The sequence below is a fragment of the Trichoderma atroviride genome, chromosome 1 (assembly GCF_020647795.1).
Source record: "Trichoderma atroviride chromosome 1, complete sequence".
NCBI classification, from domain to species: domain Eukaryota; kingdom Fungi; phylum Ascomycota; class Sordariomycetes; order Hypocreales; family Hypocreaceae; genus Trichoderma; species Trichoderma atroviride.
The window spans coordinates 4,984,562-6,009,136 of record NC_089400.1 but is presented as its reverse complement, the minus strand read 5'-3'; the positions used below and the strand labels follow the sequence as shown (position 1 = coordinate 6,009,136).

At 51.1% G+C, this 1,024,575-nt stretch overlaps 358 protein-coding genes and 9 non-coding genes across 380 annotated transcripts; 183 read left to right on the top strand and 184 right to left on the bottom strand.

Moving 5' to 3' along the window:
• Positions 1–533: 533 nt before the first annotated feature.
• TrAtP1_002160 (uncharacterized protein) lies at positions 534–877 on the bottom strand (the record flags this gene model as incomplete). Its single annotated transcript, XM_014085560.1, has 3 exons — positions 534–632; positions 695–800; positions 861–877. The coding sequence occupies 3 exons, from the start codon at positions 875–877 to the stop codon at positions 534–536; spliced, it is 222 nt and encodes a 73-aa protein (XP_013941035.1).
• A 2,450-nt stretch (positions 878–3,327) lies between these two features.
• TrAtP1_002159 (uncharacterized protein) lies at positions 3,328–4,116 on the top strand (the record flags this gene model as incomplete). The annotated part of the gene is made up of 3 exons (XM_014085561.2): positions 3,328–3,474; positions 3,641–3,790; positions 3,943–4,116. The coding sequence occupies 3 exons, from the start codon at positions 3,328–3,330 to the stop codon at positions 4,114–4,116; spliced, it is 471 nt and encodes a 156-aa protein (XP_013941036.1).
• Positions 4,117–4,787: 671 nt separating this feature from the next.
• On the bottom strand, positions 4,788–5,096 carry TrAtP1_002158 (uncharacterized protein; the record flags this gene model as incomplete). The annotated part of the gene is made up of 1 exon (XM_066111335.1): positions 4,788–5,096. The coding sequence occupies one exon, from the start codon at positions 5,094–5,096 to the stop codon at positions 4,788–4,790; it is 309 nt and encodes a 102-aa protein (XP_065967409.1).
• A 5,022-nt stretch (positions 5,097–10,118) lies between these two features.
• TrAtP1_002157 (uncharacterized protein) lies at positions 10,119–11,866 on the top strand (the record flags this gene model as incomplete). Its single annotated transcript, XM_014085562.2, has 3 exons — positions 10,119–10,479; positions 11,167–11,311; positions 11,377–11,866. The coding sequence occupies 3 exons, from the start codon at positions 10,119–10,121 to the stop codon at positions 11,864–11,866; spliced, it is 996 nt and encodes a 331-aa protein (XP_013941037.2).
• A 4,667-nt stretch (positions 11,867–16,533) lies between these two features.
• TrAtP1_002156 (uncharacterized protein) lies at positions 16,534–20,592 on the top strand. The gene is made up of 7 exons (XM_066111334.1): positions 16,534–18,596; positions 18,668–18,730; positions 18,788–18,847; positions 18,904–18,966; positions 19,042–19,098; positions 19,159–19,260; positions 19,324–20,592. The coding sequence occupies exons 1-7, from the start codon at positions 17,043–17,045 to the stop codon at positions 20,050–20,052; spliced, it is 2,628 nt and encodes an 875-aa protein (XP_065967408.1). The 5' UTR covers positions 16,534–17,042; the 3' UTR covers positions 20,053–20,592.
• Positions 20,593–20,769: 177 nt separating this feature from the next.
• Positions 20,770–24,215, top strand: TrAtP1_002155 (uncharacterized protein). Its single transcript, XM_066111333.1, has 5 exons — positions 20,770–21,092; positions 21,142–21,236; positions 21,316–22,716; positions 22,772–23,474; positions 23,580–24,215. Exons 3-5 carry the CDS (start codon positions 21,940–21,942, stop codon positions 23,786–23,788), a joined length of 1,689 nt encoding a protein of 562 aa, XP_065967407.1. The 5' UTR covers positions 20,770–21,092; positions 21,142–21,236; positions 21,316–21,939; the 3' UTR covers positions 23,789–24,215.
• Positions 24,216–24,376: 161 nt separating this feature from the next.
• Positions 24,377–24,456, bottom strand: TrAtP1_002154. Its single transcript has one exon. It is a non-coding gene; the product is annotated as a tRNA-Gly (tRNA).
• Positions 24,457–24,896: 440 nt separating this feature from the next.
• On the top strand, positions 24,897–26,008 carry TrAtP1_002153 (uncharacterized protein; the record flags this gene model as incomplete). The annotated part of the gene is made up of 5 exons (XM_066111332.1): positions 24,897–24,948; positions 25,003–25,156; positions 25,210–25,222; positions 25,276–25,875; positions 25,943–26,008. The coding sequence occupies 5 exons, from the start codon at positions 24,897–24,899 to the stop codon at positions 26,006–26,008; spliced, it is 885 nt and encodes a 294-aa protein (XP_065967406.1).
• A 348-nt stretch (positions 26,009–26,356) lies between these two features.
• Positions 26,357–28,223, top strand: TrAtP1_002152 (uncharacterized protein; the record flags this gene model as incomplete). Its single annotated transcript, XM_014085060.2, has 4 exons — positions 26,357–26,602; positions 26,670–27,168; positions 27,231–27,671; positions 27,736–28,223. 4 exons carry the CDS (start codon positions 26,357–26,359, stop codon positions 28,221–28,223), a joined length of 1,674 nt encoding a protein of 557 aa, XP_013940535.2.
• Positions 28,224–28,331: 108 nt separating this feature from the next.
• Positions 28,332–30,228, top strand: TrAtP1_002151 (uncharacterized protein). Its single transcript, XM_014085565.2, has 6 exons — positions 28,332–28,932; positions 29,090–29,355; positions 29,409–29,436; positions 29,501–29,634; positions 29,694–29,940; positions 29,993–30,228. Exons 1-6 carry the CDS (start codon positions 28,875–28,877, stop codon positions 30,187–30,189), a joined length of 930 nt encoding a protein of 309 aa, XP_013941040.2. The 5' UTR covers positions 28,332–28,874; the 3' UTR covers positions 30,190–30,228.
• TrAtP1_002150 (uncharacterized protein) lies at positions 30,229–32,159 on the bottom strand. The gene is made up of 4 exons (XM_014085566.2): positions 31,647–32,159; positions 31,201–31,571; positions 30,711–31,119; positions 30,229–30,651 (listed from the first exon to the last, which is right to left on the bottom strand). Exons 1-4 carry the CDS (start codon positions 31,701–31,703, stop codon positions 30,439–30,441), a joined length of 1,050 nt encoding a protein of 349 aa, XP_013941041.2. The 5' UTR covers positions 31,704–32,159; the 3' UTR covers positions 30,229–30,438.
• Positions 32,160–32,227: 68 nt separating this feature from the next.
• On the top strand, positions 32,228–33,489 carry TrAtP1_002149 (uncharacterized protein). Its single transcript, XM_014085567.2, has 3 exons — positions 32,228–32,539; positions 32,606–32,818; positions 32,901–33,489. Exons 1-3 carry the CDS (start codon positions 32,420–32,422, stop codon positions 33,345–33,347), a joined length of 780 nt encoding a protein of 259 aa, XP_013941042.1. The 5' UTR covers positions 32,228–32,419; the 3' UTR covers positions 33,348–33,489.
• Positions 33,490–33,803: 314 nt separating this feature from the next.
• On the bottom strand, positions 33,804–34,487 carry TrAtP1_002148 (uncharacterized protein; the record flags this gene model as incomplete). The annotated part of the gene is made up of 2 exons (XM_014085568.2): positions 33,804–34,044; positions 34,159–34,487. The coding sequence occupies 2 exons, from the start codon at positions 34,485–34,487 to the stop codon at positions 33,804–33,806; spliced, it is 570 nt and encodes a 189-aa protein (XP_013941043.1).
• A 964-nt stretch (positions 34,488–35,451) lies between these two features.
• On the bottom strand, positions 35,452–37,804 carry TrAtP1_002147 (uncharacterized protein). Its single transcript, XM_014085569.2, has 3 exons — positions 37,016–37,804; positions 36,179–36,890; positions 35,452–36,122 (listed from the first exon to the last, which is right to left on the bottom strand). Exons 1-3 carry the CDS (start codon positions 37,251–37,253, stop codon positions 36,098–36,100), a joined length of 975 nt encoding a protein of 324 aa, XP_013941044.1. The 5' UTR covers positions 37,254–37,804; the 3' UTR covers positions 35,452–36,097.
• Positions 37,805–38,662: 858 nt separating this feature from the next.
• TrAtP1_002146 (uncharacterized protein) lies at positions 38,663–40,019 on the top strand (the record flags this gene model as incomplete). Its single annotated transcript, XM_066111331.1, has 2 exons — positions 38,663–38,706; positions 38,771–40,019. The coding sequence occupies 2 exons, from the start codon at positions 38,663–38,665 to the stop codon at positions 40,017–40,019; spliced, it is 1,293 nt and encodes a 430-aa protein (XP_065967405.1).
• Positions 40,020–42,900: 2,881 nt separating this feature from the next.
• Positions 42,901–46,914, top strand: TrAtP1_002145 (uncharacterized protein; the record flags this gene model as incomplete). The annotated part of the gene is made up of 1 exon (XM_066111330.1): positions 42,901–46,914. One exon carries the CDS (start codon positions 42,901–42,903, stop codon positions 46,912–46,914), a length of 4,014 nt encoding a protein of 1,337 aa, XP_065967404.1.
• A 4,809-nt stretch (positions 46,915–51,723) lies between these two features.
• On the top strand, positions 51,724–54,264 carry TrAtP1_002144 (uncharacterized protein; the record flags this gene model as incomplete). The annotated part of the gene is made up of 2 exons (XM_066111329.1): positions 51,724–51,731; positions 52,005–54,264. 2 exons carry the CDS (start codon positions 51,724–51,726, stop codon positions 54,262–54,264), a joined length of 2,268 nt encoding a protein of 755 aa, XP_065967403.1.
• A 928-nt stretch (positions 54,265–55,192) lies between these two features.
• TrAtP1_002143 (uncharacterized protein) lies at positions 55,193–55,906 on the bottom strand (the record flags this gene model as incomplete). Its single annotated transcript, XM_066111328.1, has 1 exon — positions 55,193–55,906. The coding sequence occupies one exon, from the start codon at positions 55,904–55,906 to the stop codon at positions 55,193–55,195; it is 714 nt and encodes a 237-aa protein (XP_065967402.1).
• Positions 55,907–57,492: 1,586 nt separating this feature from the next.
• TrAtP1_002142 (uncharacterized protein) lies at positions 57,493–57,965 on the top strand (the record flags this gene model as incomplete). The annotated part of the gene is made up of 2 exons (XM_014085572.2): positions 57,493–57,530; positions 57,614–57,965. 2 exons carry the CDS (start codon positions 57,493–57,495, stop codon positions 57,963–57,965), a joined length of 390 nt encoding a protein of 129 aa, XP_013941047.2.
• Positions 57,966–58,525: 560 nt separating this feature from the next.
• Positions 58,526–60,869, bottom strand: TrAtP1_002141 (uncharacterized protein; the record flags this gene model as incomplete). The annotated part of the gene is made up of 2 exons (XM_066111327.1): positions 58,526–59,108; positions 59,212–60,869. 2 exons carry the CDS (start codon positions 60,867–60,869, stop codon positions 58,526–58,528), a joined length of 2,241 nt encoding a protein of 746 aa, XP_065967401.1.
• Positions 60,870–61,274: 405 nt separating this feature from the next.
• TrAtP1_002140 (uncharacterized protein) lies at positions 61,275–65,675 on the bottom strand. The gene is made up of 5 exons (XM_014085574.2): positions 64,813–65,675; positions 64,429–64,718; positions 64,038–64,321; positions 62,475–63,941; positions 61,275–62,387 (listed from the first exon to the last, which is right to left on the bottom strand). Exons 1-5 carry the CDS (start codon positions 65,076–65,078, stop codon positions 61,863–61,865), a joined length of 2,832 nt encoding a protein of 943 aa, XP_013941049.1. The 5' UTR covers positions 65,079–65,675; the 3' UTR covers positions 61,275–61,862.
• A 702-nt stretch (positions 65,676–66,377) lies between these two features.
• Positions 66,378–69,088, top strand: TrAtP1_002139 (uncharacterized protein). The gene is made up of 2 exons (XM_014085575.3): positions 66,378–68,065; positions 68,139–69,088. The coding sequence occupies exons 1-2, from the start codon at positions 67,126–67,128 to the stop codon at positions 68,447–68,449; spliced, it is 1,251 nt and encodes a 416-aa protein (XP_013941050.2). The 5' UTR covers positions 66,378–67,125; the 3' UTR covers positions 68,450–69,088.
• A 723-nt stretch (positions 69,089–69,811) lies between these two features.
• TrAtP1_002138 (uncharacterized protein) lies at positions 69,812–70,467 on the top strand (the record flags this gene model as incomplete). Its single annotated transcript, XM_014085576.2, has 3 exons — positions 69,812–69,880; positions 70,027–70,348; positions 70,439–70,467. The coding sequence occupies 3 exons, from the start codon at positions 69,812–69,814 to the stop codon at positions 70,465–70,467; spliced, it is 420 nt and encodes a 139-aa protein (XP_013941051.1).
• Positions 70,468–72,332: 1,865 nt separating this feature from the next.
• Positions 72,333–75,373, top strand: TrAtP1_002137 (uncharacterized protein). The gene is made up of 2 exons (XM_014085577.2): positions 72,333–74,399; positions 74,463–75,373. Exons 1-2 carry the CDS (start codon positions 73,029–73,031, stop codon positions 74,727–74,729), a joined length of 1,638 nt encoding a protein of 545 aa, XP_013941052.1. The 5' UTR covers positions 72,333–73,028; the 3' UTR covers positions 74,730–75,373.
• Positions 75,374–75,560: 187 nt separating this feature from the next.
• TrAtP1_002136 lies at positions 75,561–75,642 on the bottom strand. Its single transcript has one exon. It is a non-coding gene; the product is annotated as a tRNA-Gln (tRNA).
• A 544-nt stretch (positions 75,643–76,186) lies between these two features.
• TrAtP1_002135 (uncharacterized protein) lies at positions 76,187–78,216 on the bottom strand. Its single transcript, XM_014085578.2, has 2 exons — positions 76,820–78,216; positions 76,187–76,723 (listed from the first exon to the last, which is right to left on the bottom strand). Exons 1-2 carry the CDS (start codon positions 77,804–77,806, stop codon positions 76,400–76,402), a joined length of 1,311 nt encoding a protein of 436 aa, XP_013941053.1. The 5' UTR covers positions 77,807–78,216; the 3' UTR covers positions 76,187–76,399.
• Positions 78,217–78,502: 286 nt separating this feature from the next.
• Positions 78,503–78,909, top strand: TrAtP1_002134 (uncharacterized protein; the record flags this gene model as incomplete). Its single annotated transcript, XM_014085580.1, has 3 exons — positions 78,503–78,505; positions 78,587–78,793; positions 78,865–78,909. The coding sequence occupies 3 exons, from the start codon at positions 78,503–78,505 to the stop codon at positions 78,907–78,909; spliced, it is 255 nt and encodes an 84-aa protein (XP_013941055.1).
• Positions 78,910–79,261: 352 nt separating this feature from the next.
• On the bottom strand, positions 79,262–80,403 carry TrAtP1_002133 (uncharacterized protein; the record flags this gene model as incomplete). The annotated part of the gene is made up of 4 exons (XM_014085579.2): positions 79,262–79,812; positions 79,889–80,020; positions 80,078–80,300; positions 80,374–80,403. The coding sequence occupies 4 exons, from the start codon at positions 80,401–80,403 to the stop codon at positions 79,262–79,264; spliced, it is 936 nt and encodes a 311-aa protein (XP_013941054.2).
• A 268-nt stretch (positions 80,404–80,671) lies between these two features.
• On the top strand, positions 80,672–84,461 carry TrAtP1_002132 (uncharacterized protein). The gene is made up of 3 exons (XM_014085581.2): positions 80,672–81,979; positions 82,056–82,333; positions 82,392–84,461. The coding sequence occupies exons 1-3, from the start codon at positions 80,773–80,775 to the stop codon at positions 83,649–83,651; spliced, it is 2,745 nt and encodes a 914-aa protein (XP_013941056.2). The 5' UTR covers positions 80,672–80,772; the 3' UTR covers positions 83,652–84,461.
• Positions 84,462–84,721: 260 nt separating this feature from the next.
• TrAtP1_002131 (uncharacterized protein) lies at positions 84,722–86,716 on the bottom strand (the record flags this gene model as incomplete). The annotated part of the gene is made up of 5 exons (XM_066111326.1): positions 84,722–85,830; positions 85,893–86,031; positions 86,333–86,395; positions 86,494–86,582; positions 86,671–86,716. 5 exons carry the CDS (start codon positions 86,714–86,716, stop codon positions 84,722–84,724), a joined length of 1,446 nt encoding a protein of 481 aa, XP_065967400.1.
• A 1,591-nt stretch (positions 86,717–88,307) lies between these two features.
• On the top strand, positions 88,308–88,715 carry TrAtP1_002130 (uncharacterized protein; the record flags this gene model as incomplete). The annotated part of the gene is made up of 1 exon (XM_066111325.1): positions 88,308–88,715. The coding sequence occupies one exon, from the start codon at positions 88,308–88,310 to the stop codon at positions 88,713–88,715; it is 408 nt and encodes a 135-aa protein (XP_065967399.1).
• A 646-nt stretch (positions 88,716–89,361) lies between these two features.
• Positions 89,362–89,829, top strand: TrAtP1_002129 (uncharacterized protein; the record flags this gene model as incomplete). The annotated part of the gene is made up of 1 exon (XM_066111324.1): positions 89,362–89,829. The coding sequence occupies one exon, from the start codon at positions 89,362–89,364 to the stop codon at positions 89,827–89,829; it is 468 nt and encodes a 155-aa protein (XP_065967398.1).
• Positions 89,830–90,204: 375 nt separating this feature from the next.
• On the bottom strand, positions 90,205–92,760 carry TrAtP1_002128 (uncharacterized protein). The gene is made up of 3 exons (XM_014085097.2): positions 91,970–92,760; positions 91,673–91,884; positions 90,205–91,609 (listed from the first exon to the last, which is right to left on the bottom strand). Exons 1-3 carry the CDS (start codon positions 92,039–92,041, stop codon positions 90,526–90,528), a joined length of 1,368 nt encoding a protein of 455 aa, XP_013940572.1. The 5' UTR covers positions 92,042–92,760; the 3' UTR covers positions 90,205–90,525.
• An 810-nt stretch (positions 92,761–93,570) lies between these two features.
• On the top strand, positions 93,571–93,888 carry TrAtP1_002127 (uncharacterized protein; the record flags this gene model as incomplete). The annotated part of the gene is made up of 1 exon (XM_066111323.1): positions 93,571–93,888. One exon carries the CDS (start codon positions 93,571–93,573, stop codon positions 93,886–93,888), a length of 318 nt encoding a protein of 105 aa, XP_065967397.1.
• A 4,075-nt stretch (positions 93,889–97,963) lies between these two features.
• TrAtP1_002126 (uncharacterized protein) lies at positions 97,964–98,668 on the top strand (the record flags this gene model as incomplete). The annotated part of the gene is made up of 1 exon (XM_014085168.1): positions 97,964–98,668. The coding sequence occupies one exon, from the start codon at positions 97,964–97,966 to the stop codon at positions 98,666–98,668; it is 705 nt and encodes a 234-aa protein (XP_013940643.1).
• Positions 98,669–101,379: 2,711 nt separating this feature from the next.
• TrAtP1_002125 (uncharacterized protein) lies at positions 101,380–101,610 on the top strand (the record flags this gene model as incomplete). Its single annotated transcript, XM_066111322.1, has 1 exon — positions 101,380–101,610. The coding sequence occupies one exon, from the start codon at positions 101,380–101,382 to the stop codon at positions 101,608–101,610; it is 231 nt and encodes a 76-aa protein (XP_065967396.1).
• A 6,338-nt stretch (positions 101,611–107,948) lies between these two features.
• TrAtP1_002124 (uncharacterized protein) lies at positions 107,949–108,800 on the top strand (the record flags this gene model as incomplete). The annotated part of the gene is made up of 1 exon (XM_014085583.2): positions 107,949–108,800. One exon carries the CDS (start codon positions 107,949–107,951, stop codon positions 108,798–108,800), a length of 852 nt encoding a protein of 283 aa, XP_013941058.1.
• Positions 108,801–111,400: 2,600 nt separating this feature from the next.
• Positions 111,401–112,462, top strand: TrAtP1_002123 (uncharacterized protein; the record flags this gene model as incomplete). Its single annotated transcript, XM_066111321.1, has 1 exon — positions 111,401–112,462. The coding sequence occupies one exon, from the start codon at positions 111,401–111,403 to the stop codon at positions 112,460–112,462; it is 1,062 nt and encodes a 353-aa protein (XP_065967395.1).
• A 421-nt stretch (positions 112,463–112,883) lies between these two features.
• TrAtP1_002122 (uncharacterized protein) lies at positions 112,884–114,289 on the bottom strand. The gene is made up of 2 exons (XM_066111320.1): positions 114,097–114,289; positions 112,884–114,018 (listed from the first exon to the last, which is right to left on the bottom strand). Exons 1-2 carry the CDS (start codon positions 114,164–114,166, stop codon positions 113,081–113,083), a joined length of 1,008 nt encoding a protein of 335 aa, XP_065967394.1. The 5' UTR covers positions 114,167–114,289; the 3' UTR covers positions 112,884–113,080.
• Positions 114,290–114,426: 137 nt separating this feature from the next.
• On the top strand, positions 114,427–117,257 carry TrAtP1_002121 (uncharacterized protein). The gene is made up of 2 exons (XM_014085585.2): positions 114,427–116,640; positions 116,700–117,257. Exons 1-2 carry the CDS (start codon positions 115,352–115,354, stop codon positions 117,040–117,042), a joined length of 1,632 nt encoding a protein of 543 aa, XP_013941060.1. The 5' UTR covers positions 114,427–115,351; the 3' UTR covers positions 117,043–117,257.
• Positions 117,258–118,117: 860 nt separating this feature from the next.
• TrAtP1_002120 (uncharacterized protein) lies at positions 118,118–119,345 on the top strand (the record flags this gene model as incomplete). Its single annotated transcript, XM_014085586.2, has 2 exons — positions 118,118–118,312; positions 118,416–119,345. 2 exons carry the CDS (start codon positions 118,118–118,120, stop codon positions 119,343–119,345), a joined length of 1,125 nt encoding a protein of 374 aa, XP_013941061.1.
• Positions 119,346–120,058: 713 nt separating this feature from the next.
• TrAtP1_002119 (uncharacterized protein) lies at positions 120,059–121,624 on the bottom strand (the record flags this gene model as incomplete). Its single annotated transcript, XM_014085587.2, has 2 exons — positions 120,059–120,969; positions 121,114–121,624. The coding sequence occupies 2 exons, from the start codon at positions 121,622–121,624 to the stop codon at positions 120,059–120,061; spliced, it is 1,422 nt and encodes a 473-aa protein (XP_013941062.1).
• A 1,426-nt stretch (positions 121,625–123,050) lies between these two features.
• TrAtP1_002118 (uncharacterized protein) lies at positions 123,051–123,999 on the bottom strand (the record flags this gene model as incomplete). Its single annotated transcript, XM_014085588.2, has 2 exons — positions 123,051–123,859; positions 123,927–123,999. 2 exons carry the CDS (start codon positions 123,997–123,999, stop codon positions 123,051–123,053), a joined length of 882 nt encoding a protein of 293 aa, XP_013941063.1.
• A 635-nt stretch (positions 124,000–124,634) lies between these two features.
• On the bottom strand, positions 124,635–125,595 carry TrAtP1_002117 (uncharacterized protein; the record flags this gene model as incomplete). Its single annotated transcript, XM_014086309.2, has 3 exons — positions 124,635–125,204; positions 125,274–125,338; positions 125,397–125,595. The coding sequence occupies 3 exons, from the start codon at positions 125,593–125,595 to the stop codon at positions 124,635–124,637; spliced, it is 834 nt and encodes a 277-aa protein (XP_013941784.2).
• Positions 125,596–128,399: 2,804 nt separating this feature from the next.
• On the top strand, positions 128,400–129,553 carry TrAtP1_002116 (uncharacterized protein; the record flags this gene model as incomplete). Its single annotated transcript, XM_066111319.1, has 5 exons — positions 128,400–128,614; positions 128,986–129,017; positions 129,093–129,172; positions 129,396–129,420; positions 129,483–129,553. The coding sequence occupies 5 exons, from the start codon at positions 128,400–128,402 to the stop codon at positions 129,551–129,553; spliced, it is 423 nt and encodes a 140-aa protein (XP_065967393.1).
• Positions 129,554–132,022: 2,469 nt separating this feature from the next.
• On the top strand, positions 132,023–134,128 carry TrAtP1_002115 (uncharacterized protein; the record flags this gene model as incomplete). Its single annotated transcript, XM_066111318.1, has 3 exons — positions 132,023–132,450; positions 132,689–133,076; positions 133,454–134,128. 3 exons carry the CDS (start codon positions 132,023–132,025, stop codon positions 134,126–134,128), a joined length of 1,491 nt encoding a protein of 496 aa, XP_065967392.1.
• An 82-nt stretch (positions 134,129–134,210) lies between these two features.
• On the top strand, positions 134,211–135,605 carry TrAtP1_002114 (uncharacterized protein; the record flags this gene model as incomplete). Its single annotated transcript, XM_066111317.1, has 1 exon — positions 134,211–135,605. The coding sequence occupies one exon, from the start codon at positions 134,211–134,213 to the stop codon at positions 135,603–135,605; it is 1,395 nt and encodes a 464-aa protein (XP_065967391.1).
• A 1,476-nt stretch (positions 135,606–137,081) lies between these two features.
• On the bottom strand, positions 137,082–140,915 carry TrAtP1_002113 (uncharacterized protein). Its single transcript, XM_066111316.1, has 4 exons — positions 140,716–140,915; positions 139,121–140,628; positions 138,001–139,036; positions 137,082–137,935 (listed from the first exon to the last, which is right to left on the bottom strand). The coding sequence occupies exons 2-4, from the start codon at positions 139,518–139,520 to the stop codon at positions 137,569–137,571; spliced, it is 1,803 nt and encodes a 600-aa protein (XP_065967390.1). The 5' UTR covers positions 139,521–140,628; positions 140,716–140,915; the 3' UTR covers positions 137,082–137,568.
• Positions 140,916–141,781: 866 nt separating this feature from the next.
• Positions 141,782–143,512, top strand: TrAtP1_002112 (uncharacterized protein). 2 transcript variants are annotated; one of them, XM_066111314.1, is made up of 2 exons: positions 141,782–141,961; positions 142,032–143,512. In XM_066111314.1, the coding sequence occupies exon 2, from the start codon at positions 142,389–142,391 to the stop codon at positions 143,415–143,417; it is 1,029 nt and encodes a 342-aa protein (XP_065967388.1). In that variant the 5' UTR covers positions 141,782–141,961; positions 142,032–142,388; the 3' UTR covers positions 143,418–143,512. The 2 variants fall into 2 exon arrangements, with proteins under 2 accessions (XP_065967388.1, XP_065967389.1); XM_066111315.1 differs by having other exon boundaries at positions 141,782–142,262; positions 142,438–143,512.
• A 444-nt stretch (positions 143,513–143,956) lies between these two features.
• TrAtP1_002111 (uncharacterized protein) lies at positions 143,957–144,820 on the top strand (the record flags this gene model as incomplete). Its single annotated transcript, XM_014085590.2, has 1 exon — positions 143,957–144,820. One exon carries the CDS (start codon positions 143,957–143,959, stop codon positions 144,818–144,820), a length of 864 nt encoding a protein of 287 aa, XP_013941065.2.
• A 4,799-nt stretch (positions 144,821–149,619) lies between these two features.
• TrAtP1_002110 (uncharacterized protein) lies at positions 149,620–153,928 on the top strand (the record flags this gene model as incomplete). Its single annotated transcript, XM_014085092.2, has 2 exons — positions 149,620–151,167; positions 151,265–153,928. The coding sequence occupies 2 exons, from the start codon at positions 149,620–149,622 to the stop codon at positions 153,926–153,928; spliced, it is 4,212 nt and encodes a 1,403-aa protein (XP_013940567.2).
• A 73-nt stretch (positions 153,929–154,001) lies between these two features.
• TrAtP1_002109 (uncharacterized protein) lies at positions 154,002–154,523 on the top strand (the record flags this gene model as incomplete). The annotated part of the gene is made up of 1 exon (XM_066111313.1): positions 154,002–154,523. The coding sequence occupies one exon, from the start codon at positions 154,002–154,004 to the stop codon at positions 154,521–154,523; it is 522 nt and encodes a 173-aa protein (XP_065967387.1).
• Positions 154,524–156,054: 1,531 nt separating this feature from the next.
• Positions 156,055–158,969, bottom strand: TrAtP1_002108 (uncharacterized protein; the record flags this gene model as incomplete). The annotated part of the gene is made up of 7 exons (XM_066111312.1): positions 156,055–156,332; positions 156,395–156,544; positions 156,631–157,357; positions 157,462–157,667; positions 157,774–158,392; positions 158,540–158,593; positions 158,691–158,969. 7 exons carry the CDS (start codon positions 158,967–158,969, stop codon positions 156,055–156,057), a joined length of 2,313 nt encoding a protein of 770 aa, XP_065967386.1.
• A 1,804-nt stretch (positions 158,970–160,773) lies between these two features.
• Positions 160,774–161,971, bottom strand: TrAtP1_002107 (40S ribosomal protein eS28). The gene is made up of 3 exons (XM_014085593.2): positions 161,790–161,971; positions 161,395–161,478; positions 160,774–161,318 (listed from the first exon to the last, which is right to left on the bottom strand). Exons 1-3 carry the CDS (start codon positions 161,851–161,853, stop codon positions 161,257–161,259), a joined length of 210 nt encoding a protein of 69 aa, XP_013941068.1. The 5' UTR covers positions 161,854–161,971; the 3' UTR covers positions 160,774–161,256.
• Positions 161,972–162,933: 962 nt separating this feature from the next.
• Positions 162,934–163,307, top strand: TrAtP1_002106 (uncharacterized protein; the record flags this gene model as incomplete). Its single annotated transcript, XM_066111311.1, has 2 exons — positions 162,934–163,242; positions 163,293–163,307. 2 exons carry the CDS (start codon positions 162,934–162,936, stop codon positions 163,305–163,307), a joined length of 324 nt encoding a protein of 107 aa, XP_065967385.1.
• A 947-nt stretch (positions 163,308–164,254) lies between these two features.
• Positions 164,255–167,610, bottom strand: TrAtP1_002105 (uncharacterized protein). The gene is made up of 2 exons (XM_014085595.2): positions 166,797–167,610; positions 164,255–166,664 (listed from the first exon to the last, which is right to left on the bottom strand). Exons 1-2 carry the CDS (start codon positions 167,462–167,464, stop codon positions 165,254–165,256), a joined length of 2,079 nt encoding a protein of 692 aa, XP_013941070.2. The 5' UTR covers positions 167,465–167,610; the 3' UTR covers positions 164,255–165,253.
• A 3,250-nt stretch (positions 167,611–170,860) lies between these two features.
• TrAtP1_002104 (uncharacterized protein) lies at positions 170,861–171,193 on the bottom strand (the record flags this gene model as incomplete). Its single annotated transcript, XM_066111310.1, has 1 exon — positions 170,861–171,193. One exon carries the CDS (start codon positions 171,191–171,193, stop codon positions 170,861–170,863), a length of 333 nt encoding a protein of 110 aa, XP_065967384.1.
• Positions 171,194–176,480: 5,287 nt separating this feature from the next.
• On the bottom strand, positions 176,481–178,643 carry TrAtP1_002103 (uncharacterized protein; the record flags this gene model as incomplete). Its single annotated transcript, XM_014085596.2, has 1 exon — positions 176,481–178,643. One exon carries the CDS (start codon positions 178,641–178,643, stop codon positions 176,481–176,483), a length of 2,163 nt encoding a protein of 720 aa, XP_013941071.2.
• A 2,352-nt stretch (positions 178,644–180,995) lies between these two features.
• TrAtP1_002102 (uncharacterized protein) lies at positions 180,996–181,705 on the top strand. Its single transcript, XM_014085597.2, has 3 exons — positions 180,996–181,079; positions 181,136–181,236; positions 181,315–181,705. Exons 2-3 carry the CDS (start codon positions 181,170–181,172, stop codon positions 181,446–181,448), a joined length of 201 nt encoding a protein of 66 aa, XP_013941072.2. The 5' UTR covers positions 180,996–181,079; positions 181,136–181,169; the 3' UTR covers positions 181,449–181,705.
• A 1,436-nt stretch (positions 181,706–183,141) lies between these two features.
• TrAtP1_002101 (uncharacterized protein) lies at positions 183,142–184,860 on the bottom strand (the record flags this gene model as incomplete). The annotated part of the gene is made up of 3 exons (XM_014085598.2): positions 183,142–183,213; positions 183,279–183,485; positions 183,550–184,860. The coding sequence occupies 3 exons, from the start codon at positions 184,858–184,860 to the stop codon at positions 183,142–183,144; spliced, it is 1,590 nt and encodes a 529-aa protein (XP_013941073.2).
• A 337-nt stretch (positions 184,861–185,197) lies between these two features.
• On the bottom strand, positions 185,198–189,597 carry TrAtP1_002100 (uncharacterized protein; the record flags this gene model as incomplete). Its single annotated transcript, XM_066111309.1, has 3 exons — positions 185,198–185,381; positions 185,473–189,180; positions 189,245–189,597. The coding sequence occupies 3 exons, from the start codon at positions 189,595–189,597 to the stop codon at positions 185,198–185,200; spliced, it is 4,245 nt and encodes a 1,414-aa protein (XP_065967383.1).
• Positions 189,598–191,054: 1,457 nt separating this feature from the next.
• TrAtP1_002099 (uncharacterized protein) lies at positions 191,055–192,113 on the top strand (the record flags this gene model as incomplete). The annotated part of the gene is made up of 1 exon (XM_014085599.2): positions 191,055–192,113. One exon carries the CDS (start codon positions 191,055–191,057, stop codon positions 192,111–192,113), a length of 1,059 nt encoding a protein of 352 aa, XP_013941074.2.
• A 42-nt stretch (positions 192,114–192,155) lies between these two features.
• On the top strand, positions 192,156–193,118 carry TrAtP1_002098 (uncharacterized protein; the record flags this gene model as incomplete). The annotated part of the gene is made up of 1 exon (XM_014085600.2): positions 192,156–193,118. The coding sequence occupies one exon, from the start codon at positions 192,156–192,158 to the stop codon at positions 193,116–193,118; it is 963 nt and encodes a 320-aa protein (XP_013941075.2).
• Positions 193,119–194,314: 1,196 nt separating this feature from the next.
• TrAtP1_002097 (uncharacterized protein) lies at positions 194,315–196,805 on the top strand (the record flags this gene model as incomplete). Its single annotated transcript, XM_014085601.2, has 2 exons — positions 194,315–194,359; positions 194,430–196,805. The coding sequence occupies 2 exons, from the start codon at positions 194,315–194,317 to the stop codon at positions 196,803–196,805; spliced, it is 2,421 nt and encodes an 806-aa protein (XP_013941076.2).
• Positions 196,806–200,108: 3,303 nt separating this feature from the next.
• Positions 200,109–201,122, top strand: TrAtP1_002096 (uncharacterized protein; the record flags this gene model as incomplete). Its single annotated transcript, XM_066111308.1, has 1 exon — positions 200,109–201,122. The coding sequence occupies one exon, from the start codon at positions 200,109–200,111 to the stop codon at positions 201,120–201,122; it is 1,014 nt and encodes a 337-aa protein (XP_065967382.1).
• Positions 201,123–201,258: 136 nt separating this feature from the next.
• On the top strand, positions 201,259–201,952 carry TrAtP1_002095 (uncharacterized protein; the record flags this gene model as incomplete). The annotated part of the gene is made up of 2 exons (XM_014085602.2): positions 201,259–201,566; positions 201,673–201,952. The coding sequence occupies 2 exons, from the start codon at positions 201,259–201,261 to the stop codon at positions 201,950–201,952; spliced, it is 588 nt and encodes a 195-aa protein (XP_013941077.2).
• A 633-nt stretch (positions 201,953–202,585) lies between these two features.
• Positions 202,586–203,392, bottom strand: TrAtP1_002094 (uncharacterized protein; the record flags this gene model as incomplete). Its single annotated transcript, XM_014085603.2, has 2 exons — positions 202,586–203,125; positions 203,195–203,392. The coding sequence occupies 2 exons, from the start codon at positions 203,390–203,392 to the stop codon at positions 202,586–202,588; spliced, it is 738 nt and encodes a 245-aa protein (XP_013941078.1).
• A 275-nt stretch (positions 203,393–203,667) lies between these two features.
• On the top strand, positions 203,668–206,051 carry TrAtP1_002093 (uncharacterized protein). Its single transcript, XM_014085604.2, has 3 exons — positions 203,668–203,959; positions 204,107–204,233; positions 204,365–206,051. Exons 1-3 carry the CDS (start codon positions 203,821–203,823, stop codon positions 205,788–205,790), a joined length of 1,692 nt encoding a protein of 563 aa, XP_013941079.2. The 5' UTR covers positions 203,668–203,820; the 3' UTR covers positions 205,791–206,051.
• An 85-nt stretch (positions 206,052–206,136) lies between these two features.
• Positions 206,137–209,011, bottom strand: TrAtP1_002092 (uncharacterized protein). 3 transcript variants are annotated; one of them, XM_066111305.1, is made up of 5 exons: positions 208,494–209,011; positions 208,039–208,055; positions 207,923–207,946; positions 207,235–207,835; positions 206,137–207,129 (listed from the first exon to the last, which is right to left on the bottom strand). In XM_066111305.1, exons 1-5 carry the CDS (start codon positions 208,504–208,506, stop codon positions 206,489–206,491), a joined length of 1,296 nt encoding a protein of 431 aa, XP_065967379.1. In that variant the 5' UTR covers positions 208,507–209,011; the 3' UTR covers positions 206,137–206,488. The 3 variants fall into 3 exon arrangements, with proteins under 3 accessions (XP_065967379.1, XP_065967380.1, XP_065967381.1); XM_066111306.1 differs by having other exon boundaries at positions 208,039–209,011; XM_066111307.1 differs by having other exon boundaries at positions 207,923–209,011.
• TrAtP1_002091 (uncharacterized protein) lies at positions 208,680–209,345 on the bottom strand (the record flags this gene model as incomplete). Its single annotated transcript, XM_066111304.1, has 2 exons — positions 208,680–209,039; positions 209,109–209,345. The coding sequence occupies 2 exons, from the start codon at positions 209,343–209,345 to the stop codon at positions 208,680–208,682; spliced, it is 597 nt and encodes a 198-aa protein (XP_065967378.1).
• A 627-nt stretch (positions 209,346–209,972) lies between these two features.
• TrAtP1_002090 (uncharacterized protein) lies at positions 209,973–210,623 on the top strand (the record flags this gene model as incomplete). Its single annotated transcript, XM_066111303.1, has 1 exon — positions 209,973–210,623. The coding sequence occupies one exon, from the start codon at positions 209,973–209,975 to the stop codon at positions 210,621–210,623; it is 651 nt and encodes a 216-aa protein (XP_065967377.1).
• A 46-nt stretch (positions 210,624–210,669) lies between these two features.
• TrAtP1_002089 (uncharacterized protein) lies at positions 210,670–212,784 on the top strand (the record flags this gene model as incomplete). The annotated part of the gene is made up of 1 exon (XM_014085606.2): positions 210,670–212,784. One exon carries the CDS (start codon positions 210,670–210,672, stop codon positions 212,782–212,784), a length of 2,115 nt encoding a protein of 704 aa, XP_013941081.2.
• Positions 212,785–213,246: 462 nt separating this feature from the next.
• On the top strand, positions 213,247–213,788 carry TrAtP1_002088 (uncharacterized protein; the record flags this gene model as incomplete). The annotated part of the gene is made up of 2 exons (XM_066111302.1): positions 213,247–213,351; positions 213,438–213,788. 2 exons carry the CDS (start codon positions 213,247–213,249, stop codon positions 213,786–213,788), a joined length of 456 nt encoding a protein of 151 aa, XP_065967376.1.
• Positions 213,789–214,208: 420 nt separating this feature from the next.
• Positions 214,209–215,732, bottom strand: TrAtP1_002087 (uncharacterized protein; the record flags this gene model as incomplete). Its single annotated transcript, XM_066111301.1, has 2 exons — positions 214,209–215,512; positions 215,630–215,732. 2 exons carry the CDS (start codon positions 215,730–215,732, stop codon positions 214,209–214,211), a joined length of 1,407 nt encoding a protein of 468 aa, XP_065967375.1.
• A 1,437-nt stretch (positions 215,733–217,169) lies between these two features.
• TrAtP1_002085 (uncharacterized protein) lies at positions 217,170–219,220 on the top strand. Its single transcript, XM_014085609.2, has 2 exons — positions 217,170–217,567; positions 217,725–219,220. The coding sequence occupies exons 1-2, from the start codon at positions 217,496–217,498 to the stop codon at positions 218,907–218,909; spliced, it is 1,257 nt and encodes a 418-aa protein (XP_013941084.2). The 5' UTR covers positions 217,170–217,495; the 3' UTR covers positions 218,910–219,220.
• Positions 217,223–217,474, bottom strand: TrAtP1_002086 (uncharacterized protein; the record flags this gene model as incomplete). Its single annotated transcript, XM_066111300.1, has 1 exon — positions 217,223–217,474. The coding sequence occupies one exon, from the start codon at positions 217,472–217,474 to the stop codon at positions 217,223–217,225; it is 252 nt and encodes an 83-aa protein (XP_065967374.1).
• Positions 219,221–221,510, bottom strand: TrAtP1_002084 (uncharacterized protein). Its single transcript, XM_066111299.1, has one exon. The coding sequence runs from the start codon at positions 220,275–220,277 to the stop codon at positions 219,300–219,302; it is 978 nt and encodes a 325-aa protein (XP_065967373.1). The 5' UTR covers positions 220,278–221,510; the 3' UTR covers positions 219,221–219,299.
• A 30-nt stretch (positions 221,511–221,540) lies between these two features.
• Positions 221,541–223,527, bottom strand: TrAtP1_002083 (uncharacterized protein). The gene is made up of 2 exons (XM_014085611.2): positions 223,366–223,527; positions 221,541–223,295 (listed from the first exon to the last, which is right to left on the bottom strand). The coding sequence occupies exon 2, from the start codon at positions 223,245–223,247 to the stop codon at positions 222,033–222,035; it is 1,215 nt and encodes a 404-aa protein (XP_013941086.2). The 5' UTR covers positions 223,248–223,295; positions 223,366–223,527; the 3' UTR covers positions 221,541–222,032.
• A 2,332-nt stretch (positions 223,528–225,859) lies between these two features.
• TrAtP1_002082 (uncharacterized protein) lies at positions 225,860–226,363 on the bottom strand (the record flags this gene model as incomplete). Its single annotated transcript, XM_066111298.1, has 1 exon — positions 225,860–226,363. One exon carries the CDS (start codon positions 226,361–226,363, stop codon positions 225,860–225,862), a length of 504 nt encoding a protein of 167 aa, XP_065967372.1.
• A 28-nt stretch (positions 226,364–226,391) lies between these two features.
• On the top strand, positions 226,392–228,926 carry TrAtP1_002081 (uncharacterized protein; the record flags this gene model as incomplete). Its single annotated transcript, XM_014085612.2, has 1 exon — positions 226,392–228,926. The coding sequence occupies one exon, from the start codon at positions 226,392–226,394 to the stop codon at positions 228,924–228,926; it is 2,535 nt and encodes an 844-aa protein (XP_013941087.2).
• Positions 228,927–231,494: 2,568 nt separating this feature from the next.
• Positions 231,495–233,106, top strand: TrAtP1_002080 (uncharacterized protein; the record flags this gene model as incomplete). Its single annotated transcript, XM_014085613.2, has 4 exons — positions 231,495–231,671; positions 231,805–231,925; positions 232,006–232,690; positions 232,752–233,106. 4 exons carry the CDS (start codon positions 231,495–231,497, stop codon positions 233,104–233,106), a joined length of 1,338 nt encoding a protein of 445 aa, XP_013941088.2.
• Positions 233,107–235,480: 2,374 nt separating this feature from the next.
• Positions 235,481–238,015, top strand: TrAtP1_002079 (uncharacterized protein; the record flags this gene model as incomplete). Its single annotated transcript, XM_014085143.2, has 3 exons — positions 235,481–236,130; positions 236,240–237,031; positions 237,121–238,015. 3 exons carry the CDS (start codon positions 235,481–235,483, stop codon positions 238,013–238,015), a joined length of 2,337 nt encoding a protein of 778 aa, XP_013940618.2.
• Positions 238,016–243,409: 5,394 nt separating this feature from the next.
• On the top strand, positions 243,410–245,086 carry TrAtP1_002078 (uncharacterized protein; the record flags this gene model as incomplete). The annotated part of the gene is made up of 9 exons (XM_066111297.1): positions 243,410–243,420; positions 243,488–243,599; positions 243,668–243,681; positions 243,748–243,829; positions 244,162–244,247; positions 244,326–244,507; positions 244,568–244,726; positions 244,791–244,884; positions 244,975–245,086. 9 exons carry the CDS (start codon positions 243,410–243,412, stop codon positions 245,084–245,086), a joined length of 852 nt encoding a protein of 283 aa, XP_065967371.1.
• A 1,508-nt stretch (positions 245,087–246,594) lies between these two features.
• Positions 246,595–246,890, top strand: TrAtP1_002077 (uncharacterized protein; the record flags this gene model as incomplete). The annotated part of the gene is made up of 2 exons (XM_066111296.1): positions 246,595–246,737; positions 246,815–246,890. 2 exons carry the CDS (start codon positions 246,595–246,597, stop codon positions 246,888–246,890), a joined length of 219 nt encoding a protein of 72 aa, XP_065967370.1.
• Positions 246,891–248,506: 1,616 nt separating this feature from the next.
• On the top strand, positions 248,507–249,118 carry TrAtP1_002076 (uncharacterized protein; the record flags this gene model as incomplete). Its single annotated transcript, XM_014085614.2, has 1 exon — positions 248,507–249,118. The coding sequence occupies one exon, from the start codon at positions 248,507–248,509 to the stop codon at positions 249,116–249,118; it is 612 nt and encodes a 203-aa protein (XP_013941089.2).
• Positions 249,119–249,488: 370 nt separating this feature from the next.
• On the bottom strand, positions 249,489–251,808 carry TrAtP1_002074 (uncharacterized protein). The gene is made up of 2 exons (XM_066111295.1): positions 251,064–251,808; positions 249,489–250,979 (listed from the first exon to the last, which is right to left on the bottom strand). Exons 1-2 carry the CDS (start codon positions 251,207–251,209, stop codon positions 250,136–250,138), a joined length of 990 nt encoding a protein of 329 aa, XP_065967369.1. The 5' UTR covers positions 251,210–251,808; the 3' UTR covers positions 249,489–250,135.
• On the top strand, positions 249,597–250,055 carry TrAtP1_002075 (uncharacterized protein; the record flags this gene model as incomplete). Its single annotated transcript, XM_014085615.2, has 2 exons — positions 249,597–249,700; positions 249,761–250,055. 2 exons carry the CDS (start codon positions 249,597–249,599, stop codon positions 250,053–250,055), a joined length of 399 nt encoding a protein of 132 aa, XP_013941090.1.
• Positions 251,809–252,877: 1,069 nt separating the features above from the next.
• On the bottom strand, positions 252,878–253,312 carry TrAtP1_002073 (uncharacterized protein; the record flags this gene model as incomplete). The annotated part of the gene is made up of 3 exons (XM_066111294.1): positions 252,878–253,011; positions 253,160–253,184; positions 253,250–253,312. 3 exons carry the CDS (start codon positions 253,310–253,312, stop codon positions 252,878–252,880), a joined length of 222 nt encoding a protein of 73 aa, XP_065967368.1.
• Positions 253,313–253,493: 181 nt separating this feature from the next.
• TrAtP1_002072 (uncharacterized protein) lies at positions 253,494–255,636 on the top strand. The gene is made up of 2 exons (XM_014085617.2): positions 253,494–254,296; positions 254,398–255,636. The coding sequence occupies exons 1-2, from the start codon at positions 254,238–254,240 to the stop codon at positions 255,428–255,430; spliced, it is 1,092 nt and encodes a 363-aa protein (XP_013941092.1). The 5' UTR covers positions 253,494–254,237; the 3' UTR covers positions 255,431–255,636.
• A 7-nt stretch (positions 255,637–255,643) lies between these two features.
• TrAtP1_002071 (uncharacterized protein) lies at positions 255,644–256,956 on the bottom strand. The gene has a single exon (XM_014085618.2). The coding sequence runs from the start codon at positions 256,756–256,758 to the stop codon at positions 255,796–255,798; it is 963 nt and encodes a 320-aa protein (XP_013941093.1). The 5' UTR covers positions 256,759–256,956; the 3' UTR covers positions 255,644–255,795.
• Positions 256,957–257,176: 220 nt separating this feature from the next.
• Positions 257,177–257,738, top strand: TrAtP1_002070 (mitochondrial 54S ribosomal protein uL11m; the record flags this gene model as incomplete). Its single annotated transcript, XM_014085619.2, has 2 exons — positions 257,177–257,317; positions 257,403–257,738. 2 exons carry the CDS (start codon positions 257,177–257,179, stop codon positions 257,736–257,738), a joined length of 477 nt encoding a protein of 158 aa, XP_013941094.1.
• A 982-nt stretch (positions 257,739–258,720) lies between these two features.
• TrAtP1_002069 (uncharacterized protein) lies at positions 258,721–259,887 on the top strand (the record flags this gene model as incomplete). The annotated part of the gene is made up of 1 exon (XM_014085620.2): positions 258,721–259,887. The coding sequence occupies one exon, from the start codon at positions 258,721–258,723 to the stop codon at positions 259,885–259,887; it is 1,167 nt and encodes a 388-aa protein (XP_013941095.2).
• Positions 259,888–262,267: 2,380 nt separating this feature from the next.
• On the top strand, positions 262,268–263,327 carry TrAtP1_002068 (uncharacterized protein; the record flags this gene model as incomplete). The annotated part of the gene is made up of 2 exons (XM_066111293.1): positions 262,268–262,476; positions 262,994–263,327. The coding sequence occupies 2 exons, from the start codon at positions 262,268–262,270 to the stop codon at positions 263,325–263,327; spliced, it is 543 nt and encodes a 180-aa protein (XP_065967367.1).
• TrAtP1_002067 (uncharacterized protein) lies at positions 263,164–268,182 on the top strand. Of its 2 annotated transcripts, XM_066111292.1 has the most exons (4): positions 263,164–264,314; positions 264,480–264,910; positions 265,396–266,773; positions 266,849–268,182. In XM_066111292.1, the coding sequence occupies exons 1-4, from the start codon at positions 264,263–264,265 to the stop codon at positions 267,487–267,489; spliced, it is 2,502 nt and encodes an 833-aa protein (XP_065967366.1). In that variant the 5' UTR covers positions 263,164–264,262; the 3' UTR covers positions 267,490–268,182. The 2 variants fall into 2 exon arrangements, with proteins under 2 accessions (XP_065967366.1, XP_013940508.2); XM_014085033.2 differs by lacking the exons at positions 263,164–264,314; positions 264,480–264,910 and having other exon boundaries at positions 265,109–266,773.
• Positions 268,183–268,485: 303 nt separating this feature from the next.
• On the top strand, positions 268,486–269,168 carry TrAtP1_002066 (uncharacterized protein; the record flags this gene model as incomplete). The annotated part of the gene is made up of 4 exons (XM_014085621.2): positions 268,486–268,488; positions 268,722–268,946; positions 269,014–269,072; positions 269,144–269,168. The coding sequence occupies 4 exons, from the start codon at positions 268,486–268,488 to the stop codon at positions 269,166–269,168; spliced, it is 312 nt and encodes a 103-aa protein (XP_013941096.1).
• A 1,150-nt stretch (positions 269,169–270,318) lies between these two features.
• Positions 270,319–271,507, top strand: TrAtP1_002065 (uncharacterized protein; the record flags this gene model as incomplete). Its single annotated transcript, XM_014086300.2, has 2 exons — positions 270,319–270,508; positions 270,579–271,507. The coding sequence occupies 2 exons, from the start codon at positions 270,319–270,321 to the stop codon at positions 271,505–271,507; spliced, it is 1,119 nt and encodes a 372-aa protein (XP_013941775.2).
• Positions 271,508–273,388: 1,881 nt separating this feature from the next.
• TrAtP1_002064 (uncharacterized protein) lies at positions 273,389–274,436 on the top strand (the record flags this gene model as incomplete). The annotated part of the gene is made up of 3 exons (XM_014085622.2): positions 273,389–273,424; positions 273,576–273,843; positions 274,123–274,436. The coding sequence occupies 3 exons, from the start codon at positions 273,389–273,391 to the stop codon at positions 274,434–274,436; spliced, it is 618 nt and encodes a 205-aa protein (XP_013941097.1).
• An 866-nt stretch (positions 274,437–275,302) lies between these two features.
• Positions 275,303–277,084, bottom strand: TrAtP1_002063 (uncharacterized protein). Its single transcript, XM_014085623.2, has 2 exons — positions 276,332–277,084; positions 275,303–276,236 (listed from the first exon to the last, which is right to left on the bottom strand). The coding sequence occupies exons 1-2, from the start codon at positions 276,915–276,917 to the stop codon at positions 275,359–275,361; spliced, it is 1,464 nt and encodes a 487-aa protein (XP_013941098.2). The 5' UTR covers positions 276,918–277,084; the 3' UTR covers positions 275,303–275,358.
• A 359-nt stretch (positions 277,085–277,443) lies between these two features.
• TrAtP1_002062 (uncharacterized protein) lies at positions 277,444–280,836 on the top strand. The gene is made up of 2 exons (XM_014085624.2): positions 277,444–279,182; positions 279,242–280,836. Exons 1-2 carry the CDS (start codon positions 277,581–277,583, stop codon positions 280,004–280,006), a joined length of 2,367 nt encoding a protein of 788 aa, XP_013941099.1. The 5' UTR covers positions 277,444–277,580; the 3' UTR covers positions 280,007–280,836.
• Positions 280,837–281,072: 236 nt separating this feature from the next.
• TrAtP1_002061 (uncharacterized protein) lies at positions 281,073–283,112 on the bottom strand (the record flags this gene model as incomplete). Its single annotated transcript, XM_066111291.1, has 1 exon — positions 281,073–283,112. The coding sequence occupies one exon, from the start codon at positions 283,110–283,112 to the stop codon at positions 281,073–281,075; it is 2,040 nt and encodes a 679-aa protein (XP_065967365.1).
• A 22-nt stretch (positions 283,113–283,134) lies between these two features.
• Positions 283,135–285,821, bottom strand: TrAtP1_002060 (uncharacterized protein; the record flags this gene model as incomplete). Its single annotated transcript, XM_066111290.1, has 7 exons — positions 283,135–283,355; positions 283,417–283,469; positions 283,778–283,862; positions 283,933–284,044; positions 284,400–284,687; positions 285,124–285,241; positions 285,805–285,821. 7 exons carry the CDS (start codon positions 285,819–285,821, stop codon positions 283,135–283,137), a joined length of 894 nt encoding a protein of 297 aa, XP_065967364.1.
• A 7,833-nt stretch (positions 285,822–293,654) lies between these two features.
• TrAtP1_002059 (uncharacterized protein) lies at positions 293,655–294,822 on the top strand (the record flags this gene model as incomplete). Its single annotated transcript, XM_014085167.2, has 2 exons — positions 293,655–294,165; positions 294,257–294,822. The coding sequence occupies 2 exons, from the start codon at positions 293,655–293,657 to the stop codon at positions 294,820–294,822; spliced, it is 1,077 nt and encodes a 358-aa protein (XP_013940642.2).
• A 1,445-nt stretch (positions 294,823–296,267) lies between these two features.
• On the top strand, positions 296,268–296,542 carry TrAtP1_002058 (uncharacterized protein; the record flags this gene model as incomplete). The annotated part of the gene is made up of 2 exons (XM_014085625.2): positions 296,268–296,387; positions 296,450–296,542. The coding sequence occupies 2 exons, from the start codon at positions 296,268–296,270 to the stop codon at positions 296,540–296,542; spliced, it is 213 nt and encodes a 70-aa protein (XP_013941100.2).
• Positions 296,543–296,651: 109 nt separating this feature from the next.
• On the bottom strand, positions 296,652–297,047 carry TrAtP1_002057 (uncharacterized protein; the record flags this gene model as incomplete). Its single annotated transcript, XM_066111289.1, has 1 exon — positions 296,652–297,047. One exon carries the CDS (start codon positions 297,045–297,047, stop codon positions 296,652–296,654), a length of 396 nt encoding a protein of 131 aa, XP_065967363.1.
• Positions 297,048–297,330: 283 nt separating this feature from the next.
• Positions 297,331–297,708, top strand: TrAtP1_002056 (uncharacterized protein; the record flags this gene model as incomplete). The annotated part of the gene is made up of 1 exon (XM_066111288.1): positions 297,331–297,708. The coding sequence occupies one exon, from the start codon at positions 297,331–297,333 to the stop codon at positions 297,706–297,708; it is 378 nt and encodes a 125-aa protein (XP_065967362.1).
• Positions 297,709–298,233: 525 nt separating this feature from the next.
• Positions 298,234–299,721, bottom strand: TrAtP1_002055 (uncharacterized protein; the record flags this gene model as incomplete). Its single annotated transcript, XM_014085626.2, has 1 exon — positions 298,234–299,721. The coding sequence occupies one exon, from the start codon at positions 299,719–299,721 to the stop codon at positions 298,234–298,236; it is 1,488 nt and encodes a 495-aa protein (XP_013941101.2).
• A 1,129-nt stretch (positions 299,722–300,850) lies between these two features.
• On the bottom strand, positions 300,851–301,276 carry TrAtP1_002054 (uncharacterized protein; the record flags this gene model as incomplete). Its single annotated transcript, XM_066111287.1, has 1 exon — positions 300,851–301,276. The coding sequence occupies one exon, from the start codon at positions 301,274–301,276 to the stop codon at positions 300,851–300,853; it is 426 nt and encodes a 141-aa protein (XP_065967361.1).
• Positions 301,277–301,855: 579 nt separating this feature from the next.
• On the bottom strand, positions 301,856–302,407 carry TrAtP1_002053 (uncharacterized protein; the record flags this gene model as incomplete). Its single annotated transcript, XM_014085627.2, has 2 exons — positions 301,856–302,310; positions 302,395–302,407. The coding sequence occupies 2 exons, from the start codon at positions 302,405–302,407 to the stop codon at positions 301,856–301,858; spliced, it is 468 nt and encodes a 155-aa protein (XP_013941102.2).
• Positions 302,408–302,620: 213 nt separating this feature from the next.
• On the bottom strand, positions 302,621–303,145 carry TrAtP1_002052 (uncharacterized protein; the record flags this gene model as incomplete). The annotated part of the gene is made up of 1 exon (XM_066111286.1): positions 302,621–303,145. The coding sequence occupies one exon, from the start codon at positions 303,143–303,145 to the stop codon at positions 302,621–302,623; it is 525 nt and encodes a 174-aa protein (XP_065967360.1).
• Positions 303,146–304,323: 1,178 nt separating this feature from the next.
• Positions 304,324–305,546, bottom strand: TrAtP1_002051 (uncharacterized protein). The gene has a single exon (XM_066111285.1). The coding sequence runs from the start codon at positions 305,146–305,148 to the stop codon at positions 304,405–304,407; it is 744 nt and encodes a 247-aa protein (XP_065967359.1). The 5' UTR covers positions 305,149–305,546; the 3' UTR covers positions 304,324–304,404.
• Positions 305,472–305,855, top strand: TrAtP1_002050 (uncharacterized protein; the record flags this gene model as incomplete). Its single annotated transcript, XM_014085628.2, has 1 exon — positions 305,472–305,855. One exon carries the CDS (start codon positions 305,472–305,474, stop codon positions 305,853–305,855), a length of 384 nt encoding a protein of 127 aa, XP_013941103.2.
• A 263-nt stretch (positions 305,856–306,118) lies between these two features.
• On the bottom strand, positions 306,119–307,436 carry TrAtP1_002049 (uncharacterized protein; the record flags this gene model as incomplete). Its single annotated transcript, XM_066111284.1, has 3 exons — positions 306,119–306,452; positions 306,524–306,639; positions 306,696–307,436. The coding sequence occupies 3 exons, from the start codon at positions 307,434–307,436 to the stop codon at positions 306,119–306,121; spliced, it is 1,191 nt and encodes a 396-aa protein (XP_065967358.1).
• Positions 307,437–308,399: 963 nt separating this feature from the next.
• Positions 308,400–308,767, top strand: TrAtP1_002048 (uncharacterized protein; the record flags this gene model as incomplete). The annotated part of the gene is made up of 2 exons (XM_066111283.1): positions 308,400–308,654; positions 308,729–308,767. 2 exons carry the CDS (start codon positions 308,400–308,402, stop codon positions 308,765–308,767), a joined length of 294 nt encoding a protein of 97 aa, XP_065967357.1.
• A 3,061-nt stretch (positions 308,768–311,828) lies between these two features.
• Positions 311,829–313,188, bottom strand: TrAtP1_002047 (uncharacterized protein). The gene is made up of 3 exons (XM_014085631.2): positions 313,049–313,188; positions 312,536–312,965; positions 311,829–312,482 (listed from the first exon to the last, which is right to left on the bottom strand). The coding sequence occupies exons 1-2, from the start codon at positions 313,113–313,115 to the stop codon at positions 312,538–312,540; spliced, it is 495 nt and encodes a 164-aa protein (XP_013941106.2). The 5' UTR covers positions 313,116–313,188; the 3' UTR covers positions 311,829–312,482; positions 312,536–312,537.
• A 3,442-nt stretch (positions 313,189–316,630) lies between these two features.
• Positions 316,631–317,077, bottom strand: TrAtP1_002046 (uncharacterized protein; the record flags this gene model as incomplete). Its single annotated transcript, XM_066111282.1, has 1 exon — positions 316,631–317,077. One exon carries the CDS (start codon positions 317,075–317,077, stop codon positions 316,631–316,633), a length of 447 nt encoding a protein of 148 aa, XP_065967356.1.
• Positions 317,078–318,754: 1,677 nt separating this feature from the next.
• On the bottom strand, positions 318,755–320,428 carry TrAtP1_002045 (uncharacterized protein; the record flags this gene model as incomplete). Its single annotated transcript, XM_066111281.1, has 1 exon — positions 318,755–320,428. The coding sequence occupies one exon, from the start codon at positions 320,426–320,428 to the stop codon at positions 318,755–318,757; it is 1,674 nt and encodes a 557-aa protein (XP_065967355.1).
• A 407-nt stretch (positions 320,429–320,835) lies between these two features.
• On the bottom strand, positions 320,836–321,440 carry TrAtP1_002044 (uncharacterized protein; the record flags this gene model as incomplete). Its single annotated transcript, XM_014085633.2, has 2 exons — positions 320,836–321,018; positions 321,354–321,440. The coding sequence occupies 2 exons, from the start codon at positions 321,438–321,440 to the stop codon at positions 320,836–320,838; spliced, it is 270 nt and encodes an 89-aa protein (XP_013941108.2).
• A 7,411-nt stretch (positions 321,441–328,851) lies between these two features.
• Positions 328,852–329,971, top strand: TrAtP1_002043 (uncharacterized protein; the record flags this gene model as incomplete). Its single annotated transcript, XM_014085247.2, has 3 exons — positions 328,852–328,986; positions 329,059–329,211; positions 329,291–329,971. 3 exons carry the CDS (start codon positions 328,852–328,854, stop codon positions 329,969–329,971), a joined length of 969 nt encoding a protein of 322 aa, XP_013940722.1.
• Positions 329,972–330,328: 357 nt separating this feature from the next.
• Positions 330,329–331,916, bottom strand: TrAtP1_002042 (uncharacterized protein; the record flags this gene model as incomplete). Its single annotated transcript, XM_014085635.2, has 6 exons — positions 330,329–330,744; positions 330,820–330,950; positions 331,022–331,269; positions 331,346–331,569; positions 331,637–331,676; positions 331,734–331,916. The coding sequence occupies 6 exons, from the start codon at positions 331,914–331,916 to the stop codon at positions 330,329–330,331; spliced, it is 1,242 nt and encodes a 413-aa protein (XP_013941110.2).
• Positions 331,917–332,172: 256 nt separating this feature from the next.
• On the top strand, positions 332,173–332,337 carry TrAtP1_002041 (uncharacterized protein; the record flags this gene model as incomplete). Its single annotated transcript, XM_066111280.1, has 1 exon — positions 332,173–332,337. The coding sequence occupies one exon, from the start codon at positions 332,173–332,175 to the stop codon at positions 332,335–332,337; it is 165 nt and encodes a 54-aa protein (XP_065967354.1).
• A 690-nt stretch (positions 332,338–333,027) lies between these two features.
• TrAtP1_002040 (uncharacterized protein) lies at positions 333,028–333,866 on the bottom strand. Its single transcript, XM_066111279.1, has one exon. It carries the CDS (start codon positions 333,613–333,615, stop codon positions 333,145–333,147), a length of 471 nt encoding a protein of 156 aa, XP_065967353.1. The 5' UTR covers positions 333,616–333,866; the 3' UTR covers positions 333,028–333,144.
• On the bottom strand, positions 333,848–335,286 carry TrAtP1_002039 (uncharacterized protein). Its single transcript, XM_014086299.2, has 2 exons — positions 335,187–335,286; positions 333,848–335,121 (listed from the first exon to the last, which is right to left on the bottom strand). Exon 2 carries the CDS (start codon positions 334,729–334,731, stop codon positions 333,919–333,921), a length of 813 nt encoding a protein of 270 aa, XP_013941774.1. The 5' UTR covers positions 334,732–335,121; positions 335,187–335,286; the 3' UTR covers positions 333,848–333,918.
• A 106-nt stretch (positions 335,287–335,392) lies between these two features.
• On the bottom strand, positions 335,393–337,605 carry TrAtP1_002038 (uncharacterized protein). The gene is made up of 5 exons (XM_014085636.2): positions 337,417–337,605; positions 337,258–337,293; positions 336,936–337,091; positions 336,528–336,833; positions 335,393–336,410 (listed from the first exon to the last, which is right to left on the bottom strand). The coding sequence occupies exons 1-5, from the start codon at positions 337,439–337,441 to the stop codon at positions 335,602–335,604; spliced, it is 1,332 nt and encodes a 443-aa protein (XP_013941111.1). The 5' UTR covers positions 337,442–337,605; the 3' UTR covers positions 335,393–335,601.
• A 468-nt stretch (positions 337,606–338,073) lies between these two features.
• On the bottom strand, positions 338,074–343,228 carry TrAtP1_002037 (uncharacterized protein). 2 transcript variants are annotated; one of them, XM_014085637.2, is made up of 8 exons: positions 342,718–343,228; positions 342,372–342,450; positions 341,730–342,196; positions 341,404–341,588; positions 339,430–341,291; positions 339,168–339,355; positions 338,979–339,102; positions 338,074–338,911 (listed from the first exon to the last, which is right to left on the bottom strand). In XM_014085637.2, the coding sequence occupies exons 1-8, from the start codon at positions 342,805–342,807 to the stop codon at positions 338,748–338,750; spliced, it is 3,159 nt and encodes a 1,052-aa protein (XP_013941112.1). In that variant the 5' UTR covers positions 342,808–343,228; the 3' UTR covers positions 338,074–338,747. The 2 variants fall into 2 exon arrangements, with proteins under 2 accessions (XP_013941112.1, XP_065967352.1); XM_066111278.1 differs by having other exon boundaries at positions 342,372–342,738.
• Positions 343,229–345,898: 2,670 nt separating this feature from the next.
• Positions 345,899–348,289, bottom strand: TrAtP1_002036 (uncharacterized protein; the record flags this gene model as incomplete). Of its 2 annotated transcripts, XM_066111276.1 has the most annotated exons (4): positions 347,210–347,438; positions 347,055–347,117; positions 346,178–346,925; positions 345,899–346,110 (listed from the first exon to the last, which is right to left on the bottom strand). In XM_066111276.1, exons 1-4 carry the CDS (start codon positions 347,348–347,350, stop codon positions 345,899–345,901), a joined length of 1,164 nt encoding a protein of 387 aa, XP_065967350.1. In that variant the 5' UTR covers positions 347,351–347,438. The 2 variants fall into 2 exon arrangements, with proteins under 2 accessions (XP_065967350.1, XP_065967351.1); XM_066111277.1 differs by having other exon boundaries at positions 346,178–347,117; positions 347,210–348,289.
• A 409-nt stretch (positions 348,290–348,698) lies between these two features.
• TrAtP1_002035 (uncharacterized protein) lies at positions 348,699–349,221 on the bottom strand. Its single transcript, XM_014085640.2, has one exon. The coding sequence runs from the start codon at positions 349,175–349,177 to the stop codon at positions 348,845–348,847; it is 333 nt and encodes a 110-aa protein (XP_013941115.2). The 5' UTR covers positions 349,178–349,221; the 3' UTR covers positions 348,699–348,844.
• A 2,449-nt stretch (positions 349,222–351,670) lies between these two features.
• Positions 351,671–353,718, bottom strand: TrAtP1_002034 (uncharacterized protein; the record flags this gene model as incomplete). The annotated part of the gene is made up of 2 exons (XM_014085075.2): positions 351,671–353,447; positions 353,507–353,718. 2 exons carry the CDS (start codon positions 353,716–353,718, stop codon positions 351,671–351,673), a joined length of 1,989 nt encoding a protein of 662 aa, XP_013940550.2.
• A 487-nt stretch (positions 353,719–354,205) lies between these two features.
• On the bottom strand, positions 354,206–354,577 carry TrAtP1_002033 (uncharacterized protein; the record flags this gene model as incomplete). Its single annotated transcript, XM_014085641.2, has 1 exon — positions 354,206–354,577. The coding sequence occupies one exon, from the start codon at positions 354,575–354,577 to the stop codon at positions 354,206–354,208; it is 372 nt and encodes a 123-aa protein (XP_013941116.1).
• A 2,416-nt stretch (positions 354,578–356,993) lies between these two features.
• On the bottom strand, positions 356,994–357,902 carry TrAtP1_002032 (uncharacterized protein). The gene is made up of 2 exons (XM_066111275.1): positions 357,645–357,902; positions 356,994–357,560 (listed from the first exon to the last, which is right to left on the bottom strand). The coding sequence occupies exons 1-2, from the start codon at positions 357,760–357,762 to the stop codon at positions 357,238–357,240; spliced, it is 441 nt and encodes a 146-aa protein (XP_065967349.1). The 5' UTR covers positions 357,763–357,902; the 3' UTR covers positions 356,994–357,237.
• A 608-nt stretch (positions 357,903–358,510) lies between these two features.
• On the top strand, positions 358,511–358,991 carry TrAtP1_002031 (uncharacterized protein; the record flags this gene model as incomplete). Its single annotated transcript, XM_066111274.1, has 2 exons — positions 358,511–358,565; positions 358,864–358,991. 2 exons carry the CDS (start codon positions 358,511–358,513, stop codon positions 358,989–358,991), a joined length of 183 nt encoding a protein of 60 aa, XP_065967348.1.
• A 512-nt stretch (positions 358,992–359,503) lies between these two features.
• TrAtP1_002030 (uncharacterized protein) lies at positions 359,504–359,998 on the top strand (the record flags this gene model as incomplete). Its single annotated transcript, XM_066111273.1, has 1 exon — positions 359,504–359,998. One exon carries the CDS (start codon positions 359,504–359,506, stop codon positions 359,996–359,998), a length of 495 nt encoding a protein of 164 aa, XP_065967347.1.
• A 1,426-nt stretch (positions 359,999–361,424) lies between these two features.
• Positions 361,425–361,509, bottom strand: TrAtP1_002029. Its single transcript has one exon. It is a non-coding gene; the product is annotated as a tRNA-His (tRNA).
• A 3,623-nt stretch (positions 361,510–365,132) lies between these two features.
• TrAtP1_002028 (uncharacterized protein) lies at positions 365,133–366,073 on the top strand. Its single transcript, XM_014085643.2, has 3 exons — positions 365,133–365,485; positions 365,551–365,636; positions 365,701–366,073. The coding sequence occupies exons 1-3, from the start codon at positions 365,323–365,325 to the stop codon at positions 365,746–365,748; spliced, it is 297 nt and encodes a 98-aa protein (XP_013941118.2). The 5' UTR covers positions 365,133–365,322; the 3' UTR covers positions 365,749–366,073.
• Positions 366,074–366,314: 241 nt separating this feature from the next.
• On the bottom strand, positions 366,315–370,513 carry TrAtP1_002027 (uncharacterized protein). Its single transcript, XM_066111272.1, has 3 exons — positions 368,306–370,513; positions 367,830–368,212; positions 366,315–367,735 (listed from the first exon to the last, which is right to left on the bottom strand). The coding sequence occupies exons 1-3, from the start codon at positions 369,402–369,404 to the stop codon at positions 366,941–366,943; spliced, it is 2,277 nt and encodes a 758-aa protein (XP_065967346.1). The 5' UTR covers positions 369,405–370,513; the 3' UTR covers positions 366,315–366,940.
• Positions 370,514–372,923: 2,410 nt separating this feature from the next.
• TrAtP1_002026 (uncharacterized protein) lies at positions 372,924–373,900 on the bottom strand (the record flags this gene model as incomplete). Its single annotated transcript, XM_014085644.2, has 2 exons — positions 372,924–373,434; positions 373,506–373,900. 2 exons carry the CDS (start codon positions 373,898–373,900, stop codon positions 372,924–372,926), a joined length of 906 nt encoding a protein of 301 aa, XP_013941119.1.
• A 1,275-nt stretch (positions 373,901–375,175) lies between these two features.
• Positions 375,176–376,142, top strand: TrAtP1_002025 (uncharacterized protein; the record flags this gene model as incomplete). Its single annotated transcript, XM_014085645.2, has 6 exons — positions 375,176–375,178; positions 375,344–375,629; positions 375,696–375,736; positions 375,807–375,932; positions 376,012–376,056; positions 376,134–376,142. The coding sequence occupies 6 exons, from the start codon at positions 375,176–375,178 to the stop codon at positions 376,140–376,142; spliced, it is 510 nt and encodes a 169-aa protein (XP_013941120.1).
• Positions 376,143–377,330: 1,188 nt separating this feature from the next.
• On the top strand, positions 377,331–377,669 carry TrAtP1_002024 (uncharacterized protein; the record flags this gene model as incomplete). The annotated part of the gene is made up of 1 exon (XM_066111271.1): positions 377,331–377,669. The coding sequence occupies exon 1, from the start codon at positions 377,343–377,345 to the stop codon at positions 377,667–377,669; it is 327 nt and encodes a 108-aa protein (XP_065967345.1). The 5' UTR covers positions 377,331–377,342.
• On the top strand, positions 377,580–380,964 carry TrAtP1_002023 (uncharacterized protein). The gene is made up of 5 exons (XM_066111270.1): positions 377,580–377,670; positions 377,761–379,249; positions 379,372–379,788; positions 379,900–380,286; positions 380,387–380,964. The coding sequence occupies exons 2-5, from the start codon at positions 378,914–378,916 to the stop codon at positions 380,621–380,623; spliced, it is 1,377 nt and encodes a 458-aa protein (XP_065967344.1). The 5' UTR covers positions 377,580–377,670; positions 377,761–378,913; the 3' UTR covers positions 380,624–380,964.
• A 286-nt stretch (positions 380,965–381,250) lies between these two features.
• Positions 381,251–383,471, top strand: TrAtP1_002022 (uncharacterized protein). The gene is made up of 2 exons (XM_014085647.2): positions 381,251–381,440; positions 381,588–383,471. The coding sequence occupies exons 1-2, from the start codon at positions 381,422–381,424 to the stop codon at positions 383,255–383,257; spliced, it is 1,689 nt and encodes a 562-aa protein (XP_013941122.1). The 5' UTR covers positions 381,251–381,421; the 3' UTR covers positions 383,258–383,471.
• A 318-nt stretch (positions 383,472–383,789) lies between these two features.
• On the bottom strand, positions 383,790–384,193 carry TrAtP1_002021 (uncharacterized protein; the record flags this gene model as incomplete). Its single annotated transcript, XM_014085648.2, has 2 exons — positions 383,790–383,957; positions 384,062–384,193. 2 exons carry the CDS (start codon positions 384,191–384,193, stop codon positions 383,790–383,792), a joined length of 300 nt encoding a protein of 99 aa, XP_013941123.1.
• A 21-nt stretch (positions 384,194–384,214) lies between these two features.
• TrAtP1_002020 (uncharacterized protein) lies at positions 384,215–384,703 on the bottom strand (the record flags this gene model as incomplete). Its single annotated transcript, XM_066111269.1, has 1 exon — positions 384,215–384,703. The coding sequence occupies one exon, from the start codon at positions 384,701–384,703 to the stop codon at positions 384,215–384,217; it is 489 nt and encodes a 162-aa protein (XP_065967343.1).
• A 750-nt stretch (positions 384,704–385,453) lies between these two features.
• TrAtP1_002019 (uncharacterized protein) lies at positions 385,454–386,684 on the top strand (the record flags this gene model as incomplete). The annotated part of the gene is made up of 2 exons (XM_066111268.1): positions 385,454–385,632; positions 386,405–386,684. 2 exons carry the CDS (start codon positions 385,454–385,456, stop codon positions 386,682–386,684), a joined length of 459 nt encoding a protein of 152 aa, XP_065967342.1.
• A 169-nt stretch (positions 386,685–386,853) lies between these two features.
• Positions 386,854–387,306, bottom strand: TrAtP1_002018 (uncharacterized protein; the record flags this gene model as incomplete). Its single annotated transcript, XM_066111267.1, has 1 exon — positions 386,854–387,306. One exon carries the CDS (start codon positions 387,304–387,306, stop codon positions 386,854–386,856), a length of 453 nt encoding a protein of 150 aa, XP_065967341.1.
• Positions 387,307–388,113: 807 nt separating this feature from the next.
• On the bottom strand, positions 388,114–388,557 carry TrAtP1_002017 (uncharacterized protein; the record flags this gene model as incomplete). Its single annotated transcript, XM_066111266.1, has 1 exon — positions 388,114–388,557. The coding sequence occupies one exon, from the start codon at positions 388,555–388,557 to the stop codon at positions 388,114–388,116; it is 444 nt and encodes a 147-aa protein (XP_065967340.1).
• A 3,502-nt stretch (positions 388,558–392,059) lies between these two features.
• On the bottom strand, positions 392,060–392,476 carry TrAtP1_002016 (uncharacterized protein; the record flags this gene model as incomplete). The annotated part of the gene is made up of 1 exon (XM_066111265.1): positions 392,060–392,476. The coding sequence occupies one exon, from the start codon at positions 392,474–392,476 to the stop codon at positions 392,060–392,062; it is 417 nt and encodes a 138-aa protein (XP_065967339.1).
• Positions 392,477–394,438: 1,962 nt separating this feature from the next.
• TrAtP1_002015 (uncharacterized protein) lies at positions 394,439–394,786 on the top strand (the record flags this gene model as incomplete). The annotated part of the gene is made up of 1 exon (XM_066111264.1): positions 394,439–394,786. The coding sequence occupies one exon, from the start codon at positions 394,439–394,441 to the stop codon at positions 394,784–394,786; it is 348 nt and encodes a 115-aa protein (XP_065967338.1).
• A 3,358-nt stretch (positions 394,787–398,144) lies between these two features.
• On the bottom strand, positions 398,145–398,241 carry TrAtP1_002014. The gene has a single exon. It is a non-coding gene; the product is annotated as a tRNA-Ser (tRNA).
• A 418-nt stretch (positions 398,242–398,659) lies between these two features.
• Positions 398,660–398,977, top strand: TrAtP1_002013 (uncharacterized protein; the record flags this gene model as incomplete). Its single annotated transcript, XM_014085650.2, has 1 exon — positions 398,660–398,977. One exon carries the CDS (start codon positions 398,660–398,662, stop codon positions 398,975–398,977), a length of 318 nt encoding a protein of 105 aa, XP_013941125.2.
• Positions 398,978–402,000: 3,023 nt separating this feature from the next.
• On the top strand, positions 402,001–402,870 carry TrAtP1_002012 (uncharacterized protein; the record flags this gene model as incomplete). The annotated part of the gene is made up of 1 exon (XM_066111263.1): positions 402,001–402,870. One exon carries the CDS (start codon positions 402,001–402,003, stop codon positions 402,868–402,870), a length of 870 nt encoding a protein of 289 aa, XP_065967337.1.
• A 1,510-nt stretch (positions 402,871–404,380) lies between these two features.
• TrAtP1_002011 (uncharacterized protein) lies at positions 404,381–404,980 on the top strand (the record flags this gene model as incomplete). The annotated part of the gene is made up of 2 exons (XM_066111262.1): positions 404,381–404,750; positions 404,973–404,980. 2 exons carry the CDS (start codon positions 404,381–404,383, stop codon positions 404,978–404,980), a joined length of 378 nt encoding a protein of 125 aa, XP_065967336.1.
• A 3,041-nt stretch (positions 404,981–408,021) lies between these two features.
• Positions 408,022–409,234, top strand: TrAtP1_002010 (uncharacterized protein; the record flags this gene model as incomplete). Its single annotated transcript, XM_014085219.2, has 2 exons — positions 408,022–408,369; positions 408,467–409,234. The coding sequence occupies 2 exons, from the start codon at positions 408,022–408,024 to the stop codon at positions 409,232–409,234; spliced, it is 1,116 nt and encodes a 371-aa protein (XP_013940694.2).
• A 221-nt stretch (positions 409,235–409,455) lies between these two features.
• On the bottom strand, positions 409,456–414,573 carry TrAtP1_002009 (uncharacterized protein; the record flags this gene model as incomplete). The annotated part of the gene is made up of 3 exons (XM_066111261.1): positions 409,456–409,500; positions 411,949–412,056; positions 414,436–414,573. The coding sequence occupies 3 exons, from the start codon at positions 414,571–414,573 to the stop codon at positions 409,456–409,458; spliced, it is 291 nt and encodes a 96-aa protein (XP_065967335.1).
• A 2,440-nt stretch (positions 414,574–417,013) lies between these two features.
• Positions 417,014–419,371, bottom strand: TrAtP1_002008 (uncharacterized protein; the record flags this gene model as incomplete). Its single annotated transcript, XM_014085652.2, has 5 exons — positions 419,009–419,371; positions 418,556–418,891; positions 418,303–418,481; positions 418,193–418,235; positions 417,014–417,382 (listed from the first exon to the last, which is right to left on the bottom strand). The coding sequence occupies exons 1-5, from the start codon at positions 419,267–419,269 to the stop codon at positions 417,014–417,016; spliced, it is 1,188 nt and encodes a 395-aa protein (XP_013941127.2). The 5' UTR covers positions 419,270–419,371.
• A 977-nt stretch (positions 419,372–420,348) lies between these two features.
• TrAtP1_002007 (uncharacterized protein) lies at positions 420,349–420,977 on the bottom strand. The gene has a single exon (XM_014086298.2). The coding sequence runs from the start codon at positions 420,956–420,958 to the stop codon at positions 420,590–420,592; it is 369 nt and encodes a 122-aa protein (XP_013941773.2). The 5' UTR covers positions 420,959–420,977; the 3' UTR covers positions 420,349–420,589.
• A 695-nt stretch (positions 420,978–421,672) lies between these two features.
• Positions 421,673–424,588, bottom strand: TrAtP1_002006 (uncharacterized protein). Its single transcript, XM_066111260.1, has 5 exons — positions 424,091–424,588; positions 423,828–423,898; positions 423,706–423,738; positions 423,237–423,611; positions 421,673–423,027 (listed from the first exon to the last, which is right to left on the bottom strand). The coding sequence occupies exons 1-5, from the start codon at positions 424,149–424,151 to the stop codon at positions 422,059–422,061; spliced, it is 1,509 nt and encodes a 502-aa protein (XP_065967334.1). The 5' UTR covers positions 424,152–424,588; the 3' UTR covers positions 421,673–422,058.
• A 1,505-nt stretch (positions 424,589–426,093) lies between these two features.
• On the bottom strand, positions 426,094–426,405 carry TrAtP1_002005 (uncharacterized protein; the record flags this gene model as incomplete). Its single annotated transcript, XM_066111259.1, has 1 exon — positions 426,094–426,405. One exon carries the CDS (start codon positions 426,403–426,405, stop codon positions 426,094–426,096), a length of 312 nt encoding a protein of 103 aa, XP_065967333.1.
• Positions 426,406–426,634: 229 nt separating this feature from the next.
• TrAtP1_002004 (uncharacterized protein) lies at positions 426,635–427,736 on the bottom strand (the record flags this gene model as incomplete). The annotated part of the gene is made up of 2 exons (XM_014085654.2): positions 426,635–427,522; positions 427,602–427,736. 2 exons carry the CDS (start codon positions 427,734–427,736, stop codon positions 426,635–426,637), a joined length of 1,023 nt encoding a protein of 340 aa, XP_013941129.2.
• A 762-nt stretch (positions 427,737–428,498) lies between these two features.
• On the top strand, positions 428,499–429,047 carry TrAtP1_002003 (uncharacterized protein; the record flags this gene model as incomplete). The annotated part of the gene is made up of 1 exon (XM_014085123.2): positions 428,499–429,047. One exon carries the CDS (start codon positions 428,499–428,501, stop codon positions 429,045–429,047), a length of 549 nt encoding a protein of 182 aa, XP_013940598.2.
• Positions 429,048–429,512: 465 nt separating this feature from the next.
• TrAtP1_002002 (uncharacterized protein) lies at positions 429,513–432,355 on the top strand (the record flags this gene model as incomplete). Its single annotated transcript, XM_066111258.1, has 5 exons — positions 429,513–430,094; positions 430,168–430,369; positions 430,454–430,581; positions 430,655–430,749; positions 430,826–432,355. Exons 1-5 carry the CDS (start codon positions 430,025–430,027, stop codon positions 432,353–432,355), a joined length of 2,025 nt encoding a protein of 674 aa, XP_065967332.1. The 5' UTR covers positions 429,513–430,024.
• A 945-nt stretch (positions 432,356–433,300) lies between these two features.
• On the bottom strand, positions 433,301–433,923 carry TrAtP1_002001 (uncharacterized protein; the record flags this gene model as incomplete). Its single annotated transcript, XM_014085658.2, has 3 exons — positions 433,301–433,431; positions 433,558–433,629; positions 433,707–433,923. 3 exons carry the CDS (start codon positions 433,921–433,923, stop codon positions 433,301–433,303), a joined length of 420 nt encoding a protein of 139 aa, XP_013941133.1.
• A 1,595-nt stretch (positions 433,924–435,518) lies between these two features.
• Positions 435,519–435,927, bottom strand: TrAtP1_002000 (uncharacterized protein; the record flags this gene model as incomplete). The annotated part of the gene is made up of 3 exons (XM_066111257.1): positions 435,519–435,529; positions 435,581–435,855; positions 435,914–435,927. The coding sequence occupies 3 exons, from the start codon at positions 435,925–435,927 to the stop codon at positions 435,519–435,521; spliced, it is 300 nt and encodes a 99-aa protein (XP_065967331.1).
• A 3,034-nt stretch (positions 435,928–438,961) lies between these two features.
• TrAtP1_001999 (uncharacterized protein) lies at positions 438,962–441,380 on the top strand (the record flags this gene model as incomplete). Its single annotated transcript, XM_066111256.1, has 3 exons — positions 438,962–439,014; positions 439,073–439,093; positions 441,278–441,380. 3 exons carry the CDS (start codon positions 438,962–438,964, stop codon positions 441,378–441,380), a joined length of 177 nt encoding a protein of 58 aa, XP_065967330.1.
• A 100-nt stretch (positions 441,381–441,480) lies between these two features.
• TrAtP1_001998 (uncharacterized protein) lies at positions 441,481–442,281 on the top strand (the record flags this gene model as incomplete). The annotated part of the gene is made up of 2 exons (XM_014085659.2): positions 441,481–441,628; positions 442,106–442,281. 2 exons carry the CDS (start codon positions 441,481–441,483, stop codon positions 442,279–442,281), a joined length of 324 nt encoding a protein of 107 aa, XP_013941134.2.
• A 242-nt stretch (positions 442,282–442,523) lies between these two features.
• On the top strand, positions 442,524–444,038 carry TrAtP1_001997 (uncharacterized protein; the record flags this gene model as incomplete). The annotated part of the gene is made up of 1 exon (XM_066111255.1): positions 442,524–444,038. The coding sequence occupies one exon, from the start codon at positions 442,524–442,526 to the stop codon at positions 444,036–444,038; it is 1,515 nt and encodes a 504-aa protein (XP_065967329.1).
• An 875-nt stretch (positions 444,039–444,913) lies between these two features.
• Positions 444,914–447,283, top strand: TrAtP1_001996 (uncharacterized protein). The gene is made up of 3 exons (XM_014085660.2): positions 444,914–445,511; positions 445,580–446,330; positions 446,389–447,283. The coding sequence occupies exons 1-3, from the start codon at positions 445,303–445,305 to the stop codon at positions 446,599–446,601; spliced, it is 1,173 nt and encodes a 390-aa protein (XP_013941135.1). The 5' UTR covers positions 444,914–445,302; the 3' UTR covers positions 446,602–447,283.
• Positions 447,284–447,635: 352 nt separating this feature from the next.
• TrAtP1_001995 (uncharacterized protein) lies at positions 447,636–450,151 on the top strand. The gene is made up of 3 exons (XM_066111254.1): positions 447,636–447,882; positions 448,038–448,750; positions 448,910–450,151. The coding sequence occupies exons 1-3, from the start codon at positions 447,747–447,749 to the stop codon at positions 449,984–449,986; spliced, it is 1,926 nt and encodes a 641-aa protein (XP_065967328.1). The 5' UTR covers positions 447,636–447,746; the 3' UTR covers positions 449,987–450,151.
• Positions 450,152–450,393: 242 nt separating this feature from the next.
• TrAtP1_001994 (uncharacterized protein) lies at positions 450,394–451,372 on the bottom strand (the record flags this gene model as incomplete). Its single annotated transcript, XM_014085091.1, has 2 exons — positions 450,394–451,014; positions 451,157–451,372. The coding sequence occupies 2 exons, from the start codon at positions 451,370–451,372 to the stop codon at positions 450,394–450,396; spliced, it is 837 nt and encodes a 278-aa protein (XP_013940566.1).
• A 1,058-nt stretch (positions 451,373–452,430) lies between these two features.
• TrAtP1_001993 (uncharacterized protein) lies at positions 452,431–458,941 on the bottom strand (the record flags this gene model as incomplete). Its single annotated transcript, XM_066111253.1, has 3 exons — positions 452,431–452,456; positions 454,785–456,705; positions 458,888–458,941. 3 exons carry the CDS (start codon positions 458,939–458,941, stop codon positions 452,431–452,433), a joined length of 2,001 nt encoding a protein of 666 aa, XP_065967327.1.
• A 1,356-nt stretch (positions 458,942–460,297) lies between these two features.
• TrAtP1_001992 (uncharacterized protein) lies at positions 460,298–461,658 on the top strand (the record flags this gene model as incomplete). The annotated part of the gene is made up of 5 exons (XM_014085664.2): positions 460,298–460,337; positions 460,405–460,585; positions 460,642–461,022; positions 461,152–461,526; positions 461,597–461,658. The coding sequence occupies 4 exons, from the start codon at positions 460,298–460,300 to the stop codon at positions 461,285–461,287; spliced, it is 738 nt and encodes a 245-aa protein (XP_013941139.2). The 3' UTR covers positions 461,288–461,526; positions 461,597–461,658.
• Positions 461,659–464,875: 3,217 nt separating this feature from the next.
• TrAtP1_001991 (uncharacterized protein) lies at positions 464,876–465,262 on the bottom strand (the record flags this gene model as incomplete). Its single annotated transcript, XM_066111252.1, has 1 exon — positions 464,876–465,262. One exon carries the CDS (start codon positions 465,260–465,262, stop codon positions 464,876–464,878), a length of 387 nt encoding a protein of 128 aa, XP_065967326.1.
• A 981-nt stretch (positions 465,263–466,243) lies between these two features.
• TrAtP1_001990 lies at positions 466,244–466,333 on the top strand. The gene has a single exon. It is a non-coding gene; the product is annotated as a tRNA-Pro (tRNA).
• An 872-nt stretch (positions 466,334–467,205) lies between these two features.
• Positions 467,206–468,419, bottom strand: TrAtP1_001989 (uncharacterized protein; the record flags this gene model as incomplete). The annotated part of the gene is made up of 8 exons (XM_066111251.1): positions 467,206–467,378; positions 467,489–467,746; positions 467,801–467,829; positions 467,897–467,919; positions 467,995–468,074; positions 468,178–468,204; positions 468,270–468,301; positions 468,388–468,419. The coding sequence occupies 8 exons, from the start codon at positions 468,417–468,419 to the stop codon at positions 467,206–467,208; spliced, it is 654 nt and encodes a 217-aa protein (XP_065967325.1).
• Positions 468,420–474,771: 6,352 nt separating this feature from the next.
• Positions 474,772–475,261, top strand: TrAtP1_001988 (uncharacterized protein; the record flags this gene model as incomplete). The annotated part of the gene is made up of 2 exons (XM_066111250.1): positions 474,772–475,093; positions 475,215–475,261. The coding sequence occupies 2 exons, from the start codon at positions 474,772–474,774 to the stop codon at positions 475,259–475,261; spliced, it is 369 nt and encodes a 122-aa protein (XP_065967324.1).
• Positions 475,262–477,049: 1,788 nt separating this feature from the next.
• TrAtP1_001987 (uncharacterized protein) lies at positions 477,050–477,730 on the bottom strand (the record flags this gene model as incomplete). Its single annotated transcript, XM_014085142.1, has 1 exon — positions 477,050–477,730. One exon carries the CDS (start codon positions 477,728–477,730, stop codon positions 477,050–477,052), a length of 681 nt encoding a protein of 226 aa, XP_013940617.1.
• Positions 477,731–479,819: 2,089 nt separating this feature from the next.
• Positions 479,820–484,481, bottom strand: TrAtP1_001986 (uncharacterized protein). Its single transcript, XM_014085669.3, has 2 exons — positions 484,119–484,481; positions 479,820–483,949 (listed from the first exon to the last, which is right to left on the bottom strand). The coding sequence occupies exons 1-2, from the start codon at positions 484,331–484,333 to the stop codon at positions 480,919–480,921; spliced, it is 3,246 nt and encodes a 1,081-aa protein (XP_013941144.2). The 5' UTR covers positions 484,334–484,481; the 3' UTR covers positions 479,820–480,918.
• Positions 484,482–485,718: 1,237 nt separating this feature from the next.
• On the bottom strand, positions 485,719–489,436 carry TrAtP1_001985 (uncharacterized protein). The gene is made up of 5 exons (XM_014085670.2): positions 489,295–489,436; positions 488,891–489,201; positions 487,494–488,811; positions 486,598–487,416; positions 485,719–486,529 (listed from the first exon to the last, which is right to left on the bottom strand). Exons 1-5 carry the CDS (start codon positions 489,368–489,370, stop codon positions 486,297–486,299), a joined length of 2,757 nt encoding a protein of 918 aa, XP_013941145.1. The 5' UTR covers positions 489,371–489,436; the 3' UTR covers positions 485,719–486,296.
• Positions 489,437–492,231: 2,795 nt separating this feature from the next.
• TrAtP1_001984 (uncharacterized protein) lies at positions 492,232–495,280 on the top strand. Its single transcript, XM_014085671.2, has 6 exons — positions 492,232–493,391; positions 493,503–493,727; positions 493,786–494,329; positions 494,387–494,518; positions 494,599–494,623; positions 494,716–495,280. Exons 2-6 carry the CDS (start codon positions 493,620–493,622, stop codon positions 495,188–495,190), a joined length of 1,284 nt encoding a protein of 427 aa, XP_013941146.1. The 5' UTR covers positions 492,232–493,391; positions 493,503–493,619; the 3' UTR covers positions 495,191–495,280.
• A 460-nt stretch (positions 495,281–495,740) lies between these two features.
• On the top strand, positions 495,741–499,519 carry TrAtP1_001983 (uncharacterized protein). Its single transcript, XM_066111249.1, has 5 exons — positions 495,741–496,371; positions 496,463–497,176; positions 497,251–497,564; positions 497,646–497,990; positions 498,117–499,519. Exons 1-5 carry the CDS (start codon positions 496,168–496,170, stop codon positions 498,685–498,687), a joined length of 2,148 nt encoding a protein of 715 aa, XP_065967323.1. The 5' UTR covers positions 495,741–496,167; the 3' UTR covers positions 498,688–499,519.
• Positions 499,520–500,846: 1,327 nt separating this feature from the next.
• Positions 500,847–501,824, top strand: TrAtP1_001982 (uncharacterized protein). Its single transcript, XM_066111248.1, has 2 exons — positions 500,847–501,299; positions 501,376–501,824. Exons 1-2 carry the CDS (start codon positions 501,182–501,184, stop codon positions 501,498–501,500), a joined length of 243 nt encoding a protein of 80 aa, XP_065967322.1. The 5' UTR covers positions 500,847–501,181; the 3' UTR covers positions 501,501–501,824.
• Positions 501,825–505,170: 3,346 nt separating this feature from the next.
• Positions 505,171–507,886, top strand: TrAtP1_001981 (uncharacterized protein). The gene has a single exon (XM_066111247.1). The coding sequence runs from the start codon at positions 505,818–505,820 to the stop codon at positions 507,402–507,404; it is 1,587 nt and encodes a 528-aa protein (XP_065967321.1). The 5' UTR covers positions 505,171–505,817; the 3' UTR covers positions 507,405–507,886.
• Positions 507,887–507,986: 100 nt separating this feature from the next.
• TrAtP1_001980 (uncharacterized protein) lies at positions 507,987–510,690 on the bottom strand. Its single transcript, XM_014085198.2, has 5 exons — positions 510,370–510,690; positions 510,071–510,306; positions 509,542–509,907; positions 508,659–509,414; positions 507,987–508,592 (listed from the first exon to the last, which is right to left on the bottom strand). The coding sequence occupies exons 1-5, from the start codon at positions 510,407–510,409 to the stop codon at positions 508,257–508,259; spliced, it is 1,734 nt and encodes a 577-aa protein (XP_013940673.1). The 5' UTR covers positions 510,410–510,690; the 3' UTR covers positions 507,987–508,256.
• Positions 510,691–511,497: 807 nt separating this feature from the next.
• On the bottom strand, positions 511,498–511,662 carry TrAtP1_001979 (uncharacterized protein; the record flags this gene model as incomplete). Its single annotated transcript, XM_066111246.1, has 1 exon — positions 511,498–511,662. The coding sequence occupies one exon, from the start codon at positions 511,660–511,662 to the stop codon at positions 511,498–511,500; it is 165 nt and encodes a 54-aa protein (XP_065967320.1).
• A 376-nt stretch (positions 511,663–512,038) lies between these two features.
• TrAtP1_001978 (uncharacterized protein) lies at positions 512,039–513,930 on the bottom strand (the record flags this gene model as incomplete). The annotated part of the gene is made up of 3 exons (XM_066111245.1): positions 512,039–512,314; positions 512,389–513,506; positions 513,738–513,930. The coding sequence occupies 3 exons, from the start codon at positions 513,928–513,930 to the stop codon at positions 512,039–512,041; spliced, it is 1,587 nt and encodes a 528-aa protein (XP_065967319.1).
• Positions 513,931–516,464: 2,534 nt separating this feature from the next.
• TrAtP1_001977 (uncharacterized protein) lies at positions 516,465–517,773 on the bottom strand (the record flags this gene model as incomplete). The annotated part of the gene is made up of 3 exons (XM_014085673.2): positions 516,465–516,581; positions 516,695–516,928; positions 517,024–517,773. 3 exons carry the CDS (start codon positions 517,771–517,773, stop codon positions 516,465–516,467), a joined length of 1,101 nt encoding a protein of 366 aa, XP_013941148.2.
• Positions 517,774–518,576: 803 nt separating this feature from the next.
• TrAtP1_001976 (uncharacterized protein) lies at positions 518,577–520,097 on the top strand (the record flags this gene model as incomplete). The annotated part of the gene is made up of 3 exons (XM_014085674.2): positions 518,577–518,597; positions 518,823–518,892; positions 519,019–520,097. The coding sequence occupies 3 exons, from the start codon at positions 518,577–518,579 to the stop codon at positions 520,095–520,097; spliced, it is 1,170 nt and encodes a 389-aa protein (XP_013941149.1).
• Positions 520,098–521,210: 1,113 nt separating this feature from the next.
• TrAtP1_001975 (uncharacterized protein) lies at positions 521,211–521,919 on the top strand (the record flags this gene model as incomplete). Its single annotated transcript, XM_014085169.2, has 2 exons — positions 521,211–521,523; positions 521,594–521,919. 2 exons carry the CDS (start codon positions 521,211–521,213, stop codon positions 521,917–521,919), a joined length of 639 nt encoding a protein of 212 aa, XP_013940644.2.
• A 127-nt stretch (positions 521,920–522,046) lies between these two features.
• TrAtP1_001974 (uncharacterized protein) lies at positions 522,047–522,400 on the top strand (the record flags this gene model as incomplete). Its single annotated transcript, XM_066111244.1, has 1 exon — positions 522,047–522,400. The coding sequence occupies one exon, from the start codon at positions 522,047–522,049 to the stop codon at positions 522,398–522,400; it is 354 nt and encodes a 117-aa protein (XP_065967318.1).
• A 261-nt stretch (positions 522,401–522,661) lies between these two features.
• TrAtP1_001973 (uncharacterized protein) lies at positions 522,662–526,847 on the bottom strand. The gene is made up of 6 exons (XM_066111243.1): positions 526,681–526,847; positions 526,298–526,611; positions 524,874–526,212; positions 524,310–524,777; positions 523,991–524,220; positions 522,662–523,812 (listed from the first exon to the last, which is right to left on the bottom strand). Exons 3-6 carry the CDS (start codon positions 525,845–525,847, stop codon positions 522,785–522,787), a joined length of 2,700 nt encoding a protein of 899 aa, XP_065967317.1. The 5' UTR covers positions 525,848–526,212; positions 526,298–526,611; positions 526,681–526,847; the 3' UTR covers positions 522,662–522,784.
• Positions 526,560–530,275, bottom strand: TrAtP1_001972 (uncharacterized protein; the record flags this gene model as incomplete). Its single annotated transcript, XM_014085676.2, has 5 exons — positions 529,966–530,275; positions 528,846–529,868; positions 528,441–528,754; positions 528,144–528,331; positions 526,560–526,611 (listed from the first exon to the last, which is right to left on the bottom strand). Exons 1-5 carry the CDS (start codon positions 530,126–530,128, stop codon positions 526,560–526,562), a joined length of 1,740 nt encoding a protein of 579 aa, XP_013941151.2. The 5' UTR covers positions 530,129–530,275.
• Positions 530,276–532,247: 1,972 nt separating this feature from the next.
• TrAtP1_001971 (uncharacterized protein) lies at positions 532,248–534,548 on the bottom strand (the record flags this gene model as incomplete). Its single annotated transcript, XM_066111242.1, has 5 exons — positions 532,248–533,712; positions 533,817–533,985; positions 534,051–534,172; positions 534,228–534,261; positions 534,357–534,548. The coding sequence occupies 5 exons, from the start codon at positions 534,546–534,548 to the stop codon at positions 532,652–532,654; spliced, it is 1,578 nt and encodes a 525-aa protein (XP_065967316.1). The 3' UTR covers positions 532,248–532,651.
• Positions 534,549–535,083: 535 nt separating this feature from the next.
• Positions 535,084–538,869, top strand: TrAtP1_001970 (uncharacterized protein). Its single transcript, XM_014085677.2, has 2 exons — positions 535,084–535,809; positions 535,897–538,869. Exons 1-2 carry the CDS (start codon positions 535,764–535,766, stop codon positions 537,774–537,776), a joined length of 1,926 nt encoding a protein of 641 aa, XP_013941152.2. The 5' UTR covers positions 535,084–535,763; the 3' UTR covers positions 537,777–538,869.
• Positions 538,870–541,533: 2,664 nt separating this feature from the next.
• TrAtP1_001969 (uncharacterized protein) lies at positions 541,534–544,568 on the top strand (the record flags this gene model as incomplete). The annotated part of the gene is made up of 2 exons (XM_066111241.1): positions 541,534–541,737; positions 543,792–544,568. 2 exons carry the CDS (start codon positions 541,534–541,536, stop codon positions 544,566–544,568), a joined length of 981 nt encoding a protein of 326 aa, XP_065967315.1.
• Positions 544,569–547,444: 2,876 nt separating this feature from the next.
• On the top strand, positions 547,445–549,812 carry TrAtP1_001968 (uncharacterized protein; the record flags this gene model as incomplete). Its single annotated transcript, XM_066111240.1, has 5 exons — positions 547,445–547,927; positions 548,015–548,968; positions 549,029–549,119; positions 549,187–549,350; positions 549,405–549,812. The coding sequence occupies 5 exons, from the start codon at positions 547,445–547,447 to the stop codon at positions 549,810–549,812; spliced, it is 2,100 nt and encodes a 699-aa protein (XP_065967314.1).
• A 282-nt stretch (positions 549,813–550,094) lies between these two features.
• Positions 550,095–550,490, bottom strand: TrAtP1_001967 (uncharacterized protein; the record flags this gene model as incomplete). The annotated part of the gene is made up of 2 exons (XM_014085680.2): positions 550,095–550,264; positions 550,322–550,490. 2 exons carry the CDS (start codon positions 550,488–550,490, stop codon positions 550,095–550,097), a joined length of 339 nt encoding a protein of 112 aa, XP_013941155.1.
• Positions 550,491–551,294: 804 nt separating this feature from the next.
• On the top strand, positions 551,295–553,324 carry TrAtP1_001966 (uncharacterized protein; the record flags this gene model as incomplete). The annotated part of the gene is made up of 5 exons (XM_014085681.2): positions 551,295–551,356; positions 551,642–552,013; positions 552,106–552,621; positions 552,714–552,855; positions 552,932–553,324. 5 exons carry the CDS (start codon positions 551,295–551,297, stop codon positions 553,322–553,324), a joined length of 1,485 nt encoding a protein of 494 aa, XP_013941156.2.
• Positions 553,325–553,925: 601 nt separating this feature from the next.
• TrAtP1_001965 (uncharacterized protein) lies at positions 553,926–557,370 on the bottom strand (the record flags this gene model as incomplete). The annotated part of the gene is made up of 2 exons (XM_014085682.2): positions 553,926–556,417; positions 557,325–557,370. 2 exons carry the CDS (start codon positions 557,368–557,370, stop codon positions 553,926–553,928), a joined length of 2,538 nt encoding a protein of 845 aa, XP_013941157.2.
• A 2,685-nt stretch (positions 557,371–560,055) lies between these two features.
• On the bottom strand, positions 560,056–560,879 carry TrAtP1_001964 (uncharacterized protein). Its single transcript, XM_014085683.2, has one exon. The coding sequence runs from the start codon at positions 560,740–560,742 to the stop codon at positions 560,185–560,187; it is 558 nt and encodes a 185-aa protein (XP_013941158.2). The 5' UTR covers positions 560,743–560,879; the 3' UTR covers positions 560,056–560,184.
• An 80-nt stretch (positions 560,880–560,959) lies between these two features.
• TrAtP1_001963 (uncharacterized protein) lies at positions 560,960–563,474 on the bottom strand. Its single transcript, XM_014086315.2, has one exon. It carries the CDS (start codon positions 563,197–563,199, stop codon positions 561,085–561,087), a length of 2,115 nt encoding a protein of 704 aa, XP_013941790.2. The 5' UTR covers positions 563,200–563,474; the 3' UTR covers positions 560,960–561,084.
• A 60-nt stretch (positions 563,475–563,534) lies between these two features.
• Positions 563,535–564,630, bottom strand: TrAtP1_001962 (uncharacterized protein). Its single transcript, XM_066111239.1, has 2 exons — positions 564,247–564,630; positions 563,535–564,156 (listed from the first exon to the last, which is right to left on the bottom strand). The coding sequence occupies exon 2, from the start codon at positions 564,004–564,006 to the stop codon at positions 563,725–563,727; it is 282 nt and encodes a 93-aa protein (XP_065967313.1). The 5' UTR covers positions 564,007–564,156; positions 564,247–564,630; the 3' UTR covers positions 563,535–563,724.
• Positions 564,631–565,772: 1,142 nt separating this feature from the next.
• Positions 565,773–565,985, top strand: TrAtP1_001961 (uncharacterized protein; the record flags this gene model as incomplete). The annotated part of the gene is made up of 1 exon (XM_066111238.1): positions 565,773–565,985. One exon carries the CDS (start codon positions 565,773–565,775, stop codon positions 565,983–565,985), a length of 213 nt encoding a protein of 70 aa, XP_065967312.1.
• A 3,759-nt stretch (positions 565,986–569,744) lies between these two features.
• TrAtP1_001960 (uncharacterized protein) lies at positions 569,745–570,504 on the top strand (the record flags this gene model as incomplete). The annotated part of the gene is made up of 4 exons (XM_066111237.1): positions 569,745–569,803; positions 569,953–570,319; positions 570,392–570,398; positions 570,467–570,504. 4 exons carry the CDS (start codon positions 569,745–569,747, stop codon positions 570,502–570,504), a joined length of 471 nt encoding a protein of 156 aa, XP_065967311.1.
• A 1,369-nt stretch (positions 570,505–571,873) lies between these two features.
• On the top strand, positions 571,874–573,791 carry TrAtP1_001959 (uncharacterized protein; the record flags this gene model as incomplete). Its single annotated transcript, XM_014085686.2, has 3 exons — positions 571,874–572,152; positions 572,318–573,095; positions 573,175–573,791. The coding sequence occupies 3 exons, from the start codon at positions 571,874–571,876 to the stop codon at positions 573,789–573,791; spliced, it is 1,674 nt and encodes a 557-aa protein (XP_013941161.1).
• Positions 573,792–574,818: 1,027 nt separating this feature from the next.
• TrAtP1_001958 (uncharacterized protein) lies at positions 574,819–575,676 on the top strand (the record flags this gene model as incomplete). Its single annotated transcript, XM_014085067.2, has 2 exons — positions 574,819–574,854; positions 574,942–575,676. 2 exons carry the CDS (start codon positions 574,819–574,821, stop codon positions 575,674–575,676), a joined length of 771 nt encoding a protein of 256 aa, XP_013940542.2.
• A 636-nt stretch (positions 575,677–576,312) lies between these two features.
• Positions 576,313–577,660, top strand: TrAtP1_001957 (uncharacterized protein). Its single transcript, XM_066111236.1, has 5 exons — positions 576,313–576,625; positions 576,714–576,891; positions 576,990–577,035; positions 577,115–577,220; positions 577,330–577,660. Exons 1-5 carry the CDS (start codon positions 576,376–576,378, stop codon positions 577,509–577,511), a joined length of 762 nt encoding a protein of 253 aa, XP_065967310.1. The 5' UTR covers positions 576,313–576,375; the 3' UTR covers positions 577,512–577,660.
• Positions 577,642–580,987, top strand: TrAtP1_001956 (uncharacterized protein; the record flags this gene model as incomplete). Its single annotated transcript, XM_066111235.1, has 4 exons — positions 577,642–577,713; positions 578,215–578,323; positions 578,399–578,487; positions 578,561–580,987. 4 exons carry the CDS (start codon positions 577,642–577,644, stop codon positions 580,985–580,987), a joined length of 2,697 nt encoding a protein of 898 aa, XP_065967309.1.
• A 282-nt stretch (positions 580,988–581,269) lies between these two features.
• Positions 581,270–583,325, bottom strand: TrAtP1_001955 (uncharacterized protein; the record flags this gene model as incomplete). Its single annotated transcript, XM_066111234.1, has 8 exons — positions 581,270–581,506; positions 581,565–581,736; positions 581,813–582,024; positions 582,169–582,591; positions 582,687–582,758; positions 582,861–582,946; positions 583,057–583,114; positions 583,173–583,325. 8 exons carry the CDS (start codon positions 583,323–583,325, stop codon positions 581,270–581,272), a joined length of 1,413 nt encoding a protein of 470 aa, XP_065967308.1.
• Positions 583,326–585,734: 2,409 nt separating this feature from the next.
• On the top strand, positions 585,735–587,270 carry TrAtP1_001954 (uncharacterized protein). The gene is made up of 2 exons (XM_014085689.2): positions 585,735–586,692; positions 586,764–587,270. Exons 1-2 carry the CDS (start codon positions 585,905–585,907, stop codon positions 586,954–586,956), a joined length of 981 nt encoding a protein of 326 aa, XP_013941164.1. The 5' UTR covers positions 585,735–585,904; the 3' UTR covers positions 586,957–587,270.
• An 884-nt stretch (positions 587,271–588,154) lies between these two features.
• TrAtP1_001953 (uncharacterized protein) lies at positions 588,155–589,250 on the bottom strand (the record flags this gene model as incomplete). Its single annotated transcript, XM_014085690.2, has 6 exons — positions 588,155–588,218; positions 588,393–588,640; positions 588,717–588,897; positions 588,987–589,045; positions 589,114–589,146; positions 589,221–589,250. The coding sequence occupies 6 exons, from the start codon at positions 589,248–589,250 to the stop codon at positions 588,155–588,157; spliced, it is 615 nt and encodes a 204-aa protein (XP_013941165.1).
• Positions 589,251–589,551: 301 nt separating this feature from the next.
• On the bottom strand, positions 589,552–591,389 carry TrAtP1_001952 (uncharacterized protein; the record flags this gene model as incomplete). The annotated part of the gene is made up of 7 exons (XM_066111233.1): positions 589,552–589,557; positions 589,791–589,918; positions 590,293–590,305; positions 590,554–590,668; positions 590,769–590,933; positions 590,991–591,195; positions 591,350–591,389. The coding sequence occupies 7 exons, from the start codon at positions 591,387–591,389 to the stop codon at positions 589,552–589,554; spliced, it is 672 nt and encodes a 223-aa protein (XP_065967307.1).
• A 1,945-nt stretch (positions 591,390–593,334) lies between these two features.
• On the bottom strand, positions 593,335–595,034 carry TrAtP1_001951 (uncharacterized protein). Its single transcript, XM_066111232.1, has 3 exons — positions 594,618–595,034; positions 593,618–594,564; positions 593,335–593,560 (listed from the first exon to the last, which is right to left on the bottom strand). The coding sequence occupies exons 1-3, from the start codon at positions 594,840–594,842 to the stop codon at positions 593,491–593,493; spliced, it is 1,242 nt and encodes a 413-aa protein (XP_065967306.1). The 5' UTR covers positions 594,843–595,034; the 3' UTR covers positions 593,335–593,490.
• Positions 595,035–595,131: 97 nt separating this feature from the next.
• Positions 595,132–600,058, bottom strand: TrAtP1_001950 (uncharacterized protein). The gene is made up of 6 exons (XM_014085691.2): positions 599,998–600,058; positions 599,578–599,937; positions 598,507–599,525; positions 598,402–598,432; positions 597,886–598,310; positions 595,132–597,829 (listed from the first exon to the last, which is right to left on the bottom strand). Exons 3-6 carry the CDS (start codon positions 598,894–598,896, stop codon positions 596,606–596,608), a joined length of 2,070 nt encoding a protein of 689 aa, XP_013941166.2. The 5' UTR covers positions 598,897–599,525; positions 599,578–599,937; positions 599,998–600,058; the 3' UTR covers positions 595,132–596,605.
• A 1,746-nt stretch (positions 600,059–601,804) lies between these two features.
• On the top strand, positions 601,805–603,020 carry TrAtP1_001949 (uncharacterized protein; the record flags this gene model as incomplete). The annotated part of the gene is made up of 2 exons (XM_014085692.2): positions 601,805–601,927; positions 602,016–603,020. The coding sequence occupies 2 exons, from the start codon at positions 601,805–601,807 to the stop codon at positions 603,018–603,020; spliced, it is 1,128 nt and encodes a 375-aa protein (XP_013941167.2).
• Positions 603,021–603,607: 587 nt separating this feature from the next.
• TrAtP1_001948 (uncharacterized protein) lies at positions 603,608–604,192 on the bottom strand (the record flags this gene model as incomplete). Its single annotated transcript, XM_066111231.1, has 1 exon — positions 603,608–604,192. The coding sequence occupies one exon, from the start codon at positions 604,190–604,192 to the stop codon at positions 603,608–603,610; it is 585 nt and encodes a 194-aa protein (XP_065967305.1).
• Positions 604,193–604,690: 498 nt separating this feature from the next.
• TrAtP1_001947 (uncharacterized protein) lies at positions 604,691–605,847 on the bottom strand (the record flags this gene model as incomplete). Its single annotated transcript, XM_014085693.2, has 2 exons — positions 604,691–605,321; positions 605,429–605,847. 2 exons carry the CDS (start codon positions 605,845–605,847, stop codon positions 604,691–604,693), a joined length of 1,050 nt encoding a protein of 349 aa, XP_013941168.2.
• A 761-nt stretch (positions 605,848–606,608) lies between these two features.
• TrAtP1_001946 (uncharacterized protein) lies at positions 606,609–607,351 on the bottom strand (the record flags this gene model as incomplete). Its single annotated transcript, XM_066111230.1, has 2 exons — positions 606,609–606,840; positions 606,987–607,351. The coding sequence occupies 2 exons, from the start codon at positions 607,349–607,351 to the stop codon at positions 606,609–606,611; spliced, it is 597 nt and encodes a 198-aa protein (XP_065967304.1).
• Positions 607,352–608,153: 802 nt separating this feature from the next.
• Positions 608,154–610,492, bottom strand: TrAtP1_001945 (uncharacterized protein; the record flags this gene model as incomplete). The annotated part of the gene is made up of 6 exons (XM_014085694.2): positions 608,154–608,317; positions 608,403–609,531; positions 609,647–609,918; positions 610,013–610,120; positions 610,198–610,230; positions 610,306–610,492. 6 exons carry the CDS (start codon positions 610,490–610,492, stop codon positions 608,154–608,156), a joined length of 1,893 nt encoding a protein of 630 aa, XP_013941169.2.
• Positions 610,493–611,593: 1,101 nt separating this feature from the next.
• On the bottom strand, positions 611,594–613,337 carry TrAtP1_001944 (uncharacterized protein). Its single transcript, XM_014085695.2, has 2 exons — positions 612,934–613,337; positions 611,594–612,842 (listed from the first exon to the last, which is right to left on the bottom strand). The coding sequence occupies exon 2, from the start codon at positions 612,786–612,788 to the stop codon at positions 611,895–611,897; it is 894 nt and encodes a 297-aa protein (XP_013941170.2). The 5' UTR covers positions 612,789–612,842; positions 612,934–613,337; the 3' UTR covers positions 611,594–611,894.
• A 605-nt stretch (positions 613,338–613,942) lies between these two features.
• TrAtP1_001943 (uncharacterized protein) lies at positions 613,943–615,952 on the bottom strand. Its single transcript, XM_014085696.2, has one exon. It carries the CDS (start codon positions 615,233–615,235, stop codon positions 614,183–614,185), a length of 1,053 nt encoding a protein of 350 aa, XP_013941171.2. The 5' UTR covers positions 615,236–615,952; the 3' UTR covers positions 613,943–614,182.
• Positions 615,953–616,027: 75 nt separating this feature from the next.
• Positions 616,028–617,259, top strand: TrAtP1_001942 (uncharacterized protein). Its single transcript, XM_014085697.2, has 3 exons — positions 616,028–616,397; positions 616,465–616,631; positions 616,700–617,259. Exons 1-3 carry the CDS (start codon positions 616,217–616,219, stop codon positions 616,886–616,888), a joined length of 537 nt encoding a protein of 178 aa, XP_013941172.1. The 5' UTR covers positions 616,028–616,216; the 3' UTR covers positions 616,889–617,259.
• A 203-nt stretch (positions 617,260–617,462) lies between these two features.
• Positions 617,463–621,134, bottom strand: TrAtP1_001940 (uncharacterized protein). The gene is made up of 4 exons (XM_066111229.1): positions 620,269–621,134; positions 620,144–620,196; positions 618,735–620,036; positions 617,463–618,651 (listed from the first exon to the last, which is right to left on the bottom strand). Exons 1-4 carry the CDS (start codon positions 620,345–620,347, stop codon positions 618,613–618,615), a joined length of 1,473 nt encoding a protein of 490 aa, XP_065967303.1. The 5' UTR covers positions 620,348–621,134; the 3' UTR covers positions 617,463–618,612.
• TrAtP1_001941 (uncharacterized protein) lies at positions 617,547–618,114 on the top strand (the record flags this gene model as incomplete). The annotated part of the gene is made up of 2 exons (XM_014085698.2): positions 617,547–617,734; positions 617,871–618,114. 2 exons carry the CDS (start codon positions 617,547–617,549, stop codon positions 618,112–618,114), a joined length of 432 nt encoding a protein of 143 aa, XP_013941173.1.
• Positions 621,135–621,699: 565 nt separating the features above from the next.
• Positions 621,700–623,280, top strand: TrAtP1_001939 (uncharacterized protein; the record flags this gene model as incomplete). Its single annotated transcript, XM_014085699.2, has 4 exons — positions 621,700–621,967; positions 622,081–622,590; positions 622,905–623,010; positions 623,181–623,280. 4 exons carry the CDS (start codon positions 621,700–621,702, stop codon positions 623,278–623,280), a joined length of 984 nt encoding a protein of 327 aa, XP_013941174.2.
• Positions 623,281–623,455: 175 nt separating this feature from the next.
• TrAtP1_001938 (uncharacterized protein) lies at positions 623,456–625,696 on the bottom strand (the record flags this gene model as incomplete). The annotated part of the gene is made up of 3 exons (XM_014085700.2): positions 623,456–623,687; positions 623,808–624,644; positions 624,711–625,696. 3 exons carry the CDS (start codon positions 625,694–625,696, stop codon positions 623,456–623,458), a joined length of 2,055 nt encoding a protein of 684 aa, XP_013941175.2.
• A 3,550-nt stretch (positions 625,697–629,246) lies between these two features.
• Positions 629,247–631,294, top strand: TrAtP1_001937 (uncharacterized protein). The gene is made up of 4 exons (XM_066111228.1): positions 629,247–629,359; positions 629,567–629,934; positions 630,069–630,180; positions 630,290–631,294. The coding sequence occupies exons 1-4, from the start codon at positions 629,337–629,339 to the stop codon at positions 630,813–630,815; spliced, it is 1,029 nt and encodes a 342-aa protein (XP_065967302.1). The 5' UTR covers positions 629,247–629,336; the 3' UTR covers positions 630,816–631,294.
• Positions 631,295–634,235: 2,941 nt separating this feature from the next.
• On the top strand, positions 634,236–635,882 carry TrAtP1_001936 (uncharacterized protein; the record flags this gene model as incomplete). The annotated part of the gene is made up of 1 exon (XM_066111227.1): positions 634,236–635,882. One exon carries the CDS (start codon positions 634,236–634,238, stop codon positions 635,880–635,882), a length of 1,647 nt encoding a protein of 548 aa, XP_065967301.1.
• A 1,064-nt stretch (positions 635,883–636,946) lies between these two features.
• On the top strand, positions 636,947–637,516 carry TrAtP1_001935 (uncharacterized protein; the record flags this gene model as incomplete). Its single annotated transcript, XM_014085232.1, has 3 exons — positions 636,947–636,970; positions 637,039–637,145; positions 637,237–637,516. The coding sequence occupies 3 exons, from the start codon at positions 636,947–636,949 to the stop codon at positions 637,514–637,516; spliced, it is 411 nt and encodes a 136-aa protein (XP_013940707.1).
• A 431-nt stretch (positions 637,517–637,947) lies between these two features.
• TrAtP1_001934 (uncharacterized protein) lies at positions 637,948–639,306 on the bottom strand (the record flags this gene model as incomplete). The annotated part of the gene is made up of 2 exons (XM_014085703.2): positions 637,948–638,594; positions 639,021–639,306. 2 exons carry the CDS (start codon positions 639,304–639,306, stop codon positions 637,948–637,950), a joined length of 933 nt encoding a protein of 310 aa, XP_013941178.2.
• A 719-nt stretch (positions 639,307–640,025) lies between these two features.
• On the bottom strand, positions 640,026–640,667 carry TrAtP1_001933 (uncharacterized protein). Its single transcript, XM_066111226.1, has one exon. The coding sequence runs from the start codon at positions 640,583–640,585 to the stop codon at positions 640,274–640,276; it is 312 nt and encodes a 103-aa protein (XP_065967300.1). The 5' UTR covers positions 640,586–640,667; the 3' UTR covers positions 640,026–640,273.
• Positions 640,668–642,794: 2,127 nt separating this feature from the next.
• On the bottom strand, positions 642,795–643,205 carry TrAtP1_001932 (uncharacterized protein; the record flags this gene model as incomplete). Its single annotated transcript, XM_066111225.1, has 1 exon — positions 642,795–643,205. The coding sequence occupies one exon, from the start codon at positions 643,203–643,205 to the stop codon at positions 642,795–642,797; it is 411 nt and encodes a 136-aa protein (XP_065967299.1).
• Positions 643,206–643,842: 637 nt separating this feature from the next.
• TrAtP1_001931 (uncharacterized protein) lies at positions 643,843–645,699 on the top strand. Its single transcript, XM_014085705.2, has 3 exons — positions 643,843–644,285; positions 644,344–644,441; positions 644,512–645,699. Exons 1-3 carry the CDS (start codon positions 644,084–644,086, stop codon positions 645,592–645,594), a joined length of 1,383 nt encoding a protein of 460 aa, XP_013941180.1. The 5' UTR covers positions 643,843–644,083; the 3' UTR covers positions 645,595–645,699.
• Positions 645,700–646,508: 809 nt separating this feature from the next.
• On the bottom strand, positions 646,509–646,982 carry TrAtP1_001930 (uncharacterized protein; the record flags this gene model as incomplete). The annotated part of the gene is made up of 1 exon (XM_066111224.1): positions 646,509–646,982. The coding sequence occupies one exon, from the start codon at positions 646,980–646,982 to the stop codon at positions 646,509–646,511; it is 474 nt and encodes a 157-aa protein (XP_065967298.1).
• Positions 646,983–647,490: 508 nt separating this feature from the next.
• Positions 647,491–648,357, top strand: TrAtP1_001929 (uncharacterized protein; the record flags this gene model as incomplete). The annotated part of the gene is made up of 1 exon (XM_066111223.1): positions 647,491–648,357. One exon carries the CDS (start codon positions 647,491–647,493, stop codon positions 648,355–648,357), a length of 867 nt encoding a protein of 288 aa, XP_065967297.1.
• Positions 648,358–649,393: 1,036 nt separating this feature from the next.
• Positions 649,394–649,567, bottom strand: TrAtP1_001928 (uncharacterized protein; the record flags this gene model as incomplete). Its single annotated transcript, XM_066111222.1, has 1 exon — positions 649,394–649,567. The coding sequence occupies one exon, from the start codon at positions 649,565–649,567 to the stop codon at positions 649,394–649,396; it is 174 nt and encodes a 57-aa protein (XP_065967296.1).
• Positions 649,568–650,803: 1,236 nt separating this feature from the next.
• TrAtP1_001927 (uncharacterized protein) lies at positions 650,804–652,607 on the top strand (the record flags this gene model as incomplete). The annotated part of the gene is made up of 3 exons (XM_014085706.2): positions 650,804–651,442; positions 651,556–652,438; positions 652,537–652,607. 3 exons carry the CDS (start codon positions 650,804–650,806, stop codon positions 652,605–652,607), a joined length of 1,593 nt encoding a protein of 530 aa, XP_013941181.2.
• Positions 652,608–655,537: 2,930 nt separating this feature from the next.
• Positions 655,538–655,816, top strand: TrAtP1_001926 (uncharacterized protein; the record flags this gene model as incomplete). The annotated part of the gene is made up of 2 exons (XM_066111221.1): positions 655,538–655,620; positions 655,675–655,816. The coding sequence occupies 2 exons, from the start codon at positions 655,538–655,540 to the stop codon at positions 655,814–655,816; spliced, it is 225 nt and encodes a 74-aa protein (XP_065967295.1).
• Positions 655,817–655,993: 177 nt separating this feature from the next.
• Positions 655,994–656,767, bottom strand: TrAtP1_001925 (uncharacterized protein; the record flags this gene model as incomplete). The annotated part of the gene is made up of 1 exon (XM_066111220.1): positions 655,994–656,767. One exon carries the CDS (start codon positions 656,765–656,767, stop codon positions 655,994–655,996), a length of 774 nt encoding a protein of 257 aa, XP_065967294.1.
• Positions 656,768–656,966: 199 nt separating this feature from the next.
• On the bottom strand, positions 656,967–657,575 carry TrAtP1_001924 (uncharacterized protein; the record flags this gene model as incomplete). The annotated part of the gene is made up of 1 exon (XM_066111219.1): positions 656,967–657,575. The coding sequence occupies one exon, from the start codon at positions 657,573–657,575 to the stop codon at positions 656,967–656,969; it is 609 nt and encodes a 202-aa protein (XP_065967293.1).
• Positions 657,576–659,318: 1,743 nt separating this feature from the next.
• On the top strand, positions 659,319–659,723 carry TrAtP1_001923 (uncharacterized protein; the record flags this gene model as incomplete). Its single annotated transcript, XM_014086297.2, has 1 exon — positions 659,319–659,723. One exon carries the CDS (start codon positions 659,319–659,321, stop codon positions 659,721–659,723), a length of 405 nt encoding a protein of 134 aa, XP_013941772.2.
• A 1,378-nt stretch (positions 659,724–661,101) lies between these two features.
• On the top strand, positions 661,102–661,788 carry TrAtP1_001922 (uncharacterized protein; the record flags this gene model as incomplete). The annotated part of the gene is made up of 1 exon (XM_014085709.2): positions 661,102–661,788. The coding sequence occupies one exon, from the start codon at positions 661,102–661,104 to the stop codon at positions 661,786–661,788; it is 687 nt and encodes a 228-aa protein (XP_013941184.2).
• A 1,179-nt stretch (positions 661,789–662,967) lies between these two features.
• Positions 662,968–663,763, top strand: TrAtP1_001921 (uncharacterized protein; the record flags this gene model as incomplete). Its single annotated transcript, XM_014085710.2, has 2 exons — positions 662,968–663,487; positions 663,552–663,763. The coding sequence occupies 2 exons, from the start codon at positions 662,968–662,970 to the stop codon at positions 663,761–663,763; spliced, it is 732 nt and encodes a 243-aa protein (XP_013941185.2).
• A 786-nt stretch (positions 663,764–664,549) lies between these two features.
• TrAtP1_001920 (uncharacterized protein) lies at positions 664,550–668,683 on the top strand. Its single transcript, XM_066111218.1, has 6 exons — positions 664,550–664,665; positions 664,764–665,217; positions 665,340–666,380; positions 666,594–666,804; positions 666,929–667,077; positions 667,161–668,683. The coding sequence occupies exons 3-6, from the start codon at positions 666,212–666,214 to the stop codon at positions 668,354–668,356; spliced, it is 1,725 nt and encodes a 574-aa protein (XP_065967292.1). The 5' UTR covers positions 664,550–664,665; positions 664,764–665,217; positions 665,340–666,211; the 3' UTR covers positions 668,357–668,683.
• Positions 668,684–670,611: 1,928 nt separating this feature from the next.
• TrAtP1_001919 (uncharacterized protein) lies at positions 670,612–673,236 on the top strand (the record flags this gene model as incomplete). The annotated part of the gene is made up of 1 exon (XM_014085712.2): positions 670,612–673,236. One exon carries the CDS (start codon positions 670,612–670,614, stop codon positions 673,234–673,236), a length of 2,625 nt encoding a protein of 874 aa, XP_013941187.2.
• Positions 673,237–674,952: 1,716 nt separating this feature from the next.
• Positions 674,953–675,204, top strand: TrAtP1_001918 (uncharacterized protein; the record flags this gene model as incomplete). Its single annotated transcript, XM_066111217.1, has 1 exon — positions 674,953–675,204. The coding sequence occupies one exon, from the start codon at positions 674,953–674,955 to the stop codon at positions 675,202–675,204; it is 252 nt and encodes an 83-aa protein (XP_065967291.1).
• Positions 675,205–676,041: 837 nt separating this feature from the next.
• Positions 676,042–677,296, top strand: TrAtP1_001917 (uncharacterized protein; the record flags this gene model as incomplete). The annotated part of the gene is made up of 4 exons (XM_066111216.1): positions 676,042–676,581; positions 676,701–676,893; positions 676,952–677,065; positions 677,163–677,296. 4 exons carry the CDS (start codon positions 676,042–676,044, stop codon positions 677,294–677,296), a joined length of 981 nt encoding a protein of 326 aa, XP_065967290.1.
• Positions 677,297–678,260: 964 nt separating this feature from the next.
• On the bottom strand, positions 678,261–678,425 carry TrAtP1_001916 (uncharacterized protein; the record flags this gene model as incomplete). The annotated part of the gene is made up of 1 exon (XM_066111215.1): positions 678,261–678,425. The coding sequence occupies one exon, from the start codon at positions 678,423–678,425 to the stop codon at positions 678,261–678,263; it is 165 nt and encodes a 54-aa protein (XP_065967289.1).
• A 535-nt stretch (positions 678,426–678,960) lies between these two features.
• TrAtP1_013323 (uncharacterized protein) lies at positions 678,961–682,188 on the top strand. The gene is made up of 4 exons (XM_014085714.2): positions 678,961–680,058; positions 680,170–680,665; positions 680,781–681,754; positions 681,812–682,188. Exons 1-4 carry the CDS (start codon positions 680,011–680,013, stop codon positions 681,923–681,925), a joined length of 1,632 nt encoding a protein of 543 aa, XP_013941189.1. The 5' UTR covers positions 678,961–680,010; the 3' UTR covers positions 681,926–682,188.
• Positions 682,189–683,702: 1,514 nt separating this feature from the next.
• Positions 683,703–685,523, top strand: TrAtP1_001915 (uncharacterized protein; the record flags this gene model as incomplete). The annotated part of the gene is made up of 3 exons (XM_066111214.1): positions 683,703–683,876; positions 684,045–684,279; positions 684,341–685,523. The coding sequence occupies exons 1-3, from the start codon at positions 683,864–683,866 to the stop codon at positions 685,521–685,523; spliced, it is 1,431 nt and encodes a 476-aa protein (XP_065967288.1). The 5' UTR covers positions 683,703–683,863.
• A 50-nt stretch (positions 685,524–685,573) lies between these two features.
• Positions 685,574–686,687, top strand: TrAtP1_001914 (uncharacterized protein; the record flags this gene model as incomplete). The annotated part of the gene is made up of 1 exon (XM_066111213.1): positions 685,574–686,687. The coding sequence occupies one exon, from the start codon at positions 685,574–685,576 to the stop codon at positions 686,414–686,416; it is 843 nt and encodes a 280-aa protein (XP_065967287.1). The 3' UTR covers positions 686,417–686,687.
• Positions 686,688–686,847: 160 nt separating this feature from the next.
• Positions 686,848–687,426, top strand: TrAtP1_001913 (uncharacterized protein; the record flags this gene model as incomplete). The annotated part of the gene is made up of 1 exon (XM_014085717.2): positions 686,848–687,426. The coding sequence occupies one exon, from the start codon at positions 686,848–686,850 to the stop codon at positions 687,424–687,426; it is 579 nt and encodes a 192-aa protein (XP_013941192.2).
• A 10,968-nt stretch (positions 687,427–698,394) lies between these two features.
• Positions 698,395–702,418, top strand: TrAtP1_001912 (uncharacterized protein). Its single transcript, XM_014085722.2, has 2 exons — positions 698,395–701,621; positions 701,696–702,418. The coding sequence occupies exons 1-2, from the start codon at positions 699,394–699,396 to the stop codon at positions 701,724–701,726; spliced, it is 2,259 nt and encodes a 752-aa protein (XP_013941197.2). The 5' UTR covers positions 698,395–699,393; the 3' UTR covers positions 701,727–702,418.
• Positions 702,419–704,297: 1,879 nt separating this feature from the next.
• On the top strand, positions 704,298–705,091 carry TrAtP1_001911 (uncharacterized protein; the record flags this gene model as incomplete). Its single annotated transcript, XM_014085723.2, has 2 exons — positions 704,298–704,366; positions 704,441–705,091. The coding sequence occupies 2 exons, from the start codon at positions 704,298–704,300 to the stop codon at positions 705,089–705,091; spliced, it is 720 nt and encodes a 239-aa protein (XP_013941198.2).
• A 3,683-nt stretch (positions 705,092–708,774) lies between these two features.
• On the top strand, positions 708,775–710,514 carry TrAtP1_001910 (uncharacterized protein; the record flags this gene model as incomplete). Its single annotated transcript, XM_014085724.2, has 1 exon — positions 708,775–710,514. One exon carries the CDS (start codon positions 708,775–708,777, stop codon positions 710,512–710,514), a length of 1,740 nt encoding a protein of 579 aa, XP_013941199.2.
• Positions 710,515–710,584: 70 nt separating this feature from the next.
• Positions 710,585–710,869, bottom strand: TrAtP1_001909 (uncharacterized protein; the record flags this gene model as incomplete). Its single annotated transcript, XM_066111212.1, has 1 exon — positions 710,585–710,869. One exon carries the CDS (start codon positions 710,867–710,869, stop codon positions 710,585–710,587), a length of 285 nt encoding a protein of 94 aa, XP_065967286.1.
• Positions 710,870–711,065: 196 nt separating this feature from the next.
• Positions 711,066–711,515, bottom strand: TrAtP1_001908 (uncharacterized protein; the record flags this gene model as incomplete). The annotated part of the gene is made up of 1 exon (XM_066111211.1): positions 711,066–711,515. One exon carries the CDS (start codon positions 711,513–711,515, stop codon positions 711,066–711,068), a length of 450 nt encoding a protein of 149 aa, XP_065967285.1.
• Positions 711,516–711,863: 348 nt separating this feature from the next.
• On the bottom strand, positions 711,864–712,133 carry TrAtP1_001907 (uncharacterized protein; the record flags this gene model as incomplete). The annotated part of the gene is made up of 1 exon (XM_066111210.1): positions 711,864–712,133. The coding sequence occupies one exon, from the start codon at positions 712,131–712,133 to the stop codon at positions 711,864–711,866; it is 270 nt and encodes an 89-aa protein (XP_065967284.1).
• A 1,770-nt stretch (positions 712,134–713,903) lies between these two features.
• Positions 713,904–717,496, top strand: TrAtP1_001906 (uncharacterized protein). The gene is made up of 2 exons (XM_066111209.1): positions 713,904–714,123; positions 714,172–717,496. Exon 2 carries the CDS (start codon positions 714,236–714,238, stop codon positions 716,681–716,683), a length of 2,448 nt encoding a protein of 815 aa, XP_065967283.1. The 5' UTR covers positions 713,904–714,123; positions 714,172–714,235; the 3' UTR covers positions 716,684–717,496.
• A 140-nt stretch (positions 717,497–717,636) lies between these two features.
• On the bottom strand, positions 717,637–718,863 carry TrAtP1_001905 (uncharacterized protein). The gene is made up of 2 exons (XM_014085194.2): positions 718,168–718,863; positions 717,637–718,075 (listed from the first exon to the last, which is right to left on the bottom strand). Exons 1-2 carry the CDS (start codon positions 718,773–718,775, stop codon positions 717,808–717,810), a joined length of 876 nt encoding a protein of 291 aa, XP_013940669.1. The 5' UTR covers positions 718,776–718,863; the 3' UTR covers positions 717,637–717,807.
• TrAtP1_001904 (uncharacterized protein) lies at positions 718,845–719,246 on the top strand (the record flags this gene model as incomplete). The annotated part of the gene is made up of 2 exons (XM_066111208.1): positions 718,845–718,873; positions 718,964–719,246. The coding sequence occupies 2 exons, from the start codon at positions 718,845–718,847 to the stop codon at positions 719,244–719,246; spliced, it is 312 nt and encodes a 103-aa protein (XP_065967282.1).
• A 2,278-nt stretch (positions 719,247–721,524) lies between these two features.
• Positions 721,525–722,271, top strand: TrAtP1_001903 (uncharacterized protein; the record flags this gene model as incomplete). Its single annotated transcript, XM_014085728.2, has 4 exons — positions 721,525–721,552; positions 721,753–721,827; positions 721,960–722,052; positions 722,123–722,271. 4 exons carry the CDS (start codon positions 721,525–721,527, stop codon positions 722,269–722,271), a joined length of 345 nt encoding a protein of 114 aa, XP_013941203.1.
• Positions 722,272–723,423: 1,152 nt separating this feature from the next.
• Positions 723,424–724,873, bottom strand: TrAtP1_001902 (uncharacterized protein; the record flags this gene model as incomplete). Its single annotated transcript, XM_066111207.1, has 4 exons — positions 723,424–723,669; positions 723,796–723,943; positions 724,050–724,105; positions 724,190–724,873. 4 exons carry the CDS (start codon positions 724,871–724,873, stop codon positions 723,424–723,426), a joined length of 1,134 nt encoding a protein of 377 aa, XP_065967281.1.
• Positions 724,874–725,943: 1,070 nt separating this feature from the next.
• Positions 725,944–728,927, bottom strand: TrAtP1_001901 (uncharacterized protein). Its single transcript, XM_066111206.1, has 4 exons — positions 728,685–728,927; positions 728,142–728,582; positions 727,327–727,671; positions 725,944–727,258 (listed from the first exon to the last, which is right to left on the bottom strand). Exons 3-4 carry the CDS (start codon positions 727,475–727,477, stop codon positions 726,213–726,215), a joined length of 1,197 nt encoding a protein of 398 aa, XP_065967280.1. The 5' UTR covers positions 727,478–727,671; positions 728,142–728,582; positions 728,685–728,927; the 3' UTR covers positions 725,944–726,212.
• Positions 728,928–729,053: 126 nt separating this feature from the next.
• Positions 729,054–732,427, bottom strand: TrAtP1_001900 (uncharacterized protein; the record flags this gene model as incomplete). The annotated part of the gene is made up of 10 exons (XM_066111205.1): positions 729,054–730,620; positions 730,700–730,770; positions 730,832–731,075; positions 731,169–731,356; positions 731,419–731,509; positions 731,581–731,710; positions 731,786–732,028; positions 732,109–732,174; positions 732,227–732,260; positions 732,322–732,427. 10 exons carry the CDS (start codon positions 732,425–732,427, stop codon positions 729,544–729,546), a joined length of 2,250 nt encoding a protein of 749 aa, XP_065967279.1. The 3' UTR covers positions 729,054–729,543.
• Positions 732,428–732,900: 473 nt separating this feature from the next.
• On the bottom strand, positions 732,901–734,459 carry TrAtP1_001899 (uncharacterized protein). Its single transcript, XM_014085732.2, has 2 exons — positions 734,071–734,459; positions 732,901–733,910 (listed from the first exon to the last, which is right to left on the bottom strand). Exons 1-2 carry the CDS (start codon positions 734,339–734,341, stop codon positions 733,219–733,221), a joined length of 963 nt encoding a protein of 320 aa, XP_013941207.1. The 5' UTR covers positions 734,342–734,459; the 3' UTR covers positions 732,901–733,218.
• A 141-nt stretch (positions 734,460–734,600) lies between these two features.
• Positions 734,601–735,803, top strand: TrAtP1_001898 (uncharacterized protein). The gene is made up of 2 exons (XM_014085733.2): positions 734,601–734,941; positions 735,009–735,803. The coding sequence occupies exons 1-2, from the start codon at positions 734,863–734,865 to the stop codon at positions 735,707–735,709; spliced, it is 780 nt and encodes a 259-aa protein (XP_013941208.1). The 5' UTR covers positions 734,601–734,862; the 3' UTR covers positions 735,710–735,803.
• Positions 735,804–737,078: 1,275 nt separating this feature from the next.
• Positions 737,079–737,875, bottom strand: TrAtP1_001897 (uncharacterized protein; the record flags this gene model as incomplete). Its single annotated transcript, XM_014085734.1, has 2 exons — positions 737,079–737,605; positions 737,659–737,875. 2 exons carry the CDS (start codon positions 737,873–737,875, stop codon positions 737,079–737,081), a joined length of 744 nt encoding a protein of 247 aa, XP_013941209.1.
• Positions 737,876–739,175: 1,300 nt separating this feature from the next.
• TrAtP1_001896 (uncharacterized protein) lies at positions 739,176–740,406 on the top strand. Its single transcript, XM_014085151.2, has 4 exons — positions 739,176–739,525; positions 739,578–739,882; positions 739,933–740,288; positions 740,341–740,406. The coding sequence occupies exons 1-3, from the start codon at positions 739,353–739,355 to the stop codon at positions 740,160–740,162; spliced, it is 708 nt and encodes a 235-aa protein (XP_013940626.1). The 5' UTR covers positions 739,176–739,352; the 3' UTR covers positions 740,163–740,288; positions 740,341–740,406.
• Positions 740,407–740,635: 229 nt separating this feature from the next.
• TrAtP1_001895 (uncharacterized protein) lies at positions 740,636–743,780 on the bottom strand. 2 transcript variants are annotated; one of them, XM_066111203.1, is made up of 6 exons: positions 743,468–743,780; positions 743,402–743,414; positions 743,300–743,345; positions 743,099–743,231; positions 741,332–743,041; positions 740,636–741,034 (listed from the first exon to the last, which is right to left on the bottom strand). In XM_066111203.1, the coding sequence occupies exons 1-6, from the start codon at positions 743,493–743,495 to the stop codon at positions 740,916–740,918; spliced, it is 2,049 nt and encodes a 682-aa protein (XP_065967277.1). In that variant the 5' UTR covers positions 743,496–743,780; the 3' UTR covers positions 740,636–740,915. The 2 variants fall into 2 exon arrangements, with proteins under 2 accessions (XP_065967277.1, XP_065967278.1); XM_066111204.1 differs by having other exon boundaries at positions 740,636–743,041.
• A 154-nt stretch (positions 743,781–743,934) lies between these two features.
• Positions 743,935–744,909, top strand: TrAtP1_001894 (uncharacterized protein). The gene is made up of 5 exons (XM_014085736.2): positions 743,935–744,141; positions 744,205–744,229; positions 744,356–744,515; positions 744,571–744,578; positions 744,686–744,909. The coding sequence occupies exons 1-5, from the start codon at positions 743,994–743,996 to the stop codon at positions 744,729–744,731; spliced, it is 387 nt and encodes a 128-aa protein (XP_013941211.1). The 5' UTR covers positions 743,935–743,993; the 3' UTR covers positions 744,732–744,909.
• A 691-nt stretch (positions 744,910–745,600) lies between these two features.
• TrAtP1_001893 (uncharacterized protein) lies at positions 745,601–747,372 on the top strand (the record flags this gene model as incomplete). Its single annotated transcript, XM_014085737.2, has 3 exons — positions 745,601–746,357; positions 746,432–746,525; positions 746,589–747,372. The coding sequence occupies 3 exons, from the start codon at positions 745,601–745,603 to the stop codon at positions 747,370–747,372; spliced, it is 1,635 nt and encodes a 544-aa protein (XP_013941212.2).
• Positions 747,373–747,751: 379 nt separating this feature from the next.
• On the top strand, positions 747,752–748,180 carry TrAtP1_001892 (uncharacterized protein; the record flags this gene model as incomplete). Its single annotated transcript, XM_066111202.1, has 1 exon — positions 747,752–748,180. The coding sequence occupies one exon, from the start codon at positions 747,752–747,754 to the stop codon at positions 748,178–748,180; it is 429 nt and encodes a 142-aa protein (XP_065967276.1).
• Positions 748,181–748,425: 245 nt separating this feature from the next.
• On the bottom strand, positions 748,426–751,892 carry TrAtP1_001891 (uncharacterized protein; the record flags this gene model as incomplete). The annotated part of the gene is made up of 5 exons (XM_014085738.2): positions 748,426–748,512; positions 748,598–751,011; positions 751,075–751,556; positions 751,629–751,769; positions 751,861–751,892. 5 exons carry the CDS (start codon positions 751,890–751,892, stop codon positions 748,426–748,428), a joined length of 3,156 nt encoding a protein of 1,051 aa, XP_013941213.1.
• An 832-nt stretch (positions 751,893–752,724) lies between these two features.
• TrAtP1_001890 (60S ribosomal protein eL21) lies at positions 752,725–754,017 on the bottom strand. Its single transcript, XM_014085739.2, has 4 exons — positions 753,844–754,017; positions 753,720–753,787; positions 753,606–753,653; positions 752,725–753,546 (listed from the first exon to the last, which is right to left on the bottom strand). The coding sequence occupies exons 1-4, from the start codon at positions 753,877–753,879 to the stop codon at positions 753,216–753,218; spliced, it is 483 nt and encodes a 160-aa protein (XP_013941214.1). The 5' UTR covers positions 753,880–754,017; the 3' UTR covers positions 752,725–753,215.
• A 247-nt stretch (positions 754,018–754,264) lies between these two features.
• Positions 754,265–754,998, top strand: TrAtP1_001889 (40S ribosomal protein uS4; the record flags this gene model as incomplete). Its single annotated transcript, XM_014085740.2, has 3 exons — positions 754,265–754,329; positions 754,414–754,512; positions 754,587–754,998. 3 exons carry the CDS (start codon positions 754,265–754,267, stop codon positions 754,996–754,998), a joined length of 576 nt encoding a protein of 191 aa, XP_013941215.1.
• A 323-nt stretch (positions 754,999–755,321) lies between these two features.
• Positions 755,322–756,722, bottom strand: TrAtP1_001888 (uncharacterized protein; the record flags this gene model as incomplete). The annotated part of the gene is made up of 1 exon (XM_014085741.2): positions 755,322–756,722. The coding sequence occupies one exon, from the start codon at positions 756,720–756,722 to the stop codon at positions 755,322–755,324; it is 1,401 nt and encodes a 466-aa protein (XP_013941216.1).
• Positions 756,723–757,120: 398 nt separating this feature from the next.
• TrAtP1_001887 (uncharacterized protein) lies at positions 757,121–761,981 on the top strand (the record flags this gene model as incomplete). The annotated part of the gene is made up of 2 exons (XM_066111201.1): positions 757,121–757,355; positions 757,420–761,981. 2 exons carry the CDS (start codon positions 757,121–757,123, stop codon positions 761,979–761,981), a joined length of 4,797 nt encoding a protein of 1,598 aa, XP_065967275.1.
• Positions 761,982–762,340: 359 nt separating this feature from the next.
• Positions 762,341–764,847, bottom strand: TrAtP1_001886 (uncharacterized protein; the record flags this gene model as incomplete). The annotated part of the gene is made up of 2 exons (XM_014085743.3): positions 762,341–764,681; positions 764,738–764,847. 2 exons carry the CDS (start codon positions 764,845–764,847, stop codon positions 762,341–762,343), a joined length of 2,451 nt encoding a protein of 816 aa, XP_013941218.2.
• A 19-nt stretch (positions 764,848–764,866) lies between these two features.
• On the bottom strand, positions 764,867–765,220 carry TrAtP1_001885 (uncharacterized protein; the record flags this gene model as incomplete). The annotated part of the gene is made up of 1 exon (XM_066111200.1): positions 764,867–765,220. One exon carries the CDS (start codon positions 765,218–765,220, stop codon positions 764,867–764,869), a length of 354 nt encoding a protein of 117 aa, XP_065967274.1.
• Positions 765,221–767,257: 2,037 nt separating this feature from the next.
• On the top strand, positions 767,258–770,584 carry TrAtP1_001884 (uncharacterized protein; the record flags this gene model as incomplete). The annotated part of the gene is made up of 4 exons (XM_014085744.2): positions 767,258–767,393; positions 767,537–767,863; positions 767,943–767,955; positions 768,034–770,584. The coding sequence occupies 4 exons, from the start codon at positions 767,258–767,260 to the stop codon at positions 770,582–770,584; spliced, it is 3,027 nt and encodes a 1,008-aa protein (XP_013941219.2).
• Positions 770,585–771,236: 652 nt separating this feature from the next.
• Positions 771,237–771,955, bottom strand: TrAtP1_001883 (uncharacterized protein). Its single transcript, XM_014085745.2, has 2 exons — positions 771,376–771,955; positions 771,237–771,300 (listed from the first exon to the last, which is right to left on the bottom strand). Exons 1-2 carry the CDS (start codon positions 771,902–771,904, stop codon positions 771,290–771,292), a joined length of 540 nt encoding a protein of 179 aa, XP_013941220.2. The 5' UTR covers positions 771,905–771,955; the 3' UTR covers positions 771,237–771,289.
• A 237-nt stretch (positions 771,956–772,192) lies between these two features.
• On the bottom strand, positions 772,193–772,645 carry TrAtP1_001882 (uncharacterized protein; the record flags this gene model as incomplete). Its single annotated transcript, XM_014085746.2, has 1 exon — positions 772,193–772,645. The coding sequence occupies one exon, from the start codon at positions 772,643–772,645 to the stop codon at positions 772,193–772,195; it is 453 nt and encodes a 150-aa protein (XP_013941221.2).
• Positions 772,646–774,860: 2,215 nt separating this feature from the next.
• On the bottom strand, positions 774,861–776,843 carry TrAtP1_001881 (uncharacterized protein). The gene is made up of 3 exons (XM_014085748.2): positions 776,251–776,843; positions 776,051–776,184; positions 774,861–775,997 (listed from the first exon to the last, which is right to left on the bottom strand). Exons 1-3 carry the CDS (start codon positions 776,349–776,351, stop codon positions 775,012–775,014), a joined length of 1,221 nt encoding a protein of 406 aa, XP_013941223.2. The 5' UTR covers positions 776,352–776,843; the 3' UTR covers positions 774,861–775,011.
• A 366-nt stretch (positions 776,844–777,209) lies between these two features.
• On the bottom strand, positions 777,210–777,383 carry TrAtP1_001880 (uncharacterized protein; the record flags this gene model as incomplete). The annotated part of the gene is made up of 1 exon (XM_066111199.1): positions 777,210–777,383. The coding sequence occupies one exon, from the start codon at positions 777,381–777,383 to the stop codon at positions 777,210–777,212; it is 174 nt and encodes a 57-aa protein (XP_065967273.1).
• Positions 777,384–778,237: 854 nt separating this feature from the next.
• On the bottom strand, positions 778,238–780,122 carry TrAtP1_001879 (uncharacterized protein; the record flags this gene model as incomplete). Its single annotated transcript, XM_014085055.2, has 4 exons — positions 778,238–779,116; positions 779,186–779,377; positions 779,458–779,746; positions 779,812–780,122. The coding sequence occupies 4 exons, from the start codon at positions 780,120–780,122 to the stop codon at positions 778,238–778,240; spliced, it is 1,671 nt and encodes a 556-aa protein (XP_013940530.2).
• Positions 780,123–780,700: 578 nt separating this feature from the next.
• On the bottom strand, positions 780,701–782,419 carry TrAtP1_001878 (uncharacterized protein; the record flags this gene model as incomplete). Its single annotated transcript, XM_014085105.2, has 4 exons — positions 780,701–781,495; positions 781,552–781,695; positions 781,770–782,285; positions 782,360–782,419. The coding sequence occupies 4 exons, from the start codon at positions 782,417–782,419 to the stop codon at positions 780,701–780,703; spliced, it is 1,515 nt and encodes a 504-aa protein (XP_013940580.1).
• Positions 782,420–783,202: 783 nt separating this feature from the next.
• On the bottom strand, positions 783,203–784,558 carry TrAtP1_001877 (uncharacterized protein; the record flags this gene model as incomplete). Its single annotated transcript, XM_014085749.2, has 2 exons — positions 783,203–783,612; positions 783,679–784,558. 2 exons carry the CDS (start codon positions 784,556–784,558, stop codon positions 783,203–783,205), a joined length of 1,290 nt encoding a protein of 429 aa, XP_013941224.2.
• A 1,811-nt stretch (positions 784,559–786,369) lies between these two features.
• TrAtP1_001876 (uncharacterized protein) lies at positions 786,370–786,972 on the bottom strand. Its single transcript, XM_066111198.1, has one exon. It carries the CDS (start codon positions 786,904–786,906, stop codon positions 786,403–786,405), a length of 504 nt encoding a protein of 167 aa, XP_065967272.1. The 5' UTR covers positions 786,907–786,972; the 3' UTR covers positions 786,370–786,402.
• Positions 786,968–789,488, bottom strand: TrAtP1_013322 (uncharacterized protein). The gene has a single exon (XM_014085751.2). It carries the CDS (start codon positions 788,894–788,896, stop codon positions 787,457–787,459), a length of 1,440 nt encoding a protein of 479 aa, XP_013941226.2. The 5' UTR covers positions 788,897–789,488; the 3' UTR covers positions 786,968–787,456.
• Positions 789,489–789,921: 433 nt separating this feature from the next.
• TrAtP1_001874 (uncharacterized protein) lies at positions 789,922–795,474 on the bottom strand. 2 transcript variants are annotated; one of them, XM_014085752.2, is made up of 4 exons: positions 794,847–795,474; positions 794,226–794,790; positions 793,812–794,157; positions 789,922–793,758 (listed from the first exon to the last, which is right to left on the bottom strand). In XM_014085752.2, the coding sequence occupies exons 1-4, from the start codon at positions 795,182–795,184 to the stop codon at positions 790,643–790,645; spliced, it is 4,365 nt and encodes a 1,454-aa protein (XP_013941227.2). In that variant the 5' UTR covers positions 795,185–795,474; the 3' UTR covers positions 789,922–790,642. The 2 variants fall into 2 exon arrangements, with proteins under 2 accessions (XP_013941227.2, XP_065967271.1); XM_066111197.1 differs by having other exon boundaries at positions 793,812–794,790.
• A 1,529-nt stretch (positions 795,475–797,003) lies between these two features.
• On the bottom strand, positions 797,004–797,711 carry TrAtP1_001873 (uncharacterized protein). Its single transcript, XM_066111196.1, has one exon. The coding sequence runs from the start codon at positions 797,566–797,568 to the stop codon at positions 797,143–797,145; it is 426 nt and encodes a 141-aa protein (XP_065967270.1). The 5' UTR covers positions 797,569–797,711; the 3' UTR covers positions 797,004–797,142.
• A 330-nt stretch (positions 797,712–798,041) lies between these two features.
• TrAtP1_001872 (uncharacterized protein) lies at positions 798,042–799,904 on the bottom strand (the record flags this gene model as incomplete). The annotated part of the gene is made up of 3 exons (XM_014085753.2): positions 798,042–798,451; positions 798,560–799,356; positions 799,831–799,904. The coding sequence occupies 3 exons, from the start codon at positions 799,902–799,904 to the stop codon at positions 798,042–798,044; spliced, it is 1,281 nt and encodes a 426-aa protein (XP_013941228.2).
• A 344-nt stretch (positions 799,905–800,248) lies between these two features.
• Positions 800,249–800,941, bottom strand: TrAtP1_001871 (uncharacterized protein; the record flags this gene model as incomplete). The annotated part of the gene is made up of 4 exons (XM_066111195.1): positions 800,249–800,300; positions 800,358–800,377; positions 800,722–800,785; positions 800,853–800,941. 4 exons carry the CDS (start codon positions 800,939–800,941, stop codon positions 800,249–800,251), a joined length of 225 nt encoding a protein of 74 aa, XP_065967269.1.
• Positions 800,942–803,425: 2,484 nt separating this feature from the next.
• TrAtP1_001870 (uncharacterized protein) lies at positions 803,426–804,856 on the top strand (the record flags this gene model as incomplete). Its single annotated transcript, XM_066111194.1, has 1 exon — positions 803,426–804,856. One exon carries the CDS (start codon positions 803,426–803,428, stop codon positions 804,854–804,856), a length of 1,431 nt encoding a protein of 476 aa, XP_065967268.1.
• Positions 804,857–805,419: 563 nt separating this feature from the next.
• On the bottom strand, positions 805,420–807,552 carry TrAtP1_013321 (uncharacterized protein). Of its 2 annotated transcripts, XM_014085755.2 has the most exons (3): positions 807,355–807,552; positions 806,040–806,716; positions 805,420–805,933 (listed from the first exon to the last, which is right to left on the bottom strand). In XM_014085755.2, the coding sequence occupies exons 1-3, from the start codon at positions 807,426–807,428 to the stop codon at positions 805,578–805,580; spliced, it is 1,107 nt and encodes a 368-aa protein (XP_013941230.1). In that variant the 5' UTR covers positions 807,429–807,552; the 3' UTR covers positions 805,420–805,577. The 2 variants fall into 2 exon arrangements, with proteins under 2 accessions (XP_013941230.1, XP_065967267.1); XM_066115865.1 differs by having other exon boundaries at positions 805,420–806,716.
• A 306-nt stretch (positions 807,553–807,858) lies between these two features.
• TrAtP1_001869 (uncharacterized protein) lies at positions 807,859–811,877 on the bottom strand. The gene is made up of 2 exons (XM_014085756.3): positions 809,005–811,877; positions 807,859–808,947 (listed from the first exon to the last, which is right to left on the bottom strand). The coding sequence occupies exons 1-2, from the start codon at positions 811,583–811,585 to the stop codon at positions 808,784–808,786; spliced, it is 2,745 nt and encodes a 914-aa protein (XP_013941231.2). The 5' UTR covers positions 811,586–811,877; the 3' UTR covers positions 807,859–808,783.
• An 11-nt stretch (positions 811,878–811,888) lies between these two features.
• TrAtP1_001868 (uncharacterized protein) lies at positions 811,889–816,838 on the bottom strand. The gene is made up of 2 exons (XM_066111193.1): positions 814,433–816,838; positions 811,889–814,187 (listed from the first exon to the last, which is right to left on the bottom strand). Exons 1-2 carry the CDS (start codon positions 814,895–814,897, stop codon positions 812,115–812,117), a joined length of 2,538 nt encoding a protein of 845 aa, XP_065967266.1. The 5' UTR covers positions 814,898–816,838; the 3' UTR covers positions 811,889–812,114.
• A 3,426-nt stretch (positions 816,839–820,264) lies between these two features.
• TrAtP1_001867 (uncharacterized protein) lies at positions 820,265–821,355 on the top strand. Its single transcript, XM_014085757.2, has 3 exons — positions 820,265–820,490; positions 820,543–820,631; positions 820,710–821,355. Exons 1-3 carry the CDS (start codon positions 820,355–820,357, stop codon positions 820,752–820,754), a joined length of 270 nt encoding a protein of 89 aa, XP_013941232.1. The 5' UTR covers positions 820,265–820,354; the 3' UTR covers positions 820,755–821,355.
• Positions 821,356–821,597: 242 nt separating this feature from the next.
• On the top strand, positions 821,598–822,605 carry TrAtP1_001866 (uncharacterized protein; the record flags this gene model as incomplete). Its single annotated transcript, XM_014085758.2, has 1 exon — positions 821,598–822,605. One exon carries the CDS (start codon positions 821,598–821,600, stop codon positions 822,603–822,605), a length of 1,008 nt encoding a protein of 335 aa, XP_013941233.1.
• Positions 822,606–823,038: 433 nt separating this feature from the next.
• TrAtP1_001865 (uncharacterized protein) lies at positions 823,039–824,893 on the top strand. The gene is made up of 3 exons (XM_014085759.2): positions 823,039–823,889; positions 823,989–824,460; positions 824,542–824,893. The coding sequence occupies exons 1-3, from the start codon at positions 823,375–823,377 to the stop codon at positions 824,593–824,595; spliced, it is 1,041 nt and encodes a 346-aa protein (XP_013941234.1). The 5' UTR covers positions 823,039–823,374; the 3' UTR covers positions 824,596–824,893.
• A 1,164-nt stretch (positions 824,894–826,057) lies between these two features.
• Positions 826,058–828,760, top strand: TrAtP1_001864 (uncharacterized protein). The gene is made up of 3 exons (XM_066111192.1): positions 826,058–826,661; positions 826,728–827,091; positions 827,168–828,760. The coding sequence occupies exons 1-3, from the start codon at positions 826,222–826,224 to the stop codon at positions 827,840–827,842; spliced, it is 1,479 nt and encodes a 492-aa protein (XP_065967265.1). The 5' UTR covers positions 826,058–826,221; the 3' UTR covers positions 827,843–828,760.
• A 1,531-nt stretch (positions 828,761–830,291) lies between these two features.
• TrAtP1_001863 (uncharacterized protein) lies at positions 830,292–832,994 on the bottom strand (the record flags this gene model as incomplete). The annotated part of the gene is made up of 1 exon (XM_014085760.2): positions 830,292–832,994. One exon carries the CDS (start codon positions 832,992–832,994, stop codon positions 830,712–830,714), a length of 2,283 nt encoding a protein of 760 aa, XP_013941235.2. The 3' UTR covers positions 830,292–830,711.
• Positions 832,995–834,046: 1,052 nt separating this feature from the next.
• Positions 834,047–834,343, top strand: TrAtP1_001862 (uncharacterized protein; the record flags this gene model as incomplete). The annotated part of the gene is made up of 1 exon (XM_066111191.1): positions 834,047–834,343. One exon carries the CDS (start codon positions 834,047–834,049, stop codon positions 834,341–834,343), a length of 297 nt encoding a protein of 98 aa, XP_065967264.1.
• Positions 834,344–841,685: 7,342 nt separating this feature from the next.
• TrAtP1_001861 (uncharacterized protein) lies at positions 841,686–844,245 on the top strand (the record flags this gene model as incomplete). Its single annotated transcript, XM_014085761.2, has 3 exons — positions 841,686–842,789; positions 842,857–843,596; positions 843,672–844,245. The coding sequence occupies 3 exons, from the start codon at positions 841,686–841,688 to the stop codon at positions 844,243–844,245; spliced, it is 2,418 nt and encodes an 805-aa protein (XP_013941236.2).
• A 1,049-nt stretch (positions 844,246–845,294) lies between these two features.
• TrAtP1_001860 (uncharacterized protein) lies at positions 845,295–848,043 on the top strand. The gene is made up of 5 exons (XM_066111190.1): positions 845,295–845,828; positions 845,880–846,363; positions 846,423–846,844; positions 846,913–847,127; positions 847,220–848,043. Exons 2-5 carry the CDS (start codon positions 846,139–846,141, stop codon positions 847,486–847,488), a joined length of 1,131 nt encoding a protein of 376 aa, XP_065967263.1. The 5' UTR covers positions 845,295–845,828; positions 845,880–846,138; the 3' UTR covers positions 847,489–848,043.
• Positions 848,044–848,281: 238 nt separating this feature from the next.
• On the top strand, positions 848,282–848,650 carry TrAtP1_001859 (uncharacterized protein; the record flags this gene model as incomplete). Its single annotated transcript, XM_014085762.1, has 2 exons — positions 848,282–848,326; positions 848,399–848,650. The coding sequence occupies 2 exons, from the start codon at positions 848,282–848,284 to the stop codon at positions 848,648–848,650; spliced, it is 297 nt and encodes a 98-aa protein (XP_013941237.1).
• A 484-nt stretch (positions 848,651–849,134) lies between these two features.
• On the top strand, positions 849,135–849,227 carry TrAtP1_001858. The gene has a single exon. It is a non-coding gene; the product is annotated as a tRNA-Lys (tRNA).
• Positions 849,228–849,531: 304 nt separating this feature from the next.
• TrAtP1_001857 lies at positions 849,532–849,624 on the bottom strand. Its single transcript has one exon. It is a non-coding gene; the product is annotated as a tRNA-Lys (tRNA).
• Positions 849,625–850,013: 389 nt separating this feature from the next.
• Positions 850,014–855,168, bottom strand: TrAtP1_001856 (uncharacterized protein). Its single transcript, XM_066111189.1, has 3 exons — positions 854,144–855,168; positions 852,120–854,075; positions 850,014–852,064 (listed from the first exon to the last, which is right to left on the bottom strand). Exons 1-3 carry the CDS (start codon positions 854,642–854,644, stop codon positions 850,160–850,162), a joined length of 4,362 nt encoding a protein of 1,453 aa, XP_065967262.1. The 5' UTR covers positions 854,645–855,168; the 3' UTR covers positions 850,014–850,159.
• Positions 855,169–857,909: 2,741 nt separating this feature from the next.
• Positions 857,910–858,675, top strand: TrAtP1_001855 (uncharacterized protein; the record flags this gene model as incomplete). The annotated part of the gene is made up of 4 exons (XM_014085239.2): positions 857,910–858,198; positions 858,277–858,371; positions 858,428–858,481; positions 858,549–858,675. The coding sequence occupies exons 1-4, from the start codon at positions 858,142–858,144 to the stop codon at positions 858,673–858,675; spliced, it is 333 nt and encodes a 110-aa protein (XP_013940714.1). The 5' UTR covers positions 857,910–858,141.
• Positions 858,676–859,450: 775 nt separating this feature from the next.
• On the bottom strand, positions 859,451–860,944 carry TrAtP1_001854 (uncharacterized protein; the record flags this gene model as incomplete). The annotated part of the gene is made up of 2 exons (XM_066111188.1): positions 859,451–860,398; positions 860,465–860,944. The coding sequence occupies 2 exons, from the start codon at positions 860,942–860,944 to the stop codon at positions 859,451–859,453; spliced, it is 1,428 nt and encodes a 475-aa protein (XP_065967261.1).
• A 103-nt stretch (positions 860,945–861,047) lies between these two features.
• On the bottom strand, positions 861,048–861,976 carry TrAtP1_001853 (uncharacterized protein; the record flags this gene model as incomplete). Its single annotated transcript, XM_066111187.1, has 2 exons — positions 861,048–861,839; positions 861,905–861,976. 2 exons carry the CDS (start codon positions 861,974–861,976, stop codon positions 861,048–861,050), a joined length of 864 nt encoding a protein of 287 aa, XP_065967260.1.
• Positions 861,977–862,125: 149 nt separating this feature from the next.
• Positions 862,126–863,013, bottom strand: TrAtP1_001852 (uncharacterized protein; the record flags this gene model as incomplete). The annotated part of the gene is made up of 2 exons (XM_066111186.1): positions 862,580–863,013; positions 862,126–862,200 (listed from the first exon to the last, which is right to left on the bottom strand). Exons 1-2 carry the CDS (start codon positions 862,766–862,768, stop codon positions 862,126–862,128), a joined length of 264 nt encoding a protein of 87 aa, XP_065967259.1. The 5' UTR covers positions 862,769–863,013.
• A 3,409-nt stretch (positions 863,014–866,422) lies between these two features.
• TrAtP1_001851 (uncharacterized protein) lies at positions 866,423–868,960 on the top strand (the record flags this gene model as incomplete). Its single annotated transcript, XM_014085766.2, has 2 exons — positions 866,423–867,282; positions 867,344–868,960. Exons 1-2 carry the CDS (start codon positions 867,001–867,003, stop codon positions 868,958–868,960), a joined length of 1,899 nt encoding a protein of 632 aa, XP_013941241.2. The 5' UTR covers positions 866,423–867,000.
• A 581-nt stretch (positions 868,961–869,541) lies between these two features.
• TrAtP1_001850 (40S ribosomal protein eS4) lies at positions 869,542–871,366 on the bottom strand. The gene is made up of 3 exons (XM_014085768.2): positions 871,199–871,366; positions 870,538–870,960; positions 869,542–870,192 (listed from the first exon to the last, which is right to left on the bottom strand). The coding sequence occupies exons 1-3, from the start codon at positions 871,210–871,212 to the stop codon at positions 869,850–869,852; spliced, it is 780 nt and encodes a 259-aa protein (XP_013941243.1). The 5' UTR covers positions 871,213–871,366; the 3' UTR covers positions 869,542–869,849.
• Positions 871,367–871,543: 177 nt separating this feature from the next.
• TrAtP1_001849 (uncharacterized protein) lies at positions 871,544–874,938 on the bottom strand. The gene is made up of 2 exons (XM_066111185.1): positions 874,750–874,938; positions 871,544–874,695 (listed from the first exon to the last, which is right to left on the bottom strand). Exon 2 carries the CDS (start codon positions 873,733–873,735, stop codon positions 871,945–871,947), a length of 1,791 nt encoding a protein of 596 aa, XP_065967258.1. The 5' UTR covers positions 873,736–874,695; positions 874,750–874,938; the 3' UTR covers positions 871,544–871,944.
• Positions 874,939–875,590: 652 nt separating this feature from the next.
• TrAtP1_001848 (uncharacterized protein) lies at positions 875,591–876,433 on the top strand (the record flags this gene model as incomplete). The annotated part of the gene is made up of 3 exons (XM_014085769.2): positions 875,591–875,598; positions 875,903–876,221; positions 876,326–876,433. 3 exons carry the CDS (start codon positions 875,591–875,593, stop codon positions 876,431–876,433), a joined length of 435 nt encoding a protein of 144 aa, XP_013941244.2.
• Positions 876,434–877,349: 916 nt separating this feature from the next.
• Positions 877,350–879,795, bottom strand: TrAtP1_001847 (uncharacterized protein). The gene is made up of 2 exons (XM_014085043.2): positions 879,115–879,795; positions 877,350–879,059 (listed from the first exon to the last, which is right to left on the bottom strand). Exons 1-2 carry the CDS (start codon positions 879,442–879,444, stop codon positions 877,614–877,616), a joined length of 1,776 nt encoding a protein of 591 aa, XP_013940518.2. The 5' UTR covers positions 879,445–879,795; the 3' UTR covers positions 877,350–877,613.
• Positions 879,619–880,515, top strand: TrAtP1_001846 (uncharacterized protein; the record flags this gene model as incomplete). The annotated part of the gene is made up of 4 exons (XM_066111184.1): positions 879,619–879,778; positions 880,140–880,147; positions 880,242–880,300; positions 880,410–880,515. 4 exons carry the CDS (start codon positions 879,619–879,621, stop codon positions 880,513–880,515), a joined length of 333 nt encoding a protein of 110 aa, XP_065967257.1.
• Positions 880,516–882,061: 1,546 nt separating this feature from the next.
• On the top strand, positions 882,062–885,736 carry TrAtP1_001845 (uncharacterized protein). Its single transcript, XM_014085770.2, has 2 exons — positions 882,062–884,276; positions 884,408–885,736. The coding sequence occupies exons 1-2, from the start codon at positions 882,430–882,432 to the stop codon at positions 885,231–885,233; spliced, it is 2,673 nt and encodes an 890-aa protein (XP_013941245.2). The 5' UTR covers positions 882,062–882,429; the 3' UTR covers positions 885,234–885,736.
• A 1,115-nt stretch (positions 885,737–886,851) lies between these two features.
• On the bottom strand, positions 886,852–888,440 carry TrAtP1_001844 (uncharacterized protein; the record flags this gene model as incomplete). The annotated part of the gene is made up of 2 exons (XM_014085772.2): positions 886,852–887,899; positions 887,977–888,440. The coding sequence occupies 2 exons, from the start codon at positions 888,438–888,440 to the stop codon at positions 886,852–886,854; spliced, it is 1,512 nt and encodes a 503-aa protein (XP_013941247.2).
• A 353-nt stretch (positions 888,441–888,793) lies between these two features.
• TrAtP1_001843 (uncharacterized protein) lies at positions 888,794–889,120 on the bottom strand (the record flags this gene model as incomplete). Its single annotated transcript, XM_066111183.1, has 1 exon — positions 888,794–889,120. The coding sequence occupies one exon, from the start codon at positions 889,118–889,120 to the stop codon at positions 888,794–888,796; it is 327 nt and encodes a 108-aa protein (XP_065967256.1).
• Positions 889,121–891,842: 2,722 nt separating this feature from the next.
• TrAtP1_001842 (uncharacterized protein) lies at positions 891,843–893,855 on the bottom strand (the record flags this gene model as incomplete). Its single annotated transcript, XM_014085773.2, has 2 exons — positions 891,843–893,049; positions 893,116–893,855. The coding sequence occupies 2 exons, from the start codon at positions 893,853–893,855 to the stop codon at positions 891,843–891,845; spliced, it is 1,947 nt and encodes a 648-aa protein (XP_013941248.2).
• A 3,332-nt stretch (positions 893,856–897,187) lies between these two features.
• On the top strand, positions 897,188–898,530 carry TrAtP1_001841 (uncharacterized protein; the record flags this gene model as incomplete). The annotated part of the gene is made up of 2 exons (XM_014085211.2): positions 897,188–897,374; positions 897,485–898,530. The coding sequence occupies 2 exons, from the start codon at positions 897,188–897,190 to the stop codon at positions 898,528–898,530; spliced, it is 1,233 nt and encodes a 410-aa protein (XP_013940686.2).
• Positions 898,531–898,684: 154 nt separating this feature from the next.
• TrAtP1_001840 (uncharacterized protein) lies at positions 898,685–899,536 on the top strand (the record flags this gene model as incomplete). Its single annotated transcript, XM_066111182.1, has 2 exons — positions 898,685–898,956; positions 899,014–899,536. The coding sequence occupies 2 exons, from the start codon at positions 898,685–898,687 to the stop codon at positions 899,534–899,536; spliced, it is 795 nt and encodes a 264-aa protein (XP_065967255.1).
• Positions 899,537–900,877: 1,341 nt separating this feature from the next.
• TrAtP1_001839 (uncharacterized protein) lies at positions 900,878–903,607 on the top strand (the record flags this gene model as incomplete). Its single annotated transcript, XM_014085774.2, has 2 exons — positions 900,878–900,955; positions 901,582–903,607. The coding sequence occupies 2 exons, from the start codon at positions 900,878–900,880 to the stop codon at positions 903,448–903,450; spliced, it is 1,947 nt and encodes a 648-aa protein (XP_013941249.2). The 3' UTR covers positions 903,451–903,607.
• A 692-nt stretch (positions 903,608–904,299) lies between these two features.
• Positions 904,300–905,357, top strand: TrAtP1_001838 (uncharacterized protein). The gene is made up of 2 exons (XM_014085775.2): positions 904,300–904,643; positions 904,780–905,357. Exons 1-2 carry the CDS (start codon positions 904,535–904,537, stop codon positions 905,058–905,060), a joined length of 390 nt encoding a protein of 129 aa, XP_013941250.1. The 5' UTR covers positions 904,300–904,534; the 3' UTR covers positions 905,061–905,357.
• Positions 905,358–906,158: 801 nt separating this feature from the next.
• On the top strand, positions 906,159–908,521 carry TrAtP1_001837 (uncharacterized protein). The gene is made up of 3 exons (XM_014085776.2): positions 906,159–906,818; positions 906,924–907,066; positions 907,198–908,521. Exons 1-3 carry the CDS (start codon positions 906,511–906,513, stop codon positions 907,986–907,988), a joined length of 1,242 nt encoding a protein of 413 aa, XP_013941251.2. The 5' UTR covers positions 906,159–906,510; the 3' UTR covers positions 907,989–908,521.
• Positions 908,522–908,872: 351 nt separating this feature from the next.
• Positions 908,873–908,955, bottom strand: TrAtP1_001836. The gene has a single exon. It is a non-coding gene; the product is annotated as a tRNA-Glu (tRNA).
• Positions 908,956–911,400: 2,445 nt separating this feature from the next.
• Positions 911,401–912,944, top strand: TrAtP1_001835 (uncharacterized protein; the record flags this gene model as incomplete). The annotated part of the gene is made up of 3 exons (XM_014085777.2): positions 911,401–911,526; positions 911,715–912,064; positions 912,431–912,944. The coding sequence occupies 3 exons, from the start codon at positions 911,401–911,403 to the stop codon at positions 912,942–912,944; spliced, it is 990 nt and encodes a 329-aa protein (XP_013941252.2).
• Positions 912,945–913,366: 422 nt separating this feature from the next.
• On the bottom strand, positions 913,367–914,325 carry TrAtP1_001834 (uncharacterized protein; the record flags this gene model as incomplete). Its single annotated transcript, XM_066111181.1, has 2 exons — positions 913,367–913,516; positions 914,164–914,325. 2 exons carry the CDS (start codon positions 914,323–914,325, stop codon positions 913,367–913,369), a joined length of 312 nt encoding a protein of 103 aa, XP_065967254.1.
• A 731-nt stretch (positions 914,326–915,056) lies between these two features.
• TrAtP1_001833 (uncharacterized protein) lies at positions 915,057–917,264 on the top strand. Its single transcript, XM_014085778.2, has 2 exons — positions 915,057–917,132; positions 917,188–917,264. The coding sequence occupies exon 1, from the start codon at positions 915,650–915,652 to the stop codon at positions 917,084–917,086; it is 1,437 nt and encodes a 478-aa protein (XP_013941253.1). The 5' UTR covers positions 915,057–915,649; the 3' UTR covers positions 917,087–917,132; positions 917,188–917,264.
• A 1,111-nt stretch (positions 917,265–918,375) lies between these two features.
• On the top strand, positions 918,376–918,808 carry TrAtP1_001832 (uncharacterized protein; the record flags this gene model as incomplete). Its single annotated transcript, XM_066111180.1, has 2 exons — positions 918,376–918,526; positions 918,801–918,808. 2 exons carry the CDS (start codon positions 918,376–918,378, stop codon positions 918,806–918,808), a joined length of 159 nt encoding a protein of 52 aa, XP_065967253.1.
• Positions 918,809–923,781: 4,973 nt separating this feature from the next.
• On the bottom strand, positions 923,782–925,670 carry TrAtP1_001831 (uncharacterized protein; the record flags this gene model as incomplete). The annotated part of the gene is made up of 2 exons (XM_014085779.2): positions 923,782–925,377; positions 925,452–925,670. The coding sequence occupies 2 exons, from the start codon at positions 925,668–925,670 to the stop codon at positions 923,782–923,784; spliced, it is 1,815 nt and encodes a 604-aa protein (XP_013941254.2).
• Positions 925,671–927,078: 1,408 nt separating this feature from the next.
• On the top strand, positions 927,079–928,334 carry TrAtP1_001830 (uncharacterized protein; the record flags this gene model as incomplete). The annotated part of the gene is made up of 3 exons (XM_014085780.2): positions 927,079–927,286; positions 927,353–927,794; positions 927,875–928,334. 3 exons carry the CDS (start codon positions 927,079–927,081, stop codon positions 928,332–928,334), a joined length of 1,110 nt encoding a protein of 369 aa, XP_013941255.1.
• Positions 928,335–931,741: 3,407 nt separating this feature from the next.
• Positions 931,742–931,954, bottom strand: TrAtP1_001829 (uncharacterized protein; the record flags this gene model as incomplete). Its single annotated transcript, XM_066111179.1, has 1 exon — positions 931,742–931,954. The coding sequence occupies one exon, from the start codon at positions 931,952–931,954 to the stop codon at positions 931,742–931,744; it is 213 nt and encodes a 70-aa protein (XP_065967252.1).
• Positions 931,955–933,150: 1,196 nt separating this feature from the next.
• TrAtP1_001828 (uncharacterized protein) lies at positions 933,151–934,627 on the top strand (the record flags this gene model as incomplete). Its single annotated transcript, XM_066111178.1, has 4 exons — positions 933,151–933,333; positions 933,391–933,567; positions 933,632–933,836; positions 933,912–934,627. 4 exons carry the CDS (start codon positions 933,151–933,153, stop codon positions 934,625–934,627), a joined length of 1,281 nt encoding a protein of 426 aa, XP_065967251.1.
• Positions 934,628–934,983: 356 nt separating this feature from the next.
• Positions 934,984–936,115, bottom strand: TrAtP1_001827 (uncharacterized protein; the record flags this gene model as incomplete). The annotated part of the gene is made up of 2 exons (XM_014085782.2): positions 934,984–935,904; positions 936,002–936,115. The coding sequence occupies 2 exons, from the start codon at positions 936,113–936,115 to the stop codon at positions 934,984–934,986; spliced, it is 1,035 nt and encodes a 344-aa protein (XP_013941257.2).
• A 4,102-nt stretch (positions 936,116–940,217) lies between these two features.
• TrAtP1_001826 (uncharacterized protein) lies at positions 940,218–943,606 on the top strand. The gene is made up of 3 exons (XM_014085784.2): positions 940,218–940,737; positions 940,874–941,156; positions 941,228–943,606. Exons 1-3 carry the CDS (start codon positions 940,387–940,389, stop codon positions 942,034–942,036), a joined length of 1,443 nt encoding a protein of 480 aa, XP_013941259.2. The 5' UTR covers positions 940,218–940,386; the 3' UTR covers positions 942,037–943,606.
• On the bottom strand, positions 942,898–943,449 carry TrAtP1_001825 (uncharacterized protein; the record flags this gene model as incomplete). Its single annotated transcript, XM_014085785.2, has 1 exon — positions 942,898–943,449. The coding sequence occupies one exon, from the start codon at positions 943,447–943,449 to the stop codon at positions 942,898–942,900; it is 552 nt and encodes a 183-aa protein (XP_013941260.2).
• Positions 943,607–943,742: 136 nt separating the features above from the next.
• Positions 943,743–945,695, top strand: TrAtP1_001824 (uncharacterized protein). The gene is made up of 4 exons (XM_014085786.2): positions 943,743–944,349; positions 944,420–944,496; positions 944,580–944,788; positions 944,869–945,695. Exons 1-4 carry the CDS (start codon positions 943,988–943,990, stop codon positions 944,935–944,937), a joined length of 717 nt encoding a protein of 238 aa, XP_013941261.2. The 5' UTR covers positions 943,743–943,987; the 3' UTR covers positions 944,938–945,695.
• TrAtP1_001823 (uncharacterized protein) lies at positions 945,293–949,393 on the bottom strand (the record flags this gene model as incomplete). Its single annotated transcript, XM_014085787.2, has 3 exons — positions 949,329–949,393; positions 946,332–949,244; positions 945,293–946,221 (listed from the first exon to the last, which is right to left on the bottom strand). Exons 2-3 carry the CDS (start codon positions 949,219–949,221, stop codon positions 945,293–945,295), a joined length of 3,819 nt encoding a protein of 1,272 aa, XP_013941262.2. The 5' UTR covers positions 949,222–949,244; positions 949,329–949,393.
• Positions 949,394–950,017: 624 nt separating this feature from the next.
• TrAtP1_001822 (uncharacterized protein) lies at positions 950,018–953,307 on the bottom strand. The gene is made up of 5 exons (XM_066111177.1): positions 952,020–953,307; positions 951,549–951,951; positions 951,254–951,472; positions 950,791–951,189; positions 950,018–950,650 (listed from the first exon to the last, which is right to left on the bottom strand). Exons 1-5 carry the CDS (start codon positions 952,506–952,508, stop codon positions 950,241–950,243), a joined length of 1,920 nt encoding a protein of 639 aa, XP_065967250.1. The 5' UTR covers positions 952,509–953,307; the 3' UTR covers positions 950,018–950,240.
• Positions 953,308–954,915: 1,608 nt separating this feature from the next.
• On the top strand, positions 954,916–955,683 carry TrAtP1_001821 (uncharacterized protein; the record flags this gene model as incomplete). Its single annotated transcript, XM_014085789.2, has 3 exons — positions 954,916–955,039; positions 955,112–955,314; positions 955,510–955,683. The coding sequence occupies 3 exons, from the start codon at positions 954,916–954,918 to the stop codon at positions 955,681–955,683; spliced, it is 501 nt and encodes a 166-aa protein (XP_013941264.1).
• A 559-nt stretch (positions 955,684–956,242) lies between these two features.
• On the top strand, positions 956,243–956,856 carry TrAtP1_001820 (uncharacterized protein; the record flags this gene model as incomplete). Its single annotated transcript, XM_066111176.1, has 3 exons — positions 956,243–956,261; positions 956,492–956,714; positions 956,844–956,856. 3 exons carry the CDS (start codon positions 956,243–956,245, stop codon positions 956,854–956,856), a joined length of 255 nt encoding a protein of 84 aa, XP_065967249.1.
• A 52-nt stretch (positions 956,857–956,908) lies between these two features.
• TrAtP1_001819 (uncharacterized protein) lies at positions 956,909–957,686 on the top strand (the record flags this gene model as incomplete). The annotated part of the gene is made up of 3 exons (XM_066111175.1): positions 956,909–956,960; positions 957,123–957,368; positions 957,454–957,686. The coding sequence occupies 3 exons, from the start codon at positions 956,909–956,911 to the stop codon at positions 957,684–957,686; spliced, it is 531 nt and encodes a 176-aa protein (XP_065967248.1).
• A 656-nt stretch (positions 957,687–958,342) lies between these two features.
• TrAtP1_001818 (uncharacterized protein) lies at positions 958,343–959,161 on the bottom strand (the record flags this gene model as incomplete). Its single annotated transcript, XM_066111174.1, has 1 exon — positions 958,343–959,161. One exon carries the CDS (start codon positions 959,159–959,161, stop codon positions 958,343–958,345), a length of 819 nt encoding a protein of 272 aa, XP_065967247.1.
• Positions 959,162–959,233: 72 nt separating this feature from the next.
• Positions 959,234–959,765, bottom strand: TrAtP1_001817 (uncharacterized protein; the record flags this gene model as incomplete). The annotated part of the gene is made up of 2 exons (XM_014085791.2): positions 959,234–959,543; positions 959,602–959,765. The coding sequence occupies 2 exons, from the start codon at positions 959,763–959,765 to the stop codon at positions 959,234–959,236; spliced, it is 474 nt and encodes a 157-aa protein (XP_013941266.2).
• Positions 959,766–960,230: 465 nt separating this feature from the next.
• TrAtP1_001816 (60S ribosomal protein eL24) lies at positions 960,231–961,243 on the top strand (the record flags this gene model as incomplete). Its single annotated transcript, XM_014085792.2, has 3 exons — positions 960,231–960,281; positions 960,586–960,729; positions 960,956–961,243. 3 exons carry the CDS (start codon positions 960,231–960,233, stop codon positions 961,241–961,243), a joined length of 483 nt encoding a protein of 160 aa, XP_013941267.1.
• Positions 961,244–963,023: 1,780 nt separating this feature from the next.
• Positions 963,024–965,433, bottom strand: TrAtP1_001815 (uncharacterized protein; the record flags this gene model as incomplete). The annotated part of the gene is made up of 4 exons (XM_014085793.2): positions 963,024–963,228; positions 963,306–964,835; positions 964,905–965,062; positions 965,170–965,433. 4 exons carry the CDS (start codon positions 965,431–965,433, stop codon positions 963,024–963,026), a joined length of 2,157 nt encoding a protein of 718 aa, XP_013941268.2.
• A 5,323-nt stretch (positions 965,434–970,756) lies between these two features.
• TrAtP1_001814 (uncharacterized protein) lies at positions 970,757–971,255 on the bottom strand (the record flags this gene model as incomplete). Its single annotated transcript, XM_014085796.2, has 3 exons — positions 970,757–970,884; positions 970,959–971,143; positions 971,203–971,255. 3 exons carry the CDS (start codon positions 971,253–971,255, stop codon positions 970,757–970,759), a joined length of 366 nt encoding a protein of 121 aa, XP_013941271.2.
• Positions 971,256–971,779: 524 nt separating this feature from the next.
• Positions 971,780–976,125, bottom strand: TrAtP1_001813 (uncharacterized protein). The gene is made up of 4 exons (XM_066111173.1): positions 976,034–976,125; positions 974,686–975,977; positions 972,340–974,577; positions 971,780–972,236 (listed from the first exon to the last, which is right to left on the bottom strand). Exons 2-4 carry the CDS (start codon positions 975,077–975,079, stop codon positions 972,109–972,111), a joined length of 2,760 nt encoding a protein of 919 aa, XP_065967246.1. The 5' UTR covers positions 975,080–975,977; positions 976,034–976,125; the 3' UTR covers positions 971,780–972,108.
• A 1,042-nt stretch (positions 976,126–977,167) lies between these two features.
• On the top strand, positions 977,168–977,262 carry TrAtP1_001812. Its single transcript has one exon. It is a non-coding gene; the product is annotated as a tRNA-Phe (tRNA).
• A 595-nt stretch (positions 977,263–977,857) lies between these two features.
• On the bottom strand, positions 977,858–978,529 carry TrAtP1_001811 (uncharacterized protein; the record flags this gene model as incomplete). Its single annotated transcript, XM_014085797.2, has 2 exons — positions 977,858–978,281; positions 978,423–978,529. The coding sequence occupies 2 exons, from the start codon at positions 978,527–978,529 to the stop codon at positions 977,858–977,860; spliced, it is 531 nt and encodes a 176-aa protein (XP_013941272.2).
• Positions 978,530–979,398: 869 nt separating this feature from the next.
• On the bottom strand, positions 979,399–979,914 carry TrAtP1_001810 (uncharacterized protein; the record flags this gene model as incomplete). The annotated part of the gene is made up of 1 exon (XM_066111172.1): positions 979,399–979,914. The coding sequence occupies one exon, from the start codon at positions 979,912–979,914 to the stop codon at positions 979,399–979,401; it is 516 nt and encodes a 171-aa protein (XP_065967245.1).
• Positions 979,915–979,936: 22 nt separating this feature from the next.
• TrAtP1_001809 (uncharacterized protein) lies at positions 979,937–980,275 on the top strand (the record flags this gene model as incomplete). Its single annotated transcript, XM_066111171.1, has 1 exon — positions 979,937–980,275. One exon carries the CDS (start codon positions 979,937–979,939, stop codon positions 980,273–980,275), a length of 339 nt encoding a protein of 112 aa, XP_065967244.1.
• Positions 980,276–980,406: 131 nt separating this feature from the next.
• On the bottom strand, positions 980,407–980,640 carry TrAtP1_001808 (uncharacterized protein; the record flags this gene model as incomplete). The annotated part of the gene is made up of 1 exon (XM_014085798.2): positions 980,407–980,640. The coding sequence occupies one exon, from the start codon at positions 980,638–980,640 to the stop codon at positions 980,407–980,409; it is 234 nt and encodes a 77-aa protein (XP_013941273.2).
• A 1,691-nt stretch (positions 980,641–982,331) lies between these two features.
• On the bottom strand, positions 982,332–983,015 carry TrAtP1_001807 (uncharacterized protein; the record flags this gene model as incomplete). Its single annotated transcript, XM_066111170.1, has 1 exon — positions 982,332–983,015. The coding sequence occupies one exon, from the start codon at positions 983,013–983,015 to the stop codon at positions 982,332–982,334; it is 684 nt and encodes a 227-aa protein (XP_065967243.1).
• A 106-nt stretch (positions 983,016–983,121) lies between these two features.
• Positions 983,122–984,751, bottom strand: TrAtP1_001806 (uncharacterized protein; the record flags this gene model as incomplete). The annotated part of the gene is made up of 3 exons (XM_066111169.1): positions 983,122–983,683; positions 983,761–984,517; positions 984,589–984,751. The coding sequence occupies 3 exons, from the start codon at positions 984,749–984,751 to the stop codon at positions 983,122–983,124; spliced, it is 1,482 nt and encodes a 493-aa protein (XP_065967242.1).
• A 2,741-nt stretch (positions 984,752–987,492) lies between these two features.
• On the top strand, positions 987,493–988,907 carry TrAtP1_001805 (uncharacterized protein). The gene is made up of 3 exons (XM_014085800.2): positions 987,493–987,913; positions 987,995–988,285; positions 988,380–988,907. The coding sequence occupies exons 1-3, from the start codon at positions 987,665–987,667 to the stop codon at positions 988,650–988,652; spliced, it is 813 nt and encodes a 270-aa protein (XP_013941275.1). The 5' UTR covers positions 987,493–987,664; the 3' UTR covers positions 988,653–988,907.
• Positions 988,908–989,452: 545 nt separating this feature from the next.
• TrAtP1_001804 (60S ribosomal protein eL37) lies at positions 989,453–990,354 on the bottom strand (the record flags this gene model as incomplete). The annotated part of the gene is made up of 4 exons (XM_014085802.2): positions 989,453–989,604; positions 989,724–989,795; positions 990,062–990,124; positions 990,351–990,354. The coding sequence occupies 4 exons, from the start codon at positions 990,352–990,354 to the stop codon at positions 989,453–989,455; spliced, it is 291 nt and encodes a 96-aa protein (XP_013941277.1).
• A 429-nt stretch (positions 990,355–990,783) lies between these two features.
• TrAtP1_001803 (uncharacterized protein) lies at positions 990,784–994,353 on the bottom strand. 2 transcript variants are annotated; one of them, XM_014085803.2, is made up of 4 exons: positions 993,815–994,353; positions 993,343–993,636; positions 992,359–993,256; positions 990,784–992,265 (listed from the first exon to the last, which is right to left on the bottom strand). In XM_014085803.2, the coding sequence occupies exons 1-4, from the start codon at positions 994,064–994,066 to the stop codon at positions 991,760–991,762; spliced, it is 1,950 nt and encodes a 649-aa protein (XP_013941278.2). In that variant the 5' UTR covers positions 994,067–994,353; the 3' UTR covers positions 990,784–991,759. The 2 variants fall into 2 exon arrangements, with proteins under 2 accessions (XP_013941278.2, XP_065967241.1); XM_066111168.1 differs by having other exon boundaries at positions 993,343–994,353.
• Positions 994,354–994,386: 33 nt separating this feature from the next.
• Positions 994,387–994,704, top strand: TrAtP1_001802 (uncharacterized protein; the record flags this gene model as incomplete). The annotated part of the gene is made up of 1 exon (XM_014085804.2): positions 994,387–994,704. The coding sequence occupies one exon, from the start codon at positions 994,387–994,389 to the stop codon at positions 994,702–994,704; it is 318 nt and encodes a 105-aa protein (XP_013941279.2).
• A 1,277-nt stretch (positions 994,705–995,981) lies between these two features.
• Positions 995,982–998,154, bottom strand: TrAtP1_001801 (uncharacterized protein). Its single transcript, XM_014085805.2, has 3 exons — positions 997,801–998,154; positions 997,430–997,704; positions 995,982–997,348 (listed from the first exon to the last, which is right to left on the bottom strand). The coding sequence occupies exons 1-3, from the start codon at positions 997,996–997,998 to the stop codon at positions 997,012–997,014; spliced, it is 810 nt and encodes a 269-aa protein (XP_013941280.1). The 5' UTR covers positions 997,999–998,154; the 3' UTR covers positions 995,982–997,011.
• A 3,099-nt stretch (positions 998,155–1,001,253) lies between these two features.
• TrAtP1_001800 (uncharacterized protein) lies at positions 1,001,254–1,002,008 on the bottom strand (the record flags this gene model as incomplete). The annotated part of the gene is made up of 5 exons (XM_066111167.1): positions 1,001,254–1,001,280; positions 1,001,356–1,001,386; positions 1,001,526–1,001,689; positions 1,001,812–1,001,872; positions 1,001,947–1,002,008. 5 exons carry the CDS (start codon positions 1,002,006–1,002,008, stop codon positions 1,001,254–1,001,256), a joined length of 345 nt encoding a protein of 114 aa, XP_065967240.1.
• Positions 1,002,009–1,005,185: 3,177 nt separating this feature from the next.
• Positions 1,005,186–1,011,664, top strand: TrAtP1_001799 (uncharacterized protein). 4 transcript variants are annotated; one of them, XM_066111166.1, is made up of 7 exons: positions 1,005,186–1,005,785; positions 1,006,460–1,007,035; positions 1,007,163–1,007,652; positions 1,007,974–1,008,094; positions 1,008,161–1,008,201; positions 1,008,294–1,008,726; positions 1,008,813–1,011,664. In XM_066111166.1, exons 3-7 carry the CDS (start codon positions 1,007,616–1,007,618, stop codon positions 1,010,431–1,010,433), a joined length of 2,253 nt encoding a protein of 750 aa, XP_065967236.1. In that variant the 5' UTR covers positions 1,005,186–1,005,785; positions 1,006,460–1,007,035; positions 1,007,163–1,007,615; the 3' UTR covers positions 1,010,434–1,011,664. The 4 variants fall into 4 exon arrangements, with proteins under 4 accessions (XP_065967236.1, XP_065967239.1, XP_065967238.1 ...); XM_066111163.1 differs by lacking the exons at positions 1,005,186–1,005,785; positions 1,006,460–1,007,035 and having other exon boundaries at positions 1,007,633–1,008,094; positions 1,008,813–1,010,295; positions 1,010,355–1,011,664; XM_066111164.1 differs by lacking the exons at positions 1,005,186–1,005,785; positions 1,006,460–1,007,035 and having other exon boundaries at positions 1,007,633–1,008,094; positions 1,008,813–1,010,295; positions 1,010,361–1,011,172.
• Positions 1,011,665–1,012,065: 401 nt separating this feature from the next.
• On the top strand, positions 1,012,066–1,012,794 carry TrAtP1_001798 (uncharacterized protein). Its single transcript, XM_066111162.1, has 3 exons — positions 1,012,066–1,012,306; positions 1,012,409–1,012,530; positions 1,012,591–1,012,794. Exons 1-3 carry the CDS (start codon positions 1,012,211–1,012,213, stop codon positions 1,012,646–1,012,648), a joined length of 276 nt encoding a protein of 91 aa, XP_065967235.1. The 5' UTR covers positions 1,012,066–1,012,210; the 3' UTR covers positions 1,012,649–1,012,794.
• Positions 1,012,795–1,012,797: 3 nt separating this feature from the next.
• TrAtP1_001797 (uncharacterized protein) lies at positions 1,012,798–1,014,055 on the bottom strand. Its single transcript, XM_014085809.2, has one exon. It carries the CDS (start codon positions 1,013,952–1,013,954, stop codon positions 1,013,310–1,013,312), a length of 645 nt encoding a protein of 214 aa, XP_013941284.2. The 5' UTR covers positions 1,013,955–1,014,055; the 3' UTR covers positions 1,012,798–1,013,309.
• Positions 1,014,056–1,014,228: 173 nt separating this feature from the next.
• On the top strand, positions 1,014,229–1,016,959 carry TrAtP1_001796 (uncharacterized protein). The gene is made up of 5 exons (XM_014085810.2): positions 1,014,229–1,014,727; positions 1,015,428–1,015,838; positions 1,015,889–1,016,249; positions 1,016,317–1,016,574; positions 1,016,649–1,016,959. Exons 1-5 carry the CDS (start codon positions 1,014,496–1,014,498, stop codon positions 1,016,695–1,016,697), a joined length of 1,311 nt encoding a protein of 436 aa, XP_013941285.1. The 5' UTR covers positions 1,014,229–1,014,495; the 3' UTR covers positions 1,016,698–1,016,959.
• Positions 1,016,960–1,024,575: the final 7,616 nt, after the last annotated feature.

Genomic DNA, 1,024,575 nt, shown 5'->3' with positions numbered 1-1,024,575 from the left:
GATGCACATTATCTGTGGGCATACATGTGACAGAAACGATATCGACGTTCAATTCACGCTTTTTGAAGGATGAATGTTGATGCAATAGTCCACAAGTAATGGGCATAATGGGTCACGGCACTGCAAAGGTATGCAAAGATGATGTTTTTAATAAGGTGAATGTGAATTCGTGCAATCTAAAAGTATGGCTGCCCAATCTAGTAATCTAAGTGGTGATGTTTCTAATGCTGGAAATAACAAGATATGCTTCTCATTCTGAAAACAATGTCCAACGCTTTGCCCTTGACTCGTTCGTAAAAATGAATTGCCAGAAAATGTCAAAACGCCCTTTGCTCTTGTAGAATGTGAATTCCCAGCAAAGTATGTGTTGTTGCCTTTGTCTAATAAAAAAAAGAAGTCGCGCTCCCCCCAAAAGTCCAAGTTGCGAAACAAGGTTACAAATCGTCGTAAAGCTCACAGTTGGCGGTCTGTAAGGCTGTTGATCATCCGTAGCTGAGGCATCAGAGGATAAAGAAGCCAGATCAGAGAGACATCTATGACATGGAGTAGCGGCAGTTGTCGCATCGCCAGGCGTGGCACATTGGGCAAGAAGCGTTGATGTCGTAGTTGTACCATCCGCCAGAGCACTTGCACTATATGATACAAGTCAGCCATCGTAATAGATCGAGAAAGGGGATGAGTTGGTTAAACGTACGCACTGCCACAGCTGTGGCCTTCCGGACGAGGCGTACATCGGTCGAGAAGACGATGAGCTGTGCGAGCTTTGTCCAGAGCTGCGGTGGCTGCCAGAGCATTCGGTGCTAGAGACACGAGTCAGTGTTGGTTCGGCCCTGTTGGAAGTGTATATGGCGGGCACTAACTGCCGGCAAGAAGGCATGGTTGCAAAGTAGATAGTCGAGAAGACGAATAGATGGATAGTCAAGCAGTAGATGGGACGACTGTTGGTTGTCTGAGCGAGTCTTGTATGAAGATGAAACGGCCAGGAGAACTGATGAGTGAAGCTCTCTTCTGAAACACGTCCAGACCTTTATATATACTCAGGATCTCTTCATGGCGCAGTGACACTCATGATACTCCAAAGCCCAAAAACAATATCGAAGCCCACGATTCTCTCCTGAGTCACAAGTCCTAGGCCACCAAAATGAGTGGGAACACCTTCGCCCTGGGGTTGAAGATGCCTAGGAAGGAGAGACAAGAAACACTGCCCTCCATCGAAGGCTACCATCAGCCAATATCAAACATTGCAGCCAATAGGAGCACGAGGACAGCCTCTTCTTCTGTTTCCCAGACGGCAATGTGGCATTCTGATTATTCCTTAGAACCACGGCAATGACGTGCAGAGGAAACTGGGCATCATTTTGAATCGGCACACCGGGAGTCCAGACCCGCTGATAGGGCGAAACATGGGAAAACGCCTGCAAGGTTGGCCCGCTGATAGGGCGAAAAAGAGACGCTCGACTTTCAAGGGTCCCGTCCTTGGGTCCGGCGAGGCATAGAAGCGGTTCTGCGCAGGTCAGTGCGCTCGCCGGGGAGTTCCTGTGAGCTTCCATGGACGTTCGTCCGGGGCGCCATTAGCACTCGCTTGGCATGTGTGGCCTGTCAGCAGACCGAGCACTAATGCTGCTAGCACTACTAGCAGTAATTGCAACAGCCGGAATCCCTAGTATAGAACTCTCAGCAGTTAGTGTTGGCGGTTCAGTGCATGTATGTGGGTGATGGCTCGTTTCTCAGCGAGGCCTCACCTCTCTCGCCTCGAGTCGCTCGCCTCACACCTCGACTTTCAACACACCATCGCACACCCGGGAAGTCGGTGCGGCGCCCCGCTCTGGAACCGGTCCTTCCAAGAGAAAAAAAAATACATGTCCACAATCCTCCTCATTTCTCCAGCCAGCCAGTCAAGTCTCGGGGAACGCAAAAGAAAGATCGAGAGCGCTCGTCGGTAGGCAGCCGAGCAAGACTCATTGCGCACGGACAAAGTCGCAATCTTGGACTTTCTGGTACGGGGATGATGCTGATGATGCTCTTCGTAACATGATCCCACAATAGGCGTCTTTAGCCGTGAGAAGGAGAGAATAAACGTAAGAGGGAAAAAAGTATCAAAATGGAATCCCTGTAAAAATGGGCTCCGTTTAGCGTTGACGAACCCGTAACGAATCTCATTGCAAAGTGTCGAGTTGAAGGCGAGTTGAAAGCCAGAACTGCTGGGGCTGTGTATTGGACCTTACCGCTGGAAACCACAGGCAACTAAAATCAACTCCCAAAACCCAAAGTCACGAGCCTTCCTCAGCGCCCCAGGCCAAAGAAATGGGCAGTGCCCCAGGCCATGACCGAAGCTCTTCCAAACGCAGCTCCAGAGCCCCAAAGCCCCAGAGCCTCAGAGCCTCAGAGCCCCAGGCAAGCTTCCAGGCCACAGCAAGGCAGCAGCAGCAGCTCCATTTTCCCACGCAGAGAAAGCCCCGGCTCTGGATATAGAGCGAGACCAAAGTGGACCCGTCGGAGGTGGCCGCTGGTCCTATAAGCAGCAGCGCTTACTCTGTACTCTGTATGGTGAGCAGCAGGTAGCCTTGCGGTTGGCTTTGCCCTGGTAAAGTCCTAGTCGACCAGTTGCGTCAGGCAAATAACGGCCAGACGAGGCAGATCGCAGAGTCAATAGTGTCGCTTGATTTCAACTAAGAGATGGGACCCAGCAGCTTGCAGTTGCACTGCTAGCAAAGACAGGGCAGTTCCCAGTTTCGCTTCTAGAGCGTCCCCACAGCAAGTGGCTCCCAAATCCCGCATTCCACGGCCCGCGGCTTGGTGGCTCGATTTGGCTGGGCGGTACCTTGCTTTTTGTATTTTTTTTTTATTTTTGTTTATTTTGTTTCACTTGACGTCATGCACGAAGCGCATCATCGCCAAAATGCAGGTGCAAAGTGGAAGTCGCGTTGCGATGCGGCTGCAGAAACCAGCAAGAGCCAGGGAGGACTGCAACTATTCGCTGCCGCTCTCCCTCGTCACGCCCTCTCGTTCTCCCCTCCTCTCACTTCTTCTTCACCCACTCACTACGCTCTCACTTTGTGATCAACTGAGACCGCAACAAGACGCTCCCCCCGACTACCTGGTTCTCTGCGCTCACTCCCTCCTGAGAAAGTCAAGGCTGCATCGCCCAAAACTTTGCCCAGACTTTGTTTTCTGTGAAAAGTAAGAGAGTCAAAACACCCCGTGGGTCCAAGCTCGCTCGATCCTCGCCCTGCTTTCTTCTTCTTCACCCTTCGAAGGATTCAAGCCTCGATTTCTCAGTTTTATAACCCAAAAACGCAAGTCGCCGAGCAAAGAAAAGCCTGCACTATGACTCGCTCCAACCTCTCCGTGAGCTATTTCGCCTTCACGGCGCTTCACCTTGTCTGCTTTGCGCTTGCACTCGCCGTCTGTGGCCTTTACGGCACCGACCTGCAGCGTGCGAAGCATTTTGACGAGTATACCAACTCCAAATGGGTAAGCAAAATCAATGGCGTCACACGCAAGGAAGAAGAATGTGATGGAGGAGCAATGCACGAAGCACGCTGTGTTCCCATGTAGCTCCATCAAAGGGTCATTGCCGAGAACAGAAGCACAGAAAAGTCGAAGGAAGAAATCAAACTAACGCCCGTCTCCATCACAGGTCTATGCCGTCGTAGTTGGCGCCTTGTCGGCAGCCACATGCGCCCTCTACTTCATTCCCTTCATCATTGAGGTCGGCGCCATCATTGTTGCCGCCTGGGATATCGTTCTCTTCATTCTGTGGATCACTCTCTTCGGTGTCTTTGGCAAGGTACGTCCTCATTCCGTCCAGCCTCCAAGTAGATATGTGTTGCACAGAAGCATTCCCAAGAGGAGGAAAAGAAGACAGAAGACAACAGACTGCTGTGCTACCATCTTTTCTTTTCTTTTCTTGTCCAATACTGACATGTCAACTCGCACCAGATGTACATTGACGAGAATGCCCACGGCGACGGCAACATCGAGCGCATGAAGCATGCCGTCTGGGTCGACCTCACCAGTGCTCTGCTCTGGCTGGTTGCGGCCGTTGCCTCGTTCACCTACTGGTGGAAGCATCGCAACAATCGCAGCGTCTTTACTGGCCGTGCCAAAGTCTAGAGGCCCTTTGGTGACCAGGGTCGCCCCTTTCGCACAGTTCGCCCCGTTCGCCCAGTTCGCCCTATCCGCCCTGCTCGCTCTCTTAGGCGTGACGGGTGGTGAGCACACCTATATCATGTCCAATCTTGCCCGCAAACGGCATGAGGGGCGTCCATCTGCGGCAATTTTAGCGATTTTCTCGAGACGGGATATCTGATGTGTTGACGATGATGCGGGAAAATGGAAAAAAGAAAGAAAAAATTTACTGTACTAATAGTATGATACCCTGATACCCTGATACCCTGATACCCCTCTGATTCGTTTGGGAGAGTAGATAGGATGTGGGGAAGGGAAATGGGATATTGAGACAAGGAAGATTTACGAGAGCAACTTTGGCCCCATCGGTTGTGCGAGGGGAGATACAATATGGACGGACAGATGAAAAGAGAACAAAGCCTCATTATGGGCTCCTTGCCCTGTCCGTAGAATAATCAATCTGTTTTCTCAGCTTGAGACTTTTGACCACATCTCACGAGTGTCTCCATACCTAAGTAGTAGGATGTTCATGGCATGTTACCATCGGCAGTACTAGCATGTCCAGGCTGTGGATGGCTGGAGTGGGGAGATGTATCGGCATCAGCAGCATATACAGTACCCATCACCAATCATCCATCGTCTCTATCCAGCATTGTTCAAATACGCGCGACGGGGATGGCAACGTGGACGCACGATATGCCGCCAAGAGTCAAACAGGCAAGATACAATGGCAGACTTTCGGCTCTGTTTGGCCCAGCCAGCTCCAGTCCACGGACAAGGTTGCCGAAGGGGCCCCCCCCATCTCCGGGATTTCCCCAGACCGCGGAGGGACCAAAGCAGCCCTCTGACTCGACCGCTGAGGAAGCACGAGATCCGGTGATGGCGTTGCACCCAAAGTGGTGCCCGACCATGTCCCTCGGATTATCACTGCGTTGTGGTGTCGTCGACGACTCGCAGTCGAACATAATTTGTAAACATGGCAATACATGGTGGCTTTATCGAAAAAGGGAGAAAAGAGCATCCTGACGGCGCTTACGAATCCAATCAACAATTGCAATTACTCGAGTAAGAAAAGACAAAGAGGCGTTTCCCTTTCGGAGAAGATGTTCCACACGGGCTTGGGGGCTTATCCCCCCTTTGGACGTGATAGCTTGGCCATGATCGGCAGCGGCAACACGCTACTGCGGTTTTATCGGAAGAAGGAAAATAAGAGACGAGAGACAAGAAAGGGAGAAGAGAACCAAAAGAAGAGGGAGAAGAAACAATTCCAGATTGGTTGACAAGGAAAAATAACAAGATCGTCGTGACGTCAAAAGCTGCCCAACATGTTGACCTCATTTTTTTTTTCTTTCATGTCCATCTCTCATCTTTTTGCTGGCACCCTATTCGCTCGGGTCGATTCTCCAGCATGCACTCGTTCATTTGTCAATTTCAACCTTGTCTGTTCTGATAAAGCAATGAAAGTTGGGATCGAATCCCTATTCCCCTTGTTCAGCGAATCGACAACCGAGCAAAATCTCCACATCCCGGCATAAATCACTGACACTGTTTTCCTGTTGGGTGACGTGGTTGGCGTTTTGGCGTCACTGGTGCAGCTGCTAGCATCGGCCTACGAGTACCGCGAAGGTGTTCTTTCAGGACCAAAAAGCCCAGACTGCTCTTTTTTGGATCATGGCTGGGCGTTTATCTACTTGGAGACTAAGGAGCGAGCAAAATGTTTGCCGTCCCAGCAGAGCGGAGCCCGAATACCATCTAGTACAGAGTAGCCCGTCCATCTTGGTATTTTATGTTTGGAAAGTCTGGATAGTAGCTACTAGCTGCTGTGGCGCAAAACAAGTTGCAACAGGTCTTAGGGGCTTGCATGGAGTCGTAAACAGCCCCCCCGATCCTTATGGAGCATTGCAAGTCTATCCATGTCAGCGGGGATTTTGAAGAGACCGATGGCTTTTTTTTTTTTATCAGGGGCAAAGATGTGTGTCGAACAAGGCTGTCCAAACGGCCATATGCCTACTGTACATAGGTAGGTAGGTAAGGTTAGGTAGCAGATATGGCATGATGCAAAGGCTGGCTCACTGGTCATACGCAGACTTGGGCTAGTAAGAGAGAGAAAAAGCACCCCCCGGCCAGCATGATGGCGGACTCTGTACTCGTACTTTCGAGTCAGCGGACTTGTGTGATGGGTGTGCATCTGGTCTCTACCTGTCACACCACCCATGAGGAGAGACAATAACAATTAGGGCAGTAGTACGGGTACGTTTTCGTCGTGCGTATCGAGGAGCCGGCGTGTGTTGGGTACATGTAGTTGTAGAAGATGGCAAAAGATGGGCACAACCACCAGTAAAGCAAGCTAGTAGCTAGTAGCTAGCTATGCACAAGAAAATCGAAGAGGAAAAGAAGAAGAAGATGTGAGTTTGAGACATGGAGCCGATCATTCGTGACTAGTATCTTTGTTTTGTTGCGTGTGCCTCAATGTCTCGCCCATCCCATCCCATGCCATGCCATCTTTGCGACCGCGGCCAGCCGAATCTCGTATGTGCATGCATACTGTGCATATTACTTGAGCGAGTCTCTTGGGAAAGGGAACGAGATCCACAGCTGATCCGTACTTGGGGCCCCTCAATTGGGATCTAAGCTATACGAATAGATATCAAAGCACATCATAACCATCTGAAAGCGTGATACGGAGAGCAAAGGGCTAGGAAACTCTGCGTTGTCCTGGGCTTGGCAGCATCACGAGTCGCCGCCGAGTGGCCTGCGGCGATTGCACTGGGTACGGCCTGCATGCGTTGTACCACGCTGTACGCCCGAGATTTTTGCGTCGAATACCAATATGGAAACAGCAACGGGATATCAAGCCGTCAAGCAGCAATTCTCGCCACCAATCACCGAGTCCATGAAACGGGGCCTGCGGTGTTGAAACTTTCCAATTCTCGACTTGCAAGGCGGTGGAGAGAGGATGGGAATCAGCCTTTCTCCGTGCATCCTGATCAAAGCAAATCCAATTACAAAGGGGATCAGGCAAGAAAGTGGATGAGAACAGACGTGTTCAACGGGCTGAGGACAACGAAAGCGAGCCACTCGTTGTCCTGTTATCGTGCAATGTGCTCTGTACGCAGTGGGGGGGGACAAGAGACGCAGTCATTCGCGGTGTAAGCATACACGCAATCCAAGGACGGGTTTCGTACTCGTACTTGGCCGCCGGTGGGTTTGTACATCGTGATCATCAAACGAAAACAGCGTGCCGAGATGGAAGAGGCACAGGCAGGCGCAAAGGCAAGGTACGGTGCTGTACTCGGGAGAGAAATGGCCTCATCTGCGCCATCTTCTGTGCCATTCTCGCATCACAAACTCCACCTCGGAATTCACAGCTGGTGCTCCCTTCCGTGCCCCATTGCAGAGCAAGTACGGCAGCAAACTTGCCGTGAGTATTATTAATTTGCAGCCATTGTTTTGGGTAAATACCTATATTTATGTCGAGTGCGGTTGACCGTGAGCGCCGTCGTACTGCCTACTCCTGGTTGAAAGTAGCTTCCTGTACATCATCGTCAGCGGGCTTGTCTTGCGATAAGGCTGCGAGGACAGGCACCAGGATGGTACGAGGAGACGCACAACCACGCATGTACCTGTACAGGGGCTATCCCCGTTGCATGGATTGAGCATCAAGGTGTCTGCCGCTTGTCACTTTTTGGGTTCCATCTACAGGTACCGAAACTTTGCAATCGCTCAGGAGAAACTGGGCGCCTCGTCCATGACAGCTCGGCAGCCAGCGCCAGATTGGCTTTTTGATTTTTTTAAACTGGATCGCGCTCGGAAAGTCTCTTTGGCTTTGCCGACACCAGGCAAGGGACTTGCTCTGCCTCCAGCCCACAGAGAGTGCAGCACAGTAGGCCTAGATGCTGGAGAATCAAGGGACCTCGATCCCTGAGCCATTGTCAGCTCGCTTAGCCCAAGGGTCCCCGAATTCGTCGTATCTGTACATAACCAACGCAGATGCCGCAGGATTGCCGATCAGCAGCCGCTCTGTCACTTTTTGTTGAGACCGGGCATCCTCTCGGTGAGGTGAGAAAAGCAACGGCCGTGGAAAATAAAAATAAAATCAAAGTGCAGCCAATGGCTTTTCCTTTTCCTCTTCCGTTCTTCAAAGGAAATCCGTTTGCCGCGGCCCCCTGGTCAGCCAATGACGACGAGGCCATCCGCAGTGCCCGCCACGTCCATCAGAGGCAGAGGCGGTGGACAAACGGGTGCTTGGCAAGGTGTACCTCCTGTTCAATCTGCACTGCGAACAGTGCCAGAGGACATCAATTGAAACACAAAAAGAGAGCGGCATCAGTAGGAATGAACTGCTGGACAGGCAGGGATGCAGATGAGACTGGGTCCGGGAGGCCGGCTTGGCGATCCAACGCTGGCCGCCCGCAACTAGCAAATAACGGAATTTGATGCATCAAAAAAAAATGATACCATGGCATTCTGTTTAGCCGTCTAGCGGTGCACCTTTGGGGGGCTCGTCTGTACCTTGTGCCACCTTTTTCTAACTTTGCCTTGGGGCCAAGGAATAAAAGTACAGCCACCTACACACACCGCACTGGCAAGAAACAAACTCAGGCCCACGGGGCTTTTTCCTTTTCGTTTCCTCCCTACAATCTGCTCGCTTACTAGTATAGCAGCCGAGCCCATGGCCAAAAAGAACCGAGGAGAAGAAGAAGACGACGAAGGAAAGAAACCCAATCCGCCAGAGCCCAAACGCCAGATACCCTCTTTTCCATTCGGCCCCGGGACCCGAACAGCAAAAACGAAGCTGCAAGTAGCCACAGCGAGAAGCTCCACCGCGCGCAACTCGACTGGCAAACATTTAGTGGCCCTTTTTTTCTGCTCACCTCCCAGCAAATGGCACCTTGAGGGGAGCCATTCTGTACGTTTCACAGCAGCAAGGCCCCTCCCCCCCCTGTTCGGCTTGTACTGTGTGCTGCTGAGAGTTTGAATTCGTCAACGGCCAGCAGTAAAAGAGGCGTGTGTGAGTGCGTCCGAGTACATGTACGGTGCGGTGGCTTGTCTCTAGCCGTACTGCTGGCCGTTCTCTCTCTCTCGCTCTCTCTTCTCTCTCATATTCCCTCCTCTCCCTCCCCCCCTCTCTCCTCGCTCTGTCGTAGTAGTAGTACGGAGTACAAGTGTGCTACTTTGCTCTCCAAGGAGGCGTCAGGTCGAATTGCCAGCATCACACCTTATTGCTCCTGTACTGTACCCAGTGGGCTCATTTTTCCTGGCTGAGCCGCGGGCTCCTGATACATACATACTACCTACCTTTTGTTTTGTTCTGGCCTTTTTTTCCCATCGCTCTAGTTCACCCTATTTATCCCCTCCCCCCCAGGGCCTCAGGACCTTTTCCGCGCGGTGCAACAACAACAGGCTCACTGCCCTTTTCCCAGCATTTCTCATCCTGGCATCCTTACCTTGCCTAGGACTTTTCCCTCGTCCCTCAATTCAAAACAAACGACAAGTCCGCCATATCCCGAAATCTCGAGTCTTTTCATCCTTGCTCTCTCTTTCTCTCTCTTTCTTTTCTCTGTCGCTTGCTCATCATCTGCTTCGCCACTCATCATCTGGCATCCGGCAGTCTATATCCTCATCTTACTAAAGCTGCTTCTGACCGTCATTTACATCCGCAGCCACAGCCAAAGCCATTCTCCTGGCTGCCTGCCCCGTGTGACTCTCTTGACATCTTCTACCGAGTCAATTGCTCATCCGTCCTCTCATCTATTGCTTCGTTTCTGCCGACGACTCTATTTCTTCAATCACATTTCCTACAATTGCCGGGTTTGGCCCGCCAAGAGTGCATACCCATCAAAGTGCTTCCCTTCTCTAGCGACAAGACAAAACCTCGCAAGCTTACGGGGCTTGATCCGTGTGTCTTGCCCTCTCTAGCGACAAGAGACAAAACCTCGCAAGCTGGCTTGGGGGCTTCCATCTTCTCCAAGCCATCCGCCGTCTGAATGGGAAGCTTGGACAATTGGAGCTCCGACGAGGGCGACGGCCCCAGAGACAAAACTCCCCGGTCCCACAGGCCCAGCTTCCAGACGCCGCGGCGTAGCATGAACCGCTCAAAGTCCATACTATCCAATCTCTCGGAGATGTCTGCGTCGGTCGCCTTTGGCGCTCCTTGGTACCCAAACGACTCGGACAGGTACGGCCACTGGTCATCTGACCGCCGAGCGCCGAGGACGAAGACTTCCTCTCGCGACATTGACGACGACTGGTCCGACGAGCCTTACGACGACCGAGACCGCTCTGAAGAGGCCTCGGGCTCCGACAATGACGAGAGCAAGCAAAAGGTCAAGCGGCGACAACCCACGAGTAAGTGAAAAGACATGACGATTGTTTTGCCCCATCTCTTTTAGTCCTTCTCTCTGTTCCTGAACATCCACTCCCTTTTGAAGCCTTTCGTCATCCATTGATACACATCTCTTTTGATCACGCTTTCTTGTTTTCGTCCGATTGTTGTCGTGATCTCTCCTCGATCCTTTTTTCCACTGTGTTGCCATACCACGGACTATTCGGAGATTTTTATCTTCCCCCTTCTTCTAGTCATGTCTCGGCTGGCTATACCCGGAACCGACCCAGCACTGGGAGACAAAAATGACGCCAGCTCAGTCCACAAAAACCATTGCCATAGTCGGCGCTTAGACCCGTCTGTCAAAAATCCCCACAGGAACCACAGAAGAACCATCGCGGGGTACCCGGAGCAAGTCCATCATCTTGCATGAGGCGGCTCCAGCTAGGCGGTTTCCACCAGCACGCGACCGTCCCAGCCCGGCTTTATGTGGACTTTTCAGTTGCCACTATTCCCGTTGTCATATCAGATCTTCTTATAAATTCATGTGAATGGTTTCATGGGGGCTCTACAAGTGTCGATCTCCCTTTCTTTCCTTCTCCTACTACCATCACAATTTACCTCTCTCCGCTTTTATCAAGCCCTCCCGCTATTTATACCGTCCTTCTTCTTTTCCTCTTCTCTTCTCTTTCTAACAGCTTCCTCGATAGATGTCGATGTAGATACTGGTGCTGGATCCAGCTCTTCCGCATCGACTAGGAGCCGCCCTATCGCCATTCCTCGGTCGAGACAAAACAGCGTTGCCTCTACCGTCACGATACCTGAAGCCCTATCTGCTAGGGGCGAAAGGCAAGGGTGCGTATGACAGGAAGACTATTGTCACTCTTTCTTCTAGATCCTAACGTCTTCTTCCGTTGCAGTGGCTACTTTCCCTTTCACGAAGATCCCAAAACTCGTGTGCGACACACTCATCCTTTCTACTACGAAATGAAGAATCAAGATATTGCTGCTCCTACGCTGGAGGATGTGGACACGGGCGCGGACGCAGATGTGGATATGCCCAAGCCCAAGTCTCGATACGAGCTGTCCAGCTCCACGCAGGACGATTCCTACGGGTTCCTTAGCGACGATGAAGACAGCGATCCCTTCATCCCAGCGTCCATGGGCAAATATTACCCTCAAGTCTACGAAAGACGCCAGGCCCTGAAGAAGGGAATTACCCTGCCGGCTCTGCCCACGTCGAGCAGCAGCAAGCCCCCCTGGAAGCAAATCTACGACTTCCAAGCCTCACAAGCGGCGGCCAAGGCCTCGGACGCCCGTCATTGTCCCCCGACCTACAGCCACCACCGAATTCATTCCACCTTTTCAGCTGGAGTCGGCAGAGTAGCGACATTCAAAAGCCCACCTTGAGGCTGGTTGAAACAACCAAAGGTTATCGTTGAATCCGCCTGCTCCGGGTTAGGGTATGGCAGCTACAGACATAGAATCTTTTGGACAATTTTTGGATCTTTTTTTTTTTTTTTTTGGATTTCTTTGGAATTTTTCTTTCTTTTCATGGGATACTTTTGGATAGAGCCTCTAGCATTGCGGGGAGTGTTTGGGTTTGGACATTAAGGATTGAATATGGGCAATGACACGACTTTACCTACTTATACACCCAGCTTACTCGGGATTGAACCCGCTGATGAAGTAGCTGAATGATGAATAAATACTTTTGAATAAACTTTTTTTCCTTTCCATCAAGACTGCAGCATTGCTTGCTTAATTACAAGGTACCCACCACCAGCACCACCAGCATCAGCAGCACCAGTAGCACCAGTAGCACCAGTAGCACCAGTAGCACCAGTAGCACCAGTAGCATCAGTAGCATCAGTGGCATCAGCAGCACCAGTAGCAGCAGAAACCCCAGTAGGGTAATTTACTAGTAGCACTATCTGACACTATGCCTGGAATCTCAGCACCGCCCTATATTTAGCACCTATCAAAGGATCACGTGACCTCGCGTCGGGGTCGCGCCTGTGAACTTCTATACCTCCGAGAATATCTGATCTACCAACCCTTCTTCAAACCCTTATTCAAACTGCTCGAGCTCCTCAAGCTGGGCCTGGAAATCGCACAATGCGGAGCTCTATGCCACGCGAGAGACAAACTACATCATCATTGCCATCTGCGCCAACCGCTCAACCTGCTCAGCATCTTGTACCTCACTCATACAGAAGCGTTGGAGTACAAGCCAGTTTAATCCCTGCCCCACCGCTTCGAGCAGCCTCTCCGCCGGCCCCTCCACCAGTCCCTCGGTCAGCGACGAGAGAAGGCAGAACGGCCGGTCCAGCAACATCCACGCGTGCTCCATGGCGTCCCCCGAGACCAAGTTCTCCCTTTCGTCTAGCGAACAAAAGTTCTCCATCGGGTCATACCCCTGATACAGCGATAAACAAACCAAAAACAACAATAACTTCAGCTGCTACAGCAACCGGTCCAGATCCCACTATCCATGTGTTTGTATGCCTTTACAGCCATGATGTCCGCCGCAAGCACAAGAGATGGAAAGATGGCATGCTGAGATTCTACGCATACAACAAAAAATATGTGGTTCATGATAAAGATGGGGTCTGTGTGGGGGACGGACGCTGGGAGGGGCATGTAGAAGACTTCCAAGAGGGCCTTGAGATTATGCTAGATTACCCTGCTACGGCATGTATCCAAGTTATAGAGCGCTCAGGGACTAATATAACAGACCTTTCTCAGGTCGTGGGCAAGCGTAAAAGGGAGGTCGAGGAGAGGCGAGCTGCAAGGAGGGAGGTTAAGGAGAGGAGGGAGGAGGAGAGGAGGGAGGAGGAGGAGAGGAGGGAAGAAGAGAAGAAGAGAGAAGAAGAGAAGAAGAGAGAAGAGGAGAAGAAGAGAGGAGAAGAGAAGAGAAGGGAGGAGGAGGAGAGGAGGGAGGAGAGGAGGGAGGAGATTACGGGAGCATGGAGTAAACATGCGCAGGAATTATTGGGAAGAGGCCGGCCAATACATATATAATTTTTATACCAATAATATTCATATATTATTGTATTTGCTTACTCTCAGTTCCGACTTTCTTCTCACAACTTATCCTTTTCCAAGGTTCTTATCTATAACATTAAATAACTCGGTTGGTTGGATCTTGAAACATTGGTTGACCAGTATGTTAAGAGTTCTACCCCCCATCCATCTGTTGGTAAGCTTGCTTGCAGTTTTTCTTTCTTGCCTCGGTCTTGGAGCTTTTTCTTCAATTTCTCCAATTCCGCCTTTTTCTTATTTCGTTTGATTGTTTGGGCGTCTATCGGTTGTGGTTATTGGGCCGCTCGTTGGTTCCATTCATATAGTACATCCGTCGGGATATATGCGAGATTAGGCTTGTAGTTGTCTATGGCCATTCCCAAGTATTTTATCTGAGATGAGTTTTCTAATCCGATGGCCATGTTATCCTTCCCTTTTGTTGCTACACTTTGAAAATATTTCACAATCATGGTAGCAATAAGACTGGGCGCCGGCAGGACATGCAGTCTGCCTTCATATTCAAATATTTCATCAATTTCTGCTATTTTGGTTTTTATATCTCTTCCGCCTCCCCATTCCAACTATTATTTTGCATCAAGGACTCTAGTTAGATTGCCCTTATTAACTGCTGCTTTAAAGCAGTTCTCGAAATTCTTCTAGTCCCTGTTTGCTGTTGCAAAGCTGCTTGGGTCAGTTTCATCACCCACTTTTTCTTATCCCCTTCAGTCATTCCTTCGATCTTCACCTCCACCATAGTATTTTCATTAACATATGTGTATAACTACATGTACTCAAAAGCACCAGCAGCACCAGCAGCAGAAATCCCAGCAGGGTAATTTACTAGTAGCACTATCTGACACTATGCCTAGAATTTCACCCCCTGCCAGCACCGCCCTATACCTAGCACAGCGCCATAGGTGCCAGGCCACTCACTATAAGCCACCATGAAAAATGGTAACACCCACTGTTGCAATCTCGGCGATTACAACACCTATTACACCACCTCTTATTTTCCTTTTATTATGGAACAGCGCGTATTCGAACAGGAGTCAACACTTCAAGTTTTTCTTCACCTATAATACTACGCTGTTCCATTTGAATTGTAGCAGGTGTTGCCGCAAGTGTAACCTATATACCTTCTGTCTCGCGAAGTGGCGCAGTGGTGGTGCTGCAGGCGGTGGTTCTATAGGCAGTGGTGGGCGCTGCAGGCGCTGTAGACGCTATAGGCACCGGGCACCAGCTGGGCACTTGCGCGACACCTGTGTGGCACCTTGCAACCGTGCCGGCACGGTACCACCTAACTCGATCTCCGACCACTGCGCAAACAAACAGAGTGCTGGATAACTCTATCGTTACTGTATGCTGTAAAGTCGAGAAATGTGTCCTGAAAGCTTGAATGCCCTCTTTTTCTTCATGGGCTTTAGTTGCATACTCGTAATGCGCCAGTTGCTAGCGCTGTCGGTCTTTGGTGGGCCGATCTAAGCCATCTCGAGCTCGCCGAAAGAAAAAAAACGGAGCCTCAGACCATCTTTGATTAGACTCAGCCGCGTGCCGGGATGATTTGGATATGCAACATATGGTTCCTTTCTACTCTAGACGTCTGAATGGTGTCTGAGGTGAGATTTGCCCCTTTGATTCTCTCTACGCACTGACGGCGATAACAGGGCAAATGGGATTCATTGATAGACATGCAAGAAAATATAGATGAGTTGATCTCACTTTCAGAGAATGCTGCGAAAGTGGGGTCCAATGAAGGAATTCGATTGCGGTTCATGAAGCAATGCATCATAACTTTGACCTCCTCATAATATTCAATTAATTCTAAGAGTGAAATGAAAATTTCAAAAACGATCAATTGACATTTGAACATTTTTTCTCAATCGGAATGCACCTTGAAGCTAGAGCGGTGAGATTCGCTGAATTTCAAAGACCCCAATCTGTTGCAGGGTAGCACGTATGGCATCTCACCACCAATCAGTGCTGTGCCCGATGAAACAGGATCCTGCGGTGCATCCTTGCCGTTGTCACGAGGGACATGTAGTAATTATACCGCCGAGCCCAAGACAAAAGAGGACTGTGAAGCCAATCTAATAACTCACATGTGTGTGTGGGTGTATCTAAAGATGTGTTGCCCAACAATCCAACAGCCAGAGTCCGAGAGGAAATGTGACAAAGCATACTGAAAAACACAATCCCAGAGGAGCGGGAGCCAAGTCAACTCTATCTGCTCGCCTACCAGATCTCGAAAGTCACTTGGCTCCAGCAATTGGTTGGGTCTGCGCCTGGAGGCCGGAGCTGTCCCTTGTCTGGCTGCATGAGCGTCGCGAATCTCGATAGCAGTTACGGAGTATTTATCCAGACACTACCACTTAGCATCGCCAGCACCGCCCACCTGCACAGACTAAAATGACTCTTATCTTTTCAATGGTTTCGTGGAGTACCTACAATCTGGGGTACCTGTGACTCTACAGACCGGAGGCCGTCGCAGACAAGCCATGGAGGTGCAGAGACGGCTCGTAGCGAGTGGGAAAATATAAAAGTTTGCGTGCCCCGTGGGTGTTTCCCCAAGCCCCTCGTGGGATGTCCGCAACCCATTTGCCTTGGACGATACGTTAGTAGAGCTCGACTCGGGCAATTCCATAGATGGTCGGTTCCTGGGACTGAAACGCCTCCGCCACAAGCCCAGTCCCTTGCCCGAAAAGGGAACTTTTTCAAAGCCCCCAGGTTGAGTCACCCGCATCGTTGCAGGCCTCGCCATTGGCCAATCACGGCTGCTAAGCTCTCGCCGAGGCTCCATCGGCGACGGTGCATCAGGTGGGGAGCGGCAGCCAATCAGCAGCCGCAGTCGCTGGATCCCAGCACCTATCGCGCCGCCTGATTGGCCCGTCGCGCCCCCAAAGGCGCCTTGCGCTATTCCTGTTCCAGCACGCCGAAAGAGTCAGGATTCGACCATCCCGCAAGGGCTGAGCGGCGGCCACGGGCGCTGCTGGACTCACTGAAATACCGTCATGACTCCCGCGGCGACGCCTGAGGAGCTCGTTTTTCCCATCTCGCTCTTCATTTCTCTCTCTCTCTGCCTGGCGCTCTGATATCGCGGAATAGCCTTGGGCTACCAAGAATCAATCAATCAATTAATCAATCAAAGAATCAACCAGAGAAACCCGCTGAAGAATAGGCAGACTGGCATTTTGTCTGATTTTCCTGCCTTCAAAGCCTCCAGCGCGCCGGGACCCTCCTCCTCTCTCTCGCACCCTTGGCGCTGCTGCGAACTCAGTTTTTAGCCTCAATCAACTCATCTCACACCTCACATCTCACATCTCACCACTGTGCTCCTCACTCATTCGTTCAGAACAAAAAAAAAAAAAAAGGAACGAATTGGATTTTAATCAATCAAACACTCTCTCAAACCTGGCCCTGCAATTAATTCAGTAAGTCCCTAAGCAGAGTCTCCCCAGCATATCCGTGAGCTTACACTCCAATGGCTGGCCAAACAACAACAACGTCCGACTTTCGCGGTAGAGCACTATAGCGATCCTCACGACGTCCTCTTTGCGTCTGTTTCATGACTCCCTACAACTTGTCTAATTCATCATTCACTCAATCCTCTCTAATGGCTCAATTCCGATCTTCTGCCCCTCTCCCCCAGGGCTTCTCAGTCTATCAGCCTCAACTCGGCGCTCAGCTGCAGTTCTTCCCTGCCCTCGGCTCGCAGGAACTCGATGACATGATCAACGCCTACATTCCTGGATCTGCTGCTCTCAAGGAAAAGCGGGCAACCATCTCGCTCGACTTTTTGGAGCACACACAGCTTACGGGCCAGACATTCAAGTTCTACCCCGTCTACTCATCCAGCCCCGTCGCTGCCTCTCCCGCCATTTCCACATCCTCCTTCAGCAACACATCTCCCGTCAACTCAACGTGGGATTGGAGTCAAGCCTCCGCATCTCCCGCAGTGTCTTCTCGATCTTCCGGTTCCAAGAGCCGCAAGGCCTCTCAGTACTCCACGCCTGATCTTTCGCACCTCCCTGGCATGAAGATCATGACCAAGGACGGCCAGGATGTCACAGATTCCGCCTCTCGAGGATCAAAGACAAAGGAGCAGCGCGACCACGCACACCTGATGCGCATCATCAAGGCCTGCGATAGCTGCAAGAGAAAGAAGATTCGATGTGACCCGAGCCACAAGAAGCGAACAGCCGCTCAGGCTCAGCCTCAGTCTGCCGCAAAGCAGGCAAAGAAGGCACGCACGGCGGCGGCAGCGGCAGTCGCGGCAGTGGCAGCGGCACCACCACAGAAATCAACTTCTGCAGTGGCCTTATCCAGAGGACAACACGACAATCCAGACATACCAATGTCCATGTTTGGCATAGATCCCACCTTTACATTTGCTGGCTTGGACAGCGTCGAGTCCACTGATCAGACATACGAGTCATGGGAAGAGTTTATCCAATACCCCGTGGACGTCGCCGATGAGAATTACGACTTCTTCCTTGATCCCGAAGGCTACCTCTCCTCCCAGTCTTCTGCTTCCTCTTCTTCTGCGTCGCCCCCCAAGGCCTTTACGCCGGCGTCGCAGCAAGATCTGCAGGCGTCATTTGGCCTGGAGGAACGCGAGGGATTCTCGTCCGAATCGACATCACCAGAGCTACCATTCCTGCAAGACAATCACACTGGCCTCAACAACTACACCGACTTTAGCCTATTCTCGCCCTCGTCGAGCTTCTCCGAGGATGACCGCATGCTTTCGATTTCGTCTTCGCGCACTCTAAGCCCGGCCCAGCCTTCTGCATCAGAATCTGATTCATTCGTCTACGGCAGCTTCGATGGTGATGGCCAAGGCCTTGCCACTGGCGGTAGCGGCGCAAGCGAGGTGGTCTCTCCCGCTGGGGAGACGGGCTTAGTCGCGGCTGCTGACACGAGCCTGTCGTGGTATGATCCGGGCCCCAGCCCGAGTGACTCTCGTGCACAAGACTCGCGAGCCGGCATAAGTATAACACGGCCCGCAGGATGGGTGGGTGATGTACGCATAGCGTACTCGCCCGGTGGCTCGGTACTCGTTACGGCATCATCCGCAAGCGGTACAGAAGTAATTGCGAACAGTGCAATTGCGAATAGCGTACGTCTTCTGATTCTCCCCCTTTTGCTTTCTCTCATCTATGGCTGGACGTCGACTAATTTCCTCGGAAGGCACCACTTGCTCAACTAGATACTTCTCGATCTGGATCAATTGCAATTGCTATTACTGGAAGGGTACGTTGCCATTGCCATCAGCTCGGATGCAGAGCCACAACTGACATTCGAAAAAAGGATACATCAGCCGAATTTACTACGAGCCAAGCGACAAGCACTGCACTGCAGTTCGGCGGCGTACGTCTCCTCTCTCTTCCCATTCTGCTAGCTTGCGACTAACTTTGGAAAAAAAGGAAACTCAAGATGAGCTCAAATCATATGGCCATTCGCCAACTGAGCGTGGCAGACTCCGAAGTGTACGTCCCCGCTGCACAAAGCACAACCCCCCTCAGGCTAGATTGCAAGAATCCGCGACTAACTTTTGAAAAAAGGAAACACCAGTTGGTGATTCAGCTAGATTGTTCGGCGAACAAGCCGGCTTCCAAACCGTATGTCCAGACGCAGCCACACTCGCCGCCGCTCTCTTGTCGACTGACATGAAGAAACAGGAAACCTCGAGCGACCAAGCAAACGCCTCGGCCCCTGCGCTGGCGACCGCCGCGAACCATTCAGTCCAGCTCTCGACGGGCTCGGTAGAGTCCTTCTCGATGGTACGCCGCGCTGCTGCATCTACCAATTGCCTCACATCCCAGCTAACACAATTACTCTTGAAGGCCCAGACCGAGAATTTTGTTGTCGACAGCGGCATCAACCCCGAGGATTCCCCCGGTGGCTTACAATTATTCCATGGCACTACGCCCGATGCTCTTCTGCTTGGCTCAGCTGCATTTGCAAACGCCGGCGAGGATGCTACGGCGGATAGCCCACAAGCTTCGTTTGCCACCATTCTTGAAGAATCGCGTATACCTGCCACAGAAACCAATGGCAGTGGAAGCGGCCAAGCTGCTCCGCAGAGCGGTGAAGCCCAGAGCCAGCAACAAGCAGCAACACCTATTGCCGTGAATATTCAACCAACCTCGCTGCTGCTCCTCCAGACGTCGCCCAAGCGCTATGCTGCAGGCGACGATGGTGCCGACTTTGGCACAGAGAGGAGCTTCAACAGGTGGCTTGGTGTTGAAGCGCTTGCGCAGGCCACCTTGGTCATTCTGATTGGCATACTGACTGCAACGATGCTTGCCGGCATTACGGCATCTTCAACAGCGTTCTGCTTGGCCTCGCTGGTTTCCGCCATGGGAGCTTGCTGCCAACGTTTTGTGGTTCTCGACAGTGACTCCAAGCCTGTTGGAACGATGCCATTGGCAACGTCAAGTCCAAGATCCCAACCTTCAGCACTACGACGAGATTTTTCTCGCTTCTCCTCCCAATTCTTCTCTTCTTCTTCTGTCTCTTCCCTGAGTAGGGGGATGACTTTGCGCTTCAGCGGTGCCCCTTTGATGGGCTAGAAACGACTGTTGCATCCAGTTGACGAATGTTTCGAGCGAAGATGCATGCTTCTAGATCTAGGTCCACGCATTTTTTTCTATAAGCCGGTTTGGCTAACGATACCCCTTTTGCGTGGAATGTGGTTTGATACAATATTGGAGCAGGATTTTGATTTTTCTTTTACCGATATGGTGTTGTTATAGGATAGAGCGTGCGAAGAAGCAGACTTGCCGTTTTGGCAGAGTCACGAAGAATACAATACCAGGTCAAATACGACCTGGAATTTTTTAATATCTCTTTCTGTCCTTGCCCTTCCTGATGGCCTCGGAATTATTCTGAATCTTGTTGATCCTGTCATTCAATGGATGCTGTAACTTTGATTTGCTCTGATTTTTTGTCATCGTGACTACTGCTGGAATCTAGCATTTTTTATCTAAAATTCATCATCTCCTGATTAGCATCATTGTTGGATTCTTCATTCATTCATACACCTTTGCTCTGATTCCTTGTCATCGCGACTGCTGCTGGCATTGAGCATTTTTATCCGAAGTGCGGTATCGTGATTCACGGCACCTTCAACGTCCTACAGCGCATAGACCGCCCTAGAATGGGGTTCCTGACTAGTGGCGCACAGCGGAGACAAACGCTTAGTCATCGCATCTGGTGGGGCGCTAGCGCATGATTAGTGACAAGGGTGCTGTAGAAATTCGAACCTCTTCTCTTAACTTTTGCTGCAAGGAACCTCGACTATCCACTCCTTCAGACTTTTCTACAATTTCTCATCCGTCTTCGGGGTAATGAAGTTCGAACCTACCCTCCCAGATATTGAGGAAGAGTCTAAGGTCCTCTCTCTTGATCTTGAAGAGTCAGAGGAGAAACTTTTGGTTGCCATCCTGCTCCTCTCTGTGCTCGAACTTTCAAGCTCCAACGAGAAGAAGTCATCTTGATTCCTTTTCGCTCCCTTCTATTCCCTCTCCTTTCAACTCTTTTTGAGCAGTTAGGAGAGATAGACTAGAGGCTGCGAATTCGGCTACGACTGAAGCGAGCGAGAGCATTCACGGTAAGCTGAGGCATCATCGCAATCTTTGATTATTGCTGACTCTGACTAGATTTGATTTATCCCATTTCACACTTCATCGCCACTCTTTTTTTCCATTTCCAAACCCAATTTCCCTAGGACGAGATTTTTTTTGAGGGTTTACTGGTGAGCAAAGCTGCCCATCTCCGTTCCCAAACTCCCGCCAGAAGAGAATGCAGCCCTTCTAACCACTGCTCATCTCTAGATTTCACCTCATTCCATCTTTGCACAACTTGCGGCTACACGGCAACTTTCTGTCGTCATAGATACGCGCACTTTACGCTTTTCGCCGCGTAATCCACTGCTCCTTCTCTCTTTTAGGCGAGCGAGTGGTCTAGCTGCGAGTGTTGTGAGGATTAAGGAAGGAGCGTTCGTTTAGCCTCCTCAGTGACGCACCACCACCTATCTCCCCGCCAGAACAGCTACATTTCTGTTCCTTTTCTTTTTTCTTTATTACCTTGCCCTTTATCTTTTCCAAAAAAACGAAGAGCATTATTTTCCTTCCTTCAATCAGTTTCAAAAGGGAAGAAGCAATTCCCTTTGCAACAAACGAGTCTCCAGCGGCCAATTCACCATCCGCTCACCATGCCTCGTGCTGCACCCAGAGGCGGCGGCCAGTTACTGCGCCTGGCAGGTGCCAGACAGGCCCTCCGCCGGCTGTTCCCCTTCCGCCGCACCAGGCGGTCTCGCATTGAAGCGGTGCCTGAGGAAGCGGTGCCTGAAGCGGTACCTGAAGCGGTGCCTGAGGACGCAGTGCCGGAGCACGCGGTGCCCGAGGACGCGGTGCCTGAGGAAGCCGTCTCTGACGCTTCTGAAACTGACGGATTAAATGTCCCCTCCGTGCCGCCGAACACGCCAAGCTCTGAGTACGCGTCGCTCGCTGCTGTCCAACATCCCATCGAACTTCCCACCGAACTTCCCACGCTGCAAATTGGATCGGATAACAGCCTCACCTACAGCCACTTTGGTGACGACGAAGACTTTGAGACGGACGAATTCAACGACTCGTCTACCCTTAGTGACGGAAACGCAGTCATGGCCCCCCCGTTCTGGCCCTGCCCCTGGCCCTTCCTCTGGCCCTGCTTCGGGCCCTTCGTCTGCTGCTCGCGAGAACAAGGCCAAGGAGAAGCGCGGCGGCAAGCAGAGACGCGGTGGCAGAGAGAGGCGCGCCGCCCGTGAGCAGAATGCTGGCGACATGATGGACATTGATCAGGACGACGATGCCGTCGTCGTGGAGAGAGTCACCGCCACCAGAGTCACCAACTTTGCTGCGGCTGCCATCGCCATCACCCTCGGCAAGGAGAAGCAAAAGGAGAACCAGCAGCCGCGTGCCAACCAGGGCAACGCTTTCGCTGCCGTCGATGGCCGTGCCGACAAGGACAAGCCAAAGGAGAACGTGAAGCCTCGTGGCAACCAGATCGAGGAGCTTTCTCGCAGATTGGCTGGCATCGCCGTCGCCCCAGCTGCCCCCTCTGTCTCCAAGAAGCTCGAAACCCCATCTGAGGAGATTGACGCCGAGGTTGTCACCGACCCGAGCACTGTCGACCCGGCCGTGCTCGCTGAGCGTGCCGAGCACCAAAAGTTCATGAACGCAGCTTTGGACATGGTGAGCATTGCCTTTGTTTTCTCTCTTTGGTACAGTTGCTAACATTCACTCCTAGGCTCGTCTTGCCCTTGTGACCAACGAGACTCCCGTCGGCTGCGTCCTCGTCCACAAAGGTGAGATCATCTCCAAAGGCATGAACGCAACAAACGTCACTCGCAATGGCACTCGCCACGCCGAGTTCATGGCCATCTCTGCCCTCTTCTCCGTCCCTCGCAGCGATGGACCTCGCACCACTTGTCTCAAGCCAAAGGTGCCCCCCAAGGTGCCCGAGGGCAAGGAAAACGACCCGGCCTACTCGCAGGAGTGGCGCTGCCCCGACGAAGGCAACGAGGATGGCAGCAAGGGCCACCTCTATCCTTATGGCCAGAAGATGATCCTTCTCGAGCGTGTCCCCACCGACATCATGAAGGAGTGCATTCTCTATGTCACCGTTGAGCCGTGCGTCATGTGTGCTTCGCTCCTTCGCCAGCTTTGCATCAAGAAGGTCTATTACGGCGCCGTCAATGACAAATTCGGTGGCTGCGGTGGAGTCTTCAACATCCACGCCAATGGTCTCCCCCCTGGCAGCACGGATCGTGTTCACCCTGAGCCCAAGCGCTACCTATTCCCTGATGGAGGCGGCAGTCTGGGCGTCTCTTACCCTCTTGGCGGTGGCCACGGCAGCAATGTCGAGCCAGGCTTTGAGATTGAGGGTGGCTGGAGCCGTGACGAGGCGGTTGGACTTCTCCGACGTTTCTACGTGCAGGAGAATGGCCGAGGTATGTTCTTTCTATACTGTTTCTCCTCACTTCTATCCCCATCCGCTCCCTCTAGACAAACTCTTCATCACAGGGACACCATTCACTGACATGTACTTTTTCTAGCCCCTGTTCCTCGCAAGAAAGAAGGCCGAGCTGCACGCTTGGCTGCCATGATGGAACAACAGACTACTGGTGCGGCTACCTCTGGTGGCGAGGTTGGCGCTGAAAACACCACCAACAACGGCTCTGCCGATGCCATGGATGTGGATATGGATGCGGACAACACCCAGTCCACCCCCATGGGCGACGCCATGGACGAGGACGCTACCTAAGTCTTTACCTGAGTCGGCCTCATACGCATTTTTTCTTTTGTTTTGGAGCATGCCGACGCCCATGTTTGCCTTTTACTGGCAATGGTTTTCATCTTCTGTTTTTAATCTGCATTTCGGTTGCATTTCGGTTGCATTTGCATTCGCGCGCGAAACAGAACAGGGCTCGGATACATACATTGGCGTTTTACACTACATTGACGGCAGGAAAAGCCGCTCAAGGACACGGTTTGGGATCGATACCAAGGCCAGCTACCGAGATGGCTATGGCATATAGTGCGATTATTTCACAGTTCATCTGTTGTTTCTTTTTACCGTCTTTGGTCGAATTTCTGCGCAGGTTGAGTCTTTTGCGGAGGACATGGGTTCATGAGTAGCAAGCACTGCACACTTTATCTAGCCTTGCATTCTACGTAGAAATCAAAAAGACAATTTAGATGAACTGATTTGCGTGCCCCAGTAGAGCGTAACCAATGTGCAAGACACAAAAAAGATGGCAGTCGTGACGTTTCTGTGATACTGGAGTAGATGCAATTCACCACATCTTGGCGATGGATGGATGGCACTCGAAACTGCAAAAAGATATGTCACTGCGTAATCTGGGAATCGAACCCAGGGCTCCCCGACGTTGCGGATGGCAACGGAGAATTTTACCACTAAACCAATTACGCTTTTGATTGGTGTCTGGCGATGATGTGGAAGTCAAGAAGCCTGCCGAGAGATGGTGTCGTATCCTCGGGTCATCGCACCTACCTACTCCAAACTTTCCCATTCCTCGTGTTTCCTTTTCTCTGTTGCTGCCCACGAAATGGAAATGCTACACTTTGCCACCATACAGTAAAACGCTTCTCGCTCAGCCGCAACACGCTAATGGTCGAATCACCATGGCGCCTCAGCCGCGAGACGCTTGAATCGCTAGTTGGCCGTCTTAGCTTCACATAACGCGGTATGGCACGGCACGGCACGAATGGCGGAATTTCCTCGATGGTTTTCTAGAAAAAGGGGACCGGTTCAAGGGATACAAGTCTTTATGTTGTTTGTTTTGATACTCGCTAATCTTTGAGCAAGCGTTGAGATTTGGTTCACCTTTCTTGGTTATTGGAAAGACATCATGGGCCGTCGTCCTCCTGTCGCAAAGTTCTCGCTCGCAGTTCGCAAGAACAGTTTGTAACTTGTCCCGTTATTCTCTCTGCTTGGGACTAATTTCACTCTCCTAGTTCGCGATGAGTGGGAAAACAGAAAACCAGACTATGAAGATAGGATTTCCGCCGTGCTGGGTGCGCCGTGGAAAATCGACATTGATCTGCGCCAAGTCTGCGCGTATGCTGAGGATGGATATGCGGCCGAGGCTCCTGGTTCCATGATTTCAGGGTATGTTTACTCATGTATTGGAAGATTTGATCTAACATCATCGTTTGCTTTAGGTACATTGACGGCGTCTTGTATCAGCTCGTCGCTTCATCACCAAACATGGCGACAAGGGCAAAGAGGAGCTCAACACCATTGCTGCGGCGCGAACAATCACCATGGACCTGGACGAAGGCCAAAAATTCTCCTACTGCGGCTGCGCCGTCTCTGGTACAGGATCCCTCGTCATTCTCTTCAGAGAGGGATATCTGGGCACCAACATCGACGATGCCTGCTCGCTCGACAACTTGGAGAATGCCCTCAACGCCGCCCCCAGCACTGCGTCGGCCCGTCACCAGCCCATGAGCTTCATCGCGCGCGCAGCCATTAGAAGCGACTGGGATGCGCAGACAGACGCAATCAAGCGGCAGCTCGGCGAGATTCTGGGCAGGGACATTGCCCTGGAGCCGCGGTTCGAGCAGGCCTTTGACAGGCTGAGCGCCGCCGCCGGAGATGGAGATGCATCGTGGCAGCGACACCTGGGCGCGTACCACAGGATGTACTACGAGAGTCTGGCGTCGTACCTCGTGCACCAGAAATTCGGCGAGGATGACATGCTGCGCGAGGCTTTCCACGAGGGCATCGACAAGGCGACGGTGGTGTTTCGCATTGTTGGCAGGGAGCAGCTGAAGCGCTCGGCTTACAACGAGTGCGTCATTGAGGATGGGACGTTGATCCTGCAGGTACGTGCAAGTCTGGATCTCGAATGGGCTTGAAAGGCCCGCTGATTAATGCCTTTCTCATTGTTAGACCACCGCCGAGTATTACGGCACAAACATTGCTGAAGTTGCCAACACGCTGATGGAGCAGCTGTAGACAAGAGCAGTGAGTCACGCTCCATTGTCTCCGGTGTGCTGGCCCTGCCCCCGGCCATCAAAATCCATCCGCTGGCAGACAACTCCCTAGACCGAAAGCGAGTGGAGGCATCGCTGTTCACCTACAGACGGGCTACACGTGTTGATGCAGGGCGAGGCGGCAGGGCCCTGGCGATTGTGGTTGGCTGGATGGTGGGCACCTGGTACGCAGTGCAGGGCCCACCGCCTTTGAGGCAAGAGATTTGATGCGTGACCGGCCGGTTTGCGTTGCAGGGGAGTAAATGGCTGCGATTAGGAGTATAAGACACGATAGAAGGCTGCAGATGTCTTATTGACTTGTTGTTTGCATATGCACATGCAGTCTTTGATTGCTTTTGATTGCTTGATTGATCGGCCTGAGCATCTGCAAGGCATAGTCGCCCAACTGGTGCACTCCAGGCATACCCCGCGAACATACCCAAGACTCGACTCGGCGTGCCAGCGTTTGCCGTTGGGAAACTGCATCATCTTCAAACTGTTTAATACCATTTTTTCACCCTCGTTGAATACTCTATTTTTTATTTTGTTCTCAATCACTCAAATCCCTGGCATAGAGGTATGTGAGCCATTGCTGGCGGTATCCAATCTCTGACACCGATAGCCGCTAATCTCACTAAACGCAGCGCACTCACCGTCCATCGCTCACTGGAGCCATGCCCGCGCCCAACGCAAAGCCCCTCGCAGACCGGGCCGCTGCAAAGCGCCAGGCCGTCACCACCGTCTCGGCCATCGCCCTCGTCTTCATCCTATGGCCAGAGCGCTTCATCATCTGGCGCAATCTCTGCTTCGTGCCCGTCGCGGCCTGGCTGACTGCGCTGGTCTTTGACCTAAAGCATGGCGCGCTCGACGCCTGGGATGACAGAGTCCCGGCCTGGATGAAGAGATTCATTGGCGCAGATGACAGCAGCAGCAGCTACAACAACAGCAGAAGCAGTGGAGCTGGAGCTGGAGCTCGCTATGGCTCAAGTCGAGCCAAATCCACGACAATGCCCGAGTATGTGCTCATGCATCTTGGGGATACCGTGTCTCTCGTCAAGAAAGAAGCTGCACGGATCTGGGAAACTGTTAGCCCAATTCTGACCGAATGGTTTCGCCAAGTCATCCATTTCCTCACCTCTCAAAGTCCGTACAAGCCCATTCGCCTACTTCTGGTGCTTCGTTTCTAACTGTTTTGATCCCTGTAGCATCAGCAAACCGGATGCCATCACCAACATCCTCGCCTCGCAAGCCAAGCCCAGAGTTCACCCAGTACTACGGCATCTTGGTCAAGCTTCCCCGCGGTCCCAACGTCACAGCTCCTTTCGCGCCCCCATTTCGGATGCGAGAAGCCTCGGACAGGATCATTCCGCGAGAAAGCAAGGATGCCTCGGCCGTTCCGTCAGTGCTCAGCTCTTGGGACGTTGATTCTCGCATCTCGTTTCTTCTTGTCGAGAAGACGACCTGGGATGACCGAGACCTGACGCTTCGAAGCAAGTTGGCGGCTGGAACCCACTGGAACATGTCGGCTCAGGGCCGCGGCAACCTTCGCAGGGAAATGGACAGGACAGAAGTTGCACAGATTAGCGGCATCGAAGTGATTGGCCTTGGAGACGGGGAATACGATGCGTTGAAGAAATGTCGTCAGTGTAAGTGCTCTATAACTCAAGCAGTACAGTTTTGTCGACAATGGCTGAATAGTCTTGCATATAGGTTTCCGCGTCTTGTGTCAGGACTGGAAGTACATGCGGATGCTCTGGGACGACGTCGACTTCGCCGCCATCCTAGCATTCCTGGTGATGGGACCATCCACAGCCACAAAATCAGCCCAGATCTATCGAGCACTCTGCATGCTCAGAGCAGATCAGGCCGAGGTCCCAAAACGAGGCGGGCCAACCATTGACTCGTTCCTGATAGCAGCAGCAACAGGCGGGCTTGCAGCACCCTTTGTGCTACCGCTCATGGCAGGCGGCTTAGCGGCTGCTGCCATGAGGAATCGCAATGGTGCACTGCCGGAGCAGAGGAGAAAGGCATACAAGAGCCTGATGATGCAATTCCCAGAGCTCAAGGCGCTGTTTGACGCAGAAGAGAGGGAACACAAAGAAGAGGCCATCAGGAAGGACTGCGCCGATGAAGACGAAGAGTGGAAGGACGAGGGCGAGGATTACTACAACGACGCTTTGAATCCATTTGATTGGTGACAGGCGCAATCATGAATATGCGCGAAAGAGTCTGAAGACCCGCGCTTGCAAGCATATAGACTGAATTTGTTTTTCTCTTCTATTCTCCCCTAGATATGACGGACAGCATGTCAAAGTACAGAACAGCATCGAGTCATCACCTTCCACGTGCATACACGTATCCTACGCGACTTATAGAGCGTACATGGCTTATGACGACGCTTGCTCCATTCCAACTTGAACCGGCTTACAATCCATCCAGAATGTTTCCCGACCAGCCTAAAAAGCCAGCCCCAGCTCCATCAGCACGGACTTATTTTTCCTTGGCCAGAATCCGGGCTGTGGCGCCCTCCCCCACGCAGCCAAAAGTTCAAAAGCCGCGCCGCCATTTAAGCCAGCCGAGAGCTTGGCCTGCGAAACGCCGCCGTCGACAGCCTATTTGGGAAGCGAGATCGGGGCGGGAGGAGCGTCTGTTGTTCTCTGGGGGGAGGATTTTGAACAAGGGGATGCGACGCTGGAGGGGTTTGCATGTGCTATAAATTGTTAAACGGGCGGAGGAATTGACTTGCTTGTCGACCAACTACTTTGTAGCGGACAACGGAATATTCTCGCACATACAAACCGTTTGACTCGACGTGATTGCGAAGAGCAGAAGAATACAAAATCGTCACAATGGTTACGACTTCGTTCAAACTCAACAATGGCCTGCAGATGCCAGCTCTTGGTCTCGGTATGTCTCTCATTACCCGCTTCACCCAGTAATTCGAAGAGGGGCCAATTTCTTCCATGGCGGGGGAGGGGCAATCTGAGCCAGCGCGACAAAAAAAAAGAGAGAAGAAGAGAAGCAGAGGACAAAAAACGCTAATGGCCATTTCAAATTCTTGTAGGAACATGGCAATCTCAAGCTGGCGAGGTCAAGACGGCCGTTTCGTACGCGCTGCAAAACGGCTACAAGCTCGTCGACGGCGCCTACTGCTACGGCAACGAGGACGAGGTTGGCGAGGGCCTCAAGGAGGCTTTCGCCGCGGGAGTCAAGCGCGAGGACGTCTTTGTCGTGACCAAGGTGTGGGCGACGTACAACACCCGCGTTGCGGAGGCGCTGGACAAGAGCTTGAAGAGCCTGGGGCTGGAGTATGTTGATTTGCTGCTGGTGGTGAGTAATGGTTTCACTTGTCACTGCTGCATGTTTGCTAACCAATTCATCAGCACTGGCCTCTTCTGCTAAACCCCAATGGTGAGAGCGAAAACTTGAATTCTGAAGGAAGCGAGGATTCAAATGGTCTAATTTCAATATACAGGCAACCACGACAAGTTCCCTACTCTGCCCGGCGGCAAGCGAGATGTCATCCACGACTACAACCACGTCGACGGCTGGAAACAAATGGAGGCCGCTCTCGCGTCTGGCAAGACAAAGTCCATCGGCGTCAGCAACGTATGTTCCTCTCTTTCCCCTTTCCAAGAACTCTTGTTTAACAACAATGAAAAAAACAGTACAGCAAGCGATATCTCGAGCAGCTCCTCCCCAACGCCACCGTGGTCCCCGCCGTCAACCAGATTGAGAACCACCCCAGCCTCCCCCAGCAGGAGATTGTCGACTTTTGCAAGGAAAAGGGCATCCACGTCATGGCCTACAGCCCTCTGGGCAGCACGGGCAGCCCTCTGATGACGGCAGAGCCGGTAGTCAAGATTTCCGAGAAGAAGGGCGTTTCCGCAGGAACAGTCTTGCTAAGCTACCACGGTATGTTTATTCGTTTTGTGCCCCAAGGCTACTATGCTAACCCATAACACAGTCAACCGTGGTAGCACAGTCCTCGCAAAGTCTGTTACGCCGTCGCGCATCAAGTCCAATTTGGAGATTGTCGCTCTTGACGACGAGGACATGAAGCTGTTGAACGACTACTCAGACGACCTGACCAAGAAGGGCGAGCTGAAACGCTACGTCTACCCACCATTTGGCGTTGACTTTGGCTTCCCCGATAAATCATAAAGTAGAGCAGAGTAATAAATGAAAAGAGTATGTTTACAGTATTAGAATTAGCTACCAATCGCCATGATATATTCCCAACCACAAGTTTCTACCCCTTCTTCTTTTGGTCGTAATGTCATCTCATAGCCTCTTATCTGAATTTTAAACTATTTATCCAATCATTTCTTCGTGTCAATCACAACCTTGAGAACCAGTTTACCCTCGCCATCCTTGACTTTTCCCGCCAATTTAAACGCCTCTTGCACTGCGTCAAGGCCCTTGACTCGATGTGTGATGAGCTTTTCCAGGTCGGGGAAAACGGGGGGTTTTCTTGTGCAGCATTTCAATGGCGTCGGCATACGTATTGGCATATCTGAAAACGCCAACAATGTCGACCTCGCGAAGGGCAGCCGCAGACAAGGGCAGAGTGAGAATGGGGGTGCCCATGCCGATGATGAGGACCTTTCCGCCTGGTCTTGTAGCCTATTACAGTTTCATAGTTAGCCAGAATGAAGAGGGAAAGGAAAAAAAAATCAACTTACGTAGATGGCACTCTGCACGCAAGATTCTACACCGGTGCACTCAAACACGGCTCCAACCTGGCCGGCCGGCACGCCTCCAACTTTGACATTGCCCGCCAAATCCGCGACCTGCTGCGCATACGCCAGCTTCTCGTCAATCGTCTGCGGCCTTGCCATTGGCACGACAAAGCCCGCGTCGGCAAACCCGTTGTTGACGGCAAAGTCCACGCGGTCTTTCTGGATGTCGGCGATGATGACTGCCGGTGAGCCCATGGCCTTGCTGACGGCCGCGGAGAGAAGGCCGACGGCTCCTGCGCCAAAGACGAGGACGGGAGTTGAGGCCGGGAGAGCAGCGCGGCGATAGGCGTGTAAGGCGACGGAGAGAGGCTCAATCAGGGCGCCGAGGTCACTGGAAACGCCGTCGGGGAGCCTGTTGTTCATTCAACATGCCATTGTCAGCTCATCATTTCACGCTTTTTATTCACATAGACAAAGACAACAGGGCACATACTTGTGAACCCATCGCGCAGGGTGGTTGATCCTCTCCTGCAGCGTCCCCTGCATGTGCGGAAACGCCTTGGCCGAGCTGCGAAACTTCATGCCTTTGCAGATGTTGTATCTGCCGCTCTCGCAGTAGTCGCAAGACTCGCATGGCAGGCCAACCTCGAGCGCGACACGATCGCCCGGCTGGAGGTTCGTGACGGCGGACCCAACCGCGACGACTGTGCCGCTGGACTCGTGGCCCAGCGTCAGCGGCTCGCGGACGAGGATGTCGCCATTGCGGTAGTGGTTGTAGTAGTGCAGGTCTGAGCCGCAGAGGCCAGTTGAGTCGATGGAGACTTGGACCTCGTCTGCGGCGGGAGATTCTAGAGGGCGCTCAATCTGTGATGGGGAAGCTGTTAGCTGAGGGGAAGCTCTCTTTTTGAACAGGCTTTTTTTTTTTTTTTTTTTTCATACAAACTGAAGGTCTCTCTCGCCGAATAAGACGGAGGCTTTGACTGATTCAACAGACATGGTGACGAAGAGAAAAGGAATAAAGAAGATGGCAGAGTGGTATCCTGCAGTTGAGAAGAGACGGATGTTGCGATGAGATGATGAACCGACTGCCTGTCCTCACTATGCTCTCTATAGACAATTTATGTACCACTCAAAGATGATTTTTGAGAATCAAGATGAGAGAGAAGATGCCCAAGTAAATCCAATGACACAACAAAATGGTTCCCAAGCTCCGATATCGACCTCAAGTAAGCAAACCAGATTCTCCGTCTTCACTGACATCAAACGATGCAGCCCGGGCCCCAATTGCCTCGCTCCGCCCACAGACCCAAAGCAAGCCCGCCGAACCCACCAGTCTAAGCCGCAATGACCCGAGCCGAAGCCTAGAGCGAGAGACACAGGCCTGGAAAACACGCAGAGACGTGGAGATTGCTTGGCCTAGGCGCTCTAATGGCAGCTAATCGTAATGGCAAGTGGCCTGTGGCACATCGGCACCAGTTGCCGGAATAGGTGGTGCGCTTATTCAACTTCTCCAAATCGCGGGGCAATAGCCGATGCCCCTCCATACTCAATCCCAGGAGACGTTGATCTAAGACGGATTTATTCATCCCGTTGGTTGTTTTCGGGATTTGATTTTCTTCAAACATTTATTCAAATACCAATCGCCCTAAGTTTTTTTGGCCTCTTTTGGATTGATCTTCCCCCCCTGATTTCATAAACAAGGAAACAACACAATGGCATCCTTCTTCTCCCTCGAGGGCTCTACAGCCGTTGTCACCGGTGCCACGAGGGGCATTGGCCAGGCCGTTGCCATTGGGCTTGCCGAAGCCGGCGCAGACATTATTCTCATCCAGGTAGGGTTCAATTGCCGACTTGCTTGGTTGCTGGGCTGACATGGAAGTGTTTTCGCTGGGACTTAGAGAGACACCACGTCGACAGCGACAAAGGAGGCCGTTGAAAAGACTGGTCGCAAAGCATGGGTCTTCACGGCTGATCTCGCGGTCCAGGAGCAAGTCGCAAACATTGCCAAGGATGTCACCGCCGCCGGCCACAAGGTGGACATTCTGGTCAATTGCGCCGGCATCCAGAGGAGACACCCTTGCGAGGAGTTTCCCGACAGTGACTGGAACGATGTGTGTATATGCCCATCTTTTAGAGAAAGATATATGGCTGGTCCTACGTAAAGCATTGTGGCTAACATGGGCAAAATCTCAGGTCATCCAAGTCAACCTCAACACCGTCTTCACGCTCTGCCGCGACTTTGGTCGCGAGATGCTCTCCCTGCCCGTCTCCCCCGTCACCGGCCGTCGCGGCAGCATCATCAACTTCGCCTCGCTGCTCACCTTCCAGGGCGGCATCACAGTCCCCGCCTACGCCGCGTCCAAGGGCGCCGTGGGCCAGGTCACCAAGTCGTTTGCCAACGAGTGGACGGCTAAGGGCATCACGGTCAACGCCATTGCGCCGGGATACATTGAGACGGACATGAACACGGCGCTGCTGAACAACCCGGAGCGGCTGGCGGGCATCAGCGCGAGGATTCCCGCCGGCAGATGGGGGTCGCCTGAGGACTTTAAGGGTACGTCGGTGTATCTGGCCAGCAAGGCCAGTGGGTATGTAAGTGGGCATACGCTGGTGGTGGACGGTGGATGGATGGGACGGTAAAGAGCCTGTCTTTTTGGATGTTGGAAACTGGGTTGTATATAGACATAATGATACCTAGGATGATGGAGATGTTTGCTTCTTAATAACGACCAAGACATAATGCGGTCTTGGCAAACTGGCACTTTAATGGGACTATTTAGCAAAGGTGTCCATGGCAAGATAGTCGTGCTTTGAAAATTAAAGAATTTCTATTACATGTCCAGCGAATTCATCCCACCCATCCATCTCTTTATCGTGTCGGTGACGTCTAATATGTAGTCATCTAGAACCGTTCTAGATTTTACTGCCTGCGCCGGAGGAAAAAAACAACAAAAAAACAATCAGCTGCTATGCAACGTAAAAACAAAAACAGAATAAAAGGCATGAAATCTCTACCCCAGAGAGGAAAAAAAAAAGCCACATCATTATTACACATGTCCCATATCGTGATTGTGGAAAAAAAGGGGGTTGGGGGTCTTAGTGTTTACTTTTGCCTCCCTCGTAGTAGTGGGCCATCTGAAGGCCAGCTCGTCGGAATCCGCACTTGACGTAGAAGCCCTCGTTGGCGTCGCTGCAGTCGAGGATGCTCTTGTAGCAGCCAATCTTCTCGGCGACGTGGTCGAGGGCCTGGATCAGGCGGAGGCCGAGCTTCTTGCCCTGCTGATCCTTGGCGACAGCGATGTCTTCGATGTGGCCGACCTTGCCCAGGCTGTGGATGCTGTACAACAATAAGGTTAGCTGCTGGCTGTCTTGGATGCGAGGAGCCAGAAGCCTCAGGGGTCAGGGGTACACGCAGTTCCCCCGAGGATTCTTTTTCGCCTTTCCGACTTACAATTTGTGCTCGACAATCAGGGCACCGGTAGCCACGACAGAATTCTTCTCTCGGGCAGTGTCCTCAATGCAAATGATGTAGTAGCTGTCCTGGGCCAGCATGTTGTCGAACTGCTTCTGGAACTTCTCCTCGCTGACTTCGCCAACCGTGGTCAGCACGCGGAGGCAGTCGAGGAAACCAGAGCTGTAGTCGGTGCGACGAAGGGCTCGCAGCTTGTAGCCGTCTGGTAGGGTGGCCGAGACAACCTCGGAGATGAGGTCTTGAGAGAAGAGGCCATCCTGGTCGGCGTCGGTGATGGTGATGGGAGGGATTGTGGCGGCGGGAGACATTGTGAGGTTGGATTGATTTTTTTTTTTGTATGAACGAATGGACGAAACGAGCGAGCGAGCGATCGGAAGAGCTTCAGAGACGAAAAGGAGGAGGAGCGCAGCTGTTGTCGATCTTGGAGAGTTGGCCCTGTGGCTTTGTGCTAGCGTCGGACAAGGAGAGAGACGGTTTCAGTTGAAAATCAATCAGTCAATGACGCGGATTGAGATTGCTGTATAGGAGAGAGAGAAGAAGAGAGAGACGCGTAAGAAACGAGCGAGACGACGTTGTGACAGAGGGCTGACGGGAGAAGAGGCGAGAAGCGACAAGGAGAGTCGAAAAGCAAGAGAGGGATTTAGGGTGACGATTCTGGCTTTGGAATTTAAAACAGGTCAAAAACCAGAGCGGCACAAGGCCCCAAAAGCTAGACTGTGGACAGGGCGAGGCTGACACTGACGCCGCTTTCGGGGTGTGCGAATAGGATCCCCAAGATGAGATACGAATGGCATAAAAATAGCAGACGCTAGGCTGGTTGTAGAATCCTCTTACTCGTGCTTGTAGTATCTGATGATTTCCATCTTTGCGTCTTGCCTTTGAAGCTGTATCTTCCTACTTATCCTGCATTCCCCTTGTATGTTACATGCCATGTAATATAGAAATCAAGACGCTTCCCCTACATTAAGACCTCATCATGCCGATGAAACCAGCCAAAAAGCCAGAGCCATGCGAGTTTCCATCTCATTCATTGATCCTGCATCAGCACTTTAGCAGCATCGGTGGTGCTATCAGCTCAGCCCAATCCCAGCCAATGCCCTGGAACTGTGCCCTGATGGCCCGCTGCTAGTGGCTGTCGCGGGACCTTGGCCAAGGCGGAGGCGCAGCGGCACACCAGCAAAGACTGGACGACACAAGGTGCTGAGAAAATGAAATAGAAAGATGATGCTCCATGGAGAGCAAAATTGCGTATCGTACAGGTGATGTGCAAATGCTCAGATGATATTCATGCAATACTCAGTGTAATAGTTTCAAACGCATCGTGAGCATCACCCTGAGCCCAAGATCCGCATCCCCTATTCTTGGCTGCAGGAGCTGTGGTAGAGATGGAGCCCCACCGCGCTGGCAGCACTAAATACAGCGGTTGAGCGCCCCAAGCACAGCAGCCGCAGCGCTCCTAGCAGCTCAGCTCAGGGGCATCTACCCCGAAGCCCCTCCCCGAAGCGTCAGTTGGACCTCGCACCTGCGCATTTTATCCCCACCCCCGTGCTTATGGTTTTGGCGCAGCCGCATCCAGATCAGACGGAATATGTGCGACATCCATCATGTGAAAATCGCTGAGAGCGTGTGGCAGCAAAATACATACATGTTCCTTCAGGCTGACGGTAGTCTGCCAATTGCAGAAAATTCAAACAAGCAACGTTAAAAGTGACATGAAGGATGACATAAAACTTGAAAAATTCCCAATGCCAACAACGCCGTCCTTTATTCTTTGCCCCATCTTCCTTGATTAATGCCTCTGCTCCACCTAATTGTACAACACCAACTTCAATTGATAGAAATGAAATGGACAGCAAGACCGTCCTGAATGATATCCGTACAGCCGCGTCTATGAGAAGCAATCATATTGGCCATCTTCTTAGCCCGAAACCAGAACCCATAGCCTGTTTCCCCAAGTTAGCAAATGTATGGAAAAGGCATAGATAGCAGCCCGACTTACAAGAAGAAAATCATCAAAACTCCAAACATCTTGGCAATCAGCCATCGGTTGCTCGATACTCGCGACCAGTACTTCATCAGCTCGCGCTGCGCTCCGTCCACATTGTCCACAATGTCGTCCGTGTTGGCGTCGATTCTCTCAATCATCTCGCTCTGCTCGGCAACCATCGTGGCCAGCTGGCCAAAGATGCCGCCCAGCTCGTTGATTGTCCTCTCAATGGCCTCAATGGCTTCGCCTCGCTGCTGGATATACGAGTTGGCCGGGTTCGCCTCTTCCATCATCATCAGCTGCTGATCGCCCATGGGGCCGGGGTTTAGCGATAGGGTGTCGTTGCCAGGCGCAGGCGATGCTCGGTTCGGGGTCCCGTATAGCGGCGATGCGGATTGCTGCAGGGACGGCTGAGAGTGCTGCGCATGCTGAGACACTGAAGATATAAAGTTCTCGGTGCGCGACCGCGACGCTTGAATGTTCTTTGTTCGGGCTTCCAGCACGTCCTTGAAGTTGACTGAGACATCCGTCAACTTGCCCTGTAGTAGATAGACGACGTTTTTGTTGTGTTCGCCTTCCTGGTCTGCCTTTGGGTGCTGCTGTTTCGACATTGTCTGCAGGGCGCCGATCTGCTGGTTCAGGGAAGACAAATCTTGCTTGATGACGAATGTGAGCTCGTTGATTTCCACAGGCCGGTCGTCAAAGAGGGTGCGGCGCTTTGCGACTGCTCATATTGTCAGCTTGTTTTGGTCTTTTTGAATTCAAGACGTCGCAACTTTTTCCAATTCCGTCCAATCATTCGAAATCCCACCCAGCGAAACATCAATCCTTCGATATACAAGTACTTACGTTGCGCCAGCTTTTCCAACTTGCCCATGGTGGCCGAGATGCCTCTTCCAATCTCCGCCGCCTTCCTGGCAAAGTCTGATCTCCTCACTCGCCCATCTCCATTTGCGGCCGACTTTTGCGCGTCGTTGAGCAGCGATTTCCGCTGCGCGCTCGCCTTGTTTGCATTCTGGCGGCGCTGCGCCTGGGCGAGGACCGATTTGAACTCGGCGGTCCGGTCTTGGATCGATGCGACGGCCATTTTGCGATGGTCTGCTGTGCTGTATCCCGGACTGCGACCCGCGCGTCTGGTGTATTCGAGGCCCTATCTGTTTTCCCTGCTGCTGGGTAGCCTCGTGGCCGAAATATCAAAGCCGCTAGCCGGGGGTAGGCTGATGGATGGAGCAGCGGCCTCTCGTCGATTGCTAGTCGCTGTAGAGTATGGAGAATAGAGCGTGATATTAAGAACGGAGTTGAGCTCTCTGCCGGCAGCCGAGGAACCAGGAGTCGAGGCTGAACTGGAGTAGGTAATCTGAGAAGATGGTCGTGCTGTCGCGGTCGCTTCGGAAATGGCAGATTCAGGCGGGCTGATGGCGCGGCAAGGATAGGTTAATTAAAAACAAAAACTAAGTAAGACGTAAACTCGAAAAAGGTATAAGGAGCGAAGTCCCTGCTGAGGGTCGAAATGATGGGGTTGAAGACAAGACGATGGTTTCGTTCGTAACGGCGGCTCTAGCGTACAGGGAGATTTGATGAATCCACGTTGTTCGAATTGCAAGGTCGCCACACGTGCGTCCTGATTGGACCAAAGGCCGACAAAGTACCGGCATAGAGCCTGCAGTAGGACGAGGTACTTGGGCAAATCGTATTCTACCTACCTAGGTACTTATTCAACCAAGGCCCAGGCCGGTAGTGGATAGCGGGCGCCGGGGTGGGCATAGCCACCAGAGGACTCGTAAGGAGGATCCCGTCTAGTTCACGGCCTGGGCTGAGTAGCCTCTACCTTGTTTGATTATGGTTCATGGGGGACACTTCTCGATCGACTCCGGTACCCAGTACCTGGCATGATGCGGTTCTAGGCCGTCCCTCCAGGCCTTGGAGCCTGTGCCGTGCCATCATCGATCCCGTCACCAGCCACAGGCGCTGCAACGCGCCAGCCTTTTTGCTTCCCCCCCAGCATTTTGCACCGCATAACGCTGGGCAAGTGGCCAAGTGCCAGTGCAAGAGCACCCATCTCCTGCCTCAAAAGTGCCACCACCGGGTTCGCGCCTTCCTCCTCTCCGCATCCTCGCCAGATCGTCACAAATCTCTGATCGCGGCGCTTGTGTTTGATTTTCTGTAAAACATCAATATTATTTGTCGGCGTCTTTTATTATTTCCTCGGCTGTCTTCTCCCGTGTAGCCCCTGCCGACGACTTACTCCGCTCCAACTGATAATTTTCGCAAAATCGCAAATAAACCATCTTACTCGTTCTGGTTTCTGTATCATCTGCGGGCTTCAAAAGGACGGCGAGCAGCTGGCCACAACATCACTCCTACCAGCTATACGCCTGGAGGAGGGAGCAATTCCCATCTGACGGCCCTCTGCAGCTCTTTTTCAAGCTCGAAGAAGCATGCTTAGAGCTTAGGTCCAGACAGTAGGAACGCTTTCGCATCCTGTCCACAGACACAATGGACGGCTCGCACAACCAAGTGCGGCGAGCTCAGACTTCTCTGTACGGCCAAGCTCCCAATCCCCTCGCATTGCAGCCTCCAAACTAACCACTCGTCTTGTTCTAGAAACCAGGACTCTGCGTCAACTAGCTACCAGGTCAATGTTAAGCGCAACAAGACGCGGAAATGGGTCGAGGCCAAGGTCCAAAACTATGACGGCGACGACTGGGGGGCTGACGAGTACGACGAAGAGTCTGATCACGACTCGGCCACGCCTCCGCCCATCAACCCCCAGCTGCGCACCTTTACCGGCACCGACCTGCTACACTCTCGCCACAACACGCCCAGCCCGGCCTCGAGCCTGAGTGCGCTGCCGTCGCTGCGATCCCACGTTCCGCAGCCTCCCGTGCCGGCCAGCGAGTCTCCGCGCATTGCCGTTGCGTCGCCTGACGTGTCGGACCTCTCGATCCGCAGCGCCTCGGACTCGATTGCCAACGACCATGTGGTATCACCCCAGTCTGTGCCGGTGCGCGACGGCGACGGCAGCAGCTACGGCAACAGCTACGGCAACGGCAGTGGCAACGGCAGCAATCCGTCGTTGGCCGGCATAGCTCAGCTGCCCTCGCAGGCCCAACAGCTCCAGGGCCCAAGCGGCTTCAACGTGTCGCGCACTCCCAGCTTTGAACAGGCCGTGAAGCCCTCGTCCACTCCTCCCGTTGCTGGCGATCGTTTCATGACGCCGCCTCAGAATCCCGCCACATCCCCCCCGCCCGCGGACCAACCGCCTCCCGTCATCTACTCTCCCGATAACTACAGTCGTCTTGCGGATGACAATGAAGACTACGCGGCTCTAGCGCTAGGTCCGACTGCCACCGCTGGAAGCGATCAAGGTGCATTTGTGCCGGCACCTTTGGCTAGGGAGGATACACGTGATACGTGGGAAAGGGACGAGGAGCCTTCGTCTCATAGTGACCAGCCGGGCAGCCTGGGAATTCATCCAGACGCTGTTGAGTCTCAAATCGACCGTGGGCGAATGTCTGTCAGCCCCAAGCTGCCGGACCTTTCACGTATGTCTGCCTTTGGAACAGACCTCTTCTCATCGTCTGCAAGCAACACTATTCCAAAAGAAGCCGTCATTAACAAAGTTCATGGGGACACAGGTGAAGAGCCGACTGCCAGCCCAGCAGCCGCCCCTCCAGCCATTGACTACAATCAAGCCAGTCCATCGGCTGCAGGCCAAGACCATCCAGAGATAGCGGGCGGTGCGCCCTTTTCTCAATCCGCCGATCTATTTCCTGGCAGAAACATGCCTTCTGTCCCCCCCCTTGAGAACGCCCAGCCCCCACGAACCACGAACTGCCGTTGCCATGTTTGACTCACAAGGCACGAAAATCACTCCAACAGAGCCTCTTCAGCCGGGCAGGACGGCGTCTTTGGCAGAGATTGAGAATCCCCAGCTGTTCCAAACAATGCAGACTTACAGCACCAGCACATCGTCTCCCATCAAAGATAGCCCCCTGAAAGAGAACGACGTGCTCAGTGATGAGATCATGCGGACTCTCAGCCCTTCGGGTGTAATTGCTGCTGAAGTAAAGCCTCTCAGCGATGGCCCTCAGTTGCATCCAGCGGGAGATGGAAGTGCCGTCAGAGAGAGCAGCTACACTCTTGGAGATTACGACAATTACTGGGCAGATGCTACAGGAAGCCTAGACGATGCGCCGGCACCGCCATCTGAGAATCTCGCCACTCCACAGCCGCCTCAGCAATCGGCACAGGAACAGCAGCAAGGAGAGGGAATAGAGGAAACACTGGATCCGCATTCTTCACTCAGACGGAGATTTTCTTGGGAGGACGAGCAGCGCACTCCAACAGCAGGCCAGGCGCAGACTCCTACTCCCACTCCTCATGCAGCCCCGCCAACAGACGATGGCTCCTCTGCTCCCGCACTTCATCTTACTGCACCATCTGGCCAGGCACTTGAGCCATCCGTGACGAACCTGACTAACGAATCTCGTAGCCATAGCCCTGTATCCCAGCTGTCGCAGGCACCACCGGCGGCATCTGGCGTGGGTGCACCCCTGGCGCTTCACACATCCGTCCCGGGGCAGGATTCGTCACTCCCGGAGCCTCCCTCTCCGGTGTCTGTGTCTGTTCTCAGCGACAAGCCTTCCACCACTGCCCATGAACAGGCACGCCAATCCATTGTGGATGAAAAGCCGTTGGCTGACCGGGGATCCGTCAGTCTGGAGACGGCAACTCCACCTCGTGCAGAATCTCACCCGGCCGTGTCCTCACCGACTTCTGCAGCGTCTGTACCCGCTCCACAGACCCCTGTTCACAATGCGGCACTCCCCCAGGCCAAGGCAATGAACTTCAAGGACATCATGGCATTGTCGACGCCGGTGGAGAGGATAGGCAAGTATGGCGAGGCGCGCCAGATCCTGGCTGCCAGAGACTCTGGCCTGGACACTTGGCTGGTGCACATGACGGCCGAGCACCCCGATCTGCCGGCCTCCAAGTCTGCTCCGGGCCAGACATTGCAACTGACTACTACTAACAATGCTGCTCTGCCGGCGGGATCCCAGGCCTCCGGTCAACAGCCCCATTACCAGCAATCGCCGAGCACGGCCGGGCCCCAGAGCGGCGGCGGAGGTGTCGGCGCTCGCTCCAGGTTGGGTGGATTGTCGATGCCATCTCAGATGTCCGGCAGCGCGCTGAGCCACTCGGGCAAAGAGATTGGCAACAAGAGCAAGGAGTTCATGCATTCAGCTGGAAAGATGGGCAAGGGACTGTTGAGCAAGGGCAAAAGCAAACTGCGCGGAAGCGGGGACAAGGTATTTCATTGATTGATTTTTCTCTCTTAAGCCCCTACTCGCAGTGAGTGGGCCCGATCTATCGTCTTTCCTCTTTCATTTTCTTCCCTTGACAGGAATAATATTTCTTCTCTCACTCTCACTCACGTCTGTCACTCTCTCTTACTGCTTTCTGGATACAATGTCGGCCATCTTGAATGATGCTCTGAGATTAGAATTCTTTGTACCCGCCCTTCCCTTTATATATGGGGCTAAAAAAAGACAAAACAATTGGAGCATCATGATGTGTGAATCGTGGGCAAATGAGATAGGAATTACACGGCAAATGATCATTTGCCTCCTTTTTTTTTCTTACACCGAAAGCAGCTTCTTCCTCTTCCTCTTCTTCTTCACGCCAACATTCCCCATATAATTCTCCTCTCCGTCACACCCTCCTCCGCCACTCCCCACATGAACTGCCCTTTCCCGACTTCTCATAATGTGGTGAATGGAATATTAATGTCTTCTCTTCTTCTCTGCAGGTCGATACAGCTCCTCCGGACTATCCCGTCCCCCACAAACCGCATCGACGCTCGACATGGCGCTTCAGCCTCGAGCCAAGGCCGCAGGACGATCCCGCCCCACATACCAGCAGCGTCGAGATTGTTGAGACGACTCCGCCACAGCTGCCCGACCCGTCTCCGATCTCACCCTTGAACGCCGCATCGGGACCTGGATCGGCCTTTCCGTGGGCCGTCGACAACGACATCCAGCACCAGGACGTGTCGCCGGTCAAAGAGTCCATCGACGACGACGACCACGTCAGACTGGGCGAATTAGTAATCGCCAGTTCCTTCCTGCCCGGGGCTTATGCGTCAGCAGAGCACGAGGCAGGCGCAGGCTTCTTCCCCGCCGGCCAGCCGGGGTCGGACAACTTGGACAACTTGGACATGGTGACACCGGACGACTGGGTCATGGTGCAACACCAAGGCGAGCAGAGCCAGGCCCAGCGAATGTCCATGTCGCACCGGGCAATGGCGATGCAGGAAACCGCGGGGCCTGGAGCTGTCGGATCTGCTGGAGCTGTCGGAGCTGCAGCCGGAGCTAATGCGCCCCAACATCAGGCCTGGCAGCCACCAACCCAAACCCAAACTCAAATCCAGCCCCAGAGCGCCCAGAGCGGCCCGGAGACGCCCCAGCGCAACTCGTCCTTCATCGGCCTGCCGCCCATCAGGAGAGGCTCGACGTTTGGCCCCAAGGCCAAGGCTCGACGGGCCACGGAGCGCTTCTCCCTGGACGAGGACGACGACGACCAACACCATGCCGACGATGCCAATGGCTGGGCTGTTGCCGGCACCGACGGCAACTATGGCAACAATGGCGCTCCTCCTGGCGGCTTCGACAGGCCGGCAGCTCCCGCAGACGCCTTGATCAATACGAACAAAGCCCTTCCCCCCTCAGCCAATGCAAGGGGTACCGCTGCCGACGGCAGTCAACTTTAGTCAGGGGCAGACCCCTAATGCGGGTCACCAGTATCAGCAGCAATATCCTGGAGGGCCTCATCCTCAATTTGCCCAGGCCGGCCCTCAAAATGTGCCTCCGGGAATGCCTGCGCCGATACTGAGCAGCTTAGTCCAGAAACCTCCACCTTCAGGTTGGATACTGGAAGAAAGCCACCTAACTGCGCCACTTCAAGTCACCAAGAAGCGTTCTGGCACAGACATTGCACAGCAGTTCGCCTATAGCGCATACGATAAAGAGATTGGCTTGGAATATCCAGCTGCTCCAATGCCTCCCGCCCAGGGCCCTCCAAGTCGATTCAGGAGCGACGTGCCTCCATCATCTGCTCGGCGCTATCCAGACTTGTTTTCCCTCTCTCCTGCACAAGACCCGCGGCAGCAGCACATTCGAGGCCAAGGCGCTCCCCCTCCCCAGATGCAACAAGGCCGCCCGCCCAGAGAAGGAGGATCGGCTGGTCTCCGACAGCATCCGCAGCAACAGCAGCAACAGGGCCAATCAGACAGCCCTGCGAGTGGTGTGGCAACTGATGACCGCGGCCGTAGGAGGAACTCGGGCATCTTCAGAGACATTGGGACACGACTTGCGAGAGCCACCTCTAGAGAGCGCCGAAGCTCTGTTTCTGACGCTAAACCGCGCGGAGACGAAATGTCTGAAGCCAGCGTGGCAACGGAAGACGCCTCGGATCGAAAGAGAAAGCGAGCCAGCTTCTTCGGACTCGCTGGCCGCCCCATATCGGCGGATCAGGCTCCTCGGAATCAAGTTGGAGGTGCGGAGATGCCCACTACTGATTCTCACGAAGAGCGGAAGCGCTCTCTGTTTAGCGGCAAGATTGGCCCTGGTAATTTCTCTCGCTCGTCCACCGCAAATTCCGCGTTTGACCAAGCTGCTGGTCCTGGTGGCGAAGCAATTCCTCAGAAGAGGAGGATATCCGACATTGCCAAGGTATCCGGTATTGCTGGCCTATTTAGTCGTTCCCGTCAAGATCGGACTTCATTAGGCCCAATGCCCACATCCCAGCAGAGCAATGATGACCAAAGGCAGGCCTCTCAAGCGACGATCCAGGCACCGCCTATGCAACTGCCGTCTTTGGACTTTGCACTTGACCCGCTGGAATCAATGTCCAGCCTGGGATTCGAGGAATCACTCCAGGATTACCGCCACGAAGAGCAGCCTGCTCAGAAGCACCTTGCCAACCCTCACCTTCACTCTGCTCCTCTTGACAACCAAGCCAGAGCAGTCTCTCCGCTGTCCAATATTGTGAGCGTCCAAGACGAGGCAGCTCCTGCAGCGGTGACATCGCCTCCAATTAATCAATTAACACAGGGAATGGGCCAGGACAATTTGCAAGTCGGCCACAATCTTACGGGCGGCGAGGGCTTGGAAGCGCAGCTCGGGCTCAAGGCTGACTCGACGACGGACGAAAAGACTCCCAAGCTTCAGGATTTCATGTTTCAAGAAAAGATGGCCGCTCTCCAACTTGGCGGATTGGACGATAACGTGAGCGAAGAAGAGATTTCAAGATCACAAACAGTGTCTCCAGACATTTCCATATCGTCCAATCTCAAGGCGGAGGAGCACATCCCTGAGCGAAATGAGATTCTAATTACGCCGCCTCCTGAGACGTCTCTTCCTCCACCTGCTGGTCCTGATACCATCAATCAGTCTGCTGCTCCAAAGGACCTGCCACCACCATCGATCCATTCTTTCCCATCCGTCTCTTCGCTTCGTGAAAAGTCGGACGCCAAGTCCGTTCAGCAGGAACAAGTCTCTTTGCACCAAACCAAAGAAGAAGAAGAAGCGGCAATTTCCCGCGAAGCCTCGCCACAGATTCCAAAGTCGGAGGTATCTAGCAAAGCTGTAACGCCGGCATCTGAGCACCAGCTGTTGCACTCGCCAGCTTTGGCCGCTGTGAAGCTGCCAGAGGCGCAGAATGTCGAACCGCCAGCCACTCTCCAGTCCCAGGTTCGGCCTGAATCCCACCAAAGTCCTGAATCTCAACAGAGACCCGAGCCTCGGCAGGGACCTGAGCCTCAGCAGAGATCTGAAACTCAGCAGCCACCCACATCTCAGCAACGACTTGAGTCTGAGCAACAGCTTATAGCTCAGCAGCGGCCTACGTCTCAGCAGCGACTTGAATCTGAGCAACGTCCCGAGTCTCAGCAACGGCCTATACCTCAGCAGCGGCCTGCACTACTAGCACCAGACCAGAGACAACAGTTTCAGCATTTTTCTCAGTTATCAACTGTTCCTATTGATGGCAACCAACCAGCGCTGCAGCAGCGGTCTCAATATCCGCCCTCTGTGAGTGTTTCAAATGCCTCCATCGCTTCAGAGGCGTCGACCCCAGTCCATAGCACTCGGCAATCTGGACCACAAAACCTCGTGTCAGGACTTCCTGTCCCATCTGGGCGAGCATTTACTCAATTTCCAGACGCTTCACCTCAACCGAAAGAAAACCAGGGATCCCGATGGAAGGGATTTAGGAACCGAGTGACGGAGCAAATCTCCCAAAAGGCGCAGCCGCAGCAACAACAGCAGCCGCCGCCACAATTACAGCAGCAACAGGGCCAGGGCAAGATTCCAGTGGGAGACAAGATCAAGGCCAACAAGCTGCTGGGAGCTCTCAGACGAACCTCGAAGCAGCCTGAGCTTGTCCAAGCTCAAAGGCCTGAGCCGTCTCCCAGCGCCAGACAGCTCCCACACCCGAACCCACAGCCTCGTCCGCAGGGATATCAGCCGCAGCCTGGACAAGTGCAGGGGCAGGGGCAACGGCCTGTTGCAGGTCAATACATGCAGCCGTCTATGCAGCAGCAATCTACGCAGCAGCCCATGCAGCAGCCCATGCAGCCACCTAATCTTCCCAGAGCAAAGACTATGCCCCCCGGACCTTTGCAGCAGCAGGGCGCGCCGCAAGGCCAAACTCGTTCATCAGAGCCGCGTTATGAAAGCGTCCCGATTCCCAGAGGCTATGCAGCAGTGCACGGCGAGGGTAGAACCGTGCTGTCGCCATATCAACCCAATCCTCGTCAACAGATGCCACATGGTCAGTTTGGTCCTGTACCATCACACATGCAGCAGCAGCAGCAGCAGCAGCATCTTCACCCTCAGCAACATCCGCAACATCCGCAACAACATCTGCAGCGACAACGGCAGGGAGCTCACCCTCCACCCATGAGTCATCAGCATCAGCACCATCAGCCTCAGCCGGCGCAATATCACGGGGCCCAACAGTCACCTCTAATGGTTCAAGGCCCGGTTTCGGCACCTTTGCCTCATGAGAGACCTCTGCATATGAGATTTCCATCCGATCCTCGGTCTGACTACTTCAACTCCCAGAGCCCCAGCTCGCTGAATGCCCAGCACAATAGGCATCATTCCCAAAGTAGCCAGAACAGCAAAGCTGGTCTACCACGGCCATCCAGTGACTTGGGCGGCAATCTGGCAAAATCGCAATCGGCCAGCCCAAAGCCATCTGAAAGAGAGAACCTACCTGTCGCAAATGGTCTTGGGTCTGCCTCGCGAAGCCCAGCTGTGTCGGTAGGGGCCGATCAGAAGCCAGATTTGAAACATGAAACAAAATCAGACAAGACTGCCGAATCGACTCGAGCTTCAAGCCTCGGCATAGATATAGAAAAGGCTCAACAGCTGGAAGAGGACGATCTTTATTCTGCTACACCTAGAAAGCTAGAGAATGGCGTGCAACCCACTGTATCTCGAACCTTGTCGAACGAGCAGGCGGAAGCCGCGCAGGCAAACGTGAAGCGATCTAATACTGTGGTGGCTGAATTAGAAGACACCGAAGAAGCACGCAAGCGAGCCATTAGACTGGCATCACAAGAGGAGAAGATATTCTACGAGCCCGAGGACGAGACGCCCAAGATGAGTGCGACTAGCTATCCCGGCCAAGAATGGAACCCGTTTGGCGAGCAAGAATTTGCAGACTGGAGAGAAGAATGAACTATCTAGTTCGCGGTACATACGACAAATTGCTATTTCTTTTTCCTTTACAATTTTTTTCTTTTTCTTTTTTTCCCCTTATATATTTAATCCAGCTCTGTAGTTTCTCCCCTAGAGAAGGACATATGTGTCGTTTCAGATACCCAATTCAGTTTCATTTGTACAAATGGCATGGATCAAAAAGTTGGAAGAGAGAAGAGCGATTTTGACCAGAGAGAGAAATGGAACGCTACAAGGGGAAATTGATTTGCAATCATGTAGCTAGACACAGATACAACTTGACTAGAATGGGTGTTTGTCAGTTGATGTAACAAGACTTTACTGTTGTTTTAAGCATGTACTATACTTGCTATAAGTGGCCTGTATTATATTCTCAGTAGTTTACTGTTGTGCATAGAAATCTCAACAGAGCCATGATTACGGACTCCTTCGGTTGCAGCAAAAACGTTAATCATACGTGTCCTATTGGAGCCACCTCATAGTCTTTCATTGTTACTCCGTAGGTTGTTGGTATCTTCATGTATAGATCATCACGTTGTCTAGTTAGTAATCCTGCCCTGCTTTAGGTAACATAGCGGCTCTTCCGGGGATGGAGATGAAATGATGACGGAATCGGTCGGTTTAGCAAGGCTAGCACAAGCCTCACATCACGAAAAGAGAAAATGTCGTCAAGCGTGCTCCGCATGAGGTACGGAAGTGGTAATATGATTTGGGGACTAGACTGGTTTGCGCTCAATCTTAATTGACGGACGCAGTACGGAAATGCCTTTTTTCTCCCTAAACGCTGAGAATGTACTCATGTATACAGTAGAGCGAGTTAGATGGTGACGATGACGCGTTTGCACTACGCAGACTATTTTGTACCCATCTGCTGTACGAAATGTCACCCTGCAGGTACTTTTTAAAGTAGAACTGGGGAATATCGCTTTTTTTGACTGTGCCTGTCCGTTGAAGTTCTTGAAAGCGACTAGCTTGGACGCAAGGTTAGGCGATTGGGAGCTGCTCTTTTTTTGCAATCTGTACGGGGTGGTGAACGCGCTGTTTTGACGAACTGGTGTTGGCAATAGTCTGTATCTGTACCTAGCTGCCCCCATATATCTCAATGCAGAGGACATCTGATGGGGATTTTGGTTACGAGCGCGCTCGTATGAAATGGATTGGCAAAAGTGTGATACGAGGCCGCAGAGATGGGGCGCGCGCAAATTGTGCCTGATGATCCTCGTCAGTTTCAGGTAGTGGATTGGCAAATGGCGTAGTAGACAAGTGAGAGTGATGGCTCGGCTGCTTTGGAAAATACGAAGCGAGTATAGCAGTAATACCACCTGCTGCTAGCGGATGAGTGAACGGTAGACGGGTACAGGTGGCTCTATCGATGGATTTGCTTCGTAGATGCGTTGGACTTTTGTTTCTTCTGAGGGGGGGCCCCCAATAGTTGGGCCTGTGGCGAGGGCGCGGGGGCCAGCTATTGATGCTTGTGATGGGCAGCTATTGATTGATGTGACGACGATGGTGATTCAGAATCAATTGGCCGGGTTGGTGATGTGACGATGATTTGTTGGCAGGCAAAACGTGTTGAGTCTTGTCTCATGCGCTGTTCTTGTCTCTTGTTGTGCTCACGGGCTCAAAGCAAGGAGTACAGTGGTACCTAGGGTCATCAAGAAAGCCTCGGAAGCAGCAATTGAAAGGCTCAATTGGCTTCTTTTATCAAAAGCGAGCGTGACTGCCAAAGATGCTTGCTGCTGACTGGCATGGAGGCGAGAGGCTAACGGCACAGGCTACATGCGATGGATCCCTCTAGGCGCTCCAAGCAGCGAGATACCCCCTGCATCTGAGAACACCTGACGCGCCTTTGCAGGGCCTGGATGCGCTGTAGGCGCTGTAGGGGCCGCAAGGCAGCTGGTCCTTTTTTTCTGCACGGCGATGGAGCCTCGTCCCTGGTACCCGTACGAGGCCCGGAGTTTAGACATGTATCGAGCAGCTGCATGCGAGCGAGAGGCTCCCTGTTTTAATGGCTGCAGGTGAGGAACCTTCTTGTGCAGTAGCACGGCGCAGGACCTTTGTAGCATCGGAAGAAGGCACAGCAAATGTCACCCAGGTGGTAGCCGTCGTTGCTTTTTTTATTATTATTATTATTATTTCAAATTACTAGATACGACAATGCGTATTGCGTAAATTCATAGGTAGGTTGTCTTCTTCCCGCGATGCCGGCTATTGGCAGCTTTGGCCTCTTTAGCCGCCAGAATCAATCAACAAATGATGACATGCAAATAATTATGGAAAATAAGGAAAATAAAAAGCATCGAGACCACTCGCCGGGTACAGGATACATGCGCATCCAAGGATCGCTGCCGCCTAAATCGACACGATACAACGCGCTACCCCAAGTACCCAGTACGGGCCCTTGCGTGTTGATGATGGCGTCGCAGCGTCAGGCCTCTGTCATTCATTGGCTATTTCTGCATACGGCGCTGTGCTTTGGTTGGCTGCGATGGGGTTGTTGCGTTGAGCCTTGGTGCCTGACAAAGTGTCTAAGAAACGAGCGAGCTGAGAGAACAAGAGTCAAGTGAGATGAAAAAAAAAAAAAGTCTCAGCCGCTGTATACGCTGCGTTGCCCAGAAAAGGAAAGTATTGCCTAATCTGGGTTAGGGTTATCGGACGGGCAGCGAAAAGGCGCTAGCGTCTGCAGGTACCTTTGCATGTCACTCTTGCTTCTTTCCTCAGGTACCTACCCATCAGCCATCACCAACTGCTCTCTTTCTTTTCGCTCGCGATGGCTTCATGCTGTTACGTCCAGCCGCTGTACGACATACCAACAGCATACCTACTGTACATACATGCGCCTTTACAGCTGTCACGTCACAGGCCACAAAAGCTGGGGGCCCTGCTCCAACCGCGATCCCTTGACTCGCCTTTTTGTTCCACCTGCCCCGGCTATCTATGTACGACGCCCATCCATGTGCCTCGTGGAGCTGTGCTGCTGCATCCAGTGCTCCACCGGCTAGTCCAAAAGTGCCCTTGGCGATACAAGAACCGCGCAGGGCAAAGAGGGCAAAGAGGCTAGAGAGAGGCCAACCAAGTTTCAGTGACGAGGGGAGCCTCCAGATAGATCGGCTGGGCCGCCTGATTCCATTTGACGTAGTACGTATGCACGAGCATGGCATCAACCAACCCGTTCGATTCGCACCGGGCCAGCCAGCTACTGACTGCTTCATGCTTTTCCCCAGCTAACCAGCGAGTCGACTTAGTCAATACCAGAACTGTTATTTTATCAAATCTCCCCTCTCCATCTCACATCATCAGCACCCTAGTTCTCTCCGCCGTCTCTCTCCTCACTCTCGGCACGGCATCGACAGATACGCAGCGAGCGTCGAGCCGGGGCATCGAATTCTGCCGAGTGACGCTCCGCCACCAGGCCTGGTCCAGAGCCCGCTCCATTGGGTGAAAACGAGGCTTGAGCGTGGCGCTGCCGGCTCTCCTTGCTTCTCGACTGGCACCATCGCAGGAGCTAGCACCTTGCTTGTACTTCTCCAGACTAGGCACGGCTAGTACCTGCAAAGTAGCCCAGTGCGGCTTGCGCGACAAGGCCAAGTTTGGGGCCGTCTTTTTGCCTCCCGCGCAAAGAAAAAGACGCCATTTGGCAACGGGCAGAGCGAAACAGAGGCTATTCGTCGCCCGCTTCCCTCCCTCATAGGCCAAGCACACGGCACCCCTCACAAGAGGCTTGCCTACCTATACGCTTCCCATCGATCTATCAGTCAAATCAATCCATCTTACTCCTCTCATCTGCGACTACTCCTCCTCCTCCTACTACTACACCACGATAGAGGCTCAACAGTTTCAACATCGACCTCTTGCGATACAGCAAACACAAAGACCTCGCTCAGCGAATATCAAAGACAGAGCGACAAGCACGGGAAACGTTGCAGCTGCAGCAAGCAACGGCGGCGTCGTACTCGTATACGCGCTCCCTAGACCCTTTTTCGGCACCCTTTCCCTCGCCCGTTTTTTATTGCACATCCTTGGCTTGTGCGCTGCCAAATCTTCTCTACCGTGTGCCGCGCTTCCTTTTTCCGACCGACCTCCTTTATTACCAGCTCCGTAGTCCGGCATCCGACAACGCCGTCTTAGCCCTCTTTGTTCCTGGATTTTTTTTTTTTCTTTCTGGTCTTCCCAGTCTCAGAATCCCTCCGTCACTCTCTGTTCGACGCTCTGTTAGGTCTCTCTATCAGATCAGCCTCTCGCTTTTCCAGTTTTTCCCCATTCGGGTATCCGCAAAATCGTTCTGCGCGCGTTCAGCGCCACAGACGCTTGGCGCCTTCTTCCCTGCCAACTTTCTTTGTCTTCCCTTTTAGCACTCCTTTTGGCTTCTTTTTCTTTTCGATACCTGCATAGTACATCCTTTTACTTTCAGGATTACTACTAGTACACCTATTCGCCATACGATACCTTGCAACCTTTACAGCTTTTTATTAATCCTGATTGCGGCCAGCGGCAAGCTAGTGCTGGACTCTTGGCTTGCTGCTTTCTCAACCGTACTCTACCTTACTTTTACTTCTTTATTCCCCAACTGCTCCTCAACATCCTCCAACACCCAACCTCTCCTCCGCCATCCTCTACCAGAGGGCATTTGGAGTTTCTCTTTTATTCTCTTCTGCAATCAGGCGACAGCGACGACAAACCGAACCCGCATACGGAAAACACCGACAGTGATTTACACCAGTGACGGCATCGCTCGCGAAATAGCGGCGATTGAGTGAGGAAAAGGCACCACCCGGCTCACTCAGCCTTTGCTTCGAGGAAGCTGCAACTATGGATTCGTACGTCATACCTGCATGCATGTTCCCTCTTTCCCGCACCTCCACTCTTTGCTCCCGCCTGCATCGCTTGATTCCGACGTCCCGGCCGGTATCTGAATTTAATTTTTGGTTTCCTCTTTTTTGAGTTTGATTGATTTTACTTTATTATGCTTTCAGCATTCCCACCGCGTCCTGAATCTTGAGCTTATCTTGTCCACGCCTCGGCGACATAAATGACTCGTTCACAAAGCAATGCGAAGAAACCATGGAGTCGCCCACTAACTTATCCTTCAGCTTTATCCACGTCGCCGGCTGGTCACAGCATTTCCCTTCCTCAGCCCGATCTCTCAGCCATCTGCGGTCAATATCAACAACGCCCGGATCTGTTGACGAGTCGTCCTCATCGTACAGGCCTCGACCACCGCCCAAATCACCCTCAATTTCGCAGCTGCCCATCATCTCACTCGCGTCAAAAGCATCGTCCTACTTTTCCAGCGGCGAGATGAGCACCCTGCCCGATCCCCGAATGCGAACCGCCAGTTCGTCCATCAATGGAGCCAGGCCCTCGACTTCACACTTGGGCATCGGCCACGACAGTGACGATAGCTTCTCTACCACCTCCCAGCATCCCGGCCTCAGCGACGAAGTTGCCACGCTCAGCACGAAGCTCATCCACGCCATCAACCACTCAACTACGCTTGATGACACATTATCAGCAACCCGCCATGATCTGGACTCTGCCCACGGACGCATTCGCGAACTGGAGGCTCAGGTGGCCTCTCAGCGCGAAATGATGGCCGGAGATGTTTGGATTCGCAAAACTACGCTGGAGAGTGAACGCAGAGACTGGCTGGCCGAGAAGAAAGTCCTCCAACAGAAGCTTTCCGAAGAGACCAAGGGCCGGTTAGATACAGAAAAGGAGAAGCGAAAGATTGAGCAAGAGCTGGAAAACCTCACGACGGCCCTGTTTGAAGAGGCAAACAAAATGGTAATCACCGTCAAGGAAGACGCTCAATTTCAGCAAAACATGTTGCAGAAAAAGAACGACCAGCTCAAGTCTCAGCTCACCGATTCCGAGAGCCTCCTAAAGTCGCAACAGGAGCAGCTGTCTGAGCTGAAGCAGGTCATGGAGGCCATGATGATGGAACGTGACGACCAGACCAACAACACAACGCCCTCAACTCCCGGCTTTGATTCCAAGGACGAAGACCACATGATCGCCGAGAAGCCGACCCCATCTCCTGCTAGACACTCTACCGATGCTCAACATACACCGGCCCCTCCGACCAGCTACATCAATCTGATTCAGCCAGTCATGCGAACCGATCTCGCCGCATATGAAGACTTTATTGCCCTTGCTCACCTTACCCACCCGCGTTCGGGAAACCGCGCTTCTGGTGGCTCTGTTGGCAACTTTGGACTTGGCGGCTCAACTTCTAGCGTACATGTTTCTAACGGGTCTACCTCATCATTGGGTGGCTTTTCAAGCAACAACAATAGCACCCCGCAGTCTCCCAATGCCAACAACTCGACAGCGACGATCCCTCATCTCAAGGAGACACGCTTCTACAAGCGCACCCTGAATGAAGATATTGAGCCAACACTGCGCCTCGATGCCGCACCGGGACTGTCATGGCTGGCTCGTCGTACTGTCCTGGCCGCCGTGGCCGATGGTTCGCTGGTAGTAGAGCCTATTCCGGTGCCGTCGACGACATCAGGCTTCCTCCCTGTCCCCAAACCGCAGTTTTACCCTTGCGCTCTATGCGGCGAGTCTCGCAAGGATGCAGAGCACCTGCGCAACTACCGTTTCCGCGTGAGCGAAGCTGACTCTGCTCAACGGTATCCTCTTTGCAGCTACTGCACCGTTCGCGTACGATCCACCTGCCAGTTCCTGGGATTCCTTCGCATGATCAAGGATGGACATTGGCGAGCTGATGACGAGGAGAACGAGAAGGCGGCGTGGGAAGAAAGCGTGCGTCTGAGAGAGCAGATGTTCTGGTCACGCCTTGGAGGCGGCGTTGTTCCGGTTCCCCACGGAGAGGTACACGTAGAAGCATCTCATAGCCGTCACCCAAGCATGGCTCAGATTATCGACACTCCCGTCAAGGTGCCAACGGAAGTTGATGCCCCCAAGAAGACCGATGCTCCCAAGGAGATTGATGCCCCAAAGGAGGTCGGTGCTTCCGAGGAGGCTAATGCTCCCAAGGATATCGATGAGCCCAAGGAGGAGATTGATGATGCTTCAGAGGAACTTGATGCATCTACCGAAAAGGGCGTGCCGATGGATGGTGGCGTGCCTTTAGAAAAGGAAGAGGACGCATCAGTTGCCGATACAAGCTTCGATACAGCTCCTCCTTCCGAGGTCGATGACGATGGCAGCGAATTCGAGCCGGGACGCCGTGAGTCTACCGATGAGCCTCACACGCCTCAAGACCAGGAAGACGGAACCAAACCGCTCCGCTATTCGGTACAATCCTTGACCCTGGAGACTATGAGCAGCTCGGGATCTGAGGCCACCAAGCGTCTTTCTACTACCACCATCATCGAGAACTAGAAAGCAAGGACGAAAACGAAACTACGATACACAAAGCGGCTTCTGAGAAATTCCTTCCCCCAATTTTTTAACTTACATTTTTTAATGCTTTTTCATGGCCTTTTTTGGCTATTAATGTATATTGTGTATAATAATCAACGACGAGGTGACATTACGGCCCTGCACCAAAAAGTCCGAAGATTTGAACGGGTTAGGCGGGGCAGATGATGGGGAACAGCTAGATTGGCGAGCAAGTTTTGGTTAATGGCTGGAAGCAAACGATTTCAATGCTGAGAAGGGAACGAAAAAAATAACCATTGCTCAAAGGTTGACGGCGTTTTTTGGTTTGGACACGATGGATACAGGGCATTTGGAAACCAGCAGAAATGGGCTGTCAAAGCATCATTAAGGCGGGACTCGATTCTTCGTTGCTCTATTTTTATCTTCTTTTTTTTCTTCTTCTTTCAAATATTTCTTTGTCTGGTTCTGGATTGGCCCTTTTCTCAGTTTTGCAGCTTCTTTTCTTTTTCTTGACAGTCTTTTTTTTTTTTTTTACCCTGGTTGACTTTATTGTTTTTAACTGAAATCATATTCGAGCGGGCGCACCATGGAAAGCATATTGGGGAATGCGCACGCTTGGGCAGTTTGCCGATTCATCTGCAAATTACTAGAACAAGGGCCAGGAAGGATTTGTTTCGTTCTCAGACAAAGAAGGGGGATTGCCGTTGGTAGCGGCGTTTTTGCGATAACACATATACCTAATGAGATAGATGTATTAGAATTAAACATGGTATCTTGATGCTCTTCTTGCTCATCTTTGATGTTTCTGCTGCTTTGAAAATGAAATTGTGACGAGAGGGCGACAACATAGCGTCCACTCTTCGCGGTTATTGTTACTTCAAAATCTCGAGAATGTTGGAGACATCATATCCACGCTTCACTATTGTTGTTATTTCAGAAACTCAAGAATGTTGGAGACAACAGTGTCGGGAACCTGTTCTGGAATATAATGTCCAGCCTCAATGTGCTCGACCTCAACTGGCACGCCATCCGCAGTGACGTGTCTCCATTCCTTTTCCACATCAAACAGCCGACTGACGACGCCCCTTTTACCCACCAGGACTCTGATTGGCGATTGAATTAGCCTTCCTTTGTCGAGATCCTCTCTCGCCTCATCAAGGTCATGTGTGGCACTCGCACGGTAGTCCTGGCACGTAGCGTGGACATAGTCCTTATCCTCCATACACTTGACGTACTCTTCCAGAGCGTCTCTGTGGAAGAGTGGATGCTTCCCAACTCCCAGGAACATCTCGACGAGCTGGCGCGGAGCCCCATTGATAAGCGTCTCAGGAAGAGGATACGGCTGGATGAGGAGATACCAGTGAAAGAAGACTTTGGGGAATTCGGGATTTGGCGAGTTGTACATGGCCAGGGTGGGACATATATCAAGGAGAATGGCCTTGCGAACACGGGTAGGATGATCAACGAGGAGCTTGTGAGCGACACGGGCTCCACGATCATGAGCGCAGACATAAAAGGGCTGGTTGGCATATCCAAGGCTGTCCATGACGGCAATGCAGTCTTGGGCCATGTGGCTCTTGGCGTAGAGCTCCGTGTTATGGGCGGGCTTGGAAGAAGCACCGTAGCCGCGAAGATCCATCATAACAACAGAGTAATGGGAGATCAGCTTGGGAGCGACGAGATGCCAGATAATGTGCGATTCTGGATATCCATGGAGCAGGAGAAGAGGGGGGAAGCGATGAAGACAAGTCAGACGATTTGATGCCGTATATGGAGATGGGAGGAGAGGACTGTGTCTGAACCGTGAATGGAGTAAAAGCAGAGGAAAAGAGGGCAATGGGAGCAGCCATTTTGGCTATAGGTCATGAATAGCAATTATGGCAGTCTTGGCTTCAAGAAAGAGGCTGATTGGGAAGACAAGTCACACCTATCCTGGCATTTGGGGTTGCTCACGTTGATATAGGAGGCGATGGGTATGATGTAGGTATCACATGGAGGGGCTACACCCCTACAGATGGATGGAGCTGGACGCCATGAACCCACTGGATCCTGGTGCCGAGCTTGATGGGGGGGGACCTCAGAATAGCGCCTCGGGATAGCGTATGGAAATAGCCGTTCCATCCGCTGTCTGCACCTCTTGCACCGTTCCATCCGTTGTTTGCGCCTCTTGCATTGACGGAAAGCTTGATTTCTTAGAGTACGACGTAGACGACAATGCCGAGCCTATAGGGAAGAGGCCATCAGTTAGCAGCGGTACTCGGTAAGTGGGCATATACATGCAGTCACTTTACCTGGAGTCTCATTGGTGCAAATGGAGATGAGGAATCTGTGGTGCGGTGGTGGGTGTTGGAAAGGCGGCGCGTAGTTGATACGTTTAAAGAGAATCAATCAGGGCAAAAGAGACACCGCGGTGGAATCTTTGTTGCAAGCATTGCCAGACTGGAGACAGAGAGAGCCTTTCTCTGAGAAGATGAGCAAAAAAGGAGATGAAGGATGAAAGGTGACAAGTTTATCCTTTCTTTTTCCTTCTCCTTTGCTCAGGAGCAGTTGCCCGTGCAGATCGGGTCACCTTGTAGATATTGTCGCTCCTTCCCTTATAATAGCTGCCAAAAAGTAAAGCCACAGTCGCGATGATGTAACTTCTTCGGTACCAGCTTCAAGCCATCGGCACATCTTTTAGCCGCCCGTCCGGGTTCCCTTTCTGCCAATCCAATCGATGCTTTCCAGTTTCAATCTCAAATCTCACACCCTCTCCATCATTGCAACGGTCTCATATTTCTTCAGGAGATTAAAAAGAAACGGATCCATCTCTGCTCCGCATACCGGCCCCTCTTCCCCTTCCACGGCTGGAAAACCAACGACGACGAATTCCGCTGGCGGGGAGATGATGAGTTGAAGCAAAGAGCCCATCGTTGCAACTTTCGGCCCCACCTACGGCAAACAACTCTCATATGGCTCCGGTCCGTGGCCGCGCAGCCTGCGATGGGTGCAGATCTCGAAAGCAGAAGGTGAGGCGGCAGGGAGAAAGTATGATGAGGTAATTATGTTGGATATGAGGATTGCTAATCCATCATTGAAATAAACCACAGTGCGATGAAAAAAGGTACGAGTGAAGATTCTCGTTCATCAGGGCGAATTACGGAGACGGCTTCCGTTATTTCACATGGCCATTCATTTGGTTGGCTGACCGAGACCCTCTGCAGGCCAACCTGTTCACGATGTCGTGACATGAAACGGGAATGCGTGTGGCCGAAGCTATACAAGCGGTAAGATGCAGCATTCGTCTACCTAGCCACCAAATCTCCTTGGGCAAAAGAATTATCAAGCTAATCTGTTCATTGATTCTCAGTGGCCCGGCAAAGGGTTACATCGAGGCGCTCGAGCAGCGTCTCGCAGTGACCGAGGCCGTGCTTCTTCAGCTGCTCCAAGTGTCGGGTGACAGCGTTCTGCAGGATGCCTTCAAGCATGAACCAGGCAGAAGAACGGATGTTTTGAACATGGCATCCGCAGCAACTACAACAACTGACGCGGCAGGGCGAATAGAGGCCAAGAAGACGGGCACAATTGCCCACTGGGACAACTTCCCCCCTGAATACGGCAGACGATGTGAAGCGCTGGGCAGGCGAAGTCCTCGGGCACAACGCTGGTGCCCAGGCTGGCAACCGTATCGGCAGCATCACCACGAACGGCACGGCCCTTGAAGAGGCGAATCCGGCGGTCACGTCGTTTGAAACATATCCTGTCCCATCAGATCCGCTGCCAAAGAGCCTGCCCGAGGCGGGCTCGAGAGCCAGCACCGAAGCATTTCCGCCTCGATCATTGGAGCCGATAGCGACAGCCCTACCGACTGCCGCAGAGCCGGTCTTGGGTTCTGGCACGATGTTTGCGAGGGATATAGCGCCACAAGGCGAAGTGTTTGACTTGTCTCAAGATTTTAGACGGCAGTTTGTATGGTAACGCAGGTAGGTTTTTGTTTTCAAAAGAAATGTACCACTATTCAACCTTGTACTGCGTGGCCATTATTCATATATACAGATGTGTGTGCTTTTCAGAGCGTGTGTCATTGTGTTTTTTTTTTCGGCATGAGACTCTTGCCAATAACGAAATATGTACCTGTGCTTGGATATAGTTACGTAGAAATACTGGCGAGTCTCATCTCCAATTCCATGTTCATACCGTAGCCCGTGTACCGTAAAGATGGCATAAAATGATGATGATAAAAAAAAACGTTACAGACAATAGAAGAAAAAATCACAATCACTTACACGTTCAACCTATCTTCCAAATTCTGCACATAGTTATCCCACCCAATGTTATTAAACAGCAGCCCCGACGATTCCGGGTTCATATTCTCGCTCAGGAACCGCTCCCACTCTCCCTGCTGGGAGAACTGATCTGCGTCGAATCCGAAATCCGGTCCCGTGTATTCCAACACAGGCTGGAAGCTCGGATAGTCCCAGAGGCTGTCGCCGCCCATGAAGGCCGTGTCTGGGCCTATGAAGTGGCTGGCGGGATATCCGCTCAACGAGTTTCCCATGAAATTGTTGTTACCACTGTTATTCGTGTTGACGCCATTGTTGTTGTTGTTGTTATTTTGCTGTTCCATACGCCTTCGCTTGCTGCGGCTTCCCTCGAGGAGGTTCTGGTACGTTGAGAATACTGGTTGGCTCCAATCAGTCAACATGCTGAGTGACGGGTCGGCCGATAGGGCTGGGTTAATCTTGTCCATGAATGGCTTCGACGTTAACCTATCGAGCAGCATCTTCAGCGTCACTCGGCAGTGATGAGCACTACTCCAGTTTCGGCTCATCATGCCAAGGAGCCGTATTGCGCAGTTGAGATCCCTAATGTTAAAACAAGATTAGTTAGATAGTTGGCTAATCAAAAACAACTATAGCCATCTTTTTAAAAATGGGTAAATTTCAACGGCAAAAGCATCAGACATACAGCACCGTCTTCTCCATTGGATAGAGCTTCAACAACCCGGCATAGGCAATGGTCAGCCCAGCCATCCATGCCGCCGACAGCATTCCCGGCCAAGCCACCAGGGGAGAATCTCCCTGCCGTAGTTTGAGCTTCTTCACGATGGCTCGGCTGGCATTCACCGCAGTTTGTAGACTAAACTGGAAATCTGTTCTGTTCGTCGGGAGCGACAAAAACGGTCGGTTCATGATGAGAATAAGCTGGTGATACAAAATCGCAAAGGGAGGGCCGTGGTGAGACTGCGGCTCTACAAAGATGGACGTAAGCCCCTCTCCCTGAAACGAGGGCGGAAGCGTGTTCCACCAAGCATGGATCCTCGAAGTCATCTCCAGCACCTTATCCCATGTTATAGATCGGCTGTGTATGGATTTGTGAAACAGGTCGAGAGCCTGCCCGAGCAGCCGCGAATAGGTTACCAAGAAGCCAAGGATAGATTCGCCCAAGCTTTGTGGTCTATACACAAGCTGGTCTGTATTAATATTGCCTTCCTGCGTTCCAACAGTGCTGCCGTCAGTGAGGTCCCCGGCAGAAGACATGGATGCAAAGGTTGGATGATCCACTGGCGCATAACCTTGGATATCTTCTTCTGCTGCCGAGGGGCGCGACGCCGGGAGATTCTGAAAAGGCTTGGCCGGGTTATGGACTTCTGGTACCCCAGGCAAGCAGACATCAATCTCTTCGTCGTTGAGAGCCAAGGGGTGCCCAAGTACCTGACTCAGGTGGCGATCAATCACATACGCAGACCAAAAGATTCTCTTTCTCATGTCGCAGATGTCGCGCGGCAGCTGGACGTATCGAAAGGGGCATCTGTGCAGGCCGCAGTGATAAAGAATGCGTGTCATCGCTCCGTGAACTGTCGAGGCCGCTCGTAGAGACATCTGAGTCATTAGATACAATTCCACTGCCAGGAGAGCCTGTAACGAGGGGATATCATGGCCGCTGGAAAGGACGCCAAGCAGGCTCGTAAGCGCAACAGCAGATTTGATGCGAGATTCTTCGGGCAGTTCTCGCTCTTCCTTTTGATTGTGATTGGAGTCTGCAATGTTGAACACGCTTTGGAAGATGATGGCCTGGTACACCTTGTTGCGTCGGCTCATCGGCTCTGCCGGAGAGCCCCCTGGCTCGTAGAACTGGTTCACCTTTTCAAAAAAGGTAGGGCCATGAAGAAAGGGAAGAAACGGATGCCATCGTCTAAAGTATTCCACCAAGAGCCGCTTCGCAACGGCCGGAGGAGGAGGAATCCCTAATCCAGGAGCTGCAATGCCGTAGGATCGTGCCCCTGGGCTCTTGTTCGCATCTTCCGCACCCACGGCACCGTCCCCCAGGCCGTCGTCTCCAGCGGCCTCCTCCTGGGCCTTTTCCTCTGCCATGACATATTCATGGGCAGACCCAGGGTCTGGGGTCGCCGTGGCTCCGAGGCCATCTACATCCCCCTGAGGGCGCTTGGTGGCAGAGCCACCAGAGCCCGTCGTTGCTGTTGCAAAGGCCCGGAAGACGGTGTTGGCGAAGAAGACACCGCTGGCACTTCCGATAAACTCGCTCTTATCGGGCCGTAGGGCAATAAATGAGCCGATCTCGATGGGCGGGATCTGCTGCGAGTCTGCGTCCGGAGTCTGACACATTGTTGCCTGTTGGTTGTGAGGATTGTTTGCCGGCAGGTGTTGTGTAGATGTGTATCAATCAATCAACAATTGATCAATCAGCCAGTCAGCAGCCAATCAGCCAATGATCCATCAGCTCATTCAAATGGATCCAATCGAAGATGGAGGAATTATGACTTTTACGAGCCGGTTGACTGAGAGGCTGAGAGATCCCGAGTCAATTCCACAAGTTTGGATGGCCTAGACAAAAGATGAGAGGGTCAGGTGCGTGCGGCTATACTTTCTACCGGCCGACCGAAGCGTTTAGCACTCACCTAAGAACGTTCTTAAGCATCACCAAAATCAAAGCAAGGAAGTCTAGATAGTTTCTAACATGGGTAATATTTGCTTCTTCAAGATGAGACAACCAAGTAGAATCATTAAGATTTGTGTTGGGTGTTGAATGTGTTTATGTATCTGGTACGTCCACTAAATTGACAGCGGCACTCGGCATAGAAATGTTGCTTGTCATGACAAAAGACGTTACATATTTTTTTTGGAAACAAGGAGACTATTCTGCAGAAGAATTGGTGTACATCAGACGCTACATGATAGATGGTATCATCACCGCCTGCAACTTCTCTCTTTCTCTCTCTCTCTCTTTCTCCCTCATACTCGCTCCGGTTTTTCCCCCGTCTCCACTTCTCTCTTCTATTACTTTTTAAAGTGCTTTTCTTCTCATATAAACCCAGATGAGCATATGTCTCTCCTTGCGCCACCCAAAGAAAACCTCTCCGTAGCGCCTCATTATCCTTGGAGCTGTAGTTCATACCTATCTTGGTAGCATAAGGCTGGAGTATTCGAGGGTACCTGTAGACAGACGCCACCCCCAAAGACAGTTTACCCCGAAATAACAATGCGACGCATAATTAGAAAATATCGGTTGAGAATGGTTTTTTTTTTTTTTCCTTTTCCGCTCGTGAAATTTCAAATAGTCAATGACTCAGAGTCAAACAGCAGCAACACTTCTCTTCCTCATAGCTCCTCCTTGACAGTGGCCTCTTGTCCTTCGCTGGCGGGCTTAGCCTTGAGTTGTTCGGCTTCCTTCTCGCCATCGCGACTGGCAGCGGCGTCCTCGTCTTTGGGGGCCTCGACGGCCTCAACGGTCTCGGCCTTGGCTGTCTCCTTGTCAACACCCTCGACATCAGGGTGGGGTGGGGCGACAGCTCCGGCGATCTCGCTGGGCCAGCCGCCTTCGGGCATGGCAATCTCGTTGCCGTGCTCATCAACGACGCGCGTCTTGGTCGCGTACTTTGTTTCAAACTCAACTTTGCCTTCCAGGGCCTTGACTTGCTCTTCATTCAGCAGGTTTCCGTCCTGATCCCGATATTCGATCTTTTCCTCCTTGGAGAGAACCTTTACATCCGGTTGAACGACGGCTGCCTGAGAGATAACAGGCTCCGCCAGAGGCTTTTGGGCCTGGTCGACAACCGGATCAACAACTGGCACTGAAGGAGCAGCGCTTGAAGGGGGGAGTTCGGTCAGAGTGTAGCTTTGGTACTAGATATCAAAACAAGTTAGTCATGGTTGCTCATCTTTGCAATAAATATTGATTCATCAATCTTCCATCGCTGGGGAGACACTTACGTCATCAAGGAAGGTGTTGCAGTCAAAGTCCCACTTGTCGAAGAGCTTGACGCGAACGCACTCGGCCTTTGTCCAAGGTGAGCCATAAGCCAGAGGGGCAAAGAGAGTGAAGACGGCAGCCGTGAGGACGAGGAAGGACACGGTGGCAACGCGGTTGATGAGGGTTCCACGGTAACCAAGGGCAGCCGGAATTCTTGCCGTCACAAAGTCAAACATTTGAGCGAGGGCAATGATGGCAAAGTACAGGGCAGGGAAATAGTGGTGCAAAAAGAGCTGGCGCTCCATGAGGAAAAAGGGGAAGTAGTGCAGAGCCCAGCCGAGGACTGAAGTGCCAATCTCGTAATCGAAACGCTTGTAAGTGCTGCTCTCGTAGTCATCGCATCCGCGCTGCCATCGGAGAATGGCTACGCCCTTGAAAATGGCCCATATCGCAACGACGGCCGTGCTAGACCACCAGATGATGGGGTTGCCAAGGAGATAGACCTGCATGTGGTGCTTGCCCCAGAAGTTGATACCACGGCGAAGAATAGGCCAAGATTCGGGTCGGGAGTCCCAGGCATGGGAGTCGGTCAGGCCGGCGTTTGTCCTCCACATGACTTTGTGGAGCTCCCAGAACTTGCCAAAGAAGCCAGGGTTGGCGTAGTTTGCCTTTTCGACGTCGTCGCCAAGCAGGGGGTGCTCGTTGTGCTCGACATACCAAACACTGTTGGGCACGCTGCCACCACGGGCGCAGGTGACTTCTTGTTGCTCTGAGGCCCACTCGGGCAGCTTGACCTTGTGGGAGAAGAGGGCACATCCAGTCATGACGTGAATCAGTCGGAACTTGGTCTCGATTGTTCGGAGGCGCTCCTTGGCCAGGGCTCCCTTGGACTGCTTCTTGACAATCTCAACGCGGAAGTAATCGTTGGCATCGCCCTCGAAGCCCTCGTAGCCGTAGGCGGACACCTCGTTTTGCCATTCGGCTTCAGAGACCGGGGGGCGCACATCGTGTGAGTGAAGACGTCGGAAAGTAGGCTGGTGATAGAGGCGGAGGACGGTGCCGTCGACGATGTGGTGTACCTCTGGCAGCTTGTCCCATGCGTCAGTTCCGTTGATGGGCTGGCCGTCAATTCCAAGGGGCTGGGTCTGGTTCTCCAAGACCCAAATGTTGTTGTCGTCCTTGTGGGGATACAGAGTGATTTGTTGCTGCAAGCTTCCAGTGGGGTACATGAGGGGGTGAGAGTGCAGGTAGCCGCCTTGAGTGTTGACATGGCGGATGGAGACTCGGCTTCCCATGACGACATCGGCGGGGACATCCCTCATGCCTTTGCTGTTCAGAGTGGCCTGGAATTCGGAGCTCATAAAGCCGTCTCCCTCGCCAGGGTTGGTCAAGCAGAGGAAGTGGATGGCGAACATGGCGAGATAGAAGGTGGCGGGGATGATGATGAGGCAGAAGACTCTGGCCATGAAGTGCTTGAACCAAAGACGCTGCGCGGAAGAGGTTGATTAGTCAATGTTCCAGTGCCAATATATCAATGCCGATTGGAGTGAAAAAAGAAGCGAGAAAGTGCCAGAAATACGTACAACAGAGACATTCTTGCTGTCGCCGAGAAGGACCCACAGCTGCACAAGAGTTAAAGACCCGACCCAAGCTATGGTGAACAGGCCAACCCATTTGATGCTTGCGGTGATGCCCAAGCCAAGACCAGACATGGCAAGCCAGAACCACCAGCTGAGCTGGAAAGCCTTGTCGGGTCCCTGTTCGTGCTGGTTGGTGAAGCAAGAGAAGGACATGGCAGTGAAGGCAGTGGCGAAAACCAGGGGGGAATCCAGAAGAATCAAGCGAGCCTGAGTCAGAAGGCCGTTTTCTATATTCAAAAATCTGTCAGAATTGGCTCTCCTTTGTCTTATTCTTTAGCTGCCTGGCAAAGCAGCAGCAGCAGCAAAGATCTGGGCAAGTTGTGTAAATGCTCACCAAAAATGATGAAACCAGCACCAAGTACGGCAGTCGTCGTCCGGCAGCCAACAGCCTTCAGGGTCATGAACATGATGGGGGCGAGGAGAATGCCGCAGATGGCAGGGAACAGACGCATGGCGACATAGGGGACGCCAGGCTCCAGGTAGTCTTTGCCAATATCCTTGAAATCGAAGTCGCCGTCGAAACCCGCGAGCCAGCCGGTGAGAGCAATGAGCATCTTGGCCAAGGGAGGGTGCACGTCCATGAAGAACCGGCCCTTGATGTACTTGGAGGCGAAGCCGCCAAAGCTAGAGAGAGAGAGAGAAGAAGCCCGCGTTAGCCCAGCACCAACACCACAACCAATTGAGCCGATTTAGACGAAAGAGAAGCAGAGTAACTCACTGAACCTCATCAAACACCACGCTGGTGGGCATGTAGATCTTGTACAGGCGCACAATGGTAGCCAGCACGGTCACTCCAAAGGCCGCCACATAGTCGGGCCCGGGCAGCAGGAAGACGTCATTGTCGTCGACTCCGTCCGACTTGTACGAGGCGTTCTTGTTGGCCTTTTTCGACTTGTTCGATCCAGCGACTGGCGCCCCAAAGGGCTGCTTCTCGGCGACAAGCGGAGGTTGAGGGCTGCGGCCCCGCGCACTCGCTTTCGCCATGGCGAAGGAGATGAGGTTGGCGGGGTGAGATGTGCGATTCTGCGGCGATTGGAGGAAGAGAGCAGAGGGGCCAGGCACTGCGTGCTAGAGGCTGGGCAAAATGTCCGCTTGGGACCGGTAAATGAGCGTATCGAACGAAGGAGAGGAGGCGAGGCGGTGGTGGAAATTGAAAATTAATAAAGATGCCTCATGGAGAGAAGCTGACAAAGGGAATCAAGGAAGGAGAAGAACGCAAAACCCAATTCGGCCGATCAGAGCAGCCGCCGGTCGCAGGTCGCAGGTCGCAGGTCGCAGGTCGCAGCGCGCAGAAGAAATAGAAAAGGGAGGAAAAGGGACACGAGGCCGCAAAGAGGTCGTCGTGATTGATGGACGAGACCAAGAGTCAGGGGTGCGAGGAGGAGCTGCGCAACCAGCGTGGCTTCAGTTCAGCTTCGCGTGTCGTTTCCAGCACTCAATTGTAGCTACAGTGGCCTTAAGCAGCGCTTCGTTCAGCCTTGGCGCCACTGGTGCACAGCCATAGCAAGTAGCCGGTACCCGCGACTACTGCTCCGGCGCCATACAAAGGGCGAGTAGGCATACATGCCGTGTTAAATTGAGCCACTCAATGGCAGAAAAGGCCCCGTTGCGGGCTATAGCCTCGTGTTTTTTTGCTGGCCCCTTGCCTCTAGGCCTGTACTATTGGCTACTAGCACTGAAACACGCAAATCCCATCGTATTCTAGATGAGGCTCGAGTCTTGATCTATTTACCTACGCAATCTACGGTATCGTTTGATATTCAATCCTTAAAGTTAAACATGTGCAACACACGTACGCGGCATGTTCCTAAATGAAGCATTGCATCTACCTTGGCTCTGTATCAAACAAGAACCCAGGCCGTGTGTCATTTCCGCTGCTCGTAATCGAACTCTTGACGAACCCTTTTCAGCCGCACTAGGATGCAAAGGGAGCTCTCAATTCGGCTTGCGGGCAAAGGCCCTGTCGCTCTCCCTTTGTACCACCAAGGTACATCTGCAGCTGTTTGCAAGCCTTTGGCTACCTGCTGCGTACTGGAAGCGCAATGGCATGCCTTGTCGGTCTGACCCAATTTGACATGTGCTCTACCCAAGATTGCCAATACCGGGACGAAAATGCAACTCGTGGGCAAAGTGGTGGCAAATGCAGAATGCAGGCAAGGCAAGGCACATCATGCGAGATTGACGATGTCGCACAATCTGCAGCGGTAGCTTCTAGCAGGTACTTGTATATTATATTCCTCCCACAAGGTGCAATATCCATGCCATAGGCAGCATATAACCTCGTTAAATTAAGCATTCCCTCAAGGCAGCTTTTAAGACATGGATGGGGAGTCTTTGCCATGGCCAGGGTTCATTCAGGGTCCAGGGCCTCGCTACAGGCACTCTGCACTACCCCAGACCCTGCGCCACAGCCAGATGGTACCTGAAGCACCGCGCATGTGGCGCAACAACGACAGCGGCGCGGACTAACTTGGCTCCGCCCTCCGATCCAATTCGCAGTTCTGTTTGCATGGCGCCTAGGAAATTTCCAAGCAAGTGAAGCTGCATCGCCGCCGCCAGCTTCTTACTTTTAATCACATCTCAACGCCTTTTCTCGTTCACAATCCTAGGCGGAAGCAACAGCAGCAACGAATTTGCATTATCCCTGGCTTGTTTATCTATTAATTTCAAATGGCTGCGGAAGCGGCAAATGGAGGTGCGTCAAACGCGCTTGACGACATCAAAGCTCCTGCTGGCGTCGTGCTGCCGCCGCGCGAGATTAGGAATATCCTCGAAAAGACGGCCGGATATGTCGCGCGAAACGGCTCGGTGTTTGAAGACCGCATCAGAGAAAAGGAGCGCCAGAATCCCAAATTCAGCTTCCTAAGTCCCGACGATGCGTACCATGCTTACTACCAGTGGCGACTGAGTGAGATCAGAGCTGGTCGCGGCACCGATATCGCGGCCGGTCGAGTTGGCGAAAACATCACGCCTGTTCCCGAGAAGCCCAAGGGCCCGCCGAAGCCCCCCCGATTTCCAATTCTGTGCTCGAATGCCTCACATCAACCAGAAAGATCTAGATGTGATACGGCTGACGGCGCTTTTCGTCGCCAAGAATGGACGGCAGTTCATGACACAGCTGGCGCAGCGCGAAACTGGCAATCCTCAATTCCAATTCTTAATCCCAAATCACACATTCCACAACTTCTTCCAACACATAGTCGATCAGTATACACTGCTGCTGCGGGCGAGCGGACTCGATGGCGAGGGCGGCAAGCTGCAGGAGGAGCAAACTGCGGAGCTGGAGCTGAATATCAAGGACAAGTTTCATGTGCTTAACCGAGCAAAGGAAAGGGCCGAATATCTTAAATATCAGGAGACTGAGAGAAAGAACAAGGAGGCTGAGGAAGAGGTCGAAAAGGCCGAGTTTGCCCGCATCGACTGGGGAGACTTTGTCATTGTCGAGACCATTACGTTTTCAGACGAAGATGATAACACCAATCTTCCTCCACCCACCACTCTGGGTGAGCTACAGTACGCTTCGTTGGAAGACAGGAATAAGGCATCCATCAGTGCCAATTTGCGGATCGAGGAAGCCATGCCTGGCGAAGAAGATCTTGTACAGAACGGGGCTGAAGCCACTCGGCCATCCTCCTTTCCCCTGCCCGTGCATACCGGCTACGCACCGCAACAGCAAGCACAGACACCACAGCATGCGCCTTTGCCAGTACCGGTTTACGGTGCCGCAGCACCACAGCAATCTGCTCAGGAAGAGGAAGAGCTGCGGAGAATCCAAGAGAGATCTGCGGCGCAATCCCGTATGCAGCAGGCACAATCAGAGGCCAGGGGTGGTCTTGGCCCAATGAAGATTCGGGAGAACTACGTGCCCCGAGCAGCACAAAAGACGGCAAGCAAGCAGGGCACGCAGATGGCCTTGTGTCCCAACTGCAAGCAGCAGATTCCTCTAAACGAGCTGGAAGCGCACATGAGAAGTAAGTTTCAAAATTCTTTACTCATATGGCTCAACATTTAGCTAACCGATATTTTCCTCTTCCTCTTCTATAGTCGAGCTCTTGGATCCTAGCTGGAAAGAGCAAAAGGCCAAGGCTGAATCGCGCTATGCCACGTCCAACATAGCTCATATTGACGTTGCTAACAACTTGAAGCGACTTGCTAGCCAGCGAAGCGACGTCTTTGACCCTGCAACAGGGAATCCTCTCTCGGAAGACGAACAAGCAAGGCGAAAGAAGGCAGCCGTCCAAACGTTTGACGGCCATCTAGAGGGAAAGAGCCAAGCTCATCTCAACCACCTTCAGAATGTCAATGTCGACGAGCAGATTCGTGCAATCCATCAGAAGTTTGCCACCAAGAAGTAAATCATGGCAGGCAATGAGTTGAATAACTTTAGCAAGCGGCTATACTTGTAAAGAGTTTAGCAAGCAGCTATACTTGTAAAGAGTATAGCAAGGGAGGATGGTTCAAGCCAGCACATTCCTTTCAAAGGTATAACACCTCGGGCAACCCCGTATCCATCAAAAGTCTCGCAAACGGTTCGGTTTTTCGAATGAAAGATTGCCCTATATACAAGGAGATGTATAGTCATTTTGTTAGTCATGGAGTTTGAAACCTCAAGGTGAGGCGATTTTTATCGTTCTTTTTTTATATGATTGCAGGAGCTCATTTACCAATAGCTTTAAAGAGAGCATGCAGTGTACAAGTTTCACAGCAGGATTAATGAATAAATATCAAAACATGTATCATGTAGCACAAAGGCTATTCGAAGCAAAAGGCTCTTGCTACAGATACTTGTTTTGGTTATATACCCTCGATATTTTGCCCACCACTCAGTCGAAGGAGGCGTCAGCTACGGCACGCTTGGCATGAGGATAGTAGCGGCTGTAAAAAGCAATAAGAAAGGGAAGCAATTAGAAACTATAATAAGGCGTCCATACTATATATAACCAATGCAATACGCAGTCCCAATAATACAAAAGAGCAGAGGATGATTTGTTCGGCTTTCAAACGTATAGAGTGTTTCGAGCAGCATTGTATTGTATCAAGTGATTTGGTCCTTCTCTCCAACATATAAACAAATATACAATATCTTAATAGCTACCAAGAAGCTTTCTATAATTACTTTACATTATATATTCTTCAAGAATGGAAAGCGAAATCTAGTTATGCTGCTAACAAAGCTGATTGTTCGCCTGCGAGCGCCAAAAGCTGAAAGCTGAAAGTCCTCTGGAACTGGTGGGGAAGGCAGCTTGGCAGCTCCCTCCCCCACGTGAACAGCAGCAACTGCAAAAACCCCACCTCAAGTCAGCTTGCCGGTGCCGCGATTGTGCAACAGCCCCGGTAGGGAAACGCAGTATTTATCTCGTCACTCTCCACCTTGTCACTCCAAAGGCTGGTGATCACACGAGCCAGCGCATTTCCCCAGCAGAATCTGACAGGCTTCCAAGGGGGAAGAAGAACCAAAGCTAACCCACCCTCTTGCCTTTGGCTTGTTTTTACCAACCTGCATACACGTCATACCAGGTCCTCAGAGCTCCTCAGCCTCGCCCGCTTCTTGAATCAGGACGGGCCAAGGCTGATCCTCGCAAGAGCGGCAACCGCATCTCCCTTTTGAAACCTCATAGCCCGTCGACTTTCATACCACCGCCAAACTGTCGGACTCTCAGGACGCCGGGCAGGCGGCCCGCAAATCGCCGGATCTGCATCGGCCCATTTTGCAGTCCATGCCAGACACGCGGCAGCAGAGCTTTGACGAGATTTATGGGCCGCCAGAGAACTTTCTCGAGATAGAGGTAGGCAGCGCATCAAGATGTGATGTTTTGTTTGAAATTCCAAGCGTGAGGGGGGTGTCAAGGGGGCGAAACAGAATAAGGAGAGAAACAAGACTACTGTCCAAGGCATGGCTAATACCTTCTTCTTCTTCTCCTCCGGCAAACAGGTACGGAATCCTCGAACACACGGCATGGGACGCTCCATGTACACCGACTACGAGATCCTCTGCCGCACAAACATCCCCGCCTTCAAGCTCCGCCAGAGCAGCGTCCGCAGGCGTTACTCCGACTTTGAATATTTCCGCGACATCCTCGAGCGCGAAAGTGCCCGCGTGACGATCCCGCCTCTGCCCGGCAAGGTCTTCACCAACCGCTTCAGCGACGATGTCATTGAGAACCGGCGGGCAGGGCTGGAGAAGTTTCTGAAGATTGTGGTTGGGCACCCGCTGCTGCAGACTGGGAGCAAGGTGCTGGCAGCGTTTGTTCAGGGTATGTCTATCCTATGCCTCCCCAATTTCCAAAAGCAAGCTGCTTTTTTCTGTTAAGAAGAAGAACTAACTGGATATGAAATATGGACAGACCCCAACTGGGATCGTAATGCGTGGTGAGGGAAGTTCTCTGGCTGAGATGGCTTTAATGCTTTAGGGGGGAAGAAGACCGAAGCTACCCGTTTATATATATCCCAAGCCAAAAAGGAAGGCAGTACGTCGAATTAAGCGAAGTTTCTATTGTGCTATCAGCCACTCTAGATCATGGGAAGTGATGTTTGGCAAATTGAAAACGTGGTATAGCGCTTGTAAGATGGGAGAGGCCAATGACATCTGGGACAATTCTACGTTACCCTTGCTTTTTTTCTCAGCCTGAGCTCATCTTGCCCTTTTCTTTCTTCTCGGCTCGAATTACCGGCCTTTCTTTATTTCACATTTAGTGTTATGTCAGTCTTTAGCAGGCTGCAATTTTTCTCTTCTTTAAAGTAGCAACTCGGTTGCTTATTATTGTTGCTCGAGCAAGCAGGAACAGGGACTTTTCTTGACAGAAAGTGGAAAAGCAAGGGACGTCTCATGGCCAGCAGCACTTATTGTACATGTTAACAAATTCAAACTCAAATTCAACAAAAAAAAAAAAAAAAAAAAAAAAAAAAGAAAGCATTTTCTTATGCCAAGAAGCCTCTTCCAATGTCTGTCATCTTGCTTTTATCGACATGTATTTAGTCGCTCTTGTGTTTGCAAAGAAAACAGTATCATCCAGGGTAGGACGGCCGCATGTATGCAACGCTATCTCGCGATAGGCTAACCTCAAGAAACATCACCTCGCATTATCAAGATACCGATATCCACGCCCAATCAGAGCACATCCTTCTCTCTTCAGTAAAAGATTGCCGGCCCCGAAATTCGGTCCCGGAGTATTTGTGGATTAGAGGGCTTGGCTCGAGACAGCGATTCCTCTTAGGCAGGCCACTTTGGTGTTGAGATCCACAAACGATGTCATACCTTGGCGCTATGGCTACTAAACCTTTCAGTTTTTTTTTCCCCTTGCGCGAGCAGAAGAGGGCAGGATTCGGCCAATGACAGGTGATTCTCTCCAAGTGATGAGCGGCAAAAAGGAGAAGATTATCGTGAAAAAAACTTTTCTTCTTCTTTTGTGAAGAATTCCTGGCGGTGAGTTGGCATAAGTGGCGTGAGTAAGGTGGATAGTTGATACATAATTTTTTCAAGGTTAGAGAACTGCCAAGAAATTGAGGCTCAGGAACCTGCATGTGAAGAATATTCCGGATTCAGAAATACCGAAGCCAATGACAAGAGTAGCCGTATAACAATAATCATGGCGCAAAAGTCTCGAGTTCAAGGCCTCATTTGGCAGTGACATACTCTGTAGTTGACACATGCATGGAGAAGGGGGTCAGAGGGTCTCTCTTCTCCGCCTCTCTCAACCCCATGGGCATAATCTAGACTACCACGACTTACTCTCACCTCCAGGAAAACTCAAAGCTCGCCTTTGCCAATAGCCACGTGCCGCAGAGGCTTCACAGTATAAAACACCATTCGCCAGCACAGCGCGGGACGCGTAAAAGGGAAACCCGCAGCCTCACCTATCCCTTCCAATCTCGGGATTGCAGCCCCGACTTGCATGTGCTGATCGACAGCCAAACCTCCTCCTTATGGGCAGTCGCACGAATCAACCCGGCGGGGGAAGACATTTTCTAGTATGCATATTCGGGTTCCATCGCGAATGACTCGGGTCTGAGAAACGGGCCACAAGTGCTGACCTGAGGGAACATGAAAACTGGAACCATGGACCGGTGTGCTGCCGGCCGAGAGTTGAGAGCTTGCGGGCGAGCCCAGATAGATACGTGTATATCGTAGCCGTGCCGGAGTATTTTGAAGCTATAGTAGGTACCTGTATTTGCCGCATCTAGTACCAGACCAAGGTGAAAATCGCCACAGGGACCAAGTAGTTTAAAAACCTTTTCATCGGGATCCAAGTTCATGAATGAGCAGCTAATCGGAAGCTTTTGATGCAGAGAACCTTGGCGATTGTGCATAGATGTGCATTCCGCATCCAACCGACAGCGGTCTCCATCACACCGCGGGCTGAAAACGGAAAACCACTCACTCAATAGGGCTTGATAATCTCCATCTGGGCGCAAAAAGCGTGAAACATTTTATGAAGATCGTTTATCAAAAGGGAATAAAAAAAAAAAACAGCTGCTTTTCGTTGGCCGCTGCATCTCAGACAAGCATCCCTCTGTGGCTCCAATTTCGATCGTCATGGTGACCCACACTCTCATGGGTTTCTCAGGCCTCTTCTCCTCTCGTAAATCTGGTTCAATACGACGATCAGCTCCGTCTTGTGCAAGGAAAATGATGTCATGTGGATAAGACGTTGTACACTGTATAACAAATCAAGGATCATGTCCGAACTGTGATGGAGATTTTGTCACAAGTTTGCCGCGAGCAAACGGTTTCCTGGCGGTTAACGGTATGGTAGATAGTCAAGTAGTTGTATGAGCGCTGTCTGCAACCGAGGGCCATGCGAATATTTAAATCAATGGTTGACCCCATGTTTCCTCCGGATTTCTGCTTGAATCTTTAATTCTCCCATGCCTCTTTTTTTCTCCTGCGTGCCATAAGACATACCTTGTATTTGGTTGTCTTTGAGATTATCCATCATGGCGCCTCCTAAATTTGCTGGCCTTTCAGGCCGGCCGCTCTCCCTGACCGTCTCGACTGTTGCTACCATGGCTTTCCTTCTCTTTGGATATGACCAGGGAGTCATGAGTGGTATCATCTCCTCTCCAGTGTTCAACGACTATTTCCCCGAGACAAGAGACTCAACCATGCAGGGTCTGGTAACAGCCATCTATGAGATTGGTTGTCTGATAGGTGCCATGTTTATCCTGGCCGTGGGAGACTTGCTCGGCCGCCGAAAAGCCATCATCATCGGCGGAGTCATCATGATCTTTGGAACCATTATCCAAGTCACCTGCATGCGTGGCCATGCCCAGCTTGCGCAGCTCATCATTGGCCGTATCGTCACCGGCGTTGGCAACGGCATCAACACCTCAACCGTCCCAACCTACCAGGCTGAGTGCAGTAAGACATCCAACCGTGGCCTGCTCATCTGTATCGAAGGTGGCATCATTGCCTTTGGCTCGCTCATTGCCTATTGGATCGATTATGGCGCATCATACGGACCTGACGACTTGGTCTGGCGATTCCCCATTGCCTTCCAGATTGTCTTTGCCCTCTTCTTCTGCACGGCCATGATCTGGCTCCCCGACAGCCCCAGATGGCTCCTCACGCACGAGCGTTATGAGGAGGCGGAAGTCACCATTGCTGCCCTCCGTGGATATGAAGTCGACAGCGAAGAGACCAAGATGGAGCGAGACATTATCCTCGACTCCATCAGAGCCTCGGGCTTCGCCGGCCAGAAGAGCACTCCCATCAAGGCCCTCTTCACCAACGGCAAGACGCAGCACTTCCGACGCATGTTGCTCGGCGCCTCATCTCAGTTTATGCAGCAGGTTGGTGGCTGCAATGCCGTCATTTACTACTTCCCCATTCTGTTCCAAAACTCCATCGGCGAGACTCACAACATGGCCATGCTGCTCGGCGGTATCAACATGATTGTCTACTCCGCCTTTGCCACCGTCTCATGGTTCATCATTGAGCGAGTCGGCCGTCGAAAGCTGTTCCTTTACGGCACCGTTGGCCAGATGCTTTCCATGATATTGACGTTTGCGTGTCTGATTCCGGGCAATCCCTCTGCCGCCAAAGGAGCAGCCGTTGGTCTCTTCACCTACATTGCGTCCTTTGGAGCCACCTGGCTGCCGCTCCCATGGCTCTACCCTGCCGAGATCAGCCCCATCAAGACCCGTGCAAAGGCAAACGCTGTTTCGACATGCACAAACTGGCTCTTCAACTTTTTCATTGTCATGATCACTCCTATTATGATTTCCAACATTGGCTGGGGAACCTACCTGTTCTTTGCCATTGTCAACGCCTGCTTCTTCCCCATCCTGTATTTCTTCTACCCAGAGGTATGTAGCTCTCCAGTCTGCCAGAAATGCCATTGCAATCTCGCTAACAGTCAAAAATCACAGACGGCGAACCGATCGCTGGAAGAGATTGACATCATCTTTGCCAAGGGCCACTCTGAGAACATTTCATATGTCAAGGCCGCCAATGAGCTGCCTTTCCTGTCTCATGACGAGGTCGAGGAATACGCTCTTCGATACGGCCTGGTCACCAGCGCAAGCCAAGGTGCTGCAGGCAGGGAGGAGGACAAGTCGAGTGAGAGGGGGAGCTCCAGCGAAAAGGGAAGCTCGAACGAGAAGGAAATCGGCACAGGAACCGAGTCCGAGAAATGATTTATGAGATACCAAAGGAAGGACAAGAATGAATACCCATAGAGGATAGAAGCTAGAAGGTGGAATGCCAAATCATCTTGGCCCATCTTGGTAAAATAGAGAATCGGCTACTGGAACATGCACCAGGCCGTGAAGCAAATTATCCTTGCAACGTGCTGGAATCTGTTGAAGTGTAAACGCAACGAATTTAGTCAAGTGGTGAGATGATGGAAAAGTCAGACTGGGAGATGGCCAACGTCTGCTGCAGTCAGTTGGTTAGCGCACCTCGAAGCTTACACCACTATAAACAGTTGGCTACTCGTGTTTCATGGAGCCGACTGCCTGTGTCAGCCAAAGACGAATTACTTTTGGAGAGGAATGGTAATCCAGTCATTTCCATGAAAGATACTCGCTCAACAAAAATCATCTTCATCGTAAATAGGCTCACCAATAGAACAGCTGAACATATATATATATATATATATTATATATATATATAAAGAGGAAATTGAACCCTGCTGGAATGACCTATAATCAAAATCCAAAGTCCTAACAAGATGGAAAACAATACAACATTTACAAAAAAACACAAAAAACAGGTTCTGGAGGGAGTCGAACCCTCGCTGCTGGAATGACTTATCATCAAAATCCAAAGTCCTAACAACAATATAGCAAATAAAACCGCTATTAATACAATATTTACAAAATATAATAAAAAAACCAAAAAACAGGTTCTAGAGGGAGTTAAACCCTTGCTGCTGGAATGACTTATTATTAAAATCCAAAGTTCTAACAGCAACATGGCAAACAACACTGCTAATAATAAAACAAATAACAAAAAATATAAAAAACAGGTTCTGGAGGGAGTCGAACCCTCGCTGCTGGAATGACTTATCATCAAAATCCAAAGTCCTAACCGTTAGACCACAGAACCGCCCCACTTTTAATTATTCGCTTAATGCTGTAAATGCAAATATAAAGGTGGAAGCTGAGTCTTGTCACAGGATCTGACTCCAAGACATCACTTTGTACTTCAACGCATCTTGACTAAATTATATTGCTTTACGTCAGTGAACTGGATTTTATTAAAGTTTTCATCAAATTAGACCACAGAACCGCCCCATTTTTAATTATCTGCTAATGGCTGTAGATGCAAAGATGAAGGTGGAAGCTGCGTCGAGTGGCAGCATCTCGGGATCTGACGATCAGTCTGCGATAAGAGACTCCGAGATGTTACTTGGGGCACGCCAGTTAATTAGATTATATAGTAATGGTGCTAGCGGAATATGTTATATCAAGAGTAAGTCAAACATGTAGCCTTAAATTTGTAAAGCTTGGTTTTGCCTTAGACCACAAGCCCTTCAAGGGCACGCTTGTCGAAAGCATATACACTTAATAGTAATGCTAGCTGGGCGCTGTTCAACACTTCATTTATTGCCAGACAACCGCATCTTTCTTTACTTGAAAGCATCTTTCTTGAACGAATGCCGCTTTTCATCGGCAAACTTACTTTATTCTAGCTACATACCAATATATCATCCATTCAATACCAATCTCTCTTCTCCATCCACCCCAGATCATCCCAAACACCAAAACCCGCCAAGATATAATAATCATAATAGTACACAGTTGGGACTCATAATTCAAACAAACACCAAAATAAGCAATAATCAACGCCAGTCAAACCCCCATTACACAAACTCCATCCGCAATCCCGGATTCTCACGATGAAGCACCGACTCCACCACGTTTGACAGCAACGTCACGAAATTGGGCACATCAGCGGCCTCTGTCTTGGTCGCATGCGCGGCCAGTCGGTGCTTGGCCATGTTCTCAGACGCACAACGTTGTGAGCAGAACAGCGTCAGGCGTCCCGAGTTTACGCACTGCTTGCACACAAACACCTCCAGCGCATATGCATCGTCCATGATGACATCTTCCTCTTTGGGGCTGCTGCGCTTCTGGATACAGCTGTCTCCGCCGTCACATTTGTGTGCTTCGTCGACATGTTTGCCCTAGAGAATCAAAAGAGTTAGTTGCAAATTGCAAGCAAACGCAACATGACAGGACCAGCCTGTTGATACATCCGAAAAATCACAAGGAATACATACGTGTCCAGCATCAAAGCACTCTTCTGAGCAGTAGACTGTGAGCTTCTGGCTGCTGCCCATCTGTGTGATTGTCTGGCATACAGTGCAGGAAAAGACATCGTTTGCAGCCACGACTTTGCCGCACGTCGAACAGGGGGGTAAATCGTAGAGCTCATCGCCGGCCACCTGGTCCTGGGCTGTTTGAGCCTGGCTCTTAGCCTGCTGCTTCTTGTTCAGCTCATCGGCCATCCTGGCCCTCCGCAGGTCGTCGAGCCGTGCCTGGAAGAACTCTCGCTGGGGCCGCATCGTCTTGTCCTCCTGCGCATCCTTGACCATCTTGCCGAATATTTCTTCAATGCCCATGTCCTCGTTGGAGGAAAACTCGTCCAGATACGGCCTCGAGTCGTGGACTGGCTCGCCCGTCTCTCGGTCTATGAAGAATTCCTCGACATAGAGCTTCCGCAGGGCAGCTGCATTTCCCTCGGCAGCTTCAACGCTGGCCACAAACGAATCGACCCGTTCGGCCCAGTCGGGCGGCTTGCCAATCCCCCGCCAAATCATGCTCACCACCTCGTCGCGTGATCGGTCCGGGTCGTCCAGCATGCCTCTCAGCTCGTCCTGGATGTAGGGGTCGTCGCAGACAACGAGAAACTCGGGGTGCTTCCGCAGTATCCATCGATACCAGGCCTCCTTCTCCGACTCTATCCGCGCCTCAATCCTCTTGAGGCCAATCTTGCGGTCCTTCGCGTCTGCAAAGAGTTCTTCCAGCTCCTGGTGAAACGCTTTCCTATACGTGAACCATTCGCGATCCTGACTCCCGCTGTACCTCTGGCGCATCCTCTCTAGCACCCGGATGTAGCATCCCGTGCAGTCTGAAACGTGTTTCTTGCCACATCCACTGGCGCACGAGGGCCTAAACTCCTCGATTTGTTCCGAACAGAGCCGCCTCTGTTTCCTGGCCGCGATGAGCTCCGTCCAGTGTTCCGGAGCGGTTGCTGGCTGAGCCATGGCTGTGATTCCTGGCTCGCACAGATGCAGAGGAGAATTCCTGCTCCTCTAATTATATCTAAGAACCGTTAAGAAGAAATATATATATAAAGAATAAAAAAACAAGCCCCGAAGAAATGAAAGATGTGTCTTGAAGATGCCGTTTATCTCTCCCCGTTGACGCGCCGAGATTCCCTCTCAGTACCTAACTGAGAATCAAGCGCAAAAGCATCGACTGAGTAAGCTGAAAAAGAGAAACACAGCTAACCCAGTTCAAGAGACCCCAGCGAAACCTCAAAGACCCAAGCCGTCCAGCGTTGAAAGAAGGAAAAGAAGGGGTATAAAAACACGTCGATGCGCCGGGAAAAGAATGGGAAAGTCGGTTTGGTATAGAGATGGATTTTTCGTTACTCTGCAAAGGTACCTTGGTAGGTCGCAGGTACCTGCACAACAACATTGAGTGCGTCAACACGCCTTCGCTGACCTCATCTTGCAGGAAAATACAGTCCGCCGATGTTTTGCCGAACTCCAAGCGGAGATGATCCGGCGTAATCTCGTCTAAACTCAGCTGCGGCTGACTGTACCAACACGCCTCGTCAAGTAAGCCTTGATACTTGCGACGCCAATTTTCGCTTCATCATTGTCTCCAAGCCCCCAAATCAGTGTTTGATATTCAATTCATATCAGATTCTCTAATAAACTCATCTAGCACTTACAATGGTAAGAAACCAGATTCACAACCGTATCCGCGGAACCCTCAACCGCGTGCACAACTCGTGCTAATTCTCTCTTCAATACCAGGCCGACAAGCTTCGCAACCAGCAAGAGCTCGAACGCCTCCAGGCCAAATATGTCGGAACCGGCCATCCAGACACCTCCAGCTGGGAGTGGCGGACAAACATCCAGCGAGACACGTACGCCTCGATTGTCGGCCACCGACCTCTTCTCTCCTACATCTCGCTGGCAGAAAACGAGCCTCTGACCAAGACGCGGGCTCAGCTGATACGGGTGTGTAGTTGCTGCGCCAATCTGCAGTTGGAAAATTTGTTAATTGCTAATATTTGATGTTTGACGGACAGAAAATGGTTCAGCCAAGCGGACCTCCACCGCCGCGAGAAGATTAATTTCCAACCAACGACTCCTAAATCACCGACCATCATTGAAGATGCAGCCAACAATGGCAAGATTTTGAGTCTATTCTAAAGATGTATGTATACATATGCATCTTGTGTATGATTCGCGGATGAGAATGGCGTTATAGAACGACAGATTCGCACGACAAGATACCCCCTTTCATAATTAAGCAGCAACTATAGTATCCCAGGTAGGGTTAATAGAAGACATTGGCATGAAACATGAGAACAGAAAAAAGAAGCAGCAGAAAAAGTCGATGGAAACAAACAACAGAAGACGGGTATTATATGGGTTCTAAGAATCATCACAAGCACCAATGCGGTGCCACCATCATGGCGTATCCTATGCGCCGTTCGTCATGCTCCATCCCACATCGTTGCCATCCTCCCCTTCGCCATCTCCGACCTGTCTGCTCTTCAGACCCAGGCTCGACCGCAGTTTCTTGTCAAAGGCCGCGTCTTCGGGATGGCCATACACCTCGCGCACCAACCCCATGACTCCGTCCAGGCCGATTTCTTCCTTTGCTCGAGGCCCGACATGCCAGGTGATGGTCTGGTCGCCCTCGTAACCGACTGGCGGCCGGTCCACCCTCTTGATGAGGTATCCCTGTCTCTCGAGCCTCTTGAGCACCACCTCTGTCCGTTCGCTAGCCAGCATTCGGTCGGCGTTGAGGCGCATCAGGGACCGCTGCAGCTTCTGTTCGCTGAGCTCTCCTCCGTTGAGCCAAATCAGCGAGACGAGCAGCGTATAGAATCCCATGGATGTTGCTTCTTGTTCGGCACTCGGGGTTTTCGATGGTCTCAGGATCGATGCGCTTCGGTATTCTTCTGGCAGCGCGGAAGAGAGGATATAGGCACCGGAGCCAGACCTTGACTGCGTGTTTGATTTCATAGCTGTCGATTATTGCAGGATTAGCCTCAGCCCTTCTCAGGAAACAACTCAATAGATCAAACAACAGCTTCGAGTTACCTTGTCTCTTCTCATGCAGCGTCATCTTCTCTCGGACAGGCAGCTCGCGCAGCTCCATCCCCCACACGGCTCTCAGTTGGGTTTGCGCCAGCTCGAATATTCTCCTAAATGAACGACTTTGCTTTCCGAGGACTATCATGATGGCTCAGTCAGTCGACGACCTTGTCTCCCTTGTTTGCGCATCCTTACCTCGCTCCTTGATGCCATCTCTCCGTATCGACGTTCTCGAGTAGTCGCAGGCAATCGCATATCGAACCAGCTTCTTGGCCAACTGCTCGTCGACTCTCGAAGTTGCGCCGTTCATCTCCACATCCTCGTCTGACGGTTCCTCTTCTTGCTCCGTCTCCGAGCCCTCGATATGCGGACGCTGCCGAGGTCGAGCGTCTTCGTCTGATTCACCGTCGTCTTCCACCTAATCAATCACATGCGCTTGTCAAAAAGGATCAACATGGAAACGGCGAAAGGGCTGTCGACTGCGGACCCACCGGACGGCGTCTCCTCTGTGAAGGCGGCATGGTTGGACGTTCAATTGATGTCGACGGGGCCTCGGAATCTCAGATCTGGTGAAGTGAATCCGCAATGAATCAGGAATTGCGAGAGTGAACGTGGGGCTTGAGTGTAACCAACGCGCTACTGGGCAGCGCGTCTGATGAATTGCGTAGGCGGGTAAAGTGGCCGCAGCGAAAGCTTTTATCGGCTATCGATAACGGCTTATCTGCAAAATTCCATATCGCATCGCAATGTACCTGCATCGTATCGTACCTATCGTATCGCATCGTCTCTTCTTTGTCGACTCTGTGAGCTCTTCCAAAGACATTCCGCCGCATCGCATTTCATGTAGCCTCTTTTTCCCCGCTGCAACTCGCATCTGGTTTGCCGCATCAATGCTTTCCCGAGCGGCAAACGCTCCGCGCGTCTATTGGGCCAACCGACTGGCCTCGTCTATCTTGCGTGAGAGAACAACGCTAAGCCATTTCTACGGCCGTGAAGATTGGCTGCAGCAGCGATGCTACAGCTCCGATCCCATCATCCACAGCAAAGAAAGCGTGGAGGCGCTGATATCGGGGCGAATAAGCACGACAGAATTCAACAAATCGCTTCAAAAGGCATCCAAGAAGCCGTCTCGAAGAGGGCCCTCTCGCCGCGGCAAGGGCGCAAGCAACAGACGCCGTAACAGGGACGAAGAGATACCCGACTGGGGGCTTGCGGCAGCTCCAAACGATGCGGTTGTCAAAATAGAAGAAAAAGCACAAGTTGTGCAAGAGTTGAAGGGAAAAGAGGCTGCAGAAAAGGTCCCAGAGGCTCAACAAGAAGCTCATGAAGAAGAAGAACCTCGAGATGCGCTTGCAAAGGCGCTTGCTGAGGAGGCGGATCGGTTGGAGCGAGCTGGAGCTGGAGCTGGAACAGAAGCTGAAGCACAATATGAATCAATTGCTTCAGATTTTATTCCCCTTTCCGAATTTGGCCAATTCAAACCAGAAGAAGGAGGGATCAAGCCCAAACCAGGTTTCCAAGACGAACGCATCCAGTCCAGGAGCGTCTCCGTTGCGGCTCTTGGGGAGCAGATTGAGGCAATCATGTTGAAGAACCCCAACGAAATGAAGAGACCAAAGAGGCCTGCGCGGAGGATCCAGGACAAGGCACCGGAAGCCAAAGTAAAGCTCGATGCCGAACGAGATCTCATGATGGAGGAAGTCGAGGAGAACAACGAAGAGGCACTGGAAGCTGCGCTGAAGCACATTGGCGACCTGCGGCCTGCCGATCGGACAATTCTTCCCTCCAAAGATTTTGATGCTCTGGCGAATGCCCTGTTGGATGGCTTCAAGTCCAGTCAACTCACCAGATACTATAACCGGGAACGCCTGACAGCACACAACCAAAGCTTGCAGAAGCCGCCTTCGTATTCTTGGGTTGATGACCAAAGCCGCTGGGAGCCCGCCAAACCCGACCACTGGGGGCCTCTTAGGCCTAAGCAGCGCCAGGTGATTCTGATTATGCAAACCATCTGGAATCTCGAGGTCAAGGAGCAAGTCGAGGGCCTCGGCAGGACTCTTGTCTGGCTGGAGCCTCGCATCTTCCAGCTGCTCGCTTGTAAGTCATATATATGAAAGGCTAATTCTCTATACCACGTTAGACCGGACTTGCTTACACTCCCCCGTCCTTTTAGCTCCCAATAGCTCCATCCTAGAGCAGGTCTCGAAAGACTACTTGTACGAATCCAACAAGGAGAAGATTACTGCAAGCTTCGATGACTGCCGGATCAACATTTATGCCCAAAAATCGACTGTCCCCGTCATTCTCTCCCATCTTGATGAGACTGTCAAATCGATTCGTCACCAGAAGGTTTCCTCTACTCACATCGAAGAAAATGACCTGGACGAGCAGCTACTCAAAGAGCTGGAACAAATTACAAAGACATGTATCAAGTACAACAAGGGCGATAAAGTATGCTTTGAATTGCCGCCCTCATCCCTCTTTTTGCAGAGCTAATGATACAAAATAGGAGCTTGAAATCTCATGGCTTGAAAGTCAAACCCCATCTTCATTGCCCGAAAGCACCAAGAACATAGAAACCCCGGCTGATATCGCTCTGCGGCTACTACTGGAGCAGCCGAGCAAAGACGACCAAAACAGCGTGCATATTATAACGCCATCAGAAGTTGACAAGGCCAGGGATGGATCTTTCATTAGCCACCACAGAGAACGCAGGAGTATGCGCTGGAAGGATAAGCTGAAGCCGTGGTCTAGATATGTCCACCCCGTCGGTCAAATCACCACCGCAACAGACAATGTCTTGGAACACTTACTTGAGGCAGTCTCTTTACCCGCTTCGTCAAATTCCAAAGCCAAGAAAGAAGCTGAATCGGTAGTTACGACGGCATCCTTTGGACATGTCCTTCATGGCAAGGGTTCCCGCACGGTTGCTACCATGGCCAAACACCGCCGACTTCTCTCTCCAGTCCTCCCTCACCCTGCATCGTTTACCACCATTATGGGCGAAGATAAACCTCTGACACAGCGCACAACCATCACCCTCAATTTCTCTCCCGACCCCCAGCATCATTCCAATGACACAAACTCAACGCTCCCCAGCGTCCAGCTGCAGCTACCTGTTGATCCCGTCACCGACATTGCCGACTCTTCCCTCCCTTCTGGTTCGACTCTCTTTGGCGTTGCCGCACATTCCGTCAGCGACATCCTACTGCCCAGCGAAAGCGTAGACATTCGCCTGACGCAGCAGCGTCTCCTGCCGCTCGACGCGAGCCAAGAATCCATCAAAGAATTCCTATCTCACTGCGAGTTCGACCTCCCAAAAGGCATACTGAGAACACCCAGCAAAATCACATTTTCAATCCCCAAAGCATGGGCCGCCGACCCAAAGGCAAAACGCAAGCTTTCCAAAACGGCCACCGTCAACGCCCCGTACATTTTTATGGGACTGGAGACGCACCAAATCGCCGAGATTGAGTTCCATGGCCACACTCTACGCTACGATGGCATCGATGCGGGTCGCCACGGTGGCCAGAGACAGGAGCTGTCTCTTCAAGCCGGTCCTCCTGTACGAGGAAGCGACGGAGAGCAAGACAAGACCCCTTTCGAGCTGAACGAAAAAGAAGCATCTGCATTCATATCTTTAGCCGGAGAGATAGCCACAGGGAAGTATTTCTCGTGGCACAACGGCTTTGAGTTGGTGAGAGAGCTTTCAGACGAGACACTTGGCTTTGATGAGCTGGAGGTGCTTGATGACGAAGTAATCGATTAACAGCCGTCGTCATTAGAGGCTGAATATCCTGGGGATGCCCAGAGCTCAGAATCTGAGCTTTTGTCACCGCCTGAGCAGGATAAAAGCTCCTCTACGATGACTGATCCAACATCTGAAGGTGCATCTTCCGCCTTCCAGAGCAGCACTACCAGTGAATCGACGGATACCTCTGAAGCTCTCAACAACCCTACCGATACCAAAGACTCATAAACTCCCATGAGCACAGAAATTTCCCCATGATATTTAGCAACATATCTCATTATAACAATTGTTCATTTATTGTTCCTTGTAGGTTGAAAGCGGGAGGCATTTGGATGCGCCAAACGAGAAAAAAAGAAGGGCATATAAGGATGGCGCGGCCATTGGCGTTTTGGATGAAGCAGCGATTCCCCTCTTACGATGTACTTGTACACATATATACACTATATACACATGCATGCTGCAGATGATGAAATTTGAAGGCTTTTCAAGGATTTTGTACGAGTAGGATGACCATAGAATATCTCATGAGTAATCTGCATTGTTGCCACGTACGGACGGCCACCATTTTACTTGTGCTCTCTTCCAACTTTTTCCTCAGCCTCGTCATCAAAAGTGTCAGCCGCGCGGGGCTTACAGCGTATTCAGCGGGTATAGTCACCTATCAGTAGCGCTAACAGCGCTGAGATCGCTGAGACTACAGGGGAGCCATGGATTTCCAGGGAGCAGCACAGGAACAAACGAGGAGCGGCTACAGGGGCGCTACAGCGTAGGTCTACGTAGAGGTCGGTGCATCACGACAAATTTCAGAGCATCACAGACAATCAAGAGTGCACAAGTAATTTGGTGGTCGAAGTCAGTCAATTGAACTTCTATCTAAATTTTTTTTCCCTTTGTTTTGCATTCCCGGAGAAGTTTTGATGGAACCCATATTCCCAGCCTCTCAATTAACGTGCCTCGATTCATAGTCGAGAACTCATATGCATAGCAACATTGATCGTTTCGTCGTAGAAGTGAGCGCGTGGTGCCCCGCTGGGAGAAACCTCACGAGGGACCCCAGAACATCAGGTTTTGATGATGGTGGGTATCGCTTATTTCTTGGCGGCCTTGGCGGCGGACTTGGTGACCTTGCCGGTAGCACCAGTGGACTTCTCGACGGACTTGATGACACCGACGGCGACGGTCTGGCGCATGTCACGGACGGCGAAACGACCCAGGGGAGGGTAGTCGGTGAAGGCCTCGACGCACATGGGCTTGGAGGGAACCATCTTGACGATGGCGGAGTCACCAGACTTGATGAACTTGGGGGAGGCCTCAGTAGCCTTACCGGTACGGCGGTCGATCTTCTCGAGGAGCTCAGAGAACTTGCAGGCAATGTGGGCAGTGTGGCAATCGAGGACGGGAGCGTATCCGGCACCGACCTGGCCAGGGTGGTTCATGACGATGACCTGGGCGTTGAAAGAAGCGGCACCCATGGGGGGGTCGTTCTTGGAGTCACCGGCAACGTTACCACGGCGGATATCCTTGACGGAGACGTTCTTGACGTTGAATCCAACGTTGTCACCGGGGACACCCTCGACGAGCTGCTCGTGGTGCATCTCAACGGACTTGACTTCAGTGGTGACGTTGGAGGGAGCGAAGGTAACGACCATACCGGGCTTGAGGATACCAGTCTCGATACGGCCGACAGGGACTGTTCCAATACCACCGATCTTGTAAACATCCTGAAGGGGAAGACGGAGGGGCTTGTCTGTGGGACGCTTGGGGGGCTCAATGGCGTCAATGGCCTCGAGAAGGGTCTTGCCGGTGGACTTGCCAGCCTTGGTCTCCTTCTCCCAGCCCTTGTACCAGGGGCAGTTGGTGGAGGCAGCCAACATGTTGTCGCCGTTGAAGCCGGAGATGGGGACGAAGGCAACGGTCTTGGGGTTGAAGCCGACCTTCTTGATGAAGTTGGAGGTCTCCTTGATGATCTCAAGGTAACGAGCCTCGGCCCAGTTGGCAGTGTCCATCTTGTTGATGGCAACGATGAGCTGCTTGACACCCAGGGTGTAGGCGAGCAGAGCGTGCTCACGGGTCTGGCCATCCTTGGAGATACCAGCCTCGAACTCACCAGTACCGGCAGCGATAATCAGGATAGCGCAGTCAGCCTGGGAAGTACCAGTGATCATGTTCTTGATGAAATCACGGTGACCGGGAGCGTCTACAGAGCGGCACGTTAGAATCTTGGTCTCCAAGTATCAATGAGGAAAAGCGAAAACATACCAATGACGGTGACATAGTACTTGGGAGTCTCGAACTTCCAGAGGGCAATGTCGATGGTGATACCACGCTCACGCTCGGCCTTGAGCTTGTCAAGAACCCACGCATACTTGAAAGAACCCTTGCCGAGCTCGGCGGCTTCCTATTGATTGAAGCATGATTAGCACAATGAACCACACAGAGATGGAGAAGACGATGCAATTGAGTACAATTCGTTGGGACGGGACAGTCGCGATAGCGGGGTTGCAGCCAAACAAAAAAAAGTTGGCACCCCACTAAAAGCCAAGCAAGGCAGCCAGAAAATTTTGCTGTGCCAAAGGAGGGGTAGACAGGTAAAGCGGGGTGTGATGCTGCGAGGAAAAAAAAAATGACAAGACTGAGGACAGAATTGTCGGGCACGATTGTGCTCAGGGAGCGGAGTGAAAAAGCAGAAATGAGCTCACCTTCTCGAACTTCTCGATGGTACGCTTGTCAATACCACCGCACTGGTAGATCAAGTGACCAGTCTGTTGGGAAAATGTCAGCTGGATGCGTTCATGATGATACCCCGCGCCGACCGACAGAGTCGATGGCTGTAGGGCTCGAGGGAATGGGAGTTACTCACGGTGGTAGACTTGCCGGAGTCGACGTGGCTGTTGTAGCAAGTCAGTATTGGAGTCGATCGAAAGCTGTCTGACGGAGAAATACGAACCCCTAGACGATGATGGTCAGCAAAATGTCATACACAGCAGTGTCAACGGCAGAGAGAATGCCGCTGACGAAGGGAATGAGGATTGCAAACTTACGATGACGACGACGTTGATGTGAGTCTTCTCCTCCTTACCCATTTTGGCGGTTGTTGAAGTTTTGTGTGGGAGTTGATGAAAAGTTCTTGACTAGAACGTCTGCAGAGGAGAGCGAGAGTCAGCTGGTGATGCACAAACGACGAAGACGATGAAGATGATGGCGATGAAGCTTTCTGATATGAAAGACTGAATCACCGTCGCCAAAGGGCAGAAGAGAGGCGGCACATACAAATTCGCAGATCGGATGCTTGAACCGGGTATGCGAGACGAAGAGCAGAAGAAGAGAAAATTTCGAAAGCAGATGGTGGGAGGAGGAGATTTAAAAGGTGGTGGGCGGAGAGGGGTGCAGGCGCTAAGGCTGCTCTTTTTTTTTTCTGCCACGCGGGGCAGCCAGAGAAAAAAAAAGCCTGAGGGAGGGGCAAAAAAGAGTGGCGCCCGCTCTCATGGCCTAGCCCTAACGAGCGAGCCCCAGCCAATGAGGTTGCCGCTCACTTTTTTTTCTGCTGCACACCCGCTAGTTTTTTTTTTCTTGGCCTGAGCGCCTCTAGTGGCTCTGGGACCCGCAGGCCAATGGGCTGCTGCGACGAGGAGCTCGAGGCCTGCGATCTGGTATGATCACGGTGGGAACGTGTACTGTAAGTTTTGTTGACCCGGGGCTAAAGATTTTTTTTTTTTTTCTTACGGCATTACGGTAAGGATTTGTTGGTGAGCTCAATGGGTGGTGCTCTCAGATGGGTGGCCAGGTGCCTTCAGGAGAGAACCGATTGATGCAGTGCGCGTGGCCTCGATACGGCCAGTGGACGTGCTGCGGTGGCTACAGCGCATGCATACGGCTAGGGACTGCTGTGAAGCAAGTAACGGGTACATTATCGCACCACCATCATCGGCCACCTTGTTTGCCTCAGTTAGAGTAGAGTCACTGGCATATTTCGATCCTTTGCTTCGTATTGCCTACCATCATCTTGTCTTTGAATATAGTTTCGGTATGACACAGAGCAGGCAGACCGCAGAGCAATAGGAAGCAATCCGCGACTTTCGGGCCTAAAGCGTCTCAGCAGCGAAAAAAAAAACTGATACAGTTGAGACTCTTGCGGCTGACCTCTCACTGCCCAATCCACCCACACTCAGGCTGCTGGCGCGCGCCTGATTTTGCCCAACTCGCCGCTGTGCTTTTTTAGGTTTCCTGGTTAAAGTACAGCTACTTGCTATCTCTCCATCTCTGTGTGTGTTGTCTCTCTGAGCTTTGTTACACTAAAGGAACGTGAACTGAGTCAACGGCGGTGAGAGTCGGAGGTGAGAATCCGGACTGTGATACACATTTGCGGCAAGGAGAGGACACAACTGTAAAAAAAAAAGACATCAAGGTGTCAAGGCGTCAAACAGTCAGCCATCTTCTACATGGCTGTTATCCGTCTTGCCGTCTGAGCAACTCGTATCATCCTCATGTGCGATATCCATTCTTGCCTCCATCGTGGCTCCGCTATGCAGCAGCTCCTGATACTGCACCCCTGTAGGCTGCAACCAGAGCCGTTTGCCTCTTCAACTTGAATTTTTTTTCTTTCTTCTTGACTCTTCCCGTTCTTACCCCTCCATATCGTCGCAGCCCCTCCATTCATCTTCACCCAAGCCCACTATGAAACGTCAACCACCCCACTTCATGCGGTTCCATCCCTTCCATCACCCGCTCGCCACCGCAGCAAATTTTCATATGCTTCCTTTTATCGAGGTGTCATCAATGCCCATCTTCCTCTTGCTGTGCAAACGCCGAGCCGAAGACACAGCCAAAATGGAGCTCGTATATCAAATAGCTACGGTAGCCGTAGAAGAGGCGATACAAGATGTGGGTGCATGCACGCCGCTCCAGGCAGCTCTCATGCGTTATCTCCATATCGGTAGCTTCCCAACTCCCTCCCTGTCACCACATGCATTCAACCATGAAAATCAGATTTACGATGCCTTAGCTCAAGACGCATCCTCGGCCAGCAGTACCGGTACATTGGCCCGGCCTTTGGAGGCCAATTCAACGCCACATTTGCAGTAGCTCGTAGCGGTTTAGCACCGGTCTCGTTAGCTGAGGTGGAGCCATCCGTCCCGTCGCTGTTGGCATAGCTGAAGCTTAAGTTGAGCTACCAACAAGGGAGCAGCTCGGTGTGACTCTTCATTATTTCCATGTAGAAAGCCAGTTGAGGCTGAGCACCTGTCTGTGCCTATCCTGTATGCGGGATCTGCCTAGGTAGTGTAGGGTGGCAACCGGACGAGGAACAAGGACACTACTGAAATCCACTCAACAGGACAAATCCCTGTATATCAAAATAATTTTTGCCGTATATTTTCTGATGCATGTTTGGAAAAATGTTTCGATATTGCTTTGTATGAAGAAAGCTTTCTTTGAGTAGCTCGTTCTATTTCTCGCTTGACATCCAGCTCTGGACGAATACGTCTGTCTCCTACCATATCGACACACGTCTCGCGTTGAGGGGCCGCCTCTGGTGATATCTCCAATGCAAAGTTGAAGATGTGTTTCTATTCTTCAGGTAACTCGGATATATATCCATCTTTGGAGCACTCCTCAGCTCATCAATTGACCTTTGATAAAGCTGAGTCACCCAGGTTCTTCCTTGCGAAATAGGGTACATGTACTAGTAGCTATCGAGCTGAGACTGCTACTTGTGTCACAGGGCGGTGGAATGAGTCTCTCCGATATGGCAATTGGATGGTCCATTGCTGCCTGGCTAATTATCCAGGGCGTCCTGGAGTATGAACAGCTATCAGCATTCTACTATTTCTCAATGGCCACCGGTTTGAAGAATGACCTCCTACAATGCTACGCAATAATCGAGGCTCTTCAAAGGAGTGCAAGATCCTCCTTTCTCATATGCCTACCTAGGAGTAGCAGCGAGATTGGGTCTGTCTATAGGCATGTCCCTGGTCGTAATGGCTTCCTGGCTACAGCGTTGGCAGCGCTGGAAGGAACTTGTTGGGCAACAGCCAACCCCAAAAGCAAAGTCGGTGCCACCTTGAAGCATCCGACAGCTGCCAGCTGCCGTCTTTTTCGCCCTGCCCCTTATATACCCAAATACAGGTCTCTCCTTCCAACAAAGGGAACTGCTATTCCGAATGGTCTAGTGGTTCCAGCCATCGCCCGTATAGAGTAAGAGCAACTCGTTGGACTCCTATTCTCTCAGCGTAGGTGACAGCCAAGGATCCTGGTGCAAATCCGGGTGCGGGCATGCGGCTGTTCGACTTTCCGTCGAGCCCTTCTTTTTTTCCCTTTTGCTCTCTCTACTGCCTCTTTTTTTCTCTGCACCCACGCGTGAATGAATTTTGAGGCCTTGGAGATGTCGTAGCATTGCTTGCTGTCTTTGATATTTACCTCTAGATACTCACCAGGTCGTGACATCCCAGTCCCCGTTACAAGTGCGAATCATGTACCTTCCTCGTACTACTAACTGTACTGATACACTCAGATCGCGTACCTGAGGCACCAGACTCTCACGATGGCACGCACGCTCTGCCTTTTGAAATTTGCAGTTACTCTGCCTGTACTGCGTACCTAGGTAGCTAATTACATCCATGTACCGAGAAGCTGTTTACCATCTTCTCCTTGTCTCTTCATTAATCGTTTCTATCTATTCATCTATTTATTTACATTGCTCGCGGTATTGACTATCTGCATGTGCTCTGTCTCTCGTCATTTCGACAATCTCCTCCATGCTTGCTACTTCCTTTTCTTGACCATGCCTCATGAGAAGTGAGCCATCATCAGTGCGTCTCGGAAAGAGAGGAGCAGAGAGAGGGAGAGAGAGAGAGAGAGAGAGAGAAATAAAGAAAAAGTAAAAGAAATCTGGCCTTTATTGGCTCTTCTTCTCACTTGGCTTCGCTCGAACTAATCCCTTGGGAGTCTTCAATCCCGCAAAAGCAATAGTGACAACCACCAACGCGCCCATCGCGCCCATAGTATACGCATATTCTCTACCAGCCCACCAGTATACGCTGGTGCAAAGAATTGGCCCCAGCCCACGTCCCAGCTGGCCCCAGCTTCGCATGATGCCCAGCTTGACGCCGTGTTCGTGGTCGCGAGTCTCGAAGCTGCTGAGAGCATTGAGGCCCGTTACAACCGTTGCCGATGTGACGGCAAGGCAGGTTGCCGCAGCGTATAGGCCGCCGACGGTGGAAAGACGACCGAGCAGAACAAAGGCTGCAAAGCAGGCGACGGTGCCAATACGGACAGACAAGAGGGGGGAGAGCCTGCGAGTGACGCCTCCCTGGAGGACAGAGGCCACCAGACCAATATAGCCAAGAAGCCGTCCGTTTCTCCCAGAGGTGAACTGGAACAGGTCATAGGTCATAAATGACAGGGACGTCTCCATTCCAGAGAAGAAGAGGAGAAAGACAAAATGCGTGGCGTAGAGCAAGACGCGTGAGTTTGTCCGTTCCACCTCTTTGGACGGCGCCGTCTTCTCTCCACCGTTTTTGCTAGGCTGTTCCTCCCGAGTCTTGTCCTTGCCGGCCAACGACGGAAGAGTTTCCGGCAGACAAAAGTACAGGTACACCGTCTCTGTAGTAATCAGGAGCAAGCTGAATCCTGCTGCCACAGCAAATGGGTTTGCGCTTGTCATCGGAATCTTGCTCAGCCACGCCCCCAGGCCGGGCCCGAAAGTAAAGGCCACCGAGAAGCATGCGCCAATGATTGCCATTGTTGATCCTCGCGACTGCTCGTCCGATATGTCGCTGGCCATGGCGGTGGCAATCTGCACATTGCCTTCCGAGAGACCACCCACGACTCGGCTGGCCAGAAAGGTACGGAAATCGACTGCCATGACCCAGAGCAGCACAGACAAAACGTTTCCGCACATGGATGCCAAAAGAGCATAGCGGCGACCGTAGCGATCAGAAAGACGGCCGATGATGGGGGAGGCGATGGCCTGCAGGATGCTGTAACCGCATTCTATTGTCAGTAGCCCCCCTCCAAAATCCATGTACAGGATGAGCACTCACGAGAACAGAGACCCCAGCGCTCCACCCAGAAGAACAATGTCATATCGGGAATCGATGGGTCGCGAAAAGGACGCCTTGTACGCATTCAGCCCTCCGAGCACCTGCTGAAGGAGAGTCTTTGGTTTGCCATGGACGATCAGGTCGGGAGCCTCGCGATCTCGGTAGAACTCTAGAAGTTTCGGGAACAGGGGCAGGATGAATGTGAAGGATATCTGGTTTCCTCATGAATTAGCAATCTGCCTTGCAGCTATGGCTGATGCCCGAGAAGCGGCCTCGTGCTTCGCTGTTGCGACTTACCAGATCTAGAAGAAGAGAAACGACGATAACCCGGAGCACACGCTTGCGCGTGGCAGGGTCGACGGCTACCATTGCGGCGTTGCGGCACGGCCAACCAACACGTTGTGAGTCTGTACGACGACGGAGGCGAGCAGCGAGAGAAGGAATGTGGACAACGAAGCACAAGAATCAAAGAGCGCCTACCACTCCTGGTATTAGTAGTGGCAGCAGCAAGTAGCAGCAGTGGCCGGAAGTCGTCTTTGGGTGGACAGGAAGTTGAGCTCTCAGGTCATGGACCCACCCTGCAAAGGTCGATCCGCCTGGAAACCAAAAGAGCCAAGAATAAACACGGCCAAGTCTAGCGCTTCTCTCTTCTCGAGTTTCGTCCCGGCAGTCCAGCAAGTGCTACTCCATTCTTCCCGCGCCTCCCGTGCCTGCATGCACCACGAGCAAGAGGCCAGAAGTCCATTCCGGACCCCACACTGAATCCGACGCTGGCGAGCGTGTTGGTCGTGCGACTCGGGGCTGGAGTCGAAACAGATGATTAGTTGACGGCTCTGAGCTTACTGTAATACCGACAGGGGACGCTTGCTTGGAGGTGCGACCCCTGCTCCAGTCCAGCGTCGCAGCAGTGCCTTGCGCTAAGCAAGTAACGGCAGCTTTGATCGCGCCGCCTGGTATGAATTGCCCCGAATTGCTGGAATACATGCCGTATGGAGCAATATCGCTCAAGATGCTGCTCCGGCCGATGGCCCGCCTTGGACAGGAACCCGGGGACATGGTTCTCAGCTACTAATACGACGACTACTGGCAGGTATTGCTTGCGGCTTACGATAGCATAGCCGTGTTGTGGAGGAAGAGGAATACGCAATGCAGTGCTACAAATACGCCAATACGACTGGGAGTGTTCTCTTGTGGCGCTTTGACACATGCGGCTGATCTCAAGTGATCCATCCGACAAGCCGGCCCACCGTCTTTGTGTTCCTTGGCTTGGATATTACCACTACTACTGTACATGCTACTACTGGTTGTTCGTGCGAGGCTGTCTCAGGACGCTTAGGAGCTCCTCTTTGCCGGCAAGACTCGTCCGTTTATCCTCCGCGGCTGTCCTCCGCCTCCATTTCGAGACTGCGGCATCTTGGTACATGTACCTACCCACCAACGCAATGAACGAGCCTAGGCCTGCCGTCGTATGGCCCCAAGATGCGGGTAGATGCCGCCAGCAATCTCCGCGCCTCGGCCTGCAAGATCACGCCCCGAAGAAGAGACCGCAGCCAAGCCGCCGTCCACGGATGAAAAAGCCAAAGGACAAAGAACGCACAGAGGCGTGCCTGTGCAATACATCCTGTTGCATTATACAGACTCCATTACACAAAAGGGGTGATTGTTCTCCCTCATACAGCTACCAGTACCTGAATGCCACCCGCGGCTCAGTATTCTACCATCCATTGCCGTCCTGATTGGAGGCAAGGTATCCAGAACCGCATGGGACACACACACAATTCAAACCCCGTCAATGGAACAAGACAATGCCATTGTGATTTCGACTACCCCCGCGTTGATCTTGGAGAGAGGCTTACCCGCCAAACGATCTCGGTCGAGCCGAGTCACGGCCGGTGAGCATGTTTGAAATTCTCCGTCTAGATGGCGCAGTGGCAGCTCAACGACGGGCCGCACTGTTACTGCAACACCATGGCTTCTCGGACACTTTCACAGCAAGTTTGCATAGCCCCGGAGACTTTGACAGTGTATCTTGCACTCTCAAGCCTCATGCAATGGCCCTCGGTCGGATTCTGAGACCTGCATTGATCCACACTCCACTTGAGAGACGAGTTGAATCCATGTCTCTCACCATTTTTGATAACCTTGATGCTCAATCTTCTCGGCTCGACTTGCCTCCCCACAGAACGCCACATTGGTATCATGTCTGTGCTTTGTGAATAGTACTATTCCAGAGCTGAGAGTGCCTCTCTGACTCGTTGAGGAGGCCAAGGACATTATCGGAAAACTAAAGCCAGCCGAAAAGACACGCTAGGACGATACATACAACAGCCACGAACTCAGCTTCCGGCGTGTGGCAGTGATATATCAACCACACTGGGCAAACCACCCCTGGATAAATGGCCTTGGCTCTTCGTCTCATTCGCAGGCTTGCGAGCCGTAGCGAGGACCCCAAACTCGTCTCGACCGCCTGGGTGCTCATTGCGACCCTGGCATAGGCAAACATCTTTGCTGCCTTGACTCACGGCGGTACCTGAAATCCTAGCTCCTTGGTTTCTAGCAACAGCCGTTTAGCGCGACTATTCCAGGCTGAAAACGCATCTGTGGAGGGCATTCGGAGGTGGAGGGATATCTCGTATCACAGTACACAAAAGCTTCAACTTGCCGTTACCAAGTAGTACTGCGCCAAATGACATGCTGGTACCCTCGCATCTAGACATGCTCGGACATCCAGCAACGGCTCTGGTAGCCAGACGATATCGTTCCACTTCACGGGTCCTTGCCAGCCACCCAATATACCGTGCCGCCTGCAAACATTGTTCCACGACAACTAATAGCGCCACTGCAGCAGCCTTGTTCGCTATGCTACTCTAAGCGCTCTGAAAGCCGCAAAGAGGTCTCAGTATGCAGCCATCCTAGCTGGATTCGACTCATACAAGCCTCATTTCGGCTTAGACAAAGGATTGTGGCATCCAGCTCACATTGGCAACTCCCCATCCTCTTGTGCAATACATGATGGTACGATCAACACAAGTAGCACGCCTCGAATCTTGACCACGCGCCCCTGAAACGCAAGTACCCCAAAAAACAAAGCCGCCGGGGCTCGCCGAACTCCATCAAGGTACAAGTGCGAGTGCTTTCGGGTACCTTGTGCTTGCCAATCTCCGATCGCCGAACATGGGGAACCCACGGATCGTATCCCGGCTGAGAACCCTATTTCTGTGATTTGAATAGCGTGCCAGCTTCCAAGGCATAGTGTAGGTCAACACATGTACCTATTGAGATGCTGGGAGAATATGCTATACAGATATTTCTACATCATACTCGACTAACAAGGAGGATGAAGAGGCACAGTTACCAAGGCCTACTAAATCTCGAGCGAGTTCTGCCCTGAACAAAAAGCACGGCCTTGTTTGTCTTGCTCCAAAGGAGGCACACTCTTTCCCGCAAGGCAAGATGGCGTACGGGCTGCCCGAAAGCTGTTCGCACAGACGCAGAGGCAGCCGCAAGGGCCCGTGCCCGACGGTTGGTTTCATGGATAGCTGCGGGCCGCGGACAGCTCCAGCCGAGATTTGCGACGATTGCGATGCCAGCCCACGGCTCTGCGTGGTGGTGCCGTGGTGGTGCTGGGAGCCAATGGTTTGATAACAGCTTGGTTATTACCCCTGTTCGATGACCGAAATGCTTGGCACTCACTTAGACCGAGGACGGCTCTGGACCAAGTACATACAATACACGATACCACAATGTTTGGCTTTATCCTTGCTCTCAAGGCGGCCAGGGGGGGGTATTAGCGCGTACCAACGGGAACGGGATCAGATCTCAGCGGAGGATTTCTCACCCCCCGTATGGTATGCCAGGTAAGTATTTGTCGAAACGGTAGCCAGAACCCCACAAAGCTGAGCAGGACGATGGAGATGATTGCGACGGCCGCTTCTGAATATGCCATTGAAATTGAAGTCATGAAGCCCTTTGTCATGGCTACTATTTTTTTTTTTCAACCTACACATGAAACAAAGAGAGGCTGAGAAAGGAGCAAGGAAATATGACAAGTGACTAATACCTTATGCTGGGATAATGCAAAGGAATCACCGGTGTGCGAGGTGCAGCATCTGAGTGGCCCGAGACAATACTACTTGCTTTGGAGGGGGGAGGGAGCCTGAATTAGGTCTCCCGACCCCCACAGGCTTCTATCTCCAAGGCTCACATCTCATAAAAGAGCTCGTTAAGAGCGAAGGCCGAACAATGCGTGCGGCCTTCATTCCCCCCTCTGGGTTCTAACCATGGCCGGCGATGTAGTACCAGCGAATGATGCAACAAAGCGTGGGGTATGATTTCAGGATAGGCCTTTGTTTCCTCTTCCTATCCTCTTTACCTATTCTCCGTCTAGTTGACATCCCAGCACACCGGTGCGGGCCTGGGGATGGCCGCCTTACCGGTCCCCACCGCTGTTCACGCATCATCACTTATACGAGGATGGGCACCTGTTTCCTGTCCCACGAATAGTACATGTGCCTATGCTTTTCTCGCGGACAAGTACGTCTGGGTTGCAGGCATGCAAGCAGCAGCAGCATCATCATGCAAGCCGTTGTGTCTGTGCGTGAACCATCTAATAGTACATCAACTCAACTGAATCACATGAGGAGACAGACCCCGAGGAGGTGGGCAGCTCCTCCAGGGGTGCTTCGCCCCCAAGCAGGGCCTAGGACCAGTCAGAGTCCCAATAGCCTCACCCATTGCAGGTGGCTTGCATCGGATAGTCACTGCTTATATGTTTGCACAAACGGATGGCTCGCCTTTTCTCTGAAAGCTCGCCTACGTCACCGTCATTGGCGGGTTGCTCCTCTTTGAAGACTGCTTCCATCTCTAGCCGCTCAGGTGAGGCGTAGTATTTATATGGCATATAGATGGAGGTCAGTGTTATGCCTGTCATATTAGCCATGGTCTTTGTTCAGCGCAGAGGCAACATGATGATCTTTGTCTCTGCCTCCTTGTAAGCCGCACTGCTGGCTAGAAACGCCGAGCTGTTCGTCCTCCCCTAATCTCCTTGTCATGTAGTCCTATCACACCGGTCGGGTGATGGTGGTGGGAAGATGGCCACAGTCAGAAGCTTTTACCGACCTTGGGGCAGGTTGCATTGCATGGTTCTGGGGCGGGGGCTCGCAACAACCAAATGAGAGCCCATATATCTGATTTCTAAGACGCCATCATGCACTGCTTGTGCGACGCCGGGAGAGGGACTGGAGCAAAGCAAAGCAAAGCACAGCAAAGATAGCATGCTGCTGTCTCCTCAGCCACCGGCGTAGTCTAGATCCTCTGCGGTGGGCCATTGCTTGAGCTATTGCGAGAGTCACCGCTGCCTTGGATTGCACTGCATAAGTCTGGTGGAGTATGTAACTGAATTTCTCAGCTCAGCATGCCATGCCAGCCTCTCTGCCAGCTTTAGGTTTTGTTTGCTCACTAAAACACATTGTGTGTGCGCGCATCGACGTGGTAGTGAAGTTGCTAGCGGGCCAAGAAAATCTTTTGACAGTGACGAATCTCTTTGCAGGCATATTCCAAAGTACCATCAAGAACTTCGAATAGCCTCGTTATTTCTTTCACTTAACAGCAAGTCGTTCCTCGGCAACACATAGATCGCAATCTGCCTTGCATTAGAATCAGATGCTCCTGAGTGTAAACGATGCCTGCGTGCGCTGTTACATGGCGGTCGCATCGCAGGCCTGCTTAGACAGGGACTGCCTTCTCACCGGTAAGGTTTAGGCGGCGGAGGCGTTGTGGTAACACAAACAATATGCGAGTTGTAGGTGTATTATGGTTGCACAGCATTAGTAGGTAATATAACGAGACGGCAGACAGGCCGCTCAGGGTGACAACCCATGTCTCTGATAAACGGCGAAGTGGCCTTGACCATGCCCAGTGAGTACATCGGATGTTGACTTGCGAGTAAAGCTGGTAGGAGGGAAAATAAGAGGAGAAGGGAAAAGAAAAAAGAAACAATGGGCAGCTCCTCAGACTGTCTGTGGTCCAGTCAGTATTGGAACATAAATACCGGTCAACCGTCTTCACATTGCGCTTACTTTTCTTCGCCAGTCCACCCAAGTTCTATTTCCTCTTCTCTAGATTCTCAATCCATCCATCGCAGCCTCGAAAAAAACTTGCCTTCAATCTCAACAAGATCTTCTTACCATCTCGCACAAGCTTCACTTGCTCATCATCTCCAACAAGAAGAATTGCCCGCCGCGTCTAGCCGCTTCAACCAAAAAATCAGTAATAGGTAAATGGTAGACAATCATGAGTGCTCCGATATATTCGAATCCTATCGTTCCACCGGGCGACAAGCCCATCATCTTCGTGCTCACTCTCGCGGACGAAACAACTCAAAACAACTTCCAGAGTTCTCACGCACGACTCCTCAACGAGTTTTTCGAAAGGGCAACAGTAAGGCACGCCAACACAGCTGAGAAAGCATTCAGCCTCTTCACCCAGTGCAGTCAGCCACACGCAGTCTTTATAGCTGATGGCGGCGTCGCTCGCCCCAGCAGCGAGATCATCAACCAGAGGCTGGCGCTTTATGCTGCTTGCGGCGGCATCGTCCTCTTTGGCGGCCTGTTTGCCGCCTCAAGGGCAGATGATTTAAAAAAGGTCTTCAAGCAGACCTGGGACCTCCCATGGGAACCCGGCTCCTTCCACCGCACCACTTTGAGTCTGAACGAGGGCGCAATCACTTCGACTATCAAGCCTGCACTGCAGACCTCGTACAGCCTGAAGGCTCTCCATCTTTACGGGGTGCAAAAGAATGAGTCGTGGTATCTGCCCACGCAGGATTCGGTTATCGAGGAGTGGGTGCCTCGTCCAGGACCAATCACCGACTTCAGCGAGTCGCCCATTATTTATGCTTGTTACGGAAGCGGCCACGTTGGGTTCATCGGCGACACTGGGGCTGAGGAGGGTACCGTGCGTTGCATTCTTGCCATGCTGGGCATCTTGATCCGATAAATGGCTGGAGGTTCCTGAGAGGGGGGGTTGTGCGTGTGCTGCCTCAAGGAATATGGCAGACCTGCTTGTAGTATTTCAGCTGTTCGGCATCTTGTGTTGTAGATGGGGGCACTGCATCGGCAGCTGGAAAGAGAATGGAAAGAGAGGGGAACTTAAAAGGTCAAAGAGAAAAGGCCAAAAAAAAAAAAGATATTTGTTTGCCTGTTTGCCTGTCTGTCTGTTTGTCCGTGTGTATAGATGTCTGTATTGCCTCGCAGCGTTGTTGTGTTACAGCCTCAGCGAGTCATTAAACATGGAGGTAATGAAGCTTGTTGATAGTAGGCCCAACAAAACTTGTACTTGTCCGCTGTGATCTCGATTGTAGATGGGAAATTGGAGATGGGATGGATATTGAGCAGTTCCTTTTCGTGGCCATCAGCTCCCAAGATGGATTTGTTTTCTGGTGTTGACGAGCAAGATTGACGAGCAAGATTGAGAGCGCCCACTCGTCTGTTTGTTTGTCAACCGCTTTGGCCGAAAATAAAACCCATCAGGCACACGCTGTTGTGTATCCCAATCAACACGTTTCTGTTTCTCCGTTCAAGGGCAGGATTTCCGAGTCACCGCGGCAGATCATTGGTGTGACAAACAGCGGCAAGCCGCCGAATTGTGTGCGGATTCTATTCGCTGGCACAGCGGAGCTCGGCCATCTGGCAGGCAGCGTTATTGCAGAAGCGGCATGTTCACCACCCCTATTCGGAACAGGCTGCGTTTAAGGCCAGGCAGGGGGTTTGCGACGGCCGTCGGGCTGGTTTTGAAAAGAGCACCAAAAGCAAGGATGCGAGGAGAGGCCGGCGGGGAGATGCAGAAAGCAGCATGAACTTGAGTCTGGATGTGTCTGGATGTGCCTCAGCTGCTGCAAAGATGTGCTTGCCGTATCTCGGCCAAGTTGTTGGTGGCGTCCATACATGTACATGTATCCAGTCCAATCCGGTAGAGTCCAGCAGAGTCCAGCAGTACATGTAGCAAAGATCAATCATCAAGGCATTTGATCGCAAAAACGGCGGCACCCAATGCTAATGCGCCGTGGCAGTAGCACGCATTTGTGTACACACACGCCATGCCTCTTGATCCCATCACATTTTTTTTCTGCAGCAAAGCCACCAGCCAAGGTGACGGGCAAATCAGCTGATGATTGCTGGCCGAGGAGGCGTGGCCACGCGCAAAGTGACGTGGGAGGCATTTTGGACCGCAATGCAGGTACCGGGGATTGTCTGCAGAGAATGGCAGCAGGGATCACGAGCGTTGGAGTGCATTCGATCGTCGCTGAGAAGGGAGCAAAAATCAAAAAAAAAAAAAATTAAAAAAAATTCCCCATTATTGCCAGCCAGCCCCTCCAGCCAAGGTTGTATCGCAGCTCGTAGCACCTCGTACTTGGGAAGGTCTAGAACACGCAAAACACCGGACACGACGGCAAATATTTTTGCGAGCCAAGAAGAACAAGAGGAAGGAGTTGAGAAGGGAATGACGACATGAAGGATTTTTGTCTTTGATTTGCTTTGCATCGCCTTCCGTTCTCTATTTGGTCTTTCCTCCAGAGACTCGAAACAGGTAGGTAGGCGAGGGCAAGATGAGGGGCTTATAAGCGAGGGAAGGAAGATGCGGACAGGTCTGGGATGCACTGCATGAAGATGGGCTTCTTCTTTTCCTTCTTTTCCAGTTCTTTTCCTCTTCCTCTTGGCCCTCTATCCTCTTTTCTGCATGCCAAATCACAACCCCGCCCCCACCACCTCTTCGCATGACGGGATTCCCAAACGGATTCCCAAATGGATTTCCAATGGATACTACCGATCTGGATTGGAGGGATGGCCCGAAAACCCCACCATCAGATGCCATCTGCTCACAGCCAACAAGAGCGTTTTGGTGCCCGGGATGAACATCACGGAACGGGAAAAGTCACCTCAGCAGTGGCCCAGAATGTGGCCCAGAATGTGGCCCAGAATCATGCCGCAATTTTGCGAGCCATCACAATTGCAGCCCAAGAAGAGAAACAAAGAAACGGGGAGGGGGAGGAGGTCGTTTACGGTATAAAAGGACGCATCATCCGCTGGAGCTGAGCCCAGACAGAGCCCGCCTGCCAAACTCGTCTGGCCCGTCTCTTTTCTCATCCTCATCCTCATCCGCTTCTCTTCTCTGCTCGCCCCTGTTCCTCTCAGTCTTCAACGGTACGGCTCCAGACGGTGCAGCAACGCCAGGATAGGATAGGCCAGGTAAGCATCCTATGTTTGTCTTCACCACTCACCTACCTTGCCTCATGTTGCAAGACATACATACATATATATACTGTACACACGCAACTGACAGCCATGCAGCAGGGGAGTAGACACAAGACGCACGCGGATGGGCACACGGCCATGGGCGTACAGAGATGGATGCACGCCAGGCCACATCCAAAGCTTCGTCCCGGCTTCTAGTGCGCGTGTCCAAGATCTAGACGTGCGCCGTCCCGCATTCCGCACTTACAGCATTGGTGCAGACCAGTCCACAACATCCACAACATCCACATTGCCCATGCCACTGTTGCAGTAGGCCCGGGCCACCGAGATGGGCAAATCCGGCCAGCCAAGTGCAGCCAGATCCAGCCAGATCCAGCAGTGATGGGTGCAAAGGGACGGATGGATGACCTGCGCTTGCAGCCCCCCCGTTTCTCCAGCCTCTGCCCATGTAACACCATGCCGCAGGCCCATGCGCCCCCCATCCAAGCATCCAAGCCCATCTCATGGACCGATGGGCAGCAATCACCACGTTCCAAGGGCCCAACAGGCCACGCCCCGGCGCCCTACTGGAGGAGGCTCCGATGCCGACCCGGCAGCATCAAGTCCCACTTCGCCGGAAGCCATGTTTCCCCACTCACGGCCGCTGACGACGTCCCCGATTCCACTCAGCACAGTTTGGCTCTCTAGCTCTCTCTCTCTCTCTCGTGTGTGTGTGTGTTTGTGTGTCTGTGTCTTCACTTGTTCTCTCCCCGCGTGTATTCTTCTATACTCTGTGCTGTGCACTCTGTACATGTACATTGTACACGATGCCTTTGTGTGTTTTGACCAATGAGGGCGAGCCAACAGGAGCGGCCTCAACACTGTCCGAGACCAGCCATGGCCAGACCAACATCACCAACGCCAATTGAGCAAGGGACGTGCTCAAGACAAGCCACAGAGGTCTAGCCCTTTGGGTCTACTCAAACAGGTAAGACTCAGTGTCATCGCTCCCCTTCTTCTTCTTCTTCTTCGTCTTCTTCTTCTTCTCTGTTGCTATTCATCATATCACATCACACAAGGTTCCTGACACGAGAATGTTTTCAACAGATAGACATTAACATTGCATGTGGCGATGGTGGCGCCCGTTATTAAACAAAAAGAATTATGACCCAGTTCATGGGGGGCTCATGTGGATGAGTGTATCTCTAATATCGCGGCGTTGCCTTTTCGTCCGCAGGGTGAATAACGGATAGCTCCCGACCCTTTTTTTCCCAGTCTATTTTCCCTCTCTTGTCCTCAAAATACCCAAATCCATTATCCGAAAAAAAACCCAATATTATATATCAACAGTCGAAAAGAGATTGCCGCAGTTGCCAAGAAGCGCCGAGTTCTTCAAGCTTGATGAGTATCGAAAGCTTGGCCCGGTCGACGTATTACGATTAAAGACAGACACCTAGAAGGAGGGACCGTCAGCAAACATTCATGATCAACTTTGCGTACAGGGAGAGGGATTGTTACCTGACTGGTACAGCGTGTCATGAAGCGAAACATAGGGAAAAGCAATCAGAAAAAAAGAAGGTGCCCGGCCCGAGAACAGAAGTCATTATTTGGGCTTTGGTGGCTGAGGAGAGTTGGGCTTGATGATGCCAGTGGTGTCGTATGGTCCACGCATTTTGATTTGTGAGAAGAAGAAGAAGAAGAAGAGAAAGAAGAAGAGAAAAAAGAAGACGTTGTTGTTGTTGCTGCTGTTGTTGTTGTTGCTGCTGTTGGTGTTGGTGTTCTTGTTGTTGCTGTTGCTGGTGGTGTTGCTGGTAGCAGCGAGATGAAGAAGACAAAAAAAGACTGAATAGGAGACGTCCGGAAGCTCGGAAAACGGAAGGAGAGGTCTGATTATGAACGACTGCTAGATAGCACCGTTTCTTTGTTGGATGAAGGAAGGAAAAGGTGGACGGAGTTGCGGGAACGGTCTGTTATTTTAAACAGTTTCCACACCGAACCGGTGAGGGCCCTTTTGCACAGCTCGCCGCCTGTTTGCAGGGATCTCGCGTGGCTTTTTAGCTGTCTGGGCTTGATTCTTGCTGTGTCTGCTGGGGCGATTTTGCGGTCTATCCAAGGCGGTCAGTCTACCCCCTGAAAGCACTCTGTTGGCCCCTGCAGGAATTTTCTCTCTCTCTTTACCTGGGTGTGAGATCGACAGGGGTGGCTGTCTCTTTTCTTTTTGTTTTCCCTCCTAGTGTTTGCCTTGCTTGCACAAGTATCGGCGAGGATGCGGCTGGCGGGATGGGTGTGAGACTGCGAGGCTTCTCGGGGACGCTAGCAGGCGGTACGCGGGACGAGAAACGAGAACTGAGAAACGAGACGGCGGAAGCCTTTCGAGAAGGGTTGAAGCAGAGGGTGCAAGGTTTATCGGAAAAGGGCAAAGTCTGTGCCTTGCCTTGCCGAGCCGAAGACGATGCGACTACAAAGTACCCGGGATATAAGTACGGCGAGAAAGGCGTGGGACTGTCTGCTGTCTGCTTGGTGTTGAGGGCGAACCTAATGGTTTTTTAGGCTTGGCCCAACGCGCAACAACTTGGGCGTCGTCGTCGTGGGCTAAGGCGGTGGGGACCAAGGGGACGGGGTCTTGTGCAAGTGCAAGGGTAGGGGATGAGCTGGAGACCATGGCCATGCAGGACAGCCCATCGTCTTTCTAGAAGGCCACTCCAGTCGTTGGGTTGGAAGGTGCGTTGGGCTGCTGGTGCTGGGGGACTGCCAGCAAAGGGCCATAAAGACTGTGGAGCAGGGCCAAATGGCAAACTGGACGAGGGCTTGCAAACACATCATACTGCTGCTCGGCACGGCATTCCAGAAGCGATACACTGGCTTCCGAACGACGCTCTGCAGCTTCTCTGGGACGGAATCTGACAGTTCACACGCGCATATCACACGGGCACACGCCCTTCAACCCACACAGATGGGGGCAATGGGCACTTGTGCGAGTGCGGAACGGGGGGCATCTACTCGCACACATTCGCACGCACTCGCAAGCACACACACACACACACAACACACTCGCTCATAGCGCGCATGGAACCCGTGGCTAGCTTCAGTGTTCCCTGCCTTGTTTGAAACCGTTGAGCGGCAAGATAGAGAGAGAGAGAGAGAGACAGGAAGAGGCGAGTTGATGACGTGCACGGCCCGGGTCCCGAGAAGAGCCTCAGCCCCTGCCGTCCGCGTTCCCCCCTATTCGGGTGTTAGCCGGAGCAGGTATATACAAGCACCATCGAGAGAGAGCGCGCGAAGCAACAAGAGGCGACGTTTCATTCACGACTGTACAGTACAGTACTTCCTGGGACCATCGCAGTGCCAGCGAGCGGGCAATGGCCATGACAGCGCGAGTGGGGAGGGGCGTGGGCAGAGTTCGAATCCTACGCTGGACGAAGTGGCCCTTTCTAGCTCAGGAACGGGCGGCCCCGAGGAATGGGGGGCGTCTCCTCAGCACGCAGAACGACGTTCCAGGACTTGTTCGATGCGGGTTTCCACCTTCCATTGAGCTTCGTGCAGCACAATGCTCGCCCTAGCCTTGCTCCGTACTCTTACTCGTACCGCACTATACAAGTATGCTAGTGCTACCAGCTAGTATTACTCGTACGCAGTGGGCAGCAATGTTTGCATCATTGCTCTGGGACGGAGTAGCATTCTATACGGAGAAGAAGACGGACCCTCCCATCCATCTTCTGTGTCCTTTCTGTCTCCCCCCTGGCTGTCATTGTGGACTAGCCTTTTAGCTGTCACCCAAAAGAAGGAAAAAACGACACTAACGATTTACGCATTGGCGCGAGGCCGGGAGAAGTAGAGAAAATTCCCCGAATTGAGCGCCTATTACTACCACGCTCTGTCTGCGGCAAGTGGCTGCAGTTTTTTGCAGCCGCTCTTCTCTTCTTTTCCCCCCTCTCCTTCTATTTTTCGATGATACGGCTTGCCTTTACCGCTCAACGAGTTGAAGAGGGACGACAGGCATTCAGTGAGTTGAAACCTGGCCACACACAACACAGACAAGGGAGATGGAGACGGAGACAAGGGTGGGCGGTGCGAAAGGGAGCCGCCGATAAGCTAACACTAGTCGTGCTCCGTAGCTGGAGAAGACATCGCCGGCCCATCAGTCTGGTGGCGAGAGGAGCGGGCCTGGACGGGGAGCAGGTCGCTGCTTACACGCTGAACAACGCACTCCTGTCTAGCAAGTGGTTCGTCTGGAATGGGGGCAGAAGCAAGACAATGACATGAAGGCGAATCTCGGGAACCCACCCTTGGATGGGCATGCGGCCTTTTGGTTCGACGCTTGACCAGAGATCTTGGCACGGACACAGGAACAGCGCAACACAGCATGGCAGGACGGGGCAGGACGGGGCAGGAAAGGGCAGGGCAGGGCATGGCAGATGCAAGCTGTAAAAGCATTCATGCCTGGATGGCTCCTTTTTTGCCTTGCCTGTACATCGGAATGGGGCCGGGGACAACGACTCAGCTGCTGGCACGTTTTCTTGATACCACATTTGGGCATCCCGGTGGTCCTCCTTGGAGAGACGCGAGATCACGAGGGAGCTTACGGAGCCCTTGGGACATGCTCGTACATGTAAGAAAAGCCACATGGAGCGCCGCCGTCGTTCCGCTTCATGGCCTGCGGTGGGGCCGGGGTCCGATCCGCCGGGACGATGGAGTCCGTGATAGGCTCGATTCGCGTCTTCAGCCGCTCAGGCTTATTCTTCTTGTGCTTCTGGGACCTACTGCACCGTTGGGTTCTACCGTTTCTGGGCTGTCATGGGGATGGAGAGCACAACTCGGCAAGCGTTGTTTGGCCTGACCACATGAGACGGGTGGACAACTCATCAGGGACTGCATGCTTTGCTTCATTCTCACCGCAACCGGACGAATCTATTGGCCCCAGAGTGTGCCTCGACGGGTTGTTGGTGTGAGTGAGCGCGCTGCGTTGTCGTGGCGCTGCAGCCATCCATGTCCGTTTTGCTCTTGTCTTTGGGCCAGCGATCCTTCCAGATGACGAAAGGGCTTTAACCGTTCAAGCAGAGCGACTGACGCAGACTGGACGAGACCGTGGCTTGTGGCGGGAAGCGAATGGAGGTGGTGATGGAGGTGGTGTTTGTGGTGTTGGTATCGTCTTGCTGTCATCATGGAGGTGGACGACGAGAACGCGATTGGACACGCTGACTGGATCCCAAGGGACCAGCACGCAGGCAACCGGGGCCGAGCAAGAAGAAGCAGCAGCAATACAGTAAAATCAAAGCAAGGCGGGTAAGGCAAGGCAGCAGGGGCAAGGCAGGCAGGCAGGCAGGCAGGCAGGCGGACGGACAGGGCAAGCAAGCATTGCATTGACAGCGTCCTCTGACCGCCTTGACATGAGAGTTGACGCCATGCGCCATAAACAGCTCATGCATGGGCGATTTTGCTGTTGCGGAGCCCATTTGTTGACCGCCAAAAGGCAAGGCGGTGCAGATGATTAATGGAAACGGTGGAATCCGGGAGGGGAGGGAATACGTGGCAAGACTCGACTTCAGGCTCTGCTCTATTTTTGTTCCGGAAGAGCGCCTCTCAGATGGTGTCGTGACGCGGAATGGGCTTCAGAGAGATGTCCCGGGATTTGGGGTAAAGGGGGGGGGAAAAAGAGAGGGGAAAAAATCAAAAGACGAGGAATAAAGAGAAAAAGCGAGAGACAGCCTCACTCCAGTCACCAGCATTGCATGCCGAGAGCCAGCCAGCCAGCCTTGGGAGTGGACGATGCTACCACAAGGGGATCAACCGAGATAACGGGATCCCTATCTTTGGAACCAAAAAGAAAGAAAAACGAAGTATCTGATATGACAGCACATACATACATACAGCATACATACATACAGCATACATACATACAGGTTACAGCCGTGTGTATGCAAGGCAAGGCACCCGAATGTGCGATATTGAGGGCCGGCCAAGCTACGTCAAAGTGGCATCATTTTCTGGAACTTTTTTTGGGCGGTTCTTTTCCCCCAATGATGCTTCAAAGGCTAAAGGGCTGTTTAGGAAGTGGGAATGCGTGACGAGATTAGAAAACATCAAAAAGGGACAGAGTCGAAGGAAAGGGGATGATTGTGTGGTTGTGGGCGGCAAACATTGACTCTTGGACGAGAGGCGGTGTCGAGGAAACGGCTTTTTTTTCCTTTTTTTTTTTCTTTTTCCCCTAGTTTGTGTCACCGACACCTCGAGAGCAGCTCTAACCTTGTGCAAGCAAGGGAGGGTGAGTCTGCAGGGCAGCCTCCGGGACTCTGCCGCCGGCTCGCACTGTACGTGCAACGCGATCACAGCAGGCTTCAACGGGCGTCTGCGCGGCCTGCCTGGAGAAGCCGCAGGTCTCGCGTGCAACGGGCACAGTGCCGCGGGCCGCCAGCCGTACGGTCGGATTGGGACACCACTACCGCCCTATTGTGTCGTAGTCCAGGGCCGAAAAGCCATTGGCACTGGACTAGCGAGTGACTAATGAGGCAGGGGGGGCAGAGCATGGGCGGCTGAATCGAACGGCTGCTAGTGTTGCGGAAGAATACTTCCTAGCTGCAAAAAAAACAGAGACGTCGCGGCCCGCCGAGAAGCTTCCAAAACCTGCGGACAAGATCGAACCGATCCAAGCACAGCGTCAGACCCCTTGCTTGCTTGTTGCCGAACGGTCTGAAACCCACGTGCTCGCTCAAGCCTCGTTCTGGGGAGAGTGAACGGTAGAAGGAGCGAGAGAGGAAGAGGAACAGTGAGAAAGAAGAGCGAGAGCAGGAGAGCAAAATCAAAATCAAAGGCGAAATCAAAAGCAAGGCAAAATCAAAGGCAAAGGCAAAATCAAAAGCAAAAGAGCAGAGGAAATACCTATCCCGTAACTACTACTACCATCACCAAGGTACGACGTGCCGTTTCTTGGAGAGCATAAAGTGCCCTCGACCTGCCTGCCTGCCGTCCTCATCCATCGTACTCTTTCTCTTTCTCTGTGTGTTTCCCGTAGGCTGATGTATATCGCGCTTCTCTAAAGCAAAAAAAGGATGCACTTTCGCCCGGTCGAACAGTCGATGGATGACGAGTATCTCGGGCAGGGAGGCGGCAGCGGCGGAGGCGGTCCTGGCGATGTGACGGCGCCGGAAGCTGGAGCTCGTTCTGGCGGCATGTATTTTTCTCTCGACGATGTGTTTGGCTCTGAATCCGAAGCAGTCCCGGCGTCTGGCGATGGTCATGGCAATGCCGCTGCTCTCGTCTCTTCTCTCGACAGGCCTGAGAGCCCTCGTCATCCTTCTGATATGCGGCGGCTGGAGACAGAACACGCAACTGCGGGGTACCGCGAAGGCATCTCGACGGCAAAGGAACAGACGGTCCAGGCTGGCTTCGACGAGGGCTTCAGTCTCGGCGCTACGATTGGCCTGGCTGCAGGCCAGTTGCTCGGTATGCTGGAAGGCATCGACGACGCTCTGAAAAGCAGGCTGGGCGGCCAAGCCGGCAGCCAAGATGGACAAGGCACCGCATCCGCAACGGCCACGTCCGAGTTGCTGGCAGAGGCGAGACAAGAGCTGAGCGTGCTCAAGATTTTCAGCCCGGATTACTGGGCCCCTGATGGAAACTGGAGCTACGACGTCGAGCCCCATGGCGACGGCGAGGGCGAGGGCGACGAGATGCTGTTCCCTGATGTGGCCAAAGCCCACCCCTTGATAAGGAAGTGGACCGCCATCGTCGACGAGCAGGCCAGGCTGTGGAAGATTGACCGGTCTGTGCTTGATGGCGATGCGAGCATGGAGGCTGCAGCAGACGACACAACCACTGCTGGCACCAGCACTGCTAGCACAACTACTAGTACTGCTATCCCGCTCCCTCCGCCTGCATCGAGGCAGCCTCTGGATTGGTGACAAGGTAAAGGATACGACGAGACACGCGCAAAGCGCTCTTCGCCTTTACCGAGCAAAGAATCCAGTCCCCTGGCTCTTCTCCGGCCACGCCATTGCCACGCCATGTATGTCTTGCCTTATCTTGGCATACCTTGGCTTCAATGCTTGACCTACCTTGGCCTTTCGCTTGCTTGCTCCAGCATGCGGCTTGTGGCTCTTTGCTTGCTCACCCTTGGAGGCTACCCGGCATTGCTGGGGAAGACTAGATACTATTTTTGAAGAGGCGATAGCCAATAACCTACGTCCTAACCTTACCGAAACGAAGCAGTCATGGTATGTACCTACATTCACGAGATGGAACAAAAGGCAAGTCATAGGAATAAATTATGCCATTTTATGCCACGCCTGAAGAAGGGTTACCGAAATTCCGATCATCGGAGTGGAGATTCACCTTTTATTCAGATGGGCACGCAGGCATATGCGCATACAGGTACGAGGAGCATATACGAGCAGACAATGAAGAATCTAGCCGACCTTGATTCGTCATCTCCATGAGGATCGAAAGGAGAATTCCTCCAACAGAGAGGCTTATTGTGTAACTCTATAACGAGGATTGAGATGATACAAGTATCATCGCTGCTCGGCATTGCTTCTATATACCTACTCTGCATCCGGATTCCATTCTCACGAGATTTTCTAACAAGTACATCAATTTATTATACGAGCTACCAAGTCATTTAGCATGAATTCTCTTTGACCATTTGCGTCCTTGTGTACTAGACCCAACACTCAACTCCTTTCGATTCTGTCAACCTTCTCCCGCTCATCTTGCCTGCCAGAAATAAAACGATGCAACAGTGGCCTGTTTGGGAAACTCATTGTGGACACACTAGCATGAATTGAGCCGGCACAGACCAATTTTCGCCCACAATGGGTGGAGATGTCCGGGAGCCCCCTTGGATGTCGATGCTTCTTTCGCTTCTCTTCCTTCTCTTTACGCTCTGGCCCTCACGTTTAAACGCAGTTGATTCTTTTTCCCCGGACCGGGACAAAGTATCCTCTGTTGCCATTTTTAGCCTGGTCAAACAAGTCATGGCCGCCTCGCATTAGAGACCAGCTCCGCATGGGAGACGGCTTGGACGGTTAATCCAGGTGCGGAAATTAACTGGCCTCTTGGGCGTGTGGGCCTACTGGGTAGTTGATCGATTGACAGTTGCCACAGCGTTTCGTGTCAAATGATGCTGTACAGTAACAGCCAAGCAGACGAAAAGACAAGACGAAAGAAGGCAACTCAAAGCCATAAGCCACAAGCCACAACCTGCTCAGATCTGAGACCGCCACGAGTATACAGGGTGTGTTATTTGTCTCAATTGCTGTGCAACAAACCAACAGACGACAACACCACGCCACGATGTGAGATGGCCCTGACCAACAAGCTTAACGAGGTTTGTACTTCCAAGCTTCCAAGTCGCTGCTGGTGGCGGCCGGGAGCTGTGCAAAAGCCCGGGCCTAGCCCACCCCGCGTGGAACCACAATTCATAAGAGCCCAGCGAAGAGGGGCTCCGTCGACTACAGGTTGAGAGATTGAAGACATGCGTCAAGTAGTACGGCGATATCTTGTCTCTACTACCTCAACTAGGTACTCGCCCTCGCCGTATTCAGAGAATATCAAACAAAGCGAGAGCCGCTTACAATACGATGTCGTTTTTGGCATCTCTCAAACCAAAACCCAGAAAAGGGGGCAGAGAAGAGCAGGGAGCACTCATGCTAGAGAGTGATGTGCAGTGCTGCTCAAGCGAGCCTCTTTTTCTCCTTCCACTAGCGCAGGTACAGAGCGTCCGATCTGCACGACCACGGGGGGGGCAGACGTCTGTCGTGGGCATGGTTCATGCAAGGGCTTCAGTGGCCGGCCTTTGCCTACTTGTTACTACAAAGTATCTTAGGTCCAAGTCTTTGCCTCCCTGCTTTGGAACTCTGTGGCTGTTTTCATGATACCAACAACACCAAGGCTGGTGATACCGCCAACAACAAGAAAAGGAGAAGCACAAGAAGCACTATTGATTTCTACACCGCAGGTGCTTCAACATTGCTCTGCCCAAACGAGGCACAGCCCTGATCTTATCGCCGCCACCATGTCATGCTCCGCTCATATACGGGGTACTGCGTCAGGATCGGCTACAGCTGTTATTACCGTGTATCTGATCTTCACTCGCTAGGACACATGGAGGGGGATGCAACGCTGCTCGGTCCCTGCGGTGTTACTGCCACTGTCTCTGTTTCCAATCTCCTGATGGCCCAGTTCACTCCACGCGCGTGTTTGCAATAATGGGGGTGAATTGACTGTCGAGGACGAAAGATGGGGCTTTGGGGTTGTCAAGACAAGCGAGAGGCGGACGTGATTATCCTGATGGATCCGGGCTGGGTTTGAGTGGGATATTTAAGACGAGTGATTCATCTCCCAGATGTCGGACTCTTTCTTTTGCCCTTTCTTTTTCTCAGCAAGCCTCTGGTTGCAACAGTGTTTCTCACCCATACATTCTTTCTCAGTTTGACATTTTTGGGCTCTTTTGACCCGTCCACTCACTTCAAGTCAAGTTCATTTTCTACAATCACTCTTCACAATGAAGTCCTTCATTCTCGCTGCCTCGGCTGCCACCGCCGTTGCGGGCCACAGCCTGCTCGACCTGGGCATCGACGTCCAGGTTGGCGACCTCATCAACCTCGGCGTTGGCCTCGACCTCCACCTGCCCGTGGGCCTGGCTCTACCCGAAGCCAATGCCGACAAGCCCGCTGCTGGCCCTCCCGCCGGCCGCGTCAACGTCTGGCACCCGCCCCACGTCGGGGTTCAGATTGACTCTTGCCAGGACGAGAGCGCCGGTAGCTGGCACTATGTCCAGCCCTGCGGCGACGGCTGCAAGACCGACCAGCCGTCGCAGGTCTGGACCACGAGCACCGTCAGCGTCACGTCGATGCACACCGTCATCAGCTGTGCTCCCACCATCACCAACTGCCCTGCCAACGGCCACCACACCACCGTCACCACCGTCGTCATCCCCGAGACCACCACCATCTGCCCGGTCGAGGCGTCCAAGACAAAGACTGCTGGCGCCTCTGCGACCCCCTCTGGCGGTGCCTACCCTCCTCCGGCTGCCTCCTCCCCGGCTTACTCCGGATCCGTGCCGACCAACACCGCCGTCGTCACGCTGAGCACCCAAACCGCCCCGGCTTACACGGCCCCGGCCTCCTCCGGCCCTGCTGGCGGCGTCCCCACTGGCCCTGCCGGCTCCTCGGCCCCCGCCAACTCGGCTCCCGCTGAGTCGTCTCCCGCCGCTGGCACCACTGCCCCGGCTTCTGCCCCGGCGTCTGCTCCGGCTTCTGCCCCCTACTCTCCTCCTGCTGCCTCCTCCGTCCCGGCTTACCCCGTGCCCGGCAACAGCTCTGCTCCCGTCTACACTGCTCCCTCCACCTCGGTCTACACTCCTCCCGTCCAGTCTGCTCCCGCTCAGTCTGCTCCTGCTCCCGTCTACTCTGCTCCCGCTGGTTCTTCTCCCTCCAGCCCTGCCGGTGGCTGCACTGAGGCCTACTGCGTTCCTCCCGCTGGAACTGCTCCTGGTGCTCCTCCCCCAGCTCCTACCGGCAACACCACCGTTCCCCCCAGTCAGCGGTGCTGTCGGCCGCACTGAGGGTGTCAGCTTGGCCCTGTTCGGCGGTGTCATTGCTGCCTTTTTCTTGTAAAGCTTCAGGTATTAGTACGACGAGGGGGCGGCCGTAAGTCGCAGTTGTATTCTGTTAACGGTCCAGGGACTGCAATATATGATGAGTTTATGGCACGCCTGGTGGAAGGGAAAATAAGCCCACCGCCTGACTTTTTTTCCTTTTTCGTTTTCTGGTTTTCCATTGTCGAGCATATATATACTTAATATTCGATTCTCATCAGATGGTTATGGCGGTGGAGTTGAGAAAGTAAGGAGTTGTGGGTTAGAGAGCGAGCAGGAGGTATAAGTGTTTGGACGGGCTTCAATGGTCGAGGATAGTGATTGAATTGATTCTTGTCCGTATACTACTACTTTGATTGATACACGATGAGCTTTGACAGTCTTTGGGTAGTAGTGTTTTCAAATCTTGACGATTGATTGTTTCCAACTATATTCATAATACTAGAACAACGAGGTATAATATATATGCTGTATCCTCTGAACCTGAGCGCCATGCTAAACGTTGAACTCCGTCCTTTCCAAAAAACACCCCTGCTCCTAATTTGATGTACATGATGAATTGGTCTTGGATTTACACATATCCAATCACAATGTCCCCGACGCATACTCTTCCAGCATCTTGGCAACCTCCTCGACCCGCCCCTGGCTGTCCCCGAGCTGCCTCGTCGTCTCCCAGTCCCTGCCGTCGGCGGCGCCAAAAACCACAAACTTGACCACTTTGCCGTCGTCGTCCATGACCAGGCGGCCGTTGCGCTCGTCGGCCCACGTCAGGCGGATCTGCTTCGCTTCCGTGTCGGCGATGCTGACATCGATGATGGCGTTATTTTGCGTTGCCGTCTTGTTGCTGTTGCTGCTACTGTTGCTGTGTGCGCCTAGGCTACGCCGCAGGTCTGCTGATACGCCGAGTCTGTTGTGGTAGCGCATGATTTCTCGCCTGAGTGATTTGACAAATCGTTCGAGGTCCTGCTTGAGATGATGCGGAGGGGGTGATGGTCCTCGTTCTGCTTGCTGCTCCTGTGCTTCTTCCTGCTGCTGCTTCTTCGGCCCGGGCAGATACCGCGCCGCCAGCCCCGACAGAGGAATTGCCGGCGGCACAGTATGGCGGTGCACGCGCAGAAACTGGCCGTGTTCCGCATACGGCCGGTTCAGCATCACATAGTACGGCTGCAGGAACTGGCCGCGGGTCATGGCCTCGAAGCGCAGGCCCAGCACGTGGCCCCCGTCCACGGCGTGCGGATCCGGGTCGCGCACTTTAAAGGCCGTGACGGAGGCGGCGATGCGGTAGAGGCATTGCTGGTCGTAGGCCTCTTGCTGCCTGGAGCGGGCGAGGAGGCGCTGCTCGTCGCGGTCGCGGTCGATGCTGGAGGACCAAGAGAATGTCCTTTTGGGCCTTCGCGGTCGCAGCGCGGCAGATTTGGGGGTTTGCTTGCCGGGGCTGAGGGAGGAGAGGAGGGCGTCGCGGATGGAAGGGTTGGAGACGACGGTGGAGCATTCGATTTTGAGCGTTTTGCGGAGGTTTGCGGCTGTTTTTTGGTTGAAGCTGGTTAGCTTTTCTTTTCTTTTTTTGTTTATTTTGTTTGCTACTTGATCGCGCTTCTTACCTTGTTTTTTGAGAGATGTAATTTCTTTGTCGAGAGGGCTGACTTTCGCTTCACCCTCTGCGACGTCCATTTTCTTCTTCTTTCCTGTGTACAAGACAGATTAGGTGGTTGTGGTCGCGCGCGCGCCCAAGATGCGCCTTTGTTGTTGTTTTGAATGCAGACGAAGCTTCGGCACAGTGACGATGACAGCCTCGCCCCGATAAGATAAGGTGGGCGATGTGCCGAAGCTTGCGCCTAGGCCGCATTATATAGCAGCAAATCAGCGGCGGCCCCTCCCCGCAAATTGGCGCTGAAAAAAGGTCCCTGGCAGAAACCCCAAAGCAGGCACCGGAGCGTCTCATTCGCTCCGCCCGCTGCACCTTTTTCCCTTTTCCCCACGGCGCTGGATCTCAGCGGTCCAATACGAAATGTTACGGGGTCTTGACTGGCCGCCTAAATGCGACATCAGTGTCTACTGAATGTACAAGCATGCGGCCAGCCACTGACGGAAGTGCGCTAAAAAGGAACTGCAGCTATTTCTGGAGGGTGCGCCGCTAGAACCTCAGATTTGGACGGTGGCAACGGCTTTTTGTGTGTAAGCCGCGCCGGTTCAGAAAAAAAATAGCGACTGGACCCTTGAGGCCACGGTAAGCTGCAAATTCACAGGCGCCAACATTCAACTTGATTCCATTCACTGGCTTTCCAAAGTCACTTTTTCGAATTGTTCCGCCCATCGCTTGCCACAAGCACGGTATTTCTAATGCTTCGTTAGCAGATTGCCGATTGTGTGTGGTTTTTTGGCTGGTCCGCTTGTACTCTCCTTCTTTCGCTGCACAGGGCCTCGTTTTTTTCTTCTGCCTCGCTTTCTACTACTAGTCGGTCAACGCGCTTCCAGTATCGCAACTTTTTCTTGTTCGTTTCGACAGCCATTCTTTTGGTTACTGGAGCCTCGACTGCTTCCATCACCTACACGCGACTCCAAACAAAGCTGCTTTGAATTCCAAAACACAGAATCAGCAAGCCTCAGCGACACAGCTTTATCAACGCTCGCTATCGTGCTCCTCAACGGCGCCGACGACCCGAGACGCGCAGATTACACAATCAAGACTCTCCCTTGACCAGCCCCTGTGTGCCACCGACCCGATACGAGCGACCTCGACCGCCTCCTATATGGGTGCCCGCCAAAGACGGACTCAGTCGCCCTCGACATCAAAGCGGCCCCCCCTCGCTCCCTCTCCAGCGGGAAGCGAACGGTCACGGCGACGGCAACGGCAAGATGAGCAACGGCGTTGAGATGCGGCGCAAGACCGCCACTCACCAGGACTCTGACAGCATCACGGCCAACCACATTTCGCGCGAGGCCTTTAGCCTGGACGACCCCGTCCCCAAGACGCCCACGGCCAACGATGTCGGCTTCTTCGAACTGCCCGTGCAGGACCAGCGGAGCTTTTTGCTGCTCGTCTTGCTCTACTTCCTGCAGGGCATTCCCATGGGGCTTGCCATGGGCTCCGTGCCTTTCCTGCTCAAGAACCACATGTCATATGGCGAAATAGGCACCTTTAGTCTGGCGTCGTACCCGTACTCCCTCAAGCTGTTCTGGAGTCCCTTTGTCGATGCCGTCTGGAGCTCCAAGATTGGTCGCCGGAAGACGTGGATCGTGCCCATCCAGTTCCTGTCCGGCTTCGGCATGCTCTGGCTGGGAGCCAACGTGGAGGACATGATGGAGAAGATTGGCAAGCCTGGTGGTTCCACCGTCTGGACCTTTATGCTCTGGTGGTTCTTCCTGGTGCTCATGTGCGCCACGCAGGACATTGCCGTCGACGGCTGGGCACTCACGCTGCTGACACCCGGAAACGTGTCGTACGCCTCGACGGCGCAGACAGTGGGCCTCACGGCCGGTCACTTCATGTCTTATACCGTCTTCCTCGCCCTCAACGCCTCCGACTTTGCCAACAAGTACTTCCGCTCGACCCCCTCCGACGACGGACTCGTCTCTCTCGGCGGCTACCTGACCTTTTGGGGATGGAGCTATATCATCGTCACCATTGGCCTGGGCCTGCTGAAGCGCGAGGAGAAGTCGCAAAACGAGGACGGCGTCTGGGACGTCTACCGCATCATGTGGGGCATTCTCAAGCTGCGCAACGTCCAGACCATCATCATTGTTCACCTGATTGCCAAGATTGGCTTCCAGGCCAATGACGGCGTCACCAACCTCAAACTGCTCGACCTGGGCTTCGGCAAGGAGAACATGGCCCTGACCGTCCTCATCGATTTCCCCTTTGAGATTGGTGTTGGATACTACGCCGGCATGTGGTCTCAAAAGTACTCCCCCATGCGCCTGTGGTGCTGGGGTTTCGCCGGTCGGTTGCTGGCCGCGCTGATTGCGCAGATGACGGTGGCCATTTTCCCTGCCGAGGGCGTGACGACGTGGTATCTCCTCGTCGTGATTGGCGAGCACGTGTTTTCGACGTTTACAAACACCATCATGTTTGTGGCCGTGTCGGCGTTTCATGCAAAGGTTTCGGATCCGGTTATTGGAGGCACTTATATGACACTCCTTGCAACGTGAGTTTTGGACCTTTTCCCTTTGCTTTAAGCTTACTAACGAAATCTTGCTTTTGCAGCGTTTCCAACCTTGGTGGCACGTTCCCCAGATACTTTGTCCTGAAACTCGTAGATTCCTTCACCGTTGCTACTTGCCATCCTGGCTCAAAGACGTCACAGAACCTCAAAGGCCCACTAGTTACAGAAGCATTCTCATGCGCCATCCAGAGCGAAAAAGAGCGGTGCGTCAACGGCGGCGGAACCTGCGAAATGGTTCGCGACGGATACTACACCGTCAACATCCTCTGCGTCCTGTTTGGCATCGCCACCTTTGTATGGTACATTAAGCCAAAGGTGCTGCACTTGCAGAGCCTGCCGCTAAGAGCGTGGAGATTAGCCGAAAGTAGTAGAAATAGCAAATGAATAGAGAAACGAGGAGGAGGAGGAGGAGGAGGGAATAAGACAAGGGAATGCGATGAGATGTGGACAAATGGTTAATACATTTTTTGATGACTATTGGATGTATATAGATTAGCACTTGAACGTGTCTACTATAGTTGTTTCTCCCCCATTTTTGTATTTCTAGTTGATGCATCAAGTGCAAATCATAGCGAAATAAAACAAGTCATATCTAGGAGTGGGCTTATACGATGGCGAGCTCGGAGGTTTCGGGGACTTGGCAACTCGTCTTGGATTGTGTAAATATTCATAAAGGAATAAACTGACAGGTATTGGAACTTTGGAGTTGCCAACTCCAAAGTATATAGTGTAAAATTCAAACATTCAACCGGTTGTGAGCAGGTGTTACAATGACCGGTTTTCATAACATGTTACGTATGACAGACAGCCCAGACTCTTTCTTCCATTGCCCCGAAATCTTGTCTGGCGTCTTCGGTCCTCCTGCGTGTAATGCGATTGGCCCGTCAATTGTAACAACGTCTCGGCCGGGATGGGAGCTGCTTCGTAGTTGTGAGCACAGCTTCGAAACATTGGTTAAAAAGAAGCAGCTGACGAGTTTGCTGGTTTCCATTTCCATCTTGATTCCTTCTTCTTTTCATCTCTATTCGCTTAAAACTATTGACAGCATAGACTCATCAGTGCAGCGCGACTGCCGCCCGGTGTACTGCGAGCCAGCGCCCAATTCTGTTGTCCAGCACTCCAGCTAGGTATATATAGCGTGGGCTGCTACCGGTATTGCTGCTGCTACCGCTGTTACTGCCACTGCTACTACTGCTGCTACTGCCGCTATCTTTACAGAGCACCTGCCAGCACCTCCAGCACCTACAGCACCTACAGCACCTACAGCACCTACAGCACCTACAGCACCTACAGCCGAGCTTTTACAGGCCTGCCTTCCCCTTATCAGATAAACCCCGCCACCCGCTGTCCCATCCCACCTGCCCAAACTGATTCATTCAACCTCCAACCACAAACTCCAACCTCATCCGAGTTCCTCTCATTCTTCACATCACCGCCAACGCCCATCGCAAGCCAAATCATGTCCGCGGCAGAATCCCTCCAGGCCGAGGATGTGTACTTCTCCACCAATCCTCCCCCAAAGCAATTGGCTGCTCACACGGCACTGGCCGAGGCCTTTATAACGCAGCATGTTGCGGCGAATCGACGGGTTGTGCTCGTCACTTCGGGAGGAACGACGGTTCCGCTGGAGAAGAATACTGTGAGGTTCATTGACGTATGTTGCTTTCTCTTTCAACCTCTTTCCTTCTATGATCAAAGCAGAAATCCAGCAAACTCCTTAATCAATTGTGTGCCTCTGCTAACTAGACAAAACCTAGAACTTCTCTGCCGGAACTCGTGGTGCTACCAGTGCCGAGTATTTCCTTTCTGCTGGATACGCCGTCATCTTCCTCCATCGCCAGTTCAGTCTGCTCCCCTATTCACGCCACTACTCTCATTCAACCGACTGTCTCCTTGATCTCCTCAGTGAGGATGCCGAGGGTCGCGTTGCCGTCCGGCCCGAAGACTCTGATAGGATTCTTGACGTCCTACGCAAGTATCAGAGTGCTCGCCGCGACAACACTCTTCTCCTGCTGCCCTTTGTCACCATTGGCGATTACCTGCATGAACTCCGTGCTGTGGCCCGGCTTATGGCGCCGCTTGGCTCATCCGGACTGCTCTACCTCGCTGCAGCGGTATCTGACTTCTTTGTTCCGCCAGAGCGTCTTTCCGAGCACAAGATACAGTCTACCAACATTGTTGAAAAGCTCTACCCCGGGGAAAAGGGTTCAAAAACACCTTCACCACCGATAGAAGATGAGGAAACTTTTGACAATTTTGATGCCTCCCCTCGTGTGCCGCGATCCAAGCGTCTCATTATTGACTTGGATCCCGTGCCCAAGTTCCTCAAAAGCCTTGTTGAAGGCTGGGCCCCCTTGGGCATGATTGTCAGCTTCAAGCTCGAGACGGATCCCCGTATTCTTGTTCACAAGGCGCGCTACAGCCTTGAGCGGTACCAGCATCATCTCGTTGTCGGTAATCTCCTCTCAACGCGCAAATGGGAAGTCGTCTTTGTTGCTCCAGGCCGACAAGATCAATGGCTTCGCGTACCTCGGCACGGCGGCTGGGGCGATGCCGAGGGAAGGCCACTGCGGCCTGATGAGGCGCCAGAAGGAGACCCGGAAGAAGAGATTGAGGCTCTGATTATCCCGGCTGTGGCACAACTTCACGACGCGCATATTGTCAAGTCAAACAGCGAAAAGAAATAGAACCGACAACAGCCATCGTTTGAGAGGGAGAAGGAGAAGAATCTACTCGGCAATTAGATATAACAAGAGCCCAGAAAGGAGTCATAGGCACCATGATACCACCGAAAAATTGGAGAACAATGCAACAGCAACAATCAAATCTTGAGTATTTTATTTTTTTATTTTTTTTTTTATTTTTTTTTATTCTGTTCTGTTTCCATTTCGTTTCGAATTTCTTATACTATTTCTACAGAGAAGCTATCCAGCACCCCAATTATGTTGCTCAGTACTCCAGCTGTAGCATAGGCTGCCACTGCTACTGCTGCTACTGCTGCTATTTTAAAAAGCATTCGGCAGCTGTGTATTCGACATATGGACTGGCTGCTTCTCCCTATTTCTATATGCGACCTAGATGACATTGATTACTTTTCTTTACAAAACCAATACGCGAAGAACGTGAAGCGGTAGCTTATTGTGTCAAAACGCTCCTTTTCTCTCCGTCATTTCTCTCATTAACATGAAAACAAGCGCTGAACCATTTGGATATCTATCAGTATACTGAGCCATGACAACTGTTGCTGAATAAAGCAGGTTTTGGAAAGGAGGGTGATGGGAAACGAGATTGTGCCTGATATATGCGCTTGCAATGAGAATATCAACCATATAACGGCACAGCAAAAGACGATTTGCTTTCTTCTTCTTCTTCTTTTTTCACTTCTTTTTCTTCTTCTTGTTCAATACGCAGCAAGCCAATTCTTCCAGCCAAGCTTCCATGTCTTGGCCAGTACGAGTATGGCTGCTGCACCAATGTAGATGCAGCTGGTGAGGATGATGAGCCCTGTATAAGAGCCGTCATTCGCTTGCACAACGCTTCCAGCAATAGGAATGCCTATCAAGCATGCAAACGACACAACAGTGTATGTTGTGGCATAGTAACGACCGTATTCTTGTGTCTTGCACATCCGCCCAATACATACGGGTGCAATGGCAATGCTGTTACCACTTCCAAAGCCAAACAAGAAAGAAAAGATGATGATGCCCGGCTTGGTGTGCCCCAGTGGCAGCCACACACACAGACATGATATGAAGGAGAAGACCACGGAGAAGATACACACGTTGAAAGCCCCAACGACGTCAGCATAATATCCCGGGAGTGCTCGGCCTATCACAGAGCCGGCATTCATGATGGGCAAGAGGTGGTAGGCAAACGTGCTATCAAAGCCCTTGTACTGTGCATACGTTGTGATGTATGTCAGAGGGATGAAGAGCGAGAACTCCACGAGGAAGACACCAATCGTGGTTAGCAGGAACGGAATCTGTCGGAAGATGCGAAAGTCGGGATGAGCCGTTGCGTTCTTGGCCGGTGGAAGACGAGATCGGACAAGAGTTATGCCCACAAGACCGCACACCAGGCATATCAGAGCAAGGACTCGTGTGGCCCACCCAAAGCTGATGCGCTCGAACAAAGCAGTGAGCATGAGGGGAAAGATGATGCCTCCGATACCACCTGCCGTCGATGCAAGCCCAGTGGCGAAGCCACGCCTCGCTTTGAACCAATGGCCAACTGCTGCGATGCACGGAGTGAAGGTGAGCGACGTGCCCAGGCCGCCGAGGACGCCAAACGACAGAATAAACTGGTACAACTCTGGGGGCCAAGAATTAGCATGGGTTACACACACACTCACAGACGATAAGGATAAGTGATGGTGTATACGTCAGGGCGGGATGGAACGGGATGCTGCGTTAGGATCAAAGTGTAACCAAGAATAACCACCATCCAACTACTCACCGGTGCAAAAGCTCATGCCAACCAGGGCGCCGACGGTACAGACGCATCCAGCAACAATCAGCCACTTTGGCCCGTATTTGTCGAAGACGGGGCCGATATAAACGCCCCCAAAAAAGGCCAGCCAAGTGTATATGGAGAAAATCCAACCGACGGTGCTCTCGCTCGTGCCCTTGAGTTGGTGGCTAAGTGTATAGGCCTGGAAGACGGCAATACTGTTCATCAATCCCATGGAGGCAATCATGGCGAACCAGGATCCTGCTACCACGAGCCATGCTTGGAGTCCGCCCTCGGGATATGTTTCTTGATTGGATGCCGCGGATCTTGCTGTTTGTTGCCGCTCCAAGTCATTGTTGATTTGCGGCTGAGGCTGGTGCTTTTCATCCTGCAGTTCCGAGTTCCTCCTTTCTCCACCGTCTCTTGTGTCGTTTTCATCGCTCGAAGTTTCAGAGTGATCAGACTCGAGATCGATCTCGTCATGGATTGCTCTTGAGTTGACCTGCTGGACATCCATGTTTCCTGGTTTCGTCTGGCTCTTCAAAGCGTAAGTACCGGCCAAGAGGCGAAGCTACTGGCAATTGCCAATCAACGGCCAGATTGGACTTGAACAATGCACAACTGAAAAAGGCTATGTTGTTTTGACTTGAAAAGGGAAAAGGAGGAAATCGAAAAGGAGATGGGGAAAGGGTCATATTTGATGCCAGTCACGCAACATGTCAAACAGCGCCCTAGGCTATATAATGACTGCTTTTTTTTCCTCAGTGCATTTTCAATACCCCGTACTCGGCGTGGGGCGGCAACCATCGTCGGAGTGGAAACGTCGCGCCCCGGAGATTCATGGCAAATGGAGCCGAGCCAGTGGACTGTGTAGGTAATGGAAACCTGCCATTTGCTGGCCACCGAGTTCCACAACGGCTCACGCAGCAAAGGGCCCTAGTTTGCCGTTTGCCCTGGCAGGAGATGGTCGGTTTTTTCCACTTGCCGGTCTCGTTACCATGTGTGGCTTCAATGGGCTTACAGTGCTTTACAGATTGAAAGTCATTCATGATATCCATTGGTAAGATGGGATTCGCTGTTGGACTTCAGCCTCTTTGGGATGGAATAGGGCATTCGCAGCTTTCGTCCCAACAGCAAACTGACAAACGCTTGGGACTGTTTGCGATTTCAAAATCAAAGTCTCATCCTCTTTGCAAACCTGCCATCACGACTCGCACAGTCCACGATGTTCCAAATAAGCATTTTTTTTTTCTCCAAGTTCCCCGTTTCGAAATAAAGATTTGACTAATTTCGAGCTGAGGAGATCCGCCCGCCTAGCCGAGAGAGCTGGTTAGTGGCTTGCTGGGGAGGATTTTCGACGGGTGACGGAGGACTCCGGGCTGCTCCACCTATCGGAAGTCTCCATTGCGGAGACGAAAAAGAAGAAAAGAAAAAAATTATATTGGAAAAGCTTGGCTTGGTCAATGCTATGACCAAGAGATATTACATGGAAACACTTTTGTTAGTGGTGACCTGTTTTCCTGTCTTCAGGGGTCATGATGGCGGGCTTGATTGAGATCGGGATACTGCCCAATCACCTGGCCGCCTCATCTACTCATGTGCCGAATCTGGCTTTACGATTTACAGAAGCATCTCATCACGATGCACGATGCTGTGTTTGTGCTATGGCTGAGGAGCTTGGTCAGCGACAGGCCTACGGGGCCAATGACAGATACTGCGGGCGTTGCTTATGATGGCTCTCGGCCATTGCAGCTCATTCCAAGTTTGGGCTAAAGCTGCACATGCTCTGTTGCTCATTCCCTCATGATGCTCAACTCGTGAGCTCACAACTATCGAACTGCACTAATCATCTCAAGAAACTCCGTTTGATATGCCGTGAACCTTGTCCAGATACGCCAAAACCATGCAAAGAACCAGAAAGGGCTGTGAAATAAGGCCCCTCCTCACGCTTCTTCATCTTCCACCTCCTCCATCATGACATTCCGAGAAGACGGCGCCACGCGCTCTGCATCGGCTTGGTCATCTTCTTCGGCTTCATCCTGTTCGTTGCCCGGAGCCAGCTTCAGGTATCCCTCCTTCTCCAACCGATCCGCCTCCTCTGGCTCCAATAGTCCGCCTTGGCCTTTGCCTTTGTTCATCTTCATCTGCACCGAGGTGGGAACAAAGGCAGACACGGCTTCCTGGCGCAGATCTCTCACAACCGGCTTGGCTTCATATACCGTCTTGGACTCCACCGCCGGCTTCGGTGCTTCTCTATCCCTGCCCTTGCCCTTGAAGTCTCTACCTTGACCATCTCCAGCTTCATTGTCGCGCGCGTCATCATCGCGTCGTCGAGCTGCGTTCTCGGCCTCCCTCTTTGCTCTTCGCTTCGCGTACCACTTGTCCATCTCGGCCTTTGGTATAGGCGGCGGCGTGTCTCTCGGCATGGGAATACTCTTGACATCGTCGGGGATGTCTTCATCGCTGCTGGAACCATCGTCTCCGCGCCTCCTTTTACCAAGCGCTCCTGGTCTCGAGCCATCGCCATCTCTTCTCCAGCGGCCAAACTCGGGTGCCTTGTCACCCAGCGTATCTCTGGCTTTGCGTACTGCTTTGAGTTCTTTTTCCAAGCCCTCGAGGACTTGCTCTTCATGACGCGTCAGCTTTCCTCCCCCGGACACCACGGCCTTGAGGTCGTCGATTTGTTTCTGGATTCGATCTGGGTTCTTGCGCGCCAGCTTTTCATCTCGACGGCCTTGCGCTTCGGCCTTTCCTACAGGGACAAGACTGTTAACAAAAGTGGCCTCAACAATGTCATTGTTTTCGTTCTTCAAACTCACCTTTTCTGACTTCGCGAGCCTTGTCGGCTTTGCGCTGCGCCTGGACGGGATTGTAGTTTTTCTCTTTCGGCATTGTTTGGAACTATTCAAGCTGTATGTGCAGCTGCTTGTGTTGTTTGGCTGGTTTCGCGATTCTTGTTTTGTTGCTGCAATTGGTCTGATTGCCGTCGATTTCTTCAAAAATGAAGAAAGATGTGGAAATCCTTTTCAAGTATCAATTCCTTCGGGCCTTTTATGGTGGTCGAATAGGCGACTGTTTTGTTTGGCGTTGAAATTATTTTGAAGTTGAAGCTTTCCAAATTAGGGGAGGCTAGAGACCCGAGTAGAGGTCATAGCGGGGCTGTCGGGCAGTTGCTGATGACTAACACGCCACAGGTTGCTATTGCGACTTCTACAATCTACTTGCTGGAGACAATCGAATAATTCCGGGCAAGCAACTCTCTTCTCATCATTTTATACCAGGGGTTTTTGATAGGAACCAACCGTTTCACATCCTGACTCCTTCACAGCACCTACCTGCAGCACCTATCGTCCAAGAAATATACATACAGGATTCCACTTATACGACTTCAGCCTATGCGAATACATCTCCCAGATACCGAGTCCATCTATATGTTTTGCTCTATTCATACTATTGAAGAACGAGATGAAACGACGTTGCGAATCGTTGGTAAATTGGCACAACACCTATCATATTATACGCCATCCTCACATATGCAACAACACAAACAATGAAACCAGCAGCATCAACAACGGCGTATTTGTGCCAAGATGCATAGCAAAACTATCCTGCCTCTTGGGATCGTCTCCAACAGGCTCTGTTATCCAGTCCTGCGGAATCTGCGCGACAAAGTCATACCAATAATGTCCAAGCAGCTGATATCCTGGGTTCGTCGGATGGATGCAGTCTCTCAAATTGCTCAGGGCAAATGTCGAAAAGTCCACCGGCAGCACGTGCTTCCCTGCTTGAAATCTCGGCATTACTACGCCGGGGACCAGCGATTGAAACATTTCTGTCTGGGGAGCCTGGTCGACGCGGCAGGTCCCTATGATCATGGCGACGAGAATGACTGCGTCCGGGCACGAGTCGATCATCTTGTCGATCAAACTTCCGAGCCGCCGAGATGCAGCTACGGGATCGTTGCCTTCCGTGGAAATGGAGCTGTCAGGATTCATATCGTTGGTCCCAGCGTGAAGCAGGATGATGTTTGGGCGCTGGTCGAGCGATGGACCGACATTGTTCTCAATATACTGTATTGTTTTGCCGTTCCAAGCAGCCTGTCGAATGATACGGCGAGAACCCAATCAGCTGATGACACAAGAAAAAAAAAGGTCTCTGTATCTTACAAAATAGCCGTCGGTCATGTTGCCCACTGGAGAAGTTATGGTGCCAGCGAATACAACTGTGTCGTCTAAACGCGCTTTTAGCAAGCAAAGACATGACACAACACACACCAATGACTCTCTTACTTGAAAGATTCTCTCGAAGCCTCAATCGGTATCCGTTTCCATCGCCGCCATCCTGGTTACTCAGAAATCCATATGTGATGGAGTCTCCGACTGGAAGAATTCGGAGCTCTGTTCCAGGCTTGATGGCTTTCCCCGGCGATGTGTTTTTGAAAATCAACGGGGAAGGAGGTGCCAAAGTTGCTCGGACATTGCCTTTCATTACAAGCTGGCTTGTGAGTTGCTGTGATGCGTCTGTTTGTAACACAGACGCATCAGCCGTCAGTAAGTGTAACGCCGCTATTGTGATTGAACAAAGCTTCTTCATGGGGATGAGTCTCCCAGCTTGATGAGAGTAACTGGTTTGAGGGGAAGACGTCGTGGCGCTCCATCTCTTGATATGCATATCAAGACTTTCTCTCTTGCCTTAATCTCACCGCAACTACCTGTTTCTCTTCTCATGAACCACACGTCTCTCTTTGTGGCCTTGGTCGAAATATTTTTGAGCTGCTTATGACAGAACTGGGGTTGAGAAAAAAGCCACTCTAGTTGCTTGTTTCATCCAAGTCGTTGACGCAAATCACATCTCCACCGACAGAAGGAGGAAAGATCGACTTCGGCTAGGCGGCAGCCGTTGATTATTGACTAAACATATTGACTGCCTATTATAGGTCAAACTGAAAACAAGCAACATTTGTGTGCAACGGCAAACTGTGTCGTTGTCAGCTCCGAGAGCGCTAAGTAGACGCCTTCGCGTCAAATTCTCAGGTTGTCAAATCAGCAGAGACTTCTTGATGAATATGAGGCCAATGGCGACATATATTACAAAAAGACATTGCAAAGTGAAATGCTGCGGTTGTGGCAGGGCAAATACACATGTGGCCTACAATCCTTTTGCTGCCTGGTATTGAGAGAAGACGGGAATCAATCGCTAATATCTGCAAGGGCTCTGATTTTACGCGTCCAGTTTTCAAGTACAGCGACTCGAAATGCTCCGTGCACTGCTACTACCTAATTCCATATGCAAATCATAGCTGGTCATCACGCTGGCCTCGGGACAGTCGAGATGGATATTCTAGAATGCCCTGTTTTTGCTAAACATGGCCGTGTCTCTTATTCCGACCATCCGATCTGAAATATTACTCGATCTGTCTGTTAGTGGCCGTGCAACTCTATCTCGGGGAGATAAAGGGTTGAAGCAAATGGCAAATGGCAACCGGCGGCTAAAGGCAATAGGGCAGATGACGCTACATTCGGTAAGCCAAACCGAGTGCTACTGTACAGCAGATTCGAGTCTATAGCGGCAAGGCTGCTCGGCCCAATCAAGCAACTCGAGGTTTCTTTCGCTAGAGCTTATGCGTTGACGAAGACGCCGGCAACTGGATCGACTAGTCTAGTAGTTGGTGGCGCTTGACTATGGCTGGGCTGTCAGGTTATTGGAACTTGGTCCAGTTCTTGTTGGCTGAGCCATTGGTCCAAAGGGCCACATAACAGGTTCTTTGGCTCTTGTTGAGGCGCCAAACGGTTCAGCCTCCAACTCCATCCGGAAGCCCTGGCTAACGGCCAGTTGGCTGCTGAATCCCTCTTGTACCTACAATGCCAACCAGTAGTACTTGATGGCTTTGATCAGATGGTGGCTGAGACATCCAACGTTGACAGCTTTGACCACGATGCGTGCTAGAAGAGAAGAGATGAGACATGCTTAATCGCCTGCTGCCGATATGCATGCAGGGCTGGATGCGGCCATTTTGGAGGATGAGGCACGGCGAGAGACACATCGTCACGGCAGCGTGCTACTCATTAGATGGGCTAGCTAGGCAGCCAGGCAGCCAGGATCTATCGGGCCTAATAATAACGGAACGAAGCGCGGTTAGCCAGTTGCTTCAGCTTCCAGGCTTTGTACGGATGTACTGGCAGAGAACAGGAGACTACGAGTCGCCACAAGCAGACCCGTCAATCATTACCAAGCCAGCTGAGAATGGCCGAATTTCGGGTCGTGGTGTGATGCAAGCAGCATCCAGCAATGGAATCCCGCCTCTCGGCCCGCAAAAGGGCAGCAGCCTCCCTCTCTTTCCCTCATACGTTACACAGGACATGACAGCAATAAAGTGCGCTGAGCGATATCAATGCAGCGTCCCAGATCGTACCTGTCTTTCGGTGGCCGGGACATTTTATTTTGCAAAACGAGCTGGGTCTGGTGATGCTGATTGGCCATGGGCCATGGCAAGTAGAGTAGCAGCAGCCATCACGCTGCATCATGCAACTGCGCACCGGCCAATCTATTGAAATGCAGGCAGCCTTCTCTTGCATCCAATCCATGGCCCATGGCCCGGGCGGGGAGTTTCCCGGTGGGAACGGCCGCTGACAGGGTCTGGACACATCCGCCCAAAGAGCCTAAATGGCAGGTTTGCAGCACCACCAAGTAAAAATCAAAAAAAGACGAGGCACAGGCGGATGGCGGAATGATGAACCGGGCAAAGGAAGGGGTGGTTGTTGGGTCTTCGGGGTTACAACTCCGAGACTAACAAGATGCGATGCACGCAATATAGCCTGTAGAGGAGCGTTCCTTCAGGCACTTGCAGACTCGGTGGCAATATACTGTGGACAAGCAGTGGACAAGCAGTGGGCAGGCAACGGGTACTGCTCATCATTTTCTTGGAGCGCTTTGCAGAAGCGTTATGGAACCCTGGAGACCTGGAGTCCTAGGAACATCATCCCTTGCCTGGCTGATTGGCCAAAGCAGCTGTTAATGCCCGCCCGCCCGTCCGAGACCCTGCCAATAGCGGGAGCATTATGGAGTACTTGTAGGTTCTCGTTTCTTGCTAGCAACTAGCTTGCCGGTCAGAACGTGGGAAGAGGCAGGGGGGGCTCAGGCAGAGGGCAAAGGGCAGAGCGAAAAGAATCGACGAGCAGGTCGTCGTCGTCGTCATAGCTGCTTGTGTCGACCACGGATGAGGCAGAACGAGGTACCGACGGCTTGCCTCTCTCAGCTAGCATCGGCCGTGTTCCACCAATTGCAGCACCGAGATGCGCGGAGGGGCGACCTCGCAGCCTTTTTGCCGGGCCTGGGTGCTGGGCTGCCAGGATATCGACCAGGGTCCGAGAGCTGGCCGTCCGTTGGATGCAGAAACGGGCTGGGAGGTTCCGATGCACGAGAACGAACCGGCTCAGGCGCGTGGCCCGCTGCCAGCTAGAGAGTGGGGGAGGACGGCCAAGCAGACAGGATTCGGGGAGAAGGCTTGGTGAATAGCGAGCGCGGCAAATGGAGGCAAATGGAGGGGGGGGGGGGCAGCTGTTTTCCGTCTCAGAAGAGCTGTTTTGGGGAGCAGAGAGGAGAAGGAGACGGTGGAGATGGAGGGGGTCCACAAGCACATGTCAGAGGGTTTGGTCAGGCCAACTCGATAAAGCTCTGCCGCTAGCAAGGCGCAGTGGCTGTGATAAGAAACGGGAACATGACGAGATCAAGTTACTGCAGACATGAGGGTGCTCCAGCAGCTTGGCTCTCTTGTCGGCTTCATGAGACGACAACACCACGGGCCGCCAAACGCTCAAACTAAGTGCCTATTCCGGTCTCCGGCATTTACACGCTCGATTGGGGACTTGCTACGACAAGGTGCAACCACAACGGTACATTGCCCTCCGAATGTACGGATATGCACAAGGCTTTGCGGTAGCCCAAAGAGTAGCGCCACTACTAATAGCCATGACTGATGGATGCAGTGTCAATACCCGATGTTATTGCCATTATGTGGCGATTGCCTCTGAATGAATATTCCGGAATTCTTGCTCTGTTGGCTACAGTGCGTCTGAGGATTATTTCAAATGCCTCTTGGATGGAGTCGAGAATGGAGCAGGCTTTGTCGATGTTGCTATTCCCGCTGATACGAACAAGACGGATGGATATTGCATTCAATGGTCCCGCAAGCTAACAGGTACCGGGATTCAAGTATTACTCCGTTGGCTGTCCACAAGCCCGGTACAACATATAACCGGCAGTTGTATAAGACTTTACAGACTTTACAGCACTTTGTCGTCTACGAGTATCAAGGTATGTTGATACTAGCAGTAACGGACTCGACTGTTGTACTAATAGCAGCATGTAATTCACAGCCATTTCATCTCATAATGGCATGTTTCGCCTCCCCCACGCGCAGCATGGCCCCCCACAAGGCAGCGCATAATGAGACTAGGGTCTGGTCCCTTGGACATTCGCGGCATTGCCCACCTCCAACCCAACCCTGTTTGGGTATATGTTTTCAGCAGTGTCAACCACAGGCAGCAGTATCTTTTGATGCCCTGTACATGTCCGGTGCTGCCTGTACATTCATACACTTTGTTGACAAGTACTTGCAGCATCACGGGCCACGGGCCACGGAAGCCGGCGCTCTGTGCATATCGCGGGGCCGAAGCGCAACAAGGTGCCAGGTAGCACTACATAATGTCACCTTTCCGCTGCAAAGTACGTACTGAAGGTAGTACTCGTACAGGATCGTGTCCATTACGGCTCGCTGCGAGGCAGAAGCACATGCTAGCGCTGCTCTTATTTTCGAGTGGCTCTAACTACTTGGACGGCGGGTTCGTGTAAAGAACTAGCACCGGTAGCCAGCTCGGGGCCTTTGCAGAGCTGAAACTGGCTTGTACTCGCCAGGTCCATCCCGTCCAAGTCATGTACCACCGAAGACGGAGTACCTCACTACATTCAGTACGATCATCTCGACAAACGCCCGCCAACCACCATCATGGCAAAGAGACGGCACTGCAAAGCAGACAGGAAACTTACAAGGAATCGAAAAAAAAAGGCAGGGGAAAGGCCCCCCCCCTCGTCTCCTTCCCCGCTCTGCAGCAACGCTTTTATGATTTGTGATTTTTGCGGTGCGCTCATGATCGTCCTGAACCGGCTGTTTTCCTGTCTTGTCTTGTGAAGCCGCTCTCCACCCGCGCCGAAGCATCACGTTTGCATCTTACATGGCAGATGGCCCTGTGCGTACCCGAGAGTCGCGATCTTTGCTCGGACAAGGTACACACAAGTACCTACAGCGCCACGCACACAGAGAGGGTACCTACGGGCCAGTGTAGCAACCATTCAACGGCAATGTCTCGCTGCTCTCTGGTTCTGGCTGGTGGGGCTCAATCTAGTATTCATCGCGGCGCGCGACTCCGTTCTCGGTACGCATACAGCAAGACGATTCTTTAGTGCTTGGACCCTGGAGGGGTCTTGCCTGGCAGGCCTGTCTGGTGTGTTGCGCACTCCGATTTTCTCTCGCTGCGCTGCTCTCTCGCTGTTAAACTGCAGTGCACGGTAGCATTTCCTGCTTCTTCTTCTTGGCGCCATGCCTGGAGTGGTACTGTAGCAACTCTGCTGCAAGCTTGCAAAATATGAGAAATGATGGGAACCCCCATGGATTCGTACAGTCCATGCATACTGATTCTGGATGAGGTGGTACTTTTTGCAGCACCTCAGTTTACGAGCGCTTAACCACGAGTCCCCGGCCTCCAACTCCAACTCCAAGTGATTTCTGCCTCTGTCGTAGGCGCGCATGTACCCTCCCGTACCTCCCAAAGTGGGACTCGACGGCGCTGGGCCACGAGGGCCCCCTTCTTCGCCATCATCCGGTACGCCGCCGCAAGGTAGCGTGGTACATTGCCGCGGGTATGGGATCACGGCGAAACAAGGCGCGGGCTGCTGGTAGCCGCGGCAAGTAGCGAGTACCGGCGGTGCAGGTACTGGGCCCTGCGATCGAGGCGACAACGAGCGGCCGTCGCAGGCATCTTACAAGCGTGAGAAACGCGGCAGGTACGGGCCCGGAAGTATTATCGGTCAGTCTCCATCAAAAGATGCTCGGGCTTGGCCTGCTCCATTTTTGCTTCTAACCATCTTGCTGCTAATTAATTCACCTGCCATCGGAGCATCTCTTGGTTCTGCGACGCTCGCGCAGCCTCTGACTCTGACTCTCGACCTTGCAAGTATTTCCCGCAAGGCCACAGTCAGTCTCGACGACCTGCTCGCCGCTTTCGCCAGTCCAGCCGTTTCGCTTCCCCCAGCCAAGGGCAGGCAAGACAAGACAAGACGAGCCAGGCCAAGACTGGAAGACGAGACAAGACAAAAACGAACGCGCCCGAATCTTTAGCCCACACCGAGGGTCCTCTTTTCGGCGCTCTACTCGAATCCTGCCACCACTGACGGGACTAACGCTGCTGACGGTGAAGCTTAAAGTATTACCAGCTTTTGCGTTGCTTGCTTGTGCTCGTCGTCCTGTGTGATTGACGAAAAAGACCCGCCCGGCCTGAGTGCGGCGATTTTCCACATCTACTCATACAAGCATCGCTGCGGCGCCAGCCATTTTCCTGCGTCTTCTCTTCCACTCTGTTTTTTTTTTTTTTTTTACCTTTCGCTTGTCACAAGCCCACGTCTAGCCAGACGCAACCGAAAAGAAGAAGAGAGAGAAAGAAAAGTGCCGCTACAGGGGTTATTCTGCTCTAATCCTCTATTGTCACCCCTCCACAAGGATTCACATCATACCTGTTACCTACTGCCCGCACGCAATCCGGGCCAGAGTACAACGACCGACATTGTAGGCATCTGTCTGTTGTCTGTCTGATTCGCCCTTCCGCTCAACCAGCAATCGCTCGCTCTCAGCTCGCGGCAATTCATGGCAGCTGTCAGCCCGATTGCAATGCACCCAACTGTCACAGAGCACGACTACCGCTTCCCGCGAAGACCCGATCCTCCAAGCACCGACCGTAGCCTCGCTCGCATGGAGACGCGACCCCAAGGCCAAGGCCACGGCCATGTCGCACTCACCAACGGCGCCGCGGCCGAGCAAACTGCCTCGCCGTCAAAACACCATGTCTTCGACACCGCGCTGTTCCCGGCCCTCGAGACCGGCGCCAGGCCGTCTGGCAGCGTCGAGCAGATGCAGCGCGAGGATCCCTTGGCCGCCCAGATCTGGAAGTTCTTCAGCAAGACCAAGGAGCAGCTGCCGAACCAACAGCGCATGGAGAACCTGACCTGGCGGATGATGGCCCTCGAACTGCGCAAGCGCCAGCAGCAGCAGCAGGACCAGGAGCGGCAGCAGAGGTACGTTATTATATAATTTTTTTGCCCTCTCCTCCATGACCCCCCCCGGCTAGGTCGTCCATCTCATGCTTTGCCAATACGCTGTGATTGGTCTGTTCTTCTATTTCTGTGACTACAAGCTGGACATGGCGTGGCTTTACTTTGACTGAGTGGAGGGGAGGCGGGTTCTGGTCCATCACATCATCCCGGCGCTGGCTGACATACTTCCTCTTCCCTTTTTTTTTTTCTCTGCGTATAGGTCCCTCTTGCTCTCTGCGCAACCACAAAACGCCCCCAGCGGCATTGCCCAGCAGCTCCGAAGCACCTCGGACATCCATGACCCCAGCGTGGATGCCATGAACATCGACGACTTCATCTTTGCCGACGAGGGCGCCGTTTCCGTCCCCGACAGCTCACCGCAGCCTCTTGCAGCGCCGTCGCTCTCCGGGGCGCAGACCGCTGCCGTCAGGAAGAACAGATCATCCAAGGCGCTGGCCGCCGCCATCCCCATCAAGGGTCGCAAGGGTTCTGCCAATCAGTTCGTGGCCCAGTCGGTCCCCGTTCCGCCACATCACCAGCGGGGACAGAACGATGAATTCCATTACGTCCCGCGCCATGACAGGAAGACCAGTATCGATGACCGCCGGGTGAGTTACGACTCCATCCATCAGCATCAGAAACAATCCCGCTCCCCTTTCTTTTTTGTCGTTGCTACAACCGCCCGTTTTATTTTTGGTGGTTGCATCTCTTTTCGCTCTGACATGCATGCATGCGTGCATTTCCTTCTTTCCTTCCTTCTTTCTCCCCCCCTACTCATATTATTCTGTCCTTGATGGCTCTGGTTCTCTTCTCTTTCCCATTCTATTTGCTGCTTAGCCCCGTCTCTTCCCTTTCCAATAACAGTTGAAAAACTGGCTTTTCCCTTTTTTTTCCCCTTTGACCTTGTTTTCTTCTAATCTTCTACATTGTCATAATTTGTCTTTTACTTGTCTGTATTGTTTGGCTTACAATGGTTGATATCAAGACTCGAAAACGACCTGCCAACTTCTCTCCTCATATGAGCGCCATCAACCCCAGCTCATCCGCCCTCACCCTCGACTTGGAAAACGACCCTGAGCTCAATGGATACTCTCTCGACAACTCCAACGCCTTGTCGTCCATGCAGCAGCAAATGACCAACAACCAAGCCTCTGCCTTCAACCTCGATACCTTCATGGACAACGACGGCGTTATGGGCTCTACTGCCCACTTCCAATCCAACTTCTCATTCTCTCCCTCGACGTCTCCCATGATGCACAGCGGGCCGTTTTCCTCCATGTACAACAACGCCTCCCTTCATTCCTCTCTCAACAACCCCGACTTTTACTCCCCAACTGGCTCGGGTTATCCGTCTGCTACATCCACACCTCACCCGATCAACGACAACGATGGTGGCGTTTACTTTGGCTCCTCTCAGGATCTGCAGCAGCAGCACCACCACCACCATCAACAGTCGCAGCAGCAGCAGCAGCAGCAGCAACACCACCATCACCACCACCACCACCACCGTGGGCAGGGCTTCCGACACAGCTCTTCCAGCATCAGCCACCATCACATGAACCAGCAATTCATGTACGGCGATTCCAACGGCGGCAGCAACAGCAACGGCGCCAACTTCCCCCTCGACGAGTACGGGCGTGGAAGCAGTGTCGGCGTATAGCACCGCCCCAAACTCATTTGGCCACATCGATCCCAGCCAAGTCTTTCAGACGGATTCCCAGGTCGCATCTCCAGTCTTGCCAATGCAGCAAGGCAACATGCTTGGCTTCGGGGGCGATGATGACGACGAGGATGCCAACACGTTTTTGGACCGTGGCGGCGTTGGCCTCCACGGCGACTTTACATCTGCTGTCGACGAGGCGGGATCGTTTGGCTGGGATGCCTCGCTTCCCGGGCAGTTTAGCACGCAAGCCGCCCGCTTTCCTGGCGGCCCGACTCGCAAGCATGTCCAGATTGGAGGCGTCACGACAACTGATTACGTGGACAACAGCGGCGATTGGGACGGCCAGGGCCTGAGCATGAGCCGATCGCACTCGCAGACGCACTCGCAGACGCTTGGCATGGGGGCCGACAAGCGACCAAACAGACTTCCTCGCAACTCGTCCACGCCCTCGCACATGACAAACAAGCACAGCGGGTTCGAACAAATCGCCCAGTCTCTTCCCAGCTCTCCGGGCGGCAACGCCGCTGGTAACGCTTCGGGCTTCTCGTCGGTTGCGCCAAGCAGGCCGCCCTCACCGCCCCCAAGCTCCAAGCATGGCTCTACCACCAATCTGCCGGCGGCGGGTGCAAACGCTGGCGAGAACGGCAATCCCACCACCTGCACCAACTGCTTCACGCAGACGACTCCGCTGTGGAGACGCAACCCCGAGGGCCAGCCTCTCTGCAATGCCTGCGGCCTCTTCCTGAAGCTCCACGGCGTGGTGCGACCACTCAGCTTGAAGACGGACGTCATCAAGAAGAGAAACCGGGGATCTGGCAACAACCTGCCCGTAGGAGGAACGAGGAAGAAGGCCGGCACCGGCTCCAATGCCGCCTCGAGGAAGAATTCGACGCTGTCCATGTCTGCTGCCGCAGCTGCCGCCGCCGCCGCCGCCGTAGCTGTGCCCGTGGTGAACAACCAGGCAGCCGTATCACCGCCGTCAATGAACCGCCCCAGCAGCAACAAAGATGCCGACAGTCCCACTAGCAGTGGAAACTTCACCGCGGGAAGCACACCTGGAAGCCAATATGGGGGAGCAGCCATTGTAGGCGGCAAAGGCGTCGTGCCAATCGCTGCTGCACCGCTAAAGACGGCGCCTGGACCCGGTGCTTCCTCCATGTCTCGACCGGCCACGGCGCCGTCAAAGAGACAGCGCAGGCACAGCAAAAGCGAAAGCACGGCAAACTCATCAGCCATGGACCTTGACAGTCCTTCAGAATCTGCCCCGCGACCTCTTGGCACGACTCCCAGCATGCCTTCCATCTCAAGCACGATGATGTCAAGCACCAACTTCTCCATGGGTCAGCGCTCCATGATGGGATCCAGCATAGGATCCAACATGGTATCGATGGGCGGCACTCAGTCCGGCCTCGTCAGTGGCGCTGGTGGCTCGTCAGGACCCCAGGAATGGGAATGGCTGACTATGAGTCTTTGAAAGAATTGTCCTGTTAAACCATCAACCACGATGCCTGGACAGAAGCTTTAGATTTTCACGAGCACAGGGCTTGCTTGTGAATGCTTGCTGTACGACGTATGGCTAGTAAAGTTTTTCTTTTTTTTTTCTTCAACCTTAACATGTTTTATCTCTTTTTTTTTCTTTTTAGTCGAGTGAGAGATTTCACAAAAGACGGCGGCCTCAGAAGAAAGAGCGGATATATTTGAAGAGAGACGACGACTAGTTTACGTCGCTGGTAATGCAGGCGGCTTGGCTTGATTGCTTTATTTAACGAAAGAGTCTTATCACGACGTCGAGGGAACAAGGGCGTATATGAATGGGCATCTCCATGGCGTGTTGGTTCGAGCAATGATACCTGGGTCTGAATTTTTATTTTTGGTGTCTTTTTTTCTTTTTTTCCTTTTTCCTTTTTGCTTTCTTTGCAAGCAAGAGTCGGCACACAGTCTGGTAATAAGTTTTTTTTTTATCTGGGTGGAATAACATGGGCGGGAAAACATTCGAGAAAGCGTTTTTATAGTATTTTTATTCCATCAGCGCTTTAATCACTGGCACAGCAAGAAAGGAGCGCGCGCGCTGCTTCCAAGGAGACCCAACATGGTACTTTTTGAAACCGCGAGGCCTCAACAGACGAAACTGTCCAACTTTAGGGAAAGGACTTTTCGCACTCTTTTAAGCCGAGTTTAGAGGAAAGGAAAGCTGGTCGATGATAACGCTACGGAGTTTGGCCTCTCGCCGCATGAGATGGGATGATGTTTTTGTCTTTTTTTTCCTTTTCTTTTCTTTTCTTTTCCTTGTTTTATTCTCTTTTCCATACACTGAGTTTTGGATAATGGTGGCGGCGCTGGCTCGTTTATTTTCCTCAATCGATGCCCTGAAGGCAGCCTCTTTTTTTTTTACCTTATTCCCTTTTAGATGACAGAGATGAGTTTTATTGTTAAATTTTTGGATCGGAATCAAAGACTAGTGTTGAGAAAGCCATGTCCCAGCTGCGAGACAGACCTGTGATGACGAGAAAGATGTTTGAATCTTTGATGATGAAGAAGATGTGTGATGACAAAGATTCGTGGTGATGACGCTAATAATCAATAGACGAAATCTCCCTCTTTATGCAATGGACGTCACGCCAAACCCGGATACAAAGCCATACATTTGATTCATCTACCTGTGTACCATATACTCATACTCGTTACTCCTACATGAAGGGATTCTCAAAACAACAAGAAAAACAGTCCCATCGCCATTCATCCATGGGCGGAGACTATTCATACCCAATATGCCACACACACACAGACGCACACACACGCAATGAAAATAACCCTTGTCCTGGCAAATTCAGCCCACCACCCCGGCCATGTTTCCAACCAATCTTTTTTATTCTTTCAATGCCATCAAGAAGAACAAGTGAAGAAAAAAAGAAAAAAATAGCCTACCCAAGGCCCCCCCCCCCCTCACTTTATGGCGCTCCCCTCTCGGATTGTAATTACCAGTGACCATCTCTGCAATTCCAAGCCAGAAAATAGAAAGAAAACGAATGAAAGCGTGACAAGAAAGAAATCCAAGGGTAAAATCCAAGGACAACAGAACGATGGTGGAAGAGAACTAGAAAAGGGAGACACAGTGACAAGAGGCTAGCAGTACATTAGAAGAAATTACTTTGGTATCCCAACCGGCAACAGATGAAATGTAGAAAGATGCCATGTAGCAAAAACGAAAAGGGAGAAACAAGAACTTCTCGCAGTGGTATGTCAAAAGAATAGGAAAACCCCCCCCTGAGAGGCCAAGCCAAGATAAAAACAGACAGAAAAAAGAAAAAAGGGGCCCAAAGTGCTTGTTTGTTACTTGTCAGACACGCAAGAGAGAGAAGAAAAAAAAATCAAAACAGCTGAGGCCGACGTATCGCAGGGGGCCTGCGATATCCCCAATTGTACCACAATGGCTCACCCTAAAACATGGTACCAAACGAGTCGTCGGTCGGGATGCGCTTCCGCGGGCTGTTGCTGCCGTCACCGTCATCGGTAGCAGGCTTGCGGTGCCGGAACGTGAAGCCGACAAAGAGACTCTTGCTCATCTCCTCCTCGCGCTCGGCCATGCTTTCCAAGGCCTGCTGCTTGTCGTGGACCTCTTTATACTTGGCCATGTCGGCATCGCTGCCAAAGTCGTCAAAGTAGCCGGCATCCGTCTCAGAGTCCAGCTCTGGCACAAAGGGCGCCCTGGTCTGGCGCAGCGTCTCCCAGTCGACCTCGGCGAAGTAGTGGTGGGCAAAGATGTCCTTGATCTCACTGAAGCGCTTGGTGCGTGAATTGATGCATCTAAGAGGAGGGGCTACTTGTTAGCTTTCGGTAGAGTAAAGGGGTATGGATGCAAAGAAACTCACGTAGTAATAAAGTTCCACGTCCGGTTGCTCAAAAAGTAGTTGGGGTCTTCCCAGACGGGCCTCTTAAGAACCTCTTTCCAGTGCTTCAAATTACGCCACGTCTCGTCAGGGGTCGAACCAGCGAATGGAGGGAAGCCGGTCAGGGCCTCGAACAGCATGCAGCCCAAGCTCCAGTAATCCACCGTGTAATCGTACTCTTCTCCTCTGAGAACCTCTGGAGCCATGTAGTCTGGTGAGCCGACAATGGACTTTGCGTAGTTGACATCCTTGTCCCGCATGGTTCGGTAGCTCTCACGACGTTCGGCCACCGTCCGCTGACCTATTGGTTTGCCAAATGGCACTGGTGTCTCGGAAGCCTGTTCCAGCTTGATGCGCATGGATTCAATCTTTGACGGGGCCAAAACACCAGCAGCGAGGCCAAAGTCGGTCAGCTTGACATGGCCCGTGGAGTCGACGAGGAAGTTTTCGGGCTTCAGGTCGCGGTGGATGTAACCGAGCTTGTGGAGAGCGTCGACTGAGCAGAACATCTCGGCAATGTAGAAGCGCGCATGTCGGTTGGACAGCACCCCCGTATTGTTAAGGAGAGTACGGAAGTCGCCGCCAGGCACGTACTCCATGGCGAGATAGATGTTCTTATCATCCTGGAACGAGTACAGGAGCCGAACCAGCCAGTCGCTTTGCGCCGTCGTCAGGATGTCTCGCTCCGTCAGAACGTGGCGCACCTCGTCCAGCTTGAAGAGCAGCTTTTTGCTCATCACCTTGAGCGCACACACCTCGCGCGTGTCCTTTTTCTGAGCGAGAAAGACTTGGCCGTAGCCGCCCTGGCCGACCTGGGTGAGGATCTGGAAATCGCCCTGTTTTAATCGGATGCGACGCTTTCGAAGGTTGGCGCGCTCTCGGCCGGTGTACTTGGACCACACTCGGTGGGTTTCCGGGTCAGTCTCGGGGGATGCTGGGAACTCGCTCTTGAAGGCGGCGAGGCGCTTCTGCCGCGCACCGACATATGTGAGCAGGTCAAAGTAGTAGTCGAGGAAGTCTAGGGCAAAGAGTCCATCATGTCAGTCAGAGGCTCAGGAGTAGTAAGTGGTAAGAAGCAGCAATGGCGGCAACAAAAACTTACAAAGCTGGGTAACATTGACCATGCGGCGCACATTGGGCCGCTGCAGAATCTCACGCTCCTCGGCCGTCAAGCCGCGAGCCGTGTTAAACCTCTTGGCGATGATGGGACGCTCGCCCTTGGTATCGTACATCTGCTGGCGAGAGAGCGCGGCATGGCTGTGGTGCGGGTGGCGGTCTTGGTCTTGGGCGAGACGAGGCACCGGCGGCGCATTTGCATCATGAGCCTGAGCGGGCTGGGCATGTCGCTTGCGCGGTGAGCCAGGCGAGGCCCTCCCCTTTTCTGTCCTCTGCATCTTTTCCACCTTGTCCGCCTTTTCCGCCTTTTCTACCTTGTCCACCTTTGGCATCTTCTTCTGCACGACGCTGCCATCGAGGGGGGAGGGCGGCCTCTTCCTCCTCATCTTGCTGGCGCTGCTGCTGCTCGAGAGACTGGAGAGTGAGGGGCTGCGGCGTCCGAGGCTGCGGCGTCCGAGACTGGGATTGAGACAGAGGCTGAGATTGAGATTGAGACGGGGGGGGAAGCTGCGCTGCTCTCTTGCCGCTGCCGTTGGTGTTATTGGGGCTGCTGCTGCCGTTGGCCTTGGTCGGCGAGGGCGAAAGCGGAGCGATGACGCTCTGCGGGCGAGGCGTCAGCCTGACGGGAGCGTCAAAGCCGCCGCCGCTGGAGCTGGAGCTCAGGTTGGAACTCAGGTTCGAGCTCAGATTCGAGCTGACGTTGGAGCTCACGTTGGAGCCCAGGTTGAGGTTCATGGCGGCGTCAAAGGCGGTGGGCAGGTCGTTCGCGCCGGGCGGCATCGTCCGTTTGCTGGGGCTGCCCAGCGGCGTGTTGAGCGGGTTGATGAAGCTGTTGCTGTTCATGGTGGGCGTGACGGGGCGAGGCTCGGCGTGTGCGTCTCCAGCCCGCGCCTTGTCCCTGCCGGAGCTGCTGGTGCCGACGCTGGAGCTGCCGGGGAAGAAGGTCGACATGAAGCTGGCCATCTTTTTTTTTCTTGCTTTTCCCTCTTTAACCCACTGCAAGGCGTGACGTGGCGGCAGCGGTGGAGAGTGGACTGGACTGGGCGACCAGGGGAGAGCAAGCGAGGATCGATCGATTGGCTGGTGGGTGAGCGTCTGCAGTAGCGGACGACGGGAGCAAATCAAGTCAAGTCAAATCAAGCAAGCAGTCTCTACTGTAGCAGCCGATGCCTGGTCGCAGCAGTTGGTTGGATCGATCTGCTGTTGCTTTTACGTCCGCTTCTGCTTCTGCTTCTGATGCTGCTTCAGGCTGTATGGATGCGCGTATATGGTAATGGATAGCTAGTATAACTAGTAGGCAGATGTTCTGTGCGTCTGCAGATCCCCCTCCTTGGAGTTGATCCAACAGAATCGATCGATATTCAATGTTTTGAAATATGGGTAATGCAGAAGACAAGACAAGGACAAGGAATGACGGAAAGATGCCTCGAGGGATTCAATGCTAGCAGCGGCAAGGATGCGCTGAGAGAAGAGAAAATCGATGCTGTCACGTCTCTGCAATGCGCACGGAAGAGCAAAAGAGAGTCAGCCAAGCTGAAGAGAAGAGAGAAGTGGAAAGGCGCGGGGGGGTGCAAAACGAACCCAAACAACGTAAACAAAACAAAGCTGCTCTCTCGTAGCCCCTCTACTTTGTCGGACAAGGCCACCGAGTGATGGATTCGCAGATGGACAGTTGGCTCGAGGATCTGGTCAACCACTCTCTTGGGCTCTGGGATCGCTTCGTCAAAGGCTGTCATTCGCTGCCGCTCGCAAGATTTTAAGAAAGCGACCGGGGGCTGGCCTTTCCGGTAAGTGGGATGTTGGAGACGAGGCGGCGATTGGATCAAGCCAGTCCAAAATCAACATGGTTGCAGCAGCAACAAGCATCATCCAGGTGCGGGTGGGGGCGCTGAGGCTGCTGGGAGAGCCCGCTAGCAGCTGCAGCACAGGAGCCCACCTGCGCGCCAAACAGCCAAACAGCCCTTCCACAGGGCACCGGGGCCTGCTAGCCCAGAAAATTGCAGCGCTATCGGTGCTAGCAGCGACAAGCGCCATCGGTGGCATTGAGTGCCAGCGCTCTGATTTGTGCCCTGTAGCGCCCCCCCTCCCTGTCCCCTTGTGGCTCCCGCCATGGGAGCGGAGGGGCGCTGCAGCGATGACCTCAGCAGCGGGGGGGTGGTCTCAGCTCTGGGGGAGCTTTGTTTCAGCTTTCTCGTGCTCTCTCTCTGTACTTTTAAGGTTCTTTGTTGGCCGAATACGAATTTTTTTTTTTTATTCCCTGTGTCAAATGTCAAATGTCAAATGTCTCAGTTGGATTCCTTGCAGATGATGTTCCGAACCCTGCATGGAGATTAGCGTCGCTTGCTTATGTTGTCTGAGCTGAAGAGGCTCATTTCCATGACAACAAGAGGTATGCTAAGTACAATTCATTATACAACTAGATACCGGCACACGCACGCACACAATAGTGGTGCTACGATAAACAAAGAGATTTTGTCGAATTGGGAAGAAGCAATGACTTTGAGTGGCAAAAAGCAAAGCAAATACCCGCATGCGGAAGTATGACAAGCAAAATGCTTTGTTTGGAATCTTGTGCCTTGTGCAACCTGGAGCCATGTCCAACGCTTACCACTACATATATGCAGCCTGCCTATGCATGTAAGACGGGATTTCTCATCACAACAAATAAACAAACAAACAGATCCATTTTGAGGTGGGAGGTGTTGCCATGAGGACATGATATGAATTGTTGCTCAGCTGAGAACAAAAAGTCTGCCCTCTCTCACTGACACTGTTGACAATGACTCACTGCTGACCATTGTGAATTTTCATCTCTATACAACTACATGTATGCGCACTACACTCATAACACCGCTCTTTACAATGAAAGATGCTCACAGTCAGTGCACTCTCGATAGAGTACACCCACAGCTTTCCTCACATGAAAAAAGGCAGTTCTTTCAAGGGGCCGTGATCAAGCACCACTCGCCGTTTGAACAAAGCACACGGCATACCAATAGACAATGAGATGAAGACCAACTCATAAAGCTCTAGTCCGTAGATGCGACTTTGATGGTGATGCCCTTTTCAACAGCAGAGATTCACTGCCATGTAGACATTCATATTCCGTCACGACAACCATACATGTGGTGCGTTTTTCACTCTTTGAATTCCATGCTCATATATAATGTCATCATCGCCTTTTGCTTTGTTTGGGTACATGTAGTCTGCATGTAGCTTGGCGATAGTTCAAGGCAAAAGCTCCGTCTGCCACCATGGATCCCTCGAGTCAATACCAAAAGTTGGTTGCTGAGAGCCTTCAAGAGATGCAGGAAACAGTCAAGAGATTCCAGAATATCCAAATCGTCCAGGAGCAGCGCATCATAGAATTGGGTCGTCAACTCGAGTCGTATCGCCAAAGGCAGGCCGAATTCGCTCCCTTCTCCCGTCTGCCGCCAGAATTGAGGCGTCACATATGGAGGCTGGCTATTCCTTCGCAGGTCTTCAGGCCGTTTCGCTATTTGGAGCCTTCTCATCTGCAACGCAAGAGCCTCCCTCCGCCAACAATCTCCCGCGTCTGCCGAGAAGCTCGACAGGTTGCATATCTGCAAGGGACCTTGTACCGCCACGACTTTCTCGCCCCCGTGTTTTGGACCTGGTTCAGTGGACGGAGAGACGTGCTGGATCTTTCCTCTTACTGCCTATCGGAAAATGGTTTCATCCCTCTGCAGACGGGTCTTCTTCGAGGGGCGAGGACAATCATACTCGACGTGGGCCTCGTTAATGAATTGTCGATAACCGGCTTGAACAGCAAGTCTAGCCATTTCCAAAGCGTCAAGACCATCTACCTTTCAGTGGGGAATCCATTTCAGGTCGACAACCGGTCATGGCAGCCGCAGGCGGTGGCTCGGCTGTTCAGGGACCAGTCATTTGCCTTGATCGATGTGGAAGACGACCAAGAGCTCGAGCATCTCGAGCAAATCCTTTGTGTGATTGGCAATGACGATACCAATGCCATGAGCTGGTGGCACAGGGAAGCCGTGACGAGGCTACAGGACCGAATTCGACCTCCAGCCGAAAAGATGAAGGCTTGGAGAGATGCCAAAATGCTCCTCTCAAAAGGGTGGATGTCGCATCGTTATCCAATGTTGCCGCTGGCTGAGAGCTTTTTGGAGCAGATGACGGATCAAGAGGCGAGAAGGCTGTATCCCCAGCTACCCACCGTCAAATTGGTGCAGACATTTGAGTTGACACCCGTCTCCCGGTTTACAAGACGGCGTATGCGAGAAGATATCAGAGGCTGAACAAAGCACATGTACCTACATGCAGATAGAATCTATAATTGTAACCTCGCAACTCCATCATCCACTTTGCTCACGGCTCAATTGAAACACACTGTTTACAAGCACATGGATAGCTAGGCCAGATACTCCGCACAAATCGAACGATTCATAGAGCCGGAGTGCGTCGGCATTGCCCCAATCCGGCCAATCACGTCCCCAGTTCTGATCTTATCAATCAATCTCGCCCGTCACATGCCGACGCCATCCCGCAATCACTTGATCAGAGCCAACCGAGCAGGGGGACATCTTGCCCCACGGCTTAATGAGCCGATCTCCCCTTCTTTCATCTCGTACTCCTCACCGACGGCAATTGCCATCAAACCCGTGATACTTTTAAGTAAGTCGCCTGCTCTTTACTTCCAAATGGAAGGTTCCTTTATTCAGTGCTGCTACTACATGCAGCTTCAATCCAGCTGTGTAACTGGCTAACCAATCACATTGGTGAATTCTGAAGCTCTGTGCTCTTTCTCGCCCTTTATTCGTTCTACTACTTGCCCACCATGAAGCTGCTTAGCGTCATCACCGGCCTCACCGGCTGTGCAACCGCCGTCGAGCTCCACGGTCCGCTCTTTGGCGGCTTTGACAACAGCTTCGCCTCTCGCATTCCATCCAGCTACGAGTCCGCCGTTCAGGGCCGCCGCGTCCTGGCCCTGACGAAGCTCGGCACGCTGTCATCGACGTTTCCCAATTCTTCATCGTCGTCGTCGTCGTCGTCCAGCGAAGATGCTGCTGACGCGACGGAGAATCGGCCAGAAGGTCTCGACGGCCAGCCATTCGGCCAGATGGAGTACATTGCCGACTGCGAAGGCCAAGGGCACCCGACATTGCTGGCCATCAAGATTTCCACCAGCTACAGAAACGCCCAAGCGGGATCCAACCTTACGCTGTCCGTGCAATGGACTCCGCCATACCCGCCCGCCAGGCGCATTCCGCTGCTGTCGCGTCTGCTTTCATACTTTCCGTACATCAGCGACAAGTACGACGATGTAGCAGATGGTTCGTCTCTCCCGGACACGGTGCCCTACTCTGCGGCCAATCTCCCCCGATTCTCGCTGATTGGCTACCTCGAGCCCATCCAGCCCGATCTCAAGGAGTCTCTCCGGCTCGCCTACTGCTACACGTCCAAGCACCCGGACGCAAAGTATTGGCTGCCAGGCAACAAGATTCACACCAGCGAATGGGCCAGACTGGTGGTCACAAAGGTGTACTGGATTGGCGGCTTCGGCGACCGTGCGTACATTGGATGGATCCCCATTGAGGAGTGGAACAAGGTGACCAAGGACGAGTGGGAGCAGGTTCAGCTGCCTGGCGAGAAGAAGGGCTGGAGCGAGTGGAGCGCGGCCGATGAGGGTGATGAGCTTTGATTTACCAGGTAGCAGGATTTGATTTTTGCGTGACCTGTCTATTGTGGCGAAGAGGTGGCCATGACCAAATTTGTATGACCAATGTGTGTGACTGGACGATATGATGTGGCAATGTTACATGTAGTCTAGCTGTGTCAATGATGTTACGTTTTACAGTTTCATCTTCTCTCTTTTTTTTACCTGACCATTTTCGCAAGCTAGCATCAATACTATCAATACTACAATCATTATTTTTTAGGACTACAATTGGCTGTAGCTGAGACTTTTTAGTTGTTGGAGCAGATATCAATCTCAAGGTTGGCAATAGCGAGCGAGCCGACTGTCAACGTGGCCTTGCATTGCATCTCTTTGACAATTTCCCGCTTGTATAACTAACTTTTTGATACAAACGTATAATATGGGGTATGACAGACAGATTTGCAAAGAATAAAAAAAGACGAGTAAAATAAGTAGGTATGCCCAAGCATCTCGTGTAACGATGCGGATGCCTGAAAACAAGCGGTGCGTTGGGCCTTGGCTTATACGCACGGCTACTAGTATTCCGCTACAGTATGGATATTGTTGTTGCCTCGCCATTCATCCGACCCGGAAGGGGCCCGATCCGATGCGTTGCGTCCTGACTTCACATGCAGGCCGGGTAGCCATCCTATTTGTACACGTACCTCTACGGAGGCGCGAAAGACGGCACGGATCGTGCAGCAGCAGTCTGGAGGCTAAAATGGATCCCGATGCTAGCAAGGACGGGGGGGATCACGCAACTGATGTACCGGGACAAAAGGCATCTGCAGTTTTTTTTTTCTCTTCTCCTCTCTTTTCTTTTGAGGATTCAAAGTAATGGCATCAAAAACTTTCTGCAAAAGGGGTTGCAATTTGACGGTATTGGCTCTGTTTTGCTCCACGCTGGTATTTTTGCCGGGTAAGCAAAACCACATGTAATGTACACGCCTAGCAACCTATATATGGCTGCGTGGATTCTCATGGACAACACACGGCCTTTGCCAAGACGCTTGACAACTTTTTTTTTTATTGAAAAGAGATACATAGCAATAGCTGTTGAGGGAAAGTTGATGTAGCGTTATATCCAGTATTTGTGCCCAAACCGCGCATATGCGTCTGAGCTTATTGTCGGGAGCTCAGGGTATCACAGCATTTCAAGTGTAGCCCGGATATTTGGATATTTGTGCCGACCCATCATCGTCTTGCTCAAATGCTACCCTGGGGCGCCAGACAGAGCATTAATGCAAGTTTATCTTCCACCTCCATCTCGTCTTACTTGGCCAATGGCTTCTGCCGAGAATCATGCTTTTGCAGGTGGGCAGTACATGTACCCGGAGCCATATAGGCATGCACCCCGTGAGCATACATGTACAAATAGCTTCGTGGGTAGAGCATGGAGCATGGATCAAGACAATGTCTCGTCTGAATCTCCTGCCCCAAAGAGTGGGCTGGATTGCAGATCTGGCTGTCCGATACGAGACCCGGCTCTTCCCTTGCCCGGTGCTACGCCAACTACAAATGGTTGGTTTCAGTTTACATACGGTAAACTTCAAACTTGGGCCGACCACTCCGCGTTGTTGTAGCTCTGACAGACGATAAAGGGAGAGACAGTAGCCGGGGGATCCACCAGGAATAGGCCGTCGTTGAATAATAGGCCGGAGGATGGCATGGGGCTAATAGGCACCATTGAATCCTTCTTGGTAAATGGTACAACAAGGCAAGTAATAGACCGTTGAGGAAGAGAAAGAGCTTCACCGCTTCGAAAACGGCTCAGCCTGAAGCTATCAAGTAGTTGTCGGGGCTTGTGGTGTTGACTAATTGCCATTGGTGATGGAGACTCGTTGCAAAGATGATGCAACGGCGCCACATGCGCATATCACGATGCTAAGTCGCCCACAACTGGCACTACTGCATGTGGAAGACGGGGGGGACGTACGGGGTCAGCCGAGAGCTATATTGTCAGTTGTAATGCAGTTATAGGTACATGAAGCTGTAGGAGCAGTAATCAGGAGCTTTGTTTCCAAACAAAGTTTCCAGCATCAATGTATGGTACCTTGCCTGCTTACATTCATGGCCGGGCCAGACTGATCTCGGTCAGTTTCTTTGCGCCTTGCCTCTGCCTGCCTGCCAGTATGCATCCGCGTGGCTGCATGCACATGCGGGCAAGGCACATCGAATGGTATGCGCTCTTTAAACTGTGGCGGCGTGCCCCTCCCACATAGACGGAGAGACGGGGTAGCAGTAGAGGATCAACGAGATCAAATCAAATACGGCGAGCGAGAGCCATGCATGGTGCTGGGCTTTTGCTGCGTGTCCGTCGACTGTCTAGGTGCAGACAGAATGGACAGCAGCCTCACCAGGTGGCGGATTCGGTTTGTCCGGCTGTCTTTGGCCTATTCGCCTCCTCGTCAACCCGTATACCTACTTGTACATGCATGCTTCATCCTTCCGAGCAGGTACGTGTAGTTGCGACTAGTTTGGTTGGCGGTTTATTCTCCGTTGAAAATATCTCGACTGAGTAATAGCAAGGCTATGATTCCGTAATGGGATCGATCCGGGTAAAATGTTAGAAGAAAAAAGCCACCCCTTGCCGAAACCATGGCGATAAACGCCGAACCGACAAAAGTTTCATCTCCAGTCGAGTCAAGTCATGAGTCGTGCAAAGTTGGACGTGTTTCGGAAACATTGCCGGCATCGTGACCAGCTTCTTTTTTGCCTCCCTTTCGCGTCTTGAATCGGCTCCAAGTGCGTAACATTGCCATGGCCCTGTATGATACGTTGGCACTGCCATTGAACTAGGCCTAGCATAAATCATCCGAGGGGAAATCTTGGAGATGGCTGCAACGCGGTGGCCGCAGCAAGCCACAACGCAAGAATATCCATGATTGGATTACCTAAGGATTAGCCGCCATGGAACAGTGCAAGTCCGCGTCCCTACGGAGCAAGTAGCCGGCCAAGGGTTAGCGCTGCGTCTTTAGTGTGCTGATAGCCTCTAAGGCCCTGAAATGCAGGCGGCTCGGTGCCGTCAATGCGATATAATGTTGATATCGCTGCGGCCGAAAGAGGAAGCACTGCACGCCCCTCAGATGCGTTCAGGCGAGAGATATTCCCGTCATCAGAGAGCCTTGACAGACTTGGCTCCTCTCTGCGCCTAATAACGCAAAAGCCGGCTCTGGGGTCTCTCGGGATGCTGGCGGATGGATGCCATACTTTGCCCGCGGCTGAATTAGCGGCTGGTAGCTTCAAATGTTGCTTGCTCTTCTGCAATCTCATCTCGAGGCCATGTGTGTGGCTGGGGGCTAGCAGTGTTTAGCAGCCAGTAATCTCGTCCTCCCTGTGCTCTTATCGCTGACCGTGCTGCTAGTAAGCCCAAGTATCGTTACCTGGGGCTTTCTCGACGCCTGTGCTCCAGCTTAGCGTCCCCTTCTCCGCATTCTCTGGCCTGCAAGGCGTAAAACCCATTGAGAGATGCACATCGAGCTCGCACTGCCCACGAATGATGGAAGATGAGGAAGAAAACAGAGAATCACGGGCATTCGAGGAATACCGAGTAGTACGTGGCATTATGCAAAAACACCACTAGACTTGGCCATCGTAATCCAAGTCCTTGTTACCGACCAAAAAGCACTGAATAGATACAAACTTCATCTCAATATCAACCCCATCATGCAAACATCAATTCAACGAAATGACCTGCCCGTAGCGCAGCGCACATTGGCAGTGAGTGTCTTACAGCGAGTGCCACAGCGAGTGCCAGGCCGCAATTCACCGCACAGGCGCTAGCCTCCTTCCAGTAGCCCGCACCGCCCTTTTTGCCATCAACTCGCGCCCGCAGATCGATCGCTTCGTGTTGCTCTTCTTCATGTCTATTCAAATCAGAATCAGGCACTTGTTTGTCTTTGTGAGAAACACTCGGCCTGTTAGGTTCTACCAGCCCCCGTTTTAACCCCCCGTCACACCATCTGTGGCGGCCCAAGCAAACGCTACAGGCGCCAGTGCAGGCCCCTACCACCCTCTCGCCGGCTTGCATATGTACAGTGTCCAGGGTGCTGATAGGTACGGACCGCCCTCTATCCGTGCGCGCTACGAGCACAGGCACAGGCGCAGGTACAGATACAAGCACCCTGTGCCTTGACCGAAAAAGCCAAAAATTAGCAGGTGGCAGCCGTCAGCTTCGCTCTGGCCCGTCCATCATCCATCTCCTTCCTCCCATATTGGAGACTCCCGTCATCGTGAGGATTCTTCTCTTTTTCCCTGCCTCGTCTGCGGCGACCCATTGCATCGTCACCTCCACGTCCTCTCCCCCAAAAAGGTACGCAAATCAATCGTCCGTGCAGGCTGCGTTATCGCAATCTGCAATCTGCGGTGCTCCTCTGCTGCAACGCCCGGGGCTGGAGGCTGATATTCGGGTACAGCGGGAAAATACAAACTCCAGTCCCTTCTGCCGGCCACCGGTTGACGCTTCCGTGCCATTTGCTCGGGGCTCAAATCAGCATCCACTTCCGTCTCTGCTCGTCTCGTCTGCCTTGGCTGGAGCATCAGTTGCACCCTCGCCAGCCTCTTTTCCCCAGCGTCTGGGTCAACGATATCCCTCCTTCGTTCGCTCCCGAGACCCGGCTGTTACTGGCGAAGCTGCACCATTGCTTACTCGTCCTACCAGACTAGACCTTGCCTAGCACCTGGCTCCTAGCGCCTGGCACCTGGTCGACCCTTCGAAGCACCGTCGAAACCTCCATCTACTCACCTATCCACCTCTATAGCCGGCAACGCAACGGGATGGCGCCTCACCTCCCGTCTGAGAGATGACCTCCAGGACCCCCATCGGCGTCCACCCGCGACCGCCGCAGCGAACCATCAGCAGTTCGACGCTGCCGCCGGCTCAGCGGCCTCCGCCTCAACGCGCTCTGTCGCAGCAGCTGTTTCCCTCGTCGCCCGTGCGCAAGGACTCGGCCCTCAGCGATGCCTCGAGCGACTCCATCGACCATTTCCAGGCCCAGACGCATGGCCAGAGCACAACCCAAGCCCAGAACCATGCCCGCCTCGTAACCACGCCGCGGAGAGCGGGCTCTCGACTGCGCCTCGAGCTGTCCAACATCGACCCGCCGCACGGAAACTCAGCGCTGCTATCGACCACGGCATCGGCCACGGCCTCGGCTCCAACGTCTGCTGCTTCGTCGCCCCAGAGCCACACCACGTCGCGTGTGCCGTCCATGGCTGACGGAGGAGATGTTGGCGCCTCGAGTCCAACGCCCACCCGAGCCTCAGCTGCCGACCTCGACAACGACAACATCCCTTTTCCCATGCCCAAACGACGCCTGCCGGCATCGCAAACATACTCAAAGCTATTATCGAAACGACTGGAAGCTCCTCCGCGTCCCGCACCGGCCTTCAAAAAAGATGGTCGCCCGAAGCCATGGACTGTTGAAGTTCCCAAAGACGCTCCGCGCTATCCTCCTGCCGAGAAACGCCCACCTCCAACAAGTAGCGATCGGATGACAAAAGACGGCGATCCGTTCAGTCGGGGACTCTATTCCGGAAATGCCGACTTCTTTCCCTGGCATGGTACCAAGGATATCAAGCACCACGAGGACGACTGGACCCCAGAGGCGATTACAAAGGGTACGTGGGACCGCGGCACCCAAAACGAGACGGGCACCGCGAGAATGACCATATCCCCGGCTATCAAGCAAAAGCCTGGCATGAGCGCTCTTTCTACCATATTCATGGGTATTCTTAACCAGCGCAGACTTCGAGGCCACGTTACGGCCCCATCGACTTTTAAACCTCCCCCACGAGTCACTTTGACCGATACGAAGCGAGAGGTATGGATGAGAGATTTGGCCAATCCTGCCATCTCTCTTCGCCGACTTAGCAGGACTATCCCCCACGGTATTCGCGGCCGAACCCTTCTCGACCAGTGCCTGAATAAGAGCGTTCCTACCGAAAGGGCTGTCTGGCTGGCCAAATGTGTTGGCGCCAACGAGATTCGAGCCTTTAAGAGGAAGGGAGCTCCTGGTGGTGGTGCTTTTGCCATTGCCGGCGAGTTCAAGTGGATCAGAGACTGGACAGTCTTTGTGGAACAGTTTATCGAATCCACAACCTTTTCGTTTGGCGAGCCAGACTGGAAGGTCAAGGTGACTTATGCCATACGACTAGCCACCAGTTTTTACGCCGAGCAGCTTCTCGATCGAGACCACTATCTCGACTGGATCACATCTGGTTTGGAGCACAGTCCCCAATCCAAACTTCCCATGTGGATTTTGATTGCTCAGATCTGCTGGGCCGATATTCTACGCTCACGAAAGTATGGACGCCGTCTTGTTTATGCCTTGCTTGGCCATCTCCATACGGTAAGTCAGCCGCTGCCTTGTCTTGTTTTATATATATATATATATAAACGGGCATGTTGCCGTCGTCAAGATACCTGACTAACAAAAAAATTACCAGATCTATATCCATCCCGACAAAGATATTCTCATTCAACTATCGAGCCAGCTTTCCACCTTACTAGCCTCTCTTGTCAGAGATAAATCCGACAGCTTCATCGACCCAAGCCTATGGTCAAAGTATAGAGACGCCCTAGACGCCTCCCTACCGCGGGATGATAAAGCAAGTCGGGACGCATATTCTCATATCAATACTCGAAATGGCCAGGTATCTGTTACTAGCAATACCTCGCCACTGGCTGGGCGGCCACAGTTGGTACGGCTCCTGGACGCAACCCTGCTTAGCCAGATAAACCGCGATCTGCCCCAGAAATGCTGGGCCACCGGGGACGACAAGACCGATATTGTAAAGACCACCGTGGATTGGGCAACGTCCTTTTATCGCCCTGGCTTAGCAAGGGTCTACATTGCCGCCAACCTGATCAGGGTCTGGGCGTCGTTGAGGATAGATGTTACCGGTGCAATCCTTGAGCACATGGATACCATACCCGCCGACGACGAGGGACGCAAGCAGATGGCGTACCATCTTGTTGTAGAGTTGATTCGGACGGGGCAGTTCTCCGTCACTCAGTACACCAAGTGGCTCATGGCTCGCGGCGGCTGCAGTCATCCATCTGAAGTGGACTCTGACGAGGCTCCCTGCACCACCAGATTGCTGGTCCACCTTCCTGTACATTACCTGACAGAAGACCAGAAGGATGATCGAAGCAGCCTGCTCAGGCGAGCAGCCAACTATTCCGTCATTGAGGAAGCAGACGACATCCACAACGCCCTAGTGTGCGTCAGTCACACCCTGGGCTTGCCCGTGCAGGACAACGACATGTCTGGTGGCAGGAAGCCTATACCACTGCGAAAGCTCCTCCCAATGATCATCCACAGCTCAAGGGCTTTGCGATGCGCCGTGGGCATCCACTTGCGTGATGGTGTGATGAGGCTTAACAAATCTGTCCAAGCCATGTCGCAGCGTCTATTTTCTGCCATCCGCACCATTCTCGAGGCCACCCAAGACTTTTATGCCCTTTGCGAAATACTCAAATTTTGCTCTAGGACCACCAACATCGAAGTCCTCGCGTCCTGTGTTGACACTCTAAACTTGAATCTGCAAGTTTTTTACGCCCAAGGCACTGCCGAGCGCTTGTTCATCGTCTTCCTCGAGCGGCTCAAGGCTATTAACCAAGAGCAGGGCCTTGTGTCTCGCCCGCTACTCGCTTCTCTATGCTCCCTTTCCCGGCGGATGCCTAATCGCCAAGAGATTTCCAAACAGCTGGCTCACGAACTTATGCTGAGTGATCGCAACAATGCTACTGACGCATGCTCGCCGGTTTCCGACAATAACATGACCAACCCGCTGTCAGGTGCTGATGGCGAGGTCTCAGAACAGATTGAGAAACTGTTGGCAAGCGGAAACAGCATCGATCACCCGACCATGAATCGCCTTTTTGCATATATTATACGCAGACTTGAACTGGGCTGGGCCAAGATGGATGATAATCGGAGGATTCATGCCTCCCTACTCACTCGCCTCCGTTTATTCGATGCTCAGCATTTCGATAAGCTCATGTCTGACTGGGTTGGGCGAGTTCGGCTGATGAAGAAGCGGGAACGATTGCATGCCGTCTTTCCTCTCCTCATCATTACTGACGCTTTGCCCGTTTCTTTCCTCTTTGGGCCTACAAGCTTGACTCAAGCTTCTGCATCCCAGGGAGATGCTGAATCGGCAGGGGCTGCACCATTAGACCTGTCGTCTCCCGGAGCAGCAACTTTCCACCAAGAACTGCTTCAATTGACCCTATCGAAGCTGCCGGATGACACAGATCTCAGCCAGGAAGAAGTATATCGCTTTGGAATCTGCCAACAGTCTATTCATTTCAGCCATCACAAAGGCCTGCTTTCGCTCATACGCCACGCCATCATTGAATATGCTGATCTTCGAGCTGGAAATGGCAGTGTAAAATTACCGCTTGACGACGTCGCATATCGAAACAGGATACTGGACGCTTTGCAACTCTTGGTTGTTATGCACACTGCGGACGTTACAGAGGCGTTTAGCGTGCAAAAAGTCCATCCAGGAGCCTTCCACCTGATGCATGAAATCATTAGCAATCTCTTCAAGCAACACGGGGCCACCAAGGATGGATCGTCGTTGACAGCGCCCTATGACGAAATCTTGCGCCAGACGAACGAGCTCACTATGCCATTTTGCCAAATCAAGCTCAACATGGATCTTTCTGTTACGCCGCCTCGTCAGACTGAGGGCCAAGATGCGCCGCAGAGCGTGTCGCAGTATGATCTATTTGCACAAGCCATGGACCGTGCGATTGGAGCCCAGAATGTTATGTGGACGACTATGCTTCCCTGCCTAAGCAAGGACATCTCTCGCCACTTGCAAAGCCAGGCCCGCCAGCGATTTTTAGCTCTTGTGCCGGCGTCAACGCAATTGAAAGATGCCGAAAGTATCCAGGGCGCTCTCCCAAGCAATAACAATCTATACCTTGCCGAGAAGCTCCTTGGCGTTATCGAGGCCATCGTTGTGGGCCAGCCGCCGCCGCCTACAGCTCAGCTTACCATGGCTCTGGCCAACAAACTGTCGGATCTCGTCGACTTGGTCGTCGCGCCAAGGGCTGCCGAAGACAAGAAGGGGGGGCATGCTATCGGCTGTCGTTGAGCACTGGATACCGATGCTGCTGAAATTCGTGCTCTTACACAGCGTGTCTCAGGAGCCCTTGAGTGCCTCTGTAATGACTACTTCCGTCCAGGGAAAACTGCTCATGCCTCCCCATCACGAGGCTCGGGCACATACTGTTCTGACCCTATGCCGCCTGCTGCTTGGACTCGAGACACTTCCAAGCCAGGTGGCTGGGGGCGGGCTGTTGCAGCATTTATTTGACGTCGCCGCGGTCTTGGCAGATGGCCTGCCAGACGACCTACGCCTCCACTGTGCCAAGTCTGTTCTTGTCGTGCCTGGTATGATGCCGACTCTACACACATCCTCAGACTTTCGCCTATATTACATCTTTAGCATTCCACCGCCAACAGTCATGGACGGCGTGATGCTTGCGCACAGAGACAAGGCAGCAGTGCCTCACAGCTCTGCATCGAGAGGCATGGGTGCCATGTATGGCATCCGGCCATTGCCACACGAGAGGCTCTCTCCCTATGTCATCCGACGATGGGAACTGCTTAGCGAGCCCACCCCTAATGTCGGTGTGAATGACACGAGCTTAAACCTAAGTCTCTTTCAAGCCATCAGGATACACTAAAGACGCAGATTTGTGTGTATCGCCAAAACAAGAAGGGGTTTCAACATTTCTTCTTATACTAAACTGCTTTTTTTGCTTTGCTTTGGTTTTGCTTCTTTTCTCCAACTATACATATTCTCGTGGCTTTTCCTTTCCTTTTCTTTTTGGGTTGTGTTTTCGGTTTGGTTCTCTTTCAGCATCATACTCATTACATCATTGCGAAGCACCATTCAGCGCGCATAATGGCCACGTTCATGATCAAGGTTTCACTCGACAGAAGGAAGATAAAATGGGGAAACTCCAGACCCTTGTGCCTACAGGATACATTTGACTCCTAGGCAGTGCCTTCTTCTTTCCTCCTCATGCTGTTTTCTTCTCCCTTTTTTTTCTCTCTTTGTTTCCTTTCATATCTCATTCGTCATGCGTTGTTTTAGAGATGCGAGTACCGTACCAGACTTTGGAAAAGAGGAAATACCCATAATTGCTATGACTCATGTGACGGCTGGTAGGAAGAAAAACGGCATGAAGGAAAAAGGAAGAAGCGAGGAAACTGGATATATTCACTGGGCCCGTGACAACGCATACGGGAGGAAGTGGAGGAGATACCTATAAAGGAGACTGAGAGGAGTTGTGATTTATGGAAAGCATGGCATTTTTGGCTTCTTTTTTTTTTCTTGTTATTTCCCATTCTCTTCTCTTTTATTTCACTTGATCTCTTTTTTTGTTTTGCTGTTGCTTATTTTTGTGTTGGATTTTTTTTGTCACGGTAGCTAGAGGAGAGCTTTTCAGATACCTTTTTTTCTTTTTTTTTTTTCCCTGTCCTCGTTGGAGAACCAGAAAAAGAAAAAAGAACGGGACTTCATCATATGAAAGAGGGACAGGCAAAAAAAGAGGTCATGGTTAATGGAAGGGTTTTCAAAGATTGATGTAGAGGAGGCGCATTGCAAATTACACTCAAGTTTTATATCTATTTTGTCTTTTCTTTATTCACTGGGGCTGGAGTTTTGTTTCGTTCATGCATGGCATGGGGTACGGGGAGAGGGTTTCTTTCGAGGCGCATTTTCTTTTCTTATTCTCTCTGCTTTCTTCTAATGTCTCGCCTCTTGGGCACATTTCTTGTAGGATACCTTTGCTCAATTGATTTGACTTTTTATTCTTATTATTTTAATGCTACTAGATTGCTTGGTGCAGTATACAGTCTACGAGTGTCGTTGACCAAAACATCAAAATCGACAAAAAGAATGAGACGACATAGAGACAAGAAAGGGGGAAGCGAGAACAACATTACATTCTATTAAATTTTGACTTGAATGTAGGTATATCGACTTATATCTGTGTGGGGAGACAGAAAGGCAATCAAGATGAATAAATAAGCAAATAAAAGCGCCATGCAAAAGATGGAAAAAGAGACAAGAGATGGAGAGGTAAAGGGAGAGACGAGACATATTGGACAGAGAAATAGTGAGATTCCCAAGATATCAACACACAGGCTGGTACCAACAGAAAATGACAAAAGGACAAAGGACAAGGAAAGAAGCAAAAAGTAAATCAATCAATCCTCGTCAAAGATCTGGTACGTGTTGACCAATATTGTGTCAATGACCTTGATCTGCCAGCCGGCATCTGTAATAGCGGTGCTGGGATCGGTGCCCATGAGCGTGGGACCGAGGATGACGGCCAGGTTGTGGGAGTTCATGCGGTTGATGTGGGAGTTGTCGATGACGCGGTGCAGGTGAAGCATGAGGGCGCGGAGGGTGGCGTAGTTGGGGTCGGGCAGGCTGTTGATGATGGCGTGGAGGTTGTCCCGGCGGACGATTTCATCTTCGTGTTCTACTCGTGTGGTCAGCAGGTGTTGGAGAAAGGAGGGGGAGGGGGTAGAGGGGTTATCATACTCGCTGCGTTGATGAAGCTGCTGTGGTGCTCCGTGGTGAAGAGCGGATCAGGCAGATCCCGGAAGAACTGCTTCAACAGGCCCGTAACACTGTTGACATCGTGGAAAAAGTTCTCTGGGTTTCTAAAGTCAAGCGCTTGTGCTTGAGATTCTGTGCGAGAGAGAGAATATATAGTTAGTTGACAAGAAACTCTCTTGATACAGGTCGAACAAGGACAAGACATGAGGTGAAGATACCTGAATCGAACATGGATTTTAGTCGGTTAATGTGGTTCATGGAACCAGACTGGCGGTAGATGCCCTCCACGCCCAGTCCAAACAAGTCGACAGCTTGGATACACTGGTACACAACCATGGGCACAGCAAGGCCATCTCGCTCATATAAGCGGCCTAGATGAACGCCAAACACGGGCTTTGAGCCCGCAGAAGTGTTGAGAGCAGGTGGGCCGCTGTATGCTGGTGGAGCGCTTGGCCCCGGAGGCTGATATGGAAGTCCCAGCTGAGGAGGCGAAGAGCTCTTCTCAGATGGACCCTCGCTCTCTTGGAAGGCAAGCGCTCCGAGCTGTGGCGGGCCGGTAAGTGCAGGGCCACCGTTGGGGAAGCGAGGGCCTCCTGATGCTGGACCCATTGGGCCCACTGAGCCATATTGAGGCTGGGGGCTAATGGGGGAATTCAGCATGTTGCCTTGACTAAAGGTACGGCTGTGGTTCGGTTGATGGAATGATTTTGGAGGCTCTGCGTTAGTGGGAGTAGAAGTAGTAGCAGCCGGTGGTCCCTGGGGGCCTGGAGCGCCTGCTGGAGGGCCGTTGAAGTTGCTAGGGCCTGTCCGTGATGCCACCGAGAAAGACTGCGGGCTTTGCTGAAATCCGCCTGAAGGAGCGGCTTGACTAACAGAAGGCTTCGAAGCATGAGATGCAGCCGGTAAGGATGAGTGGCCCATGGCGCCGGGCTGAGGACCAAGAACCTAAGAATTGCAAAAAAAGCAAACAAAACCAAACGTCAGTATGAGAGATCCAGATACGGAGTTGAGAGCAATCAGGTGAATCGGCGGGGGAGGTGGAAACGCACTGGATTGCGCTCGTATTTGATCTCGCCCGTGTTTGGCTGAACCTTGGAGTGGAATCCGGCCACGAACTCATCCAGGTCCTTGTTGATGTTGATGGACGCGACGGCGAATCTCATGCTTCGGGGCTGGTTGGGGCCAATGGAAGTGCTGTTTCTAAACGGACTGATGACGAGACCATTGCCAAGCAGTAGATTCTCGTTATTCAAAGCTATCGAGTGTGTTTGGTGGTTAGTTATTAATGAGCTGATGATACTTGGATTTGCTAAAGGGAGTCTCGTCTCAGGGGGAGCTTGTTTCCCAGTTTGACTACTTACCAAACTTTTGCATCTGCATGCCGACAGCAGAATCTATCTCGCGAATAGCCTCCTGAAGCGACTTGATAAGTTCAGGCCGAGTTGTATTCTGCAGCTGAGCCTTCTCCGTCTGTAGACTGGTGACGGCGCTGTGGTACATCTGATCTGCAGTCTGAACCTTCTTGAGGAGCTCCTCCTCTTGCTGGGCGGCCGACTTGTGTGCTTTGAATGCGCCCAAAACTTTGCCGCCGCCAGGTCTGCTCTCGCCTGTCCGGGCGCGGTCATATTCTTCGGCCAGAGAGTCGTATTTCGCCTTGCTCTTGCGCATTGCGACCTCGAGATCGACGACCTTTTGCTCGGCTGATAGACCGGTGGCTTTCCAAGATTTGCGGTTGCGCTCAGCAGTGCCAGCCGCCTCGAGGAGCTCTTCGTTCATCTGCAGAAGCGTTGCGGCAAAGTGGATGCCGTTATCAGCCATGCGTTCGTGGATATGGACCATTTCCTCGTATACTTGGCCAAATGAGCCTCCGCGGTGTTCGGGTCGTCGGATGTTATCTTGGGTGGCGCGCGCCAGCTTCTTCAGCGTCTGAGCATTGTCTTCCTCAAGGCTGGCTCGTTTTTTGAGAAAGATGCCAAACTCCTGAGCAATCACCGTCACCATCAGCTTCTTGTCCGGCTCTCTTGTCTCAGCCACATGGCGCCAGAGCTGCAGCCAACAGCATGGGGGTACCGCTGGCTACCATGTGAAAGGACCACAATTATATGTATGTAGGACAGGTTGGCTCACCTTTGCAGAGGCTACGCTCTGCTTCAAGCGCTGCAGCAGCGAAGGAATACCTTGCTATCAATAACAGTCAATATCAACGCCAACAACAGTAGTGGCGCCAGCATCGGCATTACGCGTGCGCATTCTCGCCCGGAGAAGCAGAATCTCATACCTCGGACGCCAACACCTCGTCGACCAGCTTGAGCACAGATGGATCAGTTGCAGGCAGTGCGGGAGCCTCGTCTGCCGCAGCCGTGCCGTCGCCGGGTCTCGCATCAGTCAAAGTGCCTTCATGCGCCGCAGCATCGCCGGAAGCTCGCCGGAGCTGCGCAGGGTCGTCGAGTGTAATTGATCCTGAAAAGTCTCGGCGATGCTGCAGCGGCGATGACTGCGGCATCTGCAGTGCCAGTGACGGCACCGGGGAGTCAATGGGCGAGCGAAAGTCGGCCATGGTTGTAGATGGGTTCGCCTCTGAGAGAGACTTGAGCCGTAGTTTGCTGTCGGCAGGGGAGAGGCCTCGAGTGATGGCAGTCGATGACGAAACTCTAGTTCGTACCTGTCGTCCACTGTTAATTCTCCAGAGGATAAAAAACAAGATGCGCCGCGGCGGTTAGAGCGACCTGTCCAGATGTTGACTACGGGAGAAGTCAGATGCAGGAACAAGGTGGAATGGAGCGAGCTATGACGAACTAGAAGCGCCGCGAATAAGGAAGAGGCAGGGGAGGGGAAGCTCACCAAACCCTAGAAGGGAGGCGCCTTTGGAAGGCGAGCAATTTCTCCAGGAGCCCGAAGGATTGCTTTGCGACTGGCCAGCTCCGCAATACCTCGGCTTGAGCTGTATATCGCCTTGTGTGTGTTTGTGTGTGTTTACGACGTGTCTCGAGGGTGGCAATCCGCGCGAAAATTGCAGCAATCGGACTCGGTCAGTTCAGCGCGAGCATTGGAGGAAACAGCCTCAATGTCGTCACTAGCAAAAAAAGAAGCCAGAAAAAAAAAAGAAAAAAAAAAAGCAGAAGCAACAAGGCGAGGGGCTGGGACCGCTTTGCTAGAGCGCGGCAGTTGGCCGGGCATAAACCAATCCGAGTGGGCGAAGCGGACGGGAGGGATCGCGGGAGAAGCGACGAGGTTCCAAGCTTATTGCCGGAGTGCAATTGCTGCTACTGCAGGTCGAAGTGGGTGGCTGAGGCTGGCCGGTGAGAGAGCAGCATGTAAGATGGGGGCGCCCGTGATAATGAAGATGCCCAGGTATGGAGATGGAGATGGAGATTTGGGGGAAACAGGCTGGCTGGGCCTAGGAGGTTCAAAAGATGGGGGATGTTTTTGGGGGCCTTTCTGGTGGCATGTTCTGTCCTCTGCCCTGTCCGGGGGCTCTTCAGCGGTTCTTTCGGGGAGTTGGTTGCCGCTAGCAGTGGATGCGACCGGATCGCGTACCTACGGGGTATATCGCCCTGCAGTTGATCATCGCGGGGGTACCTGATGACTACATTAGTAACTAACCAACATCTCAGCCTCGAGGCCACCTCAGCCTGTCCGTCATACAAGCAGCAGCTTCGTGAATCCCGCATCTGCAAGTCGCCGGAATGATTCTCGTATACGAGGCCGAGGGAAATGATGTCTCCCTAGGCACACGCAGGTTCCCGGACATCCCATCCGCTCTGGAATCTCATTTTCCTTTTTTCGTCCTTTTTTCCCAGTTGCTGACGCGTCTCTCTTGGCCATGCGGGACCAGGTTCAACACACTTCGTATTTGTGCACATCACATCATGCTACACTAGCACCTCGACTACTATAAACAATGTACACTCATTGAATGAATATCAACAGTGGTAGGGTTGATCCTCTAAGCTTAAGATGGCTGAAGTGAGCTCCTTACTTAACTGGTGGCTCTTGGCGTCTTTTGGAACTTCATTCTCAACTCAACGTAGGCGCAGAGATATCCTTGTTCAAGCAACTACAAGTCTTGAAGAGGCGTCCACGACAATCCAAGAGAGCATAGGGATCTATAACTTTACGAATATTACAATTCTTTCGGCTCTCCATAACCAATCCCAGTCGACTTGTATTAGTTTAGTTACCAGCACTCCTCAAGCCCATTCAAGAAACTCAAGCATTCCTCCAACTACGCCTAGTTATACGTAGAAGCTATCGCCATTAGGCGTCATTGCATCACAGTTTGATGGCATATCATGAGTGAATAGGCCAAGGGGTATAAACCGTCTCATGTGTATAAGATTCAGATTGCAGAAAACAGATTCCGTTCATGGCAAACACATGATTTGTGCAATCATGACCAGATAACAGGTCTCTTAATGCTGTAGTGTAGAATATCAAGATGCCATAACCTAGGCCACAATACTAGGCAAACCTTTATGCAACCTCACGGCAGCTGTCTAGCTATGGCATGGCATTGACCGCCTCACCAATCCATTAATCAGTCCGTCACTGTCAGCCAATAAGCCGGTGATCGAGCTGAAGAGCTATTCCATGTCTGGACAAAAAAAAAAGAAGCTTTATATCTTTTTTTTTTATGAGAATGAGCCTAGGTATTTCCGACTAGGTAGTATGAAGCCCTGTCGGTTGTCGCTATTTGACACCATCGTTTCATGCCGTCGTCAAAAAGAGGCCGTAATGTCCAGATGGAACACACCCAAAAGAAAATGACCCGTACCCGTTCACGCCAATGAGAACCACTGCCAGCTTCCTTTTTCTCTCCCCCCTTGCCTCCCAGCATTCGACATTTATCGCAGACGTCTGGCCTCACGCTCGGACTCGAGGAGGCAGAGGATGTCGTCCTCACGGACTAGATAGCACAAGTTCAGTTAGCCCACACATGTCTACGGCCAGCAGCTTGTTGGATGCGTTCTGCTCAAACATACCGGGACCCTTGACGTTTCGGATGATGGAACGGGTCTGGTCGTCCATGAACTCGACACGGACCTGGGTGACACCACCACGAGAGCCTATGCAGGGCTTTTTGTTAGCATTTTCCGTCGCTCTTGTTGAAATTGTGTCCCATGAACCCCCTCTCAGCTAGGTTGCGCGTCGATGCTGCGGATTTCGGTTGTCTCGTCGATCCACGCCCTCCCTCCTCCTTTCCCTTGATTCCCACTTCTTTTCCCATACGAAATAGTGGAAATAAAACCCTTTCCTCCTCTTCTTCGTCCACCCAATTCCAGCAGCAGGGGCGACAACGAAATCGTAACAGCAGCGACGGCGACAGACTGGCGACAGAGAGTTCATGGGAGCGACAGGAACAAAAGTCTCCTCATACCGGTACGGCCGAGCACTCGGGTCACCTTGACGAGCTTGACGGGAGCCTTGGAGCTAGATTCCATCTTGATTGATGTGTGTCTTTGTGGTGAAGGAAAAAAGAAGGAGAGCGATGCGAATCGTAGGAGTCCGTGTGGGTAGCAGGAAAGGGCGTAATTTTTCTCCTCCAGCTGTAATTTTGTGCTATTCGGCAAGGGTTTTTTTTTGCTCTCCAATGCCCCAGTTCGGTGCGCCGCGCATGTGGGGTCAATCGCGATAAGATCACGTGCGATAGCCAAAGCCCCAAACCCGACATTGGAATTGTCTAGTTATCTAATCACCGGAGAAAATGGATTTGCCGGTTTCCGGATCTACAGAGCCGCATCGGCCAACCTCTTCAAGCTCTTGTTAGTTAGTGTCTGCCAAATCTGTGTGCCAAACCTTATGAGACACTGACAGGGGTCCGAGATATCTCCACCTCTCCATCTGCTCAACTGAGATTGAGGCTGAGACAGACACCTGAGAAGAAAAAGGAAAAACCATCACACGATCAAATTATCATATTAACAGCGCCAGATTTGGGGGAGAAGGTCTTGTCTCATCGACCGCTTCCCCGATGAGACTGCCCACTGCCAGCGGCGGAGATGACCGCCTCATGTTCGGATGAGTTGGTCCGGTCAGCCTCACAATAATGTCCAGTCACACCGAATGACACTTTGACTCAGATACATTTCCGAAAGACAACAGCGGTCAGCTTGTTGCACCTTGCAGAGCATAATCCGTCCATCATAATGTGCGGTTACTCAATGGCTTCTTTCGGCGCGGCAAGATACAGAGAGAGAGAAAGGGGATTTCCTTGGTGAGAGTACTATCTCGGTCGAAAACTAGGACGGGAAAGAACTCCCAGGGCAGAATTATGGGCAGCAAGACACACAATCACGTCTGCCGGTAGCCTTTAAAGCGGGCTCAATGGAGAGTCGCGAGCATGAATCGGTCGGACAGGATTTCAGCCAACAGGGTCATCAACAATGTTTGCTTTTTTGTGCTTCTTTCCTCCAAGGCAGCCTTCATTTACGCCCCCTACATCACCATCACCGAAAACATTGCAAAAGAAAAAGGGCTGGGTCTAGAATTTGGTGCAAGTACCGGTACATGGTCCTCCACGGATGACCAGTCTCATTTCTTTTTCTCAGACTATTGATTCTTGGTATGAGACAGCAGATGCCCCAACCTGGAGTCAAGAGGAAGAGATCGCCTTGTTTCTCGATTGGCAGGGTATCATGCCCCCCAGGCAAGGCGTATACCTATCCTACGCGGGCGTGGTGCTTGTCGCGTCTATCAACGCCCAGAGTCGAGAGAAACCAATGTATGCGGAGTACAGTAATCCTGGGTACCATACGGAGTACTTCCGAGACCTTTTCTCTCTTTTTTTTCCGCTGTGGCTGCTTGGAGACCAAGATAGGGGAAAAAATAAAGTAAGGCTTTGGGTCTCATTACTACACTTGGTAACTAACCAGTAGTCTAGCACAGTCTCGCCTAGATATCTCGAGGACTGTGTTTTATTGCCAAGATTAGAGGAATAGAACTGGTTAATTCGTCATGTTCTATTGTTGGCCAGTTCCTACTTCCCAGCACCATCACACACCAACAAAGGCCATCTCTCGACTCATCTCATGTTTCCCCGGACGAGCAAATCACCATCCTAGATATTTCGCCGGTTGACATTCTCAGCACCACACCCCCCTAAATCTCAAACGAAACCATGACAGTACGACTTCATGCGGATATCCAAGTTCCGAGCTGGCCCCGAACCCCTATCTATCAATAAAGCTCCATCACCGAAAATGAATCAGCCAGGAGGGGCGCTTTCCGGTCGTGCAAACAAGACACGGCGCTTATACGAGGCTCGGCTCTCAACCACCACCGCATCAGTGAGGGGGGAGGGGCGAATTTCGGGTGTGTGATGTGTGGTGAGTGATGGGTGGTGGGGGAGAAACATCCTAGCTAAACGACATTGATAGGCCCATTGATGTCTTGCCCGCCGGAACAGCTGAGGCAAGGGTCAACCGGGATCTGCAGCCTTGTCATCCCAAGATCCCGGATTCAGTTGACATGAACAGAGCCCACCCAGCTGCTACCACGATCCTTTGAAGTGGATAGCCGATGCTACGCCAGCGGGTGAAGGAGGCACTGAGTGATTTATTCACATCAAGCCCTCTTGACGGTAGCATTGATGCGAGGGCCAGATGAGACATAGTGCTCACATCACGAAAGGCATCTCTCCATCTACACCAAAGTTTGAGTAAATGCAAGTCAAATCGAGGCAGCCAAATTGCCCAGTTGGTGTGTCACGCCGTCTCTCGGCCGTCTCTCGGCCTCGGCCTTCCTTCATGCATGACCATCTCTCTCAACTCTTCGAAATCAACCTACGCCAGCCACAACTACGTCACTTTTACAAACGAAGAAATCATCTCCCAGCTTTTGCCATTTCTCGGTAAACATTAATTATATTCATCTTAACAAACAGTTAGACCCAGTTATCTAAGGCTATCTACTAGCAATTGCAAAAGCAATAGTGTGTGTGACACAAACAATCTTTGAATTCCACCCCAGTTGCGGCCCTGACCCTGGCCTGTCCACAGTTGACCCAAATAAAAAAACAAAAACAATCAGAACTTTTTTTCAATCCATACCCTTTTGCTTTCCAGGGTGCACCACGGCGCCCTTTCGGCTGGTATCATAACACTCATCCATTGAGAGTGCAGCGAGGCTCTTGAGCTCGCATCGGTAAACACACAAACATTAGAAGAGACAGAACTCAACACATAATAGTGTGAGGGGCGACTAGTAGAAGTAATAAAATGCAATCTTGGTCGCTTGCTTGGCTTTTTTTTTTTTGTTTCCTTTTTTTCTTTTTCGTGTAAGTCGAGGAGGCGGGCTCTGTCAACGCTTCAAGGAACCGAAATGCCCAAAAAGAAAATGCTGGTAGTGCTATCATAGAAGGGAAACCGCACAATATTAATAATTATGAAAAGGGTAAAGAAGGACGAGATGGCAAGAAGCCTTTCTCAATTATACCGTATTGTGATTAAAGCGAGCGTCATGAGATGTAGTAGAAAGGGAAATAGACAGGATTAAACATGGCTAATGTGGCAAAGCAAAGTACCCGCGTTGGTAAGAATAGGAATAGAGGAAAATAGAGATCGTGTCGGCAATCGAACCGTACAAACGAAAAGAGGAAAAGCCATTATTAAATGAAGGCGCTCAGCGGGCGAGAGAAGAGAAAAGTCGAACGTGGCCACAGGAGACAACAAATCTCGGCCAGAGAAGAGAATGAACAAAAGAGAATATAACAAGTGATAGTCGTCAAGGGGTATTAGGTATATGCCTGCCAATATCAAAGTCATCGTCATCCGACGACCAAGTCTCTGATGATCCCGCCAGTGACTCCAAGGCTGGAAGAGGGACAAGTTCACCATGGCATAATTATTGCTCCTTTTCGCTGCTGCGGATTCTGAAGGCTCTATCTTCGGGCCACTTTGGAATGGAAACACGGCGGCAAGCCTGCTTAGGGTTCTGCTCTTCAAGCTCCCTGCACAGCACCTCAATGGCGAGGACCCATCGGGCCTGTATGTGGCGCTGGCGAGCTGCAAAGACTTGGTCAAAGTGAGTCTCCTCCCGAAGAAACTCGGCTTCCATCTTGTCAAGCACTTCCTGTCTCTTATCCATGAAAGCCTCGAGCTCGTTTTCTTGTTTGATGCGGCAGGCTTCCTGCTGCCTGGTTTGCCGCTCTCTCATGACATTGATCTTGCCTCCCCATATTTGCTCCATGGTGTCTCGTATATGATAGTGGTGGCCGAGCTCTCGGAGGTCTTTCTCGGTAACAGTCCTGGCTACTGCTGCCCGCGAGCTCGGATTTCTTCCAAGGCCGTTGCAGTAACCTTCCATGTGCTTGATTCGAAAGCCAATGGTGTCTTCGTATTTATCCAGACGGTCTTGCAGCTCCATCTCGGCCTTAAGGTGACGGATTTCCATCTGATTCGACGCCTTGGTATTTCTCTCTTGGATTGCTTCCTCTTGCAACTCGTACTTTTCCTCCAAGGTAGCCTCTTGCGTCAGGTGTCGTGTCTGCAAAGCATCCTTGGTCTTAAACTTGTACGTCATGAATCGATGCAGCTCTTTCTGCTGATCCTGTCCCAGCTGTTGAACAGACGGGTTAGAGCGTAGCTTCAGCTCGTTAATAGAAGACAGAGTCGCTGCGATTCGCCGTCGTTGCATTTCATCTTCAAAGCTGCAAAGGTTGGGGCAGCCAGTTATGGGATCCCAAATGCCCGTACATGCAGAGCAGAATTGGGCCTTGCATAGACAAGTCATGATTTGGCATGTCTCGCTCGCGCCTACCAGATTCCTACACTCGTAGCATCGCCTCCAAATCTCCTTGTCATTTTGCTGCTGCTGCTTCTTCTTCAACAAATTCAGCTCCCAGTCCAGAGGGCAATGCTCGCCCAGGCCATGGCCAATATCCTTGCATATGCCGCACATACGGCCATTGCATTTGACGCAGGCGAGATCGAATGGGTGCCTGGCATCGTACCCATCTTGGGGCGGAATAAAGTGGCCACAATCTGGGTCTGGACAAAACAATTGCTCGTCGGCCGGGGTATTGAGTTTGACAACTGCCAGCAAAAAAGTATCTTGGTCGTCTTGGTTCAGAATTCCCCTGATCAGTGAAGGCGTAAGTGGAGAGGAGCAGCAGCTTGGCGGCATGAGGGATTCATCCTCGACGGCTTGCTTGATCATGGTTTTGACGCACTCAACGCAGTGGATGTGGCCACACTTGAGCTTGTGAAGGGCGCTGGATTTTTCTTCAAAGCTATCTCGACAAGTAGTACATAGACTGTATGACGTTGCACACAAAAGGCATCAGCTGATGGATTCACATGTAGATGGAACAATGGGTAGGCATATGGGAAATGGAAAATGGAAAATGGATGCTAGTAGGAGGAGAGTAGGAGGATAGAAGACCTACATCTTGATTTCAACACGAGGGAGCGGCTCCGGCGGCGGCAGAAGCTGGATGACCTTGTTCTTCTTCTTCTTCCTTCCAAACAAACGTTCTTTGATGGCTTGAAAACTGCTCTTCTTAGAACTTGCGCTGGCCATGCTCTTGGGAGAGGGTATGAAGACCCGTCGAGGAGAGAAGCTGTAAATTGGAAGCGGATCCTTGGCCGGCTTGTCGTCACCGCTACCAGAGTCGATGGTAGAGATGTATCGTTCATAGTGGGCAAAGGTTAGGCTCGATGTTGAACTTCTTCTCTCTCCGCCTTCGGAATCAAACAGCGGGCTCGGGGGGAAAACGGCAGAAGATTGAGTCGATACACCGGTTCCATTTGTCTTGTTGGAGATGTTGGAAAAACATCGGTCCTGTGGGGTTCCAAACGACGAGTCCGACCAGCTGCTAGCGGGAGGACATTGGCTGGCCAAGGATGGCAGAGTAGCGGTGATGCCAACGGCGCTTGCTCTGGCCAAGAGCTCCTCGTCGGCCTCGGCTTCAGACTTGCCCAAGGGCAGCTCCAAAACCCGTGTGCAGTACTCTGCGTCGTTTAGCTCGATGACAGTGACGGACTCGGAGTTTGGTCTCTCTGGAGCGTCAGGAGCCGGCGCCGTGGGCGATACAGGGACAGACAACGGGTCCATAGTGGCACCCGATGTCGTCTGTATAGTGGGGACGAAGAGGTGCTATGGGATGATGGAGATCAAAAACAGACCCAAGGCCGGGTGATGGATAACTCGAGAGGAAGATGAATGATTGTGAAGAGAAAGGGAGAGAAAGAAGAGAAAGAAGATCTGTTGGTGGATGAGAGAGAGGTGAAGAGGGCCGGGGTATAATAAAGAAAAAAAAGCAGGTGCTTTTGGTACAGGGGTCTTTCTTCAGGACACGGACAATGGGGCCTGGGCCCAGTTATGCATATATACATGTACATACGCTCAGAGAGTAGTAGTACCTGTATGTGAGTGCCATCCCAGCTAATGTACAATGACCTATTGCCCTGCAGGGAGTGTACCAGTACGGTCAGTAGTATAGTACTTAGTACCAGGTGACAGTAGTAGCCAAAGGCTCACTACTACATAGAAGTACACGCACTCGTACATAATCAGTGTCTATTATGGCAAACTGCCCAAGTACACTTGACAGCAGTCTGCCCCAGTGCAAGGCCGGAGGTATCCGTACCCGTACAGTCCGCCATGACTGACGGGTGTAGATCTCTGCCTCGTCCTCGAGACCAACTTCACAGCGGTAGCTGAGCGAGGGCGAGAAGGGATGGAGGGGGGGCACCCGGGCCGCCAGAGATGAATAGAGGGGTGTGGCCCGGGTGGGTATTGGAGCTGTTGCGAGACAGACGGTCCCAATCGGGCAGTGTGGGCTGGCCAAATCTTGGGTGGGCTCGGGAGTGAGATTGGGAAGGACAGGGATTGAGGCCTCTGATGCAATTGCCAGTTGTCAGTGGGCTCCTCGCCTGACTTTGTCCGGTCCGGGTGGTGGAGGAGCTGTATCCATGGCCGTAATATCCATTGCCGCATCTATAGCGGCGATAGAACTCCTTACGCACCATATTATCGGTATGTTCTGTTATTTGTATTTCATCCATCGGAAACAAAGTAGTCGTAGTAGTAATATTTAGTGGCATGACTCCACTGTTGACTGATTTTTTTTGTGAAGATACTGAGCGGTGCTATCCGTCGAGAAGCTGGGGAATGGAGCCGGTCTTGGGGTACCCTGTAAAGATATCCGTACCGTGAGATCCAAATAGTATTCTTTTCGTATGATTCGGAGATTCTGGCAGTTTGGCTGGAGAAGATGAAGACGAGAAAAGGGTCAGGCAACGGTATTTATGTTGCGTAACATGGCCCAGCAGGAGCGGTCAGCCTCACAAGCTGTGCTAATAGTAGCGAAGAAAAGTGAAGCAATTCCAGTCAAACCCAACTACACCAATGTTCAACCGTGTCCAACTGTGGGTAGAAGCAGTTCAAATTTCAAACTTTGGGAGAGAAGGAAAAAAAAAAAGAGCCAGCTCACGGTGATGACAGGAAGCAGTGGCAAGTTTGGGATTCTTGGGTCGGTGATTTTAGTAGTTGCGCCGTTCAAATTGAAAACATCACTTGATCCTAGATAGCTTCATCCCAACCAGGCTATAGCTGAACAGACACAATAAGCATACACACAGCGCTTCCAGCGCCAAGAAATAAAGTATACAGTATTTCTATGGTGAAATTACACAGTAAGGCATCGACTAGCTTTGAACATTCAGCGCACAGCTTAATTTAGGAGCCAATTTTTTTCTTGCCCAAGTGCCCCATGTCAAAATCAGCACACAGGCAAAATCTAAGACAGGTCTCGGAGGGAGGACCACCCGGGCTTCAAGGAGGGTAACATATACTACATAGATAGTGGCACAAGAGCAGAAAAGTAAGTTTACAAGGGCAATGAGGCGAGACTCGGTGTGAGAAGGGAGGGGAAAGGAAAGAAAAGAAAAGAAAAGAAAGCAGAGGAAAGCAAAAGACGCCTGAGGGACGGGATTCGAAAAAAGGGGTGGCGAGGCGAGACAAAATGATGGCATTGGAGTGCGAAGCACCTGTTGTGAATAGGCATCTAGTCCATACTGCCCATGCTACGGCCAACAATACCAGAATAGCAAATACTCGTCTCGACTAATGGCGTTTGTTTTCGTCACTTCGTTGATTCTACCACGTACTTGATTCCGTTTCCTTCACCTTGCGGTTGAACTGCCAGACACTCGGAATGGCACCGAGCATGAGGCATCGCCGCCATCTCGGGCCAGTCGATCCGACAGAGCTGGGGCTCGTAGTTGGACCCTGTGGCCTGGCTGATGCTTGCCGATGCTGATCTCCATCTCCAAACAGGCGCTACTAGCGCTTGTGATTGTTTGTGATTTGTGAGTGATTGGCCGATGAGATGGTGTTGGCGCGAGCGCTTGGCCGACCAGGGAGGGGGGTGAGCCCGGAGATGTTGGAATCTATCAATCTACGTACGTGTATCGTCTAGGTCTATACAAGTGCTTGGAAGTGTGGTTGATGTGCTTTGTATACGAGACGAGGCCGAGGTAAAAATAAGCATTGAAATTGAAATTAAATCCGTGCAGCCATCCGCGGCAGCCCGTGCCCTGATCGAGCGAATGACGACGCTGCGGATCAATCGCTTGCTTGACCGGTCTGGAGATCCCGTCGAATTAAGCCTTTTGCTTTTAGTGGTGGCGTCGTACCAAGCCGAGATTGAGGCTCTGGCCGATGGCATCGCAGCACTACCTGCTAGACAGTAGTACTAATAATGCAGTGCTACTTTTACTAGTACTGATTGCTGTAGCAGATCCCGAGTGGCTGTAATTCGGGCCTCATGCTGTGTATACAATATTTGACGTGTGCATGGGCGATATCAAAGCCGGGCGGCCAATGCTGTAGCACCCCGTACTGCTGTAGCATCCATTTGAACCCAAGCAGTGGAATGGCGATAGTGGTGCCATGTACCTGTAAGTGCAAGGCGCCTGCCCGCCGTTTCTCTCTTCAGGGGTCGCGCCCGTCTCTGGTCCGCCGCACAAAATTATAGAGGCAGGCTGCTTGTGTCTACACTGCATTTGCATCTTTCATCCCACAACACCAATATCACGGCTCATTCACTTGCAATCTCCGTTTCCGCCATCGACTCTGCAGCTGCTTCCTCGGCCCTGGATCAATCTGCATTCACAAATCTGGCCGCCCGAATATTCGGTTCTCCCTTCATCTCTCCCTCTCGCTCCACCGCTCATGTCTGCTCTATCCAACACGATGCCCCAACCTGGCCCAGGCTTTTCAGCCACCCACCCACTCCGGACGCCTCTTGGACCCTCTCGGCTGCTTCAGGCTGCTATCCGGCTGGCTGGATGGCCTGTGTGGGTGGTTCTGCTCCCCCATCAACCAGTCACTGCCGTATCACAGGGCTCAGTTGCGGATGGCAGGCCAATATCAAAGTCAATATCCTCCCTGGCGTGACGAGGCATCTGTCTCGGTGGCTCCATCCCCCATGTCCACCCGGGACCATCACGGCAGACTCCGGCCTCCCATGGGCAACCTTGTTCCATCTTTCTTTTGACTTTGATTTTCAAGGGCGTGTGCGATGGGGCCACCTCGCTTGGTGCAATGCTGCAATACTGCTGCCGCTTCTGCTTCTGCCAGCAGCATCTGGTTGGGCCGTGCAAGTTGAGACACCTCTGTCGACTCATCGTATGCACTGGCCTCTTCGCCAGCGCCAACGCCAACGCCAACGCCGCCATCAGCGATTTCCAGCCCGCACCCCCTGCCGTCCAGATCCGTGTCTGGCTTTGAGCACGTCCGCCAGATCGCCCGTCGCCGTAGTTCATCGCTTCTCTCCATGTTTGACGAAGCGGATCGCCAAACAGCCTGTATGCAAGTCAAGCGTTGTAATTGGCGTTGCTCTCTTGCCCTGCATGCCACTCGTCACATTTGCCCTCAATCCCTCGCACCAAAGAGGCTCTTCCCCATATCAAGTGCTTGGAGAGGCGAAGCCAGTATGCGAAGACATGATCACCTGGGGCATCGGGGCACGATGATTCACCCAAAGCAACTAATACCTACCTACCCATGGAAATGCCCTACTCAAATGACACGACACGGCTTTGAATTTCTGGGCCTCGGATGCACAGCAGCCCAAGTCTAATAATATCCTCCACCACTTTGGGTGCCTTCATCAAAGCAGATGGCCGCCGCAGCCGCTAAAACGCCTACAAGGGAGACAACACTGAAGCTAGCGACGGCAGGACCACAGACCCATCACGCGCTCAGGCTTCAGACAGTCGAAATCAAAGCGAGCCGCTTGTTGACGCTTATGGCTTTGGGCTAGCCAAGGTCGTCGATCCTGGTCTCCAAGCACTGACCTGTACCATTAGTGGCGACGCGTTGCGGAGAATCTACCGACGGACAGGCGTCTTTCTCCCCAGGCTCTGTAACACGTATCGACCTACTTACTCGTACGAGAGCTCTGCCACTATTTCGTCCTTGCTGGCTCGTCCTACCGCCCGCATGCCGCCCTCTCCGTCTTTTGTACAGCAAACGACATGTACCTACGCCCCGTATTACGGAGCTCGTGTGGAGTCGGTTGGTCTTGCTTCAAGGCCAAGCCTCGTCATTCACCGCACCGTAGCCGACGAGGAGAAAGGCCGAAAATGCCTACAAGTAGGCCTCATAGGCAGGCCAAGAAGGAAATATCAAACATTGCCACACGCGAGCACAAGACTATGCATATGCAGGGAGACATCCAACCACCCGCGCGGTGGTTCATGTCGTATTTGCGATACACGGCAGCAAGATGCCCGAAAGATGGTCGCCGCTCGACTTTTCTCCCACCGCCTCAACTGTAAGCTCGTCGTTGCACCACAGACTAGCGTCGCGGGATCTAATTTACCATCCGCGCCAAAAGCCTCTCGAGTACCGCTACTTGCACCAGAATGGACTTGCGCGCAGGCCAGGATCGTCCGGCAGTCTGTGATCAACCGATGGCCGGCGGGTGAGGACCGTGAGACCCTGCAAAAACAGCCCAGTCGACAAACCAACCAGTAGCCGCATCGAGCCGGGTGTTGGGTCTGGTAGGGCTGCTCTTGGTCCTGCCAGCTTACATGCCTCATACCTGTCGAAATAAACAGACTACCTAACGCGGCTAATGGGGACTCTCTGGCCGCACATTTGGCCATCAACGCCGCTGAACAAATCTTCCTGATGACTTGTTTGCCTTTGATTTTGCCTTATTGGAGCCTGAACTAGCCCAAATCAGCACATGGACTACACAATTCTCCTTTCAGCAGACAGAAGAGCTGAAAAGGATAGACGGAGCTAGGGTCTTTCCGGTAGACTTCATCAACAGATCAGCGGGGTGTTGTATGCTGTAGCACCCTTGCCAGCTGACTGCTTCACTCTGGATGAAGTAGCCCACGTATGTACTTTGGAGAATAGAGACAGCACGGCCGAGATCAACGCGATGAGAAAGGAAAAGAGACGCTGCAATCGAGTCCAATGCGGGGGGGGGGGCCAATAAGGGGCCTCTCCTGGGTTATCACAGCCGCTGTCGCTTTAAGCGGTGAATATCGAATTGAGCCCGGCCTGAGTCAGTGGCGAGCTTGTTGAATGTTCAAGGCAACCGGGCACTCAGATTTCATGGCACACATGTTTCAAATCCTTTCCAGCCACAAAAGCATCTGCCTATGATAGCCACTTTGCTTGTGTTACCAGGAGCCCGGAATTACTCCAACACCTTGACGTGAAATACGAGCCATGTCTCAGACTCAGCCGCAAGGAGAGGCATCGAAGCGCCAGCTCTGCTGATTGCTTGTCAAGCCGCTCGGACATGACACGATCCGGTCCAATAGTCTGCCAAGAAGCAGGCCGCTGTCGTCACTCACCGAAGCAAAAAGAAATTCGTGACGCCATCGTCGGTGGTTTCGAGCTACGAGAATGAAAATACGCCGAGACATGGACCTCTAGTGTCACTTGATTCTCGATTTGCATCACCGAAAAGCGTTCAGCTGAGACCATGGTTCCCGAGAGGGGCCGGTTGAACTCAACTAGCTGGTCAGACTTGCCAGACCGGTTCAGATTGGGGCTGCCTAGAGGCTACTCACTGCCTTGCTTGCTTGAAGCTACCCGGAAGGCATGCCAGCTTGTGGCCAATTGTTGGCCAACGTACAGAGCCAAGTTAGGAAATTGAAAGTATACCAAAGTCACAGGAGCACGAAAACAGAGATGGAAGCAATCGCTAGCCTTTTAGCAAAGTTTCAGCAACAATGAGCTCATTCGATCCAGGAAATGGACGAAACGAGCATACAATTGCTGAGGCACAGCAGAATATGCTAGATTGATTGAAACTATAATGACAGTCTTGACAACTTCTTTCTCTCTCTCTCTCATACATGCACACATAAAAAAAAAAGGAGAAAGAGAAAAGAGAAAGGGGAAAAAAAAAATACACGCATTATCTTTTGTGGTGATTAAAGTGTTGGTTCGAAATTGAGTACAACATTTCAGGTCAGACATCTCCTTTCCGGGGGATTTGAAGGAAGAGGCAAAAGACTCAAAGATTGAGGATACCTATACTTGATAAATATTATCTTTGCCGATGCGAGATGCCTTTGAGATCCTAGCCAGCCCTTGATTGCCATCCCATTCTTCAGTCTACTTGGATCGTCAGGCTTTCATGCTTGAAACTGGCCCAAGAAAACCTACAGGCATAGCTTTTGATGGCTACATCAACCTACCTCTGCCAAATACCATTCTAGCAGGTCCTTAGCCTCACTGATTCTCTGCTTCAATACCTTACCTTGCGTCTTCACTACCATATCAATCTGCAAAGAAGAATTCTGTATAAATGGCCCAAATAGCTCCGATCCATCAAGCAGCCTTGTTTAGTAATGCAGTATCGTCAGGACGCAAGTTGACTCAGAGAGAGGTGAGAGAGAGGTGAGAGAGGAAAGGCCACACATTGGAGCAAGTATCACACAGCACAGAAGACAATTGTATGATGGCAGATCTGCCTCGCCTCAAATGGTCCAAATTTACGACTGAGGCGACGTTATCTGCCGATAACAACTCAAAGGCATCACACGGCGAAGATTTTCATCCATGAGATATCTCTTCATCTGGTTGGAAGGATGCTCTACCCTTCGAACGTCAGCTGCTAGATCTATACTGGGCTACTACATGCGGATCTAGAAGCAGGCTTCACCCTATCAACTGTTCAGGTCTACAGTTCCGTCTAAATACTGGCTGGGATTGTTCGTGGCATTGCGGACGAGGCAAATTTCTGACTTTGTGTCGTCAGTCGCACGGTCACAAGGTGGTTGTGGAATAGCCAATTCGCGGAGTCAAAAAGGTGTGCTGGACTCTTGATTTGACTTCCTGGGCCTCTGATGAGGGCTGCTACTAACTTCTAGCTAAGAACAAAGTCGAGACCAGCAACGATGAGTTGGGTGCTCACTGAGATTATCCGTGAACAACGCTCTTGCTTGCTGAATACTGGTAGATACGCCATCTATCTCGTTGCTGCTCAGTACGGAGACATGCTTTATCTAGTTACTCAATACCTTTCACTGTTTCCTCTAGAGGGGCGCCTTTAGTTCTCGGGACTCCCTGAGGCCGACTCACCGCATGAAAGCATCCAGATTACAACCACCGAGACGCATCAATAGGTGCTATAAGCTATGCTAATATTGAACAAGGACTTTGAGTGTGCAAGTCTCTTGGCTGCGAGGCACAGGCTTTGTGAAATGCCCTCAAAGCTCTGCGATCTAACTGAAACGCCGAGGAACAAAGTTCACATCGATATCAGAACCAAGTGATTTGTCTAGGCGACTATTTATGTTTTAAAAGACAACTTTGCGAGATGGAAGACAACTTTGCGAAAAGATGGATTCTACTTTTGCGAGGCTTCGCCAGGCCAACTCCTGATGCATGAGACCCCAAAAGACTGGGATTCTAATGCAATACCTACAGAGACATTCCTTCAACTCACCATTAGGTTTCCATGAGGGTCAGCAGAGGTTATTCTCCTCAGAGAAGACTGGTGCAATTTGTCAATGAACAGCACGCTATTCTCGCATTTACGATGAAGACCTTGAACACATTTTGCCAAATTGTGCGATGAGGAGATGTATTCTGATAAAGAACGTCAAGGCAATTACAAACGACACATGTAACAGAGATTACCAAGCAGAAGAGTGCATGCGGACCTGTCCAAGTGAGCGCCACCAGAAACTCGTTTCACTACTTCGTTCCACTGGGCCTACCAAAAGGATGTCTATCTTTTACTAGACTTGTTTATCTTCTGCTGCTTTCTACCTCTTCTCGCCACTCCTCATATAATGACAGGGCCTTTTGATCTTCTGCATGCAGACCAAAGGAGGCAATAAGAAGGCAGGCAATTGGGTGGGCTCAAGCTCGCTGCGGTGATAGCAGCCATGCTGAAGAATCTCCCCTAGGAGAAAAAGTCAACACCGGTGCGTCTGGAGCTATTGGCTTCGGTAATCACATTCAATGCGAACGATAACCAGCAGGAGCAGCAAAGAATCCAGTCTCGCATATGCAAACGAATATTGACATCTTACAGAATGTTTTGCAAAGCCCAAAAGTCCCGCAGTGTTTCAGGTCCAGCACACTGAATTAATCTGAGTTCAGGTGGATAACTTGACGATGCCCAATGACCTGCTCCACGGACGCCTACTGACCTTTCCGCCATTACCGCTCACACCACCCATCTGTTTACTGAGGTAAGAAGAGAAAAAATCTGATCAATGGAATGGAGCAACGTGTTTAGAGAAAGTAAAATTAATACTAGGGCACTATGTGATGTGGTAGAGTAAAACTAAGACAAGTCAAGACGTTGTACGGGTATATATGTAGGTGAGTAAACACGACCATGGCTGGTATGGTATCCGTCCCAAAGCATGATCGCACTTAAAAATCTTCGAAAAATCAAATACGACATGTAGACGTAAGAATTCCACAAAAACGCCTCAAAGAAAGGAATCACCCATTCTTTTCGCTAACCCTTTTATTTTTCAAGAGACAAAAGAAAGAAACAAAGAAAGGGGAAAAAAAAGAAATAGTAAAGAAGGAGGGAAAGGCAGGAAAGAAGAAACAAGCTTCTTCCTCTCACTTATACAGTGTTGCCACGCCAGTCATCAGCCGTCCGCTCAGCAATCTGCTGCTGTCTTCGTCGTGCTTCGCCAGCCAGTTCTCTCATCAACGGCTCGATTATTCCAAGGCCGCTTGCGTCGTCGCTCTTGCTCATCGTGTCACTCCATTCACTGTCGTCAGACATCAGCTTCTCTCCAATCAGTCCTGCCGCAATCCGGCCGCGAGACAAGCTGGATCTCCTTGTCGTCGCCTTGTTGCGCTTGGTGCTGCGAGCTTTGCGCTCTGCGCTAATTTCATCGTCTGAAGCCCAGCCTCGACCCTCTGCATCTGTAAACTTGTTGGTGTTGAGTGACGGGGTGATGGTCTTGATGTTACGGCTCATATCGTCCAACACGGGCACCAATGCCCGCAGCCAGACGTCGCCATTGCGCTCCAGGCGGCGTATGCGACGCTCCACGTCTCGGAGACGATTCTCGTGGTAAGATTCGTAGAGCCGTAAGATTTGCTTGTCCATCATGTTGCGCTTTTGCTCCAGATACAGTTCGCTGTCAATGTCACGAGAAAGCCGCATCTGGCTTGTTGTAGAGTGGCTTGGTGACGAGACACGTGGTGAAGAGACGCGTGGTGTAGATACAGGAGTCTCTTGGGGCAATCCCGGTGAGGGCTGGAGATCAGCGACGACGACAATAGGGCAGAGTGTGTAGATGGGAGATGCCTTTTGAGGGCCTTTGCCTTTGCCTTGCTCGTCTGCATTGGCGCCTTCTACCTCTTCACCCTTCTGCGCATCTTCCGATTGTCGTCGTTGTTGCAGCTCCTTTAACATTTTTGCGTTTCGGACGGCTTCCATATCTCTCCTCTTCTTGTCTCGAACCTTATCGCGACGGCTCTGTATTGAGCCCGCTGTGGAGGGACGAGAAGGCGTCTCCTTGCTGACTGACAACATTGATTGAGTAGATACAGCCTTTCGAACGGCACGGTTGCTGCCTACTGAAGAGCCATCTGTTTCCTCGGTGATGGGAGAAGGAAATCCGATGCCCGGCTTGTACTGCTGCTTGTTTCTGGCTTCGCTCTTTGGAGGAGGGGATGGCAGTGGCTTTTTGTTATATCCGTCCCGAACGTTCTCCTCGTCTTTGATTAAACTCAACAGGCCGTCAATTGAAGCCGAATGTGCTGGATGGTGATGTTTTTGACTGGCAGCAACCACCATGCTCGTTGCTTTTGCTGATCGCTGCTGATTGTTCGGCCTTCTTGGGGGAGTTGGGTGAAGCCCCTGCGGCAGAGCAGTAGGCTTTGGGAATATGCTAAAGTAGTGAGGTTGCTTGCTCTTGGTGCTGGCTACTGTAGATGCTTCTGTAGAGTAGCCCCCCGTGGACTGGCTATTGGACCGTCGATGGCTGCTTTGGGTGTGGTTGCTCCTTTCACCCAGGCTCGATGCCGATATAATAGACTGCTGGGACAGAATGCTGGAGCGGTGTGAAGGTGAGGGAAGAGCTTTGGCCAATCCCTCGGGCGTCTCTGTTGTGATTGGGTGGTAAACGGTGATGGAGCCATTCTCCTCAGAGTATGTCTGGACCGCAAAATTCCGTGGGAGAGTACCGTACGTGGGCTTTGCCCCTCCCGACTTGACACCAGTATTATTCTTCACGTTCGTATCGTCTTGTGACTTTGAGTCGGCTGCAAACGGCATGGCATCGAGAGGGATCGAGATGGCAATGTGTCGGTGTCCACCGCTCGTAACGCCCGACACGGCTGAGTCTGGAAGTTGAATGTTGACCGGTGGCCTGGGAACGGATTTGCTTCTTCTCTTGATGCTCATGAATTTATGCCATTTTGATTCTCGCTCTTTGTCTTCTCCGTAAACATAGGGAACCGACATGAAGTTGTCCGACGGTGGCTGATTGGACTTGAAAAATTCAGCCAAGCTCATGGTGTTATCATGCTTGTCGAGATCATCGTCGTCCAGATCGTCATCATCTTCAATGTAAGTGCTCTTCATGAGCTTTGGTGTCATGATTGGTGGTTCGATCATGGAAGCTCTCTTGTCGTCTTTTTTGCGATCCAAGAGATTAAGACCGGTGCTATACCGACGACGAAAGACGACAGGATTAGAAGCAAGCGGTGACGGAGGTGGTTTTTGGTCCCCCACCCACGGTGCTAAAAACGTTGCCTCGACACTCGCCATTTCTGTCGCTTGTCGAATAGGCTGGGCTAGTGGACGAATTATCGTATCAACAGAACAGCCAACAATCGGGGCTGTACTCTGTACACACTCAGAACACCGATGAAGGTGGCAACGCCCTTGCGTGCTCGAATCACACCACTAGTTCTCAGAGCCTCCCTGACTAGGAACGTTTGATGGGATGCCTTGACAGTCCGTCTGGTGGCTATGAAAACACTACCAGACTAAGCGTGCATATTAGAGCGCATACGATAGTCAGAAGCTCTAGGGCCGAGCTGTGAGCTGCGTGGGCTCTCTCGCCCTCGATAGGGCAGATGTATGTCTCAGTCGACGACTAGGAGAAGCGAGAAGGCGCCTGATGGTGCCTTTGGATGGTGGGAGGCGAGGTAGGCACGGGCCAAAATAGGCAAAGATACCAAGATATAAAAAGCAAAGGGAATAAAAGAAACAGAAAATAGCGAATAGCAAGTCCGGTAATGTCTAGCACCAAGCGGGTCCAGACGTCTCTCTGAATGAATAGAGTATAGTGGTTTGAAAAAAGGCCGGTTTACGTATAAGACGAAGGGAGGGTGGATGACGACGATGGAGAAAAAGCAAAGCTCGGGTGGCAGGTATGAGCTGAAGACGAGAAAAAGAAAAGAAAAGAAGTGCAGGAGAAAAGGAAGTAGTAGAAGGGAGCGAGACGGCGTTGGCCCGCAGCTCACCAAAGCGGAGGAGGTGAAGATGATGAAGAACCGGAGCCCTGAAGATCATTTTTCACAGCCATTCTCAGAGCCAATGTCTTTGACGACATGGGTCTCTCCTTAAACATCGGGTCACCTTTTGATGAGGAGGCCCTCAACCATCCTGGCACCCTGCCACCCTGCCAATTGCCTAGCAGCATCCCCGGTCCCCCGGCTCTTGAAAAGGCACAGAAGCGAGCCATCAAGGGCGAGCACCTCCAATGGCACAGCGGGTATCTCCAGAGCCAATTTAGCTCGCAGGGTGGCCCCGTTCTGGTGGCGTCCTCCGCCATGAGAGCCCATTGGCCGTGTCGGTGTATGAGCTCTAGCTGTGGCCAGCCAGTAGAACTAGCGACGCGATGGCTTGGACGGCTTGGAAAGTGGCTGTATTCCAGCAGGATTACGTTGTAGCCGGCAATGGATGAGTTGGAAACGAGGTCCCGGGCTCCAGCTGAGCCATCACATCTCGCGCTTTCTTTCCCTCCCCGCACAACTGCCCTGGCTCGCGCATTGATTGTTTGAATCTTCAGCATGAATATCATCCCCAAAAGGGCCACGTCCCGACTATCTAGAAGCAGTTGCCAACCCTGCCTTCACACGTGTGCGGTTGCAATGCCCGTCATCTGCCGGTTCTCGACTGAGAGCCAGAAGACGAGCCGAGATGAACCAAGCAGCGATGATGACAATGACGGGTGGGCCGCAGGGATCTGGGGCTCCAGTCCGCTGATTGCCGTGGAGTCGCCTCTATCCTCTGCCAGTCTTTTTCGACATGGGTTCGTAATTATAGACCACTGTCTTGGTGCTTCCCGTATGCACAAGTAGGGAGCGGCGACGGTGCCCTTGAAGGCTCTCCGAAGGGATGCATCTTTTCGCTCGGCATACAAGTACACACTGCAGGACCACCAAAGCTGAGCTGAGCCGGCTGGACGCATTAGATGCCAGATTAGCATCCAACACTATTGCTCGTGTCAGCTCTAGCGAGCCGCGGTTGCATCATCCTTTTGACGAGAAGAGCCCAAGCCAGGCTCGCCCGCTAACAATACGGTAACCAGTAATAATCGTATACCGGCACTCATACGGTAGCGACCTGGATTTCTGGATGCAAGGGGTCGCGGAGCTGCAGGCGAAATTATCCACCCTGGGTACGAAGTGGCTCCTCCATGTCTGTTTTGGGAGTCTATGAAATGTCCGCTCGCCATGCCCTTCCCTGCTCCCTGCCTGCAATTCATTTTGGTTGATTTTTCTGGTAGCGAGAGGACGAGAGGCTTGCATCCCGGATTGCCGATAGACCGTTGCGCTGACAAACAGCAACGAGACTGGTACAAGGAAAGTGGCTGCGAGAGGTCGAGCAGATGCTGTAGATGCCTGGCCAAGGTTGAGAGGGCAGGAGAAAGGGGAGAATTTGGAAGTCGCTGTTAGTGATCGTAGGTATCGTAGCAGCTAGACTTCAGCGTAAAGTACCTACATGAGCACTGTAACTACCCAATCGATAGCCCGCAGTTGACACTTGACAGACAGCAGGTGGTTGCTCCTTCCACCACTGCCAAACTTCAGTCTTTTGAGCAAACCTGCTCATCTGGCGGCCCTCCTCTTTTCTTTTCTTCTTCTTCTTCTCTCTTCCACTTCACAGTTCAAACAATCTTGCTCCAGGCTGCCAGAACCCAAAACCAAAACACACCACAAAGCACATCGTCCTAGACGAGCACCAAAGAGTCATGTCAGTCTTCGTGATCTGCACATCCTTATTACGCGGTTCCACTAAAACAGAGACAGCTTCCCACTAGCAACGCTAGATTCGAATTTCGCAATGCCTCCTGTTAATGATCCCAAGTCTCACGGCCAAAACGGCCAGTTCTGCGAGCCTGACGTAGCCGGTAAGTATCAGATACCACTGCCGGAGTTTGTTTGCTCCCTCACGTCAAAAATCACACCTGCTCACGTTTTGATTTTAGAAGAACTGCGTCAGCTCCGCTGGGACATCCTGGCCCTCGCCGATGGCTTCGGCTTGACTGACCGTCCCGCCAAGTTTATTCCGCCTGCCCCCCGACAACAAAGGCGTCCAGTGGGTCTTTCCCTCCGGTCCTAGTCGCCGCCAGAAGGAGCTTGCCGAGTTTCTCACGAAGAAGTTCTAGCTTGCAGGCTAATTGCCCAGCTGGCTCCTGACTTGTCCTGACTTGGGGAGGGAAAAACGAGTCTTGCTAGCGAGCGTCAATCTGTGCTGAATACGGAGGACAATGGTATCTGCATTGTAATGAGCTATGAGATATGAATTATGGAATGTGATGAAATCATGGTTTGATATGAGCTAGCTCGTCTAGTCACTTTAATCTGAACCAATTGACGTTTCTATCAACTTTGCACAAAGACCAAGTGATTCCTTTCCCCTAAATGTGCCTTTTCCGCATCCCTCCGATGAATGTGATGGTAGTCTTCCAATAAATTGGCGTGATCAAATAGTCCTCCTCCTACCAACCAGTACTAATGTCCCGCCCGTTGCCAAGATCAGAGTTTCAGGGTATCTTCTACGTGATGGACGGACAGCCTTTGGGATAATTAATCCCCATATGTATTTGGAGTATTAATCATCTAGGACGTTAACACCACCTCTAGCGGACAGCCTTTGGGAAAATTAATCCCCATGTGTATTTGGAGTATTAATCATCCAGAACGTTAACGCCGCCTCTATGATATCTAAAATTGAAGCAATCGCCATCATTGTAATTCCCAAAAGCTCAACGCCATAATCGCCGAAGCCTTATCCAAGATTGCCCATTTCCAAATAGGTGCACACCATAGATAATGAATATCCGCAGCCCTAAAGGTCTGCATCCCGTAGCCATATGCTCTTAAAACTCCTCAGCTGCAAATCAGATGCCATCATACCGTTGCCTTCACCTAATCCTGTCTAATAAAGCGCCAAAAAAGACATGTCTTGCCCATCAAATGTGTAATCGTTTTCGAAAATAATGACAATCGTAAGCTTGCCTTCTTTCGTCTTCGGTTGTTTTTCCCCTTAGCCCCCCCTTCTATATAACCACCATGTTAGACCTCTCTCTTTGCCACATTTCTCGTTATTCATCGTAGATCTTTCCTCTCGTAGGTGAAGTATCTAATTAGTGGTCAAGTGCCTTCTGAAGTAGCTAGTGAGGCAGTCATCAATATTTATAGGCTTTAGTGAATAGTCGAGACTGCGATGAGAAGCTGCTCTGGCTTCCAAGTACTGCCTCGCCAGATAATTCGACATGCTAAAGGGTATATTTGTCATAGCTCCCACAATCTCCGTCCGTTCCACCTTATAGCAATTCCACTCTGTTCTTCTGTTAGCTTATGTTGGTATCTTGATACTTGAACACTCCATTCTTACATTTAATATATCAGCCAAAATCAGCTTTTCGTGCCTTATTGCTTGCCTTTCGACGATTATGTGTCTCCCAAGGTTCCCCCAGGGTAAGAACAAAAAGATATTAAAAGCAAATAAAATAAAAATAAGCAGCAAAAATGTCGATAGAGCAGCTTCAAGCATCGCTGCTGAAGATATAGCTCTCGATAAAAAGCGAGACAGCTACCCCTTGAGATATCAGCCAGATGCCCTGCTGTTGGTCTGAATACCAGCGGTGGATCTATCATCCATCTAGCAAAGATTATTCTGCGTCAAACAATGCCACTTCTATGAGCTCGTTCGAGATGCTAAATAAAGAGTAAGAAAGAAAGGAAAATAGAGGGTCAAGCAAAAGAGCAGGCGAAAAGAAGGCAGCAATTTGAAATAGGTTGCGAGCCCGTCAGCGCCGTTTTGGAAGGAATGGATTCGGCTTCTTCTTCTTTCGCGGAACTTGGGGTGCCTGTGGATTGGCCTGCATCATAATCAGTAAAAAATACAAGCCGGCAATACCTCTTTTCCGCTTCAGCTAATACATACCTGGTTGCCACTTGCAGCAGCAGGACCAGTCGGTGGAGTCGGCCTCGATACCGGCGGAGGTGCAGAATTGAGAACCGGCGGAGGTCGTTCGGGGGGCACCAGTCCTAGCAGGGACATGGCAGAAGGGTCGGTTGGAGGTTTGATCGGTCTGGGCCTCTGGCCAAACTTGCCCGTAAGACCGCCGGGTCGCGAAGTATCGCTCGCAATCTATTCATGGTGTCAACTCGATCTGCTCTTTGGCTAGTCAGTGTGTGCAGTAATTTCTTCTTACCTTCTTTGTCACGGGCTGATTCGGCTCGGGGGAGTCTAGAGGCCGCTTCTTTCCATCAGCAGGAGCTGAAATCCCTGAAGTGTGAATGATTGGTGGTCCACTCGAGCGAGGGACGACAGCATTCAAGCCAGTTGCTGTTGTCACACCTGGAATTCCATTGTTGCTGGCGATGGGGGGCGCATCTCTCATCTCGATATCCATCTGCTGAGGTGGAGGTCGGGGAGAATTAGCGACGCTTGGAGCAGCAGAGCTTCGGCCAGACGACGACACGTATGCGTTCGGCTTCGCCCTTTCTAGTGGGCGGCGGAACATGGAGAGAATATCACCCTTTGTATATCGGTCTCTCTCTTGCGCATCTACAATCAATTTGCGCCAGAATTCTCCCTGAACTAGAGCTCGCGAATCACCCAAGATCCACAGCGACGATTTGGCTCGCGTCAAACCGACGTTCATACGGCGAATGTCCGTCATGAAACCAATACCGCCCGTGGAACTAGCTCGGACACAAGAGAAAATAATAATCTCGCACTCTCGTCCTTGGAAGGCGTCTGTGGTGTTGAACTCGATAATGTCCGTGATGTTTTCGCCGTATCGAGCCTGGAACCGAGATCGTAGCTCGTAGAGCTGTGCTTTATAAGGCGTTATTATACCAATTTTTCTAGTGAGGTCGATGTCGCGATATTCTCTGCTGAACCGTTCGTATAGTTGTAGAGCCACCTCGAGCTCTCTTGTGTTGACCAGAGATTGGCCCTTTCTACCTCGTTCTTGCACACCCTCAACGTCAAAGAATCTGTAGGGCGCAAAGAGAGTATCTTTGTGCCATGGGGCTTGGCGAAGCTGTAGCATATCCTGGCCGTCATGGAGCTGGGACTCGTAGAATTCTCTGCTGGGGAAGTGGCTAATCTCGGGGTGCATTCGGTATTGCATGTCGAGCAAGTGAACAGACTTTGGATGATTCTGCTGCATCCGCACAAACAAACTCTGATCGTAGCCAAATCGAGCCGCAGACTGCGACAAGACCGTAGGCGGCAATTGCTTGGGATCACCAACTAGGATACACTTGCAGCATCCGTACTTGAGCGGAATCAAGGCGCTCAGCTCCACGCACTGCGCTGCCTCGTCAATGATGACGGTCTCGAACTCGACATCCAGATTGCGGAACATCTCGTGTCCACTTCCGCTGAGAGTAGCGCAGAGAACATGAGCAGAGTTGAGAATCTCTTGCTGTATCTGTCGGCGACGCAGCTCCATCTCACGAGCTATCGAGTTGCCACTGTCCTTGTTGGCATCGATCTGCTTTCCGATTTGCATCTGCTTTCGTTTCAAATCGTCAAACTGTCTGGACAGAGAATTGTGCAATGCTCGGTCGTCGTTGTTCCGCGACTCCTCCAGTCGTGGCCTGAGCTGCGCGAGCTGCTCCTTCACCTCAGCAGCCTCTTCGTGAAGCTTGTCTCTGTCTGCTTTTGCTTTATCCTTGGTCGTATCGCCTTCAAGACGCTTCTTGACTAGCTCATCAAGGGTGACATCTTTGACTGCGGCATTGATGGCCTCGCTTCTTCCCAAACGAAGAACGTTGATATTTCGGGCTTTGCCACTCGTGGTCTTGATCCCGCTCTTCAATCGAAGCACCAACTCATCTACAGCGGCGTTACTCGGGGCGCAAACGAGTAGTTTCTTTGGTCGTGCTTGATTGCCCCCCGGGAGCACCATTGGGCCTCATTGGAACGCCAAGAGGGACTCCGGTCGCTGCAGCAGGAATTTGTGCGAGCTGCTCGGATAACAACGCACCAACCATGGCGACGATGGTCTTGGTCTTTCCTGTACCGGGGGGACTAAACATAAGGAAAAGAAGGCAGTTAGCGCATACATGCTAGAAATGAAAAAGGCAAAGCGAGTAGCGAAAGAAAGTCATTGTATCCTTACCCTTGGATCAAGGTGAAACCATCATTTTCTTGTGCACCGAGTACGGCGAGGGCTTGTCCCTGATTCAAAGCCCAGTTGCCCATGTAGTTGGATACACGCTCTTCTCCGTAGCGTAGAATGGGCGATGGTTCTGCCTTCAAGATCTCATCCATAAGATCGTAATACTGCAGACTCTCCAGGGCAGCATACTCTCTTTCGATGGTCGCCATGTTGGTGATTTTTACGCCATGCACAGTAGCACCAGGAGTCAGACTGGGGGAGAGAGGGTTACTACGTGACGCTACGCGATATGTCACCTCAACCGTGTCCTTTTTGTAAGTCATTCGATGGACACGGGCCAGACAGTGCTTGGCCGACTCAAATACAAGAGGATTCTCCGCCTCTGAGACAAGCAGTATATCGCCTTCGAAAACACCACGTTCCCGAGATTGCAGGATGGGCATTGTAAAGGTCACTTCAAGATAGCTGTCCACGCTTGCGCGGCTAGCAATTTTCATGCCAAACGGTTGCGCGGTCACCTCGTCCTTTGAGGTAACAAACGAACGCCAGGCTTCGGATGCCAGCAAGGGGAAGAAGGTCTCCTGGTACGATTGTGGGTTAGAGTACTTGGTTGCGACCTCCGAGGCTTTTGGTCCATTCGGAGGGTCGTTACCAGCGTGGAATATATCCCACGCGAGAACAGTATTATGGAGCCGATCCATGGCGGGGATCAGCCGAGCTCTCATCTCTTTGACGGAGCGCTGTTGCCTGACCTTCTTCACTGGCTGGCGTAGCTTGTCTCGCAGAGCCTGTTGGCGACGCTTTTCAGCATCAGTCAGGGATTTTTGGCCTCCGGTGCTCAAAGCAGCCAGCTGATTGTCAGCGTCCGAATCGTCACTACCAGCATCGGACTCTTCATCAGAGCTGTTGACCATGATTTCGCTGCGTGAGTGATCTTTGCCGGTGATCCCCAGGCCCTGCAGGCCGGAACCTTCGCCTTTGACAAACTCCCCACGAAGAGCCCGGGCTCGTGCAATGGCCTCCGCATCTCGCCTAGCCTTTTCGAGCTTCTCCCTCTGTCTGCTTTCCTTGAGTGCTGAGATGGCCTTTTGGTCGGGAACCTTGGCCGCCTTGGCCGCCTTGGCCTTTGCATGCCGTGCTTCGATCTGTTTCAGGAGCGGGCTATCAGCTGATTTACTGAGCTCCATCACATCATCTCGATTAGACCGCACAGCTTTGGACGTGGCCGTAGTAGTGGCCGAAGCAGCAGTCGCAGGTGCAGATTTCGACCAGGCGTCGAGCTTGCTTTGCTTCTTAGCCTTGTCGGTTAGTGCACGTTCTTGACGCTGCTGAGCACTCATCTCTTGCTGGTGGGCCTGGATCTCTTCATCCGTTTGGCCCAAAGCTTGAAGAAGCTCCGCACGCTGTTGATCGGTCAAGTTTGTGGATCGCACGTATTTTCCCGGAGTCGCCGTTGGCAGGCAGGCATCGGTAATGAGCTTCCGCGAGGCTGAGTTGATTTCGAGAGCATTTTCCTGGAGTCGCTTGAGGATTTTACAAAGAACGCGAACAGTGACATCCACGAGCCAGCGGTCCTTGAGCCGGATCATGTTTTCCATTCCGCGAAAGTTGTCCTTTGCTGGAGCCAGGATCCTGGCCATCATGTCTTTTTCGCTTCGACCAAGCGCCGTTGCGGAAGTGAGCAGACCATCCTCGGCAATGAGAGCTTCGGCAAGCTCCATGATTTCTCGGCAGAACTCCGTCATGATGCTGTTGGGGATATAGAAAGACCATGCTTCGATATTGAGACATGCCTTGGAGACGAATCGCCACTGCTCATTCCACCACCGCAGAACAGTGGCGGCCGACTTGGAGTCCAGAGTCCTGACTCGGAGTACTCCCGACGACGGATCTGCGAGGCCTCTCAGAACATCTCTGCTCATATTCAGGAGTGGTCTGATTGGGCCCCAAGGATAGGGAGGTCGAAGGATGCGCTCCAAAGACCAAACAATGGATGCGAGCGTCTGATCGGGATGATGCTGCGTCATCTGCTCTAGGGCGCCGCTTCGGGAGAGCTCTCCAGTCCAGCTCTTGAGCACATCGGCCGAGGCCTCCGCAAGATCTGAGTTTTCATGCACAGACAAGGCAGTGGTGACCTGAAAAGGTATGCGATCGATATATAATTCGTTCAAATCAGTAACGTCAAGCTCAGAGACCCGGCCGAAGATCCTAGCAAGTACATCCGCCGTATCGCCCAGAGCCTTGTTAAACGTTTGGCCAGGTGCTTCCAATTTATTATCAGACTTTCGCGGCCTGATTTGCTCCACAGCCACAAGTGGTGCCAGCGACGCAAAAATATCCTTTGCGACGGCAACTTGGTTGGATGATGTGTCAAACATTTCCAAAGCACCTTCCCAGAAGGCTTTAGAATCTCTGATGATGGCCGTTTGGAGCGGCTTGCTAGCAACAACGGCATGGTACTCTTCAGAGAGGAGCTTCATATCCAGCTTCATAGCGGCGCTCATCATTTCCTTGGCGGCCTCGGCAACTTTGAATGTAGTCCAGCCTTCAATCTCTCCATTTCGTCCAGATGCTTTCATGTTTGATAGGATGAGGTTGAGGTGCTTAACAACAAGACTCGAAGCGGCACTGGCGTAGAGATGAGTGCTTCCAGACGCAATTTGGGTATCTGGATCAAGGAACGATTTCATGGTGAAGGTCAGAGCGTCAAAGCCGGCGCGGGCACAGGCAGCTTGGCCAGGTTCGCCGATGCTAGAGTCTTTTGCCAAAATCTCGAAGAGTGTGTGCATCAGGACCTCGCAGGCATCGTACCTGCGATCGCGGCCGAGTGACTGGAGCCAAGGCTGAATCCAGGAAGTAGGAAACGGTGTAAACGGAGTCCCAGAATCTTCAACAGACCAACAATCTTCGAGGGATTGCCGCAGGAGAGTCTTGTAGACAGGGCTGCCGAAGACCAGATCTGCGATCACGTTAGGCCGAGCATCGCCAACGACGTCCCAAAACGCTTTCGGTGATTTCTTCAACAAGCCACTAAGAACTTTGATAGCAATGACCAGCACGCCTTCGGATCGGCAGAATTGAATGTGTCGAAATAGCAAGTCGTAGATGTTCAAGTTCCCCAATGGGGCTTCCAGACTACGGAGGCGGCTCAGAATAATGTCGTTATTAAGGGTCCTAAGGATGGCCTCAAAGCCATGCCAGAAGCGCTCCATCTCGAGATAGAGGTCGCTGTTAGCCTGAGATGGATCCCATTTGCTGATATACTCCACGGAGGTGATCAGACCATCATTCACGGCCCAATCAAACTGTTCTTCCGTCATGCCAGCGCTTTCAATGTTCTTCCAGTTTTCTGCCGCCCACCTACGGCGGTCATCGTTTTTCTGGTCAAACAAGAAGAACGTCATCCCAGGCAGCGGGTCCTTAGTTCCAAGCCTGAGGTAGGACTTGCCCTGCAAGCGCTGGAAGACGTATTGGAACACGGCTCGTTGCTTTGTGTCTGCCAAATAGGGCACGCAGCACAGGGCCTCGTAGATGGCAATATGAACTGCGGTGAGCTTGTCGCCGAATTGTGACTTTTTGAATACCGCGCCTGATTCTTCAATCTTCTCGATAAACTGTTTCGCCCAGGTCAGGTTGTGGTCGATTCGATTGACGTCGAGATTGTCAAGCAACGCTCGGATTTGTCCAACGGCATCTTCGTTCCATCGCCTGGATCAGAGGACGTTAGCAAGTGAGGTACACATTTGTTGAGAGTGTAACGGGGACTCATTACTCTGAAAAGATCTGCAGATGGTGTTTGCGCTTCATATGCCAATTGAGGACACAGTCGGGGCAGTTCCTGAGAGAGCTCTCGAGCCGCTCAGTGAATTCACCCAACCATTTGCCGGCCTCCTCCTTGTCAAAGCCAAAGATCAGACTGTTCCAATAGGTAATCTCAATGCGCTCCTTGCCCTTTTGGATCCGGGACTTCTTCTCTTCGATTGGAATCCGAGAGTCGGGATCATCAAGGCTCTTGTAATTTTCGTCGTCTCCATCGCTGATGCGCGGGCAGAGGAGATGAACCTCTGCAGGGATTTGCTGGAATTCTTCGTACCATTTCCCCAGCACCTCGTTGATGTCTGCCATGGTGTATCAGAGCTAGCTGGCCGGGCGGAGGACCATCGCTGGAGTCGTCATCAAACGGGAAGAAGCGAAATGCTGCCAAAATAAGCACAGATTTTTTCTGCCAGGCGTAAAAGCACGAGAGGTTGGCAAGGGCCTGCTGTATATGGAAGTGCGATGATGTACACAGAGAGAAGAGGAAGAACAACAAGATTGAAATGAAGAGCGGGAAGATGCAGTCGGGAGCAAAGAAAAGTGTATCCGGACAAGAGTGTTATGTGAAGCGCAAAGGCAAGAGAGAGATCGCGAACTGGGGACAAAGATTATTGTGGGGAAAGGGTACAAGCGCGGCTGTATATGCACACGCCCAGAGCGATGCCTGTACTTCAAAGCGTCCAGGAGCAAGCTTATACACGCCCGCCTCAAATACTTGGATCCTCAGAATTGAGCACGCTCAATAGTCTTTCTATTTATTTGATTACGCAAAAGCAGTATGCAGGGTCTGGTACGGAGAGGAACAGAGGCACGATCTGTACATTATGTAGGTGCGTTATCGTTATCTGAAAAGCACCTGGAGTCGCATGCAAGGGACAGAGCACGCCTCTAACGCGTGGATCTAGGCGCAGGCCAAAGTTAATCGGTGCCCGTGCATTAGATTAGTTAGCAATAATAGGCGCCACCGAGATGTGCTTCTAGCAGACTCAGATGCAAATGCGTAAGCTTGACGTCTATCTGGGCGATACCCATCTTTACCGTGCCTTGGGGACGCATAAACATGTACATAGAGAGCTTCTCTCAGCTGGGAATACCAAGTAGGGATATGCCAAGCAGTTGTCCCGATTCCCAACGAGTCAGAGTCTTGTTTGCTTCTTGTTTGCTCCTGTATGCTTCCGCCTGCACTCCAGCGGCTACCCTGTAAACATGCACTTGATTAGTTACCCGCTGCTCTCATCAGTGGTCGCATGATAATACGAAATGATTATATATAGATGAAAGTATATGCCTGTGGGCTTTTTCTTATACAATGGTGTACGTTACTTGTGTGCAAGTACCTACTGTACGGGTGCGTAATCGTTATCTTTCAAAGGGTCGACATCACTGGCGGCTGCCTGCAGCGTGCCGGCTGCTGTGCAACCCAAAGCCCCTAAACTGGCCAATTGTTTGCTGCCCTTTGCTCTCTGCACGGCTAATTCTTGATGGAAGCTCACTGCCTTGTCACATCACTCCAGGCTCTCCTCAGCCTGAGCTCACTATTTCGGATGATTCATTTTTTTTTTTTTGATAATAAAGATGAGAAGATATATCCTAGTATCTCCTGGTTTCTCTCTTTTCTAGCCATGAGCTTGCCTCTTGCCCTCGTCGCTGTACCTATACCTTGGACTAATAACAGCCTCTCTTTGCTTCGACTCGCCCCCTTTCAGGTTATTATTTTTTGTTTGTTTTTTCCTTGAACTAATTGCAATTCTCTTCTCTCCTCCAACATGCCTTCTTGGATTGCGATAGCCGACCATCTAAAAGATGCCGAAGTGCAATTCCTCACATCGCGTACTGCCGCTTCGCGAGACTGGTCACGAGCGTCATCTTCGGCTACGCTTGGGCGAGAATGCGAAGAAGGAGAAGAAGGAGAAGAAGAAGAAGAGGAATCAGGAGCAGAGGAATTGATGGAATTATTCGACGGAGAAGTCATTGATCTCACTGGACACGATCTGGAGATTGGCGCCAATAGTCTGCTTCGCGAAGGCGAATTGCCCATAGAGCGATATCGCGAGCCTTTGTCGGGCACTGCATTGACTCGTGGAGATTTCATAGAGGTTCATGATGTCCAGCTTGGAACCTACGAGATCGATTTTGTCAAGATCCAAATCATTGCTCGCGGTCGAAACGGCGACTACAACATTCGTGGTGTCCCCTTTGTTCGGACCAGGAAGCTACAGGGACAAGTCCAAAAAAAGGTCAACGAGATATGCATGATACTTCATGTTCAGAGGCAAACCGATGGAAAGGAGCTACCAGCAATTTCTGTCAGCGTCCCCCCTACCTCGATTGTCAAAAAAAGAGACATCATCTTCACCAACTCGATATACCCAGAGCACTGCTGCACAGGAAGCCCTGCTCTTAGCGAAAATCTGCGACAGCGGCGAGCTGAGCAAAATGGTGGCCTTGTATGCCGATGGAAGTTTACGATATACTTCACCATGCATAGCCACAGTCGAGCTACTAGACCAGAAGAAGAAGTTCTTGAGCGCGTCCAGCTAGACGAAGTACCAATGCCCAAGTATCGCGTATCGAACGAGACTCTTTGCAACCGATGGCGCGGCGGACGTATAAAGGGAGGATCGTGGCCACAGAGCGGGACGAACATTATTGACTTGGAAAGCCGGCCTTTGCCTACCGACTCAAACTCCGCCACACAAAGCAGAGGGATAGGACAGAGGTATACACTTTTTGATTCCTTCTCTGGGGCAGGAGGAGTATCTCGCGGCGCTCAGAGCGCTGGATTCAAGGTCCAATATGCCGTGGATAAATGGGCTGATGTCTAGGAGACTTATCAGACGAATTTTCGCGATACGGAGCTGTTTCGGATGTCCGTTGACGATTTTATCCTGGCCACGAAAGATAGGCCGATGCGAGCTGATGTACTGCACCTGTCTCCGCCTTGCCAATACTTTTCACCGGCTCACACGCACCAGTCTGCGCACGACGACACAAATATATTTGCAATGTATGGATGCCTTGCCCTGGTCGACAAGCTGCGGCCTCGACTCTTTACTCTCGAGCAGACGTTTGGAATCACTCATGAACGCCACCGCCAGTATCTGAGAGCCTTGATTGGAGACTTTACGCAGCAGGGATATTCCGTGAGATGGAAAGTGGTTCGCCTTTGCACTTGGGGCTTGGCTCAAGATAGGAAGCGTTTAATTATGCTTGCAGCTGCTCCAGGAGAGAAGCTGCCTCCCTTTCCTCAACCTACGCACTCTGAAAATGGAGTTGGCGGTCTGAAGCCATATACCACCATTCGGAAAGCAATCAGTCCTATCCGTGTCGGCGACAATTTACATGACCTCAACAATGTCAAGTATTTCCAACCGCGCCGACCACCGCTTAACGCAGACGGGTTGGCAGGTACAATCACAACTGGGGGTAATGAGGTATACTACCCCGACGGAACGAGAGACTTTACAGTCCGCGAGTATGCATGTATCCAGGGATTTCCGAAATACCATAGATTCTTGGGGACGAAGACATGCATCAGGAGGCAAATTGGCAATGCGTTTCCTCCCAACACGGTTCAGATGCTGTATAAGCATCTAGAGGAGTGGCTTTTGAAGCAGGACGGAATAACGCGGTACCAACCGATGGCTGACAGCGTCATGATTGTTGATGACTCCGACTCTGACGACTCCGACGACTCTTTCCGCTGGCAAACATCATCAGGAGCATATTCGTCTCCCGAGATGGACGACGATATCATAGAGATTGACAGCCCGCAAAGTCGCCCTCGATATGTTCACCGAAGAGACCATTGCATCATCGATCTTACATGAGCCAGATATGCTCTCTCGGCCCTACTTACGGCCCTATACCTATTTCTTCTTGACCTGGATTAATGCTGAGCTTATTCACTTGCTGGATGTTTTGATCATTTCATCACTGCCTGGATAGTATACCATTCATTCTATGCGACAACTTGGCCTGGAGATTGGGATGAAGCATGGGGTCTACTTGATATATCTTTCACATAGATGATGATGGCAACGCCAAGGAAGAATACGGGAGAAGCGTTGCTAGTCATGGTAGAGTCCACAGGAATTGTTGGATGGGGGAATATTGTATATTGTTAAATACTTGCTGTAGAGAGGAAGCTTTCTCCTGGAAAATAGACACGAGATGTTTATCATCGAGACCAAGTGCACTGTGATATCTTTGCGTGAAACGGTCCCGTCGAATATAATGCATATCCGATTTACCTCAAAGTTGATTCAACAAGAATTCTTACTGCTATCTACTGTAGCTAGGCACCGGCTGCTGCATATGCCGAACCCAGTGGTTGGCAGAATTCCGAACAGGTGCCTGGGGCTGCAAACCAACTGACCGCCCAAAGCTTCAACTCTCCGCCCCAAGCTCAACTCTGAATCACGCCTTTCCATTCGCTCATTCTCAATGCCAGTTTACTGCCTAGGTACCCACCTGGTCTCTGGGCGTTCGCAAACGAAACGACCGCTTGCAGAAAGCACGGTGAGCAGCTATATCAACCCTCTTTATTTCGCCAAACCTCCTTCTTTTCTCTTCCCTCTCTTCCTTCTTCCTTCATCCTTCTGCAAGGCCTTCATCTTTCCACTTTCCGGGAGCCTTGAACTGACCAACAATTCTCAGGCCCTTTGTTTTGTTTCGACTTCGGCCGTCTGTTAATTTATCAACTCTATCAGCACATATTGTTCGACCTCACGCCTCGCTTTCTGTGTATCTCTTTTGTTTCAGGTACGCTCAACATCTTTCCTCAGAATCCCCTTGTGGTCCTGGAGGCAGAACCTTTGCGAATTTTCTGACACATGAATTAGACCTAGCATTTCACGAAGAATTACCCGCTCACCGTGTCCGAAAACCTGAACTACTTGCGGCCGATTTCTGTCTCGGGCCTTGTGGCATTTCCTCAGCACGGCCCACTCGTTTGCTTGCTTCCTTCTTGTCCATTCGGTTGGGATTAGTCGTTTGCCATTGGTCGTCGTGACTTCTCTTCAATATGGTCGTTAAACCTCTGGAAGAAGCCATCGTTGGCTCTGTGAAGGTGAGTCAGCGTTTCCTAAACACGGTTGACACTTACCTTTTCAGCGGATGATACTAATGACAAGTTCTAGTGCGGGCAACAGATGGAAACACCTCTTGTCAAATTCCCGTCCCAAGACGAATACGCCCGTCGGCTGGAGAAAGGCACTCTGATTGAGATGCACAACGAAATGTCCCAATTAAAGAAGCTCAACGATCGTGGTGATAGCTACCCAGCGTGGATAGTCGCACCCATCCCCGGATGCCAGACGTCCTTTTCTACATCCTGGTTGTTGTTAGTCAAGAGTCCTTCTCTGTCGACGACCGTGACATTCCCGACCGTGGCAGATCGGGTTCACATCGACATTGACGCCAGCATTGTGCTGCCACAGGGGACCTACACGCTATACCATCTTCCAGCGACTCGTATCCCCAACCCTTACGAGGATGTCGCTGAGTGCGAGGGAAAGGCTATACAGAGGCTTGCTGCTTTCAAAGTAGACGTCCCACGCTGCCAATCTACTGAAGACGGTGAACAAGTCCAGCTCGACTTGATGTCGCATCTCAAAATTGCAGATGCTGTAGGAGACTTTTCTGGCATCACGCTAGATCAGGCCAACCAGAAGAACATCTCCATACGTTGGGAGGTCGCCAGTCAGACATTTGAGGCCGAACTCGAAGCCCTCTATGCTTTCATCACTCCGAAACGATATAAAGATCAAAACGGACCTAGTTACAAAGCGAGGCTTGCATTCGGTATGCTCCAGAAGTTCTGCGCCGCAGATTTCGAGATTTCGAATCTTCTCAGGAAGTATCCCCCTCTTGCCAACCCGAGCAATCCTGCCTACAAAATCTCACCAATCTTCTTGGAGAAGTTTGCCAAATTCAACCAGGATCACGTGGCGGCCTACGAGGGGCTTGGTCACATCAAGAATGGTATCTACTTTGTGAACGGATGCCCTGGAGCTGGCAAGACGGAGTGGAACATGGTCATTTCAGGGCTTATCCAGTCACATCATTCATCTGCCCAAAAGCGAATCCGCCATCAGATTCTGTTTCTTGTTGATATCAACCAGACAGTCTCGGACGCTGCTGACAGATATCACTGTCTCTGTCAAAAGGCAGGCCTTGATGTTCGAATTATACGGATGCACGGTTGGCCATATGAGATGCGCCATTCTGAAAGATTGAACCAAACTGGCAGCCAGGGTAAGACCAGCAAGCCTGTCGATGTTGACGCTACAACCGACTTTACCAAAAGCTTCTTGACCACAGTCGGCTTAACTCATCACGCGAATCTGGAAAGAGATCCCAGGCGTGCCCCTAACCTCGACGAGGCCGCTTGGGACTATTATGAGAAACACAAGCATGATAACTACCCAGGCTTGGCTAAATTTCTCGGCCGCATTGACGGAGGCGACGTGCTGGATAGCGAAGATTGGAGGCAGCTGCGTGGCTCCGTTACCAAACTGTATCGCGACGTCTTACGTGCAGCCGATTTTGTTGCCACAACTCCTGTAGCGGCGTCTGGTAGTTTTGCCAAGCTTTTTCGCCCCGAGATTGTCTTTGTGGACGAGGCACCACATGCGCGAGAATTAACGACTCTCATTCCTTTGGCGTATTTCAACCCCGTGGCATGGATCTTCACTGGCGACGTGAAGCAGACGCGTCCTTTTGTCGACAGCAGCGGCATCAGCGAGAGAAAGGCGCTGGAGAAGGGACTGAAGTTCAACCCCTATGCCGAACAGCTACGGCTGAGTACGATGGCACGAGCGGAGGCTGCAAGTGCCCTCGACCAGAAGCTACTAGTCAATAATCGGGCATATGGCAATCTGCATCGCCTCCCATCGGACATGTTTTATGACGGCGAGATGAGCTCGGGGCACGTCAAGGAGAACAGGTATCCGCCGAGCACCATGCATCTGAAGAAACATTTGGAGAAGCTCTCGGGAAGCCGCAACATGGAGGAGAACCGGTTGGTAGTGAGCTTTGCACAAAGTGCTGAGGAGTTTCACCGTAACAGCTTCTGGAATCCCATGCAGCATGCTTGGGTGGCGGAGCAAGTAAAGTGCCTGCTGAAGGATGACGAGTTCCGGAGTCTCTCAGGAGAGCCCGGAACCATCATGATCCAGACACCGTATAGCACTGCCTACCGCCAATACCTTGGAGAAGTCAAGCAGTGGCCCCCCGAGTGGCAAAGCCGAATTCAAGTGTTGACTGTCGACAAAGCACAAGGAAACCAAGCCGATGTTGTTTTTCTTGACATGGTACGAACATCGTCGGTGGGATTCATGGATGATCCACAAAGACTCAACGTTGCTATTACGCGAGCCAGGCAAGCAGAGGTCATTGTCATGCATGTCCGGATGAATTATCGGCAGGCCAAGGGATGCCGGCGGACACAATTCACTACGCAAATTTGGGGCGATGCACATATGCACAGACGCCTACTTCACCTGCGAGGATGATGTATGAAAAGTACTGTGGCGTTCTACCAGGTGCTACCACCAGAGAGTATACGTGTATGTACGCGTGTAGGTATATGAACAAAGGGATGGTTTAAGATGATGATGTACGGAGAGCGAGATTATGACAGTCGATTGCATGGGAAGCTATGATTACGGGCGATGAATGATTCTATGGAATTCTAGAGAACCAGGAATATGATGTACTTTATCTACGAAAGGGTAAGGGAAAAAAGGAATTTCAATTGTATAAATGGGATTGGAGGACTGTGATCAAGCCAATTGGGTTTAGCGATGGAAAACTAGAGGCATCAACAAGCTGTTAAGCTGTATCATACGAGTTAATTTAAGGTGTAGACCTAATAGGAGAGAATTGTTTGTATACACGCCCTTGATAGCAATGGCTGGCTGCATGCAGTGTGATTAGCAGTGGGAGAAGAAGCAAAGAGGCCTCTCGCAATCTTGCTTCACAGCCTCTTTTTTCGCGTGTTTCGCGCCGCGGCGCTTCTTTTCTTCTTGCCCGCTTCGGAGGGTTGTTTTTTTCCCATTCTGTATTGTCTCCCCGGTGGAGCAGATAAGCGAACTGCTAGTACGGAGTGGGCATAATGAAAGCGAATATTCTCCTGAATTACGGGGGAGTTGAGCAAAGTGCAATCATGATATACGAAAAGAGTGCCGCGACCTCCTTTGTGAATGGCCAAGGGGGGGGATTGATGGGATTGATGGGGGCCTGGACTCTGGGCTTGCGGGCTGATCACTGGCCCGCGCCCCGGATTGAGACACAATATTCGAGCCAGCCGGGCTCTTTTTTTGATTCCAACGGGCATGGTCCGCTGCGTTGACGGTTTTGACACTCTCCACTGTTTGAGCGGATTGGCTGTGCCCGTCGATGGGTGCTACTCTACGGGAATAAATACAAGAGAAACTCTCGATAGCGCTCAGTACGTACGGGCACCATCTTGTATGTTTATCTTAATGTTTCTTGTGCCCATTTGGATGTGAGGTATTTTTTATTGCTGCTGGTTCACATGTCCGAGTAGCTGTCTGTCGATAATATTCTCAAAGTTGAATTGTTTACAGCAAAATGCCAAAAGGCCCCCATAATTCTTCTTCAACTTACTTGTACATGCACTCCACTGCATCCATCATTGCTGCACAAAGACAAGAAACGGCGACTCGGACTCCGCTCCGTGAACCAAGCTCTTGCGGTGGAGCCCAGCCACGTGTGAGAAGAAGCTCTAGCATGTGTCAAATGCTTCTGGCACTGCTGGCACTTTTGGGATTATGTTTGATGCGCATGCTGCGTTGGAAAGATGGTGGACTGGCAGTTTACAAGCATTCGCCGCGGGACGAGCAGGCGTCCAAACGCTCTCGCGATTGCTTTCGCTTTGTGTACCGATATGCTGAAAGCTGCCGTTTTTGAATCTGCGTCTATTGTACGGAATAGATCCGAGGTCTGTAGATTTCGAGGTAAAAACCAACAAAATATGGGGTCCAATCTGCTGGCGGGTTGCATGTTCCGGCTTGGCAGAATGGCAAGGCTTATTTGGCTGCAGTAGTGCAACCAACGTCTGCTGCTATGCAGATATTATTCACACAACAGTACCCAGTATACTACTTGTAGGATCAATTCCATGTGAATGCAGGTAGGTTTACGGGAGACGCCACGGCACGAGATGCTTCATTACGTATGAGATTTCTGTCCCGCTGGATTGAAGCTGTTGGCACCATGAGCTCGGCCTAGGGCGTTTGATCCATGCGTCGGGCCGCGGAAGGATTTGGTGATGGTGGACGGCCATCGAATCATTTGCGAGCCGGCACTGGCGAGCGGGCTTGGATGAGACGACACAAGACCGAAACTGAGCTGGACAGCGCACTTTACACGCGTGCCAGCACCGGCTTGTCCGCCCTGCTTGGGCGCTTGGCCTGTTGGAAGCGCTGCAGCTTCTGCCCCGAGTTTTCTCTCTGTTGGCCGGAGGTCAGGCTTGTTGCAATAAGCGCCCTCGTCGGCAGCGACATTCGCACGCACCAACTCCAAAATCCAGGCATCGGCAGCGCGGGAGTAGCGCCCGAGCTAAGGATTGCAAGTTCTTACGGCTAGGCCAGTCTCGACTTTGACAGCATGCGAGGATGCAGGTATTGCACGCAAATGGAAAATGGTCTCTGGGGCAGAATATGCTGTGGCTGAGCCAATTGACCTTGTTTCTCTTTTTTATCGATGAATTGTTTATTTCTCTGTGAGCGAACATCTCCAGTCTCAAATTGCTCGCATTGGGATTCAAGGTTTTCAGGGGATTTAGTGGCACGCTGCGGGAGCTACAGTGCCGGATACACTAGGGCGGGCAGTGCTTCGTGTTCCCCGTACGCGCACTTGGGGCCGTCGACGATTGCTGCTTGCAGCTACCAGCGGGTGTGAATGGCCCTGATTGCGTGTGCGTGTGCCATCCCCCAGTGCTTCCGCACCTTTTCCAGAACTGCTCAGCCCTGTGTCCACCTGCCCGTGGCAAGCTGTTTTGGCGAGAAAAGGCGAGAGGAAGGGCCCTGCTGACCACTACAGACTACAAAGCCTCAGCGCGCTGCCGACTCGCATTCTTACCTGATCCTCTCTGCCCGTCCATCTGCCTGTGCTAATAAATCTGACCCCGACAACCTCGTGTTTTCTTCCTCCATCACCATGAAATAGAGCAAGAGGGCCTTTGGAGACTGGAATCGCTGATACACTCGAACCCCTGCACGCAGGAGAGACACCCGTCGCTATTTTCCGGGCCGTGGGCGGCCTCCCACTCTAATTCGAGATCCAGAGAGGCGATCGATAGATGCGACTCTCGGGCAGCGAGGAAGCAATGGCCCTGTCCAGCTCCCTCACCACCAAAGCTGCATCAACCGACACGACTTCCATCGGCGGCCATTTACGGGCTGCGGGCGCTACAGCGAGCCATGGCGTGGCGAGGAGCTTGGAGACGCTGCGCCGCATGGCGATTGCGATGAGTGCGGATGCGACTGGGCATGCGGCGATTGGAGATGGAAATGGCAATGGCAACGGCAATGGCAACGCGAATGGCAACGACAACAGCAGTGGACGCGGGCATGGAAATGGAAATGGACATGGGCATCTTCATCACCAGCAGTCTGGCAGCGTCCACGCCCGGCTAAGCATGCACAAGCGACACCTCGGCGGCGGCGCAATTGCGGGCATCACCGTCGGCGTCATCGTGGCCGTTGCACTGCTGGCCATCTGCCTGTACCCGTGTCTCCTCTACCTCAGGCGCCGCCACAGAGGCAGAGGCACGTCGCACGCCGCCTTGGATGCCGAGGCGGCCGTTGCTGGCACCGCTGCTGCTGGCCACGGCAGCAACGCTTCCAATGGCGCAAGCAGCCCGCCCAAGCGCCTCTCGTCTAGCGATTCGTACAAGCACAAGGGGGGAATTGACGCGCGGAGGGAGCACCGACCACGACTGGCGAGCCGCCGCTGCTGACCACAATGGATATTCTCTCCCTCTCAATGCGGCGTACCTGCAGCCCGGCGATCCTGGCTTCACCGGCAATGGCCTCGGTGCAGAGTACAGAGTCAAGGCCGAGCCCTTTCTGCCGCTGGGCCTGGATGATGGCGAGTTTGCACCGCGGGTATCAGCAGATCACCAGCCCGGTGTGCTCAAGGGCACCAGCGCCGACTACTACAGCCCCGACATCCCATCCGAGGCCTTTGGCATGGTTGCACAGCCTGAGCCTCCTCTCGACTCCCCCATCCAGCCGTCCTCTTCTCGAACCAGCTCCTTTCGCCACAACATGAAGCAAATGTTCCGCCGCAAGAGCGGCAGGGACGCAACGCTGGATTCTACCTTTTCTCAAGCAACAATCACCCGGAGTTTGGCTGACGGAGCCATTCCGCTGCAGACCAACATCACCGCCGGTGACCGGGTTGAATCTCCCGTCAGCTTCTCTGCTGTATCTCTGCCCCTCTCTCGCTCATCGTCTTCTCGCCAGCGCGGCACCGGAGCCGAAGCCGAAGCTGAAGCCGAAGCTGAGTCGAGGCTGGGGCCTGTCAGCCCTCCTGTGAGCAATGCAGCTGAGCCGGCTTCCAAACGGACACCCCCAGAGTCGCCTCACTTGTCATCATACCAGCGGTTCCAAAAATCTCCCTCGCCTCCCGTCGCCGCCCCCGGAACTGTGAATCCCATGGACATCATGCCCGCCTCTACGGAAGCCGAGGTCTGGCACAAGACTGAGCACCAACTCTACGAGGCCTTTCACAAGCCGTCGCCAAGTGATGACCCCGCCATTGACACGGCCATGCCCTCTCCTTCTCCGACACCCCCCTGAAACCCAGGCACAGCCAACGTTTACAGTCCAAACCCCTGGCTCGACAAACCGTACCGAGTTTATTCCCGACTCCAACATCAACAACAGCAACAACAGCAGTCATGACCAACAGCAGATCGACACTGGCGATGTCGTCATGCTAGATGCGGGAGCTGCTCTTCCTCTGACCCACGACCACACCTTGACGGCCCCAGACGGCCGGCATCCAAGCTACCCCTCGGACCAGTCCACCCCACTCCCCGGCCCTGCCTTTACCGATGTCTCATCCCAGAACACGCCCTCGACTCAGCTGGACACTCCCTCTCCGCAATCCGTGGGAAGCTCTGATTTCCGACATAGTGCTTCACCACAATCGGGAGCCGGCAGTCACTCTCCCAGGACCGGCGTCTACCGATGTGAAGAGCCCGGCTGTAACCAGACCTTTGACCAGCCACACAAACTAAAGTATGTTTCAGACTTGAGATGCTTGTACTTTTCATTCACCACATCTTTCTTTACTGCCTTACAAAAATTTGTTGCTCAATATTAGATACTAACTGTCTTGCTTTAGACACCACCAGCGATACCATAGCAAAGACCACAAGTGCCCATACCCAGGCTGTGGCAAGGGCTTCGGCACAAAGACCCATCTGCAAAGACATATTAATGACAGGCACGAGAAGAAGAAGAAATTCCACTGCTCCGTCACCGGCTGTGATTATTCCAGAGCAGGTGGCAAAGCATTCCCCAGAAAAGACAACTGGAAGAGACACATGATCAAGATTCACAATATTGAGCAGCAGTCACTTCCAGAACCTATTGAAGTCGACATGGATGTAGACGGATCATGACCCAAGCCTTCCCCCCGTCCTTGAAAACGCAGGGGACGGGGGAGAATACACAAATCATGAGGAGAGCGTCTTCTCATAGGAAAAAATGATACCCTTACTATCAACCCTTCCTATCACTTTTCACACTATTCGATTGTCAGTAACCTCGGCATCCCTTCTTCCATGCCTTTTGGTTGGTGACTTGTTCTTCTTCTTCTTCTTCTATTCATTTCTAGCGACATTGGATATTTCCTCACCGAGCACAGGGGAAAGGGACATTTGTGTGAGCTTCAGCAAGCGCTTGGATATTTTTGCGAAATTCGCAAGGCGTTTTCTTTTTAATCAACTTTTATTATTTTTTTGTATTATACAAATAACCCTACTCTTCTCCCCCTTGCTTATCATAGCGGGGGGAAGAGTGCCAAACCAAATATCTTGGTGACGGGTCAAAGCAAGAGGTGTTTTTTTCTCTCTCTCCTTGCTTCAATCATATATGTATGTTGTTTAGGCAAGGGACAAACAGTACGCAATGGGTATATAACATGAGCGGATAACCCCTTGGAAATAAAACAAGACAAACAGCCGCTGATATGCTGTAATATTTTTTTTTTCCTTTTTTCTTCTCCTTTTTTTGTGTTCTTTGTATCCCCTTGCTCAACTCAGCTCCTTGATTAGCTTCTTTACCAACTTCCTCTGCTCGTCTGCGGCCAGGGATTTTTCATCCGTCTCTTGTATGGCTCTGCCGACCACGATTATGGTCTTGGTATTGTCGCTGTCCACCCAAAGACGGCCGTTTCTGCCAGTGGCCGTCTCAAACTGGAGACCGGCGTCGGCGAGCTCATCCAGAACCACGACCTTGCCCTGCTGCGCCTTCTTGGGCATCATCAGAAGGCGAGCCATGCCCAGCGATATAGCAAACAGCATGCCCCCTGCCAACGGCCCGAGGCCATCCGCTTTGCCTGTCGAGGCCGAGACGCACTCGAGCTCGGCGTCCATGTGCTTGTTGGCCAGCGTGACGCGGGCATATACCAACGCTCCCGGGGCCAAGATGGGGCGCGTCTTTTTGGTGGCCGATTCGAAGGAGAGCTGGGGGAGGAGGGCGGGAGCGGTGTAGTCGGAGAGGCTGACAAAGTAGACTTCGGACGCGGATTTGTTGACTGTGCCGATGACGAGCTCGCCGACTCGGGGGATGTACTATTCGTTGGCAAGAGCCATTAGTTGGCTGATTGAATGAGAAGCGAAGCGAATGAAGCTACAACTTACTCTGCCACTGGCCGTCTCGACCCGGATCGCATTCTTCAGTCTGTCCGTCACCAGCTGGCCCGCCAGCGTTGGGAGAAGCTCGCTCGGCGGCACATGGCGCAGTCCGGGGCCCAGACGGACGGGTTTCTTTGGATGTGAAGGGATGAGGGAGGGATCGATGTGGTCGCCGGGCAGGACAAAGACGGCTTCTGAAGACATGATGGGCAGAAGAGATGCGCCGACAATCAATCAATTAAAGTGAGCAATGATGATATGACTGCCTTGCGCGCGCGTCTCGATGAATTGCCGATTTTTGCTTCTGGAGCTTTTTTGCATGTGAGCGCATATGATTGGTAGGATAAGAGATAAAAGATGCTGGAGGGGCATTTCTTTTTTTGCTGATTGGCGCTATTACCACACCATGGGTGTATTCGTTCTTTTCTAGAGAGAGAGAAAAAAAAAAATACTAGCCCCTCCACTAAGACCAACGACCAGTCCAATCCAATCCGCTACTCTCTTTCTCTCTTCAACGTCTCTTTCTAGAATTGAAGGACACATCAGCAATCCAACAGCTTGTTGTCTTTTTTTCTTTCTTTTATATATATTCTTTTCCCCTTGTACCTTCTCACGGAAACCTTTTCTCCCAAATGTCTGAGAGCAACGGCGTCAAGGCCGGCGTCGAGCCCGGTGACCGAGTCGCCATTGGCATCACCTTTGGCAACTCCAACAGCTCCATTGCCTTTACTGTCGACGACAAGGCCGAGGTCATTGCCAACGAGGATGGTGGTATGTTTTTTGTGTTTCCTTCCCCCCCTGGAAAGATGGAACATGTCCATGGGGCTGTTGCCTCTCATGTGCCGTGACCAATATCTGGCCCTATTTTTCTTGCTCAATGACTGACAATTCTTTTTTTCTTTTTTTTTTTTACTACAGACCGACAGATTCCCACCACTCTCTCCTACGTCGACGGCGATGAGTACTACGGCACCCAGGCCAAGGCCTTCCTGGTCCGCAACCCGACCAACACCGTTGCCTACTTCAAGGACTTTCTAGGCCAAGAGTATGTCCATACACCACGCTTGTGAAAGCCGAGTCCAGAGATGGAGAGCAAGGCGAGAAGAAGGAGATGAGAATAAAGGAGCAAGAAATGGATTAGAAAAATCTCTGTGCTAACGAAATGCTGCCTGCTAGATTCAAGTCAATCGACCCCACACACTGCCACGCTGCTGCCCACCCTCAAGACGTCTCTGGCGCCGTCTCCTTCACCGTCAAGGACAAGGCCGGCGAGGAGGCTGAGGCCTCGACCATCTCCGTGTCCGAGGCTGCCACCCGATACCTGCGCCGTCTCGTCGGCTCTGCCTCCGACTACCTGGGCAAAAAGGTCACTTCCGCCGTCATCACCGTCCCCACAAACTTCTCCGAGAAGCAGCGCGAGGCTCTGATCAAGGCCGCCAACGACGCCGACCTCGAGGTCCTGCAGCTCATCTCCGACCCCGTTGCCGCGGTTCTGGCTTACGATGCCCGTCCCGAGGCAAAGGTCGAGGACAAGATTGTTGTCGTTGCCGACCTCGGTGGCACCCGCTCCGACGTGGCCGTTGTTGCCTCAAGAGGCGGCATCTACACCATCCTCGCCACCGCCCACGACTACGAGTTCTCCGGTGTCCACCTGGACGAGGCCCTGATGGACTACTTCGCCAAGGAATTCATCAAGAAGCACAACGTCGACCCGCGATCAAACGCAAAGAGCCTGGCCAAGCTCCGACAAGAGGCCGAGGCCACCAAGAAGGCTCTCAGCCTGGGCTCCAACGCCCAGTTCAGCGTCGAGAGCTTGGCTGACGGCTTCGACTTCTCCGCCACCCTCAACCGCACACGATACGAGATGGTTGCCCGCAAGATCTTTGAGGGCTTCAACCGCCTGGTCGAGAGCGTCATCAAAAAGGCCGAGCTCGACGTCCTCGACGTCGACGAGGTCATCATGTGCGGCGGCACCTCCCACACCCCCCGCATCGCCTCAAACTTCCAGTCCATCTTCCCCGAGTCGACCAAGATCCTGGCCCCTGCCACCAGCGCCACCGCCATCAACCCCTCTGACCTGCAGGCCCGCGGCGCCGCCCTCCAGGCCTCCCTGATCCAGGAGTACGAGGCCGCCGACATTGAGCAGTCCACCCACCCTGCCGTCACCACCGTCAAGCACATCTCCAACGCCATTGGTGTCGTCACCAAGAGCGCCGACGGCGAGGACGTCTTCACCCCCGTCATGCAGGCCGAGACCGCCGTTCCCGCCCGCCGCACCGTCCACATCGCCGCCACTGGCGATGTCCTGATCAAGGTTGTCGAGGGTGGCACCCACATCAAGGTCACCAAGCCCGAGCCCAAGGCCAAGGAGGAGAAGGAGGATGAGGACGACTCCGACTTTGACGACGATGACGAAGAGGAGGAGAAGCGTGAGAAGATTTGGAAGATTGGCGAGGCTCTTGCCGAGGCTGCCATCAAGGGTGTTGGCAAGGACGGAAAGGTCGAGGTCACCATCAACGTCGCTGCCGATCTCAGCGTGACTGTTACTGCCAGAGAAGTTGGTGGCAAGGGTGGTGTCAGGGGTAACATTCAGGCTCCTTAAGGGCGTGAAAAAAGGAATCAAGAGAGAGAGGAGAGGGAGAGAAAAGAAAAATAATTGGAAAAAAGGGGGCAAGCATTTTAGCATCTATGCGTGTAGTAGAAGTAGAAGCGTTGTCACAACGAAACGAACAAACGGGATGGCGGGAGAGGGGGGGGCAAAAATATCTTTTTATGAATTTTTATATAGATCTTTTATGAGGTGAAAAGAGAGGACCTTGTTTTGAGGCCTTTGAAGGGAAATAGAACAAAACTTTGACCGATCTCACATATTCCTAAGGTTCAGAATGGGAATAAATAAACCAAAGATGAAGAGTTTGATATCACAAGTGTTTTTTGAGAGAATTCTTCAACAAGAAATATGTTTTGTCTGTATTCATGGCTTGCAATGTATATGTTTATATGTCCACTGCAGCCTATTCCTGTGTAATGGCGAAAAACACCGTCAAGTACCTGGTAGCGATAATTACACATGAAAAGTAGGTAGAAAGGAAGGAAGAAAGGAGTCTCATAAAGACAAAAACTTCAATCTTGACTCAAAAGAAATTACAATGCCAAAGGATACTTTGGGGGAAACTGAAAGCAAGAAAAATAAGTGACAAGAAACAATTCGCCTCGCAAGATATATATAGAAAAAAAAGGGGGGGGAACAAAAAAAGAAACAGAGAGAAAAAAAGATGCAGTCCCATGTCTTCTTGAGTCTCACGCAGACACCAGGCTAGGTAAACTCCACGCAACCAAATCATCCCTCACGTCCGACTCCCGAATCTCCTTTGTTCGCTTCATGTGCTCCCTCTCGCGCTCGCTGCTGCCCATTGTCGGCGCCGCGCTGACGAGGCTGCCGACGCTCCTGGTGCTGAGCATGTCGTCGTCCCGCGAGGGCGTCTCCCTGCCGTCGTCGCGGAGGATGCGCACGCCCTTCTTGAGGCGGCCGAAGCCGCCGCCGGTGACGGTCGAGACGCTCTTATCGCTCGAGCCGCTGGGCGTGCGGTGGTGGTGAGGGCGCGGGCTGCTGGGAGGGTGGTACGAGTTGTTGCTGCCGCGGCGGATGTGGTTGGAAGAGCCCGAGTGGTTGCGGCGGTGGTTGATGCCCACGCGGCGCAATTCGTTGGGCCGGAGGGTGCCAGAGTTGTCACCATCGTCGTCGTATTCGTCATCTTCAGAGTCGGGGCTGGTAGCACTTCTGTGCTTTGTCCTCCAGCCGTTTCCGCCGGCAAAAATGTCCTCGATACACTCATCCGTATGGAGCTCCGAGGGCTGTCGGGTCCAGGAAGCTGCGAGAGTCCGGCGATACAAATCTTGAATCTCGGCGACATCTCTATTCTTAGATAGAGTCGGCAGAGCTGTAGAGGAGGATGTCAGTATCAGTTTCAGCATCTTTACGACGCATGGTGTATGATTGTATGATTGTGTGACAGCTTGCCAACTTGGCAGAGTGGTCAACTTACGTCCTAGAATCTCATCTTCGTTTTGTTCTGGAACCATGAAGCCTGCAATTCCTCCAAATACCGGAGCCGTCTTGAGTGGTGGCGCGACAAAGCTGCGTTCGCCGTCGACTTGGATGAGCAGGATACTAATCTTGAGAGTGCTGTTGACCTTGCTGTCCTGCATGAGATATCTGCGGACGATGCCCTCTTCAGCGTCTCTTAGGACTTCATCCGACAGTTTCAGGTCCTTGGCACTTGTTGGGCTCCCCGAACTATTCGTTCGTTTTCTGGTCGAAGACACGGAATTCACCTCTCTCAAGAAGATTTCGCTCTCCTCAACATATTCAGCCAAATTGAGCTTGATGTGGCCAAGCGTAATCTTCTCTGTGAGGGCGAATTCTTGGACAATCTCAAACTCTATCAGACACTCATTGAGGCTGTTGCTCTTGTCGACGGACATGCGAACGCCCGTTATTACTTTGTTGAAGTTGTATTCCACCCGATGATTGGCGATGGCCGCCTTGGGCGTGCGGCCACGATGGTCGGCATGCATAGAATGCGGCAGATGCCATTTGATAAATGAGGTCCCAGAAACAAGAGGTACGTTGTTCAAATCGTAAATCTAGTAGGTAGTCGAGCGAGAAGCTCAAGTGTTAGATGAAAAGAACATGTCTCATCTACGTATAGTGGTCGTAAGTAAGTGGCTCACCTTGAGATGAAGTTCAAACTTGGGCTAAATTTAGTAGCAGCAGTGTTAGTGGTACGATACGTTTCATTGATACGAGGTAAAGGGTGAGCGCCGAGATGGACACCGAATGGCCTCACCTTGCGCCCCTTGCCGACTGAGGGGAGAAAAGAAGGCATGTTAGTCGAGATCTCTACTGCAAGCAACAACAACAACAACAACAACAACAACAACAACAACAACAACAACAACGACAACAACAAAAGGTCTATCACAAAACAAGTCTTTCGGATATGCCGGGAAGGGAGAGACAATTTTCACCGAGCTAGCTCACTCGAGCTGCAGAAAGACAATAACAGAGAGAGAGAAATAGACCAGACAGAGCATAACAAGCCAAAACGACGGCAACAAAAATGAAAGATGAAGCAACATGGGGAGGGAAGGAGGGAGACGGAGCCCGTCAGAAGGGGCCACGTCCGCTGAAAAGGCTGAAGGAAGCAGAGCATGCGGCGCACGCATGCGTGACAGCCCGTCATGCTCAGTCGGGCCGTGATAGTTCACCACCGAACAAAACGGGAGAGATTCATTGGCTTACTCAGGGTAGACATTGCAGGCTAATGGAAGCCAAGCACCAATGCCGGCAAGGCCTAGGCCGTTTCACTAGTATGCCTTGGTTTGATGCTGCAGAAGGCGAGACTGCAGGCGATGGAGTTTAAAAAACTGGAACTGGAATTGAAGCCCCGAGCCGCCAGCGCGCTAATAGGTCTTGGAGTACGGATACCTAGTTGCAATACGAATCGAATCGGTAACGACTAGCCGGCGAGGATGGATTCCTGGAGCCAGCGGCGACTTGTTGATGCTGGAGCGTGGGGGTTGGTGAGATGAGATGACACGAGACGAGACGAACTCGAAGAATGCGGAGCGAGGGATGCAGGATGCCGGGGCAGATGGAGGGTAAAATGACCAGGGGGCGAATGAATGCGGAATGGCTCTCTTGATATCGGGCTGATGGTGAGCTTTCAGCGCGGCCTGGCGTTGGAATGCAGACGTTGCATCGCCATCGGGACAAGCTGGGAGTCTGGGAGTCTAGGAGTCTGGGAGTCTGGGAGTCTGGGAGTCTGGAAGCGTACTCGGCGTGCCCCTATTGCGAGGTGAGATGAGATGAGATGGGCTGTGAGGCAGATGAGCTGCATCCCACGGATACGCGTACCTTTTCAGGGATAGACGGGCTCTGTAGACATGAACCGGCCCTACCGATTTCGTATTTGCGGATGGTCGTAGCGTCGGTGTCTGACAAGGGGTGTATAATTCCGGTATTGCCAGGGCGAGACGGTGATGATGATTCAGAGATCAAGGTCAAAGATGAAAAGCTAGGGTTATAGAAACTGAGAGTCAAAAGCGTAGAGGGCTGAATGGGTGATTGACGTCGGCAGACTCGGCAGCGCATCTAGGCGATGCCCAAAGCGATATGGATCTCCAGGCCGCCTTGATTTTGGAAAGGTGGAGAAGAGGTGCAGAGTGCGCTGTGCTGCCTGTGGCGTAGGGCATAACTCGCTGCGACTTTAGCACGTGGGAATGGCCATTACAGGCGGCGAGGTCGCTAAACAGAGCCTACGCGTACTTGATCTGTAGCAACTCCAACAGCATAACGCCCTGGCATCAACTATTGATCCAATTCTTAGCTCGCTCATCCCTTGCCACTGGTCTAGCGAGCAGCCAATAGAGCGTTATCCCAACACCGAATGAGGGAGAATATCATTGACTTGCAACTTGCGTCGCCCAACATCTGGATGGAGGGCTCTCTCGGAACCCTCCTATTGGTGATGTCATGAAGCACAGCATCGGTAGCCGTCTGCGCTCTCAGTTGATTGGAGGCTGCCCGCTGTAATAATGCACTTCTTCAGTGGGTCGCTGCATGGTCGACAGCTAAAGCAGCTCACCTAGGCGCTTATCGATAACATTCCGCCCAAGAAAGTTTCCAAGCCAGAGTCATCATCAACGGCATCAGACCTGCATTCAGGAGCGCAATTGGACTTCTCCAGGGCTCTCCAGGGCTCTCCAACTCGCCATTCAAATGGCGTCCAGCCACTCGACAGGCGGGCAATCCGGCCCAGCCTCCAAGAAGCGCGGCCCTCCAGCCCCCGGCGGTCGTAGCGACGCCTTTCTCCAGAAGCGCGCCAAGGTCCACGCTGCACGGCACATCCCAGCCCAGCCCGCCGATGCTGCGCTCAAGGATGGCGAGCTGGACTTGGTGGCCTTTGTGGCCGCTCACGAGTACGAGATCCGGGCGCTGGAGCAGAGCATGGCCGCGTCCAAGGCGGTGCGGAGCAGCAGGGCCTTCCAGCAGGTGCCCCGCGGCTTGAGAAGACGGACGGCGAGCCACAACCCCAAGCGAGTGCCGCGACGGCTGCGAGCGAGGGCCAGGAAGGAGATGCACGAGGATAACACGCCTCTTGTCGAGTCTCGGAAGCGGAAACCAAGGACTACGAGGGCAAGAATACGAGCCCAGACGGCCAAGAGATTACGAGTCCTCGCCGCGCGGAGGAGGAAGAAGAAGGAAAAGAAGAGCACCGAGGCTTCCACCGACGACGATGATACCCAAAGCGCCAATAAAGCCACCAAAGACGTCGGAGTGGTGGGGAGGAAACCGAGGCCCAAGATTCGAAGAAACGCGCTCAACGACCCCCCCCAAGCCTCCCGCAAAGTTCAGGAAGCGCCAGATTGACAAGACATGGCTTCCCACACATCGATGGCACGCAAAGAGAGCTCGCATGACACAGCCCAAAGAGCCTCTCTGGCGCTTCGCAATCCCCCTCACACCCAACGAGAAGATTTACCGACCAACCCATAGAGCACAGGGAGAGCGAGGCACCATGGTTTGGGACATGACTTATATGAGTACCATTGGCTTATACGGAAACTACGCCGGCATGGCCAGAGTCCTCAAAAAGGTCGGAGTCAAGCACGATTCATGCTGGAACGACAAAGGTAGAAAATGGAGGCAGGGCACACGAGCTTGGGTTGGCACCTTGAGCAGAGAGAGAGCTGGAGTTGAGCGGCCAATGTGCCAATCGACCGTGGTTTGGGACCCTGAATCACAACAACAAGATGCCGAAGCTGGAGACGAGAAAAGGATTCAGAAAAGGATCTTCATTAGAGTCCACCCCTCCTCCTTTCTGGAGCTATTCAATGAGCTGCTGCGCTTGACAAAGATGGAGAACCCTCGCCTGTATATCGAAGACCTTCGCTTCGAGATTGGAAGCTTGGAGCTTTCTGGTCCCGCATCCACCGAGGCACTGCTGTCTGTCTTGTCGGCATACCCTTTGCCCTCGGGGCCAAATCCAAAGAGCAAGCATGCCGAGCTATTCGAATCATTAAGGGGGCTGACGAATCCAGCGGCTCTACCAAACAACTCTGTACTAAACTTTGCCATCCAAGATCCTCGGTTACGATACCCGCCGCGGATAGTGGAATTTCCAGAGACTGAACAGGCACAGATGCGCCTTCTAGAGACAATCGCCGGCTGGCCTGCCGAGGAAAATCTGCAGCCCTCACTCCTATTCGACCGAGATGCCCGCCACAAAGCCTCCTGTTTGCCATCACAAAAGTCCATCAACAGGCGAAGGAGTAAGACTACCCCTGGAGTGCCGCTGAAACCAACAGCAGCTATAGACCCTGCCATTCCAATCACTCTCGTCGCGTCTCGCTCCGCAGTCGGCACGCAGGCACAAGGAACATGGACTCTCCTTGCTCCCTGGAAATGCATCCTCCCTCTGTGGTACAGCATCGTCCACTGCCCGCTCGTGTCGGGCGGCAACCCGCGGTTCGCAGGCTTGAACGAGACGATGCAGGTCGCCTTTGAGCGCAGCCTCCCGTGGTTCCCGGCCGACTTCCTCGGCACGGATGCCGGCGCAGAATGGGAGCTTGAGCGGAGGCGAATCCGGAAGAGAGACTGGGCGAAACGTCCCAAGAGCAAGAGGGTTGAGTGGGCATCCCTCAATTTGGGCGCTGGACGGCAGGGGGAGATTGGTGACGGACATGCTTGCGATTTTGAATTCTTATTTGGTCTTGGACAACAACAGCAGCAGCAGGTCCGTGTCAGGAACCCAAGCCCTCCGTTGGTCAACGACGATTCGGGAGAGGCAATGGATGTCGATCAAACAGCCACTGCCGAGTTGAAGGACACTGGCGTCGACGAGATGCCATATCTCAAGCTTCTGACGAGCATTTCCAAAGCCACATTCAACAGCCTCATCTCTTCACCCGCGGCGGCGCCTTTGCCACTTCCACCAAACCCAATCGCCTGCGTCCGCATCTCGCTTCTCTCAAGAGGTGTTGTTAGCTCATGCGCGAGAATCTACCGCCTCCCAGCTGTGCCCGTTTCCATACCGCCATCTTCCGACGTCCAAGTCCCCGCTAGTATACCGCCAGAATCACATTCTCTTCCATCCGATCTTCGTTTGCAGTGGCTGTCTCGTATCCCCTCATCCTCATCATCATCATCATCTTCTTCTTCTTCTGCAAAGCCAAAACAACAGCCGCAGTCGTCTTCGTGTTCTCGTTCCCAACATGCAGACATGGAAATGCGAAAGCGCCTTTTAGCACAGGAGCTTCTCGCTCCGCCGCCAGACTTGGAAACCATCTCGCTGCCGCCCAACCAATTCGACATTGGAGGCCATCCGCTCGTGCCCGATGCGGAAGATCTCATCGGTTTCGTCACCACGGGCTCATTCTCCCTTGCCAACGGCCGAGGGGCCGCCATTGGCAGCATAGCTGTGGACAAGGTGTTGCCAGACGTCAAGGCGAATCCAAAGGAGGGGAGACTGTGTATTGTGAGGAATGCCGGCGAAAATATCGGCTGGATAGCAAGATGGGAGGTTGTTTAGCGCATTTTTTGGATAGCTGGAATCTTGCTTTGTATATAGGGACTGTGTTGCTATCAATATGCACTTTTGGTTTCATGAGACGATCACAACATGAGGAATATGGGGAAATGGAGCCTGCAGCAGCTAGTTTGGCATCGGTAAGCGCCGGTTCGCAACTGGGGCCGCCTTGGAAGATCTACACTAGCAATCAATATGACGATTTAATACCTAAGCGCGAACCAGTTTTGGGACCGCCGTGAAAGGCGCCGTTGACAGAAGAGAACCGCACAAACGTTTCCGAGGGGTATAAATAGCTGGCGATTCTACCGTATCGAAGAGACAAGTTCGCTTTCGTGAGACTACTAAACATTGGAAAACCAATCAGCTTTGTATCATACCTATTAGCTCTCAAACGATAGCTAGCTAGCTTCATTGCCATCATCACGCTTCACGCAAAGAGAGAACAGACATTCCACAGCGAAGATGGCTTCTTCAAACGAGAAACCCGAAACAATCACAGGCGGCTGCCTCTGCGGATCGGTTCGCTACATTGCGACGTTCCCACCAGATCACGACTTTGCGGATAGCGTGAGTTGTAACTCCCTTCTTCGCTTTCTAAATCTAAAGCGTGAAAACACCACTCAATGACACTGATAATGGCTCACCGCCAACAGTCAACAACATGCCAATGCGAGCAATGCCGCAAAAACACCGGCGCCCTCATCTTCTACTCCCACCAGCTCCCCAAGTCCGCCGTCGACTTCACGTCCAAGGAGACGCTCAAGCTCTACTCGGCCACGCCGCACTTTGAGCGCGGCTTCTGCAGCAACTGCGGGGGGCTGCTCTTCTGGCAGAGGGACAGCGGCGCCAACATTTGCCTCACGGTTGGGTGCTTCGATAGGCCCGTTTTGGAAAAGTACGGGCCGCTGTTGACGTCGGCCAAGAGGCATCTGTTTTGCGACAGGCAGATAGCTGGTGTTACAGATCATTTACGGGGTAACAGGTATCCAGGGGATGATGAATGAGCTGTATGTTTGCTTGAAACAAATCAATCATGATTCTGTATTGTAACTACCTAGTAAAAGGTTGCAACTACCTGATGAACCTCTTGTGTATCTCCGTAGCATGTTCGTTATGCTGGAAAAAAGAAAAGAAAAGCATAAAATGAAGCCGCTGCTACAAAAGAACAGTGTTGGATAACAAAGAGAGAGAAAGAAGAAGAGAAAAAAAAACGAAATCATCTCTCGCTGGTGGTATCAAGCGCAGTTGGCTTATTATTCCGACGCATTAAAAAGACCTATATCAAGGCATCAAACTCCCAGTCGAAGTGCAACATGAATATCACACACTCATAAATTCAATCGAATTCCCCTTTTTCGTCTTCCGTATAAAGGTGACAATAGAGTCGCAGCCCAAAATAAACAGTTGGCCTATCAGAGATTTCTCTAGTCTTCTTCGCTAATCTCGCTTTCATCGTCATCGTTGTTGTTGTTATAGTAGTAGCCGCTGTTGCTGTTGTTGCTGTTGTTGCCGTTGTCCTGGTCGTTGTTATCCAGTTGATCAAAAGCATTCTCCAGCTCTTGTTCCAGATCGTATTCGAAATCAGCGGCACCTTCTGCCTCGCCAGCCTCGCCAGCCTCTTGACCCTCTTCGGCCTCATCCTCTTCCTCTTCGTCAACATCCATGGGTTCCGATTGAGCTTGGCTGCCATTCTTCACCGGGCTGGGCAGCTTGAATGCCGCCTCGGTATCCTCGTCCATGGCCTCGTCGTCTTCCTCCACTTCAGATTCGCGCTGATCCATAAAGTCATCGAAGCGACGGGCAATGGGGAACGCGGGCGAGAAATGGTGAGCCGGCCGGGAAGGAGCTTCTGCACCTGGATATTCGATGAGAAGATCGTCGTCGTCGTCATCCTCCTCTTCGTCGTCCTCATGGTCTCTCTTCTTGCGAGACTCTTGCGGCTTGGGTGGTTCTGGCACAGGCAGTGCAAGCTCAATCTTTTTGGGCAGCGGCTTCTTGTCAAACTTGCTCGCTGCAAGCCTCTTTTCCGTATTCTTCATCTCGTGAATCTTTCTCTCGACGCCGCTCTTCTCGACCGTCTTCTTGGCTGACGGCTTACTCTCTGACTGCTTGTCGGTCGACTTCTTGTCTATTGATTTCTTCTCCAGCAACTTCTTCTCCTGCAACAGCTTCTTCTCCATTGGCCTCTTCTCTTTCTCTAATGGCCTTTTTTCCTTTTCAGAAGCGAGCTTCTTGTCCGCCGACTTCTTCTCAACGGGAGGAGGCTTCTTCTCGAGGAATACATTGTCGGTATGCTTCTTTTCTCCCAGCTTCTTCTCCAACGGTTTCTTCTTCTGCATATCCTTGGTCTGTACGGTGATGCTCTTGTCATTATCGGCCTTTGTTGACGACTTCAACTTGTCCTTGCTTGAAGCGCTCTTCTGGTCTCCCGCCTTTTGCGACGGGCCACTTCCCAAGTGAGGGTGTCGCCGGCGCAGATCGTCGGGGTTGCTGTTTGCAGGAGTGCGCGTGAGATTCATGTTAAAGGTCGAGTCAACCTTGTCGAGGACAAAGGCCTTGCGCTCGGGATCAAAGTAGAGCACATAGTCGCCGTCGTCGGTGGAGCGCGTTCCGGCAAATCCAACTGTTCCTTCCGAGTTGGAGAAATTCAAGTCGTACGAGCTCGTCTTGCCGGGGATAGAAGGCTTCAGGCGTGCGTCGGATTGCGGAAAGGCAGGCTTGTGGTTATCTGCTCGGCAGAAGTCGATGTGTTAGCAACTCAGTGGTTTGGCTTGTTTTGTTTTCCCCGGATCGCATGCCAAAGAGCGCGAAGCCGGAGAATGCAAAGACGGCCATGGCGACTTACAGCGAATGCCAGTAAAGATCTCGTTGGACGGCTTGCCCAGCAGCCCAACGCCCAGAATCACGGGATAGTTGCCCTTCATTGTCGGGTCGATCAGATCAGCCATGATGGGCGAGCGACCGGCACCGAGCGAGCGGTAAATGAATGGTTGGAGCGGGTGCAGGAAGCGCTTCTCGCTCGAGCTTGGTCGGTCCGTGTAAGTTCTTGCTGCTTCGAGTTGTTGGGTGTCCGGTCACAGCGACAGACGTTGTCCAGGAACGACCAAAGACGGGCGGTGGCAGTGGTTTGTAGTGGTGAGGAATATGTGAAGATGAAGAGGGAAAGATGGAGAGAAGAGCCAATAGCGACAAGGGTCCGCAGCAACAAGACAAGGGGCGCACAGACTTTGAGGCGTTCTCCTTCCGCTGTAGGTAGCCTTGCGCCCAGCGGGGGCTTCCGTAAGCTTTAAGCAGAAGAGGCGAATACTTTATTCATTGGCGCCTTTTTCTTTGCTTGCAGTTGTAGGTACCAGAATAGTGCTTGTGTAAGTTTTGTAGAGGGATCTGGAGGAGCTGCTGGCGACAATAAAGTGGCTCATACCGGGTACGGAGTGGATAGGTACTGAGCTGAGATGCTACTAGACGGGGTATGCTGTGACGATTACAGGCCATCATGGTTGCTATTGCTTTGGCAACAAAAGAATGATCCAAAGACCTAGTGCTAGTATGATTAAGGCATGTACAAGTTCTGCCGTATCTACAAGAGGAAGATTGGTCACACGAGGAGAGGGTCAAAACGCAGTCGGAATTCCCGAGGCTCAGCTCGGCATGCCTGGCAAAGCCACCGTCAGCCAGCCTCTGCGATGAAGTGCCGTGAATCGCAAATGGCAAATTGCAGAATCAAAACCATGAATCAAGGCATTGAAATACTCGGATGACCAACGCGCCCCGAGGATTACAAAGGAAATTTCATCAAGACAGATGAACCTCGGCGTATATATGCACTCCAAGTCTAGAAAGGGCCAGGATTCGTCACGAGAGTGCCTTGGCCTCGCACCAGATCATTCCGACCACTATGTGTAGAATCCGGCGGGAGTTGGACTGATTTTCACATCGTTTCGATCGTTTGTCGAGAAAGTGGATATCAAGCTTTGTAAACGTACTCTTCAAGCATGAAAAGAGCGCAGCGTACATAAAGCTCAATGTCATATGGCGCTTCGCAAGCGCTCTGCTATTACGAGGAAGCAACTAAACTGGCACAAGTGGGCTGGCGCCAAGGGGAAAATCAAAGAGAGTTCAACTGTTCTGGAATACGGGGTAGCCCCAATATTGCGTGGTGGACAACCCAATCTCAAGCAACAACTAATGAAGCAGATGCTCTTACAGGATACTAGAATACCAAAAAGAATGCAGCAAATACTGCTCTTCTTTGCAAACACAGATCGCCGTAATGACCTGCATCAACCGTCCACAGCGGCTGCATGTCACAGACAGGCTGCTCCAACAGGCTCGCGGCCCACTAGAGCTTATCCTACCCACTTCGGCCTTGTCATCACAGCCACTGCCATTCTCGTAGCCTCGACTCTCCTCGTACCTCTTTCTCTGTGTGTGCAGCGCCTCAGTTCTTCTCTCTTTGCGTGCCTGTCTTGCCGCACCCCCGATCTCCTGGACTCGATTTGCCGGCCAATCGTGTATTTTCGATCGAACCGCGACTTGTCAGATCCTTCCTGTGCCTCCAATCGATCTGCGCGGATTCCTCGTCGAGCTCGAGCCGGCCAACGATCCCCTGGCCAGAGACGCCACAGCCTCTCCTCCACGTGCGACGCTTCAGGCTGAGCTGCGATCTCGCCTTTTCCCTCTCAATCTCCATTGTCAAATACTCTCTAGGGCCATGCTTGTCTCCCTGACCGTCGGTAAGGTCGACGCAGGAGTCACAGTGCTGCTGACCCCAGACAAGCGCTTGGTATGTCTTGCACGCAACCTGGCCTGTTTTTGTTTTTGTTTTGTCCCTGTTTTTCAATTGCACCATCGTGCCTAGCCCACCACTCTCTCGAGTCTACTAGAATTCAACATATATGGCTGCAACTAACCAAGTGGCTGCTCTTTTTGCGCAACTGTAGATCGAGTTCCCATCAATCTTGCTGCCTCCCAACATTTCCTCCGGTAGTATCGTGGACATCACCGTTGGCCGCAACACCGCAAAAGAGGCTGCTGCCGAAGAGCAGTTTCGCTCTCTCCAAGACCGCATCTTGCAGGCCTTTGGCGCCTCCGAGCCAGCTGCGCCAATCCTGCGCTGTCGCAATGCGACGCAGACTTCCGTTGTCCTGGAATGGGACCCCATCGAGCTCGCTGCCGCCGATCTGATATCCCTGAGCATGTACCGCAATGGGCAAAAGGCCGGCAACATCCCGCGGCCGCTGGAGATGCACAGCACCAAGATCAGTGGCTTGGCTGTCGACACCGAGTACAGCTTCCACCTGGTGCTGCGGACCACTGCCGGGACGCGGGCAAGCGAAAAGCTAGTCGTACGAACCCACAAGATGACGGATCTGAGTGGAATCACCATCACAACGGGCATCATGCCGGCCTCGACGAGGGAGAACCTGACCCGGGCTGTGGAGCGAATCGGGGCCAAGATTGTCGACGGCGTCCGCATCGATACGACGCACTTTGTCACCACCGAAGGCCGAGGAACGGCCTGGGAGAAGGCTGTGGAGAATAACATCCCCGTGGTGCGGCCCGAATGGGTCACAGCCTGCGAGCAGAATGGCAGAATCTTTGGCGTGACCAAGTTCTACCTCGACGTTATGCGGCCAGGACCCCCCAGCGATGACCAGCTGCCTCCTCCTCCGCCAAAGGACCTGCCTCCCAAGGACTTGCCACGACGAACATCGCCACCAGATCAAGAGGCAGCTGGCAACAAGTCTCCAGTGAGCACGTCTCCCCCACCGGGACCAGCACCACCAGCAACACCTCCCAACGGGAAGAAGAGCCCAGAGAGTGGAGCCGAGGCTGGGTCCAAGGCATCCGCAGAGGCAGAAGACGACTCTGAGGCCCAGGAGGAGCAAGAAGAAGGCGAGGCAGCAGAGCCAAAGGCCAAATCCACCGAGCAAAAGGCAAGGACCAACGATCAGGCCGAGCAAAAGGTCCGTCTGGAAGATGTTCAGGGACAACTACGACCTGGCGGTTCGCAAACAGCCATAGTGGAAGAAGTTGTGGAGGGCGAGGACGAGGACGAGGACGAAGACGAAAACAAGCCGGCCTCGCCGCCAGACGGAGCTTCATTCCAGGAGGTGGAGCTGTAGGGGCGTATGCTAAACGTTCCTATGCCCCCCTATCTGATGGCCCCCCCCATCAACTCCGTACAGTTTACTTTTTTGTAATTTATATCATATGTGCTGCGTGTGTTTCTTTTGACGGGAAGAGAAGAAGCAGAAAATGAAGAAGAAGCGAAAGAAGCAGAAGAAGCAAAAGAATAGAAGAGATGCCACGACTGATTGCTTTCCACAATGGGAGAAAGGGCTCTAGGCAGACAAGAGGGATCAGGACAAAATCGTGGCATAGGAGTCGTTTACCAAAAGGTTTATTGTTTTCATTAGAGCTGAGTGCAGTTATAGTAAGCTGTCATCTTTAAAAAAAAAAAAAACCTAGCATCAAAACATGTGTATCAGACAAGTACCACACGTAAATCAAATTCAAGGGAGAACTTCAGTCCCCTTCCAGTCCCAGCATCTACCCCTATCACTCGTTCCAAGCCCACAAACCACATCCGCAAGCTTCTCGGCCGCATATTCAGCGCTGAATAGCTTCTCCTTGGGCACGCCGCCCCAGTAGTCTTTGCTCAAGTCAGTCCTTACCGTGCCCGGGTGATATGCCACCGCCATTGCGTTATCTCCTGCCCGTGTGCGTAGAGAGATGTCAAGGCTCTTGGTGAAGCTGTTGACGGCGGCCTTGCTCGCGCGATACGAAAACCACCCGCCAGAGCGGTTATCAGTGGTGGATCCTACTCTTGCAGACATGTTCAGCCAAGTAGCGTGCCGAGGCAAACATAGAGACGCCTCTTCTTCGGCTTCATCTTCGTCATCCTGATCCTCCCTCTCTTCGTCCTCTTCGTCGTCCTCGTCTTCATTGTAGTCATAGCCGTTGTAGCCCGGCATCGCCATAGCCGTCGCCTTCTTGGGCAAGAATCCGAAAAAGTGCTTCGCCATGAGCATTTGGCCCATGGAGTTGATTCGAAACGACTCCAGAGTAGCGTTGGCATCAACCTGCGCGAGGGACTTTTCTGGGTTTAGCAATACGCCTGGGAGGACGCAGGCAAGATGCAAGTGGTGCGACTTGCTGGGAAACAGAGTCTCTGCCTTTTTGGCGGCAGATTCAATGGTGGATTCATCGGTCACGTCACAGCGGACGACAAAGAGGCGCTTTGATAGCTTATCGTGTAGCTGCTGTGATGACGACGATGGAGAGGGCGAAGATGACGATGAAGAGAATGATGACGACGATGAAGAAAACACATCCTTCAGGATTGCGGCCTTGGCAGCGGCCAGATCCGAATGTCGCGTCGTTGCAAGAATCGGGATGGACGAGGGCGTGCGTCGAAGAAGATGACAGGTGAGGGCATGGCCAATGCCTCTGGAGGAGGGGCAGATGAATACCCAAGGCGTGGATGTCATTGTCGCTGCGAAGCCGATAGATTCGTGTAGCTTACAGTAGGTACATGCCACTCCAATTTATTTACTGCGATTGATGCTTTTGAAAGACGCGAGAGGTGATTCTGCTTTTTTTTTTTTTTGGTAAGATTTGATTCTCGCTGCGTTCAAGCGTATTCTCGTGCAGGGAGCCAGCCACATTGCATCATCGAAGATGGCACATCTCCAGTTTATTGAGTTGGTCGCGGACAATGAAGCAAGTTTTGATGCAAGCTGAACGCTGCTACATGCGCAATCTGTGTCGAAGAAAAAAAGAGTACCAAAATCTCTCAGACGGGTATTTGCAAAAGATCATTGCTAATGCTCGCCGCGATACCTTCAATTACACCATCGCTTGTGGAAGCTCATGTCGTTTGCGCCTAGAGGTACCCCAACGGTGATGTTAGTGCTAGAGACGAAGACAATAGAGAAGATGATGTTGATGACGAGAATACACGGCCTTGACTCATTTCCCCATTTCATCCCCTTCTCAATATTAACAAAAAGCGATAACCACAGTCCAACACAGCTTCCGAATGTCAACGCAAGCATTCCTAGCAGTCCTGATTGGAGATGCTAGTTATAGGTTACATGTAGAGAGCCCATCAAACAATCTTCAACATCTACCTTACATAAAAAGCGGTCAGACTGATTATATCTACTATACATACACAAAATAGGGCACAACTCCAGTTGAGGATAAAAACGGGCGTTTCTACTCTTTTCGCGCGCCTTGTATGCAACTTATTAGATGTTCGATTTGCCCATTTCTGCAGTCGGCAGGTGGGCAAGGGTCAGGGTATCTCAGAAAAGAGGATTGGTGGGATTTATTTTCCTTTATCTCAAAAGCCGAAATCAAGGAGACAATCAAGATGCTTCAATTGATGGTTGAATCGCGGGCGTAACGAGTAAGCATCCAAATCCCAAGACCAGCATTACTAATATTAGCAATGGTGACGGCAGTTGCTGGGTGTTGCGCATAGCCTGGACGCCGTGGGTGGCAGCTGCTACCCACTCGCTGCGGCTTCCACTTGCCGTGGCTGCACGGGCCGAGGGTGAGTGGGGGGATTTGGTCAATGCAATCAAATGAATGGATTGATTTGATTCTTTTAGCGGCTTCAGAGGTGGTGCAGCCACTCCGCCGAATTCTCCGGGCCTTGACTACATGCGGCAGCCTCAAGCTCTTGGGGGGACACAGACCACGGATTTAGACGCAAGAGATGCACAAAGCGAAAAGCCGTGCAGCGGGTGATATCATCGTGCTGCAGAGGGTGGTAGAGGGTGGTACCAGGTAGCATCACTCGGGCATCACCAAGGCTGGATTAATAATAATCAATCTTGTATATCCGTGGCTTGCTCTTAAACGAGTGCAACAGCAAAGGTATCTATTAACGCTCCAATGGGGAAAATCATCACATGCCATTTGGCTTCCCTACATTCAACCTGCTTCCACCTGACCCAATGATGACAAAGACCGGATAAACAAACGCAAATGAAATGAAAAGGAAAAACAAAAAAAAGGAATGGGGAAATCTCAAGTCCGTCGCTTAGCCATGCCCTAGATACTCGTACAATATGCCCACCAAAATCCTGAATACCGCCTTTTGGCGCCGTAAACCCAATCGCTTATAACCAATACCTGAAAGGCCGTCACAGAAATGCCGTCACAAAGATCCAGATCCCAATTGCTCCCCCCCGCTCTTCTTGTCCAAAGGGAAAAAAAGCAAGAAAAGCAGGTGTTTACTCTTCGTCATCAATCCACTGCCAGATTCCCTGGTAGTTCTCGTCAATGTAGTCGCGGATACGCTCTGCTTCCTTGTTCTTCTCGTCTCGGTTGATGGGGTGCTGCCACCCGCCAAGCTTCACGCCGAGGTCGTGCTGCAGGACATTGGCCCACTTATCCTCCACCAGATACTTGCAGGAAAGCTCATACTTTGACTCCCAGTTGTCAATAACACATCGCCCGTGTCCGGCGGGCCCGGTGCATCTATCTGGGTAGAGGGGACAGTCCTCGGCGGTGCGAGGGTGGTGATGAGCCCCGTTGTCTGCCACGGAGAACTTGACAACCTTCCACCAAGAAGCGGCGTTTGATTTGATGCGGAAATGTGCGTCGGCCTCTGCAACGTGCCACAGCCAGGCCTTCCACTCGTCGTAGAACAGGTCAAACTTCTTCTGCTTCGTGTGCCGGTGGGCTCGCGGCCGAGACTCATTCATAAAGGCAGAGTTCTCACCGGCTTCAGGGCTCACCAGGTCCACGATCTGGCAGTCATAGCGCTCAGCTGTGCACGGGGTCATCTGCATAAGTACCCCGGACTCTTGCTGCTTATCCGCCCGGGGCTGGGGCCCCATGGTAATCAGCGACAGCCTCTTCAGGGCTGGCAGCTCGTTGACCTCGAATAGAGTAGACGCGGGGAAGAACTGGTCCATAATTTCGCAGTATCCGCCGTGCTGGATGCGTGACCGGTCGAGGCCGATGAATGGCTCGACCGGGGCCTCCATCGGGCCGCCGACGTCAAAGATGCTGGTTGAGCTCCAGGCCCCAAACATTGTGAAGACGTCATGCTCGTAGTTGAGGAAAGGCACGTTGAACTTGACGGGAATCTCCGTCCCGGATACATTGACCGTGACGTTCCGGGGAGGCTGAAAGTATTTGGTCATCCACACTTGGCGGGACTCGCGGCAGGCGTGGAGAGGGGCGAAGATGGCATTCTTGCGTGGGTGTGCCACGTACTTGACCAGCCAGTCAGGGTGGTTCTCCTCCATACACTGCTGTCTGGCGAGCGGCTTGGCCTCTTCCTCTTCCCGGCAGTTTGGTCTCTGCTTGCAGATGTCTTCGCAGTTGGAGCAGGGGACCCAGCCGATGAGGCGATCCGGCTCAGGCACGAGCTTCCATATCTCTATCCTCAGCTCGGCAGGAAGCTGTGGAAAGTAGGTAAACTCTGTAAGAGTAGACATGATTGGTGGGGTTGATGTGTAGTGTGTATTGTAGTGCGGTGTGAGTTGCTGTTGTTGGTGTTAGATGGTGATTTTGATATACTTCAGACTGCACTCATTGGCTAGGTAGACCACGTACTGCTACTCCAATGTCTCAACAGGCTCGGGTATATATGTATACATACAAACTAGGCTTGATCTAAGTGGCAAAGAGTAAAGAGAAGCCGGGCGTGAAGCTCTTGAGCTCTAGAGATGATGGGATAAAAAATAAAACGACAAGTGGCCACCACGACGACTTGTTGGTCCAGATGGCCTCCTTATATAACACGCAGAGCACAACCCCGCAGTGCTACGCTGGCCGAATTGCATACGCGAGTAGTGCTCGGAGGGACCAATACGACGCCTCTTGTTGGCCTGAGACTCGCCCGCCAGAGCGAGATTGCGACCTCATGTGCGGTGTCTCCTAAAGCGTTGTCACGCATGATGTGTGGCTGATCGGCTCTCCAATAGGAGCCGGCGTAGTGGCAGCTTGCCGCCAAGATATGTAACTAAACCGTGGCACGGCAGAGCAGGAATGACTGACTCGGTCCACCGACAGAGCACAGCATGTACATCCAGCTGCCAAAGGGGCGTTGGGTGGTGAAATTAATTCGCTTCAAACCCAAACTCGTCTCCTCCCCAGGCAAGGGCAGCTGGGCCAGCCTTAATAGGCCTTGATAGGGGACAGGGACGTCCATCTGGGGGCTGAAAGGTGGCTCCGGGGGTTGCTGCTTTCCCTTTGGAACCAATTTCTCACACCGAAAAGGCCGCCAGCATTGAATCGAGCCTAGACAGCGAGAGCGCCCGCAGCCACCCAGCAGTGGGGGGTGTTTATCGAAACCACGGGCATTGGGGCACTCTCAGCTTTGTGCATCGGGCTTGCATAATTACCAGCTTTGGCAACCGCAAGGCTCGGAGGCTCGGAGGCTTGGGAGCCATTCCCAACTAAAGCCGCCGCCACATGACCTCATATGCCCACCCAGCAGCTCCCCAATTCCGAGCAACTTGCTCAAGGCAAAGCACGGCGAGCAAGCAAGGGCGTTGTACACACACACACACACACACACGCACACATAAGCTCTCTCTCTCGCACAGCTTGTTTCTCCAGGTATGAGTCGAATCGGGCTCCCCCATTGCTTACTGCGTCGTGCCCCTCGATTTCGATTCCAGCAGCTTCAGATCCAGATCGCTGACAGTGGTTTATACTGCATGTAGTAGCACGACGCTAGATACGCGCATCAGCCCTGTCCTTGCTGCTTCCAGGCTAGGGGAATCTCGACAGCTCTCGAGCTGGCTGCTGTCAAAGTGCCCAGCTCCTCCACCACGCGTCTCCACCGCTGAGCTGCTTGGCTACCCGATTCTACCGACGCTTACTTGCTCCATACGAGTACCACGACCGCCGCACCGGGAAAGGGCATGACGCTACGACCCTTCCGAGCGTTCGGGTCGTCCCTTGGCGCGTGAGACGCGAGAAAAGAAGAGGAAAAGAGAGAGAGAGAGAGAGACCGGCCGATAGAGATGCTTCTTGGTCGGGTCTAAAGGCCGGCCATGCTCCTCCTTGCTCGCTCCCCTGCCAGGTAGCCAAGCAACCAAGGTAGCCATGATAGCCCCCTGTTCTCCTGTGCGCGTGGTTTGAGTAAAACCGACAAAACTGACGCCAATTAGCTCACCCGACGTCTCCTCCTGCGAGCTATTGCTGCTTCCAGCTGAAGCCGCATGAAAGAGCTGAAGCTGCCTGAAACCTCGGCCGGCCTATGTCTCCCAGCTGAGCGAAGCGACAGCGTTCCTTTTCGAAATTAAAAGTCCCAGAGCTATTCAGCATCGTCACTACAGCCCCGATTGAGAAGACTCGATTGATTGATTGCTTCTGGAAGGTAAGAGATTCCTTCTTAGTGCCAGGGAGTGTCCGAACGCTCATTTGAGTTCGCCGAAAGGAGACTGTCCCAAGTCCCCTATCTCGCTCTGTTGTACCCTACCAAGCCTATAGTACCTTCTCCGTATCGCCCGTCCCTTGACAGGCTTGCAGCAGTCCCCGTATCGTCGTATACAATCGAATCCCACGAACTACTTAAACTATCTCCCATCTCTGGCCCCCCCTTCCCCTTCATTCCTTGTACCCTGCCCTATTATGCGTCTATCCCCTTCCTTCGCTCCTCCTGTCTCCCACTCTTTTCTTTCAGCTTCAGTCAACGGGGTGCGGGCAATCCGGCCTCCTTGTCAGTGAGCGATCCCAGCAACCTACGTATGTAGATATGCCACAACTGCTCTTCCTTTTCCCTACTCGACTCCCTATAACAACCGAGATCACCGTTTGCTAACCACAGCTGGGCAAAGTGCCGATCATGTTGGGGTGTTGACTGGCTGACTGTCCTCCCTGTGCTCCCTGTGCTCCCTGCGCTCCGTATTGCTGGATCAGCTGAACCTTTTCCAGACAGGGCCTAAAGCTGCTTTAGCGCTAGCGGTTCCTCTGCCCTTGATCCAGCACCGTACAGTATACTGTATTGTTGACAACTCGACACGGGGTGGTCGCCGAGCTCGCTGCTGCCAACCTTCTTCGACGCTTCCCCTTGCCGGCATTCCCAGCATTCCCAGTATCAATGCTCTGATGCTCTGATGCTCGGTTGACGGCAATACATACAATCAGACAGGCAATGTCGGCGGATATGTCTGCTGACAGTGGCGCCAACAATGGCGCCACGGCCAAGCAGCCTCCCACTCCCACAAAGACGCAAACTCTGCCCTCGTGGCTCAACCACCTCAACGGCAATGACCTCAAGACGCTCTTCCGCTGTTCCGTGGCGGCCTGGGTGGCCTCCCTCCTGATATACATTGGGCCGTCGCTGCATAGCATTGGCTCGTCCACCTTCTTTGCCGCGCTGGTGCTCTTCGTGACGCCACCCGCCGGCATCCTCCTCATCTACCTGCTCGGATCCCTGTCCCTCCTTTTTGGCATGTGCCTTGGCTGGGCCTGGGGCATCGCGACCATGAAGGCGGCGCTGGCGGCTCGACCCGCAGCCGACACCCAAGCACAGCTCCAGGCCCTGCAGCAGGCGGCCGTGGCTCAAGCAGAGAGCTCTGGGGGGGAATGCCACCGTCATTGGCCAGCAGCTGGTCTACCAGGGCGCGATGCTGGATGCCCGAGTCACGGTGGTGTACTATGTCATGATTCTGACCTTTATCTACCTGCTGGCCCGCCTCAAGGCCGGCAACATCAAACTGACGTTTCTCCACCTCTTCGGTACCATCGTGGCGGATGTCTTTTTGCTAATCGGACCCCTGCTGCCGTCCTTTACGCCGCTTCTGGGGCAGACGCTGGTGAAACCGGGGGCCATTGGCGTCGGGATAGGCGCTGCCTGCTGCCTCATCTTCTTCCCGCAGTCGACCTCGTACGTGGTGCTCCGGAAGATGGAACAGCTCGTCCGGATGCTGGACACGCCGCTGGACCTGACTCGGAGGCGCTTCGATGGCGAGTCCCTGGACTTGGGCCAGCTAAAGGCCACCAAGAACGGCATCGTGGCCCTGTATAAGTCGATGGCTCCAGAGATGGCCTTCCTGCCGCTCGACGTTTCCCGCGGCCGATGGAACGCAGAAGACGTCAAGGGCCTGGAAGAATGCATCCGCCAGGCCATGCTGTCCAGCGTGTCCCTGCTTGATTTTCACATCGCCACCATCACCGGCCTGCAAAAGGTAGACCAGGCGGGCCTGCAGCTGGACAAGCACTCAAGCGACGGTGCGGCGGCCGAAAAGGGAGGGCACGAGATTGGCCAGCGCCATGTGCTGCAATACGCGGAGCTGATGAATGCCCTGAGGACGCCAGAGCAGAGCGAGCTCCGAGTCCGGATGACTGAGGCGATGAACGAGACAACCGCGCAGGTGAGGCTAGCCTGTTCCGAGTCCATCGCACTCGTCGGTGAGTGCATCCACACGGTAAACACCCGTCGATGGATCCGCCAGCCATCCCAGCACGAGTTTGACGGCTTGATTGGACGTCTGGAGACGACCCTGGCAGCGTTGCAATCCGCCCGCGTCTCCTGTACGGCCACTACCACCGAAGCCATTCTGGAGTGCCATTCCGATCTCTTTGATCAGGACGGCCATCTCAGGGCCCCGGATGCCAGCACCTCCACCTTGCATCCACAATCCCTGCGAGCCATGATGGTGGCCATGGTGCTGGAGGAGCGAATCATCAGCGCAGCCTTGGCGACGGAAGCCATGCTGAAGCACGTTTTGCATCTGACAACGTCGCAGACACGTCACCGCATCTGGCTGCCCTCCCGCATCCGCTACGCCTTTGGATGGCTTGTGAGCGGCAAGGACACCGTGCCTGTTGCCGGTGTCTCCAACGACGGTGCTACAGACGACCCGGATGCGCTGGACCAGCAGTCCAAGGCGGTGCGCCAGCGGCTTCGGCTCATTCGTGGCTACGAGTCTCCCAATCGCGGAACTCGGATGGGCAGAGCCATTGTCGGCACATATCGCTGGATCACCAACCCGGCCGGCATGTACGCGATGCGCATGGTTGTTGTGACGCTTGCCACTGCCATCACGGCCGCCGTCCCCAACTCGGCCGGCTTCTTCTACCGCGAAAAGGGGTTGTGGGCCGTCATCACCGCCCAGACTTGCGTGCTCTTGTACATGGCCGACTTCACCTTTTCTCTCATCTCCAGAGCGCTCGGCACGGTGATTGGAGGTGTCTTTGGCCTTGTGGCATGGTATATCGGATCTGGCAGCGGTCATGGGAACCCCTACGGCCTGGCTGCCAGCACTGCCGTGTTTATCGTGATAGCCATGTGGCTGAGGATCTTCTTGCCTCTGGCCTATGTGCAGGCAACCGCCATGGGTGGAGTCACAATGATTCTCATCTTGGGCTTCTCTTATGACTTTGCCCACCAACCACAGTATGGATCTCCGGGCTTGGGCTATCAAGCGTTTTGGAGGCGACTAGTCGACGTGCTCATAGGCTTTGCGGCCGCCACCATTGTTCAGCTGTTCCCCAAGCCTCCATCTGCCACCGAGCACGTGTGCAAGACGTTGGCCAACACTATACAAACACTGTCAGACTACTACGCTCTGCTTTTGTCGCATTGGAGCCGCACCGGTAGAGACGGCCCCATCAGCGCTGCTGCCATAGAGGACCTCACGTTGGAAGTTGCCGAGGTTCTATCATCCGTGACTGGATCAATAGCGATGCTAAAGGCAGACTTTAGTTCTGGTCCATTCGGCCAAGCCGCCCTGCATTGCGCCCAAGAGCAGTGTCAAAATATGAATCAGGCACTGGGAAGGCTTCTTTTTCTATCAACCACTCTTCCTAAAGGGTTCCAGGAGAGACTCGTATATGTTCTCGGCATATTGGATGACGTCGCCATTGGAAATATCATGGCCGTCTTGACAATCGTCGAGCAAGCCCTGCGGACTGGAACCCCTCTCCCTGAAAGGCTTCCTGTGCCCCTTGTTCGCACCTGTTTCGAATCTCTATCCGCTGCACAGCGTCAGAATATTGATCTGACCACATCGCTTGTTCGAGACGAGAATTACCGACGGTATTGCGTTGCCGTGGCTTCCTACTTGAAATTCCTAACTGCTATTGATGACTTGGTCTTGACTTTGAAGAGAACTTTGGGAGAACGCCATGTGATTTATCTAGATGATGACGAGGTATGAATATTTCCCCCCCCTTTTTTTCGCCCGAAGAAAGATCAATGGCAAACGAGTGCACAACGGCAGCTGCCCTGCAGGGAGGGTGCTGCTTTCGACTGCGTGGTACCAAACCTACAACTTGCCCTCTGCCGGAGTTGCAAACCTTGACTGTGTTTCATTTGAGAAACTGTCTCTGCGACAGGGGACAGGGGCCCGTCTGTGATTCAAACCAATGCCAGTTTGCGGCATACAACATGCAGCCAGAAATTTACCACCAACTAAGAAGCCGATGCCAGCGTCGCTCATGACAAGGTATAAAACTCAGCTTTTGCTGCAATACGTACAAGTAATACCAGAGGCTCAAGAAGCATAATGAAAGTTTTACGTCCAATCTCTACCAGCTCAACTATTTCGTCTACTGGCTACCGATCGATTGGCCAGCTGACAGAGTTTTACATTACTGTACCCGAATCAGAACTAAGATGCGAAATGAATACATGTACTCATTGAATGCTTACGATGCCAAACTCAGCCGCAGCACGCGTTATGCATAACCACCTAGGTACCGATACTATGCATCACCACTAGGTTAATACGAGACGTGCAAAGTATCTACCGGGGTTATCGCCACAGCTGTTGGTCATGTGTGTTTTGTGTGTGCGTGTGTTTTTTTTTTTTTCTTTTTGTTTGACCCAGTTTGGTCCACACCGGCTGGACGACTGTGATAGGCCGTGATTCGTCCCGTGTTGGTTCCCCCTGCCTGTGGCTTTTTTTTGCCTCTTCTCTTTAGAAGCCAGGCTTGCCAGCAGCTCTGTCAGCGCGGCCTCGATGGCTGGGGGCCTGCTCTCTACTGCACATACATACATGCCGTCAACAATGAGATGTGAGCGCGCTTTTGTACCGCCTCGCAGGTTCCTGGCCGGTCCTGCGGCCTGGATCTACCCCATGCGATTGCCGAATTCACCATCAGTTGTCTCTCAATGATGCGGTACTAGCAAACCTACATGTACGTCTTATGGACGGCATCTGCAAAGAATCCCGGGGAAAATCATTCGCATCGCTGCTCGACATGAATTTACAGTCATCACCATCTCGTACGCGAGGTGGGTGATAAACAACGCTTTGATTCAGACGCGAAAAGTGGTTTATACAGCAACAGCTAAATAAGCGAGGCACTGTCTAGGATGGGTTGCTATCAATCTGGGGCAGAAATTGCCTCGGCCCTTGGTGCAGCCCATCTGTCTCATCTGATATATAACCATTGATATTGCACACTGGGAGAAAAGGGAGGGGCGTATAAGATGAGAATCCTTCTCCCTTAAAAAGAAGGAAGCCACCACATTGCTCTCCATCTCACTAAAGAGAAGAAGGAGGGAAACGAAGAAGGAAACGAAGCAAAGTAAAAGGCAGGATGGGAGGCTGCCTTGGCCGTTGTTTTGCCAAAGCTGGCCTCTCCTAAAGCTGGTCTCTCCCAAATCTGGTCTCGCCCAAATCTGACACCTCCAACGAGAAAAAGCAACGATAGTCACTGCTGCTGTCACTAATACTGCCTACTAATCTGGACCCCGAAAAAAGGGAGCCTCACTCCGTGTTTCAAATGGCATCTTGTTTGGTCTAAACCTACCATCTGCTAGTACCACTGCTGCTGGGACCGACCAGTGAACTTGTCGTCCGTCGCCTTGGGACGTGGAACAATCTGAGGGAGGCCTGAATCTTTGACAGGGAACCATGATGCTCTGGTTCGGTGTAAAGTGGTCCTTGCAGCCGCACACTTGTGGAGACGCCGAGCATCATACATTCTGTACTCGTACATGCTAGCAGTATCATCACCTTTACTACCTTGTGTACGAATATTCATCTGCTGCCAGCCACCACCGGTCTTGCAGCAGGCAAAAGGATGCCGCCTGCGATCTAATTCCACACTGCAAAGTCAAATCAATCCGCTAGACTACATTGGTGGTGGGTTGATTTTTTGGGGGCAGCCCTCCTGATTCTCCCTTCCATCAAGCCTTGGTTTTCTTTGGCGCAGCTTCACCTTGGACCGAACTTGACTTCAAATGTAAGTGAGATGTTGTGGAGCCACTAGATCCCGGGGACAAAGATCACGGAATCCCGCTGCCCCATATTATCACCGGCCGAGTTAAACTGACGTCTCGCCAGTTCCACTGCCTTTTACTGCGATATCACTGCTTTACTACACACAAAGTAGTCACAAGTTCAATACCGCCACCAAGATTACGATATTACATCACTTGTCACAAATTATTTTAGAAACAAAATATTGAACTAGTACTTCCCGGTTTCTTTTTCCCCTTGCTCACGAGTCCTGCCCTGCAGCCTGAGCGCCGCCGCTCCACTCACGGCGGCAGCCATGCAAGCAAGGGGGGAGGCTAACAGGTCAAGACCCATCGGAAGGCGATCAGGACGGCGACTGCCATCTGGGAGCAAAGTTGAAGGGAGCTGTTTTGAGCCGGGGTGCTTGTTATGAACATCGACATACCCTGCCTTTATCTTGTGTTCCCCCCGGGTCGCGATGGCACTTTTGATCGTTCACGTCATTCATGCTTTAGCAGCAAGAAGAGAGCAACAACCATGCTTCGGAGACTATCACTTGCCATCATAGCGGCTGCTGTTACTGCAGCCACTGCTACTACGCTCTCTCTAAGATCAGACCAGCGACTCGAAAACGCCACAGAACTGAGTCCTGTTGAGCAGTCCATCAACGCAGAAGCAAAGCCATCTGGCTGGATTGCCCTGCCATTGTGCGCTGTAAGTGTAGTTTTTTTTGTTCTTCTCTCTGCCGGGGCACATCTTACTCATATCGCGCCTCTCTACTGTTCAAAATAGCAGTATCCAATGTTCTACAGGCTAACTAAGGGTTTTTTTTTTAATAATTCGATAGCTCAATTGCGTTACTACCGCTTGTTCCAACCTCGATATCTCTTGCATTTGCAAGCATGTAGACCAGCCATCTCATACTTTATCCTGCCTCAAGTCATCATGCAGCTTCTCTGACAGTCTACGTATGCTTCTCTTTCTCCTTTTCCCTCCCCTTTTGGGCTGTTCGGCACTTGTTGCTGGCATGGCTAACATTTCGTCTTAGTCACGATGAGCCTCGCCCAGGACTCGTGCGGCTCCCCAGTTCGAGATCGTTCCACAAGGTTCAAGGCAATGAATTATTCCCTCGGCTTCATAACTCTCACCATTGCTGTTATTCGCTTCGCATCCAAGTTCCTCTTCAGCATCAGACAAGGGTTTGGACCAGATGACTGGGCGCTGTTTACAGCAGCATTTATCGGCATACCCTGCATCGCCTTCAATGTCTGGGGACTCGTTGAAAATGGGCTAGGCAGAGATATTTGGACACTGACTCCAAGTGCCATTTCCAAGCTTGCTCAATGGTTTGTGGCAATGGAGATTTTCTACGTGGTGATTATGACGATTATCAAGACTAGTCTCACGCTCTTTTACCTCGACCTGTTTACGGGGACCCGTTTTCGCAAATTGGTCTGGGGAACAATCGTTTTGCTTGCCACCTCTTGCATCAGCTTCGTCATCGGAACTCTCGTGCAGTGTGCGCCCCTGACATTTGCCTGGGAGCAATTCAACGGTAGCAACGCCTCCCAAGGGCAGTGTATTAATATCAACGCACTCGGGTGGGCAAACGCGGCTGTCAATATCGCGATAGATATCTGGCTCCTCGCAATTCCTTTAATCCAGCTTTACAAGCTAGACACCCACTGGAAGAGAAAGCTAAGTGCAGCCAGCATGTTTCTGACCGGAGTAATGTATGATTCCTTAAACATCTTTACTGGGGGGGGGTAAACTTACTGACTTGTTCATCATTAGAGCTACAGTCATCTCCATTGTCCGACTCAGGTCACTCTTTCACTTTGGCAACTCGGCAAATCCAACGTGGGACCACTGGAATGTGGCCTACTGGTCCACCGTCGAAGTCAACGTCAGCATCATCTGCACATGTCTCCCATCTATCCGGCTCATCTTGGCGCATTTGTTTCCTCGAATCATCGGCTCGAGTCTTGGGCTACCTCCAGTATCGGAAGATTCTTGGATTGGTGAAAAGATCACCAGCCCAAACCCTCTAGACGTGGAGTCGCACGAGCTATGCAATAGCAGAAGCATAGATGGAACTTCGAAGACGAGTGTATCTGTACAGCCAATCGGTGGATTATTCCAAGCATAACTACGCGTCACGCTATCAAGCAACTGTGAGTTACCGGAGATGAACATAACGATGAGATGCATGACAGACATATGAAAAAAAAAAAAAAAATGCCGATCTTGTTACAAGGTCATGGAACCTTGAGACATTTATCTCTCAAGAGAAAAGGTGGCAGGGTGAGAGAATCAAACAAAAAGAAAGCCAACAAAAGAGGGGGGAGGGAAAACAATACTGTACTTGTATGAATCTGGGTTATAGGATGGAATCAAGACAAGAACACCAGCTACAGCGGCCATCTCTTACTAACTAATAGAGATATCGCGAGAGATTGGATTATACCGCGATTTACTGCGTGGCATGCATGGGAATGGGTTAGACTTTCTTTTCATTTGTCATGGTGGCAACTTTCGAGAGGCTCGGCGCGCTGAAAATGCCCCGTCGCTCTCCTTTCTTCACTTTTCTTTCTTCCTCTTCTTCTTTCTATGGGCGCCAATCGGGCTCACAAACTTCGTTGTTACTATATCCTTATCTTTTACAGACATTTTCTCATTTATTCTACTGATCCATGTCATCTCTTAAAGATGGATGCTTATCAATGCAGCATCGCAGCTGTCCTCGTATCACCATACCGGTTGGCTGCAGAGGCATCTCTCCGCAAGACAAGATGAACGTCCCGAAGCTGAACTGACCAGGTGATGGACTTGCCCCCGCTCTCCGCAAGATAATGCAAGGGCGTATAACATGACAAACTAGTGCTCTCGGCCGCATAATGATATCAGACAGGCGAAGAGGGGCATGGGGCTGGCTGATCCCAGCAGTTGAGTCCTATCGAGGTCCCCATTCAGGCCGCAACGCAGCACTCCAGCCGAGACACTGAAGGCCATTTCCCGGATGCCGTACCAGGCCATATGCGTACAGTACCTACACATGATACGATACTCGCAGCTGGGACACTGCAGTTTCACATGCACATGGGAGGTTTCAGCTTGATAATATCATTTACGCCAGGTATTGCCAGATTATCCATGTTCGTATCAGCGGTCTGTACTAGGTGGCCAGCCGCTATAAGAGAGGCCTTGGACGTGTCTCAGATAAGCAGCAGCGCCATCACTGAGCACTGCTCGCCAGCTCCAAAGGAGAATCTCAACGTGTTGGTTGGCACACGCGGCAGCGGCCCAGCCATCACATACTACAACCTACCCGAGAAGCTGCTCCAAACACGCACACACACGTATCAGACATACCACACCAGCACTAACGGTTACTACTAGCAGCACCTTTTGTGTATGCATTCAACCCGCCACCAGCCGGCTACGAGCCCCGGAGAGCCCCGGAGAGACATGGGTTGTGGCGGATGCTTGACAGCTGAACCGCGAACCGCAGCTCTGGGCTCGGATGCCTGCCCGCCCAATGTAAAATCAAATGAATCTCAGCCTCATGCCGCTGCAACCAGGTATTTTGGGCCACTATAGTACTGCATTTTTAGTACCAATGTCTACTGCTACCAGCAGAATCCCGAACCCCCAGACACCGATAGTATACGGAGTGCTCCATTAATAGGTGCATAGGTGCTCAAGGCAGAGCCCCTTGCATGACTGACCTGGCTGGCTTGGAGTAGGGACGTTAGTACAACTACGGTACTTACTACGCAGCAATGGCTTAAGTAATCGGAAGCTGGTCTGGTCTGGTTCCTGCTTGGGAAAGGCCCGAGCCCCAAAAAAGTGACTTCAGGGACGCGCCATCCACCCGGGAAAGCGAAGTGGGCGGTTCCCAACGGGTCAGCCGCGATGACATGTTGCTTGTTCTCACCTACTGTATTACCGTCGCCTTTTTTTTTTGGCTCTGCCGCAAACAAGCAGTTTGTATCGTCAGATCAGCTTGTGCTCGATTTGTGCAACTGGAGCGCACTGCATCACATCCGGCATCGGTACCCGCACCATCCATCGCCAAAACATCGAGGCTCTCGGGACGGGCTCGACCTTGAAACGCCACGGAATTCGCTCCTTACAATGACGCCGTGATTTCGTCTGTTGCGCATCTTCTCCCACGCCGTCAATTCGTTGCTCAACGCCGCTGTCGACATTCTCTCCATCAAGCTTGGAGTTTGTCGCGCCCTTCGCTCTTTTTACCCTTTTTTGTTTCCCTATTTCGACGTGGCCCTTTTTTCCCTCTTTTTGGCTTCTCCCCTGGAAGAGGCTTGTGAAACACTCCGCAGCTCTCGCTAGCCCCAAGCCTACATCATCAGCAGCGAGGCTGAACTATCGAGAAAGTCAAACGGCCACTGCACGAAAATCAAATGGCCACGAGTCCATCACCATAATTCGATCCCTACTACTACTCTTTTGATCAACAACAGCAGCAGCAGCAGCATCGAGTGCCTCTCCTACCTCCTACCATGCCTCGATACCGCCCCGCCACCACGGGATACGAGCGCTTGGCGCAGGCAGACCTCAGCGACGACTCCGACACTGACCTCCTCGCCGAATCGACCGCATCTCTCCAGGCCTCGTCTGCGCCCCGATATGCTCCCTCCCGGCCTCGCCCTCGATCGAGCGTCACCAGCCCCAAGCTTGGCCCTTCGAGGCCCAAATTCCGTCGCCGCCTGGGAAGCAATGGCGGCGTCGACATCAAGGCCATCAATGCCCGGCTGGAACGCTGGGCCGAAGAAATTGCGGCCAAGTTCAAGCGCAAGGGCAGACACAGCATGGGCGAGGAAGAGCGGCTGGAGATTCACCACTCCGTCTTCCAGCCGCCCGAGGGCGTCCGGCCTATATCTGCCGAGGCTCTGGCCGAGGCCCAGCTCAGCGTCATGACCAGGGGAGAGTTTGATGCTGTCATCGAGAGCGTACGCCAGGCAATCCGGCAAGAGGTCCATCCCAGCATGATCTCGCAGGGCAGCTCCGGCAGCTACTTTGCCCGAGATCCTGATGGAAAGATTGTTGGTGTTTTCAAACCCAAAGATGAAGAGCCATACGCAGCAGGCAACCCCAAGTGGAATAAATGGATACATCGAAACCTATTCCCTTGCTTCTTCGGAAGAGCTTGGTAAGTCTTGAAAAGATTCCCCCCCCCCCCCAGATTCATCAACCAGACGTCTATAAATAGACTTGTGATACCTTTGAATGCTAACGGAGTGGCTCTACGATATATACAGTCTCATTCCCAATCTTTCTTACGTTAGCGAAGCGGCGGCCTATGTGCTTGATTGCCAGCTACGCACGCATCTGGTCCCATATACTGATGTAGTATGGCTATCGTCAAAGTCATTCCACTACCCCTTCTGGGATCGGCGCAGTTTTCAAAAGAAGAAGAAGCCTCTCCCTCCCAAGCCCGGCAGCTTCCAAGTCTTTCTCAAGGGCTTCAAAGACGCCAACGTCTTTCTACGGGAGAACCCCTGGCCGGACCAGTACTGGGCGGGTTTCCGTTCAAATGATGCCAATCGGCACAAGAAGAAGCGATGGGCTGATAATTGCCGGCCATCTAGTTCTGCTGCGGATGATGCAGGATCTAGTGACGAAGAGCATGATGGTCGCGATAACCAGCCCCCGGGAGCCAACAAATTTGTATGGACAGAACAACTGAAGCAGTCGTTCCGGGAGGAATTGGAGAAGCTTGTTATTCTGGATTATATCATGAGGAACACAGACCGAGGCCTCGATAACTGGATGGTCAAGGTTGACTGGGAGACGAACACAGTATCGCTGGCGTCAGACCCTGTGCAAATCAACATGGAGCCCGTCACGGAGGAAGATGAGGAAGAGATGAATGTCCGACCCATTGGCGCCTCTGAGATGCCACCTCAGCCTACTCGAGCCTCATATCCTTACAAGCGCCAGAACCCCATGAAAGCGTCCTCTCCTCGCGGAAGAAAAGAGCCGGATATGTCACTCGGAGCTATTGACAATTCGCTCTCGTGGCCATGGAAGCATCCAGATGCTTGGCGAAGGTTAGTTTCCATCCTGCAAAAAATATGTTACTCTTTTCGTTCCTTGGGTCGTACAGAAGAATTTGTCGCAGCTAACATGATAAATGCAGCTTCCCCTTTGGCTGGCTGTTCCTCCCAGTTGATCTCATCGGCAGACCATTCTCACAAAAGACCAGAGATCATTTCCTGCCACTTCTCACCTCCACTGCGTGGTGGAGCGAGACACAAATGGCCCTCAAGAGAGTATTTCAAATGGACGAAGACTTCCAGGAGCGCATGTTTGCCAAGCAGATTGCTGTCATGAAGGGCCAGGCCTGGAACGTAGTGGAGGCTCTCAAGACTCCGGATCACGGTCCCCTGGAGCTGACTCGCCGAGCAAAAGTCTGTGTTTGGGATGATCTCGTCGATATCCCGGTTGCTGTGCCAATGAGAATGACTTCGTCCGAGATGCGCCGCAGCACTGCCCAACGACAATCATTGGACGAAGCTGATATCACGGGCTCCATCCCAACGAACAGGGTTCCTGTTGATGATCTTCTTGGCATAGCCTCTGCGCCGGCAGAAATGCCCCGGTCTGGCAGATTTGACACGGCGAGTCCGCCCAATGAATCCCTCCTTGCCCCTGACGAGCCCTCTGGAGCTTTTGGCTCTGCCAAATTGTCGGTGGATTCCCAATCCCAACCCCAATCCCTATCCAACAGAGGCTACCAAGCTTCAGGCCCGGCTCGCACTCTCAACATGTACGAGCCAGAACGCAGCCAAAACCAAAACCAAAACCAAAAGCATCAGCGGCGATACTCGTATGCCACCCCCGTAACGCGGCAGCACAGCAATAGTATAGCTCAACAGCTATATGGGGACATCTCGTACCGCGCTGATGACGACGACCTGGAAGGGGATCTCGGCTATGCCACCGCTGAAGGCCAGATGAGCCATCAGAGAAAGGTCATTGTGGAGAGGCTGGAAGCCGTCAAAAGCAGGAACCCTGTTTTCACATGGTGTTGAGCGTGGCAGGTCAGCACTAGACTGACTATCCTTGCTTTCCCGCTTTCCCGCGCGTCCTATTACTAACTACTACATAATGCATCCCTAATATCTACTGCTAGTGGTGCTAGCATCAATGGGGGGGGGGAAAGAACTTGGAAGGGGGTAGATTTGGAATTTATACGAATTGCATGCATGGTGCTGACAGGGTATTGGGGGCTTTTCTTCCCGGGTTGGGATATTTTCTGTGTTCATTCGGAGTACTTTGTTCCTGGAAGTGATAATAAGAACTGCTTTTTGAAAGATGATCTAGAATCTCTTTGTTGGCATAAGATCCTCTTCGATATGAACGTGATGGGCACTCTATAATGTGTTCTTTGTAGCGTGCGGTGACTTACGGCTTCTGTGTCCTAAACTCGTCGTACATCAACAGGGTTATGTAGACGGACTGTTACTGGCCTTGTCAAGAAGAGGATCAAAATCTGTGTAGCGTAAGACGGAGATGACAATGTGACCCTAAATCGGGAAAGCGACGGCCTCTGGGATGGCCTGGTCATTAGTATAAGCGCATGCCCCCGGAACCCGTCGGACCGGCATCTGCTTCGTATAGTATAGAAAGTTCAAGAAGCTATCAAGCTAATCTGCGTCCAAATCCAGACCAAAAAGTCTAGCCGCGTAAAAATAAAGGCGTGTCCGGAGATGAGCTTGAGGCCAAAGATGAATGAGCTTTGCGTGAACGGAGTTGAAGCTCGATGCTCTCCTCGTATCCCACGGATACTATATTCTTCTGCATTTTGCGTTTGGAGTATCAAGCGAACTGAAATAGTAGTTCATAAGTAGCACATTTTCAGCGAGAATCATCGAAAAGTGCTATGCTTCTGCCTGGTTTTCAGGACTGGGGGGGATAAATGCCTGGCGCCCCCGTCCTATCGGCTGCTATTGATCGGCGCCAAGCAAGTTCTTGTTGGTAATACCAAAAGCTCAATAAGCCCAAAAAGAGCTCTCAAGGCGTGGAACCCATTTTGACAATGATGAGACATGAAAAAAGGGTGGCTGGAATAGATGGAAAGTCAAGTCGTAAAAAGTATCATCTTGGCTGACTGGAAGTTGCTTCTTGAAGTAATATATTCCGAACATCATGGCAAGCGATTCCGTCATCCCAGCAAAAAGTATGCTTGACTTCGGCTAAATTCGCGTCTTGTCGGGAGGATGAACTCACGGTCAGATCAGAAATGCACGGGTGTCGGGGCCCCCCCCAGCTTGTCTCCTCTGTACGCTTATGAAACTCCATTGTCGTTCATGGGCCAGCCGCATTACATGCAGGGCTTCGAAAACACTGAGGATCTTTGGCAAATTTGGCTCCAACTTGACGGCCTCGCCGCGGATAAGAGCAGTGCCAAAAGGAGGCTCTGGACACTCGTACGAGTAGAAACCGAGCCTCTCACTCGCTGCTCTTATAAAGCTCTAGTTGAGAGGAAAATCAAGTCAGAAATGCCGTATCCGAGCTGTCGGGACCATTGAACCAGAGTGTCGGGTCAAAAGGGGGGCTAGGGCAGGGACCCCTGCCACAGTTCCGCTCACGGCTCCATGCATTCGTAACGAAAACTAATGTCAGAAGCGGTCCGCAAGGCTCAGGCTCAGGCTCAGGCTCTGGCTCAGGGGGTCGACTCATATTGTCCACCAGCTCGCCGAGGTTCGTACTTTCAAGTGTCATTGTCGGTAGTAGGTACTAGGCGATGGTTTGCTCGCGTTTGCCGCGCAGCTGCTGTCAAATATGGACCCGCTTGATCGATGGCAAAGCCAGGAAGCTAGACACACTTTGGCACAGCCCGTTTATTAGGACAACGACTGGCTGATCAGAGTCTAGATTCGGTCGACAGAGCGGATCAAGAACGGGAGCGTTTCTACCGCGGTTTCCAGACGTTATACCTGTCACTGGCGCCCCCGAGCCAATCTGTACCAGTTATCATGCTAGACGACGCTTGTCGGCCGCTGTTTTACCCATCATCCTCAACAATATGTGGATACAGGGCGTGGTGATGGCCAATAACATAATACTGTTTGTACACTTGTAAGTCGAAAAGGGGATAGCCGTGTTGCCGCCTTGGTTTTCAAAATGCGAAGAATTCGCGTATCTATCATATTGAAGCTTGTCGGCTGCAGCTCATAGCTGATACGTGATAGCCGATACGTAATAGATTTCTGATCGAAGCAATCGGTTAGGCGGAGCACTCACTGCCCGGGCTTCCTCCCTACTCGGTCCATCTTCCCAATTTGCTGCCCGGGGAGTTTTCAAACTCTTGCCGCGGCTTCGAACCAGGTATAAATGAGGCATCGGCTGCTAATAATTTAAGCAGCGCCACATCCTTCGGTCCGCGCAGCGCTTGTGTGACATGCCCTCCCTGCAGTCCCATAATAAGAGAGCACATGCTGGGCCAGCTCTTTTAATTTGAAGATGTTGTTTCGCGTGCCCAGAACATGTAGCTTCTGCGGATATTTACGGGCCTGGGATATTCTCGAGCAGGATAGAACACACGGCAAAAAGGCAAAGGTGGCCACAGTGGACTCTTGCAATCAAAAGACAACCACGTTGTCGTATTCATCGCAGTCTCCCTATTTTTGAGAGGCTAAAAAGTCGCCCCATGGCAGCGTTCCCGGGCATTCGCCTGGGAGTGCTACGAGATCCGAGAGATCCCCGTATTTGTGCGGCGTCTAGTTGTCGCTGTCCTATCAGCCTGTTGTATCTGCCTGCCGTAACATGGGGGCCAGCCGGCCCTGGTTGTGTTGAGCCCCTCATACCTGCTGAGCTCTCCAAGCATTGCAGCGGCATCAATCCATTCGATTTGCTGGCCAGTGCTGGTTGACAATTTCCTGGGAAATGCTGTTTAAATGCCGCTATAAACTCCTATTGCCGCGTCGAATCTGGATATATGCGCAGCCGGCAGGTTTCTCGGCAGCTCTGATTGCCGCGCATCCCTTCATCATCTTGAATACGGAGTAAAGGAAGCCAATAAGCCGGCGGTGGTTCTGTTCCCATGATCCATCCCCCCCTTTCATCACCAAACGCTAGTGAATGACAACTGTCTGGATGCGAGAGACAGAGTGTGTAAAAGAGAAAGGAGAAGCTTGCTTATCTGGCCAACTCCACACCAAGCAAGTCGTCTGGCTGGTCCAATTCCTACCCACAAGATCTGCAGTCGCTGGAGATGGTCTCACGGAACCAAAAGTCCCGGCTTGGGAGCCCAAAGGCCTTTGCCAACGTGGCAATGGGCATTCGGCGGTTCAGCAACCCCAGAGTTGGCGTGTCATGGGCGGTGAGAGGCTGCTGATTCAAGGATTCATGGGGACGCCGCAGTCATTGCAACGCTCGTAGAGCCTTGCCCGCAGATACATATGCGCGTGGTGACGGTTATGGCGAACTCGCCGTCATACCTCAGCTTAAGCCATCCGCAGGTAATGCTCATGACCGTCATTTTGTGGACCCATGCTGTACAGAAGCAAGCCCCCCCCTTTCAAGAAGCCCTCGTGCCTTTGGCGACTGATTCTTCGGCACGCATTGCTGCTAGCACATGCATATGGACAAGTATGTGGGCATGTGCCAACCTGCTTCCCCCCTGCCCACTCACCAAGCTGTCGGTTTTATCAGGCGGGAGTACGGAATAATACCTGCAACTTTCAACACGCGTGGTTTAAAAAACAGCAAATCGTTTCTTTTTTCAACCGCTTGTTACTTGTCCCACTTTTGGCAAGCAGAAAGCATGGGCGTCCTGAATAAACAAGTAGAAATATCATATAGATATGTGTCAGCCAGAAAGTTGACCATACGGCATAGTAGGCCATTTGACTTTTTTTTTCCCCTCCGGCCCTCTTTGCCAGGCATACCGATGGAAAAACCAATTCTGTTGTATGCAAGAGTACATTGCGGTGTTGTTTAGATTGATACCGTACAAACCAAGAAAGGCACCCTACTTCATCGCTGCCCAAAGGATTGAAAGCTCTTACCCTGTTGAGCCGACGGCATTAGTAGCCACAAGGTTGCAGTCCATAGGTAGCCAGCTGCAACACATCGTACTCCGTCCTCTATTCGAGGTGACGAAAGCAGTGTTTGCTTCGTTGCAAGCATACCAGACAGTATTCGGGATAGCGTCGATGATGGTCCTTGATCCTTGATCCACGATCAATGGCGGCCAGCCCGTGGCCCAGCGATCGAGAAAGTGACTTGTCCACGAATTGGGGACAGCTGCTTTCCCTGTAGCATTCTTTCGAGTGATTACTAGTATTGACAGCTTTGAGAGGGGGGATGAAGGCTCTGATAGATTCCAACAGGCATCGGAGGTACCCAGAACACTGCCACTGCCACTGCCATTATTATCATAACGGCGCCAGCATCACTTGGCCGACGCCTCTAGCTCCGCCAACAAGGCAAGGTGTGCACGTCCTCCATATGTTCAGCATAAGCGGTAAGAGGTTAGGGTTTCAGGTACCAGGTACAGTTTTGTTTATTCTCTGGGTACAGAATGACGACGGCCGTTTAAGCCTCGTCTATTCTCAGCACGCTAGGGTCGTGTTTCTGCCCGGCCTAGCCACGAGCATCTAGACTCTCCAATATGCTTGTTGACAACGGTTCGGGCTTGCATCAAGCTTACGCAGCAATTATGGCTGCTTCGTTGCGCTGGCACCAACAGGAAAGATCCAGTGGGAATGTCGCGACTCCAATCCAGGCCTCGCTCGATATGTGACATGTGCATCTTTAGAGTTCTAGACTTCCCGGACAGCTTTCTCCGTACGTCACTGCGGCATGCCAGCTTGAACCTTGACGCTTCTGCGTTATAGGTACCCCTGGCAGGCTGGGTCCCAAGGATTGAGGTGGCACAAACAGCCGCCGAGCGCCCTCGTGTGATGCTCACGCAGCAAAGATCGGCATATCCGTTGTGAGAGACGAAATGGGCTTCGGCCGGTCAATGCAGACCAATGTCTGTGAATCTGCTCCACTGTTCCCAACGAAGGGGGAAATACACGCCTTATTCTCTCTCGAATGATCCGTTTGGCCACGATGGCAATATGTATAGGCAGTGTCTCTTTTAGGCCGGTTACGACACTGTAAGAGGAACCTTTCTGGTGCAAGAGGGGTTGCCTGAACGCCCAGACTGGGGCCACGCTTTTCGGTACCACATGACTCTTCGAGCCCGAACAGCGTCTCATTAGAGGCTGGAACTTAGTGATTGTATCTGTTGATTCGGCATATATCTCCGTACAAAAGTCTCCCGAATACTAGCCAATCTCTCGTCAACAGCAGCTCACGCTATTGTATCTTCTCAGAGAATTATTTCCTCGTCTAACTCAAGGGAAGCAACTTTTTTTTTTCTGGTGAGAAGAAGGAAGAGAAGGGAAGAGAAGAGAAGAGAAAAGACCAGAATGGATGCAGAGTATGAGACGCCTCCCAAGACACTGTCGAACCCGAATGGCTTGGCGAGGCCGCTAATACTGTGATAGGGATGGAACCGTTCCCCTTGACGAAACATATACAGAAACGGCCAGCTACCACGGACGTACTTTTCAGCAGCATGCCTTGGCAAACAAGATATATTTTGCTCCGATCGATGAAGTTTGTTGCTTGTTTTTTGAAGCCGCAAATCTGTCGCGAGTTTCGTGTCCTCCTAACATTATGAATAGGAAGAAATATCGCAGTTAGGAGAGATGCACTCGATGCTCCGTACAGTCTTCGACAATAGACTGATATTTCCTCCTGTAAGCCGGCCAAAGATGATTCTCGAATGCGGATTCGGTGCAGGAGACTGGTCTGTCGATGTCGCTGAGCAGTATCCAGACGCGGAGGTACGTATTCAGGTATTCATCCCTTGCTATTCAAACCCCTTCCGCCACTCAGTGGAGGGTTGAACTCGCATTGCAGATATTCGCTCCAAAATGAGTTTTGAAATCAAACATGTTCTCGCTTGGTAGATTGTGTCGCTTCTCCATAGAGGCAGCTACATCGCTGGCAGTGAGAACGTCCGAAGGCTATGCACAGCCCCTGGCCATAGTCGACAGCCTCATGGAATGGATGAACATGTTGGCTAGATCCTGGGGCCACGTCGCCGACTGGATGATTTTGGGACAGGATGAAGGGAATGTACGCAGGCGTGATGGCCATGCTAATGAAACTCCAGGTCATCGGATTGGACATCAGTCCGCACATGATCCCAGAAGAGTTGCCGGACAATCTAGACCTTCAAGTCGACGATCTGAACGCAGAGTGAGTGCCTCGGAGTATCCCATTCCATCAGTTGATAATGCAAGAGCACTTGGCTAAGCACGTGAACAAAAATTATAGCTTCACATTTCCATCCAATCACTTCGATGTCGTACACAGCCAGTTGATGGCAGGTGGGATCCGCGCAAACCGCTGGCAAAGCTATATGAAAGACATATACCGCGTGCTCCAACCTGGGGGCTGGTGTCAAATGGTCGAGATGTATCTCAATGCTCAATCGGACAATGGAACACTATCTGCAGGTACATTGCACCATTGTATGACGCAGTATGGGAAAGGCTGTTGTTTGCTAAACGAGCTAGATCATGCGCTTTCGAGGTGGTCCAGCGGATATCTTGATGCCATGCATCCTCAAAAGGACCCAAGAGCAGCTCTACGCCTCAAAGATTGGATGACGAATGCAGGCTTTGTCGACATCGAATCACGCCTTCTGACACTGCCCATGTGCCCTTGGCCAACCGGTATGCCATGCATGATGATATTGGGAAAAAAGAAAAGGCCCAGGGCTGACACAATGCGTTCTAGATCCCCGCGATCATGACATCGGTACTTTGAATGCAGGCATCGTAAGCCAGCTGCTCTATTCGCTGGGGCTTTACCCGTTCACGAAGATGAGAGAGTAAGTTGATTTGCTATTCCTCCCTTGAAGGGACTCGTTCGTAAGGAATAGATGGAAGAAGCCGTGTTGACACAAGCTCGGAAAACATAGCATGCCCTTGGAAGATTTCCAGCTCATGGTGGCTCAGGCGAGAAATGAGTCCACGAATCCTTCGTACAGGGTGCGTAAATGCTCAGCGCCAGGTATTGCAGCTGGGAGATGATATGGCTGACCAAGAGCTCGATATACTGCGCACAGGCCTATTTTCCACTGTAAGCCAAAATCCAGACGATGTTCAAAGACGAGATGCAAGGCGCTGATGGCTTACCAATAATGATGCAGATATGTTTTTATCGGACGAAAACCGCTCCGATGATTGAGCAACTAGAGCTACAACCACGCTGTGCGATTGGCCGATGGAGAGCATGTTTGGAAGCTCAGCATGTGTGAAGATGGTTGTTTGGCCCAGGGCAAGTATCTAGAGACGGGCCATGCGTTCCATGGACAGGGACCCCTGCGATACAAAGGCCATGAGACATGCATCTTTGCGGAGAGCTACTTCGGTCTTGGTGAGCATCTTCAAATGCTAATCGACGAAGCTAGGACAGACGAAACGAAAATCTGGCGTTGCGTTGGTTCAATCAGAGTGGCGTGGTGGTTGGTGGTCGAATTTGGGAGGAAAAGGAAATGTCTGGTAGATGGAAGGTGGGAAAAGAAGACAAGTCGAGAGAGAAAGAGGTGGATGGCGGTTGAAAGAAGGTTCCGGGGGTAGATCTGGGGAGGGCAGGTGGCGCCTTAGCATCTGGTACCTGCCTCAACGATACGCGTCAGGTTCTTTCTCCGCACACCGGCAGGCATCGACTACTTCTGAGCAGGTACCTGATATTAAGGGCTATTTGAACCTGTGTGCATAAATCACATGCGATTTGACTCGGGTTGCAGAGATGGAGGGATCCCTTTCCATCCTTTGCCTCTGGCATGGATTGCACAAGCAAGTTGGTCGACGGGTGGACAGAGCAAACGGGACAGGCAAGATAATGGAGCAGCAACACGGCATTGAATACGTGAGCCATGCTGAATGGCCTATCAGAAACGCGCCGGTAGCGCTAGATGCATACGGACGTGAGGGTTGTATCTTACGATCCAGTGTTGGCAGTTATATGCAGCTTCAAGGTACCAGCAGGGGCTTATTTGTGTCCTGTTCTTCTAAGCCTGCAGTGTTGCCGCTTGTCCCCATCTGCTGCTGCTGCTAACAATGGGTCCTTTGCTGCATAGGAGTCTATCAACTTCATTGTCACGCCTCCTCACATGCCCAATCGAAGATGATGGGAATACTGATGCCTGGAGTAGGTATTCGTCCAACGATGCCGTCTCAGCTCCGTCTCATTTGTTTCTCAAGCTCACTTTCCGTATTCGTTGTCAGAATGTATATATGCCAGAAATAAAAGGACGCGGCGTCTACCCTATTGTCAATTCAGGGGGGGACACAAATAGCCAAGATGTGATGCAGCTTACACGGCACTACAGCATCATTCCTCCGCGGATGGCGGGCAGCTCAGTCCGGTCACCACTACAGATCCAGCTCCTCCTATCAACCCCTACGTTACCAGGCCATTTTCAGCTTAACCTCGCTACCAGTGCCGCGGAATTGCCTTGCCATGAGCGCCTGGGAGCGAGTAGGAAGCGAAGCCGCCCCCAGTGAGCAGGCCTGGCGAACCGGCCAAGCAGAGGATGAGGAGCTACAGGCGACGGCTCAAGCTCGATAGACTAGGGCGAGTATGTCTGCCTCTGCATCTTCGAATCCACTCGTGTGCGCAGCATTTCTGCTTTGGGGGAAGGGCCGTTGGCCCCAAAATAAAGCCTTACTCTGTCTGGTATGTCTGATCCTGGTGCTCACATCTCCTACTCGACCTGTACGAACACGCATTCATGCCTAACAAGCTGCATGCAGGCCAATGCAATCGAGCAACGATGAGCACTACCACTTGAATGCGACATTCTCGCAAGCACGAGCTAATATGGACTAGACTGCAAGGGGTGGTAGCAGCATACAGAAAATAGCTCGACTTGGACATTTTCCCTCCAGCGGCCGTCAAAAATGGAAAAGGCCATCTCACTTGGGCAGGTCGCAGATGGGTATTACATACGGCAGCCGTTGGAAATCACGGTGGACCAAGATCAGAGACTGCCAACCGTTATGGAGCTGATGGCGGCAGGGCGAGCGTTCACAGGGTCTGATGGGTTTGATGGGGGAAATACTGCAGCAGGTAGTACTACATGCTACTACCTGCTCCGTATTACTACTACCGGTATAACCACCTACCATGCCACGCAGAGTGCAGGACCAGCATCCTGACCAGGACTTTATGCAGGCAACATGCTGCCCTGTAACGTCATGTATACAACCCAGGCTGTCGGGGTTACAGGAGGCTCTGATCCAATGGCAACCAGCCTCTGCCTGGGGCCACGGAGCACGCCTCAAATCGAGACCGTGCTTCGGCTGGACGCCAATTGAACCAGTATATCCGCCGTGCCTGAGCGCCTCTCACTGGCGTAGCATAGCGTTACATTGGATACGAAACGAGCAGCAATCGGGTAAAGCCGATGAGAATCAGACTGAAAAATCTGATGCTCGCCAACGCTGATGCACGCGGAGATTGGACGCAGCCAAAACCTGAAAATTGGACTCTCAGCCTGTGAGTAGATGTGGTGAAGTCTGTGGATTGATCACGGGGGCACAACAGGCTCTCTTCTGGTTTACCCAATATCCACACGTTTAGCAGAGAGATGGCTGAAATTACTCGGCTACTAAGTGAATATTCGAGATTAAGCAGATGATCAAGGAATATAACGCCATAGCCGGTACGGAAGCCTACATGCCGGTATACTCATACTCAGCAGCTGGTGGAAAAGCTTCATAGCAAGTACTAAGCGAATGGTCATAGATGTTGCTGTTTAAAAATCGATTCTTTGTCAGATGTATTAATCATTATGTAGTATCCAACGGCAGTCTATTACTTGTGTCTATCAATCCGCCTGCGTCGTGCCTGTAACAGTATTGCTGCGTGTGTAAACATGTATAAATCGATTTGTACTGAGGGGTACCCTGTAGCTGAGCCAACTCAACTTTCCGCCTCTGAAGCTCCTGAAGCCCTTATTTTTGTTGTATCTAGTAAATAAGAATATCTGTAATTCAATTCTTTAAATGGACGCTGAAATATAAAAGTAGAGTTAGAATAAAGTTTTAAGCTTCAGCGTTTTGCAAGATGAGAAAGCAGTAGTTTGAGAATGAACTTGATCCATGGCTCACCAACAGCTTGGCAATTAATCTTCAATTAAAGAGCTGCTATTCCATTTAAGCCAAAGCTCAATATATACCAAAGATATCAGCTACTACTAGTATTTGTTTTACAGAAATCATGATACTCTCCATCATTACTATTTGGATTGTTTTCAATAAGCTCAAAAGCCAGAAGCGGCGCACGGGCCAACCGGAGCTACCCAGGCGTAGATCCTCCAAATTTCAACTGAGGCAGCTTAAAATCAAAAAGCTTCCCCTCCATAGTATGATAGTTGCCGCTTCCTCACCCATCTACAACCAAACCTCGCATCTCGCGCGACCACTTCTTTGATTCTCACTCCAATGGCCGCCTCAAAATCATCAATGCCTCTTCTGGCAGCTCTGCGATGCTCCCGACAGGCTCCGCTGCGCCTCTCACCAGCGCAATGCCTGTTCAGGCCAGCCTCGGCCGCTCGATTCTACTCTGCAGATGCTGATGCACCTCCGCCGCTGCTGCAGAAGCTCAAGGGCGAGCTCAAGGCCGCCATGCGGGCCAAAGACGCCCCGCGGCTGTCCGTGCTGCGGTCCATCATGTCCGCAAACCTCAACGCCTCCAAGACCAGCTCGCCGATCCGCACCGACGTCCAGCTCGTCGCCCTGATCCGCAAGCTGCAGAAGAGCGCGCAGGACGCCGTTGCGGATGCCAAGGCGGCCGGCAGGGACGACCTGGTGGACAAGGAGAACCAGCAGATTGCCATTCTGGACGAGTACGTTGCGGGAAGCGGCGTGCAGAGCCTGGGAGAGGCCGAGATCAAGGCGCTGATCAACGAGGCCGTGGAGGCTGCCAAGGGCGCGGGTGCAGCGGGCAAGTCGCTCATGGGGGACGTGATGAAGCGAGTCAATGCTGCTCTGGAGGGGAAAGACGTGGACAAGAAGTCGGTTGCGGCACTGGTCAAGGAGTTGACAAGCCAGTAAGTCCGTATTGCTTTGCGGAGACGGCATGGACATATCCTGCCATCTACTGCTTCTTAGCAGAGCTCAGCATTCTCTGCGTGTATCTCTCTGTACAGTAACGACAACAAAAAGCGGCAATGATAGGAATTAAAGGAGGCTATTAAACAACTTGTACATTACGATGCCATCGACACTCTTCTTTTCAGTTAAACATGCATAAAAAAAAATAGAATAATCATTCAAAAGCCTCAATGGTGGTAAAATTTGCCATTACGCGATTATCATCGGCACAAGCGATTACTCACGGAAGATACAAATAGCGCCGGGTCCGAGAAAAAGAACGGCTTCACGTGGCTTGTTGAAGAATACAGCAAATCGAGCAAAGGGCGCATGAGTCACACTAAGAATATAGCCATAAATACACAATCCGCTGTCTTTCTAATCTATAACAACTGCCATCTTTTTGAAAATCCATCTAGTGTCTAGTAAATCATACACAATGCCTCGCCAAAACGTCAGCTCCGGTTCCAAGTTCGAAGAGGAAATCGGCTACTCCCGAGCCGTTATTGTTGATGACTGGATCTTTGTGTCGGGGACCACTGGGTGAGACATGACGATTCATCTTGCCTAGAATTTGAAATAACAAAATGCATCAACCGGCAGATACAACTATGATACCGGCAACATCTCTGCCGATGTCTGCGAACAAACTGAGCAGACAATGGCCAATATCGACAAGGCGTTGAGAGAAGCTGGTTCTTCCGTGTCCGAAGTTGTCCGTGTGCGGTACATTCTTCCAAATCGCAACGACTTCCCTTGCATCAAGCCCGTGCTGAGAAAATGGTTCGGCCAAGTGCGACCTGCGGCGACAATGGTACAAGCTGAACTAATGCTGGACGAAATGAAGATTGAAATAGAGGTGACGGCTAAGAAGGGAGCTGGAGTGGCGAGTCAATGATGCAACCTTTGTTGTAGCTGTCCGCTCATTCTTTGGCCATGGTAAGAAGACTGGCTCAAGATGTCCTAGGTAGCCATGCTCTAATAAACCAAAGGTGCAACAACTGCTCCTGCAGCAAACGCGCAGCCAATTGTGATCATGCTGGACAGAGACAGCAATGAAATGCCGCTGATGCCGTGCCCAGACGTACAGCCACCCGCCATTCGCGCCCCGATAACCATGAGAGCACCTCCTGCCATTGCCAACAATGGCGGCGCCTCAAACACAGGAGCACTCGCCAGCGAAGGTATAGCCTGGAGCAGTCCCCAGGCTCCAGCAGTGACGCCGGCGGCGAAGACGATGCTGTTGTATGAAGTCGGTTTCGCGTTTGGTTCTGCACCCTTGATTAACCACCAAAAGTGGTTACCAATCTCTTCGTATGCGGTGGAAATGCCAATCATGGACTTTCGTGTGATGATGGAAAAGAGCTGGGAGAGACCAATGATGAGCCCGCCCGTGGTTCCGAGAATCTTTGCTCCGGGAAATGGGGGAGTATAGATTGTGGTTGCTGCGAGGATTGAGATGCACGCAGCCTCAAAGAGAAGCAATGTGACACCTCTACTCAGACCAACTTGGTCATTTGCCGTCGTCGTTATGGGAGTGGCGTTTGCTCTTTCTTTACACCCCTTGGCCATCTTGGCAAGGAGTCCGGTCCATAAAATACCGCCGATTATGGCTCCGTTGAGTGCGTGGAAACCTGTATGAACGCCGGCAGCCAGCTGAGGATACAAAGTTCCTGGGCACGATCCTGACAAGGCCATTCCGGCACCGAGGAGGGCACCGCCGATGATGTTGCCGTCATATGTAGAGAAGAGACCTATCGGTGAGGAGCTTCTGGGCTTCAACTTGACGTAGCCGAAATGCTCTGCAACAGTGTATATGACTCTTTATCAAAAGTTAGCCTCGTACCCATGGCTATGGTACAGCACGCTGAGATTGTCAAAAAGGGGGTTTTGTCGCTGTACTTACGCGCTGCTTGCAGTTGCGGCCAGAAATGCCTGTACCATGTGAAAGTTTTCAAACTTCATCTGGGCAACAACTATGGCAGGATTATGAAAGGAAGCGCCCATCGTAGCAGCTCCAAAGGCTGCACCAGTTAAGAATGTTGCCGCCATGGTATAACGATGCTGGAGAGTGTAGCCCAAGAAGATGAAAGGATCAAGGCAAATTCAAGGAGGTAGGCGCGTATAGTAAGACGCAGAATGCCAATTCTTCGAGGATACAGAGACGACTACTTGTATTACAGTAGTAGCATTAATAATGATATTAATATATGCAGGGAGATTCGGCGTAGAGACGTAGAGCCGCTGGTAGCATTAGTCGTGGATACCGTTGCAATGATCATATAATAACCCACGCTCGGGTCATCGGGCACTACTGTGTAACTCTGGAGTATTGAATATATCTGCACTCGGGCTTCAACTTTGTCAGCCTCTCCTTCCAGGCCTATGATCCCTTGCTATAATTCTTCCATGGCTCGTTCCAAGCATAAAGACGGCAATCAACAAGGAAATGGGCTCATATGAAAGAGTCGCCGACGAGTTTTGATTTAGTGGACCCCCTGCCATTGGCCACGATCGCCGAGACCCCGAAATCGACGGACCGGATGGCTAGAGGCGCAATTCTCGGGGACCATGGCGTGCGTGGCGGCATGGGCGGGATTTATGCTTTTAACGTTCTGACACTTCCGTGGGATATTCCAGATCGAGCGCCCCGGTGATTGTGCTACCCAGTCGGGAAGCCAGTCGGGGAGAAGAATTCTAATAAATAGTACAAGTATGAGGAGCTTGGAGCAAGGCAATGCGCCAGCTTTGATACAAATCACAATACAGCCTGTAACCTGGCTGAAAGCGAGCATCTTTTTGCACTGTTCATGGCCTTGACTGATTAACACCAGCATAGGATATGAACGTAAAGAAGGCTCCCAGGACAGGGCATATCGGGGATCAGCTTACCACTGTGATACAGCAAGGGAAAGCCATTTGCGGTCTGTGCCATTATTGGCAAAAACCCCCAAGGGTGAAGTTAGTCTGGTCGCCGAACATTATACACGCTGGAGCTGTAGCCTAATAGAGGCAGCACCTGGTTTATCCTGCTGTTCTCAAGCAAGGAGGTTGCTCCTAGGCGCACACTGTGGGCGGTGACAGGTTCTCAAACGGCTAAACTAGCACGGCGTCGGGGATTTCTTCCTAGCGAGCTTCGGTGAGCTGCTGCTCGTGCTGAAGATACCCACCCGGTCTCCAGAATAGGTGAAGGGGTTGAAACATGCAGCGGTGTTTCTGAGCGAGGTGGGCGAACTCGTCTAATATACAGTATATCGGCGACGTTGTCGGATGACGGTAAAGTGATGGACGAAGACCATCAATTGTAAAATATCTCTCCTTCTTTTTGGAAATTAGTACTTGCAGACGAAGAATGAAGCAAAATACATACGAATAAACCATTTCTTCTTCCAATCTTGGCTGCTGTATCTCACGTAGACGGAGTCGTCTTGAAGAGCACGGCTAGGACTCGACATGGCCTTGCCGCTCATTGGTTGAATTGCATTTCCCCAGACTTTCCGCAAGCCAAATAAAAGCATGAAGCATCTTGAGGAAGGCTTCATTAGGACTCCAAGGCAAATCAAGGGTGGCGAATGAGAAACATTTGCTGTGCAGCCAACCATGAGATTCTCGACTCCAGCCCAACCAAAGCGCATGGCATACACACTCCGGGAACCCTTTCGGCGACCTCCGATGACGGACTCTTAGCCGGTCGTCCGAGCCGACGTGGAAACCACGGACTCAACGGCGACGCTGCTCCATCAGATCGCCGTGCTGGGCCTCCGCAACGGATGCGGCGATGGATCGATCTTGAACTACTGGGAGCTGGCATTCGGCCTGCGACGTCAAAATAGGCCCGTGATGGTATGCAGCCGCTTTGAATTGATTAGCGTTGGCGACGCCGAGATTTCAAGATTGAACCGTAGCAAGGTGAAGAGGGCTTGAAGTTGAAATGAAGCCGACTTTGAGGAGACTGAAGAAAGCAATTGCTGGTGACGGTAGCGAATGAAGGAAGATACGTACCTGCAGCGCGAACTACTAACCAGTACTATTACCACCGATCAAGTGAGCTGGGCAATCGATAACGTCTTTTCTATTGTTATCGCATCGTACCTTAAAGCGAAAGCGAGGTGCGCGGGCAACAGGGTCGCGTAAAGAAGGAAGGATGGCGCGCATGTAGCGGGAGAGACGGCGGGCCTCGATTCTCAATTGAATCCTTTTGGAAAATCAAAGACAGCCATAAATAGTAACGACCTCAAGTGCCGTAAATATTTCCAGCAAGAGAATTGCTCCAAGTACCGGCTTGGCGAATAAAAGACTGAAAAAAATCAAATTGATTTCAAATTGAAAGAATTTCCTTGTGAGGAGAGCATGCATTGTTGAATCTACTGCGGATCGTGTATAGACATAGGTACATACACGTACAGCATCGAGATACGATGGCATCAACTATTGTACAAATCTTGCTTCTGCACCTCCCACCAATTGTCTCAAATCTATTAAATGGGCAAACTTTGTGAATTTAAAAACTCCCGAGCCATCCATCAAACAGCGTCTGATGCACTTCGTAGCATCTGTATCACTTGTCAACAAATGCCAAGGCCTGTACGGTGTACCTGGGCAACCCGCGCACAGACCGCATCAGGCAAAGTATTGGTGACACCACACCAAACCAGCCAATATAGCTGTAAATGGAACTTCCCGCATGACCCAATTTAAATCAAATCCTAAATCCCAAAAGTAAAAATAGTTGATGGGAACACAATGCTCTATTTGACGGGGGAAATGACAAATGCCGTTCTGCGGACCGCTAGTCGCAAGCGTAACCGAGGTCATCGCAGCGAAGCGTGGCGGGGTTGATGTCATTATAGGCAATTTACAGCATTTTGAGAGCGAGCCGCCCAGCAGGAAATGCGGACCGCGTGGCTGCGGTGAGAGAGTAGCATCTTATAGCCCTGTGTAGCTATATATGAAAAGGTATATAAATCTGCAAAAGGAAGTTGATTGAGTCTGGATTAATATTTCCCTATTTTCTCTTGTTTTTCTCTTGCAAAAAACTACACATCATCTAGTCTCGCCTGAAACAAGTTATACCGCCACGATGCCGCGAGTTATCACGTTGAAGCAAGTTGAGGGCAAGCCGGGAGAAGTCTACTATCCGTAAGTCTCGTCAGCTCTGCCGCCGACCCATTCCCTCGGCTGCGAATTTCAAAAGAAGATGCAAAAAGATTCTCAAGGCTCACATGCATCATTCATCACAGCATCCAAATCAAGGAAGTCCCCAAGCCCACACCGGGCCCGGGCGAGGTTCTCGTCCGCATCTCCGCCGTAGCCCTCAACCACCGAGATCTCTTCATCCGTCGCCACCAGTATCCTGCCATTTCATTCACCAACCCCATGTTTGCCGATGGCTATGGAACCGTCGTCGAAATCGGGCCGGATGTCACCCGCAAAGACCTCCTTCATAAGCCCGTCCTGCTGACGCCTATGCGTGGGTGGGAGTCTGACCCTGCCGGGCCTGAAGATGCCAGAGGGTTTGCCGTCATTGGCAGCAGCAGGCTCACCGAGGCTGCAACTGGACAGGACTACGCCGTTGTGCCGGAAGACGAGGTTGTTCTCGCGCCAGAGCACCTCACGCCCGGCGAAGGCGCCGCGCTGCCTCTGGTGGGACTTACAGGATGGAGAGCTCTGGTAACCAAGAGCAACGCCGCTTTCCCCGGGAGCAACATCCTCGTGACGGGTATTGGCGGCGGAGTTGCGTTGGCTGTTCTGCAGTTTGCCGTCGGCTTTGGATGCAACGTCTTCGTCTCTTCCGGCGACCCGGAGAAGCTCGAGCGGGCCAAGGCTCTGGGTGCAAAGGGAGGCGTCAACTACAAGTCTGAGACGTGGGAGAAGGATCTGGCTGCTCTGCTGCCCAAAGACCGGCCCTATCTGGATGCCATCATCGACGGTGCCGGTGGGCCAATTATCAAAAAGACGATCCGCATCTTGAAGCCCGGCGCGGTCATCTCCCAGTACGGCATGACAGTGTCTCCCAAGATGGACTGGCTGATGCAGGCCGTGCTGGCCCACGTCGAGCTCAAGGGCGTGACAATGGGGTCGAAGAAGGAGTTTAAGGATATGGTGGCGTTTGTCAGAGAAAAGAAGATTAGGCCAGTTATTAGCAAGACGATCAAGGGCCTGGGTGACCTCGAGGCCATCGACAAGCTGTTTGAGGAGATGGAGCACGGAAGGCAGTTTGGCAAGCTGGTGATTGAGGTTGACGACTCCGAAGCATCCTCTCCAAGGCTGTAAGGATAGGGCTTTAAGAATATTTGGTAAAGGAAGAACGGGCATGGAAAGAAGGACATGACTCTGGCAAAGGATTAATACCAGAGCAAAGGGAACAGAGCAAGCAAAGATTGTGCACTTTGTATTTTGGCGGCATCTCGCCGGCCATGGCACTTATTTTGTACATAACACACGCGCATTTTCGAATCAAGACCAGCTTAACATTGGCCCAAATTGTGTAGAATCAAGTGACAAATCCATTCCAAATTGTCTTCTGGAATATTACTTATACATTTGTGCAAATACATGGAATAGATGAATAGATAAAGCAAGCGCTCCTAACCGTCAACACCACCGCCCGGCGTAACTCGACTCATCCAATAGCCACCCTACTCAGAAGTCTTCTTCCGCTTCTTTTTGGGCCTGTCTTCTTCCGGTGGTACATACTCGGCTGCCCGCTGCTTTGCCCGCTGCTCTTTAGCCTCCTGTTGCTTCTCCCGGCGCTCGGTGAGCACCGCCCTATCCTTTGCCTCCTTGCTGAGGAAGTACTCGCCGCTCTCAATCTGCTTGTCGACCTTGCTCTTCTCCGGCGCCGGCGGGAAGGGCGTGTAGACCTTCTTGGCCTTGTCCGTGACCTTGAGGGGCACCCGTCTCTTGCTCAGCGTCTTCTTCTTGAAGTTTGGCAGGAAGCGGTCCCAGCTCTCGTTGGCCAGCTCGGGATCCTTGGCCAGCTCACGCTTGATCATGAGCTCTTTGATGTGGTAGATGGGGTGGATGTTGTTCATGCAGTCCTCGACGACTCTGCGAAGCTCCTTGAGGCCCTTGTACGGGCCCATGGCCGACACCGTGTTGCCGTGGACGAGAATGTACGTCTCCGTCAGCAGCTCGAGCGCCTTGAGCGTCGAGCCGCTGGGGCCCAGTATCCGCTGGCGCCGCTTGACGAAGCGCTCCTTGTTCCGCACCAGGTTTCGGATCTTGATGATGTCGCACGCGACGCCGTCGTCCAGGATCTTGACGGCCTGGGGCGCCGGGACGCTTCGAGCCAGCAGCTTGATGAGGTCGCGCGCGTTCAGGATGGCGGCGGGGTCAAATGTCTTTCGCGTCGTCTTGACCGTCATCGAACCCTCGACGAGATCCAGCGTGCAGGCGATGCCGTGCTTCTCCAGCGCCTTGGTGATGAGCGGCCAGGCCTCCTTCAGGTAGACTTCGCGGTATTTGGGGAACAGCGTGACAAAGGACGATTCCTCGGTGAATGTGCCGCCGGCATTGTCCTTTGCGGTGAAGGCCTCGACCTTCCACTTGTCGATGTCGTCGGTATCCCAGGGCTTCTCTTTCTTATGTGTTGACGGCATTGTGCTCGTCTGTCAGAAGAATGAAATCGGAGGAGTGGTGGATGTTTTGGAGACGGTTATGTATAGATTCGCTTAGTTTGGATCTGATATATGATTTGGGGCAGTATCTGCCGTTTCTTCTTCTCTTCTTTGCTGTATGATGGTTGAGATTCTCTCGATGGGCTCTGCTTCCAAAAAATTTGGGTGCTCGCACTGAAATCTGCCCTGGGGAATTATCGATAAGATAAGAACAAATGGGCGCGCTACAGCAACTACGGCACTAAGTCATGAGGCACTAACCCCGCCTGGTCCTAGCGCCAAATGCTCCCATGGCTGTAGCTGCAGGTTGCTTCAAGATTTCGAAGCCCCAAAAATCTCCATCAGAGTCGCGAGATCGATATTGCGCATCGCCCCAATCCTCCGCAAAGCAGCCGCAATCATGTCAAAGGCAGCAAAAGGCGCCGCGGGCGGAGTCGACACAATCGTCAAGCTGATAGTGGGCGCCGGCCAGGCCAGTCCCAGCCCTCCAGTTGGTCCTGCTCTGGGAAGCAAGGGTGTCAAGTCTATGGACTTTTGCAAGGTCTGTACATCATGCACTACGGTTTCTGCATAGATGGCATAGACGGAGAATCAAAAGAAATGGCAAAAGACTAACTGTCGTCTAGGAATTCAACGCCAGAACCGCCAACATCGTGCCTGGAACGCCAATGCCGTGCCGAGTCACCGTCCGGCCAGACCGGTCGTTTACCTTTGATCTCAGAACACCGCAGACATCCTGGCTGCTGCTCAATGCGGCCGGAGCGCCAGTGGGCAAGAAGGGAAACAGGAAAGGCGTCAGCAAGCCTGGCCACGAGACGGTTGGCACCATCAGCTTGAAGCACGTCTACGAAATCGCCAAGATTAAGCAGTCAGAACTTCGACTCTCTGGACTATCGCTGGAGGGACTGTGCCGGTCCGTTATTTTCCAGTGCAAATCAATAGGAATCGATGTGGTGGCTTGACGAAATGATGATACCAAAAAAAAAAAAAGCAAAGGAATGCCAAAAAAAAAAAAAATTTGAATACAGAATTGAACAAAAGAGGTGTTCTGGTGACGGTTTCGGTCATCTCAGCATAAGTCAAAAACAAGCTGTCTGAGATGGTGTATAACAAAAATACTAGGGAGATGCGAAAGTGTACGATCAAGTTTCGAAAGACATATATATCATAGACATGGACAATTACTCCTTTCCAATTTAAGGCTTCTTTTTCATCTTTCAATCATCCACTTCTTCATTTGTTTTCACCCATTCGCTTTTTGGTCTACATATCCATCGTCGTCTTCTTTTTCCTGCTTGCTGCTCACCATCGTGTTTCAGCAGGCGCCCGGTTTTGCTGTTGGTAAGCATTGGTGCCTGGAGCCGAATGAGACATTCCCCCCGAAGCAGCACCCAATGAATTACAGCCTCACTCGCAAGGACCGAATCGAGAGGACGCTATTCGCCAGACAAACATACTTTCAGCCACAAGGTTGCAATCCTCACGCAAGCGGCCTGGGCGCAGACCCAGCCTCGACGTCAACTGCTCAAGCATCGTGCCGTCTTGGGAGCCATCCCTGCGATGTCCTGCAAGTATGCCTGAACACCACGCATGAAACACCTGGCTATGGAGAAAAAACGCCCTATTGGCCACGCCACGTTCGCTTCCACCTGCGATTCGTGGAGAGCCATGAGGAGCTGCAGGGTTTAGTGTTTGTTGGCTGAATACAAACATGACGAGGCTGTAGGCCTCCAGCTGGTGCTGAACCTAAAAAGGCTGCGCTTCCCCTCATGGCGGCTCCGATGGATTGGATTTCTGCCTGGGCACCCAACTTTCATACATCACCACCTTGAGACGAACATTTCTCCTCGAGCCAGATAGACCATCGCCATCCGACGGCTTCCCAATCTGCCTGCAATACGAACAGAAACGCAACGAACAAGCAAATCAACCCACAAAGCAATTATGCACCCTCTGGCTTGCACGTGCGGGCGCCGCTTCAAAAAAGAGCAGGATCTACGAGCGCACAGGAGCAGTGTAAGGCGGTACATCTGCGGCCAATGCAACTTGTGCCTTCGCACAAAGCACGAGTTCGGGCAGCACAAGGCCTCTTCGCTTCCGGCTTGTGATGAAAAGTGGATGAAAGATATGGTTTGGTACTGCAACGATTGCGACGCAAAGTTTGATGATCAGGATGCGCTGCGCCAACATACTACTACGGTCAGACATGCCGTGGAGTTTGGCTGCTGTGACTGCAACAAGAGTTTCAAGAATTTCAATGCCTTGAACCAGCATCTCCGGGACAAAGTCCACGAGAAACGGCCGGTGGTAAAGAGGCGTTGCGAAGAATGCGATCGCTTGTTCATTAACGCTGCTGCCTTGGACCAGCATATGCAGTCCACCGTCCATCGCCCCATTAGCAACCTGACTTGCATGGCAGGCAAGATTTGCGGCGTGGAGTGCAATGCTCGTTTCAAGAGCCCTTCGGCCATGATTGCTCACATGGAGAGTGGCTCTTGCCAGTCGGGCATGAACCGGCAGAAGCTCAACAGGTTGATACTTGTGCAGGACAACGATCATCTCATTACCAGTTCCAGCGGAATCTTCGAATATTCTGGCTGGGCCAGCCTGGAAAATGACGATGAATCGGTAACTCTCTCAGGAGTCATGACGCCGAGTACAGATTCAGATGAAGGGGTGCTCTTGACTCCGAGCAGCAGCCAGATCGATTTTGGTAGCCTTGTTGAAGGACAACTGGCAAGACGCTCATCATCCGGGATAGAGACCGAGTCCACAACAAGCGACAGCACGGAGCTGTCCCAGCCAAAGTATTTCTTCTGTTCTCTATGTCCCGATACGAAACGCCCATTCTTGACGCACTTGAGCTTGGAAATGCACATGAGGTCCGCGGCGCATACACCAAAAATGTTTCACTGTCCGTCAATCCTGTTCTCGGGAGAAGCTGGAAAGGCCCACCGAGAAATGAAGAATTTCTCGACGATTAGTGGGCTCGTGGCACACATTGAGAGCGGCGTCTGCCAGGGTGAAAAGGCCGGGCTGCGAACGGTGATGGAGTACATGGAACAAAGGTTGGAGGAGATGGGCATATCGTTTAAGCTGTTGAGTCTATGATGCGATGGTTTCTGGCCTTGGAAGCAATATTTTCCCTTTCTCCTACCCTCTCTCTCATTGTTGCGTTGTTTACTCGGGGTGGTTTGATGACTAACGGCACCTTGAGAGCCATCTGGGTTTCATCTAGGGTGTTTTTGATCGCTTGACAGTTAACGGCAACTAAAGGGGTATCTGAGTCTTTTACGTGGAGCTGATGTGGCTTTGGTGGATACAGACCTCCCACTTTTGATGTTGATGAATTTCCGATTTTCTGCTCAAGTGAGCCTCTCTTTGAATTCCGTACGATATCCTTCAGTACTACGATATCAATCAACGACACGGCACTTTTTCATATCTCAATGTTTGGGCAGGCTTTCTAGCTAGAGAAGAATAACTTTTCATCCATTTTGATATTATTCATGTGACTCTGGTCATTACTTTTCTCGAACAACAGTTGAACAACTAAACAGTTTCACAGTTGAAAAGAAAACACAGGCACGCAAACCTATGCTTTGAATCATGCAACTACGTCTAGCATTTGAGACAATATGCCCCACTCAGCCGTTTGCATGTAGACTTCATCGATCAGCATCCGGCCATGGCAATGCATATAAATAGAACTGAGAGGAGCAGTCCTTTTTTTGTGGGCAGCTTGTGGACCGATATGTCACCCGGCTATTCGAACATGTCGCAGTGTTTGGATGAACTCATGCTGCGGGGGCTGACGTGCAAGACTTGTTGTCACCTGTTACAGACGGGTCTTTTTCAACATTGCAGCCAGCAAGAGAGAAGTAGTAGCCGGCGATATAGGACCCCGTTGTTAGTCACTGCAATCCCGAAAGTGGGCGAGCGTTTGCCACATGCCATCTACGGATGGGTAGCCATTCGATAACAAACTGTACAAGCTTGCCAGAGAGCATGAACCACGTTCCGCGTTTAGTGGTGAGATTCTGTTTGTTTGTTATTCGGACGAGGGCGAATTACATGGTGCCAACGCGGCTCGTGCGTTCTGCATCAAAAGCCGGAAATTTTTCTTTATCACCAACTAAAATCGTCACTAGCAGAAGCGATGCTGCCTACTCGGGTAATGAAAACTTTCTGATTTGAACACACGCCAAGGATTCAGCTCGAAATGCTGGGCTGGGCCGGGCTAATGCATAGAACAAAATTTCTTTCCTTCCATTTTTTTTTTCGCCTTCTTTGCGTGTGTGCTCGTTCTACAGGGAAGTGTGAGTGGGTGGTGGCAAAAGTTGAGGAAAACACGGCGATCCCGACAAAAAGCTGTCTCCAGTTGGGCTCGGCAGATGGATTGAGAAGACTGAAACTGGTTGCTTTCCGTTGGGCTGTTATTGAGATGCAACTCGAGAAATTATCTATCTACGAGAATCGAAGAAGAGGAAGAGAAAAGAATGATACTCTATTTGAGTACGTGTAACTTGCATTTTCATGGGTCTGACTTGGCTGCCTTCTTGTCCCTTGGCAAGCCGAGAATAACGGTTTCTCTCCGAGTGGGGGCCTCAATCTAAGTGGGATCTCGAAAATCGGAAGAGGCAGATGCCATCAAGCTATGGATTCAAAGCCCGAAGGTCGGCCATGGACTTCTGTAAGCAGCCAGGATCTGCGGCTTGGCCTGCCGCTTCGGAAGTGAGGCTCAGCCACGACAGGTAGAGGCCATCACCGCCAGATGAGAGAGTTACAGGCAAGCTTACAGAATACGAGCGGGCTGCTGCATGTACAAGTACATGAGCACACGCACGAAGCCGCGCAGGGACGATTCGGTAATTTCACCCCGTACTGCGAAATACCTACAATATCAACTGGTACCTAGTAATATCACACCGTAGCACATGGATATCACATCACTGCATGCCACCGCATATCTACATCGTATGTGCACATATGATTTGATGCTACTGGGTAGGTGCCCATTGATTTGATTCTTTCCCTCGTCCCCTGGCGCGGCTCTCTCGTTTGTGCCTGGAAAGGGCACTAATACGGGCCGACTTTGCGCAGTTTGCTTGCATCTGGATCTGTGCTACCTACAAGTCCCGAATCGCTGGTCCTCATGACCCCCCCCAACCCCCCCGTCTTGCTTATGCTGACTGGGTAGGTAGGAAGGTACTTGTAGATGGCGGGATGAATGAGGCTAGCCGAGACGAGACGATGCGATGGGAACTGCTTGATACGCTTGTTGCAAGCAAGATGCCAGCAAGCTTGTCCAAGCTCAGCAGCAGCAGCAGCTTGACGAGGTACATGAGCATGATTTGAGTCATTGGACCGGATGATGAACGGAGGGCGTCGAGGATGAGGCCAACATGTCAAACATGCAGGTACTAGCCAGTGAACTACCTATGCAATGCAGATGCAGCTGCAGAGACAAGACAGACACCTCATCACCACCATGGCCATCGTGATCCTCCCCATCGCCAGAAGAGCTTCTCGTTGGATGAGGCACTTCCCAGGCAACCTTGAAATGGAACCAGCTGGCCTCGGGTCGCCGCCAATCACGGCTACGGCAATCCTCCACCGTGCTATATCCGTCTATATTCAGAGCAGGGTGTCACTGATAGGGACGCAAGACGCGGGACACCGCAGGCTAGGCGTGGGTGGGTAAGACTCCATAGCCAGGCACTAAGAAAAGCCTCGATTTGCCTTGGACAGTAACACACAAGTCCACGGGGCAGCAGCTCCACGGAGAAATAGCTCAAAGCTGCTGTATCTGTACTCCACGGGTAGATGGAGAGGGAGAGAGGCATTGAGCAGCCATTAGCCGAGGCTTTGAATGATTACGCTGGTGCCTAGTAGATACGGTGTAGTTGGGTACGTGTACATGGTTTCAGCAGAGCAACGGACAGCCAGCTGCGTGGACAAACTCGTGATAATAACACACGGAGCAGTAGTAACAGATAGTGCAGGATCTGCAGGAATGGGCAAGCAGCTTGCGTTCTGCGTCTGTGGCGTGCTGGATGGCGCCTGGGCCTATTCCGCAAGTCCCGAGAGAAGCGCTTTATCCGATAGATTGACGCAGCGTCTGGCTGGCTGGGGAATTTTTCTAGATTGCGCCTCGAAGCGCCAGCGGCTGCGTCGATGCGGAGGTTGAAGGTTCGATGCCATCAAATCCATGCAGTTCTCGTGGCGAGTACCAGCAAGTACCCTCCAGCGCCCGTGCTGCAGGGCGTCTGCTAAGCCGCGAGCACGGCGGGCAGCACCAGATACCGCCGCTGCAGGTCCCGTGGCGGCGGCGTCTCTGTATCTGCAGCGCCTGTGGCGGCCCGCAGCGGTACCTCCAAGGAGGGGAAACGGTACGGCGCGCCGCAGTTGCTGTGGCTCGCTGGGCGGATCTGATGCTAACAGGGCAGCCCGCTGTTCCTCCCCTCGCCCCCAGCAAAGAGACCTGGCCAAGGGGCGCGGCAGCACCAGGACCTGATCTGTACATGGCGCCTTCACGGGATGGCAGCTGAGACGTGTTGACGGGCGTGTCGCTGCGGCCAAGGGACATGCAGAAACGATGTCGCTTTCGGCACGCAGCGCAATCTCCGTAAACAGCAATTGGCGCTGGGGGATTTGATTTGGTCGATGATTGTAGATTCCGTCTGCTGAGCTGGAGCTGAGGACTGCACGCACTGGACTGAGAACGTCAGAATGCGGCAATCCCAAGAGAAGCGGTACCTGGCAGTACAAGCGCAGTTGGAGAGCAATCGACGGAGTGCCAAAGCATGTGACCGGATTTGGCAGCATGTACCGGCTACCTGTGACGTGGTGTATGCTCGGAGTGCAGCCAAGACTCCTTGCAGACAGAAACAGAGGAGAGAGACGCAGATTCATGCCTAAGCAGCGTCTTGTCTAACAATATAAACATATATGTGTCCATCAACACTTTGTGATCCCTGAACAGCAGCAGTAGCGGAGTTGGATGCCATGTCCAATGCTGTGTGCTAGGCGTCTCTTCTCACCCCCTGCAGAGCCCTGTCGAGCCCTGTAGCCCATGCCCTGCAGCGTCTCCCGCACAGCACAGCACAGCGCACTCGCTCCCGTGGGTACTCAATCCGGCCTGTACCGGTACTTGCCCCACCATCGGCCATCCAACCCATCCATCCCGATTTCTGCTCAATTTCATTTCCATCGTCGCGCAAAACCGAGCCAGAGGAGACTGAAAAAAAAAAAGCGGTCGCCTTTTTCGCTCTCTCGCTGGCCACCGGCTTTGCGCTGCCGCTACCGTCGCCCCGGCCCTTTCCAAAACTTGGCTCCCACAAGATTCCCGGTCCTTAGTCCTTGGTTCTGGTTCTTCTGGGAGGATCTTCGCTGCAGCGCCTCTACTCTGCGTTTCTCCTTGTTGTTCTCTGCTTCAACCTACAGCAGGAAATAAAAGAGACGTCGCTCTCCAGCTCCCGCTTCCATGGCGTCGTCCGCGACCAAAAAGGCGCCTCTGCCGCACGAGGCCGCTGGTGGTGAGTTTCTGGTTTCTCCCTCTACGGGCCCGTCCGGCGCATCCGCCCTTGGAGCTGCCGGCGCCTGGCATGACGAGAAGATGCTTTTTCGTGCTGGATGACGCCGGCCGTGACAAATAAATACCCAGTGCAAGGTGTGCTGACGTTTCTGTGCCCGTCTTAAAGCCCCGTCGTCGTCTCAGGGCGACATGTCGAGCTCCAGCAAACCTCGCGAAGCTCCCGCCGCCGTTCGCTTCTCCTCTGCCGTCGAGGAGATTGAGCCGCAAACACCACCTGCTGCTGCTGTTGCTGCTCCCGCCGCAGCTCCAGCTCCAGCTTCAGCTTCGGCCACTTCAGCCCCGAATCCAGCATCGTCGTCGGCGCCAGGACCAACATCAGCGCCGGCAATCGCAGTCGATCCCGCCTCGTCCAAGCCTGCTTCCGTCAACGAGTCCCTCGGGACCGCCACCACAAACACCTCGGATCGCTTCGATACCTTCAACGAGGTGGCTGCCGACCAGATCAAGGCCTTCCAAAGGTCGCTCCAGGGGCTGCCCTTGCAGGAGCGCCGCATGAGCACTTTTGGATTCGAGGCCTTTTCCCTTCCTGCATCACGGGTAAGAGCTCCAGCCTCCATGACCATGACCACGATCCGTTTCCCCCCCCTCCCAATTGTCTTGTTTCAAGGGTAGCTAGCTGCTGCAGTATCTCGGACTTGGCCTACTCTGCTTGCCTGTGTTTGTTTGCCTGCCTGCCTGCTTCTCTATTCCTTGTCACTCGTCCCTACTCCCCCCCCCCCTCCACCCTCCCCTTTCTCACAAACAAACCACCTATACAACGTCATGTTTTCTTGTCTTTCTCACCACCGTTTATTTCCATTGTCCTCTAGCTCCGCAAAGATGTCCCCATCATTGGCTTGCATCCACCATGCCAACCGATGATGTATCCAGTCATAAGCGCTCCGAATGTTTTCATCCCCGAATCATCGCCTCACGCCTCCGGCCACCCGAAGCCCAGCTTGATGCCCGTCATCATGCCCTGCATATCCTCTCCTTCTCAGTTCCCACCCCGTTCAGCTGCTAACCCGCCCACCCCTGGCCAGGTTGCTTCTCGCGAAGACGCCTCCAATGACTCTACCAGACTGCCCACGCCAAACTCGTCCGGATGGCAATCTCCCCACGGGAGTCCTCGGCTTTCGGCGCTGGCCTCTCCTCCACTGACGCCTGCCGGCTCGGATCCCGACAAGAGGCTACATAAGGACGCCGGTGCCGCCGGCACTCCCACGCCCGCTACCTCCGTCAGCGATTCGCATCACATCATCACTCCGCAGCCTTCGAGCCCTACCGCCGACAAGACGCCCTCTTCCGCCGCTGGCGCCGCTGACCGGAGAGCAGCAGCAGCAGCCCTCGCCCACCGGCCTGGCTCTTCTGACCGCGCCATGTCCAGGGCCTCGTCGTCCACCGATGATCATCGCCCAGAGTCTCGAGGACTCCACAGAAAGGACTTTTTTTCCGTCGGGCCCAGCTCCGTGCCCGTGTCTCGTGAATCCAGCCCATCCAGGAGCTCGGCCGCCCACTACTACTCCAAGCCAATGGCTCAGCAGAGTGATGCCAACGACCCGTATGCAAAGGGCCGTCGCCCCCCTCAGCAGCAGCACCCTACCCGCCACTCAGTCGACCCGCGATTCATATTCTCCATCTCGAGGAAGAAGAAGGACCGAGGTGGTCCGTCGCCCACCTCGTCAAAGACAAGCGTCGCCTTGTACGGCCAGCCCAGGCCGAGCGACGATTCTGGATCGGCTGATGGCGTCCACGGACATGCGTCTGCGGGCTCCATGTCCGATCTGAAGCGCTTTTTCCGAAAGTCAGGCCACCACCACAAGAAGCGGGACCAGTCGCCGTCGTCGTCCATCAAATCATCGTCCAAATCCAGCCAGGCCAGCCGCTCCAGCCAACAGCTGCCCTTTGGCGACGACCATGGATTGACCTCCAAGTACGGAAGACTCGGCAAGGTGCTGGGATCTGGTGCTGGCGGCTCCGTCAGGCTCATGCGCCGCACCGAGGACGGCACCGTCTTTGCCGTCAAGGAATTCAGGGCCCGGCACACGTATGAGACGGAAAGGGAGTACAACAAAAAGGTGACGGCCGAGTTCTGCGTCGGATCGACTCTCCACCACGGCAACGTCATCGAGACGCTGGACATTTTGCAGGAAAAGGGCCGCTGGTTTGAAGTCATGGAGTATGCGCCCTTTGACCTCTTTGCCATTGTCATGACCGGCAGGATGTCGCGCGAGGAGATTCGATGCAGCTTCCTGCAGATCCTCAATGGCGTCACCTACCTGCATAGCATGGGCCTCGCGCATCGGGACTTGAAGCTCGACAACGTCGTTGTTAGCGACAAGGGCATTATGAAGATTATCGACTTTGGCAGCGCCCATGTCTTCAAGTATCCTTTTGAAAGCGGGTCCGTCCCGGCCAAGGGTAAGTTGAAAATGAATCCCTTGTACCATAATCTCTCTATGCTTGCTGCTCCATACTAAACAATAATCACTGTAGGCATTGTTGGATCCGACCCGTACTTGGCCCCCGAGGTTTACGATTCCAAGGAGTACAACGCCGAAGAAGTCGACATTTGGTCTCTTGCCATCATCTTTTGCTGCATGACTCTGCGCCGTTTCCCCTGGAAGATTCCCCGCATGACGGACAATTCCTACAAGCTGTTTGCAGCCACACCGACTCCTGGCCACGATCCCGGCAAACTGCTGCGTCCCAAGTCCACCAACGACCTCTCATCTGTGCCTGCTCGAGAATTCTTGGCCGACGACGATGGCAAGTCTCAACGCAGCACGGGACACAGGAGAAATGATTCGACGGATTCCAACGCGGTAGGCCCCGACACCCCACAGCTTCCCATCCCGGGTGTCAGCGTCCCCGACAGGTCCAAAGAAGTCGTCCGAGGACCCTGGAGGATTCTGCGGCTACTCCCCCGCGAAAGCCGCCACATCATCCACCGCATGCTGGACGTTAATCCCAAATCTCGAGCCAGAATGGGCGAGATTTTGGAGGAACCGTGGATCTCCGATAGCGTCATCTGCCAGCAGCTCGACAGCGGTGAAGTGATTCCAGCCCGCGACCACAAGCATGTCTTGGAGCCCCCCCAACTCTCAGCCGCCTCCTCCGAAAAAGGTGTAAGCTGAGATGTCAGAGTTGAATCATGCTTTATCATTTACTTTTTCCCTCTCTTGTCAACTTCTGATTCATTTCATTCTACGACTTTCTCCCTCTCTATGCATGTTGTCTCATTATCATTGTTTACCACATCTCTCTTTATCTACACGTTTGCCAGGCGTTTTTTTTTTTTTTTTTTTTTTTTCACTATTATTTGTTGGCTTTGCATCATGGGAAGAAATTGCACAATACCAAATATTTTTTTTCAAGAAGAGCGGAGGAAAGAGGAGAGAGATATCAACGCCAGGAGTCTCCCCGGCTGCGAAAATGGGGTGCGCGTGTTGTATGGCAGGCAGTGCGCCATACGTTTGAGTGCGTCAAACGGTTTTGTTTAAACAGCAGATCAAACCTAACCTCAGGGTTAAACCTATTTCATCATTTTACATAGTGACATACTATTTACCTGTTTACATAGTTGAGGGGCATTTAGGAGACGGAATTCGGCGGGTGCAGGCGACTTATGGAAGGGGAGGGGATATAGACGGCGTCAACTGTTGGTGATTTACAAGGGCCAATGTATCTGGGCATAATCAAAAGAATTTCTTTTATGCATCTTCTCTTGTAAAGCAATGATTCTGTTGCAATGTATCCATCTATGGTATCACTTCAACATCAATCTCACTGAAGCTGCTCATGAGCAGTTTTTGGTTACTGAGGGGCACTTTCTTCCACATTCGGCCTAGCATGGCGGGGTTGTGTTTACCGAAGCTACCTTGAAGCTATCACAGAGCAGAGAAAAAAAAAGCAAAGAAAGGCTTCGGAAGAGGGGAAATCCCGGGCCGACAGAAAAATTGTCCACTAGCAGTCGCTGGATTCTGGAAGCCGTTAGAAGGGAAAGCAGCAACCGAGCTGCCGATCGGAACCGCTTCTCCAGCCTTTTTTTCTTTTTCCTCTCTCGTCTCTATCTGCTCCTCTCCACATCCAACCTCGCTCGTGATATCACCAATCGCACTCAGTTCTTCACAATGGTATGGTTAATTTCCCTTTCATCATGACGCAGCTCCCAAAACTCGCATCTCCGGCCCGGCCACCTCGGCCACCTCTTGGTGGGACTTGTATGCGTATACATGTCAGCTGCCAAACTGGCATATATCCATTATAAGCCACAATCGAGAACGTTGTGCCATTGTCATTGTTATGGGAGCAGTCTGAATTCGGCGAGAAAGGAATAAGCAAACAGCCCGCTAACGTAAAGCCACAGTCTACCGTCCGCTCCATCCGTGCTCTGGCTCCTCTCCTGGACCGCGTGCTCGTCCAGCGCGTCAAGGCCGAGGCCAAGACCGCCAGCGGCATCTTCCTGCCCGAGTCCAGCGTCGAGAAGCTCAACGAGGCCAAGGTTCTTGCCGTGGGACCCGGTGGTCTGGACCGTGATGGCAAGCGCATCGCCATGGGCGTTGCTGTTGGCGACCGAGTGCTGATTCCCCAGGTATGGACGAGAAACACGGAGAAAGACAAAGATGAAGGACTCTGGAGCTGACATGTCATCTTTCTAGTTTGGTGGCTCTCCCATCAAGTCTGGCGACGAAGAGTACCACCTGTTCCGTGACAGCGAGTAAGTGACATCACCGCGCACCGAATGATGGCAATGACTTGGCAGAAGATACTGACAAAGTACCCATCTAGAATCCTTGCCAAGATCAACGAGTAAAAAAAGCATAAAGCAAAGTGAAAGCATAATAAAAGCGATAAAATACCCGACGTCATGACGAGTGTACTATAATCTGTACCATACGAAAACAAAAAAACAATCTAAAAAATGATTCTACATATAAAACATCTGTCGCCTCCACAATCTTGACCCTTACAAGAAGAAAAAGGACACAGTAATTCATTAGGATGGGCCAAAGGGAAAAGCAGAAGAAATTTGACATAGACTGGAGACATCATGGAGCTATCAGTGGCGTGGAAATCTTTTTTCATTGGAGCTACCAGCTTGAAATACCTGTTTTGCTTTTCTTCTTCTTCTGCTTTTGGATATGAAATCTCTCTTCTCCCGGTTCTTGATCGTCACCTGTGCCCTTTGTTTTTTTTTGTCCGCGCGGCCGTTGCTATGTTTGCGTGTGCTACCTTGACGGATGTGCAGATTCGTTAATCTTGATGGCGTTTGCTCTTTTCAGCCTCAACTGAGACGCGCTTTCGAATCCTCTTCGACCTGATATAAGATATAAGCTTGCCGGTAACGTAGGACGCCACAGCGCCGCATTTTCCCTACCGAGTCACCTTACTCTAAACGACGGTCCCTGTTTGGCGCCACTCTCATATACGCAATCTGCCGCAAGCCTCGTCTTGTACTTTGGAAGCCATCGTGAAGCGAGCATCAGTTCTGCTCAAGCTCAAGTCACTCACAACATTCTTTGACTACAATCGCAAACAAGTTGCTCGTTTTCATTGATATCAGGGCTACTGCTGCATATGATCCTGACAAGACTGTTCTCGTTGTTCTTGCCCCCCCCCTTTTTCAGCTCTCTTCAAACAAAACTGGCCATCTTGGTAGACAAAAAACTAGCCGAGGGTGAGAACGTTTTCAGTTATAAAGTGTACATACAAGCCTCTGAGAAAGTAGCTGCGCAATTATCATTCGATAAGTGTCCATCAAGGGGCTAGAACACTTACTTTTCCCTCAGGTATGAAAAGACAAGCCAAGTAAGTGATGAGGGCACTTCGTTTATAATATGGACCGGCTCACCCTTTTCGCCCAGATGTTGGGACATACCTTTCTAATTCACTCATCATTCATTTCTTCACGCTACCAAACCCATTCCATACCATTCATCATCGTCAGCATCTTCTCTTTCATCATGAAGGCCTATACTAATGCTAGGCTCCTAATGCTGGGCCTTGCCGCTTTGGCAAATGCCCATACTACCTTTACTACCCTCTACGTCGATCGCAAGAGCCAAGGAGATGGCACTTGTGTTCGTATGCCGTACGATGGGGAGACGGCAACCTTTCCAATTAAATCTGTAGTCTCTGAAGACATGGTCTGCGGTAAGCCAAGCTCTCTCTCTCTGTCTCTCTCCTGGCGTCCAATGGCTAGATGCTAATGTCTGACCTACAGGCCGCAATGGCACCGAGCCTGTTCCCTTTGTCTGCCCTACAAAGAAAGGGTCGCTGCTCACGTTCGAGTTTCGCCTCTGGCCTGATGCTCAGAAGCCGGGCAGCATTGATCCAGGCCACCTGGGTCCATGTGCCGTCTATCTCAAGAAAGTCGACAACATGTTGACAGACTCGGCCTCTGGTGACGGATGGTTCAAGATCTGGGAAGACGGCTACAACCCGGAGACGCAAAAGTGGTGCGTTGATACCCTCGTCGAGAAGAATGGTCTGCTGTCCGTCAATCTCCCCCAGGGGCTGCCGGCGGGATACTATCTCGTGCGACCTGAGATTCTGGCTCTGCACTGGGCCGCTCATCGCAACGACCCGCAGTACTACCTGGGCTGCGCACAAATCTTCCTCGACAGCGACGTCAAAGGTGCGCTCGATGTCCCCAAGGAGCATCTCGCCACCATCCCTGGATATGTCGATCTCGACACGCCAGGGCTCACGTTTGACGTCTACCAAGACGATATTGAATATTACCCCATTCCCGGCCCCAAGGTCTTCACGCCCGACAACTCGCATTTGTCGGCCAACGTGGATTCCAAAGCAGAGCCCATGGTCCAGACCGTCGGTCTCATCCCCCAAGACTGCCTCTTCAAGAGCGCCAACTGGTGCGGCAAGCCCATGGCGCCGTACTCGGACAGTGCTTTGTGCTGGGAAGCCGTCAAGAACTGCTACGCGCAGAGCAAGGAGTGCAAGAAGAGCTCGCCGCCGGTTGGGCTGAAGAACTGCGACTTGTGGAGTGCGTACTGCGAGAAGCTTGACAAGCTCTGCACGCAGAATCTGTTCGAGGGGCCGCCGGCTTTTGAGGCAAAGGAGGTGGTTTTGCCGCCGCCGGGAGAGCTGCCGGCCATGTGGAACAATGTGTTTGAGAAGAAGCAGGAGTGACACTGTTGATGCTCAGTCGTCTTTTAACTCTCTCTCTCTCTCTCTCTCTCTCTTGTTGAAATTTCTTGATTTGGACTTTTCAGTCGTCTTCTCACTCCTTTTACTTTTGAAATTTCCTGGTTTGTACCTTTCGGTCATATCCTCACTCCTTTAACCTTTTCGAATTTCCTGATTTGGACTTGTCCAGTCACCATCTCACTCTCCTTGAAATTTCCTGATTTAAACTTTCCAGTCACTGCATCTTTCTGATTTGAACTTGATTTATCAAGAGTGGGAGTGGGGGTTGAACGAATCTTTTGTTATATTGGTTTTCTTTGTTTCTCTTCCCTTCTCTACGTCTTGTAGGTCTTGTAGGTCTTGTAAAGGCTGTACAAGTTGGTAAAAGCTGATACATCAAATGTTCATTTTGTTTTCGGTCAAGATAGTTGCTAGTAATAGGACAAGAACTCGAGTTATTTCCATTTATCCATCGCTATGCCTACAAATCTCCCTTGACCGTCACCCGGACGGGATTAACCGCCACTCCGACATGCGGCCATGACACCATGTCAAAGGGGCCCTTGTGGTACGGAAACAGGCACAGAGCGTGTGATGACGTTCTTCCCCTCGCTAGTTCAACGAACCAACCCAGAAAAAGAAAAGAAATTGAAATTGAAGCCCAAAAAAATTGAAGCATGTCATCGATTTGGCCTACAAGTTTTACAGCCAAGGCAGCCATTTTTGGGGAAAATGGTCATTTTGTAGAACTAATAGACCGTTCGTTTTAAAGAGGCCGCCCCTCATCTGCAGCGGCGGCCGGGGTCCGAATGTACGACCAAGGAGTCCAAGTTTCAACAGTAAGGGGGAAAACACAATGCAGCTTCTTCCCCCACTTTAACATCCGCAAGTAGATGAATTGCACATGTGAAAATACAAGAGGATGGAGATTATGATTAGTTCATGGTCAAGGCCATGTATTGCTGTGACTCGCTGCTGGAATCAAAGCCAGCCTACAGGTCTGTGATTAGCTTTGATGGATGCCCACTGTTCAATATCTATGGAGGGTTCAAATCTCAGGTACCCTGATGAGTCGTGTTAGATATAAGATATACAAGGTATTCAAGCTTTCAAAATCTCACGCAACGTTGTTTCGGATACACGAGGTAGTAGTCGAATACTGGAGATAAGAGCTGCATATCTGCATCTGCCAGCAGCCTCAGCTACCCACCGCCAGCGCCTTCAGTGGACTCCTCCCACTAAACATCAGCCCAGCTCCAGCGGCTGCCCCGGCGCCAGACCCCCCCGAAAGCCCGCTGCCCGCCCCCTTGCCCCATCCAGCGCCTGCAGGTACCTCGCCCGCCGTTTTATGCGCAGACGGTACTTGTGCAGGTTTTACGTATGCACGCCGGCACCCATCTCGGCCAAGTGTCCCGACCGCCTTCCCAGCGGTCCAGAATCCGCAGAACCTCGATTCTGCAACCATCTTCACCGACGACCAGCCTGGAGAATCGCGTCTCCCCTTTTTTGCTTTCCATCGCCCGGTTCTCTCTTCTTCTCTCGCTCAATTGCGCCTGCGCGTTGCTTCATCTCCAGCGTCCAGCGTCTCTTCCAGATCAGATCAGATCAGACCATCCCTCCTTGCTGGCTCTCCACCAGCATCACCACCTTTAACCGCCACTCCAACACGCTGAATCGTTTGCTTTGACCCGGATCCGTCGCCATCTGGTACGACGAGAAGCAGCTGACTGTCGTTGCGGCTCTCTTGCTTGGTTCTTTGCGAATCCCGATCCTCTTGTTCAACTTTGCCGCGTTTCGCATTCCCCGCCACTTCGGCCTCGACTCGATCCGCTCAACGCAACAAAGCAAAACCCCCCTTAATCGAGGCTATACCACTTGCTCAAAATGCCTGCTCCTAGCAATCGCAATTACGATTTCCTGGTACGAAACATGCCCCAAACTTTTCTTTCCCCCACCCCCCTTTTCGCATATGCCCTCCAAGTATAATCGAGCGAGAAGAGGGCGTTTGTTGGGCGACGTTGCAAATCCGACTGTGAGATGAGAAAATGCTAACCGGGTCTGTCTTGAACAGATCAAGCTTCTGCTGATTGGCGACTCTGGTGTTGGAAAGTCATGCTGTCTGCTGCGGTTCAGTGAAGACTCCTTCACACCGTCCTTCATCACCACCATTGGCATCGACTTCAAGATCAGGACCATTGAGCTGGACGGCAAGCGGGTCAAGCTGCAGATCTGGGATACCGCCGGCCAGGAGCGATTCCGAACCATCACCACTGCCTACTACCGCGGTGCCATGGGCATCCTGCTCGTCTACGATGTCACTGACGAGCGATCATTTGCCAGTATGTTTGAAAGCCAGGAATCCCGCCCCTTTCTCCCCACATGACTCTCACCGCTCTTGCATCTCTCTTTGCTCGTTTTCTTGCTCTCAGTCAACCTGTCTCGCCGTTTGTATTTTCTGGATACCTGACAGCCTACAAAAACTCTTTCACAAAGACGCCCTGGTTCGCTTGATGCGATGCTAGGGGGAGTTTGTTTGGACGAGTTCCCCAGCCCACATTAATATCCCCAAAATTCAAAACTCTCTGCACTGTTGGCTAACCCGTGTTTCACCCTGCTAGACATCCGCACTTGGTTCCAAAACGTAGAGCAGCACGCCACCGAGGGCGTCAACAAGATCTTAATCGGCAACAAGTGCGACTGGGAAGACAAGCGAGTCGTGTCCACCGAGCAGGGTCAGGCGCTGGCCGACGAGCTCGGCATCCCCTTCCTCGAAGTCTCGGCCAAGAGCAACATCAACATCGACCAGGCCTTCTACAGCCTGGCTGCCGACATCAAGAAGCGCCTCATCGACAACCAAAAGACCGACGCTGGCGTCTCATCAGGCGTCAAGGTCGGAGAGCAGAGCGACAACGGCGGCAGCAAGTGCTGCTAAAAAGAAAACAAGAACAACACAGACCAAAAGAAAAAATAATAATTAAAAAAAAAGAGTTAAAATTAGGAGGGTTGACGAGTCATGCGCAGCAAGCACAGACATACCAGGCATAACGTTGATTTGGAGAAGTGTATTTGACGTATGATATAATGGAGACGGCAGAGCAACGCGATCAAGATATACGAGCTGTTATGAGGCCTGCAGTTCATTTTTTCTTTGCCGACTGCAAGCCAGTAATGACATTTCGGACATGAGGGTCATGAGAGTTTCCTTGTTTTTTTGTTTCTTTTATTAATTTATTCTAAAACTCCCAATGCCACTCGGCGCAGTTTGAAAAATCCTCCCTGCAGACCTAACCCCCCCAACTTTAGAAAGAACAATAATGGTTTCGGAGTTTTTGCGGTTCTCTTTTTTGCTTCCTCCCCTTTACCCTTGCTTGCCTTCTTCTCTTTGTGTTTTTTTCTCTTCTACTTTTGCTTCGTTATTCTTGTTTTCTTCATTTATTTGGGTTTTAATATACAAAAAAAACTATTACTGCTACTGTGCCATGATCCTTTCTTTTTTTTTTTTTTTCTTATTTCATGTAACGGCCAAGCCGTGCTGTTGTATTTCGCTTTGGAGTCTGGCATAACACGGTAAAAGATATAAAGAGCGAATGAGACGGACGGACAGAGAGCGGCAAGTGTCACAATAGAGAGGGGGGGAGTTGGAAGAAGGAGGAAGAAGGCGAGGAAGTGGAAGAAGGACAGAACAGAGTTATAACGAGAGAAAACAACTGTATGTGGTTTTGTAAACGTTGAGCTATGCTCAAGAAGAAGTATGAACGAATAAAGCGTGTAATGCAATAATAAAATCCATTAATAAAGTCCATTAGGATGATGTGATGGGAGCTCAGTTGGAGATACCAAGGCAGGTAGCTAAGCTACCAGTTTATTATTGATGCATACACTACATATCTAGCTGGTTGCGGCCGCAGCGTCGTCAGCACTCTGTTGTTCCAGCTCTGCTGAAAGCGCCGTGCCTCTGCCTCGTCGGTGCATGCAAGCACGAACCGGCCTTTGAGCTTCTCTTCCGTCTCGCGATCGTTGAACTTGAACGATGGGCCCTGCTGCTGCTGGTTCGGCGCTGCTTGACCATCCTCATCCTTGGCCTCGCCTTGATCAACATCCCTTGTCCTCGAGCCCCTTGTTCTTGTTGGGGCTTGCTGCAGACTGCTATTCATCCTGAGATGCTGGGGAGCAGACACCGGCCACCTCAGGCCTCTGCTTTCGCCATCTCGCCGAATGAACTGATTCAGCTCCCCGGCACTCAGAGTAGGCGGGTAGACCTCCAGCATCAATACGTGCGGCAGTTCGCCGAATCCGAGGTTCTCGACCATGCTGGCCAGACGCTTCGCCCATGGTCGTGCAAGCGTCACTTTTCTGCGCTGGACCGAAAGCGTGTCCTGAGAACCGGGTGCGAGGGTGAAGGAGTTGGCCAAATCAACTACGCTCTCTGTGCTGGGTGGCGAGTCAGAAGGAGCAACCGCATCACCGATAGTTTCAGTAACTGCTGCTACTTTTGTTGTTCCCATCGTTGTGGTTGTTGCTGCTGCTGCTGCTAGAGGGGAAGTGAGAGACACTTTGAGAGCCGCAGGGACGCTGCTCTCCCAGAGGCCACTTGCAGACCGCAGCTTGAAGCCGTTGAGTTTATGCAGCCGGACGAGCCTATCGCGGTACGAGGCCGCGGCTTGGGCCGTGCTAAAGGTAAGCAGGTAGCGGCCAAGCGGTTCGAAGGAATCCAGATTGCGTTGCATCTGGACTATGAATGGAAAGATTTTGTGGTTAGCTAAAATCAAAATCAAAATCAAAATCAAAAATCAAGAATCAAAAATCAAAAGAAGCCCTTGCAAGTACCTTTCTTGATCACGCTCTGCCAGTCGGACAAATCGTTGGGCGCAATGCGGTAAAAGTCGGCTGCGTTGAGGTTGCACGACAGCCCGTCAATGACGAGCATCACCAGCGACGACTCCTTTGTGCCCTGCGGATTCTGGACATTGAGCCGCGGGGCAAAGACGCTGGCGGGCGTTGGAATGGCGAGGGCAGCGTTTGCCGCGCCGCCGCCGCCATCGTCGGCTCGTCTTTTTGCTCTTTCTCTTCTCTGTAGCTGCGGCCAATAGTCTCCGCTGCTGCTGTTTGCATCTCCGTCTTCTATTCTTCCATCATTTTTCCTAGAATCTGCTTGATGGCGTCGAGGTCGCCGATATGCTTCTACTCTGGGACCATTGCTTTGCGCTTCGACCCTCCTCGTTCGATGGGGAGGTTCGCCTTTCAGCGTAGGGCGTGAATATGTGCGCCGACGATTCGTCTCGGAGCCATCTTGGTTGCCGTCGTTTCTGGTTGTGCCGAAGCTTCTTCTGCAGGGGCAGGGAATCTGGCGAGAAGAGCCGCATAGATTAGCGACGGTCGCTGTCGCCCGGGGAGTCCATCGAGGGCTGATCATATGGACTGGTGGCCGCCGAGAGGCCACATTGAGCTCGAGCTCCTTGCTCTTCTGAAAAAGGAGAGAGAGGGGGAGGGGGAAAGGAAGGAAAGGAGGATGAGAAATGTAGAAACTTTCTTCTTCTTTGGTTGTTTTAGGACATGACGTCGGGCCAGGTACAGGTACAGGTGCGGGATTCTAAGTTCTATCAGCCTTCTGTTGCTACTACTAGTAGTGCTGGTAGGAAGTGGATACTTCATGTTGAGTGCTCCAACAATTGGCTTAGAAGAGCTTCAACAGAGAGATTGCATAATGGCAGAAATATAGCCTGCTTTTTGAGATTTTCATAGAGTGTAATTGAACGATTCTCAAACTCGTTTTGATTTTTGCCATGGCCTCTGAGCGTAAATGCAAACTCCAGTAGATGAAGCAAGTATTTCTCCTCTCCAAGTACACTCTACGCCCAAATCTGTGAGCTAGTACACGATTGGCACCGCCGCTACTAAAGAGGAAAATTCTTAGACGGGCCTTCCTACATTTCAAGCAGCCCACACTTGCACCTTCTGAATCTCATGTAAATCCTCGCAGCTGGCCATTTCCTCGTCTTCTCCCACTCCCTCTTCTTCTTTTCTCTCTTTTTCCTTCTCTCATCATTATCTCGTTTTTGTCTCTCCCAAACGAAGAATGCTAAAAAAAAGCATCGACGCCAAAGTGCGTCCTCTTTCAAACGTCAGCCTTGAAAGAGCCAGTCTTCTAGGAGCTGCTCGCATCTACGTCAGCAAAGATTCGCTCATCTCGCTCACCGGCGGCCTTGACAGCGGTCGACCATGCGTTATCGAGAGCCTGCAAACAGATGACAGCTCCAGCAACGCTTCTGAGGCAGAAACCAGCAGCAAAAAAAGACGGGAAGCCTCACTATGGGCTCTCCCCGAAAAGAACGTCAGTGCCAATGTTGTGATGATGACGAGGGCATTCCAGGAGGCCACAGGGTTCAAATTGGGGGATGTAGTGAGAATTTCACTCGCAGAGACAGCTGTGACGCCAGACGCAGAGGAAGTTGTCGTTCAAGATGCCACCAGCGAGGCGGACCAGCAAAAGGACACGGCTGCAGATGCAAAACACTCTCCATGTTGGGAATTCTCCATCAGCGTGTCTCTCGATCGTGCGGAACAAGTGTTCCCCGGCATGACTCTGGAAGGCGTCAATATCAACAAGCTACGTCGAGCTTTCAAAGTCATCTCCGTCAATGGGCAGTCTCACAATCTGGCTCGCTTCAAAATCGCCTCGTCAACAGTACGGATTCTACAGTCTGGAGACGACAAAGATGTCGCCAAAGATACACAAGCCACTGCTGAAGTATCCGGTCCACTGGCTGTCACTGGAGTCCCTGGCCTATCAACTCAAATCAACACCATCAACCAGTTTCTCAGGGGCTTTGGCCGGCCTTTCTGGGTTCCAAACGAGCGCGAGTCTTGCGGCTTCGTCATCCACGGAGGCCATGGCACCGGCAAAACTTTTATTCTTCAGCGCATTGCTGCTACCAACTGGGGCCGCGTTCACTGGATCCGGCCCTCGGACAAGTTGTCATCCATCAGGGAGACGTTTAAGCAGGCCCAGTCTCAGCAGCCAAGTCTCCTATTCATTGACGGTCTTGAAGATATCCTCGCCAAAGATCGCTCCAACCGCGACTCTGTCATTGAAGCTCTCGGCGAAGAGCTCGATAGCCTCTCTGCAGCGGCCTCTGCTTCCAATGCTCTGCCTCGTGTAGTAGTCATGGTCACCTGCCAGGACTATTTAGCTGATGTACCAGCCAAGCTTCAGAAACGCTCACGTTTCCGTGAAAACATTGCCCTGCCTATCCCTCGAGCAACAGAGCGCCTCGAGATATTGCGCTTCTTCAACCCACCATTAAGAGCTGAAGAGAAGGAGTCGTGCCTCATTAGCCTGGCATCAAAGACGCACGCATACAACGGAGACGATCTTGCCAATCTGGTTTTGAACGCCAAGAAAATCCTTGGAAACAGATTAGACGACGAAGCTGCTGTCGACGCTGTCGTTGAGGGTGTTTCCAGCGTTGATATCAACGCTACACAGGAGCAAGCCTCTCAAGAAAAACAGCCACAGCAACACTTTCTCACTTCACAAGACATGGAACAGGCTCTTCGCATCACTCGTCCCACTGCTATGCACGACATCAACCTGAAGCCACCTACCATCCACTGGCAGGACGTTGGCGGCCAAGAGTCCCTCAAGAAAGTCTTGTCTCGCATGATCAAAAATACAAAGGTACGCTTTTTACTTTGTTTCTTTTTCACTTAATATCATACTGACCAACATGACTTTAGGATACCAACCCATCTTCTCGCCATGTCCTCCGCCAACCCCCCAAAGGCCTCCTCCTCTATGGACCTCCCGGCTGCTCCAAGACGCTCTCTGCTCAAGCCATGGCTACTGAATCTTCTTTCAACTTCTTTGCCGTCAAGGGTGCTGAGCTTCTCAACATGTACGTTGGTGAATCCGAGCGTGCCGTCCGCACGCTGTTCGAACGTGCTCGAGCTGCTGCCCCCTCCATCATCTTCTTTGATGAAATAGACTCCATTGGTGGCAGTCGAACGGGAGGCAACGGAGCCGCCGCTGCCAGGAGCTCCGGCTCTGTGAATATGCTTACGACTCTCCTGACTGAAATGGATGGCTTCGAGTCTCTGACTGGTGTCCTGGTGCTGGCTGCTACAAACCGCCCTGAAGCTATGGATCCAGCTCTGCTTCGACCTGGTCGTTTTGACCAGATCCTCTATGTTGGACCTCCTGATCTCTCCGCCAGAGAAGCCGTCTTTGGCGTGCATCTGCGGGGCCTCGCCCTCGCATCGGACGTGGAAATTCCTGAGCTGGCGCGTATCACAGACGGCTACTCGGGAGCAGAGATCAAGGCCATATGCAACGAAGCCGGCCTTGCGGTGCTTGACAGGTGCGATGAAGACGAGACAGGCACTGAGAAGATGGAAATCAGAATGGCGGACCTGGTGGCCGCAGTCGAAAAGACACCAAGGAACATTACGGCCATGATGATTTCGGGCTACGAAATATGGTCCAGACAATTCAAACGACTGTGAATGACGACGAATATATTCGAAAAACAAGAACAAACATACAGAGAACAATACAGCAAAGTAGGGAGAAGAGAGAAAAAAAAGGCATAGGGAAAAGGGAACCCATGAGGTTCTACAGCAGGTATAGACAAAACGATCTTTTTGAAGGACCTATTACCATCTTCGATACCAGAATACACTCGGGCCACGAGCCCGTTCATCAGCGATTACAATACACAACATCTTTTCGATTTGTCCGCTTCACAGCAAAGTATGATTCATTTGAAGACATTGCATTGTCTATGTACCCTTGTCTACCATCCTCCTCATCGGCGTGATCCTTTACTTTCGCATTCATGCTCTTTTTCCCACCGTGGCTAAGAGGAGAAGCCAATTACATCTGATAGGTACGTCTGATATATGATACATGTCAAGCATCAAAAAAATAATCGATTGCAAACCCCCCGTTTCCCTCATGTCGAGGAGAGTCCAGGGGCAACCAAAGCAAATAATGTTCCGCTAGCCTCTGGGCCAAGTCCATTTGTCCCTGAGACTTTTTTATTTATTTTCTCTTTCTTTCGTGGGTGTGTGTTTGTATATCCGCTGTCGTCGTCATCTGAATCACCGTTGCCGCCACTCCACTCAATTCCATCCAACTGGAAGACACCGCTGCGGTCATGTATACCACTGCGCGATGAGTACCCATTGGTGATGATCAAGGGAGGGAAAGTGAAGAAGAAATCACATAACGCCGCCTGTTCGCCTGTCCGCCGCCAACCCCCCCCCTCATTTGATGAGGTGCTAACCCTTTGATACAGATAAAACAATCTGTGCTCTTTACATTGCCATGGCCCAAAAAAAAAAAAAAAAAAAAGGATGATGAAACCGAGGATGAAAAATTATTGATGCAACAAATAGAACAAGTGAGAATGAGATAAAAATGGGGAATAAGGGGGGGGGGGGGGGGGGAAACAGAAGAGTAAGAAAAAAAAGGGGAATGAAAGGGCTATACACCGTTTTCAACAAAAGCACAATGGCAAGAAAGAATCTTCTCTCATTCTTCTCTCATCCTTCCTTTGGTTGGAGCGCTTCACAAGTCGTCGTCCGACCGAGAGGGACCGCCTGACTTTAGGGCTGGTGACAGGCTGATTGCAATCTTTCTGGGCGTGACACCATTTCCGGCCCCATTCGCAAAGTTCTTGCGTCTGCGGTGGAGATTCTGCGTGATTGATGAGTTGGATTCTGTAGAGCTGCTGTTGCGTCGTTTGCTGTGCATCAGCTTCCCTAGCTCGTCATCATCGTCTTCGTCTGCCTCTCGCCGGCGTTTTTCAGACAGGCGCTCGGGTGGCGGCACGTTGGGCGAGGAGCTTGCTGACCGTGGCGCAAAGTCGGCATCAGCATCTTCGTCGTTGTCTCCTTCGTGGTGATGGGCATCGTGTTCTGCACTCTCCTCCGCATCCTCGTCGTCTTCATCAGAGTCGTAATCCACCAAAGGCTTTGAGGAGGCGCCGCCGCTGTCGGATGACCTATCTCCCGAGTTCTGGTCTTCGTTGTCATCTTCGGGATCTGATGAATCCCAATACTCCTCCTCGCGCAAGTCAATCGGCATATACTCGAGCATTCTAATATGAGTTGGCCTCTTCATCATGTCGTCGTCCGTGTCGGCGAAGATGTCCATGTTAGTGGTGAATCCTTGTGTATGATCATATCGCATGATCAAATCTCGACAAGGCGGAATATGCTCGACGAGAAGCAAGTTATCTCGATGCTCAGCCACAAGTTGCTTCACCATGTCCCTCAGGTATTCCTTCTTAATGGAATCGAAGAGCTCAGTGCATGCGGCACTTACAAGGTTGTCACGCGGCACCGTCTCAACCAAGACTTCAAGGATTGGACCCAAGACATCATTTGTTATGAGATTCTTGACGTACAGCTCCTCCTGAAGGCCGATGATCAAGCGGACGCATCGAATCGAAACCAGTTGCAGGTACTTGTCACGGCATTTGAGAAGCAGGATGATTCGGGCCGCCAAGTTATGGACGATGAAGAAGTACCGGCTGAATCGATGATGCTGTCGAATGAAGAAGCCGAGCACCTCTACCAGGCCAGAAAACATGGCAGCTTCCTGAACGGTAAAGTCCAGATTAGGACGGCTATCCAGCTCGATGATGGGCTTGAACAGCCTGACGGCAGAAGTATCGTAAAAGCGATTCAGGAAGTGCTCATGTTGCGGGTCGACAGACATCTGCAACCGAGCCCTAAAAGCATACTCGCTAGTTTGCTGCTTTTGGCCGTTGCCATTGGCGCCATTGGCGTTGCCGTTACCACCGCCGTTGTTGCCATTGTTGTTGTTGTTGTTGTTGTTAGCAGGCTCGCTGTATGCGGCGGTGTTTCCATGGTCCAAGATGACTCTGAGGGCATCTGAGATTTGAGATTTGATGCCCAAATCCACCTCGACCAAGAGAAGATCGATCAAACAATCCAATAGCGACGAGGAGCCCTCCTGCATTTGTCGGAAAATGGTTTGGCGAATCAGCATTGGATCGTGATCAATGATAGAAATCAGGATGTCTGTAGCTCCCACGCGCACAGCCACGTCAACATGTCTCAAGCCATAATAGATGACCCGGAGCAGGCCATGGTTGAGGAAGTTGATGTACAGAGACTGCCTAGCAGGGGCCTGCACGGTCTTGGCAATGGAACAGCATTGCTGAATGAACAAGACAGCCTCCTTTCGCTTCCTTGTCTCGGGATAATGGGCAGAGAAGATGCCAAAGAGGTTCATGAGGAATCCGGGACTTGACTGCAGATGCTGGACAATTTCGACTTGGTTGAAGAAGATGAGGGAGCTGAGCACGGAGAAGGTGGGATCGTCAAGAATCCTGGCCAACACAACGTCTTTGAGGTATTGGAGACGATACGTCTGGTGGATCTTGCGGCGAACGTTTTCATCATCAATGGGCACGACCTCTTTGAAGCGTCCCTCGTTGCTGAGCCAGTGGCGGTGGTTGGCCTTGTGGCTGGGGAAATCAGGGTCGTATTCCAGAGCGCCGACAACGCCCAGCAGACATTCATCGGAGACGGAATGCTCAATAATGGAGGTGTCGTTGAGCAAGAGAATGGTCTTCATGATGTTGCACAGACGATGCAGGTCAGGAAGGCTTTCCAAATCCTCGGCAATCTCGACCAGGGGGGATAAGCTTGTCGATGTAGTCTTCGGCCACGATGAATTTGGCGACGGCTTCACGGCCAGCGGTGGTCGAGCTCGTGGATCGAAGGCTGGCCTCGATTTCGGCCAGATTGCCCAGTTCAGCGGCAGGGAGGTTGACGGGGGGGATCGGTTCAATGGCGAGCTCATCGTCAAGATTATCGTCTGCGCAGGCCCGTCGTTAGCTGCCAGCTTCACGCAAGTCAAGATGGGAGTGAGCACATACCCGTATCGGTCTGCTGGTGCTGCAGTGTCTGCTGGACGGTGTTAATGAAGCGCCTGGGTCCGGTTTCACGGTTAGTGACGTCGATTCTTGCCTTGTTCTCGGCGGCTGCGGCTCGGGCTCGGGCTCGGGCTCGTTGCTCTTCAGCAATCAGAAGTCTGGGCCTTGGCCACGAGTAGGCAAACTCCTTTACGCCAGCCCAGACACCGCTTGGCAGCATCTTGATTGGGGGGAGGTGGCGGCTGAATGCTGATGGATGAGGGGATTGGAAGTTGGGAGGGGAGGCAGCGTTTGAATGGTGATGAATGGGGGGATTGGAAGTTGGAAGTTGGAAGTTGGGAAACGAGAATTGGGGGGGACAAACCAGATCATGGCGCATCCCTCGGCCTCCTGGAAGCTCAGTGCCATATCCACGCCACTGCCTGGCTCCTGCCATACGATGAGCGTTTCTGTTGCGCCTACGTTAGTTGACATGTCGTCACCGCGAGAGATGCGCCAAATAGCGGGGGGCGCGCTTGCCTTGTTGCTTCTGGAATCCATCTTGCTTTTGGATCGTTGTCTCGAGCAGGAGTCGTTCGGGCTGGTCTTCGGATTCTACAATGACTTTGGGATCTTTGTGGCCATCTTCGTTCTGTAATATACGCAAACAGACACGCGCGCGCGCACATTAGCCTTTGAGAAGCGACAAACGATGGGGGCAGCAGAGACGGGCAAGTAAAGTCTGTTTGAAAGGGGCCAGTCGCAATGGCTTTACAGAGGAATCGAGGAATCGGGGAATCGACAAAGAGAAGGAGAAGAGTGGCGAATTTTGGACTGGCGAGAGGGGAGAGGAGGGGAGAGAGGAAGCCCAAAGACACCAAACAAGGCATATACGGAGCGCAACGGATCAATGATGAATGGTGAAGAGACGCAAAAAAAAAAAGAGCCAAGGACAGGAGGATGGAGAAGGGACAGCGACAGCTACGGCAAACAATGGAACAACTCACGGTCGCAAACTTGGCGGTACAGAAGCCCGTGCCGCGGTCAAACCAGTCGTTGTTGCGCAGCTCATAGACCTTGACGCGCTTCTTGTCCTGATGAGGCACCGGCTGTGCCATCATCAAGGACTGGGGATCGTCCCCCGTGACGAGTTGGTCGCCGTAGCCCACCAGGTCGGGCGCGAGGTCGAGATGCTGCTGCAGGGACAGCTCCGGCGTCTCGGGATGGTCGAGGATGGTGAGCGCCGCCACGGTGCCGTGCGGTGATGCGCCCCGCGGAGATGGGCGCGCGCGAAGCTATTCGGACGGGCAGCGAGCAGCGAGCAGCGGGCAGCAGGCAGCAGGCTGGGCGACTCGGGATTCGGGACGGGCGAGAGATGCAGGTCGTGAGAAGGCGGCCTTGTTGTGGTTTTTTTTGGGGGGGCGGCCGGCCTTAGTTTGATTTGCGGATTGCGGGCGGCTGCGATGTGGCGTTTCGATGCGAACCAACTTTTTTCCCCTTCCTCAGTGCGCCATGCACAGCACAGTCAAGGCGCGACACACAGACGCAGCGCTCGAAGGGGCCCTTGCGTGTCGATGGCCTCTCTTTGTTGTTGCTCGGCAGGTCTGGGCTCTGTGGTACGACCGGGGGCCGGCGGCGGAGGAGAAGGGCTTCAGTTCAGGGCCTTTCAGGGCCGTTCAGGGCCTTTCTGGGCCTGTTCTGGGGGGGGTGACGGAATATGTCGGGAGAGACAGGCAGAGGCGCGACCACCGGGCGATGGACGCAGCGAGGCCTGGCGAGGGTCGAGGATGCGCGCGCGACGCCGGACGACGAAGCGTCTGATGTTGGATGGCTGGCGGCAACGCTGAGGCTGCGGCTCGATAGCGATATGCGTGGGCGTCTGGGCTTGTGCTTGTCGGCACGAGAAATTGGGATACAGTAGTTGCGAGCGGGAAAAGCGCGTGACCACGGGCGGCGTCGTCGATGGCGGCGGTGGAGCTGCAAAAAAACAGGCCCTGGAGCGGCTGCTTTTTAATCTCGAGCTACGTCCCGAGAGCGCCTAGCAAAACTGGGGGCCTCCAAAGATGGCATCTCTCGCTGTCGGTTTTGCTCTTCGGGAGGCTGCCTGCCTGTGCCACCGCCTAAAGCTGCCGCCGGGGGGACGCTTTGCAGCCGTGGACGTGCAATTATGGCCTACATGTATCCGGTTGGGCTGCTTCTATTGTCTTCTTCTTCTCGTCCTTGTCCTATCCGACCGGCTTCTATCCTCTCATCACCTGTCGGTTCCAAGCGCCTATGCCGAGGGCGAATCTATTTGCTAGTGGAAATCTGGCAGCCGTTGCCGTCTGTCTGTTGGTGACGACGGTGATTGCTGATCCGAAGCGTTGGGCGCAAACGCCGCATGCCTGCAGCTGCACCAAGACCGGGGGTTACATGGCGCGGCTTTGCATGGCGCGGCTTTACCAAGGTACCTTGCTCCTAGGCACCAGCGTCGCACACTTGCAGGTACCGTGCTAACGGTTGTGCTGTGCTCCAGGTTGTCACGAGCAGCTTGCAGGCGCAATTAAGCTGTCATGGCGCACCGTAAGCCGCCCAGCCGTGCATCTCTGCAGCTGCAGCCTCTTTGCACCGTCCGCCGCCAGAAAGCCCGTGGAAGAGAAAAGGAAGAGCACTAGAAGAGTCCGGCTTGCTGGCTCTGCGACATGGACAACTGCGTCAAAAATGCTACCCAAGGACCGGAGCCGATGGCCGCGACTTGCATCATCCCTCCTTACCGGCTACCCGCATCGGCCAGGGTCCTTGCATGTGCTGCGTCTGTTTGTACCTAATCCGTCTCAGTCGACTCGACTCGCGCGCTTACTTGTATGATCGACTCGACTCTACAGTCTACTTGTACAAACTCCAGCCCACAAACGGCAACAGCCTTGGCTCATCGCGTTGCATACTTGAGGCGTCATCATTTTCCTTATTTTGGTTCCATCTTTGCTTTCTTTTCGCCTCTCCCCAGGCGCCTGTCTGCCCGTTGCCGCTTTTGGGAACCCAAGCAACGCCACTGGCACGTGACATGTCGTCAGGCCGGCTTTTCGCTCAGATCAGCCAAGCACGCACAAGCCCTTCCCCATTTCCCACCCGCAATTCCCACATAATATAGCTGCCACTAGCAAAGGGCCCGGGGTTGCACGATCAATCTTGGCCGCATCGCCTGGTTCCGATCGTTTTCGAATCGTGGTTATTTATGCAAAGTGACAGGAGATCTGCAAAGTTGCAAGAGAACAGACGCTGGAGAGAGAGCGGGAGAGAAGAGATGATACGCGGGGAGAAGAAGACGCTGGAAATGCCTACACGGAGATGCAGCCGCCTCCCACCCTCCACCTACGGATACAAGTACAGCATTTGTTCACGTCCCATATCCGCGACTAGGCTAAGCGCCCCCCGGCTGATGTATCACTTTCGCTCTCCTCTTGGTTTATATTAATCTTCCGCTGTCATGATTCAACGCTGCATGAAATGGCGCCCTCGGTGCATAACCGCCGCTTGCCACGGCCGAGCATGGTTTCTCCTTACAAGCGTTGCATCCAAGGGTATCCTCAGCGTAACGTTAATCCATCTTTGTGCCTCTGCTTTTTTCTTTTTCCCAGCCGCTAACTCGCGTCTTAGCTAAATTAAAATCATGCTTAGAGCCTGTCATACTCTAATTCCCGGCCAACCCAGTCTTCTAGCGACTTACTCTAGGGGAGGAAGCTGAGGCGTTGTTAGTTAGCCCGTCGAGGGGGACCTGATTCGCCCCCAGTCAATGACACCCTCAGCCGCCACTTTTAATTCACGAATCACGGGCCCTTGGAAAACCCCCTGGCGCGACGCACGGCGCATCGAAATTGTTGCCCAATTTTCCGGGGACGCGGTACGCTAACGTGGAATAGGGCGGGTAAATCAACCGGCTCAGCTGTTGGACCCAACCCTTACACGCTACTACCAGGCACACCAGGGAGGCATCTCGTCTTGTGATGTATTGGCCATCCATCTTAATCTCTGGTCAATTTGCTTTCTGTCTTCTGCCCTTTGTTGCAAGGAATACACTTCCTTCTCCACCTCCCCTCTCTGGTCGTTCGGTGAGCAAACATGGCCACCACTTTGCTCCAAAGTCGCTACGACGCTACAATCTGCCTTTGGCTCCCTTGGCTACTACTTCCCCATATCTTTCGTTCATGACGAGATCGAAACCACTCAAAAAAGCATTCATGAGGTCAAAGTCCATGGCTATCGCCTCTGGCGTTCAGCAATATGTCCACATATTGCATCAAATACGATCCTAAGCGATCCTTGGACTGACATATCGATACAACGGATAGACGAACAATCCAAGTCTATTGTTTCGAGCGTCGTGCCACTTGAGACTCACCTCAGCTTTTTCAAATTTCCCTCTGTGAATTATGGTGGTATTCGTGCAAATCATTTGGAATTGAAACTGGTCAACTGTCTTATAACCAAGAAGCGTCGATAGAGGCTTCCACAAAACATTCCACACTTGGCAACTCCAAAATAGACACAAATGACTGCGGCGGATATGACGCCATTGCAATTGTCTCAGCCAAGGCAATCTTGGGTTCCAGACATCCGAGTGAGCGACCGAGAAAATGCTGGGGGAACAGTAAGGGCAACTCTCAAGTCTGCCTTGTTCAGCCCAATTGCTTGGCTTGGCAGCTTTGCCTACAAATCACCTGCTGCTGGCTCGAGTGCCCAATATAGAAACAGCGCGTATTATCACCGCTTTTGTCTTATCCTGCTGTCTCTCGAGTGAGACACGGCACAACAAAGCTGGCAGACGACGCCAACTTGACCAGCCATCATGCATGTCTCTAATAGCATAAGCCATTGGGCTATGAGCGGCAAATAAGTCTGCCCAAGTATGGAGCACAGTCATCTTGAATATCCGAATACCACGTCGCCATGTGTAGGTGCTAGCAGCTTCTAGACCTCGTTGATTTGTTAACCCATACTGTCTCTCTTTCTACCTGTGGTTCTTCACAATGTGACGAGTTGACCAAGCAACATGAGCCGTTCTACCTGCCCACTCAAAGCCGGTGCCTTCAACTCAAGAAACATGTGCACATATTGATGGGTGATACAAGGGGTACAAGCGCCTACATCATTTGAGCCGCCAAATCACAGCCGTGTGCTCAAATCACGGAATGGGAGGCTTCATGACAATTGAGCCCTGGCCGGCGTGGGATATGCGGTATCAGTCAACCGGTGTGGACGACCCTTGCTGCCGTTTACACCTGCATACTATAGCGTGGCCACGTCTTCGGATTCTCAGCTACGAACGGTGAGCTAGTGCTCCTATACCAGCACTAAAATCTATGCACCACCACGGAGTATCGCTATTAGCATATGCAGTTGGCTGTTGCTGTCGCCAAAACGGGAATTGGGGGCGCTCGCTTTGCGCGCTGTGCCTACGACTATGTTCTGGCCCGCAAACGTGGTTGACGCGGGTGTCAATAGCTTGAAAGAGCTGTGGGCCGCCGACGCAAGCCTTGCATCTTTCTGGTACGAGTGTACTAGGTGCTAACTCTTTGTGAAAGGGAGAGCCTTGGAAGTGGAAAAGGGCAATAAGAAAAAGGAAGCGAGAGAGAGAGAGATACGCAGAAACGGCATAGCTTGTCCGGCAACACCAAACATATTCCTTATCTTGTGATACTTGCCTTTGCAAGAGTACTGATATGGACAACGCTCGGTGTGTGCATATATACATTATCTCTCTTTCGCCTTATCTCTCAGTCCCTGTACAATGCAAGTACAATTTGAAAAGATAGCAGGCTTGAGTTTGTGGAACCATTTTCGGTCCGGATAGCCGCTCCCACGTCGAACATATGCATGGTGCATGCACCACGAGAAGACTGCCATTGGAACACTGGAAAATACAGGAAATCTAAACTGCCCACGTCGTCTAATAGATTGAGTTCTAGTTCACCTGCGATGCAACCATACGGCTGACATTCTCCGCTGAACACGTGTTGGGCGTTTGCGATTTGAATCGACAACAAAAGCGAGGTACAAGTACAAGCAACAACTGCGCTTACTACTTACTACTACTGCTTATTGCAGAATATCATTCTACTGCTAGTGTTTGATATCCGATATTCGGGATTAGTATCGACTTGATATACACGCCGAATTGGGAAAATCTTCCGAATTCACAACCCGCGTCTTGCAGCTTAGTTGAGCCGCAATTCTTTTACTTACATGACAATCAATCTAGCCCACGCTGTTAGCAAATGCTAGATACGATTGTAGCCTGCAGTTGACAACAAGATGACAGCATGGCAGCCACTGCCGTACTCGTACAACATGTGAATACGGATCAAGGCGCTCTGTGACGCATGAGAGTCTCGACAAGTACAGAATACTTGGTACTAATACGAGTCTTGTTTGAAAAGCCCATTGCAAGTGTACGCTTCATATCAGTACCTACTGTACTCTTTCTTTCGGCATATCTACACTAGCACTGCATTGTTATCTCGCTTCTAAATTGGGGCTTCAAGGCGTCATTTCCAGTCCTGGTCGAGAGATCTGCCACGTTGGCTGTGGCGTCGTGATAGAGGATGCTGCCCGGGAATCTCCTAATCCCCCCCGTCCAATGGGCCCGCCATGATCTTCGCCTTATCGAAATGGAAGCGGCATCGCGGCACTGCCTGGTTCTTGTCTTTCCTTGGCTTCTCAGCCCGTTCGCTCTCCTCGCATGCAAGGCCCATTTTTTGCTGGCCAAGATCCACCACGTACGGATTGGGAGCCGTGTTCCGATAGGAAGGCAGGCGAGGGATTCGGCAACTATGAGCATTGGCTGTAAAGATGAGAGAGGAGCGGCTGCGTGATAATCACAGCCTAGGGAAACCCTAATCTTGACCGAGATCAAAAAGCAATGGCGCCAGGCTGTAATCTCACCACCCACACGAGCGTGTAAGTCGAGTTATGGCTTCGATATCAGGTATCTGCCCTTGGGATCGGTGCCTCGGCATTCCTCTTGTCTTTCTTTTCCTTCCTTTTTTCTTTACATCACCGGAATCAATTAGAATACTTCAAGCAGCATATGCATTCTATACATGCTACAGTATGATGCATGGCATGAAGTCGTATAGCAGTCGAGCTAGGGCTCGGACTCGGGCTCGGGCTCAGAGACTAGTCACCGGTCTCTCTCTACTTGGATATTTGCCCCTACTAACACCGCCTGTCCTGGCTCTGCTGTAGGCCATTATATGCGTTCTATTTTAGCGTGCGTGCGGCTGGACTTTGGCGGCGCCGTATCCGCCCACTTCGCTCAGCAAACGACAGGGACAGGGGCTGTGGCACCTCTGGCTTGGGTGGCCTTGAGTTCAGGCACTCTAAACCTTGATGCCCTCGATTCTCCACCAACGGAGCGGCATTTGAGCCAAGCAAAGCCGCCACCCGAACTCCCAGTCAGCGGCCTAGCAGATGGGTTGATGGGCTCGGCGTAGTGCTAGCAGACTCTCGTCTCTTTTCAGGCACCAGGCCCGCGCGCAGGTTCCCGTACTTGGTGCAAAGCAGCCCTTGCGTGAGTTGTTGGAGGGGGGGTCCGTGGGCAGAATACGAGCATTTGCTGCAGCCGGGCTCCGGGGTCGACCTTGTTTTTTGGGCAGATCAGAGGAGCAGCTGTTCGGCGTCACCATGGTCCATATGGCTGCTGCCGACGCTGATTTGCCGCACGCGTGCTGCGGGCAACGAGGAGCTAGACGATAGGGTGGCAGACAACAGTTCCCCCAGCGCAAGAAGAGGGGGGCAGAAACGTGAGATAACGGACAGCGGCACGGCACACAAACCGAGCGTGATTACGTTTTGATCCAAATAGAGTTTCCGTTTCTCCTGATTGTTGAGCAGCATGTCAGAGATGACTGGAGCAGCTACTGGTAGTCGAACCTTGGAAAAGACGTTCTTGGCTCTAGCAAGATGACAAACACAAGCAGAGGGGGGGATCGCGTTGCCACGGTCAGATGTGCTCTGTAGGGCGCAACATGGCATGGCGATGAGGGAGAGGAGCGAACTAGGTGGTGGCGATGCTTTCTCTTTTGCATTGGACTCTCCTTGGCCTCGTGTTGCTGTTTGGCGGACACAGGCAGAATCCCGCGCCGCCGACCGTTTCCTCGACTCGCCGGCTCGTCATTGACGGTATAAGTCATCATAGGCACAAATACATGATGCCTCAGGTACACGAGTACAAGGGAACAAAATACGCACAACACCTTGTCCCAATGCCGTCGCTGGATGGAGAGTGGCGGCCACTTCTGTCCGTGGCGGTGGTGGTAATATTGATTTCCGCCTACAGGATTATTGATTGATTTTCAATAACTTGGGGAGCTGCTGGCCCTGTGAGTGGGCTATAAGGTTACGGCACCAACCCACCGCCCATCAGGTACCCGCAACTATGTTTACGTCTGGTGCTTAGTGGGATCGAATCGTCCGCTTTCTGTCGACGCTCAACTTTGTTTCCTGCGCGGGGAGTTATTTTAGCGCACTCTGACGGTCCCAGCTCCTTTGTCCGCGGGCTGCTGCCGCCATGACGGTGACGGTAACTGGAACTGGAACTGCAACTGGAGAGGGGACCCATGTTTGCAGTAGTGGTACGGAGTACCATCTGCTGGGAGATGTGCAATGACGGTACAGATACGGTACGATGGGAGAGACGTCTCTCTCTCTCTGATGTTGTCAAAATTGGATCAAATGTGTCATTTCTTACCTATGCATTGCCTTTGCTGGCACAAAGTTTCACAGGTGGAACAATGAGGCCATTGTCCGAGGTGAGACATGATATCTTGCCATATTGACTCTCTGCTAGCAGCAAGAAACAACAAGCCGTTGCTTGCAGAGAGATATGCCAAGATAGGCAGACCAAAAGCTGCTCCGTTTGGCCTGGTTATAAGTACCGGTACCTTTCCCTCTCTCCCTCCCGTACAGCCTCCTCCGGTCCACGTGTGTGCCACCGAGTCTTACCACGCAGCTCGTTGCACCGCATCCCTCGAGTCAGCCGCATCTGCCTTCTGCAGGCCAACCATTTACGCCCCCGTTGCAGGCGAGCAAAAGCCACCCTCGGGCGAAGCGTCCAGGCCTATCGCATCCCCCAATCTGCCTCTGGCCCTCCTATCTCTCGAGGATCCAAGTACATACAGATACGGGCCAGGCTAAACCGACAGGGTGCATATCTAGCTGTGCTCGTACATGCAAGTACTACTACTTTCACCGGTATGTCCAGGTCCAGCCAGGTCCATGTCCATGTCATGCCATCTCATATTTCAGCTGGCCGCCTAGAGCGCAAAAGTGCAACTATTCCTGCATCTGCATTCCGGCATCTCCAATTCCCTTTTCCCCCCCAAATTGGTCCATTTGCCATTTTCCCTGCATTGCTTTTCGTCTTAAGCGCAGCCAATCCTCGCCCCCATCTACTCTATTCTCGCTCTATATGTTTCTCACTGTGCGCGCTCTTCTCCATCTGTTAATTCCGGCGATCCGCAAGCAAGATTCCCAGCTCTGAGCTGCCGCTATTATTCAGCTTGCCGGTCCTTTTTTTTTTTCTTCTTCGTATTCATATTTTTGTGCTCTATTCTCTCCTCAGCTTTTGTTTCTTTACTTTACCACTTCATAACTCTCTGATCGGCTTTTCTTCCTCCTTCTCATACTTCGTCATCGTTCCCGTTCACGACTCCTCTTATTCGCTCTCCTTGGGCTTGCCTTACTGAAGCTGAAATCAGCCATCACGAGCTAGATCCAAGCTCTAAAATAGGTCACGACACCGACCTGATTGCTCCGGGCGTGTCTCACTTCGATTCCGAACCAGGCTTTCCTCATCCCTCGCATCTGATCCGATCCACACCCACTCACTTACAAGTAAACCATCCATAACGAGCGTATCGAGGCTTGCCGGACATTTGTATAAAGCAGACACCTCTCGCTTCGGCTTATATCTCTATAGCCTTCCTCTCCTTCCCACTACCTACTACCGCGACTTCTACATATACCATCGGGCATTGATAAGCTACATCTGCATCATCTTTCAGCACATCATCTGCTTTTTTGCATTGCTCCCCTCTCCCGAAGCTTACTGAGCGGAGCCACCCTTTACACCCTGTTAGCTTATTCTACTATACCCTGGTTATCGTACTGCTTGGTATAACTCGATAGGATCGGATCTGGTGACGCTGAAATCGGCCTTCTTCCCGCCTTCAGCTGCCAAAGACCGAAGGGAAAACGCTCCAAAGGAGACAAAAGAAGCAACAATGTCCATCTTCTCGCGCTTGAAGAAGAGCCGCCAGCAGGCCAAAGAGCACAATGCCAAGCTTGCTCAACAGGAGAAGGAGGAGGAGACAAAGACTCCCTACCGGCACGTTCCCAAACATGCCGCCGCCGACGCCATTGCCAGTGCGCCGCCCAGCTGGAGAGAAGACGATCGCCAGAAGATCCAGGAGCAGAACCGCCGGAGGAGTGCCATGGCTGCTTCTTCCAGCCACAGCATGAACATGAACATGCCCGGCATGCCTCGTGTTGGCAGCGGCTTGTCCCACGTCTCATACCCTACGGACAACGCCGCCACCCCCATGGTGCGCCTGCCCCGAGCATACAGCTACACGGGCGTCTCGCCTTATACATCAACCCACAGCCGAACCACGGCCAGCTCAATGCCTGATGTTGGGTCGCAGTTTGCGGCCTATGCTGCGTCGACCAAGGGAAAGGAAGCTGTCAGAGGGTCTGGTTATAATACTTCCAGGACCAGCCCAACATCCTCACAAGGTTTGTCGTCGCCGTCTTCTTCTTCTTCCTCAGTGTCAGCGTCTGCAAATCTTGATTCACCGGATGCTAACCAGCCTCTCCCGACTCCTAGAAGAATCAGAGAGCTCCAGCGGCTCTACGAGTTCTCAAGATGACCTCGAGATGAGGCTCAATCGCCCTCCCGTTGTGCAGCCTCCCACCGGTGCCGAGATGGCTCCTCGTCGACCGCGGGTAGGCAGCCGGCGCACATCAGATTCTGCAATTGGCCGGATCGCCATGGCCAACTCGACCAAGGCGGCTGCCCGAGACTCTCGGCCTCCCCCGTCCATGAGGAACTTTGGCTCCATTGCACCCATTGTCCACTCACCTGCTCCCGTCCTACGCATCACATCCCACCCGCAAGGTGACTTTCTGAACCCGCAGCATCGGCAGAGATCCGAAACGTCTTTCCCTGGCTCTCTCAACACCAGCCTCAACACCTCTGCAGCCACCCTCATCTCTACATCCGTCCTGCCTTCAATTGACGGCAGCCCTTCCCCAGAGCAGCAGGAGCTGAAGGAGCTGAAGGTACATGTAGTCAACTCTGGAAAGCTTTCCAAGGAGCAAAAGACAGTCAAGGTAGTTCAAGTCACAGGAGGGGGGGCGAATCCAATCTGGGCCCAAGAAGTTGGTCACTGAGAAGCCGGCAGAGGAGTCTGCGGAAGAGCCTGCGGAAGGACCCCAACCCCAGTCTGTTTTCGACCTTGCCTCTACCCTTTCTCCCGTCTCTACTCTTGCGCCTACATCTGCTCCCGTTTCTGCTCCCAAGGCTAAGCAACAGTCCATTGTTATCAACGTCTTCCCAGAGGCGGACTCGATCCCCGAGCCTACACCTACCAAGAAGTCTAGCAGATTTTCCAAGAGCGGGACCAAGATTCCCAAGAAATCTCGCTGGGCCAGGTCAAAAGCTCAACCCATCACTGTATAAGCCGGGAGGCTTTTTTCCGTCTACAACTCAGCAATGTTCATCTACTCGTTTGTTAATTTCGGTATTGTCATACTACTTGTCTCTTGCATTGCGTTTGGAAATGGCACACCCTCACTCCGACTGTTTTCACTCCTTACCCACTCTCGGGTAATCAGTGTTTGGATATAAAAGAAGAGGGAATGTACGGCACTTGAATTTTTTTGCTTTTACTTTCTTTAGAGACTTTTCATTATTGCTGCTCTTAATATGCTTGCGGCGGGAATTTTTAGCAGTATTCTTGGTATGGGAGAGCTGCTTACGCCTTTCGGGCTTCACCAACATTGCGAGGAATGCTGGGTGACATGAAGAAGAGGAGGATCACTCGTTATGATGGAATGAAAAATCGGGTTTCTTTTTTCTCTCTCGATAAAATAGAGAGCATGGATACACAACTTCTACATGCTTATATAAATGGCACTGGATCGCTTTTGGTTATATTTCATTTCCTTATCATCTGTTGGATATGCTTGTTGACTCAGTTGGTGTTTATACATTGGGCTTGGTTAATTGGAGACTTCAAATGTTGCTTTCGTTCCTCTTCTCTCTTTTTTTCCCCAACATCTTTCTTGACTATTCTCGCTCGCTAAACATGGCAATATTCTTTAGCAATTTATATTTGATTATCCAACCAAAATCTTAATCCGTGTATCAATCTAACCATCACAGCACTTGAGCCCTATATTCGAGGTTGGATAGCGCATGGACGCTACAGCACCTGAAATTAGTGGCAGCGCCCCCACTGAACGGCCGCCGAGCCCGCTGCTCGTGATTGGCCAGCCTTGCGTGGGAATCGCGAAACTGTGGCCTCACTGCGCTGAAGTCCCCTGTTTCTTAGTGCCTGGCATATTAATAGCAGCAGCTCGCTGTAGCAAAGCTGCGACACCTCGTCATCAGCCATTCGCCAGGTGTCAGCGAACCCTTGATCTGGCATCTGGCATCTGGCACCTTTTGCGCAATTTCACATTCGTTTCACTTTGTTTTTCCTTTTTTTCCTTTTCTTCTGTTGTTCGTTTCGTTTCTTCTTCTCTTTCCTTCTTCATTGTGCAATATATTCTACAACCCCCGATTGATTTGATTCTATTCCCCATCTGGCCTCATACCCTCGTCGCATACAAAAATGGGCGTCGCGACAGCCTTGCTGGAGCTCCCGGCGCCGCTGTGGGAATGGATCAAGGCGACTCCAGTTCCCATCTTGCTCGGCCTGTTCCTCGCCCTGATTCTATTCGGGCTCGTTGCCGTAAGTAACCAAGATAAACATGACTCAATCGACTGCCACAGCTAACTTGAAACCTACCACAGCTCTTCATCCTCCTCCACCTCGTCGCCTCCAAGCCTCGCCCCGTCCTCTCCTCTGAAAAAGACCTCCAAGCCTCGCCCCGTCCTCTCCTCTGAAAAGACATACATCACCAGCAGCCCTTCCGGCAAGACGACTCCTCGCCCTCTCCCCTGCTGGTACGACCGATGGCTCGCCGAGCGCCACCTCAGCGAGCAGCGCCCTCGCTCAGACGAAGCAAATCCTACGCCTGACATCGGCTCCATTGAGCCCCCGGAGCTCCTCCTCAGCGTCGTGTTCCCCGCGTACAATGAAGAGGAGCGTGTGATTCCCACGCTGGAAGAGGCCGTCGAGTACCTGGACAAGCACTTTGGACGCACCACTGCTGCTACCAAGAACCCTCTCTCGCCGACAGCCAAGAAGCGGCATGTGCAAGGCGCTGCTGGCGCTATTGGTGCAAAAGACCAAAGCCTCAGCGGTTACGAAATCATCATTGTCAACGACGGCAGCCGCGACAAGACGGTCGATGTGGTGCTCGATTTCGCGCAGAAGAACGGCCTGGATGATGTGCTGCGAGTCGTGTCCTTGGCCAAGAACCGGGGCAAGGGCGGCGGCGTCACGCATGGCTTTCGTCATGTCCGCGGCGAATATGCGCTCTTTGCCGATGCAGACGGCGCGTCACGGTTTAGCGATGTAGCGAAGCTGATTGAGGGCGTCGAAGAGGTTGTTGATGGTTCTCGCCGAGGCGTTGCTATTGGCAGCCGAGCCCATCTCGTTGGCAGCGAGGCGGTGGTCAAGGTAAGTTAAAAAAAACCTATTAAATCACACAAACTCTCTCCATTCTTTAGCTAATGCCTCTCTTTCTTCTTCCTCTCCCCTTCAGCGCTCTGCTCTTCGAAACTTTCTCATGCGCTCGTTCCACCTCGTGCTCACCATCCTCACCCCCCCTGCCACGTCCCGGATCCGCGATACGCAGTGCGGCTTCAAGCTCTTTACGCGCGCCGCGCTGCCGCACATTGTCCCGTACATGCATGCCGAGGGCTGGATCTTCGACATTGAGATGCTGATGCTCGCCGAGTCGGCGCCCGCGACGCCCGTCCTGGGCAGCGACGGCAGCGTCATCGGGACCAGCCCCGGCATTAAAGTCGCCGAGGTGCCCATTGAGTGGCACGAGGTTGGCGGCAGCAAGTTGAATGTTATCCAGGACAGCATCAAGATGGCCATTGGACTGTTTGTGTTGAGGGCGTGTTGGATGATGGGCGTGTATAGGAGACGCCTTACTTGAAGCCACTAAATCGACAAGGACGAGAGAGAGAGAGATGTGGAAAGAATGGAAGTCAAGTCATATAAATAAAAGGCCAGCGGGTCTTTATAGACGCCATATATATATATAAACCACGCCACATAGGTGTGGAAGAGTAAAGCTGGGCTCTGATTCCATCATAAGCAGGCAAGCTAGGTACTGGGCCATTTACAATGGAAACACGAATAACAAGAGATAACCTGTCTCTGTTTATATAATTCTGAGTGCTATTAACATTACTTGGAGTCTTTGACATCTTTTTTAACTAGCCATAACTGCGTGAAAATACATGGTTTTTGTTGCTTATTCCAAAGCCAACGCCTACCGGTACATTAAAGAGAGAGGTTATAAAATCAAACCCGCTTTCATTGCCAATGGGGTGAAAATAAAACAGTAAAGAAGAAATCAGGGTATTGAGGACTTTCTTTCTTTTTGTATGCAAAAAGCAAAAAGAGATGGAGTATATCAAAGAAAAAAAAGACGCCCTAAACCTCTTTTTGATTCGCTTTACTGAAATCCTTCACGCCAGATGACGGGCAAAAAGACAATACACGCCTTCCACAAGATGAGCACGGCGTCCAGTATCGCCAGCGGCAGCTTCCAGAAGCCCAGCGGGCCGCCAATGACGTTGCAGGCGTTCATCCAGATGGCCACAAAGGCGACGTAGAAGAAGTGGTACGCCAGCACCAGGGGCCGCTGGATGATGCCGCCGAGCAGGCCAGCCGGGCCGTCGGTCCAGCCGCGGCGGAAGTACTCGAAGCAGCCCATCTGCAGGGCGCGCAGCTGGCGGTCGTTTGCGGCGAAGAGCGAGTACAGCGCCTGGGCGAGCGTGTTGATGATGCTGGTGAAGTTCTTGCGGCGCCAGTACAGCTTGTGCATGGCGTCGCGGATGGCCTTTGCGTCGTCGAGGTTGGGCACGCGCTCGGGGTGCAGCAGCTCGGCCAGCAGCACGGCGTCGTTGAAGGCCACGGTCATGCCGCCGCCCGTCAGCGGGTGCCGCATGTTGAGGGCGTCGCCGAGCACGACGAGCCCGTTGGGCGTCTGCGGCACGGCGGGCAGCCAGCTGTTGGGCATGCTGCGCGGGATCTTGCCGTCGGCGAGGGCCTTTTCGGCGGCTGGGCGCACCGACGCGGGCAGGGCCGGGATGGCGTGCTTCTTGATGTAGCCGCGCACGCCGCCGGCCTCGACCGACGCCTCGGGGATGTTCTGCGGCACGTCAAAGAGCGCGCGCGTCTCGTGGGTGCCGATCTGGTACAGCAGGATGGGGTAGGCGTTGCCGATGATGACGTGGCCGTGCAGCGGCGTGGGCAGGACCGTGTCGACCAGCTCGAGGGCGTAGAACTTGCTCTTGACGACGGGCTTGGTCTCGAGCACCTGCTTGCGGAACTTGGAGTCGTAGCCGTCGGCCACAATGGTCAGCTTGCCGAAGAAGAAGTCGTTCTTCTTCTCGTTGGCCTCCTTGTCCACCGTGGTGCGCGACTCCACGCCCAGGATCTGGTCTTCGAACTCGCCCCGGATCGTCTTGACAACCTCGGTCTCGACCACTGTGATGTTCTTGTGCCCCAGGCAGGCCTTTCGCAGCTGCGTGATGAATTTGCCGTGGTGGAATCCGCATCCCTGCTGCTTCTCGCCCTCTGTCCCTCTGCCGCTCCAGGCATGTGTGACCTCGCCCTTTTCGTTGAGCCTGGGGTACGGAATGGCGCAGGGCTCTCCGTGGTAGATGACGTTGTAGCCGTAGCAGGGGATGGCGTCGATGCCCTCGACGCAGTGGCCCAGGCCCAGCTTCTTCAGCGCTGCCAGGCCACCGGGCTGGAGGAGTTCGCCCACGATCCGGTCGGGCTCGTGCATCCACCGCTCCAGGAGAAGCACGGAGCGGCCCTGGTTGGCGAGCGCGTAGGCGGCAGCGCAGCCAAAGATGCCGGCACCGACGACGACGACGTCTGCTTCGTGGTAGCGATCGCGCCGCTCGCGCGCATAGGTGTGTGAGGATGTCATTGTTTCCGACATGGGGGGAGAATAGAGCGGGTGGTTGCGAATTAATCAAACGTAGTTTTCGATCCTAGAGAGGGGTGTGTCGAAGAGCAGTTGAGGCAATTGGAAGCACTAATGAAAAAGACTCTCTATCGAAGAAGAAGAAGAAGAAGATGAAGAAGAAGTCGTCTATCGCTCGTCGAGGGTATTTATTCGTTCTTTCGTTCTTCGTGGCTCGTTATAAATAGTAGAAAAAAAAAGAGCAGTGACTGAACTGGCTGTCACAAGCCAAAAAAGGCGAAGAGAGTGAGATTGAAGTAGAGAAAAGGGAAGAGAAAAAACGACGGCGCCGCAATTGACCAATCCGCGAGGACCAAAATCAAGCTGATAACCACAATGATGTGCCCAGTCCCTTGCTCATGACATGACGAACATGAAGGAAAAGGAGCTCTATCACATGATTATGGAACGATGAACTGGTCCTTTGGTGGTTTTTCTGGGCTGCAAAGGTGGTCCAAAGCTGCCTAGCGGCCAGGGGTCCGAATACGATTGCGGGATGGTGGGGAAGTTGAAAATTCCGGCTTTGGAGCAATTCGATTGCAATTGGCCTAGTCCTCTCTGAGACTAAAGCAAAGTCTGTAATCAGTCTTTTTTGTTGGCTGTTGAATGTGGCAGGTGGGGTGAATTTGGCGAGATTGGCGAGACAGTCAGTATTCGCTAAGTGGCGGCAACTGCTGCATCAACTTGTTCTGAAGCGAGCTAAAGAAGGAAGATGTCACGAAATACATCACTTACCAGGTACCATCTGTCAATTTATTTGTCTTGGGTGTGAATACAATTTCTGGATAATAATTCATTCATTGCGTCGCAGACGTCTGCAAAATGGCATCACCTGGTTGTTCCCAGCTCTTTGATTTCCTACCCTGAACAGCTGGGCCATTGCGCATCATAATTCCAACAACAGTAATTGATTGCTTCAAATTCGAGTATATGCAAGTTTCACGACGAAGAAGCAGAGACTCGTATGTTATTTCTTACGAATCAAAAAAAAAAGACTCATGGTGCCCAAGGCAATAACCAACTAACGAGTTCGTTAATTCCACTCATTAACACGCTCTATTCGAGCTATTGGCTTGGAATCTGCATCAATCAATCATCGCCTTCCAGCTGCCGCCGTATACAGACTCTTAATGTCCTTCTTCCACTGGTTCGCGTTTGGCCTAAGAAGACGTCGGTCGTACGTCAGCAAGCCGTTGACTTCGCCTTCGACATCGGTCGTCTGTGTCCAGATGCCGCCGCTACAAGCATATCGCTCTACCTGGTCGCGGAACTCGCTGAACAAGAGGCTGGCCCGATAGTTGTAGGAAGTGAGGTCAGCGTTGACTTCATAAGTCTGGTTGATGGTGTTGATTGCCTCTTGGACATTCCAAAGACTGATTATCGTGTTAGTCGTGATTCTATCTGATGGCCAATGGGTCCATGGGAGGGACAAAGAGAAGAACCAAAACTTACTGCTCAATCGACACGTTATGACCAATGCCGCCCCATTCGCCCTGGAATCCAATGCGACTGGGGTCATATGGTCTGGACGGCGTGGAGTAAAAGGGCGTGCCACATTGCGGGTTGGCGTAGTGATGGTTGTCCTACACATCAACGATTAGTCCACAACACTCTCCAATTCTTCGTCTTCGCCTTCATCAACAAAAGACTCAATTAATTGGCAATCAACTTACAGAAAAGTCACCGCTGCCATGATCATTCCAACCTGTCGTGGCGTCAATTATTCTTGTGGGGTCGATGCTGCGGACTACATCTACGAGGGCCGCCTCGGGATACGGAGGACCCGGGAGCTGTCCCCATCCTTCGTTATAGATGACCTGCACATTTTCATGTCAGCTCGCATTACAAATACTTATAATTAACTGCAGAGAAAAAAACGAACCCAAGTCACAATTGATGGATAATTCTTATGCTCATGAATAAGAACTTCGAGCTGGCGCTGAAACTCGGCTTGCTGGGCTGGATTGGGTGGTCGACTGCCATCGGCCACAAGGCTGGGCATATCTTGGATGACCATCAGGCCCAGTTCGTCACAAGCCCGGTAGAACAGGTCAGGTTCAACTTTGATCTGGAGGCATCTCGGTTTAGTATTCATCCTTCATCCAGTCGAGAACGCATGGTGATGGGTAAAAGCGCAACCACTTACATGCTTTCGGACGGCGTTGAAACCAAGGCTTTTGAGCATCTTCAGATCATACACCATGGCTTCTCTGTTGGGAGGCGCATAGAGTCCGTCAGGCCAGAAACCTTGATCGAGCGTGCCAAAGATAAAGGTGAATTGCCCGTTTAGCAGTGGCCTTTGAACTCCCTTGACCTTGCCGCTCGTGATTGAGCGGAAGCCGGTGTAGCTGGATACTTCGTCATCACCCAGTGTCACTGTCAGGTTATACAGAGTTGGAGACGATGGAGACCACAGCTTTGGTTGCTTGACCTTGAAAGTAAACTCCTTGTCTGAAGGCCCGCTCTGCGACGCAACGGCGCGACCGTTTTGGCCGATGACTGACACCTTGGCCGAGACACCCTGCTTGCCTGAGCTGTGAACCGTCACGGTGACTATCGATCGAGGTTAGCTGGGCACTTCATCTTCAAATGTCTGCAGAAGAAATCCAAAGAGCAGCGATTTTGGTGGCTTCATACCTGTGCCATCCATGCCAGCAGCGACATCAAGCGCAGTGATGTGATTTGCAGGCACGCTCTCCAACCATACGGATTGCCATATACCAGAGCAAGATCTGTAAAAGATGTGACTAGGGTTTCGCGTCTGCTTTCCAATTGGGATGACATCCAGATCCGTGGGATCGTGAACAAAGACAGTTCTTCCATCGGATTAGCATCTACCTAATTAAAAGGCCGATGGTTTGACTTACAAGCTGTTGTCTCCGTCTTTGAGGAGCTTGGTGATATCTAATCCGAAGCGGAAGTATCCTCCAGTGTTATTCCCGGCCTTGACACCATTCACAAACACCGTCGCCTGATAGTCGACTGCTTCAAAGTTGAGAATGACATTCTGGCCATTCCAGCCTTTGGGTGTCTTGAAGCTGGTCGCGAACCACATATCAGTTACGTTTAGCGTCTGAAGCCCCGAAAGTGCGCTCTCAACGCATGACGGCACGAGCACCTCGCGCTGGAGCTTGCCTTGGGGAGGACTGCCCGCGTCGGCTCCAGGGCTGGCAGGCTGGAATGTCCAGATGCCATTGAGGCTTTGCCAGCTATCGCGCTGAAGCTGTGGCCGGGGATATTCTGGCCATGGATCGGTGCCGACTTTGTACGTCCACTCCGTATCAAGAGGCGGTGTCTGGACTTTGTAGGGGACCGGCTGGCTGCCCTGCGCAACAGCAGTGCTGAGGCAACTCGCAAGAGCGACAAGGCCTGCTGGGGACAGAATCATCACGGACGCGGTGTCTTTCTGTCCAGATTTCTTTTGCGGATAAACAAAGTGGCCGCAAGCCTGGGTATGAATGGATGGAGAAGCTCAAAGTGAAAGATCAACCCTGAGACATGCTTCCTCCCTTTGTTTTTTCCACCAGGACGAGAGAAGACTCGCGCCTATAAATACTCAAAATGTCTTCAACGTAACCCCCCCTTGCATCAAGCTCATCACTTTCCCCTCTTTTCCATTTCTTATGCCACCCGGGTCAAGGATACGCTGCATGCGAATGGCGGCCTGTTGTCCTACGCGCAGACGCCCGTCTCTCTACCTCATAGTGACGGCCGGTGTGGGGATGCAGATGCGAATTGGTCCCAGTAGCCTATGTAAGAGCGAGCAGCGAGAAGACCAGGATTCAGCATGTACATACATTGAACATGGCCTAACTGCTCGTAGGATTGCATGGTTCTCAACCTCCTCAGCAACAAGTGTTGGCTCCGGACGAACATCATGACATTGGAAGAAGCGGAGCCTCGAATGCCGATCAATGCGGAGAAGAATCTCAGATCCCTCTCTGTCGTGTCCCCTCTTCTTATTCCCACCCTCAATGCGAAATCTAGCAAATCTCCATATATATCGTTAAGCTTAATTACTTCTTGGTAGGACTTGTCAGACGTCCTCATTACCCGCCATCGTAGATATATGGGGGGGTCCCTGGATGAGACACTGCCCTGAGCAAATGTTGCAACGGATGGTACGGCCATTTAGCGGCGGTGGACAAGTGGTGAGGATTTCTTTCTTCTCCTCCAAGGCGAGGATATGCTGGCCGGGTTACATCGTGCAACACTAAATCATCTGACGCCATTAGTATACAGGTGTCGTGAGGGGAAGCCAAGAACGTACAGCTAAGTTTATGGAACAAGATGCTTGGCTCAGCGACCGCGTCTTTTAGCGGGTATGTGTGATTGGGTCGCATAAACAATGCCGAACGATATTCCACGGTAGATCGAATGGGTCCCTTACTAGGGCATCGCGGATTTCCTAATTTGTTCGTCGTAGCCTAGGCTCTGATCCCTCAACTAGCCGGGGACGAATACTGGGGACTAATTGATACCTTTCACAAAGGCGTGTCCGTTGCTGACCGCTTGATGGGGATTTCACAAGACGGAGACAAGGTAAGAGTGAATGTAAAGTAAACTGTCATCTGATGGATGTAGGACTTGTACTTCTGGCTACCTAATTACATTAACGGAAAATCCATCCTCAAAATCAAACACACATTATTTCTCATGCTGGCCCTCCACAACGCTGACCTCTCGGCCCTCCACAAGTACGGGCTCCTGTACCTGGAATGCCGTCTCAAGTGCCTGCATTGGCGGCGGCATCAACGACCGCCCTGAGATACATACCGGTATCAGCATTCGGATTCGTGGTTCAAGTACCGGGAGGGTAGACGTGAAACTTGCAAGTCGCTGGGTTGCAGTTTGCTGGTTCGTTTGAGCCATGGACCTGGCTCTCGACCTGGCTCTACGTTCAGTGCTCACCTCGTTAGCCGCTTGCCAGGCCTCGCGGGAGACCTCTTGAATCTCTGATTGATCTTCGAGACTCATTCTCATGGCTTGTCCATTTTGAGAAGGGGGACGGGCGCCGTAAGCTCCGAAGATGGTTAATTCATCTGTGTGAGACGCGTAAGGCTCGTTGCCCTGCCCCTGAGAATGCGAAGGGGGATATGGCTGCGATCGACCCCCATGGTGTAATGCCCAGGATTCGGGGTCTCCATTCTGCCATGTCGAGGGGTTGGAGTCTACATTATGCCATGCCCATGGGTTGGAATCTCCATTGTGTAACGCCCAGGATTCAGGGTCTCCATTGTACCATGCTGAGGTGTCTGGATGAGTGGGAGAGTATGGCGTAATCATTCTGTGTGGTTGTTGAGATCCTGGGTCGCCATGCTGCATTTGGGCTCCATACAGAGCATGATACTCTGGAGCTGCAATTTCTGAGCGTACGTTGCCCGAGTTCATTGTTGTGTTTGCCGCGTGTCCATAAGTGCGGGCGCCCTCTTGAGCATATGGAAAACTACCGAGTTCAGAAAGACCGCCAGGAACCTGTTGGTATGCAAATGGCGACTGCAACGGTGTCGGAGTCTGTTCGTGATAGTTTGAAGAGTAAGGAGTTGAGAAATTGTGGGGATATGCCGGCTGTGAAGAGAAACGCTGCGCGATGTTTGTAGAGTATTGGGAAGTAGTTGACTGCGAAGCATGCAATTGGATGGTAGCCTCCGCAGCAAGCCTCCTTTGGCGTGCTCTGTGCAGAGCTAGTGCTGCATAGGAGCTACTCTCTCGAGATGGAACGTTTTGGGATGAAGCAGCTGCTTGAGAAGAAGAAGAGGCTCTCCGAGAAGAAGCGAGTGCTTGAGAAGAGACAGCCGTTTGAGAAGAAGAAACTCTCCGAGAAGATGCAAGTGCTTGAGAAGAAGCAGCTGTTTGAGAAGAAGAAGCTCTCCGAGAAGAAGCTCTCCGAGAAGAAACGAGTTCTTGAAAAGCAGCAGCTGTTTGAGAAGCAGAAGCTCTCCGAGAAGAAGAAGTTCTCCGAGAAGAAACGAGTGCTTGAGAAGAAGCAGCTGTTTGAGAAGAAGAAGCTCTCCGAGAGGGAACAAGTGCTTGAGAAGAGACAGCCGTTTGAGAAGAAGAAGCTCTCCGAGAGGGAACAAGTGCTTGAGACGAGATAGCCGTTTGAGAAGAAGAAGCTCTCCGAGAAGAAACGAGTGCTTGAGAAGAAGAAGCTCTCTGAGAAGAAGCGAGTGCTTGAGAAGAAGAAGCTCTCTGAGAAGAAGCGAGTGCTTGAGAAGAAGCAAGTGGTCGAGAAGAAGCAAGTGGTCGAGAAGAAGCAAGTGGTCGAGACGAAACAGCTACTCGAGATGGAGCGGTAACTAATTCAGACGAAGCAGCTACTTGAGACGAAGCAGCTACTTGAGACGAAGCGGCAGCTGATTCAGACAAAGTACCTCCTGAAGATGAAGCAGCCACTGGCTCCGACGCAGCGACTGTTGGTTGACTGGTTGTAGCTCGAGGTGAGTGCGAAGAGGCCTCTGCGGCCTGGGAGTTCGCCGACGACTGAGATGCTGTTCGTCTGCGCCATTCTTGCTTCGCCCTCTGGCGGGCAGCCGCGGTTCTCGACTGGGATCTGGTAATCATATCCGTGGCGACGTTGTGGGATTCTGAAGAATTCATCGACGACGAGTGAAGAGGAGATGAAGAAGGCAAAGTCGCTCGAGACTGGGACGGGGTGGGCGGTTTTGATATCACTTTTTCCTGTGCAGGTGGCACTTGCTCGACAGTCGGCACTGCCTGCCTGATTGTTCCTGGCTGCGGAATTTCGGCCAGCCGAACACCCGACACATGGTGCAGAGCTCCTTCTTCTTCTCGAGAACACGTCACCGCCTGTTGATTAAAGTGCTGCAGATTGTAGGCTGGCGGTGAATACTCGTCTGCTGGCTCGCTTATGACTGCCATCTGTAGGTTTTTATTAGTAAACTGTTTCAAGAAGGAGGTGGAGTGTCATTGCCTACAGCCGAAGCGCTGTCCTCGGATGCCGGTTGGAAAGTCTTGTAACCCATAGGGGATGAATGTGCTGTAAAGTAGCTAGCAGGTGATATTTGTCCGGCACTGCTGGCAAAAGAAGACCTCTGCTCGCTGTTGCTTTGGCTCGTGGAAGGGCTTGCAGTAGTGCTCTGACCGTTGAAGAGATTGAATGCCTCTTCTGCAGCCATATAGGCATTGGGAAAGGGGTTCTCGACGGCCCAGTTCGTCGAAGATGCCGGCGTAGTGTGGTAGCAGGTCAATTGAGGCTCCCACGTCCCCTTTGGAGATTGTTCATACGTAGCCATGCTGTTGAACATGCCATTGAACATGCCATTGGAAAGACCCAAAGGGACAAAAAAGGAAGCACCAAGGGAAAGAGTCTCGGAAGAAAGGGGCTCTTCAGTAGCGAGAGTGCAATAGTTCGTCTCTGAAGCGATTTGGGTCGAAGACAAGCAAGATTCCCTTTGACGTCTAGGCGCAGAGGCCTTTCTCGGTTGCTTCGTTTGAGGAGACGAACTGGAAGAAATTGCCGTCGCAGTCTTTTTTCTTTTGGAACCTCGAGGAGTTTTTGGGGAACGGCCCTCAGTAGAGTCCAATTTGGAGACTACTGGAACATGGTCAGGGAAAACGTTACCCACGTCGTTACTCATACGAGTATCCGAGCCAGCTTCAGCTGTCACAGGTGTATCCCGCTCTATTGCATGCTGAAGGATTGTCGTGACAGGCATGGTTGTTATTGATTTCAAAGGACGTATGACCGATCTCTCGGTACAGGCTGGTCAAGGAAAACTTGGTCAAAGCAGTCAAGAAAAACAAGCCAGAGCCGCTATCGTAATGGTTCTTTGTGAAATTAAAACAAGGGGGACTATGCAGTTGGAGAAGATTGGGGCCGCTCTTGTTTAAATACAATTTCGGATCAAAGATGGGACTGGGTGGCAGACAATGTGATACACGCATGCAATTTGTACGGCAAAAACCCATGCATGGCAAGCAAGGAATGTCTGTCTCAGTCACAACTCACCTCACCTGAGCCCTCTACGTCAACAGCAATGATAAGGCCGCAAAGCAGTGTGTAGGGATATCAGGGATGGGTGTCGAGCGTCCCACTCGTGAACAATGAAGATTGGGCAGCTTGTCCCGGGACATGGATAGAATCAGGCTGTCTCGCAGAACAAGACGCGCACGGGCATATTGAAGCTGCCCGTACATGCTCTGCGCTGGCTTCATGTTCCCCGAACTAATAGAATCTCGCCGTGACGGGACGGCCCCCAAGGACGATCCACAATTATGCGTTGTTGTTTGTTTGTTTGTGCTTCGAGGCCTTGAGTCTGCTTCAGCTTCCTTGATTCGCCCGCCATGCCCAAAGCTGCAGGGTTCACCACGCATTGGTGTCGGCAGAAAATATGGCAAAAGGCACCCTCCAGTGTGGTGGCCATACAGCCACTGCAGCGAATAGGGAACAAGGCCATCGAGCCCGTTGCCCGGTCTGTGATTGCGGGGGGAAATGTCAGCCCATATTAATACTTGGGTATTGCTCCATGGCATAGCGAAAGACGAACCTGCTGCATTTGCTGTCCCGCCTTCCCACCGACTCTCACCATCGTCCCTCGCCACAGTACTCTCCCAGGCAGTCCGTATAAGAGCCCGGTCTCTCTCATGTTTCTCAGACGTTCAGCTCTGGAGACTACTCGATGCAGACATCCCAGCTAGGCCCACTAGCTAGTGCCTCACCGGTTGACCGCGGCAATTTGGTGGCTTGGGCTTGGACCCATCTGCGAGCGACAAGTTTGACGGGTGCCAGGGCTCTCTTCTCCCGTCTTGCAGTAGCTTCATGGGCAGGCCTACATGGAGCCCCCATCATTGTGTTAGCTCCGGCAGGAAAGCCATGTGTGGAGCTTGGATTGGTGGAGGACTCCGTATCTGGAATTGTTCGCAGCTTGGTCAGTGTAAGTCCAACTTACAGTATCTCTGCAAAGCAAAAAAAATTGGACTCTGAGAACAAGGGAAAATGCCAAAGCAGAGAAGCGAGAGAGCGGGCAGGATTCGAGACTCGCTTTAGCGGCGTGGGTATTCCAATAGCGACGACGCCAAAAGCCGCGAGGCTGGCGCCAAAATTATGCATGCAAAGTAGCAAACATTCGCCGCAGATGAGCTCGAAACAGCGCGCCCAATATTACCCCTGCTGTCTTGGATGGCTGTTACGCACACCGGCGGCTGATTCGTCCTTCCAGAGCCGTGGATGCGTTTGGGTGAGCTCAAAGACAATCATGTGGTTGGACCTTGGAAGCAGGGAGAGAGGTGGCGGAACCAAAGCTGCCGTCGAGCAAGCGATACTCGAGAGATGCCACTGCTATCTCTGGCATTCATGGAGGTACTCTTGATTCACTCTAGAGGTACATGTATGTAGGTAAGTTGGGATTTCTACAGGATTTGGTTTTTATATCTCTGCGTTGTTCGGACTGTCACGTGGGAAAGAGTCCTCCTGGATTTCCACCTTGCCATCCAGGCTCCAATAACTCACAATTCTGTCACATCTTCCAGCACCATGTCTAAATTCTTTGTTAGATAAAAGTCTTTGAGTGGCGGATGAATGAATGATGGAGGCCAGCTCAATGGATTGCAGCCCGCGAAGCCGCGAGAGCGTCAATATCAGATCAGGGCTGCGGAGTGGAAAGTTCCACAGCCGGAAATGCTTGAGGTCACCTGTCCACTCGAAACCCCATCCGATGACCCCTGGTCCAGCCGAGCTTTTTCTCTTTGTTTCGGCGGCCTGCACTGTCTTGAACGGCATTAGGCTTGCTATGGGGTTTTATACAGCAATATGCATCCTATTGTCTCAACATTTTGGATATCTTGAAAGATCTGCCATTTATCAACCCAGAAAAGGAATCAGCAGGTACATATCATGAGTTATGAGCTTAGCTCACACTGTCCAAAACAAAAAGAAGGGAGCCAACTTTTTTTTACGTGTCTAGACTGTTTAACTTCTCTGTCACCGATGGCGGATAACCAGCGCCGTGGAATCATCTCACTAGGGAGCGAGGAAATAGGATCTTGGCTTTGGGCGGACGATGCGTATAAACTCTGGAGCAAGGAGATAAAGTCAGCATTGCTCTGGATACAAGGCAAGCCTGGCAGTGGAAAATCGACCCTGTGTAAAAAGATTCTCTGCTCACCAGCAGTCCCAAGGCTTCCGCCTGGTCGTCAACGTCACCGACAAGGCCCTCGACCTCAAGCCCTCCGTCCAGGGCCTGTACGTCAGAAAGAGTCCTTCTGGATTTCTACCTTGCCATCCAGGCTCCAATAATCCACAATCTTTTTCATCCCAAGGCATTTACTGATCTACCATGGTTGCCTAAGGTGGAAAGAGAAACCATAAATCAAAAAGTAGGGAAGAAAAATCACTCCAAATGCTGAGCATTATGCTCTCTGGGCAGTCGCTCCACACCACCGCTTCAATGATCCGATTCGACGGCCGCGGGAAATGATGGTTGAGTCCGAGGCCAGGGTACTAAAGTTTGGTCGTAACCCCAGATCCGGCAAGCTGGATCTTCTGCCAAGGGGCTAAGAGACATTCTAATTAAGACCAGTCGGCGGAACAGAGCCATCCGATGGCAAGGCAAGACGAATGGATAGCGGCACGGGAGAATACGCAAAGAAATCGAAAGGAAGGAAGGGCATATGGCACCCGAAACGCCCGAGAAAAGAATGACAAGATTTGCAGAGAGAGGCCTACAAGAGCAAGGAGGGGTAGAGAGGAGGAGAGCCGGCTTTGGTCTAAGCCGTGCATATTCAGCCGCCCCGTGGCTGCATGCCGAGTGTTTGTTCCTGCTACATTCATGTTCACGGACGGCCCAATGGCCACTATTGAGACGCGAATTGTGCCGAAGCTGGACGAGACAAGTGCTGCCTCTTCTGCTCTGCCTTTCTGCCGTCTCGTCCTTTGATGCGGCGAACGACGTCGAGCGTGAGATCTGCCGCCAGGCTGCCAAATCTGCGTCAAGACTGAGACAAGCATTCGAGACACATAGTACACGGGGCACATATTCAGAGCGTCTGCCACCCGTGCCAACATAGATGTGTGGGAAAAAAGCCATCGGTCCTTGGAAAGCATTCGATCAAGATGGAACACTGGCAAAAGACTAATCGCCCCTCCTTAGCCGCTATATTCGCTGCATCTACCTTGTTCCTTGCACATGTGGCGTCGAATAGGAATCAGAGTTCAGCTTGTCACATCTGACCGCTAGAATTCTGTCACACAAAATCCTGCAAGTCGGTTCAAGATTTGGTCTCTCTGCGGGCACTCTTACTACTTCGCCGGGTAGCTCAGGATTGTCGTCGACCTCTGGGCCTGCCGAGGCATTCTGAGATTTTCTTCTCCCCGAAGAGATGCAGTGCCTCCTGCCGCGTCATACGCAACCAACAATTATATACTAATGCTCTTGAGATTCCAAGGACCATCACAAAGAACAGGCCCAATTGACACGCTTCAATAGAATAGTAGACTGGGAGCCTGCACGAGCCATTTCAGTACGGAGTATTGCAGCACCAAGGCCCCTCAAGCTCGATATAGTATTCAGCTCGGATACTATGACCGAACTGTAAGTGCCAAGCTGCTGACAGCCGTGAGATCTGCACAGGCCCTACGGAGTATGATCGAGCTTGATGAGCTTTGTCCCACCGATCAGTGGATAGCATGCACGGATAACACAGTTGCCGAGAAGCGAAGGAGAGAAAGAGTATATGTTGAGGGTGGTTGGCATACGGCGATGTGCATTTGGCATGAATAGCTTGATAAATAGAACTAGATCTTGTTTGTTTGACAGATGGAGAGCCCCCTCCTTCGCCTACGGTGCCTTTGGGCCTTTTGGCCGGGCCACTGTTATCTTGTGTCAATGTCCAAGTCATTATTTTCTGATTCTACATAAGCCAGCATAAGACTAGACTCGTACGACATATAATAATGGCATTGCCGCCTTGAGTATGGCAGGGAGGATTGGCATCCCTGGAAGGAAATGTTTGCTCTTAGTGTGTCTCATTTTAGAGAGGTCATTTCTGCCTTGGCACATCAACGCCATCAGTCGGCAAAAAGCAAAGATGAAGTCAAAATTACAGGTAGGAAGCAATCCCCCCCGTTCTGTTGTGGTCTGCTCGTAGCAAATGGCGCGGCCGCTATACTGTCACGAGCAGTCCCAGCTGTATTACCATTGAGCTAAAAGACGGAATTTGGCTGGCGATATTAATTTGCGGCACCGCTGAAATGACATACTCTATACAGTAGATCTATCCTTGGTGGAGTTCAAATTGGTTAATATGGCGTCTATTAATTTCTCATCTCTCATGTCGTGCTCGCGTGTGATGGAAAGGTGTAATAACACATGAATCATATCTGGTGGTGACACCTAAAGAATTCGCGTTGGTTTTCTTTTGTTTTCTTCTAGGGCAATACATACTATACATAGAGTCATATACTCACTGCAGCTTTCATGCAAAAGCCAGTGGAGGGTACACAAGTGCATACAAGTGCTCTTGTCATATCTTAATATTGTTCCAATCTTTGTGTAACTACCTACACATTTGCCTGTCTGACCTGTCACCCCAATTGGGGAACCTATTGCATCACAAAACCCGACTTCAAAACGACAAATGCATTCAGTAAGATTGCCAGACACCGGCAACGTAGAGAGGAGTAATTGAATCCACAAATCATATTCACAACCTTACACCCTTTGAACGAATATTTTCTTGAAAAAGAAAGCGTTCAACTGCGGCAACTATGATCTTGTTAGCAGGCCCTCTTCTCAAAAGCTGTTGCTGGTGCTCGTACCTTTACAATGCCTCGCGGAGAAAGGTGAAAGCGGCAAGGATTGTTCCTGCAAGTGGCAAAGAGCCTCTAATGAAGTTCAAGGTGGTCCAATGATCCAGCAACTTGTTCACCCGGGCTACAGAGGTGTCATCCTTCTCGCTGGCGTCTTTCTTGGCCTCCTCGTGGAGCAATCCGTTGGTGTACTTCATGACAGTGAGTGTAAAGGGCACAATGGACAGGGTGAGGCCAGCGGCTCCCAAGTAGCGTCCCCAAGCTCTGCCATCGCCGTAGGCATCATAGGCCGCGACAAAGTAGGCGAGAGCGGTGCCGATGGCGAACTTTGGCATAGACGCAGCTCCTCGCTGGTAAAGCTCAGCCCAGATCTTGGCGGAAGAATGCTGCACTGCGGCGGCAGCGGGCGCGCCTCCAATGGAGAAGGACATGATGGCTCCTAGATGAGAGTATGAGAAGAAAATCAAAAGACAGATCGCCTTGCGGCAGTATGGGAACTTGACTGGAAGGATTGGAATTTACCAGATAGCCATGCCGAGCCAACAACGCCGGTGGCGACGGCGACCAGAGATGGTCCAGAGAGTTGCATCTTTACAGATCCAGCAATGCTGTATTTCACCGATCCAGAAAGTGTCAAATAGCGTGTTCAGTTGCGAGAGCTGGAGAGTTTGAAAGAGAGAGGCTCAAAGGCTAGCTGTCGAAATCGAACCATGCACTGTTATGATACAGGCCCTAAATCCTACAATGACGTAACAGCTTTGACTTGCGCGTCACTTTTGCAGAGCTAAAGGAGCTCTGAGATTGGTTTTTTCGCGAGTTTTACTCAATTTATTTGAGATGGACTGCGGGTTTATTTTTTACTTTGCTTTGCAGTTGCAAATGCACTCAGTGTCAATAGAGCTGAAATTTGTGGCAACCAAAAGTGAGCCTGATCTGACGGTGGACCAGCTCTTAGAAAGCTTGCCTCGATGGAGGCGGGAGATGTTGTTGAGGTCGCGCGCACCCAGAGCTGAGAATTATTAATAATATGATTTTTGAAAACGACTGTGTAATCATATCACGAGCTCAGAAGCTGGAGATGGCAATTAAATCTTGATTTTAGCCGATGCTGTAACGCTGGATACTCAGCCCGACTGCCCTGTAAACAAAACAGAGTACGAAATGATCCATAATATGGCGTTTCTGTTGTACTTTTTACATTCAAAAGTAGCTTCAATTTGTTGAATTCAGACTGCCCATAATGGATCGTATGAATCTTGACGCGCTTCGCATGACGGATTTCCAAAAAGAAAATGCTCCGTTGTGGAAAGTCATCCAGGCTGCGATCGAGGCAAATGAATTCAGGCTTTTAAAATGGTTGCTATATTATTAGGGGCGATTGGGAAATAATAATCACAGTTTCCAGATTGTACGCAAGTTCTGTAAATGATTCACTAGGAAATTGACCACTTGGGCTTGCGACTGGTACTGGAAGTAGGCTACGATAGAATACCAGAGCCATGTTCTGATTTTTAGATTTTTGCTAATGCGAACCGAGATAGTTTGGTAGTAGCAAATAGCAGAGAGTCTTGCGAAACGCTCTACCCAAATAAGATATAAGACGGGCCTTCAAGTGGATTACAGGCTAATATTCCATCTTGAATCATCTGTCTAGCTATATCCCACTGATGGAGAGAAAGTTCCCTTGCTCTGTCGAAAGCCTCTTCTGGGTGCGATATTGAGCCGTTTTGCAAGGGTTCGACCAACGTCCATCCGTTGCCATATCGGAACATGCCACAGAAAGGTAGCAGTCAGTCGTTTGTGTAGAAAATCCGGGTAACTGACGTCTTCTTTGCTATCAAATGGCAATCTAGCCCACCCGTTCCAGCTCAGTATACCGGATGATGACTATATGAAGAAGAGGTTTGGCGTGACGAGGCTATTTGGACTTGTACATGGGCTGCTGGGCTCCGGGGTGCTGGACACGGACTAGCTGTGATGATGGGCTGAAATTGGTCACGTTGGGAGAAAACCAGGTAATTCTTGTCACAAGAATATTAACAAAAGGGAGAAGAGCTCTTGGGCTGGCCCTTGGGCTTCTCTGAACCAGCCTCTGCTGTTGCAACGCCTTCTTCCCCTAGTTACTCTGTAATTTCGTCGGTGAATCCAACAGGCAAAACAGGAGACCTGGTTTTGCTCCCAGTCTCTTCGCAAGCGTTTGTATAGATACAGGCCATAATTCCGCGACAGTAGTTCCAGGGCGAGCTGAATCGAAGCCTTCTCCATGATGAGCGCCAAATAGCGGCCCAAAGGATCACAGAGCTTGTCTTCGATATTGGTAACGGCGAGAACTTGCAACTCTGCGCTCGCCACAGGGACAAAGGCATTCAAAATTTGACGTCTTCCATCCCAATGGCCTTGCCGCGTGTTGTTCGGTCGAGCTGGCGCGTAGTTTGAAGTAATTGCTCTCCCGGCACATACTTTTGCCAATCGTACGAATAACGAGGACGCGGGGTTTGCTGAAAGCTTTCGTCAGCCTTTTCATTGATGTTGAAGAAATTGTCTATTCAGAAGCGTCAGTAAATGTATGAGCTCTAAGCAGAAAATTAGGCAGAAGATGGCGACGACGTGCTTGATCAGAGCTCCTTCGAGCCGCCTGTCCATTGAATGATTGGGCTTTTGAACTTTGAACTTTGAACTTCGAACAAGCACGCAGGGCTCGTGAATCAATAACTGCAACGTCGAAGCTCAAAAAGCCCAAAATAAGCAGCGCCAATCAAGATCTTTTACGCTGAAAGAGGACCAAAGGGCCTTTGTGCATGGCAGCTGTACAGCACCAGTCGAGACGTATCATGTGACATTGACCACTCCTGCTCTCTTTCATCATCGAATTTCCAACTACGACCATTTCCCCTTGATGATTCGACTTTGATTTCCCATTGCTATACTCAAAATATCTCCAACGTCCAAAACTTGCAACCCTCTGAAAATCGCTACGGTCACAACTTCGACTCTGGCACCGATAACTGGATAGCATTTGAGCCGACTCGCCACCTCGAATCAAGCAACTTCAAAGGTATATGCTCGGACGAAGAAAGCTTCCATTGCATACAACTAGTACTGACAAAATACCTCCCAGAGCCAGCCAATCAAGTTCGATTTCGCGTCTTCGTCTATGGACTACTGCTCAGAAAGTGTTTCGACCGCCCTACATCGTCAACTAAGCCGCAATATCGACGCATAAGAAAGAGACTACAGGTACAACAAGAAGATTTGGTAACGGAAATAGATTCCATTGCGTACATATGCATACGCTGTCCATTGACGTCACATTTGGTATCGCCATTGCCGGTTGCCAGCAAACCAGACAGACGGCCATAGCAGTACGGACTTGAAGGATGCCTCCCTACATGACCTTCTTACATACAAGTCTTCGTGGCGGTTTGCAAGTCGACCGTTTCTTGGCGCACCAACCGTCCCTTCGGTGCCATCTCCGAGGAGATCTGCTCCAAGCTTCCTGCTAAGCATTGCTTATTCCAGAGTTAGGCAGCGTGTCTAGATTGCGGTACGTTTGGCCCCCAAAATATCTCGGAAGCAGGCCGGCCTAGTACTACCAGTCGATCAGTTGAAATACCAAGTCAGCGGTCCCCATGCGTGCCCCTCTGCACACGCCCCTTTGAAGAACTCTTATAGGATGCTAGTGTCTTGAGTTGGAGGTCTATCAAGCTGCGCAGGTATCTGCTACTTGCAGAGGGCATCCCACAAGGCGCTTCCAAGTACCGCATACATCTAGAGAGCCTCCTATGAGATTCTTCCAACGAACAGCCTCCCCGTGCATCACGCACACCATCTACGGCACATCGGCAGCGGCTGGGGTCGTGGAGAGGGGACCCGGCGGGTAGGGGCGATCTAGACAACCTTGGCCAAAAAGGTTGTTTTGGTCAGTTACTATCTACTACTTAGTTTGCGCCAATCTCTGGCGGTTCTTTCTTTCGTATACTTACAGTCTACGTCCAAACCTGTGGCTTCAGCAGCCGCATGCGGTCTTTTTTCCGACCTACGACGTCGAATCAAGCCTCTAGCTCGCTCGCGAAGCATCACATGGATAGGTCGGATCGCTCGGCATCATTTGGATTGATAATGCTCATCCGTGCTCTGAACCTTGATAGCGATGATCCCCCAATCCGTGCAGCCGATATCGCAAGATGCAAACGAAGTCACTGACCGACGCGTAGCATAGCAGCCAGTTTCCTCGCAGCAAAAAAGATACGGGCTGGAAATTCTCTCAAAGTACATACATCCGACCCCTTGCGGCTGACATGCTGCCAAGCCGGCAGCCTTCGCTCGGCAGCGGGACGGATGCATATCCATCATGAATTCGACGATGCCGCCACGGTACCTACATGCTACATGGTGCCACAGATAATGCACGAGCTGCTCGATGACGGAGGAAATGCCGTAGGGCGAGGATTCACGGCCAGATTCCGACACGGCACCGATACCATCATTTCCAGCGTCTGTGCGCCGTTCCAGCAGAGAGGGGGTTTCGAGGAAGAAGCTTGTGTGCTTCATGCACAGAATAGGAGAGGGACGATCGCTCTGTGCAAGCGCTCTGTCGGCCAACAAAAGGGATGTCCGTACTGCGAATAGCAGACAGAGAATCTACTGCGACAACGCATGCGTGTCCACAAGATCAAACCCACCCTCCAGCTGGATGCCTTCACATGCCAAATTTCAAAGGCGATGCGACAGCCCTTTACTGGTGCTTGCATGCCCATGCCCGTGGCCTTGCAGCTACTGTAGCATCTAGTGGTTGGTAATACCGCTCCTACCTGGTGATGATGCTGTTCGTTTCTTCCTTTTGCCTCGCTGGATAAGCGGCCTTCAGCTCCCACCGAGCTTCTCTAGTCTGTCTGTGTCCTGCCCCCCCTTGCTAACGTCGGAGAAAACCAGCAGCTGTAACCCTTTAAAGGCCGCCTCTAGCGGGCTTTCCAACCATCACAGGAGCCGTTTCTTTGCCACATTCTCACCACTATCAAATATCAGTAGATAGGCAATAGTCTAGATACCTTAGTCTAGATAGTCTAAAAGGCCCTTTTACGGTACCATTCGTCATCTGCCATTGTCAAAAATTGCTGTAGTTCAATCAAGCATGCCACGTGAAGCCTCCTTGTGTCTCACCACAGCTGCATTCCCTCCTTACCCGTTGGTAGTAAAGCAGGTGGCAGGTAACATGATGCCGTTAAACATTTCGTCACATATGACGAGCCGGCGGCCCGTGTTAGACAAGATGCCGTTTTCAGCCGCAGGAGCGCTGATTCTTCATTTCCAATCACCACGAACAATCTGCATTGAAGGCTTATAAACGAGATTTGTTTGGAAAGCATCTAAGGTATCTTCAATAGTCTATGAATAGAGAAAATTTGTATCTCTTCTCAGGCATAAAGCGCATTGCGTTTGTACCTGTGACGACTTTCTATCGCCTATTTAAGCCATCGCCACATCATCTCCATTCCATATATTGGAGGCAAAGGACGAAGATAAACTCAAGAAATTCTAAATAAAGAATAAGCTTATTAAGCTTTCTTTTTCGAAGACTTTGCCGCCCATCCCAATAAGTATAAAAGAAAATAGAAATATCATGATACTCGCGTAAACTCATCCCTCCGTCTTGATGCATGCAGAGAAACCCAGGACAAAGAAAAAGAAAGGGTTGGATCAATCTACGACCGCATATATCCCTCGTATGTACTCTGTAGTTGGAAAAGAAAAAAAAGAAAAAGAAAAGAAGGAAAAAATATGCAGAGGGTCTTTTAAAAATAAAAAGGCCGCCATAGCAAGCATAGCGTAGTGGAAGAATTGTAAATTGACGATGAAATCCCCCAATCAAAACACCAGCCAAGCTGACTTTGTTCTCTCAAGTCGCTTGTTTCAGCCTTCCAACTCCAATAAATGCTCCAGTTGACCTGGATAGTGTAATCCCAAGGAAAAAGTGAGATAAAAAAGAACTCATCTCCCCCCCCAAAAAATGAATTGAAACAAAGATGAAGCATTAAAAAAGTGAGAATATTAAAGGGGAAAAGGAAAGACTAATTGTCGCCGCCCATTATTCGCGATGCATTTGAATAATAGAGGAAGAAGAGAGGTTAAATAAATGAACAGAGGTTATAAAATAGTGGTCGGATATAGGATAGAGTATTGTCAGATATTAACAGACGAGGGCCACCTTGACAAGTAGCACGCTGTCTCTCAGTAGCCGGCCTGCCCTGGCATTTTACCCAGCGAATGACTGCCAAAGTTCTTGGTCGGTAAATGGTTGTGGCAAAAGATTTTGCTTCCATTCTTGGCGCCGTAATCTTTCTTTGTCGCATCGATTGTGAGCTTGGGATCGTCGTACGACTCGAGCTGACAGCATTCGATATTCTTGACCCAGCGACTCGTAATCACGTCGTAGACGCACATGCGCTTGTTGGGGTCTGGGTTAAGCATTTGTAGCAAGATGCGCCGCAGAGGCGGAGGATTGACACCCATATCAAGGGCCAGGCACTTGGGGTAGTCTGTCTCTGTGATTGTGGCATCTTTATCGCCCTGGTGCTTCTTGTTCCATTTCTCCCAACCGGCCACCAGCTTGTCGTAGTGAAGGTTGCCAGCCTCGGCTTTGGACCAGATGGCGCCGCCAAAAGTCATGTAAATCATGACAATGGCAGTGCTCCATACGTCCAAAGCTCGTGCATCGTAGTTTCCCTTCTTCTGAAGCACCTCAGGCGCAATGTAGGGCTCGCTGCCGCATATGCCCGGAGAACAGAGCCGGATCTCTCCCATGTTCTTACCACACTGGCCGCCAGCCTCACGAAGTCCGGGATGAGTGCCACAAAAGACTTCGGAGACACCAAAATCTGTGATTTTCAGTTTGCTATCCCTTGTAATGAGTAGATTTTCAAGCTTGATGTCACGGTGAGCAATGCCGTTGGCGTGGAGATAGTTGACGCCCTGGACGAGCTGCTTGAAGAGGCAGAGGCGATCCTTGAGTTTGGCGTCGCCTTTCAAATGACCCTTTTGCACAAGGCTAAACAGGTCACCCTCCGAGCAGTATTCCATGACATGATTCCAGCGTCCATGATCTGAGCACAGGCGAACTGTTTCGACAATGTTGGGATGGTGCAGGCTCTTGCCGATGCTGAATTCCGATTTGATCTTCTTTTCGTACTCTGCCTTGCTTTCGCGGCTAGATTTGCTACGAAACTCCTTGACGGCGTACATTTCGCCAGGGAAACCCTTGCGCACCATGAGCGAGACCTTGGAGGCAGCCCCCTTTCCGAGATGCTTGCCGTGGCGGCCCAGAAGCTTGCTCTGATACTCGAATTCATCCTGCAGTTCAGCAACGTCCACGTTGAAGTCGTCGGGCAAACTCAAGCTCATACGACGGGCCTTGGCGCCTGTGCCGGCCTCAGGCGGCATTGCCCAAGGGAGCCGCTCAGGAGGATACGTTTGGCCATTGGGGGCGTTGCTGCCCTGGCGAGGAAGAGGCCCGCGGTTCCCAGCGTCGAAGCTACTAGCACGGCGCGATACAGCCTTTCCAGGCCGGCCAACTGCTGTGCCAACAAACCCAACAGCACGGCCCCGCAGGCTGAAACCGGTTGACGCACGGTTCTTCTTCTTGAGATTAGTGTCCTCGCTGAGCGAATTTTCATCCTGAATAGACAATCTATCGACAGAAGGAGTCCCCGGAGATGGGGGTGTAGGCGAATTAGACCGGGTAGTGGCATTGGACGACCGGGTTAAAGAAAAGCGACTTGAACGTGTAGCCGGGCGAGCGCTGCTCGTCAGGGGCCGCTGTAAATAGGAGGCTTCAGAAGGGATAGGCGAGCTCGCATCGAAAACGGCAGCGTCCTGCGTACCAGGACGACGAAAGAAGTTGGTCATTGTGCTTCTGAGACTGGAGATGGAAAGCCGGGTGGAGAGTCTTGATGGCGAGGGAGGTTCCAGCACAGAGGGCCGGCTTGAAGCAGGGGATAAAGGTGTAAAAAATTTGCTGCTATTACTGAAAGTAGGCACCAGTGCGGATGAAGTTGTGGTTTCTGATTCCGGGTTTGAAATTGAGACAGCTGGCACCGAGAGAGCGGGAGAGACAAAGTTGCTGGAGCTTGGTCTGGATGCCGAGGCCGGACTCAGCAGGGAGGAGGCTGCTCCTGGCGATGCTGCTGCTTTTACCGTCTTGCGAAAGACTGACGGGAGGATGGCAGGCTTATTTGGAGCTGTTGTAATACCGGTTGAATGCTGCTGAGAGCTGACACTGCCAAGGTCGTCCGAATCCTGCTCATATGCATGCCTCAACGTGAAATCCCGCGATTGGCGGCCGCTGACAGGCGTAACAGGCTCGAGGGGGCCTTCGCTTTCAGTGTCGTAGCCCTCGAAAGCTGGGTCTGGGAAGTCGGCTGGAGGTTGGCGCAACGTCGTTTGGATGAAGTAGGAGCTGATGTCAGAGGACCGAAGCCGTTGCGCGCATTTATCCGCTGAAGAGCAGTGTCAGCATAGAGTATTAATTCGGGGTTTTTTGGTTTGAAACAGGAGAATGGGTTCAAATAGGTATTGGAGTATAAGAAGGGATTTGGAGGAGAAAATATGAAGAAGCTATTCAGCAGCATGCGAAAGTGCACTGAAGGGGGAGATGCATGCCAAGAAAAAAAACCTGCAGCAGAAACGAGGCGTCGCAGGTGCCACAGCTTCTTTTTGAAGGAGGGAGGGAACAAGCAGAAACAGGAAAGCGGAAACAGCTTGAATTGCCATTCAAGGATCCATCCATGAGAAATGCAGGCCGGGCTTATCTAACTGCGAATAAGTCACTCACCTCTAGCTGGAGCCGGAATTGGCTGGGGGGGCGGCTGCTGGCGGCGCTACTGGCGCTGAAGCTGGAGAAACCAGCGGCCCCGGACATGCTGAAAGCGCCATGGCTCTAGCAGATCCAGCAATCGATGTAAAAAACAGCACGCTTTGAAGGCCAAGGGTCACTGAGCTCCACTATGCCGGGGAGCGATGCACCTCGGAAAAAGGGAGTTTGATTTTTGAATCTTGAATTTCCCTTTTCCCTTTTTTTTTCCTTTGATATTATTTTGCGTTTATATTATGCGCGTCACGAAAAGTGGCGCCGCAGGAAAAAGCAGAAAAAGGACAAGGAAGCAGCCGTTGCTGGTTTAGCGTCTGGGCGCCGTTCTTGGATCGAATCAAAACGCTGCTGGACCTTCTCTAGAAGCGTTCGATTCGGATTCCCCAATGGTGAGGGGGGTATGGCGACGTAATTGGGTCGGCGCTTCAACCACTCAGCAGCCAGCAAAGTCTGGACTGGAAGGCGAAAAGAATCAAGTCCGCGGTGTTGCCGAAACGGAGCTTGGCCTTTGAAATAGGCAGGTGAAGCGGGTGCGCAGATGGGCGAAGATGATTTGAAAATGAGAGTAAGAACAATTGGCTGCTGAGAACGAAAGGAGGGGAGATGGTGATATAAATGCTAAGAGAAGAGCGAGATTTCAAGAGATGGTGGCGGAGATGTGGAGTTGGAGTTTGACGCCTTGTGCCGAAAGGCTAATCTTGAGCTTTATTTTCTTATCGCTGCCTCTGTTCTTGGTGACTTGGAGAGCTATGGCATGCTTGTATTCATTAAGTGGCGGATGGTGGGCTGGTAATGTCGACGCAGGCTGGCCTCTGATTCAAAGCATCGATATCGGAAGAAGAGAAGAGAAGTAGCTGGCAAGGCAAACCAAAGAGTAAGTAGAGAGGGAAACAAGCTGCAAGAACAAAGGATTGGCAGGGCAAACCCAGTCAGCGATGGCTTCCTGCTGTCTTCCTCTGCTTTCTTCTTGACGTGAAGCCTGGTAGTAAGTAGCCAAGGCCAAGGCAGGAAAGAGGAGAGAGAGTGACCCAGAGCGCGGGAGGTGGAGGCATTTAATCAAACCCCAATGTATATAAATCGAGGCCACATTTGGTACCAGAAATCTGGAGGGTAGAATCGAGGCAGAGGGGGGGTGAAGAAGGGATCCGGCGAGGAGTGCAGGAAACAATTCGAGGTACCACGGTACGCTGCGTGGAGGGCAACTGCAAAGTTCCCGAGTACCTGAGTACATCGTCCCTTGAGTCGATGCCAAGGCCTTTAGCGGCAAGACATACAGCCACTGGTGCACAAGACGTCAAGGAGCACAGCAGGAAATTGATGCTAACGGCCGCTATTCAATTTCTCGCAGACTTGGCTGCTAAACTACTAGTAGGTACTACTAACATATATCACCGCCTATATACGAAGTTATAGATGAAGGAATATCGTGAGTAGCAAGGTATCCGTCATTTCTTTCACTGGCTGGTGCTCCAAACAATGCTGTAGAAGTTGGCGCTCGGCAGTACATGGTACCGGCGCCCTGATAGCTGCCAGCGCGAGGCATGGAGTACCCGATACGAGGTACGCGCGGTATACATGGCTCCCCCCTTTGCATTGGCGCCAAGGCTCGCTTCGCTTCGCTCGTTACTGATTGCATAGCGCCTGGCCATCAATGACAGCACGCACACCTCCAGAAATGGAGTCTCCCTACCCCCAAATGAAAGGCGTCTCGATCATGGCTACTCACTCTCACTGGTTTATTAGAGGCCCAGCATTGCGTGGAGAGTGCTCTAAAATTAGTCATTGGCCTGTATGCACTTTCGCTATCAATACGTGCCTGCCAAGAGCACGGCCATCGCAATCTCAAGGTGCCGTATCTGGTCCACGATATGCGCTCGCCAAGAGCCTTCAGCGGCCAGACCCCTCTGTAAACTAATGCGCTGCCCGCTATGCAATGCAGCTGCGCTGTGCCTGGTAAAGAAGCTGGATAAACCTCTGCCAAGTCAACTCCTCCCAACTTCATCATCTGTACGCACATCCCACAGACGAGTCCAAACTGGGCGACCGACCCGACATCACGCCCGCATCTTTTCATTTGCTGCCCCCAGCCGGGGGACGTAATGTTTCCCTAATATGCTCTTATTTCTCGCCTGTATTTGCGGGCTGGAGAGTGGGTGCACGCGTATCGCTGCGCTGCGGTACGTACTCGAGCTGTGGCTGCGACTTTGTTTCTTGTCTCTGGCGTATCTCCTCCGTCTCCATCCACCGTCGTTCGTTTGTGTCACCAAGCCTTGGCACATTTCAACCAAGTGCTAGTGCTCTGGGCTAATTACTTGCGGCTAGTTGTACGTGTAGCATCACCGCCTGAGAAGGCCCATTGAGCACGACCTAAAAGAAGGCAGATGATGGCTTTTGATCGCCGCTTGGCGTAATGAACGGAGCACGGTGGGTGGTGAGTGCATTGCTGAGCTTGTATGGGTTGGCCGTTGCCGCTGATCTGCTCGGCAGTGATATTACGCGAAATACACCCTTGCGTCCCAATACTAGGTACCTAGTAGTATCACAACTCCCGACAGATATGAGCATGGGATCTTCCCTTGAGTCAAATCCGCCTCGCCAATGTTTGCAATGGTACTCCTCTTGGCAGGACCAAGAGGCTTGGCTATGGAATTGTTTGTCTTGTGAGGCGCAGAAGCTTTGTTTTCCTCAGAATTGGGCCTATACGTGGAATTGATTCTTTCTGATCACCGCTCATCGTCCTCTTCTAACGCATCAGCCAAATGATCGACAAGCCACTTTCGACTGCCCTCAGGGCGTTGTAGTCCAAGGCTGGGGACCAGAAGCTGGATTTGCAAGCTGTCCGATGACCTGATTGCACGTATAATGAGGCTACTACTGGTGCCGGTCGTACAGATATGCAGCCTGCGGTGCTCGCGCAGCTTGCTGCTCGCATCTATACAGGCAGCCACAAATGCGGGAAGCCGCAGTCCAATTTTCGCAGCGCCGTTTGCTGACCCGTAACGGCCCCGGTGCAGCGTGCGCTCCCGTTACCGGGATCGAATGTCAGCTCGCGACCGGCCTTGCTCTTGCGCTGCTCCGGATGTCGTGCAAGAAGTTGATGGAGGTGCTCTTGTGCTCCAGGCAAGACGCAATGCATGGCGTTAGTGCTACAAATGCCATCAACAACAGAGCAAAGCGCTCCAATCTCACTACTTGTATGCTCAGGCACAAGAGCAGAATTGACCGTATTGCTTACTGCTGCGTACTGCCAGTTGCAATGGGATCTGGGAATTTGGCGTTGCCCATGTCACCTTCGTGTTCCGTGATAATCCACCAAGCTCCATCTATGATATCTGAGCTGGCCAAAGCATCTGGGAATCTCGAAAAGGCGCTCAACGCTACAGCTCTGGCTTACCTGTACGCGAGCCAAACACTATCCACGCACACCAACCGCCATCATCAGAAGAGAAGAAAGTGCGCTTCACCTCGATGCACTACAGTTGTGCTCGTACGGCTTACTTGCACAACGAACTTTCAGAGGGCTAATCTCAAACTATTTACCCCCCCGGTCAACCCCCCTTTCCTCTTCTCCGATCTGGTCGGCCGATTCGTCTACCGGCCAGCCAGTTGACAGTCGAAGCAGCCAGATTGCAGCCCAGACCAAGCGAAATACGGAAATGATGTATATGGGAGTAGCATATCTAAGGCAGAGCAGCCAGTGGCGGGAGGGCCCAGAAGCGAAGGTTTAATTATAGCAACTTGATTCAGCCAGCAACGAGTCACGAGCATCATCCCATTTGGCAAGTAAGTTCTCCGCGCCGCAATAAAGGACTCGTCGGCAACAAGCGAAAATAACGCTCACCACCAGGGTATCATCTGCGCTCAAGGTTCCACATACTTGCCGCCATGCATATCTTCTTACTGCGGCTTGTACCAAGCAAGGCCAAACGCCATCTATCAAGAAGACTGAAGGAAGCCTGCGCTAGTCTTGGAATTGACGCGGACGACGATGCTCCGCCGTAAATACTGCCCTCGTGGGAAGGATAATGGACTGCAAGCGGGCGATCAAAGATGGATCGAAAAGCACATTAGCCACTCAGCCGGCCAATTTGCCCAGATTTGAGCTCGTGGCTGCTTGCTTTCGCTTCGGTCGACCAACTTGCAGCATCCACACACGCATCTGACACTATTCCTCATGCTCTCTCGTCTGCGACCTATTGATGGATGCATGCACGGATTTCCAGTTGTGAAACCCGCCTTCAATATTCTATGAAGCTACTTTCGCTTGGATATAGCCGGCTCAACCAGCGCTCAGTCAAGCCAGTAAAGAAGCTATCGGCTCTAGTTGGGAGCCAACTATTGCTTGTCGACGGAGGCATTATTGGAAACTGATGAGAAGCGACGTTCTAGAGACGAAGCAAATTCAGAAGCGGCTCCGTTGCTGCGGCAATAAGGATACGACTTTGAATCTCTCCGTCCTTAAGAGCCTCAGCAATACTCCAAATCACCGGCGCCATGAAGCATTGCGGCAGCTAGTCGTGGAGAACAAGCAAGCTTAAAAATAGGTCTTGTCTGAAACAATTCGCTAAAGTATTCTATACTTCGTTCTCTGTTCAGATGCACCCAGCCCGACAATGAGCTTCATCGCTCTTCAAAGTGTCATGGAGGGAGAGTGTCTTATCCTTTTGTGCCGCCCCAGCTGGCTTTTCGCGGGTGCCATTAGATCTCGATCTGATTTGAAATACGAACATTTGAGTCTGAAACATTAAGCCGCCCAAATGACCTCAATTTACTAGCCAAGTCCATCTCGTCAAGGCTCGTCAACGTTATTTAGCAAGCATTTTCTCGCTCCTGATCAAGGGCGATCATTGCCTTGACAACCAACACCCACAGTGTTACATAAAAAACAAAGTTAAATACTGCTTGATATGTTACAGCGGAAAGGGCTGCAATGACACAGTGGTTAGGCACTTCGGCAGTGTTGACAAAGGCAAAATGCTTGTATTAGACTGCCTTGAGCATGCAACACTTACGATTGTATTGTTGGCCTGATCTAGGAGAGCGGGGAGAAGGAAACAAGAAAAGGACACTTCATTGGCAGATATGGCAATGCCCATATTCCAATGTCTCTTGTGGAACAGGCCTCAGTATTACGACTTGCAGTAGCAGCAGCATCTGCCGGTCCACCATTGGCAACACTCAAAAAGTATGCTTAAATAGCCACGCCACATTTCCGTCTCGGTGAGACGTTAATCCCCGGCTTGGTTTTCAGACATCTGGCCGTGTGTGAGACAACTTGCCTGGTCCAGGGCTCTGGTCCAACCTGCTTTCGAAGGGCGATTCGCCTTGCTTTCAGACAAGGTTTCGAATCCAAGACAACTCGCACCACATGAGCCTCTTTTTGACTGCCGCGAGCTGTATCGCCAAGCCTCCTGCCAAGAAATTAGGGATGATGATTGAGATGAGTTTTTCTTGGTTCAAGGCGTACATGCATACCCTTGAACTAAAAGAAGGCCGTTCTGGAATCTGCTGGATCGACATGGTGCTGTCCTACATCATGGATGAAGAGCCAGTGTCACAGTTCTTGAGAATATGCCGTGCCCAGGAGCTAGAGGCATAAGAGCTTTACAGACATGCTGGATCTACAATTTCTAACGGCTGCTATGCTCTCCCTGCCACCCAACATTTAAGCTTTCTCACCGACTCGCCTACGCGCCTGTCTCATTGAGCGAGAAGACGGCTGGGCCGCGGCACAAGAAAGACGCCAAGACACCCACGATCAACAGCCATACAAAAGAATAGTTATTGAATGATTACTTCTATCAGAGGCAGGGATTATCAACCAGCCAGACTGATTCCTATTGTTTTTGTTTGTCGAGACCTCCATTTTACCGTACGTTCGACGCGTTTTTTTTTTTTTTTTTTTTTTTTGAGACAGGCGTCTAACTATCAAGCACGTGTAGTATAGATGATATCCGTCGCCCAATGACAAGTCTTTGAAGTTCTCTCCACCGCGGTCGGACACCAAGCATCTACTTGATCGACCTTTTGTTCGGAAGAACTGAAGCCAAGGATTTTGGGTACCACGAAGATGTGAGCAGCCAACTTGACTGATCCTTCGGTGCTCCTTCGATCGATCCATGGAGATTGGCGCGTGCCAAGATAACCAAGTCTGTAACGTGATAATGGATCTGATACCGCTTGCTATTCAGCAATGGATATGTCTTGCCAAGCGGCCGGAGTATCTTGGCATGCCGAACTGAGGCAGCTTGTTGAGAGCGATACTTAACGATACCTGAAGATGAGCATTCCACGTCGAAGACAGTGTGCTTGTACAACACCACAACGGCTGTCTATTATTCGCTGTGGCAGCGCAGATGTGTAATGGGTGCACTGAATACCGCGGGTTCAACGTGTCATCGAATACTTAAAACTTGGCTGTGAACACAAAGGTGTCTAGTGACCGGGTTTTCAATTCTGAGCATGAGCCTTCCGGAAGAGCATCTGAGCGGACAGGAACTTGGAATTCCAGTCCAGAGAAGAGCAAGCTGCGATTCCAGGCCTTTTAGTCTTTGTGGCTTGAGCTTGGCCAGCACCCACTTGCTTTGTGAGAGCTGAGACTCTGTGCAACGACCCCCCCTTGCCGTGACCATTGGCATATACCTGGATTTCTCTAGCTGGCAAAGCAAACAGGAGCGCCTTCACAGTCTCTCGGAACTGTGCAGTGGACGATGGTTCAATCCGAGTGTTGATTGATATCTCAGAGTGGATAGCATAATCGGCCGATTTCTTCCTATTATGCCTGAAGAGATTGTTTCTCATTAGCGGGAGCTAATCAAGACTTGAGCCTTCATATCATCCAAGACGATCTGATTATACACGCATGACAAAACAGGCTTGCGCTGGGCTACATACACAGCGACAAGAAGAAGGCATCAGACTTTTCCTAAAGCACCAGCTCTTTTAGCACTTCTTCCTGAGTTTGCACATGGCTCTGGCCATTATTAATTACGATTGCGCCGCAATACTAGTGGTGGGATTATAAATTCATCTTGCCGCCAACAGATGGAGTAGTAGCGGACGCGGTGCCGCAGGGCGGGGCCGTTGACGGAGATTTTTCCACGGCCCGCCATCAAAGCTTCACTCAGCCTCATATCATGCTGGTACCTGGAGGCAAATAGCGGGAAGCTTCCCGGCGGCCGGGGAACGGCAACTGAATTTCGCCATGATGGCTCTAGCTCAATCCGCGGCCGTATTGAAACTGGCGCCGGAGATAGTGGCTTCCATGGAAACTACCGGTATGACTGCTACCGTTGTGGCTTTCATGGAAACCACCAATCTTGGAGGCTCTGCGCAATGAACTATATATACTTTGGCGTATGAGCATACTGCCATTTCGTTCAAGCAGCTTCCTATCTACTCTTTACAAACAGCCCTGACACAGTTTTAATCTCTTGGAAATTCTTACTACATATCATCCAACATGTCTGAAGACTCCTATGTTGCCCTAACCATAGGCACTCATACCTGGGCTCCAAATGATGTGGAGAAGATACAGAGCATCATCTCCATCATGCGAGCTCACAACATTAAAACTCTAGACTCGGCTAGGTTATACGTGAGTCTCTCATGGAATAAGATACATCGTCTCACCATCTGTCTCTCTAACTGACTATCTGTTGTGAAACAGGGTGGCGGAGCATCAGAGACGTCTATTGGAAACTTGCACCTTGGCCCAGATTTCGCTGTTGATACCAAAGTGCCAACAGGTTTTGTCAAAGGCCAAGCCGACAAGATTGAGCAATCAGCCTATGAGAGCTTGGCTGCGCTCCAGACGAAACAGGTACGGCCGCTGCCTCAAAAACCTCCATTCTATCGTCGTCTAGCTTTCCTAACGATGATTGTTTCCATGTGTTCTTTAGGTCAGGACCTACTTCTTCCACGGCCCAGATGAAACTGTTCCGTTCGAGAAGCAAATGGAAGCCATCCAGAAACTCTACGTCCAAGGCAGCTTTCAGCGCTTTGGCGTCTCCAACTTTACCCTCGAGCAGGTTCTCCGCCTCTACAACGTTGCAAAAGAAAATGGCTACGTTTTGCCATCTGTTTACCAATGCAGCTACAGCATCGCCTCTCGCCATAACGAGGCTGGTCTATTCCCCACGCTCCGAAAGCTGGGCTTCTCCATCCAGGCATACTCTCCCATGGCGGGCGGGTTTCTGGCCAAGACGCCAGAGTACATCGAGCAAGGCCAAGGCAGCTGGAATCCCAACACCCCGACGGGAAAATTCCAACGTGACCTCTTTTATAAGCCATCGTACATGAAAATGCTCGCAGAGTTTGGAGCCTTGTCAGAGAAATCGGGCATCAGCCGCGCGGGTTTGGCGTACAGATGGGTGAGGCACCATTCGATTTTGAACAAGGAAACGGGTGATGAGGTGATTATTGGTGCCTCCACTTCGGATCAGCTGGCAGACACGATGAAGGAACTGGAAGGTGGCCCTTTGGAGCCGCGGATCGTCCAGCGCATGGAAGAGCTTTGGGAGATGATCAAGCACGAAGCACCAGTTGACAACTTGAAGTCGTTTCAAAACATTTTTGGATAATTCTGAGGCGGTACAAGAAAACAAGGGGTATCTCAATTAAAATGATACAGTGGCTATTTGGTATTGTAGCTAGAATGAACCAGAAGTTCCTTGGCAATTGAACTCAATGATTAGATTTCATGCCTCAGTTACGTGCACCAGTAGCCACCGGACCATGCCATAATACACATTCCTATATCCCCCCTGAGAGGGGTGTGCGAAATAATCGCTACCAGTTTCCCCTAGCAAATAAAGTCGTAGAAAGCATTGGACAAATCGTGTCATTAATAAAGGATATCGTAGCGGGCACACAATTGCAAGTGCTTGTGTACAAATTATGTACGGCGAATGAAGCATGCAAGGGCTCATAGCCTTCATCTAAACGTCTTGGGGCTGGATCTGTTGACTTCGTAGATGGATTTCTCGGGTAACGACTATGCTATTGGGCTCGACAAGGACTCTCGGTGGAGCGACGTTGCCAAGTTCAATCTGCGAGTCGTCTTGCCCCTCCTTAATGGGAACACTACGTTCCGAGCCATCGTCAGTCAGATGTGCAAAGGGATGTTCGTCTGTGTCGTTTGCGTGGCTGTACGCTCGAGAATGAGACGTTGTCGTATTGAAACGGCCATCACCCTGCCAAGGTCGAGAGCCATCCTTTTGATAGTAGCTCATTCTGAGGGTTCCACGGGTTCCACGGGTCCCACTGGACGGCTGTCTCTTGGATGGGGCAGATGCAAGAATAAAGATGCCAAAGGTGAATTTGCTAAGAATCGGCCGCAAGAAAGGTAGGCAGGCTAATGGCAGAGGAGGAGAGTCAGAAAAACATCACCCAGAAGCTTCAAAGGTCCCGCTACATGGCGCATGCTTACCACAAAATATAGCTGTGTTTCCTTCCACCACAGACCATAAAGCAATATTAACAAAGTTCCAGGTGATATCTGGACTGGTCAAATTTCCTTGAAGTAGGTAGTGAAGGCGAACAATGGAGACGATCGTGACACTGACCATGTAGTTAGATATACCGATGCTTGCAGTGCTGAATACAAATAAAATGATTTATTGACAACTTACAAGAGGCCGACGCAGAAAATACCAGCAAGCGCCCACTTTTGTCCTCTGGGGAGTTGCAGCGTCGTGATGTACGGAAGAGGTAGCAGCAATATCAAAATATCGGTAACAATCGTCGGGATTGCATTTCCGTAGAAGAACTTGACCGAGTCTACTGTGCATTTGTAGTCGTCTGGCTGTAATGGGTGCGTCGGGTTGAATCGCTCCCACCAAGCACTGGTAGGTTGGCATTGAAAAATTGTAACGAGGATCTGGAAGAGACAGGTGAGCAAGTAAGCAAGTGGTGGTTTGTTTGCCTAAAAAAAAACATCTGAGTTGAATACTTACGACACCGATAGCCCACATGAGTACAATCACAGCAAGTGTGAATATAGGCAACTTGACCGAGCTTCGAATTTTGAAAGAGCGATAATAAAAGGCGAGGATAGACCATTTGACGCATGCAATAGTCACAAAGTATCCCAATTCGGCGATGAATAATCCCACTGCCCAGGCATATTGGGCATCTGGCGGACCGGCCCAAACATGTTTGCCCAAACCACGGCTCACGGCTAGCAAAGAGTCAGTATTGCGGTTCATTCTCTGGGATCAAAGCGTCGGATCTCGAAATCTACTGACCGTATACACCCATACCGAAGACGTGGGCACACGAAGGGATCTAAAGAAGAGCGCTATTAGTCTCATTTCCATGACTTCAGCTGTAGAAAACGCATACCAATGCCGCAATAATGAACCAATCATCTATCCATAGATTAATGTTCTTCAAACGACGGCTGGCGATGCGGAGCCCAACAACGAGGACCGCCATACACCAGGTGACAATCGAGGTAACCATGATGGAGGCCCGTCTATCGTCGTCGAGATTGATCCCGGAAGGCGGCGCAGGAAGAGTAGCCATGGCTTGCGTATGCAGCTTGGTAGACGCTGCTGTCAATTGTTGGAGAAAAAGTAAAGGAGTGGCTATCAGAGTCGACGGCCTTGCGGTCGTGACGGACTCTGAGACAGAAACGAATGTGAGATTGGTTGAAGAAGAAGAAGCAAGCTCCTATGCCATGCTCCTAGGACCTATACCACCATATGACTACGATTAGAAACGATTCTAGCCTCGGAATGATATAATCTCTTACCGGTGCAAGCCAAACTTGGTCGTACAGATGGGCCAGGACCAAAAGCACGAAACAGGACTCAAGTGCGATTCTGGCAGCTCAAGACGGGATAGTCCGCAGATCTATAACAAGGGCTCACCTCACTGGTGGATCGAGAACCTAAAGCTGCTGCAGACGCCACCGCAAGTGGACAGAAAAAAAGCCACCAGGTAATACCTAGCTCGGTGGTTCAAAGATTTAAAGCCGTCTCGTCGGCCTCACTACTACCGAATAATCTTCAGTTCTCGGCACACGTCGTGAACCGCTCTAGCTTGATCAATCACAATCCCGACTAAGCCAGGGCGTCAGGTAGAGCCATGTGGTTGGCCTGCCGATCTTGAGGAAGAGAAAGAGACGCCTAAGCTGTTACGAGCTGGGAGAGCCACCCGCTAAACTTTAGATTGGCGTAGCTGGAATTAGCATCGGCAGAGGTCCAGCCCATTGGGCCTATGAGCACGGCTAGCAGGGGGGGGTTCCTGGAGCCCGACCCGTCAGTTGAGCTGCGGCCAGGGATGTTGGAGATGCCGATTGATTGCATGGGAAAGCACGTACCTTACAGGGATCGCAGGTGACAAATCGGTCTTGTTTTCTGCCCTTTTTCTTGGTTTTTGGTAGAAGAGAGAGGGAGAAAAGTGGTGATGCTGATGAAATGTTTGGCGAGTGTTTTTAGGGCTGTCAAACTGGCTGTGCCTTCCCACTTCCATTTCTACCAAGCAGCACGTGACGATCTCTCTGAATGTTTCTCCAGGCCTTCCAACGAGACACACAGCTGCTACATCACGTGAAGTTGTTTCTCGGCAGCTGCCAGGCCATTTATTCAAAGATTCTAGATTTTCTAGCAGTTTGTATTAGCAAATACCTTGGTTTCAGATAGTCGAGCAAGCATCTAGTAAGACAATAGTTGATGCTGCTAAAGTAGTGCGAACTGCTTCCAAAAAAAAGAAGAAGAAAGAAAAAAAAAATCTCCATCTTGACCGCAAACTACTGGTTTATGCCCGACTCATGCGCTCCATCTCGTATCCACTGCAGATCGACGACTGCTCTGCTTTTGCATCTCTTCTTAGCCGCTGCTCCGAGGCAGCACTCCACAAGGTTGAGGAGGGGAATGGGCGGAATGGGAAGGCAGAGAGAGTCAAAAGAAAATTCCGTCGTGGGGACATGAGAGTCGTAAGGGCCGATACGAGGGGCAGAAGCGGCCGACGGGTGCGGGCTAATTAATCTCAACTTGCGCGCGAAAATGAGCTTGCGGTGATAACTGTCAGGTGAGGAGCGGTTCTGGTCGGTCAGTCGCGAGTAATGAGAAACGAGACGTTTTCGGGGCAAGATGGCCAGGTTCAACGGTCGGGCTAGGAGCAATGCAGAGTCGTTCTGTCGATCGCGGTGATTCCCCAGACGTGCGGGACTCGAAAGACAGCCTGGGAGGCGGATTTGGCAGCGGCGATCTGCAGACATCTCTTATTAGCGACCACAAGATGTTATCATGCGGTAGATGACGATATAAGAGCGACTCAGACCTTTGAAGCGGGGATGACAAATGATTTAGGACCTAGGTGCATAATATTGACAAGATTATATCGAAGATGGGTATCGGCTAAGTGGTATATAGATATCATGAAGACGATTGCAAAGACAGAGATACAAGGTAAACAGAAGTAGAACATACAAGAACAGAATGAATAAACATCGTGACTCTAACATTATAACACAGTTTAGTACAACCAGTGCGGCTGATAATAGAAGACCACAGCATCGTAGCTAGCCCGCCTTATCCTTCTTCTTCCCATCATCTTCCACTTTATCCTCCTTCTTTCCATCCTCTTCTGCCTTATCCTCCTTCTTCCCATCCTCTTCCGCCTTATATTGAGGGTCGCCAGCCTTATATCTAGGCGGCCCAGCCTTCCAATGGCCGAGCGTCTGGCCATTCACCAATACAGGAAGCGGCTTCGTCTTCCATTCAAGATCCATTCCCAAGCTAGACGAAGCGCAAACCTTCTTCCCAACGTGGGCCCTTCCATACTCCTTGAGCTTTTTCCTCATCTGTACGTGCGAGCCCTTTCCCTGCCCGCACTTTTTATCCATGATTTGTTCCGCCTCGTTCCACTCGTGTCGGTGGCAGGGCCTCTCTCTGCCATACGCGCAAACGTACACCATGACATCGCCGACGATGGACAAGTGAGCGCCGTGGTAGGGGACCTTGAAGTTCTGGCAATAGTCCCAGAGGTTGTCGATGGCGCGGCGATACTCAGTGCTGTTGAGCAAGATGTGACGATCCTTGTGGCACGAATGCCTGGTGGCGTGTATGGGCACCGAATACTCATCCTCCGTATGCGGGCCGGGTTTTTCGTGGAAGTCGCCCTCGCCGGGCGGATGTTTCCATCCGCGGAGAGACAAGTGACTGGATGGGACAGCCGATGGGGCTTCGAATGTAGGGCCTTGTACGGCAGCGGCTTGGTAGATGCCATCGGGGAGTCCTTGTTCCGCCATGATTCCTCCCTGTGATTGTGATGGCGGTGCCGTAGCGGCACAAGCTGTCGCCGAGAAGAAGACGAGGGACCTAAATAAGACCATCTTGACTCTAATTAAATGGATGCCGATTGAAGAAGGTAGCGCGAAATCAGAAGAAATCAGAAGAAGAAAAAACAGGTGTCGAGCTCGTAAGGACCGTCGCCAGCGTTGATGATGGGTCGATTTGCAAGGTGAAACCTCAATAGAATGCTTCTGTTTTTCCGGTCGAAGATTTGGTATGCTTGAGCACAGCAGGTTGGGACCCTCTTTAGGCACAGCCGTTTATGCCTTGATATAGATTCCAGGGATAATCCACTCAATTTCAAGGTTCAGGACAGAGTTTTGTGTGACTTGGAAATAACTCCATAGTTCCAAGCCATCTGTACGATGATGTAACTTTTGTCTCTTGTCACGCACAGTTGTCCAGATCGTGGTCTATGTATAGGTATGTACCTAGGTAGTCAGCTTAAATACACCGAATTTAGGTGCAAAGTTGGCTCTTGTGGCTTGGAACTTACCGTATTGGCTCTGAGTCATAAAGATATACGCGCAATATCCATATCCAGTCGGCCTCATTATCTCCATGTAGAGCTGTGGCGCGGAACCTTATTCGTCAAGCCGCAAAAGATAGTCTGCCGAGAGTAAGTATCGACCAGAAATGCGACGAAATGGTAGAGGAGAATATAAGAGGAATCAATAATATGTAAAAAACACCAACAGCAATGTCCAAGGATAAATCACACTCGCAACAAGGACAATCAAGTAGCATCCAAGATGGTCGACACAAGATTCTGATGCCCAAGACGCCTCCAACAATCACTTGTAGAATATCCAAAACACAGATAGTTGAGCAAGTATTTTCTCATTAGAACATTACGCTTCTCGTACACGAAATGCACCGCTGTTGAACCCTAATCAGCTCGCGAAACAGTCTCATGAAAGCTTCTTCTGCATAAAATCCGCCAGCTCATCCAGCAGCTCCACCGTCTCCGCTGGGCTTGCGATCCAGGCTGTTGTTCCCACACTCCTTGCTTTGAAGTCGTTGGATCCGGCGCTCAGAAACTGATCTCCCACGTGCAGCGTATTCTCGCCCCTGATTGCCGTCAACGCCGCGTCGGCTCCAGTGGTGCCCCCGTTGCGTCTTCCGAACCACTGTTGACAGACAGTCACACCCCAGCTCTTGTCGCCAATGTCGACAAAGACATCGCGGCCACCGTTGAAGGCGCAAAATGGCACTCCTCGGCGCCCCTGCGTGCTTTGGCCAGCTTGCTGGGAAGGCGAGCCCAAGGCACTCAGCTCCAGGATACGCTGTACCACCAACACCGTCTCTTCCAGACTCTCCCGAGCAATTTGTATCTCGGGAGGGTTGGGGACTATTCCCACGGCGCGGTCTTTTCGAACAATGAGGGCGGGAAGATTCATCGTGCGAACACAGTCTCGAAGAGCCGATTCTGCCACGTCCAGGAGTGCCGTGATGTCTGCCTCAGACCAGGCCGCCATGTCTGGAGTGAGCCACTCTGGGCGGGGGACAGGCGCCAGGCGATAGGGCGAAGATGGCTCGTATTCGAAGAGGTAATTGGATTCACCTCCCATGATGACGATGTTTTGCTTCTGCACAGGGTCGAGGTCTGGAGAAGTGGCGATGGCGTCAAGGAGGCCGTGGAGGCGATCGTAGTATCGATCAGCGGTGGTATACCCAGCGGCGGTAACGATGCCAATCTTGATATTTTTGCGTAAGAGATCTGTCAACATGTTAGCGATTGTACAGAGCAATACCTCTGCTATTCCCTCTTCTGCCTCGCAGGCCTCGCAGGTAATGTCAAGCGGTGAAGAGTGAGTGTTGAGAGAGTATGGCATACCGAGCAGTCGTGGAATTAAGGGACTTGATGGCTCCAGGCTCTGTCCATCATCATACAATGTCACATCACCATCAAACGTCGCCAGCTGCAGAGTGCCGCCCGTAACGGCCATAATCTGCGCCGAGTTCAGAACCAGGCGGACATCGTTGAAAGAAGGCGCCACATAGCGTCTTGACGAGATGTAGCGCTTTCGGTCCTGGTACTTGAAGGCTGCCTCCAAGGGCAGCCGCGTGAAGAATGGTCCCGCGGTGGGAACCAGCATTCCAAGCTTGGAGGGGAAGATACGATCCTGGTTTTGGCGGGCGACTATTGTTTTCTTCCAGTTAGCCACTATGCGAAGAGGAACAGAAGGACAAGGAGAAAGAAAACAAAGGCAGCAACATATGACTGAGCGCAGAATATACCTACTGTGGTCGTCAATCATCAATTCAACGTCTCTCATAATCTCTGCGTAGCGTCTGTGGGCCTCCTCGGCCATCTTGGCCACGTTGGTGTCATCGCCAAAAACTCCCGTTGGCTGGGAGTAGAGCACAAACGGCACGGCCAAGAGTCCCTTGACCCATTCTAAACGAATTCCAAAACGAATCAAACATTAGCCGATTGCCTCATTCAAAGGTGCGAGGTTGACCTGCGTGTCGCCATGGAGGATTTGATTTTGGAGTCATGGCTACAAGGCCGATGGGTCGATGCAACCAGGCCAGCGGCTATTCGCACTTTGAAGACAACGTACCGATGAACTGGTCCCGTCTATGGGTCTTGAGGGCATCTGTAATTTCAAATCAGTGACATGGTCCAAGAGACAGACTGCGGAGATGACATTGCCCCTCTCACTTTCCACCTACGCAGAGGAACTCGAGATGGATGAGGGGAACCAATTGGGCAGACTTACACTCGACGCGGTATCGGGTCGTCATGATCTACCGTCGGTAGCTTCGTGCTCTTCAGTCAATTGTATTCTATAGAAGAGGAGTGAAGGGATGGAGGCAGAAGAAAACAATCTAGAGAAAATTGGAAACAAAGAAGAAGAAAAAGCAGGATGATGATGAAAACAAAAGAACAAGGCAAGGACAAAATAAGGTTGGACCGCTCGTTGTTGTCACGACGTTGATCGGATTGGGCTCCGGCGCCCCAGCTTTAGGTAATACCAACCTGAATCTCTACGTGTAGCAAGCAAAGCCCCCTAAAAACCGGCCCGGAGAGGGGCACAGACGCGCTGCTAAACCAATTGGCTGCTGCGGCTGCCGTGTAGCATAGCAAATAGTGAGTGCCCGTGCTCTTTAGTGGCCTTTCCTAGCGACCTGTAGCGGGGTGACTGCACTAAGCAGCCTATCGGTCAGCGCCGCACGCCGAAGCCTTAATCGATAACACAAGAGGGGGCAAGCGACCTCGCGGTTTGATTTTCCAAGTTTAGTACCAGTCAAAGGAAATTCGGAGCATCATGTTGAAATGCGGTCTGATAACGCTGCCCAATTGCCTGTCTAATAAATTTCAAATATCAAGCGCACAAGGATACATGTCCACGGGTGTGTTGTATCTCTCTTTTTTTCTCACTATACTAATGGTCCTACATACTACCTACACGTTGTGCTCTTTCTGTATGGCTTGCACTCAGCTGTACGTAAACCCCATCCATCCATCAGCCAATTCAATGCCTATGTGCGCTTTCGTGTTGGCCGCAAATCACCAGCCTGCGCCTGAGTCACAACAATTTCAAACACAAAAAGATATAAAAATAAAAGTATCCCCCCCCATCCAAGTGATCTCCCCCAACACTGCAGCTTAAGTCATAGCAGCTGTGTTAACTCTCCCTCAGCAGACTTACCTGGCTTGGTTGTTGTTTAGTCCAGCCTTATTTTTTTGTGGCTGCGAATTTGCTTCCCGCTCCCTTGATATTCTTCCTCCCCGCCGCCAGCCTATATTTGACATTGTTTCTTGGCTCCCACGTCCTTTTGAGTGGGCTATAAGTTTTTTTTTCTTCTTCTTTTTTCTTTTTCGTTTTTTTTCGTCTTCTGAGAACTTTGCTTCTTCCTTCAACCCCCCTTTGCAAAAGTTCACTTAACAAGAAGACTATCATCGAGTTCATCTCTGTCATAACCAGCAAAGCCTTACTCGCCCATGACCCTAGAAGATAGTTGCGTAGTGTCCACACAAAGCAGCATTTATATAAGGCTTCTCTTATATGCGACTTGCAACATCGTTTGGATCGTAAGTGGTCAGGGTTCAGTTGGCGCCGCCATTGGCAGCAGCCTCTGCTTGCTGTGCCTGGAGCTGAGCTTGAGCTACCTCCTCTGCCCTGACGAGAATGTCTTGGATGAGAGCCTGCTCTTCACCAGAAAGATGGCTTGCAAGGTTGGCATAGAACTGGGGCTGATCATTTTGCATAGCTAAAAAATTGAAAATCGTTCGTTAGTGGGCAATTCGAGGGTTAACAAGTCGGCTTAATTCACTCACATAGTAGAGTCGCTCTGAATAGCTGGTAGGGCTCGATCTTGTCCAGTGGAGATTCGAGGAGAACACTATCCTCTCCAAGCTCCTCTTCTTCCTCATCGTCAATAACGCGACTGAACTTTTGTGCCTGGATGGGTGAAAAATTAGCCTTAATTTAGTCGGATGCCTTGGGTTATGTATTATAAAACGAACCTCTTCATTCAGGAATTCAAGATAAGCGGCGCTCTCATCTTTAGTCTCTGGCGACTCATCATCACCTCCTCCAGAAGCAGTTTCTTCTTCTTCGTTCCATGCTACATCTCTCTCGTCCCACTCGTCGTCATCAGCGTAGTCATAGCCCGCATCTAGAGTGAAATCATCACGAAGAGCATCCTCTCGGTCTATTATTATTTGAACAGTTAGTAAATCAATCATTAGATGGAAACAGGTTGCAGGAAGGGGGTAGAAAACGTACTCTTCATTGCAAGAGGCAGGGTTCGGAAGAGCTCAGTGATACCCTGGAGCAATCGCGGCCATCCGACAGCAATGCTGGCAGGAACCTGCTCGTGGTTAAGGCTAAGCAGGGCGGAGATGGCAACAATGCACAGCTTCTTGTCATGCACTCTGCTGAATGATGACATGCTGCCAAACCACAAGCTGAAGAATCTGTTGGTCCAACCATTGCTCTCTAGCACCTGCAGGGTGAGCATAGGGTTGTAGTGCACGGCATTGATAACCATTTCCATGAGATGAATCTTGTAGCTCTTGATCCTAACGTCCTGGCCAGCCAAGATGTTCATGGCCATGTTGATGAAACCCTCCACGCAGCTATCGATGCCGCCTCGAAGGCTAAGCATCATGGCCTCCGCCAGCTTGCAGGCGCATATCCGCTCGACGCCTCCCTCGACGGCGTCGGTGAACATGTCAGCCACCATTGAGTAGAGGGCTTGGACATATTCCGGCTTCTGAACCAAGGCCGGTGCACCGTACTGGACGAAGTTGTCCAGAGCGGGGAGCATGTCTTCGAGATAGTACTCTGCTCCTGCCTTGAAAGTTGTATGAATCAGCTCAAAGGCTTGCCACATGTTGGGGGAGATGCCCTTGGCGGCAAAAGTGCAGCTGTCAATGATCTCAAAGGCTTCGTTGTAGAGGTCGTACAGCTTGTTCTCCAGCGTAATGCTTATGACTGGCATGAGAACGGCCTCGATGTGGAGGAGAACATCGGGGGTGCTCTCGAGGGTGAGGATCAGTGTTCCAATTGTCTGCAAAACACCCAGCGCCGTGATGCTCTTGTCATCGTAGTCGTTGTACATCTCGCCGTCATCGCCAGCTTTGCTCTCCTTCTCCAGAAGTTCTCGCACGATACGGAGGTAGGTGTCTCGCAGCTGCTCACACAGGGCAACGGCGAAAGGAGTGAGCTCGGTAGCAAAAACTTCAACAAAGTCTTCCATAACATTGGCCAAAGCGTCGATATCGGCTTCATTGGCCAACTTGAGCAGTTGCTGCATAATGGTAGGGATGCTCTGCTGCATGCTGGTTCGGATGATTTCGTGTCTGATCAACGGCTGCAGGGCAAGGGCGGCAGTAACTCGGACGGGGAGGGCTGGGTCTGCCATGCAGTCCAGAATGTTCCGATAGATGGTGAGGAGGTTGTTCTGGTCTTGGAAGTTGAGCTGTTCAAACTTTTCAATAGTATCACAAGCTCGGGCTCGAAGATAACCCAAGGGGCTGGTAAAATCTGGGAAGACGTAGCGGACGAGGAAATACTCGACCTGGTCAGCAATGGGACTCTTCTTGCCGAGGATGACGGGAGCAAGGGTTCCAATCATTCGGAGGGCTCCCTCCTTGGCCATGTGGTTCTTCTTGTCATCGGGAGACTGCTCATACTCGTTGACAACGGCGTTGACAAACTTGAGAATTTCAAACACCTCCTTCCGGCGGTTCTTGGTAAGGTTGACCAGGAAGTTGGTAGCTGCGATATCGGGAGCAGAGGCTTCCTCGAAATAGTTGAGTTTCCGGTGAAGGTACTCCTCGGGCTCCTCCTCGAATTGCTCAACGTCTTCCGCGGACAGACAGAGCACCGGGAACACAAAGTGGGTGACCAGGTTCGTCAAGTGCGGCTTCAAGTGCACCCACATCTCCTTGGGCCGCACCGATTCGTCGAGGAAGACCAGGACGTACGACAGACAAGGCCTGCTCAGCCAAGAGGTCTTGGCCACCCATTTCTCGATTTCTTGAAGGTAGTGCTTCAGAATTTCAGGAGCAATGGTGGTGGCGAAGCTTTTGGCGAATTGGAGAGCTCCGTCTTGCTTGCCGGGAGCAGAGGGATTTCCATGTCTAGAATGAACACATTCGTTAGCTCTTGATTGAATAATTCCTTCTCTTCTTTCGTCTCTTTGATAAGAAGAGGAGAAACGTTGGATAAAAGATTGTTAATCATCCCAATTACCTAATGAAGAGGCGGTTCAGGTTAAAGTAGGCCCATTTCTTGGCCTTCCACCAATGATGTTTTTCTCGGTCGTTCTCGTCAAGCATCATGACGGGGCCAGGGACGGCCTTGGCGACGGTTTGAAGGAAAACGGTGCACCAAGCAATGTTGACTTGGTCCTGTCTCAGGTAGGGCGAAAGTTCGAGCTAGATGAGAAAGTGGTACGTTAGCTGACAATTCTTTTGCTCTTTGTTCTGTGGCTACTGTTCTCTCTGCCTCTTTCTCTTCCCCCCAGACCTGAGGAGAGAATAAAGCTTGAGAAGGAAGCCGGAATTATGTATCCATACCCAAGTAGCATGCTTGTACGCTTTGAGAGCGAGATGCAGCATCTCGCTCGCCTCATCGCTCTCCTGGTTGACCAACTCGTTGCAAATAGCCAAGAGTCGCGGGAATCCGGCCTCGACGATGCTGTCAAAGTGCGCTCGGTCCTGGCTCTCGTTGGATTTGTACCGGAAAGCGCGGCAGATTGCGAGCAGGCACTGCAGACCGGCCAGCGCAGAGTTCGCATTGTTGGTGTTGAGCAGCTCCAGGGTGAATTCCAGGAATCGCGGCCATCGGCTGGGGAAATCACACTGTAGAATGCGCTGCAGAACGGGGATGAGCTGCTGGCGGACGAGACCTTCGGAAGAGGCCAAGATGGGCACCAGGCGGTCTCGGATTTGGGCCTTCTCCTCCTCGGCTATTGAGCTCTCAGTAGGGATGCCTTCGACCTGGTACCAAGAGCGGTTCACTCGGTTCTTAATGTAGATGACGGCTAAAGAGAACAATCATGTTAGAGCCCGCTGTTTTGATTTTTCCCACAATGCGCTTGCAGCGATTTATTCTTCCTTCCTTTCTTTCCTTCTTTTTCCCCCTGCAACATATTCTCTTCGGGGGGGGGCAAGCAAAACAGGGGGGGTGACGGATGGGGAGAGATTGCGACGACGTACTGGCAAGGCGGACACTCGCATCTTGCTCTGCTTCGAGGACATCGAGCAGGCAGATCAGGAAACCGGCATGACCTTCGACCTAGAGGGCGACGAACAAAGAGGCGCATTAGCATAACGAAACAGAGCGACAGTGAGCGTGCAACAGTGACAGGGAATTATGCGTCCAACCGCGTCCATGTCCTCTCGATCCCTTTTCTTTCCGTTCTCTTTCTTCTTCTTTCCCAGCTCTCAGCTGGCTTCTTTTTCGCCCGTCCCTAGTCGTCGGATTCACGCTCGAGATAGGACGGATGGCGGGCGGTGGGTGGACACAAAACGAATGGATGGTTCTGGAAAACTCGAAACTCACCTGCTTCAGCTGCAGCTCAGCCCGGCGCCTGTTGTCGGCGACGGTGTCCAAGCTGGCCGCCAGCAAGGCCCTGACAGTAGCGGAATCCATGTCTCGAGATCAAGAGGAAGCGGACGACAACACAGAGGGGTGTTGTTGTCGTTGGCGCGGGAAGAAGAGTGGGAGAAAGGCGGGCTGAGATTCAACTTTTGGTGTTAGGTTGGGAGGACCCGATGGCGGGGCATCTAATCCAGCACCGGCTGCCCACCCAATAGCAGAAAAAAATTAATATGAGAGGCTAAGAAAAAAAATATTAGATCAGAAAATTAACGATCAGGCCAATGGCGATCAACAGCGACGGGCGACGGGATGGGCTTAAAGAGAATGTCTCGACCCTGGCGTGATGCGATAGGAGAAGAAGGGTTACGGAAGTTTTTTTTTTTTTTTTGTTGTTCCTTTGCTGTTGATAAGATTTTCCTTGTTTTTTTTTTTTTAGGTTTCTTTTCTTTTTTTTTTTGCTCTTCGTTTCCACGGTGCAAAAAGGCGTGCAGCGGGTTGACTTGCAGCCTGATAGGGGGCTAACAGGCGCTAAAAAGTTCATGTTCAGGGTCGTCCATCGCTAGGGTAAGCCTGGCAGGTGGTGCCAGAGCGCTGTAGCAGCGGCACTAGCGCACCAAGCTGCCTATAGCGAGGCGGCAGATGCTGACCTGAGAAAAAATTGCACAACGCAGGGCTTGGATCAAGCCATGTACATGTAATCAACCAGGCAGGCTAGTATCATGGCATTAGTGAAATGCTTGGGTGGGCTGGGGATTTATTACTGCTGCTGCTGCTGCTACCACTACCTACTACTGCTAATTATTTCATGGTGGTTATTACCTCTATTTCGTTTTAGGGTTGCTTTGTTGTTCTGCGTAATTCCGTCAGTCTATCTGGTACTTAAAACTTGGCACATCCAAAGGTGTTTAATCTGCCTCTAAAGCGTCAGCGAGTGACAGGCACTACCTCGCTAGGTAGGTAGGTACCGGTACCTCATTGCGGAGCAAAGGAGACAAAGCGAAAGGCGTCTTTGTGGTCAAGAGCCATCGCATTTCCGTGGTCTCCCCTCTGGCGTTTGCTGCTGAAAGGGGCCGTTGCAAGTACCCTGTACCCCATCCCACGATAAGCGCTGACGGCCTCAGTGCCCCGCCATGTATCGGCTACCAGTGACGTATGTAGGGCTGCGCAGACTTCTACAGCGTTTCCAACCCGCGCACTTTGTATTGAATATCGCGTTTTTCTTATCAGTGCCAGGCACCCAAAATAGGCACCCAAAGGCAGCCTGCGCTGCCCGCCTTATACAGGCAGTAGTAGCATGTTTTTCATTGTGGCGGCTAAGCCCACTAGGTCCTATCTGTATTTCCTCAGAAAGTGAGATCAGAATCCTTCGCATCAAGGGGCTTGAAGAATAGATATCAACCATCTGCCATCTTACTCCGTCCTTCCGACTTGGGAGGATTAAGAATACCTTACGTGATTGGAATTGTAGACAGGCCAGAAGAGCTCCTCGGTGAAAGTTTCATTTGAATCCAGACAAGGGAGGAATAGCCGGATACATGTATTATCGCTCAACTTTATTGATTGTTGCCCCCTACCTACCTATGGAACGATGGAAGGAATAACCACTACTGCGTGTATCATGAGGCAGGTATTACCGCTGCGTAGCTCGTCAAAAAAATGTCATCGTCCTGTTTCTGTTTCTCTTCGTCATAATCTCTCTCTACTCATGTCTGTGTGATGAATCTTCCGATACCAAGCCATTCAGTCATGTTCCACCCGATCGCCTACTCGCTTAGACGCCTCCCTACCTCCCGTCTCTTCCAGGAATGCGAGCAGCTTTCGAGTTTGCAGTTACAAGAGTAGAGTGCTACGGGACCTTGCACTTGGCCTTTGGTTCCCGAAACGATAAACTCCCAGAGTACATGTATCAGCCGTCCACATCACCATCAGTAGGTGCCAGTTGCGGCGAGCTGGATTTTGGATTTTGGCCAACAGCTAACTGGTCAAAGGCTACAGAACAACTAAATAGACATCAAAACGAGTCCGGCATCGAAATTTGTTGAGTGGGCGACGAGAAACCGACATTGTGAGCAAACGATGGAAAGAAATTACACGACACTGGGAAAAGGAAGGCAAGTGATTTCCGGTATCGATGGATCCAGATTGGAGACTGTCAAGAGCGTCAATTGGAACGATCCGAGACAAAGTCCTTGTTCGCCAGATCCAGTGATGGATGATACCTTTGCTCCCACGGAAGTCCGCGTGGCCGTTGTGTCAAGGCGAAAAGCAGTCAAAAAACAACAAAGCGAACAACAGAGAAGGAGTGGCAATAATGATCCTTTCAAAGAGGTTTATGGCTAATATTTACAAACCATAATGACTCACCTTGCTGCCCAGGAGTTCCAGCCTTGTAACTCTATTAAATGGCATAACTGATCGAACAACCAGCATTGATTGAGAATGCAGCGATCGCCAAGGAAAACCGAGTCCAGGCAACACAAATAACTCCGCCCATGGTCAATCCAGGGCAGCAAGATTCAAAGACAGTCCACCACCCAAGAAGCATTCGCAGATGTGCTTCCCTTTTACCACCTTGCGCCAGGAGCTAGTGCTATCAAACATATGCAGGCGTTATTCGTCGAAGAAGGCTATCATTGTAGCCAGCAGCAAGCCCGGTATTTGACCCATCCCTCACCAAAACCAAATGCATCATTTTGTAAAGAAAAAAAAAAGGTTCCTCGAGAGAACAACAGAAAGGAAAAGAAAAACATGATATGAGAAAGGCAAACTCAAGGTTCCACGATAATGGCGAGGCGCGAAAACAAAATAGAAATCATCAAACTTGGCGCGTCTCCTGGTGATTATCTCTGCCCATGGTCCGGAAAAATAAGATTTTAAAAGAGCCGTTGAGAAGGAAAAGAAACAAACAAATTAAATCAAAGGCCATCCAGTCTGGGAACCAAATTTTTTTTCTCCTGAAATCTTCGGTTTTCTTTTTTTGCCAAAATCCATAAAGAGTTGTTACCGATGCGTATCCGGAAATCTTATCGAGTTGGCAAGTGGGAAAGGCGAAGATGTTCAGATCCAGAGAGCGTTAAAACGAAGTGAGTTTTGATCAGATCAGATCAATAGATGCTACTTGAAGTAGATGTTCTCAACTCATCTATCGACGAGGAGGTGGCGGTCGATGGTTCCTGTCGCTTTCCCGGTCACTTAGACGAGTACTTGATTCCCGTGGCGGCGTCTGGCTCTCTGCTGGGGGAACGGAGGTGCGAGTTGGAGGGGGAGTGTCATCATACGCGTGTCCTTGTGAGGCATACCCTTGTGGCTGCTGCTGCTGCTGCTGCTGCTGAGTAGTTTGGCCTGCTGGGGAAGCTACAAAATCAGACGAGCGAATTCAAACTGGATGAAGGCTTGGGGTGGTTTTTGTTGGGAGACGCACCTCGGCCGAAGAAGGGGTCCTGAGGCTGTGTAGCATACGCCATACCGCCCGCAGGAGCCTGGTTAGGATATGGGTAGTTGGGGGCGGGATATCCTTGTGGGACAGGCTGGTTTGAAGCATACACAGGCTGCTGAGGCGGTGGGACAGCTGATCCAGGGTGGCCACCGGCATAGGCATCATTGGGATAGTTCCTGGGAGGCATGTTGGCACCAGTAGTAACATACGCGCCATCCGGATTCTGGTATCCTTGGTTCATCATCGGGCCCTGAGGGTTACCGCCATATCTGGCGTCAGCGGGTCCGGGAGATTGCTGAGGCTGCTGGAAGCCGCCGACATTGCCGTTGCCGCCGTACACGCCGCCACTGCCACTGGGAGGAGCGTAGCCTTGCTGCTGCTGCTGCTGCTGCTGCTGTTGCGGCGGCGGCGGCTGCTGCTGAGGCTGGTACGGGCCGGAGGCACCATTGTATCCTTGGGCGCCAGTTCCTGGGTACCTTGGGGCGTCATATAGACCATCACGAGGAGGATAGGAATCATCTCGGAAAGGGGGTTCAGTAGGGCCATGATGCTGCCGAGACTGGTGGGTCTCGGAGTAGCGGTACTGGACTGGAGGAGAGTTAGATCTCGGTCTAGGGGCGCCAGAATTGGCATATCTCGAGGCGCTGATACCTCCGCTGCTGTTACGCGCGGTCTGGGCGCGGCGTTCCCTGTCCCACCGAGCCGAGTCGGCCTTGAGATCCTCAATCATGGCCTGCGGGTCGAGGGCGATGCAAGTTTCAGTAACAAGATCCGGAAGACGTGGTAGAAATTATGACGGTATCGATGATATCGACCAGAAGGAAGGGGGGAGGAGCAGGACAAAGCAAAGCAAAGCACTCACGGTCGTCAAATTGCGATACGCCGTAATATAGTAACCCTGGACGGGTTGGCCAGTTTGTGGATTCTGATACAAACAATCGTCAGCAAATCCAGGTCAAGTCGGACACGCACATTTTTCTTCAGGGTTGATTGATACTGTTACCGAAATCGGCATACCTCATAGTGACCAGGTCGCACCAAAGCATCATTGCCCAGATAGCGGCAGATATCAGCAGAAATCACTTCACGATCGATGCCATCACGGGGCACAAAGTACTCGTTCATGCGAGTCGTGGGCCGCGACATTGTTGTTGACATTTCTGACGAGACTCTTGTTGCTGAGGAATAAAGTAAAGTCGATGTTGTGTACAAGGCAAAGGCAAAGGCAAGGCAAGGCAAGGCAAGGCAAGGCAGCGCAATGCAACGAGCAGGAGAACCAAAGCGAGAGTAGGAGAGAGAAGAGTCGAAGAGTCGAAGAGTAGGAGAGAGAGAATGTGTGAGGGAGAAAAGATGGACCTCAGCGCAGAAAAACCGCCTGCTAAAGGAAGCAGTAGCGGCAATACCAACAAATAGAAAGACGACAGATGGAGGTATTATGGGAGACTCAGCAAGAGTGTGGACAAGGGGGGGCCTGCAGTGCAGCCGAGAAGAGAGAGTCGGCTTCGTCCTGAAAGGAGAGGAGGAGGAAGAGAAGAGCGAGTTGACTGGCCTTGAAGAGTGAAAAAAAGGCGGATGATCTGGTGTGAATGGCTGGTGGGGTGGGGCGCAAATGAGGAGCTCACAGAGACGCTGGTGACCTCTCAAAGAGCTGCCGAACGTTGCAAGGAGCTTCGTTGGCTGGGTCGAGAGCTTGGCTCCAGATCCCGTTTTTTTTCCTTCCGCCATAGACACACCCCTGCCCTGGCTCAGTCGCCTTGCTTGCTGCACTCCTGCTTGTGCACTCCAGCACCCTGTCCAGTCAGTTGTCAGACCGTTGCGGCGGCCACCGCAGTGCAGCATGTACAAGGACGGTACGGTACTCGACTCGTAACCAGCACGGAGCACGGCGCAGGCTGCAGCTGGTTGCTGCTGATTGCTGCTCGACTGGGACGAGATGGTGGGCTGGTGGGTGCTGGACGGTGATCGGCTGCCTGGATGGCCTTGGCCTGGCCTGACTTGGGCCACCTCCGGTAATGGGGGAGGATGGGCTGGCAGAGGACGGGATAGGACAGAGGGCGAGGTGGAATGGAGAGAGATGGAGCTGCCTGCTGACTCCTACACAATGCTACTTGCTGCTGCTACGACGAGTTACAGGCAAGTATGTGGCATCAAAGAGTCACAACTACAAGTACCTACATCATAAGCAAAAGGCACAGCAGCAGCAGCAGAAGCAAGTACCAATAGGTACGGAGCACGCGGAGTAATACGGCTCAAGCACACGCGCACACACATGCACACATCTTGATACACACCACACACTGCATTTGAAAAAACAAGGCCTCCTTGTCGCCTCCTTGGACACATGTTGCCCGCCAGATGGGTTGAAAACTGCTGCTTTCACGCACAAGGACGCTCGTTTTCGACGCGGTGACGATATGCGGCAAAGATCGGGCTCCTATCAAGGGCCTGACGCAGGGCGTTTTTCTTCATTCCCAGGCTAGCGGTAGCATTGCTCCTAGTCCTCCGTACTGCTCCTAGCACTGCTCCTAGCACTGCTCCTAGCACTGCTCCTAGCACTGCTCCTAGCACTGCTCCTAGTACTGCTTCTAGTACCTGGGTGGTGACACAACTAGGGGACCTGCTTAGCACCCAATCCGCGGTGCCTACCCGAGTTCACGCCTTGCCGGACGCCCATTGGCGGCGTGTCAAGGCGATTTGATGGCTGACGGAACCGGCCAGGCCCTGGAAGCCGGTCCTGGAGCCCAAAGGCCGCCTCGCTTCGCCTTGCGGACGTGATGTTGGGCTTCGCTGCACGTCGCCCCAAGGGGCAAGGAGCAGGTTTGTGGGAGGGGCCGCGTCAAACGCCGTTGAATGGCCTGACGGGTCTGACGAATGGGCCCTGGCTGGAGCCTTTGCGTCTTGCACGAAGCGATTTCTGACACCGAGGCGCAGAATTGGCTTCTGTATGACCGATTCCAGGCATTCCGCAGTTGACATGACACTCATCAATCGCTTTTAGCACCTGCTACCCGCTGTGAGAATATGCAGCCACATCTCTCTTTTACGATTTTTTTCGATTTTTTTTTTAAATTCATCTTTGCTTCTTATTTTTGTTTTTCTCATCTGCCGTCGGTGCCTGTGCCTGTGCCTGTATCCACATCGTCTCGCGCCTTCACCAAACCGGTTTTTTTTTTTTTTTGATTTATACACGCTTGCATCGTGTCTATCACGAGATCCAGTCGGCGCAAAATGACTGATAACCGACGGCCAAGGCGAAGTCGATGGTTCCTGGCGGGCATAAGCTTGATTGTCGCCGTTCCCGCCGTCCCGCACTGAGTTTCTAGGTCTCTTCTGTCTCGATTCGATTTCGGATCTTGAAATCCATTCGCAAATCATCCTCGGGCCTTTCGGTATCTTTTCGATTCGCCATCCGCGGATAGCAGCGTCGCAGTGCGCAAAGACAAAAAGAAGCAGTTCCTACTTGAAGCGCGTTGCGGCATTGCGCGTGCGTGCCTGCGTATCTGCCGAAAGGGTACGTGTATAATAGTACTACTTGTATACATGTATGATTGGCCCACGTTCACCAAAAGAAATGCAGGCTACATAACATGCTTTGTACAGATTGGCGAGATGTGCAGTCCCTACAGCACTGGTACCTGTCTACCTGTCTACCGTCTCTACATAGCTACTAGACTATCATCTCTCTCCTCCACAGTAATCAATCATCGAGCGGCGCAGAGAACGGTCGAGCGGGGAGTTTGGACCCCGGAAATGTCATTGGTGATAGCATCGTGCCGGTTTGGCCTGAGCAGGAGCTTGTGGCAAACAGGTTGTGCCATCTAAACACTTGAGACTTTATGCCCGGACAAGAGGCAAAAATGTCTACGTTTACCCCCTCCAATTGCAGAGGTCCTGCATTTCTTGCCCCTTCCTTCTCTTATACCTACCTATCAAGTGGCGATCTCATGATAAAACAGGCTGACGGCTGGGCACGCATCGGTTATTCAAAGTCAGGCTCAGGGAGAGTAAGCTTAGAGGACCAGCCGGGAGCAGGGCGATGCGAATTATGAAATAAAGAGAGAGAAAAAGGACACGCTCGATATCCAGGTATTCCCCTTGCGCCAAGCAAGAGTGAGACGCCGAGAACAAATTATATCGTGCAGAAGAAGAGAAAAAAGAGTCTCCTACACCCGAGCAGCATCCAACACGGCACCCCATCTTTTCCACCACTGCTTGCCAACGAACTTTGTTCAACGGGCTAGTGCTGTCTCTCTGTATTGCATAAGACGCTAACACTCCCCGGATGCACGCCAAACTACCCTCGGATCTGTGTAACCCCAGGCTCAGTCCTCTTGTCTTCTTACTCGTACTAAGTTGAGCCTTGATGAGTGGAGGGGGCGCCTGCGAGCTGCAGCATCGGCTCCAGCCACCGCTTCAACGCTGCAGACAGTGCTTCACGATCGCTCCCAGCAAATGGCATGCCGTATTACCTCAGCCAGGAAGAAGGAGGGGGTCACAGAAAAGCTCTGCAGCCCGAGTTTGAGTTGGGTATCAACGCTTGTGGCCAATTGGAGCCTAAGCTTGGTCGACAACAGGTTAATGCAGCTAGCGGCGTGCGAGGCCACTCCTTGGCCAATCGTTCAAGGTCGCATCAGACATGATTGCCACCAATGCTCATTGGAGGCATATCATGGGGGATAGAATCCATGTCTTGGAATGTGTGTTTCAATACTATGACTGCATAATGCGGCTGCTTCCTCGCGGACCGGCAGCCACCCTTTTCCGCCTTGCCTCTTGTTTTGTTTACTGTGAGTACCACCTGCTCCATAGCAGGAGAGTAATACGGAGCAGTGCGTATGTACTAGCAGGATTACCTTATCATGGCGTTACGACGATTTACCCCATAGCGGCACGCTGCATGAACAATCTGAGATGCGCGCTCAGACGAGGTTCGTCAAGCCGTGTGGCTTTCTGATTTAGTAGAGGAGCAGGTGACCACAAGCTTAACAAAGAAAGAGGCTTTGAGCAGTTGTAGCATAAGCAATCCGGGCTATGAGCAAAGGAAACATCCGATTCCCCGCTTCGTCCCATCATGGTTGAGATTTGTGATACCCGGTTCACGTAATGGATGGTAGTGGTATCGGTCATTAGCATACCATTAGGCATGAGCATTTCCATGCCATCTTCCAGCCCAGAGCAAAAAAAGATGCTGGAATTCAAGGCAAGCGGAGCTGAAGTTTGTTCCATCTAGTGGACCACCGGGTCAATATCGAGAGCCCAACTGTGGTGGAGCGGCGTTCCCTCTTTGCGAAACGCAGTTCGCCATCGTGACTTTTTGATCATGCAAGAAAAAGATTTTCCCACCTTGCAGGCGCCCTAGCTGGCCTCTTTGTTTCTAGGGCTCTCCGCTGGAAACTGTTCGTCGTCTTTTGCTTAATGCCGAGGATGAAATCACAAGGTCCATCTACTGGTAGTATGGCAGTGAGTGTAGGTATTGGCTCATCCAAACTTGAGCTTGCTTTGCCCCTGCTCGCGCTTCGTTCTTGGGCGCCCACGCTTTGAAGCAGGGCCAGAGCCTTTCGACCCATGGCCGCGGGAAGCGGCTGGTTGCTCGGCAAATGCGGGCTTGACACGTTCGCTATCCTGGATGTCTTTGGCGAAATGCCAGTCCTCGTGGCTCTGTAGGGACACCTCGTCGTCGAAGCTAGCCTTACACCTCGGACAGGCTAGGACCGTCAGATATGATGGATCCTCTGGCCCTGAATTCTCGTGACTAGATGTCGTAGTTTCGGGCTCGAGCATGCCCGATTCTTTCCATTCTTGATCAAACCACAAAGAATCGGCCACTTCAGACTGCTGCTTGTCCATATCCAGCGGTTGTGTCTCAGAAGGAGAGCCTTGACGACTACCGGCGTTTCTTTTAGAAAAGAATCGCTCAATGTTGGGCTTGTCCAGTCGAGGCTTCTTGCTCGGCTGCTCTATAGCCACGTTCTCAAACTCGGTATCATTCAAAGGCCGTAATGGAGGAGGGGTCTCGTCCCTCTTTTTGAAAAAAGCACCAATCCCCATGTTGCCCTTGACCCCTTCTTCGAACCCACTAACACTCAAGCTCAAGTTGGTGCAGGGCCAGGCGCCGCCCTCGGCAACAATTTGGTTAAGCAGCTCTTTACAAAGAATGAAAAGAGCTTGCTCATCCAAAGGCTTTCCTGTGGGGATTGGGCATCCCCTACTGCGGGTTTGCCCAGCGTGGCGATGATGAAGATTGATTGTACGTGGCCATCGCTTGTGTTCCAGGATACCTTCTTCCACCAAACGAGAATAAATATCGCCCGCAAAAATCCTTAGCCACTTGGTTGCCTGTTCGGACGACTTGATCAATGGACGAAACGACTTGGCCGAAAGCATAGATTTGATCTGTGTTCGAGAATTGACCTCGCTGTGATCGATGCCTCTAATGGTGTTGTAGAACCAAATGGCAGTTTCCTCGCCAAGTTTTGCTTTGAATTGCTCCAATGGGATATCACGCAGCTCCTTGATACTCTCTGTACCAAACGTAGAAACGACTTGATCTCCCAGCTTGCCACCGAGGTTTCGCATCTTGGTCACTTTGATCTCCGTCAAGAATAGCATTACAGCTCGGTTGCGCACTACCGTCTGTTCATTAGGCTTCTTAAAAGCCGAGCCCAGCTTGCTAACCAGCTTGTTGTTCGCTATGCCGGCAGAACATGTGTATCCCAGCTTTTCCCGTACTTGAGCTCGAACTCGGCGAACAATCTCGGAGCCAATCAGTATGACTACGTCGTCCCAGTCCGGGTCGACGGCTTCTTCGTCCTCTTCGAGGTCAATAAGATTGTCATTCTGCCAGTCCAAGGCCGCAGCAGATGGGAAAGGGAGAGGTTCGGATACATCTCCAGATGGGGGCGGACTCGACAGCTCGGGGAATCGGCGTAAAAGCTCAGCATGGATCTGAGCCGAGAGGTCTAGGAAGACCTCATCGATGCTTGCCTTTTCTACCTTTTGCAGGTCTCTCGGGAGAGATTCTTTAATGGTTGCGAGGATCTTTCTGGATTGCAAGCGATAAGGATCAAGCGACACCTTGTCCGTTGCGATATTGGCGGCTGCATCATCACGATATGCCCATTTGTCATCGCCTTCTCTCCAAGTGGCGACATGCTGCGCAATTAGATCCGGGCACAGCTTCTTAGCTTCTGCGACGTTGCAATGGCGTCCGATGCCCCATTTCCTTGCCGGATAGTTGACTGCAATAAGGCCTTGCCTGGGATATTTGGATTTCGGTCAGCTTCACACGAGGAGAGTGGCCAGGGAGCGCCTTACCACTGTTGGACAGCGAGAGGCTTATCCTCCGCGACACCGAGCCTGATCATCTCACACTGTGCGTAGAATGCATCGAGATCAATGTGGGCAATCACGCGCAGAGGTGTCGTGATGCTGTAAGTCGCCAACTGGGCAAGCTGACGGTACGTGAAGCGTGAACGGCGAGCATCGCGAAGCGGTGACGATGCGCCGCCGGGCGATGGAGGAGACATGAAGGTCGCAGCCCAGGCAGAGATTGTGACTGGAGAGTTGTTTGAAATATACGAGACGAATTTAAACAATTGAAAAGGGTAGTGGCTCCGTCGATCGTGCAACGATGTCGAAGTTGAGTTTCGCTTGCTACTTTGAGAATGCAAGGGCCCCACATAATAGAGCTACTGCCAGTCGAGATTTGTGTCTACCTTGGTAGGTACGGCTTCAATTAATGGCATCCAGACAGATATGACAAGATGGCAAGACGCTAATATCATGAATCTGTTTTTCCTTTTGATTTTTATTGCATCTTCCGGATGGAAACATACGGAAAGAAAGACTAATTTCATATTATCTTCATACTGTTTGTCCTGGTGGAATCGCCACATTTCCATGCCACTATCGCCTAATCGCAAGAACAAGTAACCCACGTTGAGTCTTGTACAACACACGCCCTTCTTATCGTCCCTTCTTCTCAAATGCTAGAAAAATCATATGCCTGTGCCTTCAGTACCGATATCCCGCTTCTGGAGTGGTCGAATACAAATGTTTCGGCGCCCTGCTTTGCATCATGTCGTCGTAATCTTCAAGCTCGTGGATAGCCACGGCGAGCTGCTCTCGTAGCTCGTCGGCCTCGACTTTTCTAGCAGCCATGTTGTCCTGCACCTCGCCCCTCAGGCGTAGCCTCTGATCATACGTGATGATTTGCCGGTCGATTTCGAATCTTCTCTGCCTTAGTAGCTCCATTTGCTCGTACACAATCTGTAGCCGTTCTTCGACCTTTTCTACCACCTGCACGAGCTTCTCTCGCAGCTTGGATTTGGCGCGGATCTGCATCATGCGTTCCTCGGTGACTCTGCCCGGTAAAATAGACGCCATTGTGGGACAGCGTTGCTAATCAAGATGGGTATATCTGATTTTTTTTTTTTTTGTGTCTTTCTATAATCAATCGGCATACAATGTCGGAGATGGATGCATAGGTACAGTAGGTATATTGACTGAGGTTGAATTAGTACATCATCCACAGCTTGCCTCGTGGCTCCGTGAAGCTCTTTACCTTGGTACCTAGCAGAGGCGACACATGTGATTCAAGATTTTGGTGATTCCAGAAGAGGGGCTGCCTGTCAGAAAGGTTGTCTGACAATCGGCCTGCCCTGGGGGCCAGGACTCTTCTCGGTCAACTCTGGTTTCCTCACAATCAAGGCCAGGTATAGATAGGCGCCCAGGCTGTGTGGCCAGGGCTCTCGTTCACGTAACCACCCGTTACCTGTATGTTGGGTTACACCAGGCGCGTCTTTTTCCTTTGCCCCAACTCGGGAGACTGCCTAGATATGGGAATCAAGCCAGCTATCTCTTGACTTATTGGTTGATACAAGAAAATAAAAGGTGCTTTGCTTCGTCCTTGTCAGTCACGGCTCGATATACGGGATCGCGATCCTACTATCCTATCTCGCCTGCTGCTATTAGTACTGCTCCATGGGTGGTAGGATCCTCTCCAAGTCCCAAGATACGCATTGACGCGGTAGCAAAGCCCGAGCCACGCGAATACCTATTCTTTGATAAGAGCATAACGCCATCAGGAACAATACGGGACGGCCTTTGGGGTGTATCAATGGCCGCCGGTATTACCCACTTTCATTGACCAGCAAGTTTGACCCCGCCCTTGAGATGTCGCGCATGTACCATACGTGATGGACAGGGGTGATGGATTCAAAGGGCAAATCAGAGAGCATTCTCGCATGAACATGTGAGAGACAAGTCAAAGTCGCCGAGGGGGGCGATATCAGCGGGGAGCTTCTCTCAATTGAGCCATCATTGGCTGTGTATACGGTGCTTCATACTTCATACAGGGCGGCGGTTCACGTTCTCTCTTGTCGAGAGGGAGAAGAAGCGATGGGTAGTTTGGCGGTTAGAGGCACAAAAGGGGGACGGTTTGGGAGTCGTGCATGCAGCCGATGGATTCAGCGACCTGCATGAAAAGGCTCCAGCTCTTTCATCACCAGAGAAATGAGGGGAGAGTCTCGGTTATCGATGGCTCCATATCACGACACGACATGCAGCATGCAGGGCATGTGTCCGTCTCTCTTTGGAGGGAGCGAGCGGCCAATGCAAAGGACAAGAGAAGAGAAAATCGACCAGTCGTAAAAAGAAACGATACCAGAGGATGATTTGCTACCGTATATGCATGATCGTCGGCTGCATGGCGCCGCCGGCTAATAGCTGTATCTGCGTGTTTGCGTCCAACATTCCTGACGCGAAATCCGATTTTTTGATGCGTTTCCCCGTCCAGCCTAGACCAACAAAAACAACAATTAAGAGACATTTCTGGGGACCGCGTTCATAAAGAATGCATATACATGTACCGTAAGAAAAAAAGGGATGTTTTGCACAAATGGGACCCTCCCCATGTCTGTCTATGCCCATAGCTAATGAAACAATAAGGAAAGGGGAATCGATTAGAGAATAGAGCAGGTATAGGCTGCTGGAAATCAATGTAACGCCACCATGCGAGAAAAAACAAAACCGGCAAGTAGAAATCCTGCCAGTCGGGAATGGGAATGATATGGAATGATGAAAGGGTGAGAATGATGATGGACAGATACTGAGTAAGTCAATCGATCAATCAATCAATCAATCAATCACTGGCGCGCCGGCTAGTTCTATCCTGCAATTCGATGGCGTGTCCACTGCGAGTGGGAGTCTCAAGCTCGGGAGCTCCATATCGTTTTCTTATTTTTGATATCAGAGGCCCAAGCTTATAATCGCTCTCCATGCCTTCGTGGTTACAGCACGGCGAGTGACGAATGGGGAGCAACCACTCTATGATGTTGTCTCCCATGACGGACTTCCAGTTTTCTTTGATGCCCAGATTCCACGGGTTTTCCCGCGGCTTCGTCCGGAGGATGGCAAACTTGCGCTCTGCCTGCTGATCTCTGGCAGAGACGGTGCCATACTGGCTGCTGGGTTGCTGGCCTTCGGATCCGGGGCGGTGCGGTGGCCCGCGGAGAGGGTACACAACGACTGGATATTTGATTGATGGAGGAGTAGACAAAGGGATGCGGACGGCCAAGACGACCACATGCGACCTCTTAAGCATGTCGACGTTTGTGGTGTTTAGAAAGATGAATCGAATCGAGGTAAGCGCCATGCCAAAGGTAAAGGTGCCAAAGACGCATGCAAGAACAATAACGGCGAGGGCCCATCCGTCGGTTGGATCCCCATCTTGATGGTGTTGGTGGAAAGAATACGCTCCCACGGCGAGGTTCACGGCAGAAAAGAGGCCAGTGTAGAGGCAGAATTGCGTAAAGAAATTGAAGGCTGTAGAATTTCAAAAAGAATGAATTGTTAAAAACGCACTTCTCTCTGATATTTTTTCGTATTCTTTGGGCTGTGGTGGGAATCGCTTTCAAAACTTACACGTCTCAGATACTATGCCGCCAACCCACGGGCAGAAATGATCCATCTTCCTCACACAGCGGCCCAGATCGCTCGAGTGGTGCGAACGATCCGGCTTCCACTGCTGGCACTCGGAACACCACTTAGGACGGCCGTCGACCTCGCAGACGAAAACGTCCTTGCTGTAGAAGGCTTCCAGCCCCGGGCTGTCCGGGCTGGGGTCGGGGGGGCACGTAGGCACTCTCTTCGACATCTCGGTTGCGTTTGTGTCTTCGCTTTCGCAGCTTTTCGGCAGCTTCGCGCTCGATCTGCTCGCGGGAGGAAAGGGGCACGAGGCCTGGGTTCAGTTGGGTTGCAAAGAATGTTCGTAGATAGGCCGCGGCCATTAATAGAAAGAATAGAAAGTAAAGGACGAGGAACGCCGTGACAACGCCGGACTGGTGTTTCTTGTGGTAGAGGTAGCTGACTGCAAGGGACGATTCTGGTTAGAGCTTTTGATTTTCCATCCACCATGTCAAGAGGTTCTGATCGATCCAGATATCCAACTTACTGCAGAGTCTCGCAACGACGCTGTAGGTGGCCACGCCTAGAACGGCAACGATGAACAAAGGAATGATTCGCACCGCCCAGCGCGTCTCAGCGCGAGTGCTGTGATGCGGACGCGGCATGGCGACCGTATCATGATCGCAGCCTGCTCTGCTCGGCTTGTGATGGTGTTGAAGACTGCAAGAAGAGAAAAACGAGAAAAAGCTGCCAATGTGTGCAATGGGGGGGCGTGATCCATGACATTGATAATCTTGAAATTACCAGATGCGATCCCGATCCTGGGCGGGTCTCCTCTAACATGTACGCACTATATTAGTGGCCAGGCTCGTTATAACGGTACCGTCATTAGTGACGCTACGGGCCATTGTCAGCTGCGAATCCTGGCCGCTTCCCGTCCCTAATTTAAAATCCCTGTCTGTTGCTGGCACGTCTTTGAAATTCAAACACGGCAGCTAGAACTCTGACTCCCGATACTTGTACTGTAGCATCCAGAAGTGTTCCAACGCCATTCCTGTTTCATAATTCGTTTCCTTCTTCAAGCCCACCACTATTTCGGAATCCTACTGTCCTCCTAGCACTCGGCTCGATGCATTGACGCTCGTTGCCGTCTACTGATCCCCCACCCCCGTGCCCACCCCACAATGATGAGGCTCTTGCAAGGCTGTTTTGGTCCTCTACAGTGGCCCAGCAACTGAGCAGAGTCCTGCCTACTGCTGTAGATACCTAATTGCCAGCACACCCAAACATCTTCGCTAGGCCAACTCGTAGCCGCACGTTGTTATCTCTGAGAAAAGTGGTGTTTATCCCGCCTTGCTGTCTGTCCATTCACCTGTGCTCGTGGTGCCCATGTTGAGGCTGTTGGAGCGCATCATGAGGCTCTACCAACGCCCTTTGACAGCCTTTGTAGCAGCCACGGCGAAGCAACGTAGCTTCTTTGCGATGATATATAACTGTCCCATCTCATGCCACTCATTTGATTTTTTTTCTCGTCTCTTCTTTTGTCTTTGTCTCATGCGATTGCTGCGCAGGCAATTACGGCCACGTACCAGATGTCATCCTGTTCGAGCTATTCTTTAGTGACCAAGCAAACATCGCACATAACACTAAATAACACTTATCTTTTTTTTTTTTTTTTTTTTTTTTCAATTAAAATAAAAATCCAGTTTAAAAGTTCTCTCTCTCATCTCTTCAACTTCTACACTGACGGCGAGCTCAATGTTAAGAGCAATACGATAGTTTCGAGAAGAGGGCTCCCGACCTCCTGAAGACGAGTACAAGAAACGCTTTACACGATAAAACGAGAGTGAAAGAAATTGAAGGAAGGAGTGAACAAGGCCACCCCAAAGGCTGATGGTCTTTGGGAAACTGGCTCTGCTGCCTCGCTAGACGAAACTTTGACGTCCAGATGCACCCTTGGCACAGCCTCGTCAACTGCTCGGGAAGTCGTCGGCGAAAACCCAAAAAAGAGCGCAGAGCTCGCTCATCTCTCGCTCAAGAATATTACGCACTGATCACGATTATCCCAAATATTCCGCGCAGATGATATTGCCTCCTTTCGAATTCCGAAAAGCCCTTCACATGACGATGACACCCTGTAAGGCTCCCTCCAACATGTTGGGTTAGGCGAAGGCGCAGTTTACGCCTCGCTTAGAATTTTGGCCCTGCGGATAGTCACAAATACCTTTATCGTTCTTCTTTCGCTGTAATGGCTCTCAGCGTTCGGTGAGGAAGGCCCTGTCTCAACTAACCGGTAGTCCTGGCTCACGTTCAGACTGTTGCACTTCAAGAATTGCCGGCAGGCTACCGATTGCCTTCATCACGGCCACCGATGGACCACGTCCATGTCCAATCTCTCGCCGAATCATGGCTTGCGATGCTGCGCCGGCTTTGCCTTTTTGGCAATTTACGCAACTCATGAAGAAGGTGAATGTCTGCGAAAATAGATATATAACGGCGTCAATGGTATCGATATCCAGTTCATCTCATAGCATCAATTCCACAAGATCACATTCCAAAACCTCAGACAATCTTCTCACCACAACTTCAGTTTCTACTTTCTCGACAAAATGGGCGGCCAACCAGCTCAAAAAGTCCATACTTGGACTTGTTGCCGGTGCGGAATGGGCGCAATGCTCTTTCAAACCACGGCAGTGTGCCTCGAGGCAAACTGCCAACACCAACGTTGCTCAAACTGCACATATCACGTCGACCCAGTGGGAACTACAGCTTAATGGCCTCGCTATGTGCACATGCGGCTTACTATTCCGGCATATGTTTGAACAAGAATGCCAGCATTCACTTGTCGCAGCCACAGTCGGATTTGCCAAGCTCTTTAATCAACCATATTGGATCATTTGATCAATCAAGGCTTTTGGCACGTACGGCGACTATCTATTGGAATTAGCTTCACATCATATATCCTGTTTCTCGCAATTTTCTATATTCACTCTTTTTTATTTATTTATTTTTTTATAAGGTGGCAGGAATAGAGGAAACAATCGCAAGTCACCCTTTCACTTATCATACGCAACGGAGCGGCAAAGTTTTGGATTGAGCTGGGATATGAATCAAGTGGAGGCAATTTGAGGCAACTTGAGGCGCGTAATGAAGCTCATCCTGCCGAGTTGAGGATGCGGCAGTAAACGGTCACCGGTGGCGTTCACTCTTTCTTTGGTAGCATGCCTTATAGAATCCTTTTTTAATAGCAGTTGGGGGAGAAGTTCTTTCGTTACAATAGACCAGACAACTCATTTTAATATACATGTTATTGGACTCTCTTTAGCCTACCTAGCGTGGGCGAAATGTAGGTGCTGCGTCGTCATGATTGCTCACGCAAACGAGGGCTCTTCCTATAAAACTGCTTGGTACACCACGTCTCCGCCGAATTTTTACCACTCATCGAGAAAAAAACCGTCATTCATCACTTCGAAGTCTTTCCCAGCTATGACTCTCTGCAATTCGGCGAGAACAGACCGGCGAAATCACATGATTAGGCTCTTAATTGTACCTGCAGGTGGCTGAGCCTCGTCTGGCCTTGCTCACTTGCAGTAGGGTTGAGATATTACCAGAACGTAATTAAGGGGTCGGCAAATGTAGGATGAAGGGCTTTTTTTACAATTTTGACCGTAAGATTGAAAGAAAACCGATGCTAAAATGCTGGCGCTGACGCGAGGCTGCCACTTATTTGAGGCGAACAGAAGTGGGCGAGTGCAAGGCGTGGCTGTGAAGTCACGACGCCCCTTTTCCCTTTCTTTTTCATCATTAGTTCATCTGATTCTCTAAGATTAAATCATTGGTGCCATGTTATTTCACATGATGCTGCACTGCCTTTTAGTCTGTGCCATTATTCGCCCGGTTTTGGGCGTGGTTCACAGTTTTTACCATTCAATCAAGCACGAGATCGATTGCAGGTCTTTGTCGAGAACGCCTTATTATTTCACTGAAAATAAATCGGATACAGGGCGGATCTTCCTTCCATCAGGACTTTATATTATGGGCATACTGCGATCCAATGAGTCTCAAAATGAAATGTGCATTTTGCTGCGAGATTCCCGCAGGGTCAGCTTAGCTCTTGGCGATTGAGCTTCGTTGAGGCAAATTTCCCGCTCAAAATCATGCATCTTGTTACAACCCGGCTCAAAACCATACATCTGGGTTGTAACAACATGCTCTTCCCTGTAGCTAAATGGTTATTTATCTGAAAGGAAATGGACCAGATGTGGTTACCAAAAGAAAAACACTGCAGATTCAGGCTCACAAAAATGTGAGCGAGGGGCAAAAAATGTGCCATTACGAGGAGTCGAACCTCGGTCTTCAGTGGTTTGCAGTGATACCACAAACTGATGTCTTAACCGTTGGACCATAATAGCTAGCACTTTTCGATACTACTCCCTACGGAATTGAGAATTATGAGGAGCTTCAATTGCCACTAGATGTAAAGGCATGCAGCAGTTTGCATTGCGACGCTCAAAATGGGAATGTTCGCAGCCTACAATGTCCTATGACACAATAGAGCGTGTGCTTCATTCTCTTTGCGATTTTGAGAAACGCGTACGATTTCACTAGAGTCGCCAGTGGAAGAGGTTCCCGCGCTACGTACATGTATCGTTGAATTAAGATTGTAGAAATGGCAATTTCAATCTCCCTAGCCGGCAAGAACCGTAGATACTGAATACAGGCAATAATTTTCATTTGTCTACATAGAATGTGCATTATTTACGCCAGACCGGATTTTGGCACTGACCAAGGTTGCTTGTTTATGTTACAATGGCGCCCGATCGACAAAGCCAGGTAAGCGATAGAGTGAGCTTCGAAGCAGAAAAGAGAGCACTCACATTACCATGTCGCGCCTTAGCGACGAGAAACCCCATTGAAAACCACCTTGTAAAGAATATTGCTCTCCTTTTCATCGCGGTTCGCTAAATTCTGACATCTTCTGCCCCATTCCCAAGACCATCTCTTGAAATTATAGGGTAGGTGCGAATATCGGCCTTCGGCTTCCTCCATCTGGTAGTAATTCCCCGGACAAGTATTACTACTAGTATTATCATTTTCGCACCTAGCTGATGTAACGGCAAAGGTCTCCTTACATAGACATGTATCACCATATGTGCCATGTCAAATGTGCACTGCGTAACTTGAACGCCAATTCTACTACTGCTGTTGCGATAAGTAGCCCATGGACGTGCCACCTGAGACTTCCCTTCTGCGAAAATCAACTCTCTTTGTTCCTTGTAGCTGGTAGATTTGAGTGTCTCACTTCAGAGGGCAAAACCAAGCATGTTGGATGCAGACGATTGAGAAAATATGTGGCTTTTCGAGGGCGAGATTGGCATCCACAGCCGCACGGCTTGGCAGGCATATGAGTGGACGACCTCCCTGGACGTGGCGCGGCAGCCCGTGAACATCCATGCTCTTTTCTCGCCAATGGGATTGCTTTTTAGGTGCCTCACTTACTCGTACGTGCAGAGCTGCGGTTTCACACGATGGTACTTGGATCTTCGTAGCTGAAAATACCATCACCGCTGCTGCTTCTACTATACTGTTACTACTACCATCACTATTACCTAGGACACGCTTGCCAATACCCCATGCCAAGGAAAGCTTCTATCAATAGCCTGATGCCCTCTTCCCCGGCTCTCATGCTTGGGGTGGCTTAGCGTATGTGATGTCAGCTTGACTTGTATACGGACAACACGGCCCGCGATACTACTTGCTTGATGGCACGGGAAGACAGCCACAATTTGATGCATGGCGACAAATAGGGACAAAGTGGCTGCTGCAATGTCACCTACGCGGGACGTTTCCCTGTTTCTTGTTCCGATCCATGTAAGAGGCGGCGACAAACCGGATCATCTTAACGGGCCAAGTAGGTGCCACTCAAGTATGATAAGCTCACTAAAAAAACACGACGTCGTGTAGCACCAGAATGATAGGAGGAACACATATCCTCTGCTTGCTCGGAGCCAAGAGATTGTCACTGGCAGATAGATTTGACAGGGCCCCAGAGAGCACAAGCATCATTATCATTTTGGAATTCTGACCGATGATCACCTAGATCGGCACATTACCGACGGGCCAACGGATTGTAACCACTGCTATTAATAGCAAGATAAGCGCCCCGTACTTGGATGTATATACGCGACGGCTCTGACGTATATTAGATGGCACACGTATGTATGTATGTATGTATGTATGTATGAATAATGAATACTACTAGGTAGGACTTGGAAGTGCTTGTAGATGTAGCAGTTGTTCTCTGACGCACAGACAAAGCCATGCACGCGTGTGGCATTGGGTGTCAGATTCGTTGGACTGAAAGCCCAAAGTCCGTGTCATTGCCAGGGGTGAAGTGATGTGCAGTAATTGGAAGGGAGACTGCAGGTAAACAACTGAGACTAACTTTAAGTACGATAGAGTAATAGATTGAGTGGCTTGGCTTGAGCTTGTGCTTCCCACTTTCCCTCCCTTGCTGCTTGTATCAACTTGGGAAAGCGGTCTTTTTCCTTACAGGCAATTACCAGTATTATATGTAAGTATATAATATCTATGACGCTATGACGGCAGAGAGCCGAGGAAAGCTGAAATTCAGCCAGCCATGGAAGCCGTTTCTGGACTGCCCAGTTCAGCTCGCAGGCACGGGACATGGATCCCCGGTCTTGGTTGCACCACATGATACTTGCAGGTGCTCACAACTCAGAATGTGCTGCCTAGCCAACGTCAAAATCAGGCCTTGCAAAATCAGGCTAGGAACGCCGTCTCAGGCTTTCGACCCGCGTTGATTTGCGTGGTTATTAACCCGATCCCTCCTCACCGAGTGGGGACCGGGCTGATGGCCCGACGGTCCGTAGAGAGTAAATCCTGGCAATAGGATCTGGTTGGCTCGGAAGTGCCAATCTAGATGGAGTATATGATCCTCGATATTTGTTAATACTAGCCAAAATTGATGCCTGGGGCTGCGATGGTCCGAATCGGATATGAGTCTCGAGGGAAGCCTTGGATGGTGCGATATGCCGGGTGTGGAGAAAGCTGACCTCCAAGGTCAAACTTGTAAGAAATAGTGTACATTACTTTTCTAATGACAGCGATAGTCAACAAATAGTTTAGAGAGTGTTACATCTTTTTCTCTTAATGTTTTTAGGATACTGACTGGCAGCAAGACTGCTATACATTCCGAAGGTGACATGTAGTGTATAGAATTACTTCCCATCCATATTGATTGGAGCAGGTACAGATGATCATTGTGGCTGATTGGATCGGTCAGACGGAAACACAGACATTTAATCAATGAGTCAAGACGTGCGTTTGGCCCCCAAGGCATGCATCTGGAGTGGACGGGCGGAAACTATCCGAGTCCGAGTTTGCGTAGATGAATCATTCGGGTTCAGGATCTGCTTATACGGCGGCTACTGGTTGAGAGATTTGGACAATAGTCTCTTCATATTCTGTTCATAAACGTGATACTCAATCATGGACGCGATTTACAGTAATGACACAGATTCCCAAGTAGTGATTCTCTACAAATGTTGTATCTCCTCGTATCGTGTAATGAGTTTACAATACAGTCCTCTCCCCCCCTGGCCTTGGGATGGGATACACAACAACTTGATGAAAATCCTGCTTCAATATGAGCTTGGGCTGGACTAACCCAGTTTTTCTTCCAGTATTCCATCCTGCGTTGTGTTATTACTACTACCCGAAAGAAGGAGAAAGCCAGGCACGCCCTCCGCCCCCCTTTCCCGGTCTCGTTGCACGACTGGATATGAGCTATCCACCTGGCCGCAGAAGGCGTGCATCGGTGATACAGTCGCAATGAACAAGATAATAGTATGATGAAGTTGGGCAGCTGAGAGGGCTCACTAGACTTTTGTTGGGAAGCCGTGCCAAGGAAGATAGTCTTAGGCAGGGATACCTGCGGCTCCTGCGTCTGTGTTGCCGTGTTGAGTGAGGCTGGCTTGAACAGGGGGGAGATGATGCCGTCCCTCGAGGGTGTTGTGAGAGATTGCTTTCGTGTCCATGAAATATAAATATGCCGTCTCCTGCTCTCATAAAGTTACTCTCTTCTTCTCCATCCTCATCAACAGCCTTCGCCTGAGCCACTCTCCAGTCTCCTCTACTTCAGCACCTCTCACAAACTCAACTCACTCTCATCTCAGAGTTATCCCACCAAAAATCCATTCAAGATGAAGTTCTTCGTTGCCACCGCTCTCTTTGCCACTGCTGCCATTGCCGGCCCCGTCGAGGTTCGCACTGGAACCGCCCCCCTCTGTCCTAATGGACTCTACAGCAACCCCCAGTGCTGTGACACCCTAGTCCTCGGCATAGTTGGCCTCGGTTGCGAAGTTCGTAAGTTTAGGAAAAGCTTATACAACGGCCCCTTGGTCAAATACGTTCTAATTGGCGTCCTACAGCCACCCAAACGCCCCGTGACGGCGTCGACTTTAAAAACATCTGCGCCAAGACTGGCGACCAGGCTGCTTGCTGTGTTCTTCCCGTGGTAAGCAATCACCCAGCTTCAGATTTTATCCCTGTCTTGTTGCTAATTATCACATCGCCTCTAGGTTGGCCAAGATCTTCTCTGCCAGACTCCCGTTGGTATCCAGGGATAGGTCATGTATTCATGAGATGCTTGTGTCAACAGCGACCAGGCTTAGTGGTGGAGAATTGAAGTTCAGTATGTGATAGCCGGGGATACAGGTCGAGTAGATAATCACTTCGAATCCACCTTGTATTTATCAGAATTCCAACACATTCTGTTATAAATATATTATATTTGGCGTAGTATGCACTCTTCAGCTGTTCTTGTGATGATCTGTCTTGGCCTTGTAAAGCTCTGGAATGCGAAGCTCCATCTCGGCCATGCTGTCGTTTCTTGGATATTGTGTCGTTTGAAGCAAAATGTTCCTTCTTCTAATCAAACCTTAAAGAAGCAAATCCTCAGGCCCGCGGGTTTCCCAATATATATATGCTCTTTAAAGGCCTTTGTCTCTCAAAACCCTCAATGTAGTACACCATGACATCAAATACAAGAAATGAAACTCTACACTTGCCGTATACTAGCAATACCTAGCATTCTTTCAAGTCTGTACAGAAAGACAGACTTGGAAAGGAAAATGGTCACCATTCACTCAAATTCTCAGGCCATAAACGTAACACCAAAATCATCAGCTCTCATTACCGCGTATATGTAAAAATCATCTCCAACTCCAAAACTGTAATACAAAAGCAAATGCAAGAACACACACACTTTAGCCAAGCAAAAGCAAAAACTTCCAAAGACGCGAAAAAAAGGAAAAAAAGCAAACCCTTTTTTGCAACTCACTCCTTCACCCCTTCGCCATCAAAAAAGAACAGGAAGAAAAGGAAACATTAAGGAATTGCCCCCCCTCCCCTTCATTAAAGGAAAAAAAAAAATATAAAAAAATACAAGAAAGCTTAAAAGGAAGAGTGAAAAAAAAAAAAATCTATCTTAACATGGCCTGATCCTCCAAAACATAAAGGTTAAGATAAAAACACACATAAAGTTAAGGGGGAGAAAAGGAAAGAGCAATAATGTTAGCCCAGCGCCTCCTAGAAGCCAATCGCCCCCCCTAGAAATTTGATATGAGGACGTCCCAGCAAACATGACATGAAATCCGTGATGAACCAGAAAAAGCATTCAAAGCCCGCAAGTGAGTGTCTATAACATCGTCATACACTCGGCAAGGCTAGGGAGCCATGTTGAATCACACCTTCTCGTTGCCCAAAGGACATGAGAAATAATGCACTCCCTATAGAAATCATCATCTCCTCATTCGGCTCTTATACTGAGACGGAAATCCCCGAGGCTGCCCCGCTGACGGTGATGGTGGTGCTTTCTCGCTGCTTTCGTTGGCCTTTGGCCGTTGCCGTGTTCTTGACCAGCTTGATGCTGACCTTTTTGTATGGCCTATTGGTCGTCTTTGCAGTTGTAGGCTGAAGGGTCTTTTTGGGTTTTGCAGCCTTGGCAACCTTGGCAACCTTGGTAGCCTTGGTAGCCTTTGTAGCCTTGGCAACTTTTACCACCTTGATGGATTTTAGAGTCTTGCCGGGCTTGGCTGCCTTGGCTGGCTTCAACGCCTTCTTGACCCTTGGTCCCTTGACGGGCTTCAATGCCTTGACAGCCTTGAGGGTCCTGATGGGCTTTGGCTTGTCCAGAGTCTTGCGCTTCTTGGCCTTGTTGTTGGGGTCCTGGTTCTCCTCGTTGCCTGACAGGTCCTTGAGCTTCCGCTTCCCTCCTCGGCCTTTACCTTTGCCTTTTCCCTTTGCGACAATCTCCTTGGGCGGAGGCTTGACCCCCTTGGGCTTGGGCCCCAGCACTCCTCGACAATTGGGCTGTCCACAGAGGCACTTTTGCACGTTCTTTGCTGAAAAGGGATCAAAGTTGTAGTCATACGTGAGCTCGTCGCCGGTCATGATGGGCTTATCGCCAGCGAAAAGAGCCATCCTAGGCTGCCCTGAGACGATCCATTTGATCATACGGCAGTTGGGGTTGCAGCTATGGTTTACAAATCGAGCAATACTGCCCGTCGTGGCATCAATTATCATGTTTTGGTCAAAGCTCATTAAATAATAGCACTAAAGGCAAGGCAAAGAAGGAAAAGAGAGACGTGTTAGCCAATCAAACAAAGGCAGAGGCAAGAATACAGCTAGGGGAGTTGGAAGAACATACCTCATTATCCTTGTAAACTTCATTCATTCGTCGTTCGCATTCCTCTTCAGTGATAATCTCGCCCGCATACTCCATGATGATTTGGTGCGGCCTGAAGCAGCGATTGCTGCGGACGCCGTAGCCTCGGTCTGACGTCTTGATCACCTCGACTCCAACGCGGTACTTGCCGCCTCTGGCTCGCCGGGCCGTGAGGTTGGCAAAGGCTCGGTTCGTGCAAAAGGCCTTGCCGATGTTGCAGTTTGTTTCGTCGCATTCGTAAAGCATGATTCGGTTCTGGCAGCTCTCGCTGCATCCGTCTTCTGGGTTGCACACGCACTTGGACTGATAATCGAGAATGTGTGGCATCTTCTTCCAGACTTCCTTGGATTCGCCAATGAATCGGTCTACAAGGCACAATTGGTCAGTAAGCGAGATTAGAACAAGGGATGGCGCATACACGCAAGCAATAAAGAGAACTAGAGGGAAAAAAAACTTACTCTTGGTCATCTTCTTCCACTCGTCGGGCTTGGGCTGGCCTGGTGGTAGCGGGTTGCACACCTGGAATGGCAGCTTGAAGTCGCGGCCAGCCAGCAGCGTACGGAAGCCGCCAAAGATGGGCGCAGGCATGACCTTGTTCTCCTTGCAGGGCATCAGCTCAGGCAGTTGCGCCAGCTGCTTCTTCTCGGCGGCCGTCAGTCCCCGGACCATGTCCTTGGGCATGTCTTGGCCGGAATAGAGACCGTGGTCCATGTACTTTTTGACCCGAGGCTTCTTGAACTGAGGCACAGGCTCTTCGGGCTCCTCCTGCTTGACCTCGATCTCGGAGTGGTCGACTTTCGCATTCTTGCGCGGCCGCCGGCGCTCGACAGGCTGGCTGGGATCGATGTACTTGCCATTGGCCCAGACGCTGTGCACGACAGGCCGGTCGTCGATGTGGCTGAACTCCTTGGTGTCCTGCAGGCGGCGCAGCTCGCGGGACATCTTGACGCCGGTCTTGCCGACGGGCTTGCGCCCTCGCCTGGTGACAATGGCGGCGAGCTTGGCGGCAGAAGACACGGGCGAGTCGCCAGCATCGCCAGCGGCGGGAGTGCCGAGACGCGCCACGGATCGCAGCGAGCGCGGCGAGGGGCGCGCCAGGCGCTGTGCGCGCGGCGTCTTCCTGGAGGCGGCGGCCACGGCGAGGCTCAACGCGTCGATGCTCGAGCCCAGCGCGGCCCCGACGTCGGCGTCGCCCGCATTCGCAATGGTGCGACGTCTGCGGCGATCGGCCACGACGTCGCCTTTGCTTCGCCTCTTGCCATGCGCAGCCGTGCCGCTGAGCTTGGCGAGGTTGTAGACGGGCAGGCTGGCACGTGCCCTCTGCGGGCGTCGCGGCGAAGGCACGTCGGCCACAGGCAGCGGCGGCGGAGCGACGGCGACAACGGTCGAGTCGTCAATCACGGCGATGACATCTTTGGAGGCGTCCGAGTGCAGGGAGTCGCTGTCGGTGACGGTCGTGGGCGGAGTCGAGCTGGACGACGCGAGGTTGGACGATTCGTCGGCCGAACAAGCCAAGCTGCTGCTGCTGCTTTCGACAAACAGCGCCAACGAGGCCATGGCTGGGGGACGTGCGATTGTTTTCGGTTCTCTCGCGGTTTAGAGCGACATGTGCACCCGCATACGCACACCGATTGTCGATGGAATGGTGAGAGGGCGCGGCGGGGAAGCAAGCAAGCACGCAGGTCTCGCAAGCAAAACTTGCAGTAAGAAGAGGAGGGAGTGGAAAAGGAGTTGAACAAGAGGGGATATGCGATGCGGTTGGATGCGTAAGGAATGAAGAAATGCGGAACAGATAGATGCTGGGGAGCCAACCAGAAGAGGAGAAAAGGGGCAAAGGACAAGACCAAAAGAATAAAGAGAGAACAACAACAGTAAAGGTGGCGTAGATGGAACAGCTAAGCTTGGCTAGCTGGCGGAGAGGCAGCGTAAGAATGAAGAAGGGGAAAAAGGTCCAACGTTGATGTTAGTCGGCAAAGTTGACAAAAAAACGCGGGTGCGCGCGTAAACTAACAGATAAGCAAGGCGGATAGGCGGTTAAGGAAAGAAGGGCAGGCCACGGTATATAAACAGCCCCGAGGCAGCAACAAGAGCAGTGAGCTAGTACCAGCAGCAGCAGTAACCACGGCTCTTTGCTTCTTTTGGTCTCTTTTTTCTTTTTTCTCAAAAAAAGATGACAATTGCCAAATGGATTGTCTCTTCTCTGCAACCACCCGTGCGTGTTGTATAAGTATCTGTATCAGAGGCGGAGGAGGATGCTTGAAAGGATGGAGATAATTGTGGATGTCTGGAGATGTGTGTGTCAACGTGCGCGCTTATATTGCGCGTGGATAGATGTGCCCGCGTGGAATAAGCGTGAGTGAGATTGCGAGGCACCGTCAGGAGCTATTTCGAGAACCGAATGGTCTTGCTTCCCTTCAACCTCGAGAGTGTGTGCCTTTGTGTGCCCGCACAAGTTGATAAATGCCACTTTTCAGACCAGAAATACTGAACCGGCGGGAATCCGGAATGTAAAGGTGAGAGGCGAGCAGCCACTTTTTTTTTTTTTTTTATCAACGAAAATAGCCAAGGCCTTTTTGCCGGGTTCCAGGGGTGGTTGGGACCAGTGGAGGGAGCCACAAACGGTGGCCAAAAAGCAATGAGACAAACTGATCCGAAGCTGAAAGTGCTGGGAGCCGGCGAGGGGTACTCGGCAGAAACAGAGGCAGTGAAACCTCTGGCACTGGAGGATGAGAGCGTCAGTCACTTGCGTGGATGTGAATGTTGTGAAGAAGTCGAGGATTGGAGAAAATGAGGAGAATGAGACCATCTTGCGTAGGTAAGCATACCAATATTTATCCTCTTGAGTCTCTAGCCTCTTAGTCCTAGTTGTTGTATTGCTTGCTTGGGTTTCTTGTGGCGTGTGATGTGTGTCTCTTCGTCTGCCACTTACGCACAATGTGTTGGCAGTCTCTCTTAACAGATTTCTGAAAAAACCAGCTCTCTTCTCTTCCAGACCACAGCGAGCCTATTCTTTGATGCAATCGAACGATACTTGTTGATATATATATATATCAGATCCGCTGTTCAGACTGTGTCCAAGATTGGCAGAGGAGTGTTTGGAACCTCTCGCCCGGGACTCAGCAATGTAGACAAAAAAGGGAAAATTAAACGCGACAGCCAGCTGAGCACACACCGAGAGAGAAATGAGGAGGGAAAACAGAAAGTTGGCAAGCGGCTGAAAAAAATGAGTGTGAGAGGCGTTTGGGCTAAATACTAAACCTGGTTTCGGCCAATATTGCATCCCAGCAGAAAACTACCCGAAAAAAAAGCAACAGACTCATCTCCCAGATTCCTCCCTTGAGTCGCTGGATAGACACCCGACCTCGCCTCGCTTGGGCATGACCTTGCCTTGTTTCTTACTCCGCATCGGTTGACGAGCCTCTAATAACGCTTCTCTGTCTCCCTGCGTTGGGGGAAATAGCCTCGTGCCGGCCGATGCAACGATGGGTGTATCATATAGGAGCCAGTGAATCAAGGACAATCAGCTTAAAAAAGAAATTTGAAGACGTGATGTAATAAAATGAAGGCAAGGCTAGCAACGGAATTGGATCATGTGTGATGTGCCCCCAACATCTGAGGCGACTGTGCCTGTGGCAGGGTGTGATTTGCACCTCCTATTAAACCGAATGTTCCAGCCTCGACTCCCATCGCCGATCAAACATCTGGCGATAATTTATGATTGAACTTTTCAGCTGGTGCTGAATGTTTCATGCTCTCATTTATTTCTAAAAATGTACCGCCTTCTCATACAATAAAACACTCGCTCAAACCCTTCACTAACCTCACAACAACGACTGCTATGATGGAACAAGACGGCGACAGAATGACAACGATAGTATCATCTAATCCGTAGGCCTATTCGCATAGCGCTCACCGACTGCAGGGTTTCCGGCCTCGGCCTGAGACAAATGTCTCTGTTCTCATCAGCCCAGCTCCATTTCTCATTTGACGATACCACCATTACGATGCGATGGAGTCTGGCGCACTTGCAAAGCTCAACCCAACCAACCACTAAAATGCTACAAGATAGGAACATGTGTTTCAAAGAAACATGATCAATATATCACGGTAGCAGCAAAATATTTTGCCTTTGTAATGGTCGCACTCTTGTGTAGGCGAGTCGATGTGTTGCGGAAAAGCCAACGCCACAGCACCATCATTAACAAGATAATCACCCACCTGCTGGGATCTTTGGCACTAGACAAAAATTACCAGGGCTGATAACTTGGCTGTGTGACCATCTCATTACCATTTTTTTTATGCTACTGCGAGTCCCAGGGCAGCATCCGCTGGTACGTGTGGCAAATTGATGGCGCGGCCAGAAGCATTGGGGCGAACTGCTCAGTAATGGCGCGTCAAGGACGTGAAAATAATTGCCAGGGCGGGAGAATGATGCAGAATTGATCTCGCAAACTCACAAGGTGCTACATCTGTCGATGCAAGAGGATCAATTGCCTCTCAGAGAGTGTGGCCCGGCAGGGAAATGGGTAATTACATCTATGGCCACCATCACTTGGAACATGACGGTCAATTTGGCCTGAAATGCCAAAAATCAGACGTAGTACATGCAATAGAAACAATGCAGCAAACACTACGAAGCTCAAGTATCTCAAGAGAATGCCCATCAAGAGAATCGAAGCCAAATAAGACATAATATCATACTCATAGTTCAAAACACGTACATGGCAGACGTCGCACCTCTTCATAGCCAGCTATCAAAAAATGGGAATCTATTGCACAGGACTTTAGTGCATGGCATGATATCGGGGTATTGCGAGCATAAACGGGGGCATGGCTGGCTAGCAGATTCAAAGCCCGCGCTCAGAGAGATCCAAACAGCATCCAAACAGAACAGAACAAACAAAACAAACAAAACAAACAAAACAACCCTCCTCTTGACAAGATGCAGCGCGGATATGAGTGGCGATTCAGCCAAGGGGAAAGCCCTGGACTGCTTTCCTAAAGCAATATTAGGCAATCTCTGTTGGCCCCTACATCCTGGTGCGAGGCCCCAGCCCAAGTCTCAGCCTCTTTCGCCTAAGCCTCCTGCTTGTCTTCCTCGGGCTTGCTCTCCGCCTCAGCAGGAGCATCTCCCTCCTTGGCCTCCTCGGGCACATCAGCCGTCGTCAGTGTCAATGATTCCTGCACAGGACGGCCGCTGCCTCCGTACTCTGGAGCCAGAGAAGTGGCGAGGGCTGGGAGCTCATTGACCAGTGAAGTGCCAGAGGCCATGGGGTGCATCTTCTTCAAAGTGGCAGCCGAAAGGACAAACTTCATGGCGGCAAACATCCAGCCCATGATGGCGGGAACGTTGACAAAGTACTTGTGGTAGAGCAGCTCTGGGTAGCCCGTGGCAAAGACGGCAATGGTCTTTTGGGTGGCAGCCTTGACGACGGGGTCCATGCGGAAGAAGCTGACTGACTTGTAGTCGTGCACCTGGATCAACTGATACGGGTCGGTGCCATCCTCTGGGAGGGGCTCCTTGATATCGTTGAGGTTGAGCTGCTGCACGCCCAACTCCATGAGGGCTGCACGCCATCTGATGAACCTATAGAGCGCACAGCTGGTTAGAGAAACAGAAAGACTTGCCATGTTATTTTTTATACAGTGGATACTCACTCATCGACGTCGCCAAAGGTAGAGTTGTTGTCCTTGATGGCGCCGTAGACGTGCCAGGTAATGATGACCTTTTTGCCAGTGTCATCCGTAAAGTTGGACACGAATCCGAGGTTGTGGAACTTGTTCTTGTCGAAAGTCTGGGTCACCAGAGACGCCGGGTTCACCTCTTTTCTCCAGGTGAGGGCGTCGGTCAGCTGCTTCTCGGCGCCCGCCAGGTCGCCATTGTTGGCTCGCAGGAACTTCTGGAGGATGACCTGAGTCGGGGCGTGGGAGGCGTCGTCCGAGAGCTCGACCCCCCACATCTCGGTATGGCCTGATGACTTTTTGATGTCGGCCAGGCGGGCCGTGAATTGGGCGAGGGGTGTTTCAGCCTCGTTCTGCTCGGGGGCGGACATGATGGGCGGCTTGGTTGATCAGCGTGGATTTGGCTGGGCTAGAAGCAAGTGTGAATACAACAGATTGGCAATGGAGGCGATGAAGGAGAGAGAAGATGAAGGAGACAAGTTGGACAAGACAAGGGGAACGCTCCGGCAATTGCGTAGTAGCAGGCGGGAGCCTAACTGCAGCTGCTGCAGGCTGGTTGCAGTAGGAATTATGTAGGTAAGCCCGCCAGGGTTGCAATCCCGAGAGGTGAGGTGATGAGCACGAATGATGTGTGAGAGGTGGATTGATGTGAAACCGTACCTAGCAGAACAGGTACCTATTCTAGATTTTACGAATAAAAGAGGGGGAAAAGAAACGCTTTTCGATGGCGTTGGTCTCGTTCCTGAAATAGTTGGCACAAGGGCTTTCGCAAACACCGAGCCTGTTGAAGCTCCTCGACTGCAGAGCTCGATCTCCGACATGAGCAATTAATGACTAATTCCGGCCACTACAGACAGAGACCGAAGCACACTGCCGTGCCTTGCATGTACTAGAGGCATAGCACGAGGGACCATGGCCAGGTACAGTTACATCGTACGACAATAGGCCGTCAATGTTGCCAGACTCGCTACCCGGCACTGACCCCAGAAGCCTAGCAGTAGCCGATAGGTCCCTGCTCCGTCCTTGGAAACTTTATTTGTATACGAAGTCAGGGCTTTTGAGTTATTTCAGGACTACAGGTGCCTAAACTCAACGCTCGCACAAGACCCATGGCTTGGGGACCCAGCTGGAGCTCACATGCGGTTGGTTGAAGCTTTGTTATCACAATCTGATTAAATTCCATGCTAAGAGACTTGGCGAGCGGATAAACCACAGCTTCCGAAAACCTTGTCACTAGCGCCAAAGCTCTGTAGCAAATAGCCACGGCCAATAGCACTTGAACAGAGGAGTCTCTTTGTTCGCAAACGAATATGCAAATGGTATTGCTATACTCTTGGCGTCACGGATCAACTAAAAAGACTATATTAATTTGCATCTACATTGGATTCAATACTGCCTAAAACAGCTGTTATCCTATACTAATCACGTGACTGACCGACTGCAATCAACGTCACCAGCGCTGCCATATCGAGGTACGTACCTCAAGCCGCTGCCCCACCTCGCTCCCCAAAGGAGGCTCGGAGCTGTGACATCGAGCCCCGCGTATCCCGTCCACGTAACGAGGTACCGAATCGAGGCTCCAACCACCATCTCGACAAAGCACCGAAGCAGCAGCAGCAGCAGCAGCAGCAGCTTGAGCAGCAGTCATGGTACGTTTGGATCCGGCACAGCCCTCTGCCTCGCATAATCTTCTTCCTGTTCTTCTCGCCCTCCATCTGCCAAACTGTACCCCCTAGAGAAGCAACGGCTGCCCCCCCAAAAACGAAGCTGACCGCTGGGCTTGAACTGAACCAACTGACCGAGCTTGACGATAGTCTCAATCACTGCGGCCGTACCTCCAATGCGTACGAAGCAGCCTGATTGCCGCCCTGACTCTCTCCAACTTCGCCTCCCAGACCACTGAGCGTCACAATGTCCCCGAGATCGAAGCCCAGACCTCCCCCGAGGTGCTGCTCACGCCCCTGACCATTGCCCGCAACGAGAACGAGCGAGTCTTGATCGAGCCGAGCATCAACTCTGTCCGCATCAGCATCAAGATCAAGCAGGCCGACGAGATTGAGAACCTGCTCGTCCACAAGTTTACTAGATTCTTGGAAATGAGTCGGTGCCCGCCGCGTTCCGCCAACATGGGGATACAAATCATCTGACAGCTGGATTTTATTATAGGAGCCGAGTCTTTCTTTATCCTGCGGAGAAAACCTATTCCTGTGAGTAGTGGCTGGATAGTTGTGGACTCGGCAGTCAAGAAAATGCGTGCTAATTTGCGATCCCACTCAGGGCTACGACATTTCCTTCCTGATAACAAACTTCCACACCGAAGAGATGTTGAAGCACAAGCTTGTCGACTTCATCATTGAGTTCCAAGAGGAGGTTGACAAGGAGATTTCCGAGATGAAGCTCTTCGTACGTTATATTTACTGTCTTGTCCTGCTGTACATTGGATATTGAGTGTGGACTAACATATAATTTCCCATCTTTGCAGCTCAACGCCCGAGCACGATTTGTTGCCGAGTCTTTCCTGACACCGGTGAGTACTCCCCCCCTTGCTCCCTTCTTCTCTCTCCCTTTTCGTGCAGCAGGTTGTACCTAACCAACGCCTTGTAGTTTGATTAAATTGCGATGAACATGTATCCGCGAGATGGGGATCCAGGGGCGCTGAATATAGGTATAAACAATTGAGAGCTAATCAACAAAATATCATCATCATTGTCTAAATTTGCTTGTCACCAGCTTACGCCCAAAGTGGGATTCTATTGTGTTTCTGCATGTTGTAATGGAAGAATCGGGGGATCAAGGCATCCAAACACCCGTCTATTTGCTAATAGCTAGTTTCCTCCGGACTCTCCGGCGAGGAGTACTATTAGCTGGAGCTTCAGGCGTGTCAAAGCTAACATGGTGCTGCTGGCTGTCACTGAGAGCCCTCTTTGCGAGTTGAGCCGCGGAACAGCTACATTCGTTCGATGAGCACGGACGACGACAGCTGGATATTTGACATACAGTAGCTGTTACAAGCAAAGGCAGTCAAGAGAGCAAGGACCAACTTCATTCCTCAACGCTCGTTCCTCAACATTGTTGAATTCAATATATTCTCCTCACTTGTCTAAACAAGTCTCCCACTCGGCTTTGCACCTTGCCTCTCTCCCTGCAGCCTCGACAGCTGTTATATGGCGGGACCCGGTCATTGAGCTGCTTGAGATGGCTGGCAAACACCTTCACAGCTTGGCAATCTTGATTGTCGCCGATGTCGGCATCAGCCTCATCTTTTGCAGCTGGCAGCCCTAGCAACTGGCAACAAACCGAAGCTAGCTGGCCGTTACGCTCTTCTGCGTACATGACTTCCGCGTGGCCTCGTGCAAGCAAGACGCGAGAAAATTCTCAACACCGCCCCTCCTAATCTCTTCTCTTCTCTTTTCTTCGTCTGCATCTTCTCTTCTCCCCTCTCCAAGTTGCTATCCTCCTCACGCCTCTCCGCCGCCACCTTTGGCTGCACAATATCACCATCAAGCACACCCAACTCTTAAGTCCAAACACCCCAAAGGCAACAAGTTTGCTTTTAATAGGTAATTCGGTCTGATACTCTTCCTCAAATCTCTCTTTTTCATGAGTAGCGCGGCTACTATTCTTCAAGTTTGATTCCCGTCATCTTCGCCTGATGTGCAGATGTTCCAACAAGCACATTTCTTCGCTCCATCTCATATCACCACTCCCACCCCTCTGCCGTCTCATCTCATCTCCTCGAAATAATCCATTTCAGCCTTTTCTTCTTCTGCTGTACGAGACTCTTGCTAATCTTCACTAGTCCAACGCGCCAACATGGCTTCACGTCGAGAGAAAGCTCGCGACCTCAACTTCGGCGAAGCACCCTCTGTCGATCCCACGTCGGCAGCAACTCAGTCGTCACCTCTCACAGGTAGACAGCGCGCTCAGCTTACTTCCAGTCACTCTGCCGGTCGCCTCTCCACCATCCCTGAGAGTTCACGCAGCGGCAACCAGTCTGACATTGCTCAGAGCGGAAGCGATTTTGATTCCTCCCTGTATACAGACAGCAGCGCTGGCACAGACTTGGATCGTGCAAAACTGGTCCAGCATAGTTCCTTTAACCCGTCTGCTAATGCCTGGGTCCCCCCCCATGCCCGCTAGGGTGAGTATTCTCTGTCTCGATCCAACAACTTTTTGCAAACCCTGCCAGTTATTTGGGTCTTGTCATGAATGATACTTATCAGCTCAATAGTGGCCTGGCTTTCACGATGGCTCTTCCCGTGCGACCGAGAGTCATTCTCACCCGATGACCGGAAATACTCCCACTGCTGATGTTGGGAATCATGCTAGCTTTGTAGCTGAGAACCCTCCTGCAACTGCCGTCGGAATTCCTTCGTCAAACGTGGGCGGTAACTTCATTCCGGGCGTGGGTGGAAACGCTGTACCTTTTCGGTTTGACCCCGACGCACCTCTTCCTCTTCCTTTATTTCAGTATCCTATGCCTCCTGCATATCCACTGAGATATAATCCTCAAATGCCCCCCCCAAGAGCAAAGCCAAGCGGGCATTGACCTTGTTTCATTTGCCCTGGCTCATACTCCCAGCCGCGACGGGAGAACCACTGCGGACGAGCCTTAGGAAGGCAAGTCAGACAGTGGAAGCCTCGACGAATCTCAAGAGTCAGTGCATTATTCGCACGACGGGTCGGAGCTTGCAGCGGGAGAGAACCCTTCTGATCTCCGTTATCCTCCATTCCTCCGCTCGCAAGCTCTGCCCGGTGATTTGGCTCAACACTCTATCGCTTCTGTTGAGAGACAGGCTAGTGAGACTTTTGAGTTTGGACCCTCGCCATCTTACACGTCTTATGGGTTCACTCGTCCACCACCTCGATCAGCCGAAGTGCTTGCCGACGAGTCTATCGCTGCTGTTGAGAGGCAGGCTCAAGCCACTTTCAAGTTTGGACCTTCGCCGGTTTATACCCCTTATGGCTTTTCTCATCCCCCACAGCAGGTTCTACCCCAGATCTCGCCCCAGGTTACACACAGCCATTCCCTTAGCTCTCTTCGATCCAGCGAAGGAAATGAGGAACTTGGTAGTTCAACCGCTCAGCCATCGACCGGCGAGTCTCTCTCTCTCGATACTGCTGAGAGCCAGGCCGGTTCACCCTACGGGTTTAGTCCCGAGTCGTCTCATTCCGTCCTCGGATACCGCCGGCCGCAGTTGATCCCGCTCAGTCACTCTCTCAATTCACTTCGATCTAGTGAGGGGAGCGATGAAGCTACGGATTCGACCCCGACTCGTCGCCATGGCGCATTTGGACGCGGTTACTTTAGCCCAGGCGTCACGGCCAGCGAGCCGCGCAACTATGCACCTCGAACTGCAGGCCGTGCTGGCGTTAGCCCTATCATGATGCAGCCTCCCCCTAGGTTTGATCTAGGAGCGGCGGCTGCACCCCCTATTAGCAATGAGCATCGGAACATGGAGGCCCAGCTTGTGCGGCAGATTGTGCGTCCATTTGGCGTGCGTCTTAACGATGCGACTGGGCTTTCTGAGATTCCGCTTGATCGTATCAACACTGCACCGCTGAGAGAGGTACAGGAATCGAATAAGCTTGTACTGTTGACTGACACTCGTTCTGGACTGCCCTCTCTGGCTGAGGCCATGGACCCGGCCAACTTTCCCTTTGTTGAGTCGGCTAGGATGGCAAAGCCCATGAACTGGGGAATCATCAAGCTCAAGAATGTGGGTTGTGACTTGTCTTTTACTCCCATTTCCACACTCTACTATCCCCTCTCCCTCCGCGCCCCCTTTCCCTTCCTTTTGGCGACATAAAGCGTGGCTTCTTTGCTAATGTTGCTACCTAGATTCCTTTCGCCACGACTCGCGCCGAGGTTATTGCCTTTCTTGGTCGCAACTCTAAAATTTTGAATGACTCTGACGAAGGCGTGCATATCATTATGGACAAGGTGACCAGCAAGACCATGGACGCCTACGTCGAGTTTGTCTCGCTTGAAGACGCCATGAGAGCTGTGGAGCGACACCGCCTCAATGTCGCCGCTGGCCGATATGCCCGTCTGGGCGAACGCACCATCGAGGTGGAGGTGACTTCTCAGGGCCACCTCATGAAGGATCTCTTCCCCATTGCACGTGGTGTCTTTTGGTATGGGGTGGTCCCTGAGATCTTGCCCTACGATTATAACCAGCCGTGGAACAATTTTAAAGGCTTCATCTCGGAGGAAGAGATGGTCATGCTTGTCAAACACGTCGAGGTACCTCATCGAGTACGTAACCGCAACTCTGCCTTGTTCCCCTTTTCTCCAATCTTTTCACATCACGTCTATTTCTTCTGGCTTTCTATTCGCTTGGATACTAACATGCATGGGTCCTTATAGTCGCCCTTCTCTCGAGACTGCCCGCAGCGCCCCTACGAGTGCTTGATCAGCACCATCAAGAAGTTCCCCTGGTTCCGCACGGATTGCATCACCATCAGAGAAAGAGAGGCCATCTATCAGGCCACGCTTTCGCTTATTCGCCAGCTTACTCGAAGCCTTCTTTTCCAAGAGGACACTAACCACTTGACACCTCTCCTACTCCGCCGCCTTGTTTCGGCGGCCATGTTCTGTCCTGCCTTTACACCGTGTATGAAGGACGGCATCGCCTGGATGACCAATATGCAGGCGCTGGATATGGAGTATTACCAGCTCCCTCGCTTCTCCAACAGTTGGCGCCATCAGTATGCCGTTGGCCCGAAGCCTGGCTTCCCCCTTGATCTTGTCGAGGTAAGTGATGGTCACTAAAACCTGGAGCAACTTTGTTCTTCCCCCCCGTCTTTGCTGTTCATATGGGCTAATGATGTTTTGTGCCTTTTCTCATTCACAGTGGTACGTGGCCGTCATTCGCGAACAGTCCAGCCGAGATATTCTGTCTCTCCCCCTTAGAGAGCGTGCGGAGCTCCAACACCAGGCCGAACAGACAGACATGTACTGGGGATACTTTTGGTCAGAGGTCGGATATGTCATGGGACCCCAGTTTGACGACTTGACCTTGGCCGAAGCAGCCAAGCTGGAATTTGCGGCCATTGAGCGCATTCTCAACCGAGCTTTTACTCGAAACTAAATAAGCCCATTTGTTTGCTGCACCATCAGACGGATTTATCCCAAATCTTATGGGTATCTTGCTATTTTCTTCTTCTTCTATTTGCCAACGGGCATTTCTTGGCTGGGCTATACTTTTCACGTGTGGATATGGGGCGTAACTTTTTTTGTTTACGCTATTCGAAGCTGCAACTATTATCTATTAATAGGGAGGCATTTTATGTACTCTGACTTCGTAACCACATTTCTGAGACGGGCACGCGCTTTTTTTTCGTTTGATGCAGATGAATATATGGGATTGAGACCAAAGTTGGCAAGTACTAGTATATATAGCACAGGTTATCAGGGATACATGCTCAGAAGCCACCAATATGTTTACACGAACTACTATCAATTTTCAGTTAGTGAAGAATTGGGGTAAATATATTAACCACGAAATTTATTGAATGTCATTTGAAAGGATTAAAAGAAAGACAAAAACAGGGTGAAGTAAATTGCGGCCAGTTTTACTTCGTTGAAAGAGTGTCACCGGTATCTGCTTAGCCACAACCAGCCACAGCCACATCACGTGCAACTCATTCAAGCTCTGGTAGCGCCACATCTCCTCGCCAGGTTGCTACCGTGACGCAGCAACGGCTCCGCAGCTCTTCTCTCGGCTTCTGTCTGTGTCTCTCCTGGCAGCTTCACTTTGCCCATCTTCCCTGCCGGGCCAATATTATCGAAATCCAAATTCTCTCCCGCCATCGTCTTCTGTATCTACAGCTACAGATACAGATTCCACCGTCCAGCTGCTGCTGAGTTGGCCCGTCGCTCTGCAACCATGGCTTCCATAATAACTGGTTCGTGATACCCCACCATATCAGCCATCTCTGTCTGTTTGTTTGTTCTGCCTTGAACAGCCTCCAACGCTGCTCAATTTCCGTTGTTCCTCATGCATGAGAATGATTATACCACGCCGCATTGGAATCGAAACTAACTGTTTTCAGTTGCTGTCAAGCATCAGGGCAAAAAGTACAACGTAGACGTCGACCCCGAGTCTAGTGGACTGGATTTCAAGCTCCAGCTCTTCAGCCTTACCAACGTCGAGCCCGAACGACAAAAGATCCTCATCAAGGGTGGTCAGCTCAAAGATGACGCAGACATGAGCAAAGTGGGCCTCAAGGCCGGCCAGAACATCATGATGCTGGGCACACCGGGAGATGGTGGCGCAGACATTGTTCGTCCGTCCGAGGCCATCAAATTTGTCGAGGACATGACCGAGGCCGAGCAAGCTCAGCAAGTGGGAGCCACTCCTGCAGGTCTCGTCAATCTCGGCAACACATGCTACCTAAACTCGACGCTGCAGACGCTGCGTTCGATTCCCGAGCTCCAGACGGCTCTAACTACTTACAACGCCATGCCCGGCACAAGCCGACAAGATCTGGCTTTCCAGCTCTCTAATCTCTATAAGAAGATGGGAGCCACGCTTGATTCTATGCCGCCCATGGACTTCTTGTCGGCTCTGAGAATTGTCTTTCCTCAGTTTGCCGAAAAGTCGAGAAGTGGCCCCGGATACGCTCAGCAGGATGCTGAAGAGGCCTGGTCCCAGATTGTCCAGCAGCTGAACCAAAAGTTGACAATCAAAGGCTCTGGTGACAGCTCTGGAGTCTCCTTTGTCGAAAAGTACATGGCAGGACGCTTCACTTCAGTCCTCGAGTGCGACGAGGAGGAGGCCCGAAACGGAGGTGAAACGGCCATTACATCCAGCGATGCCTTTTACAAGCTGGACTGCCACATTGATTCCCAGACAAACCACCTGCGAGACGGAATCCTGGCTGCGCTGAGCGAGCAGCTGGAAAAGAAATCCGAGGTGCTTGGCCGCGATGCAACTTACACCAAAAAATCCAAGATATCCCGAGCCCCCAAGTACCTCACCGTCCACTTTGTGCGCTTTTTCTGGAAGAAGGAGACGAAGAAGAAGGCCAAGATTATGCGCAAGGTCACCTTTCCCCAAGAGCTGGACATTGTCGAGTTCTGCTCTGATGACCTCAAGTCAGCCCTGATTCCTGTCCGAGACAAGGTTCGTGAGGTTCGCAAGGATGAGGAGGATATCGACCGCGCCCGTAAGCGTCGTAAGAAGACGCATGACAAGGATATGAGCGACGTTGCCGGTGGCTCGGGCCTGCCTTCGGAGAGAGAGCTAGCACAGCAGAAGACGAAGAAGAAGGATGATGAGAGCAAGCCGCAACAGGCGGACGACGGCGATACCGTCATGGGCGAGACATACAAGACCGATGCCCAGGTCGAGGCGGAGAGCGAGGCTGCGCTCTTGGCTGCCAAGAAGGAGCTCAACTCTCTGATCAACCCTTCTCTTCGTGACGACGACGGTGCCAACCAGTCGGGTCTATACGAGCTGCGCGGTGTTGTTACCCACCAGGGTGCCAGCGCGGATAGTGGCCACTACACGGCGTATGTCAAGAAGACTGGGACTGTGGACCCCAAAACGGGCAAGAAGGAGAAGGAGGACGGAAACTGGTGGTGGTTCAACGACGACAAGGTGACTGAGGTAACCGTCGACAAGGTCGAGGCCTTGGCTGGCGGTGGCGAGTCTCACTCGGCCCTGATTTTGCTTTACAAGGCAATTCCCCTGCCTAGCTCCGAGGGCGTTGAAGAGTAAAGCAGGATTAGACCTGAGTTATTGCACAATTAAAAACGGGAAACTGGAATAATATGGAAGCTGGGCGTTTGGATTACTAGTTACTAGCTACTAGTTGTTAGGCAAAGATGGCGAAAAGATGGACTTTGCCTAGATTGTTGGACCATCTGTCCTTTAGACACATGCCATGACGAATAGAACGAAACATGAATATGGTCAAGCAGACCAAATGATACACATTTTGAACGAAAAAAACAAAAGTTGTCTTGCGCGAGTCTGTCTATATGGGTATCGTCATGTTACCAAAACCAGCCCTCTCTCCAAATGTTTTCCATCAACCAGAGCTGCGCCAATGATTGAATATACAGGGCCGCGTAGCATGATATAAATGGGAAGAAAGCCAGTGACTTTGATCCCAAGATACAAAAATAAAATAATGTTACAGTTATCCTGGAGTTGAACTGTACAGCCCCATCATCAAGGGCTGTTTTAACTCGTCTTTTCTTCTCCTTCTCTCGTCTCGAGAAAGAGCAAGAGCAATCAAGCAGCAATGCTAGACCTTCTTGGCATTCTCTTTCTCCTGCCGTCTCTCCTGGGCGCGCTCCTTGAACACGTCCAGCTTCCTTTGCATAGCAGTTTGCTGCTCTACAAGCGTAGATCGCTGCCTCTCGAGCATGGCGATTTGCTCAGAGGGAGTAATCTGGCGAAACTCCCGGATAGCCTGAGAAAGAGAAAGGATCAAGTCAGCAGACGTTTTTCATCTTCATTTTCGCATCAAAAGAATTGTATATCCCGAGTGATGAGAGAAGGAATGATTCAACTGACTTCCTCCTTCTGCTTGTCTGATTTGAGCTGGGCACCGGTCAGGGTTCCGACCATGATGACGGCGGCAAAGGCCACGGCCCAGACGCCGCCCCTCCATTTTTGCTGCTTGGTCAAGGGGATTCTGGATGCCATCTTGAACTCGTTCTTCGTTTGTCACCAGTAGCCTCTCCAGACTTGGTTGGCCTTGTTCTGGCGCTCAGCCGGGGTCATTCCCTTGCCCAGGGAATCGGTCGTCGAAACTGTCGAGCACGCCAAACTAGTCGTGCTGCTACGGATTCTCCTCCCCGGTCCCGGATGCTTGTTCTTTTCCAAAGACGCAATTTTCTCCTCCTCTGGGCCAGAGGTCGATGATGATGGTGGCGCTGCTACAACTGGCAGAGACAAAGAGGCTCGTTTATGCCTGACGACACGAGGCGCAGCAAGAGCAGCAGCAGCAGCAGCAGCAGTCAACAGATTATTGCTGTTGCTCCACGAATGCTGACGAATGGCCACCAACTCGATGCTGCCCTGGCTGGTGCTTGGACAGGCAGAATTGGGCGACGGCGGGCCGTGAAGCTGCTGCTGCGATGAAGTGGAGGAGGCTGAAAGACTTAGTAAGAAGCGGGGCAAGGCCGAGGATGACGAGGCTGCGCGTTGGCCCATGATGCGATGGAGGTCATCACGATGGAGGCTCAATTGGGGCCGAGAGAGCAAAACGAAGATGTTGTAGGTTTTGCTGAAACGAGGCGTGTTTGATTGATGAGTTCAGCCTGAAAGAGAGGCTCGTTCAAAGGAAAAGGGAGTCAAGAATGAAAGACGCTTTTTGTGTAAAAAAATAAATCAGTGGCTTTCCAAGGAGGCGCTGCGACAAACCAGCCACACGAGGCTCAGGCCTTCTTTTCGTCAACGCTCCTTCCGTAAATAATTCTGCCATGGTCTTGCTTTGGCCGCTCGAATTGTAGAATCTACTCCTAATATTCTCCTTCACTCTTACATACCATGTCAATTTGTGTTGCTCTCCCAATCCAATCACGCAGCCATGCGGAAAAAAAAGCCCAGCTTTGCGATTCATGGGCGAGTAACCGGATACAGCAAGTCGCCCGCCCAGCTTCTATACCAAAAAAACCAGACAGTTGCCAGGTAGGTGACATCACCACCAAAATACCCGCTATACCGACCCCTCCGGCAGCGCTAATTACTAAATCGCAGGCGAGAGCTACTTATATTGACGCTCATTTGCTGAGCAACAGACAATGATATTCGATTCAACTGGACACTCTCATATTTTACAATTTTGACTTGTTCATCAACCTCTCAAGTCTCCTTCTTCTCCTTCTCTCAGTTGACACCTATATCCTCGTCTCTTCCCCGCACTCCGCCATCGGTACAAAACACTCTCTATACGTTGCCAATATGGCTGCTCCCCGCGTCTTCATCGTCCGCCATGGAGAGACTGAATGGTCACTCAACGGCCGGCATACAGGCAGCAGCGACATACCCCTGACGGCAAATGGAGAGAAGCGAATCATTGCCACGGGCAGGGCTCTTGTGGGCGATGACCGTTTGATTGTCCCTCGGCAGCTGTCGCATATGTAAGTCCCGCATGTTTTCCTTTGCTTCATACAGGCCTTCCAGCTTTGTCTTACAGTCTCGAAACTACATTGCGCATCTCCTATTGCCTCGCCTCATTTGCCAAAAGCCACGCACTTGAAGCGTTTGATTTTGAGCTCTCTCGACTCTCTACACCCATTCCGTCACAACCTCGTGCTACCTTGAGTTGCTGCCCTGTTTCGCTTCTCCTCGTGAACGGGGTTAAGAGGAGCAGCAAATAACTTCAACCCTCCCAACTGCCCTTGCCTATTTCAGCGAGCCATGCATGATATTTGAAACTCGTAATACCTCAGTTCTCATTTTCAGATTGTTTGCTACATATACGCGCATCTGTACGAGTCTGGAGAGCTTCTCTGTCGATCAGTGAACCGTCTAGTTGTTCTTCTCTACTGGCTACACCAACCTCTCTTTTCCTTTACTTCTTTTGGTTTTCCTTTCGGCAAGGCACATGAGGTCTTGTCTCGTCTGTATCCCGCACACCCGTCTAGTCGAAAAGCACAACTGGTGTGGTATAGTTTTCTTCGCGTACTCCCCCCACTATTCACATATAACCCTCTACATCGCGAGTTTCATCTCGTATCATCAACTCAGAGAGTGTAACAGCACATTTTCATTCTACTGTTTGTTTCGATTCTCATGTACATCACACACGATGGACACCCGCTCCGTTTGCGACTCGAATTCAGGCAAACAGGTTCAAGGTATACATGGTGAAAACAAGAGCTAATATTTTGGGCAATTACCCCGAGCCAGTTACGTCTCTCCCCGGAAACGAGCCCAACGAACATTCGAGTTGCTCAACATTGGCGTATCTGGGCCATTACCCTGGCAACCACACGGCGGCTCTGCTGGCGGTGGCCTTCAATGTGGCGCCACAGTCGAAATTACCGACGACATTCGGGAGTGGGACTACGGCGACTACGAAGGCATCACAAGCCCCGAGATTCGCAGAATGAGAGCTGAGCAAGGCATTGAAGGAACTTGGGACATTTGGAGAGATGGCTGTCCGGGAGGAGAGTATGTCACGCCCTGACGACCCAAATCTGACCAGATTACCGAGCACATCCTACCCACGGCACACGCCTCTTTGGAAATCTCTACAAGTATCCCTAATCTCAGTCTCATATCTGACATGTCATAGGAGCCCCCCAAGATGTCACTGATCGTCTAGACCGTCTCATCGCCGACATTCGTAAAAAATATCATGAGCCCGCACTCAACTCGTCCGATGGCAAACTCCCACATAAGAAATCCGGCGACGTGCTCATCGTTGCACACGGACACATTTTACGAGCCTTTTCGATGCGCTGGGCTGGCAAGACCCTACAGGATGGACCGGCATTCTTACTCGAAGCTGGCGGAGTGGGCACTCTGAGGTGAGAAAGAAGCTGTATAGGTGTATGCAAGCCCCTGGAGAAATGCTGATTATGGATTCCAGTTATGAGCATCACAACATTGACGAGCCTGCCATTCTCCTTGGCGGAGCCTTTGTTGTCGACATCCTGGAAAAGGAGGCCCAGGCTTGAAGCTTCAGCGACGTATCTTTCCACGGTTACATTGAGAGGAATTACTCCGAAATTAGAGGCTTTTTGGGATGTATAGAATTGTTTGTGACCTACGCATAGCATGTATCTTTGGCCCTTGGCAAAAGACATTTTCCAAAGAAAAAAAAAGAGGAGGGTATGTAGAGCACACTTGCATATACCTAGCTACACCATTCTTCGCCTGATCCTGATCTTTTGTCTCTTGTCCAAACCCGCAACGTTGAATCCTACTCAAGTCGTAATGTCGCGGTTTCATATTCCATGCTCTCTCACATTCTTCTTGGCCCAATCCAGTCATCTCTTGCAAAAGTCTCCATCTCTTGCAAAAGTCTCCATCTCTTGCAAAAGTCTCCATCTCGCGCAGCATTTTACTCATCCAAAGCCCCCTTATTGTCCTCGTGTTGTATTTTGAATTTAGAAAAGAAGAATTAGCAGAGAGTATTAAATGCATCCCCGACAGCTGGAACAAAGATGAATCGACATTTTACAACTCAATCCTAACCTGAGATACAAGTCATTTTCGAAAAGGAGCGAAAGCAAAGCGCTATGGCTTCACGTACATTAGCAAGTTTCCGATCAAGCTATGCTTACTCTATCAAGAAGCCAACACATCATGATGCTTGGCCCATTCAGCAAGGCCCGTTAATCTGACATCTCCTTTCCTAAACAAACTTGTAAAAAGATGCATCATCTGAGCTGTTGGGTTTACACGGCTCGACAGTCTCTCTTCTCCAATACTACCAACAGCATAACCAGCAGGATTTGGTCAGGAAAAGGGGAAGGGGGCCATGGCCACGTATTTGCGTCATCTTTCTTCTCTCAGGCTCCCTTGCATCTTTTGCTCGAGTCAGTGGCCCCCCTTGCTTCACAGGCAACACAAGCTGACCCTCGACGATTTTCAGCTCGCTTCGACACAGCCTAGCCAGACGTCCCTAGTCGCTCTCCAGCCAACCTCACGCCATTTCCGGGGATCGGCCTTAACTTGGCCTCCCCAAAGAAAAAAAGAACAAAGACGGAGCAGACTCTACCTACGGCGCTCCGCATTTGCCGGCCATTCCCATCGGTCTTCCGCCCAATGGTTCCGGCTAGGCGGGCCGGGTCATAAGCCCGCAGATCCGAGAGGCTGGGGTTCAGTGTCCTCGCGGTCCCCAAAGATGATGCAACCCAATTGCCCAGATACCGTAGCACGGGTGGAACCGCGCCGGTGGCGGGTTCAGCAGAGTCTCTACCGTCATATTTCACCTGAAAAGAAAGGTACCATGTGCGAAAGTAGGTACTCCGTGCCTTGATAGTTTGGGTCAACTGTCGCTGGGTCAGATGTCGTGGCGGTGAGGCAAATACTTGATCCCGTTTGCCGCCCATCACTGGCTCACATCTCTTACTAGCAGAGTACTAGCTGCGTTTACCCACTTGCTTTGGCACCGATGGTAGCGAATGGCCTCGTTTGCCGCCCTCTAGATCCTTGGGGAAAGCTTATGGATTCGACGGGCTGCGGTTGGTAGTGGCATCTACAGATGTGCGTAACTCCTTGTCCTCGGTAGCTAACACACCAGCGGTTAACTGGCAACAAAGCTTGAAGAGGGTGTGGTGACAACTTTATCCTACAAGTAGGCACGATGACTCCCACCTTTGAATCCAGATACCTAGACCCTGGATATAAACAGGTGGCACAAGTAGTACCTATTTTCCAGGACAAGAACGAATCAGCCCGTTCGCAATGGCTTCTATTGGCATATCAGTACAGCCCTACCTATCCCACTCTCCTGTCGGAGATAAAGGTGGCATTGGCAAATAGGTATTCCTACTTGCACATCTCGCCCGACTTACTAAACTCCCCCCTCTGCCTTACAGTAAGTAGCATGACGCATTTCTTCTCCTCTCCCCCTCTTGGTCCCGGCTGGGCAACAGCTATGCTGCTACTATTGAGGCGCAGTAATTCTGCACAAGTCTCTGGCGTCTGTGGAGAGACGTGGCCAAGTTCTATACGCATGTCGAGTCTGTCACGGATACGTGGTTGGTAGGCAGGTATGGAGCATCGCCCGCTTTGTTTAGAAATCCACTGCTAACTCTCAAGCCATACGCCGCGGCCTAGTCCAGGGACCCCCCGAGGTGTCAGCGGATCACGGGCGACCATGCACCTGCAAGAGCGCACCGTTCCGTGGGCGACAGTTTTCTGATGGCTTTAGTGGCGACACAAGCCGATAGGTGGGTTCTAGTTGGAAAAGCTCGAGTGCCGCGGGCTTGCTTGGGGAGGACCATTGGTTCGATCCTTCAATCCGCCCTGAACCTATTTTGAAAAGCATAGCCATCTCGTCGCATCATGAGCCTTGTCCCATCCACTGGCTCTGACGCCAATCGCAACATGTACAGTACAGTACTGTAGCAGAGGAAAGCCAGTAGGGCGCGCCAAGGAAGGAGACCTTGCTTTCCGGACGCTCGATAACGGGCTGGGTATACACGTATACCGTACCAAGTACGAGCAGAAAGAGACGTTACTGCTACTGTACCGACTGGAACGGAATAAGAGGAGCCAACTGCAGGGGGGAAGGGGAGCTGTTGGCCTTTTCCTTGTGTCCTGGTGGCAGGGAATCAAACCTACCAGCAGCTCCAGCCACCTGGCAAGCGTACTTGGGTAGATGATCGAGCTAGTGCCTAAAATCAGGGAATGAGAGGCTGATGAGGCACAATGGCAGTGGTCCCTTGCCCAACCCACAGAGAGCTCGCATATGCAGATTGTAAATTTCTTTCCCTTCTTCTCCTCTCTGCCCTCTGCCGCCCTGTGCTTTTGTGTATACTTGTACTTTGCCATTGAGCCTCAGGATGAATGTATTTGTACACACGAGTTCCCCCTCCCCTCCCCCCCTGGCAGCCTATTGCCGCATCGCCGTCTGTGCTTTCCAAGAATAGATCGTTCGATCATCTGTTCACCGCTGTTCTCTGCAGTCGGGATGCTGTGGAGAAAGGATTTTAGGTCTCGCGTAGTGAGCTCGCTCTTGTGCATCCGGAGTACTCCGTCCCCCGTCACTATCGGATGCTTCATCTCCACAAGCCTCCATGCGCTCCGTGCAGCGTCTCCCCATTCTGACGCCGGTAGCGCGACCAGGGGCGCCAAATGCTATCGCCGTGCCGCTCACGTTCCACAAGACTGAGACTTGCCAGGTCCCTCGTTTATGCACCTGAGTGCAGACGGCCCCTGATTCGCTGGATGGCACGGAGTGGCGCAAAACAAACCGCAACAGGCGCGAACAGGGTTGGCGGCAGACTGTGGGACCGGGCCATGAGAGAAAAAAAAAGTGACAGCAAGTGAACGGCTCTTCTCCACTCACAGCTTGCGTTGGTGGGAGGTGGCACGCCGGCAACCGCAAGTGCCCGCAGGCGGGATAATCTGAGCAGGGAGGCAAAGCAGAGGTGAAGAAAGAGGACATGGGCCCAGCTGCGAACAACATTGCCATCCACCTCTTGCTGCCAGTACTGTGCGTGGATCTGTGGTACAGTGCCATGACGGTATATGACAATCTGCGGTATAGGTACTCGTACTTGTAGATGTCTGCTGTCTCGCCGTCGATAAACGGTATCCGCAGCGGTCATGTGCGACCTCGTGGAGCCAAAGGCTGGACGTGCATGCAGTCGAGGTCCCGTGGCGTGGCAGCATGGCGGTCTTGCTGTCCAAGCACATACACCAGGATGGCCCTTTTCTTGCGTGGCTACTGCTGCACAGGAATCCAAGACAGGGAGGAGCTGTCATATCTTGTGCCTTCCCTACAGCCAACGTGCAGGAAGATGGGCACCTATGCCTATCCAGTGCTGCCATCTATCCCAAATGACAGGTCTCTCAGCAGCTGTTGGGGCGCTGACGAATTGTCCGCTCGCGTTGAGCAGGCGGCGCATGCATGTACAAGTACTCCATAGCAAGACAGCGGCTACCCCGAACACTTGCAGACACGACGCCGAGTTCTCTGATTGGAAAAACTTGCGACGGAAAATGAAACACTGCCGCAAGACGTTGTGAGGGTGCCTCGCCGATGTACTTGACATGAACATGATGGGTACCTACAACAACATTAGCACGTTGGGAGCATCAGCATCTGGGAGTTTGTACAAATTACCACATTTCGGACAAGTACCCGTACGGGTGTTCCGATTCAATGCTGCAGAACCAGAAACGCGGTACGGCTCCCATGCTGAAGGATCCAGTATTGGGCAAACGGCTGGGGTTCACTAGCATGGAATGGATTCTTTCCTTCTCCCCCTGCCCTCCCCCCTGGACCGCTGCAAGAATCGAGCTGTCCATCGGCATTGGAAAATCCTCCCCTTGTGCGCGCTGCGCCCGCTCTCATGCTTTGAAATGATGTGCGGCTCCATCTGTGTGGTCTTTTCCCACAGAGCTGTCTAGGGCTTGCCAGGGGGGAGGGGTGAAGCCAGGCTACAGTACTAGCAGCTATCCAGGTATCTGTGCCACCATTTTGACGGGACAAGGAGTGAGAAGCGTTGGAGGGGCAGCCAAAGACGCAGATGATGCTCGCACTGTGCCGCCAAGTCACACGACGGCCTGCTTGTTGCTAGCCGTCTCCAGCACAACCCGATATGCAGCCAGCCCCCCAAGAAGGCGCGGCGAGCAGCGGATGAAATTGCGACGTGGCACAGCTTCGTCCCTTGACTAGCACCGTAGCTGCGTGGTTCCCAGAGACAATGACGGCATTTGGCACCCAGCACCGCTTCCGCCTGCCATCCCTTTTTATTTCCTCGCGGTGTATTCGCTCTTCGCTCCTCTCCCCCTTCTCCCTCCTTTTCTTCATCACAATGTGCCCAGAGCCCGTCAGGGGATTGGTCAAAGGGTGGCCAACGTCTGTCTGCAGCCCCCCAGCTAGGTAGATGCGATAAGACGTCCAGAGGGTGACACAACCATATACTTGCATGTCCCTGGTACCTGGTGAGACATTGCTGTCAAGACAAACAGCACAAAACGTGTCGTGTCTGAGGCGTGCGCTCCCGGAGCTGTTTGAGACGTCTCCCCTCCGATTCGGCCTTGGACAGTCAAGCCGCCTGGTGCGAATTGGCAGCCAAAAACTGGGGCTTCCGTCGGGAGAGCTGCGGCCTTCCCGAGTTGCATGCATGAGATTTTGTTCACGTGATGGCCGCTCGACGTGTGCCATTGGGCGGATCGGGCCATTGTCTTGAGATGGCCGTGACACAGGCCAATCAGGGGTGTCTTGGCTGAGTTGTTGGCACCCACCATCTTCCGTATCGTGGTCCTCCAGCCTTCAAATAGCGTGTTTGTCATGATGGATGGGTAGAGGGTGGTTGAAGAGACGCCTGACTAGGACCCTCCGGCTAGCCACGGGTCGCTGACACAAAACCCAAGCCTCGTACACCCTCGTGCCGTCACAATGGCTCAGGGAATGAGTCGCATCGCCTGTCCCAATGCCACTGCTCGCGGCCGTTTAGGGTGCTGATGTGGTCATCGACAAGCTGGCCATGGGCTGCCTGCTGTCTGATTGTTGACAAGTCCACTGCACCATCACCTCAGCTCACTTGAGCGAAGAAACTAGCGTGCTCCCTTAGTTCGGCGTCTTGCCTTGTCCAGGTTTGCCTTTATGCGAAATCCAATACTGTACTGCACTTGAATAAGGCACAATGACAAGTCATCTTTTTCCCAGCGCACTTGACGCTCCTCCCTCCCTCTTCCTGCGCTAGTGGCAGTGTTTCCTCTCGTACCTGTACTCGTACATGCATTCGAGTTGTTGGTAGTATGTATTTGCTCGTAAACAGCCCTAATTTCCGGCTAGGACAAACGACGAGAAGCTATCAGAGGCCATGCGTCTTGGCAGCCAGTGAAACCGAGCGTTCAGCCCGTACAAAAAGGCGTCGCTGCTTGTCGGGTAGTTTCCGGCCGGGCCGGCACAGGAACTGGAGACGCCAAATGTGCCAATGATTCGATCTGCGCGTTTGATGCTATTTCCTTCTCCCTTTGCGGAGAGAGCCCTATGCAAGGTTAGCCAAAAGGGGGGCTTGGTAAGATGGCCAGTGCTGATTGAGATTTCAAACGGCAACGCTGATTCAGGCTCTTGCCTCTACTCTCCACATACAGTAGGTACGGTGAAAGGTGAGATCGGCCGTCAGTCGGACTTGCTAGCGGGTGTAGAGAGCGCGCTCAAGAGGCCAAGACTTTGCAGCCGGCAGTGCTTTCAGCGGCAATATCTGTTGTCCAGAGAAGAGAGAGAATGCAGTCACCTTGGCTGAGGATGGGAAAGTACACGGTGGAATAAGCCGAGAGAGAAAGAAGTATCCAAGTATGAAAGAATCCACCGGGAAAGATGAAAGTATGAAGTGGTGCACATAATGTGTAGATGAAATGTGTAGATGCGCGCAGTGACAAGCGCGTTCTGTCTTGTGGAAGGAACGGGCTGCGCAATTTCAATGAGCCGGCAGCCCTGCCACGTCAACTTCATCATTCCAAAACATAAACTACATGTAAAGTAGAGCATCAACCATGACCATCATCAACATCATCAACATCTCGCACCACATCTACGAAGCATCAAATCATGGTGCAGCTGACATTGCCATTCTCTCGCTGGCCGCTGCAGTTGAGCCAGCGCTGCTTAGCACTCGGCGGTGCCTCCACTAGAAGATGCACCGAGCCCATTATCAATACTAGCCAAAGGTAATCTGGCGCTGATGCAAGGAGAGCCACGCCGCAAATCCAGGTAGCTGGTACTAATTAAATGACCACCGGGTACTGCTCTCACCCCCTTTCTGGCTGATCTGGCAGGCATGTCTTCTCCTTTCCATTGTGATATGCTGAGACTAACGAGCAGGCAGTCAATCTTGTCGGCCACAAACTTGAAGCCGCACACGTTGTACCATAATCCCACGGTCTGGGGGCTAGGCACCCAAAAACTACATCGAGACAAGAACGTCACCAAGAATACTCTTCCAACAGATCCATCGCCACAATCATAATCTGCTTAGACGCCTGTATTCCAGCAAACCATGCACCGTATGAGCTCGGCATGTTTGACTGGCGGCAAGATGGCCGGTCAGTCTTGGCAAGGGGAGTCGTTTTGCTGCGAAATGTTGTGCACTAGGAATACGGTACACTACTCTGTACTACATTGACTCCTTATTCGCACACCCTTTCTAGCAGACTGGGCCAAATCCAGGGACCGGCTCTCGTCAACTTCACGACTGTGTTTACAAGCACGTTCGCTTCAAAGGTTTCTCCCAGCGAGGCTGTTTCACGATGGCGTCCTTTTCCTTCTCCTTCTCTTCCTTTTTCGTCATTTTTTTTCTGCTTGCAATTTTTCATGTCTATACTTCCTTCCCTCTGCGTGGACTTTGGGACAAACTCCATACTGTGCCTCAACTCCGGCCCCCCTTTTTCTGTACTCGCTCATCCCAGGAGTTCTCGGCACCAACTCAACACCTCAGCTGGCGAGACAATGGCTCATCGTCTAATCTCGGATTACGGCCTTGCGTGCAGCCCAGTGCTAACGCAACGCTTGCACAATCCGAGAAAGACTCTCTTCAACTGTACTGCGTTCAGCACACAAAATATACTGTACCAAATTCGAGAATGAAAGGCCACTAGCAACAGGCATGCACGGCGTCGACCATGATGAATCTAGAACCGAGAGCAATGAAAGACAGGTGCAGTCTGCATCATGCACTGATGAGTCTAGGCCTACATCATACTAGGAGCGGAATTTGCCGTGCGTCTACCCAATACGGGGGCCAGCCATTCGACCACTTCTACTTGTTATAATATCCGAGCCGCAAAGGCGCAAGGATTATTATCACATTCTCCTGGCTCTAGCTCAAGCCTCTGTCATTGAGATCTTGCCGAGTGCAATCTTTCTCCTTTATTCCGCACCTGGTACAAAGTACTATACATCTGTGATGGTACTACTACTACTAGTAGTATGTTGCTCCGCTGGCACTGTGCTTCTGTGGGACCTTCGTTTAATAGGTATTGTACTGTCTCTGCGAATATGTGGCTGCGTCCATAATACCTACTAATTAATCCCTGTGCAGCAGCCAACCAGCAAACTCAATGGTGCTACCATATGCAAGCGCGACCTGATCCTCACAGTAGCCGAAAACAGGCCGCATCAGTGGACCTTTTGGCAAGACTGAAAAAGCGACATGCATCAAACCGTTGGTTGGAACTTGAAAGATAGACAAGAGCTTGGGTTACAGTGATAGGAAGACGAGAGAGATTTAACGCTGTAAGGGTACCCATGGCCATGCATCAATTCTCACCCCCGCCTGGTTCCACCCAGTGCTAGCTGATGGAACGCCAGCGAATTCAAAGGTGCCGTGTATACAGACGCCTGTTTCATGCCGTCAGTCAATGAAACAGCTGCTCGAATATTCACTCATACGGATCAGCGTACATATGGGCTTGCATATTGCTCCTACGTGGCTCCTCACCCATGGCGGTGCTTGAATCGTCCCGCACCAATTGGCCGCAGAGTTGCGTGCGAATCATGAACTACGGCGGGCCGAGTGGTGCTACTTTAAGAGGGCGGATACATCATGCATCTCAACTAAGGGGGACCCGGCAAGGACGGGAGGAGCCTTGTGGCGGGCGGCCCAAGCCATTAGCCATGCCCGTTCCTTCTGCTGCGTGCAAGCCCTACCAAGTATGGGGTACACCGTGTGTGTACCAAGATTGCTTTGCCCAATACAAGTAACAAACAAACACAGGGTTGAGCTGCAGAGGCGGTAGCTACATGTGGCCAACGCTACAAATGCTACCTACTGCTTGGGTTTTGCTCCCCCTTTTTTTACGCCCATCTCTTTGATTATGGCGGCACTAGGCCAACCAACCGCCTTCCTCGCTCCAGCTTCCCCTCGTTGCCACGCCGGCCGACGCGAATGGAGAAGAAAGCCATTGGCGGTGGCCCATTGAAGCATCATGCATGCAAACCCCTGCCAGCTGCGTTATTGGTAGATACTTGTATAGTATGTCATGGAGTCCTATTTAGTTCTCCATACGATACCCCGTCTAGGTATTCGTACTGCTCATACGAGCAAGTCACTCGCACGCCCTGCTTGCACGCCCTCCCCTGCACCTCGGTGACGACTAGGATGAAAATTCGGGCTGCTTGGAACGGCGAACCCATACCCAACCCAGCCACTCATTGGACAAGGCAATATCCTTTGGCGGATAGCTTGCCGCTAGCAGCGGCCAAGCTTCGGTGTGTTTCCAGATACTCGGGAGCCACCACTCGGAATACTACTCCACAATTTCTGTCGCGTCGGCTGTCTGGTAAGATTCCACGGCGGGCATCCTGGCGGCTGTATATGCCTCCCTCTGTCGTTTTAGCGCCAAGTCTTGATCAAGAAGCTGTGAGCAAGCGTTACAATGAGATCCAGGTGGGCGTCTAGCAGAGGCAAAGGATTGCTGAGCAACAAAAGTCGAAACGAAGACACAAGCACTCATACCTATATACTACCCACAACCATGGTCGCAGAGAGAGGTTGTCATTCCATCTAGAATTCCACTAATAGAGGGCGTCTCTTATGTATGCATCATTCCTGCAGCCTGCGTTACACCCAAGTTACTACATGCCGCCAAGTGCCACTGAAATACAGAGCGACGCCAGACATACGCATCATCCGATTGTCCATCTCAAGGAACTTGGCATCGAAAATCGTACCATGCGTACCCAATGTACAGGGTTTTTGCTGGCATTGAGGAGGCTTCGTCCTCTGATTTATGAGGATGGGGACAGACAATCCAACTCTAAAGAGAGTGTTGGCATGCAGCCTCAGCCGATTTAGCCATTATCATCATTGGCTAATAATATTGAGCTTTTGAAAGCACTACGAGCGTTCATGTGTACTAATCCTGTAGTACAAGCATGCATTCGAGTATTGGCCGCTAGTGTAGACGCCGGCCGCAGAGAAGGAAAATTGCCGTCTGATGCAGCCTAGAGCCCATCTGACCCGTGGTTCTTGAAGACAGCTTTCTTGCCTCTCTCTTCTCACCTCTTGCCACAAGATTATGAATTATCGTGCCCTGAAGAAAGGAGTGTACCTTGATTCATATCAGTCATACAGCTGGAGATTCGAGATGCGGCTTTATTGGTATCCTTGAAATACTTGCTGTCAGCAGGACTAAATACGGCGAGGAGTCCGTGCTCGTCAAACAGAAGTAGCATAACTCGTGACCTCAGCAGGCTCGCAACATGGTGGGGTCAGGATCAAGGTGGCACCCTTCCCAGAAACTGACGCTATCTACGGAGCGTTCTGGGGAGCTGCGGGTTGAACCGCTATGCATGGTTGACGATGCCACGACACCTGCGTCAATGTGTGGTGGGGGAAACAAGGTAACAAGGGCCAGGCGAGGCTAGACTCGTCCCAGGGATTCTGGCTTTAAATGAACCGGGTTGGAAGGCAGGTGCAGAGGCCGAGGGATAAACGCTTATCACGAGGGTGTCCAGCACAGTACTACTGCTGGCAGCAGCAGCAGCAGCAGCAGCAGGCAAAGACTGGATTTACCGTATGCCATGGTGCGACATGGACGCCAGACAGACTACTATTCGTCACATTGTCTAGCTTGGAATGCGTATGCCCAAATCCCTCTGCTCCCTAGTTGGAAAATATGCGATTGAAGGAACAAGAGGCACAAAGACTAGCAACCGGTGAGGGGAAGTGACCCCAGGGACCTGCAGAGTTCGAGACCCGAGAAACAAGGAAAGCGTACAATGCGTGACAGCTGGTCATTGCCACCTTAACTTACATGATGCATACGCACCTTGTATGGGCTCTCATGCATTGGCCCGTATAGTCATCGTCAAATCGTCGCCAAGAATTGGGCTGCCATGTACTTCCAAAGGATGGCGGCTTCGTCCTTTTCGATTCAGAGCCACGTACACGTTATTCACAAGTATGGAGAGCAGAGGGGAGACGGCAAGCTTGCCAGGCAAAAAAGATGAATACGACACCTGCAGGATTCGAACCTGCGCGTGCGAACACAATGCCTAGAGATATCACGAAGATAGCAGGGCATCGCCTTAACCACTCGGCCAAAGTGTCTTTGGTTTATGAGTGGCTTCACTGGCTAAATCTACATGATATCAACATGCACAGAGCCCTTGTTACGCTAACTGGAGCACATGTTTGCGGCTTCCAAGGTACGCAAACAACAGCGGCATTGGGCGACACAACACGCCATGTCTGAGATGAAGATGGGTGTGCGTGCTGGGAGTTCACAAGCATGGCACAAGGGAAACCATGTAACCGACTCTCCGACCCATGGAAAAAGGAGATTTGCTAAAACTGTGTGTGTTTGTTTCTCTGACGGGCAAACGGATGTGGTGATGCCTTACCAATGTCTGCGGGTGCAACCATGAGAAGGACCCGAGACGGGAACCGGCCAGTCGCATGGTGACAAGGTTACGCAGCAGCAGGATTAAGGTTCCCCATTGGCTTCGGTGCGATCCATCTCGCATGCATGCTGAGGCTGGCAAGATACCAATTACGCCTACTGCTGAACAGGTCGTCTAATAGGGTTTGCTTGGGCGATGATGATATGACATTGCCTGGACATGGGCACCTGGGTACCGGCAACGGAGTCCAAATGCTTTTCGTGGTGCCCATGACCAAGGAGGCCATGTACATACATCTGGCCAAGCTCTCGAAGTGTTTTGGGACGACTCATAGCCGAGACGGACTACATCTATCTGATACATCAGACGGTATTCACAAATCGACATTTGCGCCTGATTACCCCCAAGTTGAGCTTGTGGGTGTTATCCCGGATGGCCCCTAAGTTTGCGGCTGCAGGACGGGCGGCACGCAATGGATCGATCGTTTCGCTACATGCACTAAACCGTCTACCGAGCTTACTCATATACCTAGCACCGTGGACCCAAGATACTCTAACAACGGGTATGGGATTACGCCAAAGGTTAAAAAAGGATACAGAAGGCTAAGCAGCTCGTATCAGAGGGAAGCCAGTACCATATCATAAACTCTACGCCTCTCAGAAAAGACCATATAGCTATCAAGGCTCACTTTGTTTCGGCGTACACGACTAGCTGACATGTCAGATCTCTCTCTACGCCCGTCATTCTTCGCCTCTATGAGGCAGTGACAGTCCACTGTCGTCACTGGGTGTATGGGAATGATGATTGTGTGCTGCGACCAACCGATCCTAACCAGCTCTTGTTGCTTCCGAAGCCGAAGATGACGGCCGCATGAAAGCCAAAGAAAGCAGGCATGCTCCCATCACACATGTGGACACGGTAGGATTGGGCGGGATCTCGTCCTTGTCTCTTGTCTTTGTCTGGCCACCTCTGAGTCCATCTCCCCCTCCTTACAAAGTGCATGGCTGCAAGGCCATTGTCTGTCCATCTCTGCTAGATGGCTGCATGTGCGAATAACCCTTTCGTCGCACGGACAACTGCTCGCTGTTGGCATGCATGGCTACCTATACGTGTGGTCGTATCAGAATGCATGTACCTGTATGGAGTACTACTAGTACGTTGCCATATTAATAGCCGCAAAACAGCTGCAAGCCGACGCACCTCTGGCCGAAATCAAGTCCCTTGGGCTGTGCATGGTAAGGCGAGCGTGCGCAAACAGTCCACAGCAGACGTTCTACAACATCCGAGGCTACACTGCACAAGAACGATGAAAGGGTTCTACAAGGCTGGCCATGACGGCCATCTCGCACACATTCTATGGAGGGCGTGCATCCTCCTTCTTGGGCTTGTCACATGGGTGCCACACGGAGGGCAAACCTGGCGACCACACGCTTCGAGCGGGAGAAGGTATCCATCCTAGCGGACGCCATACTTGTACTAGGATATACTACCTGCTAGTAGTACTAGTATATGTCTGTACGTCTACGCAGGCGCCAATCGCTATACTCGGCGAGCGGCCGCTGGATATGAGAGGGAGGGAGGGGAGAGCGTAGCATTGACGCAGGTTGGACAATATAGAGAGATTGATGCATGGCACACGGGGTGCTGCTGCAACTCTGCATGCACGGGAAGACCTTATTGGCGATTTACAGATGGGGCAGCTTGTCCACTTTGGGTTACCTTTGCATCATGTCCGACGGGGCCCAGGCTCGATTTGAGACGAACAGCTGGGCTTCAAGAGAAGAGACCCCGGCGACGGGTAATATACTGTACTGTCTGCTGCCGTACAGTATGGCATCGGATAAGCAGCATTGTCCCTCTCCTTTCCCAGCTCAAAACCATGCGACGGCGCTTGTTAGCGGCTGGGTCCATCTCAGAACATGTACATGGACTGTGCGGTGTCTTGCTGGCTGACCTCCTTTCAAATTTCACAATGTACAGTACTAGATCCTACTCGTGCGTCTGGAGGCTTCATGGCATGGGGAGCGGCTGACGGCTTGGCAAATTACGAAACACTTTGCTTTACACGACTGTGTTGTAACCTATTGTGGCAAAGCGAGATTTGGGATGAGGCTCTCGGGAGAGAGAGGGGGCTGCTATGCTACTTGGGATCAAGAGTTCCGACCAGTAAGTTTTCCCCGGCTTACCGTGTAGATTCAGATCTCTTTGTTCGGAACACTGTCGCCCTTGGCTATGCCGAAAGCCTGGCCACCGGGAGAGTGGGCGTTCCCGTTGGACGCTTACAAGGACCACTATACTTGTACTAGTATACTTGGTGCTAGCACTGCTAGGTACCTGCTGCTGTTACTGATGATGGCACTCCTCGGTACGAAGCGATGGCTGATTATAGAATGACTTGCTGTTACTGCCAGGCCGGCGTACAAAGGAATGCCACCTACCAGGTATAGTATGCACTCATCGCTGCGGTTTCGATTCTGTTCAGCTAAGCACCTCGCAGAGAGTTGCATCTGAAGTGGAACTTGTCTCCCTCGACCCCATCTACCACATGAACCATTATACGAAATACTCTTTTCTCGCCCCCTGCTTCTTACTCTTGCTCTTTGCGCCCTTTCCCATCTACCTCTCTACGCAAGGGAGGACATCCCTCATTTTGAGAGGTGATTTCTCAACCTTGTAGGTTGTGGTAAAATGGCGGAATGGCCTAACAAAACTAAACCTACTTACAAATTGGACTAGCTGCTTAGGTCTGATTGTGCTTGTAATACAAGTACGACAAACGGGTCTTCCCTGTGGCCTCCCGAATATCGTACTATAGGACGACATGTACCTACTTCTATGCAGCTTGGTGTGCCTGGCTACCCCTTTTGCCCACAGCAATTGACCGCCCTGCGCCTTGCAGGAATTGCTGATAAGCGATTCGCACATGCCTTTGCCATCAGTATATACTATTTCCCAGGTCATATGCTTGCTCGAGCTACCCTACTATGGAGCATTGCACTTGTTAGCGACTGTCTCTGGATAACAATGGCCTTTTGCACTAATACCTGGCAACCGAGGTCAATGGCCGTCCCCTCCCCCCCCCCAAATATGGTGAGTGCACGGAGCACATCTTATCTACGCGTACGGGCGGCCTAGTACTTGGGTTTTCAACATGTGTGCACTGGTTCCAGCGTTTCAGGCACTTCAGAGCTATAGTCGATGCACTAGAGGGGCTTTTGGTCACTGCCGATCCGGATGTGACCCAGACCGGACATTTGGACCAACAGGAAACGAGTCTGAACTGAAACTATTTGCGGGTTGCTTCCATCCGAGTGACACCAGTAGTGCTACCATGATCAAGACGAGGCTGAATGAAGGATGAAGGGGTTTAGAAGGCCTGGCTATAAGACGAACTGGATGTGGAGCGGTTGGAACAGGTTGGCTCATTAACGCGGACAAGACAAACGTGAGAGCTGGGAAAAAAAGCATGCTACTCTCGACTGAGAAGGCAAAAGGTAGATCGAGCGCCCTTTGCGAACCACGGACAGACGCAAGATTCTCCTCTAAAGGCGGCCTTGGAAAGTATAAAGCGGACCGAGACGAGATCCAATGCCGCCGGCTTGCTCGGGCCGGATCGAGTCGATGGGGGCAACGAGGCTCACAATCAGTCGGTTACTACTATACTAGTAGGTATCTATGGCTTGAGAGACGTCACGGCATCGGACGTCACAGACCCAGAAAGACGGTGGGGGTAGATGATGCGCTGTCTCAAGGGAGAGAATGCCTGCCTGACTCAAAAGCGTTTCCTGTCTTTTCCCTCCTCTCTCGGCGTCTCCATCTCCCAGGCAAGCTGAATCCGGGACACAATACCTTTATTCCGAGAGCCCTGGGAAGTGCCCAGATAATACCTGCTACTCTTTGCAGTATGTGTGAAAAGCAACGACAACTTCCCATCTACCTAGTAGTGGAGCATTGCTCGCAAAGTCCAGCATGCCTTTGGGCCCCCAAAGGAAATTCACGATTCATACTATTACGCACCAAGTTGTTGTTATCGGCACACCCCACCGAGCTGAGCATACCGATGTCTGCTTTGCAAAAGGGCAAATTTAAACTCGTGTTGTTATGTTTACGCCATACCAGGTACCTCGTCGGCTATCAGTCAATGAGATGCACTGACGAGGAATACCTAGCTCGCGAACCGTGCTCGGCAAATGACCGCCTCGGATACAAGCGTTGTACTGTACTGTTACTGCTACTGTACAGTACTATACCAGGTACTGTAGGTACTATGTGTTACAACCTGCTGCATTGGCATGTGCCAATGCATGGTAGAATCGCAGTCATACAAGGGGAGTAAAAGACGAAACTGACCTACCAAAACAGCCTGCCAAGCATTGGAACAGCAAGGGGTACAAAGGGGGAGGAGGACAAGTAATGCAAGAAGAATCAATTGACATGGCGGATCAAGATGCAGACAAGAGCAGACCCGGAGACCAAAAGCGGCTTCAAGCACGCAGCCTATGCATGCTGCGGCCGTCTTCGCAGCCTGCAGGGCCGCCGTCCCAGGTGGGCAACGTGTGAAACCCCAGACAGCAGCTGGACAAAATGGCCTGTTTTCACGACGCCCTACAGGACAGTGCTTGTCAAGACCCAGCTCGGTAGGCCTGAGCGAGAGCCTCCCTGCAGGAAACATGACGGACGGCCCCCCTGTTAGCGGAATGTTAGTGCCGAATCCACTGGTTGGTGTGTCCAAGTGAGAGTTTGCGCAGTGCCAGCGTATGGCATTTTGATCACTTTGATCCATTGTTCGCCGTTGATACTATCGAGATTCGCCAGAGCAGCCGCAGCTACTAGCACCAAGTGGCTGAGCTACTAGAAGGCCTCGCTTCGTCTGGACTGACATGTACATGGTAAGAACGGACAGATGAATCTTCCCAGACCAACAGACGGCCATATGGCCAAACAATTGGGTGGCTGACCGGCTGCTGATCTGGCAATGGCTGGCATTCGACCATGTCTATCTATCCCGGCAACCTGGGATTTTTGCCCATATTGGGATGCCCAGAGTCTCAGAATCCCCCACCATTTGCTGAGCTGTCTTTGACGTGTCTCTGATCTCGTCACATTGCCGCTGTTATGTCCGACTGGCTTGTTTCTTCTTCTCACACACATTCTCTTCTTTTAGCCCATTGGACTGCTACCCCTTGTTTTCTTGAATGAGACGCCTGGTCGTCCCTCTCAGCACAAGCGCGCCATCATGATCTAGATTGCGAGCGGTAGTTGTGACTTTGGCCCTTGGTGTTGCTACCCGCACGCCGCCTAGGCCGAGACATTCTTCCTGTGCTTGTGCTACCGCTGCAACCTACGATTACACTGCTGTCCACGAAAGGAAATTCTACGAGGCCACCAACGAGGCGGCTAGCAAGGACCTGCCCTTTTATCAGCCCTCCCTTGCGAGCGTCCTGGGAAGATGCATGATGCAGTACTATGGCTACTGCCTCTACTGCCTCTAATACATACCTGTACCTGTGGTAAAGCAAACATCTTGGCGGCGGTAGGGGTACCTGGCCTCTGCGGCACTGGCGTATGCTTGTGGAAGTTCCCGTACCCGGTGGGAGCTTGAGTCGCGGGCCGTAGTGACTTTGGCGCACCCGCGACTTTTGGCGCACGCACTGTAGGCATTGGCCGGAACCTCCAAGACATGCCAATCCCATTCATCTTATTTTGCATCTTTTTCTTCTTTTTCTGAAGGGGCATAATATCTGAACAATGACGCAAGTCAGTCTCAGCCTGGCCTGGAGTGGTAATTGCTGATCGACTTGCTTAGTATATTACTAGCATATACCATTCATTTGTCTCTTTGCTGAATGCCCGAGAGCTGCCAGTTGGTACAGAGTACAAAGTACATAAACCACCTGTGCTGGCAACTGGCCTCGATAAACCTGGACGCGCCTGCCCATTTGATTTTTTCTTGCACCTTCTCATTGACGTGCACACTCTTTTTTTTCTTTCCTTTTTCTTCATTTAACCTCTCCCTCTTCTTTTTCTTTTCTTTTTCTTTCACTGTTTCTCTTTCCATTGATTCTTTCTCGTGCATCGCCAGCATCGTCGCCTCGTCTACTCCACCGTCGATACACCTCGCCTCTCACATCTGGGCCTTGCACCTCGTTGGCCTCGAGATAAAAGAAGAAGGGAAAAAAAGCTACGTTTCCTACCAATTGGACCGTGGTTCAAGTGGTGAGTCTGACCATACCAGCAGCATCTGCATTTCTCATGGCTACACTTGGAACCGTGCCTAGCGATTCTCTTCAAGATGGACACGCCGCACCTGTGACTCCAGCAGAAGCTGGGCCAAGCCACTGCGGCCAAACGGTTCCAGCACGAGATGGACGAGTTATCTGACGCTGATTGAGAGCGTTTTCTTACCTACTTGTTCGTAACTGACATGTGATTTGCCAGGTAGTTGATCTGTGCAAACCAACGCTCCCTGTCTTTGCGCTCGTTCTTCGATACAAGCTTGGCCCTCAGCGGCTCACTGTGTGCGTCCTGTTATATCTCGGTATGTACCGTACCAGTGGTGGCTTTTTTCTACTGTCCTGAGCTGTTTCTGCTTCACTCTCTTCGCTCCCTCGCCTCTCTTTTTCTTTCTTTGCACTTGTCCCGCTCTCCTCTCATTGTGGCCCTATGCCGGTGACTCGTCTGCTCTTGCATGCGTGCATAGCTGTCTCTGTGAGTACAGTAGAGCAACGAGGACCCCATTTGCGGGCACCGATGCATCTTTGCCCAAACATGACGGGCCGCAAATGCATCGGTGGATGGAATATGCGACCGTGCAGCCATGCAATGCTGCGTAAGTCTGCGCACATACCAAAACGCATGCTCCTGCTGCCTCTCTCTTCCCCGAGCCGGCGTCTGCGGCTTTGACTGGTGCGGCAACTGAGAGGCGTGCTGCATGGGCCGATGCGAAGCAATGCAGCACTCATTGCAACAGAGTACGTGGCCGAGGAGGAACGGAACACAGTACAGGAGGAGGATACTACTTGCTGCTGCACCTGCACTCCCTGACACTCTGTTGGTTGCGGTACCAACAGCACGCCTCTAGCATGCATTGTGCCCCATCCAGAAGGCTCCAGGGCTTGTCCATGGCCACGGTCCCTCGAGACGCTGGGCTTCTCCATGTCTCGTCCGCCTGCCCGGCCTGTTCTCGCTGCAAACTGTGCCTGTTTCTCATGTCGTTGAATGGCCTGCGACTCGACCCTCTTTTCTGCTGTACGCCACGTTGTTGTGGCGGGCTTTGTCTGAAGGGAGGCGTTGCTGTCCCGCTTTGACAGGCACGCACCATGTCCGTTCCACTGCGTCTTTGCGAAGAAAAAAAGATCCCTGAGTGAAGAAATTGTCTAACACATGCATTGCATTGCCCCAGGTCTCAGTTCCCGCATATACCCAACCCAAGGTCGTCTCGGCTCAGCAGAGGTACCTTTTTGGACCAATGTTCTTGGGCACAAAGTGGTAGCACCTATACTATTGCGACGATACCTTTGACTTGTGCCAAGCAAGATAATACTTGCCAAATTTCTCCTTTGACGACAGCCAGCAGCAAGGCACGTGTACTTTTACTGAGTCAAGGGTCAAGCGAGCGCAGCTGAAAAGACGGCTCCATCCATCCATCTCCTTCCCTCTCTCTACTTTACCTCGACTTCACATATCCTGCCGAAGCACCATTCGTAGAACGCAAAACACCCACGCCGACGTCTCCAGCTCAGTACCAAGCACAAGGTTGGCTGGGCATTGGATCTCTTCAGCTCACCTGTCTCTGGTCCCAAACGCTCGACTCAGAAAGAGAAAAAGGGCGTTGGCCGGCTTGCAGCGCGTCACTACCTACACCAAGGCACTGCACAGTACAGTACGCACCCACCTCGACACACACACAAGGCTTCGCTCGTCACAACGATCCAACAACCACCTGGCAAGTCCTCACGCACCCGGTGGTGTGTGCCCAAGCTGAGTTTCCGCACAGGGTACGGGCACGGCGTCGACACCCGCCAGACGCACCCCTACCGCTGCCGCTACCGCTGCCGCTACCGCTACCGCTACCATACCAGCCAGTACCGGCCACTGCAGCCACGACTAGCAGCGCACACTAGGGCTCGTACCACTACTCCCTAGTACCTGGTAGCTCCAGCACTCCATCCGCCTGGACGCACTCCCTATCCCCCGTTTCTCGCACTACGCACATGCGCTACAAGGGCACCCACTAGCCCCTAGCATTAGCGGCTTGCCCTGCCTTAGCTGGGCCACAGCGCTGGGAACGGCACGACACCGGCCGGGCCATCCGCCCGCCTTTACATTCCCGCTCGCCGTCTTTTCCTGCGTCCTCATTTATCTCGTTCCCCCTCCTTGACTTTGGCACCCCACCAGAATCCCTTCCTCTGGCGTCGAGCTGCTCAAGTCACTTCTGGGCCGGCCAACACAATTGTCTTGCTCTTTTCCTCTTGTTCCTTTCTTCTGCTGCTTCTCCTGCCTCCTTCTCTCCTCCTCTCCTCCTTCTTTCCCTCCCCCCTCCCTCCCCTCCTCCCAGTATATACTTCCAGACGCCTCTCCTCTCCCATCCCCAAAGAAACTCCCTCGTTTCTTGTTTCCTCTCTCCTCCGCCCCTCCGGAGCCACCCGTCAGCTACGGAGAGACACTCAGCACGCCGCCTTGCGCCATCTCTGGCTAGCCCCGTACTGTGTGTCTTGTCTGCGCTGCATTTCCGTCCTCGCTGAAGGCGTGGCGTTTTCTCTAGGGCGCCTGCGTCGTGCACATATAGCCACTGCAAGCCACCTCCAACCGCTACAACCTTTAACACCAGACCTTCTGTCTCGGCATACCTCTGCAGCGTCACCGTCTGACAAAGACTGCCTGGAAAGATCTGTGGACATAGCTTTTCACACATTTCTCTCATTGTATTGGCGACGGTTTTCTCATCTTGCCATTGATTTTCTCTCCTCAACGCAACGAATCTCTGTACAAAGGCGTCAACATTTCTCCCCCCTTTCCCCCCCCCAGTTTTGGCGCTGGTTTTGAAACCTACAACACAAGTCTTCACTTTTCGGCAGCAACTCGGGCTAACCAGATGCCCCTTCGCTTTCTCCTTAACCATTGGGAATCGGCTGGAGGATCTGGAATCATTCGACATACTGTTACTTACTAATCGGCGGCTCATCTTTCTTCTCTTTCCTTTGTCCCGTCGTCTTTTCTCTTCACCCGTCTCTGCAGAGCATGGAAGAGGATCGACATCGCCAGGATTATCCTCAGCACCGGCCAGAGGATACTAAACACCAACCACCTGCTCCTTACTACCACCACCTCCCTCCCCGGGACGCACCTCATTCAGAATCAGAAGGCAGCCCTCACTCCCGACCCAACATGGCAACCTCTGTCACCTTGCCGTCCATCCATGATCCCCGGCCCAGTGCCTATGGTCCTCCACCTTCGGCTGGCCGTGGCTACATGACCGATCCGCGTTATGCGTCTCCGAATGCAGTCAATGGCTATCCTCCACCTCCTGGGAGCCAGCAGCCGGGCCCCGGATACCTCCCCCCTCTACAGCCGCAGGCAGATCCGCGATCAGTATATCCTCCGCCCGAACCGCGAGGCCCATACTACGATGACCGCCGACCTCCCCCCGCCTCCGGGCTACCACGAACAGTACTCAGAATACTACTACCGCGGTCACCACAACGGCTATCCCCACGACTACCCTCGGCCCCCTCCAGGCTATGGACAGGAATATGGCCAACCCGGCATGGAACGTCCGAGAGAGGCTCCTAGACAGCGGACGTCGATTGCCTGCAGATACTGCCGAAAGCGAAAGGTTTGTCACACAGCGTGCATTGGTCTCTTGCGTGTTGATCCTCCCTCGATTTTGCTGTCTTTTTGGTGGACTAACTCTTACCCCTTCATTTTCTTAGATTCGCTGCAGTGGTCATCAAAACGCTCCTGGCGGAAAATGCCAAAACTGCGCTCGCATGAACCAAGAATGCATTTTCCAGCCAGTCTCATCCTCGAGTTCAACAGCCTTCATTCCCGTCTCGGCCGTTCCGGGAGGCGTACCGCCTGGGACACAGTTGTTTGGTGCATACGGCCAACCCCTGGCTCCAAGCACCGTCCCTCACCCGCATCATCCTCCCCACCCGCCGCACCCTTATGGCCCGGCATCAGGCCCGCCGCCTCCGCCACCTGCCAGCTACTATCACATGCAGGCACACTCTCCCACAGATTCATATTCATCTTATGGAGATCTCCGGGGCGATGACCGTACAACAGGGCGAAGACGCCGGAGGACGCCAGAAGACCAAGATGAAGGATACAGGCTACCCCCTCCCCGAGCGGGCGTGGCAGAAGACGACCACCGACGAAGATCGCCCGCCGAACTCTCCAACAATAGCAGCCCTGGAAGTTTGAGCTACTCGCATTATCCGGGCCCGGCGAGGCACAGCCCCCGTAACCCAGCAAGACCCCCTCCCAGCGCTGCGACCAACACTGGTGGGCGTTCTCCTGTTACCCAGCAAAATGGTTCTAGCGGCTCTTCGACGCCCGCACGTTCAGGGGCCTCAGCCGGCCAATCGCAACAATCGACCTCCGTCATGAGCCTTAGCAACCTCGTGGAGAAGAACGACATAGACAAGACAATGATTGATCGTCTTAACCGATCTCGAGATGCTAGCGGCAGTCAGTGAGCATCTTCCCATTGGGACTTGAGTAGCTGAGGGAAGTGGAAGCAGAAGTGGAGAAAGAAGAGCAAGCGTATAAAAGCCTATGACTGCAGGTTGACGCTGCTGGACAGAAGATCAACTGAGCTGTATCCAGGCAGTTATTGCAGCATTGATTTGAGCGCCAACTCCGGCGGGGCGTTGCAGAACTTTTGAGACGATTACAGGACGAATCTGCTATACAAAAATCATTGCCCGTTGTCGACGATCCGAACATATACATACATTCTTACCTACAATTTGTTTTTGCCTTTGCCTCGCATTTTTTTTTTACTACAGTTGTACGATTCGGATATGCACAGTTGTTTTTTTTCTCCTGCTTGACGCATTCAAAAAAAAAAAAAAAACCATTCAAAAAAAAAAAAAAAAGAGCTGTGCTCTTTGGGTTCCGGCTGCAGATGGTTATTCCTGCTTTAAACATATAAAGGGGAGAGAGGGACGTGAAGCTTTGGGTGTTCTCTCTCGAGTGCAACCCGCTGTTTTTTTCTTCTTTTTTTTTTTTCGCCCTGCTTGCCTGGACAAATTTTCTTATTACCACATTTTTATTACCAGATAAGACGGATTCGCCTCACGGCACATCATATTTGAAACGATTGGGGATTGGGTTACGCGATGAAACGACACTTTGACATATTTTCTCCCCTCTTTGCCTGCTCGTTCTTTCTTTTTCTTCTCTCGCCTTTTCAACTCTTTTTTTTTTTTTTTTTTTTTTAAGCGCACCGAAAATAATTCTTTTTTTTTCCCTCACAGTCGTCGCCGATGGCGACAAACCCGTGGGGCCCGAGCAACATGGCACAAGAGTAAAGGCAGCATGGGAAAATCATGGCTCACTAGAAGCGGAGGGCAAAATTCATCTGTTGGACCAATCGTTAAGGGTGGAAAGGGAAGCCTTGGGCTTGGCTGACGGTTTTGATGGACATGGCATGGCATGGGACGGGCTTGGTTGAAGTGATACCAGGCGGAGGGAAGTACCAAAAAGGGCGGTTGACATTGTGTGTTTTTTTTTTCTTTGTGTGTACGCGTGTGTGTTATAGTGTGACATAGTGACGTTTTCTTTTTCAGCTCTTTTTTTCTCCTCGCCTCAGCTATGCTGCTGCTAGCCATTGAGAGCCATTGAGTTGCGAATGTTAATTGATATTACCGATTCTCAATGTCCGTCAATACATGTGCCAACACGAGTGCCAATACAATTGCTGTTGGTCAAGATGAGTGAATGCAGCAGACCGACGCGTATTGTTCTGGCCCTTCTCCATACTGGTTTGTGAGGTTTGACCCGATCCGGTGTCGCTCGCCGGTCATGGTAAGGGGGGGCATGATTTTGCCCTTGCTTACCTTGCGCCTTGATATACACGCCCCCGTGCTAAAAGGCCAAAAATACACACTAACAAGAGAGAGATGGAGACCCATGATGGAGACTAGACGCGAAAAAAAAGAGAGGGCCCCGCTCGCCTTTTCACCACTCCGTCCAGCCTGCGTCTCTGGATCAAGGGCCCCCCTCTTTGCCTGTGGCTCCCCCCCTGAAAACATACTGGTAGGCTGTGGTAGGATTGAGCTGAACTTTGGCTGTTTTGGAGGCAGCCATCTCATCCCTGGCTTTGGGCAGCACGGCTATAAAGAGGCGTTCAATGGAGTTTGGGGAGTGCCTTGCTCCAAATTGGCTTTTCTTGTTGCACTTGCTTTTGTTGTGGCCTCTCAGGGCTGCTCGAAAGAACCAACAAGGTCAGCAAGAGATTCTTCCCTGCACCCGGGAAGCGGTTGGGAAAAGAGAAGAGGGGACGGTGGAATGTCGGTCTGCAATGCATCTGCAAGCATCTAGTAACTCCGCACATTTGTCTAGACATACAGGTCACAACAGGTGATTGAACGCGCATGCATGTCTGCATCTGCACGTACGTCCAAGCATGGCCTAACAGGGCAATGGGCAATATGATAGTAGGCAGCTGGGCACAAGAGGGGGGGCTTGGAGCTGGGTCTTTTCCTAGTTTTTTTCACCACTCGGCAGACACAACGACCGAATCAGAGGAAGCAAAGGGGTTCTCGGAGTTCTCGATGCGTGGAGGGAAGAAGGCTGGTCCCTGTCGAATCTGCTAGAGAAGACAGGGAGGGGTCGGTCAACGTCCCCTCCCCCCCCCTTCCTATGGCTTCGAGCAAACTGTTCATGGCAGCAGCAATGAGTCTGGGATGAATGTCCTCATGCAGCCATGGCTAGTTGTAAGCTTTTACTGCGGACCAACAGCTCCAAAAGCTTTGCAAGAGAGATTGCAGCGCCTCAAGCGAGATAGCGAGGTAGGAAGACACCGTTGTCAGCTAGGACTGGGCTAAGCTGCAATAGCGGGCGGCTCATTGCAGCATAAACTTGATGGTTCGCAAGCTAGAGGCTCTGATCCCGCGGCACCAGACGGTTCGCCTCGCTGCTGCGTGCTACAGCGGCTGCTAGGGGGGGAGAGATTGGCTAGGGAGCCATCAGGGGGCAGCGCTCTGAATGGTCTCTTTCGGCTTGTCTTTGATTCTTATGAGCCAAACTCGAGTATTACTTTGCAGCTGCTCCTATGCTCACAGCACAGGCGGCGGAGTTCATAGACCAGGCGCAGTTTTCTGACGGTATGATGTCAATGGGCTTGGGAAGCGGCAGAAAGTCCCGAGTCAAACAGATAGTCAAGAGCGAGCGCCAGACTGCTTACTCTCGAGAGAGTCTTCACCGCGCTGAGCGCAGGGAGTGGTGATAGGACAACAAGGAACTTGCCGGGAGTCGCAGTGCCTGACACTGTGACGAGGCTAAAGGGGCAAGGCTAAGAGAGGGCACCTGATCAGTCGCCCAGTATATGGCAAGGCAGAAACGAGGGGTGGAAGATGAAATTTCAACGTGGCAGGGACAGCCTTGAGTCAAAGCAGCCGCTCAAAGACTAGTTCACTATAGCCTGACCGATCAGCAGGGTGGGAGTGCGGCGGAGAGGAAGATTTGGATGTGACGACAACGGGCTTCAGGGGGTGTGGGTGAAAATTATAGTGGTACGAGTTCTACGGATGCCCTTGACAGAAGCATCTCGGCTCGTGCTTGATTCGTACACACCGAGAACTTTTCCCTCTCTCTCTCTTAGCCAGACGCCAAAATATCTGAGAGCACTGGCTAAGTCGAAGAAGTTGGCTGTGTGACTCGCACACGATTGTGAAGGGGGAAAGAGAAAGAGTGAGGGAGTAGGAGTAGGATGCAAGTGACGCAGACAAGAGCGTCCTAATACGAATCCGACTTTGGCCTCTCGGTCTGTGAAAGGCACGTTGTTGGTTGGACCCTGAAGAGTTCAATAAAGACAACAAGGGCGATGATGACTTGACGCCAAAAGGACGAGTCAGTGAGCAGCCCCGGCCCTCGGTCAAGAGCAGGGAGATTCCAGGTTCAACTTGGGGCCTCGCCGCCTCACGCGGCGGACCGACGCATGACAGGCGCACGAGATGGGTGGGACTGTGAGGCAATAGAGTTCCTCGCCGGCGGCAGCGGAACGGGTTCTTAGATTGGGCACTCCAACGGGCTGCCTGGTTTCTTGCCGGAGATGGATAGTCGATGAGCCGTGCGAGGGAAAGATGGAGAGGCGGCGTGGGAAAGAGGCTCGAAATGTGGACAGCCAGTGGCTGACGGCTCACCAACGGGTGTGTCCATTTGGTATATCCTTCCTCCTTGGCTCGAGTTAGTTTCTAGCATCTTCTTGTCATGACTTGAAGGCGAGCACGTACTGCTTGCTACCCCGTTCCACTGGCCCGCCAGCCTGGACTAGAACATCTACCTACCTCCATTCAGGGTGGATTAGGTGGACTGCGTGGTGACATGTCTCTCCGCCGTTCTCGGCAAGATGCCTACGATGGAGTCTCCTTGAAGGCCAAGATGCCGAACAACAATGCTTTGTACGCGTGCGGCGCCTAAGCGGGATATCCGTGGCTATTGAGACAGTTCGGCGGCCCGGGGGCAAACAACCACGGGCGGAAGTCAAGGTGGCGCCCTGTTGGAGGCTGAAAATTTGAGTCAGGACAAGGATGCACAGAGTATCGAGGCGTCTCGGAGGGGAGAGGTTTAGGGGTTTAGGGGGGGATTTGTGGCTTACTAGGCTGGAGATGGAGGCGGTAGTAGCTGAAATGGTAGCTGAGACAAGCGCCGGGCAGCTGAGACAAGCTGAGGTAAAGCGTGTGAGCAAACGCGCGATTTGAAAGCGGCGTTCTCGTATGAGCTTGTTATGGCTTGGAATGATCTGGGATGGAGAGGTGAAGAATCAGACAAGATGAGGACAGAGTGAAGGGAAGAAAAAGAGGAGCGGTGAGAATTGGGGCAGGATAAGAATAACAGGAGAAAGAGCGAGGCCATGATTGAAAAAAAAAAAAAAAGGGAAAGAGCAGTGGCATGATGTAATTGAGTAGCAAATACACCGTGATATGTACACACATGACTGTATTCTCCTGTCTAAGAAAACACAAGTTACAATATTGGATGAGCGAAGAAATAATGTCTTGTTTTTGCGCAAGTGAGATTCTCTTGGATAGTGGCTTCGAAAATGTGTGCTCAATCAATGTACTTTTTCGCAAAGTTATAGAGTAATTGGCAGAGCAAAGTATCTTTTCTCTTGTCTCGTCTCGTCTCCCCCTTTCGTCATCAAAAACGCCGCGAATTTACATTACAAGCCCCTTGCGGCAGCATCCCAATCCGCAGCACGCTATTTCGTATAAAATTGTTAAGAGAATCTCAAGAACGAAAGTTAAATGATCAAATAAGAATAAAGTTGAATCCTTAGATTGAGTTACCGCTGCCAGATTTAGTAGTTGCATGTGTCAAATCATTGCCTGGAATGCAAATGACGTTTGCGGCCACTGCGCTCAAACTTTTACCACTATTGAAATTGAATGTCATCTTTCAATACTTTCCAACAACGATTGTCCATTTCCGGTATTATAACGCCGCGAGAGAGAAAAATTCCCGTCTGGCAGAAGGCTGGCTTTGGGGAAAATATGTCATGTAGATGTGGAATCCAGAGGGCTTCTTTCAGCTCTCGCCACACAAAAACTCTGAACTCTGTCCAATATCCCCCTCCGTAATCGACTCTGCCACTTATTGGCTCTGAAAGTTCATCCCAAGCAGACACGGCGCCGCCCGAAAAGGCCCGAGACCCGAGAGTCAGAGATCGCACCATGCCGTTCACGCCTCCTTTTTTGAACGAGGGAATTGGGGAGAAAAAAGCAAAAACTAAGACCACTAGTATGTAGGACTCGGACAGGTAAAAGGGCTTGAAGCCGGCGTGGCCGAACGTGGAGCCTTCTCCATCCATGTTTGAGACGAAACTTGTACTTGTTTGCTGTTGGCAAGTGACAATGGTGTGAATCTCGATATGAAAAGGGGGAGTGTCGCTTTCCTTGTCGTCGTCAGTTGCTACACATCGAGCTCGTGTGCTGATGTGAGCTTAGAAAAGTATCACACATGAAGCAACTGCTGTCAAGCTTTCCAGACAGTAATGTCACTTGCCGTCGAGATTCACCGTTATTTAGCTGAAAAAGAGTTTGTCCCTACTCATCCCGTGCGTGCCAATACGCCTCCATCCCGAGCCACCCAACCATCACTACATCCACCCATCCAGTGCGCTCCTCAGTATCGACACATGTAGCTCCATGGGGTTAGGACCCGGTATATTGGGATATTACTCACTTGTTCTCAAGATTCTTCCTTGCGTGAGTGTTGACAAGTGACAAGTGACATCCTGGACGGCGGACAACGCAAGTGGTGGCTCGAGTGGCTACATCATGGCGCTTCTGCCTGTGAGATACACACCCTCACTTATTCATTCTGGGTTACCCTGGTTCGAGCCGGAGGGTGAGCCTGAAGAATGTATTGGCATCGAGTCGTGGCGTGAAGTTTGAGAATATTGTGGACTGACCTGTGAACTCGAGATATTATTCAGGGGGGCGATGGCATATCTTCAAAGGTTGCTTCACTCCGCTAGGTTGACCAAAACATCTTTTCTATCCGTACAATGTCAATGAACATGCTCTAGAGCAAAATTTATATTTTGAGTATCGCCAAGACATCATGTCTCTGAGGGAGGAAGTTTCGATCGGGATGTATTTGAATTCGCAGCTGTGTTCTCATTGCGACTACCTCCCTGTTAGCTTGAGGTTTGGCTGTTTCGTGTGCTCTCCTCGGTAAATTCGTTACCTTCCAACCTTATTTGTAAATAAAGATGTCGTATGATTCATCGTAAACAGACATTCTCTTTTGTCACAGTCCCCTTTAAATGCTGGAGAAATCGGCCTGGCTGATCTGAGCCGCTGAATAACCAACTGAAATAATAACTCACTAACGGCTCGTCCCTTTCGTAATCGCTCCAAAGAGGGAAGTTTTGGCGTCGTCTTGGCCAATAGGGGGCCACACGCTCGGTTTTGGTATGGAGCGCCTAACTTGAACAAGATTGGGTCGTCAGCTTTAGTGCAAGCCGTCTTTGGAGAAGAGGCCACGCAGACATTCGTGGATGATGTCCGGATTGAGATGGAGAGCTGCAGATTGTTTGTCAAACATGGGATTGATCGTGTTCTCTTTGAAAGCAAAGCAAGTTAGAAGAAGCTTGTACTTGCCAGTTGATCAAAAATATCACAGAATCAAAGTCAAATCCGGCCCCTCGTCAAAGCAGCGTCCGCCCCGTCTTCGTCCTCGACTGGATTATTCTTGAGATGATGATGGGAATTCTGGCATTTGTCAATCAATATTCGTCGTGCCTTTGTTATGAATACAAATCATTCATACAGAATCATGCTCGACAAACGTCGTTTCGCCTTGGTGGTGTGGTTATCAATCGCCGCAAGGTTTCGGGGATATAAACTTCGGTTTGCCAACTTCGACTCGGCATAGAATCTAAATATACTACTTCCGTTAATACTAGAACAAATTAGCTGCAGTGAACAGAGTAGATATGAACATACATACAAGGACGATTTGTGCGCTATAGAGACGTTGAAAAAATGGATTTGCTCCAACAAGGTCATCCATGTTTCCAACATCTGAATCATTCGTCTTTTGTTTTGTGTTTCCGGGAGCTCGACGCAACTAGCTTGTAGTCAGCTCTGATTTCATCTAATCACTCCGTAGAACATGGTGCCAGTAGATCTTTTGACTCGACTGCAACGGAAACAGTTTGAATGGGCTTCGAAGGCTTCGAAAATAAAGAAATCCTTTACTGACCAAAAGGATGCTGTCATTGGTAGATTTTGGGCAATAACAAACGAGTATCCAACAATTCTGCAATTTGAAGTAAATTTCAAATCAATACCTGCAGACACTTGCAAGATGCTGAGATATCTTTTGTCGTCAGTGTTGGAAAAAGCAGATGCAGTAGGCAGATGCGATCTAGGGAGGCATACGTAATCACGTGAGAAGAGCTTGGGAGAGCATTTCTCGACTTTTGTCAACAATGGACTTGGATTTAGCTTTGGAGATGATTATACGATTATTTTAGCTGTTATGAGCAGTCTATGCCTATCAATATAGCTTTATAGTTGATTAAACAGTCCGTCGTGCAGCACATTGTTCTATACATGGCTTCTCGCGCAATACCCTGTACTAAAATCATTCTCAGAGGTTTCCCTGTATCCTATGCAGAAAATCGGAAATCGGTCGCTGACCATGGCTCTCTAACTGAGTTTCGCCGTATATTGAAGCATAGTTGACTCCCAAGGGCACCAGTCTACCTTGTTACGATAACGAAACCATGGCGGTTCGTATCAAACAGCGTCTCCGTTGCGGGCAATCTCGCTTGATAGAGGCGATTCCGATATTTGCTCTTTTCCAACCTTGGGCTGCTGACGACGCTTTCTAGGCCTGGCCCATGGGTCTCCCCTCCTTTTTGGTCGGCGGGTGATTGCCTTCTTCTTGGCAGATCCATTCTTCTCAGCAGCGTCAAGTATTTCGGCATTTTGTGCCACCAACGAGTCGATTTTAATTTTGACCTTCTCTCTATCTTCGAGCATGGAGGCATAGCCCTGATAAAAATCGATCAATCTCTCGTCTTCAAGGGTGGCTACTTTCTCTGCGTTGGCTCCTTGATATTGGGAGATTTCGAGAGGCGGCTCGAAGCCCAAGTCCTTGATTAGCTGAATCATCATTTCCAGCGTTTCATGTACAAGCTTCAGTTGTTCCAATCTATCGTCCATCTTTTTCGGCATCTTGCCTGGTCGTTGGCAGAGAGTCGCAAACATAATAGAAAGAAAGAAAGAAAACGCAGTAAAGAGGGGGGGGGGGGGGGGGTGTCGTGAAGAAATTGAGGCGTCGTCTTTCTGAAGACTTTCTGATTCTATTTCTCAGAGTCAGGACCAGTATGGCAGACGACAGTGAATCCGCGATAGACGCGTACCTTTATGTATTTGTTTGTAGTATTTCTGTAGTGCAGGGCGAAGAAAAAGCATTGGTCGCCGATGGTGTGGGCGGAGCGGTTGTGACAAACACACAAAGAAAGCATCAAACGAAAGTTGCCGCGACTTTGTTTCCTCAGGGACCGACCATTTGACAAAGATGGCGACAGATTTAGAAGCATAATTCAGAGCATGACAGATGGGGGGAAAAAACAAAGAATCTATAATTGGTACATGTATTCGAAACAACGGACACTCGTTTGTTTGTGCCTGCCAGCTGCCTGACGCAAAGTTGGCGGACGTAATACGCAAGGCAGCAAACAAACAATCTTGACGCTGACTTGGCTTCCAATAAACCGTTTCATCTCTCCCCATTTAGATGGTTTTATATATCCCGAGTTGGAATCTTTTGCGAGACGATTGACTCAGTTATCCTTCCCTTGGAACACATATTGCAGCGTATCACCCAAGAAACCGTGTTATAGGGAAGTTTGGTGTAGATGGTGCCTCTTTTTTAGAAGCCCATGCTCGATATGCATCCCAAACTCTCACCATCCGATCTACCTGACCAGGAGTAAATTCGGTGTAGCACGCACTAGAACACGCAGGTTAGTCGTTTGGGACACACGCGAGCCAAGTATAGAAGCTCTTTGAAAACATACTCGTATGAATAATCCATATAGTTGTGAATGGGATCCAGCCCCGGTTCTTTGGGGCAAGAATCCCTACCTTCAGGGCATCCCTCGCTCGGACTTGCTTGCGCTGGAGTATCCTCAATGTAGTCTCCCACACCATTGCATCCCCCTTGAAAAGTATGCAATAGGCCCATCCAATGGCCAACCTGATTGGTCTTAGCATATCGTTTTCTAAACAGTATAAACGCCGCTTGGCACTTTTTTCCACTCATCAACTAACCTCGTGTGTCACTGTTTTCCCAAGATTATAGTTATCTGCTCTGCCACCAGGAACAGTATCAGATCGTATCGTGCATCCATCCTGGTGGATCGCATATGGTAGTGTTTCGCCAGTTGTGGGAATAGTACAGTATCCGTAGTGTTCCAAAGTAGGGATAAACCACAGGTTGAGGTCAGAATAGCTGCCATTACGGACATGGTACCACATACGCCTAAGGTCGGTGTTATTGGCCCATGTAGCGTTAAAAGTCCTATCGATGCTTTTTAGGTTGAAGATGATGCCCGTTGGCTCGAAGTCGGTTTTGAGGACTTGGAATTGGTTAATGACATCTTGATCCTGGCTATTGGATTAGTATATTCATCATGGAAGAGAGAGGACTACCGTTGGAAGAACAATAGGGGAGATGTGGGCAAAGAGAAGGGGAAAGAGGAGAGGACGGAGATCAAAACCTACATTCAAATTACCGTCATGGATATTCTCTGATGATGCAACAATATGCATATATACGTTTATCTGCACTTCATGGATGGCTCTCCGACCTAACCTGCGGGCGACGGCTTCATCTTTGGCAAGTCTTTTGGATATTTCCTTGAATTCCTCGCTCGGTGTTGTGCCACACGAGAAGCTGTTGGAATCCAATGCATTGCTTGTGGCTGGAAGAACCAAAGATAGAATGGGCACGAAGCCGGCTGCGATAACACGCCAAATCAACATGGTGTGCGTCGGGATCGTTGGAGACCAGTAAACAAACAAAGAGCGGTTTTGGGTAAGTCGTAAACAGCGACCTGATCCAACGAATCGTATTGCCAAAACTTGAAAACCTGGCTTGCGGATGGCTTAATATGGCTGCGAACTAGAAGCGATAACGATTCAGCAAGATGTGCCTCTCTGGCACCTCGACGACATTTACGGACGAGCACAACAAGCGTTGCCTCAGAAATCAGCTGTGGCTTTTCTTCGCAAAGCTCCTTTACTCGGCAACCAGCTGGATCCTCCGTTTTCGGATCCATTCTGCATCTTGAGCGAAAAGAGAATAAAGGTTTGCTTGTCTCCGTACGAATACTGGACAGCCTGGCTTCCGCCAGTGTTGAAAGCAGTCGGCGCCACATCAGCCATGCCGCGAAGCGAGGCCAAACCTGATCCACCGTCTCTTGAATGCCTATATATAGAATGCTGGGCAAGGTAAGTCTTCTTGTACTGCTTCACTGTCCTCCATCGGTAGGCCGTCCTTTTCGTCGTAGAGGACGAAAGTAGTCTTGAGAAGCTACCGAGAGAGATTGATGCTATACTGCATTTTGAAGCGTGTCGTGATGGATAAATTATGTTGTCACGGGGACCGAATGTAGAAAACTGACGAGAAGAGAAATAGACCTGCGGCCATGGTCCTAGAAAAGCCAAGTAGTAGAGTTGAGGCTTGACCAAGCATAGCAAGAGAAGAAGCTTCAGCTAACCCTCGTGAGCTCCATCTATCGCTAGAATAATATCCACAAAATTTGCTGAGCGGCTATTGGGAAGAAACGAGCTCAAACGAGAAAAGTTGGTCAGATGGAGAGATACGGCAGAGACCCATACTCTGATTGTTTGTGTGCATCTCGAATGCTGCAGTTCGGAAACACCGAAAGTGATGTCGAGATTGTAGATATCGTGTGAAGAATAAGCCATGTCGCTTCAAAAGAAGATGTATTTAGAAGGGAGATCAGTGGGGCCAGGGGGGGGAAAGAAGGAGGAAAGGGGGAAGAGAAGGGAAGGGAAAAAGACGGTGGAAAGAAGTGCAGATTGGCAGCCGCTTTCGACAGAATAGCCACGGCAGAGTCAACACCAACACAGCCCCGTTTCTTGATCCTGCAAAGCGAGCATCGCCATTTCCAAGGTCATTGTTTGCAATATACTATGAATACCAATTGTGGGTAGATATACGTTCGATGAACCGAGCAGCAAAGGAAAAAGTCCACAAGCCGGCGGATTCCTAGTCTTACAATATCCGCACAACATGCATCTCTCCACAATCAGGAGTCCAACTATCATTTCCTCCTTCTAATGCTCCACGTCAGGCCCCTCATCCTCTGGTCTAGGGCCGTTATAGATGTCAGTCGCCTTCCGCAGCGACCAAGGGCCCCGAAACTGCTGCCTCGCACAAAACGACGTATTCCGCTGCGTCCGCCCATACGTGAGGGTCCAGTCATCAATATCGACCGCGGCAATCCTATCCGCGCCGCACCAGCGGTCAAGCCGGTCAGAGACAACGTCAAGCTCCTCGCGCGCACACGATTGCGGAATGGCGGGCAGCGCAGGAGAGCGGTGCTTCACCTTGTAGGTGCACATGTACCACACTTCGTCGCCATACACCGCGGCGACGACGCTCTGGACTCGCGGCTGGTACATGGCGCACCAGTTGCTCAGCATGGCCCTCGCGGTAGTGACGTTGCGGGAGTCGTGCTTGGTGGTGACGTTGCGGGAGCAGCGGTGGCGGTTGCTGACGATGGGGCCTCGGTCGTCGTTGTCCTTGGCCGTGAGGTTGATGCTGGCGTACATGTCCATGTCGAAGCGGGCGATGAAGTAGGGTATGCTGTGTATGTGCTTGCGGGTGCTGAGTTCGTAGACGCCGTCGGGGAGCTTCTTGGGGACTCTGATGGCGGAGACGGACGCAAGCATCGCCAGAGCGAGGAAAAGGATGAGTTTCTGAATGAATCCCTTCATTTTCGCTACAGCTAAGAAGAGAGGAGTGTAAGTATAAAGCCGTGATTTACTCCTTTCCCAAAGCTTACCTTTTGAAAGAAATAAATTGTGTCGAGCTTTGTGCGTTGGATCGTGCTTGAAAATTGTTCGATGAAGAAGGCTTCTATCCATCTTCCAAGGAATTACTATCAAGGGCTTTTATACCTGCAAAGCCCAAGACTCGCTTCCCCATAGGTGGCTTCGTCATGCTCCAGCGTTGAACTTAATCTTCGGCATGGTATACTTCGTAATGGAGCTTGGGATTCGGCCCGCTTCAGATAGTTTCCTCCGCCACAAACAGGCTCGACTGTTAAAGGGAGGCAAATACTTCTCTCTTAGTAAGGGGGGGCCTGTGGTGTGTCATGAGTGCAAAGTCAAATTCGCTTCCATAAAAACATTGGTAGATTATTTCAAGTGCACATATACATGATGGACGAAAGTGATATCCCATTTGCTCTCATGCCTGCTGGAACGACAAGGTGGTATTTCGCTGTAATAAATGAGAAAACAAAACGCAAAAGAATTGCAGAAAAAAGCTAGATATTGCGGCAACACACGCAAACCTTGGGCCAAGCCAGTATCCAAAAGTCAAATAGCACCCGCCAACTTCTCTAAAAATAGCCAAACAAACGGCAATAATGATATAATAAGAATGATTAACGGATAGAAAAACTCCGCCCCCGTCTTTCCAAAGACTGCCCACTTGATCTTAAAAGTTACCTATATTCATGTCCTTCATGCTGAAGAAATCCTTCCGTCACTTGGCCATCGTCTTCCTTTCTGTTTGCCTAGTACCGATACATGGGCTCCTTGCTGCTCTTGGGAGCAGAAGAGTAAAGGTCTTCATCGTCTGAAACCTGGTAGTCAGGGTTCAGGATACGGGTTGAGTGGCTCTCAGAAGCGTGCCCGGATCCAGTAGTACCATGTGTCGACGAGCCGTCCTGATGGTGTTTCAGGCCAAAGCCTGGCTGGAAAGGCCCGTCAAGGGGCACCGCAAGCTGGCCATTGGAGCTCGTTGGCTGTGGGTCGCTAAACGGGTTGTCTATGGGAGATACCGGATCAGGTGGCGGCGCCCTGCCTCGGCCCGGGTCTAGCGGAGGGGATGGAGGGCTGTAGAGATCCGAGTCTTTGCCTTTGCCTTTTTTGCTGCTGCTTCCACTACCGCTGCCGCTGCCGCTGCCGCCACCATTTCCGTTGCCGTTGCCGCTAAAAGTATGAGAAACGGGTGCTGGACTGGAATTAGATGATGGCACCGCAGCATTGGGAGGTTGCCACCCCTGAACGCCGTTGGAGCCGCCAGAGCCGTGGAGCGACTGCTGTTCAGGAGCAGGGGATGGGTTTTCGGATCCATTGAGGCCCAGCTGCTTTCGGGCGCTGAGCATGGCACGCTGATGCTGGCTCAGCGCAGTCTGCAGCTGCTCATTGGTGTCGATGAGGCTCTCCATGGTGTCGTTATCGGGGGCGGGGTTTGATGACACCATGTAGCCCTGGACGCTTCTCGATGCGCTCAGACACCGGTTTGAAAATTCCCGGATGAGTTCGTTGTCCAGGATATCCACGGCCGGCGTGTTCATGACAAGCTGTTCCAGCAGTTTGGCAGACTCGCGCGCCTCCTGCAGCCTGCTGACCAGCTCAGCGGGCTCTGGCAGCCGGTTGTTGTTGTGGTGCCTGGAGAAGTAATTCTGCGACTGTCCGTTGCTGGAAAATTCAGGCGCCAAGGATTGCGTGGGACGCACAGGCAACGCAGGTGCTCGGCTCTATTTCTCATGTCAGTGAGTGAGTTGGTATCACCATGGATGAAAGGGGGCAAGCTTTGGTTGCACAAGTGAAACAGACAGGGGATAGGAGCTGGTAAAGTGACAGTGAAAGAAAAGAAGAGCCAAAAGGTAGAAACAGTAACAGTAGCAAGACAACAGAAAACGAAGAAAACGAAGAGTTGAAAGAAAAGGCGCCCATCGTCACGTACCCCGTGTTTCTCAACGGCCTTGTCCTTCTCCTCTTGCCACATGCTTATGATGAGCGTCAGGTTGGTGTCGTAAAACTTGGCGCGCTCAAACTCCTCCAGCGTGTCCATGAGGATCTGGCGCACGTTGTTGTCCTTTGTGCCCTTGAGCAGCGCCCTCGCCGCGTCGACAAACTTGGCGTCGAGGTTCCTCGTAAACGTCTCGCCCGGGTGTTCGGCCAGGATGCGCATCAGCATGATGGCGTTGTACTGCCATGACGGCCGCGAGGAGTAGTCCTTGGCCAAGTATTTGCGGATGATGCGTGCGCTCTCGGCGGCGGCGGCAGGCGAGGATTCGGCGGCATCGACGATTGGAGGGAGGAAGAGCACTTCGTCACTCTGCTACACGGGAAAGACAGGAAAGCCATGGTCAGCCAGGTGTCTCAGACTTGATACATGCATCTACCAGAGGGTTGAGGGAGGCGTTGCGCACCTTTAAGCTTCCGCCAGACTCGCAAAATGCTTTCTGATGAGGCCCGGTTAGTCCATACGGATGCGCCCAGTCGGACAGGCCTGTTGCGCCGTGGGCAGCAGCTGATGATGGAGACAACATACCACGCTGTTGTGGGCTGTCACTTCTGGAGTAGCTCCTGGCGTAGTCGCAGTTGAACGATCGGAAGAGCCACCTGTAGCAAACAAGAGAAGAATTAGCCTTGTTGCCTTCTTCTAGCTTCGTCTCCATCTCCCAGAGAAGTGTATATCGAGCATCGCATCGCATCCATCGCATCGTCGGCTCGGCGAGTATCATCGTGCACGCACAAGGCACAAGGCATGCGGCGAGCGTCAAAGGGCAGATGGGCAAGGGAAGCAGTCCGTACCAGTCTTTTTCCTGATGCTCCCCAGCATCTTGTTCACACTAAGGCCCTTCATCGACTTCATGTTGAGCGAAATCTATTCGCTCTTGTTGCTCTCTTCGGGCGGCAAAGTCCAAGTCGAAGCGCGTTGGGCACTTTTAGCGGGGCAGAAGAGAGGAGGAGAGAGAGAAAGGACGAAGGAGAAGAGCGCAGTCACGTCGTCATTCAAAAAGTGGGTTTTGAGGATTGGGAACTCGACATGAGGCAGAAACAAGAAGAAGAGAGAGAATCGATTTCGAGGGAAATTTGAGGAGTTGGACGTGGGAGGCCAAGAGGATTCGGGTGGTGGTCCGAGTAGAGGTGGTATCGAGTTGGATGTTTTAGGCTGGGGGTTACAGGCTCTGGTCTGCAACAACCTGTAACAGCTCTAGCTGCTCTTTTAAAGCCGGCGTCGACAGCCTCGGGGAAGATCATGCGGCAATCCAGGGGTCCAGCAAACAAAACGGGAAGACTCAAGCCAGGCCATGCGCAGTGTTTGTTTGTTTTTAAAGTTGATTTTATTTCTATTTCCATTTTACATGATTCTTGTTTCAAACCATGCTCTCCTTTGAGAGTCGCCGTTTCAACCCGCATTGTTTGGCTCCTTCTGGCTATTCATTTTTTTTTTTTTTTTACTTTTATTTCTTTCTCGGCTGTTTCTCGATCGATTCGCTTTCCCCTTCTAGCCTTTCCTCTTTTTCCTTTCTTTTTTTCTCCAAGCGCGCGTGGCTGCCTGGCCTGGCCCGGCCTTGGTCTGGGCTCCAACTTATTTTCTCCAACAAGCCCAACGCGATGCGACTTGACGTCGTTTGTGAAATAAAAAATAAAATAAAATTCGGGGTACGGCGTTTGCTGGATTGAGTCTAAGTCGGACCAGGGTCCCGTCAAGTATTCCATACTTGGAGCAATACTTGGCCTTGGAGCGGCGCTGACGAATCGTGCGGCACCGCTGCTGTGCGCTAAAGTACCCCGCGAGCTCCGTCGAGGTACCTGTACAAGCCCAAGCCCGCGCTGAGCGTTAGTATGAATCTAGCAATAACGGGCCTGCAGTTTGCTACCCAAACATGCGTAATGGAAGGCGGCGCAGCTGGGGGATCTGCGGGATGCCTCCAGAGAGAGGGTCGACGAGAGCTTGCAATCAATGGCAAATATTGTATTATCTATGAATTAGTGCATCTTAGCATGCCAAGACAACTACCGCTGAGAAGCTGTGATTGATTACACAGCATTTGTATGCAAGTCTACTGGTTGCTGTGGAATAACGGCAGTACCTATAGGTAGATGTATGTAAAACACGCTGACAGCATGATCCATCTGATATTCTACTAGCACCATCATCTGCAAGCTTAACGGCGATAAACATGTGGAGGAAGGGAGGCATCCCATTTCTCATCTTTTGTCTCTTCTAATCAGCTCTTCTCATCAGCTCTACGCCAAGTTGGGAAACCCTCACGGCGTTGCCATTGAGCAGCCGGCAAACATCCGATTGCGCCGTCTCCATGTTATCCCATTCGTCCGCAACACACCACCATGACTCTCTCTCTCTCTCTCTCTCTTGTGAGGCATGTGCCACACCACTCAAGTTCTGCAGTTTGTGTCATGCACAGCCTCAGGCCTCTACGTAATCTTCCATCAGCCAAACCCCATGACTAACACTTGGCATTGTGGTTTGTCTCAATGTTTGTCTCTTGATGGAGGCGAGGCGATGACGGAAGTGGCATCAACAACATGACCGCAACATGAATAGCACTGTCCCATGATTCTGCAGAATTTTTATCAATTATTGTCTTCTCCTAAAAGGAAAATGACTTCTAGATCCTATCCTGACACATTAAGGGTTAAAAAAAACCAAGCCCTTTTAAGTAGCATTCATAGGGGCTATAATGCGGTTTGCGGTGGAAGCCGAGTGTAAAGCCCACTTGTCATAGGGCCGTGTTTCTATATCGCCAACTCAAATCCCATGCTTCTCCGTTGCTCTCCCCCAAGCATTACATATCGTTGTCGTCGTCATCGTCCTCATCCTCGTCATCTGATAGCTCTTCCACAATAAGGTTGCCGGATTTTCCAATCGTCTCTAGCATCGTAGCAGTTGTACTTGGCTCGTACACCACGCGGGGAATGGTCGAGGCTATCCGGAACTCGTAGTTGTGCTCGTAACCATCTGGTTTCTCCACCTTGTCCTCTTCCAAAGTCTCGCCGCGGAGGATGTCCTGGCACTCTACAAACGCATAGAGCTCTTCCACAGTAACGTCCTGAGCGAACCGCCGCACAATTCTCTCTCCTCCTAAGCCTTCAGGCATCTTGAGTGCAACCCGGACAACTCTTCTCTCACTGGCAGGAGGCTCAGGCAAGATCCGAGGCGCCCTCCATGATTTCCACTGCCGGCGCTTCTCAGCTCGCTCGACAGCTGCCTCGGCGTCTGCCAAAGCGCGCTTCTCCGCCGCTGCAGCAGCTTCGGCGGCCTGTTTCTTCTCCCGCGCGCGTTCTCTATCAATGGCCAGCGAGCGTTCGTACGCTGAATCTTGCTCGTCACGTAAGGTACGGGCGAAATCCTGCGCGGCCCTTTCGGCTCGTACCCTGTTCAGGTCGGCGCCGTATTTTTCCATGGCAGCTTGTAGCTCGGATAGGTAAGTCGAGGGGGGGCATGAGGCCTACCAATCTCTTTACAATGCCCATGCGAGTGCTGCCTTCGTTGGGCGTCAAGCATACCAGAGCTGAGAAGGGATACTTTGTGCAAGCGTACTCGGTGGCTGCCTGGTATGCCTCGGAATCTAGAATGTTGCCTCCCCACAGTATTATGTTGTTCGCCGGGTCGTTGATAAACTCGACAACCTCGGGAGCTAGAAGCGTGTTCCGAATGAATGTTTCGGTGTCGTCGTGCTCTGGAGACATGAAAAGGACCAAGAGGAACTTGAGATCCCTCTTGGCAATGTCATGGGCCTGGGCAATGCCGCCTTCAAAGAACGAAAGCCCATTCCCCTCGTACTCTTCGTCAAATTCTCGTCTGAATCTGGCAGCGGCATCCCGCGGCATAAGCATCCGCCGACCGCTTGGACTTCTGAACCCCGTAGCTAGACCGCTGGTAACGGCTCGTGGCCGGATAGAAGCAGGTAGGAACGCCAAGATGTACCCAATCGTGCGTAGCAGCGTCGAAGCCACCCGCCAGCCCCAGCTAAAGGGCGTCAGTAGGAGGCCAATCATCCACGGTGTCCGGTGAATCACGGGCGGCTGAGGAACAATTCGGGGGGCGGCGTCGGTCTTGTCTCTCCGATTCGACCTTGATGGTCGTTCCGCGTCCATCAGCAGGCTCTCTTGGAGATTTTCATGGCGCGCGGTTGATCGTGGGATTTCCTGCGCGGCCATTGCCTCGGCGACAGGATCGGCCGTCTCGCCGTCGAAGAACTTTGTGATGGCGATCTAGGCATTGAGGCGAGTGGTAAGCAAAGATGACGAAGCGCCATTTGGGGAAAAGAGGAGAAGAAGAAAAATAACATACCTGCACATTCCATTCTGACCTTGAGAGCAGCGGAATGGCGTCTTTTGCCTCTTGGTTTGTTAGCTGCATATACTGCTGCAGCGCATCTTGCTGGCTTGGTGACAGCTGTCCCGTATCGTCTGCGGCGTCCGCCATCTTTGGCACGCAGACAGTGACCCAAAATAGAGGTACAAAAAAGGAAAAAGAAGACAAAGGAGAAGAAGGAGGAAACAACCAAAGAGAAATCAAGATGCGCCTCTGCCGTCCATGCAGCCTCTCGATTTGCAGCAGAAAACGGATTGCTCGGTGATGCAAGTTTTGGACATGTCGATAAGGACTGGAATCTTTAACACGGCGGGCAGCTTTGAGCGAGACATTACCTCATTGGCGGAGCCGAGTCTTGCAGTCGAGCGCTAAGCTGCTTCCAACGCCTAGCATGCTTTGCCCACTATCCGAGGCCCCGCCAGTGATTGTCACTGCTGAAGCAGCCCTAGAGGCTCAACTTGTAGGCAAAGACGCCGCCGATAAGTCATCACGCTGGAGGTTCGCGAATAAAGATTGGCGTTTTTGTACTCTAATCACTCGTTCAAACTAGGTTCCTTCTCAAGGTATTGGCTGAAATATATTTTTATAAAAACGCTACTGGGCGAGACGAAAGGAGCTGCGGAAAATTAAAAGCCACATATAGATAGTGAAATCCTCCCGAGATGGCCCTCAACCTCCGGTGCCGGCAATGAATCACTCCAAGTCTAATACGTTCCATTCTCTCCACTCAATACCTACCTAGGTAGGCAGCCATTTTGATTCTTAGTCTTGGTAAACTCTGTCTATTTTTCATATCAATTCAATAGAGCCATCTCGAGAGTTGCCATTCTTTGATACAAATTACCACGCATCAGTGGCCGGGTATATGTGCGCATGTGCATTATCATGGAAACACCGCCAACACCCTCGTCCGTTCTTGTTCGCCAGGCAACATCTTCAGCAGATTTAGCTTCTGTAGTTGAGTGCTTCAAAGCTTATACAGCCTGGCTGGACGAAGATTTGACGCATCAAAACTACAACGCCGAACTCAATGGGCTACCCGGGAAATATGCGTCGCCTGCTGGGGCTCTCCTCCTTGCTGTGGACTCGGCAACAGACGCCGTGCTCGGCTGCATTGCTCTACGGCCACTAAACCTTGAGCCCGTGTACTTGGAGTCTCGATCAAAAGGCTTGCGCTACTGCGAACTCAAGCGCCTGTTTGTGTACCCAGAGGCCCGCGGGCGACGGGTTGCCAAGACTCTGCTGGTAGAGGCACAGAGACGAGCCCGGGATGGAGGATATGATGAGATGCTGCTGGACACGCTCTCAAAAATGACGGCCGCGATTAATCTGTACAAGTCTGAAGGGTTTATAGAGGTGGAGCCGTATAATTCGAGCCCTTTGCAAGGCACCCTGTATTTTGCGAGGCGGTTGCAGGCATGATGGAGTAATGGGGGTTTTATTTCTGCACATTTGATAACACTACTTTTTTTCCGTCTTTTATTGTTACTTGAAGACACCGGATTTTGAAATCATCAACTTGGCTAATTGGCTATTTGGTCTTGCTTTCTTCATTCTTCATTCTTTTTCTTTACAAGCATAAAGCATTGGTACGCTCCGGCAACCATCACTCGTACATGTTTTATTTCACGACCCAAGAACCACTCCATAATTCTATACCAAACGTAAATCCATATACTTTCGAGTCAAGTACTTGTAATTCAAATAACTTTTTCAAAATGTTAGATTCTCAGAGGCGCCGTCGTGGCTCCCGCACTTGCGCACCCGGTGATAATTAATACGCTGGCAATGTTTCGGATTATGTCATTTTCCTGGCTCCGGGACCCGGATCCAAGGCCCAGATCTTGCTTTAACCTCCCCAAGATCGCGCCTCTCACCACCATCTTCGTCTATCCACTCCCCACTCAGCCAGGGACTCTCCGACCTCAACTCTGTTCAGCCGCGCAACGAGTGGCGGACCCCGTTGCCCAGCGACTCGGGCCCAAAGTTTCGTGCTTCGTCCATGGGCGCGCGATCGCCCCGATCAATTGAGCCATGGGAGACGGTTGCTGCCGTCCAGCATGTTGACAAGCCACCGCAACGCCTCTTTTCTTTCTTTTGACTTTTCTACATAATCTCGCCGACTGCTGCTTTCGTCTCTGTTTACTCTCTTCCACATATCTTTGTTTACTTTATATACCGCTCTCTCTCAGCTCTTCATTCGCACTCGACTCTACCACACGCACGCATTTCGATATCATCTACCATCGATTCTAGTCGCTACATCACGCTCTCTATAGCAGCTGATACCAGACATACGTACCAAAACCAACATACATACCGACACTGATATCTTTACTCAGAAGTCGTAAATCCGACCTTGAGGACGGCCCCCTTTCTGGAACACCTAATTGACCACAATGACGACCCCGCGATATCAAACCACCGAGCTGCGGCGCCAGGTTGGCTCGCCAAGGCCCAGGCCTCGAGGTGAGTTACTGATACCAAATGATGCTCCATGATTCAGAACTTGGCTGACTTGTGACTGTTTGACGAACCGTAGAAAACGTCCCTAGAGACACGCTCTGCAGAAACATTTTAATTTACGGCCACTGCCGCTATGAAGACCAAGGCTGTATTTTTATGCATGATCAGACCAGGGGGAATTCTTCCCAGGCGGGCTCTTCCCAGGCGGGCTCTTCCCAGGCGGGCTCTTCCCAGGCGGGCTCATCCCAGGCGAGCTCATCCCAACAGGACAACGGCAGGTAAGTGTCCAAGTCTATACTCTCCTTTTTGTCTTTCGACCAAACAAGACGCCCTGGCTAACCGATGATGCCCTCTACTTGCAGCACCAAGAAGACTCTAAATGTCGAGTCACCGTCCTTTACACCCTCGACCCTGCAGCCCGTACAGAGGAAGCCGACATTTTCATCGCAAGCGGTGACTGCACCTTCTTTCACTCCGCGTGGTCTTGGAGGTGAGACGCAACGTCGGTTTTTTTTTTTTTTTTAATCAGGCTTGGACTCTGTGCTGACATGGACACGTTATAGCCGCCACACCATCTACCATACCGGATACCGAAGCGCCAGCGTTTAACCCTGCTTCTATTCGCGAATTTACACCCAGCTTTGATCTCAGCTCTACCGTATGGCATCCCCGAGGATTTGGTCCTTTTCGCTCCTGTTTTCTCTTTGCCGTCTCGCTAACAAGTGTTTGTATAGGCTGCTGCAACAAACGGCACTTCACACGATGGAGCTCTCTCATACGACCCATTTGTGCTGCCGAATCAGAGCATGGTTTCCACGCCATATAACCCATATGCTGATGACCATGGCGCCATGACCGGAGCCCCATCTACATACTTTGCGGCCCAGAACGCCTATGCACCGCCTTCACAGCCTTTACAGTATCATCTCTACGCTCCCATCGGGCCATATCGAGAAGACGTAATGCCATACAATCGTCTTACTCACGACTTTTTCATATCAGACACCATGAGGGAAGATATGCAGAAGCAGTCGGCCGCAGCGTTGCAAGTAATGCCCAATTCCCAGCTACCACAACTGGATAACTACCACTCGCTGGTGGCCTTGGACACGACACATCGCAAAAACGCCGGTATATTTGGCTATCCCAGCTGGGTGTACAAAGCCACGTCATCCAAGGATGGGAAACTCTACTGCCTGCGGAGATTGGAAGGCTTTAGGTTGACCAACGAGCAAGCAATCCGGTCCGTTAAGGAATGGAAACGGATCGACCATACCCACGTTGCCAGCATCAATGATGCATTCACCACTAGGGCGTTTGGTGACAGCTCTCTGGTCATTGCGCAACATTACTATCCGTTGGCCAAGACCTTGGCCGAAGTGCACCTTATCCCAAGCGTGCTGCACGGGTCAAATCGCCTTCAGCCCAAACCAGCCGTCACTGAAGCGGTGCTCTGGGCGTACATTTCTCAGATTGCTACCGCTCTAAGAGCCATTCACAGCAACAACTTGGCGGCCCGCTGCCTCGACCCCAGCAAAATCATTCTCATCGAAAAGAACAGAGTTGTTCTAAGTGCGTGTGCCGTACTAGACGTGACGCAATTTGACGTCCAGAAATCAATGGACCAGCTACAGCAAGACGACCTGGTGCACTTTGGCCGCACCTTGCTCTGCCTGGCCACCAACACAATGCCCATGCAGATGACCAACATGAATGCGGCGATAGAGCAAATGAGCAGGAACTACTCCACGGAACTCAAAGATACCATAATGTGGCTTTTGACACCGGCGCAGCCCCCTGCACACCCAAAGTCGATTGGCGACTTCATTCCAGGCATAGCCAATCATATCGTGACCACTATGGACCAGATCGACCATTCTTACAATAATCTTCGCTCTGAGATGTTCAAAGAGCTGGAGAATTCAAGGCTCTTGAGATTGATGCTGAAGCTCGGCACCATCGATGACCGACCAGAGTACGAAAATGATAGAGCCTGGTCGGATTTTGGAGAGCGATACATGTTGAAGCTATTCAGAGATTACGTCTTTCATCAAGTGGATGGCAACGGAAACCCGGTTTTTGACATGGGGCATATGATAAGGTGCCTCAACAGACTCGATGCTGGGACAGAGGAGAACATTCGCCTGACTAGCAGAGATGAGCAGACCAGCATCATTGTCAGCTACAAGGACGTGAAGAAGCAAGTACTTGCCGCATTCGGCGACTTGTACAAGGCCAGTTCCAAGACGGGAAGGTCCTTTTAGGAACACAAGGAATGAAATTGGGCAGCAGGTGAACAGACGATGACTCGGAGGAGAAACATGAGGAAGCATCCGAAAAAGAAGCATGCGCAGCGATATGCTACATCAAAGTAGCGAGCGTTTGTATGGGTTTTCAAACACGTTTTATTGGTTTTACAAACATTGGAAAGGCGGATGAATAGATGGAATGCGGGAGAGATGCAAAGCAGGGAGGCCGAGGAGAGGAGACGCAGCGATACTAGTATGCTTTACAGATACAAAACCCCAAAAAAAGCTGTATACTGCTAATGAATGTGCATCGTGCCATGGCTCACAAATACGTGCTATCCTGGTTTTTCGTAGGCAGGTAATTGTACTTGTACCGTGGCAGATGGCCAGAAAGCTTGATTGCCGTGCTCTACGCACTCTCTTTCCGAGATGTGTGGGAGATGTGAGGGAGATGTGTGGCAAGATGTACTGATGGCTTGGAAGGCATTTCTCTCTCTCTCCATCTATTACTTCCATCTTTGGCAGCTTCCCATGCTTGGCCAAGTATAGGTAGATGTAAACAAACAAACTACCTACCCATTCCTCCTCCTATCTAGGAGATGGAGAGGCAGTCGGCATCGGAACCAAACTCGCCAGCCATTCTCTTGTTTTGATCGCTCGTCTTGATCAAACGCTCCCATCACTTGTCTCTCGAGAGCAGATAGGTATTACATACATACATATATCTAAAACAGAAAACACCCAAACTACACATCCCCTCGTTCTTTTTTTTTCTTCATCCATTCTGTTTTATAATTGATGGTATCAAAACTGAAGGCTCCTTTTTTCTATTGTTTTTTTTTTATATCTTCATTTTCCTTGTTTACTCCTCCCTTTCACAAAATTCTCCCCCCTCTCAACGAAGAAGAAGAAATGTCGTCGGAAGACATCATCATACGGGTTATTGTTGTCGTGCTGGTGTTACTCGTCTGCCGCTGCGCCAAAAGGGTTTGGGATTTCTTCGCTGCCATCCGCTGGGCTGATGAGGACTAGAAGCGTCCCCCGAACGACTACAAGACCCAGTGATCGCGTTGTTTCGTTGCCCTGGTCATCTGTTTTTTTTTCTCTCGGGTTAGTTTTCTTTGTGGTTAATTATATGGCCCAGCTTTGACGGTGACGGGGGAAAAGCAAAGCAGAACAACCACATGGAGATGGGAAGGGGGAGAGAAGCAACTCACCTCGGAGGGTTTCTTGGACTTCATCGAGGACGAGGTTCATGAGGGCGTCATAGCCCTTGAGCGTGCCGCGGACTGTTTTTTCAATTTTGATTCAGCGTTTGTTTGCTTGACTTGGTCTCTTGAAGCGTTGTCTGGGTGCCTCGTGTTACCTTCTCGACCGCCGTTGAACTTGACGATGATGGCCTTGTCCATGTACTTGGCCAGGTCCAGGATGTTCTCCTTCTTGGGCCTCTCGGCCTGAGCACCGCCAGCTCCAGCACCGCCAGCACCACCGCGGCCTCCTCCTCGTCCGCCTCGGTAACCGCCGCCGCCGCCTCCTCGGTCACCGCCACCGCGGCCGCCTCTGTGGAAAGGTCTATCGGACATTGTGGCCACTGCGCATTGGCTGGGGCAGGGGGCAGAGAGCTGAAGGGCTACTGGCTGGGCTCGTTTGGCTGGGCTCGTTCGTTTTCGTCTCTCGGGTTCGCTGTCTGTGCCGCTCGTCTCGCTGGCTACTTTGCTCTGGTCTTTTTTTTTTTTTTTTTAATTCGACCGGGGTTCTTGAACAGGGGGGGCGGGATTCAGTCACGGAATTGGTTCGAGGCTGGTGGAAGCGAGGATTATTTTGGGGCGGTTTGATGTTCGAAGCTTGCGTCTGCTTTTGCTGGAGTTGCATGAGATTCAAAACCAATCCGTTCAATCGATAGCTCTGGTGAGGGGTGGTGTCTTTGCATAACTGTTTTTCTTCTTTCAATGCCTGATTGGGACTAGCGCAATGACCGTCACTTTCTCGTTGGGGTAATATTGTTCTGTAAGTACCATCAGTTGCGTACCTACTAGCACTTGTTCCAATGAAGGATTCATACAATGGGAGTTGAGAAGTGATTTGTTCCCTTTGACTGTGCATGCAAGTCCTACATCCATGCTGATGCTCTCTATCTTTCGTGGGCCTGGACTCCTTGTCGGCGATTTAATAGGCGGAAATCAAAGGACAAGTATCTGCGTTGCTGGCGCTGGAGGAGCTGTACAGTGCATGCCATAGGACTGTAGCCTACATGTACATTACATATGCTCTCCTACATATGCCTACATATGGGCATCGTATAAGCAGTGCATGCTGCGTACATGAAGCACGACAATGACAAGGGCAGGGGTTGTTATATGAACATGTACTGTACGGTACTGTACTGTCGTTATTGCTTGTATCTGCCAAGCAGCAACAAAACGGCCCACTCTTCGGGTCTCGTCGTATGGATTTTCTAATCGCCCTCGGAGGATGCAGCCGGCGAAACACGTAGCATCGCTTAGGCATGATCAGGAAGCCCGGCCGACAGCATCGAAATGCAAGCAGCGGCAATAGGCAGTTGATCAATCTAATTTCGCCAGACGCAGCGGGTGATGCCATGGCGCAGCGGTGGCTAATAGCAGGAGCAGTTTGCTAGGTGATAGTCTATGTAGGGAGGGATAGATTGCCTGCCTATGTCGCAGCTAGCATGGAAGCGAGGCATAGTCCTAGTTGGTTGGTTGGTTAGTTGGTTGATTGGTTGATTCAAGCCGGCTACTATCAAGCGGTAAACCTACATGACATGACCTATACGCGGCGGAGGCTCGGATCATCATCTTTCGTACAACTCCCCATCTTACCCTCGCTTGGCTCATTTGCAGAGGCCGTGATCCAGAAACCCATCTTCCAGGGATACACACGTAGGCGGGGTTGTCGGGCCATCTTCCGATAAAGTTGTTGCAGCCGGGCAAGACAAGCTTCCGGAGAAGTCAGGGATCCCTGTAGGAAGAGGAGAGAGCAAGTCAGTACGTGCATACCAAAGTCACAGTCCATGACTGGTGCTTGTTGCTGGCTGCAGCTCCTCCTTCTCCTCCTTCTCCTCCTTCTCCTCCTTCTCTCCTTCTCCCTCCTCCTCCACCACCGCGCATGCGTACACACATCCAAACCGCTGCAATGCCAGGTGGCGAGCATACCGTGGTCAACAAAGAGCTGGCATTGTTATTTTTGGGTTACATCGTTGGCACTGTGACTGGTGCGTACGTTGTAAGAATGAGGGGGGAGAGAGACCGAGACCCATCATCCATGGCATGGAGATGACTGCTGCTTGTCCGTCGTATCGATGTGTGGTACGGATGTGCAATATCCGTTTTGTAAGAGAGAGAGAGAGAGAGAAGGGGAGAGACATGAAAACAAAGACGAGATTCATGGGCCCGGGATGTGGGAGCAGGCCGGCAGGCCATGGTTTCCCCGTGGAAATGTCTCGTAGTGGCATGATTCCCAAGCCGCGAATCTGCTTTTTCCCGCCTTCAAACCTGCTGTCGGCCGGTCAGATACCAATCCGTATTACTGAGACAAGAGTTCAGCCACACTCACCTTGCAGCCTGCATTGCTGCCTGCACTATTACTGTTGAGCGGTTGATGGTTGACGTTGACCACCACACACAGACACTCACAGACACTCACAGACACACAGACACACAGACACACACATGCCCAAAAGGCAAAAGGCGTTGATCCCTACTAGGCTCGACGCCGAGCTGAGCTATGGATTATAGCATCATGTACTTGAAACTGAAAGCAGATTAACATTGAGAATCCATCCCGTCCGAGCCATTCCTTCGTGACAATGATTAATAGTGCCAGTGCTAGTTGCTAGTGCCAGCACCGAGCAACGACGCTACTGTTCGGTAAAAGTAATCCAGAAGGCACAAGGAAGTCATGCTAGAAGAGCCGGAGTAAGCTTGATGGTAGTATCAAATATCAAATCACCAAAAGGCATGGCATGGCGGCACGGCGGCACGGCTCGGGAGAGATGGAAGGGGGACAGGGCACTTGCAAAGAAGGGGGCAAGCAGCAAACAGCTGCCAGCGACGTGTAAGAGAAGCGAAGCCAGCGGGAGGCCCCTGCCCAAAGGGCTTACGACTACGCCTGCCGTCGAGGAGCTTAGCAGTAGCCGCTACTGCTGCTGCAGCAGCACAACCTTGCCCTGTAGCCTCGACAGCCGAGTCGCTTTTTAGGCCAGGGAGACCAGGAGACCAGGGGGTCCTGAGATGCCGGGAACTCGGGGCCTGAGGACGCTACAGTACGAGCTGAAAGAGACTAGAGACTGGAGACTGGAGCCTTTCTGCGTTTGCATCAGCACCAGCACCAGCACCAAGCCAGCATCAGCCATCAAGCTAGCTTTGCTTGTGGTGGTTGTTCTAGGCCGAAAAAGAAAAGTGCTGGCTCGTATTGGTTTTGATTTTGATTTTATCCTAATTTGCCATGCCATTGATTGCTCCTCGCCTGCGTCCAGAGGGAGAGATGGAGAGAGTCGTAAGCATCGGCTCTTTCGCCCTCTATCGATGCAAGCCAAGCCGAGCTGATTGGATGTACAGTGCAGGCAGGTTACATACATGTATGTGATGACGGCAAATCGGCCAAGTTCGGCAAGTGAGCTTTTCTGTCTTTACCCTGTTTCATTGATCTTGTTCTTCTCAGGTCACTTCTTGACTCTGCTGTGGATTACTGCTCACTACTGTACATAGTCCCTACTGCGGAACCCAGATGATCTACGCGAGTGTGCTATGGCGCTGGCGGCCCATATTTTGAGACCGGCAAAGCGATTTCCAGCGATACGGCTACCATCCGAAATAAGTGGGAAGGGGGCGTTGAGAACACCGAAAAGAGGGGAAAGGGGCGTGTGAAGTGGACGGGGGGGGAGAAAGACAAAGAGAGACAACAGAGTCAAAGCCGGATGATGGTGTATGGACGAATACGGTGAATGGTGCCTCTGGATTTGGGCGAGCATTGCTGAGACCGGGATATGCAGGCGGATGCAGGCATTTGCTGGCGGCACCGCACCAGGCCATTCGAGCTCAGCCGGGCTCCTGGTCTACTGCTCACTGGCAAGTTTCACGGCTGAAGCCTGGACACTCTCGCATGCTCTTCATGCCGTCTCCTCTCACCTTGAGTGCTGCTGGCTGGCCATTTCCATTGCCCGCGTTTGCGGCAAGCTGGCTGTGATGTGCGTGATATGCATGCTGATGTGAATTTTTACAGACAGGATGCTACTATGTGCGAGAGCGAGCAGAGCAGCACTGGCTATATTATGCTACCTGTATGTATGCTACATATCCTATGCATGCTCGCATGCACCACCGCAATCACGCACTGCAGCACGAAATAGGTACGTCAAACACCTGTTTGTATGAGCTGTTCGAGTACTGATACATATAAGTGGAAATATTGGGCGTCGTATTGTCAGTCCATTCCACTCCATTCTTTTGACGCCGCTGTGCCTTGAGAGCCTGATTGTTTTGGCTCACATCTCGGCTCCGGCTAGGGGAAACCGTCTATGCATGATGAACCAGCTGCAGTACTACTGCTACTGCCATTACTATTGCTGCAACTCTGCGTCGTCTCCTTGCCATTGCATGCTGCATATCGGTGGCGGTGGTAGTGCTGCTTGTAGTATCAAGCGATAATAGCTGGCAAACCAGAGCCGCATCCGCTCGCCCACCCACACACTTACACGTCGTTTGTTGTTCTTTGATTATCAACAACTTTTTTGACCTGGATGCCACATGTAGGTATTACCACTGTACTAGCAACCACTACAGCATGATGCTACTGGCACGGTACCAAGACGTTCCGTCCATCGTCGAATTGCGGGCCCAGGCCCTGCTCCAGCCCTGACCTGGCCTGGCACTGTTTTTGTTTGCTGCTCCCAGCAATGCTTGCGTCAGCCCAGCGCTGGCTGACTTACAGCCAGGGGCAAAGGCCACAGCAGCTCGCCCTTCCCTGCTCTGGCTGTACTGTAAGTGCCGCTTGCTCCCAGTCTGCTCTCACTCTCCGCGCTCAGCGAGTACTGTAGCGGATTCCTCGTATACCTACTACTTGTACCTGCCTATACCGATGGAGCTCTACTAGCATTCGGCGCCCACTTGCGGCAATCTGATACTTCTGGGGTGACACAAGCAGGGCCGCCCGGTCCGCTCGACGATCATTTTGCTCAAATCTCCAGAGCCGGCCTCCGCTGGGACTCGTTCGCCGGACAATGCGGAGGGGCCGTTCGTCGCGCGCGCTTGGTTTGGATCGGGTACGAACACATGCCGTGCACAGACAGAGTCAAGACGAGAGGCAGGCAAGGCTGGCGGCGTCTGGCGTTTCACCGGCAGAGCTCCAGCCCCAGGCCAGCGCTGCCGGCGGACAAGGACGGGGAGACACTCTGTCCGAAGCTTGGGCTGAAACGCAAAAAGGGAGATGTGATAGAAATTTGCTGCTGTCAATGCCACCGCACCCCCCCTTCCGCTTTGTTTCTTGCCCCTTTGTGCCGTGGCGCACTTGGAAGCAAGCGATAGGTGAGAACTTGGCCGGTGTCTTGGGTTCGTTGGTCTCTTACATGTGATGGGCTGGCAAACCCATGGACCGGGGAATCAAATGATGCTATCCCGGATACGTTGCTGGAAAAGAAGCGACAGCAGAACGTCTAGGTGTGTATTTGCCAGCGACAAGTAAGCGATTACGGCGTACTAATTTACATACAAGTAGGCATCGCCAGACAATTGCCAGGTAATTATGCCAGAAACCGCCCGCAAGAGCAGCAGCATACGAGCATACGAGCACACCGGTAAGGGTAGCCCTGGCTGGGGCTCGCAGCCAAAAGAGAAGCAAGCCAGGTTTCAGCACCATCTGCTCGCTTCTGCAAGAAAACCGGGCCAGCCCCGGCCGCGCCAACTACTTTACCATCCACGTCCTGTGCCCTTTTTTTTTGTTGATTTTCTCGCAATCGGTTCCAGTGCTGCTGCTGCCTGTTAGTCTCGTCTGCTCATTGCAGCTTGTGCTTAGCCGCATCATGCCCAGCCGCCAAACGATGCTCGTCGCGCCGGCTTCCGGACCCCGGAGCTTCTAAGCCGCCTCCAGCTTGTGTCTCTCTCTCTACCCTCTGTCTCAGTCTCTCTCCCTTTTCTGCGAGCTGAACAGCCAAACCCAATAAGGTGTTTGTTTGCTATTACTAGTGGCGCCTACTAGCAGGCAATATCTAACACTACATGTAGGTGCTAGTACTTGGCATCTTTGCGAACAACCCGGACCTACATGCTTTTGATTGATATATTCGCTAGTATGCAGGTATCACTAATAGCTCTCGAATCGTCCGACCAAACCGCTCTTCCATCCGCCGCTCTCTCCCTCTCATCGAAGCACACACCCCTGCCAGACCCTGTCAATCGTTTCTTCTAGCGAGACCACGCAGAGCCCATGCCGGGATCCCTGCCATGACTTGCCTACTGCCATGCTTCTGCCATCGCCATGAGACAGGTCATGTCTCCTTTTTTTAGGTTCCTCGCTTTTTGCTCTCTTCCTTCTCTTTTTTGGTGCCCCTCCCCCCCTCTCCTCATCCGCTTCCGCCAGTAGGCGGAGATCTGGTTCTTTTTATCTTCTACTTGTACTCCCAGCTCTAGTACTTTCCGCTCATGATTACAAAATATATGACCAACTACCTCTTCTACTGCTCTGAAGCAGTAGGATATACGCCAGCCGGTAGTGCTCCCGTGTGCTAAGCGATCGTTCTCACGCGCATCTCCGCATGCCTCGATCGATCGATGATGGCTTTTTTGCAATACTGTACTGTGCCCAACGCTGCTCCCTTTTATCGTGCCCCCTCCCACCCCGTTTCCAGCCTGCGGCACTGCCTAGCGTGTGTCTTGTCTTTCAATCTCTTTTCTCTTGGCTGTCAAGCTGTGATGCAAGCCACATTTACTTGGGCTGCTGCCCTACTGTTATACCTAGTACCTAGTAGTACTACCAAGTTGTCAAGGTACCACATTTCCCCCTGGTCGTTCTCTTTGTGGATAATCCCGAACCTCCCTGGTCCTATAAGCTGCGCGCTGTGCGGGCTGTACTGTAAAGGCATGGACTCTTTTGGGCTCTTTGGGTTGGTCAACCAGCACACACACTGCACACGCACGGCTTTTCCACACGCATTATGCATACCACCAGCCAGTGCCAGCACTCTGTTCCGTCGTATCGTGTGCAGACCTGCAGACTTGTCTGCTGAATATGCATATTTCTATGGAGTTGTATGGGGCACGCATACAGAGGCCAATACAGACATTCGAACGTGTCGTGTATACTGCAGCAACCAGTACGGCATAGAATGCCACTTTTGCCATCACTAATACTACACAAACTGCATCTGCTATTTGCACGGGCGACATAAATCGTCTCTTTTTTTTCCCTTCCCACCATTCCCAGAGTCACTCCCGCTAACGCAATGCTTGGCCGGAATTTCTGATACGAAAAGCGTTCAAGTATAATCCCATCTATACCAAAACAAGATATCGCCCTTTTTTTCTTTTTCCTCCCATTTTAACGAAACCCCCCTCCCTTACCATTTCCCCCTCCCCTTGTCGCCGCCCGTAGATAGACCCACTGTCATCTGAGCGGGCATCAATCCGACAAGCCGCATTAGATAGCTCTTTGCACTTGCTACCACCACTTTTCGTTCTTCATACAATAACCCAAAGGATTCCGCTCTTCCTCTCTCTTTTTTTTTTTTTTTTTTTTTTTTTTTTTTTGATTGCTCATCTTCTTTCTCCCACTCGCTTTACTCTCCCGCTCTCTTCCTCCCTGCCTCAAGCGATCCACGAGCCTTCAACTATCCGAGTACCTGGCTCGCTTGAAGCTCTGGTTCTTCTTCTAAGAAACTCATTTACTTGATCATTTTCTCGAACTCAGTTGTTTACGCCGCTACAGCGTTGTTTGCGTGTCCTCTCGCTGTCGACTACTTGGCATTAATTCCGCTGTCCGAATAAAAAGAAATCGCACAAAATACCGGCCCCATCGCTCTCTGCCTTGAGATCTTGAAATCCATTCGGGTCTCCGCTGTCTCCGCCTCCATTACCAGGCCCCATCGCGCTCCAGAAGCATCCTATAAGCTACCATAAACGACAGCTGCCATGCCACCACCTCCGGAGAACGAACCCCACAAGCGGAAGCGCAATCTGGAGGATGACGGCGGCCAGCCCACCCACCTCCATCAGGCCACCATCAACCACCGACCTGAACCTTCTGGCCGTCCCCTATCAGTGCCTGTCATGGCTCCAGGTATGTTGTCCAGACACTGAGCACAGCACATCACTCATCCATCACTCATCCATCATTCATCAATGCCCGGCCTTCTTCTTTTCTTCTTCTGTTCCATTTCCTTTCTCCACTTCCCTCCTTTCCCGCCTCCGATCGGTTACACTAGAATGCTAGTTGGTGGAACTGTACTCCACACTGCTTCGATTCAGGATCGGGACGGCTAGCCAGATCCATTATCAGCCCTCCCGTCTTGGTAGCCTTATTAGTGGGCTCTGTACTAAATATTACTGTACTGCATGCTGGTACAGTAATACCATTATCGACTACTTATATCGTCTACTCTATTCACCTCTTCCCTTCTCCTTTTCCCTCCCTATCTCTCTCTCTCTCTTCTCTTTTTCTTTCTTTCTCTCTCTCTCTCTCTCTCTCTCTCTCTCTCTCTCGTATCTTGCTAGATATCAAAGCTTGTTACACAGCAGGCTAATGCAATCATGGCAGGCTCCCAGCCATACATCAACTTCTTGCCGAGACACCAATACGCTCAACTTCTGGGTCTCTTGCCAGGTGATTTGGACACCTTGAACAACATCATCTACCTCATCAGCGAATACGAAGGTTTGTCTATATTGTCCTCCAATGACTCGTACATCCACATCAACAATGTGCTAATCTGAACAACAATACTTAGGCGTATTGGACCGGAGTGAAAGTCTAGCAGCGAGTCTCGGGGCTAGATTGACAGGACCCCGTTTCCTCAGAGGCATTGAAAGATTCTTCGACGGCCCCATCAAAGTCAACTCACCCCATCCCTTGCTGCACTCCATTACCTGGCTGGACGTGGTCACTTTTGCCAAGGCCAATCCAGACGCCTTCTCCCCCCGTCACCCTGCCCGACGGCGCACGATGCCGCCAGTTCATGTACAATGGGGCTCAGGTCGAGATTGCAGAGGATGACTGGCGCTTGATCTACTCTGGAGCCCTGGACAAGTTCCCGCTGGAGCACATTTTCCAAGAGGATGAGGCGGCCGAGCTGGCCACGCTCGAGATCATGATGCAGAGGTCCTCCCTCTTGTACAACAAGGCAGACGAGGTTGCGGCGAGAGCCCGATTTCTCAGCCGCAGGCTTGAGACGCGCAGAAAGGACGTGGCTCATCAGCTTCTGCGCCATGCTGATGCTTCTGCGGCCAATGCCGTTACCGTCAGCTCTGGCTTCTGTGCCATCAACCATCCACCGCCTTCGGGACCCGGCAGCTGCGGCTCGCCGCCCCACGATCTCCACGGAGATCTTCTCCACCAGTTCATGGTGGCTTCGATGCAGAATCAGCCGCCACAAGGTCCCCCTCCGGGATACTACCATTACCAGCAGCACCCTGTTTTTGGCTCCGCCTTGCCTGCCATTGCTACCGGGCTCAGTCCCCTGGCGGCGCCAATTCTTGAGGCGCCACCGTATCATCCGCTGCCGGTCCTTACTTACCCCAATGCCGCCGGGCCAGCAGCAACAACATCCTCTCCCTCGCCCTCGCCCTCATCCTTGGCTTCAATTCTGGCTCCGCTGCCAGTCCTGGCCCCGTCGCCAACAACATCGATCACAGCATCGTCAACTCCGGCACCAGTTCCAGGAGTCTCATTCCCAGCATCGAGCTCGCCCCCAGCAGCTCCAGCTCTGGCCCCAGTCCCGATTCCAGCTCTGCCTTCGAGAAGAGCGAGAGGGAGGGCAGGAAGGGGACGTGGCAGACGTGGAGCGGTAGGAAAGGATCTCGGTCCTGAGAAACACCGAGCTCTCGTGTTGAAAAAAACTGACACGGTCCACAAGGGAGATGTCATCTTCCCCACCTGTGATCGATGCCGACGTCTTCGCCTCCAGTGCGTCAAGCACCTGTCGGCTTGCCGAGGCTGCACTAAGAAGCACGCGAGATGCAGCTGGAGAAACGTCACGGACGAGGAAGCCGAGATTGTGAGGCATCAGCTGGAGATTATCGAGCGCGAGACACAGAAGCTGCGAGAAGCAGAAGCTGCTGCCGCTGCCGCTGCCGGCAGGGCCGCTGGCACGCAGGCCGAGGCCAGCAACAACTCTAGCTCTGGTTTTGGATATACCAGTACTAGCACTGGCAGCCCTGGTGAGAGCTCCGGTGCTGCGGCAGACTCAACGAGCCCGATGGACCTGGTATCCAGACCAGCATCGGCATCGGCATTGGCATTGGCAGCGGTAGCAGCAGCGGCGTCATCGGCGCTGGCTTCCTCTTCCTCTTCTCCTGAAGCCCCGGCTACTATCGAGCCTCCACTGAGACTGGTGCCCACGTCGCGGCTCACCAGAATTGACTCTGCTCCTCCTTCTGTGCAGAGGAACCCTCCTCGAACAGGGCATCTCTCGGCGATCCTGTCGCCTCCAGACTTTGAAGAGTATGAGCCTCGGGCATACCACTCCCACTAAGGCAAAGTGGCCGGTATTGCATATGTAGCGGTGCTCAAGGGATATGATTTTCAATGGTAGATACTATGACTAGTACTATATAGGTAGCTTTAATGCGTGGTCTTGTCTGGTAAGGCATGGGAACTAAATGGGACACCTTTGCAAAAAGGTACAAGCGGGTTTATGACGGGATATATATGTAGGCACAAGGGCAGTTTGTTTAGGAATACTGGGTATACGAGATGGATGCTTTCACTAAGTACATGTGTGGTGATAATGGCAGGGTCTTTAGGCAACGAGCCAATAGCAATTTTCTTTACTTTAATTGATTTTTCTCAATTGACACGACTACATGTACCACATGCGCCTATTCAGAGTATGCTGTGCTGTAATAAGGCTTTGATGGCGGGTGGAGTGGCATGCGCTCTGGGTCCACTACAGCGGCCATTGGCGATGAGTTTCTCCTATAGTTTCATACACTTGCTTTGGAACTGTCAGTTTCAATATGATGTTATCGTGATCCGTAGTTTTGACAGCAACACCACAAGATTCATCCAGTGCCGCATCTTGCCCTGAGTGGCAGTCATGGTATATGGAAAAGAGCTCTGAATCACAAAGAGAAGAGAAACAACGCAAGTGAATAAGAGTATAATCACACGCAAAGGCCACAGCACGATATATAAGTTCAGTTCCTAGTCAGGCAAAACTGACATTACAAACGCTCTGAGCCATCGATGACATCGCGGGGATACGTACCTGCGCCACTGCACAGAGTTGGCCCACCTTGGCAGCTGAACGCGCCATTCAGGTTCGAGCTAAAAGCGAGGTCCGCTAATAGGAAGAAGGGATCGGAGAAGGTTAAAAAAAAAAAAAATTTAGAGCCGGAGCCGCAAAAACAAAATCAAAGAAATCAAAGAGGCAATAAACGGCATTTCGCGTTTCTTCATTCTTTGCCAGCTCTTTTTTTTTTCTCTTCTTCTTTAGACCGTCCACTAGCAACTGTTGAACTTTGTTTTCTTTTTTCCCTCCACTCCTTCCCAAAACAAAGAACTGAACTCCTGCCCGATTTAACCGAACCTCTGTCACTTTTTCCTCTCTTCCTTCCTCGGTCTTCCATTTCCGGAATCTTCCTGGCAAACCAAAGAATAATCTCTCGACCGATCCTCCAAGCCGCCACCGCGCCGTACAACGACAGCTTTCTTTTCCTCTCTTTATAATACCAGTATTGGAATCAAAATCAAAATCAAAGAAACAAGGGAAAAGACAAAGCACAAAAGACTTGGCCATGGCGCAGCAGCAGGGTCCTGCTGTTGCTCCTCCATACCTGGCAGGACGAGATGATCGCCGGCCCTTCCAGCACTCGCACGTTCCCGCAGAGCATTCGGCGCTGATCCAATCGAGAGAGACGGGCGATGTGCTGCCGGACGACAGCCCTCGAGGGCAGGTCAAGGCGCTGCCGTTTGCAAAGTCCTGGGTGCACTTCATGGCCGGAGGGTGAGTCTTGTTTCTGTTCTCAAACACAAAGACGACAAGAGTATCTGACAGTTGAACCCAATCTGCAGTGTTGGTGGCATGACGGCCGCAGCAGTCACAGCACCGCTCGACGTCCTCAAGACGAGACTCCAGTCCGACTTCTACCAGGCCCAGATCCGCGCGTCCAGAGCCGCCCAGGCGCAAGCTCTGCGGCCTCTCAATCCCCTGCGCAGCGCCATGTACCACCTCTCGGACACGCTGCGGATCCTGGGCTCGGTCTACCGCATCGAGGGATCGAGCGCGCTGTTCAAGGGCCTGGGGCCCAACCTGGTGGGCGTCATCCCCGCGCGCAGCATCAACTTCTACGTCTACGGCAACGGCAAGCGCCTCATGGCCGAGTACTGGAACCAGGGCGTGGAGGCGCCGTGGGTGCATCTGCTGGCGGGCGTCACGGCCGGCGTCGCCACCAGCACGGCCACGAATCCCGTCTGGATGGTCAAGACGCGCCTGCAGCTGGACAAGAACGTCTCGGAGCGCAGCGGCGGCGCCACGCAGCGTCTGTACCGCAACAGCTGGGACTGCGTCAAGCAGGTGGTGCGCGACGAGGGCGTGCGCGGCCTGTACAAGGGCATGAGCGCCAGCTACCTGGGCGTCGTCGAGTCGACAATGCAGTGGATGCTGTACGAGCAGCTCAAGGCCTATCTCGCGCGGCGGGAGGCGCTGATTGTGGCCAGCCGCCGGCCAAAGACGTACTGGGACCGCGTGGTGGATGTCATGGGCAACGGCGGAGCTGCAGGTGGCGCAAAGCTCGTTGCCGCGGTCATTGCCTATCCCCACGAGGTGAGTTGAAGCATCTTGTCTAGTTGTCGTGACCATGTTCTAACTCCCAAATCCCTAGGTTGCGAGAACTCGCCTGCGACAGGCTCCTCTGGCAGACGGCAAGCTCAAGTACACGGGCTTGGTCCAGTGCTTCAAGCTCGTCTGGAAGGAGGAAGGCCTCATGGGTCTCTACGGCGGCTTGACGCCTCATCTCATGCGAACGGTGCCTAGTGCGGCAATCATGTTTGGCATGTACGAGGTCATTCTGCGCTTCTTCCACACGCCCGCCTAAACTCTCTACTCTCTTCTCCTCTCCTCTCTGTATAACTAACACGAAAACCACACGCCTGCACATTCACTCGCACATACACATATATATACTACATATGCATACTACTCGGCACAAAAATTGGAGGAAAGGGAAGAAAACAAACCAAAACAGAAAAAAGAAAAAAAAAAGAGCAATAGGGATTTCCTTCCCTTTTTCATTTACCTCAGTTTACGAATACACTGTAACACTATGCATCCTACGGACAAAACGGCAATAGGATGGGGGTTAGAGGGGGTAGAAGACGAATACCACCAGGGCACAAATGAAGAATCACGGCGTTAAAGGGGCGATTTCTTTTTTATCATGTTTTTTCTCATTTCAAGTGCAAATGAAGGAGGCAACGCATGAATGAGAGGAGAGACGAGGGTGGAAGAGGGAAACAAGGAAACAAGGATTTCAGAGGGATTCACAAGGAATGGACTCTACTCTTTTGCTATTAAGCAAGACGATGAATATGATTAGCAGGCTTGGCAGATGATTGTCCCTGCTGCTGTAGGTAACGAACGAATATACTACTTTTCGCATCCACTATAAACATCTCTCGTATCCCAGAACTCAACATTCTCTTCCTCGTGATTCGGACAGCACAAAAAAGTAAGCAAAGACACAAAAGTGAAAAGGAAAATATAATAGCAGTTATGCCGTATCACACTTGCAATGCACCAATAAGCATATCCATTCTTCACCGAAAGGAGCAATGCAACCTCAGAATCTTCTTCCAATAGGAAGATGGCCGTATATGTGTGTGTTGGCCAATATTGCGTCCCCCTTGCATCCTCATGAAACTTTATGCCACGTCTTCTCCTTTTTTGAAAGAAAAGGAAAAAAGGAAAGAGTGAATGAGTGACGATTAATGGCGATTAAGGAAGTGGATGCGATTGGCTCGCTTAGTATTGCGAGTGCTGCGAGTGCTGCGCGCCTGCTGTTAGAAGAAGAGCAAACAACCAAGGTTTTGTCTGGCAAGGCTGCAGCTGATTTCCCCCTCTTTGCTGTCCCCTGACTCTCTTCCTTTTCTTGCCTTTTCGTCTCTCCTTGCCTTTCTTCTTCTTTTCTTCCCATCATAATCATCATCGTCGTCCTCCTCATTGTTTTATCCCATCTTCGACATGGTTGTGATGTCCCGTCCCCGGGCATGTAAGGGGCCGAGCGGAACGCCATTGGCGAAACCGATTCATCTTGGAATCTATCGCCAGTGCGGGATATGTGTTCAAGTCCTAGAGACAAAGGAGAGCATCCAGGTTGGTAAGTAGCGGCATGCTTTCCTCTTTTTATTTCTTGCTTTCCAGCTTCCCTGCGTCTATATCAATCTCTATCAAAAAAAAGAAAAAAAAAAAGCACCTTGTTTCAGAAATCTTTGACATCAGCGCTGACACCTCTTTTTTTTCTTCTTCGTATAGTCTACCGTCACGCTCCGGAAATCTTTAGGTGCTCGCCATCGTTTTTTCTTCGTGAGGATAACCAGTTCCTGCTCAACACATCTCGGTTTGAGATCTGCAAGAAGACAGATTGCATAGTATGTATAGACGCGGCGGTGGATGCAGTGCCAGTTCACAAAGACTGCTATGCCATGGTCAAGAAGCAATGCGCCGACCATGATGATTCTGCCATCAACGTCCGGATATGGGCAGTGGCTGCCTTTAGGCAACCATGGAACAATTCTCAGCCCTTGCTTCTTCCTCATCCCATGAATACCGACGTGTCCTTGATTGAGAGCGTGGCCACGGAGCTTGGAGTGGCAAAGCTACTACTTGGCTTGCCAGCCGAGCTCGTTAGAGCCATACAGGGCTTTTCGGAACGCTCGCTGTTCTGGCGGTTCGTGATAGCACGTACCGTAGCAGAGCACATATCAAAGACTATGGACCAGCCGCTCGCATTGCAGACGACGCCGCTGACAGAAATTGCGGATTGGAAGCGCGGAGCCGCAGTTACAAGTGCCTCTTCCAGATCCCTGCCTCCATTCATCACAGTCAATATCGACTCCGATGGCATTCGCAGCATATCTCGCCAGAGTCGTGCCCCTGAGTATGCAAGGGGACGTCTTACCAACGTCGCATACATCTTTCTGTCTCAAGATGATGACTATACATCCAAATTATATGTTCATAGTCTAGTAAGCTTCTATTCCCCCCCCTTCTTCTTCTCTTCTTCTTCTCTTCTTCTTCTCTTCTTCTTCTCTTCTTCTTCTCTTCTTCTTCTCTTCTTCTCTTCTTCTTCTTCTTCGACATCCATCATCAATTCCGTTGCTAACTAGTATTTTCCTTGTTTCTAGTACGGTCGATGCCGCTTTGTAATTACTCCTGATATGGATCCTCCTCGAATTTGGGAAACTCCTACCCCACCTGCTTGGTCTGCCTGCAACATGTCCATAAATGAAGAACATCTCACCAGGAAGTGGCCACGCTTGACTGTCGCCAATCTGGAAGGGATAACAGGCATAACCTTCTTTCTTATTTATGGAGGCCTCGCCGGCATTCACCTCCATTCCCCTGGGGAACCATCTGCCATGGACACGTTTAACAAATTGCCCAACTCGGTTGGAAAGTGTTGCGTGTGGAACTACGTCCCCATCTCCAAGGGTGATCGGATAACTGGTATTGGCGTCAAGCGAGACCTAGGGAGGCCTTTCAACATCTTGATACAAACGGAGAAATCCGGCCCCATCATCGTGGGATCGCATAACAAGGCCCTTAAAGATGGCTGCTTCGTCCAGGCTGCTCCTCAAATGCTTGTTTATCAGCAACCACAATGGTGGGGCCCTGCGAGAGAATTGGGCTTCCTCGGCACATACTCTGCTGGAGACCCGGCCAAAAAGATGGACAAAAGAGACTTTCCTGACAACAGATACGAGAGTAGCCCGATCAGTATGCACAGCTTTGTCGAAACAATTTACTTTTCTTGGGCACCTCTTGAAAATGTTGCATCTGCAGTCATTTACAGAGGACGGCTCAACGGAGTCACAAGAGGTGTTGTGCTGCACTATCACCACGGAGGATCCCGAGCTCTTGGGCATGTCCGTGTCGGCGTTGATTTGACAGAGGAAATTGTGCAGCCCATTGGAATATGTTACAAGATAGCTAACAGATGGAATCCGCTCTTGGTAGCGAACAACGACGACGAAGACGGTGACCCTGAGAAACCACAATACCGGCGGAGCATTTATAGTGTACGAGTGGAATTCCAGACGGAACTAGAGCACCAGCACCCTCACGGCGAGTGGTGGTGCTGTGAGGCAATGGAGAATAACCTCAAGTTCTGGAGCATGGTTGCGAATACGTTCTGTATTGTGAGGGATGAGACGGATAATATACCGAGTGCCACTTCGATCGATTTGAGTATGTATGAGTAGAGACGGGGTATATGATTGGGGCATGAATGATGTTGTTTGTTGATTTACGACTGATGCGACTTGAGTGGTGTTTCGTTTACATGTAATGTAGTACGAGTAGTTGAGCTAGTTCGCCTTCTACAGAAGGCAATTTCCCTTTAATAGACTGAAATCGATTCTTTGTCATGAAGTTTATTGGCCCAAATGAGCAGCTAAATGATGTAAAGATGTATTGGGCGAAGAAGAAGAAAAAGTACTTGCCGTTCCATATGCAGAGACCGTTCCATATACACGAGTATTACCATATCAACGAATGCTGTCCTACTTGCTGACCAAAAGATTCAAGAGAGAGAGAAAAAGAAGTGATTCAAGACGTTCAGCAACATCATCAAGGCAAGTATCAACAAATGAGAAACAAATAGATACCTTCAAGCGACATTCGTCATGACGGTCCATGGATCCGAAGAGTTACGGATACGATACTGCGTCAGGAAAATCTCTGGCGGCCGCGACCAGTCCAGTCTATCCATCTTGGTCTGCACAAGCTCCTGCCAAAACTCCCGCTTGCTCAGCGGCCTCGTGGGCCAGTAGTCAATGGGCGGTGATGTTCCCTCCACCTGGGGATCCCATTCGTCGGTGCGGCGCTTCATCTCGCGCGCCCACTCGACGTCGTGGGATCCGTTCAAGTCCAGGTGCGACTCTCCCCAGTCGTTGGTGACGTTTGTGCCGTCTATGAGGTCGGTGAGCTCGATTTCATCGCGGCGGTCGAGGCAGCTCTGGAAAAAATCCTCGAGGTTTGGGTAGGGCAGGCCTCTGAGGCTACGGACAATCTTGTTGGGGCGGCAGTCGAGGTGCACGTCGCGGGAGGGCACGATGACGAAGATGTGGGGGAGGTCTCGGATCTGGTATCGCTTGTAGGTGTGCAGAAACGACATTATTCGGGCGTGGGGGACTGGAGAAATGGGGATATAGGTGGTGGAGTATGGAGGTGAGCGGAAGATTTCGTGGGCTTTGGAAGCGAGTTCAGTGGGCACGCAGATTTCCCATTCCTATTGGTAACAAGAGTCATCATGTTAGCTATTCATCCATCAATAACACCAATTGATAAACGCCAAGTGATACGTCGTCCTTTCCATGTACGAAAAAAAAAAAAAACAATATCAAGCTGTCAAAAGGAGAAGTATAGCTCACGCGTCGGTCTCTCGCGGCGCCATAAAACTTGAGGGCAGATATCCCGACACAAAAGCACGGGATATCGTGATTCTCAAGAATCTGTGTCACGCCGAGTATATCATTGAGCCCATTGTCGTCTGCAATCCTAGCATTCGGGGTAGGACTAATAAAGTGTTTCTGGACGCCATTTCTCGGATCGACGAGCGGCGGAGGATGTCGAATCGTTGCAGACATTGTTTATTGCGCAGTCTTCTTTTTTCCTCTCTCCAAAATTAGCAACAAAACGGGCTGCAACTTTGAAAAGGGAGATGAAGAAAAAAAGTGCATGATTGGAAACCCAAAGAAGTTGGCCGGCTTATATATGTTTCAAATGCCAAACTGCGGGTTGTGGGATGACAGGCGTATGGCAATTTGCGGGGGGAGTGCTCAATAGCCTTTGCACTTACATCACTCTATTATGCTTAGCAGATGGCACTTCAGAGAGGCAGACGCCATGGCGAATGCTATCAAGCTGATAACATCAACATTGGGCTAATTGATTCACGGGTTGCTATATGGCTAGCCCGCCCCATGGCTATTCTTCGATTTCGCATGGAACTGCCGGAAGGAATGGTATCGGGGTGGCTGAATGGCTTGCTTTAAAACAATCAAACCCCATAATTCCGCCTCGTTGGGTTCCCCGGATTCCTGGTCCCGACAGGTCCAAAAGGTTCCACCCGTCTGTCTTCCTAGCGTATGCTGCTGGGATACTCGAGATTGTTTGACTGATACTCGAGATTGATTGATGCTGGTGGCCGCGAGTACGTAGCAGTGGTACTGCATTTTTATCAAATCAGGCAGGCTGCAGGCTTAGCTTGACTCTTCTTCTGCATCTCGCCGCGAGATCTGTCCAGAATACGCCCGCCAGAGCTCCATCAGCGCGGCCAGCCGCTGCTCAGAGTCGCACAGTGCACCCTTTGCCACTTCCTCGTCTTCACATGCTTTCAGATATCAAGGAAGAGGCGAACCTGTGGCTAGCAACGCGCCAGAAAGCTGCCAAGAACAGCTTTCGACGCCCCCCTCAATCTTCAAGACTCTATAGTAGAAGCCACCACGGCGCCACAGAGGAAAAGTTCCGCGGGAGCCAAGCAAGCAAAACCCCAACCAATAACGCCTATCGCGACAGTTGTCTGCCTCGATGAATACAATTGACGGTTGGAAGTCGTCACAGTAAAGTCGATGCGTATGATTTTATGCTCTAGGGCCAAGGAGCCAATCAGTGCAAGCAGATTGCAGGTTGACCATTTCGAGCACTAGCTTTTGCCCATCTCACGGTAGACTATCGTCAGCGAACAGTCAGTCACATGTGTATTCAGAACAAGTCTTTTATCGGGAATCAAAGGGGCCTCTAGTCAAATCTGGAAAGCACAAACCTCGAATCAAGTTTGCGGCAATAGACTGGCTGTCTTGCGGAGCATACAGCTACCCTGTCGGTAAATGCGGAGAACCAAAATTCGGCCAAGTTCATGCAGGAGCCAAAGCATAACAGCATCATTTACGGCATTTCTCTGGCGAAAGACGAATTTGCCAAGATTGGCGGATCTCTGAGGCGATATGACTGGCGGCTTGGCAGATTGGAAGATGAAGGAGAAGGGAAGAAATTTAGCAATTATCAAACGAGCAAGAAAATAGGTCGAGATCCAGCATTACCTAAGCTACATCACACATCCAACATATCACACACATATACCAGAGGCACACACTGCTACATTCACGGCAAGACAGGCACAAGAAAATACCAGAAGCAAAATAAGCCAAAGCGTCTCCTTTCCTATTCATTATTGATATTCTGCGCTCATCCAGTTCCATCAGAGTAAAGACAAAATTCAGTAATGGACGCTCCGACCAAAACTACCGCTGCCAATATACAACCCAACACCAAAAGACTCAAACGACAGAGAAAAAAAAACCTGAACTGGCGGATTCGATGTAACAAGTTATTCCCATAACCAGCCATGTTCGTCGTATCGTTCCATTGAAAAAGGAGAAAAACAAACGTCGAATGATTTCCACGTCTAAAGAGTAAAAAGTGATCCAAGGTCTTCCCATTCTGTCCCTTTTGTCATTGCGTTCTTCCCATCTCATTTTGTGTTTCCTCCAGTAGCCCTTTGAGAAGAAAGAAAAGGTTTGGGCACCCAGCCAACCAACACCCAAGAAAAAGAAGTGAACAAAATTTGCTCCAAATTCTCCAACTGATACTCCGATTGTTCATGCCCATCAAGATCAACAGCCCATCCAGTTCATGCAGACGTGTAATAGTATGAAAGTAAAACAAAAAACGAACAGCTGCGTAGAGAATCCAATATCCATGGAATTATGCAGAAAAACAAAAAAAAAAAAAAAAACCACAAAAGCGCCAGAACGTGCATTATCTTTCTTGCCCCTTTGACGAGAGCGAATTGACTCCCCTGAACCGCGAATAGCCACCGTAAGTGTGCAAGCTATAGCTCCTATTGGCAGACCAGAAAAAGATATTGGTATGCGGCATTTGCATGCTGTAGTCGGTTCTATAAAGGACGCTGAAGGCGAAACAAACAAAAGACTAGCCAAATGGCAAAGTCACTAACAGAAGTTAAAAATAAGAAGAGGCAGTAGTAAGAAGAAGAGTAGAATGGGTAAATAATAGGATATCAAAAGTCGAAGCCGTATTGAAGCCATGTTGAAGCAGTATCTGAAGCGTTTCCCAGTGTTCCAATAAAAATGCAGCGCTGCCAAACCAAGGGAAAAAAATTTGAATTAGCCTCCAAAGCATGTTTTTTTTTGTCGCTTTTGTATTTTTGCTTTTACCAGACAAGAAAGACGTGTAGTTGAAAAATAGTGACGAAAGTTTTTAATTTTTCCCCCCTGTCCATTTGGAAAACCAAGCCAGCTTGAAACGGAAAAGAAAAAAGAAAAAAGGCATGTAGCAGGGGATATAATAGATTATCTTTTTCGCGTCCGGAATCATGTGAAATTCTTAAAAAAAGGGGTGGATAAGGGGAATCAAAAAGAAAGAAGAAGGGGAACAAGAACCACAACGATTCAAAGACCAGCCCAAGTGAGCCAACGCCGTTGTCCGCTCTTTCTCTTGTCGCAGCTCATTACTCCAAGACCAGAAAGAAGTTCTTGGCCAATAGCCACGTTAAGGCAACATGGCCAAAAGAAATCCATCCCATGCGTAAAAAAAATCAAAAAGAGGTGAAAGAGAGAGAAAAAATTGGCAAAGTTGACTAAAGAAAACTCGTTGCGCCCTCCCCGGTCCCAAACCGTGATGCTAGTTTCAAATTTATCGTAGTATCCCATAAAGATGCCCCTGTGTGTATCTTGGAGTAGCTCTCTCTCCCTCAAAAGGAAAAAAAAAGGGGAGAGGAAATAAGAAGACAAAAAGAAATCAAAAGACAATATGCCCTCCCAAGAGTAAATATGCCGCATTATGCGAAAGGGGTGCGAGGCTTAGCAGGCCTGTTCGCTCCATTGGTGTAGAAAGGTGTGGTGCGGGAAGAGCCAGCGTTGCTGAAGCTGACCACGGTACCATTTCCATTGTTGGAACTCGTATACGCAAAATAGGAGTCTTGACCTTGTTGATGACGGTGATTGTTGCCGTTGGATGGCAAGCTTGAAAAGTTACTGTTCCGTTGGTTCGTAATGCCGTGGCCGTGGCCGTTGCCGTTGCCGTTGCCGTTGCCGGCGCTGCCGTAGCCAGCCCCTCGTGAACCAAGTCCCGGTGGTACAGACAGACCTGGAGGAGGGCCACTGGCCGCAGCGAAGGCGTTGGACAAGTTGGACGGGGCCGCTCCGTTCATGGGAGGCATGGTTGTCTGAGGGACCTGCGAAGGAGGCTGGCCAGAACGAACGCCAAGCGGGTTCTTGGAGAAGCTCAGGCGGATGCCACCCTTGGTGCTGTTGTGCAGCAACGCTCCGTACATTTCGTTTAGTGCCCGTGTAGCCAACGAAATGTCTTCAAACTCGACAAAACACATGGGCCCGTTCGCTTTGGTACGAAAGCAAAGCCTCTTGTAGCCTCGCTGCTTGCAAAACATTGCCTTGAGCTCCTCCTCGGCCGTATCGACAGGCAGGTTGCCAACGTAAAGCGTGTTGCAGGGAGGATTCTGGTCCGCGGGGTTGACGGGAGGAAAGTTGGATCTTCCGTATGGCACTTGTTGGTTCGACTGTTGCTGCTGCCTGTCTTGTTGCTGGGGCTTTGACAGATGTTGCCTAGGGGACCTGTCTTGCTGATGCTGTTGCGCCTGTGATCGCGACTGCTGCTGCTGCTGTGGCCTTTGCTGCGGCATCCGAGTAAGTGAGTGATGATTCTGTTGCGGCTGCTGCTGCTGCTGCTGCTGCTGCTGTTGCTGTTGCTGCCCACCCCTCATGAATCCATTGTTGCCGTTGACGCCATGAACCGGAGAAGTCAGGGTTGGAATGTACGATGGCAACGGCGGCGGAGCGCTCGTGTTGATGGAAAGGCTCGCCATTTGGCTGGTGGGAATGTTGGGAGCAGTAGCTCTGCGTTGGGCCGGGGTGCCGTTTTCCGCATAGGCAATGGGATCTCTGAGAAGTTCGCTATCATCATCATCGCCGAGCTCGTTGTTGATCATGTATTTGCCCAGTCGGCCGGGCAGCTCGTTAGCAAGGTGGTTTCCAATGGGCGACTGGGGATTGAACAAGTTCTTGTAGTGGTTGCTAGCCTCGGTATCTGGGGCGGCCAGGTCCTGATGGGGAGCAACGCTACCGAAGAAACGGCCCCTCATTGTCGGCGACATTGCATCGTGGGATGGGAACCCATTGCCAATGCTTGGCTGAGGACGAGTAACCGCCGTGGTAAAAGGGTCAACATTGGACGCGGCACTTGGGCTGGCCAAGGGAACGGGGTTAGGCGTCATCCTGTTAGGCGACGAATAGGTAGACGTGCCCAAGACATCAACCAGCATGCTGCCGCTGTTGTTCATGTTGACGCGGCCGTTGAGGTTGGTTTGGGCTTCAAGCGCGCCGTTCATGGATTGGAAATACAGCACAGCAGAGCGATAGCGCAGGTCGTCGGAATTGTTAGCCAAGAGTTCGACGCTGATCAGCTCGTTTGAAAAGACGAGCATGAGCCGCAGGGCATCTTCTGTCGTATTGGCCGACAAGTTCCGGACCAGCACGCGCACAGGCGGCGGCGACTGCGGAGCGAACACATCAAACATGGTGCTCCTGGGCGGCTCGGCCCCAAATCGCTGGTTGCCATTCACGCCGTTGAGGCCGTACGAAGGCGCCGATGAGGAAGGCTGGCCTCTAAACGCCGCGCGGACAGACTGCGCTGTCGGAACAGGGGCCGGGGGGTTGGCAAAGCTGTTCATGGCGGCGATGAGGCCTCCTCGCTCCAGAGGCTCTGGTGATTGCATATGCACGGGCGACAAGCTGGTCCAGGATTCGGGATATTGCATCCACGCAGACGTTGTCGGCGGCGGACGGTTCCTGCCGGTATCACCGCTCATAGCCTTGCGATAGGAATATACGGTAGCGAGAGGCGTTGCCGATGATGATGCCAGGTCGAAAGTATTGCGCATCTGGTGACGGTTAGAGTGCCGGCTACGAGCCAGACGATTTGTGTTGCGTAGTAGAACAACGCAGAATGGTATATCGAGGGCTTGTTGAGGCAAGTGAAGAGCGAAAATTCGAGAGAGAGAGAGGTCGCGAGAGTGGTTTGAATAAAAGGTTCGACGATGCGTGGCCCGGCAGCAGTGCCAATATGACTCGGACAACGAGGCTTTCTTCGGAGCGAAAAAGACGGCGACGTATTCGAGAAACTCTATTCGTGATCGCGAGAGGAATTATACACGTGAATAAGCATATAAAGCTGACGATGCTTGTGATGCGAGATTGAAAGCCAGAGAGAGATGGAGGAAAAGGATCCCGGTTTGGCGCTTCTGCTGCTGTGGCGGCAACAAAGACGCGGCCGGCGATGTGGGTTCGAAGTAGAGTTGCGGCGATGCGGAGCCAAAGAGTATAATTAAAATAACCAGAGGAGAAGAGAAGATAGGCGCCAGAGGAAAAGTAAAATCGCGTGCGAGGCGTCGGCTGGGCGGCGATCAGCTGGCGGGATGAAGTTGGTGATAAGGCGAAGTTGGCCTAAACTTTTGGCGTTTTGGTTGGGATTAGCGAGGTGGTGATGGATTTGGCTGCAGGTGCAGTTCGCATATTTTCTCCTCTGTCCGGGCCTTGGCTTTAGGCCTTCTGGGGCCTTAATTTGGGGGGGGAGAGGAGGGGGGGGGAAAGCCGCAGCTGCAGCCGCCAAAAGGTGGAGGGAGCTAAGAAACCAGGGCAGCGAGAAAAGGATCAACGATGAGCAAGTGAGCGAGTGGGCGAGGGGAATGAGAAAGAGGGAAGATGCTGCCACCTAGCAGCCTGGGTAGCTGGCAGTAGTGCTGCTAATATAGTGGTGGTGGGAGCAGAGTGGTGGGTTCAGTGATGGGAGCAGCGATTAGCAACCAGTGGACCTATGAGCGCGAGGCGTCAGTTGATCGTATTTCTGAGCAGGTTCAGACCGAGCCTATAATAAATATAATTTTTTTTTTGCGAGGCAAGGGGAGCCACTCTTGAGGATCGCTTTCCACCTATTTTCCTGTGTGTTTCTATTTTTCTTGCTCGCACCAGAACTCTCTTTTCACGATGGAGAACAAAACGGCGGGCTACTACAGTCGAGCGTTGTTTTGGAGGGTTGGATGGGGGCTAGTGCGCGGAAAGGGAGGGAGAGAGTTTTGGAGCAGAGGGCTTTCAGCGGCTTTTGCGGGCTCAGACAGCGACGACACGGCGCCCTGGAAAGGGTTCAAGGTTCCCCAAAGGGCTCCAGGAGGGTTCTGCTTCTGGGAGGGTGGCTAAAGAAAAAGAAAAAAAAGCCCAGCGGGGGCCAAATTTCCTCTAGGTTTCGCAGCCAATCGGGGCAGCGGCGCAGCATGTCCCGGCGACGCTTCAGAGTTGAGGGTACCTGCACATCGGCCACTGTTGCGTACCGGCCCTGGCTGCTTAGCCCGTGTTTCGTCAGCGCGGTGGCGGCCACAGTACCAGGCCCTGCGTACCTTGCAGGTACTACAAGTACGAGCACGGCGCTGTAGCCTCCCAGCAGCTGGGGACCGCGGGCTTGAGGCTAGTGGGCGTTGTCTTGGGGCTAAGATGACGCCAGCGAGCGTTCTGTGGCCGAAAATGCTAAAGCCAGCGGTGGTTTTGCCAGCCCGGGAGTGCTTTTCTGGTCCTGTGACGCGACGAGAAACCTTGTTGTTCTCGAGAAGGGGGTGTGAGTCCGCCAGCCGTCTGTTGATTACATAAGATGGGTTGGGGTTGGCGAGAGGGATGCTGCGGTGCAGTACAAGACAAGCCGTACTGTATCATGAAATCAAAGGATGAAGCAAAAAAGGGGTTGCAGAGGACGAAACAAACAAACACAGCGTCTCTCACTCTGTGACAGAGCAGAGACTTGCGGCCCCTTTTTTTCCTGCTTTTTTTGAGTCGTTCTCATTGGTTTCCTTGCTTCTCTTCCAAGGGAACAATGTCGGACAATACTCCGTCCCGTTGAACACTTTTCTCCCTCGGGTGTACACCTTGAGCATTCCGCGCCCTGAATCAACCCCACGCTCAGAAAAGAGGAAATTGCTTTTTTTTTTTTTTTTTTTTTTTTTTTTTTTTTTTGGGGGGGGGTTTCTCTTTTGTGTATCTTGTGGCGGTAGGATATGCTTTCGGCCTCCTTTCGGCTACGGCCGCCAATATCCCACGTTGTTGAGTAACACCGAAAGCCCTGCGTTGATGCATCCACAGATCGTTGGCGATAGAACACGGCTTGGACAGGTAGGTACATGTAGCCTTTCACGTACGCCACATTCGTTCTTTGTGTTTGCGAGTACGCGGGCCGTTGAACTCGATGATGAATCCAAGCCCGTCGGCAACGCACCGTTTGCGTCCAAGCTCCCCAGCGCCGCAACCAGGCACACCCAAGCTCCCGTCCGTGTGCTACTGTACAGGCCGCAAGGGACAGAAGCGGCCTGACCAGCCTGTCCTCTTCGCCTCCGTACTCGCGTACTTTGAATAAAGGCCAGGGCATCCTACCCAGGGAGCTTCTATCGTGCCAGAGCACCGCCCAGTAACACGCCAAGCAGCGCTCGATAGGTCCCAGAGTGGCAGTCCCGCAAAGGGTCAAGAGTGTGTGTGTGGGGTGTCTGATCGGTCCACATACTTGCGGCTAGCATGAGTTGAACTTGTTGCTCATGCTTCATCCTAGGCAATAACACTAGCACTAGCACGCTCCTCGTACTACGAGTACGGAGCCATGTTAGTTGTCGAGTGTAGGCAGTAACGAGATGACTGATGACCAGCCTTTTGCCAGGCAGCAAGCGCCGTGCCGAGTGTTTAGGTTCTCGCGGGGAGGGTTGCTCTGCTACCGCTGTATGCCGTACCACCTGAAAGACTGACTGGTAGGTAGTAGCTACCCCTCCAGCTCGTCGACAGGGGCCTGAGAGAGACCCGGCGAATGCATCATTGGTGATGCAACACTCAAGGTGGCATGGCGCGTTATCATCTGGGACAGACCGTACCGCTTCTGTGTTGCTTTGGTTGATGTTTTTGTCTCACCCGACATTTCTAGAACTCTGGCAAGATCCCTGGCTCCATGTGCGAGCAGTGCTGCCACCAGCATGCAGTACGGCTGGGCGCTGTGGTGTTAGCTTGGAGCGTCAGCTTGTGCTTGCAGCAGGTATAATTTGAACGGTTGTCACCATGTTCAGTTGGTATCAACGAGACGAGCCATACCAGAACAACCATGGCACAGATAAGCGCACAGAATAAAATCCTCTTGTTCATTTTCTCTCTCTCGTTTTTTTTTTTTTTTTTGGTTCAACCCGTTGCACCCATCGCAGGTATAGTATCATTGCCCCTGTCGCTGCATGCACTGTAACGCACCCCGTACGGGAGACAGCCTGGCGGGTGGCCTTTTCAGGTCGAGTTGAGATTAGTTCCTCTGCCACGTATCGATTCGTCCCGTCTATACTGTACCGATACGTAGTTGTCTCCGAAGATTAGAAGCCTAGGTAGGCACGCATCTTTATGATCCAAGATGGAAACAAGATGATGGCGGGGGATGTATGAAGTCTGCGAATAGCATCACCTCCCAAGATGCTCAATCCAGAGGCGAGGAGACTGGTCACTACCAAGAGTCAGTATGCCGGAATGACGTTGCGCTGGGATTTGATTTCAACTTGACTGATCAACCGGTACATCAGCCATTCAAAAGTGTCGTCACGATCAAGACGCAGACAACAGCATTATCTGCCGCGGCAAACGGCCGATGGCCTCGCATCCCGGCATTGCTCATGACCATCCTTTGGCTCACCAAGATGCACGCACGTGCAAATTGCCCATTGGTGGGGCTCCATCCGCACTAAAGTCGCTGCCGACCTTGCAGTACGTGCTAAGCCGTAGACTCGTCAGTGACGCTAGAGGTACCACTCCGTACTAAGATACGCAGATTACGGGGGAAGGCCACGCCAGCCAATCACAGGCCGCCATCGCGACGCACTAGCAAGGCACCTTATGCATGTCAAAATTGCTGCCCTCGTCCAACGTCCAAGTGGCCGCTGCCATTGGACGCTGGCGCGACGGGGACCCCAGTCGCTTCTCATTTCTTCATCGTTGTTACTGAATGTGGACGCCGCCATCTGCTGCAGAGAGGGGGGAGATCATGCCCTAACGAAGCTCGCCCAGCGCCCATCACACCACTCGAAGCCACCGGCGCTTGTCCCTGGCCGGGCTGGCCTGGACCTCTTGCTCGCCAGGAACCCGGCGCTGAGGCTGCCGGCAAGGCGCAGGGGGTCGTTTCTTACAAACATCTACAAGTACTTGTAAGTGCCTACTTCATACTGTGATGGGAGGTAATCGGTTGTGAATCTCGAGCATTCAGCCGTGTCCCTTGTACTTATACATGCTCGCCGTCTCTTGGCCTACGACGACGTGCTAATACTGGCAGCTAGCACCGGGAACGCTCTCTACGGTACTGCAACACGATACGGCCCACCAGCGACTCAATCTGCCATCGACGTGGACCACACGGTCGCAGCAGTGGCCCGCTGCCTTGGCTGGCGCCTCTTCGAGAGGAGGAGAGGCTAGGCTTAGGACAGCATAGCACACTCTAGGCAAAACAGGGAACGAAGCTGCACTCGTATCTGCGATGGCAAAGACCGCGTGGTGAAAAGCCGTCTTTGGACCAACGGTTTGCTGCCAATACTAGGCAGTAGTGCTGCTGCTGCTGCTGCCTCGCATCTCACAAGCCAATTGCTGGCGATGGCGAGGCATTTGAGCTGAAAAAAACTGATCCAAGTCCTAGGTAATATAGAACACAGATGCTGGTGAGATGCTGCCAGGCCCTCCCTCTAGGATCTCGCTCCGCGATCACGGGCTAATATCTTACTCGTACAGGCACAAGAGATATTGCTCGCGCTTCGTACGAAACGAATCTAGTGCAGTGGGTTTTGCAGCAGCATCGCGACATCCCCACTTTCCGCTGTAGATACAGTATATGTACCTAGTAAGCACGGGAGCCGTCCGTGGTCCGAGTTGCAAAGCAGATCGACTGGGAAACAATGAGAATCAACAAACCAGTCAAAATCCACAAGCGGGGGTTGGTTCAGACAGGCTGAGGCGCAAGGGCATGGGATATACGATCCACCTTTGCCTTGGCGACTTTATTTCTCTGGCAGGCGACGGAGACTTTAGGCTGCGTCTGATGGCACCTGCAACGAGCAAAGGAGACGGCGACTATAGCTCTGGCGTCTTGTCAATGCTTGGTAGACAGAGTATACGGCTTGTGATGGCCCTTACAACAACCTCTATGATAGCCTTCTGGAGAGATATAGGGCTCTTGGACGCGATATCCCTCCGAAATATGAATGCCAGAGTTGTTACGTACTTTACTGAAGCATACCTCGATACCAAACCGACTATAGTATCTAGCACTTACACCATGCTATCTACAGAGGCGTTATCCATCCAGTGCTTACCAGCAGTGGTATTATCTCTCATATACTACTGACCATATTAAGAAATAAGCACCCCTTTGAGTACCTACTGTACATATATGGTTTCAGCCCGAATCTACGCCAACGTCTTTCATGCCTTCTAGAAAAACACGCGGTCGGTCAGCTATCACCTATTAATATCACTGCGCCTCGAAAGAATCCCACGATGCGATTATGATAGGTGTATCTATTGCATCAGATGGCGCATGCAATTACTTGTTCTAGCAGCAGTATCTGCTTGCTACAACAGGTACCCAAACGCAGTGCCTGATAACAGATGGCAATCCTCACCATTTCTGCCTGCAGCAATACCGACTCGGAGGTACCTGTTTGTGGTCACGCGGTTGGCCCATCGCGTCCTGCCTTCCATTTCCATCAACGTCTCACCTATTCACTATCATTACGCCCTTTTCTTCTTCTTCTTTTTTTCTTCTATAGCAAACAACATTCAACTCCTCCAAGCAGTTTGCTGCTCTCATTTCCCTCTATATCCCACACACACGATATTCTCTCTTACTTCGACCCGTGTCCCAACTGCTCAGCCACTCGCGCCATGCTAAGAATACGGCACGCATTGATTACACAGCTGAATCTGGCAATGCGCCTAAATGGTGCATTTAATGGGTCTCTTCTCTTTCTTGCTCTCTCTCTGCCACCCCCGTGACGATGCTGCCGCTTGTTACTGTTGCTCCTGACTAATAGCTTTGTCGTCTATCCAGAATTTCTCAGAGTCTCTGGTCGTTGGAGCAAGTGCCAGACAGGCAACCCGCACTTATCTCGACAATCTACCTTCTAGCGCCTTGGATCCTCAGCCTCGGCAAAATGGATGGATGGCTCAGCTTCTTGTCCTTCAGCCCAGTTCAGCCCCGTTCAGCCCCCGGGAAGCTTAGCAACTTGGCATGTTCATGTTCATGCTCAGGCAGCGCCCTGTGCTGGTTTTTGTCTTTGTCGTTTCAATTCCTTCTTCTATCTGCACGACGACCTCGCCTAGTGTTCTTGCCTTTTTGATTGCTGCCGCAAACTCCTTTCTATATCCCGTATCACCCATGCAGCCCGGCTCTCGGCCAAGCGAGAAAATGGAAATCCATGACTAAAGTCACAGTCTCTACCGAGATCTTGATCACTTTCGCACCCCTGGTTGTCTAATTCCCATCTAGTATTGCAAGTCGAAGTGGGCTCTATATCTCATCTACCATCCCACACAAGAGAGAAATACGCCGACGTCAAATCGACTACTGCACGCAGAATAACTCGAGACCCTTCCGCGGTCTCTGACACGTCTGATTAGAGCTCTACTTCGTACCATCGAGCACATTTCCATGCGCGGGTCCTCTCTGCGAGACATGTCATTGGCCATAGCTGGGAGCAGACGACGCGCTACTGTGTGTCAGCCCATGTCTATCACATTTCTTCACCTCGCATCCACACACACTCCATGACAGGATCAATCCTGGAAGAGTATCGGCTGCTTGGACCGCCCAAGTGGATGGATACAAAAGCATGCAAGTGGACTGGGTACTTTGCTGGCTCTTTCTAGGACTTGGGAAGGCTGCGTCTCGGCCAGTGGCCGACACATTGAGCCCCCCTTTTACGGTGTGCAAAAGCTTTGGCGATGCCATCAGCCAAATGCTGGACACCGTATTAATAGTAATACTCTTGCCAGCAAATTGGATTTGAGAAACTGCTCGCGGCTCGTTTGAGCAGCCAGGATTTGGCACGGAAGCACAGGAGCAAATGATACAACTCTGCTTAGCATGAGCAGTGCCCACGCGTTCAACACTTGGTCTCTCTGTCTAGCAAGGGCCAGTGAACAAATAGAGGAAGACGTCTACGGCATGCACAAAGGGTACTCTGGCTCCAAGTCACGAATCACATTAACCTCAGCCCGTCCTCATGACACCCAAAAGCCATTTGCTCGCCACCATTCTTGATTTGGTCTCAAGTTTGTGCGATGGCAGCCAGGCATCCACCACGTCCATCATGTACGACCGCAGCATTGGTCACTAGATCCGATCCGACTTACAAGCCATGCGGGCAACGCTGCTTTCAAACGAGCAGCGCGTGACTACAGACACCCCGCGTAAGGTAACGAACGCATAAGCAACTACTGCCCGGCACATATCCTATTAGTCGAGCTCCTTTACTTGGAAGCATGCATCTGTCTCGTATACTATGCTGCATTTAATCAATCACTGTGGCGCGGACTCGGACCCAGATGCTACAGATGTCTATTTCTGAAACATTTGGCGTTCTAGTATTGCAATCACTATATCACCCCCCCTGAGAAGAGATAAGCCGAACCAAATATCATCTGCCGTATAGTCTACATCTGCTTGGCACATTCTAACCACTGTCTGCTCGTGCTAGCGTCACAGCCCAGAGAGGAGGCGACGCTGCCTATCACGTTCTCCTGCCTCTCTCGTTTTCTCTCGCTCTCAGTCTCTTGCTCTCTCCCCCCTCTACGTCTCCCTCCTGGTGAAGCTGTCTTCACCATATCTAGTGATACAATGTCCAACCCTCACGTTCGCCGCTGCTTTTCCACCTTCTGAGGCTAGTCTTGTGTCTATTTGGCTTGTAGTTTCAGCACTAATATGGCAGAGTGGCGAGGAAACAAGATCAGCACTCAAAGTCAAACTTTTCATTATTACTATTATGAAGATTTGGGATCGCTACCTAGACCTCATCCGCCGTTGTGGCACACGAAGTGAGCAAGTTTGAATCCTTTGACAGTTGGCAGCGCAATGACCTTCTGCCACACACGGAATTCGATGGGCGTGTGACGAGTGTCAATACAAGCGCTGTCTCTTGATAGCATTCGATTATCCTCGCAAGACCGAGTGGTCCGCCCCAGCCGGGCGTCTAGTGGCAGCGATAGACACCTTGCTTGGCATCGAGAGTAAATCATACTGCTGGAATCGAAGTAACTCTTTCTCCATGTCTGAATTGTCGCTAATTCATAAATGTTGGTCGAAAGAAAGACATTTGCCCCCAAGTCCACCTCACCTGCTACTATATATCTCTTCCATTCAACAGTTTCAGCTACTCTATCCTCATCCGCTCCCGCCATTAATTGTCTATAACATGGCACCACACTTGGGAATTTTATCGCAAGTAGTGACAATATGCACTGTACCACCCTTCGCAGCCTCCAAGTTGCTCACTTCCATCCACATTGGCGGAAAATGTTGCAATGATTGCCATAAATGTCTCGCCAGATGTCATTTCCCATCTTCGTTCTAGTGCCTAGTTTCATCTTACACCTATCAATAATCTCTCAGTCATCAGTGGTGCCGGTTGATATTCACTAGGAAACGACGGTCCTCTGTGCCAGACGTTGCGCGATGTTGACTGTACGAAGAATACACAGAGATATATCCATGCTTACTCTTTATACATGTCAAGGTCGCCACACTTGAATTGCAGCAGCATCAACCGGCTACTCTCCTCTACAGAATATGTTTCGACTGGCCGCTTCTGCACTGCTGATCGTATTATAGTGCCCAACCATCTGCCGACTGTTTTGGTCACTCGGTGGCCTTGACTTTCTCCAGACCCTTGGCAGTGCCTAATTCTTTTCTTTCTTTTTTTCTGCTCGGTTTTCTGCGAATTCTTTTACCTCAAGATATGCCGGTCGACAGAAACAGTCTGCTATACATGGTGGGGCTTGGCTTGCCCGGGCCTCTCAAATACTGTCATCTGAGACTAATATGATAAGCATTACGATGCCCCAGCAGTCGATTGGATTCTTCCAACCTTGGTCTCAGACAAGCTGGTGTCAGTTTACGTACTAACGGTAATACTATTCTGCTCCCAAAGGTCACGGACATAGTATTCAGCTTCGAGCCCCTCGCAGGAGTTAGCCACGTTGATATGGTCTAAAATGCTACTAGTGGATACAGCAAAGCGCGTTTTCCATATCTCAAGTCATCTCAATGGCGGCATGTCTTTAAAGCCCCCCCTGAGGCTATCCTGAGAATGAATGGCTACTACTACGTGGTATATGACTCACAATAGTGATCAAAATTGCCATCAAATAAGAAGCATCTTCGGTCTGGTGGTCTAGTGGTATGATTCTCGCTTAGGGTACACCCTACAGCTTGCTTGCGAGAGGTCCCGGGTTCAATCCCCGGCCAGACCCTTCTTTTTGCATCTTTTTCTCATTTGTTGTCTGGTAAGTATAGACTCTCTTCAATCTCATGCTTTGGTTTCTCTTTTTTTGCTCTTCTTCTCTCAAGATGGAGATGGTAAAGCTAACTAGCATGGCCATTGCGCTCGTGTCTAGTTTAAAATTCGCCAGCCAACCAACGCCAATGAACCAACCCAACAATCATCCTCACTCAGCTCGAAATCCATTGCATAACGCCCGATGAAAGAAATGAATGAATATATATATAAAAGTGCTGCAACACCCAAAGGTAACCAACTATTCTACCTAACTATCTACCGTTTCTTGATGCCGTGCTCACGTGAGTATGTATGTTTCTAAGGTGTCAACTTCCTTTCCGAGTCTGGCTCGCCCGTATCTATCAATGCCGCCAAAGCCTTTTACCACGTCTTCCGCCCTTCCTTCAGTCCATTCCTCTAGTACCTTGGAGATGAAAAACAAAAGTCAAACAAACAGTCTTGTCTTGCTTCCAACGTCAGGTTACTTCTGGGATGACGGTGGGCTTGCGACATTCTGCCGCAAAATGATACAAAAGCGAAATGCAGTTTCCCCATCCCAATCGAGCTCGGGCTTCCAATCTCTTGCCATCAAATTCCCAAGGCCAGTGATTGCGAGATTCGAGGCAGTACCTTCCGTGAACCTGGCGCTCTATCATGCCAAAACTTTTTGTTTCCCCACTTTGCTCAAACAGCAAACATAATCAAATCATTTGGGTATATCATACTTGTAGTTCATCCGCTACAACGGCTCTTCTGCTGCTTGCTGGTGATCCTTGACAAGTCTCCATGTTCTCTCTCAAAACCGATATTGGTATATTTGGTTCTTGGTCAATGAAAAGAAACCAATTACAATATCACGCATCGCGGATGAGTGCTGTCACGGAACTTGGAGCGCCGCCTGCGCTTGTTGTTGGCGCTCTTGAGCGCATCAATCTTCGAAGCCTCGTCGGGCTCTGCCGTCTCATCTTCCTTGCGGAGCATTTGGCGGCACAGATCAATGAAGACTTCGTCAACGTTGGCTAATGTATGGTTAGTCACACGTGCTTGATGGAGACGGCTTCGAGAAAATGGACATCAAGTCTGGAACGAGGGATGGATGGCCTGCAGAGACTGCAGAAACAAAACTTACTTCGTGTTCTGGCACTGGCCTCGTAATATGGAGCTCCCCATTTCTGGGAGACGGCGAAGCCCTTGGCGCGAGCAATGACTCGGCCGTCTTCCAAATCAGCCTTGTTGCCGACAATCACCATGGGGACATTTTCTTCGTCCTTGATGCGAATAATCTCCTCCCGCAGGTTCTCCAACTCGCTTAACGACGAGGGAGACGTGATGCTGAAAACGAGCAGGAAACCTTGGCCCGTCTTCATATACAAGTCTCTCATGGCCACTACTCTCGAGTTAGTTGGCAAAGCCATGGGAGAAGAAGGCAGAGATTTCATACCAAACTGCTCGGTGCCAGCGGTATCGAGGCTATTGTCTCAACATCAGTAAACGTCCAGCGCGGCCGAGGTGCGCACACAGCCAAATGCAAACTTACATTTCCAGAATTACCTGCCGACCCTGGAGAGAAAGTGATGTTAGATACACTGTCAACGGTACACGGACAGACACGAGTCATCATCTTTGGAGACTTACATCGACTTGAACTTGAGTGCGATAGGAGTCCTCGATGGTAGGATCATAGCTCTCGATCCATTCATTGTGGACAAACTGGGCTGGCCAAGCGTTAGTCGCGGGGGCCCTGAGCTGATGATGGCTGATAATGGCTGATGAAGGGAATCGCATGCAGCGTATCTATCAATCAAGCGGACGACTCACCAGTGAGGCAACTTTTGCCGACGCCACCTGAATAAGAATATTGTTAGCAGCGTGATACATGAAGTTAGTTTGGAACCTGGGCCACGACATACCTGCACCAAGAACAACTACGTGGAGCTCACGGCTAAAGAGAGAGAAACAAAGCTGTTAGCCAACGGCAAGACATGATCAAGACGTGTCCAACGGGTGCCATCAAGGCTATGGCATTACCTTGGCGATGAGAAGGGGCTTCGGGGCGGCATGGCTGCTGAGATTTATGGCGCAATGAGGCCAAAAAAGAATTATGGGGCCTATAATAGGGGATACTGAAGGCTGTCGTGTAACAGCCGTGGACTGTTTACAACTTCACCAACGCCTCTTTTGATGCTGCGCGCAGACTGTATAAAGCCTCAGGGGACGGTCCGCGATTGTACTCTGTGAAACACAACGCTGTCGATGAGACAAATTTCGGGACCGTTCGCCTCGCGTAGCTGCAGATGCTGCAAGTTCCGGGGTATAAAAAGCCGACCAATCGAACCACTAAGCGCAGGTGAGACGGCTGAGAACGCAGCGGGCATGCGACAGGGAGACAAACCAGAAGCAATGGCAGCAATGGCAGCAAAGGGAGAAGATAAAAAAAAATCAAACAAGGACGGCGGTCGTTCTGCAATGAGTAATCAGCCAGATAATGTCACTGTCGAGGACGGCCGGAAAAATTGCACCGTCGTGGGGGCGGTGAATGGCGGTTATATTGCAAAAGTACTGGCAGAGAGCGGAACCATAAAATGACGGGGATTGCGAGGATCTCGGCCGTCGACTGATGTGGCTGCTAGGCTGGGAATGTCAAGTTGCAGCACTAAAACGGCTTTGCAGGGCGGGGGTTCTTTTTTTTTTCTGTCCTTAAGCGAAAAGGGAAAACAGTAGAAGCAGTGCAGTACCCCCCGTATGTGTGTGAGATTAACAGCAGCACTCTCACTCGATGTCGTTTTCTCAGCCGCGGCCCGTTGCTTTTTCTCTTTTCAGTTATTCAACCTCGCATGTGTTCAGGGTGAGGCGGGGACCGGTGTAAGGCGATTGATGATGGAAAGAGGAGTAGGACAACGACGCCACGACAAGGTAGGTAGTAAGTAAGTAGGTACACTGATGTCTAACAGAGAAGAAGGCTCTGGGGATGGGGGAGAACAGCTAGAAGTAGGATAGCGCCGTGCCTGAGTAGGCTGCAATTGGTTGGAGGTAGATGCAGATGGCTGAGGGTAGATGAATGAGCTGGCAAGTATTGGTGGAAGGATGCTGTGGCTACGTCAGAAGGCTGTTAGTCAGGGTGCTGATCAAAAGATGAACAAGATGCAAGGTTCGAAGGTGGTTTGCGAGAATAAAGGAAAAGGAGGAAGAGGAGGAAGAGGAAGAGAATGTTTATAGGGAGGAGAGGAGAGAGACCTGGCTGATCAAGTTTGGCAGGAAAGGAGCACGGGCTGCGCTTCGCTTTTGTATACGGGCAGGCAAAGACCGCAAAGAGGGCAGAGGGAAGCGGCTACCTACAGTCTCAGGTCATGGGCGGCTACTAACAGTAGCAAAGAGGTGGTAGCGGTAGCAGTCGCAGTGATATAGCCAGGTTTAAAAATAGCAAAGGAAATAGTAGCAAATGGGAAACCCAGAGAAGAAGAAGAAAAGCAAGGCGGGGGCAGAGAGGGAAGAAAAATGGGGAGATGAAACAAAAAGAGGATTCAGAAAAAGAAGAAAAAAGCAAACAGCATAAAAAAAAAAAAGGTAGGATAAAAAACAAAAGGTCAGGCGGGCGGTAATGCTCTGAAACAATTTTGTCTCGCAACACGCAAGAGGCCAGAGAAGCGAAGGGAAAAAAAGCAAAGAATTCAAGCCATCATCTGGCTTTTGATAAAAGACCGCCAAGCTACATGTACCAGGTAGAGGGTAGTAAACACCACTACCACTCCCTGCCTACTTAGGTACCCAGGGCCCAAAAAGAGAGCCCGGTCTTCAGGCAGGCTAGTCCCCATGGAGAGGGAGAGAGACACATTTGCTGCAGGGCAGAGGCAAGGGATGGCGGCTCTTGGTGCGTATGATATAAAATAGTGCGGGGTGTGTATGGAGATCAGGCCAAGAGCCTGTTAATGCGAGTATAAATTGTGCCGCGTCGTATCGTGCCGTTTCGAATCGTGTTTCTCTACCGCTGAGACGGAGTACCTAGGGAGCAGATCTTTTGTCAGCGCGAGTGAGTGGCTGGCGCAAGTAGTAGCACCGTACAAGGTATAAGAGGGATATAAGGCACGGTGGGTTATACTCGTCAAGGCTGCTGGGGTCCTAAACGTGCTAAAACATTTCAATGCCACTACTACCATACTGGTCTACTGTAGTAGCTCCCATTGCGCCTCTGGATCTCGTTGGAGGCGAGTCGCAATGGGTTTGCCTGTCTGATCTGTGCGTTGGCCGTCGTACCTTGTCTCGAGTCAGGGTAGCCGTCGAGGTCTTTGTGACGTTTGGTTTGCGTTTCCTCCTTCACACTCCCGCTAGCGTCCATCTCGCGCGGAACAGGAACGGGGACACAGACGGGAGGTATTAGTGGGAAGAGTTTTGACGAGTGACCAATATATCTTCTTCTTCTTTTGCCACTGCCGCGCTTGTACTATATTGTACTCGGATTTCCATTGCAGAGAGCATGTACATGCTATGCAGGCGCATGGAAGAGTTGGTGAGCTTTAGATTAGTGGGTAGGGAGGATATGCTCACCCATGCCCATTGATCAGCCTTCAGCCTCGACAGCGGGAGTGCAAACAAAGAATTGTTACCGTTTCTCGTCACGTAGCATATAGATACCAATGCCACCTACCTAGGCAGAGCACAATGGAGTGAGATAGTACCGGCAGTAGCAGTGGTAGCAGTACCACTTGGTGGCTGTATCTGGCTGGCCGTAAAAGTGCTTGCAGGTATAAGTGCCAGCGGTACGGCCGAGTGCCGGTAATGTGAACCAGGGGGTGGGAATCAATGCAACACCCCCATCAATGACGAAAGAGGGCGAGGGTGTGCAAGGCCAGCAGGAAAAGGCTGCCGTAGACATCAACCCTAGTAAAGAGCTGCAGTACATGTAGGATAGAAATATCACTCATTCAGCACCAGTAGTAGTGATGGTACTCGACTTCTACTTTAAGTAGATGGGCAAGGAAGGGAGAAGGCCTCGGTTGATGTACGTAGCAGCATTGCCATTTACAAGTAGGGTACAAGGTTGCAAGGATGGAAAAAGAAAGAAGCAGTTCGTGTTATTGCCAGTGGCTGTGCCGCATCCGAGGGCAAGATTCAGCCAGGGTGGCATTGGGTACGAATGTCATATCTCCCAAAAGGCTTTTTTGCCCGGTCGAAATCAGTCCCCAGGGTAGACACTACTCCTAGTACCTATTCCAAGACAAAAACCAGCAGGGGGTAGTAAAATGGAGGATCCCCTTGCAAGAATCTGAGCTGTTGTGTCGGGTCTGCCGTCCAAGGATTCGGGACGCACCACCAGAGCAAGGAAACCTCGTCATACATCGAAAGGGACTCTTGACCACAAGAAAATGGAGGATGATGGAGGGGGAAAAAAAGAAAAAAAAAAAAAAAGTGACAATAATAACCAACGCTCACGCATTGAGCCAGCGAGAGCATCATCGGCCAGCCAGGAAACTAGCCATGATCACTCTGATAATATAAGCTCAGGCTGTATACGAACCAGACGTATTGGAGCTTGTCTCAGAGTGGTACGATCAGGAAGGGAGGGAAGGCGACTTTGAAATTGAAGACCCAAAAAACCGGGAGCATGAGCATGAGCATGCGCCTCCCACCACGGCACGGCATAAAGGCAGCTCAACTAGCTCCAGATTGTGTGCCATAGTGCTGGAATCAAGACATGCCTGACCTGTACGAGACGAGTAAAGCCAGAGTCAGTAGCATGCTCAAAGTAGCACTAAAGGATCTGATGGAGCTCGCGTAAACTTGTCAAGGCTCCCAGCATCGTGGAGAGCAGACGAGCGCTAATACAAATGCAAGATTTGGTCTGCAGCGAGTTTGCGTTGGTGTTAGTCCCTGGGGGAAGCCGAGCCGGAAATCGAAAACACTCGTACTCAAGTTGAGCAGACGTACCTGTAGCTCTTGCTGCTAGTACTGCAATGCCTGTAAGTGATGGCCCAACCAGCCCAAGGGGCGCACGTACCCGTCCATTGGGTAGAAAGTGCTCCATAGCACCACTGCTAGCATGACGATTTGATGGTGAGGCGAGCATGAGTATTGTGTACAAGTACATGGAGTAGGCATCATAGCCCGGCTCGTGCAATGGCCTGGCAAGTCTGGCAGGGGCCGAGTCTGCGAACCTTTTGACGGTGCTTTTGTTATCTCATCTCGCCAGCAGCTCTGATGAGGCTTCTCCCCCGCCGTGTTTTAGTGGCTCGGGCACGAAACAAGAAGCTCCAGGCCAAGGCTGGCTTAGTTGGTGCTTAGCTGGTGCCGGGGTCCCCTCCAAGCTGTCAAAACAGGGCCGGTTTATTACCTCGCGCGTGGCGGGCCAGCTAGTCTGCGATCAGCTCCTCGTCAAGGCCCTGTGCCTGTCAGCCGTGGACCACTCACACTTGAACTGATGCTGGGTTCTGGTATCACGAGGGTCAGCGACCTACCTAGGCATGTCTTTGTTGGTGGCCAGTACTGTAGGAAGTTGCTAGATAGCGAGGGACGAGATGGGATGAGAGAGAGAGAGAGACAGAGAGGGAGAAAGAAAGAAAGACTAGAGATGGAGGTTCAACTGAAGGAATTGCTGCATTGAGTGGACAGAAGAGCAGCAGAGCAAAGAGGTTGGGTGAAACAAAAAAAAGATGGTCATCAAAACCTATCAACAGAAGAGAGAGAGAGGCTGATCTGAAAAGGAAAGGGACAAAACTGGGAAAAAATGTGAGCCTCAGGTTGGAAGTACTAGGAAACGTCAATGGTGGGCAGTACCAGATCACTGATGTGAACCCGCTACAGCACTGCCGTGTCGAATCTAATTTACCTGTGCCAGGGAACGTGAAATTGGATTTGTAGCGGCAGTGATAAAAGGCCCTGTCCTCTCTCGCCATCCATTGATTGAATCGATATCAATACCTAGCTCGCTTGGATATCTCTGGCCTGGTGCTGTTGCCTTACCTGGGTAGTACTGCCAAGATATAGATCCTTGCTTCTACTGTAGCTTATACGGAGGATACAGGGCACGCCAAGACGCTGCCAAAACATCTCATCCAAAGCGAGATTCCATATCGGTGTTTGATTTGCCAGGCATGGTAGATCCTTTCTCAAGTACTCAACGTACCCAACGAAGAATAATGCAGGCGATGGAAGAAGAGCAGGCGATGATAACTCAATGGCCAAGCAGGTACACTCTCGGGGCTGTTGCCGCCTGGCTGTAGAAGCAGCTGCCAAATTGCAGCCGCAATTTTGGAAGGCTGTGAAGCACACCTTTTTTTTCTTCCGTCATTTTCTGCTCCTTTCTTTTTTTTCTCTCTCTCTCTTTTTCTTTTCCAACGCAAAATGTCTCTCATTCGAACAGCCATTTCAAGTATAGCCAAGTTCTGAAAAGACAAATTGCCGCCTCTTGCTCTGGGCTCAGCTCTGCCAGGATCCTTCTCCATCATCATCACATGCTTGCCGCTCGAGGTCTTACACTGATGCTACGCCAATTGTCGACATCCACCCTCTCTTCTGGTGGCACAATCTGCCTTGCTGTCTTTCCTTTCGTCTTTTGCCAGGTGCTGTTTCAATCGTGTCTCTGCCATCCCTCTATCGAGGCATATGACGGCGAATCGATCCCTTGTACATGATACGTTACGTGCACTAGGTATTTTGTTCTTCTTCTCTCCCTTTCCGACACTCCATCGCCCCCATGCGCATAAAAAGAAAGTCCCTGCCTACTTTGTACATGCGAAGCACACCCAGATAACTAACTATTGCCACCGTCAGCAGCAACCGTAACTTGCCATTCTTCACACGCGTCGTCGACCCAGCTCATCTCTCCCTAGTTATGTCTCAGAACAGCCCAGACGACATTAACCTACTATGGGATACCGAGGCCGAATCCACTCTTTAGCAAATTTACCAACTTTGTGTCACGAGGCCATCAAAGACAACCTATTCCTAATGATTGCGATCTGCGCACGGGTCAAAGCCGCGAGAGCCGTGTGGAGCACAAGAGAGAGCGAGAAACAACGGGACAGGAGCAACAAAACTAGAGCTTGCATATACGATGCCAATCTCGAGCTCGGATTTGTCTACTTACGTCAGATCCAGGCCCAGAATTGGAATCTCGGTCTTGATTAGCCCGTACGAACTATCCGGGTAAGCTCTTTGGTACCTCGCAAAGGAGAAAATATCATCAGAGACAAGGAGAAAGAAAGAGAGAAAGGGCCATGTCGGACAGCTTGCACGCACCCGCCCCTCCACTCGCGGCTGTTTCATCCAATCTGGGAAATTCCCACAGAGTCGGTCTGGAACCCTGGTCTTTTCTCGATACTACATTGCATCCCCGGATGTCCCCTGTTCGCTTCGGAGCCGACTGTGTCAAGGCCTTATCAACTCAGAAGGAGGGGCTCTTGTCTTGCCGTCTTTAATATGTTTTCTTTTTCACCAGAGACGGAAACAAGCATATGGGAACTTTTTTTCCCTCGCTGCAGCTGCTTTCTCTTCGGGGCCATCCAACTTGGTATAATCTCCGTGACACTGCAAATCAAGCACTTGGAGGAATCACATAAACCCGCCGAAAGTTCCCGCTCGGTTGTCCATCTCTCCGAGCCTCCTCAGTTTTTGAACTTCCTAATGGAGCTTCTTTCCCATGGCACATGTTTCTGTTCTTGCTGCTACAAAATGCCATGGCATGCTATTGACAATAGTGGTAGGACGAAAACAAAATCTGTGCTTGTAGGTGTGTGGATATGTAAGTTACCAGGCCATCCCATCAATCACATGCAGAGTTTGTCATTCTATTTTTGGGCAGCGTCTCCCCGGAGTCTTCACATCGCGAGGCTCGTAATATAGATGGAACTGACTAAGTCCAGATGCAGTACTGCAGCTCCGAGGCATCCATTTCTGGCACCGAGCTTGAAATGCCCATCTTCTGGTCCATTCTGGTCCAATCGGTCGTTTTTCTACAAGAAGTCACGACTACATGCACATAATCGAGAGTGAGAGTCCGTGGGCGAAGCTGCTTACTGCATCGAGGAGCCAGACCAGGGACTCAAAGGGCATCGTATCCAGCTCCACGGTCGTGCTGCTTCATGCATGCACTGTACCTGCGCATTGCCGGTGGTGCTGCTATTTGGAGAAACTGCAGCCGCAAATAGTATTGAGCAACATGCGGGCTACCCGCGCGTAATATCTTTAAATCCAGTTGCTCACACCCCGGCCAGAAGAGAAGCCCTACGAGTCGTACTAGCACTCATTACTCTTGTCAGCTTGCCTTAGCAGCTTACCCAACCGCGGCACGTCAACGGCGATTCCGCTAATCCACATAAGCGGCTCGCCTCGAGACCGGGCCTTCGCCGTTGCCGCTATCGATCGATACACGCTATTGCTGTAGGAGCCATCTTTAAACGTTCTCTTGGTACAGCTGCCTATCCAGGTAAATGGTAGCCTACTTGACGGAGTTGGGCCATAAAGTCCTGCATCTCTTGTTGCATCTGGTAGGTATAGAAAAGAGCATACAAAGGTGGGGTTTCGCAGCGTCGGCAGTGACACCAAGGTGTACTTTGTCGAATTTATTCTTCTTCTTTCCCTTTAGTTTTGGATTCATACAAGCATACATAGTAGGTATAGTCATCTGGTCGTATACTCTGCAATATGGAGATTTTTACGTGTCCCCATTCTACCCCAGAACTTTGACCGACCATCTATAGAGAAAATATATGGTTTACCTATAACTGCTATAACCGAAGAGGATGTCTGAATGCCTTATTTTTATGTATGTATAATGAGCTTGATTGTGGAATTTAGCATGAACAAATGGCTCTTGCCAAGCATCTCCAAGTGATGAATAGAAATTGCGTACCAAAGATGAACAGCACGACCAATCGCCATTACTCTTCCCATTATTCAAACATATCAACGGTCAGAAACCAGCTCGACAATGCTCGAATCCTTCGTCCTCGACATGAATGAGTCACATCAGGCAGTATCTCATCAATCGTTCAAAAACAGAGAGATGGGTAAGCACAAGAGATTGTCACACAAACTGGCAAAACAGCCATAATCCTCCTCTCTATTAAATTGCTCGCTGGCTATGATGATCCAACTTCCCTTCCCTAGGCCCAGCAGACAGAAGCTGCAGATATGGTTGGCTATGCCCCTCCCACCCAGCAATATCCTACAGATTGTATATATCTGGGTCGCCGTCGCCGTCCCTCCATACGCCCAACCAACCAAGCCAGAAAATAAAAAACCCATCTAAACACATATGGATATGCTGAAAACCCAAGCCTTGTTCGTGAAAACCCAAACTAATGCGCTCATGGCACTCGATACCAAATAAACCAAAACAGACAGACGCCAAGACACCGCGCTCGCACATCGCGTAATGTGGGTAGCATGCCTAAACACTTAACCATTGCCCATCCTTTCCTGTTCCTGGATGATACAATTCCTACGCACCGGCGAATAAATGAAAAGAGAAAGAATAAAAGAAAGCTTCAGAGCTTACAAGGTAAAAAGGGTAAAAAAGGGTGTAAAAGGTAAACAAAAAGGTAAAAAAGGGTGTAAAAGGTAAACAAAAAGGTAAAAAAAGGTGAGAATGAGGAGAAAACGTGATGAAAAGGAAAGTAGCAATCATAACATGTATGATCAAGTTTGCCTGGCCCCAGCGGCAACACAAAGAAATCTAACGCTTCTTTCTTTGTCCTTAGAAGCCGTGGTCGTCGTGGTCAGGCGGTTGGTGGTTGTTGAGTGCTCCTTTGACAACTCCCAGGGCTATACCTATGATCAACGCGCCACAGAAGAAGAATACGATGGCCATGACGATGATGCACACTTTGAGGCGTCTTTGCTTGCGTCTACGCTCCATGGTCGCCGCGTCTAGTTTGTAGGGGTCTTCAGCAGCATGGCTCGCCTGGGTCAATGCCGAGGTTGACGCCCCGGGCGCCAGAGGCGCCAAGTGAGTTGGCGACGTCGACGTCGGTATGGTTTGCAAGGGCATCATCTCGATTCCTCCAGCTTGGGCGTGTGAATTCGTGGGCTGCGCAGCAGTGGTTGTCGCATCGTTCTGTGGATACGAGTATGCGCTCGGGGCTTGACTCGGGTCATACGGAGGAGGAGGGCTGCTGGGAATGTCATAGGGCTGCCAAGTTCCCTGTTGGTGAGGCTGGACTTGATGCTGAGACTGATATCCAGACTGGTTCCCTGCATGGGGACCCAGAGGCGTAAATCCGGGCATGGGATGCGAAGGGCCAGTCGGGAGCCCCCCGCCGGCATAGTTTGACTGGAGCTGGAGCCGGAATGGCGAGTCATCTGGATAGGCAGCATCTGGAATCGAGTTTGAGGGGTGATACTGCTGCCGATGGATGTCGTCATCGTATGAAGCCATGGCTCGAGCCGAGTCGTGCGATGCACAAGGCAGTCGAGGCAGAGATTCGATTCAGCCTGGCAAGGTGTGCCCTTCCCCTCTGGATAGGGAGAACAAACTCAAGACCGAAATCACAAGCAGGACGGAATAGAAATCAAATCAGGCAAGCAAGCAAGCAAGCAAGCCTCGGAGGTCTCCACCAACGCTACCCACACGAGACTGCGGGTTTTGATCAGTACAGTATACAGGTAAGCGGCAGCTGCCGGGGGGGCTATGAATGCAAAACGCACATATCAGGTATGCAGGCCAGATGGTCTACTTTTCGTACCGACGATTAGTAGTAGTAGTAGGAATAGTCGTAACAAAGGTATGCGTAAAGACTGGCGCGGCTATGTGATGAAAATGCGTAGGAAAGTGTATCTTTGTATACTGAGCACGCAGTGCCGTACTTGAAGGAGTGCGAGTAAGAAAGAGGATATCCAAAAAGAAGGGGTGGATCGCAAAGGATCGCAAAGGATCGCCAGACGGCAGGCACAGTCGCCAAGGGCCCGTCGATAAGCTCGCAGCAAACCTTTGCCTAAGCCAGAATCCCGCAGCAGCAGTCCAGCGGTGTAAACGAATGTCGGGACGGAAGAAAACCGACTGGAGAACCGTGGTGCTGCGAGTATGTCTGGTGTGGGATGGGTGCCCAGCGAGGGGGCCGGCGTGAGAGAGATGTTTGCAGATGGGAAAAACAGCGGGCTGCCAGTGAGCGTTGCGGTTCCAACAAGGACTGAGGCTGTGCTCGGGGGTAGCGGATCGACACGGCGCGGGTCCAGCGCCTACAGTACGAGTATCTGTCCGTCTCCGGCCAGCGTCTGTTTCTGCCCAACGCAACGCACCAAGCAAGCAAGCTGCCTGCCATGGCCCGCGTCCACTTCAGCTGTTGGTGCCATCAAGGCAGCACCGCGGCAAGCAGCCGTGTGGTGGAAACACCTCAGTGGAAACACCTCAGTGGCTCGCTGGCATTGACCCAGCAAGTATGTGCTGCATGGGCTTTGCGCTGTGCGTCCACAGCTGCATCATGCCGTGCCTGATGGCTCTCCCCGCTTAGTGCTGGCGGTGATCAAATCTAGACCACCAGGGGTTGGGCCTCAGCTGCTGCAGCGCACTTGATTGCCTTTTGAATGAGAGTGAGGGTGGGAGAGAGCGGGACAGCGAGACAGCGAGAGAGGCCTCGGGACTCAACGAGCCAGGGTGTGGTCGGTAGCGGTTCCAGGCCAATGAGAGGACCTGGGCAAGGGGTCGTCAGAGGATGAAAGAAATTGCAATCTGTAACGGGGTTAGTTTCCGCGCCAACGCACGAGGTGAAACTGGCCAACCTGTCCAGGCATTTCCATGCAGCAAAGAAGCAGAAGCTGCTGTTTGCCGAAAAGTCAAGCCGTACGGGAGGCGAAACAAGCTGGCGTTTGTTTTCGAGGAGTGGTTGGTGCAGTTGAGGTTTGAAAGGAGAGGAGAACCGCCGAAGTCAACAAGTACATCGGTACTTGGTGCAGCAATGCTGGCTGCCTGAGGAAGAGACCTGGGCTCAACATTCATGTAAGTGGTAAGAGATGGATACATGCTCAACAAGAGCAATGCGCGTTTTTTCAGACGTACAGAATTTTTTAGGTCCATATCTAGGAAGAATTCATAATACAATCTTGTCTTTGCTCTTTGTGGTTTCAAATCGCCCAGGTTAACAGAGTGCTTACCGCACGAGACATCTCTTGCAGAATCTACATGTGGGTTGAAGGAGAATCATACTAAGCATCTAGGATAAAGGGATATCCCATGGAATAGGTAAACTCATTGATTGAATATATAGGTACAGGCATTGAAACTTCCTCCCACCTCTCATACGGGATTGATAAAGCGCAACTTGGCAAAGACCGCTCTCGTATAAAAAGGAATGGAGAAACATTTGGAAACGGCTGTAGAGAAGGCAGAAATTAACAGCGCAAGCACAATGCTACGCAAGACCCTAGGCAGTACAGAAATCAAACCTTCATGAACGCTGCTGAGCGTCAAATGCTAATACAGTCCATTGATAAGCAAGATGAAATTGGAACAGACAAGAAATAACTGATATGCAGAAACACGGCCAAAAAAGGCTCAATTACTTTTTTTTTCCAGGCTCAATCCCGTTATTCTAAATTAAAACACCGGCTTATCCGCCTCTCTAGTATGTAGGTACACATTGTAATATTAAGCAGGCAACAAAAAAAACAAAGGCAAAAAAAAAAAGAAAAAGGAAAAGGATAATGAAGGTTTTCGAGACGCAAACCCGCTGCTGGCAAGTAGGGGAATAGAATAGAGAGAAAACAAAAAACAAAAACATCAAAATATGAAGACGATAACAGTGATTGGTTACAGAGCCAGACACACAAAAAGGGCGGCGAGAGGCAAAGAATAAGGTATAAAGGAAAAGGAAGAAATCCGTGTTCCGTTAACTTCTTGACTCCGTTGATGCAAGCCTGTCCCACCGTCGTATGCTTTCCTGTACGTCTGCGCGTTTGGGTTTTGCCTTTATGATGTAACAAAATTAATGCGACTGGACCATTGCTCCATCCAGTCATCTTCCAACAAAATCTACCGCTGCATTCGCTCTTCCAACCGCCGAATGCCCCTTCCACGTAAAACAGATACAAAGGAAAAAGTCCAAGGGGTTGACGGCCCGTTTGGTATATGTATGGTCGTATGTATATGTGAGTGAGATATGCGAGAGATATAGAGGGAGAGGATGTGGGTGCGTATGTGAGAGTTGGGAAGAGAAAAGGGAGGAGAGGGAGAGAGGGAGGGATGTGAAGAGAGTAGAGGCTGGGAAGCACCTAGTAGATCGCTCCCATTAGGTATCATGCCAGCTTTCCTCTTCACGAAAGAGTGGTTCTTGTTGTTGTCATTGCCGCTGCTTCTTCCAGGCTGACTGATTGACGTACGTCTCGTACAGATCACCGGGGAACTAGTATGGAGGCCGGGTCAAGTTGCCTAAGCTGCCTTCACCAGAGCGACTGTCAATGCCCCTCAGAAGCTCTTGCAAGTCCATCGATCTGCCGCCATCTTCGTGGCCACCCAGAATAGACCGACCAGTGATGCTGTCTCCACCCCGGCTGCTAATATTGCGTTTGCTGTAAGCTTTCACTCCATAATCTTGCACTGCAATGCCCCCTCCGTTCATGATGCCTCCTTTTTCAGAAAGGGAGCTGAGGTTGGGAAGCGGCGGCACGGGGGGGGACTACAGCTCCAACTTCTCCATTTTCCTCTCGTTCGCCGTTCAAATGAAGTTTCGGTACACTCTCACGCCTCGAACCAGAGCTAAGCGGGGCACCAGAGCTGCCAGACCTCGACCTCTTGCTGAAGCCGTCAGCCGAGGTGGTTGGCCGGTCCGAGTCTGTGCCTGTCGGGCTGAAGCTCTTTTCCGACGGACTGTAGTCATAGCTCACCATGCTCTCGGCGCTATCATCTTCAGACCCAAAGGCATTAGGAGAAGCGTTGCCAGAGAGCACGCGCTTGAGCTGTTCCACAGATGCAACACCAGCCTTGCTCGACGATGATACCGTCTGTGAGATGCCGCTTCGGATGCTGCCTTGCCGGAACCTGGGAGACGCCCCGAGATGGTTTTGGTCCGGCATCATGTGTGCCTGAGAGGAATGCGGCCGCAGGTTGTGTTGGCTGCCGTAAGGCGAGTATGGCAGGTAGCCATTGTTGCCACCGGCAGTGCTGACGGTCAGGTTCCTGAGGCCTGTGGTGGCCACAGTTCCCGTACGAGAGCCATTGATCGATTCCGTCTTGCCCTCGGCAGCCAAGGCGGCAGCTACTTGCTCTCTTGACCACTCCGTCATCATCTGTTCGCGGTATGTATTCGGGAGTTCCAGCGATCTCTCGGGAGTTGCGGGTGTGGACGAGGTTCCGTGACTCATTGGGATGTTGAGAATAGGACCGGAAAGCATTCGGCCGGGAGAAGCGGTTGGGCTGTTTGGTGGCCATGACGTGTTTTCTTCATAGCCCACAGCGATACACTGGATGAGGGAAGCTCTATCGTCAAACGGCAGAAGCTCTTCCGTCTCGAGAAGGCTGAGGTCCCACTCAGGGGGAGGCGCCGCCTGTCCCAGCGGGCCAATCTGGTCGATGGGCAGCGCCGGGACTTGGATGCCTGGTACCCAAAAGCCCTTGTTCTTGCGTCGGGCAACTTCGTTTCCAATCGCCCGGCCTACTGCAGACCCTTCAAACTCGAATTTGTCGGTCAAGATCCAGAAATAGCCGTGGCACACAGCGGCTATTCGCACCTTGTGGATGGGCTGTTCGACCGCCAGGATTTCTTCTTGCAGGCGGTAAATCATGGGCACGCCGTACCTAACGGCATTGACGCCAAGACGTAGCGCAAGCCTGGCCAGCAGCGAGTGAAGCAAGGCAAGGTCATTGTCAAACTCGACAAAGTGAAGGGCGTTGTCGTAGATGGCCAGATGAAGCTGCGCGAGGAACTGCGAACGCCGGGTTCTGGGTTGGCGGTCCTTGTTCGAGGCATTGGATACGACGCGCCGGGCACTGTTGGGGAGATCGCGGGCATTTTTGGCAGCGGCGAGAATGCCTGCGGCTGTAGACTTGTGAGGTTCAAGCGCCTCATCTCTGGCTAGCAGATCGGCGGGAGTGGTCTCCAGATCCAGCCAGGTGAGCAAGGCATCGACGTAGGCTCTCCGTACCAGACCCGAAGGATCGCGAAGAAGCCATTGAGTGCCTTCCCATACCTGAGCCGGCACTCGGCTCCGGCTCAAATCGGCGTTGGTGCTGATCTTGGCCTTGGGATTGGCGACGTGAAGAATGATTTTGACAATACGGAGCGCAGAGATGCGTCCTGATGTGTAGGAAAAGTAGACATCCGCCGGGTTAGATGCCTGGCCCTCGGCCAGATCCGCAGTGGCCGTAGCTGAGGGAGGCGAGGCGTTGCTGCTCTGCTCGTTGCCCTCCGTCTTCTCGCCCTGTGGCGTTGAGGGAGCGCTCGACGACCGGCTGGGCTTTAACCGGCCAACCATGGCAGCAATCATGTCCGAGACCTGGTCGGCGTAGTATATGTGGCTAGCAAGGTCTCCAATGCACTGCTCCAGCCGTCCCAGAAGCGCCCTGCGCTGCACTTGTTGGGGGCTGTGGTCCACGTCGCTGTCGGTCGCCACCTTGTCGCTAGGTGTCTCTGCTCGGCTTCCGATATTTGACAGCGCAAAGAGCTTCTTGATTTGCTTGATGAGACCAAAAAGAACGTCCATGACGCTCAGGCCGATGAGATTGATATCGGACCTCAACAATGACTCAATCATGGCCGTCAGGGTTATATGCTGGTCCAGGTTGTCGTCTCGCATGGGGGTGTGGGTGAGCATGTCAAGCGCCATCACTAGAATGACATATCGGTCCTGTACGGGAGCCCAGCGGGCAATGATGCTGAAGATGTCGATTGCCCAGCCCTGGTCGTATCCATTCTCGGCGTCAGAGCTGGTCATGACTTTTTCTCCCTGCTTTACGCGCTCCAGGATGAATCTAAGCAGGGCGGCCGTCCCCGAATGGATCTGCAGCCGAGACGGCACGACAAATATGCTCTTGAGGCACTGCATGGCCAAGACGCCGGTGTCCTCCTCGGCCATCTTGTCGACATCATTGGCCGTTCCTGAAATAGCAAGCGGGTTTGCGTCGCCGCCTGAATCCGGGGCTTGGACCGTGGCGACGCTCGTCCTGCGCCGCAGAAGCTTCTCCGTGTCGACCTTTTCCTCCACCTCTACGCGGTCCAGCAGTATGTCGAGTAGTGTCTCGTCTTGGGTCCACAGATTCTCCAATATCATGGGCACAATGACGTCGATCTGGCGTCCGCTCACGGAGGACATAGCATCGCTGATCGCTATGCACTTGATGGCGCCTAGCCCAGCGTTCCTCCATCGCATCTGAACAGGCCGGCTCGCGGCGCTTTGCTTTGTTATGTGATGGGTCGAGGCAAGCTGCGCGTAGGATCGGACAATAGACACGTAGTGGCTGAGGTATGCCTGGTCGGCGAAGAGGGAGGACGCATCGTGGTGCTCACAAAAGGCCTCCCACGTCGGGAGAGAGGATTCGATCATGGTGATGTCGTTGGATCGAAGGATCAGGTCGAGGATCTTGAGGATGCACGGCGCGATGAGGGCAGCATCCTTGGGCGACTTCTCGACCAGCGCGGCGAGGATTCCGAGAGTAACCTGCACATTGCTACACACACAAGGCAATGCCACAGCAGTCAGCTTTCCGCGCTTCACCACCATCGGCACCATCATCGCGGTTCACCAGCATCGATGTTGGCGCTCGATATCGTCATCGCCACCAAGGCGGATGCCCCGGACTAAACAACACAGACAGGCACAAAAAAAAAGGCACGTACCCGATGCGCATTCGCCAGACATCGCTGGCCGTCTTCTTCTCCAGAAAAGCGCCAATCTTCTGGATCTTGGACCGTCGGCTGGTCGCGTAGTAGAGTAGATAGCTCAGCTCGCTGCTGTTGGGCTTGACATCAACAGCTCCCTTTGTGGTTCGCGGATAGCACTTGAGCACCAGGACCTGATGCTTCGGGCGGCATTTCTGCTGTATGGCGTTCATCACGCCAGCGGCTTTGTCGAGTCGTTGCGTTGCTCACTCTGCTCACGGAAGAGCGAGGCGAGGCGAACGGCCGTATGGAGGTTGTTTTGAAAAAAAAGGGCGAGATTATCGTTGTAATCGTTGCGGTTCCAAGCTGACAAAAACACTGGCAGAGCAGGAAAAGACACGATAGGAGGGAACTGGGAGATTGGCCTCGCCGCCTAGCCGCGCTCCGTACTCCGAAAGGGTACGAGGATACAGCAGTGCGCTGTTGGAGGGCTGGGGTACTGCTACTTGCGAAGCACGACGGCTGGGCGCTGCGGGTGTACGTCGCTCCAAGTACTGCGCAGTAGGGAGTACACGAGGCCGGATGCAGCCCCATCCAGCCCGCTGTACCTGAATTCCTTGGGGCTGCCCCCCCTTCTGGACAATCTCATCACAGCGCTGGAGCCCAAACAGTCAGTCAGCCCCAGGATCACTGTGACCCTGCCCAAGGCCGCTAGAGGGAGCCGCTAAAGCTGCTGTCCAGCCCCACCTGCAGAGCGAAAGAGGAATCCATAGCTTGATTGTTGATTGAACAATTAAAGGCACCAGCACGTGAAAGTCTTCATGCGGACGCCTTACGCGTACTCTTGTCCTTGTGTTTCACTTGTTCATGGCCCAATGCATCTCGTGGTATTGACGGTTTCTGCAGTTTCATATCTTTTTGTTTCTTTTGTTCCTCTCGTTGCAGCCTGTTTTCGTCCCCCCCCACGGGTTTGGCACATGCTAGCTGAGACATTCATCGACGGAGCGCGAAGTCGACGCCGTCATCGTCGGTGGCGTCTTTTGAACAGGGCTGGTGGATTCGCAGCAGCAGCCATCGCTAGTGGGTTTTGGCGCTATCGGTGCTGGAGCATAGGCTGTCTCACAGCATCCGTCGCTAATCTGCTGACTGCTGGGGACGCCTCTTCAAGCGCCGTGAGTACCGGGACCTTAGTCTAATTGCTAGTACCGCGTATTTTTATGTTTTTCTTCACTACTAACCTCTACTAGTAGCCACATTCTGCGAATTGGAATAAGCTGACAAGTAAAAAGGGTAATGTCAATTATTAAGAGGTAGTGCCTGTTTTTGTTCTTCACAGTACTGGCTCCGCCCATCTTGCCAGATACCAAGTATCTGTCGGACTCCATAATGTTTTCCCCCTCGCACCACACAGTATCGCGGGGTCATGCGCCTTTAGCTCACCTCACTTACCCTATAAGCTCCCGTGTGATACCTCAAAACAGCGGTTGAGAGTGAAAAGGTTGAGGATGCCATCATGTGACGTAATCATGTCGCCTCGTACAGCCTCAACAAAAAAAAAAAAAAAAAAAAAAAAAGCAAGCTCTATTTCGCGCTTGTTTCAAGCAATGCATCATGGCCTGGGAGATCTACCAGTCAATATATCACCATCAACAAATTCGGAATTTATAGAGTGACGTTCTGAGCTAGGGGGGGCTGTAGTTGCAGCAAGCTGAGTGAGATCGCCACCACACAAGTACTATTTGAAATAGACAAAAGCGACACAGTCATCTCATCATTCTCAACACCGCTGCTTACTTGATATGGAGTATAGCAGGATAGTACAAATGGCCAATCTATCAATGTGCACCTATTCAAGGTCATAAAACTGGAACTCAATAGCAGCAAGGAAATGAGTCTCGATGACTAATCAGTTCTAGTACTCAATTAAGCGCTGTACGTCATAGGTAGATGTGCGAATTCAATCCACTATAGGTACTAGGGCGAGATGCTGTATATGACACATTCTTTCTTAAATATATACCCAATATATATATCTGTGCATATCAAATACATAATTTTTTGCTTGCCGTCTGCCACTCGAGAGCGAGTAAAAAAAAAGAGAAACGAAAAAGAGGAAAATACTAATAAGACTCTGACAGAGGACGTTTGTCTAACCACCGATACACATTATGACCCTCAACGCCTGCTTCCCTACATTTATGCCACAGATGCAATCACAAGAGCCGCCACGCCCTCCTCTTCGCCTCGAACCGTAATCTTTGTTGTAACTCCAGATTTTGACGAGAATGCCATGCGAATATTCGCCACGACTCTGCCGCCGTTGACTGTCTTGCCCAAAAGCTTGAGAGTATGTGTGCTCTGGTTGACGGGGACGTCTGTTCCCTCGAGCGGCTGCAGAGAAAGGATTTTGGCCAGCTGCTCGGTCGCCTCTGTTTACTTCCGTTAGTACTGCCTATGGGAAAAGATGATGGGGAGAGTCCAAGGAGGGCTTTCTTACCGGCTATGCTCTTCATGCTGCTCAGCTGCAGCGTCTCTTCCGCCTCTTCTCCAGTGGCACCGACCTGTTCCCAGAGATGGCTAAAGTTGCCAGCAAAAGTAGGAATGACATAATCGCTACCGCTGAGTTCGAATTCTGACACCTCATATTCGTCATCGTAGCCTGTGTCTTCGGGATCGCCCGTTGAAGGATCAATCTCCTTGCTTGTAAACTTGAGCACGTTGGAAAAGGTTGAGATGGGTAGCGACGCCTCTCCATTTAGCTTCTTGAAAGCCACGTAGACCTTGCCGGGCTCATTTGTGGCCAGCTTCTCGGACTGAATGATGAATACTTCTTCCAGTTCCTCCTCGTCGGAAGGTGATGCTACGACCGATACATTTTCTAGAACGGTATCGGGAAGAGTATTCTTAACCTCGTATTGCAAGACGATGTGCTCCTTGAAGATGTGCTTGACAACGCTGACGACGTATTCAGTCTCAGCTTCGGTGAGCTCGACAACGGGCGATGATTTGAGCACGCTGCCAAACTCTTTCATCTCGGGAATCTGCATCAGCTCCTGGGCGTATCGCTGTGCCTGGGCGCTGGCAGTGGCCGCTGCCTCTGCACTGCTTGTTGAAGTCTTGGTCGGGCCAGCCTTTGGCGCCTTTAGTGTGGGAGCCGTGGCAGTAAGCTTCTTGGTCCTGTCTTCGGCATCTGCCTGCTCTCGCGTCACCACGGGGATCTTGGAGATGTCGAATGGCACATCAAACGCAGACTTGTCGTCAGACGTGACGTACATGACGAGCTGGTGCTCGAAGAAGGGGAGCGAGAACATGTTGTCTAGCGGCGTTGCGACGTTAGTATCTGCGCGTTACGAATCAACCAAATAACAAGAGAAAAGAAGAAGAAAAACTGACCATTCTTGACAAAGTTTCGAGCCATCTCGTCATCCTCTTCAGCCATCAGCTTCAGATTCAGGGCGGCTCGGTCTCGGACCTCATCATCAACGTCGTCCAGGCAGCGCGTGAGCAGCACCCTAACGCTGCTCTTGACGTCTGGGTCTTTCTGGCCAACGCCAAACTTGGCAAGGGCCGTGACAGCGGCAGCTCGGACAATAGCATTCTCAAGCACAACGCGGTTGTAGATGTAGCGAATGTACTTGGTAGGCTGGGCCGTCTTGGGGCCCTCGAGACCGATGAGGTGCAGGATACGGACGGCCAGCTTAGTAAACTCGCAGTCCTCAATGAACTCACACAGGTGAGCAAGTGCATCCTCCTTGGAGTCAGGGACGAACTTGATCAGATCAAACATGCTCTCCACAACCGCGCGCTTAAACTCGAAGCCGCCTTCGTCACGGAGAATGCCGCTGAGGAAGGTCAGCATACCGGCCTGCTTGCTGGGGAATTTCAAGCACAAGGTGCGGATGGCTTCGACAATGGTGATCTTGAACTCGTCAGTAATCTCAGACATGAAGCCCGAAATCTGCTTCATAAGCCTGTCCACGCTGGCCTCATTGCCGGTCTTGAGCAGCGTGGTGATGGCAAAGGTAGCAATGGACCGGTTGGAGTTTGAGATTAGGAGCTCAATGTCGGTGTTGCAGACGCTGACAGCGGTGGGGTTGAAAGAGGCGAAGCTGTGCAGGATTCGCAGCGCAGCAAACTTGGTGACTGCGCGGGGCGAGGTGAGGAACAGCTGCAAGACGTGAACGGCCTGGTTGACCTCGGCGTCGGTGACATCGCGCATGTCACAAATGGCCTTGGCAGCCTCAAAGTTGACCATTTCGCTCTTGTGTCGCAGCCAGCCGTCGAGAAGCTGCATCATGGGCCGCCGGAGAGAGGCGTCTTCCTCTGCAAGCTGCGCAGCCAGTCGGACGAGCATCACAGTGGCGGCGGGGCTCTTGACGGCGCCGGCAGCGCCAAACTGCTGGACCATCTTGACCAGGGCCATGCGATCGTGCGAGCGCATCTGGTACAAGAGGCCAATGGCATGGTACTGTGCCATTGTCGAGCTGTTCATGGGCATGGAGCTGCTGGATGTAGAGAAACCCAAGGAGAATCCACCCGAGGACTTGGAAGAGGCGGCCGCCTCCTGGGTCTCGCTCTGCCATCGCCGGACGACATCCCTAGCAATCGGTAGCAGGTGGTAGGACGAAACGAGCGCCGCTGAGGATACGGAGGGATTCTTGTCGACAATGGCCGTCTTCATAACACGTTCGATAGCTTGGACCGTCGTAGCCTGTATTCGTCAACCCCATTCCCCCGTTGTTAGCAACTCGCGGTCAGGAGCTCCAATGGGGCGCAACATATCCACCTACGTCGATAATTCGGCACAGCGCACGAATGGCATTGGGTCTGTAGATTGCGTCGCTGCCGCCTCCGGTGTCCTTCATCACGGTGCTGGTGACCATGATGATATCCTCGGCCGAATTGGCCAGCTCCTTGATGATCAGGAGCACCATCTGTCGCAGACTAGCATCTTTGTTCTGGAAGAGCTTCGAGATGCCGAAGAAGAGCGTGGTGGCCTCCTTCGTGGGGAAGGTCTCGCCTCTGTAGAGAAGCAGCGCAATCTTGGTCAGCAGAATGCGGCATCGTCGGGGCTGGATTGGCGAGCTGTTGAACAATCGAGCTGTTGCGCCTCCGAGTTAGCATCCGTCTGGCCACCTTGCTCGGTGGGGTGAGGAGAATGCAGATGAAGCTGCATTTGCGGGCGAATTGGTACCTTCTTGGAAGACCTGTGTGCGGTCCACCTTGACCAGGCCCAGGTCGGCATCCTCGTCTTTTTTGCCGTAACTCATGCTGGGCGAGATTTGGTCTGGAGGATGTTTGTGATTGGACTCGTGGCGGTTTGGCCGAGATCCCTCTCAGAACCACCACGTAGACACGTTAGGCTCAGGGATAGCGGAGGTCATTGTATGTGGTCACGTGATAAAACTGATTTGCCGAGGATGGCCCGCCAGCCTTGGATTGTTGACGCCAATGTTGCTTCGAATTGACTTTTAATTGGTATTTTGCGCATATGTCTTTTAATAATGGCCGGATAAATTTTGAACTAATGTAGTTCTTCAGTCCGATTTCATTGGTGGTGGGCTTGGCGATGAAGAATTCAGCCTTGATAGCTATTGGCTTACTTGAGCTTCATTATCCCCTGCTAAATGCCCCTCCCCACCAAATCTCCGCGAATCCAAGATTGGAGACGTGAAAGCTCCTCATCTCCAAGTACACAGAGCTTACGTGGAAAGAGAGATTGGACGGAGAAGATTTATTGGTATTCCATTACTTTGTGCTGAATTCATGGGCAGCTGAGACATCAAAGTGACTTCAGGAACGACAACGACAAGCTCAGTCCAAAGCGAAGTGCAGTGATGGTAAGCGGGCATTGACTACGGGTAAATCGAATCCAATATTCTCAGATTATATCAATACAATTCAAAAGATAATTGACTCTGATATTGATCTTGTGCTTAACAAAGGTGGGACAAGGCAGCTGGAGGGTAAATATAGCAACTAGAGCGCACCTATAGCATGGGGTATCGCAGAAACCGTGTTGAATAACCGTGCTGAATAGTCTTGCCATTAGAAAGAAATATTTCAACTTGACCAGAGTTAAATCTCAATAACAGTCTTCTAATTTAAGCTTCCCAAAATTTCGCGTCTCCACGGAATACAGACATTCAACGGGCGCAATTAGTGAATGAAACACTTCGATTTAAGACGTCAATGATGACTCACGAAGATGGCTTGCATTTGACGGCAACTAAGAAATTGGAGTAGTCAGTTTTGTATGTCGAAATGGATTTCACGTTGTGGTATCTTCTTCATTGCTATATTCGCAGAACACCAATACGGCGAGTGCATGTGACTGACAATTGACGGCCAAGGTTCATACACCTTGGGAAGTCGACGGCAAGGAATCGCCATCATAGCTTTATTCTCTGTCTAATGGGGCCTATAATTTTTTTCAATATGCATAAATACAGAAACGGGAGCTGCAAAATATACTAAAAGACCTTCTCCCGCAAGGACAGGAGTAGTAGGAGCAATGATACCAGGGAGTAGCTTACAGAAGGGCATGATAATGGCTGTTCAAGAAACTTTTTGATGGGAGGTAGTAAATTATAGACTAGATTAGTCTTTCCAATGCTCTCATCATGAAAGATGTAAGGCACATACTGGGTAGTGATGGCTCAAGTCTATGATTCTGTGGGCTTCTAGACTGTGCTCTCAGACCCTCAAGACCAAGCGCCATCTCGGCGCCTCCCGAGATCCATCACGAAATACCGCTAGCCCCATCTCCATATCTTTACTCTGGAGCTCGGTTTCTCTCCACTTTGGATATGTCAGGCCCGTTGGGCTTGTGGAATCGCTAATTCCCTTGGAGTGCATATGCGGCTGAGGCCTTGTTTCTGCCTCTGTCGGGTGGATCAATTGGGGTAATGGAGGAGATGCGGGTACTGAAGGCGTTGAGAGTGTCGGCGGCGCAACAGCTCACAGCTCGGCGTTGTTGGAGTTGGGACTCAGAAGTAGCATGATTGATCACCTTTTAAGTCATTAGAATAACACATTCATAGGGTATGAAAAGCGGTACAACTTACTGAGTGTATTGGTCTGAAGATGTACCGTAAGCGATCGAAAATCTTGATCTCTCTTACAAGAAGAAGCTCCTTTCACACGGCGGTTGTTTATTTATGTCATTTCTCAATCAATTTGGCCAAGCACGGGTCCTTGAAGTTTTCCAGATTTCAGTCCGATGACATGGATTTTTGAAAGTAGACTTTAATGCTCAATAAGAGCGATTTGACAAATTGCTGCCAAGGTGCACGGGAGCTGTCCAATCGGATCCTCTGGCTTGGGCTCTTCATAACATATTGCTTGTTCATTGGAGATCATTTATTCGGGCTTTGAATTGCATTTAATGCTTGAATGTGAAATGAGATTTGGAGAAGAATATTTTGTTCCTTGTTAGCGCGACAGTACCGGGCGACATTGGCTGCGCGCAAAGTCGGAAGGAACAACTTCACCATTTCTTCCTCCACGGATTTTTTCGCTGTCGTCACCTTTTTTCTTCTCTCTTTGCAATCTGCACCAACTTCTTCAAACTTCGCATAGCATCCACTTTCTGCATTTTTCTTCTCGACGCTCTTCTTTCATTGCCACTTCGCCTACTTGCTTTCCACCGTATGCTCCATTTTGTGTTGTCTCGACTCTCCCTCCCTGTCATCTCTGCAATTTCGTCTTTCCTCCCCATTCTTTCGTCCAGCCTGATTTGGCCATTCCTGCGCCTCCGGCCATCTGACTAGGCATTCATTTTCTCTCCTTTTGTCATCCCTTTTCTCAGTGATTGACCTTTTTGGTGCTGATATTCTCTACTTGGCTCAGATACCTTTGTCATATCCCCTCCTTTGCCATTTCTTCTTCTCTATGCTCCTGGGTTTCGTCAACTAATATAAACGTGGCCTAGTCTTTCTCATCGCCAAAGAAACCTCATCGACGGAACATGACCGAACCGAACGGCGGAGCGAATAATAGAAATGATATGGAGACATATAAAGAGATGGAGGAAGGGCTCTAGCCATGGTAGGTAAGTTCTGCTTAGGCCAAGCATTTCAAGCATTTCAAGCATTCCAAAGTCGCTGGAACGATACATCAGTACGAGCTAACGAGTAATTGTAAAGTGAAAACGCTATATAGAAAGGACCCGGCTCTAGGAATAGAGGGACGCCTTTTCCTCGTCGAGAAATGACTTCGATGTCATCATTCTGGACTGCCAGTACAAAGCACATCTCCTCAAGCGATAACCTTGCTTCAACTATACATAGCACAGCACAGTACTGTGAGATCTGGATCTGAGCTCTATGCTTGCCTGCTCGCAGAGTGAACTCAACTCGAAGTGGAACACACGTGCTGTGTAATGCCTTGCCACCCCAGTATACTTTGGTATTGGCGAAGAAGGGGTTTATAAAGAGGGTTATCAGCCTTATCCTTTTTCTCAACTCGACGTCGTAAGCAACGGCATCTTCTTCCCCCGCTGCTTTCGCGGACGAGCTGAACTATACCCCGGACTAGCGCGGCGTTCCTCCAACTCCTCACCACCCAACGCCATCATGCCGAGCCCGGTGAACACATTTTGCTGCAAAGGATAGATGCTAATACCAGAGCAACTACTCATTTTTGTAAGTTCCAAGATCATCACTGCGTGGCTGGTCTATTATGCTCATTGGTATACTGATTATGCGGCAACAACTAACAATCTTGCATAACCGAGTCCTCCGATTGGCTACGACCCCGCTGATAATCCATTTGCAAAAAGGATTCATGAGGCGGCATTCCTCCAGGTGTCCTTGTTTTTTTCCTGCTGGGAGAAGCATCTAGGGTCTACCTATACCCTACTCATCCTTCATCATACGACGGATATTTTCATGTCACTTGGCGTTGCAGTCAAACCCGAAAGCCAAAGCCGAGTTCCAATGTGCCGAAGTATGCAGTTCTTCGGGCCGATGGCCAAGGAGCGGTGTTACATTGGCAGACGGATGGCTGCTAATTCCGTTCGGGAAAGGAAGCTGGATATCTGATGCGGAACGAGTATGCTGGCTCTATTTATTAAGAATAGGCTTTGGAGTAGGCTTAACCCTTCGGAGGTTTTGATCAAGCTTATTTTGATGAGGGCGATGCGCATTGCACCCAAGGCAATGCAGCAACTCGTTTCCAGTCCGAGAAATCGCCGGGGGTGTCTACACCATGAGTGATCATCTGGATGCCATCGTTGTTCATACCCCGCAGAGCTAAAGTCGGCTTCTGTGATGAGTCTATCCTATAAAGGTATGTGGTATTTTTTGGTTTGCAGCGAACCTGGGCACGCTCCCGCCGCAAAATGCCCGTCTCTGAGGCTGGGAACTATGCACACGAGACTGACATTATACATATATATAGTTGTAATGCCCGTTACAGATCCAGGAAACTGCAAAGGCTTATTAAACCGAAGAAATATTTTGATCTGGTGTTGATCCTGGTATATACAAAACCCTTCCCGGGAAACTCGTATTCGCAATGGCATCAAAGTTTGCTGGCTGGCTTGCAACCGTTTCGGCGATACTGGCAAATACTCTGACCCTTGCCGACGCACAGAGCTCTAAGCCAGTCTTTGCTCATTTCATGGTACAATTCTCTCTCTATTTCTTTGTGGTGACACTCAAGCTGACTCTGGGATGCAAAGGTTGGAATTGTCGAGAACTTTACTGTTCAAGATTGGGTGAATGAGATCCAACAAGCCCAAGCTATTGGCATTGATGGCTTTGCTCTGAACTGCGCCCCTCCTTGGGTTGATAGTTACACGCCAAAGCAGCTGGATAACGCATATACAGCGGCGCAGCAGCTCAATTTCAAAATGTTCATTTCGTTCGACTTTGCGTATTGGTCCAACGGCGACACAGGAAACATCACCAGCTTTGTCGGAAAATACGCTAACCATTCAGCTCAGGCTGTGTTCAATGGAGGCGCTCTCGTGAGCACTTTTGTGGGCGATTCCTTTAATTGGAATGCCGTAAAGAGTGCCTTGGGCAGCCAGAAGCTCACGGTGATTCCCAATTTGCAGGACCCTACTGCAAGTGGGAGTGCTAATTCCCAGTTTGGCGTTGACGGGGCCTTTTCGTGGTATGCTTGGCCTACAGACGGCGGGAACAGCGTCATCGACGGGCCAATGACGACTATCTGGGACGAGAGGTACATACAGGGCCTGAATGGTCGACCCTACATGGCACGTAAGTTGCAGAGAAAAGTCTCAGCCTTGGATTACGAGCTGATTTTGCCTTTGCCAGCTGTCTCGCCGTGGTTTTCGACTCACTTCAATACTAAGAATTGGGTGTTCATATGTGAAGAGCAGCCAGTCCGCCGATGGCAACAGATTCTCGACATGAAGCCTGCTCTTGTTGAAATTATAACTTGGAATGGTAAGTATACGCTCATCTGCTCAGGATAAAGAGGGGCCTCTATCATATTAGGATTCGCTAACAGGCGTTTATTGTTACAGACTTTGGCGAAAGCCATTATATCTCGTAAGCCAGCGCTAGCCATTCTCTTTGCCCCCTTTACTTCTTTTCTCTTGCTGTATATAATGAGCGTTACTGACGTATCGTGATCTATATAGCGGCTCCGAGCCCAATCATAGCGACGACGGATCCTCCCAATGGGCAAACGGGTTCCCTCATGACGGCTGGCGCGATATTTACAAGCCATACATTGCTGCGTACAAAGCCGGTGCATCTTCTCCAACAGTGAGCGCGGACGAAATTGTCTACTGGTACCGGACGATCCCGCACGGCACCCAATGCAGCAGCGACTCGTTGGGCATTCCTCGAGGAGCAGAGCTGATGCACGATCTTGTTTTTGTCAGCACATTGCTCACGCAGCCCGCACAGCTAACTGTCACAAGTGGAAATGTGGCACCCATCACCGTCAATGCTGACGCCGGGGTCCATGTCTTCAACTTCACCATGGGTGTTGGAAAACAGTCATTCAGTGTCAGCCGCGGTGGCAAACAGATCCTGGGCGGCCAGAGTGCCAAGGATATCACCAACTCGTGCCAGACGTACAACTTCAACGCCTACGTAGGCAAGTTCTAGACCTGCTGGTCTTGGGATGCTTTTCTATTATCAACTACTAGACCTAAGCAGAATAGGTACATCATCTGGAAAGTGTGGCCCGAACGCGCCAACGTGATCAATAGTCTTCGTTTCTTTTTGCCTCGTCTCGTTTCTTTTTCTCCTGATCGCCTTCTCGCCGCGTCAAATCTCGCCTCGGGCACACCAGATCCAGCCCCATGGGCGACCATCCACTAGTAAGGCTGTCAAAGCGCTGCGGCCCACACGGCTCATGATGCTAGCCAACACGGCAGAGATGGAGCACCCTAGCCGAGGCCGCCAGCAACCAGGGCTCAGGCGTGAAATGTCTCGCATGGCAAGAAGGCAAGTCGGAGAGGCTAGCCAGCGCCTGTCTATCATCGATGTATAGAGTCTGCTGCTATTGGACGCCACCCCGAACGCAGAGACTACCTCTGATTGGTGCTTACCCAGACGTCCGGTTTTCGTCCCGTGCTCCAATGAGCATGATTTGCTCTTTTCCTCCTTTGTCTAGTACTGGTATCAAATATTTTGCCTGGCTACTGCGGGCGACGTATAACTGTCACATCTCAACAAATCCATGTGAGATAGTTTTAAGACACTTTAAGATTTTCCTTGCACAAGAGCCAATAAGGGGACATCGTCTAAGAGGGGCCGCGGGCGGATACGGTTCCGTCCTCTAGACTAGCCCACTCAGATCATCGCTGCCGCAAAATCAGGGAGCGAGCGGCGAAAGACCCCGAGTCCTGGCAAAGCCTAGCATGGAGCATCTTTGGCCTATATAATTCGTTCACAAGACGATGCTCTTCTCCGCCTCCGCCTCTTTCTCCTCCTGCTTCTACTGCTTCGTCTGCTTCTACTTCTTCCGCTTCTCCTGCTTCTACTGCTTGCCCTTCTTCTGCTCCGCTGTTCGAATATAACCATTGCCATTGTGCAGCGGAGTCAGTACCGTAAGCATTGGAACCGTCTCATCCTTGACAATGTCGGGCCGCAGTTCGCCGCCGAACAAATATCGTCGGCTTGCTGCAAAGCCTCTGCCCATCGTCAACGAAATCACATTTCTGGCAGAAACCGGGACGGGGACTACACCTGGCCCCAGCTCTAAGCCACCAGCTGCGGTGATTCGGCCTATGAGAAAGACTATCAACGTTGCCTGCGAGTCGTGCCGTAAGCGGAAAATCAAGGTATGCAGCCAAACACACTCTGCGAGATTTGCTATAGCCACATGCCGCAGGTTTTTGGTATCATGTTGACGATGCTAATTCTTTGAAAAAGTGCGATGGAATTCGACCGCGGTGTTCAAGCTGCGAAAGCCGCGAGATTCTTTGCCAGTACCCTTCGGCGTATCGCGGAGAAAACTTCACGGCTGCCTTGAAGCGCAAATGTTTGGAGGAAAATGAAAAAACCACGTCCTTCCAAGAGATCTTCTCCACCCTTCAAAACTGCTCGGACAAAGATGCAATGACCATGTTCAACCTCGTACGCCAAGGTGTAGATCCCAAATACCTCTTGAAGCAGATGAAAGAGTGCGACTTTGTATTCCAGCTCGCCGTTGTTCCAGAGACCAGGAGACGCTATCAGTTTCCCTATCTCCCCACCATGCCACTCCGTCTTCAAACACCAGACAATCCGTATCTCAAGTCGGTGCTATACGAGACTGTGTTCCTCCAGCCTGATGATGACAGCAGCGATGAAGAATCCGACTCCTCTTCGGCAGACACGCGACTGGGCCGATATCACAATGTGTACATGCGACCATACCATGCCGCTGAGGTCCTCGATCCTCTGATTGATCTCGCCAAACCCTCCCAATGGACCGCGGTAATCGCTGACGACCGCCTGATGCGAACACTATTGCGGGCCTATCTCCTACACGAGTACCCGACCTTTCCTGTATTTCACAAGGACATATTCTTCCAGGCCATGATCAACAATGACGGGCGATTTTGCTCATCATTACTCGTCAATGTCCTGTTAGCAGAGGCTTGTGTAAGTAAACTGGGCACCAACTCTGACCGATTGGATGAAAGGACAAAGGGGCTGATGAGCTGATTGATCTGTAGCACTGCCATATGGGCATACCTAACCGCGAGCAGTTTTGGAACCCTCAGGGCCTTAAATATCGCTTCCTAGCCGAAGCTATACGCCTGTGGGAGCTGGAAAGGACCAGAGTAGACCTGGTTACCGTACAGGCTGCCACACTCCTGAATCTCGTCTACAGCCACAACGGCATGGATAAAATCGGCGAGATCTATCTCAACCACGCTCTCAAAAAGGCTCGGCAGCTGGATCTATTTGGTGATCATGCGAAAATAGACAACGAAAGGATGTTCCACGCCCGAGTTTTCTCTGCATGGGCTCTCTTCAACTGGCAGTGGTATGTTTGTCTTGTCGCATCCCTCTCTTTGATCATGCCTACTCAGGCACCACTTACACGTTGGTCTAATCTCAACGACAGTATACAATCGTACTACTACTATCGGCCTCCTCTGATTCCAGACCCGCCAGCCATACCGCTGCCTGATCCAGAGAAGCATCCGTTTTGGTATGGAGATTTCATGCTCCAGTACCCACTCAGTTCGAGGCTTGTCCCGGCGCAGTGCGGACAACACTTCAAGGCGGTATCTGGTTTGCGTGCAATTATCCACGACATGGCCGCAATTGGCTACGATGAGACTCCAGATTCTGAAGACTCTCCAGAGCCCGTTTTGTCTATGTTTTCGAGGCTTGAGAAGTGGTTTTCGGAATTACCCGCCGCTCTCTCTCCTCAAAGTATTGTCTTTCCATGGCAGCTCAAATTGCAGTAAGCTTTTCTTGCTCTACATTTCCATTATATGCCTCTATATCTCTTCCATTTCTTTCTCCACCCCTTGTTCACCAGTTTCAAGCCGATGAATTTGATCGGATGCTGACAGGGAATTTCATCAAGTATGGAGATGTATCTAGCCACTATCCTGTTTTCTTCGAAGCAAACCGGCATCTCAGAGCCTTCAATCCTCAAAAAAGAAACAGCGCATAGTACTGCTTCTCATGCAGCCTCTCGCCTCGAGACCGTCACGCGGCTCTACTACATCCGCCACAGCTTCGAATACTGCGACTCCTTTTTGACGATCCACCTATCATTCGTAGCTGGCGCCGCCATGGACGCGTTGAAAGCAACTCCTGCCCATGAAGCGAGCACTGCCAGGTCTCTCAAGTCGACGATTATTTTGAGCCTCAAAGGGCTGTATGAGCAGGGCCAGCACATCCACCTTACCTCAGTCATCTATCGACTGTTGCGGGATCGACTTGAGCCCAAAGATTTAGAGCTTCTTCAAAATCATGTGGATTGGGATCCGCTTGCCCCCGAAGAGCCTTTACTGGTAAAATACGCCCAATCTCATTATCCTCTGACAATGGGAAGCAAAGAGGCAGATCCCGATGGAGCGCGGCTTGAAAATCTGGTAAAGCAGTATGATCAGCTTGCATTTGAGGAAGGTCAGTCATCTCGACAAACATAGCCGGACCATGGCTTGCTTGTACAACGCAGTGGAGCAACATAGTATACTGTTCCCTTTGCCTTTGCAATGTTGATGAGATTAGCGTGTTGTTGTTTTTGTTGTTTTTGTTGTTGTTGTCGTTGATTTTGTTGTTATCGAATCCTGTCAAAGGCCTCTAGGCCTTTAAACAAGGCATTGATTCTCGAATGAGCGGTCCATCTAAATGGTCTACGAAAAAGCGTTCAAGCTGCTACCCATCTAAACACATGAATGACGCTTGTAATATTTTGCGTTCTCAATTGAGAAAATGGTAGCCACGACCGCCTTTATCTGACAAGGGGCCAATAGCTTTAATACACTTATCAGAACCTCAAATCCATCGGATACACTACTAATGAATGCAAGATGCGTTGGCTAGGATCACGCCTACGACTTAGATAGATGGCTACACAACCCTGCAAGCTTGCTCCTTGGTCGCCAAATGCAGTGCATCAAGAGCGTCATGAATTTGTCTGACTTTCAGGACGATCCAGGACGATCTGTCAATCCGAGCCATATCAGCATCACAAAGCGAGTCTCGAAATCATACCCTTGTACAGCTATCATCTGTGGTCTATTACCGAGCACACTTGAGCTACGATAACAGGGCAAAGATGTTCACTGACTCGCAATTCAGCGCAGTAACTTGTCATCATACCCCCCCGTTTGTAATTTTCTATTCCTTTTGTATTCTTCGTTGCGTCATAGGCGTATGGCAGATGGTCGCGTGGGCAGCGTCAAATTCTCTCGGATGCGATGAGGCAGCTCAACTAAAAACGTGTTTTATTAAAGGAGATGGTATGATATAGGAGGCATGCTGGGATCGTGCTCTCCTAGTAGAATAGTTTTTGCCATGGAGATGGCTTTCATGAGAGTCATTTGGTTTCTTCTCCTCTTGAATAAATCGCGATTTCTTTATAGATTGTTGCAAAACCGACGATGACGATGGGTCTCGGGTGCGAAAGAGTTCGAAGTAAACCTTTACCTGCAGGAAGGTTAGCAGAATGAGAAGGGAGGGACAGCATTTGCTGTTAAGAATTTCATGATGCTTCGCTCTCTGATACTGATCAGACAGTCTCATGGAGTACCACGTTTTGACCTTCTTTGGCGGTTCAAAACGGTAATGTACTCAGGGAGAATACCCGAGCGTTTTTCTAGCTGCAAGAGGCACCCCCCTAGAGAGTAATACCAAGATTAAGCATGCGCAGGTTCTTCACCGTCAGAATTGCAAGGGCACTTTTCGCGTGCCCCTTTGCAAAATGCCAATAGGTGGTTTCGCCCACCCTGGAGTAGGAATAATCATCTTGGTCGAGTTTTCGTCCGCGGCTATCGGAGAAACAGAAAGTGAATCCGAGGTAAACAAAAGGATACTTGATCTATGTAACTATCAATTCGCAATCTGTATGGGAGCCATGCAGAATGGGGCCAAACCTAGGTAATACTAGCAAGTTATCTTGCCATTCAAAGAGTCTACGCAGCATTCCAAGTCAGAAAGAAAGCAAAGGAAACCAGTGTGTGGCTCCAGGCGGGCAATTGGCTGCCCATTGCATTCGAACTCTTGCTTTCCTCCTAGTATTTCTCGTAACAGCAACGACGTTGCTCTAGCCGAGACTGTGAACAATCAACGGCAGCCGAGTAGGTTCCGACGGGTCCTGACATTAGTAACGGCTTAACCAAGCAACCAAGTTCATTCTGTCAAGCCCGGATCGCACTTGTACCTGACTTGCACCGTAGCGAGCAATGCTTATTGGGCGATCCGACGCCACGCCAGAGTAGCCCCAGTAGAACGGCAGAAGACCCTGTGGGCCCGACGCATGGATGGGGTCGAGCTTCGCCACCTCCGTTCGATCGGATGGCTGCTTCAGGTTATGCTCGTATTTGAAACACCATTCCTTTTTTTCTGCCGAGTCACCTCGTCTGTCGGCCGGATGCTTGAAGAAGAGCATTCAGACAGTAGGTTGCGTGCATGTGTAGTATGTATGGAGTCGTTCTCTGTTAGTGAGCCGTGTGATTCGGACATCACGCCATGCGCGTTTTCCTCTGAATGATACGAGGGTGGGATTATTTTAGCAGCGTATGAGTTTCTTCACCTGAGGTAGCATCCGCTGGGTTGCAGACAAAAAGAGACTTAATCAGGTATTGCTTCAGGAGTGGAAATTGCTCTCGTTGTAACCAGACAGAGCTTGGGGTTGATAGCTGCGGTATTCGCAACGCCTCGTTTTGTTTCAAGAGCACGAGAGGTCGTTCGTTGTCCTGGCAGTTGCAGTAGGTGTGAGTACATAGCATCCGGAGCATCTACCTGTAAGAGCAGCCCCGTGTATGAGAAAAAGGCTGGAGGCATCAGAGCAACATGGCACCCCGGTATAATCTCCACTGTTAATCGATAGCCGGTTGATAGCGAGCTTGCTAGTAGTAGGTGCTAGCAGACGGTACAGTCAAAAAACGAGCTTCTTGCTTGGCGACCCAACCAGGATCCATGATGTTCGGGCTTGTCGCGGATATTCTTTTGCCGTGGCCAGAGCGACATGATCTTGGCAAGCCAAGTTGCAAGAACTCTCAAAGTCAAACAAAGCAAACGATTGAGCTCATACGAGGTATTGTAAAAGAGAATCGCACAGAGTCGCCTGTTGGTTAGTACGACTTGCCCGTTAGTAACCGATGCTACTATAGCTACTCCGTATACGGCATTGTCGTGGAAGATCATCAGTAGCACTGCCATGGGTGCGGACCTCTCCGGTGGATTCGCAAGCGACTATCTCGGAGAGAGCCGACGATGTGCAACTGTCGATCCATAACACTCAATGACACTGCAGAGGCGAGGAACTGTTAGCTGTCAACGAGCTAGAACTGATTGGAGTTGACAGTATCTTTACGAGTATCTACTGTCCCATGCGTTGGAGATTGACAAGTGGGCAAACCCGTGGGGCCAAAGATTGGAGCCAACCTTCTCTTACCGTCAAAGTTGCTCAGAAGCAGGTCATGGCGTCTGACTACAAGATCCAGACAGCAAAGTGTATAGCCGCCGGAAGCTGAAACCGACTGGAGCACTCTGGAGATGGCTGGGCTACCGTGCACGAGATTCTTTGCAAAGAAGTTGGCACTTTTCAGCTTGCCTAGGATGTAGCAAGATATAGCAAGGATAAAAGGAAATTATTCCATTGACTTTGTTGCGGTAAACAGAGGGAGCTTCAGGTGATGGCTTCTCCTTTTTGGAACTTGCCCTTTTGAGCAACTGGGTTATTGCTCCGTCTTTTTGGCATATTTGTGCCCTGTAGTACTCTCGAAGCTCGGGTGACTGCTCTTATCATCTGTCATTCGTGTTAGTTTGCCGGTTCGGAGCACTGTACGGAGATTATAAACGCTTGCCCCAGCGTAGCAAGCATTGTAATGGCCAAGAAAGGCAAGGACAAGGAGAAATGTGGCTTCGGGGATTTAGGATGAACCCAACTAGGGCAGAGAAAGACGACCAAAGTAGCATAGAGTGGTAGCACTTGCGAAAGAATACTGCTGAGCTGCAGAAGCTGAGTAGGGAACTCTCCATTCTCCAAGCTCCGCGCTTTTTGGTGCCTCTACTGTAGTAGGTAGAGCTAGCATCGCTCGATCTAGTTGGCGTAGACAAGGACTAGCAGGATATTAGCGAATCCCGTGGTTCTGCTCCCAGGTGTTGTTGTATCTAGTAGTACTATCCGAAGTCCGACGTGCCGGGTATGGATATCTGGTAAGGGTATCTACGTTGTAAGTTGAATTGCTCGCAAGCAGACAGGCCTGCCGTGTGCAAACGGGGCCGCCAGACATCGCTTGGAGATTTTCATCCGCTAACAAACAGGGGCAAAGTGCCTTCTCCCGTGGTCTGGCCAATTCGACGGCAGGGATTTAGTGGCGGAGGCAGTGTTGATGGAGGCTCCCGCCATCAACCAACAGCGAGAGGCTAGCTGGGGCTGGATAAGATTGATGGGCAAAGCCTGAGCGAGGCGAGGCCGGGAGGAGCATGGCACGGGATGGATTGGTTGACAAGGCCAGGCACGAGCACGCTTTGGGCGACGGCTTTGGATAGAACGGGGATAGGCAGACAGGATGGTGTCTGAGTTTGGGATAGCGGTTCGTGGATAGCGGCGAGTCTGGCACCTCTGTCTGTTAGCCGGTGCAAGAGGAGACGGATTGATTGCATCTACCAGCACACGAGCTCTCGGACAATATTATACAGACCTGCCAAGCGCCGCCGTCGGAGTTGGCGGCTTGTCGCTTGCCGGTTGGAGCTGCCTGGCCATCACAGAATCGAGCACATGCATACTGTTAATAGTACATACATAGATGGGTGGTATCGACAAGGGTGGCGTTTTAGAGTAGAGATCGTGTCTGTGCGGGCTCGACGATCGTTGCCGGTCTGGGCGTGTCTCACGAACGGATGATGGGGATGGATAAAGATAAAAATAAAACGGTGGGCTGCCAAAAAAGAAACGACGACAAAGTTGAGAGCAGAAAAGGCCGGTAGGAGTTTCACGGGGAAGACACGCATATGGCAGCAGAAACAGGGAACAGGGCGGTAGCGAGACACTGATCGGGTCTAGCGCGGGGAAAGGCGTCGGCCAACCTGAAGCAGGAGCCGTGAGAGACGGACGATGGCTGCTGTAACTCAATGCGATGACTGCTATAATATTACCTGGCAGCGGTGTTTGGACATGTGCATATGCCTATTTCTGTCAGCTGCATGCGTTTCATCTCATCAATCTCTATTTGCCGATTCGTCAATGTTTTGCAGTTTCTTTTCTTGCTTATTTTGTTGCTCAAGCACTTTGTAACGGTGGCGCAATTCCATGTCAGTAGCTGCATCTTTCATTTCAATTCTTTGAGGCTTCAGGCTCTTGTCCCGCGCATCAGGTGCTGCAGTCCAAGTGCGTCCAGGGGGCCCCACGCCATTTCTGTGGGCTCAACTGCGGTAACCTGGCTGGGCTTTAGGCTCGCGGGTTAAACTTGTCTGCAAGCTTAGGCGCTGTGTTTCCATGCGGTGGCCCCAGATGCGGCCGGCCCTGCAGGTGAGGCTTGAAGCCGTGCATGAATATTGGCTATTTTAGGGGAGATTGGGCCATGGCGGCTCGCGGAGTGAAGCTTGGTTTGATTGGCTCTCGCACACGTAAACGGCAATGCGAAGGGCAAAGTCAGCCATTACTACTAGAGTAGTAGACTCCAGTAATGCGACAAAGACAGAAAGAGGGGATGGAAAGATGCTGCATTAATGACCTATCAGTCAATTTCTTGCACTTTGCAGCTGCTGGACGCTTATTCGTTCCCTGGCAGGTCTTGCGGACTCTTTCTGCTTCTTCACCTTGGCATTGGCTCTTTGTCAATTTGCCAAGTCCGGCATCCTCATGGAATGGCCATGCATGTGAGCCCATAGGTGGACTGATTGCGATCAAATCCAGCGTGTGAGTGGATTGAGGCTGCACGTCCACTAAACTGCTAGCACTGCTACTGCTCAGGTGCCTCAATGCTCAATCCCATCCATCAATCTCAATCGCTCAGGCACTGCGCTGCGTGCTTCCAGCAACCTGTAACCTCCGCCACCAGTCCATCCACCCGTACCTGAAAAGGCTCCGGCTCCTTCTAGGGGCTGCTTCAGCGACCACTAGAAGCGCCGCGTGCCTGCCAAGAACGCTGTAGCGCAGCCCCTGGAGCCATGGAGCCGTTTCGGCAGCGAGCCATCCATGCGCCCCTGGAACGTCTTGGCACGGCTTTTAGGGCGACACTCGCCTCCGTGTAGCTGCCCAGTACCCAGTCCGCGTGTGTTGGCCGCGCCTGTACCTGCGCTGTACCCGCCGCCCAGGTCCCGCCTACCACAAACGCCACACCACCACCACCCAAAAAAAGTCCCGCCGTCCAGCAACTTCAACTCCATCCAATGCTCTGGCCGTCGTCCCGCCAGAAACAGCACTCCGTGCCTGGAGTCGCTTCTCGCACGCTGACTCGAGATTGCCTCAACCTGCTTCCCGGCGCTTCACAATGGGGCCCGACAGGGATCTGCTTTCTTGCCTCGACCTTTCCCAGGCTGCAGGGGGGTGAGGCTTTGCGCCTGCTCAAGCGCCCAGCATGAAAGCGTCTCCAACAAAGGGCTCTGGCCTCGTTGGATACGGCTATATAGATGGCTATGCCCTCGGCCCATCCTTTGCAGTTCTCTCCAAGTTTCATCAGTCCTTTGTGTCGTTATTTTTCTTTCTTCTCTTCACCTCTTTTTTCCTAATCTCACCAGTCTCTCTTTTCGGGTCAAAGTCATTCGTTATCTTTGCATCCCTCAAACCACTGCTCCTCGCAACTACAAACTACAGCCACTCAACAAGAGTATTTTCATATCGATATTTTTATTCGTCATCCATATTTTTTTGTCCAGTTTCTAGACGCTTGATCGCGATCTCCTATCGTTCACTACCTTCACCATGAAGACTGCCGCCTTCGCTCTCCTGGCTGCGGCCGGCGTGGAGCAAGTTGCTGCCACTGTAAGACATCTACCAGACATCTACCAGCCTATTCATACATGGCCTTTTCTGTTTGCTGTATACGCCGATGACTGACTTGCTCTCTCTCCATCCAGTACCACCTTGGACCCTCTTGGACCCAGGCCAAGTCTTACAGCTGCCCCGGAAACACCAACAACCAGTGCAACCCCGGCATGCAGAGCGGCTGGGACTTTAGCCAATTCCCTACCGGCCAACTCGGACAGTTTGGTGGATTCGGTTTCAGCGGCTGGTCCTGCGAGAACGACTTCAGCAAGCGTGATAGCCTCCTGGGTGCTCGCTCCTTTGGCTCTACCGGCCGCTCCATTGTCGGCTCCTGTACCGCCGACAAGGAGACGTCTCCTTGCATCACTGCTGACCAGAGCACCGGTCACTTCTCTGTCGACACCTTCTCCATCTCTCCCGAGTTTGACTGCCGCCTCGAGTTCCACTACGGCATGCCTGATGGCTCTACCTGCAAGCACTCTGCTCAGTGCTCGTCCCAGGGAACCACCGTCAAGAACAGCCAGTGCGGTGGTGCCAAGTCCGTGACCATTGTCTACCCCAACAGCGGAAAGTCATCTTGTAAGACAAAGGTGCACCACATCGGCTGGGACTGCGGCAACAATGCTCCTCCGCCATCCCACTCGCAGCCTGCTTATACTCAGCCTGCCTACACTCCTCCCTCCCAGCACTCCAAGCCCCCCTCACTCGCAGCCCGCCTACACTCCCCCCTCTGGAGGAAACGGCCACCACTCGCACTCCAAGCCCGCCTACACTCTGCCTCCCGCTGGCCAGACCACTACCACGGCTCCCGCTGGCGCCGAGACGACTACTGCTCCTGTCGACACCGCCACGGCTCCCGCTGGAACCACCACCGGCCCTGCTGGCGCCGAGACCACCACTGCCCCTGCTGGCCAGACCGAGACTGCTCCCGCCACAACTCCCTATGACAACACTCCTACTGTTGGAACCACCGACGTGGTTGTGAGCACCTCCATCATCCCCGGCGGAACCACCACTGCTCCTGCTGGCGCCGAGACGACCACTGCTACCGCCGGTGCTGAGACCACTACTGCTCCTGCTGGCGCCGAGACCACCACTGCTACCGCTGGTGCTGAGACTACCACTGCTCCCGCCGGTGCCGAGACTACGACTGCTGCTGTCGATACCACCGCTGCTGCTGTCACCACTGGCCCTGCCTCTCAGTCTGTCTACACCACCGTCTTCCAGAGCACCTCCACCGTCTTCACCACCAGCGTCCACACCATCACCAGCTGTGCTCCCGAGGTTACCAACTGCCCGGCCAGAACCGACAAGCCCGTCGTCACCACCGTGACTGTTGCTGTCAGCACCACCATCTGCCCTGTCACCGCCACCATCACCGGTGGCGCTCCTCCTCAGCAGACCTCCGAGGCCGCCGCCGCTACTCAGGCTCCCTCTGGAACTCCCTCTGGCGCTCCCTCTGGCACTGACTCTGGCTCCAGCCCTGCCGACTCTGGTCTTCCTTGCCCTCCTGTCCTGCCCAGCTGCATCAACACCTGGCTGCCTCTTGTCCCCCACTGCAAGAGCAACGCCGATGCTTCTTGCTTCTGCCCCAGCAAGGACCTCGTCACCAAGGTCTTTGACTGCCTCTACGCCAACGGCCAGAACGACGATGACATCTCCGCCGCCATTACCTTCTTCCAGGGCATCTGCGCTGGCTACGCCGGTTCCAACCCTGCCGTTGCGACTGGTGCTGAGACCATCACCTCCATCATCACCGTGACCGGTACCCCCGTTGCTGCCCCCACCGACTACACGACTATTACCGTCGCCACCACTGTCACCGAGCCTTGCGTCTCTGCTGGCAGCACCATCACCGGCAGCAGCACCACCGTCTACGTTTCGACTGCCATCACTGTGCCTCAGGTCAGCATCACCGCCGCCCCCCCCCTGCGCCCAGCGGCGTTGCTCCCGTGCAGTCTGCTCCCGCCGTCACTGCTCCCGCCGAGAGTGCTCCTGTCGAGAGCGCCCCTGCTGCCCCGGTTGAGACTGCTCCTGTCCAGACCGCCCCTGGTGCTGCCCCAACTCTGGTTACTCCTCCTGCTGCTGGTACTCCTCCTCCCGCTGGTGCTGCTGCCCCCACCGGTACCGGCACCGGCATTCCCATCCCTCCCGTTAACACTGGTATCCCCATTGTCAACGGAGCTGGCCGCCTTGGTGCCGGCATGAGCCTGGGTCTCGCCATCATGGCCGCTGTTGCTGCTTTGTAAAACAGTGTACAGGTAGAGGATGCTCTATCTATTTCCTTTAAATAAAAAAACTTTTTTTTTTCTTTGGAATTGTTTTGGGGCTTTTTGCTTTTGTTTCATAAGTGCCTCTGGGAGGGCACGTGCACTATGTATTAATCTTCACTTGAAGTGGTAGAATGGGGGAACGTGTATGTGTATACGGAACTGGACTTTTCGATTATAGCGGTTTAAAAAAAGACCCTCATACGGCAGGGCAATATCATTCTTACGATCCTTACGAACACAATACGGGCAGGACAGCCGAGGGTACTTGGGCCACGCGCAACGCAATGAAAAAAAGGCAGTGCATGGAGGAACATTTGGTACACCTTGGCTGGACTGGCTGTTTGTGGCAACTTAATATTAATATCGATATGCAATTCATGTGCCGTTTGGCTGTTGCCAAGGCTATGAACATTTTGGAAAAACTAAATTGTGTCCTGTGTCTTTTGTGTGAAACTGTCGAGTATGTGTAATCGAATGTATTTCTCTGTGACTATAGTAACAATGATTTGGAAGCAGTGGAAGCAGTGGAAGCAGTGGAAACAACTCCCTTTGTAGTATTTCTTCAGTGTATTTTGTCCATGGGTATCCAAAATCCTGTAAATGACGAGTACATGCCATCTATCTTGCATTCTACCTCAAAACCAAGTGCGTAGATATCCAAAACAATCATTCAATCAACCAGCACCGCTAATCCCACCAACATAGGCCAACACCTTAGCATAGCACAGAATGGGCAGCTGCAGCTCTCAAAATCATAAAATCATTTTTTTGTCAGCCCAAATTTCCATCATAGTTTCGCCCCATTGGCCTGCCTTGCCTTCTTCTCCTTGTCTCGCAGCAGGCGTCGTAGAATCTTGCCGCTGGGGCTCTTGGGAATGGCGTCAATGAACTCGACGCCGCCAACGAGCCACTTGTGTTTGGCCTTGTGCTCCTGTACGTGCTGTTGGATGGCGGCATCGACGTCCTTGTCGGACTTGCCAGTGCATTCGGTGTCGGATTTGACGACGTAGGCCTTGGGCACCTCGCCGGCGTAAGAGTCTGGGACGGGGATGATGGCGCAGTCGGAGACGTAGGGGTGGGCGAGGAGGTGGGCTTCCAGTTCTGCTGGAGCAACTTGATGGCCCTGGAAACAGGTTAGTTATGCCTGGAGGGGAGAATTTGGGCATATAATATGCCTTGCTAGACGTACCTTTGTCTTGATCAGCTCCTTGATGCGGTCGACGACGATGATGTGCTCGTGGCCCTGTGCCGACTTTCGCACAATGACCTCGTCGCCTGTTCGCAGCCAGCGGCCGTCTTCGTGATGGAGAAACGTCTCGGCATTAGCTTTTTCATTGTTCAAGTATCCCAGAACAACGGCCGGAGATTGAATCAACAGCTCTCCTGGCGTATCGTACTTGGTAACCTCTTTTCCCTCAAGATCAATGAGCTTGGCCCGCTTTCCGGGTAATAGAGAGCCTGATGAACCCGACAGCACGTCCAGTTCGTTTGTCGTGCAGACGGTAGGTGAACATTCCGTCATGCCATAGCCTTGCCCAATACGCCATTTCGGGAACGTCTTGAGCAGCGAGTCGACAACTTCGGGGCCCAGCGGGGCCGCGCCGCAGTAGACGAAGCGCACGCTGCTGAGATCATATTTGGCGACCTTGTCGGGGTTGCCGATGACGTGGATGAGCATCGGCGGGACGACAAATAACTGCTGAATGCCGAAGCGCTGAGTAGCACCGAGTAGATCGTCAAAGTTGTACTTTGGCAGCACAATGCCTTGGTCGCCGCGATACTGTCCGACGGTGCAGACTAGGACCAGTGCGTATATGTGAGAAAACGGTAATACTGCAAGGTAATTCTGCGTGTCGACGCAGATTTTCTTGCGGGGGATGTTCTCAAAGACGACGACCTGGAGGACGTTGGCGATTACGTTGGCATGGGAGACCATGACGGCTTTCTTGACGAGGGGACTTTGGTTAGCCTCAAATACAGAAAGCACTCTCAAGATGAATTTGTTCTCCACTTGTAATCCAACAATGTCTCTTATTGGACTTTGATAACAGAACAACAATCAGCTTACTTACCGGCATGCCAGAAGTGCCGCTAGAATAGCACAGATAGGCAGTCTGCCTTGCTCCCTGCCCCTTGATCCATTGGAGAGGCTTCAGCGGCGGCAGTTTCTTGCCCTCGGCGACCAAATCGTCAATGGTCACATATGACGCGGGATTGTCGACGCCCGAAATAGGCACTATGAAGATGCGATCTCGGGGGATTCCCACCGCGTCGGCAGCCTTGAGCGCACTGTCAAGCAGAGGTGCACAGGTGAAGACGGCCTTGGATCCCGACGTACGGAGCTGATGCTCGAGCTCTTGCGTAGAGTATGCGGCGCTGGCTGGCGTGACGATGCCGGAGAGACGATGGATGGCGTGCGTAAGGGGAAGATAGTCGATCTGGAGGATTTGTCTCGTTAGACTCGTAGCTTGAAGAGTAACAGCTTCGGCTATGTTTCGGAGATGTGGTGCGGGTGGCATGGGACAGAAGACGGGAGACAGGAGATGGGTTATCAGTGCTAAGATTTGCGGGCTCTTCTTCTTCTTCTTCTCTTTAGCATACCGCGTTGCCTGAGTATACCGCGACGACTCTCTCCCACTCGGTATCTTCGTGAGGGTTGAAGCCCAGTCGCTTGCCAATTGCGCGCGCCAGCAGGTCTGTCCGCTCAGCTACTTCAGCGGCGGTGAAGGTCCTGCCCGTGAGGCCGCATGTGTACGGGTTTCTGGACTTGGCCAGCGGGAGTCTGCCGTACTTTTCATCACGTAGGAATTCCTCAATGGTGATGGAGTCTGGACATTCTGCCCTCGCCGAGTTAGCTTGTTTCTTGAGTGAAGGTGCGCGTGGATGCAAAAGAGACAAACCTGGCAATTGAGGAATGTATGCCGGCGGTGTGAAGACCATGGTGTTTTCTTCTTCGTCCGATTCTGTTTTTCTCTTCTTTTCTTGTCTAGAGCTGTTCCTGTAGAAGCTTTAGTTGAAGAAGAGGGGGTATAAACCAGAATTAGCCGGTGAGCTTGGAGGGGAAGAATGCGCATATACAAAGAAAAAGGAAAGGAGGAAAGAAGGACAGAAAGGTCGAAAGACAGAAACGAGGCGAGTATATAGGAGAGAAACGGGGAGCTGGGAATGGGGCTCGCTCATGAATGGATCAAGTTAAAAAAAGAGACATCGCCAACGCGCTTGGGTAAGCCGTAAGCTTCAGATTTGATTTAACCTCGCAGATCCGAGGTCTGGCATATCTGCGGAACCTCCACTCGGGAGTCGAATTCGGCTATTGCGGTTCCTGCGCCGGTTTTAGGTGCTGTAACTGCTGCAACTGTGCTGCAACTGTGCTGTAACTGTAGCGCTCCATGCCACTGAGTGGGCAGTTGGGCAAGGATCAACTAATCAACCGCCCGGACCTCTTCTTTCCCTCGACAACTCAGACAACTTGAAAAAATCCTCAAAGTACTCCAACAATTGAAGGGCCTCAATTCGAAATGCCTTTTATATATGTACCATTCTTTGCATTTCTTCTTCTTCCGCTGCTTCTTCTTCTTGTCAAAACCCACCTCTCTGTCAGTTGATCAGGAACAGGACGAACCCAAGCGCCTCTTCCAGGCAGCACGATTCAGGTTTCGGCGCTTCTCCGCAACGCCAGAGCCACACTGCTCCGACATTCATGCCCTACGGTGCGGAGTAATAATGCTACCTAGTGAGGATAGTAGCAGTACTAGCCGTGGCGTTCAGCAGCTGGACCTTGGACTAACGCTATTCTCCAGGTTACCCCAGACTACTCCGCGGTGCCGACCGGGCCTTTCCACAATGAAGTTTACCGACCTCTCAAACTTGTCTTTTCGCCTCTCCCTTGTCCGAGTCTCCGAGACGAGGTGTTCCACTCGGACGCTCGGATTCTCGACGACAATCACTGGACGGGCGCTCATAACGAGGCGATTTAGCCGAGGATAGAAGGCGACCTGAATGGAATGTTGAGCGTTTCGCAACCTTTGCTACGGATACGACTGTTGCTTGAGCTTACACTCGGTGCCGACAAGCAAAATCATGTCTCCGTTGACGTTGAGCCGCTCCAGCACAGTAGGAACAAAGTCTTTTTCGATCTGCCTGTCAGCTATTTCTGTGGGACTGTTACCCTCCAGCGAGGACTCAATCTCCATGGCCCCGCTTCACTCGAGAGCTTCCAGCGCGGCAGACACATCATGTCTTTTAAAAAACGGTGGCATTGAGGAGGGTGCTGGTGGTTAGGCCGATTTAGTGCCTTTCTAGCAATTCATATGGCTAGGCACCTGGCAACAGGCGAAAGCGGTACCAATACTGCCCCTTCGCAGCATACGCAGATAACACGGATACATTCTCTGGTTTACACACGGAGCATGGTATACAACATATATGCAATCATCTATTCAAACACTAACCAAAGATCAACGGCCGCACAGCCCATCCGTATATACAGCTAAATGCGAAGCAGAGGGGATATAAACAAGCAGCAAGAGAGGGCAAGAGGGAAAAGACCAAGACTCCGCGGACGGCTACCTATGCAATGTTGATAACCAAAGTCAAAGTTCCCAGGACTACAAGAACCCATGTCAAAGCTTGAGGCCGCACACCACCGTCTTCGTCGCCTCCACCACTGCCAGAGCCACCCCCGGTGCTGGTGGCACTGGGTGAGGCCGTGGCCTCGGCCTGCCCAATGGTTTGGGTTGTGACGACGCCGGTTTTGCATCCGATGTCGAAGACTGGACATGAGGTCACAGTGAATACAGTCGTGGTTGTCCCGGTTGGGCCACTGTTGGAGGTCGCTATTGTGGCCTGGAACAGCAAAAGGTGTCGTTAGCCAGATGTTATCGGGCTGACATGGGGGAGGGGAAATGGCTTTTACTCACCGTAGGACCACCTGTGCCTGTAACAGTGGCGGCGTTGGCGTTACAGTTGCCTTGGACATTGGGCACAGCGCCAGTTCCCTTACTAACAGCGACAATATCACTGCTGCCACAGTCGGCGGCTTGGGCAATGTGGACTTGTTTATTGTCCCAGTCAAAAACAAAGTATCCAGCCCTCAGTACAGTGTCGCCCAGAATCTGCTGGTCAGTAGTAAGGACAAGGCCGACATAGCACAGGGAGTTGTCGTCGTCACCCGAGCCATCGCCTGAGCTGTCGCCCGCGGAGAGGATGAAATCACTAAAGGCGACGCGAACCGTCTTGCTGCCAAATCCAAAATCGACGCTGCCGCCTGCATTGCGAGTCGAGCACGGCACGTAATAGTAGCCCTCGCCATCATCTTGAGCGCCCAGTGCTTCGAGAATGGGTATAGCTGCTGCCGAGTGCATGCGGGTGAGCGACGTTCCCGAGTCCAGCATCACGTTTGTGTCGGCCGACCTTAGGTTGAAGCTCTGTGACTGATCAAGGGTAAGGCCCAGCGTGGTGAGATTGACGGCGAGGCGAGTCTCGCCTTGAATGCCCGGCACAATGGGTCGTGCCTCTAGAGAACCAATAAACTTGCTGCGATCCAGGCCTCCGTAAATGATGGCTCCCGTTTCAGAGCTCGCGTGGCGCAAATCGAGGGAAAAGACGCGGCTCGCAATGACGCCCTGGTCAGCCATCGTGTTGAGCAACAGGCTGTACGGCTCGTCTCCAGGGAATCCTCCTCGAACGTCTGGGGCTAGGCCCATGATGCCCTGCGACTGACCCTGGCTGGACGTGACAACACCAAAGGTTTGATTCTTAACCTGCGTTTTACCAAAGCTTAGGACGTCGGCGTAATACGTGATGTCGACAGAGGTCTGGGTGGAAGAGTCGGATGGATCGCCGTAGTTGATTTCCTCGCTCCCAAACGGACCAACGGGCGGCGTTCTCGATCTATCAGGGTTGTATTGGCCCAGAGTCTGACACTGCTGCTCTTGCTGCCGGGACGGTGCATTTGAGCAGTCCGGGTTGACCCAGAGCTCGCTGGATCCTGTATCGACGAGGACGGTTACGTTCTGAGGAGGTGTTCCCAGGCCAACTGGAGTTTAAAAAAAATCCATGTCAGTATTCCGGACCATTCACATGCCATACTCTAACTTGGGGAGATGGAGCGAAGACGGCAGGGATAAGTAAGGCAAAAAGCGGTCTCCAAGACAGAGCTGACGCCGCTCAAGCAAGCAAAAACTGCCCACCTGGGTTGCAGTGATTACAGCTTCCCGCCCAGTGTCCAAGACTATTGTTTCTTCCCTCTTTTCGCAGCAAAACTCACTTTCTATGGCATAAAAGAAATCCATATTCTCTAGCACCGCATCAATAGCGCTTCTTTTGCCGACCTTGTGTGGCCTCTGGATTGTTCCCACGGGAATCGACAAATAGCCATCTCCAGACTCTGCCCGCGGGAACATTGCATCGGCTGCTTCGGCATACTGGGCCGCGACCAGCAGCGCAAGAGCTGAGCGCATCGTCGTCGACCTCATGATACAACGCGTTTGCTGTCGTCTCCTGTCTCCTCTCTGTCTCTCTCTCTCTCTCGGATTATATCGGCCTCGATAGGCAGCGGGGGAAAAGCAGGAAAAAGAGGCGAGGCGAGGAAGAACGACAGAGGCTAAAGTCCCGGCAGAGAAGGCAAGTCAATTAATCAACAGTGATTGACAGAGATCTGGGGGGGCGATCTCACTATTAGCGGGGGAGAGGCGACCAGGGTGGACGGCAAGGACAAGGACGAGAGAGGCTCGGACTGCTTCTTGTATGAGATTTTCGCCTCATCCAAGTCTGCCTTCTCCTAGCCATTATCGGCGAAAGCCATCTTGTCATGGTTTGCTCCATACCAAGAGAAAATTACAGAAAAGCTCCCGGAGGAGCTGATGGCCAAGCTGAGATGGAGCCACGCGGCGCAGCTTGCGGCTTTAGCGCTAGACTCGGACGGCCACTAGTTCTGCTCATTATTGCTCCGGTGTGCTTGGCCGCCTCACGGATCAGCCAATTGCCAGTGCCAGACGGATCAAGCGGCGGTGGCCACTCTCCTATCCTGCCGATGCAAGCACCAACACTTGGAAAGGCCAAGGGAGGGATTTCACCGTATGTCCGGGTTCTCCAGCAATACTTACCGGCAGCAGAGCATCAGAGCTTTGAGCTGGTAGTATCACTATATTATGGGGCTCCCAAACTAACCATGAGGTGTCTTGGTTTGGCGGGGTTTTCGGATCTTTGAGATGGGGCGGCGTCCACTCTGCTTGCTTCTGGGAAGCCTCCCGCGTCATCTTGACATGCTGCCAACACCTTTTCACACGAGGAAATGCTCGGTGGCGGTGATTGAATCTCAGCCTTTCCCCTGGAGTAGAGCAGATGATTGGCGCGAGCTTTTGAGCAGCCATTCAAGGGGAGTCGGCGCAAATTTCAATGGCAAACATAGCTACCCGAAGGAGCTATCAAAGCTGTCATAGCTGTGGCCGATCTGCAAAGGCAACCCGCAATATTGGTTCCACGGGACGTGCTCCACTTGACCGCTGTCCGCTTGTTTACCGGCCGAGGATCGATTAATGTCCAAAGACGGACGCCAATTGTCAATCTGAGACCATTCGGCTGGTGCCGCTCCAGCCGGGCGAATTTTCCATCTAATAATAAAAACACTGCTGTTGCTATTGCTGTTACTCGCCCTATAAATAGATGAATGAGCGCCCGCCAGTCAGAACAAGCTGCTCTTTATGTGCCACAGTTGACTGAATCGCGCTCACAGGGCCGACGACCTGGTCGGTTTGGACTCGCGCCGCACGGATCTAGGGAATGCTTGAGCGGCGGGCTGTTTGTTTGCGAGGATGCGAATACCCTTTTCCAGGCAGATACTGAAACGGCAGGACAGTTCGTATTAACCAAGAGACAACCACGACGCGTAAGTCAAATCGACAGTTGATAATCATGATGATGCACGTGGCATGACCACAAGAAACCTCGCTTCTTTGCTTTGAGTTGACAATATTCTTGGGAGAGTATTTCCAAGTGTTCCCATCTTTGGCATATCACTGTTCCGCGTCAGTGAGCAGTGGATCCCAGGTTGCCCACTCCGGATGTGTTACCGCTTTCGAAGTGCAGTTCATGTGAGCAAAGCTGCCGAGCGAGACGCAAAACGAGTTTGCTGCTGATGACTATTGATTGAGGTACAGAACGCACACCATTGAGATCTGACGGCCTCACGCCAAGCTCTATCCGGTGCTTCGTTGACGACCATCGTCTTCAGTCTCACAGCTTTTTGTTTCAGGCGAATGAACGTACCCTGGGAGGCATTACGAAACCCTTTTGACAGCTAAGAAAACGCCAAATACTCCATGTGTTTGTACCCTCAGAAGCAACGATGGCGAAACTCCTTGACGGGGATATCATGACCCCTTCCTTGAGGAGCAAATAATTCACTGACACTCGCCCCCCATCAGTGATTTACACACTAGTGAGTTACTAGAACTTATGCTGCCCTTCAAAACCCAACAAGAGATGGTGCGTTGGCAAGACAGCCTAGAAAACACGCCTCTGACGCAAATATCGAGTAAATTTTCCTTCTGGAACCGCGCTGAGAAGACTCGTCCCCAATATTTGCACTCCACTGAAGCCACCAGTCCACCAGTCCACCTGGGACAGGCCACATGGCAATGGACGGATTTGCTGGGAGACTCGATCCAAACGCCATGGTTCGGAAGACTGGCAGCTACCGCCTGTTCCTTGTTCAGCTAGGTATTACTCAACAAGTAGGCACCTACTAGCTAGATACTGTGGGACTGCCTAGATGAAATCTTGATTAGACCTAGGCGGGATCTCGGTAAGAATAAGAGGATCTAATGAGGGCTTGCAATTCCACCAATGGCATATATTTATATTAGGCTGCATAAACCTCCCCTGTTCTGCTCATTCCAACCACAGGGAATATTGGATGACTTTTTACAATTTGCCTTGCGGCAGAAAAAGATTGTCTTACTGATTTCGATTCACAGAAACTATTCGTGATGATTTACGCTTTTTGGAGCTTGCCAGTTACTGCATCGAGTTGTTGCCGACCTCGGAAATCGATTCGGAACGCAGTCGTGCCTTCTCGCACAAGCCGGAAGAACCATTCAGGACCACCCCTCTAGAATCGGAAGAAACAAAAATGATTAGCCTCTCCATTGTTGTTATCAAGCCTTGCTTAGGCCAAGCAGCGGGATGTGAGAAGAGGTGCCAACGCTCTCTGAAGTCACTCACCAATGTTATTGCAAGCCTGTTAAAAAGGCTGGGCATGTAAATGGTGGATCCGTAGCCGCTGTACGCGGCATTTGCCAAAGTCTCGCCGACGCTGTCAACCTCGAGCAATGGCAACAAAAAGTTTGGAACATTCATCTCTCCGCCGATGAGCGGCGTGCGGATAAAGCAGAAGATTCCCATTGTAAGGCGCACACGTGGAGCATTGTAGACGGTTTTGAGTTCCAATTGCAGAGACTGATACGCCCATGACGAAGATGGACGAGTACAACGTTAGCTCACATGTGCGTTTTCGTTCATTTGGAATTGGATTGGTAACAAAGCCCACTCACCTCATGCATGGCCACCAAGCCAGCCTTTGTAGCTGAATAGTCCGCCACCATGGCCGGAGGTGTAATGCAGCTCAGACTCCCCGTGTGCAGAATATGGCCGTGGTCACGCTTGACCATCTCTGGGATGAACTCCTTGACAAGCAGCATCGGCGCAATCAGATTGGTCCTCACTGTTGCCTCGATATCGCCGTACGACCCTTCCATGACGCTCGCGCCGCGGACCAGGCCGGCGTTGTTGAATAACACCGTCGGATGGCCGACCTCGTTCCGGATGCGCTCACATGTCGCCTTCAAGGCGCTCGTGTCACTCAAGTCGCACTGGTAGTACGACAGTCGGACGCCCTCCTGCTCAGGCTTCCAGCTGAGTGGAGCGTAGTCGACGACCACGATTCGGGTGCGAGGATTTCGTGCAAGGAAGTGCTTACAAATGCTGGCGCCGATTCCGCCGCTGCCTCCCGTGACGAGAACAATCTCCTCGTCCCAGTTCCATGTCTTGTCTGAAACCCAGTTGTTGGCAAACTGCCTATCCAGATATGAGTTGAGAGACAGCACGACGCTTGCTACAGCCAAGAGAGAGGACAGTGTCTGAATCCGAGTCCCGCCCGCGTTGGACGACACCCAAGCGTGGATGCTCGAGTTCGACAAGGATAAGGCCAGGGCTGCGGGTACTGTGAGGAGAGGATTGAGTAGCAAGCGGCTCAGAGGAGCGGCGATGGAGTCGAGAGTCACTCCCTCCCTTGACGAGAACATAATTCCGTATCTCTTCGTCGTGGTAGTAGTACTAGTAATTGGTAGCTTCTTATGCCAGGGGGAATACGACTGTCTCGGCGCGACACTGCATCTTCTTTCCTCGCATTGAATGCTACGCCAGTGCTGGAGTATTTATACTCTATGGCTCGTAGCCTTCTGTTAATCGTACGACACGATCAAGCAGGGATTCTGACACGTACCATGTTATGCCAGGATCAGAGGGGATTGATTCCATCGTGAGTTGGCGAGGAGGGTACCTACGTCGAGCAACTTTGTAAAAGCCTTTAACAAAGGCGCTGGATCTGCGACATGTCAGAAATAGACCCCTGCTCGAGATGCGATCCATAGTACAGTACTGTACGGAGTGCGCTAGGGAATTTATGCAATTTATGCATCAAGGACCCTCATGCCGGCCGCCAGAAAAGGCCGAGGCCCGCCCTGCTCGCAACGTTGAACCCTTGATGCGGCAGGATTGTTGCAACTTGTGTTACCTCCATCAGACTTGTCTCTTGCCCATATCTGCGAGAGTTCACAGACGGAGAATACTAGGTAGTAGTAGACATGCGGTGTCCAACTGGAATGTGCGGAATTATATTTCGGGTTGAAGGCCTTGTTTGTATGCAAGGCAACCAAGACGGGAGAAGTGGAGATGAAAGCTCGGCAGTTTCGCAGAACATTGGCCAGCAGAGCAGAGCGTTTGCTTGGAAATGCTGCAAGTATAGTGAGGCAAGGAGTTCCTAAAGCCAAATTCAGAGAGTTGTAACAACGGCGGCAATAAAAGCAAGACATGTGAAGAGTATAAGATGGCCGACTTACGACTCATTGTCCGTTTTCGTGGATGAAATCCTCCCCTCAAAGCTGGTATCACCACCCATTCGGCCAGTGTTGGAATCCTTTGGACTCGGAGGCTCGACAATTTTGGAGAATCCTACGATTCACACCACCCACTCGCGTTAGATGGTAAGAAGAAATGTAGACACAATACCTATTACCCCTACTAGGAAGTAGTAATAGTAGTTGATATCGCTCGGAAGCTAACCGGATGCAAGGCCCCCTCCGTCAAACCTCGCCTCTCCATTGGCGACCAGATAAAGTTGATTGGCATTGCGCTATTTGTCGGTGAGTCAGTCGATCTCTGGAATAGGGGGGGAGGGGCTGCAAATGCCGATGGATAGAGATCCGCGACTCATCACCACAACTACCGACAAACACTAGTGCTAACGGGAATACTCTCCCCGCTGACAGCCCCCTATTCGTTCGCACTTGCGCTCGCTCGCTTGCTATTATACGCCTTCCAGAATGAGCTGGATCTTCGATATTATGCAGTATGCGCCGTCTTCAGGACCGTGTTTGGTACCCTCGGGGGCTTTTATGCTCAAACAATCTTTCCGTCTACGGAAGAGGCCTATAGGGCATGGGTCCGGCAAAAAGAGAGGCTTGCCAAGGACCCTGCCCTCAAGGAGCGGCTCCGGTGCGATATACAGCCTCTCGACAACGGCCATTCGAGCATCCTGTGGGTAGGAAATCGCCACAAGGCCCGCAAGATAGTGCTGTATCTCCACGGAGGAGGTTTTGAGCTGCCGAGCATAGCCGGTCACTTTGAATGTGTCTGGAATTCATACGTGCTCTCGGGGGTGGAATCAGAGACTGAAGTCGCCGTTGCTTTTTTGCAGTATTCGCTCGCTCCCACCTGGAGAGCTCCCGTGCAGCTCCGCCAGGCAGCCGCCGCTCTGTCCGAGATTCTTGATGCAGGCTTCAGCGCCAAGGACATCATCGTGGGCGGCGATTCTGCTGGTGGAAATTTGACGGTGCAGCTGCTCCATCACCTAGTCGATCCGCATGCTGAGGTTGCCCGCATCGTATTACAAGAGCCTCTGTCAGCTGCCTTTCTGATATCGCCGTGGCTTGGTAAGGACACTTCTGCTGCCTCCTTTCGGGACAATGATCGCTATGACATGATTTCAATGGATATCCTGCGCTCTCTTGATATCGTCGTTCAGCCCTGTAGAGATGGGGCCAGCACAGATAACAAGGGCCAAGACAGCTGGGCAGAGCCTTTTGAATGGAATGGACCGTGGCTCAGCAAGCTGGGCAGCGTTGTCGGGAAAATCTACATCACGGTCGGTAATCGGGAAATTTTGGCTGGTCAGGGTAAGCTGATGGCAAAGACGGTCACTGCCATGCAAACAGGAGTGGAGGTGACTCTCGAGAGCAACCCCAAGGCAGCCCATGATTTTCTGGTGGTGGAGGGATTGTTTGGGGATATTGGCGAAGAGACTATCAAGATGAAGCAGTGGTTCAAGACTGCGCTGGAGGCGAACTGATGCTCTCTTTTCTTTTGCCATCTTGCAGGATTCTCGCACCTTTCAGATATCCCATGCACATGGTTCGATATAGTGCGAGGGGCCGGCTATTGCCGCTGAGGGCGGTAGAATAGATTGTCAATCGTTTCGTTCAACTGCCGAACCGACTACGCGTATTCTTTTTCGAGGCTAGGCGTGATGCCCTAGTGAATCTGCTCAACAAGTTACCCGTCTATAGAAGATCTGAATCAAACTGTCTTACATGGAAAGTTTCCTGAGGACATTTCCCAAGCAGCGACGCCCCACCACTGATGAGAAGCAGTTTGTGCTTATTCGCCGGGTAAAAGATGGGAGAGAAAAGTTGACAGAATACGAAACGATGCCTGAGGGCAAGATAGAATTGTATTCACTGCTGCGCTATGAAGAATAGAGGACGAAAAGTCCTGGTGTGGTTTCTCCTTCTGCTCCTTCTCGTTGCTGCAAACGCTTCTCCCCATCAAAGATTCCAGCACGTGCACATAGGACCTACCTGAAAATGCCATTGAGTGCCAACAGCTGCCGTTGGATGCAGCTCCATAAAACACCCTCAAGAGCACTGGCAGCTTGATGCATTCATTATCAAGGCATTTAATTAGAACAGAAAGCAGCGATCAATTACTGCATTGGGTGCCCATTCAACGCTTCTACGTCACCGAGTAGCATCCAAACAGCCCAGCCACTAAAACCCTTTTTTTCAGGTATCCTAACAGCACATAAAGGCTATTTGAATGAACCTTTACAGAGCAAATAGAAACAGGAAAAGTCTCAAGATTAGAATCTTTCCATCCCATATTACTCTTCTCTATGGATTTTTGCAAAATTCTTTCTGTTTAATCTTGTTAAGGCAGGATGAGGCCCTCTACAGCCAGGCGCTGCTCCGTGCGAGCAAAAACACAGCGAAAAGAGGTTCCGAATTTGTGCCGATGCGTATGATGCAATGACTTGCGCTACCGTTTTTTCGTCTCTCCTTTCAAGCATCCAATCCCGAAATCAACTTTCAAACCCTCTGCCTGCTCCCACCCTCTTCTTTTTCTCTTTCCAGCATTTCCTCAGCCTCAATCCGACCAAGCTCGACTCGATTCCACATCCACGACCATGAAGGTCCCCTCGCGAATATCGCTCTCCGTCCCGCGGGCGCTGCCTCTGCCTCGTCCGCGGCCGCAGCAAACCAGGCCTCTTCACCAGAGCATCCCCCGGACCGCAAACGTCGCTCCCATTGTCGGCACGGGGCCTCCTCCAGAGCCGCCGACGCCGGCTGTGCGAAACGCGAGCGAACGCCTGGAGCGCCGCCGGAAGCACGCCGAGCTGCTGAAGACGGCCAAGGAGATTCGAAGTGCGCAGGAGGGCAAGGCGAGCCCGGGAGCCGCCAGGAGGTTCTGGAAGGAAGTCGGCGTGCGAGAAATCGACGGTGAGTAATACCTTGCTCAATCGCATCATTCATCTTGATCGCTGACCCTTCACTCGTCCAAAATAAACAGGCGCCCTGCAAGTCTATCTCGACGCTCGCCCCCTGCGACACCCTCACACAAAGGAGATCATCCGCGTGCCGCTCTCCAAGCCGAACCTCGCCTCTGCGCTGGCCGTCGAATGGGACATCCTGACCTCCCCCCAGCAGGCCACGAAGCAGCACCTCATCCCCCCTCACCAGCCTCGTCTGCCGCGCCCTCGACATCCTCGACGACGACGCCGCACCGAGCATCCCCGAGTCTGCAAAGATCCGCCACGGCATCGCCCAGACCGTCCTGCGCTATCTCGACACCGACTCGCTGCTGTGCTGGGCCCCTCCCGCCGGCCCCCACGATAGGAGAAACGATGCCGGCGAGGACCTGCGCGACGTGCAGAAAAAGGCCGCCCAGGAGACGGTCAGCTTCCTGACGACGCACGTGTGGCCGGGCATCACCATCGAGCCCGTGCTGGACGGCCACTCCATCATGCCCAAGCAGCAGGCCGAGGGCGTCCGCGAGGTGGTGCAGGGCTGGGTCATGGGGCTCGATGCCTGGGAGATTGCCGGCCTGGAGAGGGCTGTGCTTGCGGGCAAGAGCCTGGTTGCCGCTGCGAGGGTCGTTGCTGAGTGGAGCGAGGGCCCCGTCGGCACCGGCCGCGTTGTGCGGGCAGGGCATTTCGGAGCCGAGGACGCCTCCAAGGCTACGGGCCTGGAGGTGGCCTGGCAGGCGGAGCAGTGGGGAGAGGTGGAAGACACGCACGATGTGAACCAGGAGGACGTGATCCGGCAGCTGGGCAGCGTCGTGCTCCTCGTTTCGGGCACAGGCAAGCAGAGTTGCTAAACGAGATAAGGGGGGGAGAAGAGCAGCGGCACATACAGAGAAGAGGGGGGAGTATATAAACATAAACACATGGCATGGTATGACAATGCATGGTACGACACGGCATGGCACTAAACGAGCATACAACTATGTTAGACGACTCGGGATGCAATGGTTGCATCAATCATGCGAAAGATGGAAAATGTACAATAACAGGAGGCAACATAGACTTATAAACATTGAAACATATACAAGTTATGAAACGAAATCAATTTAGCAAATATATACACATGTGTCAATAATCGTGAAATTTGCTTCAACATTGCCGCCATACCCTGTTTTATAGACATAATTATACAAACATAGACACACTTGTAGTTGACATTGTTCCACATCCATCCACCCTCAAGACCTGCTTTTTCTCTTGAGTCCATTCAAGAATATATTCCCACCGTTCAAATGAGCAGCCCCAGCAGGAGAAATGTAGGCCGCTTGTGGTTGGCCGGGACTATCCTTGCTAAAGGCCGACTGTCCATGGTCAGTGGACAGGCTAGGATTGAAATGCATTACCCGTAAAGGAGGCGCATCAAATCCCGACGCACCAGGACCCGGCACTGGTTGATTATATGCCATACTAGCAGCCACTGGCAGCTGGTTGAAAAGCATGCTTGGGCCAGATGCCGGCGGCGGATCATAGCAAGCCACCATATCTGCAGTCCAAGGGGGTTGTTGGATGAAGGGCATGAAGGAACTGGAGGTTGATATCGAGGCTGGTCTATGGTAGACCCTGCCTACATCCCATCTTGGCGGGCTAAAGGGTATGCTGGAAGACGAAGTCGGCTGAGTAGGGTTCCCGTACGGATTTGGATCCAAGGACAAGTCCATTTCCATCATGCTTGGAGTAAAGGTAAAGTCCAAATCCGTGCTTGGGGTGAAGGGGAGATCCGTGTCCGCGCTGGGAGTCAGTGACGGTCGACCGTCAAAAGCGTCGGAGACGCTCATCGCTGCCGGCTCTACAACGTCTTCAATTCTGGTGCGCGGACTTATCTCAAAGTCCATGTAATCCTTGTAGGGCAATCCGGGGGGGATCTGAGCCACGCAGTAAGGAACTCTGATGATGCCATCAGCCTCCAGGCGCGAAGGATCGACGTCAAAAGTCCACGTCTTGAGGCCACCTTGGCCCTTTTCTGTCGCGGATGGAGGCTCCGGGATCGTGAAATACTCGTTGGTCAAGATACGGCCGTTGGTAATGCCGTCATTGACCTTCCACAGAAACTCAACAACATCTCGCTTGAAGCTGCTGTTGAATCTGTCAAGAACAAGCAGCTCTTGGCAGAACTTCCAAGCTTGCTGAAGAAGCGCCTGGTCAAAGGAAGCCAACAGTGATTCGGACGTCTGGGCCATGATGATGACGAGACCCGCAGTGCCAACATCTGTGAATTCTCTTGTTAGCCACCATGTAGAAAAAAAAGAAGAGAAGAAAAAGGAGAAGAAAAGAGAGAGAAATAGAGAGAGATTGAAAGAGGGAGAGACGAAATAGCATCATCAAACGAAAGACAAAGGAGGGAAAAGAAGGGGATGAAAGAAACGTAAAAGAGGTCAATAGCTCACGGTATGGATCCCACCGCCACTGTTCCCGAATCTTTGCCCCAGGCGTGCTTCTTCTGTGCATGTAATTGATTAGATGAATGGCATTCTTGAGACACTGCAGAGCACAGAATCCAGCTTTTTGCTCCCACGCAGCGTTCAGCGTGGATATGTCTTCACCGGACGCAAGGCACTCTTGTATACTCGCTTCCATGAAAATTGGACCAAAGAGCATAGAACGAATAAGCATGAAGCTGTTTGAAATACAATCATTAGTACTGCTGTCGTGGAACTTGATCATCTTGAAGGGGGAGAAGAAGAAGAGAAAAGAAAACAAGTATACCTGGTATTACAGACTGCGGCTTGCGAAGTTTCCGAGTCTGGGTCTGTAATTTGGGCATCTTTAACAGCGTGAGAATCTGATGCTTGCAAGTATCCCATTTGCGGCTCTGCCGTTTCCAAGTTTCTGTTCTGGGTGCCGACAGACTTGAAGGTGTCAACTTCTAACACGGGTATGCCTATAGTAGTCCAATCGAGTGATGCCGGCAGCACAGACCGGAACTTGGCGAGCATCTCGAGCAACTCTGCGAGATGATGTGGGTGGCGGCTGATGGATTCTCTGGAGAGGACGTAGCTGCGCCTTTTAGGCATATTCTGGAGAATCTTTTCCAGCTCTTCACAGTGGGCAACACAACTGGTGAAGAAGCTGAAAGGGATGCTGCCAGATAGAGGCTGATCAGCGGATACGAGAGCCTCGGTACCAACACCAGAAGCTGACGGAAAGTCAAAGTTTACGCCAGATTGGATGAACCTGGAAAAGGTCGATTGTTAGTAAAGAACTGAGAAGAAGAGGAAGAAAGAGAAAGAGAAGAAGGAAGAGAGAGAAAAGAGAAAGAGAATTCCTTACGAAGTCATCATAACACATCCGTACCATGCCTTCATGCGCACCTCTTTTTCCCCGGAAGACCTCATGACTCCATCGCCGTCATCATCCAGCCTCATGTGCTGTGCAAGGCGATATGCAATCTCGATGGGAATCCTGCGCTCATCTCCTGAGAAACGCGTACTGTTAAAGGATATAGCAATGATGAGAAAAGTCTGCACGGCAGCCAGGCTGTTTTCCTTTACCAGAGCCGGCGTGAGATGTGCATAGGCGCATTCCCAAAACGCCCGCGAAAGGAATATTTTATCCTTGTCCTTCATCTCGGCGAACTTGGACGCGTGGGACAGCATCGTGAAGAGGGCGCAGCGAAACATGAACGGGTGCGTATTTGCTCCCTCTCCTGAACCTCCGAGACCAAAAGAGGCGGACGGGAAAAGGCCTGTGGCAGCGTCATTATCGCCATTGACCCTGCGATAGGCGCGCATAAAGGTTGAGAAGCAGATGAAGGGAAACAAATAGCAGACTTCTTTGTGGTAGACGCGTAAGAGATAGAGACTTAGCTCGTAAGGGGGCATGATGGGTTTGTGCGCTTCTTTGCCCACCGGCTTGGGATCATTGAGGACTGAGCGAAGTTGTTTCACCATATCGACGACTGCAACTTTTTGATCATGTCTGAGATATCCAGTCTTCTTATCAACCAAGTGGCAAGCGTAGTTTGGCACATCAGAAGTGTGCTCCTGCCCTCTTTCGATAGACAAAGGGTGAGAATCGCCTTGGTTTCCAATTCTAAGCGACGATTCTAGCTGGGGACCAAGGTTTATAGGAGGAGGGTTGCTATTTGTAATAGAAGGAGGAGGAAGAGGAGGAGGAGGTGGTGGTGGTGGTGGAGGAGGAGGGGGGAGGAGGTAGGGGAGAAGGTTGAGATGCAGAAAGAGGATCAGCGTCCATAGGAAGAGGAGCATCATTGCCCATGGGAATAGCAGCTGGCGGCTGCGCATCAGCAACCGAAGGAGCTGTCAGCTCCAAATCATCTCCAGCCATTGAAAGAGGAGGACCCATGGACACTGAGACACTCGCCCCAGGTGGTTGGAGAGTAGTGTTTGTTGATGCCCAGGCATCCCCAGCTGTGGGTAGAGGAGGAGCATTCTGGCTGAGAGATGACTCCCCAAAATTGGCTACCTTTGAGCGGAGAAAGTGCGCTGCATTCAACTGATCCAGATGTCTTCTGAAACCTAGTTCATCAAGCTCTCTAGATTCATGCGTCGTATTTGAGCTATAAGCTCGATCGGTGGCTTTTTTGGTGTCGTTGTTACCATGTGTCTTTGGTTGGTTAGCCTGTTGAGGCACGTCTTTCTTCTTCACTCTGAGTTTTGTAAACAAAAGTTTGTCAGCTTCTCTGCTGCTTTTTGCCTCGTCGGGTTGATAGATGGGGATAGATCAAAACTTACTTGTATATGGTCGGGTAACAAGTCACCGGGTCTTCATAGACACAATCCGACTTTAACCATCCCTCGCAATGTGAGCATGGCCTGTCGCCGTTGCACCGCGCTCCTATACTGCGACAACTTACACAGACGAGACGGGGAGGCTTGGATGGCCGCGGCAATTCGGGCGGCGGCGGAGTTTTCCGAGCAGCGTTGGGGTTCTGACGGCCGCCAGCCTTTGGCTTCTTCCTATGTGATACCATGCCTCAAGAAGGTGTATCAACTACTACTGCGAGACAGTTACTGCTGGGAGGAACTGTCTTGCGGTGTCGGCTCGGCTAGTGTTTGCGTTAGTGCCAGTACCTCTGCGTCTATTGTGACGCAAAAAGCCATTGGATTGGACTCACACAACAAGACGATCTGGGTTAGAGAGAAAGAAAAAGAGAGAAGAAGGTGGGCTGCAATGTAGCTTAGCTTTTGACAGCTGTGAAGAATCTGGAGAATGAAGTGGTGGAGATCGTGACTAGCTGGGCAAGTATAAAAAGTGCAAGAATCGAGATGGACAGAAGTTCAAGTCAAGAGTGACAAGCAAGGCAAGTAGATCGCTGCTATTTATACCTGAAAAGCACATGGAGAAAGGGGGACAGAAAGACGAGGAAAGAGAGAGAAACCACTGGCGAGAAAGAGCATCCCATCTCCCTCTTCGATCGGCCAGCCTCACTCTCTCCTCTCTGCAAGATCCAGCAACGCCTCCGCACACAGACAGTGGAGCATTGACAGGCCCAGCCAGCAAATCGCAGAGGAGCAAAGGACAAGGTAAAGCAGTGTCTCAGAAACGCTCAGAAGATTTCGGTGGCTCAGGACAGCCACAGCATCATGTAGCCGTCCTCGTGAGCTCCATCAGTTCCAGCCATTGTTACGCAGACTGGAGCCGGGTGTTGTGGTGATTGGATCTCGCGCTCCGTCCCCCTGGCTCTTGTCTCGCACATGGCTGATTGATGTAATCAAACCAAAGGGGACGAGAAGAAGGAAAAAAACGAGGCTTGAAAGCTAATTACTACTATCGGTCAGGGGATCTGCTTCTGTGATGCCCTGGGGCCGAGGGCTGAAGCTGAAATATTGGCGCCAACCGCAGAGCAAACAGCAGCAAACATGAGCTCAGCCGGCCAAGGCTGCTCAATACTACCAAGACATGCATGCTTAGTGTGGCCAAGGCAGCCGACTGGTAGGGATCATCGCAGTTCACTATCCTGTTCTCTTGTCAATATGCCTAGCCAAGTCTAGGTTTCACCCGGAAGAAAAAGAAATGAAAAGACAAACAGCTGATAAGACCCCAAGGCAGTGTCCAATGAATGTCGAGTCACCGCATCCACGAGGCCACTCAAGACTCTCCCCTAATCGTCGGCCGACTCAATATTCGCCGGTGCCTGGCGTGTATTGTTTCACAGCAAAATGCATGTGCGCGTAGGATGCCGGGCGGATATTCGAGCAAACAGTAATATTTGGCGGCGCGTCTAATACTGGCAGCAGCACAAGGGATGGAGTACGTAATTCTCGAGCCGATATTATGTGAGGCGCGAAGGATTAAGCGGGTACGTACAGATAGCCGCCGCCGCGAGCCTTGTCCGAGACGATAGTTGTGACACCTCCCTTGATGGTGGTATTACATGTTGAATACATGTAGTAATATGAGCCCGTGCGGCGATGCGACGGCCAATACAGAGTGGTTGTACAAGCAGCCTAGAGAGGTGTTTGTGAAATTTGATTCTCATTTGCAATACATGGTTCAATCTTGAGTACCAAGGTAGGTATGCCAACTGTGCTTCTTCCTCTTTGTCCTTCGTTCCTTTTTTGTCATAGTCTGATGCACTCCACGAGGCCATTTTGCAGCACGCTCGCCTGGGCTTTCAGAAATTCCACAGACCTCGTCAAGTCCCAGCCACTCTTTGTGCCGGACATGACCAAGCTTAGCCCCGATAGGGAGGCAGCAGCCAAGACTGAATATCGAATCACTTCCCTCCAAACCTTTCCGCGGGACGGCTTCTTGCTCTTTGGAGGCTGCCATGGCTTGTTAGAAGATCATCTCTTGGCTCTATGGATCCCTGCCGGGCAAAGCAGGCCATACTGAAGTGACAAAGAGGGCAAAAGGTAAAGGGTGCAGACTCACATCGTATTTAAAATCCTTGTATACTGGGAACAAACATTGGTACCAGAAGTAGGGTTGCGAGTAGGGATACAACATCCCATTATGTATGGATCCATCCCGAGCCCTGTTATACCAGTTGGAACATCCGCCGGAAAGCCACACAGTTTGTTGGAGGTCCGTCTGGATCTGGCCAATGTACCGTTTCTCCGCATCAGGGTTGACATCCACAGCCATCGCTTTGCCTTGAAGGACAGGCTTGATCAGCCGGAGAGCGAAGTTTACGGAGTTTTCCACAGCCATGATTGTCGACGTGTGACCCGTGGCGCTGTTTGGCCCTATGGAAAAAGAAAGATGGCATATTAGTCAGATGATAAAAAAAAAAAATTTAAATAAAAATCACCCGAGTAAAGAGAAAGCAAGTCTCACCAACTATGAGAAACAGATTTGGGAAGCCACTGATAGACGTAGTGTTGTACGCCCCTGGCCCTCCTAGAGCTTTCCAATGCTCCTCTGCCGTCACACCTTGCCGGCCGATGATGTCGATGTTTGTGCAAAAGCTGTTTGTTTCATAGCCAGTGGCCAACACAATAATGTCGACGTCGGTATGGCCGTCCTTGGAGCGAATCCCCTTTGGCGTCACTTCCTCGATTGCATCGTCCCGGAGGGTGACATTCTCCGAGTGCAGGCTGGTCAGATAATTCGGGTCGTAGATGCGCCTCTTGCAGCCAATCTCAAAGTCGGGAATCAGCTTATCGTGGTACTCTTTAGGAGCCTTTTCCTTGATGTACTGCACGGCTTCGGCTGTGTTGGAGCGGCGAATCGCAGCAGCCGCCTTGGTCATGTAGAAGGCTTTCATCTCGGTTTCCGTAATCATCATGAAAAGGAAGCGAGAGAGCTTGAGGAACCCTGGTACATGAATAAACAGCCACTGGAATAGCTTTAGGTTAGAAACTTGCACCGGAGAAATGATCCAGTGTTTGGTGCGTATAAACTGCGTTATATGCTTTGCCTGGTCCTTAATGGCTGGAACAATCTGTGCGGCTGAGCAGCCGTTGCCGATGAGGGCGACATTCTTGTTCGTCAGGTCAACATCGTGTCGCCACTTGGCAGCGTGGAACACGGGGCCTTTGAAGCTCTCAATGTTTGGGAGATCTGGCTTGCGAGGATATACCAAGACGCCCGAGCCGCTGAAGAGAAACTGGCACTCGTGGACATGGACAGTGTCAGACGTGGTGTTTCGAACCGTGATACGCCAGCGCCCAGACTGCTCGATCCATTCGCATCTCTCGACACGGGAGTTGAAGCTCATCTTCTCGCGGAGGCCATATTGTCTCGCCACATCATCGAGATACTGCCAAATTTCTTGGTGGGATGGCAGGATTTTAGTCCACTTGGGGTTGGGGGCAAAGGAGAAGCTGTAGAGCAAGCTGGGAACATCGCAGGCACAACCTAGTCATATGGAACAAAGAATTGGCGTCAGCACATGTATACGAGGTCGATCCATATTCAACTGTTGAGATGAGAGATATGGCCAAGGGGAGCATACCTGGATACTGATTGGCAAACCATGTGCCTCCCAAATCGCTGCTCTGTTCAAAGAGGCGAATGTCGGTGATTCCATACCACCGCTTAATATTACAACCCAAAGCGATACCAGAGAATCCAGTACCAATACAGGCAAACTGGCTGTATGTGGTTTTTTCTGCCATGTCAATTTGCGAGATGAAGAGTGGAGTTTAATGCCCTGAGTATTGGAAGAAGGAAGTTGACAGCTGGCCGCCTGATATATTCTAAGGGGAAGGAACTGCCAGACGGCAACGACCTTTTGTATCCAGCTTTTCCTACTTTCAACAACGACAACAACTCAACCCTCTAGAATAGCAACAGAAGAGCACACGCACAGCACTAAATACGCGTCCGGGCAATAGCGGAGAATCAAAACATCTGCCCTCCTTGGTATGTCTCTCTCTCTCTCTCTCCTCTACCTATCAACGACATGCCATACCCCTTGCTCACGCGGCAGAGCCGAACAGAAGAGAATCCATCGTGCCACCTTTGCTTTTTTCTCATTTGTCACGCCCCAAATTCTAGAGCCCTGGTCTTGGTCTTTACAACGATGCCTCGGTCTATATTTTGCCTCCACTCACATCTGGGTATGGCCACGGAGGACGTCTTCGGGTACGCAAAGCGATACTGTCCCAGCTCTTCGATCTATGTGTGTGTCCTCAACAATTCTCCTCTTTGGGCATAGCCACGGCGAGAGGCGAGGGCGAGGGCGAAGGCGAAGCAGATTGCGCTTCCCAGCATGCGTTGTGACCGGTCTTGTCTTCTTGCATATCGTGTGCCGCTCCACACCGACCACAACAACGCAACATGATGGGACTCCGATAGCGACTCGGACAATCGTCGTTTGCCGTCTCTCGCTATCAATTGCCGTTTCTCTCTACCAAAAGCTCCCTCTCGTTGTCAAATGACTTCTGTGACTATTAGGTGCTTCGTCTCGCTTTTAATATCCGTCTTTCGCTGTCAACTGCCCTCTGCTGCTGTCAACTAACCTCTCTCGCTGTCGACTGCCGTTTCTTGCTGTCAACTGCCCTCTCCCACTCAGCATCTTTGCCTACCGAAGCACCCCTGTCGTTCGGCAAATAGGAAAAGGAAATAGTTGCCCTAAAAAGCCCGCGCTTTGCTGATCCTTGCCTGGATGCTATAGCTCGCCAAAGGCAGCAGGCATTGTCAGCAACATCTGGGTAAGCCGTCTATTTATATCATCATAAGGAAACTGCTCTATGAATCATTTTCTATGAATCATATCTAGTATCTAATGTTGTCCATTAGCACATACGAACAGCTCTCGATCCTCAAGATACATACATACGAGTCTGGATATAGACCACTGCATGCCATCACGCAACCAGTACTAACGCCCACCAACATCACCAAGAGCGGCACGGCCCTCGATGCGGGGGCCTCGAAGCGGGTCTTGATCGATCACATCGGCGCGAGCTAAGCATCGGACGAGGTTCTGGGACGCAGGTGCTGACATTTGATACTGGCTATATCAATTTTGCGCCAATAGTGCACAGATTTAAGCGCCCATCTGTGTCTGTGCTCATGCATGAAGATCTTATACCAGCGAGCCTTCAACCCGGCCCTGGGTAAAGGCGTCACAAATGATAAGAGCCGTTGCACTCAAGAGAGTGAGAACAGGGCTGGCTATAGGCATGCTATGAGGTCATGCAATTTAGACAGCTACCGGCGATACTACATGCTATTACTACCATTAATTATAGTGGTAGTAACTGCGTTGTTCCTGATGCAGCAGCTCATTCGATCAGTTGAAGCTGCAACGTACTTGGATTGGACGGAGTACAGCAGAGATGGTGGTGGCCATCCCCACCCTGGCATCTTGGACCAAGCAGCTTTTGCTCCGCTCAGGCGACAAGGGCGAAGCCGCGTCTGATATGACACCGAAGCTCAGCTCAAAAGGTTCATCCCAGAAGCTTCATTATCTTTCCGGAATCACGACTGCTACATGTGTGTATATATCGGCCACACAAGTACAAGTAAGTATGTTTCCATCAGTACTGAAGTAGCGGCTTCGTACCGGCAAAGAAAAGCATACGCTTATGAATACGCTTGCAGATACGCTGGCAGCCAAATCCAGCTTCGTACAAGTAAGCAAATTTTATGTCACACATTCCCAACAGATGTTTCTCTCGCTTTCTCGGGCCGAACAATGCATCCCCGGCATGAAGACCGTGGTAAGATGCTTACTTGTATTCAGCCGCCATAACCAGTACCGTTTGAAGGATCTCTATCCCAGGATCTCTATCCCTTCTTGTTCTGACGTTATACAAGAACGACAATGTATTACTAGTAGCATCCATCTTGGCGGGCCCATGCCGGCAGCTACACACTGAACGATCAATCAGAACTAGGCAGTGACAAGTTTGTGAGTAAATTAACTACTTTTATGCTGTACGACACCACTGACCGTCTCATACCCTGTCTAGTGTCGTTGCCCCATCCGTACTACCGCGAGATATTGGCAAACAACAAGCAAGTTGCCGACTGAACCTTGGGAAATTGCGGTATGAGTTGTGGCCCTCAGACGGCAGCTGAGACAGCCCATGCAGTGTTGACTTTTACTGACAGCCAGCAAAAACTAGGTAGTCTGGGATCCCCCACCTCTCTCTTCTCCTCCCCTGATTCGCTTCGTCTACTACATTCTACTATACCTTGACACCTTTTTCGCCAATGTTGAGTGAGGAAGAGGCCACTTCCTCGTCTTCCTCCACAGCCGCTACGTCTTTGTCGTCATTCACGCCCATCTCGCCCTCCCACCCATGCTCAAGCAGATAGGCCTTGAACTTTTCGTCTTGAATGGCGAGATCTTCGCCAGTGACATTGGGCACAAAGAAGTAGGTGACCAAGACCCCCACAACACCACAGATGGCGGCGATGATAAAGGTCCACCGCTTGCCCAAGTTGTTCTGGATAGGAGTAAAGGCCTGTGTTCCCACGGCGGCACCAGTCTTGCCCAAAGCCGCACTGAGGCCGTAAAATGTTCCTCTGACGCTTGTTGCGTATGACTCCGATGAAACCAGCCCCAAAATATCGCCTGGCCCGAAGTTTCCGGAGCTCTGCATCAGGCCGTAAAAGACTATGAAGAGGGGGATAATCTTGGTAATCTTATCGTAGGCGCAGCCGATGATGAGGCCGAAGACGAGATAGCCAGAGAAGCCAATCATCATGATATTCTTCCTTCCTACTCGGTCACACAAAATGGCCCCGAGAAAGACACCGGGCAGAGCAATGGCCCCCAGCAAGAGTTGCCACTCAGCCGTGCTTCGTAGCGTGTCTCCATGCGTGTCCACCACGGACGAGATGATGGTGCCAGAGAAGACTCCATTGGGGAAAGTGACAAAGTCATACAAGAACCAGGCGCCACAAGTACCAATCAGCGTCTTCCAGTAGTAACGGAGGGCAAGGCCGTAGGGCACATGGCGCCGGATAGCACTCTTGCGGTATAGCTTGGACGTGAGCATCTTGATTCGGAAATAGAAGACGGACAGCGGAAGCAGGATGCCAATGCCGAAGCACACTCGCCATACTGTCGACAGGTGATTCTCGCCTGCGGCTGAGAGAACAATCAGAAAGATGGACACGGCCAGGGGACCTCCGAAACTGAGTGGCAGATTAGTAACAAGAATAAAGATTGGGCCGCGTTTGTCCAGGACTCTTTCGTTGGCGGCCTCGGAGGATGATGTGCTTGCAGCCGGATACTCGCCGCCTTGATGTTTGCAACTTTGGTGTTAGCCATGGTGTCCCGCATTCATATGCTGCACGGCATTCCAAATAATATCTGGCAAAACAGCATAAAGGTGGATATCTTACCAACACCAAATCCAACAATGCCTCGTGCAACTAGGAGCATCCAGAACATGCCGTCAATGGTAGTCCCGTGAGCAGCAGTGGCCAAGATGCCGCCAACAACAATCAACAGCGTGGTGAGTATTATTGCCGTCTTTCGCCCAAGATAGTCGCATGTGAGGCCGATTGTGACCTAGGCCGATAAGAAAAATATTAACAGATTATTATATAGGTATTTCAAAGTTTCGTTTTACTTGCCTGGCCTAAGATTGCTCCAACGAGCAAAGAGTTGGATACGCGAGTGCTGACGACAGATGTATACTGCGCAGGATACTCTTTTTTGAAGAGAACATTACTCATTGTCATGAGGTTGTTTTGATCTGGCTTTTCCATTAGCACGGCAAGTATCCCCGTCAAGTGTATACAAGTACTTACACCCGTCTGAGATGAGGGCAGCGCCGGCTGCAATCTATTGGCCATGACATTAGCATTACCGCTACTGAATGGTCTTTTTTTAAAAGTGCGATGCAATAGTCAACCATCACCACAATGGTGGCAACCTACAATGGTAAAGACATCGGACAGCGACTGGCGCTTCTTGTTGCTCTCATCGGCAACACCAACGGCAACAACAGCAGCAGCATCTCCATCTCCATCTCCATCTCCATCTCCATCTCCACCCTTGAGGCCGTTGCTACCTCCGTGCGTTAGCACCGCAACGGGCGACTTTTCTGCTTGGCCAAGCTCGGCAGTCATATTGTGCATGCAGCAAGCTTATTGACGCAATGATCCCAAGGGCGGCACACAAGGTGGCATTTTCCTGTGCCGCGGACGGCTCCGAGACAAATATATACATGCAGCAAGTGCAGGACTGCCTCACTCTCACCTCCCATTTTCGTCCAACGGTGAGGCAACACAGCGTGGTAATGGCAGTGTTGCTAGCAGGGTTTCTCATTCCCATTGCCGTTCTCGGAATCTGTCCTAGCTTCTTCTGACCGAAACGAACCATGAACTTTTGTTTTCTTGCTCCCCGCGTCCAAGGAAGAGCCAATACCGCGCATGTGTTTGTGCATGTGCCGCCGAGGTGGAGCAGAGTCCGGCTGTCAGATGCCGATCTACAGACTAAGAGGCGGCGTTGCAAACATTGTCAGGATATCTAGATCAGTACAATCAAAGATTCGGTCTAAGGCGCCAAAGAATCGTCAGCACGTGCGACCTGGCATTAGAGCTTTAGAGTCCGTTATCGCATTTGTTTGACAGCGGCATACCTGTATAGTACTAAAGGCTGTGGGTTGAATCGGGCCATGTAAGCAGTAATGGACATGATCTATCCATGATACCAGTCTATTAATTTTCAGGGTTCTCGACAACACAGCAACGTGCTCTAGAACTCGTAGCAACTAGTAGCTAATAATATTTCCAATCTCTTTTATCCACATATGTATTAGGTAAAGCGACCTCAACCGTCCCAGACCGGCGGATATTTCCCTGTTGGGGCAATTTGCTTAGAACATGGTGCCTTTCATCATTCTTAGCTTGACAAAGCTTAAAGAGGAAACAAAGTAGACCCATCTAGCGAAATAGGCCTGGTGGCAAAGAGAAGAACAAGAAATCGCAAGCCAGGCGCATTCCTCATTTGTGACTAACAAGCCAAGAAAATCGGTTGCTGAATTGCCTTGGATATTGCCAGCACCGCTACCCTGGATCCAGCCAGGCATCGCAAAATAGGCTGCCGCCCTTATAATATGGGGAAGAGCAAGGCGCGTTTTCAACAGTGGGGTTTTGCGTCGCCGGTTGACTCAGCCGTGTTTGTCATGGAGGGGCAATTCTTGCAACTCTCTCTTTCTGCGTCATGATGCTCGATACTTAATCACCACATTCTTTGCGCTCGTTTTGATCTTTGGCCTTGCTCTTCGGAAATAGCATCTCTACATACAGCCAAAGCTAGACCCAGGGCGAGGGCACCGCACAATGGCGCAAAACCCGACAGACGAGCTCTTGCGACGGCCTCTCTACGGTAAGCATCAGTCCAGTTGCATCGCTGCTTTTCTTTGGCTCGCTGCTCCTCTCTTACGTGTATGCTTACACTATGCCTCATGCTTAGTCTACGATCTACCGCCCGAGAGCCTCGGAGGCTTGACACTCAAGCCAGACGCAGATGCCGTTGTCGAAGCCGCGACGCCTCCCCGACAGACCTCAGAAGCATCGCCTGATGGCACTTCCGGCTCACAGACTTGTTCTCTGTGCAAGCTATCCTTCGTCACTGTGCTCGACCAGCGCAGCCACAAAAAGTCCGACTTACACCACTACAACCTGAAACAGAAGCTGCGAGGGCAAAGCGTCGCGACGGAAGCCGAATTCGAAAAGCTGATAGAGACTCTGGAGGAGTCGCTCTCGGGCTCCGACTCGGAAGATACGGAGGACGACGAGGACCAAGGTCGCCAAGAGTCGACGCTGACGGCGTTGCTTAAGAAGCAAGCAAGATTGACGGAGAAGCGAAATAATAACAACAACGAAGACGGTGATGACGATGAAGTTGCAGGCCGGCCAGGCAAGGGCAAACCGCCGCTGATATGGTTTAGCTCGCCCTTGCTGCCGGAGAATACATATTTTGGCATATATCGAGCCCTCTTCTCTGAAGAAGAGCAGAGGCAGTCGGATTTGGTCGACGTCATCAGGAAGAAGCAGCTCGAGCCCATAGCAATGCCAAGGCCCGCCAAAGATGGAACGCTGCCGCCAGTCGCATACAAGGGACCTCACTTCTTCCTCTGCATGATGGGAGGAGGGCATTTTGCGGCCATGGTTGTCTCGCTGGCGCCGCGATCTGGAAAGGCTGGCAGCACGACGATGAACAGAGAAGCCACGGTTCTCGCCCACAAGACCTTTCACAGATATACAACGCGACGGAAACAGGGTGGCTCTCAGTCGGCCAATGACAATGCCAAGGGAAAGGCGCACTCTGCCGGTTCATCTCTGCGTCGATACAACGAAACTGCCTTGGTTGAGGATATTCGCGCTCTGTTACACGACTGGAAGGGGCTTTTGGACACTTCAGAGCTGTTATTCATCCGAGCCACGGGGACGACGAACAGAAGAACATTGTTTGGCCCTTACGAAGGGCAGGTTCTCCAGGCAAACGATGGTAGAATACGTGGATTCCCTTTCAGCACCAGGAGGGCTACTCAGAACGAGCTTATGCGATCCTTTATCGAGCTGACTCGACTAAAAGTACGCGAGATTGTTCCAGCAAAGATCGAACCGAAAGATTCAGATAAAGCGGCACAAAGCAAGGCATCGCTTAAGCCAGTGAAGCCAGCTCTGTCAGAGGAGGAAGAAACTGCACTTCTCCACACATCTCAACTACAAGCCTTTGTGCGGCGCTCCAAGTTGCCGGCACTCCTATCATATCTTACAAAGAATGGACTCAGCCCAGACTTTGACTTTTATCCTCCCGAGCAAAACCACCACACCCCACGTCTCTTACACTATGCAGCTTCGCAGAACGCTGCGCCATTAGTTCTGGGTATTCTCACCCGAGCAGGGGCGAACCCGCTGCTTAAGAATACAGAAGGAAAGACGGCCTTTGAACTTGCCGGAGACCGACCTACACGCGATGCCTTTAGAGTGGCTCGATCCGAGCTGAGCGAGGCCAAGTGGGATTGGGACAGTGCCAAAGTCCCTCCGGCCATGACAAAGAGCGAAGCCGATCAACGCGACGAGCGAGAGAAGCACGAAGCAGACAAGAAGGAATCAGACAGGCGGAAAGCCGAGGAGGAGAGGCTTCGTGTCGAGGGGCCAAAAGTCTCTGATACGAAGACGAGGAACAAGAATGTTAGTGTAGTGGCCTCTATGGTTGCAAAGACACCGCAGGAGCGCAGAGAGGAGGAAGCTAGGGGGGTTGACGCCCGAGATGAAGATGAGGCTGGAGAGAGAGAGGAGGGCGCGTGCGGCGGAAGAGAGGATGAAGAGGCTACAGGGCGGTAGTTGAATTGGGTTGTATTTGCGCAAAGTTGGAATGAAAAGAGAGCGTTTGGATTATTGGGATAGACTACCAGGCAGATGGACGGAGTTTTGTGCTATATAATCATAATGAAGGGCAAGATATGCCATACCTTGAATACGGGGTATACTGGAAAAGCATTGAACATGCCATCTTATAAAGGCGTCGAATATATTGTATTAGAAGAGCGATCCAATCTGCGTTACTGCTCGAGGTAGTTTCATACAAAGATGCAAATGAACGACTATTGGAAGTACTACTCGATTACTCAAACACTCAAACATGTTTCCAACATGCAAACAAACATGCTGAAACTCGTTGCTTTTTCTTCAATCAATTCCCCTTTATACCAATGGTACGGCTCTCAACGGCCAACCAACAGTCTTCATTCCTATGACGGCAACGTAATTATCGCTCTAGCCAGAAGGAGAGCTTTGCTCTCTCGCCATCTTGCCCAAAGATGGTAGTATACACGTTCGATTCCAAACGTTGACGCTAATTATATCGGATAATTATCACTGTATCCCTGCATCTGGAAAATTGAACACTCTGTTTCCCGTACCGTGGCACTGGTAGTACTATCATTCTGCATAGGCATCTCTAAAAGGAGGAGACGAATGGGGTTGGATGTTGGCTCGACCCATCTTGTTCTTATTCCGCCATAGAGGTACGCGTGACCGCTCTTCCCGACTCCAGCTGGAGGGATATTCTAATGCGCTACCAACGCCCAACGCTATCCCGCCTCGTATTAACCATCCGAGTATCACAAGGTTTACAAAGCTTGGTCTATTCTCAGGGAATGCCTTCTGCAGTGGTCGTGGGGGTCGCTTTGAGTACAAGAGGAAAATAAAAAGGACAGAATATACAGAATGGTGGATTTGTTAGCAGTGGGTTAGTTGTTAGAAAGACGGAAAACAATCACGTATATAGAAAGCCTGTGCGGTGTTGTAATCTTCAGTTGGAAGCTTTGTCCATGCAACTAGGCAACCAAACCCCAACAGCACAAGCCTCGTACAGTTGGTGATTTGTGCGACTGGCTGCATCAAGGGCCAATGCTCATGTTGTGCTCATGTTGTGCTCATGTTGTGCTCATGTTGGTGCACGATTCCACAGGCGGACCAAAACCTTTCGAGCTGTTATTGACGATGTTGTTGGTTGAATACTCCCGTGTTCACGGTTGTGGCACTGTGTCAAGGGCTTGCGAGAACAGTCATCGCAAACCACCCACAAACGTTGTCTGTACTTTGCTCATGGGGCCAAGCTGGCGTCATCCAATGGCCCGGTGTTTGAACGCTAATTAGCCCTTGGTTGGCTATTTGGCCCTCTTTGAATCGGATTGTTCTGTCTATCCAACTTCTCTGTTAGAGCTTCAGCGATGCTTCGCCAGTACCGCCGCCCATCCCCAATGGTATCAGCTTGTCCCCCCCAATCATCGTCATCAGGCTGAGTACGGAGTAGGTATAGCCATATTGACTCTCTCTTCACGCCATTGGTACCGCTGACACCAATGACAGGGTCTTCGGCTCTCAGTTCTGAGCCCTGTCTTTCCATGACCCCATTCGAAACTCCACAGCCAGCTGCATCGAAAGCAGTCAGCTTGACCCAGTCGAGCCTAGATCTGGACTGCGGGGACAAAACAAGACCCCCGGTGCCGTTGCATTGCGGCTGATCAATGCAGGCTGTAGAAAAAGAAATAAGGGGGGGGTCTGCAGTATGCATTCCTCCTTTGTATCGTTTTCGCGCCGATGGCTGTGACAGCCGATGCAACTACCCATCGGATGGACGGAGTGTCGCACTGCTAACAAACTCGACACAAACTGGAGCCGAGGCTACGAGGCTGCTAACCCGTACCTAGCAGGTCGATAATATCTGCGAGCAATAAGGTAGACTGGGTTTGCCACGCACGGTGAGCTTCCTGTTCCCTTCATCCTCCATCGATAGGTAGCCTGGTGCTCCGCATTCAGCCGCAAATGCAGGGTCCTCTGAATATCGGCCCTTTGAGAGACGTTTCTCGTCTTGTTCATGAAGTGTGAGGGCAAGGCTATATGCGTGTAGGGCATCACATCTTGCACTAACATGCTTTTGCAGCCATTCCCATGGAAAAAAGCAAAGAAAATTTGTGTTTGCTCGAAGCGAAAACGCCCACCGTAGTATTCCTGCTAGACCGTAGCTTGGTCGATCCCCCCTAACGAAACGACCGTTGAGCGCACAGACTAGGGAGATCTTGTCTCTCCCGATCGATGATAGGGTGGAAGCATCCTGGGCTATTGAATACGGGCGTAAATTGCGTGGTATTCAGGCACTGCTGGTTTTGCATTCATCAGCAAAAGGCGCCGCGCTAGGTTCGTTGAATCGCTCCGTTGGGTTAGATGGAAGTGACGATACGACGCACGAAGCACGAAGCTTGGATATATGCATGGCTGGCCTGTATGTACCTGGAATCATGGGACGGAATTGACGAGACTTGACCAGATGGAATCGACAGTGTAACTTCTATTGTCACCACGACTGCGTTTAAGCGCCTCAGGCATGATCGGAGCGACTACTGTATGCTCTCAAGCCACACGCAACACGCACAAGCCATGAGAGCGAGCGCGAGACGTTGACGCCTGATTGGCCCGAGTCTGATGCCCTCCGCATGGGACCTTGTCTGCAATGTCATTGTCGTTGACGATAATGGAGGTGATGGCAGTTGCTGGTACCTGCGGACTTGAATGTGACTGCATGTTATCTTATCTGGGTTAGCACCCTCGATACTGCAAGGTTCAACGTTGTTACCTGAGGCAACACGCATCATCTCGTGATCCCGTCTCAGTCATCCTCCGCCCAACCTAATTTCTGAATCCCCTCACAAAATTACAGGCTCGGAACGCAGCCATGATTAGCTGCCCTCCAAATGCACGGCTGCTTACCCGGGCCCCCCCTGCTCGAACTTTTCTTCTCGTCTTGCCGTCAGTCTTGCCGTCAGTCGTGCGGATTTCCCGGAAGGCGTTAGGCTTCTGGCTGTTTCACTGTGCTAACCACCACTTCTCCGACTTAGGATCTGCTACGGGCGCCGCAATGCGCTTATCGGAGAGACATACGCCGGTAACCGCCTGTATCTGCAGCGTGGCTATGCTGCTACTCGATACACAGGTGCTACTACAGACAAGTATTAGCAGTACTACTAGTAGTAGGTATTGCAAGGGGAGGAGGTAGCGGGCACAGTCAGTCCTTGCTCAAACCTCGTCATTCATCCCGGGACGATGCATATTAACGAAATACGGGCCACAGTCAGCGGTGCGGCCGAGCTTCGATCCTGCAGCCTGCAACCTGCAACTAGCCAGACTGCATGTCCTAGCATTTGATCAGCTAACCAACTCGGGGCTACAAGCAACACGTCAATGTTAGTTTTGCACTACTTGTGCACCGGCGACTTGGTACTAGGCATAGCATGAAACTGCGCGTTGTGTTATACGCTGCGATTGTACGGCGCATGTTGGACGAAAAGGCCAACTGCTCTTCCGCACGGTGAGCCAAGTTACGGACTGCGGGTTACAGCTTCCCGACTACAAGCGAGCCGTCCACCGAGCAAAGGGCGCCGCTGGCATCAACTCCGCAGCCATTTCTCCGTGGCGTGGGCCACAACGATAGCCGCCTCCTCCCACTTCCCACGTGAGCGAGAGCAGCCTCTTCTGGCGCTGAGAACCAGTCTCATGCATAGCTTGGCCTGGCTTGGCTGCGACCCCTGCTCCGAAGCCAATGACAGCGCCGCGGGGCCTTGTCAAATCAACGCCGAGAAGCTGTCTAACTCTGCTTTGGGCTGCAAAGGTTTCCAGAACGGGCTTGGATTGGTTGTGCTGGGACCATCCATGGCGAAGACTTTTAGCACTCGCCTGCCAACAGCAAAAGGTACGAGCGCTCGTATACCTTGTATTAGCAGAAACGCATGCATACCATACTACTGTACGTATACCTTACCCAAGAGTAGTAATGTTACAAGCGCAAAACAGCAACATGGGAAACTAATACCTGCCTAGCTGTACCAGTATTTCCCATTCTGCAATCATGTGCTTGACGCTGCCTGCCGCGGCGTGAGGCAAAGATGCTGCTGGAGCCCTCGAAGCGCCACAAGAAACTATATGAGGGGTGGCGGGAAGCTGGGTTGGCTTGGCTACCCGCCCGTTTGTTGGACTACGGGGCCGTGAATGTCAACTCTCACAAAAGACTCCTTCTTGCCGGCCCAACAATGTTGCAATCCAGCCGTGCCTTCTCATTGTGCGAGTACGGGGCTGCAAAGACTTGATCCGAGCAGAGCAAACGCTTCATGTGGTTGCACCTAGAGAACAAGACAAAAGCTCGGGCCCTGGACCCGGCTTAGACCTACTGCTGGCGATGTGGATGCCAGACAGACGGCCGACGGTCTCGGCGCCCCTGGACGCTTCTGTTTCAAGCCGAAGGCGCCAGATTAGCTCTGCAGGCTTTATGATTCAAGTCTATACGCAAGACCATGCTTCGCAAGGCTTAGCCTGAGCGTGCCATCTCCACCTCAAGAGACTTGTCCCGACATTGGATGATGGGAATAACATGGGCATTCGACGGAAATGCGAGTGGGAAAGCCGCCAACAGAGAATACACTCTTACCCGTACAGTATTACCACAGGCACTAGGTATTTCAATTTTTCTCCCCCCTAACGGTGCTTATTTAGCATTTATGGAGATCTCCATGTGGTTATTGTCCATTATCCGTTCCTCCATCCTTGCCTTCGATACTTATAACAACCCCCCAGTACCCACCGATACTGATTACTCTGCAACTCATTCTTCGGTATCTACTTACCGGCAGAACGGGAGAGAGATCTCTTATACCCTTTCTCCCCCGTGAAGATCTGAGGCCGCTTCTTTTTTCTTTCCTGTCTCTCTTCATCTTCATCATTCTCTTCCCTTCTTGCTCTCTCTCTCTTCCTCTTTTCCTTTCCTTTCTAGACTCTGATTTCATTTTTGCTGCGTTTTGCAAGCCGGCTGCTTCTTTGATCGATTTATGCTATCAACTCCTCCTGGCTGATCGACATGCGACGACGATTTTCGCCAACACAGCAAGATTATAGACTCCTCCTCACTTAATTGCTGTTAGAGAGTTTCAACTTTTGATTCGTTCATTTACGTCTTCACACCATGCTGGAAGGGGACCTGTCTATGGGAGCGCAATCGCTCAGCCCTCTCCCCCTCGTCACTCCGCAGCGGTCTTACTGCCATCACAGTGCTAGCTTGCATATCTTTTGTTTCTGCAGCCACTCTTTTCATATATCTCACCTATAAGATTGTTGCTTGGCAGTTATTTGTGCGGGAAGAAAATGAAGACCGATTCCGATACGCACACCGAGGCGAGGATGAACAACAAAACCAGACTCAACCAGACGCCCACCAAGCAGGCCACGAGGCATCAGCTTCTCAACACGCCGCAGATTTCACCCTCGGAATAGACGGCGTTTTTAATTCGCCCTCGAGGGAATCTCACGATGCTTCCGTAAAAGGTGAAGCAGACCTTCCCCAGGATCCAGGCCCGCCTATCCGGCCACTGAAAGGCGCGCCGAACCAGTTTCTTATTCTCATCTATAACCTACTCATTGCCGACTTGCATCAATCGATTGCCTTTGCCCTCAACTCGACGTGGATCAACCGGAATGCCATCTTGGTGGGTTCGAAAACATGCTGGGCTCAAGGTTTCTTCGTGTCGACGGGAGACTTGTCGTCAAGCTTGTTCATCACCCTCATCGCCATACACACATTCTGTTCCGTGGTCAAGGGATATCGACCCTCACAAAGGCTGCTGTACTTGTCCATCGTCCTTGTGTGGCTGTTTGTCTATTTTATTTCGACGCTGCCCATTGCAATTACAAACAACGGACGTGACCATGGTGGACTATTTGTCCGAGCCGGTGCCTGGGTATGTTGCCAATGTTGTTCTACACCACACTGTCTATCTACTTGACTTGCTAACGTGTTGCATATTAATTCAGTGCTGGGTCAACTCTGATTATGAGCGCCTCCGTCTGCTCACCCACTACCTGTGGATCTTCATCTCTCTCGGCGTGACCAGTGGGCTTTACATTGCCATCTGGTTTTCTCTTCGCAAACAGGCCCGCCGCCGCCGTGCCGCCAACCCAGACGGCAGCACAGATCTTGGGCACCAGTCGGATCACAATCCAGCATTCCTGATCTATCCAGTAATCTACGTCATGTGTACGCTACCATTGGCCACAGAGCGTGTGGCATCCATGGCTGGAGCCGACATTCCGCTGGGATACTTTTGTTTTGCGGGAGCACTCATCTCCCTCAACGGCTTTTTTGACTGCCTTTTGTTCGGAACAACTCGCCATTCCATCATCTTTGCGTCCAAGTATGATTTAGATGCCTCCGATACGGGCGTTGGGACGATTGCCTTTCTGCAAACCCCCAAGGCTCGGCGTTACGGCAACATGGTCTGGGTTCAGGGCGGTGAAGGCAGAAGGAGGCGGAAGATGGAGCCCAAGACTACTGGTGGATGGTGGTCATGGCAGCGCCTGACTGAACACTCTTCCAGTATCAGAAGGCAAGAGAAGAGGAGAATACCCCGAGGTTCTAGCCAGGAGTCCCTACGAGGACCTGGAATCCAAATGGACCTGGTTACCACTGTGGTGGTGGAAGTGGAAGAAGGCAAGGAGCGAGATATTAGATTCCCCGACCCAGTTGCAAGCGGCAGTCCCTCGGTCAACAGCACGGAAAGGGACGCCGTTAGCACGAGAAGAGCCATCTAAAAGAAAAAAAGTTTGTTTCTTCTTCTGGATTTTCCTATGTTCATTGGGGCCTTTGGTGGGTTATGGGTTTTGCATGGAGCCTCGGCATCCGCGCAAGCTTGATGAGAAATGTAATACTATAAGTCATGGGTTTTTTTTTTGGGATCTCTACATTCATATATCTGCATCATCATAGCGATTTACTGAGATAGCAGAGGAGACTTTTGATAAGTTTATCCTCCTAATAACAAACATATTGTCACAATACCCCTTCTCTTAGCAAACAGCTCAGTCTACAGTGAAATTCTGATCAAGGTGACTCCTCGTCTGATTACTAGCAGTCTTACAATCGGACCGTTGGTGGATAATGTTTTACATCCTCAGCTCCTATCTGCCGTTCGCAGAGCCTCAAGCGGAGCAATATGGCAAATAGTAGACAGATTATTACCACTAGCTACCTAGATTTCTCGGTACCTGCATGCATGAACTGTTTTTATTTTCTTTCCTCCTCTCCTGAAGCCTCCGGTGGGCTTTTTTGCAAAAGGACCAATCCGTTATTAGATCGGCCCGCACATCGTTCCATTCCGTTGAATCCACTGTCCACCCACTTGGACTGCCAGTAGTGTTGTCTCCCCGTTTCCAAAAAAACGGTAAAAGGGTTAAGCTGACAGCTTACGCGATTCATGTTTGCCCGCTGTTTTCGCCCGCTGCTATCGCCCGCTGCTAGTACAAGCATGTGGAGAGAGAGAGGAGGGGAGGAGAAGAGAAGCGGCAATCATATACTGTAATCAATGCATCTGGCTGTGGTCTGCAAGGGGACCACGAGTAATGATTGGCTGTAGCTTTACCGTTGCTGCGGATTTTTATCTCCGAACACTGAAATAGGCTTTCGCATCACAAGATTGGGATTGACATTGGCTGAGGGTGTCGCTCGCCCAATAGGGCTGTCCTCAGGGGGAGAAGAGGAAACAGACATGGAGAGATGGGTAGCTCGGTTTCCTTTGCACCGACGATTGCATAGCTTTCCCATCAGTGGCAGATCTTTCTGATCGAATTGAGGTAGCATCACCAGACCCTCTCAACTTCAGAAACAGCTCCTCAGTGGCGTACAAGTATTTGTATTCAATCATCTCTCCTTACCGGACCTCTCTCCTTGCCGGTAGTGGCAGTCGGGAGACTGAAAGAAAAAAGGGCGGGCTGTCACGATGGCGGCAACTGGTTGCGAGACTTGAAGCAAAAGTGCTTTCTCGGGGATCGACTCTCAGCTCTCCACGGCGCCGAGGTCTAAGCCAGAGCGGGCGTAACGCCATGATGGTCCCCTGTTTCGTCTTTGTTAGCACGCCGTCTGTCTATTCTATTCCCCAATGAAAGGGTGGTGTTCGTGCCATTGTTAAAATTTAGGGCATATTGCATGGTGCTAGACCAGGGGTTTTTTCTTTCCGGCCGGGTGCCTTGTAGCAGTTGTGTGCCTCGGTATATCATAGCAGCGAGCATGAGCTGGTGGTTTTGTTGATCTTGTTCTTTTGTACAAGTATGTTTGGTATGTCTGAGGTTGGTGGCCGCCAATTCGACACTCGCGTCGATGTTGCTTGGGAGGCGAAGCGGCTGTTTCGAACGGTGGCTGAGAGATGATGGCAGCAGCGTGCGACTGGTGCTTGCTATCGGCAAAATTAATACTTCTTGGTGTTCTAGTATTAGTAGCCTACCAACGGCTTTATAATGAACTAAATGCCATGATGTTTTGAAAATAATCTGCATTTAATACAGTACAGTCGAGAGACTAGTTGCAATCTCGTATCATTTAGCGAGAGCATTTTCCCAGAGGCCGAGCGGGCAGCAACGGCTGACGATTCTCGCGATAGCTCGCTCCCTACCTATATTCTTGATCCGCTCCAAGTTCTGTTAAGCTCCCAAGCTTTCATGCTTAAGACTATAGCGTCAAAATATGTAGTATAGCTAAAAGTGGATTTTCACTTTCTATTTTATAACAATACCACTACATTTAATATAAAAAATCCCGAGTCTTTCCAGCATCATCTGCAAACGGTACCTTGTCCATGCGGGGATAGAAGCGCCTCTGCTGTACCCTTGTACTGTACCCGTGCACCTTCCATTCTACCAGTACCATTGGATGTGTCTTCACCAACTGCCACGGACCGGAAGCAATCTACGCTTCTCTGGCTCAAGTTCTGCAGCATGCTCTGGCATCGAGACGACAAGGCTTCGAAGTCGGGCTCGGCTGCTGCTTCAAATCAATAATACTGCCAGTCATCCTCGGCTCCGAAAATCATTCCGCCTTGCCTTGATGCTGACGGCACCTAGGATCGATGTGCTTGCGAGCAACCCAAGATGGAAGATGGAGGAGCAGCAGTTCGGCCATGGCTAACCGCAACAAGCCATCGGATGATCACATCACGACGAGAAGACGACAAAACAATCGCAAGGCAAGAAGAATGGCTGGTGTCCAATGGAGGTGAACGAGGCTTCTCTCCCCGCCGGAAACCATGCAATCCTGCGTCCGCTTTTGGGGAAATGCATGAATGCCCTACAAGCCTGTCCATTCTGTCGTGCCACGCATGTGTGCCAACGCGTCCAAGAGCGGGGGTCTGTCATGTCGATTCTATTTGCTGCATCCCTCACTTGAGCGGCGAATTGGAGGTACCCGGGAAAAATAATGCTGCCTGGAACCAGCGCCTCGTTTCGTGCTCTCGTAAACAGAGAATCCTCGCCAGAGCACGCAACACCGGCTTGCTCCTGCGTCGTCTTGAGAAATGAGCACTCCTTGGCTGGCCAAGTTCAGCTCTTTTTTTCGCATTTGCAGAGGCGGGCTAAACCAACAAAAGTCCATCACCTAGCAATTCTTCAACTTTTTTTTTTCTTTCCGTCTCTGATCCGCCATGGTTCGAGTTCAGAAGCTGACTGCTGAGGCTCTGCTGAGCGACCCGAGGCGCAGCCCGGCGGTTCCCAGCAGAGATGGCACGCATGCTCTCTATACAGTCTCGACGCATATCCTCGGCGACAAGACTACTCAAGAGCTGCGTGTTGTCAACCTCCAGACGGGAAACTCCAAGCAGATTTCCAACGACTCTGGGGTCCACGATGCCATGTGGATTCCGACCACAGAGCTCCATGTCATCTACCTCCGATCTGTCGAACAAGGTCGGACACAGGTCATGGTGGCATATGCCGGGGATGTGTCTGTAGAGCACTACAGGGCGGCAGAGATCGACGCGCCCGTGTCGAATCTAAAGCTCAAAGAGCTGAGTAGTGGAAGCATTGCATTTGTAGTCACCGGCCTGGTTGGCGATGCTGGGTTATATAATCAAGAAGTCGCACAGAAAGGGTCTTCAGCAAGATTGTATGACACGGAGATTCCTATAGTTGAGTTGCCCCTGCAGCCCCCCCCCCCCCCCCATTCCATTCAGTTGTTTCTTTTTGCGTCTTCTTCCTCTAACCGCTTTACGCAGTGGAACGCATCTCGTAGACCGAACAGATGCAGTCTTTGGTACAACGAGCTTGTGCTACACGACGGCTGCTGGGCGCTCCAAGGCCAACTATACAACTTGATTGACGATGTAGATTTGGAGGCCCCATCCCGCATGTATACCGACAACCCCTGCAACGAGTTTGACATTTGTGGCGATGGCATTGTCTTTTCTTCCAGAAATCTGAGAGAGCGTGGGCCAGGTGGAAATCCTGCCACGTCCATCTATTTTGCCCGCCTTGACTCCTTCTCCCTGCCTGCGGAGGCGATGCCCAGGCAGATATTCATACCCACCAGCTTTGAGCCCGCTTCGATTACAAACGTCAGGTTTTCTCCAGATGAGTCGGCCGTTGGCTTCCTCTACACGGCGTACGAAGACCACTACAACACCCGGCTATACCTAGGCTCTGTTGAGTCCCTGGATGCCTTTGACGTCTTCAACCTTGTTACCTGTGTTGATGACGATGACCCGAACCCGCCAAATGCCTTTGAATTTGTCGGTGGTTCCGACTCTGTGATCCTACGAAGCCATCACTTGGGCCACCAAGCGCTCTCCCATCTCATGCTGGAAGACGGAGCTGAGCCAAAGGTCTTCTTCGCCAGCAGCAGCTGTACTGCCTTTTACCCTCTGAAAAATGGAGACTGGGATAATCTCCTGGTGACATCGTCCAGTTTCATCGACAGCAGCTTGTGGCAGATTGTTCGGGTTTCAGATGCTAGCATCGTGAGAACCGTATCCTCGGCAACTAAGAACGGAGCCAAGTTTAGCCTTTCCTCCGGCATGGTGACAGACTTTTGGTATGAAGGGGCCAATGGATGCTTTATCCACAGCTGGTTGATACTGCCAAAGGACTTTGAGGAAAACCAACAGTACCCTTGGGTGCTGGTGCCTCACGGAAGCCCAGCCATGGCCTGGAGCAACGAGTGGTCAATGCTGGTATGTGTGGCGGTATGATTTGTTGATGTGTGAGATGATACTAACTTGTTGACACAACAGACCAACTTTGCTGCTTGGGCGACGCAGGGATACGTTGTTGTGCTGCCAAATATTACCGGCAGCGGCGGATATGGGCTGGATTTCGTAAGACGTACGTCGGTTGATGTCCATCTTCCAAGGATACTGGTCCAGTGTTGTTTTTTCTAACGTAGTCACAGGAATCCAAAACATGAGAGGAGAGAGGCCTTTTCAAGATCTCCTTGCACTTATTGATTACCTGCAGGGTATTCCATACATGGACAACGCAAAGGGTACCATTGTGGGAAGCAGCAGTTCAGCATATCTTGTGAACAAGGTACTGGGGCATGAAGCTGCCAAGAAGGTTAGTACAAAAGCTGATGATTTGGCCAGATCGGAAACTGATTTACAAATTTAGTTTTGCTGTGCAGTCTGGCAAAGCGGAACAATCGACCCTCCTGTCGCCTTTTCGCCGAAAGAGCCCGTCTTTGACAGTTTCGACAAACTCGACGCGTCTTACCCTTATCCGGAGCCAAAGACGATATACGAGAACGACATGGCTAGATCGACTTTCTTCTACGGCTGGAAGAATGCGCCGCCGACGCTCATTATCCACGGTGAGAAGGACAAGCATTGTTCAATTACCGAGGCGCTGACTGCATTCAACTGTCTGCAAGCCCAGAGCGTTCCCAGCCGCCTCTTGACGTTTCCAGACGAAGGAAGCATTGTCACCAAACCGGAGAATATAGTGATGTGGTACAATGTCGTCTGGGACTGGGTGAAACGGTGTGTTGACGAGGATGTTCAAAGAGAAGACATCTTCTAGCGTCGAGGTCATGATAGTTTGGTCGCTACATTATATGCTGGATTTCCCATTCAAATTGGACAAATAAAAAAAAAGCAAATATCATGCTATATGAGATGGATGCTGTGGATACAAATTCTTCTCATTCCACTCTTTTGAGGAATACAAGCCGGACTAGTCGGTTATTTGTCATCGTGGACGACAGAACACAGTCTTTTAATCCCCTTGCTTCTGATGGAGTCTTTTTTTTTTCAACTCGAAAACCTTGCACCAATAAAGAAAGTCTGAATGCTCATCATACTTTTACGCCCCGTAATGCTTTTCTTTATCTTTGATGGGGAAATCGCTCCCCGCGATACCCTTGTATTTGTCACGAATCATGTCAGATATAACCTCGTCTTTTTGTTGCTCAGCTGCTGATTCATTGCTCTGATCGCCTTGACCTATGAACTTTTCTTGAACAAAATCGACACCTAGATTGCGTATTAGTATCGGTATGAACAGTAGACGTTGCATTAGGTTCAAGAGACCTTTGTCAAGAAAATCTTCGTCCTTTTCGCCTTGAGCGCCGCCGCCGGCCATGTTGTTCATTTTGCCCATGAAGCCGCCACCGCTGCCGCTTTGCTGCCCCGAGTTGTTCTCGCCAGTGCGATTTTCTGAGTTATTCCCAGCGCCAGTCAATTTATTCACAAAGTCCATGGTGGCGCGTCAGATGGATAATTTGTTACGATGGAAGAGGGTTTGTAGATATGGTGAGAGTGAATTGTACGAAGAAGTGTCTGAGCGATAGATGATGGTTTTTAGAAGAAGAAACGGACAGGATAAGTGAAATAAATATTGGAGGAAATCAGGTTGAAACCAAGTTCGATGGCAGCTTTCGTGTAGCCGGACATTGGCGTCACGGCACAGACGTCATCCCGTCATCGTCATACATGCTCCAAGAACCAAGAACCAACGGCTTGGCGACTTGCCACCGCCAATGCGAGACCAATGACAGCAGCTCTAATCCAGTCTAAAAGTCGGATTTGTTTCACAATTGAAAAGTTGCAACAAACTACTGCTGCTGCTAACAAGTGCGCAGTCATCCACCGTAACTTCCCGCCTTTTTCGGTAACCACTTTTCTCCCGGTAAATTCATCCGCAGTAGAAAGTCGTGGCTGGGGAGTTTAGCGGCGGGCACCTATTTGGCACCATCTGTCAAGGCATCAGCCACTTTTGAAGAAAAAGAAAAAAAAACCAAGAAACAATCGCGCATTCAAATAATTTGATACACGTATTATCTGCTTTCGCTTTTCTCGAGGTTCGCCCTGTAGATCTTATCGATAACTCCTGGGTTACGTAAGCCGCCTTTATACGCGCGGGAAAGAGCCTGTTCTATCCAGCTGCCGATTACGAAACCTCGTGACTTGAAAGATTGTTAATTCCGAAACGCATTACTATCTACGTCTCTTTCAAGAAAATTTCCTCATCTCAACCCTCCCATTCGTGATCACTAAACCAGTCATGTCTTGGTGCCTGTGGACTGGCACGAGGATGGGTCTCGGAGCAGGGGCGTTATCACCGAGGTACCTCCACCTGCACTGCGACTAGGTGAGTCGGTGAGGTACCATCTGTTAATTCGGTCTGCCATCGTGAATTGCTATAAGTAGAACAGATCGCCCCGTCCAGAGAGATTCTTTTCGACCGGAAAAAGAAAAGGCAAAGGGAAGCACATTTGGCAAAAGAAAGGAGGGATGATTCGAGGATAAAAATCAGAGGACGCCGAGAAAGAGGATACAAAAAAAAAAAAAAGAGGACAAGGAGAGAGAAAATTCGCCATGGAGAGCTCGTCTCTCGAATCCCCCCGCCAGGCCTGGCATCCTTGTCCGCATCCTCTCAGAACTAGGCCTCGTGTCTCTCTTCCACAGCCCTGTCGACGTCAAGCTGCTCTGTCTGCAGCGCTTTGTTCGCCTTTTCGCCTATGGAGGATCGACACTCGTCCTGGTGCCGTATCTGCAGGCTCTGGGCATCTCCAAGACCAGCATTGGCTTGTTCATGACCCTGACCTTGGTTGGCGATGTCTGCATCAGCTTCGTCCTCACAATCGTGGCGGATGGGCTGGGTAGGAAGGCCGTTTTGTCCATGGGCGCTTTGATGATGAGTGGCAGCGGCGTCGCCTTTGCCCTCTGCCAGAACTATTGGGTATTACTTGCAGCAGCCATCTTTGGCGTTATCAGCCCGAGGTATGCAACCGAGCAACTTTTCCCTTTGATTCAAATCGAACCGAGTAGCCTGGGACATTGTATTTGTCGCTAATCATACTCATGTCTTGTAGTGGCAATGAGATTGGTCCCTTCCGAGCCATAGAAGAGAGCGTGGTTGCGCATCTAACGGAGCCTGCTTCTAGAAGCGATGTCTATGCATGGTATAGCCTGCTTGGTCAGGCTGGAGTAGCCTTTGGGCTCATGACTTGCGGATGGGTTATCCAGTTCGTTTCCACCAGCCTCCAGTGGGAGCATGTGGACGCCTATCGACTCGCCTTTCTCGGATATGCTGCTATTGGCCTCCTCAAGATGACGCTGACTCTGCTCCTGAGCAGCGCTGTCGAGGCCGATGGGAAAGCGTCTGCCACTAAGAAGAAGGTCATTTCCGACCAAGTTGGCAACACAGAGACATCGCCGCTTATAGGCAGTGCCGATGCCAATGGATCCTTGCAGGCAACCGAACAACAAAACGGCCGCGGCCGGCTTTCAAGCCTTCTTCCCGATATCAGCAGGGAAGGTTATGCCATAATGACGAGCCTAAGTTTCTTCTTTGCTATAGATTGTTTGGCTTCTGGTATCATAAGCATGTGAGCGCCCCCTCATTCAAAAAGGCAGCATGCCGCTCTCGTCGCTGGTTGTATTACGATGACCAGGCACTAATACATGTTTGTACTCGTAGGTCTTGGATCACGTACTTCTTCCGCTGGCGCTATGGCATCAAGGAAGGCAGCCTAGGATCCATCTTTTTTGTGACGAGCATCACTTCAGCTTGTTCCATGCTGGTTGCCTCTTCCTTGGCCAAGCGATTTGGCAACATCAAGGTACGAATGCATCCCATTCTTCTACGCTATAATACGCATACTTGCCACCGACTATCTGCTAACATGTTTCATCAAGACCATGGTCTTCACCCACCTTCCTTCGTCGATATTCCTTAGTCTCATTCCCGCCTTTCCCGACGTGCGCCTCTCCCTGCTTTTCCTATGGCTTCGTTCCTCCACCGCCAGCATGGATGTCGCTCCCCGGGCGGCCTTCCTGGCCGCTGTCATCAAGCCAAGCGAACGGACGGCCATCATGGGCATCATCAATGTGTGCAAGACGGTTGGCACCAGCTTAGGCCCCTTGTTGACTGGCACACTGGCCGATCACGGCTTGTTCTGGGTAGCCTTTGTCACGGCCGGATGTCTCAAGGTTAGTTACGACCTGGGTATACTGGCAGTCTTTAAGAACCACGAGAGGCACGCAGCTGAAAGAGAGAATGGACGTGCGGAGACGGGTGCTACTGCGTAAGAGTGAGACGAGAGGGACAGGCAAGAAAAACAAAATGGGATACAACAAGTCGAGGCAGTGATATTCGAGACAAGTTTACGAAAAGATGTGGGATATTAGCATCACGAGACAGCCACCACTGATCAAAACACCAAAAATAGTTTATTAGAAGAGCCGATGATGGCTTTCATGCGTCAGTTGCTAGCAGGACACCCAGGGCTCATCGGCTCATAGAACAATCCAAAAGTTAAAAAAAGCCTGTCTAATAAAGACAGCTTCATGAGAAAAGAATGATAGAAAGAAACAACAAAATGTCCTTTATGCGTGCATATGCCAAATTATCCAGTTCCACCCCGTAACGTGCATGCGACCCATTGGGTTTTCCAATACATCCCCAAACTAAGATTCGTCTCCAGGTCCTTTTTTTTTTCCTTTGTTTCCTTTTTTTTTTTTTCAATTTTTTTTCCTTGAGATTTTCTTTTGTTTTCAACCTTTTTTCTTTTGTTTATATTTTCCTTCGCCCAAAATCACTTTACCAAATTCATCATCCCGCAAAAACGCTAATTTTCGTGCCCTGGGTATCCTGTTTACATGAAAGAGCCATATGCAAATGTCAATCATTTCAGTTTCTTTGGTCATGCAGGCCCGACAGGAACCATTTTATAGACTCGACTGCGTAACTGAGTTCTTGGCTGCAGTCGGCTTCAAACGTCCTGCGCAAGGCCTCACGTTCTGCGGCTGTTGGGGGAGGTTTGGGAGTGGTACGGAGGCTACCATCAGCCTCATATGGAATTCCTTCGTCTTCGGATTCATAGTCTGGATCGTTTCTCCTTGCCTCCCTTTCCGCCCTGAGGGCAGCCTCAATAGCAGCTACGCGATCAGGATGGAAGCGAGACCCGTGAAAATCGACAAGCATGACTTGGCTTGTCAGAGGGTTGTACAGCATGTTTGACATGTCGGGATCTCTGTGCAGCATCCCAGCCCCGTGTAGTGCGCTATAAGCTCTAGAGACGGTGTTGGTGAGCAAACTCTGAACCCCCTCGTCCAAGTTTCCCCGCAATGGCAGTCCAGCCCAGCTAAGCACCATGAACTGGCTAAGAAGTCTGTCTTCATGGTAGAACTCGGGATCGACTCTAACGATGCCGAGACAGACGGGTACGACAGAGCCTTGAAGGTCCTTGAGCTGTTCGTACATTTCACCTTCGCGGTGAAGAAAGACCCAGTCCGCACGCAAGGTAGCTTTGGCCACAAACGTATAGCCATAGCCGACGAGAGCCACCTTGAACATTTTTCCGATGGCGCCAAATTGTTCGAGAGGGGTACAGAAAGCATTTGCTTCTCCTGCCCGGGAAATCTGGCCCCTGAATCGCTCCAGAAACTCTTCTTTGCTGATGTGCTTGTTTCCGTGCAAATGGACATTGGGGCATGACTTGTCCAGGGGCGTACCGTTTGCTACACCCAAGAGGCATTGCTGTGTGCAGTACGCGTTTTCAACCTCTTTAGCTTTGCGGGGTTTGAGAGGGCGGGATATGATCCTTAGAAAATCGTTCATGTAGATGTCATCATCATGCATGTCATCATCATGGTCCATTTGGTTTTCCTTGTCTGCCCCCTCGTCATTGTCAACAGATTGTTCGCGTTGTAGAGTTAGACCTTGCAGCTGATCAGTCGGGGTAGCGGCAGCAGCCGAGACGCCCTCTTCCGCAATATTCGAATCCATCTTGATTTCAATAATCATAGAGGCCTCTCCGCCAATGTCAACATCGCAATTGTCATACGACTCGCCATCAAAATCATTTGTGCTGCTGTCAGCATCGGTATCCATAATCGTCTCCTCGTCATCTTCGCGTTGGGCAGATGCGGCATTTGCTCTTCCCCATTGCTGCAATTGCATGGCTATCTCATCAACGTGGCTCTCTTGAACAACGACCGGTCCGCCCCAAGCAATATGCTCGTTGACTTTGTAGTTCCAGGCAGCACCTCTATCGGCTTGGTTGCTCCAAGGAGCAAGCTCATCACGTTGGTCAGGCCGCTGCATGGATCTGACTTTTGTCCGCATCGCCCGAATGACAAAGGCAAAAATCTGCGAAACGGCCGAGTAAGGCATTGTCGATTCGACGTGGTTGTCCACCTCATCTTTGGGGAGGCTGACAAAGTAGTGAACGACGGACGGGTTATTTTGGATTTCCAAAAAGACAATACCTTCCACCGAGTAAAGGTAGCCGTAGCGCACTCCCGACTTGTCCATAAAGTCGAGCAGCTGGTTGATCATGGCGGTGATGACTCCCGCTGGAGAAGCATCGTCGCCGCTGATACCTCTGGTGGAGACAATTCCACTCTCCAAAGCTGCAATCATGCTTGAATCCAGGGCAAAATGCTTTGGCCTGTATTCGATTGCCACAAGACAAAGAGGGCGGTCATTGTTGGCATTGCAGAAAAGGCTGAGCCCGCGGTATTGTCCGTCTTCAAAGGCATCATCGTGAAACTGGGGCTCAGCAGGAATTCCCGCTTGAGTGCTTCTTCCCGCAGAGCTATAGAGGACATTTCCTCTAATGCCAGCAGCCTTGCTAAGCGCTGGGTCGCCCAGAACCTGGCGCAAGAGAGCCAAGACAGTGGCAGAGACGCCGAGTCGATCAAAGGGGCAAAGCTTGGTTTCGCCGTTGACAGTTTCGATGACGAAGAATTTATCGTGAACTTGATCCGCGGACGGGAATACAGCTTGATGGAAGCTCGATTCTTCATTCCCCAGCAAAAGCTGCCAGACTTCCCTCTGCTCATCCATGAAGCCTGGGGATTTGACGATTCGTCGAGGATGCTCTTTCTCCTCAAGATCAGGGGAAGTTGTATCTTGCTGTTGGGAAGGAGTGTCGAGGAAGACGATAGTGGCTTGGTTCAGGGTGTGACAGGTTGCAAGGTAATTCTTCAGGTTCTGGGGGGTAGGAGTGTAATTGTCGTTGTTCCGTTGGCTCCCAACTTGGGACTGCATCGCACCAGGCAACACGCGCTGGGCTTCTTGAATTCCAGCTGTATGGGCTTGGGCAATGCCACTGGCGTTGGGCAGGGCCGGCCCATCTGATATGTTGCCAGACATGCTGAGCCGCCGACGATTGATTGCTGCAGAAAGAATATTAGCCAAAGAGCAGGACATAGGATGGAAGGGTAACTCACCCAAAGAAAGAACAGGATATGGAGAGAGATTATCCAACTACACACACAGAGAGCATATGGAGAGAGAGGGAGAAAGAGAGAAGAGAGGCGGCCGAGAAAGATATAGGTCGAGCTAAAGAACAGTTCTCTGGGGAAAGAAATTGTCAGAACAGATTTTCGGGGGATGGTGATGCATTAAATAGCCATTCGTTAATCTATGAGGAGAAGTGAGGGGGGGGAGGAAGCAGGAAGATGGAAAAGCAGCTGACGATCAGAAGAGGTGCCAGCTGGTCCCAGAGACATCGGCTGCATGTACTTTTCAGCCTCTCCGTCTGCCTGAGACCTACATTGCCACTGAGTCAACCGTACAAGTAGGTAATAATACAGCGGCACCGCCTCTGCTGAAGCTGCTGTGCCAGCTCTCCCTACCGCTCTTTGCTGCTGCGGAGGGGGGGTGATGCATCTAGCACAGGTGCTAGCAGGCAATGTGCCGCTGCATACATGAGTCTAGTGGTATAAGAAAAAGAAACGCTCACGAATGAAAGCCCACGAAGCACAGTTTCGGCGTCCAAGAGCTTCTCCCTTGCATTCGACCTGAAGGAGCTGGAGGAGGGGGTTCGCAAAAAACAGGGATATCCCAGGTACTTGGCCTCAGGAGTTTACAGGTGTGCTTCCCCAATGCTGTGGCAAGGCGCGCAAGACGTATTATTATACACAAAAGAACACGGCATATATCAGTTTATTGCCCGGGTGGTATCGATCGTTATTGGATAGGTCATCGGCTGCATGTGCTCCCTCTTGCAGGTAGCCACGCAGCAAAGCTGCCAGCAAAATACTGCAAGCAAGGTAATCACGCCTTGTATTACACACTTACATGGATCAGCCCGGCGTGAGACAGACAGGCGCTCACACGCCCCCATCCATGACTTGTTTAAATTGAGTCGCATCCGATGCAAGTATCGATACTTTGCACATCTCCGCAGCCCAAAGAGGCACGTAGAGGAGGGGGCGTGTTCCTAGAGCTCCACAGAGAAGCAGTAGTATGTACAAGTACTACGACCAGAGCTCCCGCAGCTTGTGCAGGTAACACATCACATTAGATAGCTTCCTGCGAGAAAAAAGGAAAATAAAAAATGATGAAAATAGTCGCCGTGATAAGCTTAGGTTCAGCCGCTCCCGTGCCCATCTATGGACTTGTTTGTTTGCTTGTTTCAGCTCTCGCCGCTAATCAGGGAGAAGTGCCCGGTGTAAGCAGCCGACAGAGAGACCAGGAGACCAGGCTGCGGATCCAGTCAGTGCGCGTACCGTCGCATACGGGATGGGGCATGATGCCATCTCGATTAGACGGTAATGGAGGGCATCTGAAATCCCGTGGCTGGGAAAAATTATCAGAGCCGCGGGAGCTCTGGGTCATTCGGGTGGTGCACTTTGTAGGTGATGATATTGGGCGGCGGTTCGATAAGCGGCAGAAAATGATGCTTTCCCGCGTGTAGGTATTACGCGTTTGCGTTGCCATGGGTACTCGATAGTATTGATAAGGTTTTTGGAAAGAAGCCTTTGAAAGACAGTAGAAATATGTACAGAAGAAGCAATGCTTTGTAGCGCATCTTCATTCTGCTCCATCGCTCGAATTGCTCGTAGTAGTGCCTGGCACCGATTTCATCGTTACCACGGCCGAAGCCGACAGAGAGCAATATCGATTTATAGAGTATCAGGTCGGTTTTCACTACCTGGGCAGTAATATTACGTAGTAATTTCTTTCGATTTGGACGGGGAAACTTTATCCAGTGGCATCCGTATTGAGTATGCGAATATTCCGACGCCCTCGCAATATGCACCAGTCCAACTTGTCCACCTACTGTTACCTTTTCACACCTCCGCTGTCACAGAAGTTCAGTAGAGCTCGTAAAATTCTGCGTAAAAATATCAAATACAGGATCCGAGAGGCCAAATTTTCAGCAGATCAAGTGCACCATTTGCACTGTCCTACGGCCAGTCGAATTGGGCCTGGACACACTTGCCAGGCAGGCCAGCCGTTTGTTGTCCAAAGGTCGCCCGCCATTTTTTCTGGCTTCGGCGTCCATAAATCAAAGACTCTTGTGGAAAATACCCGGCGCATTTTGAAGCCATCGATTTTATTGACTTTCTGCCGAGGGTAATAATGTAGGTGCCAAAGTTTTTCAGAGCTGCCAGGCCATGGCTTCCCGATTGATACTGCCAGGTATACTAACTTTACTACCTAGCTAGAGCAGCGTCTTCTTCCATCAACAGAACAATGGATTCTACACTGCCCAACATGATCATGTCCTGCTCTTCTCTTCCCACTTCGCAGTTGGCTCTTTTACTTCTCGCCCATCGTCCTTCTCAGACCGAACATTAGCAATGTCTCCGAAACAGTCGAATCCGAATCCGCTATATCAAAGGCCAAGGATAAAGACTTCTCGAACAATGGGCCGCAAGACCTCAAGTAACATTGAAGGTGATTAACCCAGAGTCTCGTGCAAACAACATGGCTAATACAAAGAGACAGTCAAGCCAACAAAAGAATCTCCAAAGACAAACGAGCAAAGAACCCACGCACTCCTACCCCCAGAACTGCAATTACTTGACAGTCTTTTGCCGATCCAGCTGAATCACGCACAAAGACGACCCATGTCAAATGCTGGACTTTTCGTCGACCAAGACATGTCAATCCATCCAGACCTTTAGATCCGATGATTTCGAGGCGGAAAGCGACAACGATCACGAGAGCGACCTCCAAGAGATATCCCCACCGCGAAGCAATGGTACAAGACGCGTAAAATTTGTCGACCAACACCTAGTAGGTGCCCTGAACAAATACATACACACGTTCTATCTTGGCGAGCGCTTGGTACAAAACCAGTACCAAACGTGCGTACTCGCGGGAGAGGAACCGCGACTACGTTACTACCAAGATTTTTCCGACGTCGAGCCCTTATGAGGAGTAAAAGGGAGATAGAGTTTTTGAACGAGTTTTATATTGGCTTAATGGATATTGGAAAGGCGGAAGAATCGATGGAAAACAGGAGAATGGCAAAGCAGGGAGGCCAGGAGACAAGAGACAGCGATATCAGTATAGCTTACATATACAGAACTCTAGGAAAAGCTACATACTGCTGATGAATGTGCATCGTGTCATGGCTTGCAAATACGCGCTATCCTGATTTTTCGTCGGTAGGTAGTTGTATTTTATGTAGTTGTTATGGATATTGGAGAGGCGAAGGAAGACTGGAAGACTGAAGCGACAGGATTTGAGTATGGCTGCCGCCGCAATGCTTTTACGGAATTGGATGGTCTTTGTGTCGAGACAGCGTTTGGTACTGGGCATTTGGCAATGTAGACTATCTAAGGACTCATGGATTCGTTAAATGAGAAACTAGATTCGAATTCAAAGACTTGAGATACCGCTTACTCGACATGGATGCCACAAGACAATGGAAACTAAATTGAAAGACGTAGTAGATGTAGTAGATGTAAATTTCAAACTCCTTTGGCAAATTCCGAGCTGGCTTCGTCTATAGGTCTATAGCAAGCTTGATAGAGTGAAGTCATCCAGTTTTCAAAAGCACCCTTCCCATATAACAGCCAAGAACTACCGCAAATGCCCTGTTCCTCCCTCAGATCCCTTGTCCGACGTCTTCATCCACCACTGTTTCCCACCCTTGGGCCATCTCTTAGCCTGATCCAACAGAGGTGAAATCAAGCCAGTGGAATCACTGGCGACGGCGGCGGCGACGACGGCGATGGCGATGGCGACGATTGGCTGCAACCAGAGGTGGACAAACCCAGCCTGGAGGTGGCGGACCCAGGCTGTTGAGAAAGCTGTGCATGAGGCCGTACCTCACCACCTCTTCGGGGCGCGGATTGCAAACAAGAGGCCAGGGACATGCATCTGCCGCCTTGCGCCATTGGTGGAAGTGTTGCAGGACGCGATAGTAGGTCATCTCGTCTGTCAACCGGAGAGGACCGTCGTGCCGGATTTCGCAATATGTGTCACAGCTCAGAGCTGCTCCTCGTAGTGGCCCAGCCCATCCGTTTTCGTAGACTGGGGGCGGAATTGATAGAGGCCAGTATAGAGAAGAAGTGGCAGCAACGTCAACTGGAGGAGTGCTGGGCCTCTCCGGAGTGGCTAGAGGAGCCTCAGGTATGCCGGCAAGAGTGATGGACCTCGAGGTTCTAGTGCTGGGGAAGCCGGCAGATGCACAGGTGCTAGAGGTCTGCGAGGGCAGTCCCCGAGCAACTACTGTACTATATAAAGGCCTTTGATTCATTGTGAGGAAGAGAACAGTGTAGTCTGAGACAGTTTTGTGACGACACTTGAGAGAGATGAAACACCAGTTGGTCTAACCCGTGCGTGATAGAGCTCCAACAAGATGAAAGTCTGAAGAGATTTGAAGACTCTGCAAATATTGAAGAACCTTGGGGGAGATTGGAGGGATATATATATAAGAATTAGGAACGGAAGGGACACGAAATCTTTAGAATTGAGCTATTTTATAGGAACCTTATTACAATCAATCAAGCTAAATTACAAGGGAACCTTATTGCAGTCAATCAAACTAAATTACAAAGGAACCTTGATGCAGTCAATCAAACTAAATCACAAACCGGATTCAACGATAACGAGAGTTGAATCGAGAAGGTTGACGCCGCCCGCGATAGGGGCGCAAAACCACTGAGCCTCTGGGGCTATGCTCAAAGCGAGGACCGTGAACAGCAACTTCATCGTCATCAACCTCGTCAATGAGCTCATCGAGGGCCTCCAAATCAACATCCTCCGGGGCAGAAGCAAGTGGTTCTCGCAAGAGGTCAAAGTCAGGGTCGCCTCGGAGCGGCACAACTCCACGAGGACAAGATATGATATGTATCCGGTTGCTGTCGAGGAAAGGGAGATCAATAAACGTATAGTTTGAACTCCCCCGAAGCCGGGTTTGCCTCAACTGTCCGATATAATAGCGTATAATGTCCGGTTCAGCAACAACAGGTAGAAACCCTGCAAGTGCCGGATGTGGTATCACAGCAATTCTTGGTCGAAGCCTCCGAGAGCTTCGGCGCACAGGGGTCACTGGAGGCTGGGGATCCTCAATGGACTCTCTCGGGGTATCCTCTTGTGGAAGTGGCACCTGAGGTGTATTGGAGAGGTGGGGAACTGCAGAAGATAGAGTTGGCGGCGGCGGCGGCGATGGCGCTGCTGGTAGAGAAGGCAATTGGCGAGCTGGACTCGCACTCCCACTCCCGGTCCGCTGCCGAAATGGCAGAAAGTATGTATCAGCAGGAGCTGGCAGAAGAGGAAGCTGAGATTGTGGACGGAAGGGCGGTAATGCAGTTGGATTGTGGCTTTGATTGCTTGGCTGGGAGGCCGGAATATGCAGTGGATGGAATGAAAGCTGTTCTGGGGGTCTCTGTGGAAGATGTACCGGATGAAGGGCCAATGGGTTTATCCATTCAAGGCCCGTCATGTTCGAACGCACAGTTGCTTCCTCTGGTAGCGCAGGTGCCTCTGTCGTCGACGCCACCTGTGTCTTAGCCGAACGAAAAGGTAAAGACGGGCCTCGTGACCCAGAAGGTGGTCCTTGAGGCGCTTCATTTGGCTCTGCAAGCGCCAGTGGCGCTTCGAGAAGAATCTGGTTCCCAAACTCGGATCTGATCCCAAGTTGTTCGAACTCGCCTCCCCCTCCGATAGCTTCAGTTGAAATGCCCGCCGCAGTATGGAAAGGTCTATGCTCCCTTGGAGCTGAAGCCACGGCATTTTCTATCTGAGCTCTACTCGCGTTGGGTATCTCCATGGTAGGGCCAGCCTCCAGAGCGCATGGCACTTCATGAGTCACCATGATGCTAGATGCCAGCCCATACCGCTGCAACAGCGAAGATGCGGTGGTGCTCACTCGATAAACGTTCTTCCTTCTCGGAAGGCCTCGCAGCTCTGGCATCCACCTTCGGATAAAGGTGCCGTCGGGGTCGACGTTCCGGGTTACTTCGGCGAGAGAGATTATAGAACCTTTGGCCTTGTAGCTGGGGCCAACACCGGCGTAGTTTTGCGAGCTATAGAAATAAAAAAATGGATCGTGGACAGTGGAGAGCGACGACATGTATTCTGCACCGTAGCGCCAGTCGAAGCCTGCATACAAGGCGAAGAAGCCTAGTGCAACCTCCTCTCCACGGGCCGTCACTTGGCCTGTAACGTAAAGCTGCCGCATGATGGCGTCGATGAGGCCAAATCCCGTGAGTCCCATCAGGAACTGGGTCATGCTGATGGCATTGTCGATAGCTTGACCGGGTCTATCAAGATCTCGTATAACGGATGACTTCCACGTTCTGAGTGGGTTTTTGCCCTTGCCAGCACCTTCAAGGTTATGCAGCTCGCTGCCATGCTTGATGATGCTAAGACGAATAAAGTTTAACACCAGCAGATGGTATCGGATGCTTCTTGTTCCAGCGCTACGGCCTCTACCGAAGCCCATAGTTTGAGCCAAACCAGGGTCCGTGCCGCATTCGAGCTTCAGAAGCTCTTGATGGACTTGCCGAGCCGTAATGCATCCAAGAGCTAGGTAGGGCTGAAGCCCATGATCGCCATCGCCCACATGGACATCATCCAACAAGAGATGGTATGAAGACGCAATCCCTTTTTTGATAATGTAGCGAACCCGCTGTTGGCCACGGGTTTCCCCACCGAGCAACGCTTGCGGCATTGCAGCATCTCGAAGCTCGGGTCTATCCAGATGGACCATTGGGAGCTGCACAGGACTCTGCAATTTTTGAATGAGTCCCTCGAGTGTGTCGGGAATCTCAAACGGGGACTCTTGGGGAGGAAGAGATGCATGATCCGGGAAAGAGGGCAGAGAAGAGCGTGTAACGAGAGGGACAGGATCGAGAGGGTTTTCAGCTTTGGTTTTCAGGGCTCGCCAGAAGAGATCAAAGGAATCAGGCAAGCGGTCGATACCAGTCTCGATTTCGGGTAGCTGGATGCTATATTCATCATCTCGAGTCAGAAAGGTCCATCATGGAACAAGCTTTGGTAAACTTACTCGTGCAGAAGATACTTCACATCATAAAGCCGAAGGAATTCGATGGCGTGTGCGTCACATATAGCAGAGACAGCTTCTTCTTCCCCTTGTTGGTCGGGCGAATAATCCTCGGTCATCCACACAGCCGTCACCTGTGGGCCATGTTGGTTGGCGGCGTAGTGCTGGATTATGCCGCTCAAGACGCCGTCAAAAGCACCAACGCGGATGACAAGTCCGCTGCCCAGATTCTCAAGATTTCCCTTCAAGTCCCATAGAGACTCTGCGATGAATTTTGCGCGGAGATGGCCGCACTTCCAACGCTGCGAGAGATGGAATCTGGCGGGGGGGGTATGGGCTCGTCTTGCCATCCTTGACGAGACCAGAAACTTCCATCTGATCGGGTGGCAGGATGTAAACTGGCAGCAGATGGGTGAAACCATGCTCGGCAGTGGATAGTCTGTGCAGGATGGGATTGTCGGAGGTTCTGAGGTCTCGCCTCATGATATAGAGCAAGATGGATCCGCCAGACATGGTGATGGCAGTGAGCTCAAATAACGAAGAGGTTAGGTGTGCTTGGAACAAAATGCAGTCAAAATCGAGTCTCTTCAGGCTTGGAAGCAAGTACTCGGGAGGTCCAAGGACAAGCAAGGTTCGGTGACGAATTCGTCTGGCCAATGAGGCCTGTGACAAGTTTGAGGTCAGTATCAGCTGGAAGAACAGTAGAGCCAAAGAGAAATGGTAGTATCATTACGGGATGCAGGAGGGACATACAAGCCAAGAGAATGCTGGAGCTGGTGGTTATTGAAATGAAGGCACAGGCGATTTGTGGGGTAGGTACATGTAGTAAGGCAGTCGCGGAGAAGGCAGTCGCGAAGAAGGCAGAGATGCGGCAGCTAGACAGACCACTAGTAGATCGCGATGAGCATGACTAACCACGTCCAGTGATGCAACAGGAGGAGGAACGAACCAAGAATAGACGGCTGCTTTGTGAAGACAGTTTGTCACTCGCTAATAGAAATGAATAGGATGAAAGAAGTAAGGTAGATGGCGTTGAGATGAAATCAATGGGGGCTTCGGAACAACGAGCCAGAACTGAGGAAGAAGAGAAGTCAAAGTCAAAGATGACGAGCGACGTTTGGTCTCTTTCAGATGCTGTATTGCGCTAAATTACAGAGCTTCAAAGGCTTCAGTGGTCTGGAGTGGTCACTATTGATATAGTCCTAATTGTTTGCTATCAAGCCAGGTCAAGCGAGAGCGATTACGATCCATCCTGTCGAGCTGCTACAATGCCCAGCCATATTTGCTGCTGTGTACCCGAAAATGTGTCCGAACCTGACAGGTACATGCTTTCTGCATGCATCAAGGCGGTGGATGCAGTGTACTACGTGGGTATACTAGTAGTAGGTAGAGGTAGACTTACTCATGCCCAACTTTTACGCAGACGAGTAGTGTGCACGGCCTGTTTCTATTTTCTCTGTGTCCATTTGCCTGCTCTGCCCTTGTTTGTTCTCTTCTTTTTTCTTTTTCATTTCCCACATCTCTTGCAATTTGTCTTTCAATTTGTTCTTGTTTGCAATGGCAATGGTATCGTTGCTTCCTGCACCTATCCACGCCATCATCTGCCAGAGTCGAGCTCAACTGACGCGAAGAGATCAGCTCGTCGCGTCTACACGGCGTACGTAATATTCAGAACAACACCGACCAAGGTCCATACCAAACAGTCAGAACAACGGCCACTTACCTCACTCTAGGTATCATTGGAAACGGAGACAAATACTAGCCCGTCCGTGGAGTTTGCTAGTCGTATCCGCGCAGAGGCCCCCCCTACTGTAGTAGAGGAGCTGATTGCAGGTTGACTGGACCAAGCGTCCCTCACCAAGCGAAATGCCCTCGGCGTGGCCTGATTTTTGCGACATTTGCTTTCCACCTCTTTCTCCCTTGCGTCAAAGCTGGGCTTTGGTCTTGTTGACTAGGCGGAAAGGAGCACAGCACCGCGGTATGGCTGCCCAAGCGGCGTGGGGTCTGAGACTGAGGCGAGAGGCGCGAGTAAGCACCCAGCCGAGCAATCTGTCATTCGAAGCAAGTTGCTACAGTCCTCCCTTGTCCCGATCCCGAGAGCCCCGTGAGGGCCATCTCGATCGAGAGATGCCCATTGGTGGGGGAACCCGGGAAATGGGAATGGGCGGACATGTCTCGACGCACGCACCTAAGAGTGATTAGCCCAGCGGTCTTTGACTCTGTTTCACTAGAACCTGCTAGTTGCCCATGGCGTACATGTAAGTTGTTTGGCGGCGGGCATGTCGGCGTCGGCGGACGTCGGTGTAGGAGCGGCAAAAGAAGAGCGAGAGCGAGCGTCGTGGATAGATGTCAACGGGGCATTCCATATTAGGTGCGAGCTAGACCAATCCCTGATCAAGGCCAAAGAGACGATCATCATCAGATATCGATGGGTGGAGAGCGCAAATGGCGCCAGCAGCTCCCTTTCCGCGGCCATCTGCCACTGCCACTAGATGCTGTATCATATCATATTGATCTCTTGCGCCGAACAATGATCGACCGGCAAGCTGGTAGTGCCTTGTAGGGCCAACAGTCGCCAGCCAGCCATAAGCGCAAGGCACCGCAGTTGTGTCGTAAGAACCATAATCTGGGTTTGTACTAGACCGGCTGCTGGTCGGGAGCGCCCGCAAACCCACCCTGAGCGATCTCTGGCGCCCACTTGCCGCTATTAGCGCAAGATAGCAGCGGGGCCTTGCTCGAGCATCCAATATCTGAGTAATACAACTGAAGTACAGCAAGCATCTCGAGACTGCTGGGCCATCATTGCCAACGGGGGAAAAAAGGAGAGAAAAAGCAAATACGTCCACGGGACAGGAGGACAGGAGAGTGGCATACACTCCGCTCTCCACTATTTGCTTGCTGCATCCAGTCCGGATGGGCCAGACAGCCCGGGTATTACGCGTGCCGTAAATCAGGCTCGGGGTACTTGCATGCAACAGCTCGCCTACGCCACCTTTGAGCATCGCCCTCCAGCTTCACCGCTTCGCACTCTGGAGCTCCTTCGTAGTCCAGCACTAATGAGCTGCTGCGTCAAGCACACGCCCTCGACAAAGCCGCCGGGCAGATTGCAGCGGACAGGGCCAGAGAGTGAAGCCGGCGAGACAGCAGCACCCACCAAAGTACAGACATACTACTACTGTAGTACTAGTAGTACAGGCTGGTCTCAGCACAGGTACCGGTACCTGGGAGCGGCGCCAAGCCGGGCCACAAACCACACGCCCTCCGCCCCGCAGCGCCCCCCGCAGTGCCTTGTAGCGGTACCTGGCGCCAGCGCTGTTGTCCAACTCGAGCCGCCCCGATGCACCCTTCCACAGCACTAGGAGGTGCCTATTCTCAGTCGCCTAGTCCCGTTTCGTCAACCCTCTCTCCTCCTCGCTCGTTTTGCCCTCAACACCACGTCATTCGGGAAACCGGCCATTCGCCCTCTCCAGGCACACTTTGACCACTCGGAACGCCTTTGCCCAGGAGAAAAAGGCAGGCGTTGATTTGCCGTCTCGTTGCTTTGGCCTTTTCCTCCGTATCTCGCGTTGCTTCATCATGGACGTCGCGGATGGGACAAGTCGCGGGAGGTGATCAAGAGGCTGCGTGAGGACAAGACAAGACAGGACAGGGGATATGGAATTGCAAGCCCGTTTCCACCACCTCATGGACCGGCTTCCTTCCTATGGCTTCCGCTATCCATATTACCGTTGCTAACACTGCGTCTCCTTCAGGCCTTTGGACCCCAATACGTCGACGAAAAGCAAAAGCTTTGTTCTCTCATTCATGCGACTCGCCCAATCGAGCATCCAGACAGCCGACGCGCGAAGGGTTTCGGCATTTCATCCTCGCACCCTCCCCTGGAAAATGAGGCTGGCACGGGTGTGAAGCTATGCCAGCTCCTGCTGCTCGTGTTGCTGCTTGCAGCAATAGCTCATCTCCTGTGCATTGGGCGGATAACTGGCAAGGCAGCCTAGCTTACCAGACTCCACCATGTTTCAAGCATTCGCCCCTCCTTCTCACCGAAATTGATCTGTTTATCCCCCCTGCTCGGTGTCCATTATTCTCGTCATACCATACGTACGCGGATATCTATCGGGACCGGACAGCAAAGATATGAGAGCTTCAAGGCCAAGTAAGTTATTATTACTCACCGAGGCAGGTCTGGTCATGTGAAATAACTCAACAGTCCACTACGGACTTATCGAATAGTAGTTTGTTCGGAGCTACTCTACAAGCGCATATGCTGTTTACCAAGAGTCGTGATAACAGACACAAGCCGTGTTTTTTCTCTTCTCCGAAATTCGCCACATGTGCAGATGCCAAAGCTCTCACCGCTGGCAGCTTTTCCCAGCCGCAGATGGCCTGGGCCGCGCATTTCTTTTTCCTTTTAGAGCGATTCGTCGTGGGCCGCCCAAGCGCTTGGCTGTACGCCGGTAGTCGAGAGTCATGCTACGAAACAAACTTGTCCCAAATGCATGTCCTGGCAACTCCTCTCTAGTCCGCTTAGCGCAGAGATGCAAGGATCCCTTTGCGGCTCACAGTTGACGCAGCCTGAGGACAGGAGCCGGCCCTTGCCTATGTACTTTGACAGCAGTCACAGTCACAGTCACAGCTCTTGTTTATCTAGCCTTTTTTGAGGATTCTGATTCTCTTTACGCGGAAGGTCAAACGCCACGCCGTGTACTAGTCGAAATAGTTCCACTTTCTGCGGATAGCATGCCCCTTGAGCGTACGAGCGTACACGAAACAAGACCATGGTTCCTCTTGAAATCACAGCAAAGATTCAGAAGACGGTAGTGAAAAGAGTTGTCAGAGCTTCTATCGCCTCTTTCTTTGCAAGATTTCTACGTTTTGCTCCGAGTCCAATATTTCTCAAGGCACCTCCATGCTGTTGCGGGAGACAGATGGAGACGGATGGAGACATGTGATGGGAAGGGCCTGGCAAGAAAGCCGGGACAAGGAGAAAGAGGTATAACAGATGCCGTGTTACACACACCATCTTTCTCTCTCTTAATGTGGAGAAGCCTGCCGCCTGCCATCGTCGCAGGGCTTGTCTTGATTCTACGTCACACAGCCTTTCTTGTTGACCACTTGCGCTAGTTTCACCAGAGCAAACTGGGAGGCGCATATGCGATATTGCACCCTCTCCTCCCTACATGACTAGCAACTACAAGTTTCCCAGTCATATTCGCCGCTATAGAGGCTTCTGTATCTTTCAGACTCTCTGATTCGGGTCATCACTCTCTGCACTGACCATCTTGGCCGTCACGCGCCTCTTGCTTTTACTCAGTTCAACTGAGACCTGCTTTATCTCATGTACTAGCACCTTATTGCCGAGTTCATCTTGTATGTGGCGCTGTTTCACAGCATATGCTAGCACCCTGACAAGACAGAATCACAAAATGTGAGGTCCTGTTAGTATCAGCAATGGACGCAATAGACGGGCAAAAGCCAGAGAGTGTAAGTGATCTATGTATCCACGTAATCTCCCCCCTAAACTGGAAGACAGCTTCCGACTACTAGTCAAGTCCCTGATGCATGTCCTTGGCAGCTCGACCAAGCCTCCCACAGCGGCGACTGGCTGAGAGCAGCGCGCCCCATTGTATTAGTGCTAACTGATGATATCTCAGGCTACAGCAAGCGCGTACCCTTTCGCTTCCACCAACCTACCAAATTCTCTCTGACCCAGTTTATCCCGCAGCCACACGCTCTTTACCGCTCGTATCGTAGCCAATACCGGCCTTTTCAAGACAATAACAGGCCTTAATACAAGCCTCTTTGACCGGAATAAGGACTAGCCGGCGCCTACTCGAGTATATACCTCATCTGATACAACCCACGGAGCGTGTGATAGGAGAGTAGTGGTGCGAATGCCTGCTCCCCGGTTTCCTGCCTGATTATGGGTCGCTGCAAATCTGGTACACACCCCGACAATCTTCGTCTGTGCTCAGAGGCGAAGCAGTAGGAGGGGAAACATGCCGGCATGGGAGATTCATCTGTTTAATTCATCTCCATAGGGCGAAAAGCCTTTGCGTTATTCAGATCAGATTGCTGCCTTTCAGCTAGGCTAGGATGCCGAAGATCAAAGCAAAGTAGCCGACAGCCCCGTTCCGAGCTGAGATTACAATAAACGATTCGTCATTTTCTAGTATGCTAGGTACTTTATGCTGCTAGTAGTAGTAAGTACTACTAGAATAACCTTTCATGAGACAGGATTAGCCTCTCTCTGAATGCAGGGAGATGGAGTCCAACACGAATCCGTACTCGTGCAATTACTGCTAGTATTACGGTATGTATGACTGTCACCCAAAACGAAGCACTGGTCTGGGGTAATACGTACCGAAATTGGCATTTTTTTCTTTTTTCCTGAGGTAGCACACCTTTTAAATGGCTCTCAAGCTAATATATCTTGTCCATCGGCATATTTAAAAGAAGAAGACACCCAAATCCCGTCGACATTTCTCTTTCTCTTCTTGAATTATTCTTTCTCAACTTCTTCGACTCTCTCAACACTTTGACAAGACAACACTTGATATTCCAATCTCAACTTTCCACCTCGACCATCTCCAACGCCATCATGTGTTACTATACAGTTGGTGAAGCAGTCTATGAAGACTGCGACCCTAACCCGTCGCACATGGTAAAGTGTATCATCTTCGAGAAATGCCTGCTCAAGGAGGGTTCGAGAGATGCCTGCATGCATCCAGGAGTCAGAAAGCCTGACGCCGTTCTCAAGAAGCACGTCAAAGACGGGAAATGTCCCGTCTGCCCCAAGTTCACCATTCCCATTCGTGGGAGCTATGTTGTGCTCCCGGATTCTCCGCGGAGCGAGCGCTCTTTCTCGTCTGAGAAAACTGACTTTGAGGAGGAGAGCTAGAAAGATGGTAAGGCCACTCTCTCTTTTTGTGTATTGATGATGTCGTTCATATCATGCTGACCAAACTATGGCTAGGTCTACTGGACGTCTTTGGCGGTACAAGATGCAGATAGTACCTGTTTACTGGGTAGTTGTTTGATGGGGCAATAAACAATGGGACTTCATCTCCTCTTGCGAGCGATATGGTATTAAATCTGGGGAGGAAATAATTTGGGCTGTTCTTTGGATTCTGTTTGTAGTCAATTTGTTTGGCGATGGTCTGTTCGAAGGCCCGCATGGTTTGCACACATCTACATGTACGTAGTCAGCGTCGCTTGATCTGGCTTGGTGAATACAAGATTGCGTTCTTTATAAACATTGGCTCTGTTAGATAGAATGCCTGAGTTCCACTGCTTTGTACGAAGCAATGTAGCATTCGATGGACTGGTCGCTGTCATACGGAGCGTACTCTATGCAATTGGTGAATGGGGCGGCTGTTGCAATGTGGTAAATACAGGGTAGAATATAAACTGCGCGGCCATTCCTGTGAGCAAAAGAATACTATGATTGGAGATATAGAGACATGGAGAATAAGTCTGCTATCTATGGCGAATCGTATGGATAGGGAATTTGGTGTTGCTTTGTGATATATAATGCCAAGTAGTGCTCTCAGGCAAAGGACTCGCGAACATCCATGTTGGAGATGACGAGAAGGTGGCAAAAAGGAAATCTACTACCCGTAAGCTGTGCGCATCATCGTAGAAGAAACACCGATACATTTCAGATACAAAGGAAGAAAAAGAAGAACAAACAGCTTTTCTAGAGATTTTTTATTTGACCAATTACTCATGCCTTGTGGCCACTGACCGCTCCGCTGCATCTTCCGATTCCCTTCCAGAAATATCAGTTGGTGGCGGGACTCTGCATCAAGTTTTGTACAACGCCTCTCCTGCAGCGCACCGAGTAATTAATACATCGCCACATACATGCAAAGAACTCAACGTATTACAAACGCCAGTCACAGGCCGAGATGCAACGGACGCAAGGGCCGATCTCCGCAGGTGGTGATAGCCGCATCCGAGCTACACGCGCTCCGTCTGACGGAGGCTGCTGGCTGCCATGGCCGAGGTGAAGAGCGGCCGATGGCTCCGGCGCCGGGGCCTTTCTGTCCCTCCACGCGCAAAGACTCGCTATCATGCCCTCGAGCAACTCTGGCAGCGTTTTGCTGGGGACTGGGTTTAGCCGAGGATGGCGCGCGCGGCATGCGGCGGCTGAGCGAGGAAGAAATTGGCGGAGCTTAGCAGGGGGGGAGGAGAGATTTGGCTCGGCTCTCCAAGATTCTGGAGCGGATTCTGGGGGATAGCGGCATTGAAGCTTTTTCTCTTGCTCTTCTTTTTATTCGGCTGTCCCCGTCCTCTTTTCTTGTCCTGATTCTTCTCTTCTTTTCCACCGCTGCAGAAGAGTCGTCTCTACAGCTACTCCGAGTGTGTTTGAAATTCTACAATGTCCGCCATCTCACGGAGCATCAGATCAGCATCCAAGCTGCGAGTCCAGTCGTCCCGCGGTCTCTGCTCGGCCTCCGTCGGCGCCAGCCGCCTTGCTTCGTCCGGCCTTGCTGCCGCTGCCAAAGCTGCCATTCCTGCCACGCGCAGCAACTTCTCAACCTCGTCGCTGAAACTGTCTGGAGCGCCCGCCATGGCCACTTCTTCGCGCGAGTACGATCCTGAGATCAAGGACATTGCCGACTATGTCGCCAACAAGGCAATTGACTCGGAATTGGCTGTGAGTTTTGCGTGCCCGTGGCTGCTGATGCCCCTCATTTCCCAAAACACAAAAATCAAACCACCCCCACCATCACCACAGACTTGAGAGGAGCGAACAGAATTAATTCAATTCAATTCAGTGCTCGAGTTTGGAGCCAATCACTAACTGTCCGTCATCGCGCAGTTCGACACCGCTCGATGGATTCTCCTCGACACTCTGGGCTGCGGTCTTGAGGGCCTCCGCTTCAAGGAGTGCGCCAAGCTGCTTGGTCCTACCGTTCCCGGCACCGTCGTGCCCAACGGCACAAAGGTCCCCGGCACTCCCTTTGTGCTGGATCCCATCAACGGAGCCTTCAACATTGGCGCCATGATCCGCTGGCTCGACTTCAACGACTGCTGGCTGGCCGCTGAATGGGGCCACCCCTCGGACAACCTGGGCGCCATCCTGGCCGTCGCCGACTGGATCAACCGCACCAACAAGGCCGGCGGCAACCTGGCTGGCGGCAAGATCTTCACCATCCGCGACGTGCTCGAGGGCATGATCAAGGCCCACGAGATCCAGGGCTGCCTGGCCCTGCTCAACTCGTACAACAAGGTCGGCCTCGACCACGTCGTCCTGGTCAAGGTTGCCTCCACCGCCGTCGTCTCCAAGATGCTCGGCCTCAGCGAGAAGCAGATTGCCGACGCCGTCACCCAGGCCTGGGTCGATGGCCAGAGTCTGCGAACCTACCGCCACAGCCCCAACACAATGTCCCGCAAGTCTTGGGCTGCTGGTGATGCCTGCCAGCGCGCCGTCAACCTGGCCCTCAAGGTCATGAAGGGCGAGAGCGGCGTTCCCACCGTCCTGTCTGCTCCCACCTGGGGTTTCTACGATGTCCTGTTCAAGGGCAAGAAGTTTGAGTTCCAGCGCCCCTACGGCAGCTACGTCATGGAGAATGTCCTGTTCAAGGTCTCCTACCCTGGTAAGTTGAAGCTTTCCCCTTCATGATATCCATGAAGAGAATCATGGTTGTAATACAGACGACTTAACACCCATCTTAGCCGAGTTCCACTCCCAGACCGCCGTCGAGGCTTCTGAGAAGATCCACCACCAGCTCAAGGCCATGGGCAAGACTGCCGCTGACATCAAGAACATCACCTGCCGAACCCACGAGGCCTGCATCCGCATCATTGACAAGCAGTTCAAGCCCATGGACAACTTCGCCGACCGTGACCACTGCATCCAGTACATGTGCTCCGTCATGCTCGTCTTCGGCCGCCTCGAGGCCACCGATTACGTCGACGGCTCTGAGGCTGCTACTTCCGAGCTGGTTGAGTCTCTGCGCAAGAAGATCAAGTGTGTCGAGGATCCCAAGTACACTCAGGACTACCATGACCCTGCTCAGCGAACCATCTCCAACGCCCTGACCGTCGAGCTCAACGACGGCACCGTCCTCGACGAGGTTGCCGTTGAGGCTCCTCTGGGCCACCGTCTCCGTCGCGAGGAGGCCAAGCCCGTCATCCTGGCCAAGTACAAGCGCCACCTGGGCCCTCACTTCCCCGAGAGCACCGTCAACGAGCTTGTCGAGCTGAGCATGGACAGCAAGAAGCTGGAGGCCATGACTGTGGATGAGTACGTTGACAAGTATGCTGTCAAGGAGAGCAAGTTTGTTGTTTAAACTTGAGGGGGTGGCGCCGAAAAAAAAAATGGGTATATATAAATGATACAATGATGAATTGGCTTTCAAGGGCCAAATAGATGCAACAAAAGACTAGCAAAAAATAATAATGATACCAAGTTCAAACAAAGAAAAAGCAAAAAAAGACACAGTCATGCAAGTAATACTGGTGATGGCATGCTACTCCCTACGAGCAATTGTTCTCTGTGTAGCACCACCTCAGCCATAGAGAGAGAACAACGTATCAGAGTGTATCGATACTGGGCTGCCTCCGGACAGTGGCGATGCTAGGGGCGATCTCGCCAAGAGCAGCCTATAATGACCTCTGGGAGACGGCCAGGAGCCAGCCACAGCGGCTTGAGCGGCAAGACGCGCAATCCGTAGCACGGGTTTTACTGGAGCTCGAGTACTGGAACGCTGCAGGTACCGGTGCAAAGTGTGGTGCTCCAGGGAGCTCGACTCGGGATATGGATCAATACACTGAAGCAATCCTTTTCGGAAATTCGGTATTGAATAAATATCAACGCCATCATCTGCATCTGTTGAACAAAAAAAATGCTGCTTAATCTCATGATTCCACCTCTGCTCGTAATCAACATGTTATAAGCCCGTCATTTCGGCCAGCCACCAGACTCCGAAATCCACATCCGGACATTTGCTCACCTTCTGGAATCCGCGCCAAGTAGCGGGGCCAAGAGCCAGCATAGCCAGCGTAGCCCGCTAACCCTCAAGACTCGCGGCCTTTCCCAGGAACGCCATTCCGACTCCCCTGCGAATTCTCGATCTCGCATCTGCATGTTCTCCTCAGGCCACTTTTTTTTTTTTTTTGACGCTGAATCTCTTTTCTTCTCCAACACTCACACTCGGGCTTATTTTTTCTTTGAGAGCTTTGATATCCAAACAAAAGGCTGCTGGGGTCTTTTTCCTTTCCAATACTACGTTGGAGTAGCTGTTGAATTCTGCGAATCGGACATCCTTCCAACGACAATCTCTTCCACCAACCAGTGCTATGGATCGCCAAACCATCATGGAGACCAATCGGTCTCTTCGAAACATTAAGAATGTCAGCATGCCCGCAGCGATGAACTGCTGCCTTTGTCTTTCTCCTATTCTTACCTAACTGAGCTGGTCAGCTAACCCAAGAGCACAGGAGCTCGAAAGCCTTCTCGAGAAAGGTGTCATCAACGAAGCCGCCTTCGACACCATCCACTCTGTCCTCCCTGCCGAAACTCCCCTTCGAGGCGCTGCTCCCGGAAGTGCTGGCCATTCCGCCAGCCAGACACCCGCCCCGGCCGCGGCTGTTGTGACGCCTCCCGTCCAAGCCTTCCAGAACCTCAACGTCAAGGGCCACTCCCCGGCGCCTCCATCATACGACGACACTCCCGCGCCTGGTGTCCCTACCCGCTCTCCAGCTCCAGGCAGGCCCGTCTTGGCCCATGCCAGGGCCCTGTACCGCTACGATGCCAGCGACGCTCGCGACCTGAGCCTCGAAAAGGACGACAAGGTCGACGTGTACGAGTACATGAACCAGGACTGGTGGATGGGCCGCAACCACCGTACCGGCATGGAGGGCATCTTCCCCCAGAACTACGTCTTTGTGGAACAGGAGCAAAAGGCACCGGCTCCCGCCCCTGTGGCATACCCTCAGCAGCCCGTCTACGGCTACCCGGCTCCCTCAGGACCGCCCGCGCAGCAGAACCCGTACAACGCAAACGTCCCGCCCATGGCTATAGCCGAGGGCGGCCAGCCTTCTCAGCAGCAAGGCGGAGAGGGCAGCGGCAAGGTTGGAGAGTATGGAAAGAAGTTTGGAAAGAAGCTGGGTAACGCTGCCATCTTTGGTGCAGGTGCTTCGATTGGTAGCAACATTGTCAACAGCATCTTCTAATGGAGAGGGGTGTGAATACCGATATTCGAGGGACGCGAAGATTGTCATTGTTCATTGATATTTTATTCTGCTATTTCTCGTGTTTCGACTGACCTTTCTTCTTCTTCTTTCATTTCATTTATCCAACTGGTAATGTATGGCGTTTGGGTTGGGGTTGAGGTTCTAATTACACATGTTGTCTTGAAAGTTGGGGAAATTTGATTCTTCGCCCATGCTTAGTGTGAGAATGCCAATAGGGCTTCTCTTTATCTAGTTTATACATTCAAAAGACTGAATAAAATCTTTACACACTGTCTCGCATGAACCTGGGTCGCCTGTTGGGATGCTTCGTCCCTCAAAATGAACGATTGCGACCGATACAAGCAGATGTATTACTTTCTTCTGATTTATGATATAGTTCGCCTTTCGATATGCTCAATCATACTATCTTCGTAAAAAGGGATTTAGTATTCTACTTCTATGAAGCGGTATATCAGCTGAATGTAATGCGCATCGGATGCATCAGATGGCGCTCGGTGACATACAGTACGCGCACTGTAAGCCTGCCACGCCCCCGCCAGCAAATTTACCGTGCAAGCCACATCTAAAATACTGTACAAATCGTCCTGCAAAAATTCTCACCTTGGCCAAGTTCCACTATAGGCTCAGAAAAAAAAAACACCACAAGCAGACCTCTATCCGCTCCGCCGTCATCACAAAATGTCAGAAGAGAAAGCAAAAATGCCGAATTCAAAGAAGAGAGCCGCGGAAGATCCGGCTCCGGCCAAAAAGACCAAGAAGAGAAAATCCAAGCACGCCGTAGAGGATGAAAACCTCGACGCTGAGCTTGGCCTCAACACGCTCTTTGCTAAGATGGACAGCCAGTTGCTGGCCGACTACCACGTGCAGAAATTGGCGAGATTCGGCACTGATTTGAGCCCCGTCGAGCTATCGGATTTGGCCTTGTCAGGTATTTCGCGCCCATCATATAAATGTTCACCTTGAAAGAAAGAAAATCGGCCGTTTATTCTTTGAATGCTAACTGAGATGGGTTGTAGCCGCTTCTATCAAGGACACCACCTCATGGCAGAAAACTAGATCATTGGAAAACTTGCCAAGTTTCCTGGAGGAATTTGCAGAGCATCCTGAGAGCTTAAGTAGGGCGCAGAAGAAGAATGGCATGCCTCACACCATCGTTGTTGCTGGTGCTGGGCTGAGAGCCGCGGATCTTACCAGGTAAGGAGGCAATATTCTTGTCAAAACGATTGTTTCTATCCTTTCCCTCTCTTTTTGCATCAATGGAATCATCCATTTAACTCATATGAATGTTTTAGAGCTCTACGAAAATTCTCAGGCAAGGACAGTTTGGTTGCGAAGCTGGTGAGTTTAATTTTGGCATCTCTCTGATCATCTATTTTTATCCTTTAGAATACTAATCCATCTTCTTCTCTTCGCTCAGTTCGCAAAGCACATGAAAGTCGAGGAGCAAGTCACTCTGCTCAAGAACAAAAAGATTGGCGTCGGCGTCGGCACACCTGCGCGTCTCATGGAGCTTATCGACAATGGTGAGTTTTTCTACCCGGCTGCCCATTGCTTTTTGTTTACGCACAGCGCCTGCAAACACATTTCGTCTTATTTTGGAAATATGGGCTGACATTAATGGTTTGGGGGCAGGTTCATTGTCGCTGGATAAGCTGCAGCGCCTGGTCGTCGATGCCTCGCACATTGACCAGAAGAAGAGGGGCGTCATGGACATGAAGGACACCGTGATGCCTCTTGCACGATTTCTGGCGAGGAAGGAGTTCAAGGACCGATATGGCGACGAGAAGAAGCCGCTTGACTTGCTCTTCTACTAATGCGACACGGCGACATTCTCGCCTCCAGTCCAGCTCGCTTTCATTTGCATCACGCCCTGTTTTCTACCTATCTAATATCTGCTTTTTTTTTCAACCCAGGTGTAATGGAGTTACTTAGACATCTAGACAAATGGATTTGCATTCGCCAATTGGATTCTTCACTGAGATGCTAATTATTTCCCGTCGCTCATTCATCTTGATCGTGAGCGCAATCAGCAGTGGTGGCCGATTTCAAACTTCTTCCCCCATCTCTGCTCCTTCCCAAGTTCCTCTCCGTTGCGTCATCAAAACACCAACAAGCGACGCGCTTTCTTTCCTTCGCCGCTCGTCTCTCGGCAAGCGTTTTGCCTGTCTTGTTTTCTTTTTCTTCCTTCTCCCCTCCTCTCTTTTCTTTTCTTTTCTTCATCTTCCATCGTTCGCTACCAAAGCATCACCACCACGCTCTTTTTTTGGAACGCATTCTCAAGCCTTTTTTCTTGGAACACATCTTCAAGTCCTTTTCTTGGAACACATCTTCAAATCCTTTTCTTTGAACACATCTTCAAGTCCTTTTTTTTTTTGGAACGCATACTCAAGTCCTTTTTTTTGGAACGCATACTCAAGTCCTTTTTTTGGAACGCATTCTCAAGCTCTTTTTTTGGACCCCCCATTTTTGGTGACCATCGTTAATTACGACAAACCATTTCTTCTTTCCTCCACGCAGCCTTTCGTCTCCGCTTGGTCGTCTGTCAACATGCGAGCTTCTTCGGTTGCCGTTCTCCTGGCCGTTTGCCTCCCTGTTGGCATCGCAGCGGCCGATGATGCAGCACCTCGTAAGTGACGCTTCATGCCTGCAGTGCTTTGGAATTTCTGGCATCTTCGTGTTACTGACCTGAGATGATGGACAGAGTGCGCCGTCGACTGTGCTTCGAGCATCAGAAACGCAAACGGATCTCTCGACCTCAAGGCCATTTGCGCAGACAAGCTCAGGACCAATGTCGGTTTGCCCAGTCCCAAGCCCAGTTCTCTGCACATCTGTCTCGTGATCCACTAACGTCTGTCTGTCGCAGTCTCTCTTCCAATGCCTCATCATCTCATGCCCCCAAGATACCTACGGTCCGGCTGTGTCCCACGTTGTCCTGGCATGCTCCAACCTGGGCTTGGGCATTGGACCATTGTTTCCCGTTGAGGTCCAGCACATTGACCTGGAGAAGCCTTCATACCGTCCTACCCCGTCACTACCTGCTGCGTACAGCATGCCCAGCGATGATGCCTCTCCGAAAAATACTGAGCATTTGACTCTCTCCTTTGACATTTCTCTGGATCTGAAATGCAACTCTGGGTCTGATGGTCTCGTCACTGTTTCACTTCCCCCGCCTGCCTCACCTCCCTCTCCTGCTCCATCTCCTGCTCCATCTCCCTCTGATGCTCCGTCTCCGTCTCCCGCTCCGCCATCGTCACCAACTCCTGATCCTGAAAACGGAGAAGGCGAAGGCGAAGGCGACGGTAGCAATGGCAGCGGCAACGGCAATAGCGGCAACAATGGCAATGAGAAATCCACAGTTTCATCTCCTCCTCCTGAGCAGACACCGACCACGCCGGAGCCTGCTGACCCAAGTGCTACATCATCATGTCCACCTGATACAACACCATCAAGCGTTCAAGCTCCTGGCGATGACCACGCTCCTGGAGATGACCACGCTGGTGATGAGCACGCTCCCCCCCAATCGACAGAACTTGGGGAGCATGGCGATCCGGTAGCGACCTCTACGCCTTCGTCGACACCTCCAAGCGGAGGCGACCCAAACTCTCCGTCCGCTGACCCAAGTGCTACATCTTCATGTCCGCCTGACTCAACTCCATCAAACGTTCAAGCTCCTCCTGATGAGCATGCCCCTGGCGATGAGCACACTGGCGATGAGCACACTGGCGATGAACACACTGGCGATGAACACACTGGCGATGAACACACTGGCGATGAGCACACTGGCGATGAACACAGCGGTGATGAGCACACTCCTCCACAATCAACAGAACTTGGGGAGCATGGCGATCCTCCAGTGACCCCTGCGCCTTCACCAACATCTCCAAATGGAGACGACCCAAACTCTCCATCGCCTGAAACCCCGTGCTCCACCGCTTCCGATGCTGCTGGAGGCTCGGATCCTGAAGACACTGAGGGTCCCAGCCAACCTGTTCCATCTCCCAGCCCTACTCAAGAGGCTTCTGATCAACCAAAGGATGATGGCAAGCCTGACGTCTCGGCCACGTCCGACGTTGATGGCATGCCTGCACCTGCACCCGTGCCTGCACCCCCAACGCCGGCTCCTGCATCCCCAACGCCGGCTCCTGCATCAAGCCCTTGCTCAACCACAAACGGCGCTGATGTGTCAGTCGATCCAATCCCAGGATCCCAAGTACCTCAGCCTGCGAACCCTACGCCTGCTGCTCAGACGTCGTCTCCGCCTTGCTCTTCTTCCCCTGCACCCACCAGTTTGATGGAGCCAGAGCCTCTATCCACCATTCATCCTAAACCCTTGCCTCTGCCGTTGCCTTCACCTCCGTCATACCAAACTGGCAATGATGCGGATGATGATTCGAATGGTGATTCGGGTGATGATTCGGGCAATGCTCCCCCAGAATATGCATCCTTGGGAGGCAGTGGGCAGTCTCCTGGCGGCGAAAATTCCGGTTCTGAATCTAGCCTGCCCGAATCAAATACAGAGCCACCTCCACAGGAAAATCACGGAACAGAGGTAGACGACCCATCATTATACGGACAAGAGAGTCAGGTAGCACCGGTGCCAGTGCCAGTACCGGCTAGCCAGACAATTGATCTAGCTGTACATGATGCAGATGGCAAACCCACTGGCAAGACGACTGAGCCTTCTGAGATCACCCTCTGGCCAACTGCCACAAGCAACCATACTTCATGCACGACAGGTCCAGGGAAAGATGGTAAATCACCGACCACCTCATGCAAAGTTGATGGTAAGCGGACCACAGTACATCCTCCAAGGTCTAACCTACCAATGCCTTTTGGTATGATGAAAGACGCGTTACCCATTGGTGACAATCAACACAATGAGCCACTCGGTTCTCTCATGATCAAAATCATTCGTCCTGGTGATCAGAGCGCGGAAACGATACTCACAACCCTCTGGGAAAATGCTCCGCCAGCTGCCACACTGTCTGAGAAACTCATGGAAGGCTTGCAGAGCAAAGAGAGCAGCCATGCTTCCGCCACTCAATCAGGTACTGGCAGCAACCCGACAGCGAGGTCTACAGTCAATGCAGGACATCACCATATCGGATCAAGCATTTCTATGACACAGACAGGGCTTACCACTTCGAGACCCAAGCCAGAACACTCTGCTATACAGCCCAATAGTACAGCAATGGAACCATCGCCCCCTCGAGTCGCGCTCGTCAGCAGTGACTCAAAGCTGGCACCGTACCTTTATATGATGACTCTGCTCGCGGTTCTCACCAGCTAGGCTCTGATGAGCTGATTCTAGTCATGGTACTGGGCGGTTTACAAGAGAGTTGGTATACATTGCAGGAGCCACCATGTTATTTGTTATTTTATCACAGGGATATTGAAATCGTGTGGCCATTATCGTGTTTGTTAGTTCATCATTTACAATTCTAGTTCTCATGCGTGGAAGACCCGCCGAATGGGTCATGATAGAAAATACAAGGCTGATTTAGATTATTGCAATCCCCTTGTATGCGTCTAAGCTAGCTACTCCTCGTACATGTGTTGTCATGGTTGAAGCCTAAAACATGTAGCGGAATGTGACAGCCCTGTCTCCCATCTCTGATAGCTCTTGTGGTGTATAATGAGCCGCCTCTCCATTGGCGAGCTTCTGATCGCGCTTCTTGTTGATGGTGTGGTAGCTAACGATCAAGATGACGCTAGCGACGATGCCTATAGATATGAATCCTAGCTCCAGTCCATGCCCCAGTACGTACCGAGGGGCATCGACCTGACGGTAGAAGTTGGATGCCATGGCCTAGTTGAAAGAAGAATTAGCAATGCGTATACAGAGCATCTCTCGCGTGCCAACTTACCCCTCCAAGATTTCCAACTCCAATTTGAATGGCCATGCCGGCGCTGCGCTTGTAGGACCCGGACAAGTTGTTGCACAACCAGGTGATGTTACCGGGGAATGAAGGGTAAATAGCACAGGCAACAAGGAAGATGCCTCCGTAGACGACTTTGGGATTGGATGAACCGATACACCTGGTCGATGAAATTAGCTTGATATTTTTTCTGGTAATGGTTATAGGGAGCGAAAGCTAGAGAGACGCAGACGTACATGCCATAGCCGAGTATCATCATGAATAAGAATCCAATGATGAAGGGGCTGCGCTTGCCGACTCTATCAGAGAACCATGCGGTGATGACGGCAAGGATGGCCGCAACGACGTAGATGGGCACAGTCATCAACTGGGCAGTGCTCGAGGTATAGTGGAGAGATTTGATAATGCTGGGAAGGAAGAGGGAGATGCCGTAGAGGGGACAGACGATCTACATTGTTCAATTGAAGATGTTAGCACAATGCATATTATACTCAGTGAAGGGCTTGGCATATACGCAAAACGTAGTCAAATTTCAACGGTATACGCACAAGGGGCTGACGTGGAGAAAGGATCAGAGCAGGGATAGACTTACGCTCCAGTAGACAAAGATGTTGACCCAGATTTGCCAATCTGTAAATGCCTGCCAAACGTACTTCCATTTAAACTCTTCGGCCTGCGCGACTTGGGCCTGATTGGCCGTGCCATCAGCCAATAGCTGGACTTGACCTTGGTACTTGAGCCGATGGATGACAAAAGCACGTTCTTCTTCGGTGAGAAACGTGGCCGTCTCGGGAAAATCGAACAGAAAGAAAAAGGCCGAGGCGGCAACAAGCACGGTTGCAATTCCTTCGAGGATGAAGATCCAACGCCATCCAGCAAGGCCGCCGACGCCGTCCATTTTGCTGATACCAAAGGCGAGAAGGCCGCTAAAGGCGCCGGCTACAGACGCGGCGGAGAAGAAGAGTGCTTGGCGAAACTGGATCTCATGACGGCAATACCATAAGGTAAGGTAGTACTACATGAAGACGTGTGTCAGCTCAGAAAGACGAAAACGAAATGATCTTGTGCGCTGTAGGCAATGAAGAGAAGCCGAAAGACAAGAGGACATACAGCAACTCCTGGAAACAAACCGGCTTCTGTTACTCCTAGGAATAACCGAGCCACTACCAGGCCTTGGAAACTCTGGACAAGGCCCATGAGTGTCATTACAACCCCCCAACAAACCATTATCAATGGCAGCCACCGGCTGGGGCGCAGCTTTTTTAGCAGCAGATTGCTAGGAACCTCAAAGGCTGCGTAGGTGAAAAAGAAGACGGTAAGACACCAGTTGTACTGGCCCGGCGTCATGTTGAGGTCTTCTTGAAGGCCTTCTATCTTGGCATTGCCAATATTGCCCCCCTGAGCGTAACGAGTTAGATGGGACATGTTGAATCACAATGGGAGAAGAGAATGTGAGCCGCGCTGGAGAAGGAATACTTACGATCGAGGAACGAAAGGAGATATAGCGCTGCGAGCATGGGAATGAGTCTCATGTCCATCTACACAAGTTCTGAGTCAGCTTGATGTCTGATGCCGGGGGTAATGGAAGATGGGTACCTTGCGCAAGACCTTCTTCTCGTCAACATCAACAAACGACCCGATAGCACGGTCAGATCCCGTTTCTACTCCCGAGGTCTCGAGATCATTCTTTGCCACATTTTGAAGCTGCTCAACCTCGACTTTTTCAGAGGTAGGGTTGTTGGCTTCCATTGCGCGTCGCGCGTCCAGGTGTAACCCTGAAGACTAAACAGGAAAAATAAAAAAGGGAAAAGAAGGATGCGAATGCTCTTCTTGGTCAAGAACGCAGATGTTGCCTTTTTTTGCGGACAAAAAGTTGGAGAAAGAGAATAGAAGACGAAAAGTGGTGGTAGGTAGTAAGAAGGGTTACATCCGAAGGAAGATAACGAGGCCTTGTCTCAGATGAGGGGGGGGAAGATGGAAGATAAATGGCCAGAGTAGCACCTGTACAAGACCGCAAAGAGAAGATTCCGGTCAAGGGCCCATGCTTTTCGAGCATACACTTGTGCTGCGTTGTTGCCGTGGCTCTCCTTGCTGCATTCTGCCGTGGTCATGAATGGCGATGCTTGTGGCTCGCATGTACTTGCACTAGCAGCAAGCTGGGGGAGGGTCTCGCTACTCTGGGGAGAGACCCACGGTGATGCGTTTCTATTCACAATCTTCTCCACAGGATGGGCAGGTTAGTACGGATGGAGAAGGATGGAGAAGTAGGTATGATTACTTGACCTTGAGTGGAGCGATACAATCCTGGCTCGCCTGGCACATGGGGTCGGTATTTGCTCAACGGTTTGCAGTCTGCTGGCGTCAAGCTTCTTGCTTGATCTTTGTTCAGAGGAGCGACTGTCTTCCTCCTGCTTTTTGGAGCCGACCAGAGCCGGGAATAGCTTATCAACCGGGAATTGTAGGGCCAATAGGCAGCACGTAAACGATGCCGATCGTCTCTCCAAGTCTGGGGTTCGCAGCTATAGGGCTAGTTAGTACAGCCTCAAGAGTAGGATATCAAGAAACTACCGGTGGAATGACTAGCTAGTCCAGCAACTGACTCGTAACCAAAGAGAAATTGGGCGCACAGAAGGGTATGCTAGCGATGGCCAGAGAATTGAGCCGACGGCATGACGAATAAGAAGCACACAAGATTAGCCGTGGGCTGGGGGAGGCAGAGGACGAGACAATGCGATAAACCATCTCCCCATCTTCCCCATCTTCCCCACACGAGAAGCTGGCCCATCACATGGCGTGAGCAAAGAGCATCTTGGTTCTAAATTCAATCTAGGCCGCCCCCAATTCAGGGCAGTGGATTGGCTTTCTGGCGCCCCTCCCTGTGATTTGCGGGGTAAGAGCTGGACGCGCCTTACTTACTCGTGGTGATGATGCTACTGCTAATGAAGCCACAGACAGCCTCTGGACACTACTGACATGGCAAGTTCCGTCCAGATCTCGGCTATGGCTGCTGCGATTGCGCTGCTACTTCCTGCTTCGTGCTCCAAAAATGGAAAGACGACAATTTCCCCGCATGTCGGCACGAAAAGAAGCGAGCGTGTCTTGTTCTCGCCCCTTCCTGTAGATAGAGAGAGATGTGATAGGCAAGCTGATGATGACGTGCGCCAGGCTCGGCAATTCGGCCAATGGCCAATGAGGGGCGGTATCTGCGTGACCGTCTCTTTTGAGGCTCCTTCCGATGCAGGAGATGGTTCAACCGGTTTGCCGAGCAGGGGAGTATATGTGGAAGCATCAGATGGCAGTTGCTCAATTTGTAGTATTTCTTACCTCAAAAACAGCTGCAGCAGTACCTAGATACTGCCATGTGGTATCTTCTTTGAGATTGATCAGTCTTATCTGTTGATCTGGAGCATTGCGATTGTATGCATCCCGTAGATGCCTGGATTGATTTGGATAGTTTGCTCCGGAGTTGGGCTCAAGTAGCAGAATGAATGATTCAAGAAAATCAAACAGCCACATCTGGACATTCGGGAGTAGCCGACCTAGAAAAACCAAGTAGTCGAGACACCACCAAACCAAGTATTGCCACGATGTTCTCGTCCCTCTTCTTGGGCAAAATCTCTCAATCCGCCTATCAAAGGCCATCGTGCATGGCCTCAAAGCTGTTCCTGCTTCCAGGAGACGAACAGCACAGGCGGGCTGCGTCGATGGATGCAGTGTAACAGAGAAGCGAAGCCAGGGCCAATTACAGCGCATCTTGGATGGTCTGAACCTCTACAGGGCCCATTTAGTGTTTCCAGAGACAAGCCCAGGCACCAAATGCGCTGGACTCGCTTAAGAGCATGCAGCTTGGTAAGAAAGAGCAGACCTGTGCTTACTCTTTTCTACTCGTGTACTTCGTTCAGCGCATGCCAAGGTGCCTTGTCGAGAAACCGATACAAGCCAAACTTCACCATCGCCTCATCCTCACTTACACCGCACAGCCAATCTCTGCCGAGCCGATGCTGCTTTTAAACTCGCAATAACGTTTGTGGCGGGCGGCACGCCAAAGCGGAAAATACAAGATTGCTAGCACTAGCGCCGATGCAAACGCGAAGCGTCTTGCCCCACCTTGATAAAAAATGGGAGCAGCCTTAGTAGGCGCGATAAGAGCCATTGGAGATTTTTTTTTCCCAATCTTATCAGTAGTAGTTTGAGCATCGCAATCTAGCAAAACTACGCAGATTTCTGGCTGCTTATTCCTGTCCAAGCCGCACAACCATAGACAGCGAATTCTTTCTGCAGTTTCATTTACTCTTGACTTCCAAAAGAACAGCAAAACTCACATCACAATGAAGTCCAAGCGAGCCACCGCCGCCTCAACCGAGGACTCAAATCCCGTCGACGTGTCTCTGGACAAGAAGCGCAAGCGCACCGACGACGATGCCGCATCATCGAGCAGCTTGAAGAAGCACAAGGAGGACATTAAGGAGAAGAGAGAAAAGAAGAAGGAGAAGAAGGAGAAGAAGAGAGAGGCAAAGGAAGACAGAGAGGCGAAGAAGCCCAAAAAGGACAAGTCCAAGTACAACAACAAGACCCGAAAAGAAAAAAAGGACGAGCGCAAGAACATCCAGGATCTCCCTGAAGACATGGACACCGATGAAAGCAGCGAGGGTGGTGCGCAGAATGCTGAGCCTGTCGTGACCCAGCCCGAAGCCAAGACAAACGGCGATGCAAAGGAGGGGAAGAAGGACAAGAAGGACAAGAAAGAGAAGAAGGAGAAGAAGAAGGCTGAAAAAGCCCAGTCTCAGCCTGAAGCCTCAGCCTCCAAGGACGCACCACAAGGCGGAGATGCCATCGACCTCGACGCCTCCACAGCAACCAAGCCGGGCCGCAACATTGTCTTTGTCGGCAACCTGCCTTACACTGCCACCGCCGCAACCATCACGGCGCACTTTGCCTCCCTGAAGCCGGTTGCCGTGCGCTGCTTGACCAAGAAGGAAGACCCCAAGATGTGCCGAGGCATTGCCTTTGTCGAGTTCGCATCGCCCGCGCATCAGAGGACCTGCCTGGACAAGTTCCACCACTCCATGTTTGAGGATGGCGTCTCCGAACCGAGAAGAATCAATGTCGAGTTGACGTAAGTCTTGGCCGCAATGAAGCGTGTAATCTTACCAAAAAGGAGAAAATGCTGACAGTTACGCCTTACAGTGCCGGAGGTGGTGGAAAGAGCGAAGGCCGCCAGGGCAAGATCATGGAGAAGAACAAGAAACTCGACGAGAACCGAGCCAAGCGCATCGAAAAGGAGAAGGTTGCCAAGGTCGAAAATCAGGGCAATGGAGGAAACGCGCGAATGGACATTCACCCTAGCCGTCTTGCCCGTCTCTCTGGTTTCGAAAATTAATGGAAATTGGTTCTTGCTGAAATCAATTTTAGACACTACCCTTAGCCCGGCCATTTGTTCTCCAGGCGTTTTTCTTATGCGTTTATTCCTCCTTTTTTTTTGTTTTCTTTCTTTTCTTATGTTGGGATTTGATCATATAAATTTGTCTTGCTGTCAATAATCTCTTTACTTTGTTGATTCCGTCCTTTTGCCTGCATGTGCAGGAAGAAATCGGGCAGACGTCAAGCAACCTAGACACAACATATTTGTGGAGAATCTGTCATTGATATATATGCTAGATTTTAAACACATTGGGAAGGGGGGGGGGGGGGGATGGGAATTATTTTTTGCATACCATAAACATCTGGATATAGGATATAACATGCAGAGTGGACAGGAGACAGAAAACAAAATTAGCAAGAAGAGAGATACCCCTCAATAGAATTGGACGGAGTTTAATCTTCACATACATGACGCTCCTCATGCTTGAATAATTCGTCAAAGTCATCTTCAAACACCAGCATTACTCGTATCAGCACAATGTTTTATGCACATGCCGTCTACCCATGCTAGAGCAGACCAACAGGAAAGGATTCAAGACAATTTAAAGGGGCGAAAAGAAAGGCTTTTAAGATTGCGTTTTCAAGTCTATGGAGAGAATGACAGATGGAATGCAGACAGAAACAATCGTCAAAAAATTACCAGACGCCATTGGGGTTTGTACTGTTTTTTCTTTGCTCTTTTTCTTTTCTTCTCTTGCTGCTTTTCATCTTCCAGCTTCTAGAACCATCAAGATGGCATCAGAATCGTCGCCGTCCTGTTAACAAATGTCATTTTCTGGCTTGCTGCAAACTCTATCAACAGTACCGAGAAAATGGGGGGAATCTCAAGACACAGGACAGCCATGTTCATTAAAAAAACACAAAAACAAAGAAAAAAGAAATCTCCTTTTTAGAGCCCCGGTCCTCTTCTCCATCCTCGTAATCTGCTCCTCCATCCTCCATTAAATGCACTTTCTCCGTCTAAATTCATCGAAACATGGCCCAGTGAGGAAGCTTCTGTAATGCACACCATTCTAGGTGACTCAAAAAGAAAAAAAGATTCGTGAGGCGGCGGCGGCGGCTCGAGATTGTAAATCGTTCGTTGGAAACAAATGCTAAGACGTCTTCGCTGCACGAGATGCTAAAGATGGCAAACGAACTGACATCGTAGATTCATTTTAAAGGATGGAGCACTTGGACTTCTTGGCCTTGGAGGCCTGAGGGGTGGGGTTGAGGACCGCACTGGAAGGGAGAAGAAGGCAAAGGTTAGCAGCAGTTTAAAAAAAAAATAGGCGAGATAAGAGCAGGTTGTAAGGAGAAATAACAAAGAAAAGACAGAAAAGAAAGGGTGCGAAGAAAGGGTGCAAAGAAAGGGCTCCAAAAAGATACAAAAAGGTTGGGTTGGGCAAGGCTTACCGAATAGCCTCGTCAAAGACACTCTTGAGATTTCGCTGCGTCAGAGCGGAGCACTCAATGTACTTGTAGATAATCTTGTTCGTCTTGTTTACATCCTTGACGTAGTTGAGCACGTTCTCGTATCGGACGGGCTCCATGTGCTGCTTGGTCAGGGCAGCGCGGGTGCCAGGGTCGTCTCGGAGATCGATCTTGGTGCCAACCAGGATGATGGGAGTTCCGGAAGAGTGATGAGTGATCTCAGGAAGCCACTATTCAAAGGGTCAGATGCTTCGATTTTCTCATCCGGACAGCGATGATTCAAAAGAGAGAGAGCGCGGCTCGTACCTTTGCGGCAACGTTGTCGTACGATGGCGGGCTCACGACGGAGAAGCAAATGAGGAAGACATCAGTCTGGGGATAGGACAAGGGCCGGAGTCTGTCATAATCTTCCTGGCCTGCCGTATCCCAAAGTCCCAAACTGATGGGTTTGCCATCCACAATGACGCTAGCAGAGTAGTTGTCAAACCTAACAAGCAATAGTCAACAACAAATTCCCAATCATAGGCATTCTTGCCTTTCTTTTTTTTCTCTTCTGACGCGGAATGAGAGACTGACACTGTCGGGATGTACTCTCCGGGGAACGCATTGGTCGTGTACGAGATGAGCAGACAAGTCTAAAAAAGTCGAAAGTTAGCCGATAAGCACCCAACTGAAGAAACGGGAACTTGAGAATGGTACAAACCTTGCCAACGGCACCGTCACCAGTCACGACGCACTAAAGGAGATAGGAGACGTCAGTAAAAGAAGAAAAAATCAACGGCGGAGGGGAAAAGGAGAAACCGCGGTTACCTTCAACGATTGAACTCCAGCTTGCGCCATTGCGTCCAAAGATTAAGTAGTAGTTTCGATAACAGTTCTGTGATGAATGCTGAATGTTTAGCGACGGCGGTAATGGTATGGTATGATGTCTGATGCGGCGGAGGGGTTGGTTGGAATCGAGAGGCGACAAGTCGGTGGAGGACGGATCGAACGAGGGGCTTTGCGCTTGGTATATAGCGAGTAGAAACAGACAGGAGAGGGACTCAAGACGGCAAAAGGGAGATGGACGAATGGCTGGAGATGAGAAGCGGGAATCGGAGATGGGAGATGGTGATGGCGGCGCCTCGGTCTGGAGAGGGTTTCAAGGCTGCATCAACGTCAGAGGAAACGGGGTTCAGCCGCAGGAGGTGAAGCTGCAAGAGGCCGGGCAATCAAAAGGGCGATGGATATCAAGCAGCTTCGCAGCAGGCAAACGAGGCACCCGCTGGCTAACTCGATCCTGTGCTAGTCCGTGGCTCGGGGCTTGCTACTGTAGGAGCTTGCTAGGAGAGGCTTAGGAGGCAAAGATAGAAAGATACCTGCCACTTGCGTTACACGTACCCTGTTGATTGTTGTATCTGCTAGCGCCACTGGAGCTGGTGGAGACACAATCGAGGGGGAGGCGACGACTTGATAGGCCCCGTCTCTATGGATGAACGCGTTTCGTCTGCAAGGGATTTTGGGGGGGCCTTTTAAGCAGGACAAATCAGATGGCGGCACCTACACGAGATGCAAGGGAAGGCTCGTGAGGCGCTGTGAAATCGGACCAGAGAGTGTGGATGGTGGGAGACGAATCAGAGGCTGTAGATGCAGACGCAGCTTCGAATGGATATAGGAAGAGGACGAGGATGACGAGGATGATGATGTTGATGAAAGCAAACGACGGCAACAAAGAGGGGAAGGGGAAACAGAAACAAGGCTTCCTTGTGCCGTGTAGCTGTGAGACGAGGCGCAAGGAGCCGCCCGCGCCTTGTTTGGGTGGTCAAAGGAGATTTGAAGTGATTTCATTTGATTGCTGATAGAGAGGCAGAAAAGAGAGGGAGAGAGAGATGAGGCGGCTCACCGTCTGATTGGAGCTGGTCGAGCCCAAGGTTGGCTTTGGTTGATTTTAGGCAATCAAGCACTGGGCTGGAAGATGCAAATTCCCGTCTGCCTGACTCTGACTGCTCACTGCTTGCTGCTGGCTCGGTTTGGGTGACAAAAGACGAGGTTCATGCGTGCTGTGGCTGGATGTGGGGGGAAGAGGGAAAGGCGAGGGAGGAGGCGAGGGCCGAAAAAGGCACCAGCCCATGCACGGTACGTACCCTGCTCACTTCTCGCTCACGACAGTCCAGGTCAAGTCGCCTGACCCGAGATGCACGTTTGCAAGGGCAGAGGCCAGGGCCTGTATTGCAGCACTTTTGTGTAAATGGAGGCCCGGCTTTGAGGCTTTGTTCTGCCTGTGCACGGGTGTCATTGACAGCAGAAGAGCTCTAGAAGGACTACCACGAGCTCGACGTTGCTGATTGAAATTCAATTGATGCTACTACAAGTACAGACCACACCAAGAGGTGGCTGGCCTCTGCAACGGGTATCCAATCTGGAACAAGGCCCGTCTGCCTAGTGTCGAAACCGGCCAAGGCGCTCTGTGCCAAACTTGCCATTGAACTCGACCCATTCAACGTCCTGGGCCTAATAATAGGCGGATGGAGATGGAGTTGATTGCTAGTAGTTAGTCCTAGCAGTCAGTAGGATTTGGCAACGGCAGCTTGCCGACAATACGAAGTGCTGTAGCTGCTGACATGCGGGCGAGTGCACAAGGCGGCGACACCGCCATGGCGATGGAGAGCAGCGCTGCATCTTGCCGCTGCTTCTGTCCTCCTTTTCGTCTTGTTAGGGGTGACGGTGCTCTCGAAGACGGCAACCTGCTGCCATGACGGAGTTTGACGGGCGCTGGGAAGCAGCAAGCTTCCGCAATCTCCAGTCACTAGCAAAAGTGCTAGGCGTCTACTGAGTCGTCACAAGATAGCTTCCACTAGTAGACGCTTTGGCAGACAAGGCAAGATGCCCAGGTCTTGACCATTGCGCACGAGCAGCAGCAGCAATATGTTTCCCGCTGTTCTACTAATACTATCCAGTACCTTGCTTGCCCTGTGCGCTTAATCGGCGTGCTAAGCGCATGGTGCAAAGCTTTCGACTCTCGCGCGATATCCACTGCTCTAGACATCACCTGTAACGGCTCTGTTGCCATCTTGAAACAAATCACCACATCCCACCAAACTTTGACGTAGCTTGGCGTTACGCCAGGAAGGGGGGGCCACTCTGCACGTTTCCACTCCAGTAGCCGCTTTCTTCTTTCTTCCTTCCAAATGGGATTCTTTGACATAGAATGTGCGTAGCATGTGCATAGCCAGACTGTGGGAGCGCTTATAACCGCGTAGGCGTTGGCTGTTGATTTTCAAGCCAATGTGCCGCGATTCCATCCGTGAATCTCCACTAGAGGTGTACCACTGGTAGCAGCATCTTAACTGTGCAATCGACTTGGCTCCCCAAAATCTCCTTGTCCACAGCAGAATCTTCTGTTTCAACAGCATTCTTTTCGTAAGGCTCCACGCTCTGCTCCTAGAGGTGGTGGCGGTTGATATGGCGGGCAATGCATTAGCTGCGAGTGCAGAGACACAAGAACAAGTCGTTCATCAACGAAACATCCGGCTCTGTTAAAATGCAGCGGCCTCACCAAAAAAGAAAAAAAGAAAGCCATAGAATTGATTTAAGTGTAGACAAGAGAATATCGCTAGCTAGTAGCTCTATGCGCTTTTGTCGAACAAGGCCATGGTTCTCGATATCAGCCACGGCGGCGTTCTGTTTGCCAAATCTTCCATTAACTTGTGTATCTCTCAACAATCCAGTCTGTTTGAGGTTGTAGGTTATTTCGGCGTGTATATTGTCTCCGATCGTTTGGGTTTTCGGTCTTGTCAAAGCGCATCGTTGCGATGATTGCGATGCAAGCCATGGAGTTGCGGTCCACCTAGTAATCAATAGCATTAGTATTGAGCAAGAGCCTTTGCAAGATAACGAATGCAGCTTGAAAACTTGGAATCAAATCATATAATCCATGTATATATTCAACTTTGGGAGACGGTCGATAAAATTGTTGGCAGAGTATCCTGCTGCAGGCTTCATGTTGGTCAAATCAGTTAAATTTGTAACTTCCATGGATCGGGCAAGTGTTTGGCTTCAATGCTCCGAAAGAAGAGAAACAAAGAAATGCGCAACAAAGAGAATGAAGACAACTCAAGGCAATATTGAATACGGCAAGGCTGAACATGGCGAGGCAGAGTTCAAGACAAGCAGTCTCTGAACCGGAGTCGCAGCAACAATACGGCCGTGGCACCTGCTGTCGGTTGACCCTAGCACACCGCCAATGGCAGAAAGAAACTTCATGTTCCTCTGATACATCATGAATCATCTTGTTTGATTCAAAAAGCAGCCATAATCTATCTATGTTGTCATTTTCCCTTTTCAGTTCGGCAAACCTCGGATGGCGTGGCGTTACTTGGCCATCAACCCTCACATCTCTATTTTGCGAATTATACGCAGCTGCGGCTCGATCTCTGACCATTTTGCGATCAATGGTGCCGACGTTTGACATGCTACTGTATGGCCATTCAATCTATCCTGTGAGTATCACTCATATCTTGACCTAGATACACCAGCTAATTCGTCTCTCAGTCTCTTGCGCCGCCAATATCCATAGTGTCCATACTCTGTGTAGCCAACACGTTTGACGATTATATTCAGCACAACCTGCCATGAACAGATAAGAAACCCGATCAACCCGGATGAAGACTACAACGCTCTACGCCCAAGACAATAATCATGACGATGAAGATGGCAACTCGGTGGAAATCTACATCGCAGGGTAGCACCACGTCTCGGCATTGTTACAGGCCAGTCACTCTTCTGCCAAATTCTGTCCGAAGACTGCCAGCTCATCTACCAGATATTCATCGGGAACGTTAAACAGATGAGCTCTTCTTGATATAAAAAGGAAAGAATCTTTTTTTTTTCTTTTGGTCTAGAACTAACTACTCAAGCAAAAACTATCTACCTAATAGGTAATATCCCAAAATCAATCAATGTTACGATCTGCTCACTTGATGCAATAACCATCCATCTCTTTCAAAACTAGCTGAATTTCAGAAACACACTTTTCCACCCCTAGCCGTACAGGCTGATTTCGAGACCGTACATCTCTGACCGCTTCTTCGGCCCCTTGAACTCAAAGCATCGGTGGCTCGGCCCTGCTGAAAGAGAGCAAGCAAAGGACAAGCCAGAGGCAAGCAAGGAAACTGTGCAAACATCAGCATCAAGAAGATTTCACAGAGAGGAAAAAGGCTAATACTTACACAATGATAACCAATGCCTGGTTTTCCGTCATCTTGATGTAGGCAATCCTAGCGAACCTGTATCCCAGAACGACAGCCACATAGATGGACAAGGGTGGCAGAAAGAAGTGACTCTGGACCAACTCTCGGTATTCATTGCCTTGGAGGAGCCACTTCAAAGGGCTGCGAATCATGAAAACCTGGTTGAGGCGCGCCAGATCCAATTCGCCATACGTGAATCGCTTGTCGATCTGCCTGAGGATCTTGCCGCCAGCGCTGTCGCCGAGCATTCGAGACACAAAATACTTCCAGCCTTCAAAGCTGACATCGTCTGGGATCAAATCTTTCGCCTTTGCAATCTCAAAGTCTCTCTTGGTGCACACCAGCGCAACGTAAGAGAAAGCGAATCCCAAGGCACGCATCCAAATGACGCTGTGGTTGCAAGGTTTGAGTCTGGTGAGTCTGTGGCTGTTATGTAACTGCCCTCCTCTCCGAAAAGCCGTGAACATGTCATGATACTGGCAGTCCTCCGGGCATTCAAGGTATTGATACCAAAATTTGGGTTCAAAAAGATACTTTGGGAGGGGCTTGATAAGAATCTTATCCTTTGAGTAGAGCAAGTGCATATCCATCTTCTCAATGACGGTAATTTCGAGACCAAGAGCTTGTTGGTAGCTGAGAGCGCGTGGTGGTGTGTTCTTCTGACCAAGCATGGGAAAGCAATCAAACACTTTCATCAAGCCATCCACACTGAGATCGTTCGTCAAGAAGTGCTCGACACGCTTTTCTGGAATCCCGACCCACGCTTTGCCGTTTCGAAACGAGGAAGGCAAGAGGCGACGGAGTTCTTCTTCAGTGAGAGGACGATAGCCTGCGTCTCCGGATTTTCGACCAAAAGGCCAACATTCGGGCTCTCCAAGCTCGTCGGTCGGTTTGACGGGAAGAACAAATGATACTCTCTTTGTTCCCTGTTTAATGCGTTAATTCCTTGAACTTTAACTCGAGAGCAACAAGAACTTACCTTGGATTCAGAGGCAGATGAAGGCGCAGACAAGTTTGCCGGTGCCTCCGGGGAGTTTCCATTGTCAGAGCCTGCCACGATGTCCCCAGATGCGTTTGCCACGGGGTGTGAAGGACCATCTGCAGCACTGCTTGTTTCGCACGAGGCAATGTCAATTAGCGGCGGGATATCTTCAGAGGACGCGGGCTCTGATCGAGCCAGAAGCGGCTGGTCTGGACGGTCCATTCTCGGCAGCCGGATGCGCAAAAAAAAGATAAGTAATATGGCGACTGGTAACAGGGAGCTTCTCTACTATTGATCAAATAGGCATAGCTGTAGGCAGAGGCGAGGGAAGCGAGTGTGTAGGGGGGGGGGCTCGCAAGAACTATGAAGAAAGGATTCTTGAAAATCTGCAAAGAAAGACCTTTACAAGATTCGCAAAGGAAAGAAGCCTACACGATATATAAAAGAGAGAGAGAGAGACTTTGGAACAGTTGGAGTATATATAATAAAACGAAAGCTATCCAAGCACATCCCATCAGCGTTTGCCATCAGCCGTTTGTTTGCTACAGCGGGATAATATCGTGACTCTCTTTACTAGTAGTAAGAGCTACCAGCTCTCGTGGGGTGGAAGAGCCCCCCCCCCTGCATTCATTGTCTCTGAATTATGCAACCATGTACTTGTATTATTCTCTTCCTCGGCCTGACAGCAGGAGAGACGGCGATCAGCACCGGCAACCCGGTATCCAGAGAGAAGCGCTTGGGCTCGATGTCTCATCCTGCTTAGCTACGTTATTACGACCAAGTGCTGTATTACTCGGTGGTCTGTTACTGTGAAGCTTACTCGGAAGCCCGCAGCCTCACTGGAGTACTATTTGCAAACTCACCCATGGAAAGGAGGAATCCCGTTCCGCTGAGCATTATCCGATAGCTTTCTTTTGCTCGCTTGATGCCCAATCCATATACGCACTGCTCCTATTCCGGCCGTCTGTTTGTAGTAAGTAAGCTGAAACTTTCTGACATGATCTTTTTGCTAGGTAGAATGATGCTTCTGCAAGTTGATTGCCCCTGCGGTTGTCTTGCTCCAGTAGCCATGAATTCTCTCCAAAGAGGTACTGTACTGCTCGCAAGTATGAGTACATCGGCCACACGCCCCCCCCTGGTATCAGCCGTACGTCCCCTGTACTGCAAGGATCAAGTCTAGCCACTTTTTCGAGGCCCTGGCACTACGCCAAGCCATTCTCTCCGTCCACACCCTCTTCAGCTTTTTGAACTATCAAATGTGCCCGGCGTGAGGCTCGGCTCATGATATCTGTACAAGTACATGACGAAAAATCAGGCTGCGTACGCCGCGGAGCTCCCCTAGCTTCCCCACGAAATTAGACTGTCTCAGCGGGGGTGTGCCATAGTTCTCCTCTTGTATGGGCTCAGCATTCACCGGAGGATCAAGACCGGTGAAGAAAAAGAAAAGAAGAGTCAAAATTGGTGGCGTAATTCAACCTGAACCATTGATAAGAGAGGGAGACAGAAAGGGTCAGACATGTGGCTTGGAAAAAGAAAGGCTTGTGTGAGAGGAAATCGGCGATGATGGTCGTAAAGCCCGATGACAGCAAATACCCGCCGTCCTTGCGACTCCTGACAGCGGGTGAAGCCTTCTCGTGGACCATGATAGACTGCTGTAGGCAGTCCGCATGGGACGCCACCAACAACCGTGCACTCAATATTTGTATGCATGTTTGCATTCATGTCTCATTATCATTATATCATTATCATGCATCGTTTGCCTTGTGCGGGATGCTTGCGGATGTTCGTTCTAGTGTCCTGTCGCCATGCCCCGACGATTTTCTGTTTGGGCTCCCTCTGTCCCTCTGCTCTCTGCCCTCTGCCCTCTGCCCTCCGCTCTTTGCCTTGTACTCTTTGTTCCTTGTATCTGAACTTTGGCCTCTGCCATTGTGGCAGCCTTTGCTCTCCCTTTTGCTTCGCTCGTCCGTCTTATACGAAAGTACGAATCACAGACTTGATTCGTCCTCAGCTTCAAGATAGTCCATTGCTTCCACTTTCATCATATCTGCTGCGAAGGCATCCTCGGTGGCCTCGCCAATAGCATTCTCAACGTCTTCTTCGGCCTCGTTTTCAGTCTCGCTTTCAGTTTCGCTCCCAGTTTCGTACCGACCCTCGTCCTTTGTTTCGTCCTTCATTTCGACCTCCGTTTCGTCTTCCTTTTCGTTTACCGTCTCGTCCTTGGTCGATCCCTTGGTCTGCTCAGCAGCCATCAATATAGGCTTCTCATTGACCTTTTCAATGGCTGCCCGGGCCCCGTCCCATGACCTTCTTCCTCTCCCCATATCGAAGAGCCTGTATACGGCTGGAACGTTGGGCCCATTCATGATGTACTTGAAGAGTGTTCTGTTCTTCCACCAGAATTTCCACGCCTCCCAGCCCCACCCTTCAAGTCGTTCTATGACTCCAGTTCCGGCACTCGCATTCAGCCATTTGTAGGTCCCTCGCACATCTATACGGAGGCCAAGGAATGACATCGGGCCATTCTCAAGCGCTCGTACCACGAAGTTGTAATGAGAGTCGATCTCTCTCTTCATTGCTCGCGGCGAGGGGAGTGGATAGCTCCCAGACCAAAGGCTGGCGAGCGCCATGGTAGCAAGGTCGTAGAGCACAAAAGTAGGTCGCACTGTTGTGAGGCCGCCCAGTACGGCTAATGATTCCGGATATCGTTCTGATAGAATACCGTGATAGAGTCTTTGATATTCGCTGTTGATGTTGTGGTGTTTCGCGTGCTTCAGCTGCTCAAATGAATCTGTAGAGTATTCAACATCGGTAGGGTTCCCTTCTCCCTTGATCAGAGAGAGATCGTGATAATAGCCGCAGCAGAAAATGATTGCGTCTACATCTGTAATCTCGCTGCCGTCCTTGAACACCACAGTCCGGGGGCCGGCGACTCCCATGATACCACCATAAACTTTTACATCACCGCTGTCTAGGAGACTTGGCAATTCATCGCAGACAAACGGACTGCGGTAAAGCGGACCGCTAACTGCGCCGCTGAAGCAAGGATGCCCTCTCAGGGTCGGAAACGTATAACTTTGGATGAGGCCGATTGCTTTACCGGCAACATAATTCGAAGCTTGAGGGGACCATGCCATTGAGCGTCGAATCATAGAATCGGCACGACGGGTCATGTAGTGATCCCACGGCCGTCCTCTGATAGTTCTAGGGATCTAGAAGCATACTTGTTAGCGAGTTATTGCGAGAAGGCATGTTTGGGATTATTCACCAGCGAACATCGGCTTCTGCTGCTGAGATATAACTTGTTTGCACCGGCCTGCTTCAAAAAGCTCAATGTGTCGGCTCCAGTAGAGCCCAGGCCCACGACTAGGACATTCTTTCCGGCAAATTTTGTTGGATCCTTAAAATCGCGAGAGTGTATAGCATCGCCAGCGAATTTTTCAATGCCCTTGATGTCGGGCATGTTTCTAACATTCAGACCTCCCGTCGCCATCACTACTCTGTCATACTCTCGCTCTTCTTCTTCGCCGGTTCTTGTGTGTCTCGTGGATACGATCCAGACGCCGTCCTCTTCGTCTCGCCGGATACTTGTCACGGTTGTTGATAGTTCGATATGTTTGATCAGTTCGAATTTGTCTGCGTATGCCTCCAAGTAGTCGCCGATCTGTTTTGCGGAAGGAAATGACGGATAGTCTGTACATATTCGACAAGCTTGTCAGCAACAATTCTTCAAATACGCTTGCCACTCTCAGCAGCCATGGAGCTCATCTTGTTCAAAACTTACCATCTGGCATTGGGAAGTCTGTGAAGCAATTCTGTTGGTTTACACGTCCTGGTAAGTCTCACGTGCCACATAACCAAACAAGGTTTCTGGGTCTCTGCCACTCACTGTTTCTTTCGACATGTTCACCTTCATCTCTGATAACGCTGACACCTGCTCCGTATCCATCGAATGATACCAATTGCCGCCGAGATTTTCGCTTTGCTCCAGAGCTCTGACGCTTAAGCCTTGCTCGACAAGATTTTTCACCGCCAACAGCCCGGTAACCCCAGTACCGACGACGCATACATTATTTCCCGGGCGGCCACTGCCTGGACCGTACGCCTCCATTTTGACGCAATCCGTACGCCCGTCTGTCTCCCTCTTGTCGCGTAGGGAGCTCGCAAAGAAGATTCGAATGCCTGTGGCTGCTGAGAGCTTCACAATGAAGAAGAGAGGAAGAAAGAAAAAAGCTCGAGGTGGCGGGTGCGCAAAATGGAGCTCATCGCCGTTGGGCATCCGTTCAGGGGTGCTCCCTTTCCCTGTTCCGCCAGCTGCTAGTGCTATCTCAGAAGGAGAAAATCTTCTAATGGCCCAGCTAGCGATACTACATTCTTCCGCTGGAGGTGTGGACCCCGCGTTGCGCCGTCGAGATGCTTCGGCCGCTAAACGGCGGGCTGATGGCTCTGAAGAGAGATGTAAGCTTCCAACGACCCGCTTTTAGGACGCAAAAGCCTGTGAGATGTCAAGCTTAGATTGGGTACATGTACATCTCAGTTGCAGCGTGGCACCAGTAAAGACGGCCAGCGTCGTCAGGCTGGTGCTGGGCAATGATTCGGGCTAAAGACTAGAACAATGGCAGAGCCAACGTGTTTGATCAGAGCCGGCGTCGAACTGTAGCTGTATCAGCGGCGCCGGACTAGTGGGCCTGCCGATCTAGGGGTCACGGCCCGGCCCGGATTGTGAACAAGAAGGGTGCGCGGCGAAAAGTATGTTATTGAGCTTGAAGGTGCGAGGAAGAGCCTGTTGTGCCACTTTCTAGAAGCTTGGATGAGACTCGAAAATCGAAATAGTAGATCGAGATGGAAGATCGAGATAGTAGATCTGGCTATCAGCTGATGCCAACTGTCGTTTCCCAACACACCATACTAGCAAAGGCTGCATCAGCTACCCTTTCATTGTTGTTATAGTAGAGCATACCGGCATGTTGGATTGGCAAAAGCTTTGTTCTCCAAGTCCCTTGTTAGAGAATACAGAAACAACATCTCCAGCCCGCGGTATGATTAGCGGCTCTGTCGATATGTATGATGAACGTGGTCATCTCAGTGTCGTCCTCGTCGTGATATGGCATATGCTTGGTTCTTCCTTTCACCATCCCATGGCAATTAGATCATGCAATATCAACGTACAAGATACTCGCAAGTCATGGAAAGAGGCAGATGAAAACTTTCTCAGAGACACGCAATACCAAGATTGTATCCCGTACGCTCTTTTCCTGACATCGTTGTTGTTGAAAGTTGCTAGGATAATCTCGGCGTTCCCTTTGTGATTGATTAAATTCTAGGAAATGGGAACCGTTAGTCAAACAATCATTTCCCCAAGGTGATGTGCGTCACTTGCCAGTGGAACAGGAATACGATCCACGATGAAGATCGATAGTATGAATGCATCACTGATGTCTTAATTGACTGTAGAAGAGGAAAGAATATGAAGAATACTCCCAAATGTGTTTTGTTGTCACGTTATTTCTCATTGAACATGCTGCACGTGGTCCATATCATCATAGATAAGTGAATCGATAAGATGTGTGATAGCGCATTCGTAAAATCATTCAGGGAAGGTCCTGCTCCCCCCTCCGCGTAGACACCAGAAATTTATTCCTTTTCCTTTCGATCAGATTACAATGTTTTACCATTGGTCTTGAACGCTTCTTGCTGTTTTAATCTGACATCTCAACAGTGCCTGAGGATTGCAGCGCAAGATTCATGACGCTTTTGCCATCTAAGCTACTTTTGAAGCTAGAAACCCCAATAATGCGCTTCATAGTGTTGTCTCTATCCTCGAGATGGAGAAATACCGAACCGACAGCGCTTCTGGTTTGTTCAAACAAGGGTTCCTCAGTCTATTCTTCATCAATGCATCTTTCTACAGTGCTCTACTAATCAAAATCTCGTGAGGCTCCAGTAGATCGGCGAAGACATGCATCCTCAGACACGAATCCTCAGACACGATCTCGCATGCCATGAACACGCAACCGCTGGCATCCAAGACATGAAGATGCTACAGCGAAATTTTGAAGAATTGAGACGAAAATATTCTCGAATATCCATCCAAGTCTCTCGAATATTGCAGATAGAATCTGGCTCTCTATCTCAAATAGTCGCGGTAGATTGAGACATCGACTTTCCAGATCTCTGCCTGTTTTGCCACATAAAAGGGTGTCTACATCACGAGAATTTTTCTCACGCGGTGTCTGGCATTACCCTGAGTATCTAGATACTTCTTTGATAATTTGGCCCTGGATGTTTTTTCTGTACTCTACCAACGTACAGCACGACAAAATACGAACCGGTCGGTCGTTGTCACAGGTTGCCAGAGCGGTGCTATGCTTCTCTCCAAGATAGCCGTTTGATAGGTATGTAACATTGCTCCCAATGCTTTCTACAAAGCAATCTCGAGAATTTATAACTTCACTCTGGGGGTGGCCGACGCATCAGCTCCCTCATATATTTGAGGTATTGAACCTGGAGAGCATAGAGTGCTAATCGTTTTACCAATCGCCCATCCTGCTATCATTCTTGAGCTAACCACTCCTTTTTCCAACCCAAAATCTATCTTCGTCATAACACTTGGCGTAGGAATCTCAGCAGAGTTGCGGGTATGTTTTCATGACTTCCGCCCATTACTGGTGCTCGGGTGTTGATGTTTCCAATGGTAAAACAAAACCACTAATGCCGATACCATGGTACAGATACTAGCGACCTATAGCCAGTCCTACTGCATGCGAGTCCTGCAATGGCGTTTGCATTATTATCCCACGGCAATTTCGTTCAAGCATTCAAGACGCCATCGACGCCGTCGCCCGTCCGACGGTTGCCCTATAAACAAATTTGCCAGCAATAGAGATGATTTTCGGTTGCAATACTACGTTGCCAAGTACCAAGACCGGCCATGATTGAACATTATGACAATACTGAATGAATAGCCTGAAGGCTGGGAGAAATGGTTCACTGATATGGCGTTTCGCAGTAAACAAGCTGCCTGTGCTTTGGCACTGTAGGCGCTGCAACAGCGCTACCTCGCCATAGCTTAAGAGCTAATGACTCACCATCTCGCCCCATAGTATCGCCATATCACATAATTTTACCGCCCGTGGACGACTTTTTTTTTCAATTTGATCAACTCACTTATAGCACAAGTCGCAGCAATGGAAGCAGCCATCGAGCAGCTTTTAGAATGGACAACCTCCATAGGTGTTGAACTAAATGGGATTCATCCAAAAGCTCTGCATGGGAGAGGTATTGGTATTGTTGCAACCCGCCATCTAGAGGTACTGTTATTTCACTCTGCGCTTTGAATAATTCTCGAGCCGCTAAGCTTGGGTCAAGTTCGATATTATATGCTAACACCATGACTAGGCCAACCAAGTCATTCTCCAAGTTCCTGTATCTGCTTTGCGTACTCTCAGCAATACTCCCAAAGACATCTCCAAGACTCTCCGCGGTGCTACTGTTCACGCCATTCTTGCTGCTTCACTTTGCCTCGATTCAAACCCTGATTTGGAAATATGGCGCCCTGTCCTCCCTTCTCGGCGAGATATTGCCATCAGTATGCCTATATGCTGGCCAGCCAAGCTACGTGCGTTACTACCTCCGGGATCCAAGTCTTTACTTGCAGCACAGCAAGAAAAGTTTAGCAAAGACTGGGCCATTGTGGCCGCAGCGTACCCACAGCTTCAAAAGGATGAATACCTGTACAATTGGCTCTTGGTCAATACGCGAACATTCTATCACACAAATCGAAAGACGGAGAAGCTACCAAAGCAGGATCACATGGCGCTCCAGCCCTTGGCAGATCTTTTCAACCACACACCCGAGGGCTATTGTACGGCCGCCTTCAACGACAAGTTCTTCACTTTTACTACCACTCGCACACACGAGCCTGGAGAGGAAGTGTTCATCCGCTACGGGCCTCATGCCAATGACATGCTACTCGTGGAGTATGGCTTTACACTGCCGTCATCAATCAATCCTTGGGACGAAACTTGCCTTGACCCTTACATCTGCCCCTTATTAAACGCCACTCAGAGAGAGCATCTCGAAGACGCGGGCTTTTGGGAAAAGTATATGCTGGACTCTCAGACAGCATGCTATCGTACGCACGTTGCGCTGAGAATGCTCTGTTTGCCCCTTCGGCAATGGCAGGCTGTCCTGGACGGCGTAAGAGATGAAGACGCGGATCGTCACCTGATAGACGCTGCGCTCTTAAAAGCACTCACCAAGTATGATGGCGACATCACCAACTCCCTAGAGCTACTAAGCAGTAGTTCTGCTGGTGAGGAGGAAATGAGAGGAAGCCTCACAGACAGATGGCTCCAGATCAGGCAACTGGTGGCGGCAGCAATATCACGGCTGCAAGGCTAGTAGTAGCTAGCTAGCTACCCTGTTGTTGCTCCTTGCTCTTCCTAGCCTTATATATCGACGTTTCCATACCTCTTCCTCTTTCTTGTTTCAAGGACTGATTTGATCTACTACCTTCACGGTCACCTATACGCATGTACGGAGTCACGGTTAACTCTCTCGTTTGCTTTATTTGTTAAATTGTCTTGTTCCTTTGAAACTTGTACAGATATCAAGCCAGTTTTGCCTCTTGTTTCCCCTGGTAGACCAATAAATAATGAAAGGGAGTCCCACTTCCCTTCCCAAAAGCCGTGTAAAGACAAACGTTACAAAATTTCCTCATAATAAAAAGCAAAGAAGCTCTGACTCCTGGCGTCTCAATAACAAACAACCCAGCGTTTGTTCTATTATACACTGCTTGTAAAAAACAAAGATAAATAACCCTTCTTAATGCAATAAATTTTGAAAATTTGTCCAGAGGTTCCTTTCAAGCAAAGATCGAATAATATTCCCTCCCTCTCTCCCTAATAATAGTTAAACCCGATTCCTTGCATTATCGCACTTAAAGTCCTAGCTTAAATTCTCCATCCTATAATTGAGGAGATGTCGGTTTACTCGGGACGTGGTCGCTTTGCTCCATGAGGGTTGCCCCAGTCACCACTGTTGCCTCCACCGCCGCCGCCTCCTCCCTGCTGCTGCCCAAAGCCGAATCCGCCTGGGAAGTTAGGAGGCATGCCCTGGAAACCTATGCGTGAATTAGCAGCGTTACTAGTGGGAAGTTGAGAAGGTAGAATAAAAGGTGCGCTGAGTTGGTGAAGTGGTCTTGGATCGATGGGGAGTGGCGGAGGTGGAATGGGGCCAATGTCATAGCCCCTGATGAGCCATTGGACGCGCCAGAACTCGATATCACAAATCAAGCAGCGAGGGGTCTGCGTCCAATGGATAGGGCAGCGCCGGCTTGGTAGGATCTGTGGCTGGCTAGCAGCTTGAGAGGGATAGTGGTGACTCTGCTGTAGCTGCGCCGCTAAGGGCGTAGTTGCACTCGCATTCGCCGCTTGGCCTGAGCCCGCCGCCTGAATTAAAGGGTTCTCTTCTTGCGGCTCTGTCTCCATGACATCTGGCATGCTTGTGTCTTCTGAGAGATCCATGTCTGCTTCTTCGAGCTCCATGTGCTCGTCGATATCCATAGCATCCATTTCGTCATCACCGCTACCATTGCCAGCATTACTGCTATCGCTCTCGCTGCTGCTACCGTCCTCGCCGCTGGTATTGTCCTCGCCGCTGCTGCTGTCGTCTTCGCTGCTGCTGCTATCATCCTCGCTGCTGCTGCTATCATCCTCACTGCTGCTGCTATCATCCTCGCTGCTGCTATCATCCTCGGTGCTACTATCATCCTCGCTGCTACTATCATCATCGTCGTCGTCAGAGCTGCCGCTGGAGCTTGTGTCGCTAGTACACTCGCTGGTACACGGGGTGTCCCCAGCGTTGCAGCGGTCACTTCCCCAAAAGCTCAAAGTGCAGCTAGAATCGCTATCGCTGTCCTCTCCATCTTTATAAAGCACTTCTGCCTCGTTTGTGGGTTCTTTTCGCTGCACTACTGGTGCAAGCGACAGCCGCTTTGGCTCTTGATGGGCAATGACTGTGTCTGAGGGTGCTGATGATTGTGCAATGGGTGAAGGCATCGATGGCAGTTCCTAGCCTGTAACCGATGCCCTTTGATAGATTATGATCTGGGGATTGGAGTGGCGTATAGTGATGGCGTTCATACCTTGCATCATGCCCATACCCATGTTTCCGGGCATTCCCATGCCCATGCCTCCCATTGGATTCATACCCATCATACCGCCGCCTCCGCCGCCTCTGCCACGCATTACAGACTGACCGCCTCTCATCATCCCTGAAGGACCACCTCGGCCACTGAAAAGGTAGTGAGAGCCACCTCCACCGCCGCCGCCGCCGCCGCCGCCCATTGGGCCGTTGAAACCGCCGCCTCCCATGTTATTATTGTTATAGCCCATGTTTCCGCCGTAGTTGCGGTTGAAACCAGGATTCATGCCGCCTCGATGTCCGCCCATGCCACCTCGGCCACGAAAACCTCCATAGTTGCCGCGATCATTGTATGACCCGGAGGGAGCGGCCCGAGGCTGCTCTTTGACGCGGGTTGGTGCATCTTTGGGAAGAGTTCTGAAGGGATTGACGCCGGGATTCCAGTAAGAGACAGTTAATTGTTTCTGGCCAGGTTGTACGATGTCTGCTGAGACAGAATCGATGTATCGCTTCGCAGAGGTGGATCCTTGGCGAGTTTGGAACTCAATATAGGCTTGTCTGAGAAAAAAGGAAATTGGGTCAGGGTTGGTCAATTAAGAGGGGTTTGGGATGAAGCTTCAAGGAAAAGATTGGCAAATTGCAGAGTGGCGGATTCGTAAACTCACCCTTTGCTCTTTCCATTAACCTTATGCTCGCTGAATGTGAGCTCTTTGATCTCCTTTTCGCAGGCAGCTCGTCGGAGCCAGCCTCTGATATCATCATCTGTGGTCCACCAGCTGAGCTCTGAGATCATTATGGCCGCCGTAGCACCATTATCGATGGGTCTATCATCGGCCTCTTGCTCCTCTGACTTTCTCTTGACGCCGTGATGATGTGAAGAGTCTTCAGCGTGGTCGCTTCGGTTGCCATCGTAGCGGCGATCGTCTTCGTGTTCATGGTCTCGCTGTCTCTCGTCTCGGTCATGGTAGTCATAGTCGTCTCGCATGTGCTCGCCGCTTTGGCGCCGCTCTTCTTGCTGGGATTGTTCGTTGGCGTCGCCATCGGCATCGCCGTAGAAATCAATGTCGAAATCGGGGTCTGCCATGTCGGGGGTTTGTATATTATTGCAAGCTCTCTAGCGAGGACAGTTACATGAAAGTTGTCCAAGTTGTATTCGGACGATCAAAACACTAATCAGAAAGAATTGGTTATCAAAGAATGTTCAAGCAAAATACAAGCACGGCTCGTTTGCAGGTAGAATCGGGGCACGGAAGAGTTTGGGTTTGCAGCTTGAAATTGTTGAGTACTCCTAAAGCGACTTATCTTGTCGATCCTTGCCCAAGAAAAAATGAAGGCAATGGGAGAAACAGAAGCTGGGCTGGGTAAAGAAGTAACCAAGACACGTGCACACAGAGACAGGGCGAGGGAGGTATGGAGAGGTTGAACAAGCGTGTGCAGAAGACGAGCAATGGGCTGGCAGGTAGGAAGACTGAAAATGCTTCAACCTGCTGATACGTACAATCCCCGAGGCAAAGGAGAGCGAGAAAGCCAGGTCGAGAATTCTCTGCAAGCCCGGCAATCTTGTTATCTCTCTCCTATAGAGCTCAAATGGATCAGAATCTCCCCAAGCCGGAGCTTCCTTTGAGGTGGTGCAGAATGTCTCGGCCGACGAAAAGCTCCTGATAGCGGGCTACGGTGGGTGGCGGCGGCCCAACAGCAATCACGTACCGTGGACACACAAAGGATTCGGCCCAGGACAAGAGGAAGTGCGATTGCAGCAGCAAAGTCGAAAGATAGGGTGACGGTGAGATAAGGCAGATGGAAAGATGGAAGATGCAAGGGAGAAAAAAAGGTCTGGGGATGTGACTATCTCCAAGTCTGGCTTGGCTTGGGCGGGCGCGAGCTCAGGTGGGTTGCGGCTCGGGATCTCGATTCGGCAGCAGGAAGCTCGTTTGCTCCTTGGCCGTCAGCAGAGGCGATCAGGGAACTGCTCGCGGGTTCTTCTGGTGGGACCGAGTCAATGCCTGGAGGGCCCTGTGGCCAGTCGGCAGCTTGCGAGCGTTTGTCCGAGGTCGGGAGAGTGAACAGGGGGCAAAAGCTAAAAACAATCGTGGCGTGGCGTAAGAAGCAGACAAGGAAAAAACAGCCTGAGCAGTACAGAGGGGAAAGAGATGGAGAATCCGATGATGAGCTGTGTGGCAGAAGATGAAGAATATTCAAAACAAAAAAACTGAAAATAATTACCGAAAGATTGATGGCGCGAAGCGAGTTGCGCGCGTTGCTGAGGCTTTGGAGAAGATGGAACGAGCTGCAGTGACCGTCTCGGCTACGAGGCTGCGAGTGGAACCGCGGCCAGAGGCAAAAGGGACGGTGGCAGCAAATGCTGGGCTGGTTTGGGTTTTATGTGGAGGGTCTGTTGCACTTGCAGAGGAGGAGCAAGAAAGATGGAGCCCCGGAAGTGGATTTGCGAGATGATGGATGTCGGGTTTGGAAGAGAGAATCTGCCCAAGGCCAGAGAGGAAAAAAAGGTTCCCTGTATCCGTACAGGGTGGGCAGAATGAAAGGGAAGGGGGCGAGGCTGAGGCTTGGGCGAGAAGTGCACGGGCCATGCGCCACCGCTTTCAAAAGTGGTGCGAAACTACGGTGGAGGAAAATTGATTTTCCAGAGCACTGGCCAATGATGGCCCGCCAATTCGAGAGCTTGATGCCAGCCTCGCCAGTCACGAGATGGACCAGGGATGCATCCCCATATTAATTCTCGCTGCCGATCAATCTGGGCTTTGCTAACGATTCTTAGGGCCTTCTCGCTGCATATATATGGATGCAACTGTAGGTAGGATTTGGGGAATACTAGTAGTCCAGCCAGCACTGTGATCAGCAGCCGCTTTTGCTTATGCATATACATTTTTCTTCCATGATTAAAATTGGCCTGCGATTGGAAAAGTTGGTAGAGCATCTGACACTTGAATGTTTCATTGACACTTAATATAGTACCAAGTACTAGATGCACAAATGCAAGGAACAAGTCAATGAGGGAGATATGACAAGCCAGCTGAAACTGAAGCAAGAAAAAAGAATGGATTGCCGCTTGAAATACCTAGCAGTGCATAAAGACCAACTCCCATACCCATCTAGCACTAACCCTATATATGACAACATTCTTGATACACATAGACCTACACATCAAGCATCGACATATGCACAGGCGATAGATGCAGCCCCATAGCATCGTATTTTGGTCGTAAAACGGCAAAAGCGCCGGATGAGGTCTCAACATCATACTTTTAGTTGAAACAACATGAGGTTCCAAGCAAGAAGATTGCACGATCCCTGCTTTTAACCGAACAAACGACAATGAAGGCGAACCTGAGCTGCGAGCTTCCCTTTCTTGTCCATAAACTGCCCTGTCCCTTATTCAACAAGGTAGTTGGACTGGAAGAATGTCTCGGGATCCGATCTCAGCGACTCGTTGACGCTGTCCCCCAGCTCAGGGTCTCCCTCATCGTCGTTTGTTCCGTTGAAGGCGTGGACAGTGCAAGTGCCCCTTGCCATGCTGTATCCGTTCCAAGCAGAAGCTGCAGAAAGTTTATTAGTACATTTCAATTCAAGATTTTGCGCAAAAGGGGGTTTCGTGAAGAGTGTGCAGGTGCATATACTCACCAACAATAATCGGTGCGTTGGGATGCCAGCTAGCATCGCGCACGCATGTGCCCCAGCCGCCAGGCTCATCAAAATAGACTCGTGTGCGGCGATCAAGTCTCCGTGTCGCATTGGTCGCGCTCTGTACGTCAATCTCGCCGGCTTTGGTGGCATCCATGTTCCAAATGTGTACCTTGCCGTCTGCGCTTCCAGAGTAAACATATCGTGAGTTGGTGGACGAGGATGGCGAAAAGTGACATCGGATAAGCGTGCGAAGGACCTTGTGGCCCCGGAAAGTGACGAGGGAGTTGTCGTGAGGATGCACGTCCCAGTCATCTTCGTCGTATTCGTCCTGCCTGTAATCGAATCGATCGACGCGGTTCTCGTTGTCCTTTGTGACTTCGCGGAACCGGTCTGTAGACATGGCCATACGAATGTCCCACAGCTTCATGCTCTGGTCTTTGCCGTTACTAAGAATGTACCGGCCATCTCCCTTGCTATCAATGTATGTCAAGCCCTCAGTGTGTCCCACAAAGGCACCAGCCTCTCGGTTATCTCCCATGCTTCGTCTGTCCCAAACCTTGATCGTTGTGTCATCCGAGCCAGAGTAAATGATGTGCGGAGACCCCTTGTCGGCAAAGCAGACGGCATTGACATCGTCTTGGTGACCGGCAATGTGGTGAAGAACTCTTCTGGATTCGATATCATAGACGACCAGGGAGTGGGCACTGGTACCGGCGACAAGTTCTCGCCCATCGCCCGAGAACCTGACGGACCAGATGCCAAAGGAGCCACGGCTGCGCCAGAAAGAAAGCCTCGTATGTCCATCTCCGTCGTCAAGCTCGAGAGTGTAGGGCTCACCCTCGTCCTTGGGATCGGTAGGTGCTATTGAGACGATGCTTTGAATGGAACTATACGCCAACCAGCGGTTGTCTGGGCTTAGGGAGGCATCCGTCAGGGTCCACTGGCCAAAGGGAAAGTTGGCTGTCTTGTAGAGCTTCCAGTTGTAGGGATTGGAAGTGTCGTACATGCGCACGTTGAAGTCTTGACAGCAGGAGAAGAAGAAGTTTCCATCGTCTGAGAATTGGCCAGAATAGATGGGATGGTCATAGTGAATGATTTTTTCCGCCCTGCTTCCAGGAATGAAGCTCTGTCGTCAGAGAGATGGTATGTTAGCATCAGTATCAATGCACCAAGATCAACAACGATACATAACATCAATCTTCACCAGAAGAAAACAGCGAATCGATATATTGCATGCTTACCTGAGCCAAAACCCCATTGTCCCGCTTCCTCTGCATACGGTCTCCCATGCCAATCTCTCGTTCTAGAATGCGCCGGGCGATTTGCTTCTTAGGCCGCATGTCGTCATCGTTGGAGCCAAAGACACCGGACTGCATGAGCTTCCTACCCTCTTCGCTAGGCACCTTGGGAAATCGATTGGGATCTTTAGGCTCGCCGGAATTACGCCCTAGGCCGGTGCCACGAAAGAGGGTCATGAGCTGCTGCCTCGTCAAGAGGCCTGACCTTTGGCCAGCTTGAGTGATTGGGCAGTCATGTTAGCAGCAGACACGTACAGTAACATTGTAGATGGAATCAGCAAATCAAAGGTGGCAAGAGAAGTATGTTACCTCTTAATAATGAAATCAACCTCAGAGCAGCCTCATCCTGTTCGGCCTCTCCATCTTCAATAACAATCTGAAATCGGAAGTCTCCGAAACCGTACTCCAAGTGGTCATCTAGAAACGCGTGGTGCTCGTCGTCTGTGTTAGAAATGAGAATCGATATATCCCTTGTCCATGTCTGTCTTGCTTACCATCACCGTCGTTTTCATCTTGTTCATCAACGTCTGAAAATGAATCAGTAATCTATAAACAACAAACTATTTTTGAGACGTCGCAGAGCACGATGGAAAAGTTATTACCATGAAACTCGTCATCTTCATCAGGCTCATCGCGATAGTCGGGATCGTCTTCATCCTCGTCCTCCTCCTCGCCGTCGCCTTCATGGTGCTCGTGGCCCTCGTCGTCCTGGGCCATTGTTCGGTCTCGGGCATCCCAAGCAGCCGGTTCTCCACCATCAAGGTCGTCGTCACTGGGTTCCCACGGCATGGCGGATGTAACTGCGAGTCACAAATAAAAGACGGTGTGGTGTGATGCAATCAGATAAAGACCCGGTATATCGGGCTATGTGCGCTTAACCAGCCCGTCAAAAGCTGCTCCGGGAGCTACGGAAGCAAAGTCTCAGATGCGAATGCGAGCACAGCCAGGCACGACTGCGGCGGAGTAGCAGCGATCGAGACTTGGCAAGAAAAAGGTTGACGTCTACGGCGGAGAAGGGGAGAAGGTGTCACGGAGCAAAAGGCGATATTTGTCAGATGCGATGCACTCGGAGTTTAGGTACGTGTACGCAGATATGGAGAGGGCTGATTACGGCAGCAGCTGTTGATTCAATGATACAGCGTATGGGCATGGCACTATCAAGGCCGACCCGCCTAATTCAGAGGCAGCGGCGTGATGCAATGGCGGGGAAAGACGGTGGCGAGCAGGTTAACTGCGGGAGCGACAGTGAGGATTACACAGCAGATAGACGGCGATAAGGCGATGGGGAGCCTCCACTGTGCCAGATTGCAACGCGAATTGCCCTGTTGGGCCTGTAAGTGCCTGTAAGCGCGTCGCCGTAGACGCCGTTACAGCGGGCAGACAAGCTCTGAGGATGGAAGCAATAGCGGTTGAATCGGTACCCTAGACCAAGTAGATACCTGCGATAATCAGCAACTCGAACAACTATTGTAATTCAATGAGAAAAAATCAAAAAGAGAGATTCGGGTTGAATGGCTGAGCGACTAGCTGCTTTAATAGCACCACAATATACGTGGTCATATCCTGCAGTAATGACATTGGTGACAGCATGTTTGATGGTGAAGCCTTGCCGGTGAAATCATTCAAATGTTGGACGTAATTTGATGGTTTCTATCGACCAAACACATTGCCAAAGGTGTTGAAGGATTGTCCTAAATATTTTCTTGAGAATAGACTTCATCTCATTCATTCTTCAATTGAGCTTCATTAGCATCATCCGCGGCTTGAAAAGTTACACCGTCGCTATCCAGGTTTGGGCGTTAACCCTTGCTGGTAGCAAGCAATATTCGTCCGCGCCCCCGTGTTTGCGCGTAAGGATCAAGACTAAGCATGGGAGCAAGCAGAAATAGATGAAGTCGACCCCAAAGGTCAGTGAGATTTGAAAAAAGAGGGTGTAGATGGATACAATACAAAAATCAATAGTAGCTACGGTTTGCGTAAGCACTCAAAATCCACCCGCCCCAAATTAGAAGAACCCGAAATCCTGGCACCCCAAGTCCTCGCATCCAAAATCCTGGCTTGCCTTGCCTTGCCGAATCGAACCGTGCAGTAATAGCAGTACTCCAGAACCCCGCTCCCAGATACAGAGAAAAAAAAGAGAGAGAGAAAAAGAAAGAGAAAAAAGCAACAACGTCGATGATCATAATCATCATCACAAAATCATCAAGACAGGTCGAATCTCAAATCTTTCAACGTCCCTCTTGGCAAATACCTTTGCGATTCCCACAGTCAGGTAGTCCTCAATCTCCCTGTACATGGACCTGAAGCCAATGGGCGTGCCAATGCTGCGGACAAACTTGCGATCCTTGCTGTCCCACGCGTACGAATGGCCCTGAGTCTGGCTCGTCTTCCACCGCTGGTGCTTCATTCGCTCCTTTGCCCTCCGTCGCTCCTCGGCCGAGAAATGCTTGGGCATATCCGCGCCAATCTCAATGTCCACGATGATGTAGACCACCTCGAGACGGGGGAACCAATGGATCAGATCGTAAAAGACTGACATTTCCGACGTGAGCGCCGTGTGAGGCAAGGCCACCTGAGTGATGTCGGGATTGCTGTAGGCGGATTGCCCGCGGAGCTGGAGTCCCGCCAGGCGGTCGGCCGGCTCAACACAAAACTCCTCGAGCTTGTGCGAGTTGATGAACAAGGCGTCCTGCCATGGGTTGAAAGGCAGCACGAAGACGTGGCAGGCCTTGTCGGTGTTGAAGTCCATCTTGATGCCCTGCGCGCGGGCCCAGGACAGGGCGGTGCTGCGGGCTTCACGATTGACAAAGACGATGGGCATGTCAATGTGGACGTCGTCTAGCATCTCGTGACGAAAGTCGAGAATCTTGTCGGCTCTGGTCAGGGCGTCGGACTCCTCGTCGTTAAATTCTTCTGGCAGAGGGTCTCTGAGATCCCAGCATCCCTTCTTGTAGCCATGCAAAGTGACGCCATCGAGATCTGGCAGCGTTTCCTGCCAGATTTGCAGGCGCAACTCGGCAGGAAGGCATGGGAAAAGGTGGAATGCGCGATGCCGTGTTGAATATGCCATTGTGGTGTAATTCATTGCAATTGCTCTCTGACACTCTTTTTGAATTTAAAAAAGGGCGTTTACTGAGTGCTGAAATGCAAAATTGAATGTTAGCATTGGGCATTTTACCAAATCCGGGGGGAGCTGATGACGATGACCGTGTAAGTGAGAGCTTACTTACCAAAGAAGTAGTCAATCTGACAAGAGAAGTAGTAGCTCGTGCAGATGGACGAGCTATGAAAATAAATTCAAGTTAAAAAATTGATGTCAAGCTGAAGATGGAGAAGGAAAAAAAAAAAAAGAAGAAATGAAACAAGAATGAAATACGGAAACGAGAACCGAGCTGTATTAAACCGACGACAGCGGGCGAAAAGGGGACCGGAAGAAAACGCCTGACGGTATAAGGGGGTCACCAGCCCAGCCCAGCTCCAACCTATCACGACAGCGACCCCGCTTGAGAGCTGCTGTAACTTATCCATGCAAGTTGTCTGCAAGGAGCAAAGGGCTGCCCAATAGCTTCTGGCGCCCGCAGGTGGGCGCAACGGTACAGTAGCAGGTTTTTGTTTTGTTTTGGGAATAGAAGGCGCGAGCCGCGGTGTCTTGTCAATTGGCAAAAGAAGGGAGGGGGCGTGGCGGACTTTGCGAGGTCGTGTGTTCCATTTTTGCAGCGAGACCCTGGTCCGCAGCCCATGCAACCCTTGGAAGTTGTAGAGGCATGAGGTCATGAAAGCTTTGGGAAAAAACGCGGGGCAATGTTGTCTCTTTTTTTTTTTTTTTTTTTTTTAATTTTTTTTTTTACAGCCGTTTCTGGCCTGGAGCTCGCGCCCGCTTCTAGGATCATAATCACACGCCGTATGGGAATAGCTTGCGTTGGGCTCCCGGACAGGGCTCAAGTGCGATTGGCTCAGCAAGTTTTTGATTATCCGGACCCCCAAGGAGCTGCAAAATCCGTTGGGGAGATGCAGCAAATTGGATCTAGACATGTTTGCGGTAAAGAGCAGGAAGTAGTAGGCAATACACCTGCCATGCATGTAATCTTGGGTAAGTGGTATAGTATGTAGACCTTGGAGGTCAAACACTTGGAGGTGGTGTATACAGGCTTATAATGCCCACCAATACTCAACATATATACAACTTGATAATCCTTCCACATGCAGAACACAGTGTAGACGCGGAACACAGTTGAGCTTGGGATATTTTCATTCAAGGTAGGTGGTATATACCTCTAGCTACTAATATGCACACGTCACCTCGTACCTCGGAGGTAGTATCGTACAGGAAAAGAAAAAAGGCCCCTCCCACGCCAATGCTGAATGCAAAATGTCTACAAAAAACAATAATCCAAAAATAGTTTCCCGGCTCCCCGGCTTCCCGATCTCGCTTCCCCCCCCTGAGCACCTGTAGCAAATAAAGAATAGTAAATCTAATTTTTATACAACCTTGGTATTGCTTGATTTGGGCATGGTCCGATAGCGAAATGACAAGTGGCTAGGTATCGAAGTCTCCTCGACAGGGATATACGAATTGAGCTTCTCAACGGCCAGCGAGTGCTTCGCCTTGACCATGTCTCTCATCAACACGTTGGTGGGCAGGTCCAGGCCCAGCTGATGACCGCGCCGGATGAAGAAGCCATTCAGATAATCCACGTCAGTCGGCAGGCCGTTCCGGATCTGCCTTGCTAGCTCGCTGCTCAAAGCGCCACGTCTCGCCATGATGCGGCCATAGATGTGCTGTCTGATGCGGTTGCCACGAATGAAGTCTCGGATGGCGGCCGATCCCTCGACTTCCGGCATATTGTCCACGACAGAGACAATCTCTGTGAGCAACCGGTGCATCATCCGCTGGGCTGCGGGATTCTGCAGTAGCCCTGCATATGACATCTCCAATAGAACGCAGACAGGCTCCACCACGGAATCCAGGATAACTGACGGGAGCTTGAAATGGAGCCACTTGTCAAATGGCGTAAGGGACGAGTTGAGATCTTCGACTGCTTGAAGTGCTTGGACAAAATTCATGCGTGTTTCCGTCTTTTCCACCTCTTGAGCCACTCCAGAGGAATCGACCCATGTCAGCTGCGTCTTGCCATACCGTAGCTCTTTGACCGAGTCATGGCGCCTGTTGAACGCCAATCGGTGGCTCATATGGCCAAGGAGGAAGCTCGGCCTCGATGACTCGTCAGTTCCCTGGAAAATCCGTGCCCTCACTTCCTCGAGGACGCCCAAGCCATCCGTCATTAGGCACACCGTTGTATCTTTATTGATGCGGTGCTTGACCGACCGCAATGCCTCGACTGCCTTGTGTCCCGGTCCAGCTACGAGCAGCTGGTCGATATGTGAATTGTCGTCTCTGGCTATGACCCTTGGTGTCACTGATACATGCTCTAGTTTCATTTTGCGCTGGTCGCCGTGACGGGACTTGTAAATGTTGCGGTACTTTGATGAGAATGTAGGTGACGAAGTTGAGCTTCGCTTCCAGCCGAGCATCTCCACCGAGTCGTAGACGCCTGACAGGGCATGGGCAATGAATCTCGATCTCTCGTCGTCTCCTAGAATATGTATTTTGTGGACCGATGGTGATTTGGCAGCGTCGGGAGGCAGCAGAACCGAAGGCACGTAGAATCTGGGTGTCGAGGACGAGGATTTCTTGGTGGCAGTAGTCTCAGGGTGCAGAGCTTCTGACCACGGCCGCGGTATAGAGTATCTTGAAGTAGCTTCTGGTGAGGAGGGATTGCGTGATTTGGCATGGCCGTTGCCCCTATCGGAGGTTGAGGACGTTGATGCTACGGTGCCATAGCGTTTTGCGGCGGCCGGGCCTCTGCAGATGCTATCGCCAGCCCATTGTGATTGTCTTTGACATATCCGCGCGGATAGTCGCGGTCGAACTGAGGAGGCCACCTTGAAGGCCGCCGAGAGAAGTCGGCGAGGGAATGACTAGTTGTATCGATTCCAATCCGGTCCGGGTTGTCGATGCTGATTATTTCGCGCTGGACCCTGGGCTCCCCCTTCGATATGCCGCTTTCTATAGAATGAATTGAGTGGCGGGTTGTAGGGAGGCTGGGGGGTCACGATGTAGGAGGATATATGGCTGCTTGGTAGGGATTCAAGCTTTGTTTTTGGAAGCTCAGAAGCGAGAGAAATTGTCAAATGAACTCGGGTATCGAGCTTTGGTCGTTATCCTGTACCCCGTGAGCCCGCCAAATGCAATGTTCTTTTTTCTCGCCGGAGAGGTTCCACCGCGGGATCGCGACCCGATAGATGAGGTATAACTCGATACATGCATGACACTCCGATAGCCGCTGCATTATCGATAAAGATCTTTCGCGACTGGCGCCTTCAGTTGATCAAAAAAAAAGACACTGAGATTTCATTCAGCATAAAAGCTGAATCAGAGCATTGCTTCGCCTTCATTTGTCATTCCATATCAATTTTGCATTTCATTTGTTTCTCGCTATTACATCTGCAATCATGACCGACATTCCCACCATTGCGCCGCTCGTGGAGAAACTGGATTCTCAGTTGGATAAGTTGGAAGATGCGCTTGAGCCGTTGCTGGGCAATCTGAGCGAGATGGCATCTCAGCTGCCTCTACTGGACAGAGCAAAGCTGTATTCACTGACGGCATACGCTATCGAATCTCTACTTTTCTGTACGTGGGAATTAACCATCACGCGTTATCTGGTGGTTGACACAAGGCTAACATGAATCTCATCCAGCTTCTATGAAGGTCCAAGGGGCAGACGCGCAGAACCATGCAGTTTATCAAGAACTCAAGCGAATCCAGCAGTACTTTGCAAAGATCAAGGCAGCCGAAGAGCCTGATGCCAAACGGACCTTGACCGTCAACCAAGAGGCTGCTGCGCGCATCCTGAAAGCTGACTTGGTATGTTCTCACCCGTGTCTCTCGGATATTTGCACCTGGAAACTGACCCATATGCTCTTTACGTACAGGCTGATAACAAGACCTTGAGCGCCAAGCTGGCAGAAAAGATTGCCGAAGAACGCGCCAAGGCCCTTCTCAAATCAGCAGCAGAGAGCAAGAAGCGAAGTGCAGGCGAGACTGCACAAGCTACTGGGTCTGAGTCATCAAGCCAGAACAAGAAGCCTAAAACGAAGGGCAAAGGCAAAAACCGGAACTAGAGATGAAAGTTTTGTTTCTCAGAGAAAGGGTTTCTTATTGCTAGCGATTGGGGGGTTTCTTTTTTAGATGGCGAACAGCTACACATATCGGAGGCGTTACGGCAAGGAATATGATTTATCTAGGGATTTTGATTACAGACATTGCTTGGAAGCACCCTTTCAAGAGCATCTTTTGATGACTGTTTAATGGAGGAAATTATCTGGCAAAGGGCTTTGAGGCGCTATTAGAGATTGGTCTGCAAGAGTCTGGATTGAAGACTACCTGGCTGCATTTGCATACAAAATTACTACCGTCTTTATTGTATAGGTATCGAGTAATATTGTCTGATTGAAAACTAGAATATATTACACCAATAAAATACCAGCTTACCTACACCATCAGGACCTCGGCTTAGGTGTCAACTGTCCATCTCTATATCGGCTTTAGAACATTCTCGCCGCTGGAAATTCTCGGCCCTCCGTCCCGCCCCAAGGAAATCCATGTAGCGGGGCACTAAACCACTAACGCCTGCCACGGGCGCAATCACGGCCCCTCCCATTGGCCCGATAAATCCTTCCCCCAGCATTTATACATCTTCTCTCATCTTTCGCATCGCCGAAATCTACGACTCACATCCATACCCTTTCCTCCCCTCAACACCACAAAACCACCATCGCCATGCCTCGCCAACGTTCTTCCGCTCGCGCTCCTTCGCGCCCCACCGTCTCTGCTCCCGCGCCTCAGCAGCGCCGCCCTGCGACCACCATGGCTGCTCCTCCTCAGCAACACGCTCCCACGGCCATGGCTCCTCCTCAGCAGGCTTCCCAGGGCCCCGGACTGTTTGGCCAGATGGCCAGCACTGCTGCGTACGTTGAATTCTCTTCCTCGTTTTTGCTAGTTGCCTGTCCTTTTGTTCGAGACCCGTCCAGTGTCGGAAGATTGTCATAATCGCAAACTTGTAACACAGAGAGGCACTTGTAAGCTAACATTTCTCTCGCTCAGCGGTGTCGCCATTGGCTCATCCGTCGGCCACGCCATCGGCGGCCTCTTCAGCGGCGGCTCCTCCGAACCTGCTGCTCCCGTCCAGGCCCAGGCCGCTCCCCAGGAGCAGCAGCAGTACAACAACTGCGCCGGCGCCGCCCAGAACTTCACAAAGTGCCTCGACGAGAACGGCGGCAACATGCAGATCTGCAGCTGGTATCTCGAGCAGCTCAAGGCCTGCCAGGCTGCTGCCAGCCAGTACTAGAGGAAGGAGAGGGAGGGCATGGCCTGAAGGATTTCATGCGAAGAAGCGAATGAGAAGAAGAATCATGTAAGACTATATATCGAGACGAGCACGCTTGTATATACGAAAACGCACATGTGCCCATACCGGGAATGGGGCATTACGTACAGACATAAAGCAGACTATTAGCTACGATGACGTCGGCATTGGATGCTTAATACTATCACGGCAGCATAGGAAAGCACTTTTACGGATGCGAGGAGAGGCGCATACAGAGAATTTGCTTTATTACAAGAAATCAAATAAGAAAGGAAGAAGGAAAAAAACCCTATAGAAACGCCCGGCTCTTGAAGCTTATAGTTGTATAATACAATCCCAATAAGAACAATCCCATTATGAAGAAAGAAATCAGTAACAAAGACGCCAATTAAGCCAAAAAAGACGATCCCCAGATGCAAGAATATGCCATGCAGCTCATACACGCGTAGCTTTATCGTACACTCGTTTCTCCTGCATCTTTCATGATTCGTCTTCGTCTGGCCGCGGCTCAAAATTTAGCTATAGGCAGTATATGGTTAGTTTGGTCACTTGGATCACAAGCAAGTACAAGACCTTTGGTGAAGAGACAAAGCGATACATACCGAGTTCCCATTATACAGCTGGTGATCGCGTTGCCGGTCCGCCAAATTCTGTAAGCCTCGAACACGCCGCCGCCTCTCCTCAGAAACAGCTCGCGCCGTTGCATCCGATGCTCGTTCCCGCTCACTCCTCCTCTCTCTATTACTTGGGGCCTCCTCCGCACGGTGCTCACCACCAGCCAGGCCAACCAAGCTCAAGATCCATACGAAGAAGCCGAGAATCGTCCGCAGAAACTTGGAGAAGAAGGAGGAATTTTGCACCTTCTCGCCGGGGTAGGCGGTCGAATAATTCTGGACGGGAATCAAAACTAGTGTTGAAGACGGAACCAAACCAAGTTCGCCGAGCGCCCTGTTCTCCTCTGTCGCATCAATGTTCTTGTTGGGCGCCGGCGTCAAGACTTGCTTAAACGTATATGGGCTCTTGTTCTCTCCTTTATTCTCGTCGACCCATCGCCTGACTTCCTTCAGGGGAGAGGCCGTCTTGAACCGGGACCGTATGGTTGAGCCGTCAAAGAGTCGCACCTGTATTGATGCCATTTCAGACACCCTGGTCGTTGAGGGCAGCTTGCTCTGCTTGGGATTGACCAGCGAGGCAGCCACGTCGCCAATTTTCTGGTTGTCAATCTTCTGCTGCTCCTTTGCCTCTGCCCGCATTCGTCTCTCTTCCCGGTCATCCTCTATCCGCTTCAGGATCCTCCGGCGCTCCTCCTGTTCTGCGTGTCGCTTCTTCTTGAGCTCTTCGGCCTGTTTGTGTACTCTGGCGCTGTCTGTGTCTGCTCCCGCCTGTGCCTCGGCTTTGGCCTTTTCCTGAGCCTTGATGCGCTCTTCTTTGGCTCGTCGTTCGGCTTCCTCTTTCTGCGCCTGGAGCTTGGCTGCCCTTTCGGCGAGAATGCGGCTTACAATCTCTGATTGCGCGGCAGCTTGTGCGGTAGCGGGCGGAATATGTGTCTGTGCCTGGGATGAAGGTGATGGAGACGGCGAAGGTGAGTTCGAGTTTGAATGTGACGCTGGAGCGGGGACCGGCACAGGGGCAGACAGTCTTGTCGGTGAGGAGGTGGGCGAGGCAGCGGGCGAGGGCAGCGACGAGGCCGGCGCTGGAGGAGCGGCGTTGAAGGCGACAAGGACTCGGCGGAGGAAATCTTCCTTGCTGGTGCCGGCGGCGATGTATTCCTTCAGCTCGCCATGCTTCATGATGACGACGGTCGGGGTCTTTGGCAGCGGGAAGATTTGCGACAGGTAGCCGGCTTCGTCCGAGTCTGCGAGAAGCCGCAGGGCGACAGCTTGAGTCTCAATCAACTTTGAGAGCTATAGATGGTGAACATGTAATGTTAGCAGCGTGTCTATACCAGAGTAGACAAAACGTTGTTCGCAGCCATTCCATGCAGTACGCAGGTACGCGGGGATAATCTCACCGAGCTGTCCTGTAGATACTCATTCTCCCATGTCTTGCTCTCGTCGTTTTCATCTAGTGAGCCAAACAGTTAGGCAAAGAAAGATGTTTAACCAGAACATTGAAGACGCATTCGCCGAAACGTACTAGTGACGAAACACAGCACCAGCTTCTGTTGCCCGACGGCCGTGGAAATGCCCTCCTGCAGGCTCCCCTGGTAGAACATGTCTTTTTGCTTTCGGGGGGTTCCCTTTTTATGATCGATCTGCTTTCTTTATTCTGTTCAATGTCGTGAAGTACTGTTTTCGAGAGGTAGGAACAGGACAGGACAGGAGGCGGCGGCGGATCGGCGCTGATGATAAATGGAGGAGGGGAATCGCAAATGGCCGGGTTGCCGAAAATCGATGGTGACAAGCTTGGGGACCAGACAGGGATTGGTCTTCCGCCTCTCCGCAGCTTGTGAATAAAAGGGCAAAATCAAAAGATGAGATGAGCCCTTCAAGAAGAAGACAAAATCAAAAGACAACAGCCCTTTTTCCTTTTCTTTCTATTCGTTCTTTGCTTTCTGTTGGGGTCCTTTGCGGCTATCGTGTTAATGACAACTTACATGGGAAATCACTAGCTGGCTTCTTCATTGGGGGAGAGACGAGTTAAACCGATGACGAAAGGACAGCAGCAGGAAAAGGGCCACAGCGGACTAACCCCCAAACAGAGAAGGCCTGAGCCTGAGAGAACCAAAAAAAAACTCCACTATAATCACGACTGGACCTTTGCCCAGTTGCCCAGCAGCGCTCAAGTTCCGCCGAGGCCCGTCCACTTTTGAGGAGCGCCGGCGTTGCTGTTTGTGGCAAGGCTGTGGAACTTTTCTGCTTGCTGCTTTTCTAGCAAGCCCGAGTTTTTGTTGGGAGGAGACGGATAGATGGATGGAAGGGGACCTGCACTAGTTCACGATGCTAAAACGTGCGCCTCGTATGGTTTCTATGGCGATGAATTACTCCACTGCTCGAGAAGAGAAGGCGATGGATCATTGAAGATTCGTTTCCTGGTAAGAAGGATTTGTTGGTGGAGGCTTTGGCGTTGATGTGGCATCATTCCAGCTGCGCGTATAAGTCAGATTCCAGGGCAGCCATGCATGGAAGGACTGTAAGTCTATCTACGCAGATGCAAAGCTTGGAACAATGGCCGAGCTACAGTACAAAGATGAGAAGATCAAATCGCTATTATTCAATAGAGTCTGGTCCAATGAAAGCCCGAATTGCACCACATGGCGATCCAGAACGGGGTCCGTTACATGGCACCTGTCATCTGAAAAATACATGTGCTTAACCTGGGAAATAGCGCTACTGCCGCAGTATCGGACAAAGTCGCACTAGCAGCGAACCTCTTCCCCCCGCCAAATCGCCCGTCTAGGCAGGCGGTCAGCGCCCGAATGCTTCTCAGTGCCATCATCCTAGGTAGTATCAAGTAAAAACAATCTTCTCACTATCAACGAGGAGCTCCAACAGCTCACGATCACACAAAAAGAATAATTGACAAGAAATCAATTGCATGAGGCGTTTCCCGTGCAGCCACAGAACAATGAACTGCGCACAGCTTCTTATGCGCAACAGCCTGCGGGCAAGCAGCCGCACCGCCTTTGCCAAATCTGCTTCACAGTCTCAATGCTTGAGGACGAGACCGGCGTCATCAGCATCCCGGACGATCCACCGCAGACACATGTCCTCGACCGTCGCTCGATCCAACAAGACGCCGGCAGCCGATGACCCCAACTTTGTATCGATTGTCGATTTGCAGCCGCAGACTGTGCGCGCGGGGAAGCGCCATGGCCCTGGAATCATTCTTCTCGGTTCGCAGCAGCCCTTGTTCCCAGATGCCGTCAGATCTCATGTATACATGATTGGCTGTATAAACAATGACAAGAATCTCGCTAACCATGCGTATCTATGCGAACATCAACAGCCCTCATGCCCATCACCGCCTTCATCCTCGGCACATGGCAAGTCCAGCGCCTGGGCTGGAAATCCCGCCTCATCGCCAAATCCGAAGACCGCCTCGTCCGCGATCCCCTCCCCCTGCCGCCACACATCGACCCCTCCGTGATTAGCGACTTCGACTTCCGCCGTGTCCTCGCCACGGGCACGCTGCGCCACGACCAGGAGATGCTCGTGGGCCCGCGCATGCGCAACGGCGAGGACGGCTACTTGGTCATCACGCCGCTGGAGCGCAAGGACGGCTCCACGATTCTCGTCAACCGCGGGTGGATCAGCAAGAAGCACCGCAGCCAGAGGACAAGGCCGGACAGCCTGGTCAAGGGAGAGGTCACGATAGAGGGACTGCTGCGCGAGCCGTGGAAAAAGAACAGATTTACTCCTGAAAATAGGCCCGACAAGGGGGAGTTCTACTTCCCCGATGTCCACCAGATGGCTGCCTTGACTGGAAGTCAGCCGGTGTGGGTGGAAGCCACTATGGGTACGTGAACCAATCCAAAACCAGCCATCCTCCATCTTCATCTTCATCATGATCCATCTTTGTATCCGTCTCCATCATATCCAGCACCAATTTCAATTTCATAAAGCACAAACAATCCAAAGCAAAAACAGTCCCAGGTATCCACCCCAAAAGAGCAATCTCAAAAGATCTCCAAGCTTTCCTTTTCAAAGCTAGCCAGATTTTCCGTCTCTCGCAATCAATCAGTCCATCCATCCATGCATACATCCAGGCATACATCCATGTATCCTTGACAAACCGTCGCTAAACAATGAAAAATGTAAACAACTATCTAGAGCCCGAGTTTTTACGCATGATGGACTATGAAGCCCGTGGTATTCCCTTCGGGCGACCCGCCGAGGTCACCCTGAGAAACAACCACGCCCAATACATCTTTACATGGTAAGTCAACTCGCAAACAATCTTGGTCCATCCTGCTCTTTCGCGAAAGAAGCAAGACAACACAAAAAGAAAATAGAGAAAAAAAAAGGAAGACAGAAACTCAAGCAAAGGTCCAAAAAGCAAGCAAGTCAGGGCCTTCCGCCGCTAACTCAATCAATCAAAAATCATAGGTATGGGCTGAGCTTTGCCACCTCAATCATGCTGTACATGGTGCTCAAGAAGCCCCCGTCCAACGTTGCACGCCGTGTCCGAGCTAGCGGGCACATGTAAAGAATGGCGAGACGCTGTAAGTGTAAAGAAAAGGGGCAAGGGTAAAGAGGAAGAGGAAGGGAGCTGTTACCTGCCGTCTTCGTCTTTCGTCTTGCTTTAATAATCATCATCCTCAGGGAACACCAAAGATTCGTTATCAGATTCGCCATCGTCGTCCTCATCTCGCTTGCGCTTTTCACCTGCGTGGGTAGGAGAAGGGGGGGCTTGGAACAAACGGGCGAAGGCCAGTGACAGATTCTGACTGGGCATTGACGAGAGGTTGCTGAACTTGAATGCCTGACTGTTGGGCGACGGGATAAGCGGGCTGGTATCCGGGGTTGTTGCTTCTCAGCAGCTGCTGAAGCTCCCGCGGAAGGTTGTGGCTGGCCAGGTGGAAGAGAGATTGTTCAGCGTTGATGACGCGTTGTCTATTAGTGTACAGTATATTGTTAGCATCATGGAAAGGCATCATGGAATATTCCCCAATCAACATGTATAGATAGAGATATTTTACAATGAAAAGATAGAGAAGAAAAAGAAGTACTCACCTGTGCATCAGAGCAACAAGGTCACGTTCCTCTACCATGCTACGTCTGGCATGTCCGGCGTAGGCACGGAGATCGTCACCGAGCTGGCGGAAGAACCACTCCGAGGCGCGCGAAAAGGTCTCCAGAGCATCTGCGGGCAGTCTCTGGTGGCCCAGGGCCGAGTTCTGCGCGGCATGTTGAACCACCTGTCGCACAAAAAGGTTGGTCACCGGAGGATACTGGATATTGTGCGCCGAGATTCTGACCTGTGCTTGTGCTTGTGCTCGTGCCCGTGCTTGGGCTTGAGCCTGGGCCTGAGCCTGGGCCCGGGCATGAGCCTCTGCTTGAGCTTGAGCCTGAGCTTCGGCCTCTGCCTCGGCCGCCCGGGAACTCTCATCATCCTCTCTTCTCCTCTTCCTGGGTCGGCCCGGAGGATATCCGATCCACTCGTCCCCAGGCCTCACCGGATCTTGGGCAAAAGTCTCTGGATCATACCGAGTGAGAGCGTCCATCTCCGCATCACCGAGATCTGGCACGTGCTCAAAGCCGCCCAGGTCAGGAAACCCAAAGTCTATCGGCTCAGACGGTTGCTCAGATGGCTGCTCGTCTTGCTGCTCATCTGGCTCTGTGGCCTGCTCTAGCACTCTGTCCCTTTCGGATTGTCGCCTCTCCATGAGCGGGACGTCATCGCCATCACTGCTGGAACTGGAAGCATCCTCATCCTCATCCTCCGGGACAGCTTCAACACTGTCAACGACAGGAGACCTCATATAAAATGTGGTGGTCTGCTCATTGTCGCTCAGACCCGATGGCATGTCAAGGCTAAAGTCACTTTCACGACCGACACCCGGAGGGAATCTATAATTAGAAAGCGTTAGAGAGAGGGAAATTTCGATCCACTAAAGCAGAGAATTGTATACTTACCGGAGGTCTGCAATCTCCGGGTCGTTGGGAGCATGAGGCGCGATGCCGGGAGGATACGCAAAGGGATCAGGGTTGGTATCATCATTTCCATAGATGTCGTCCCACGGAGTGACGTCGCTGTCTCCCAGATAACCAAAGCTGCGTCTTGGCGGACCCTCGCTGGTGGCTCGACGAGGCAGCTCGACGGACTGGACCGTCACGTTTGGGTCATCCAAGATGGAAGAGTGTGGAGGCTGCAAGTCATCTGAAGAGCCTTCGTCAATGGGCAAGGACAGTCGAGGCCTATCAATAGGAAGCTCGTCGTCGTCGTCGCTATTGCGTCGACCCGCGCCCCTTGCGCTGCCGCCGGCTCCTCTGTTGCCAACGCCGTTAGGAGAGGGCTTTTCAGGGGAGGAGGAAGAATCAATGGCTTTGCTGGTGGGAGCCAGAGCTCGACCAAGGTTGCGCAGGATCAGCATGGGCGTCTCCCTTTGCTCTCTGAAGCTCTGGCGACGGGTTCGGCCGGGCGTAAACATGGCCATGCGGCGGTCTTCAAGGGCTCTGCGAGCGGCCATGGCATGAGGAGTAGGAGGAGCCGGGGTGTTGATGGAGGAATGGGGATAATGGGGATTCTGGCGATAACGCTCGTTGGGCGTGTTCATGGACAAGCGACTGATGGAGGGTTCGAGACTCCTGGCCCGGCGCTGTACCGGCGTGTGAACCGGCGTTTCTTCCAAATCTCTGCCCATGTCCATGATCTCGAGGTCCATGGTGGCAACGCTGGAGGGGGGAGAAGGGGAGGTGGAGGGAGGGGAGTACGGCTCAGGAGTAGAGTCGTCCTCTGAGAGCCCGTTTTCGGTCTCTGCGTATGGTGGTTTGTTCTCGTTCTGAATCCTGCGGAGCTCTCGGCGGTAGTGGTTGAAACTGGGTCCTGAAGGGTGAAATTCCAGAAGATAGTTGTCTGGATCGTTGCCGAGTTGATAGTTGAGCTGAAAATATTCTGACATGGAAAGACGGTTTGCGTGAAACCGGTGAAAAAGAAGAAGTAAGAAGAAATAGATGTCCAATCTCTACAACAACACAGGAATGTTGCTGGAGAGAGAGGATAGAGCAGGAGTCGCGGCGCGGCCCTGGAAGATGCGGTTGGTTTCTTTGTTTGTCTCGTTTGTGAAGCAGGTATTCGTCTTTTATAGACGATATGGATCCCAGTCTATCTCTCTCTTACCAAAAGCTGGCGACACCGGCAGGACTGAGAGAAGCACGAGATGCGCAGTTCGAAAGCGATTGACCAGGGAGTTCAATTGGACACAAGCAGCCGATGATCGGGATGCAATGTAGAGCACAGACAAAATTGGCCAGAGCAGCAGCAAGAGCGGTGGAGAGGCACAGAGGCACAGCAATAAGACGGCGATGGACAGCACAAGATGCAATGAGCAGGCGGAGGATTGGCCGTGAGAGCTGCACGTTTTAGAGCTGCTGTTGAACCCCAGATGCGGGCCGTGGGGGAGGCTGGACGCCGGGATTGGGCTCGGGGTCTGTACCTCCGTATGCCGTGCGGACAGAGGCAATCCTCACGGTGTCGTGAAATGCAGTTCCATGATGTTGAGTTTTGGGCCTCGAGAGTGTGACAACCTGCACGCGTCGATGTTTCTGATGAAGTGGGACGCGGCGGGCGGCAGGTAGACGGTACTTGTGGCGCTTAGTCAGGGATGCGAGATTGGCGGGGGAGATGTGGTAGCGGGTACTTGGCTAGAGACGTTGCAGGACAGGCGAAAAGCCAAAAGTCGAGAAAGGGAGGGGCCGTTATCAACACAGTTTGGTCTTGGCTAGCTTTTAGTGGTTTGTGTGTGTGTGTGTACTTGCGAGCACGCCCAGTTTGGCTGGCTCCCAGTGTATCCATCTCAGCAAGAGACAGTGGCTTGGACGAATTCAGTTGTACGTGTAAGTCACGATATACCACCTACCAGTATTGACACACGTGAGCAATTGATATTTGATATCGATAGCTGTATGATTAGGAAAGTCCATTCGTTGCGTCATGTAGCAATGGCCACTGGCATCTCTGTCATTCACCACTCATCATTCCATCTCAGCAGCAGCAGCAGCGTCACCATCGCCATCACCATCATCTCACCCTCCTGCTCTCGTCACTTCTCAGCTTCGCCTTGCACCAATCAGCCGTGCCGCCCCAGTCCTCGCAGACTGTGCAGCCAGGTACATGCAACATACCGCACTTGCTCGTCCTCGCCTCAACTGTCTCGCACGAAATTATCCCTAAAACAAGAGCCCCGCCTGCGAGCGTCTCCGATGAGGCACGCGGCGAGATGTCTCCTCTTTCCCCTCTGCTCCCCTCTCCTCTCCTCTCCTCGCTTCTCCTCTAACCGCCAGCAGTTCCTCTTCCTCTATACAGCACCATTTACGGATACCCAGTCTTTTCGCCCGGCATTCTTTGGCCAATTGACCCTCTTCGGGCGACCCAGTTGCATGCAGTCCGTGACCGGTGTGGACTCCAAAGCGGGTTCCCTTCGGACCAAGCAGCCAGCGCTCATGCAGCCTGCCATGCAGCCCAACTTGTTCCCAGCTGCAGGGAGAAATGGGATACGAGAGGCCCGGATAACGTCACGAAGGCGAAAGCACATGCGAGACGGGAAACCGAGAGTGGGTTGGCCGACACTAGAGATGCCCGCAACGAGAAGAGGATGCGTGGGAGCCATGCTTTCTTTCCTTTTTTTTTTCTCCGCCGTCTCCGTCGGCCCTATTTGGTGCTGCAACCATTTACAGATGCAGGGCGACATTCCTCTGGTTTCAAGCCTGTATCTACAAGCAGGCAAGGTACTGTATGTCTCAAAGACTACAGCATCTTCCAAGCCCCACGCTTCAAACCGGACCCTACATACGATTTGGCATTGTGTGTATGTAACCTGGGGTGGGCGAGTACAGACGTGGTGACCCAAGATGCAGAGGCCAGTTGAGCAGACATCATCTCATCATATATTGCAGTAGATTGCAAGCCCGCAGTGCATGCAGCCAGTAAATGAGTGTCTCGTTGCAAGTGTAATCAACGCTGCTGCTGCTACCACTACTGAACAGAGATGACCTACCAGTAGTATTGCGCACGGCTATACTACTACCGCAGCAATATTGACAGAGTGTGGCAATGGGCGCTTTGACACAGACAGGGCTCGACTTGCATCAATCCTCTCCCACCTGCATGTGTACGTCTCTCACCGGTCCAATCCTCCGGCCACCCTCTCGACCGAGTGGTGGGTGCACAGCGTGGAACAAGAGTCATTCCGATTGGAATCTTTCGTGGCGTGGCCGTGTAAATGAGTCGCGGCGTCGAGAAAAGAGGCAAAAAAAGCCACAAGCTGCAGCAAGACTATTAGACGAGGATTTGATTTTGATTCTTCTCTCTCTTTGATGACTGAAACCGGTTGATTACAGCACGTTCCCTTTGTCACATTTCTTTTTAATTTGCTTCTTAATTTAGCTTACCTACCGGTGGCTGGAGTGGCACCGCACTATCGCCAGTAGTACGTGGGACTTGTAGCTGCTGCCCAATGGCGTTGACCTTTTTGTTCTCACCGGTCGGCAGATTAACGCTGGGCTAGTACCTCATATCAAGGATACCCAAAACGTGCAAGGAACTTGGATAGGCCAGTTTTTGCAGGATTTCGGGCCATGCTAGACGTACATTTTCATGCGAGTGAGCCTAGATGCCTCGTTTGTGGGGTTCGCTGGCTTCTTGTTTCCGTGACATCTACTTGTAGTCTATTGGCTAACAACCCGACTTACTCAGCCGTTCCTCTCGATATAGCACCAGAATGTGGCTGCAGCTCAGAAAATCAAATACTGTCTGTACCTAGGTAGAGAAATCACAGTATCCTGATTGCATAGGCAGGCAATGCATAGTAGAGCCTATTCTTCTTGACAACTTCCTGGTCTCTGCTCCCCTTGAGTAACGGCGCAATACTCTGTGCCAGGTAGCAGCACGACATTCCGTAGGTGGGCGGCGACAAGAGGTGGCAGCTCCTAGCGGTACTACACCGGTATCACGCCAGTATTCCTGTGTACATGGACTAAGAATGCAGGCTTGGATGGTTTTGGAAAATGACAGTCCCTTGAAACGATGCTGTGACACCCGCAGTACTCTACGACGCCATGATGGATACCTGCCTACTCTATGCCCAGCCGCTCAACACTGAAAATCAAAATTCAATTTTTCATGTTCGTCACTTCACTTGTTAAGCACCTCGGTCTACAGGTACATGTAGCTCCAGCTCAGTCCAACCTGAGTTGCTCGTCACCGAGCTGCCAACTAGAGGTACGAACACCAGCCTCTAGTGGCCTGCTCTAAAAGCGGATGTGCTGCAATAGTGCTAGGTCCCGCTGCTGTTGGATCTTCCCGCCCGTCCTAGTCCAGCGATGCTAACCCTCCTAATTCGGGGACCGCTGCTTATCTAACAGGACCCTATGCCCCCTGCATTCTAGCGGCTGCTGTGCTCAGGGGAATCCAGCCTATGGATGTACGGATGGCCCGTCTTTCTTCCCTTGCCATCCAAAACCCCCCGCCAATAATCACAAGCTCAGCTCACACTGTTTACTCCAAAAGCTGCTGCTGTACCACCACACCACACCGCACGCGCAATGTCCAACCTCTTCTCTGGAATGTAAGCAAAAGCCCGACTGTCGCTGCTGCTGTCGCTGCTGCCTCTGCGTCTGATTGGGCCCTCGTCTGCGTGGCTTCCCGTCTGTTACGTGTCGCTGCTGCGATTGCTGCTGTATTGCGGCTGCGATAGCACAGCAGCCAGCGCTTCCTGTCAGCCGCCGCGATTGCTTGTCCGCGTGTTTGCTAACTTCGCGTGTTCCAAATCCAGAAAAGCCCAGATTCGGGGGACCTCTGCCAAGGCAGGGCATCCCGTCAAGAGCCCGACGGCCTCGGAGGCTTCAGCTCACGCCCACGCGCAAGCACACGCTGCTGCCTCGTCCCGATATGCAGCCGCCGCGGACCACCACCCGTCAATCAGCTCCGCGTCCAGCTCAGCAGCGCCCAAGGTGTCTCTGCCCGAGTCCCTGCCCTTTGCAAGGTCACTAGACGCAGTGGTTCCGACGCCCCTCGACATCCCCCGGCCGTTGCCGCTATGGCTCAACACCGCCTGCGCCAAACACATTGTCAAGGGAAACTTCATGACGCTAAGCGCTCGGCCAAAGACGGTTGAGCATGGCGAGTGGGTAGCACACCAGGGTACGCCTTCAATATCAATCAAACCCTTGACATGAGAAGAGAGAGAGAGAGAGACGCAAGGCCCGTGGAGAGCAAGAGAGGGCGCAAAAGCAAAAGGAGAAGTAATGGTATATTCTAACATGTCGTAACAACAGTGGTCGAGCACTATCGTAACCTCTGGAACTTTGTCAGAATTGTCCACGAAAGGGAAGACGATGGAACCAGCATCTGCAATCCCATGACATGCCCCAAGATGTCTGCTGGCAAGTAAGTTTCATCACCATCTTCTACAACCTATACACAACAACCTATCGCTGTGCCTAGACGGCAAGTGGAGTGAGTGCCTTGGCTAATGCATGCGCGCATGCGGATATAGGAACCACTCCTATACCTGGCTCAACAAAAATCACGAGCCGGTGGAGCTGCCGGCCTACGAGTACATGAGTCTCATGCAGCGGTGGATGTCTGGCAAGATTGACGACCCTGCGCTGTTCCCTACCGACCCAGACACGGTGTCGTTTGCCACCCATCCAGAGTACACCAGCACCACCATCCAGCAGCTCGGCGGCACCGAGGACTGGTTTGGAGCCAGAAGCGGCTTCCCCAAGCAAATGGCCAGTACCTGCCAGCTCGTCTTCCGCCAGATCTTCCGCGTCTACGCTCATCTCTACTGGGATCACTTCGTCGAGCCCTTCTACCACATCAATCTCGAGAAGCAGCTCAACAGCTGCTTCAGTCATTTCCTCCTGACTGCAACCACGCTCGATATGCTGCAGCCCAGCGAGTTGGAGCCCATGCAGTACCTCATTGACCTTTGGGCGGCCGATGGCACGTTCCCCCCGGGAATCAAAGCCCTATTCCTACGCCAACATCGAGCGCGGCCGGTACATTCAGAGTCTTAGCAATGGAGCTTGATTGGATCCGCGGAGCACGGAAAGATGGATCCAGCTGCGGCTGCATACCGATGATCCACTTATTGCATGTTTTGCGCTGCAGCGTGCAGCGGAAGACCACAGGCCCGACTCGACTGGCCTCTTGGGCTCTCTAGCCAGCCGTTGAAAGTGGGCCTACGAGATTGTATACAAGTTAGAATTTGATTGAAAGGGAAAGACATAGGAAGAGAGCTAACTAGGGCGCACCATTTTCGAGACATCACTAGCAGATAGGATGATCTGATACCATAGAACCAGGTTTCTCAGGCCTTGAGGATTATGAGAACCATGGCCTCCTCGAACACTCGAACATAATCTGGGGAGCAGCATCTTGAAAGGGACAAAATCTGATTCCCTTTGACTTGATTGCGTAATGAAATCTGCTAGAATTAGAGAGACAGTTTATACGGAATACGGAATACGGAATATACTACAGGTTACAACACATGACCCACATAGATATCTCGAGAAGTTGGTCGGTGTGTCGGTCTGTGTATGCCATTGCCCTGCTGCCAGCAACCTATCTGGCGCGTGTACGGCTTCGACTATTTGCTGGCAAGTGGGCTCCAAGCAAAGACAATATCCACTGCTGGCAACACTAAACACAGATACTATTAGGTCAAGTATCCTAAGTGATTTCATCTAGGCACGCAGCATATAGTACTCCACAAAGCATGACGGATATTCAGACAGGCATGCTCGATCATGCAGCTCGCTCTTTGCTGCCGCCACCACTCGTACTCGTATGCGTATTTCCTCGAGCAATAGTGTCACAGTTGCATGACCCTGGAACCTTTTTCGTGCAAATGCGTGATTAGAAAGATGCCACTGACGTCGGTCTACGCCAATAGCAGAGCCCCGATCGTGAGAAACACAAGACCACTACCCCATCCAGAGCCTCGTGAACAGGACTGAACCCCTGTAGCAAGAATAGGGCGTTTTGGCACACACTGCCTGCAGCCGTCGCAATTTCCCCAATTTGGTATTACTTTGGAGAAGGAGAAACAAGACAAAAAAGAAAAAAGAAAGGAAAAGCACGACATACAAAGGGGTCAAGGAGAAACCCCGGTTTCCTGTCATTCTCCAAGAGGTGGTTAGCTGTCATTGTACACCAGATACCGGGTTCAACTGAGACCTGGCGTCTGTTAGCTCAATCCTTGGTTCAGGCGGCAAAGACAAACATATACTATTCGGTTTGCCATCGTGGGGGCTATGCGCCTATCCCTCTCTGGGGTTGGCCAGTTTTGATTCAGAGCGCAAGATCCATCTCTATCGGGCAGAGGAGATCAACTGACTCTGACCGAGATTTGGAGATTTTGAGACCGGGTAACGCAAATCCGGAGAAGTGGCGTAGTTTCCTTATCTTGTTATTGACACACCGCCTGAGAATCCTATTTCTTTTTGTTTTTCCTTTTTTATGCATGTCTTGGTTTCTGAGGCTTCAATATATGCCGCATGAGACTGTGAGTGGTCAGTATACGAGCAGAGAAGTTTGCTTTTTTTTTTTATGTCAGATGATTTTTCCAGAGATGAGCTAACTAATGTGTATCAGTGGCAGAGACAGTGACAGTTGTATCGGATCCAGTATGACTCTTTGGGAGAGCCTGAGAAAAAAGGCGGGCGGATGTTCCCATCAAGACTGTCCTAGATAGTGCCCATGATACCACCAAGTTGACCAAAAATCATCAATGTACCCCTTTTCCACCATATTGTAGTTCTTTTGAAGTCCAAAAGCTCATGTACATGAACATGTATATAACTTCTCTCAAGATTTCCTACAAAGAAACGCCGTCAGTGTAGCCAAAAGCACGTCTACCTACATAGAAGTATATGAGCGGAGAGGTAGTGGGAGCGTTGGTTCTCGGATAGTCGTATACCCGCCTCGCTGATACGCTCTGTCAAGGCCGAGTTTAAGCAAGGGGCGACCAGTCAACTACCGCATGTACTACTACTTCAACAGCAGTCATACCTAGCTCTGCCTATTTTTGTGTCAGAGGCTCCATAATACTCAGGTGCATCTCAGTTGCGGCCCTGACGGCCAGTCAAGGCAATTCAGTACGCAATATTGCGTCCGAAAACCGCTCACCCTCATGTCTCACCGAAATCATCTCCAGCCCTAGCGGCATAGGCTCCATTCTGTCTAGGATCGTTAGGCAGAAACGGGGCAGAAAAGTGAGGCGGCTGCTGACGCTTTGACAGTCCCTTTGCTTGTTTGCTCCAATATTCAAACCTGGCCTAAAGAAAGACATGCCAAATGACAGCGCAAATCCTCCTGAAGGGCTAGAACCGGCTCCCAGAGGCGCTGAATGCCGTAGGTCAGGATACCATCAGGTCATGTATACCACACCTGTCCCGGCTGATCTGCGCGTGCTTCCAAAAATGGATTTGACAACTTCGTGACGTGGAGCCCTGATGGGCTCTCCGCAAGTTTATCAAGATATGCCCAGCCTGTTTATCCCAGTTCTTCGATCCACGCAGCATCCTTCAATTCAAGATGGTGTACGACGCCTCCACACCTCCTTCCCTCGGCGGCTAAGTCAAATGAAGCAGAGGATTCGGGGAACGTAACCGGTGTGATGAGTGTTGACCGGCTGCATAGAGGTAAATTGGTGGCGTCCAATCCCACCCTCAGAATAAGGGTCTAGGTGTCATCAGCCAGAATATGCACGGTATCTGTGAAACCAAGCCTGCTAGGACAAAGTAACAGATACTCTGTTCAGGTACTTCAGAGCAGCCACAAAGAAAACAATCCATGCGATGGCTCCAGTGCAAACCTATGTTATTTCGAGTCAAGAATTGCTTACAATCGTGTTGGAAAACTTTCTCCGCCATGCTACCATGTAGCAAGTATTGTAAAGAGGTTAGTTAGTGGCTGGATTGCCATAGAGTAAAACGAGACTCACCCTCGCATGTGCTGTGACTACTTTGAATCTGAGCTCGAAGATGAGTGCCGTAGACGCAAATTGCCGAAGCATGTCAAAATTATGGCAACAACACCGTCATGTAAGATCTCTGTAGAATTACGCGCAATGAATAATAACGTCGGCTCCGAGCGTATTACACAAAAGCAAGGACTGTCGAGTCGTGAATCCTTGTATAGCCTGGCTGATGTCTCAAATTGAGATTGCAAAACTGATAACGCCTGTGATAATGATGTAGTCAATGTTTGCTTCCCTTCCGTGCGACCCAATGTTTGGTCTTCAGCTCACCACTGCAAACAAGTCAAAGCGTTTGTTTATATCCAGCCAATGTATGACTTGTTTCTCTCTGTCGCTTTACACACTCTCGTCCGTTAGTACATCGCAATTAAAAAGTCTTTACCTTTTCTCAGAGTCTTTACCATTCTCCAATACTCTTGTTTCAGGCCAATTCACTTAGACGCACCTAATCATGAACAACAACAACAACAACAACGACAACATCTCCACAGCATCTTATGCTCTGCCGCTGCTCATGGACGCAACCCTTGAAGAGTTGCGAACTGGGCTAGATGCCGGCTACTTCACCAGCCTTCAGCTTGTTCAAGCCTATACTCGTCGAATCCAGCAAGTCAATCCTCTATTGGAGGCTGTCACGCAAATCAACCCTGACGCCCATGTGATTGCCATTCAACTTGATAATGAAAGGGATCAGATGAGGAACCGTTCTCAACTCTCCAAGCTCGGCCCCCTACATGGCATTCCAATCTTGATCAAAAACACCTTTGCAACAGACGACAATATGCCAACCACCAGTTTGCATGGTGTAGTGGGAAGCCGCGTTCCCGAAGACAGCACGGTAGTACACAAGCTGCGTGACGCTGGAGCTATTATCCTTGGGAAAACAAAGACCCAGTGGTCTGCCATCCGCGACGACAGCTATGAAAACACTGTAGAGAAATGGACTCATCGCGGGAGCCGCACCAGAGGCGCATATTTCGAGGGACAAGTCCCAAAGGGCTCTTGCGGTGGTTGCGCAGTGGGAGCTTCAATAGGCCTTGCGTGGGCATCTGTGGCCACCGATACTGACGGCTCCATCACCATGCCAGCAAGCCAGAGCAATGTGGTTGGCTTCAAACCGACGGTTGGACTGACGTCGCGGCATCTGGCGATTCCTCGGGCGTTGAGACAGGAGTTGACCGACACGCTGAGACTTGAATCAGTTGGTACGATGGCCCGAACCGTCAAAGACGCGGCGTATTTGATGAAAGCCATCATGGGGCGAGATCGGAAGGATCCGTACACGGCCCGAATCCCCTTTGATATCTATCCCAATTACGTGGCAGCATGCAGAGAAGACGGCCTGCAAGGAATGAGAATCGGCTTCTTGCGATCGCTGGCATGGTTTTTCCAAATCTGCACCTACGATTTGTCAGTAGATAAGTTCAACCAGGCCTTGGATATGATGCGCAATGCCGAAGCCACAATAGTCGACGGCATCATGCTTAATGGAGCTGTTAATACGGACTCTGATAGCGCTCCTCGTCGTTGTGCCCTTGATTTCTCGCTCGAATTTCCCAGGCATCTTTGCCATTTGGAAAAGACACCGAGGAACATGTATTCAGCGATCGATTCGCGTGACTTTACTCGAAAGGAACCAAATGACTCAGATGCCCGTTGCCAAACAAATGCTTGCAAGGAAGCCCCCGAGATGGAAAAGGGCGAGACGCCGACAAGCCAAGAGGTGCCTGGGCATGAGCAGGGATACTTGGACGACTTGGGCCTTTTGGCTGCTTTCAAGAAAAATGAGCTTGACGCTCTTGCTACATGGCCGCACATAGCTGCCACACTCTGTTCGCGGATGGGCAATATTTGTGCAATCACGGTCCCCTATGAAAAGCTGGGGCCGGAAAGACCCATCATTGCCAGCGATGACGGCTTCATTGATTCGGCCCCCAATAAGCCCTATGGGATTTCCTTCATCAGCACCAGCTTTCAGGAAGAAAAGCTGTTCAAAATAGCCTACGCCTTTGAGCAGCTGACTCAAGCACGCAGCAAAGTTCGTCCAATCGTCGTTCCGAGGACTGAGCTGGCAGATTTATTGGTTCGCCGCAGTTGATGGGTTTTTGGTATGTTTTTTTTGGATTGTTATATCTTCGAATGACATGTTAGCTAATCCGTACTAGCTTCGCAAATCAACTGTCAAGAGAAGTATTGGATGGATATGGAGTGCTATGTTTGGGCTTTGACGAATACCTGTTTTCGCATTTTCGCCTGGCAGAGAAGATGTACTCGGTTGTGGCGGAACACGAGGAACCTGTGTGCTGAGAATTGTTGGAAACGATTTGATAACTATTAGTGTGCGAGTATATGCAGCGCAAGATTGATGATATTGCTTGATATACTCGGAAACATGGAGAATGAGTCGAGAGTTGTATTTATTTGGCTCCGATTCTCGTTCGTAGGGTAGCAGGGTTTGGGTGGAGTTTAGTCGCGATTGTGCTCATCAGCTGTTAATAGTATATGGGAATAGATTTTGTCTGGTAACTGAAACTGCGGTGCAATCGAAACTGCCGCGCAATCGAAACAAAGTTGCTTGCATGTGGTGGTTGGGTTGGTGAGTATAGGTAGGATTGAGGCATTGGCTGAAGAGTAGAAGTCTTTGCACACCGTGCTCCGCAGAGGGTTGCAAGACGCTCCTTCCACTTTTTGGATTCCTTCAAGAGGCAATGACTTGAGGCAATTTTGCGATAACACGCGAATAGAATCATGTGCGAATAGTTGAAATGTTGGCATTGATTGAATCTATGGTGTTTTCTGTTGTGTAAATTGCTGACCTCGCTCCCAAACGCGAACCTCATCATCTCATACTCAATCAGCAGCCATTGTTCGGTGTTACTGGCGCCGTGCTCATCCTCCTAAATCAATCATCAGGACACACTTCAGATGCGTTTGATTGTTTACCCATCTAATTTAAATCGTAAAATCGAAAGACATCCTCTTTCAAACTTTCAGCTGCGAATTGACGCCGAGAACGATACATGTACACATATTGATCACGTGCCCTACGCTGCCCCTCCAAAACTCCAAGCAAATGCTCCAATGCCCCGCAGCCTGCTATGACGATCTTGGCCAGGCAATCCTTTTGAAAAGTAAACAAATTGCTAGCAACTCTCTCCCGACATGGACGAATCAGAGCTAGAACAGGTCAGTCTCTTACCACCAGCATTTCTGAATTTAGCAAAGCTCTCATACTTAACAAACACAATTCACAGATCCGAAAAGCTCGTCTCGAGCAGCTCAAGGCCCAAGGAGGTGGCGGCGGCGGCGGAGGTGGTGCTCGCTCTGGCAACGGCTCGGGCCAAGAAGAGCGGCAGAGACAGTAAGTTTTACTTGTCTACAACACCTTGCCATCGAATAAAATACCATACAGAAGCAGATTTCAAGCTAAAACAGCTGATCCCCTTCTCTAGACAAGCCGAAGAAGCCCGACAGCAAATCCTCAACCAGATCCTGCACCCCGAAGCTGCGGACCGCCTCGGACGCATCCGCCTCGTCAAGGAGCAGCGCGCAACCGACGTCGAGAACCGCCTGATTACACTGGCACAGACCGGCCAGCTGCGGCAAAAGGTGACCGAGGAGCAGCTCAAGGAACTCTTGACGGCGGTGGCGGATAACGAGCAGCACGAAAAGATTGTTGTGAGCAGGCGCAAGGGTTGGGATGATGACGATGACGATTTGCTGGATCTATAAGCGGGATATGGCAATTTCTTTTCTTTTTCAAGTGTTTTTCTTTTACACAAATGTTGATAACGAATACCTATTTCTTTCTTAATTTCTACCTGGCACATGGGTGGAGTTGTATAACACATATGTAGAAAGAGAGAAAGAGAGAAGCAAAGGAAACAAGGGAGAGACCAAGTATATACAGCTTCATGAGGGCTAAGCTGGTGCATGGTGTTGATAAAAACTAAAAGTACATGTACTTGCACATTGTCATGAGAGCTGCCCCGGCAGCTGGCACAACACCAGGCAATGAATCAAAAAGAGAAGAAGCCAGTAATCCTACAGCTTCTGTAGTAATGGCACCAGCACCATCACCATCAGAAGCCCTTGGCTTAAGCAGTGGCATCAGTATCAACATCAGAAACCTTTGGCTTATAGCAGTGGCTTCGGTATCAACATTAGAAACCCTTGGCTCGCATCTCCTTCAATCGCCTCTTCTCCTCCTTTTCCCGCTTGCGAATTGCTCTCAGGTCCGGCGGCTGCTCGATGCCCAGCTCTCTCCTCAGGTCGTCCACATCCCTCTCCAGCTCCTCCTCCCAAAAGACATTGATTATGTCCTTGCTCCTTACGCCGTTCTTAACCGCCCATGGCATGTACACCCCGAAAAAGCGTCGACGCTCGGCCGGCTTCAGAGTGGCCACGGCCAGCATGCTGAGGCCCGTCATAGGCAGCAGCGTGTTGGCGAATTCAAACGCCTTGAGCGCCACCTCGCCCTCCCTGACCGTGGGCAGCCCCGTCAGGGCGTGGTAAAAGTCATGGCACTCGCGGTACCGCTGCATCACGTAGGCGCACTCCTCGTCGTCAATGTACTTGACAGCAGAGCGCGTGTCTGGAGACACCCCCTCGCGGTCCAGCCACTCGACATAGGCGCGGCCCACGGAGTTTGCGGGCAGGGCGCGCAGGGCTGGGATGGACAGCGTCTTGGAGCTGATGCGAGGCCGCAGGCGAAGGATGCGACGGCCTGTGGGGTGTGCGAGCATGGAGTCGCGAAGGCGGTAGATGAAGTAGGGGGTTGCCGTGGCTTCGCCCAGGGTGGCTATGAGATCTGCAAGATTCCGCATCAGCTGAGGACTCGTATCCATCATGTGTTTGATTTGCATCTGGCCTCCATCTTTTGCCCCCCCCCCCCCCCTGGCACTTGAAGCTTTGCTCAAGTGACCGTCTCCCTCACTTCACCCCCTACTGCCTCATTGAGCTTGGCTTCTGGCTGGAATCTTGATATCCGGCGTGCTTTATAGAGGAGATAATCAAAATTTGTCATACGAGTCTTGTAAAAGCGGAACCCTAAATTGTTTGTTTGCTTTCCTCTGCTAGTGTGGAACATTGGCGGGTGGCAGAGGACAGGCAAGGGGAAATGAGAGGCCAGGAAACTGGCATCGCGTCGAGCCAGCTCCATGTAACACTACAAGGGAAGAAGAAGATGAAGCGAGTAAAATGAATTAGACGTAGAATCAAAAACCATGACACGTACCAGCGCGGTAGGGGTTGAACAGCGACATGATGCCGGATCCAATGGCCATGCCGGCCTGCTCTATCTTGGTCAGAGGCACATGGCCGGGATACTTGGGCGGTGGCCGGTTGAGCGCAGAGAAATGGCGAGCGGCGACAGTTGCAGCCACTGCTGTGGCCCTCGACGGATGGCAGATTGCAGGTCTCGAAGCACCCGATATTGACCTCGAAGCCAGGCCCGATGCTGCTGGTGCTGCTGAGGCCGCAGCCCGAAGCCCATGTCCGACTCGAATCAGTGGCGCGTCCATTTCCAGTCTCCTTGGCGCAGGGATAGTGCGTCAAGAATGCGGTGCGCCGTGAGCGGCTGAAATTAGGGCCAGAGACAAACAAAAAGCAAAAAGAAGTCAGAATGTGGTGGTTGATTGCGGAAGCCGCCGCGTGTGCTCCGAAGCTGTATCCCTCCCCTGTCAAGCCATTAGCCGTGCACACCACCCTGTTTTACGTCTCTTGCTTTCCCATTGCCAGCTCTCACCTCGTAGTATAGTCGTTGATTGTTGAATTTCAAATGAAAGGCACACACTTGTGGATAGCTGGGCGGGAAGTAGAGGGAGATGAGAGCGTGGATTGAGGTTGAAAAGAAGTTAGTTTCTGAGGATCCAGATTTTGGGCCGATCGGATGACTGCCGATTTAGTGACAGCCAAAGTGAGCCGACTCAGCTTGGAGCTGGGAGGCTTTTGTGGGGGCTACAAGCGGCCACTATGAGCTCCAGGTCCTTGGGCCTGTCCTGTTCAGCACCACACCTCTATGATTCGGATTTTCGTCTTGCTCTGGGCATCTCTGATCTCATCTGCTCTTGTCCGTGATCAGCGGCAGGTGCCTGTCCCTGTCTCACTGTGCGCCGCTCTCACATGTGAACATTGAATCTGTGCCCCGGCCACCCCACAGACACCATGTAAGCCAGTAGCATGCTGTGATGGCCTGTAAGAATGCCACGCCAGCATCATAAGAATCCATCGTATCTGTCAGATAGCCGGCAGCCAGTAGCCAGGAGCAACGAGCTGCAAGTGCCGTGGACCAAAGCATATTGGGCTCCAGCGCTTTGTGCCTCAATCCCAATCAATCGAGTATGGTGGCATTGTGCCCTCGTCAGGCACATTCCCACTTGTTATTCTCCGTGCCTGTTCGCAGAATACACGCAAGCACCATGTATTACTCCGTTACCCGGGCAAAAAACGGCATTGACACGATGCCACCTTGGATGTTGTTCTCGTTCATTAAGCGCCCTCGAAAAGCCACTCGACATGGTGGTGCAGGACAACGAGCACAGACGTCCCTCCCGCCGAGAACTGATTTGTGGCCAAAGGTTCCATGCCCGAGACAAACGGCGAGGACTGGACGAGATGGATGGGGAGCACCCCACAGATGCGGGAGTACAAATCTAATCCGGCCACACTGAGAGGAGTCTTTTGGTCCCGGGCGCATAAGCTGTGTAACACAATGACATGTCCACGCGCCTTGGTATCTTTGCTCAGACGAACGAGCCAAAGAGAGGGAAACAACTCCTCAGCAGCTGCATGAACCGGCATTTGTTAGGTATCTGTTGGGATCTGGGTTGGGCGCTTGAATAGATGGCACAATAGAGCATCCATGTTGCTCTGACAACTTCACTTCTGTCCATGAATCGTTGATTAGCATTCGCTTTGATTAGCATTCGCTTTGATTAGCATTCGCTTTGATTAGTATTCGCCTAGAGAGCCGAATACTAGAATACCCAGATACGAACCTCTGAGAGGAGAGGAGCAGACGGCAAGACGGCTTCTCCGTTGATACACAGCGGTGGGAGAAGGCAACAGGGATATCGTTACACGTCTGAGCGTTCGCTGCTTGCTAGTGTCGTCATTGTAACATCCACAGATACAGACGCCGACAGAGCCAAGCCGTTCGCTCTCCTTGATGCTCGGCATTGAGACCAGGTGCATTGATCTCGTCCAGTCTTTTGGTTGAGCGGCCATGTCTGATGATCTGCTTGATAGTATTAACACCCTTTTCGAGCAATCTGGTTACCAGATTGAGACTCCTGTGGCAGTCCAGCAGGAAACGACCAAACTTACCTGTCGTCTGCTCGCACTCCCATTCACCCGCATTCTGTTCTCTATTCTCTGTCCTTCAGCTCTTCGTATCATCTCGAGTATACCTTGATTTTGCGGTGACTGGCTACATCTGCTCACGGAAGCCTGCATCTCGAGATCGCACGCGTTTCGTCCTTCCACTCCTCCTCTCCTCTCCTCTCCTCCTCCTTTTTCTTCTCCACTCTCTCCTAATCAACTGCAGCTCTTGTGTAACTCTTCTTTTCCAGCCACATCAATAATTGGTGTCGGAGGGTGCGCAACTGTGAGGCTGACAACATAATACTAGCCTCGTGTTGTCCAAGGGCTGCCTCAAAGACTGATTTGGGAGAATAAATAGAGTCTAAATTCCGGCACCTTTTTTCTTTATTTTTTTCTTTGCTTTTTGAACAGTGATTCAGGGCAGCCATTAGCAAGCACAATTCTGTCATCGCTTTGGGTGTCTAAGCAAGATATAAAGCGCGAACCCGACCAGCTGTAATCGCGGCTGCCGCAGCAGCTGCAGACGCAAGTGCGAGCAAGCAAAAAGTATTGAACACGGCAACTACAACGTCTTGATACTTTCTTCTCCCCCCTCTACCAATTCTCCCCTGCTCATCTTTTTTCTCCTCCTATTCTACTATCCCACCTCCAATTTCGCTCCAGAACGCAAAGAAAACAGAAAAAGAAAAAGACAAGAAAATTCAATTCGCTGCATCATTTACAGCCTCTGTGCAAAGTATCGACCATGCCTATGATATTTTCAGAGCACATGGAACAGTACGACCTCGAAACCGTGTTTCCTCAATCTGGACCCTTTGCCATCATGCGCAGCGAAGAGGTCGAGTAAGTGCCTCTATCCCGTCAGAATTGCCTTCCAAAAACCATCTGTCTACTGCAAATGGACGAGAGATTTTCGCTCTGCTATCCTTGATACGACATGTCTTCACATGACTAACTCGTTCATTCTTTGTCCCCTGTTTAGTGTCGTCGCCGTTCACGGCCTCAATATTGAGGCTCGCTATCTTGTTCACAGAGACACCTGGTCCTACCGGGGCAAAGTTTGGCCCAGAGATATTCTTCCTAGCTGCTTCGACAAACAATGCCGCGTCATGCTCTTCTCCTACAACGACGGTCTTTCTGTTAACGACGAAGACACGAATTTCACCAAGCATGCTGACCGCCTTCTCCGCCTTCTCATGGAGAAGCGAAGGGATGACCCTACAAGACCACTGGTATTCATTTGCCATGATGTAGGCGGACTTATTGTCAAGGAGGTTAGTATACCAAGACTGTTGTTTTTTGACAGGCTGGCTGTCCGTCCAACCTTTGGGATGCTGAATCAACGATTATAGGCCCTTGCCAAGGCTCACTTGGATAAGTCGGGCACCATCATCTCCATCGATCAGTTTACTCGACTCCTAGTCTTCTTCAACACTCCCCATCATAACGTTGCCAAGTCTGTGCGCAACATTGCCAGTGCTGCCGTCCGTCCCACTCCTCCCCATGTCTTGGACATGCTCGACAAGGCCTGCAACGAGCACGTAGAGCGTATCGCGCCTCTTGAGGCGCGAGGACGTCTTTACCGCAGACGCCTCGTCATAAATTTCCATGGATGCAACTGGTACCGTGGGAAGCGACTTGTAAGCCCTTTCTTTGCCCCCTCCCTTGCCATCGTATTCAACGCAAGTCAATTCAGCGGCTGACATGCAGGTTTGCTCTTCTCTTCAAGCTGGTCGAGAAGGAGGATTCCATGTGCAACGTCAGACATGAATACTGGGAGAAGCACTTCACCATTTATGGTGACCATACCTCCATTTGCAGGTTTCCAAACAGCGACGACGTCACTTGTGAAACCGTGCTGAAGACGATTGGCCTCAATACCTTTCTTGCTATGCGTATGTATCCTGTTTCCGACATTCTCAATAGACCGAGGTTCCGTCTCTAAGGGAATACCGTCGTACATCTCGTCCCTTTTAATCGGAGCAACACACTGAAATGCGCAGAAACGGATTGCTAGGTGCGATATATTTGCAAGAGCACGGTCTCTTTTTGCGGCACTTCGATCATCACCCCCTTTCTCGTCGTCGGTCGATTCCATATGACAACGCAATATCCAGCAATTAGGTATCTGGAGAGCAATGAGCGCGGGAGGCAGCTAGCACAGTTTGGTAACGAATCTAGCTCTGGCTTTATGGAGCTTGCAAACCCTTGGGCTTTGCGGAAAAGAATAAAGAAATTCAACATTTCCCACTCTTTGTCTTTGTGTCTACGAGTCGGCCCCATGTGCTGCCATGCTTGAGTCCGTCTCTGATCTTTTCTTTGTACGTGTCTCTGCTATCGCATTGTCTCTACCTCCACGGCTCTGGCGTAAGATGGCAGTGCAGAGGGCAGTGAGATCGACGAACAGTGGGTATCTGCATCTTGGAAACCCACAGATCGGAGCCGCGAATACGGGGTCAGTAACCGCAGCCGCAAAGACCCGAAACCACTTGTAGCACAGATTGAATGCATATAGTTTTCAAGCTATAACATGGATGGATTTGATCAAATCATCAGTACGCCATCCCGCTACGGACTTCTGTTTAATGCCAAGGTATTTCCACCACAGGATACCAGAAGTGGAATACACCTTGTTGTTTGAATGCCCAGCAACGACTCTTTCCGACAGTCAGATAAGGTCCATGTATTCTAGGCGATGAACTCCCTAGCGTGGGGTTTTGTACACCGCGCATCAAGAATAGGGCGCGTTGGGCTTAAGCCTTGTGGAGTCCTGAGATTCGGATTTAATGATTAGTGAACAGACACTCGAAAACGAGGCAGACGAAGCATCAGATTGTTGAAGGATAAGAATTGGCGTTTCCCCCTTCTAGAGCAGGATCGTCGTCGTCTCGATTTCCCATCACATTGCTCGTACTACATACTTGATACGTTTGGAATAGGTACCAAACAAAGACCAATTCTTCCCAGCGTATCACAATGGGACGGACTTCCTTGGAGGATTACCCGCAGGTAGAGTCGATTCAGCTCGATACTACCACTCCTGGCGACTCTTCTCTCTCCCCAGATATCGATATCGACTCGGAGAACGAACATGGAGTCTCGCTGCCTCCCGTCGACACTGGTCGAGATGCAATGCTATTCTTGGCAGCCTGCACCATCATCGAATGCCTAGTCTGGGGTGAGTAACCAGATATCGCCGTATCGAAAGAACGCCGTGTTGGCTAACCAATGGCCAGGATTTCCCTTTGCCTTTGGTATTTTTCAAAACTATTATAGCACCCACGCGCCATTCATGGGCTCTTCCAGCATTGCCGCAATCGGTACAACTGCAATGGTAGGTTGTCCTTGTCCTTTCTTCATCCTCTTCGTCGAGGCAGTGGCACTAATCGTCATCACCATCACAGGGAACCATGTACTTATCCGCTCCATTCGTCTTCCCTCTCATGAGAATGTATCCTAAGCAAAACCGATATGGCCCAACTGCGGGCCTCCTCATCATGTGCATAGCCCTCGCGCTGAGCTCCTTCTCGCAGACTGTCTGGCATCTCATTTTGACTCAGGGTGTCCTTTTCGCCATCGGTGGCTCCATTTGTTACGGCCCTTGCATCCTGTACATGGACGAGTGGTTCGTCAAGCGCAAAGGTCTGGCCTTTGGAGTGATGTGGTCTGGCACGGGCATTGGGGGATTTGCGATCCCGATGCTGCTCGAATTCCTGTTGGGACGATATGGACTGCGAACCACGTTGCGTATCTGGGCCGTTGCTCTCTTCGTTTTGACGATTCCGGTTGTCTACTTTATCAAGCCACGGCTCCCGATGACAACTGGTGTCAAGTTCCAGCTGTCGAAGCTGAGCTTCATCTTTGATCGCTCCTTCATGCTATTTCAATTGGCAAACATAGTCGAGGCTCTGGGGTTCTTCATGCCTGGTCTATATCTGCCCTCTTATGCTACCTCCACTCTTGGCTCCGAGGCGTTCCCTGCGGCTTTGACGGTGTTGGCCGTCAACGTTGCGTCGGTTTTCGGGTGTATTGCCATGGGAATGCTTGTCGATCGGTTCCACGTTACGACATGCCTCATGATATCAGCGGTGGGCGCTGCTGTGGGAGCTTTCTTGCTTTGGGGGTTTGCTACGAACATGGCCGTGCTCTATATCTTTTGCGTCATGTACGGGCTCTTTGCGGGAAGTTATACGAGTGCTTGGACTGGAATTATCCGCACGGTAGTTTCCAAGCCGAGTCCTGCAAACACCACAGGCGGAGGGTCTACGTTTGACCCATTTATGGTCTTTGGATACCTCGCAGCCGGCCGGGGCATTGGAAACGTGGTGTCGGGACCTTTGAGCGAGGTTTTGGTCAAGGGAACTCCGTGGCAAGGACAGGCCTTTGGTGGATATGGAAGCGGCTATGGCCCGGTTATTGCTTTTACTGGAATAACTGCCATTGCCGGCGGCGCATCCTTTCTGTGTAAACGTGTTGGATGGATGTGATTCCTAGACGATTTGATGTATTGAAACGGGCCAATAATAGAGTAGATCTTGTCAAGTAACTGGGTACCAAATAGAATAGACATTTCATACGAAGTGGTTTGCAACAGGAGGACAAAGAGTAGAGGCTACAAAACGGAAATACGCTTAGATCAGGGAATGAGGGCGTAAGCATATGGAAGAGCTCTCTCCACTACATAGTCACAGTACATACGTATATCTATATACAACCACGCGCGGCCGATCCGCAATGGTCGTTGCGGATGCATGGATAAGACGGGCTATGGTTGCACCAAAACGCCTTGACTGGCAGCAACCCAGTGCCTGACATTTTGGCGATGTCGAGGCGATCAAGTGTATCTTGTCGCAACTCGGGACTGTAATGAAACACGCTCATGGTAAGTGGTTGACCGGTATAGACGTTGACACCACACCTGAGAGCAGTGCCTGGAATTGGCTGCCGAAGCAACAAGTGTCCCGACATTGTCAAGACCGGCCGAGGGTTAAGACGGAGCAGTCGTGAGGGAGGAAGGCCGTAGTATGTGTTCTGCCGGAGATAGGTGGCATCAAGCCAGGATTGTAGCCGGTTTAGAGTGCCATTCCTGTTGCAGTGCTTTAGCACAAACCGATATTCAGAGTCTTCGCCGAATCTAAGAAAGTTGTTCTTTTTCCACAAAACGCAGCTGTCAATTCGCCCTGGAGACTTGACAAGCAATAGATCGATGCCGTCTAGATTTCCTTTCTCGTATACAACAGTTCGACTAGTGAGTGATCTAAACATCATCACACCAGAGTGTATATGAAGATAAACAGTGGCGTGAGTCTTTTGAATGTTCGATGAACAGCCCGAGAGCTGTGCGAAGTGCCCGATGGGCAAAGCAGGATTTCTGGGTCACCGCCAATCTGTCCTTTGCTAATCAATATGGTGATGAGCCAGCGCCGATATACCATTCCATGACCTTATTGGTACGGCGGCCAATGTCAGGCGATAAGGGAAGTGATAGGCCATGGCCAATATCTTCTTCACCAGCTATGAGAGCAGGAGGCGACGAATTGCTTTGGACAAGGTCCAAGAGATGGAGGGCAGCTTTGTTGGCGGCAGCAAAAAAGACAATTTGTGTGTATGTTGCTGCTCCTGCTCCTGCTTGTGCTTGTGTAGTTTGTTCTGCTGCTGCTTCTTCTGCTGCTGCTTCTTCTGCTGCTGCTTCTGCTGTTGCTTCTTCTTCTTCTTCCGCTGCTTCTATTGCCGCCGTAGCCGTTGCATCATCCGCTACAGCTGTTGTGTAATCTTCTGAAGCTGTCGTACTATTATTTGCTGCTGTAGCTATTGTATCATTTGCTGCTGTTCCTTCTGCAGTGGTTGCAACGTCGTTCACGGTTGTCGAAGCCATTAGTGGTGTTCGGGTTGCGCAACAGACGCTAAAAGTCAGTACCGGGCGCTATTAGCCAGTGCCCGCAGTACTAGACTAAAAATAACTGGTACCTAGGTACCTAACCAATGGAAACAAGTTTACCTTTCGAGATATAGCTGGTTTCTCTCAACCACAACGAATAACGAAATAATCAATGTTTGATTTATCGATGAAAGTCTCAAATACGGTAGAGGCGGTACTGCAGCATTCAGGCAGAATTGACCCCGCCTTTTTCTCACCGCTTGACTTTGTTAGCTGGGGCCAGTCTATAGTCTACTGAGGGGTTCCCCAGTAGCCAGCGCGTCGTGAACAACAGACACTCATCAGTTTGTCAATAGGCTAGAACACAAACTTGCCGAAGAACTTCGTTTTGCTCAACATCTCTCTCTGGAGCACCCAGTAGCGTAGCTGATTATATCATGGCCAAAAGGAAGCTCAACAGCAGCCCGGCTCGGTCACGGAAAAGGACCAAGCAGGCAGTCCCCGCATGGGACGCGTAGAGTGTTCATCACCACCGCCTCCGACCTCTTCCTCGCCCACGGAAACCGATGCTGGACATTATAAGAGAAGCAAACGCAAGAGACCCTATGATTCAAACAAAGACTCGTCCAAGGAGCCAGCAGCAAAGGAGCCAGCAGCAAAGCGAGCCAGAACGAGCCAGAGCCCTGGCGAACCGACGGATGCTGAAGCCGGACCGTGGACGTCTCGAAATCAAAGCACAAACGAGAGTACTCCTCTCCAAATGCTAGGCCCACGAAGGGTGAGACGGTCAGCGCTCATCGGGAGAAGAGCTGAACAAGAAGAAGAGGTAGCAGATGGTGAAGAATCTGGCTCTGAAAGCCTGCCACCTGAAAGACGCGCTCTATGGCCAGGTCTCTCGCCCGATCCTAATTACGTGCCACCGCCGGATCGGACTAATTCGCTGGGATATTTGACGCACCTAAGCGTAATGGAGACAGTTCGCGCTTTGGCTGAAGAACCTCCATCACCTGAGCCTAGTCCCGATCCTTGGGATTTGCTTTCGGACACTGACGAATCTACGGAGGCGCACCGGCCTCGGAGGCCTCGGGGCCCTCTAGCAAGCCCGTCACCAAGCCCGCCACCAGGCCTACTACCAGCCTTGCAACAAGAACAACTGGCCTTGCAACGACCAGTATTACAACAATACTCACAATCAAGCTCAGCAGAAAGCACAGATCAAGACAAAGAGGAGACTTTGACAGCTTCAGCAGCAAATTCAGCGGGAGCATCACTGCTTCCCAGACACCAGCCTTCCACATTACCAGAAATCGCATCTCGGCAGAGCACGTCTTTGCCCGTGCCTCTCCAGCTGAGACAAGGCCGGCAGCAATGAATCGTGTCTCTCGTCGAAGAAGCAAAAGCGGCAGACGCAGCGCCACACCGCCTACTACTAGCCAATACCCTCCGCTACAGCTGCAGCCTCCGAAGAAGAAGGCGAAGAAGGCGAAGAAGGCGGACAAGACGCAAGATCAGAAATGCCCGCCGCCGGCAGTCATCGAGGATTTTGCAAGGTCAAGACGGTCGCAGATCCAGCTGTAAGAATTATACCAGCTTCCGCCACGTCGCTTTGCCATGTCGCCTTTATGAGATGAGTGAAAGAAATAAACAAACTTTCCTCAAGCGGCTCCGAGACTTGCCGAACGTCTTGACTTTTTGGCAGAGAAATAAGACAAGAAACGGCACGACCCATTTGGTTATCTGTATATGGCCGAGGATACATCTCTCCAAAGATGTAATTGAAGTGCTTCTATTATTGCTGATGTGCAGGGACAATTGATATGTCTAGAAGAAGCATCAATGTTTGCTCAGCCAAATTCAGAACACAAAGGGGAGTATCGTGGTCCCATATACACATGGGTAGGAATCATGTGGCGATGCTCTGGCGGACAGCTGCGAGCGATTGGATATTGGCGTGCAGTTGATGTTTCTGTTACTTGGTTATGCAAAGTTGTCCAAACTCTCGCATTGGTACCGGTTGACTGGTTGCCCCCGTCGGCAGTTATTGCCTCGACTGTTGTAGTTGTTTGGACGACTTCGAAACGGTTGGCTTTATCATCGTTGTGGAAGTGCCTGAAGGTTTGTTGTGCTAGGGCTTCGAGATGGTTTGTCTGGTATAAACATATGCCACGAGCCACGGCTCTGTGGGCGAGTTATACTTGTCGTTGGGATACGAGGTTCCCACTAGTATCACATCGAGTCGACGGAGATTGTCATCACCTGGAAATAGGAGATTAGCTAGATATCTCAACGACCGTTTCGTAGTACTAGGCGTGAAGTGTAAGTCCTCTGATGATTGTTTCAACATTGTCTTCAAAATTGTCACCAAAGTACCTAGAGAGCTACAAGGTCCGAAGGAAGGCCGTGGGAAACTAATTGCTGGGCGTTTGAACGTAGCGTGACCCAAAACGTGGTGATGATCTCCAGTTGTGCTTCACAACAACTTCTGTCTCACCTCTTTCCAGTGGTTGGAGGAGCTGAAGAGATTCTTCCAAGAGGAGGCCGTCCATGTTACGCAGCGCGATACCCTCAATGTCTGGCGGCATCTTCGTGACCACAATGCCCATGCCATGTTTAGAGGGGAAAATGCTTGCGTTGTTTCCAAGATAAAACTTGAGATGCAGACCGCAACGAATCTAGGTTTGAGCGTCATGTGACGTGCGAAACTCGAGTTGCCATCGCATTGGCTACTGCTGCTACTGCAGCTGTGATTACCGGCGACTGCTCTTTCCTCTACTGATTATAATGCTTAAGCATGCGGGTACTATTCTTACATTCTTAGGCATCCCTCTTGTTTTCAATGCATTTGGATTACATCGCAACGTGAACCGCTCAATTGCTGATGTATTGGAGTCCTTGTATCATATGCGTATGTGCGAGAGCTGTTGTCTGTTCATTTATCGCGGTGATACGCTGCAGTCTTTCATGCTGGTATGTAGTATGGAAGGATCTGATTCCCTGCGACTACAAGACTTGGACTGATGATGATATGCATAGCACCTCGTAAAATCGAGCTGCAGCGCTTCGTCCTCGACCTGATTGCATCTATTTCCAGACCAAGATCGTCGAGACTCGTATCTCAAGGGGCGTCTGGATGTACCAAGTACCTGCCGGATGGGTCTAGCCCCACCTCTCTGCAAGGGGTCGCCACAAGAGGCCTCGAAATTGCAGATGATGGAGTCGGCGCCGGTGCCTTTAAGGGGAAACCAGATGCCTACAGCATACTGTAGAACTTTGCTTTCCAGCACTAATCTAGGAGGGGCCTCGAAGGAAAGGACAGCGAGCCTCGAACGTTTTATCTTTTTTTCCTCCCTCAACAAGGCGTCTCATTCTCTAGTCTCCTTTTTCTCTTCGCTTCGCTGTTTACAATTGTTTCCTATTTCTTTCGTCTCGCTCCCTTACTACATCTTTATTTTTAGACTCTTCCCGCCGGCTGCTCGTCTTGCACGTCTGCGACACCAAGAAACCCATTCCGTCAGAGTTAATCCTCTCCGAGCGGCCTGTGTGCATCCACCAGCCAAGACACGCGAGCTTGCGTACCATCAATCGGCCGTGCCATCCACCAATTCGCCCCTTTCCTCATCTCGCATCCATTGAAACATTGCAATCTTGTATGCTCTTCTTGTTTCAACCTCGAATTGCCTGTTGCTAAGCCCTGGCCCCGTCTTCACCAGAGACCGCATCGCATCCTGATGCATTGAGCAACAATCGACCCTTGAGTTACCGAGATTCGAACGACATTGACCAGGCTGCTGTTCCACTTCAGCACCCCCGCCGCCGCAATGCAGTTCCGAGCAAAGCATTCTCCTCTCCTTCTCCTCCTCCTTCCATCCATCGCCGGCGCCCTTGCGACAGACCCCGCTGCCGCTGCCGTCGCCAACAGCGAGAGAGACACCATCCCTGGTGACGTTGCCGACGCTGCGATCCTCAACGGTCGTCTCGGCGTGCCCACCAAAGACGCGCCGGTAGACGGCAAAGATGGCAAGCCTCACCTAGGACCATTTGTCGAGACCGACGGCAAGGTGTCTACCGAAACCAAGGGCGAAAGCGACCTCCCCACGCTCAAGGGCCGCCCCAAGGATCCCACCGTGGTCGACGGCAAGAAGATTCCCGAGTCCAACGACGGCGTCATGTTTGACAAGAACCGTGAGAAGCCTCAGGACGGCACCACGGGCACTGAGGGCGGCGTCTCTGAAAAAGACAAGGCCCGAAAGGCCCACGAGGGCAAGACTGGCGAGAAGCTGGTGAACCAGCCGGAAGCGCCCAAAGAACATCCGCCACTGCCTCACAGCGAGGAGAAGAAGATTGAAAAGGGCAAGGGCAAAGACAAGACCAAGCCGGCGGACTCTGAGAAGGACAAGTCAAAGCCAAAGTCGTCATCGGATAAGGACACCGAAGACACTGGTTACACCGGACTCGAGGTATGACATGTTTGATTATTAGCAGCTCCCCTTTCCTCATCGATGCATGTTGCCATCTCTATGTGATGCAACAGCAATACAACAACGATGCACTGACGCGCAATGGCGGATAGAAACCCGGCGATCTCCCCGACACGCCTCGCGAACAACTGTCGCCGCCCATCCCCGACTCGGCAAAGAAGGACCATCTCGACATTTCCAAGCCAAAGACTGGAAGTTCATTACCGTCAGCGCCAGAGGACTCTGAGGGCGAAGATGGCATCAACCAGCCTTTCCACTCTTTCATACTCTCCTTTACCATGATCTTGGTTTCCGAAGTTGGAGACAAGACCTTTTTGGTAGCAGCTCTCATGGCCATGAAGCACGATCGCATGGTTGTCTTTTCTGCTGCTTTTGGAGCCCTCGCAGTCATGACTGTGCTGTCTGCCGTCTTGGGACATGCCGTGCCGGCTCTGATTTCCAAGCGTCTGACTGGTCTTCTCGCCGCAGGCCTGTTTTTCGTTTTCGGCGCCAGACTGCTCCGAGAGGGAATGAAGATGGATCCCAACGAAGGTGTCACGGCCGAGATGCACGAGGTTGAGCAAGAACTGGCTGAGAAGGAAAAGGAGCTTGAGCGAAGAGGTGGTTCCATCTCTGGTGATGCTCTCGAGATGGGCCTCGGTGGCAGATCTTCGCGCAAGACTAGGTTTCCCTCTCCTAGATCGCCGTCCGAGTCTCCCTCGCGTGCCCCTTCTCGCAAGTCAAGCAGCCTCAGCAGCGTCGGCAATGGTATCAGCAACCTTTGCTCTCTGATCCTGAGCCCGGCCTGGGTGCAGACCTTTATCATGACGTTTTTGGGCGAGTGGGGAGACCGAAGCCAGATTGCCACGATTGCCATGGCTGCTGGACAGGACTATTGGTGGGTTACGCTCGGTGCGTTGGCTGGACATTCCATCTGCACCGGTGTTGCAGTCATTGGTGGACGTGCTATTGCCGGACGCGTCAGTCTGAAAGTTGGTAAGTTGAAGACTCAAAGTTTCAAAGTTTCCCTTCATTTATATGCAGACGATCAACCTCTTTACAAGGACAAGGACGCTAACCAAGGCTGTGTGCAGTGACTGTTGGCGGTGCCGTTGCCTTTTTGTTCTTTGGCATACTTTACCTCATCGAGGCAATCTACTATTAGACTTGACGGCCACACATACACATTGATATACTCGCCTGACTCTTAATTATACCAACCGGACCACCATCGTTTCCTCCCTCTTTCTTCTTCTCTACTTTTTCTTCTTCTCAACAGGATGTCAGCAAGCGCGAAACTCTGTTTAGAAGACTGTATGATGTAACCTTTTTATTTTTAATTTGACTCTTGTCCAGTCTGTTGTTTTTAATATCTGCGACTATGCTGGTGCGTTTTCCGTTTGAGCAGGAGGGGGAAATGGTTTAAAAAAGAAAAAGGGCAAAAACGCTTTGGCGTGGGCATTTGAAGATGAATAACAACCAGCACCCTCACAGATGATGGATAGATGGGAAATGGCCTGGGGTTTACAAAGACTTGGGATGCCGGATGATTATCTAGGTACATTGGGTGGTATTTGAGAAGAGGAGTTTTGATACGGCGCGCTGCATTTTGGGAAATTGAGCCGATGGGGTTCTGGTAGCAAAGACGGACAAGACAGGACATGTTTTGGCCGAGCAAATCAACTCGGGTCAAGTTTTCTTGTGCCTTTTTTGTTCAGTGAGCTGCCTAGTCTTTGGTAACGAGTTACAGAGAGATGTAGAGGGGAGCCAAATACACACAAGATTACACTCTGAAGATGATGGATACAAGGAGAAAATTCAAGACGGGACCTTGTTGGCCGAGCAAATCAGCTCTCGGGCCAAGTTTTCTTGTGCCTTCTTCTTCCGTGAGCTGCCTAGTCTTTGGTAACGAGTTACAGAGAGATACAAAGGGAAGCTAAATATATATAATACTAAATTCCAGGAGAGAAGAATTCAAGACGGGACATGTTTTGGCTGAGCAAATCAATTCTCGGACCAGGTTCTCTTGTGCCTTTTTCTTCCGTGAGCTGCCTGCCTAGTCTTTGGTAGTAAGTTACAGAGAGATACAAAGGGGAGCCAAATACACACAAGATTACATTTTCTGAAGACGGATTCAACAGAGGATCAACGTTACATGTCGTTTTACGCGTCAAAGCGTTCAATTTAGCTTAAGAATATGCAATTGTGGCCTGATTTTTCTCTTCTTTTCTTTTTCCAGATCCTGGCGTATCTCGCGATGACGCCTATGCATGCCGCAGTTCGCCAACTGTATAGCAAGTCGTCTCAAACTGCGGCGCTTCTACGGAGTGCCACGAGTAAAAAAGTGTCCAAGCTCGAAAAAGGTGCCGGTAGTGGCGTCAGATGTCCAACTATCTGGGGTCTTCGGCACATGTACGCCCGACCAGGACTTTTGACAGGCAGTAATACTATTATTACTGTCCATGCATGGATTGATCGTTGCTCCTTCACGGCTCGTCGACGCTGGCATGGCCCCGGTTCCCGCTCAGCTGTTGGTCAGCCCTGTGGGCGAGGCTCGTGCGACCTGCACCTGCACCTTCCTGCGCATCCCTCCATGTTGGCCAAGGAGGGTCGCAGCGACGTCGTCAACCAAAGGGGCTGTGAGGCCTGCAATGCTGTGCGTGAAACCCCTGCCGTTTGGACTGTTATCCACAGCGAAATGCACTTTCACGTTCACGTCTTCTTGTTCTGTCTTTCTTTCCGTCTTTTTTTAGCCCGTTCGTCGCTTGATCAGACCTCGAGCCAATCGGGTGCGCAGCGCAAGTGCCGTCCAGATCTGCTTCCTTCGCGCCGTCCTTGATTTTCCCCTTGTGCCCGCAGTCACGCCCCCCCTCAGAGCCTGGCAGGCCCCGATCTATACGCACCGCAAATTGTGGATGCAGCCTAATACAACATGAACCCTCCATCCTCTGCTCGCTGTCACAGGCGACGGCGGCCATCTTGGTTGAGCTTCGCCTATCGCGCGCTTTGACTGGCTGGCGTGTCAGTCACGATTAGAGTTTAGGCTCTGTTCGAGACGAGCGGCTTTCACATACGAGACGCTCTGCTGCTCGTCTTTGACCTGGATGCCGTGTCCAGCCGCTTCTTCGCCTTGTTTTCTGCCTGTATTCGTCATTGACTCCATGTGATGTGGCAGTCAAGGAGAACAATCACAGTCAAATCCGACTGTGACGGCGTTGCCTACCTAGTTCACAACACTTGACTCACATGAGAGGGTGCGTATGCTGGGGACCGAGGACATCTCCCTCGTTCGTTTTACCAGGACTGCAGGTTGAATCAAACAGCAAGTCTAGTTGCTTATCATGCTCTCAACAGGGTAAAATTAGCCGCATGAGAGAAAACGCCACCAAAATGGCAATGCTTCGCTCGGCTAGCTTCCGATGACCATTCCAAGGTCCTCATATTGGACTGATCTCTGATCCTGGAGGGGAGCGTGGCGCTATTGCTTGCCGCTTGCCGCCGTACCTTGCAGCCTGTGACATTTCTCGCCATCTGTCAAGGCTTGGCCATCACGGGATTCGAGAAGCGTGTGTCATATCTCTCAACACTGGGAGGGGGGAGTGAAGAGGGGAAACATGCTCATGAGTTGTTGGCTCGCAAAACCAGTCGAAAGCGAACTAGGGCCACGAGTCCGTTGACGACGAGATGGAGGAACAAGGGGCTTGGCAGGTTCCTTTTTTTTTCCTTGTTTGAGAAATGTCTCTCTCTTTGAGCACCCCATTTTCTGAGTATACGGATGTGTGCGGATGTCTCCTGTCTTTGGCTGATGCTAGGCCTGCAACGTTGTCGTGGCTTCGCTTCGAGGCCGCCAGCAGAGTGTTCGGCATAATGTGAAGCGAGGGCGGGCATGCTGGCACGTATAAAGAAAGCAGAAGACAAGGACAAAATGCTTGGATAGCAGTCCAAGCTAATCACTCATCTGAACTTGTCCATCAAGAGCCACTGGGCGGCGTCCGTTTAGCTATACTGTGAAAGCTTTTGGCCTATCAAGGTTTCATACCAAAATCGACGGCCTTGCACCCTCAAACTAGCCACATCCTCATCAATAACTCGAGCATGTGCGAGCTCGTTCACTGCCCCGGCTGTGGAGAGCTCATTTCAGAGTCCCTCCCCATCTCAGAGTGCTTGACCTGTTTGTCGTGAGCACTCTATACCCTTCTTTATAGTTGCCTGTCCAAGCTGACAATGCCTAGGAGCAGCCATCCATCGACATCGCCCGAGAGACCAGCCTCGGCCTCTGGCACAGGGACTCAAGTTACGCTGTTTATCCTCGTCGTCTCCAGTCAAGGTCGCGAGCCCACGGTTGTGGATGGTGCCGTGTATTTCGAGTCGTGATTGGGCAATGGATTGACGTGTCGTTGACAATTACGCAGGGCAACAGACAATGGCAACACGTATATAGGTAGTGTCTAGCGAGCTTCTTTGCGCAATCTTCATACATGAACTAATTCTCGACATTTACCAAGCATCAAAACAGTGAACCGTTGTTTCCATACCATCTACTCAATGCCATCAGCCAAAGCTAGACTCTGTTCCTTGCTCCTCCATCTCCTGCCGTGCCACCAACATGGCCCGAATGGCCTCCGACGGACAACTCTCAATCATTTCCCCCGTCACACACACCTCGCCCGTCCGCAGCAGCAGCACCAACATCTCCATGTCCTCATTCCTGATGGCGTGTTCAATCATGGTAATCCCTTGTGCGTCTTTGACATCCATCATGCGATGGCCCGTGGCCAGAATGATCTCGACAACTTTCGTATTTCCCGTCTTCACGGCCAACATCAGCGCCGTTTCGCCGTTTGCATTTACCAAATCGAGCTTCACTCTTCCCGAGCCAAGCATCCACCGCACCATGGTGCAGCAGTTGAGCTCTTCCCGGCGGCCGAACGCTTCTTGCCTAGAAATCGCCATCATCATTGCCGTATTTCCCTCATGGTTTACAAGATTCACATCGACGCGACCCGAGTCCAACAGGCGCCTAACATTGCCAAGCAATTCCCAAGATACATTTTGCATCAGTGGTGTCATGCCTTCGTTATTTGCCTTGTTCAGGTCAACCCTCGTGTCGTTGACGAGGAATCGGAGGCACATCCAGTCTCCAGTGCACAAGACTGGCGTGTTGAGATTCTCGTCGGCCTCGTTCGGATCAAGCCTGCCGTCTTGCAGATACATCTCCAAGACTTCATATTCGTCGTGGCACGCGGCGTAGAACAAGGCGTTCCGCCCAACGTCGTCCCTCAGGAACATGTCGACCCTTTTGTCAGACAAAAGCAGCTTCGTCATTTTCAATCTGTTATGCTCCCGCCAGGAACCAACGTCGCATGCAGCAGCAATCATTAGCGGGCATCTGCCACGGCCCATCCTCACGTTTGGGTCGATTTGTTCCTTTTCAAGCAACGTTTGAACTACATGTAGGTGTCCGCTTTGGACGGCATAGCCCAGGATTGATAAGCCATCATGGTGTGCATTGAGCTCGATTCGCTCATCCTGCGACAAGAGGTTGACCAAATCCCCGTGGCCCCCCCACGGCTGCCGCTGCCAAAGCCCGACCGAACCCTCCCGGCTGTCCTTCACAAGGATCTGCCTTGTGCTCGAGTAGCAGCTCAACAACCTTTGTGTTGCCATACTGAGCCGCGATGCAAAGAGGAGAGTCGAACAGGCTCTTACGCAGTAGACTCCTCCTCATAGGAAACTTGTTCTGATCAACTTGATACTTTTCCAGCAAAAGTTTCACGAGAGACACTTGTTCACAGCGTTCAGCCGCTGTTTGTAAAGCCGTCCAGCCAAATTCATCGCATGACTCTACTGTCAGGCCGAGAGCAAGGAATAGCTCCACCACATCCGTTTGGCCGTCCTTGATGGCATCAAACATTACCCGCAGCCATGAGTTGTCGTAGTTGCGCTCCCACCAAGTCTCCTGTCCTTTTCTAGAAATCTCGCTGGCTTCTTCGTCGATGCTGGCCCGGACGCAGTCGACCTGCAGTAGAATTCCCACCAGATCCTTGTGGGCTCTAGCCTTGTCGACCGCCCTTGGCCACATATTGCGAGGTACCGCCGTTTCAATGAGTGGAATGTCGAGAATCTTTTTCATCGTGGCTTTGTTGGCCCTTTTCGCGGCCCTCTCTAAAGCCGTACATCCGCCATGGAGCACGTTGCGAAGGAGGAGAGTGTCGTAAAACTGCTCATAGTAGATTTTGCTTGCACGGATAAAGTTGAAAACATCTTCAATCTTTTTCCACGTAGTCCATGAGGATCTCGGACAGTATGTCGAAACACAGCATGAGCCGCTGCTCCTCCCTATCCGATGACCGCTGCGCCATTGCGTTTGAATCTCGGCCTTGTTCGTTATTAGATTGGAAGAAATAATGTAGTTGTTGAGTCATCTTCCGCCAAAGAGCACAGCGGTTTTTCTACCCTCTGATGTCGTGTATCGCCATCGTTTCTCTTCCACTTCCAGTGATTAAACTTTACAAGTGAAAACATGTACGCTGCGCGAGGACATTGACACATTTATAATGCAAAGTTTACGTCGGTCATGACTGACAATGTTCCGCTCTTGTATCCCCTGAACAGCGTGTTCGAGCGACTCTCTTCAGAACAGGTACAGCTCTCGTCCAATCAAGTTTCCGCCATTCTTTGACCATGAACAGCTGCTAGTTGCCTTCTTTCATGCTGGCTTGTTCACGCGACCATCTCCCCCGGGATTCACTGCTTGGTACTGTCATGGAACGAACAAGGAACACGATGAGCTCGTCACAAGACATACAGATGATGGCAACATCTATTCATGGTGCCAGACTACGTACATTTCGTATATATCAGTACATATCTGGCACATTGCTGTATTATGCCGCTCTTTGCGGCATGTGGTCATGGCGCCTTGACCGAACGCAGCTCTAAATATAGAAGCCACAAGCATCATTTACAAGTGCTATCAAAGACATTGTTCAAAGGTTGCATTACCTCCCATCAGATCAAGAGAATGCGGTTGACATTGGGAGCATGTTTAGGATTCTTTTTGCTTCAACGGAAGCGTCTTGTTGTTTTTGAAGTGATGGTGTTGCTGACTTGTTTCTTCATCTTCGTATCGTCTTACTACCGTTTTAATCTTTAGATTCTAAATAAAGAGTCCCAACCCTTTGTTTCCTCTTCCTTCTTCCAACCTATTGACAACCATTGGCCCTTGATTGAACAACACATATTGTGCCTTTTGGACAATGGTCATTTCGGATGACAAAGTACATTGTCGTTGAATACAAGAAACGTGCTGGGAATATAATGGCTGTTTTCATACTGTAAACTAGTAACACACATGGTAAATCACAACTAACTCATTCGTCCGTCTTTTCTTCATCAGGATTCTTCTTTTATAACCCTTGTGCCTTGTCCAAATGTCTTTTCATCATCAGTCTTGAACGAGTTCAATGAGTGTTTCTTTGCAAAAAGTTACAATGCAGTCCGACAAGTTTCATCCTCTCTCGTCATGCCGAGTCTGCAATCTTGCCATGTATATAAAGGAGGAGCTTGACGCTTCCAATGACCATCCGAATCCAAACAACCAAGACAGTTTACCAATTCACCAACTTCCAGCTTCCAAAGCCCAACTTTCCAGCCTCCAAAGCAAACAACCAAGACAGTTTACCAATTCCCCAACTTCCAGCTTCCAAAGCCCAACTTTTCAGCCTCCAAAGCCTCCAAAGCTTCCAGATTTCGACCGACAAAACAGACTTTGGCTGCCAAACCATCATCTACATCTCCCAACTTCCAAAAACACGCAAATCTCTACCAGCAGACAACTTCTCAACCCTCAAAACAGCCGTAGCCAATACCCATCATGCCTGCAGCACAGTATGCCATTGCTTGGATCGCCACCAGCGAGGCCGCCTTCAATGGTGCCCTTCAAGTTTTGAATCCCGATCAGGAAAACCACGTCTGGAGAGTTGACACCCCCAGAGACATCGTCAGCAATGTCCCTACCCCTCCTACCCGATACCCGTACAATCATGGAGTAGTAAACGGCCAAATGGTTTACCTAGCCAACGCGTTACACGAAGATTTTACCAGTCTCTTGGCTGAGATCATGGTGAGCAAGCTGGCCAGGAAGAGGATACAAGTTCGTATGATCCTAGTCAGCAGCCTTTCCTATGTTGAAAACTACGCCGCATCCTCCCTTGGCCCCAACCACTGTGTTCTCGATACCTTTCCCCCCCCTCGCTACCACTGGCACCGTTTCAGCTGAATGTCAAAGGAACGCATATCGCCTTCTCAATGCGGCGAGTAGCCATTATCACGCTTCCCAGCTAGGCGAGGGTTACGCCTACACACCCGTCTGTCTTTACAATCACCAAGACCCAAATCTCACAGTCAACATGTGTCATTCAAACATTGTCTCGGGCCTGCCAACCATGGCGTTTTTTGGCCTGCTCTATACGGACGACGTGTCTCCAGATGCGCAAGTCAATGCGTCCATGGTAGCTGCAATCCAAGTCATGGGCGTTCTCGGGCACCTCGAACAGCTAGAGCCAATGACACAATGGTGAGGAGAAATTTGGGCCACCATTTGACGTTGAGGGGATGTGATGGAGACTTTTTTTTCTATTTCTTTCGGAATTCCGCGTCTACACAGATTTTTCTCCTCATTCTCCTTTTTTTTTTTTTCTTTGCCCATCATTACCACAGAGCGATTGTTTTCTTTGTGCTCACTCTTTGATGAGCAGCTGGTCGATTTGAGTTTGTTGTTGTTGATTTTTGTTTGTTTATTTGTTTTTGTATCATCTTTTGGGACTTTGGAGCGGAGTATTTGTTCGTTCTTTTTTTGTTGCATTCACACATCTTAGATTAGCAGTGTTCTTTCGAGTATGAAATAAACAGACATTTGGCTTTATTAATCCCAGCTTCTATAAAAATGTAGATACAATGGTAGAAGTAAAAGAACAATGACAAATACGACGAGTATATATGTTAATAGAGCAGTAAAGTGGCAGCATACACCATGATGAGGGCACTAGATTGCGAAAGTAGGTATAATGTCAGTTTCTCAGATATATTGCTTGTATAAGATGCTGGCATTATCCAGATGTTTCAGCAATTAGAAGCCGCTAGTTAAGAACTAGAGAAATGAACATTGCCATTATAAAACGGAGCAAAAACTCTCCATAACATCACCCGCCTACAAACAGATCAACTTCACCTTCTTTCATCTTCATTCCTCGTCACATAGCAATCAACAATACTACACAATACCACAATGCAACAACCTCATTGTTCTGTACATGGTGCCAAACCATGTTCAACTATACTGAACAGCCATATTTTCTTGTAAACAATGTCAGTCATCTTGACACTCTTCACAATCATCCCAAGGACGTGGAAATATCACTCTCTTTATTACTATACCAAAGTCCTTTGACACTTGTAACAAGTAATGTACCTACAGCATGCGTCGCTTGGAGCATTTGGCAAGTATATAAAGACGCAAACATGTCTGTTTTACAGACAAGTCAGCATACATCAAGAATCTGATACGCATACCAGCATACATCAAGCAGTTTCACCACTTACCTCTTTCCCCAACCAAAAGTCCAATATCCCATTCTGAAACTTGCATAGTCCAGCCAATGGACTCCATAGCATGGATAGTTGGCTCTGCCGCCGCCCAGCTATATGCCAAGAATCAACTTCAGCTCGACAAGGCTCCGCAAGTCTATGAATACAACGGAGACCGGATTCATCTTGTGTTTGGTAGAATTGGCGGCTGCCACGTCACTTTGGCCTATTCTGAAGGAAACCGCATCTCCGAAACAGCTTCATTCATGCACAGATTCCTTGACAGAGACACTTTCCAAATGTTTATCCTTGGCGGGGTGGACGACTCGTTAAACTTCCCACAACATCCCAATCTCATGTTGGGTGATTGCGTAATTGGTTTTCCCGCCACGAATGAGTTTGCATTCTTCGACGCAGAGAGCACCGTCACACCCACGGCTGTTGTAAACGCGAACCGCCTTCTACACGCCGTCGACAAATACATGAGAGAGGACCGGCGTGAGATTCTCATACACAACAGGGGCACCAACTACGTCGTCAACGCCCGCCCCATGTATAAACACTGGGACCCACAAGAATGGGAAAACCTCATGTGTTGTGGATTGGATATCGAGTTTAGGCTGCCGTGCATCGTAATCCGAGGCCTGAATAGACACTTTCCTGGCGATGGCGCAACTTACCTGCCTTGGTACGAAATTGCGTGTGAGGCAGCTGCGGTGACCACAAGGGCCATCATTGAACTGATTGAAGCACCATGAAAGGGGGGAGTCATCAAAGGAGGGGAATGCTTTCAGGTTGGCTAGCCGAAAATGCTTTCTATCCCATTGTTTGCTCGCATAGTTCTATCAGCATTACCATTGTTAGTCATTAATCTTTCTTTTTTATTTCGAAATATTTCTAGCTATTGCATTCGTAGAGAGTGATTTGATGTGGAAATAAATGTAAAAGAGATGCACATCATAGGCCTTGCTATTCATACCTTTGTCAAGCAAAGAACAAGGGAAACGATTCTTTTGTAACGGACTCATCAATTGATGGATTGTCCAGTCCGGCGTTTTCTTCCTATTTCTTCTCATGTTACTTTCAGTACAGAACCAGTATGGCAGTAGGTGGAGGCACCACCTAACCAGCAGTACAGGCAGGCGTTTATTTGTTTCTCCAAAGGCATCCTTTGAGGCTTTTTTAAATCTCAATTGCCGTATTTCTCATCATTTTCTTTCATGTCTCCCAAAATCGCAGTCTTTTGCCAAAGATCAATGGCCGACAATAAATCCTTGTTGATGAACATCCAAGGGAGAATAAACAGTCTTTGCCTGTCGCATTTTGTGTTTGTATTACTTGTATTATATGCCTTTTGAACATGACGCAACAGGAAACACCACTTTCATGATGTGACGTTGTTGCATTTTGCCTCTTTGAAAACATTTGCGAACAAAACATAACAAAGAGAGCTTTTCACGGCGAACAATCAATGTGTTTTCTTTTCGAACATGTTCGTACACAGAGCCGCTCTTGACGACATGGAATTGATATGAACAATTCATCTTGGTGTATGCTTTGTCTCTTTAAGACTTTTATGAACATAACGTTTGCTACAAGGAGACGCTTCTAATAGTATGAACTTGGCATGGCTTTACATGTTGCAAAACAGCATCACAAAGGCCTTTTGAACGTTGCTGTCGTAGTAGAGTATGCACAATAGCAATACTCATCTTGAGTCTTGCTCGAAAAACTATAATAAGAGGCAGATCCGACTGGCTGATTACCATCTCGAAGCAATCCAGACAAGACAAACCTTCTACACACCACAGCACACTCCAACAACCACACCATCCAGGCATCCATCACTCTTCCAGACACCTCTCTAGCCTCAAGCCTTGAAACGCCAACTCTCAAACTCCCAAATCTCATCTCCGAAAATCTCCTTGCATTTCATCATGGCAAGCTCTTCAGCCGAATGGCCCATTGGGTGGATCATTCCCGATACCACCGAGTACCTCTATACCGTGCCACTGCTCGGCCCCAATGCCGAGCAGGGTATTAGAGTTGGAAACAACGACGACCTCGTCTGGACAAAGGGTGAGTTGTACGGCAAAAAGATCTACCTAGTCAACGCTTCAAGGCTACAGCTAGCCTATGCAAGCGCCAACATGAAACAAGCATTCGGTATCAAGATCCTGTTCGTTGGAGGCACTTATCAGTCAATGAACAGCCTCCATCCCATTGGCCATTGCAATTTGAAGATGCCATATGTGGACGATTGGAACTCTAACAAGTTGGCAACATCCATCCCCAGAGACGACATTGAGTCCTTGGCCCAGCTGAGTGTTGCCAAGGATCTGTTTATAGCCAGATCAAAGGAGGGACACTTTAACCTCAATCGATTAATCAGCCAATGGGCTGAGAACAACCAAGCAGTCAATCATGGACTCACAATGCCACCAGCAACACCTGATTGTACGTTTGAAACCCTCCCCTTCCCCCGCATTAGAAGAGAGAATGATGCTAATACGATAACCAGCATATGAAGAATGGCCAGCACATAAGAATGACCAAATGTGCTGTGGCAAGGAGTTTAACAATGAGAACTACACCAACCAGACTCCCTGCCTCAAGGTTTTGGGGCTCGCGGGATACCGAGGCAGAGCCGACAACGATATAAAGTGGCTTAAATATGCGACGCTCAAGAGCGCAGCCGCCATCGCGGGCATTATATTCAGCCTTACAGTTTGAGCAGTGAGACGGAAGCTATTTGGCCTAGACAGGGCATGAACACTTTGCGTATTTGTTTTGTTTTCTTTTGTTTTCTTTTCGAGCTTGTTTCTTTGTTGATTGACACCAAAACCAGCGCACTGAGCGATACTGAGATTTTGCCATCTTGTTTATTTCACCGGCTTTACCGATTTTGGCAGTTGATTTTTGGTTTTTAGACAGTTTCTGTTGTTTGTTTTTGATGGCATTAGATATTATTTCTTTTTGATGTAGTTAGACATAAATAAAGGGAGCCATTCTCCAGCACCCCAGTTTTGTTATCCAACACCCCAAAAATAAAGAGTGAAGTTATTTAGCACCCCGATTACGTTATTTAGCACTCCAGCTGTAGCTTAGGCTGCTACTGCTGCTACTGCTGCTACTGCTGCTACTGCCGCTACTGCTGCTACTGCTGCTACTGCTGCTACTGCTGCTACTGCTGCTACTCCTGCTATTTTTGTAAGTATTTGGCAGCTGTATGTTTAATATAAAAACTGGCTGCCCTATTATGCTACAGTTGGGGTGTTGGATAGGTAATAAAATTAGGGTGCTGGACAACTTCTCCCTAAATAAAACTTGGCCTTTTTTTGCGTGCTAATCTTGACCTTGGACGTTGCTTTTATGCCACCAGCGATACAGTAGAGCCTTCCCCACTGTTTGGCAGCAACTGCCTTGAGCTGTCAAACTCGCGTGACTGATTGGCTGATAAGAATCCGGAATATACCTGTACCTAGCGACGACGAGAAACTCCAACATTATCAACCTCCAAATCCATCACCATTTCAGCTTGGCGACCATGGATGGTCCTCCAGTGCCTAGCAGGTTCAACGCGGAATTCTTTTGCTTACAGCTTGCTTACAGGCACATGCTCAGATCTCGCACAGGTACCATTGCAACAGTTGATTTGTTTTAGGCTCGTATGGATGGATCAGCTCATAGAATTACGGCAAAGAAATATACTAACAGCATGGGATTAACGCAGTACATATCATGACTCTCCAACGATTTCTCAAATCCAACCGCCCGCCGACAGCCCGAAGAAGAAACACAATCCACAGGGTGCCCGAGAGCCGCTGGCGAACCGCAGCTACAAGCGTGAGTTTAATGTACGCAACACCCCAAGACTGGCGCCAAACCAGGGGGCCTTCCCGAAAAAGAAAATGGCGAAATCGAGGCGTCCGGTGGTGAAATCTGGACCGGTTTTTTCACACCAGGTTTAGGCGGTCGAACGTTGCAGAAGGCGAGAAAGAATCAAGAGCAAGCGATGGTCCGAAGGACGTGGAGACACTAGACGGTGCCTAGCCCGTGGCTAGTCGGCGGGACTGGGGCTTCTTGTGTCAATTCCCTCCATCCAAGCCGTTTTGTCATCATCCTGGATTGGACTGGGGGCATGGACAGATTGGCAGATACTCGGTTGCATAGGAATATGGCTGGTGGTGAGTTATCATAGAACCGGATATCCTCCAATCTTTCACCCTGTCGATCATCTACATTCGGCTAGGGTTCCGTCGTTTTTACATGTAAAGCAGTCTGGATCTCTAGTGACGATCAGCAGCAGGTTTACGTATGCAGGCCGCTCTCCTCAGCCTCGAATTAAACGGCAAGGAACAGGAGGGATTAAAAAAGAGACAGAGAGGCAGCGGCACCCACCACCGATGGTCCGAGATTCGCAATTGTGGCTGACCCATTCAATGGAGACAAATACCCCGTCTGTTGAAGGAAAAAGGCCTTTTGCTTTGGTCGTCTCATACTCGGACTGGCTTTTGCGGACATCTGCTCGTTGCTGATTGGGCCTGGCCTCCAAGCCATGCGGGACCCGGAGCATCGCTCTCGAGCACGTCATCGCCAGAATCTCGAGCCAAATGCCGCCATTCTATGGCTGCGGTGGACCGCTCCCAGTCTTTTTTCCCTATTCTGTGGAGCATTTGTCGAGTAAGACTGTAGCTGCTGCGAATTGCGACTGCATGGGCCAGTTTTCCCATGGGCAGCCGGTGGGGTGGGAGTGGTGTAGGGAACAAGAGAAGCAGGCAGATGTTCCTGCGAGGCTGCTTACGGGATCGCCAATCTGCCAGGTGTGTCTCTACAGATTTGCACTTCAAATGCCAAATGTACCTTTTTCGGGGCCATGGATCGTTGGCGTTTTAGCATCTCCGAGACGACCCCAGAGGAGAAAAAGCATTTATAGTCTGGCGTTGAGACGCCCGCCCCCATCGATCCTCTCCCTCCTTTCTCCTCTCTTCATCTCCCTTGCTTGTGGCTCTTTCATCTTGTCGTCCTCGCTTCTTGTTCTTTTGCTATCCCTCAGCTTGCAATCTCCTGTTGCCTGTTTTCGTTGTCGTTTCCCCCCCTTCACCAGAGCCTGTTGCGTGACTGGTCGTGCCGTTGACACCATTTTATCCTCTCAAGCTTGGCCACCCCACCATCGTCATAATGGCCAACTCTCCCCACGGCGGCGTCCTCAAGGACCTCTTTGCCCGCGATCTGCCTCGCCAGGCCGAGCTGCTGGCGCAGGCCGAGACTCTTCCTGCGCTTGTGCTGTCCGAGCGCCATCTGTGCGACTTGGAGCTCATTCTCAATGGCGGTTTCTCGCCCCTAGAAGGTATGCCACAGTTTGTTTGCCGTCGCAGTTGGATTAGTGCTGGTCGCAAAGCCCCTCCAAGCTTGCGCGCAATGCGGATCGCAAGGATTCGACTTGCCCCGCGTTGGCGCAAGTGTTGGCGCAAATGAAGGCGACGAGGAGAGGGGCAAAAGAGAGACACAGAGACAGGCGCAGTTGACTTGTATGGCCGCGATTACTGACATTGTTTTGCAGGTTTCATGACCGAAAAAGATTACAACAGAGTCGTCAAGGAGAACCGTCTCGAGAATGGCTTGCTCTTCAGCATGCCCATCACCCTCGACGTCGACCAGGCACAGATTGATGAGCTCTCCATCAAGCCGGGCGCAAAGATTACGCTGCGCGACTTCAGAGATGACCGGGATCTGGCCATCCTGACCGTCGAGGATGTGTACAGACCAGACAAGTAAGCTCCAATGACAATGCGATTGAAACTGGCGAGTTGTATGGTAGGAGCCAATTGGCCTATCAAGTAGACTGCCAAACAATCAAAAGTCCTCTGCAGAGAGCTAACACTACGCGCAATCCAGGGTTCAGGAGGCCAAGCTGGTCTTTGGCAGTGACGACGACACTCATCCCGGCATCAAGCACCTCTTCAGCGTCGCCAAGGACTTTTACGTTGGCGGAAAGCTCGAGGCCATCAGCCGCCTTGAGCACTACGACTTCCTCGATCTGCGATGTATGTTTCACTCTATTTTAGAGACATCGTTCCCGTGCAAAATTCAAAGAGTAAACCACTAATTACCAGTTGATTCTATACAGTCACCCCTTCCGAGCTGCGATCCCACTTCAACAAGCTCGGCTGGCAAAAGGTTGTGGCCTTCCAGACCCGAAACCCCATGCACCGCGCTCACCGCGAGCTGACGGTCCGAGCTGCTCGTTCTCAACAAGCCAACGTGCTCATCCACCCCGTTGTCGGCCTGACGAAGCCTGGTGACATCGACCACTTCACCCGAGTCCGCGTCTACCGCGCTCTGCTGCCCCGATACCCCAACGGCATGGCTGCTCTCGCTCTGCTGCCCCTGGCCATGCGAATGGGTGGTCCCCGTGAGGCTCTGTGGCACGCCATCATCCGCAAGAACCACGGCGCCACTCACTTCATTGTCGGCCGTGACCACGCCGGCCCCGGCAAGAACAAGAACGGCAAGGACCACTACGGCCCCTATGATGCGCAGATCCTCGTGCAGGAGCACCAGGAGGAGCTCGGCATCAAGATGGTCGAGTTCCAGGAGATGATTTACATCCCAGACCGTGACGAGTACATGCCTGCCAACGAGATCCCCGAGGGCACCCGCACCATGAACATCTCCGGCACAGAGCTGCGAAACCGCCTGAGGACTGGTAAGGAGATTCCCGAGTGGTTCTCTTACCCCGAGGTGGTCAAGGTGTTGCGAGAGCAGAACCCACTGCCGCGTGAGAAGGGCTTCACCGTCTTCCTGACGGGCTACCAGAACAGCGGCAAGGACCAGATCGCGCGTGCCCTCCAGGCGACACTGAACCAGGGCGGTGGCCGACCCGTATCCATGCTGCTGGGCGAGACGGTGCGTGCCGAGCTCTCATCCGAGCTGGGCTTCAGCCGTCAGGACCGAAGCCTGAACATTGGTCGCATCGCTTTTGTTGCTTCCGAGCTGACCAAGGCCGGTGCTGCCGTCATCGCTGCTCCTATTGCGCCATATGAGGATGCCCGCCAGCACGCTCGAGAGCTTGTTGAAAAGTCTGGACCCTTCTTCCTGGTCCACGTTGCCACGCCCCTCGAGCATTGCGAGAAGACGGACCGCAAGGGCATCTACCAGAAAGCTCGTGCCGGCGAGATCAAGGGCTTCACCGGTGTCGACGACCCCTATGAGGCGCCTCAAAAGGCCGATCTGACTGTTGATCTGACCAAGCAGAATGTCCGCTCTATTGTGCACGAGATCATCCTGCTCCTCGAGAGCCGCGGCCTGTTGGATCGTCTGTAAATCAGCGTTGCTTTTTGTCTTTTGTTTATCGTTTTAGTTCCGTTTGTGTCGTTTGTTCTTCTCAACACGTATGGATATATGTACTTGGAAGAGGCAAAAAGAGTTGGCGTTTGGATATAGTATACATGTGATGGATTTGTGTTTCACAGATGGAGAAGAGAGTCCCCAAAAGCATTTGGTCAATGGTTTATTTTGCATAGATGGACGGGTGAAATAGATGAAGAAAGAACCTAACAGCTAGAGGTGGCATGGGGTAAAAGACATACAAGACTCTATTATAGCAACATGTGGCGGCACAGAGAAACTGTCCGCCTTGACAACAGCGATTGATTCGCATTTGCTGATTGCAGTGACGTCTCTATTTCTCGTGGCCCATTTGGAAGTAGCAGCTTTTGGTTGAGATTGTTTCGGGGCGTTTTGGTTCGGTCGATACTACTGGCCCGAGATACATGTACCATTTATCTGCTTTACTCGAAAGTGGTGGCATCTGCAACTGCATGCGGCGACATGTCTCCGCTGTTGAACATGCGGCATGGATGCGATTGGCCTGTGATGCTGCGTCGTTTATACGAAGAGCGCATGTAGAATTTCTGTACGTCGCATCCTGCTGAGGGGTATTGTATCTATAGAAGCTCTGTGTGAGTGTCATACGAGCTTCTACATTGCAGCATCTGTTTCGACAAGTGAGAACTCTAGGTAGACACTCTTGGAATAGTCTTCTCCTTCCCTCAGACTCGTCGTCATACGTCAGCACTTGATGCTTCAGCAGCCCACATGGATCAGACGTAGTCTTCTTCCGTGAATTCCACAAGATATTCCAAACTCAAATGCTAGCACGTGCAATACAAAAAGGTGAAGCGCCGGATGCCACGTCAGGGGAGGGGCGCAAGAGGGACAAGACAGAAAAAAAAAGCCGTGCAGCCAATCATTTCGGTCAGTTCCCCCCTCCATTGGGCTGTGATTGGCGCCGGCTGTAGACTTTGATGTGCCGCTAAATCGAAGCTGCTGCTTTGGTGCGGGAAAGGGCTCCAGTGCTGCCAATTTTAGGTGTGACAGCTGCTATGGATGGCTGTTTCTGAGTGGCACGGATTGGGCGCACCGTTTGCCCGGGCCGCGCTTTAGGCGTTTGGGAGCACCCGCGGTAAGGCATCATCAGCGTTTTTTTCCACACATGGTTGGGCGTCATTGTTTGTTACGGGAGGCGATGGACTTTTTCAACTATCAATTCCAATAGCATGCAATAGCATTCTTGCGTATCTATATTGTGCCATTTCTTACATGTGCCCTTGCAGAGTCCTTTTTCTTTGGGGTCGCACCGAGGATGAGGGAGATGATGGAGCTAGCGGTTCGTCATTCCGATTGATGCTTTTCAACTCCGGAAAGTGCCACAGCTTTCTCGACTTTTGGCACTTTGCCCCGGGGCTGGTTTGATGCACCGCCCCTGCGCTGCCAGCAGCTCAAGCTGCGCTCTAGCGACGCGATTACAGGCAGGGCAGATCCATTGACTGACTTTGGACGATCAGATGCATCAAAGACTCGCGCATCAAGCAACAAAAGGCAGATTCCAGGCCACACGACCGCTAAAATCTGCCCACCTCCAAGCTGTGCTGTTGCCGCTGACCCACCCCATCGCAAAGTCCAGGTACTTTCCCTTCTAGTACCGCCTCCCTGAGCCCAGCCTGCTGTGATCCCCCCCTATGCGAGCCCCTAAAAGCGAAAAGCCCGTTCGTCACAGCGCTTCGTATCACCTGACAGGTACCACTGCGTCTCGTACCTGCCCGTACTCCCCTTCCAGTTCCAGGCCCCGTCTTTGTCTCTAGCAGCTCTAGTAGGGGTCGTCGCTGCCTGAGTGAGCCAAGCAAGAGCTTCCGGCATCGACTTCGATTTCGATTTCGATTTCGGGCTGATCCCTTGCTCACCGTCCCCTCACTCTTTGTCCAACCTGCACATCATCCTCTTCTCTCGTTTCCTTCTCCCCTCTTCATCTGCAGCTCGCCGCTTTTGTTTGCCTGCGTCTCCATCGTCATCCTCCTTCTGTCCTATCCTGACTCGCCTTGTGCTCCTCTCCTCCTTTCCCACTTGCACACAAGGGACCAAAAAAAAAAAAAAAAGAGACAGCAAACACCACACAAAAAGCCAGCTCCAAAAAAGGAACCCCTGCTCAAAACCGCTGCAGCCTCCGCAGAAACCAACCACCACGAATCCAGCCGCCCCTCAACCCAACGCAGCGCAACTTGCCCCGATGGTGATTCGAAATGCCGTCCAAGGAACGTGACGCCGACGTCAATGTCGACGACGAACGCCTGCGCGACAGGGCCCGTCGTTCCAAATCTGAGCGCAAGCCTGACCGAGACCGCCCCCACCGCTCCTCGAAATCCGCTCGCAGCTCCAGCGACACGCATTCGCTCACCTCGTCCACCAGGCGCCACCGCAAGAAGGAATCTGACCGGGACCGAGATAGGGATAGAGATCGCGATCGAGACCGCGAGAGGGACCGGGACCGGGACCGCCTGCTGCCCCAGCGCCCAGTCAGCATGTCCGACCTGACCGTCGACGCAATGTCCAAGCTCTCCATCGAAAAGGACCGCATCTCGCTGCCTTACCCGTCGTTTAACAAGGCGCACAGCAAAGAGGCCGTCAACAGCCGCGAAGACATTGCCGGCTCTTCGACCTCGCAGGCCAAGGCTTCCACCCCGCTGACGCCTGAGCCTACCGACGTTGCCTCGGGTGGCGGAGATCAGGAGCGTCGATCCAAAAACCATCTCGCCCCTGACGACATTCCTCGATCAGCTTCCAAACGGTCGTCCCGATCTCGACCGCCCACACCTCCCGATACAGACGTCTCTGCCGCCAGGAAACGTGCCGAAGAACTTTTGGACCGCGGCAACAGGTCTACGGTTTCCAGGTCGGCGTCCCGTGCCGCCGAGGAGAAATCCTCAAGGGTTAGCCGCCGCTCGTCAACCAGCGCCGCGACCTTGATACGCTCACCCACAAACAAGATTCACGACAAGCTTCGGTCGTCTGTCCTATCACGCTCGTCCAGCACGGCCTCACATTCACGCCACTCATCCAAGCGGTCATCGTCAACTCGCAGCGCAAAAAAGAGCAAGCCTGAGCCGCTCCACGTCGACTCGTCTCCCTCCAGTGCCCAGGACTCTTCTCCCAAGACGCCAACTCAGGCTCATCAATTCCCCTCTCATCTCTATGGCGACTCGAAGCGATCTCGCACCCCCGCCTCTGGCGTTGACGGCGACGACTATGCATCCACCATTGCCTCAGGTACGGCCACGCCCGCCATGAAGGCGCCCTCTCATCCTCCGCCGCCGATCCCGCCGCCACCTCCGCCTCCTGCCGTTGATGTCCTCGACATACCCAGGGTGGACTACCTACTGCAAAACGGTGGTCTGTCGGCTCCCGTCACGAGGCACTTTTTGTCCGTTCTACCCGTCCCAAACGGCAGCTCCAGGCCCTCACAATCACCACTCTCCGGCGCCGAGACGCTCTTCACGCCCTTTGTGAGCCTCCTGGACCAGTATCATACCGTTCTCACAAAGCAAGGATCGGTCGCCGTGGCCACTGGCCATCGATCAGTCGCTCGTCGTCTGCTTGACCGGCTGGAGAATGTCTTTTCTCGAGACTTGCCACCCCACGGCTGCTCCTGCATCATATGCGAAAAGTCCAACGAACCCCACCGCGGCTTGAACTGGGGTGATGTGCTCGAATGGGTCAGCGGTCGCATTGAACTGCCCCAATGGCCGCCCTTTGATTTGGCAGACATTGGCAGCAAGGCGGCCGAGGTATCAGGAGAAACCCCCCGGAGGCCAGACTCTCCCATCCAACTGGACCCTGATATCGCCGAGGAGTTTAGAGAACACTATCTGCGGCAGTCAAAGAAGGTCCGGTCTGCCGTCGACAAGTGGCTTCACAGCACGGGCGAAACGCCTGTTCCACCTCCCCAGGAGGTCGATGACGAGACGCTGAGCTTCGCCATCCTGACCAATCTCGACGCCGAGGACCGGCCCTATTTCAACGCCCTCTTATCCGGATCAAAGGAGCTGAGGCCTGCCACCCGTGCACCGACTCCGCTTAACCGACCACGCAACGATTTCATCATCAAGACTGGTCTCTCCTTGCAGCGGCTGTACCGCCTTCAGCAGGTTCCTCGTGATGCAGAGAGCGTTACCTATCTCATTAAGAATCGCCATACCCACGACCTTCTCATCACCCTCTCCAACATTAATAGCCAAGAATGGGAGATTCTAACATCAGGCCGATTTGACGGATTCTTATGGTCGGGCGCTGACGGCGACGATTTTGGCGGCGTGGAGTCGAGAGGCCCAACACCCTTCCGCGGCCCCTCAGCCATGGGTTCTCGAAACGGCACCCCTTTTTCTCCGTATTCCCGCAATGCGACTCCCGCGTCTTTCATCAGCCTTACTTCCTCCGGTATGGGTGGGAGCCGACCCCCGGTATCCAACGATGAGGAGATGGAGATGGCAGCCATTGCTGAGATTGAGCGAGAGATTTACCAGGGCATGGAAGCGTTGGAAGATGCTTTTGAAAAGCTGCATCACCAGGCAGAGATTGTTCGGACTGCACTGCGACAGCGTGGAGCCGGCCTTATGCAGAATCTCCAGAGCCGAAAGCGCATCGACGTGCTCTCTATTCCCGGCTCTGGCAACTCTCTGAACTCAACTTATGAGCGACCTGCATGGGCTGAGAGCGATGCAGGCAACGCCAGCGAGGAGGACTGGCAGATGGAGGAATATGATCTCTACCCCGATGATTCGGCTAGCAATATCAGCAGCAGTCGACACAGGCGGCCCAAGAGACGCGTTGAGCGTCGCACTCCGGCCCCCATTGAAGAAGAAGAGGAATAGACGCGACATGAGTATCGATATGGATCAAGAGCAAAGACAGAAGAGACGCATATGGAAGATATATGAATAATCTACGAGCCACGAATGAAAGCCTGCGAATTTGAGTTTCAAGTTTTTTTTCCTCCTTTATTCAACAAGCAAGCACTTGCGCAGTATGATACATTTTCGCTTGCGTTCGCAATACAACAAGGGTGGAAGGATGAGAATTAAGGAAAGGAGGCACGTGTGTGCATGGGAAAGAATGAAGAGAGAAACGGAAGGCAAGAGGGAGTGGGTTTGGGAGGATTCTTAGAAAACATTTCACAGTCATACGAAAAGGAAAAAAAGAGTTGGTTACGACTTGCCCACGAGACAGGCGACGTTCAAAGGCTGGGGCACATATTGGAGTTGATATTGACAATGTGACCTTGCCGGATACCACATCTGTTGTATGGGATTTTTTACTGCCGTTACTGTTTTGGTCTTGTCTTGTTTATGTCATCTTGTCTTGTCTAGCTAGGATGCTGTTGTTGGCGAGCAGAGGTTTGATGTTTGTGTCCTCTCTTTTTTTTCTACGCGTTGTCTTTTATTAACGGTTTTTAATGTGTTGCATGGTCATATTGGTTATTCTTATCATTGTCATTGTCATTACCTACTTTCATGATTGTGTCGTTTTTTATTTTTTGCTAGTTATTTTGGGAATGAGGAAGAAAGCTACATGCTTGTGTGATCTATTTATGCCACAGAGCGAGCATGGGAACAGGGCAGTCTCATCAGTCTTTTCGTTGGAGACGAAGCTTATTATGAATGAGAGTTGTTTAACGCAGTGTTTTGCCGACGATGCTTGGTTCCATTTTATAATTGCAGATTGATTATTGAGCAAGCTTGTGCTTGTCAACGGCGACTGGCTCTTCAAGATATAATCTCTTAATCAAGCAAAGTTGCGAAGCTGCTTTGCGAAGGTACCACCGGAGTCAAATGCCAGCTTCCAGCTTTGCTTTTTAATTAGATAAAATGCCAATGCTAGGGAAGTCTAAATAAATCTCAACTAGCAATTAGTCCTTTTTGCCTAAGTTTACCGCTTTTTAATGTAAACAAGACTCTGTTTTGTTGTTGTTTTACATATAAAACGCAAGTCTCGCGATGTTGCTTTTGTAGAGTTGAAGTGTTTTTGTATCTTGGATTAAAAATAAATTACAATTACTACTTTAACGCTCTATCAGCCATGTAATTAGGTTCAAACAACGCGGCTTCGTTCGAACAAGGTAAAGAGGCTAGAGAAGAAGAGGCAAAACATTGGGAAAAGAAATTGATGATTTCATGAGAAAAGTCAATCTCATCCTTGACATGGTTAATAAATAAAACACTGACACTGACGAAACTATTTAGGCCGCTTAAAAGGAACTTGTTATAGAGATGGATGCTGTTATTGATCTTAGCACTGGACTTTATGGTAGTATTGATGAAACTATTAAAGCAACTGGCAATAAACTTGAGCAAGACATCTGGATGATGTAAGGCGACCTTGCTGCTAGAATGAAGACACTCGCTGAGATTGTTAGAACTAACTGCGCGACTCTCAACTACTATGTTGACAGTACTAGAGAAAACCTGGTACAATTTGACATGGCACTGAACTGAATTGAGACGCGCGACGAGAACGTTGACTAAATAATCACGGAGGCAACAGATGCGCTGATTGCGACGCGACAAGCCTTGGTGAGAGGAAGCGCAATCATGAACGATCTCGTCCTCCGCTTGGAACGCGAAGAACAAAGAATATCTCAGATGGTGAGACAGAAACAAAACAGTGTCGACATTAACCAAACCACACCAACCGCTACCAACTACCTCAAAGATGCACAGAAGAAGAGGCAGAAAAGCCCGCTCTCTCACGAAGCAGCTTTGCTTGCCCCTATGAACATCTATTTTACCATGAATCAAGAAAAGAGACCATGGATATCAGTACGAATCAAGTTGATAGCATAACCGAGCATGGGTTGAATACCCGCTCTCTGCGTGTGCAGAATCGAATCGGCTCGTTCCGAGAGATGGACCTGTTGCCTCCATCCTCGCCAACTCGGCTCGGAGCTCATCCTTGGTCTCCTCTGTAACTCACGGCGCACCATCGGAGCTTAAATCCAAGCCTAAATCCAAGCCATCTACTACTACCCGTTCAAGAAACCCATGCGAGAGACCCATTCACGTACGGCGAAGCCACAAATACCTACTAATCTGCCCCTTTCACAGCCGCAAGATGATTAATCCTCCAAAAGGTATTAGTATTAGGAAGCAACAGACCATCACTATTCACAAAAGGCCATCAGGCTATCGGCTGCTGTCCTGCTCCATAAAAATGGCCACGATGAGCGCTTGTAAGCGCCACCAATCACTGGACCGAGCCTGGGGCGCGTATTCCATTTCAGGAATTTGCAGACAAGCCAGCCAGCCAACCAGGAAACACCAAAACACCCGCTAGCTGCAGTTGTGATCGATGGAAAGCAACGATTAGATGGGAAAGAGGCCGCGCCTTTTCTTATGTGGAAAAGGGTATCCCAGTAGGAGAATATGCAAGGAAATAGTGATTTGTCAACCAAGAACTAAAATACGGACAAGAGAGCAGGAACCGGGGGAGAAGGAGCAGAAGAGGTCCGAAGCTCTGTTCTTTAGAGCCGTCTGAGGGGGGGTATAAAGACGCTGGTTTATCCCCTCTCCCGCGATTCTTCAATGAAAGCTTCTCTATTCGATTCCTTGCTCAGCGTGGCATTGCCTTGCTCAGTTTCAACCTCTGTCGCAATAAAAGAAGAGTCAAACTTGATCTCCAACATGCCTTACCCATATCCAGATACCATCACAGGGCCCGAGTTGGTCGCTGAATACGCCTCCATCATCAAGGGCAAGACCATCCTCACTACTGGCGTTTCTCCCAACACTCTAGGCGCAACATATGTAGAGTCGGTTGCGGCAGGCCAGCCAAAGCTGATTATCCTCGCGGGAAGGAGCCTGGACAAGGTCAAGCAAACGGCCGAACTGGTAGCCAAAGCGCACCCAGAGGTCAAGACCAAAGTGCTGGAGCTTGATTTGACATTGTTTGCTTCGGTGCGAAAGGCGGCTGAGGAGGTCAACTCTTGGGGCGACGTCCCCGTGATTGACGTGTTGGTGAACAACGCGGGCATTATGGCGGTGCCCTACGAAATATGCGTCGACGGGTTTGAAAAGCAATTTACAGCCAATCATCTCGGCCATTTTCTCTTCACCAACTTGATATTGGACAAGATCCTCGCGGCAAAGGACGGTCGTGTGGTGAATATCAGCAGCGGTGCGCATTACATTAGCGGCATTCGTCATGCGGACATCAACTTTGATGTAAGTCGAGGGCGAAAGTCTGAAGGAGTCGGCCATACCTATGCACACTTGGTTTCATGTCATGACCAAAAGTCCACAATTAAAGGAGGCAAAGGGCAGTGTGCTAATCAATAACACAGCAAGGTAAAACGTACGAAAAATGGGCGGCGTACGCTCAGTCCAAGACGGCCGGCATTCTCTTCTCCAGAGAACTTGCCAAGAGGCTGGGAAACCGCGGGCTTCTGTCATTCAGTGCGAACCCAGGAGCGATTGGGACGACCCATCTGGCCGCCCATCTTGACTTTTCACCTGGAAAAGACGCAGAGGAAACCTGTATGTTGAACTGTTGTTTGTCGTGAGCTATCAGATTGCTAACACGTCCTCTCTGCAGGGAGAGTTTCTCGAATGGGTGGAGCGCCATATGGCTGGCAAATACCGGAGCTGATTTCCCCAGAGCGAGGTGTCTCTTCTCACGTTTTTGCATCTTTTGATCCAGTTCTCAAGGGTATGTCGTCTTTCTCTTCTTCTTGGCCTACCTCCCGAACCTTTTCTTCAGCTGCCGGCAGCACTACTAGCGGTAACTAACAACTCGCATGATCCAGCTCACAACGGCGCGTATATCGAGCAAAGGGCTCGGATAGCAGATTACTATGTCGATTGCGTTAGCCCCGCGGCCATTAGCGATATTGAGGCGGGAAAACTGTGGACACTGAGCGCAAAGGCTGTTGGCCTGTAGGAGAAATGAGTAAAGGATTCGCTCTTGGTTGGGTAGCTAGAAATAGAACAAATTAGAAACGAGAGTTTAAAAATCGATAGCCTGAAGATTTGGTTTGCCTGTTGGGTAGATACCTGGTAATAAGCCGCCACGGGGCTCCTCCATACCTGGAGACGCGATTATTTCCTATCCTGCTCCTGCAAACAGTCAGGTATGTGTCCCACGAACAATCCGGACCCAATAGATGCTATCGAACTAATGCACATGGCAGAAAATGGCGGGCCGTTCTCCATACTCCATACGATGCCCCATGGCTTGGAGCTCGCTAATGCTCCAGCTTGACGGTGGCGAGTGCCGGGAGGATCCAAGGATTCTCTGGAGCTCCGTGGAGATGCTATTCGTGGACATGCTCTTTAGCTGGCAATATATGCAAAGGAGCTGCATAAAACATGGTTATAGCACAAATGGCGAATTGGAGCTTGGAGCATGGAGTAGGCACATGGTATGGAGTACGGGGCAATCAGGAGTCACGACGATATTGGAGTTGTGGCACACAGACGTGACTGGAAATGGAACCAAATTAGAAACGAGAGTTGCCAAATCGATGGCCTGAGGATTTGGTTTGCCTGTTGGGTAGATGGCTGGGAATAGCATTTCCTATCTTACTCGTACTAACAGTTGGGTATGTGGCTCGCGAATGATGCATGGACCTAATACTGGTATTAAACTAATGCATATAAAGGTGAAGATGAGAGTGAAGATGAGAGCCAAAGTGAGAGTCAAAGTGTGCATCTCGCGGGATGACAGTCTACACGGCAGGCTTCTTGCACAAGACTGTTGCAGGCCTCGCAGCTCGGTCGACGACAGTCTACAGCCCTTGGTCAAGATGCAAGCAGGTCAAGCAGAGGCAGCAGCAGAAGCAAAAGTCTCCACTCCGAGTCCACAGCGGCGCAGGGCTGACCAACAGCAACGGCCGAGCGGGTCACTAGCGTCGTCCGGCTGTGCTAGCGTCGACCAGTGCAGCAGCGAGTTGGCGACGAGTTGGAGCTGCGTCAAGCTGCATCAAGCAGACAGTGCTGTACTCGTAGTTGCCGTACTTGTTGATGTGCAAATGGCGAGTTGCAGCCTTTTTGGTCTCGCCGACTTGCATGCATTCCTGATTCCAGATACTTTACCCTGCCTGCAAATCAAATCAACAACGGCAGAGTTGGTTGAACTAGGCCTTTACGAGAGACGGAGTAATAGAACATGACTAGGGGGCCGTTTTCGAGCTGCGGACGCAAAACTAAGTTGGCGCCATGGCTCTTATTTTATTCATTTTTATTTGTTTTTTCTTTGAGAATATGGACTCAAGTAAATCCAGATTCGTTGGGACAAAATGCCCTATGTTCAAACATGGGAAAGTGGCTCTTCATCTTGGCACTTTGCATTTCTGGCAAGAACCACCTGCCGGTCGTGAATGCTACCCAAGGAATTAAACCGATTGATGAATCATCGGCCCTGTTTGCCGATCCCGGTGACTTTTTCTTTTTGTCTCTTGACATCTCGAGATTCCCCATATCAATCACACCAGGCGTGTCATGTCATGGTCAGCCTATTATAGGTCGGTAGCCTGCATTGGAGCTTTGGCACTACCAACCGCTTGATGCCAGGACTTTGGGCATCAACAATTCGCCTCTGTCCATATTGCTCTCTCCCTCCAATACAGTCTCGGCCTGCCTATCCTCTTCTTCGATTCCTCATGAGTCAGTCCAGGCCTCTGCCTATTTCTGCATCTTGGCCATCTTGTTGACAGGGCATCATGGCCATCTGACATGTACATCGCAGTGTAAGCAGCATCAACACCACCACGGCCCCGGCCTCTGCAATCAATATTGACGAGCTCGCAACCACCAAAAGCTTCACATCACCACCATCTCTGCCGTTTGCTTCCAGCCCGCAGCGCCAATGGCAGGATTTCTCCGTGCATCGCGTGGCCTCGGTCCAATCGCCGGGCTGCAGACGCCCTGATACCCCAGAGCGGATGATCCGCACCACTTAGGCTAATGTCTATTCATTGGATCCATGTCGCCGCCTACCGTCGCCTGGACCCGGGGTCGCGTATTGCCTATTCCCAAAGCACGCAGCCTGCCATCCGGAGCGGGACCCTCCGCACCCTCTTCAGGACTGGAGTCGTTCCCCGCATCCTTTGCGAGGGCCGAATGTCGACGCCACGCCTCGACGCCTCTGTCCAATAGCCTCGTCTCACCGCAGTCGTATGAGCGGCCAAAAAGGGGACCATGGCCGTATAAGCGGCACGGGCATGCCCAGCTGCTTGGTGCTTTGCTCTGCTTTAGATAATCCGCCGGCGAAATTCAATCCTACTCTGGACGTGCCAGGCTGATGCTGCCAGGACCTCATTCGCAGCTGCAACTCCTTCTCGTTCGGCCCTACTGACCGGGGGGGGCCATTTGCCTGATCCTAACAACGGCAACCCAAGCTCGTGGGAGAGGGTGACAAAGGTTGGGGAAGCGGCACGGCGCAGTGGCAAGGGACGAGAGAAACATAAAATCGACAGCGCCCCCCTGACAATTGATTGCTACCTCTCGTCTTTTTCCTTCTTCTTTCCCCTCATCCCTCTCATCTCTGCTCGATAGTCCCTCGTGCAACGGGGTTTTGTCGAGAGATTCAGGAAACATAATCAATTCTCGCTGAACGAAGCTGGTCTGGCCACAGGGCTGCGGACAACCGTCACCATGGGCGAAAAGAACGAGACTCAGGTTCATGATGAAGCGGAAGATCATGTATGGCATACCACCCGATTCAAATCCCACATCTCTTTTCTGGAAGCTAGAAATTGGTTAAAAAAAAAAAAAGTAGAATCAATGCTAACGCAGTTCTTGTTGACCATATAGGGCGAACTTAGAACTGCCATTGTCCATGGCCACGAGGCCTTTGCCGAGGCCATGATCAAGGAGCCGCCCAATGCTTACACCAAGGCTCAGTTCCTCATCTACTTCTTCTCCCTTATTGCCTTCTTCTGTAGTACCATGAACGGTTACGATGGTTCCCTCATCAACAATCTCCTACAGAACCCCTGGTTCAAGGCAAAGTACCATGTCGAAAACGACGGCATCTGGGCTGGCATCGTCTCCTCCATGTACCAGATTGGTGGTGTCGCCGCGCTTCCCTTTGTCGGTCCTACCATTGATGGCTTTGGTCGTCGGATTGGCATGCTATCTGGTGCCACTCTCATCATTGTCGGCACCATTATCCAGGGTGTTGGCAACCAGCAGGGCCAGTTCATGGGCGGTCGATTCCTGCTTGGATTCGGCGTCTCTCTCGCTGCTGCTGCTGGTCCCATGTACGTGGTTGAGATTAACCACCCTGCGTACCGTGGTCGTGTTGGCGGTAAGTCTTTTTGCTCAAACCCTCCCCTCATTCATCGTTGAATCGATTTCTTTCTACCTCTAAGCAATTCGTATTTGGCGGATATGTACTAATCATCGTCTCCTTCTCTCTCTAGCCATGTACAACACCCTCTGGTTCTCCGGTGCCATTCTTGCTGCCGGCGCTGCTCGAGGCGGACTCAACACTGGAGGCGACTTTTCCTGGCGACTCATCATCTGGCTCCAGGCCCTCTTCTCTGGCCTCATCATCATCTTCTGCATGTTCCTTCCCGAATCCCCTCGATGGCTCTACGTTCACAACAAAAAGGAACAGGCCAAGGCCATCCTCACAAAGTACCACGGCAACGGCAACCCCGACTCTGCCTGGGTCAACCTTCAGCTCTTTGAGTACGAGCAGCTCCTCAACATGGACGGTGCTGACAAGCGCTGGTGGGATTACCGGGCTCTTTTCCGCAACCGTGCCGCCAACTACCGTCTCGGCTGCAACCTTGTTGTCACCATCTTTGGTCAGTGGGCTGGCAACGCCGTCCTGTCCTACTTCCTCGGCTCTGTCCTCGATGCTGCCGGCTACACGAGCACCATTGCCCAAGCCAACATCACCCTCATCAACAACTGCCAGCAGTTTGCATGGGCCATTCTGGGTGCCTTCCTGGTAGACAAAGTCGGCCGTCGACCTCTGTTGCTCTTCTCCTTCACTGCCTGCACCGTCGTCTGGCTGGGTATGACCATTGCTTCCGCCAGGCTCGCGGCATCGCAGGAGGGCGTCGACTCCGGCGGCAATCCCATCTTCACCAACCCTGCTGCATCCAAGGCTTCTTTGGCCATGATCTTCATCTTTGGTGCCGTCTACTCTGTTGGCATTACTCCCCTGCAGGCCTTGTTCCCCGTCGAGGTGCTCTCCTTTGAGCAGCGTGCCAAGGGCATGGCCTTTTCCAGTTTTGCCACCAACGCTGCCGGTCTCCTGAACCAGTTCGCTTGGCCAGTCTCCATGAAGAACATTGGCTGGAAGACGTACATTGTCTTTACCGTTCAGGATGCTGTTCAAGCTATTGTCATTTACTTTTTGATCCCCGAGACCAAGGGACGCACTGTAAGTACCAATCACTCCGTCTCCAACACTGGTATCTTTCTAACATTTTCTCCATAGTTGGAAGAGCTCGACGAAATCTTTGATGCCCCCAACCCCGTCAAAGCATCGACGACGAAGAAGGCCGTCGCTGTGGACGACCACGGCGGCATCGTTAATATCGAGAAGGTCTAGGCGTGGAGATGTGAACTTCACACATGCCACGGAGGACTTTCCACTTGTTTTATTTTACGACCTATAAAAGACAAAAAAAAACCTATATGCAGCTGTGCGCAGGGTCACGGGACTGGATGTGTCAATGATTGCTTGCGTTTGTACGAGACGCTCTTCTCCTTCTTTTCTCCTACAAGGAGAGAAACGTCTTTATTGCCATCTCATTAGTCTTTGTTTAACGTACCTAATAATGATATCGAGGGGGGGAACCCAACTCTGCAGCATTCAGAATCTCGACTGCTACCCAGTTGTTCGCGTACTTACCTATCTAGTGTGAATCTCAGTCGGTCCATCTCGCCTTTATCCCGACTGCTACCTACCTACCTGGTATGAATATCCTTTGTGTGTGTGCCTCGTGCATCAATCAGATGCTAGTATCCCGCGTGGATGAATGCATTTAATATGGACATGGCTGCCCATCTTGGCATGCATGTATAAACAGCCTCTGGCAGCTGTTGCCCCCACAAGCCGAACATCCAGCGGCAATACACGGAGTATTAGGAGACCTCTAGCCATCATGTGGATTCAAGTCCCAAAGTCAGCAGCGTTGACACTAGCGAGCTTCCCTTCTCTGGGGCCCCATACTTGTATGTACACGAAGCTATTAGTGCTTCTTATTCCCCTTTGCATCGTTTGTACAGACATGCTCTGCGGCTAACTGTTGCCGTTTAGTGCGTATTACCTGCTCCGACATTAATAGCTTCAAAGACTAGCAGCCGTATAGAGAAACCATGGGGATATACTTCGTATTGGTCAATGGCATCAGCTGCTATTACTCCGGCGCCCATTCAGACGCACCAATAACTCCGTGCCAGTCAGAATCGCGACATTAACCGAGTCCGCTTCCCCACCCCCACTCTCTCTCTCTCTCTCTCTGTCTTTATTTCTTTTCCCTTTAATCAGTCTAATCGCCTCAGTCGCCAACGCGGAGAAGCATTTTTTCTGCAACGGCGTAACACCCCGCAAAGAGACTAGACCGCAATCCAACCTGCCCATGGGGTATCTACTAGGCTTATAGTCTACCATGTAGGCAGTTTTGCGTGGGATGCTCCGATTTTTCCCTTTGACCTGCTCTTTGGACTGCTCTGCTGGTGCTAGTTCTTTCTTCTTTAGCCCTTTTTCGATGTGCCTTGCGGGTAGGCTATAATGCTCTGCATATGCACTGCAACCGTTTGGATTTGAATTTGCCTTTATTCCTTTGAATGCTACCCAACTGCTAGTACCTTTGTAGCAAGTGATTATCGCCAGCAGTTCCGCAGTTACTGTAGGATTCGCTTCCCTGCCCCCTCTTTTTTTTTTACCCCGGATTTTCTTTGGTTTGGGGAGTTTTTCTTCTCCTTTGACTGGGGCGGCAAGGAAGACACGCCGTTGACGATGAAAAGTTTCCACTTCTCAGCACCTTGCATGTCTAATACTGCACACTAGAGTTGATCTTGCTCCAAGGGTTTCGCTGCCAAAGGATGAGCTAAACGCCTCTCTATTTTTGTTTTGATTTATCCCTGCGCCTAAACATGTGAGTGGTGTAGCATCGTAGCTGCCACTTGTCAGCCGCTTGTGAGTCTTTCTTTCTCATTTTCTAACTGTGGCAGTCAGCAAAACTCAACACCCCCGTCGCCGTCGCCGTCGCCCTTGCCATTTGGGCATTTTTTGCGAGCCTTTTTTCTCACCCTCCTCGGGAACTTTTTTTTTTTTTTCCTTTCTGTCGAGCTTCTCGATTCTTGTACACGCATGCACACAGCCAGGCTGCGTAGGTTGAACATCTTTCCTTTTTTCTGTTCTTCATGTTCTCGATGCACGGTTTTTATTGGTTCTTGTTGTTTGATTGTCTTTGACGCACTGCTACCTGCCATTCGCCTCTGCTGCTACTGCAATTGGCGATATCTGGCCTGGACCGACATCATGTTTTACACTTGTGAGTGGAGTATCCGTCATGCAACGATTGCCCCTATTCCGAATGCATTTCATTTTCTACAGTCTCGCTTTGTCCCCCATGCCTAACCAGTCAATTGCATTTTCACCCGTCTCTTTCCTAATTCTCGCCATCCCAGATGAGCTAGCTAACAGGGGCGGAATGATACAGTCCAGGGTGTCAAGGGCAAGGCCGTGGATCGGTCCCCTCAATCGTCATCGGACGGCAATCGGTCACAGGACGCGGCCGGCGGCAAGGCTGGCAAGAGTCTCCACGCCTGTCTCGAGTGCCAGCGCCGCAAGATCCGCTGCGACGGGAAGCAGCCTTGCAATCGCTGCCAAAGTAGTCGGTCACGGAGGAGGTGCGTGTATGAGCAGCATCGCCAGCGTCTTGTGCCGTCCAGGAAGTCAGTAAACTACTCCAACTATTCGTTTTCGTCTCTCCAGCTGCTGACTTCCTTTCTCTAGATCACTAGAGGAAATATCACGGAGCCTTGAAGAGTGCCGTTCTGTGCTGCGGCGCCTGTACCCTAACCATGAAGTCTACCAACTTTTGTCGCTGTCTCGCCAGGAGCTGCGGGATCTCCTAGACCAGCCATTGCAGCAAGAGACTGTAGACGTCTCCGTAACCCCCCCTTCTGTCGATGAGGCTCAGCATCCTCAAGAGCTTGAGAACATGCCCGCTCCAAAATCCGAATGGGATGAGGAGCGGAGAGAAAAGGACCAGATGCCGGTGGAAGCCGACGATGTCAATGCTCTATCGCTCTCCATGGGCAAACAAGCGGCCTCGTATCTCGGTGCATCGTCCGTCAAGGTGGCCTTGACAGTCATGCTTCAAATTCAGCCACAGCTACAAGTGTTGCTCGCGGCACAGTCGTCTCCTGATGGTTCTAGTGATGAAAATGCACGCACCAACAAAACACCACTCTTCCGTGCAGCTTCCAGATCCTCCAAAGCAAATCCTCCCATCCCATGGACCTACAAAGGCCAGGCTCTCATCGACGCATATTTCAAACGTGTTCACGTTCTGGCTCCCATGTTGGACGAGAATTCGTTTCGTAAGCATTATAACGAAGGTCGTCGGTGCGACGCGCCGTGGCTCTCCCTGCTCAACATGGTCTTTGCCACAAGCAGCATCATGTCTACGCCGTCAAGCAACCTGAGTCACATCAAGTACTACAATCAAGCCATAGAGCACTTTCATCTCAGTGCCTTTGGAAGTAGCCACATTGAGACAATTCAAGCCCTAGCACTGCTTGGAGGCTATTATCTCCACTACATCAACCGTCCAAACATGGCCAATGCCATCATTGGCGCCATCCTGCGAATGGCAACCGCTCTCGGCCTGCATCGAGAGCCACCGCCAGAAGAGCAGTCTGACACGGCAGTAATTGAGACGCGGCGACGCACTTGGTGGACGCTGTTTTGCCTCGATACATGGGGCACAACCACTCTAGGCCGGCCTTCGTTTGGGCGATGGGGACCGGCAATCAATATCCAACCCCCCTACGCTTATCGCAGAGCAAGTATGACTTACTCTCTATACGTATTACCAAGGTTTCGCTTTTTTGATATTTCATCCCGGCTAACAGCTACACTCAATAGGAAGAAGCCGACTCTGCACAGTATGCCGGCATCATGCCTCTGCTAGAAAACATCAAATTCTGCAAAATCGCAACAAAGGTCCAGGACATGCTCGCAATGAATCCTCTTCTGAAGACGGCAGATCGCAGTCACTTGGACAGCCTTCTTGTCGACTGGTACAACAATCTTCCCTGGCTTCTTCGTTCCACGGAGCCCTGTGTAGAGCCACTCCATCTTTCGCGAAGCATCATGATATGGCGGTATTGGAATCTGCGCATGCTGCTTTACCGCCCAGTACTTTTAACCTTGGCCTGCAAAACTCAGTCACCCATTGAAGAACAAGACGTGGTTGCCGTGCAGACCTGCCAAAACGCTGCGCGGGAGACTATTGATAGCATATCATTGGGGTGGACACGCCAGCAAATGTCTGGGTGGAACGCCGTATGGTTCTTATACCAGGCAGCCATGATACCGCTGGTTAGTATCCTATGGCAACCTGACAGTCCATCTGTCGTGCAGTGGCGCGCTCAAGTCGAGTCGATCCTCGACCTGTTTGAGGCAATGCAAGACTGGTCGCTTACGGCACGCCGCAGCAGAGATGTCGTCAGCCGTCTTCTGGAGGCTAGCTCTCAGATTTCCAACGTAAGACAAGGAGCTGGCCTTGACGTTGCTTCGCTCCAAAAAGGGGGACCAAGCGGCGAAGTACTCAGCGGGTTCTGGGGAAGTGAAGGGGCTGATGCTGCTTTCCCCAGCGGCTACGGCACCGGGGACATTGTCGATATGCTGGACCAAGACTGGCCGTGGGATATGGATGTTGATGGGCTGGCCTGGGGGCAGCAGATTCCTCTGCTGGAGGAAGATGGCAGCTACAGCGTCGACGACGGTTCCATGGGAGTGGACTATCTGTCGCTGGCAGCTGAAAGTGATGCTTTGTCGCATCCTCCACAGCCGCCGCCTTAATCTTTTCGAAAAGCCGACGCTCTACTTGAACCACTTACTGGAGCATAGTCTGCTCTTCTTCTCTGTATCCAGTCTTTCTTCTTTACTTTTCCTGTGGCAGTATTTTGCACCAAGACAAGACGCGCTCTGCACTTTGCCAGGGGCGGTTTACTCTTTACAGGTTTACTCTTTCCTCCCGGTTTCTGCCCCCGAGTCGAGGAAATAGCGGGGTCGTTACGGCGTAAGACTCACTCAATTAGTCCCGCAGCCCCTCAGTCCCTCTCGACAGCACAATGGGACCGGCTATCGTGCTTGAAACTTGTATATAAGAAACAAAGGGCTACACCGTGGGTTTTGCGAGAAAAGAATCGCTCCAAGACTGTGATTAACGCTCTCATTGTGCAAGTCTACAGCGCAATTATTTTTATACTACTTGCGGAGGAAAACAAGAAATGATGACAGAGCAGGCCACCCAGGTCGTTGTCGCTTCGCACAACCCCGTCAAGATCTCAGCCGCAAGGGAGGGCTTCAGCGGCATGTTTCCCTCTCGGGCATTCTCCTTTACTGGGCTCAATGTGCCGTCCGGCGTTGCTGAACAGCCCATGACGGACGCGGAAACCCTGCAGGGGGCCAGGAACCGAGCTCGCAACGCCCGCGAAGCAAAGCCCGAGGCCGACTATTGGGTTGGCATCGAGGGCGGCGTGGACGACAGCGGAGATGCCATGGAAACATTTGCCTGGGTCGTCGTGCTGGGCAAGCATTCTGAATCAGCAGCTGAACCGGAGCGGATGGGACGGGCTCGCACGGCAGCCTTCTTCCAGCCGGAAGAAGTAGCGAGATTGGTGCGCAGTGGCATGGAACTGGGACCAGCAGACGATCAGGTGTTTGGCAGCGAAAACTCGAAGCAACATAGCGGATCAATCGGTCTGCTGACTGGAGACTTGATCAATCGGTCGGCATACTATGTGCCAGCGGTCATTGGAGCGCTGATTCCATTTCGAAACCCGACTCTGACATTTTCTCAGTTTTGAGTAAAGGAGAGGCTCATGCAAAGGAGTGAGGACCACAGAGGGAATACGAAGACTGAGAAAGGGTCACGAGAATGAAAAGACTATGGAGTATTGGTCCAAGTATAAGTTTTGCTGAAACCGAGGCTGAGGTGACGGACAAGCCCAGCACTCACCTAAAGAGAGATATAGAGAGAATGCAGAAGAGAGCAGGAGCGGATTTCGCTTCACCAAATATTCCCACAACACAATCACTGGATATCACTACAAGCTCAGCAATCCATTGATGTGTCTGAGCCATTCTCCCTTGCTATGACGGATACCCATGACAAGCAAAATACTTCGTAGCTATATTCTGGAAAACACTTGTTCACATGGCCTCTCAAGCGAGTAGTCGCTCTTTACTGACTTTTGGCCCAGTCGATAGCCAGTGAGACATACCGACGGCAAATATTTGCCTGGAAGCATGTGAGTCGCAGCAAAGAAGCTTTGAGAAGCCATCTACTGACTCGTATACGGTCAATTTCAGCGTTCTTAGCTGGACGGCTAGTGCCCGAGTTTATCTTTTCTGTTTCAGCCACTCGTGGTCTTTCTTGGTTCTACTACGCATTTCGAATCTCCTTCAGCCACCTTTTGCTACTAATGCAGCATCTGGAATGCTCGAGAAGCCTGCAGCATATCAATGGCGTCCACCAATCTCTATCCAGCTATTCTTGTTCTCACGGCTTAGGGTATCGCTATAAAGGCAATTTCTCTGAAGACGGCGGGTGTGTCTATTTCTCAGCCAGAAATAGCACGCGGCGTTACGCTCAGATTAGTAGCAGAGTTTAGTTTGCATCCTTCAAGCCACCACGTGTTGGGACTGGAGAAGCTGAAGGGGGAGGGGTGGGATTGAGCTGCAATCATCACGATGTCTCCAGGCGGACCGTATTGGTAGCAGCCCTACCATCTTGCAACCGCCCTCGGGAAGGCCGCTGATCCCACGTGGTTTGACGAAGCCATAGCTGAAAGGCTTTTAGGTTTCTCAAGCTCGAAAGAAGAGAGAGTTTGATGTCTCCTCATGTCTAGTTTGAGAGAAACCGACGCCACCAACAACACCAGGAGCTGAGGAGACTATGAGCATAGCCATTCGAAAGAGAGGCTTCGTGTGTGATGACGCATCTAGGACACCCATTTCTGTGCAAAATGGGGCGTATTTTTACCAAACCTCTAAACAGGAAGAGGCCTTCCGATTTCGGCGTGGAGAAGGAAAAAGTTGCCTTGTTGAACATTGTAAGTGCAGTGCTTAGAGGCTGCCAAGGGCTGTCGAACGTTTAGAAGCGATAGCTAATGGGAATGTGCAGGTCCTGCATATCCACCTATTCTTATGCACGCAGCAATATTTCAAGCTTCGCTGCTGTTGTCATTTACACCGCTGCTGCTGCTGCTGCCGCTGCTGAATGCAGATGATGTCACGGTGTTGGGAGAGCCTGCCAATGGTGCAAAAACTCGAGGTGCTGTCCAAAGACATGGAGCGCCGAGGCTGAAGATGGAGTAAAAGTTGCACGAATCGATGCTACCATCTTTGGCACGATTCTATTTTCAGGAAATAGGGTTATGAGATGAACCAACAGACGAATAGCAGCGTGTGAGAGACATGGAGCCAAGAAGCTCTAACTGCTGTAGGAAGCTGGCGCCGCCATGGCGAAGCCGAACGCAAACTAATATTAGATCGAGGAAGAGAAGTCAAGATGCCGGCCAACAACACATGGCTGGCCGCCGGCTTCTGCAGCGCCCGGCATGTCGCGTCGACTATCAGATAGGATGGTTCGCAGCCCGGCTCACACACACCACAGCCACGCCGCAAATCACGCCGCACGCTACGGCTACAGCTGCGCTACGCTTTAGTGGCAGGGCTGGTGGCAGGGCTGGACGATCAGCTCCTGTTGGGCGTCGATCAGAATCTTCCAATCTTGGCGCCCCGGCGAGCGATGCACGATCCCCAGCGTTTGTTACTGCTTTTGAACCACCGGTCGGGGCGGCGGCACGGAGCGCGGGGCACAGAGCACGGAGCAGTGTGGAGAAGAGGGGGGAGCAACATCTCGCAAAGACGGGGGATTGGACTGCTCAAAGCAGTGTTTGGTGCAGCATCATATGGGAAATGGGCAGAAAGAGAAGATGAAAGAATGACAGCCGTTCAACGCAACAGAGCAGGGCCTTTCACTGCATGTTCAAGCCGTCAACGCTGCTGTGTCCGCAAGCAGCGCAGCGCAGCATCCCCTAGCGTCGGCGTCGCTTTAGCTCGTCCAAATCATCCAGCTTCCTCCTGATTAGCGGTGCTAGCAAATGCTGTTGGTGGCGCCAAGAGCTCTCTCTCTCTCCTCGTCTTGCAGGTGTGTGTCTTGTGCGCCACGGGCTGAAGTTTGTATCGAGATCGGACACGTGGCATGGGACGCCATGAGGACGCCATGATGGGACGCCATGATGGGACGCCATGATGAGATGTTTCCATCTGAAGTTATCGCCAGAACAGTGGATACCGGCACGGCGAGAGTTGAGACTACACGCAAGGCTTCAAGTATACGAGCCTCGACGAGGCGCAGAATTCGACGCTAGGCCTGGTCAGTACAGCACAGCTCCCTTACTCATCTCGACAGTTGTCTACGCCAGGAACTGCAGTGTATGAGAGCAGTGTGAGTGAGTGCGGTCTCGCCTGAGAGTCACAACACATTGCATGAGTCTCAGCTCATTAGATGGATACAATTGTATATCTTGCAATTTGAAGGAAACCCAGAATATGAAGCGAGGAAGACAGCATATATCTAATTCGTGTTTTGTGGTGATTACTGCTGATAACAAGGCCTTACCTGGCTTGTTTAGCTTCTCAAAATGAGACCATCAACATTATGTTGAGCAATCTCACCTGTGTTCAACTCATCCATGGTCGGCATCTCAGACTATGTCACCATCTCATGGCTTAGCTACGAGGAGCAATGCAAAAGGCCTCCTCAGTCTGGGGCATCATGAGCGATAAGATACTGTGTCGTTGTCAAATCATCTCACGATGCTCATTGCACATAAGAGAGAGAAAAGGTTGGCCGAAACGAAATATTCGTTCCGATTTTTATGCTCTATCTATCTATCTACCAAAAGAGTGTTCCTATTCCTTCATTCCATCTCTCAATTTCCATTACAACCCCTTTATCCCAGTGATGATCCACCCCAAGTCCGTCCGATGCAGCCCGTTGTCCACCCCAATGTCCAATCCATTAATCTTCCCAATTTCCCTTCCATCCATCTATCCACCTATCCATCCATCCCAATTTCCCTTTCCAATTTCCCTTCCCAATTCCCTTCCATCCATCCATCCCTTTTGCCAACCCCAATTTCCATCTCAATGCCCGACCCAGCCCCTCCCAATTACCCTTCATGGTTCCCATCCAGCCCTCCAATCCCAGTCCAACCCAGTTTCCATCCTCGAGATCTTTCAAAAATCCCATTCCAAAAGAAAAGAGAAAAAGAGAAAAAAAGGGTCCCCTTCCAAAGGAGAAAAAGAAGAGAAAAGAAAAAGATCCCCTTCCAAAGAAGAAAAAGAAGAGAAAAGAAAAAGAAAAATGATGTATATAGCTGACACAGCAGAGTGGTACTTGGCAAATCTCTGCCCATGTCGCTATTCGTTTCCTCCACAAGGCATTGTCCTGGTGGTCCGACAGCTCCGTTCCCCTAGACCATGAGAAGAACTCCAGTCTTTCAAGATGCTGAAGGACCGACAAGAGACCTAATTTACGCGACACTGCACATCAAGCAAAAAGAAAGCGTGTCGGAGAAGAACACGGTTGCTAGAGCAGCAGTGTCGCGCAAATTTCCCAGTTTTATTGCCAGGCTGTGTTGCCTATCGTAGTTGACAGGCAATCGAGATACGTCGTACAGAAAGACCGACTAAGAAGGAGAGAAACCCGTTCTCTCGCCGACTCTTAGAGAAGCGATTTCCGTGCATACCCCTCGGCCTGCAGACACTCAAAAGAATTAATGAGGGCATCTGGCGAGCAGCAAGATGACAAAGTGTCATGCAGAGCCGCCTGGCAATGTATCGAAGACGTTGGTGGAAGAAATGTTGCTTTTCCCCCGGCCACTTTGAATTGACATCTTCGATAGGTGAAACCCAAACAAACTGGTTCATCAAGAAGATGAACTGAAACCCCGAAAAAATTGATTCATCAAGATGATGAACCAACCAAGAGCGGGAAGAATTTCACATATCAAGAAAACCCAAGAAAGGCAATTCTCTCAACATAGAAAGACTTCCCGGGTCTTCCAAGAGGCATGCCATGATGTGTTACCTCTTGAAAGACCGTCTACCTAGAAAGGTAGATGAAACCCAGAGATGCCCGATTTGAATTGTCAGAATGCTGGAGGTCAATGACCTAGACCAGTATTCGCTGAGGCATGATTTGCAAGTCAACTACTTGCCGAGAATCCAGCCCCCAAGAAAGCACGGAAATTGATGCCATGGCTAGCATTTGCTTCTTGGGGAATACCCCCTTCTTCGATTGGAGCTGTTTTTTTTTTTTTTGGAGTTTTTCCTTTTCATTCTTTTTTTGGGGGAGAGGCTTTTGTGGGGTTTTCTCTGTTGGAGCGTCTATATTTTTTTTGCGGTCCTCCCCCCCGTTCAGCATGACCATGGTGTGATGATTCGAGCGGATTTTTTTTGGTGTTTTGTGTCATGGTCATGTCAATTGTGGGGGAGTTTTGCGATCAGATGGACTGTCACACATGAAGCTGTTAGGTCGAGCCTTTGAGAAGCATGGAAATGGTGTTGGTTCACTTACTCGCTGTTTCATTCTATGAGAAGATGACGAAAAGGAAACGCCAAGAATGGCCCGGCACCGACATTGTTCCCTTAGGGGGCTACCTTTCATGGTCTTATCAGTAACGGCTCATGAAGAGAGAAGCAGATGATGTTGATACTTACCTTTGAAGCTCCCCCCAGGGATTGGAGGCACTTGAGCGGCAGTCAAGCGCTCAATGCGGTTTGCCGGCGAGAGTTTGGAAGTGATATGATGGGAATGAAGATGAGGATGATGGAAAGAAAGGAAACTCGAGTCAACCGGAGAGAGGAGGAGCTCTTATATAGACGAGATGTCTCTCTGGCACTCGAAACGTTCAAGTCATACGGCAAAGCTTCTTACTCATGGATGAGAAGCCATAGAACCCGGTGGGCTTCGGAGATGGGCAACTGACGCTGGCCCAAGACATATTACGTTGGAATCTATCGTAAGTCACTGACCCAGATGACGTCTACAGAGGCTTGCTAACTCGAAAATCCAATGTAGTCATGTACGAGAAAGGAGAAGTGAAGTCTTGTCTCAACACTATTGGACCCAGGGACCCATATTCGGACGAGTTCCTATTGGCATTCCCTCACCGGCTGCACCAAAGTGGCACGGCAACAGCAGTAGCGGCCAAGAGCTGAACGAGAAAAAAGAAACGAGTGCAGTAAGACATTTGTGGCGTGGTATAATACGAGAAAGAGGGGGTTCATATGCGTTAAAATGAGGCGAGTTCGTGGAATTATGCCGGTAACACCAATTCCCGATATTATTTGGGCCGAGATGACTTGTCATCACTGCGATTGCCTGGTCTCTTAGTGGCTGAAGCAATGCAGGAGATTTTCATGGCCAATGACAGGGAGGTAGTTGCCGCCGGGTAGCTGTCCATGACCGAAACATGGCCGCCGTGCCGTGTTGTGGCTTTTTATCACGAAATCATGATGACTACGATGCATTGCAGGCTTCTTGCATTAGGGCGGATGTAGGCAATGATGGGCTGCTGCGAAACACAACGATGCGATGGAGGTGAGTTGAGTGTGTTTATGGCGTGCTGGGTGCATTGACTTTGCGCACATTGCTCACTTGTGAGAGATACAGGACATGGGTATGTGATGGTACTTCCAAAAGCAGAACAATACTACGACGGGTATCGGAGAGTATACGCAAAATAAGACGACATGCACCACGTAGTAAGTATTGGACATACCTATAGACAAATTAGTGGCGGTATTTCGGCTGCTAGTATCGGGAATCTAAAGGTTCGTCTATCATTCCCCGGTCTGGATATAGTTGTCATGCGGGTGCTTGTTGTCAGTCTCGGGGGGGGGCCAGGCACTAATTCTTGTTTTGCGATAGCAGCTGCTGCAATTCGGTCACGCATGCAGAGCACGGTTAAAAGCTTGTAGCAATATTTCAGGCTATATCGTTTCCGAATGTTGAGACAGGTGCGAGTGTTGAGCAGGAAGCAAGTGGCTGTACACGTCAACTCGCAGATATTACAGCTTGCATCAATCCTGCTGCTAGTTTGTATTGCTATCAGCACTCTATCTGTCGACTGAATCATGGAGTCACTTGCACTGGCACATGATGGATCGCGGGGAGCGGAATCGGCTGCCGAGAGTCGTGGCATCCAAGGTAATCTCGGGACCGTCAGGGTTATTGATTGGATGGTAACTAGGAGGTTGGGTCATGCGTCCAAGTATTACTTGTATACTCGAGTAAGTATTGATCGAGGGGCTGGGACGCAGAACTGCCCAACCTGATGCAAAGCAAAGCAAAAGATTCCTATTTGGTGCTGCGGAGTATCCTGCAACACTCTTACCTTTTTACTGGCTCTACCTTGGTATGGAGCAATCGATGCCCGAGTGGGACTGGAGACTGAAGGAGACACAGATTTTGCCGAGTCTTACTCTTTTCTTTTCTTTTTTTGTTCGCTTGCTTCATGGGCAAGCATAGGCATGTGCTCTCTGCCTGCTGCTCGATGCCACTCTATGCCCGGACAAGGGACCTATACCGCTTACTATTGCAGCTGACGGACTGGCTGGCTCGTCCAAATACGTCCTAGGCACTTTACAGGCGGCGTACAGGCATACGCCCCCTCCATTTTTCCCATCCTCTGGACGATTCCTATGGTCTCAAGCTTCTTGTACAGCTACAAGGCATCCAGCAGCAACGCTTACAACTCAGACGAGGCTGCCCCTCCCACGTCGCCCCCCATAACGCTCCGCTTCCATTGGGCTACTGCAGGTCCTGGTGGAGCTCTCGGCGGAGGATTCATGCAGCTAGATGATGCACGTCGGGAAACAGGTTAGCGTTGACAAGGACAAGTGGAGGGGGCGTCTCGCGTCTTGTATGAGTGTACTTGTACAAGTTGAAGCAAGTTGACAGAGACATTGATAATTCAAGTGTGTATGGGTACAAGGTCTGGTACTGATACAAGACCAATTGGGCGAGGGGCAGTCAGAGGTAAGAAATCGAGACTCTATCCAGTCCAGGCCTTGGCCAGACGCACTTGTTGCAGGAGTCGTGGGCCCCCGGTCGATTGGGCTGAGCTCCCATGCAGCGGTAAAGGCCGGTGAGAGATTGAGGCAAGCACTATGAATCGTCGATCAGTCGGCCCTTTTAGAGAGCAACCGTATATCCAAAGTGCACAAGACGAGCGGTGCCGTGGAGAGATTGGCACAGACGATTGAACACCGACGCGGCTCATGTCTATTTGTTTGCTGGTTCAGATATGGCTGCCATACCGCCACACCAATATATCAAGATGAGCTTCACAAGATGTGTGATGCAGGGAGCCATCAGCTGTAGTGCTCCGTTAAGATTTTTATGTGAGAATACTATGTAGGCAGAAATAGGCATGTGTTTGTATCTTCTATAGCATTCAGCTCAGTCATCAAAACATCAGATCTCAAGAGTAAGAGTCTTTCCAAGTATTTTCCCTATTCTCTACAGCCTATAGTTTAAATCATTGAGCAAATACAAGCTCAAAAACGAGATACAAATCAAGACTTTCTTTCCTACATTTCTTCAGATGATTGGCCAAAGTATTCCCTACTGCGTCCCCAAACGGAATCGTTTCGCTCGCGAGAGAAAAGTGAGCTTCAAACCACGACAATATACAGATTTCAAGAGTATACCTGTCTGCTATCGACTAAAAGTTCTCAGAGGCATTGTTTACTCATCGTCTTTGTCACTACGAATTGCTGATCCAACTCAACTTTTGGCGCAGAAGTGACGCCATCTACAGACTCGAGCTCCATCCCAGAACTGTGCTCGGCCAGCCATACCGCAATTAAAAAATGCCTTTTCAGCCTGATTTGTGATGATAGCTTAGCTGTCAAATGCCCCAGCGTCAATTTTCACAGAGAGAAGCTTGACTCAGAGGGCATATAACCCAAAAAAGAAAATTCCATATCATTTTCTGTAATCAGCTTGCCAAATCTCGTAGTTCCAACAAAAACCGAACATTGCTTAATGTAGCCAGCTCGCATACAGCATTTTTCAGGCCTGTGATCGCGGTCACGGTCATATAGGATAAGAACCGCAAGAAAAATGAGCGTGAGACTAGAGTGTATCGCCGCCTCGATGCAATTCAGGGCACACACGTCCCCAGTATCTCATGGCTACCCTCACCACCCAGTTCAAGCGTATCCTATAGTCGCCGCAACCATCACTGCTCCTTGCAAGCATGCTTTATAACCGGGAAACCCGGTTCTGACACGGTGGTAGATTATCCATAGCCTTTAATTCGCAGGCTTCATTGTCGGCTCTTGACTCTGAGACGTAGGAGCCGAACCGGTAAGAAAAAGCGTAGCAATGGACACGACATGGTTCCAAAAGAAGATTACACTGGATTTTACGAAAGAGCTGTGGCATTTTCAGCTCTGTTTGGGTAGAGACATCCAAAAGGTGTATACATTAGCTATGAACAAATCATCCCAATCTCACTTGCTCCTCTTCCCAGAAATGAAGAAAAATAAACGGGCAACATATGCTTTGATGTTGTAGGAGGGAAGATACTGAGCGAGTGCTGGATTCCTTTTTTTTTTTTTTTCTATTTGTAATATTCTCAAGTTTAGGATCATCTGGAGGAAATTTTGAGTGTTAAGTAAGTAGGCGTGACGTGCCATAGATGATGTCGACTTTCTTATTTTTTGTGCTTTCCATGGCATGCAGTCTCTATATCATCTTCGCCCGCTTTCTTCAAACCACCGAGCTCCATGTTCAGCTGGCCTTGCTCCGTAAATTTTACCCAACAGGTCTAACTGTTCAAGATATACGTAATTTTGGTACTAGAACTACATGTGTAATACCATGCCAGCGCAAGCAGTCTTGAAGACAATTTGCTTACGTTCCGAGTCCTTGCCTAATCTTGCTCAGCAGGACTAGGTAATAGCCAAACGCCCATCTATCTATATCTGATCCTGCTTTTCAAGGCTTTTCGTGAAGCGCCAGCACAAATTCTTGATCTCGAGGCTGGTCGGCTAGATCGCTGCCTGGCTTGCTAAGACAACGTCTCATTCACAGCTCAAAAGTTCTAGTGACGGTGGGACCAAGAGGTCAAAACGATAGGAAGGCCGAGAATTTTCGGGCGCAAGGGAGATTCTTTTCCAAGACATGGGGGCGTCCTATCGAGCAGAAGAGGAAAATTCATCGTTCATTTTCTCCCTTTTTATTTTTCTCAAACCTTGTGGTAAGTGAGGCTGATCAGTCTTGGGTCCGGTAGCTAAATGATTAGCAGGCCGTGACTTTTCGGGCGTATGTCTTGGAGTTACAGTTCACTAATCCTGGCCCATATGGGGTCCGATGGCAAAATGATTGGGAGGCCGTCAATTTTTCGGGCGCAAGGGATGATCAATTATGAGACATGATGTCGCCTTGCCATGGCATATTCTGATCCTCTCGGGCCGTGTCTTCTCTCACGGCCATGTCTTGATTGGAAGGCTCAAAAGGCTTGATCAATATGGAGGCTGCTATCAAACGATTAGAAAGCTGTAAACTCTCGGGCGCAAAGGACAAACAATTTTGATATATAATTGCCTTGCTATCAAAGGTAGGTACAGTATGCCGTCTCAGTTTTTTCCGATTACTGTACATTACTGAACCCCTCAGTTGCACGCTTACCCGAGAGGCATAAATAATGTTGATGTAGAGCCCAACCACCATGTCATTTGGAGCACACAAAGGTTTTCATACGCGAACATTATTTAACAAGGACAGAGAATAAGATGGCTCCTGTGATGTGAAATCTTCTTGTAGTCACTTCCTTTATTCAAATTGAGCAAGGTTAGATAAAACTGTAAGCATGCACATTGAACCGCCTATACTGCGGAGAGCTGCCTAGCAGCACAACAGCTACGAAAACTTGGGCAATACAACCACTCCAAGCACAGACAAATTATCGGTATTAATCATCAAGCTGTCTTGCCTTTTTCGTCTCTCTTCCTCAAAAGGAGCAGGCCTGGCAGCGTGCGCAGATACGAAGCAGCATGTACAGTAGATACGAATCAGCACGTGCAGATACGAAGCCAGCCTGCTTTCCGTATTTCCTTAGCCCTCTTGGCTCTTGGCTCTTGGCTCTTGGCTCTTTACTGCCACCTGCCACCTGCCACCTGCCAAGCAGCGCAAGGACTGCACCTGCTCCTACAGTATCAATAGCGAGGCGATGCACGTCACGGAGTTGCGGCAGTGCATAAATGGTGCAAGCGCGTCTAATTAGTCCGGGAATCGCGGCTTGTGATTGGCTGCGGCCGGGCCTGTCAGGGCAGTTCCTGGCGCCTTTCTGGCAAAGGAAATTAGGATGGTAGAGGCAGGTGCAGCGCAGAGTGAGAGCCCTTTTCATTTACAGTGCATTCATGTGCGCACACAAGCTGGGAGAATCAAAGAGACAAAGAAGATCAAGCCACTTCAATCTTGTACATCCATTGGCGTCTCATTTTCGATCTGCCACCTGCCAGGATAGCAGATGCCCATCGCAGCGTTTCCCCTCCCATCTCTTCCTTCCATCGCACTCCGCGCTATTTATACAAGAGGCAAGAAAAAAGTGGCCAAGATCCGCCATCGAAAATGTGAGACGGCTGCGGCACACACACGGTATGGATCTGCTGCCCCCCTGAGCCGGGAAACTAAACAACGCTTGCTGACACTGGCCAGTTACGAGCAGCAGAGCAGCAACTGGTCCGACCAGGGGCCCCCCGTTCTCGTTTCGCCTCGTCGAATGAGCGTGCCATTTGCTGCTCTTTTCAGGAGAAGCAGGGGCCCCGTATTTTATTTTAATCTGCTAGTACGGAGAACGGCGCACGGCCAGCAGCTCGGCGGCCTCGTATCCTTACCCTTTATGCGTGCGATGCCGTCAAGACGGTCCAGTTTGCTCGATCTGCGAGCGGATACCACTTTCATACGGCCCTGAAACGGCGCTTTCGGGGGGACTCAGCCACCACCCTTGGACGCGTCCTCGTAACAATCTGCATCAACCGCTCACTCAACTCTCGTCTTCCACTCTCCACGCTCTCTCTCTGCCCTATTCGCTCATTTGCCCACCCTGCGCCAGATTTCTGTCGCTGCTCTGTTCTTCTCCCTTCCCCCAGATTTTCCATTGTGTGTGGATGGACTATTTGGCGACAGATCCAACCAACCATTAGTTTACCTTCACGATAAACATGTTCACTCGCTTTGATCTCTCATTCTAAATCTCGCAATTCTTGTCTTGAATTTCTTCTTTTTTTTTTTTAACCCTTTCTTCTCTTCGTATCTCCCTTTTCGCTGCCGTGTTACCACACAAACAACGGCGCTTCCGATCGCTTCTCCAAATCGCCCGCTACCCCGACGACGACGACAACAACGACGACGACACATCCGCATATCAAACCAACGGACAATCGCACCAGTCACTACGCTGTGAACTGACTTCCCCCCCCCCGCGACACCGAAAGAACCCCTTTGGCCGGACCATCGTCTTCCAACCTCGTCGTTCAATGTCAAACTCGCCATACAACTTCAATTAATTTCTAAAGCAAACGAGACGTTCCGCAGGACGATAACGGCTCCTTAATTGCGCAACCAGTTTTTGCCTCTTTCCGACAACAATCCGCGTCCTCTTGCTACAACCCAACTCTCACCAATCATAGACAAAATTTTGTCACTGAAGAATAGCCAGCAACAACGACAAATAACCGGCAATATGTGGTTCTCATCGAGGAGCAGTCCGCTCCTCTTGGCCGCAATGGCCACTCTGCTTTCTCCAGTCTCTGCTGTTGAAAAGATGCTTGCCTCCACCTCTCTCAATACCTGCCAGGATAACTCAGGTCTCCAAGCCAGTTTCTTCAACGCCGTTTACACTCCCAACAATAACTCAGCCACCATCAATCTGGTGGCCACATCCTCTGTTACAGGCTACGTCGAATTTGATATTGAAGCCTCGGCTTACGGATACACCTTTCTAAAGACCACGCTCGACCCGTGCAAGATCAAGCTTCCTGGCATGTGTCCCATGACGGCTGCTGCCAAGTTCAATATTCCCTTCACCCTCCCCGTTCCCGCTGATGCAGCCAAATCGATTCCTTCCATCGCCTACACCATCCCTGATCTGGATGCCATGGTCAGGGTGCGCGTTAACCTCACAAGCACAAAGGAAAGTATTGCCTGTGTCGAGGCCAACATCTCCAACGGCTTGACGGTTAATCTGGTTGGTGTGAAATGGGCTACAGCCATTATTGCCGGTATTGCTTTGGTTTCATCCGCCATCTTCAACGGACTGGGCCACTCCAACACCGCCGCCCACGTTGCTGCCCTCTCGCTCTCCCTCTTTGGCTATTTCCAGGCCCAAGCCATGATTGGCTTGACTGGCGTGGAGCTGCCTCCCATCGCTCAGGCTTGGACTCAAAACTTCCAGTGGTCCATGGGCATCATCCACATCGGCTTCATGCAGACCATCTTCACTTGGTATCAGCGTGCTACAGGTGGCACCCCTGCCACTCTCTTTAGCTCGCTGGGATCTGTTTCCGTCTCTGTGCAAAAGCGTGGTCTGGATGCCGGCCTCGATGCTGGCAAGGAGCTGATGAGACGCAGCCTCGCTCTCATGCCTGCGTCTGCCGTCCATCTTCTGAAGCGAAGCGGCAACATCTTGTCCCCGTCTGGAGGCTATGTGGTCTATGGAATTCAGCGTGTGGCATTCAAGGCCAAGATTGAAACCACCAACCTCTTCCTCACAGGTCTGACTTTCTTTTGGCTCTTTGCCATCTTCACCATGCTTGGCATCACTTTGTTCAAGTTTGCCTTGGAAGGTTTGGCCAAGCAGGGCGTCATGAAATCAGACAAGTTCCTCGAGTTCCGCAACGGTTGGCGGACTGTTCTCAAGGGTATCCTCTACCGCATCGCCCTCATCGGTTTCCCACAGCTTTCTATCCTGTGCCTCTGGGAATTCACGCAACGTGACTCCGCGGCCGAAGTTGTGCTTGCCGTCTTCTATTTCTTTTGTCCACTTATTGCTCTTGCCTGGGGATCTAGCAAGGTGATTCAGATTGCCCGCCGATCCATCAACATGCACGGAAACGCAGCCTACATCCTCTTCTCGGACCCCCAGGCTCTCAACAAGTGGGGTTTCTTGTACGTGCAGTTCCGTGCCTCTGCTTACTACTTCATCGGGCCCATCTTGGCCTACACCTTTATCAAAGCCATGTTTGTGGCTTTTGCGCAAAAGACTGGCGTCGCCCAGGCTGTCGGCTTCATCATCCTCGAGATTGGCATGCTCATTGCCGCGTCGGTGTTGCGCCCCTGGATGGATAAGAAGACCAACTCGTTCAACATTGCCATTTACGTCATCAACTTCTTGAACTCCATCTTCTTGCTCATCTTTACCAACGTCTTTGGCGCGCCTTTGTTGGCCATTGGTGTTGTTGGTGTTATTTTGTTCGTCCTTAATGCCATCTTCTCCACGGTTCTTCTGCTCATGGTTGTTGCCTCAACTATTTACTCTATTGTGCGCAAGAACCCCGACGCCCGATACCAGTTCATGGCGGATGACCGAGCGTCGTTTATGAAGTCACAAACCCAGCTCAACAATGGCGCAGCCACTGAATTAGACGCATTGGCAGTTACCGCTAGAGGCGACAAGGGATACAAGCTTGGAGACGAAGAATCAATTGCATCTGACGAAATGCACCACCCTACGGAACCCGCTACCAGCATGGCTTATGCTCCTCAGACCATGAACCCTCAAGCTGGCTTCTACCAGCCGACGCGTTCAGTATCCCCCGTCAACCCATCTGTGCCACTCTTCCCAGCCAATGACCAGCAGTCCCATTCATCATACGGCCACGGCTCATCGCCAGCGCCAATGGGACGAGTTCCTTCGTACGACAACAACCACAACACGAGCCCTGGCGGCTACAGAGCACAAAACAATGCAAGGTATGTTTGTCTCTAATATCAGCCATCTTGAGCGCAACAAGAATATGCAAATACTGACTGATTAATGTGTATAGCCCCTGGCAGCGTGGTGCTGGTTACGATTAAGCAAACCCCGACCCTGACCGTTCTATAGACCTACAATGACGCACATCTCTTTTTTTTTTCTTCTCTCTTTTTTTTAGTCTTGTTTTCTCTATTTATAATCAGTCGCACGCGAATCCCACGAGGGACAATTGCCATCACCTGATGCGCGTGTATATCACAAACAGCCTAGTGTGTATATGAGGGCCGGCTGTCCTCAATATCCTGAGTCATTCGTCATGTGTGGTAGGAGAGAGCGACGGGCTGGCTCTGTTTTGGCGATGCAATGCGATGCGATGCGATGCGTGTAAAGGCGTTTACTAAGAAGGCTGACCTTGTTCGTTGTCTGGGCTACTTGAAGGAGTACTGTTTGAAAGAGCGAGCGAGAGCATACACATATAAAAAGGACATTGCGTGCCGCTCACCTATTTTTTCTCATGTATGTACATAGGGTCTCGTTGGAGAGATCGAATCGGCCATTTAGAGGCCGATGGTTATGACAACTACTGCTACAACTATTTACCTGACCTTGACTTTGGGGCTCGGGATGTATAGAGCGTGCAAACTTGGATAGATTTGAAATGATGTTCCAGTCTTGCCGGCTCCAAGTGGTCTCTTTTCTTTTTGTTTCTTTGTGTTTCTCTTTCTCTTCTTTTCTCTGGCTGCCTGTTTCCTTTCTTCACCCTCTTGGTTTTGCCGTCTTTGGTAATGGCTACTTTTGATAAATGGTTATTCTTATTTACGAATATTTTACGAGGCTTTTCTTCTTCTTGCTTCTTCATTCTTCTCCTTTTCTTTTCTCCTTCTTTCTACTTGCTACTTTCATTTTCTACAGGATTCCAGATTCACGTAAATCTCCAATCCTACTGTCCTTTCCAGTTAGTGGCAGGCTGCTGAGGCAGAGAAGGAGCAGCGGCCTGCCTAGCGCACGTGATATCTAGAATGTGAATGTGACCAAGTTGCCAGCAACCGTCGAAGCCGAAACATGTCACGAATGCATTGCGCGGCTCATACCTAATGCTCTCATTTGTCTCATTTCCATTTTCCTCCTGCTGAGTGAGATGCGCACAAACCGCAGGCGCGGCTATTAGACCAAATTCGACGGTCCATGTTACGAGTGACATGCCTCTTGCAGTCAGCCATCAGCGCTGAAGACGTTGCGCTTCTAGATTACGTTTTGGTTTGCATCATTGCAACGGTTCAAAGTTGATGTGCTCTACAGGCTCATTCAAGAGTTGGATAGCACAACTTCAAATTGCGTTTTGGTGTAAGTTTTGCTTCTCACGTCGCAAATATGACTGGAAATATAGTGCTAATGGGAGAGAGGGATGCTGATGACAGCATGTCAACGTCAGTTCCGTGAAGAGCTACACGTGTCTCTTCCTTTGGCCGGCCTCGGCTTGCTCTCGCATACTCGTCACTGATGGTCAATGTCCACACTTTCAATGAGTGGCTTGACAGAATTTCCGATACCGTAAACGACATCTTCATCCATCAAGGTCCATCCCTATACTAGATTGCAGTGCTTTCTATGGGTACACACGACTATATCAGAAGATCCGACCCAGCTTGGATGATCTCCAAAGTGGATATTCGAATCCGGCCTGCCAACTGCCGGCAAGACGAGACGAGACAAAACAAGGCCAAAATCAAGACAGGACGAGACGAGGCCTGTCGGAGATACATGCTCCATTTGATCGCTTAACGAGCTAACAGATCGACCATCCTATGTTAGCGTCATCTCAGAGTCTATTATTTGGTGCTGGTGCTCAACAAGCAGAACGGGAAACCGCCGAGATCGTATGGACACAGTTTTCCCCCCCGTCCCCTTAGGTACAGGGCATCTCTTCGGATGGCGTCTTGATTAGGGCTTAGCGAACTTTAAGAAGATTGAACCGTCCGTTTCGGCCCAAGCCGAGCCCTTCAATACCTCTTCGTGTCTAGGTATTGTCGATTCGACTGTGTGTTTTACGCAACCACAAAGACCTCAAGGACACCGACCACGTCGAACAGATTCCAGATTCCAGAGACCACCTGCATCACTCAAGGCTCTTGCGACAGATATCAGAAGCATATACATTGAACACCCAATCATCTATGATATCACGCCCTGGCTGGCTTGCTCGGCTGGTCCCGTCTGGCTTTATTGACTTTCCTGCTAGCGTACGCCTGGAGAGCTAAGGAGCAAACATCTATTTAGAACCATGACGATGTGAACCACTAACGCCCTGAGCTGCGCCTTTGAAGTTGCTTGTTCCTGCAGCTCGCATATCGATAAGCTCATCTGCTCCATCGCAGTCATCGGTGTCTGACGTTGCGGGTGATTGGCTTGGCAAGCCACCTGCACCTCGTCCAGTACCGTACAGTACCTAGATATGGGTACAGGTATAAACCTACTTGCCGTCACACAAACCCAAAGGTTAATTTTAAAATATTGCCTCCTTTTTCTTTTTCCCCCTTCTTCTCCTTTCAATTCTCTTCTTTTACCTACCAATTGGTTGTTTTCGTGTCAGTTCTCTTCCGTCGTTGCTCACTCTCCAATTACCATCAGACCATCTTTGTTGCGTATCTGCACCTTTGCAGGCTGCCGGCCCAATGTCTGACACTCCACCCGGACTGTATCGGGAGCGAGTAGACTCGCCTCCCAGAGATGTGGAAACAGTCGTAGGTTGAATCTGAGCCAACATTCACAGCCATTTACTTTATACCCTGCTAATGATACCACCTGTGGGAAATAGTCCTTTTGGCTCGGCACGCGTTCGATCACAGGCACTGGAGAAGTCTACAACTCCAGGTATCGCAACGTTCGCCGGCTGACGATTCAGCCTAAATGGTTCGACAAAGTTGCCACTACAGCCTTGGCCATCTTTCCCAAGTTCGCACAGCCTCGTCTGCAGAAGTGGTTCCCGGAGTGGTACCTCCCTCGCAATATCGTGCTGAAGACGCAAAAGAAGAACTGGGAAAATGAATTCTACGCTGAGATCAAGTACTACAAGGCCCTGGAATCCCTACAAGGCATCTACATCCCAAAGTACCTTGGAGCCACCGAGTTAAACGGCGTCAAGAGCCACGTCTTGTCCGATGTTGGCGGCATCTGCGTGGCCGACATTGATGAGGGCAGCGAAGATCTTGCTCCTGCTATCGAGAAGTTGTTCCGCCACACAATCTCTGCTGTGGCCGCCATGGGCCACTACCAGAACGACATGAGGCTTGACAATTTCCATCTCGTGGGCGATAAAATAGTCATTGTGGACTTGGAGCAAATGGGCATATTTTCGCCCCGGTACAACTTGGAAGCAATCATTGGCTTTCTTGTGCAGAAGATGACGGCCATCTTCTCCACGTACCAACAGGAACTGCGGGATGGATGGCAGGGTGATATTATTTGAAGACTAAGACCTATACTTCTGACACATTCAATTTGCGTCGCCGTTTTTTATTCATTCTTTCATTCTTTCACTCATTCACCCTTTTTTACTTGCTTTCATTCATTCTTTTATTCATTCTTTTATTCATTCTTTCCTTCATTCTTTATTTGTCTTTCTTGATTTGTCTTTCATTTCTTTATTATCTTTTCCCCTATTTTGGCTTGGTGTTAAGGTTGGACTATGGGATTTATCTTGACAATTGGTTACGAGAAATTGAGCATCAGAAAGCTATTCTTCTTACCTTCCACTGGCTACACTGATTGGCAATCAACAGGGACAAAAAAAGGGGTTTTTTTTTGAGCTTTAGAAAGTTTTTAAATGGCGCTATCTGTTGTTGGGAGATTGGCACTCGGAAGCGTTACCACTGGCGCCCGCACTGGCGGGGGAGTCGCGATTCTTCTTATAGACTTTACTGCCATTCTTAGGGATAGACGAGAAAGGCCATGTATTTACTTTGATATAATCAATTTTTTTGGCCACGATTATTGTTCTTCTTCCTCTTCCTTTTTTTCAGAAGCCTTACATGGCGACGGCTTGAAACGGAGCGAATTCAATGCTCACGGCATTTTTCTCAAGGGCCGACCCCATCGATCGATGCTCAGCCAGCTTCGGATCTTTTACCCCACGCGATCCACACCAGATCATCTACGACTACGATCCACGCTATCCAAGCCATTTCTTGGCATTATCTCGGAACATGGTCAAGATGGGAGTCTGGATGGCTACTACAGAGGGAGCTGGAAAGGCGACGATGCTACTTGTGCTTGAATTGTTATTTGGACACCAAAAACGGGAGTATACATTGTGTCTAGAGCCTCATTGAGACCTAGCGCCTGGCGTCGTGGCCATTGCTCTCACAACTCTTACACGGCATCACCTGTCCGACCCGACTACGAAATTAAATCGGGTGATTCACCGCGCAATAGACCAAAAAACACTCTCCAGCCCCTAAAGCACGGCTGAATGGTTTGAGATTACAGTATGCTAATGCGTGGCTGACCAGATACGGAAATTGCGCGTGGTCAAGAGGTCCTGGGTGTAGGGGGATGCCTGCAGTAGTCAGGAGAGTCGCGGCTGTTGTATCAAGGCATTGTGTAACTGACATGTTTTACTAGCTGCCGTGGTCATACCATACGATATGATCTCAGGAGCGCCGGGCATATCCTTGTTTGCCAGCCCATGGCCCCGCATTATTCGGAATTTGCTGAGCGAAGAGATGTGTCGTGGCATGATGGTCGGTTGGTCTGTGGTGATATCGGGACTAGAGGCAAGTATCTATCCGCGCCGTTGAGCCAGCAACGACGAGCCACAGCAGAGTGCTGAAACAAAATCACGCTTGGCAGTGGACATTAATTGTGCACAAGAGCCTGTTTTCCTAATTTTATCTTGCTGTTTGGGTGGAGCGAAGGGGGGGGGGGCTTATTTGCCAAGGAGAGTGAGTACCCGCGAATGACGGCTATCAACTTGTATCAGAGCGTCGGTGGGCTGAGAGCAAGCCGAGGCTGTAAGTGCTCGTTTTCGTTATCGCGGACTCTTACAGCTTCTGCATACACTCAGCCCCCTGATGCCTGTATCCAATGACCAATCAGTTCAATCGATCAAGCTTCAAATGCTACACAATAAGTTGATGACCCAAACACAAACTTTTGCGTTCCCTCATAAAAAGTCCCTTTCCAGCGCGTGCAAGTTGAAGAGGAGAACGGGGGAATTGTGTGTAGTCAGCCATGTTCTTTCAACAGATGAGTAGTACTCAATATTCTGGCAGAGCTCAAGCACGCACTGTCATGCTCTCATCAATAATAAGCATCATTTACAGTCCATCAGAAATATCCATGGCCTTTACCTGCTACGTAGACGAGGAGGCAGAATGAGACGGGGATATCTAACAACTTGAAGATGAAGTTGGGTACTAGGACATGTCTGAGCAGGACCAGCATTATAAAGGCTCTTCTAACAACTAAAAGAGGATGAAGCTTCTGAGAAAAGTGAAGCATACAGACAGAAAGAACGGAAGGCCTGTCTGTAACTGCGTTGGATCAAAATATACATTTCCCCTCTTCTTCTCTTCCCATCGAATAGAAGATAAATTGAGTCATGCTATTTAGTCTCTTGGTGACGAAAAGTTGCTGATTCATGGTCATCCATCCACAGATACATACATACACCCTTCCTGGGCTCATGAGGACTCATTTTTAAAGGGAACTGGCAAAGAACGAACCAGAAAGAAACATTTCCGACATTTTCCATTCATTTTTACGAGCGGGGAGATGAGCACCGACCTCCTGATGTGCATGGCATACCCACTTGTACGTTCCCCTCCTTCAAATTTTCTCTGTAAGAGGAAGTCGTCATGAGAGGAAGATGAGTTGCTTGCCCCAACTTCAACAAGTTTTTGGTCATAAATCACAAGTCATAAATTGGTATCCTGCTAGTGCTACTGACGGCGCCTGATGTGAATGAAAGTGAGCTCATTTTCCACTTTCACAAATAGGAAGAGAAGCCGTTATCAACTGGCAGGAGGCACGTTCAAGTCTCCAATGTCACAGCACCACCAACGTCATAGCACCACCAACGTCCCGTCGTTACTTCCCATTCTGGTGGGCATCGGTACACAAACAGCAACAACATGCAATAAATTCTTCAAGAGGCAGGAGACTTACGCCAGAGCGCAGACGTGATTGGCAAGAGCAGGCAAGAAGCTGGTCACATGCGTATGCGTGGTATGCAAATCTTGCCAAAGTGCCTCCCCATTCAGACAGGTCTGCTGAGACTCGTCCATCATTGCATCACAAAACAGCAGTCATTCCACGTAATGTCCCGGTCTCAATCTCTCCTCTTCGCCGGTTTCAAAACAGCCCCCCTGGGCTACCCGCCTTTTGATGCACCGGCGGCAAATCTGGTGGCAGCTCTGCTGGAACGAATGCTGTCGACTGAATGCATCCCCGCGGAATCTGGGAGCTGCATCCACGTCTGCAAAGTTGCGTGCTTTTGTTGTCTTTCTTCATGGACGAAGCATCGGAGTTGCCTCCCATTGGAAATGGGCAATGAAGAAATGGATCATTGGCTCAAGCGAGTTCTACATGTCGGTAGGCCTCTTTCGGGGGAATGCCTACTTGCATCCGGAATGTTTGACTTTTGCCTCTCCGTTGAGATGGAGCAGAAGAGGGGCACTCCGGGACGCCATTTTTACCGGAGTGGAGTGGAGTAGACAGCCATCGACCAGGCGGCGTCTGGATAATCTCCATGTCAACAGCTTGTTAGGGGAATGGAGGCTTGGCTAGTAAGTGGCATGATGGGAAACCCAGACTCAAGCTGATGATTCTCGCACAGCACCTAGGAAATCTTGTCAACCGAGCCTCAGATCTTGCAACGATTCTCGCTGCCTTATTGCTAGTAGCTAGCTGGCTCCGGGCCGGTCCGAGCGAGTGGGATCTTACTTGTAGAGGATCCGGAGGGGCTGGCTGGACGAGCTAGTTGGAGGGGTCGCGCAAAAAAAATCAAAAAAATCTGATCCATCAGATCAAGTTCTAGCGAAGGCTTTCAGCCACTTGGTTTGTGATAACACGAGAAAAGAGCCGAAGTACGTTTAATCTCAATCAGGCAAGCGCTGAAGATTCAGCCTCTGCTGCTTGTATTCATTCCGCATGGTGTTTCAACCGCAAGAGATCCCGCCGGGGTCTGCACCCCTTATCGAGGACGAAGACGCTGTCAACGGTGTGTGGGTGCCCATCTACAGCCATGCCTGCTCCTTTGGACCGGGCGTCTTCGCGGACAAGATGATGGACCTCATCAAGAACCCGAACTTAAACTCCAGCTGGCTCTTTCGTGCCGACATTCTGCATGACGAGACGCCGCAGACGGGGGGTAGCAACAGCAACAGCACCGGTGATTGTGATGGCGCCACGACGGCTGCAGCAGCCATGACCAAGAGTAGCAATGGCTCTGCTGGTGATGCCATCGATGCAGACTCTCACGGCGTTTCTCTGCAATCTCCGGCGGCCAGCCCCATTGCCGTCGCGATCCGCGGCATGGCCCTCGTCCGCACCCTCGTCCGCAGACTCATTCCCAGAAACGAGCGCAGAGACAGGCCCCTGGACCAGACGTGCGCCTTTTACACCACGGCAAAAGACGCGGCACAAGACGGCTTGCAGGCAACGGTGCCCGCTGCTGCTTCTGATGCTTCTGATGCATCTGATGCCTCGGCTGCCTCTGCTGCCTCTGCCGCTCATTCTACTCTCGTCATATATATGCCTCATGCCCCCTCGGCCGACAGTCTCCCCTTTTATCATCCCAAGGTTCGAGGCATTGCTCATCTCCACCAGTGGGATGGGCAAGGCCAAGGCACTATCTCCGTTCACTTTCTCCCCTATCCGGAGCATCCCCTCACCGATTCAAAGCTACAGCGAACAGCATATCATCTTCTCGAGGTTCTCGACAAACACGGTCATGGAGCGGTCAGGGGCTATGTGAAACGAGTTAATCACGACTTGGTCATTCCCCAAGACAGGTTCCAGAACCGATACGCACTGCTCAAGAGCAAGTATGCTCGCCAGATGGTTGACTCGTGGGCCGAAAAGACGGATCCTTCCAAGCACGTCTTTGAGGATTTGGGAATAGCCGCCTTCCTCATCGAGCTATGGAACGACATGTATCCCAAAGACACGACTCCCTTTCCTGGCTTTGTTGACATCGGCTGTGGAAATGGCTTGCTGGTGGCTCTGCTGACACGAGAGGGCTACTCGGGCTGGGGATTTGATGCGAGAGAGCGCAAGTCCTGGGCTCAGTATCGAACGCGGGGGCATGCCTCACCCTCTGGTTTCTCTCTGGAAGAGCGGCTGCTACTCCCTTCCGCCGTGGCAACGCCAGCAGCAACAAGCGGTCAAGCTCAAGCGAGCCATCAGGCTGAGGCTGAACCCGAAACCGACCTATTGCTGCGCGACGGTGTCATACACGACGGCGCTTTCCCTGCGGGCACTTTCATCATCTCCAACCATGCCGACGAGCTGACCCCCTGGACGCCGATACTGGCCGCTTCATCGAGGTGTCCCTTTATCATGATTCCCTGCTGCAGCCACAACTTGACTGGCGAAAAGTTTCGCGCACCCCCTCCCAGGGACAAGTCCAAGGCCAAGTCAACCTATGCTTCGCTAGTCGACTGGGTGTCTAGGATTGCAGAGGACTGCGGCTGGCAGGTCGAGACTGAGATGCTGCGCATTCCCAGCACGAGAAATACCTGTTTACTGGGGAGAAGACGAACAACAGGGGGCGACGATGGACAGGAGACGCAGGTGGACGTGGCAGCACTCGTTGAAAAGTACGGCGGCACGGGGGGCTACTATGAGAATGTTGCAAAGCTCATCAAGTCAGGCCCAAGAGGTCATTAATTTGCTTGGTGTATTCATCAAATCCACCTGGCCACCGACGACCGATGTCCCGTACGGGGATTTTCACGGCTTAATCTAAATCAGGTACAGGCAGGTGGTCAATGAGCTTGCTCTTCAGCCCCAATCTTTCCATCGCTTCCATGGCATTCTTGTCTCTCAGGTCCTCAGTCTCTCTTGTGCTGGCCAAGACAAAGTTGTGCCTGAGCAACCAGGCGCCCTCGGGCACTCCATATTTGATGGCCGTCTCCTTGTCGACCTTGTCCAAGTCGACCACCAGGCTCGTCTTGACGCCAAAGACGACGTCGGATGTCTCGTACTGGTCACCGCGGATAAACAGGGTCCTATCACGGCACATTTCAATGTCAGCTACTGCTTCTCGTGTACTGGCACTAGTGATTGAGCCCAGCCCAGCTTTGATTGGCATTATGCTTATATTAGATGGACGAGGTGGGGAAACAGAGACAGGAGCAAGGACAGGGCTATGAAAGGAACCCGGGCACACAAAAAGGAGGCCCACCCAGGAGGGGCGCCGTGCAGCAAAGTATCGGTACCTACGTTATCAGATGATCCAGGCCCGGCTTCTCAAACATGAAGTGCATATGGGCTGGCCGCCATGGATGGCGCTTGAGTCGCCCCAACAGCTTGCCCACCGGGCCGTCGTCCGGGATGGGGTAGCTTACAGGCCTGATGGCCTTGAACCAGAAGCTGCCGTCCACGTCGCTGGTCATGATGCAGCGCTCGCTTGGCGCCTCTCTGGTGGAATACTGCACATCATAGTGGCCTGAGGAGTCTGTCTCCCAGATGTCGACCTTTACGCCTTGAACTGGCCTGTTGGAAGAGTCGCGGACAGTGCATAGTGCGAGCATGGGCTCTCCCGCGGCGTCTGAGCTCATGGATGAGCCGATGGGCAGATGCGGTGCATCGTGGGTGTGGAAAGGCCCCAGTACGGAGCCCTCTGTGCAATTTGGTGGCTTGGGATGATCAATGGAGTCAACCAGCATGGACAGCCCCAGAACGTCTGAGAGCAGGATGAATTCCTTGGACGATGCAATGTTAGCTCAGCCAGCCACTTGTTTTCTGCTACTGTTGATGAGCAATCGCCGCTTTGAGACATGTGTGCCGTTTCTATCACCGAGAGTGTGCAGGCCAGGGAAAAAGAAAAGAAGATAAGGCAGGTGCGTGGATATTGGACGCAAAAGAGTGAGTGGGAATCTGGAGAGCAGGGGGATGAAGCGTTGCATAACGTAGGATTCAATACTGGTCATTCAAAACGCAAAACCCGACGGAAAAGGTTCAAACGAGAAAAGAGACAACAAGGAGAGACGATCAGACAGTAGCCGCCATCAAAGTCATACCTGGCGAACGTCGCTGCAAATCTGGCCCGTCTGGGTGAGGAACTGGATGGCGGCCATCCACTCGTGTGTGCTGAGGCGAGTCTCGCGCGCAAAGTCGTGGAGATGGGCCACCAGCCGCTCCATCAGATGGTTGAGGCGTGCATCGCCGCTCTGCGAGTTGATTCGCACCACGTTCTGGGTGATGTTGTCAATGGTCAGGTCCAGCAGCGGAGGGGTGGGGACGGCTGCAGCCTCCTGGCCGGACTGAGAGTGAGAGGGCGCCATGGCTGTGAAGGCTGCGTCAATGAGACGAAATCGGTGAGAGACAGGGAGCAGGGCAGCCCGAGATTGCAACTGTCCAAGTGCGATGCAGTCCTTTGCCGCGCACCTATTTTCTATTTTCGGGGTGCGTGTTATCGTCGTGGCCGTGGTCGGCGGCGTCTGCTACGTTGAATGGATTGGATTACACGACAAGCACAGGCAGCTACTCAACGCCGTTTAAATAAACGCTCGCTCTCAGTTTCGCCAGAACCAGCACCGCAGAGCAGAGCCATCTTCTAAGCATTAGTCCATCATGAATACGCATCTCGTCTCGCCTCGCCGATGGTTTGTCATTCCGGCGTCAGCAGCCAAAGTCGAATGTGACGGGGGGAGGTAAAGTGGACCTGAAGTGGGTCTATGCCCGTCTCGGTGCGGAGTGGCGTCCCACTTCACAAGTACTGCTAGTATTAGGTACTGCTATATACACGATGTGCGACTGCTTGCACCGTCTGGTCGTGTTGCCACGGAACTGATTCATCCATCACGGGCTCGTCGCTCCCACTCCATCGGCGGCAGGCCGGCGAGATCGGGCTGCGGCACTAGGAGAAATAAAAAGCAACGATCGTGAGAGGGGCCGGCTCACAGGATTCGCGCCATGCTAAGCTCTTTGCGGATTTGATGCAACGCCCTGCATGGGCTGCACTGGATTGCCATTGTTTGCTCTTTGACGGTGTGCATTTCTTGCCCTTTTCCCCGGCTTTGCACTATGCATCATCCCGGCCGTTGGCTGCTCGCATCAGACAGTCAAGACAAAATATCGGTTGAGCACAAGACATCTCGGTGGGAAAAAGAGCGTTGGGCATGGCGTAACTTGTGGCATCACCGCGGTCAAAATCGAATGGGCGACTTGCCTTTTCCCCCACGAACCACCAACTCGCTGCCTCACGCTGAGTGGGTTCAAGAGCGGTTGTTCCCGGCCGATCGCTCCTTGTCCTGATTTGTGAGAGCCGGCGCTCCTACGACCAGGGCAGCCAAGATACCCACCCCGGTCTCAATATTTGGCGTCGGACCCTGGCCCTCAGCTCTCCCTAGCCGCTCAACTGCTCCTACGAGCACATCTGGACCAAAGAGACGAAATCCCGGTTTCAATACCGCGTCGTGGGGCGGTGGAGTCGTGCTTCCAATGTGATGCGTCTGATTGATTCACACACGGGCGAATCAGCAGTCGTCCTGGGTCGTAAGAGTGTCAATCAAAGACCTGCTTTCCTAGCTCCATCGGAAAATGCCCTGATTGCTCAGCTCCAGCTCCAGCTCCATCCGGCTGTGTTTGATTGCGCTTTGCATGTGCCTCCGAGATGGCGGTAGTAACCAAGGAACGAGCAAAATTCAACCTTGTGCCAAGAAAAAAGGGGGGAAGCCAGTCAGAGGTACAGCCTGATTCTTGCAAGAGGCCTTCTTCTCCCTTGCGCCAGTAGCTGCCATTCTGATGGGCTGATGGTGCGAGATTGTGGAAATGAATGGTCGAATGAGAGTCAACACTATGGAGAGAAAGATGCGCGTCTTTGTACACAACGGACTGAGACCTTGGATCTCAAGTGCGTCGTCCTGACGAGGTCTTGCCTTTTGCTTGCTTGCGCCTCTTCTTTTCTTTTTTCGACATTTTCATGTATAAAGACCCGACGTTTCGTCCCGAATGAGTGTCGATGGATAACTGACTTGTGAAAAATCGATCGCCATCATCTTCAGCACGCCTTTGCCTTCAGTAGCCTTTGCCTTCAGCACGCTTTTACCTTCACGCTTTTACCTTCACGCTTTTACTTTCACGCTTTTACTTTCAGTACACCTTTACCTTTAGTACGCCTTTACCTTCAGTACGCTTTTACCTTCAGCAGCGTCTATTCTCCTACTATACCATTCTCCTCCTCTTTTCACTTCTGTGAATCCTTCATACACCGGTGACTTCTTTTATCGGTCCTCGCATCGTCTCCATCTCTCGTCTATTCTTCAATCCTCAGTTAGTTCTCTCGCCCCCTCTCGCCCATCATATACTAACTTGCTTCAGTCATCAGCCTACCCAAACCAATCAACATAACAATACCAACAAGCCAACTCGCCAGCCAGTCAAGATGTCGTCTTCTAGCTTCAACGGTCTCGTCAACGGCAAGATGTTTCCTAGCTTCGAGACTCTTGAACCTTTCATCAAGGCAAAGGAGGCAGAAGCTACAAACCTAAATTGCTTCTACTGCAATGACCTTCAGTTCGTCCTCAACTGCAGAGCACCACACAGGAGAACGCCCCTCACCATCTACCGACTGCAAATCCAGGGAAGGCCCGACGATTATTTCGTCATCATTCCTATTCGATATCTTCTTCGCCATGGCTGGAGACCCAGAAATGACCAGGGGCTCCAGGATTGCCGCTATTGCCAGTTCCTTCATGACACCCTCAACCTTTTCTTTGTGGGGCCCTCTATGAACTGGATCAATGATTCCATGTACGGATGGGATAGCGTTGTCATGGCCCACGTCCGAACAGGCCTTCCGCTCGTCCTTCACGGCCAGGAAGTCGTCCGCCGTGACTGCAGGTGGATGAACCTGCGAGCCGAAATCGAAGTCTTTTGTCACGACCGGAGCGCATTATCAACCCGTGACTTCCCCAGCATGTATCTGGCATTGCCGGAACAGGAAGAAATTGTGGATGACCGAGATTTCACGAGATTTATGAATTTGAGTGCGCAAAACTGTCGGATGTTTCCCGACCTTACGAGCGGTCGTCATGGTATTCCCAGTAAACTGCTTCATATCAACTGGAACGCCCAGGAGATCAAACTACAGCACTCTCCCCGGGGGCTTCCAATCGCGCCAGGGGCGCCAGAAATGTTGGTGTATGCGACTCTGAGCCATTGTTGGTCAGAGACCGATCCAAAGTTCCCAAGACTTCTAAAGGCCAATATGCGGAGCTGGTTGCGTGGCATCCGCATTAACGACCTGCCGCTGGCCGTCCAGGATGCCGTTGAAGTCGCTTACACGAACAACATTCACTACATCTGGATAGAATCTCTCTGCATAACTCAGGACGATGAGATGGATTGTCAGGTCCAAAAGCCGCGTATTGGTGCTTATTTCAGAGACTCCTCCATCACCATTGTGGCGGCTTCTTCAGCCTCCCCCAGTGACTCCTTCTTGTTCCCTCTTAGGAAAGATTGGATCACAAAGAAGATTGAATTCACAGCCCCTTCTGGCGGCACTGCCACCATCGACCTGCGCAGGAGATATTCCCGCCAACCCTCTCCTCTCGACGCCATTGATGAATCGTCGTACAAATCCGAGGTCAATTCTTTCCGAAGAGTCGGGCCACTTTACCGTCATCAGCGCTGCTATCAGGAAGCTCTCCTGGGAACCCGGGTGATTAGCTTCACGTCGGCTGCAATAGATGTACACTGCCGGCGGCATGCGCATTGTACGGGGCGCTTCACTCCCAGGAATCAGAGGACCGACGTCTTTGGCAGCTTGGTATGTGCATACCAAGATCCAGCAGTTGTCAAAAAACGGCGTGCCAAACGTGCTGGGACCAATTGTTTTGATGACATGCGATACACGGCTCAGAGCCCAGAGGATACTGCCATGTGGCTCCAGGCTGTGATGCAGTATACTGCGCGCGACATGGCCGTCAGCCCCAAAGACAAGTTATCGGGCATTGCTGGGCTGGCGAGCATGACGTCCATGTGTCAGCAGAGATCCCAGTATTGTTCAGGCCTTTGGATGGACAATCTGCATGAAGCGCTTCTGTGGGAGGTAAGATTGCGTCCGGGACAGACAAGTGCCACCAGAATCACGTTTCCATTTAGTCATCAAAAGGCGCCCACTTACTCCTGGGCCTCTGTCGACGCTGGGGTTCATTACCCGGAGCCGTGGAACGGCATCTTCATGTCCGAGGCCACGGTAAAGGCAGCTTGCACCGTCAACGAAGAGTCCGGCGCTTTGAACGACGTTGAGGGCGGTTATCTCAAGCTGCGAGGCCGCGTTATGAGGTGCCAAGTTAGCCAGACGCTCTCGGGGCCCACCGTCGGAGTAAAAGGCAAGCTGAGCATCGCTCACTTTCACATGAAGGGGGAAAGGGGTGCTATCAACACCAAACAGGTTCCCTTTGTCGCAGACGGCTCGCTCCTCATGATTAAGAATCGAAAATGGAGTCGAAACCACTCACGCAATGGGGCTCCTTGTCCAAACTGTTCCTGTTGCAAGACCGAGAAGCCCAAGCTGGTGTCCGAACCAATCTCGTGTTCCTGGCGCAGTGTTACCTACTTGGCTCGGAACCATTGCGACTTTCGCAGAAAATCGCCAAAACATGGCCAGAAAAAGATCTCTGGCACTGCCTACGTATTGTGTCTTGGATGGAGAACGAAGGCGAACTTTGATCCTCGTCTTGGCAGCTGCGAGTATAACTGTTTTGAGGGGCTGGTGGTGACGCCTTCGCTGCGGTATCTGGGAGCTTTTGAGCGCATTGGTTGCATCAGAAACATTCCCGTGGAGGCATATGAAGAGTGTCAGGATTTGACTCTTACTTTGGTGTAATTTTGATGGTTTTACGCCTCCTGTTGGGGAACTTTTTTGCATGAGAGTTGGGCGTTGCGGCGTGGCGGCGTGGCGGCGTCGCCGTTTTTTTTTTTTTTTTTGTTTTCTCTTTTCTTTCTTTTCTTTTCTTTTTTTCTCTTCTCTTCTTTTTCTTCTTATTGGCATTTTGCGTCCGTGTCTGTGCTTGGCGTCTGGCGTTTTTTTGGTCGGTTATTCCAACTTTTCTTTTCTTTAATCAAGTCTCTATTCACCCCCCAAAAAAATCAGAAAATCAGAAAACCCCTGCCCGACTTCGTCCCTTGGTCAAAGCCCGAGCGGCATGGGAGACACTCACGGTTTCCACAACACGGAGCATCACGCCATGTCATTCAGGCAAAGCCATTTCAGCCGCCGGGGGAGCTTTTGGGCAACGGGGCGTGGCCATCCCATCAGTGTACCATCTCGAAGCATACGAGGGCTTGGTATACTCAAGGGATGGCCATGGTCTCCTTGCTGAAAAGCTCCTCCGGCCGCCGACCTGAATGACATGACGGGTGTTGCATGTTGTGGAGGGCGTTCATGGCTCCTGTGCCGCTTTTGCTTTGCCCAAGCGATGAAGTCAGGCAGTACAACTGGTACGGCACGGCGCAGAAAAATATCAAAAAAAAAAGTTTAAAACATACAAAACCCTTCCCCTTTTCATCTCTGCCCCGTTTGGATTGGCGTCTGGCATAAGGCTGCCAGCTCAGCCAACGCTTGGCATGCCCTGATGAAGGTAGATAGAAGAAGAAAAAAACTCGTAAATAGAAAACCAAATAAGAAATTATTTACTTGAACATCTTGTTTGCACCATGAGGAATCTTCACCACTGCGAATATGAGGTAGTAACAGGTAATAAGCTTTTTTCTAGATACTACTGCTAGGCAGGTCCTACTCACGATCGGCTGTATTCCCCTCACCTGTCAAAGTAAATCTCTCCATCCTGTCTTTCTCCATATCCATCTTTTGTTTTGTCTTCACTGGTCATTCCTCCTCTTGATATCATGTACCGTTACTCTCATTTATATACACATATGTGCTCTCTTTTGTTCGTATATATACTCAATTTACTTTCACCTTCCCCCAGCCTCTCACTGGCCAAATATCTAGTTATTAGACGTGGGCACGACGCCGGTCAGGCCAAATCCGAGATACAACGATCCAATGTCGGTCAGGCGGCCGGCGTTGTTCAGAAAGGTGGCGTTTGGCCCGACGTTGCTCACGTTGGATCGGAAGGCGCCAAAGTAGCTGTAGCGCTCGAGGGAGGCGAGGCCGTCCATGTAGCTTGCGCTCTGGTTGAAGAATTGCTGCGTGGTGGCGAGGTCTTGGTTGGGGTCGGCGTATTCGGTGACCCAGATTTTCTTGCCGGGGAATCTAACATTGGGTAAGATACAGGTCATTCTATGGTGCCGGCATATTTCTGAGAAGACACCGTCTGACACCAGGGAAGCAGGAATTCAACTTACGCAGTGGCATATTGGTTAATGTGGCTCTGCAGTCCCCCCAAGTTGTCGTACCAATGCAGAGGGATAAAGTCGTACGGGCACTGCGTCTGGAGGATGCTGGTGCAGTTTGCCAGGAACTGCTCCGTCCAGTCGAATCCAGTGGGGGCACCGGTCACAGCAGGGATTCCCAACTTGACTCCGAGCTTCTGCAGAGGAACAAAGTTGGCGATCCAAGCCAGGGCGGCGTTGGCGGGCGTGACATCGCTACCGCCCCAAGCAGAAGGGGCATCGGGTTCGTTGAAAGACAGCACGTGAGAGATGGGCGTGCCGGTGTTGATCAGATTGACGACGCTGTCGTGGAAAGCAGTGTCTTGAGAAGGGTTTGGCCCGACTCCCCACATCATGGGCACAAACTCGAATTTGGACTGCGGGATGTGTGTATAGTCCGAGCTGGGCAGGTTGCCATAGTTGTAGTACCAGGTGAGATCTGAGCCTGTCTGGACCCAGATGGAGTTGTCTTGAAGAGTGGTTGAGTTGGGGATGAAGATGAGACCGCGCTTTGCCGAGGACGTGGCAGACACAAGAGGTGAGAGCAGTGCACCAGCACCGATGAGATATTTGCTAACCATTGTGAACGGTTATCCAAACAGCAACAAGACTGACACAAAGAATAGAGGACAGAGTACGAGGTTTCAAGAATGAGACAGGGAACTCTACTGCGGCGAAAGTAAGGACTTTGAATGATACAGGTTGGATCTATGGCAGCTTATATATCCGCTGAATGCTCATTATCTCTAACAAGGAATATTATAGACAGCCCTGGTCTCCCTGACGATTACGATAGCCGGGCCTTGATCCTGGCTATGGCGAAAGAGTTGATGGTTGTCAACCCTACCAACGGCTCAGGGCCTCCCAGCGGCGGCGGCAACATGTCATACTATCGGGCCGAGTATTGGAGAATTGGGCCATCCCGTACCGGCATGGTCTTTTGCATCTACGATTCATTCCATGGTGTTGCATTTCCCGGGGCCGAGACTCCCCGATACGATCCCGCTGCGTATAGGCAATTTGAGCTTTACATGATCCTGAGCTGCATTTGACACTGCAAGTTGGCACACTGCCATTTTAGGGCCGAAAAAGGCGAATGGAGAGCCGTTTGCCCAAAGAAAAGTATGCATATGGATTCGGCCCTTAAAATGGCAGGCGCTCTTTCAAGCTTCCAACTCAAGGTTAGCATAGCTTCGTTGACAGGTCCGGGGTGTGTAAGAGACAGCGCGAGCGAGTGGAACCAAGCAATTGTCGTTTGCGGACATGTCCTCCGTTTACATGGGCGGTAGCACTTTGCAAGTGTTGTATGTGTGCAAGGACATGAAGCAATCTCTAGGTATGCAGAAACATTGAACATCCAACGTCCAACCATTCACATACCTATCCATACGCACAGAGGGCTAACAATAGGTCGCGATTGAAGGCATGCCGTAAGCAAATCAGATCACAGGATATAAGCTGATGGATGCTAGTTGCGGCTCGGGGTTAATTACGGGCCTCATTAAAACAAGGACAGGGACGAACAATCTCAGCGGTGTTTCTCACGCGGATATCCAGTTTGCGCACACTCTCTTCGATGCAGCGATTTCGTTGTGTTTGATGTTGCCATCGAGAGAGAGGCCACTGCCGTTTACTGTCATCAACTCCCACAGAAGTACTGCAAGTACCGGCCATTGACTCGGTACGAATCGCAACCCTGCAACGAAGCGGAACGATCCCCCGCATCTGCCCGGCATATGTGAATCCAGAGCCCACTTTGCGGGGATGTTGGATTGAATCCTTGCCATGGATGAAGCGCTGCGTATTAAAGGAAGGCTTTTGCCAGATTCTAACTCGGCATTTTGATGGTTGGTGGGAAGGCTGTTTCTAGGCAAAGCAGGGATTTATATCCTAGCTTGACTCTACTGGTTGGAAGTCGACTGCCACGGTGCTCATCACATGGAGTAAGTCATTGTCAATTACTCTAAGAGTTCCTAGAGGCATCTATTACAGCCATTGCTATTCAACATGAATCTCGGGAGACTCAGTTTACACGACAAAGAGTGCAACAAGATGCGAAGCGCAATGAAGAAGTGCCCACACCCAGGTTGTCTCCCAAGTCATGTCTTCATAGTGCTGGTAGGGCTGGCTACCCTATAGAGAACAGTGACGCCCCCTTTTTTTCTCTCGTTTCTCAGCTCGTGACAGCCCGAATCCGACACAAATTGCGAGCTACCTATGCATGTGATGTATCACTGCTGGCGAGGGAAAAAAGGGGGAAATGCAAATGATTCGTGAGTCAAAGAAGGTGCATATTGAACTGATGACTCAACACTGCGGCTCATTGGATACACAACACAGAGAGCGGGAGAGGGAGCTGAGATGTCATCAACCACGTCATCGCCAGTGATGACTTTCATGTTCACTTGCATTCTTGGTGCATTCTACTCTGTATCGTCTCGTTGGGTAAGTAGGCGTTTACCAGCACCATCTACTCCTGGGTGACCAAGGCGCGCTCTCCTTTTCTCCAAGCCATGCCAGCGCAACCTGAAGCTAGGCGAAGCAGCCCAGCCGTTGCGGGAGGCCCGACCAGCCCAAGTCCAGTCGCTGCCGCTGCCAGATGCGCTGCGCTGCGCTGGCGGACAGACAGTGCGACATGGCGGTGTGTCTGAGCCGGTGACTGCTGCAGGTACTTTGACGAAAATACGTGCGTGTGGCTGGTTCAACGTTCAACGCGAGGTGGCAAGTACAGTGTGCTGTTCACTGGCACGGCATAATGCCCGCCACATCTGCGGGGCTTGAACAGTGCCTACAGCGCAGCCGCACGCAGCAGCGCCTCGTTTCCAACGCCTTCTTTCCCACCGCCTTGATCGCTGGGTGGGGCCCGCGCCGTCCTCGTCCTCTGGCGGTACCTGCCCCTTCGCCGCGGCTACCCGCCAAGCCCCAAGTACCCTTTTGCCCTTTCGCGCTCCTCCCTTCCCTTCTCTCGCCCCCCACCTTTTTTGCGCCCACCTTCTTGCGCATTCAAACCTTGAACCAATCTTTTCCCTTCAGACTCTCCCCCCTTTTGCCTCTTCAACAATCTCCAGTTTCAGCTCACCTGACGCGAATCTTCGTTCTTTCATCATCCGTCACGCCAGCCCAGGACTCAAGCCGCTTTGCGCATAACCGCCTCCCAAGTCTCTGAGCCGCCGGCCACCAGCTACAAAAACCCTTCACAACCCCGCCGAGTCTTTCTCCCGCCAAAACACCTCAACCAGATCGTCGCTTTTTCGCAGCCACCGGTCCAACCCTCTCCTCTCACCCAAACACTTTTTTTTTCCCACGAGACACCCCGGAACATCCGAGTTTATGTCCATCGAAAATCTCAAGACCTTCGGTACGTTGTTGCCCTTGAAATATTTTCCGTCCTCCTTCTTCAGTTGGGGGGGGCTGTTTTCAGTCGTGTGAGGCGCGCCCGCGAAATGGGACGGACCCCACGTCTGAGCAGCGCCCAGCCTTTTGCATCCCTCACACTCTCACTATGACGTGTTTTGCCTCTTGACATTTGACTGACCGATGCGTGTTCCCTCATCACAGACCCCTTCGCCGAAGCCGACGACGACACCGGTGATACCAAAAAGGTCGAGAATCACATCCATATTCGTATTCAACGTAGGTTTTTTTCTCCCTTTGAGATTCCATTATTTCCATCGCATCGCTTGTCGCGCGCTCGCGATAAGCCAGCGATGGATCTCAAATTTGTATTTCATCCTCCAGACACATTTTACTAATGCTTTCCAACAGAGCGCAATGGTCGCAAGTCTCTGACCACTGTCACTGGTCTCCCTGCAAAGTTCGACCCCGGCAAGATTCTGACCTTTTTCAGGAAGGAATTCGGTATGTCGAGCGTCGAGTTCCCTAACACCATTTTTGGACATGTCCAACTGACTCGCTTTTCCCTCTGCAGCTTGCAATGGCAACAAGGTCAATGACGAAAAGGCCGGCGAGGTGATCCAGCTTCAGGGTGACCAACGCAAGAAGGTCATGGATTTCCTCGTTGACAAGAAGGCTGGTCTCGGTCTCAACCCCGACAACATCACCGTTCACGGTGCTTAAATCGTCCTCTTGGCGCCGCCGTCCCCGCCACCCTTCCAGCGACTTGGCTTCACAGCATGCTGGTGATGAGTGTGTCGGAATGAGGCTGTTCGAGCAACTTGTGCATACATGTTGCATGGGTTCGCTTACTGCCACTACCTTCATTATCTAGCCGATATCGCTATGCGCCCAATTTGCTATTTGGTCTCTAGTGATCTCATACGATAAAACCTCAACCCCCCCTCCGGTCATAAACCACCGGTGTGCGGGTAGCAGCGTCTTTGGAAGGTCTGGCCGGTCGGATGCATTAGAGGATAGGGTTAGAGTGAGAGCTTTTATCAGCTTATTGGCTTTATTTATGCACCCGGATCTGCTGTGCTGCCGCGCAGCAGTTTTACGAATGATCAATATCTTTTTTTTTGTTTGCAGTTTGACATCAAGTTTGATGCTGATGATTGGGGAGGGAAAGATGCGCTGGATCTGAAGTTTGGATGTAGGCCTTGAGACTGGTTCCTGTTTATAGGCTACTAGGTATCTTGTTACTTGGCCATTGCATTTCCCTTTTCAATTGCACAGTCTTGATTGTTGAACGGGCCTAGCCGTAATCTAGGGCATATAGAAAATACAATACCAACCACGCGTGGTGCGACGAAACTTTGTTACACATGTTGGTGTATGGCGATGTGAAGTGTTTTCCAATGTATCATCTTGTCAAAGAAGAATCCAAAGATTGAGAAGAGCGGACAGAAGAGCAACCCTTCCCTGACGCTTTGTAGTATCATGATAGAAAGCAAAAACGTAGTAATCAAGGCGGCAATAACGATTATACAAAAGCCTGTCTAACCAAAGAAATACGCCCCCCAAACACTCCCGGCGCCTGTATAGCCAAATCCAATAGCCAAGCAAAACAGAAATAATACACCCTCTATCCAAAGAGCAAACTCAACTGAAAGCCGTCGAAACAAGTTGGTGGTATATCCGCCTCAAAGTCCAAAACAATCAAAACATTTCGTGTCGTGTCGTTCGTTTTTACCCCTCTTCCCCCTCGTCCTCCTCTTGCCCTCTTTCTCTTTTCCCATGTCCTCCCTCTTCTCTGGTTTCTCTCCATTCCCCCCTCTTTTCTCCCTTTTCTCGTGATATCTTAGGCATCTTATATCGGCCACGTGTGGCCTTTTATCGCTCGGCGTATTCGTGAATCAGAGCCTTCGCATGGGCTACCAAGTGTTTGCCCTCTTCCCAGAGGTGGTTCCCTTTCGACACCACGGGCATGATGGGGTAATCGCTTTGGTAGGTCTGCATGTGGGCCAGCAGCACAATCATAGTGATGTAACTGGCTATGGAGAAGACATTGACCGATGTCGACGTCTCCTTTCGGATATTGATCTTTTGGTGCGTTACGTGATAGCATATGGTAAGTGTCTGTGGGGGCAAATGGTCAACGTCGTGCACTCGTGAATGGGCTCTTGGTCCCTCTGGTCCACCGGCTTCTCCAAAGGGAGAGGCGGCCATCTCGCCATTTACTAGTGACAGGAGGAGGGTCCATACTGTGGCTATGCTGACCCAGCCAGGGAGCAGCAGTCGTGGGTCTTGGAATCCGCCAGTCAGGGACAGCACCGTGAGGGTGAGGTAGGCATTGACGGCATTGATGGACAGGAGGCGCACTATGGTGGCCTGAGGGGTGTAGTGGATGAGCCTAGAGAATTTGAATCCAATGTCAGTCAACTTTGGCGAGTAACTGCAAGAGTCAAAGGAAAAGGGGGATCCAAAAGGAGAGAGAATTAGAATCTGCGCATATGTACCATCGAGACATGAGACAGTCGGTGAAGAAAAAGGCCAAGTAGCCGCAGGCGAAGCACTAGAATATCCCAAATCAGTCTTCAATCAGTTTCCTGTATCCCAAACAGTCTTCTTGTTTCTTGTGCATGGTCCAAGTACGCACCCATATAGTAGCCAAGGCCGTCTCGGTAATGGCATAAGGAGCCGCCGCCATCATGGCTGCTGTCCCGCTGCCATGTTGTTCTCCAGCGCACGAAGACGAGAGAGCAGACGTCTGCAGAGCATCATGGCCGCTGGGATCGCAGCTCCCGCTCAGCGGCCTCACGAGCTGAAACTGGTCCGGTGGCCCTGGCAAGAAGTGTATCAACAATCGTAATAGCGACGGCAGCCCCCACCACAGAGCCGGTAGGATAGAGGCTAGGCGCAAGGTGAAGAGCCATGGATGCCACGGTTTCGGGACGTTTAAGACGACGGCGACGCGGGGCTGTAGCATGGACGGTATGGGAGGCGTGGGCGTGGACGAGGACGAGGCTGAGGATAAGGCTGAAGCCGAGCTTGTTGTGGCGGCAGCATCACGGGCGGCGGCGGAGTCGGGAGAGGCCGAGGCCGAAGAGGTCGTCTTTTCGGCGGACAGGTTGGAGGTTGAGCGAAAGCGCCGTCGTATAATGGAAGGTGGCTGAGACTGGGTTCGAGCTGGAGGAGCGCATGATGACGGGTCGCCTGTCGACAAGGCCGACGATGAGCGAGCGTGCGGATGAGCAGAAGCTGCAGAGAGAGAATGAAGCGGCGCGACAGCGGGAGCGGTGGACGAGCCCTCGTAGGGCGGAGGGGTCGTCGCCGTCGCCATTCGGAGGAGCTGTGGTTTATGCCATGGGTTGGCCGGAAGGGGAGACGGCGATGCTGGGCGAGAGCCTTTTCTGTCCTTTTTGCTTGTTTGTTTTCGTAGCAAAAATGCTGTTGAGTGGAGGCAAGGTTGTGTGTGTCTTGCTCGAGGTCAATTCGCAGACTGGAGGGGGGAAATAAATATTATGGAGAAGAGTTGATATTCGCAATTCCAAAAAGAGGCCAAGAGCTTATGCTATGCAAGAAGAGGAGATGCTATTATGGACCGGAGCTTGGTAAATATTAATAGAACTCCCCCATAGGTCTTGACTTAGTGGAGCGAGCGGGTTCTGGCGAGGGTCGGCTCGGTGATGCAAATGCGGCGGCTAGTACTTGTAGGTGCTGCTTGCTCTGGATTGCACCTAGCACTGATGATGTCTCGCGTGAGATTACCCAGACACTCCCGCCGTTGTTAAAGATGCTTAATGGTTGGCAGTAGCTCCAAGGCTACTACGATTAGCCTCGCTGTTGGACGGGAAAATGCTGCAATGGCAATGCACCAAATTCGCACCTTGCATCATGCGAGCTGCCAATAGCTTGTATGCAGTACGTAGATACTACTAATACTTGGCAGTGTTTCCGCTGGAGATGTTTCGAGCCCTTTGTGCGGTAACTTTTTGAAGACAAGATGGATATAGTAGCTTGATGCTGACAAAAGGAGGTTTCCTAAGTCCAATTTTACTTTTTTTTCTTTAGCAGGCTGGATTAGGCAAGACTGGCGAAAGGCACCTGCTTCTTTTTGCTGCATGCAACTGTAGCTGCAGTTGCTGTTGCAATGGCACCAGGCCTGTAAAAAAAATGGCAACTGCAAGGCACAGGCACAGGCAGGGACGGCCCAGCCAATTATTAGTACCGACATCACCATGCCTGAGAACCAGTGACGTGGGAGCTGCACTTGCTCGCGTGCGTCTTTTGCCGCTTTCCCGGCCAGAAAAGGAAATCGCCAATCTAGAGTTGTTTAGTTGTTGACGGATACCAACATCTAGTACCTTTTTCACGACCTGTTTTCAACATGCACATTTCCGTACAAGGAGGCAGAGAAGACGAGATTTCTTATTGTGCTATCAACTTGAATCCCATGCTTCATTTTATCTCGACTCATCCCCTTTCCAACTTCCTGATGAATAAATTATGTAGTACTATGCGATGACACAATGAAGCGGTGATTGCAAAGTATTGCTTGTGCACATTATCGAGTCGACAATAGACTCCATACAAATGCACTCTTCTTAATGGCTTTGCCGAAACACATACAGGTATAAAGTTCGCTCTTGCGACTTCAACCAGCACTTGTGTACAGCAGCTCAAAAGAACTTGCCGGCAACCGGGGTATGGACCTCAGTCACGAGCTGGGCATCGTCCTCCTCAGCCTCGGCATCGGCAATCGGGCGATCAAGAGCATCAAAGCGCTCTCCGCGCGACTTTGCCTGAACAAACTGAACGGACAGCCTCAACACCAAGGCGATAAAGCCCCAGATGATACCACCTACAGGAGCCATGACAAAAGCGCCGAACGCACCCCAATCTCCCTCATAGAGGCCCTGCTCGAGCAAGATGAGTTCGCCGCCGCTCTTGGCATCGCCGTAGTAGATGGCGCCGTAAATGAAGACGGACAGGATGCCACCCAGTCCTCCCACCACGACTTCGAACCCGCGCCACCAGTAAAAGCCGTCGATCAGGCCGAGGCAGAGCGGGGGAATGGTAGCCGCCGAGGCAAGATCGCTGATGAGGAAGATTTGGAGGATAGACGGCGCCTTGAGGGCAATCACCACCGTGGGAATGATGACGAGCACAACCAGTACTCGGATGATCCAGATGTTCAGGCGGTTGCGGAACAAGTCGTTGGACGCGGACGAAATCATAGCCGACTGCAAGCTGTCGAATGCGGACACGCTCAAGCTGACCACCATGACCAAGACGATTCCCACCACCCAGTTCGGTAGCTGCTCGAGCAGCGCAAAGAAGGCAAGCGAGCCATCAATGTCCGATTCTCCAGGCCAGGCACCCGTCCACGCTGCGATGAGGCCTGTGGCACCAACCAAGGTGAGGATGCACAGAACGGCTACAGTCGCAACCGAAACACCGATCCACAAGTCCTTGTCCGTCTTGGATGAAAAGGTACGTAGCCAAAAGTTGGACAGGAAGAAATCGTTTGTCAGGACGGCAACAGGGAGGATGTACACCAGCTGCCATCCCACGAGGCTGGCCTTGGTGAGCCCCGATGAATCAATGAGGTCACGGTCAATCTCCGCTTTGACTCCGATGGTGATGGTAGCGATGATGATGAGCCCGACGACCATGGCTCCTTGAACGACGTCTGTCAAGAACGAAATTCGGAACCCACCAAGAGCTTGTGCAGGCCGCTCATGTTAGCCATGAAACTAGCACTTTACACCACATTTATTGCTCTCAACTTACAGGTATAAATAGTGGTGACCACGCATTCCACAATGATGACCGGGAGCCCGTCAAGGCCCGTTAGAGCATTGACCACTTGTCCGACGGCCGAAAGCTCGGCAACCATGTAGAGGAACAAGGTAACCAGAGTCATGAAACTCAGATACAGCATAGCAACCGTGCCATATCGTTCGCGTGTCCATTCAGTCAAGACGAATCCATCTGGACACTTGCGACGGAGTATGGGACCCAGAGCGGCAAAGATGAGCAAAGGCAGCGCCGACGCCAAGGCGTAAACCACAACGCCCTGAACACCTGCGATAGTTGCGAGTTGCGGGTACGAAAACAGGATACCGGATCCCAGGGCTGTACAGGTCAGCAAAACACAACCAAACAAAGAGGGGGGATGGGCTAAGGAGAGGGGATCTGGAGCGGCAGCACGTTTCCCACGCAAGCATTAACTTGATCGAGTATTCACGGTACAATCTCAGCTTTGTTGCCACAGCCGCGACATCTCCCGCAAGAACAGAGTAAAAGACGTCTCATTTCAAAGGATAATGAGAGCCCTTTTTCTGGCTGGTTGGATCTCGCAAAGCCGCTTCAACTCGGCGCCCGTAGTGAGCCGCATCCTCCCCCCCCCTCTTGGTCCCCAGCGATGGACATCTTTTCTTTCAAATTCTCTGGTTCTCTTTTCCTCCCCCTTTCGCCTTCTTTTACTTCTTCCCATACTTCCTCCTCCAGTGCCGTCATGACTTCGGTTAGTAGCAGAGAGCGAGATGTACATCGCAGGGGAGAGAGGGGGAGAGGGACGAAGATTGCTTTGAAGGGTTACGAACCTATTCAGTCTACCGGTCGAGGTAGGCATTTGTTATCCTGCCATCTTCTTGGCAAAGAAGATTGCGCTTCCGCATCCATGCCTCATCTATGCGCAGGCGCACACGAGATGGAACGCTTGAACAATTGCCATAGCTGGACGTTACTGCTACCGCTCCACAGACATCCTAGTCTGTCTGTCCGAGACAAATCACCGAGCCAAGATTGCTCTTGCGCACGACTCACCCGAGGCGATGAAGTTGAAAGCCAGAGGCCAGGCTGCAGGAAACGTGGACAAGTTAGTTTGGCCGTGCACAAGAACGGGTTTGTATGAGCCGTGGAAAGGGGAAAAGAGCGCCAAGGCGCCATCTGTTTGTTTCTGACCAGTCTGTGTCCTGTTGCCGGCGAGAAAGTCCGTGTTGGGCTGCTTTCTCATCCTCCAGGCGATGCCTGTGCCCATGACTCTGGAATTCGCATGTTAGCCAAACTACACGGGATTTGTGACAACTCTCTCTCTCTTCCTTTTTTTTTTTTTTTTTTTAGCCGCAAGCTTGAGTTGTACGCACAGGAAGAAGCCATAGGTAACGTAGATGATCGCGTTGGACGCGGCAAATGATGGCTGGCCCATTTTGGAGTTTGGTTCTCGCTGTTTTTCAGCGCACACGCGGATTATTGTGTCTTGAATCGGATGAACAAGAACAAAAAAAAAATCAGATACAAAAAGCTGCTGCCTGGTTCGAGATTCGGTTTGGCGCTCGCACTCTGCGGAGATGTTGAATTAATGGCTGAGAAGGATAGTGAGATTGCTGATGACGAGGGAAAATTCTGCGCGCTTCATACTTCATCCGTCTTGGGTTTAGTGGGGTCGCTAGTACTTACTTATTACTACCAGTTGATCTGGCTGTGGGTTTGAATTGGGTAGTTTGAAAAGTAGACAAGCTGGCAATACGAGTACTGAGCTCTAACTTCTTCTAAGAACCTAGTAGTAGGAAGTTGTTTACAGACTTTAGAGGAAAAGGAAATATTTCGATTAATGAAGTAACAAAGTCTTTACATGAATTACCTATTGACTACCTAGTTGACAATTCTTGATCGAGCCCAGCAGATTCAAGGGAAGCCCTCCCTTTGCTGATGCTGAAAAATACATAACTGAAAAGCCTTTCGGCTATAAAAACTATATAGAGAACAAATTCCAGGAGCTTTGAATTTTCCTTCAGAGGGGAAAGAGGGGTTGGCCACCTTCGAGGCTTTTTGATGCCTTTTTGTTCTTAAGAGTGGTAAATTAGAGTTGCTACTTGATATTGCGAGGCTTCTCTCAGATCTCTCTCGTGATTTATACGAAAGAAATAGGGGAGTTATGAGTAGCAGAAACGTCAGTAGCCCACATAACTTCTGACCAGTCAATTTGCACACAATTTAGTGTGCTTAATCTTTGACTTTTGACTTTGGTGACATGCCGTACAACTCCTTTTGAGATTCATCCTGCTCATTGCCGATGGTCTGAGGCGATACACGAGGACGGGTTGGTGTCTCCAACGAAGCGGTTGGATAATGTTGCATCATCGGATACATGGTATACATGTCAGAATATGATGCGGGAGAATAGTATGCATGCCCAAAGGAGTTGTATAGGGCAGGGCCACCCTGTGGCGTCGTGTGGTTTGCCATGAATGGAGGGATTGGATGGAACCCATAAGGAGAGTAAGGGTAAGGCGGAATAATGGGATAAAAGCAAGACATCGTTGGCTCAGTACCCTGTTCATGAGGAGTTTTGGTATCAGGGTTTAATGGAGGTTTAGTGGGGGTTTCCACATCCCTCTTGACTTTAGCCTCATCGCTGACTGAGTGGCCATCCTTGCGATCAAAAGAAGACTCGTTTTCTTTGCCTTGATAGTCGCTGTCCACATATTGTTCCGACTTCTTGGGGGTGAATACCATTGTAGAGATGGGCTTCAACTCTTCGGGGATGTATTGACGCATGGTGCCAGGAGAAAAGCTCTCTCTTTCCATCGCAACACCCTTCATGCTGTTTCTCACTGCTCTGTCAAATCTAACATCGTTACCATGGCTAGAGGCTGGTGTCTGACAATCCAAACCATGAGAAGATGACCTTGCCAGGAATTCGGCTAGCATCGCTGGGATTTTCTCACTAGCTGCTGTGCTTGGAGCGGTGGATTGTAAATATTCCTTAGCACTCGTTCGAGGGGCTTGATGAGCTTCCATATGCACTGCGTTAAGAGGTGACATAGCACCTTGTTGTTGCTCAGATGTGGATGAGGTGAGGTCGTTTGCTGAAATCGGTGAGACAGGAGGTTTGAAAACATCAGCATTCATGATTCGATTGGCATTGCCACGATTGCCGCTTCTACCACCGTGCCAAGTGGACGGTATGGCAACCGAGTATCCTCGCTGGGGATTATTAGCAGCATAGGAGAATCCATTGAGTGTCCGAGTGCGTTTTCTCTCAACCTTGACAACGTGCCCATTAATCGGTTTTCGGTGCTGTCCGACAATGTTAATGAAGTGTTCTTTTTCCTGTCTCTCGTTTTCTTCCTAGCTCAACAAAATAGATCCAACTCACATAGCTCATGATAGCGTTGTCGACCGAATCAGGACGCGTAAACTCTACAAAACCAAAGCACGTCGTGATAGCTGGGATATCATCATCAGTTAATTTCGTGCTCAGGGAAAATGAGTAAGGATGTCTGCTTACTTTTGCCTCCTGTTTGAGGAACTTCTTTCGTGGCTAATTCAGCGCAAACCACCTTACCACATGAGCTGGCGAGCGACTTCAAACCATCTGAAGTCATAGTCAAGGGCAGGTTGCCAAAGTATGCTGAGCGACGATCTTTCTCATACTGAGCAAAGTTTTGCTGATCGCCTCTTTTATTCTGTTGGCGAGTTCCAGTTTTGGGGTCGTACGCATCGACGCAAAATTCGGGATGTCCTTCAAAAGTCTATAAACGTGGTTAACTGACTTGGTTTTCTCTGGCCGATGAAAGGCAAGAAAAAGAAGCAACAAAGAAAATGAAATGTGGTATATGGTATACCTTTACTACTGATCGCAAGGAATCATAGCGCTTGTAGTGAACCACCATGGCAGGCGGAAGCTTCTCCGCCTTCTGGCTACGAGAGCCCAGAGCATACACTTTGGCTATAGTTCCCAATGTACTGAGCAGGTCGTAAGCTTCTTGTCTACTGATTTCCTCTCCGGAGAGTTTGTAGACGACAAAGCACGCTGTGAATCATGATTATTAGCTTCATGTAATAAAATCAAGGAGAAAAGGAATGAAAACTCACAGTGCGCTGTGGCTTTTTCAACACGACAAGGGCGGCCTAGGATCATAGCTCCGCTTCCATATTTCTCAGCTTTTTCAGCATCGGTATCGCTCTGGAATCGAGTCAGTAGATCCTTTCCTCATATGCTTTTTTTTTTACTCTTCATCGATGGCTTCTGCCTACCGTAAATTGACAAAAAGCAAAGGGCATCTGGCGGCCATCCCGTCGAATCTTGACGAAGACAGTTCCGAATTGCGAGAAGTACTTTGTGACTTCGACCTCTAGTTTTCCATCGTCAAAATTTTGACTCAGACTAGATAGAATACATTCACGGTTAATAGAGATGAAGCGTTGGATGTTTAGCATTTTCCAGGTAATAAGAACTTACTTGGCGACAAATACGCAGGCCGACGATGGATAAATGTTCTGCGCGTCGGTTTGAAGCGGCTCACGGGGAACCAGAGCCCAGTTGGTGTCTCTCTGTGTGGCCTGTTTGCCGCTCTCAGTTGACATGTCTTCAGTACCGTCTCCAGACTGGTTTGGAGTAAATTCGCCGTATTTTGACTCAGGCGGTGGGTGATCAACAAACACGTCGTCTCCGCTGGCATCACCAATCTGGAATGCAAGCGAGCTGGATAGAGAATGTTTAGTAAGGAGGATAATGATGTGGTGGAGAAGGAGAAAGAGATGGAGACGGAGATAGACACATACCTATCACGCTCAAGATATCTTCTGGTTTGCAAAGCCAGATTGTTGGACGAGACAGGTCGTCTGGGGCTTTGAATCGTTAGCTACACGCAAAATCAATCCTTGGATGGAACTCGCTTACGCAGTATCATCGTGGCTCGAAAAGGTATCTGTGCCTAGGTATGGAAAATTAGTAACCTCAAAGTGAGCAACGAGCAGGTTTTGAGTCTTGTTTACCTTCAGCGGCAATCTCTTCGCTAGAGGTCATTTGGCGAAGGACATCGAAAGACGAGGCTTTCATCAACGTCTTCTTTGGATAGCGGAGCGAAGAATACGCAGGCATCGTTGTTTATGCTTGAGAACAGTAGCCTTGCTAAGCCGAATTATCATTAGTGCTAGGAAACGAAAGCGAGGCAAGTGTGGAAAGAATAATCGCGGAAGAGACGAAGCAGTGAAGAAGAAATGAAGGTGAAGTGAAGAGAAGGTGGGAGAGAAAACCATGGACAAGAAGAGAGGAAGCAAGTAGTATGACTTACTTGCTTGAAGAAAAAAGAGAAGTCGATGAGCAGCTTGTCGTCTGAAATGTGATGAAAGGCTGCTTCTTCTCCCGCGAGAGCAACGAGATTGGGAGCAGATAATTCGAAACTTGCGGAATTTCAGAGAAAAACAAGAAGAAGATGGCTCAAGAGGGTTCCTGGCTTTGGAAATGAACTCAGGCATGGCAGTGCCAGCAGTTGGCAGGGGAGTGGCCAAAAGGGGGGGGGGGGGACATGCAGGCGGCTGGCAGCAGTTGTGGTAGTGACATGTATCTGTGCAGGCAGTGAATACCAAGTTGATAGAGAGCATGTTGTTATCACATAACTAAACAACTGAGCAGTATCCAAGTGCAGAGCAATGAACTGGCGATCAATACCAGGCGCAATTTGCTTGCGTCCTGTCAGCAGAGCTTGAGCTCACCCATGGCTATCGTATTATACACAAATACCACCCTCGCAGTGCAGATCTATAGTATACATTATCCTCTCCCCAGCCTTCTTGTACTATACATTTTTTTTTCTCCCTTCCTTTCCATACCATCCGAGTTTGCATCGTTACACATAAAAGCGCCCCTTCACATGGTGAGTGACACACGGCCTACTTCGACGCCGGCTTCCACCCGGCACGCCTAGCCTGCTCTTTATCGATGGCATCTTTCTCCTCTAGAAAAGCCTCCAGAGTTGTGGGGGCGGTTGTGCCCCACACCCTCCAAGAATCCGGCTTGAAGGTGACGGCGCTGACCTGCCTTGAGAGCACCACGTATTCGACCTTGTCTTGGATCCTGACACTTCCAGGAATAGTTTCTCCCGTTGATGCGTCGTATCGTGATACTTGCTGCGTAGATGAAATGGCGACCACTGCTTGCTCAGTCATGAGGTTCTTGTCGTACACGTTGATTTGGTGGATCTGGTGCGCTCTCCGCTTGGGATAGAAGAGCGAGCTATTGTATTTGGTCACTTCGAAGTGAACCCGCTCTCGAGGATTCCGACGGTCGATGGCGGCCATGAGCTTCTTTGCAAAGTCATTCACACAGATCCTCTCCAGCGTTGCTTTATCCCCCGCGGCAAAGGCCTCTAGAACCTCTTGATATAGAGCCTTGGCAGTTGGCGCAATCTTGCCACGGCGAGCCTTCCATTGTGGCCGAGTGGTCCAGTTGGGCATAGACTTTAGCTTGAAGTTGAGCAGCGAGACGGTTTCGATAGTCCAGTGCCTTAACCTGTTCCATTGATACTGCGCAAAGTCGGCGGGATTTAGTGGAAGGCGAGACAGCGGTAGCGATACGAATGTGCCTAATGGTCGAGATATACATGTTAGCCGCGGGTCATTGGCATTGATCCTGCTGTCTAGGGACTACTGAATATCGTCGCCACAGTAGAATTGAGTCATGAGACATCTCCCCTGCAGAAGAGTACGGGGGAGAGAAAGATGAGTCTAGATGCAAGTGCGAACCTGGAAATAGTGGCCCCCCTCCATCTTTGAAGTATTCTGCATTTGCCATCTTTTGCAGCTGTGAGATGCTCTGCTCTTTGGTCATCTTGCTGGAGCCTGCACGAGCCGCACGGTCCATTTCCCTCATCGTCTTGCTCCTCGAGGGCTGTGTCGCATATTGTCGGAATATTTGTGCAGCCAGCGGCTTTGCGACGCATCGTAAAGAATTCTTTGTGGTGCCATACGGCAACACCGCCGCCGCAATTGGACGCAATGAAGGAGCGCGAGACATCGTGATGCCCAAAGTGTGTAGCAGAGAATAAATAAAGAATTCTTCTTCCTAATTTCGCACTCAATTATGGCTGAAGAAAAGACAGACAAGCACGCCGTCACTGGCCCACCACAGCGGGCATCCCAAAAAGCTGTGATGAGTTGAGCTTTCTGCGTCGGAACAAAGATTGGCGGACTATTGATACTCCGACAGCCGCGGTGCCCTGTGCGGGGTGTTAAAACGCAGCTCTCACACTCTTCCCCGCCTTACTTTCTCTTCACACAGGGCTTCACTATGTGCTAATTTCATGCCACCTTCTCGCCTTTGTCAACTTTCAACGCCAAAACCTGAGCATCGCCACCATCTCTGGGAATCAATGCGGAATTGGAGGCATTGAGCCGTGTTTTTGCCGCGTGATCCGCAATTGAGATATTCCCATGTCACTAAGCTCTAGTTGAGCCGATTGGCTCGTCCGTTATTACTCTACAGGCCTTGAGAAGTTGCGTCCTCGCCTTTCGCTTTCCTCTGCCTGACAGTCAATTATGAGAGTCACCCAGCCATTTCTCGCCAAGAGCTTCCTGGCGCGGAGCTTGGACGAGCTTAAGAGACGCTCTAGTATAGGTAATGAACGAATTTCCTTGTCCTTAGTTCTGCTAATCGCGCGCTTCGCTAATGCTTGAATTTCCAGCATGGAATTTAGACGCCGTCAAGGGGCCCTCGGGCCCTCGCGAGCTTTACGACTTTTCTAGCACCGATTCTATAAATAATTGTATTATCATGTCCGACGCATTGATTGGCGGCGCCTCTTCAAGCCAGCTCGACTTCATCTCTGCCTCATCCTCGCCATCCGTGCAGACTTCGACTTCGCCAACCTCATTTGCACGCTTCCATGGGTGCATTTCGACATCACTACCTTCAGATCGCTTGACAATTCAGCGGACAGGCTACGCTGCGTTTCGAACTCCAGATCAACCCCCCACAGTTTTTGGTCGCTCTGTTTGGGATATTGACCCTTACGCATATCTCGCATTACGGGTCAAGTCCGATGGCAGAGCCTACTACGTTAATGTGCAAACGGAGAGTGTCGAGCCTACTGATTTACATCAACACAGGCTGTTTTCAAAACGGCCTGGGCAATGGGAGACTGTTTTAATACGATGGAATGACTTTGTACGCACAAATCATGGCTTTGTGGTGGAGCCACAAACAGAGATCCTCAGGCAAAAGGTTCACAGCGTGGGAATTGGACTGACGGATCGTGTCGAAGGGCCTTTCGAGCTCTGCATTGAGAGAGTTTGGGCGACCAATGGGTTGGAAGAACGAGGTAAAGAACCAGAAAGCCAAGACGGGGAACTAAAGAACAAGAAGGGTGAGAAGATCCAGTGGTAAGAGCCAGCAGAGATATGACGCAAGTTCAATATGCTTGGTTATTTTGATTCGGTAGATATTCTTGGAAATACATGAACAATCATTTCTCATTCCTACTTGGGGTAGCTTCAAATGTCATCATTATGTGTATTTCATGTCCGGAAACTGTAGGGTATCATTATTCTCGTAACAAAGTCTGGCACAAGGCCTGCTACCTGTATCTCAAAGCTGCGCCTATGAACCATTTCCACTTTGTCCCTCTTTTCCCCTGAACCTATATTACGAGCTTTCAGATTTAATATCAAAGCAAATGTGATCAACATCCTTTCTCTATTAGAAATGTTCCGAAAAGCAGCCGCTGAGCGCCAATGTCACTGGAGGATCTTACCTGCCTATGAATATGGGGAATTTTCCGTAAGTACCTATGTTGAGTGCTGAAAGACGAAATCTTGACTGGCCATAAATAGTAGATGTCAAGTCAGCTAAGTATTTGTTCTCGAATTTGTAAATAGATTTATTATTATCCTCTTCATTCACTTTGTTATCCTGCGTCTTATCTATATCATAAATTATTGTCATGGGACTCATGATCTTCATTGAAAGCGAGGTAGTTGCTTTAATTTGTGGTATAATAAATAATATACGTATGCGTAGTTATGAAGCTGTAAACATCTTGAGGTAAAAAGATATACCGATAGGTACCTAGCTTACGAAATTTAGATCGCCAGCCGAGTGAAAGCTTACTCCCAAGTCTATAATTCTTTCTCGGGGACACTCTTATAAAATAACTGGAGGTGCTACGTGATGCTTTATTCTGAAGCTACATCTCGAGCAAAAAATGTTTCCTTAGCTGCAAGAAGTACAAAGGAATTTGGTGCCGCATTAATGACTCAATTACTGCCTTCGCTTATATATTGGCATAGGCACCATAGTCATGAATATAGGCAGGATTATGTACCACATATCACTTCGGATGGGTCAAGCCATCCTCATAGGAGCTTACAAAATATAGCACATACTTTTACCGGCGCGGAATGCTCATCAACTACCTATATGTAGTCATCCAAACCTAGGTAATAAGGCAGTAATCTCCATTGACGTAATGTGGTTCAAAGATAGATTCGGGAAATAGGCAGATTATTTTTTTTTTTTAAAAAAAAGAAAAAAATTCTCACGGTGTATACAAGTTTGATGTCACGTATGATTGCCGAATAAACTAAAACATTAATGGCTGACTGATCAGACTAGCGACGTATAGATATATGTATGTATGTATGTATATTACTTTGCTGCAACACAATGAGACCTCCATTATTGGTTAATAGAGTTATTGTGGAAATATAAATAAAAGAAAGAAACGTAGCATGAGGGGAAAACGGCAAGTAGAAGTTTAGGCATGAGGAAGAAGGCTGTCCCAGTCTCCATCAGCGCCCTGGGTGTCGTTGGGGTTTACATTTGCCCAATTTTGCTCCCATGAATCCATAAATATCGACATATCTTGAGACATTCTGACCTCAATATTTGGCATGGATGTGGGATTATTTTCAGCGGCTGCAGGAAAAGAGCCGCTACCCAAGGACCATTCGGCGGCTCCAGGAGCGAAGCCTCCAAGTAAAGGCGCCTGGTCCTCAGACGTAACATATCCTTGTTCTTCTTGGTAGAGCTGAGATTGTTGTGTCATCGTTGTCTCTTCGAACTGAGCGTTGGCTTGTGTATGTGATTCAGGTGGCGAAATCATAGTTGTTTGGGCGTTAAAAAGAAATTGTTCTTGGAACGACTGCTGATTCTGGCTTGTCGAGTAATGCCCTGGCAATATACGTGGCTGTGTCTCGTAAATCTGCGATGCAACTTCACGCGTGTTTCCAAATTCTGGTAGGAGTTCTCCGCCGCGTTGAGCGCCATACCCAGCATCAAGATCTAAAGCAAACAGGCGTCAGAATTTGTGCTAATTCTCAAAGAGGATTTCATACCATCAGTATACTCGTAAACAAAACCAGCACAATGTTTCCGAATATCTTCTTCTGTCTTGCACTGGTGTAGAGTGTATGTGATGGCTTCAGTACCGTTGTTCATAACGTAAGAGAGGGTAGTAGCATCTCCCTCTTGTTCATAGACTGCCCAATGGCCGTCAGGCCGCGGCTCAAGGGCTTTGAGAGCGGAAATTGGAGGAAGTGGGGTGTTAGCCATGGTGATCTCAGCTGTGTTTCTTTGTGATGATGACGGCTGCAAAAGAAATATTTTTTTGTTGGAGTACAATGATCTATCTTCAGAAAACGGGGGGGATAGAGAAGGTGAGCTTCGCAGGGAGCGGCAGTCGAATAATTCTTCAAACAAGGGTGCATTTATTATTTTTTTCTGCCTCCTGGTGAAGGCGAAGTGAAAGGTTGACACAAATTGGAGCTAACGTCCCTGTCACTTTTCACTCACTCAGTCGTATCTCCAATACGGAGTCAAAGTAAAGCGTAGACTATCCTGGGGAAAAGACCCACGGCACCATTTATAGGCACCTCGGTAGGATTTACTACGACTATCGGTACCAACCTGGGTAGGCACTAGGTAATTCGATGTTTGTTGGTACTCTACTCACTCTCGATCACTAAGCTTCTCTTGGCATTCTTAGATCAATCGCAGTCCTACCAACGTAGTACAAAAGGAACAATTTCCTGAGGAAGTCAACCAGATGACATGTAGGCGGCGTTCTACACAGAGCATAAAACCAAAGTACGAAATCCAAAATAGTGTAAAAAATTCTCTACCCGACTAGGATTCCTTAGCAAAAGTATTTGTGGCCGCTTCTCCTTGGTATTCGGTGTAGAGAGTGATGTGGACACCCTCTTCCTCTCTCTACCATGACCAAATGCTTCGTACTTTCAGCTCCCAAACAAAACAGGGCTATAGTAACTACTAGATCCGATGCAATTACTAGGTAGACAGGGCGGGGGGGTGTAAGAGAGGCGTAATGATCTACTAGCGTTTTGGGAATTTGTATAGATATACGACGGTGTATTGCTAACGTTTATTCTTGCACCCCGGCTTAGTGCATTTTAGCTCCAACGCGTTTTTGTTTGCTAGTGGTAGTTTGCTGTTGGTTGCCGACAGTCCAAACACGAGCTAAGAAGTTGGGGGAAGAACAAGTAATTACAGATGGCTCTCTTTCTATGAGACGTCTATAATCCAGCTATTACACGCCCTCGATTTTTTCTCAGATAGTGTGATCTATTTATCAAGCGGCCAAGTGAATGCTACGCCAATAATTTCTCACGCTGCGTGCCTATTTCATGTAAATATAAAAAAACTAGCCCCAAAAGTGATACAGAAAGTACGAACTTGCTCTGTAAAAAAGGGTGGGGAACGCCGCAATCGCACTAAGAAGGGGGGGGCTGGGTGGGTATTCGATTAACTTATTCAGTATTGGCTCTCAATAGAGGTCAATAAGGCGAAGAGCTGCCATGCAGATTTCTAGCTCACTTGTAGCTCATCTGCAATTCTTCATAGTCCTTTATGCACTGGGAATATTCACTTTTTCGCCTCTTTACCATTTACCCATCCACTTGATATTTGTGAACTTTGCACTCTCAACATCGCCTTCCTTCACCATATCGGCTTCAGCATATTCGCATACCAGCACTGAAAGTATCATTCTGTCAAATTCCTAAGCGGCATCATGGATCTATATCAATCTCCATCGCATAGCAAAGAGCATACCGTTTACCTAGATGCGATCTGGAATCAGCTCCAAGAACAAATCAACCCATTTCTCCGAGTCTTGTGTATCAACGGCAGTATCTATCGTTTGATGGATGATTTTGGCAAGTGGTACATAGCCAAGAAATTCATGTGAGTTTGTTTTCAGTGATGATAGTCTTGGTTGTAGCTAACGTCTTCGCAGGGAATTTACCAGAGAAGCCGTGATGTTTTGCCGCGATGGCACTGGGCAAGATCGCCACTATTTGGGTGCACCCCGCCATTTCATTGCCAACGGGGGCATTGTACATTCGCCTGATGGCCTGGAGCCTTTTTGGACCATGGATAATGGTTCGAATGCCCATTTAGAAACGACAACAGTCTGCCAGCCACTTGCTCCATCTAAGCCAGCCAAGATCCCACGTCCACCTAATGCATACATTTTGTATCGCAAGGATCGCCACAATATCGTCAAAGCTGCCAATCCTGGTATAACCAACAATGAAATCTGTAAGACATCTTGTCGCTGCCAGTAATAAGTTTCTGCTAATTTGTTGAAGCTCAAATTTTAGGACGAGCTTGGAATAAGGAATCCAGAGAAGTACGACAAAAGTACAAGGAAATGTCCGAAGCCATCAAAGTTGCGTTGCTCGAAAAGCATCCAGATTATCAGTATAAACCTCGAAAATCTTCAGAAAAGCGCCGCCGCACACGACGCATCCATCAAACTCAAGGAATTTCTGTGGAGGTTGACCTCGCCGCGTCTTCGGCCACCAATACTATGGCCTAAGTGACAAAGCCATGGGCATAACTTAATTATTTCTTTTCGGTAGCGACATATACCCGATACTTTGGTATCAAACGACCACAGCGTCAAGTAGAGGCTGGCCGCAATATTTGCAGCTAAAGTTTTAGAGTAAGTCGTACTGCAGAAAGCTGACATGGGTGATCCTGCTAACATTCGCCAGGTGAGCTTCATCACCATAGATATGAGCACTCATTTCAGTATAGAGAATACATTCCGTTGTCTGTAATTAATGTGCCACCTCTTCTATATCTATGATGTGAAGAATTCCTCCGCGTATGCTTAGGATTATGCAACTTTTCCATGTGTAAAATTTTGAATGCAGTTTGCTAGGAACAGCGATTATTATTTTTTATTTGTTTTGTGTAATTCTGGTATGTTTTAATGGCGGTCAGACGAAGGCTCAGCTACAACATTGCACTTCTCAACCAAGCATCTAATAAGATATCAAATTGGTTCTTCAGGCTCGAATGGAAGATATAGCGTCAGTGAAGATATTTTTTTAAAAGCCTGATGGCCATTTTCCACAACAATTTATACATTAGGCAAGTCTCTTGATGGCTGTCTGCTAGGATCTTGAATCACCAAGGAAACAAACGTGCACGCGCAAATAGCAAGCAGCTACATTGAGTTGAACATCGGGACATCAAATTGTATGAGGTACTTACTAGGTCCCCATGTAATCATGTAAGTATCAGAAGGGGGGGGGGATTTGGGTAAAAGACGCAGGGAACTGTGTTACGACTGCGATCCGTTCCAGTCACTACTCCAAATAAAAGTGCCGCATCGCCACTCAGAATCCTTCTCTTTTTCGCCGGAGGGGCCTAGTGGCCGGGCACAAATATAGAACGATCTTCCTGTAGCAAACGTTAGCATCTAGCTTGTCTGTGCACGTGGAATAAAAGCCATCATTTACGACGTTGGTGCGCAGATACAAATATGAAAAAGAGGACCGATGGCGTGAGCCTATCATGGGCCGTAAAATATGTACGAACCAACACCATAAACTAGAGATGAAGCTGAGAGCGGTGGAGTAAGCAGGGTAATGAAAGAAGACTAGCAAAAGGCCAGAATCTGTAGGGAAGGGGTAGAAATCTTTAGGTATCGCAATGACTAGATCAAATCTTCGACTAAAAAAGGAAGAATCGACGCACCACAGTTGACGCCTGGCTTTTTAGTGACAAGGCTGATACAGGGCTCGTTATGTTCGCATCGTGGGAGCACCCTTCTTCCGAGAAGTTTTGACCAAGATTCTTTTGCCTGAACCGGATCAAATATTTGATTGGTTTCCGTCTGAAGGCTAATTGGTCTTGGATTCTGCTTCGCTTGAGATTCTGAACCTGGCGATTTGCCAGACCAATCAGCGCCATCGTTATTCTCTCGTTGTGAACTTGGAGCTGATGAGGTATGGTGCGACAGGAGCTCTGTAGGCAGCGTCATTGTTTGCTGCAAGTAAGGGGACGGGGCATTGGAATTAGCTCTCCGGTCGGCGTTGGCGTCGGGATCGCTGCCTGTTTTCTCTGCCACCCGGTTTGCAGCGAGACTTGACACCGGCTTAAAGAAACCTTGCAGAGTCTTCTGGCCTTTTGTGCTAACTGTAGTAGTGCTTCGAGCATTCTTCTCTGCCATAAGGCTTGGATTGACGCTCATCGCACCGTTGGACTTTTTACTTCTTTTCAGTGATCCGCCATCACTAAGAGGATCGACAAACCCCGCAGCACGTTTCGCGCGTGGTGGCGCTTCCGATCTCGACTCAGTTAGTGGTTTCAATTTCGAGGAGTCGCTAGCGTCGCTCATTCCGAGTCTATATTCAGCACGGTTTGACAATTCACTGGCTTGGTCTAAATGTGTTGAACCGCCCACTCTTGAGCTGGCGTCTTGAGCCTGGGCGCTTTCTAGCGCTGGTGACGAAGGAAAGCTCGAAAGTTTAGTACCAGCGCTCTTCGTGAACATATCTCGGATGCTTTGCCGGCGGTCGAACTCGGGGATCAGTTTGGCTGACAAAGGCAACACATCCTTCATATGCCATTCCCGGAGGCGTTGACCATCTCTGGTCACCATGCTAGTTGGATTCATAACGGCCAACAGCGGTACCTGTTCCGTGTCAGTCGTCACGACATCAGCTATCGTGGCATACACCGGGCAGTGATCAGATCCCATTAAGCCCTCCTGAATGTCAGCTTCTGTAAACCAGTCTTTCAGCCCATTGCTGCATAGCACGTAGTCAATACGGCTGCCGTTGTTGGCCGGCCGTGTGTTCCGTTTGGTGTCCCAACATGTGTTCATGCCCTCGCGTGTGGGGTGGAATTCTCTGCATAGATCCCACAGCGCAGGCTGCTCCCGTCCTTCATCGCGATCGCCTTGCACCGTGCCTCCGTAGATTAGATGATTGAAGAGGCGACGCGAAGGTACGTTCATCCATTCCTCGATGCTCAGGCCCTCTTTTCGAAGAGTTTCAGCAACGTTGGTTGAATCAGACTCGGAACGGCTCACATTGAGGTCCCCCATCAAAACCACTTGCTTGCCCTCCGAGATCAGATTTCGTACCCGAGCGTCAAGTGCTTGAAGATATTCCATGCGAAAATCTACTCGAGACTCGTCGCGATTGGCTGGGCTATAAACACCTAGCAGTACGAATGCTGGAAATTCAAGGATGACGCATCTTCCTTCAGAATCCAACAGCAGTTCATCGATGTTCCCCGGAAGTTGCTCAGGTCTTGGATAGCCCCCAATTTGTTGATCTTTGGGCAAATTGCGAAATTGTGTTGATGACTTTGGAGGACAGAGCACTCCTAGGATTCCTTCTTCAGCTTTAATAGGCGCACAAGTCGCATTTCGCGTGTAAATAGCAACACCGGAGTACCCTTAAGCATGTTAGATCCATTACTAGGTCATAAAGCCATGAAACATTGAAGAGGTACCTTTCTTATGCTTAGGCAGGCTGAAGTAAACATCCCACCCGGGAACAAGAACCATATCATCGGTTAAATCCTTTCGCTGTATCTTTGTCTCTTGCATAACGACAATATCGGCCTCGAGAATATCGAACATTGCCTAAATGAAGAGCGAAATAAGTTGTTAGCGGCGTGATCAGGTCGTCCAGAGAAGTTCCAATCACCAACCTGGAACGTGCGCTTCTCTCTCCATGGCTGATATCCAAATGGATTTCTAAAGCATGGTAAGATATGATATTGGTCCATTCGCTCGAGAAGAGGGAAACAAACCTAATGCCGTTTACTTCAGGCTTCGTTAGTCATTGTCATTCTCAAGAGGCTCATAGGATAGCATACCATTCCATGTCGTTATACGAAATCCCATTGTTTCTTTGAGAAATTTCCAACACCAAGTCTATAGCAACCAAACAACGCTTCTGTTTCGTATTGCAGCGCATACATGCCGGTTCACGGGGCACCGAGCAGATAGTGAGAGCGGATGGCCGTAGAATGATGCTGGCAAAAGAGTATAGCGGGTAAATTACGCCTGGGGTCGAGGGTGTTCAGAAACAGGCATATCGAGAGAGAAGAAATCGCGTTTTGCTTCAATTACAAAGGCTCGCATGCATATTTGTGACCTTGAACCACATGGAAGTGAGTCAAAGAAAAGGGAAACGCTCATCGCTGCATCGCGAGAGCACGCACCGAGAGCACTCGCGACTACGTCACGATATCACGTGACTCAAATTAAGCAGATCTTAGCCTGGAGTTTGAGGCATCCATGACCTGCTCTAGCCGAGCTCTAATTCGAATATGACCTGATCTCATAATCTGCACCTTTATAGACTATCCAAACATTGAAGACGAATTCGGATCGCCCACAATGTTTGCTGCCCGACAAGTTACCCGCACCGCCCCGCGCTTCGCTGCGCAGCTGCGCACTCCTATGCAGCGCCGTTTTGCTAGCACCGCCGAAAACGAGTTCATCAGCGAGCGCCAGCACATCAAGGAACACGCTCAAGGCACCACTGGTGAGTATCTGTTTCTCAGTTCCGCCCATTGCGCCGTGGTCCAGCTTCTAATCGTACATTCAGAGCTCTGGAAGAAGATTTCTCTCTAGTATGTCCACCGCCGGTTCTCGACATCGCGAATTTCTATGCCTTTTTTAGCGCCGGATGAGGGAGAAAGCAGCCGATTGCGCCAAATTTGTTTGGATGGGCTGTAGAAGGCTGACAAAATCAAAAGCGCCGTTGTCCCTGCCCTTGCTGTCGCTGGAGCCAACGCCTACTGGCTATGGACTGAGCACTGGGAGCACTGGAGCCACCTCCCTCCTCTGCCAGAGCGCACCGAGTATCCCTACCAGAACATCCGCACCAAGAACTTCCAGTGGGGCGATGGTGACAAGGTGAGTCGACACTCTGTCAGTTATTCAACGGATCGTACGCTAACCATTCTCATAGACTCTCTTGTAAGTTCTGCTAACTCTTGTCTCAATGGAGCAATTGCTTTATATGTTCAACAATCTCTTTTTAATCTCTCTAGAGCGAGAACGGTCTGCTAACTGCTATCAAAAAGCTGGAACGAGGGCGTCAACTACCACAACCATGACAAGACCAAATAAAGTTGACGAACGGAAATAGGCTGGGTTAATGGTTCCAGGAGAAATACTACTGGTAGCTGTAGACCCCTCCTTTGGAGCTTGAATCGACTGTCCCGTAACTTGAAGGGCGACAACTGTATCCCTCCAAGCTGAGCTAGACTTTGCAATGTATCTATATCATCCTTCTAAATCCTTGCCTTTGTGTATAACTCTGGGTGTCTTTTTGGTGCAGGAAGTCATAGCGGCCATCGTCATAGCGGCCACGAGCAGGCACCTAGTAAGCCTCTCAAAAATAGGCGAATTGAGACGCGGTAGAGTTTGTCCCGTATGATATCGATTCCTCGTTTTCAGGATTTACCATCTGTATCCATTGTTATGGGACTGCAACGTATTCCGCATATCCCAAGCTCCAGTCAACTCATGCCATACTTTGCTACGAGCAGGTATGAGCGGGCGCAAAATTCTCCGAAGAAATTCCGACCACAGTGTTCTGCTGCTGTGGTCCAAACTCAGTAGCGACAACAATAATGCCCAAGATGTAGTTGAAGTTACCTAAGCCACTAAGACATCGAGAAAGAAAGGCCTATCGATCAAGGTAGGCAGGCACTCGGCTATGAAGACTGCAGGAAAGATCTGATCCGAGACAACTGCCTTGATCTATTCACCCCTGTTCATTTCTTCCCACTTACCTACTACTACTCTCTATTCCCCAGCATCCACCCAAATCCTCAGAGCTTACGAGACTAAGGCAATTGGCCAGCTGAAATATGGAGAAGGCTTGAGTTTGCCACGCCGGAATCTGTATCCCTTGAGAGGCAGACAGTGCTTGGCGATTGCTAGCGGATTTTTGACACTCACCGCCAGGTGAACCCAGCTTTCTCAAGGTGAAGATGGCACGATACCTCACGCCAGCCAAGATTGGCCTCCTCGTTCTGACCGAGCTATACGTGGAAGAGGCGGTCCCCAGCGATGCAATCGTGCCAGTTCTGTCGTTTATTGCGTCTCACGCCATGGGCTACGATCCAAATGGACCATCCACAAGCCAAGCGGCAAGATGGACAAAGGCTGAGCGCGCCGTGAGCCTGGTGATCTCGATCAAGGACTTCGAGAAGCTGCTCAGCAGTTATCCCTTTCTGATGGGCTTGCCCGGGAAGAGACTTTGGGATCAGTTCCTCAATAAGCTGTGGGGGATTGACTCGCTCCACGCCCTTGGAGAGTTTTTCGAGCATCTTTCGTGGAGACTGTCTAGAACAAAAGAAGAGCTTCGCCGAGAAGGGCTGGATCCTGATGAGCCCGAGCTGGGTGTCAAACTCACCAACAACTCTCCCCTCGGCGCTTTCGTCCGCAGAGCCCGCCTCGAATACCAACGCTTGCGGTTTCACGACTGCACCGAGCTATGGAAAGACTTTGTCCGGTATCGACAGCCAACATCCCACTATCAGAAGCGGAGAAATCCAGACTTCAGTCGATACAGTTTTGATCAGGTGCTGCAGCGTGGAGAGCTGGAAGACTGGGATGTTGACAAAGTTGCGAGCCTGGCGTCGGTGGCGTATGGCGATATGTTGACAGGGGACCAGACTGGGGGTCTCCCTGTCAGCATAGATGACGTTGAAAATTTACTCGACTTTCAGATCGAGCAAATGCAGAGTAAGTCATCCTTTGAGCGGGCTCTTTCACCGAATTCGCTATGAGGAGCTCCAGCTGACTGTCAACTTGGAAAGAATACGGTAACCGGATACCACTGGAGATTCGACACCAGTTTCACGACCTCCTCAACGACAGCTTCTTGGTTCCCAGCCTAACACATTATATCACGTAAGTACAAGTTTTCAGTGTACTACATACTACACCTAGGTGCTGTGCTGAAACTGGGCAAAGCTTTCTCGACGCTTGGAGAGCCGGTGATTATCCCACGGCGTTCGACTTTCTGCATAGATACTTTGACTATACAATGCAGCATCGTGATCGACTCTTTTACCAGTACGCCTTGATGAACTTGGCCGTTTTACAAGCCGACTTTGGCTGTTATAAAGAAGCCATAACAGCCATGCTTGAAACAGTGACCACAGCAAGAGAAAACAGAGATATGACTTGCCTCAACTTCTCTTTGAACTGGTTGTTTCATTTTGGACAAGCACACCCAGATCTAGTTCGTGATCTGCAAGCGGATAACCTCCTCGGTACAAGCAAAGAGACATTAGCCTTCCTCCGAGTGAAAGCCAGGGAAGCCGGAATGTGGACTCTCTGGAGCTCCGTGCTCTTAAGCGAGGCCAAACTTTGTCTCATCAACGGCGACAGTGTAGCCACCGCTCTTGAATACATGGTACGAAGCTCGCAGATTATCGTGGAGAAGAATATGAAGGGCATGTTCGGGGCACAGCTCGGCTTATACTCGTCCCTCTGGAACAGGCTTGGTCTCGGTCACCTCACCACGGTAGCATGTGAGATCTTCTTACGGTGCCATACATGCCATTCTATGTTTGATGATGAGCTCAAGATGATCAGTCGATTTTCGTTTGCGCTTTTAGACCAGGGGAAATATCGCGAAGCTATGGAGATTTTAGACAAGGCTGACGAAAACTCACGGCGGTCGTGGAAGCCCAATCAGTACTGGTTCAAGTATAGGGGGGGTCATACAGCTCAAGAGAGATTTACATCATAACAACTTGGACGGTGCAGAGCAGCTCTTGAGTCAGTTTCTGCAGTCCAAAGGAGACGATTTCGAGCCCGACCTCGCTCTAGTAATTGATACCGCCCACATAGATTACTTGACTCGTCGCGGAGACTTGTCATCAGCCGCCGAGAAAGTCGATCAGATGATTACGGAACTAAGAGACGAGAATAGAGATATAAGTCTACGAGTCAGAGCTCTTCTTATCAAGGCTTCGCTCCTAGATAAATGTGGGCGGCCCCAGCGTGCTTTTTCCATTGCCCTGCGTGCGGCAAACCTATCTCTGCGCGCGCGGCTGATGTCTCTGCTGTGGGCTGCAATCGGCGCAATATCAAATATTTTGGTTTCCATGAATGAATTCGAAGCCGCAATGCAGCTCCTCACAGCCGTATTACCGCGGAGCCTAGAATGCGACTCTCCAACCCTCACGGCAAAACTATATTCATATTTCGCTGATGCATGTATGGGGTTAGCCGGGCAATGTGAAAGCGATGGTGTTGTTGGACAAGGAGAAGAAGCTCTAGAGCAGGACCAAGAAGCCAAAGAGACCGAGTCGCCCAAGTCAGTCACTCAGCGTCGTGATGAATACCTCACAAGAGCGGCAATGGCGGTCCAGAGTGCTTTTGATGAGTATTCTAGCATTGAAGATATCAATAGTCAATGCGAGATGATGGCAAAGAAGGCTGTAATTATGAAAGTACTGGGCGACATGGTCCTGGCTGCGGATTATGCCGCAGCTTATGCTGAGCTGAAGAGGAAGGCTGAGTCTCTGAGTTTAAACGGAGGAGACACTACATAGATGGCATCTTTAGAAGAGAATAGTAACCGGATACAATGTAGTAGGATACAGCAGATGCACTTTGAGGCTGCGCTAAGCGTAACCTAGACTAGGTAATTGATAAAAAGAGTAGATTGATGACATACAGAATCACATCCCCAAGATACACGACGACAAGACACCTAGGTATTTGGAAGAAAGTATAATAACAGCTAGCCAATATCGAAAATTTGATCAAACTTGCAGATGGAAGAAGAAGTCGCTTTCTATTCCTCTTGGTACGAAATCTTCCGCATTTCGCCAAGTCGGTGCCTTGCAGAGGCAAGCGCGTTTTCTAATTGTAGAATTTCAACCTAGACAAAGAATCGGTTTGGTTAGATCATGTCCCAACAATGTCAAAAATAAATCAAGACGTATTGAAGAGTGTCGTCGACTTACCTGTTGCTCCATCTCGCGAACCTTGAACTCGTGTGCCCCGAGTTTGGAGTAATCCACTTGATCCTCTTCTTGGCTTCGCTCGCGTATCATGGCCTGAACCTGGCGAACAAGCGATCGGCAGGCTGACCCGACGGCTTTGCTGGCTTGCTCCAGACGATCCTGGCTCTTAGACATGAAGCCGGCCTTGACACGACTGGCTGCCACCAGCTGTGCCGTCGACGCTGCAACGTCGTTTGATGCCACAATCAGTTGTTCGGGGCTGTTACGGTTGGACAATACTCCATCTGCCGTCTCAATCAACGTATTGGTTGATGAAGCGACCGCTTTGGCCGCCGATATGAGGCCCTCCGTCCACCGGTTGTTCTTCTTGTAGAAGGCTGTGCGTGAAGATGAGCCTTGTCCGGCTTGCACGATTTCCTGCTGCGTTACTGTTGCTGCGCGAATGAGCTCTCCGATGGCCGTTGTGATGGCTGCCGCGGCATCCAAGATCGAGTCATGCACCTTGACTTCGTATGTAGTGTACCCATCGCGAGGCTTGTTCTTCAATTTAGCTAGTCGAGCCGCGGCCGCTGCAATGGCGTCGGCTGCTTTACTCAACTCGGAATCGACCAAGTCTCCAAGATCTCCCTTGTTGTTCATCAGTTTACCAAAGCCAGGAGCAAGGCCCTCTACCAGCTTGTTGAGCTTCTGCAGCTTAATCTGTGCGTCATTATTGCTGTTGATGACAACATCCGTCTTCTGGAGTGGCTCCATTCCTTCGAGGCGGAAGCTCTGTAAGCCCCTGAAAAATTGCACTGTCGACTGGGCTGACTGCCTTGCACCTTGCATCAGCGCGTCGGCCTTCTTCTCGTCTGTCGCCAGACGCACTACACCCTTGGTGTTGCTGCATACATCCGCAACCGCCCCGGCAAACACGTTGATGGCCTTGATTAGCTCCGAGTGTGTGCTGTTGGGTCCGTCAGCAATAAAATTGTTGAAGGCGGTAGCAAATTCCATTGCGCTCCCAGACGCCTTCTCGATCTGAGATAGCACATATGATGGGGATGCATTTTGGTTACCCGCCTGCATAGACGAATCCAGCTCGTAGAGAGCATCGTCCACTCGCGAGACACCAGCCTGCAACACTGAGTCAATAACGTCATTAATCTTATCCAGGTTTGACAAGATCAAGGCATCGATTTGCCCATCGAGCGCATGGTCCGTCTCTCCCTGATTCTGCTTTAGTTCGCTCAGTTCGATAAGTGTTTGGTCCATGCCCGCTTTATACACCTCGAGCTCTTCTTCTTTTTCGCGTAGGAGCTGCTCGAGATCAGAATCGCCGTTTCGAATCTTGCTCTGTGCCTCTTCCAACGCTCGCGACTTGTTCCGAAGTGCCTCTTCTAGGTCGCTCATCTCACGGTTATACTTGGAAAGCATCGTGGAGAGCTCGTTGCCCTTGCTACGTTCGAGGTTGTCCGCTCGATCTTGCGCCATACGCAATTCTCGCTTTAGCTTCTCTACTTCGTCTTTGCTGCTACCACTAGCTCGATCCTTGTCGTGAAGGGCTCGATCGCGCTCCCGGATCATATCAGCCAGCTCGAGGTTCTTCGTCTTGATCTCCCTCTCCAACTTTTCACGTTTTTCGATGGCTTCCTGGGCGCTTGCTGCCTTCAGCTGCACCGCTTTGAATTTTTGCAATAAATCCAGGTGTTCATGCCGAAGCTGAGAGTATAGCTTCGCGAGAGATTCGTACTTTGATCTCCATGTATTGACTTGTTCTTGCAGTGCTTTGATTTGATCGTCTTTGCTGCCCATCTGTTGCCCATAGCTGTTTTGGATTTGCATCAGCTCTCCCTCGAGGGCTTTGACACGCTGGTCATACTGCTGCAGCATCAGCTGGTCGCGTTCGTATTGGGCCCGCGCGTTGAGATTCTCCCGTTCAAGTTCGGCTAGACGGCCTTGAGTTTGCCACTGAGCTTGCTGTGCAAGAAGTGCCTCCTGCTCTCGTTGCTGCTGCTCCATCAAACGTCGTTGCTGATCTTCAAAGTCGCGCTGCGCCTGTTGTTGAGCTTGCTGCTGCGCCATGAGGGCTGCCCGCTGCCGTTCTTCGAGGACTCGCTGCTGTTCTTCATATTCACGGTTTTGGCGGTCCAGTTCGCTCTTCCAGAACTCGGAGATCTCATCTGGTTCATCCGATTTAGGCGCAGGAGCAGGGGACGGCTGTCTTTCAATTTCCTGCTTCGGTCTGGCAGGCAAGGCTGGAGCTTCGTCATCACCAGCGAGGAGGTTCGGCGGATCTTGTGGCAGCTTGGGGATTGTAATCAGGCTTGTCAAGTATCGAAGATTGGAGCATTCATAGTAGAATTTGACGAGTCGATAATGCTGGGCGTCATATCGCTGCCGAAGGGGTTGCAGTGCATCATCATCGCCAGTGACTATGCGTCTAGATTAGTACCTGTGCTATATAGGTGGCGGGGCAATGCTCGAGGAGTAATTACTTGAGTGCATGGCGCGCAGCATGCTGGTAATAAATTTGTAAATTCCATAGCTCTCCTGGACCAATGGCACCAGGGCCGCGATCCGACACTCGTTGTTTCCGACGTTTCTAAAGTGCGAAAAGATCAATTTCTGGAATTGCTCTATTTTGTCTTGCAGCACCATCAGATCAGAGATGGTCTCATATCCCTCGTTTGGGTCGTTGATAGCTTTGAGGCTGAGATATTCCTCATACTCGAAAGTACCATTAAACTCCGGGTGTTGGTGGTGGAAAGACAGCTTCGCAAGAAGGTAGTATACGTATTCTCGGATCAAAGGCGCATATCCGCGGACTCCTTCTCCACTCATTCCACGGTTCAAGGAGTCAATCCATGAGCGATTGGCCATTGCTTCTTTCAAAGCTGAGGGATGGCCTTCCTGCAGAACCTTGTGGACGGTGATCAGAGCTTTGAATGTCTGGACCTCGTCGGCAAGAACGGGTTGGCTGCATTCAGTTGGAGACGATCACATCAGCAGCCGAACGTATAGAGATAGAGGAGATGTCATGTCAACCTACACTTTCATACCAGCCCAGAAGGACTGTGAAGACCTATGGTCCCAGGTGTATACGATACAGGCTCGTACATGCTTGCGCTTGGGGGAGATTTCATCGGGATTGGTGGCCTTTTTGATGCTAACGGCAAGCTCCTGATCGGTTCTAGTTGATTTGGTGTGCAAAGGTAAGCGGGTGTCGCCATTGATGATCTGGTTTATGATTCAAGGAGGGGGTATCACGAGGTATCACGAACTTCGTATGCTCGGTCGTGCGTATGGAAGCCATGGTGGGCGAAATACAGCTCAGGCAAGGCGGCGACGAAGCTTGGATAGGAGGCACACGATAGCGCAGTCGCAGAGCGCGCACTCAAGGCGCAGTATGCACGGTAATGACTCGCGGAGAGGTCGGAATTTGTAGGATTCTTGGATAGGAGACGTGCGTTTCCGTCGAGAAGATGAGACTGCGGTCAAATCTCCTCCGCACAGTTGGAGAGTACTGGTTGCCAGCGGGATGATAGGAAGGCGATGGCATAGAAGCTAAGCTGCAGCCGGGAAACGGACAAGCATCGTCACCATGTGGGGCGCAGTAATTACCTGGGCATTAAAGCGGTGTTAAAATGATCCGCCTTTCTTGCTGCCCGTACAATTAATTACATAATCCCTGGATCAATCAAACTGCCTCTAGGGTAATATAGGGGAGATCTCCAGATATTGCTAGAGGTGTTCTTGGATGGTGGCTGGGATGTTGGAATTCTTTGAGAATAAGTGGTATATGTTTAGCTCTTTGTCTTGTTTTGTAGCAGTGTTATCAGAGGCCCATACCTAAGCGCCCATATGCTGCCAGTGTACCTAGGCACAAGGCATTACTTATACAGGTACAGTATTATCAGCATTTATTGAGAGGAGACGACATGGGTATTTAGGAGGAATTGAAGACAAAACCCAGCGCAAACAAGAGATGATGCATACAGCTCAGACTCACTGACAGCAGTGATAACAGCATTCATTCGACTTTTCAATACAACTGCTAGTCACAGGTTGAATGAGAAAACCAGGGCAGTCGAACTAGATCACCCTGTAGAGGCACCACTAGTACTACAATAAGACGTAGATATATCTCATATTTCACCATGACTAGGTAGGTAGGTAGGTACGAAATAAGCCATTATTTCGAGCACACATTGCATGATCATTCGATCCTCATTACGACATGTACCTGAATTGGGTGAACTCGAAATTTCAGCGCAACAACTTGGAAGGACAAGTTCATCATTGATCAAGAGAATTCAACGTTTGTCATGGAAAACGTCCAGTATATTTGGCCAAGGGTTTGTTTTAAGCTTCAGCGCTCAACGTATCCGAAAATCAGACACCTAGGTATTATATATGGGAGACACCGCACAAGCCGTAGAAACTATGGGGATACTCTACTCCTCTAACCAGGAGTGGCCACTGAGCGAAAATGCACTTTTGTTGATGTCATATTTTCTCATTTCCTATGAACATCAAATAGAAAAAAAATGCAGACCTTGGTCACATGCTGAGTTCTTTCCCATCCGAACGCAACACCATAAGAAAAACCGAAGCGAGCACCACGCCAACCCTTCCCTTAGATTGTAGTTTCGTATGGCAGAGGAGTGACAGTCTCAGGAGGGTTGTCGGTCAGGGAGACCGTGAGGGCTTCCCGGGGGAGAGCGGGCTGTCGCTTGACCTGAACAGTCACACCGTCGGCTCTGGCCTGCTTCTTGGCCTCGGCATTGGCCTTGACTCGCTTGATGAAGTCCTCACGAGATCGGGAGGGCTGGACGTGCTCGATTCGGACGTTGATGCGCTTCTCGATGTAGCGGTGCTTGACCTTCTTGTAGACGATGACGCCGACAGAGCTCTTGGTGACGTTGTAGATGACACCAGTCTTGCCGTGGTAGACCTTGAAGGGCATGCTGTACAATGTTAGTTCCCTTGTGCTTTTCCACCTCGATATCCGACATCGTTTCCTTACCCCTTCTGGACGGCACCGTTGACCTTGATGTCGACAATGTCACCGACGCTGAATGAATGTTAGCCGATCCCCAGCCCCATGTCGAAATTTTCCTCTTGCTTGGATTCTACTCACTGGTACACCTTCAGGTAGGTGTTCAGGGCGATCATGCCCTTCTGGCGAAAGTCCCTGCTGAAGGCATACTGCGTACTCGTTAGCAACGAATGGATTCGTATCATCGCAGGGAGGGTAGACCAACTCGAGTGCCCGCTCGCTTTCCGTAAGAGTGACCCATCGCGCCTTAATTGCCGTCGATTTTTCGTTCGAGGATTGACGAAGATGGAGGTGAAGCTTTGCTAGTTTGGCGTGGTGAATTTGCGCACGCCGTGTGGGAGCGAATATGCTTAGATAATCCACTTATTTTTTTCTCGCTCCGCCGTGGTGATAGGGCAATTGTGGGAATTGGCGGGCGTGCGCAGCGAAACCCGCCTTAGGGTTTGCTGCTAGTGCATCACGTGCATAATTTTGCAACGCCAAATTTCCTATCCACACAACCTTGACGAGTTTCGAGATCACCTGCGGAAAAGTTCACCAGTAGCCACCATCTCGGGAAGCAAGTCAAGTGAGTGTTGGATGCTCAATTCTGGCAACTCAAGCCGTGATATCTGACCGCATACAGAATGGCCCCTCGTGCGCATTCCAAGACCTCGCGTGTCCCTCGCAGACCCTTCGAGTCTGCTCGTCTGTCAGTATCACCGGCCACTGAACTAGAGCATGGCTCTGTTTAAGTCGACTGTGACAAGGAAACTGACCTCTTATTTCTGATCAGGGACTCTGAGCTGAAGCTCGTTGGAGAGTATGGCCTGCGCAACAAGCGTGAGGTCTGGCGAGTCGGTTTGACTCTGTCCAAGATCCGTCGTGCTGCCCGGTATGTCAATGTCAATCTGTATTAACCCATCCAGCACTTGCCAAGTTCACAAACTAATTGCAAACACCCTGCAGTCAACTTCTTACCCTCGACGAGAAGGACCCCAAGCGACTTTTCGAAGGCAATGCCCTGATTCGACGTCTTGTCCGTGTCGGTGTCCTCGACGAGTCTCGCATGAAGCTCGATTACGTCCTGGCCCTGAAGATTGAGGATTTCTTGGAGCGCCGCCTGCAGACCTGTGTCTACAAGCTCGGTCTTGCCAAGTCCATCCACCACGCCCGTGTCCTGATTCGCCAGCGCCATATCCGTGTTGGCAAGCAGATCGTCAATGTCCCCTCCTTCATTGTCCGTCTCGACTCCCAGAAGCACATCGACTTCGCCCTGACCTCACCATTCGGCAGCGGCCGTGCTGGTCGTGTCCGCAGAAAGAAGGCCAAGGCCGCCGAGAAGGGCGAGGGTGGCGAGGAGGAAGAGGATGACGAGTAAATGCATCATAACAGGTGTTAATGACTCTTCCTGCATACAAGTTTGATGACCGAGGGATATCACAAGCAGGAAATACAGGTTTCTATTCCTAGCTTTCGGCGTTGGCCAAAGGATAAAAATGGAATGATTTAAAAAAAAAAACATGAAAGCGTAATTGCATATGGGATTTAAAGTGCTTCCATGACCCTTGAATTGTGAAACTTTGATTGAGAAGACGTGACGGAGCTGTGTCCAATTATTGCATTAGTAGAGGGGAGTATGGGCTAAGAAAGACGTTGAGTGTTTTCACTTCATTATATGTAGGTATGTACGAGATGAATATCTTAGCTCAACAGCTCGTCTTTACCTAGTAGATTTGCCATCGGATCCTGAGCAACAGTCCTCTTCCGACGGTATTCATCCATCTCGGCCTCTGATACTCCGTTCAACATCTCTTCTTGCGTACGCTTCCTGCTTCTCGCATCTTTCAGAGTCGTTCCTAATTCAGCCTCTTCGCTCTCTTCAGGTAAGGGTTCGGTCTCTCGTTCCGTCACGGGGGCTCCAAACCGTTGGCGCTCAGCAGCTTCCCATGCTTCTTTGCCTTCCTCGCCGGTACAGTAGCTGTTCTTGATGAAAGAGTGACAACACGCATAGCCCCATTTGAAATTTGACCACCAGCTACCCCAAACTGATGTATGGTTGTTGATCATCACATCTTCTGCGTACTTGGATTTCACGCCCCTTAGCGGCGCACCCTTGATGAGTCCTGCCTCGTCGTACTCGACAAATGTCTCGGACTCTGACATGGCCATATTGCGCAGCGCAGCAGGCATCGCTTTATGCGCATCGCCCCCGTATTTTTCCAACAATTCTCGTTCACGTTCCAAACGCCTTGCTTCCGCCTCATCCGCCTGCTTCTTACGATAAAACGCACCGGCCGTCGGATTCGCCTGTAAATGCTGGGTGGTATCTCCGCTCTTTTCCTGGGCTTCCCATGCATATCTTTGTGCCTTCTCAAATTCGCCGGCATCTCCCGAGGATCGCATGAACCCTTCTTCTGCAAATAAGTCGGCTGCTGTATCTGCTGTTGCGCCGGAATTGACAAGTGCTCTGGTTTTGGGATCGTATTTCGCAGATTCAAGATCGAGATTCAATAGATACTTGGCGGTGTCTTCTCGTATCCGAAGTTGTCTTGTAGCTGTGCTTTGGTGCTTGCTCATGTCGTTTTCTTCGGCGTATTTATCACCGTCATCCTTTCCCTCTTCATCATCATCATCATCGCCGGCTATCGCATTTTTCGCCTGCTTCCGTAGCTCCTCCATTTCATTGAAGTCGTCCACCACTCTGCGATACTCCCTAGCGTCGTAGCCATTCCAACGATCTCGTTTTGCATCCCATCCCAGCTTGACATCTTGGACGACTTCGTCTGCCTGGATGTCCTTGCCCGTCCATTTCGCTCCTTTCGCTCTTGGCCGGCTTAGGCAGTCTTTGGCTTTGTGGGTCATTGATCCGCAGTTCTCACACGCGCCTTTTCGGTACTTCGTTGCCGCTGGCCCAGCCTTCTTCCCGCGATCGTACCATTGCGCCTTTTCGTTTTTCTCTTCTCGACGCTGATGCTTCAGGTAGTCATTGTCGTCGTCACCTTCTTCCCCAGCATAGAAAGGTCGTTTACTGATGAAGGATGGGATATAAATGTTTTCCTCTTTCGAGGCTGCGCCTGTTTGAGGCTTCCGAGGGGGCGGCATGGTTGTTTTGGATGCGATAGGTGAGGCGATAGCGATATATCTTTGCCGTTTTACAGCTGCAAGACAAAGATTTATAAAAATGCGCAATAGATTGCTCCCTTGAGGCAGCGCGACGAAGTATGAGATGGGGATGCTTGCCGACAAGCACTGCGCTGCCTCCAGGCGCCAAGGCTATTGATGGATTACCTGTAGCATCAATGGCTCTTTATCTGCACGTGATCACGCGATGAAGCGCCCCTCCAATGACGCGAGGCAGACACGCCCCTCCAATTCTCTGCCATTCAGACCTAGGTGCTGCTTCTATCTGCTTTACCAGTTAAGAGGCAGGACATATTGTCTTCTGGCCCCCTTCCAAACTTGTTCCGAATGCAATCCTATCGCTCTGGGCGCAGTGAAGTATGGACTTTTTCCGCGTGCGCCTGAATTGTATCGATCATTATCAAGCTCTGCCCAGCCGCCATGATCCGCCACTTCGCAACGATGTTCAGGCGCCCCCGCCATTGAAGGCCACAAAGGTGCCTGTTATTCGAATATTCGGCTCAACCGAGTTCGGCCAGAAAGTCTGCGCCCATGTCCATGGAGTGTTTCCTTATATGTATGTGGAATATGATGGGAATTTGAACCGGGATGCAGGTGAGCTGTGCAGCAAAGCGTGAGATTGTGATTGTGAATATCTTGTTAAACGAACCATCGATAGTTGGGTCGTTTGTATACCGATTGCATCTTTCTATCGACCACGCGCTTGGTATAAGCTATCGACAAGATCAAAATGGAGACAAGGCGAGGTTTGTGGCACGAATCACACTGGTGAAAGGAACACCGTTCTATGGGTACTCTGTTGGGTACAAATTCTTTCTCAAGATTTACATGTTCAACCCTGCTGTGATGACCAGGCTAGCAGATCTGCTGCAGCAAGGTGTCATTTTGAAACGGAAGTTTCAGCCATACGAAGCCCATCTCCAGTACCTCCTTCAGTTCATGATTGACTACAATCTATATGGCTGTGATTTCGTCGAATCATCCCAAACCTACTTTAGATCTCCGGTCCCCGCAAGTGGAACCAGTACCCCGTCTTCGCAGCTTCCTTGGAATATTCAAACTGTTCCCAAAACTTTCATCACGAATGATGCCGCATTGCCCCGAAAAAGCTATTGTTCAATCGAAGTCGATATCGCTGCCCAGAACATCACCAATAGAAGAAAAATTAAAGAGCGCTTGCTCCATCACGACTTTACTGAGTTTCTAAAACCTCCAACAGACGATATCAGGCTAGTGTCTAGTATGGCTGGGCTTTGGAAAGCTGAGGCACGAAGGCGCCAACGTCAATTACTACCCGGCCAAACACATATCGAGCACCTGGTATCCTCGTTTCCGCGAGACGCTTTTGTGTCGATGTCGGCTGACTCTCGATCGTCCCAACCCCAGGCATGGATTCATGAAGGAGAATACCGCCGAAAAGTGGAAAATCTAGTTGCCAAAGAAAAAGACCAATGCCATGGACCGGAGCTCAATCTGAATACATTTTTGAAGCCTCTACACTCTGAAAGTTCCATCAAAACTGCTTTACAGTCTGTTGAAGATTTGCATCCGTCTAAACTCTTGCCCTTACTTGGGCTTTCATTAAGCCTGGAGCAGCTAGATGAGGATCCTGATGGTAATATTGTGGTCGATGAACTGAAACTATCTCAAGTGGGAGAAGATGACCTGCTCGGAATAGATTCGGATATGGAGATAGGCCAAGAGACTGGCCAAAACCACGATGATGTCGCAGTAGAGAGCACAACGCAAATGATGGGTAAAGGCATCTTAGCTCAATCATCGAGCATCGAGACCATGAAATACAGAAGACGGATCTTTGGAATCGGACAAAGCGGCCTTACAACCGGCGAGCTTCCTCAAATACCCATATCGGCCAAATTAGTTGAAGCTGCGCAACGCAACCTACTTACCCTGAAAAACGATGAAGCGGCCGTGCGGGGTCAAAAGACAAAAGTAATTCGTAAACGGACAGCATCATGGTCGTCAAATGACAATTCTGCTAAGAGGGCCAAGTATGATGTTTCATTTGAAGATGAACCTTCCCCTAATTTGACAGGTGCAAATAAATCAATTTCATATTACGAATCTCAGTCGGACATCTTGCAATCAATCGGCCCTTCAGGATCGCCGCCTCGTATCGTTGAAGGAGAAAAGACGAAAACCTCAGGTCATGTCGTGACCTATGCTATTCGTCCGCCGTCTGTGGCTGAAATCACTTTGGGGAAGGATCACCACCTCTCAACTAGTATCATTTACCAGGATGCTTTCTACAGCAGAGAAGCCGATCTTCCGATGCAACGACGGGAATATGCCGGTAGGGAGTTCCAATTAATCAGCGACACTCTTCCCTTTTTGAATGACTTTGATCCCACCGGAGGACTTTCATCATACGGAAGCCCCGATCTCGATATGAATCTATCGGGTGGGGCTCATATGAAACAAGAAGATCAGCAGCTGAAGAGAGCATGTTCATGGAGAAGCTGGGAGATTGCACAGCTTCCTCCTTCCTATGAGGAGGTTCATAAGTGGTCCACTCAGAGCGGCAAGGTCGACACAACTAGCAGTACGACAGCTAGGCGAACTTCAGGCCATCCACTGCTCTCTCAGATTGATGGCCCAACACAAAAGGACAAATATGATTTTAAATATAGCCAAAAGCAGCCCTCGTCAGCTGTGCCACACGAAGCCCAATATATGAGCATAATGAGCCTTGAAGTTCATGTGCATACAAGGGGAAATTTTGTCCCCAATCCAGAAGAAGACGAAGTCCAATGTATTTTTTGGCACTGGAAAGATGACGAGGCAATAGCGAGTAGGGATTTAGACACACCAGCAATATCCAAATCCGGTATTCTAGTCCTCTCAGCCGACGGCGCCCTAGCTGATCGAATAAGACATGCAGTATCTGACGAAGTCGTTCACGAGTCCTCAGAGCTGGATTTACTCAATCGCATGATTGAGATAGTCAGAGTCTATGACCCGGATGTGCTAACCGGCTACGAAGTCCATGGAAGTTCATGGGGCTATCTCATTGAACGGGCAAGGCTGAAATACGACTACGATCTTTGCAATGAATTCTCTCGAATGAAGGCACAGTCCAAGGGTCGATTTGGGAAAGAAAGCGACCAGTGGGGATTCAACACAACATCAACAATTCGAATCACGGGAAGACATATGATCAATATATGGAGGGCAATGCGTAGCGAAGTGAATCTTCTCCAATACACCATGGAAAACGTTGTATGGCATCTTTTACATCGTCGAATACCACACTATTCATGGAGGTCTCTCACATCCTGGCTCCAAAGCGGCAAGGCACGAGATTTAAACAGACTTTTGAGATACTATCGAACACGGTCTAGGCTAGACTTGGAAATTCTCGAGTCCAACGAGCTGATCTCGAGAACCAGCGAGCAAGCAAGGCTTCTTGGCGTTGACTTCTTTTCTGTATTCTCTCGCGGCTCACAATTCAAAGTCGAGTCCATCATGTTTAGGATTGCCAAACCAGAAAATTTCCTGCTCGTCTCCCCCAGCCGGAAGCAGGTCGGGCAGCAGAATGCACTTGAGTGTCTACCATTAGTAATGGAGCCCCAGAGCTCATTCTACAGCAGCCCTCTTGTTGTGCTAGATTTCCAAAGTCTTTATCCTAGCGTCATGATTGCCTATAACTATTGCTACTCGACGTTCTTGGGACGAATCACAGATTGGCGAGGCAAGAGCAAGATGGGCTTTACCGAGTATAAACGGCAAGACGGTTTGTTAACTTTGCTAGAAGATCACATCAACATTGCGCCGAATGGCATGATGTATGTGAAGTCCGAGGTTCGGAAATCTTTGCTCGCCAAAATGCTAACCGAAATTTTGGAAACGCGAATTATGGTCAAGAATGGCATGAAAACAGATCAAGATGACAAGACCCTTCAGCAGCTACTGAATAACCGACAGCTTGCTCTGAAATTGCTCGCCAATGTCACCTACGGTTATACTTCAGCCTCATTCTCTGGGCGAATGCCTTGTTCAGAAATCGCAGATAGTATTGTGCAGACTGGTCGCGAGACGCTGGAGAGAGCTACAGCCTACATCCACTCCGTGGAGCGATGGGGCGCTGAAGTTGTCTATGGCGATACCGATAGTCTTTTCATCTACCTCAAAGGGCGTTCAAGGAATGAGGCATTCGCCATCGGCCAAGAGATTGCTCAGGCTATTACGGAAAGGAACCCAAAGCCAATAAAGCTCAAGTTTGAAAAGGTCTATCACCCATGCGTTTTGCTTGCTAAAAAGCGCTATGTCGGTTACAAGTACGAAACCAAGGATCAACTCAAGCCTGAATTTGACGCCAAAGGTATAGAGACTGTCCGCCGCGATGGAACCCCCGCAGAACAGAAGATTGAAGAGAAAGCTCTGAGGTTACTGTTTGAGACGGCCGACTTGAGCCAAGTCAAAAGGTATTTCCAGAAACAGTGCAAAAAAGTAATGCGTGGCAAAGTATCGGTCCAAGACTTTTGCTTTGCCAAAGAAGTCCGCCTTGGCTCCTATTCTGCGCATGGCCCAGCGCCCGCTGGAGCACTAATCAGCGCAAGGAAGATGCTGCAAGATGCCAGAGCAGAGCCACAATACGGCGAACGCGTCCCGTACGTGGTGATTACTGGAGCGCCGGGTGCTAGGCTGATCGATCGGTGCGTCTCGCCAGAGGAGCTTCTCCGTAATCCTCACTGGCAGCTGGATGCAGACTACTATATATCCAAAAACATCATCCCTCCGTTGGAACGAATATTCAGTCTTGTCGGCGCCAATGTGAGGCAGTGGTACGACACAATGCCAAGAATACGGCGTGTTCACCAAACAAAGGGGCTTGGGAGTAAGAAACGGACATTGGAGGCATACATGCTGTCGGTACACTGTATGATTTGCAGAAGAAAAATTGCCGGCACTGCAGAGTTATCGTTGTGCCGTTTCTGCTATGCCAGAATGCCGGCCTCTTTGCTAGCGTTACAGGCGAAATTGACTGCGGCGGAACGCAAGTACGATGAAACGCTACGCATTTGCCAGAGTTGTGAAGGCATTGGCCCTCTGGAAGAAGTTGGATGCGACAGTCACGATTGTCCTGTGTTTTGGACTCGCACTAAACTGAAGAACAAGATGCTCTACGAGCAGGCGGTAACCAACCCGGTAATTGATGGAATAAATGCCAAGATGAAGAGCTCCTCTTTGAACTGGTAATGGATAAGGCGTGACGGTTTGTTATTCTCTTTTCTCTTACCATGGAGAAGCTCCATTTTGGCTATGCGTACTAGCAAATAAGTAATTGTTTGAAATAATCGGTATGCTATGAGATGAATATTTAAAATTACTTGATGCCTGTTCCTTTCCCAAACGCCAGCGCTAATACAAAATACACAATCCTTATCTAGCCTAAATGGCTGCCCTGGGCCTTTGCGGCTAGTAAGTGGCCTTTCCGTTCTATTTATTCTTGTACAAGTACATCTATAACAAAGTATGCTCGGCATCAAATCCTGTCGGCACTGTCAAGACTTGAGTCAAGATCTGAATGGCCTAAGGTAGGCACGACCTACCGGATTCTAGTCGTCGTCCATCCATGCAGAGTATTCATCATCGTTCAGATCTGCAAAAGCTGACGGGCTAGATGGAATTGGTCGGCCTGTGGTGGCAGAGATTTCTGTATCTAAATTATTCGTCATTTTATCTGTGGAATTTGTAGCGGCAGACTTAATGCTGCTTGCAACATTGCTAATTTGCTGCTGTGCATCTGGAAAGTCTCGGTTCCAAAGTTCGGTCTGATGCGTCTCGGCTTCCATGGCAGGACTATTAGGCTGCGAATCATCTGGTGCAGCAACGATGAGGATATTTGGACTAGATTCCTCTTGCAGTTGGCTATCTTGTCTTCTTCTCCACGCTGCGGATTGGTGCCGTCTAGTCTGATCTTCTTCAGCCGCAAGGGCAGCCTGTTCCTCTAGTACTAAACTAGGAGATCTCCGCTTCGATGTGGGAACGGGTCCTATTTTAGTACCCCCATTTGTTGGCATTGGAAGTGGTGTCCCTGGCGGCGGAAGTGGTTGCCCTCGACCCATGGGCTGGCTCAAATCGACGGGGGCGCTTTTTTCGTTGTTTCGCATGGCTTCTCTTTGCCTCTGGATAGCATTCCATCCCCACTGTCTTGCCTGTGCAGCCGCATTTGTGACTGCCGCCAAAGTATTCCTCTTTTGTGCCATGTCGCTTTCGATAGAACCAGTCGTCGTCATACCAGAAGGATCACGTTTTTGGAAAAGACCACGGCTAAAAGGGCCCGTCTGAGATTTCGCCGAGTTAGATGTAGACGAACGAGAGAGATCCGGTTCAGACCCGCCGACTGTTCCAGGAGATAGAGACATATTCTGTTGCGGTAGCTGCGGCAAAACTTTGGGGTCAACATCGCCGTCTGTGCCATAGTTGCCATGAAAGTCTTTAGAGGAGGAGGAAGAGCGTCTGGATGTGATGGTGGACTGCGACAACTTCCTAGATATTGGCAAGGGTGAAGCGTCCTGAGACCTAGATCGCAAAGCCGCAATATGATTCATAGCGTAGTCTGGTGGGGATGTTGAGGGCTTGAATATATCAGCATGGGTCGTTTCAGTTCCGACAATCGGCTCAGTAGAAGTTTTAAAGCTCCTTGGAGAATGAACCGCAGATGGAATGGTTATATCCACACTGGTTGATGACCCCAAAGTTGGTAGCATAGAATCTACCTTTTCCAACTTGCTTTCAAGTGGGCTGGGTGTTGGTTCAAGAGAATCCATTACCGGCATTGTTTGGCTCTTTTCGATGGGTTGGTTGCCATCAGAGTGATTCACACCAGAATCAAGGAGGTCCGGTATTTCAGCGTCGCCGACCTGAGGCAAATGTTCGGCTGGTAGTGCAGGAGATTTGACGGCATCGTCCCCTTCAAATATCCCACCTCTCCACTTTTTGTGTTCCGTGTTGAAGAAGGGTATATCATCCCAAAATGGCTGAACCAAGGTCTCGGCAAAGACTTCCTTGATGCGATTTTCTATCTGACGAGTGATAACGGTATAGGTAATTTGTCTCGAGCTGACAATGGGCTCAATAGTCATCTCCATCTTTGGCATTGTCTGAAAGGAAACCCATATCCTGTTACTTGGAGGCGGCTTGATCTTGAATAAAGCATGGCCCTCGAGTCGCCGAAGAACCACGGCAAGAATCAAGTTCACCTCTCGGACTTTGAATCTTGCCCCTAAATCGATCCTTGCAGTGGCTGCAACCTCGATCCGAAAGCTGCCTGTATACTTCAAGTCCGCCTCTACTACGCACTCTCCCTCGACGTTGAGATCTCTGAGTTTCAGATTGGAAAGGTAGGGCGCAGCATCTCCAGTGTTTATCTGTTGGATTTTGATATTGGTGAGAAACGAAGGTCGTTTGACGCGTGATATCTTTTTGGTGATCTTGTCGTTGATAAAAGTTTCCAAATCTCGGGTTTTATACACCCCCAAGAAAATTCTGCCAAGAAGTGCATTGATCCAACGCGAGTGTACTTGATCCTCCGATGAATGCAGCTTCTGCACCAATGAAATGATGGATTTGAGCTCAAATTGTTTAGGCAGTGGCGCAATGTCTTCGAATCCAAAGGTGTGCTGTTGGTTTTTCAGCATGGCAAAGTAGAAATCTTCTTTGGCTGAACAATTCTCCGAAAACAGATAGAATGGCCTGGATCCCTGATTATCCGACGAGTGTTGTTCCAGTTCATCGAGCTTTCGCGTCAAGGATATCGCATTTCGTTTGATGAACAGCTCCCCCTCCGGTGTGGTGTCGCCGCCCGAGTATATGCCTATTCTATGATGCGCCAGGGAAATCACATGTCGTACTTCGAGCTGCTCCTCATCGTCGAATAGCATTAGATGGCCATGTCTGCAGCCTAGTTAGTGTATGAGCTATGTACGGAGGAGAAACATGCGGAAGCGCACCTAAGCACCACGTAGAATACATTGCCTGCCTTCTTAGGCCTCTGGCTAACGCTGCTACTGTTTTCCATCGGGCTAGCAGCAGCTTTGCGGTCGAAAATACTCCTATACATTGTCTGATAGACGCTTGGGCTAGGGGGGAGTCACTGTGGCTGAGCCGATAGGAGTCGAGCGCTCCACAGGTTTGGCATTGATCCCCATGGGAACATATTCACGGCAAACTGCGAAGTATCCTGCAGCGACATCGATATCGGTATTCGACCTCTTGGAATCGCTATTATTCCGTTGCCTCTTGGCTTCGTCGAGCGCTGTTGTGTCATCGCCGGGATGCACAATGTCGCCCTCGTCTGGGTCGTATGGGATGCCGAGAACGCGTCTATATGGCAAGTTATAGTATCCGAAGAGGAGAACAGATGCAAGGAGTATAGGTATGAAGGTAATGCCGCCTATCAGGTAGGCCACCAGAATCGTCGTCCAAGCCGCCATAGCCAGAGAATGAACAGACAACTGTGGGCTTCGTCCGGGATGATCGCGGCCCGCTAGAAGACGGTCAAGGCGAAATAAACGCGATGCAAAAAGAAACAACCATTATGCTGCGCCGAAGAAGAGTTGCCAGAATGCTTAGTTTGATAATAAGACTGTTAGCAGAGGCCTTGTATGGGAAGATGAGCTGGCCAGATGATCGATGCGAGGCTTGTCAGCTACCTACGTCATGTGATGAATAGCGTCCTGAGGTATAAAGGTACTTAGCACGTGGTACCTGAAACCAGCGCTTACAGTAAAACTCGAAAACGTTCTACCATGCCTCTCAAGAGAACTCACCAGGTGGTACCTACATTAGGTAAGTAAGATACTTCTTTACCTTACAATTAGTAAAATTTTGAAATACAGACGAAGCAGAAGCAAGGATATATGGGGATTGCTCTCGTAAGAATGACAGCAGAGGTACCTACTACTTACTTTCTCGTTTCAGCGCTACAAGTACTGCTAGTACCAGTAGTAGTAGTACTAAAGTACCTATGTATGTACCTTGCCCACCGACCTACTACCTCGGTAGTACCTACCTAGTAGGTACTGGGTAGAGCCTGGTAGTAGTACTAGTAGTTCAGATATACAGAAAAGTGCAGTTTTCATGCCTCGTGTGAAATAATGGTTTCATTTCCACGGGCCTTATCGGGCTGATTGAGTAAGTGAGTTTCGCTGGATGATCTCTAGTAGGTACTCATAAAGCTGTAAATACTACCTACCTGTAGGTAGAAACCCGAATAGTCTAGTTGCGCCAAGAATACTCCTGAAACTAACAACTCTTTACCTCCATTTCAGGGCATCAAATTGTATAAATTAATTTACTATATTGCCCTACTTGCTTGTTGATCCCAGCCGTGTCCAAATCACCTAAGGTACTAGGTACTAAAATATAGACTTAGGCTTCCGATTTGTTTTTGAAAACCAACTAAACTATTCGCAATAAAATGCATATATCTATCGTACTATTGAAATACACTAAATCTCGTGAATCTAGATCTCTACAAGAAATAAGCAATACTAGTGTTTGCGGGGATATTCTTCATCAACGTGAGCCCTCTTCATACTCAAGGGTAAGCACAAGTAGAGCGCTTGGGGTGGGGCGTAAAAACAGCTGTGACCGTTCATGCGATTCGTTTGGAGAGGTGGACCTGGCCCCCATTACTCCATATTTCTACGGAATCTGTGCCGCACATGCGAGGGAACCATTGCGAGGCTGCGAGGACCCTCTCGTTTGGTGTGAACCAGAACCGATCAGGGAGCAAAATATTGACTACTATTCCGTACAGAGTTACATACCATTACAAGCATGCCATGCTTATGATAAATGACATGCTATCTGCTATCTAGTACTAGTACTTAAGACTCCGTAACAGCGTACAGTACAAAGTGCTGCTTGTCGGTACTGGCTGAGTTATTGAAGGATCGCCTGAATGTGGGCTAATTTCTAGCGTTAGTGCTGGTATTCTCACGCTAATAGGACAAGGCTCCCACATTTTTGTTTACGCGCTGCCAGCACCCCGTCTCCGACCAATCCACGCCCAGGGCTGATGACCAAGGATGCAGCGGGATGTCTCCGAGCGGTTAATATTGGCTTATCGTTGGCTATATATGTATCCACCTGCACTTTTTCAAAAAGTGTTCGACCAACATACATAAAGACAATGAGTTCTTCGAGGACAACTAAGCCAAGAAGACTGTCCTCTCTCCTGACCTCCCTACTCGGTCAAAAGAGGTACTATGTAACCGCGCTCTTCCAAGATTTTCCGTGGGGGTTTTTCGGTAGTAGCAGTAGATAAATACTCGAGAGCCTGCCATGCACGTACTACCTCCCTGCTAACCAACTCTTATTTGTATTGAACCTCAGAAACATCAACGAGCCGAATTGGGTGGCTTTGCTTTTCTTTTTTCTTTTTGCGAGTTTGAAGAGGCCGTGAAAGAAAGAGGGGTCCTTATTGAGCGATCTATGCTTGACTTCGGTGACGGTTCGACGGGAAAATGAGAATCGGGTGCCTGCAGTTTGCGCCCCAAGTCGGCGATGTCGACAATAACCTAAATCGCGCTGATGCAGTTCTTTCGAAAGCGAATCCCGAAGATTTAGATATTCTTGTTTTGCCCGAGATGGCCTTTTCTGGTATGGCTCTACCTTTTTGTTTTATCCATCTATTTACCTGCCTATTTTATTTGTGCTCCCTTTTTTCGAGATTATATGGTCTTTCATCATGACTTCGCCCCATCCGTGTGCATGTGCCGAGAAACAAGTGTTGACTCCGTCAGGATACAATTTCAAGTCGCTGCAGGACATTTCGCCGTTTCTTGAGCCTTCGGGCTCAGGAATTACCTCACTATGGGCCCGCACGATGGCCTTGAAGTACAACTGCACAGTTCTTGCAGGATACCCGGAGAAGGTTGACGTCTCGCCCAACTGGCCTACAGGGCCTGAGTATTATAACTCGGCCATTGTTGTTAACGGAGACGGCGAGACGATTGCCAATTACCGCAAAGCTTTTCTATATTACACGGATGAATCGTGGGCGTTAGAAGGGAGTCGGGGATTCTACGATGGGTATATTCCAGGGCTTGGGAATACGGCGATTGGTTTTGGTGAGTCGGAAGTGGCAATAACAAATGCAGACCTTCTATAAATTTTGAGTCCTCTACTGTACTAATGAGATGATAATAGGTATGGACATGAAGTAAGTTGATAGACGCTAGGCTATAATGCCTTTAACACAGCCCCCTATTCGATGCGGGACTAATTAATTTTGTACCAGCCCTTACAAATTCGAAGCTCCATGGCATGCATTCGAGTTCGCCTTCCATATCCTCGAGGTAGAGTCCAATCTGGTCATTGTCACAATGTCGTGGATGACCAGAGAGGATCGCAGACACTTCAGTCGGATGCCCAATGAACCCGACATGGATACGCTCACATATTGGATCACGCGACTAGAGCCCCTCATTCGATCGAACAATGAAGACGAGATTATCGTCGTATTCTGTAATCGCACTGGCACAGAAGACGAAGTTACGTATGCGGGCACCAGTGCCGTCATTGGCATACAAGAGGGAGAAGTTAACGTATACGGCTTGCTGGGGCGAGGCGAAAAAGATCTCTTGGTTATAGACACCAATAATCGTCCATACGCAAAACTACTTTACCGGCCAGAAGATATGGCTGGGACCCTGAGCAAACATACCGTCAAGCTTGAGCAGCAGCAGGGTATATCTAACGCCGATACCAGAGCTACGTTTGCTCCTGGGAAGCCATATACCCAACAAGAGAAATCAGTGAAGAGTCCTCCTGACCCAGATCGGAATAATCCTGTGCCAGCTCCCCCTTCTCTCAAATCAACGCCTCTGGCTGTTCGGCCACGACTCGTTATTCCACAATCGCCACCTATACTACCGAATCAGCAATATTCCGAAGAAGATGATGTCGTAAGTGCCATTTCGATGAAGTCCGCAAAATCGATGCAGTCAGTCAAATCGAACGAATCAGAAGCTTCGGTTCAAACAATTCGTTCGAACCCCCGACCGCCGGAAGACAGCACGCCTTATCCAAATAGCGGTCTGCCATTGAGTGGCTATCCGGCAAACGGCTTCCGAAACGAGTATGAGAAGCGCATCTATGGTGGCCAAGTTGTTATTACTCACGATTCCGATACCGTTTCTCCTACAACGCCTTTCGAAGGTGTATCCCCAATATCACCCCTTCGAGCTTGGCGACCTCATGATGGCATCTTTCAGAATCAAATTGCCGGTCCTGGTGGATGGACGCCGAGCACACCTATTGGAAGAAAGCCAGAGCCATTTCCATGGTCAGAAATAAAAAACACAACTCCCGAGTCGAATCGAAACGCCAGCAAGGATGAGGGTGTTAATAACAACAACATGATAGGCATCTCAGACACCGGGTCCAAAGACGCACAATCTCCGAGATCAAATACATCTTCTAGCAAATCGAAGTCATCAGATATAAAGACACCACAGAAGAATAATCAGAGCGAGAAGCATCTTTCAAGACCATCCTCGCCAAAATCACGGAATGCAAGCCGCTCTGGAGTTAGAGGTAGAACTGATTCTTCGCTGAGCCAACGCGATATCTCATTGGATGTATCGCAGCATATCGAACAAATATCGCAACGAGCGGAGTCTAGAAACAGATATAATAATAATGGACGATCTAACAAGCAGCAACAGCAGCAGCAGAATGGGTCAATTGTTGACCGCCTTTCATCCCCAAATATTGGGAATGATGAATGGAGTAATAGTGGAAGGGATTCTGCAATAGATCATCTACTCATACCCATTGCCGCAAGCCCCAGTATCTTGGGGCCTGGGGCTCGAGCAAACATTCCGACACCTGTGGCCATTGACTATTACCGCCGACCTACCGCCCAAAGTTCCCCGCAGAACGTACGATTACAACAACGACCTGATTATGGAAGCCCCACATCAGATGCTTTGAATAATGCTACCAATCTTCAATACGCATCTATTAGTGGTACACCGCAAATATCAGCTCATTCTCCGGACGCACAAAATAAATCTACTCGTTCTATCAGCAGAGGCCGCCAGCCTAAGCGCAGAGACACTTCTACCAATGCCGCGACAGAAGATATAGCCACTGAGAGGGCCACCTCTGCTGACTCGATCATAAACGGCATACTGCACACGCGAGTTGCGAAGCGCCACTCCAGCCAAAAGAAAGATACACCGAATCCGTCCCAATCTAATGACGGGTCGTCTCACGCTGAACATGTACATATCCATAGTGTTCTAGACGAGTCGGAATTTGAGAGGGTTGAAGTTATCAGCTGTCCTAGTTGCCCCATCCATGGCCGGCACTCCGCTTCATCCCATGACGCTTCCAAACGAATCTCTGATCCAACTGGACAAAGAGAGCGTGCTAGCGGAGTTGCATCCGAAGAGAAAGCTGGATCAGATTGTGGTATACGTTCAGAGAAGAAGGACGCGGGGAAGGCCGAAAAAAATACGCTTGAAGCAAATGCAAGGTCGATGGATCAGGAGACTGCCGCAAGTGTCAGTAATCAATATTCTAACACAAATGATCAAGCGAACAACAACAAGCCTGTACTGTTGGGAAGCACGGCTCAGATGGAGCTTTCTTCCGAGAGGCAGCCCTTACGTTTCCGATCGACATACAATCCCTCCACGCCCAGGGCGATGGTATTTAATCCCAATGACACCCACATAGACGCAACATTAGCTGAAACTAAGATGGAAAATGAACGAGAGCAGCAATTGCCGAGTTGGTTTACTGTTGAAAGGAAAATGGGAGATGAAAATTTTTATTCTTGAATCTCGGACTAACTAGTTCATATTTAGAGATATATGAATGTGCCTCTGTTGAGGCTGTTGATAGTAGTTTTGTAAAGCGAGGCGAACTTTTTTCCCTTAAAAAAAATTTGAGAAATTAATTGCTGTTTAATCATGACATGCAACGTACATGTATCTAATTTGCCACATGTAGTCTCAACGCATCTCAAACACTCATCCCTAGCTGACATGGATGCATTTCTCGATTAAACCTAGAAAACTGGATGCCCGCTCAAAGCGTTCATAGCGACGAGCAAAGCTGCTGTGTCGATCAAAGCCATGCAGTCTAATCGAGGCCACCTATTTTGATCGACCGAGCTCAACAGGATTGTTCAAAGTCACCTGGCATGAATGAGACCACAAGTAGATAGGTAGATAGGTGCTAGGTAGGCAAGCGACCTTTGCATTCGGCGCGTTTTCATTCGCTGCCTTTAACAGACACTTTGCTCTACTATGGAGCTTGTATTACTAGTTAAAAGGCAAGGCTTTCTCTTATCTTAGGTGCACCATAGGTTTATTCATTATATACAATTAGAATTTTCATTATCAAACGCTAATGTCATAGAAGAGGTATATAGCTTGAGTAAAGCAAATACAACGAAAATAGGGTGATTATACATTAGCCAAAAGCAGCCGAAAAAGAAGCACCGAAAAAAGGACATCCAAAATTATGACATTCTGCCGCAATCAAAGTTCGTCTTGAACCATTTCCAAGGTTAGCATCTTGTCCCTTGAGAAGAGGGAAGTTGGAAATGGCAATTTGTCTCTCTCACCTTTTTGCAAACTTGTTTCGCAGCCGCTCACGCAGCCGCCACTCCACAAAAGCCCTCTTAAGCCCAACCAAGTAATTTCTCTATATGCCACGACAACATCCCTCGCCATCCCGTCAATCGCCCGGATCAGCATCGTCGACACCGGTATATACTCGGGGTCGTCGCAATGCTCCTGGCGCCAGCCTGCTATATACGGAAGCGCAAAGGTCCCGAGCGCGAGGCCTTCCAGCAAGACGCCGAGCATGAAGAGGACGAGCCACCAGAAGACAAGGAGCTTGATGAAGTCAAAAGCCTCTTCGGTGCTGGGGAACCGGTGGCGCCATGAAAAGGTCCCGGGGTGGCGGGCAAAGACCACGGGCACAAACAACACGGCGATGAAGATGAAGCTGAGTATGTAGTGGTATAAAAAGGCGACTTCTAGAGGGTGACTGTTGGCGAATGAATCGAGGAGGAAGCCGAAGAAGCTACCCGTGACGAATCCCACTACATTCCATGTGGAGAAATATATCACGGCGTCAATTGTGTCCATGATGTAAATGCTTCCTGTTTTGTGTTGTGTGTGTAGATTTATAAGTGGGATGAGTGAGGAGTAGGGACAAGACTTGATCACTTGCAGATGGAGGACATGGAGGCCAATATATATATTTCCAACAAGGCTATAAACTTTTGCATTACGCGGTTCCTTCCCGCCCATCGGTCCTATAAAACATCATTCTAGAAACAAGGTCCACGCCAGCAAATCTCGGCTATAAGCCTTTTCCCCAACTAAACTTTCCCATCCAACAATCTCACGAGATATGGTTTCGGCCCGTTCCTATCAGTAGTGGGTGCGCCAAATAATTATGAGATCGAATCCGGCAGCGAGCCAGGCTCGCTCGATCAGTGGCAAAAGCCGAGGCGGCCTCGCGTCGAACCAAATAGCCGCAAAGTAGACACAGACCCAGACCAAGACGCCAACGAACTCGCAAATGGCGATGATGGATAGGATGCCGGACCACAGCGAGAAAACGGCCAGAGTAGCCGCTACAAAGGCCTTGTCGCCCGTATCGTTGTAGGTGTTTTCCAATCGAAGGCGCCAGGGGGCACTGATGGCCTCTCCGATGGCCACCAGCATGATACATATGACCCAGGCGATTTCGTGATGGACGATGAGTGCTAGGACCCAGTGGTCCAAGAATATCAGCGCTTGGATGATGGTTTGAACGATTTGGATCATGCCGATGATTGGGCCGAGGAGGTGATTTAGAGGCATGAGGGGGTTTTGAGGCATCTTGGGCGGTCGACTGGCTGAAGCGTTTATTTCTTAAAGAGTTTGTAGAGTCTGAACGGAAGAACAGAAGATACAGCTGAGTGATGTTGAATGTAGAACAAGAGGAAGAGGAGCATTTATTTCTCAAGAAAGCTTGATATAAGTCTGATGGGAAGAACTGCCGATACGGCTGATGTTGGATGTAGAAGAATAAGAGGAAGAGGAGATAAAATCCATGGAAGAAGAAGAAGAATACCATGGAAGAAGAAGATGATGATGAAGACATTTGCCTAGAGCCAAACTATACTTTCCTCGACGACGATGTTGGGAGATGTGGTCCAGGAAAAGGTTTCTGAGCGTATAACGCCGCAAAGGCTATTGCTGCTATTCTTGTGGTTTAGATTTGAGCCTCGCCGTATTCTGGCCGGCGAAAACAGGGCCATGACGCCGTAAGGGCGTAAACCATTATTGAGGCTCATAGTGGAATCCGCATATACGTGCATGTATATACTTGGCGTCTATACTTGGCGTCTATACTTGGCGTCTATATGAGGATCGTGGCTGTCTGTTCCCGATCAGGCGACGGCCACTAAATTGAGTTGAAACCAGCAAATATGGGCGATTGCGGCGTTTGAAAAGGTACATGCACGTGTAATGTAACGTAATGTAACATAATGTAGCTTTTGGAGTCTCGAGAGCTCTGCTGTTTCATGTTTTTCATCTTCACATGCTGCTGAGCCTGGACTTGCTTCCTGGCATGATCTCGGCCCAGCTCAGCCCGACTCGCCAAGGCCAGGCTCGGGATTCTACGCATCTCCCTTCCGTCTGGCCGTGCGGGAGCCAATCATTGATTCTTGATTCCGTCATGGCCACAGAAAACGTGATCTCGACGAGGGGCGTGAAGAGCGGGGTTTTTGTGCCGCTCTCTCTCCCTCTTCTGGTTTTGAATATAAATATCTGCTTTGCTTCCTCCTTCTCTTCACTCTTCTTTCTTCTTCTTCACTTTCATCTTCACATTCACCACTGCTCAAGCTCGGCCAAAAAACACCTTCCTTGGCCTTCCGATCTATCGGAAAACTTCACAATGCTTTGATGAGCTGCAGCTGCCGCCGTCGGAAGATTAGATTACGAACATCCCCACACGGATAGTGTAGTTCCACGCCGTCTGCCTCTTCTTCAGACGGCATGTAGAGCTGTAGAATTCGTTGGGGATGCTCGTAAGCTCATCGTCCGCCGGCGTCAGCCGCAGTGAACTGCCTGGTAAGTACAATGTCATTCTTCTTTTCCTCCGTATCTTCTTGATGGGCGGCAAGCAGACTAACTGGTGACGACAGGGGGGAATGCGAGGAGATGGATCAAGGCGGCAAAGCGTATTTCAATTTGCCCAGCAACTCTCGTCTTGCAGAGATTGTCTTCAACTCTGGTCTTGCACAGATTGTCATCAACTCTCGTCTTGCAGAGATTTTCATCAACTCAAATCTTTGCACAGATTGTCATCAACTCTGGTCTTGCACAGATCGTCATCAACTCAAGTCTTTGCACAGATTGTTATAAAATCGAAATACATTTTGTCGCCGTGGACCAGTCTCGCTCTCAATCTTGCAGGTTCACCACTGGGTTGTGATGCAAGGGAGAGGCTTGGGAGAGGCTTGGGAAATTGGAGATAGAGTCATAGGGGTGGAATAAAAAGCATTGTGGGCGCCATCATCTTTTCCAAAGCCGCGTGTCTTGTTATCAAGACATGTACTGTGAACTTGTTTCTTGCTTGTGTTTTCGCTGTAAACGAGTCGTACTGTAAACCTTCTTGATCTCTTGCTGTGTCGTAGTAATCTTGATTTCTTGCCGTGTGTAGTAATCTTGATTTCTTGCCGTGTCCTCATGCACCACATTCTGGTTGTCACAGTTTTGCCGGCTCTTTTATCCCTCATGGTGGTGTTGAAGCCCAAGATTTAGAATCAGGAAATCAGGGTTTCCCCGCATATTGTACCTATGTACTGATACTACCTTGATGAGATTGGTCGCAGCTGCCGCCCTGTTATTGACATGTGATGTAATGCATAAGGTAATGCAGAGGATAATGCAGATGATAATGCAGACAATCCTTTAGTTTGTAGTATACATCTACTGGGTCAAGTATGTTTTGTAAAGAGAGATTGAGGTTAAGTATGTTCTATAAAAAGAGTATGTTCTATAAAAACAGATTTCTGCATAATTAGGCTAATGGTATCCAACGCATCCAAAGTCAAGCCAAACAAGGGCATCCACTTGTAAGCTGAAAACAAGGACGTCCACTTGTAAGCTGAAAACAAGAAGATCTAAATTGTGAATAAATGCAAGCAAATAAACGCAAGAAAACAAAGCGGCTGAAAGTCAAGAAAGCAACTCCATCACTTGAACGAACTGGTCGGCCTTGGCCCCAGCCCACTCTTCTCATAGGCCATGTCAATCATCTTCATCTGCGCAATCGAATCCTCCCTCTCGACCCAGTGCTGCGTCTTACGCCCCTTGACCTTGTTGACAAACTGTTCCAGCTGGTGCCTAAAAGACATCCAGTGAGCCTCGCCGGGCAGATGAGAAAACTCGCCGCCAGCCTCCTTCCACGTGTATGCCTTTCGCGAGGTCGTCTTCTCCCACTGCTTGACAACTTGGCCATGCTTTGTTCGGATCTCGTTAATCTCCTTGATGTCGATGCGATGCCAAAAGGCTCCATGGATAAGGCCTTGCAGCGTCAACTCGCGCTTTTGATACTGTTGCTGGCCCGCAGGCAGGTCGTCATTGGGAATGACTGCCTCTCTGGTCTTGACTGTAACCCATGATGGCTTCATCACGGTTTCGCCGACCAGCGTGCTAGAGGCGACGCCGGTGCCGCCATTGGGGAAACGAAAGGTGGCCTTGAAGTCATAGTCACACTTGTCATGTATGCCCTCTGTGTACGACTTTACGTCGCAGCTGGTGCACTCGTCTGGGCTTTGGCCAAAGAGCATGCGCAAGGCGGCAAAGTTGTAGGTGCCCATGGCCAAGATGGTGCCGCCGGCAAGGTTGTAGTTGAAGTAAATGGCATCCTTGCTGGTGGACCACCAGGGAAGCATGGAGCGCGACTCGACGTGCTCGACGTCGGCGGGGTCGACCAAGGAGTTGAACAGAGCCCAGGCGGGATAGAAGCGGTTATGGAAGGCTTCGAGCAAGACGGGGCCGTTGGGCTGGTCCAGCTCGGGCAGGTTGAAGAGGATTTCGGCTTCGGCAGAGCTGGAGACGGAAGGCTTCTCGAGCAGGACATGCTTGCCGGCGCGGATGGCTCGCACAGCCCACTCAAAGTGCAGGCTGTTGGGCAGAGGGATGAAGACGGCATCAATGTTGGGATCATTGAGGATATCTGAACACGAGTGTTAATTACATGTTATAGGGGCATTGCAGTTGTAGCCTTACCTTGATAAGTATCCTTTACTTCGGGAATGCCATGGGACTTGGCATACGCCTCTGCCTTGCTGCGATCACGGGCGCTAATGGCCTGGATGATGACCTCGGGATGTGATTTGGCGGGGATGAATAAGGAATAGGGTCTATAAACGTGTCAGGCACATGCAATTCAGACGGGGGATTTGAAGCAATATACTGGATCTACTTACGCAATGCTGGCAGCTCCCAAGACGCCGAACCGGATGGCATCGCTGCTTTTGGGAGGGGTAGGAGGGTTGAAGCAGCCCCAGAGACGACCAATCATGGACATTTTGGAGGTTTAGTAGCAGATTTGCTGTGTTGATGGTATTTGGAAGTTGAGAGAATTGGATTCGTAGTAGCGCTGGTGTAAGTGATGTGTTTGATGTGTGTAGATGGTCTGGAGGAAATGCATCGCTGCTTCTTATACATGCCGAGGATCCAAAGTCCGCTGCGGATTTGACCAGATACGCAGCCATTCTGATACGCCTTGCACTGACGTGGCCTCCGCTGGAAGCAAAACGACGACGAGGTCAAGGCATGCATCAAACGAGTTGATACGGACCGGACAGATTCTCGAGATGGTGGCTTGAGTGGCGTTTTGGCGGCTGCTCCCGCGACAGGCCTTGTGTGCCATGGACTGGCCGGATTGGCTGGAATTGCTGACTCATGTCTCTACCCCTGCAACATGGCGTCGACTAGCGCCGCCGAGGAGTGTCTTTGCTCCGTGTGGCTTGAAATGGGGTGTATGATTGGCCAGCGCTGCCCCACTTGCCCCACTCCCTGCTCGACCAAATTCTTGTGCTTGGCCTTGCTCCCCTTGGCTTGTGCTCTTTGTGGCCCATCTGCTCGTGTGCGTGCCTGGTCCGCAACAAGTCCGCATCCATCGAGTGCCAGACCATTCCTGCTCAGCTTTGCTCAAGTTATACTACACGATGCTGAACCCAAAGCTACTGCTGACGCGATGATCGTCTGGACCCAGTCTAATTGGCCTTTGCCCATTGCAGAGCCCTCGACGAGTGTGATTGGCTGCTTCAAACAGTCAAAGGGTGTAATTCGCGTGTTGGTAGATGCATTCGCAGTGACAGCATCTTGCATGCAACCTCAGATGCTCATCATCACCAGGCAGCATCCCCAGCCTCAGAGACAACTAGCGCGCCGGGTCTCCTGCTGCCGCCGCTAGTGCCGTGGACGGTGGTCGAGACGGTCGCGGGCGGGGACCTTGGACCGGTTGGTTGATGCGGAAGCCGTCGTCGGCCATGAGCGGGATGAAGAGGTCAAAGTCTGCGTATGGATCGGCTTCTTGATTCTCCAAGTCAGTCATGGCTGTGCACTGCAAAGCTCAATTCTTTTCGTAGAAACCATCTCAGCGATTATGTAGATTCCATATGTAGGTTCCATGTACATACCGTAGGTAGCGCGGCGGGGTGATTTTCGATACCATCTTCTACTTGCCTGCCTGTCCCTCCTAGAGCCTGACGGCACATACATATAAAGAGTAAATGGATTGGGGGAGGCCTTTCACTGCCTTCATGTTTCTATAATAAAGCTGGCGGCGCAACCCCCGCGTTTCGGCTGCCAACGGATACTTTGACTTGCCATCTAGTTACTTTGTAACCCGGTTATTATCTTGCATGCCATCTTCCAAGTGGCCCATGGCAGTCTTACAAGAAGCTGCCTTCCAAGCCTTGGCCTGCCTCAAGTTGATCTGTACGCCAGGTTCAAGCTCCTGGGCGATAACCCCAATGCTGCTTATATTATAGTATTACAATCATACTTTATAGCACACGTTGTACACCAATAGTAGGTAGCCTCTACATTGCACCGAAGCAATATCGAGTCTATATCGAGGTTGTTATTCTGCAACAACACGATACAAGTATTTTGATCGTGATAGTGCAGGCCACTCGTGGACAAGGCGGGTCGCGGCCCATTCACTACCAAGACATCATTTGTATCATTTCCTGTACTTGGTTGAATGCGGGTTACGCCTGGGATAACGCAAAGCCGTGTACATGACATTATCAAAGTCATGGAGTCGAGACCACGCGTAACAAGTCGCTGAACTGTAGCCGTGAGGCAGTGTATTAAAAAGGACCATGTAATCAATTCCATCTGATGAGTCTGATCCGGACATCTCGAATAAAACATCTACACCCACAATGCCGCTGCTCCCTCTCAAGGCCCGCTCACTTTCCCCTGAGCTTGCAGAGCCAATAGCTCTTCTCGTATCTCGTCCCAAAACGGACAAACACTATAGTCAATCTCACCTACAACAGTCTCGTTCGCGAGATACATCATCCCCATGCCCTTGCTTCCCTGATTTCCACCCAAGTAGCGCGGCCAATGTGCTCCAGGGCTAGCAATAGCTGCCATACTATCCCACGAGGATATAATCTGCTTGCTGACCTGTAACTCGTCTGCAGTACAACTACAGTTCCCTCCGGGCGCGGGCAGCCCATCCATCACGCCAAAGACAAATGGAAACTCCGCAGTGTGCGTGGCACCAAGAAAGCTGTGGACAAAAGGAACATCGGGCACAGACGTCATCCAAGTGCAAGAGGGAACGCGAGCGAATGAATAGGCAAAAACAGGAACCCTGTTGGCGATACCCTTCTCAAGGCCCCTGTGTGCCGTACACTTGAAGACGTAATCAGTGAAAATGGCACCGATGGCGGCATCGGCAGAGTTGGGAATAGAAGCGGTTGGCGGAAAATTGGAGAGCGGATAGGTGGAATTGACGCGCGACGCAAGCGGGCCAAACTGATAACTCAACAAGTCGTCGTAAGTATCCTGAGTTTGCTTTGTCAAGTTTTGCGAGTAAGTAGCCAAAACAAAGAGCATGCCTTCTGAAGCAGTCGAGCCAAAGATGGATGGAACCTTGACACCGGCCGAAGCAGGCGCTCTAGGAATTACTTTGCCGTCCACAAGAGGGCCCCAACTAAAGCCTCGACCGAGATTGGAAATGGGACTGCCAATTGTCGGTCCAACCCCGGCGGGCATCTGTAAAACAGCTTTTTGCATCTCGGCTACGCTCTTGGAATTGATACAGGAGAACTAAGGCGAGACGGTCAGATTTGGGAGAACGCTTAAAAATGTAAAATGGTGTAAATCTGAGCCACTTACATCTGAAGGCTGGCAGCCCAGGCCAACAAGGAAAACATCATTCCACGGTTGGGCCTCCGCAACAGATGCAAAGTCGCTGCCACCTCCCGATTCCATGATGGCAGCATTAATCAGACTAGGCGCCTCGTCCATGGTCGCAATGGCAAAAGTATTGAAAGCGCCAGCTGACTGTCCAAAAAGAACCATCTTATCCTATTTTCCATCAACAAGATAATAGCGCACCGTTAGCAATTAAAGGAAAGTCATGTAAACAGAGTTAAAGAAAGACTAACAGCATCGCCGCCAAACGACTCAATGTTTGCCTTGATCCACTTCAGCGCCAGAAGCTGATCTTGTATGCCAAAATTGCCACCAATTCCAGCCTTGTCAGCCGCCAAAAAGCCCAAAGGTCCAAGGCGGTAGTTGATATTGACCTGAATCGCCTTCTCGGCGGCGTAGCATCCTGTGTACATTGCATTGGAGATGCCGCCTGCTTCGTCGCCGCCACCAAAGACCCATATCTTGACAGGGAGCTTGGTTTCATGAGGCTTGTGCTCCGGAACCCAAATGTCAAGGAAGAGGCTGTTTGGTCATCATTAGAAAGAGGTCACAAGGGATATGGGTGGATAACAAGTGTCAATACATACCAGTCCTCAGACTGCGACTCCGTCTCAATGAAAGTCGTCCCAAACTGCGGACAGGCTGGAGCGGGAACCGTGGCGTTTCGTTTGTTGAATACTCCAGTATACGGCACAGGAGCGTGGAATCTCTTTGGAGAGTTTGCGTAGGGAATAGACAAGAAGAAGTTTACATCTGTCGTGTTGCATTTTCCACCCAACAGTGTCCCATGTCTTGTCGTCACCGATGGAGTCGACAGCAATGAACTTGGGCACCCAGTATTAGCGTAGCATGGCGCTGCCGCTAGGACGGTGCCGAGAACGAGAGAGAGCAGCACCATCTTGCCAATCTGAGCAAATGGGCTAAAGGAGGGAAGAGGGTGGTTCAGGATGAATGTATTGACACGTTGGAAGGAATAACGGGCTGCTTAAATACTAAAGAGGAGCATCTTGTAGCCCTAGAGAAGCTCGTACGTGACCCATGAAACCCGTGCAAGTTTTCAACAAGATCCCCTATATAGAACATGTAAGCATCAAATCCACTCAGCTGTAAATGCTAGCAAGGTATAGGATTATTACCAACATCTTGGCCATCACAGCAGTTACAATCTCGAAGCATTGTGCTCGCAAGGAGAGAGGCCGAATATAGACATAATAGAGCAGCGGCGGAGTCTCTGATTGGCCAGCTCGCAAGACTAGCTGGGTGAAGCCTCAGCGAGTGATGCTGTCATACTTTAGTACGCTTTCAGTACAACAGGGCTTGGTGCCGGCCGCGTCGTATTTCCTTGGGCTTGCAGTGTTAACGAGTCGTCTTGGCCCACACGATAATATTTGCGAATAGTAACAAATAATAATCATTCATAATAGGGCCAACGAAAATGAAGACGAGCAAGGGCCAACTGCTCCGCTGTCAACTCAACTAGCTGGGAAAGAACTCGCCAATATACCACAGGTCAGCGTCTGAAAACGACGTCGTCTGCTCCAGTTTGATCGCCATCGATATGGCTAGCTGTATGCCCATGCGGAGGCCCAGTTCTCGCAAAACGCGGGCAATCCAGTCTCGCTGATCTTTGGGTGTGGTACTCAGCGATCCAGCTAGAAACAGGGGCCATAACAGCGTGCATCCACCTGGTTTGGCTCGTCTCAAGTCTGGCCTTGCAGCTTCGAGGCTGCCTCTCGAGTAGCGCCTATTGCACCTGTCGCCCATAATGTACGGCACACTGGAGCAAATTCCGTTTGTCATCTCGGCCAGTACCTTGGCTGATTGCCCGAGGCCCGTCTTCTCTTCATCCGTGCCGTAGTTTATTGTCGTCGTCATAATGGACTCGTGAATTAAAATACGGACCATGCGGTAATTATTCCAGGTAGAAGCAACCCAGAAATCCGGATACTCGTCATATTGAAACATCTGGCCTCCAGCCGCTGAACTGGTCCCTGGTACTAGAGATCTGTACGACCTGAAATACCACGAGTCTGGAAGCTTCGACTTCCAGTCTTCAAGCTTGTCATCGATTGGCGTTAACATGGCAGCCACAACTGCAGGGCTACGTATGGCCTTTCGCTTAATCTCAGCTCGGATGGCTGCTAGATCCTCATTTAGCTCAAAGAAGCGGTTCAGAGAGGCTTCGTCTTTCTTTTGGGGATCCTCAGTCCATCGTGACCACGTCTTGAGAGTGTAAGGTAATGGCACCTGTAGCTGGTGGCAAGTCGAGACCTGTGACTTATTAGTGCTCACGGGTATCCTTTTTTCAAGAGGCAAGGGGCCTGTACAATAAGACGACGTAGCTGAATAAATAAAATGATGGATACTAGATTTCGAAACTGGCTTGGTCCTCGAAGCTGAACGCATTGAGCGCCGGCTATAGTATGGCGACCGAAAGACTCCATACAAGTCAAGTCACCATTGGAGATCATCTAATACAGCAGTCAGCTCCTGCATATGCCCAACTTGATTACAAAAGGAAGAGAGGAACAAAATGATGTTTTACCTCAAAAGTACCCATCAGCATGACAGCTGCCAGCGTGCCATCAGATTTCATCCGGACTGGATCCTGCAAATCAACTTGTAGCTGCTGGAGGGCTTTCCCGTATGAACGATATGCATCGTATTTCCACGGCGTTGAAGCTCCAGCATTCGCCAAAGCGGCAAGCCCCGCGGCTGAAACAATGGTACTAAGCGCTCCCGTCGACGGTTCATGTTGAAGGAGGACCGGCAAATGCTCATGGACTCCGGGAGAGATGCCGGTGCTGGCGCAGAGCTCGGGACTAAACGCGTATTGATACAAGAAGAAGGCTGTAGCCCTATCTGTAATCGAAGGCGCCAATTCAATGATTCTCTGCCCGTCTCTTGGTTCTAACGGCGGACCAATGCTTGCTTGCTGAGAGCCTGGGGGCGCGGGACGTCTGCGGTGGTGCCGGAACACGACATCGGCCTCGGACGGGACTCCCGGACAAATCCATCCAGCTCGTTTACACGCAGAGCATTCGGGCTGCAGCCTATCACACTACATTGGGGTTAGAATAAGAGTACTGTGTAGAGGTACAATGGCCAAGAGGTTTGGGTGGATTCATTCCTTACTTTGATCCTGCGTGTTTTGCAGGTGGCACAAGCCATGCTGGGCTTTCCAGTATTCACCATCTTGGCGACCTTTTATTAGTCGGTCAATTGCACGCTTCTAATGATTGCTTGGTACGATCGATTCAATTGCCATCGGAATGCCAATGCTGCTAATTTGCTGCGAATTCCATTCATTTCAGTTCGACTTGTCCCAGGGGACAGCAACTAGGGAGTGTGTGGTGGCTCTGTCATCCTCGTTCTTAGATGGCTCTAAATGGCATAGTATGGTCAGTCCAATGAATGGCACACTCAGCCCTATCAGTTTAGGCCTTGTTGCCGCCAGTGGCTCTGTGAAATTCTCTGCCTCGAGTGGATACACAGGGAAGAAGATGAGCGCTGAGTGCGTCGTGTCATACCTGAGTAAGCAGAAACGTGTTGTGATGCAAATCTCTTGCGCTGATAGATCGCCCAGTAACGGCCTAGAATATCGCCGCTAAAGAAGAACTGCTGGTCGCTACAAAAGCTACGGGTGGATACGAGTCGTGGCAGAGTCATCGTGAATAACCCATGGCGCTGTCGTCTCCATGTCGTCCAAATAATCATGGGAAATGATGGAGGAGAGGAATTGGCAGTGAGGATGTCGTCGTAATAGAGTGGTTGCGGGGACACTGTTATTCAAGGAAGGAGCGAGATGGCGCCTCTTTCCCAAATGTACGAGACTTGTGCAACGTGGCAGGGGCGACATGACGAATCCAGAAGGAAGGAAAAAGAGAAAGCAGTCATCAATGTCTTAGTTTGTAAACCAGATATTCAGTGTCATATTTATTCAATTAAAGGCTATCGTCAATCATCATGGGCTCCATCCTAAAGGTATGGATGGTTGGGAAACGTCAGATGAGCTTGCAAGGGCATTGAAGTAATCTGCTCCATGACAGATTCTTGCACTCCGTCCATCTCTTCAAGTATCCTATTGTTGATCGTGTCCGTAAACTCATTCACCACATCATTCCTTACCCGCTCCTCTACAGCATCAATCTGATCTGCAATACTGTAGTTATTGATGGCCAACTGCTCATTTACCTTGCATAGGTGAGCAGATAGCATCTCCTGAACTTTATCCTCGTGCGCAGACAGCATCGCTCCCACCCTGCGCTCATGAGCGGTGAGCTTTGCCTCGAGCATGTCTCCAATGAGGGCTTGCATGGCTGCAATTCCCGTCGCCTTGGAGTCATGTCCCATCGCAGAGCTCTCGTCATAGGACCTTTTTCTCTTAGCTAGACAAGCAGTTAGCACATTTATAAGCACTGAGGTGTTGGCATTTGCGTGGATGCAACACTTACTAGATCGTGAAGGAGGAAAACTTGGGTTGGCCTCTTCATAAGCTGGGAGCTCTGGGGCAGCAGGGGCAGCAGCGTTACCCTGGTCACAAACAGCTTCAAGCGGACTGTCGCCTTCAACCACCTGAGCGCCATGGCCTTGATACAGAGACTTCAAGTTTGCGAGAGATGCAATGGTTGTGAGTTTGTGCTCTGTAATATCTTGGCAAAATTGCTGCAGCCACGATGATGAGAGCATTCTGCTTGGAAGAGATGCGAAGACGGTGAAATATGTCTGTTGAACAAGGCTACGAAGAGATTGCATCGTGTCTTCCGCTCCAGGTCCAAAACCGGTGTATGTCTTGGGGAGGATGAGGGCAGGCGGTCTACTGAGATCAAAGGTGAGAGCAATGGTAGGCGGGCCAAAAGGTGAATATTGGGGCTGTGAGGTGAATGAAAGCTGGCGTATTCGCTCTGGGTATATGAAGATGTAGGCGTTTACGAGGCCATGACGAGAAGCACCAGGTGCGCCCTCCAGGTGCAAGGTTGTGTGAAGTTTCAAAAATGCGCGGCCATGCTGTCCAGCCCAGTGTATATTTAGCAAGACATTATCGATGGTTTGGTCAAGCCAGCAAGCCTCTGCGCGTATTTTCGTGCGGTCGATTTTACTGGGCCATGTCGGCTGGATATCATGATTTCTTAGACTGGGTGACTCTGCCGATGAAGGCGATGAAGGTGATGAAGGCGCGGCATCAACCGCCACCGCCTGATGATTGCCCATGTCGACAGTTTCTTGATCTGCTTGTGAATTTCCTTCATGTACCTCACTCGAGCGCGGAGTATTCGGATTTGTAGAAGTCGCCGAGGCAGTCGAGGCTGCTGGAGAGAAGGGAGGATCTGCCATGTTGTCGATTACGGCTGGTAGCTAGATGATGAAGTCAGTAGTGATGAAGCCAGACGAACGTGAAGAGGAAAAGCCCTCAAGATATAGCTTGAGATTCCCGCCCGCCCAGGCTTGTATGCGATAGCAAGAGTAGCCTTGACTCATGGAACGCGAAAAGAATTACGAAGAGAGAGTTATAACGAAGATGGAGCTGAGGTGCCACAGTCGTTGCCGAGCGTCTTCGTGCACATTGCCCAGCCACGCTACCACGACGATCTCCAGTCTGCCTGAAGCCGACACCCAGGGTCTTTCGCCGGCCGTGGACGGCGAGTAGAGGCCTGTAGAACCGGTGCCGGTCGCCAAACTGTCCGTGTGGCCGTAGCCGTGAGCAAGTACAGCGAAAGCGCTCTGGAAACAGATGCGGCAGTCTCGTTGCTTTGTCGTTCGTTTGATGGAGGATGTGTAAGGTGGAGTTGGAGAGAGAGATGAAGCAGAGCTAGAGCAAAGGAATGCAAAAGTCACCTGACATAAGACCCACTTTTATTTGTCCTGCTTATTCGCCTGCGCCAGCGCATCAAAGTGAATACAGCTCATAGGGAGGAGTAAAGATGATTTATTTCATAATTCCATCTACGTGAAAATCATTACATCTCATTTTTTTGAGTCGAGCCTTGACTGGCACTCAAATTTTAATTCGCGAGGCTGGGGTTTAAATCACTTGAGCGCCAAGTCCACCAATTGGAGCGCGATCGCTCGAATCGGCCATGTACACGAATTATCAGCTGTATTAAATGTAGATAGTAGGCATGAAAAGTGCTTTACATTCAAAAAAGACGGCTCATTTCCTCTCTAACAAGAAATTACTGTGTGAACGCATTAGCATTTTAACAAGATGGCATCAGTCAAAGCTGACCAATAGGGAAGCATGATATCAACCATCGCCAACAGCGTCTGCCCAAGTCACGGCGAAGATGAAGAGGCATGTAAAAAAAATAGAAAAAAGAAAAAAAAGGCAGAAAAAACAAAGAACACAGTATTGGAGTTGACGCTCTTTCTATGATGTTGTAACGATAAGCCCCTTTACTTGATGATGCAAGTTACTGCTGCCTGCCTCCTGCCTCGACCATGCTTGTCAAGACTACATGTACCAATATGTTTGTTTTGCAAAAGTCAGACTCGTCACGTTCACATCATATCATATCCATATACTTTACAAGATGCTTGAAGTATTCTTCACTCTGGCTCCTCGATCCAGGGCCGTCGATCAATACGGAGGCACGCTTGGGGTGCTCCTCTTCAACGGCCGCGCTGGATCCCTCGTCAGGCTGCTCGCCATCCCCGCGAAGCCAGTCCCATACTCGACTCCGCCAGCTGATGTCCCTCATCTCGCACAATCTAATCATCGTCTTCATCATCATCAGCGGACTCCCCTTCTCGATCTCCCAACCGAACTCCATTGGATGATATTCTAGCAGATTAATCGCATCGAAGACGCCCTCAGCCTCGGGCTAGCTTTTCCGCAATTCCGCGATATAACTCGAAGCCGGGTCCACGAGCACCTTCGCTTGCTGTTCGGTCCATGGGCAAATCAAGACATTGTGTGCGTGGGAGAAAATACTGAGCCGGATGACTTCCCCGCTATATTTTCCTCAGAGGAAGAGCTCCAAGCCATCACTCAACAGCAATGCGTGGAGCATGACACAAGCACGCATCGGATTATCAGCATAGAGCCAGCGACACTCTACGACTATACCAAAAGCGGAGTTTCGGAAACTCAAAGAGAGCCATGTATGCTGGACGAAATCTTTCGGCTGAGAGAGCATCTCTCCTCGCGGCAATGGTGCACGAGCGCCGATCTCATCACTCTAGGCCTGCGCCCCCCGGGGCGATCGCGAATTCCTTCCCCCAAACGAACCATGGATCCTTCGAAACCTCACCAGCAAGCAGTTTGTCCGTGCCGAAGCCATTGCATTAAAGCCAGAGTTCATCCACGGCCCGGATATTAACGTTATAGGCTTTGGTGAAGTCTTACTCACGCGGATCTGCTGGTCTTCTGCGCCCGCCGTTGGCATTGAGGATCCCACAAATATCTGCAGGGGAGTATGGGCAGGGCACCGCTTCGACATAACAACGCTCGCCAGACACCAGAAAGAGACTGGCGATGAGAAAGATTGGGATGATGTGAGCGACGAGGTGGCAGAGGAAATTGCGACCATCTGGCGAAGCAACTTTGGCGCCGATTGGCGAGAGTTTCTTTGCGAGTTTGGGTAGGCAGAGGCGGAGACCAACGATGAGGAGGGATGGAGCCCAGAGTGATACTGAGGGAAACCCAAATGAATGACAGCTCGAGAGCGATATTGATGAAACATAATGGGGATGGACGAGAACTTGAGAGCGATACTAGCGCATCGACAAAATTATGCATTGTCTCCGGCTTATTTTCTTGATTCTATAGACGTTAGACTCTAAGAGTGTGACTTTTTCTTCGCTCTTGCATCATACAGCGCAGAAACGATATATCAATGCAAACCCAGCTTAGCAACAATAATATATACCATGAAACTCTGCCTTCTGATGCATGCGCAACTCTGTGTCTACCAAACAGTAGCAACCAGTAGGTATATCCAGGCTATCTACTCTTGCCTTATATCCAGTGGCTATTCATTCCTAAATTCTGCGTTGCGCTCCTCTTGGGGCATCCAAGCAGACTGACTGTATCAAAAACACAACGCCCTTTGCGTCAACCGACAGCAAAAAAGATGTAGCAATAGCAAACGCTTAGCTATAGAGCATAACTCGTCGTTCAAAAAGCCGCCTGCAGCAAAATATGAACGTCCCCTCCCGCTAAAGCACAAAAAAACATAGTATCCTATAACATCAAGATGTAAATCCCGATGGAAAACCGAACCGACTTTTCAGTTACCGCATCTTTGTGCGTTTAGTTTCAGACGTCGTATCACCGAGTCGTTCAATACCCTTCCCCGATGATGAAGGCCTCTCCCTTTTCCAGGCTGTCGCTGTGTATTTTTCTTGCTGCTGCCCGCTTACTTCACCAATAATAAGAGGGCTTTCCCTGCTCCCGTCTGCTTCGCCATACCCATTCTTCTTCTCAAGATGCCCTGAATATTCTCGGATCGATCTAAATAGCTCGTTGCCGAATTTTGCCTCTAAAAAGACTCGAACATCGTCATTCCCCCCCCTTGCAAGTAATCCGTCTGAGCTACCCTCGATTTTGAGGCCTTGGAGGCTTGTCGCTCGCGACAAAGCGACATACGTCTGGCCCGCTTCAAAAGCATTGGATAGATCAACAACAACGCGGTCTAGCGTCATGCCCTGGCTTCTATGAACGCTCATGGCCCATCCGGCGATTAGAGGCACTTGAGTCCGATGTAGCAAAGAATATGGCTCTTTGTCGCCTATGGAGTTGACTGTACACGTTGCGTATATGGTTCGCTTCAGGCCGTTGTGGAATAGCACGCGAGGCCAGGCCTTGGCCGCCCATGAATTGCTTGACTGCAGTTGGTATTCCACAAAACGATGTATCTGTCTCTCTCTGAGCTTTGCATGATCCCCGTTGAGGCGTTGCTCCGGAGGAATAGAGTCGGCGTCGTCGCCGGTTGCAGCTCTGGGAAGTTTTTCAGGGCTATATGCTTCAAAGCCGCATATGATACCCTGGCTTCCATTGACCAGTCCTGCTTTGATGTCAAGATTTACCTGCAGGATCACGAGCATGCCGCCTCGCAGTATGACGCGTGGTTCCAGGCGTTGGTCTCTGCAAGCCTCCAGGGTCCCGTCATACTGTCGCCTTGTGTATTGGGGGAGATCTTTATGCTCCTCCGTATATGGTTCAAAGCCATCGAGAGCTTCATACTGGAGTCTTGGTGTCTTTAGCTTATTGAAGCTTTCTTGGTTTATCCTTTGGACTTCACGTCTCGTGCAGAGTAGCTTTGTAGCTTTTTGGACCTCGCAAGGATGATTCATCAGAATCGCCATCTCTTGTGGCAGGAACGGGATTCCAAGACGGCATTTCTGGAGCATTCTGATAAAGGACTCGTCTTTTTGGCGGTGAATCTCTTTCAGGTTCACGTAATGGAAATTGGCTTCCTCCCAAGCAGAGCTCCTAAAGGCCCATTTATCCGTCTCTGAAAAGGGGCCATGATTGTTGTCACAGTTGAACTCGGCTCCGTCCTTGTCGGAGATGAGCTTCTGTCCGCACACCATGCAAAACTCGAATGGCTTCACAGGCGGCAACTGGCAAAAGTCCCCCGTGACGATGACCTGGACTCCCCCAAAGGGCGGAGCGTCTCCATTGTCGATGGGAGTGTCTCCTTCAAAGGACGGGTCGTCTCCCCCCGCCATGCCACTGGTTCCAGCAAATGGCCGCTTTCATGCACAGATTCATGCGCTCGAGATGGTGATTTTCCACCATGCTAATCTCGTCAATAATGAGCACGTCTGTGTCCCTCAGACGCTTCCTAATGTGCTTGCGAAACCCTTTGTGCCTGAGTTTTTTGATGGGAAGCTTGTGATAGTCTGGCGTCCAGCCCATGTAGGACCACGTCGACATGCCGTTGACCTGGAGCGCTGCTCGGCCGGTGGGGGCGACTATGTGAACGATTTTGCCTTGGGCTCTCAGCATATTCACTGCTACCTTTAGCGCAGTGGATTTTCCACAACCAGCCGAGCCCGTGAAGAAGACATTGTTGCCTGTTGCGATGAGATCAATCAGGTCTTGCTGCTCCTTGCATAGAATTGGCGCCGTGCTGGGTGGAGGCAGTGGCCTGGCATCGTGCGGGATGGGCTGGCTCGAGGCGAGGGCTGCTGCCTTGAGTTTCTCGTCAATCTTGCTCATCTCCTCTGTCTCATCCGAGTCGTATATCTCGTGAACCTCAATCATCTTGACCTAATAGATGGCACTTACATGCCTATGGCCCTACCTGTAAGTATGTTTGTCTGCAGGTAAATCATCAGACCGCAACTACACTAGGAGCGACGCTTACCAAATGCTGGATAGCACGCTGAGGCTCCACATATAACGTCAAACAGAATCAACGCGCTCCATGGCGACGCGAATCAGCAAACGCGCAGGAGGGGCGAGGTGGAAGTGTTGATTGGGCTGCGTTGACTGAGTTGAGATGAGTGCGTTTGATGTGCCTGATTGAGGGCTGTGCCATTGCACTTTCCTTTGGCGACCAACGGCTTTGTACAGTTCCTGTGTTGTAGTGGTTTATGCTGTAATTTAGCGGCACGAGCGCTATAATTTCGGCCAAACCAAGAGTCGATGGACATATGGGGAAAAAAGGACCCTGGAATATAAAAGGTCGAAAATGGATGCAAAGGTCTTGAGGCTGCATTTTAGTCTGTGAATCAGAAGCGACGCCCCAAAGTCAAACTCATCGCTTCCACTTTCTATGCCATCTCGACATTAATTTCAAGCAGCTTTACCTGCTCTTCATGTCCAGAGAGAGAACTTGAAAAACATCAAAAATTGGCATCATAGGGTAGGCTTTACCTGCTTGCTCGCGTGCCTTGCACCTCGGTGGAGCTGTTGATACAAGTACTACATTCTGGCACATCCTGGCACACTTTGATGTGTTTCGGGTGCCGCCACTGCCGCGCTAGCCTCACCTGGCCAAGTGATCCCACTACAGACCCACTCCCGAGCCTCTAGCTCGTGTAAACCACAAAATTTGCGCGATGAAAGTTTGACAGGCCGCGGCGTTGTTCAAGTCTATAACACGATTCAACTTGCGCTCTCGTCAACAATCCACCAAGAGCTTAACCAGCTTAGCCCGGTTAGCTCAATCGGTAGAGCGTGAGACTCTTAATTCACACGCTCTGATGTGGCGATGCGATATCTCAAGGTTGCGGGTTCGACCCCCGCATTGGGCTTTTCCTATACAACCAAGTTGCCAGGTTAAGATATCACGGTGGTTCTTTTTTGCTTCTTTTTGCATGTACACCCTTGTTCCCTTTCATCGCCATCCATCTCTGTATGTACTTCCTTGTTCCCTTCCATCGCCATCCATCTCTTAAACTCTTGAACAGTGAATTAGCCCAGATCCTCCATCGCACCGTGTGACCGTTGTATACGTGCCCATCCCTTCATCTGCGCTTCCATAACTTCAAAACGTTTCTATAACGCCTCTTGACATTTCGTATGTCAAAGTCAATCCCTCGACTTGCACCTGGTGCTCCGTCAAGCCATCCTGGAAACGGTGGCAGGCTGATGGAGGTGGTGGCACTCATCCATTGTACCAGCTTGTTCCATTTCTTTCGGGTACACACGTTTAAGCGCCCTCCATGCTCGACGAGAATCGTAATAGACGATACGATATGGCAAAGTTCTTGAGGAAATATATTCGTTGGAATGTCTTTTATTCGGCAGTCGATCGGTGTCAGCCTTTCCGTTGTCAATTCGTTAGGATTGGCGCCGTTCTCTAGAAGATATCTTGTCATCTCATCATCAGCAGAGATGTGAATGGCCTGGGCAGTATCTTTTATGCCGTACATTCCCAAAAACATCCTGAAGAGATCAATTTCCTCAACTTCCAAGCCTCCCTTGTGACACACAAAGCTAAAATTCGGTTCAAAGAGTGTGTCCAGCACCTCCCGACAGAAGGCTATCACGGGCGTGGCACCTATACTTGATACCACGCCTTCCATGACTACCTGAGGTCTTTCATCAATTAGAGTGGTCAGTATCGTCAGGAAGCCTATATGGCTGTTGTGGATCGGGAACCCTTGAGTCACCATATCTTGAAGCGTATTGAGAGCGCCGGCACTGTCGATTCTCCCCCTTTTAACCATGTTTCGCAATAGAAGAAACACCAGCGGAGCTCTGTCAGGATTAACACGGGCATCACGCCTCAAAACATCGTTACAGAGTAACTTTAACCCATAGGCTATGGCAATCTCCAGGGTCGTGTACTTTTGATTTCCAATTTTCGGAAGAAAATTATCTTCAGGAGGTGGCTCCCAGACCACATGCTGAAAGAGGGCAAATGCGCTTTCCCCTGTAGTCGACTCTGCTTCCCGCGCGTAATAGAGGGCTTTGCTGCTCACAGTCACCACGGGTGAACGGAGGTCGTGAAACTCTTGGTGAAGTAGGTCTTCCCTAAACACCGTATACTTCAAAAGTATTGAATAGCCATTCTCCTTTGTAATTCGATACCTGTCTTTGAGAATGAGGTTTTTGAATTCGGGGAGCTGAACGAATTCAATCAGGGTCTGGTGAAGTAACTGGAGCTGGTTTGAACCAACAGCCTCAATCAAGCCGCCTGAGTGAATCCTGAGTTGTCCGTTGGAATATCTGTGGGCGGCATCTCGAGACCTAGCCTTTAACGCAAAAAGATCGTCCACGCTATTCGCTCTGGCGCAGGCCAGAATATCTGAGACTTGAGAAAGAAATATTGCATCTGCTGATTTGCTGATAACTTCGAGCAAGCAATAGGCCTCCCAGCGGTATGAAGAGGGTATTCTGGTGATTATTAGTTTGTAATATTGCTCCAGATCATTGGGTAGAGAGTTCAAAATGTCAATGAGCGCCGCGTGAAGTTGGTCTGTACTGTATCCAGAGACGGTCAATTTGGCAGCATTTTCTAAAAGATCGCTTAGAACCAGCTTGACCCACAGGAAAACGCCCCTGGCCTGTTTGACAATTTGCTCTGTCAACTCTAGTACTTCTGCCGAACCTGGTTTATCCGAGATTGTCTTTTGCAAGCAAAGCTCGCGAATATCGTCTTCGGTAAAGTCATGTATTTGGAACCCAGAATTTTGCCCAAAGGCATCAATAAATGGCTGCCAGGGCCGACTTGAGAAAAGTATCTTCATTCTAGTTTGACTTTTTTCAGCAGTGGTGAATTTCTTGATGAAATGAGAAATAACCTCAGGAGGTCCATCATGCTCATCCAAAGCATCGAGGAGTAAGCAGAGATCCAAGTCAATCAAGCGTTGACTGGCGACCCTGTCCATGGCGTCGCTGAGTTGTTGCAGACTCCAATGTGCTGCCTCAATGCGCTGCTGCTGCTCTTTTCGATGAAAAAATCGGACGAGAGTTTCCTTGACCAACTTATCAACTTGATGGTGTTCATGTCGTTTTGTGCGATTTTCTAGTAGTGTTTTGAGCTGTGAGAATTGTGCTACTGGATCAATGGCTACTAGCCAATCTTGGATCGTAGAAGCGACTTGCTCTCCCTTTGGCCATTCATTTTCGGATCTCGAAGCTGAAAAAGTATTCTTTTCAACAGTCGTAGAATATCGTAGAGTTTTTGAAGTAAAAACCTCTACTTCAGCAAGTATATCCTTATTCTCATCGTAGATATCGGTGGTATAAACTCGCTTTTGTGAGATGAAAAGATCTAGAGTAGCAAAGACGCGTTTGTTGCTTTTGAACGTAGATTTTGCAACAGAGCGCGTGTTTTTGGAGATTAAAAGATCGACATTGACAAAACCACCCTTCTCCTGGTTGGTTATATCCTGGGTGAATACTAGATTTTTGGAAATATAGAGGTCCAAGCTAGAAGAAGCATTTTTATTCTTCTTGTCATTGGCGTGAGCTATATTTGTCGCATATATGAATGTCGGCTGAACGTAATCTCGGCGCTGACATATTCGTTCCAAAATGTCTGCATCATCGCCAATAGCACCACTGGCTTGCATTGGCTCTATAACCATTGTGCGAAAAGCTTTGCGGGGCATTTCGCAAAGCAGAACATGTTGGAGCTGTTGTGAGATCTCGTCGTCTTGAGGAATCTCACAAATGCTGACCAAAGCTGCCAAATCTGCAGCGAGAGTTCCAAGCTTGTGGTTGCAAACAGCTTCTCCGTAGGATTGTGGAAGGTTTGGCCGGATCACAAACAATGACTGGGGAGCCTGCTCCAGAACCTGACTTAAAATTCCGCGGTAAAGGCCCTCGAGTGATTTCTGGATTGCAGTACCACGATGATGGAAGAAGAATGTCGCTTGAACACGATTGGTACTGCGGTACCAGTTGCGCAAATATTTCGAGGTAAGCGGATTGGTGTGCAGGTACTTTAGGAATGTGGACTTTCCAGACCCGGGCTTCCCAGATATCCAGAACAATTTTTCGTCACTTTGAAGCCAGCTGGTCAACCCAACTGAAGCCTTGTCAAATGCCCACTGGAAAGAATGTCTGACCGCTACATCTATTTGCTCTAATCGGAGATCGCGTTCTGGAGCATTGATCGACTTTACAATAGCTTCATAAAGTCAGTATACTTTGTTGAAAGAGAAAAAAGCGCCAATTTCTTACAATGTGTGTCCCAGAACTCTTGATCGAGGGAATTATCAACATGTTCCACCAGATTTTGTGCTCTCCGGCCATACTGATCCAAGGCCGCTGCTCTTTCAACGGTTGGGCTGTTCCCTCCCATGCGGGCTTCGGCCATGCCGTTGATATTGCCATTGAGAACGTCTTGAAGTTTGGATGCGATGCGATTAATGAGCTCATTTCCTTGAGAGAGTTTGACCATGTCGGAATGATTTGCGTCTATTTGTATTGTCGAGGATGGGTCAACGATATTACGCAAACCAGTTGCAGACTCAGGAGACACGAAAACTTTTCCAGGTCCAGATCTCTGGTATGTCCCGCTGGCCCTCTGTCGGCGTCATTCAACACTCAAGTGCTTTTCCAATGGAAAGAACTAATATAGGGGGAAAGACGTACCACTACTGTGGGAGTCATCTTGGTTTCATAAGCCCAAAGAAGATTCATTTTTTGGAGATGCGAGATACCCGAAAACTGCTCTTCTAGTACCTTGACAAATTCAGATTTGTTGGAGATTTCTTGTACCAGCGCCTCTTTATTTGGCTGATCTTCCAACATAATATCGAGATCGGAAACGTCCAGACCTTGACTCGGGACTCCAAAGAAGATGACTGCTCTTGTGCGAGTCAAGATCAACTCATCTCTCACTCCGCTGTCAGCCAGCATGCGGAAAGCTTGCTTCAACACAACGCCTCCGAGGCTATGTGCAAAGAACAGCAGCCCTACGTGGCCAGCTGAAGCCCACCCTCCTTGCTGAAGAGTATTGATCAAACTCAATGCGATATCAGGTACTTTTTGGATCGAAGTGCTTCCAGCGAGTACTGTGTCATATCCGTACAGAATAAACCTAACATTCGGTACTAGATCCGGCAGAGCATCTCGAATCCACATGAAGGATTTGTCTACTCCATGTGGCTGCCATGAGCCCATGGGATGGCTGGCAAGGCCTGATATGACGACGCAGCTGCAGCATATTAGCTTGATCACTGTACAGGTGGTCATCGGGTTGTGTAAACGCACTCGTATGCATGCCGATGCTCAGAAACATCATTCAAAGGAGACAGTCCAAGGAAAGTATCGTCCAGCACCAGCGGCCTAGGCAGAGCGAGCACCGGTAGTGACCATTCTCTTGCTGTTGGATTCTTCCTGACAGCATCGGGAAGCTTCTGAAATGACAAAGTGGCCACTTTGTAGCGCGTAACGGCCCATATCTCGCAACCGAGAGCCACAGATGCTACGTTGACGTCTCTCTCGTCGCCATCAGAGATGAACGTGCTGATAAGCTGTGCCACGCCTAGGCGATCCAGGTGCTCGGGTATACCCCGTAAGCGGTAAATTTTGCTTTCTATAGGCGCCATAGCCCATTGATGCAATGGTCACAGTTGTGGTAACAACGGGTCGCAGCGAGTTGAGCCTCATCGCCTCACCCACGTTGACGCCAGTTGCCATGGCACCAGCAATCTCTAACTTCATCCAGCGTCTAATGGAGACCATGTGACTGCGACTTTTGTCCAGTTACAGGTTGCTATAGATGCCCCGCGGAGCATGATATAATCCCTCACAAACTGGGTCTAGGGCGATATTACTATTTCATCTTTAGAGAGAGGGGCGGAAGGATGGATGTAAGCGCCCTCGTGGGACATGTACCTTGTCAGCTCCGTGAGAAAGTCGAGCTGCGATCGCTCCATTATGGGGATTCTGAACTCGAGAGAAAACGAAACTGTCGACTGGGTAGATGCCAGATGGAAGAATCCCGCAATGCGAAATCAAGGAGTCTTTGCCAGACAGTTGCTCCTGACTTGTGACTGAGACTTTGATGGGAGGCAAGAACGGCCGGGGTGGAAACCGCTACCAGGATTTCACTACTGGGAAGGAACAGGGCCTACGATGGAATGTCTGAGGCACATGTCTTGCTCTAAGCAAGAAAAGTCAACCGACTGATGATGACCTTTTGAATCTACTAATATTTTATCACATGTAGTTGACTATTTTCCTATTAAACGCGCTGCTGCAATTGAGGTCAAGGCGCACTTGAATTACAATCCAGCCACATGCGAATCACCAGCCCTTGGAACAACCAGAGCCGCGCAAGAAGCACCGCAACAGATGCAATCAACAAAATTCACAGAAAGAGGAGTCTCTTCACTATTGCTAGAAGAAAGTATCCCATCAAATTGTCTGGCCCAAAATAGCATCATAAACAGCTGCGACACACTCACTGGAGTATAAGCGACAAGACGCTGGAATAGTACAGCGCTATTCGTAGGGGCAATCTCGCTATAACTGAGCAAACAAGCCACTACGCGACATATAGCGAGCGATAGGCGCCCGCGTGTAGGATTTGCTCCAAGCCTCCCAGGTCACCGCATGGCCTCGTAAAATCAGCATGTGGTGATACGGCGCCACCAATTTCATGCAATTTCGCAACTTTTCATTTCGCAGCCGTTCAAGCTATGCTCGGCTCCTCCTTGACTTTCAAGCTTTCTCGAGTCCCTACCTATGCAACATGACATGTCTCGCTAACCCATGGCAAAAGAGCCGAACCTGCTAAACTCACGAGCGACACCCGAGTCAAGCGCCAAGCCCAACGTGGAGCTGCCCGCGTCAGTAGCACCAAAAAACTAACATTTCAACTGTTTGCTGCTTTGGCCTGGCCCTCTCATGGCAGAGTAGGATGGAAGGATGGGGGTGGGTTGTGTGGAGAAGTTGGCAATGGGAACAAAAAAAAAAAAAAAAAAGAGGCGCTCGCTCGCTCGACCAGAGGCGTACCGCGTACCGAGTACACGACACCGACTACAGCATGATACAAAAAGCTGCAACTTCACCCAACTTGCGGCCCCCCCTCCAAAAAAGGCTCCGCGGGCTCATCCGATTGGCATCGAAAAAAATAGCATCGGTCCACTGCTTCGTCGGGCAGAGACGCAGACGCAGCGACACACACGCCCACCTTCCTGTTGCAGTTGCAGGGGTCTCTCTCGCATTGCTTCATCATGTTGCTTTGCAGCCTTGTAACGGTACAGCACCGTATGCCGTACTGTCCCAGTTGGTTGCTTGCATGCATCAGCAAATCAAGGCCCAGGCCCACCAGCCATGGATGGATAATCATCTCATCACACATGCTGTAGCAGTACCTCAGGCAGCAGCCATATACAGGGGCATTCCATCCCATACACACCTTTGACACACACATTAAACCTTGCAGCAGCAGCAAAAAAAGCGAGCAAAAAGGCAAAACACACGCATAACAACAACCCCCCCAGTTAAACTCGTTATGTAAAACCTTACAGGCCCCCTCCCCCTCCCCCCAAGCCCATGCTCACACAATGCCATCCCCCGGCGTTTGTGCCCGTTTGGAGCAGGAAGTGCTTCCCCGGAAAAAGCGCTTATCGGGGATGGCATTCCGGCCAATGGTGCCCTCTACTGAATGTATGGGTACTGTAGCATTTTGATGAAGTGGCAAAAAAGCGGGCTGATACAAAAATACAGAAAAAATGGGGGGTCGCTGCGAGAGAGAGAAAAGAGAGAAGAGAGAGGGATGATGAGGGTGAGGGGTATGCATTGTGTTGCGGTCCTTGTCTGCCCTGGGCCCCCATGAAATTGGAATGGCCAGGCGAAAAAATGAGGTGAGGTGAGCCAGAGGTGAAAGAAAAAAGAGACAACAAGGGGAAGACGGCGGCAACTTGGAAACATGTGTGAAATGACCTAGGCCTGTCTCTTGTGAGAGAACGAATTGCACAAGCATGTGATTGAGAGGAAATTGGTGTCCGAGATGCACTTACAGTAAGATTGCGCCAAGTGCAGCAAGCAGGGCGGAGAGCTGCTAGCCATTCCGCCAAGCAACTTGCAAAAGAGCCAAAACCAAAGCCTATTGCGACGCAGAAATAAAAAGAAAAGTAGAAAAAGAAATCGAAAAGAAAAAGAAAGAAAGAAAAAAGTATGAATTCACGCAGAGTCTTCGTCATAGTCAGTCATCGGTTACAAGTAGTCTGGCAATCGTAATACAATCTCCCTAGCTGTGCCTTGTGTCCCCAAAAATTCACAATAAAATACCAAAAGTGTCAATCCCGTTTCCCATCGCTTGCTTTGCTTGCTTTGCTTTGCTTTGCTTAGTTTCCCATAATTTCCCTTGCGTTTCGTAAAACGCGACCCATGTATACCAGATGTGGTAAAACAAAAAAATAAGAAGAGATCAAAATAAAAATAAAGCAACGCCTTCTAAACGCCCTGTGGAACCATTTCGTCTCGTTGCGTCGCTGGGGTGTTCTGCGCCACCGTCGTCTGGTACGGCGGATACGGGCTCTGCGCAGTGCTGTTGCCGCTGTGACTGCCGCTGCTGTTGCTGTTGCTGTTCACGTTGTTCATGTTGTTGTAGTGCCGGTTGGCCATTGCCAATGCAAAAGTAATTTCGTGCCGTCGTTGCTGCACGCAGTTCTCCAAGCCATGCAGGCGACGCTCCATGCCATCGAAATATCGCTCGACAGCGTTGAAATGGGTCTGCAGATTGTCTAACAGTAATAGCACGTGGTTGGCGAAAGCGTTCTTGTCCTTCTCTTCCTCGTCTTCCTCCGATTCCTCGTCATCGTCGTCATCATATCCGTCTTCGGAATCGGAGCAAAGGTATTCACCTAAGAACAAAAAACGGGTCAGCCAGAGGAATCCCCCAGTAGCTAATAATTGAAAAGTAAAAACACCCAAACACCTGAAATTGGAGGAGAGACTGGAAAACTGCTCACTGGAAACCATGCAAGAATCCGGCGCGGGGCCAACGTATGGAGGCGGATCTACCTCAATGGACTGCACAGCTCCTCGGTTCATGCAGACAATCTCGCCGCCGCTGCCCGCATAAAGCGTGGCCAGGCTCGCCCGCCTAAAGTCCGTCGTAGGGCGGTGCTCGGTAAACGTGGGCGAGAACATGCATCCAAGCAATCGCAAGTCGTCCAGCTTCGATGCGTTGATGCCCGCGCCGTTGAGGTGGACAACGAAATCGTTTGTGCTGGAGAGTTCCTGGAACAAGTCCAGCTGGGCCCTCGTCTTATCCTTGGACTCAAAGGCGCGGTCCCTGGGCACCACAATGTTGGGGCATTCCGTCAGCGAGAAGCGCAGCTCGTAATACGTCTGCGGCTTGTTCGTCTTGGACTTGTACCGCCGAGCGGTGCGGGACGGCTCGCAGGTGATGAAGCGGACGTTTTCGGGGTGGATGAACAGGTAGACGGCCTGCTTGTTGCTGCGGCCCTTGCGGCCCTTGCGGATGATGTAGGTGTAGAGCTTGAAGATGGACGTGTTGGTCTCTGTGTTGGCGAACAAGTCGAGCGACAGGTCGAACATCTGCCTTGCCTCGCCATTGGCGGCCCTCCACGTCACCCTGTTCTTTCGGTACGAGACATCGACAATCGCCGTGGTTTCAAGGCTGTCGTAGCAGTCCAATTCGGCCGATACTTCGGGGTCCGTCGTCCGAGGGCTGCTGCTGGCATAGTATGGGCTGCTGAAGCTGAATCTATCGTCATCGACGCCCTGGTTGAGGTAGAATAACCTGCAGTTGAAAGTCTCGGTTAGCGGTTTGATATCACATGCAAGTCAACAGCCAAGTCTAGGCTTTGGCATGATGTCATGTTCATCCACTTGACAACCCGCTGTTCATCGCACGATGGGGCATTTGCCGCGCAACGATTGTATGTACCGGCAACGGAAGTAGACTAAGAGTTGTAGGAGTAGCAGCAAACAACCCACTTGTTACGCCAAGTTTGGCACAACAAGTCAATCCATTCGCTTCCTCTCCGCTGTCCCACGGCTAGTATGGTCCCGACCCTTTCTCATCGACTTTGTTCCTTGTGAGCGGAGTCGAAGGATTGGGCAGCAGCAAGGCACTGGCTCAATCTTGCTACACAGGCAACTACCCGTCGCCGAGCAAACACCATCGTAAGAGAACAGCACGGGCCGTTGCCGCTAGTTGTGAGGAGAGACAAGAACAGACAAAGGAACCGCAGCAAAAGGACTTGTTACTAACCCGGACGAGGGAGGAGACGGTATCAATTCTTCGTCATTGTTTATAACGTCGTCTGGAGTGGTCCCGTAACCCATAGCGAAATAGGCAATATGGGACTGTGGAGAGGCAAAGAGTGAATGTTTGCGCAGTGGATGAAATACGGGAGAGTGCTGAACTGAAGGGGGAGAAAATGCTGCTACCCGGCTCTGGTCGCTTGGGACTCTGGTCGTGCCTACTACTTGTAGGGGAAGCCGGGCAGTCACATTCTTTCAGCTGGCCAATCGAGGCATGCTTGGTTCTCAACAGCCAATCTTACATAATATCTACATGCCTAGTTTAGCCGATACTTGCTGAAGATACTTGTGCGGTACAATACCTCATTCATTTGCCAGGGATCATCGCGTGACATTGGCATACGAAACCCCTTATTCGTACATCGTTAGGCCGGTAGCACAAACAATGTGCCTAGCAGGACTGTAGGAGCAGCAGCACTAACGAGGTAAATTAGCTTGTAGTTGCCGTGTGGGAGCACAGAAGTTGGATTCAACCTGTTCAAATCTCGTTCACGCTGTGGTACACTGTAATGTCTCTTGCTCTGTACCGTCCTCTCAACTCTCAGGTACAAAAGCTCTCGTCTCGCTCTGGAACGCAACGTCGAGGATACCTACTGCGTCCCACATGGCACAAGCGCCAACAATTTCCAATCTGTATCAGCCCGCGTCATGCCCTGGCTCTGAACTGGTTAGTCCGCTCAGCGTATCCTGCTAGTCAGTGTATCATCAGCGAATACAACGACCAATTTCACTAGCAAACGGCAGAGGACAAGGATACAGCATCGAGTGCTGTACAAGCAAGTAAAGGTTTGCTTTGCCTCGACGCAAGTCTGGTTGGTGTACCGGTAGGCCCAGGTACCGTCTTAGCAGCTCCCTTCGTATCCATCCAAATCCCCCTCCCAGCTAGGCCCTGAGGAGCCGTGCTAAAGAAATATCAGCAGTTGCTAGTACGAGCACTATGCCCAAATGGAAATTGGCTCAACGGAACACCTCGCCGGGCCAATGGCTGGGGCCGGGGCGCTTGCCGGGCGGGGCCGGCAGAGGGCGGAGCCTCTAGTTTGGCGTGGCGGGCCTTTCATTGTTTCTCCTCGTCGCCGTCACCGCACAGAGCAGCCCGCAGCCACGGCTCGCACGGCATTTGCCAAGTCGAGCGTCTGGCCCGGCTTTGTTTGCTTGTTTGCTTGTCTGCTTGACCTGTAGGCGTGGCTTGACCTGGACTGCAGGCCTGATTTGCAAGTCCTGTACGGATACGTAGGCCTCCATACTTGTAGGACTTGCTGGTGTCATTGTCCGGTCCGGTCTGGCCTGGCCCAAGCCTGCGTTCGGCTCAGCCCTCTTGGGCGCGCTCCCTCCTGGCTCAGGCTCAGCTCCTGGCTCGGCTCAGCTCCCACCTCCTTCTCTTCAGGCCTGCCGCTCGCTCGCTCGCTTTGCCAGGTGTGCCAGGTGTGCCCCGTCCATACCTACGCACTCACTTTCTGCGCTGGATGGATCATCATGTCGTTCGTTGTTGGCTCTTTCAGAAAGTCTCTGGCGCAGAGAGGCGAGGGGAGGGGAGGGGAGGGAGAGATCAGAGTAAACAGCCCATCAAGACAAAAGCGAGCTTCCCCTGGTTCTAGAGAAATCAGGTCAGGTCGCCGTTAGTTGCCGCCGCACATGCCGCTCGTCCTTGCACGAGATCAAGGACCAGCGCCGTAATATCTGGACCCTGCCATGGGTTGAGCCACTGTCTGCGCGTGGACCCTTCCATTCCACCCCCAACTATCCGTACAAGTATAAGCCGGACTGGACGGGGCCGCACCCCCAAAATAAAAGTTGGAGCTAGCCGACAAGATCTGATCTGTGTCCACCAATCCACCAAGCTTACTGCTAAAATAGGCTCACGTTTTTCTTAAGTACTCTCTTTTTTTCTCCTTCCGCCAAAGCACGGGTAGATCTTGAGATCTGAACCCACCGCATTTGCGGAGTCTAATTAGTACAGTAAGTAGTATGTACCAAGGATGGGTGCTAAGATGCTTTGAATCGTGAGAGAAGCGCCAAAGATGAGTCAGCCATCATGGAGCCCCCGTTTGTGCCGGCGGGGTCAAAGTAAAACGTGCGGTAAAACGTGCGGTTGTGGAGAGAGCGCGTCTGAGAGTTGTTGCTGGTGTGGTGTGTTACTGTATGTAGTTAATGACTTGAAGCAGTAGTTGGAATCAAGGAATCTCACACTTACCCAACTTTCTTTCCTTTCCTTTCCTTTTCCCTCTGCTCTTCCCTTCCTTTCATTTCCGAAAACATGGTCAAATCCATCAGAGTTCGACGCAGCATGATGAAAGGGGCGGCAGGGGAAAAAAAGAATGCAGAGGTGCCCAAACCTTGGTGGGCAGTAGTTGTGTAACCCGATGGCTATTGGCCTGAGCAAAGCAGCCTTTCACGTCATTTACCTCACTCAACCGCCATCTGACAGCAGGCCCCTTATACCAACTTGCCACCATTGGCAATCAAGTTCCTGATGACAGCACTCTGTTATTAGCAATGGACTCGAGATAACCACGCGCGGGCAAACAAAAGCAAACAAACTCGCATAATCACACAGTCACCAAGCATTAGCATGAGTTTCAAGAATCATCTGGGCCCTCAGCCTCACGACGGCCCCCCTCAAATACCAGCCATTGGTGCCCGCCCATTCAGGATTCTGGCAAGATAAGGAGGAGCACTTTGCGCCACAAGTTGCGCGGACCCAATCGGCGAGGCCATCGGTTCAGCCAGCTCCATGCAGCCCCTTCACCGGTCATTAACAGGTGCATATTGCCTGCCCTGCTAGGCGCGGCCTGCAATGCACCTTGACACGCCAGAATGCAAGACAGGCTTCCATCATGTGAAAGAGGCGAAGAGCGGTGAATGAGTTCAGGGTTCAAGGGCACGGCGAGGCGAGGCTCTGGTGTAACACCACCGATCAATCATGGTTGGGCCAAAGGATATCGTGATGTAGAAAGGCACCTCTTGGGCTATTCTCACTCATGAGCAATATCTGAAAAGAGAGAGGCTTCATTTTTCGTCTCCTTTCACTTGAATAAGGGCACCGTTTGGTATGGTTAGAACAAGAACACAAGGCCGTGCTGAAGCAGAGGGAGGATAATCGTTTCAGCCACTGCAGCCTTTCGGTGTTGACGTGTATAATATTGCTCTAGTAGCCAATGTTTAGTCGCCACATGATGGATTCCATTACCGACTTACATTAGATTGTGCTTGTGCTTAACCGAGTAGTTGTAGCTTTGCAGCTGTTGCGTGTGTGCTTGACTGATTGGTCGGAGTGCCTGAACGATCGATAGATGACCCCATTCCGGCTGAAAGGTAGTTCTTGTTCCCTTTTCTTTTCTTGATTCTTGCTGAGGAGCGTTGATATCGCGTATGGACTGGAAGCTAAAGTATTAATATGCCGCTCTGTCTCCCAAGATCCAAAGGTTCTTGAAAATAAGCAATCGCATCGTATCACAGTTATACTCGTGACCAAACGCACAAACAAAAAAGACGCTTCATTCTTTGATATTTTGACATTATTCAAATCTCACTTACCAGCAACAATGACATTCTCCATCATGTACAACGGAGCCGAAGAAGCCCGCATCATGCCCACTGGCAGAGATCTGGCTCTTGGTGATCTTGCGGAGCACTTCTATGGCGATGTCGAGATTCCAGACAGTATGGAAGACGAAGTCAAAGTTTTCGTTCGAGCCTTTTTCAATTGGTTCCGCCTTATGCATCTGGTCGGGAGCGGACAGGGATATCTCCTTGACAAGACTCAACGACAAGCCTATCACATGCTGCTGGACTGGTGGTCCGGGACCTACTGTGACCCCCAGGCTTGCGTCTATTTCCTCCTTTCCAAATTGGCACCGATTCTATCCAGGCTTGATTTCTTGAACGATGATGTGCGCCTTCGTTGGTCGTATCATGAGAAAAATGGCAACATGATCTACAAGGAGCTTGTGAAAGCCGACCTCTGCGTTGTGCTTTCGGAACAAGAGAAATTCTCCCATCCTATCGTTGCACAACTCGAGAAATGCGTCTCGTCTTTCCTCGAGTTTCTGAACCATCGCCATGACACAGTTACGAGAACCGTCATGGCTCTGAGAGGAGAACAGTTTGCAGAGGAGAGTATGCCTGCCGAAGAGATATCTGATTATAACTGGACAATGTGGCGTATTTTCCAATCGCAATTCTGCGGCGTCAAGGTCGGAGAGCCCCCCCGAGAGTGGCACATTTCGGCCGGACAACGGTATTATCGCGACACTGAGTTCTTGGTGCTGCGAAATCGCGAGCGGGGACGGCATACACGCATTGAAGAGTGCGAATTATCGTCTGATGAGTCTGATGATGGTGTTGAGAAGACGTATCTTCTTAGGCCTCTGGAATCTGACCGGCTGGTGCCCAGTAACTCGGCAGATTTCATGGAGATTTGTCTGTCAGAAGCGACCAACTTTGAATGGCCCGAGATCCAGGCGCGAAACTTGCTCACTGCCAACATCATTCCATATGTGGATAACGGGCTCGAGATCTATCGCAACTACCCCCAGTACCTCTGGAATCGGATGAGTGCGACGTTGGTAAAGACGTCAGCTCTTGTTCGCGGGGGCCCGCCGCCAGACTACACGGCCATCAGCCATCTCGGACGTCGCCAAGAAGTTGGACAGAGTCACATCATTCCAAAGGGCTGGAAATACCCCGTGTCGTCCGTTGACAAGTTCAAGGTTGAGGATCTGGTGAGGGACTTGCAGCAGCTTCAGGGCATCATTGACACAGAATACATATGGATGGACCTCCTGTGCCTGCCGCAGTGCGAGGAGGATGACGAGCAGGATACTAATGGACAGGATTTCCAGCTGAAGCTGCTCGAGATTTCGCGGCAGACGGTCATTTTCCACAACGCGGAGATGGTGGTGGATTGGCCTCACGAGTCGTTGGACCTGTCCAGCCTGATGGGGAAGATCATGGTGCGTACTACTAGTACCTAAGGATATGTTATCAAGGCGTAGGCCCATGGAAGGAAGCAGTTAGTTACCTTGAGCGCTGAAAATTCAAGTTTTTGTTGTGGTAATATCGACGATTATGGTGTTGGTGTTGCGTGATGTCTTTGTGTGCATGTTGGGCAATTGAAGCGAATGCCCGTCTCTTTGAATGCCAGTGTAAAAGGCTACGAGGTCGGGTAGCAGTACGAGGCCAGTCAAATCAAATGTGCAGCGAGAGAAAAAGAAGAAACAAGGGCCACGATGATGAAGTTGTTGGGAAGAATGTATGTATGGAGAGAGGAGGGAAAGACGGCGTCGCTAGATGGCCGTTGTAGGCAGGTACATAGGTGGACGTGGAAAGTGCAATGGGTCCGTCACCTGGTCACCTGAATTTGCCCATTGCACACCAAGGGGTTTTCTGGTGACCGTTCCCCAACGAACCTCCTCTGGACACCTCTCCGGCAAGCCTTTTCATGCCTCTAGAAGCTTTCACAGGCAGAACAATCAATCAGCATCTTGTTACAAGGGAGAAAACGTTGCCAGAAACTCCCTTATGGTAGGAAGAGAGGTAGATCAATGCCATCGATTCATATATATCCACGTCTTCGCTATCCTAACCTAGCAATATTGTATCCGACCTAAAGAGCTAATTTTTTTCTTTGTTTTACATCAAATAGACCAAACCATCATCGAAATTGCAAATGCTCATCTGCTACCAAAATGGCTCTCAACTCTTCTTCGTCGTACCGCCTCTCAACTGTGCCGACATGTTGTCGAATTCATTTCGAAGCTCGCTCAGCGTCTCCTTGGCTACTTCTTCGCATTCCGTCTTAAACTCCACAATGCCCTGGTCGACCAACCTGCTGACCTCGTCTAGCATCTGCGCAGTCTCTTCCGGTCCGTGCAGAAGCGGGTTATACTCAGCGTCCAGTGCAGCCGCAGTCATCTTCTCAAGCCGCTCCAGCCTGGTATTCATGCCGTCCAAGAGCTTGCATAAAGAATTCAGGCCGTTGTTTATAGTGCCAAAGCGAGTCATGATATCCTCAGGTATAGATGGAATGCGAACACGGGTGGTGGTGGCATCTAGCATTGAAAAAAGAAGAAGTGAGCATGAGGATCCTGCCAGGAGAATGAACATAAACACGAAGAAATTTCAAACGTGTCAATGTTCAATTTTATGCGCTCTCACCCTCAGCCAAATCAGCATCGTCAGGTGAAGGGTAATACACTTCCAGGCTTTTGGCAGGCTTGCCCAGGTTGAGCACCTCGCCACTCTCGTGGGCGTAGAGCGCATCCAGGTTGGCACGCCTTGCGTCTATAAGCATCTTGTGGTTGGGCGAGAAAGCAGCGGCGATCTTGCCCAGGTCTGTTTGTGACAGCAAGTCCGTGCCTGAAGCGTCAATCTGGACGTTGATCTCGGTTGCGGTGGCGAGAGCTTGGATTGACCTATGCAGAGGAATGTCACTGGAGTCTGGCGGCAGAAGGCTCTCTCTCGGGGCTACCAGATAGGGATTGCGCCGCAACTTGAAGCGCAGCGTATCAAACGGCGTCGTCGCCGAGGCAGCCTCGAACTGGATACACTCAATGTCCTCGGGATAGATGAACAAGTAAACGGGCTGTTTGCTCGTGACCATGTGTTTATGCGTCAGCTGGAGGTCGCCGTGTAGCCTGAACAGAGCCATGCTTGCGGGGGTATCCAGGAAAATGTCGAGATCCAGGCCATTTACGCTTTGCACCTGGTCGCTGGCATCCCCCCAGGTCACGGTGTTGATTCCTATCTGAGTTTCGATTTGGATAGAGTCCCCTGTCGGCTCCGTCTGCTCTGCACACCTATACAAGGGTGGATCTGTGATGGGGATCTCGAGGCTGCAGACGTCGTCATGATTAGCATCTGTTATACTGTACCGGACCGGCTCTTAGTCGGGTTAGTGTGTCTCGGACACGACTGGCCGATGCTATCTAATCGAGACTGTGTGTCAAGCTAATGGAGACATTGGAGGCCCACGAGACGGGAAAAGAAGAAGCAGACAGGGCAGATGGAGCAGTAAAGAGCAGGAAACAAGGCCATGTCACCGTCTAGCGCAGCACAATACAATCACACCAAGAGACTTGAAGCTGGAATGGCCCATCAGCGTGGCTGCGACGAGGCGAGGCGCAAAAGACATCGTCGAGAACGGCAGTGTTAGCGAGCGGCTCTTTTTGGCGCTACACCCCACGCGTGGAGTTGCAGGCCAAGCAAGACCCTGCCCTTTCCAACACTCCAGATCTCGCCCGATCGATGAATGCGAGCGCGACAGCGGGGACCAGGGCGGTTTTTACAGAGTGCCGAAAGGAAAGCATTGAAGCTGAACCAACAGATGACTTGCAGCTCGTTGCGCGTCTGTGCTGTGCTGTGCTGTGCTGCGCTGTGCTGTGCTGTGCTGGGGCCCGGGAGGATGACGGGAGCGAAGTGGATGGGCAAGAGGGCACGACAAACATGGAGTCAAGCATCGAGTCTCACTGACCTGTCAGACATGAAGACAGAATGCTGCATTGAATCATCTTCATCGAAAGCATGGTACGCCCCGTCTTGAGCCATGGCGGACGAGCAAAGCAGAGAGTTGGAACTGATTCCCAAACGGGGCTGGCAAGACTAGGGATGGGTATTGGTATTAGCAGCAGTAGCAGTGGCCGTAGCAGTAGCAGTATTAATTAGTATGGGGTGGGAAAAAGTGGGATGACAGAAGACGGGGGAGACGGCCGAGTACAAGTAAGTTCTGCTCAGTCCCGTCCCCCAGGCGGTGAGGGCCCTGCATTGCGCTGCGGATCCCGCCTTTTCTGCCGGGCTAATCACAGGCATAATGTTGCCGAGTCCTTTTGGCTACGGCAGCCAGACATCTGCGCAGCGTATCATGGTGTACATGGAGCTGCGTCACACAGGCGCCACGACTTGAGCGCACGAGAGCAATACTTGGTGCTACTTGAGCAATATTGGTTCTACGTGTGTTTGTAGCTTCCATGTTAATTTAAACGCCAAGCCTCTATTTCCCTTGCCATCCCTACCTAGGTACCTACCTCTATACTCTATTCTATGGACAAAAACGCCTTTCGCCTTTCTCCTCCCAATCCAGCACCACTATTCTCAAATTCACGAGAAAGTTGGCTACAATTAAAAAAAAAGAAAAATCTTCACGGCATTATAGACAAAAAGATGCATGAAACAGCAACAGCAACAGCAACAATCATAAAAATGCAAACAAGTCAACTGAATTTGTGCAATGTCCGATATGCCATACCTTCATACAGACCCAGCTCTCCTCCCTTTGTTATCTCAGGTAGAGGAAAAGCATGCCCGTAAAAAAGGCTGTTAAAATACAAAAAATTGCGTCAAAACAAATCCCTCCTTTTTTTTTTTTTTTTTTTTTTTTTTGGTTGTGTGAATTGTTGTTCATAAGGTTTCCTTTTTCCTACAGCACCTGACAAAAAACAAAGGAAGAAGAAGGAAAAAGGAAAAAGATGGGAATATGTAACGCTCATCTGTTTTTTTTTTCTGGCAACTTTTGGCATGATAACTTGGCTTGTGTGAAATGCAGTCTTTGCGCCTTGATGAGTAATTGACTATAAAAACGGATAATAAGAAAATTTATAGATAGAGAGAGAGAGAGAGGTCTGCATTCGATAAGAATGACGCTTGCATAAAAGACAGTATGCTGAGAACAGTTGGAATGCTCATCGTGCCAGTGACAGTTTTATCTTTTCAAAAAAGTCATCTATGACAGCCTGGAAAATCGATCTGAGAGCTTCAAAAGATTATCCGAGAGAGACAATGAAAAAAAAAAAGGAAAAAAAAGAAAGAAGAATCGTTCAGAGTCATAAGAAAGTCTTCCGTTAGATGTATGGTCGTCACGTTTGGGAGGCAGGCGAGAGGATTTGGAGAAAGAGTCAAGAGGTTGATTAATAATGCATAGTCGATTGAACAAGAAACTTTATGCCCGAGAGCGCGTAGAGGCTAGGGGGGGTATTCAAGGCAGATTGTCCACTAACACTGGAGTGGTTATGATGGTTGTAGCTGCGGCTTCTCTTGTTGTGGTGGTGAAGCGTTCCGACATCGTGTTTGCCTAGTCAATTCCTGTTAGATTTTGTCTTTGCTCATCTCGAATTGACAAGATACTTACCATCGCAACAGGCCCTCACATTCTCGAGCCGGTCCGCATCCCTATCTTGCTGCTCAATCATCTCACGGAGATCCTCGGCGCTGTCATGGACCTCGCTCGCCTCGTAGATGCTAACATTCTGGGCGCTAGCCGTCCTGCTGCGAATCGTTCCAGCGAGCTTGGATCCGCCTGACTTCCAGTATGAACCTACTCGACCACTAATGCTACCAGTCACCGACTTGGCCGGGGTTGAGTTCTTCCCCGGGGTCAGCGTGGGAATATCAAAAATCATGTCTGGGCCTGGTGATTCATTTCGAGTAGTGCGGGAGTTGTATGATGACAGAGACGGAGCCGAAGGCCGCGAACGGCTGTTGGCAGATTGCCGGCCGCCAAAGTGAGGGTTGAACTCGTCAACATCTTCTCGAGTCAAGTCAGCAGCCATCTCTTCCGCGTCAAGGTGACCATCCTGGCCATTGCTGGTCCTCAGCAGAAGATATGACAGCGCGTTGAACCACGTCTCATGTCGCTGCCCAGTGGTGCAGGTAAACTTGATGGTCCTCCCGGGAGAGATGATGATCAAGCTCTTGCGGTGAAGACCTGGCGGCATGGGGTTATCGTCTGTGACTACTCGCACGCCTTCGATGGGGAGACTCTTCGCCTTCATCTCAGTGCGCCCAGCTGTCGACGGGTCCTTCTCGCTCCAGTAGATGGTTCTCGTGTAGGGGTGGACCCAGAAGTAGCGACGGTGTCGCTTTTCCGAGTGTTCACCGCGGCCAGTCTTGCGAGTGTACTTCCAGATGTACTCTCCAATCATTGTCTGCGTTATGGCTTGGATCATCCTGGGATCAGTATTGGGTCCAAAGCCAGTGGCGGGGTCAATGACGCCCATATCTCCAGCCCGCATTCCGAACCTGTTGTCCAGTTCCGATACGAACGAAGATACCGACGATCGCCTAGACATGCCAGTGGAAGACATGGCAGTAGAAGACCTGATGGGCGGTGGCAGTGGGATTTCGGCAGTGCCGTAAGATGACGAGCCTGCTCGGTTGACAACAGCGCGAGGAGTGGGTGTACCTCCATGGCCAGAGGCAGGAGATAGTGGCCTACTCTCCCGGCTAGGGGTACGCGGCGTTGGCTTTGTCGCAGAGGCAGGCCACAGGGGAGGACCCATAGTACCCTGGCTCTGGGTTTGCGTCTTCGTCTCGCCAGATGAGCCTGTGCGGGCCGCTTGAATCATTTGCTGGTGGTTGACTGGCAGAGGAGGGGCATCTACGAGAGTAGACTTGGCGCTGGTAGCACTGCCAGGTCTGCGTGTAGGCGTAGAGTCGGTTGAAACAACCGCTGCCACCGTGTCGGCCTTGTTGCTCTTGTTGGGATTGACTGAGAATGGGCTGTCCAAACTCTCTTGGAAGTAAGGACGATTGATCTTGGTGGCCCCCACGGTGTCAGGGCCGCCAATAGAGCTGCCAAATGAAAGACTTCTCCTTCCACCACGAGGGGTTTGAGCTCCAGTCTTCATCAGCTGCTCAATGGTTCCCGATGTCAAGGATGTCTGGGCGCCTTGGTCGCTGGTTTGATGAGAGACTCCATTGGCAGAAACTCCATTAGCAGAGGTTTCTGTAAACGGTCGCTGAGATTTGAGAGTATTGGCTTGTGAGGATGCCAAGCGCAACTGGCTTGTCTCGTCTTGGGCAATGATGGGTGGTAATGACGTAGAGGCATCAAGAATGTCAGTGTTTCTGTTGACAATGTACGATGCAAAGAGGTTCTGATTTGATACATCACCGCCATCATCGACAAAGGGGGACTTGATGCCTTCCGGCAGAATGAAGCCGTCCCTCTTGGTGGGGCTGACTGGCCGAGTGTCGACTGACGAAATAGAGGAAAGGACAAACTGAGGAATGATGGCAGGTTCAGGTTTGATGCCCTCTGCTACAATGGAAGATAGGCCAAGCGTAGGCCGCGCGGGTTCTGTGGGCGCAAACTGAGTGGATCGCAGCAGCTCTTCATCGTCAATGGGCAGCTCCTCAATGGGGACTGTGTTCTGGAAGGAGAGGGAAGAGAGCGTCAATTCCGCAGGAACGGGCGCAAGTTCGGGGATCGGGTGGACATTTTCCACAGCAATAGTGGAAAAGGCCAGGGCCGGCTGCACGGGCTGCAGAGGCGGCACCTCTCTCGGCTCTAGTTGCTGAGCCTGGATCGACGAGAAGGTTAGTGATGCAAGTGACAGAGGCACCACCATGGCTGCTGGTTCTGGGATAGGCTCGGAGACGGGCTCGACTTGTTCTGACACGATTGGTGAGATGCTAAGCTCGCGCAGGTCGGCAGAAGCTGGAGTATCTGGGGCCTCTGCAGATGCAGTCAGTTCGGGCAACTCTGCCTGCTCCTCGATGACGGGTTCGATCTCCTCTGATAAAATGGAGGCGATCGTAAGCGTCGGTGGAGGAATTTCAGGCTCGGCCTTGGGCTCCAATCCCTCTGCAACAATGTCTGACAGACTCAGCACGGGTACAGGAACCTCGGGCTCTGCGATTGGCTCTGAGCCTTGGGCGGCTATGGCAGATAAGGTGAGGACTGGCGGGGGGATTTCAGGCTCGGCCATTGGCTCCAGATCTTCACCCTTGATCGCCGATAGGCTCAATTCAGCCACCGGTACGACCACCTCAGGCTCCGCCCTAGGCTCCAACCCTTCAGCGAAAATGGCAGACAAGGTGAGATCAGGTGGTGGAACCTCAGGCTCGGCTTTGGGCTCCAGGTGTTCGGCCACTATGACGGATAAGGTCAGGTCAGGAGCGGGGACCTCTGGCTCAGGCACGGGCTCCACACTCTGCAAGATGGCAATTGGCGTCAGGTTCAGAGTAGGAATAGGTGCTGGCTCAGGCTGCTCCTCTTCTTCCTCTCGAGGCGCAATGTCCTCGGATAGAATGGTGGACAGATTGAGAACAACAGGAGGCGCTGGCTCAGGCTGCTCCTCTTCTTCTTCCTCTCGAGGCGCAATGTCCTCGGATAGAATGGCGGACAGGTTGAGAACAACAGGAGGCGCTGGTTCAGGAGCAGACTCGGGGATAGACGCAAGGTCCGGCTCACTAGATAGCGATGATGGAGGCAGAGGGAACTGCGCAAGCTTGTCACTAAGATCGTCGTACTGCGCACCGGCATCGCTGTAAGCAACCATGGACGCCGGGCGGGAATACGTAGCAGAGCCCGCCTGTCCTTCTTCTCCAATGCTTCGCCATGATGCAGCGGAAGCACGGAAGTCCGTGTTGGGGAGGACAGATTCCATCGACTTTGGCCTTTTGGCGGCCTCGCCGACGCTTAGTAGCACCGAGTTGCGGGAGCCTTTGTGACCCAGCTGGCCAAAGCTTGGACCGAATTCGATGGGATCGGTCATGACACCGCTGTCCACCATAATGACACGGGGCAGCGGGGGGGACGGCTGGAGGAGGTGTGACTGCGCGGCGCGTAGAAGCTGGCGTGACAGAACGGAGGCTTCTGCGACCAGGAGTATAGACGATGGACTCATCATCACTACCAAAGTCTTGCAGCTCGGCAAAGAGACTCTGGCCGGGAGTTGAAGGGTCGCCGCCACCGCTGCTAAAGCTCGCACTGGGGCTCTGGAACTGGGGCTCTTCGCTCTCTTGTCGAGAGCTTCTTCGGGATGGAGTGCCCCTATTCATGCGCATTCTTCGCAAGGTGGCGGCAGCAGTGGGAGACCGGTACTCTGGATAGTCTGCGAATTCGTCTTCATCGGTCGAGGTGGACGCAGTGCTATCGAATGAATCTCGCTGTGCGTGCCTCGACATGGTTGGCTGCAAGCTGGGAGGTCTCCTCATCTTTCCAAAGCCTCGCGATGATGATGAAACGCCAACCTCGGTATGAGCGTCGCTCTCGTCAGACATGTCCTCGTGCCCAGTTTGGAAGTCTTCCGTTTCGGTTCCTGGCTCAGCCGTCTCGAAGGCGGATTCGCCACCGTCCTCTTCGGCAGCAGTCTCAAACTGGTCACTGGTCTCGATGGATTCGAGAACAGTCTCGTCCCCATCTCCAGGGGTGTGCAGTCGCTGCAGATGTCGCAGAGGAGAGCGGCTGCCAGCACCAAGACGGATGCCAGAAGAACGAGGTGAGATGTCATGTGCATCTTCCCACTCTGGGTCTTCTGTGACGATAGGCTCTTCTTCCACGACAACTTCTTGACGGCTGGAGCGGAAGCTACCAAGTAACCGGGGCTGCCTGACCTTGACTTCTTTGGGCTCAATCCGACGACCACGGCGAGCGGGGGCGGGAGCAGAAGGGCCCTTGTCAAGCTCGTTTCTGGCCTTTTCCAAGTCGTCACGGAGGTCTTGAATGATGCGTCGGAATTCCAGCTTCTCAGTCTTTTCACGGTGAAGCTGGCTTCGCTGACTCTGGATAGTTCTCTGGGCGTGCTGTAAAGAGGTCTTGAGGGTCTCGGTCTCGAGCATGGAGTGTCTTGGCGTAAGCCCCTTCATGGGGGACTGTGGAGGTGAATGCTCGGGCGTAATGTCAATGGCAGAAACTTCTAGATCCTCGTCACTAGTGCCGGAAGAGGACTCTCGCTCCTGGGCCTTGGCCCTCTGGCCAGCAATAGCCTTGGCGAGCTCCAGGTTCTGGCTGCTTAGCTCGTCAATCTTGCGCTGCATGGCGGCGCGCTCACTCTCGGCCATGACAATGGCGCGCTTTGCGGTGCCGAGCTCAATGTCATGGTGTTTCGTGGCGGCGGCGTGCTCCTCGGTCAGCTTAGACAGAGAGAGCTTCACTTCGTCTAGCTCCTTTTGAGTGGTGGACTTGGCGGCATTGGCGGCGTGGAGCGCATTGTCAAGCTTCTTCTCACGGTCAGAAGCTTCTCTTTGCTGGCCACTCATTTCTTGCAGGCGTGTCTGAAGGTTCCAGTTCTCTTCCTTGAAGCGATGTTCACTCTCATCGAGAACCTTGAGACGCTGCTGCAGAGCTTCGGAGTCACCTTCTATTCGAGAGACATCATTGCGGAGATCTTTGACTTGTTCATCTCGTTCGCCGAGAATTGCTTGCAGGCTGCGGACCTGGGCAATCAGAGAGGTGCTGATCTCGGCGGCGAATTCGATGTCGTGGACTCGATTGGTAGGCTGGTTCCGCGATTTGCGGTTCGTCACGTTGGGCTTGGCAGGCGAGCCCGTGGCTTGGCTGTCAAGCTTAGAAGGACTGGCAGAACGCTGTAAAACATAATCGACCCGAGCTTTGATTAGCAGTTGAACGAGTAATACGCTGAGATGGAATTCGTGCGGGTTCAGTGTGCGTGTGCAAGGCCAGGCGGGTGAGATGCATGTAATGCTATATTATGTACATGATTGTGATATGAAAAAGAGTGGTTGATTTCGCCCTAGCCAAGTAGAAGAAAGAAGTAAAGGGGAAAGGGTATATGAGTAAATCTGGGAATGGGAATGAAATTGCTTCTTACCCTGCCTGATCGGCTTTCCAGCATGAAAGGAGAGCCTGGATTCTCGCTACTCGTCACTCTCTGCTTGGGCAAAAAGGCCCTCGCAGACTCTCGCGCCAAGTCATTGTAGTCCTTCTCGATGTCGACCAGCCTCTTGCGCAGCTCGGGCGCCAGCTCCTCTTCGGTCGGGAGGCTGTCGATTTCTTGCAGCTGCTCGGCTAGGGTCTTTCGCTGCGACACCAGGGCGGTTCCAAGCTTGGCGGCTTCATCCAGGCGGCGATCGGTCTCTGCGAGTCGAGCCTCGAGTGTGCGCTTCGCCGTTCGGGGGTCGGAAGCAGAGCTGGCTGCCCTGAGTTCCTGTTCGAAGTCGGAGAAGCGAAAATGGGCCGGGGTGGTCGATGAGGGCGAGACAAAGGGGTCGTTGGTGCTGTCTCCCGCGGGCGCAGAGAGATCAGGCCGGCCGGAAGTGACTGACGTCGACGCCATTCTGATGGCAGAAAGCGCTGCGTCCGTCCGTCTGTCAATCAGCGGCGGACGACCATCAAGATGGGATTGAATCCGCAGCTACCAAGTCCCGGGGAGGTTTGGCAGCTGGGGCAAAGCGCTGCGGCGGCGGCTTTGTGGCGGCAGCTGCACCAAAGCGATGACGGAAACAATGGGCAATGCGGAGATTGAGGGGAGAGATGCGGCTGCGTGGCGTGCGTCTGTTGCGTCGTGGTGGTGACGAAAGAAACAAAGACGTTTGGCTGCGTGAGCTGGCGCTCTGCAAGTCGCCTGCGCGCGCCCCTGGCGTTGCCCTGAATCGGCTGCGGCAAAAGGAAGCTGCAGGGGGGTGCTGAACAGGCGATTGGTGAGTGGCCTGGACGGGGAAAATTGGATACTGGGAAAAAAAACAGGCGTCGCCGCAGACCCTGCTGCAACAAAACCGGGGGTCGCTCGAGGTGCTGTAAGCACAAGAGCGGGCGGTTGGAGAAGAGAAAAGAGAGTTTTGGCTGTCCGAAATGACGCTGTGGATTGCGCGCGCACGGGGCGGATAAAAAACGGAAGCGCAAAGGTAGGCGAAATTGGCGAGATTTGGAAAGCCAAGCGGTGCAGAAAAATGAAGAAGAATGAGAAAGAATGAGAAGGAAAAAAGAAACCGGGATCCAGGCAATGGAAATGCGAAAAGGCAAGGCAAGATAAGATTAGAAGCGCTGAGGCTGCGGGCCGCTGTTGTTTGTTGTTGCGAGGTGGAGGCCAAGCAAACAGGTACAGGCAAACGTAAGCAGCGCCGAGGGCAGGCAGCCAGCAAGGCGAAAAAGGAAAACCAGCAAATAGGCTTGCAAATCAAAGACGGAGTATTTGTTGTTGTTGTTTTTAGGCGGTGTTTTGTTGTTCTTTCAGCGCCGGCGGACGGCAGACGTGGCTCGAGCCGTGTGGGCAAGCCAGATTTCAGGGCCGGGACCAGTCGAATCGAGCGCTAGGCACGGCTCTGCCAGACGGAATGCAGTGGAATGGAGCTGACGCGCGAGCTCTCTTTTGCTGCGGATCGGCGCACGCACTGTACGGCGACTCGGGAGTGTTTCTCGAGTCGGGCTGTGTTGCAGGCAGTGCGCGGAAAGTCGCAATTGCTGGACGTTGATGGCAGGTCGAGAGAGAAAAAAAACAAGAGATGAACAAGTCGCAATACAATTCAAGTCGGCGATGGATTGGCTCTGTCGACGACGGAACTTTTGTCTTTTTTTTGGTGTTTTTTGGGAGGTTTTATTTTCCCCAATGTTGATTGCAAAAAAGGAGCGGATAGGGTCGATCGGACGCGTAGGTAGAGCTGCGAATCCTGTGCCCAAAATACACGAGGCGTTGTATTATTATTCTAGCGGTAGGTTGTTTGTGTAACGAGTGAATCGAGTCGGAGGGGGACGGGCAAAGGAAAAAAAAAACACAATTATGAAAAAAACAAATCGGAGATCCAGCCGCGAGGAGCACATAGACTTGCCGGGACCCGAAGTTTGTGATGAGGTTAGTGAGAAGAAAAGAAAGAGGTGTAAGGAAGAAGAAGAGAGGATGCTGCAGCAAGCCGAGGAGCGAGAAGCAAGAATATTGCGCTGCTGCGTCTCCGTACAGCTAGGACCAGGCTAAGCAGAGGCATAGGGGGCCTTGCGCCTTTTTGGTGGAGCACCTGACCAGGGGACCGAGAATAATAATTGGGAGCTGGAGCCTTGGTGTTGAATGACGAGAGTTACTGCTGGCAGCAATAGCAGTAGCCGCGCCGTGGCTCGATGTATGGATCTGGTGGCAATTGGCACATGTTAAGTAGATGGAGCTGCTGGAATCGTTGGCTGGCTACCTGAGGCATCGCGACATGTGCCTCTGGCGATGAGCAGCCTTTGGTGTAGTACCTGCCTGGATGTGTGCCGTGATGTGATCCCCGCATGTCTCTGCTACAACCAGAGGTCCAAGAGGCACAAGCACGCAGCTGACATGGGCATCTCCATCCACCCATCCGTCAAAACCACTCGGCGGGTAAGAATTGTTTGTGTGCCTCGTTTCATTCTTTGTTTGCTTGTTTGGCGCGGCATTGGACAGCAGCGCATAACATGCATGATCATGACTTGCATAAGTCGCCAATGCTCGATGGATCCATAATCTGGCCTCATTTCCAGATCCCACTTGATGCGAGATTTGCCGATTTCCTCTAGGCCATGCCACCGGGCAAAAAATAGCAGCAGTAATTCATGCGACAACCACCAGCGGCAGAGTACGGAGTACCCCGTCGCGACACGGGAGTAGCCAGTACCTGCAATACGCACAGAGCTGAACCCACGGGGAAACAGCTCTTGGTGTCATGGAGGCAGCACTTTGGTCGGGACGGCTCTCCCAAAACGAGCCCAGTGCGTGTTTCAGCGCCTGCATCTCCTCCAATTTCTGGCCCCCATCACCACCCTCTTCTCCAGATGGAGGATGAATTGCGGAATATGCTTTGGACTAATGAATGTAATGGTATCGTTTTACATTGCAAATAATACAAGGTAAGCAATTCAAGGTTTTGCCCGTCCATGCCTGGGTATGGAGTGGTAGAGCCAAATACCTGCACGACCAACAAACAAAGCCTGCATCGCTCGCATCATCGTATTGCGTATTCATTCATAGATGAGATGCGATACGATGCGATGGCAGGGTAGGGACATGCACGTACATACATACATCGAGTGGTGCCATTCAGAAGCGTGAAATTCTGATGTGCATGCAGGCAATTAAAGGCGGCTTCTCCATACCCCGGAATATGTCTGCTTCCGAGTCTGGCCTCGCTTTCGCCTGCTTCTCCTTGACATTGCCAAAGCTCATTATTTTCATCATCATCATTAATTCGCATTTTCTCTCGGCATGCATTACACAATGCCATCTCTCTCTTCGAATAAACCACCACCAAACCGCTACACCCGGCTGATTCCGCCCCAAAGCCCAGAGAAATGAACGCCCACTTGCCGGCAGCCAATCGTTCTGGCTTTAGTGCCTCATCTTAGCAGAACCCAGCAAAAAGCAGGCCTTTCCCGCCGCCATAAATTCCGGTACCTGACCATGGCTTTATTTTTTTGCTCGTCCAGCTTTTCTAGCGAATCGTCTGTTGACTCGCTGCTGCTACTCCTCCACAAGGTAGCTTCCTAGCAAGCTCCTAGCAAGCTCCTAGCAAGCTCCCCGGCGTGTCAGGCAGATTGTCAGGCGCCAAATAGAGCTCCTAAGTAGCAAATTGACGCAAGAATCACATTAAACGGAGCATCCCCTACTAGCGCCTCTGTTCCGTGTTCCCTGGAATTTCTAGAAAAGTCAGGCTTTGTCCGAGAGGCATTCAATCAATTCAATCAGTCGATCCATCAATCATCAACCCCATCGATACCATCGCCATCGCCGTCGCCATCGCCATCACCACCGTCTCTTGGGCGATAGATGGCGGCCTGGTCAGCTTCAGTTACCACCAACAGCCCCCAGCAACGCGGACCATGCACCGCTTCCCCTGCATTAGCCCACTCACAGATCACATGCCGTGCTGCAAACTGCTATACACCGCCAAATTGCCAAGTGCTACTTTTCTACCTGTGTAACTCGAGTTCCCGAGAGAAGCCCATATCCTTGTCCAGAACCACTGGCGGCCAGCCACGTCTATTAAACGCCCTGTGTTGGGCTGGGTTTGTTCACGTATAATCATACACGCTTCCAACTGACGCGAGAAGTAATCTGGGTACGGAGTAGTAGTATCATATGTTTACGACGTTGGCTTTCCCAACTGAAACATGTCGCTCCTGATGGTTTGTGTCTTTGGCCAAATACGTCTGCTGCATTGTTGTTGACACAATGAATGTGTATAGCACATTATTCGGGCACCTGTTTATACACAACTGCCAGCTGTGATTTGATGACGCCAAGATGCAGTATTGTGTCCAACAAGACTTGCCGATTAGACGTGGCTTCGCACATGCCAGCGAAATAGGGTAGGTAATACTTGTAAGTAATAGTACATGCAGCTTTGACAGCGGAGCATCTAATCTTAGATTGATTCTAAGAAATGGGACCATCATTTGTGACAGCCACCGGAAGTCGGTCACGACATGACATGGCACCCATCTATGCCACTTTCGTCTAGCCTCTACGGTTCGCCGCTTCGCACACTTGAGGAGAGAGAGTATCGCCATGGTAAAGACGGTAAAGAAGTCCTGCCACTACTGCTCCCTAGCAATAGTCTATTCCCTATAAGTCGTAGACGCATGCAGGTGCTCCCTTATTTCAGTTGCTAGCAGGCCCGTATGATGTGCTACGTGGCCGTGGAACCCGCCAGGCCGATCATGATCGGCTCGTCGGTCGCTCTATACTAGATGGCCAGGCCCTACCCCAACATTGGGCTTTGGATCGAATAGAAAATCTCTACACTAGGTGTTTTTACCCATCGGATATCGAATGGTCAATTGCTGCTATACAAGTACGCAAGAAGCAGAATCTCTTACGTACCTCTCAACGAATAGCTGCGTGATGTTATCATGAAGTAATATCTGCCTCCGTCTCCTTGCCAGCTTATTGCGCCGTCTGCACGCATGTCTCAGGAGTATTTGCCTTGCTTCAGACAAAGAGCCACCACGTCTCAGTATCATCCTTCCTATTGGACAAACTACTGCTCACCGTTACGTCGTATATGCGAGAACCGTCGACTTCAGCCCAAGGGAGATAAACGGTGAACAAAGTCTCCACCAGGCGTAGAGTCTTGCCAAATCATCTGGCATATCAAGAGGGCGCTTAGGAGCAAAGGCGGCTGGAATCAGAGACAGGAGAAGTGTCTTGGGCACAATAGCTAGAAATTGAGAAACCGGATTCTGGACATCAGACACTCTTCCTCTCCTCGTTATCTGTCAGCGATGACGATGATGAATAATACTATAGTTTGAATGGCGTATGAATAACCATATTACTTTTATACCAGTGGCCCATGAAAATGAAAAGCACGTTCGTTTCGCTACTATCCCGCATGGCCACGATGCGGAGCTCTTTGTCTAATTAGACTTCTTTATTAAAAAAAAAAAAAAAAAATCATAAACTATTCGTAGCCATACCAAGTTTTCAGTATCATTGACCAAGATGTAAGACACTTCAAGTCCTGGATTCAGTCTCCCTACCTATCCCTTTCATTGTGCAGCGTGAGCGAGATTATGATGGGCTCTCTCTCTTTCTCCCTGCATACAGTCGGCCAAGCACGGCCATGAACTTGGAAGAAATACTAGGAAACGGGATAGATGAAAGAGGTAGAGGAGGTCTTTACGGAACTCAGGAGCGGGGGAGTAAAAAGTATAAAGTCGACCATCTCTCCCAGCATTAACTCAATTCTTTTCATCCTCATCAGCTTCTTCCACAGCAATCATCACCACACTCTTCTACACTCACCATCAACTTGTTGCAATACCAACACCAAACACCTTCAAAATGCAGTTCTCCATCGTTGCCCTCTTCGCTACTGGCGCTCTCGCCTCTGTCTCTGTCTGCCCGAACGGCCTTTACTCCAACCCTCAGTGCTGTGGTGCCAACGTCCTTGGCGTTGCCGCTCTCGACTGCCATACTCGTGAGATACCATCTATTCCACACTTTTATAACTTCATCCTAACTTCAAATAGCGAGAGTCGATGTTTTGACTGGTCCCATTTTCCAAGCCGTCTGCGCTGCTGAAGGCGGCAAGCAGCCCCTTTGCTGTGTTGTCCCCGTTGTAAGTGCATCAAGATGAACTCTAATCTCACTACTGTGAAATGAGTGCGTGTACTGATAAGTTCGTGTGTGTATACAGGCCGGCCAAGACCTTCTTTGCGAGGAAGCCCAAGGCACTTTCTAAGGCAAACGCTGATTTACAGTAAACTCTGCGTGAAGGCATTGCAGGGTTTACAATCACTCACTGGTTCGAGGGGCCCGCAAAATTGGAGGAATATGGATGCACAATAGACAAGTTTGGATACTGGAGGATTAGCATAATGGATGTTTGCGGGCAGGATATGGATGTACGTAGTGTAGGACGGAATATATAAAACGGCATTTTACCGACCACCGTTTCTCGCTGTGAAGTTCTTCGTAGCAAATGCATAGACGCCAAGTCCAAGGGACGCAGGCTATTTGCATCAAGTGGACCGTTTGTTTCTTTTCTATGTAGCTGGAGTTACTGTACTTTAAGAAGATACTACTATTGAAAGATTCCAGTTCGTCGTCGTCGGTAAATAAGACAAATTAGAAAGTACTTTAAAGTACACCGCTCTGTTTCATGTATCTTGGAAATATTGTCCTATTCTGAACACTTGGGCGTATGTATCTGTGCTTTGTTGAAAGCGTGTTTCGTCATGAGATGTTCTTATAGCTTCTGCACGACTCTGAAATGGTTTTTTTCTCGGAAATATATTAGAGCCAAAGTTAGTAGCTGCCCTCATCATCTCTGACAATCTCATTTCTGGTTTGTAGATTGATATAGAAACAAAGCGATGCCTTGACATTTCGTCGCTACCCTGTATTTGCCATGTACGAATAAGGTTGGTTTTGCCACACGCGCTGCCGAATTGGTAAGCGCCACCGGTGACAAATCGCCCCAGTTATTATTTCCATATGCCTGTAGGCTCAACTCTTATCAAACATTTACTCGCAGTTATCCAGCCAAGATTTACTCAATTCAACTGCATAACAATTAAGAACAATGGCAGACACCGAAGCCGACAGCGCGCCCGTTGCCATTTTCAAGAAACGAGGCGCAAAGGGCAAAGCGAATATCCGCAAGAGACCAGCCACACCTCCCCCAGCCGCGAGCGACAGCGACAGCGACTATTCATCCTCAGAAGACGAGTCTGGACAGCGGGTAAAGAGGCAGAAGAAGACAGCCGTCGTCACCGCTACAGCAAGGGGAGCAGCATCTACCAACAAAGACACATCAGCCGTCATCTACACGGCCGACAGGAGCGTGCCCATCGCCGACACCAACGACGCGACGAAACACAGCAACTGGTTTGACGAGAATGCAAAGGATGCCCTGTCAACCAAGAATCTTCTTGGGTCGGCGGCCAGAGTGTCTAAAGACGGCCAGCCCGATGGCACGTACAAGGGACTGGCAAACCAGACGACTTTTATACAGAAAAACCCAGACGCTCCCCGGAAGACGGTCGGCCCTATCAAGGCACCCACGAACATTCGCACAGTTACGGCAGTAGAGTATAATCTTGGCATCTGCAAAGACTATCGAAAGACTGGCTCGTGCGGCTTTGGCGACGGGTGTATTTACCTTCACGATCGATCCGACATGAAACAAGGCTGGCAGCTGGATTTAGAATGGGAAAAAGTGACCAAAGGCAAAAAGAATCTCGGAGGAACGGTGGTGGCCAGCGCGAACCGGGACCAAGCAAAAGAAGAAGACGACGACGAAGATTTGGCAATTTTGGAGACTATTCCGTGGGCCTGCATCATCTGCGAGGAAACTTACAAGGAGCCTATAGTCACGCGATGCGGACACTATTTCTGCTTGCCTTGTGCCCTTCAGAGATACAAGAAGGATCCATCTTGTGCGGCATGCGGCTCGGGAACAAATGGCGTGTTTAATTCAGCAACGAGACTGAAGAAGCTGCTCGAAAAGAAGCGCCAGAGAGTGGAGAGGAAAAGACAAGAAGCAATTGAGAGGGGAGAAGAAGTGAGTGATGAGGAAGGGGAAGACTGAAGGGAGAAGGAGGATTGACATGTGGGCATTTGAAGTGGATTTAATGATGGCATGAACGGATACTCATGAGACTCTGGCCAGCATTAGCTTCATCGATACAGAAACTACGCTGCACCTGTATAATAATTGAATAACGTTAATCATCTATTTCCAACATTGAATACTCTGTTCTAGTGAATTACAATTCCAGCGAATCATCGAAAAGTATAACATGGTGATGATTTAAGCTCAGCTTGATAGCAAACCACATTGCTTTAGGCTGCAGCGGCGCCTTTGACGCCACTACCCGCATTGTGTTGTGCAGGCCGATGCTGTCACCGATAAGATAAGCCGCATGGGAGGCAAACCACAAGCCAAGCCGGATCCAGCTTGCAGCCCCGCCATGTGATCGCATCGCCCCTCCGCCTGGCTGTCACTCATCCTCATCCTCATCCTCACCGTCACTAGACACGATCCAGCAGACCAAAGAAATCGAACGGCTGTGCTCTAAACTTTTTTTACTTTGATCTCTAGCTCCAGTCACATGCACTGCTGCTGACTCTCTGCCTGGCGACTTGACTAGACGCTTCTTTCGTCTGCGCCCTTCTGCTTCTGCCTTCGTCATCATCTTCACGCCAAAGCTTCATAGACTTTGTTTCTCCCTTGCAACTACCGATATCGACGGATCGATTCAAAGAAAACACACCATTTATCCCTTTCATCTTCGAATTTTCCACAAGACCCATCCGGAACGAGCTCGAAAGCCACCAAAGATAGGCTACAAGCAACCATGAATTACCTCTACTCCACGGTCAACACTCTGCGTGACCGCTACACGCCGGTGACGCACACGTCGACCTTTCGCAACACGGGCCAAATCACGCCCGAAGAGTTTGTAGCAGCGGGCGACTACCTCGTCTACAGATTCCCGACCTGGTCCTGGAGCGACGCCGACTCCGAGGCCCTGCGTGTCAGCTATCTGCCTGCCGGGAAACAGTTCCTCGTGACTCGCAACGTGCCGTGCCACCGCCGGCTGAACGACGACTTTGCCGGCGATGCTGGGCACGAGGAGTCTGTCGTCAATGACGGCGACGACTTTAAGAGCAAGGGCGATGTTGATGACGATGGTTGGCTTCGGACGGGAGGGCTGGCTAGCTCGCAGCCGCTCAAGGCGCGAGAGGTTAAGACGGTAGATGATGCGGGCAACGTTGGCGACGACGATCTGTATGGGCTGGACGACGATATTCCGGATATGGAGGACGAGGAGGAGGACGATGCTGTTCTTCGTATCGAGCCTGGCAACACGTAAGTTTCACGAATCTCTACACGTATTGCGTTTTTGGTCCTTTCGCTTTCTACGCTACAAGGAAGTTGTCTTTTTGTTAACGATCTGTGTTGGAACAGCGCTCGCCGCACTTACAACCTCTACATCATGTACACGCCCTACTACCGAACGCCACGGCTCTACCTCTCAGGCTACCAGGGCAGTGGCCACCCTCTGCCGCCCATGAAGATGATGGAGGATATCGTCGGCGACTACAAGGACAAGACGGTGACGCTCGAGGAGTTTCCCTTCTTTGCCAACCACGTCAGGATGGCCAGCGTGCACCCTTGCAAGCATGCTCCCGTGATGAAGTCGCTGCTGGACCGTGCTGACGCCGCGCTGCGTCTCCGCAGAGAGAAGCTGCGTGCGAGCAAGAAGCAGTCCGTGGACGGCAAGGACGTGGAGGGCCTGACGAGCGAGCTGGGTAATCTGGACGTCAAGGGCGCCCAAGATGCTGCCGACAAGGACGAGTGGGAAGAGGTGCAAGAGAATGAGGTGGACGACCAAGAGGTGGCTATCCGCGTCGACCAGTACCTGGTCGTATTCTTAAAGGTGAGTTTCAACATTTTCCTCTTTACCATCCTCCCCCTTTTTTTCTACATGATTGATGACTGACTTGTGGAAATGGAACAGTTCATGGCCAGCGTCACGCCTGGAATCGAGCACGATTTCACCATGGGTGTCTAAGCATGGAAAGATTCTGGATTAAAACAAGCAAACAACTTCGATCCATGCTCTATCTACAGGTTGTATTCTACACGCTCATCATTCTTATAATTTAAAGCTCAAGCCGTTTCTTTATGTTGTATGCGTGCGTCTTGCAACAGGCGTTTATGGGACGGGGATATTACTCCACCCGGACGAGTGGTGGCATGTACATTTATCATCATTAGTTTCATCTTACTTTTCTTCCTTTATGCTGGTGTCTTTTTGGGGCGGGAGTAGCAAAGCAGAGATAGAAATGCACATCATATTATTTTCACAGCTCTGAGTGGCCTTTTGACATGTTGATAGCTATCATGGATTGCATTGGCTGGAGAATTGGGAACATGTTTCTCCTGCTGGTACCTACCTAGAGGCATCTACCGATTTATGCAACTCGCTATGCCGTGTCCCGTGTTCAGACGAATGCCTGCCTACATGCAGCACCCGTCATGTGAGACAGGTTCAAGTCAAGATTGCACTCGGACTGATATCGCCCACTGCCTTGGCCCGAAGTAATACAGGGTATCAGTTGATGCTGGCACTAGCAGCAACATGCAGTAGCTGATTCACAGATAGTGACTGGAGTGGACTCTCATCGGCCGTCCGATGCAGGCTACTGTCTCATCCTGTCTCTGGCCGGCCAGATCGGTCCTGGGGTTGACGGGTGATGCTCCCACCCGCATCTTGGTGTCCCGTCTTCATCTTGGGCGGCCCAACAGCAGCACGATTGCTAGTATTGTGCTAGTACTAGCAGCACTATTAATAGGTAACTGTCTGGTTAATCTCGGATGCTGGCCGACTCTTCATTTCATCCTGCATGAAAGCAATAGTTTGGCGTGGAGGCGAAGATGGAGGCGAGAAACAACATCAGACGAGAGGAGACGAGAGGAGAGGAGAAGCTCATGAGCGAGCAATTACAGTTACAGGGTCTCAGGCACCAAGCACGGCACTAGCAGCTTAGCTCCAGGTCTGCGGTCCGGCGATCTGGCGGGCGCGGAGCAGCTGCGGCTGGGACTTGGATCTTAGCGCCAACAATCTAGCGTTGGTGGGACACGACAGCGGCCTTTTTTAGTGCGGTGCGGTTGCATGGGGCGGTTTGAACTGGCTCCATGGGGTTGGACGGAGGGACGGATGGCAGTTGGCAGTTGACAGTTGACAGAATCTGGCAGCGGGTAGCCGTAGCACTGGGACGGGGACGGGCTGGAGGGTACGTGTGCCTGTGTGTTGGTGCGGCTGTATGGGAGGTAGAGGCTTCTGGGGGGCTAGTATCGAGTAGCATGGCACGGCATTGATGCCATCTAAGCCATGTACAAGCTAGCTCGGGGTACCTATCAAGATACTTATCGAGACACTGCAAGCCGGCTCTAGAGTAGCGGTATCTGATGCTCTAATCACAAGTATCTCCGTTTGTCCTGGTACTTGCCACGGTGCTGACTGCTCCTGCTCCCCCTTGACTTATAACTTATACTCCATCCTCCTCCTCTCCTTCCCTTTCGCTGTCTTCTCTTCTCATCATCTCCCTTTTGACCTTTTTTCATCCGTTTCTCCCTCTGCAGAACAAGGAGTGAGATACGAGTTCATGGTTTCTTTTGTGCAACACATTTTCACATGACCACGCTGCAATATAGCAGCAATCCAGCGGTCATGTCACTCATCAACCTCTCGTCGTCCACCTCCTCTTCCCCTACCACGACTAACACCAACACCAACTTGACAAGCTCTGCTTCTACTGCTTCTACTGCACAGCCCGATGCAGAGGCGCCCCTATCCATCTTTGGAATCACTCGCCGCCACTGCAGAGAAGAGCTCTATGTCAGTCCAATCCGATGGACCGGCCGCCATGCCGAGCTTCTGCATTTCTCCTTTAACGGGCCATATCCCGAACCAGCGCCTCCTGTTTGTGCAGGCATCACAGAGGCAGAATACTCCGAGGAGCGTTCTGGCACTCGGCATCTGAAAGACTTTTTCGACTTTTACTATAAGCCCGTCATGCGTGAGCAGGGCATTTGGTTGCTCATCACGACTGATGCGTGCCCCCTAGTCATCTAGTTTGTCACCTCTCCTTGAAATGTGAATGATTATTATGGCTAACCAAGATGTCTGTCTGCTTCCAGTGAACAACCTCTCACACTCTCACTGGGCACATCCGTTGTCAAGAATCTCCACTGCATGGCATTCTACCTCAAGGAGTCAATCATAGGACGCAAAGTGCACAAGCTTCCCATTGCCGCTCTTGTTGACCAAGGCCGCATCACTGAGCTGCGAAAAGAGTATCTGGGTCTATCTCGATGCAAGAAATGGAGCTACTGGAACCGCCCCATGTGCTGTCTCTACCAGAAGAAGTGGAAGAAGATTACGCCACCAAATCCGTTGCACGACCCATTCATTACAGCTCTCCTCATTGGGCTGGCACAGAAGAAGCGAAAATACTTGCAAGAGATTGGGTCTCCCGAAGAAGCCAGAACGGGGAAACTCTATGTATGTTGCAGTCTATGACTTGTACAACGCCTTTGCATTACCTATTGCTAACGTCTTTTCTTCTTTCAACTGCTAGTGTCAAGTTGTTCATACATATAATTCAAGGGGCCCGTGCAAAGAAAAGCGTGAAGAAGCATACTGTGGCTGGCTGTACCTGTACCAGGCCGATATCCCATCTACGCTTCTTGACATGTTTGAACAGCCCAAGGTTGCACCACCAGAGACGCCATATATTGACATCCGCATCACCAAAGTCACCTACTACCCGCTGGCTACCCTCCGAGCCCGGCTACTGGAGCTGATACTGCCAGGAACCGCAGCGGCAACGGCGGCAGCAGAAGCAGCGGCATCAGAGACAGCCGTGTGGCAAGCGCTGGCGCGCAAGGTCGCTACCGATGCCAGGGAGAGTTTTCAGCATGGGACCATGGCAAAAGAGACCATGGCGCAAAATATGACACCAAATGATATGGTGGCAACATGGGCAGCACCACCAGCATCCATCACGCAGGCAGACATGGTTCAACCAATCATTGATTCTACTGCAATGGCTCAATATCAGCAGGCAATGGACCAAGCTGCCATGGACCACGCTGCCATGGCTCAACCAATATTGGATCACGCAGCCATGGAAGCCGCATACGTCAACCAGAATGCTGGGCAGAAGCGCAAGTATGATGATGAGCATGACGACCAACCATCTCATAGATGGGCCCCCCAAGTGTTTCTCACTCCCGTGAATCAGATTTACTAGTGGCTGAGAGGCGGCTTGAAACAGCCACCAGCGCGCCGTTGGGTCCTCTCCGACGGGCACTTACCAGAAGTTGACTGGATCATAAGGGTTGCTTCATCTCTTCTCCTGATGAGCACATCAGTTTTCTACCATGTATATAATATTTTTTAGGTCGGTATCTATTGGGCATTTATTGGACAAACAGGGTAATGGTAGATTGCATAGCGCATAATGAGATGGATACAAGATTGTTTGGAGGATCAAAAGGAGTCTGTTATTCTCTTTTTCTATTTTGTCATTTTGTTCTGCAGTTCTCGTCTACCAGGCGAGTGGTGACTTGGCTTGTATGTGAGCTGAGTCTACCTAGCTTTTGATTAATTACAATATGACATCTCTGTTTCTTTTGGTACTCTATTGGACTCTCCCTACTGAGAAGCTAGACCAGGGTTCTATGCACGGCACGCACTCCAACCCCGGCTTTTCCAAGCCAACTCTCAGCAGCTGGGCATGACGCATCCGAGAGGAGCCCGAAAAAAAAGAAAAGAAAAAAAGCAAAGTTGCCTACTGCAAGTACCCAATGCCCGCACTCGCTCCAACTCCACCATGCTAATTGGTGTCTCAGTTGCTATCTGGTCCTCATGATAGATGAATGACCTTTCTCATCGTCTGATGTCCAAGCGCCTTTTTTTTTGTCTTGGAAGCTCCATTCGGCCTCAGCTGCGTGTACCAATCGCCGGGTTAAGATCTGCTGATTGGAAAAAAAAAGAGACTGATCAAAATCTGGACGACGAATCCGGGATTGTGTCTAACCTGCCTAATGAAGAGAGGTCGAGGCTCCTTTGGCCAACAGGCGCCTGTTAGATGAACAGTCTCGGATACTTTTGCTTTTCTTTCCTTTTCCTGTTTCATCACAAACATCATCATCATCATCATCATCATCATCATCATCACGGCCTTCCAACCTCCGATGCCGATGTCAAGGCCCAGCTCTGCGGATCGGATGTTGCCAGGTACCAGCCAGCCAGCGGCCATCTCCCACCCGCAAGCCCGCCACCAGAAAAGATTTTTCTCTCCCTTACATATCGAGTACGCCGGACGTCGAGGCACGCCCTTTGGCCAAGAAAAAGGCTTCTTGTTAAACGGCCCAGTCACAGAGGCGGAGTGTTGGTACCCTATTCCCTGCCGAGCTGAAAACTAGGGGGGGGGTTTATGCAAGGGCTGGGCGTTGGGCACCGATATTCGCTCGGATACTACTACTGTGCCATGATACTCCTTGTAAGTTGCGCAGAGATGCCTCGAAGCAGCATTAGTATTTGCTCTTAGCATTGTTCTCTCTTTTTGCTTTTTTTCTTCTTCTTGTTGTCTCTTTCAAACACGGATCCGGATCGGGACTTGAATACGAGCTTCTTGCATCTCTCATAGGCTCGATCGAACTGCCTGAAAAAGAAAGCATTGCAAAAATCCTGCCTTGGTCAGAGACACATCACAACACCACAGGTGGAGAGGGGCAGGATATTGCTCCAAGACTTGCAGCTACTAGCACTGCTACTAGCAGTATTTTTTTTCCCGTGCTGCTGAGAGTCCTCGTGCCAATTTTGACAGGCTCCCCAATTTTTTTTGGTTTTTGTTGTGTGCCGTGGCTCATTTCATGATGCTTCTCCCGGCCCGGCCCAGCCCCCTCCAAGCCTGCATTAGCACAGCCATCTGCAGCCCGAATGATTCTCTATTTTCATCGAGATGATGATCTGATCAAGTCCTTGTAGAAAAGCAAAACTTTTCTTTTGCCGGCGCAAGTTGGACCGACCGAGAGCTGTCTCTGTTAGGTGAGGGGGAAAATCCCAAAGTTGGCGTAATGTGTAAGTGGTCTAGTTCGCTGCGGCTGAACAAAAAGCAAAAAAGAGTAAAACTGGGGGGGGACAAAAAATAGATCACGTTGCAACTCACCTGACGCCCGCAAACGCGTCAAGCACTGTTACAGCATTGCGCTTTCCTCTCTCTCTCTCCATTTCCTTGTTTTTTTTTTCCCCCTCCCCTTCTTTCCTTCTTTCTTCCTATCTGTCGTCACGCACCGTCTTGCTTGGCTTGGCTACTCTCAGGCCAAGACAAGCGGTGATGGCCCCCCCCCCCCGTATTTTCTCTATCCCTGCCTAAGGCCATTTCGAAACATGTGGCCCAACTCAGGAAAAAGACGGGCTGCTGGGTGAAATGAATGCCCGTCTAATAAGAATAGACGTGTATGCGTGAATGATTAGATTGCCAGTGCTGGGAGAGATGCGTCATTGACGGCCACCACTACGTCGTAGCCATCACTTCCCCTGCATTACCCAACTGAGACCATCTAGGACTTGATACGTAACTGCATGTGCACGGAATAGTCATTTAGGTAAGTAGGTAGTAAATACTTGTGACTGCATAAAACATCACCGCCAGATTGTTCTCACGTAGATGGCTGGAGATCAGAAAACCTTGACGTGAGGAAGCAATACTAGCTGAATTGAACAATAATTAGGAGAGAAAACTAAAGCAAAAAGCAAGAGCAAAGAGCAAAAGTAGGACAAAAACATACTTTTATTTCCCATCCAATGTCTTCTAGTACACAAATATCCCAATTATTCCAAGCCCGAAAACCTTTACACTATACTCAATCCAAGCCCAATTCTAATAACATCAAGTGATAAACAGCTGATGTACACAATTCCACGCTATATCCTCGTCCATCCTAAAGGCAGTAATTCAACTTCAAGATGAATGCGCAACTCTAGTTGTTGTACCTTTGTCGTACCTTTGTCCCTTTGCGATAAATCCTCCCAATTAAAAAAAAAAAAAAAAAGAAAAAACGTGTCGAAAAGGAAAGAGACACCAAGAGATATCTCTTGGAGAGCGAGTGTCTCTACATTCTTCCAAAGGGAGCACCAAAGTTGCTGGTATGTCGAAGTTTGAGAGTAACCTCAGGGCCCGGCTCGCTGTCCGAGTCTGAATCTTCTCTTCGAATGGGCCGCTCGATTTTCACGGGGGCATCCTCATCCTCACCAGAGTCCGATTGAGCCTCTAATCTCTCCGCATCGTCGGGAACAGCACTCATGTCAAGATCCTGCACAACTCTGGGGAGGGCATCTTGACCTTGGCTAATAGGCCCTAGTCTTCCATTCAGGGCTTGTAGAAAAACTTCATCTTGCGCGGGAATGTTCCGAATCATCAACGGGCCGGCGAGAGGATTATCATCCATGGCGTCAAGGAGAGCCCGCTGTGAGGCAGGAGAACCGATGATGGAAGAGCCAGGGTTTGTGGGAGGGGAATAACTCGCGACATTGAGTCGGCTTTGACGTCTGTTTGCTTCGTCCATCTGTGACTGAAGCCCTTCGGTAACGTCTGGGATGGTCATGCGCCTGTTTCGTTGTGACAGCGGTGGCGAGTTCCGCATGACGTTTTCATAGAAGGAGTCGATCTCTGCTGTGCCAGTCTCCTCAGCCTTTGCCTTGGCTTCTGGCTTGATTTCGCCCTTGACCTCTGGCTTGACCGCTGGCTTGACTTCGCTCTTCATCTCTGACTTGACCTCGCTCTTCATCTCTGACTTGACCTCGCTCTTCATCTCTGACTTGACTTCGCTCTTCATCTCTGGCTTGATCTCTGACTTCATCTCTGGCTTGATCTCTGGCTTGATCTCTGGCTTGATCTCTGGCTTGATCTCTGGCTTGATCTCTGGCTTGATCTCTGACTTCATCTCTGGCTTGACTTCGGGTTTAAATTCCGTCTTTGTGTGCTCGTTGGCATTGGCGTTGGCCCTCATGCTGGGATTGATCCCAAATCCGAGATACGGCGCAGCGGTCGGGGTTATACCGCCTCCACTGGGTCCTGCAGCAGCAGCAGCAGCAGTGGAAGCGGCAGTAGCAGCGGCAGTAACAGCAGCAATAGCAGCGGCCGTGGCCGTGGCGGACGGAGAAGAGAGTGAGCGATTGGGGGTATGTCCAGCATGCATAGTCAGTCGTTGCAACTCCCCTTCGTCTGCCTCTGGTTCTGCATTGACATCAGTGACGAGGAAATAGTCGTGGGACATGCTGCGCTGCCTCTTGATGCGAGGTGACGAAGCTCCCTGCGGAGAAGCTGGTGTGAAGATGTAGCTTTGAGCGACACTTGTTCTGGGAGCCACTCCGTCCATGCCCAATTGAGCCTCACCATCATCGACGGCAGAGGCTGACCTCTTGGGGCTCCTCCTCATCATCAAAGTAGGAGAAGGAGGAGACCACTCCGGGCTGTTTGCGCGGGTCGCGTCTCGTGCGAATCCTGGCACACCGAAGACGTCGAAAACAATCTCAGGAGACGTTGGCGTAATCCCCGCGTATTCGTCACACAGGCTAGGAGTGCGATTGAGGATGCCGGCCTCGCTAGTGGATCTGCCAGCTGGCTGGGCAAGGAATCGAGGAACCCCGCTGTTGAGCACGGGCAAAGCGTCAGAAAAACCGGTATAAACGACGGGTGGCGGCTCATGGACTGGTAGGTTGGGGTGAGGAACGGCTGGTGGTGGCTGACTGTGTTGATTTTGCAAAGAGTCATGCCTGCGGAGCAGTCGATTTTCATTGCCCAGAGCGTCAATATGAGCCTTCAGTAGCCGGATTTCAGAGTCCTTGTTGTCCCTTTCAAGCTGCCACAAGTGGCGTTCATGGCGCTGTAGGAACCGTTGATCCTCGGCAACAAGCAATTCTATTCTGTGCAGGCTTGTCCGGATGAAAGCGTGCTCCCTGTGTAAAGCGTCCCTGGTTTCAGTTTGATGGAAGGCCATGGCTGCCTCGATACACCTGTCTGGTTCTCCTCGAACGCAATGGGGGCAGCGACAATTTGACAGAGGGCATTGAAGGTCGGCGTCGAGGCAAATGCGACAAGGCGGGCGGGCTGAATCAGGGGTAGGAGAAGGCGGGAAATGGGCTTCTCGCTTGATTGGGCGGTCAGGATGAGCAGGCGCAGACGCAGGCGCAGACGCAGACGCAGCAGGTGGTCTTGTTCCTCCAAAAGCAGCACCAGACCTTGATTCACGCGGCGCCAAGATTGGCGGAACGCCATACAGATACCCAGCCGAGGCTGAAGTACCGGTGCCTGCATGAGTGCTCATTTCGGCGCCCATACCAGGCCAGAGTCCACCCCAGCAGGCGTATCGGTCACGATTATCGTCACCACTCATGCTAATATCCACTGACACGACGGGAGCGATTTCCGGGAGCTCCCAAAAATCAAGATCTGGGTGTAGTTGTCAACAACCAGACACATTCATTTTCTTGTGCGCATGCGAGTGCGAGCGAGTGTGATACGTACCTGCAGGTATTGTAGAAGACAACCGAGACTAGGTACCGTAGGTATAAATCGTCCAGGCGTGCAAGGTGCCCGGGTATATCAAGCACTTTTTTTTTTGCGGGATATTTGAGTGGGAAGGAGGGAGCGCCTGGTAGAGAGACGTGGCGATGGTCTGATGAGGACAGCAGATATGGCGATGACGCAGATGATGTATGCGGAAGAGAGCAAAGAGGCACAGCCTGAGAAGGAAGCAAGACGGCCGAAGAGGCAGCCAAAGAGGCAGCCAAAAAAGCAAGCGAGCAGACAAGCCGATGGGCAAGCTGATGGGCAAGCTGGTAGGCAAGCAACGTCCGTGGGCAGAGCCTGGGATAGAGCCAGAAGCAAAGGCCAAATGCAGCCTTGTGAGCGCAATCGGTGGTTGGTCGAGTCTGCAGGCCCCGGATTCCCGTTGCGTGGATCGACGCACAGAAGATGTGGATTAAGCCTTAGTCAGCCGCTTGCCGGTGACGAGGGCCAAAGCAGACGGGTAGGGCTGTAGGAACAGACGGGTAGGCTGTAGTAGCAGATGGATAGAGAGTTGTATGAAGAGAGATTGATGTTTGATGGATGAGCGTTGCACAGGAGAAACAGAAGAAACAGAAGAAACACAGAAACGCGTAGACTGGTATATTCTCGCAAAATAGGCTTTTCACTAATCGGTGGCGGATCAGTGGCGGCGGACCAGGCACTCTTATATCATGCGCCGTGCGAGAGACTGTGACGAGGTGTTTTCGATCTCGGAAAAAATGTCCCAAGCGGCCGGTGGCTGGCTGTCTTCTGAGACACCGACGGCGGCGTGGATTGCCCGTCTGAGCTTCAGATGCCCAGTGCCTAATACTATCGCCGGGAGCGGTGTCGAGAAACACCAAGCAGCCCCATGGGGCGGCGCAGCCAGGACTACCAATGCAGGGAGCTCGCTGGTCTCGATGCCGGGTCGGTTTCCGCGACAGACGGCCCAACGACTCCCCAGTTTTGACGTGGGAGAGACGCCGCGCAATTTTAAAAGAGAAGAAGACCTGGTACAGAGAGGACAAGATCAAACGCTGGTTCAGCCGAGAGTTGCGGCGCAGAGGAGTGCGGCTAGTAAGTCGAGGGCGGCATGGGAAAAAGAAACAAGAGGCTCGCGTTGCAAAGTCGAAAATGAAAGTTGACGGCGAGCCAGATGAGGATGGAGGCCAACACCAAGCTCCCGCCTCTTAGTGCAGCGATCAATCAACATTGGAACTCTAATATGGACATGGTCGCAAATACCGACCAAGAGCGGCTGCTAGTGCGCAATGTTGGCACATAATGACCAAATAGTGGGTGATGGTTTGCGCTGTTCGAGTAAATATTGGATATTGAGCCGCTCAGACCAGCTCAAGATTCGAGACTTTTTGCTGTGCTGCTCTTCATTCGGTGCAGCCCGGATGCACCAAACGCTGGTGGGATGCTGCACCTCACACGGCATCAGCTTCTTGATTGCAATTCTCTTGATCCGTCTCCTCGCCCGTCTGCGACTCTCAGCTCCTTCTTGCTTCCTTCTCCCTCGCCTGTCCTGTTTCTTTCCTCGCCCTTCTCGAGTCGAATTTAGCGCGCGATGGACATATCCAGTAAGTGATGGCCGATATGAGGCCGCTGGCCCCTCGCGCTTCCTCCTGTTTCCCTATTTTTTCGGCCCCTCTCGCTAAGCCAGCAGTGATCAAGATTCAGCCTCGTTTTAGAACCATCCCCCACCACCGCTAACCGTATGTTTACAGGCACCGCAGTAATGGGTAAGTTCGGGCAGAACTAGGTGCCTTTTCGGCCCGCCGCGCAAGCTAGATTCAGGTACCGGGCACAGCAATACCAGAGAGAGCTCAGCGGACTGGGTACGTGTATTGCGCTCTTCTAGTTTGGATGCGCGTAAAGCGTGGTGGGCGGCGATATTGAGATGTCATTGATGCCGATTCTCAATTTCGCCGGGTTGGGGAGCATCTCCCCGGTGGACGACGCCAGAGAATGGCACCGAAGCCTTGGCTTGGCACTTGGTCGTTTCCTCTCGGCCGAGACTTTGGCCCATCACCATCACAGACACCATCACAGACACCACCGCAGACACCACAGACACCATCACACCACCGCTCCTCACCGTTCTTTCACCAGGCCGCCTTGAGCCCTTTCTTTCTTTTCTTTTTCCTTGCCCTTGCTTTTTTCGATTCGTGTAACACTCACCCCGTGGTCGGCCAGTTCCCCGCGCTAGTGTCACCATTAAATGAAGCTGCATGCGCCGATGTGCTGGCACGCCATGCCGCTGTGTACTTGTGCTAGCTGCTGCCCTGTGGTGGCGGTGTGCAACGCGAAAGAAGGACGGAAGAAACAGAAGAGCATTGGGTGACGTGCCTCCTTACATGCAGTACCTGAATAGGTAAGTAGGTACCTACATTTGCAATGTACTTTGGGCTAAGGCATACTACCAAGTAGTAGCTCTGTTGCCGCGTAGCTCGCCTCTCTTGTCTGCTATCGAGCAGCATAGCATGGGGGGCCCTTTGCTGCCCCGGGTATTGCTGGGGAAAGACTCTCAATAGCGCCAGCCTCTCCAAACCTTACTGATGGGCCAACGCGTTGATTTGCAGCTCGGCCGCCACGCCGAATGAGGTGCCAATACCACTGCCTTTGCAGTACCTGCTGCTTCGTGCTCGTAATAAAAACGTTTCACATCATCCAGCCACTAGGCCTCGAGCTACAGCACCATGTATAGCAGACTGCAGCTGGTCAGTAGTCGGGCTGCCTTGGTCGTCTGGATGATTCAGGCCCTGCACTCAATTTGCACTGCGGCCGGGGATCCTAGACGGCCATCCCGGGCTCCTCTGGCGTGACGTGACGTGACGTGACATCTCATGAGCGCCAGCCTGCTTTCCCAGCCATCGTCCTGCTGCATGTACAGAGTGTCAAGCAGGTACAGGTACTTGACGCTCTGGAGTCCGGCTAGGAAGGCAATCAGTCTGCTTGCTAAGCGCCCAGCGCCCAGCTTCCAGCTTCCAGCGTCCAGTGGCGGGAATAAGTGCCAGTAAGTTGAGAATAGCTGACAGGTCACACTCAGGCGGTAGTAGCTGCAGCGTTTATTCGTCCACTCAACTGTATCCGCTTGTTCTCATCAATAACGTAGTAGTACTTCATAGATACCTCACACACCAATATCTCTTTTGGCCGTGGGTATCAATCTAGACTGTCTTGTGCCGAGTGCTGTGCTGGTGCCGCGGCGTGTCTCTAGCAAGGCCGTGTCCATCGTTCCAGCACTCCGTTACACCCATGCCGATGGCTGGGAACGAACAAGGATGTAGAGATCGATTCGCGTCAAGGCCATCTCGTGGAGTCCAGCAATACTACTATTAGCAGTATCTCGCTACTTCGTAACACTACGCCTGGCAGCGTGTCTAGGGCTGATAATTAGGTCGTGGCCCCTGTCCCAGCTGTCCGAGGGAGAAGCGCTGCTACCAGCCGCTGTTCAAACGCTCTTCCCGAGACCTGGTTCGCGTATGGCAGGAGATCTACTCCTTTGCTGTAGCTATCCGTGCCTGTGGTTCGTCACATGCTTTCAAGATGGATGATGATGGTTCCCCAATCCCTCGATGGAAGTGGAGGAGACCGGGAACCCAGCACCTCTCGCTGTGGGTTTTCTTTTCATCTCCATCTTTCCCCATCTTTTGGCAAGGTGTATTATTCGTTCGGTGGTATGAGACAAAAACAATTCGCATACTGGCCACAGCACCTAATAGGAAAGGCACGCAGGTCAGCCTACCTCAGTAGGGCTGATAATAAGGGGCAACTGTATTGTTGTAGTGTATTTGCTCTTAGCCATCATGCTGGAGGCCTGCATAGAGATGACAGTAGTATCATGGCTTCTGGGAGACGCTGCTGAATCCAAGAGGAGTCATCGTAGTACGGCATAGCCATGGTGGCACGCCGCTCGATAGCACAGCAGATATTGTGTTTTGCAGTGTCGTTTGCCATCTTACAGTAGGGTCTTGCTCCCCCTTTTCGTCGTAATTAGCTTGTCTCATGCTGAACTTTTGCTCGCCAAACGACCATATAGTGCGGCTCTGTATGGAGGATTCGGTTAGACCACATCCCGCATTGCTCCATAGAGGCGCTTCGGAGCGCCACGTTCCCGAGCCCGAACCCGAAGCAAAAGGCTGTCTGGTGTACGGAGCATTTCTATTCTTGTCCAACGCTAACTGGGGTGTTTTTGTTGATCCATGTAGTACCGGTAGTGGTACTCGCACTCGTGCCAGCGGTTTGAAAGGGCTTCCTGTTAGAGCCTCACTCACTCATACTGTCAAGAGCATCTCATCGCGCAAGCTTAGGAGCTTTGAACCACTCAACCAAATCTTCTTGTAATGAAATCGAGTGGCATTACTCTCACAGTTCGATGACTGTCTGACTTTTGAAGTCGAGTATGATAAGTCTCAGCTGTGGCGTACATCCTTGCTCACCGAAAATGAGAGACAGAAGCGCAAGGCTCTGGCTGAATACGTCCCAGTGCCCGGCCCCGATGCCCATGCCCAATCATCTGTAGCCAGACCAGCTGCCCACTAGCAGTGTCTGAGACATTGCGAGTACTTTTACTACTGTTGAAAATGACAGGTCGGGAGATCCGGAAGAGCTGTAGGGAGCATCAAGCGTGATCCAGGCTTGCGATGTAAGTGGTACATTACACATTTATTATGCTCCTCTCAAATTGTCCCCTCTTATTTGCTGCTTGATCTTTTGACGTACTCGTTGACCGCTTCAAAGCCAAAAGAGCAGCGGGCTTTCGGCTAGGCCCATTCTGAAATTTAGAGGTGTTCTTGGCCTGAGATGTTTGAATCTATGCTGACTGCTTCTGCTGAACGTGGGAAGCACTTTCCGCAGAGAACATGAGCCAGTGGCCGCTGCATAATACCCATTCATATATTGAGACAATCAACATGAGGTATTACAGAGTACCGCTGTCTTGGCGCTTTGTTATTCTGTCTTGACCGTCCCTGGCCGAGTAGCCCAAGGAATCCGACTTGATGGAAAGGAAATTTCATGATACCCGCAAGGGAAAGCCATCGTCGATCTAACAGCATCACAATCCCCGTTTTGAGTAGTAACTGGTCTTATGGAGAGCACTAGAAAGCTGTTGCAAGTAGCCTTGAGGGTATTTTCATAGCTTCTCGACTAGTTGAAGAGTTGAAACGGCGACAGCTTGATAGGAGGTTGGCTGGCGCTCGAGGAATGGTATGTCACCATTCACTTTCAAAATAAATTAGAACAGACGGTGACACGTATCGTTACAAACGACTCGTTCGCAGCGGTTGAATGTCTCCGCCTGTGGCAACACGAGGCGTGGACGTAGAGCTGGTAGTAGCAGTAGAACATTGTTCCACGTCCACTCAATTCGCCGACATGGAGCCATGCATCCTTGCGAAAGTCTAGGCTGTTGTATATACCAATGCTGTTTTCTTTTCGAACTATTGCTGATCTCGATCGAATTCCCGTCTTGGGCGCATCCGGCGCGAATCAAACCATGTCTGAACACAGTGTTGCTGCCCCATGACCAACCACGAATGAAACCAATTGGCGGACTCCTCAGCCACCCGCAATTTCGAATTGCATATCAAGTATGGGGCGTCATGGTCATAAGGGGACACCTGCTGTGTAAAACTGCCGATCTAATGTCCCATGACTTTCGGCAAAAGCAATAAAAGCTAGTGTAGGGGGCTGAACGACCTCGTAGAGGAACAAGCAAGCTGTTGACGCCCCGCCACTTGAATGATGACAAGGTCTGATTTACCCAAAAGCACTTCCGTCTGAATCGAGACTGATAACCCCAATGGTGGGTAGTGTTTATCCTCAGAAAGGAAGCTTATGAGCAAAGCTAGCTTCTCGCGGCCACTGCCTCTGTATACCATTTCGTAAAAGTTCGTTGAGAAGCAGTGGGAAATGATTCAAGCAAAATGCCATGATGCTGCGTTCAAAGCTGCCTTGTAGAGGGTAGATGGGGCACACCTGCCAGATGGTCTCTTAAGTAGGATCCTTGAATCTTTGTCCGAGCCCAACATGCTTGAAAACCACTTGTGCTTAGAAGGCATATTTTGCCGAACTGATTGAGCAGATGACAGCCGGACTGTGGTGTCGAGAACAGCTGAACGTATACATACCACTGCAAGATTTATGCCCAGGCACGGGTTTCAAAGAGCCATATTGCTGTGCTCCAACGATAGACTAATAAGCATCGCCAGAGAAGTGCTTGATCCGGATCACATATCTGACCATTGTTGGGATCGAACCAACCCACGAAGCACTGCTCTGCAATGAATATTCAGGCATAAAAGCTGCGGCCGTCGCATACATAGAATTGGCTAGTGCCAATCTATTATCAAGTGTTTCGTAATTGAAAAGGCATATGTGCGTCCACAGTCTGTGTAACAGGAATATGCAGTATTTCGGCCAGCATCAGGCATGTTGAGTTGGCCATGAGTTGCCGCTTGCCAAGCCTTAGTGTCGTTCACTATCACATAGTGGGAGTCTGCTCAAAAGAAGCAGTGATCAGCCAAACCGGGACGCAGTCCTAGATGTACCATTACATCGGCCAAGATTATTTCGTGTTGTACGATTAGGTCAGGATGTATCTTGTACGAGCATTTCCTTCTTACCAAAGAAGGACAGGCTACTTTGGACCCGAAGCATTCAAGTTGAACCGCTGCCATGGTCGCTGTGGTAGGCATTAGCTATAGCGGCCGAGTCGTAAATGCCGTTGATGAGCAGGGCCGCAAGCAAATGGCTTTGGAGCCAAAGAGATAACCAGCAGCTTGCAATAGGTCCTTCTCAGGCAAACCTTGAGCCATTGTCGGATGGTGGGCTGGGGCTGGCCATTTGCCCCTGGCGTGATGAGAATAGCGGGTAGCGAGTAGCAGTAGGAGTAAGAGCCTCTCAAACGATGATAGGACGTCTGTGGATAGCCAAGATACCGTAGATAAAGCGACTGGCTCGGATGGAAGGCAGACGTTGGCTTATTCCCTAATTTTCTTGAACCCGCGTGGGGGTAGCAGCACTCACACTGGGAATTCTAATTTTTTTTTCATGTGGTTAGCAATCGTGGCCGAAAGTACAGCAACTCGAGATGGAGGCTGCCGAGCCTGCTGTTGTACATACCTACATGTAGCCCATGGTGCCATGATGGTTCGCTATACATGCAGTCCGTACAGTACCACGGAGGCTTAGCACCGGCACGGCATCGCTGCGGAGACAGCTGTGACAGGAATCCAGCGAGCCAGGAGCTCTGTTGATTTCTTTGCTCCAATGTTCAGCTTTCGGATTTCAGCTTGGCGGGCTAACAGGGCAGAGAGCCAGGGATCTTTGATTTACTACATACGCAAGTCAGTTTGAGAGGGCAGAATAGGGCGCCATGGCCGCACTTCCGGGTAGTATTCACTCACTGAGACAAAAGAAACCCGCTGCCGCTGGTCCTCTAAGGGCACGTACTCTGTAGATGGAGCCATTTCTTTTCTTTTTCTTGTTGTATCGGCTGCTGCTGCTGCTGCTCCCCCTCCATCACGCCGACCGGTCAGCACGCTAGTGGAGCCACTGTAACCGTGTGGCTTGCAAAGGAGAGTTGCCGGCAGCCAAGCTAATGCTGCTGCAAGAGGCTGGAGGCCTAATAGGAGCTGTCGAGGTGCATCAGGCCCTGACCATGTAGGTACTTGATGCAAGGGAATGAGGAGGAGAGGGAGTGTTGTGGTGTTGCTTTTTTTTTTTCAGGCCTCTCTAGTGGCCCACGTGCATGGGGGCACCCAATTTCCCTCCTGCCTGGCATAGGGCACTCTTGCAGCAGCACAGCACGTATGCTAGCGACCTGTACTGTACAGTTAATGAGCCGGGGCCTTTCTTGCCCAATTGGAAAGATAAGACAGTGGCATAGCGTGCCAATGCAGGAATAGATTGAGGCCCATGGCGGATACGAAGCAGCTGAGAGGGAAAAGTGTACCGCCGGATAGCACTTGCTCTCTCTACCTGGTAGCAGGTGGCAGCAGACCGCAGCTCGCTGACCCTGGTGCTACTTACATTAGTTGGTACTGCTACCTCCTATCGTGATACCGCTAGGTACTGCCTGATGTCCCAGGATAATGCGTTTTCTCATTGATCGGCTGCTCTCCGACTACTGGGCAGATGGATGACTATAAAAGACGTGGTGGGCCGATGTCACGGCCATTTGATACTTGCCCTTCTGTTGATTCTCAAAGCACCGTGTGATGGGAGAATCAGCATCTCTTTTGCCCTATTGACTTCGATCGGCTTTGATTCTCAGCCTTGGGCCAATGATCTGTACTATCTGTACTTGGCATGGTAATTTAGGTTGGTACTACCTGTATTTGCTCTGTCCACCAGCTCTGTTCTCACCAAAGCATCCGGCCATATTCGCAGCCATCTCCAATACCATCCTGAGCCTCTTCTGCCTTGCTTTGGCAGGATAAGAGCAAACAATCGGAGATTTTGTTCTGGTCTACTCCTCAGGGTACCTAGGTATGATACATTTGCGGCTTGCTATTCCGTCTTCATGAACGCTGCTAATATGGTACGAAGGGCAAGTATGACGGCTTACGTTTCTCGGCCCTCCCCTCAGATGGCTGCCATCTTCAGCTGTGACAAGTGCTCCGAGGCATACGCCAGCCCAGCAGACCTGGACCATCACCGTCAAATCCACGACTTCAACCACGATCCCCGTCGATTTGCTAGCCCAGCCAACGGATCCAGATCTCGGTCGAAGACTGTTGGCCAAGCCCGCGTTGAGCAAGTTGTTGCTACTCCGGTCGTTGCCACTCGCTGTTTCTTCTTTTGTTCTACATGTAATACTCGAGTTGATTCTCCTTCCGATCTGACAAGGCACAACGAACAATATCATCAGTCAGCAAGCATGGGAAATGAGAACGGCATACTTGAAGGCGATACGCCTCAGCCTCCCCGTGAGATACCAAGCCCAGAGCCATCTTGGAGCCCTAGCTCGGCTTTCGGACCGCCTGTATCTTGGGAACAAGGAATGCAGATGCAGAGCGCACCTCCAGTCAACTACTCGCCTATCGATCCTGTCCACCCTCCTAGCTCTCCCCCAGACTTGGTTGTTACTGTATTCAGTCCGCAATATGTGGCTCACATGCCGCCCATTCCAGCATCAAATGCAATCCAGACAGGCAATGTCAGCTGGATTGACTTTCTGGTTCCCATTGAGGGACACGAGCCTTACAACCAAATTGTTGAGTATGAGGATCCCAACTTTTCCCCATTAAGTGACCAATTCTGGCTGAGACCTATTGATATGAATCTCAGCGGCTACCATTTCCCAAGCGACGTGCTATCAGTATCCCTGGAAAGCCTGGGGCTCCTTTTCGATGTTGGTGGTGTTCCACGTATATATGAGGCGGTTGAAGCACAGGCGCCATTTCTCCCTGCAATGAATCTGCTCAATCAGCTTTGCGCCAACTACTTTTCGTACTGGCAACCAAATCAGCCCGTCTTTCATACTGCTACATGGAGTTTCATCGATTATCCTATGGCGCTGGTCAGCGCAATGGCTTGCGTTGGCTCGACCTTTACTCAAGAGAGTCAAGTCCAACGACAAGCGAGTTACATCAATGAACGATGTATCTCGGAAATAAGCCGTCTGGTGAGTCTAAACCTTTCTCGTGTGGCTTGACTTGCTCTTACAAGCACGACATGCTAACGCCTGGCAGACTGACGGCTCTCCGCAACACCAAGATATTGAATATATAGCTGCGCTGTGCATTCACCAGACATATTTGATTGGATCTGGCCACGATGAAATTCATCAGCATGCGGACAGAGTTCGCAGTTACATGATTCAGGGCCTGCAAGCACAGAACCTGCTGGGCCCCAATCTCTTTGACCCCAACGATATAATGCCTCCGCCTTCCTTGACTCCTGATGCAGTATACATAGAATGGTGCGCATGGGTCAACCACGAGCAAAAACTTAGAGTGGCCTGGATGGTGTTTGAGTATGACTGCAGCCTCTCACTCCTCACTGGCCGCCCTTGTGCTATAGCGCTGGGCCATCTGCCTACAGTATTCCCCTGCGAGGATGCACTTTATAATGCTCCAAACGCGTATGCTTGGGCTGAACTTGTTTCGAAAGACGCAAGCCTTCAGGGACCAGAAGTCTCTAGTATCATAACCCTGACGCTAAACAGACTCAATCTCCCTCAGACAACGTCTTCGTGGACCAAACGCCTTTGCGCGCATATTTTCGAAAGGCTCCTGAAAGGCCTTTTGGACCCTGACCAGCAGAATAACACAATCACTAGTGCTAGAGAAATCAATTTACACCTGACGTCTTCTCTCTCAAGCATTCAGATGAAGCTTCTTTGGAGTATCAGCTATTTGGGCAAGTCGGCCTCGATCTATAACCAGTCGCCCGCCACCCTTCAGACCACAAGGAACGTTGATGATTATGAGTAAGTTTCTCTCTCACCTTTCATCAGCCAAACGTTCCATCTCGGCCGGGCCCTCGCTAACCACACAATTGATAGCATGCTATCCACGTTCAAGTTGAATTACCAATCCAATCACTTTGGCCTGTGCACTCGCATCATGTATGCGATAAGATTCATCACTCTCGCAGCCATTTCGTCCCCGTCGGATAGCCACCACGCAGAATTACCTGTAATGCAACAAAGGCTTATCCTAGAACTCGCCAGTGTACCACATCACGCTCGGCTCTACGTCTATAACGCGGGGCAAATGTTCCGAACTGCCAGGGAGAGTCCCCTCGTTACGCCGGTCGACTACCTGCGCATCTTTACAGCCTATCTCGCCATTCTTGCATTTGTCAAGTATGGCCCTTCTTCGAGGTATGACGTCCCCGGCGTCGACCCATTTCATGCAGATGTATTTCCATTCTTCCCTACGAGCAGCGACAGATGGCTCGAGCATGGCGGCCCGGCTACGGTCGGCGAGTGTGGTGTCTTTTACCCCGGGTGCTCGACGGAGCTCATCATGCGGGATGCTTATAGGGAGCTCTGTAGCCCAGGTGGTTGGAAACTGAAGCGGAGGTTTTATTGTGTTCTGGATCGCTTTAACGCTCTTGAAGTGCGGCGCAATTGATCAATCATTGGACTGGACCCCTAACAACGTTCAGCATGAGGGAAAGGACCACCAAAGCAGGGTCCTCTAAACGAAAAGCACGTGGGTGGGTAAGTTGGATGGTCAATACGGGAGTCGGTATTCACTCATTTTCTTTCTTTTATTTTCTCTTGGGTATTCACTCTTTCTTTAGCTTTCTATTCTTGGACTTGGCATTTATTTGATGGAAATGGGGATCTCTGTCCATCTTCATGGTGTGCCATACATATATGACAGATACCATACGTCAGTCTCAAAAGCAAGCTAGTTGGTTATTTTAGGTTTTAGGTTCAACAGATTGCATATTTTATTTTAACTTATTCTAAGAATGATTGAATTGGCCTCATTAACTCCGCCTACTTATAGGCGATGCATTGGTGTACACTGCCCCGGTACTGTATACGAGTCTCTTCAACGTAGATTCCTATAGCAAGGCCCTTGGGTAATTGAGGCATGGGGTAAATCATCGACCAAGTATGTGATCTTTTGGTAGTATTTGTAGACTCGTGCGTCAACAGGGAAGAAAGCGGGCTTTGTTAATTTTTTTCCGTTTGCTATACGTAACATTGAAATATATAAGGCCCGTAAAGGTCCCGAGAATCTTTTCCTTGCAATTGGTTATTGTACACAAGTTGAACTAATTTCTCACAATGCTCGAGCCTAAGAGTCGCGTTTAGCAATGGCTTCAAACTACGACATTGATCAGATACAATTCTTCATTCAACTTTCAGCCATTCTCACGGCACTTGCTCAATGCCTTGCCCAATCGCCTGTGACCCCCATCGAGGCATGAGCGCCATCAAGAAGCACCAGGCGATGGCCGACTAGATTATGGATGGATCAGGTTGATATTCTTGCCCCTGTCGCGGCACCCACCCGCCCTATATCCGGCCCTGTGGTCGGCCCTGCAGCTCGCCCCGCGGGGGAGTGGAGAGGAACTGGAGGCCTAAAATAGTTGAGCCGTACAGCCGTAAAAGCCAGCCCTGGAGGCCCTGAATAAGACGATGGCCATCGTACCAGTGCGTGGAACTAAGATGGTGGCAGGAGAGCGCAAAAAAACAACAAAGCAGGTGAAGTCAACGGCCAACTGAAATACCCGAGCATATGTTTGATTGTATGTGTCCATTCCCGTGCGCCCATAACTACTAATCCACAGCATCTCCCAGGCACAGAGTCTGACCGAAGCGGGGCCTCGATTGATTTTGATGGCAGTTCCCCGGAGCTGATTAAACGTCAACTCCACGCGCACCGAAACTAAGGAGAGAGGCCGAATGGTTTTGGGGCTAAACACACTTCACGGGCCGAATATCCCTGGTCTACAATCATGTCCTGGCCGCAGGATTGAGGGCGGTGACGGATTCTCGAGGATGATCTGGCATTTATATACCATGGGGTCTGCGTGAGAGGGCAGCTGATTCGTCTTTTGTTTCTTTCTACGAGTCTTGCCCGAGTCCGGTCCAGTCCAGTAGAGAGAAAACGCCAACACCATGAGACTCGCAGAATCATCCACGGCCACTGCGCTGGCGGCGGCTGCTGCCGTATCCGCAGCTTCATACGAAACTTGCGTAAGATGCTCTCTTCACCATCCTGACAACACGAACACTAACTGGTCGCAGTGCACTCGTCTCGCCTCTGCGCTCGGCGACATCGTCACCACCACGCCCTTCGCCGCGACTGACTACTTCTCGATCCAGGAGTCCTCTCTTGTGCCAGCCTGTATTGTCCGACCACGTTCCTCACAGGATGTTTCCAAGGCTGTGACGATCCTCACCTCGTCACAGTCACGACTGCCCGGATGCCAGTTCGCCGTCAAGGGCGGCGGCCACACACCGGCCGGGGGGCGCTGCCAACATCCAAGGCGGTGTCACCATCGACATGAAGTTTCTGAACGCGACGGTGCTGAGCGACGACAAGAGCTCGGTGGCCGTCGGTGCTGGTGCCGTCTGGAGCGACGTGTACGGCTACCTGGGCGGTTTCAATCTTGCTGCGGCCGGTGGAAGGAACGGCGGCGTCGGTGTGGGCGGGCTGCTCCTGGGCGGTGGCATCTCGCATTTCTCGCCGCGTGTTGGGTGGGCATCTGATGGTGTTGTTGAGTTTGAGGTATCTACAAATTGTCATTCCCTCTATGTTCTTGCTGTGCGCTCTAACCTGCCAAACAGGTCGTCCTCGCAAACGGCACCCTCGCCACAGTCTCCGCGACCAGCCACCCCGACCTGTATCGCGCTCTGAAGGGGGGTGGAAACAATTTTGGCGTCGTCACGCGCTATGAGCTGGCGACGTTTGCGCAGGGCAACATGTCGGTCAACACCATCTCGTACGACGTATCCCAGGTCGGCGCCGTGTTTGACGCCTTCACCGACATCGCCGCCTCGCCAAACTTTGACCCCTACGTGTCCCTGCAGGCGGATCTGCTGTTCTCCTCAGCCGCCAAGGCGTGGTCGGTGACGGGCTCGGCCAGCTACACCAAGCCCGTGCTTCACCCGGAGGTCTTTAGCGGCCTCGAGGCCGTGCCAAGCATCTCCAACACCTCCGAGATCACGGCCGTGGCTGCGCTGGCTGCGGAGAATCCCACTCCACCACTGTAAGTTGGCTGCTGCAATTACTAAAATGAAGAGGACGGATATACCTAATGCAGACTGTGGTGGATAGGAACTGGCTCTTCGCCACGATAACCTTTGGAACCTCGAGCGAGGCCATGCTGGGCATTTTCAATGCTCTCAATCAATCCATTCATGACTTTAATCCTGCCGGTGGTATCACATGGAGCTTTGCCTTTGAGCCTCTTCCATCTGTGATGCTTTCACATTCCGCCGCCACGGGAGGAAATGTTCTCGGGCTGGAGCCCAAGGATGGCAATGGCGTTAGTAAGTGTTTCGCTCCGAAATCTTCTCGTGCAATGTACTTGTACTTGTACTTGCACTGCACTTGCCCATAGGCCTGACTCTGACATCAACAGTCCTTCTCATCTCTGCTCTCTGGCCGAACTCGAGCTCCAACGATGTCATCTACCGAAAAGGCCGAGACGCCTTTACGGCTGTCAAGACGGTTGCTGAGCAGAAAGGAGTGCTGCGGAAGTTTGAGTATCTAAACTATGCAGGTCCGCATCAGTCACCGCTGGCGTCTTACGGGGTCGACAACTTGAATTTCCTCCGCCAAGTCAGCAGAAAGTATGACCCGACCGGAGTGTTCCAGAGCAAGGTGCCTGGCGGCTTCAAGTTGTGGTAAGAGAGGCACAAGTGCCACGGGGCAAACGGCGCAATTGTTGAATCAACCAATTGAGGCATTCAACGGGACGGAATTCGCTACACAACATAGACTACATGTACTCAGTAAGCCGCAGGGCCGCTATCAGGACCATACACGGATATTAATTGACCTGGAAAGGCCCCATCTAGTGGGCTAGACTATCAGAGATCCGTTTACTTGAATTAGAGGCTGCAATTGGATCCTTTGGACAGAGGCCTCCTCCGAGCTACGCACTCTACCTTGTAATACCCCTAAAGATAGCTATGTGATCACTTCCGTGGGGGATTTTGCGGGGAGCTACACATATTACTAGCCGCACTACGTTGCATATGCGGTCCGTGTGCAAAGACTTTCTATTATACTCGCAATCGGTCATGTATCTCGGATTCTACTGTCCAATACAATCTCCTGCACCATTGCAAGAGAAAAAAGGTCAAGGTTGCAGTATATATTTGGTATGAAATTGGTTAGCAATAGCAACGCCTCTAGCCAAGACGCTTGGCCGATATACGCTTCAACCACTATGCAGTCATCTCAATAAGCACTCCTTCCTTTACAATACACACAGACCCTTATTCACATATACTCATGCCTCAAACACTCTACAATTATTCTCTCAGCAAATGCCACCAGAGGCAATATCGGTGCTCATTCTCACAAACCTCATTGGCGTCTCCCTTATATAATGCATCTCTCTTTCCTCCCTATCTTGTCCTCCACAACCACCACAGCAACCCTTCACAACAACCAAAAAAAAACCCAATCCTCCAAGATGCGTTTCTCAATCCTTCTGGCCATCATTCCCCTGGCTGCTGCCGTAAGTCACAAAAATCGTCCGAAATGTTTCAAATCTTGTCACCATTTCCACTCACTCACTCATTTTCTCCAGGCCGCCTTGGAAGCCCGCTTCGAGAGCAACGAAGACTTGGAAGCCCGCGGAACCGAGGGACAGTATCAAGAGGCTATCAATGAGTGCAATGCCGCTAGGGCAAAATGCTACATGAATAGCTACGAAAACTCGGAATTCGCCACATGCATTGAAGAGTGGCAGGTCTGCATCGACTCTTCGAGCGAGGACTCGCCTTACTGCTGCAAATACCCTGACGGAAATGACCTTCCCGGGTTTGACAGTCATAACTAGGGGACTTTAGTGGTTTAATCTACTGTTACTATGGCCTAGCAACTGAGACCAGCGAGGGACAGGGTCAGTTGGGGAAGAGATGAATTATCTACATAGGTACATATAAGAGTCTGTCACTTCTTCAAAAGAATAAAAATAACCAGACAATACAATTTATGTCAAGAGGAATTATGGGTCTTATTGCTCTCTGTGACTTGATTTCATTTGCAAATGCCTTATTCCAATAATGTTGCTTTGAGTAGTGTCCACTGGAGGTCAGACACCTGCTTCGTTCTACACAAACGTGGAATAGCAATGTCTGTGGCCTACTATATTACCATATAACATCATCACTACAGCCAAGAAGAGAAAGATATAGATATTTATCTATTAATGGAAATTAAAAGAACCTTGGCAACATGATTAACATGATCCAGCACTTGCCCATCGTATATAGGGCACATTTGGCCCGACGGAACACAACAAGAACCAGGCGTTCGTCTACGCCCGGTTAGCTCAATCGGTAGAGCGTGAGACTCTTAAGAGGGACACACGTTCTGATATCTCAAGGTTGCGGGTTCGACCCCCGCATTGGGCTTTTCCTATCCAAATTCAAAAGATTGACACGGCGAACGCCAGATTTTTTTTGCCTTTTTTTCAGTGTTCAGAGTCATGTCTTTTTTTCCTCGGAGTGTGGATTTAATCTCTGGGTTCTGATCGGCGCTAAAGCCTTTTTAGTCCTTAGCGGCGAGTCTGATTGGCCGCACCCCTGTAGCGCAATGACCCGGCAAGACGCCATGAAAAACTACGCCACCAAGAAAAAAAAAGTTAAAAAAAAAAATTCGACAGCGTGAACAAAAAAAAATGTGGCATTCGCCGCTTCAATCTTTTTGTATAGGAAAAGCCCAATGCGGGGGTCGAACCCGCAACCTTGAGATATCAGAACGTGTGTCCCTCTTAAGAGTCTCACGCTCTACCGATTGAGCTAACCGGGCCATTGGCGAATGCCCGATTTTGTTGTAGGATTATGGCAATATCTACGCTTATAAATGCACAGACGCATGGCCCTCACAGCCGAACACTTTAGAGTAGCATGCAGTGCCTGGCCAATGCCTTATTCACAGCATAACGGTCTGATGGAGGGCAATGAAGAGCTCGCTGGGTTTCTTTGTGCACAGGACTGAGCTTGTACATACGGCAACTGGTTAGCAGTAAATCCATGTAAGCTCATTCGAGAAGCAGGGTCAGAAAAATCTCTCCGTCACTACTAATCTACCACCACGGCTGCTATCATGCAGCGGTCATCTCTCTCTATCTCTTTTTTTTTTTTTAAAAAAAAAAAAAAAAAAAAAAAAAAAAAAAAAAAAGAAGAACGAAAAGAAAGCCTTTGTCAGCTAGAATTCCTGCGATTTAACCAAAATTGTGACCAATGGAGGCTGCATTAATATAGGTGGTGCGAAAAGTCGACAAAGCTGTGCTCTTGTTTGAGAAGTCCTTCTTTTTCTTTCTGGACCAGCAGTTGGAAAATATCTATACTGAGAATCCATCTTGTTCTGAGAACTGCAGCATCCAGACACGGCCTGAGAAACTGCCTATAACAACCGTCGATCCCCTTATAGCTGAAGCTGTCGGTCGGTAGTCCAAGGGGAGCCAAAGTAACGGTTTACCATCTCTTGTAATCCACGAGCCGGCTGCATTTATCCCATAGCCTGTGAAAAGTACAGACGATCTTGGCTTATTGACGACTGGCCCTGCGTCCAAATTTAGAATCCCAAAGTTGGTTTGGAGGTGGGACGCCTTTCCCTCATCAAAGGAAAGCTGAGTAAATATACCGACGGGCAGCGTCTGTACGCATTCGCCTGTAGCTGTATTCCAGAACTTGACGGTCCGACCAAACGACCCTGAAGCCACCTTGTTCCCATCTTTTGAGAGAGCCACTGATCTCACCCAGTCATTATGGCCTTTGAGTGTTTGGACGCACATCCCAGTAACTGTATCCCAGATCTTGACCGTTTCGTCATATGATCCTGAAGCGAGCAGCTTGCCGTCCTCTGAGAGAGCCACTGATCTCAACCTGTCATCATGGCCTTTGAGTGTTTGGACGCACATCCCAGTAACTGTATCCCAGATCTTGACCGTTTCGTCATCTGATCCTGAAGCTAGCAGCTTGCCATCTTCTGAGAGAGACACTGATCCCACCATTCTACCATGGCCTTTGAGTGTTTGAACACACATCCCAGTAGCTGTATCCCAGATCTTGATTGTTTTATCACCTGATCCTGAAGCCATATACCTCCTGTCTCCTGAAAAGGCCACTGACTCTACAAGTTTGTTATGGCCTTCAAACGTCTGAACATTTATACTTGCAGTTGTATCCCAGATTCTGACCGTATTGTCTAGTGATCCCGAGGCCAGTTTGCCATCTGTTAAAGCGATTATAGTTGTCACGTTGTTACTATGGCCCTCAAGTGTTTGAACACATACCCCTGTCGTTATATCCCAGATTTTGATTATCGGTTTGTAGGATCCCGAGGCTAGTTTGCCATCTGTAAAAGCAGTTAAACATGTCACTCGTCTTTCGTGGCCTTCAAGTGTATGAACACATACGCCTGTCGCTATATCCCAGATTTCGATCGCCCCATCCCGCAATCCTAAGGCTAGCTTGTTATCTTCCAAGGCGGCTATAGATGTCACTGAGCTACCAAATCCCCTGAGTGTTTGGACACAATTACCAGTGGATAAATGCCGGATCTTAATCGTCCGGTCGTTTGATTCCAAGGCAAGCTTATCATCTCCCAGGATGATTGTAGATCCCATTGATCCAGTATAGCCCCTGAGTGTTTGAACACATATTGCGCCTGTGGCTATGTCCCAGATTTTAATTGTCGTGTCGGCTGATGCCGAGGCCAGTTTGTTATCTGACAAGGCAAATATAGACGTTACCGACTTTTCATGACCCTCAAGCGTCTGAATGCATGTGCCAGCACCTAAATCCCAGAAATGAATTGCGCCATCACGCGATCCAGAGGCCAGCCTATCATTCTGGAAAAAGCATAGTGAATATACTTCGGGAATGTCATCAGAAAGTGTGCGGAGGCACGCACCTGTAGCTACATCCCAGATCTTGATTGCTTCACCAAATGATCCTGTGGCCAGCTTGCTGTCCCCTGAAAAGGCAATAGCATCAACATGATGGCTATGGCCTTCAAGGATCTGTAGACAAGGACTCCATGTTTCGTCCACAATAGGCTTGTTGTGAATCCAAGGTGGGAAAGACTTATCGAACGCCTTTCGAACTGGGCTTTGTATCGGGCTGAATAGAAGCGCAGAAGAATATACTTGAAGGGGTGCAATCTCAATTGCTCTGATAAAATATAGAATGAATCGGTACCCATCATGTATAAAACGAGCCAATTGTGTTTTGGAACTTTGTGCCTAAAATGGTAAGCTCATGGCAGACATCAATGTTTACAATCAATTATAGACTAACCTTTAATAAAACCTGCAGCTTTTTTACTGAGATGACATTGTCTGATATCTTCTGCAGAAGGCTCAGAGCCTCGAGCCAATGGAGGAAATGCGTACGAAGAAACACAAAGACCGGTCCAGCGTCATCAAGGCAGTTCTGATGTATAGGAGTGCAATTGTCGGATATTCCGTCGCAGAGATGATCAATCCAATAGGCACAAGAATACCGAATAGCAGCCAGGGGATCTGGATCTGGAGTTTCAATCTCATCAATGCACGACGCTGGATATGGAAGCGTATAAATGTTCTCTTTCAAGATTGAAGTCATAGCTCGTAGCGAGTGGGAAAGGATTGTATAATGAACTTTGCCATGGCTAGACGAGAATATGATAGGCTGAGTTGGCTTGTCCAGGATCAAATGGTCCTTTGCTGACTGATGGACGAAATAGACCGTGCAACCGCGAATCGTTAAAAATGAGCCGCATTTGTTGACCAATCTTTCCATCGCTTGATCATTGATACGATTGTTGTCAAAGCCAGCCAAGATTCTTAACTCTGCCAAGCTCAGTGGCCGAGATGCCAGAGCCGCAATTGAAAGAATTCTTTTACAAAGGCTAGGAGTATCTCCCTTGAGCTTGTCAATGCGATCCACCATGATGGAGTAAAGACTCGTAAGATCTCCTGGCATCTCCATAAGAATGTTCAGAATATGTAAAGGATCCTCATACTCTGCATCTTGTCTGTCCCGGAGATCTTTGACAACGAGAGCGACCCAGAGAAAGGTTCCGTTAGCTTTTTGCCGCATTTGCTGCCGCATCTGATCTTTGATCGTTGGGTTGTATTTTATCAGGTGGAGTCGTGATATCTCATGCTCGATATAAGCATCAACAGCGCGTGATACCAAGTCGGCGTTCACTTCAAGGCTGAGACTGACTCTCTCGAGGCCTTTTGAATCAGCTAGCCGACGCTCAATTTCGGGCCAGTTCCGGCTTGATAGAATCCACTTGACACGAGATGAAGCCGATGAATTTTCGACAACAAGGTCTAATAGCTGTTCCCGATCAGAAACACACTCGTCAAGGGCGTCAATGAGCAGATAGGTGTTCGTCAGAGCCGGATCCTTCAGCATATCTAAAAATATCCCCGAAAGAGCAAACCACGAATTTCCTCCTAGAAAAAGATCTTTACCAGATGCATCGTATTTGCTGCGTATATGATGCATGAGCGCTGGTTGCTGGTCGACAAGCATAAACATTAGACCCCATAGGACGGCATTGGCACTGTTAATGCGTTGATCGGTCGCTTGGCAGAAGAAATAAGAAACAAGGTCAGAAGAGGCTGCTATCCTGCGCAGCTCATTAGCAATCCCGCAGAGAAGCATGGTTTTGCCCTTGCCCGGATCTCCTCTAATCCACAGCAGCCGTCTCTCTTCATTGTCGCGCCACTGTTGGAAATCCGGATTGTCCAAGATCCAGCGGTAAGATTGCTCCAGCAGGCCGCCTTTTGTGCTCTCTATGCGTTTCTTGTCGTAAATCGGGTTGGTGATGCCCAAGTCTTTGAAACACTGTAAATCTTCTTTTGTCATTTTCTGTTTCACAAAAGTAACAATCTGCTCAAGATTGGCATTCATTTTCTCTTTCCGATGCACATCAGAGTCTTTGTTAAAAAGCGTTTCGGCTTTTTCGATCGCGTTGATATCGCCGTCCCAATCGTCCAGCTTGGCAATATCACGTAGGAAAACAAGTCCGCGATTCTTGTAGTAAGAACAAACGCTCTTCATCTGGTACAAGAGTAGCAGTTTATAGAGGCCGATAAGCTGAGCCTCGAGTCCCCCTTTCATTTTGGAGAGATGGTTGTAGCCACCGGCATTCTCCCTTAGGATGGCATCAGGTAGCTCCCAATACCACTCCATTCTCCGAATAACGTAGTCGATACCATCGCGATTGGCTTTGGTTACACTCGTCGAGTTACCAAAAAGCTAAGAAATATCCAGCAGATTAGCCGATTTAGACTCTCGTATTGCCTGGTTAGGTATTGATACCTTACCTCCAGTGCCACGCATACACCAGTCCAAGCAAGAGCAGCTTGTGGGACAGTCTGGATTGCGGAACTAATGATGTCTTTGGCAGACAGGACGACTTGCACACCTTTGTCGAGACTGTCTTTTATCTTGGTTTCTCGTTTTATCTTGGCCAATCCGGACGTGACAAGTCGGTCCATTTGGGCTCTTCTAGCGCCTGGATTGCCTTGGGCAATTATATTCGCATCCATGTCGCCTTCAGGCTCCATGTGGCGAGATAGGATCTTTTCGTATGCTTCTACCAGCGCAGCCTCGGCCTCATTTGCTTTCAGTTCGTCATATGCTCGATCCCAAAGGTGTTCGGGCAAACTTGCAGCAGATTTGTCCACAACAAGAGGGGCCGGTGTGACGTTGGATAGAGCTGATGCGGCTGTTTCATTGTTGCCGTCCGGCGCTGTCGATACACCGCTATCTGGATTTTGAGGCTTTCTCTTCAAGCGGCGAATTCGTTCCTTGAGGCGACGCATGGCAATGTAGAAGAGTACCCAATTGACGTAAATCAAGGCATAGAGGGCAGAGAGAAAAATAACGATCTGTAAGCAGATGATGACTTGCGGGGGTGGTTTGGGCAGCAAAGTCGCATTTGTGGTAATGTTAGGGAAAAGTATCCAGCATCCCAGTTTTGTTATCCAGCACTCCAGCCCGCCGCTACTGCTGCTACCACTGGGATGCTGGAACACAACCACTGAGGCAGCATCATTGCTCGTGAATACCCTTCAGGCAAGCGCAGAGGAGCACACGGCGCTATCATTACGCGCGGGGGGGGATCATTGCCGGTCTCTTTTTTTTTTCACTTCTCGCTTGCTCGTATTTGCACTTTAGAAGGGACTTTTGGTGCAGGTACAACATCACCAGTTCATCAATGACTTGCCCCACTCGTCGCACATTCTAGCAGGCGTGCTTCAGCCTCAGTGACCCAATGCGAAGCTCCTATGCCGAGGCTGATTTGTTGACAGGCAGCGGTGGTGTGGTGAGCCATCACTACCGGTTGCAGGAGCGCTGTGGCCGACAAGTAGGCTAGATCTTCAGCATATTTGTTGCCAGCGACGATGCATTGGAGCAGCTGGATCGGTGCGATAGGTCAGTGATGGCTGCCGCGGGAGTTGCAATCGCTGTAAAGCTCGAGTCTGTGACGCGGTGGATATGTGGGCATTCTAGAATTCTCATGCAATGGAATGAGTTAGCAACGAACTCTTATGGATTCATACCTGAGAGCATTAGAAAAAAATCCTATCGCGATCCTTGTCTCTGGTTGTGCTATGATGAAAAGTTTTGCGGTCCGATATCATCCCTGATAGTATTCAAACAGTAGTCTTCTCAAAAGAAAAGAAAAAAATCTGCCAATCTGCGGTGCCAGCAGTACCAAATCCAATAGGACAGTCGCATCTTCGTCTTCTTCGCATCCAGGGCAAGCCCCAACGTGCAATGAAAAGGAAAAAGAAGCCTGTCAGACGTCCATCAACACCCACCCTGCCCATGCGCCCGAAGGCAAGACCACGAACAGGGTCGAGATCATCAAGAGAACAACTCTCTATACAGCAGAAGCACGAGGCAACTACCGCCATCCTTGCGGACAGGGCGAGAGGACCAGAAAATTCACTCTTGGGTGTCGAGGATATACAATCATCAACCAGGGTGGATTCGATGGCTCTTTTGGGAACCAAAGCAAGAGACAAATACTATAGAAATGATTCTCCTGTGAAAGAAAACAAGGTTAGACGATTGCTCTAGAAGCATGCTGCTGCAGGTAGGGGTGGCACATACTGAAGTATTGTCGACGTGAAGAAGAAAAGAAAAAAGAAAATCGAAAGAACGAGCGGCGGGCGAAGTTTTATAGAGGGTGGGCGGGCAGAAATTTTGGCGGGCGGTGAGCGAGTGCCCCTCCCAAAAAAAAAAAAAAAAAGTTGCTTTACCGCCTATAATTTGGACGGCAGAACGCGAACGCGATATTGTAGCAGACCCACGCCAAGCAATAGCAGACGCGAAGAAGAAAAAAACGGGAGCTGTTGCGGAGTCTGTAGCTGCGTTGAGATACAGTTTGAATTGATTGTATTGGTTGGTCCGCATGGATTTCCTCTTTCTGTCGTTCAGCTGTCAACATTGCATCTTACAACATGCCTACAAGTATTTCCGACTGATAGACTCATTGGAGAACTCGATTCTCTTCCACATCTCTCACCCCCTGATCAAGTTCCCCATGAACTCACCCAAAAGGGCAAGTGTTTGCTGATACATTGGCATTGCATAGTACAAAAATTGTCTGCCTAGGGGCTGAAGAACGCAAAGAACAAGACAGGTGGAAAAACCTCTCGAACGCTATTTCGCGGAATACTACGTCGGATCGGCATTGTAAGCGACTCGTTCTGTTTAATGCTAATCCCTATCAAGTTCCATGGGGATGAGTTTAGGAAAGCAACATTGGAGGTCCTGGATTGTCGGTGTGATCTGCAAAGCTCGTCGTTGACCAAGTACTTTTCTTCTACCTTGCCCCATGTATACTCTAGGAACAAGTTGCTACTCCTTTGGAATGCAGATGCATAATCGCTATTGCCTGATTTCAAGCCCGCTCTATATTTGTCCATCTATTGCTGAATGCGACTTGGGCTGATGCTACTTTGTCATCTTACAGCCCAGCCCAATATCTCCATATCCCTCGAGTCTAACCGAACAGAGATCCAAGATGGTTCCACCATTGAGAGATGCAGTCTCACAGAGGATTTCTTTGAGATGGGCGTTCGAAAGGCTAGGATACCGTCGGGTATTTTCCCGCTTAGCTGGGAAACTTGGTAAGGCGAATCGATCAACTAGCTGTGCTACTACTTATGCCCTCAGCTTCATTGCCATCAATTGGCCGCAGGTCCTCAGTAAGGAGGCGATTTTGTTCCACCAATGGCGCGGTAACGTACTCTCTGAGATGCCAAGACATCATGAAGGTAGCGAGGTCGATGCCAAATATCTCCCCAGTTTCTCTTGATTTCGGTCTATATTCCACCGAACCTTGTTGTATATGACCTCCTACACCTAATTCTATTTTCACCCATTTGGTTGACTTCCAGTCTCCTTCAGCCCAATCGGCCCGGCGGCCTCACCAAATCACATCTACGTACAAAACATGCAGTGTCATACGGTTCTCCAGTAGGCTACTAATCATCGAATTGCCAGAGCCCATTGTGTACTGCCCGCCTATGTATAGTAATATGCTACCCACCTATATTAAGGAGGTCAGAGTATAGTACATAAGATTTGTACAAACAACCACCCCAGGACAACAAATCAAGCTTATTCCGGTAGGTGCCAATCATCAGCCCGCATCCCTGCAGCGGTTCAATTCGGCAGTTGGCTATTCGCGAGACGATAGTATGATCATCAGCACACAGAAGGGTTATCCTTCTTTTGTGAAACAATGTGATTTGCTGGCAGCTCAATGTCCTCTACTTCTCTTTCGCATCAAGGTAAAAGTACCGCATAATCCATACACTAGATAGTCTGCCCAACCATTTGCACGTAATCATGACAAAAGGAGCGCACGCATCGTATTCTATTTCACCCTTCCTATTTTGAATGCTCGTACAGCATCAGGGCGTAAGATGAACTATCCCACTCTGCACCTCAGATTACTATCTGGAAACCCCGATTCGGTAAGAGCAAGTGGACATGTTTACCTCGTCTGTCCCTATTTCTTGCGTGGCTGGGGATCGGAATTTTACCCGAACTACCACAACGTAAGCATATACCATGAGTATTACCTGCAGTATGTGAATGCGCTAAACGCTATACGAAGATCTCCCTGTATGCTGCGGAGAGGCGGTTCGGAAGTCGGGAGAGCAATCGCATGAGGGATGCATATAAAACTGATAAAGCACCCGGCCTCAAATCGTGAAAATCTCCTGTCGATCAACAACTAGCTCTTCATCCAAACAGCCAAAGATACAATCCAATTCTTCTTCCCCAAACAACCGCCAACATGCAGTTCTCCGTCCTCTCTCTCATCTTCGCCAGCGTCGCCGCCGCTCAGAACGTGGTATGTTCAATCCCCAGCAGAAATAAGTCAAAGAAATACAAAGAGATGAGCTGACAATCGCAATCAACAATGAACCAGGCCACTCTCTACTCCGAGCCCAACTTCCAGGGCTCCACCTTTGACATCAGCGGCACTGACGATGCTCTTGGCGCCTGCAACCCCGTCACTGGATTGTAAGCTTTCTCTTTAACTTGTGATTCAAATAGAAAACTAACAATGGTCATTTCAGCCCCATCGTCCAGTCCATCAAGATCAAGGCCGGCCACGCCTGTGATCTCTACAAGTAAGTTTCAACACCAACATCTCCACTCTGCTTCGTTTATCAACAATGCTAACCCCGTCTCCCTCAGCACTGCCGCCTGCGACATTCCCTATGCCGCTTACAGCGCCGACACCGCCGAGACCATCATCTTCGGCGCCTTCTCCGCCTACTCGTGCGCCGTCGCCATCCCCGGTGGCCCTTTCGGCGGCAACTAAGCAGATGCCGTCATTTTATCTCGTGTACATAGAAGAGAAGGAAGACATCTGGAGGTCAAGGGCGCCTCATCTCTGTATATATGCTAAATAACGAGAAATGACATGACGATTCTTTCGATGCTGCTTCGGAATAGCACTCTCTGTGGACTTGCTATGAACTGAAGATGTAAATGTCAATGTGTAATATATTGTACTCTATCCAAGTGATCCAATCTAGGGACAAGAGACAACCCAGCCAGTCTAAATACATAAGAAAATCCTCCAATCGTCCAAATCTCAGATTAAACCCGACCCTCCAATAGTCCAAAGTCTCCACTAGCATAATCCCTCCATTAGAAAAATCCCCCAATCGCCAAATCCCCATCGCCAAATCCTCCAATGAGCCAAATCCTCCAATGATAAATCCTCCAATGAGCCCTCCAATAGATAAACCCTCCATAAAATAAATCTCCAATCCACTAAATCCTCCAATGAAAAGAACCATCCAACAAAGCGACTGCACCTTTCTGCCAAGAGGTAATCCAAAATAACCAAAAAAAAAAAAAAAGAGAGCAAAGGCGAATAGAAAGTGGACATCCCACGTGATAAAAGTAGAGTCTAGAAATAAAAAAAGAAGTAATTGCCGACTGAAAGAAAGAGACATTCAGACGGCTTCGCTAACATATGCACTCTCATGATGATAGCTCCATGCAGTTATGCATATCGCCAGAAACCCAACCAATGCTGCCGGCAAGAAAAGAATGAAACCCACCAAGTGAATGGTCTACCTGCTCGTTCAAAAAAGAAAGGGTGTGCACTGCGGACAGGTACATTCCCGGCACCTAGAATCCTCGACATACTTCCAAATCCTCCAGGGGGAACGCTCGCTCATAGGCAGACTCCAGACGTGTTTTAGAACGAACAGAGTCTCGAGGCAATTGCCAACGGCAGACTGGTCGGCTATGTCAATCAGGCGCTGCTCGATGAATTCCTCTGTACCTTTGTCTTTGGTCAAGCACCCCAGGATAAGCATAGGCCAGCAGAGGGCTAGATTGAAGTCACTATCCAATGTAATGGTAGGCAGCAATTCGTCTGCTTGCGTAATTATCTGCTTCATGAACACCCTGTGCAATTTCTGTCTCCGCTCGTCCGGATCGTTGTACTCATAGTCCTCATCTTGGAGCTCGGCGTCTTCATCTATGGTAACAACGTCTGGGTTATGGAGGAGAGGCTCATCCAAGAGAGACCACAGGTAACATGTGGCGGCAATCTTGAATAAAAGGGCGACTTTTTGCCAGGTGTCGACGCGCTTTCTTCCGTCTTCAATCAGGGCAGAAGCCTGGAGCCTGTCTTCTATATCGGCAAAATCGAGAAACTCGCCGGGCGTATCTTCAAATGTAGATGTACCAAGTTTCCGACGGTACATGATGGCTCCCAACCTAAAAATGTGTGGAATGGTGGCCATTATGTCGAGCCAGGTTCCGGAAAGTTTACCGATGTAATCTTCGACCACCAAACCGTCGACAATTGCCAACTGCGACGCACTGATGAATGGAAACCCAGTAGCCGTGATGGGATTGGCAGCAACGCAAGCCAAGGAGACGGTGTGCATGTAGTACTCTATCAGATAATCAGGCATGCTGTCAAAAATTTCTTCCGAGCTGAGGGTGTGGAGATTGTTCAAGATGTCCTTGGCTGCTGTTGGATGGTCGTATGCCTGGGAGAGCGTGTCGAGCCGGGCCCTCTGCGAAAATAAGTTAGCACCACTGACATTTAAGGGAAGAATAGGGAGCTGGAAAGGGAGACCAACTTCGACGAGAGCTACAACGATGCTTGCCATAAACAGGGAGGGCATTTCATCTTCGCCACCAGCCAGATAGCGATCAATCTTGGGGCCGAATGGGGCAATAGCATCCCTCAAAAAGCGCTCCGCGCTCTCCCCCGTGGGCAGGATGGCGGAAGACACCTCGCGATGATTAGATCGCTGAGCAATGATGAGCTGCAGGACCAAAGGGTTGGCATAGCCTAATCGGATCAGCTTGGGGTTAATCGGGTTGATATCGGGGAGGTCGGCGACGCCACAGTTGGCCGGGCGCTTCTCATAGTAAATAAGAGTATCACTTGCGGTGTAATCGCATGACGGCAGCAAGAGCAATGGTAGATGCGTCACTTCGTACCCTAGCTCCAGGTGATTGTGCCTCATGTAGGAGATGTAGTCATCGATGCGGGTGCTCAGGGGAGGTTCTCCGGGACCCTGCCAGCTATTCATGACCACGAAGAGGTTGGACATGTGAGGATATTTTCTCAATTGAGAGAGCTCGGGATCTTCTTCGGGAAGAACTTCAGGGTCAAAGTCGCGCTCATAGTCGTAATAGACCGCATAGTCATGATCTTTATCGACTTCCGAGGAAATGGAGTCGGATCTCTTGACATAGCGGGGGGGTGTGTTCCAATTTACGCTGCTGAGACTCGTACAAGTGCCTCTTTATGCGTGTCACAAACTCAGATTCAAATGCAGACCCGGAAGAAGCAGATACAGAAGCAGTTGTAGATGTCGATGCCAGTGCCGGTGCCGGTGCCGATGCCGATGCCGATGCCGATGCCGATGCAGATGCAGATGCAGAAGAAGACTCGGGCTGGGACCCAGCCACGGGACCAGATGCAGATGCGGATCCGGGATTGGCCCCAGGCTCGGTTCCAGATTCCGGCCCGGGAGCACACAATGGTGCGGGCTGACGGGTGCATCGATGAGTGGCAGTCTTCTCCGGGAGGGGAATCAACGGGTTCCTTTTCTGGAACATAGGGGAAAGGTGCGGATTCCAGCTAATGACGCCATCATCAAAGCGGGACTTGGGCTTGATCTGGGCCATGGTTTCTTTTGCCTTGGGCTCGTTTTTGATGCCAAACCTTTTCTGGTAATTGAGCTTGCGCCTTTTCCTGCTCTTGTTCTTGTTCTTGTTCTTGCGTCTTTTGGACGTATTGGGTTTGGTTGCCGGTTGCTGAGCATCCCCGTCACGGACGTAGTCCTCGTAGCCAGTGGCGCTGACGGGCTGAATGCATTCGTATCCATTTTCAACACATGTGACGCAAGTAGGTAGTCCCCAGTTGCATTTGTAGCTGTGACGGCGGCAGGTGAGGCATCCGTCAGGGGTCCTGACGATGCGGGGCACCGCGAGGCCGCGTATCTAAAGGAAGAAAGTGTTGTTAGTGATAAGCCGTAAAAGGAGAGGTTAGTGGTTGCCAGACGTACCTTTTGGGGCAGATTGAGATCGAAGAGGATGCTGAGCTTTACGCGTGCGGACTGGGGTTGTCTGGTTGCCATTGTGGTGGCTGTAAGTGGTTGTCAGCAGTTGCCAGAGCCCAGGGCTGAGAACGTGAACTTTGTACCTTCAAAGATTTAGTGACAGAGACGAAAGTGAGATGCTGAATGCAATATAGACCAACTTTAGAACTGCTGGAAACGATGAGAGATCAAGGTATGCCTGATGTGGATGCAGTAATGGTGTATTGATAGCTGGAGGCAGATTTGCGGCGGTTGTGTATTCCCTATAAATATAGATTTAGTTATGCAGTAAACTAGCTGTGCATGGGGAAAAAAGTATTGTGCTCTATGCCATCACTTGATGTAGCTGAAAGTCATCTGAAACCCAGCCGCGCTTGAGGCTGCTGCAAGGAGATGGCCTTGTTTGTCCAAGCCTGGTTGACTGAAGCCATTCACCGAATGGTTCGATGATGGAATGGCGCGCTAGCTGGCTCCCAGTCAAAGAGCTAGTAGCAGTTTGATAGATACAGCCATGCTGCTATAACTTGGCAGCCCAGCCAGCCACACTGGCGGCTAGCATGGCTCCCCTTGCATCCCGGACGATCTCTTTGATTTTCTTGCTGCTACTACCCTGAGACATGGCAGAACTGATCCGGGGCTTACCATTACGAGTCGTACCGTGAATCGAACTCCATGATGTTTCGCAGTGTCTTGGGAGCCGAGAGGAAACTGGGCCTTGTGATTGACGCGGGGTTCGTCAACCTTGAGAGACTCTGAGAAGACATGTCCGGTCAGTAACGAAATCCTGGATACACCAGTAGCAATATCCTTGGCAGGGGAGGCCAGATCCATGTTTTCAGCTCTGGACCAGGCTGAATCTCCCTACTTTCTTCCAACTTTTTTTTCAAATCTATTTTCTCTTCCGTTGTGACCTGCCGTCCCGGCCTTGTGACGCCAAGCGGGCTCCATCAATGTGAGTCGAGGCCTTTGACCCGGTTGGCTGCGAGCTGGAAATGGCGGGTAGTATCGCATCGCATCGTCGGATGCCTCTCTCCGGCTTCCGACGAAGGAGAGAAGATGGACATGATGGGTGATGGAGGGGAGTAGAGTTAGCAGCAGCCTTACAGCACGCTCTGGCGGTGGGCATCGATTAGGCCCCGACCTAGAAATGCCTGCATTAGCGGGCCTTAGCGGGCTTTAGCGGGCTTCTAGCTCTGCCGCTTGTGCTGCCGCCGGCTCCTTCTGCTCGCTCTGCTCTAGTGCGTACACAAGTACCGGTACCTGGACGGTTCCTGGATTGCTCCTTTCAGATGGCCTTGTTGCCTCAAAGCTCAGTGGATGCTGCCTCTGCACCAATCACTGCCGCCGCCGAGCTGCTAGGCGCATGGTCGCATATGCCACGCCCTTGTACCGGTACCTGCGCTCCGACGCCGCTCGCAGTCTCCCCCTGCCGTGTACCTGTACCTGATGGATCGCATCCCCCGCACCAGCCAAACTCACTCGCTCGACAAGGCGCGTAACATGGACACGCCCCTCAACCTGCACGCCCCAAATCCTCCAATTCGAGCAATGGCAAACACGCAGAATGAATTTACGGCTAAGCGAGCTGAAAAAGAAAAAGAAAAGAGAGGAATAGGGGCAGGCGGACAGAGCTCACTGCCTCCCCTCCCCTCCCTCCGTGGCTCTGTTCATCGGAATATGGAATATGGAATATGGAAGAGTCTTGATACTGGATGATCGCCTGGACTTCTTCTGACTCGTCTGTACCGAGTACCTGGGACGCAAGCATCGCCGGCCAACGGGAGCGACGGCTCGGTCCATATTTAGCACAACTCTAATAGGATATCGATCAACCTCGAGTCTGATACATCACAGGGCCTAGGTCTACTCAGTATTGCCTCTGCCCAGGCCTCGTGACTGTCAACGCAGCCGCTAAAAGCAGTAAAAGTGCTGGAAGCGGCATGGGCGCTCGGCGACACGTCGCATCTCATCTCGATCATCATCTCGATCCTCTGTTGCTGGCCACTTTATTTCGCTCTACCGCTGCGGAGTCAGAGCGCGTGGATCCAGTCCCCGTTCGTCTCACAACCTCCTCAATAGGCATACTGTATCAAATAGATCAGGTTGATGGCCAGGTATCACTACAGGTTCACTGACAGAGCACAAGGTACCCGCCATCTTCTCGCCAACCTCGCCAACCTCGCCCATTTACAAAACACCATGACGTTCACGGCCGAGCCGCGCCTTGCCGAGACCAGAAACTGCGCTGCTCACGGGATGCCGCTGGACGGATTAGGTCCAGGACATGGGTGCCCGAAAATCCACGGCATTTGGTTTCATTGGTCGAATCCAGAGGTTCGGTGAACCATCCCCGGCCCAGACACCTCCCTCGCATAACGCAATGTGCCAATGCGGACGCTGTCCAATAATCGGCTGGTGATACGGCGCTTGTGTGCCTTCTGCTATTACATTTTTGGCTCTTTCTTTTCTTTTTTTCTTCCAAATAGCTGCTGCTCTCCTTGTCTCAGCTCGGTATCTCCTTCGGCCGAAATTGCAAAGTTGCATTCTGTGTTGCAATACGAAGCAGGCCAAACCACTTACAACACGCCTTGCATATGCTTCACGCGCTAAATCACCCGGCAGATGCGAGCCTAACGCGTGAATGCCCAAATACGTCCCGTCCTCTTTTCATTAGACTGTCTCAGATGTGTAGCCACCAAGCCGTAGCCAGACATCTGGCTCAGCTGCTCCACGTACTTGGGATATTGAGTCTAGCGCTGGAATCAGCCTTGATTCGGTCTGTCCGTGCGTTGCAATAGTCCTCCATGCTCAATGTTATCATCAGGCTGCGTATTCATTTTTAGCACTTATCCCTATTCCCCCCCCTCCCCCCTGCCAGGCAGATAGGCTAGATTCGGCCGCAAGCAAACGAGCACATCAGAGGCGCCCATCCAATGCGGCCAAGCCATAAAGTCCGAAAAGGGGCAAGCATCAAACGCTGGCTACGAGTTCATGCGTGTTCCCATTCGTTTGTTCGTACTTTGAACGAGACAATTGAGGCAATTATGGTCATAGTAACATGACATGAATGCCCTGGCTGTAGCAAAGGCCTAAGACGGGCTGTCATAATGCCGAAAGCCCTGTCCATACCTACTTACAGGTACTTGGGAACACCATAATGGAAGATGATGCTAGTTATTGTGCTAGACACCAAGTTGGAGGCGGTACAGTAGAGCAATTGTAGGTAGAGTGAATGTTGTAGTATTGTAACTCGTCCGCAATGTACACTGCACTGTACTGCTCGTAATCTTTTGCATACTTGCATACTATATTTCTCACGGGAATACATAATATGCCAAATAGAATTTACCAATGTCTGCTGATCATTACCACTACTCCGCCTCAAGTACGTGATACCCGCATCCAATAGACGCTCAGCGTGTTTTTCCAAGACAGAATCTATCTCTGCCACTTACACTATGCTATCTATGAGCTCATCACTTACCAATGCCTGTTCCGAGATTGATCTAACTGACAAGGCCATTTCCCCGCTCGAACAACACGTCAGTCCCATACTACTTGCAGCCCCAATGTCTTGTCCTACCACAAATATGATCGTCTCAAGACTTGCCGGTTGCACTCATAAACCTTGCACACCGGTCCAGTTGTGGCTTATAGACCTGCATGAAGGGGCATATGCAGGCCGCCAGTTGCAATTTCTCTCGAGTACGATAAACCAGGCTCTTGCCCCCAGCCCCCTCCGGCATCAAAGTCCGACGTGCATCTCGCAGGGCCCAGAATCACACAAGCCGAGACGCCACCAATTTAAGCATCAAAAATAGTACATGTATATCCATTTTCAGCCCGAGTGACAGATGGTATCAGACTCGCAGGATGAATAGTCTACTGAGAGGGGGGGGGGCGTATGTGACGGGAGACATTCTAGTGGACGGCCTCGAGGGCCTGTCTGTAAAAAGCGAGGCGAATGTATCATGCGGAGAAAGCAAACAAGCAGAGAAGTGGGAATTATTGTCTGAGAGATTGGGCTCGCTTCATTGGACAGAGTACGATGTTGCTCGAGATGCATTCTATGTGTCTACCGGCGATGCCCCAGGTTTTTTTGCTGCTTTCAGTTCCCCATTGCTCTCTCTTCTCCTCTGCTCAGTGCGAGCGGTTCCGGATTGTTTGGTCCGGTTTACAAATCTCTGGCCGACTGTTCTTTGATGAAAGCATCACCAAATGAGCCTGTTTTCGCTGCTCAAGTACACTGCTTTCAGTCGGCAGTTTTGTAGGCCAGCTCGTAGAAGAAAAGCACAGTAGCTATAAGGAATGTAAATAGTAAACCGTTAAACCGTCTTTCATGTCTCAATATTCAATGGCTAGCGAAATCGTTGCTTGCCGTGGGAGATGATAGAAAGGACGATCTTCCATTCCAACCTCCCTCCATACCAGAGGCAACGGGGAAAAAAAACATGGCCATTTTCAACATCGATAGCCATGCGCATCGCCCATTTCAACATCGATAGCCATGCGCATCGCCCATACAGGATCGTGGCGCCTTGCATCCACCAAAATATATCTGTTTTTGGCAAAAAAGATTAAAGTTCAAGTAGCGTGCCCCAATTGATTCTGAAGACGTCGCTTCCATCTTTTGCTCTCCATGTATCGCGACGTACTTGCAGAGTCTACGCTTCTTCCAAATAATTCGAGGCTACCTTGAAGTTTTTATTGCAATCAAGTCCGCTTCAGGAACAGTTCTTTGTAGAACTGTATATGCCGTAGAAGCCATGCCATTCCTCTGGGAAATATACCAATCGAAACCCATCCGCGCCGGCATCCAAGCACCAATCCGGATGGAATGGGCTACAAAATACCAAAACCGATACATAAAGGGAGATACATGAACAGTACCTCAACAAACATAAAACATGTAGCATCGCTTCCGATGAACATGATGGGCTCCCAACAACTCTTATCGTGTCGCTCCTTCCAAAAATCCTGTCAGGGTACCGAATCAGGAGAGAAGGGAAAGAAAAGACGCATTTCCGCGGTGTGAATGAGACTGTCTTCTCACCTCGCCAAAAATGCACTGGCTGACATTGATATCATGTGCCCTCTTATCTTTCATCTCTACGGCCACCGCTGCCAAACCAACATGGACACCCGGGGCGCCACGAGTACACGATGACTCCTTTACTCCCACCCATGTGCTCCGGATCTCGAGAAAGGAATTCTGCGTCGGTGGCATCATCAGATACACCACGCTAGTCAACGACTCGCTGCCCGGGCCCGAGCTGCACATCCCCGAGGGCAAAGTCGTCTGGATCAGAGTGTACAATGACATGCACGATGCCAACCTCACCATAGTAAGCCAACAGCAAGTCATCTTCATAGCTACACGGAGAACCAACTGACACACGACCATAGCACTGGCATGGCCTCGCCCAGGCTGCCGCGCCCTTCTCGGACGGCACGCCCATGGCCAGCCAGTGGCCCATCCCGCCGCAATACTACTTCGACTACGAGCTGAGGACGCCCGAAGGCACCGCCGGCACCTACTTTTACCACTCGCACGTCGATTTCCAGACCAGCACCGCAACCGGCCCCCTGATTGTCGACGATCCGCCCGATCGCCGCAAGCCGTATCCCGTCGACGGTGACCGTGTCTTGCACATATCGGAACTCTTTTACGAAACAGACAAGGAAATCGTCGCAGGTCTTCGGGCGGCGCCGTTTCGATGGTCCGGAGAGGCGGGCGGCTTCCTCGTCAACGGGGATACCATATCCATTTACCACGTTGTTGATCCGGGATCCTCCAAGCTGACCGTCATTGAGATTGATCCCGGCAAGTGGTATAGGTTCAGGTTCATTGGCGCCATGGCACTGTCGTACATCGCCATCGCTTTTGAGGACCATCATGACCTTGAGGTGATTGAGGTGGACGGCGATTACACCAAGCCCTATTCCACGCCTCTGCTGCAGATTGGCTCCGGCCAGCGGTTCAGCGCGCTGTTCAAAGCAAAGACGTGCGAGGAGCTTCGACGTACTGGCATGTTGGATTATTACATACAGATAGAGCCTCGCGATCGGCCCAGCAACGTGGTCAGCTACGCCATCTTGCGCTATCGCAATACTTGCGGCATTGGCGGCAATCCATATGTCTCGACAACTGCCGTTCCCTCCAAGAGACCCATCAATCTCCCTCCCACGATTGACGGCTTTCTGGATTACAAGCTGGAGCCCCTCTTCCCCAACAACTTCCCTACCGCCGATCAGGTCACCCGCCGAGTCATGGTTTACGCCCAGCAACAGGTGGACAGTTACGTCCTGTGGACGGACAATAATGTCTCCTGGGTAGATACGCATCCCTTGCCCATGCAGACCAGCCCAAATGAGCCTTACCTAGTGGCGCTATACAAGAATGCGAGCCAGTACCTGCCCAACTATGAAGCGTCCATTGCCAACAACGGCATCGATCCGCGGACCAAGACGTACCCTGCCAAGCTGGGAGAAGTCATTGAGATTGTCTTCCAGCAACTTGGCTCGCGCAATCGCGACAAATTCTGGTCTGGAGGCCTCGACACGCATCCCTGGCACGCCCACGGCAGCCATATATACGACATTGGAGGAGGACCAGGAGCTTTTCATCCCGACGTTGCCGAGCGGCAGCTCAAAGGCACGCATCCCATACGGAGAGACACATCGATGCTCTTTCGATACACAAGGAGAGTGCAGGAGAATCAGCCGTGGGGCTGGCGCGCCTGGCGGCTCAGGGTGGAGGATGCCGGCGTGTGGATGATTCATTGCCATACGCTACAGCACATGGTCATGGGAATGCAGACGGTCTGGGTATTTGGCGATGCGCACGACATCATGAAGGCCAGGTTCCCGGACGTGTCGGGGTATCTGGAGTATGAAGGGAGTGTGAATGGCAACGCTACGCATGCTCCAGAGGTGGTGCATTTCTTTGAAGCAGAGGATGAGGCTGATGACGAGGCTGAGGCTGAGGCTGAGGCTGAGGCCGAGGCTGAGGCAGGGGCTTGAGTTGTTGTTTATTAAGTAACAGGGTTAGAAGTGCAGGATAGATATCTTGGTAAAGTCGCAAGACGCGTGCTTGGATAGAATATATATTCTTTGTTGTATCGGTGTATACGGAGAGCTATAGCGTGTTTGGTGACTAGTCGTGATGATCTAATTTCTGGCTTGAACTGCTCCCAAGATGGTTCGATCTTTGTGCTACTGGGAATAGTCTTGAACAAGCAGAGAAAAGGGAGAAGATGTAGAGCTGTATTCACATGAGCGTCTCTAAAGATGACCAAAAGATATGTTAGGAGGGAGAAATACTCGTGAGGGTAAGAGGGAAAGTAGCGAGTCAAGAATTTGGAACGGTAAAAACTAGTAGGAAACCAACTATTCTGTTTTCCTACTATTTCTTACCGTGCGAAGTTCTCTTCCCGTTACTCCCCGACTTATCTTCAAGAAAGACAGAGTGAGAAGGAAAATGGAGGGGAGTATAGACAAATCAAGAGCAGCATGTCCGTCCGTCAGCAACATAGTATCTACCTCACAACCACAAAGCACAATCACATCAATCGTCTTCACCAGAGGGAAAGAACAAGAATCTTGCACACGTGAACAGAGCAGCTTGGGCTCAAAATCTTTTGAATGTCTTCTCTTCCGTTCGTTAAACCCCGCAGGCTGGCTATCTCCAGAGGAGGGGGAGGAAAGAAATATGGAAAAAAGGGGGGAATCACTTGAGGAAATAAAATTCCTTTCCCTTTTTTTTTTTACTAAAAAGCAAACATCAAATCCGAGACTCCAGTCCACATATATGCCATTGTTTTTGTTTTAACCATTGATCTTTTTTGGATATCATTTTATCCACTAACAGAAAGAAAAAAAGAAAAGATTACTATACATCTTCTTTCTTTCCTTAGTGAGCCAGAGCGCGGCGGCGGTCACGCTCCTCAGCAATGGTGAGCTTGACACCCTTGCCCTTGGGCAGGGAGATCCAGGGCTTCTCCTGGCCAATGACGAAGACGTTGCTCTCACGGGTGGCAAAGGTGTTGTCAATGGCGTCCTTGATGTGGACAATGTTGAAGCCTCCGTCGTGGCGCTCACGGTGGGTGATGACACCAACACGGCCCATGTTACGACCACCAGTGACCATGGCGACGGCGCCAGTGTCGAACTTGATGAAGTCGGTGATCTTGCCGGTGGCAAGGTCGATCTTGACGGTGTCGTTGACCTTGATCAGGGGGTCAGGGTAACGGATGCTGTTTTGAACAAGAACAATTAGCACTCGCAGAGGGAAATGGGGGAACATACAGCCGTAGAATAAAGCTTCCATCGTTTCCTCTTTTTTTTCCTTCGAGCTTTTTTGTGCCTTTCTCGTTTTTTTCTCCTTCTAATCTCTCCGGACTGAGAGAAGAGAAATGGGGGAGAAAGTGGGAGAGAAAAGCAAAGCCAAAGGATAGTAAAAAAAGAAAGGTGGGTGGAAGGGAAGAGAGGAAGTTTCTTAAGTTTTCTTCTTCTGTGTCCTTCTCCTTCTCTTTGATCCCCCCCAAGAATCGACCAAAGCTTGATCCAACGGCTGAATGATGTCTGACAGAACAACTCACGTTCTCGCATCGTGCGTGACCAAGAATGGGATTCCACCACGGCCCAGCTGAACGCGCTTGACCTTGCCCAGCTTGTACTCGGCCTCCTCGGCCTGGATGCGGTGGACGGTGAAGCGGCCCTTGGTGTCGTAGATGAGACGGAAGTTCTCGCCAGTCTTCTCAATGGTGATGACGTCCATGTAGCCGGCGGGGTAGGTGATGTCGGTGCGGACCTTGCCGTCAACCTTGACGAGGCGCTGCATCATGATGGCCTTGGTCTCGCGGTAGTTGAGAGCATACTTGAGGCGGTTTCGGATGAAGACAATCAGGGGCATGCAGTCGCGGAGCTTGTGAGGACCGGCAGAGGGCTTGGGGGCGTACAGGCCGGACAGCTTGTCCAAGAGCCAGTGGGAGGGGGCGCTAAGGCGCTTCTGGTGCTTCTTGCTGTGAGAGGAGAATGGTCAGCTGGATTGATTCCATGGTGTTGTTGAGCGTATCTTCTTCCAATGGCTTGAAGCCCCATCTTCGAGAAAAATAAAGTGTTGCTCGGCAAAGTCAATTTGCGCCAACACGATATTTCCTTTTCTTCTCCCTTCTCTTCTTCACGAGATAGAACATGAAGAGGATGGTGATGATGATGGATAGAGGCTTCTCGACATTGCTTCTCATTGCTGGTACTCACATTCCTCGGGCCATGGTGACGACTGGCTGATTTGTCGGATGATGAGAACGACGAAAAGGTTGAGCGTGGATCAAGATCTAAAATGAAATTGGCGGCTCGTTCTTTTTTTTTCTTCTCGCTTCGTGAGCGCCAAAATGTGGGGGCTTCTTGCCCTAAGGCTGGCTGGTAAAGAGCAAAGTTGAAAATCACGTGAGATAGCCTTGCATCCAATGCCGCTGTTTTTCCGACCGTCTCCATAACGAGGCTCCAACTTACTCCGAATGAATGGAATGGAGAAAGGCTCCACAAAACCTACTAAGACGAGCGTCACGAGGGCAGTCAGAGAATCCGATCGGCAGGTCAATAGACTGCTAGATGGATAGATTGGTAACTAAAGAAATCAATTCATTGGCCTGTGTATTGCTATAACTCCTCCCATTCCATCCCATCCCATCATGTGTAACGTAAATACGGGTATTATAATCCTTGCCTGTCCCCTTTCCATATGCGAGCTCAAGATGGCAACACTCTCGAAGTGAAGCACGGAATTATTAGAGCTCTTTGAATAAAAAAAGGCCTTTTCCGTGCCTTGGACAAATGCTCCAGTCAAAGGAAAGAAAAAGAAGAAAAAGATGCAGGTTAGATGTAGTAGAACAAGAGCTGCGATAGTTGCTGTAATGATGCTTATTTTTTTGTTGCTGTGGTCGATGGGTATTCATCGTAACCCGTCGCTGGCGGCTACGGGATTTCTCAGAATTAGAAGCTGGTTACTGAGACCGAGACTGAGACTGCTCCGAGGAATTAGTCACCAGGAATGACCACTTTTGCGGCTCCTTTGGAGTCTCTCCGCGCTTGGTGGGAGCAGCCTGGAAGGAATGGCTGATGGTCATGTTGACCATTGGCTCGAGAATGTTGTTGGTGCTGACATCCTTGGGCTGGAAGATGCCTTTTTCGATGCGTTGGTAAATGTAGGGATACTTGTTTCGCACGCGGTCCCGAAGATCCGTAGGCTTCCGGTTGCCAAGGTGAAAGCGCTTGTCACGGTGAATCTTGGTCCACGTCGGCCCATATGTCTCGAGGCCCTGCAAGATCTCTTGGTCGTCTCGGGTGGTAAAGGTGGTCCTCTCCCGCCGACGAGCCTTTTTAAAGGGCCCTGTAATGCCGAGCCCCACCAGATCCGACACCCTCATGCGATGAGCACGAGTCTTCTTGGCGGGACGGTCATCAGAAAATGCGACTGGACTAGAGCTGGCTGGCTGGTCCTTGTTCGGCAGCATGTCGCCTGCGTCGGCCATGACAGTATCAGGGGACTCGTCATTCAACTTTTCCGGCTTTTTGGGCGACGACATCTTGTTCACCAGCGGCCCTTTGGCACGAGCCTTGGTTCTGTCACCGTCAATCACCCTCATTTCCTCCGGGCAGCAGGTGCGGAAGCGATCCTTGAGATCACCCGCTGTCCGGGAATTAAATAAAAAATCCGGGTCGTCCAAGATATTGGTCCATCTGCCTACACCATGTCGATCAACGCCCATGAGCAAGTGGTTCGTCTCCTCCTCGGACCATTTCCGTCTGGGCTTGCTTGAACGCTTTCTTGACGCTCTTGGCTTGGGCACAGGTTGGTCTGGCTCCGGCGACAAGCGGGGCCCCGGGGGGCTGTAGCTGAGCTCGTGGAGGAGCTTGGACTGGCCAGCGTCGGTGTCATCGAAAACACTGGACGATATGGGCGGAAAGAGGGCGACGTTGGGTGGCGGCTCGAAGAGTCCGTTGATGATGGGCGGCATGAAGGGTGCCTGATGTGCCTTGGGCTTCTTTGCAGGCTGCGGAAGCTGTAAGAAATCATCCTTGATGTGGATAGCCGGTCGTTTCTTGGAGTTGGAAGTGGTGGAAGGAGAAGCGGTGGAGATTGAGACGGGAGGAGGAGGAGTTAGAGGTATAGAAGAAGCAAAGGCTGGAGTAGTAGCAGAGGTAGAGGTAGAGGTAGAAGTGGTAGAGATGGAAGTGGAAGTGGAGGCTGCAGCAGAGGCAGAGATGGCCGCAGCAGAGGCAGCGGCAGCAGCGCCAGAAGCATATAGCGAGGGTAACGAAGGCAGATGAGTGTCATCATGAAAGTCTGGCCCGTCATCGTTGAGGATGCTGGAGAAGGAGAGATAGGGCGCAGGCGGCACAGACACAGACATGGGCGGCACGTCGCTCAACAGCAGCCGCAGAGGAAACACGCCCGAGCTCCCGGCATATTTGCCTTCCCTGCAGTAGTCTGAGTCCTTCTTGTAGTCCGGCGAGGCCGTCGTGGCCTGGTCTCTGGCCGGAGAAGATGTCACGGCATGGCCTCCTCCGCTGATGCTCGGCAGCATGGCATGTCGTCCAGAGCTGCCCAGGAAGCTGTCCGAGCGAAGCCCGTCGAGCTGTAGCGGCGGCAGAGGCCCATCACGAGTGCCGGCATGGGTGGGCAATTGCAGCGACGGCAGCGACGGCAGTTGGTGTAAGTCGGCAGTGGAAGGCTCCGGCCGCGCTGGCTCATCGTTCAAGAGATGGATGAGACGAGGCTCGATGGTGGCCATGTTCGTTCCCGTGCGAACTTAGTCGCTGAGCCGCAGCATTGAATACAGAATGATTGGTTGATGCCAGGCCAAGTTCGATGTCAGTCCAGGCGTTGGATGATGGAACGGCCGCACGTGAGTAAAGCGGCTGAAGTGGCGTGGTTTGATTTGACGGCAGCACAAAGAGTGACAAAGGACGGGTAGGGAGAGGGAAGGAGAGCGAATGAATAAATGAATGAGGGATACGAAGATGGGAAAGGAGAAGGAAAGAGAGAGTGTGTGGGAGAAGAAGGGGAAAAAGTAAAAGTAAAAAGGCAAAAAAGATTAGACAAGACGGCGCGTAGTGGCGCGGGAGAGGGAGAAGCGAGCGAGAGGGATGGACGGATCGAGGGAGAAGCTGGAGCTGAGCTGAGGGAGCTGAAGTGACGGACGCTCGGATGTGCCTGGGAGCCCCGAATCTCACTGGCTGAGGCTCTTTTGGGTCTACAGCAGCCCGCCAGCAGGCTAAAAAGCTCGTGCAGTGCAGTTGACGGTTTAGCGACTGCACCTGCAACTGCAAAATGACGAGACTCTCTCTCTCTCTCTCTCTCTCTCTCCCGGTGACGCGATGCCCACTACTGCTGCGGCTGAATCTGCTTTGGGAAGGGCGAGCAAAATCCTGAGTCGAGTCGGGACGGGGCCTGGCAAAGAAAAAGGAAAAAGGGACAAGAGGCCGGACGAGTCGCAGCACGTGAAGCAACTCAAGGAGGAATGGAGAAGGGCCAGAATGAGGTTTAGTGGCCGGACGACGCCTGAGACAGCACGTCGAGTGAAAAAAAGGAAAGCAGAGAATTGAGAAGAGCACAGGGACTGTGGTTACAAATCACGGATGAATCCGGCTGTGGCCTACTTGTACACGTAGTGATTCCGCATCAATCAGTCAATCCCTTCGAGACGTCGTCCCATCCAGACTTTATATCCATCTTCAATATGCCATCTCATCTGTAGTGCTTATTAGGGATACCTTTGCCTGGAATACATGTATGTACCACCCACCCGCGCGCTCCGTCGGCATCCGAAAGGGCTCAATTACAAAAGTCTCACCAGCACCAACGCGCAGTCGCATCGCGTCTAGCAGAAGCAAGTAGATGCACAAGATAGTTGGGCGCAAAAGACAGGAAGCACAAGTAACTTGGATCAAATAAAGATGGAGAAGAGACAACGTGACGGCGGCAAAGCAACTGCATGTAAGCGCCGCGGGAAGAAGAAGATGGAAATAATCACGTATCGCTTCAGCACCAACACGCTGCTGCTGCTGCTGCCCCGCCTAAAGGTTAGTGGTGCTGGCCACTGCAAGTTTTCTGCCATCGCTGCCCCTCGCCGAAAGGGGAATTTGCCCAAAACACGGCTGAGACGATGCTGCGCTGCGTTGCTTCGGCCATTGTCGGCTTCATCGTCGAGCCAGGCCAGCCAACGCCGCGGAAGGCGTCCAATCGCCATTCCATGTTTTCTTGAACAATCCAGCATTTCAATTCTTTTTTTCCATCACCAACAGTCCAGCGGCACAAGATTGGGCATCGTCACCAACAGAGCAGCTTTGCCGCGTCCTTAGTACTGCGACCACGACTACGACTACACGGAGAGCTATTGCTCCGTCTCCACAGCCCTTTTTCAACTTCCGAGTCGCCGTGTTGACAACGCGTGTCCATCTCATCTCCATCCCATCTCCATCTTCGCCATCTATCCCACCAGCCATTCAGTCTTGTTCTGCTGCTTCCAATCAAGTGCCCAAACCCCTCACTACTCCATCCAACGTTTATACAACGCACATCCATCATCATCATGGCTGCTGCGCTGCCGCAGTTCCCCCCGCGTCGTCTTTACGATCCTTGAGCCCATGTCGCTGTAAGCCCGCAATCCTTGCTCACTGTTTTCTCAATCCCAATCCAGCCCAATTGGCAATCAAGGCAACCAGCCATTCCAGATGCAGAAATCTTGTCTATCCATCCATCTCGCATCCTTTACTTGTCCATTTCGAGCCACTGTCTTTTGGTTCTTGGATGCTTGCTTGCATCATCTATTGAGAGTTAGAGAGGTCCATTATCACTGGTGATTCCCTTTATCAGTAGTACTTCGTATCCGTAATTGGCAACTACAACTACCTCTGTATACACAGCTAACCTCTCGTCTGAGTGGAAAACGACAACAGCGTGGCAGGCTTCCTTGGTGCCGTTTACGACCCGGCATGGTTCGTTGCGCAGCAGATCCCCCAGGAAAAGCCTCTCGTGGCCTCGGAGAATAGCATCGTGCTGGCCCACCAACTAGGCAACATGTACCTGGGCATGTGTCTCATGGGCCTGTCTCTGTTCTGGTCCACCTCCGAGATCAAAGTCATCCGCAGCTATCTCATCGCCCTCCTGATTGCTGATGCTGGCCACGTTGGCTTCACATGGTACGGCATGGGTTCTGAGAGGTTCTTTGACGTGTCTGGGTGGAATGCCATGGCCTGGGGGAATCTAGGAGCCACCGTAAGTGTACCTTCGTCTCTCTTCGAGCAGAGAGGCTGCTGGGGTTTGGATTGGGCTGCTGTATTTGTTGGCATTACCGCTAACCACGTGTCAAATCGCCATAGCTGTTTCTTGCGTTTACCCGCATTGCGTATCTCTCAGGCATATTTGGCCCAGATAATGCCGGTCCAGCCTCCATTAAACCCAGCAAGAAGAAGAATAAGGCCAATTGATAGGCTGCAAAGCTGCAATCCGATGCTGCCAGTCGATCCAAGCTTGTGGCTCCAATATCAGTTGCCAATTGCGGTAACCTTGCCAGGGACTCACCGCTTCTCCGAGCTGGAAAACAAGCTCGCCCACTCGAGCGATTCAGCTCGGTATGGAGATCGTCACTTCCAATGGTACTGACCGGGTCTGGTGTCTTACCGCCTGGTTGTTTTTATTGCATTCACCTCTTGGTTCTGTACAATACTGAGGCTTTGACTGCAAGTTGGAAACCATATTGCGCGTCCATCTATTCAGAACCGTGTAGCCTTTTAGAATATCGCATATCGCATGAAGCTGTTCTTGTAAAACTGATTGAAACCTGGTGTTTACAGTTGTATACCACCAAAGCGCATGCTCAATTGCCCTCAGCTCTACTTGGATATCTCAAGCAACACTGAACCTTGTTCCGCTGATTAAGAGTTTCACAAACAGCCAGGAGGCTCTATGTAGTCAGCTCTGCACGTGTGACCCAATGTGGCTAGCACATGTAAGAGCGAGTACCTCCTCGTTGTGTCATTGAACTTTGTAATGATTCGGAGAGAATTTTGACCGGATGACTCCAATGCTCCAAGTTCAGCTTCAGCTTGATGGAGAGCTGAATCACTCTGTCGCTGCCAATCCAGATGCACTCTTGGAGATCTTCTTTGGCTCTGGCCATCCAGCTCAGAATGGTAGACCCTCCTTTATCAATCACTCAGGAGTGAATGAGGGTTTCATTAGCTATGTCTATGAGCTTGAGTTGCCATAAGTTGATGTTGAATGGTTGAGTCTTGTCTGATGCTTTATTCCCTCTGGGTCAGCGGCCCATGTTTTGTATATACTTTCCAAATTGGGTATACCTTGATGATATGCTATAATTGAGACCAAAGAGTCGCTTGTTAAGCTTCCAGAAACGTCAGTAGCAGATGACTGAGATGACTCGCAGCGGCAACAAGCTGAACATGTTATCCATTCACATCTGTTCAAAAGAGTTCAAACCCAATCTCTCTATTCTCTACAATTGGAACACATCCAGGCCTTTGCGTCCCAAGGCTCAGAATAAAATACTGCATTTCGATAATAATCAGAGGGTATCTTGCAGTCCATAGACAAGTTGAAAGATTTTGACATCCGAAATATATCTTCAAAAACCTTTATAAATGTACCTCATCCCGCTGATTCAAGCCGCCTCTTACGTTGCCGGGTGACAGGAGGAGACGGAGGACTGCGTGCTCTTTTCCGAGTAGAAGAAGAAGACGGGGCATTGCGTGGTGTTTGGCGAGTGGAAGAAGATGCCAGAGGACTGCGTGCTCTTCTGATCTGACGCCGAGGTCGCCGGTAATCTTCTTCGTAACTAACCGTTGTAAAACTAGACAGCCCATCAACGCCGACCTCGGCATCGTCCGTATCATAGTCAAGGGCCAACCCAGCATTTGTCAATTGGCTGTCTTGGGTGGTGTCTTGGGTTTCCTGGGTGGCGTTTTGGGCAGGGTCCCGGGTGCCCTCACCCGGCTCGATAAACGTATGGGCGTCGTAAAAGTCCAGAGGACTTGAGCCTTGGTCTTGCTGCTCTTCTCCGGCCCTGCTGAGATTGTCACCCCTTTCAGTGCTTCCATCGTCTGTGTCTTCATCTACTGTGTTTTGGCGCCGCGCCCTCGCATTGGCAATCGCAATAAAGCGGTCGCGGTCTTCTTTTGCTCTCATCCTCAGATTCCTGAATGCTCCCCTGCCTGCCAAATAAGCCTCTTCATCGTCTAGCGCATAAGCTTTAAGCAAAGTGGCATAGCAACCAGGTCGATCACCAGGCTGGGAAGGGGCTGCCAGATGATGTGCGTATAGTCTGAGGTATGTATCAACCAAAGTTGCCGTGAATGCATAGGCGTTGCCATCGTACTCAGGTTTCTCACCCAGGCGATAATTCTTCAGGGCATGCATTATATAGGCTCCGTGCACGCCGTTCATTGTCGTCTGCCTCTCCGCTACCTTCATTTTTCCTGCATTGTTTTTGAATTCCATAAAGAAATTGGGCACGATGGGAGTTGCTGCGTTTTTTGTCGGGATTATTTGATTCTTCAGGTCATCTCTTACAGTCATGTCCACATCTTCAAGAAGAGCTCCTTCGAAGTAATCGGGCCGTGGTGTAGTTGTAGTATACCCAGTCCTCGAGCGTAAATTGGTAAAGAAACAGTTGCCACTGTTTGGGATATTCACGTCACCAACAAGAAGCGGAATTAGTTTGCGCACCAGGTCATCTTCGGTTGCACCCGGAAGTTTATCCAAGAAGTCATCGTGGGCTGTCTCGAGAGCAGTGGAAGAGGAAAGAGAGCGCCCTGGCTGTTCAAGAGCTTTGCGAATCTCTTTGAGGTTATTCGGTTTAGGTGGACGCCTACCGTTGGAGAATCTATGTCGAGGAAAGTAGATGCAGTATTTTAGACAATGCTGCTCGAGGTTGTCGTCATATGCCGACGTGCGTTTGCTTTTGTTAGATGTGGCAGACCTTTTTCCAGTTCGCCGCGTTTGCCGGGTGCTTGAGGACACGAGAGATGCTGTATCACGGTTCAAGGGGAGCATTGGCGACGCCATCGAGTGAGTAACGTTCGTTGGCTCTGGATACTGAGCAAGGCGGTCAGCCTGTAGTTTTTAACGACAAAATAGTTTGCACACATACCCCTTTGAGATCACTGAGATCTGGGCCCCCAGATGCCGCAAACTGGGCACGCTTCGAGACACCAAGTTTCGCAAGCGCAGCAAGCTTTGCGCCACGAGGTTTTACAAACTCTGCCGCAGGCTTAGAATTGGACAGAGGGAGGTTCTCGTTCCGCCGGTCGAGCTCTCGCAGAGCACGAGGCGTAAGCCAAATCTTTGACAAGCCGTCGTAGAATTCGGGAGGGAAGTTGGATGGCCTGCGAGCCGAGCCGCTTGACTTTGACCTATTGGAGATGTGGTCTGGCAGGAATTCATCTGCTCGCGGCCGCTTTCCTTTCAACGTCTGAGCCATGGACGGCAATTATGATAGGCGAGTGCCACTATGTGGAACAGGCCGGATTATATAGATGTAGGCGCGGCTTGAGCAGATGACCATCTCACGGTAGGATATCCATACTACCTGGTATTGAGGAGCTGCAAGCCCGATGCATGGAGCATCATACGAGACTCAAATGCGCCTATCAAAATGGAAATCATCACACCCATCATGCGCGCGTTGTCCGTTGCTGGGCCTCGAAGCGGTGATAATATTGATTTTGATATGCAGTTGGTCGTGGAGTTGAAGGGAAAAGACGGGGTGCCCGGCCTGCTTCCTCCCTCTGTAGGCTTAGGATTTGCGCCTGCCAGTCCTGTTATGGTTCAAAGTGCTACAGTGCCCACGTAGCCCCTACCTGCAGCCTCTTATCCGACCCGTCTGCCCCTGCTCTTTCTCACACCCTTACATGTGAAATAGGCCATTCGGACCGGGCGTAGAGTTAACCAGATTCATGCAAAATACTACATGCATCTACCAATTGGCTGGAGATGTATTGCAGATGGAGCGTACTTGGTCAGCTGAGCTGCTGCAGTATTGATTCGTGTGAGTTGTATGTAATTTTATTATTCAATTGCATCGAGAAACGTCTTTTGTTCTCCCTTGTGAGAAGACAAGCAGTACAAACTTCAGTTAGTAGAAAAGGAAAAATCTCACAAGTTGATATACGTCAGACGTGCTGGTAAGCTTTCTTGTTCGCATCAAGGGGTGGAAATGCCGTCAAGATTTGGGCCGACCGCCGAAGTCGCACAGATCATCTTCATCTAACCTGTCAGATCGATCTCGGCGATTGCCTTGGAGGCTCACCGCGCGTTAATCCAAAGTACAACAAAAGGTTGGATATAGTATAAATTAGGAAAGGAGAGAGAAAGAAGAAGAAAAGGCTCCTCTTGTACCCCATTCCATTTCATGCATATGTGGACGGCTGCTAAATGCAATTCTAGCTCCACGTCTTGCATAGCGTTGGCTAGCTGCGCTGACCTTTCGATTCCAAGATCTGGGCGCGTAAGAGCATACGATCTCGAAGTGATGCTGCAAGATGAGTGGTAGCATATATCGAGGCTTCATCAGCGCGAACGCCTCGCGTATGCCATCTTGTGCTTTGGTGCCCAGGCCAGCCCGCAAGTATAGCAGCTAGATCTTGGGATATGGTGGCATGCACCATCAAGAGCCAGCTTTCCAACAATGCATATAGATCCGCTGAGATTCGGTCTGCGATCCGATCGCTCGCTTGGGTTTTCGTCATGCTCATCGCAATATCATCAGCGATAACGTAGACGTTAATATTTCGGCCACATGCTGCCAAAGCACAAAAAAAAAAAAAAAAAAAAGCAAGCAAGTGCATCCTCACGCAAGCCCCAGCCAACCAACGCAGAAAGTCGCCAGCTTTCCACATGATCACGAGCAGTACATCTTTGAAGGGGATGCAGAAGAAAGCGCTGTATATTTGCAAAATTCCTAGCATCTCCGTGATTGCTTCTCTAAATCCTAATGGAAAATTCCCGACTGCGATATAGGGTAAACAGATGCTAATTGTTGTAGCATAAATTAGGCCACCTTGTCCAGGTATGCTTTCAGTCAGGTATGCTTTCAGTCAGGTATGCTTTCAGTCGGCAGACCATCTACCTGTAGCTTGTTGGCATAGCGCACTAAACAGTATCAAGGGCAAGAATTTCGTTGGCCTTTGATCTGGTGGTGTTTCCAGAAGCTTTACGTCAAATGCTCGTCACCAAAACTACAGCTGCAAGCCCCAGAGTGTACTTTATTCCACGTCAATCAGTAGACTATAATAAGAACGTCTCTCTTGTTCAGGTGCCAGTAAAGGCACTTCAAGGATCCGAAATTGCTAGATTCTTGAATGCTTTGCTTTTCCCAAGCTGCGAGGCAGGTTCGCGACGACGCCAACCGGAGACAATCGCAGCTGATATCGCTACGCCGACAGAATGCCACCAGAGAGAATCGACCGGCAGCCCCCCTTTTTTTTGCCCCAGCCTAACTGCGCCGTGATCAAAATCATGTGTACAATCATCGCTTTGGTAAATGCCCAGTTTCGTATTTGCTAGACCTGGCAGCGAATTCTTCTCTTGCTTGAGGAACAGGGTAGGGTTAGAGAGGACCTGCTCGTCTCTGTCTAGCCTCTGGCCATTGTTGTGTTTCTTTGTCTTCGCCGTGAATCGACTTGATAAGCGCGTAATCAGGGTAGCCTGCCTTGTACGCATGCATCAGGGTTACGGGGTCAGTGAATATCCATTGTCAAAGTGTATTGCCACAGTAAGTGGGAGTTGGTCGACCTCGAGCTCAAAATCAAAACGCCGCTTGGAGACCCGTGCCCTTGGCAAAAAAAGTCAACAACGCACTTGTAGCACAAAAGCCAACAAAGGCCGCGTTTTTTGTGAATTTCTAATAGGCTGATTCACTCATCTGTGCTGGAAAAAGCACGCTCCACGCTCTGCTCCTTTTCGATGGCAGCTCCGCCGTTTACTACTCACAACGGAAGCTATCCATCAGAATCAGAGCTTCTTTCTCCCATACAAATAAACCCAGAGGCCCGCACCAGGCAAAATCACCAGCTTAGCGTTGTCTTAGTGCAAGCCAGGTCAAAATATCCCCCAGTCAGCCACTTTTTCTCTCCCAAACCCAATTTCTCCCTTGGATCGAGCGGCTGCAAGCAGGGTTAGGCTTGGGGTCCGCCAGCTGCTGCGCTTCAGGTCGCTACAGCACACCTATAACCGCCTGTATTGAATTCGACTCCCGAATATTCGCAGCAAAAACAAAAAACAAAACAAACCAAGCTGCCTTCGCCCACTTCAACCGTTGATCCCGGCAAAGGACTCGAAAATCACTTCCCAATCACCGCCTCTTTCTATTCCATCATCTGCCTCTCATTGTCCCGCTCTCCCGTCTTCTATTGTCCCACTGCAACATCACCGTATCCGCTCTCCTCCGTGCAGAGCTAGCTCAGAAATGAAGACCAGGTCCAAGAGAGCGGCCAAGGCTGCTGTGCCGCTGCCAACTTCACCTCCACAACCCACAGTCAGAAGAAACCCACCCAGAGCAACTGCTCGGCGAACCAAAGAGGCCGTCACCAGAGCCCGAAATCCTGATTTTGGCTCTGATTTTGGCTCTGATTCTGATTCTGATGCTGATTCTGATTCCGGTTCTGAATCCAGCTCTGGACCCAACTCTCTTCTGAGCTCTCCCACAAACTCTCCTTCACGCATTCTTCTACCCGCTTCCTCATCGTCGTCATCTGACCATTACATTGTTCCTTCATCCGCGTCAGGCTCAGCAACCGCAACGACCGTTGCTCCTCAGCTTACGCCTTCACTGCCAAGTCTCAACTCTTCTTCTGCACCCCCAGGTCTGCAGGTTCCAAAAGGCTTGACGACTATCCCACGCAAAGGCTCCATCATCTGGGACCCAAAGCCACGGCGAGGAGCTCCTCGAAATATCGGTCCCAGCAGCTTGTTTTCTACCCCTAAGAGGGACTTAACTGACGAGGAGGACTACGAGAAGACTCCCAGCTCACCACCTAAATCAGCCGCTGAGCTGCAGGCAGAAAAAATGGCCGAGCGCGAGATTGAGCAGACAGAGATCGAGATGTGGCTAGAGGCCACTACTGCCTTGGCCAGGGACGCAAAAAATGTCATCAGCCTGCTGCAGGAGACAAGCACGCGACTTGCATACAAGCCGGTGCTCCAGATGAAAATCAAAGCGTTTGAGATGTCACGAAGCATTTTCACGGGCCCTCAGCCCCCTTCCTTTCGTGCTGGCTCTCCCCCGGAAAACCGAATCCCCTTTCTCAACTGGGACTGGGTGAACAAGATAGAAGACCAAGAAACGTTAGAGGTTGCCAAGAAAGCGGTCCCGCTCGCCGTCAAGATGGCCAACATTGCCACTGCTCTCCTCCATATCAGAGCCATTCAAAAAGAAGCCTACGACCCCGTTCCTTTTCTCGAGGCCACAGACAGCCGCTTTCCGCAATCTTTTGCTGCTGACGAGAGCAAGCACTTTCTTACTCTGTCTTTGGAGATTCGCACTCAGCGTGCCATTGAAAGCATTGCCATATCGCCCCAAGCGACGGACCTTCGCGGGATGCTGGGCTACGCCTTTTGCGAATTGAATGCCCCAAATGCGCCGAGTAACTACAATGCTCTCTTTGCTTACGGCCCATATAAACCCATGGCTGGCCTTGCTGAGGAGCAGCTGCTGGACGTGTGCTCGGAAAGGGTCAAGGATATATGGCAACTAATGTCCGAAGGCGGCAAGAGAGGGATTAGAACTCCCGTTGACCTGCCTAGCGTCCGGGCCAAGTATCCTCTTCCTCATACGCTCGAGCTTCTCAAGAAATGGCTTTTCAACAGATATTCATCAGTCTCACAGTTAATGGAAAAGACGGAACAAGAGCATCTTGCCCAAGAGAGGCAAATGTTCTTAGAGCAGTGGCGTACTGAGGAGGAGTCCCGCATTCGTGAAGAGCATCAAGCTCGCGATGAAGAACGACGTCTCAGAGAAGAGGAACGGCGGGTCAGGCAGGAAGCGAACCTTCGGGCTAGACAGGAAGCCTTAGCTAAGGAGCGGCAGGCCTGGGAGAGGGAGAAACTCTTCATGTCACGGCAGTCTGACGAAAGAAGGCCTCGAGAAAGAAGAACCGGTGAGGGAGTTGGAGGCAGACAGTCGCCGCCGCCGCCCGATGAAGATGGTCTGTTCCTCCCTGACTCTCCTAATGCTTCTCCCAGAAGCCTGGCTAGTTCCCAAGGAGAGTCACAGCGGTCGCAGGTTCAACGAGGTGAAGATGACCTGTCCAGAGGGTAAGTCTAACCTCGCCCAATCCCCCCTTTTACCCCAATTCTACCAATTCTCCTTGAGTATCCCTGAATCTCTTTGATTGAGAATTAAACTATGGCTGCCGCTTGTACGTTATGCTAACACTATGTCACAGGGACTCCTTATTTCATCCTGATGAGGCGGTCGGCCTACTCCTTAATGTATCTCTTGGGGGATCATCCTCGGGCCATGCACGGCGAAAGCTGCCTGCTTCGAAACCGTCACGCGCGCAGCCTCTTCGAGGCAGCCGCCGTCAGAACACCGATGGCGACTACGGAGAAGAAGAAGGTGAAGAGGATCAAACTAGAGACGAGTTTGATTATGATGATGATTTTGAGACGGACCGGCGGGCCCCCAAAAGAAGCAAAATCACCCACACCCAATCTTCTTCTAAGCCCGGACCATCTCAGCGTCGAAGGGAGTTCAAAGAAGCTGTCGCTACTGCCGTCGCTCTTGGAGCTGCTGAACCTCCACCACCTGTGCTTGACTTTGCCGAGATCGAGCGGCTAAAGGTCCAGGCCCGCGTCAACGCAAAGCTAAACAACCCTCGTCTCCTTAAACGGCGCCAAAACTGGAGCGAGCGTGATTCCAACACCTTGATTGGACTCGTTGCCAGCCGCGCTGCGGGTTGGGCCGACATGGAAAGGGAAGACAGCCAGAAATTCGAGCTGCCGCGCAACGCCCAGGCCTACCGCGACAGGGCTCGCAATATGAAGGTTGATTTTCTCATCTCGGATGCGGTGCTCCCACGAGGGTTCGATTTAGTCACTTTTAGTAAGAAGGAAATCGACCGCGTGCAGAAGCTGGGCAAGAATCCTGCCAGAATGGAAGCCGATGTCGATAGGAACGGCAGACCGATCAACACGCAATATGTGCCCCCAGTGGCAGAGGACGAAGAGGACGAAGAAGACGAGGAGAACGAAGAGAATGAAGAGGATTAGTTGAAGAAGTCATCGATGCCAGAAGGATTGGCCGCGATTTGTGTTTTTTTTTTGTTATGCATGCAGCAAGGTCGCTGCCTTTCATTTGAACTTTATATCAGGAATTTGCAAAGGGATGGATTACTTTACTTGACCCAAAGGGAATTGGGAAACGAATGCGAGATTAGGAAAAGGGACACGCGTGTTTAGGAAAGGGAAAGGTATTGGTTCTACGTTATGGACCGCTCTACGTTATGGACCAGTTTGCGTTATGGACCGGTTTGCATTATGGACCGAGAGTTTATTCGGTTTTTTCTTTTTTCAGTTGAAGGCGAGGGAATTTGGTCGATTCTGGTTCTAGATACCATGGGTTTGTTTGGCCACCTGGCCTACTTTGCTTGCTTACCTCGACTTATCTAGTTGACCTGCTTTTGTCGCGTGTGCTCGATATGGATTCGAGTCGACTGCGCCAATCTAGTTTACGTACGTCCTGTAGTCTGTATTGATGTTGTTCATATCTCAAATCACGGTCAATGAGCCTCGAGTGCATGTGTAACCTTTAGACGTCATCTTTGCGTCTTATAAGCGACGCCTCAAAGAGAGTAGAAACACCAAAATATCAGTTCATGTGAGAAGACAAAGATATCGAGAGAGAAAAATGGTCAAGTTCAAATTCAATATAGAAAAAAAGGGATCTCTGCAAAAAAGGAAAAAGAAACTTTCTCTCTTTTTCATCCCTACTATCCTACATTCTGTCCAAGCCAAAAACTTTCCGCGCATACTCATAGATTACCTATCCAGGGCATTGTGCCTTTGTTCTTTGTTCAACAGCAAAGTAATGATTTATGGACAAAGAATGAACAAAATGCACAACGAAACAGGATCCCCATCATCGGGTATCGTTCATACTGCTTTTTGCACCAGGCTGCGGAATGAAAAGAGAAGAAGAAAAAAGAAGAAGAAGAAAAACAACAAATCGTAGTCGCCATTTCCGTGGTTTCCAACAAAACTGGTCTCGAGAGTCCAATCTTAGGAGACCTCGTACAGGAGATGAAAAAAAAAATAGACATCAAAAAAGGATTGGGGGGAATCAAAAGTCATTTGCGTATCAAAAAAAGAAGAATGAAGAAGACAAAGGGAAAAAATCCATCACGCCAGCTAACCCAATTTTCCTCAACCGGGGACAGCAATGCTTTTTTTTAGCCAGAGGCGAGAAGGAAACACGCTTTAGAGGCAGATCAACAGCAAGAGATAGCTCAGCAGCATGTGGGAAGATGGCAGTTGGCCTCGTCTATCATCCAATGCAGGCCCTGACATTGCAACATCTCCGGATTATTTGTTGTTGGTCCTTTTTTATGTTCGGCAATGCAAAGGGAAAGAGTTTGATATCGACAACGCCCCTTGCACAATCTCGGAAGCCAAAAGCTTGTCTCACCAACAGAACCGAGACATGGGAAGGGATGCTGATGCTCGCCAGCTAACTGAAAGCGGAAATTAAGGCAAATGGGAACTAGGAGCATAGTAGTGCTTGTATATGAGAGAAATCGCAACAAAGAGAGAGTGCCAGATTCGCTTGACAAGATTATGACAGGAAATGTGGTGTTCCGACCCAGCGCTGCCATTCGACACCACGTTGGCTCTATCGCGCATGGGGGAGCTCACGGCGTTTGAGTCTGTTTGTTCGCCAGCCTTCATACCACTGCTCCCTGCTTGCCTCACGCAGTTCAGCACGCCACTCGGTGAAGACGGCCTCCTTCAGCCTGACAAAGTCACAGTGCTCCTCATTGTATGGGTCGGCAAATCCCCATTGGAACTGTCGTCCAATGACCTCGGGCTCATAAAGATCGGGGCTGATGATAGAGAGAGGGAGAAATGGCGGTTCTTCCGCTTTGGCATCCTCTTGAGACTTGTGTCTGCGGATGGAGTTGGTAGAGAGTCTCTTTGAGTGGCCAGGTGACGCGGTCGTCTTTTCGGCTTGCTCCGCCGACTCGTCTTCTCCCGCTTCGTCATCATCCTCTTCCTCTTCGATGATGCTGCTGCTATCCTCATCCAGTCCCAGGGCTTCCAGGGGATCCAGGTTCGCCGACTTGATGCTGTCCCAGACGGCCTTGCGGAGGATACCCATGTGCTTGGCGGTGATGGTATCTGCTTTGGAAATGACAGGAATGACTGTTGTCTTGTGCTGGAGGGTCCGGAGAACTTGGAGATCAATTTCCTCGTCAAGGGCACCAGAAGCTTGAGCCTGGCCATGGCCGCCATTGCCATAGCCGTTCCGCAAAGCGTTCTTTTTCGCCGTCGCAATGGTACGATCAAGGCGGGAAGGGTCCATGACATAAAAGGCTGCGTGGATATGAGTGTCTTTGACGCCTGGGGAACGCACGACTTTCATTTCCTCTGTAAAAGTCTCTTCAAATTTGCTCTCCAAGAAGCCAGACATTTCTCTCAACTGCAGATCGACAACATTCTTCTCCAGACCCTCCGAGTCCCAGAGAGTCAGGCCAATCCGCTCGCCATCAATTTCGGTTTCGAGATAGTGCGGAATAAAGTTACCAACGGGAGCGATTGGCATCTGGAAAGAGTCTTCTTCGTGCTTCTTGGACTGTTTCTTTGGTGGAAGTGCCAGGGCTGTCTTGAGGAACTCGAGAAAAGAGGTTTTGCCGGCATTTTGGCTACCTAGTATAAGAATGCTGGTGAAATGGTCAGTTTGCATCCTTTGGCTTGCGGTCCAAATACGCAAGAGATAAAAACTTGAGTCGCGGCTTACTTGAATGGCGTGGGGTCCTTTCTTCTGCGGATCCTCCTGGGGTTGTTGATTGTGCTCATAGCACTGCTGCTGGCATAGCTGTAGCGGCCACGGTTTGTCATACTCTCCGACCTGGCATAGGGATCAAAGCCGTTGCTGGGAATGGGAGGGATCGGGACTTTGCTGGCCGCGGCACGCGTAGCCTCTGCTGAGGAGCGGCTGGACGATTCGCGAGTGTAGCCGCCTGGAATGATGGAGCTAACCCCGGAGGTGGTAGAATTGGCTTGCAGCTCAGGCGCAAAAGACTTGGACAGCTGCTCAGAGTTGTTGAAGAATTCGGGGAGCTTGGGGGCTGCGCGAGGAGTGGGCTGAGACTGGCGATCTGGTTCGGCTTGGGTCTTTCTATTGCCCTTGCCCAGATCGCCACTCTTTGTGCGTTTGAGCAACATTCCGAAGCTAGTAGAACGACGAGGCGGAGAACTCATTGTTTGGCCAGAGGCGGGTTATCTGATGAGCGCAAAGCCAAGATAATGCGAATCGATTTGTTTGGCTTCTCAAGTACGATGAAAAGGGATTTGGTTTTGTGTCGCAGTGATGAGACAGAAGTCTTGGTCGGGTGGCGTTTTGTTCCTGAAACAACCAGGCTGGATCAGGTAAGATTCGCAAAGGATGGCCTGCTCACTCTCAAGGTCAGCAACACAGAAACGACGAGACAAACGGGAGTGGCTCGGTTTGCCGCTGGATTTGGCGCCTCGGATTCTGCCACACTATAATTATGCGCCAAGCAGAATTCAAGGTGCGCATCCGAACAAATACGAGCCGCTATGCCGTTGCCGTTTCAAACGAGAAATTCCCATACCAAGGATACCAGTTGGAGAAGCTGCCGATGCAGGTTTAATGCACCAGCGACGTAGGCAAAGAGGCGGGGAGGCGGGGCTTGTGCAGCGGAGACGACTCCAATTCGATAGCCGGACGTCACTAAAGAATAGAAAAAGGAGGTGATTAGCATCGCATTCAGAAGCACAATGTCAGGGTTCTTTCCGGTCCCCAGGCGACGCGCGTTGGTGGTGTCAAGCGCCTGCGACCGGGAATGTGCGGGTATTGGAGCAGCCCCATAAACAACTCTCTTGCGATTGTCGCCAAGCTCCAGCTCGAGCATCGCCATCTCCACGGTTCTGCCTGGGGAGCTTGCCCGTGGACCCCCATTTCGATTCCGCCACGTTTGCTTTGTAGCACAGATGTTTGGGAGTCGGGAGTATTGGCACCGACAGGGCTTCTTGTGGTGCGCAAACAATACTGCCCGCGGCGCAATGCCAGAGTCGCTCAGAGAAAGTTGCGCATGGAGCAAGAGTAAACAACCACGATCGTTGAAGCTCGTTTTCGATCATGTAGCGAGAGAGTTTGTGACGATTGGCGTCGACAGCAGCTATGGAGAGCTTGGCGATGGCAAGCCGAGGGAAGAGGATTGGGAGAGAAATAACAAGAAATAAAGAGAGACGATGGACGAGAACTGGCAATTGATTTACTCACAATGCTGCTTCTGTAGGATTCGTGGTTTTTATGAGGTGGAAGTTGTAATTTTTGTTGTTTTGTCTTTTTTTTTTTTTGTTCTGGTCCAGCCGAGACGTGGGGAAGATAATCGAAGGAGATTGCAAGTTTTGGGTTCTTGTCCGGTTTTGACAGATTGAGAGAGAGAAATGGAAAAAAAGAGAGGCGTCAGAAGCCGGGGTTATCGCTGGAGCTCGACACCGCTCTGATCAGCTCCTCGTGAAGTTGCCCAAAGCTCGTGGTATCACCAGGGCCAGGGTCGCGGCTTACAGCTTTCGCACGGATGTCACAGCGGGAACGAGCGAGGCAAAAGAACAAGGACTGTCGGCAGCGTCAAGCGCCAAAGAGTCGGGCGAATTGAAATGGTGATGGCGAAGAAGAAGCCGTTGGCGATGGCAGCAAGGGAAACTGATTGAAGCGAGCGAGTGAAGTTTTGAAAACTCCCAAGAGGAAGAGAGAGGGAAAAGAGCTTGCGGAAGCGAGGAGAGATGAACACGTCCTTGGCCTCGACATTGTCTCCCGGCACTCCAGCTTCTGGGCTTCTGGGCTTCAGGGGAGCCACTCAGTAGCTTCGCAGCTGGCGCCAATCGAGGTCCAGGTTCGTGATGCTAGGCGACCCCCCGGCCCCGTTTCGCCTCTCCACAGGCATCCCATCTAACCAGCCCTGGCCAGCAATCATGTCATGGTTTGGACGCCTCCCGCTGCTATGATGCTCCCCTGGCGAGCTTGAAACACGACGCAACCTCCGGTTAGCAGTGGCCCTAGCGCTGTGGCAGTAGCACGAGTCGGGATACGTAGCTGTCCAAGCTGTCTCAATCAACATGATGCCTCGTCGAGATCTTGGCGGCAGACGGGACATTCGTGATGGGGTTGAAACTCTGCGGCACCTGCGGCTGCTGATCCGTCTTGATCTTGATCTATCGGTGATTGCAGGAAAAAAGCTCCGCTGTACTATCGCCAGACGGCACTTGGAGAAACACGGGTTGGGTCCTGAGGCATGAAGCATACGAGCGGCACTGATACGAGTACGTCTAGCATGGAAGGAAATTGCTACGACTGCCTGATGCCTCCAGGTACTGCTGCTGCTATTGTGACGGCTGGAGGTACTTTTCACATCGGGACGTGAATAATTTCCTTGTAAGAACGGCATTGATCTTCTTTGCAGGCTTGGCTTGGCCCCAGATTGGCAGCAAATGATTGCGTGCATTGCAGTCAGTACTTGCTCGCATAATGGCACTTGCAGTAGGTATTCCGTACGCAAAGCAGGGGGGCAGCACTTGCATCCTCCGCACCTCACATGCCCCCCCGTCTAATGAGATTTTTCTTTGTTGCTGATGAAACAAAACCAGGCCAACAAGGAACAGGCTAACGATGATTGCCCCCAACAAGAATTAAGAAAAGAAAAGACAAGAGGAAAAATTGGGGGAGAAGCGCCAAACAAGACAGAAACACAGAGATGGCAGAATGTGTACAGCTTCATTTCAGATGGCACCTGAGAATCACAGCAGCTAGAGCCGCGCAGCCTCCAAAAAAGAAACCAAGGCCGAGCTAAGCAAACAAGAAAATCTCAAAGTATCCCATCTCAGGGTCCATCGCGGAGCTTTGCCCAAATCTTGGCGCCGACTCCAAACCTCGCTCCCCTTCCCATGCCAAATCCCTGCAAGTGTTTAAAATTGCAGGTTCCGCTTCCAGTTCGCCATGCGACTTCGTCACACTACTGTGTCTATCCAGAACCAGAACGCCGCCAATCAACCAATGGAGGGGTCCTCCTCCCTTCTTCGCGTGGAAACGTGAAACTGCCCACCACGAGTTTTTCGTCAAGGACCACAAAAACCCGCCGCCAGAGCCTCTGGGCTACATGCACGAGGCTGACGCTAGCTTCCAATAGCACGAGAAAGCAATGTCCTGAAGAGTACAAGAATGTCTTGAATTACTCGTGCTCGACAAGCCTGCGTTGGAGGATCTGCAGCTGCGACAGCTTCACTACTGACCATGTTCTCAGCAAGAATGTCAAGGTGATCCAAAGCAATCGACTATCGTCGCAAACATGAGTGGTATATCGATCGCTCCATCTATACTCGTACACACATATACATACAGTACATTTTATCGTCGTCAAACCTAACCAGTACCTATAATTCGAATGCCTGCCGAACGCTCTTGTTTCCCTCCGCTTTTTCCGTCTATAAAGAAGCAATGCGGTCCAGCGCCTCTCTCTGCCAAAATAGTTGGGAGCATGAAGGATGAGAAAGGGATGAATGGAGAATGAAAATAGCAATAACAATAGCAGCTGCCCATCGATGTCTTTTTTTTTTTTTTTTAACAATAGCCACTTCCTCTCATCCTTCGAATAAATCGGGCGTCTCCTCCAAGCCGTACTGCGTCATCTTCTTCACGCGACGCTCCATCTCATCTTCCATGCCGCCGCCCAGACCGAGTAGCTGCCGCAGCTTGAAGAAATAAAACGCAATGTCCGTCACAGTCATGACCGACTTGAATATGACGTGTCGCCATACGTTGTTCATCCGCTGTATCCAGGGAAGATTGGGGTCCTCGTAAAGACTGCGGCTTGCCCACTCGCCCATCATCTTGATGCGGTTGACGGGCGAGCCCAGGAACTGGTTGTTGCCCTGGACGATGCGCATGTTCCGGCCGATGAAGATGAGCTCCTTGGGCCACTTGTCTTCGTCCGCAAGAATGTCTCGGATCCCTTGCTTCATCTTTCGCTGCATGACATAGTGTTTCTCCGCCCTGGTCAGGCCCTTCAACTCCTTCAAGTCTTTCTGCATGACATTTTCGCCGCCTTCGTACGGCTTCATCAGCGTAGCGCTGGCAAACAAATCTGCCGCCTTGATGCCCCATTGCCCGGTAACGTCAGCTATGGCCCTGTTGTCGAATGTCATGAGAGCTTTCCAGAATCTGGCGTATTGATGACGGAACGTCGGCGTCATGTACACATAGAGGCCATGGTCGATCAGGACCAGTTCGGCACGGCCATTGGGAAGCCGTCGAATGAAGATGTTTCCGGGGTGAGGATCGCAGTGAACAACACCCCATTTGAAGATTTGAGCAGAAAAGAGATCGACCATGGTGGTCATGACCTCCTTGGTGCCCAGGCCAAGGCCTCCTCTTCCATGCAAGCCCTTCCACTCCTGGCGCTCCGGCTTGATCTTCTCTCTGTGGGCTTCTGTACGCAGTTGGCGACGGGCAATGTCCATATCGATGGGAGGCAAAGGGGAGCCTGCCCCTGGGCTGCCTTTTCCACGCCCGCCTAGCCATCTCGACGTCATGGCCGTCTTATCCCACAGCCTGATGCCCTCTATCCATTCAGTTGTCAAGACTCGCTTTGTGGTAAGATCGGAATACACGGTGGGGATGTAGACTCGTCCCTTCAGACGGCTCTCGGAGTTGACCAGCTGGCGCATCGTTTGCGAATTCTTGGCCTCGCTCAGAAAGTCTGTCTCTAGCTCTATACGCTCGGAGATGAAAGGTACTAGGGTATAGAGGGGAAGGTCGAATTGCTTTGAAAGTATCCATGTCACAGTCCTTTTGATATCACAGACAGCATTAGTATTCCATCCGACAGTCAATGGGGGTAGCACAGCAACATACTTGAAAGTCCAGAGATCCGAGGCAATTTGCTTTGCAATCTCTGGTTTCTGAATCTTGACAGCCACCTCTCTGCCATCCGGGAGCCTGGCCCAGTGAACTTGTGCCACGCTTGCACTCGCGCGAGCCTTTCTCTCCATGACGCCATAACCCTCTTTGCCGGTGAAGCTGACCCCAAATACTTCCTCTACGCTCTTCCCAAAATCCTTTCGGATAACGGCCTCGACAGCTTTCCAGTCGTCCTGCGGTGCATCATCAAACATCCTAGCAAACATTCTCTGAAATTCAGGCGGCAGAACCGCGCTCTGCATGGCAATTGCTTGGCCAATCTTGAGGTACAATCCACCGTTTGCCCGCAGCAGATCGCAAAGCCTTTCCGCATTACGCAGATGGAGGTCAGCCACGGTGCCTCCCGTCCATGGCTCCGGCCTGAAGTTGATCTTGTAATCCAGCGCAGCAAGCATTGCCGTGGCAAATGTGCGAAGTGATCGACCCAGGCTCGAAGCGTATACCTGTGAGTCGACGGTATAGATGGCGCCGCCCACGGCTGCCGTTATGAGCAATCGGCGCCCCCATTTCCGGCCGCGTTTGTACTGCTTGGCAGCTTGCGGTGCTCCCAGATCGGCGGGTGATGGCGGTCGTAGTGGTTGGAATGGCCCTGAGCTCTGCATACGCCGTACCAAGACTTGGTTGCGCAGCAGAGCCTGTCTCGAGAGACCCAAGCCGCTGCTGCGACAGAGCATGGCGGGCATTTTACAAGCGTTCAGTTGGCTCTACCGCGGCGTCATTCGGGAGGAGGAGGAGGCGGACGAGGTCATCAAGAGAAGCGGAGTTTTGAAAAGTGTCGTCAAGATCTGCTGAGTGAGATGGTGGCGGTGGTTTTGGAGGATTTCCCGCCGCGGCATTTTGTGGCGCCTCGGATCCGCCATCGGATCGGGGCCGGTATTGGGGTAGGTCCGAGGTTTGTCCTGATAACAAGTATTACGGAGAACCGTGAGCGAGCTGATTAGCAATACTCTGTGTGGCTGAAATCTTTTGTCGTTTCTGGCTTTATTTTGCATGCTGCTTGATGTACGAGGAACGTAGTTTCTACGGACTTGTTATCACTTCAACCGAGTCGCATCCTTGCTAGTGAATTTATAGCGAGAGGGCTTAGTTCATACGAGCTCTATCAATTGGAAAACACAAGAACCCGAGATGCATAGGAGTACAATATTGAGCGAACTTGTAACTCGGCCCATGAGAATCCATTAGAATTTACTGAGACACGAAGGAGTCGAGTCGATACCAAGAGAGCTGCCTTAATTTTCTGCATCACGAACAGATTCAGGGTAGGCTCCAGCGAGTGACGACATTTCACCTGAAGCGGGAATGATAAGATAAGATGGCTGACCCGCTTCACTGCAGCTATTCCTGGAGCTAGCACTAGTGGTATCGAAACCACTGCATCAGATCGACTGATCCAGCTGCAGGTGCACTTTTCTGGCCATGGATACAACTTCAAACCAACGATGCGCGTGTGATCGGACGATTTTCTATGCGGAGGATGTATTTTGCAGCTACTTGGATAGCCTATGCCATCAGCCTATGACGGTGAGTCGTAGGATGGAGCTGGCGATGATACAGAGAAGCGGGCAGGAGAGTAGCTGAAACAGCAAGCTGCGTCTCCTTGGCCAAGATCACCATGCAGGCTCTTGGACAACGCCTCTTGACCTATTAATAGCCCTGACAAGTTCAACTACCGAGATATGGTATCTGTGATCTGTCGATAATGGGATGAATTACTGCGCACTTGTACTTGTATCGACGACACACTTGGCGGTTGACGTTGCCGACAGCGAACGCTGATAGCTTCATGTTTCATTGCATCGATTCTGGCCATTTGCGGGCCCGCCTAGCTTCGCTTTTCCCACCTTAGCGCCAGAGCACGACACGGAGGCGATCCATCCGAGCAAGTAAACCCGCACAAAGCCCATGAAAGCCTGGAGAGGGGGGGCATCGTTTCGTAACCGCTGCATCACTGGGAGCAGTGGCGAAACCCGGAGTGCGTGATCGCTGGGGAAGAATCTTGCTCTACTGCTCTGTGTGGTGGCTGACGCTTGAGAGTTGCTACAGACGCCGTGAGAGAAAGAGAGGCATTGCTGGCGACGACGTTTGGTACGCCAATTGTCGTGAAAAGTGCCTAATAACGCTCGTCTACGGCTATGGCCAGTCCCCCCCCGGTGTAAAAACGACGGCGTCCAGAGCAGATTAGGCCAAGCTCGGAGCGCATGCCGGAGTAGATTGTTCTCATAGCACTCCAAAGGGCCAGCGCTGCTCATTTCCACGGCCAGCCGACCTGCTCAAAACGGGCAAGCTGAGAAGAGGCGGCTGTCCTTATCCAAAGGCCCCCTCTCCCCTTTCTCTCACTCTTGGCCATACTCGTCCCTAAGTGCTGGCATTAGCCGATGACTTGCAGCGCATCGTTTCGATAGCGCGGCCCCAACGAAGCCACCAGACGACGTCTCTCAGCATGGGAAGAATCTGCGCGGCGCTGATGATGATGGGCATCTGTGTATTGCAAAATGCGGGTCAGAGGTGCTGCACGCACAGCGACAATGCCAACAATTGATCGCAGCACGAGGCAATGAATGAGGCCCAGGCCATTTTTAGAACCCACCGAGGTAACGTTAGCGAGCAATAGGCTCGAGCGGGTTTGCGCTACCCGACGTTTAATATGGAGCGTACGGAGTACAAGAATCAAGTATGTGCCTGGAGAGGCCTGTAAATTACAGGGACCAGGAACGCGTAATATTACTGCTACAGCAAATGTTCATGCGACGAAGGGATTCTGTGCGCCCAGCATTGCAATCGAATCAGCACAAATTTGCAAACAAGAAAAGATGAAAAAAAAAAAAAATCAAAAAAAATCTCATCATTGAGGAGCTTTCTGGTAATACGGGATCATGTGCCTCGTATCACAGCTGGGCGCATTCAAGATTTGAGCCTTCCAAACTCAAATCTCATTTCCGTCGATGCATGCCGCCTGGGTTTATCGATTCTGGCCGTGGCGAGGCGGTACCTGTGCCTGTATCCGTGCCTGTGACATTTACGTGTATTACGAGTGTACCGCGTCTGCTAAATTGCGTGCTTCGCTACATCCCATTCGCCCGCTGCGCCCTGGAGGGTCAGCGCTATGCTCGTCCAAGGCCTAGCAGCCCGCGAGCGACCACTGTGGACTCGCTCCTCAGTCCCAGTTCGGGGCTTCGTGTGGGGGTCTCTGGTTGGCTGAGATGCGCTAGACTGCGCTACGAGACAGGCACCTTAGCGCTGCATCCATCGACAACGTTTAGCCTCCAACGCGCCTGTGAGAGAGAGCGAGACAGTGCAGCGCTTCTCTCCACCCGCCTCCAGGATCATCACCAAATTTCCATCTTCCCCCCCTTCCAAGCTCTCTGCTCTGCTCTATTGTTTTTCTTTTTTGGGCTGTTGTTTGCCGCAGACCTTTGAACCTCACCCAGACGGCGGGCCCACCTGGAGCAAACAACAGTATCTGGGCGCTCGTTTTTTTCTTCTTGCTCTCCCCAGCTCGTTTCGTTGCTGCGACTGCCGCCGGCCCTGTTTCACTCCTTCACGCAAGGCGGCTTTCTTTGCTTCTCTGTTTACAATCCGTCGAAATCGACATCGCCGCCCTTCGATATCGCCCGAATTTGCTTTGGATCATGTGGAGGACAGCGACAATAGCATATCGGTAACGCATTTGGGCGCCATTCATTCGTTCGACCAGCTCGCGCACAATACGAGTCCCCATATGCGACAATTCTCCGTCCGTACCTGGTAGCTACCAAGGATCAACAGGGGATTTCTAAACGACGACGACAACCACAACGCCTACACCTATTCCAATATTCCACACTACACGCTCTTTTGGATTACCCACCTCAACTTGACTCGACAATCAACAGCAAACTCTCCGTCGCTTAATTCGATCCGCCGCCTTCTTTCTTCTCGCTGGCCCCCGACGCTTGATCCGCCCTTGTTCTGCGTCGCCTAGTCGACGTCTGCTGCTGCTGGGCACTTCCTGTCCACCGCCAGCATGCTGCGACCGGCGACGCCCTTGTCAGTGCTGCTTGGGATTGCCTTTGCTCTGCTGCTCCTTTCCGTGATATCGGCGCCCATCATTTCGGCCATTCCCATCGGCAGCTTCGACAATGTGCAGTTTGGTGTCTTTGGCTTTTGCGGGCCCTCGGGCTGCAGCAGCGCTGGCATCGGCTACGATATTGGTGAGAATCAACCCTTTGTCCCTCCCCTTACCTCTTCTCCTCACTGCCGGTTCTACTATCGGTAGGCTCTACTGGATACAATGGCTAACAATGGGCGTCCGACATTATAGATAGCGTCATCCCCAATCGCAAGTCTCAGGATTTCGACCTGCCTAGTGGCGTTCGCCATACGCTCTCTATGATCCTGATTCTTCATCCCGTGGCCGCATTCCTCACGCTGGTCATGTTTTGCATGGCCGTTGCTGCCCACTTCCGCGCTGCTTCTCACTCGTCAAAGTACCTGCTCGCCTTTCTCATCTTCAACCTCATCACCTTCCTCGTCTGCATTGCGGCTTTCGTCATTGATGTCTTGCTCTTCATTCCTCACCTGGCATGGGGCACCTACATTACCATCGCTGCCACGGCCTTGGTTTTCTTCAGCTTCCTCGTATCCTGCGCTATGCGACGCACTCTGATCAGCCGAAAAGATCAAAGGAGGAGGATTGCAGAGAATGCAGAGATGAATGCTCAGAATTACTATAACCGAGAGGAGCAGGAGCCCAAATCTGCCTTTGTCATGACTACCCAGCCCACCGTGCCGACCATTGCTAGCGGCGGAAGTGGCACGCAAGACACTCTGCCTGCATTCGCCACGTATGAGACTCCGCGAGACGACCAGGTCAGCGACGAGCACATTCCTCTGACGCAGCGAACTACGTCTGAGAGGTCGAACAATGGGATGCAGCCCATGGCCGCTGATATGGCCGCAGTTCCAGGCAGTGATATTGGCGGCCCATACAACGGGCCACAGAGGTCTCAGTCGACGGACCCATACGGTAACTATCCCAATAATGCCTACGGAGCCGCGGCTGGGCAGCCTTATGACCGTATGAATCGCGGCCCCACCAGACAGGCAACCGACCCCTCTAATGGATATCGCGGTGGTGGCCGTGGTGGCCGTGGTGGCTACGGGGCCCCCATGAGAGGACGCGGCGGCGGTGGTTATGGCCCTCCCGGCCGAGGTGGATACGGCCCTCGTGGTGGTCGCGGAGGAGCAGCAGCAGGAGGAGGATATGGACCGCAACCTCGCGGAGGCAACGGTCAATACTATAACATGCCTAGAGGCGGAGGCACACGCAGCCCCCCCACCCATGAATTACTCAAACGACAATGTTAGCCAATATAACAGGCTGCCACAACAGCAGCTGGGCTACGTTGACGAACGAGGCCCTTATGCTGACGTCCAACTGGCACAGTCTGACCCTTTGGTAAATTATCCAGCCCCGACTCGCAGCGCCAGTGCCAGCGACAACAGCAGTAGCAACAAATTCATGCCGTATCGTCCGGATCTCGAATTGCCCAGGGCAGAATCTCCTCCACCGCTCCCTGAACCGACTGACTCTGCTGTTTCATCATCGGGACATGCGATTGAGATGGACGCAACACCAGCCGCTGCATCAAGCAACAGCGGTGACCAGTATGGTAACCTCAGAGATAGCGATACGGACGTCGCTGGGATGGTGAATCTCCAGCAGGGCAAGAACCCTTCATCTCCACGGAGAGAGACGTTTGCCAGCGACGGAAGCAGATATTCTCAAGACGAGTATGCGCCATTTCTTGATGCTCTTGACGTTACAATGGATTCACTAACGAACCTTAGGCAAAACATGGCGCCTCGTGCCGCATGGAATCAAGCAACGGGAAGAAGCTCGCCTCAAGTGGCGCCTCTGGCGCCTCTCACAACAGCTCGCCGAGGACCTACTCCTGATCTCTCTGGCACCACAGCTCCGGTATCCAACGCTAAGGGCGCTGGCAACTACTACGAAGATGTTGACCCCCGATTTGACCAGACCGCACATACTCCTCCAGGTCGTCGGACACCACCACCGCCAATACGACTCCAACCAACTGCAGAAGTCGACTACGAAGAGATGCGAGCTGCTGCTGGCGGAACACGCAGCCCCGCAGAGTCGGAACATTCCAACTTTACGTCCATCTCGCAGCGCGGTATTAACCCGCAATGGAACCCGCCCCCAATGCCGACGCGCCGGCCAGTGCAGCAGCAGCGTCAGGACCTGATTTTAGATAATCCCGACTTTAGGCTTCCCGGGGGTCGATCGACGGCTGCAGCAACACGGAAATTACCAGGCATGACCCCTGACAGCGCGTATCCAGGCCGCTAGGTGTAGCTCTGGCATACCTCTTTGGTTCATGACCTATTCTTTTCCTCGTCAACATTTTTACTTCCTCTGAAGAATCCATCATCCTTGTGCTTAGCTCGGTTGATAAAGGGTCGAGCCAATGGCCTACTGCCACTGGATTTTATTCCCTCACTTTAACTTTCACATTTTCTTCCTCCACATAGTTTAAATCAGCCTTCTGGATTTAATGTCGATCCCTTTCTTCTTCAACCTACGACAGCAACTTTTGGCTTTGATCTAAGTTCCATAGCTTGTCATACTACTGCATGGCGCTTGCGCCTCAGGATATATACATTGCTTCTGACACAGGGTTTCATTCTCCTACGTGTCTTACTTTTATATTACGCACTGCGATAGCCCCCTCTCTCCAGAGAGTGAGCGACGAGTGTATTGTTCTTCTTTTTTTACGATATTGCGACGAATGATACCTTTAATGGGATGTGGAGGATTCGACGCTTGAGATTAATAGATGGCACTTTTGTGAACGACTTGGCTATCTTTGTCGCGGGAGCTTTGTTTTCTCTCTCTCTTATAAACCTTTTTTCTTTTTTTATTAAGTCTGACAATTGGGGAACCGCATCTTGACCATACCCAGGGAGGAATAGTAGGAACGAATTGAAAAGTATCAAGACTTTATTGAGCCTTTGTTTTCTTGTCTTTTTTTTTAATAAAACACAATTGACAAGGAATATGTTACATAGTATACGCATCTATTAGGATAGCGAACAGATGAAGACAATAAAGTGAACAAACATGCCCGTTTGAACAAATGCTGTGCTACGTCAAAGAAATTGGAGATGTAAGGAAACGAAATCACAGGTTCGGAGACCTGAGCAGTATTTAAAATGCATGTAATAGTAGAACAGTCCATTTACTCATCGCCAAACTTGCATACTTTTACTCCGGGACCACGATTATTGTCATATCGACCGTTATCAGCACCATACACGTCAGCCAGCCGTCGTCATCTTCATCTACTACGCATATAAATTGGGGATCGAGAGGTTGAAGCCAGCCCAGCTTTGTCTTTCTTTTCTTCTTTTAGAACCTCGAGTCACTGACGATAGCTTCACGGCAAAAAGAAATACATGGGATGAACCAGTAGCTTGACTGTCAACATTCGCACCAGCTATAAACGGGTCTCAGAGCAGCTGTACAATTTGATACTTTGCTAATAACCTTTGTGGCCTTCACGTAGCCACTCTTATCGACTATTAATAGCTGCACTTCACTTCAGCCTCACTTTTCGTTTGGAGGCCACCGCCCCTCTCCCCGTTTTTCCATTGCCCTGAGCCTTTTTTTTTTTCCTAATATTTCTTCACGATGTTTTCTACCATCTTCTGTGCCATCATTTGGACCATTATTTGGTCACTCAATCTCGTTTCCTTGGACATTAAGACGGTAAGCCATCCCAAAGACTGTCATATCATTTTTGCCCCTATTGGCGTTTTTTTCCCCTCTCTTTCCTTCTTTCCTTCTTTCCTATCCTATCACCTACGATAACACGCAAGGAAGGAGCTTGCCAAACTGATTTTGCCCCAACAATTTTCCCATCTGAATTCTGCCACTTTTCTTGTTCGCCCCTCTCCGCCTTCGTTATCTTCCCCTTATCCCCTCCACCCTTTCTTTCTCCTTCTCCTCCATCGTCGCCTCCCGTTCGTTTATTTTCTGCACACTGCCAGCTTCTTCTTTCACTTCGCCGCCCTGGATCGCGACTGTTGATTCCTTGGGAAAACTTTCAGTATCGCAAGGGCCGCATCTTGGAGACGCCACTTTTGGCATGCGCGTGCCCGTTTGACGTATCAATTCATCTAGCCATTGCTTGGATCCGACTGTCCTCTTTGGCCTTGACTTTGAATTGTAATATCTGGCTCCTTTCCTTGTATTTTCCCTTCCTCTTTCCCATGTTTGGTGTTGTTACTTTCCGAGTGATGCGTATACGGCCCATTTCTGTCTCCTTCTATATTCTTTTCCTTTTTATTTTACTCGCTTGACTCGCTTCATAGCTGACACGAACCTTCCTGCAGTTTTCCATTCTTATCGCAGTCCACACTCTTTCTCGCCAGGTCGCAACCGTCCGATTGAGAAGAAAGACAGGAACCACTCTGTATCCAACCATGGATGAAGAATCTTCTGCCCCGACTTTGCCTTTCCAATCTCCTTCGACACCTGTCTCGACGCCCTTGCAAACAACCTATACCTATACAACGGCGGGGACCATCTACAATCCCAGCTCTTCTCAGCGGCTCCAGCCTCCTGCTCGCCGTGGCCGTTTGCTCAAGGCGACATCTGAATTTGATCACCTCAAATTCGTCCATTCTCCCCTCCCTAGCCACCCACCTGATGCGTTGCGTACACTTTCCATGAGTGAAGATCTTGCTCAGACACAGCCTGCCCCGGATCAGCAAATCTCCTACGAGCCTCTGCAGCAGAACTATGATCGCGCTGTTAGCCCGGTGAACACTCAGGATCAAGTGCCCGGAATGTCGTGGTCCACGGGCTTTCAATCGCCCGCTGCTCCGTTTGACGTTAAGGGCAAAGGCATCGCGAGCGACGCAAACTCCAGTGACGATGATGACGGCATCATAACCGGTGCCCTTATGAATATGCCTGTCAAATCTCTCCAGAACCTGGCCTCGTACCCAAATCCAAACCAAAAGAAAGCTCAAAAGGTGCTTCTTCGAGGGGTAAAGCCAAGAGAGAACAGCACATTGAGCATGCCGCCTAGACTGGATACACCATTTTCTCAAGAACTTTTTCCGGAATATGCCAGATCGCGACCGTATGGTACTTTCTCGGATCCTGCTGCCTCTCGCTTCTGGCCGCCTTGGAAGAGTGCTCGAGTAGCAATATCCGAAACTGCAGCACATGCCGATTACAAGAGTACCATTGCATCATCATCTCGGTTTTCGACTCCGTCTATCCACAGCGATAACTCGGATCCCCATATGTCGGCATCCATGGGTCTCGCCTCAACCGCTGGTGCCCCCAAGCCATTGACCGCGGGCCCGCCTGGCCAACGCCAGTATCGCCCTTCGACATTCGACTCGATGTTCAAGGCGTTCCACAGTATGCCGACAGATTCTCGAGATAGCATCGCCTATGCCCAAGAAGAGTATAGGTATCCTCCACTTGACCCGCCGTACAAGCTCACCAAGACTCCAACGACTACCAAAGATTACATTGAACAAGATGAAGAGTTTATTCCATCATTCACTCCGTCGTCTTCCAAGGTTCTCGATGCCACGCCAACCGCTCATCAAAACCAATTCGACCAAGTTCCTGAATACCCAGCTCATCCTGGAGAGGATCTGCAATACTATCCTGCGTATTCCGACTTGACGGATCCTTTTGATGCTAATGAGCTGCAGTACTCCAGCGTGCCATCTGAGTGGCCCCATCAAGCCAATGATAATGGAGTTGGAGACGAAGAAGGATCATACTATTCCAATGCTCAGAGGGAGGCCTACTTCAACTCGATTGACTCTTTTCCGCCACAGGCCACCGCATCATCATCTCCCTTCAGAACTCGGTCTAGTTACGACAACGACGCAATTTGTGAGCCCATGTTCCCTCAGTGCATGGGACGCCCGGCCTGCTTGACCGAAGCTGAGATACGAGAGCGAACTCGACAGTTGCATATCAAATGGTACGCGGCAACTGGCCTGCTTGGAGACGCCTATCCACTTCCAAAGCCTATCGTTGAGCCCACCTATCTACCGAGGCCGAAGCATGTCTACGGTGCAATTGGCGACGGGCGCCCCTCGAAGACCAGCTCTACTTCTGAAGAGAATGACGAGGTATCCGTGGAAGATATGCCGTCGGAGTCTTTTAAGAACAAGATTTACAGTGATCTCGCACTCTTGGAAGTTGTTCTTAACCGAGCAAAACCATGAAGAGGAGAGAAGCACGAGAAGGAGAATACTTGGAGAGAAAAAGAAAAAGAAAAAAACACCACTAGATGGGAGATCGTTATGGCTTAACTGATAGGGGGAGACATGAGAGTCGGCTTATTGCTTAGGAGGTAATGGCAGGTGGACGGTTGGATGAATAGAACAGTAATAGAATATCGGTTTGCAAAGACGAGAGCAAAGGCGCCTGCTGGGGACTTGATTAGCCTAGCAACTAGATACATATCAGAGAGATCCTGGAACAAGAATTTTTAGACCGGTTACGTTAATAATTAGTAGTAATAATATATCACAGAGCTGTCGCGATATTTGGGATTCTCTCTCCACTTGTTTCTAATTTATGGCGATGGCTGCTGGGCTAAGGGAGGAGTCGGAAAGCTGCCGACAGGCCAATCGTGATGCACCGATACGTCGGCTACTGGCGCGTGTTGCTTTTAAATTCTAGCCATTCCCATGTACAGTCTGCCACATCATTATATCTGAGTCGATTTGAGTGCGAGCTGCATCTGCCTTGAATTTTTTTCTTTGGCTATAGATGGAAAAAAAAAAAGAAGAAGAAAGAAAAACGAAAAATGAACACAATTGCCATTCACGCAGCCGTGATATCCTTTCACCAAAGACAAAGGCTAACATGGCATTTTGCAGAGCGATGCGTGAACCAGGCTGCCCGGGAGTGGGGGGGAAATCTGGCCAGCAGCAGGCCAATGAGAGCTGCGTAGCTTGATTGATTCCAAAGGTGCGCCCAATTATGTGATGCGGTTGCATCGAGCCTAAGATAAGATATAGGGCCAGAGTGTCAAAATAGGGAAATAAAAAAGTACGTTGAGAATGGGGGTTATGGAGTATTTTGCTGCGTAATATTTGCTTCTAGCGCATGCGATTGTGTCATGAGCATGGATCATGGAGGTGAATGGTGCCCATGCCATGGACGATATAAAGAAACCACGACTTCCCGCTTTGTGGCAAGGGAGCTAAACTGGTACGAAACACACACCCACAGCCCAAACGAAAAAGGAGCATCTCTCCCTCTTTCTCTCCCTCTCTGCGTAGTGGTAGTGGCAGAGGCATCATGGCGGCCGCTGCTGGCGTCATGGCGATATTGGAGTCGACTTATAACAGCCTAGATCTGGAAGCTATTCTGGAGTTGTATGCCGACGACGCCAGATTCTCGGCCCATTGTGAGTTTATTGCCCCCCCCGCGCCGCTTATGGTCTGTCTTGTCTTACGCAAGACCAGCGGCGGGCTAAAGCAGTTGATGCATTTCTATATACTATTACAAAGATGACAAGCTGACCATGTTTCATAAAAAAAAAGTATTTGGGCTGGTGGGAGTAGACAAGACTTGGATTCGAGCATTCTATTCCGACTTGATCGAGTACAACGAGAATGTGGAATTCGTCACCCGGTGCGTGACTGGGACGCCTGATTTGACCGTTTGGGAGTGCGACGTCAAGTGGACGGCGAGACTGCCGTCGACGGCGCTGGGAACCGTGAGGGGAGACAAGGTGGTGATGAGGGGCGTGTCGTTGCTGAGCTGGAGGGAAGGGTATATTGTGGAACAAAAGGACTATTTCCACATTGCGCAGAAGGGGTGAGATTCAGCTGATGGAGGAGCGAGATGTGAAGAATTTCAAGGGCTGCCATGAAGAGGAGATCAAAATACCCATCCATGAGGAGGGAGGATGGGAAAGAGAAGGGATGGTAGACGGGATTCACGTCTTTCGGAGGAGAAGCTGTGAATGGCATCCCTGGGGCTATAGAGGGCGAAATCTACCTAGGCACTGCCCGGTAGTAGATGATCATGCTGCCAGGCCTATACATGCCAGACAGCATTGGCCTGTTGTAATATATTTTGTCAAAGATCTTCTATATGAGCTTCTATCTGCTGGCAACTTCATTGTTGCGTATTCAGTCGATTGCATTCTCGCCATTGGAGAGAGTGGATGACGGGGAGTCATTCAATCCTTGTTATGCGTGCTACAAGGGCGATTGTTTTTCACTGCTATTTAGCATGACTTGGCTGTGCTTCCCTATCTGTAACGAGTGTTTTTGCGATTTAATCGGAAATTGCTGCACGCTGCAAGACATAGTCACGTATTATTAGCGCAGCTGATTTGTCTAATGTGAATACACAAAGTGGATGAGCGTCAGCTTCAGCTAAGATACTTGAGCTGTAAAAAAAAGCTGAGCCACCAGAATCACTAGCCTCAGCTGAAAATGACGAATTTCAATAGGCTGGAATTTTATTAAATTTGACAATGATATTGGGTGAATAGAAACGTTCTTCCTCTTTATAGACTGCCGTTAAGCTCACCGGAAAAGATCACCATGATACTAACTTAAAATTAAAAACTGGCCATCAGCAGTATAAGCTTCAGCTACCTACCCAAGTCAAATATATAATGTCCTTTTATAAGAGTAGAAAAAAATAGCTGAGTAGAATATCTTAGCTGAAGCTAGCAATTATTCATTTTGTGTATTTACATTAGACAAATCAGCTGCTTGTCCCTTCCTTGTATTTGTCGAAGGAGCTGGCGTAACAGATATTCACAGATTGTTATGTAAGCTTCCCAGCTTGCTCTCTGCGCTAACTCCCAGTGGACTCCCAAAATGGCCTAGCGCGAAAATGGCTGTGGTTGATGTCAGTCCTTCGCTTTTGTGCGGCCGAAAATTCCTCGTGACGACGATCTGGTAGCAGCCATTACTTCATACTAAAAATTAACCTGGAAATTAAGAACAAGGACACGCTACCGGACACAGGAGGTCATTCCTAGCCCTTGTTTCGTTTCCTCGCGCAACCTCTCTCTTCTCTCGCTTCTTCTCATTCACGGCGCTGGGCCTGTTCTTTGCCTTCTGTGTTGATTGATCTTTTTGTTGGCGTGGGAAAAAAACACACAACGCCAATTCTCTGGCCCGAGCCAATACGATCTTGACACCCAACCGACACGAGATCCTACGAAAACACGCTCCGACAGGCATTGCGACCGCATCGAGAACCGGGAAAATACATCAACACGCACTGCGAGAAGGAATAAGCAGGACAAGATGGTCTACGTGCGGCAGCACAACCTCCCGGCCTTGAAAGAGTACAAGTACTCTGCCGTGGATCGGTCGCTCGTGTCCAAATATATCCTCAAGCCTTTCTACACCAACTTTGTCATCCACTGCTTCCCAATGAGCATGGCGCCGAATCTTATCACCTTGACGGGATTCTCGTTTGTCGTCCTCAACTTCTTGACCATGTTGTGGTACAACCCCACGCTGGATCAGGACTGCCCTAGCTGGGTGTACTACAGCTGGGCCATTGGATTGTTGCTCTACCAGACCTTTGACGCTGTGGACGGTGCCCAAGCGTAAGTTCTTATGCCTTTAATGTCTCCACGCGTTGTTTTGTGTAAATTGAGGAGCTCGGAGCTCGAATGGTATCAAGAGAGCTAATGTTGAGGCGATTTCTGCAGTCGACGAACCAAACAGTCCGGACCCCTCGGCGAACTCTTCGATCACGGTGTCGATGCCCTGAACACGACTCTGGAGGTGCTCATTTTCGCCGCTTCCCAGAACATGGGCCAGGGCTGGAAGACGGTAGCTACTTTGTTTGCTTGTAAGGCCCTCCTCAGTTTTTGCGTCTCCCCTTCCCCTCCATCGTCCCACCCGCTTCTTATATGGGGAACCATGCAAGCATGGAAGACGAGGTGAAGAGTAATAACTAACAATGCTAATTGGAATCGCCAGCTCTCCTCACCTTCTACGTCCAGACCTGGGACGAATACCACACCAAAACTCTGACTCTTGGCATCGTCAATGGACCCGTTGAGGGCGTGCTCATCGTTGCCTCTGTCTTTGCCCTGACGGGCTTCATGGGAGGCGCTCACATCTGGCAACAGAGTGCCCTGGGCGCCATTGGTGTTCCCGCATCGCTGGGCATTCCCCAATTCATCTACGACCTCACATTCACCGAGTGGTACATGGTCCAGGGAACAATTGTCCTGGTGCTCAACACTGTGGAGTCGTCTGTCAACGTTATTCGTGCGCGACGGGCTCGCGGCGACCGATCACGAGGCGCCCTTCTCGGCCTTGGACCCTTTTTCGCCATCTGGGCCCTGATCGTTACCTACCTCTATCTTCAGCCAAACATCCTCCACCACCACCTGATTCCCTTTGCCCTGTTCGCCGGCCTCGTCAACGCTTACAGCGTCGGGCAGATGATTACCGCACACCTCACCAAGATGCGCTTCCCCTACTGGAACATCTTGGGCGTGCTGGTTGGCTTTGGCGTTGCCGACTCGATTGGCCCGGTCCTGCTGAACAACTATGGCGTTGGCTGGCCCAGCTCTCTTGGCGATGGTGTGTACCAGACTGCCTATGTTTTCCTGATGCTCGGCACTGCTCTCGGTGTCTACGGAAGCTTTGTCGTGGATGTCATTGTTACGATCTGTGACTACCTCGACATCTGGTGCTTGACTATTAAGCACCCTCACCACGAGGCGGCTGTCGTGAAGCCCAATGGCATCAAGAGCCACTAAGAGAAGACATTGTGTTGCGGAAAGACACTTGCATATCCAAGCACATTCGCCACTTGGGTTTGTTGTATAATGTGGTGCCATCCTCTTTTGAAAAGAAGAAGAAGAATAAAAGAAAAAGAAGAAGAAGAAAATAGCTCATGCGTTGATAACGACATGAGGGAGGCGACAATAGGGAACGATAGAGAAGAACTAAAAGGGGATAAAAGCCAATACTTTGTAACGCGATATGATGATGGATTTAAATATTGAACGGACGAGAGCCTAGATGGAACGACAGACGATGGCCATTTCTTTTCAGCATGAAGTTAGCTATTATGTGATATTAGGGCACCCGCCTGAGTTTGTATAGATTTTTTCTGGGCGTTTTGCGGATAATTATTATTTGCTAGATGCCATTTTAGATAGAGCAATTGATAGTAGAAAAAGATTCTGCATAAAGCAACTGAAATAGCGGCGAGGTAGTAGTTCACAGTTGCTGCCTGTACATTGAAGCCATTGTCAAATAGAGCCGGGGGACACCTCATGCATCTGTACCTATGGGTTTATATATACATCGGAATCAAGAGTGACATATGCTTAGAAGAATAGCATTCTAAAAATATATATAGGCTTATTGTCATTTCCTATCTATAACTCTTCGAATTCATAGCTGGGATGGAGTCGGCTAAGTGGAGGGATCTGGACTATCAGTCCTTCAGCGGGACCTTGGTCCTGCAAGCACTCGGAGATTCAGCTCCTTCCTTCCCTGTAATCTAAAACACTAGTAATGTCTCCTCTTCCCATCTTCCTAACTCTAACAAACAAGTCCAACTTCTTCGACGCGATTTTAACAGCAAAAAAGCAACGAAAGAGAGCAACGTTGAGAATCTAGCAAAAATAAATGTCTCCGATACTGGGAATCGAACCCAGGGCTGCTCGGCGCTCGATTAATGAGAGCGAGCGATGTTAGCCACTACACCATATCGGATATTTGATATTGATAACTGACGGCTTAATGTTTTTCATACGGCCTCAAACTGTCTCTTCGTGAGTCCCCCAATCCTCTTCTACAGTTCTTGCTTCGCGGATTCTCGGCTTATTTGACCAAGCTTCGACGTAGGACCAGCCTGCTTTGGCCAACACCGCGAGGCAGTCTTACGGTGTCCACTTCCTTCAAGAGGTCAAGATGCCGACCATGCAAGTCAATCTATGCAGGATGGTATTGGCCGAAATACCCCTACAAACTTCAACTCGCCCTGCAAAGGCCGATAGGATACTCGTAGTCCTATCCCCTTACAAGGCGCCCTACACGGCTGGGCGATCCATGTCATGCCTTTCCTGGTGAAGGCAGACAGGCAATCGATGCATGTTATGCCGTTCCTGGTGCTGATCTGCCTGCTAGAAGCTAGGCCCCGCTCTGTTGAAGACTTGGTTGTCCCAGCTGCGCGGAGTGCGGGAGCTTAGAATAGACGACTATTAGTCAATGCTGACAATAGCCAACATTCTGCCTCCTCAGTCAATCAACTGTGATCTAGGACACAGAAGAGTCACAAGGGCCCCTCCTCGAAGGCTTCCTCCAAGCTTCCTTCAGCCCTACGGTTTCCGGAGTCCGGAACGATGGATCTCAGGGCAACAGCTTGTTTTATGGTTCTATCGCTACTGTTGTTATGATGCTCCTACCATTGCTACGAGCTATAGTCGCACTGGGGGCACAGCCGAGGCGTACCTGTAAGTCGGCATGTTTACCCTTTGGAGGCGCAAAGGCGCAAGGAACTTTGGCTTGCTGCATGTGGTGAGCGATGCCCTCAGCGATCATCAGCACGTGGAGACTGCCCTGCGCCAACCGCCAACTTATAAACGAATAGGCTACTGCTCACCTTGGGAGGGCGCAAGGGGCGGTGTTTTAGGAGTTTTGGGAACGGTGATTCGATGGAAATTGTATTTCCCGTTCGTATGCGGCCTATGTACGGAAATTGGGACTACCCGAAAAGTAAGCTTGAGCGATGGCCTCGGGTTCTATCCCACTGGCTCTATCCATAGACCTGCAAGGAGGAAGGATTTGACCCAGTCGGCGATGACTGGGTGTTTGGAATCTGGTCTTGGATCTTGGCTTTTTGATTTTCATGCATCTCACCCCTTGTCCTTCTGCCGACTCTTCACGCCACTATTATCGTCGTCGTCTTCTTCTTCATTGCCAGAACCTTGATCAGAGTGGCATGTCATTGCTCTAGGAACCAAGGCAAAGAAAACAGACTTTCCAGCTAGAACCGCCATGTTCTGTTTCCAGAAAAGAGAGGAACCTTCGAAAATCAAAAGTCTCAGAGGCTTCGAGTCATCAAGTCAGCAAGCACCACAAGAACTGCAACCCTTATTATGTCGGATCAAAGCCCTGCTAGGCTCAACTGCCGTACTCAAAGGCCGTGTCTCTCTCAAAGCGCTAGGGAACCCCCTGTGCCACGCCCCTCTTCGCCGCCAACACAGCACATGGCTCACGCCTTGTGTCGCTCGATAGCTCCCTAGCCATCTGGAGCTGTCGCCGTTATTGGTATTCTTAGCGGCATCAGCGGCTGGGTCGGGCTGAAGAAACTTGGAATCAAGGCAGAGAGGCCGCAAAACAGTGGCGGTCTGGCCGCTGGACACTTGGAACCAAGGCGGCGCTGGACATTGGCGCCACAAACGCGACGCCCGAGAGAGAGACCATTTGCCTACAGTAGGTAGCAGCAAACACTGTGCTGCCCACCCATGAGGCAATAGATAGTATGGACGGGGGGTCTCAGGTGGCTGCTACCGCGCGGTAATCCCTAAGCAATGGGAAAAATAGGGACTCGTCTCCCCACGGCTTCACCTGGATGCGTGCTAGCATCTTCGCGGCATGACAAGCCCCCCCCCTCAGGCCTCAAGAAGCTGCCGAGTCTCCGGCTAAGACGTCTGATTCGCCGGTGGGAGCGCTAGGCAGCGTAGCTGCAGTTGTCTCTGGCCTTCTGCCGTCTTCGCTCCTGAGTTTTTCTCTTATTCTGAGTCGGGAATTGTCGCTTGGCTGAGACTCGCTGACTTGTTGTCAGTCTTATTAATGATACTCGCGTGATAGTGCCATTGGGAAAGGGCCCGGACACCGCGAGCGTAGGCCCCAAGCTGCCAAATTGGAAAAAACAACGCCCACTCTCCCTCTCATTTTCAGTTTCTCACTTACAGTACTACCCATAGCCCCCAGGGTATTATATACGAGTCGAGTGGACAAAGGCAAAGCCCAACTCAAAAACTCGCCTCAGCCCCCCCCCGTCCCCCATTCCGGGCGAAGACCATAATCCGTACATAACTCCGTACACGCCTAGGACTAAAAGGAAAAAAAAAGCCAGGCGGCCACTCCATTATTACCTACCCAACTCTGGATATTCTCGTCGCTGCATCATTCCCCAGAAGAAAGAACAACACCATGGATTTCGCAGCCCAGTACCCCTTTGCCGGCCCTCATCAGGCGTTCTCGGCCTCTTTTATGCCTCTGACGCCTTCGCACTCCCAATCAAATGGCTCGGACGATTTCAGCAACACCTCCCCGCCTGTAAGTTTTTGTGAACCCCCAGCATCCCCCACCTCGTCTCCCGAAAGCGCAGATTGTGTGCCTTAGCGCTCCCTTACTTGAGCATTACGAGAGGGAAGACTAATCACCACACGTCTGGCTGTGTGATTAATCGCCATGTAAAAGCTTGACTGATGCTGACACAATCGAACTTTGTTTGATTTCTACAGGACAACTTTGCAGACCACTTCAATACTTTTGACTACACGGGGTCCTTTGGCAGCCATCACCAGTCGGCCTTCCACCAAAGCCCGCCGTCGCCGCCCGTCTTCGGCCAGCACCCGAGAGCTGCGGTGCAACAGCAGCAGCATCAGGACCAACAGCAGCACGTCTCGGACCACTTGGCGCAGTCTCCGTCAACAAATGGCAGCATCAATGGCAGCAGCGGCAGCATGCGACTGGATGGCGCATCGGCATCCAAGATTGAGGCCAACTCCGACGACTTAGGCCGCGGCGGCAGCGAAGACGAGGATCTGTTGACTCCGGCGCAGTCGAGGAGAAAAGCCCAGAACCGTGCCGCGTAGGTGCTCCCCGCATTGCTTCATCGTCCCGAAATCCTTACCATTTGCCTTGTCTACTTTGCCGTGCTGCAGTTCCCCGGAATTGTCTCCTTGAGTCGTATCGGAACTACCAAAGTAGATTGATCTGCTCCATGGGTGATGAATTCTGGGGGCGTGTAGCTAACTCTAAATCCTCCTCCTACCTTCCTCTTTTGCCATTATTTTTCTTCGTGGGTGCAAAACCAGGCTTGCAGACCAATGCCGCATAGGCGGCGAATCTGTGCGATTTTTTTCTATTATTTTCGCTATTTGATTCTTTTTCCTTCCCTTCGCATCAGGAAGGGGTCTATGCTATAGCTTATACTGACATTGCCTTTCATTTACAGTCAACGAGCATTCCGCGAACGAAAAGAAAGACATGTCAAGGATCTCGAGTCCAAGCTGGCCAACCTTGAAGCCGCCCAGAAAGAAGCTGCTACCGAAAATGAGCGACTCCGACGAGACCTTCAGCGGATGTCGACCGAAAATGAGATTCTCCGGGCTACGTCAGCCATGAATCAGAATAACGGCTCCCACTCTCCCGAGCCTCTGACAACAGGACCGATGACATACACGCCTACCGACTTCTACACCAATGTGCTCCAGGGCCACAACAACAAGTTCCCCTCACACCGGATTGTTACCTCTGACGACGGCCACCGGCTACTCGCCGCAGGAGCCGCCTGGGACTTCATCCTGGCCCACCCTTCGTACAAGCGAGGCCTTGTTGACGTCAGCCAAGTAGCCGAGCGCATGAAGCGGTTGGCCAAATGCGACGGACAAGGGCCTGTTTTCTCAGAGGGAGACATTATCCACGCTATTGAACAGAGCGTTGCTAGTGGCTCCGACGACCTGTTGTAAAAAAGAAAAAAAAAAGACCGAAAAAGAGAGACAGACAGAGAGAGAGGGAATGAAGGGGAACCCGGAGCCAGACCCGGAGCTGGAGCGAATCATATACCTGAGACTTGCAGCAGAGGATGAGCTGTGTGTGTGTGCTTGGGCCGGGGAACAGGAGAAGAGAGGGGAAGACAAGGGAGAGATTGTGTGCTTGGGAGCCTGATTTATTTTGCTTTTGGTTTCATTGGGGCGAAAGAGAGAGCGAGAGCGAATGGTATCATGACATTGTGCTTGTTTTTTGTTTTTAATGCTGCATTACGACTTGGCGTCTATCTGTGGGGTTGCTTTGGGCCTCAATGCACTGCTTTGGGATTTTTCATCTTGTTCATTGGTTCAGGCACTCACAGTCACAATCACAATCAAAATTACATTTTCAATCCGAATGGCTAATAGATGTGGTACAAGGCTCGAGAGTGGGCGACTCGGAGCGTGTCCGGGGTGGGACGATCTGCCCCGGATCCTGCTCCCACGCACCACCTAATCAACTTTGCGAGCCAATGGCTGTCCTGCTGCTGTGGGCGCTGAGTGGTAGAATTCTACTCCACAGTCATGTGTGAGGCACTGCATTGCATGATTTGTATGCTCTTCTCTTGCTCTCTCTCTGTCTTTCTTGCATGATACGAATCATGTTTTGGACAGGTATATACGTGGGAAAGGCCGCAGAGTGCAGCATGTACTGCTACCATGCAGGCCTGGATCCTTTGTTTCTCTCTCTTCCTCTCTCTCGTGTCCTTCCTACTCGTGTGTACGAGATGCGAGAGCACACTAATCATCCAACCAGGTTTCACTTACAGCAAAGCAAAAGCACTGCATTGCAGCAGCAAACGCGCGTTTGCCACGTCTCTCCTGCCCAGCCTGCTTTTTTTTTTTTTTTTTTGACAACCCAATTTCCCCCCTCATCTGAAGGTGGCGTAACTATTGTCTCAGGCGCAGATGAACAAAAAAAAAAAAGAAAAGAAACGAAAAAAAATCAAGGAAAAAGGCGGGAAAAGACGAAAATCAAAAGACAAACAAAGCAGGGGGGGGGTTGATAAGCAAGAGCAAACAAGAGAGAAAAAGGTGATTTTTGAAGTATTAGTCGTAGCATAAGCCCAAGACGCCTTCAGCCGCACCTGAAAGTACCCACTTTGTGTCATTTGCTCTTTTTTTGAAGTCCGAAGAGTGGGAGAGAGTGTTTGCGGACAGTCAGACGAGCATTGGAGCATTGGAGCAAAAGGGCATTGAAGCAGAAGAGCAGATAGTGACGAGATACTATTGTGCCGTACCAGTTCTTTCCAATGAAATTGCTTCCTTGTATCTTGGAGGTGGATGGAAGCTCTGGTCCGGAGTGGTTTTTTGCCCCCATTCTCACGCATGTGCCTATTTGGTTGCATCTCGTGTAGGAAGCGATATTCAGTTGCATCCGCGTTATCTAGCTGCATTCCAAATAGTTACTCAGCATGTATTTACGGTCCGCAATTTGCATTTGCATTTGCGTCTGCGTCTGCGTCTGCCTTGCAGTTCCATCAATTCTCAATAATCACCTGCTTTTTTCCTTGCAAATCCTACACAGAAACGAGAAATATGCCCTTTTCTGCATAATTAACAGCGGGCTTTGCTCGTGACACGTGTTCATGCCTTGCTTCCTCTGCCTCGCTACGGCAATTGATTTGGGTTGAATGCGAAAACCCAAGAGCCTAGGCCCAAAAGCCCGAAAAGAGGAAAACGCTCGGTTACCTATCTATGGAGTGCAATCGCCTGTATGTTCATGCAATGCTCGAATGGGCCAATTCCAACCGGCATTGCATGCCCCCATTGTCGCTCTGGCCCAGTAGCAAGCAGCCAGGTCGCCAGGTCGTATTGCAGAGGGGGGGCAAAAATGATGATAATAAATTACAAGTTGGTGTGTGGCCGTGTATCCTCGCGAAATAGCACTGGAGTAATGCTTTCAGATGGACTGCCGCTCTGGACGAAGGGGGCCTACCAAACTGCCTGGTTTCTCTGCCAGCTTCTGCTCCTGTCTCTCTCCCTTGACTGACTGATAGTCTGGCGGCTTGCAGCTATAGTATGCATAGGCAGAGACATAGAGAAGACAAGAGAAGTCAAAGGAAATAAAAAAAGCCACAAAATACGACTGGGACGGCACAAGCAGAGCAGCTTAGGCCCATTCGTTTATACAGCCTTACTTTTTCAAACCAATGGAGGCTTGTAGCTGGCATTGGATGGCTCCGCCCACAGCCGACACCAGGTCATTCCTGTCTCAAACTAAGAGAAGAAATAAGAGGAAAAAGCAAAAAGTACATTGGCTTATTCCGAAAGTAGCACAGAGCAGCGCGCAGTAATACTTACCCATTGGTCACCTACTACCACAGCGGCAGTAGGTGGCAGCAGCGAAAGGCGGAGAGGTGTGGAGGAGGTCGAGTTGGATGGGAAGGCGTATAGAGAGGCCCTGCCCCGACGAGGGTCACCTATATAAGAGGGTGGCCCCCCAGCAAATTGCCCATCCGTCTACTCCCTCTTGAATCCATCTCCTTCTTTCATTTCTCTCTCTCCGTTCTTCAACTCTCGCCTGAGTTTCTCAGCGTTGCCCTCCCTTGATAGAGCCCATTCACTTTGTCATAGACTGCTCGCCAAAGCCACCACTCGCCGCTACTCAGGCAGCTACTAGTCAACACCAACTGCCGGCCATCATGATGAAAACAATCTATGAGGTTGACGAGGAAAACCACCACGGCGGGCCTGACCCTCCCGTACCTCTGCTTCTCTATGTCCCGTCCCACAATGAGTCTTCCTATTATATTCGATCCTTGAAACATCCCGTTCCTGTTTTGAACCCTCACAATCCTCATGTTAATGCCGCCAAGTTCAACCCCGAACCTGACATTTATTACCCCGCCTGGCGGCCTCTCCCCGGTGGCTTCAGATTGTCCGTCCCTGTCCGTCCCCTCGGCGTCTTGGTCAAGCTGACTCAAGACGGCTCTCTCATCAATGTGGCCTGCCCGACCCTGACTCGTCCAGACCTGCCTGGGGCCGCAAGAAAAAAGGCGCTGGACTCCACAGAGATTCTGGAGCAAGTGTTTGCCCATATCGACGAGGTCACTCTCCTCACCTCTGTCCAACGGGTGAGCAAGGACTGGAAGGAAGTCGTTGACGGATCTGTTCTCTTGCAGCGGAAGCTCTTCTTCATGCCCGACGAGACGCGCCCGCTCGAGCCGCATCCGCAGGCGAGACGCGAGAAGGGCTCAGATTCAGGCAAAGTATATCCCGTCTTGAACTCGCTGTTGGTCAGGCATTTCCGCAGCAGCTTCTTCCCTGTCGGCGGCAAGTTCTACGGCTACACGCGGCGGTCTGAATCCTTCTACGAGCAGCGATGGACCTCCAAGCACAACAAGCTCAGGCTGAAGAGGAAACTGGATACAGGCTACAACAAGTACGAGTCTGTCACGCCCGACATGAACAAGGCTGAAGCTCTCCAGATGGCTCTGGATAGAGATCGCTTCACGCGGGCCGGCGCAAGTTGGCGCAGAATGCTCGTCTCGCAGCCCCCTATCCCAGACTTTATCGCCATGGACTTCTCGCCAAATGGTCCTGGTGCTCCAAAGTCGCAAGAGAGGCTCGAATTCTGCATCCTCAACGCACATCATCCGGACAAAGGCCTTTGCATGGGTCAGCTGTACGACTTCGTGCAAGACAAAGTCGGCAACCACCCACTGGACTCGCTGTGGTATCGCGTTGTCTGGTTTGAGCCGCGAGCTCCCTTTGCGTCAGACCTCAGCGAGGACGGCTGCGGAATCATGTTTGACGACATGGACACGAAATGTGTGGTTGAGATGTTTCACCGGGAGGATGAGGCCAATATTTTTTCTCCTATTCCGTCTTCTTCGTTTCCTTCATCCTTTGCGAGGGCGGGACCTTTGTTGTCTTCTATTCCCGTACGGGCGGGGCCTTTGTCTTCTTCTCGCTCGTGTGCCTCTGCTTCTAGATCCAGGCGCAATCCGCCAAGCTTGAAAGCTTTTGATGCCATCTTCAAGTGCGCCGAGTTTAGGCCTGAGGACTGGAGCCCGGCCCAGGAGGTGGTCGACTATGGCAGCGTGACGCACCGGACGCTTATACGGTTGGAAGACTAGGATACCTTCCTTCTTTTTCAGTGAACAAGAAGATGAATTTGGGCGGGTAAGTCTTTCTCTTCTTTGTGTCTCTATACGCTGTTCATACTGACGTGTGATAGAAATAATTGTCCCAGGAGCCCTTGGGCACAGCACTTGGGCGGCTGCATTTTCTCGCCGTCCCCATGGCTTATGCGGGTGGGTGGGTGGCCAACATGGGGACTGGCTTAGATTTTTTTTTTTGCATTTCCTAGAGTCGTCTTTTCCTTTTTAATCTCTCCTTGGGGTCATCTTCTGGGCGCTTGTCGGCTGCAGGGACTTTTCCTTTCTTATTTTCCCTTCTTAATACCGTTCTTCATTCCAAGACGGTCCATAATCCACGTTTTCTTCTTTCTGTTACGGACCGCTCTCGATACCATTTCTTTGACTCTGTTCGCTATCGATACCTTTCTGACTTTTATTTTCGCTGGAGAGGGCTAATTTGCTTGACTGTTTTGAGATTCGCAAGTCTGTGGGAGACTTCTGTAATAATGGAACAAATGGATGAGTGTACGCTAGCTATGTTATTTCGTTCGGTATTCGCAAATTACCTTTGCTTTTTCATTACCCGTACGTGTGACAGTTCCGATGTCCTGATTTGAATCTCTAGATGCCAGCCGTAAGCCATTCGCTAGCAATGTGCCATGTGTGTATCGAGTAGAGGTGGTGTGGTAGGATGTTCCCATCGCCTTTCACGGATGGTATTTCGCCCAAGCTCAGATGCTTTGGAGAATTTTTCGGCCTTGAGAAACTTTGCTTGGCGTATTCTGCAAGTTTTTAATAAAGTCGTCGATCGGGAAGCAATGTGGTTGTCGGATAGTCCTTGTGCCGGCCGGCTCGCTTTGACATCTGATGGCCAACAGCTGGCATATCCTCCATCAAATATAAATAGGTCGACGTCTCCCACAAACTTTCCCTCTGTCAGTAATATGTCCATTTTCTATACATACGCACAATCGTTATTTGAAAATACTGGCTTTGGTCTTCAACAGTATGGCATCCATCGCTCCCTTGAAGGATAACAGCAGTTGCATCTACGACCAAAAATGCAAGGTTCGCCGTGGCTCTCGATTGCTCATAGCTGTTTTTGGCTATTGAATAGGCCTATACACTCGCGTCTGGTGGTATTTTGGTGACAGTTATAGCCCTATGCCTGCTGTTTAGTTGCTGTTCTGCTGAAGTTAGGGGCTGTCCCTCTGCCCCTGAACAGCAGCCCTTTGTTCATCTCAGTCCTTAAAATTCTTTCAATTCATTCAAATTGCATATCATCGATGAATGTTCTGTTCCAAAATGTTCCCAGCACTCTCAAGATACCCCCAATCCTTCTCAGAAGCTCCGCATTGGCTTTCCTGATGCGTGCAGCCTGGATATCCTCGACCATCCTCAACGAAAAGAACGAGGGCCGGCAGTTTTCTGCCACACGTGATTGACCGCCGCACAGAATTGCAAATTCTGTCGATACTCTGAGCAGCACTTTCTTTCCAAACCCATCACTTCACTCCATGACATGATATATCCCATCTTCCATCTACGCCTGTCAACGCGGCTGCCATCAAACATGGGCGAATATGGCGAGGCTTCCAAGCGTCAGAGCCGTTATTTAAACCTCTATTTGCATTGTTACTTTTGTTTTGTCTTCTTTGTCTCTTGTCCTCACATTTTCGACTTCATGTCGCCTTTGTTGCTGATTGTTCAGACGCCTGATCGTGCGAGCAGAATAGTGGAACTAGATAAGTGCCTTGCTAATTATTCTAGAGATTCAATTCAGATGAACTGATTACATGCCTAGTGTGATTCTATCGCCGTCGCTATTGGGCAGCTCTTTGAAGATTTGCAAGTGCAATTCTCTGTCTGTCCAAGCCCTACTATTCACAGCACGTCCCCATCGCCGTGTGGAAAGACATCAAAATGTCTCAGAGGCTCAGAAGCCATTTGCGGTAAGATCAAATCAGACTCTTGCATGTAAGTCGTGAGGCTGGTAGAACTACTGGCTGTGTGACTAGTTTTATTGACGCTAGAACTCCAGACCACCAAGTCTCGAGAACTGCATTCAACCAATGATGGTTGCTTGATGAAACTCTTGCTTTCTCGGTAGGTGAGTACCAACAACAATTCTAATGAACGAGCAACTGCTGACTAGTGATTTTAGGGAAGATTCGTATTATGCTGCTAACTGCATCTCGCTTCATCTTCAACGTGTCTCGACTTCTTCCTTTCACCGCTATGAGCACGAGATCTAGTTGTTGGTCATACCAGTGCTTCTTCGGGCGAATCACAGCCTTGAAAGCCAACCAATCTTTTCAACATCTACTGGTAAGTCCATTTGTCAATTCATGTCGCTTGTAGAATGTCAACCTCGATAATGACCATCTCTGCGTTCTGCACCATTGTTATGACGAGCAATTTTGCAATCTGTCACGCACAACGATTCTCTTTATAGAGGTTGTCTCTTTAGTCCTTGTATATTGAAGCTGCTTTTGGTAAGTTCCAATCACCATGTATCACAATGCCACATTCCTCTTCATGGTCTGTCACTGAAGTTGGGTTACCTCTCCCTTGACACTGAGATGGTCGATGTGCTCAGCATCCAAATTGAAGCAGCTACATTGAAGTGACCAGGACCAAAGAAATGATAGTCCATTGGCATTTGGAAAAGACAGGGATAAGTAAACAGAATAACATATTTTCCCACATTGGTTATTCGTAAGTCCGGACATACTCGCAGCTTTACTGACGCTCTTGTAGTAGTACACTCTCTTGGACCACGAGATTTATTCAAGTTCTCAAGCTCTATTCCTCGTACACAGGTCAGTCTTCCACTGCCTCGACTTGAATAGAGTAGCTAACATAATGTAGTTGCATGTCCTATCAGCTAGTAGCTTCTGTCAGGATAGGCAGCTCTGATTTCATATATGACCGTAATGCATGCACCGAGGTTGGCCTTGTCCTTTCGATCGGCATGTTACTCATTCTAACGCACAATTTGTAGCTTCCTAAGACCCGAAACAATTTCTTTTGACTTCACACTGCCAAATGATGACGATTCCAGACAAGAAGCAGAACACCTAAGTATCGACATGAGTTCGTACGCTCCAACTTCTTGTATATTACGTTCCATCTAACCCATGCCGGTATTGGCTTCCAGAGCAGAAGACTAATATTTCAGCTTTTTTTTTTTTTTTTTTTTTTTTTTTTTTTGTTTCTGAGCTGATTCATATCTTCCTTTGATTAGGCCTTGACGATCGATCGCCGCTTTTTATAGACGCCGCCGTCTAGAAGTTGAGAGCAAAGACCAACAGACCGAGACCAAGATTGCTACCGAGCAAGAGAACAAGTAAGACCACAAACACCGCGCCGCAAGAGCCGAGCCATAAGAATCACCTACGAAACTCGTTGCAAGAATCGAACAAGAATCGAACAGGAAACGCCGAGCAATTGAGAACCGACATATGAGAATCGAGCTACAAGAATTCGATGCGAGCGTCGAGCCACTAGAATCGTATACGAGCCGCGCCACAAGAGCCAAGATACAAGACCCGAGCAACGACTACCAAGCGCAGGTATCGAGCCTATAGAGACCGAGGTATAAGAAGCGAATTCCGAGCACCTCGAGGGGCAACGAGCGGGCGGCCGATCGATCGAACAATATACATATACATATATAAGGGGTGAAGGCGTGGGTGGAGGTCAAGGCTGAGCGGAGGAATCGAGCTGCAAGCGCCGGATTACAAGAAGCGTAAACGAGCCGAAGAAGCGTAAACGAATCGCATCATAAGAATTGTAAGAGAATCGAATCGCGACCAACGACTACCAAGCACAGGCATCGAGCCTATAGAGATCGAGCTATAAGAAGCGAATTACGAGCACCTCGAGGGGCAACGAGCGGGCGGCCGATCGATCGAATAATATATATATATACATGGTGAGGAGATGGAGATGCGAAGAGAGATAAAGGGGTGGCTGGGTCAAATAATTCGATGTGATTTACCGGTTCCGAATCATACGAATTGTCGAGACTTGGGACACAAGAATCCAGTCGTCAATATCGATCCACGCAATTACGAGAGTCAGCCTCAAGCACGAGCAGTAAGAGTCGTACAAGAACCGAACACTCAGAATCGAGCTGTAAGCACCGGGCAAGAAGTCCGAATCGTGAGTACATCGAGCTACAAGAAGCCGTACAGGAACCATATTAGAGCTGACAAATGAGTCGAGGAAAGGACAAAATCCCAAATTCCAAAATACCGAACCGTCAGCAGCGAGCTGCAAGAGCCGTATACGAACCAAGATATAAGATTCAAGTCGAGAACATCGAACCGCGACCCCTAAGCTACGAGAGCTGAGCCATAAGAACCGAAAGAATCGAGCGATAAAGACCGTACTTGCCCCGAGCTACAAGAATCAAGTTGCATACCAAGAACTGAAACACAAGAACCGAGCTACAAGAATCGTATGCGAACCCTGCCACAAGAGCCGACCGTCTACACCGACCTATAAGAGACGAATTGCAAGAATCGAGTCGTGACCAAGCGTAGGCACCGAGCCTGTAAGAACCGAACTACGAGCACCTCGAGGGGTAACGAGCGGGCGGCCGATCGATCGAATAATATACATATACATACATACATGGTGGTGGTGGTGGTGGTGGTGAAGGTGGCGATGCAGGAGGATGATCGAAATCAAGTCGAGAGCACCTAATTTTACGATTGAAGTAACTACGACTAGAATTTATCGAAGCACAAGAAGCGAACTACGACAATCGACTTACAAGTCGCATACGATCATTAAAGAGCTGAAATGCAAGAATCGAATCATAAGAACCGGAGCTCGAGTACCGAGTTACAAGCATCAAGATACAAGAAGCAAATCGAATCAAGTTTCAAGACATGTAAGAGAACAGATCTCTGAGAACAGATCTCTGAGAACCGACCTCTGAGAACCGAGCCGTAAGAATCGTATGCGATCCACGCACGAGGGGCGTACGAGATCCGAAGATCCGATATCAAGAAACGAATTGTGAGCATCGAGCCACAAGAACTAAACGACGAGCACCTCGTGGGGCAACGAGCGGGCGGCCGATCGATCGAATAATATACATATACATATATACAGGGATGAAGGCGTGGGTGGAGGCTAAGGCTGGGCAAAGGAATCGAGCTGCAAGTGGCGAGCTATGAGGGTCGAATCAACACCAGCCAGCAAGAGTCGTTTAAGAACCGATCTACGAACAGCGAGCCTTAAGAGTCGTATACGAACCGCGCAGCAAGAGGCGTGCAAGAACCGAGATCCAAGAGACACATCGTGCACATCGAGCTACAAGAACCGTAAACGAGTTGAAGAATCGAAGCGTAAACGGGCCGAAGAAGCGTAAACGAATCGCATCATAAGAACCGAGTCGCGAGCAAGACCAACGAGCACCACGTGGGGCAACGAGCGGGCGGCCGAACGATCGATAAATATACTATAATATATGGTGTTGAGGGCATAGGGGGGAATTCTAAGGAGGCAGCACACAAACATGTGACGATGGAAGGTCTGATACCTACTTGAATCGGGAGCTGAAATACTCTCCGTACGGAGCACAGCTCCGCAACCTACAATTCATATGACTGCATCAAACAAAACAAGCCACTGGCCGACAATCGCCTAACCCTCTCTCGTCTTTGGTCTCTTTCTGTGCCGGAGCTAGTACGCCGGAATGAGATCCCCACCAACAGAAGCTCTCGGCAATACTGAAAGAAGATCAAACGGCTGTCAGATCCACATGGCTTAGCTTCGTGCCTTGTCACTAGTCACCTGCGAAGTTGAGCAAAAAGATTACCAGTCGTACAGCATATGCCAGGATGCAGACAACAAGTTTTTTTCTGCTTTGGGCAAGCTGCATTCGCGTCACCCTCACCGGCTGACAATTGCCGCAAGGTTATCTGGTCGATCGCCCCCTCGACATGAAAGTTCTCATCGATACACATTATCACACACGGATCGTCTACTGTAAGGCTTCAGAGAGATACCTACTCCAGGGCCTGTGAATGCATCTGTTTGAACTCTGGGCTGAGGAAAGCCGGGCAACACTGCCCTTTTTGAAGCATTGCGTCACTTGAACTGGCTGAGATGCTGTATTCGTTCAGAGAGTGAAAATAATACTCTGTGGCTGACAAGAACGGGAGCCGGCATATCTCCCCCCCCTGGCCTCCGCCGAAGGAAGGACTAACCATCCGTCGCATTCGCGGACTCCCTGGGACTGCAAGAGTTTCATTGTCGCCCGCTGGGTAGTTTACAATTAGTACCTTCAACGCCGGCGTATTGTCAATTGAGGTACTGAGTACTTTCCGCATCGAAATTGTTCTGCATGATACAGAGCATGCATTCGAAAGGGTTGAGAGCCATCTTGAGAGATCAGCAGTTCATTAGACTCGCTGTGAACAAAGTAAGTCATGTCTCCTTTTCACTTCACATGGTCCCCGCAAGAAAAGAAAGCTGCCGTTGTAAAGACATGAAGTGTCCACGAGCGTCAGAATCAATTGTTTCTGCTTGAATACCTATTACTAGCTCATACCTGGCTCTCCCACATTCCCCGACATTGTCACTATGACTAATTACTAACTCCTGCAGGATTCGGTAAACTTCGTACTAGTCAGATTGCTATCTGTCAAAATTGGTACCAGATCTGGCCTTGTTTAAGCCTTCAACTTCCTATCCTCTTTGATCAAGTCAGCAGCCTTCTCTGCAACGACATAGACCATGGTCTGGATGTTGCCCGCGGTTTGGATGGGAAAGACACTGGCATCAACAACTCTCAATCCCTTTGTGCCATATACCCGCAGCCTGTCATCTACGACACCGCCCTGGTTTCTTGGCTTCATCGCTAAACTACATGCCGGATGGAAGTCACTAACTTGACTCTGTCGGACAACTTCTCTAGCGTTCTCGAGAGTATCCCCCTTGACCTGTGGGATACGAGCGCCGTTTGGTTTGAAAAGGTCCTTGAACGGTGATGTCCGGAGGAGAAGTTCCACGAACTGAATATGGCGGGCAGAGATTTCCAAATCAAGCGGATTCGAGTTGAAGCCGGGATTCCAGGATGGAAGCTTGTCAACATCTGCGCTAGTGATATGGACACTGCCCCGGGAAAAGGGATGGTTCAGCATTGTCATGACGGTCAAATAGTTCTCTGGACTCGTCGGCAAGAGGTAATCCGCCATGCTGGCTGGGTTGTCAAGCACAGTATGCACTTGTCCGGGGAACAGAAAATACTCCACGGCCGGCTCGTTGGGTCCTTCAAGGAGCTCACGGAGGAGTTTGCCATCCCGAGTCTGTGCGTGCTGATCGTGCGAGGCGAACAAAGCCTTCCTTGCGTCTTCAGAGTAGAGACCTTCTCCATCGGCGAGGGAGGAGTATGCGACGCTAATGATCGACTGGCCCAGGGGACCCTTGCCCCCATCCTGAAACATCTGTATAAGTGCGTTGAGGACGTTTGGATCACGGAGCACGTCACTCGATGGAACGTCGGGATTAACTTCAAATCCCTGGGTTGAGATGGGGTGATCTTGCAGATTCTCTCCGACATTTGGGTTCTCAACGACAACGGGAATGTTCAAGCGTTCAAGAAGCGACCTGTCACCGACACCAGACAGTTCAAGAATTTGGGGTGACATGAGAGCTCCCGCCGACAGGATGATTTCACCACCACTCAGTGTCTGCTCGGTGCCCTGCTTAGTCCTGACGAGCACACCAGTTGCAACAGGCTCAGCTCCTGACGTATCAAAGACAATTTTCTTGACAACTGTCTCTGTGATGACCGTCAGGTTTGGCCTACTCGCAATCTCAGGAGTGTAGTGCGCGTTGGCAGAATAACTTCGTGTGTGAGTGGCGGGATCAATGTTGGCACCCTGCTGGAATGCGCCCAGAGCCTTGCCGTTTCTTGGGTCGGCTTTCATCTCCAGGCCAAGTTTAGCGAACGTCTCCATCCAGACCGCATTTGACTTTCCGAAGCCTTCGCCATAGGAAACTTGGATTGGTCCATCGCCAATCACTGAATCGTCGTGATACTTGAGGCCAACAGCGTCTTTGGCACTTTGAGGAGGAACATGAAACGTCGCGAACTTGCGCAAGTATGGCGATAGGGAATCATAATCCCAGCCCTTGTTTCCCAACTGACCCCAAGCGTCCAGGCTGCCCTTGGGAGGATAGAGCAACATCATGAAATTGAGTGCTGATGATCCTCCCAGCTGCTTGCCGCGAGCCTGGTTGATAATCCGGTTGTTCAGCCCAGACTGGAAAGCTTGGCGTTAGTCAAAAAAACAACAGCAACAACCGACAATCAAGGAACTATAACATATTCACTCACCTGAGGTGTTGAGCTGAAGTTCCAATCATACTCAGGATTGCCATACATGCCAACAACAAGCCCTGGGGTCAGAGCGAGCGGGTTTTGAGAGTGGTCTTGACCCGCCTCAATCACTAGTACCTTGACGCTCGCATCTTCACTCAAACGATTTGCGACTGTCAAGCCAGCAGTGCCACCTCCTACAATAATGTAGTCGAAATTCTCTGCAGCAGAACCCATATTTTGTTTCTAGATAACAAACGACTGCAAAACGAGATGAAAGTTGTCTGATAGTTTGAAGGACCTCTAGTAAGGTTGATGCTCCCAGGGGACTCAACTGGGGAACTCTCGCTTCTTAAAATGTGTCCCAAAGGCCTTGAAAATGAGCTGGGATATTCACCAAGGCTGTTGGGTGCTCTTTTCGAGCACTCGTACGAACACTAGTCTCCATCGCCCTATGTGGAGAGAGATCAGAGTCACTAACTCATGATGCGGAATACTCTTGCATGCATGTGGTTGAGCAGTCCATTAAGAACCTTGCCTGTTCAGCACGGTGAAACAAGGAGCTGCAGAGTGGCCAATTTGAACGGGGTTGCAACGTGCTTTGCGCACGAATAAATTGCTCACGGTACATGTACGCAATTCCCGATTTGAGGCAAGTTGGTTGCATTTCAGTATTGCCGCGGACAAAGATCCTGGTTCGACGTTGGACGGGAAGAAGATATCCTTGTCCGTATTTCTGGATACAGCATCAGACCCGTATCTGCTGCAACATCAGAACGCAAGCAGGATTCCGCATACATGGGATCCAATCTGGCCCAGTTTAAGCACGGGGTACGGAGTGTAGAGCCCGTCGGTTGGTATTCTCCGCTGAGAACACAATTTCTGTACTGCTTCAAGCTGGTGGTCAAGAACAGCCACTCACCGGATGCCACTAGTGGGATGCCATCGGTTTATGCAATCGAACCGGCGGCACTTCATTGCCGCTTTTGCAAGCATCTGCATCATTTCTCGCTTTTACTGGGCATGTCAAACATGTGGCGGGAAGGGAAAAGGACAAAAAGCCCCCCACACCCAATCATACGGGCGTTTGTACGGATTCGGTTGTTGCAGAAATGAAGAACCGGGGAGGGCTGTCAGATACGCAAAAAGTCGCAGCCTAAAGGGCCGCTTACTGTACGAGTGGTAGCAATGCAACTTTGAGTGCTGTTACTGGTACTTGGAGTACTACTACTACCTCTCTCGTGGTGTAGTAGCATCGAAGCCCTCTTGAGCACAGCAAACTTCACTTCCCCCGCCCGGACCTGGTCCGAGTTGAAAGGGGTGCAGCACAGCCAACTGCTCCCGGTACTCTCATGATCCGTACTCACCTATACACACTCCTTCGATCCTTGCAGGGAGGAGATGTAAGCCAAGGCTGACCCTAGGCTGTCGATCCTGCTTATTCCCACAAGGGATGGAGGCTTTGCTTTAACCGCCTTCCTGTGTCGAGCAACCTCTTGACCAATGCTCAACTACTATATTACGTCGCTTACTCAATTTTCGACCGTCTTTGAGTTTGAATAGTGTTTAAATGGATGGTGGTTGAAGAAGAAAAAACAGCAGCAGCAAGTACGGCAGCAGCGATAACAGCAACGGCAACGGCAATATGGCGCTGCAGGCGGTAACGTTTCCGATAATGACGATAGTCAAGAATCACTTGATTGTCAACTGCGTCTTCGTCTTTATAGCCCTCTTCATAGTTGGCCTTCGACTGTTTGCCCGATTCATGTCTGGCGCAAAGCTTTGGTGGGATGATTATCTGATTCTCTTTTCGGTGCCCCAGGGCGTTGGGATGCTCGTTATCCAAGGACTTTGTAGGCTTCTGTTCTGCCGAAACGGCCTCGACTTCCGATGACACAATTATTGACTAGCATGAACAGATGCGCCTATGGGAGTTGGCCGTCCCATCACCGAGACGTTACCGAATCTTGTCATCATCTTGCAGTTGACGCTCTCGTATGCGCTGATTTACACATTATGCATTAGCACCGTGAAACTCAGCGTCCTCTTTTTCTATCTCCGAGTTTTCCCAAACAAGCACATGCGAGTTGCAACAAAGATAGTGATTGCATTCATCTCCGTGTGGGCGTTGGCGAACATTCTCATGTTCCTCCTGCTCTGCCATCCTTTTGCGGCGAGTTATAACCCTGCCATTCCAGGAGGCAAATGTGGAAATCAAGTCTCGGCATTCATTGCGGTCGGCGTCTATAACATCATCAGCGACTTTGTTGTTCTCACCCTCCCGCTGCGCACAATCTGGACGCTGAACACGAAAAAACAGATGAAGCTCTCGTTGACGGCGATTTTCTTGGTTGGTCTATTGTATGCATTCCATCTATTCTCTCCTTCTGTTTTCTGCTCTTTGACCTGGCTGCCATGGAAATTAACCGCAAATATGACAGGGTGTCTGCCGTCGCCGTTGCTCGAATCATCACCTTGACACACCTGGAATTGGCAAACATAACGGGCACCATGGTGTGGGTGGACTTTCTCTCGACGCTCGAAGTCAACCTTGGTATCATCTGCGTGTCGTTACCCATGCTGGGCCCCCTTGTTTCAAGATGGAACAAAACGCGAGGCGCGAGCAAATTGGGCAATTACAACCAGTCTGAGCGATCAGGGCAATCAGGCTCGAAGCTTTCCAGCCGGAAAAAACAACCAGGCCCTGACACAATCGCCTTGCATTCGATATATGACCATGGCGAAGACACAATCCATGCCGCAACAGTGTTCGCCCCAGAGGAACAAAGTCCGAATGCAAGCGAGACGAACCTAAGTCCTCAAAAAGCGTCTTCTGCGCTGGACCGCCCTGGAGCAAACCGTATTGTCGTCGAAAGCAGGTGGGAGATTAAGCGCTCTTGAGGATAGTCTTTTTATGAATTGCTTCGTTTATCGGATGCCAAATTGCTCCAAAGCAGCACGATTGCTGTGACCAAGTTTCGATATGCAACTTGATGGACAACATCCACTGCCTGGCATTTGCAAGTTGCGAGCAACAGGCGTTTCTTTTGTTCTTTTCTTCTTCTTCGGATAGGGATATAATGGATGACAGGCGCCTCACAAATATATACCCGAGGCTTGAACTGGTCATATTTGACGAATTTTTCTTTTACGGCAAATCGGGATCTTCTGGTGTCTGGTGAATAGGCCATCGAAAAATCGACCTGCTGTCACCGGCGACATTTCAACTTCCTGAAGGAGGTTTATCATATTTTAATAGGGCCATGTGCTGCTTAGCCATTTGGCGTGCCTTTTCTTGTCAATACCTTTTCGACAAGTGGCCAGGCCAAATCTATTGTTCCAATCGTGCCAAAATCAGCGCCTCCCTGTGATAGGGCTTCACCCTCAGCCTCTCAGGTACACGGAATGAACGTGAAAAGTAAAGAACCTGGGCTGAGTTTGTCGGTTGTATCGGCCGCTTATTGTTGATACCATGCTTTATATGGCCGAATTCTCTTCTTCGTGGCTAGTACTCGATTTGATATTGTTTGTTCGTTGCCAGGCCTCAGGAGAACCAGGATTCTGGTTTGCAGTACTGAGAGTCGGACGGGTCTTACGAGGTGAAAGGTTTCCGACTGGCATTCCGGAGCTCTTTTCGCCATGTTGAAACAGATGCCGTCCGGTGCTCTTGATTGCTTTGCTCTTGATTGCTTTTGCCCGGGACAAAGCGTGGAAGCACATGGATCATGAGCAGTCAATACGGCTACCCCCATAGCTCACGTAACAGCGCCACCCAAACATGTTGCCAATGGAGTACATCCAGGCAATGAATACCGATTGGCCTCCAAAGAACAATATCATGGACCATTCAAAGCTGCGCTGGGGCCCAGTCGCATTCTTTGGTTGAGCCTTGAACGGATATGACCGGCTTACGGCCTCCTGCCAATGAGATATGCTTGGTCCCGAAAAAGGACAGTCTCTTTCATAAGAGGCTACGTCTAGCGAAGAACTTCATGCTCCTCAAACAGTCGCTGTTGTTGCAAAGCTCATGGTACTTTGCTACTCCATTCAGCCAAGCCGGCCAATGATGAGCAACAAACTCTTTGTCTGTACGTTGATGCCTTTGAGCTAGTATGTGGGTTATACATGCCCAATGCAGAGCTGCATTAAGAGCCACATACAAGTGTGATGAGCTATTATGCTAGAGGACATATTATGGCCACTTCAACACCTATTTTGTTGACTGACCGTCGGTGTCAACAAAGACCTCCCTCTTCCTCCTGCCAGGTTTATTGCTCCGATTCCAATAGAAACCTCTTTTGATACGAGCACCATCGGTATTTGCCGAGCTATTGGTTGAGAAAAAAGAGCCTGGGTTCCTTTCTGATACTCGGCGAAAAAGGAGAGACAAAAGGGCAATGGCAGTCAGCCGAATATGGCCTCAGTCCCCCGTTCTATCAGCCGCATCTTGGCACCTATCATGCAGTTCAGTGATGCAACCTCGCGATATTTTAGGCTCGCATTGCCCTCTCAGACGCTTCAGATTGGATAGTCGTGGCCGGGGTACAGTAGCGAAAGCGGGATATCCCCCCTTGCAGCAACGTCATGAGTCAGGAAGCTGAGCGTCTATTTCGTACCTGTCTGTTGTGGCGGAAGCAACTCTTTCTGAGATATGATCAATCATCACGCATCTCAACGGCTGATTTCCACCACCTCAGTATCCCGGGGTTCGAATGGATCGCCGATACTGCCAATAAATGGCCACTACCTGCGGGTGAAGCGCACTCGAGATCCCCTCCTTGCATACTTGTACGCTATTGAAAGCGCGGTGTTCTGCTAGTACCGCACTTTTGAGCTGAGCTGCCCCTTGACGGAATGTCTTTCCGCCGGGTCAAATCATTGGCGACTACGGCGGTGGCGCAGAATGACACGCCATCTCCATGCAAGAGACAGCCTGATTTTTGTCGCGCATCAATTTTCAGTCCATGAAGCAGGAGTCAAGCCAGCTTTCGATCGTGCCCCCAGTAAGCAGCCACATCTCGGAGCTCTCTGCGGGGATGATCATCCGGCGCAAGCTAAAAGTGACTATCTCAGCCGAGTCGAACTTTGATGAGGATTAGGGCATTGCAAGTGGAGCTGCTCCGTCAAAGGCTGCTGTTGACCCTGTTGGTTGCGACAAGCTGAAACGAATATGCTTTGAGTCGTGAAAGGACAAAGAAGTTGGGCCGCAGCTTCTCCCAAGGGGAGTTGGCGATCGCTCAACTGAACCATTCTAGAAGAATGTGGTTCTTTCAGTCGTACCTATTTATACCGTGCGTACTCCGGACCCAGTGTAGGTCGCCCTGCGCAACATTTTGCATGAGATGCAAGAACATGTGATATACCCGCAGCATGAAACACAATATCAACCAGATTCTGGCAAGCCAACCAACCAGAGATCGGGAGTTATGCATGGCTGCTTTGCTCAAGTGAGCTGGGAAAGTTGTTTGAATTAAGCCCAAGCCAACTCGACCGGGGTGCCCAGACACAGCCGATCTCCCGTTCATACACGAGTAATGTACCCGTACTCACGTGGAAGAATATTGCTTCGTCCATCAACAACTGCTGCTAATTCCCCCTCTTTTTTTTTTTTTTTTTTTTCCTTTCTTTCCTTTTTAGGAGCTGAACTCGAGACATGCATGCGGCCATTTCGGCTACAACAAGCAGGTGCTCCTTTGGCGGTATTCTAGCTGATGGAGGCATGACTTGTTGCTTTTTTCTTCTTTTCTTTTGCTGCTAGTGTGGCGTGGCGGACGCAAGGGAGATGCAATTTGGAAGATGCTTACCCGTGCTGCCATACCACAGCGTATTGTAGTAGTAGCAGCAATAGGTTTCACGGCGTGTATCCTAGGCCACGAGAAGCCAGGTTTAACCGACTCTTGCTAGAGCCAGCACTAGTAAATCCATCGGTAGCGGCTGAACAAGCACCAGGAGCTCTAGTGACCTCGACGCAACAGCCATGAGTGGTTCTTTTGCTCATGGTAGGGCGGCCGTCTGCCTTTGATTGGTAGGTATATTTGTAGTGTTCTGGTGTTGCACACAGCGGCTGAGATGGCGTTCCAGAAAGAGACGAAGCGTTCTAATGGGCTTTGCATCCGATTCGCCCAACCTGCAGCTGCTGGATCCTCGGCGATTTGGAGAGAACGGCTATGCCATCACTTTGACCACACTGATCGCCCATGCACAGGCCAAAGCCAGGGGCTGTGCGAGGACGTGATAGAAGAAAGGAGATGCAGACACGAAGTCTAGAGGTGCGATTAAGCTCCCCTTGCGTTGTGAGGCTGAAACACCTAGTCCTTTTGCTTGGGTCTGCTGTTGGCGCTAGAACTTGTCGATGCTACCGGCGGAGAGGCACATATTGGAATCGGCGACCTGCAGCGGTGGTTGGCAATGAGCGGCAGGAAGCGGCAGGAAGCGAGGTCCTGTTGGTGGTGAGTTCCCAGCTTTCCGTTACGATATCCCGAGGTCCCTGTTCTCGGTATCTTTGCGGGTGCCACGGTCATGGCGAGCAGGATAGTAACTTCTTGTGCGCGTCCAGATGCGTATACGTGAACGCGTATACACGTCTTTCCCTTCATCTTCTTTCTTCCTTCACCATTCTTTTCCGGCTTCCTCTCTGCCCTATTATAGGGAAAGAAGCAGATACTACGTGCTAGGTGCTAGGTGCCTAGTAGCAGCAGGACCGTGAAAAATCTCGCCATAGCACAGCTGAAGTTGTCCTTGTTCGTCGGTGTTACCGTCATACGGGCCACTGCCTCGCCGTCATGGAGTTGGTTCCAGTTAAACGACAAGACTATTAGTGCGGTGGCGCACTGATGCTTGCGGCGACCAACAGAGTCTCGGCCCTAGAAGGACGGGAAAGATGGAGCTTTGACGCATCACACGTGTGCGGTGGCCCGCTCAGAGGTTCAATCGAGCACAGTACAGTAGGCTGAAAGACGAGGCATCAAGGCAAGCAAGGTTCGAACCTCAGTGATCGAAGCGCGGCGCCAGCGTTCATCCTAGCTGGGGCTGGGTGGGTACCTTGATCTCTCGATTTGCCGGCGATCAAGACGCTGGGCCAGCTAGCCGTGCCCTCGGGTGGCCTACAGCCCAGTCTTTTTCTTGCACCAATTGACCGAAGCAGCGCGCTATCGTCGGAAGTTGTGTGCCTGGCGAGCTAGTCTGGGCTCGGGCTTCGTCCCAAAGACGCTTCCATGGATCGAAGGGGTGCAGGTGGCGGCGCCGGCTCCATTACGCCCAAGCCTGCGGGCACGCGCGCACCATGGCACTATGCCTTACTGGCCTTCCCCTCTCTTGAATGAGATTGATGATGCAGGTTTTATTTGTCAATTTCGCTAGGTGGAGAGGCAGCCGCCTCTTCTCGTTCGCTGTCTGGGCGTGGTGTGGTGCAGGTGTAGGGCAGGGATTTGTTTCCTTGCATCAAGTCTCCCATGGGCTGTGAAATGCATGCAGCCGCGAAGGAATATTAACGGCATGCTTTTGGTTGCAGCTTGCTTCCGTTAATATTCTCCTGGCAACACCAAGGCGGCTGGCTACATGCCTGTTCGTGCATCTCCGAATCATCGAGCTGAGCGTATAAAGATTGAACGGCCTCTCGTCCAACACCCTTCGACTGCAGCTCAAATTCTTCCCAGTTTTTCTTTTCATTCGAGAGAAGAAGAGTCAACGGGGCTAAAAGAATCAATAGCCGATCATCATGCCGATCTTCTCTTTTCTTCGCTATAGGCGACCGAAGAAGGTTGACCCCGAGACATGTCGTCAGGCTCGGAAATCTTTGGAAGAGAGTGAAGGGTCTGTCAGGTCTGGGCTCTCCGGCGCTTCCTCTGGTATTCCAGATGCCTTGAGCTTTGATAGAATCATCAATGGCGGAACCTGCCCCGTAAGCACAAAAATCCCCTCTATTCCGAATGATAAACTCTCCTAATGCTTGTTGAAGCCCATGGCTCTCCGCGACTTCATGAACTATCTCATATATGTCGAGCACGCCGCCGAAAACCTGCAGTTCTATCTCTGGTTCAAGGATTACGAAAAACGCTTTGGCGAGGCAAATGTTAGCGACATCAGCCTGTCCCCCGAGTGGACTCAGGCAATGGAAGACGAAGCTATGGCTAAGGTTCGCAGAGAGCAAGCCGAAAAAAATGAAGAAGGAGCCTGCAGCCGCCGTTGCAATCTTCAAGGGAACCGATTTTGAAAAGAACGCCGAAAGCAAGAGGTCCAACCCCTTCAATACGCCACCTCGTTCTGCCAATGGCATCTCGGACAACGATTCGGCTTGGGATGGCGCGACAATCAATGCCGCCAACAACATGCTCTCCATTTCCCACGGCACTTCGCGCACGCAAGTTGCCGAGGCGTTCCAGGCAGCCGGTGCCATGGCTCCTTGTAAGTTTCAGATGATCCAACCCCCCACACCCAACCTGTAGGGCGTTTGCTGATGACCACTGTGTCCCCATATAGTCACTATCCAGCCTTTCCACGAGGAAGTGACACGCATAATCACCAGTTACATTATGGACGGCGGCTCACGACAGCTTAACCTGTCCGATTGGGAGCAAAAGGTGGCCGTTCAAGCGTTGACCTATACCACTCACCCCTCTGCTTTCCGACTTCTTTTCAAGATTGTTGACTCGGCACTTCGAATGCAGTCACATCCCAACTTCATTCGCTGGTCGATTTGCAATGGCAACCTCCCTCGTGTCTGGTTTGCCCGCTGTCTTGGTGTTGCTCTTATTCTCGCGGGCTTCGTCGCCGCCATACTCATAACGCTCAGCAAAGCTGGCCGAGGATACCGAGTTCTCCCGCTCATTGCCTGGGTCTTGGGAATAAGCACATTGGTTGCCGCGTGGAAGGGCATGTGCGTTGTATTGCACGGTCTGCATCACCGCCATATTCGCCCCTGGGAGCTATTTGCCCAAGAGAATACCGAGGAGATGAAGACGCGCAGCATGGAATCATTCGGCTCTGACAACAGCTACGAAGACGAGCCATGGGTGGTCAAGTATCAGAAGAGAAACATGATTCGCAAAATCTTTGATCGCGAGATATGGATTCAAGAGCCTGCTTTGAGGCAAATCCAAGATACAATATTCTATCAAGCCCTGTTTGCAGGCTTTGTGTTTGGTCTTGTTTTCATGGCGATTTTTCTCGCCGTTCCTGGTGGACATTTGTTTTAGAGAATTTGCTTAATATGTTATTAAAACACAAACAATAGACTGGTTTGGGTTGTGGCTGTCTCGTTTTGTCACACGAGCGTAGACCTCGTGAATAATCTCGCTCTAGTACCATAGTACCATTCTCATTTTCAAAGAAAATTTTGATTGCGCTCATTTAAACGCCGCACCTGTTGTCCCTTGCTGTTCCTTGCTGTCCCTTGCTGTTCCATGCTGTTGCCGTGAAATCGTAAATGTTGTACTCCGTAAATGTCGCTTCATAAAGGGGATGGTTGAATTGTTTTTGCTATTAATAAATACACTTTGCTGTCATGCTGTAAGTTGTTGAGTATTGCGCAATGCTGCATGCCCGACGTTAATTATGCCAAAAGCTGGCCAGAACCTCGTATTTTTTCCAACTCCATCATGAATAAACATGGTAGTGCCCTCACAGCATCGTTATCGTAAGCAATCATCGCATCAGTCATGATGAAATCGCTAATTGCAAGATAGGCGTCTCTGAAATGCGCCCACAGTTCTCTCAACGCTTGGATGTTAATAAACCGAGGCCAGAATGGCTCGTTGTCCATCACTGCATCTACAAGCTGTGTGGTAACAGCTTCGGGGGTTTTTGGAAACGCCGCGCAGTCAGCAAAATCAATCAGCCAGAACTGCACGTGGCCTCGGGCATCTCTACCAAGGACAAACTCCACGCCTCGAGCGTCAACACCGCAACTCCAATGAAGTATTGCGAGAGTTGCACCCATGGAGGCGGCGAGATAAGAAACTTCGACGCGCTCTGCGAGCAAGTGATCCAGATAGGCTGGGCGATCGTGCATATTAGTATTCCAAGCATCAGACAGCGGCTTAGTGTCTCCGAGGTAGACCTTTGCGAGAAAGTGTTTGGATTGACCGGTGCTGAGAGCCTGGCACTGCGCGCTACGGGTCAAATAACGTTTGATGAGATATTTGGTATGATGCTCATTCAAGGGACGGATGTACTCCATGAAATATCCGCTTGCGTCGGCTGGAAAACCTTTGAGGTGCTTGAGGGTTTCAGAGCACGGCGACGACGAGATATTGGGATAGAACCCTGAGCATTCAGGAACAAAGGGAAGATCAATGTCGAGACCGCATATGGTCAACTCCTTGGACATTGCCTTGAATATCGTGTCAACTTTTTTGTGTATTTTGTATTCTCTAAACAGCCTCTTGGTGTCTCGCGAGAGCTTTGTAACGCGAAACGGTGGCATGTTGGCTACATAGATCCACGACTTGTCTGTTTGGGCGAGCATTTGAGCCTGTGGCGGAAATTAGTATCTGTAAATAGGAACAAATAGACAACGAAAGAAGAAGGAAAAGATGAGGTGGAAGATAGATATCAAAGAAAAGACTGACATGTGCCCAAAAAGCAGCAATACTTGAACAGAGACATCTTGATACAAGAGTCGTTTTCTTGACCTTGGGCTTTTTATCCACTTGAGTAAAGACGATCTCTCGTATACGATCCATGGTAATTGACATATTTGCAAATAAATGAAGATGCTCGAGTGGATAAAAGGATTGACGGTGGATTAAGCTGGAATCATAAGAGAGGTGTGCCACATGGAGGGGCATCAGGCAAGGCATATATAAGAGGCTCCTCCTGGCAACGGCAACGGCCGACACTGGAGACGATGGACATGGTTCATATACCGACACTGCCGTGTGGCCAACGCCATTTTCGCATCGTCATCGTCACAGCCCTATACATGCTCTTTGGCGATACGTTAGTATGTGCTAGCTCGGTATGCAAGGCGCATTTCTTACCTGAATCTTCACGTAAAGAGGGGACGAAGCCCGGTGCCATCCCAGCACTTGTTGCTGGAGAGGGGCAGCGGCTCGCCCGGGTTGCCCTGGTCAATAGACTTGTGAGGTGGATCACGGGAAAGAAAAGGCAGATATATGAAGCAGCCTTCCCACAGTCAATTGGCTTTTAGTCTGTCTGCCGTTGGATGACTGGACGGGGTTGGGTTGCAGGAACGATTGTTCGTAGCGTGTTGCTTTGTGGCGCTGCTCTCCTTGAAGTCAAGCCATTGGGGGGGCGATGTGCTCGCTCATTGGAGCATTGAGAGGTGCCTCTTGTTGAGAGCAGCCGTTTCTTAGCTGCAAGACAGCCCGGGCTCCATGGGAGGACCTGGAAGACGAAGCAGTTTGTGGGAGCAGTATGTGTGTAATGGACAGGGGACGGCAGTTGTGCAAGAGAGCTATTGGCGGGGTTGGCAGTTTAGCTTGCAGTGGGTGAGGGGCTGCATTCTTAGTGCCGAGCTCGCAGAGCGATAGCAATCAGCAACGGCGTGTTGTGAGTAGCACTGGAGAGGCAGACAAGGCTCATGATTGGGTTGAAGGCTAGCGAAGAGAAGAATGGAGAAGAAATTGACATCTGGCGATGTGGAGCGTTGAAAAATTTAATGAACCTTGTATCTGCAGCTTGTGGTAAGCGAAGGAAGGAGTAAAGAGGAGAGAAGAGAGAAGAAAGATTGGCCTGCGAAGAAGGAGCTCGCCACAGGTGAGGTACGTACAAGTACTTGAGTCTTGGTGCACACCACCACCGGAAATCCGCATTTTGTATGCGAGCGTGAGGTAATACTGCGCCGTATACAGTAGGGAGCTCCAGTGTATGATGAAATATTGATGGCCCAACCAGAAGAGAGGCAAAAGGAAAATGTTTGAGTTGGCCTAGCTCGCCAGCATAATCTCGCCAAAAGCATCCTGTTTAAGATTTTGTTGCTTTTTGAACCGATCATAGCCATGACAGAGCTTGCGTCAAACTAAGGTTTGGCGAGAGGGACCAGGAACCAGAAGCGATAGAGTTTTGCTTTCAACGCCATCATGTTGGCTTTTGACTTTTGATTCGATGTACTCGCTCAGCCTCATTTTTTTTTTCTTTTTTTTTCTCACTCTCTTTCTCACTCTGGATTCTCTTGATTCTTGAAAAGAGCCAAGAGAGCGCACACAACAGAGACGTCACATGCACCATTCCCTTGTGTGGCGGTTTCATCGACAACAACAATGCTCACCCAATTCGCGTCACGAGCCCTCTTCGCTTCCCGATTGCGTGGTCTAGAAGCCGGTCTTGTTCAGCTTCGTGCTAACGACTCGCAACACCAGAGATGAAGCAGTAGCTCTCTGTGCCGCGCCACCAAGATGCTAAAACTTGGACGACCAGTGTTTCGCTCACCCGCCATCTCACACGCTTGATGAGCCGGCGCTGTTAAGCGGACGAAGCCGATTGGGTGACACAAAATGTCCCAACTAGTGGCTTGCAGGAGGCTTGCAGGTGAGTGGGCTTGATAAAGTCGTTTAGAGCCCATCAAGCACAGGATTGCGGCACAACAACACCTGCATGCATAGGTGGCTGCAGATTGGAACACACATGTCGACTGGGAAGATACTCTGGGGAGCTCGCCATCGGTTGGAGAGTTGCATATCTTTGTCTTGTCGTAATTCAGCCGCGTTAATAGTGAGTAAAAATGTCGAAATGGCTACTGAGCTGTATAGGTCGTCTTGACCGTCTCCCCGTCCTCGATCCGAGTCAAAGCACCCACAACTCTTCGTCGGCCGCCGGCATATCCACTCAAAGGTCCGGAACAAAGCGCCGGCATACGCTCATGTTGATTAGGAAGCCTGGGCTTCATTCCTCGGGCACTGCCTGGACGCCCGACTGCCGGGATGCGATGGATGTGAGGCGGTAAAGATGTGTGGGTTGGCCTCTTGTTACCGCTGTTAGGAGCTCACCTCTCATCACCAATCTCCGCATCTTGTCATTTATGGCAGGCAGCCTATCAGCTGCGATGGATTTGGAATAACACCCAGCCAGTCCAATCGTGTCATGGTCAGCTGAGCAGCCGCATTTTCCATCACAACAGTAGACGAATGAGAGCCTTGAGAAATCCTTAGGTCTAATCACCCAGTGGTGTTGAGCTATGTGCGATAGCCGACAAGGCAGTCTGGCGCCGGAATCCAAGCGCTTATCAGACAATTCCATGACTGAGGCTAGATTGAAAGTCCATTGACGTGACCAGGCTTATCGGTGATTCCAGAATTCGAGGACGTTATGGCACAACTACCAATGATATGGCATGACTCCCACGTTGCCTGACAAACAGCAGGCCACTTGGAAATACTCCAGAAGACGGCTGAGATGGCCAGCTGTTTGAATTAGAATTCAAATATTCTTAGTAGGTGAGTAGGTTTATGATGCTGAGTAGTTTTATGAAAATAGGTGGTGCTAGAGCACACTAACTGGCGATATTCGCCTATTCGGCCAGCTTGCAGCATGGAAGCCACTCACAGCGACTGATGGATATAAGATGCCTAGGTAATACCTCTAGGCCGCATAACCAGCGGCCCTCTGGCAAAGCGCGGGGTCCAGAGCCATAGTCCCAGCTACCAGAAACAGAAACAGAGAGCAGAGCCCCTCGGCGCCCCGAATCTAGGACTCCGTGAGGGGAAGCTGGGGTGACAAGGGAGCATCAGACATCTGCGGGAGGGTCCCATATCGGGGCTCCGCTCTGCCGGTTCCAGCCGGCGATTGTGGCCAGATTCGGGGGGAGCGCGCCGTTCGCCCGGCGAAGTCGATGCGACAGAGCTGCAGACAGAGCTGTTGATTTTTTTTTTGTTTCCATGTCGTATATATTCCTGTCCCTCTTTCCTTCTCACCCTTTGGTGTCCCGTAAAGGCAGACTTGAGGGACGTGCGATGAGACCGGATGATGCTTATGCGCGTAATACATACCAGCCTGTCTGACTTCTCTTCTCTCCTCTTATTCTCTTTTTCTTTGTTTCTTCTTGTGCGTCAAGTGCTCCGTAGTACCAAGGCATTGCTGCTCTTTCTGTGTCTGTGTACTGTAAATTGCGTGCATGACCCCGGCGTGTGGCAACCCAATCGCATGCATGGGCCAAGGGAGATGCAACAACACGACGTCATCTGCGTCAAGTTTGGATTGCTCATTGCGCATTGTAAGAGCGGTGGTGAAGTCGGCAATTTCGCCTGTATTGACCCCTTGTGCTCAACAATGACAAGTGACAAGCAACAAAGCAAACAAACAAACAAACAACAAAACAAAAAAAGAAATAGCCGGGGCAAAGGGAGAGCAGCCAGGGCAAAATGCGGACAACCCGGCCCGAGGGCTGCCTCGGTCAGCAGTGGAGTCGACGGCTTGTTATTAGAAATCGGAAATCTGCAGCCACTTGCTTCCCAGACCGGTAATATCGATAAGCTACGGGGTCTTGGGGCCGCTACCCCAGGTAATCGACACATCGACAGCGCTGTTTATTAGCGAGAGCGAGAGCTTAGCGCTGAGAAAGTGCTCGAACTCCAGCGCAAAAAACAGGGGCCTCTCCGCGCTTTTGGGCAATCTGCATCAAAATCAATGCGACAGGCCGAGTACGAATACTTGCTCGGTGCGACCCCCCGTAGTGATTATCGTAGCGGTACCTGCCTGTAAGCAGCGGCAGCAGTGCGCCCCCAGGTAGGCGGTACAAGGACCGGACGACTTTGTTGAGGGACCACAGGTAACGTTGGAACCACTAAACCGGCGCGACCTCGACTGGTTGCGGCGTACCAGTTTGTGCGGCGTAGATTCAGTACTTTTGAGTTTGCGGGATTCCCCTAAATGAACGAGTCCGTCGCCATCTTCCTGGCGTGATTTGATTTGCATCTTCAACTCCCTTGCCTGAGCGCACTTTGCAGACGCCCGGCGGAGGAGCTGAAAGAGAAAAAAGACCCGACAAACGGCGACAATGACGCCCTTTGTAGCGACCGACGAGCCTGTCGCGGCAGCCCCGCCAAACCACCTTCACCATCACCAACTGCAGCGGCGCAACCAGGAGCACCGGGACGATGCCGACGACGAGCCCAGGCGCGCAGCAAAGCGGTCGCGCACCATGACCTCGACCGAGGAGATTGACAACACCATCACGCGGCCCGGCAGCGTCAAGATCAATGTCCAGGGCGCCTTCATCGTCGACCCGGATGCCGCAACGCCGGCGCAGAACGGCAGCGACAACGGCAGAGTCAGTCCGTCGCATCACGAGACGAGCGATATCCGCCTGCCAAACCACACGGCCATTGTCAGCCACATCGCAGTAGATGTAAGTCGCAGTCTTTGCATCATCCACTATCAATGCTTGTCTTTTTGGATTGTTTCATGTCATCTCTCTTCCTGTTGCTTGCTTTCAATGCCAGTCTTTGCGCCGGTCGTCTGACTTTTTTTTTCCCTTTGGGTAGATTGGCGGCTCTCTTGTCAAACTCGTCTACTTTTCTCGCGAAGTCGACTCGACGGATCCCGGCGGCCGCCTCAACTTCCAATACTTCGAGACCGATCGCATTGACGACTGCATTGAGTTTATGAAGCTGCTGCGTGACAAGCACCAGGCGCTGAACGGGTCGCGGTCGCAACAGCTATGCGTCATGGCTACTGGCGGCGGCGCATACAAATTCTATGACACAATCCGAGACGCATTGGAGGTTGAGGTATTGCGGGAAGACGAGATGGAATGCTTAATAGCCGGTAAGAGAAAGAACCAAGAGGAAAAGGGAAAAGCGATTGGAAACTGACCTTTTTTTTCTGCCACGAACCAGGCCTCGACTTCTTCATCACCGAAATCCCCCGCGAAGTCTTCACCTACTCCGAAACAGACCCCATGCATTTCGTCAGCCCCCGCGAGATCATCTACCCATATCTGCTCGTCAACATTGGCTCCGGAGTTTCAATGCTCAAGGTCACTGGCCCTCGGTCGTCCCAGCGTGTCGGCGGCACTTCGCTCGGTGGTGGTACCCTCTGGGGCCTCCTCTCCCTCTTGACGGGGGCTCGGTCGTTTGACGACATGCTGGCCGAGGCTGAACATGGCGACAACACCAAGGTTGACATGATGGTTGGTGACATCTATGGCGCCGACTATGGCAAAATCGGCCTCAAGAGCACAGCCATTGCGTCTTCCTTTGGTAAAGTATTCCGCATGAAGCTGCAAGCCGAGGCCGCAGAAGCAAAAGCTGCCGACGGCCCAGTGCATGACGGAGAGAGCCACAATGGGCAGGATGAAGACAGCTCTCCCTTTTCCTCAGCCGACATATCGAGGTCGCTGCTGTATGCCGTGTCCAACAACATTGGCCAAATTGCCTATCTGCAGTCCCAAATCCACAACCTCTCTGACATTTACTTTGGCGGCTCCTTTATCAGGGGACATCGTCAGACCATGAACACGCTCAGCTACGCCATCAAATTCTGGAGCAAAGGCGAGAAGCAGGCATATTTCCTGCGCCATGAGGGATACCTAGGCGCCGTGGGGGCTTTCCTCAAGAGGCAACCCGCAAACTGGGGCCGCAGGGGAAGCCTCGAAGGCCTTGACGACGTCCAAGAATGGCGAAAGGCTCTGAAGACAGAACCATAAGTAAAAACAAACTAAAAGAAAAAAAGAAAAAAAGACACGAAAAAAGAAACGCCCACAGGTGAAACGTTTCTTGACCGTCAACGGCAGAAACAAAATATGGAGGGACGAGAAACAAGGTATTCAGTTTTGAAGAGTTTTTAGCCTGTCACACATTTTCAGGAGCTCGAATTTTTCGCCGCAGGCGTGCATGATATAGACTTTGGGGGGGCATTGCATTCTCCAGCAGGATTTGTTGTAATTTTCTTCCTTTTTCTTCCTTTGCTTTTCTTTTTGCTTTTTATTTGCTCACCTCTTCTTTCAAGCTGCTGCGGCCGAGTGCCGCCAAGAATATGCGTTTTGCTGAGACACTTAGAGATGCTCACAGCCTGTATAATATGGAGTTTCAACGGGTACATTTGATAGAATGCGCCATAGTCGCAACTGGTAATCCAAATTGAAAAAGGAAAAATTCACATTTCAGCCTTGGTATCCGTGCCGTGCCTCAAATGGAAAGTAAAGCCGTGCGTATTCGTTTCGTATTCGCATTGTGGAGAGGAGAGAGAGAGAGCTGTTGTTTCGTGCTCCGCCATTTCCACCCTCTCAGGTTCAAGAAGAGCCGTAGTAGATGGTATCTGTGCATACAAATTTTCCTGTGATTGTCCCAATATTGTACAAATAACGCCCAAGCACTCATCAATTAGTGCAAATCATCATCAAAGCCATGTAATGCAGTAGTTGTACATGATCGGCGATATCGACTCGATATCCGAATTCTCATCATCTTGGCATATCAGAGTGTCGCCTTCTTGATCCTGCCTTTTGCCATAGAATAGCAAGATCTTGGCGTAAAAATTGCGTGATAAAACTTCTGAAACCAAGCCGTTACTTCTCTCCCGAGTCTTTCTGGTTTCCATCATCTCCGTCCTTGCTTGAGACCTTATCCATTCCCAACTTCGCCATCAGATTGTCAATCATCTGCTCAAATTCTTTCTCGTCTTCCGGACTGACTTCACCCCCAGGTCTCTGTAGGGCAGCCTTTGTCCTCGTCCTCAGCTCATCAACAGAGCTTAAATCAAACGCCCACGATAGCCCTCCCGTTAGAAGCACCGCAAAGCTTGAAACGTTGAGTGTCGCCAATCCTAAAGCGTGGATTCCCAGTAGAGCGCCTTCCGAATTGTTGCCATCCTCGGGCCCAGGGCGGTTGGATGTGTAAAACTTTGGGAAAGAATCGCGCTGGCGACGCACCACAGACCGGCGAGACACCCCGACAGATGCCGCGGTAAAGGCAGCACCTAGGAAAAAGAGCCCGAATTGCTTCAGAGGGCGTGACCAAGAGGCCGAGTATGCATTGATGTCTGGTTGGCGGCGAATTGACTGAGGTGGTGACGATGCTGATCCCTCTTGAGACATGGCTTGTGGTTGCGCCCGAAACATGGTGGATATTTCGGCTTAACAGGGCATATCAAGGTTTTTAGCTTGCCTTGTCTCTTCTTGTGATTATTGCGAGTGTGCCTAGTTTCTTTTCATTTCCAGGAGACTGGTTATTGCCGACGGACAGTAGTTTGCTGGCATGAAGATGAGAATTGCGGGCGTTCGAGGTTAGTTTTGATAAAAGCAATGGCCGCGTTTTAGTGCATCTTTACCACTTTTCCAGTATGCATCAATCGAATACCCGCCCGCGGACAGTGCGACAAGCCGAATTGAACGCTCGACTCAAACCGGCGGCACAAGTTCAAAACAAAACAAGTACATTTGCGGTGCGCCTGTGATCCAGTTCGGTTGTTCCCAGATTCTGGTCCAAATCCATCCATTGATTCGAGAAAGCGGTTGCTCCGTCTCACATTCCATGTAAATCGGCTGGTCCATCCATCCGCATTGATCCACTGACTTCTGCGCACTTCCCCATCTCAAGCCCCGAATGCCCTCAGTATAGCTTCACCGGTAACGCTGAGCCGAAAGCCATCTGCCCCAAATGCCAAAGGCTAAATCCTCAAAGTCATCGGCCTCGGCTCTCCAAGCTGCACCTCAAGCGGCACCGTCATGGCCCATGTTCAAGCCCCCTCTGCCAGTTGTTCAGCTATACCCAGAGCTGCATCCCGCAACGTCAAATATTGTTCTCGTCTCATCTTTTTTCCCTCGTTCTCTCTGCCGCGATTATGTGGCATATCTCAAGACTTTGCCACTGCAGACAACCCCTTCAAAGCCGAAAAAGGGGGAAGCAGTCCGTGTGAATGATAGATTCCAGATCAATGATCCAGACTTTGCCCGCAGGCTGTGGGACACTACCGGGCTGAAAGAGTTGATTCTGGAGGATGAATCGATCAAAAGCCTTTGGTGAGTCAAATGTATATTTTCAAGACGAAGCAGCACATGGATGAACTGAACCATCTCCGCATTCGTATAGGGGCGGCGAACCGATCGGTCTCAACCCCAATATCCGCATATACCGCTACTCCAAAGGCCAATACTTTGACTGCCACTGTACGAAGTTACTTTACATCCAAACGATCCCCTTGAGAAACACACTTACTAATTGAAAAACAATGGTCTTTTTCCGTCCCTAGATGATGACTCGAACTATCTGATGCTCGACTCTGTATCTGTCAAAACGACCTGGACGCTCCTCTTGTATCTGACTTCTGCCGCAGAGGGATGCATTGGCGGAGAGACAGTATTTTATCCTCATGATCGCAAATCAGCGGCTGAAGAAATCGCTGTGTCGCTCGAAACTGGAATGTTGCTTTTGCACAAGCATGGCGACGATTGTCTGCTGGTAAGTCAGCTTCATTATTTGCTTGCGTGTTTGCTAGCCTATCAGTCAACAATACTAAACACAAGCCAAAACAATTATAGCACGAAGGAAGAGAAGTACAACAAGGAGAAAAGTGGGTGCTCAGAACCGATCTATGTGTCAGGCGATGAAGGGAGGAGGGACATTGCTTTGGTCCACAGACATAAAGCTTGTAGGGACGTCTCTCTTGGGGCGAGAGAGTGGGATGATCATGCATACAATGGCAGGACAACGATATCACTGGATATCAATGAAAGTGACATCACCGGGATTGCGATAAGTTAGGAAATGTAAAGTCAAGTTCAAATTATGCCAGTGGCAGAGTAGGAAATAGGAACAACTTGTTAAATAAAAACGAGAAAACAGCAGAGGGGAGTCTGTCAGGATCAAGTAACGAATTAAAACTTGGTAAAATAAGTCGAGGACGCCATAGTAAGCCTCAACCAGCACACTAGGCAAGCTGAGAAGGTAACCTTGAGCCAGAAATCAGCTGTCAAAGTCGTCAAGTAGAGACATCGCCTCCATGCCCTGTGGCAATTTTCCTTCCTTGTTCTCTTCCTCTGAAGCAGCGACTGCGATCTCTTCATCTTCATCATTCAATGCGCTCTGTGGGAGTACAGCTTCGGATGCGCGGAGTCCGGATGCGTCTCCTGAGGCGTCATGAACAATGGAAAGCGCAGGAACAGGCATAGCGCGATGAGCCGCAGCGAGTATCGAGCCTTTTGGATCGTATTTTCCATCTGATGCGACTCGAATCATGACCCAAGGGAAGATCCAAGGGAAGCTAATCAGAGGCATTGACTTTGTTTCGAGCTTTCGGGCTGGAATGAGATTGCTAGCCTCATTCGTTGCTCCACGACGATGCTCAAAAAGTGCAATCGCGATTTCTTGTTCCGTGATTTTATACATGGCTGCCACGAATATGTCAATCTTGTCCTCGTCGCGACCACCGGCGGCTTCAAAGCACAAGCCACGGAATCTGTCTTTGATGGCGTCGAATTCCCTGCCCAGTTCTTCCTGTCGCTTGTAGTCACTTCCGATCGCTGGCTTCGTCATAGCCCAGGACGTGTACAACTCAAACTCGGTACCCAGATTGTGGTGCGACAATATACGACGCACCGCAGCGTCATACTGGCCTTTGATCTGCCTGGCGCTCTTGAGCATTCCAGTATCAAGCTGATATCTGTTGAGGATTCGCTTATCAAAAGCGTTTTCCCAGTCAGGTCGGAATTCGATAGTCTGCTTGATCACCCTATCATATATTGCTCCCAGGGCTCTGGCCGATTTATATCTTTGCTGCTTCTCCATGAAATGCGGCCAACTCTGAGGGTTGTACATATCGTGATTGAACTCCGCGGGGTCGCCAGTCTTTGGATAGTCGACCGCTTTGGAGTGAAGCTCAGCCAGTCTCAGGCCTACAAATTATCGAATCCATTAGTATGCACAAAAGAAGAAGAAGAAGAAGGAAAATAAAAAGAAGGGGGGGGGGGGGACAGAAGTCTCAACACATGTTTCCTCTACTTACAAATGGGTGATGCAGGGTCAAACCGGTCGGCCAACGCCAAGTGAGCCGTTGCGATGAGCGGAAGCACGTCATTCTTCATGTAATTTACAAAGAAGTCTCGTAAATCGTTAACGTTGACATCCCGATCAAGCTTCGGCGGCGGTGGGCTAGAATAATTCATGGCCGGGTGATTCCACTTCTCAGGAATCAGGCTGGGTTCCCAAATGACGAAGAAATCATCCCCATCAAGGTCTCCGCCAGATAGCATGTTGGGGACCGGACGATCTCCTGTTGAGGGGAAGACGACGACGTCTTTAAGGTGGTGCAGCTCAGGAATATCAACTGCCTCAACTACCCGAATATCGCCTGGGTGCAATGACGGATTTCGCCCGACAACACAAATGCCCTTGATCACTTTGGTTGTGTCGTATATTTTGGAGTCAGACACCTGCAAAAAGATTTGGGGAAGCTTGTTGACATCTTTGTCGGAGGTGCCTTCGGTTGCATTTGAGTGGCCTCTCAAAGTACCCGTCTCGTCCACACAACCCAGAACAAAGGCGCTCTGTTCGATGGCGATTCTAGCCTTTTCTTTGAGTAATTTCAAAGACCAAGACCGCCAAAGATTTAGCAAGTTGACCACAAACGGTTCCTGACAATTCTTAGTCTTGAAGCCAGCCTGCAAGAGTTCAGCCAGGACCAAGGTAGACTGGTTCTCGTCCACACACTTTTTCAGCATGCCAACCGCCACTCTGTTGTCCTTGGCAGCTTCTTCGTAGAGAGAAATCTGTTTCTCCAAAATATCCATAAAAGCCTTCTTCGGCACACCAAGGTGCTCCAGAATAGTGATTGTTTGTCGGTTGAGTGTAGCAGAGGTATACTTGGCGCACTTGATAATCTCCAAGTTTTTGGCGTCGGCTTTGAACTTCTCCTGGGATTCTCGGATATACACCTCGCTTTTCTTGGCCTGGGGCCAGACGACCAGTACACCTTTGCACCCACCCATGCGAAATTGAAATGCAGATGGGTCGTTGAATACTTCCAAGGTGAGCTCTTCAACAATCATCCGAGCCATGAAGCCGGATATCATGCCAACTCCATCAGTAAAACAGTAACCATTTCGCTCGATATCTGCAATGGGTCGCACATCTGGGATGGGGACGCCCTTCATCTCTCTTGTTGTAGAGAAACATTGACCCAGCCGAGCCGCGTACTTGGCCACGATTCTGATATGACTGACTTGGCCCATCCACTGACGGATATCTTGACATGAAATATGATCAGTTGGGCAGAAGAAATAGGCTCCAGACTGTCTGAGCTGTGAGCTGCCGAAAGCCAAAAATTCGTATCGCCGATCGCCAATTTGGATGCCTTCGTACAGGGTTCTGAGCAACTTCTTCCATATCTCTTTTTTGTTGTGGGAGTTCATGGTCATACGGCCGCTCTCCGCTTCATCCACAAACTGCACTCTCAAAAAGCGGTCTTGGGCTTGGTTAAAATATCGGAGAACCCTGTTCGAGGTCTCAACGGCGGGCGAGCTGAGTAGAAGAGAAGTAGGGGTCACAGTGGCCTTCCGCGCCAACACGCAGTAATGCGGGATTCTTGTCGCCGGTCTATAGGGTGTCATGGTCCGCCTTGCAAATATGTCCATGGGATTGTGCACAACCTCCTCTTGATCCACAAGAACTTCCAGGCGGTGCTTCGCATCGAGTGGATGCAGAGCAGCTAGCTTTTGCAAGAACTCCAAGGATACCGTATGTTCGTTGAGTACGCGGCGGGTGATGCATACTTCCAGTTGAAACCGAACCGCAAAGTCCAGGTGGACGAAGGGGGTATTGGATAGCAGCAAGCTGGCCAAGGCATGTTGGTCTTCCTCAACGCTGTGATGGTCAAGGTAGTCCCACATTGTCATCGTGGAATTACCAACGTGGAATCGATCACAGATTTGTAGTTTGATATTCAAATCTTCCAGCGCTAATCTCAGGTGTTGGACTGCCAGCTTGCCAGGTCCATTCGTGGCATTCACAGCAACACGAAAGGCCGTCCACCGACCGACATCTAGATACGCCGATCTGAACGAAGTAGGATTAGAAGAGACGGGGAAATCCAGTGGGATTGTATCGTCCTCCATAATGTCTGTGGCTCTCTTCCAGGAGTCTTGAGCGCGCCAGTTGGTGCGACGTGAGGCAAGAGCAGCCCGCTCTAATTCATCGAATTTCCAGAAATACTGGGGAGGTATTGGAAATGGTAAAATAAAGGCCTCTTGTCCCTTTTCTGTGATGTAGAAGGCAGTCTGCAATTGAGAGACTTCGGCGAGGAGTTTGAGCTGCTTGGTTTGATAATGGCCATCACCTTGTTTGACGGCAAGTGGAAAGTAAATGACTAGGCGCTTTGCCAATACATCTAGCTCAAGGATGAAGTCCTCTGTAGTGTTGGACGAAGTGACTGATTTGCGAACATTGATCGCGGCAGCACCGATCATGGAACCAAAGCCAAGTGAGTTGATGCTGGCCGTGATTTTTGTAGGGTACTGTACGTCTGGATTGACGCGACTTTGGAACAATCGTTCGCGACGAGATTCAGCTGAAAGGCGGAGTTTGATACCCTTGGGGTACTTTGCAGAATCAGGGTGTTGAACAACGATTGAACCAGCCTCCCAGAAGGCAGTACTGGGTACAGGTTCGAAGTTGATGACAGCGGATGCTGGAGCCTGAGCCTCACTAGCAGCGCCATATGTGATATTACAAAATACAATGGTGCCGTAATCCGAAAACCATTGCAGCAAATCTGCAGAAGTGACATTGGGCGGCAAACCACCCACTTTGACGGAAACGCTTGCGCCGGTCTTCCAGTTGATAGCAGGCGGTTGCCCGCCTCGCCGTGGGCGTGAAGTTCCCTGTGGACGTGGCGGCATGATGGCACTTGGATTGTGGTTTTCTATGAGAAATCGTTAGAGAATCTGATGGAAAATTTGATAGAGAATCTGAATGGAGATGAGAATGAATTCAGTTGCAAACATACCGTGTGACTAGTAGATGCAGTCTGTTTTGTTTCCAAAGCGCGAGCCTGTTAGATGTCTTTGCGTGATGAACAAGGGTTGAGAGGATGAAAGAGGAAGAGAAAGGTTGTGCACGCAAGAAGGGACGGAAATAAACAAAGAGAAAGGAAAAACTTTAATGCAAGGCGAGCAGATGAAAGGCTTCTTGCAGCTGCGAGGTGGAGAACAGATGAAAGTGCAAGGACTGGACGAGAGGAAACATGAACACAAAGGCGACGAGGCTAGCTGCATTATGGGACCAGGCGTGACACCTGCCAGAACCAAAACCTCTTGGCTGCTGCTTCAGCAAATTTCCCTCTACTTGGTCAAAGTGCCTGCACTTCTCTCTGCCTCTCACGCTTTCCTTTCGTCCCCCACCCCTGATCCAACTTGTCCCTCTCCTCTTCTCTACTCCCTACCACCCACCCTTCGCATCTCTCATCTGGTGGATGAGATGCGTACCAAACGGATCCATCCAACCCAACTTCTCCCAAATCTGAGGCGAGTGTCTATGCAGCTTGTAGCTTGTAGCTTGAATTCTCTCTTTGGCATACGCGGTGATGCAGCCTTGCATAGCCGACGGTGCATGGCAGCTACCAAAATGGCAAACTACCTTGCCTATTTCAAAACCAGGTAGGTAGACGGCTACGTGTTGCCCAATGGGCCGATACGGTGTACTTTAGACGATCCCATTGAATGCACCTTCTATATTCTATATCCTTAATGATTGGACCTTTCGTCATCATTTTGCGAGATGGCGGTCAGACTCTCCTTCCTCCTTCCTTTTTCTCTTTCTTCTGCCTACTCACTTCCTACGTTTTTTGGTACAAGCTCTCCGCCTTTCCTTCTCCTTCTCGTAATAATGACGAATGACGACAAAAGAGAGATACGCTCGCTTAGTCTTTGGCAGCAGAATGATCGTCCTGCCGCTCCCATGGCACCTCCATGATCTTGCCCGGGTTCAGAATCCAGCGTGGATCGAGCGAGTTCTTGATGGTGGCCATGACTCCTACAGTCTCAGAGCCAACTTCCCACAGCAAGCTCTCCTTCTTTCCCCATCCAACGCCATGTTCTCCCGTACAGGTGCCGTCCATCTCGATGGCGAGGCGAACCATGTTCTTGACGCAAGCCTCCACCTTGGCCCGCTCGCTCTCGTCGTTCTTGTTGTACATGATACTCTCGTGGAAGTTTCCATCGCCAATGTGGCCGAGGATGCTGGCAAATAAGCCCAGTTCATCCATTTCCTTCTTACTGACTTCGATGATGTCTGCAAGGCGACTAAGCGGCACGGCTACATCAGTGCTCCCTGTGGTTGAAATAGGACGTTAGCTTGATTGTAAGAATTTCTGCAGGATAGATGGATAGATGGATTTCAAGTTGGGTGGGTAGTTGATAGGTAGACTTTTACACAAAGAGGAGAGAGGGGAGAATGCAGAGTCAACTCACAAACATCTTCGCCTTCTTTTCTCAGCGAGAGCATCGACCATAGTGACTCTTTTCTTGCGGACCACAGCAACTGTTGCTCCTGTTCGTCTTTTGCAAATTCAAAGTTGCCGCCCTTGTGGTTTGCCGTAATCTTCTCCACCAGCTGGATCTGCTCTTTGACGCTGCCCTTGGTGCCGGCGAACTTCAAGAACAGCGTCGGTTTTTCAACCCAGACTCGAGGCGCGGTGAACTTGCTCAAATTGACGACTCGCATTTGCACCTCGTCCATGATCTCGAGACACTGCATGGGAATGGCGGCTTGCATGATGCTCGCAGCGGCCGATGCGGCGTGGCGAATGCTTGGGAAAGTCACAACTGCTACCGACGTCTCTTCCGGAAGGACGGCGAGCTTCAGCGTTGCTATGAGGATCGAAAAAACGTCAATATGAAATCACACAAAAGGGCTGGGTAATTCGCCACTCGCCTTCGGTCACAATGCCAAGAGTTCCTTCGGAACCGACAAAGAGGCTGTTGAGGTTGTACCCTGCAGATGACTTGCGAGGTCGCCTGCGCGTTTTGATAATCTGTCCATCCGACAAGACCACGGTCAAATTGATGACCCAATCCTTCATGGTGCCATATCGTACAGCATTGGTTCCGGAGCAGTTGGTCCCAATCATACCCCCAATTCTGGCAGTGGGACCTATGAATCAGCAAGAAGAGAGGTCAGTGGCTTGGGTCTTGGCAAAATCGACATTGATGGAGTTGTTCGAACGAACCGGGATCAACTGGGAAAAATAGTCCCGTGCCTAACTTGACGAGCTCATCGTTCAAGTCTCGCCATCCCACGCTGGGCTGCACAATCACGTCCATGTCGTCCTTGTTGACCTGGATGATGTTGTTCATGTAGGCGAAATCAATGCTGACGCCGCCATAGGGCGCCGAGAAGTTGCCCTCCAAGCTGGTGCCTCCTGAAAATGGGATGACAGGGACCCGGTGGCGATGGCAGACTCGAACTATGGTAGCAACATGCTCCGTGGTGCGAGGATACGCCACGGCAACGGGCAGCTCGTCGGGATTGACCGTCGACCAGCTGGAATAGCCGTGAGCATGCAAGTCTTCAGGGTCTGTGGATATTATGTCCTTCTGGTTCCCAAGTTCCCAGACTATATCTGAGATGGCCTGTCGGGAGCAAACGGGCTGTTAGAATCTTTGAACACCTGGTATCTTTGGCCTGGGTCTCAACTCACCTCTTGCATTTCAGAACGATTAGCGAATCCCACCTCTCCATCGTCATTGTCTGCCAGAAAAGCATGCTCTTTTCTTCGGCCTTTTTTGCTTTCATTGTCTCTAGTATCGTCGTCGTCTTGATTGCTTTGGCCTTTGTTCTTGCTTTTGCCCCTTGTGTCTCGGCTCAGCAGAGGCACCAAGCTCGAGAGGCCCCAGCCACTTATAGCGGCCGCAGCGGCCACAGCCAGGACGCTGCCACTGGACCAGCCTGATGTCGATGCATTCTGGGACGCCCCTGAGCCGGAAGTGCTGTTTGTCCCATTGGAAGCAGAAGAAGCGAGCACTCTGGAGGAGACGCGATAGCCTCGGCAATGAGGAGAGGCTCTTCCAAGCGGTATGGGCGGTATGGGCGATACAGGCGCTATCGCCGATCTCGCTGGGAGCTGTGCCCTGTACGCCCTGCCGCCACGCAGCAGCGACTGCGCCTGTATCAGAGGTCTCGCAGGCATTTTTCGTCCTCTTTCTGCCCTGGCAGTTGGGTTGTGGTTGCAGCACCACGATTGCTCTCCCGCAAGGCAGCTGAGACACTATGGCATCATTGATAATAGAGGAGACTTTAATGCAGCTGGCCGTACAGGCATTATTCATCCATGTACCCTAACCCCGCTGTTGCAATCCGCCGACCTTGTTGCTCGATACCCCATACATTTTACGGAGTTTTGGTCTAGCACCTTGGGAGATGGAACTAGAGCAACCAGCCTTCAATCGGGACCCCAGCATCGTGGAGCCGCCATCAGGCTTCTGGCAATCTGTCCCAGCGAGCACGAAGCACGGTTCAAAGTACCTACTGCATGGTAAGAACCATGATCGTTTTGGAATAGGGGCTTTTAAGACATCTCCTGCCATAGATGCCACACCAAATTCGGAAGCAGGGCTACCCGCGCTGCTACCTGGAATTGCTTTGAGACATGCGTGATCCGCGTCAGTATCTCGGTGTCTGCTCGGCGAATGGAACAAGCCAAAGCCGGGATACTGCTTGGTACTGGTGGTCGATGCTTGTGCTTTGGAATAGAACAAATTTCTTTTCAAACCCTGGCTGCCCCCAAAAATTGCAAGTAGATACTGCTGGGTAACCCGTTTGGAAGATGGGCGAGGCACGAGCGCTGGTTACACAGCATCAATCAGATCTGGGGAAGTGCTTTTCCCCGTCTGTTACCGAGATCTAGTAGCCGCTTTCCACGTCGCGATGAGGCTACTGTATGTCACGATTAAAAGGAAATTGAGGCTGAAAGAGAAGGAAGAAACATCAGCAACAAGCTTATTCCCTTGATTAGTGAGCAGCTGTCAATTTTTCACCAAGGTAGTAATACCAGATAGCCCGCATCAGCACTTCAGCCGCGAACGTTTATCGTACCAAATTTGGGCCGCAAGAAGAAAGCAGCTGAAATATTGAAGATGGTGTCCATTTCTTGGGGCTAGTGAGCTTGTTTGGGATTATCGCCTAGGTTCCCATCAGCCTCGCAAAATGTGCGTGCCATCAAGACAGCCCTGGCCTAGCTGGTAACATGACTTGAAACGAGATCGTAACAGGTCTTTTTGCTTCAAGATGGGCATATGTATGTATGCAAGCAATGCATGCGTATGCCAGCATGGGCATTCTAGAGGGGGAGAAAAAATATGCCAGGCATCACGCCTCCAGCCAAGACTCAGGCCTACCCCGCCATCTCCGAGTCGAGATCCACTCGCCGCGTGAATTCTCTGATGAGAATGAAGAGGCTTCGTACAAAAGTAAAGGCCAACTGCATATCTATTGCATTTGCTCTGTTTTGCGTGGTTGCGATTTGTTGAACATGGAGATTAGCAGGCATAAAAGGCGGCCTGCATGGGGCTGGCTTCGTCTTTGGTGTGGCAGCCTGCAGCTTCGCCTAGGTACGGTAGGAGGGGCAAAAGCATACATGTGCCACCTTGCTACGGGTGCTAACCAACACATTTGTGGCTTTTTGTTATTTCCTTTTCGTTCTCAATTTATTTGTTTCAGACATACATATAAAGGTTCAGCTCTTGCCTCCTCCTTTTTTTCTTCCGAGGTGCTATTCTCAACACAGATGGCCTCTTAATGGGCTGGCCAAGTCCACCCGGTAGTCTGAACGCAAGGCTCTCTCGTCCTGCCCCTCTTTGATTCTCGTGGCGAGCGGATGGGCCAATATTCAGCCCCCCGAATATTACATACCAACTCCACGCTGTATGTAAGGGGCACTGTCTCTCTTTCATCACACATGTAGTAAGGCTAGTGCCTAGAGGCAGCAGTAGATCAAGGATTTCCCCCCCGCCTGATGGTTCCGCATCGCGCAATGACATGCCAAATTCCCAAATTCCGCACCAAACGATAGCACACGAGTACATCACTGGCTGGGGTCCTTTTCTCGCCGGATAGCTCCCGTAACGGGGAAGGGAGGGAGGTATATGCCTACATGTATACATGCACATACATGGAAATTGATAGTGTTGCCGCCATATATATTGCCTGCCGAGGAAGCATCTAGACCAGACTCTCTTTTTTTATTCTTTGCAGATACACACCTTCTTCTATTCCTCTGTGCCGATTCGCCAGCTGTGTGATTTCTTTTTCTTTTTCTTTTTTTTTTTTCACTAGACTACCTCTAAAAGAAATTTAGAAGAAAAAATTCGGAAGCGGTAAGTTTTATATTCCGCCAACAAGTTGGGTTATTTATCCCTCTGCTCCTTCCCACTTTCATTCCTACTCCTCCGCCGAGTGCCTCCACCAGCTTCCATTAGTATCCGCAATAACTAATCGCCTCTAATTTCAAATCCTCCATATTCAGCTTCTCGTTTCAACACTGCACCACCTGCAAATCACATCCAATCCAATCCAATTCAAAAACAAAAATCATCACCATGTCTGTCCTTGAGGTCGGAGATAACTTCCCAGGCAATGTGTCCTTTGGCTACATTCCCTTGACGCCCGACAGCGAGGAGATCACCAGCTGCGGCATCCCGACCAAGTTCGATGCCAGCGAAAGTAAGAATTCCGTCTACTTCATTTACTGTTTGAGAGATCATACTAATTCTTTCCTTTTTCCGTTTATTTCAGCCTTCAAGAACAAGAAGGTCGTCCTCGTCGCCGTCCCTGGCGCCTTCACTCCCACATGCCAGGCCAACCACCTGCCCGGCTTCATCCAGAACATCGAGGCCCTCAAGGCCAAGGGTGTCGAGCAAGTGGTTGTGATTGCCTCCAACGACCCCTTCGTCATGTCTGCCTGGGGCAAGGCCAACTACACCAAGGACGACTTTATCGTGAGTTTTTAATCCATTTTCTTTTTTACTTTTCTTAGTTCTTTGCTACAACAGCCTTGCTTTACTTTTACCCCTCATTCACGGCATGTTCCTCTCTCTTGCTTCTTGCTGTTTCTTCTCCCTTCTTCCACCCCGCTTGGTTCTTTTTTTTTCAGGTGGGATAAATTAGCTAATGCCGGGGGGAAACAACCAAAGATCTTCGCCTCGGATTCCGAGCTTGCCTTTAGCAAGGCTATTGGCTGGACCATGGGCGACCGAACTGCCCGGTACGCCATCGCCATCGACCACGGCAAGGTGATTTACGCCGCAAAGGAGACCGAGCGCGGTGTCGATGTCTCTGGTGCCGACGCTGTTCTGGCCAAGTTGTAAAAGCTCTCTGTCTCTCTATTCAGCGTTGTTCACGAACACACAGTTGAGCTGGCGCAGTGGGACTATTTTTCTTTGATTTCAATACGGGAAGCGCAACAAAATAAAAGGGCAGCTCCGTATTACAGAGAGAGTTTGAGGTTATTTTTGGGATCAATGGCATCATGGCATGGGCTAGACTAGCACCAACGAGGAGTACCTGATTATTCAAACACTGATTGCCTGGGACTCGTTGGCTTTTTTTCCTGGAATTTTACGTGAAATGCTGGTTTTATTCTACCTTTCGTTTTTCCTTTTTTCCTTTTCCTTTTTTCTTCTTCTTTTGTTTGCGCCTCATCTCAAAATTGTCACGACCACATTGAAAGTCAAAGTTGCACCAATGGACAACGGGGAATTGCCTCTTCACAAGGCCAAGTCCTTACAAGGGTAGTCGATACACGCACAGGAACAGGCACGAGTCGAGAGCCAAGCTGAGCGGCACAGAGTTTAGCCAAAGCTGTCAAGGCCATGCTGCACGTTACGACTTTGGCACAAGCTTGCAGTCCCACTTTGCATCATCAGAATGCCTAAACTAAAGTCTGGTACCTGCTCCGGTATTCGGTATTCGGCGCAGCGCAAACTTGGGTGCAGCAAGAGGCAAAATTCGAAGACTGCGATGTCGTCTATTCAAACGGCATGGAAAAGACAAGAAGAAGGAGAAATATAGAAGCAAAGCATGGCCAAGTTCTGTCAATCTTCGAGAGTGCCCACGGGCAGTTGTTTAGTGGCAGGTACCGCAGGACCGCTAACCGCTAACCGCTAACCGCTACAGTACGATGCAGCCGCTCAGCCAGGGCTGGCGGACTTGCAGGCCTGCAGGATGAGGGCAGCAGAGCCATTCGGCAGCGCTCGGCTAAACAGAAAATCCGCACTGCGAAAAAGTCTTGGCACGCACAAAACCTACACTTGCTGCAATCATCGCTCAATATCGAAGCCGACGGCGACGCAGTAAAAATCGACCCAGTTCCTCCTCCCTCCGAATCTCGAGATCCTCGGTACGTTTGTCCCGGCCCGAAAGAGAGAAGTGCCAGCTCGGCCTCTATTTTTTTCTGCGCACCTCCAGCACACAAATAGACGCGGCGATTGCAGCAGCAGCAGCAGACACTGATTTCGACTTTCTATAGCTCTCGAGTTTGAACCCCTCCCCGCATTTCCCACCCCTAGTTCGCCTTTCGCACACACGCACATCATGGCCGACATCCAGGAGCGCCTCAAGAAGCTTGGCCAGCCAGGCCGAACTGGTACGTCTATCCTCGGATCCCATTATTTTGCCGCATGAATGGCCATTCATCCATGCTGCCGCCATGTCCTGATTGCCATTTGTCATCCAACTAACATTTTGTCTCTCTCACAGGGTATGTTGCCAACTCTTAGCTAAATCCTTGCCACCTTTGGGAATCCAGAATGCAGCGCCCTGCCTGAAGGATTGCCTTGCCGAACACAACTTGAGAAACTAACCTGGTTTGCGACTCGCAGTGGAAAGGGAACTCCCCGAAGACCCGCCAAGCGCGCTCCCGCCCGATCCAACGCCGATGACAAGAAGCTCCAGGCCCAGCTGAAGAAGCTCAACACTCAGCCCATCCAGGCCATCGAGGAGGTCAACATGTTCAAGTCCGACGGCAACGTCATCCACTTTGCCGCTCCCAAGGGTAGGCTTTTTCTTCTCCGTTATGCGACAATAATCCGACACAAGGCGTCCTGAGACCACACACTAACATAACATGCCTCTCACAGTCCACGCCGCCGTTCAGAGCAACACCTTCGCCATCTACGGCAACGGTGAGGATAAGGAGCTCACCGAGCTTGTTCCCGGCATCCTGAACCAGCTTGGCCCCGACTCCCTGGCCTCCCTCCGCAAGCTGGCCGAGAGCTACCAGAACATGCAGAAGGCTGGTGAGAAGGGCGAGGATGACGACGATATCCCCGACCTGGTTGAGGGCGAGAACTTTGAGAGCAAGGTCGAGTAAGGTTCTTGACTGAATCTTGAAAAAGAAAGAGAAGAGAAAAAAGAGAAAAAAACAAGGGCATGTATTTTGTAAATGGATACAAAAAAGAGCTGAAAGGATTCTTTTTTTTTTTTTTTTTGGCTGGTGGGCACGCCTGGTCTTTCTTTGTTTTTGTCGACACGCTTCTGAGCTTGCGAGACGACAAGAACTTGGTTTTAAACGAGCTGAGAGACTGCGCTTTGGGATGAGAGAGAGGAATAATAATGTACACTCTCTTAAAACCGCCCCTTTCCGCAGATATTTCTGCAAGTTTGCCAATGATTTTCTGGTTTTTTTTTTGTAACGATTACTTGAACGCTTTATACCCGTCGGCTTGGTGCTCATTTGATGAAAGACTTGCCCGGCGCGGGCAAAAGACATGCGGCGGACGTCAAAGAGCGTGGTGACGGATGCGACCAAGAGATAAAGGGGCGGGTTTGTACAAAAATACATGAACTGCATCCACAAGAGAGAAAACCGGAAGCTATCAAAAAGTCTCAATCTCATGTGCCCCCCGTCATGGCTCTCGTTGGCACTCCCGCCGGCAGAATTCGTTGCCCAAGAGCCGCATATCCTCAGGAAAGCAAAGCCAGTAGTCCCCCTGCACCTCAAGTCCCGAGTCCCTCCAAAAAGCTCATCTATATCCCAAAGCCCGAGTCTCCTTGGTTTTGAACCCACCCTTTGAGGGAAAGCTGCCGCACTTGAGATTTGACATGCCTCCGCTCCGCTAATAGTGGCCCATCTTTGACGTCCTGGTAACTGCCCGCTGACGAGAAGTGCTCTTGAAGTCCCGAATGCTCCCCGGCATCAGTAGCAGACAGCTTATCAGACAGTTGTTTTGCCGTAATCCACATCTGCCTTCTGGACGTTTTGCTAGCGCCCCTCACATCGAATTGCTTCCTCCCCTGAAGCACACCTCCCAAAATCGTCTCCTCAAACCCAGAAGCCGACCACGTAGCCGCGAGATTGCTTGCCGAGATGATGCTCGAGCGAGCCTGAACGACCCTTTTTGAAAACTCGAATTCCACCGTCGTAGCCTCAACTTTGAATGGTCTGAAAGCATATCCCTCACTCCATTGCTTGCCCACAAGGGATTTCATTCGACCCGTGCCGGAAAAGGCTCGCTCACACGCGACGGCAGAGTACTGGGACTCTGGTAGGACAAGCGTGTCGATGTAAGCGTTGGCTGGATTGACCAGCAGCGACGTCAATGACGAGAGCAGCGAGGTGCATTGCTTCAAGGCAATCTTGTCGGAGCACGATTTCGACAGCGTCGGCGGAGCGTCTCCGCGAGCAGGCTTGCGACGCACGATGCCTAGCTGAGAGAAGTAGGCTCGCCCTGGAAGTGCCGTTTCGGCTTCCGGGGGGGATGGGTTGTGTATCAGCTGATGTAGAGGAAGGGAGCTGCCACGGAGAGTCGTCTTCTTGAGCGGCCATGATGAGTTCCATGCTGGCATCTCCACCTAGATTGATTCTGTTAGTGATACGATATATCTATATCTGGTAAAAAGGCGTATCGTTATGCTGTATCAAGGCTGAGAAATAGGAACGAAGAAGTAATGAAGGGGTGGAAACAGCTTACAAGGAGCTTCGGAGCAATACATGTGAAGTTTTACATCATCCCTTACTCGGAAGGGCGTTGTATACTCTTCATTTCTGTCTTGGCTCCTTTGGAGAAATGCTTCAGAGCCATTATGGTTGCTATCGACGATGCTCTGACACTCATCCAGTAGATAACGATTGAGCGTCCGAATGGCCAAAACTTCAGCATGCCAGTCGTGAATAGCCACACCCTTTGCCTCGACAAGCTTCGATGCGGGGAGGCATTTCATGCCCGTTCTGCACTTTCGCAGTTTCAGAAAAGAGCAACGAGAATAGGAAGAGTAAAAGAGCTTACGCCAATGCCAGACAAGTCAAATTTCCATCTCTCTCAGCGACAATGCCGCTCAGGGGCACCCATTCGTGGAGGCCATTGTCTCGAACACAGGGCTTCCGCTTAGACGGCAGCTTCTCGAATTGGCTAATGACGGCGCGGGCGATGAGATTCGCGCGAGACGTCATTTACTTGACCTTTGTTGCCCGTAAAGGATTATAGATGTTACTGTTTCATAAAACCATATTTTTGTGAGTAAAAGAAAAAGAACAGGGAGCGTATGCTTGGATATGGGGAGCTGCGTGTAAGCGGGAGCAAGAGCTGAGGCTCAACTGCGCTGCAGATCAGTTGATATTATGCTGATGCTGCTAGTCTCGACTCCCGGAATAGGCAATCAGGCAATGTGCCAGCAGCCTCTCCCCGCCAAAAAGGCACTACAGGTCTGAAGTCACGTGCACTGCCCGCCAAAGCCCACTACCCGAGTTTTTTTGGCGCCCACAAACGCCTGCCCTAGGCCCGCTTAGTCATTGCAAACACACAATTCGTGAAATTGACCCTATCCAGCGACAGTCCAGACGGCTGCTCATCTTTCGTCAACGCCAAACTCACGCCAAATTTCACCTTGTCGCCCATAACCCACACACTGCGGCAAGATGCGTACCTACGAAGACAGCTTCTCCGGACAGAGGATCTACCCTGGCAAGGTATGCTGATGCTCTCTTTCCTTGCAATTCCCTTTGCACTTTTGATACTCGATTGCGACGTCATGGGGATGAGGCTGTGGAGGACGATACAACAGAAAGAGATGGAACAAGGGCACGGCTTGGAGGCATGATGGGATCATCAACGATATGGAACAGAGAAGAATTTTGCAGATACCGAACGGAGGAACGATGCAGCCAAAAAAAAAATCCCCGTCGTCGCATTAGGAGGAATCAAGAAACAAACAAAGACATTCAAGTTATTGTTTCAGGCTGTATGGATGCTAACCGCGCTTTCGTCTCACAGGGTAAGATCTATGTCCGTGGCGACAGCAAGGTGTTCCGATTTGTCAACGGCAAGTCGGAGTCACTTTTCCTCCAGCGCAAGAACCCCCGTCGTATTGCCTGGACCGTTCTCTTCCGACGACAGCACCGCAAGGGTATCTCTGAGGTACGCACGACGCAACTACGAACTCCGAACCGCTTTCTTCAATCTCCTCTCTCTCTTTGTCTCCGCCTCGATGATGGAACATTGACGAGGGGCATTTCTTTGTCCATGCCCCATATCTACTATCCAAGTCTACATATATATATATCAACGCGGACAGGAGAAGAGAGGAGATTTGAAGAAGACAGAAACGGACTCTGGACAATGTGATGACTAACCCCCTTTGCAGGAAGTTGCCAAGAAGCGCACCCGCCGCACCGTCAAGGCCCAGCGTGCCATCGTTGGTGCCTCCCTCGAGGTCATCAAGGAGCGCCGTTCCATGCGCCCCGAGGCCCGATCTGCCGCTCGCGCCGAGGCCATCAAGGCCGACAAGGAGAAGAAGGCTGCTGCCCAGGCCGTCAAGAAGGCCGAGAAGGCCAAGAGCGCTGCCACCGCCGCCAAGGGCCAGACCCAGCGAAACGTGAGCAAGCAGGGTGCCAAGGGTGCTCAGCAGAAGGTCGCTGCCCGAACTCGCTAAACACACCGTATAAAATAAAACAAAATGTTTAAAACAAAAGTACGATACAAAGACGCGAGTTTTTCTTCCCCTCCCCTTGGGTGATGCGGTGCGAGGCGAATGGCAGGAGAGATTGTCTGCTGTAACGCAGCGGACGAGCAAAGTGAAACAAAGTATGGGAGTCTGTGGTTCTTGTCTCTTTCCGGCCGGTTCTTCTACAATATCGGGTTGTGCTTGGAATGCCATAGGGCGCATTTGGTAGCTGAGCAAATGACATACCGGTGCAATGGTTGCTATTCAAATGGGAAACTGTTGGCGCTGTGAATACTCGGCTAATTTCAAGGCCTGTTGAAATATCCTCTTGGGGATGAGATGTGAATGTGTGACTTGGAGTTATCCCGTCCTTGCCATGTGGTTGAAGGGTTTGACTCTATCAACTTTTGTTCGCACTTGGCCTTTTACCAGGCCCATGGAAGGATGAATGCTCATATTTGATCTGTAAAGAAGGCTAGAAGAATATGAAGGGACAGGCCATTTATATGGTCTATAATGATGGATGTCTCATAGAGATTGTAGATTACACAAACTGTAACTCCATATTTTGGCTGATTAGTAAGTACATGTGTTCCCAGCAGCAAGACTCTTGCCTTTCTTATATATCCACTTTTTTAATCCTTATATGCTTCCTAGAACGTAATAACAAGTCTCTTTTTATCATTTGGAAATAGTGCAACACAACTCGTTTAGTGGCCAAGCAATGTTCCAGGTGTACTGAAAATATTGAGAGAGATCTAGCTTAGCTTGACGTGACTCTTTTGGTCATATCCATTCTCAACCACTTTAGCGATTCAAGTCCAACGCCCACTATTTAATCATCGTTGCGCCAAATTATGGGACATGTCCAATTTAAGATGAATGAATATCATAGTCATGTATACTTGAAAATTCCTGCAAAGGTAGGTACCTACTATCCAAACCGGAGGAAACCGATACTACTATACCTAGTCAGTATAGGTTATGGCTTCAGCAACAAACGAAGATAGGACGCTAATGTAGGACGCTTGTACAAAGTTGGCATCTCGCTATGCTTAATGGCTTAGTGGGACTCTATTGCAACCACCAGCTATGCTGCGACTACTCTTTCGTTATTAAAAGGAGGAAAGATATTCTCGTAATGCATCTCAAAGGGAATCTGCCGAGCGCATGTAAGATGGATTAGGTAATTTTTGTATTGAGAGTAATGTTAGTACTCTGCTTTGACTCAACCAATGCTTATTTCGATCTGCTCAAAACACTCCCTCGACCTTTACGCCTGCTGTCTTCTTCAACAGACAACACTCACACGCCTTGTTTCATAATGAGAATGGGTATATTCAGAGACAGCACATCAAAAAGACGTGCTATAGATAGTACATTGAGAAACAGACAATTCATCACATCATAACATAGTTTTCCCACCACCTCTTCACACCAGGATTTATGCAACAGCACCACCCCCTTCTTTACCAAGTCGAAGGCCCAATGCCCGGACCCGAGGTCGGCGCAACCCTCAAAACAGCAGCGCCATTATAATCGAGGTTATTAGTGGTAACTGAGTTGCCCCACCAGTCTGGAAATTCCGCATTACCTAGACCTAGACCCAGACCAATAATGACGGTGCAGAGGGCAGTGCCAATATCGAGAGCGCCGGACAAGACATAATTGTATTGAGCTAAAAGAAGAAGGGATTAGTTTGACATCTTTCGGACAGCCAAAAAGAGTAAATGGGAGAAACTTACTCCACCAACCAAGCCAGCGCCTCTTAATCCACCAATTGAAGACGAGACCGATGATACACCACTGGGCAAGGTACCAGGTTGTCGCCGGGGGGAATCATTCCAGCAGCTCCAAATAAGGCAGGGAAGACGACATAGCGGAGCGGAGAGCGAGGGTAGCGACGGGCAAGGAGCCACTGAATAAAGGGACACAAGAAGCCAATCAGCCAGAAGTAGTTGGTCCAGGAGTATCTGTTGATGGATTTTGGTTAGCAAAAAATCCAACTGTCTAATAGTTTGGAGAGATTGGCGAAACATGGAAAACTTACAGTTGCCCAGCCCCAAACACCAGCTTAGGGCCAATAACACCCCAAATGACACTGGCATTATAGAAAGTTCGAGCATTGGGGCAAGTAAGGCCCTGTGCTTGGGTCGGAGTACAAATGCCCTCAATGTTGCCACGCAAGAAGTTGTAGGTGGCAATCTGAACGATGGAGAGCCAGATCACGGCAAAAGCCTGAGCACCAAACATGCTACGAGGAGGAATCTTCATGTAGTGGCCAACCTTCATGTCAGATACATACTGGAGGCCGTTGAAAGTCATCATGTAACCCCAAGACTTGAACAGCATCATGGCCACGGGGCGGCCGGGAAGCATGTAACCGAAAATCATCTCGGTGATGATGTTGAGACCGGTTTGCTGATTCGTGATGGCTTGAACCATGCCAACAGGGATGAAAAAGAAGAGGCCGATGATAATACACAGGATATACGCCCACGCGGGCAAATGAGTCTGAAAACCCAAACATGCGCCTAAACCGAATGCAAATGACACCAGGAACACGGCAATGAACCACCATTCAGGAGCCTCTTTATACTTGCGCATAAGCTTCAAGTGGATATCGGGCTCCTCAGATCGAGAGTCAACAGACCGACGCCAGACGTCGGGGCCATAGAACAAGGCAATATGGGTAAGGGTTGAAACTAGGCCGGCAAAGCCCATGCCATACGACAGAGAAAAGGCGGGACCCAGCAGGATAGGGGAGTACTCCCTGTACGCCGTGAGGTTGACGGTATAATCGGGGTTGAGAATGCGGCTCGTGTTGTAGGGTTGAGCGTAGTGATCAAAGTTCTGGTTAGCACTGAGAGGGAGATAGCGGTAGAACTCGGGGCCAGCATAGGCGAGACCAATGATTCCGAGAAGCATGATGAAGATACCAGCTGAGACGTTGGCAATGGCAAAGGCCGGGGTCTGGAGAGGAGAGAGCAAGAAGCCCGAAATAATTGACCAATCAAACGAGATGGGAAGGAGGCCCAGTCCAGTATTTCCTCCGAATATTTGGTTCACCACCACTGAATCGGGCTTGATCCAGACGGGGAACATGAAGAATTGGAGAAACTGGGCAATGACTTGAGGAACCCATTCCCAGAAAAACGTTCCGGCGGCAACAATGAGGAAAAAGCTGTACCGGCCAATCGTCCAGCCATTGGTCGTGGCCGGATCGGCGGGGGCGTGGTTGTGCAGAGAGTACATGACAGTTGTGGTGATGAGCACGGCAGGCCACACCATGGATGACGGCCAGACGAGGAATCGTCGAGCAACACCAGCAGCACCGAAGCCCATGGCCTGGGTGGAGAGGATGAGAAGGATTTGGAAGCCCCAGCCCAGCTTTTGGTGGTAGAAGATTTCCTGAGCCAACAAGATATCGATAGCATAGGACGCGGCCGTTCCGGCTGCCGTCATCATGGTGATGATGGTGTGTTCCTTGACATTAAAGGGCCCGGGGTTGAGCTCGAACTTGTGTCCAAAGACGGTGAATGACCAGTTGGGGAAGACACGGGCCCAGAAGCAACCGATACTGTAATGCTACCAGTTAGCCCATATGATGACGCCGCAGAGCAATGGAGTTGCACGGTGGCAAACTTACGGGTAAGATATCAACTGCACGACCGTGGATGTAATAACGATGGGGGCACGTCGGAGAGTGAGCAGGATGTTGCAAGCAGCTACAATTGTGCACATCATGGCACCAATGGTCCAGGCACGAATTGTGTTGACTGGGACATCTTGGTCGGTTGGAGGAACCTAGAAGCAAACAGGATAATACGTTAGACACGAAGACAAGGATTGAAGAAGAAGAAAATAGAAATAAAAATCAAATAATGTCCAAAGCGAAATACGAATAGACGTACCGAAGCGCGGACTTCTGGATAGGGTGAATCCTCCTGAATCAAAGACTCATCAATGGCAGCCTCCTTCTCGATATTGCCCGAGGCCAGGGCCTCATCGATGTTGTCGAGTTTATCAATGTCGAGGAAGGGATCCCATCGGTGCTGCTTTCTGAAGTTGCGGAGATCAGCCTCGACATTGGCTGCATCCGCAGGGAGAACTTCGACGCCCGAGGACACGGCCTCAGTCTCGACGCGCGCGTCGCTTTTGCCAAATCCAAAGGCCATCTTGAATCGCTGTATGTGCTGCCACTACAGAAAGATGTGGTAGTGTTGACACAGCTTGAAAAGCAGAAACAGCAGAATGGCCTCTGGAGGAAGAGGAACAAGCGAGTTCATCAAGAGGTGGGACATCTTCCATCCTTATATCTATCACTTCAATCACCATCACCCCCAGTCTTACACGCTGTAACATTGCACCGCAATGTCCGTGTGCGGCTGAGAGACTTGAGTCCTGAGTAACACAAGTACCTTGAATTGCATGCGGGGGGGCAATGGTGGGCTGACCCGGTGGCCACTTTGAAAATGTCTCTCTCACTCGTTGCTTTCCCTTGCTTCCTCATGTCTCACTGCTCCTCTGTGATGTACCGCCTATCATCCAAAGGTGAAGCAGCGAGCCGCCGTTGGCTGCAGGGACTCTTTGCAGCGAGCATAGCGCCGGACAGAGTGGAGGCGGCCTATCTCGTGCCTCTGTGTGTGGCACAACGGGGCCTAGTCCAGCTTTGGACGCGGGCACTTTGGTAGTGGCTGCAAGTTTGTTCTTGGCAGCGTCGGTTTCTGGCATTGCGGGCTGGCAAAGAGTGCTGGGGGCGTCTTTGAAGGGAGGGATACCTTGGTAAGTACAGTAGGTATCACTGCTAGGACTGTTGCTTGGACCATTGCTCCGTAAGTGCCCCGGCAACTGGGTATCGCTGCTCTGACTCGCCTGTCCAGCTGGGGATTGGGTCTCTGTTCGTACTAGCCGCAGAAGCAGAGGCCAATGCCAAGGCCTGTGCCCTCCAAAAGATCCCATGTGGCGATTGCCCCTCTGTTGGTAGCGGATATCCTCCATGCTCAGCGATAGTCTTCTGGGCCTCAGACTCAGACATAGTGTGGACACCTGCCAGAAGCAGCCCTCCGTTTCCGTGGCTGTAGCTTTAGGCGTTATGGCACGCGACAGGGGTTCAGAGATCCGCCAATGCCTCTCTCAGGGTATCCGTTGCCGTGGTTGGTGGCCTTGAGGCCTGGCCGCTGATCTAGCGTCTTGCCAAAAGGCCCCCGAAAGAGATGCCCAGCCCCAGAGCCAAAGGCCCTTTTGTGAGAACGCAGTGGCACCGTGCGTCTGCTCCAGCAGAGGATTGGTACGAGCAGTGTTATAATTTGCCTTCTTTGGTTCCTCGGCTAGTGGATAAGCTCACATTGCTAGCGGCCAGCTTCTATTTAGACAGCAAATAAGCGCCAGCTAGTCGGAAACTTCCAGCCGACGCTATAGACGAGTAGAAGATTCAAGGCAAAAGAGGGAAAAGGCATATCCAATTTGAGCTTGTGAGACAGGGAATCTCAAAAATCAATGGATACTCACTGTGACAGAGTGACTCCGGTCGTATTTTGTCGTTGTACCATTGAAGCCGTGCCCTATAATCGATAAAGGCGCATCGCTTGCAAGAGAGCCTCGTTCGCACAACCACTTCTGACAGAGAAGCCCCCATAGTACCGACATACTCGTACAAGCCTAGGACGGAGGCGATGTGTTGGCGATAGGTATTGCGACACGGCAGCAGCTATGCCCAGCACAAATGATTGCTTCGGTTGATTTTGCGCCCAACAAATATTGCCCTGTCAAGCAAAGCCGCAGTGGGTATTGGATTAGCATTTGGCAGCAGCATCCTAATCAGAGGAATTCATCCAATAGGGCGTCATTTTCCGTTCGAATAAGATTGGCACTTCTCGCTCAGAGTCAATGGAAAATCGAGAGACGGAAAATGCCCAGGCAGCACAGCCAACAGTTTCTTCATCGTGTCTGAGTCTGATATGAGATGAAGATTCTTTCTGCTCATAGCCGCACAGACAGCAGACGCCACCTGCACCGTCCAAAACACAATCAGATTGACGCTCGTGGAGCGAGAAGCGTTCGGCCGATACCGCTGCAGCTTGCGGTACCAACAACACCCGTCCATATCTGTGCCAAGACTCGCACCATGCTCACCTGATTGATACCTGGCCTGTATCTAATTGTGATGGCAATCTGTACCGCATTAGTACAGCCAACAGCTTACCCACTAGAGAAGCTGAAATCGAACTATTGTTCAGGGTTCGGGGAACGTTGGCATGTGTGTAGTAGGTAATATTCCGCATGAGAGTCGTACAGCATCTGGTCCCTGACATGACTTGAGAGGTGACCTTGGTCGCCTTCTGCTACTTTCCTCCCGCCGGGAATGCCTCTGTTCTCGACATATCATGGTAATTATCAAATCCACGTAGCAAACCTCATTTTGAGTAGCTAATCAGATTGTGCAGCCGCTTGCTCGGCGACCCGATGTTCCGCTTTTTTCCCACAAATAAAATCAGCGTAGCCAACGCTTGCCTTGTTTATCCTAAACGCAGGACCTTTGTGGCTTGGCAGCGTCAGCCATAAAACAGAAATCTCCTTCACAACATGATCGTGTAGTACTCTGTATGCAAGGACGTTGGACGCAGGCCCTTGAGAGAAGGAAAAAGTACCTGCCCAGTACTAACGGATCGCCATTTTCCTCGTTTCGGCGTTGCCTTTGGGTTTAGCCACCCGTGATTTTCTGCTCTTAAATCCTCCGGCATCCAGCCGCTCCCCGCATGGCCTGCATGCAGAGGACTAGAGCTAGAGCCAGCCGGGGTGGCTCAGGCTAGACCAGGGCTATAATCCATCCTTGCGTCTTATTTTAGATGCACTTTTGCTCGGCCAGATTCGGTGTCTGTATTTGCCCGTAATAGGTGTTTGTGCAGGACCGCTATAAGGCTTCAGTTGCGGTAGAGTACTCAACAGCCTTCTTTGAGGATAATCTGTAAACCTAACCATGGGCCCGAAGGAGAGGGAAAAGCAAGGGGCGAGGCCCTGGAAGATGCATGGGATCACACAGTAGCCATGACAAAAGATCTCCGTTCTTCTATACTCTCCACCACGTTCTCATTCTCCGATACAGCCATGGGCGGAATATGTCTGGGTGTAGAGCATGGTGGTATTCGTCGTGATATGAATTGCAATCACACATGAGAACTTTCCTCATACGGCAGCGCCTTCGCAGCCAAGGCCCCTTGTACTCCATAAATCATTAGCTCCCAGATTAACCTTAATCTGCGTTGATTGAGGCCGCTTGGTAGGCTGCCGAAACGACTGGCCACTTGGCAAACTATTCACTCCCATTGGTTTCTTTGGGACAACTTCCAGTAATAGTAATCATCATGCCAGCAGGACGGCATGGGCAGTGTCACCTCGTCTCCGTTAGCACCAGTCAGGACCTTTTGCGTGGTCTAGCTGACGCCTCCGCTCAATCGCCAAGCCTTGTGGAGGCGGCAATTCCATATCGATACTACCCTCTCCGGAGTTGCTTGCTCAAGTCGCAAGTAACATTGAAGTCTGCTATGGTTGAAATATCAGCTTCGGTGGCCTGCGGCGGCGCTCGTCCAATCTTGAGCGGATATGCGCCAAGCTGAAGCCACAAGATGCCCAGCCCTCTAAATCAAGCACACGGGTCGCCAAGCGATCTGGGGCATCCCTCTCAAAAGTGCGCCGAGGCGACGTGGTTTACCTGCCAAATGCTTCCGGTTTGTCCGAGGCATGTCGAAAGCCAAGTTGGCCGACGGGGTTCAAAGGGCGTGGCCAACAGAAAACATCTTCCTAAGTGGCTGTCGCTGGGGTAGTCACCACACATGCGCAACGCTCCTATAGAAAACAAAGGATAAGAGGCACTCTGGGTATTTCCTCTCCATCGGTATCTTTTTTTTGCTCATGGCTGCCACGGTCACGAAGTCATAGTAATGCCCACTGTGTGTCGGTAGCTTGAGTGATCTGGGCGCCCTGGCATCTGGATTTCTCACGAAAGAGGAGAATAGCTAGGAGTAGATGGGCGATATAGTATAGGTATCATCATGCTCCTTTATTGTGTAGGGAGAGCAGATAACGTTCAGCTGTATCCATCTCCGATGCAAGCTGCCTTCAATAGTGTGTGGGAGCGCTGGACTTTGTGGGCCAATGTCGAACACTAAGTCGAGTCTATAGATCCATCATCGCCCGCTGCTCTCGCTAGACTCTCGGTGTTGTGGGTGGAGAGGACCTATCGCCGCGCTTATACGGTGCAAATTCGAGATATCAATAGGCGTATCAAGCAAATATTTGTTTGTCGTCCGCGAAGAACAAAAACAACTGACCAGCCGACCGGGAAAGACGGCTTCGAATTCCTTGGTACTGCCGTATATGCCGAGGTAGAAAAGAAATTAAAGAAAAAAAAAACAATAGGATATACAGTAGAATAGGATTTAGCGTGATTGGGTACCGCAATTGTAGGAGCAATGTTGGATGGGCGGCTGGCCAATAGAGGGAGTAGGAATATCATGTCGTGCGCCCAACAGCAGAGCAGAGCATTTGGTGGCCAAAAAAGGAACGAACTTTTGTTGCTGCCAAGAATTGTCTCCAACGCAAGCACTGTGCTCGGCCGGCTCAACTCGAGGATATTCGCCAATTGGATCATCGCCACGGTATAATAACAGTCCGTTGGATCCGGGCGAAGGACCAACTGATTTGTTCAAAGAGGGGGCATGGCTATAATCGTTGTAGATATCGTATTGCTTCCTTTCCAGATAAGCAATCTGCCTTGTCAAAGTCTCGCGTGATCGCTGGTCCATTTTTGATACCGCATTATAGCACATGTAGGTTTGATGAAGATGAAGAGTGGCGTCTGTTCATATCTTCTGGGTCATCTTTCGTTTCACCCGATCAAATCACGCATTCGTGAAGGACGAACATTTCCATCTCATGCCGGTTCAAACATGGCGGATGTTGAAATATTGGCAAAAACTGATTTATTGGGGTCGCAGCAAATAGCCCCAGTCCACGCTAATGGGGAGCAAGAGCGAATCCGATCTTTGAACCAGTTTGCGCGGAGTAGGTAGTATCATGCAGCAGATCCAATAATTTGCCTCCCGCCCCTGCTTCCAATTTGTAGTCTTTGCTTCTTGTCTTGTCGCCACGTGCGAGCCTCAGCTCGGAACAATCCGACGAGATGCCTGTCTCATACCCCATGTTGAGTCTGTTTCTTTTCCTTTTCCTTCCCTCTTCTTGTTTTCTTATACTGGTATCCCGGTTCACACAAATCCCTGTTCTCTCATCGTAGCAACTTGATCCTTCAAATCGAACAGACCGGTAGCTTGCTCACTTTGGAAATTTGTCAATGCCGATGGTGATGACTCAAATCTTACAGATGCTCTCCCTTTTTTTCATAATGTACACAGCAGTGGCGTGGACAAAGGCGATGAGGTGACTTTGACGTCTTCGCCATGCTGCGCCACGCCCAAGCTCGAATGAAACCGCATTTTCGTTCACCTATTTCCCGAGGCCAGCTTCTCGCCGCATTTCTTCTCTCCGAGCTACAGCCTCTTGCTTTTGAAGTCTGTTGGCTTCGAGCTCTGCTTTCTTTCTCCTCTCTTCATCCTCCTTGATGACGGCCCAGACTGTTTCAATTCACGTTAGCCTCGATTCTCCACGGAAATATATCAAACAAGGGGATTTCTTTGGTGGGACCAACTTGGTTTATCAGATTTCGAATACTCCTTCAGCTTCGTAACAAAGTCGTCAAACTCCTGCTGTCTCTCCTCTCTGCCTTCCAAGCTTCTCTTCAGGAGCTCAGGGTTGTATCTGGATCTCAGCTCTTCCTCGGTTGGCACCACCCAGTACGTGAGCGCCGGGCCACCAACGCTGATGATGGCTCCTCTTTTAACGAGAGATGATCAGTGTCATGCTTGGAGTTGAAAGTCGCGGAGCCTACTTACCCCACCAGGACTTTTATCCACAGTCCCCAGTTGAAAGGCTTCTTGGGAGGCATTTTTGATGTGCAGAATGAAGAAAGTCGGCAGATGCAATTGAAAATCAAGGGCCGGGCCAAGTCGTGACGTCCACTTCTTGCTTGAGAGCTCGGTTATGCCTGAGGAAGGAAGCTCTCACTCGCTCAGGTGGCGTCATGGAATTTGATATTGCCGTGCGAGAGCTGCTTGAATAGGAAAGCGGTGAGAGTTAGACTTGAAGCTAAGCCAAATGGCAGCTAAGCCATGAGTAGTTGGTAAATATTAGTGGCAGAATGTCGAGTAGCCCCAGTGATGGAAGTGTCATCTACCCTGTGATTCTCCAATGATTTTGATTCGAATAGAGAGATACATTTGCTGGATGATACTCTAAAAAAAAAAAGGCAAGTCAATAATTCTCGCAACGCAAAAGATGGACACAATCATTAGCCAATTCCTTCTCGCCAAAGCTGCTTCGCTGTTTTACAAAGAAATGCATCCAACCCTAGGTTGCCTTGAAGCAAGGCCGCAACAGCTTACAGACGGAAATGTTGTTCGAATAACACACCTCTACCTCTAGGAAAGAAGCACCAATGTAAAATGTATACGATAGCATCATTTCTTATCAAATTCCCTCCATCTTAGTAATACAATTGGTAAGAGAATATAATAAAAAAAAAGGAAAAAAAAGTATCCAGGTTAATTTGTCAAAGCTTCCCATAAACCCAATACAATTCTACCCAATGGTATCTTTCAGATCCAAATAAAACAAAAAGAAACAAGAAACATTTCTGCGCTAACCTTCTCTCATTAATTCCAAAAAAAAAAAAAAAAAAAGGGCAGAAAACTCTGCACCTTGGCACCTCTGGATATCTTTCCATCGTAACAAATCATGTTTTACATCACTACACAATCTCCCTCCTGTTGCTTTTGGCTTCGAGAGATTCGCTCTCTCGGACGAGCTTTTTCTTTGCCGGATCGTTTCAAGTCTTCCAATCGTTCTCTGGCCTTGGGGAAATCTTGTGCTATAACAACCCTCGACGTTAGCATCGAATTCACCATTCAATACCGGGGACATGTGACCAGAAAGACAAGGAAAGAGCAATGTGGCGAAAAGAATCAACTTACCGGCTGCTCTCCAATACCATCGCTTAGCATCCTCCATGTTTGCTGGAACACCGATGCCCACCTCTGTGAAATAACCCATCGCGTACTCTGCCTTGGCCAGACCAGCCACAGCAGCCTTCCTCGCCCACAGATACGCCTCCGTGTCACTCTGGCCTAGGACGCCTTCGCTTCCCGTCAGATACCAGCCACTAAGAGCAAGTTCCGACTGGTGCTCTTCCTGTTGTGCAGCTTTCGAGTACCAGACGATGGAGAGTCGCGGGTCGATGGGACATCCCAGCAAACCATATTCGTACGCGCAGCCCAGTCTGAACTGAGAGAACTTGTATCCAATCTCTGCCGCTTGCTGGAACAGGCTCAGGGCGTATTGCTCATCCCGGATGATGACATCGTTACCCGATGCCGATTCGTAGAGCAATCCGAGTTCGTGAAGAGCATGAGGGTTCTCTGCGTCCGCCCTCTCTGCCGCTCGCTTCAGCCAGCCCACAGCCTCCCTGGGGTTCTTGGGTTGGCCCAGCAAACCTTTGAGAAGGATCATGCCGACCTTGTACATGGCTGGCGGGTCGCCTAGAGTCGCCGCGCGTTTATACCACTGAATCGCCTTCATGGGATCCTTGCGAGTGCCGCCACCTTCCTCGTGGCCAATCTCACAGCATACAGCCGTACGGTAGGCAGCCGCAGCATGGCCCAGCTTCGCGGCAGATTGATACAGCGTAAAGGCCTCTTTGGAATCTCCATCGGGACCAAACAAACCCCTACCCGCACCATCTGCCATGACAAACATGGCGTCTCCATTCTGAGAGTTGACCAGCTTTTTGAGGATCTTGTGGGCGTCCACAAGATATCGTTCGCGAGCTTTTGCCTTGCCTCTCGGATCGGGGATATTTGGCACAAGCACGTCGGAAGCTTCGATGAGACGCTTGGCCAATTTCAGCGCACTTGCCTGGTCGTTGGGGTTGCCTTTAATAATCATCCTTAGGTGTTCCAGCTCGCCAGGGGTTACTGGAGGTTCTCTCTCCCGCGGCGGAGGCGGCGCTCTGGGCGCTGGCATGCCTTGATCTAGTGGCTGTTGAGGAGGATACTGCTGTTGCGGTTGCTGCGTTGGTGCTTGTTGCTGCTGCTGTTGTTGTTGCTGATACTGTTGCTGCTGATACTGTTGCTGCTGAGGTGGTGGCCCCGTCTGAGGACCACCTCCGTAGTTTCGAATAGGAGGAGGCTTAGCACTCGGATTCACAAGCGAGTTTTCCATCTGGCCCGGACGTATAGGCGTTGGATGTGCAGGCAGGCCGTCTGGATTGGTGGGTGCGGCGGTGCCTGGCCTGACTATAGGCGGCCGATTGGTCCCGAATCCAGATTGCGGATGCCCGGCTGCACCTGGAGGCGCACTCGGGCCTCGTGGAATCGGCGGTTGGGCGTATCCAGCAGGCCCATTGTACCCTTGATTATATCCCGGCTGATACGCATGCGTCTGGGGAATGGCTGGAACTTCGGGAATGTCGGCGGCCATCTCGAAGACGGCGGATTGCGGCTCACGCATCTCTACCATGGAGCGGGCATGGCCCAGCTTGGGAGTTTGGTAAGCTGCCTGCTGCGGCTGCTCAGGCGCTTGTCGCATGGACTGCTCGAAAGAGTCTCGCTTGCTGTGAGAGGGAATGGCATCAAAGTCTGGCAGGCTCGAGACGCTGCTTTTATGCGCGTGCGAGTTGTGAGACGAGTTGTGGCTTGATACGCTCGCTCTCGGCTCGTCGTAATAAGAGTCGTAGACATCATCAATGGCGTTGGCATACGATGGGTCGTATCCGTTGTTGTACTGTCCTGGCAGCGGCGGTGGCGCCTGGTGTTCCTGAGGATAGGTTCTTTGAGGCGGTGGGCGATTTCCCGTTGTCGTAGCAGGTCTCTGCGGCACTCCACGGCTTCCGGAGCCATTGTACGGCATCGTCATGCTTCGCTGAGCTCCATGTGGACCAGGTTGCTGTCGAGCGCCGTATCCGCCGTCACCATGGCCTGCGTAGCCATCAGGTCCTGGCCTGGGCTGTCCTTGTCGTGAATCTCCGTAGTTCTGGGAGCCGTTTCGGGCCGGAGGTGGTCGGCGGGGTGGGCTTCTAGGATCTTGTCCATTTAGATCCATCTGTGACATCTGGTTTGCAAGCTCATATCCATTGCCAAATTGGTAGTTGCCATTGGCAAACCCTGGGCCGCCTTGAGGGTTCATAGGCCCGTTATCCATCGGTTGACGACCGCCTAGAGGAAAGAGAAGGAGAAGGTTAGAGCCGAGGGATTCGATTTCAACAACCAAGCCGGATTCTACGGAATTGGTCATGTACTAGATATTTGAAAAATGAGGCTTACCTGCGGAATGGCCTGGTGGTCCACCTCCTCGTGGCATATTCGGCCTGCCCCTATTCCCTGGAGGCCCCATACCGCCTCTCGGAGGATAGTTGGCCCCTCGTTGGCCCTCGGGCATATGAGGGCCTCCTCGCCCACCATCTTGCGGAGGTCGGCCTCCTCTCGCTCGGCCAGGATGACTCTGGCCATAGCCGCCATCTTGATATTGGTTGTTTCCATACTCTGGCCCGTATCCTCCTGCTGCTGCTCCGTCACCACCATAGCCGTCGTCCTGATAACCATTATACTGCTGCTGTGGCGGCCGAGGCCCTCCGTAACCTCTCGCCATGGGAGCCTGTGCCGCTGAACCAGCATACGGCCGCTGTTGGCCCCCGTTGTATCCTCCGTCATATGCCATTATTACTACTTTATTTGTCGGTTTCTAGCTGATATCGAACAATATATCGAGTCGCAATCGGTCCGAGGCGCAAAAGGAAACAAGAAGAAGAATATGCCAATGCTATAACTTGCCGTCGCGTGAAGTCGCTGGCGTGCGCATGTCCAGACCAGGAATTAATATCGATTGTGAAGGCCTCCAAAGCAAATAAAGGACGATAAGAGAGCAAAGGTTGGGAAGCAAGATGTCTCGATAAAAACTGATTTTATGCCTAGCGTGCCCAGCGTTGTACAGCCTTTGGTGCCGCGGAATGAATCAAAGCAAAGCCGTGGTTGATGTTGCGAATTTACCGCCGTGGCGGCCGATGTGCTTTTGCTACGCAAGGGATGGCAATGGTTCACGGCCAGCTGCTGTGGTCGTCTCGTCTTGTAGTTTCGGACGGGCGCGTGCGTTCGCGACTCAGATGCCGTCCAGATTTCGGGTATGTGTCTTTGCGTGTGTGCGAGGGGTTGGGCCGCAGCAACGAGCAAGAGTTAGCCGCCGAGCGCCCAGCCTGGCCAAGGTCAAGGAATGAATGAGTGGGTAAGACACGCTTGTCTTTGGAGCAAAGGAAAATCAAAAAAAGGGTCCCTGATGCTGCTGCACCTCCCAGCAGCTCTGCCCTGCCTGATCGCCGCACAACGCACAAAGCGGAAGGAAAACGGCTGTCAAAGGAGCGTCAAGAAGTGTTCATTGCCGGTGAGAGTTTGAAAGAAGCAGCGCGGGTGTGGAAACGTCGCAGTAGTTTCGGGTGGGTGAGCCACAAGCGGAGTTTGGAGTCGCACTGGCACAATTCCTAGACCCTGGCCACAACGGAGACGGGTGTGTTTTACTACCAGCGGTAGTGTTGTATGCTCGATCCTTTGAATCGAACCCGGACCTGGACAATCTTTTGCTCAGCGGCGTCGTTTCCAGGGCGGCGTTGCCAATGCCTACCTATTAATACCTCTACCATTGCGACAAAGTGCACACAAGATGCGAGTTTCGGCAGCGGCACCGTGACCCTGGGGCACTCGAGCTCTGATCCTGGCTTATTATTAGATATGGAGGCAGATGTCGCCTGACAGGTGACGGTGACCGGGGGCTAGTGGCAGCCATGGACCCGGTGGCTGATGCGAGGCCTCTTTCGCACAGAGCCGGCTTCACTCTTCATTTCCGTGATTGTGGTCGCTGTATCTTGTTCATTCCAGAGTCACCTATACAGAGTATATCAGAACCTGAAAAGCATACGAGGACATGCATGCCCGTACTCTCATGCTCCCTCTCTGGCTTGTTGAGCAGCTCCCTCTCATTCGTTCTGCAACGGCGCATTGCAGGGATCTGGTGCTGCTCTAAAACGCCGCTTTTGACCCTGGAGCCTAGGTAGTTTAATACAGAGGACTAACGCCGTAGGTATTACAGACAACTCCGCATTCTGTGCGCCCGCGCAACTTCTATTCTCGCCTTTGCCTTGTCCATTGAATTAGGTATGCTGACAGGCTCTCGGTACAAGGCCGTTTCTTGTCCGTATGCACGAATGTCGATCCCCCTCGTCCCCTCTAAAGAGGATTGACGTCTAGGCCTAGTGTTGCTTTTCCTCGCCTAGTCGCAAGCGAGTACAGAAGGTTCTCGGACCTAAGAGAGGAGCAGAGTTTCGGGGTCTTGATCCCTGCAGATCCTGTGCCGTAAGAGGGAGCGTGTGACGGACACAAGACCAATTCTGCCGTCGTACCTGTGCCTGGAAGCCCCTGTCCTGTAAGACGACTCGGTGTGTTTCGCGCAAACGAGTTGATCCCATGGCGATTAGCTGAGGTCCCTTCTTGAGTGTCAAGTTGGTAATAGTGTTTTTTCTAAGCTTGCTTTAGCTTTCTCAGACGTGAATGCTATTGCAACCTCGCCGAAACCCAGCACGTCGTTGAATTGGTTTCCTTGGGTTTCATTTTCGGTTTCTGGATCAAATACTTGGGCCTGCCACAACTTCTTGGACTCTCGATGGAACATCCCAAACTATCGCTGAACTGGGCACGACTGAATTGAATTGCTCCACTCAAGCAATATGAGGCGATTAGCCTTTGCCAGAATCCACATTCAGCGGCCTTAGCTCAGCTGGGAGAGCGTCAGACTGAAGTTGCAACTTCAATCATCAAATTATCTGAAGGTCGTGTGTTCAAGCCACACAGGCCGCAGTTTGTTTTTTTGTGTCCTCTGGCTTCTCTTAGGCATGAGCCTGAGATGACGCTGCCAATGTCTGCGGAGTCGCCGGCGCAGAGGATCCTCATCGGTGTGTATGTGCATAGATGTGGCGGGCATTTGGGCGTGGGAGGAGCGTAATCGATTTTTTGAGGGTGGCGTCGACAATATGATTGTATGGTGGCTCCTATATTGGCGAGAGCAGTTAGTTGGCTGCAATAATCAAGCGGCATCGGGCGTAAAAATACTCTTTGCTCAAGCAGATCAATTAGCCTTGTCGATCTGATTTTTGAGCATTCCTGCACATATTTGATGGGGAGGACGTGGATCAGAAGCGATGACGATGTTATCTAACAATTGAAGAGTAGAGAGTCGAGGGTATGTAGGTGTAGGTAGTAAAAAGACCACGGGCAGGTGGTCAAAATTGGGGAGTTGGTAATGTACATCAGCGTTCCTTCCTTCCTTGGCTTTAATCTGTTTGTTTTGCCTGACGAGATGTCTGTATTTACAAGGTATGTCATATATGCAAATTTCTCCTTGTCTTGTGATTCGCTTCTCATGCATCGAAATGTATCCTGGCATCTCTGAGAATCACCGGCTGTTGAACAAGCCTCCAAACGAAGCGGCTCCTCCTCCTCCGCTCTCATGTCGTTTCGCCTCGTTGCGTATCCAATCAATTAGAAACTGCCTATCCGCCAGCTTCCTGGCATCCATGACTTTTGTACCAGCCCGCGCCTCGCCGGCATCAAAGCTCAGCAGCGTCGGCGTGGACGTTATGGAATACCGCGAAGCCAGCGGGATGGGCGTGGACATCATCTCGGGAGTGTCAAACTGCATCGGCGCAAAGAGCACGCCGCCTTCTTGTTCGCCAACGCCGGAAGAGACCAGGCCGCGGAGAAGTGGCTCAATGGTGCGGCAGGACGGACACCAGGCCGTGCTCCACAGCGTGAGGAGGGGAATCCCGAGAGAGGTTGAGAGGGAAAGTTGAGAGTTGAATGAGGCTGGCGTGCGGATGCTTTTTTTAAGCAAGTGATTGTTAGCAAAGTGGTCTTTTCATATATTTTTTGAGAACACATGCAGATGCTCGGGAGGGATTTGATGAGAAACGGGGCGATATCTTTTGTGTCCAGATAAATGCTTGGCTGAGAGAACCTACGAGTCAAAGACTTGGTTTTTCGCCAGGCTGGCGGCAGATGCGCTGAAAAGGCGTCTCTGTGTCAGGGCAAATGGAGGCTTAACAACGGCCGTCAGGATAGAATGCATCTTGGACGACGATTCAGGATGTAGCGATGGCAAGAAGACAGCTTATGGAGGTTGGTTGTCTGAATTTGTCTGTTTCTTGGTGAGGCTAGCCTTGCCAAAGTGCATGAACCGCGAAGCAGTCGTCCCCGCTTTTATTCGGCATCAGTTGTTACCTCTACCATGATTTGCTGTTACTTGGGATGTAACTGAGAACGATCCTAGATGGAGTGTATCTTGGTTGAAGTGGCTGATTTGAATTTTGCACGACCATGTGCATAGGAAAAGGTTATCCAACACCCCAGTTCTATAAATAGTAGGTGCTACGTATAGGTGGGCTACAGCCGCTATTACTGCTACAGCCGCTACTACTGCTACTACTGCTACTGCTACTGTTGTTTAATACTGCAATTCTCAAGTATGTTTATAATTTGAGGGATTCAAATAATACCTGGATTCATATATATCGTTGAACCATGTCCAAGGTGTTGGGCAACAAGTCAAAGACACTAAACTCGTGCAAGAAATGCTTTCAACAACCACAAGGTGCGGTTAGACCAGGAATCAATTTCAAATCTGTTGAGGGACACCTGCCCCGACGTCCCCAAGGAAGGAGGGACGAGGAGAGCCTCCATTCTTATAGCAGCCTTAGACCCCGTATCATAACAAAGCAAACTTTTCGATCCCCATCGTAGCCCACGACGTAAGATGTCGGCTCTCATCCTATGCGACCCCATGCTTGACGCACGACAAAATCAATCCAAACTTTTATACATCCTCTTGGTAATCAAAACTTTTCAAGAATCCCACCATTCCGTCGCATCGGCAGCCCCCGTTGTCTCCATCAATCAGCTTGACCCTTCCCAATTCGATCCTGTCCAATCCCATGCTTTCTATCTCCTTTTATGACAGCGGAAAGAGCAGGTGTCGTTGATATTATGGACACGCACACTCAGCTCCGCCTCGGCACAAAAGGAGAGGCATGTCTTGTCCAGTCGTCGGGATGCCTCCAGCGCAGCCACCAGGTCCGGAAACCATGCGGTCGCTTCCAGCCGCGTCTTGGTCGAGTCTTGTTGGACTTGAAACAACTCGAGAGGCGCAATAGCTGCCAGAAGCGAGCGCACCGCCGCAATCGTTTCGCCCTCCGTAGCCGAGTACTCTCCCATGCGAACGTGACGAGGAGTCGGGGTCAAGTTCTTTCTGATTGAGCGCCTCAGCTTTTCGTCTGTTGTCTGGACGGAGGGCCCGAAAAATACCGCGACTTGGTGGGAGACTCGTGTTGTCTGCGGTGCTTCGGCGGGACGGGCTGCGGAGGACAGGATGGCAGCAACCTCGTGGCCGCAGACCTTTTTGCGCTGGCCTGCTGGGATCGAATGCCCGTTGAACTTGGAACATTCGTCCTTGGCCATGTCGAGGCTGCCATAGCCCAGGATGGCCACCCTGCCGGGCTTGGGCCAGGAAACGGCCACGCTCCTGCAGGTTGAGCCAACGATTTGCGGCCTTCTGACATATGGCGGATTTGCCTTTGCTGCTTCGGCTGCTGCTCTGACTGCTGCTACGGCTGCTGCTTCAGCTGCTACAATGGCTGCTGCTTCCCTTACTGCTCTAGCTGCTGCTCCATATGTTGCTATGGCTGCTGCTCCATATGCTGGTACGGCTGCTGGTACGGCTGCTGGTACGGCTGCTGCTCCGACTGCTGCTCCGGTTGCTGCTCCGACTGCTGCCCCATTGGTCTCGATTAGGGGCGCAACTTGGGGGCTTGTGTCCTGAGATTGCGCAGGAGGCGTATCAATCTTTCACGGTACATTGTTAGTATAAACTTCTCATCTAAAGTTGCAGTAATCAACCTTACCTCTGGTAGGGTCAACTCTTGACGTTCCTGCAACCACGCCACGAACTCGTCATGGACGAAAAGACATGCCTGTCCACTCGGGCAATGTCCTTGCAGGAGGAAGGGACAATTCAGCGTATTCGTCGCCGAGTCCCGGCTTTGGTTCTCGTCGGACACGTCCCCCGGAGGTGTGGGGGGAGGTGTAGGGGGGAGGTGCCGGTCCAGCCTCCGGCTCTGGGGATGAAGATGTGGCCTCGTCCCCACTGGACGAGGGCGAGGGCAGAGGAGGAGGAGGAGGAGGCATGGTGGGAGGGGGGATTCGAAGTACAAGTTTCTGACTTTGCTACACGATATCTACCTGTGTATATACGATACCTGTAGGAAGCAAAAAGGCTCGAGACTCAATACTTCGAATCGATGGTGAGGGAAAAAAAAAGGGCAGAAGAACGGGAAGAATCGCTTCATTATATACCTGATTTCTTCTATCGCCAACCCCCCCTTTGGATACTCACTCCCCTAAACTTTTGATCAAGTGGGAAAACGCCTCCAACTGATTATTCCCAGCCAAAGTTATAATATCGGAGACCTTGAGTCACCTGTGGGTTTTCCAGACAAGTATCTCCTGCACCAAGTTTTGCCCTTTGGGATACAAGTTTAACGTTTGTGACGTTGAGCCTGGCACAATATTTCGACACTATTCGGCGCCCTGTTTGAGCGAATTATACAAATATAGTATTTCGTGGGCCAAGTTTGCCTTTGGGATTCAAGCTGGCGTTCGTTATGTTGAGCCTGGCACAATACTTCGACACTATGCGGCGCCCTGTTTGAGCGAATTATACAAATATAGTATTTCGTGGGCCAAGTTTGCCTTTGGGACTTAAGCTGGCGTTTGTAATGTTGAGCCGGCACAATATTCCAACACTATACGGCGCCTTGTTTGAGCGAATTTTACAAATACAGTATTTCGTGGGCCAAGTTTGCCTTTGGGACTTGAGCTGGCGTTTGTAATGTTGAGTTTGGCATAATATGTTGACACTATACGGCGCCCTGTTTGAGCGAATTTGACGTGATTCGGACAAATAGTTGGGGGACACTTGTCCTGACATCCCCAGGGAAGGAATGATAGACCACCATATCTATACAAGTAGCTATAGATTCCGTATCACAGAAAAGAACAAGCCTTTTGACCCCTCCCTTGCGCGTCCCTACGGTCGATATCGTGGAGATTGCGCACTAGATCTGCTTCCTCCTAGACAACCATTGCATAAGCCATGATACAAATAGTATTTCGTGGACCAAGTTTTGCCTTTGGGATACAAGTTTGGCGTTCGTTATGTTGAGCTCGGCACAACATTTCGACACTATGCGGCGCCCTATTTGAGCGAATTATATGTGATTTAGACAAATCCAGTATTTCGTGAGTCAAGTTTGCCTTTGGGATTCAAGCCGGCGTTCGTCATGTTGAGCTTGATATAGTAGTTTGAGAGTTTGCGGCGTCTGCCACAGTACGGAGTCATCGCCACTTGGATAAATCATATTGGAGCCTATCTTCGCGAAATAGGTCTTTGCAGCGAACCTTAATCTCAGAGAGATAGTCTGGGAAACTATACGCGGTAAAGAGTAATGACTAGGTAGCAGCTGTGCATAGATAAAGAGTACATCATAGTATTCGAATAGTTATATACCTATATATACTTCAAATGTATGTTGGTGTACATCATCCGCTCGCACCTCCTTGCTCAATACCAAGTTGCAAAACCAAAAATAGACAAGCTAAAGGGTATTTGTTGATTGATATCAAAGTTTCCTCCCAACGAATGCGCCGTACGCTTTATGCCTTTTACACTGTCCAGCAGCAGCCGATGCGCAAGATGTTTCCCAAAAAAGAAAGAGAAAATAGAAGCAAGGAAGGAAAGGAAGAGAGAATGAAAGAGATAAGGAGAAAAACGCCAAGAGATGCTAATTGCAAGGAGAAGCAGATGTAGATGGAGTATGCTAGAATCTTTCCATAAGGTTCATCCTCGCGGTCCACATGCGAGCCCGCTTACCAAAGATGTACATGGGAATCGCCATCAGGCAAAAGATGAGCTGGATGATGCCTAGCCAGATGTAAACGTTTCTCGAGCCATCGTCGGCAAGCCACTGCGAAATGAATAGACTGAAAACCAAGCCGTGGAAGATGTTTTTGGAAAAGTTGAGCGTGACCAGCGCTTCACCGGCGTACTGGCGGTAGCTATCGACGCAAAAGGTAATGGATGTAGTGGAGCCGAGAGAGCAGCCAAAGGACGTGATGCCGAAGAAGATTGTCGGGACGATCCAGCTATCCTTTTCTTGCGCCGACCACCCAAAGCCCATGAGGCCAATACAGGTCGTCAGCAAGATGGGCGCGGCCATGACGAGGCGAAACTCGGGCTCGTACATGCCTCCATTGCGGCGCGCCATGGCTCTCACAACGATGTCACTGATTTTGCCCGCCACGCCGGTCCCAAGGATGCCGCCAACAAAAGGAGACACGTAGACGAGGCCGGCTTGAAGAGCCGTAAAGTTGTATCCGCTTGGATTTCTGTAGATGACGGCCAAGTTTTCCGAGATTACAATTAGCCAACCGATGGAGCACGCGTAGATGGCTGCAGACCAAAGGACCGCGGGATAGGCAAAGAGGATAAAGGGCCTGACCATGACCTTGAACCAATTGTCATTGTTGAGCCGGCCATGATACGGCTTGAGCTGCTGGATAAAGGTTTGGGCAGGCTTGTGTCGTAGGTTGTGCGTGTAAGCTTTGATTTTAGGGGGGGGATTTGAGTTTCCACGAGGGGAAGCGGTCGCGATCGAGATTGGGTGCTGTTGAGTAATACTCAGTAATGACCATGCTCTCGGCTGTGCTACGAGCAGGAGATGCCGCAGTCATACTTCGGCCACGGTCAGGAGCGAGACTCGGTCGTGGAGAGGTTATCGGTGGAGCCTGGCCAAGATTCTTCTCCAGGTCACCGCCCTCTTCTTTGTGATCAAAAGACGGGCCGGCAAATCCAACCTGAGGACTCTCGGGCCGTGGGGACTTTTGAGCATCATCCAACGGGTCTTGCCGCTCTACATCTGGTGAAAACCCGACGTGGACGCGGATGCTTCTGCGGCGTTCGATAACTCCTGGAGATTGCGAAGGTTCCGGCGATTTACCCCTAGGGCTGGTTACTTCTGCAGATCTATGGCCTGGGCGGGAGGATAGTCGTCGAAGGAAGCTCGGTCGCTTGGATACATGCATATGTCGAGTTGGCGTTCTATCCCAGAAACTCTCTGGGACGAAGAGAAACACCAGTACGAATCCTAATCCCACCAACATTGCAACAATACTAGAGAGTAAGGATGACCGGTTAATATACACATGACGAGTTTGAAGGAGAGCGAAAAGAAGGCCAGTTGAACGTACAAGAAAACCCAGCGCCAGCCAAAGCGGCCAATAATGGCGGCACTGATCAACGGGACAAGATTCTTGCCTCCCAAAAGCAAAAGCGTGTAGATGCCGATGCGATATGCTCGCTCGTGCAGGAAAAAGATTTCGGCAATGGTGGCGGATGGCAGACACTCTACCGGCGAAACGGCAATGCCCTGAATCACTCTGGCGGCTATGAGAGAGGAAAAGCTAGAGGCATATCCGGCCCAAATGCTGGTAGCGATGAGCAGAATCATGCCGGTGAGGTAGACTGGCCGCTTTCCAAAGAGGATGGCCGTGGGAGACGCAATGACAGAACCCACGCCCAAGCCCATCATGTAGAGGCCCGTGGTCAGCGGAACCCGCTCGACCGAGACGTTGAAGTCGTGGGCAACGTTGGTAAAGCCTGCAGCGATGACGGGCGTCATACCGCCTCCAATCATGCAGTAGTAGCCCAAGAACAGAAGAGCACAATCGCGCCGCCAGGTGGGCCAATTCAGAGGATCGTTGGCCGAGTCTTCTGGCTGCGGATCCAGTATGATCTTACCATCGTCTGTCTTCTTCTTGCTCGGGGCCTCAACCACTGGCTTCTCAAGGCCAGAAGACGGCGAATGCGGCAACGGCCGAGTGCCGCCAGGGGTCATGGGGGTCTCGACGGGAAACCCGGCCGGGATAGAGGAGTGAGAGGTACGAGCATGGACATTGCGCAGTCCGAGCGGCTCGTTGCGATCACTAGCAAGCAGCAAGACGGAGCCTGTAGAGAGACGGTTGTTAGAAAGAGTTTGCCACAAGGCAGACCAGCACCGGACAGTCATTTGCTCTTACCCGGCACCTCGACAGTCTCCCTGTCGTTTAACATGCCCATGGACCATTTTGAAAGCCCAGACTTTTCGAGCTCGGAATCGGAGCTGCCTCTGAAGAGACGGCCAAGGCGTAGCCGGCCCCGCTGTGGCCTTTCGTCCGAGGCCGTTGTGGGAGACGTGGACATCTTGTCCTGCCTTGCACGATGATGGCAGAATGGCTAGGAGTAAAGATGGTGGATGGATGGAAGCCAAAGAAGATGAGGGTAGTATTGATATGTTTTCCAAGAAAGGTAAAGAAGCCGAGGCGGGTTCTTTGAATAGCTGAGAATGTCCTTTAGGGAGGAATGAGTTGCTGAATCAATAGGAATGGCTCAATTGTCTCACTAGCAGACGGATACGAGTCAAACAGCTTGGTCTGGCCAGCAGGGGGGAGGGAGAAGAATCAAAGCAAGATTCTAGAGCGAGATGGCCTCAGAGGAGCAGGTGTTGAAGACCGAGGCCCTTTGCTCTCCCGGGGTTTGATTCCGCCAGGTCCGGATGCCGCTGAGACGAGAGCCAGAGAGAAGAGAGAATATTGATACTGACAAGCAAAAAGAGGCGAGGTTGAAGATGGGAGGGGACGGAGGTGATGGGATGGAGGACAGGAGGGAGGAGGGAGGAAAATATACATGGACAGACAAGAGCAGATGGCAGGAGGAGGAGTGAAGCTGGCGCGTGCTTGCTCCATCATGGCCATTTCCAACACGGCCGTTATCAGAAGACCAAAACCCCCCCAAGATCTTGAAATTTAGCGCGAGATCTTGCCAGGGTTGGGCGACTACTCTATACTGTACTATATTACGGCCCACCCATCCCTCAGCAAACAATGAAGAGGCGGTCCGGGATCATGCACAAGGGAGCCTTGGTATGTCGCATCTCTGCGTATAGGCGGTAAAAGAAGAAGAAAACCAGCAGACGCCAAATGAGCAGCAACTTGACTCGTGTCGTTTCTTCTTCTCTTTTGCCAGAGACAAGCACAGATGCTACAAGGCACTACAAGGCACCAACACCATACAAGGATCATCTGCTGATTGTCTGCCTTCTGGCCACCGCACCGGCACATCTTTTGATATCTGACACGGCGCCCACGGCTCCAGCAAGTCGCAGCGCCGTTGCGTCAAAACGTGCCCGCCAGGCGAGTCAGGTGAGGCCTTTGCGATGCTGCACATGTCGCCGCACATGTCGCCGTGCATCGCTTGGCTCAGCGCTGCGAGGCCCTAAGCGCAGCGATCCCCCGCTGGCGACGAGGCCTGGACGCGCTATGACGACAGGCGGGTGCAGGGTCCAGCGCAGGCTGGGTGCAGGCTGAGCGCAAAACTGCCGATTTTTGCAGCGGGCAGGGTTCAGTGTGGAGGTGGTTGGGATGCGCGGCTGACGCGGGCGACGCAGCAACTAGGAAATGGCCCAAGTAGCTTAAGCCCAGTGTCATCTCTCGGTTGGCCACACAGGCGGAGTTTGCGGGATTCTGTTGGAAACAATGGCTGTTGCCACCAGCCAGACCGAGAATGCGACATGGGGCTGAGGTAATCGTTTGGTCTGCTGGTGTGCGATCAAGGTGCACGGCGGGTCTCGGTCGACGGCGCGATGCATGCAGGGAGGCTACAGGCGTCTTTTCTTCAGATTTTGGGGATTTTAAATGAACAAAATGTCTGTGGGATGTGTAAGGGTCGTGTCTAAGCTTATACAATGGGACGACATGCAGACACTGCTACCAAAAGTCTGCGGCTGTAGCACGTAGCATTTGCTTGCAACCCATCCTCAAATGTCATCTGGCAGGTCATGGTAGGAAACAAAACAAAGGCATCAACAACTATTTTTTTCTTCTCCTCAAAATTGCAGTCTTTTTCATCGTGATACAGACATTTATCATTGTTTAAGCTCCAAATCCCTCGCCTGCGTAGTCTTGCAGCGAGAAACCCCCACTCCGGGCTATTGAACCTCAGCCGCATGAAAGAGGAGACAATCTAGCTTTGAACGGTAGACTACTACCAAGGTACTTATTATAGTAGAGCCAAGATGAATACTACTAGTAATTACGATGAGGCAAAATACAAGCAATGCAGATTTCCAAGAGGCAGCACACCGCCATCTACCGTTATTCCTCTAGAGTGACATTGCATGGCCTTGTTCGCTCGATATTACACCTTGCTTCTATCTAGCTATACATGAACCAAAATCTGTATGTACTATCAATAGTTGGACGAGTGGCAAGGTCTAGACATCACTAACTGGCCAAATCGTATCCCCTTTGAATACTTTTACCATCAGACCAGACAAAGGGTCACAGCCCGCTTTGGTTGGCTGCTTGTTAAATCGCATCATTTCATCTCCTCTGATGGCCTTGTATTGATTTATATACAGAAAAATCAGGGCAGCACGTTAAATATTACATGTAAACAGCTGCTCAATTGAAGCCACCAATCCTTGGACTCATCTCGTACGAGATTTTTTCGTCCTCTTTTTCCGATTGCAATGTTCTGTGTTTTTATATCAGAGAGAATTCTCCGCCAGAGCAGACTTTGTTGCATGAGGCATGTTGAAGCTTTGCTTGCTCCTTCGCTCTTGAATGCCTCATGTATGGACCAAGTAAATCTCACCAAGGGATATATCCAAACCATGTCCTTGCATATCTCGGCAATAATTTACCCAAGTTCATTACTCAATGTCTGGGACACTATACACTAAACGGTATAATCAGAGTTCAAGGTGCTCAAAATGATTACTTTCGCATCTATACGAATAATTCGCGAGCCTTGTTACGCCGTCGTCTCATCTTATTGATGATTTCTTACCGTGCGAGTATGCTCAAGTTTGTATTCACACAGTCCCCGCCCCCTCCGTTCAGCCTCGTTTTTGTGTGATTTTCACTAACCTGGATGAAGAAACACTGATCGCGATGCTTGCATGTTTATTTGAGTTTGATTAGTCCCTGGTCTCTCTTCACGCGTCTAGGCAGACTACACCTTCAAGAAAAGCATCTTATAATAACGCCAAGCTCGCCATCACTCCTTTCAATATTTACCAGTCAAACGTCAAATCCAGCACGACCACATCTCACAATGTCAAACAAGATTCCGCCTCTTTTGGAGCAGCATCTCGCGCTACCCAGAGAGGCATCCCTCACCATCTTGGCAAATACCCTCGGGGCATCATCAAATTGGCTTGTTCTACGCTACCTTTACTCAATACTATTACAGCCGGGAAGAGGAGCGGATGCCGGCCTGGGTGAGGCAGAGGCCGGTCCCGGGGTTGTTTTTCTGAGCTTCATGAGAGACTTGGCTTTTTGGAGAGAGGGTGCAAGTAGAATGGTAAGTCTTTTCTTCCTCTTCGTTCTTCTTCAGCCCGCTGCTCTCAATTTTAAATGTCTACTAATAACTCTTTCACATCAGGGCTTGGACTTGGACACCCTGAGCAGAGCCGGCAGATTCAGCTTTGTGGATGGCCTGACAGGCTTGCTCTCGGGGGGTCGGGGCTCGGAGTCTACGGCAGACAGAGGAAGAGTCCTCTTGAGTGGGAAGCCAGACGACGTGAGGAGGACCTTGGAGGCAGCAATCGCCGACGTGAGATCAAGCGGCCCCAAGATCTTAATCATCGACCAGCTGGATGAGCTGCTGGCGATATTTGGAGACGAGGATGTGACTGGGCCGGCTTTGGAGGGAATGCTATTGTCTTTGAGAGAGGTGAGTTTTTTTTCCGCACAAACTATATCGACAATCGTGTCTCTCCTTTTTCCGCGAACAAAAGTGACATAAAAGCTAACTTGTTCACAACCAGCGTGTTCACGCAACTGTCCTTTCCTTTTCCGTGGATGACGCTCTTCTACGCAGCCAGGGGACGACACTCGAGCGCTCTCACGCGGCGCTGGTGCTCGCCCAAGCACATGCCGCAGACGTGATTCTCAGCCTTCGAATGCTGGACACGGGCGTGGCCAAGGATGTGAGCGGCGTGGTGAGAGTCACTGAACGCGACAGGGCAGAGGCGGGTGCCGAGTATCTGTACCATGTTGGGGCAGATGGAAACGTCAAGGTTTTCGAGAGGGGTGCTTAGAACTAGGCATGTATGATGAGCGAATTTATTTTAGTTTTTTTGGGTATTGGTACGTTTGAAGGCAGAGCGACTATGTTTTTAATTTGGGCGTGGCATAATCATACGCTGGTTACGAGCTGGATTTGGGGATCATCTGCTCGCAAAAGCAAGAAAGCGATGGGAGATTTGATCCCTTAAAAACAAATTACGGGATATCACAAGGTTGGGAAACAAAATTTGTTGAAGAATCAAGATGCCATTTCACGACTTTGTTTTCGTTGGCTCCGGTGCGAAAATTGAAAAAAAAAAAAGCAATTGGGGTTCCCGTTTTATTTTTGAAAACAAACACCATTTGTCCCTTTGCTCCCAAGCCTCTCCTTGTCCTTTGATCAATCGCCCAAAATGTACATCATCCGCCCTCAAGCACTCCCCCTTTTCATCTTCAAATCCCCCATGTTGACCAGAAGAGAAGAGAGAGAGAGAGATGGGGAAAAAAGAGAAGACTGCAAAAGAAATTGAGCCGCAGGAATGTCGCTCATCACTTGATTTTTCCATGGTAGTTGCAAAAAATAAGATAAGAGGAGAAACATTTGATGCAAAAAAAGAATTTCGCCAGGATTTCATTAACCTCATGGACGGATTATTTTTTTAGTCTTCTAGTTTTTTGGTTTGTTTCCCCTCCCCTCTCTCTCTCTCTCTCTCTTCCCCCCTACTCCTCTTTTCTACCCCCTTGCGTTTATGCATAGTTCCGGTTATAGCGACGAAAAGAAAAACAAACAGTGGTAGGTAAAGAGAGAGCAGTCCCAAACGCTTCGGGTCGCTTAAGCCTCGGCCTCAGTCTTCTTGCCGAGTCTGGCGTTCTTTTGGGTGCCAGTCTGGAAGCCGTTCTTGAATCGTCGGGAAACGTCCTTGAGGTAGCGGGTGCGGCCAGTGCCGACGGTCCTTCTCCGCTTGGCCTTCTCGCTCCAGTTGTCTGTGTGAAGAGATGGTTAGATGACATTTTCTCAACGGTACACCGACATGGAAAACATAAAGTTCTTCTCCATTGATCGAAACGTGGGTGAAATCCAGACAAGGGGGAAGTCAACATACACTTTCGCATCTTAGCGGCGGGGTATCCGCAAGAGGAGCACTCGTGCTTCTGGACGTGCAGCGAACGGCGACCTAATATCCATCCATAATCAGTATGACTGGTCAATCATTCAGAGATCCGTTCCAGTCCAATCCGCCGTCTAATCGCAATTGCCGTTCGTCTAATCGATCTGTCGATATGAGACTCGTTCCTCATAGTCCAGTAACCGTTTCGTCATTCCTCCTTTTTTCCAACAGGTAGTCTCGATCGATCCTGTATAGACGGCGGCGATTGCGATTGCGAAGAGGCATCATGGAGGGCCCGTATCCCGGATGGAGTGAAGAATAAAAAGACTAACCGCATCGTCGGCAGAGAGTGTGCGTCTTGTTGTGACGCTTACCAAAGCTGGAGGTACCCTTCGCTACACGCAGAAACAGCAGTCAGCCTTGCAATTCTCGAGAAAATCCTCATCCCCATCTCGACACAGTCTCGACAAAAAATCCCATCATTGCGTTTCCTCTATATGTATTCTTCTCGCGTAGCCTCTTCTTTCGGCAGAAGAGGCTACGAATAGTCGGGGATTTTTCTTCGTAATAATGGGATTCTTCGGAGACTGGCGACTGGGAATAACTGGGAGCAAAACGTACTCATCTTGGCGGTCGGTTGTGCTTAGGCGTGAAGTTGGATGACGATTTCACGAAATTGTTTAATTTGGGGGGAGAGCAACGCCTTTTTCGCGGTGGAGTGTCGAATTGCCAGCCCTAATTTTTTGCGTGTGCTGGCGCCCGTCTAAACCACGTGACGATACCCTCTCGACTCTACACGTGATGTCCTTTTGGCTTATCAGAAGTTCTGGCTGAGTCAGCGGGGTTGTGTTTTGCCGCCAATATCCACCACCAACATCCACCACCAACATCCACTCGTCCAAATCGTGTTAGCCGATCTTGGAGATCTTGGAGAGCCCAACAATCTCCAACATGAGCGATGATGCACCATGTAAGTCGACGCTGCTAATTTTTTAAACGTCTTCAGCAGCTATTCTACATGATAATTCCCGATATTCAGCATCCTTTCCCAAGATGACCATGTCAATGAATCTTTTACACTATCATAAACTATCATAATGTCAAGATAACGACTGGCTGAGCAGGAAAAGTGACTAATATACAATATAGATAACCAGGCTCGCTATAGAAAAAAGCAATCATTCCTCTAGTCTCCTCATCAACATCATATGAAAAAAAAGCTCTCGTCCATGGCTATGAAATCGATATCATCTAGGAATCAACACGACTCCGCGGTTAGGTATCTTCGTTGCCAAAAGTTTAATCTCGTGAAAGAAAACGTCCAAAGGAAAGGGGAAAAAAAATCAGAAGCAACAAAGTCGAGACTCCCTTTTAACTCCGTCCTTGCCCAACCCAGGTCATAAAAACACTATGTGTGAAAAATATCCCAAAATCCCAAAACATCAAGCGCGAGAGAAAGAGAGGGAAGGAAGGATGGTATACATCAAAAACAATTCCCAGATCCAGCATTTGCTCCCTTTCTTCAACGCCGTTACATCCAGCTAAAGTCCCCCATCTTTTTTAATGCTTTCGCACACATCGTTCACGACCATTCCTTTGGTCCGATAATCTCGCCGGGAGATACGTGCCTGGAAATTGCAGTCCCTACATAGTCCATGGTATTCACAGCTCCATCGTTACCCCACCAACTGGGGCTGTTCATGTTGGTCAAGTACAGCGTGAAGAATATCAACAGTGTGGATATGATGAGGCCGCAGTCCAGCGCTGCCGAGGTGATGTAGTTGTACTGCAGCCACCAGCCAGTGTATCTCCTTCGGATGAAATAGTTGAAGACGATGCCACAGATACCCCAGCAGAGGTAGATGTTGACAGTCGCAGGGGGAAGCAAGCCAACGCCTCCAAAGATGACTGGAGCGCTAACATAGCGCCAGAAAGATCTGGGCCAGCGACGCGCCAAAAGCCAAGTGGCAATGGGCGCAATGGCACCAACAAGCCAGAACCACTGCAGGGAAGAATAGAGAGCTCCGTGGCTAAAGATTCGGGCAGGGCCAATGGCGCCCCAGATGATTGAAGCGGTGTAAAAGACACGGCCACCTGGGCAGGTGTAACTGTTCTCTTGATCCACGGCGCAGACGTTGGGGATATGGCCAAGGGCCCAGTTCATGACGACGACCTGGACGATTGCAGACCACACAGAGGCGATGAGCTGCGAGGTGAACATGACACGGGGGGGGCACTTTCATGTAATGTCCGAGCTTCAGATCTTGAGCAAAGTACAAGGCCTGAGCCATGGAAACATAGCCATAATTCTTGAACATCATCATGGCAAGGGGCCGGCCAGGCACCATATAACCAATGATGAACTCGGTAAGAACGTTGAGGCCGAGCTGGATGTTGGTGATGGCTTGAACGATGCCGATGGGGATAATCCATATTATCGGAAGCAGGAGGCAGACAACGAAAGCCCAGGCCGGAAAGCCAGTGTCCCAACCAGCAACTACGCCAAAGGAGATGGCAACCATGACGACGAACAAGACTATATGACGACGACAATCTTTTGATTAGCATTATAATTCACACAAATGGCAAGGCGGCGCAGGTGGTGATCTGAATGATGTGTAATACGTACCAGCATACCACCATTCTTCAGCATCTCGGTATTTCTTCATCAGGCGCATATGAACGTCGTCCTCCTGATGACGAGCCATCTTGAACTGCTTCCAGATCTCTTTGCCATGGTAAAGAGCGACGTGGATGAGCACGGCGGCAACGGCGGCAAACGACAGTCCATAGGCGAGGGCAAATTGCGTCGACAAAAAGAGAGGAGAGTACTCCTTGTATGCTGTCTCGTTAAAGTTCAGGTCGCTTCCAAGGATTCGCGAAACGTTGTAAATCTGGCCCAGGTTGTCGTACGACTCGGATGACTGAACGGGGAAATAATCAGAATACCAGGTACCGCTGAAGTGGATTCCCATGGAGATGACGACGAAGAAGACGATGATGCCACCGAGCACGTTGGCAATGGCGTGGAAAGGGGGGATCAGGGGCGAGCCCAAAAAGCCGCTGTATACAGACCAGTCGAACGAGGTGGGCATGAGGCCATATCCGTGAGCGGGACCAAAGATCTTTTGGACAACGACGCTGTTGGGCGCAACCCAGCAAATCCAAGCAAAAGAAGACAGGCCCTTGAAGATCCAACCGGGGAACCAGTACCAGATAAAGGCACCGAAGCCTACAATGAGGAACAGCTTGTAGCGGCCGATGGACCAGCCGTTGGTCTTTGTCGGGTCAGATGGCGAGTGGTCGTGCAAGCTGTAGAAGAGGGCGACGTTGACCAAGTCGGCGGGCCAGATCATGGCGGCAGGCCAGACCAGGAAGCGACGAGCCAGGCCAGCCAGGCCATATCCAGTGCACAGCGTGGTGATGCCAAACAGAAGCTGGAATGCCCAGCCAAAGTCCTGCTTGTACCACAGACGCTGGGCCAGGAGGACATCGGTGGCATACAATACACCACCACCATAGGCAGCCTATGAAGGAGAGAAGTTAGGAAATCAGTTGTTGGATGGATACCATCAAATCGCTGTTTGATCTGATGGTCAGTGGAAATACTCACGTTGGACATGGCCACGATGACAACATGCTCCTTGTGGTTGAATTTGCCAGGGCGCAGATTGAACTTGATGCCAAAGAGATTCCATTCCCTGTCCGGCATGACCAAGTCCCAGCCGCGACCGATGGGATAGGCAATCAGCTGAATGACGTAGGTGGTGATGGCGATGCTGGGATTGCGAAGGGAGAAGAGCATGTTGACTCCAGAGCCGACAGTACAGAGAATCAGGCCGATGACCCAGGCGCGAATGGTGTTTGCGGGGACATCGACGTCGTAGTTTCGGACAACGGCTCGCACCTATAAGAGAGAAGGGAACCATGGATCAGTTTTACACAGCAGCAAATTACATACACGCAGCCATGTTTTACTTGAGCTTGCTCTATTCACATATCGATACAACAAGAGTATAAGAAGAGGAAGAAGAAGACAAGAAGAGGGAGAAGAAGACAAGAAGAGGAACAAGACAAGATCATACCTCAGGGTAGGGGCTGTTGTCTTCCATCAGGGCGTGCTCAATCTCGAAGCCCTTCTCGGCATTGCCCGTGGCGATGGCAGCGTCGACATCGTTGAGGTCGTCAATGGGCAGGTTGGGGTCGAGCTTGTGAGCCTTTTCAAACTGCTGGAGATGCTGGAGATGCTGCAAGCCGGGCGTGTCAGTCTCCAGCGGGCCGGGAATCGGGGTGATCTCCTCCGGCTCATGGCGCCGGCGGAAGATGGACGGCAACATTGTCGACTTGAGTGAGAAGTTGGTGGTGGTGGTGGTTGTCGCCTGTGTCTTATGGACTTTTTTCCCTGCCGCCCTGGTCGTCGTCGCTATAAGCAGAGCAGGCCACCGTCGCCCCGTCTGGTCGTCGACAGATGGAACGAGTCGAGTCGGAACCGGGCGAGGTCTGTCTGTGTGACTCGCTCACTCACACTCCTTGTCGCTCTTGCTTTCTCTCTCTCTCGGTGAGGCAGGATTACAGAGGTGGGAGGAAGAGAGTGAGTGAGTGCGACGACCTCAGCACAGGCAGATGTTCGCCAGGACGCTAACAACGAGCAAACCCCATGGGCTGCGCATCCAGCAGCGACGCCCTGCCAATCCTGGATGGCCTCGTTCTAGCGGCTGCTGCAACAGGACCAGCCGACCCAGGCCAAGCAGCCAAGCGGCCAAGCCAAAGTGCCTCCCCCCAGGTCCGCGGCTCCATCTTGATGGAAATCCCCGCCAAATCACGGCCAGTGTGGCGCTCGAGCCCAGACCGAGACGAGAGACGAGACGGCGCGGCACAGTGCGCGGCTAGCAGCGCCGGTCCCTTGCTGGTTCCTGTCATCCACCATGTGCCAGACACGCTGTGCGGGAAAGGCTCTCCAGGGCGTGAGGCGTGAGGCTTGTGCTGTGGGCAAATCAGCGTCGAGGCGTGGTGCAGAGGGTGCCAATCCAGCGATAACCTGCTCGTGTGGAAGACAGACCTTCCTAAAGCAGCATAGAGCGAGCGTTGCAGGACAGTCTGAGCAACCGACGGGAGCACGGCGTGCGACAATCCTGTGAGACCCAGAAAAAGGTTCATGTTCTTTCGCGCACAAGCAGAAGGCACTTGTCGGCCAAAGCTGACCTGGTCGGCGCGACTGTATCGCCCAGATTTACTTTACTTGTCTTCACACATCCAAGTATTGCAGATGCTGTGATTATAGAAATCTCACCTACTCAGGCTGATTTGCTGCGGCGGACACCATACAACCTCAACCTCCGAGGCACCTTGCAATACGACCGGTACGAAAGCACGACCTAAACTGCTAGCATGTGCCTTTTTTTTCTTTTTCCTCCCCCCTTGCCGTGCCTAGCTGCGAGGCGCAAAATAGTCTGTTTTGTCGGCCAGCCAATGATGGACAAGCCAAGAGGGGATCCCTTTCTTAGCTCAACGCGCTTCCCAAGGATTGCCCAGGCAGGGTCAGGATAGAAGAGGCACCTTCTGCAGCCAAAGAGGCCGTCTGTCCTTATCTCTTGCGCCCCCCGCATGGCGTATTTCCAACTTGTAATCGCGAAGCCCAGCTGAATCGATAACAGCCGTGCACGTTGAATCCGATCTCGGGACGGACGTTTTTGTGTTAATCTTGTTGGAGCAAGAAGATGCGCGCACTAGGGCCGTGGCAGAGATTCTGAGAGACGCTGTTTCGTTCAATTCTCCGCCAGAGTGCTCTTGCGTGTGAGTGAGAGCGCCTTCTGGGCAGCCACTTTTGTGTGCGTACGGTATGCAGACCAGCAGGCGGCACGGTATCATCGCTCTTCTCGCATGTACTATCGCCTTGCTCTCTCTCGTCTCACCAACCACGAAAAGCAGGGCGACGTGCCGTTTCACCCCAGCCACGCACCTTGCTGGACACGCATTCATTCGTGCAGTCGCTACAGCAGAGAGTGATGGCGTTTGCCAAGCAAAGCCCGATGCCCTGGACACTGGCCAGAGGTCTAGCCGCTTCTACTTGTGCATACTCTTTGACTAGGTCCTCCGAAGCCCTCCAGTGATGCAGGCAGTTGATGTTACGGCTAAGCCCATCATATCCTGAGCGTGCTGGATACAGTATCATCAACCAGCGATGCTGTCTTCTCAGCAGCCACAGTATATGATTTAAGCTGCTGACTGCTCACTGCCCTTTTTGCGTGTGCGTGTTTCCTGTGCTCCGCTCCGCCACCCGACAGTGTGGAACTTTTGACTCGGACCGGCCAAGGCAACAGAAGTTCCCAATGCATGTCTCTTCCCGGCGCCGTCCATTCTCTTCTTACATAAATGGGCGGGCTACGGCAACGCCCCCAAAAGAAAAAAAAAGAAGCTTGGTTCCAGGGCACTTTTGTGTGTCTTTCGGCGAAAAGCTGCCTGAACTCTGAACTTTTTTGCCTTTTGCCTTTTTGGCTTTGCTTTTTTGAACGTTTGTTACAAAGCTCCATCTATCTCACACGGCTTCTGAACGGCAGCAATTCTTTTTAGTTTGCCACATAGCATTGTGTTTCTATTTGCCAGCCAGCGAACCGGGTTCCCGTTTTCTTACTTATGTTGATTGACTGGTTGATTGGTTTAAATCTCTCCAACACCAATGAGGCCATGCTGTAGGCTGTTCCACCGAAAACTCATTCTGTTGCGACCAATGATTGATCAACCAATGAAAAGAATAATGCAATGAGGCTGAATGCGCTTCCAACACTCTCCAAGCCTTCTTCATCTAGTATACCGTTTCCTACATCGCCGTGCCTAGTGTTGTTGGAACAAGAATCTCGCCATTGAAGTCTAGGAAAACTGGGTGCACCCTGACCTCTACAAGTCGAAAAGCTTTCCTATTTCCTCTCCTCTGCGAATAGCTTTTCGGTATCAATCCAGTACAATAAGATTGCATGATGGAGAGCTGCAATGCCACTACAGATAGGCCGAATGGTACAATATGCCAGCTTAGGTTTCACGCTGATTATAGCCAATTGTAGACAATGGTAGAATCCCGAGGCTGAGGCTCTGCTCTCTTGTCTGGCGATACTACCTCGTAGGTATAAGAGGCATCATTTGTCTTCTCTTTCCGTGAATATATTGGGTATTAAAACTTTCGGCTTCAAATACAAGCAGCTGCCTCAAGCAACACTGAGACGCAAATAAGAAGACAAGGCAGGAAAAGAAGAATAAGAAGCTCCCTGATAAGACAACCCAAAAACCCCTACAGCGGGTTCAAATCGGCGACATGTCCCATCGAGGCGTTCCAGCGCGTGGCCCTGCCATGCGTAACCTCGTACCACTCTTCAGATGCGAGAACTCCTCTCGTGTACTCTTGCACTCTCTCCGTCAGCAGATCTTGACGCTTCACCTCCATCAATCTTGCTACCATTACCGTGGCATGTGCGTCCGCAATCGTAGGTCGCTTGCCAAAGATCCAGCGCTGTCCCTGGTTCTCCTCGTCAAGAGTCTTGTCCAGCTCTTGTATGAACATGCGAGCCTTGTCCTCGACGTCTTTAATACCGCTAGGAGTAAATACTGTGTTGTGACGCAAGTCGTGGCTAAAAGCGAAGATGACTGTTAACACTGCAGCCATGTATGCAGACAATCAAGTCGACTTCCTGAAACCAGTAAAGACTTACAAGACGCTTTTAATCTCCAGTGCCCTTCGATGAGGCTCAGCCAAGTCCTTTTGCTCTAGTAACTCAGCAGCCCGGTTTGGAATTCCGTGCTTCTTTTCGTCGGACCCTATTGTCAGCGTCTTGGCATGAAAGCTGTACAGTTTGTCCATGAGGCTCTGGATCGTTTCTCGATGCTCCTCGGGAATGAGTTCTGGCTGTTTCTGACACAGCCATTTGGAGATGTCATAGCTTTCTGCAAGTGGCGACGCGAATGCAGCCGATGTCAGTGCGGGAACCTGTCCAATGTCAGTATGACGATGCCTCTACATCCCTCTCTCAAGGGAGGTTTCTGAGAAGCATATTCGGTCACTGGTAAGATAACATGGACTAACCTGGCCTTTCGAGTTGACCAAGGTGAGATATTCTTCTGAAAAGTTCTCCTCTCGATGCAGATTCACCAGCTTGATCTCAACGTTTGGCGCCGTCTCCGGATCCAGTCTTCTGCCTATGACCAAGGCAAACCGCACCATGAGCGAATACAGCGAAAAGGGGAAATAGTGAAGAGTATAAACATCATTCTCGGCCGCCATCTTGTCTTGTAGCACCGAGCTGTCGCTGAAATAACTTTGCTGATGAGTGCCACAAAGGTTGAGTGAGATTCGGCAGTTGGTTGTTGCACCAGCAAAGGCTACTCGAGCCGGATTGAGTTGCGAAGTGGCGTCTGCTCTCAACGGTTGCCAATCGACGATCCAGCGCTTTTATATCATGGAATGAACGGGTCGATGCCGGCGGATGCCTCTGATCTAGAGTTGAGTCAATCCCGGCACGTGTGGAGCTCCGGCCTTCGCCGTCGCGCTCAAGATCGGATGCTTAGCTGCCGCTCCCTGCTCCCTCGGCTGCGCCTCGCTACGCCTCACTCTCACCGAGAGTTTTGGACCGCAGACGTCTTGGGTGTCCATGACGAAATACGCCTTTTGAGGGGAGCTTCTTTAGATCTGGAGCAATTGCATCATACGATTTCTCGGTTTGCGGGAGCCACTTGGGCGGTTTCGCGACTCTTCCTTTCTCCACCAGCTGTTCCTCGTTAATCAGCTCGCAATTACGCGTTCAGACAGACGACACAGTCGCCAGTCAAGGTACAATTTGGCATCTTCAGAACAGCTGTGAAACAACAAATAAACAAAAAAAGGCCTTGGGAGCTGCCAGGGAGTGCATCAATAAATTCCCGAGGCGAGCACAAATTGCCCAGCATTTCAGCTTAGAGCTTCAACACACTTTGAGACAATGTCTTTCCAACCCGAATCATTCAGGCGCACTTTACACGGCCACGAAAAGCAGGGTTAGTAGCCTGATCGCGGTCTACCCACCTGTAGGCTGTTGTTGTAAGGGTTTCCCCAGTGGCCGATCAGCGATCTGCAGGCCATGATAGCATTGGTCCCACCTATCGTGTTTGTTGAGTAGGGATCAGCAATGCTGCCTCGATAATTCTCGCAGCTTCAGCCCCATTAATTCGTCAAGGTTGTCAATAGTTTAATACCTAGACATTGCGTTTTAGCTTTGTGACCATCATTAGGATACCGGTTTGTGCATGCTCGTACCTTGTTTTGACTCGAGCTAGAGATATCTCATCCAGTAAAGTAATTGTCAATTAGACAGCGTTGGCAGATGAGACACTTGTAATAAAGACATTGGGAAAAGAGATTGGTAATAAGATGAAAGGAACGTAGCACATTTGAAGAAGAGCGTATCGCGTCGGCACATTCTCAAAGAATAAGAAATAAATCGCTCGTGTTGTGAAGACGGCTGCTTCGATATCAAACAGTATCAACGAATTCATTAATATGAGACATTGCGGATCTCACACCAACGTTATTTTCAAGGAAATATTGAGCTTTATACTGCTAGATTTCACCCACTTTTCTGAGACAAATATCGAGAAACCCGCAGATCTTTTAGATGAGCACGTGGGGCAACAATTGAGTCGATCAAGTTGTGACGCATGAAACATTGTTCATGATAATCACTCGATTTGTATCTGTTGATTTCTCGAGGGCCGTGTTCTTGTAGTAGTTGGTTTTATGTTTCAAATACTCTCTTAGATGCGATAGTGGTAAGATGTAGTGGCCGAAGTTGTCTTGACAGTGTAAACGAAGCTAGAATAACAATTAGTTCAAGAAAGCGTCGTCTTTGTGAAAACAGAGGGAGGAAGACAAAAGTAGTCTGCAGTATAAGCTGTGATAATCAATGTCTGGGAAATGTCTGAGAAATGTCTGAGAAACCTCATGCCGCAGTAGGTAACCATCATGTGCTTTACTGTGATTCAACAGAGAGAGGGTTGTCCATCGGAAGCAGTGGCCTTTGAGTAGATCTAGCTGCCGTAGGAATTTTCTAGAAGGACCCACGAAGATGCTTGACCTGATTAGCGACGTAGCGCAGATCCGAGGAAGCAAACATGGGCGATGCCGCAGAAAGAAGCAGTGATCTGTTGAAAGCAGCATGGTGTAGAGGATAGTGAAGATCTTGTGCAAAACACGTCCATCTTTAAAAGGCTTGAATCGGCGCTGTCTCGGTATCCAGTACCAACAGGCTGGTTCAACTGAAGTATTCATTGTTCCAATAGTATATTGATGGACGACAGTATCAGAGTGTCACTCGGGTACGGGAGAAACGAAGCAGGCATTCATAAATAATTATATGTTTAAGATATGGATGTAGAAACCCGGGAGTAGGGAAACAAGAGTCGAGAATGGAAAGAAGAAAGTAGAAAGTAGAAACCCGGGAGTAGAGAACTAAGAGTAGAAGAACGGAAAGAAGAAAGTAGAAAGTAGAAGTAGAAAACTCAGTAAGAAATTAGGAGTAGGAGCCTGGAGATTGCAAATTGGATGTAGAAGACTGGATGTAGAAGAATGGGTGTAAAATACTGGATGTAGAAGAATGGATGTAGAAGAATGGATGTAGAAGAATGGATGTAGAAGGCTAGAAATAAAAGGTTGGAAATTGAACTTGGCGAGTAGAAAATTAAAACAGAACTTGAAAATGGAAAACGGGGGATAGGAAACAAGATGATCGATTCCAATCTTTACAGTAACTATTGGGCAGTGACGGATAGATGACCATTTGCTTTTTAGCCAGCAGAGACAGACAGGCATAGAAATGACGCATCACTCAAAGAGCTCGATAGAGGCCACAAGAGCTTGAGTATTGGCAATCATACACATCGATGCTCTGGGGATGCGATTCTTCAAGACAAATGCTCTCTTGCCCTATATTGCCATTCACCTTAGGGTGGCTGGAGCAGTTGATTCGTTTGCAAGCATACAACGACAACTTCTTGGTCGCAGATCAGTCCGAGGACAACAGGACACTTGTCCATGAATGCCAGCAGAAAATGCCTACATGTGCCTTCATGTTGCAAAGGGCCTCGGATAAACTGCGTTATAATAACCGTGGTGCCATCAGTGACGAGATGGTGCTCAGAATTCTATACCGAGTACAGAGAGTCCATCGTCCAAAACCCTACCACTAGGTAGGTAGTATTTCGCCCAGCCATTGGCCAATCGTAGAATCAGATCGAACACGGGCCAGCACACAGGTCGGTAGGTCACAAAAGGGTGGCTTGGGCTCTCGGAGCGGCGCATACTCGTAGATGATCGACAGGGGGGAGCCGCTTTTCTCATTGGGTCCCTTCAGGGGAGGAACGATATGAGGCCAAGATGGCCAATTGCTAGGATTGGGAGCACATCCACACACTTGTGGGCTGCATAGTATAGTATGTTGAGGATACTCTGCTCACAGTTTGATATTGCAACCCACGGCAGTGTCACTATCAATGCTGCCCAGGAGCATCAAGTATAGCAGCTACAACTCATAACCTATCATCCAAGCTGTCAGCAGCAGTTAACAACAATGTACGATTGGTTCAAGGTTGTCAATTGGGGTGCTATTACTTCATACTCCTTGTGTTGCTTACTCTCTTGACTGGTCTCCGGAGAATATCATGTTGGTTTCGCGACACAAGGCTTCTCACACAAGTAGGTTTCTTTGTGGCGTCAAGCGCGTGCCAATCGCCTCTCTCGACGGTCCATCCCGAGCCCCATGGGGCACCATCGGCACATACGAGGCGGCAGACTTCCGACTGAGATACTCGGTAATGGGTGATATTATGCGTCTTGTTCCATACGAGGACGGCAGTGCTCTCTGAAACCCGCAATACACACGCTGCCAATGAGCGAGGGTAAATTCGTTAAAGGATGGTACGAGTGCCGTGGCTGCTCCGCTGCCCTGCAGTGGTAGTACGCGCAGTACGCCGCACTTCGTATTTCGAACGAGAAATAGGGTGTTCCAGACAAACGATGGTAGTCGTATCAGCTGCGTCCCTAGCTCACGACTCGGCATTGACAAACGGAGATGGGGAAAGCGGCTGTGGATTCCACAATCCCATCTGAAAAGTCATGCTGAATCTGCCTGTATCCGCCAGTCAGTATTGAGAATACGTCATGGAATCAAATAAAAACAAAACCAACTAGCCGAAAACGCACAAGAGACAACCAGCCGGCGACTTTGCTCCCGTGGCTTGTGTCAGGTTGAGTCGAAGCTCCATCAAAGACTCGACGGAGTGCTGTCAAAAGCGTGCAAAGTCGAAAATTTCAAGGGGGGTGTCCAGTGTAGTGGAATGGCTTTGCCTATTTTGCACAGCAGTTGCCAGGATAAATCGATCTAAGCCAATAGTAGCGGCGGGGAGCGCCTGCCGTGCAGAACAGCACATTTGGGAAGGCCCTACCAAGACATTTTATCTACAAACATTACAATCGCATTGAAAAGAAGGAAAAGGATATTAGACTTTCGTATGGAAATTGCTATATTGTTTCACGGCAAGACTCCCGAAGATAGGTTGCCGTGGACAAGCATATGCGGACTTTGGTCAGTTTGAAATTGACTTTTGTACAATAGTTGCATTTAAGCTCTCTGATACATACAGCTTACTGTATTCCAGGTAGGCATATACCAATGCCGTACCTACCTATATAAGCCTATAGAGTACGTAGCTTAACTCGTCATCCGTTTCTCGTTCTTCTATTCCTCATAGTAACATGAAGCTATAGCAAGTAATCCAGAGTTTAAGTATCCTAAAAGGAACACATGGCAGTTAGATCCTATTGGCCCGATATACGCCTGATAAGGATACAGCTGCAGGGCGCGCTGTGAATAGGCAGGTAATCTCCTTATCAGAACATCCTGCGCCCGACTGTTGCAGTTTAATGAAAAAGCTGCAGTACACAAGCACAGATGGCCTGGCTCCTGCAGCTTACTGTATACTAGTACCTGAACATGGGAAATTCTGCTTTGACAAGTCTATGATGCCATACTCCGAAGACAGCTGACGAATCCCGGGCTAATGCACGTCTGTTGCAACGGCAATTTCCTCTGCCAAGGTTTAGTGCGTGGTGCGGGGGGCTGCGCTGCGTGGCAGAGGCGATCGGAGCGCTGCGGTTGGCCGATAGTGCCAGGTACAGGGACATGTTATGCGTCGTGGCTGTTCACCCAGGAGCTGGTACTGGAAACTTGTCATTTCACATGTCCAGAAATAGAAGCAGGAAAGACAAAAGATTGAGCAACGCAGTAGGAGCGTGTGTTGGCTAATCCCCTGAAATAGTGCTCCAAGGGGATAAAAAGAGGAAAAAGAAATTGCCAAGACATTGGTGTTCTTTTTGAAGTAGGGAGCTGTGCAGCACACACGGGAGTGTGATGTCAATTCAGGAGAAACAAATGTTCTACCATAGGTACCTCGTACTACCTACGCTGCTGTCCAACCGTTGCTACTACCGCTTCCATACGTTTCACACACCAAATTTTAATTTTTCTTTTTTTCCCCTTCTTTTTCTCGCCGTGGCCAAGACCGAAGGCGGCATGTGAAATGGCATAGTGGCAGCTTCTTCCGGCCGCTCCGCGAAATGGCCCCCACTCCACTTTCGAAGTACCGAACAAGATGCAACGAGAATCGGGGTTCGGAGCTTTTTAGACACATGCACATGGAAAAGTGAAGACGAGAGAAAGAAGCAAGGCGCAACAATGCTTTAGTGCCTACTAAAGAACGAGGCAGATACTCCATAGAATGGACTCCATAAACTATGGAAAGCTTCACTTACTGGTAGGGCTTGGCAGCCGGCATCATCTATCGTTGTCGCCCAAATAGCTCCGGAGGCAACAGGGGGCTTCGCCCAATGGACAAGGGTGGGTGAGGCTCCAATTCGGCGAGAGAATCTGACTCGAAGAAAGAAAAGAAGAGGAAAAAGATTGCAATCTTGGAAAGTTTATCCCGTCCGTCTTACGGACGGACCAGGCAGGCCATGATCGATAGCGCCGGGGTTGTCAAGAGTGCGAAGCGGATAGCTGACGAATTCGTCGAGCAGGGATTATACTTGATACGGCTGCATACGGCCAAGGTACCTACTGTACAGTAGATTTCTTTTTGCAGCATGTGCAGTGGCCTATAGAAAATGCACGAAAGCGAGTAGCCAAAGAAGGGCTCTCTCAAAGCCCTAATTAGAGTCAACAATGGCATTTAGCACCAACTGCGCACCGACCTGGTGGTACCTACTAGTAGTAGTACGACTGTAATAAACTCGCTCCGCTTTAAGCTCCCGGTGCCTGTGCCTTGTACCTGTAATTCTCACGGCTTATAGAATTTTTTCCTTTCTTTTTTCAGTGCGCGGGCCGTGGCTGGAATGCATGTCACCAAGCCCCGTGGCAAAAGCAGTGTAACCAGCAGTAACCAGCGATTTGCGCGCGGTATGGCGCTAGCGTCCGTTACGCCTGTGCCGGCAAAAGTCAATTGGTAGCCAATACGCAGAGATAGCCCTGGGGCGTATTTATCGAGATAGGATTGGATGGACCGCAGATTAGGAAACAGATGCATAGAGCAGGTAATCTGATATATTTAGTATCAAGACTCTATATATCGTATAAGAGTTGGTTGCATTGCATCTCAAGCCCGACTTGGCAGGCAATTGGCCAGTGAGCACCTCCATCATTATCACTGCCAGCTTTACCTGTACTTTCCACGTGTCAGTCAGGAGATGCCAGAGCAGAAAAGCACCGTTGGGGTCAGTTGTAGACATAGCTAGTGGGTATCTGTGAGAGGATGAAATGGCCAGTTCTCTTCAACTAAATAAAGACAAAAAGAAAAGATAGGAAACGCCAAGCAATGAGATCCCCGTGATTCAGCTCTGCTAGCAAATCTTCAGCGCTCGGAGCCATGCAGGGACCTCGTATCAATCTTCAATTGTACTAGCAAGACTCGTATTCCTCGATCCCATTTATGCACCTGCTAGCTTTTTTCGCTTTGTCTTTCCAGCCTGATCTTCGCTCTCGTAAAAAGAAGAAGTAAAACAAACTTCTCCATTTCCCCTCCTCGTCATCACCTCCTCTTCCCTCCTCTCCCTTTCTCTCTTTGGCTGTTCCCCGCCATTTCATCCGTTTATTCATTCATTCATTCATTCCCCAGCAGGGCCCCCTCTAGCGCCTGCCGCTACTGTCCGCATTGCCGAAGGCGGCTGATGTCACTTCACGATACGCGCTGGGGCAAAACTCTGTCTCGGCCTGGGCTCTTGTTACTGCGCGCGCTGACAGGCTCCGAAGGATCTTGATCGGATTCAGTGCCTCGAGGGAAAACGAACGTCTTGAAACAGACACTCGGAGGAGCAGAGGAGCAGCTGTGCGTTAGCGATGCCCCACACTGAGAGGACTGATGGCCTAATATGTGTCTACTCTGCACAGTTTCAGCACCGCACAGCCCAGCAAAGCATGATATATATTTGAGGATTGATTCGACGTCGAAGCGTGTACTTGCTTGTCCTACACGAACGGTAGTGCGACCTAGGTACTCCCATCTATAGAGGCTTGGGCCAGCCCTAACAAGCCCTCGAGCCAGCTTCGCAAGAGCAAACCAACCGCCACATAGACGTAATACCTGGGACGTGGATACAAGCTGCAGAGCACACGTTTCATCAGGCTGTCCCGACACCTTTTCCATCTCCGTGCGCGAGTACACACAGCCCAAAGCAAAGACGTGCATTATCTGCGTGGTGCTCGCTTGGTGCCTTGGCGTTTGGGCTGTCAGTACCCAAAGCATTGACAAGACTTGAAGTAAAATAAGAGGAAAATAGGGGATCGCAATCCCAAGGAATCCGCCTGGCCACCCCTGGACGCCGCCGCTCCCGAGGCATGCTGGAATGCTCGGTTTGCGCTAACTTGCAATTCTTCGCGGCCGAGGGCTCCGCAGCACGCAAACGTACGAGCCCGAGCAAGCATTCCCGGTCTTGGAATATCCAGCAAGACATTGAGGGTTCTTGGCCTCATTGTTCGTCCCTTTTGCCAGGTACGTGATCAATGCCATGGAGTTGTAGGTGCCGGGTCGAAAAGTAGTGGTAATAGTTGTACTACTACTAGTAGTACCTACCGTGCCTGCACATTGATACGGTTCGGAGCACGTACATGGATGAATGCCATCAAGTCGTACCATTTGGCCGGCTTCGCATTCACTCGTCCTCTCTCCCTCCCCCTCCAAGCAGTGATACCACTACCAAGTACCTTGGCATTACCTTAGTACTACTGCTAGGTATTTCATGCAATCTACAAAGTGGCTTTCTCTCTCTCTCTTCTTCTAATCTCATCTCCTTTCCCTTTTCCCTTCCTCTCTCTGTCCTCTTCCCTCTTCAACAAACATCTTCCCCCCTTGAAAAGACCACATGCATTCATGTGAAAAGCAAAACTCTGTTTTGGGCTGCGCCACAACCCTTTCCACTATTGTCGGTGCCTGTCGACAATCCAGGCCGCCTTTTAGGGCTCCATTGTTAGGGCCTCGGCGCCGCAGGGAGCTCCGGGAGCACGGAACAGCGGACCTTGAGCGCTGAAGCCCAGCGAGTGCCAGGCTGCCAGGCTGCCAGCCACCCGCCAGCCCAAAGCTCTCCCTCTCCCCTTCCACTGATCGACCTGCCCGGAGCTCTTTTTTTAGGCCATCTTGCTAACTTGCCGGTTTCTCCGCTACCTCAGCTATTCACCATCCGCGACTAACTGCGCATCCGCTCCTACGAACAGAATCCATCTCCTCTTTCAGCTGGGCTGGGGTTTGCCGCGTACAACGTACCAGCCGGGCCATTCGCTTTCTCCCTTGCCTTGCCTGGCGCGCCGTCTCCATCCATTCGCTCGCTCATGCACCCTGTCGGTCGTTTCGTTTCGTTCGCGTACAGGCAGCCGGAGCAGAGCATCGCCGTCCAGCTCTCCTACGCAGCACATAATTCCGATCGGCTATCCGAATAACACGCCCCGTCCGAGGCTATTTTTTTCTGTTTTTCTTTTCTTTTTTGGAGTTCATCATTCCAGGAGCAGGCCCAAGCCACCGCGCGGCTGCTGTCCATGTATGCTTAATTCTTATTCGACTCCAACTCGCCACGACTCCGCCCACACACGCACACGCACACACACACCTCTGTCCTACAGAAAACCCCAGACAATTTCCCATCCGTCCACTTATCTCTTCAGCCCTCTCGTCCCACCATCCCCGGGCCTTCAGACCTTGGAACAAGGCCTGAGTTGCTGGCTGCCCTCCGTTATCTGCCACCCGTTGCTGTAAGCAACCCACCTGCCCCTATCCCACACCCCCCAAGGAGAAAAAAAAATATTCCCCAATCAGCCAGCTGCATGCTTGTTCAAAGTCTTGACAGGTTTCTTTTTCGTTCTAACATTGAGTCGCTAGTTATGCTGCCTCTGAGCTAGAGCTTGCTTTGCCTCTATCGCTTTTTCCTCTCCAACATCGTCTTCTTCACAGCTCAGCTACCGCTATCCCGCATTCAGAGCCCTCAAATCGAACTGAAGCCGGCACACGATTGGGTACGGTCCACTTCGTCTCCCGAGTCAGCTCCGACTATCCCACAGCCGAGTTGATTGATATAGCACTTGCTTCCAACCGCGATATCGACCAATTGCTGTATGCATATTGCGCCAGTTAGCCCACTCTAGAGCCAGATACGCTTCTTTTACCGTACATACATACGGATATAACTGTTTTGGCCCGCCGACAGGGATAAACCCTTCCCGCCTGCTCGCGCGTCGTGGGACTTCGGCCACACGGCCATCGTGAGAGGCCGCTGCCCTTCCATTTCCCAGATCTTAGCCACTTCACTAATCCCTGTTGGGTTCGAACAAAATAATGGCACCCAAGGCGCCCCGTCTCAAGACTCTATCAGGTTTGTCATCCCACCCCCATCCCGCTTCTCACAGACACGCCCCAATTCCTGTACTTGAATATCCACCCTTGCTCTTTGCCCGTCCCAAACTTTTAGTGTCTCTTCTCCAAGTTATTCTTTTTCTTCCTAAGCCTCGCTTGGCCCAAACAATTCCTCTCCGTTGATTCCAACTTCTTGTCCCTCTTTTTTTTTCTTCTACACCCGTCCTCTCCCAGATTCTCAACTTCGAGTCCTTCCCTCACAGACAGAGAGGCCTGTTAGATGCAGCGCTCTAGATCCTACCATTCGTTATGAGTGATCAGCTAATGCGCGTATGCTCAGTTGGAGGCAATCCCGTCTCGGCCTTCTTGTCATGGAGACTCCAGGCTACCAATGCCTGCGACGTCACGCTGGTATGGAAGTCAGGTTTTGAGCACGTCTCTCAATATGGCATCTCTTTCAAGTACGTAGCCATCATGGTCGGCCCTTTGGTTCTTACCTGTTTCCTTACTAACTTGCGCAATTGCAGGTCACAAACGTTTGGGAATGAGCGTTTTAAACCCCGGCATGGTAAGCCATGACAATGCGGCCCCCCCGCGTCAACTCGCGCGAGATGGAATAATGAGCAAAAACGTACTGACGCCTGTTCCCCTTTTTTCCAGTCGTCCGAAACCCAGAAGATGCTGCGGGAAACCGAGACGGTCCCTTCGATTACGTCATCCTTTGCGTAAAGGCCCTTCCCGACGTATACGATCTCGCCGCCGTTATCGATTCTGTCGTGACTCCTCAGCATACTTGTATTCTTGTCAACACTACGCACACGCTTGGAATCGAAAGCGCAATTGAGGAACGCTTCCCGACCAATGTCGTCCTATCGCTTGTCTCCGGGGCTGAGCTCAACCAGCTTGGCCAGAGCGAGTTTGAGCACAAAGGTTCAACAGATGTTTGGATCGGCGCTGCCAGTCGGAATGCCGCCATTCCACAGTCTATCCAAGAAGACATGGCCCAGGCTATATCCATGACGCTTGGCTCCGGCCAGGTGAATAGTCAGGTATCCCCCAACATCCGACAACAGCAATTTGAGAGAGTAATTGGGTAAGTCGTCGTCAGCTTTTGCCATTGGTCATTGAGATGACTAGACATGTTGCTTGGATTAGCTGACAGAGTCAATACACGCACAGGCCCATTGCTTTCCATCCCGCCAGTGTAATATTCGACGCATCTAATCACGCAGCGCTTTTGGAGAAAGTGGGAGTAAAGGAGATGATCTCCGACGTCATTGACGAACTCTTGCGCCTGGCTGAGGCTAACGGCTGCAAGTTTGCGCCCAATTTCAAGCAGCTGACTATGGACGACATGTTGAAGCCAAATCAGGCAGAGAGCATTATGTGGCAAGATTATGTTGCCAGACGACCCATGGAAGTCGAGACATATCTCGGATCACCGATAAAGCTGGCCCGCGATGCCGGAGTCCCAGTGCCTCGAATCGAGACCCTCTACGCCATCCTCCACAACCTGAACATTGTAAACCGCAATCGGCCAAAGGACGCAGCACCTGGCTCCCCTAACAACGCATCACCGCTTCCTCCTCGGGGACCATCTCAAGCCGGCTTCCGGCCCATGATGCCCAATGGCAACGGAATGCCACCTCGTCAGCCACGACCCCGGGCATCTTCCAATTTCAGCAATGCGGGAGGAATGCGTAGGCCCATGGCAAATGGTGGACCCAACGGCTACGGAAGGCCACCACCTCAAATGAATGGCGGAGGTTCTCGTGCAGCCTCTCGACGTGGCTCGATGGACGGCAATGACTTGGAGGAGTTCTCCCACCTAGTCCTGTACGACGATATCCCAGAGGGCCAAGAGCCGTCCTTTGGGACCGACAACTCAGATATGGCTCTCAGAGAAAGGGAATTGCAATTACGCCAACGGGAACTAGCTTTGAGGGAGCAGGAGATGCGGATGAGGCGCGGTCCTCCTCAGCCTTCTGCGCCTCCCTCTCGTCGAGGGCCACCACCTCCCAAGGGTGGATTCGACGAAGACGACGAAGACGACGATTATTTCGATCCATCCATGGCCACCAACGTTCCTGTAATTGACCCCGACAATTTCGACATGATGAGCGTCACCTCCAAGAAGAACCGCAAGATGCCCGGGCCACCTCCGTCCCAGGTGCGACGAAACCCTGAAGGAGATGGGCCTCCATCCAAAAGCAGCCGGTTCCGACCCTTTGGTCGCCATCGACAATCGAGCCAAATGAGTCAAATTAACCAAATGCCCACGCTCAACGACAACATTTTGGACGATCCTCTGCTGAGCTTTACTTCGAACCGATACGGGGCTGTGGATCGTGGGGCCATGGGCGTTAGCTCTCGTGCCAACTCCTTGACGGCCTCTCGGATGGATGAGATGCAGTTCGGCGGCCCTGTGAACGGGCACACCATGACTATGACAGGTGGCTACCCTCGTCGGACCAGCCATTCGCCCGGAAATCAATACAGCCCGTCGATGCGAGGTGGGAACGGCAGGCCTTCGCCGCCAAATGGGTTCGGTCCTGCAAATGGCCAGACATCACCACCTGGTGGCGCTCGACAGCCCGCTCCTCGGTTTCCCCCGGGTCCAGGCAATGGGATAGCACCCCAGCAAGTTGAACAGCAAATTGGGGTAAGCTCTTTCAATCACCCCAAATCTCGAAACGATCGCAGTCTGACTGGTAGTGCAAGCGCTAGCGCGAATAGCGGTGACTTCAGCTCAGAACAATCAACTTCCAGCGGCCAGGGGAGTCTTCAGCATCAACGATAGCGGCGGCGACAGCAAGGACCTTGAGTGGACTATAAGGGGAAAAAAACAACAAGCTGATATGACCATCGACTTGTTGCCTCAGCCTCATGGAACGTCCACATGAAATCCGTACACGACACATTAACCTCTCCTTTTTCATTTGTTCCCACCCTCCTTGTATCTCACTTTCCTCTCTCCGACTCTTCTCTATAGACCATCCTTCACACCACAGCGATGAAGATGCGTTATTCTACGTCTCTGTCAACGTCATCTGTTCCGCTGTATGCGCTCATCAACCGCTTTTACAATGTATAAAGAAGCAATAATCGACAGGTTGTTTAGCTTACACTCCTTCCTACTCGGAAAGCAACCAACCCTCTCTATCGCATGCAGCAACATATCGGCAGCGTAGTGCAGCTATCGCAAATTCGACTGTTTGGATCACTTTGGACTATTGGTCGATACTGGCGCTTTTTGAACTTGGGGGGGGCTATCAAGTCCCGTATATGTACATGTGGAAACGAAACTGAAGACAGCCGCGGGCCATGCTGGGGATACATGTGACATTAATAAGTGTTCTCACTGGACCGGCTCTTTACGTCGATATTAATTCATTCCAAAAAGAAACAAGGCACACGAACGGCTCCAGGGCGCTCACTTTGACGACCCTGGAATATATACCTTTTTATTTTATCAATCTCAGCCTGAGTTTTGGAAAAAAGCCTCGCGGACAGGGAGGCTGAGCTACAACGGCAAACTATTTTTTTTTTACCTGGTGCACATCACAGCATTTTAGATTCTTTGGGTGTTGATTTTCATTTTTTTGTTCTTTCTTCTTCTTTTTTTTTTTTTTGGTGTTTCCTTTCCTTTTCTTCGTTCTATTTTTACTTCGGCACCGCTCCGCCACTTTTTCTTTATCCATGTTGGGGAGTCAATCAGTCATGGTCTGTTGAGAAGGTCTAAGCATCACAAGACTGTGATGTGCCGTTTTTATCAGGAATGGCACGGTGTTGGTCATGCCATATACCGCCAGCCATCTGGCAGCCATGGGCTTGTTGGAACTCAATGAGGTGAAAATAGCCATGCCAGGCGGCGGCAGAATGCTTGAATAATTGATAGTTGAACACGCAATAAAGATATAGACTGGCAGGGCAAATAGCGTTAATGACGGGAAGATGGGAAAAGATATGGGCGGCATTGTTCTCAAGATAGTCCAAATATAATACGGCATGTTGATTCTGACAAAACACGTCTTTTGCATTCTTAAAAAGCCAATTTCTTCTTGACTCTAAAGTGATGGTATATATTTCTTTAATTCTCTGGGTTTCTTTGTTATTTGGATCTTGATTGTAGGCAGAGAGTTGTCTGAAACGCCCGGCTTATGGCTCTACATCTTGCAAACTCGAGGTGCTTGAAGTTGGGTATCTCTATCCTTCAAGGCATAAGCAGTACTGATAAACTAGAACTGACAAATTTAAAGGAATTAGAATTTCTCCAATGTTATCAAATTCTTTCATTATATGTGCGAGAGGTATACAGGTGGATGATTTGCTGCTGTAGGGAGAAGTCGTAGCAGCTCAAAATCACGTGAGTTGGCGCGGCCGAGGACAATCGACAACCTTCACTACAAACAAAGTCTCTTATCCATCTACGCGTCAAGGAACGGAACCTATTAGAAGCAACGTAGAGATTCCAAGAAGAAGGAAATTGTTTTCATTCTGAGCAAACCGGTTTTGCATCTTCATCAAATATTATACATTTTTTTACTAAAAGAAAAAGGGAGGATAAACAGAGGCAAATGGCGTCTCGGAATGCGGGCGGTGGATCGCAGGGCCTGGGCAGGCAGAGCAGCGTTGCGACGACGAGTGGGAGTGTGATGAAGTCGAGACAAGTGGTGAGTTTTATAGTTGATAGTCTTTTTTCTTTTATTCTCCTACTCGGTTTTTTTTCCTGGAGCCTCGAATTGTTGGCAATCAAACTGACCAATGTACACAAGACACATTTACAATCGCAGTTGGCTCTGTTGTCACAAAACCTATCAGATACCGAGAATTTATTAAGGATGACGAGTGTGCAGGCCGAAGCTATGAAGGGGTTGGGTAGCTGGCACGGTGGCCTGTGAGTCTTTTCTCTCGTGAATATTTAAGAAGAAATTAACTTTGCTAACTCACGCGATAGGTTTATGGCTGCGAGTAGAGTGCTTGGGGAAGAGAGCGTGAAGGAGGCTGAGAAGTGATGATGGGCTGTTGTACGGGAGGAGCGGAGGGAGAAGATATGATGGATCACTGAAAGGTGTGGGCTACGAGATGGAATTCATGAGTGAGATGGGCTAATGTTTCGTAAAGATGTCGGGTTCTGCTAGCATTTACTGAGCGACTAATGATATATATGATTTTGCGTTTCCAAAATGCGTTCATCTGTTTCTCCAGCAGCATTTGGAAATCCCCAAGTGCAGCCCGTAAAGAAGAGTGGTCGCTTCGGGTTTGAAGAACTCTTCAGCCTCGTAAGGGACAACAATGGCAGTCTTGTCCTAGAAGACTGGGGCTTCTCTTTGCCCAATTTTCATTGGCTTCGGGTTTTGCCATGAACATGACAATGAGTTATTCAATGAAGCATGAAGACCGCATTTGTTGGACTTGAGAACAGGGGAAAATCATCATTATGATCCTTAAGGCAACCCAAACAATGATGTTCTCCCCCTTTCAGGTATCTCATCCAGTCATCCAGGAGACAATCTCCAGGCCCTGAATTCCAATAAGCATCTTGGTCTGATTTCTGGCCTCAGTCCTTGTTGAATGAGACGCCATCTGTGTGCCCCTCGGCGTTCATTTGAAGGCTGTCCATCGACTCTGCTATGATATTACACAAACGTGTTCCAATCTCATCGCAGTCGTCTTTCAAGTCGGCAGCTCAGGTGCAGATGCAGACCCTGGCTCAGACACAGCGCCGCTCTCCTCTCTCCTTGGAGACTTGGGGGCCCGAAGCGGCTTCCTTTTCTGTCTCGGCGCGCTGATGGGATGCCGCTTCACGTTTCCGCATGTGTCGCACCGAGTAACCAGAATATCCGCCCATGGCTTTCTGCCGCCTTTGCTGCGGTTCTCCACGGTAGAATGGCACGTCTTGCCTTCAATCTGGACAGCATCGCAGTATTTGCAGACCGTCTGCTTAATGGCTGGGGCTTGCCGGATCTGAGCCTTCAGCGACACCGATCTCATGTCTGAGATGACTTGGTGAGACAAGTTGATTATTGCCTTGCGCTCCTGCTTGCTGTGTGTAAAGCCATCGCCATCTACCGCGGCGGGCTGTTCGTCTTTTTTTGTATCATCCTGGTTATCTTCAGTCCTGGTTGACTTTTTTGTTTGATGGGCGCAGTTTGCCAGATAGCTGGCCGCCTGGTAAAGATACGATGCCCTTGAGTAAATATGCCGGTTTTGTATGCCAGCGTTACCCTTTTGCTTGGCCATCTTCTCCCCCAGGGTGGTTGAACGTATAACAATAATCTCCTTTCTTTTAACAAGTATGAAATAATATTGGCATCTCATGCCATGCCAACGGTTGCACAGCACAAAAGAAGATGTTAACAGATACTCACAAAGCAAAAACGTCAAGCTTCTCGAACTTTACTCCAAGTCATACAGTGTATTTCTCAACGTGCTCGGACAATTCACACTCATTTTAGCTTTTTGCTTTGCCTTTATCCAGATCACGTGCGTGCACTTGTTTTGCGTGCACGGACCACCGCTTACTCAGATCGCGCCTCACGCCTCGCCTCTTCCCCTTCCGCCCTCTTTTTTGACAGCAGCCTCATCTTTCCCTCGTTCACACCCACCCATCGGAACGAGTTTCTTCGGTACCTGTGGCACTGCAACCCCAATCTCCATTGTCTGTGTCTTTTTCTTCATCCCGGAATATCTCTTTGCCTGATACTCTGGGCTTTGTCTACCTGTCTGGTCTTCTCTTGACTTTCTTTTTTTTTCTTCCTTCTTCGCCGCATCATCGCCTGCCTCTGACGCGCCCAACTCGTCAGTGCCTCTCGCAGAACAAACAGCCTCATCCTCTACACCACGACAATCAATTTCCAACATGTCTCACGAGGAGGATCTCATTGACTACTCCGATGAGGAGATTGGCGCCGCCAACGACACCGCCGCCGCTACCGCTTCCAACGGAAAGAAGGGAGAGGCAGCCGCCAGCGGCGCCGTCGACAAGAAGGGCAGCTACGTCGGCATTCACTCCACTGGATTCCGCGATTTCCTGCTGAAGCCCGAGCTTCTGCGTGCCATTGGAGATTGCGGTTTCGAACATCCTTCGGAGGGTCAGTCCTGAAATTCTAACACCGTCCTAAGCCAATCCACACAATCACAAATGGTTCCCCTTTCCTTTGAAAGCAAGCGTCCGTCCATCTCGCAAGCAAAGACAAGCAAACTAGTTGAGAGAGAGAAGGAGGAAGAGAAAAGAGGAAAGCATAATCGAGCCAACGAAAGAATGGCTGGCCTTGCAGTCAGCTGAACTGGTCACTATCCTTGTATATGTGACGTGTCTGCAGTTGGCATGGCAAAGACTCTCCAAAGACCGAAAATCTGTGGCATTCACAATGAAAAGAAGAAGAAGAAAATACGAATGCGGCAGCTCGTACAGATTCCTCGAGTTTGCCGGTATGAACTGCATGGGCAGATATCACAAACTGTCCCTTGAATTCACTCGGGGAATGGGAGCTGCCAAAAAGGCTTTGGAGATAGTCAAGCCAGGCTGCGGGGAGAAGAAGAGCAAGAAATTCAAGTCCTTGTGTCCTTGTGACATGACGGACGGTTGCCAGCTGGGATCACAACGGCTCCAAGAGCTCCTCTGCCTTTGGTGGCTTGAGGAAAAGTAGATTCCAGCTTGTGCTACGAATTTATACATCTAGAAATCACGTTTATGCTGCGACGATGGACGGACCTTGACGCATATCACCCATCGTTCGTTGCTACACTTGGTTACGTTACACTAAAGTCTAACTTCCTCGCGATCGACAGTCCAACAAACATGTATCCCCCAGGCCCTCCTTGGTGGAGACATCATCTGCCAGGCCAAGTCTGGTCTGGGAAAGACTGCAGTCTTTGTCCTAGCCACGCTTCAGCAAGTCGAGCCCGTTAATGGCGAGGTCTCGGTGGTTGTCATGTGCCACACTCGTGAGCTGGCCTACCAGATCCGAGATGAATACAACCGATTCAGCAAGTACATGCCTGACATCAAGACCGGCGTCTTCTACGGTGGTACCCCCATCAAGAACGACGTCGAGACTCTCAAGGGCAAGGACACTTGCCCTCACATCATCGTCGGCACCCCCGGTCGTCTCAAGGCTCTCGTCCGCGACAAGGCTCTCCGCCTCGGCAGCGTTCGCATCTTTGTCCTTGATGAGTGTGACAAGATGCTCGACCAGCCCGGTAAGCGCAACGCGCAATTTCCTCACCCGCCATGTTCTAACACGACACAGATATGCGTACCGACGTGCAGGATGTCTTCCGTGCTACCCCCCAGCAGAAGCAGGTTATGATGTTCTCCGCCACGCTTGCCGAAAACATCAAGCCCATCTGCCGCAAATTCATGCAGAATCCCACTGAGCACTACGTCGACGAAGACACCAAGCTCACTCTCCACGGTCTCCAGCAGTACTACATCAAGCTGGAGGAGCGCGAGAAGAACAGAAAGCTGAACGAGCTTCTCGACGACCTTCAGTTCAACCAGGTCATCATCTTCGTCAAGAGCACTGTCCGCGCTACCGAGCTGGACAAGCTTCTCCGCGAGTGCAACTTCCCTTCCATCGCTGTCCACTCTGGAGTTAGCCAGGAGGAGCGGTAAGTTTGGAGAAACGCCTAGGAAAAGGGGACCTTGACTCTCCAGTTGCTAACTATTTTTGGACAGTATCCGCCGCTACAAGGAGTTCAAGGAGTTTAAGAAGCGCATCTGCGTTGCCACCGACGTCTTTGGACGTGGTATCGACATTGAGCGAATCAACTTGGCCATCAACTACGACTTGCCCGGCGATGCCAGCTCCTACCTCCACCGTGTGGGACGTGCCGGTCGATTCGGTACCAAGGGTCTTGCCATTTCCTTTGTGAGCACCGAGGGTGACCAGGAGGTTCTCAAGGAGATCGAGAAGCGATTCGAAGTCGCTCTTCCGTAAGCAAATCCGTCTCTTCATTACGCGTACTACTGTAACAAGGCATGGCAACTAACTCGGTATGACTTTGCAGCGAATTCCCCAAGGAGGGTGTCGATGCCAGCACCTACATGGCGTCTTAGACAACCAAAACAGCAGCTTCACGAATTCACTCGGACGCTTCCTGTACTATTTTGTTTGTGCGCGTTTTAAGGTCAAGGGTTGATACGAGCAAAGGCGGCGAGAGCCTATTCTCAGCCTGAGCCATCGGAATCAGAAAATTTGGGAGAATAATCGAAACTCGTTTATACTGTTACGTAGCTTATTTTATCAGGAGCCAAAGGAAATGGTAGGCTGAAACGCCGTGGTTTACTAGGTCAATTAAATGGATTTGCGCTTGAAAACAAGGAATGTTTGTGCTGATGTGGCCTGTTCTGCCTATTACCTACTAACCTACTGCTTGCCCTGCCTGTTCCGTTTCTATTAAGCGGAGTTGACAGAATGATGAATAGTAGGTCGTTTACGTGAAGATGAATCATCTCGTATAATTGGGCTTGCTATTTTAAGCCGGAGTAGTCAGTCCCTGGTATGTGGAATGCTAGAATCTTCCATTCTCTCTTCGGGGGTTACCTATCGCATCCAAGACTCATCTCCTTTGTCTCGGTCAGCTCCTCACGATCCATGTTCGGCGGCGGCGGTGTCGAGCATTTCGGCTGTCATCCGGTCACATGGCGGCCATGGCTGCCTGCGGTAGCGGATGATAGTGGGCAGCAAAAATTGGAGCACAGAAGATGGCAAAAGGTTCGTTTCAGTTTCACGCGCCACAATGCTTCGCCACCTCTTTTCTTGTTGGGTCCTCCGATCATCGCTCGCTGCAGAAATTCGGCCGTGTAAGCCTGCGAAACTTGACATGATTTCACATGCGTATAATGTGGCATGGAATCCGACAAGTTGACAGATCTATCGAGTTTTTAGTCTAGTCACTTGCAAGAGGAAATCGGTGATAGCCTTTAACAGCGGTTGACAACCCCCTGTCATTGCGCCTAGGCAGCTCAGCTTACCCTAGACAGGGGCGCATAAAGACGGAAAGATTGATGAAGACAAAGAAAGTAGCGAAAACTTCGGCGCGGCGATATTCGCGCGTCCGTCACAGTGGTGTCAGTGTGCAGTAGACTCAGCTGCCGTTGCATTCAACGTGTCTTGCCGCAATAGAGCCTCTCTGCATCCGGTAGTGCGATCGAATCACCAGCCAGAATTTAATTTCGCCGGGAATCAACATCGCTCATAGCTTTGGGCACGAGGGATCGTCCTTGATTAACCCACCAAGAGCCAATGGAAAAGCAAAAGGACAACGGGCAAGGTGGAGAGAGTAAACGCCAACCCTACATGCTTCCATCCGGTGATAACAGCTCCTTTGGCTGCTGGCCCTGCCAGCAAATGTCACTGACACGTCTTCGATGCCCTACAGCGAGTGGGCTCCATTATCCAAGCAGATTTGAGCGAAGCCGCACTGCAGTGCTCTCTGCCTTCTGATATCATCACCGCCTTGCTCTTTGATTTGAACAAGAAGGCAATCATATCTCGAGTTTGAGAAGATAATACACATAGCAATAGCTAGGTAGACTCACGAAGGAATCCGAATCGATGCCGAATGCGGGTAGTAGTGTGAGAAGCTGAGCATTTTCTAAACAAACACGGCGTGCTGAGTCATGCCTTATTCTCGCTTTAGCTTTAGGCTTTAGCCAAGGATAGCCGGAGGTCACGAAATTGGGCTGCAACCGATTGTCAGGCAGATCCGCCCGCTTGGGAGAGCCCAGATACCTACGTATGTCCGTCCATCCTTATGCGCTCGCTATTCGGGAATGGGCCACTGCTGATATGGCAGACAATGCTTTTCACCGCCGTGACGAAGCAGGATGGTAGGAGGTCGTGTCTCCATAGTCCTGCTCCCATGATCGTATCCGTGTCTTGACCGCAGTGGACTCTTCGTCAGAGCTCCGCCAGACGTAGACCGACGCCAGGCACAACGTGTAGCATCATAGCTCCAGTGAATCAGGCAGAGAGGGCAGAAGTGGAAACTCCCAACGGCCAGGCTCTCGGATTTGCTTTAACACGCCCGCAGACTCCCCCTTGATGTTGAGAAGTATTTGCCGCTTGTTGTCCCAGTAGTATAATCGGCCTTATGCGCCGCTCCATAACGCCGCTTGGAAGACAAATGCACATGGTGGAAATGCCAATAAGACGCTCGGTATCAATCTTCTGTTGCGTATGAGAATTCCCTACCACGTATAGCGTCAGAATGAGCAGTATTGCGGCGGATGTGTTTACCTTGCTTGGCTGAATCATTATCCGCGAGCGAGTGAGCCGAATCCTCGTCCCGTCTTTAACTGGCTAGCCTCATTCTCTGGCGCCATGGCTGGCCGAGTTTACTCATTGGCCGGAGCTGTCACTAGATGGCTAGGTTTCAAGGTAGGAGGAGAGACTTGACTCCATGCTAGCAGCGAGCTTGTCGCTAGTAAGACCATGTCCAATCAACGAGCTATCGTGGCCCAGGAAGGGCATCACCGCCAGTGTTCCGGGCATTTGTGACCTGGCATTGGGGATACGTGTCTGAGACTGATTGAAAGGGAGAAGGCGGTGATAGCTAGCCTGTGGACTTGGCTTGGGCGAACCGTTCGCCGCTTGCCGCCTTTGCAGAGCTGTGGCATGGCCCGAGGCTGTCCCTTTTGGCCAGGCTGTCGTCTGACGTGGGAGATGCAGCGGCAAGGCGCTCTGCTGCTGTATGAGCAGGCGAATAATGATAGCATAGCTGTAAGTTGATACAGCAGACGGAGCCTTCTCAACCCTTCTCCGCCTCTTGCCTTGCCTTCCCCTCACGCACATGCAGGCCTATGCAGTCAAAACGGGCAGAGACACGCAGAGATTGTGGGGGAGACCCGCATGACATGAGAAGGGGGGAAATTATGACGCTGGCGTATGTTTGCTGGAGATGCAGCCATGCGAACCGCGTACCTTTTCCGTCACAACCGCCATTCTTCTCTGGTGGACGGCTAGACGCATATGTGCCTGTAGGATTCTGAATTGTGACAGCTTTCACCCGGAGAGGCTTGTGAGCGGAACCCCCTCATCATGATGACTTGGCTGGCTATACTCCAAACATCGAACTCACTGAGGGCACTCTCTGTGCGTACTTGGTACAGTATTCACGAATAAGAGGTTCGAGTTGGATGTGGTTTCAGTTCAAGACACCCCTTTCCGGCTGATGCGTTGCAAATAGGAGCAGACATAGGTATATGGTTGGTGGCCTCGCCTTTTAGCATAGCCTCGGTGCAACAGAGTCAGTCCAAGGTTAGCTTGACATACAGTAGATTACTGTAGCAGAGCGAGAGCCTACTTGTAAGACCTTTTGCGGTCGGTTCATTTGATGGTAGTTGGAAGCGCCTTTCCCATATAGCTTATCCCTTGATTTGGATCTTAAATTTCTATAAGCTTCGGGCAATGACGCTAGGCTGATGTACTACCCGCTACAGGCGGCGATGCAGCGTGTTTCTATTTGCAGCCTGGCTAAGCACACTCCGGAGCCACCGCCGGAGGGGATAGGCGCTGATCTCTGGGGCGTATAGAGTCAAGTGCAGGCGATATCGCCTCGATGAGTGCGGATGAACGGCGGGGACCGAGATTCCCATCGACTTGCCACGCAATTTCGGGCGAAGTTGCTGCACCTTGATAGCGACATGTGGCTGGGGAAAAAAGGGTCATGTTTAGTGGTGGTGCGACATCAGGCTGCAGGTTGGAAATTGACCAGACGCTGTACGTCGAGCGACGCGGAACTCTCCCCTGAACTGTGCAGGAAGAACAAGCAAAGGAGGGTCGCAGCGAGCTGAGTCTCCCTGGCTGGCTCGAGATGGCTCGAGATAACCCTCATTTCCCATGTTTCTCTTTTCTTTTTGTGTGGCTGCCTCCATTTGGCGCCTGGAAGCACTGCAGCAACTAAGACGGCGCGGCGCCAACTCGGAATGACCATTCCTCTCGCCTAGATGTGACAGTTGGTCCAAGCGGCTTTTGTGTCAGCGCGTCAAAAGGCCAGTCCTGTTGGCTGTTGTTCGTTTCTCTTGTGAGACATGCATGGCTGGGAAGAGCGATAGCACATGCTCTTCTCATTTCTATTACATTTGCTTTCACCTCATGGTGTGACCAAACGCGACTGATTTTATCACATGCCCCTGCCGCCACAGAACTGCACAGCGCCTGGAATCGAAAAAAGGAACTGCTGCTGGAAGGTGGGTAGGTAGAAAGCGTTCTGATCAACCTGGCGAGTTTCAAGGTTGGATGAAATCGCACAACAGAGGCATCAAAAGCCAAAGGACTGCGTTTGAAGTCACCACTGCATCATCTCCCGAGGCTATGAAAAGAAAAGACGCGTTGAGCTGCATCCGTATTGAATAATTCCTTTTCGCCTTCTGGGTCAACGTGGCGGATGAGGATCGTCCCTCCATAAAAAGAGCTGCACGACATTCTGGAGTACCGATGGGTACTAAAGCACGGACGAAGTTGCTGTCTGCCGGAAACGATGAGTAATGCCGTAGGACTCGTACTCTCACTGCTGCTTGTCAGCTTGTATGTATTTTACGAGCATGTAATAAGCATCCGAAGAGCTGATGGCTTCATCCTGCAATGAACCTCCCTCACTAGTACTACCTGGTACTAGCATGCAGCCTATAGCGATGCAGCCTGGGCTTGCAGCCCACTCCTTTGAAGAGCATTGCAAATTAATCAAGATCAACTGGTGGCGCCGCCCCTGGGTTCTTCCAGCTCAGCGTCGTCATGTACCTGTAGGTAGGCAGGCATACGCTGGCAAATGCCCTACAGTATTGCCCGGCAGCTGGGCCCTTGTAGGAAATTGGTTGAGCGAAGTCGTCCATGATCTTGAGACCTATGTAGGTACTGCTGCTGTTAGTACGAGTGTAAAATCGCTGCTGCTCCCATGTTCATACTACCAACTCATGCTTGTGACAGGCTGAGACCTCTCCCTGTGTCTGCTGGTGGTGTGACGGCACGGGAATCCTGGCCAGAAGCAAACGACAAAGAGCCTTGCTCGTTCGACACACACTTTGATGGCATGGTACGGCGCGGAAGCATTCCTAGATGCGCTGTATGTATGTATCAGACCAGGGTTTGGAGGTGGCTAGTTGAGAACTGCCACTACCAGTAGCGCCTGATGCCTCTTGTCGAGGGCTCAAGTCCAGATTATCCCTGACGGGCGGCCAGACCGCCTTTGCCCCAGCAGTCTAGAAAGAGGCGTCGAGGGACAAGCACGGCAAACCGGATATCCTTGTACGAGGACACACGCAGCACCAAGCACAGCACAGCACAGCACAGCACGGCTGGACAGCAGGCTGCTCCGCGATGTAGCTCCCCCCTGGTTGGACGAGACACGCAGGGCATTTTACGAAAAGCACAGCAAATGATGTGTAAATGCACTGTCTGGTTTCGGTGAGGAAGGCGCTGTAGCCAAGCTGCAAACGACGCAAAAAACTGGAGTGGGCTCGGAGAAGGCGGGCTGGCGAAACAATGGGCTGTACGAGGCCGAAATTGAGTGTGCCAGGCGAGAGCGTCGAGAAGATGGAAATCGAAGCCTTGGTCCGTCCGGGACTTTACGGCTGGATCAGGCATCCGCCGAACACACGCGGTACCGGGTACACGACTGTAGCGACGTGCGCGTCACTGCGAACGCGTATCAGCAACTTTGCAGGTACAGCCAGTCGAGCTGGCACCACGCAACCTTTCAGCAGTGCTAGCAGCCCAGCGCTTGGCCCCGAACAGGCCGCGATGTTGGTCATTGGAGGCTTGGTGAATGTTTCTGTGGCGTGCGTCACTTGCGTGGTTAAGCATAAAGTATTACAAAGTTTAAGAGGAGAAGAATTAAAAAAAAAACCGAGGCTTCTATATGGCTGGAAGATGAAAAGAGAAGACGAATGATTTTCTTCTTTTCTTTTCTCTGCTTTCGTGCACGATTAGAAAAAGCGCAAAAAGAGGCCTCTCTCAAGGCAAGTGCTACTGTCCGCACGGAGTATGCCGCACGCGGTACAAAGTACTACCAGTAGCCATGCCAGATTCAGTGATTGAGTGCTATTAGTGGTTTTCCGTGCTCGAAACACGTACCCATAAGTACCATTTGGCTCGTACCGCATCACATTTTCATGTATCATATGGCGTGCGTCGATATCGTATCGCATCTGCTCCGATCCTTCCAAGAACTGTCTGCCTGGGCAAATACGCAAATACGGCACTATTACGAAGTACTACCAGGTAGGTAGGTACTCTTCGTATTTTTGCCTTGTCTGTAGTCAGGGTTTCGTAATCAGAAGGCAGCAGCAAACAAGAACAAGCAAACCTAGAGCTGGGCCGCTGATTCAAGCAACTCGCCTCCCCCGCCCGCCATCCGCCACCACAGCGATTACGAATAGCGGGCAGTAGCCGTGCTGTATGACATGTACAACAGCCACAGGTACCTACCGAAGCGAGTTAGTAGTGGCCAGATTGAAGCAGCGGGAAAGGAGGCAGCTCAAGGGAAGGAATGAGGCACCGGGAGCCTCTTTTTTCAGCTTCTTTCAGCTTCTTGCTCGCCTTTCATTGCCTCCTTCTCTCGAGACGGCCCCTTTGTTGGCGAGTGCTTGCCCAGCTTGCAAACATCGAGGCAAAAGTCGCTGCCTGGCTGCTCTGCTCTTGCCCTGCCGTCGTTGAATCCATTACCTCATTGCCTCACCACCTCTCTGCTCCTGATGAGGTTTTGGAGGGGGCCCGTGCACCGCCCTGACAGCGACTTGGGAGCAGCATATCAGCACGTTTGATAGCAAAAAGAACAAAACATGCTGCAATACCCATCTGTCCAAAAGCCATAGCGCTGCGCTGCACCGCGCTGCACCGCACAGCACAGCACAGCAGCCTGGGCACGAAAACAGAAAAGTAACGCTGCTGCGGCTGCGGCCAGGGATAAGCCGCCGCCAAAGGTCAGACACGCTAAGCCGCGCATGGCGATGAGGCCACCAAAAGGAAAAAAACCAAGCCACCTACAAGAAACGGCTTTTTAGCGCAAGCATTCTTGGGGCAGTACACAAAAAGCAAACACTGCATCACGGCGTGGCATGGCAAGGGGTAAAGACAAATAAAAATAAAAATATCTCGCATCTTGTCGGCACCACAGGAGATGAACTGCCAGCTCAAGCCAAGGCAAACGCAAACAATACTAGTAGTCTACAGAGTCAGAGTCAGACTCAGCATATTCATTCTGTATAGAGGCATAACCTACATCAGTAGCAACGGCTGCTTCTGCTGCATGTGGAGAATTTGGGGGGCCGACCCCTCCCCAAGCAGAAACGAATCTGGCGCTGGATTGAACTTTGGAGCGTCCCAGCCCGCCACTGATTCGTCGACGCGGGAGGGGAATGTGCGGGGCTGACGGGTCTCCCTTTTGGGCCAATGGCAGCGCGTCCAAAATGCGCAGCGCTGTCGAGGTACCTCGAAACCGGGCTAGGCCCAAATGCGCGCTCCCTGCTGCTCCATAGTACCTTTGCCCCCTGTACTCCCGCCGTGAGTGTCTCGTTGGAGACTCCCGCCCGCCCCGGCGCATTCTGCTGTCCTGCGTGCAGCGAAATCCATTCAAAACTATGCCACGACCCCCATGCCGGCGCTCGATTCTTCTCTTCCCTACGAACCGTCACCATGAAGTTCGGTACCGCCCTGTAAGCTCGCCAGCGACTCTCGAAGTCTGCTCTGGTGCCTCTCTACTCTCCGGCGCATTTCGTTTTCTTGTCATTAATACTGGGAAAAAAAATACCATCTCTCCTCACTCTGCATCTTCTTTTCTTTATACTTTTCCTTCTCATCTCACTTATTTGCACTGCTTGCGGCGGCATTTCGCCCGTACACTGGACTGAGAAGAACAACGCATCAGAACCGGGCTCCATCGCATCTCAGGCCAACTCATCAGTCACCTGGACGCAGAAACAAGGGGAGAAGAT

Excerpts from the sequence above, each read along its gene's own strand:
- TrAtP1_002156 (XM_066111334.1), top strand. The coding sequence starts at position 17,043 with ATGACTCCCTACAACTTGTCTAATTCATCATTCACTCAATCCTCTCTA. Across the intron at positions 18,731-18,787 it reads CAATTGCTATTACTGGAAGG|GATACATCAGCCGAATTTAC; the intron begins GTACGTTGCCAT and ends ATTCGAAAAAAG. Across the intron at positions 19,099-19,158 it reads AACAAGCCGGCTTCCAAACC|GAAACCTCGAGCGACCAAGC; the intron begins GTATGTCCAGAC and ends ATGAAGAAACAG.
- TrAtP1_002155 (XM_066111333.1), top strand. The coding sequence starts at position 21,940 with ATGTCCCCTCCGTGCCGCCGAACACGCCAAGCTCTGAGTACGCGTCGC. Across the intron at positions 22,717-22,771 it reads TGAACGCAGCTTTGGACATG|GCTCGTCTTGCCCTTGTGAC; the intron begins GTGAGCATTGCC and ends ATTCACTCCTAG. Across the intron at positions 23,475-23,579 it reads CGTGCAGGAGAATGGCCGAG|CCCCTGTTCCTCGCAAGAAA; the intron begins GTATGTTCTTTC and ends TACTTTTTCTAG.
- TrAtP1_002151 (XM_014085565.2), top strand. The coding sequence starts at position 28,875 with ATGGTTACGACTTCGTTCAAACTCAACAATGGCCTGCAGATGCCAGCT. Across the intron at positions 29,356-29,408 it reads ATGTTGATTTGCTGCTGGTG|CACTGGCCTCTTCTGCTAAA; the intron begins GTGAGTAATGGT and ends CCAATTCATCAG. Across the intron at positions 29,437-29,500 it reads TCTTCTGCTAAACCCCAATG|GCAACCACGACAAGTTCCCT; the intron begins GTGAGAGCGAAA and ends TTCAATATACAG.
- TrAtP1_002150 (XM_014085566.2), bottom strand. The coding sequence starts at position 31,703 with ATGTCTGTTGAATCAGTCAAAGCCTCCGTCTTATTCGGCGAGAGAGAC. Across the intron at positions 31,572-31,646 it reads GCGAGAGAGACCTTCAGTTT|ATTGAGCGCCCTCTAGAATC; the intron begins GTATGAAAAAAA and ends TCCCCATCACAG. Across the intron at positions 30,652-30,710 it reads GCGTGCAGAGTGCCATCTAC|GCTACAAGACCAGGCGGAAA; the intron begins GTAAGTTGATTT and ends AAACTGTAATAG.
- TrAtP1_002149 (XM_014085567.2), top strand. The coding sequence starts at position 32,420 with ATGGCATCCTTCTTCTCCCTCGAGGGCTCTACAGCCGTTGTCACCGGT. Across the intron at positions 32,540-32,605 it reads CAGACATTATTCTCATCCAG|AGAGACACCACGTCGACAGC; the intron begins GTAGGGTTCAAT and ends GCTGGGACTTAG. Across the intron at positions 32,819-32,900 it reads CCGACAGTGACTGGAACGAT|GTCATCCAAGTCAACCTCAA; the intron begins GTGTGTATATGC and ends GCAAAATCTCAG.
- TrAtP1_002147 (XM_014085569.2), bottom strand. The coding sequence starts at position 37,253 with ATGGCCGTCGCATCGATCCAAGACCGGACCGCCGAGTTCAAATCGGTC. Across the intron at positions 36,891-37,015 it reads GTTGGAAAAGCTGGCGCAAC|TCGCAAAGCGCCGCACCCTC; the intron begins GTAAGTACTTGT and ends CAATATGAGCAG. Across the intron at positions 36,123-36,178 it reads GTTTTGATGATTTTCTTCTT|GCTATGGGTTCTGGTTTCGG; the intron begins GTAAGTCGGGCT and ends TTGGGGAAACAG.
- TrAtP1_002140 (XM_014085574.2), bottom strand. The coding sequence starts at position 65,078 with ATGGCGAAAGCGAGTGCGCGGGGCCGCAGCCCTCAACCTCCGCTTGTC. Across the intron at positions 64,322-64,428 it reads TGCTGGTTTCATCATTTTTG|AAAACGGCCTTCTGACTCAG; the intron begins GTGAGCATTTAC and ends TTTTGAATATAG. Across the intron at positions 63,942-64,037 it reads ACAGCAAGAATGTCTCTGTT|CGTCTTTGGTTCAAGCACTT; the intron begins GTACGTATTTCT and ends TCTTCCGCGCAG.
- TrAtP1_002139 (XM_014085575.3), top strand. The coding sequence starts at position 67,126 with ATGCCTCACATCAACCAGAAAGATCTAGATGTGATACGGCTGACGGCG. Across the intron at positions 68,066-68,138 it reads GCTGGAAGCGCACATGAGAA|TCGAGCTCTTGGATCCTAGC; the intron begins GTAAGTTTCAAA and ends CCTCTTCTATAG.
- TrAtP1_002137 (XM_014085577.2), top strand. The coding sequence starts at position 73,029 with ATGGCGCCTCCTAAATTTGCTGGCCTTTCAGGCCGGCCGCTCTCCCTG. Across the intron at positions 74,400-74,462 it reads TGTATTTCTTCTACCCAGAG|ACGGCGAACCGATCGCTGGA; the intron begins GTATGTAGCTCT and ends CAAAAATCACAG.
- TrAtP1_002135 (XM_014085578.2), bottom strand. The coding sequence starts at position 77,806 with ATGGCTCAGCCAGCAACCGCTCCGGAACACTGGACGGAGCTCATCGCG. Across the intron at positions 76,724-76,819 it reads AGTGCTTTGATGCTGGACAC|GGCAAACATGTCGACGAAGC; the intron begins GTATGTATTCCT and ends TTGATTCTCTAG.
- TrAtP1_002132 (XM_014085581.2), top strand. The coding sequence starts at position 80,773 with ATGCTTTCCCGAGCGGCAAACGCTCCGCGCGTCTATTGGGCCAACCGA. Across the intron at positions 81,980-82,055 it reads CATCTTCCAGCTGCTCGCTT|CTCCCAATAGCTCCATCCTA; the intron begins GTAAGTCATATA and ends CCGTCCTTTTAG. Across the intron at positions 82,334-82,391 it reads AGTACAACAAGGGCGATAAA|GAGCTTGAAATCTCATGGCT; the intron begins GTATGCTTTGAA and ends GATACAAAATAG.
- TrAtP1_002128 (XM_014085097.2), bottom strand. The coding sequence starts at position 92,041 with ATGGTAGCCGTCGACCCTGCCACGCGCAAGCGTGTGCTCCGGGTTATC. Across the intron at positions 91,885-91,969 it reads TTTCTCTTCTTCTAGATCTG|ATATCCTTCACATTCATCCT; the intron begins GTAAGTCGCAAC and ends TGAGGAAACCAG. Across the intron at positions 91,610-91,672 it reads GCGCTGGGGTCTCTGTTCTC|CATCCTGCAGGCCATCGCCT; the intron begins GTGAGTGCTCAT and ends ATGCGGTTACAG.
- TrAtP1_002122 (XM_066111320.1), bottom strand. The coding sequence starts at position 114,166 with ATGGACGTCGCAGAGGGTGAAGCGAAAGTCAGCCCTCTCGACAAAGAA. Across the intron at positions 114,019-114,096 it reads TACATCTCTCAAAAAACAAG|CCGCAAACCTCCGCAAAACG; the intron begins GTAAGAAGCGCG and ends ACCAAAAAACAG.
- TrAtP1_002121 (XM_014085585.2), top strand. The coding sequence starts at position 115,352 with ATGAGCAACGGCGTTGAGATGCGGCGCAAGACCGCCACTCACCAGGAC. Across the intron at positions 116,641-116,699 it reads TATATGACACTCCTTGCAAC|CGTTTCCAACCTTGGTGGCA; the intron begins GTGAGTTTTGGA and ends TTGCTTTTGCAG.
- TrAtP1_002113 (XM_066111316.1), bottom strand. The coding sequence starts at position 139,520 with ATGAGGAGGAAGAGGCCGCCCTCCCCCCTCGATGGCAGCGTCGTGCAG. Across the intron at positions 139,037-139,120 it reads GGTCAATGTTACCCAGCTTT|ACTTCCTCGACTACTACTTT; the intron begins GTAAGTTTTTGT and ends TCTTTGCCCTAG. Across the intron at positions 137,936-138,000 it reads ACGTGGAACTTTATTACTAC|ATGCATCAATTCACGCACCA; the intron begins GTGAGTTTCTTT and ends CCCTCCTCTTAG.
- TrAtP1_002112 (XM_066111314.1), top strand. The coding sequence starts at position 142,389 with ATGGATCCCTCGAGTCAATACCAAAAGTTGGTTGCTGAGAGCCTTCAA.
- TrAtP1_002107 (XM_014085593.2), bottom strand. The coding sequence starts at position 161,853 with ATGGAATCTAGCTCCAAGGCTCCCGTCAAGCTCGTCAAGGTGACCCGA. Across the intron at positions 161,479-161,789 it reads CCGAGTGCTCGGCCGTACCG|GCTCTCGTGGTGGTGTCACC; the intron begins GTATGAGGAGAC and ends AGCCCTGCATAG. Across the intron at positions 161,319-161,394 it reads CCGAAACGTCAAGGGTCCCG|TCCGTGAGGACGACATCCTC; the intron begins GTATGTTTGAGC and ends TGTGCTATCTAG.
- TrAtP1_002105 (XM_014085595.2), bottom strand. The coding sequence starts at position 167,464 with ATGGACCCGTTGTCTGTCCCTGTATCGCCCACGGCGCCGGCTCCTGAC. Across the intron at positions 166,665-166,796 it reads CCTCGTGTTGAAATCAAGAT|TCTATGTACTACTTGTCGAG; the intron begins GTAGGTCTTCTA and ends AACGTCATACAG.
- TrAtP1_002102 (XM_014085597.2), top strand. The coding sequence starts at position 181,170 with ATGCCTCCTGTTAATGATCCCAAGTCTCACGGCCAAAACGGCCAGTTC. Across the intron at positions 181,237-181,314 it reads CTGCGAGCCTGACGTAGCCG|AAGAACTGCGTCAGCTCCGC; the intron begins GTAAGTATCAGA and ends TTTTGATTTTAG.
- TrAtP1_002093 (XM_014085604.2), top strand. The coding sequence starts at position 203,821 with ATGTCTGAGAGCAACGGCGTCAAGGCCGGCGTCGAGCCCGGTGACCGA. Across the intron at positions 203,960-204,106 it reads CATTGCCAACGAGGATGGTG|ACCGACAGATTCCCACCACT; the intron begins GTATGTTTTTTG and ends TTTTTACTACAG. Across the intron at positions 204,234-204,364 it reads AAGGACTTTCTAGGCCAAGA|ATTCAAGTCAATCGACCCCA; the intron begins GTATGTCCATAC and ends GCTGCCTGCTAG.
- TrAtP1_002092 (XM_066111306.1), bottom strand. The coding sequence starts at position 208,077 with ATGCCTTCTTTTCTCCCCTCAGTCGGCAAGGGGCGCAAG. Across the intron at positions 207,947-208,038 it reads CAGTCGGCAAGGGGCGCAAG|CCCAAGTTTGAACTTCATCT; the intron begins GTGAGGCCATTC and ends TACTAAATTTAG. Across the intron at positions 207,836-207,922 it reads AGTTTGAACTTCATCTCAAG|ATTTACGATTTGAACAACGT; the intron begins GTGAGCCACTTA and ends ACTACCTACTAG.
- TrAtP1_002085 (XM_014085609.2), top strand. The coding sequence starts at position 217,496 with ATGCTTGTCTCCCTGACCGTCGGTAAGGTCGACGCAGGAGTCACAGTG. Across the intron at positions 217,568-217,724 it reads TGACCCCAGACAAGCGCTTG|ATCGAGTTCCCATCAATCTT; the intron begins GTATGTCTTGCA and ends GCGCAACTGTAG.
- TrAtP1_002084 (XM_066111299.1), bottom strand. The coding sequence starts at position 220,277 with ATGACATCCACGCCTTGGGTATTCATCTGCCCCTCCTCCAGAGGCATT.
- TrAtP1_002083 (XM_014085611.2), bottom strand. The coding sequence starts at position 223,247 with ATGTCTACTCTTACAGAGTTTACCTACTTTCCACAGCTTCCTGCCGAG.
- TrAtP1_002074 (XM_066111295.1), bottom strand. The coding sequence starts at position 251,209 with ATGGCGGCAACATTCTTAACTGGTGCAGCCTTTGGAGCTGCTACGATG. Across the intron at positions 250,980-251,063 it reads GCCGCAACTGCAAGCAGCGC|AGTCATATACACTGTTGCAG; the intron begins GTAAGTACAGCG and ends CTTTTGATAAAG.
- TrAtP1_002072 (XM_014085617.2), top strand. The coding sequence starts at position 254,238 with ATGCCGCGAGTTATCACGTTGAAGCAAGTTGAGGGCAAGCCGGGAGAA. Across the intron at positions 254,297-254,397 it reads CCGGGAGAAGTCTACTATCC|CATCCAAATCAAGGAAGTCC; the intron begins GTAAGTCTCGTC and ends CATTCATCACAG.
- TrAtP1_002071 (XM_014085618.2), bottom strand. The coding sequence starts at position 256,758 with ATGCCGTCAACACATAAGAAAGAGAAGCCCTGGGATACCGACGACATC.
- TrAtP1_002067 (XM_066111292.1), top strand. The coding sequence starts at position 264,263 with ATGGCGTCGTCCGCGACCAAAAAGGCGCCTCTGCCGCACGAGGCCGCT. Across the intron at positions 264,315-264,479 it reads GCCGCACGAGGCCGCTGGTG|CCCCGTCGTCGTCTCAGGGC; the intron begins GTGAGTTTCTGG and ends CCCGTCTTAAAG. Across the intron at positions 264,911-265,395 it reads TTTCCCTTCCTGCATCACGG|GTTGCTTCTCGCGAAGACGC; the intron begins GTAAGAGCTCCA and ends ACCCCTGGCCAG.
- TrAtP1_002063 (XM_014085623.2), bottom strand. The coding sequence starts at position 276,917 with ATGATCAGCCCTCGATGGACTCCCCGGGCGACAGCGACCGTCGCTAAT. Across the intron at positions 276,237-276,331 it reads GCAGAGCGTGATCAAGAAAG|TCCAGATGCAACGCAATCTG; the intron begins GTACTTGCAAGG and ends TTCCATTCATAG.
- TrAtP1_002062 (XM_014085624.2), top strand. The coding sequence starts at position 277,581 with ATGCTAAAAAAAAGCATCGACGCCAAAGTGCGTCCTCTTTCAAACGTC. Across the intron at positions 279,183-279,241 it reads GCATGATCAAAAATACAAAG|GATACCAACCCATCTTCTCG; the intron begins GTACGCTTTTTA and ends ACATGACTTTAG.
- TrAtP1_002051 (XM_066111285.1), bottom strand. The coding sequence starts at position 305,148 with ATGAACTCGGGCAACGTACGCTCAGAAATTGCAGCTCCAGAGTATCAT.
- TrAtP1_002047 (XM_014085631.2), bottom strand. The coding sequence starts at position 313,115 with ATGCAACTCTCTGGACCATCTCTGGTCGCCGTCGCCACCGGCGTTGTT. Across the intron at positions 312,966-313,048 it reads TGGCTCGGCATGGCTATCTG|GAGCCATCATGTCCTTCTCC; the intron begins GTAAATTCCAAT and ends ACTCTCATCTAG.
- TrAtP1_002040 (XM_066111279.1), bottom strand. The coding sequence starts at position 333,615 with ATGTCTGCAGATCGCCGCTGCCAAATCCGCCTCCCAGGCTGTCTTTCG.
- TrAtP1_002039 (XM_014086299.2), bottom strand. The coding sequence starts at position 334,731 with ATGGTCTTATTTAGGTCCCTCGTCTTCTTCTCGGCGACAGCTTGTGCC.
- TrAtP1_002038 (XM_014085636.2), bottom strand. The coding sequence starts at position 337,441 with ATGACGACCCGATACCGCGTCGAGT. Across the intron at positions 337,294-337,416 it reads GACCCGATACCGCGTCGAGT|ATGCCCTCAAGACCCATAGA; the intron begins GTAAGTCTGCCC and ends TTGAAATTACAG. Across the intron at positions 336,411-336,527 it reads CTTAATTCCACGACTGCTCG|ATCTCTTACGCAAAAATATC; the intron begins GTATGCCATACT and ends ACATGTTGACAG.
- TrAtP1_002037 (XM_014085637.2), bottom strand. The coding sequence starts at position 342,807 with ATGGATTCCGCTACTGTCAGGGCCTTGCTGGCGGCCAGCTTGGACACC. Across the intron at positions 341,589-341,729 it reads CGTACAAGCATGCTACTTGG|CTCGAACTTTCGCCCTACCT; the intron begins GTATGGATACAT and ends TTTCTCATCTAG. Across the intron at positions 338,912-338,978 it reads ATTCAGAGCGACTCTACTAT|CTATGCAAAATGATCAGCCC; the intron begins GTGAGTGAATTA and ends TCAATTTTTTAG.
- TrAtP1_002035 (XM_014085640.2), bottom strand. The coding sequence starts at position 349,177 with ATGAGTGTCATGTCAACTGCGGAATGCCTGGAATCGGTCATACAGAAG.
- TrAtP1_002032 (XM_066111275.1), bottom strand. The coding sequence starts at position 357,762 with ATGCCGCGTCCGCATCACAGCACTCGCGCTGAGACGCGCTGGGCGGTG. Across the intron at positions 357,561-357,644 it reads CGTCGTTGCGAGACTCTGCA|TCAGCTACCTCTACCACAAG; the intron begins GTAAGTTGGATA and ends CGTCCCTTGCAG.
- TrAtP1_002028 (XM_014085643.2), top strand. The coding sequence starts at position 365,323 with ATGAAGTTCTTCGTTGCCACCGCTCTCTTTGCCACTGCTGCCATTGCC. Across the intron at positions 365,486-365,550 it reads TGGCCTCGGTTGCGAAGTTC|CCACCCAAACGCCCCGTGAC; the intron begins GTAAGTTTAGGA and ends GGCGTCCTACAG. Across the intron at positions 365,637-365,700 it reads CTTGCTGTGTTCTTCCCGTG|GTTGGCCAAGATCTTCTCTG; the intron begins GTAAGCAATCAC and ends CATCGCCTCTAG.
- TrAtP1_002027 (XM_066111272.1), bottom strand. The coding sequence starts at position 369,404 with ATGGCCTCGTTGGCGCTGTTTGTCGAAAGCAGCAGCAGCAGCTTGGCT. Across the intron at positions 368,213-368,305 it reads GTGGAAGAAGATGACCAAGA|ACCGATTCATTGGCGAATCC; the intron begins GTAAGTTTTTTT and ends TGTGCCTTGTAG. Across the intron at positions 367,736-367,829 it reads AAGTTTACAAGGATAATGAG|TGCTATTATTTAATGAGCTT; the intron begins GTATGTTCTTCC and ends CCTTGCCTTTAG.
- TrAtP1_002023 (XM_066111270.1), top strand. The coding sequence starts at position 378,914 with ATGATGCAGCCTCCCCCTAGGTTTGATCTAGGAGCGGCGGCTGCACCC. Across the intron at positions 379,789-379,899 it reads ACGTCGAGGTACCTCATCGA|TCGCCCTTCTCTCGAGACTG; the intron begins GTACGTAACCGC and ends GGGTCCTTATAG. Across the intron at positions 380,287-380,386 it reads TCCCCCTTGATCTTGTCGAG|TGGTACGTGGCCGTCATTCG; the intron begins GTAAGTGATGGT and ends TCTCATTCACAG.
- TrAtP1_002007 (XM_014086298.2), bottom strand. The coding sequence starts at position 420,958 with ATGCTGAGCAACTGGTGCGCCATGTACCAGCCGCGAGTCCAGAGCGTC.
- TrAtP1_002006 (XM_066111260.1), bottom strand. The coding sequence starts at position 424,151 with ATGAAGTCGATGAAGGGCCTTAGTGTGAACAAGATGCTGGGGAGCATC. Across the intron at positions 423,899-424,090 it reads GAGCATCAGGAAAAAGACTG|GTGGCTCTTCCGATCGTTCA; the intron begins GTACGGACTGCT and ends TGTTTGCTACAG. Across the intron at positions 423,612-423,705 it reads AGTCTGGCGGAAGCTTAAAG|AGTGACGAAGTGCTCTTCCT; the intron begins GTGCGCAACGCC and ends CCCGTGTAGCAG.
- TrAtP1_001996 (XM_014085660.2), top strand. The coding sequence starts at position 445,303 with ATGGCGCAGCAGCAGGGTCCTGCTGTTGCTCCTCCATACCTGGCAGGA. Across the intron at positions 445,512-445,579 it reads GTGCACTTCATGGCCGGAGG|TGTTGGTGGCATGACGGCCG; the intron begins GTGAGTCTTGTT and ends CCCAATCTGCAG. Across the intron at positions 446,331-446,388 it reads TCATTGCCTATCCCCACGAG|GTTGCGAGAACTCGCCTGCG; the intron begins GTGAGTTGAAGC and ends CCAAATCCCTAG.
- TrAtP1_001995 (XM_066111254.1), top strand. The coding sequence starts at position 447,747 with ATGGTTGTGATGTCCCGTCCCCGGGCATGTAAGGGGCCGAGCGGAACG. Across the intron at positions 447,883-448,037 it reads AAAGGAGAGCATCCAGGTTG|TCTACCGTCACGCTCCGGAA; the intron begins GTAAGTAGCGGC and ends TTCTTCGTATAG. Across the intron at positions 448,751-448,909 it reads AATTATATGTTCATAGTCTA|TACGGTCGATGCCGCTTTGT; the intron begins GTAAGCTTCTAT and ends CCTTGTTTCTAG.
- TrAtP1_001986 (XM_014085669.3), bottom strand. The coding sequence starts at position 484,333 with ATGAACGCCATACAGCAGAAATGCCGCCCGAAGCATCAGGTCCTGGTG. Across the intron at positions 483,950-484,118 it reads GTCTGGCGAATGCGCATCGG|CAATGTGCAGGTTACTCTCG; the intron begins GTACGTGCCTTT and ends TTGTGTGTGTAG.
- TrAtP1_001985 (XM_014085670.2), bottom strand. The coding sequence starts at position 489,370 with ATGAGTTACGGCAAAAAAGACGAGGATGCCGACCTGGGCCTGGTCAAG. Across the intron at positions 487,417-487,493 it reads TCGAAACTTTGTCAAGAATG|ACAACATGTTCTCGCTCCCC; the intron begins GTCAGTTTTTCT and ends CAACGCCGCTAG. Across the intron at positions 486,530-486,597 it reads CAGCATGAAGAGCATAGCCG|AGGCGACCGAGCAGCTGGCC; the intron begins GTAAGAAAGCCC and ends GGAAGTAAACAG.
- TrAtP1_001984 (XM_014085671.2), top strand. The coding sequence starts at position 493,620 with ATGGCATCAAAGTTTGCTGGCTGGCTTGCAACCGTTTCGGCGATACTG. Across the intron at positions 494,519-494,598 it reads TGAAATTATAACTTGGAATG|ACTTTGGCGAAAGCCATTAT; the intron begins GTAAGTATACGC and ends TTATTGTTACAG. Across the intron at positions 494,624-494,715 it reads GGCGAAAGCCATTATATCTC|CGGCTCCGAGCCCAATCATA; the intron begins GTAAGCCAGCGC and ends TGATCTATATAG.
- TrAtP1_001983 (XM_066111249.1), top strand. The coding sequence starts at position 496,168 with ATGTCGGGCCGCAGTTCGCCGCCGAACAAATATCGTCGGCTTGCTGCA. Across the intron at positions 496,372-496,462 it reads GCCGTAAGCGGAAAATCAAG|TGCGATGGAATTCGACCGCG; the intron begins GTATGCAGCCAA and ends TCTTTGAAAAAG. Across the intron at positions 497,991-498,116 it reads CCATGGCAGCTCAAATTGCA|TATGGAGATGTATCTAGCCA; the intron begins GTAAGCTTTTCT and ends AATTTCATCAAG.
- TrAtP1_001982 (XM_066111248.1), top strand. The coding sequence starts at position 501,182 with ATGATGTTCGGGCTTGTCGCGGATATTCTTTTGCCGTGGCCAGAGCGA. Across the intron at positions 501,300-501,375 it reads AACGATTGAGCTCATACGAG|CTACTCCGTATACGGCATTG; the intron begins GTATTGTAAAAG and ends ATGCTACTATAG.
- TrAtP1_001981 (XM_066111247.1), top strand. The coding sequence starts at position 505,818 with ATGCTCCTCCGCCATCCCACTCGCAGCCTGCTTATACTCAGCCTGCCT.
- TrAtP1_001980 (XM_014085198.2), bottom strand. The coding sequence starts at position 510,409 with ATGGTCTTCACACCGCCGGCATACATTCCTCAATTGCCAG. Across the intron at positions 509,908-510,070 it reads CGGTATACTCAGGCAACGCG|ATCGACTATCTTCCCCTTAC; the intron begins GTATGCTAAAGA and ends CAAATCCTCCAG. Across the intron at positions 508,593-508,658 it reads AGGAGCTGATCAAGACAAAG|GGCCATCAAGTTGCTCCAGC; the intron begins GTACGTCTAGCA and ends ACCTGTTTCCAG.
- TrAtP1_001973 (XM_066111243.1), bottom strand. The coding sequence starts at position 525,847 with ATGCGCAGCCGCCAGCTGCTATTCCCATGGGCAATGATGCTCCTCTTC. Across the intron at positions 524,778-524,873 it reads GGATGTGTTATGATGACTTC|GTTCATCCAATCTGGCGTAA; the intron begins GTAAGGAATTCT and ends GACCTTTTCCAG. Across the intron at positions 524,221-524,309 it reads GCCGCAGTCTGTAATACCAG|CTTCATGCTTATTCGTTCTA; the intron begins GTATACTTGTTT and ends TATTTCAAACAG.
- TrAtP1_001970 (XM_014085677.2), top strand. The coding sequence starts at position 535,764 with ATGGCGCAAAACCCGACAGACGAGCTCTTGCGACGGCCTCTCTACG. Across the intron at positions 535,810-535,896 it reads CTTGCGACGGCCTCTCTACG|TCTACGATCTACCGCCCGAG; the intron begins GTAAGCATCAGT and ends CCTCATGCTTAG.
- TrAtP1_001964 (XM_014085683.2), bottom strand. The coding sequence starts at position 560,742 with ATGAATCAAAGGCCTTTATATAGTACAGTAGTTGCTCGGGGACTGCCC.
- TrAtP1_001963 (XM_014086315.2), bottom strand. The coding sequence starts at position 563,199 with ATGGTCCATCTGGATAGACCCGAGCTTCGAGATGCTGCAATGCCGCAA.
- TrAtP1_001962 (XM_066111239.1), bottom strand. The coding sequence starts at position 564,006 with ATGTCTGGCGGATCCATCTTGCTCTATATCATGAGGCGAGACCTCAGA.
- TrAtP1_001957 (XM_066111236.1), top strand. The coding sequence starts at position 576,376 with ATGTCAGAAGAGAAAGCAAAAATGCCGAATTCAAAGAAGAGAGCCGCG. Across the intron at positions 576,626-576,713 it reads ATCGGATTTGGCCTTGTCAG|CCGCTTCTATCAAGGACACC; the intron begins GTATTTCGCGCC and ends GATGGGTTGTAG. Across the intron at positions 576,892-576,989 it reads AGAGCCGCGGATCTTACCAG|AGCTCTACGAAAATTCTCAG; the intron begins GTAAGGAGGCAA and ends TGAATGTTTTAG.
- TrAtP1_001954 (XM_014085689.2), top strand. The coding sequence starts at position 585,905 with ATGAAGTCCAAGCGAGCCACCGCCGCCTCAACCGAGGACTCAAATCCC. Across the intron at positions 586,693-586,763 it reads AGAATCAATGTCGAGTTGAC|TGCCGGAGGTGGTGGAAAGA; the intron begins GTAAGTCTTGGC and ends TACGCCTTACAG.
- TrAtP1_001951 (XM_066111232.1), bottom strand. The coding sequence starts at position 594,842 with ATGGACCGTCCAGACCAGCCGCTTCTGGCTCGATCAGAGCCCGCGTCC. Across the intron at positions 594,565-594,617 it reads CATCTGCCTCTGAATCCAAG|GGAACAAAGAGAGTATCATT; the intron begins GTAAGTTCTTGT and ends CGCATTAAACAG. Across the intron at positions 593,561-593,617 it reads CAGGCATTGGTTATCATTGT|TTTCCTTGCTTGCCTCTGGC; the intron begins GTAAGTATTAGC and ends ATGTTTGCACAG.
- TrAtP1_001950 (XM_014085691.2), bottom strand. The coding sequence starts at position 598,896 with ATGCCCAACGGCGATGAGCTCCATTTTGCGCACCCGCCACCTCGAGCT. Across the intron at positions 598,433-598,506 it reads TGAACATGTCGAAAGAAACA|AATTGCTTCACAGACTTCCC; the intron begins GTGAGTGGCAGA and ends GTAAACCAACAG. Across the intron at positions 598,311-598,401 it reads AGACTTCCCAATGCCAGATG|ACTATCCGTCATTTCCTTCC; the intron begins GTAAGTTTTGAA and ends GAATATGTACAG.
- TrAtP1_001944 (XM_014085695.2), bottom strand. The coding sequence starts at position 612,788 with ATGAATTACACCACAATGGCATATTCAACACGGCATCGCGCATTCCAC.
- TrAtP1_001943 (XM_014085696.2), bottom strand. The coding sequence starts at position 615,235 with ATGCTCGGCTGGAAGCGAAGCTCAACTTCGTCACCTACATTCTCATCA.
- TrAtP1_001942 (XM_014085697.2), top strand. The coding sequence starts at position 616,217 with ATGACCGACATTCCCACCATTGCGCCGCTCGTGGAGAAACTGGATTCT. Across the intron at positions 616,398-616,464 it reads TATCGAATCTCTACTTTTCT|CTTCTATGAAGGTCCAAGGG; the intron begins GTACGTGGGAAT and ends AATCTCATCCAG. Across the intron at positions 616,632-616,699 it reads GCATCCTGAAAGCTGACTTG|GCTGATAACAAGACCTTGAG; the intron begins GTATGTTCTCAC and ends CTTTACGTACAG.
- TrAtP1_001940 (XM_066111229.1), bottom strand. The coding sequence starts at position 620,347 with ATGTTCTACCAGGGGAGCCTGCAGGAGGGCATTTCCACGGCCGTCGGG. Across the intron at positions 620,197-620,268 it reads GGTGCTGTGTTTCGTCACTA|ATGAAAACGACGAGAGCAAG; the intron begins GTACGTTTCGGC and ends TTGGCTCACTAG. Across the intron at positions 618,652-618,734 it reads AGCTGTATAATGGGAACTCG|CTAAATTTTGAGCCGCGGCC; the intron begins GTATGTATCGCT and ends TACTGCCTATAG.
- TrAtP1_001937 (XM_066111228.1), top strand. The coding sequence starts at position 629,337 with ATGTCCAACCTCTTCTCTGGAAT. Across the intron at positions 629,360-629,566 it reads TCCAACCTCTTCTCTGGAAT|AAAAGCCCAGATTCGGGGGA; the intron begins GTAAGCAAAAGC and ends TTCCAAATCCAG. Across the intron at positions 630,181-630,289 it reads CCCAAGATGTCTGCTGGCAA|GAACCACTCCTATACCTGGC; the intron begins GTAAGTTTCATC and ends ATGCGGATATAG.
- TrAtP1_001933 (XM_066111226.1), bottom strand. The coding sequence starts at position 640,585 with ATGCCGGTTCATGCAGCTGCTGAGGAGTTGTTTCCCTCTCTTTGGCTC.
- TrAtP1_001931 (XM_014085705.2), top strand. The coding sequence starts at position 644,084 with ATGGGACGGACTTCCTTGGAGGATTACCCGCAGGTAGAGTCGATTCAG. Across the intron at positions 644,286-644,343 it reads CATCGAATGCCTAGTCTGGG|GATTTCCCTTTGCCTTTGGT; the intron begins GTGAGTAACCAG and ends ACCAATGGCCAG. Across the intron at positions 644,442-644,511 it reads CAATCGGTACAACTGCAATG|GGAACCATGTACTTATCCGC; the intron begins GTAGGTTGTCCT and ends TCACCATCACAG.
- TrAtP1_001920 (XM_066111218.1), top strand. The coding sequence starts at position 666,212 with ATGGCCAACTCTCCCCACGGCGGCGTCCTCAAGGACCTCTTTGCCCGC. Across the intron at positions 666,805-666,928 it reads GATGTGTACAGACCAGACAA|GGTTCAGGAGGCCAAGCTGG; the intron begins GTAAGCTCCAAT and ends CGCGCAATCCAG. Across the intron at positions 667,078-667,160 it reads CGACTTCCTCGATCTGCGAT|TCACCCCTTCCGAGCTGCGA; the intron begins GTATGTTTCACT and ends GATTCTATACAG.
- TrAtP1_013323 (XM_014085714.2), top strand. The coding sequence starts at position 680,011 with ATGGGCGAAAAGAACGAGACTCAGGTTCATGATGAAGCGGAAGATCAT. Across the intron at positions 680,059-680,169 it reads ATGATGAAGCGGAAGATCAT|GGCGAACTTAGAACTGCCAT; the intron begins GTATGGCATACC and ends TTGACCATATAG. Across the intron at positions 680,666-680,780 it reads GTACCGTGGTCGTGTTGGCG|CCATGTACAACACCCTCTGG; the intron begins GTAAGTCTTTTT and ends TTCTCTCTCTAG.
- TrAtP1_001912 (XM_014085722.2), top strand. The coding sequence starts at position 699,394 with ATGTGGTTCTCATCGAGGAGCAGTCCGCTCCTCTTGGCCGCAATGGCC. Across the intron at positions 701,622-701,695 it reads AGAGCACAAAACAATGCAAG|CCCCTGGCAGCGTGGTGCTG; the intron begins GTATGTTTGTCT and ends TAATGTGTATAG.
- TrAtP1_001906 (XM_066111209.1), top strand. The coding sequence starts at position 714,236 with ATGTCGTCTTCTAGCTTCAACGGTCTCGTCAACGGCAAGATGTTTCCT.
- TrAtP1_001905 (XM_014085194.2), bottom strand. The coding sequence starts at position 718,775 with ATGGTTAGCAAATATCTCATCGGTGCTGGTGCACTGCTCTCACCTCTT. Across the intron at positions 718,076-718,167 it reads ATTAACCAATATGCCACTGC|ATTCCCCGGCAAGAAAATCT; the intron begins GTAAGTTGAATT and ends ACCCAATGTTAG.
- TrAtP1_001901 (XM_066111206.1), bottom strand. The coding sequence starts at position 727,477 with ATGCTGTATCTGAGTTTCATGACTCTGGTTACCTTGTTCCTCTACATG. Across the intron at positions 727,259-727,326 it reads GGTCACCACTATTTATACCT|CTCTTGGTGGGTTCCGAATT; the intron begins GTAAGTTGAGAG and ends GGCCTGCACAAG.
- TrAtP1_001899 (XM_014085732.2), bottom strand. The coding sequence starts at position 734,341 with ATGTCTCGCGCTCCTTCATTGCGTCCAATTGCGGCGGCGGTGTTGCCG. Across the intron at positions 733,911-734,070 it reads AGGGGGGCCACTATTTCCAG|GCACATTCGTATCGCTACCG; the intron begins GTTCGCACTTGC and ends CTCGACCATTAG.
- TrAtP1_001898 (XM_014085733.2), top strand. The coding sequence starts at position 734,863 with ATGAGAGTCACCCAGCCATTTCTCGCCAAGAGCTTCCTGGCGCGGAGC. Across the intron at positions 734,942-735,008 it reads TAAGAGACGCTCTAGTATAG|CATGGAATTTAGACGCCGTC; the intron begins GTAATGAACGAA and ends TTGAATTTCCAG.
- TrAtP1_001896 (XM_014085151.2), top strand. The coding sequence starts at position 739,353 with ATGGATCTATATCAATCTCCATCGCATAGCAAAGAGCATACCGTTTAC. Across the intron at positions 739,526-739,577 it reads TACATAGCCAAGAAATTCAT|GGAATTTACCAGAGAAGCCG; the intron begins GTGAGTTTGTTT and ends ACGTCTTCGCAG. Across the intron at positions 739,883-739,932 it reads TATAACCAACAATGAAATCT|CTCAAATTTTAGGACGAGCT; the intron begins GTAAGACATCTT and ends AATTTGTTGAAG.
- TrAtP1_001895 (XM_066111203.1), bottom strand. The coding sequence starts at position 743,495 with ATGGGATTTCGTATAACGACATGGAATG. Across the intron at positions 743,042-743,098 it reads CCTGCCTAAGCATAAGAAAG|GGTACTCCGGTGTTGCTATT; the intron begins GTACCTCTTCAA and ends AACATGCTTAAG. Across the intron at positions 741,035-741,331 it reads AAAGCCAGGCGTCAACTGTG|GAAGATCGTTCTATATTTGT; the intron begins GTGCGTCGATTC and ends CGTTTGCTACAG.
- TrAtP1_001894 (XM_014085736.2), top strand. The coding sequence starts at position 743,994 with ATGTTTGCTGCCCGACAAGTTACCCGCACCGCCCCGCGCTTCGCTGCG. Across the intron at positions 744,142-744,204 it reads ACACGCTCAAGGCACCACTG|AGCTCTGGAAGAAGATTTCT; the intron begins GTGAGTATCTGT and ends TCGTACATTCAG. Across the intron at positions 744,230-744,355 it reads TGGAAGAAGATTTCTCTCTA|CGCCGTTGTCCCTGCCCTTG; the intron begins GTATGTCCACCG and ends CAAAATCAAAAG.
- TrAtP1_001890 (XM_014085739.2), bottom strand. The coding sequence starts at position 753,879 with ATGGGTCACTCTTACGGAAAGCGAGCGGGCACTCGA. Across the intron at positions 753,788-753,843 it reads GAAAGCGAGCGGGCACTCGA|TATGCCTTCAGCAGGGACTT; the intron begins GTTGGTCTACCC and ends ACGAGTACGCAG. Across the intron at positions 753,547-753,605 it reads AACGGTGCCGTCCAGAAGGG|CATGCCCTTCAAGGTCTACC; the intron begins GTAAGGAAACGA and ends AACATTGTACAG.
- TrAtP1_001883 (XM_014085745.2), bottom strand. The coding sequence starts at position 771,904 with ATGGACACAATTGACGCCGTGATATATTTCTCCACATGGAATGTAGTG.
- TrAtP1_001881 (XM_014085748.2), bottom strand. The coding sequence starts at position 776,351 with ATGTCCATGATTGGTCGTCTCTGGGGCTGCTTCAACCCTCCTACCCCT. Across the intron at positions 776,185-776,250 it reads TTGGGAGCTGCCAGCATTGC|ACCCTATTCCTTATTCATCC; the intron begins GTAAGTAGATCC and ends ACACGTTTATAG. Across the intron at positions 775,998-776,050 it reads AGTAAAGGATACTTATCAAG|ATATCCTCAATGATCCCAAC; the intron begins GTAAGGCTACAA and ends ACTCGTGTTCAG.
- TrAtP1_001876 (XM_066111198.1), bottom strand. The coding sequence starts at position 786,906 with ATGTTTCATCAATATCGCTCTCGAGCTGTCATTCATTTGGGTTTCCCT.
- TrAtP1_013322 (XM_014085751.2), bottom strand. The coding sequence starts at position 788,896 with ATGGCGGGGGGAGACGACCCGTCCTTTGAAGGAGACACTCCCATCGAC.
- TrAtP1_001874 (XM_014085752.2), bottom strand. The coding sequence starts at position 795,184 with ATGGCGCCTATAGAAAGCAAAATTTACCGCTTACGGGGTATACCCGAG. Across the intron at positions 794,791-794,846 it reads GAGCATCGGCATGCATACGA|CTGCGTCGTCATATCAGGCC; the intron begins GTGCGTTTACAC and ends AATATGCTGCAG. Across the intron at positions 794,158-794,225 it reads AGATGACTCCCACAGTAGTG|AGGGCCAGCGGGACATACCA; the intron begins GTACGTCTTTCC and ends TGACGCCGACAG.
- TrAtP1_001873 (XM_066111196.1), bottom strand. The coding sequence starts at position 797,568 with ATGCTTGTGCAATTCGTTCTCTCACAAGAGACAGGCCTAGGTCATTTC.
- TrAtP1_013321 (XM_014085755.2), bottom strand. The coding sequence starts at position 807,428 with ATGGCTCAAGACGGGGCGTACCATGCTTTCGATGAAGATGATTCAATG. Across the intron at positions 806,717-807,354 it reads TCTGTCTTCATGTCTGACAG|CCTCGAGATCCCCATCACAG; the intron begins GTCAGTGAGACT and ends CGACGTCTGCAG. Across the intron at positions 805,934-806,039 it reads CGATGCTGATTTGGCTGAGG|ATGCCACCACCACCCGTGTT; the intron begins GTGAGAGCGCAT and ends TTTCAATGCTAG.
- TrAtP1_001869 (XM_014085756.3), bottom strand. The coding sequence starts at position 811,585 with ATGGCCGAGCCTGAAATCCCCCCGCCAGTCCTCACCTTATCTGCCATA. Across the intron at positions 808,948-809,004 it reads TGTGAGGGCCTGTTGCGATG|GCAAACACGATGTCGGAACG; the intron begins GTAAGTATCTTG and ends GGAATTGACTAG.
- TrAtP1_001868 (XM_066111193.1), bottom strand. The coding sequence starts at position 814,897 with ATGGCGTCGACGTCAGTCACTTCCGGCCGGCCTGATCTCTCTGCGCCC. Across the intron at positions 814,188-814,432 it reads TGGAAAGCCGATCAGGCAGG|CGTTCTGCCAGTCCTTCTAA; the intron begins GTAAGAAGCAAT and ends TATGTTTTACAG.
- TrAtP1_001867 (XM_014085757.2), top strand. The coding sequence starts at position 820,355 with ATGCAGTTCTCCATCGTTGCCCTCTTCGCTACTGGCGCTCTCGCCTCT. Across the intron at positions 820,491-820,542 it reads CGCTCTCGACTGCCATACTC|CGAGAGTCGATGTTTTGACT; the intron begins GTGAGATACCAT and ends AACTTCAAATAG. Across the intron at positions 820,632-820,709 it reads TTTGCTGTGTTGTCCCCGTT|GCCGGCCAAGACCTTCTTTG; the intron begins GTAAGTGCATCA and ends GTGTGTATACAG.
- TrAtP1_001865 (XM_014085759.2), top strand. The coding sequence starts at position 823,375 with ATGAATTACCTCTACTCCACGGTCAACACTCTGCGTGACCGCTACACG. Across the intron at positions 823,890-823,988 it reads CGTATCGAGCCTGGCAACAC|CGCTCGCCGCACTTACAACC; the intron begins GTAAGTTTCACG and ends GTGTTGGAACAG. Across the intron at positions 824,461-824,541 it reads ACCTGGTCGTATTCTTAAAG|TTCATGGCCAGCGTCACGCC; the intron begins GTGAGTTTCAAC and ends GAAATGGAACAG.
- TrAtP1_001864 (XM_066111192.1), top strand. The coding sequence starts at position 826,222 with ATGACCACGCTGCAATATAGCAGCAATCCAGCGGTCATGTCACTCATC. Across the intron at positions 826,662-826,727 it reads GCGTGCCCCCTAGTCATCTA|TGAACAACCTCTCACACTCT; the intron begins GTTTGTCACCTC and ends GTCTGCTTCCAG. Across the intron at positions 827,092-827,167 it reads CCAGAACGGGGAAACTCTAT|TGTCAAGTTGTTCATACATA; the intron begins GTATGTTGCAGT and ends TTCAACTGCTAG.
- TrAtP1_001860 (XM_066111190.1), top strand. The coding sequence starts at position 846,139 with ATGAAGTTTCTGAACGCGACGGTGCTGAGCGACGACAAGAGCTCGGTG. Across the intron at positions 846,364-846,422 it reads ATGGTGTTGTTGAGTTTGAG|GTCGTCCTCGCAAACGGCAC; the intron begins GTATCTACAAAT and ends CCTGCCAAACAG. Across the intron at positions 847,128-847,219 it reads CAAGGATGGCAATGGCGTTA|TCCTTCTCATCTCTGCTCTC; the intron begins GTAAGTGTTTCG and ends TGACATCAACAG.
- TrAtP1_001856 (XM_066111189.1), bottom strand. The coding sequence starts at position 854,644 with ATGCGTCGCCTCAAGGAACGAATTCGCCGCTTGAAGAGAAAGCCTCAA. Across the intron at positions 854,076-854,143 it reads GTGTATGCGTGGCACTGGAG|CTTTTTGGTAACTCGACGAG; the intron begins GTAAGGTATCAA and ends GATATTTCTTAG. Across the intron at positions 852,065-852,119 it reads AGCTGCAGGTTTTATTAAAG|GCACAAAGTTCCAAAACACA; the intron begins GTTAGTCTATAA and ends TTACCATTTTAG.
- TrAtP1_001850 (XM_014085768.2), bottom strand. Across the intron at positions 870,193-870,537 it reads GTCACGCACGATGCGAGAAC|CATCCGTTACCCTGACCCCC; the intron begins GTGAGTTGTTCT and ends TGTTCAAAACAG.
- TrAtP1_001849 (XM_066111185.1), bottom strand. The coding sequence starts at position 873,735 with ATGGCCACCATCGAGCCTCGTCTCATCCATCTCTTGAACGATGAGCCA.
- TrAtP1_001847 (XM_014085043.2), bottom strand. The coding sequence starts at position 879,444 with ATGGCTCAGACGTTGAAAGGAAAGCGGCCGCGAGCAGATGAATTCCTG. Across the intron at positions 879,060-879,114 it reads ATCTCAGTGATCTCAAAGGG|TATCCAGAGCCAACGAACGT; the intron begins GTATGTGTGCAA and ends CGCCTTGCTCAG.
- TrAtP1_001845 (XM_014085770.2), top strand. The coding sequence starts at position 882,430 with ATGAAGACCAGGTCCAAGAGAGCGGCCAAGGCTGCTGTGCCGCTGCCA. Across the intron at positions 884,277-884,407 it reads GAAGATGACCTGTCCAGAGG|GGACTCCTTATTTCATCCTG; the intron begins GTAAGTCTAACC and ends ACTATGTCACAG.
- TrAtP1_001838 (XM_014085775.2), top strand. The coding sequence starts at position 904,535 with ATGGCGGCCGCTGCTGGCGTCATGGCGATATTGGAGTCGACTTATAAC. Across the intron at positions 904,644-904,779 it reads CGCCAGATTCTCGGCCCATT|TATTTGGGCTGGTGGGAGTA; the intron begins GTGAGTTTATTG and ends ATAAAAAAAAAG.
- TrAtP1_001837 (XM_014085776.2), top strand. The coding sequence starts at position 906,511 with ATGGTCTACGTGCGGCAGCACAACCTCCCGGCCTTGAAAGAGTACAAG. Across the intron at positions 906,819-906,923 it reads GCTGTGGACGGTGCCCAAGC|TCGACGAACCAAACAGTCCG; the intron begins GTAAGTTCTTAT and ends CGATTTCTGCAG. Across the intron at positions 907,067-907,197 it reads GGTAGCTACTTTGTTTGCTT|CTCTCCTCACCTTCTACGTC; the intron begins GTAAGGCCCTCC and ends TGGAATCGCCAG.
- TrAtP1_001833 (XM_014085778.2), top strand. The coding sequence starts at position 915,650 with ATGATGAAAACAATCTATGAGGTTGACGAGGAAAACCACCACGGCGGG.
- TrAtP1_001826 (XM_014085784.2), top strand. The coding sequence starts at position 940,387 with ATGACGCCCTTTGTAGCGACCGACGAGCCTGTCGCGGCAGCCCCGCCA. Across the intron at positions 940,738-940,873 it reads TCAGCCACATCGCAGTAGAT|ATTGGCGGCTCTCTTGTCAA; the intron begins GTAAGTCGCAGT and ends CCCTTTGGGTAG. Across the intron at positions 941,157-941,227 it reads GATGGAATGCTTAATAGCCG|GCCTCGACTTCTTCATCACC; the intron begins GTAAGAGAAAGA and ends GCCACGAACCAG.
- TrAtP1_001824 (XM_014085786.2), top strand. The coding sequence starts at position 943,988 with ATGCCAAAGGCTAAATCCTCAAAGTCATCGGCCTCGGCTCTCCAAGCT. Across the intron at positions 944,350-944,419 it reads GAATCGATCAAAAGCCTTTG|GGGCGGCGAACCGATCGGTC; the intron begins GTGAGTCAAATG and ends GCATTCGTATAG. Across the intron at positions 944,789-944,868 it reads ATGGCGACGATTGTCTGCTG|CACGAAGGAAGAGAAGTACA; the intron begins GTAAGTCAGCTT and ends AAACAATTATAG.
- TrAtP1_001822 (XM_066111177.1), bottom strand. The coding sequence starts at position 952,508 with ATGCCTGCGAGACCTCTGATACAGGCGCAGTCGCTGCTGCGTGGCGGC. Across the intron at positions 951,952-952,019 it reads ATCGTTCTGAAATGCAAGAG|GCCATCTCAGATATAGTCTG; the intron begins GTGAGTTGAGAC and ends TGCTCCCGACAG. Across the intron at positions 951,190-951,253 it reads TCTTGGCATTGTGACCGAAG|CAACGCTGAAGCTCGCCGTC; the intron begins GCGAGTGGCGAA and ends CGATCCTCATAG.
- TrAtP1_001813 (XM_066111173.1), bottom strand. The coding sequence starts at position 975,079 with ATGGCATATGACGGAGGATACAACGGGGGCCAACAGCGGCCGTATGCT. Across the intron at positions 974,578-974,685 it reads ACCACCAGGCCATTCCGCAG|GCGGTCGTCAACCGATGGAT; the intron begins GTAAGCCTCATT and ends TCTTTCCTCTAG. Across the intron at positions 972,237-972,339 it reads ATGGTATTGGAGAGCAGCCG|CACAAGATTTCCCCAAGGCC; the intron begins GTAAGTTGATTC and ends GGGTTGTTATAG.
- TrAtP1_001805 (XM_014085800.2), top strand. The coding sequence starts at position 987,665 with ATGTCAAACAAGATTCCGCCTCTTTTGGAGCAGCATCTCGCGCTACCC. Across the intron at positions 987,914-987,994 it reads GAGAGGGTGCAAGTAGAATG|GGCTTGGACTTGGACACCCT; the intron begins GTAAGTCTTTTC and ends CTTTCACATCAG. Across the intron at positions 988,286-988,379 it reads TGCTATTGTCTTTGAGAGAG|CGTGTTCACGCAACTGTCCT; the intron begins GTGAGTTTTTTT and ends GTTCACAACCAG.
- TrAtP1_001803 (XM_014085803.2), bottom strand. The coding sequence starts at position 994,066 with ATGTTGCCGTCCATCTTCCGCCGGCGCCATGAGCCGGAGGAGATCACC. Across the intron at positions 993,257-993,342 it reads TCATCGTGGCCATGTCCAAC|GCTGCCTATGGTGGTGGTGT; the intron begins GTGAGTATTTCC and ends TCTCCTTCATAG. Across the intron at positions 992,266-992,358 it reads TGAAGAATGGTGGTATGCTG|TCTTGTTCGTCGTCATGGTT; the intron begins GTACGTATTACA and ends GTCGTCATATAG.
- TrAtP1_001801 (XM_014085805.2), bottom strand. The coding sequence starts at position 997,998 with ATGGCGGCCGAGAATGATGTTTATACTCTTCACTATTTCCCCTTTTCG. Across the intron at positions 997,705-997,800 it reads TGGTCAACTCGAAAGGCCAG|GTTCCCGCACTGACATCGGC; the intron begins GTTAGTCCATGT and ends GACATTGGACAG. Across the intron at positions 997,349-997,429 it reads CTGGAGATTAAAAGCGTCTT|CCACGACTTGCGTCACAACA; the intron begins GTAAGTCTTTAC and ends CTTCGCTTTTAG.
- TrAtP1_001799 (XM_066111166.1), top strand. The coding sequence starts at position 1,007,616 with ATGGCACCCAAGGCGCCCCGTCTCAAGACTCTATCAG. Across the intron at positions 1,007,653-1,007,973 it reads CCGTCTCAAGACTCTATCAG|TTGGAGGCAATCCCGTCTCG; the intron begins GTTTGTCATCCC and ends GCGTATGCTCAG. Across the intron at positions 1,008,727-1,008,812 it reads CAATTTGAGAGAGTAATTGG|GCCCATTGCTTTCCATCCCG; the intron begins GTAAGTCGTCGT and ends ATACACGCACAG.
- TrAtP1_001798 (XM_066111162.1), top strand. The coding sequence starts at position 1,012,211 with ATGGCGTCTCGGAATGCGGGCGGTGGATCGCAGGGCCTGGGCAGGCAG. Across the intron at positions 1,012,307-1,012,408 it reads TGATGAAGTCGAGACAAGTG|ACACATTTACAATCGCAGTT; the intron begins GTGAGTTTTATA and ends AATGTACACAAG. Across the intron at positions 1,012,531-1,012,590 it reads GGTAGCTGGCACGGTGGCCT|GTTTATGGCTGCGAGTAGAG; the intron begins GTGAGTCTTTTC and ends CTCACGCGATAG.
- TrAtP1_001797 (XM_014085809.2), bottom strand. The coding sequence starts at position 1,013,954 with ATGAGATGCCAATATTATTTCATACTTGTTAAAAGAAAGGAGATTATT.
- TrAtP1_001796 (XM_014085810.2), top strand. The coding sequence starts at position 1,014,496 with ATGTCTCACGAGGAGGATCTCATTGACTACTCCGATGAGGAGATTGGC. Across the intron at positions 1,016,250-1,016,316 it reads GGAGTTAGCCAGGAGGAGCG|TATCCGCCGCTACAAGGAGT; the intron begins GTAAGTTTGGAG and ends ATTTTTGGACAG. Across the intron at positions 1,016,575-1,016,648 it reads CGATTCGAAGTCGCTCTTCC|CGAATTCCCCAAGGAGGGTG; the intron begins GTAAGCAAATCC and ends ATGACTTTGCAG.